This window comes from Orcinus orca, chromosome 4 (assembly GCF_937001465.1).
Source record: "Orcinus orca chromosome 4, mOrcOrc1.1, whole genome shotgun sequence".
Classification (NCBI taxonomy): Eukaryota; Metazoa; Chordata; class Mammalia; order Artiodactyla; family Delphinidae; genus Orcinus; species Orcinus orca.
Window position 1 is genome coordinate 24,082,378 of NC_064562.1, and position 1,153,433 is coordinate 25,235,810.

General features: G+C 38.0%; 2 protein-coding genes and 2 pseudogenes across 13 annotated transcripts; 2 read left to right on the forward strand and 2 right to left on the reverse strand.

The window, feature by feature from the left end:
• Positions 1-114,029: 114,029 nt before the first annotated feature.
• On the reverse strand, positions 114,030-839,862 carry INPP4B (inositol polyphosphate-4-phosphatase type II B). Of its 12 annotated transcripts, none has more exons than XM_049709519.1 (26): positions 839,739-839,862; positions 702,241-702,303; positions 497,526-497,591; positions 472,843-473,054; positions 470,569-470,613; positions 443,045-443,163; positions 440,877-440,993; positions 366,406-366,456; positions 356,580-356,659; positions 328,245-328,356; positions 317,843-317,915; positions 305,565-305,712; positions 285,142-285,272; positions 284,638-284,742; positions 272,192-272,300; positions 254,446-254,623; positions 243,799-244,002; positions 226,863-227,022; positions 202,111-202,283; positions 200,674-200,797; positions 199,055-199,172; positions 195,655-195,795; positions 190,684-190,781; positions 160,895-161,007; positions 156,961-157,115; positions 152,759-153,043 (listed from the first exon to the last, which is right to left on the reverse strand). In XM_049709519.1, the coding sequence occupies exons 4-26, from the start codon at positions 472,931-472,933 to the stop codon at positions 152,812-152,814; spliced, it is 2,877 nt and encodes a 958-aa protein (XP_049565476.1). In that variant the 5' UTR covers positions 472,934-473,054; positions 497,526-497,591; positions 702,241-702,303; positions 839,739-839,862; the 3' UTR covers positions 152,759-152,811. The 12 variants fall into 12 exon arrangements, with proteins under 12 accessions (XP_004263643.1, XP_049565479.1, XP_033258396.1 ...); XM_049709521.1 differs by lacking the exons at positions 702,241-702,303; positions 839,739-839,862 and adding exons at positions 479,776-479,963; positions 610,119-610,208; XM_004263595.3 differs by lacking the exons at positions 152,759-153,043; positions 702,241-702,303; positions 839,739-839,862 and adding exons at positions 114,030-119,613; positions 610,119-610,207.
• Positions 341,010-352,881, reverse strand: LOC117195935 (60S ribosomal protein L5-like; annotated as a pseudogene).
• A 211,699-nt stretch (positions 839,863-1,051,561) lies between the features above and the next one.
• USP38 (ubiquitin specific peptidase 38) lies at positions 1,051,562-1,085,949 on the forward strand. Its single transcript, XM_004263596.4, has 10 exons — positions 1,051,562-1,052,770; positions 1,054,303-1,054,438; positions 1,060,288-1,060,417; positions 1,062,186-1,062,287; positions 1,066,908-1,067,066; positions 1,069,193-1,069,386; positions 1,071,934-1,072,027; positions 1,074,617-1,074,723; positions 1,075,905-1,077,264; positions 1,084,717-1,085,949. The coding sequence occupies exons 1-10, from the start codon at positions 1,052,089-1,052,091 to the stop codon at positions 1,084,876-1,084,878; spliced, it is 3,126 nt and encodes a 1,041-aa protein (XP_004263644.1). The 5' UTR covers positions 1,051,562-1,052,088; the 3' UTR covers positions 1,084,879-1,085,949.
• Positions 1,085,950-1,142,259: 56,310 nt separating this feature from the next.
• On the forward strand, positions 1,142,260-1,142,399 carry LOC117196229 (uncharacterized; annotated as a pseudogene).
• The last annotated feature ends 11,034 nt before the right edge of the window (positions 1,142,400-1,153,433 follow it).

The window sequence follows — 1,153,433 nt, forward strand, 5'->3', positions numbered from 1 at the left end:
TTCTCCTTGAGATGAGAACTTAAAGAATTTACTCGCTGGGACTTCCCTGGTGGTACAGTGGTTAAGAATCCGCCTGCCAACGCAGGGGACACGGGTTCGAGCCCTGATCCAGGAAAATCCCACATGCCATGCAGCAACTAAGCCCATGCACCGCAACTACTGAGCCTGCGCTCTAGAGCCCATGAGCCACAACTACTGAGCCTGCGTGCCTAGAGCCTGTGCTCTGCAACAAGAGAAGCCACCACAATGAGAAGCCTGCACACTGCAACAAAGTCACCCACACTCACCGCAACTAGAGAAAGCCCATGCGCAGCAACGAAGACCCAATGCAGCCAAAAATAAATAAATTTATTTTTTTTAAAAAGGAATTGGGCTTCCCTGGTGGCACAGTGGTTGACAGTCCGCCTGCCGATGCAGGGGACATGGGTTCCTGCCCCAGTCCGGGAGGATCCCACATGCCATGGAGCGGCTGGGCCCGTGAGCCATGACCGCTGAGCCTGTGTGTCTGGAGCCTGTGCTCCGCAACGGGAGAGGCCACAACAGTGAGAGGCCAGCGTACCGCAAAAAAAAAAAAAAAAGGAATTTACTCTCTAAACAACTGTCCTATAAATCATAGGTCAGTGTTAGCGAGAGTCATCATGTTGTACATTACATCCCTAGCACTTATTTATCTCGTCACTAGAAGTTTGTACCTTTTGACCATCTTCCTCTCTTTTTTTAAAATGAGTTGTTGTTTTTAAGAGTTCACACAAAAGTGAGATCACACAGTATTTGTCTTTCTCTGACTTATTTCACTTAGCATAATGCCTTTAGGTTCCATCTATGTGGTCACAGGTGGTGAAATGTCTTCATTTTTTATGGCTAAATAATATTCCATGGGATACATATGTGTGTGTGTGTGTATACACATACATATATATGCCTCAACTTCTTTATCCATTAATCCATAGATGAACACTTACGTTGTTTCCATATCTTGGCTGTTGTAAATAATACTTCTGTGAACCTAGGGGTACAGATATATTTACAAGTTAGTGTTTTTGTTTCCTTTGTATATATTCCCAGAAGCAGAATTGTTGGATCATATATATGGTAGTTCTATTTTTAATTTTTTGAGGAACTTCCATAGTGTTCTCCATAGTGGCTGCACCGTCTTACAATCCCATCATCTGTGCACAGGGTCCCCTTTTCTCCATATCCTCACCAATACTTGATATTTGTTGTCTTTTTGACACTAGTCATTCTAATAGGTGTGGGATAACTTCTCATGGTTTTGATTTGTGTATCCCTGATGGTTAGTGATGTTGAGCATCTTTCCATGTATCTGTTGGCTTTGTACATCTTCTTTGGAGAAATGTTTATCAGGTCCATTGAACATTTATTAAATTTTTTAAATTGAGTTGTATGAGTTCTTTCTTTATTTTGGATATTCACCCTGTTTCAGATATATAGTTTGCAAATATTTTTTCCCATTCTATAGGTTGCCTTTTCAGTTTGTTGGTGGATTCTTTTGCTGTGCAGATGTTTTTTGGTTTGATGTAGTCCCACTTATTTATTTTTGATTTTCGTTGCTTGTGCATTAGATGTCATGTCCAAAAAACCATTATCAAGACCCATGTAAAGGATTTTTATTCCTATGTTTCCTTCTAGAAGTTTCATGATTTCAGATCTTACATTTAAGTCCTTAATTCATTTTATTTAATTTGTGTGTGTGGTGTGTTAAGATATGGGTCCAGTTTCATTCTTTTACATGTGGGTATCCAGCTATCCCAGCACAATTTATTGAAAAGAACTTCTTTTCTCCATTAAGTATTCTCAGCTCCCTTGTCAAATATTAGTTGGCTATATATGCTTGGTCTTATTTCTGGGCTCTCAATTCTGTTTCTTTTGTCTATTGTCTGTTTTTATGCCAGTACTATACTATTTTGATTACTATAGCTTTATAGTTTAGCTTGCCTCCTTATTTGTTCTTCTTTCTCTGTATTTCATTGGCTGTTTGGGGTATTTTGTGGTTCTATATAAATTTCAGGAGTGCTTTTTCCACCTCTGTAAAAAAGGCCATTGAAATCTTGATAGGGATTGTATTGAATCTGTAGATGGCTTTTGGTAGTATTGACATTTTAACAATATTTATTCTTCCAATCCATGAATATGGGATATATGTATAGCTCATTGTTTAGGGGCCCAAATCAGGCCAAAATGTGCACTGAACTACCTAGTCAGGTGAGGCCACTAGCTTTGCTCTGCAGATGGGGAGAGCCAACAGCTGTGCGGTCTGTTCAAGTGCCACTGTGCATAGGCTACTGAAAGGGCTCTGCACCTTCCTATATGCGCTGGTTAGGTTCCCTGGTAGGACAGGCTGAAGGACCATGAATTAGATTCCTTGCCAGGACGCAGGCATTTGTTGTCTTAACTCAAGCCAACCAACACCCCAGGTTTCCTGACAGAGCAGGGTCACTGGCTTTGTTCTGCAAAGCCAGCTCCGCCCACCTGCCTCTTGGCTCAAGTGCCACTGGGTTGCACAACTTCCAGGAGTTGTCTCCAGCTCTTCTGGTCAGGTGGGATCAGAAGACACTCTCCACAGTGGGTGGAGCTATATCTCAGCTCCCTTGCCTGGGTGGGAGGGGAAGCTATTCTCAATAAAATGAAAAATTTTAAAGCTTTTATTTTATTTTTTTCCCTAGCTTTTCTACTGATGGAGAATAGAAAAAGATGTCACAAAGAAAGAAAACTACAGGCCAATATCACTGATGAGCATAGATGCAAAAATCCTCAACAAAATACTACCAAACAGAATCCAACAGCACATTAAAAGGATCATACACCATGATCAAATGGGGTTTATCCCAGGAATGCAAGGATTTTTCAATATATGCAAATCAGTCAATGTGATTAACCATATTAACAAACTGAAGGAGAAAAACCATATGATCATCTCAATAGATGCAGAAAAAGCTTTCAACAAAATTCAACACCTATTTATGATAAAAACCCTCCAGAAAGTAGGCATAGAGGGAACTTACCTCAACATAATAAAGGCCATATATGACAAACCCACAGCCAATATCGTTCTCAATGGTGAAAAACTGAAACCATTTCCTCTAAGATCAAGAACAAGACAAGGATGTCCACTGTCACCACTCTTATTCAACATAGTTTTGGAAGTTTTAGCCACAGCAGTCAGAGAAGAAAAAAAATAAAAGGAATCCAAATTGGAAAAGAAGTAAAGCTGTCACTGTTTGCAGATGGCATGATACTATACATAGAGAATCCTAAAGGTGCTAGTAAAAAACTACTAGAGCTAGTCAATGAATTTGGTGAAGTAGCAAGATACCAAATTAATGCACAGAAATCTCTTGCATTACTATATGCTAATGAAAAATGCACCATTTTTAACTGGAAGTTTCCAATCCAGTCCTTAGACAACAGTTAGCCTCCAAGCAGTGCTTGTTGGGATGGAGGAAGGAAAACCATAATGGCTGTCACATTACCAAGAACCATAATTATCACATTATATAGCCAATATTGTCACATTATCAATAACCATAATTATCACATTACATAACCAATATTATCACATTACCAAGAACTATTTATAGTGACTGGTAATCTATTCTGGTTATATAAGCACAGAGTGGGTTTAAAATTTGGTATTTTCCAATGCTCAAAATTAGAATTCCTCCCACATTAGTTACTTAATATGGATAACTTCAGTTGATCTTAAGAAACTCAAGGCATAGATGTGCAACTTCTGAAAGCATTCTTAGCTAACTTAAGAAAAAAAGTAATCACACAAAACAATCTAAATTTTATTTTTTATGCTTGTATTCTTAACAAATTAGTCTTTCATTTGCGTTTCAAAATTTTCCCATCTTGAACTGTTCTTAATTAACTAGCTCAGTGTTATTTGCCTAGACTGGTGTGCTGTGTTTATGTCTCACCTGCCCTAAATGCTGAAGGTATTTGTCTTATATTACGTATAATAAAGAAGGCACCAATTCATAGACCTAGGACCTCAAATAGTAAAAGCAAGCCTAATAAAAATCAGGTTTACAGCCCAAAGTCATACTGATGAATTATATTCTTTTCTTAATTTCAGATAAAGAAGAAGATGTATGAGAGACTATTATTTGTACACTCTCCCTGGCAATAAGCAGAAAGGACTAGAGGGCAGAGGACATGGAAATACGAAGAGAACCAATACATAATTTGTGAGCCCAGAGATTTTAAAACCCAATCACAAGCCTAGTTTTATAGACTCTCATTCTTTATCTTAGAACAGAGAATCGTTGAGATTATTTTATTTTGCTGCTGTTGCTGTTGTTGTGAGAGGGGCCTTATATGTTTTGATGTGTTACTGTTTCTATCCATCAAAGTCAATGTTCCCTAAGTTCATACTGACATATGATATACAAGTCAAGGAATGTGGTTGATCCCTCTCCTCCTCCCACCCACACAAATACTGCGAATGCACTTTTTTCTCTTTCATCTGTGTTATATCAGGCTTAGTGTAAGCTTTCTGCATTCATATGTGAGTCATGGTTAACGTATGCATGTCATGTATAAATACTTTGCCCAGAAGAAATCCCATTTCCATAGAGATTTGGTTCAATGCTTCTGAATGTGTCTGATGACTAAAGTTCATCTTCACCGAATAATTTATTATGCAAGGTAAACTTTAGCTTTATTGAAAAGTCCCCTAATTGTATGATCTACCTGAGGCAACATAGAAGAAAAGTTAATGAATCACTAATGAGTCCTGATTTTGTCCTATATTTTATTTCTTTAATCCTGGATTTCAAAGTAAGTTAAGTGTTAGAAAAATTAAAGAGGAAATTGTTACACAGAAGCAGAATTGAAAATTATACCTTTAGGTTTTACAAACTGTGTCAACATTCCCAGAATGTTATCATCAGAGAATCTAGGGTCACCCTCCAGCTGGCTTGTCCTCATCATCACTATCATTAGGGAATTCCCTCCATCAATCGTATTGTAACCCCATTTGTTGAAAACCTACTGTATGTGAACATTATGCTAAGTGCTGCAGTTACGGCTGTGAATAAGATAGCCGTAATCTCAGCCCTCATGGAGTTTACATTCCAGCAGGAAAGTCATATTATCAAATTAATCACTCGAGTGCTTATTCAGGTATTTTCAGTGCTATGAAGGATACCAGGCAAGCACATGAAGAGAAGAACTGATGCATTTAAGATGTCAGAGAGCTTCTTTGAGACAGTGATATCTGAGCTCTGCTATGAATTATAAAGAGTCAATCAGATAGATAGCCTGACAAACCTTCAGTCAGGAAGGATGACGGCAAGTTCAAAGAGCAGAAGGAAAGCCAGTGTCTAAAGTTGGAGAAAGCCCTGAAAGAAGTTGGTAAGGTAAGTATCAACTGGTCTCATAGGCTCTGATAAAGATTTTTCCTTTTACTCCAAAAAGGGACTCTTATTCTGACATGTCATAGGCTCTGATAAAGATTTTTCTTTATACTCCAAAAAAAGGGACTCTTATTCTGACATGTATAAAAAAATATAGGTGGCATTGCTTCTGCCATTGAGACAAGAGTTGTAGTCAACATCTCCTTACCACTAAATGCCAGCATAATAAAATTATTTCTAATAACATCATCTTACATGGGCCTAATGATTGCAGTCATTTAATGAATTCCTTACAACACCTAATAGAAATAAACTTTAGCAAGTAATTATTTGTTCACTGTCAAAAACAAGAAACCTGTTTGCAGTACCTATGACTTGAGAGGCCAACGTCATGAGGATTAACATATATGTCCAGAATTGGAATCTGAGGACAGTCAGAACTGACCTGTAGTCCAAATTTGAACAGTGGGAAGGACTTTCTAAATCACTCTTTAATGAGAACTATTTGATAAAAGGGAGGCCCTTCATTCTCATTAAGAAAAATGGGGTAGAGGAAAGCACCAGGATATAATGATAGTGCGACAGGGCACAGTTAAAACGGGAAGTGGAAAGAGGCAAGATAGGCATGACCAGGTGGAGAGAGAGAAAGCTTCAAAAGCACAATTTCACTAACGGAATAAGGGACTCATGGGATCAGGCTATACAATGGCTTAGAAGAGATAAAAGCTGACTTTTTGTAAGGAGATGATAAGAAAGAAGCAACATTTCTGAATCTTAGTGACAACTACGAGCCTAAAGGTGAGACAAGAACATCAGTACAGTGACAAGTACCATCTTCACAAGGGTTTTAAAGATCATGGTCATCAGCCAGGTTCAGTTTTCTGAGTTGATTTAATACAGTCAAAGCCCCCCACAGTGTGTCAATGGATTCTGCCCTCTTAAGGGCACATGGAGGCTGATGCAAGTAGTAATGATCCTCTTACACTTTCATGGTTCTTAAACGTTCACAAAGCACTTTTATCTATATTATTTTTTTTTGATAAACGTTTCCATCCCTCATGGGTATAGATGAAGAGAGGCAGAACCTATTTGCTTATGTTTCTGATATGTAAGAAACCAAAAAGAAACCAAGAAATCAGCTGAAAATGTTGTCCACATTCAGCTGTGTTTTTTTCTATGCCCGATTGTCTTTAGATTTCCTTTCAAAAAATCATGAGCATAATACTTGGGGTGGAAAATTATCTGTTGTTAAGGAAATCAAAACAGAGTTTAAGCAGATATTTTTATTCCATATTTTGATTATTTTTTCTTCACACAATTCTATTCTGGTGTTTTGTTTGCTTTGCCCAGATGACAAATGTGCCATTAAGATTATTCAGCCTGAATTAATTACCTTTTTATAGTAAAAGAAAATCCCCTCCTTTTGACAAGTAAGATGTTTGTGCTGTATTTATGAATAAATAGAGGCAGCTGTCATAAGCTGCATTATTAATAGCATTGCTTTAAACATCTCATCAGAAAAGAAATCCACTCTTCAATATAATGTAAGCTCTTGGTGTCCCAGAGTTTATTAAAGAGTGAAAACCACAGACCTGTTATCCACACCACAGCATAATAAGAAAAATATCACACTTTCTATGAAAGAGGCACTCAATTCAAACTGCAGACATAAGGCAGTACTCTTTTAAGTGGTTATTTTCTTTGCTGGTCACTTGGGCCTGAGTTTTCAGTGCTTCACAGGTTAAGAGTGTGGGGATCACCAAAGCGGCTCTCCTTGGAAACAGAAAGTTAACAGCTGCCCCAGACTTCATTTAAATGGTCACAATGATGCTATTTCCTGCTTTTCAGTTGAATGGCTTTTTGATGGGTGATATGGTCATTGTAGAAAGGATTTTTCCCTTCTACAATGACCATTTACAATTTTTCCCTTCTACTCAGTAAGACTGAGTAGGTTTGCAAAGCATAAGAACCCTTTCTCCTCACAGGTCTTCTGAGTTCTATGCCAGAAAAGATAAGACAAAGTCTAACCCGTTATCACCACAGTGAGATCATAACTCTCCAAGGCATCTGATTGGGCTTTAGAATTTTCCTATTTGAAGGAACTTGCTTTCCCAGGAGGCCATACGTTTTTCTCAGCAGAGCTAACTTGTCCCTAAGGATTCATCTCATTTCTTAGTCACCTTTGTTTTATCTTCAACAACAAACATAAACTGTGCTCAAAGGAATGAATATTTGCAAGCAGTGTACCGAGGACCACGTGTAGAAGCCCGAGGTGTAGGCCTCAAGTGGGTGCACTTTTAGAGAACTGAAAAACAGTAAAAAACTGAAAGTCTGTCTGCCTTTATGATCAAGATGTGCAAGCGATTCTAAACAATGCCAGTGGTAGAACACCCTTCCCTGAGAAAACTTTTTTTTGGGAGTCTATGTCTTAAACAATTGCTTAGGTTATAATTTTTAATACTATGTATGTAATCTGCAAATTAGCTCACATTTACAACTTATCCTTTAATAAGCACTGTATTTTACATGGAAGTTAGTTTGAAGACCTCAGTGACATGGTTGGCCGCCAACCCTAGTGGATTCAGTTGACCCTGACTTCTAGAGTTCAGCCTTTTGCACACAGTTGGTGTTTTCACTGCTCTGGCCTTGCATGCATATTCTTTAAATAGATTGAAATAAATAATGATAACACAGTGATTGGAAAGATTAAGAAACCGTATCTTAACTCAATTTTGATTTGTGTCTAACATTTAAAACTAAAAAAGAGAGCAAACCATGAGAGGTAATAGTTTAGCAAATTCAGGTTTTAGTTCATTCATGAAACTTTACTGAATGTGACTAATATCTTAACTTTGAAATGTTCTCTTTTTGAGTTGTTAATTATTTGATTTAAAAATAAAAAGTGAAGAAAATAAAATGCTCCATCTGTGGTTTGATTTATTTGCTGTCTAAATTGTCTCTTTTGCAGCTGTTTCTGTTTCATTAAAATTTAATTAGGGGCTTCCCTGGTGGCGCAGTGGTTGAGAGTCCGCCTGCCGATGCAGGGGACACGGTTTCGTGCCCTGGTCTGGGAAGATCCCACATGCCGCGGAGCGGCTGGGCCCGTGAGCCTTCGCCGCTGAGCCTGCGCGTCCAGAGCCTGTGCTTCGCAACGGGAGGGGCCACGACAGTGAGAGGCCCGCGTACCGCCAAAAAAAAAAAAAAAAAAATCCATAGGATTTCTGTAATATGACCAAAATGCAGCGTCATTTTTATTATATGTATAGAGGGTGTGTGGTGCTTGGATCCAGAGAGACATAAAATAAGAGAAGAAATTCAATCATAAGACTGGCACCTTTCTTCATCAGAAATAAAGCATAATATCAATAGTCTCATATTAGCATTTAACTTTGTATCAGGCTTTATGCCATTATCAAAGTCGACCACATCTTGATAGCACTCACAATAGATGGTTATTTAAGCAGGAAAAATAAATAGTTGTTTAACCTCATTTAAATAAATAAATAAACAAATAAAACGTATTCCCACTGCCCCAAAGATTTTAGGGATTTAAATAATTCATGTTCACAGATATGAACTCAATTTTAAATTGAACTAAGCATACTTAATGAGAGAAGATCATTCACTAGCAAGTGTAAAGCAGCTGTCCAGTGGGGAAGTGTCTGAACATTACAAGAACCCTGACTAATGGATTCATTATCAAACAGAGCATGATTTTATAGTGTTTCAAACATGTTGAACTTTTCAAGCCAGGGGACAATTTATATTTTGCTGTGATGCCTTAAACAATGGATAATTCTAAAATATTTAGGCAACATATATTTACTAATACTCACAGAGGACATAGCCCTACCCAGAGCTGCTTTGCAAATATCAATATAGTGCTGAGATAAATTTGCTAACAAACATATCAGTCTCATTTATCTGATCCAGAGCTGTCCTTGTAAGGCCTTGGATCTAGGTCCTCATTTAAATGATACACTTTTTGATTAAAACCTTAAGGACTAATTGTAAAAATCACATTAAAAATACTTATTACAGATTTTAAAAATTGGCTTAATCATATTCTTTATTCAAATATAGTTCCAAATTATACTTGATTATTTTTAAAAATTCTATCTTTAAAAGATGGTAATTTTGTAATAACCTATAAGTGAAAAGAATTTGAAAAAGTATATATATATATATATATATCACTTTACTGTACACCTGAAACTAACAAAACATTGTAAATCAACTATACTTCAATAAAAAAAATTATCCTCAAAAGATGGTAATTTGATACCACTGAGAACATGTAGGAGATCCATTTGTAGGTCCTGGTTATTTCTAAGAACTGAGTCTTTAGCTGAAACATATTAAAGAAGTAGTTTCAAGGTAATTGGCACTAAAATGGGTGATAAGAATATAATATGAAAAATACACAATTTCCACCTATTCCTGCTCCAGCTCCCAAGAAACTGAGAACCAGCCCATGATAATGCCATCTTATAAGTCCATGCCAGAGTTACAGAAAATTTGCTATGCCATCCTGGAAGGAGTAAAGAACTTTGGTAGGAAAACAAGGAAGTGGAAAGTGTCTCCAATAGAAAGAACAGCATGTATGATGGCATGAAAGCACAGAGCCAAGACAGATATGCTATATTTAGAGATTTGCAGATTCTCCTATATGTCTGAAGCACAGAGGCCCAGACAGTAGTTAGGGTATCAGATGATGAGAAGTAGTTCTTACAGGACAAGCTCAGAGTTTCAGTTTTATCCTACATGAGAACAGAAATCAAAGATTCTTAAGCAGGGAACTAATATGTCCATATTTGTGTTTTAGAAAGGTTCATCTGCTGCCAGTGACCAAGAAGGCCTTAATATTCCCTTTCGCTTGACTAAACTTTAGACAGATTTCTTCTGGTCTTTAGGGCCCTGACTTCCCTTTTTTAGAGCATTTATTTTAGAAAACTTGTAATTGCAAATTCTTCCTCTGTTTCTTTGAAATGTCTGTAAATTTTCTTAAAAGCCTGTTTCCAGTTTTACAACCCAAGGAATGCCTTTCTCAAGGACCTGGGAGCCACCCGTTTGGAATGTAATCATCAAGGAAGATAGCTCCTCTATCTCCCAGCCTCTGAGGGAGGGTAGGAACCTAACTTCCAAGGGCTACTTGTTCCAAAACCACCTCCTGTAATGAAGATAGGAGAAACTTAACTTTTCCATTGGGTAAGGCTAATTAGCAAGTTCTGAGCGGCAGGCAGGGTGTCCTACAATTCCTCCCACCCTAGCTCTTCAAAACTCACCAGGCTTTTGTTTCAGTGGAGTTGACGTCAGTCTCTCGCCCCTATTGCAATAGTCTTGAATAAAGCCTTCCTTGCTTATTAAATTTTCTCCAGTGCAATGTTTTACTTTGACAACAGTTTGGATAGTGGTTTTATGGGTAATGGGTAAGGGGAAGAGGGCAAGGGCACTGGGTGCAGGTGATTAGTTATGAATCCATTACCATAAATGGGCAGAGCTATTGAGACTTCATTAAGAAATTACACAAAGAAGAGAACGAAGTAAGAAATATTATATTTAGGGGGTAGAGTCTATAGGACTTGGTGACCATGGGTTTTTAAAGATATGAATGGAGAATGAACTCTCAAGTTTTTGACAAGAATGAAACCTTTTGGTCTAGTGAACCATGCTAAAACTCACTAATGAAGCACGTTTTTAAAAATTCACGTATGGAAATGGAGATGGGTACATGCATTTGTCTCACTGCAACTCCCTGGGTTGCCATCAGGAGGCCTGTACAAGCTACATATGTCAAAGTCCCCCTACAGATCTTGAAGGCATAGGCCATAAGGATAAGAATATGGCAGTAGGCAATGTTGGCAGACCTCATTTTGAGAAATGGAAGTCCTTCCACAGAGTTCTTCCTTTCTGTGCCAACCATGAGTTCTTGTAAATATGTTGCTGGTTGCTGAGGAGTATTGGGGATAAGCATCTTGCATCTGACCTCTATACTGGTCAAGGCAATCTCATCGCAGCTACCATTTGGTTAGATTTAATGCTGGAAGCAAGAGTCCATTTGAGAGATTTTGGCAAAAAATAGCATTGAACAGATTCAGATATTCTGCATATTTTCAACCGGAACATAAAACTCTCTGTCTCCCGGGCCATTCTCTATATTTCGTCAACAGACGGTGTCACAGTCGATTGCTGTGCTCTTGCACCAGCATATAAAATCTAAAGCAGCTATCCAAGGGTGCATTAAACATAAAACGCCTGAGTCATTCTGTCTTACATGGAAACATATGGGAATCTTTGCTTCCTACTAAAGAAAACAATGGGGGCGGAAGCAGTCACCATGGGATTCATCTGAATCACAAAGCTTCCAGACTCAGCAAACAGCTTGAAATGTGCAACAGTTGAGGTTGTTAACGTTCAAGTAAAATGGAATTTTGGAGGGAAAGTATTCATTTCCCCCAAATTTCCAAAAAAACTCAATCCGCACTGACCCCAAAAACCCAGATGATCTCCTCAGCTTAATATTAAGCTTCTTTAGACAATATTTTATTAATCGTGCTCAGCGCACACTTTGTTTCTCTGAAGACTAAGCCCAGTTTACTCCCAAATTTTAGCCAACCTCCCACCAAAGAAAGGTGGTGCTTGATTTCATCTTCCCGTGTGAAACGTTTTAAGAGTCAGTCTGAGGGGAATGAGGCCATTTGGCTCTATCACTGAACTAAACTGTATCTGGAATGGGGGACAGAAATGCAAGAACAAAGAGCAGCTGCTTTGAAACTGGGATGATTCTTAAATTCTGGAGGTCCTTTGCTTGCCTTAGAGACAATTGAACCCGTGGCATCATGTTCATGGAACTGTATTTGAGCAGTTGCGTGATGAGCTACACCGTTTCTACTTGGAAAAGTGTGGAGAATGGAAAGAATACTTTTGCCTTCAGAGATGTAAACTTATGGAAGTTTATCCTCTGTGACTTTATGCAAGCTCAATATTAAAACCACAGTTTAGAGAATGGAGCTGATTTGTACATGTTGACCTCTCTCCCTCCCTCTTTTTCTTCCTTCCTTTCCCCTTTTCCCCCTCCTTCCCTTCCTTCCTTCCGCCCTTCCTTTCTTCCTCTCTCCCTCCCTCCCTCCCTTTTTTCCCTTCCTTCCCTTTCTCCTTTTGTCTGTCCTTCCTTCTATCCTTCCTTCTGTAGTGATTAAAGACCACTAAGATGTCCTACTGCTGCTTGACGCTGTTGGCAAATCACTGAGATCTTCAAACAGTTCCAACCTAATGGTCCAAAATTCCATTCGTCACTAAAACCAAAATAAAACTTTAGGGCTTCTAGTCCAAATCCCCTATCTTTGAAGGTCTAGACATAAATCTCATTGATGGTATTATTTACTATGTTCTAGTTCTAAGTATTGAGAAGCAGTTTATTTTCATGTCAGTAGTCATGTAATCAGTGCCCTCTAATGAAATAGAAAAATTTTATTCTTTCCTTCAATATTCATGATTCAAAATAACGAACTCCAAACAATTGGACCTCAGGAACACATTTAGTCAGAAAGAAAGTGCAATTCTAAGTTGGAGTATGGAAAATGTAGGCAGAAATTGAAAAGATTATTTAACTATTGTAAATATTATTTAACTATTACAAATATTATTTAACTATCACAAATCTTTAGGAACTGACTTATAGCAGATAGTTTTATTTTTCCTGAAGGCATATACTCCTTATTCTACGCACTCATCAACTACCTGTGTTTTCTAGGTCATCCATGCCCATCCCTGATGGTAATACCAAAATTGTTCAGTTCTGTTTATGAGAATTCAATGGATGGCAGCACAAGTTCAAGCTATAAACCATGGAAAGAAGAGAACAGAAGATGATGCAGAAAATGGGCTTTCATGGCATGGCTCTGATGCATATTGTGACCCAACAAATAGTTTTCTTTCATGCATTTGAGGTTTACATTCCAATTACCAAAAGGCTGGTCTTTCTCCATTTCAGGTGGGTAAATGCCGAGACCCCCTCTTGAAATAGGATATATAAACCATCAGTTTCTTGTGAATGACTTTAAGGGAGTGAAATGAATGTTTTACAGCCTTCTTGGGCAGGTTAACCATCAAGCGAATAAATTGATTGAACAGTTATTGGACTTTGACAAAGTGCTCGGTCCATCTGCTTGATGGTCAGACATGTGTGCTCTGGAATGAAGAGTATAATGATTTATATCTAAATTAATGTTATGATAATATATTTTCATTGTTTACAGTATAAATTAATCACAAATAAATCCTTAATGATGACATGTGCATCTCTGTTAGCATAAGAAGCTTAAAAATTGCCAAAGCATCTTCTCTCAGAGATTTTTGTTTTTCAAGGTACAGAAAATTCCAATAAATTATGAATCCCAAAGAAAGAAATAGTATTCATAATTCTTGATTTTCATTCACATTTGGTCCCATGTGTGTAAGTCATATTTTTCTGGAAAGGAGATTGAAATAAAGAGGGACAATATGCTAATCAGTAGTTCCAAGATAGTTTTTGTGTGTTTGAATTCCTACAAAGCTGTAAATGTTTCATTTGCCTAAAAAATATGCTATGTTAAAATTTTTTTAACTTCTAAATGTAGATGGCCCAATCATTGTTGAAAGCTTCAAAGGACTTGTATAATACTCTAACATTATCAATGTAAATTATGCAGATATTACTATGTGTAGGAAAGGCAGTGTTTTCTATTTAAAAAGGTATGTCTCATTCAAATGTGTATTTTAAGGTCATGCTCTAATATTGCTGAGATCTTTTAAATTCCTAAGTTCTTAAGAAATTAGTCTAGGTCAAAAGGGAGACTATGAAAGTTTCAAGGTACTAGCAATGTTCTCAAGGGAAGAACTAATGTGTAAAGCTAAGCGTGATATGATAAATCAGGGCAATAACTCTAAGTAGAAGATAGAAAAGAGACCTCAAGAACAATGCAAAAGACGGCTAGTCTGTAGGAAGGATAAAATAGGAAATTATGATAATGTAACTGGAAAAGTTATCTAGTTTGTTCACACTGTAGATATGTAGACATGTTACATGGTAAGGATCCTTTCCTGCTTCTTACTGTGGATAAGAAAAACAAGGGAAAGTATGAATGAAGACATGTATAGAATGAGGCATGTTCCTTTTCTATATTATATAAAAGGGTTAAAACAGATATAATGGAAAGTCCCCAAGTTTTCCTTTGTCTCTTTTCTTTTTTCTTTCTTTTATCTCTTCCTTTCTTGTTTTTTGCTACCTCCATAAACTCCGCCTCATATTTTGCTCAACCAGAAAACTAGAAGGCTTGCAAAAACAGTTCTGGGAGGGCTTCCCCGGTGGCGCAGTGGTTGAGAGTCCGCCTGCCGATGTGGGGGACATGGATTCGTGCCCCGGTCTGGGAGGATGCCGCGGAGCGGCTGGACCCGTGAGCCACGGCCGCTGAGCCTGCGCGTCCGGAGCCTGTGCTCCGCAACGGGAGAGGCCACAGCAGTGAGAGGCCCGCGTACCGAAAAAAAAAAAAACAAAAACCAAAACGGTTCTGGGAGAGTACCGCTATGACAGGTTTCAGGATGGAATTCCACGAACAGTCCTTAGCAGAAGCACAAAACTCAGAAAACTTCCAACTGCAAGTTTCACAGCAGTTAAAAGACAAAACAGCCACAGAGACAAACCACAGGGACAGGTGTCCCAATCTTGTCCTCACCTTCTAAAACTCCAGCGTGCTTCCACTTGGGGAGTTACCCGTCTTCAGTTGTTCCTTGATCCTTATCATCAAGCCTTTAATTTTGGTCTGAGTCACATTTTATTTTTCATAAAGTATAGTCTGTTTATGTCGTGGATAAATGGAAGTCAATGAAAAAATATAAAAACATTACTTGATAGGAATTCAATACCAGGACTACTGTGAAGAATGGGAGAAATGTGTTAGATACCTATGCCTTAAGAAGGTTTTAGTTACAAACTAAAAGATTTAAGGAGTGTGGTTTTCCTCAAGCCTGGGGTTATAAGTTGAATACATCAGCTCCCTAATTATGAATAAGCACACCCTAACAATCATGTTTGGCCTAATGCAAATAGTATTAAGCAAAAGGTTGTATTTATATAAAGGAAACCATCAGTGAGTGGAAATAACAGTATTCTCCTTTACTCAGGTATACATCCCTGGCAGGGAGGTAACCCAGCTAAAACAGTTCCTTTCAAAATCTGCCAGATAACTCTATTTAGAGGCAACAAACCTAGCAAGGGATAGAGACTGTTATCAAACTATATAAATATTTTTCTTCACTGTTGCTTGGTTAGACCATCATTTAGATCACTTCATTACAAAATCCTTTAAAGTTTTTAAAAAATACATATGATTCTTTAGACTCAAGGCAGCATAATATTGGCATATTTATACCCTTGTGACCCTCATTCCAGGGCTTCATGAAGCTCATGAGTTTCTAAAGAGCTTGGAAACCTCTAGGGTAAATATTGTGTTAGAAATAAATTCTTACTTCTCATAAAAACATGTGTCTGTATACTTTAGGCACGTAGGTCTATTTCTAACCAGTTTAACTCATATTATCTAGAGAAATCAAAAGGAAGATTCCATGATACACTGAGATATACATACTTAGGAATTCATTTGGAAAGTAATTATGAGAATAAGGTTTGTCTATGCATTCTCTTGTAAGTCAGCATTGATTAAGCAATTCCACATGGCTACTTATAATTAAGGGTTCCAGTTTGGCTGTATCCTAAGAGGCCCTGGAGAGTAAGTAGGAAATGAAAGAACATTTAAATGAAATATATTTTATTAAGGTATGGATTTTTTTCCATTTGTAGGTTTACACTTCATTTGTTTTAGAAAATTAAAGTTTTAACCTAATTTAGGTGAGATAGTGAACTACAGTGAACTAATAAAGATAGATTTCTGATTCACCTCTAATTTTGGAAAAGTATTGGTGGCATTGATTCTATATCAAACTACACCAGGACATCATGAATGAAGAAATGTTTCTCTCCTCATTTTACTGTGGTAATTTTGGTCTTGGCTGACATTACGGCAGCCTCCAAAGCTGTAAGAGGGAGGGAACACATATTGAGGGGCTGTTTTGTGCCACGTACAATTTAAGGGATGTTTTTCTATAATCCTTAAACAGCATTAAGAAGTAGGCATTATAATCTTGAAAACACGATGCTCAGAAAGGCTAAATAACTCATCCCAGGGAAGAAAACTTACAGATATAAAAATCAACACTGTAAACTAAGCCTTTTTTATTTAGGCACTAGTTTGACAATGACAAGATTAAGTCTCTTGAAATGTGTATTCTGGATTTCCTTTTGTTTTAGCTTTCATTTATTTGACGCATATATGCATAATTGTAATTATAGTAATATGTGCAGTTATAATCATACCATATAGTTATAGTAGTATACATATTAAACTTATAACTTCCCCTAAATGGTAGAAAATTATTTCTCATGTCAAATCCACAATGGGTAGTCCTGATTGTCAGGTAGGTCTTCCAGTGATGATCCCATCAGTCTTCTTCCTTCCATCTTACTGCTCTACCATTCTCAGCACTTGCCTTCCGAGATTTCCCTGTTAGCTGCTTCAAGAAGGCAGGAGGGGAAGGAGCAGGAGAGGTGTTTTCTCTTTTATAAAGTTGGTCCACTTTTTATTAGCCATTTAAGTGTGCAATTCACTGGCATTGATTATATTCACAATGCTGTGAAATCCTCACCACTATTTCCAAATTTTTAAAAAAATATTTTTAAAGGGTTGTAAAATACCCAAAAAGAATATGCAACTGACTATACGTTGCTCTCTAAGGCTAAAATATCTACTACCCGGGGCTTTACATAAAAAGTTTGCTAACATTTGCTCTAGACTCAAGGAGCTGTCAAAAAAAGCACTCTTGGGGCCAAAAGACTCCAAATATCAGATCCACCTCTCACTTCTGTGTACCCTGGGTAGTGTTTGTTTGTTTGCTTTAGAAAAGGCTATTTTTTAAGAGCGGTTATATATTCCCAGCAGAAATGAGAGAGTGGTACAGAGATTTCCCCTATACCCCCTCTCTCCACAAGTGCATAACCTCCTCCCTTATTAACATCTCCCAGCAGAGTAGTATATTTGTTAGGATTGTTGAACCTACATCAACACTTCGTAATCACCCCAAATCCATAATTTACCCTAGGGTTCACTCTTGGTATTGCACATTCTATGGGTTTGGACAAATGTATAATGACATGTATCCATCATTATGTTATAGTATCACACAGAGTATTTAAAATGCACTACATATCAAAACCGGTAGGTGCAGCCAAAAGAGCACTCAGAGGAAGAATCATACACCTAAATGCATTCACTAGGAAATAAAACCTTGAGAATAGTACACTTTGTTCTAGTCTCAGAACACAAGAAAGGGAGCAGAAAAATTACCATCCTTTTCTGAGTAGAATGGTACAATTGATAATGATAAAAGCAGAGGACTTTCAGTTAAGGTAGTGGAAAACAAAGTTATTCAGACAAACCTCATACTGCTTACAGCTAAAAAAGCTGCATAAATTACTTTATGAATCTTCTCGAAAAGTATAAAATAATTGACACCTAGTAAGAAATTATCAGAAAAAAAGTGGAAGGGAAAACAAAGTAGGGATTCCAGAAATAAAGGCAGAACCCAGAAGTTTTTTGCTTTATGAATGTTTGCCATTTCTAAAAATTTAAACTTTGTGTTTAGGTCCATGACGTTTAAAGGAGGCAAAATAGACTTCAAAGCCCAGGGTCTGCATAGGATGGGGAGTGTAATGTATATTTTAGGGTAGACTTTCCCCATAATAAGTTGTTACACAGTAAAAAACAAGACAGACGTCTTAAGTAAGCCAACGATTATAGTCTGGGGAGAATGGGAAACTCAAGCCTTGAACTTGGTGTAAAACTGTCCTGCCTAGTAACACCTTCAGGGAACTTTGTAAAACACTTGTAGGGCTTCCCTGGTGGTGCAGTGGTTGGGAGTCCGCTTGCCGATGCAGAGGACGCGGGTTCGTACCCTGGTCCAGGAGGGTCCCACATGCCGCGAAGCGGCTGGGCACGTGAGCCATGGCCCCGGAACCTGCGCGTCCGGAGCCTGTGCTGTGCAACAGCAGAGGCTGCAGCAGTGAGAGGCCCGCATACCGCAAAAAAAAAAAAAGAAACATTTGTAAGTCCTTTTCAGATAAAGCCTCCTTTCCCTAGACCTCAAATCATTTCTCCAAATAATTTTTAAGTACAATGAGCAATACAAAGTTAGAGATATCTCAGCATTTCAGAGCACAAGGTTTTATGAGCAAGAACCAACTGACAGAAATAGAACAGAAAGTATTTGTAGCATACAGAACAGAAAATAGATTAAGGCTCAGAATATCAGAATTTACAAATCAATAAGGAAAAGATTGTTTTTTTAAAAAAGAAAAATACAAATAAGCCATTCACAAAAAAATACCAAATTGCCAATATAAGCACATGAAAAAAAATATTTAACATATTTAATTACAAAAATGCAAATTGAAACACAATATTCTTTTCTTCATTAGCTTGGGGAGAGTTTTAAAATATTGATAATAGATTGGTGAAGTGTTGGGAAAATTAGCATGCTCAGACACTATTGGTGATGCCAAATATTGCTAGTTTAAAAGTGCATTTGCCAATACCTATTAGAATTTAAAATGTCTATATGGCATAACAATTTCATTTCTGAAATTTTTTTCTCTATATATTCACACCAAAGTATGCCAAGGTGATTATATAAACATTATTTGAACTATTGTATATAAAAGACAAAACTAGAACCACCCAGATGTTCATCGTAAGAGAATGGTCAGATGTATCATTTTACGCCTGTTCAATAGTATTCTAAAGAAGCCATAAGAAAGAAGGAGGTAGACCTGGCTGTCTTAATATGCAAGGAAATCAAAGCTTTAATATGAAAAAACAAGCAAGGAGCCAAGCAGAGATTAATTATAGTATGAAACAAAAATTTGTATACATTTTTAACCTGTAGTATATGTATTTCGTAGATGAGTACATGAAAAATGTTAACTGTGGTCACCTTTGGGAGAAGAACTAGGAGTCTGAAGGAAGATTTTTACTTATTGTTTTATTGTTCTGTTTGGTTTTCTTTCATATATGTGTGTATATATATATATACACATATATGTTTTATTTTAAATAATTAAAACATTTACTTTAAACAATTTTTTAAAATTTTAATTCTTTTTTTTTTTTAAGATGTTGGGGGTAGGAGTTTATTAATTAATTTATTTATTTTTGCTGTGTTGGGTCTTCATTTCTGTGCGAGGGCTTTCTCTAGTTGTGGCAAGTGGGGGGCCACTCTTCATCGCAGTGCGCGGGCCTCACTATCGCGGCCTCTCGTTGCGGAGCACAGGCTCCAGACACGCAGGCTCAGCAGTTGTGGCTCACTGGCCTAGTTGTTGCTCCACGGCATGTGGGATCCTCCCAGACCAGGGCTCGAACCCGTGTCCCCTGCATGGGCAGGCAGATTCTCAACCACTGCGCCACCAGGGTAGCCCCCAATTCTTAAATTAATAGTTTAATAACATAATTCAAAAATAAAATTTAAAATACATTTATTTATGTAAAACAATTGATTTAAAACAATTAAAACCCTAATAAGATCATGATTAAGTGAGAATTTTCTTTCACACCATCTTCCTGACCTTTTCCCACCTCCCCTCACTCTTTGAATTGCTCCTCCCTTTCTCCCTGACTGCTTTCCCTGCAGCAGCTCCCAGAAAGGAGGTCAGGCTCCCTGCTACACAGCTCAGTGGAGATAAACCCAAGCAAGTGTCTCTCCATCCTTCAGGCTCTTTGTGCTCTTTGGGGACTGAAATACAAGAGCTCGGAGTCTGTAATGGTTCTTGAAATTCCCTTTTTCACTGCAAACCTGTGATCAGGTTTACAGTGAAATATTTACAGAAATCTCAGGTGAGCAAATGCTTAATGTTTTTCCTCAGGAAACACGAGTAGAGTTTTTAAATTGTTCAGCCAATGGAAAGTACACAATGTGCTTATTCAAAATTTTTATATTCTCCCCAATGACTAGGCTTTCAATCTGCTGTCTGTTAATTTTTACTGGCTCCTAATTTGAATTTTATCTCAGTTTTTTAAGGTTATACTTTTACTTCTTTTCATCAAGAAAACTATACAAATGTTCCTAGGATGAGTTAGAAATTAATTTTGTTTCTTCTAAGCATAATAAAAAAAGCACCAAACATTTTTCCAGAAACCTAAATGATGAAAAAAAAGAAATTAATTTTGTGATTTTTGAAAAATTATTTAGGTATTGTCTCCTTTTAGATTTTCTTTGTTTTTAATGTGAGGATTTTTCCCTCTAAAATCTACTTTCGCAAAACCAGGGTTTATCTCTTTTCTGTCTGAGTGAAATCATACGGTGACTATAATTTAATTCCGGTAAGCAAGAAAAAGATTACCATACACTCAAATCAGCAATCTGGTCCTGTCCTACGGCCCTCCCCCTAAATAACTCCCTTTTCAGCCTTATGCCTGTGGGTGTGGTATTCTGATTTTCACTGTTATCACTTACAGCATTGGGCTCCAGTGGTGCAAAAGCAGTTTCCCAAATGATTTCCAAACTCAATCCATCCTTCAGTAATTACATTTGTAGATAATGGAAAAGAAATCATTAACTGAGAAGGCTTTTAAATCATAATTAATTGCACATGCAAATGCACTGCTAAATTTGGATGCTCAATTAGATAGCTAATTGTATTGAAAATGAAAGTGTGCCCTTAAGTTGACAACCATAGGCCCTGGCCCACCTGTGTGCATCCTCGCCCTTAAACAGGTCTCCTTCCTTGATACAATTGTCGGTATGGAAAGGGGAAAAAAAAGTACCACCTGCAGAAAGTGGAAGATGTAACCAATCATAGCTGTCACACAATTTACATCTGTAATACAGACAGTCTATTTTAAACCAGATCCTCTGAGATGAAGCATCATGGGGATTCCAGGAGTTTTAGGGCTCTCGAAAAGCATTTTACACATAAAGCAAATGTTGTGTTTATCCAATAGTTCATTCTTTGAAAAACAGGAGACATTTTCTCATGAGCCTTTAACTCCTATAACATTTAGTATCTTGAAGCTCTGAGATAAGAAACTAGTGGTTAAATTGGAACACTTAAATTATTACTACTTTAATAGACATGCTGTCTTATACTTGTATAGCAATGACAATATGATATGTTACATATATTTGCTCATCCTATCATAACTGCATGAGATAAGTAGGAAATGTACAACTATCCACATGTCATGCACAGGAAAATGTGATTCAGAGAAGTGATGTGATTTTTTCCCCAGAAAGTCGATAACAGGAAAGAAACTGCTCTATCTTAAGACAGTCTGATGGTCTTTCATGAAAATAGTAGTGAGTGCTAAAAATACACTTGGTGAAGTAAATGAGCCTAAAATCTCTAGCACTCTAAGATAAGTTTGAAACTTTTGAGATGACTTTGTAAATTAAATCATAGGCAACCTTAAGAGCAAAAGTAGTGTGCTAGGCAGAATAATGGCCCCCCAAAGATACGCATGTGAAACCCCTGAACCTGTGAATATGTCGGGTTATATTGAAAAGGGGAATTAAGGTTGCTAATCATCTGATCTTTAAATGGGACCTGAAATATGATAGGTCCTGGATTATATAATGGTCCCAATGTAATCATATAAGTCCTTAAAAATGGAAAACGGAGATGAAAGAGGAGAGTCAGAGACAGATATGACTATGGCAGAAAGGCACAGGCAGATGAAATACTGGTGGCTTTGAAGATGGAGAAGGAAACTGTGAACCAGGGAATGTAGGTGACCTCTAGGAGAGAGAAGAGTCAAGGGCATCCATTCTCCCCTCAAGCCACCAGAAAGCAACGCAGTCCTGCTGACACCTTGATGTTAGCCCAGTGACATCTGGGCCAGACTCTGATCTCCGGAATTGTAAGATACAAATTTGTGTTGTTTTAAGCCAGTTACCTTGTGGTAATTCATTATGGCAACAAACAGAAAACGAATACAAATTGTGTCTAAAATGTACACAGCTGAACTGCAAATGCTTGTAGAATAAATGAAAGATGTCTCCTAAGCGTTGTGACTCTATCAGGGTGACATAACTACACATGGCATTTGCCTCTCAACCCATCTCACTCTATTAGTTCTCAGAAAACATTCCTGACCTTTTTCTGAGCATTTACTCTCATTTATTGAAATCGCTGGTTAGAGGAGATTCGCAAGCTCTTGGTTTGCAAAGACAATTGTTTCTACTTTTCATTCTATCCAAATAAGCCTTGTCAGACTCTTGTCAGTGGAGGTCCAGGGCATGTTGAAATAAACTATTTTGATGGCTGACTCTCTCTCTTTTAAACATCAAATGTAGTATTTTGAATTGATTTCTCACTTATTCTTGAGAGACACTAAACGTAATGTAACATAAAATTTGCTTGAGGATATGATAAGTGAGGTAAAAGAGGTGTGATTTGGTTTTAGTTAGATTGAATTGCACCTTGAAATTAATGGCTGTGTTCCAGCAATCATTGTTGGAGTAAAACTTGGACAAAAATAGAATTTCATTGATTCTAAGACAGGTTTCCCTATTTCAACATATTAGAAACCAACATTCACCATAGACTCAATGGTATCTTACCATCATTCCCAGCCAGGTGGGTGTGCACAACTTGGTCATAACTGTTCTTTTTTGTCATCACTTCCATTAACTTACTGATGCGTACAGTTTTTGTTTGTTTGTTTTGTTTTTTGCGGTACGCGGGCCTCTCACTGTTGTGGCCTCTCCCGTTGCGGAACACAGGCTCCGGACGCGCAGGGTCAGCGGCCATGGCTCACGGGCCCAGCCGCTCCACGGCGTGTGGGATCTTCTGGGACCGGGGCACGAACCCGTGTCCCCTGCATGGGCAGGCGGACTCTCAACCACTGCGCCACCAGGGAAGCCCTGATGCGTACATTGTATCCTACTGCAGGTGAAGTATAATTGGTATTGATGGAAAGTTGGTATGTAAGCAGAAAGAGACAGAAACAGTACAGCAGGACATAAATTTTCTCTTAGTGACACAAATATTCATTGCTGGTGGAATAACTAAATTATAGATTTTATTTTGCAGAGCAACAGCCAAGGATTTAAAAAATAAAATACTGACAAATAATGAAGCTGTATTATATTTTCCTAATGAGATATTTGCAAAAGGATTGTCTATTAGATTCTAAGCAATGTAACTGAAGTTGGAAGAAATTGACAAGTCCCTCAGAAGAGATGAAAGAAATTTCAAGGCAATGAGAGTCTAGCATGACTAATCCGTGAATTGTGCAGGACATTCATTGAAGCATTTTTTCATTATTTTATCAGCAGCATTCTTTTTCCCTAGTAGTACAATCACTGATATTTCAAATTAGGTATAAAATAACAAATACAGAAATGAAGGAACAGGATGGGTGATTTATTTTATATTTTGCTCTTGCAGCATGATACGGAGGCAATTTGGAATAATAGAATATGGAAAAGAAAAATGTAATTTTTCTGAACCTTTATTTTGATCTATAAAACGAGATAGTGGGCTCCCCTGGTGGCGCAGTGGTTAAGAATCTGCCTGCCAGTGCAGGGCACGCGGGTTCGTGCCCCGGTCGGGGAAGATCCTACTTGCCGCGGAGCGGCCGGGCCCGTGAGCCATGGCCGCTGAGCCTGCGCGTCCGGAGCCTGTGCTCCGCAACGGGAGAGGCCACAACAGTGAGAAGCCCGTGTACTGAAAAAAAAAAAAAAAAAAAAACCAAAAAAACACAGATAGTAACATTCACTGAGAACTGTGATGCAAGGATTAAATTAGTTTTTCATCTGCTTCTCTTTCCCTATAGCCAAAGGGAATGTTTATAGGTCAATTGTGGGAGAACTTCCAAGGATTTAGAGTCAAAAGAGAGGAATTCAATTTCTGGCTCTGCCTCTCACAGCGTGATCTTACACTTATAAGCTAAATTCTCACTTCCTGTGGTAGTCAGCCTCCAAGATGACCCTCAGTGAGCCCTTGTGTAATCCCCTCCCTCACTGAACCAGGTTTCGTCTGTGTGACCAATGGTGTACGGCAGTAATGATGTTAGGTCACTTTCAAGATTAGGTTATAAAGACGGTGGCTTCTGCCTTAGGCAGTGAGTGCTTTGGGAGAAACCTTCTTCCTTGTTTTGAGGATACTCAGACAATTCTGTGGAGAAGCCTACATGGCAAGAAACTTTAGACTTCCAGATAATAGCCACCAGGGATCGGAGGGCTCCAGCCAATAGCTATTAGAGTGAGTCTTCTCCGAAGTAGAGCCTGGAATTCCAGTCAAAGCTGTACAGCACAGTGCAGCCTCGGGTGACTGAAACCTTGTGGAAGATCCCGCGTCAGAATCATCCAGCTAAGCCGCTGTGGGATTCCTGACTCTCAGAAACAGTGAGATAATACTTGTTTGTTGTTTCAATACAATAAGTGTTGAGGTAATTTTTTATACAGTAATAAATAACTAGTACAGTCTTTTATCTAAAAAAAATGAGGATAATACCCACTTCTTAGAGCTTGGGGTAGATCAAAAGAGAGCATGTTGTAAACTATAAATTATCAATACAATGCTAATTACTGTGATTATTTCACATGTCCATTTACCACACTTTGGGCAACCTGGATGCTCTTAAGTTTCGCCCTAATTCTAAATAAGCCACTAAGAAGTATTGTGTTGGGGGTCCCAGACTACCCTCAGGTTCAGTGATTTGCTAGAAGGACTCAGAGAGCTCAGATGTTGTTATACTCATAGTTATAATTTATTATAGTGAAGGGATACAGATTAAAAAGAGCAAAGGTAGAAGGTGTGTAAGGCAGTCTAGCAGAGCCAGCATGAGTAAACACAGGCAACAGAGCTCAAGGGTCACAACCAAAGGAATAAAACCAATATGAAGTCAGGTTTGTTCTTCTCTGTTACAATTTCCAGACCCCTCTTTCTTGGTCTGCGGACAAGCCCGTGTGCCTGATGTCTGCGAGATTCTCATTGCATATGAGTAAATGAGGATTTTGATTTACACCAAACTATAGAGGGACCTGACATTAGATGCTGAGACAATCAACTTTGTATTTGAAGGTTTATTTCCTCTGTCTCCATTTATTTCCTCTGACCTCTCCTGCCCTTAGGCTGGTATCTGTGAAGGATTTTATATTAGGGTGAGGAAACTGGCTTATAGCCAGAGGCCCTACATTGCCCCCGCATAAAACTTATTTATAAAGGGGAATCGCTGTCTACCTCCTGGATTCCTGTGCCACAAGCATAGCCTTTATATCACACCTTTCTGCCTCTAGCCACAAAAATCCCTTTTATGAACTACGCAAAGAACACAAGGTTATCCCCCTAAGCCACGTTTATATATGGATGTAGAAAGAGGTGAGGTAGAGACGGATTGGTGCAGCTCCTGTCCAGCCTGCACGAAACTTCCCAAGCAGCCGCATCGCTCATAGGTCTGGAGGATGGACGGGCTGCCTGCCTGTAGGAGGAGTTCAGTGTCCATGGTGCTGCATGCCCGTCAGAGGTCCACCTTCTGCCGACTGTTCCAGGAGTGTCTCCTTGTCTGGGCAGAGGGGGAATCCCTTCCAGTGTTTTTGTTCAAGAAAATTTAAAACAACTGCAGTGGTTTTGATAGATGAGCAATCACAATACAAGGGTCTTCAGATGGCTTAAAATGAAACATATCATCTGTGGGAAAGATGTGGCCACTTTGAGTTTCTAGAGTGCCCCTAAGTATCCAATTTTAAGAGCTCAGCTCGTCTTTCCTAGCTGCACGCTTCATCTGAAGTTGTTCACTTAGCTACTGGGTCACTGTTTCAGACACAGGTATGCTTTCCTCTGCCTGATAATATACCCTCTCTGATACTCCAGAAGTTCTTAGGAGAACAGTTCTTAAAATTCCAAGTGATTCAATGCTTGATTTGAGTTACAGCACGGAAGCAAGATACTGGGATGAACTGACTTTACTCCTCACCTCATCTTAGCAGAATACAATGCCCAGAAATACATGGCAAAACTCAATCACCAAAGCTGTAAAGGAAAGCTCTGATCCTTGAGAAGGAAGAAAACAGTTGACAGAAAGATGGCTAAGAGGCTCGGTTAGAGTCAGCACATATCCTGGTTATAACCAGATCCTTCTGTCCATAATTATGGCCTTGGAATGATTATTAAAAGTACCTTTTTCCGTCTAAAAAGTATCCTGGTTTGGATGATAAATTATATGGTGACCCTTAGCTTAACTGGCAGGTGGCCCCTCATGGTCACCCTCAGAGAACTGGAAAGCAGGTGGAGGGCTCCAATGAGAAGCAGAGGTGTGTGATCTAGAAGTCCCCTGAATGCCCCAGGAAGGGGGATAGGCAAGCGCATTCAAAACTGCAGAAAGAATAAGAATTCTGACTGAGAAGACACTATTAAATGGAGTAATTAGGAGGTTACTGGTGACTTCCAGGGAGCAGATTTTGAGCAAAGCAGAGGCAGAGGTTGCAATTTCAATGGAAAGGGAAGTGAGTCAGAGGTTCTGCACCGGCCACTTCCTCTTTAGCAAAATGTGATAGTTACATGAAGGAAAGGAATAAAAAATGGGGCAATTATATGAATGAACTGATCCTAAAAAAAGAGCAAGGGAAATGCAAAAGGCTCTTAAACACATGAAAAAATGCTTAACATAAAAAGGTAATTGAAGTTACAATTATGCTGCAATATTTTTTAACTGTCACATTGGCAATGGTGAGAGGAAAGAGGCATATCACTGGGGGTAGAGAATAAATTATTATAGTCTGAATGGAGGGTGGCTTGACAATATGTAGGAATATATAAAATGAATGTTCCATTTGACCTAGAAATTTCTACTTTCAGAAAAGATCCTACAGATATTCTTGCATAAGTACAGAATGACTTTATATGAGGCTACTTATTACAGAATTCTTTATAACATCAAAATATTGGAAATAACCTAATGTCTTTCAATAGGGAAAGGGATAAATATAACAGAAAAATGCTGAGTGCTTACAATCTGACACATTTTAAGTGTTTTATTTGTATTATTTCCTCTCAATAAAGCTGTGAGCTCAGATGACTATTATCCTCCTTTTATAGATGAAGAAACTGAGGCACAGAGAGGTAAGTAACTTGCCCAGGGTAATACAGCTAGTAAGTGGTAGATCTGGGATTTGAACTCAGAGCTTAGCCTCAGAACCACTGTTATAGATGTACCTTGGTCTATAAAAGAATGAGGTCTTTTCCCTGAGTCCTGCCAGAGTGATCTGGGATCAAACCCTGCTTGGGTCAGAGGCCAAGGCTGTCCTTGAGATTTCTGGATAAGGAAAATCAGGAGACACAAGGTCATTTGAGATATAGGTCAGTGTCCACAGAGAAAGGCATCTAAATAATTATTTCTTCTGTTTCACACTATCCATAATCTCATTTGCTGTTAACAATATAGGTGAAGGTGGCTGTGAGTGTAAGAGGCTGAAAGAATAAAGAATAATTACAGTATTTTTCTCATGATTCCTTATTTATGAAAGGATATGGTTCGTGTCTCTGAGGACAGTTTGAAGAAATTCTTGCCTATTCTCTCATATCAAACCCGGTGCAAAGAGTGGCTATTTCAGTAGAATAAAAATGTTTCATTCAAAAAATAAAAAAAGAATGAGGTCCTTTAATGTTGGTCTTTAACAAAATGAGATAGACCTATATGTACTTATATAAAATAAGCTCCAAAGCAAGGTTTTAAATGAAAAGAGGATGGTGCAAAACACTGTGTTTAATAAGTTATCATTAGTCTGGAAAAATATATTGATGCTTGTCTATACATAGACTCCTTCTGGAAGACTGTACCATAAACAGGGGGTTGTCTCTGAGAAGACAGTTGGTGGCTGAAAGACAGAGGACAGAGGCAGGAGAAGACTTAGGTTTTACTGTATACTCTTTTGTATCTTTTGGATTTTATGCCATGTGTTTCTATTACTTCTTCTAATTAATATTTAGAAGTGAAAAGTAAATAAAGGTGATACAAAAACAATAAAATAAAATATAGGTAATAATGACAAAATGTAGGGGATAATTGATAAAACCTGGGCTGGAAGGTGGTAAAAAGGCTTAAATTGTTGTGTTTAGGAAAAGGACAAGGGCTTAAAGAAAGGGAATATGTTGGGGCAATATCAGGCTTTATAGAAATATCAGTACATTTTAAAAACTGGGTAAGAAACACCTAACATGAGCTCTCCCCTCTTAACAAATGTTTAAGTATACTGTATAATGTTGTTAACTACATGCACATTTTGGTACAGTAGATTTCTAGAACTTGTTCATCTTGCACGACTGAAACTCTACCCCGATTTGTATTAGTCATTTCAGGCTTCTGTAACAAAAATACATTTGACTGGATGGCTTGAACAGCAGACATTTATTTTCTCATAGTTGTAGAGGCTGGGAGTCCAAGAACAGGAAGCAAAGCATTGTGGGTTTCTGGTGAGGACTTCATTCCTGGCTTATAGGTGGCTGCCATCTTGCTCTGTGCTCATATGATTTCTTTTTCTCGGGAGAAGGGCAGAGAGAGACAGAGGCAGAGACAGAACAAACTCTCTGGTGTCTCTTCTTAGAGGGCACTAATCCCATCGGATTAGGGATCTACTGTAATGCCCTCATTTAACCTTAATCACCCGCTTAAAAGTCCTACCTCTAATACAGTCACATAAGGGATTAGAGCTTCACCATATGAATTGGGGGGGGGGGATGAAATTCAGTCCATAGCACCACTGAACAGTAACTCTCCATTTCTCCCTCCCCTCAGCACCTGGCAACCACCATTCTACTTTCTTCTTCTATGAGTTTGACTACCATAGATAGTACCTCATATAAGTGGAATCACGCAGTATCTGTCTGTGACTGGTTTATTTCACTTAGTAAAATGTCCTCGAGTTTCACCATGTTGTATTATATGACAAGATTTCTTTCTTTCTTCTTGAGCCCAAATAACACTCCAGTGTTTGTCTATGCAATGTTGTGTTTGTCCATTCATCTCTCTAAGGACATGTAGGTTGTTTCCATATCTTGGCTATTGTGAATAATGCTGCAATGAAAATGGATGTGCTTCCTCTGGACTTGTGCATGTAAATTTCCAATTCGAGGGGTTTGCTGATTTCTTTTTCAGGAGCTCATAATCTCTTGATCCCTCTGGTGTCTGTCTACAGTACTGCACTTACAGTAGCACAATATTCTATATTTTTCTATACATTTACCTTTAATGCGGGTTTTCTGGAGCTGCTGCAAGCTGTCCAGCTTTTTGTTCTCCGTGGTCCCTAGGCTTCTACAGTATGCCAGGTCCCATCAATTCTTTGAACTGAGAGAGATAGAAATTAGTCCCTTGGGCAGTCCCCCAAAAAAGTCAGAGCACGTGTTCTAACTCTTTCTCTCCAGGGAGAAGCTGGGAGTTGGTTTTTTTCCCCTGATCTTCCACAGTGAACCAGGGGCAGGAGCTATAGTGAGTGAGTGGGTGTTAGTCGATACCTTTGTTCTTAGCTTCCCAGCCTGACACCCTTTCCTTTCAGCTCTTAGATTCAGGCAAGACAGAAACCATCTCCTTGGGCGGCCCCCTGAAAAGTCTGCATGTTGGATGTATGTTTTAGTCTTGTTTCCTTCCCCATGGAGAAACCAGGAGCTGAGAGTTTTTTCCCAAAAGTGCTGCGCTGAGCTTGTGGGAGGGACTATGGGAAGTGGGGGCCATGAATTTTCCTGTTGGAATTGATGTGTCTTGTTTCACACTCACCTGGGCTGCAGGTGCCTCTTAACTGTTTTCTGGATTTCTCACAAAGGGAATTGGTCTGTGTGTTGTTATTGGATCGGTGTCTCTGTGGAAGGATCTGGGGCTTCCTATTCTGCCATCTAGCTAATGTCATCCTCAAATATCTCCATATTTTGATTAACGGGTAAAAGTTTTGCTGAAATGAATCTACATCCTAACGTGTGACAGACAACTTTGAACAGCTCAGTCCAGGAGACCTGCTGCAAAAAATTAGTTTGGAAAAGTCCCAGTGTGACATCAGATGGTCACCAACGAAAGATCTTGTTTTCTGGAAAATTTTACAACTTTGCCTTATTATCTTATGAAGAGGAAAATAGCTCAGCCTGGGAATAAACCATTCTATTCCAACAATAATACGGTTCTGAAGGTTGATCCAGTAAATGGGCCATTAGCAGTGGATGCTTTTATAAAGACTGGAAATGCTGTGGTACTGTGGTGGTCATTGTTTGTAATACATGTTTTCTTTTAAATGTTGTTTGGATCTCATAATTCCTTTTTAAGTTTGCTGCCAAAAATTCTAAGAAGAAGAATGAAATAAATACCAAATGTTGAGAAGGAATGACTGTCCTAGCCCTGGCTTTTGCACAAGGAGAATCCTTAATAGTGATAAGGATATTTTAAAGTTGAAGAGAAAAGTTGTAAGTCAAAGGAAGCAAACCAAACAACTGGAAATAGCAGGTGGGAAGAAGGGTCATATCCCTTAATTTTTCTGATGCATCAGAATTGAGGGTGGGGAGAATGTTCATTTCAAAAATTATTAGAAGTTAGGGAGAAATGAGTTTCCTAAATCTTTTTCAAATAAATGTGTTCCAGTAGCATAGGGGTTCCAGAGAGCAGAGGGCAAGTGGTCCTGAAGTGTACTTAAAAGAGCAAGGGATAAATTGATGTGAAAAGAAGGAAGTGGTGATAAGAATGAGATCACCAAATGTAAAAGCAAAGTGGAAAAACTAGCTACTTGGGGCTAATAACTGTGGACCATGGGTTGGTAGAGGTTAGAGGCTGGGTGAAGCTAGATAGATAGAATTGCTGAGTAGTTGAAGATTTTTTAAAGCTATATGTGTGAAATTAACTAATCCCAAGGTACCCATCTGAAATATTGCTGCTCAGAGATTTACAACTCAGGTGCTCACTTCTTAGTACTTAAGACTTCTTGGGCTTTCATAATGGTGATGGTGATGGGGCAAGCTGACAGAAACTTGAATTTTTTCTTTCTTTTTTTTCCCAAAAGTAGAAATAATATTGAGGAACTCTTCTGACCTGGTCTACCTGTTTCAGGATTAAACCTGGACCTCACCCTCAGCCTTCTCAATTAAGGCTGCCTCCCAGCCACCTTCATACTGAAGCTCCCTCCACGATAGCCACCTTCAAAGCTGTAAAGCCAGTTCAGAGAAGAGAGCTTTCTCTTTTCACCATCCCAGGCTTCCAGGCCTCAAAGAATGATGATGAGGTGCTTGGTAAAATTTTTACTCATAAAAAGAATATAACTACATTATAGAACTGCTGAAAAACAGAGGAAACAATACCTCTGATTCAGCTATAATCTACCATCTTAAGAGAATCAGTGAAGTAATTTTGGTATATTTGTTCTGGACATTCATAATCTTAAATATTTTGATCATACAATGAATTTAGTCTGTGCTTGGCTTTTTTATGTATTAACTTATGGCTATCATTTTCCACGATTGCATAAAATTACCTTTATTTACAGTCTTTAACAGTTCTCTAGCAATTATGCACTTTTATGGGCTTTTTACTTCTGTTAATATTACCACTGAACGTCTTTGTATGAAACATTTTTCTATATGTTAGGTTATTTCTCTAGGGCAGTATCTCATATGTGGATTATTGTGCTTAAAAAAGTATAAAACAGTGTCATTTAAAAATCTTATTAGTGGGACTTCCCTGGTGGTGCAGTGGTTAAGAATCCACCTGCTAATGCAGGGGATGTGAGTTTGAGCCCTGGTCCAGGAAGATCCCACATGCCGCGGAGCAACTAAGCCCGTGTGCCACAACTACTGAGCCTGCGTTCTAGAGCCCATGAGTCACAACTACTGAGCCCACGTGCCTCAACTACTGAAGCCCGTGTGTGCTCTGCAACAAGAGAAGCCACTGCAACAAGAGAAGCCTGTGCACCACAACAAAGAGTAGCCCCCGCTCACCACAACTAGAGAAAGACCACGCGCAGCAACGAAGACCCAATACAGCCATAAATAAATAAATAAATTTATTAAAAAAAATCTTATTGGTGACTTTGTAAACACTTTAGGCAGTTTTTTTAAAAAATCACTCTCTATCTGAGGTTGGCATTTTAATGCCATTTATGGATAGGGAATCTTAAGCTTAGAGAGGGGAAACAACTTATTCAAAATCATACATTGGCAGATGGATGAAACTGGATATGAACCCAAAGCAGAGAACCAGGAATGAGGAGCTAAAACCTTGTACAAGTTGCAACCCAGTAAAGAAAGTGAGCATGGAGTTTGCTGTTGAGATCTGCAGTTTCAATTCTCTGTGAAATAAAAAAGCAGCCTTTTGGGGGCTTCCCTGGTGGCGCAGTGTTTGCGAGTCCGCCTGCCGATGCAGAGGACACGGGTTCGTGCCCCGGTCTGGGAAGATCCCACATGCCGCGGAGCTACTAGGCTCGTGAGCCATGGCCGCTGAGCCTGCGCGCCCGGAGCCTGTGCTCCGCAACGGGAGAGGCCACAGCAGTGAGAGACCCGCGTACAGCAAAAAAAAGCAGCCTTTTGACTGTAGGGCCATTCTGTTTTGTACGGGGAAACCTAAGAGATTCTATATGACTCCAACAGCAAAAGAATCATATCAAAGCATTCATTTTACCATTCATTCCTTTAGACTAAAGAAAGATTGTGCATGATATTGATAGCTGAAATAGACACTTTATGCTTTTAGGTAGCTTTCATTATTGGTTTAATGGATGACCCTATATTTCCACATATTTCAAACCAAAAGCTTTAAGGACTGCGTCTCAGACTTACTTAATTTGCTGATATCCTTTTTAAGCATACATATCCTAAGATGTATTTCCCTGTAGAATTAAACTTCTGCTAATAAATTGAACTAAATAATAAGTATAGATTTTCACAATTGAATTCAACTAGCTAAAAATTAAATTGTCATGGTCAAATTAAGTAAAAATGTTCAAAAATTGTGTGGCCTAAAAAATGATGTATCTACCCTTAAATGGAGGCCTCATTGAATGAATATGGATAGATAAATCAAAATTCCACAAATGTGTTATAGAGAGAGAACAAAACTACCCAAGTTTTTTTGGTTTTTTTTTCCTATAGAAACTGTTATCTGTGCTTTAATTACAAAGCAAAGTCCACTCTTACCCAGGAATCTGTCTGATCCTTTTAATCTCGAACCAGTATTCTTTACATTAGTGATGAGTCCAAAAATATGGTCTGAAACCAAGCTTATAGAGGTTTATTATCTTCTGATTTCTTAGATGGAGTCACCAGAAGCAGATTGAAATTCAATCCTATGAAAAGCATTTCAGAAGTATCTGCAGTGAACTGAAATAATATGGGAGGAATGAAAACAAAAATCATTCACTAGAAAAAGAAAGAAGAGGCTTTTAAAATCCTAACAGGAAAATATCCTGCTGTTACCTAAGAAATGGATCATTAAGCTGTCTCACTAGAAGGTGAACTTATTCCTTCCTCTTTCTATAACACGTGTGCCTAAGTTAGACATTTTTTCTTTAGCAGATCTGAAGTAACCTGTTGAAATTTAGAAGAGACTAAGATTTCTCTCTTGATACTGTTTGCTAGTTTTTTCCTCAGGGTGCTTCTTCTTCAGTATCCTTGCTTGAGATTTTTATAAGACTGTAAACACCGAGGAACAAAGTGTAAAGAGAAGGAATCCATAATACTCATGAATATTTAGATGAAAATATATATCCTATATCAAATACAGTGAAAAGTCTTTGCTATTTAAAGTGGATACGTAGTCAGTGTCCCTTTATAAAAATCAATGTATTCTGCAAAAGAGCTTTGCCAATACCTTGAACTCATAGTTAACAGAATTGACTGAACACAATGGGGTTGACTTTGTCATTTCAGAGCTACGCTTGTATATACAGAAATAGAGCTGGTGGTGTAATCAGAGCAGATCACATAGGTTTGTATTGTTGGCGTGAGAGGCAAGACCTGCAGGTTCTTGAAGGAAGGGTGGGAATCACGCTGACTATAGGCCAAGCACAAGAAGACATATCACAGCAGGAAAAACAATCCAAGTGGGAAATTCTCTTCCATCTTTAGCCAGCCTAATTAATATAAGGCCAGTAATGGAGAAGTGTGAGCATGGAAACTAAAGAAGAAAGGACAGCTTCTGTGCTATCCGCTGAGTTAATGTTAACTTGTCTATTTGGAGTTGATTAGACTTGTCGGCCCAATGTTGATTTTTAGTGATTACACGATTATAAGAGCTAGGTTTATAGAATATATATTCAGGTATAAATCATGCTAAAAAATACAAGATACTTTATCAGATTCAAAACCGAGGCCCCCTAAGCCAACAACAGGAGATACAGAAATCATTTCTGTCACAATAAATACAGGTAAAATTCCAAGCTTAATGTCAGGAACTAACTGGGAGTGAAAGATAGATCCTGTTTCCTTTTTCTACACTCAGTCTAATCGTTGAAGAAGCTTCACCACTCACAAACAATCAGGTTGGGTAAGATGTACACAAATCCATGGTCCTTAAGCCCAAAGTCATCCCACACTATTGGACTATTAGTGGTGTGCACTGACGAAGCATTATTGCTTGAGCACAGAGTTTTGTTTGTCTCCATGAAAGTTTTGTATAGAGGAGCCCCTGTGTTAAGCTATACATCAGTTGATATCAATATTACTTAAATTTTATTGAAATGGGGAAGGGAGGAGGGAATAAATTTTACACTTAGCTACTCGGCCAAGTGTAGGGTTAATTTTTATCCCAAGTGTGTCAATTCTTGTTTTCTGAGAATAAGATGCAGTAGACAGAATTAGAAGTGCAGGATATCAATTGGGACAATTCCTGTGAAGGCTGAAGGGGAGAGAGAGAGAGAGAAGTTGGCAGAAAGAGCCCTCAGATGACACTCAGGTATGATGCTTGTCAAAGGAGGAAGAAAAAGAAGGATTGGGTAAGGAAAGTCTCAGACTGCGGTGCATCTCCAAGAAAGTCTAGGCCAGGCCAATGAGGAGCCTCAGGGCAACGTTTGTTGCTTAGAAGAGTCCCATATCAAGTAGAAACTATCTGGCTCTAGTACCCCAGCCATGCTCATTCATTAGCTGAGAGAAGCCAGGTAACTCAGGACCTAAGTGAGAACACTTCAGTGAATCCCAGGGGTGTGGCCACTGGATCACTCTTGAAGGGAAATCTTATACTTCCAGGATCACCACACCCCTTCCATCTGCCCTGAACTATGAATCCATCCCCTTCCATCTATTTCCCTGAACTTGGTTAAGTCCAGAACAGAGATGAAAAATTTATAGTAAAGCTTTCCCTGTGTGCCATCACTAATCAATCAGTGTAATCTTTCCTGATGATCTCAGACACAGACATGATTCTTCTCAACACAGCTCCCCGGGAAGCCACTATAATAGATTTGACATGTGAGATAAAACGTAACTGCTACTTCCAGTTAGGTCTCTGATCTTTCTCTATAGATAGAAGCAAGGATATAAGGATAGGAGCAGCATGAAATGGTACGAAAGTGAAATTTGGGGTTCACATGTGGGTGCTCTGCTGGACATCTGCACATTTTCAGTAACTCTATTTTTTAAAATATTTATTGAAGTATAGTTGATTTACAATATTGCGTTAGTTTCAGGTGCACAGCAAAGTGATTCAATTATATATATACATACATATATATATAAATATATATATATATTCTTTTTCAGATTCTTTTCCATTATAGGTTATTGGAAGATAACCTATAATGATAGGGATATCATGACACGGATAGTTCCCTGTGCTACACAGTAGGTCCTTGTTAGTTACTTATTTTATGTATAGTGGTATGTATATGTTAATCCCAAACTCCTAATTTATCCACCCCCCCCTTCCCCTTTAGTAACCATAAAACAAGTCTGTTTTCTATGTCTGCAAGTCTATTTACTTTTTCAGTAACTCTCTATATGACTTCTCTCATAAAATATACACACTACACTGAAAAATATATACATGTATATATATTGCACATATATACATGCAATATACATATATATTTTTTCGATCAAGGAAGCTAAATGAATGATTATTTCATACTTTTAGTATACCCACACACTTTTGCTAGACAAAGTCTTCAACTTCTAAACTACATTTTTTCTTGCATATATAAGTGGTTTCTGTATTTTTGAGGTGGGACAAAGCTGCCTACTTTTCCAAACTCTCAGCCCCAAAGCTTTGCTGACACTGCGCTTCTTGGAGTATCTGTGTGCGTGGTTCCAAGCACAATTGCAAGCAAGTCGGCGATGACTGCCTCAAGGTTTGCCGCCTTCTATAGAGTACTTGGCATAATCTTGACATTATGGTTATTATTCTTTAATGCAAAAGTGGTATAATACCATTACAGTGAAGATCAAATTGGATTTTGCCCATCCACTTCTAACATCTCTTTGAAATTTTTCATTTCCTCAAGCTCCCACTGGTTGGGGGGGAAAAAAATTCCCTGGAGCGGGAGCTCTCTAAAGAGCTATGCTTATGTATTAAGTTCTTGCCACTGGGCAAATCTCCTGACCCAGAAAGATTTACTCTAAAACTTTTATAAATAATCCCCATCCCTTTTATTATACTTCTCTCTGCATTCTAATTACATTTTTAAGAAAGGCGAGCACAAATTTGATTGCCAGTATTCTTATGAGATGAAGCTGGTTTAACCTGAGCTGAGAAAAGCTCCCATTGCCCTGCTCAGTATTTTTTCCCTCAAATCTTTATCAGTGTGTCAAGTTGAATTCGTAAGTCCTGACTTGACTGGATTTTTGAAAGGAAGAGGAGTTGGCAATACTGAATTACTCATTTATGACTCAGTGTGGGGTTACTCTGAAACACCCTGAGGTTCAAGCAGAGCCAGGGATGTGGGCTGAACACCAAGTTCAACTGGGTTATCGGAGACGTGAATTTGGCTTCTGGTCACCGCAATGAGAGGCACTCAAAATTTGCATGTGAATGTATATGTTGAATTCTTAACAAATTAAGGTCTAAGTAATTAGGCAGAAAAGGGAGTGGAAAAGGATTTATATCCTTGATAGGAGGGAGTGGAAAGGCTGGGCGGAAGCACAACTCCTTGGCACAAAGATACTGACAAAACAGAATCAGTGCAATATTTGCTTTAGTCATTGCATGCAAACCGATTAGGTTCCTGTGTCTCACCAGCAAGTTTGCTGTAGAGGTGCCAGATTTGTGTCAAGACTTCTTGTGTGGCATATCTAGGAGTGCAGGGGAGAGTGGGGAGGCGGGAGCTGTCTGTTGAGAGGAGTTAGTGCCTGAGGTGTTCAATAATCCTGCTCTGTGGTCTGCCCCCTTCCCTGTGTATCCACTTGGCATTTGTGAATTACATAGAAGGTAGAGAGGCTCCTACAATGGGAAAAGGACAAAGATCTGGATTTTGTTTGAAACTAGGCTTGAAACATACAGACACACGTTCAATGTTTGGTTAAGTGGCTTTCTTATTCCATAACAACCAGATTACAGAAGAGGCCTTGGAGGACTCTGAGAAAGAGATCTCCATAGTGGAGAAGGAAATTTTACACGCAGAGCCAGGCCCTATGACAGACCCTAAACTGTAGGAAGATTGGTTTCAGATATGTGTCCAGATACTGTATAAACAGGGGTGTGCAGTCTGTACAGACACAAAAGGACCCACCCTCAGGAGAGCCCCACACTTGGTTTAGGGGTCTGCCGTCACTGTTTTAAAATGCTTAACACTTTTGAACAAGATGCTCTGTGTTTTCATTTTGAACTGAACCTCACAAATTATGTAGTAGTTCTGAGGGCGGCCCTTCCCCTAGGTCCCTCCCCAGTTCCCATCTATTTGAAATAGGCCTTCACTTAATGGGTTTCTCCCAGGGAAATACCGTAGGATTAGAGGTTGACCCTTACTGGCTTATATCTTTCTAAAACCCAGCCAGAAAAAGGCTAATTGCTCAGGGGTCAGGGGAAGAAGTGATTGAATTACTATTGGATTACCTTCTTGATCTTTCATAAGAAAAATGACATAATTAAAACTAATAACAATTTTCTTGCTAGGTTGCATTGATCAGTACAAAATGAACCACTTTTCATTCTAAATTAAGGAACACGATTCAATTCTCTCAAGAACACTTGCTGACATAAGAACTTTTTCTGTCTTACACTGAGCCTAAACTTGTCAGTGTCTTTGACTTTCATTTCTAAGAGGAGAAAAATGTAATAATCTGCCAATACAGAGTAAGAAAGTAGGTTCGAGAATCTTGGGTTGAGCCTAAGTTTGGACAAAGTATGAAACAAAATTGAATCTTTAGATCCCCAGTAGGAGGCATGGCTGGTAAAAGAACGTCTAGAGAGCTGGCATCTCACAAACATTTTCAGCCTGAAGATTTACCTTCTATAGATATAGTCTGATCCAGACTTAGTTCATGTCTGGTCAAAGCCTGTACATAATGCTTTAGTTTGCACAGTCACCCAGCTGTCTCTCTTGGGTTTTCAACATTCTTTGTTTAGCTGTTCTAAAACTAGTGCTGTCTAAATCGCTTAGTTTCATACACGCGTTTCAATGCCACGAATTAATCTGAAGTAACATGAATCCATATTTCTCCTCACTTCCAGCTTTACTTTTGGCATTGACAGGAACAGTTATAAAATGAATAATTATATAAATCTTGAATCAAATTGAAAATACTTTTTTATTATGTCTTTGTAAAAATTAAGCCAGGTGAAAATGTTTTTCTTAGATTTTGCAGTAGAATGATGTTACACATCAAGGGTACCTAGTGCAGTCACCAGCTATGAAATATTTCTTTTGAAGGAGAGACATTATTGAGAACATGAAAGTAAGTCTAAGGGAAGCACCCACAATGGTGTCAGGATCAGAAGAAAAATTGCAGCAGCTGTGAAATGAGAAGCACATGCGTAGTCACGTGGATATCGATCCTTCGCACGAATTCCATCTTTAAAATCACAAAATAAGGTAAACATAAAATTCCTCTAACATTGCTTAATGAACAAACACTCCTTTAATATTTCAGACTTTAGATGAATAGATGAGCATGCAAATTTTGGATATTGTGTTAGAGCTTTTTAAAATATTATGTTTATTTTCTTATTGCTTGAGATGAAAGACAAAGAAAACAAGGGCTGTTGAATGTAAATCAGAATCTTATTTAAAAGAGCAAGGTTAAAGTCTCTATAAAGTATTTGAGAAACTGTCTACAGATATATGTTCTCATTTTTCCCCAAATTATCTTCTGCTTTTTTCAAAGCCTATAAGGTAGGAATGGAGATTATAAGAACAATTTGCAGAAATTCACTCTTAAATCCTTTCTCTTGCCTTCTTAGGCTCCCTAGGGAGAAGTTCTTGTGTTGGAGAGAGTATTTCCAGGAATTTAATTGTGTTCCTTAGCATAAAATCAGACCCTTCTGAAACACTTCAGGACAATTAACAAGTTGTCACCCATTTTCCTCTTCTTCTGCACTGGCCTCCAGGGAAAAATGGAGAACTGTCACAGTGGTAATTGCAGGCATTCTTTTGCCTTTACCTTTCCCCACTGATTCCTAATCCAAGCTTCATGAAAATACAGTTTTAGGGTTTATAGAAAAAGAGCAAAATTTAACTTCAAAGAGCCAAACTTATTTTCCGGTTCCATGGTTTCCTCCCTCTCGGTATTTTACACGGGAACTGATTTCCATTTCATACCCCTGAGAAGGAGTATTATCATATCATCATGAAGAACTAAACTAGCTCATATTATCTCTAAGCCGAGAGTCTGTGGTTTGCCAATTGGAATTTATCCTTGCTGATCTAAGAGCTTAAGCTGCCCTGGAACAGTGAAGCCAGGAAGCAAACCAAGAGTTACCTAGTGTCTCTCCTGAGGACTGAAAAAATGACTATCATTCAGGTCCTAATAAAGAGAAGGGTGATTTCATGCCAAATGACGTTAGCACGGTGATCTGAATCTTTTATAGTTAATTATTACTTCCAAGCACAAATGCACTTGAGAAAGGTCAGTGTCCCTCACTTTTCAGCTGTCATCATTAGGTATAGCTCTAGCTGTAAAGGCCTTGTGAAGTGGCAGTAGCTTACTGGGGGCTCAAGCCTCTCCCCGGGGAAGTAGCACAGTAATTATCACCTCCAGATGTTCCTTTGAGAAGCCTGTTTATCTTCTCCCTTCTTTCCAAACAAATTTCAGTTTCTCTGTCTAGATTCTGTTTGGGCCAGTGAGTGAGTCACAGGGGCCGGAAGTAGCGTTACTTTCAAGCCAGTAAGGTGTGCAGAAACAGTAAACACAGCCGGTCCAAGACTGCTACTATTTTTAAACAGGATGGCAATTTAGACCAACTTGCAAGGTTGGCCCTTGGCATACCTGAGACTTTGGATTCGGAGAGGATTTCCCACCATTCCCAGAACTGTACCTGAAATGTTTATATAAATATTGTGGATTAAGCTGGACACCTGCTTTGTTTCTGGGCATCTGAAATTTTGGCATGTGCTAGACAAAGGGTGCCTAGGCGACTAGCCCCCAATGGAAGCCTTGGGTACTGAGTCTCTAAGTAGAAATAAAATATTATATCTGAGAAAATATTAGAGAAAAGAAGCTATAACACTTCTAGGACATTTGTGTGTATGTTGTCTGATATAAAGAACTATAGCTTTAGGTGGTTGTATTAAGCATTATGCCAGGTGATGTCAAAATCCTTTAGAAATTCTTCAGATGTCCACAAATATTACTTAAAATTTTAGTAAAATTTAAGTTCATAGGATGGGTGAGGGATATTAGATTAAGTTGGTTATACAACAAGTGAGGGGCAAAAGTGGGAAAATGAGATTTATCCTAAGAATAGACCACAACCCAATTTTTCTCCACCCATGGACATCTTACATTCATGGACACAAGAATATCAATAGATTGAAGCAAAGGCAGAGGCTCTTGTGTGTATAAATGCAAATCTAGTCCATCTTGCTAACTCACAGTACCAGAATCAAAGTCCTGTTTCTACAAGACTAACTCCTCCAGAGTCAGAGTGGATTATTTCTGCTACATATAAACAGCATTATGCTTCAACCCTCTTCTAAACAGAACTCTATCTAGCTCATTAACTAGTCAACGTGGTTATAGACTTGGGATTTGGAGTCAGATACCAAATCTTCTTACTAACCATATGAAGTGACTTAGACCACACTGATTATTTTTTAAGTCTTGTTTTTATAATCTATAAAAAGAGAATGACACCACCTAATGCACAGGGCTATAGGAATATTCAGATGAGAAACAATATGAAAGTACAAGACCTACACACTGCTCCTGAAATATTGTGATTAGATAAATGGTAGAAATTCTTGCCTATCCCTTATTGTTTGAGAGAGTTATAGCCTTTGACAGATATCTATCTGCTTAGAGACAGAAGAGACTCCAGGCACAATCTGACATAGAAGAACCCCACTATTTAAGAAATGGATGTTTAAACAACTAAAAGAGAGAAATAAGTAGCCAATGAATCAAATGAACAACATTATTGCTGTGATATAAGTTCAAAGAAGAGAGAGTCTGTCTGCTCATATGAGAATAAAAGTTATGTAAGACAGCATCTGAATCGTCTGACCTCATCAAGTTCCTGATCTCCTTTGCTTTAGTTTCCTCATCTGTAAAATGGAAATAAACAATAACACTGCTCTCATATGAGTGTTAGGAGGATTAATGGGTTAATACTGAAGAGTACTTAGAATGTTGTCTGGCAGAGACACTTCATCACCATCATTAAATTACTTGTGAAATACAAACATGAACGTGTGAGTTACTATATGTGGAATCTTCCCTGGTGTCTTTAAGTGAGATTGCTTCCCTAAAGTCCTCGAGCTTCTGTTGGGCACTTTTGACATCCAAGAGTTGTGTATAATCCTGTGAGGAACAAGCAAAAAGGGGGGTGTTTGGGGTGTTGTGATATCCTATGTTCCTCTATGCAGTTGCTACTATGTTTTTTGATGTTTTTTTTCTGCTTTTGCTTTGGGATATGTTATTTCCAAGAGGAAGAAGAAAACCAAATACAATACAAATAAGCTTCAGGTTGGGTTAAACTATCAAGGGACAAAAGTATCCTTCTGACAGTAATACAAGGAGATGTGAATTTTTTATCGAATTTTCTCTCTGTGCTCTCAGAAGGGGTCAAAGCTTAAAAGGACATCTTTTATTCAGGGCATGATAGCTGTTCTCCAAAATCGAGCTATTTGTGTGACGTCTCTTTCCAGTTGTCACTTTCCTTTGTGTCAGCTCGGCATAAGCTGACAGAATCACTTAAACTATCTAATAAAAACATTCACACATTGAATTAGGTAACTTTAAGGTGTCTTCCAATTCTAAGATTCTATGATTTTAGCCAATGAAGGTAATGTTGAGAAAAAGTCTATTAAGTTTTATGTTCCTTCTAAATGTTTTAGTGTCACAATTAGGAAAACAAATCCTTATATCTATTAATGCTGAGATCTAATATTCTGAGGAATCACTTAACATTTTCTTTTTGTTTTAATGCCTTTTCTTTTTTTTTTTAACACCTTTATTGGAGTATAATTGCTTTACAATGGTGTGTTACTTTCTGCTTTATAACGAAGTGGTACTAACTGAGGAGTGTAAAGTAACAATTAACAATAATATAAATGTTCACCGAATTTTATCTTCTTCCCTGAAAAAGCTAATATAAAATGAATGCAAAAATAACTAAACTATCATTTGATAAAACTTAGCAGTTTAGATTTTAAATTTGAAACTCTATGGTTACTATTTATTAACTCAAAATCATTTAAAAATTGTCAGAAGGTAGGCTACAAAAAATTGTAAGTGGGAAAATAAACAATCACTATAAGTGATGCATATTAATTAATAACCATCTACCAGCTAGAAATATGCTGAGAAAATAGTTGGGATAGATATGAAACTGCTGACTAGAAAAACAAGGCAAAACTGTAACTAGTAGAATTCACACTATTGACATATGTTGGCCAAAGAGTTCTGTTTATATTGTATGGAATGAAGCAGGGTCTAATATTAGCATGGGATGTGGAAGAAAATTAATCTACTAAAATTGGATTGAAGCAGTATTTTAAATTTTTCCCAGATTGAGCTATGTTTGAAAGTTGAGATTATAACCAGCAAAGAGTTATACTGACATCTTTGCATACTTCTAGAAAACACTGAGAACACTACTATATATAAAATAGATAACTAATAAGAACCTACTGTATAGCACAGGGAACTCTACTCAATACTCTGTAATGACCTATATGGGAAAAGAATCTAAAAAGAGTGGAATATATATATGTATAACTGATTCACTTTGCTGTACAGCAGAAATTAACACAACATTGTAAATCAACTATACTTCAATAAAAATAAATAACTAAATAAATAATCACTTAGGAAAAAATAAACACCGAGAAAGCCAGCTTTATATTCGGAACAACGTACATGTCCCACAAAAAATATTTATGAGCAATTTATACGATAGTGTTCTACTTAAATATGGCAAACATCAAAATTAACAATGTTCAAGAGACAAAATCAAATCGACAGACATTTACTGAGTATTTGCTATTATGAAAGGCAACGTGGTGATGTCTTGTGGAATACAAAAATCAGATGGTATGTCCCATATTTTGCTTTTAATGACCTTAAAGTTTATTTGAAAAGAAAAAGGGGGAGAAAGGACTAAATGCTAAATGACTCTGTGTGATTTAAAAATTAGTGAAAGAGAAAAATCTAATAGCTGTCATAAGGTAGCATATGGTTAATAACATGATCGAGGAGGCTTTTGTTATTACAGAATGCTTTGATTTTAAGCCTAAAATCAGTGTGCCTAATAATTGAGGGATTAAACAGTGCTTCCAAAATCACTGTGGCACCGCTGTATACATTATGGGCCACGTTTTCTGGAAACAACATAACCTTGAAATCAGTGCCCTGGGTAATGGAAGGATTCAGTTCAATTACTGTTCAACAGTCATAGGCACCATTACTGGTTTTTCTAGCGTTTTCTGATTGTTCTGGTGTTCATGTCCTGAGATGATTTGGGGGCAGCTTTCCTTGTGCTCCTGACCCTGACTTCCTACCTTCCTTGCCTCTGCCTTTCTAACTCAGTGCAGGAGGGAAAAAAATGAGCCTAATCAAGTGGGGTGTCTTCAAAGTCAAGAAATAGGATAAATTTAGTTTTAAGTAGTATGTTAGGTACATTTGCAAATATCACATTCAGTATGGTTTTCTTCAAAAACAGGTGAAGGATCTCTACATTAAAGCAATGGGTACAACAGTGAGTCAAAAAAAATACAGCAATACACACACAAAAAACAGCCTTAGTCCCTTTGACACAGTAGTATAATACCTACTTGACACACTTTTTTTTTTTTTTTACCTCCAAGTCCCTCTTCTGTTCTGAACTCTTCAGAAAAAAGGGACTAAAATAATCTAGAGCGTTACACATATTATTGACTATATTCCCTGAATATACACTGCTAACCGATCATATAACGGTATATGATTAGAGCTAAACAGCAGATAACTTTATTAAGAAGATTCAGGATTGGTTTAATAGACCCAGAGCTTTGAACTGAGTTTTGAAAAACAGATAACATCTAGAAAGGTAAACCAGAGAACAGAGATAAAAATAGCCCCAAGTCTTTTTACAGGACTCCACACAAAAGTAAGTATTGAATATTTGTAGAGAATAAGACTTCATTGGAAGGATACGATAAAATAAATGTTGTAGTATTATTTTATGTTGTCACTAATACAACAAAACAGTATTAAATTCTGTTGTCAGCAATACACCAAAAAGAGGAGAGACTTAGAACACCAGATTAACAGTATGTGTCTTTAATTAAATATTGCACAAATTCCAAATATATTGATGAACATTATGTTTGGCTACTTCAATAAAGATGTCTACATATTTACAAAAATTTAAAACAATCAAGTGCTATGTTTGCCATATACTAGTTGGCACCCTACTTAAATTACAAATATGATATTTAGGGACTAATAACTATGTCTGCATTGCTACCTTTGCAAACTAATATGTTATTCAAAGTATAATTTTTAAAAAGTTAAAATAATGAATCACATAAATATATAGTGAAAACATGTCAAATATACTTAACTCATTAATGAGGGAACCAGTAGAACAATGAAGCCACATCAAAATCATCAAAGAGATTCATATAGTCAACTTAGAATGGCATGTTGAAATAACTTGAAGTTAGACATAAAACTGGTTAATGTCCTACAGGGCAATAAAATAGTAACATTTTCTATCAGATAACAATTGTTTGCATCTCTAACAGACAACTCTCTGAGAACAAACAGACAAAATCTCTGGTTAAAACCTTGTTAGAGTAAACATATAACTGCACAGGCCTAATCATGGGTTAAGTAGTGAATCAACTTAAGCATACCATATCGAGAAATAATTTGGGGGTGGTTCTATTAGGCAATGCTCCAGCGTGACATTGAAAAGGCATGCAGTCACCCTTTTCCCTTATTTACAAATAATATTAGGATAGGTTTTTTTTTTTTAACAGACTTTCCTTGTGATCATAAATAATCATCAGAGATTATACTGTTTATCACAAAAGGCTGGTCTAATGTTTCGTCTATATAGATTTGGCAAGAAGCTTTAAGTAACATATGTACATATCCTTTCTAAACGGTCTTCTAATCTAGAGTTATATAAAGTTGGAAGACTACTAAATCCACAGAATTTAACTGTGTGGAGATTTCATTAAAAATATTGGAATGAACTTTTAAAAGCTTCCAATATTTAACTTTCTTTTTCAAGTTATGAACCAAACACAAGAGGTTCATCTCCACCAAGTTTTGCTTGCAGTACAGGTAATGTTGATGAATTCCTTTCTCCTTGAGATCTTCAGAATCTGCTGAGCTTCCTGAACTGTCAGAAAATGACCTTCCTTAATATCTGTAAGGCAAGGACCCTATTTTTAGACCAGTATCCTGGAGGGGCTATGTAGACATTGGTCATGTGAAAGGTACAATCCCTTTTCCTTAATTGTGGGCTTTTTAATGTGTGAATAAATAAGATTTAGTCTCAAATATGACACTCTAACCATATCCTTGATTGTACAACTGATTTGCTTAATTATACTCTGGTTAAAAATAAAAGAACAGAATCTTAGTAGATCTATGTAAATAATTATATTGTCATGAAAAGTAGAGATTCAGTATCTGCTCCTGTCCACTGATAGGTAGATCAGTGAGAAAAAGATAGCATTTTTTAAAAGTATCATTTCGATTTGCAAAAACATTAATAGAAATGACTTGCTCATATAGCTGTCAGAAAATAGTACATTGAAAAATATTACCAACAATATTCCAAAATGAATAACCACAATTAAATTTTCCTCATCAGTTCATTCAGTCCTACTTAGTCAATTATTTTTCCATTGGATCTTGGTCAGCAGTCTGGTTTCATGAAGTTGTATGCTTCTTGATTAAAAAGAGCTCTTGACATTTTTAATCAGTCTCCTGTCTAAATGATGTTGGCTTAGAAGCCTTTACTCAAAATCCTTTCCCTCGAAGTATCAGTGAGGAGTACAGTCTTTCTCTGATGCCCTAAGAACATGCTTCTTTATTGAGGACCACATTTCTAGACTGTAGCTTATAATGAGCCTTTGGGCAAACATGAGAGAAAAGTATAAACCATCTGTTGATGATAACATTAATGACAGTGATTAATTTATTAGAGTAGAACATTATGAGATTTAATGGGAATAATATTCTCTGTTGGGTCATAATATATAATGATATCTTAAGGATGGATTTGATCCAGGTTTCCCCTGTGGGTCAAACATACTATGAACTATAAGGGCATTGCCGCAATCCTGGAGCCTTCCAATTCTTTCTGTAATGTGGATAAGCCCTGAAACAAATTTGTATTAATAGTATTTTCCTGTATGAAACTAACTTAGGGAAAGTATAGTTTTTCCTGATTTGACACCTATTCCCAACAGCTCTTACAATAGTGTTAAGCTAATTAAGAAATGCTCAGCACATCAAACAACCTAATTATTACTAGTACTCCTCCTTTAATAAGATGAAAAAAGAATCTTTGTAGGTACCTAAGAACCTCTGGAAAACCCCATGCATTACTCACATATTAAAGATATCTTGAAAAAACTTTTTTTCTGAATATAGGATCTGATTTTAGAAGGGCAAAATCAAAAGAATCATTAAAGGAGATTAGACACTGGGTTAAGAGAGGAACATAAGTGTCTAAAAAAATGGTTATAGCCTGGCTACCTAGTAAACACAATGTCAAAAAAAAATTTTTTAAACAGATATAGCAAAAGGTAACCTAATTAACGTAATTTTAAGGTAACCTAATTAACCTAGTTGTAATATCCCTTCTCTCTTTCAGAAGTAATTTTTGTTCTTTGTTTTTTTAAAAATAAATAATCAAGGGCATTACAAAGACAGCAGAACAAAAAATTATTCTGATGAGCTACAGAGTCTCTGCTGTCTGAAAATTATATAAAAGCTAAAGAGTAACCTTTTATTATTTCTTAAGAGGAGCTGAATACTTTAAGATCAATTTTAGCACAGAGAAAATCCGAATTCTTGTATTGTATTAATATTTGACAGTAAAGAACTCATAAACCTTCTTTCCCCCTTGTGAACAAACCCATCAAAACTGCCCCAACACATTGCATTGCTTCTTTTCAGACACATCCTTTAGGGTATTACAATCCAAGTCAAAGAAAATTCACTTTCTTTAAACAACTTGCTATAGCCACTCAAATTTTGTCATCCACTATAGTCTTTCATGTTCTAGAATAAACTGACACTTTATTTTAGGACAAAACTATTCTCTAGTTCCTTTAAAAAATACAAAAATATATTCCATTACCTTGTATATACAAGTTGTATTTATTTTCTGTTAGTTTTCTGCATAGATTCTCATCCATCCATGTTAATTGCCACTTTTAACCAAAGTACCAAGTTCTGCTTCACAGCAAAAATGAGAGGTAGGTAATTGAGAACTCTCTTATATCAGCATTTTGGCAGATCAGAAAAGTTTATGAGCACACATTATAAAACCTCTAAAATCACATTCTTTTACACACTCTTACAGTGGAAAAAAAAAGATGTTTATTAACACATCTTAAAGGCATAGACACCATAATATTTTACAATAAACCTTATCCTTGATCAAATTTCCATTGTTCTATGTTTCTTATAATCTATGTCTATGAACAAAGGTTATCTATTAATTAATTCTGATATTCATCAAGGTCTTAAATTTAACTAATCTCTTAAAAATTTTGTTTAAGTTGACCAAAAAAAAAAAAAAAACCCACAATAATTTGTTTTGTTTGTGTTTATTTATTTATTTATGTCTTTTTTTTTTTAACTAAGGTATAGTTGATGTACAATATGTTTCAGGTGTACAACAAAGTGATGCACAATTTTTCAAGGTTATATTCCATTTATAGTTATTATAAAACATTGGCTATATTCCCTGTGTTGTACAATATATCTTTGTATTGTATAAACCAGGGGTCCCCAACCCCTGGGCCGTGGACAGGTACTGGTCAGCAGCCTGTTAGGAACCGGGCCGCAGAGCAGGAGGTGGGCGGCAGGTGAGCAAGCGAAGCTTCATCTGCTGCTCCCCCTTGCTCCCCGTTTCTCACATTACTGCCCCCAACCCTGTCCATGGAAAAATTTTCTTCCATGAAACTGGTCCCTGGTGCCAAAAAGTTTGCCCGAATTATAATTCAATTAATTGAACACATAATTTTATATAATTTAAAAATTAATATGGAAGAATATCAGTTAATCTGGGCAATAAACTAATATAGACTTTTAGGACATTCATATTAGCAGTCTCTTTATGAGAAAACAAACCAAAACCTAAAAGAAACTGTTTTTTCATTTACTTTACTCTGATAAAAGTTAGGAAAAATACATAGGGCTGTTTTTAAACCCCCAAAGAGCCAACTATCTCATTTTCCCAAGGATTCATTTTGAGCATATAAACTTGAATCCTTATATAAAAACACTTCTGAGCAAAGTTGTTTTTTGTTTTTTTTCCCCCCCAAGACAAGTTTTATTTTTCCCTTTGAAAGCTTGGGATTCCTCATTTGAAGCACAGGACACAGAAGATTGTTAACTGTTTTCTCAATTCCCTCAAGGATGGTGCATAGCTAATACCACTGTGGGTGCAACAGAGAGAAGTTAATAAATTGCTTGCAAAGGATGATGTAGAGAATTAAGGTTTAATCTCTGTTGTACAGGGAGGACTCAGTAAGAGCACATACAAAGAAACAGAACTTTTACTTTTTTCTGGAAATTCTTGTGCTTTTAAATATTTATATAAACCTTATGTTTTGTGATATTCTTTCAATGGCAGAACACAACACAATGACACTCAGATGAAAAATAGAACTCTTTGTTACTTATAGTTCCAAACAAGAGAAAGCTGCCAGGGTGGGAGGGTGAAGCTGGGGCGAAGTGAGAGTAGCATCAACAAATGTACACTACTGAACGTAAAATAGTTGGCTGGTGAGATTGCACATAGCACAGTGAGATTGCACATAGCACAGTGAGATTGGCTGGGTGCTTTGCGATGACCTAGAGGGGTGGGACAGGGAGGGCTGGAGGGAGGCTCAAGAGGGAGGGGATATGGGGACATGTGTATGCATATGGCTGATTCACTTTGTTGTACAGCAGAAACTAAGTATTGTGAAGCAATTATACTCCAATAAAGATCTATTAAAAGAAAAAGAGAGAAAGCTGCCAGGCACGCTACACAGGAGGTTGCACCTAGGGACAGATGAAAGCAAGCTGGGGCTGTATGGGGAAGCTTAAATATGGCAACCCTAGTGGGGTTACCTAGGTTTCACAGACTCCCTGTGGGTTGGCTAATTTGAATAATTTTGTTAGCATTTGGTACATAGAGGTTGTCCCTAGTTGTCTGGTACCCGGCCCCAGAGTGATTAGGAATGACATATAGTGACCTGGAGTTTGAAAGCCCCATGAGGGAAGTGGTGGCTGGGTAGACTTAACCAGCAACTCTAAAAGGGGAACTGCCTGACTTCTGGCTGGGACCTCAAAACTGGAATAAGGTAGCGTTAAAAAAATAAAATAAAAACAAAGGACATTATACCTTATTTGTTTCTATAATCCAATCAGAACCAAAGATCTCTAATTTAAGATAATTTGTAATCCTGCTTATTAATACACTTTGAAAATAAGACAATATTTCAAATATTCCACACAATAAGAGGGAAAGAATTTTCTCCATTATTGGCAGATGGACACACAGGTAATGTCTTAGCGCAGGCTGCTATAACAAAAAACATAGACTGGTGGCTTAAACAGCAGATATTTATTTCTCACAGTTCTGGACAATGGATGTCTAAGGTCAGGGCTTCAGCATGGCTGGGTTCCAGTGAGGGCTCTCTTCCTGACTTGCAAAAGACCACCTTCTCCCTGTGTCCCCACCTGGCAGAGGAGAGCAATCTCTCTAGTGTCTCTTCTTATAAGGGCACTAATTCCATCATAAGGGTCCCACCTTCACGACCTAATCTAACTCTAATTACCTCCCAAAGCCTTATTTCCAAACACCATCACCTTGGGAGTTAGAGCTTTAACATCTGAATTTGGGGGGGAAACAATTCAGTCCATAGACAGCATGCAACTTCAGATCAACATTAGCCATAGGTCAAAAGTAAATGCAGGGCACAAAATCTCACTGGTTCTGATCCCAAAATCTAAATCTCAAAAATGATGTCCTATAAGCATGACATAATCTCTTAATTGAAATAAGTTTGAATATAGACAAGTATACTACGCAGGGAAAAAATTAGCACAGTAGGCTTGATGTTGCCCAATTCTAACATTTCTTTAGAAGGGCCTGCTTGTGGGGTTGACCTTGGCCTCACATGGGAATTTGGCTTTTGGAACGTTCCCTTCATTATTAGTTGATAAGGCTTTTTGCATGCTTGGGGCCTGAACGCTGCTGTATCAGTCTGACTAGGTTGTTTGTAAAAATGTGGTTTATGATGAACACCTGCTCTCCTTCTTGGTGTCTGGGATTTTGGTAATTGTGGCTGGTAGTACAGGTACAGAGTATTTGCATGACCAGCTTCCAACAAAAACTCTCGGCTCTGTCTATTATTCAGGCTTCCCTAACCAGAAAGACTTCATACACATTGCCTCAGTTCATAGCTGAAGGAAGAAGCATGTCCTGTGCAACCCTGGCTGAGAAGAGCTTTGGAAGCTGTGTCTGGACCCTCCAGACCCCGTTGGGTGAGTCTTTTTTACTCACTGGCTTTGCTTTGTGTCTCTTCACTGTAATAAACCACAGCCATGAGTACAATTAAGGCCCAGAGTCCCATGAGTCCCAGTGAATTATTGAACATGTGGGTGGTCAGGGCACACTTAAAACCTATACACGGAAGGCTACAAACCAGATTTCTTGTAGTTTCTCACTTTTAGAGAATAGATGCCCAACATTTCAGTAGAGATCACAAAACTGGATTCCTAAATATTGTTGCCACTTATAGGGAATAATTTATTGACTTTTTGCAAACCAGAACCAGAACCAAAGTTATCCATAAACCAGAAATAAAAACAAAACAGCACAGGGAAAAACAGGGTAAAATAAGTCAGCAAAGGTAAGTTTCTATTGCCACTTTTGATTCACTCTGGAGGAGCAAACTAAGATATGCATAGATAAAGTTGCTTCAAGGGTCACTTGAAGAACAAGTTCATATAATTCATAGAAAAAGGCATGCTGAAATAAGTGTTCTAAGAGCAAAACAAAACTAGTTAATGCCCTACAGGGTATTAAAATCATAATCTTTCTAGTTATCTTTTCTAACTGATAGAAATCATTTATATCTCTTCCAGACAAAAATTAACATGTAATTTGACACCATCTGGGCCTTAATCAGTGACTCAAACAAAGGTACATCCCTATAAAATGATATAATTCTTAGGTACATCAGTTAGGCAATGCTCCACCATGATGTTATAAAGAAGCACCGTCATCCTTTTGTTCTATTTTGAAGTTTTAGGTAGTTCTTCTTATCAAAGTGATAAAAACTCTATTGGTAATAAACAGTTGTATATAGTATCCTTCAGGTTATACATGGTTATAATTGGAAAACTTACTTGAATCAGAAATAAAATTTACTCATGCAATCTTAATTCTAACATTGATAACTTATGACAAAAGGTCATTTGACTCATTCTACTGAATTAATTATATTTATGAAAAGATTGTGCTATACAGATACCGTAGTAACACCAGAATAAAATAATGGGTAATATATTTTTCAGTGGGGACGTATCACACTATATTCATTTTAATTAAACCAGTGGAAGAGACGTGTGCTTCTTTGAGGTATGAAGTATCATGGAAAAGGGTTCTTCCATAGGCTGAGAATTGTAGCTTTATAAAACTTTCTGTGAATTAATGGAGATCGTTACTATATTCTATTCACAATTGATACTGTAGTCTGCAATACCTAAGTCCTGCTGCCATCTAATTCCTAAAAAATGAAAATAACTTTCAGTGAGTGCATGCTGGGTAAGATCAAGTTGGATGGCCCAGAAGGAAGGAGGGGTTAATGAATAGGTTTGACAAAAAGAAGGGCAAATGCATTGCAGAAGAAAACTTGATAAAATAAATAGGCTTATCTAATATTTATGAGCCTGACTATTTCATAACACCTCTAGAAACTGAATTGAAGTCTAATAAACTAAAAAAGAACTCTTTGCCTTTCGTTGTACCAGATGATAGAGAATCATGCCTGTGAAATGAAGCGTTCATTATATTTGAGCTTGCAAGGAGATTGATATTACTCTTGTTAATTTCTACACCTATTTAAGGACTAGTCTTACCTTCCACATTTCACAGAAGAGCACTGAATATTCCTCGGAAAACCCTTGCACTGATAATGATTAGAGGCTGCTTTTCTCATAATTCCTATAAACATAATCAGGCCAGCATGTTTGCAAGAGTAACACAAACAATCACAAATCCAAGTCCCGATTAATGGAAAGCCAACAGGAAAGAAATATTTGGCAGAAATCTCAGAGTCAAGAGGAGAGCAGAAAATGGGAACTGGGGACAAGCAATGTAATTGTTTTCTATCTCAAAAGATGAAAAGCCTGAATCTTTAAAAACAGCTTGCAATTTGCAATTTGAATTCTTTTTCACTCTTAAGTATTCAATAGGGAAAACAACAGTTATGCCAATGCTGTGACCTTTGAAAAGGGCTTGTAGTTTTCTGGGAGCTGCTATGGCTGGTTAATAGAAATGAGATATGGTCCAAGTTGCTAAAATGCTAAAATCTCATAAAGAAAAGGAGGTATGACCTGAAAATCCTTCTTGGACTTTAAGGGACTTTCTCTCCCTCCATTCCAGGGAACAGAGTGACAGCCCATGTGCCAATATTGTTAACACAAACCCTTCTTTACATGGTTCTCTGGTTCTGGCTCCTTCAGTAAGCTTCTCTGGTGGTCACTCCGGGGATGGCAGACCTGAAACTATGGGCAGTTGTTTTCTTTCTGCAAAATTTTACTTCACTGGGGGAATAACTCCCTCATTAATTTCCCTCAAACATCACTCATGTCAGGCTGGAGTATTTAATGAAACTGTATTAAAGGCTTAATAATAATAATAATGATAATAATAATAATAATGGACTCATTACATAGAAAATTTAAAACTGGATATCAGGTAGTAATATTTCCATAATTTTATACCAATATCCATTCCTAGAGTGTTTCTTTCTGTGGGTCTTTTTTCTCAGTCCTCAACTTGTTGGTAGTTTCCATGTCTCACTCATCTTAACTAAAAACTAGGAAGACAATAATGACAACAATGAAGCCTTTTTTTTTTTTGAACAGCTCTTAATCCAAAGCCTTAAATAGTTTTATCTGGCCCCAAGCCAAGATATAAAAATATTAAAATTAAGGTCAATATTCAGTTCTGACACGTTCCAGGCCTATGGTCTTCAACAACTCAGTTTGAAGCATAGTATTTGTGTTGTTTTACTAGACTCACAACTTTTAAATATCTTGGTCTAATGCTTAGTCTTTTTGATTTTTTGCTAGTACAGAGTTTTCCCAGGAAAATATTTTATCAACGTGGTTCCTTCCAATATAAAAAAAAGATCTCCCCAGGGTAAATTTTTAGTTCATCCCTGAAGTGCTGAAATTGTCTGTGATCCCTAAAATGACAACCTCTATAGCTTTGCTAATTTGAATATTGAAGATCACCTCCAAAAATCAGTGGGACATTTTGTACAAATAGGTGCTCAAGTCGTTATGATGAAAAGGGGAAAAGAGAGTTGCTCTCGAATTTTTAGTGGCCATTTTAGTAAATGACTGTTATGCAAAGATTTTTTTTAATAAAAAGACAAGCCACAGATTGGCAGAAAACATTTGGAAATTACATATCCAACACAGGACTACTGTCTAGGATATGATATGAATATCTAGAATATGACAACTCAACAGTGAAAAGTCAAATAATTCAGTTAAAGATAGAGCAAAAGTCTTGAAGATTCATTTCATCACAGAGGACAAATAGATGGCAAAAAAGCACATAAAAAGTTGTTCACTATCATTAGCCCCTGGAGAAATGAAAAATAAAACCACAATGAGAATCACTAAACACCTATCAGAATGGCTAAAACAGAAACAGTGAGAACACCAAATGCTGGTGAGGATGTGGAGAAACTGGATCACTCACACATTGTTGGTGGGAACATAAAATGGCATAAGTTATTCTGAAAAATAATTTGGCAGTTTATTAAAAAAAAACACCACAACAACAAAAAAAAAACAAAAAAACCCCCAAAAAACACAACAAATGTACAATTATCATATAACCTAGAAATTGTACTTCAGGGCATTTATCTGAGACAAACGGAAACATATTCATGCAAAAATCTGTCCATGAATGTTTATGACAGCGTTATCTGTAATAGCTAAAAGCTGCTAACAGATGTCCTTCAACAGATAAATGGTTAAGCAAACTGTAAAATACCCAAACCATGAAATTCTATACAGCAATAAAAGGGAATGAAGTACTGATACACGTGACAATCTGTACGAGTCTCCAAAGAACTATGATGAGTGAAAAAAAAGGCCAATCTCCAAAAGTTACATTCTGTAGGATTCCACTTATCTAACATTCTTAAAATTACAAAATTATAGAAATGAAGAGAAGATTAGTAGTTACCAGGAGTTAAGGAGGGGGGTGGAGATGGGAAGGAACTGGGTATAGCTATAATACGGCAATTTGAGGGATTTTTGTAGTGATGGAAATATCTTTACTGTAACGATCTCAATTGTATCAATAACAATTTCCTAGCTGTGATATTGTCCTGTAGTTTGCAAGATGTTACCGTAAGGGGAACTGGACAAAGGGTCCTTGGGATCTCTCTGTTATTTCTTAACAACTGCATGTGAATATATAATCATGTCAAAATTAAAAGTTTAATTTAAAAACTATGGTGCAACATTCCTTTTTAAGATAGCTTTCAAGGTCCAGGTTCCCACTAAAATGATGAACCAGAAAGACTGTTGGCTTTCTCCCCCAAGGTCAATCCCTGAGCAACTATGGGGGGAAACAAAGAAAAAAAAATAAATGTATAAAATGATTTAAAATCTCCTGGTGTGACAAGGATTATTTTGAAGCCTTGTGTAGGTATGTGGTTTTTACCTGGGGAAAGAAACAGCCAGGTGAGACTGTGGGAGGATAAAATTTCAAGGAACTGTTGGAGTTCTGCTTTTGTTTCTCTCCTGACATTGCCTGGGGACAAACAGTGCCCGTCCCTGCACCTGCTGCTACTCAAGGCTCCAGTTGAATATTCATGCCAGATAAGAAGCCTTGTGCCGTGAGCATCAGATGGAAAAAAAAAAAAAAAAAGAGGAAGAGCTAATTTTAGATAGTCACTTTCCAACACCTCCCTTTCCAAATTTTCCAAGGGCTGGTGAATTGCTGATGCAGGGGACACGGGTTTGTGCCCCGGTCCGGGAAGATCCCACATGCCACGAAGCGGCTGGGCCCGTGAGCCATGGCCGCTGAGCCTGCGCGTCCGGAGCCTGTGCTCCGCAACGGGAGAAGCCACAACAGTGAGAGGCCCGCGTACCGCAAAAAAATAAATAAAGAGGCACTTCTTCTAATACATTTATCTATGGGAAATAAAGGAATTATTTGGGGTGACTTAAGAGTGTTTAGTTGTTTTATTTTTCTTTAAACCCTATGGCTCATCAACCCTTCATTCCATGAGCTCATTGGGGCTCACTGGACTGGAGATGGCTTTGCCCCCACATGTACCATCTGACAGTGTAGTCAGTACCACAATGGGAAAATGAGCTCAAAGGACAAAATAATAAAACTTTTGAAGACTCCAAGTATTAAGAAGAAAAGCAACATACTGCATTAAATATTCCATTAAAGCAAAAATACAAAAACAAAAGAACCAAGACTTTAAAATTAGACTAATAAACATATGAAAAGAGGTAAGGGATGATATTAGCAATATTAAATGAGAATTAATTTTTTAAAAAAATCTAGATATTTAAGTTATAAAACATAAAATAATTAGAATAGAGTCACAGAGAAATAAACTTCAACCCCTCCGCCCAAATATGAAATCCCTCAGCCTAAAAGACACTAAAAGGCCAAATAAAAGAATGAAGGAAAAGCTCATCCTTTGCCACACTAAAATGGTATGTTTGAATATCAAAGACAAAGAGAAAATTTTCGAAGCTGACAGAAGCAAAATATCACATATAAAGGAATAAGAATTGGGTTGATAATATTTTTTTCACAAAAAAATGGATGTAAGGAAACAATAAAATACTCTTTCAAAACTATTCATGAAAAGGTTATAAAAACTAGAGTGTGACATATGGCTAAACTCTTGATTAAAGACTTAAAGACATTTAATTTTATTCTGAAAATAAACATGAGGTTACTAGAGCAAAGATCAGATTATTACTTAAGGTAATAACTGTGCCCATTTCTCTGTGTCTCATACCCCACAGGCTGTGCTTGAGGGCCAGCTATCACCTTGCACATATGGGGGTGCAGAGGAGGAACCCTGAAATTATTAATCTGGGAGTTTATTTGGATTAGCTGATCATCAACCACCTTTTCTTCTTAGAGAGGGAGATAAACTTAATCTCCCTAAGTAAACAAAATTTTCTTGGAAAAGAAGTGGAAAGTCCCTGGGTTCTTACCTTTTAGACTGTATATAAACCTCTCTAGGGGAAAAATACAACAATCATCTCAACTTACAACTCTTAAAATATCTCCCTGGTGTTGTGGTTTATCCCCCTTTGAAATGTAAGCACATGTCTCTAGACAGGTAAATCTCCACAGAGTTCTTTTGCTATTTATTCAGCCGTCTTTAGAATATCAAGGTTTGTCCTTTAACCAAGGACTCTGTTTTCTTCACTCAGAAATCCCTAGCCATTCAGAAACATGAAAATATTTACTCCTTGACAACTGCCATTCAAATACAGGGACATGATAAAAATATTCCCTGACTTATGATTTTGGATAAATTACATAAAAAAGAGAAAAAAGCAAATCCAGGAAACACTATAAGGGATATATGAAAAAAATATAGCCAAAACCTTGTTAAAATTAATATTGTCTTACTAAACCCCCCAAAAGGCGAAATAGGTTTATAATAACTGCAAAATGAAAGACTAGAGAATATGAAAGAGGGATCAAAGTGGTGCATAAGTACCAAAAAGTGCAAGAGTTTGCTAACATTCTTGCCATTAAAAAAAGTACCAGTCAAAATGAAAGAAAAATAAACTTAGACACAATAGGAAAAACTTTAAAGTGACAGAAACAGATACAAATTCATCAATGTTTACAGTAAATGTAAACAGATTAAAAAACATATTGACAGAATGGATAAGGAAGCAAAAGAACATTCAAAGAATGAGAGAGAAGATAAATAACAAGACACATCAGACAAATATCCATTAAAAGAAAGCTGTGTAGCTAAATTAATATCAGATAAAATGGATGTTAATATATGAAGTACTTGTTAAAGATTGAATATCATTATCCAATGATAAAAATTTCCATGAAGTAAGAAGCTCCAGCAATTTAAAACATGATGCTCCTAATTTTAAAAAGCCTGAAATATAATTAAGGGAGAAATGGATAAATCCATCATCATGGATTTCAACATATTGTTCTCCATTGATAGATAAACCACAGAAAATAATCAGGAAGTATATAGATCTGAACAACATGATTAACAAATTTGAACGAGTACACGTATGTCCAATTTTGCAGCCAACAATTAAAGAATGCATATATCTCTCAAGCATATATGGAAGGTTTCTTATGACATTTTATCATAAAGGAAATGAACACAATACACTTCAAGGATACCATAGATATTACACAGATCATGATCTCTAAAGACAATATAATTAAGTTAGAAGTTATTTTTCAAAAGATGGAAGAAAAATATTTTCCCATATATTTGAAGTTTTTAAAAAGACTGTTACATAATAAATGAAAGTTTAAGAGAAATAAATAATTCCTAGGATTGTATGATAATAGAAGATAATTTCAGCTTATAAAGCAAAACTTATGAGTTGTGGTCAAAGTGATCCTTTGAGAGGGATTTATAGTCTTAAATATTAATATTAGAAAAGAAGAAATATTCAAAATCAGTTGTCCTAAGGTGTATTTTGAGAATTTAGAAAATGAATACTAGAGTCAACCAAAGAAAAAGGAAAAAGAAAAAGATGATAAAAATGAGTTGTGATTAATGAAAACAATGGTGCTATTTTAACTAGAATTTGATTATAAAGAAAACACATCAAATAGAAGGTAACAGTGACCTAAAAGAAAGAAAGAGCTTTTCTCTCAACCTTCCTCTTATTCAGGAAAACTGACACCATTTCTCCCTTTCCTTCAATGTTAACTCTACCCTCCGCTTCTGGGGTCTTCTGCCACACCACCCTGTGACAAAGAGTGAAATCGTGGGAGGTCAGGGGCACCCACGCACAGAATTCCTGTGGGAATCACTCCTGTGAGGGTTTAGTTTGCCCATGCACTGCCTCATTTTTGCAGAGAAAAATGAAGTTTGGAGAAATCAGAAGCTATTAAACACTGGTCCTCAAAAGGCTGGGTACAGGCTGGTACTGAGCCGTTTGGCAAAAGAGTAGTGATGTACACTGTCTTACTTCAGGCTTTCCAGCAATATGCTCTTACCCCATCACTGAGCAAGATTCTAAAACTCCCCAAAGAGCAGAACTTGTTTGGTGGGGACAGAAAGAAGATTTTAGCTTAGATTTCCAAGTCTTTAATTTGTGTTAAATGTAAACACTGGCCGACTTCCTTATTTTCCACCCAATTAATCCACGGCATGGCTCAGTAGCTCTGACTTCACCCTGACACCCTGATTATGGTCATGTGAACACTGGCTCCTACTGCTGTTCACAAGTGTCCTGTTCTGCGTTGGGTCCAAATGTCCAAAACAGTCTCACATTGTTGGGGTGGGGAGGAATGTATCTGTGCATGTGTATGTGTATATGTATATATATATATGTAAAATGATGTACTCTGACCCAGGAAGAGTGGTGACTAGAGCACCAGGGTTTAATTGTTCTTTGTACACACTAAGAAATTAGAGAGGAAATATTCTTTTTTTCTCTTGATGGTCTGGAGTTATTTATTTATGAAAGTGTTCTGGCTCTGTGGTTCCTAAATTTGCTCATCGCTAAGAGTCACCCAAGTGCTAGTTAAAAGCACAGATTCCTGGACCTTTCCCTAGAGCTTCTAACTCAGGATGTCTGGGGTACAGCCTAGGTTCTGTATTTTGAACTTGTGCCCCCAGGGTCCTTTTATGTTTGAACAGGTTTGAGAAACTTTGTTCTACCTAGTTCCAGGTCTAAAAATTTATCCACAGTCTTTTGGGAATCACCGCAACAGAAGATGGTGTCCATTAATCTGCTATTTTCATTTAGTACACCTTTGTTTCTTAGCTTCTCTAAACCTTGGTTTTTTTCACCAGAAATACAGAGATACTATTAATAATAACATCTACCTTCAAGGGACTTTCAGAGAAAGCAATAAACTAAAGCCTGTAAAACACTTAGCATAAGACTTAGAAGAGAGCAATCCTGTACCGTTAGCTACAATTATTATTATTTTGTATAACAATTTTTGCTTGCCTTACCTGATAGATTATTTAGAAAAATGTTGCAATTATTCTCCTCCCTGTACTAAGCTTCTGTGCAATGTGGCTTTTCAACAACTCTCATCAGGCCATGGAGTCTATTTCCCCTACACTTGAATCCAGGATGCGCTTGTCAATCTTTCTGAGCAATAAAATACAGCAGCAGAAGTGCAGTTCTGTTAGTCTGAGCCTGGGCTTCAGGAGGTCTTGCAAACGTCCATTCTATGAAGGAGCCTACTCTAGCCTGCTGGAGGATGAGAGACCACATGGACCAGCCCAGTCAGCCAGGTGTCTCAGCCCTGGCCCCAGAGATGTCTGGAGCCCAGTCAAGATCACCCATCCTATAGCTAACTGGAGGTAAATAAGTGAGCCCAACTGAGAGCAGCAAAAGCACACAAATGACCCAAGAACTCATGAGGAGTAATAAGTGGGGATTGTTTTAAGGTACTAAGTTTTGGGGTAATTTGTTACACAGGCATAGATAACAGGTACATCTACTATATGCCAATTACTAGGAAACATTAGAGTTGCAAAGATAAATAAGGCACAATACTAGCTCTCAACGACAGAAAGCATGGTTTCACAAAGGAAAAAGACAGCTAAATACAATTACAAAACACAATTGTGCAAGGTTAAATTACGGTCTTGATTTGTTCAAAAAATACTTTTGGAATGTCTGCTATTTGCCGTGCACTGTTCTAGGCACTTGAGACATATCAGTAAACAAATTAGACAAAGGTCCCTTCCCCAATGAAAATATTAAATAGTAAATGTCATAAATAAATATATTGAATAGGAAGTTATAAAGTGATAACGTTTTGATTTACATTTTCCTGAAGGGTAATGATGTTGAGCATCTTTTCATGGACGTCATTGACTATTTGTCTTTTTTGGAGAAATGTCTATTCAGATCCTTTGCCCAACTTTTTAAACTCCCGATCTTTTAAACACTTCATCTGTTACCGCCTGGATTCCTGCTAAGATTCCAACCGATAGGTATCAGGAGACCATCAGATTTATAGAATCTACTTTAATAGATTAAGTACATAATAGATTAAGTACATAAATTTAGTGAAAGATTTAGGGCAAGCCACTCATGCTGGTTGTGCAAACAAAAAGAAGAAAATCATTTCTGTATGATTACACTGACCTCAGTCATTTCTTTTGAATTAAGGCTGTATCTCAACATGGTCTCTTAACTATCGATTTCCCACTTGAGTCATTTATTGTTAAACCATCCTACAAACACAACACAGTCCAAGTCCCAGGAAGTGGAATTTTAGGGCTCCAATTTTGTCCATGCCGAATTTCCCAACAAGCTTTAACAAGCCCTGACAGTTGAAACATCTGAAAACAGCTACAGATATGAAATTGAAGACGGCATCTTCTTGTCAAAATAATTCAGACTTTGGTTAAACCAGCAGCTCCAGTAAAGTTGTGGTTTGAAGCCACACAGAACTGAGTTTGAATATTTACTCTGTTATTTATTGGCTACATGACTTTGGATGTTACTTAACCTGTTTCAGCTTATTTCCTCATCTGTAAAATTAGGATAGTAGTATTACTATATATAAAATGGTTGTGATATGTAAGTAAAATAATGCAAACAAGACGCCTGGAAAGAATAATGTTAAGCAACTATTTCCTTCCCCACTGTTCTGGCACTGATGTTTCACATTAGTATGGTTCTCAAAAGTATCTCTCTCCTTCAAAACACTAAGTGCATGCCACGAGAATTTATGCAGTTATGTTACAGAAGACATTTTATCTATGAAACAGGTGAATACAGTTAGTTATTATATGCTTTATTATAAAAAAATTCTAAGATACATTGAAAAATTAATTCCTTTTTTTTAAACGACAGTAAATAAGACAAAGTGTTAGGTGTCATAGAGCTTACATTCTAGTTGTGAAGACAGGCAGTCTTTCTGTCTATAAAATCGTAGGCCTAAAAATAAAACTGTGTATGGGGAGTTTCTCCACCAACCTATATGCTTCAGAAGTAGCCTTGTTATTTATCTAAGACATGGATTAAATCACGAGGGTGGGAAAAGGTAGTATCATATCCTCTATTTATAATTGTGAGCATGTTAATATATTGTATTGACAAAATGCCGAGTGAAACAGAGCAGTTCTCTTTTTAATTCATTCCCTGAGCTGATGAATTATGAATATGAATTGATGGGCTTGTCTTATGATACTAATGCTCTATCTCAAAGAAGCAAGTGAAAAAGCTTTGACCTTTGGGAACACAATGAATTCATAGATAACCAGTCTTCCAGGAGTCCACCCTGAAAAGCGCACACTTATCTACACACCACAGAGAGGAGCTACACTCTTGACTCAAATAATCGCCATGCCTCTCTCATGAAAATTGTGGAACTATTCTTGGACTATAAAAGAGTCCAGTTGTGTGAAGAGCGGCAGAGGAAACTACAAAAGCATTTAGATTGGACCCTGCAAGTAGAGAGATTTTTTCGTGAGTGCGAATGCAACATCAAACAAGCACACTGCAAGTATATAGGATGCTGGCAGTTGCAGAATCTGATTCTGGATGCTCTTGTCCTTAAATTATATATAATCGCTTTCATAAAGTGAGTCAATTTGAATTCTCTAGGATACTTTATTCTTTCTTGTCAGTCCCTCTATGGAATATTCATTCCTGTCCCTGGATTAAAACTTTTATAAACTCCATAGCTTTCCCAATCACTCTCAGATGATAAAAGTCTCTCTCTCTCCTCTCTCTCTCTTTCTTTTTTTTTTTTTTTTTTTTTTTTTTTAGGTACTAGAAAGTCTAATCAGGGTGATTATCACATCCATCAAGTCTTTGCTCAAATGTTATCTTCCTTGACCATCTTATTTACCTTTACAAATCTCTTTTCCACCCCAGCATTCCATATTCTCCTTTGTGCTGTTTTTATTTTCGGCCTTTTTAATAAATAATTTACTGATTTTATTTATTTTCTGTTTCCTTCACTAGTAAGTTCCTTGAAGGCAAGGATTTTTTTCCTTTTCTTTTCCTGTGTATATGTGTTTTTACTGATTTATTCTTTGAACGTAAAAATGTGGTGAACACATTTTATGCACTCACTCAAGCCACATTTGTTAAAAGAGAGAGTGAATCAGAAATCCAAATTCTCATCTATTTTAATTAAAGCTTTTCTCCTCTCCCAGCGTGGGCTTACCTAAATAAAGCAGGACACACCCCCTCACGTTCCCTCACTTATCAGCTGCTAATTGTGGATGGAAGAGGCAAGATGTAGGGTAAGAGAATATAATATGAATTGTGGGTATAATTTGACATCAGGGACAATTTCATTACAATTGTGACACGTGCACAGTTTGCTAATACTTTCCTTTGTGGGATGGTTTTGTGGGTCATTGGGAGATTCCACCTTGTTCAGATTCTCTCACCTCCTTAACGTAGGCAGATGCCTTATCTGGCATGCTGCTGGTGACGTTACTGAGCTTCTACAGCCAAATGTTTTATTTGCTGTATTTTAAATTAAAATAAGTGTGTATAACAAGTGAAATAGTTATATAACATAAAGGTTCATAAAAGCAAAACAAAACCATTTTCTTCATCCCCCAATTCCACCAGATAATCAATGCTAATAACCTTTTTCTGTAACTTTCTCCTTGTTCATATGTATAAATATAAGCATACATACAAATGTGAGATATCTTTTGTGTGTGTTTATTTTTACTTAATTAAAATCATGCTCTGCTCATTACATTGATAAATTGTACGTATCATGGCTCAATTTTTTTTTCTAATGTCTTTATTCAGATACAATCAGTAGACTGAACAAGCATGATTAAGGACATAAACACACTTTGTTTTGGTCTCTTTTTCTCACTTTTCTTTTAACATTTATTTAGAGGGTTTAATCTTTCCTTGCCCCTGGATGAAAATTGAGGTCACTTTTAACTCTCAAATGCAGACTCAATTAGATAATATAGTTTTCATTCCTAGATACTAATAAGATATTCAGACTTGATTTAACATTAAAATCTTCATCCCTTTCCCGTTTGGATCCACCTAAATAGTTTGCTTTAATGAAAGTTTCGAATCCAGATGGAATTATTGCAAATCATGTGAGAAAGAGATTCACCTTTACTTCCTTCCACATTGATACCTACTTGTTGTAGACAGCATTTATTAAACAAAGTCTTACCCTTCCTACTCAAATGAAGTAACTTTTTCCTCTTTTTCTTCATGCTACATTTTCAAATATGTAAGATTGATTTACAGATTTTTCTGCCTATTTCCTTTGATCTGTTTCTCTATTCCCATGCCAATATTAATGCGATTAAAATGACTCTATCACATGGTCAAACAGCAGGTAAAGAAAAACTCTTCCCTTCTCTATTCTTCGTTGTCCTACTTTTCTTGGTTTATCTCTGGCATTTAGAGTTCCTCATTAAATAATCAGAACCAATCCTTCACCTCCCTCATCCTTCTCCTGATGGCATTCTGATGGAAATTGCTTTACATTTATTTATTAGTTTGGGGAAGTTTAATATTATGATATAAAAAATTCCTATTTAAGAACATGGAATGACTTTCCAATTATTCATATTTTGTTTTATTTTCATCAGTAGTATTTTATAGTTTTAAATTTATAGGTCTGACATGTTTCTTATTAAATTAAGCCCTAAGCACTCTACAGTTTTTGTTGCTAGTATGAATATTATTTTCATTTCTAGTTCTAGGAGTTTATACCTATAGAGAAAACTCTATTGATTTTTGTATACTTATACCAGCCACATAACATACTTCTTTTATCAATCCTGGAAGTTTTTGTATCTCTTAACTGTTATACAATTAAACTATTGGTTAAAAAAATTAATAATAAAATAATTTTCTCTCTTCCAATGTTTTATACATTTTAAAAAATCTTATTTCATTTGTTAGTACCTCTGAGATATCAGTAGCAAGCATTCCTGATGACTGGTTTACAATTTTAATTGAGATAGTTTCAGTTTTGCTCTTTAGAATGATTTGATGTTAGTTTTTGGTAAAAAAAAATCTTTGCAATATTTAAGTGGCATTCTATTTTTCTCAGAATTTTCACTGAGAATGACTGCTAAGTTTTATCAAATGCTTTTTCAGCATCCATTGATCTGATCACATCATTTTTCTCCCTTAATTTGTTGATGTAATAAGTTCTCTGAAAAGATTTCATGGTAATTGTACTACCCTTGCATTACGAAATAAGCCTTTTTTACTCATTGTGCATTACTATTTTGATACATTGCTGGAGTCTCCTTGCTAATATTTACTTGGAATTCTTGCATCTATATTAAATAATAAGACCAATATGTTTTGGGGGGATCAGCTTTTGATGTTAAAGTTGTTCTGGTTTTATAAAATTTCTTGGTGACATTTACATTCTTTTATTGCTTGGGAAAACTTAAATAATAATGCAAATGTATAATAATTAAAGCTTAGATGGAAGACAGGTGTGAAACTACCTAGTTTGGGGCCTCTTATATCGGTATATCTGTAATGACATTTTCGATCTTGTCTATGATAATTAATATATTTAAGTTAGATAACTTAAATTTCACTAAGAAATCATTCATTTTCTGTAGGTTTTCAAATTTTTTGTTATAGAGTTCTATGGAGAATTATCTTAATTTTACTTTAATTTCCCCTTTTTCTGTGATTATGTCTTATTTTGCTTTTCTAATCTTGCACATTTCCTAGTTTTTCCTTAATCAGGCTTATAAAAGGTGACTCAATTTTGTTTCCAGTTTTATTGAGATATAATTAATGCACAGCACTGTATAAGTTTAAGGTGTACAGCATAATAATTTGACTTACAAATGATTGCCACAATAAGTTTAGTGAACATCAATCATCTCATATAGATACAAAAGAAAAGAAAACAATTTTTTTCCTTGTGATGAGACCTCTTAGGATCTACTCTCTTAACAACTTTCATATGTAACACGTGTATATGCTCGTATGCAACAGCAGTGTTAATTATATTTATCATGCTGTGCATGACATCCCTAGTACTTATTTATCTCACACTGGAAGTTTGTGCCTTTTTTTTTTTTTTTTTTTTGCGGTACGCGGGCCTCTCACTGTGGTGGCCTCTCCTGTTGCGGAGCACACGCTCTGGACGCGCAGGCTCAGCGGCCATGGCTCACGGGCACAGCCGCTCCGCGGCATGTGGGATCTTCCCGGACCGGGGCACGAACCCGCATCCCCTGCATCAGCAGGCGGACTCGCAACCACTGCGCCACCAGGGAAGCCCAAGTTTGTACCTTTTGACCGCCTTCATCCAACTCACCCTCCCACCCACCCCCGCCTCACCTCTGGTAACCACAAATCTGATCTCTTTTTCTGGGTTTGTTTGTTTGCTTTTTGAAGTATAACTGACCTACAACCCTATGTTGGTTCCTGGTGCACAACATAGTGATTCAGTGTTTCTACCCATTATAAAATGATCACCATGATAAGTCTAAGTATCATCTGAGGGTGACTTTAATTTTTAAATAATTTTCAAAGAATTGATCTGGTATTTATTATTTCTACTTTTGCTGTTTTATTAATTTCAGATTTTATTTTATTATTTTCCTCTCCTTTCTTTTGCATTATTATGTTGCATATTATCTAATGAAAATATTTAAGGTAGATATCCAGAGAGGTATTTATCAGCTATTTATCTGCCTAGCCCTTTTGGCACCTTTCCTATATTTGAGAAGTCTCTGAATTAGAAGACACTTCAAATTAGAGTTAAAATTATAACTTATATTCAGCCTCTCTTGCTGCAAGGGTGCAGGCAGATGACATAGATGTTACCTATTAGAATTACCTAAATAAGAATCCAATTTAGCAGATACTGATGTTAAATACAGTCATGGCATGGACTCCTCCTGGTGAGGATGACCTGAAAAGATGTTTTATAAGATTTAAAGGTCCTTTTGATGGCAGGATGAAACACAATGACCCTCAGAGAGATGAAAGGCAGAACGCTTTGTTACTTACAGCTCCAAATGGGAGAAGGCTGCCACACAAGCCGACGGAGTAACAGCAAACTGGAACTGTAGGAGCAGGTTTATTATGGAATGGGGTGAGGATAGATTGGTTTCCTGGACTTCCTGAGCGTCAACTAATCTGAATAATTACACAGGCTCTGCGGCATTGAGGGATGTCAAGTTGTTTGTTACCTGGTCCAGGGGCAATTGGTAATTTGTGCCTCATGGTCCCAGAAAATGAGAGCCCAAGAAGGGAACTGGTGGAGTTAGGGACTTAACTAACTGCCCAAAAGGGAAATCGAGAGTTTTTAGTCACAACTTCAATACAGGGTCATGACAGCACCTGTACAATATTATATTACACCAGAAGCATCAGGTTTCCAGCACATCAGTGTCATAGGTGGATGTGGAAGATTTCAGGTTTAAACTTGGGAGTTTCTACCCCTTGACAGAGTGAACAGGGTTTTACTGGAGAAGCCCAGTGGTGTAATTGGAGGGTCAGATTGTCTGTCCTCCAAACCTGATTCTCTGGGCGTCATAGAGATTCTCAGAGCTATCCTTGGGAATTTAGTCTGGGTAATAATATTAGTCTGGGTTCTCCATATATAAATAAAGAGTTTTATAATAAAGAATCAGCTCCCACAGTTATACAGGCTGGCAAGTTGCAATATCTGCATGATATGTCAGAAAGCTTGGAGACCCAGGAGAGCCAATGGTTTTGTTCCAATCTGAGTCCAAAGGCCCGAGAACCAGGAGAGTCATTGGTGTAATTCCAGTCTCAATGGTGTAATTCAAGCAGGTTGGAGACCCAGAAAGAGCCAGTGTATCAGTTTGAGTGTGAAAGCAGGAAATAAACCAGCGTTCCTGTTCAAAGGCAGTCGGGCAGAAAGGCTTCTCTCTTGCTTGTGGGAAGGTCAGCTTTTTGCTCTATTCTGGCATTCAACTGATTGGACGAGGCTCACCCACATTGGAAAGTGCAATATGCTTGACTTAGTCTACGATTTGAATGTTAATCTCATCCAAGAACACCTTTAGCAAAACACCTAGAATAATGTTTGACCAGATATCTGGGTACCCCATGGCCCAGTGAAGCTGACACATAAAACTAACCATCACAGTGCTTTTATATATTTATTTTCTATTTACTAGAGTAGATTCTGTGAATTTTTATGATTCCCACTCAAAATCTTGACTGATAAAAGTACAGTTTTATTTTAATTTTTCATCTTTAATAATGCAAGTATTTAAGTCTGATGTTATGTATTTTTCTATGAAAAGAGCTTTTGATAGGTCCACTAGATTTTTGTAATAACCATTCTTCCTTTATATTTTTTTGATAATTTGTCCTTTTAGGTTTAAATATTCTTTGATTCAACCACTATCTAAAAGTTAATTTTCTAATTTTTATGTAATAAAAGTTCCCCCCCCTTAAATTTATAGCCTCAGGATTAGAGAATTGGTCTGTAAGATTTCTACTTTTCTAAATTTAAGGTTTTATTGTTTTTAAGTTGGTAAACAGGATTTTTAGATGTTCAATGAACATACACAAAATACTTTTTACTCAAGTTAAAGTTTTATAAATAACTAGTAAATTTGACAGTTGAGTGTTATTACTTCTTACGTATAAAATCTGTTCTATTTAAAAAAAACTATATTGACATCTATTTTTAGTAAGTCCCCTTTGTTTTTTAAATAGTTTTAATTTTATATTTGTGTAGGACTATTTCAGATTTATGCTCTTTTTTTCATAAACATTGCTTTTCATAGTTACACAATTTCCCTCTTTATTCTGGTAACTGAATATAACCTTAAACTCTTCCTATATGATATTAATATAGCCACTCTTGCTTTTTTTGTGGTTGCAACTCCATTTGAATAATATCTCTTTTACCATCTCTAATTTCAACTCAGATTTAATACTTTGTCCTCTATAAACAGCATATTTTTTAAAAAAATTTAAATATTACAGTCTGCCCTCTTAAAGGGTAATACTTTACTTGATTTTATTTATTTCACTTTACTTGTATGTATTAATACAGTATGTATTAATTTATTATTTTCTTTTCCCCTTATTTCTAATAATTCCATCAATTTACTTATCTCTTTTGTCCTTGTTTATGTTTTCCATTCCATCAAAATTTGTGTCTTTTCTGATATTCATACAAATTTCTCTAGTATGACTTAAAAAGACAAAACTAATAATTCCACACAGGATACTTTCCCATTTCCCTCCTGCTCTGTCTCCCCACTCCCCTTCTTTTTTTGTCCTGTGCACCCCAATGTCACAGTTTTGCTGAGTCAGCTTTGTGGTTTGAGGTTCAGACATTTTTTAAAATTTCTCTTGCAGTTTCTCACATATATTTTAAGAATTCCTATTTAAGTCAGTAAAGAGTTAGATCAAAAGCCTGTGATTCCCACAGAATTCACAGCATCCATGTAGACCAGAACAGGAAGCTAGGACAAGTGCAAAGGTACAGCAGGGTGGGTTGCAATAGCTGTCTTAAAGCACTACACTTCTTATACATTTCAACCCTGCTTCTTGAGGGGAATGGATGGAGTTTCTGATAGATCCTGTCCATGGAGTATAAAGGCAGGAGCATGTATCTATAGCCACAGAGATTTGCACTTAAATTACTCCTCTGCCACTTCTTACGGGTGCTATCAGGCAGTCACCAGCCTCCAGAGCTTCAGTTTCCTATTTGCGGAAATGAAACATGATTACCATCTCACAGGGTTGCTATGAAAACAGAGAAGACCATAGACCTCTGAGGTGGGTATTACTAGGTACTCCAGTGACATTTGAGTCTCCGTCTTTCCCTTCCCCAGACTGTGTGATGATACTTGCCTTAAGATGGTCAGACTGATTTGAAATTCAAACCTCACATCCCTCCTGCTGGGAAGAGGAACAATTGAAAAATAACACCTCTCCCTCCAGCCAAGCATGTCTGTTTCCATTTTTGTGTGCAGTTTCCGGCTTTATCCAGACACACATACAGAGTTGGAAGCACCTTGAAGTGGCAGGTTTGTGTCTTGCAAAGATATTCTTTTGGCGTTGATAGGCAGATACTTTTTGGCTTACCTCTTCCTAATAAGCGATGTTTATAAATCACCACAGCTTTAGATTTGAACCCAAGATCTAGTGAACTACAACGTAAAACAAAACTCAAGGTAGCTAAGGGAAAAGAAATTGTTTTGATGAATCTCGTATCTTTGTGTATCTCTAGGCAATGCTAACCTCCTTACAGAATGATTTATTGCCTAACACGTCAGCTTGGGAAATACATAAGTTTTCAGCTCAAAAGGACTTTTATAGGGCAACAGGACCACTCTGCCTCCAGAAACAGCTTTCTAACACTGTTACTACCTAAGTCTCTCTACTTCTGTTCCCCTCTTCTTGGACCTCAGGTTTTCTTTTTTTTTTTTTCTGGACATATATTAAATAAAAGTTCATTTCTCAAATGCAATTCATCAAAGAGCCTTTGGTAAACTTCACCTAACAGGTTATTGATAGAAACACTCTTTTTTCTGCATCTAAAGGAAAGAGACGCTATATTTTGGTTAACCTTACATTCATTGTAATTTAGATAAATACAAATTTTTTAAATTTTTTTAAACTTTGAAGCGCACAATGTTGTATGAGAATCACCTCCTCCAGTTAACTCTGTGATCTTTATCTGGGGATGTAATTTGGATAACCCCATGTAAGGGTGCAGTTATCCTCAAAGAGTGGTCCCCAGACAAACGTTATCAGCATCGCCTGAATCTTTTTAGAAATGCACATTTTCAGATTCCACCAGAGACCTACTGAGTTAGAAACCCCAAAGTCTGTGTTTGCAAAACGCCCCAGTGATCGTGATGTATCTGAAAGTTTGATTAGATTAGAGACAAATCATCACATTTCTCCAGTTTATTTTAAAATAAATGAAAAGTGCATACAAAGCAACAAACATATTGCCTGGCACATGGTAGGGGCTCGAAAATGTTAGGTAGGAGCCTTGTTAATGAAAATCATATAGAGATCCTCCACGTCTCCTTTTACACATCCCGGGTTGGGAATCTGATTTAAGCCAACACGATGGAGAATGCTAACCATTATTTCACAAATTAGTTTATTAAGTGTCGATCATACAGATGGCAAGAATCCAGGGATCCTTGACAGAAGGAGAACAGTGTCTGCAGTAAGAATTCTAGTCACTACTAGAACTGTGTTCCCAAATTCTAGAATTAAAGTTATTTGGGCCTCTCTGCCTAAGAAGTCAGTAGTATGGGAAATCAACTAGAATTCTCTGTCAAAAGAATGGTCCTTACCGCTTGGGAAATTGTAGTTCCTTCTGAAAATGTAGCAAATAATTAAAAGGCAATTTCTGGTATATTTCTAGGAGAAAATAAATTGCAGTCCTCTGTTCGGCAGTGCAGACTTTTATTGAAGGGCTGAAGAAGCATTAGCTTATGAGTGGGAGATAGCTTTCTGTCACCTTGCTACTGGTGATTTACCCTCAAACAGCGGGCTTAGGGGTTGGGCATGTTAACTAGCCTCTTCCAGTCTCATTAGCTTGATGATGGTATGGGAATTAGTCCTTTGAACGCTGCACTTCCTGACTTACTGGATACTGATGGTGGGTTGCCATTTAGCTCCACCTGGGTGGTTTTGAGGATGTGCACCCCCTCCCACCCCACCAACCCCCAACACGGGATTTAGACAACAGAAAATAGAGACTAAAAGACTTCATTTGTTTTTCCATCTCTGCTTTAAATTTTTGTAATCTTCAAACTGGATATTTCTCCTTAAGAAAGCATAGAGAAAAACAAATGGATGGACAACTGTTGTTCTAGTCATGAAGCTTTTGCAAGTCTTCATAAGAAAATAGTACTTTTTTTCTACCAATTTTTCTTCCAACACTCCCTCCATCCCCTTTCCTCATATTCTTTGTTCTCTGAGAGCCCCTGACAAAGTTTTAAAGATTTTACAATAAAGGAAGAAATTATATCCTTTATGCCATTCAAACATTCCCTCAATCTACTGAAGTACAAGAATGAGGCTTACCTCATCACAAGCATGGGTAAGTAGGCAGTGTGTATATAACATAAGGGGGAAAACGTAGGAGTGTCAGAAGCTTGCTTTATTTGTAATTCAGACTTGGCCATCTCTTCTTGTGAAAGAACACCTAGGGAAGAAAGAAAATGTCACTTCTAATAAAGCCTGTTACTTACAAAGAAAATCCTATAGGGACCCCCACCCCCCACCCCCGTGGGCTTGGCAGGAGTGAATGTGATTTCTTAACTTTCTCACTAGTTTTGAAGAGCAATCACTTGAGTCATTCCTACAAAAGGATCTTTTAGGATTAAAATGGGCAGGATTTTTCAGAATCCTGCCTCCGTTTTCCAAGTCTGTGACTAGACTTTATCGCACCAAAATCTGAGACTGTTAAAGACAGTTTGTCCACCCACTGCCTGAGGCAACTCCTATAGCTTCAGGGGTAAAAACTTGGTTGAGTTCCACTCTGATAATAGCAAATTGTTTCTTGTAGAATCTGAAATCTTCTGGACTCCATTGCCCTTTGGACAAGTCACAAAAGCCACATAAGGCTGGTGGTGACAATTGTGGGCAGCAGTGGTCAAGAGGTTGAAAGATTTTGGAGTCTGACAGTTCTGGATATAAATCCTGGTTCAATCATTTATTAACTATGAGTCATTGAAAACATTTAAACATTCCAAGTGCCAGTTCCAGCAACTATAAAATGGGAGTAATTTATAGCTCGACTATTTTTGTGATGATTAGAAATAATATATAAAAAACATCTACAGTGCTGGACACTCAGGAGCTATTACTTCCTGAAGAAGCTGAAGTTTCAATGCTTCAAACATAATTTCTATTAAAGGAAGCTGCTATTACCGTCACCACTTTTTCCCTTGGAAATTGCAGAAAAATTCTCTTAGCTTACCTTTCTTCACCAAGAAGCCGATTTTGTACTGATACGTGGAATGAAGGTCCTGACTGTAGACCATCTGGAAGGTGACCTTATTAGCACACAATACGAGAGATAATACTGTTGCCACTTACTGTTAAACATGCATTTATCATGAGGAAGCTCACCTTCATTACAGATCACAAGAAAAGTGACAGGAGGTATATTCATTTTGGGCGTGCTATCTCTATCAAAATGCGAACAATACCTTGGTAAAATAATACAGTTCATTCTGGAATATATTCAAACATTTCTATTGCTCTGAAAATTCATTTCCTCTTGTTCCAATTCACATCCATACCTCAATTATTTCAGTCTAGATAGATAAGCCTGATTCTTCTGGCCATTACTCTTAAGGATATCCTCAAGGAGACCAATTCTGGGTTTCTTTGGAAAAAGACAGTGAATTTACATTTCTAGAAATGGTGGGAGAAGACTGAAGACAAAGAGGCTGAAGATTTAGTTTGAAAACATAATGGCAAAAGAAAGCACATTTTCTAGTCATACTCGAACACCTGTTGACTTGGTCTACATTATAGAATGCTACCACAGTCAATAAATTGAATATTTTATAATACCTTTTAAAGCTTGCAAAGTGTTCTCATGCTAATAATTAGGAACTTTCTCTTAGGAGAAAATAGAATTACAGAATCATAAGAATAATTGGAAATCTGAGCTATCCTATCTTCATCACTTTACAGGTAAGATCCAGAGAAATGGAGCGACGGATCCAGAAGCAAAGTGTTAGCTGGGGACGGAGAGAGAGCGTAAACCCGAGTAGTCTGACTCTTAATCCAGGACTCCTGTTAGGGTTCAGGGCAAGCCGCCCCCAAATATGCCAAAGTGTCATACTGATTATTTAGAACTAAAGTTCCTTAAGAAACAGCCAGTGCAAGAAAACTCTTGACTCTCCTTTGTCCCCAGAAAGCAGGACATGAAACCTCCCATGTGAAAAATACCCTCCCTGCACCAGGAGGGTACAGAGACATCCTTATTTCCAGAGTCAGGGAATTCAGCTCCCAGAAGGTTGAGTAAACAAACTCTGCTTAGATTCTTCACTTATTAAACACCCAAAGCTAAGTTTCCTTGCTTTGTCAATTCCTTACAAATGTATTGTTTCTTTGTCTAAAAAAGTATAAAAGCTGCCTGCCTTGGCCACTACCTAGGTCCTATATCTATGAGACCTCCGTATGTACAAAATTAAATTTAATTTTCTCTTGTTAATCTTTCTTGTGCCAATTTAACTATCAGACCAGCCAAAAAAAACCCCAAAAGCATAGGGGGAAATTTTCCTTCCCCCAACACCTCTAAGGAAAATGATACACAAGCTGCGGTGGGAGATAGTTGAGTAGAATAAAAAGAGTGTTTCTTGACATTTTATCCCTTTGGCTGAATGTGTTCACATAAAATGAAGTAAAGAAAATAATTAAGTTACACTTTATCCTCCAGTATAGAAAGCTTCAAACTGAGCTATGGAAATTATGGGCATTTTGAGGGGGAGGGGTGTGATTTATTCAAATAATTATTTCAATGCTGTGCTTTATTTTGACTAGAGATGCCATTGTCATATTTTCAGTGTGACTTTCATTTTCAATTGTTTTGTTATTCATGGATCATGGGCGGAGAAAGACAAGTTGTTATTACTGAAGCATCTCTAGGAAATTCTTCCGGGCAATTAAGCAACCATTTCCTCCCTTGTGAATTGCTGTAAAGCCACATGCTTAGCAAATGAATTAGATGAACCCTGGTTAAGAAAATAACCAGCTGGCATTTTGGATGTCTCACAAGGAACATGTCCTTCTCTATATTGTTACTTTATTCTGGGATTCACAGATTTATGAGTGACCTGTGAAGGGGTTGCAGAAGCCAGTTCACACCTTGGTCTGAGATGAAGATATTGCTTGGTCTGGCTATAGGGATGCCCCTGTTGTCCCTCTGCCTGGGGTCCCATTGTGCTTCTTGTATACAGGGGTCATTCCAAGTTATAGGAAATTTATTTTTCCAAAGCAAATGACAAGTGACTGTAGAAGAGTTTCAATGCCTTAAAGCTAAGAAGTGGAGTACATTTAAAACAAAAATTAAGATGCATATATGCTTCATTCTGTAATAACCTATAAGTGAAGAGAACTTGAAAAAGAAAAAATATAGAGATAGATAGATAGATATCTGAATCACTATGCTGTACACCTGAAATTAACATGATATTGTAAATCAACTATACTTCAATAAGAAAAATTTTTTAAACAGAAAAAAAATTTTTAAATAAAATAAAATGTATATATGCTAAAAAGTACAAAAGGGAAAAGTTATATAGAGAAAACTCTTCGTTAACTCTTAAGGCTGATAGAATGAAATGGAAGATTAAGTCTGATGTCAGTCGTGGCTTTTTATCCTGCTGGTAGCAAAATCAAGCCGACATGGGTAGTCAAAGTAAAATAAATGCCCATAGGTCAACCAGCATTGCATGTCTTCACTAGGAAAATTAATGAGGTGGAAAAACGTTAAGGTTTCAGAAGAAATTTCTTCTTAGTTCCATAGGCACTCACCAAATTTCAATTTTCTTATGCGATGGCATTGTCTCTATGAGCAGCTATTTCTTTCATTATTGTTGACAGTATCTCTCAGCCATATTCTCTATTTCATATCAATACTTCGGCAGTGCTTATTTTGATCCCTTTTTGGGTTCTCTAGGTCATCTGCCAATCATATCCTCTTGATTAGGAGAATTAGAGTTGGTCAGAATTAGATTTTGTAGATGCACTATCCCTCCATAGCATTACTTTGTCTTTTTAAGCTATAAGACTGGATCACTAAGCCTCCTTGTTGATTTAGCCCTTCCCAAGATTCTGGGGCTCTTCTTGCCTGTAGAGAAAGAGGAAACATAAGAATATCAATGTCAAGAGCCCTTTAGGGTCCGTACCAAGCCTCTCTGATTCTTTCACCAATTCTAGGTCCTGAGTGTGGCCAAGACTGGCTAACCTCTCAGCAAAGCCCCATCTTTCTCCTCCTGGACCCACAGCTAGATCACGTTCCCCATTATCTCTGGCTGGTGTTCTCTTTCCCAGCTGGTTTTGACCATGCCACCGAGTTATGTGTGGTTGGAGTTTTGTGTGTCCCTTCCATCCCTGTCCCATGAAAGTCTCTTACTCATGAGCCCTTCATTCAATTTCTCTTCCCTTGACTGTTTATGCAGAAAGGCATGACAACCTTGAAATCTTCATGATAAAACTGACAGTCTTAAGATGGAAAGAGTATCTGTTTCTGAATCATTGTTTGAAGGAGAGACACTCATCAATCAGTAACATTCATTTAAAATTTAAGTGAAAAATAAAGTTCCATGATGAAAAACCACTAATATCTGGTGCTTTATATGTTACAGTGGCTCTAATTGCCTTATATAAAACTGTGACATCCAGACTCCTGCAATAAATTCCAGTCTTTATAGCATGGTTCCTGCCTTGCCCCTGTTTACTGACCCTAAATCTCAGTTGCTCTTTGGGGCCCCGCCTTCTTTCTCAGTCCTTCCAGAGAAGCTGAGCTGTGCTCTGGAAACATTTCCATGTAACAGGTATTGGATAGGCCTGCCGGTGATAGAATCAGCTAGAGCTAGGTGTCTTCTTCTCACCCAGACACACGCTTCTGGAGTGCTATCAGCTCATTCAAGATTCTACTGTACACTCTGCCCTCTGGGTTCTTTTTTCCACATGCCCAACTCTAGAGACTGTTATAGCATCCCCAGCTCCAGGGATGACCATCTTCTTGTGGCCATGTAAGCATTTTACATTTTTAAGGTTTCCTTGCTGTGGAAGAAATAGATTCATGTTGTGCTTTAAAATTAAGCTGGCAGAATTACTTATTTTAACTAAAAAATAACATACACAAGTAAGTCTTTCACATAGTTTTCAAAATGGAAAAAAATTTAAATCTTTTAAGTGATGGAATAAGTTATGATACATTGAATGAAATCAATAATATATTAATTTCAACAATACATTGAATTAAATAATCAGCATTTAATCACCATAAGATTAGTGAGATTTCAGCTTCCTAAAACAAACGATTACAAAATTAAGTGAAAGAACACAATTCTCTCTAATAAACATCATAATAAATAAAGTTTCCTATAACAAACATTTATGTTTCCAACATTACAGTTTGTGGCTAAGCCCCCATGTCTGTGTACAAAGGCTCCTGGAACTGGTACCCTTGCTAGTCCAGATACATTGAATCTGGACTGACCTCATGAACGCTATAGAATGCAGCAAAAATGATGCTTCATAACTTCCAAGTCTAGGTCATAAGAAGCCTTACAGCATCTGCCTTGTTTTCTTGAAACACATGTGCTAAGAGAGGCCAATCACAAAGTAAGAAGTCTAACTACCAGGAGACCCTCTCTTCCTCTTATGTGAGGAAGCCCTTACCTGGCCATGTGTCAGGACCAGTGGAGCGAGACAGCTGATCTTGGATCTCAGCTGAGGTGCCAGGCTTGTAAGTCACGGTGGACATCCAGCCCCAGCCATCCTCTGACTGCAACCACATGAGAAATGAGAGGCAAGAACTGCCCAACTGAGCCCAGTCAATGCAAAGAATCAGGACGAATAATATAAACTGCTTCAGGCCCCTGGGTTTCGAGGTGGTTTTGTTACACAGAATACAGGATGATGGTTCTCTTAAATTATGAAAGCAAACTGACAAATATAACACAGTTCTTTACCTTTTCCAGTACATGCTAGTGTATGTATTCCTTCTCTCTACGTGAGTTCAGAATAAATTGGAAAAAGAAAAAATAAAGCAGCAAATGGAGGCCAGTATATCACCATCAATATTCACAAAGCCAAAGTTGGAGGTTCTGTGGGAGCCAAACGAATTTCATGACGCTTAACAGCTAAATAGTTAGAACTATGTACCCTTCCATGGGCAACTGGACCCGGGCAACTCTCTCCACCTGGAGGGGAATTCCTGGGTAAGATTCACAGCACAGAAAACAAGCTAACTTGTGGGTAGGTTCACTTCCAAGAAGAGCAAAAGGCATTTGTTCTTCCCAAATTACCAGTCAGATAAATCACTTAGCTCATCTAGGGTGAGGTCAGTAAAAGGGCAAAGAGCATCCAAGAGTTGCACCAATTTACTCACCTCCACATGGGAAGGTATACTAGGAGGGGGGATTTCCCTTGATCAGAAGACAGATTTGACAAAAACTGGCTATGAAATAAGCATAGATATAACGGAAATTTTTGACATCAAAGTATGTGAATACTTTCTCATTGTCTCTATTTTCCCTTTAAGCAGAATAACAGCTAAATCAGTGCTTTACGCTCTCAAAATCACCTGTGACAATTTCTTCACTGAAATTTTCTAGTTAAATACCTTTGAAACTTGCGCCTATGATTTTATTTATAATTTTATCCAATGCAACACCCAAGATCTGGGGCTCATCAATTTTGCTTGGAAAATTAGATTTTCCTAGGGCAAGGAGAATGTAAATTTTAACTAGGTGGTCCCTGGAATGGCACGAGTACAGATGATTTACTAGAGTCTTTAAAGAAATTGAGACTCGGTATATATTTGTTCCCTAGATTGTAAGCTTCAAAAAATTATGTGAAAATTAAAATTTTGTGTCATTGACAGCTGATTCAAATACAAATTAAACATTACCCAACAGTAAGTACACATCAATCTTTGTGGAGGAAGAAAGATAAGAATGATAAAAGCTTTTCAAGGATACCCATAGCCTTGAAGACAGAACTAGGGCAGTTTCCATCTTACATATGCCCATGATTAATATGCATTTAAAGGAAGGGTACTCTCTCTGCTCTCGAACCCTTTGCATGGTAATTTTGTCCTTGATTTTCATCCTTATCACAGCTTTGATCAGCTCTTTACATTAACTAGCAAACTTCTTTCAAGCTGTGGTTTTATTTAACACACTGTATGTTTATTTAACTTCCCATAGCTGTCTTTTACTCAACAATATAGTTATATTTCATCACATAAATGACTGCTCTGATAGATCTCTCATTCCCTTACAGCATACAGGAAATGTAACATTACTGACATGGTTTGAAGTTAGAAAGGATAGTTAAGGACCAACTACTTACAGCTTGAGTTTAACTTTTACTGCCCCCAGGCTAAGCATAAAAAACGGATCAGTGAAAGCTTCTTCAGTGGTAGTTAAAAAAAAAAGACTGAGTCCTGATGCCTGAACAGCTCTGGGATCTGGGAACAGGGATGAGAATGACCTTCTAGACCCTGGTACCACCATGGGCCAGATTATATGGTGATAAATGTCTTAGAAACTGTGAGATGGACAAATCAAACTACTGCCATGTGCAGACACGTTGAACAGTAACCCAAGTCTTTGGGCAATGAACCCTGGAGGAGACACAGAGTTATTGTAAAAAGTCCATGAATTCTCACATGTACTAAACACTTTCTGTATGCTAAATACTTAGAATGACATGCATGCATTTAACTTAAAAAAAATGTAGCTCCCTACTTGATTAATAAATACATTTATACTTTTTACAGTTTTTAAAATGTATAATACCTTTTATATTATACTTTTTCTCAATCAAGGAATTCTAAAATCCAGCTGTGACAGGTAAGAATCTAGGAAACCATTTAATGTGAGGCAGGAAAAACAGTCTTCACACTGAAAAGTATTTACATGTTTCTTCCTAACTTTTAGCATACTGTTTATCCCCAACTCTTTCACATCCATAGAACAGGTTAACACTCTGTGCAGCAAAAGCACATTTTTCTTCAGAGGGAGAATTGTGTGACGCAGCACCATTAAACTAGAAATGAAGGCTTTAAGGTGAAAAAGTTATCTTTACAATTCCAGGCCAACCAGGAACCAACCTGTGTGATTTCACTTGAGTCTGCAGGAAGGAGGTGTGTCTATTTGGGACAATCTGTAGGTAGAGGAAAAAAAAATTCATTAAGACTTCCAAGAGACCCTCAAGAATTGATTTGCACTCTTGGCTGTATCTTAGAATCACCTGGGGAGTTTTTAAAACTCTGGACACTCAGGCTGCACATGGGGTCAATTACATAGGAAGCCAGGGGTGGGGGGCTGAGAGAGGACAGAGAACCAGGCATCAGTCATTTTTACAGCTTCTGAGTGATTTCAGTGTGCTCCCAGGGCTGGCGTTGGCGGCTCTGAGGGTCCTACAGAGATTTCATCAGCTTCTCACATTACGTGGTGCCTGACAGGCTCCTCAAACAGAAGCCAAGCTTAAAGATTTCACAACTGCAGCCTGTTACTCAACCATCTAGTCCCTCAAGAGACAGGATAACAGGATTTGTTGATTTGGCAAGAGGAGTTGTTAGGGTCTCTGAGGACATATTAAGCACCTCTCACCATGTTTCCATAATCACTCTGCCTAGGCTTGATTTCAAACACGTTCCATTGTTTTACCTTGAATCAGATATGGTGCACCTGATCTAAATCAGATCTAGAGCCCGATCTAAATCTGCTGCTACATGGACTATGGTTTTATTTTTAAGTCTTCTCTAACAAACTCATTGAACTCTTTCATGACAATTGCCTGGAATTACCTCATTGTGTGTGTCTGGGGGAATTGTTTTTCTCCTGTTTCCAGCAATTATTTCATTGGAGTACCACCCAATTGCCTGGAAATGGGGTAGAATCAAATTTCAATAAGTATTTAATGAGTACTCACTGTATGCAAGGCGTACTGTTATATGCACAGGAGAAAATGCATACTGTTATATGCATTGAATTACGATGACAGGACTCTTCCTCTTAAGGAAGTCCCACTGTAATCAGGGTGACCAAAGAGCAAAATGTATTTAAGTCAGATAAAGTAAAATACATTGAAATGCGTTCTCATTCGTTTTTGTTTTTTTAAAATCATTATTTATTTATTTATTTTCGGCTGTATTGGCTCTTCGTTGCTGCACGCGAGCTTTCTCTAGTTGCCGCGAGCGAGGGCTACTCTTTATTGCGATGCGCCATCTTCTCAATGCGGTGGTTTCTCTTGCTGAGGAGCACGGGCTCTAGGCACGTGGGTTTCAGTAGTTGTGGCGCACGGGCTTAGTTGCTCTGCAGCATGTAGGACCTTCCGGCACCAGGGCTTGAACCCATTTCCCCTGCATTGGCAGGCGGATTCTTAACCACTGCAGCCACCAGGGAAGCCCCTCTCATTCATTTAATAAAGACATTTTGTGAAAAGAAAAGGGTAACTTCTGTGGAAAGGAGGAAGAAACAGGACACAAGTTATGGTGAAAACTGAACTTAGTCATTTAAACACTGTAAGGTCTGATTTATGAATACACATTGAAAAAAGTTGGAAATATAGAAGGTATAAAGAAGAGAAATAAAATATTACTAGTAATCCCACAATCCAGATAAAACAGATATATTTAATTTATATACATGAATATGTATATACATGAATATGTGTACATGTGTGAGTGTACATTATGTTATATATATGTTTACATATCATACATGCAGGTATACATACATCACACATTGGTATATGTTTATATATATACATATGTGCATATATATAGTATATTTGAATGCATACTTTTTGTGTGATATATATAGTCATTTATATATGTACCTGAATATTGATGCATTGCATATTCATATACACTACAGCCGTATTTGAGAGGAGCTGAATAATGACACCCCTCTTCCTTGCCCAGGCTCTTAAATCAGTTGAGAAATAAAGAATAGAAGGTGAGGGCTATAATAATTCTACTGCTGATAAAGGCTAAGTCGGAGAACATAGCTTTGCGTGAAAAACCAAAGGGCCAGCTAATTGAAGTCCAAAATTATGCACTTACCTACTCGACCACAGGAAATTCTGGACCTGGGGAGACCAAGTTCCACTAGTGGATGCCTTGGCCCTTGAGGAGCAGAGTAGAATTTAAATCCCTGTAAGCAGGCTGGCTCTCCAAAAGGAGAAAAGTACGAGCCAAGTTTAGTCTTTATAAATGTACAGATATATGTAATTATTATGAAATATATATGTAATGACATTACATATACTATTCTGTAACATATGTGTAATTACAACTGTATACGATGCAGAGATTCAACCTAGTACAAAATACATTCTCAAGAAGTTAGCCATTATTATTCTAATTTTCAAGCCAAATTATGTCTAGCTATGTTGTCCTATACGGGTTATCAGAAGTTTTGCAATGAGATTAGATGGTAACAATAATAAATAATAAAATGCATAAAACCTATTCATAAAATTCCAACAATAAAGATGTCTTAACTTTACCCCTAAGCCCTCTGCCAATATTAAATTACTAGGGAGAAATTAAATTCAAAGAATAAATATTCTTGCAAGTTAAATCCAAAGGAAATAAGGCTCAAAATCAAATCCTTTTGACTTAAAAAAATAAAAAGTCCAAAAATCATCCTTCCCAATTTGTAATTCTGCTCAGTTCTGTCCGAGGAGTTGACCACAGATGAACAGAGCTGGGTTTTGTTTTGTTTTATTTTGTTTTTCTCATCAGCTACAACCTGGGAAGGGTGTGGATCTTTTAGGGCCTCAGATATTCTTAGCTCAATGTCAAGACACATCATTCTCACTCTAATAGGACCCTTTAAAATAAGACTCAAAAAGTAACCCTAATCCTACACCCACTAAATTTACAATATAAGCCAAACTCTCACCCCTAGAGCAGTGATCCATGGTAACAGTCCTGTTCCCTAAACTCAGTACATAGTGTTGTCAAAGAGGAAAAAAAAAAAATAATAACTAAAAGAAATAGCTGAAAGAATTAAACATGGTTGCCTGTATATAGCCAAACTGGAGGCTGGGGAAGAGCCTGTACCCTTTCATCAAGCTTTACTATATTATTTGGTGTTTTCACCACGTTCATGGGGTATTGTGATCTAAACTATTTTGATTTTTTTCAGTGAAATAATGATATTAAGAGAGATTTTTTAAAGTACTTTCGATGTCTGAACACAGAGTACATAATTCTCTATATAGTATGATCTCAATTTTGTAAAATAAATACCTGATATATATATATGTATTTTAAATATATATCAGATATTTGTTTTATTTATTAAAATATTGAGTTAAACATATATGTATTGTATGTATTTTACTAAATTGGGTATTATATATATTCAATTTAATAAAGTTTAATAAATAAAATACAAGACATATAAAAGGAAAACATATATATCAGATATTTCTTTTATTTTATTTATGTTACTAATTGTAGCTCATACTGTGAGAAATGTATATTCTGTGATATAGGTATATATTTAAATATATGTATATATTTAAACTTTATATATGTTTATTTGAACCCCATATTTGATGACTTTCTTCTGAGGAAGAAAGGCCGATGGTAGATGGTAACCATCTTGGCTTCAGCTTGCCTGCATTGCTGGCAAGTCTACTTTTCTGGAATCCACACCCTGTGAATGTAATTGGTAGGAATCACCCAGCAAATGATGAATTCTGTCACTATGAATTTATCATATGTGGGGCGGGGGACGTTCCAGAAGCCTAACATCTCCTTAGGAGGGTGGCCTTGAGACGATGCTGCCATCTTTGTTTGCAATGGCAGCAGCCCTCCGCACAAACGAGGTATTATCTGAGAATCCTTTCTTTCTCATCCAACCTATTCAAACCCTCTTAACTTCCTTTTCTCTTTAAGCATTTCAGTCCTGAGGATGAGCCTTATTGTTAGTACTGACTCCTAGGTCTTCTGTGAGGAATTTTGTGCCTGTGTATAGTGGCACCCTTCCTTTGCCCCTTTTTTTCTTTAATAATAAATGTGAATCATTTATTCATTCAACAAACATTTACTGAGAACCCACTGAGTACCTTTGCCTCTTGGAATGGAATTAATTTGGCTTAAAAAGAAACCCTGCCTCTTAGAAAAGGATTTCACCTTAGAGCCACATTTGTTTCAGCTGAAAAAGCACCCTTAAAATTTCTCAACTGAAGCTGCTATTGAGTCTGTTGTGAGGCAGGTGCCCTGAGGTCCCAGTGGGGGCAGGTGTCCCAGCCATATGGTCCTCTGATGTCCAGACAATCTCCTTCTTCTTTTCCATCCCATAAATCCCCTGGCTGCTGTGATACCCACATGCTCAGCTACAATAATTATTTTGAAACTTGCCCAAACGTCCTTTTCTATTTTCATTTTCTATATTGAGCTTTTGGACAAGACACACAATTAAAGGTCAAGGGCTCCGCAGTCTCAACCTGTACCGTGAAGGCAAAATGGAGCACTACCTCCTGCCACTTAAGCCTCAACCATGTGATATTTTAATGTTTTCTAGCTAGAAGCTCCCTAGTGTTCTTTGTCTCACGTGTAACTTTGCTGACTGGCCATGTATATGCAGGTAACGGTCCACTTGAGCCTGGCCAGTGACGGCAGGCCAAGCTGTGTCTGCACAACCATCAGCTACAGCCGCCTGCAGTTTGAGGCCTTAGCACCTGCCGAAGGCATAGCTTTTGAGGTCCTCACGTTGCACTACAAGTTTAAGGTCAAACTGCAGCAACCTGTACTCTGAGGCCATCTGTGCTGGCTAAAGGCCCATGCCTTTGGCCCTATCTCCACAGAAATTCTTTTAGAGTCAGAACCACAACAAGTTGCAGGCACCTGGCAAAGCCCAAAATACCTAGTGACTAATGCTTCTGGACTCTTAGCTGCTGTCAGCAGTTCAAAGTTAACTTTGCAAGGTAAAAACCTACTTCTGGCCTAGTATAAACTCTACCAATGAGCAATGTCAAAATTCCTTGCTTCCTAGACATTAAAGACTAAGGTCGCATCAGAAGTTTCTTCCACAGGAAATTTGCTTTCCAAACTCTTCTTATCTGCTTTCTTAATGTTCTCAGTCATCAAATATGGGGTTCAAATAAACATATATAAAGTTTAAATATATACTTATATTTAAATATATACCTATGTCACAGAATACACATTTCTCACAGTATGAGCTACAATTAGTAACATAAATAAAATAAAAGAAATATCTGATATATATGTTTTCCTTTTATATGTCTTGTATTTTATTTATTAAACTTTATTAAATTGAATATATATAATACCCAATTTAGTAAAATACATACAATACATATATGTTTAACTCAATATTTTAATAAATAAAACAAATATCTGATATATATTTAAAATACATATATATATATCAGGTATTTATTTTACAAAATTGAGATCATACTATATAGAGAATTATGTACTCTGTGTTCAGACATCGAAAGTACTTTAAAAAATCTCTCTTAATATCATTATTTCACTGAAAAAAATCAAAATAGTTTAGATCACAATACCCCATGAACGTGGTGAAAACACCAAATAATATAGTAAAGCTTGATGAAAGGGTACAGGCTCTTCCCCAGCCTCCAGTTTGGCTATATACAGGCAACCATGTTTAATTCTTTCAGCTATTTCTTTTAGTTATTATTATTATTTTTTTTGCGGTACGCGGTCCTCTCACCGCTGCGGCCTCTCCTGCCGCGGAGCACAGGTCCCAGACGCGCAGGCCCAGCGGCCATGGCCCACGGGCCCAGCCGCTCCGCGGCACGCGGGATCCCCCCCGACCGGGGCACGAACCCCCGTCCCCTGCATCGGCAGGCGGACCCCCAACCACTGCGCCACCAGGGAAGCCCTCTTTTAGTTATTTTTGATTGAGATATAATTGATATATAATATTATATTAGTTTTAGTTATACATGATTGGCTATTCATATATATTGTGAAATGATCACCACAATAAGTCTAGTTAACATCTGTCACCTCACATAGTTACAATTTTTTATTTTCTTATGATAAGAAGCTTTAATTAGCAATTTAATTAAATTGCTACTCTCTTAGCAATTTTCAAATATACAATACAGTATTATTAACTATAGTCACCATGCTATACATTACATCCAGGACTTATTTGTTTTATAACTGGAAGTCTGTGACTTTTGATTCCTAGCTGATTCTTCCTGTTTTTTTCCATATCTCTGAATGCTGTCTTGTACTGCTATTATTCAATTATTCAATTTTAGAAATTATGTATTTACTTTTTTGTCTCTTAAACCACCAGCTTCCTAGCATAGTTAAATCACTATATTTAATTAAATCAATAAACTATGTAAATGTAGCTTACTTGAAAGCCAAATAGTTTATTCTTTGGCAGGTTTTTCATTTATCAAGAGTTTCTAATTTCCTTTTTGTCCACTATGTCTCTTTATGCAAACATTGTATTTAAACCGTTTAGCTTATCAGACATTTTACAGAGTGTTTGTTTTACTGACTTTCCCCTGGGACACTCTTTCCCTTACCTATCATCTGGACAAGTCACTTTTTAGGATGGCTTTGAGGTGGTCATCCTGGGATTTCATCTTTGGAAGAAGATCTTTCCTGGAACTTATCTTTGCCTTTCTTGAATTACTTAGTTGTCTTGCTAGAGCAAAGAGTGTGTGGGAAGTGATATTTCTGAAAACTTGTGTCTAAAACTGTGCTTATTCCAAACATTTGACTGAATATTTGTCTAGACATAGAATTCTCATCCTGCATCTGCCTCTTTCAGATCTCTGAAAGCTTTGCTCCATGACTATCTTGCATCAGTGTTATTGCTGAGAAACCTGGTACTAATTTGATCACTCCCCTGTCGATGACATATCTATTTCCCTCTGGAAGTTATTAGGACCTTGTCTTTTTTTCTTCCTTTGGTACCAAAATTACACAAATACTTGTCTAGGAAACAGACTTCTTCATACATTTATTTGGCATTTAGAAGGTGGTTTCAATCTGAAGACTTATGTCCTTCAACTCCAGCAAATTCTCTTGAATTGATTCTGTGATATTCTATAACCTTCTCTTTTCTTCTCTCATTATTAATTGCTATCAATCAAATCAATATTGATTCTTTATTATTTAATAAACAATTTTAAAAATGAGGTACAGTTGCTTGGTTTTGATTCTCAATCACCTTGGGTCTCATAAAAATAAACTCCTAACTGTTCCTTGAGGGTTGAATTTTCAGACCTTCTCTTAGGCAAGATCACAGAACCAGCAGCTGGATTTCTCCGAGAGATCATGTGGAGACCAACCCCTTTATTTTGTGGGTGTAGACATCTGGATAAATAGGTACGTTTTCCAAGATCTTACAGCCAGTTAGCGGCAGAGCCTGGATTAGACCGAATGCTTCTCATTTCCTAGCTGGGTTCTTTTTTCATTGCATAATATTTTTCTTGACTGTCACAACTCAGTGGCTTGAAGCAGAAATTCACATATCTTAAGTTCAAACATGATGTGTATGGTTTCCAAAGGAAAGTCTAGGGACTGTAATAAAAACTTACAAACAAAAAGGGGAGAAGGGCTACCGAGATGGCAAAAACTGAAGACATCCCTCAGAGAAGTGAGTTTTCACCTACCCTCCTGCCATTGGTTACTGCTGACCAGACCTGCAACTGCTGATGAAGCCATTTGCTAAGATACACAGTGGTCATGGTATGTATTTAATATTTAAACATAACATTGCTTTCTTGGAAATGATTATCAAAGAAGTATTTAAATTATGTAAAATTTTTAATGCGTGTCAAAAATTTGTAGTAGAACAAGGGCCTTAGAATAAGCATGAAGACTGAATTGTGGTGTTAAAGAAAACCCCAAATGGAGCCACAGTCTGAGTATCCAACCACCCACTGCCTTGTAACCCAAACTTAAACTGTCCTGATTTCCCTGAAATGCTGACTCTGATCTCGACCAAAACTCAAGCTTTCTTTCAAGCAGCTTCCTAGACAATCAGCTACAAACAAGCTTATGCAGTGCTACTACCCTAAAAGGAATGTAACTTCTAGTAACCAATCACAATAGAAAACAATGTACTTCCCCATTCACGCTTTGTAAACTGAGCTGTAACGGCTGAGAGCATAGCACTTTTGGTTTTGAAGTCTCCCTGTTTGCAAACAGTTTGTTTCTTGCTCAATAAAATATTCATATCAACTAAAGCTCTCCAAATTTTCTTTTGACAGTTTCTACTCTACCCACTAGGTATGCCACTATGGACAAGTCAGTTAAACTCTGCGAGTTTCCTCATTAGTAAAACGTGGAATTGATGATAAGATTTATTAGAATATTCTAAACATTGGGCGAAATTATGCATAAAAATGAACTAGCATAGTGACTGGTACATGGAACACACTCATAAAACTTTGTTAAATCAATGAATGTTAGCTTATGTTGTTTGTCATATGAACTTCCCATAAGATTTCTTGTGCATATAATTATTTGATAAATATGTCCAGTAAATGTTAAAGGGTCTGGGGAACTTTGTTTTCATGCAAAGTTGCTGACAAGTAGTATTACTTCAGTTGACTTGCTTATAAGCTAGTAAGAAAAAAAGTTGCAAATGACTAATTCAAACTGAGAGAATAATTTAGGATATATGTCATCTTTGATATTGTAAGGTTAGAACATTTTGCACTAAGCTAGAGTGGTGTCTTCACTGAATAAAAATGATTTTTTCTCCAATTATATATTCACAAGATTGTGGAATGTATATATACTCAAAACATACTGTAATAAATGTTCATCAGTGATAAAGACAAATGTTTAAATGTATGATGTATGTGCTGCTCGATATTCATTCAAAAAATGCATTCAGCTGATCATTCATTCAACTCATTTGTTCATTTACTGATTGTATTTTATTGAGTTTCAAATCAGTAATACTGAGACTCTGAAGAGAAAGTCATTGCCCCGATACTAGCAGTCTTACCTCCATTACCTAATTCATTTGGAAAAATAGGGAAGAGTACAGGAAATTAGAACAGAAGGAGGTGAATGTTCCTTGCTGTTGCTGTGTACTTAGATTAGTCCCTCCGCTTCTAAGAACTATAGCAAGGATATAAACCAGCACTGTCCAACAGAAATAAAATACAGACCATGTGTGTAATTTCAAATGCTCTAGTAGCCACATTAAAACAAGTAAAAAGAAATAGGTGAAATTAATTTTAATAATATATCTTAATCTCATCTTTTCAAAATATTACCATTTCAACATGTCACTGATGCTACGGTTATTAATGAGATTATTTATATTCTTTTTTTTAAACCAAGTCTTTGATATCTGACGTGTGTTTTGCACTTATGATGCACCTCAATTTGGAATAGCCATATTTCAAGTGCTCAGCAGGTTCATGTGAGTAGTGGCTACCATATTAGTGCAGATCATAGACGGGGTTTGGGATGTGGACGTATCATCTTGGAGGTCATCATTTCAACCCACTACATTGCCTTAGAGCCTCTAGAAGGAATGCAGCTCCACTAACACCTTGATTTTAACCCAGTGATACCCATTATGAACTTATGACCTCCAATATTGATACTGCAAGATAATAAGTTTGTCTTATTTTAAGTAAGTCTGTGGTAATGTGTGGTAATGTGGTAATATGTGTAGCCATGTGAAACTACTAGAATTTATCTCAAATCCTGTTTTCTCCAGCCAGTTGTCTTTTATTGAAACCACTGAGTGAGAAGCACATTAATAATCTACTAGTAGGAAAGACGTGAAGGTATCCTCCTGATGAATGAAATTCTGGTTTGCAGCTAGAGAACAAAGTGAGAGTTCTAAAATCAAGTCATTGGTTCAGGAATGATAATAATCCCAGACACTTGCAGTAAAAGTTGCAGCATAGTCTGGACTAAAGGTCGGTTAGTCAGTATATCGTGTCTTCTGATAGATTTCCGTATCCAGCCATTATTGTGCTAGGGCAGAAAATAGCCCAAGACTGAGGCTTTCTGAAGAATGGCACCAATGAATTTGATTAATTAGGGGAATTACATGGGAAAGAAAGGAAGGGAGAAAAGGAGGAAGGGAGGAAGGGAGGAAGGGAGGAAGGGAGGAAGGAAGGAAGGAAGGAAGGAAGGAAAGAAGGAAGAGAAGCTGGATCTGTGAAAATTCAGAATTCATCAGAATGGTAACCCAAAGATCAAGTAGCTATGTCACATGACCCCAAGCCTGCTAAATAATGAGAAGCAATGTGGACCTGGGATCATATGATATCAAACTTTTAAGCCTATAAAACAGCATTAAAATAAAGAACATGTAGGTGGTACTTTCTAGAAAAGTAAGCTAGGCCTTATTTGTAGTGTTTTTAATATCAGCATCAGATGGGTTGCTTAATTCATTTTTGTTGAAAATAGTGTAACAAAACTCCTTGGGATACACATTTTCTGGGTGCTTTCTGTGTTGATAAATTTCCTAGTGTCAACTGCTACAGAAACTATATTAAAATAATAGAGTTTAAGGTATAATTAAGAATTTGCAATAGGAATCTAAGACAATTAATAAGACCCTAGAACTCATTATTAAACAAAATATCTACTCTTTTGCAGATTGTGGGGAACATTAGGTTAGAGACAACAGATAAGAAAGAACTTGGTGTTCTTATGGTCACTTGGTAATTGTTGAGAGTTATCAAGCAAGAGAGCAGAAAGGACATCATCAGATGGGGCAAGCCAATGGGCCACTCTAAGGGGAGGCCAAATAAACAGAAAGAGATTCAAAGGAATTTATTGTCAATACATCCCTAATAATCCGTAAAATGATAAGCAAAGAAACAAAATTGTGGACAGAATTACCATTAATATATATAGTAATTGTTTTGAGGGAATAAAAATTTTTAAGGTAGAATAAAATTTATTTGTGCATCTTGAAAATACCATTTTTACTATATAAAACATAAAGAAATGAACATAAGTTTTCTCTAATAAGCTTCTTTCTAAAGTGGAAAAAAAATTGGATTAAGATTTTTACCTTATGAAATGTTTAAAGACAAAGTGTTTACATATTGATATTCATTGGCTACTCCCCAAAATACTCTTTAAACACTTCCTAAAATAAAGATTAGAATGTCCAACTCCGCCTTTCCTGACTTTGATTACCAAAGATATATGAGCTTGCTATATAGCAGTGACAATTTTTACAACCTAAGTATATTTCAATCAGAAGCACAGAGTGTAAAATGAAGAAAACTTTAGTCCCATTTATTGTGATGCAAATAAACCATTGGATACAAGCAAGGTTTATAAGAAGATGTTGTAATAGCACATATTTTCTGGTTTATTTTGTTGCACAAGTATCAGTATTCTTCAGATGTGATTTGGGGAGATGTTTTCAAATTTGTCAGAGCATCCTAAATTTGTCTCTTGGTAAGACTGATCCAACAATAATCTATTTCTGCCACAACTCAGCTCTTTATTGCAAAGACAAATCCATTCAATTTATTTACGCAAGTGTCAGCATGGGCACATAGAAGGCAGAAACGGAAAATTTCATCTCTCATTCATTGTAGCAACAAAAGCTGTGGACTATTCACCTTTCTTTTTATATCAAGGTAAATACATATTTTTCTGTTTTTATTTCTTCCAGTATTCTTAGAATTTTACCACATTTTCCACTTCTAAAGCCAGAAATTTATTTTAAGTCTTGGTATTTCCCTAATTGAACTATTTATGCCAACATATGCATAGTTTCTTCATTTCTTCTATAAATATCAGTTCATTAATTTTCAGCTGATTGACTGAGGTGGATAGAATAATGGCTACTGACACAGGTTTAGACAGAGATAAGTAAATTGCCTGAAATAGTAGGCAGGAATTGCAGGATTTAAATCTGTATCTGGCTAACTCCAAAGCCATCTACTTTCTATTAAATGACGATGAGTTTACCTCCATTGCAATTGTCCTTTGTCTCTTACAATCATTGAAGTTTAGATGAAAATCTTTGTTTATTGAAGAAATTTACTTTCACCTCAAATATTTCAAAATTCCTGAGTGTAATATACCCTACAGTTATATTTTATAGTTCTTATAGTCTTGCGTAGTGCCTACAATTAAACTCAACACGTTATCTTTTTCTTCTAGCCAGTGGGAACTGAGAATGGCCATAACATTGAGAAAAAGAGTATTTAAACTGTTGTAAGAATGGACTATATTTTCATCATTTTGTAACTTTCATTAAATCAGAAATATGGAAATGCTTGCATACGATATCATGTCTACTGAAGCCAATTATCTTGGTCTTCAAAATAAGTTATGACAATGTCAATACTTAAGGCATTTTCAAAATTATTATTATTTGTTTATTCATCTCCTTCCCTCTTTTTTTGTCCATAAATTGTGACAGGCTGCCTTCTCAACCCTTTTGATTTAAATGCTCACTAACTTATGTGGGAAAATTAAAATGGTTCCAATAAGGAAGCCAGTTTATTAGGTAAAGCATGCCATCTTGTTTTTGAAATTCCACAAAAATGGAAACACTAATTACAACTTAATCCATTTTGGCCTTAACGGAAGAGAGTATATTCTGTCAAAGAAAACTGTTTCCCAGTCACTATAGGAATTCAGTCTTCTACCCTAAATTTGTCTCTACTATTTAATGTTTTGCCCTCTAAGCAATGTGTTGGAACAAATAGCAGAAGAGGTGATTTTTGTTCAAATATTTTCAGGAAAATGATTAAGCATAATTTGGAAAGGAAAGAAACGAATCTATGCTGTTGAAAAGGCCGAGGTTGCTTTTGCACAGCTATATAGTCTGAGCAATTTAAATGGAGAGACCATTTGTCAAAAAGTCAACATTCGGCATGCTTAAACATTTCCTATTAAGTCTGGTTAACCCTATTAACTACTTCAATGGAAATAAAAACCACCTATGTTCACATGAAGCCAAGAAAAGTGTGAGTCATTCTACATAAAAGGTCCTTTGAATGCATTGGTTCCTTAAACCTTTTGCATAATTGAAAATAATTAGGCCTGCCTAAGAAGTCATTGTCATAATACAAATTTGGCTGGAAACTAATGAAATCAGCTGTGCATTGTATAACTATTTAACTTATTTTTTATTTGATTAATTGACAAATCAAACAAATTACAGAGACGAGAAAATTGACTTTAAAATTTTACATTAATATATGCCCTGAAGTCTTTCTTAAAAGTCCATTATGGTATAAAATATATCTATTGAAATGAAAGATATTAAGTAGACAACTTATCCTTCACAGTGGGTGCTGCTTGTCTAAGAAACAAAAACAGAAATGTGTGACTTAGAACTGAATGTCCGATCCACAAATCCAGAGGGATTATCAGGTGAGAGGCATTCCCGATTTTAAAGATGGTATTATTATAAGTAAGTCACAAGCCTATATTTTAGCAAATAAATTATCTCACACACTAAATGGCAGCCCCATTTAAGGTGCTGGGGTTAAGGGTGAAGTCCTCTATAGCATGAGCTCTATAACACTGCTTAATAAAAACAATCAAAGAATTGGAATCGAGACCTGCTGTAATATGTGGATTGATTAAACTGGGCTGCAGGTTAATCAATGCAACTGAAAACATCCTGGAGTGATTATCTGAATATATGCACAACAAAGAAAGCTGGTCGAATGTCAATAGGTACATAGGCAGTATGGTGCTATTTTAAAAGCAAGCAAAGTAATAGGCTGGATGTCACGGGATACAGCCCATTGATCATTTACCTGGCTTGGGAAAGGAGTAACACAGAAGATGGCCAGCTAATAAGGTAGAAGAAATTATAGGGTTACATAGTTGTCATTTTGCAAACCCTAATGATATTACTGATCCAGGTACGGATGATCACCTAAAACAATGAGGTGAGTGGTTGATGGGGAACATGAAAAATTGCAGATATAACCCTTTTGTGAATATCTCTGGCTTGCGAAGGGGGAAAATTACTTTACCACAAAACAACCAGTCTGTCAGTCCCTCAGTCCAATGTTTAATCTTAGCAACACCCATGGCTGCTCAACCAGAAAATAAGTTTTCTGCTGTGATACAATGTAGTATTCAGCATCACTTATTATGTATACTTACCCCCCCCCAATAGTTCTAATTTCTGGTTTGTAGGAATCACAGGGGATGGAGAAAGAAGCTAGACAATGAGAGAGTTTAGAAAACTCTCATTGTGAAAGTCTGGGCAGGATACGGCAGTGCTTACATCTTTGCTTCTGGAAAATTTTCAGAAAAAACAGTGAGGTTTTGAAGATATTGACATTACAGAACCATTTAATCTGAAGTAAAGAGTTTCTTCGAGACCTATCTAACCTAACTCTCTCATTTTACAGATAAGCAAAGCTAAGTTCAAAGGTCACCGAAGCTAGTAATAACCAATCAGCATTAGCATTATACCTAAGCCTAGTGCTCTTTGCACAGCCTCATGTGATTCTCCAGGGGGCGTGGTGGTACCTCGCCAAGTACTATGTTCCCCACCACTACAGAGGTTGCAGAGAAAGCTGAAGGAAAATTTGCAAATAATGCTACAGAGAAAATTAAGCAGCAAACTTGTGCCTGCATTAGGTGAACATCTTTAAGGTCTTCTCTGAGAGTGCATAGTTTTATGAGTAATTCACAGTTGGATCTAGCAAAGTTTAGAAGAGTAATTTAGGAATCCCATCCCCATGTGTACTCTTACTCTTAGGAGTAATTTTTGCACAGGGAGTAATTTTAAGAAATGGCTGACCACCATGGACAATTTCATGAAATGGGGAACTTCTTTTAGCTCCTTGGGAATGGTTAAAGAAAGCATTACTATTGTTTATTTTTCATTATCTTCTGATAATAGTCACATAGAAAAATGCATTTCTATTCTGCTGTCAAACTCAACTGTGTAATCACTTCACCTGTACTTTTTTATGAAGAAAAAGAAATATCACCTTCAAAATATTTGCAATTAATCTATAACACAGCAGCTACACATCGTGCTTAGGTAAAACGGCAAAACAGATATTAGTAATCATTGCACTCACTTCTGCAATGACCTTTGTAACTGCTTTGTACTAATGCATGCTGGGTAGCTCTCGTTCCCAAATGGAGTTAAAACAAAAGGTCTCAGGTCAACATATTCCTCATCAGGCTAATGAGAATCAGTAGCAAAGCTGTGTCGTGTGTGGTTTTAAAATGTTAAAAATGGTTTTAACAGATTAGGTCTTGAGTTTCCTTATGAGAAGATTATAGCCTTTTAAAGCAAACTGTTGTAAGACATGGCCTTTTAAACCATGCTGATAAATCAATAGCCCAACAATTTTATTCTCTGTCTTTCAATCCAAGTGTATTGAAGATCTGTCCTCAAGAAAGGACTCTGAGAAGTGGTTCTTATACCCATGGAGTAGAGGAGTGTAGTATTGATCTGTTTATTAAGAGAAGGAATAGAGCCTAAGAAATTTGGATATAGGCCTACATTTTGTTTTCTGCACCCAGCAAAATGGAACAGAATAAGCTAAATAAAACCACAATCACAATAAAAACTTATTTTCGACATTAACTATATTCCTCTCATTTTATGTTATGCTATAATAGTGATATAGTTCCCATAGGTGAAATGCTATTAAACAATAACATTTTTCTAAAAAAGGCAACCAGGGCAGGAAAAAAGAAAGCCAAAAACATGAGTATTCTACAGTCAGAGACTGAATAGATTTCTGCCCTACTTCCCTTCACAAACCCAGTAGAGTAATGCGCCACCCTCAGAACAAAGAACAATATTGGAGGTTAAGCCTTTTGAATTGTAGATCCTACTCTGCCACATCTAAAATGAGACTACTAGCAATTTGTTGTTTTTATTTTCAAAGTCATCCTGATCATCATATAATGATAATTCCTATTTAATATCTATCTCTAATGTGCCAAGAACACGTTGTTTGTTATTCCATTTAATCCTCACTACTACTCCATGACGTAGAAATTATCTTCGTTTAACAGATGAGGAATCTGAGATTTTGCTTTGGCAAAGTATCCTTGTTCACACAGTGGGAAAGTGGAAAATCGGGATTTGACTTCAAGACTATCTGACTCCAAAGTTTATGTTATTTTTTCTATACCACAGTCTTATTTCCTTAAGAAATTAGATGAGGAGTAGTAAATAAATGGGCTAGATTCTACTTTAACTCTTAAGAAAGTGTCAATATTGTTTACTTTGTATTTTAAGGTCTTAGTATTATATAAATGAATACCTCAGACTATATTTGAAATACAGTGAGAAAGAACTTACTAAATAGGTTGTATGGAATTTTAAATAAACAAAACATCTTCTCCAAACATTTGATATTCATTTATATTATAAAAATATTCTTTCATCACAGTAATGTTAGCTTAAGTCTATACCCTAGGTGTAGTCAAGTGCTCTAATCAGTACTCACTCCAGGGAAGGTTAACTAGTATTTCATCAAAAGGATGTATTCCAGATGTGGCCAACACAAGGTTCAGCTCTATTTATGAATGTTCAATATCACAATTTTCTTAAGTTGTGGAACAGATGTTAGAGATTATGTTTCTTTGGTGAAATGAATGGTGTTGAAGAACTGTGGATAGGCAGAGGAAGGTGCGTGGACAAGATACAAGAATCTAGACTAGCCTTCATCCCTGACCCAGAGAATTGACTACCTTGATCTCACTCCTTAATGGTCCTGTGTTTAGCCAGTAGATTTTTGATCACATGACTCAGATTAATACGGTTAGCTGGAATATGGTCACATTTACCTTGAGGTAAACTTTTTTTTTACTTTTTTTTTTTTTTTTTTTTTCTTTTGCGGTACGCGGGCCTCTCACTGTTGTGGCCTCTCCCGTTGCGGAGCACAGGCTCCGGACGCGCAGGCCCAGCGGCCATGGCTCACGGGCCGAGGCGCTCCGTGGCATGTGGGATCTTCCCGGACCGGGGCACGAACCCGTGTCCCCTGCATCGGCAGGCGGACTCTCAACCACTGCGCCACCAGAGAAGCCCGAGGTAAACTTTTTATGTCAAGTTTTTGTCAGGACCCCCAAGGGACTCTAGGCATACAAAAGGGCTCGTGCCCTTGTTTCATACCTGCTGGCAACTAAATATCTGTATGTGTGACAGAAGTCAGTCTGAGACTTGCTTTTATTTTAACGATGCAGGGGAAGGAAAGATAATATTTTCTCACCCACCTCTAACTATTAGAAGTCACTAATATTTATCAAAAGGAATCTAATAGTTGTAGGTGGACAACTTGGCTTAGATCAGTTCAAGACAAATATTATTCATCTCCATGTATTATATGAACATCAACTCTCCCATTACCTGGAATGATTGTTATTCCTTTACTGTTATCACCTTCCTACCACCAAAAGGGAATGCTAGAGGTCAGGCAGGGTGCTCTTGTATCATTTCAAAACTTGTTTTTGGGTGCACTTGGACTTTGCACAGGTCTCTGGAGAGATTGAAAAGTTAATCGGCTGCCTGAAGACATTTCCATCTACATAACATAGAACCAGGCCTCCAAATGGTCCAACAAATTCTTATTCTCTTAAAACAAGGGCTCAATCCAGAACCAAAGACCAGGATAAATAAATACAAATAAATATCCTAAGATTCAGGAGCTACTCCTTCAAAGTATTCAAGGCTGGTGGCAATATCTCATAAAAATTGGCAGGTACGTTCTCTCAATAATCATTGAACATGGCTTTCTAAGACAGTGTGTGGTCATTAGATCCAGAAAAAATTACCCTCCCCATTTCCTACCTCATGGTGGTAGAGAAAAGAAGAAAATCACCGTGGCCTCTTGTGATAGGAAATTTGGTTCGGTTGATAGATAGGCCTGGTATTGAGATGGGGATGCTGAGCTCCATGGAAAGAAATAATATGAGCAGTTTTACCATAACAAGGCTTACAGCAGATGAACTCTAACATGATAGAAAATAGTATTTAATAAGTGTGTACTTAAACCACTATTTTACAAATAGGATTCCTACCTAAAATTTCTGATCTGGATGACATTTGACAAAAGAATGAATCTAGGACACATTCTTTATTTGGAATGATATACATTTTTATTATTTTTTATTTTCAAATCTCTAAATTTAAATGACTTCCCTCCTAAAGGCAGGTATTTCCCTGGTGGTACAGGGGCCAAACCGTATATCAGTTCTTAAGTCACAGTGAGTTAAGCAGCTTTTAGTAATGAATCCCAATTCATGTACAGAGAGAAGGTTTGTAAAAGGTTGTTTAAACGGAAAATCTCTGTAACTTTTCAGTTTCTCTCTCACATATCCTGTCTGAGATGGACTACTCACTTCTGAGGTTGCTCATAACTTGGTTACTTCCAACGTGTAAGGAAATTTGGGAGGAGGCTGTAGAGTAGTTGGGAACAAGACACGTTCTGGACTCAGACTTGGGGGCAACTCTCATATTTATCTCTCACCGATATAATAACAATATCTACCTCATACTCTTACCAACCAGGGTTCTTGGCCTCCTTAATCAATAGAAATTGATCAGAGGCCAGACAAGAAATTCAGGCAAGGCTTTATGGGGGCCCCTGCTGCAGCAGGGTGGGGAGCGAGAACAAACAACAGGTTTCCTTACTTGCTCGCTCGCTGGGGCCGAGGGGAGGTTGTTCTTTATACGGGGTGAGGGTAGGAGTGTGTCCGGGATCAGGGTGGAGTGGTGGCTTAGGTGTTTTGCCCACCCCTTAGGTGTATTGTGTTCAGGGGGCACACACAGTACCCTGCTTTTGCTCCTGGCTCTTCAAAAGTGGTAGTTAGGTTTTTGGTCTCTTTGTATCTTTTGTCCAGAATTTGTCCCAACTGAGCATGCAGGAAGTTATATTTAGTCCCATATAGTTTCTTTGTATTTTGTTGCTTGAGGAGAGGTGTGTCCAGGTGCAAGCACTACAGCACTGCAGCAAAGGGTCCCAGGTCCCAGCCTGTCTCCATACAGTTTGAGGATTGACGATCATCGCCACAAAGCATGTAGCTCAATGCCTGGCACGTAGTAGGCAATCTGTGTTTACAATAAACAGATAGCCAGATTTCTTATTCAAATTCCTTTAAAAATAAATATCTCCTAGTTTTTCTATCTCATCAACTTGGAGTTTCACAATTTTTTTTTTTTTTTTTTGTGGTCACTGCTAAATCACATTATGGTCACTAACCCTCCATGGTGTGTGATTTTGTTGAAACCCTCAGTGAGGCAGGTGGTATACAAAGAGCATTGGCTTGGAGTCAGAAATCCTGGTTTGAATTCTAGCTATGTGACTGGCAACAGACTGCTTCACTTTTCTGAGCTTTATTTCCTCACCTTACAGTGTTGTTCTGAAAGTTAAATGAAGTAAAGTATAACAAAGTGCCTATCACGGAGCCAGCATATAACAGATGCTCAACAAATAAGAATTGATTCTCCCCATCTAAGGTATAGATTCCGGAGCAGTAAGAAATACGATGTGGACTTCTCCTTATCCATATGTAGCTCATGGATCGGCACATCGTTGGTGTCTACCTAATCATTAAATATTCCCAGATTTCATGAGTAAAATGTATATCCAACCATATTCCACTGTGGGATAAAAGACCTGAGTACGTAAATTTGATTGTTTTCTCACTGAAATGTCTGAAATGCTCTTCTGTACTTTAGGAGGATGTTATTCTCTTTGTTAATGATGTCCAAACAAATACAATGTTAAAAATAAATTGCAGGTGCCCGGGTCTGGGAAGATCCCACATGCCGTGGAGCGGCTGGGCCCGTGAGCCGTGGACGCTGAGCCTGCGCGTCCGGAGCCTGTGCTCCGCAACGGGAGAGGCCACAACAGTGTGAGGCCCACATACCACAAAAAAATAAATAAATAAAAAATAAATTGCAGGGAAGCACAGCGGGAAATGAAATTTACCAGGTGGACGATCAAGAGGAATTAAGTGCCAAAGCTCTAGCCTATATGTCTGTAAAATTGATTTGACTTAATAAGTTTAATGCAAATAGAGCTGTATTCTTTGGGATGTGTCAACACACACACACACACACACATTTTTTAACTGTATGAGCCCATCTGGCTGCTGTCCATTTGGAATTCTCATGAATAAATAAATATAAATAGGTTGTTTTCATTTTTAAAAATCAGCTTTTTATCTGAAATTTAAAACTGAGTGTAAATGAATATATGAACACATAGACTTTAAAGAACATGATAAATTGGGGCATGCCCAAAGACAGCTCATGGTTGCCATATTCTTCTTGGTAAAAGAAGTACAGTATCTCTTATCTCATCTTCTTGATTAAACCTGTTTATTTTTTACCATTCCTGTAAATCATTTTGTTGCAACCACTGCTAGATTTAAAGCATGGAGCTGCTAGTAATCACGCCAATTTTTCACTCCAAAGCTTTGCTGGCTGATTTGGTGTAAAATGTTTTAGTCTCTTCTCCTAGCTGACCCTGTATATATTTCAGGATTCAACTTCGGTATCCTCCAGCAAGCTTTCCTTTATTTTTTCTTCCTCTCTAGGACAAACCAAACGTCCTTCCCTTGTACTCTTAAATCACTCCATATTGTTTAAAAATTGTAGCTTTCTTGTCTGTCTTATCCACTACATTGTGAAACCTTGTTTATTCTTCAATCCAATCCCCTGCCATGATGCCCAGCACATAAGAAATTCTCAATAGATACTTGTTCAACTGAAGTGAATCAATTAATGGACCGGTTTGTGTAAATAAGTTTAATCCAAAGTGATTGCCAAGTGTCCACTAGTCTGAGAAGAATGCTTCTTCATGTACAGTTTCCTGGAGGAAGCATTGGTATTAAGAAAGTAAATTCTGACTTGCGTTGCAGTGGTAGTTTCCCATCTTCTCACTCTGATATCTGGGAGAATGATACATTTACTCAACTCATGAAAATTGTAACATGCAACTCCCAGAGGGTTGAGTTCAGGGATGCGAGCTCCTTAGGCACATGATGAGTTCCACTCAGTGTTTCTGGTTTTCTGCTTTGCAAAATAAAAATAATGATTATGCTTTCCTTCCTCACAGAAGGGACCAGGATACTTGCCCTGTCCAATCAGACAAATAAAAGATGATTTCTAAATTGATTATAGCTCATCCTCTCTGAGAGGGTCTTTTACTTACCTGATAGTCCCAATTATCAATATGGTAAATCTATAAAACAAAGGTGGAAATAACAGATGATTTTAGAACTATGATTTGGTAATAATGTATAAAACGTGGTTAAGAGGAAAGAAGAATGCTAGCACAGGTAAAAATAAAACTCCTAGTTAGTAGAAGTTCAATATACAATAGGATTTCGTTCATTTAGGATAGCAGACATCTTAAGGACATTTGTAGTTATCTTGTAGAGCTAAAATAAGAGGATATGTTTTTATTCTTTTTTAGGACACTGAAAAATCAGAAAACAATTTTACTTGCTCAAATTAACATAGATTACATCTTTTAAAAACAGCATGCAATGGACATATATACACTAACAAACGTAAGGTAGATAGTTAGTGGGAAGCAGCCCCATGGCACAGGGATATTGGCTCGGTGCTTTGTGACCGCCTGGAGGGGTGGGATAGGGAGGGTGGGAGGGAGGGAGACGCAAGAGGGAAGAGATATGGGAACATATGTGTATGTATAACTGATTCACTTTGTTATAAAGCAGAAACTAACACACCATTGTAAAGCAATTATACCCCAAAAAAGATCTTAAAAAAAAAAAAAGCATGCAAAAAGGAATTCACAATGCAACTAATAATATCTTATTCATAAATGATACCCAAAATCCGAGGGATCCAGATCTTTTAAAATACTATATTCTTTCAAGAAAACAAATCATTCCTTTCTGTGTGTTTTGGATTAAAAAAGGAGGGAACTAAGCAAGAGACAGAACATTTTCTGACATAAGAACACTAGTAAGCCAATAGGAGAATTAACCTATTTCATAGTTTTACTACTTTTATATCTGAGAGTCACTCTCTAAAATGTTTATTTTAAAATTACACTCAGAACGAAGAGCAGTTAAAGCAAGAATGGATTCCATTTTTGATGGACCATTATCTTTTCAGATACAACATACACACATCATTTTAGGCAGATGGCTCTCTGTCCAAGACCAAACAAACAAGCAGACCAAAAAACCCCCCAAAACTAGGAAAAATATTCTATCAACCCCTATATTGAAAATAACTTTACAGAGATGCAGTACTATAAGCAGTACTCAGCAGAAAAAGATGTAGCAATGTTAAAAACAATATGAAAGTCCCCAGTGGAGTCACTTATGCTAAGCCCCACATCGCTAAACCGGGATTTAACTTAATCAGTTTGGGCTCCCCCAGAAATGATACACCAATTAATCAGGAATCGTCTGATCAGTCCTAGTGAGGTAATTTGCCTGATAGACTCCAGTCAACTCCGAAAGGAAAGTAACCTTGCAACAAGCAACACACTTTTTGCCTAGAGTAACTTCCTTGTTTCCGCACCTGCCTGCCTATAAGTCTTTCATTTTGTACAGCTCCTTTCTATCTGCTAGGTTGGATGCTGCCCGATTCATAAATCACTGAACAAAGCTAATGAGATCTTTAAAATTTACTCAGTTGAATTTTGTCTTTTAATAGTTTTTTTGTTGTCTTTATCTCGTTTAAGAAGAAATATATTTTATTTGATACCTTAGCACCGACGCAGCCTTCTCTGATCAAAGGTCAACTCAACTCATTAAGCAGTTATTGAATGCCTATAATGTATTAAAATTGATATCCAAGTCCGTGTTGAGCTTCCTAGGTAGTTAAAATTGTATTATGTGAGTGAATAACCTCTCTTTGCTAATCTCACTGACTCTGTATTTAATGGCGCAGCAGCAGGTGCTTTTTAGCTTTCTTGATGATTTAATCTATTGTCTTCCAATCTTTTTTCTAGTGCACCATCTGTGAGCAAAATCAATTGCACATTCCAGGCAGTTTTCTTTTTTTCTCTTCTTTAGAATTCATTACACGTCTTAATATATTAAAAAAGTTTTTTTGGTAGTCTCTTATTGGTTTCTGGTTCCAAGGTATTAAGAGTCAGATAATGTGTTCACTTGCTTACATTTATCTATGTGCTTTTCCGCCTTGCCCAGAACATTTTTAGCATTTGGTCTAAGCTGATCTAAAGATTTTAAACTATTATAAATGTAACATGGGTGAAATTTGAGTTAATTTATACAGAAAAGCTTTTTACGGTCCTCTCAGTTGTAAATGTTAGATGCTTATATTCTTTAAATGGAAAAAAAATTCATGCTAAAAAAGATATTAGTGTAGAAACAATGTAAAGACAGAAAAACCGAATGTGTGCTTTTCTTAAACACATAGAGTTAAAGTCTAATTTCTACTGTCATCCTTCAGGTATAGAACAAAACATTTAATATCCTTTCAGTTTTTCTCCCTCAGAAGAATATTCTAGGAAGTAATAATTTCAAGAAATGCCTCAAAATATTTTCTTTTATTATTTTTATGAGAAGGTGAATTGTTCTCATAAGCCATATTTTTACATTAAGAATTTGAAAAAGCATATTTAAACTATTTGTTTTCTCTCAGGCATTTGTATCTGATCTCTTGCATCAGCCTCTCCCTGAAATATTTTGAAAATATATTTACTAAAAAGATTTACTGAAGAGAGAAACAATTCAAATAAAATTCTCGCACATAATCTTCTTTGATGTTCTGTTTTAAAAAACGTGAGTGATAAAGGTTGTGCTAGAAAACAAAATCACTTAATCTATTACCCATTATCACATTACACAGTTTTAAACTAATAATTCCAATATTTTTAAAGGAGATTTTTGGGAATTAATATAGTATCTCCTTCTCCTGTCCACGTTCTGAACAAATTAGGAGGTAGACAATGAGTAAGGTATCAGAGATAAAGAGAGAAGCATTGATTTTTTATTTCTAAATTTTGAGGTCATTTTAGACTTACAGAAGAGTTGTTAAGATAGTACAGAATTCCCATACAACCTCCACTTAACTCCTCCTACTGTTAACATCTTATACAACCAAGTTTAGTTAATCTTATTAACTAAACTTGGACTTTATTTACATTTCCCAGTTTCTGTTCCAGCATCCAATCCAGGATCCCACACTGCATTTAGTCGTCATGTCTAGTCACCTCCTCTGTCAGAGTCCTCAGTGTTTCTTTGTAACTCATGACTTTGGCAGTTTGAAAAGTACTGGCTAGGTATTTTGTGATTATCCATTAATTTGGGTCTACCTGATAGTTTTTCATTATTAGACTGAGTTTATGGATTTGGGGAGTACCAGAGAGGCAATGTGTCCATACAACAGATTGTACATGATATTGATATATTTTATTACTAGTGACCGTGAGAGTAACTGTTAATGGTGACTTTCTACTACTCCCTTCTACATCCATCAACTGGAATTCTCTGTAAGGCTAAGTTGCCTCTTCTCCCTCATTTATTTATTGATGCAATCATTTATTTTTATCTCATACTTATTTTATTCTGTGGCTTATAATCCAATATTATCATTATTTATTTTGTGTTTCTAATTGTTCCAACTGTGGCCATTGGGGGTTTGTTCAGGCTGGCCTTTGTGTTCTTTTGATATCTTCCCATTGTGTTTTGTTTTGACTTTTGTTCTTTTTTTTTTTTTAATTTATTTTGTCTTTACTTTTTGACACCTCAAGATGATCTAGATTCAGCTGTACTTTCTCTGCCCTTACCCTGGAATAAACCATCTATTCAAGTAATCTTGGTTCCTTTTATTGGAAAATGGAATTTTGAAACCAATATCTAGGTGCTAGGTGTGCTCATTGCTACTGGTGTGTGACTTCTTGTAGGCCCTCTTAGTGCATAGAGCTAAGAAATGTATGTATGCATACCTTTCCAGGTATATACACAAATCTGTATTTCTGTATCCACCTATCTCTGTGTGTGTATATGTGTTTATATGCATATGTGTATATGTTGATAAAGATATATACATAAAACATGAATTTATACTGATATTTCTGATTCCAATCTACCACCACAGGGGGATTTATTTTATCCTTCCTCTTTCCTTATTTGTCACTATCTTCTCAGGGAGAAACCTGGCTCTCACCATCTACAAAATATTTATTTGTTCAACCACAGTTTTGTGGATACTTCGGGGATGGCTTTATTGCCACCAGAGGGTTCTTAAATGAGTCAGAACGGAATATTAAATAACTCCAAGCTGTCTATATTTCACTCTCAATTTTATTTTCCAAGTTAGATCCATCCATATTGCCCAAAATGGCATGAGATTCTGTAATAAGAATAAAAAACAATGTAAAAGTGAGCCAATATAAAATGGCGACAAACAAAGATGCCAACATTTATTTCCATGATTAAATCCCAGGGGAGATTTAAAATCTGCACACTAAATCCTCTTGTAAGTTACAATACTAAGACGTCAAAATCTAGAGGAATTTTAAGGTGAAAATTCAAATTATCTTGTCCCTATGAGTTACAAATACAGGGCAAGTCAGGACTTCACCAATTCATTATATTCTCAGTTTCAGCCTGAGGGGTTTTCGCATCTGGGAGGAATTGCAGTTTCTTCAGCAGCTGCAGTCTAAACTGTTCTGGCACCGGCATATTTCTTTCATAGCTCCAGAAGTTGTATTAGTTTAATGCCAAATCTCTTGGAGCCTCGATTTTAAAGCATCCAAAGAACTAATAGCAGATACATATACAGTTGTCAGTGGCCTGCCCTTGATTGAAAAGCAAGCTAACTCCCTGGCCCTAAGTCAGAATTCAGTACTCAGTGTTGCCAAAGACCATACAGAAACTCAAATGGCATTTAAAGAAGCAAAGATAGGTGGTGAAAATCTAGATTTTAGTCCAACCAGCCTGCCCATCTGGAGTTCATGATCTACAAAGTTAAACTCAATTAGAGGTATTCTTCTTTTAAAGAGTAGTTAACCAGATCTGAATACAAAATGACTACATCTGGGCAAAGATTTACTGCTGTATCCTTTCTCCTCTTTCAGAGAATAACGTTTGAGACATTGCTCTAGTTTCGCAATTGTATTTACTTTTAAATAGACTTTATGTTTTAGAGCAGTTCATGGCAACATTGAGGGGTGGTTACAGAGATTTCCCAGATACCTCCTGGCCCCCGCACACGCACAGCCTTTCCCACTATAGACATCCTTCGCCATAGTGGTCCATTTGGTACACTGACACATCATTAGCACTCCAAGACCATGATTCACGTTAACGTTCACCCTTGGTGTTGTACATTTTGAGCATCGTGACGTATGTACAGTGGCATGTATCCATCATCACTCTATCACTCAGAATAGTTTCAGTGCCCCCAAATCCTCTGTGCTCTCAACTTCCCCCCAATTCCTGGCAGCCACTTATCTTTCAACTATATCCATAGTTTTGCGTTTTACAGACTATCATATAGCTGACAGCATACAGCATGTACCCTTTTCAGATTGGCTTCTTTCACTTAGTAATACGCATTATTCCAAGTTTTTATTTGGCTTGATGGCTCATTTCTCTTTAGTGTTACAAAGTTTAAAAATAATTATAATGTTTTCTCCATTTTATATAGATTATGGATTTTGACAAATGCATACTCATATATTATCGCATTCAAGATGCAGTATAGTTCAATCACCTCCAAAAATTTCCTCATGCTATCTTTTGCAGTCAAGCCCTCGTCTCACACACAGTTCTTGGCAACCACTGACCTGTTCTCTCTTCCTGTACTTTGCCAAAATGCCTTGAGCTGTAAAGGATGTGGTCTTTTGGGTCTGACTCTTTTTTACTTAGCACAATGAATTTGAGATTCATCAATATTGCTGTGCAGGGAAATAGTGCAGTTTTTTTGTGTTGTTGAGTTGTGGTACAATGTATGGATGTGCCACAGTTTCCTTATTGGTTCAGTGGTTGAAGGACATTTGAATTGTATCCAGGTTTTGCAATTATAAAGTGTCTATAAACTTTGTGTACAGGTTTCTATGTGAACATGCATTTTATTTACCTTGGGTAAATGCCTAAGAATGAGATAGTTGGATTATGTAAACTTATGTTAACCTTATGGGAAACCGTCAAACTGTTTTCCAAAGAGGTCATACCATTTTGTATTCCCACCAGCAGCAATATGAGAGCATTCCAGTTACTCCACATACTCAAGTATCTCATGGTGGTTTTAATTTGCATTTCTCTAGTGATTAATAATGTTGAGCATCTTTTTGTGTGATTATATGCCATCATGTATCTCCTTGGTAAGTTGCTTATTCAAATCTTTTGCTCATGATTTTTTAAATTGAGTAGTTTGTTTTCTTATTGTTGCATATTAAGAGTAACTTATATTTTTAGGTACCAATCCTTTGTTAGATATATGATGTACACATATTTTCCCTCAGTCTGTGTCTAGGCTTTTCCTTCTCTTAACAATGTTAAGTGCAGAGCAAAATTTTCTAATCAATAAAATTCAATTTATCAATTCTTTTAATTTAATGATTTGTTTTTGTGGTGTAATATATGAGAACTCTTTGCCTAACCCAAAGTCAAAAATATTTTCCCCTATATTTTATCTAGAAGTTTAATAATATTATGTGTTACATTTACATTTTGAGTGAATTGTTGTATAAAGTTTAAGGTATTCATGAAAGTTTACTTTTTGTCTGAACATCCAATTGTTCCAATACCATTTGTTGAAAAAAATCTTGTATTAATTGACTTAACTTTGTACCTTTGTAAATGGTACTTTTATTGCATTTAAATTGATTGTTAGAAACACAATTAATTTGTGTACGTTGACCCTGTGTTCTGCAACCTTGTTAAACTCATTTTTTACTTCTAGTTTTTATATAGATTCCACTGGATTTTCTACATAGTTGATCACATTGCTTGCAAATAAAGATGGTTTAACATCTTCTTTCATAATTGGTGACTTTATTTTTCTTGCCTTATTGATCTGCTAGAAACTTCAGTAAAATTTTCAGAAGTGGGGAGAGCAGATATCTTTGCCTTGTTCCTGATCTCAGAGGAAAAGAATTCAACCTTTTACCATTAAGTAAAGTGTTCACTGTAGATTTTGTGTAGATGCTCTCTTTATCAGTTGAGGAGTTTCCCTTGTACTCCTAGTTTTCCAATAGTTTTATTTTTTAGGGACGAATTATGGATTCTGTCAAATGATATATGAGATGATCATATAGTTTTTCTTTTCTAAGTTTGTTAATGTTAATGTTCATTTTTGAATGTTAAACCAGGTTATTCCTGTGATAAATCCCACTTGTTGAATTTGGTTTGCTAAAATTCTGTTTAGAACTTTTCTATCACTTTACGAGTGATATTGGTCAGCAGTTGTTTTTCTTTGTAATGTTGTTGTCTGGTTTTGATTATCAGAATAATATTGGCCTCATGAAATGAGTTGGGAAATACTCCCTCTTATTCCATTTTCTAAAAGAAAATGTCATATCTAAAGGTATGTAAATATCAGAAAAGAAGAAAGATAGAGGCTAACCTATGCATATCCACACACACCGATTAAAAAAGTCACTGCGTGAATAACAATTTGTGCAATGTGTAATGAAAGACCACAGATATTTTCCTAGAGGATGTTGCTCACTGGAAAACGTGAAACAAAAGTGAAAAGAGGTTTAGCCCTCTACTTTATTTCTCTTTAAAAGCAAATCAGCTCAAGCCCATACTTCTCTTTAGGAGTAAGTCAGGGACCTCTGAAATAAAAACATATTCCAGAGGCAATGGGTTCACTTTGCTTTCAGGTGGGTGTTCTCCTTGTTCATGAAGCTAACAAGGGAAATGCATAGAGAGAGTTATGCTATCTTCTGTTTACATGGGGGGAAATGGAAAATAACCATGAACTGATTCACTCAGGGTTAATGGCAAATCCAGACCCCATTAGACTTCTTGCCTCTCACCTTAGTGTTATAGTTGTTTCTTCAGTTTTTTTTATTTCAGTGAAATTGCTTTTCATTTTTATCTTACTAGTGACCTTAGAATCTATCTCCAAAATAAAATGCAATTTTACAGTAAAGTAATTCTTATCAAAAGCAGGCTGCTTTTACTATATAACCCAACCTCTTAATGTTAAATCTCCTGAAGGCTTGGTCTCAGGCTTTTTTCTCACCACACTCACTCCCCAGACGACATGGAGGTCCATTTCCCCCATCTCTTTTCCTCTTGGGAATTGATCTTTCCCGATGCCATATAAAGGGGTGGAGCTGCCATTCAAGGTGCCATAGAGGTGGAGAGGGGCCCAGACGTCCCTCAGAGTCTCCACCCAGGACACAGTGACTGAGGAGAGTCCTTTTGGGAACTGATATGATTGCTGAGAGACAAAGGATCTCTGTGAGACATAAGCTGAAAATACCACATAAGCCTGAACCGGCAGGGACTTTCTGGAAAATTAAGACAGAGGAAAGAACAGTCATAAAAAGAAAAATCCGTGGTTGGGGGTGGGGAGAGAGAAAGAGAGATCGAGATGAGAAAGAGAGAAAGAGAGAGAGAGAGATTGAGAGAGAGTTGAAATCATCACTTAAAGATTTAAACATCAGACAGCAGATGTGCCTATAACTCAACTCCTGTTCTTTTTCAGTTTGAGTCAAGAAATTGCCTTTTCGTTTAAGCTAGCTTTTTGTCACTTTCAGCCAACAAGTGCTGACTACTATTCTGAGTGTTTCTCTTCACTTACTCATGCTGACAGCTTACACTGCTCTTCTAGTCCCACTTCAGACTCTTCTCTGAACCCTAGATTCACCTCCATGAATTCCATACTTGAATTTTGGCTTTGATTGGAGGATTTCGGTGGCTGAACTTACCACGTGCAAAGCCAAACAGTTGGTTTCCCTCAATCCTACTCTCGTCTCCTTCTTCTGCCTTCTTGCCTCTCAGTGTGTTACCACCACTTTTCAGTGGCTCAAGTAAGAAATGAAACTTACCTTAATTACTTGATCCCCCCACTTCCCCCCACTGCCAACCCTTCAGCAAGACCTGCCATTCTTACTCCCTAAATGCTACAGAAGTCACTCTCTCTACTTTTAATTTTTACTCTCTCATCCCAGTCCAACACCATCTCTCAATGTATTGCAGTATCCTTGCAACTATCTCACACGTTCAGCTTTGATTTCCTATAGTCCAGCCTCTGCACAGCACCTGGAGTGAGCCTTTAAAAATATAAACTAAGTCACTTTGATCCCCTGCATGGAACCTTGTAATTGCTTCTAATTACACATAAAATAAAATTTAAATCCTTTCTCCTGGTCTAAAAATCTTTTGATAACTTTAATCTCGTCTCTCGCCAAGCCCCATACTCTGTGTTCCTGGCACTGGCTTCACACACACTGTCCCTGTTTGTCCCTTACCTTCTTTTGGTTAGACGATTATCTTCCTTTACAGCTTGACCACCTTGTCTAAATCACCATGATTCTCTGCCAAAACCCTTAGATCGTTTACTTCATACCATACTGGATAATTAATAATTAGTTATTTAGTTGGCTTTATTTTTGTCTGTCTCCACAACCAGCCTGGACCGTGAACTTCATGAGTTTAAGAACCATGCCTCTTGTCTACCACTAAACACCTTGTATCTAAGTGCCTGCCAGTTACACAGACACTCAAAGTATCTTTTGAATGAATGAAAGAATAAAAGAAATATACAAATGAATGAATGAATGACACAGGGTATACTACGGAAGAATTAGAATAGTGGAGACTAATTTCATTTAGAGTTATATGGGAAGATTGCTTTGGAAGAAGAAGCAAATGAGTTCAACTTCGAGCAATAACTTTGGGAGTGGTGGGAAGAAAGGAAATAGCCTCAGAGAAAACTTGGAAGAAAATCTGGGTGTCTGAGTGTGTGTGTGTGTGTGTGTGTTTAAGGGACATACACGTATGCAAACTCCTAGTGTGTGTATGTATGGAGGATAGAACTAGAGGAGATAGAAGAAAATAAGCCTTGAAAGAGAAGATAAGGCCAAATGGTGGATTTCATTTAGTTTAGAACCATAGTTATGAGGGTAATAAAGGATGCATGTGAAGAAAACAGCTGTGGCAATGAAAGGGCAAAGTAACAGATCTGAGGGATAGGAAGGTAATATTGACAGACCTTAGTGACAAATGGAATATTGTATGTCAACAGAGATAGGAGAGTTAAAGCTGATTCAATCTTGTGAACCTGTGTGACTAGCGCATGGATTCTGCTAGCAGAGATAGGAATCCTAGGAGGGATGTGTGTAAATTGGGAGGAGGGCAATGAAATGATGAATATCTTAAAACATATAGAGAAATAGCCAGCAGATACTTGGAAAGGTGGTGCTGGGTCCCAGCTGAAAAAGTCAAAGATAAATAAGTTAATCAGCAACAACTACCACAAAGAAATAGATTGAATATGTCCTATAGGCTGAGGGTATCAGCCAGAGTTCAGTGCAGGAAATGGAACCCAGTCATTTTTAGCAGAAAATCATTTAGTACATCTAATACGGGAATTTGGTGTTCATACAAGCACTAGAAAGGATAGAGGAACTTCATGTCAGAAACGGACTCTTCCCAGCCTTCTGACCTCAAGCTCCTCCGATCCAGTTTTCAGGAACTACTATTGCTGCCCCCAGGTTAAGAAAATGCTGCTGCTACGGCTTCCACCGTGCCGAAGTCGCAGCCACCACCCCTAGCAAGCTGCAGAACTGACAATGAGCGTGGAAATCCAGCTGCTGCTTACCCTCTACTCAGATTATGCCTGTGTGCCCACTTGGGTGCACAAGGGGTAAACACTTCCTGCCCCCCTGCCTTCCAAATATGGCGTAGGTGGGTCTCATTGGCAGAACCTATAGGATATCCTGAACTCTCATGGCAAGAGTGCTGAGGAAATGTAGTTTTTAGTCATCCAGCCCTTATGTGCCAGGGGGTGGGACTTCAGGAGCCTTAACCACAGTGGGAACGCAGGCTGAGGGCCAACAGAGAAGAACCAGCATGGTGAGCATGGGGCAAAGGGCTGAACATACATTTTCTCACTCCCTTTTATCAAGAAATATTGTCACATTATTACCCTCATTTTACAGATAAGAATGTGAGGACATGGAAACACTGAGTAGCTTGACATATGTCCGCATCTAATGGAGTGGGGGAATCAGATTTGCATTCAGGCATTCTGACTCAAAAGCCCACATTCTTTGGCCCTGGAGTTTTCTCCTTAGAAATAACAGTTGAAGACCTCAAAAGACAGTGTATTGAATGAGAAAAGTAGAATACTGAGTCTAGACGTTTGGGTAATTCCTAAATGTAAGAAGCAAGCAAAGGAAGCAGAAACAGTAGTTAAGTGCAGCACACTCAAATTCAAAAGAGGTCAATTATCACCAAGGAGGTGGTGGTTTATGGCCAATTGGTTTGAAAACTGAGAAGTCATCACCCTAGGCAAGAAGCAGATCCTCCTCCTCATTGCTATTGTTTAATTCTGAAATGAAGGGCGATAGTAATAAACTCATATGACTTAGGATAGAAGGGAGCTTTTAGTAGCTGAGTATCACATGCTTGGTATTCTACCCAAGCGTGCTTTCCTCTCTCATTTTACCTTTTAGGTAAAAGTTATTTAAAAATCTGTTCTTGGGTCACTCTTATTCATCAGGATCATTGAGAGAAGAGAGAACTCAGTTTCTGCTGTTACAGGGAGCCGCAGAATCATGCCCATGTGGTGGCTACCTTGGCTTGACATGCTCCAGCTATATCCACCCACCCTCTCGATTCCCCTCTCTGGAGAGATCAAATTATAGCTCTGGAACAAATTTTCTGAGTCCCTCGTACTCTGACTTTGTGTGCGTATGTCACTTACGACACTCAAGAAACTTTTGCATGGATGTTTAAGACAGAAGAGTACTCTTACCTCACTCAGGCTACTATACTGCTTAATGGCAGGCAGCATTTTGCTATAATTCACTATGCATTGTTTCCCCATGGGGTTAGCTCCAGCACTGTTCCTGCTCAGATGTAGAAAGACACATTAGTATGAACATATACTGATGATGATGACGTGACAGAAGAGTTTCTTGCTACAGGATCAGATATGTTCTTGAAATTCTCCAGATGGCAAAACTTCTTTCTTTCTTTCCATGCAATCAAGAGCCTCATTTTTTTTTTTTTTTTTTTTTTTTTGCTACAAGATCAAGTTAAAACTCCTTGGGATTTACCTTCTACTATCAACTACTATAATGAATTATAATTGATCAGATCCAAAGAGCCAATAAGGAAAAGTTATCTCATGTGCTCAAATGACTAATATAATCAGGATTACAAAGATTAGGGATTTGCCCAGAGTTGAAGCATTGACATCTGGTTCTTGCATCTTTTAAAATTATGGTTGATTTTGGTCCCATAGAATAGCAACCCTGAAAGATGCATTCTGCTATATGAGACTGATCTACCAACAATGTAAAATTTGCACTGTAATTGTAGTTCATCGGAAAATTAGTCTATTCTCTTTGAGATATTGTGTAGGCTATCCTACTGTTATTTTAATGAATTTTTAGATATTGCTACATTGACAAAAATGACAAAAATGTATAATTTGACATTTGAAATGAAAAAGACAGAAACATAAAAAATAAAAATCACATTTATTTAAACAAAAATATACACACAGTGTACAATGAATATGGTTTACACAGAACAATAAAACAAAATGATATTTCTTCAAATACCAATATAAAATGATCTAACCTATTTGTGCCTCATTTCCTGGGACTATACATTATTGGTTGATCTAGAATATACATTTAACATTAAAGCAAATGCCAATGTTTCAGATAAGTACCGCAAGAATCTGAAAATCAGATATTAGGTTAAATAAAATAATAAAATCTTCATATGAGTATATGTGTACAAAGGATTGCACATGTGCCATAAAATGGGAGTGTCTATACATTTACAAACACTTGGAGCCTGCCTTTTAAAAGTTTGAAAGCCCTTTGACATGAAATGGTTTTTAATATTGATAGCGATATAAAAGCATCAGAAGCACTATATAGATAATGAGCAATTTTGCCAATATTTGAGTCAATATTGCCTGCTAGTCAATAAAACCGCACCAAGTCATCATTAAAGATGTACTGCTGAGTTGTGACCTTTTATGGCCTTGGAGTAATTTTGATGATTTTAGGAAGATTGTGAATGTATTCATACCGTGTGTGCAAGTGCAACATCTTAAAAGAATGGTTTATCAAGCAACATCACTTGTATTAGGTCTTCTCTCCTTTAATGTTCCATCTCTCTGGGTACTATACTTAACTGTGAGTCTTGTTTTCCTTTTCAAATTTAAAATTCTAAATATTCATGCAATCTATAAAAGTTCAAACTCAGGAGAGTTGATGGCATGTACATTTTTAAAGTTAATATGACTTTACAATTTTTTCCTACCTCCTTGTTACTAATAGCTTGATATGATTTCTTTGACATCAGAAATGTTTTAGATTCCCCTTACTTGCTTAGAAATAAAATTAAAAGAGTGATTAATGTACACTATGACTCAGGAAGGAAAAATCCAAATTTCCATACCTTACCTTTATACCTAATTGGCCTGCCATGTTTTATCTAAAACATTAACTGTATTTTTCTGTTCTTAAAGACAGTCTTTGCTAGAGATAGCATCTGTTTGGAAAAGTTCTAACTTAAATCTTCCAAAGAAACAAAAGCTCTAATACATCAGTACTTTGTTTATAAAGCAATGAAACATAAATATGGGGGGGAAAGGGCATAGCTCTTGCTGATTACAGCTGGGCTAAATGAATGTGAATCTGTGAATTCACCTGAAATTGTCAATCCACTATACAACGCTCAGCAAATCATTCTCTTCAGCAGCACATAATTTGTGAAGCCTCCAGCTATTTGGGATGCCTTGTGTTCAATATGTTTGCTTCCCTCTGCAACCGCTGATCAGTTTTTTCTCAGACCAGTTTCTTAAATGGTGATAAGAGTTAATTTATTTCTCAAAAGATTACAAAAGGTGTCCTGTATATTGAACTAAACCATGGATAGACCATCCTGTTCGGAAATCGAACACCTAAAACATCTGTGTGATTTAGTATGCTGCCAGAGTTTCACTTGTTTAATCTAACAGTTGGGCTTTCAATTGAGCTATATTTATTAGAATCTGGGCATGGTAATATGTTACCGTTTTTCTTCTTTTAGCTAATGCTAAACTGATAAACTTAAAAATTGATACTGAAGCACATTTTTAGTGATACACTAATTAGGCTACCATTTCCCTGAATTTAGCCTGAAGTTGTTATTACGTACACTAAAGCTGCATTGCTGAGGTTTCTCTTGCAGAACACCATAGAGAGAGACGTTTTTAAAACACATCGTTAGGATTAAATGATTTAATTATGAATAAAATATAAACATCAAATATTACTTATAGTCTAATAGGAGTCTTTAAAGAGGGTAAAAACCAAATCAAAATTGTAGCCATCTGAAGATGAGTGATTGCATTTTATATCATTCTAGTAATTTAATACTGCTTCCCATTATTGGTTATTTTCTGGAGAAAAAGTGACGGCGGCATTCAGTTACGTGCTGGTAATTGTTTGACGACTGGCTTTCCAGGAGTTAAAAGTATGGGTTGGTAGCATTTGGAAGTTTCTGTGGTGTAACTCCCACTGTGGTCAATTTCAAGCTAGGGATGTGATGTTACTGAATGTGGGGTCAGGAAGAGAGAGAGGCACAGTTAGCACATTATAATATTGTGTTTCCACTGGACAGATACAATTGACATAAACAACCTCAAGGGCAGAGGTCAATAGTAAAATGTACTAAAACAATTAGGAATCGGTAAGTTTTGATTATGACCTTTGTTTTTAATAAAATCTATTCAACTGTATTTTATAGTTTAATATTTAATGATGGCTGTGTTTTCACAACTGGCTTACAGAATTTAGTGATAGCTATCATAAGTCAGCATGAGCCACTTTCCAGCACACCACTGTTATCCTCCTCTTGGCATGTATCTAACTTGACATAGGAGGGGGTTTGATTTGCTTGGGAAGAAAAGCATGGCTCTACACAAATCTTTTTCTTTTCCACCATCTTATTCTGTGCAAAATACTATACTTAGCTGAGAGAAAGAAAAAGGGAAGTATCCTTCATCCAGATGCTAGCTTTTAAGACTTCACAGTTCCTCAGAAGAAGAGGTGTTAGTCTTATAAAGTAAGGACTAGAGGTTAGTTACCTGGGCTCCTGCTCTAACTGGGCAGTTGGTCATTTCAGTACCATTTGTAAGCAGGATCAGATGGTTGCTCTGACTCACTGGGTTATTGGATTGACCAAACTATTTACATCAAAGGATTGTTTGGGCAGAGTGTAGACAAAACCCAAGGCAATATTTACAAGAAAGAAACAACCACACAAGAAATAAACGAATGGGTGCATCTAAAATGTGGGTCTGATTCAATAAAATATTTCAAACTTTAATGTTCAGCTGTTTTGTAGGACATTTTCAGGCTCTGGATCTTTGGTCACTGGGCCAAACATAATTAGGATTCCACATTCCCTTGTTTTTAAATATGTTTTCTATAGGACTTTGTAAATAGCAAATACAGAATTTTTATCTACATTTAAGGATATCAGAGGGCAAACATGTTTTTGAACCAAAAAAATTGTCTTGTTTGGAAATGTTACTTTCTTGGTTCAGTTTCTGACTCAACGTGATCCTTTAAAATAGAACGATTGGTGCATCTTTTAAACGAAAATGAAGATAGAAAAGCATGACTGAGCCTGTGTTTGTACAAAAGAGATTTTAAAACTTTTTGTTTCATATTTTTCCTTTGATTTAGAAAGCGTTCATAATTTAAGAAATAATGAAGTAGTTTTCCAAGGATACTTGGAATACCTCTCAGGAAAGGAGCAACATTGTTGTCAATAAGAAACAAAAATTTTCTGGATGAAATCCACTTTTAGAAGTGTGCACAAATATAAGCTTCCAGTAGGGAAATGCAGATGATTATGCTAATAATAAATGAGAACTTACATGCATTTGTATTACAGTCAGCTCTACTCTTTTAGAATTTTTATATGAGTACTTAATAAAGAAGCAAAAGGTCTTTGAAATGTCTTCCCAAAACTCTACTGTTGGCTTTGTAGTTAATATTTTTTTCCATATTTGAGTCAAGAGGTTTCATTCTTAAAAATACAAACAAAAAGCTATTGTTTATAAGAATATTTACAAGATGATTAATCACCTAAGTTATCTTGGAACTCAGACTACCATTTGATATACTGAATGAGGCTTCACAGTTATTCAGGGAAACCTCTGTCATCCCAACCTCTGTACCTTAAATCCAGTGGGATAATGAAAATAATCACAAATGCTACCATTTTCAAATGAAATTGAACAATTCAAAGATTATGTTTACTCAGTGAAATGAAGAACGAGGCATAAAGGAGAACACCAAGATAACCTGTCCATGAATAGATCCACGGTACACAGCATCTTCTTATGAAAAAGGCTGTAAATAGTTTTGACACCTGCCTCAAGTATAATGCCCACAAGTCCTTAACTAAAATAATAGATTAATAATACTGGCATTAAAAGCCCCAAAGCGTTATCTAAAACGCAGTAATTTGAAAAACCTAATATGAGCCTAGAGATATGTTTGGAATTCTCATTTCAACAGGCATCTTCGTGGAGGAGCTATTACATCAGCTATGGAAAGCCCCTAAGACCATCCACATGTGGTAACAGCTAAGAAGTGTCAGTGGAACAGGCCTCTGGCGTTTCCAAGGGAGATTTATGCTCTGGATGGCATGCTCCTCTGATAAGAAAGGAAAAAGAATAGATTCTTAAAATTTGGAGGAAAAAAATCTCATTTGTTCAGACCCTTATACTCCAAGCTTCAATTCCAGCAGTAAATGCCAATTTCTATTTAACTAACTAGCATTCTTCCCAAATCTGCATGTATATATTTAGCGCGGCAATTTAGAGAACAGACAAGCCACAAGCTAAGAAGGTAAGAAGCGATTGTAACCAGGGTTCTAAAATTATCTAGCTGGGTAACTGGGGGTATATCTTCCTTGTGCTTTAATTTAGCCATTTATAATGGTGTTATACATGATGATCTCTAAGGCAACTTCTGATTTGGAGTTTTGGAAAACTTTCAGTGTTATTTTACTAAGTAAGGGCAAATTTGAAATTCCATTTAAGAGAAATAATTGTTTTGGTTTATCATTAGTTATGGTGGCCTATGTTTTAAAAGGTTTATTCACGTATACTAATCTATGCTAGACAATGCATACATACACCATCTACATTCTATACCAAGATGACTGCTAGAAAACACCTCAAAGATATTTTACAGTTTTTCATGAACTTGACTACATAAAGTTCAGGCTCATGGGGCCATCGAACCTAAGTCAGAGTTTTGAGAAGATACTATGCTTTTGAAAAGTATTTTTACTGCTTTACTAACACTGTCCATCTACGTGTTTAGGAGGACCTGTCACACCTCCACTGGATGACACAAGTCCTTACAAGCACACATAAACTGCTTCTGTAGTCAAAATCATGAGTTAACTCTCCCTAGTCTCAAGTAACTAGAAAAATATTTTTTAAAGCCCAAAAATGGGCTCTCAGGTTATTTGTGAGAAAGGCTATGAAATAATATCTCAAAGTCTCTCTTCCCTTTACACTCTATCATAGCTTTGGAGTGGAGAAGGCCACTCTCTGAATCACCCCCAGGTCCCCTGTAGCGACCTAGCTTTTCTCAGAATGTCTTTCATTAAAATACGCCATGAATGAAATGTACACTTTCTGAGCTGATCTCAACCAGCGAGAATCAATACAAGCTTAGACCTAGAAACGCGATATGATTTAAGGTTTGTTTAATGGATTTCTTTCAGAGTCATATGCTGATAACTAATTCAAGTAATTCCTAGATTTGGGCAAATATCCCTGATCACCTCCCTCCACAAATTCATGACAATGAAAACGTAAAAAAGGTAGAGATTATCCAGCGGAAGCGTATTTGTGTTCCTGTTTATTTACATGTTGGTAAACTTAGGTGTCAGCTTTTCCATAAGTCCCCTCTGGAGGTCTGTAGTACTTGGGGAAAGCCATCAGCTGTAGCATGTTGAAAGCATACTTCCTGCATTTGATATTCTTCAGTACATTTTCTATGCGGCAGCCTTCTCTGGTGAAAGGGGAAAAAGGACAACTTCATGAAACACAGAATAAATAAATATGCTTTATTTGTCCAATGCAGAGTTGCAGCAACAGTCCAAGTAAAAATAACAAAGATTCAACTCTACATTTTTTTTTTTTTCACAAATGATGATACATCTTACAAAATTAAATCCTAGGCCAGGCCCAATACCATTATTGCCCTCAGAAAAAAGATGAGTAGAGTCCCTTTGCTCTTAACATATATTTAAGGTTTAATAAACTCTTTAAATATAATTTGTTCCACAATACAGCTTCATTTTCGTTTCATAAATATATCTGCCTTTTTATAACTTTTCCACAAATGAATTTCTCAGTCTCTTTAAAACACATGAACATCTACACATAGCCCTAAGGATGTAGGTTCTAGGAATAAGGCATTTAATTTATTAAGTCTGGCCATATAGATTTTTAAAGGAAAGTTTCATCTCTATTTGACTGCATTATTTTAGCTGTGCAACGAAGAGGAAAATGGCTTTCCAGACAGCCTGGTCCAAGTCTCAGCTTTATCAAGAGGAGTGCTTGTGTACAGACAGTACAAAAGTCACAGGTGCTGAAAATGGGGCATCGAGACACAAACAAGACTTTGTTAAAAAGAATAGAAAAGTACTCTGAGAGCCAAATCAACCCAAACCATGGTTACAAACGGGTTCCTTTAATTACAAAACATAAATAGGCATTCTCTCCAGAAAGTTACTTGACAGAAAAGGGTTAATTGCAGGAAAGAAATCACAGAACTAACAGGTTGAGATATCAAACAGAAGATTCTATCAGCTGATGGCGACAATGAGATCGGCACAGTGGAAACCAAGTCTGGAACCTCCCACATCTCTAGGACTTGTCTCAGGGTCTCAGGGTTTGTGCAAATTCAGTCTTAATTTCTTTAAATAAATTTAATGGGAAGAGGAAGAGAAGAGGCAGAACGTCAAGCTTTCAGGATTCTGTTCTTTGTCTTATGCCAAAGACAGGAATTTAAAATTTCTTCTTGAGCTAGTTAACAGAGGGAAACACTTCTCCATGAACAAAAGAGCAAAATAATTCACTTAATGCATAGTACTTCTTTTTCTTTTTTTAGATTTTAGGAAAAACACATAAAACACTTACAATTCAAACATTTGTTGTTTTTTTTTTAAATTCTGTGACTCTGAAAATGTAGAAATTACAGCATTGTCCCCATAATTTAAAGTCCATTGTCAGTTGTAGAAAAGAAAGGAGTACAACATAAAACTTATTGGTATTTGGCTAATAGTAACGCAAGACTTAAAATAAGCCACACAACTAGCAGGTGTGAGCTGACAAGCAGCAAGGCGACCGGATAGAAGTGTCGAGAAGTTGCCTTGTTATCAGTTAGACAGCCTGTTTCAGGATCATCAGATTCATTCAGTGCTCCCTGGGTTTGTCTGCTGTTAAACGGGGGGTGGGGGGGGGTGGGGAGTTAGGGGAGAAAAGAAAATAGTATAGCGTTCACACAGTAAAGAAACTCAACCTTAAATATCCTGAAATACAACACATTATCCTATATAATACAGCAGTTTCAGATGAAGTTTTTATGCTAAATAGCCCCAAATGCATCCCGCGTATTTTTTCCAACTGGGCTTTTGTGCAAAAAGGAAGAGAGAAATGCTATGATGATATTCACATGGGTTGAATATGTATATGCACAAGGAAGAGTCAGAGAAGCATAACGGGGCCCATAGACAAGGCTACATGAATAAAACTAAAATACGGATCAGCCCATAAAAATAATCTGGTAAGTACATCTTTGGAAAATGAAATGAGAAACACAGTATGTAGTGAAGGAAATGGACATGTCTGGCACATTTAAACACACTGTCTATTGTTACTGTACCTATATAATGTATTTAAAGTTATAAAAATGATTAATGGAAATGGCTTGGTATTTAAAATGAATGAAATATCTGACATGTCATCCTTGCCAGCCATAAGACTAGTTGAACCAAACCCGACTCAGCACCCTTTCATCGGTTCAGCTCATAAATTATGTTGTTCTGCTCATCTTCCTAAAATGAAGCCAAATCTATCTCCTATGGACTCTCCAGAACTGAAAAGAGATCCATATTTACAGAGTACATGTTGAAAAATAAAAGATTCTAAATTTCCAGGTTGTGTGTTTTCTGTAAAAGTGAAAAATAAGCATTTGTAATTGGGCTTAGAAGGAGTTCCAATTACGGCACATCTGAAATCCGCCATACTGATGTAAGTTGAAAATACAAATGCTTTTCTACGGTATAGTTCATCAGTATTCAGAGTATTCAGAATTTCAGTCACTCTCAGTTGTCAAGGAGTTTTTGATCTCTGTCAGCTCCTCCAGGTTTTGAGGCAGAAAGCCAGCTGTTGCTTGGTCTATGAACAGGGCTGTATATGCAAAGGTACCTTCTACACAAGCCCCTTAGCATCCGTGACCCCCTTTCAACCAGTTGCAGCTTCTGAAAACCTCCTACACAGAGATGTTTTTGACCTGGTGTCGACCACATCCAGTGGCCACATGTGGACAAACAGCAGTGGTAATTACTTCAAACAGCGATCTCAGTTTAAAACACCAAATCAATCACGCTGGGCTGGGCTCTGGTGCTTCCTTGTTGTCCGGTTAAGACCTAAGGACTATGGCGCCAGTGTCAAAGTGAAATAGAATATTATCTGGAAAATGAGTGGTTTATTGAGTGAAAGGGAGGGCTGCATAATTCTTATTGTCAGTTGTACTTGGTTACTTGTTTAACTTTCTACTGCTCACTAGGTAGGAAACATGCAGTAGATTTTAAAGTATGGATACCTTTGAATGTGACTAAGAAAAGCTTCCTTGTCCAATATTATTTCTCTAATATCATCTTCACTAACGCTCCCTCCTGTCCATTATTAAGATGAAGGTTATCTGTAGCAAATCTTAAGCTTGTTAAAACCTTCGTTCCTTTCCTTGTTAAGAGAGAAGTACAGAGTCTCCTATATCATTTATCTATCTATCTATCTATCATAATATAAATATTAAATTCTGATTACAAATTTAGGTTAAATATTAACCACAATCTATCAGTAATAGTATAGAAATACTCTTTCTTTCCCAGTGGGACCACCTGTAGACAGGCTCTGGCTGAGGAACAGACAACTGACCGACCAGTAAGTTGAAAGGATCTTGTAACCGTCCTTACTCCAAATACAGGGGACTCATTCATACCAGATGGCTTTTTTGCCCTACAACTGCCAGAGCACATTTAATATTTTCCAAGTCTGCTTGTTGAATATGCCTTCCAAGTAAAAAGTGCTACATTAAAAGATTTTTTTTTGAGGGGCAGTTTTATAATTGAATTAATTTGTTGCTTACTAACTGCAATCTCTGGCGATTAGAATAATATATTAAAAATGCCTCTGACATAGTCATTCTATCATTCAGCTGAAATTTGAAAGCAACGTAGCCTACAAGCCTGCCACAGCACATAGAGCTTGAGGCCCTGACTATATCACCGAGGGGACACAGGTGCTCTTGGGGCTGCTTCCTTGCTTCCTGCTAAGAACAGCACAAATGGTTATTACTTCAGGGCCACAAATGAATTTTTCAGCACTCTGCTAGTGTAAATGCAAAGGATGTACTAAGTAATAACATTAGTAATTTCCTCCCTGGGAGATTATGACAAATAATTAATTAGTGGCTGCCTTGCACGGTACCCCGATAATCCAAGGTCATTAGTTTTAGCCATCACTGACTAGTAGATCACCATGGAAGCAAATCACAATGTTGTCTCCACTGAAAATGTGACATGATCTGACATTTAAGGGCAGTTACTGAATCTGCAGGATAGAAAATGATTTTCTTTTCCTTCAAAGACCTGTCAAAGCAATCACTTAAAATAGAAACAAGTAAAAGGAAATGTCTCACTCTTAAACACATCACTGCCTACACAAGGAGACATTTCCTTAAATAAAACCCAACGTGCGTGCCTTGATGATATTTGCTTATTTCCCCCTCTTTTCTGTCGGCAACTACTGCTGTATCCTAGATCACAAGTCCCCCACTATAGGTATCCTCTCAAATCAGTCAGACCGCTAAAGATAAAAGTTAGAATCCTCCTATCTCCCCCTGCTGGGTAATTATTCATGAATAGTGTCGTTATTTGAGAGTTTATTCCTTTAACCACTACAGCTCTTCAAGCTCGCTCAAAGGAAAATTACCAGTTAAAACTGAATTGAAAAATCTTTCCTTCTGACGAGAAAGCTGATTTCCTTCCATGCTAAAATGAGACTGTTTCACGTTTCATTACATCCAAGTTCGGAGCTATAGGCATACCATCTTGAAATGCTGAGCCAAGATTTTAGAGCCAGTATCTTACAGAACTTTATTTGAGTCTACGTTCATCTGATAAATCGATCTTAAGAGAGCATCATGTTTCAGGCTCTAGAATGTTGGATTGTGTCAGATTTTAAACTGGCAGATCTGTGTGAAAATGAATATAATGTAGGTCTTCATCAAGAAGAGCTTTGAGAGTGGTACCTACATCATAAAATCAGAGATTCTTCAGATGTAGAGTGACTTTAAAAAGTCTTCAAGTTGAATTACACATTTCATAGATGAGAAAACAAATTTAAAGGCCTTGCCTGGGCTTCTACGACAGCAAGTTGCAAAAAAGGATCCTGAATATGTAGTTTGCCTGGTTCACAGTTTGCTTAAATGATAAAAAATAAGAGAAGAAGTTTTTGTTTTCAGTTTAGATCAAGGTCCAGTGTGAAATTTAATGACTCAAAATACTCTTAGATGCCAAATTACCTACCAAAACTTTCCAAAAATTTAATTTATAATTAGAATATTGAAAGTATATTTGCAGGACTTTTGGAAAAAACGGTGCAGCTGTTTAAACAGAGGGGAAGTTTTAATAAAAGAATATCAAGGTTGGGATAATTTCCACTGGCTTAGAATCAAGATTAGCCTCGGTGGCTACTGAATCACCAGCAACATTTAAAATGATGTCTTCATTTTAACTGAATTTCAGGATCTAATTCAAAATACATTAGGTCAACCACAGGAAAAGCCCCTAAATTAAGAAATTACTTAGAAGACATAAGACTATGTCACTGCTTGTAATGTCCAGGTCATAGAGTGCTTCCAGTAATCATAGACAAGTTTGCTACAAAAGAAAGAGCAGTATTAGGAAAATTGCACTCAGAGGAAGGAGTCCTCCCCATAGGGCACTGCATGCACTTCTGGACATGACAGTCTAAGGGGAGGGCTACTGTGAACTAGAGGATACCAGAGCATGGTCACCAGGAAGATGACAGTGGGCTTGGGAACCTGGCAAATCAGAAAAGACTGAAGGCTACGGGAATGAGAAGAATTCCATTGGTTTAGAGAACAGGAACATTTATAGTTAAGTGGTTGTTGATTTCAGATAGTCAAAGATTCAGTAGTTTAAAGTCTGGGCAACTTGCAAATCAATGGAAGTGTTTGAAATAAAGAAAGAGATCTCTCATGTATCATATCCAATCATGTGATAGCTGCTTTATAGATATTATCTATTCATTCCTTACAAACAGTCAAACTGGTTAGAATTATTATCTCCACAGGTGAAAAAAGGATTATAAAACCTGTGCAAGTAGCGGACAGGGAATTTTTATCTTCGTCTGTCAAATGGAAAAACCACATGCCTTCTACTTTATGGTTGTGATCCTTTGAGCACAGATTTCTCGCTACCTCTCAGAAACTGGCAGGTGTGATTTCTTGCTAGTTGCTAGATTAGATTAAGCAACTTCTAAAATTACTTTCGTCTCTACCTTCCTGTGATTCTTTGATTCTGTTAAAACATAACTGACTCTAGAGATGCATATTTTTTCTACTAATAGAATAGGTGACAGTTCAATAAGAAATAGGGTACAGGGTAAAAATCAAAGAAGGCAAAGCATGTTGACACTGTATTTAATCTCGACAGTGGTTCTCGCTCATTCTTATCTATTTTCAGAATTTAAAAAAGAAAAGTGACATATTTCATTGTTTAATTCTCCCCAGTATCACTTTTTACATTCTTCTTCCAATTTCGCTCTTTTAGTTTTACAAAGTGCCTGGAAAATAGGAATATCTTCTTGTCAGAAGAAGCAAGGCTCCAAGTAGTGACACTTTCAGATAATATTTAACATTGCTTTGAAAAGAAAGTGCAGATGCCCAAAAAAAAAACCTCAAGACTGATGAAAGTGTTTTATAAAAAACTTTAAAAAGGAAAAAAAGAGAGAGAAAGAGAGAATGAATGAATTTGAAGTATAATTGCTTCCATCAGACCATTTTCAGAGAATTGATTCCAGTTTTGATCTTTGAATTTTAACAAGGTGAATACTTGGATGAGGTCCAGAAAGAAATATCATGAATGATTAAAGGGCTAAAGAAAAATGCTTATGAGGAAGTGTTTAAGGTTAATTTTGTTTTGATAAAAGAAGGCTAAATGAGATGTGACTGCTATATTTAAATGTATGTAAGACAGTGGTAAAATAATTTTTGAGGTATTAAATTGTGTTTTCCTCTCTTATATTTTAGGTTGTAGCATAAAGCATGTGCCTCAGGGATTCTAGCAATGCTGAAAGCAAGCGCTGTCTGAACTAAATAGATTTGTTGTTCTTTAATCTTACGACAGAGAATATGAGGTGTCCATTGAGGGGGCAAAAGGATCTTTGAGGGTTGAAAGAGAAAAGAGCGGGAAAGGGAGAAGGAAAGGGAGGGAGGGACGGACAGAGAGGGAGACGGGGAGGGGGAGAGAGAGAGAGAGAGAGAGAGAGAGAGAGAGAGGGAAACAGTGGGGGGAAGACAAAGGGACAAAAGTTGGTGCCCGGAGGGTGAATCCCTGTGCATTGTTCTGTGTCTGTGCGTGGGTGGGGGGGGGGGGGAGTGGCGCAGTATGGAGGGCCACACGGTGCATCTAGGGAGGCTCTCCCTAAGTCACTGGTCCACCTTGCCAAAGGTTCCCTTGTCTTGAGCTTGGCTTGGATGTAAGGAAATGAAGGGGCTTAAAGATACCATAATGAATAGGAAATAGGCACATCAGCAGCTGATGACAGATACCGACAAGGCTTCCAGAAGTTTCAGTGCAAGATAAGACCTGTGGCAAGAGGAAAAGCTCAAAATAATAGAGACTGACTTTCCACCAGCCTGGCTGGACAGGAGCTGAAATGTGGAATGAAGTTTGTTTAAGGAAATTATTTTAAAAGTAAACAAAACCAAACCATATACCTTAGTTCGTAAACAGGTAAATAGGGTGCTTCTACAAAGAAACAGGTACTTAGATGCGGATGTATACCTATGACTCATTTTCTATTTCCCATGCAGTGTTATTCGCCTTTCTTTGTACAAGAGCTCCTACAGGATGACTTAGTTTTAATGGCTTCAAAATAACAGTCAGAGAGAAGAAACCAGACTAGTCACTAAAACATTCTGTAACTGTGTTTGTGGCTAAAGTACTTAAAAATATAAACAACCCTTGTCTTGCTGCTCTAGTTTGGCACTCTCCTGGATTGGGGAGAACTTTTATACCCCAGTGAAGAGGCAAGTAACAAGCAGAAATAGAAGACTTCTGATTCCATTCTTGCTAAGTACCAGGCAGAGAATAATGAGGTAAATCCGTTGAGAGCCAGATTTCCTGGCGGGGCTGTCCTCAGCTCCCAAATAAAAATAAAAGTCCATATATGCTCATGTTATTATGAAAGTAGCTCGGGAAAGTAGCGGGTGTCAGTAACAACACATACCCATTAGGAACGTGTAACAGGAAAAAACATCAGCCCAGCTTCCCAACATCTATTTGATTAAGTTTCAATCTTCCCTTTTAAAGGGAGAATGTTAAGATCTACCCCATAGGATTATTGAGAGATAATGTAAAGGCACCTGCACCTACCACATTCCCAACAATAGGTATAAGTAAATAGGTAAATAAAAAAGTTCCCTCTCTAGCCCTCCTTTTGTTAAATCTCAGTTTCCGTGTGGACAAGAAGTACCTTGACGAGATGTGCAGCTGCTCAGTCCCAGCTCCTTCTCCTCTAGCTCTCTCTAATACTGAAGTGCTCCCGGGATTTAGGACAGCACACTTTACCTTCCTGTACTATATATACTATATATATACTATGTACTATATATACTGCCCTAAGGCAGTATAGAAGTCAACCAGTCCCATGACTTAACTATCACTGTATGATGATGAATCTTAAATTTCTCTCTCTACCGTACACCTCTTCTCTGAATTACAGACACATATATTGCATCTTCACTTGGATGCCTAATAGACATTTTAAGGTAATGAAGCATGGCAGAATATGCCACCCCCAAATATGCCACATTGGCATGAGGATTATTTGGAGCTAAAGGCACTTGAAAAAACAGCAGGTGCAGGAGGAGTGCTCTGACCTCCCCTTTTCTTCCTGAAAGCAGGAGATAAAATTCCCGCGTGAAAGATGCCCTCTCTCTACCAGCAGGAAAGAAACATTCTTATCACCAGATGTGGGGAGTCAATGCTGAGAGAATTCTATACAGCAGAGCTAGATGAAAGAATTCTTATCTTCCTTTAGCACCACACCCCGTGTCCCCATATATTTCAGTTATTTTTCCACAATTGCTTTTCTTTGTTCAACCTAGTATAAAAGTATTGAGGTTTCGACACTTCTTTGGGTCTTCATTTTCTGGTGAGAATTGCCATGTATATGTAAAATGTGTATGCTTTTCTCCCATTACTCTGTCTTAGGGCAGTTTAATTCTCAGGCCCAGCCAGAGACCCTAAGGGGGCAGAGGAAAAGTCTTACTTTCAGTCCAGTTTCAAGGTCACATCCTAACTTGAGTCCACCTCCTCTGCCACCATTCCACATCAGCTCCTCCTTTCTTTCGCATCACAGAAAATGACACCATTCTCAGACCTTCATGTTAAGCACCTCAGTTCTCCCTGATTCTTCTGCCCTCTTTACACCCCACAGCCAGCCAGCCATCCAGCCAGCCATCCACCAATCGGACCACTTGGCAGCATCTCTACCGCTGCGCCCTGCCTGTGACCCTCCGTCATCTTGCTTGTACTAACAGAAACCGTTTTCCTACCTTCACCACTCTTGCTGCTCTATTAAGTTTCAGTAAATCCTGATGTACCCATTTAGACAAATGGCAAAGCAACGAATGCACTCTTCTGGTCGTATCCTGAAACCACTTCCCAGAGAGCTTTTACAGAATGGAAATCCAGCTGCATCTCCGTCTCCCGTAGGGAGCCAGGCTTGTCAAAATAGCAGTGGTGCTTATCCATCTGCAAGGAGATGGAAATAGTTTCAACTGCTCAGCACTGAGACGAAGCTCCTGAACCATAAAGAAGTTGTTCAGCTATATCTTCTTTCGCCACCATCTCCTGGGTTTCTCAGGTTTTTCAATCCCCTCCCATCCCTGCCATTTCTATGGATTCCAGTCAGTGAGGTAAATCCTGCCAACCTTTTTCAGTGGTGAACTCCTGTTTTGGGTTATCCTTGTTGCATCTGAAATGGATGGAGTTGAGTATGGACCAGTATCAACATCACCACCGCAGAATCAACGTTATTACACATTGATTTCCACCCCATCTTGGAACTGGACACGCCAAAAGAATCAGTTTAGAGTTTTTGCCCCTGGAATTGTCATTGTCTTCTCTAGGAGGATAGGGTCTCTCTGTTTCTCCCCACTTTCAACGTTTTCCCATTTCTATCCCCAGCTCTCCCTTTATTCCCACCATCCCAAGCAAATAGCACATTGCTACAATTTATTTTATCAACTTCTGGAAGTCAAGGCTTATGAAAATCGTTCTGAAAGAGAATAAAAGGCATTCAAGAATCTTAGAGTGTAGTTTTTGGATACAACAAGTGCATGGCTTAAAAACAACAGTTACACAACTGTTACACAATGACAGACTATAAAATATAAAATCCACCAAGGAGGAAGAACCCCAAGGTGTAACTCAAAGTGCTTTTTACATATATTATCACTAATATCTGCTGCAAGGATTCAAAGATCAGGGAAGGCATCTTAGAGAAATAAACTTTTGTGATGGATGATGAAGGCCGAATAGAATTTCAATAGTTAGAAACTGGATGGGGTTGGGGGGATGTAAATAACATGGAAAGGCATGGAAACAGAAGAATGTCAGATGCACTTGGGAATGACCCACACTCTGCTTTGGTTGTAATGGGGCAGCAGGAAATAGCAAAAGCAGGAATATTAAAATTAGGATACTTTCTATTTTTGTAGCTTATCTATTTTAGACATTTTCTAAAATAAACACATATTTTGTGATAAGAAATTCAACTACATTGTTTTAAAATGCTATGGGGCTATGTGGCAAATGTTTGTGTCGTCGGTAAAAACTTAGAATTCTCGGGGCTTCCCTGGTGGCGCAGTGGTTGAGAGTCCGCCTGCCGATGCAGGGGACACGGGTTCGTGCCCCGGTCCAGGAAGATCCCACATGCCGCGGAGCGGCTGGGCCCGTGAGCCATGGCCGCTGAGCCTGCGCTCTGCAACGGGAGAGGCCACAACAGTGAGAGGCCCGCGTACCACACACACACACAAAAAGACATCCAGCTATCTTCTACTGATACAGACGGATGCTTCCTCTTGTTTTTCTGTTCAATTCTGGGTATTTCTTTTCCTTTTTAAAATTGGTTTGGTACTAATCTAAGTTATAAGCAACTGGCCACGGGTCTTGATTAATTTCCCTTGTGACCTAAACCTCTCAAGGCCCTCTAAGGATATAGAATACAATGCCATGAGAATAATATTTCCTAAGATATTTGTGATGAAATGAGTTGGGAAAATGCTGAGTTAAAAACTCAAACAGGACTGTTTATTTAGATATTTATCCAGGGAATATTTTTTGAGTACCAGCTTTGTGCCTTGAATAGTTTGAACTGTCCACAATCTAAGAATAAAAAGAAAGAGGAAGGGGCAGTGATATAGAAAAAGTTGATGGATTCTGAAATGACAGAGGCCCCAAAGTTCCTGGCTAAAGAAATTGAACATTACTCTCTACGTAGTGGGAGTCACATGACTGAAGTTGAACTCCAGGAAAAACTCTTCGGGAGGAATGTGTAAAATAGATTAGAAGGTGAGGGACTAGAGAAAAGAGCAATTAAGAGCCTACTGCAGTGGTCCAGGTAAAAAGTAATAAAGGTCTGGAGTAAAGCAAAATAAATACAAATGAATGAGAGGCTATATATGTGATAGATGGGGAGGTGGGGTGAATCAGCATCTTGAACCTTCCCTATAAGAGTGATAGACAGAGGTAGCAATTATAAATCATAAGACCCAGGAGAGAGTATTTTATCTCAGATACATTTCTTTCCTTCTCTGTCTGCTTTTGTAACTACACTGATGCAGATAATCAAATTGAGTCTAACAGAGCCATTATTTCTGTCACTTGCAACCATTTTCTGCAATAATTCTTGAAATGGCTGTGCTGTTTGCCAAACAGATGGCTATCGGGGAGAGTACAAAATATCACTCCGAGCCAACCATAGTAATGGCTTCGAGTCAAATTTCTGATTAAAATAAAAAATATGTCAGTAGTTTCATTCCAGGAGAACCAAAAGAATTCTCAGGGCACCACAATTTCCTTTTCCATCCATTTGGTTTGTGCTTTTTTCCACATCCGTCAGAAATCATATTCTGTATCGACCCTCTTCTGTTCAATTGAGTAAGACACAGAGACCCAGAGCTTAGAAAAAAGGGCCTTTTTTCCTACTTTCCTCTTGTTTAGGCTCCCTCTGAATTGCTTAAAGCTTTTCTTCAACTCAGATCGTTGGAGCTAGAAGGGAACCTTAAAGATCACCTTGTCCAACCCGTTCCTTTTTCAGATGAGGAAGCAGAGGCCTCCAGAGGAGGACCAAGAACTCATAAGTAGTCCACAGGGTGCAGAGCTGGGATTGTGTGCAGAACAATTAGATTCATGATATTCTTCAGTCCTCACACAATGAAACAGAACCTCCTCTCACGCCCCATCCCTAACAGAGAGGAAGGAGCCCTTTTCTCATTCCTCAGTCTTTATACACTGTGAGGACAAGGTGTCCGGCACCTTGTTTTGGGGAAATGCCCCTGGGCTTGGGAGGGAGCAGAGCTGGAGACTGTCCATATATGACTCACTGTGATCTCACTGTTCCTCAGAAATCCCTGTGGTACTTTGGTTCCTTTTTCTAGATAATTATGGCATAAAACTAGCCTTTCTGTCACTGTGGCAGCTGCTGTTCCAACTCACAAACCACTGAGAATTCCAGGAAGGAAGAAAACTAATGGATGGGTTCCTGTAACACTCATTCATAAAACATCAACTAAGCTCATAGAAAGTTAATAATAAAGGTGACCACTTATTGAGTGCTATTTCACGAATGCCAATCACTTAACCCTAATGATCTCCTTTAACCTTTACACCACTTCTGTGAGGTACGTACAAAGATTCATTTTGCAAATGGGACAGCTTAGAGACACTAGGTAGAATATCCAAACTCACACTGGTAATAGAGGTAGAGCTAGAATGTGAATCTGGCTCCTCCTGACTCCTCAGTCTGTGCTCTTAACAACTGTGATATACTTTCCTTTTCTACATTCTGCATTGTGCCAGAAACCATGTAGATTATAGAACCTGTATACATGGCCTTACAGTCTACCCAGGGCAGCCCAACATATCCAGAATTATTAGAGAAAAACATGTAGTATTGCCATACATGAAATAAAGGTTTTTAAAAAAATTTTACCAGTTTATTATAAAGGATAATAAAATGATAATATAGGATATTTCACATGCTACAATATGAATGAAATATATGATACTGAAGATGATAATCTGATGAAGAGGTAATAGGGTGAGGTCCAGAGGGTCCCCAGCACAGGAGTTTTTGTCCCTCATGGAACTGGGGTGTGTCACCTTCCCAGCATTTGGATGTGTTCGCCAATCTGGAAGTTGATCAAATCTCTTTGTTCAAGAGTTTTTATAGAGCTTAATTTCCAGCCCCCCCCCTTCCAATCCTCTATTCTGTTGGTCTTTCTGATGACCAACCCCATCTTGATGCTCTTTAGGGGCTCCAGTCTCAGAAATCTCATTAGCATAAACACCTATGTGCTCAAAAGGGATTTCTTTTTCTCTTTTTAAACTTTTTATTTTGTATTATATAGAATTTGAAAAAGAATAGATACATGTATATGTATAACTGAATCACTTTGTTGTACACCTGAAACTAATACAACATTGCTAGTCGACTATACTCCAATATAAAATGAAATAAAGGTTTTGAATCTAAAGAGTTCTCAGTGTGGGCTTGGGCTTAGGGTGACCACACATCCCAGTGTGCCTGGGATAGCCCTAGGGTATGCCGCCTGAGTGAGATGGAGGGAAGGAGAGAGGACTTCTGGGTATTAACAAAGAAAAAAAAGAAAAAAGATAGAGGCAAGGATTTGTGGCGTTTGTTATGTTTGTTACATGTTTGCTGAATGAGAGTGTAGGGGCATGTATTTATGTAAAAACATGGTGAAAAGATGAGGCAGAGAAACAGGGCATGGTTCAACAAAGGGATACGGACATGAAATGACACTACAAGATTATATGTTTCTACACGCTATACTTGGGTTTTAGAACAATTAGTTTGAAAATACTATGCAGGGTAGATTGAAGTAGAGAGATTGGAAGCAGAAAAACCAAGAAAGAGCATATTGAAATAATCAAGGTGTGAGGCAAATAAGAAAAGACCAGGGTGGCAGAGAGAACCTGTCAAAGCCAAAGGCATGTTGAAGGGAAGAAATGGAAGAATTTCAGTCGACAAACAAGTAATTAAGCCTTACATCACTGTTTATGATTATATTGGTCTCAACTTCTACATGCCATCATCATGGGCAGTGAGAGAACAATGCAGGATTGCCTAGTGCACTCACGATGCTTTGGGTCTAAGGGGCAGCAAGTTGAAATAACGGCACACGCTACCCAAAGTTTTTATACTCATTTAAAAAAATAAGTGATGGGAGAATTGTATCATATAGCACGGAAAATATAGGCAAACTGAACTGCTTTCACATGCAGTTTAACGTCAGCAAAACAGTATCATGTCACAGGAAAGGAATTATGCTAACTCAAATTTTGTTGGTTTTGTTCTGTGTGATTTGTATATTTGTTTTGGCTTTATAGTTGTATACGTGCTAAAGGCATGAGGAGTTCATACCTGGTTTTATGTTTGGCTATATGTTAGGAACATACTAAAACTAGTTTATGTCAGAAAGGAAAGTACATAATAATTCTCTCTTCTTAAAGAGGTCAACACATGACTCAAGTTTGAGACATAGATCTAATACGAATATGATTGTTATTTACATCTCTGGCTTTGACAAGGAAGTAGTTATCAGTGATGTTCAACTGAACAGTTTAAGTGGCCTGATGGATGGGAGTCAAATGACAATGGGCTAGGGAGAAAATATGGGATTAAAAAGCAACAGCAGCAGTTGAGACCATATCAAGAAGTGTATATTATGTATGACAGGTTCTGAAGGAAAACCATAAACTAAAGCAATACAAGCAGTAAAACCAGCTATATAAGCTATGATTGATACTCAAGACTTAGTACAGTGTTGCACTTAGCTAAAAGATGAGTTTTGTGGTTATGTGGTGAACATTAAATATATTTCTTTCCAGAAAGGTGAATATATCAATAGGCAGGAATTAATTTTATGGTCAAATTAATAAATGACAATTTGAAAGATTCATTAAAAGGTAAAGTCTTCAGAAATATGGAAGACAATCCAGGTGACATATCTAATTACCCCAAATCACAAATCAGTTAACAAAATGTCCATGGATCATATCCATGTGCCATTGATTTAGGAGCTGATTTTATGACTTTTAGTCAGGTTGTTGAGCTCCAGAGCCACATAGCTAAAATACTGACTTTCATTCTTTTAATTCCTTCCTCTAAATAAAAGCAAATAATTCACTGAAAGGCAGTTGCCAAGAAATTGGTTAGGGGATCATGGACACCTGACCTTGTATAAATAAAATACCAAAGTTAATCTAGGTATGAACTAAGATTCTTATAGGGAAACAAGAAGCTAAAATTTATCAGGACGCTTATCCTTCAGTTTTAGAGAATTGTATCCTAATGGATTACATTTTAGTAAAACAGGAATTAGCTGTCGCTCTCATAACTTCCCATTGGAGAAAGATTAATGAAAAGTAAACAGCTGATTGAAAGCCAGGATACAGATTATTAGCCTATGGATTCCTAGTTCTATAAATTATTAGGTTTTAAAAAAAATTCCCAGTAGATAGCACCGTACATATTATATAGTGATTCTATATTTCTTTATAGCACTCTGCTCATATACTGGTAAGACAATCCTGGGTTTGAATCTGTCTTTGCCTCTTGCTACCTGTGTTACTTGGACAAGCTACTTAATTTTGCTAAACTTTAGTTCTGTCATCTTTAAAACGAAGATGATAATAATATTGTCACATACAGGTTAATATGAAAGTTAAATACACACATATACATAAACAAACACGTACACGTATAGTATATTTAGCATACCAAACATATATTATGTGCTCAATAAATGGTAGATATAATTATTGGTGTCATTATATATATTGCTAATTATTTATTGAATAAATGGCAATGAAATAATCTACAAGATCTTTTACTAATGGCTAATGAAAAACATACAATGTAACAAAGAATCATCTCTATGAAAGTTGCAGTGCACAGTAATGATTTTAAGAAAAGAGTATTTAAGAATTATTTCAAATAATACTTTGTTCTAATGATTTATACATTCTAACAATGCATATTGCATTACTCTCTCTAAATATTTTTCTAAACTTTACAAGTACAAATTTGATGGGCTGTTGGACAGTTTGATTCTTTTGAACCAAAAGATATTTTATTTGTAGATACTGCTTGCTTGCTTTTATTATTACACATGTTATGGTGTTTATTTCTCTTACATTTCTAGTCCGTGTTTAATTTAACCATATGTAACAAAAGAACTGAGTCGCTCAATCTTATAATTCATTGTAGTCTACCTGAAATAACCATTTAATTCTGATGATGTTTTTTTTTTAACATCTTTATTGGAGTATAATTGCTTTACAATGGTGTGTTAGTTTCTGCTTTATAACAAAGTGAATCAGCTCTTCGTTTTCCTCTTTCTGACTTACTTCACTCTGTATGACTAGGTCCACCTCACTACAAATAATGTTTTGCTATAATACTTTCAATCAAAAATCATTAATATATATTTGGATTTTTGTTCAAATATTTATACCTTGAATAATTATAAGTATTCAATTTAGATAACGATAATTAAGAGGTTGGATGCATACTAAGTTATTAAAATGCATAATAGTTTCTAAAGAGAAACTCTTTTATTATTAAACTAGTTCATTTATTCCCTAGGAATTACTTATTTAAAATTTGTTTCTCCAGAAATTGCTACCTGATCACTTAAGTATAACCCATGTTCTTCTATGTTAATAAATACAAACTAAAGCACTCGCATATAGGTATAAATTAAACACAGAGGTTTCTTTTTCTTCTCTCTACTTCTCCTTTAAAAGGTACATATTTATAAAATAACACTAATTCTCTGAAAACTCCTACAGTCAAAGAATACATTGAATGCTTTCATTAAATATCATTTTGAAAATAATGCCTTTATCTTATCTACTGGCCAAAATTTACAGTGCTTAAATTGCCTAGTTTCCTAAGACAGAATTTCCCATAGTGTGTCCCATGAGTTTCAATGGATGTGTAGCACTGGGTTAACAAAAGTCAAGCTTCTTTATAGTGGAGTTTTCCTAGGACTTCAATATATAAATGTGTTGGGGGCTTTGGGGAGCCAGAAACATGCTAGTTCTTGGACTTGAGCAGGTGTTTCTCAGGAGGTCACTTCGTAGATTTTTGTTCAAGTGCGTGCAAAGGACAGAGTGCTTCAAGGACCCAGGGGTTGGGAAGAAAAGGGCTGTGGAGAAGGAAAAGGCCAGGAAATGAGTGATCACATGACGGGTCACTGACATGTTCTTAAGCACACAGGAGGGGACTGATCAGATGTGTGTTTCAACATGAATATGAATTCTACACAGAGGATGAGTTTCTAGTAGGCATTCTGGGGAGGGAGTTTTGTGAGAAATGGTAATGCCTGATCCAAAGCAGATGCTAAGTAGATGGCAACATTCTGTGTTATTAACAGAAAGGAAAACTGTGTGTTTCTAGACACTGGTGATAGTAGTGCCAACCTTGGTATCTGATTAAGAAACATGAGAGATCCTGACTCATATTCTTTGTCCCAGCGGCGGGCCACCACATTCTCACCTCAAGAAAAGTTAAAATTGTACCTGTAGTCATGGGCCAGCTTCTCAAAAAATACTTTAGATATGCTTGAATGTTTAACTCAGAATCTACCCACATCTTTCAATCTCTAAGAGATCATGGAGAAGATAACCTACATGTAGAAAATTGTGGGATGACAGTGAGTTACTAATTAGCAATCTCTCTACCAGAGAGTAAAAATGATACAATAAGAACCCCAACTCAGGTCTTTCTTGTGTCGATTTTTTTTTACCCGGTGACATAAACTCCAGCAACCATTCCCTCATCTAGTGGAGGCTTAACTTATTCCTACTTGAATTCTGGCTTATTAAATGCATAAGTAGGCACAGTCATTCATCCATGTTCACAAAATGTAATTCAGTGCTTTAGTAATAAAATACTAAATGATGCCTATGACAGCCAAAGGAATGAATGTGTCTTCCTAAAAGCCTAAATGGTGTTAGGGAACTATTTAGACACTGAGGAGATCTGTTCTTTTTTTTAAGAAATATTTTATAATTCTAATCAACGTATTGCTAAATGCACTTAGTGATATACATCATCAACCTTTGCCTTCATGTGTTTTCTTCAGATAACATTTGCTGACATTTTATGCATTAATTTAGAAACTTCTGAGGGAAATGTAGCTCTACAGGTCATTTAAAAAAATACTCTGATCATGCTATCATCCTGTTCTGTCATCCTGTTATATAGAAAGTAAAAAACCTGCTGGCTGCCCTGTGGTCAGTGTAATAATTTGGGGAGCCTGACACTCCATTTTTCATCTGTTTCTGCAAAAGTGAATGCCTTCAGTGTAGTATCTGGAAACACTGCTACTGTATCTGAACACTTTTATATGCACGTATGAGATAATCACTGCTGCAAGTTCAAGTTCATTGCAGTCTCATTTCAAGTTCCAGCTGGGAATTAAACTAAAATTGAGACTGCAATGGGTTTTGTTATCCTTATTGTGCCGCTTAGAGGAAGATGGTTCATGATGATAGAGAGAGTGATTGCCTCTGGGTCTGAAAACACAGAGTTTGACATTGTTCACTATATACACACACACAGTAAACTCAAAATCAGATTATTCCACTGATAGTCCAGAGAGTCCCTTTTTTTTTTCTTTTATTGAGAACTAACTTAATTGTGGGTGTCTGCTTGCCTGTATTAAGGATCTGCAACATTTATTTTAATATTTTTCCCATCTATTACTAAAACTGGTGCTGTGATTATAGGAGGCTGGGTAGTCACAAAGGATTCCTAAATCATGCTTAAATATATCCATAGACAGATAATGACATTGTCGAGTATTAAGTATTTAGGAAATGGAGACAACAACATACATAAGTGACAATCTTTATTATGCACTGTCTGTAAAATAGGAATAGACGAAGGTCTTTACATCTGTGTTACTTTATTCAGAATGATCTGCTATACTGAATTTGCATGCATGCTTCACAATCATCTAATTTTAACTATAATCACTAGCTGAAGATTGCTTACTAAGCATTTTGTGACATAAGAGTGACCAAGTATATACCTGTGTGTATAAGATCCTATTCACTAGTTTGAACTTTTTAGATTCTTGACTTGGTCTCATTATTTCAATTAATATTGCTTGTGGACCCACTCTGTGCATCTGTAATTCCAAAGTCACAGGAACCATGGAGCTAACTATTATGTATCCATTTTCAATAGCACGGTGCATTAACATTGGATTGATAGTTAAATAGACCACTATTAATACTGACAATCACAGATTTCTAAGAAGCACCTAAAAAAGATTTAGACTCTGCATTCCTTCTTGTCATTTATAATGATACACACAACTTTGAGGTACAAATGAACTCTGGACTTTTCATATGGAAGAGGCTATGGTAAATACAACCATCAATCCCGAATTCATAAAGTAAAGCAGGTCTTTGTCAAATAGGGAAGTTATTTTCTATCTTTTATCTGATTCTCATATATACTTTAAAGCTGATGAGATAATGCCTATTAAATTCTTGAAAATAGTACAAGTAAAGAGCAGAAAGGAGGCAATTAATCTACCCACCTGTGTCCCATTCACAAACGATTTTTAAAATAAACATTACTCTATCACTGGGCTATTATTTCCCAGATCGTGCTTTTTATTTTTTTTTCCTTAGAACATCTTTGAGGAAGCTATTTTAGGTCCATTTTGCTCTCTATTCCAACAGCCTACAATAGTTCAAGAGACTAGCTACTTTCTAGTCCAATATTATGTTTAAAGCACTGCAGAATTCATATACCACTTTCGCCTAACAATTATGAATGAGATACTCAAGAGCAAGAAGGGTTTGAGATTTTAAAAAAGAGAACAGAAAAACTACAATGAAATTCTATTTTGCAGAAGTAATATTTTTAATAAAATTGAAAACACTTAGTCTAGTGTTACAACAAATGGGGAGGGTTCTTGCACAAAAATTCAATTATGATTATCTATTGCAAGCTGTCTGGCTCTAACACAAGCTTCTCCTCATTCTTTTTTTTTTTTTTTTTAATGCGGTACGCGGGCCTCTCACTGTTGGTGGCCTCTCCCATTGTGGAGCGCAGGCTCCGGACGCGCAGGCTCAGCAGCCATGGCTCACGGGCCCAGCCGCTCCGCGGCATGTGGGATCTTCCCGGACCGGGGCACGAACCCGCGTCCCCTGCATTGGCAGGCGGACTCTCAACCACTGCGCCACCAGGGAAGCCCTCTCCTCATTCTTGGAATAAAGGATGGAGGTGAATTTGAGTAGTAATGATGTTTACAAGAATTGAAAGGAGGTCATCTAAAACTGAATCTAATGGGAGAAATTAGGTTTTGGTTTGTATCACAGATTTCTAGCCCAGATATACTGTCTTGGCTGCTTCAGTCTCATGAAGCCACTTATAAAGGGGGAAGGTGCAGGTGGGTTAAAAATCATGGAGAAAACCTATGTATTTGCAGAGGGACAGGGGCTCCTAAACCTGGATACTTATAAAACTCATATTTCTAGTTTTTCTAAGGTCATTGCTTTCTCAGAAGTCATAGCTTGATAAAGTAATCTACTTTTATATTTACTGTCAATACGTGCCAATCTTAGGTCTCTAGTAAAACATGCTGAAAATTCGAGAGTAATCAATAGCTTTTTTTCTTAAGAAACATCAATGTCTCTTGTGGGTGAAATATGTTCTTTCTTAATTTACTTGTCTCATAATAATACCGAGGTCACCTTCTCTCTGAAGCCCCGACAGTATCCCACACTCCCCTCCCCTCACCTCTCTGGGAATTAACTGCTCCCTTAACTATGTTTCCAAAAGCAGTTTATACACAATATCATAAAAACCTAATCCACCATTATTTATTTGCATGTGATTCTCTCCCAAAAGGCTTTGAAGATTTTTGAGGACAAGAAGCACATCATATTCATATATCTATATCTATATATATCTATATATATATATCTTTAACATGAAGCATTATGCTCAGTAAATAATATGCAAAAATTGCTTCCTTCTCTGATATAAGAGAGTACTCAGAACCATCAATTCCTTAGAGTTAATGGCTTCTGCCATAGTGGAATAATGACCTGGAATAAAATGAAATACTTTGGGAGGAACAATGACTAGGGTTCTGGTCAACCAAGAAGAGCCTATGTAGGCCCTGTGCTGCAGAAAGAAACAGAGCAAAGAGGTAGGTCATCATCAGGCTGTAAATTTGCCTTTTGTGGTGGTAAACAGACCTTGAGGGAGACGTGGCTCCAGCCCACCAATGGCACAAAATTGAGCTAGCTCAGGGGTCTGACTGTCCACTTCACTTTCCCTGCTTTGTACTTTGGGTGGGCTTTTATGAGAAAAAGGAACAATGCAGGTCCCTTGTAACTGCAACTCCTCACTGATATCCTGTTCTCTTTGACATCATTGCCCTGCTTGTTCAGTGGGGAACTGAAGTGAACTTGAACCAAGTCCAAATTGTCTATTTCACTACCTTGCAAACTTGGTTAAGACTCTGTGGTCTGGTTAGACAAACAATCAACCACAAATGGGTTCCAGAGTCATTACATGCTATGTACACATGACAAAGTTTTGGTTTTGTACCTTGCACGATTTTTCAATGTAGGTGTTTCACTGTGCCCAAAAAGACTGTCTCCATGAAATTTCTCTTTTAAATATTCATTTGTTTACTTATTTACATAGATGTTTGGTTAAAGAGCCCTTAAATTACCTATTAATTAGATATCATTGTTTAGAAATATGTTCTATTATAAAACTCAGCCCCATTTCTTAAAGCATAGGAAATATATAATGTGGCCACCATACTTATTTGGGCCACCATACTTATCTCATGGGTAAGGTTGACAAGAATAAAAATATATACATTTAAATTTCATCACAAAATATCAATTATCCCAGTAGAGCTTGGGAGAAAGCTTGTTAGACAGCAGTATATATTACAAAGGACTACATGTTTCAATTTATTACGCAGTAAGACAAAATTCGTTTATAAAGGTCATGAAGTTTATGGATCCAGGAACAAAGAGCTAAATATAGATCAAGAGAGACAGCCTAGGCTCTTAGAAGCATGGCCCTGGAGTCAGATGGCCTCATACCGCTTGCTAGCTGTGAGGCATTGAACAAGTCACTGAGCCCCTCTGGCGCTGTTTCCTCATTTTAAGACTTAATCCTTAGGTTTAAAATAAAGTTTGGGGAAGTCAGTATTTGTCAAGTGCTTAGAAAAGTGCCTGGTACACAGTCAGCATTATATAAAGGAAGGAAGAAAGAAGGAAGGAAGGGAAGGAGGGAAGGAGGGAGAGAGGGAGGGATATGCAGACCTTTGTCCTATTTTACTCTGTGTTCATATTCCATTTAGAACATGGTGTTTAATTCTGTTTGTAGTTATTTTTGAAGGCCATAAAAACAAAGGATGCATTGAGAGATGGTGGCAATCTATTTTAGGAAGGGCAGAAGGAGTGGCATGTAATTTTACATCTTAAAGGGATTTAAACAATTAAGCAGAACATGGCATCCATCTTCAAATACTTGAGGGTTGACAAAAGGAAGGAGATACTGACTTACTCTATGTTGATCTAGGCAGATGAGTGGATTAATGACCGGAAGTTCTAGAGCGACGGAGTTCAGCTTAACATGAAGGTAAATTTTATAAAATGTATAGCTGTCCGACTATGGAATGGGTCGATACACAAAGTGACAACCTCCCTCCTATTGGAAATGCACAAGTAAAGGTTAGCTGATAATCTGTCAGGGATGTTGTATAAAGAATTCCTGCCTTGGTTGGCAGGGTCACTAGGTAATCTCTAAATTCCTTTCCAAATGTTTCAGTGTTAAAATATCATTAATATGAAAAGTTACAAGTGCACAGAAATGGAGGTGGTTTGAAAACTGACTTTTAGGAGAATAACAATCAAGGCTTGCAAAATAACACTTTATTCTGTACCAAAAGCTTGTGGTCCTTCACCAACCCATGAAAGTAATGAGCAAAGTAAGTACTCCGGCATATTTGGGGGAAGTTGACGTGTCAACATATGGTTAGTTTCCTTTTCTCAATTTGTCTCATTTTGACAAGATAACACGATGGAATTTTGTTTTTGTTTTTTTACTTAATATTAAACATAGTTGTTGAAAGAGTAGTGTAAGAATGGGTATATCACAAGTCACAATGATTGGGTCATCTGAATCAAGGTGTAATTTACACACAAGATCAAATTAGGTCTAAGCGAAGCAAATATTAAATAATTTATATACATATATATACACTTATATATTGCTCAATATCTATATCTTTGGCCTCAAAAGCAAGTCAAAGAGTAATGTTAAAAAAGTTCATTGCAATTTACTTTTTCGTTTTAGTTATTTGGGTCGTAAGTCTTACAAGGGTGCCAAATTCATTTTGAAAAAAAAAAGTGGCTTTATTCTCTGAAGTGGATTTAGACTATTTCCTCAAACACAGGGATCTAACCTTGCCCCAGTCATTTCTGTTTAAATTCTCACTGTTGCTCAGAGAAGCACATCTTCTCACAGTGGAATCAGTTCAGGCTCAAGAAAGGAATGTCCTGTTTTACTCCAGCATGCCTGCTCTTGCAAACCATCACGTTACATTCAAGTAGAGAACCTTCCACTGAAGAACCTTCCACTGAAAAACCTTCCACCAAACTTAATTAAAAGGCTGGTATACACTTAAGTACAATATCTAGATTAAGAAATAATTACTTTATTAGCCTATATTCACCTACCTAAGATTTTGCCAAGTTTTGGACTAGAAGATACCTAGCTTCCCTTTCCACATGGGTTCAACAGAAAAACATATTCTAGACCTCAGGTATATGTCTTGATATATGGAAAAAACAATGTTGATGATACTTGTTCAGATTCTTCAATAAAATTTCTTTTTTTTTTTTTTTTTTGCGGTACGCGGGCCTCTCACTGTTGTGGACTCTGCCGTTGCAGAGCACAGGCTCTGGACATGCAGGCTCAGCAGCCATGGTTCACAGGCCCAGCTGCTCCACGGCATGTGGGATCTTCCCGGACTGGGGCACGAACCCGTGTCCCCTGCATTAGCAGGCGGACTCTCAACCACTGCGCCACCAGGGAAGCCTTCTTCAATAAAATTTTTGACCTAAGTTGAAAAACTATATTTTGCTCTTAGATATCTTGGTACTAACAGAGATATAAGGCCACACGAGGATAATGGCACAAAAGGTTTCTTTTATATGTGAATAAGAATGCTGCCTCAGTAGTCATTTATTTATTTTTTGGAAGGGCATGGCAAGAATATCAGATTGCCAAGCATTTTCCTTTGGAGGAGAGGTCAACGTCTATGGGGAGTACAGACTAACTTCCTTGTAGCAACTTTTCTTTTAGCTGCCAAGGAAAATATTGAGTCCAGATGATCTAGCGAGCAGAAGGCCTGCCTCTGTAGGAGAGAGAAAGCTCTTCCTGCCTGGAAGACCCCTACCAACCACCCTGGCCGAGGGGTCCATGAGACATGAAAGTTGACATATGCCTTTACTTCATCGAACCTTACCTAAATCAGAAAGCTTCTTTTTTCCCCTATCTTCCACACACATAGGTCCAGATTCTTTCAAGATCTTTTAGTTTTGCTTTTTCTTGATTGTGATAAAATGAATTAAATCAAAATTTTGCTCCCATTACTAATCAAACTCTAGGAGGAAATTAGCAGAGTTCAGCAACATACTAGCAAAATGTGCTAATACCATTTTAACGTTTAGTTGGAGATAAGGATATTCAAAGGGCAATTACTTATTTTTAAATTACACTCAAAATTTAAAAAATACACACACATAAATTCATTTTTCATTAGCACTAATATATCAACAGCCCCAAATTCTTAAAGCTTTTTAAAATATGGGATATTTCTCATTTTCCTTTCATCCCAGAGTCCACACCAAGATTTAGTGTTTCCTTCTTTTGTTATTCAAGCGATGTGAGCGAAGGTGGCAAAAGACACATAGACACATTTATCATAAAACTATATAAAGCAGATTGCAAAAAAAACCATGACTTTCTTTTACCTTGCCGTAAATAGAAACAAAATAGTTTCCATTTTCCATTATGATCTGAAACCGTAACCTCAGTAACATAAGGTTTTAATTTATAAAGGAACGTCAAGTATTGCCCTTTGGGGAGGTTATAACAGACTACATGAATGTCAAATAGTATTACTTTCTAAAAATAGATTTATTTAGCCCCCAAATAAAGCTTCATGATTTAGAATTAATTTCCAATTACGTAGGGCATCTATACTCTTGTTCAGGAACCACACAATTTATTAGCAACTTTAAAATTATTAACATGGGCAATAAAATCATATTTATGTAATCCAACCCCAGAGGAAAAAGATTAAACTCAGCAAATGCTTGTTGGAATTTGGGCTTTCCACACATTTCTCATGTGGTCAAGCTGAACCCATGGCAAGTCTACACAGCTGCCTCAGTTGCCTTTTGACTTTATGACCATGTAATATTTGATCACATGGACCTGGCATATATGTACGTGAGATTTCTGTTTTCTTATAGAAAAAATGGTTTTCCTTTTTATATAGGGATTGGAGATCAGTAGGAGTTTTCAATAAATGTATCTATTTCAAGGGCAGCTGCTGTAAAATCAATTCATTCTTGTGAAGAGGAAGGCGCCCCCTCCTTTTCTGGCAAAAATAATATATCTTGACAGATATGCCAAGATATGCCTTTTTCTCACTTTTGTTCTAGTCTTTCCAAGAGAAAAAAAAATCTTTATCACAAAATCAAAAAAAACCCAACTATCTGTTACAAAGATTCCATCTCTGAATTTGTTATAAAATTAAATTAGGGAACAGAAACTGAACAACAGATGATATCTATTGTATTTCTATTTTCTAGAGCAAGACAGCAGTCAAGGTGATTTTCAAACTCTGAAGCACACAAAAATATCATGCCATTATTTTCTCAAATAGTTGAGAAGACAGACATCACTTTGAAAACACATAAATTCAGTTCTTATGTGTAAGAGACTAGATTTTTTTTTTCTGCTGTTAGAAAAAACTCCAAATCAGTATTATTCAACTTGATTTGATGAGTGCTAAGAGCAGATTTAGGAAAAGCCTTAAGCCTAGCAGGTAGGGAATGCTTTATGTGATTTTATTCTTAAGTATTCACATCCCACCTTGTTGGGTTTTTTTTTTTGTGGTACGCGGGCCTCTCACTGTTACGGCCTCTCCCGTTGCGGAGCACAGGCTCTGGACATGCAGGCTCAGCGGCCATGGCTCACGGGCCCAGCCGCTCCGCGGCACGTGGGATCCTTCCGGACCGGGGCACGAACCTGTGTCCCCTGCATTGGCAGGCAGAGACTCTCAACCACTGCTCCACCAGGGAAGCCCCCTACCTTGTTTTAAAAGGAATTTAAGACAGTCTAAATGGATACATAAAATTTAGTAAGATAACAAGAATGGATTGTGAGAAAGTTATATCAGGGCAAGGGTTATGTCATAAAACTGAACTAGGAATGAGGCCACTATATTAAAAAAGAAAAAGCTTATTAAAGGATGCTATACATTTGAAGTGTTCACAACACTTACGTTACTCATTTTCAGTTGAAAATACCATAAGTCAAAAATGCGTTTAATACATCTAACCTACAGATCATTATAGCTTAGTCTAGACTACCTTAAACACATTCAGAACACTTACATTAACCTACAGTTGCACAAAAATCATCTAACACAAAGCTTATTTTATACAGCCTTGAATATCTCATATCAGTTATTAAATACTGTACTGAAAAACAGAATGGCTCTAAGTGTGTCAGTGGTTTCCCCTCATGATCCCGTGGCTGAATGGCAGCTGTGGCTGCCCTGCCAGCATCACGAGAGATTATCTGTGCTGCATATCACTAGCCCTGGGAAAAGAGTAAAATTCCAAGTACAGTTTCTACTCAATGCATATTCCTTTTGCACCATTGTAAAGTCCCCAAATCCTAAGACAAACAATCTTAAGCCAGGGACTGTCTGTACTTACTTCACCTGACATCCTGCTGTCCACTCAGCCGTCTCGATGGTTAGATTTTAGAGGATTCAGTGCAGTGAAATCCCCAAAACAACGCTGTGATACTTGAGAACTATCACATGCGACTTGTTACTATGAATCAGCTACCAATTTTGTAAATGATATGTTTTATAAATTACACCCTTGATCCTTATAAAGATGTCATTCACATAAATTCTGATGGGCTCAATGAATGGAAGAGAATGAGGTGTAATTGTGCATAATATATTTTGCCCATAGAACTTGAGATCATTACCCTCGGGTATAAATGTATCACACTGGGCATTTGAACTTCTTTGTCGTCTGTGATCTTCTGATCAGGAGAAAAGTTTACAGTATTTTGGCTGCTTTTTCATAAACTCTATTGCCTCTCAGTCCAGTTTTCATTAGACAGTAGCCTGTGAAGACTTTCAGTTTGTTACCCTGGGCTAGAGACTGGAGCACTACAACCAAAATTCAGGTTAGAAGGAGGATTGAAACCCTTTTAATGACAGTGTTTACCTGAGTACAGTAAGCTCTTTGATGAAGACAGGAATTTTTACGCGGTACACTGACAATGCATTGATTTTTAATAGCTTGGGATTTATTCTCACGTGCATTAGGACAAACAAAAACGTAACAACTGTATGAATTCATGAACATCCCTGCCCAGGTCAAGGCTAAAATAAATGATTGTTCATGCGACACTTGTGGAAAAAAACCTTTGGGTGGTTAAATGAATGACTAAGATTTGGGAAGCACTATTGTATGGGAACAGAATGCCCTAACAAACTTGTAAACTTTAAAAGCAAACAGAATCTGAGATAGAACTACGATATTTGTTCTATATCCACATGTTTAATTCCAAGTTGTTTCTCTCCTTGAACATGGCTTTCAAGTTCAATGATATGAGGCTACACCACTAGCTTAAGCCTTGAGTTTTGTGTCTCAACCTTCTGGGAGCATAAATAAACTTGCTGGGTTTCGGCATAACTGCTCTGCACACATCATTCAGGCCCAGGCTGCCTGCATCTCTGGCTTCTGTAATGCGAACAAGCCCTTTCTAGGACTGGTTCCTGCTGTACCTCATTTTCCAAGTGCAAAGGCATCAGTCGTCTCCCTAATCACCTGTTAGGTTTTTGTTGTGTCTCAGCTGGAAATTTCCTTCCCTTGTCTAAAGTGGAGTTCAAAAAAGTCTCAGATCACATCACAGGCTCCTGTCAAAACACTGTGCATTTTTCTTTCCAAATCCAAGAGACCCTTCTGTCCTATTTCACTGCGCTTTCATTTTTAAAGAAAATAAACAAAACAAATAAAAATATTTTTTAAAAGCTACCACTCCTGAAACCCTCTTTTCTGAAACTTAAACACCATAAACCAGTGCCTTATAAAGTCACATTTTTAAAAGTCACAGTTATATGCAAACCCTCAGTATATGAAGCAATAAAGATGAGCTACCAAAAGTGAAAACCAAGATGGCCAAGATGTTTAGAAAGATGTTCAATATCACTTATTATTGGGAAAATACAAATTAAGCCAAAATAGCACTTTTTACCCGCTGGATTGGTAAAAATTCTTATCGTACAAATATTGGGGCTTGTGGAAACATGGGAGCATGTGTGCGTGGCTTGTGGGATATAAATTAGTATAGCTATTTTGAAGGGCAATCTGGTAGCATCTAGTAAAATTGAAAATATAAATACCACCCATTCCACTTATACGTTTATGTACCTTCATACTGTGTTCATAGTTATACATGTGACTGTGTCTATTACACTGTTGCTTATAGTACCAAAACATCAGAAACAACCTAAAATTCAATAGGGGAATAGGTAAATTGTGTTCTATTCATACAAAGGAATACTATACAGCTATTAAAAGGGGAGAACTAGACCTTGTATATGAACATAGATCTCAAAAACATGATATCAGCTCAAGAATATGAGTCGTTGAAGGTGACACACACTACGAGACCAGTTATGGAAACGAAAACACCCAACGCATATGATGAATTAATAAATAATATTCTTAGCCTTAACCACTTAGATATTCCTAGTCAAGACCTCCTAACTCTTCCTTGCTACTTACCTAAATTGTACTCATCCTCAAGACACAGTTCAAATCCTACCTCCCTCAGGACCACCCAACCCACAATGATTCCTTTTCTCCTCTGATCCACTCTAATAATAATAGTTTTAGGCATGTGACCTCATCTATCTCATATTCTCATTGTGGGGATTAATAAAGGTTCCTCACATAGGAGGTTTCATGTAGTTCTTAGTGCATAGCAAGAACTCATTGACTCTTAGTTGCTATTATTATGACAAGTTTATGTCTCCCTTTGCTTAGTCTGGTACACTGCCATAGTAGATACTCAATAAATGTTTACATTTGCCTACGAATATGATGGTGACATGTTTTTGCTAATGATTACATTTGCCCAGGTCATTTCCTGAGGTGGGGTCCTGGCTCATTATTTACTGGATATTCAGTAAAGTCTGTGGGCATTCAAGAATTGGACATTCCCAAGTTCCACTAGCTGAGTGCTGAGGCACTGCTCTCTGGGGACCACAGATGAGCGCTAACCTCCTATTCCAGGCTCAGCTGATCCTAGATTCCCCTGAAGTTATTAGTTGAGCTCTAGCAAAGCTTACAGACCTTCTAGCCCAAAGTCACTGAAAGAGTTTAAGCCTCTTAGAAAACAAGTATTAATCCTGGGATTTTTCTTCTAAGATCTTGAACACCAGGAAAATTCCTCAATTTCAGGAGTCTCAGAGGAGGCACTTTTAGACAAACACGGGACAGGAAAGGTTAAGTAGGGTAGGTAAAAATGGAGAAAGCATGGAGAACAGGGTAACACGTATTAAGCATAACACCTAATATCTGCCGGGCATAGAGAATTCAAATAGGTGACGTCATTTAACACAACACCTACAGGAGAGAGAGAGAGATAGTTACTCCTGGTTTACAGATGAGGAAACTGAGGCCTGGAGATTCATTAACTTAAAAGCGGCACAGAAAATAATTGCTGGAATAAGGATTTAATCCCAGGTCTTCTTGACTTTAAAAACCCGTGTTTGTGGCAGAAGTTAAATCTATTTAAATTAGATTCATTTACATGTTATTTCATTAAATTAAATGAAAAGCACATATTCCATACACTTATATGTCTAGGTCCTCAGTTAATAATTTGAGGAACTGAGAGAAGTGACTCATTTGGAAAGGTGTGTCTAATGCTTGTAACGGCTCTGAATGATAAGCTCCATACTTACAGGGTCTCAAGTCACTAGTACTTGAAAACAAAATTAAATACCAAACAAATTAGAGAAAAGAAACAGACCTCAAAACTACTACTTTTTAGTAGGAAAGTAATCTGACACCCATAAATGTATGAAGAAGATAGCCTAAAATTAACACAAACATTTTGTTCAGGAAGTTGAAAGTTTTTTTGTAGGTCATTCTTTGATTTCTCTAGTAAGAGCAGTTCTTTTGTGGTGGTTCATCTGTGGGTATCTTGTTAAGAGATATTTGCTCTAACATGATTTCTATAGAAGTGTACTCTCTGCAGCATCTTTCATCTTACCAGCAGATGAAGCAACAACATCCTAAGTGGGGTAAGTTTTCACGTAATTATTAGCATGCCTAAGAAGACAGTGACTTCATCTGGGCTTATTACTGTTACTTGTCACAGATACGGACTGAAATAATGCAGCAAACACACCACTGAAACTCTCAAGGGAAGAGATAAGACTAAGTGATAATGGAGAAACTGCTCCGGCTCGGGCTGTTCTACATAAACACATCCCTTTCCAACAGTCAAGAGACAACTGAAAGCTTCAATTACCTATGTCTGCAATGCTTCTTATTCACATCAATATTTGAAATAGGGGATAATATGAAATAATGGGAGCTCTTCTCCAACTAATACAATCAAAAGTAAAAAAAAAAAAAAAGCCAAAGTGGAAACAAGACTAAGGAAAGAAGGAAGACATAAATGACCTTTGTGACTCAAAAACAAATCCCACAAAGGGAGTCATGAGAAATAAAACCTATACTGACATCAGTTGATTAAGGTCACTTATTTATAAAGCAGAACATTTCATAAGTTACACTCCCCGACACATAAACTTCATGTTGAGAATACGACATTCAGCAGGATAATAAAAATAAGGCTGATGGGCCTTTTAATCCCTCTCTTGTGAATTAAATATTTACTAAAATAGAATGATTACAGCCCTGTATCTTAAGGGTAGTAAATAGGTTGTATGCCGAAGCATACCCTGATGAGTCTTGCTAATGGCATACCAACTATCTTAACTTTAAGGAGCCATTACAGAATGACAGATGGAAGAATAATGTAACATAAGGAAAATAAAAGTTACAGACAGACAACTAAGCAATATGGGTCACACTGCTACACTGTATATACACAAAATCCTAGAGTTCCTCTTAAGGGAAAATAACAGTGCACTGGCATTTTCATTTACTTTTTAGTGGCAATTAAATTTCCTGACACAATTATTTTTTGATAAAACATGACATTTTATAATCCAGTCAAATTTTATTATTTTCCAATCCAATCCCAATCACCTATTAATCAAATATAAGTTTGAAAGTCCCTACTAAATATGCTTTTTGCAAACGCATTGTGACAAGATGGCTCTTAGCATTCAATGGTGATTCCATAAGAAACAACTGAGTGCTGATACTGAGAGCGGGGACGCATTCTCCCTTTCTTTTTAAAAATAAAAATCTGCCGATTATTCAGCCACCATTTCATAAATTCCTGCCACAGATGATCAAGGGAGAATTTGGCGATACACATACACTTCAAAACTCAAAGAAAGGATAGTTATACCAGGCTTATAGTCATACCACAAAGCCATTAAAATCAATTCCTGAATGGTGGCTGGTTTAAATGAGGCAGACGTTAGTCCAGCAGTCCTCAACCCCAGCTCTATCCCAGAATCTAGTCTGTGGTGGGACTCCTGTGAGAATCATTGTTTTGGTCTTATGACATAGGCAACCGCTAAGAGTTCCTTACAGAGTCAGACCTACCCACTCCTTGCCAACTTCCTCATCTGAAGAGGATCTTGTGCCATTTCAGTCAAACAGACTGTAAGTAGCAGCACGTGTCGGAAGTGTGAAGCTATAAGTAATACTGGATATGTAAGAAAAGAGAGAGTCTGAAATTTTAAAAAACTGTACAGAGGGTATAATGACAAGTTGAAATTATGATAGAGTAATCATGGTTCCGGCATACAAAAATGCAGTGGGGCGGCCACTGAGGACCTGGTCTCCGACAAGTCTCTGCACCACTGGGGACCTGAACTTCCTTTGAGCTGTACCAGACCCAAGGACACCCCTAGCCGTGTTCAGAACAATACCTGCCAGCTGCAACCTATGGTCTCAAGGTCTTCCATTGTAACTATGCAACCATTTGGGATCCCAACCAATCCTCGCTTAACAAGCACCCTGCCTCTTGCCAGCTCCAATTATAATTCTTGATAAACAACTCATGTAACTAACTGTAACCTTGTGGGCTTTTGCCTTTATAAGTCTCCCCCATTTTGTAGTCTGGGAGAACACAATTCAGACGCCTGTGGAATCTGTGTCTCCCGGGCTGCAGCCCTAAATAAACACCTTTTTATTTCACGTCTGTCTCTAAAGTTTTCATTGACAGATTCAGACTGTGCGTTAAGGTGGATTGTTTGTGGCCTGTTTGTTTTTGAATTTGAGTTGAAACCTCTCCAAAACTTTCACTTTCATCTTCTGGAACTTTTGCTTATAAATATGTCACAGCTGAGCAATAATTTCATTTGCTTATTTCCAAATGCCCATGTATGCACAAAACTTCCCTATAGGACTTGAACATTTTAGAAACCTATGTTATTCATTCACTCACTCACTGCATATTTATTGAGAACCTACTCTAACTAGGCATTATTCTAGGTACTGATAATTAAAATATAGCAGTGAACAAGATAACAAAAGTCCCCACTCTCATGAACCTTACTCTGGTGAGGGGACTTCTGAACAAGCAGGTAGATGAAGCTTTATTTCTTTGTATCTATAACGTTTCTCTCATCCATAAATAATTTGAAAATTTAACAGATAGAAGCACTATACAGTAGAAAAATTTAATATAGATAAGGAAAAAACTAAAACTACAAAAACAGCATTGATATTATAACCCCGGTGAACTTTTAAAACTATCCAGAGTAAATAGCCTGAAAGGTGGTTAGAATAATTCAAACATAAAATAAACTGCAATTGATGTCAAATAAAATAAAAAACTTTAATACATTTAAAAACGTAAAAATCAAACTCCTTTAAAACACTAGCTTTTTTTTTTCTTTAATCCAGTGTGTGTCCTGGAACTTTTGTAAAGTTCTTAAAAATTCTGGATCCCTGGATCCACCTGAATGATAAACTGCACAGGGTCCAAATATACGTAGTTTTGTAATGTTCCAGAAGCAGCCACTGTCTGGAGGCTGGGACTGTCCATCAGACGGCAGAGCAAAGAGCTCTGCAAATCCTCTTCCTCCTCCCAAAACCATGACACTGAAAAATATTGTCAAAACCAACCATTTCAGGACCTAATAATAAGCCAAAGACAAGCAACAAGTGGAAAAGTTTCTTCTTGGAAAACTGCTGACTGGCAAGTAAGAAGAGGGCGAGTCTGTGGTCTTTCTACCTGGGGCAGCTCCCACCCCGCCCCTCTCAGCTAAACCTCTACCAGGGAGAGGCTGCCATGGAAACCGGCAACTTTGCTGCCCCAGGGTCTGAGTGCATTGGAAGTGAAGAGTAGAAAAGCCTACTCCCAGGCAGTCTGAAGCATTAGCTTCCTTGGAGGCAAACAAATGCTGACTGCCAACCTCACAGCTGGCCTGAGCCTGCACTCCCACTTGGGCTACTCCCCAGACCAGTGGACTAGCCATGAATGTAATGGGCAATGAGATCCTGGACATGAGAGAACCATGGAGGGCTTTGATCAATTTCCACACATCCTGGGTTGACCAGTAGGACCTAATAGGGCCTGGTGGAAAGAAAAGGCAGGATGGATACGAAAACTCCTGAATTTGAACATGTTTCCCAGTCCATACACAGATATATCAGCAGAGGCTGAAAGCCTTACTGGATTGAACTGTTTGAGCACAACTTCTGGCTAATCACTGACTGACCACTGAACTACGGAGACCCAAGTGCAACCCTAGGAAACAAGGCTTAGACATAAAAGTAAGAACTGAACTACTATCTCAGAACATAACTGAAAATACAATTTTAAAAACGGATGAAAAAGTTGCTACACGGTTCTGAAAAACAGAAGGCAGCAGAATGAATTCCTATTTGGACTGTTCTTTGTTTATTCAACCACTATTTATGTTTATTTCAATCTGGACCAGACACTGTGCTCAAATGCCCAGATACAATAGTGAACATGATAGATAAGGTAGAAATTAAAGAGTTAACATTTTAGAACTAGAGTTTGTTCTTCAAGGTCTCAGGATTTGGGCAGACCACTCTGGTCTTGCACACAGTCTCCAATTTCGAAAAGTACATGGTTCTTATGACTCATATGACTTACATAATGTTTCAACTAACAGATGTGAAGTAGTCAAATACATAACCAAATAATTATGGGATTGACATATATACACTAATATGTATAAAACAGATAACTAATAAGAAACTGTTGTATAAAAAAATAAATAAATAAAATTTATAAAAAAAGAAAAGAACAACTAAGGAAAACAACAAGGTCCTACTGTATAGCACAGGATAAAAAATGTAACTAAGGCATCTGTGTTTTAGTGCTGGCTCTAGTATTTTCTGAGTAGTCTTTGCTGAAACACTCTGCAGAACTCAGTTTCATTATTCATAAGGTGAAGCAGGTTTGACTAAATTTTTAAGGTGACTCCTTGACCTCAAATTCTATGATTATTTGTAAGGGCATACAATAATACACATTAACATAAAAAATACTTATAAGAAACCTATCCAGGCTTACTTTAATGAATGCAATCCATCCATAATTAGCACAGCATTTGTAAATACACGCACAGTTTCAAAGTGGTATTTAAAGAGCTTATTTTCTTAAATAGATAAAACATTGCATTTGAAAGCTTATTTACAAGATTCTCATATATGGTATTGGAATCAAACCGTATGTCATAATATATTCAGAAGAAATACGAGGCTCATAATTGCCTAGATTTGATTGTCTCAGGAAGATCATGACCTTTGATATTTATTTTCTTAACAAATATCGTAGAGTGATCCCTGTGTCTCAAACGTTGATCTAATCACTTTACACATATCAATTCGTTTAATCCTGGAGACACTCCTAAGAAGGGCTACTATTATTAGCATGTCTATTTCTACACAAGGGAAGACTGAGGCACCAACAGGTTGACTAACTTGTCTCAGGCACTAAGAGGCAGGATGAGATTAACTTCCTCTTGGCTGCTAAGTGGCACGGGCCTGGATTCAAACTCAGGTCAGCTGGCTCTGAAGCCGCATTCTCTCATCTGCTCTGCCCTGTGGCCAGAGCTTACAAACCTATGGGCTTGTGATGTAAGACAGTACCCAAAGAGGGAAAGGACATCAGTTATTCAGGACAATAACACGTCTATTTCCCTTAAACACATGCACGCACGAACACACACACACACACGCATACACACACACATGGACAAGCCCTCACACTCTTGTGCAGCCCTCACATAGACACAAAACCAAAGGATAAATCTGGCAGATTTGAATTTCACTAGAGTAGTGGGGATATGGACGTTAAGATCTTTAGTATTTTTGGATTAAATTTCTAGTGCCTTACTTTTATTTCACAATCCTAAACTAAATCCTCATAAATGTTATGTCATTAGCAAATGTGTTGTATATATAATGTCAGGTCCATACAACCTTTATGCTATTCCAAAATATGTAGTTTTATAGTTCAACATATATATGACAGATAGGCCCTTTATTTACGGATTGGAAAAAATTACCTTTCTAATGTAAGGGTCCTCTCTTACCCCTACCTTAAATAAACAAGTAACAGTTTCACCTTCCAGATAATTTATGCTGGTTGAATCATTTTAGCCCTCTAGGGTTTCTGGCTTGTAACATCATGTGCTCTACCCTCCTCACCTGGCATCTTTGTTCCATCCATGGTGACATTTGTACTTTTTAAATGCACATTAGAAGATTTTATACTCAGATTCTGAACCTTCCCCTGTGAGTGTTTATTATTGAAAAAAGACTTTTATGACAACCAAACATGTTTCGTATGGCTGAGATGCTCATGTCAGGCCTTGAAGATATCCTCATACATTTATCCAAAAATTATGGTAGAACTCCACTGAGCAACGAAAATGCCAAGAGACATGAAATGGGGTAAAAGAGAGGACTTCAGAACCCTCTCATTAGCCGGGAAAACATACAGCATAGAAGGAGCGCAGGCAAGCATCACTCTCTCCATGGAAAGAGTGTAGCAGTTAAAAGAAAAGTGGAGCTAATGACATGCCAGATAAGAAGCAGCCCTCTCAGAGCATCACATGACATTTCTTTCTGGGATCAGGGAGCCTGTCCCATGTTTCCTGTTGTGCTCCTGAGTCGGTCTTTGTGGCAAAGAGACAAGTTTGCTAAAGTTTTTAATTAACGTATGTCCTTGCTGACAGATGTTGTGAATGAGGCACTTTTTCTTTCCCATTATGGCTTAGACTTTAGATTTAATTACTGTGGAAATGAATCAAGAAACATGACTTCAGGCAGAATATTTTAAATGTCAGCAGAGTAACCATATTAATTCTCAATCTTAAAGGATCCGTGTAATCCCTTCTTTATTATGAGTGATGTGAAAATAATTTTAGGAAGGAGGTTAAAGATAGGAAGACCCTGCAAGCTATGGGAAGATCACCTGTTAGTTGCCATTTTTTGGATAGCTGTTTTGTTTGCATAACGACTTAGTTTTATTTGGTGCATACACATAACGACTTGTATGAAAAGGGACTGTGCTCTTCAAGTGTTATATGTGAAAGGACCGGAGCCCTTCAACTTAGGTCTAAATGTATTCATGAAATATATCTTCCATTCAGATGATCAAAATCTGGCCACATTTTTTTTATTGCCTAAAATGAGTATTCACTTAAAATTATGTTATCTCTCATGTCATCAGCTCTAAGCCATGGAAATGCAGTGAAGTAACTAAATGTTTAGTCCTCCAGTAAAATACATATTTGGAAAAAAAAAACCCAAACCTTAAAATGACCTAAAAGAAACAATGAGGTCCTATTATATAGCACAGGGAACTATATGCAATATCTCGTGATAAACGATAATGAAAAGGAATATAAAAAAGAATATATATGTATAACTAAATCACTTTGCTGTACAGCAGAAATTAACAAATATTGTAAATCAACTATACTTCAATAAAATATTTTTTAAAAAAGAAAAAAAGTTGAAGACATATGGGGTACCTTCTCATACAATCCAGTGCTCGGATAAAGAAGTCCTTGTGTAACTGGTGTTCATCCCTCAAGATTGAGCATTGTTCAAGCGTCACTGACATCGACGTCCTGTCTTTGGCACTTTTACAACAGGTGAAACGGATGCCATTTAGTTTGCGACAAATCTGTAACAGACATATACACAGTTTATTGTTTACTCGCAGATTAAAGTGTCAGAGTCCTCTAGACACTTCTAGTCTAAACCCACCAAATTTATGTTAATTTATGAAAATTAACTGGTTCAATCTGCCTATAGAATGGAAACATATTACCTTTTCATTTTAAAAGCTAGTGGAATAGATTTAATTTATTTAGCTCTTTGTACATGAGGTGTGGGGCTGTTGAAGGCATATAAGATGGTAAATATCCAGCAGAGGCAGCAAGGCTCTCTGAGAGGGCATCTAAGCTGCAGGGGATAATGATAATCACAGCTCAGAAGCAATATCTTAATAGTGAAGGGGAAAAAAATAATCTGTATTTCCTGGATCAGCCACTTGATTTGAATCTTACATAGCTAATACCTTCTTACTATATATTTAAAATAACCTTTACTAACCTCTGCGAGATGTTATGAGATTTCAAACATCCCCATGGTGCCAAGTGAAACCGATAAGGAAACCACTCATCAATGCAACTAATAAGAATAAGGACACCAAAAATGGCCACTGTAATTGCATATCTACTGTGCACCAGGTGCAATGCTAATAAATTTCATATAGATTTTGCTCTTTTAATTTAACTGCACATGAACCCTGGAGGAAGGTATAGTAATCTCATTTTACAGATGAGGAAATTGAGGTGTAGATAGGTAAGGTGCCTTATGCACAGCAGAGCAGAGCCAGGATGCTGGTTTAAGTCTACCTAACAAGGACCAAGTCTTTAACTTCTGTCCTGTTCTGTTTCTCTCTATAATTCTTTCTTGTTGTTATTCTGATGTAAGCCAGGAGAAGAATCTGTAAGTAGCAATAATTTATGGTCTCATTGCTTTACGGTTAACAGGTGAATCACTCCATTCTATTCTCTTCCCTAGTCCATGGTAAGGCATCAACAATGTTCGTCAACATGCACTTAAGATACATCTACTCTGATGAGATACAGGCCTGCTTTACTATCTGCCATTGAGGAGGCCTTAACAGTTGCCTGCTTTGAAGAGAGGATATAATAATACAGTTTATCAAGGGTTTTTATCATGATTTAGTTGTGATTCTGATACTTAGCTTAGGAGTTACAAGTCCTTATTAGCCCTTAGGTACTTTCTCACTATCTCCAATGTAAGTGACTAGAGAAACGTGACAGCATGATTTCAACATGTAATCTTTTTTTTTTCTTGTAGAAAACACTAACGCATTTAAATAAATAGTATTTCAAAAATTTTAATATAAAATAACAAAGGCTTGACTATATTTATAGTAACAAAATATAGACCTCAATGGTCACTTATGAGAGGTGAGTTTTAAAAAGAATGAATATTCTTTAAAATGCATTGTCACAATTGTATGCAACTATCCTACTAAGGATATTTCATGCTACAAATTTAAAATCAAGAGGAATCTGGGGTGGCCTTCCCTGATGCCGCAGTGGTCAGCAATCCGCCTGCCAATGCAGGGGACATGGGTTCAATCCCTGGTCTGGGAAGATCCCACATGCCGTGGAGCAACTAAGCCTGTGTGCCACAACTACTGAGCCTGTGCTCTAGAGCCCACGAGCCACAACTACTGAGCCCTGAGCCACAACTACTGAGCCCATGTGCCACAACTACTGAAGCCTATGCACCTAGAGCCTGTGCTCCGCAACAAGAGAAGCCACTATGATGAGAGGCCCGCGCACTGCAACGGAGAGTAGTCCCCACTCGCCGCAACCAGAGAAAAGCCCACGCGCAGCAATGAAGACCCAACGCAGCCAAAAATAAAATAAAATAATAAAATAAATAAATTTATTAAAAAAAAAAGAAGCTGGGGCAATTCCATCAAAGCAGACAGGTTGGGTCTTGGTTTCTGTATTTCACAACTCTTTTGAACTATATGAGCTTAATTTAACATTAGCTTAATTTGGTATTTGGTCTTTTTAAATTTTCATTTTTTAAAATTCATTCACGGTAAAACCAAATAGCTTTACATTTTTCAATTAGAATGTAAAACATTAACAAAAGCAGTATTTCATTAATCGTTTTAAAGAAGAGAGGATAATAAAACAGAGACAGAAATAAAAACTTTTTGGAAAATGTAAAAGGGAATTTCTATATTTCTTTAAGAGTAATGCCAAGGTCCCTAGTTTACAAAAAGGATATTGAAACTCATGTATCACCCTATAGACATGTTATTAATAATAAAGTCAATATTCCTACAGAATGCCAAATTTGCACACTATGGGTGCTGTATATTTATCAAGGCAAGTAATCACCCATTCATGAATTCAATGGTAAGTTGTGAGTAAGCCGTATTTGGTTGGTATATACATTTCAAAAAAATTTCAGAAACGTAGGATTTATGGGATTTTTTTTTAATATATTCAAATGAGAAAACTACATGTACTAGAGAAAATATTCATTTGTGGTTCTACCTGTGCATCCTTCATTTGTCAATTTACACGACTGCACGATATGTGCATAATGACATATGTATATGTTCCTAAGTTGTCAGATGGCCTTGGGCAATGATCAAAGTACTTTTGTGCTATCATGTCATTAGTAATATAGCAAAAATAACTTACGACCTGTCTTTGTGAAATTTTCGTGAGAATTAGCAACCATAGTAGTCTTTGAAGGTATATAGAGCAGACACAGGAGAAAGAACTATTAAAAACAACCTTCATGTAATGTAGTATGATGCTAAGTGGGACCAGTGTAAATGAGCTGCCTGAAAGCAACGTTTCATATTGTTACCTTTGATGTTCTTCCCTGGGGCTCCAAGAGGGCATGAAGGGAAACTAGAGCAGCTTTCCTCTGCCTTGCTTTTGGTAAATTATTTTATGTAGACTCATGGTAAATTATCCATTCCTTTTTCCCAGAAGAGAGTAAGTAATATTAGATTATAATTGAAGCGCTGGCAGTAGGGGGAAAGGCTTTGTCTCAAATGCTATTGATAGAGAATGAATAGCACATGTAAGAAGATCTATTACACTCAACTCCAAATTACACGAGCAATCCTGTGCAGTAAGTTCAAACGTGGCGTTCATCAAAAAGATCTCCAATGTGTGCCTTTCCTGATGAAAAGATCCCTTCCTAGTGAAAGGATCTCTGGGTCTGAATGTTTAACAAAACTCATATGAGCTATACCTGAGCGGTTGCCAGATAAGAGCTTAAAAATTATAGGCATGATTTTCTCCCTCAACCTTGTAGAAATCTTGGGGGGTGGGGAAGCAGGCAGATCTTCTACCCTGAGGTTGCCATTAAATGAGAAAGAAGCATACAAAATATAGCTCATTACCCTAAAAGCAATACATCAGTAATAAATTCTATGCCGATATCTAAATTGACAAATGCATTTACAAGCTCATTAACAAAACAATATGTCCAGAAGCCTCACTGAGGCTGTGAGTCAGAGATCTGATAACCACTTTCTGTTGAAACCATATGTCTCTAGAGCAGCACTTCAAAACCCTGACTGACATGGGCTATTGACATTGCAACATGCAGTAACAAGAAAATCACAGACACTTGATTTTAACCTCAAACACATCCCAAATTTATAAGAAAAGCCAATGAGTAAGATTTTTTCTCATTGAATACATCTTCTTCTATCTTGTGTTCTTGTGTATTGATAGACTAGATGCCTAATCTCCTGGATAATGGAGAATGACACCTGGTAGCCCAAAGTGCAGAGGCTGGACCCTACATAGCAGATACCCGATAACACTTGCTGATATCACGGTGACAGGGAATACCATTTGACAGGAGAGTGCCTACCGTTGCAGCCAGCCACATGATTTCTACATTCTTTCTCTTTTTGGCTTGAATATTTTGCTGGAGATTTTCTAGTAATCCTTTTAAATCATTTTGTTCTTGAAAATGTGAAATGTCTGAAAAACAAAAAAGGAGGGGAAGAAAAAGGAAACCGTATTAGTATTAAGCTGCCCATGGAGTTTTCCTTAATATATTTGCAAATGTAATTTCCATAACAACAAATGCCATTTGGAGTAGAGAGTATCTGAGGATAATCATACTTATTAATCCTTCCGGTTTTACTCTTTACTTAGAAATATGCCTCAGTTTCCCTCATTCCCTATTGTGTGTAACTGGGGTAATGTCAATGGGTGATATAACACTCACCAAGAAGGGAACTGTTTTTAATAACAAAGGCTGCCTCACTTCAACCAAAGTAGAGGATATGGATGAAACATGAGATACAACCTTCCATTTTTGGCTACTGAGCAGCTAGTCTGAATCATGAGACTATATCAAACTGAACATCTCAGAGGTGGAATTGGAAAGTTCAACCAAAACCCATGAAGTCAGTTTCTACACAGAAAGATTCCTCAACCTAGGCAATATTGACATTCTGGACTGGCTAACACTTGGTTGGAGGGAGTGGGCCTACATTCTGCATTGTGGGATGTTAAGCAGCATCCCTGACCTCTACCTTTTAGGAGCCAGTAGTATCCTTCCCATTGTGACAATCAAAAATATCTCCAGGGCTTCCCTGGTGGCGCAGTGGTTGAGAGTCCGCCTGCCGATGCAGGGGACACGGGTTCGTGCCCTGGTCCAGGAAGATCCCACATGCCGCGGAGCGGCTGGGCCCGTGAGCCATGGCTGCTGAGCCTGTGCGGCCGGACCCTGTGATCCACAATGGGAGAGGCCACAACAGTGAGAGGCCCGCGTACCACAAAAAAAAAAAAAAAAAAAAAAAAAAATCTCCAGATATTGCCAAATGTTCCTTGGGGGCAAAGTCTATCCTGTTTGAGAACAGGTGCTATTAAGGAGCACAGGTATGGATGGAAAGAGGAACAACGCAAGAGGCGATAGTTAATTATATGAGATAATTGGGAAGGGAGCAAGAAGTGACTGATTGCTCAGATCTCTACACACTCATAACTAGAGCATGGGTAATCGATGGCATATGGTTTATATTAAAGCCTAAGGCAGGGCTTCCCTGGTGGCGCAGTGGTTGGGAGTCCGCCTGCCGATGCAGGGGACGCAGGTTCGTGTCCCGGTCCGGGAGGATTCCACATGCCGCGGAGCGGCTGAGTCCGTGAGCCATGGCCGCTGAGCCTGCACGTCCGGAGCCTGTGCTCCACAACGGGAGAGGCCACAACAGTGAGACGCCCGTGTACCGCAAAAAAACAAAAAAAAAAAACAAAAAAAAACCTAAGGCAATGCACACTATGACACCAGTATTCCTGAGACTCAGTGAGATAGGATTCAAGATTAGAATATAGAGATGGAAACAAAAGTCTAAGAGAGTGGTTGGGTTAGTACCGTACAGTATGAAAATACACTCTACTGTGTAAGCCACAAACTGACGGATGAAGAACTCCCGAGAGCTTTAATTGAGGCTAAAAACAGGAGAAAATACATAAGAACAACATGGACTATACGTAGGCTATCCAGTTACACTGAAGAAACAGATGATCTGTTCCTGAGTCAGATCACACACACACACAAAAATGACACAAATAAGCTTTCATCATAATTAAGCTTGGCACTTTCCAAAACTGTACCAGATGTTTCATTTTATTAGAATAATATATCTGAGTAGCTCTTAACTTTAGCTCCAGAGAGTAGAGGAAATATCCTAATGAACTGTACTAGAAATCTATATCTACCAAAGAATGGAAGTGGTTGGTAAAATGGCACTGAGCATTGAAAACAATTATATATCATCTTGAATTTCCTGTCCACAGAATAGAGGAAGGTCAGGTACAATCCAGATTCATACCTTGTTTTAGGGAGATGAGATTCAAAATATTCATATAAATATATGCATGATTCTACTTTATTAGTTCCTAAATGGGAAAACTGTTAAATGTCAAATTTTTACCGTGTAACTAGAGACGATTTTTTTTTTTTTAAATTTTTTAGCCACACTGTGCACCATGTAGGATCTTAGTCCCCCGACCAGGGATCGAACCCGTGCCCCCTCCATTGGAAGCGTGAAGCCTTAAGCACTTGACTACCAGGGAAGTCCCAATGATTCTCTTAAGAAAGAGAAGCTTTCCCTAAAGACATTGCCTCGCTAGGTAGGAGACTCTGATACACAGAGATTTTAACAGGACACAGCCCAAGGATAAGGGAAGGAGGCATAATGTAGAATGCCTTGAAGAGAGCTGCAAAGCCAGCTCAGGACTCTACAGCTAATTGAAGAAAGGATGGACAATAATGGCGCCTTCTAACTGATACTTTTAGCACACAAGGAATAAGTCAGATCTGCCATCACTGCCCTTAATGTTGATAAATGGCAACCAAAACAAAACCAAAAACAAACCATGACTTAGAATAACAAGCAGCTATTTAAAATTGTGTACAGGTATATCGTTGACAGAGAAAGTGTCCTTGACATTGTTGAAAGGAAAAACTGGTCATATTAATAAAGGAATTTATTGGTGTAACATTGCGTGTGTGTGCCTGCACTTGTGTGCATGCTTACCTCTCTCTCTCTGTGAATGCAGGCAGAGCAAGACATCGGTTTAGATACTAACAGTGCTCCTCTTCGGGTTATGGGATTGAGGGTGATTTTTCAACTGCCTTTTAAATAATTTTTTATTTACTATTGGAGTATAGTTGATTAACAATGTCGTGTTGGTTTCAGGTATACAGCAAAGTAATGCAGTTATACATATATGTGTATCTCTTCTTTTTCAAATTCGTTCCCCATTTAGGTATTACAAAATACTGAGCAGAGTTCCCTGTGCTATACAGTAGGTCCTTGTTGGTTATCTATTTTAAATATAACAGTGTGTACATGTCAATCCAAAACTCCCAATCTATCCCTTCCTCAACTGCCTTTTTATGTCATTTGAGACACAATAAATATATATTGTTTTAAAATAATACAGTTATTTTAAGAGCAAGGGAGAACAGAGTACATATGTATAAGAAAAGGAAAAAAAAACCCCAAGTTCTTATGATACAAAGACCTGACCTCCAAATTTCCATGGTCTGGTAGGGTGGGATAGATTTTTTACACCATTATTAACTGCGGTCAAGTGTACCGTGGGCTATGACGCAAGACAGTAAAAATGATAATAGGGACCTAAGAAAAGGAGTGGCTAATTCAATGAAGAATAGTTGAGTATGGAAAGGTTTCTAGTAAAGGTAATGCTTTGTGTCTACAGAGAGTGTTTGAGGCCAAGAGAAAAATGTCAACAAAGGCATGGACATATGAGGCAGTACTATGGAAACAGGAAGCTTGTGGTTCACCATGTCCTTGGAGGGCACAGTCCTAGAGGCAAGAATTATAAAGAGTCTATTCTGATATTTTGGGATATCTGGGCTTCCTCCTAAAAATGAGAGCACCTGGTGAATTTTAATTATGGACATAACCATATCTGAGAGGTCCCCGAGACTGTTTTTTAAATTACCTGGTAAAAATGGCTTTGAAATAATTTTAAAAGCAATACAGAAGAAGAATTTTACTTTATACAATGTCCCATAGCAGTTATGCACACTCATCCCTTTGTAACAAAAATTTTATGAAATAATATTTACCCTTAGTGCGTTCACTGCACCCTGAATATATTTTGTTCTATTCCATGTTGCTTTTTTTTGAATGTTGGCCCCAACCCACTAAATTGATTAAACACCTGTATATGGTCAACATAAAAGACTTGCAAAGCACTGATCTAGGGCAACCTCATGTCCCAGATGCTGAGGTGACTTTTTCACAAGGTTCATAGTCAGACGGTCAAGTCAAAAATCCAGTCTCTTAAGGGGCTTCCCTAGTGGCGCAGTGGTTGAGAATCCGCCTGCTGATGCAGGGGACACGGGTTCGTGCCCCGGTCCGGGAAGATCCCACATGCCGCGGAGCGGCTGGGCCCGTGAGCCATGGCCGCTGAGCCTGCACGTCCAGAGCCTGTGCTCCGCAATGGGAGCGGCCACAACAGTGAGAGGCCCGTGTACCACACACACACACAAAAAAAATCCAGTCTCCCAAGTCCTATGCCAGTAATTTCCTTCAAATCTGTATCAGTGTCTTCACAGTTGGCTGCTGATCCAAAAAATAATTCCAGTATTAACACAATGGACCAGCTTCTTCAGAATTCTGAGGATTCAGAACAAAGCATAATAATATTTCAAAATAATTTAGTTTCATAGTTGACATGGAGATTTTTAAATCAGCCATTTTAAACAGACTACAATGTTCCTAAAATAAGTCAAACAAATGGCCATCCTTTGCTCATTTTTATCTACATAAAGATAGTGCTTTCAGATCCACAGAAATGATGTCCCATAGAAATTTCACCCCTTCTCCCCATGGCATGATTTTTAGAAGGAAGTCAATTGATGTTCTTAAAATTTTCAAGCCACTGTTTCTATTTCTGTAATGATAAAGCTTCGTTTATTCAGTCCATCACTATGACTGCTGCCACTTTTTTTCAGCCTGACAAAAGTCCTGCAGGCCACAGAAATTCAGGTCTGGATCTGGAAAGAAGTAGCATTAGTAATGACTAAATAGGTGAGATTTCAAGATATAATGATAGATCCTGATATAGCAACTGTAAATCATGGTATACACAGAACATGGATTGGTTTTGTTACTGAACCAAACTTGGGTCTGCCCACCCATGAGCAGTAAAGCTAATCTACTGACACCAGGCTGTAGTGAAGGAAAGTGCAGTGTTTACTGCAGGGTAACAAGCAAGGAGTCCTGGTTACTTAGTGCTCAAAAAGCCCAAACTCCCTGATGGACTTCAGCAAAGCATTTTTAAAGACAAGGTGAGGGAGTGGGGTCCCAGGGTATGTGATCAGCTCGTGCACAGTTCTCTGATTGGCTGATGGTGATGTAACAGGGCAGTGTCACAGGGGTTAACATTATCAACCCTTAGGTGCTGGTAGGTCTGGGGGCTACATGCTCACGGTCATCTAGTAGGTAACTTCTTCCATTTGGTGGTGGTTTTAGCATTTGTAAAACAACTCAGGAAATGTGCATCAATACTGTTATCTGGGTACTTCAGAGGGGAGATAAAGCAGAAGATATGGGGGAGGAGTCTCCTGGGAAGGCCCCGTAAGGTTCTGCTCAGTAACTGTTTTAGATGTAGAATGAGTTTCTTCAAATGTAAATATGGCAATAAGTCTTGCTTCTGGTACTCACTCCTGCATTACTTTAGGACTGAACTTAGACAGAGCAATTGAATCTCTATGCTTATCTCCATAAAAGTATTCTTTTTTCCCAGTGGGGTTCATGAAAGTAATCAGAAGGTAAAAGGTATAAGAATATACAGTGCATTACTGCTTATGACATTAAACAGCAGCAAAAATCTAAATGATGATAATCTGTCATACATATGTATATATATTTATGACATGGAATATTATATAATAGGTAAAAGGAATAAACATGCTAGATGTATGAGCATGGATATATACTAAAAACTATGTTGAGCAAAAAAAAAATGATTCATACAAGATAACAGCAATAATATAAAGTTAAATGTGCAAACCTTTGCCATATTTTTTATGAATACACACATACAGAGGAAAAATATGTATGAGAACGCAAAATGCCAAATTCAGGATACTGATTTTCTCAGAGAAGGGTACAAAGGGGGTTTCCTTTATGTCTACAAATATTTGTTTCTCACAACATTTCTGAGACTGGGTGATGGGTTCCAAAGTGCTTGTATTTTATGACCTGTTCTCTTTCTCCTTTTGGAACTTTCATAATTCTTTGTGAAGAAAGCACTGAGCCAAGATTCCAGGAAAATGATTACTAATGCCAACTCCGTCCCTGCTTCGACATGTGGTCATAGCAAGCTGCTTAACCCTCTGTCCTTATTTTCTCAACAGCAAAGTGAGGACAATAACCCTGTCATGCTGCAGTGGAAAACCATGAATAAAAGTCTTGGCAGAGGGCTTCCCTGGTGGCGCAGTGGTTGAGAGTCCGCCTGTCGATGCAGGGGACGTGGGTTCGTGCCCCGGTCCGGGAAGATCCCACATGCCGCGGAGCGGCTGGGCCCGTGAGCCATGGCCGCTGAGCCTGTGCGTCCGAAGCCTGTGCTCCGCAATGGGAGAGGCCACAACAGTGAGAGGCCCGTGTACCGCAAAAAAAAAAAAAAAAAAAAAAAAGTCTTGGCAGAAGAGTCTACATTATTCAGTTCTGTGTCACCTCTGAAAAACAGAGGAAGACATTCACAGTTCTTAAGAAGAGTTCATAGCCTCAGATAGAAAGCCTACTTTCTCAGGCAAAAGTCCGAATTTATCCAAAGTAAGAAATATTCTCTCATACAGACACAGGTGCACACACATGATCCCAAACATTCAGAAAGCCAGTGACTGTTCTCCCACCACTCCTTGCTGGGAGAGAACAGCCAAGTTCAGAGTCACTTTGTAGTAGCGATTTTTTCCTTGTTTTGTCAAATGGGATTTCTTTAACAACGGCAGCTCTAAATATGACATTGGCTTGACTCGAAGGCAGGGTGCTGACCAATGAACAGGAATGGGACCGTGAACTCTCGGCTCATTGAACTATGATGCTAATGAGGCCAAGGCAATAGCTCTGTCACTTCATGGTCAAATGATTTTATGTTGTCAGAGAATGTTCCAAGATGAAATAGAAATTACAGCCGCCTTCCCCTCACCTATTCCACCTATTTCCCAGTGAGGAACAGGCACAACATTTACAGGGATCAATCACACCCCCAGGATGAAGTCAAGTGGTATAATTCCACCCCCTTTGAAATCAGGACTAATTCAGGGATGAGCAGGTAAATCTAAGCCAATCAGAACTTGACTTTGACCTCAGAAATTGTTTCAGGGTTATGTAAGTGACCTATGCTGTTCCAGCTGAGTGAGGCTCAGGACTCTGTAAAGTAGAAGGGGAGGAAAGCTCTCTTTATCTCTTTGCTTGAGCATACAGTTGAGCATGGCAATAACTGCTCACGCCAGCAAGACTTTCTTCAGGAAGGAACTAGATGTAGGATAAAGTCAACACTAAGAGTCATGAAATAAGGCAGAGAAGTGTCTTTTCAGTACTGCTAAGCCACTAAACCAACCCTCTCTTAACTGGTTGCCTGTCTTACTGCTGAAATTTTCAATTTTGTTAATTGATGCCAGTTGGAGTCAGGGTTTCTGTCACTTGCGACCAAAAGCATTCTAAGGTAAACACCTGGTTATACAGGCATTTTTAACACTGATCAGCAATATTGCAAATGTGTACTGTTGCTTTAGAGGTGAGGAATCACAAATAAGGAAGAGTACTTATGGAAAGTATCCCATTAATCACTTCTTTTTTTATGATTTTTTTTACATCTTTATTGGATTATAATTGTTTTATAATGTTGTGTTAACTTCTGCTGTACACCAAGTGAATCAACTATATGTATACATATATCCCCTCCCTCTAGAGCCTCCCGCTCACCCTCCCCATCCCACGCCTCTAGGTCATCACAAAGCACCGAGATGATCTCCCTGTGCTATACGGTGGCTTCCCACTAACTATCTATTTTCCACATGGTAGTGTAGATGTGTCAATGCTACTCTCTCAATTCGTCCCAGCCTCCCCTTCCCCTGCACCGTGTCTACAAGTCCATTCTACAGTGATGGTTTTAAAACATAGCCCCACGTTCTTTGACACTCCTTCTATAAAGAAGGTGGAGTCTTTGTACCTTCATCTGGAAGCTAGGTAGGCTTGTGACCATGTTGATTAATGGCAGACGTGATGCTACGTGACTTTGGATGCCAGGTCATAAATGACTATGAAGCTTCTGCCTTATTCTCTTGGAACTTTACTGTCTGTATTCCCTCTTTTGGGATATTCCCTATAAGAATCCATGTACTAGGCTCGGAGAAGCCCAAGTCACATGGAGGGTCCTATTTAGGTACTCCGGTCAACAGTTTTAGCTGAGCCCAGCCTTTGAGTCATCCTAGCCCAGTGGTCAGAATGTGAGTGCAGAAGCCGGCCGATGACTCCAGTTCCCAGTCACTTAAGGGATACCAGCCATTCTTCTTTCCAACTGAGGTCTCAGATATCTTGGAGTGGAGACAAACTTCCCCCCTTTCCTGTCTGAATAACTAACCCACAGAATCTGTGAGCATAAATAAAATGATTCTAATTTTATATCAGTAAACATGGGATAATTTGTTACCTAGCAATAAATTACCAGAACTACAGTAAAAAAAAAACAAAAACGTGAAGGACCTGTTCTTCTAAGTATGATAAAATGAACATATGAAGAACAAAGTTTTCACAGTCCACTCTGGTTAGTACTACATCCTGTAATATCAAATCTTTTATATAATTAATTCTGAAACAATTATAGTTAAATGCACTAACAAACAAACAAATGCAATTAGGTGAAAGCCATTGAGATGTCTTAAAATTGGAAATTATGCTCTTTCAGAGGCTGTAAAATCTTGAAAATTATAAAAGAAAAAGCCCCACTGATACCAGCTTTACTTAAATCTGATTTACAATTTACAAAAAAGGCAATGTCAGAAATCAAATATCAAATTCCCAACCTGATCAGAGCTGAAAAATATTTTTGGCCTGTACATTTTCACTGTTTCGTCTTAAATAAATTTCAAGGTTGCATCACCCATAGCAAAGGAAAAGATGAACTTTAGAACTAACTGTCAAAATATATTAAAAGTAATGTGTTAACAATTTGTTTAGAATTTCCTCACTCACTATTGCACATTGAAGGCCATGGGACTTGGTGTGTAGGGAGAAGAGTAGAATTATAACCCATTAATATTTTTTCCTATTTTCATTTTTTCAAAGAAATCATTCATTATTTAATTTCAGAATCTCCAAACAATTTAGAGTATGTCAAAGGTTGGGAGATGGATTGTGGGCAGCTGACTCTCAAAAATTTAAGTTCTGCTCTCAAGATATTGAGATATTTTTATTAACAGAAAATAGAAAATTTGAGTATGAAAGAGGCCTTACACAAATCCCCAGGTCAGTCTTCCTGTTAGCCTGGTTGTACTGCTTGGATTATTTTTTGCCTGCTTTTAAGTGGCCTGGGTCCTTAGCACTGAGGGGAGTTGGATGGTCCCCTTTTCTCCTTCCAGCTCAACTTCTAAGCTCTTGCATTTTAGAGCAACAGCAAGAAAATACCTGTTGAGAGCACACACTACGCACAAAAGTCTGAGGACCAAAGCAAGAATAGATTTCTCAAAGTTTAGGACTGAGAGGGAAGCAGCTTTTGGGGGTCATTCCAGCACCTCACCTCCCTGCCCATGTAAGAGCCAGGCAGCCCGTGAAATATACCAAGGTCAAATGGCAGGCCAGAGAGGTAGACACATAATAAGGCCTTCTCCAAAGAAGAAGGGTTCACCTCTTCCATGGCCCTCCTTTTTTTGATAATGCAGAAGGAACTGACTCCAAAACTGCCAAAATAATGGCCAAAGAAAAGGGGAGACAGTTGAGAAGAATGGGCTTTTCTCCAATGGTCTCTGGATTACCTCTTTAGGCTCTTGGAGGCAAGTAAGAATGAGATCTTGAAACAGACTCACAGACTTAGAGAAAGAACTTCTGGCTACCGGGGACTTCCCTGGCAGTCCAGTGGTTAAGACTTCGCCTTCCAGTGCAGGGGGTGCGGGTTCAATCCCTGGTTGGGGAGCTAAGACCCCACATGCCTCGCGGCCAAAACTCCGAAATATAAAACAGAAGCAATATTGTAACAAATTCTATAAAAGACTGAAAAACAATGGTCCACATCAAAAAAGAATCTTAAAAAAAAAAAAGAACTTATGGTTACCAGCAGGGAAGGCTTGGGGGGTTGGGACAGATTGGGAGTTTGGGACTGATATGTACATACTGCTGTATTTAAAACAGATAACCAACATGTTGCTCAATATTCTGTAATAACCTAAATGGGAAAAGAATTTGAAAAAGAATAGATACATGTATATGTGTAACTGAATCACTCTGCCGTACACTAACAAACTTTGTTAATCAACTATGCTCCAATACAAAATAAAAATTAAAAAAAGAATGAGATCTTTAATGCTTCATACTATATAGAATAAAATAAATAACTCCTGAGGTATTTAAAAAGTTATAAATGAGGTAAAATAGAGGAAGATGATTATGGAACTAAAGCTGCTTTAGAAGACTCCAAAATGAAGAGAAAGGGGGTATTAAGATTATACGGCCTACCTTTTTTTCCATTCATATAGCTCCTTTTATTGGCTTTAAGTGACCTCCAGTTTGATCATCTAGGATTCTCAGACATTTATAATTTGTTGATAGCAACAAAATGTATTAATCTATGTGTGTTGCCATATTTCCCTTTTCTGATGTGTCTGATAAAGATAATTTTATCTTTGAGTCTTCAATTTTTCCCCCTTACCTGACTTCAGAGAAGAGTTGTGCTTTATCTGGAGTTTTGTTCTGCAGAAGTGGAAGCATGAAGAAAGAAAGGTGGATGGGGAGGTGGATTGGAATGAAACAGAAGGCCTTGCACTCATGGTTTTGGGAAAGGTGGAATGGTAAGTAAATAGTGACTGTCCGGGAGAGTGATGTGCTCAATCGATGAGTGACTTAAACATTTGGAAAAAAGGATTTAAAAAGTAAAATAATGAGTTGTCAGTTGTCTCCTCTTTGATGTTTAATTGAAAGTTGGAACTAATTTTTAGTTATTTTTAATTGTTGGGCTGTTTACTGGATGCGGTACTATCCTGAAACTGAATTCATAGGAGACTGGTATTAATTCAGGTCAAATTTAGATATTTATTTCCAAAAGGGAAGATGAGTCCTAAGATTTCTAATATCCACCTCATTCCTCACTGTGCGGCCAGTTCCAAAGAGTGATGACTTTGTTAGGCAGGAGGTAGATGGGCTCCAGGCTGGGAATTTACAACTAGCTTCCTGTTTACACTTCCTGAGGAAGGAAACAGGTGGGCTCTAGGCTAGATATTTACAACCTGTCTCCTGCTTGCACTTTGAGATAGAAATTACAACAGGAACAGCGAAAATGGCTGGACTTTGTTTCCTGTGGACACTTTAAGATAACAGTCATGGCAGGGACAGACAGGGGCTAAACCCTGTTTGAGTAAAAGATGAAGAGGCCACGTGTTTCCCATCCTTGGGGCAAAGGGAGACACTGCACCTTGGAGGCTTCTTGGGGGTCAGAAAGGAGGGGGCACCACCCCAAAATAGGTGATGCCCAGGCCCCCCATAGGCCTGTGGGCTGGAATCCATCTGTGAAAAAAGTTGTGCACACGTGTTGGGGAGGTCCTAGGGCAGGTCAGGTGTGGAAAAAGAAAAAGATAATTGGCCAAAGGTGAACAAAGACCCAGAAGAACTGCCCTATAGAAATGATTTAACCACCTCTTTACTGCATTCCTCCTCATTAGGGGGGATGCCCACAGCTTTTCTCTCCTGGTGTGTATCTCTGCCTCGCTTCTGTCTTAACTAAACAAACTTTCTCTGTGTGCTCTCCCATTTGTTGTACCATGTCTCTAATAATAAACTTTGTACCTGTTTCTACAGTTTTTGCTTCCTTGAGAAATGCATTTCTCAATGGGGGTAAGAGCCAGGGGAACCTTGTTCCTAGCCTCTAGCCCCTGGTGGACTAGTGGTTAGGATTGCTGGTTTCCATCCAGGTTACCCAGGTCCAATTCCTGGGCAGGGAACTAAGATCTCGCTTCACGCCACTGCTCTCTGCTGCCTATCCAATTTCAATTTCAGGAGCTCATCTCTATGTGGGTGTTCCAAAAAGAAAAATGTGCTTTTTTTGAAAGATTATCAGAGAAGCAGAGACTATGTTAAAAAAAATCATTAAGATTAATATAGGTAGGTATTTGAAGGGTTACAGACAAGACTGAGAAGGAAAGAGGCTGTTGAATGGGGAAGAGAGGCAGGTTAGTTCAAACTACAGAAAGAGCTTTATAGGACTTCCCTGGTGGTCCAGTGGTTAAGACTTCACTTTCCAATGCAGGGGGTGCAGGTTTGATCCCTGGTTGTGGAGCTAAGATCCCACATGCCTCGTGGGCAAAAAACCAAAACATAAAGCAGTAGCAATATTGTAACAAATTCAATAAAGACTTAAAAAAATAAAAGAGAGTTTTACAATCAAATTTAACTGGATCAATGTGTGTATACAGGAGAAGCAGAACTCTCTTGAGAGGCTCAAAGCACATACAACCATTATCTTATCCATCTCGCTAATGTTCGTAAGTGTGGTGTGACAACTTATCAGGAAACTGACACTGGAAATATTAACTTCCTTTCTCTAGTGAGATAATGGTAGATGAAGTACAGGTACATATGTAGTAATTATTCTCATTTAGCTGATAATGACATGGAGGCACTCAGAGCATCAAATGATTCACCTAAGTGAACTTTCAATTGAATTCATATCTTTTGTTTTCATGCTATTCTGTGCATACTAACTAGACGGGTTTACTGGAAGTCCGGCCAATCTTCAGTGAGTGATGAAGTCTAAAGAAAGGAGAGCCCCAGTGAGAAGGAAAGAACATAGAAAAACGGAAGGATGACTAAAAGGCTGGAAATCTGAGTTTTTACCCACATAAACTTGACAATAGGGTTGATACATCTAATTTGTGAGGGCAATGAAGTAACACAGAAGATGCAGAGATAAATGCTGAGTTGAACAGGGAGGTGGCCATTTGTATGTGTGTATGAGGGTATATGTGTCTACCTTTGTTACTTGTAGTGTTGTTTGTATTTGTTGCTGCGATTCAGAGTACAAGTTAATGGACACTAAAAGTCTATGTCTGTGGTTTAACATGCACATAGAAAATTAAAATTCAGTATTGTTCAGTATCACTTTTCTTTTCAAAAAGACACAGGAGTGCTTCAAAAGACATATCAAATTAAAAAATTATCTTAATCTTCATCAACATTAAAAATTTCAACAGGTAAGTACATCGGAGTTTCTCTGCAATGAGTTGAAAATAAAATTTAAATTTAGAAGATCAGAGTCCTTAGACAGCCATGGAAGAGTTGCGGCATAAAAGTGAAAAGAACACTTAACTGGGAGTCAGAAAATATAGGATATATCCCTGTTCTCCCACTAGCTGCATGTGTGAATTTGACAAAATCTATCCTGGATCCTAAACCCCTCATAACAAATTATAGGGTTAAACTAGATCAGTGTTTCTTAAACTATGACCTGAGGAACACTTATTTAACAAGATGCTAATGAATATTTTATAGGGTTTTTTTGGTGGTCCTATAATGTAATAAAAATGCTATTTTAAACAAAATTAAAGTATAGGCAGTGTAGATTAGGGTTGGGAAACTATGGCTTGCAAACTAAACCCAGTCAATTCTGTTTTTATAAATACAGTTTCAGTAGAATTCATCCAAGTTCATTAATTTACATATTGTTAATGGCTTATTTTGCACTTCAGTAGCAGAGTCCAGAAGTTGTGACAGATCACACGGCCTGCAAAATCTGAATTAGTTACTTTCTGATCCTTTACATAAAACGATTGCTGGCTATGCTATAGATCTTCTCAAAACTTTCAGTGTGATAACGTGAATTCCAAAATCATTTGACTATAGAATTCTTTCATTGCCCAACAATTATTAGCAGAAAGAGTGTTCTTTGGAATACTTTAGATTAGATTATTTCCAAGATCCAATTGTTCTCTGATTCTTCAAAACATCCAACTAAACAAATGACCCAATCTATCCCATTCATTCAACAAATATTTATGGAGTATAAGCTATGTGCCAGACAATGCTTTTGTTTATAGGTAAATAAAGTCAACAAATAGACAGGAGACTTGTCCTCATGAAGCTTATGTTCTGATCAGGAGTTATAACCAAGCAAGGTGCATGATAGATGCTGTGGAGAAAAAATAAAGTGAGAAGGGGACCAGGGCACCGGAGATTGCAATTTTAAAGAGGGTGGTCAAGAAAGGCCTTACTGAGAAAGTGACATTTGGAGAACGACTTAAAGGAGGTAAGCGATCCTTATGGGGGGAAGCATTTAAGGCAGAGGAAACAGCCAATGGAAAAGTCCTAAGAAACAGCAAGAGGTCATTGTGGGACAGAGTGAAGCAAGGGAGGAAGGGAGGGACAAGGAGAGGGAGAGACACACAGAGAGAGAGAGAGAAGAGAGTGGAGTCAAAATATCCAATTTTTTTTGCCAGATTATGGGGACGCTTAGAAGCCATTGTAACAATTTAGATTGTTATTCTGCAATTAAAAAACAGGGGGTTATTGGAAGATTTTGAAGAGTGACATGATTCGATTTTCATTTTTAAAGGTCACTTTAGCTGTTGTGATCAAAAAAGACTACTGAATGAGGTTGAGAGAGGAAACAAAGAGATGGGGAGGTTTTGTCATAATCTGGAAGCAAGAATAACAAGGATTTGCACAGAGTGGTAGCAATACAGGTGGACAGAGCTGAACATACATTTCGAAAATACAGCCAATGAAATCTTCTGATGGGGTGTGAAAAAAAGAGAAGAGTCAAGGGTGACTCCCATTTTTTTCTGAAACAACAAAAAGTTAGAAATGATAAAAACTGAAATGGGGAAGATAGTGGGAAGAATAAATTTTTAGGGGCATATCAGGAACAGAGTTTGAGGTGTTGAGCAGGATATATAAATTTAGGGAAGAGAGATGGGCTGGTGATGCAGGTATGGAGGTGGATAATTAAAGGATGGTATTTAAAGCAATGAGGCCGTTCAACAAGGGAGTGGAGTAGACATCCATGGACTAAATCCTGGTACCCTCAGCATTTAGAGGTCAGAAAGATAATGTGGAATCAGTAATGGAGGTTGAAACGCAGCAGCGAGGGGGGCAGGAGTGATCACAGAAGAGTAGGGTGATGGCCTGGAAGACCAGTGATGAAAGAGGGAAAAAATAACCATCTGAAACCTATTACTAGATCAAGTAGGATGAGGACAGAGAACTGAGCATTGGCTTTGACAGGTAGAAAACCTGACAAAACCAGTTTCAGTGAAGTTATGTGGCAAAGGCTGACTAGAGCAGCTGACTAGAAAAATGGGGGGAGAAAAATTAAAGACAGTAACCTTCAAATTCCACTTTTGTCTGCTTTTTGGGGAACATTTCAAACTTTCAGGAAGTCCTGCATGATAACATATTTTTCCTGTGTACTGACAATCCCCTTTACTCATCTTTTTATATGTCTATGCAAAGCCAAACATATGGGTAGCATGTGAAAAATTCCTCAGCCATCTGAATGTTTCCAAATACACATAGTTTGAAACAAACTAAGCAAAATATTTGGATGACTAACAGGATTTTTCATTTGTCTATCTCGATGTCTGCATAGTATCAAAGTTGAGATGTCCATAAAACAGAAATTATTACTAAATAAATTATGTCATAGTAATTTATAGTTCTGTTGGAAGGATTGGCATGTGTTAAGAAAATTCTTACATCTTCTGTCATTTTATATCCTTAAGATTGTTAAAAATACCAAAATAATCTATAGTATTCAGATTTTTCTTTGTGCTTAGGAAACTTAGACACATGGATTTAGCTTGACATAATAAATCAAGGTAATCTCACATTGAACAGAATCATGATTACAGCTAGTTGCTTTATATACACATTTCGCTCAGGTCAATAAATGTTTGTTAAACAACAAATAAATAAAAGATAGTACAGTTTTACTATTCTGAAAAATGTTCGCTTCCTTTTACATTCATGTCTAGAGTACTAATGAAATGCAAAACACAGATTTACAATTTGATAGCTAAATCTACATCGTACAAATCTAAGCTAGTGGTTCTCAAATCTTATCGTGCAGCGAACTCCCTGGGAAGGGGCTTGTCAAAACACAGACTGCTGACCCCACAGCCAGATACGATTTCTCTGAAATGACTCGTATGGATAAAAAATGAGGAGAGGTGCTGAGTGGCAAAGGGGTAAATTGTGCTGGTCAACGCTGATTTGCTCTCATATCTACCTGAACCCTTCCCCATTCTGCTCTTGATCGCAGGTAGCCTCATTTCCCGGGCTACTTGCTGCCCTCTGATTTACAATTAAGTTTGGGCAATGAGGATTAAGAGGGAGATTAAATGCAAGGAAGAAGCCAGAAGCTAGTATATTTCTCTCTCAATCTCTCTGTTTCTTCCGCTGTCTCTGGAATTGGTTGTAGGGCAACTTCTCTGTCCATGGTCCCAGCTTCTGCTGGACAGTCCCCACCAAGAACCTAGATGGGGGTGGGGGAAGGACAGCTTTTGTGCTCTGGTGCCACTACATCCAACTCAGGTCTCTTCCGAACCTGGGTTAGCTACTGCTAGTTTTATGCTACTTATTGCTAAGCGCTGGGTAGCTACATCGCCCTGGTTAATTTCTCCCAAATTTCTTCATGTTTATCGCCAATACTCTGCAGGAAATTCCTAGAATGCTCATTTGCATGACTGGGTTCTGACTACTATGGCTGCTAAGAATTTGGCATTATTTTTCAATTTACCACAGGACAGTCTAGGCTAGCATATCCTTTCTAATTCAGACACCTTGTCTTTACCCGATCCTACTGCAGGTTAATCATAGCCTGACCTCACCCCCAAGGTTTACAGACAGTAGAAAGGCAGCAGAGATAAAAGAGATATTGGGAAAAGGGAGACAAGTGATGGGGGAAGGGTCTAACAGTGCCTTTTGTCACCCACAGCTGAACCTCAGTTGACAGAATAAAACCGTAGCCTCTGATGTCACTGTTCTGTGAATGTTGAGAGGCTGGCCTCATGTTAAGAAAGGGTCTCTCTATATGAATGTGAACCTTTCAGAGGAAATCTAGTATTATCATGTGTGGGTAGAAAGGTAATAATTTAGAAATTTACTTTGAAACCTGGGAAACAGTTAACCTGTATCAGAAAGTCCCTATGCTAATCAGAAACACTCAGATTGTCGACTTTTAGTAAGTTGTGCCTGTGCGCGTGTGTGTCTGTTTGTGTGTGTGTGTGCAATCATATGTCTGCGCATGTGTTTATGTCTTTTGAGATATTTGCCTTACCTCATTTCCTTACTTTATAAATTCAAGTCATTTCCAGAGCCTACTAAGGACTGGGGAGCCAGGCTCAGTTTAGGTGGTAGTGTAAGGACAGAGGGCTCTGAAAAGCAGGGACAAGAAACACCCACCATAACTTATTCTACGAAGTGAAAGCAACATGTTCAAACTCATGGTGGCAGCGAGCCACGCTGTGAGTGTCAACACACGTGGGCTCCAACTGTAGGTAAATAAGCAGTAAGTGATTGAATATTCAGAGGCAGCGTTCTTTGTTTACGGAGCATTGCCCATCTATGCGGCACATGGAGCTGATGCTGTCAGTATTGATTTCATCGCACACTTTCTGGTCTGCAACAGAGCTCATAAAATAACCACTAACTGAAGAGAATATCCATTTAAGTAGTCTTAATTTTCATTGATAAACAGAGCTAATGTGTTGCAATTCTTTTCTCTGATATATGCTCAATATTCCAAGAACTAATTTACATGCTGCTCCTCGGTGATTTTATCCATTTGTAACACAAGATACCTGTTAGCATGTGACAGTGACTGCACTCCCACACTCCCTGGCATCGAACAGTGTGGAAAGTCCAACAGTGTGATAGGTTAAAGACGTTTGCCAAGGCCTAGGGGTGATTTCTTCCAGAGCACAATATGTGTTATAAACGTTGTAACTAGTTCTTTCTCAGCAACAGTCTGATGTGTATCAATTTGTCAATTCATTTCACATGAAGTACAATTATGAATGATATCTTGGTAGTTCCAGTCTTTTCATTCCTTCTAGAAACAAAATCCAATAACTTCATTCAGGAAAGTATTACCACATACTTGTTCTAGAAAGATTATCTTGATTTACTAGAGAGCTCTCTTAAGTTTGAAAAACTGGTTAAATTTTCAACGGCAATATTTTAAAAAGACAAAGTATTAGATATAAGGAATGATTTGATCCATTCTCTGATCTAACAAAAGCCCGTTTTAGATATTCAACATTGTATTCATAGTCAAGCTTTTCTTTTTCATCTATTTCTGGGAAATCCTCTCATTTGAAGGTTTTCCTTATCCCAGTGGAGTCCTGTTAACTTTTTTTATATTTCACATTATTTTGAGTTTTAATATTTATTATAATTTTCTTTCTAATTTTATCTTTAACTGCACCAGCTTTGCTCCTTTGGTCTATTTTTAAATGAGAGATCAGATAAATCAAAATACTAAAAATAAAAAATGTTAACTGAAAATATAAATTCAAAGGGCACAAAAATAAATTGCATCCTGTTAACTAAATCTTAGCTCAGCAAAAGTGTGCATCAGAGTGTATGGCATGCATGCAAAGATTTTATGAATTATAGTTAAATAATTACATTAAAAGAATTTTATAAGATATCAAGGAAAACCATGATTGATCTGATTTTGAAAGTTAGTACGGTGGATGTGAACAAAATCTTTCTTCAAGGCTTTTTCCTCTGAAACCATCAAAGGACCATGGGAGACCTGACAACATTGGTGGACCAGAAGGGGTATGAAGACCAAGCCAGAACTACTCTTTGGACTCTTTTCAAACTTTTTATGCTCAGAACATCAATCTTAAAGAATTAACTGTGACCTTTGGTTGGAATTCTTCAGGTGTTAAAGGGTTTCAGCCAGGCAGGGCAGATTTCTTTTTCTAAAAGCCAGAATACTACCCTTTCCCTTTCAGCTAAGGTTCTGGCTCCGCATCACATGGGAGGCCTGTCCTCTGCTCTCTCTCGGGGCCTCTCACAGCTTTCTGGCTAGTTCCAGGGGCCTCATCATTGTACTCCTCTCCAGAACCTCTTGGCAGGGTCAAGGGTACGTGCTTAGCCCCTAGCCACCATCTGGCAATTTCAATCTGTCTTTATAATTTCGCTCTCTCTTTGGAAACTAAACTAAAGAAAAACAAAGGGGAAAAACCTTCGTACATGATACTTGCTTTTAGCCTACTTTTTCACTTCTCTGTTTGTATTCACTTTAACTTTCTTAACTTTCACTCTGTTTCTCTACTTGTACAACACGAGTTCTCTCCTTGAATGCCTTTGATGTGGTTTCATCCCATGCTTTTATTAAAACTACTCCATTGAATGTCATCAAATACTCTTAAACACCGAATCTAACAGCTTCTCTTTAATTCTCATGCTTCTTTCTTCATCAACACATTTGTTATTCTTGGTCACCTTCTCGTGGTTGATATTCTTCTCATTTAGCTATAGTGATGTTCGATGACCCTCAATCTCTAATCATTTCTCCATTTTTTTGTGGGTTCCTTAGTCCTCCTTTCCCTATACTTATGGATAATCTCCCCCTATCATGTATTTTTTCTCATTTCCTATGTGGAATACATGGAAAATTATTTAAACAATTCCTCTAAAATTAATTATCTATAAAATATTAGCTTCTTATCCTATTCTCTTATTTCTAAGAATGGAAAGAATGCATAGAAACTTTTATTTTTCCCAGTGCAGAAGTGAAATCTGTGGCAATGCATCACCACACAATGAATGTCAAAAATGATCAAGGAGAAACTAACACTTTTTGCACAACAAAAGCAACAGAAACAAAACCAAATTATTCACAGAAAGGATCAATACTATGGAATAGCAACTAGTATTCTGGAAAGAGATTTAGAGTTAAGGTAGCTTATTCCTTGATCACACTGAGTCATTAAAGTGTAAACTATTAGAAGCAGAGACTGTACCTTATTCATCTTTCATCATCCACAGCGATGGGTACAAAGTTTTACACATAATATGATCTCTACCAATGTCTGCTAAATTGAATGGGAGACTTCCAGCAACAACGGCCAAAAAAAAAAAAAAATGCAGGATGAAATATGACGACAACATTTACTTACCCTCATCACAAGCCTAAGATTTTTTTCTAAAAAATATTTTGTGTGAGATTGTTATGCTACAGTTGATGAAATATTATATATAAGACAGGGATATCAAATATTATGGAGATAGTTGATAACAGCTCACAAAAGGCTGCCTGATTTTCCTTCCTAGCTCACATGCTAGACAGCCCACCCTTATAGTACTCACATAGGAGCCAATAAATGGTAGCATTCCAATAGAACCGTATGAAAAGATCCTTCTCCTTTGTTTTGGAAAAAGGACAAGAGAAGGACATTATTATCACAAAGAGAAATGAGAGATTGGAGAGTATAAATTGACACTTGGTCAGTTAAAGGGGAAAGAAAGAAGCATTTTATCCACCAAAGTCAGGAGCCCCGAATTATGTATGAGATGCGAAGCTGACTCTAAACTGTAGAGCAGTTTGCACTAGTGATTTACAGCAGTACTTTATTTGATTTTATTTTGCTAACCCAACATTGAAGTGTCTTAATGCTTTAGGTGGGTACAGAAGGGGCCCTGAAAGGTTTCTGAGATCATCAAACCCATCTGGAAGATCAGAGCCAGAAGAGAGAGAAACACTCACACCTGCCCCACGGGAGTTTTGCTGGTTGATCAAAGGGGCCAGTGAATATCACTGGCAGGGCCTGAGGGGAAGTAGCTCGGATGATTTACTGTGCCTTACAGTCAGGGCAGCGAGAACTACTGTCTGAAAGCTGCATCACTAGGCCAAGAAGATGTGAAGGGAGAAATCCACAACACACGGTACTCAGACAGGCAAACAGACCTCCCAGTCATCAATAGCTCTGTTTGATACCAACTTCAGACATTATATATTTCTCGCTTCAGAATTTTCAGCAAAGATTTACAGGAAAGGGATCACCCATTCTTGGGTTCCTCCTCTGTAACAGGTACTTCTCAGCTCTAGATCCCATGAATCTTCCACGAAAGGGAGAGAGGGAGAGAGAGAGAGAGAGGCCATTCCAACCTACCAAGCCTTCCACTAATGACCTTTCTGCAGATACAAGGAAAATGGGGTTGGAGGATAGTAATACTTGAATTTGACTGAATATTTCTTCCAAATGAACTTGAGATTTTCAAATACATTAATCTACAAATCACCAGACTATGTTGAACACACTGAAAGGAAATGAGGTACTGTTGTTTAGCAACTTTTAAGTTTACTGCCCTCCCCATTACTAACTCCTAAGGGGTGAGTGCCCAGTAAAGCCGACAGAGGTATTAGATAAAAGGAGTCCACGTGTGTAGACTGCTGAATTGAGACTATCAATTGAATCTACTACATATTTAACAGAATTAGAGAATATTTGGGGAAGAATCAATGTTTTAGACCATAAAAGCTATATATAAGAAGAATAAACAGAAAGATGACAACTATTTGATTGGGAGTGAATATATAGGCTAAAATGATTTATTCATTATATCCTGGTATTGTAAAAGTAGGAGACATCCCTAAGTTTAAAAAAAAATTTGGGGAAGAATGGAAAATTTTTTATTTAAAACATGTAGAATTTGACTAGATCATAAATCATAAAAAAAACAGGGTGAGTAAATTAATGGACAGGACATCCAAAATGGATGAATAAGTGAAAGGAATATATTTAGAGGGTTAACTTAGCCTTTTAACACTGCTACAAATTATCCCTTGATTTCACTGTGAAAGAAAAATAGTAGATTATATGGATTATAAGTATGTAGTTTTTCCCTCCTTAACAAAGAGCCTAACCCTTATTCCTACTCTTAATAAAGCTTTTAGGTACCTCCTTGGATGGAGTGCAACCCGGTGATGCTTTAGGTTACAATATTTCTGCATGAGGAAAAACCCTACATATGTTGGTATAATTTCATAGATACGGTTTGGACTTTTATTATGGAAAATAACCACAGTCACATCATACCTTCATTCTCTGCCAAATCTATGATAGTGTTGTCTCAAAAATATGTTGACATAACAGGAAACAAAATATCAGGAAGAATTCAGTCTGTTAAGACAACTCATTTCAACTAATGAAATAAAATTGATTTGATGCAAAAGTACATCCTGTTTTCAAGCATGAGATATATTTATACATTTCTAAAACAGCTATATTTAATTAGCAATAATTTATATGAGGTCTCATGTTCTTCCAATTTTTAAAACTTATATTCCCATGAAGAGTTTCAATGACTTGAATGTAGGGATTACTTTGTATTTCATATATCAGAAATACTTCAACAATTACTTATACATATTTCTTTTTAGGTATATAATTGTTTATGTGTAGTATTGATATCTTTCATAGACTTTGCCAACAAACTACTTTTTAATATAATGTATGTTTTGAGTAAGGATGACACAGCATTGGTTCTCAAACATTAATATGGATCAGAAATGACTTGGAAGGCTTACTAAAACAGATTACAGGGCAAGTTCAATAGACCTGTGGAGGGCCCTGAGAATGTGCATTACTAACAGATTTCCAGGTGACACGGATGCTGCTGGTCCAGGGACCTCACTTGGAAAGGACCCATATAAAGAGAAATCAAGTTGTTTATAAAAATTATGGGAATTACTTCCAAATTACAAGTAACTGTAAGAAAATTATCCACCAACAAGTCACTGAGAGAGCCTTTCCCAGAAGCATGGAGTGACACTTTGTCTTCAGGAACAGGTGTAATTTTATTTTATTTTTTCTTGCCATGGCTTGTGGGATCACAGTTCCCTGACCAGGGATCAATGCTGTGCCCTTGGCAGTGAAAGCTCGGAGTCCTAACCACTGGACCACCAGGGAATTCCCAGGAAAAGAAGGATGGTGGGAAGCCTGGGTGAAGAAAAGAAGATGAACACGAGAACCAGATTCAAATTACCTGTACTCTTTGAACCCTATTAGGTGAAGCCAGAGTGAGGCCTTCACATAATGACATTGAACTGCTTGTTTTCTAAAAGGAAGACCAATAGAAAGATTAAAGAAAAAATTTCTGTTTTCTACAGGTTCTTGGTGCTCTGGCCGGCTGTAAGGCCTGTGCCTCTGAGGTGGGAGAGCCGAGTTCAGGACATTGGTCCACCAGAGACCTCCGGACTCCATGTAATATAAAACAGCGAAAGCTCTCCCAGAGATCTCCATCTCAACACTAAGGCGCAGCTCCACTCAACGACCAGCAAGCTACAGTGCTGGACACCCTATACCAAACAACTAGCAAGACAGGAACACAACCCCACCCAGTAGCAAAGAGGCTGCCTAAAATCATAATAAGGTCACAGACACCCCAAAACACACCACCGGATGTGGTCCTGCCCACCAGAAAGAAAAGTATCAGCCTCATCCACCAGAATACAAGCAATAATACCCTCCACCAGGAAGCCTACACAACACACTGAACCAACCTTAGCCACTGGGGGCAGACACCAAAAGCAACTGTAACTACGAACCTGCAGCCTGTGAAAAGGAGACCCCAAACACAGTAAGTTAAGCAAAATGAGAGGACAGAGAAACACAGCAGATGGAGGAGCAAAGTAAAAACCCACCAGACCAAACAAATGAAGAGGAAATAGGCAGTCTACCTGAAAAAGAATTCAGAATAATGATAGTAAAGATGATTCAAAATCTTGGAAACAGAATGGAGAAAATGTAAGAATCGTTTGACAAGGACCTAGAAGAACTGAACAACAAACGAACAATGATGAACAACACAATAAATGAAATTAAAAATTCTCTAGAAGGAATCAATAGCAGAATAACTGAGGCAGAAGAACGGATAAGTGACCTGGAAGATAAAATAGTGGAAATAACTACCACAGAGCAGAATAAAGAAAAAACAATGAAAAGAATTGAGGACAGCCTCAGAGTCCTCTGGGACAATATTAAATGCACCAACATTCGAATAATACGGGTCCCAGAAGAAAAAGAGAAAAAGAAAGGGACTGAGAAAATATTTGCAGAGATTATAGTTGAAAACTTCCTTAATATGGGAAAGGAAATAAGTCCAGGAAGTGCAGGGAGTCCCATACAGGATAAATCCAAGGAGAAACATGCCAAGACACATATTAATCAAACAATCAAAAATTAAATACAAAGAAAAAATATTCAAAGCAGCAAGGGAAAAACAACAAGTAACATACAAGGGAATCCCCATAAGGTTAACAGCTGATCTTTCAGAAGAAACTCTGCAAGCCAGAAGGGAGTGGCAGGACATATTTAAAGTGATGAAAGGGAAACTCTACAACCAAGATTATTCTGCCCAGCAAGGATCTCATTCAGATTCAACGGAGAAATTAAAATCTTTACAGACAAGCAAAAGTTAAGAGAATTCAACACCACAAAACCAGCTTTACAACAAATGCTAAAGAAACTTCTCTAGGCAGGAAACACAAGAGAAGGAAAAGACCTACAATAACAATCCCCAAACAATTAAGAAAATGGTAATAGGAACGTACATATCGATAATTACCCTAAATGTAAATGGATTGAATGCTCCAACCAAAAGACAGAGACTGGCTGAATGGACACAAAAAAGACATAGACTGGCTGAAGGGATACAAAAATAAAACCCGTATATATACTGTCAATTAGAGACCCACTTCAGACCTAGGGACACATACAGACTGAAAGTGATGGGATGGAAAAAGATATTCCATACATATGGAAATCAAAAGAAAGCTGGAGTAGTAATTCTCATATAAGACAAAATCGACCTAAAAATAAAGACTATTACAAGAAACAAAGAAGGACACTACATAATGATCAAGGGATCAAACCACGAAGAAGATATAACAATTGTAAATATTTATGCACCCAACATAGGAATACCTCAATACATAAGGCAAATGCTAACAGCAATAAAAGGGGAAATTGACAGTAACACAATCATAGTAGGGGACTTTAACACCCCACTTTCACCAATAGACAGATAATCCAAAATGAAAATAAAAAACGAAACACAAGCTTTAGATGACACATTAAACAAGATGGACTTAATTGATATTTATAGGACGTTCCATCTAAAAACAACAGAATACACTTTCTTCTCAAGTGCTCATAGAACATTCTCCAGGATAGATTATATCTTGGGTCACAAATCAAGCCTTGGTAAATTTAAGAAAATTGAAATCATATCAAGTATCTTTTCCAACCACAACGCTATGAGACTACATATCAATTACAGGAATATACATGGAGGCTAAACAATACACTACTTAACAACCAAGAGATCACTGAAGAAGTCAAAGAAGAAATAAAAAAATAACTAGATACAAATGACAATGAAAACACGATGGCCCAAAACCAATGGGAGGCAGCAAAAGCAGTTCTAAGAGGGAAGTTTAGAGCAATACAATCCTACCTCAAGAAACAAGAAACATCTCAAATAAACAACCTAAACTTACACCTAAAGCAATTACAGAAAGAAGGACAAAAAAACCCCAAAGTTGAGCTGAAGGAAAGAAATCATAAAGATCAGATCAGGAATAAATGAAAAAGAAATGAAGGAAACAATAGCAAAGATCAATAAATTAAAAGCTGGTTCTTTGAGAAGATAAGCAAAATTGATAAACCATTAGCTAGACTCATCAAGAAAGAAAGGGAGAAGACTCAAATCAGTAGAATTAGAAATGAAACAGGGGAAGTAACAACTGACACTGCAGAAATACAAAAGATCATGAGAGACTACTACAAGCAGCTATATGCCAATGAAATGGACAACCTGGAGGAAATGGACACATTCTTAGAAAAACACAACTTTCCGAGACTGAATCAGGAAGAAATAGAAAATATGAACAGACCAATCACAAGCACTCAAATTGAGACTGTGATTTAAAATCTTCCAACAAACAAAAGCCCAGGACCAGATGGCTTCACAGGCAAATTCTATCAAACATATAGAGAAGAGCTAACACCTATCCTTCTCAAACTCTTCCAAAAAATAGCAGAGTGAGGAACACTCCCAAACTCATTCTACGAGGCCACCATCACCCTGATACCAAAACCAGACAAAGATGTCCCAAAAATGAAACCTACAGGCTAATATCACTGATGAACATAGATCCAAAAATCCTCAACAAAATACTAGCAAACAGAATCCAACAGCACATTAAAAGGATCATAAACCCCATGATCAAGTGGGGTTTATCTCAGGAATGCAAGGATTCTTCAACAAACGCAAATCAATCAATGTGATACACCATATTAACAAACTGAAGGAGAAAAACCATATGGTTATCTCAATAGATGCAGAGAGAGCTTTCGACAAAATTCAACACCCATTTATGATAAAAGCTCTCCAGAAGGTAGGCATAGAGGGAACTTACCTCAACATAATAAAGGCCATATATAACAAACCCACAGCCAACATCGTTCTCAATGGTGAAAAACTGAAAGCATTTCCACTAAGATCAGGAACAAGACAAGGTTGCCCACTCTCACCACTATTATTCAACATAGTTTTGGAAGTTTTAGCCACAGCAATCAGAGAAGAAAAAGAAATAACAGGAATCCAAATCAGAAAAGAAGAAGTAAAACTGTCACTGTCTGCAGATGACATGATACTATACATAGAGAATCCTAAAGATGCTACCAGAAAACTACTAGAACTAATCAATGAATTTGCTAAAATAGTAGGATATAAAATTATTGCACAGAAATCGCTTTCATTTCTATACACTAATGATGAAAAATCTGAAAGAGAAATTAAGGAAACACTCCCATTTACCATTGCAACAAAAAGAATAAAATACCTAGGAATAAACCTACCTAAGGAGACAAAAGACCCGTATGCAGAAAACTATAAGACACTGATGAAAGAAATCAAAAATGATACAAAAAGATGGAGAGATATGACTCTACTACCCAAAGCAATCTACAGATTCAGTGCAATCCCTATCAAACTACCAATGGCATTTTTCACAGAACTAGAACAAAAAATTTCACAATTTGTATGGAAACAGAAAAGACCCAGAATAGCCAAAGCAATCTTGAGAAAGAAAAAAGGAGCTGGAGGAATCAGGCTCCCTGACTTCAGACTATACAACAAAGGTACAGTAATCCAGACAGTATGGTATGGGCACAAAAACAGAAATACAGATCAATGGAACAGGATAGAAAGTTCAGAGATAAACCCATGCACATATGGTCACCTTATTTTTGATAAAGGAGCCAAGAATATACAATGGAAAAAGACAGCCACTTCAATAAGTGGTCCTGGGAAAACTGGACAGCTACATGTAAAACAATGAAATAAGAACACTCCCTAACACGATCCCCAAAAATAAACTCAAAATGGATTAAAGACATAAATGTAAGGCCAGACACTATCAAACTCTTAGAGGAAAACATAGGCAGAATACTCTATGACATAAATCACACCAAGATCCTTTTTGACCCACCTCCTAGAGAAATGGAAATAAAAACAAAAATAAACAAATGGGACCTAATGAAACTTAAAACCCTTTGCACAGTAAAGGAAACCATAAATAAGACAAAAAGATGACCCTCAGAATGGGAGAAAATATTTGCAAATGAAGCAACTGACAAAGGATTAATCTCCAAAATTTACAAACAGCTCATGCAGCTCAATACCAAAAAAACAAACAACCCAATCCAAAAATGGGCAGAAGACCTAAAAAGACACTTCTCCGAAGAAGATATACACATTACCAACAAACACATGAAAGGATGCTCAACATCACCAATCATTAGAGAAATGCAAATCAAAATTACAATGAGGTATCACCTCACAACCAGTCAGAATGGCCATCATTAAATATCTACAAACAATAAATATTGGTGAGGGTGTGGAGAAAAGGGAACCCTCTTGCACTGTTGGTGGGAATGTAAATTCATACAGCCACTATGGAGAACAGTATGGAGGTTCCTTAAAAAAACAAAAATAGAACTACCATATGACCCAGCATTCCCACTACTGGGCATATACACTTAGAGAACCATATTTCAAAAAGAGTCATGTACCCCAATGTTCATTGCAGCTCTATTTACAATAGCCAGGACATGAAAGCAACCTAAGTGTCCATCCACAGATGAATGGATAAAGAAGATATGGCACATATACACAATGGAATATTACTCAGCCATATAAAGAAATGAAATTGAGTTATTTGCAGTGAGGTGGATGGACCTAGAATCTGTTATACAGAGTGAAGTAAGTCAGAAAGAGAAAAACAAATACCGTATGCTAACACATATATATGGAATCTAAAAAAAAAAAACAAAAAACCTGGTCATGAAGAACCTAGGGGAAGGACAGGAATAAAGATACAGACATAGAGAATGGACTTGAGGACACAGGGAGGGGGAAGGGTAAGCTGGGACGATGTGAGAGAGTGGCATGGACATATATACACTGCTAAATGTAAAGTAGATAGCTAGTGGGAAGCAGCCACAAAGCACAGGGAGATCAGCTCCACGTTTTGTGATCACCTAGAGGGGTGGGATAGTGAGGGTGGGAGGGAGATGCAAGAGGGAGGAGATATGGGGATATATGTATATGTATAGCTGATTCACTTTGTTATAAAGCAGAAACTAACACACCATTGTAAAGCAACTGTACTCCAATAAAGGTGTTTAAAAAAATAATGAAAAAAAATGATCCACCAACGTCCACGTTATAATGAACTTTCCCCATAATTACTAATGCAAAGTAGTTTTGTTTATATTATTAACCTTCTGAGTAATTAACAAACTGAAAATTCATAAGTATTCTGGCTGCCAAAGAATCTCTCTGTACTTAATTTCACTTTGGCTTTAAAAGTATTTTATTTGAAATAAAATATAAAAGCAGCAGTAAAATTTTCTAACTATAAAATCACACGGACGTGTGCTTATGCCACTGTAATATTTTGAAGAAAGATAACTGTGTAATAAAAAGACCTAAGTACGCTGCTACCTAAGATATTTCAAACTAAGTATCAGAATACAGTTCAGTGAACAAATTGCTAGTGAATCGATGACAGGTAGAGTTTTATTACAGCTTTTTGGTAACAAATATTAAGATATTTCCTGCTTTATTAAAACCTAGTTTCTTATTGTGAATAACTAAGTATCTCAACTTATTTCTTTATAGTACTTATGGATGAGCTCCAAATACATTCTTTATTCTCTAATTTTGCACTGCTCAAATACGTGCTTAATTTTGTGGGAAAAAGGACGGCAGAACTGAACAATGGCACAAAACAAAACAAAAAACAAAGTGTAAAACACAGTTCTATAGGCTTATGCCCCAATATTTTCACATAAATATTGCAATAACTATATTCAATAATTTGCTCCTTAATTTATATCACTTTTTATTACCTGTAAAATTTATATTCTATCAGACATATATATATATATGCATAAATATAAAATATATACACACACACATATATATGTGAGAGATATATCTGATGTAGCTTATAAGTCAGAAAACTAAATCTTTATTAAAGTCTTTTACATGGTTAAGAATTCTACAAAATTTCTGTTGGACTCAATTGAGATTTCTAATTATAAGTTCCTTATTTTTGACTTTTGGCATTTTCTAGTGGCACTGAAATTAATGTCCTAGCATAAGCAGCAGGACACACTTGAGTGCAATCAGGGCAGCGAGGCAGGTGTCGGCCAGGCCACCTTGGCAATCAGTTTTCTTGGCGCAGACAATCTCAAAATCACTCTCACATTCCCACACTGTGCTTTATTCTTCCATTGACCTCTATGTCTGACCTCTCCCGAAGAATTATAATCAAGAAATTATTATTGTTGCTTTTCTTTGTAACTTGCATACTTACAATCAGGAGGCATCTTTTCCATAAATACCGTGTAATATTCTTTTAGAAGTTCAAAATTTTCCTGATTAATACTTTCTTGCAAAGAGACATCTCCAAACCTAAACATAGAACAAAGAGAATAGTTATGGGTTATAAAATAGCACCCGAAAGTTACTTTTTTTAATCTTTCTTTTTTAAATAGGTGGCAATAGTTTTGTAAGGAAGGAGTCTCTGTTTTCTAAGCAACATTGTGCAAAGGTGATTTCAACTATATTCCAGTCTCCACTGGCCCTGACTCCACCAATCCCTATTGACACACCAAAATATTCTCACAGTCATCAAATGTGAACCTGAATGAAATATGAAATCTAAAACACCAACCCCGTGCCTCTGCATAATTGATACTCAGTTAATGTTAGTCTCCCTACCTCTGCAGGGCTATATCTCTAAAGACCTAAAAACTCTTCCTTCTCTCTTTTTATCCCTCCTATATTCCACTTCACCAATGACAGCTTGTGGAGAGGTCCATAGGACCAGGACTGAACATTGGGCTGCATACAGTCTTAAACACACTGTCAACTGCTGTAGGCACATGTAGAGTACTCCAGTCTCCCAGGGACTGGTTCACTTCTGTGGCCCTTTCTTTCTGCCCACACCATGAAGGATGCCAGTCTCTGTACTGGTGCTCTTCTGCCACCTTCTTCAGGCAAAACTTTCTACCTGTGGGCTTCCCTGGTGGCGCAGTGGTTGGGAGTCCGCCTGCCGATGCAGGGGACACGGGTTCGTGCCCCGGTCTGGGAGGGTCCCGCGTGCCGCGGAGCGGCTGGGCCCGTGGGCCATGGCCGCTGAGCCTGTGCGTCCGGAGCCTGTGCTCCACGGCGGGAGAGACCACAGTGGTGAGAGGCCCGCGTACCGCCAAAAAAAAAAAAAAAAAAAAAAACAAAAACTTTCTACCTGTATATCACTGACCTTGTGTTTTCTTTAAGCCCTTCTCAGGTTTAAACTTAAAATCCTCTTGTCTCTCTATAAAAGGATGCCATGCAAATGGCTTCCAATATGTATCCTCATCCAAACGGCTTCCAACATGTATCCTCATCCAAATATCTCCATTCAAATCTGTATTTCTAGATGTCAACTGAAAATTTCAAAGTGAATTAACCCACACCACTTCAAATGCAACCTAATCAAAAACTGAAACCACCTCCTCCTTTTGTTTAGAAATAGGCGTGTTTCTAATATTCTGACATTAATTCAGGTTCAAAATCTAGGCACCCTTTTGGATTTCCTCGGTTTTCCGCACTCCATCCACTATTCACTGATATATTCGCATCTCCGGTGTCCTTTCCTTCTTTATCTTTACCACTGTCATTTTAGGTATTTAGTAATATTCAGTCTCGACTGGATATAAAGCCTCCCAAATATGAGAAGTGCTATGCCTCCAGGTTCCTTCCCTTCCAATCTATCCCTTACATCATGGTCAGATCATTCATTCATTCAACAAATATTTATTTAACATCAGCCATGTGCCAGACGCTGCATAGGCAATGAATGAAATGTTGGAGAAGTTAGTCTACCACCCGTTTCATCATATCTGCTCACTAAACTTCACTGCATCTCCTCTCTGTGTAAGAACAAAGTCCAGTCTCTTTTGTTTAGCATCTAATGTCTCCACAAAGGCCTCCGAAACCCTTTGTTTGTGGGAATGGAATTACACCCTTCTACTTTACCAGCAGGATTTTGATGCCTTTGGGACTTTTCACATGCTATTCCTCCTCTGACTAGGAAGCCTTACTTTCCTTATCAGCTTGATTAATTCTGATTTGTCCTTCAAAGCCCTGTGGAAGGGGCATATATACTATGAAACTTTCCTGATGAAATGTTCTCCCATCTGTGAATCACTTTCTTTCCTCCATGAATCCTGTCCCTCCTACATCTTTGCTTACTGTATGAGTCAAACTGTGGTGTATCATTTGTTGAACTGTCTTCCTTACTGGATGGTGGGTCCTTTCAGGATGGGGATCATGTCAGTTCTTCTTGTTACACTGCCTGCTCCCTGTGTCCCACAGCAGAGTAATGCCTGGTGCAGAGTCAATGTTCAAAAACTTTACTGAGTTAAACTTGGAGGACAGGAATACGAACCCAGGAAAATCTACAGGAGAGTTAGCCTGAACTCTGAAATACACTCTTCTACCTTTTTCAGACATTATAAACACCTGGTATTTAAAAAATGTTATCCTTGTTGGAGTAATACTAGTGTTACAGACTAAATGTTTGTGTCCCCCCAAAGATCATATGTTGAAGCCCTAACCCCCAGTGTGGATGTGTTTGAAGATGGAACCTCTGAAGAAGTCATTAAGATTATGAGGGTGGGGCCCTGAACCAGTGGGATTAGTGTCCTTGTGAAAAGAGTCATCAGAGCTGGTTCTCTCTCTCTACACACACAAAGAAGAGGTCATGTGAGCACACAGCAAGAAAGCTGAAGACAATTCTCACCAGAAACCAAATTGGCCAGAATCTGGGACTTCTCAGCCTCTAAAACTGTGAGAAATAAATTTCTGTTGTTTAAGCCACACAACCTGTGGTAGTTTGTTATGGTAGCCCAAGCAGATTAATTAGTACTTACTTATTTAAAAATGGATATACATTACATAAGTTTTGGCTATGGGTACATATATAGTAACATATTATACCTGGATTACATAGCATACCTAACATGTGAATGTTGATGGAAAAAGCTCAAAATTCAGAATCAGAAAAATAAAGCTCAGAGAACAAAGTGATTTGCTCAAAGTAGTAGTTGGTTGATATCCGAGGGCCAGCCTTCCTGCTTCCCTTTGTGTTTCTCTCTATTTTGCAGTTGTGTCTCTTTTTCAAATCCCATGTATCTTAAACAGCATCCAGGTATGAAAAAATACATTTTTTTTTTGCGGTACGCGGGCCTCTCACTGTTGTGGCCCCTCCCGTTGCGGAGCACAGGCTCCAGACGCACAGGCTCAGTGGCCATGGCTCATGGGCCCAGCTGCTCCGTGGCATGTGGGATCTTCCCGGACCAGGGCACGAACCCATGTCCCCTGCATCGGCAGGCAGACTCTCAACCACTGCGCCACCAGGGAAGCCAGAAAAAATACATTTTTATAGGCAAGACAGATGAGAGAGAAGGGGAGGGGCATTTTAAAAAAAATAAAGTGACTAACATCTAAAATAGTAACAATGACATGTAAATTAACCTAATCTAGAAGGCTTGAAAATACAATGCTAAGTATTTCTTGAAAAGTCTGTAAATGGAGAGTCTCACATGTCTCTCAAGACTGCACTCACAGGTCTTAACTTAGTAATTTAAACTCCAAACACTCTGTACTCTAGTGTACCAAAGAAGAGACAATTAATTTAGAGTGCTGTTTTCCCCCCCAATTGTTCATTAATATCATTTACCTCCCAAATTGTATAATTTATGTTCATAAACATCATTCTCCTCAACCTGTGAACTTGCTGTGAGACAACATATAAAGATGACTGGAATATAATCTGATCTTACATAATTATTTGCAAAAGTGCTTAATTATTGAAGAATCAACTTTTTGTACAATACAGTGAAAAAAATTATATTCTGATTTAAGCATACTATAAGACAAGAGACTAATAGCTTCCACACAGTTTGAGATTAAACATGCAATACAAAACTGGCATGGAATTTTGTAACTGGCAAGTGAGAATTATGAAAATCTATGTTGTCCAGAAAACCTTTTGGATGAAAGGGGGAGACGGAGAAATTGTTGAAAATAGTAGCTAAAAACAGGCACCTTCACCATCATTGAAATTCAAGACGGCTATAAATGTAGTGGTAGTTTTAGTTTAGTAAAAAACATTAATAAAGGATTAAAACATACATAACAAGTTATGGCAAAGAATATGCCAGCTACCTATGGGGGAAGGAAACATTTAGAGAGTGAATTATTGACAAGGAAGCATTTTAAAATACTCTTCAAAAGTTTTGCTTTGGGGGAAATTTTCCAGCTAGGCTTTACAGCAAGACACTAACTTCTGGGCTTCCCTGGTGGTGCAGTGGTTGAAGAGTCCACCTGCCAATGCAGGGGACACGGGTTCGTGCCCTGGTCTGGGAAGATCTCACATGCCGCGGAGCGGCTGGGCCCATGAGCCATGGCCACTGAGCCTGCGCGTCCAGAGCCTGTGCTCCGCAACGGGAGAGGCCACAGCGGTGAGAGGCCCGCGTACCGCAAAAAAAAAAAAAAAAAAAAAAAAAGTCACTAACTTCTTTCTCTGAGAAGTTTTAGAGAATCTTTTAAAAATGTGTTCTGTGAATCTTAACTCTTATCCACGTTTTCGATAATCTCTACATGGGAATCATGTAAGATGCAAAAGTAATTCCTTTGTCTGCTCAAAGCATTTTTGACAGTTGCTTATGCGATCACATACAATCATCTGTCATTTAACTGAGAAAATTATTATGAAAAGATGTGTTGTCATCCTCCAATAACAATTATTTTAATAAATAAATTTTTAAAATTATTTAAATAAATAAATTTTAAAAATTAAAAAAAATTTTTGAATAAATTAAAAAAATATTTTAGTAATTAAAACAAAAGGAAAAAATAGCGTGTTTTATTAGGTCCAGAAAATTTGGACACAATTAGCAGAGTTTACAATGTTGAAATATATGTAAGCACAAAAAAATTCTAAAATTTGATACACACATGTAGGTATTTGGAAACATGAAGAAAGTTAATCCATGTGAATATTTTGGTATTGACACCAATATTTTCCTTGTTATTTTGCCATATTTAAATTTGATGTGGGCCAGGAATCCTTAAATATGAATAATTCTGCTTGCCATATCAAATAACTTTGTACTGACGAAAAGGAAAATGTTACCCATGAATCTAATTTCTATGTACAGGAACACATGGAATTATTTAGCATATCCATAACAATTATACAAAAAAATCAAGTACCGACCTTATATCTGAAGCTTACCTCTCAGCAAGAGTTTGCTGTTCATTGATTCCAACATTAAAAAGTACTGGATACACATGAAGCAATTGTCCTTCTTTAATCTGTAGAGGCAGGGACTCAAACATTCTGCCTGGAAGCTTCACCTCCACCACATAATGTTCACTGGAGAAAGAGGAGGGCAAAGAGAAGCAGCCTTGCTTTATTTCATTCAATTTTATGTTACTTTAGATTCATATGAAAGAAACAATACAACAGTTGGAATATAGCAGTGATTTAGGTTTTTGGCTTCTATCTGCTTATTTTCTTTTATTAATTCATTTGATAATCATTTCATTCACTTCACTGTTAAATAACTTGGCATAAAGAGTCATTTACATTTATCTCCATTACTCTGAGGTTTTATAGGAAAGGAAGAATATTTAGTGCATCTTTGTATAAAAGGGCCATGTGCATAAGAGCTTCAATATTTGTTTTCTTGATTTAATTATTTAAAAACCCAGTCTCAAGAATAAGAAAAGCAATTTAATGATGGATTTTTTAATATAGTGAAACTAATGAACCAAATCATTTATACATTTTTTAGCATGGCCTAATTGTTATTATAGATGAACCTCCGTTTGTGATGACCTGATGGAAATGTAATGGTTTCATTATTTAAGATGTAACCTTTCGGCTTTCCTGATCATTTTGCAACATTAACATATCACCAGAGCATTTTTTCTTTGGAAATTTCCATTAAAAATTACCCCTAATGTTTAGTGTTGAAAATTCAAATTAGGATTCACAAAATAGGGTCAATAAGAATAGCTGCTTGTAGATTCTGAAACTTGATATCTTCTGACCCAGTGTGAATTGATTAAAGAAATGTCAAGTTTCATCTGGAATTTAGGAAAATCCATGTGTTTCCTGAACTATACAGAGTGCTGGTGTTGTAATATGTGTATGGGGTAACGAAGAACAGGACAATTAGAGAGTCTCTGTGAAAATCTTTTCAGTTTCTCTAGTATAATAATACTGCTACGTACTCTGGATACTTGACAGTGAGACTTGTTTCTTACCTCAGCTTTGAACGAGAGAATCTGGAAATACCATCAATCCAGCAAGCAGGGATGTTAGCACTACCCTCAGAGGATGGACACTTTATTTTTCTTTCCTAAATTGCTCTCAGTGTCCTTTACAATAGCCTGGCTAACATAGGCTGATGTTTATTTCAAAATTTTCAGGAATATGAGAAGATTCAATGAGCCAAGGCTGCATTTAAAGATTTCTCTGAAGGTAAAACATTATACACATTCTTTATGATAACTTTTTTTTTTAAATTGAAGTATAGCTGATATACAATGTTGTGTTTCAGGTGTACAGCAAAGTGATTATTCTTTTTCAGATTTTTTCCATTATAGGTTATTACAAGATACTGAATAGTTCCCTGTGCTATACAGTAGGTCAATGTTATTTATATAGTAGTGTGTATCTGTTAATTCCATACTCCCAATTTACCCCCCACCCCTTTCCCGTTTGGTAATCGTAAGGTTGTTTTCTATGTCTGTGAGTCTATTTCTGTTTTGTAAATAAGTTCATTTGTATCATTTTTTTTTGATTCCACATATAAGTGATATTATGTGATATTTGTCTTTGTCTGACTTACTTCACTTAGTATGATCATTTCTACGTCCATCCATGTTGCTGCAAATAGCATTATTTCATTCTTTTTTATGGCTAATATTCCATTGTATATATGTACCACATCTTCCTTATCCATTCATCTGTCAATGGGCATTTAGGTTGCTTCCATGTCTTGGTTGTTGTAAATAGTGCTGCTGTGAACATTGGGGTGCATGTATCTTTTTGAATTAGGGGTTTCATTTTTTTCCAGAGATATGCTCAGGAGTGGGCTTGCTGGATCATATGATAACTCTACTTTTAGTTTTTTAAGGAACCTCCATACTGTTCTCCATAGTGGCTGCACCAATTTATATTCCCACCAACAGTGTAGGAGGGTTCCCTTTTCTCCACACCCTCTCTAGCACTTACTATTTGTAGACTTTTTGATGATGGCCATTCTGACTGGTGTGAGGTGATACCTCATTGCAGTTTTGATCTACATCTCTCTAATAATTAGCAATGCTGAGCATCTTTTCATGTACCTGTTGGCCATCTGTATGTCTTCTCTGGAGAAATGTCTATTTAGGTCTACTGCCCATTTTTTGATTGTTTTTTTTTTTTTGATATTGAGTTGTACGAACTGTATATTTTGGAAATTAATCCCTTCTCAGTTTCATCATTTGCAAATATTTTCTCCCATTCTGTTTGTTGTCTCTTTGTTTTGTTTATGGTTTCCTTTGCTGTGCAAAAGCCTTTAAGTTTAATTAGGTCCCATTTGTTTATTTTTGCTTTTGTTTTCATTACTCTAAGGGAAGGATCCAAAAATATATTGCAATTTATGTCAACAGTGTTCTGCCCTATGTTTTCCTCTAGGAGTTTTATAGTATCCAGTCTTACATTTAGGTCTTTAATCCATTTTGAGTTTATTTTTGTAAACTCAACGAATGTTCTAATTTCATTCGTTTACATGCAGCTGCCCAATTTTCCCAGCACCACTTATTAAACAGACTATCTTTTCTCCATTCTATATTCTTGCCTCCTTTGTAGTAGTTGTAATGACCATAAGTCTGTAGGTTTATTTCTGGACTTTCTATATGATAACATTTTGTCACCTCTATTAAAATATAATTGACACAGGGCTTCCCTGGTGGCGCAGTGGTTGAGAGTCCGCCGGCCGATGCAGGGGACACGGGTTCGTGCCCCGGTCCGGGAAGATCCCACATGCCGCGGAGCGACTGGGCCCGTGAGCCATGGCCGCCGAGCCTGCGCGTCCGGAGCCTGTGCTCCGCAACGGGAGGGGCCACAACAGTGAGAGGCCCGCGTACCGCAAAAAAAAAAAAAAAAAATAATAATAATAATTAAGAAAAATGGTGGTATGTGCCCCTGACATAGCAATATACCTTTTCTAAAATGTTGCTGCTTTTAATACCAAGAATTTAATACCAAGTCATCTCAAGAATTATGACACTATTAACCAAATGATTCCAGCAAAAGTAAAAACATCCAGACCTTTAGATTAGATAGTAATAAAGAGAAAAATTTTTTCTCATGCCTGCTATTATTTTGAATTTCTCATATTTCATAGGGGAGCCTTACCCTACTTACCTCATTTTAGTACAATTTACGAACATTCATGAGACTTTTATGAGTTTTTCAAGATCTTCCTCTGTCATGTCACCTACATTTATTTTTCACCAAAAAGGCAAAGAGAACAAAAGAAACATTTCCAAACCAAACCTTAATTCTCCTTGGCTCCTTTGTCAGGGGTTAATTAAAAATATCTAACAAAGCTTGGTCTTAGGAAATGAACACCACTTACCGCCTTCCTGTTATAACTGGCAAGACATCATTGGATGTGGCTTCAGTTATTTTAAAAGCGACTTTCTTCAAATCTGAAATACCAACGGCCATGTCCTCCAGCATTCCAATTTCCTCACCTAAACAAGGGCAAAGGAGCCTAGTTACAAACATACTATTTGAAGAAAGTCACTTTGTACTCCACCTTCCTGCTGGAATTTGTTCTAACAGTTTAGTGAATGAGTTTCTGAAGGCAGCGAATCCATTCTCAATACGTTTTCCTGAGTCTGAAGGTTTTCATCAGTGAAACAAGAACCATTTAAATAGACTCCAGCTGTCCACATACCCTTTGAGGGAAGGAAAGAGGAATGCCTTTGCTGGAAGGTTAGAGAGAAGTTTTAATCCTTCTATGGCACAAAGTATCATGCAGATCTCTTTCCCTTGGCAGGACTGACATTTGATTTCTAGAAATAATAGAGATGGCTGAACTGAAGGTCACTGACCCAAGCTCATGCTAGTTTTATATCTTAATACACTGACAAATAAAACCTAAGAAGGAGGTAATTAAATAAGATTCTAGATCAGTCCTGCACAACAGAAATATAACGTGAGCCACATATATAATTTTAAATTTCCTGGTAATCATCTTTTTAAAGAGTAAAATTTTAAAAGGTGAAATTAACTTTAATAATCTGTTTTCCTTTAGCCTGATAGTTCCAAAATAACACTTCAGCTGTAAATCAATATACTATGATTAATTATTCATTAATTATTAATATAAAACTCTTTTTTCACTAGTCTTTGAAACCTGGTGTGCACGTTGAGTACTTATTGATTTGGACTAGATACATTTCAAGTGTTCAATTGCCACACCAACCTATGTATTGAACAGGGCAGCTCTAGACAGTACAGAGTTGGGACTTTAAAAATCCAGTCATTGAAACTAGGTTGGCAAAAGCCTTTATTTAAAAAGCCTCAGTTTAAAAAGCCTCAGCCTGTGAAATAATCTATAATCCCATTTCCAAAACATAATGAGAAAAAAACATGTCATGAAGAACCTAGGGGTGAGACAGGAATAAAGACACAGACCTACTAGAGAACGGACTTGAGGATATGGGGAGGGGGAAGGGTGAGCTGTGACAAAGCGCAAGAGAGGCATGGACATAGGTACACTGCCAAACGTGGGGTAGATAGCTGGTGGGAAGCAGCCGCGTGGCACAGGGAGATCAGCTCGGTGCTTTGTGACTCCCTGGAGGGGTGGGATAGGGAGGGTGGGAGGGAGGGAGACGCAAGAGGGAAGAGATACGGGAACATATGTATATGTATAGCTGATTCACTTTGTTGTGAAGCAAAAGCTAACGCACCATTGTGAAGCAATTATACTCCAATAAAGATGTTTAAAAAATAAAATAAAATAAAATAAATCTTGAAGACTAAAAAAACAAAAAACAAAAAACATAATGAGAGTAAAAGCGCAGTGACAGGGAAAATGAATACAAAGAACTAAAAATTACATTCTTTCTCTAATGCTTGATGCAAGAAAGGTTTACTACTCATTTTTATATTTAACTGAAGAATCTATGGATCCCATATCTTTATGAATAGGAATCTTATTTTAACATGGACTAAAGCAATACTTACTATATGTACTTAGCAGTCCTTCATACTGTACTATCAGTCCCACCGTGTGAAGCTGCTCAAGGAAGCCAGGGTCATACAAACTTGTGTGCAATTTGATGATAAAACCACAGACCAATCCAGCAAGCTAAAAAACAATCATTGAAGAGATTACTGGGGTCAGCAAACTTTAATTTAAAAATACATGTCTTTGAGACATCACAGACATAATTAGAAATTTTCAAGTATATGTAACAAAATTGTAACTATTTATATATCCATTTTGAAATGCGTTGACTGCATTTACTCTAGTATGGCTTGGGGAAGGCAGCATTGTGAAATGGGAACGACCACGGACTCGGAATCTGCAAATCCTGTCCCTCCCATTTCTAAGCAGTAAAACCATAAAAAGTTATTTAACACTTGCAAATCTTTCTGTTCTTATTTTTTTGCACACGGAAAATAGAGATAATAGTTCTCATTTTGCAGAGTCGTTGAAAGGACACAATGGAGAAATGTGTATAAGGCAGAGCATAATGCCTGACACTTAGCTCCGTTTGCTACTGGGTCATGCATGAAATAGGGGGGACAAGAGATATTTTGGGTAAAACATGCCCTTTGTCTGGAAGGTTTAGAAGGAGAGGCTTCTGTCTCTTTCCTTCCATGTGTCTGTCTATAAAACTCAATCATGGTGGTGGAGGCAGGAGGGGAGAAGGAACACAGCCATTGTGATGGAGGCCAACCTTGGTGTCATGGGCTAGGGTTGGGTGTAGGCAAAGGAGGTGGTCCTGTCAAACTTCCCATTCAAGACTATGGCCTGGTGAACTTATTTTATAAACACCAAAAAAGAGATCATTATGAAGTCCCATCCTGGGATTCATGAGGGAGCTGTATAAATAAGGGGTTGCAAACAGATCCCTTTTGCCGGTCCTGGCTGCCACCCACACTGTGCACGGTGTGGACAGCCCACGGCATAATATGAGGACAGGATGGGGGACCCTTTCCTTCACAGACTCTCTGCCCTGTGAAACAGCATGGACATTTCAGAGACTTGGCCACCTCTTTGCTGAAATAAATACTTCAGGTCTCAGACACTGTTTCCATTCGGCTTGTATTTATTATGAGTAAGAAAAACTGGGTACTAAACTTAAAAAAAAGAATCCCTTTAAAACGAAAACTGCCAAAGGACCTATGGTATAGCACAGGAAACTCTGCTCAAAATTATGTAACAACCTCAATGGGAAAAGAATTTGCAAAAGAATAGATATATGTGTATGTATAACTGAATCACTTTGCTGCACACCTGAAACTATCACAACATTGTTCATCAACTATATGTCAATATAAAATAAAAGGATTCAGGAAGAAAGAAAACTGTCAGAAAAAGGTATCCATCTTCACCAAGGATACTATTTGACAACCCATCGCTGTGCTGGGCTCACAAGATCAAGAGGCACCTACTGCTTGGCTGAAGACGACGTCTCTTCTTAGCGTCAGCATCAAACATTGGGGAAGGCTGTAGGCCAGCTCCTGAAGGAGCACGAACGTCAGGGACTGCTTGGCTCGATTCACCACTTCTCCCATGCAGTCCTTCAGGGTAAGGATGAGGGGATACAACTGTTCATACCAGTCCTCTGCGGGGTGGATGGGGCATAAGAACAGTGGGATAGATGAAGGAAGGTCTTGGAAGATAGAACCAATTTATTTATTTTTTCAGTGAAGTTCTACACATTATTAAGGAGTCACAAAGATTAGATTTAAAGATCTCCAATTCCAATCTCTCCTCTGAACTCCAGGTGTCTATTACCAGCCACCCACTTGGGTGTATCTAACTCATCTATAGTAGAAGTCTTCTCTTCTCTACTCATCTCTAATCTGTGCATTGCCTGTATCTTAGCGGATGGTACCACCAAACTCTTCCTATGCTGGAAACAATTTCTTGGACTTCTTCTACAGTCTCCACATTTACTGGGTCATTAAATCAGTTCTACCACCATAGTAAGCCATCAAACACTCATCTTCCCCCTTGCCCTCTCCCATCATCATTTATCCATCTCCTTCGGACCACTTTCTATTCCGCTTCATAACTGACCCCTCTTCCTCCAGTCATATTCTACTCGAATCCTTTCTCAACAGAGTTGCTAGAGGGGGCTTTCTAATCAGTGTGAATCCCATCACTCACTCTTTCACTTCCTTAACTTAAACTATTTTAAACACACCAAAACATTCAGAACAAAGTCCCAAAGCATGACAGACCCTGCATTATCTGACCTCTGCCTACATGTTCAGTCTCATCGCTCAGAACTTTTTCACTTGAAGCCTTGAGTCCAGGTGAGCTGAACAACACGGATTTCCCCAAACCTGCTGTCTCTCATCTCAGTATCTTTGCAAATCCTATCTCCAATCCTGGAGCACATACATATCTTCCTGATAAACACTTTATCTTCTCTTCAGACTCAACAGGGTTTCTCTCTTCCAGGAAGTCTTCTTGATTTTCCCCTTAATCCCCTCCTCCCCCCATCCCTGTTTACTAAAAGTTTGCATCACAGCTCCTTGCTCTTACTGTTCTAGAGCGATCCATGCTGTTCTGCAAGAAAGGGAGCTCACTGAGGGTGAGAAATTTCTGCTTTAATCACTGAATCTCCAGAAGCTAGCACAGTAGATATTCAGTTTTTAATTGAATGAGTAAAGTTATAATAAATATAACAAAAGTCTTTTAAGATATAGACATGTAAGAGAAAATCAAGTTTTTGACAATATTTGGAATTCGAATAGCTTTCCTTCAAATCAGGATACAAAACTGAAACCATCTGTGCTTTTTGTATGTCTAGAAATTTAACATGTTTCAATTATATAATTATGACTTTGGCATGTGAAATAGAAACAAGTTATATCCTATTTCAGTTTATTTGGAAATCAAACCCCTGACAAATGTCAAACATTATAAATTCCAGACTGTGTGCTATTCCATTAATATATAAATAAATTAACAGTAGTGGGAAAAATACAAATATGATTTAAAAGAAACAAGCGAATGCTGAAAAATTAATTATGAATCAAGATCTAAAATGGTATGACCGGGCTTCCCTGGTGGCGCAGTGGTTTAGAGTCCACCTGCCGATGCAGGGGACACGGGTTCGTGCCCCAGTCCGGGAAGATCCCACATGCCACGGAGCGGCTGGGCCCGTGAGCCATGGCTGCTGAGCCTGCACGTCCGGAGCATGTGCTCCGCAACGGGAGAGGCCACAGTGAGAGGCCCGCGTACCACAGAAAGAAAGAAAATAATAATAATAAATTTAAAAAATAAAATAAAATAAAATGGTATGACCTTCTCAGTTTACAAAAGTGAATGATGTGAAAGGTCAATAATCAGTTAAAACCTTGGAAGAGTTATAGGTAGTGATGAAAAGAATCGTAATCATTATTGTACCATATCTATTGTCACTTACTTATTTTATGTTGTGGTGAAATAGATTAGATGAAATAAACCAAAAATGGGTGAAAGGATAATTAATGGCCCCAACTCAATAAAAAGATGTGCTCCTGTTAATACTCTATGTAAATGCTTATGTGATGCTATAATGCAAAATACATTAGGAATATTAGGAGTTCTTATTTTAAAATATTGTAGAATTAAGTGTTATGAGAGGAATAAAAAAAAACTAGAGAAAGGGGAATTCAATGAAGGCCTATTAAATCTGTAATCATTTAATAAAGGAATCACTGTGGGCAGCCTAGGATGAAATACGAACCGTGGTTCAAGTACAACAGGCATTCGGTGACTATTGATTTTTATGTCATTAGTAGCTGTAAAAAGGGCAAATGGAGGTACATTAGACTTATTTTCAGAATAAAAGACACATCAGTAGACACCAAGAAGGAATATTCGATATTCCTATTGTTTTCATATTTACATTCTTTTATCTCCCATTCTCTCCTACTAATTATTGTTCTCAATATGAATGTGCACACACACACAGACACACAGACACACACACACACACACACACACACACACACACAGAAAACGAATATCTCAATAAACTGACCCAGTGTTAGATCTTAAAAGGTAACAGATTGAAAACCTATTTTGTTTTGTGCTGAGGTCTGCAGAGATCTACTGAAGAATTCTCCAACATAACATAAAGCCTGTGCGCAGTAGGTGGCGCTGTTTTACCAGGCTGAAGTAGAACTAACTTGGTCACTTACTCCATTCAGGTAACTGATTTATATACTCTTTTATATATTTGCACAGTTCCCAAACAGCAGGTACATGTTGTATGGGCACTTTGCATCCTACTCTCCTGTGTCAAGTGGTCAATAACCTGGCCAAAAGTGTAATAGGCTCTTTCTATTAGAAAATGGAAAATTAACTTAATTTTTTTCCCTTGGAAGATACTAAGTGACAGCTCAAATTAAATATAGCTGATGGTTTTCTTGAAGATCTTTAAAAGAGGAATCTTCACAGATTTCTTCATTAGCATCAGGATAATTTCTTTACTCACTTCTAAACCTATCTTCACACTTATCTAACCATTTGACTCAATCAGAAATTACAATGACATTAAAAAAGAGACAGAGAGATCACGTGATTTCTAGTCCTTCTAGAATAAAACTAAGGACCTGGAACAATAAATAAATACACTGAAATTCTAAATCTAGGAGTGTTGTTAGGTATTTGTCTGACACTAGCAATATTCCAGTGTCTCTGTTTATTGTAATTATATATACTTTTTTATGGCTAAAAGTTAAGGAAAATGACAATATAAGAAAACATTAATGATGAATGAGAAAATTACAAGTTGGTGAGCAAGGTAGAATGGCTTAAAGATATTAATAAGCTTCCTATAAAGAAGCATACTTGAGAAAGCTAAAATTACATTTTTTTTCTAGAAAAAAAGCAATTTAATAAGTTCAGCAGATAAAGGAAAACCTCACTGGCAAATGCAAATTGTGATGGCTTCAGGTTTTGTTCCCTGTTAATATTCACTCAGTGTAAATCTCAGGTTCTGAAATAAACACAACGCGGTGTGATAGGCCAAAGAAAGGCCAAAGTAGTCAGTTCATAAACAGCCTTTTTGCTCCAATGAGCATTCCAAATCACTCTCACAAAAGCAAAAGAAATGCTTTAGTTTTCTCTTTAAAAATATTTTTGGGGGCTTCCCTGGTGGCGCAGCAGTTAAGAATCCGCCTGCCAATGCAAGGGACACGGGTTCAAGCCCTGGTCCGGGAAGATCCCACATGCCGCGGAGCAACTAAGCCCGTTCACCACAACTACTGAGCCTGCACTCTAGAGCCCACGAGCTACAACTACTGAAGCCCGCATGTCTAGAGCCCGTGCTCCACAACAAGAGAAGCCACCGCAGTGAGAAGCGCGCACACCGCAACAAAGAGTAGCCCCCGCTCACTGCAAGAGAGAAAGCCCGCGTGCGGCAACGAAGTCCCAATGCAGCCAAAAATAAATAAGTTAAAAAATATATATATTTTGGGTAACAACAAAAAAAGCTGTAACTCCTGACGGTCCTGAGACCAGTGTCATATCCCTCTCAGCTTCCTGTCTCTCCATACTTACAATCTACATGGGGTTTATTTTGCCCTGAGGGGAAAACCATTTTCTGGGAGGGATAAAGATGGTGTTCGTTCTGCATTTTCTAGTCCAAGGAAGAAATCTTGAAATGCACACATCCACTCTTCTGAGTTTAGTTTCCTCACGTTTCAACTGAGATTTTACACACACACACACACACACACACACTCCTGATATACCCAAGGACGCAGGGTAGCTCAGGGCTCACCACAATATAGTCACCGCACCTACACCTCTCACAGAAGCTAACTGGCCCAGCAGGCACATAAGTGCCCACATCTTTGATTCTATCCCCTGGGCTCCTTTTAGTGACAGAGGAAAATACGAAGAGAATGTTTTAGCGTCTCTATAAAAACTTGCTGAAACTCCTTAACCCTGAGACCAAGAAGCAGAGTCTTTCCTCAGGAAAGCATTAAAAAGCGTGTGGCTTTGCTGAGCTTATCCTGAGCTTTGTGAAGTGTGTTGGAAGGCATCCAAGCAGAGCCTGTTTTCCAGCTTCTCTAACGTATTCAAGTGAATTCACTGAAGGATTCAAAGAACGACTGCCGGGCACCCCCCTCACCTCCTCCACACACCATCTATTTCCTGTACAGGTTGTTCACGTCTTCTGAGCTCAATGGCTCTTAGGTTGCTCAGGAGAGAAAAAAAAGAGCCGAATACCAACCAATGGTAGCAGAGAGTAATGTTTTCTTTCCAATTTCCGAGCCATTTTCTTCTCAGGTGCTTGGTCTCTTTCTCTCATTTAAGATAATGAACTTCACTTCAAGGAAGCTTGTAGCCATTGTTATTTTTGTTATCACCACTTTTTAGACATGGGGGTGGGGGGAAGAAAAGCTCACAGCTTGCATGCCCATTAAACTTTATGCAAGGAGATAAGAGAAGAAATGAGCCTGGCTCTTAGGATTCGCCTAAGTTAAGAAGATGATGAACTGTGAAGTCATTAGAATGGCCTTTAAGGAGGGTGATAAAATTTTCAAGGTTCTGAGAGGAACAGAGACCCATCCCACAGCTGACAGGGTTTTTATAGGATGCCCAAACCTCAGGTAGCACAGAACTGGCAGTGAGTTCAAGGCTGAGGGCTGGGAGTGGGTATATCATATCCCTGCCCATAGAGTCCTTGTTGGTTTTGAAGAGCTTATGTCCTCCGTCAACCCAGAGATGGCTGCCTATGTGTCCCTCTGTCTTTTGGGTACAATTTTACAATGTGAACATCAGCACTGAGGGGTCAACTAATAATAAGTCTTCCTCTCCAGACACCTTCTAGCAGGACTCCTTTGTATACTACACATGGCCAACTTTGGTCATAGACTCTAGACACCCGGTCCTCTATCTCTGAGATAGAGGACACAGAAATGAGGCTAATCCAGACAACAGACGAGTAACCAAGGAAAGAAAAGCACCTGCTGAGGCTGGGCTGCCTAGAGTGACTTCTTGGCCACTCAGAATGACCTCCTCCAAGTCTTCCTAACTCCTTGCCCACCTTTACAATCTGGTCCAGGAATTTTAAAAAAACCTGTATTTATCTTTCTTTAAAAAATGCTAACCTGTCTTCCTTATATCAATTTCCCCTCTTTTTTCACTGCCATCGTGAGAAATACATTCGTCCTTCAGTATCCATGGAGGATTGGTTCCAGGAACTCTTGCAAATACCAAAAACCAAGGATGCTCAAGTCCCTCCTATAAAATGGCACAGTACCATCATCCCTCCGTATCCGTGGATTCCACATCTGGGGATTCAACCAACTGTGGACGAGGAACCTGCAGATACAGAGGGCCGACTGTATCCGACAAATACAGCCTCTTCAATGGGAGGTCCTATGGTTGATACTAATATTAAAACTCATGGCCCCTACCATCAAGGAGCTTAAAATACAGAACCCATAAACTAATCTGGAGGAGGTCAGAAGTGGGACTGGAGGGGAGCGGGGAAGGGACTGAGATGACTTTAAGCACGTGGAAAAGGCAGGAATAAAGGGGAAGTAAGTGTTGAGCCTGAAGCCGTAGGAAAAACCAATGGAAAACCAGGTGGGCAGTCACCATGGTAGACATAGGGAATGGAATAAGTAGGCGTGGGGAGAGAAGAAGGAAAGTGCAGAGTATGGGTGAGCAGAGAGCCAAAACCTAAGAAGCAAGGCCAAATCTAGAAATAATGGGTATCAGGTAGGGCAAGGTTAATGATAAGCCTGGGAGGAAGATCACATATAAATGTTGTACCTTCCTTTGCACCTAGTAGGAGCAGTTTTAAAGGCTCCAAGGGTATTCACACAAAAGACAAATGTGTATCTTCAAATGTTATCATCGTCGTGTCCAGTGAGCTATGATCCAAGGTAAGTGACTGACCTTGGCACCTTCCAGTTGTATGAGAAATGAGTGGACTGCTCAACTCGACACACTGCTAGGAGAAGAACAAAGGCAACTTTTCTCATGTCAAGGGAACTTTATTTGTTTAAGTCCTGCCAGTCTGAGAACAATGTCATAAAACTTTCCAGTCTTGCTCTTAGAAAAACAGCAAAGGAAATGCATCAACTGATATCCTGCTTAAACTTCTCATTTCATAGCACAAAGTTGAAAGCCTTAAGTAAATTCTGCTAAGACAGTTTCCAGGAACTAAATCCATTAATCAAACAAGTTCTGCATTGGTTGCAGCACAAAAGTTTTGAATCAGAGTTTACAGTGGACCAGGAAGAGTCACATATTCACATTCCTTGAGCTTATTTTGCCTTTTGGCCTAAAAAAATCTGTAACCTCAGGACTCTGACCTACAAACACGCTGAGCTTTTAAGAATAAGTGCGTAGGTCACTGAGCAACCTAAAATCACCAATACATCTACATCAGACAGCTCTTGTCATTTAAATTTTGTCCAGTATCTAAGACTGAGAAAAGAGGGGTGGTGGATACTGAGTTGATGAAAGCCTGATTAGAGCACAGGCACCCAGAGGGGAAAAGAAGATACATTATCTACCCTGCAGCGAACTAGGTGAGTGTAGTAGTTCAAGGCCAGTAAAGTTCAAGGCCAGTGGAATACAGTGCATCCTTTTAAAAATTATTTCTACAGGGGCTTCCCTGGTGGCGCAGTGGTTGAGAGTCCGTCTGCCGATGCAGGGGACACGGGTTCGTGCCCTGGTCTGGGAGGATCCCACATGCCGTGGAGCGGCTGGGCCCGTGAGCCATGGCCGCTGAGCGTGCGTGTCCGGAGCCTGTGCTCCACAACGGGAGAGGCCACAACAGTGAGAGGCCCGCGTTACGCAAAAAAAAAAAAAAATTGCTACAAATCCAACAAAGCTTCATGTAAACAGGTTCAACTTATAAGTGCTGAGTAAGTAGGCAAGTAACCAAACATAACATAAACAGTACCATTTCTCCCTCTATTCCATAATTATATGCCCCACAGTTCCCACATGGGATATATGAATCTTTTTTCTTTGACTATCTCAGTTTCTCTGTGGGAGTGAGTATCATCAGATTTATGAGAACGCTAAATAATATTTCAATTGTAATTATGAATACTTGGCAATTCTTAATCTCTGCATAAGGTACAATTCCATAGTAAACTTTTAAGAGATACCGATGGGATTGATTTTCATGAAGTTATCCCATAATACTGCTAATTTGTGTCTGATAAAACAACATTTTGTTCAAAGGGTGATAGCAAAAAATTATCTGTACAGAGTTAAGGTTAGAGATGCTTTTTCCTGGAAAGAACAGAAGCAGTGCGGCACCGTGGCTGAGGGGACAGGCTCTCAACTCAGAGCACCAGGGTTGGAATCCAGACGCTGCCACTACACTTGGTTCTACTCTTTCCATCTACAGTTAAATCTCAACATAACAGCCTGGATGTTAAAATCTAAGTCAAATCAGGTTAATCCTCTGCTCAAAATCCTCCAATTACCTCTTGATTTTCTCAGAGTAATAGCCAAATTCAATACAAAGACCCTGCATAATCCTTCCCCCAACAAGTTACCTCTAAATTCATCTTCTACTCTCTCCTCTTCACTTTCTCTGTTCAAACCAAACCAGCTTCTTTGCTGTTTCCTGATCATGGAAGGCATACTTATGACTCAAGGTTTTTGCATTAGTTGTGTTCAATGCCTCAAATATCCTTACCCCAGGTATCCACATGGCTCACTTCCTTACCTCGTGTCTTTGTTCAAACATCAACTTCTCAGTGAAGCTCGCACTGACTACAAAGCTTCAACAATATTCCGAAACCTTTTTACTTCACTCTATATTTTTCCACAGCATTTGCCACTGTTAACATATTAGGTGATGCCCTTATTTCTTATGTTACTTTTTTATGTCGAAAGATGTAAAAAGAATACAAACTTCAGGATGTCAGGTGTTTTGTATGTTTTGTTCATTATTGTATCCCAGTGTCTAGAATAGTACCTGTATAGTAGATGCTCAACTAAAATATGTTGAATGACTGAAAGGAAAGAAAAAAAATCACTTTAAAAATAATGTGAGATGGATTAGAGGATGGGACCTTGAAGATGGCGTAAGAGTAAGACGTGGAGATCACCTTCCTCCTCACAGATACACCAGAAATACATCTACACGTGGAACAACTCCTACAGAACACCTACTAAAGGCTGGCAGAAGACCTCAGACCTCCCAAAAGGCAAGAAACTCCCCACGTACCTGGGTAGGGCAAAAGAAAAAAAGAAAAAACAGAGACAAAAGAATAGGGATGGCACCTGCACCAGTGGGAGGGAGCTGTTAAGGAGGAAAAGTTTCCACACACTAGGAAGCCCCTTCGCGGGCGGAGACTGCGGGAGGCGGAGGGGGGGAGCTTAGAAGCCGCGTAGGAGACCACAGCAACAGGGGTGCGGAGGGCAAAGCGGGGAGATTCCCGCACAGAGGATCAGGGCCGACCAGCACTCACCAGGCCGGGAGGCTTGTCTGCTCACCCGCCGGGGCGGGCGGGGCTGCGAGCTGAGGCTCGGGTTTCGGTTTCGGACGGATCCCAGGGAGAGGACTGGGGATGGCGGCGTGAACACAGCCTGCAGGGGGTTAGTGCACCACGGCTAGCCGGGAGGGAGTCTGGCGAAAAGTCTGCACCTGCCGAAGAGGCAAGAGACTTTTTCTTCCCTCTTTGTTTCCTGGTGCGCAAGGAGAGGGGATTAAGAGCGCTGCTTAAAGGAGCTCCAGAGACGGGCGCGAGCCACGGCTAAAAGCGAGGACCCCAGAGACGGGCGGGAGACGCTATGGCTGCTGCTGCCGCCACCAAGGGGCCTGTGTGCGAGCACAGGTCACTCTCCACACCCCTCTTCCGGGGAGCCTGTGCAGCCCGCCACTGCCAGGGTCCTGGGATCCAGGGACAACTCCTCCGGGAGAACGCACGGCGCGCCTCAGGCTGGCGCAACGTCACACCGCCGCAGCCCCGCCCCGCACGCAGTGCCCCTCCCTCACCCCCCCCCCCCCCCCGCCTCGCCTGAGTGCGCCAGAGCCCCCGAATCAGCGGCTCCTTTAACCCCGTCCTGTCTGAGCAAAAAACAGACGCCCTCCAGCGACCTACACCCAGAGGCAGGGCCAAATCCAAAGCTGAGCCCCTGTGAGCTGTGAGAACAAAGAAGAGAAAGGGAAATCTCTCCCAGCAGCCTCAGGAGCAGCGGATTAAAGCGCCACAATCAACTTGATGTACCCTGCATCTGTGGAATACATGAATAGACAACGAGTCATCCCAAATTGAGGAGGTGGGCTTAGAGAGCAAGATCTATGATTTTTTTCCCTTTTCCTCTTTTTGTGAGGGTGTATGTGTATGCTTCTGTGTAAGATTTTGTCTGTATAGCTTTGCTTCCAACATTTGTCCTAAGGTTCTATCCGTCCCCCCTTTTTTTTTCTTTTCTAAATAAGTATTTTTTAATTCAATAACTTTATTATACTTTATTTTATTTTTACTGTATCTTCTTTCTTTCTGTCTTTTTTCCTTCTTTCCCTCCTTCCTTCCTTCCTCCCTCCCTCCCTCCTTTCTTTCCTTCTTGCCTTCTTTCTTTCTTTCCTTCTTTCTTTCTTCCTTCCTTCCCTCTTTTCCTTCTTTCTTTCCTCATACTTCTACTAATTCTCTCTACTTTTTCTCCCTTTTATTCTGAGCCGTGTGGATGAAAGGCTCTTGGTGCTCCAGTCAGGAGTCAGGGCTCTGCCTGAGGTAGGAGAGCCAACTTCAGGACACTGGTCCACAAGAGACCTCCCAGCTCCACATAATATCAAACGGCGAAAATCTCCCAGAGACCTCCATCTTAACACCAGCACCCAGCTTCACTCAATGACCAGCAAGCTACACTGCTGGACAACCTATGCCAAACAACTAGCAAAACAGGAACACAACCCCACCCATTAGCAGAGAGGCTGCCTAAAATCAAGGCCACAGACACCCCAAAACACACCACCAGATGTGAACCTGCCCACTAGAGAGACAAGATCCAGCCTCATCCACCACAACACAGGCACTAGGCCCCACCACCAGGAAGCCTACACAACCCACTGAACCAACCTTAGCCACTGGAGACAGACATCAAAAACAGCGGGAACTACGAACCTGCAGCCTGCAAAAAGGAGACCCCAAACACAGTAAGATAAGCAAAATGAGAAGACAGAAAAACACACAGCAGATAAAGGAGCAAGATAAAAATGCACCAGACCTAACAAATGAAGAGGAAATAGGCAGTCTACCTGAAAAAGAATTCAGAATAATGATAGTAAGGATGATCCGAAATCTTGGAAATAGAATGAACAAAATGCAAGAAACAGTTAACAAGGACCTAGAAGAAATAAAGATGAAACAAGCAACAATGAACAACACAATAAATGAAATTAAAAGTACTCTAGATGGGATCAATAGCAGAATAACTGAGGCAGAAGAACGGATAAGTGACTTGGAAGATAAAATAGTGGAAATAACTACTGCAGAGCAGAATAAAGAAAAAAGAATGAAAAGAACTGAGGACAGTCTCAGAGACCTCTGGGACAACATTAAACGCACCAACATTCGAATTATAGGGGTTCCAGAAGAAGAAGAGAAAAAGAAAGGGACTGAGAAAATATTTGAAGAGATTATAGTTGAAAACTTCCCTAATATGGGAAAGGAAATAGTTAATCAAGTCCAGGAAGCACAGAGAGTCCCATACAGGATAAATGCAAGGAGAAATATGCCAAGACACATATTAATCAAACTGTCAAAAATTAAATACAAAGAAAGCATATTAAAAGCAGCAAGGGAAAAACAACAAATAACACACAAGGGAATGCCCATTAGGTTAACAGCTGATCTCTCAGCAGAAACCCTACAAGCCAGAAGGGAGTGGCAGGACATACTGAAAGTGAAGAAGGAGAAAAACCTGCAACCAAGACTACTCTACCCAGCAAGGATCTCATTCAGATTTGATGGAGAAATTAAAACCTTTACAGACAAGCAAAAGCTGAGAGAGTTCAGCACCCCCAAACCAGCTTTACAACAAATGCTAAAGGAACTTCTCTAGACAAGAAACACAAGAGAAGGAAAAGACTTATAATAACGAACCCAAAACAATTTAGAAAATGGGAATAGGAACATACATATCGATAATTACCTTAAATGTAAATGGACTAAATGCTCCCACCAAAAGACACAGATTGGCTGAATGGATACAAAAGCAAGACCCTTATATATGCTGTCTACAAGAGACCCACTTCAGACCTAGAGACGCATACAGACTGAAAGTAAGGGGATGGAAAAAGATATTCCATGCAAATGGAAACCAAAAGAAAGCTGGAGTAGCAATTCTCATATCAGACAAAATAGACTTTAAAATAAGGACTATTAAAAGAGACAAAGAAGGACACTACATAATGATCAAGGGATCGATCCAAGAAGAAGATATAACAATTGTAAATATTTATGCACCCAACATAGGAGCACCTCAATACATAAGGCAAATACTAACAGCCGTAAAAGGGGAAATTGACAGTAACACATTCATAGTAGGGGACTTTAACACCCCACTTTCACCCATGGACAGATCATCCAAAATGAAAATTAATAAGGAAACACAAGCTTTAAATGATACATTAAACAAGATGGACTTAATTGATATTTATAGGACACTCCATCCAAAAACAACAGAATACACATTTTTCTCAAGTGCTCATGGAACATTCTCCAGGATAGATCATATCTCTGGTCACAAATCAAGCCTTGGTAAATTTAAGAAAATTGAAATTGTATCAAGTATCTTTTCTGACCACAACGCCATGAGACTAGATATCAATTACAGGAAAAGATCTCTAAACAATACAAACACATGGAGGCTAAACAATACACTACTTAATAATGAAGTGATCACTGAAGAAATCAAAAAATACCTAGAAACAAATGACAATGGAGACACAACGACCCAAAACCTATGGGATGCAGCAAAAGCAGTTCTAAGGGGGAAGTTTATAGCAATACAAGCCCACCTTAAGAAGCAGGAAACATCTCGAATAAACAACCTAACCTTGAACCTCAAGCAATTAGAGAAAGAAGAACAAAAAAACCCCAAAGCTAGCAGAAGGAAAGAAATCATAAAAATCAGATCAGAAATAAATGAAAAAGAAATGAAGGAAACAATAGCAAAGATCAATAAAACTAAAAGCTGGTTCTTTGAGAAGATAAACAAAATAGATAAACCACTAGCCAGACTCATCAAGAAAAAAAGGGAGAAGACTCAAATCAATAGAATTAGAAATGAAAAAGGAGAAGTAACAACTGACACTGCAGAAATAAAAAAGATCATGAGAGATTACTACAAGCAACTCTGTGCCAATAAAATGGACAATCTGGAAAAAATGGACAAATTCTTAGAAATGCACAACCTGCCAAGACTGAATCAGGAAGAAATAGAAAATATGAACAGACCAATCACAAGCACTGAAATTGAAACTGTGATTAAAAATCTTCCAACAAAGAAAAGCCCAGGACCAGATGGCTTCACAGGCGAATTCTATCAAACATTTAGAGAAGAGCTGACACCTATCCTTGTCAAACTCTTCCAAAATATAGCAGAGGGAGGAACACTCCCAAACTCCTTCTACGAGGCCACCATCACCTTGATACCAAAACCAGACAAGGATGTCACAAAGAAAGGAAACTACAGGCCAATATCACTGATGAACACAGATGCAAAAATCCTCAACAAAATACTAGCAAACAGAATCCAACAGCACATTAAAAGGATCATACACCATGATCAAGTGGGGTTTATTCCAGGAATGCAAGGATTCTTCAATATACGCAAATCTATCAATGTGATAAACCATATTAACAAATTGAAGGAGAAAAACCATATGATCATCTCAATAGATGCAGAGAAAGCTTTTGACAAAGTTCAACACCCATTTATGATAAAAACCACGCAGAAAGTAGGCATAGAGGGAACTTTCCTCAACATAATAAAGGCCATATATGACAAGCTCACAGCAAACATCATACTCAATGGTGAAAAACTGAAAGCATTTCCACTAAGATCAGGAACAAGACAAGGTTGCCCACTCTCACCACTGTTATTCAACATAGTTTTGGAAGTTTTAGCCACAGCAATCAGAGAAGAAAAGGAAATAAAAGGAATCCAAATTGGAAAAGAAGAAGTAAAGCTGTCACTGTTTGCAGATGACATGATACTATACATAGAGAATCCTAAAGATGCTACCAGAAAACTACTAGAGCTAATCAATGAATTTGGTAAAGTAGCAGGATACAAAATTAATGCACAGAAATCTCTGGCATTCCTATATACTAATGATGAAAAATCTGACAGTGAAATCAAGAAAACACTCCCATTTACCATTGCAACGAAAAGAATAAAATATGTAGGAATAAACCTACCTAAGGAGACAAAAGACCTGTATACAGAAAATTATAAGACACTGATGAAAGAAATTAAAGATGATACAAATAGATGGAGAGATATACCATGTTCTTGGATTGGAAGACTCAACATTGTGAAAATGACTCTACTACCCAAAGCAATCTATAGATTCAATGCAATCCCTATGAAACTACCACTGGCATTTTTCACAGAACTAGAACAAAAAATTTCGCAATTTGTATGGAAACACAAAACACCCCGAATAGCCAAAGCAATCTTGAGAATGAAAAAAGGAGCTGGAGGAATCAGGCTCCCTGACTTCAGACTATACAACAAAGGTACAGTAATCAAGACAGTATGGTACTGGCACAAAAACAGAAACATAGATCAATGGAACAGGATAGAAAGCCCAGAGATAAACCCATGCACATATGGACATCTTATCTTTGATAAAGGTGGCAGGAATGTACAGTGGAGAAAGGACAGCTTCTTCAATAAGTGGTGCTGGGAAAACTGGACAGGTACATGTAAAAGTATGAGATTAGATCACTCCCTACAACCATACACAAAAATAAGCTCAAAATGGATTAAAGGCCTAAATGTAAGGCCAGAAACTATCAAACTCTTAGAGGAAAACATAGGCAGAACACTCTATGACATAAATCACAGCAAGATCCTTTTTGACCCACCTCCTAGAGTAATGGAAATAAAAACAAAAATAAACAAATCGGACCTAATGAAACTTCAAAGCTTTTGCACAGCAAAGGAAACCATAAACAAGACCAAAAGACAACCCTCAGAATGGGAGAAAATGTTTGCAAATGAAGCAACTGACAAAGGATTAATCTGCAAAATTTACAAGCAGCTCATGCAGCTCAATAACAAAAAAACAAACAACCCAATCAAACAATGGGCAGAAGACCTAAATAGACATTTCTCCAAAGAAGATATACAGACTGCCAACAAACACATGAAAAAATGCTCAACATCATTAATCATTAGAGAAATACAAATCAAAACTACAATGAGATATCATCTCACACCAGTCAGAATGGCCATCATCAAAAAATCTAGAAACAATAAATGCTGGAGAGGGTGTGGAGAAAAGGGAACACTCTTGCACTGCTGGTGGCAATGTGAATTGTTTCAGCCACTATGGAGAACAGTATGGAGGTTCCTTAAAAAACTACAAATAGAACTACCATATGACCCAGCAATCCCACTACTGGGCATATACCCTGAGAAAAACAAAATTCAAAAAGAGTCATGTACCAAAATGTTCATTGCAGCTCTATTTACAGTAGCCCGGAGATGGAAACAACCTAAGTGCCCATCATCGGATGAATGGATAAAGAAGATGTGGCACATATATACAATGGAATATTACCCAGTCATAAAAAGAAACAAAATTGAGCTATTTGTAATGAGGTGGATAGACCTAGAGTCTGTCATACAGAGTGAAGTAAGTCAGAAAGAAAAAGACAAATACCGTATACTAACACATATATATGGAATTTAAGAAAAAAAATGTCATGAAGAACCTACGGGTAAGACAGGAATAAAGACGCAGACCTACTGGAGAACGGACTTGAGGATATGGGAAGGGGGAAGGGTGAGCTGTGACTGGGCGAGAGAGAGTCATGGACATATACACACTAAAACGTAAGGTAGATAGCTAGTGGGAAGCAGCCGCATGGCACAGGGATATTGGCTCGGAGCTTTGTGACAGCCTGGAGGGGTGGGATAGGGAGGATGGGAGGGAGGGAGACGCAAGAGGGAAGACATATGGGAACATATGTATATGTATAACTGATTCACTTTGTTATAAAGCAGAAACTAACACACCATTGTAAAGCAATTATGCCCCAATAGAGATGTTAAAAAAATAATAATAATGTGACATCTTTATTATCGTAAAACTTCAGAACTGGAAGAGACCTTAAAAATTTGCAGATGATCTGTATTTTACCAACAAAGAAAGTGAGGTCCAGAGAATTTAAGCAATGTGTCAAGGGTCATGCAGCCAAATTAGTAAACTGTGGACTTGCCAAGTATCTTGGCTCTGGGTCAAGTGTTGTTTTGTTACATCATAATTCACGGCACAATTTTTAAGGGAAACAAAATTTTCTGATAAGACTAAATGTTCAACAATGTCATAGGGTACAATTATTACTGGAGTTCTAAGTTTATAATAAAAATCTCTGTGTCATTTTTTATTTTTTACAAAGTTTTAATTTTAACTTGTAAGTGTATTTTAAAAGTTGTCTCACCTACTGACCTGTGAGTTTAAAAAAGCCTCATTCATTGATGTTTCTTTCCCAATGGAATTCTAAACATTCATGTGTAGAAATTCATGGACTCCAGGAATGTTAAGTGCAAGTTCGAGGATATAATGATTTTCAAGCATGTATGCATAAATATGCACGTACACTGAAGATAGTCAATAATACCAAGAAAACCTAAGCATTTCTTGTCTGGTAGCAGTTATAGATCAAGGTGACTACGCATTGGACTCTACTTGACAAGAATCATGTTAGGCTCTGGAGATTCAAGAGCAAATCAAAAATACTTGGCATATTTTCTCACAGAGCCAAGACTAGTAGGGGAAATAATATTTAAAACAGCATTACCAATAAATCAGAGATACAGAGGGTGCAAACTAGTGGCCCATGAACAGCTTCATTTGGCCCTCAAATGTATTTTATTTGGCCTTCCTCACATTGTAATAATTTTTAAAAAATCTATTATCAACCTTTAAAAAATTGGGATATTTTATATAAAAATTCAGTCACTTGAAAAATCAGAAGATGTGGTAAATAACTTTAGGTCCAGATTCCCCCATGGGAATGATTGGCTAGAGCTGTAGCGGTGGCCCTCTTCGTAGGGACATTTACTTCCTAGTTTGCTCCAGTGTCCATCAATTTCACCTGACTCATTCATGTTAACCTGCACGATGACTGTGGGCCTTTGTACTTACAACCCTTGTAGAAAGCATGATTCCATCATGTGCAGAATCCAGTGAAAAATAAAATTGTGAGACTTTGGTTCAAAAAGCAGTAAACAAGCTTTTTTTTTTTTCTTTCTTTCTTTCTTCCTCAGTGGTACCTCTCTCGGCCCATCACGGTGATTTCTATTTACTCTTTCATGTCATAGTCCTTTGGGTATGGGGATGCTTCCGTGAAGAGCTTCAAAGGCACCCAGACTGACCCTGACTCTCCAGCACTCACACCCAGGTCCCTTAGCAGGTGAGGGTGGGAATGGGAGATGGTCACTAGACTGGGACAAGGATGGGGAAGCTAGGGAGGCACTGGAGAACCAGGGAGACAGAACTGGAGATGAACCAAGTCTCCAAGTTCCAGGCATAGCCTTCTTTGCCCATTATTTACTTATAACACAAAGCTAACACTATTAAAAAAAAAAAGGCAAGATGGTGACCATAGAGCATTAAACCCAGAGCAAAGGGTCCTGCTGACTGAGGAATTCTGTGCACTTGCAAGTGGTCCCCCGCTTGTAACGCCAACTCTGGTCTGAAAGATCAGAAAAGGTGCCCCAGAAGATGTGCAGACTGAGCCTGTGGACAATAGAGGTGGGCAAACATTTGAAAGCCTGGCATTGAAAAGCACAAGGTGAGCTCTCCAAAGAGTCCAGTGTGGCTGGATCAGGAAGGTTGAGGTAGGGTGACATGAAGAAGATGGCAAAGCACTTGAAGAGGCAAGTGGGAGTCTGGGAATTTAGGGCCTTGTACGATAAGGAGAAAACGTAACCAACAAGTGAAGCATTAGCTATGACTACCTGGGAAATCATTCATCAAGATATTAAGAGCAAACATAAAGGCAAGCAAACACACATGCAAAACTGCTCTTAAAATTGAAGCATTCCTTGTCCAACAGTTATTCTGCAGACCCAGTTCTTTCTGACAAATTCAATCAGGGATCACTGTGCCTGGAAGGGAGGCAGGGATGGAAAGCTTAGCAAAGTGCATGTCACAGAAGTGCGAGTGCAGTCAGTTTTAACTATTAAGGTGACTATTTCCTCTCTTTTCCCTCATTTGGTCTCCAAGTTGCATTTGATTTTCATCCCTTGGTGCTTCCTACTCCTCGGCCGAGGGCAATCTCCGCACCCCAAGGCTCTGTATTAGGGATTATGCTCATTTTTTCCTCTTTCTCTTTTCATTTTATCCAGTTTCATCTATCTATCTGCTGAAGACTCCCAAATGGATACTTCCTCTTCCACTTTCTTTATCTTGTAGATGCTGTCTTTGGAAAAATCTCTGTGTATCTCCTTTCAAATACAAGTTGCTCAGCCACCAGACTGCAAGAATACGACGATGACTGAGTGTATTTCTAGATACAGTGCCTGGCATAGAACAGATGCTCAAATAATATCTATCAATTGAATGAAAGGATCTTCCTCTTTGTCTTCCAACTAACATGTATTTGGTATGTCTCTTCCATAAGGCTTAACGCCACGAACTGTTTTAGATATATTTAGATATAATTGTGTCAACCGATTAATTGTTCTATTCATTACTTATTTCAGGTGTATTAGGAAGATAGCTACTCTGGCCAACCAAAGGTAAAGATAGGAAAAAAGATTTGCTAAAAAATGTGATTTGCTAAAACCTTGGATTTGTCCCTATTTGGAGTACGGGGAGGGGAATTTTTCAGACGACTGATCTCTGGCATTCGCTAGTCATGGATAATTGGTGATAAATTACTGATAAATTCTTGGTAGTTACCAGACAATTGTGTTAACTGGAGGCAGGCAGCGATAAACTAAAAGATGTGGGGGAAAAATAAATTCTCAGATCCCAAGGCATGTGCCTGCCAGTTAGAAGAAAATTATGCATTGGGGAAGAACGTGAGAATCAAGGAACATGAAAGTAACCAGTGGTACGTGAACTAATTCTGTGATCTCCAGGGATGTTTATCTCCTTTGTATGAGGAAGCAGTGATGACTTGAAGCCAGCATGGGTTCATCTGGGAAAATTATGGCACAGGAACTTCATCTCATTTTTAATAGGGCTTACAGCTAGGTAGATTAGAAAAATGTATTCAATGACAGGGTATTTGGCCTTTCACAGGGCAGTTCACGACACCTGTGTGAAAAACAGAGAAATACAGGCCATGCAATAACACAAATGGGTCAATACATAGCCGGATCAACACACATCCCCAAAGAGTAGTGATTGACAAGTGTATTTCAATGCATACAATTCTTTTTAGTAATATGCCTCAAGGATATATATTTATCTCTGTTTTCCCATCATTTTTATCTGTTACTTCTGCGAGTAGACAGGAAATGTTTCCAAGATGTGAAGAAAATAAACCTGAGTAGGGTAGGGCAGTAGATATGATGGATGAAAGAAATAGGTATTTATTAGCATGTACTCAAAAGTGTACTATGTTACTGTTGTGGGTTTAGACACCAATCTCTTCGGGAGAATTGAAATAGACCGTGTCTTAATCTCCTTGTGCTCCTAATGTTTCACAATGTCTAGCACAGAGTGGTGCTTAAATATTACTTGAATTTTGAGAAGCCTGAAGGATAGGTCCAATTTAGCAGGGTTTAAGGATTTCATTGAAGTTAACAGTAAGATACGACTGTCAAAATAGCAAATGTAAACTTAGATATCAATAATAGAATAGTATCTAAAAGTAGAGAAGTGGTCCTCCTGTGTTACTCTGCACTTGATGCTAAACCTTTGGAAAATGACCAAAACAGTGGCAATTCAAAAAATAACATGATGGTTGCTTTCAGATATGTTAGGCTATAATGTGCAAAAAGGAAAGTAAATTTGTTCCGTTTGTTGTAAATGATTAGATCTGGGCTAGCGGGTAAAATTAAAGAAAACGTATTTAGATCAACATCTGGAGTGTGCCATTTTAGGACATAAAAAACGGTTTCTATCAGTGGAGATGTGTATCACAGGCTAGGGGGAAATTGGCAGATACTACAGATAAGCGTCTTAACATAATTTAGGAGGTTTAATTACATAATCCTTAAGGGCACATCAAAATCTAAGATTCTAAATTCACTGGTTTTATCGTTGAGTCCTCAATTTATTATGAAATTGAAAGCATGTGGTACTACACATACAGAAGATGCTTATAAGTATGTTTAAGTGTACAAAAGAATAAAAGGACAATCTTGTTTATTAAGAAAATATAGGAATATATATAAGCCATGGGAGTTTGGAACAGTTAATCTATTATTTGTGCTCAGAACAGTAGAGAAAGTTTTACTTCTCTCAGCACTATTTGTAGTAAGTCCAAAATTTATGAAGTAAGATATACTGCCAAATCCTGGATCTAAAACAAACAAAAATACCTTCAAAACTACAGGTTTAAAACATTATTATATTGATACAATATAAAAATAAAAATCTGCAACTTGAAAAGAGAAATATCTGCAGGTTATAGAGGAACATAAAGAAATGAATAAATGTAGCAACAATTCAGAAGACCATCTGTTTAACCAACAAAGAAACACCAATTATGGTTATAATGTAAAAATAAAATGATGGTAAAGAAAGAAAAACTGACTTTCTAAAGGTTAATTATGAGATTTCAAAATGTATACCAGGGCTTCCCTGGTGACGCAGTGGTTGAGAATCCACTGCCAATGCAGGGGACACGGGTTCGAGCACTGGTCCGGGAAGATCCCACATGCCGTGGAGCAACCAAGCCCGTGCACCACAGTTACTGAGCCTGCGCTCTAGAGCCCGCGACCCACAACTACTGAGCCTGTGTGCCACAACTACTGAAGCCCGCGCGCCTAGAGCCCATGCCCCACGACAAGAGAAGCCACTACAATGAGAAGCCTGCGCACTGCAATGAAGAGTAGCCCCCACTCGTTGCAACTAGCGAAAGCCCGCGCGCAGCAGCAGAGACCCAATTCAGCAAAAAATAAATAAATAAATAAATTTTAAAAAATGTATCCCAATATAAAACACAATAGTCAAAAGCACATGAAAAAATTTGGCTAAATCCACTGATTAATTGATCAGAAATTGATCAAAATTAGTGTATTGACTAAAATGGATTCAAAATATCTGCAGAACTTAATTATAAGGAAAAACTAATCAAATGTGAGGAAAATAATCACTAATAAATGATGTGACAGCAAATCTCTATTAGTATTTAGCACCTTATATAGAACAATGAACTCTAGATGACTCAAATCACTCACTGAGTCAATTTATTAATTAACTATAAAAGGAAAAGAATGTAATGATTTTCCACCCCAGCTATGGGCTGCAGATAAATTTGGTGCTATTGAAGAAATGGATTTAATTACCAAAATAATTTTTTGAAATATAGTATTAAGTTATATAATGTCAAGTCACAAATAATCAGATATGACAATATGATTTTTTCACCCCAAATGGCGTGAAATCAGTGAAAATATTTAAGGCTGGGAAGTTAAAAGAGTGTTCACAGGTACTGCTGGTAAGAGTACCTATTGTTACAAAGAACCATCAAAATGTCCCAACCCACCCAGATGTTGGTTTCTAAACGCTATTCTCCAGTAAAAGAAACCAGGGTTCCTTAGAAAATAGCTGAACCTAGTTGGGGCAAATACAGATCAGACTAGAGTAAGTCCCTCATGATACCAGAGAATAAGGGAGTGAATAAAAATGTAAGAAAGTAAGAAAGTATGTAGCCTGTAGCAGCAGAAGCTGTCAAAAGGCCACTGAGAGCTCCCAAGAGCTAACTCTAGAACAACTGGAGTCCAAAATAAATAATAACACTATTGGTTTATAAACCAAAGAATAAAATTATTCACAAGTCCACACTGATATAAACAAGTAATTGTATAAATAACTACATTGGAGAGAAGGGGTAACTCTTCCTTACAAGATAATTCCACTTGTAGCAATCTAACTTAGGGGACAATTTCTGAGATGTAGTTAAAGATTTACATATTCAAAGATGCTTACATGTTAATTGTAGCATTATTATAATAATTAAATATCTAAAATAATGGCTTCTCTTTTGATGAATTAGTTTATAGTCATTATAATTTCATTATTTCCAGAGAATATTTATCAGGAAATACTCATAATATAATGACATGCAGGATATCAAGAAGTACATCTGTATTTATATTGTGCAGTCCAGTTTGGTTACTCTGTGTGTGTGTGTGTGTGTGTGTGTGTGTGTGTGTGTGTGTGTAAACACAAGATATATTCAAATGTCTGATGGAAATAAAAATCATATGCAATCCTATTTGTTTTCCTTCTCAAATTTTTAAAATTAATATTTCTAATAAAATTTTAAAATACAGGTAAATTGAGGCACATATCATTAGTGAATGTATATCTCAAATATCTTTGTCTGAAATAGTTTGGGGGGAGTAGTATAGGTAAATATGTGACTTTAGCTTGTTTGCTTTATATTAGTTCAGAAAGCCACTATGTATTAATTTCTTAACTGCATTGTTTTATGGGTAGAAACTGAAAGTGATTTTTCCCAACCTTAAGAGGAAGAGTAAAATAAGAATAATAAGCATTATTATTTTTATTATTTAATAAAAAGTTTTTATTAAATAACTGACTGAGCTAATCAATCCCACTCCAAATATGCAGGAACATCCATAATATATTTTAAGTATACTTGAGCACACACTCATTTGTAAGACGTCTATTTATCTTTGTTAAGCATCCTCTTTTATGTACCACTATCCTTGCCAAAACGTAAGTACTATACACAATCGTCTAACACATAAAATGTTAACAAAAGATTTAACTTAGAATTATTTGATAATACTATATTGAATAATTTTGAGACCAAAGTATAGATTTTATTTTGCTCATTTAAATAGTGTCTTGTCTCCTAAAAATGTTTCTAACACAAAAAAGAACGGATGAAATAAACATGGATAATAAAATAGAAAAAATAAAATCAGTTACAGGGCACTGTGTTGTAATTTGACTCTAACCACCTACAAAGCTGATCAAGTTGTGAATTCTACTTTGGGAGCAAATTCCACCTGGTTTTAGACTATATCCAAACAATGCTTTACATTCAAATGAAGGCGATTCATCTAATTTTACAGATGATTTATCTACCAAATGTTTTTACTTTTTAACTGGAAACTTTGATCACACAGATACAATCTTCTGATAAAATATAAGATATGAATAAATGCATAATTTCAAATACTTTGGAACTCCATTCTCATCAATGAGAAGTTTTGGGGAACATGAAAACAAAAAGATGTGGCCAAATTCAGTATCCCTTAATCTCTTAATCTTACTCACTAAAGATTATTATGCTTTGAACACCCATCAATGGACAAAACAAGTCACTAATATGGATTCTGCTTCTTTACCTCATTTTCCAGAGCACAGCACAGTGTCTGGCTCATCACTGATGGTCAATAAATATTCAATTAAAGAACATTGAAGTATACTAGTTCCTTTTGACGTAAGTTATGGCAGGCTTTCATTTTGATTCATGTAAAGTTATGGACCTGGACTAGTTTCATTAATAAAACTGATATTATTTTTAAAACATTATAGAAAATCAGAAAAAAAACTGATATTATTTTTTAAAAATCCCCATATACAGTTAGATCAAGTAGAACATAAAGAACACCAGTGTAAACTTTCCACCTACATAACCGTACTCTAGAGGATTAGGACCATCTACACTAAGCAAACTTTAGAAAGCCATTGTTTACAAAAGCGATTTGGAAATGGTTCTACTGTTAATCAGGTGATGAAAGATTGATGTTTCCCATAATTAAACACCTGATGAAAATGTGAGTAATGAAAAATCAGGAAAACAAATTGAGAAAACAAATTGAATTTGATAAGCATCCACATTTTATTATGACTTATTTTCCTTAAGGAGAAGGAAAAGCAGATTTTGGAAGAAGAGGATAGGGCAACACTTTTTCTTTCCAAACACTTAAGCACCTAGCTGGGACCACTCTAAGAGCAGTTCTTACCATCATAGAGAAATGCAGGTATCTGTCTTAGTTTTTGTTGTCAAAATTAATTAAATTAATGAAAAATTTTAACAAAAGAAGCCATTTATAGGGATGCAACTGTAGTGAAAATTTTAATTATCATGTTTGCTAGTCAATAAGCCATATATTTGAAAGTATCCCTCTCTCTCTATATATATGTGTGTGTGTGTGTGTGTGTGCACGCGCGCATGTGTGTGTGTGTCTATCTACAGAGACTAGACACCCACATGTGTATGCATATGTATGCATCTGTGTGTGTGTGTACATATACATATATCCATGAAAGTCTAGACCCTGTGAAAATATGTCTTTGGAATAACACACAAAAACATTCTTCTTATACAGAATTAAAACTTCTTATATGTTTTTGAAATAATTCACAAAATCACTCCTCAGAATAAGGCAAGGAACATTTTTATCATACCGACTTCTTTTCAGGAACCATTTTGAGATACTGTGTCCTGAGATCCCTCAAAGTTTCTAAGCGTTTTCAGATGCTTGTTTTTCTTCCTAATACAATTTTGGAGGAATGTGTAAAAGTAGATTAAACTATGTCAGACTCTTTAAAAGAAAACACTGTTCTCCTTTCAAGAGGGCTTTTATGAAGCAAAAACAAAACAAAAACGAGCATTGCAAGCAGTTCTGAAAACACAACTGTGATGCAATTTGATAAATAGCCTTCCATCACCCCAGCCAGGGCAGTGGAAAAACACTCTATCAGCACTTTCATCTAAGGCACTGCTGACTCCTCTTTTTTGATCCCATTGTATCTTGGCTTCCTCATTTTGGTTACTCGTCAATGACCGGAAAAAAAATGATTCCTTACCCTGTGGATGAGTTATGACGGAGTCCCCTAGAGAATGGCCCTCTTCTCCATCTTTGCCGCTGCCATCGTCTCCTTCACCGCTGCCGTCTCTTTCAATCAGTTTATCCACCATAGCAATAATGCAGTTCAGGCTCTTGCCCACGTGGGCCCACACCCTATCCTGAAAAGAGCATGAGTATCACTACACATTTTTATTGCAAAACCAGATGAATCCACCTGAGAGCAGCAGGTAGAGGAACAAATCATAAGGATGCAGACTGAGCAGCTCTAATACCCCCATTAATTTGGCCAAATTATGGATAGACAAGAAATCTACTTTCTCCTAATAAAAAATAATTTAAGTGTTGTGAATCTTTTTATTTAGTCCATTATTTTTCCTCTGTCATAAAGCAATGATGAACTACCGAACGGCATGAATCCATAATTGAGCACCAGTTACGACATTTTACGCTGGAGATGTCTATTTTCTTTATCAATACTTAGTAAGAAAGCAGAGATACACCAATATTTTTAAAGAATGACCGCTGCTTGCATTCAAACTTCTTATTTTTCTTTTTATTGTGATAATATATACATAATGGCAAAGTTGACCATTTTAACCTTGTGGCCTCTCTTGTTGCGGAGCACAGGCTCCGGACGCGCAGGCTCAGCGGCCATGGCTCACGGGTCCAGCCGCTCCGCGGCATGTGGGATCCTCCTGGACCGGGGCACGAACCCGTGTCCCCTGCATCGGCAGGCAGACTCTCAACCACTGCACCACCAGGGTAGCCCCATTTTAACCATTTTTAAGGGTACAGTTCAGCGGCGTTAAGTACATTCACATTGTTGTGCAGCCACCACCACCATCCATCTCCAGGAATTTTTCATCTTCCCAAACTGAAATTTTGTACCGTGTAAACATGAACTTCTCATTCTTCCTTCTCCCCATCCCTGGCAACCACCACTCTACTTTCTGTCTCTAAGGATTTGACTGTTCTAGGTATTAGAAGTTCTTAAACTGTGATCTTCAGATCACTTCTAACAGAATGACTTAGAGAATTAAAATGCAGTTCCCGGGATGCCACAAGTCAGTCAGAACAGCTTGGGATTAACATATACACACTACTATATATAAAACAGATAATCAACAAGGACCTACTGTGTAGCACAGGGAACTCTACTCAATATTCTCTAATAACCTATATGGGAAAAGAATCTGAAAAAGAACAGATATATGTATATGTATAACTGAACCACTTTGCTGTACACCTGAAACTAACACAACACTGTAAATCAACTAGACTCCAATATAAAATAAAAGTTAAATTTAAAAAAAAGAACCATTGGGAACTCTAAGTTGAAATTTCGAGAAGCTCTTCAGGTGCTTCTGACCACACTAAGTATGAGAATTTCTACTCAATATTATGTGCTTCATCTGCATAATAAGTCACTTTGGCTGATGTAAGTCTAAGAAGCAGCCCCTACCACTAGGGAGCCTCTCGGTCACTGGTCACTAATCTTCCTAAGTTCTGATTAGCAACCATTTCTGTCAAGGGCAACACGTAACACTGAATTTTTTGAGTCATAAAAATTTCTATTTTTAAGAATAAAGATTTTAATATAGTTATCATCGTGGTAGCCAATCATTCCTGGCTTCCCTTCTTGCTTCTCTTTCCACATCATTCAGATGGAGGCACTGACTCCCTATCTGTGATGTTAATTTTATGAATCCACCTGACTGGGTCACAGGATACCCAGATATTTGGCCAAACGTTACTTTACGGGTGTGTCTGTGAGAGCATTTGCAGATGAAATTAGCATTTGAATTGGTGGACTCAATAAAGCGTTTTGCCCCCTTCCCCCAAATGAGGGTGGGCATCATCTAATCCACTGACAGCCAGAATAGAGCAAAAAGGTAGAGGAAAGAGAAATTTGACCCTTTCTGCTTAATTGTTTGATCTGGGACATCAATCTTCTGCCCTCGGTGCTCTTTTTCTTTTTTTAATAACTAAAAAATTAACCTTTATTTTTTGATATCATTTATATCCAGTCAGTTTCCAAGTTTCTTCTACTTGTTTTTGTTTATAGCTGATTTGTTTAAATCCAGATCAAAATAAGATGTATGTGTTACATTTAGTTAGTAAATCTCTTGTCTCCTTTTTATTTTTTTTAAATTTTTTTACATCTTTATTGGAGTATAATTGCTTTACAATGGTGTGTTAGTTTCTGTTTTATAACAAAGTGAATCAGTTATACATATACATATGTTCCCATATGTCTTCCCTCTTGCGTCTCCCTCCCTCCCACCCTCCCTATCCCCCTATCCCACCCCCTCCAGGCGGTCACAAAGCACCGAGCTGATCTCCCTGTGCTATACGGCTGCTTCCCACTAGCTATCTACCTTACGTTTGGTAGTGTATATATGTCCATGCCTCTCTCTCACTTTGTCACAGTTTACCCTTCCCCCTCCCATATCCTCGGTGCTCTTGATTCTCAGGCTTTTAAGCGCGGACTGGAATCTACACCATTGGCTCCCCTGGTTCTCAGGACCTCAGATTCAGACTGAACTACACCTTCAGCTTTCCTGGGTCTCTAGCTTGCAGATGGCAGATCGTGGGACTTCTCAGTCTCCAAAATTGTGTGAGTTAATTCCTTACAATAAATGTTAAAAAACTCTTCACATATATGTATATATATATATACTTATGTACATATATATAAATAATTTCCTATTGGTTCTGTTTTTCTGGAGAACCCTCTCTAATACATCACTGCATATGAACCAAATGGAGTCTTAGTGCTTTTCCTGCATCTTGCCATAAAGGAATCTTTCAGTAGGTGTTTTCTCTGTAACAGAGCTATTTCAGGCATTTAGAATAGTGCTTAGTGCAAAGATAATATGCAATTATACTACTTTCTTAGAGGTTTATATTTTTTTTACTGAAATGTATTTTTTTAGCTAAGTTAATTTTGTTAGTTTGTAAACATATAAACTACTTTTGGGTAGCAGTAATCTAGGAAGAAAGAACTACATTTGAATTTAGATTATGTGACGGTTGTCTTGTAAAGACTGAGTTAAGTTGAATAATTCAACCACATTAAACCAAATATGGGGGTGTACAGATATGCATACTAAAGCTGAGGGGGAAAGAGGGTTTAGTAGAAAAACAGCACATCCAAAGTTAGAAAAGGTCTGCCTATGTGACATGCTACCTATGATACCTTGGGAAAACCACCTCATTTCTGGGGACCTACAGTTGGTTCATCTACAGTTTAGAATGATGATTCTTGCCCTGCTTACCTCGCCATGCTGCAGTGAGAGGCAAATGACATGGTATCTATGAAAGTGCTTGGTAAAATTATTGCAGTTTGGCAAAATCACGTCCTATCCTTGCTGGCTTTCCTAAATGAATCAAGCTTGCTTTTTATAACCCTGTAATCTTGAGTATAAAGTATGCTATTAAACACAAGTAATCATAACAATTTTCCCCTAAAGGAAGATCTCCTTTCCGCCAAAGAATTAAAAGCACTTTTCCTCTGCTATTAATTAAAGCAATCATATTCATAAATTACATGATTCTCTGCCTATTGTCTGAGAAAATGAGGTAGAAACCTCTGACACCTAAAAAGCTCATTACTTCCGGGAGGAAATGCTGGAGAATGGCAAGCAAGCTGAGGACGTGGCATCACTCATTGGAATTTGGTGAGGAGTCTATATTCCAGACCATATAACCAAACGAACTGGCTCCCATTCTGAATATGCCTTAATCACCACCATCACCTGCATCGTTCAGGCTCCTAAATTGAAAAATGAAGCAACTCTCTAGCTAATACTGGGAATAAACTCTACTACTGAGGGGAAAAAGGGGAGAAGTTTTCTCTTAATTTCAGATTAGCTTTGTATAGGAGATAGGTTTTCAACTCTCTTCCTGTTACCCACGTTGAAAGGAACTTATTTTGATCAAAGACGAGTAGTATTGCATGCTGTCTTTCTTGTGTAAAGGCATATAAGGGATGGATCACTGCTCTTAATCACATCTTTGAAGACTGTGAACATAACGGTATATAAGAAGATGATTTTACATTCTACTCCTATACATTGTTCTTCTTCCTTCGTAGATACCTCGGGTCACAGGATTCCACTGGGAGAAAAAGTAACCTTTGCAGTCAGTAGACGCATCTTGATTGTGATGAGGAACAAAGTCAAGCATGTTCACTGACCAAAACCAACAATCATATAGTAAAGGGTTATGTGGTAAATGGCAGCAAAACATTTAAGTCATGAAAATGCTTGGAGAACACATGAGCTGGGAGTATGTTTGTTGGGGAAATAGAGCAGTTTCTCATGCAACACTAATACATGATTCATGCATAATCAAATACTCTGTTGGAGGCACACGCAGCAGCAGACCCCAAGCAGACTCATGCTGTTCTTTGTCTTTTGGAGATCAGATCCTGCCGAGCTAGTGGTGAGAGAACACTGAGCTTTGCCAGACTGCTTCCTTCTCTTTTATGGCATCAACAAAGTAAAGTCACTGATTTACTTTTCTGTCTCTCACATTTGACTATGACTCATTTGAGAGCTGTGTCCTCACTACACTGCAGAAGGCCTGGAAGAAAGGCAGAGAGAGAGATAAAGAGGGAGCAAAGGATGGAGGAGGAGAGAGAGGACTCCAACCCAAAGGCAGATTGAGGGTTGCTATTTACATTCAACTGGTATATGAACATTAGCTAACTTAACTCTCAAAAACCATCACATAAGGTCAATGTTATTGACTTAGTTTTTAGAGATGAGGGAACTTCAGGTAAGAGATGTTGAATAATATTCAATATTAAAATGGTAGATTAGAAATTCCACTTTGATTCCAAAGACTTGATTCTTCCCCTATAGTTTCCCACAGCATTCTGGTACCCAGTAGGAATTGCTCTTCATGAAATTACTAGAACTTTGGGGACAAGCCAGACAGAGGAAGCCTGGGGAGAGGGAGCCCAGGAAGGACCAGGTATAGGTGTGTGTCACCTCACAGGAGTAAGATTAGGTTTTGGTTATCTGAGATTTGAAAATGAGCCCAATGGCAAATTCTGAACTAAGAGATTACTCTAGAAAAAGGACAGGCTGGTCCCATGTCCCCTTAAGTCTGAAAACAACAGTATCATGTAATCACGGATGGAGCAATCACTTGGCTAATGGATCAATCAGCTTGGGTCAAAGGACATAAGTGGCCAGTATTAACAGAGGACAGTGTTAGCATCAAGGCCCCAGATCCATTCATCAGCCTGGGATATAAAACAGGGAGTGCGTTCCAGGGAGGAAAGGTGATAATTCACTTTGCAGGAGATAATTATGAATTATTATTAATTCCAAGCAAGATAATTATTTTGGAGCTAGGATGCTAAAAATGGGTAGGCAAAGATTCTTGAAGATGTACCTTGAATATCTGATGTCTATCCTAAACAAGCCACTTTCTATAGTATCTCTGTGAAAACATAAGCACGGAGGAAAATAACCAGCGAAACTCCATTCTCATTCTGATGACTTTTTATTCATGAGGTCAGTGCATTTAGGAGATTCTTTTTGTTTAGATTGCTGGTATGGCTGGGACCTACTCAACTTTCTTCCCTACTAAAATCACGAAGAGGAAAGGCTGCTTAGGGGGGAGAAGACAATCAAAGCGTAAGAATGTGGCCGCACTCCATGGTGCATCCGACCCCTCCCCTTTTCAGGCCAGGGAAGAAGGATCAGTCTCCAGATTCTGTTTAGCCCCTCAGCCACAGGAAAGGTTTAGAAACAAAAACAAAATAACAACCAAATAAAACAACACAACAACCACCTATCAGAAAAGAAGATTGCTGGTCCCCCCCCACCACAAATAGCAGTCATTAGCCTGCTATTGAAGGAAGTAATGGAAAATTGGTGGGTTAAAGTCTAACCTTTATTAAATGGAGCTTAATGTTGTCCTTGACCTTAATACAACCCAACTTCTCGAAGGTGAAGTGGCTGTCAACTTTGGCTCAGCCATGAAGGCAAAAGTCAGTGGGGAATAAGCAGCAATATTTATTCCATTCTGAGTCAGGTGCTGATCTTGGTTCTTATTTATTTCTGGGTTAGGACCTAAGCTAACATGCAGGTCAAACCCAGTGGCGGTAGATGCACACATTTGATGGACGTAGCCAGGAGTAGCCAGGGGGCCGTTACACCTGGCAGAGTGAGCCACGAGGGCAGGGAATATGGTGCTTACTCAGCATGTCACACGTTTATGAGCTTGGTGGCATCGAGAGACAACCTGACTGCTTTGGATCAGCAGTTAACTTTAAAAAAGAAAAAAAAAAAGTTCAGCAATGCTTAGCTGATCAACTTTTCTAGGGACAAGTTTTGATCAGCAAGAATGTAAAAAGGCTAAACCAGAGCTGATATGAGGGCCCTGTTGTATCTTTATCTCCATGCACAATTCGTCACGTGTCATTACCAATTTCCGAACACTTTGATTAGAACCAGTTAGGAAATTAACAAGGCCGATCTCATCTTTAAAAAGAAGCTTCAGTCTATCTTTGAGTTGATTGAGAGCAATTTGGCCTGGTTCCTCCACACTGCAAACCTTTGCTCTTTCCATAGCTTGATGGCTCTGCTCTCTGAATCCTAACCTTACCCAGACTTTTAGGTGAAAGAGTTGTACATACAATACTTTATGGTCCAAATTGGCACACGTATGGCCCAAGCTGCATAATACACACATACCTGCACACACACATATAAACATACACATACATCATGTCCACTAAATATAGCCAGATATGTGGCATCCATCAGAACTAAGTGAGATTCCCCAACCTTTGCTTCTTATTGATCCTGCTGCTTAATTTCATCCACCTACTCATGTAAAAATCCCTGACCTTGGTTTCCCAATGAACACACTGCTGGCCTCACTCTGAAATTCAGTTCCTAGTGACACGAGTGGACACAGATGGTCAGCCACTGTTTCTCCAGCAGTGACCTCTCCACAGTCCCTGGTTTGGATCTTGCCCAGACCCATACGATTAGCTCTCACATGATCAGGTCTACACTTCATCTTCACTGATCGTCACGCTCATGCCATCACTCCTCTGATCAAAAGGAGGCTTAGTACTGCAGCAAGTATTCACTCTTCTCTCAGCCTAGAGGCACCTCTGTAGTTGGGTCGACCTAGATAATTCTACATATTTCTCTTTAGTCTTCAAAATGAAAGCTTCATCCAGGTCAGTCTCCTTGCTGTCCTAGAAACATACTGCTGATTAGCTCAACATATATTTTCTGGGCATCTGCTACCTGCCTGCTGAGTGCTGAACATCAAAGATATGAAGGAAACCTTGGAGGAACTAATATTTCTAACGACATATACTGCTTTTTAGGCTTCAAGTGCCTTCTCCCTTACCTTCCATCAATCCAAATTCTCACCATTTCCAAGAACTATTCATGCTACTCTCTCTTTGCTTAACTTTTATTTTCTTTCTAATAGACAGTGGGCTCTATGAGGGAAATGCCTATTATTTATTCATCCTTTTATCCTCAGGTCATAGTACTTACCAGGTGATAGTTCATAAAAGAATGAATAAAGGAATGAAGGAAGGAAGGAAGGAAGAAAAATAAAGGAAGGAAGAAATGGTTTTTTCATCTTCTTCAACCTTCACATAACTTCTCTCTTAATACTTTGGACATTGTTAATGTGTATCACATACCCACCTCTGCTCTGGGAATACCTTTCAATAGTATCTCTGCTTGTTTTATGAGTGCTGGCCATTCACTTGAATTAGAGGATATGGCTGTTGAGGTCAGGATCCATTTTTGATGTTTAATTTGTTTTCCCCCAAGTACCCATAGCACTGCTTCACATTATTGATGCTTAATTAACATTGGTTGATTGACTTAATAGCCTGCTACTTAGGAGTAGAAATAAATTAAGATACAACTATAAGAAGTATTGGCACATGTATCTTCGAATTGAAGTTAGAATTAAGCTCATATTCTGAATGGTTGAGTTCACCCTAATATGTGTCACATCAAGCTAAAGTTTTCAATTCAGTGAAAATATGAAATAAAGCTTTTGTTTAATAATAAATAAAAATAAATCACTGATTGACTAAAGCTGTTAATTTTAAATTGGTAATTGCGTGTCAGCCACACACCATCAAATAGTCGTACAACTGGCTGAATTATATGACATCAGTGAGCGTGCTGCATGCAACCAATTTCCAGGACTGATTTTTTTTTTTTCACTGAATGTACCCTGATATAGCAAGACAATAGTCTGCCTGTATAGACCTTGGCATTTCTTTTAACTATTCATTAACTTTGGTGTACTGAAATGTGTCTACTTAGGAATAATATCTCACTATTCATATCAGAATGTATTAAAGTTTAAAGGCACTTGATTTAAATGTAATCATACATTTCTAAAGTGTGTGTATGCAAGTTTGCATAATCATTATATACAGGCATATCAAACTATCTGACACTGAACCAGGCATTGTAACAATCAGCAAAGTATCCAAGGGAGATGATACGATCCCTTATAAAACCACAGGAAAATCACCATTTCATGAATAAGAAGAAAATATCTCTGTTAAAAACACTAATTTGAGTTGGAAGATGAATTGCTGATTCAGCAAATCCATCCGTTCACTTATTCTGACTAATTCTGAAAAATACATTGAACTGGTATGTATAAAACACTGTATTAGGTACCATAAAACAGGGGGCTGAAGGTGAATGTATTAATTGCATGTGGGAAAATCTAGAAATTGGTAGGATTTCATGAATACGCATGCCCATAAAGGTCTCCTTTGGGGTTTCTTCTCTTTATTTATTAAAAAAAATTTTTTTTAACGTCTTTATTGGAATAGGACATTTGTACATTTTGACAGTTGTGAACTTTGCCTAATCACCTTTTGTGGACTTCAATATCAGAAAAGTATTCGGAGCACATTTCTCCTGGGGGAAATGGACTGGAGAAGGTCAGGAGGGTTTCCCATCCATCAGGAAAACAGATGCCAGAACACTTGTCATTGCCATACAGAGAACAACTGGCCTAATTCTCCCTGTCCTTTCTGATGGGGAGAATAGATGCTTTCAATGGCCCCTCCTCATAGCAAGATGAACAAAACCAGGCAACCCTATTAGGCGTGACGTAGGGAGGAAAAAGAAAGAGCTGGGACAAGGGGAAGATAGTTGCTTCCAATTCATATTTGCAGGTAAACATCTGAAATTATTTCTGTGTAACCGGGCCCTTTGTAATCGGCACATGAATAATCAAATAAAATGAAAATCACCACCACTGGGCTTCTGGAAGCTGCTGGAGGCCTTAACTCATCATGTTCTTAACTTTGGTCATGTCTGATGATGTTTTGTGTCCATCCTGAATTTTCACCACTTTCTATGTTTGAGGATAATTGTGAAGATGACTTGGAACAGTCACCTCAGGGTTGATTATGACCTGGGAAATATCCACTAAGGAGAGAGGGATTTAACTGGGTACTTTTGATTGGAAGAGAGAAAGAAAATCCTCCAAAAAATTCATGAATTCTAATGGAGGAAAAGGTACCTGACATGGTGCAGAGTTATATTAAATTTAATTGTTCCGTTTCCAGCCAAATAAGAAGGTAGACAAGAATAGTAACTTGAAGGGAAATTTCAAAGTCATTAATTTATTCTACAGAGGAGTATTGGGTACCTTTTATGTGCAAGTACTCTGCACATAAACACAAAAGTGAGCACAACACTGTCTTTGCCCTTTAGGAGTTTATAAAGTTGATGAGCACATGGAAGAAACAGATATATAAACAACTGATTATAATTCAGCATTCACGAGGCTGTGTGATCATGGGGTGCAAGAATAATGCTTTAGGGCTTCCCTGGTGGCACAGTGGTTGAGAGTCTGCCTGCCGATGCAGGGGACACGGGTTCGTGCCCCGGTCTGGGAAGATCCCACATGCCACGGAGCGGCTGGGCCCGTGAGCCATGGCTGCTGAGCCTGCACGTCCGGAGCCTGTGCCCCGCAATGGGAGAGGCCACAACAGTGAGAGGCCCACACACCGAAAAAAAAAAAAAAAAGCTTTATTATACAAAATGTTTTGGAGTTGAATGCATACATATGTATATATACATACATCTCTATCTGTGTATCAATAACAGAAAATTTGGAAATAAATGGCCCTATTTTAGTGGACATTTTACTGATTCACGTAACTAAGTCATAGGTATTGCTTTAGAAAAGATAAATCACAGATTAGTATCCAGTTGTCTATAAGAATTCATTACTTTTAAACAATGAGAATGATTTATTTCCTTCTTATTAAGATCAGGTCAATGGTTTCACATAGCATAATTCTAGGCAGCCAGAGAACTGAACAGAATTGCTTTGGAATATGAATTTGCATAGGTACCTCTGCATTATGCATGACCTTAACTATCTTCCCTAGAGGTAAGGTCTAAGATGGAGACAGAATCTGGCAAGAGAAGTTGAGAATACGGATCACTGCAGATTGTCTGTGGAGGAGGAAACCGGCTAGATAAGTTTTGTCCTTAACAGTTAGTAATATTTTGCAGCCATGTATGCTCACTGCTACCAATGTTGACAATATAAATAGCTCTATCAATACTCCTGTCCAACTGAAACATTCATATTTGTTCTACACATCATTAGAGAAAGGTGTAGTAGAAAATGAACTGTGAGAAGTTGGTAAAGAACATACCAGAAAGATGTAAGTCTTATTCCAAAATTCAATCTTCGGGAATACTCAGTTACAGAGAAACCACATTTTTTTTCAGGTTGTACAGAGACTTTATTCAGAGGATGTCTGACATAAGTATTACTGAATTTGTGCTATTGTTTCTATAAACTATGAAATGACTGAAAACGTATATGGATTAATGCGAACCATCTATTGTGCTTATGTGACATAAACACATTTTGCCATAATAATACATAGCAAATGTTCTCCTAGCTTAAGAATGGAAACTAGTTTTAAATCTGATTTACATTTACAACATGAGGAAGGGAAATTAAGTGGCTAATCTGGATGCGGAATCGTTGCCTGATATACAAATGTAGTTCAACTGAAAAATGGGTTTGGGATATGGCTAAATAATAACAACAGTTTTCTTAGTCCTGCACTTTGCTGGAATGGATCGGAATATAAAAGATCAGAAGTGTATCTTTTTTCTTTAACAATTACTGAATGAGGGTAGGCAGATTTAGTCCCAAACCCGTCAGTGTAGTAATGTTGAAGTTAAATCACAGTGTTCTAGAGAACAGCATAATTACTGGAAGCCACAAAAACTGGGTCAACTTAATACTTTGGTTGGTTGACATGCCTTCACATTTTGGACGAACTGATCTTGGAATCCCAGCTGTTGGGAGCATCTGTTGTAGAGACGTAGCTACAGAAAAGCAATATGTCATCTTTACCAGCTAAAAGATGAAGAATGCGATATTAGTCTATTTCTTTGCACAGATTGTCATAAAATCCCAATATTCCTCTGCGGTTTAATTGTTTACTAACTTTTCACGAAAATAAACCTTTAAAGCTCTCAATTATTTAATAAGTAAAATTCAGCAAATAACAGACTTTTTTTTGGTCAGTGATCATTTTAGTTTCAATCTCTTCCTTATTGACTAGATAATTATTATCCAGATTCATATGTCATCAACTTTGCCAACAAACAAGCTGAACAGAGAAAGAACCTTCTCACACTGATAGAGAGTTAACAGAGATTCTCCTGACCTCCAAAAGAAAGGTGTTTTATAGGCATCAGCTCAGTAGAACTCAAGAGTAATTTACTAACATGAACTTACTTTCCAAATATTTATTATTAGAAGCTAAATGCAGTTGTTCAAGTTAGGTAGTTGTTAAACCTACAGTCCCTGCCAGAAATTAAATAAAACAGATTTTGTAAAATGGAACTACTTTAATCTTATGTGCAAACCTAAATCAACCTACGTGATCAGAGAATATTTTTGTATGTCACAGAAACCCAATTAAATTAATTGTTTAAAACATTGAATTATTTCAGGAAGTTGACTAGACTTGTAATCAGTGCTGAAACTTTTCTAACACTTAATTAACTAAGAAAAGTGGTACACAAAATTATGTTTCCAATTCATTTAATAGCACAGTCTCTAAAGGCATTTCTAATTAGCTACATTTTCTTTGGAGTTACTCAACTTTTCAAAGTTAGATAAAGATTTGAAAATAATGTTAAATGGTTATGACTTTGGTGAATTTTTTTAAATAAGGGATTTCCGTCTCTTAACAAAGGGATATTTGTAATAGAAAGTGGTTGCTAAGGAATGTCAATAACAATTGTTATATAACAATCAAACTTGGTTATTGTTTGCAAATAGAGTAAAATTATATTAGGAGAAGAGAGTTAGAAGTAACTTTTCTGAGTGGGAAAGATTTTCCTTGTAATTGTGATAAATTTATCAGAGCATTTATATGCTTTCTAGAAATAGTGGGTTCTGGAAGAAACTCAGAAATTGTATGAAAGGAGGTAAAGAGGAAGATGCAGATCATTATTACCCTACCCTAACCAAAAAACCCTGGGAAACTGAGAAGGCACTCCTGCATCAACTGGAAAAAAAAATCAGGCAGACTTTTTCCTACCAAGGTATTCCCAAGTGAATGACTGAAGGTGAGCCAGCATCCATGCAGACTCCTGCTGGAATACTGGCCGTCCCTCAAAGCACTGGAATTTCCTATTTCTTTCAAACGTTGATAATAAGCACTCTACCCACTTTCTTTGGTGCCTATTCGAAACTTTCACCGCTCTCCTCAGCCTGTCCTCTCTGCCCTCTTCTGAACATGGTTCTGCTTTTATGCTAAAAGAAGTCATGCAGGTTAATATCTAAAATATAAAAAGAACTCATATAATTCAATAGCCAAAAACAAAACAGAACACATAATTAAAGATAGGCGGAGGAACCGAACAGACATTTTTCCAAAGAACACACAAAAAGGTGCTCGACATCATTAATCATCAGGGAAATGCAAAGCAAAACCACAAGGAGAGACACCCCACACCTGTTAGAACAGCTGTCATCAAACACATAGTAGATAACAAGTGCTGGCCAGGAGGTGGAGAAAAGGGAACCCATGTGCACTGTTGGCGGGAATATAAATTGGTGCAGCCATTATGGAAAACAGGATGAGGGTTCCTCCAAAAATTAAAAATAGAACCACCTTAGAATCCAGCAATTCCACTCCTGGGTATATATGGGAAAGAAACAAAATCACTGTCCCAAAGAGAAACCTGCACCACCATGTTCATTGCAGCATTATTTATAAGAGTTAAGATATGGAAACAACCTAAGTGTGCATCGACAAATGCATGAATAAAGAAAATGTGATGTATATATATACACACATATATATGTGTGTGTATATATATATATTATTCAGCCATAAAAAAGAAGGAAATTCTGCTGTTTGCACCAACATGGATGGGTCTTGAGGGCATTATGCTAAGTGAAATAAGTCAGACAAAGAAAGACAGACACCATGATCTCACTTACACACAGAATAGAAAAAATACAAACTCAGGGCTTCCCTGGTGGCGCAGTGGTTGAGAGTCCGCCTGCCGATGCAGGGGACGGGGGTTCATGCCCCGGTCCGGAAGAGCGGCTGGGCCCGTGAGCCATGGCCGCTGAGCCTGCGCGTCCGGAGCCTGTGCTCCACAACGGGAGAGGCCGCAACAGTGAGAGGCCCGCGTAACGCAAAAAAAAAAAGAAAGAAAAAAAAAAACAAACTCATAGAAACAGAGAATAGATTGGTTGTTGCCAGAGCTGAGGAGGGGGAGACAAAATGGGTGAAGGGGGTCAAAAGGTACAAACTTCCAGTTATGAAATAAGTAAGTCCTAGGGATGTAATGTAAAACATGGTGACTATAGTCAACAACACTGTACTGTATATTTGAAAGTTGCTAAGAGAATGGGTCTCAAAGTTTTCATCCTAAGAAAAGAAAACTGTAATCCTATGAGTTGATGGATGTTTAAATATATTGTGGTGATTATATATATGTATAAAATCATTTTGTTGTACACCTTACACTAATGCAGTGTTATATGTCAGTTATAGCTCAATAAACCTGGAGAAAAATATTTCAAGCAAAGAACAAAGAAGCCATCCAGGCCCACGCACCCTCACAAAAGTAAAAGCCATTTTTACACCTTCCCTGCGGTCTCAGCTGAGGAGCACACTTCTGCCAAGGACTCGTCCTCCACCTGCCTGCTTGAATTGATCATCTTCTCTTCTTTGCAAGGACCTTGTTCTATCAGTAATAGCCTCTCAGTCTCTTAGCCTCTTACATGGCCTTTGGAGTGATAAACACAGTCAATTTCACGACCTTTAAAACAAAACAAGTAAGCAACTAACACACACACACGACCTATGTCAGCTAAAGTGTTCCTGTCTAAAGGGTCACCTCATCTTCTTTCTCACATTGTTAACTTCTATTCACATTTATATCTCAGGAATTACTTCTGGAGATCCCATCCTGACCACCAGACTCCCACTTCATCCTGTGTATAATCCTAAATTGCACTGTCATTGCCATTGGTGTCTCCAGAGCCCTGAATAGGTCATGGAGCCCTTGCAGCCGTGGGCGGGTCACCTATGTTTCCCCAGCACGTGGCACAGTCACCCAGGCAGAACAAGGGCTCAGTAACACCCACTGCACCAAATGCTTCACCATAGACCTCAGCTCACCATGTTTCCTACTCTCTCCCACTTTCCCATCATAAAAAGTTTCTGTATTTAAAATGTTGATCTGAAGTCACATTAGCAGAGTCAACCTTTTTCCACCTGTCTCTCTCCATCCCTATCACAACATTTTAACTATCTATTAACATATTTTTATCTACCACTAGACTCTGAGCTCTAGGACCTAATGATCTGACTTATCCTCCCTTTTGGAGCACCTGTGGATATAGAAGTTCTCACAAGTTATCTAAAAGGAGGGAGGGAAGGAGAGGGGCGATTGGAGCCACAGGAGGAGGGTGAGGTGTGGGAGTGTGTTTGCATAACACAATAAGGTGAAAATTATGAAAACAAAAGATACCCAGTTCCAAAACTCTCCCTCGACTGAATAAAAAATGGCAATCATTTGTCAAAAAGTTTACTGTATGTTTATTTAAATGAAATACAAGTTCTATATCTACCCAAACTCTTTCAAATTCACATTCCGAATTTATGATCTACCCCATTTCCCCATTTATCTCAAGGAGTAGTATTGATCCTCATAATAAGATTATATAATTTACATATCTTAAAAAAGAAAACATACAGCAATAATATTAAAGTAATACAATGCATTGGCCTGGGCTTTTCCAGGTCATGGGGCATTGTCACACAGGTAAATCATTCATCTTAGGACCACACTAAGAGCTAAACAGAACAGGTGCTGTTATTTTCACTTTACAGTTGAAAAAAATTGAACTTCAGAGAGGTTAAGAGGTATGCACGCCTTGGAGCTATGAATAAATTGAAGAAGAAGGTGACAGTACAAGGAAGAAATATTAGATTTGCTCTTTTGAAAATGATGCAGTGGGAGAAATGCAATCTTAATCAGCAACAACAAATACTTATTCAGCATTTACCTCATGGAGCCCAGCTCTGTCTTTCCTGTGATAGAAATTTTATCAAAAGAAAGAGCAGGTATCACTTCACAGCGCTTCAGACAGCAATTTTTTTGAGAGGCCTGCGCCTTTCAAATAATTTACTACCCAAACACTTTTAAATTTAGGGTGGCAGGAAAAGTAATCGTTAACTATTTAACATCTAATACAGCTAGCATACTACAGCATTTTCTTGGTTTAACATATGATTCAGTAAAGCGTTTCCTTCTCTGTGTGTGTGTGTGTGTGTGTTTGTGTGTGTGTGTGATGTGCATATACTTCAAAAGGTTCTTGGATAATGAATATGCATTGATTCAGGAAAAACACACTGTTCCCTCTCACCCAGAGAGAGAAACCTTGATTTTCTCCTGTCTTATTCTGCCCACCTACAGTTCCTATCACCATGTTGGCTTCTTTGGTTTATGTGTCTTTGCTAGTTATTTTTTCAGATGCTTTTATGTGGCCATTCTCCTGCCAATTTTAGAGCCACCTGGAGTAACATCTTTTTTTTTTTTTTTTTTTGCGTTACGCGGGCCTCTCACTGTTGTGGCCTCTCCCATTGCGGAGCACAGGCTCCGGACGCGCAGGCTCAGCGGCCATGGCTCACGGGCCCAGCTGCTCCGCGGCATGTGGGATCTTCCCGGACCGGGGCGCGAACCTGTGTTCCCTGCATCGGCAGGCGGACTCTCAACCACTGCGCCACCAGGGAAGCCCAGCGCTACATCTTTTTTAAAAAAATAATGGAACCCATGAATAAGAAGGATTTAAGAGATCTTTGTGTCCACTGCCATATAAATGTTAACACTTTTTCAAGTGTGTCCAGAACTTACACGCTGGATTGCACCAATGAAGATACTTGTTGCATCTAAGGAGTAGATTATGGATGATTATTGACTTATTTTCTAAAAAATAATTTTAATGGTTTATATTACCTTGGCAATAAATAAGGAAAAGTATTGATATTATAGAGTCTTGCAATTGTGGCATCCTTGCTTTGATGACATTTCTTGGAGATATTTATTCTTTGACTGCATTATATATATATAAAATATATATAATGTATATGTTATATATAGAAGCTATTTGAGAGCAAATAGGTTTTCACGTCAAGTAAATGTCATCAGGAATAAAATTTTCATTTTATCATTTGCCCCTGAGGAAAAATGTAACCTATTTATCCACAATCTGTATTATGACTGCTTTCCGACTTGTTTTCATAAAAAGCAGAGATTTTTTTTTAACATTCTTGCTTTACTTTTCAGGACTAGACATGGAGAGGCAGGCTATGTAAAAAGAAATTAAAAACTTACCCACTCTTCCTCATCGTAGTCCGAATGATGCGGTATGGAGTCCTGCCTTCTCATCGGCGGGGGTGGGTCCTGGGAACTGCTCTCCTCTGTGCTGTTCTTAGGAGAGGGTGGCTTCTTAAGGACACCTCCTGGCCTGGCAGTGTAAAGTGCTAAAAGGGCACTTCTGACCAGCTGATCCTTGAAGGCATGTACGAAAAGCTCTGTCTGGAAAGAAATTGACAGGGGTTCAGCACAGAGCCTTGAAAAGGTCAGTGGCAGATTTGCTGTCACTTAAGTGGTGTGGATGGTGGAAAAAGTGCAGGCAACAGAGAGAGAAAATGATGCTTACGTATCAATGGAAAATAGTTTGGTTTGGGTTTCCACCAAGGCCTTGAGTCCTATTCTGAAGTTAATGCTGAGGTTCTATATGCCTTGTAAACACCATCTGTCTACTCATCCCACTCTCTTTTAGTTCCAGATCCTGTCTTTGGAGATGTATTTCACTGGGGATTATCATTTGAACACCATCTCCCTGCTGTGCCTTTCAAGTAATTCCAAATACACCTTTAAAGAAAATGTGATCAGACTATGTTTATTTTGTATTTTAAACACAGTTAAAGGCTAAAGAATGACATATCTCTTCAAGAAAAAAAAATAGAGGCAGGAGACTTTTTTTCTTTTTAGCATCATGGACAGATTTCAGCAGTAGAGCTGACATAGGCAGTCTTCCCCATGAAAACATTTGGCTTTTATTCCCCATTACTACCCTCTAAACTGTCTCCTCCACCAAATGGTTTTGGTAGTGTTCAGTGTTATCGAGCTTACTATGCAACTTGCCATGTAGGTTTTACAAGCTGGTGGTAAATACCTAGTAAGTACTATCGTAATGATGGCTTTCCAACAATAAAGAACTTTACAGCTGTACTCTGCAATTTCCTGATGAAATGTTTAATGGCTTCACCCTGTTATACACTGCAGGGTGCAGTAATTGATTTTCTGTATTATAGTACACTTAACATACACGGGGCCTACCAATCTGTTTAGAGAAGTAACTCAAGCACTGACCCACATTGTTAACATATTTATGCTTTGTAATCTGTTGGGAAGGGGCCCTTTAACCCATTGCATTATTTTGAATCACAGATCACTTACTGAGACACTCCTGGATATAATGCTGTCTTCACCAATGCTGTAACTCAAGGTAATCATTTATTGGTGCTCTTTCAATATGTAGTCAGCAGTGCCATGCTCAATAATTGTTACTAAATTGTCTCTGAATCTCCCTGTTGTGAGTGTGGACAGTTACAGAAAACCAGTTAAACCAAGTTCAAAATAAGCAACTAATTAATAAGACCCTGTCATATCTGAATAGTTATATCTTTGCAGTGGATCGTGAAATTCTAGAGCTAGAAGGGAGTTGAGTGGACCTCTTCACTAACCAGATAAACTACGAAAAAAGTGTGATGATCTGTTCTAGGGCAGACTGCTGATTGGCAGCACAAAGGGAACAGAGTCAAAGTTTTCTAACAAATTCAGCAGTATTTCCCCTTACTCCACACCATCCACCATGACCCTCAGCCTCGGTCCTTCTGTCCTTCTTCCCCTGCTTCTCTAACTCTGGCTCCCCATGTGTTCTGAACATCTACCAGCTCTCATAGTTAATTGTGTCCACAATTGCTGATGTTAACTCTCTGCCCTGTGAAATTTTAATGGATGTTTTAAACACTCTTTTAATCTGTTAGTCATATTGAAGGCACTTTGAAGGTAAGTAGACAAGAAATATGGTAAAAAGAGGCTATATTAGAATAAGAGGTTGGAAAATAATTTTATAATAACTAAGAAAATAAAAATAAGGCAGAGCTCTTTTCATTAAAAGAACGGATGAAAAAGTTGGCTAGACAGTACAAGTCAGTACAGTTATAGCAAATGGGGAAACATGCTGTTTACATAATTTTCCAGACAGCACGGATGTGTCTGTCAATGTGAATTTAAATATTAAAAATGTGAATTTACTTCCACTCAGCTTGACCTAACTATTTCTTTCTTGATAGTTTCTTCTTGATAATTTCTTGATAAATTCTTTGGATTTATTTTTGGAGCAAAACAGATTGACTTCTTTGACTTCCTGCTACTACAGCTCCAGTCTCCATAACACTCACTAATTACTACGTAGCTGAATACTATTCAAACCCAATGAAATTTCCTATGGTTCTTGTAATCACCACTATTTCTTCCCATAGCATGCACACACAGAGTTTCCTCTTAATTTACTCAAATCTCATTTGGGTTGATTTAGCACCAAAGACATGGGAGATAATACAGTAGATTCTTGCAGTTTTACAACCTAGAATTTTGGGGGAGGGTAGCTGAATATAATGCACAAAATATTAAACACAATAAAAGCTGATCTTCTACTTTGTGTGTATACTGAAACATGTATCTGACTCCTTGGAAACTCTCTGGATCACCCAGATCCTGTGCATAGAATCGTATTCTGTTAGAAAATAGCAAAATCTTCCATTGCAATTTCCATCATGACCTGGAAAAAATCTTAATTTTCTTGACTGGTATTACTTGGTAAAGGTAGACCAATATAGACCCAGGTGTTTTACCATCAAAATAAATCAGCTTGAAGAGATTAAGGTAGTCACACAATCCCAACACATGTGTATGTTGCTGTTCTTACAACTGAGATAATATCAGGGAAGTTACGCATCAGGGAAGGAGGTGACCATGGCTCTCTGAGCTGCCTATTGACTCAGAGTTCCGAAAGCCTTTTTCCTTTTCTTACTTAGCTCTGACTATAATAATGAAAGAAGAAAGGCTGACTAAATATTATTGTAAGGGTGGGCAAAGCAATTAAATTATCAGTGTAAGATTATAGTAAAAAAGCATAAACTCTGAACCCAAGGCAGATCTATTTCATTAGTTCTATATTTAAAAAAGAAAAAGAAAATGTTTTCTTGCCTTTCTGCCATTTGTCCAATTCATACGCTCATACAAGTATCCTTCAAAGTAACACACAGAATTATCTGCAAGTACAAAACTACTAAAAATTACTTCTCCTGGGGATACATTTCCTAGTTTCCTGAATACTAATGCCAGGGGAATAGTTAGAATATGTTCATTTAAAAACACTCTTTTAAACTAGAGAACTCAACAAATTAAGCAAAGTCCCATTCTATTTAGAATTTCCTTAGAGTCACTGAAAAAATTCAAGGCCATGCCTAATCTCATCTGCAATACAAAATACCATAAACAAGTAATTATCATTTTAGTAGTCATGTATATGGAAAAAAAAGAATCCTGCTTATTTTAAAGTTTGATATGCTTTAATTATTTCATAGTGTTATACTTGACATTAGTACCTTGATATGTGTTTAACATTCCCTAAAGCAAAGAACATTGAACTTTCAGCCATGAGAGTTACCTGACATCTGGGCAGCTTATATAAATTATCCACTTGACCTTGGCTAAATCACATAACAACTTTTCCCCAGTATGTACAAAATTACAACGCCTATCTGTGAAACCCTTATGGGAGTTCATTGAAAACTGTACTCTTCTATTTATGCTTCTCTTTCTTGACTGACCTTTTCAGTTTCTGCTGTTGACTCATAATTCCCTGCTCACTCAAAATGTGGTAAGTGGACCCCAAGGGGCCTTAAACCACATTCTTAAAAGCATTTTTCCATTGGTGATGTAACCCCTTCTTCCATAACTTCAAGTATCATTTTTTATTATGCCAAGGTCTTCAAAATCCATTTCTGCTTACCTCCTGAATCAGCATGGTCAAGGGTTTCCATCTGCAAGCTTTCTGAGAAGTCCCAGCCCGATCTCAAGTTTTTCAGATAAATGTTTTCTTCCCTGTTTTCCATCTGAGTGGTATCATTACTACTCAGAAACTCTGAGTCCAAACGTCTGGATCATTTTCAGTAATATTTATTTTCTGGGTTAGTGATCAATTTCTAGTAGTTAGATATTTTCAATAATTTCAAAGATTGACCCTTATGTTATATCCCCACAGCTAATCCTAGTTAATATCCTTTCTGCATTCCATGTTGATATTTCCATAGTCTTCTTACTGGTTGATTTACTTTTCTTTAGCTCTTCTTTTTTCAGGATGTTATCCAAGGTCACCAACACTAAAATGTTGACTTCTGGGTCCCATCTCAGAACTACTGAATCAGAATTTGTATTTTATCAAGCTCCCCCAAAGCATTACTGATATTGTGATGCTCAATAATTCAAATCTCTCTGTCCTTACTCAGCCTAGTTATGGCTCTGAGGATGATCTTCAGAAAGCAAGCCTCCAGGCCTTCCGCCCTTAACAACCTTCTCAGTACCTACAGAACAGACCTTCTCTTGGGTACATAACTAGGAGTGAGATGGATAGCTCATATATAAATCTTTTAACTTTATGAGACACTGATGAACTGTTTTTCAAACTGCCAACAATTGTGTACCCATTAGTGATAGATGAAAGTTCCAGTTATTCCATATCCTTCCTAACTTTTCCTATGCTCAGCCCTTTCGATTTTAGCTATTCCAGTGGGCGGTTAGTGGTACCTCATTTTAGTTTAAATTTGCATTTCCCTAATAACAAATAACGATGAGTATCTTTTCATGTGCTTATTTGCCATCTGTCTTTTTGATAAACTGTCTTTTCAATTCTTTTGCTCATTTTTAATTGTTTTATCATTCAGTTGTAAGAATATACATTCTGACACAAGTCCTTTGTCAGGTACCTATTTTACACATATTTTCTTCTAGTCTATGACTTGCCTTTTCAATTTCTTAATAGTGTCTTCTGAAAACTTTAATGAAAGTTTTTAATTTTGAAAGTTTTTAATTTTGAAGAAGTCTTACATATCATTTTTTTTTTGGTTCATGTTTTTTGTGTTCTAAGAAATCTTTGCCTAACCCAAGATGACAAAAATTTTCTCCTATATTCTATTCTAGATGTTTATTTATTTATCTGTTTTTTTCTTTTAGCTTGTATATTAAAGTCTATGATCCATTTTTAATCAATTTTTATATAAGTGTAAGGTAAACATAAGGAAAGGTTTATTCTGCATATGGATATCCAATTGTTCCTGCACTATATGTTAAAAAGATATCCTTTCCCCAATGAATTTCTTTTGCACTTTTGTCTAAATTTATTAAACACACATGTATGGGTCTATTTCTAGATTCTGTATTCTATTCTGTTGATCTATATATCTGTGCTTACACTAATATGTTACAAACCATGCAATGAATATTATTTTTGTTTTAAAGAGTAAATATGTTTAAGTAAATTAAACTTTTGATTTTTAAAATTCTGTCCACATACACACCATTTCTGGCACTCTTTATTCTTTTGTGTAGATCCAAATTTTCCATGGTATCATTTCCTTCTGTATAAAGGATCATTTCCTTTAAAATGTGTCATAGTACAAGTCTGGTATGAAATCTCGCAGTTTTTGTCTAAAATGATCTTTATTTCACCTTTATTTTTGAGGAACATCTTCTCTAGATATGGAATTGTAACTTTTTATGTACGTCAGTCTTTTGAAGATGTTACTCCATTATCTTCTGGTTTGCATAGTGTCTAATAAGAAGTCTTTTACAATTCTCATTTGTGTTCCTCTGCACATGTGCCTTTTTTTTCTTTTTATTTTCTGGTTGTTCACAATTTTCTCTTTACCTCTGTTTCTCAGCAATTTAATACCTGTGTTTCTTTCTTTTTTTAATATTTACTCTGCTGGAGTACATTTTGCTTCTTGGATCTGTAGTTTCATTGTTTCATCAAATTTTGGTCATCATTTCTGCAAATATTTTTCTGTCCCCCTCTTCTTTTATTCTAGGACTCTAATTATATGTATGTTAGATATCTCGGTATTGTTCTGTAAGTCATTCATGCTCTGTTTTATCATTTTCGGTTATTTTTCTCTTTGTGCTTCATTTAATTATTTTCTAATACTATGTTTGCAAGTTCACTATCTATTCTTCTGAAGGGACCAATCTGCTAATTCCACCCAGTGCATATTTTTATTTCAGAAATTATATTTCGCTTTTCTTTGAGTTCTATGTGATTCTTTTTTTAATTTTCCTTTTTTTCCCTCATCCTTTTTATATGTTTCTTTGCTTTCATAAGTATGTGAGCATATTTATAAGTGCCATGTTAAGGTTCTTATCTACTAACTGCATCACCTCTGTCATTTCGGGGTCTGCTTCTATTGCTTAATTTTTCTTCTAGTTACAGGTTATATTTTCCTGCTTCTTTGCATGCTTGGTATATGCTTGTTGAATGCCGGGGGCATTTTGAGTTTACATTCTTGTTGCTATATTTTATTGTATTCTTTTAAAAAATGTTGGGTTTTGTTTTGGTATGAAGTTAAGTTACTTCACACCAGAAGGACTCAGTAAGATCATTTCAAACCTTATTTTTAAGCCTTGTTAGAGTGAATCAAGAGCAGCCTTTAATCTAGGACTAAGTTAGCCCCACTACTAGGGCATGGCTCTATGCAGTGCTCTATGTGTGACAAAGTCTTCTCACTCTGCTGGTCAGGAGATAAACCATTCCGAGTCCTGTATGACCACCAGGACTTCTTTTGTATGCTTATTTCTCGTGCTTATTTCCCTGGATTTTGATAGTTTATTCACATGCGTATGCAAATCAGTACTCAGGTAAAGATTTTAAAGCACCCATTTACAGATGTCCAAGGCTCTTTCTGTATGCAGCTCCTTCCTTTTTGGTACTCTGCTCTGCAAATTTTAGCCATCTTGGCTTTTCCTGAACTCCACTTTCTGTCTCCTCAACTTGAGAAGTTGCTGTTTGGCTTCTCCCTCCTTGTGCTGCAGCTTGGAAACTGCCTCCAGGAAGAAACTAGGCAATTATAAGGTCACATAGTTCGTCATCTTCCTATGCTGCCTATTTTCCAATGCCTAAAAACCATGACTTTATACATTTTGTCTAGCTGTCTTTTTGTCATTTGAGAGGATCCATATTACCCTACCATGGCCAAAAAAAGAGGTTCTAATTCCATGTACTTTATGTATAAGTATCATTCTTAATATTATTTTACTTTCTTACCTTTATTTTCCTTGTTTTTAATATTCTAATAAACACAGTTTTGTTTTTCTATAACAGTACTTATTTCACCAATTAAATATTTACCATATGAGGGAGACTATGAAAAGAAGAAACGTAAGTTCTAATCCTGAAATTTCACCTTCATTAACACTAGTTACTTTCAAGTTCCCTTAGAATTTAGTATGTATGTATGTGTGTATATATAGACATATACTTTCACCAGCTATAAAAAACAAATGAAAACTCACTGAATTCTTCTACTCAATTTGGGATTGAGAGAGAGTAGTGGAAGTGAATAAACAATAAGAAATTCCTTCTCAGTACCTAAGTAATCAACATAATCAATGTTCTGTATATAATATATATCTTCAACTTCTTAGCATACTGACTTTCTGGCATTGTTATTAAGGAAAACGGAACATTTCTTAAGAAAATCCTGAGTTAAGTTTTAGAATGGAATGCTTGTTTCTTTCTTTGAATACAGCAGAATGCTTTGGTATACTATGTTAAGGTTGAAAAGATACTAGGAATTGGAAGGTGTTGTGTTTTCTCAAATATACTGTGAGCAAAGCCTCTAATATTTGTGACCAAATCCTTTTTTGTTGTTGTTTACCATTGCACAATTGCCGTGTTGTGAAATAGTCCATGCTTTTAATTTCTTAGACTGTAAAATTAATACCGTGTAGTATTTGTCATACAGCATTGAGCACAATACCACACACAATTAGGTGCTCAATACTGCTTTGTGATGAGCATAATAATAATTACTTTCTAAACAAGGTCTATCAATCTCTATGGAGTGGAGACTATGATGGGCATTTGAAACTAATGTCACACATATATCTGAGTAATGAGATACATGCCTACATTTGTGTCCTTACGTTTTCATTTTGAATTTCTTTACGTTACTTTTCTCTTTCTCTCTCTCCTTTTTTTTTTGTCACAGTATTGTATAATTTTATCTAGAAAAAAGGAAAATGCATTTTTTTATCCCACTCTATTATTAACCTTTCATATCTTATGTTAAAAATTTGGCTTATGCTTTGTTTTCTCTGTTGGGATTAGTTATGTAAAGTCGGAGTTTGTCTTTTGCTATAAACCTACATCATAACATTAAATAATTCTTTAATATTTTCATAAACATATGCAGCAAATAAATCCAGTTATCCTTCACAAGATTCTTTTTCTAAGAACTATTTTTTAAAAAAATAGAACTTAATTGAGGTTGTGCACATTAGGATATGAAAAATTTATAGTAAATTTTATTGTGAAATTTCAGTTATGTCCTATGGATGAGTTCCTAAGAAAACAACTCAAGAACTTATTTTCCAAACATGTCAGTTCAGATTCATTAAAAGAAACAAGGGGACTATCAATGAAGAAAAGACCTATTCTCTAATCCACAGTGTGCAAGTCCCTAGTCTTAAACATGAAATGTTTTTAAGTTAAATCTTGCTAATATTAAATTAAGCTAAAATTTAAGATGCCACTAAAATGATTTATCTTTTATGCTAGATTCATGGATCATAGTTTATTTTAAACCACGAGCTAGTAACTGTCTTCATACACTAGGCAAAACTCTGTTAACTTAGATACTTCTTTGAAATTCTGGGCATGAATTCTTAAAGAAATGCATGGCTTGCAAATTTAACTTTAAAAAATCCTCGTGATTTCAAGTGTTGACAGATTTCTTAGTAGACGAAGCTTGTCTACTAGGTAACAAACAAACAAAAAAAAACATAGGGAAAAAAGTTGGAGCAATGCTGAATTAAAGGAGGAGAAAATACATGCCCTGCCACACTCCCAAATCACTGCAGCAAGATGTGAAGGATGTGTGAAATGACAAATCCCTGTCCAATGCACAGGAAGAATATAAATACTGCTCTGAAATCACCACAGTGATGTTCTATTTGCTAGAATTTTCTGTTTAGATGAACCCAGGAAAACCTCACCTCACCTACAAATCCAAAAAAGAAATGAACCAAAAAGAAATTCTGTTATTTTACTGTATGCGACACCCTCCTCTTGTTTTTCCTTTTTCTTAGCCATAACATATTCATTGACTATTAGAATAGTTAAGTATTGTTGAGAAGTTTGTCTAACAATTTTTTTTAATTTTTAAAAAAGGAAATATCAAAACATATATTGCATGGAGGATACCAGAAAGGGTTTCCATTCTGGAGTCAACCAGACCTGGGTCTAAGCCCTAGTTTTGTTTGAATCCTGGGCTTGACTTTAGTTGCATGACCTTGCACATTTTTTAAACTTCTCTGAGCTTCAGTCTTTTGCTTTGTGAAATGGAGATAACATGGACCCACAGTTTGAAGGTTAAATGAAATAACCTAAGTCACTGAAGTCACTAGCAAAATATTTGACAACGTAGGTAGTTGTAAAATTTGGGTCAATTTTCTCCTCCCTTTTCTTGATGGGGATACCTGTTCTGGCATGGAAGGAAGGCTGCATTTTGAACTGGAAGTCTTGGGTTTGATTTTTCACTTTTTAATTTATTTGACAATTCACCTGACCTTTCTGAATACATATTAGCTAATTTTTTCTGAAAATATATACTGGTTATATCCTATGAGAAAAATACGTGAAAATGTAGACTTTAAAATGTTAAATAAGGGCAAGGTATTATTATTATTATAAATTAACGTATCTGAGTCAAAAATATATACAGATATAGTATTCAGGTTTCTATGAATCTGTTCTTCAGGGACTCAAAGAACTACACTGTTATCTTATTCTAAAATGTTACCGTAAAAATTGTCTTTGGTCAGTTTCTTCAAGGGCATATTCATTGGAAGTATCTCATAATAAGTTTCAAGATGTCCTCAGAATGCAGAGGTTACGAATGAGTGTACTGGAATTGGACTCCAGGATACTTGACTTTGCATTTCTATTCAAGCTGCAATTTGACTTTTGCTATCTTGGTTCTCCATATCATTCAGATGCCTTAATTCGTTATGGAAATTGATGCTGAGTGTTTACCCCATGCCAGACTACCATTCCTCTTTACATATACAAATGTAAGTCACCTTTGGAAAAATTAAGACCTAGGTCCTACTACATTTCAAACAATAACTAATACTTTAGAAATTTTTAGAACCTTCTCCCAGTTGATAATGTTACAGAAAGTAAACTGAGGCAGAGGAATTACCCCATGTCACTGATAAGAATCCCCATCAAAGTTCTGCTCTCAAATGAAGTGACATTCTGACTCAAAGGTATAGCTTCATATGCATCAAAGTTAGGGGATCACCAGAGAAATAATTTTCAAAATCTAATTTAATTCATTTAATACAACCAGGAACCAAAGAGAATGAAAGATGTCAAGGAAAAGAGAAAATATACCTCAACCAGTAATAGGTTTCGTTTCCTACTAGGAAAAAAAAATTAACGTTCAGTAAAATTGGAAAAGAGAATGAGGCCAATTCATTTTGATCCTGTGGCAATACTTTGAAGCTTACTTTTTAACCTAGTCTATTTTACATTTCCAGATGTTATGAAAGGCAATGTATACAGAAAGCAGTACCGACGGGGATTTGGGTATTTCATTTTCCCCACTGCAGTGACGATTTGGGTCTTACTTTTTCTGAAAGCATCTTTAAAGAATTCTTCAAGCTGTCTGGAGAATGCTGGCTTGCAGAATTAAGCAGTAGGTCTGCATGGGTTGCTATAAGAGGTTGTAGTTGATTGATGTTGCTGAGAACTTCTTTTGCTTTGGCTGTGTTTTCAGGTGAATAGTAAATAAACTGGTATCCAGTACTGCAACAACAAAGATAAAGGCAAGTTACACAACGAGCGGAAAGACTTTTCAGCACTTAGTACCGGATGGCGAATGATAAACAGAACTCCAAATAGCATTACTTCCTATTGAACAGATAAGAGCTATTCTAAGAGATTTTTATGATATCCGAAGAGTGTTTGAAGTCAAATGACCAAGATATTTTGTAAGACTAGTTGAAATAAATCCAGTCCTCGCTCAATCACTAGGAAGATTCTTCATGATTACATATGTCAAGTATTAGTATTCAAAACAAATTAGTATTAATATTATTAAAAATTATTAGTGAACTTGAGGTCACACAGTACAGAGAGAAAAGGATGAGCCTTTATATTTAGGCCAATATGAATATAGATCCTGGCTCTACCACTTACTAGCTGGGTGATCTTGGGCGGCCTTTACCTTCCTCATCAGGAAAGTGGGAATAATTATGCAAACAGTTCTAAGAGGTGGGTAAGATTGGTTATCATTCATGTGAAATGCCTGACACAGAGCAAGCATTTAATAATTACTGTGTATATTTTTCCCCATGATACTTAGAGCAGGGGGCATACATTTTAATAGCTGAGAAATGGGGAGAATATAAATTAATGCCAAGTGGGCATATGGAGAATTTTATTGGATAGAAAAGAGACATGACGGCATAAAAATTCCCTTATGCTATCTTTTTCATCACCTTTTTTGTTCCCCTGTGGTTTCTCATTTGACTTGTAAAAATACCTAAAATTGATTACAAATGAAAGAATGACTGACTTTTATAGTCATCATTTAGGAGTTGGTCAAGCATGTTACGGATGTAAGAATTCCGTGGAATGAAGGAGTCTTTGGCCAGTTTTATTAGGAAAAACAAAGGAGGCATTCCAGCAGGGAAAGAAATGAAACAGCAAAACATCAGCCAAAGAAAAAGAAGAGAGTGGCCATGGATGGTGCATTTACACAGTGGGTGCAACACTTGGTCATATCCCTTTATATCCAATCATCAACGCTTTTTTCATAGCATCTTTGAAACCAAGTCCCCCCAAAACAAAGTTTCCTTACCGAGAACTTTGTTTATGATTAATTATTAATCAATTATAATTTATGATTAATGTCTCTACCCAAAACTTTATTCCCTTTCTTGTCTCCTCTGACCTCAGTCTTGTGCTCGTTGACCAGTCAGACGACTAAAATTGCTGTTGTCAATATCATCATTAACTTACAAACTCAGGTTGTTTCTCCAGGGCAGGATGAGCTAACAGGACCCCAAGCCATGGCCACCTGGTCTGAGAATCATAAACCAGTTATCCTGACTCCCCAAACTACGATTAAGGATTAAGGACTATCACAAGAGGATGATTAATCCCGACCCCCTTTTTTTACCCTTTAAAAAAAAATCTCCAACTCAAAGACCAAGTTGGAGTGGACCTGAGGCTTGCCTCCCCCTCCCTTGCTTGGTGACCTGCAATAAATCTTCACTTTGCTCTCAGAGTTTGGCTTTCTGAACCGTGGGCACATAAGCCCTTTGCTGGGTTTCACCTTGCAACCTGTGATGAGTATTTACTGAATATTTTCTTTACGTTTACCAGCTAAATTATTAACATTCCCATAATTCCATTTCTTATTTTGAAATATTAGCATCCAATAAGACACATTAACATCTAGAAAGCACTCTCCCCTTGCCTTGACACTAATGATTTTCAGGGCAAAGTATCGGTTTCTTCAGGAAGACAATATAATAAATATTTCTATTATTTAATTTATTTTTTCACAATTATTTTTAAAAACGACCTTGGTGCTTGGACTATTCAGGAGATAGGACAAGAAGTTGATGAATGAGGGATACAAGTGTCTAAAAGCTAAGAAACACATTGCTATCCTGTGACACTGATGAGAACTCACTCAATTCTGTACTTGTAGATTTTTTTAAATTTCAGAAGCAGGAGCTTACAAATAAAACATACCACTTATTTTAATGCAAACTGAAGCAGATGACAAGTAACAATGGCGAGGAGGAGAAGGAAAACAATAGTCCAGGCCAATTATCGCTGTCTCTTCCTGGCTCATCTGATCTGTGGGACTGTGCTGAAGCCTTTAACAAAAATCATGAACTGGGATGTCCCCCTAATCATCTGTACTCAGACTGGATACAAAATTCAATCCACTGCAGTCTTTAGTAAATCAAACAACTCCATGTTATTTCCGCAAAGAAAATGATTATCTAAAGATACTGACACATACACACTACTATATACAAAATAGATAATCAACAAGGACCTACTGTATAGCACAGGGAACTATACTCAGTATTTTGTAATAACCTACAAGGGAAAAGAATATGAACAAAATATATATGTGTGTGTGTGTGTGTGTGTGTGTGTGTAACTGAATCACTTTGCTGTACACCTGAAACTAACACAACATTGTAAATCAATTATACTTCAATACAAAATAAATGAATAAAGATACTGATGTGTCACCAGGGTGGGGATGATATTTAATACCCAGCAGTTTTTACAGCTGAGAATAGGACTTACTAAGGACTAGACAGAGAAAGCAGCCTGTGAGAGCTGCTCTGTGGTCCCTTTTCACTGATCTGCTCTTCTGTTCTTATAATTTGCTTTCTGGTTTCATCATATGGGGATGGATAGGCCTCCCATGGCTTAGCTCTGGGAAAGCTAGAGCTCTCAAGGCCAGTGTGGTTCTCCCTCCTTCTCTCCACAGATCTGTCCTCTTTCTGAGTGTGTCATTCCTGGCCTCTCACCTGTTTACTCCTATGCCCTCTTTTTGACTCCTCTATACATATTTCCTACTCTGCAAATTCCCTGAGTCTCCTCTCCATTGGAGGAAATACACTGCCAAGATTTATTTCTTACATCTTCTTTCCTTACACCTTAGTTCAGTGGTGCTCAAATTTTAATAGGCGTAAGATTCACTCGGGGATGAGGTCAGGGCCTGGGTATTTTTAATAAAGACTGCAGGTGCCCTGGCGACACCAAGAGATTCTGCTGTAGTAGGTTGTAGTCTTCGTAACAAGCATCTCAGGAAATCCTGATGCAGGAGGACAGCTGAGCACTTTTAGAAATACCCTCTGCACTGTTTTGACTGTGAGTTGCCCTCTACACCTCTGATCACACTACACAGTGACTCCGATAAAAGTTCCTTATTCTAAGTTTCTTATCCTTAACTCATTCTCATTTTCATAATGCCTTCTATAAGGCTACTTTTGCACTCCATCTTTTTTTTTTTTTTTTACAATTCTGTTCATTATTAGTCATCTATTTATTTATTTAAATTGAAGTATAGTTGATCTACAACGTTGTGTTAATTTCCGCTGTACAGCAAAGTGATTCACTACACATTTGTATATTCTTTTTCATACTCTTTTCCATTATGGTTTATTACAGGATATTGAAAATAGTTCCTGTGCTATACAGTAGGACCTTGTTTTTTACCCATTCTATATATACTAGTTTGCATCTGGTAACCCCAAACTCCCACTCCATCCCTCCCCCACCCCACTTCTGCCTTGGCAACTACAAGTCTGTTCTCTAGGTCTATGAGTCTGTTTCTGTTGTGCTTCATCTTTATATACAGCACAAAATGCTTTGGTTCACTTCTCATTACCAGTGTTGCCCCCATCATCCTTTCATCTTTTCCCTCCCAATATACTCTCCACCCTCTTCTTCTCCTTCCCCAATACATTCTTCAGTCACCATCATGGGACCGAACCATAACTCCTGGCCCCCTGTTCCTGAGTCAGTTTCTATTTGAGAAGAGTTACGTAGCAGGCATTGCTTCTCCTGGTTAAGCCTTTTCACGATGAGCATCTTACCTACAGAGGCTGAAAGATTCATTTTCCACAATAAGAGCCAATGTTGGTGTCCAGGATGAAACAGTATGGTATGGAAAAAAAAAACCCACCACCCACAAAATAATTTTAAGTATACATACATTTCGTCTATGTATTCAGTGCCTTACTCTTTAAACATGTCATATATTTGAACAGTTAGAGCTTCTTAAATAGAAAGTTATGAGTATAATTTAATTATTGAGATAAAAAGAATATTGCTAAACTCTGTTTTATAGTGGTCTGACATTTAAACTGAACCCAAACACTTGAATCAACTATCAGTCAGGCAAAAGCAGAAGAAAGACAAAATATTTGCTTGGACAAAGAATATTTTATAGGAGATAAATAATATAGCAAATCACAGATAATAAAAATCGAAATTATTGTCATAATATTTTTATATTGATGAAACAGTGAATGAAAGTATATATGTATGTCTGTCAATATATACACTTTAATATATATTTATTTAAATTATTTAATATCCAGTTAATTAGCATATACACATAGCCATACTCATATGCTCATGTGCATATTGTTACTACTAGAGGTATCATTTTTGAGATATTTCACATAGTGAGATAATATTCATATTTACAAACTCTAATTGATAACCGAAATATGATTAAAACAATGATATATGTTCTTGTGTGTATATCCCACCTCAGTCACTTCTTGCTGGTCCTCCTTATGTCTCCTCTAGTGTTCCTTTCTTTTATCTACATGTCCTTCCTAAGTACTCTCATTTAATCTTGTGGTTTAAAAACCTCAGTTATGCTAATGATTTTCGAATTTCTTCATCTCCAGCCTAGACTTTTCCCTGAACTCCATTAAAAGCAAAAGCTCTCCTCTTGACAGTTGCAATTTATCATGTTCCAAACTGAGCTCCTGATCTGCTCCCCATTCTCTACAACCAGCTCCTTCTACCCTCTTCCCCATCACAGTTCACACCAAGTTCATCTGATGTGGCCAATATCTCTTCTCTTCCTCTCCTAATTTTTGCCCGATTTTTCAGAAAATTCTGCCTTTTTTTCCCAAACATATGCAGAATCCAACCACGTATTTCCACACTCACTGCAACCATGCTGGTGCAAGCCACCATCATCTACTGCCAGGATTATTACAGTAGCCTCAAACTGGTCTCCCACCTCCGTCCATACTCTGAGACATTGAAATCCTTGACGTGTGCTTAGCTGGATGTGGGTGGGAAGCAGGCAAGGAGAGAGAAATAAAGCAGTTCTTTCTTAGTTCCCTGCCCACACCCCAAATCCAAGGACTTGCTCCACCATTTATCTGTGCCGTCTTTCTCCCAGGCCACTCCTTAACCCATTTGCTCAACCAAGCTACTATTTTGGCAAATGGAGTCATGGAAAAATACAGATGAGAGATGATGGGGAGGAAGGAGGGGAAAGGGAAGGAAAACAGAGGGAGATGGGGCATGGGCAGATTAGGGTTGATGAGCTCAGGAAAAAAATGCTATGGAGTGATATGCCTCACTCCATAGCAGAACTAACTCTCCAGAGAAAAATCTAAGGACTATTTCCACTTCTATTTTTTTTCCTCTACTCAAGCACTACTTGTAAAAAAAACGATTTCTTGAATCCAGAGGGAGGGACAGATGTGCTTTCAGTTCTGAGAAGAAAACCATGTGGATAATAAATGAAAATTTACAGCTTAGTGCACTTGAATATACCCTCTGGCTTCACAGGGTTTAACAATGTGCTTCATGAAACTGTAGAAGGTAAAAAAACATACAGCTCTGCTTAGGAAAAAAAACTTAAAGGAAACCAGTATTTGTTTTGTTTACCTCCTATGGATTTCACTTGTATAAACTGAGTTAATTAATTAGTTAATTAATCTAAACTTAAATTGATGTTTGTCTCAGAAACTACTCTTTCTAAAAATATTGGTTTCTTGGAAATTTTAGAATCAGCATTTTGAACAAAGCTTGACTCTCTTGTTTATTAGCTCTGTGACAGGTAATGCTAATTAAAGGGGAAAAACCTAAAATTCATTTCATTTCGGCTCAACTTGCCCTCAAAGGAAATTTCCCTATTGGCTCTGGTCACACTGCCTCCTATGATCACCCCACTTTTCAGCTTGAAAGTTCTTACCTGCAATTTTTTGACCACTAGAACTAATATATATATATATATATATATAAAATCCTTTCCTTCGTCCTATTCTTGCTCTAACAAAAGGTTCCCAGACACTATTATATGACAAAGTCCAATTAGTTTTCACTTCCTTCCATGGCCTATTCCCATTTATCCTTGGTTTCACTTGCCCTGATTTCCTCTGCCAACTTCCAAGAGTCTGGTAGATCTATTTCTGCCTAGTTTGGCTTCTGGTATTTTCAGGCTCACTTCTCTGTGCAGATGTGATGGAGTAACACCCAAACCAGGTCCCCTGATTCCCTCCCATCCAAAAAATTTCTCAACTCCATCCTGGACTTCATTCATTCATACATCTAATTAAAGTACAGAGTAAGATAAGGTCTAAGAATAGAAACCATTCCCAAATACACTGCAAGGTAAATGTTCCCCTGACTGCAAATGGGCCTGAGGGATATTTTTAGAGGTGATGGAAATGTCCTAAAATTGGCGTGTGATGAGGATCACATAACTCTATAAATTAACTAACATTCACTGAACCATACACTTAAAAAAATAGGTCAATTGCACATTATTCTACACAAGTAAAGAGTAGAATGCTGGTTCCCAGGGTCTGGGGGTGTGGGAAATGGGCAGATATTGGTCAAGAGGTACAAAGTTTCATTTACCCAAGATGTATATATTCTGGAGATCTAATGTACAGTCTGGTGACTAACAGTGAGGTATTAATGGTAACTATGTGAGATGATGGATAGGCTGATTACCTTGATTGTGATATTTATTTCATAATGTATACATATATCAAAACATCAAGTTATACACCTTGAATATATAAAACTTTTATTTGTCAATTATACCTCAATAAAGCTGCAGGAAACAAGTAAGTGTTCCCAGCATATGATATTGTAGTGCTGGTGATTATGATTCTGATAATCATGATTCTGGGATAAGAATACAGGGAAACAGAAGGTATATTTAGGACCCATTTCATTTTTTCCCTGTTAAATCTGATATTTTTTATGGAGGGTCTCTAAAAAAGCCAATAATTTATTATAAAGCCAATAATTTATTATAAATTATTATTATAAAGCCAATAATTTATTATAAATTTATTATAAAGCCAATAATATATTATAATACTTGGATTATTAATGTAGAATTTACATTAATAATCCAAGTATCTCTCTCTCTCTCTCTCTCTCATTTTAATAGCTAATAATTATTGGATCTATAATATGGGCCTAGAATTATGCTAATTTCTTTTCAGTGATTATTTTATTTAGTCATGAGAACAACTCTCTGAACAACAAATATTATTCCATTATATAGATTTAGGAATTGAAGACTCAGTAGGTTAAGTAACTTGATCTAGAACATACAACTACTATAAATGGTAGAACCAGGATTCAAATGCAGGTCTTTATTAATACACAGTTTGAACTCTTAATTGTGTTTTACTATTTTATGAACATGGTATAGATCCATTTGAGATTTGAAAAAATTACAATCCCATAACTAACACAGGAAACATCTTTTATTTAGTAAAATAATGGTAGGTACAGCATATAAATATTAAAACAAAATATAATTGAAGAAGTTCTCATCTTCTAATTAAAACAAAGCTCATTAGAGAAGATGTATGATTCCATTTTACAACACAGATTAGACATAAGAAAGAATTTGAAAATCATCTCACCATAAATTGCTTGCAACAAATATTTAACGACTGCTATTCAGTCAATGCACTGAGAAAAGCAAAAGGCTGGAGTTAGCCAGCAAGATAATCACGGGATGAGTGTGATGACACTTGTCCTCTAAATGCTACAGCCAGGGCTGGTAGCAGAGAAGAAGAAAAAGGGGGATAAATAGCTGCTTCCCACAAGTCCTTGCGAATCTAAGGCTCTATATTGTTAATATATGCAAAAATCGCCCAGGTAGCCATAGTTTCAGGGTTTGTTTACTAACCACTCAGTACTATAGCTCTTTACGTTCCCGAGAGCTCAGACCTTCATTTAAAAGCAATGTAAAAGGATGTCACATTGCATCCAAATTTCCTAGGCATTTTGTTGTTGGAGATTTTTTTTCATGATACCTAGTTTTCCATATTTGCTGGAAGTAGAAGGGGCAAAAGGGTTTTACAAAGACATTTCTCTTATTCTACAACTAGGAGAGATAGAAAACAAAAAGGAAAGTCCTAAAGGAAATAGAACTCTGTATCTATCTCTACCACTCTAAGTTAACTTGTTACCCTTTCCAAAACGTTCACCAATACTTGTCCTCTGTGTATACATAATTTCTTTTCTTTTTTTTTTTTTTTTTTTTTTGCGGTACGCGGGCCTCTCACTGCTGTGGCCTCTCCCGTCGCGGAGCACAGGCTCCGGACGCGCAGGCTCAGCGGCCATGGCTCACGGGCCCAGCCGCTCAGCGGCATGTGGGATCTTCCCGGACCAAGGCACGAACCCGCGTCCCCTGCATCGGCAGGCGGACTCTCAACCACTGCGCCACCAGGGAAGCCCCATAATTGCTTGTTTTATTACAAGTACCTTTTTATATACACCTCTAGATACCTCATAATCCACATACTAATTTAAATGACTACATAGTGTTCCACTTCAGTGATGCAGAATAAGCTTGCTTAATCATTCATTCAAGATGTTTCTAAAATTTTACCATTATGAATAGAATCTCTGAATACCTGAAATATTTTCTTTTTTAAAAATTATTTTAATTATATATAATTCCTAAATAAGTGGTTTTCCTGGGGTGTATTTAGGAAAGCTGTAGATAGAGAATAAGGCCAGAGTCTTAAAAATATTTTACTATTTTCTTTAGCAGATTAAAATAGTAACTGATCTGAGTGAAAATTACCACATCAATTCATTCATTCTTTTTTGTAGTACAGATAAAGTAATTTACTTTGAAAATTATATTCTCATAAAGGCCCAGAAAGGGTCAAATGCATCAACTTTTAAAAAATTTCTATCTGGTGGGTAGCAAAAATCAATTCTTAGAAAGGTTATCCGTAAACTAACATCATTCATTCATTAACAGCATACACATTTCGTGTTGAAAATCTATTGAATGTATGAGGATGAATGCATATAGAAGACCTTGAGACTGGGTACCGAAGTCTGATTTTCCAGCTCTGTTATTAGCTGTATGGGCGATTCAGTCTCTGAAACTCATTATTCTCATTGGTAAAATAAATAGGGGAATTTGTAATCTGAGATTCCCTGTAAGTTCTAAGATCTAAACGATTCTTTAATGCAAAAAAAGGCAGACTCAAATAACTTTCTTGTTTCCCCAAACTTCTTTTCATATTGAATATAGACAACTGATCTTATTAAGTAAACATGGTAAACACGTGGTGTATTTCCTGTATTTCCTTTCCTCGTGAATTTTCCATTTACCCAGTTATATTAACCAGAAACCTGAGTCCTTCAACCCTGCTCAGTCCCTCGAGTCCTCATCCAATTGGATTTAAATCCTGTAAAAATTTCCTTAAATCTTCTTCAACTCCTTACTCACCCATCTCCTCTCACCAGCACTATTATGATAGCCTAATTGTGTGCCCTTAGTTCTCTCCACATAGTAACTCAAAATGCGCCTCTGATCATGTTAATACCCAGATAAGAACCTGTCAATGAGTCCTCTTAGCCTAACCTAGCCTATAGGATGAGAAGCCAGGACTTGACACAGCAAACAAGGGTCCTTCAGATTTGGTTCCCATCCTTTAAGCCTTCTTTCTCTCTCTCTCTCTCATTCTCTCTGTCTGTCTCTCTGCCTCTGTCTCTCTGCCTCTCTCTCTTTCTCCCGGCCGCTCTATGTTGCTGGAGTTCCTAAGCCAGGGTGCAATGAATGGTACCACCCTGCCCAGGTGTGCTGCACAGAAGCCTGGGAGTCTTCCTAGACAGCCCTGGATTTTTACCTCCTACTCCAAACAGACACACAAAGTCCAAACAATTGCCAAGTCCTTTAAAATATCTCTGTAACTGATCCCCTTCTCTACATCTGTGCTTAAACCACCCTAAGCCAACCCACCTTTCTTCAGCAGAAGCACTGCAATAACTACTTACTTATGCAAGCCTCTTGACAGGGAAGAAGACGTTGGAATAGCTTCGGCAAGGTCCCATCTAATAAAGATTCTGCAATGACACTATTTTTTCTCACGTCACACAAGCTGATTGTGTGATTTTCCCATGACGTAAATCATATGTGTACATTTTTTTAAGTTAGTACTTTCACTATAATCTTGCAAAGAATGAGATACTCTAGAGTTAGTTTCTAAAACTCTGGAAAATACAGCACTTTTAAAATTTTCTGGCAGTATATTTGTAGATGACTATCCTTTCTGCTGTTTGCTGCCTCTAGAATGATGGATATTAAATATCTAAGCTCATAGAGAGCTTTAAAGAACATGCTGAAAATTACTCATCATTTAATCTGAGTACACAAGGTCTTCCTTGGATTAAAAGCATACTAGTTAAGATGACATAACTATGTCACGATTCCAAATATCTTTTTAGTTTATAGTGAAGAAGAAATGCAACTCCTGATTTACAGAAAATAAGTCCTCAAACCATATATTCTTTTCATATTTAGTTTTTTAAGCAGAAAACAATGTTTCTATAGTTCGCTATAGATTCCACATTTTTAACTCCTAATATTCCTATTGATTAACTTTTTCTTCTGAGCTAAAACTAGAAGTCATATCTTAATAATTGTGTGAAATTAAAACATTTAATTGTAAAGTCAAATTATCCAAATTATCTTCCTGAGAGTGATGATACACTTAATATGTCTTTCCTCAAAAATCTCAAGATTGTAACCATTCTTTCTAACAATCTAATGATTTCAACGGAAATCAGCCACATCCACAGTGCAGATAAGGAAACTAAAGTATAAAAGCTCAGTGGTTTTCTGACATCACACAGTTAAGATTATGTGTTTTATCATTTCCAGACAATGTTCTCTTTACCGAATTTATTATCACTCTAAATTCTAGGATCATTTAGCAAACTTGTTTTCATTTACAATTAAGTCATTTTCTTGAAAGGAAAGATTCAATTTTTTTTTTTTTTTTTTTTTTTTTTGCGGTACCCGGGCCTCTCACTGTTGTGGCCTCTCCCATTGCGGCGCACAGGCTCCGGACGCGCAGGCTCAGCGGCCATGGCTCACGGGCCCAGCCGCTCTGCGGCTTGTGGGATCTTCCCGGACCGGGGCACGAACCCGTGTCCCCTGTATCGGCAGGCGGACTCTCAACCACTGCGCCACCAGGGAAGCCCGAAAGATTCAATTTTTAAGAAGTTTGAACTGTTACACTTGACACAGTGCTTCTTGCTTCAGATTATACTTTGCTTCACAAGCTTTTGGGTAGGTGATTGGAAGAATGTTGCCAACTTTTAAACGTTAAAGTCACCACTGCATTACTAATATTGAACCGGATTTTAGGTTGGCTGTTTTTATAAAAATCATCAGCTTTCCTCTTTCAGAACACGTAAAAGTATATTTTCACTTCCTAGTGAGGCACAAGCAAACACAAACATTCTAATAGCTGACAAATGGCTGTCTGAAAGCCTACAAGACATTTTCCACAAATGTCCCTATGTTTCTGTCACCTAATTACAACACAGTGATCTCTTTAGGCAGACCAATTTGTTCATCCTCTTACTCCTCTGACAGACAATGCTTTCACTTCTTTTATTTACTTCTTCATATACTTAGTCATTCAGGGAACACTTATCAAGTCAGTTCCTGACACAGTTAGTTACAGACACAGTCCATGCCCCCAGAGTACACAGTCTAGAGGCAAAGAGAGGCAATGAGGTATGTTTGTACATGGGAGGCCAAAAGCAGATGCGGCCTTGCCAAGGAGTTGGAGAAGACTTCAGGAAAAAAGAAAACTTCAAGGCAGACCTGAAACTGAAGAACTTCGGTCTGGTTCACCGTGGAGGGTGGAATGAGAGGAGAAGATGATGGTGTGAGTGGAAAAAGATGAAGCTGGAGAAGAAGTCAGGGTCAGATGACACATGAATATCTTATGCACCTTGTGCTTTTATTCTCCAGGCAAGAGGCAGCTATGAACTGTTTAACATGATGAAATCACAAGATTGTATTTGCCTCTTAAGAGATATTATTCCAACCAAGATGAGGAAAACGGATGAGATGAGAGCCAGCCTGGAGGATGAAGAGTGATTAAGAGATTTGGCGGTAGGACGTTTAAAAAATGGTGATTCTACGGGTTAGGATTATCCTAAACCAAATTGATTATTGAAATGAATGAATTCCTGAGATATAAGAAGGTAGAAGTGATGGAACTGATTTTTTTTTTTTTTTCTGGGAAGTGGAAGCAAGGGAAGAAAAGTAGTCAAGGATTTTCAAGCTTCAAAGTTGAACATCTAGGTGGATGTGGTGTCTTAATTAAGAAAAACAATCCCCAAGAGAAGTTTGAGGATAAGGGGATGAGAGAGACTGAATGTGTCGACTTTGAGGTGTTTGGATGATACCATCAACGTGGAGCTGTCTACTAAATGGTGGTAACTACATGTCTGAATCTTAAGAACCATGCCTGGGCTTAGCATAGAGATGGTGTACGAAGCCTAGTACTTAAGAATATGCGGGCACAGGACTTCCTGTATAGCACAGGGAACTATATTCAATATCTTGTAATAACCTATAATGGAAAAGAATCTGAGAAAGAATATATATGTCTATATATACATATATATGCATATATATGTATAACTGGATCACTTTGCTGTATACCTGGAACACTGTAAATCAGCTATACTTCAATTAAAAAATTTTAAAAAGAATAAGTGGGCAATTAGGCATATTATGCACATTAATAGAACTTTTTTGGAAGGCAGTATGACAGCATCTCTAAAGTGTAACCACTTCAACTAAGAAATTCCACTTTTAGGAATTTTATCAAAAAGAAACACAAATTTGCAAAAACAGAAGAATAAGGGTTTACCTTGCAAACACACAGTTATAACAAATAATAGGAATTAACTAAATGCCCATCAATATTGTATTGGTTAGATAATTCTGCTACATTCAATCAATAAAACCCTACTTAGCTTTTAGAAAAAAAATGAGATCTAAATGTATTGAAATTAAAGGTTGTCAGAACATTTTTTTGAGTAAAAAAATACTTGTTTACATATTTTATATAAATAATAGCTAATATCTATTAAGCCCTCATTATGTGCCAGGTACCATTATAAATGTTTGGTGTATATGAAGTCATAAAATCTTCAGAACAATCCTATGAGGTAAAGCAATATTATTTCTGTGTCACGAGTGAGGGAACTACGGTACAGAGGGGTGTGGTAATTTGGCTAATGTCACAATGCCAGTAAGTGCCCAAACCAGGATTCAAATCCATACAAGGTGTAGAATCTATGAATTATCTGAGATGAGAGTTTCTGCCTTGCCCCAGAATGGAGGCCAGAAAAAGTAAACTGAATTATAGGAAAGTCAAGAACATGACATTCCCATGACCTGAGTTTGTGTCGACAAAGAGTCCTGATCACTGAAAACTCAAAGAGTTGGATAGCTAGAAAAAACTGCATAGGGAAATGCATTAAGCTGTTCAGATTGGTTTACTCTGGGGAAGGAGAATGGAAAAGGCAGACTTTTCACTTTATGTGCTGCTTTATTCTTTGAATTTGTGTGCTAGAAGCAAATATTGGTTTTTTGTATAGTTAAAAAGAGAATGAAGCAGGAGAATTCTGCATTACAAATTCATTTAGGATCATATGCAACTTAGCGAGAATCCTTTCATTCCCTTATATTACATTTAGTTTAATGCTTTGCAAGTATCATCATTTAGTTTGTAAAGTATGTCCAAGACTCAGCAGGGCTATTTAATTGAAGTATTTTATTCTCTCCTGACTCCACGCTATAGATGTTGTAAGAGCTAAAACCCACCTATTCTTGAAAATTTGTTGTTGTGCACAGGGGGCTGCACAGAGAAAAGTGTACATTGATGAGAAAAACCTGGTACACAGTTTTGGCAGACCTAGTGTCGTATTTGCTCAAACATGAACCGAGCTGAAATCTAAGAGTGGCCAAGGAGAAACTGACTCACCGGAAGAAGAAAATATACCTCCAATGAATCAAGTTATAATCAACACAAAAATTAAATTGCTATCTCCTTGGAAATGATATGTTGTCAACTACTGGACACAGTTCAAAAGAAAAAAAAAGGAACGAACAGGGCTTTTATTCACACTTCTTATTTCTACAGCGTCTGTATGATTTTATTATACTTTTAAAATGTCTTTATTTTTTTGTGCTATAAAGTGTTTTTTCCAAAAAGGAAAAAAGTATTTGAAAGTGAACAGGAGATGAGTTTTAGCTATAACTTGTAAGACTGATTATTAACTATAGTAGCTTTGTTGCATTGGGCATGACTTCCAAAAACCAAAAACACATAAGGATTTTTAAATGGAGAGCACTCCATTTATATACTTTGAAGAATTAGTCATTTTAAGCCATTTTGAATTTTTTAATTTATAATAGAAAAAAACATAAGATGTAGATTACATGTGGAAAAACAAACTGGAAGAGACTGTACCAATATGATCCCAGTAACTGTCTTGTTGAGGAAGGAGATTACAGGTGATTTTAACCTCCTACTTTTGACTTTTCTACATTTGCCAATAAACATATTTACAAAATTTGAAAACTGTCAATAGAAAGCAATGTATTAAAAATATATATCACTAAAAGATAAAAAATATTTCTGTTTAAAAGATATATGACATGAGACATGGATTTATACAGAGTTATGATCTCAGATTCTAAACTGCTCTACCAGTGAGTGACAAGATAAATTTCTGAGAAAAACCCAGTGATCAAGGTAGAGACATGGAAAGACCTCCAAGCAGGGGGAAAAAATTGGCTCTCAAAAATCAAATCATGGATGCAGTCTTATTGCTTTCAATGAATACATTTGAATCACTCATTCCCTTTCATAAAAGAAATGAAAATCTTTGTCTTAAGCATGAAAGTGAAGGGTTTGAAAACAAATATACTTGTAACTGCTGCCTAGTCTGCTCATATGTTACTGGAGAAAGTACATAAAAAGAAGAGTTGGAAAACTCTGACCATTTTGCTTAGATATCTCAGCTTTATACCACTAATGAAAACTGTTAATTTATGTTTTAAACCCCGCCCCCCCCAATTAAGCAGTGGTTAGTGATACTGTCTGATGAATATACTTCAGAGGTAGTGGTATGATTTTGCATCCAGTTCTCCCATTTCTGTTTTATTGGATTCTTGCTACACTATAGGCTACAGAGAACTTCCTTCCCTGATGTGGTATTTCTCCTTTTACTCAAGAAACTTCCTATTTATAATAGAGAATTGGGAAACTTCTATTCATATTTCTCCTTACAATAATAAGGAAAATTTTCCTTAGAAATTGTATAACCATTGTGACTGTATAACCCTTGATCTCATAAAACGTAAGGCTGGTTTGTTTAACTCTTTGTATTGCTTTACTTTCCTTCGGAAAATTCCCCCAAATTCTAGTACGACTCAAGTGTTGTAAGCTCAAGGACCACCTATAACACTTCTACTGGTAAATTTTAGTTTGTTTTCCTTATGATTTTTCCAAATGATTTTTTTCTCTTTTCCATTTGAAATTTTGGGGTAGTCAATCTTGATTATGGGACCAGATAGAGTGGGTGGGAGGTATGGAGGGAAAACCATGGTAGATACTCAAGGCAGGCATTTGACATTAGGATCTCTTGCAGGGAGTCAGCTCTGAGTTTGTCCCTAATGAACAGGTAGATCATAAGGAATTAATATTCTCCAGGAGTGAACACTGCCCCTCATTGGCTTTTCTTCTTCTTTACAAAGGCTCTTGGTTTTCATGAGGTGCCTCTCTATCTCAGTGAAAGGGCTGTGCTGTCAGGTCATAATCTTACTCAGCGAAAGTTCTGGCTTAATCTGAGGTTCCTGCTGAAATCACAAATGATCAAAGCCCGCAAAGTATGTGTTGTTGTGGTAGATTTTCCCTTTCTTTTACGAAATACTGGAAGTAAAGAATTGATTCATACTTTGAGGGAGGAGTCCACAAGCTTTCAAATAGTGCCTAGGTAAATCACCAAATCCAGAAACACATAAGTGTTTGATGAACAAGTGAATACATGGGAAAACGTATATATATTTATATATATATGTGTAAAACTGAATCACTTTGCTGTACACCTGAAACTAATACAACATTGTAAATCAACTATACTCCAATAAAAAATTTTTAAATGATTAAAATGGTAAATTTATATGCTACATATATTTTACTACAACCAAAAAAGCTTTAAAAAATTTAAAAAACAAACAAAAAAACCCCCAAATAATGTATGAGTAATTAGGGTTTTGGTTCTCCTAGAAAAGTCTCATGTCTAAAGCATGAAAAGCTCTATAATATGCTCAGTTTTATTCATCCATGATTACTCAGGCCCAAGTTTTCCCAAATCAAAACTCTTACAGCTTTATCCCCAACTTTGGTTCCATTTTGTAACAATTTAATGAGTTGGAGATTCTTTAAAGAAAAATTTCCAATAAACAAGATGTAATGCTTTTCTTCTGTATTGCAACAAATATTCCTTAATGTAGATTTTCTTTCCTCCTGATAGATACTAATTGATGTTCTATACATTTTTCAAGTTTAACTCATCTGTGTCACTATTCCTGTTTCTAGTCTCCACACCCTTCACCTGTCTTCTCCCATCATTATTCACTTACATCTGTATCAGTGGTTCTCAACCCTGGCCACACATCAGTCTCACCTGGGAAGCTTTTAAAACTTACCAATGCCTGGGCTCCATTCCCAGAACTGACTTTATATGTCTGGGGTGATATCCTGGCATAGATAAAATATTTTAAAGCTCCAAAGGTGATTCTAACGTGCAGCCAAGGTTGAGCCTGTATTCCACTCTTATTCTCATTTCAGTAAAGTGTTGGCATCCCTTTCCCCATGCGGTCTGTCACTGAACTGATTTCCAACCTCCATGAATTACAAAGAAGGTGCCTCTCCCCTCAGAGTCCCTCACTGGAACTCTGACGTCCACTCCCTGTTGAAATAATAAGGCAAAAGAACCACTTTCTGCAGCCAAAGGGTCTGGGGGAAGGATGTGACGATTAAAGGATAACCTGAGGGAGTTTCTATGTGTAATGGGACAGTTATTTATGATGATTATGGTGATGCTTACTCTAATCTACACCTGTGATACAACCTCATAGAACTATATACCCTGCCCACCAAAAAACCAAAACCAAAACTAAACACAAAAAACTAGAGAAATCTTAATAAGGGGGTAGCTGAGTTAATATTGTATCAGTACATAGACAATTTCTTTAAAACAAGAAAGACATAAAAAAATATATATATATGCATTGCTAGTTTATACGTTTATGTAACAGTATATCAGTTACACAATTCTAACTTATTTTTAATGCTTTCTTCCTGAATAGGCTGGAGATGTCAAGAACTATTCATTGTGATGGACCAAGCTTCTTTATCCTAACCTGGTATACGAACTTCCCCAAACAGAAGGTAAATATCATTAATGCATCCTGTCATCACTTACTTTCTTCTTTCCGTTTCAAATCTATGGAGTAGTTTCCGAAGACCACCATTCTTAAATCCCTGAAAATGCGCAGCTGGGGCTCCCACAGTGATGACATCGTAGAGAGCATCTGGAACAGGAATGGACAAGGAGATGAACACTTTGCAAACATTTATCTACAACATGCTGTTTGCATTGAAGCCTACCCACTGTGGGAAGTTTGAGAAATTATTCTGTTTGATTTTGCAGGAATAAAAATGAACTCACATCTTAAGGGGGCAAAGAGGAGCTAATCAATCTTTCTAAAAGCCACCTGTGCACCTAAAGAAGTCATAATATTTCCTTGATTTGTGACTACATCTTAATTATATGGTACTGTGTAGAACAGTATGTTATCTCATTCTATATACTTACTGAGGTAACATGTTAATTGGTCTTTTGTGTATTTTACTTTATTGAGTTTTGCATCATTTAATTTGCAATCATATTGAAATTCAACAATAATGAACAATCTTTCAACCAAAAGTTGCCGAGAAAAGAACCAAAATATTAATGCATTTTGACTCAAGGGCAGAACAGTAATAGTGCATTTAAAAAATCTATACATAGTAGTTTCCTGCCTGTATATACTAAATCTTACACAATTTTGAATGCACGCAATTGAATTTTGCAATTTCCTTAGGTGACATAGAAAGAATACACAAAATGTCTCTTGATCTATTTTCCAGTGAGATACTTTGTTTTTTTTAAATAAAAAATCCATACATTTAAATTGAAACTCAATCCTTTGATCTTCAAAGCCATCAAGTTTGATACATATTAAATTTACCACTTCAAGACATGCCATCATTTTTACATTCTAATGAAAAGTACCCCCATAAGAAAGAAGAAAAAGTGAATGTCCTCTTGTTAAACTACATTTTATTTGAGAAACCTAATTTCATAGTAGATCCTTTTCAAATTGATTTTGGTATTGACACCTTGGCTGTTTTTCTGATCTCATTTACAGGGAAAACATAAATTATTTTATTAGCTTCAAGTAAACACCATAACTTCTTCACAGTGGTTCAATCCAAATGCACCTGAAATAGTTTTTGTTTTTGTTTTGTTTTGTTTTTTTTTTTTTGCTGTACGCGGGCCTCACCGCTGCGGAGCACAGGCTCCGGATGCGCAGGCTCCGGACGCACAGGCTCAGCGGCCATGGCTCACGGGCCCAGCCGCCCCGCGGCACGTGGGATCCTCCCGGACCGGGGCACGAACCCACGTCCCCCGCATCGGCAGGCGGACCCTCAACCACTGCGCCACCAGGGAAGCCCTTCTTTCTTTTTTTTAATAAAATACGTCTTAAATTGAAAAGACTTCAGCTGCACTCAGAGAACTCAAGGTCACAAAAAAACAGAAATACAACCCAAACCAAATGGTTAGTAAAGATACTGAACAATCACTTAATGGATTGTTGGAGTGGTGAGCTCTTGTCCTTTTAAAAAGTCACTAATCAACTAGAAGTCATCTTTTCCTAAAATAGCAACACATTAGACTAGTGTGAAATTTTCAGATTTCTAGTCCAGGGGATTTTAGCCTAGGGCTAAGAAGAGGGTTTTAAGATGCCCAGGGATGGATGGTGAATTGTATTGGTGCATCTGTTCTACTTCATGGAAAGGGGTCACAGCTTTTTTGAACAGTCATGAGATCCCCCAAAAGGGGCCAACTAAAGACTTGTCTACCTGCATTTATCTGAGAAACCTGAGGATCTTGAGAAGTTACCTGCTTTGTCTGAAGTCCCAAAGACATTATACCCAGGGCCTTCTAACTTCTAACCCAGGGATGGAGACCCAGTGATTTAAGTTATTGACTGGACCCTGAGTCCCTGGCTCCGGATCCCAGCTCTGCCATGTATAAGTTGTGCAGCATTGGGAAAACTACTAACCCTTTCTATGTCTCAGCTCCTCAGATAGAAAATGGAGTGCAAAGTAGTAAAAAGAGGTTAGCATTCAGTAAGTATTGTCTATGATTATATTCCCTATAGGAAGTAATCCTACCAATTAAGCAAAGAAAGCTGATATTTTAACTTTTGCTTATTTCTCCATAAAAATAAACTTTTCAGTCTGAAAAGGGAAGTGATTCTGAGGCTCAGTCTTCTGAATAAGATCAGTTCCTGTGTTAATCTAAACTAAATACAAAAAAAAAAATCAACATGATGTTGTAATGAAATACATTGCATTTCTGCTAAAACCTGGGTGACCAGCAATACCAACAATATACCAAAGTGACTATAAACTGTATCCACATGTCCCACCAAGCCCAAATTAAATGCATTCCTAACTCAATTTTCAAAAAAAGTTGTCTATGGACTTTCACTGGATCCAAAAAAACTTGTAGCCTCTCCAACACCACCCAGCAAGAGGGGAAGGATGAGGGAAGTGGAAATCTGAGTGGAGAAAGCAGTCTTAATTGATGGAGATTAAAATGACTTGATTATGCAAAATTTGCAAAACCATTTGTCTTTCTCTGTCTGGCTTAGTTCACTTAGTATGATAATCTCTAGGTCTGTCTATATTGCTGCAAATGGCATTATTTCATTCTTTTTTATGGCTGGATAATATTCTATTGTGCTGACTTTTCCTGCTCTTCTTCTCTGGTTCCCTGTGACCCATGTAGACACTTTATTCCTTTAAGTCTTCCAGTAAAGTCTTCAAGACCTGACGATCATTTCCAATTTCTCTCTTTCCCTCAGCATTATATCTGATCAGTTCTAACAACTCTGCTACCAAAATTTTATTCTCTCTTATACATGTTAAACATCTTTACCTTAATTTTTTTTTTTTTTTTTTTGCGGTATGTGGGCCTCTCACTGTTGTGGCCTCTCCCGTTACAGAGCACAGGCTCCAGACGCGCAGGCTCAGCGGCCATGGCTCACAGGCCCAGCCACTCCGTGGCATGTGGGATCTTCCCAGACCAGGGCACGAACCGGTGTCCCCTGCATCGGCAGGTGGACTCTCAGCCACTGCGCCACCAGGGAAGCCCTTTACCTTAATTTTGATCTTCCTCATGTCTTGTCTAGACTCCTACTGCCTCTTCAGTCCTCGCCTCTATGCATTCACAAGGCAGTGGATTGCTTCTCCTATATGGGTGGCCATTCAATCACTCTGCCCAAAACACAGGCTTTGAGACTTATACCCCTCCACATATCTTTCAAATATAAATAGAAGAACATTCAAATGTCTCAGCATCATGCATGTTTTAAGTGCTCAATAAATGTCAACAAATAGATAAACTAATATTTTGAGGGAAAATTCAGTTTGTCATGTTTGTCCTCAGATCATACATGGAATTACTATTCTTAGCTGAAGAATAAAAATTTTAGATACACTATCCAGAAACACATATATTAGAATCTGGAATATATGTATATATATTCTCCAGGGTATGGGCATGAATATATATCCATTCATGAATCGCATTCTGTAGAATAACAGAGAGCTTACGATTATCACATGCAAAAGAATGAAATTAGACCCTTATAGCAAGCACAAAAGAATCAACTCAAAAAGGATTGAAGATTTAAACATAAGATGTAAAGCTGTGAAAGTCCTAGGGAAAAAACATAGGGAAAAGGTTTCATGAAATTGCTCTTAACAATGATTTCATAGAAATGACACAAAAAGCACAAGCAATGAAAACAGAAATAAACAAGTGGGACAACATCAAACTAAAAAGCTTCTGCATGGCCAAGGAAACAATCAGTAGAGTGAAATGGAAATACACAGAATTAGGAGAAAATATTTTCGAATCATATATCTGATGAGATTAATTTCCAAAATATGTAAGGAACTCCCACAACTCAATAGTAAAAAAAATTAATAACCTGCTTATAAAATGGGCTAATGACTTGAATAGACATTTTGCCAAGAAGACATAAAAATGGCGAACAGGTAAATGAAAAAATGGTAAATGTCATTAATCATCAGGAAAACACAAATCAAAACCACAATGACATATCACCTCACATTTATAAAATAGCTCTTATCAAAAAAAAAAAAAAGACAAGTGTTGGCCATGATGTGGAGAAATTGGAACCCTTGCACACTGTTGCTTGTGGGATGCAAAATGATGCAGCTGCTATGGAAAACAGTATGGAGGTTCCTCAAAAAATTAAAAATACAACTATTATATGATCCAGCAGCCCCACTTCTGGGTGTTTATACAAAAGAATTGAAATCAAGATCTTGAAGAGATATTAGCACTCCTGTGTTCATTGCAGCACTAATTATAATAGCCAAGACATGGAAACAGCCTAAATGTCCATCAACAGGTAAATGAATAAAGGAAATGTGCTGTATACATACAATGGAATACTATTCAGCCTTAAAAAGGAAGGAAATTCTGCAATATGTGACAGCATATATAAACCTTGAGGATATTATGCTAAGAGAAATAAGCCAGGTACAGAAAGACAAATACGCATGACTGCACTTATATGAGGTATCTAAAATGGTCAGTGCATGGTATCAGAAAGTATGTTAAGTTAATCTGTATTACTTGATGTTAACTGCGATTCATTGGTCAAGGTGATATCGGCCACTGCCTAGAGTTGATTCTTCACTGTAGAGCTACTAGGTATTTGAAGGGACATACTTTAAGATTATGCAAGTCTCCTGTTTCTGTTTAAACTGGTACCCATTACTTTTAGCATCCACTGATGAACCTTGCCTGTGGCAATTACTACTGTTCAAATGGTAATTTTCCATTTCCCTCATTCTTGCCAAATTTATTCATTGGAATTCTTCTGGAAGGAATAGATGACCCTTCTTCTTCCTTCATGTGTTTATTCAGTTATTTATTAACATCAATATGAGTATTTTGTTCTTTGATTCATAATCCAACCCTAGCTTTATGTTTAAATTGTTCCAGCTTTGTCCACTGGGAGCCCCTTTGGAATGGCTCCTGTGTCACTTTTTTAGCCCCTTCTGTTTTTTGTTTTGTCTTATTTTATTTTATTTTGCTTTTTGGTTTTTGGACACTTCCTTACTTTCTAGAGCCACAAGATACTCCAGACTCATATTTTCCCTGCCGCAGCCTTGGAATCAACCAGCTTTCCAAGGAACCCTAGTTCTTTTTATTGGAGAATGGTGTTCAGAAATTAATTACTATGAGCAATTACACTCATTGCTACTGCTTTCAATCCCTTTCAGTAGCTAGAGCTAGAAAATATATGTATGTGTACTAACTTGTGCACACACATCTATATTTATCCATCTAGCCACTGCTCTATCTATACTGTACTAACAACAACAACAAAAACCATGAGTCAATGCTGTTACCTCTGACTTCAATTCAGCCTCACAAGATTCCTTCCAGCCTTCCTTCCTTATTTCTACCTTCTCTCCCTGACATTGAGAAACTTGAATCTCCCTATCCACATATTTAAATATATGGTCAATCCTAGTGAAAAATAAAACAGCTTCAGAATTGTTAACCCTACCTCTGTAAAAAAAAAAGAATTACTAACGAATGTACAGTGTTTGTAGTGTTTTTTAATTTAGGATTACAATATCTAGTCCTTTCCAAAGTTTACATAGGCCAGGTCCTTTCTTTCCCAATCTTTTCAGTAAATTATCATTTTTATAATTATCTTTACCATTAATTATCATTTTAAACAAGATAACAAAAGTAAGTTAATAAAAGCAGGTTGGAAATATGAAATTCTATGGAAAACTTACACAATAATTAGTAGCACAACAATCACGATTTGAAAAAAATAAGAATAGAAAGGGAGCCAAGGTGCAGGTACCAAGAAGTAAATATAGAAGCATTCCCCAAATATTCTTCACTTTTGGACTTCATAGAACGCATTTCAAATAAGCAAGTAGAAAATAGTACTACTGTGGTTCAGCAGAGCTAGAAGTGCAGCATCTTATCTATATTCCAGAAGCCATGTCTCCCATTTCCCAAGCCAACCATAATATCCCATTAGAATCAAGAGGTCTTCTCTGCAGGGACACTAGAGTTTCTGTCTGGATACTGAAAGAGTAAATAAGGTCTCTCTTTTGCCTCTCTCACTTTTCTCTGTTGCCTTTTGATTTTACCCATCTTGATTAGAACCATTTCTCAAAAAGCTGGGATCTTTATGTCCACATTTTACAGAGGCTCAAAGAGATTAGGCTTAAATAGTGTTTGCACATTTGAGTTTCAAAGAGTTGCTCTGAGGTATTAACTTTTAAACAGTGATTACTGTGATACTGTGATTTATAATATGAAATAAATATTTGGTCTTCGTCCCCTTTTCTGGCACAGGGTTCCCCAAACCCTGGGAATTTCCTAAGTGTTGAGAGCCACAAAGGTGTCTTCTGTTAGGTTAATGAGGTGACTTTTGGACTGCACCTAAGGATGGGGGCTGGTGGCCAGTGAAACCAACCATGAGATTAGAGGGTTGAAACTTTCAGTCCTTTCTCCTTTGACTCCCCTACGGAAGAGGGGCTGAAGGTGAGTTCAATCCCAATGGCCAATTATTTTATCAATATTGCCTGTGTAATGAAACCTCCATAAAAACCCAAGAGGACAGGGTTTGGAAAGCTTCCAGGTTGGTGAACACATGGAGGTGCTGGGGGAACTCAGAGAGCATGAAAGCTCCACGCCCTTTCTCCATACCTTGCCCTATGCATCTGTTGCACCTGACTCTTCCTAAGTTCTCTCCTTTTATAATAAACAGTAATCTAGCAAGTAGAATGTTTTTTCTGAGTTTTGTGAGTCTCTCTAGCGAATTAATCAAATCCAAGGAAGGGGTTGTGGGAACCCCTGATTTTTAGCCAGTTGGTCAGAAGTATGGGTAACTACCTGGAATTTCAATTGGCATCTGAAGTAGAGGGCAGTCTTGTGGGGCTGAGCCTTTAACCTGTGGAATCTGATGCTGTCTCTGGGAAAATAATGTCAGAATTGAGTTGAATTGTAGGACACCTAGTTTGTGGCTCTGGAGAGTTGCACAAATGAGGGTGGGGGAAATCTCCTCCCCACAATCATAAATAACTAAAGAGTGGTTCTGAAGAAAACAATTAGAAAGTAGCTGCTGAACTCTGTTCTCAGAATTTATATGATTTTAAGCAAAAGAAAACAGCTTTGTTCTTCAGCTATTAGGTATTTTTGGTTTATCATATAATCTGAAATAAGAACATACTGTGTACAGCTGTATAATACCTAATTTTAATTGAGACAGTTTCTGTCACAATTAACATTGATCACTAATATTTTTAAGTATCAGCATTCTTTATGGAAATCACAAAAATCACAAGACTCCAGGGAGTCTTAAAAGTTTGCAACTGTTATTTGATAATTATCAGTTACCAATACCACAGTACTGGAACAGCTAGGTTTATCTCTTTTGGCCCCTTCATCCTTGAATTTCACTTGCAATTACTACATAAATAGTAGATAGATCTATGTACACCAAGGGAATTATTTTTTGGCCTCTTAGTTTAGTTAATGAAGAATGGTATACACTTACCATACCATACTCATTCTTGGCTACAGCAGTCGTACTCCTTAAAATTTAGTTAGAATTAACTGTAATTGACTGTTTTCCTCTAGAAGAAGTCAGATATACAAAAAAAAAATCAATAAAAAATTAAAATTCTAAGACAACAATCTGATCAGTGATATTTGTCTCACTTTAAAATTTCCTCATTTTATCCTGCTGTTTAAATTATGTATCTTTGTGACATGAATAGCCCTTAACTTTCAGATTTTTGGTACTCAATTATAAAAATCTAAGTGGGCATTTTATTTTAAAGAAAAGTCAAGCAAAATAAGTGTAAAGTCTTTTTCTCTTTTTTTTTAAAAAATATAATATGCCTCTCTTCTTTCTTTGATATTTTATGCTTCAACAATTCCTTGGCTTTGTGAAAATTTCATCATATACACCATATGAGGAAAGTGGAGTTCAAATCGTTGAGTCTTGTCAAACTAAAGATACAAGGTTGGTTTGAAATCTAATAGTAGGGCTGCCTCATAGCCTTTTAAAAGCCATTTAATAATAGAAATGAGATAGTAAGTCTATTTTTTCTCAGAAGATCTCTTTAAAATTCCTACAACTATAAAAAGAGTGCTGATGAAAAAAAAAAATGTAGACATGCTGATCTCATTTCAAGGAAAAATTTAAGCATAATCCCTGACTTTAAAATGACCCACAAAATGACTTCGACATGAATCTCAAGACAAGAGGGAATTCTAAGGGAAATCTGTTTCAAAATAGTCCAAGCAAGTTGGCATGATGATTAAACATATCTAAAAGGTAATTGCACTTCACTGATGAGGTGATACACCTGAACTCTTGAGACACAGAAATCAGGGAGATCTAAATAGCTCCTCTTGTCTCCTCCTTCCTTCCGTGTAGAAATTAGAAGACTAAGGGGCAGAGAGGTTAGCTGACTCATCCATATTAAACAGTAAATCCTGGCCGATCTTGCATTTGATTATAGCCACAGCTTTATGATATAATATAGTAGGTTCTTTCTTTTTTTTTCCTTTCTTTCTTTCCCTTTCCTTCCTCCCTCCCTCCTTCCCTCCCTCCCTCCCTTCCTTCCTTCCCTTTTCTCTCTCTTTTCTATGTACTATATGCTATTGTATATATATATATATATATATATATATATATGTATAAAACATACAAACTAACTTAAACATAGTATAATAACACAAGAATCCATACTGTATAATATTCACAACTGTTTTTCTATGAAAGTAAAATATACTGGAGAGGGAAACTGTCTTCTTAATTTCAGGGATTTGTGTTATTGTCACTGCTGCTAAGATCTCTATTGTGGTGGGTATTCTATTTGTTGCATTTAAGTAATGGACAAAGATGAAAAATTAACTTAATGGGTCTGGGGGCACCTGAAGTTAAAGGAAGGTTATTTCATTTGTCCGTATGAGACATGACATCATAGTTCTGCTGTTACTTGTTTCAAGAGCTGGACATTAGCCTTGTCTTTGGTGAACCTGCCTGCTCCTGTTTGCATAGCTACCTCTCCAAATATAAGAGACATATTAATCAAATGTGGATAGATGAAATTTACTAATGGTAAGAATTAAAATAGATGTAGACTACATCCAAATAACTCACCAGTGAAATACCAAGGCTTGGCCAATCTTACTTGCATCATTACCTGGAAGAATGTTGTCTGTAATTCAGCTAAACATTCAAATCAGTAACCATGGATCTTAAATACATTTAACTTGATTCATTTAATCTGCTAAATATATGTTATATAAGCAAGTAGAAAATCAGACTGACTACCATCTAACTTTTAACCATTTTATTTTTCAAGTAAAGAAAATCAAAGCTCAGAAAGGTTATCAACTTGGTCAAAATAAAAAAAAAAGTAAGGGGTAGAGTCCCCCAAATTCAGTCAAGATTTTAATTTCTATTATAATACATAGTTGGTGATATAGTCTGTAAACACCTACTTTAACTGAATTTCAATTTAAAATAACATTTAAACTTCTAAAAACTTAAATATTTTAAAAACATATATTTAATATTATACATAGGACATGCATATCATATATATATATGAGTAGCCTTGGGGAAAGAAACCAGCATGTAATAGAATTCAGTACTTTCGAATTAATTCTTGGCTGTTAGACTCTCTAGTCCTTTCCCCCATTTACTCCTTAAGTCTTCAAAGAAAGGAATCAGTCTTTCTGAAAACTATGTCAAAAACCCTCTAGTTGATGAGTTGTACCCTAGTTCCGTAACTTCAAAATATTGCTTTTCTCTTTACTGTTTGATATTTGTCATCACAAATAAGAAATTCTTTTATATATCCCATTATGGGTTGAACTGTGCCCCCACTCAAGAAAGATATCTTAGAATATGACCTTATTTGGAAATAAGGTTTTTACAGATGCAATCAAGTTGCAATAAGGTCATTAGTGCAGGTCCTAATCCCACATGACCTAATCCAAAATGTCCTTAATGGGGAACTTTGGACACAGAAACAGACACAGAGAAGATGGTGTAAAGGCATAAAGGGGAACGACATACAAAGACGGAGGATCTGTGGGATGTACCAACAAACCAAAGAAAACTAAAGACTGCAGGAATACCGTAAGAAGCCAGGTATGGAAGGAGGCAAGAAGGAATCCCCTGTCAGTTTCAGAGGATGCACTCCTCTGCCAACACTTTGATCTTTAGACTTCTAGCCTCCAGACTGTGAAGCATTGCATTTCTGTTGTTTATGACTCCCACTTGGTGATACTTTGTTATGGTGGCTCTAGGAAACTGATACATATCCCACTAAACTAATTAGAAGAAATTTTGTTTGCTTTTCTAAATATCTTTCTTTTAGTTGCCAGTTTCTTCCTTTTACACTGGAGCAACAAAAACTAACTGCCTTGTATCATCCCAGTTCACTCTAGTCTATTTTCAGAAATTACCTTAGAGAAAACAGCATAATGTAAATGGTTCTTTTGTTTTCAAGAAATAAGTATAAAGTAAAAGGCCACATAGATAATAATTTCTCTTTGTGTGGTGGATGTATTTTAAGGATTATCACCAAATATTTAAATGCACATTTAAAATATAAATTCCTATCAATTTGGCTTCAACAAACTATCTGGTTTGATGATACTGCTACCCATCCATGGCTGTAACCTGATTAGTCACAGTACTTGCATGTGATGATTTTTCTAAAATGCCTCTCTAAATCATCCTTTCTCTAAATCTCGCTACTTCTTTAGTTCAAGATTTCAACGTCTCTTAATAGGCTCTTAACTGATTACTTTCCTCCAATTTTAACAGTCCTGATAAAACTGACAGATCCGTTTTGTTCCAGTGATAGCAAATGCCACATGTATCATAAAAACTATTATTGTTCATTCTATGTGTTTTACGTGGTCTAGTTCACTTAATCAGGAAGGAAAAGACAGTGCTTAGAAAGATTAAATAACAGGCTTAAGGTCATATATAAAGTAGTAAAGCTGAAATTCTGTTCCCCTCCAAAATATATAAACTTTTTTACTATATCATAAAAGTCTCTTCATATAGGCCATTAGGGAAAAAAAAGTTATGCTGGTTGTCAGATAGCTTTTGAATGTTGCAGCTTCTTTATGACCTTGGTTTTGATGATTTTTTTAAAACCATTAGATATTGTTATGTTCAAACTATTAACAGACACTCAGTATTCAGGGAAGAATTCCTGAAAGCCTCAGGCCAATCCATCTCATTTTTAATTCAGTTGACATAATTTTTGGTGAACAGGATGCAAGTTAAAATTTCAGATAGTTGATAAGGGTTACCAAAGATAATACAATTATATATCAGAATGATTTTAACTACACTTGAACTTATACGTTAGCTAGTTGTGTATACACAATCAGTATGCACCAACTTGAAAAATTTAATTTTTCTGATTATAAAACTTCAGGTAATTTTAAAACAGACAGAGATTTTATTTTAATTTTTTAAAACTCTGACCTCTAACCTGTAGCCTCATCGTGACAATGGCTACAAAATTGGGTGTTAGAATGCTTCTTTAGATGTATCTGTGTATGTGCATGTTTGTATGTATATGTTGATAGACTCAGCATAAAGGATTTGATGATCTAAAGTAACTTTTAGCTTCCTAGGAAGATGAGTACCCATAGGATGACCACAGCATTTATGATTCAGAGAGACCTTTGAGATGGAAAGGATGTGGAGGGCATCATTAACAAAGATGCTGGACAAACAGGCATAGTATGGGACTTCTGCTGATAAATAAGGGCAGGTGGTCACCCTAAATATGCACAAAATTGATACAGCAATAAGTTAAAGAAAAGGGAGATGAGAAGAGTATTTAAAATATATTTTACTGAGAAATGGCAAGGAATTACTTGAGTGGCAATGAATTCAACCCCGTATCATTCACTCTAGAACTATTCAGGTATGTTATGAAAATCTATGTGTATTTTCTTGAAAAATGTCTCTCACAACCAAGTACATCAAAATACTGTAGCACCTTCTATCTGATAAACCCGCTTCTCATAGGGAAGTGGGTGATTCTGGTGATAGCCACCACTAAGTCGGAGAAACAGCACATGAGTCCATCTTTGGCCTCTGGTTTCTCAGGATAGGCACAAAATGAACGAGTCTTGTTTTTCTTTTTCTCTAATTCAAACAGTAGCACAATGGGGAGCTATTAGGCATCGCTGATAATACTTAATAAAGCTAATACTCATCTTGCATAGTCACCTGTAACTCAATTCATAGTTATTGAGTTCATAGGTGGCATATTTACAAAACATTGCCCAGAAACACAGCAACGAAAATGTAATGGTTTCTTTTGTAGTATCTAGGGTCATTATCAGCTTCAATTGTTTCATCTTCACCTTTATATAACTGCTAAAATTTCTAATTCTGCCAATAGTCAAGCCTTTTAAAGAAGTACACACTAATATAATTTGCCCATTTGAAAAAGAATACTATATACTACCTTTCAAGTGAGGGCTGTGTACGTGCATTCTTTGCAGATGTAGGTTTATCGGAACAAATTCTAATGTTTTCTCTCCTTTGCTGCTGCTTGATTTGAAAGAGGACCCTAGGTGGAAAAAAAAAAATTAAACACCATTAGAAAATAAATAGTGTGTGTGTGTGTGTGTGTGTGTGTGTGTGTGTGTGTTGAAAAGTACATTTGACATAGAAAAATGTTATAAGAATTTCAGAAAGAAAAACATATTCTGTAATAGTGGATTTTCTTCTCAGAAATTTAATTAAAAAAAATTCTCAGTTACCCCTATAATGATACCATGAGGTAAAATAGTGCAATTTTTTCTTCTTTGTTTTTCATGCCAAGATGGTAGAGTTGGAAATAAAAGTTTTCTGCTTTTTATTAAATCTTGAATTTTCTATGTCCATAACAACAGTATTTATTATTGTTTTCACATAACATACATGAAATTCATTTCAGTTTGAATATGTAAAGTCATTGATTTCATACCTGTTTCCTTGCTGAGTTCTGTCAGAATGTCTTGGTACATATTCACCATTTGATCACAGTGAGTAAGGACATTTTTTCGTAGATTGTCCCAGTGTGGAGAAAGCTCACCAAGTTCTTTTAGCTCCTGGTTTCTGTTAAGAATGAAAAAGAAGAGAAAATATTTATTTTGATCTTAAACCCACAGACACAAAATGCTTAATCAGGGTTGCCAAACTAACTGATTCACCATCCTTTTCAGGAAAGCTCTGTGCTTATTAGGAAAAAAAATCATTTTAACACAAAGGAAGAAGTGACTAGGTTAGGCCACACAAACATTAAAGTCCTGTATGTCAAAGAGCAAAAAAAAAAGGTTTAAATTTATTGATAAAAATTTCACAAAGATGGCAAAGACTTATTATCCTTAATATAAATAGAGGCCATTCAGTTAAAACAAAACAAAACAAAACACTAAACCTCAATAGAGAGATAGCTAAGTTCTAGGCTTTGACTATCCCACATGAAATAATTTGGAAAGGGTTATCTGACTGTGAAGGAAACACAAGCTAATCACGGAATCTAGTTTATATATAATATAGCTGTAATCTTTCTAAAGCCCATAAAGAGTATGATCAGGTATGATTTTACTGGTCTCAATTTCTCCTAAGGACAATTTAGGTAAATACTGTATGCCTATATTTTGTCCCCTCTTTATCAAAAGAAGAGCTAATCAAGATCTAGGTTTTAATTATTAACTTTAATTCTCTACCCTTTAGCCATGTTAATTTAAGTCATCAGAATGCCTTTTTAAATTATAATGATAAATGGTTTAATATGCTTCTTGGTTAGATTTCTCATTCATTTCTATAACCTTTTACCAACAACATTTTCATGAGGCAGTTTAACCAGCAGTAATGAAACTTCTTTGCTATTTTGGCTGTGAAACATGCTAAATACCAAGCTAATAAATTCAGAAGATGTAGAAGCTTTAACATCCTGTTAAATTCAGGAATAATGGATGGTGTGCAAAAATGTGACTTGCTTCCAAATGCTTGTAGCTGCCTTTGTTTGGTTTCAATGGGAATGCGATATAGTATTGCTGCATCTTCCATTTGAGGTCTTCACAATTTTTGTGAACATTAATCTCATTCTCAACTTTTCCACAGATTAACTTTCATCAGACAACATTCATGGAAGTAATTAATCAATGGACAATGGGAGTAAAGGAAATTCATGACCAAAGCGGGGTTAGGGGAGAAGGCTGAAGAGTGGGGAAGTCAAGTTCTCTGTGTGGACTCAGATGGTAGGGTATTGAAATTCAGGACAAAACAAACAGATAATTCCAAAAGCTGGAGATATCAAGTCTAGAAGAATCTGGGCAATTAGGTCAAATCTGAGGTAGAGAGCAAATGTGATATGTCAACTTAATATGTAAGATTTTGGGTTTTACTTTCAATATATGGTTATAATAGAAATCTTAACTAGGTATTACTGTTTAACACTAATAAACTCACCATGGGTTTACAATTTATGTTGTCTCTGAATTCCTATCAGAAATAATAATTATAAGGGAGGTGGCGATGGAGGGGACGGTAAGAGTGAAGCCCCTGACTACGGTGCGGAATATTGGGGTGGAGTACACCTCCCTGCCCAAGAGGAGTCTGACAAAGTGTGATCAGAAAATCTTAGCGTTCTGTAGGGAGTGACTTGAAGGAAGCCGGGAGGAATCTACAAACTGGGGTTTAAAATTCATTACACTCCTCCAATATGTCAAAACTTACATACAGGAATAACTAGACGAAACCTGGCGTTCACTGCTTTTTTGTTCTAAGAGAGGACATTAAACAGATACACATTCTGAAAGGGACAAACAAACAACATAAGGTTTCTCCGCATTAAAAAAGTTCAGGGACTTCCCTCGTGGTTCAGTGGTTAAGACTTTGCCTTCCAATGCAGGGGGTGCGGGTTCGATCCCTAGTTGGGGAGCTATGATCCCACATGCCCTGCGGCCAAAAAACCAAAGTATAAAACAGAAGGAATATTGTAACAAATTCAATAAAGACTTTAAAAATGGTCCACATCAAAAAAAATCTTTTTTAAAAAAAGTTCAAATATAGGAGAACTATAGAATAAAGGTATAATATACTAGAGTAATGAAAAAGGTGTAAAACAAAATGGGGCAGAGTAAGAAAATAAGTTTTTAGAAAATGAAAGAAATTAATTACATTAATACATTAAAATAGAGAAGATAATTACCTGCATCAAAATCAGTAAACTTTTCAATCAGGAAGGCTAGGGCTGTTTGTATTATATTTTGATTTGTCACTCAGTAAACAAAAACTTTAGCATCTAAGAGCCTTGTTTTATATCTCCATCCAGGTTCTCTGGAAGGCAGGGCCTGAGATCAAGCAATCCCAGCTCAGTCAGAGGGAGGTAAGAAGGGAAGTGCTGAAGGGAAAAAGCGAAAACAGGCATAACGTCGTTCATTATCAAGCTGGGCAGAACTTCACAAGAAAACACAGCTGGTTAGGTGGCCATGTGGAATGACTCCAGAGAAGTCATACGGAACCTCTGCACCTTGGAACAGATTGTTAGATGGAGGAAAATGCATTTATATGCCAGTTCCTTACCATCCACTCTATTTCACTGGTAAAGATTCATCCGATGGGACTTTAGCTCCTCTGTACTTCTAGTTATGCAATCTGTCTCCTCCACGCAGCCACTGGGGGGGCAATATTCCGGTGGAGACAGAACTTTCCTGGGTCTGGTAGAATATAGGTGCCAAGTCCACTCTGGATACTTCCACAGATACTTCCACCATTGGGTGCATGATAATGGCTGGTCTTCACCTTGAGGGAGACTGATAAGCTGGTGGCATCAGGAGATAAGGTGACAATGGTGTCACCGGTTGGGGTTCTCCATTGAGCAAGTGGTCAAAACTTGAAGACACATTCCAGTTAAGCCAGCACAGAAAAGCACATAAACTGAGCCCAGGAGGGGCTCTCCATTGAGCAGGTGGTCAAGACCTGAAGACGTGCTGGGGGTGAGTGGGCATAGGAAAACACAAAAACGGGGCCCAGGACAGGAAACTTCTTGCACAATTCCGATCCATTTATGAAATCCAGATAGCATATAAGACAACATTCTTCACCTTCTGCAAGAGGGAAGTTCAAGTACAATCCTTCAAAATGACGGCCAGGTGTAACTTCCCAAAGATTTAAAGAGAAGCAGCGAACCAAGCACAAGAGTCAATACTCCAGCTGATTCTGGGGGCCTTAGCTGGTGATATTCATCATTCTACCACTCATTTCAAATTTGCCTCATACTCCACTGGCATTTCTGGAGTGCTGCCTTGTGAGGTCACTCTTCGTTTCCTTGCTGTTATGGAATTTTAGTTGTGGCAATTTCCCATGCACTTCTGGCCATGGAACACCTCTGAGTTCTAGATAAATTTCTCTTTGCTCAGCAGCCCTACTTCCCCATGGTGTATCTCTTACTATCTTTGCCGGTCCATTTAGTTAGGAATGTATGGTAGTCAGATCACACAAGAAATCAACCACAACTTCCAGTTAAGTGGGACTCTTAATGGGTCCCCTGACAGAACGCCTGTCCCCATACTCCAAGAACCAGGATTCTAACTGGCAAAGTCTAAGGCTGTAGGGAAAGAAAGCGCAGATCCCCAAAAGTGGGGCACTGTGATTGATTATAAGGGCTAACCCTTTCTTCTAGAGGTGGATATTTTAGCTAGAGCGGGCACAACATCCTATACCAGCTGTTGGTTTAGCATATAAACTTCATCCTGGAGGATAGTATCCCAACCCTAAGTTTTTTTACCCAAGCTGGTACCTTAGCTGAGTCTTTCATGGTTAATATTATTCCACTGTTCTATCAGGTCTGTGGCTTTTGGGTGGAGGGGCATGCAGTGATTACAAACTCATGTCGCACCTCGTTTTACGTAACACTTGTCCTTTGGTTGGAGCAATGTTATGTGGGACACCAGATCATTCTGTAAGCCATCAGATGGGGGTGCCAGCAGTGGCACTGTGAGCAGAAAAGGGAAACACGTATTCAGACTATGTTTCATGTCCCAGGATAAACTGCTGCCCTTTCCAAGGTCAAAGGGATGCAACGTAATTGACCTGCCACCAAATAGCTGCTGGGTCTCCCCCAAGGAATGGTACCATATTCGTGTCCATTGCCAATCTATTTCTGGCATTTAACATTTAGCAGTGGCAGTAGCTATATCAGCCTTGGAGAGGGAGGCCACGCCTTTAGGTCCATGTATAACCCCTGTGTCTGCCACCAAGGCCATTCTCTTCATGGGTCTATTTCACAAACTCTGGAGTGTCCAAGAAAGGAGTCTGGCTAATCCATGGGCAGGTGATAATGTTCTCTGGTCATAAAGAGTATTTGCTTTCTGATGGGCATGGCTCAGGCATACTTGTGCTCACTCCTATAAGCCCATCTACATACCCTTGCCCATACTCCTTGAATCCAATCTTCTAGTCTTATTTCTTCCAGGCCCGTGAAGCCATTCACTTTGCTAAACTTAATATATATCCATACCTCAGGCCATCTCTCCCTCTAAATGACTAACAATCATACTGTTTCTCAGATCTCCCCACTGGATGGATTTTCTTCATTATTGACCTTAAGGTCCACCTAACACATCAGGCTGACCCATCTTTTTAAGAGTTTGAGTTTTCTTCCTCCATGAGTTAATCAGAATGCAAGAGAAGCATCATAAGATAGAGGTACTAACATGAGATCAGTGACATGAGACTCTGGGACAGCTCTTTACGATATATGCTCATACCTCCTGGATCTGCTTAAGCCCAGTTTCGAATGTATCACTCCCACCACACAATACATTACTCCTACATCATACAATGGGATCACAGTAGTACCCAGTTCACAATGGGCAGCTCTAGGCCGAGAGTCATTCTGTGTCTAAATCATCGGGGGTTTAGTCTCTAACTGGGGCCCAGTATCACACTGGGATGATGCAGGAACCACCAGTACATTTCAGAACCCTAAAGGTCTACACTGAAACAATCCTACCTGAAGTTGCTGAAGCCTCCACAGGGCAGCATTATTTCTCACCATGGATACGTTCAGACCCATTGTTCAATCTCATGTACCCAAGGGCTGGCAACACAGTTAGGAACTTTGGAAATGTTCCTCTTCCTTGGGCTCTATTTGACACACTCTGCTTCTCCATTAATGGTTATATATATATACACATATATATACACTATATTTTTGATAAATATGATATATATGACTTTCATACATATTTATGACATATATATGACTTTTATATACATAAAGTCTGAATGGTATATGCATCAGAAATATAGTTCAAATCACAGCAATTATTTATGTACATAGATGAAGAAGGTCTTTTTTGTGTATGTATATGTATGTGCTATATTCCTGATTTCCCCCATTATTTGTCATTGAACCAACATATGTTAGAGGTGGAGCAACCATACGTGCCAGTTTACACCTGTTACTCCATTGTAATTATCAGCACCTCTTTCATTTGCAAAATATCCCTTTAAATGACCCAAGTTTTAGGATATCAGAATTAACATATCCTTTTTGATATAGTAAAAGAAAACAACAGCTACAAACTCACAGAATGTCATGGCTGGAAGGAAATTTAGGAAACAATTTGAAACCTCTTGCTTCACAGATGGAGGCATCTAAATAAAGCTGCTTGTTAATCTCAGAGTCACTAGAAAAACATAAGCCTTTTAGACTATAATTCTATACCAACTCTTTCCTCACCCCATAAGATTCTCCACTGTAAGAACAAAGAAATACAAAACAAATTAACAAAATTCCAAACAATAAACACAGTGCCTTGTTTATGAAGGTACTCAATGAATATATATGGAGTGAAGGGGTGGAGAACCTGGAGCTATTGACTTCTAGAATCACATCTATAAACTTTAATGTACTTTTAACATTAAACCTGAACAAAGGGTACGTTGTAAGTTGAGATTTTTTTACTTCTGTATCTTTCAGTTCAAGTGGCATGGCTACTAGGTATGCAGTAATAATCTCTAAAATATGTTCAAGTGCATAGTGGTGTCTAGTATTCTGAGACTCACAGATAATGGCCCCTGTGGTCCAGTCTGCATGTTGCCACTTCTATCTAAACAGAAATCTGGCATCAACATTATAATTAAACAGTTACACATCTTTACTAAACCTTTGGTGTGAATGGAAAAAGTGATGAGCTGTGTAAATGCATTTTTAATCCATAGAAAAATATTTTTTAAAACACTCCGCTATCTATTAACATTATCATTTTACTCACAGTAACACCTTCTGCTTTCAAAAGCTGTCTCCTTTAATTGCTACCTTACAACAATGACAATGAATATTTCTTTCTGGAAAATCCACTGCCCTGCTAAACACACACAATCTCTTATGAATTCCCTACCTTACTCTCACTAAAGTTCTATTTTTAAAACAAATTTTCTAGCTTGTCTCTAACTCTTTCCAATTCTCCAAGACTCCAATAGGTAGGCACAGGAAGTTGAAAAGAAAAGACTGAATATTCAAATACTAATAAGCTTGGGCCGCTTACACATTAAAGTTCTTTTGGCACTTACTGCCATCCATCCACTTTCACTTTGCTACCTACAAAAATAAAAGGCAAATCATATAAAATATGTCTCCAAAGGAGACAGGTGATTGCTAAGGCCTACTTGAGAAATACCTAATGCTCTATGGTTCTTGACATTTCAACTGTAAAGACTGACATTCTTGATACTTGATGAAATATTCATACAGATCTCTGGTGTACTTTTTGCCTATATGGTTTGTTTCATCTTACCTTGTTTAAATATTTCAAAAATACATGCTTTTTCTCTTTAGGAAAATTGCAAGTTCCTGGAGGTTATTATGACCCTCTGAACCTTCCATAATGTGAAACACACTACTAAGTATAACATGTTTGAAACACAGACTATTAAATAACATGAAGAGAAAATGAGACCAAAAAAAAAAAAAAAAAACCCAAATGACTCTTGAAGAGTAAAAAGAAATAACTGAACACAAAATGAGTCACAGAGAAACTGAAAAGGAAATAGCCAAAGCTGCTTTCACATATAATGCATGAAACACTGGAAAGATTATTAAATAGGTAAACGTTTTTTAAACTTCATTACTTACATCCCTGGGGCTGTCATGGCTAGAAGGACAGGGAGGGTGTTGGGCAACAGGGAAACCAAGTAAGCAAACTGGCATCCGGCCCTTTTCCTTACTCTAGCCATCCACCTGCTCTCACTGAATCTCCCTAATTAATACTGGAATTCTCTGTACAGAGCTGTAAACAGTTTCTGCTGCTGAAAAATAAAGCTAGGTTTAAGACTATCAAAACAGCACCTAGTTCAAAGAGGAAAAAGTTTAGCATCTACTTAAAGCCTCTATTTAAAAGTAGTTTCAAAGCCTGATGATGATGTATTCAAGGGGGGGAATTCCAACATGGGGAAAACTTTGCTCTGAGTCTGTGAGTTACAGAGACTTGTCTTGTTTATCGTCTTGTCCTACCACAGTCCTTTGTCCATAGAAAGTGTTCCATGTAGGCCTGTTAACTGAATGAAAGATTTGCTTGAAGACTGTAATTCTTAGATTTTCCTGAAATTCGAGATAAAGTCAAAATATAAGCTAACCCCAAAGTAGAATGCTGAGCTCTGCTCCAGTTAAAATGGATACGTGCAATACATAAATGAGTCACTGTTGAGTCTTCTAACCTTATACGGTTGAGATCTGTAACCCTAGTTTGGTTATGTCTTCCTCAAGGATAGAGAGAGATTTGAAATGTATCTTCATATGGCATCTCTTACTGTGATGGTTAATTTTATGTGTCAACTTAGCTAGACCACAGGGTGTCAGATATTTGGTCCAATGTGATTGCCGGTGTTTCTATAAGGTTGTTTTGGATGAGATTAACATTTAAATCTATAGACTGAGTAAAGCAGATTGTCCTCCCTACTTTGGGTGGGCTTCATCCAATCAGTTGAAGGCTTGAATAGAGCAAAAAGGCTGACCATCCCCTGACCAAAAGAGAACTCCTCCTGCCAGGCTGACTTTGAGCTGGGACACTGGCTTTTCCTGGGTCTCAAGCCTGCTGGCCTTTGGACTAAAACTACACCATAGTCTTTCCTAGGTCTCCAGCTTGCTCACTCACCCTGAAGATCTGAGGATGAGTACACACACACACACACACACACACACACACCTTACTAGTTCTGTTTCTCTAGAGAATCCTGAGTAATACACTAACTATGTAGAGATTCCATCAGAAAGCTTTCTTTCTGCTTGGTGTAAAAGAAGTTGGGGGTGGTGGTGAGATGGAAATATCTAGAATACAGTTTAGGCTCTTTCATGAACTTTTATCCCTCCCACTACATTTTACAAATACTCTGACTTCTTCAAAAGAAAAATAACCATAGAAATGCTCAGCCTGTCTAAGGGACATACACAAGAAATCTCTAGTCCTGAGGCCAAAGTGCCACATGTGAGCACCTATCTTATTAGAAGTGTAAACCCAGAATAATCAACTAAATATCTGGCTATGTGAATTCAAAAGACCAAATAGCCTGATAAAAATTTATCTACCAAAGGATACAGACCAGTAAGAAAGACATTAAAATGTTATTTGAAATTGTTATTATCTAAGCAAATAGAAATATTTTCCTACAATGAGCTGTACAATACCATTTTGTAGAATAAAAATGGCTACACAATTTAAATAGAGCCTTTTGGTAGTTATCACACTCTAAAAGTACATGTGGGTGTACATGGGTGGCAAGTTTAAGAGGCAAATGGCTTTCATTCATTAAGCAAAATTAGACCTTAAAACAAACCTGAAAGAAGCCATAAAAATTTGCCCATTAGGAAAAAAAATTAAACATGAAATAGTCAATGAAGTGTAGACTCCATAAATGACTGGTGGGTGGCTTCATTTCATAAAGTGGCCCGGTGACACCATAAAACTGAACAAAGTTCAACTACATGTCAAGTTTCACAGTATTTTCAACCCACAATTCAAACTGTCTGTGCTTTAACCTGTAGAGGGATAAAAACTGCATCCATAAATCACAGGCTTTTTTAAAATGCATTTTTGTAAATGACAACGTGGGTAATGTTGCAATCCACGAGCCACTATTTCACTGGAAAAAGTGACTGGATATTCTGAGTGGTCCTTCACTCTGATTTTCATGTGACATTAAAACAAGCGGCTGTTGTACTATACACTCAAGGTTTCAAGTTTATATGCAAAGACTAAGCATTGGAACACAGTAACTACAGGAATTAGCTGTAATCACAGAATCTGTTTGTATCTGATAAACAGCCAGATTCTATAATTTAATTTTAGGTAGCTGCGTTAGAAAAAAATGAGGAGTGATAAGTATGTCTTATTCCATCCTGAGAGTCTATTTGCTGCTCCTGATAAAGGTGATTTGGTGTTTATTTACTTCCACATAACATCTTCTTTACCCTTCAAAGTTTGTCAAACATGGTCATTTATTGTTTTAATATGTTAAAGCTCAGTGTTTCATTTATGCTTAAAATGGTGGCGTGTTCATATGAAGTTTCTCCTAAATCCACATATACTAATATATGTCTTTCTATTTTGGGTAGCCATGAAAATTACTCACTGTACCGGAAAGGCTACTAAAGTAAGAACAGATACTCACACTGTTACCATTTTTCATTATTCATGCCCATACTTTTAGAAAGTGCAAACGTTTGTGAGTATCACCCTTTTGAATTCTCACTCCTGCATCTGGAGTGCAGATGTCACCCAGTTCAGTTTCATGTCCCAGAGCCCGACTAAACAAAATTAAAAATTCAGTCTCACTAGGCACATTTCAAGTGCTCGATAGCTACATGGCTATCAGAGTAGGCAGTGCAGTATAGAACATTCCCATCATCGTGGAAAGTTCTAGTGAACAACATTGTTCTGGAAAAATGGGAAGAATATAAGTGAGAAGTAAAGTGACTTGTTTGATGCCATATTGTTAGGAAGTGGCAGAATCAAGACATGTACCGAGGTCTTGTGAATGCAAATCTTGTTCTCTTTTTTATTTTAATTTCTGGTGAGTATGATTTCTTTTAAGCAAGTATCCTTCAATAGGAGGACAAGATTGGAATCTCCCATCTGAGGGACTCATCTGTATGTAAATTCCACCCAGGTCAACAAAGAGCTGGTGCAAATATTTTGCTCAAGTGTGCACTTACCAGACAGCCTTGGCTACCATAATTGCTGGAATCTCAAACAACAAAACAAAATTCTTATGTATTTTCTATTCCTTTAACAAATATTTAGCGGTGCTGATTATGCTTATTCATGCCAGGCACTATAATAAGAACTTTATAAATATTCACTCATTCTATATGCATAACAGCCCAAGGAAGTAGGTATTATTATTATCATCCTTATTTTTTAAATGAGGAAACTGAGACTCAGGGAAGATAAGTAATTTACCCAAAGTTATCCAGATAGTGAGTAGCAGAGTTGGGATGAAGCCCAGGAAGTTTGCCTAGGGTGTCCATGCTTTAAACTCCTATGCTAGACAGACTCTCCATTAGAAATACAGCACAATCTCACTCTCACTAGAAATCACATCAAGAACATATATCTTGATACTATCAGCTTGAGGAAAAAACAAAATAAAACCCTTCTGTTTTTGCAGACAAGCGTAAAGCTTGATGTCAGCCTTCTTATTCTTTACATTAAATTCCAATGAGCAGGAAGAAAGGGGGATTTTATGTTACTAGAACTCTTTAAAATTAGAGATGCTACTGCTGGTTATCCTAGATCAGTGCTGTCCAATAGAACTCTCTGTGTGATGGTGATGTTCCAAAGCTGTGCTATTTAATTACAATGGTTACCAGCCATATGTAACTACTGCACACTTAAAATGTGACTAAGGTGATGGAGAAACGAAATTTTAAATTTCATTTCATTTCAACAAATTTTAACTTAAGTTTCAATAGCCACATGGAGCAAGCAGCATCTGTACTTAATAGCAAAGACCTCGATGGTTCAATTAAGAGCCAAAGAGGGCTCCTTTCTTTCTTCTAAACCTTGTGCTTGCCCATTATGTCCTACATCAAAGAATTATAACTTATCTATTCAGTCATGCAGGTCAGAATGCTTAAGTTATTCTGCACGCCTTACCTCCAGAGATGATCTATCACCAAACTCTGCTCATCAAAAAAAATCCCAAATGTTTGTACATTTCACCATTTCCCCCCAGCCACCACGGTCTAAGTCACCACCATTGTTCGCCCAGACAAACACAACATCCCCTAAATTGTTTTATCCCTCCACACTTGCTTCCCTTTTTCTAAGTGTAATCATGTCATTCTCTTCACGCAATTTCAGCTGTTCTTGGGAAAAGACTACATTCCTGAGTGCTCATTATATGCCAGGTATTATGCTAGATTCCAGGAATAGTACAATAAGAAAATTGACAAGTTCCTCCTTTTCTGTGTCCCAGAAGGCCCTAAGTCTGAAGTCTGAAGTCTGAAGTCTGAAGCCTGACTATCATTCCAAAATCACTGTCTCAGCTCTAAATACACCAGCTTTGTGAGAGAAGTCCATTTTTCTGCCCACTGGGAATTTGTAGTACCATATAATAAACGTATCTATGAGGTATGCACTTACATACACACAGACCCCAAATCCCACAGCCATAAGTGCTAGAGTCTCCTGATTGTTCACTTAATTTCTACAGTAGCCCTGTAGGACAAATGATAATATTATTATCTAAAAAGTGAAAAAAAAATTGAAAATTGAGAAATTGTGTAATTTTCTAAAAATTATAAGTACGTATCAAATGGCAGATAAAGAGGTTTTGGACTCGGGTTGATAATTATTCCAATTCCGTGTTTTTATCATCACAACGTACACTGTCTCCTACTCAATCCATGTGAAATAAAGAATCTTGGCACAATGGACAAATATGCTTCTGAATGAGCTTTGCCTTATTTGTTCCTGTGGGGCTATGGTAATAACCAAACAACAAAATAAAACACATATTTCTATCGCCAGCTTGGTGATACTAAGCGCTCTACAGGACATCTCATTAAATGATACCAAGAATCTATAATGATGAACTTAACGGCACACAGCATCTGCCCTCAATACTAGGAGTTGGTAGGGCCAATGCACTCTTTCCATGATAAATAATACACCACATGGTATTCCAACCGTGCATCAAGGTTGCATGAAGAAAAATGAACAGAAGAAATAACGCTCATCAGCTATGAGTCAACAGTGGAGTCCCAATGGGATACTTTTTTATGCACCACTTTTGGATATTTAGGACTTAAGATTTTCCTCAGAGAAAGCAAACAAGAGAGACAGAAAGAAACACAAAGAGAAACAAAGCGGAAGAGATAGAACACTATAAAAAAATCTATGAAATTCATCAGTTTGAGGTTTATTCACTATCTATGAGACCTAAACAGAATAGCTGACTCCTTATTACTTTTCCCACTAATCAGTGTTTCTTTAAGGTCAGTAAAGATTTTCAGTGTGCTTTTATCTAAGTATGCAAATGTCAGTAGATGTCTCAAAAGTCATGTGCTTCAGCCAGGCCAAAATAAACACGGTGTAAGATGAGGCTGGAGATGTAGGTAGACAGGAGCCCTTGTTTGCCTTGTAGGCCGTGTGAAGGGGAAACCTCGTCTGGTGATAAATTTTGAAAAGAAGATCTAACCACGTTCAATGGACAGGTTGGCTGACTATGTGGTAAAATCCTACTGTACAACTTTTTGAAATAGAATTTATATGAATATATTCTAGTTTATAATTCCTAGTATATACTTTTAACATTTTTTAAATGGCACTCCTGTAGCATTATTGGTTTGAAATAATATGAACCTTTTTGAATGTAATAGTCACAAAATGCTTTAAGATAAGATGCAAGGTCAGAAAATTAAGTATCTTCCTCATTTCTTTCAAACTAGGTATATTGCTTAGAAAACCCATTTAATAGTGTATGATAATATTTAAGTCAGCATGTAGAACATGTCTCTGAAATGTAACTCTGTGCAGCAACTAGGCTTTCAACCTGGGATTTCAAAGTATCTTACTATTTTTTTGCATATATAAGAATATACTGCATTCAAGAAATAGATTTAAGACTAGATAGATAGACAGATAGATACACTTATCATAGGTCTGTAATATAGCTCTAAAAATGAAGAATATAGAATATTTGAAATATATAGTATTGAACAAAACAGTGTCTTCATTGACATAAAATATTTTATCACCATGAATTTAGTATATGTACAATATTTACAAACACTAATATCTAAGAGAAAGCATTCACATTCTCTAAAAGAAGTGTTAGCAAGATTTTTATTTAAACTTTCTATGTCCCAAATTCTATTACATTTTCCCTACTAAAGGGTTTGGTTCAGATGTTTATATTTTATTTACAAGATTGTTCCTCTGCCTGGTACACACAAATATTTATGTCTTATATAAAACCTAAGGACATCTTAAAGTTAATTGTTATAAATTATTCTTATCCTTTCTTTTAGACTCCCAAAATTATATTCAAGGAAGTTTCTCTCCTTCCTCACCCCTGGGACCAATGAAGAAAAATATAGAGAGAGCAGAAATGAAACAGGAGAAAAAGAGAAAAATACATGATATAAATCAAACTAATTTTTTCCTGGGGAGTTTTATGGACCATGAGGTTCATTGTCACCGAAATACTTCATTTCTTTAAAACTTTTGTACCATAATAAGTTTTCAAACATCATATTATAATGTAGAAAAGTATATGTTTTGATAAAACCAAACACCCTATGGCCACCCAAGCCTCCCATCTAAACATATATATGTGCACACCATCATTTAATATGGTATGTGTAGCTGCCATGGAGCTTCAACGCCACAAGTTCCATCATTTCTTCTATTAACTGACACATTTCAATGTTGACTAAGCAAAGCAAACTTTTTTTTACTTAACATCTTTATTGGAGTATAATTGCTTTACAATGGTGTGTTAGTTTCTGCTTATAACAAAGTGAATCAGTTATACATATACATATATCCCTATATCACTTCCCTCTTGTGTCTCCCTCCCACCCTCCCTATCCCACCCCTCTAGGTGGTCACAAAGCACTGAGCTGATCTCCCTGTGCTATGCGGCTGCTTCCCACTAGCTATCTATTTTACATTTGGTAGTGTATATATGTCCATGCCACTCTCTCACTTCGTCCCTGCTTACCCTTCCCCCTCCCCGTATCCTCAAGTCCATTCTCTAGTAGGTCTGCGTCTTTATTCCCGTCTTGCACCTAGGTTCTTCATGACCATTTTGTTTGTTTGTTTTTTAGATTCCATATATATGTGTTAGCATACAGTATTTGTTTTTCTCTTTCTGACTTAACTTCACTCTGTATGACAGACTCTAGGTCCATCCACCTCACTACAAATAACTCAATTTCATTTCTTTTTATTGCTGCGTAATATTCCACCATATATATGTGCCACATCTTCTTTATCCATCCATCTGTTGATGGACACTTAGGTTGCTTCCATGTCCTGGCTATTGTAAATAGAGCTGCAATGAACATTGTGGTACATGACTTTTTTTGAATTATGGTTTTCTCAGGGTATATGCCCAGTAGTGGGATTGCTGGGTCATATGGTAGTTCTATTTGTAGTTTTTTAAGGAACCTCCATACTGTTCTCCATAGTGGCTGTATCAATTTACATTCTCACCAACAGTGCAAGGGGATTCCCTTTTCTCCACACCTTCTCCAGCATTTTTTGTTTGTAGATTTTTTGATCATGGCCATTCTGACCGGTGTAAGGTGATACCTCAGAATGGGAGAAAATATTTGCAAATGAAGCAACTGACAAAGGATTAATCTCCAAAATTTACAAGCAGCTCATGCAGCTCAATATCAAAAAAACAAACAACCCAATCCAAAAATGGGCAGAAGACCTAAATAGACATTTCTCCAAAGAAGATATACAGATTGACAACAAACACATGAACGAATGCTCAACATCATTAATCATTAGAGAAATGCAAATCAAAACTACAAAGCAAATTTTTGAAGTAATACAAACTCTGAAGAAAATACTCAATATAAACAAAATACGTGGCAACACTAAAACAAGCTATAAAAATTTTATAAGTGGTAGTTTGGCAAGACCTACATAACTTGCCTGCATGCAACCCAAGGTGAAGGACTGTAAAGCCTGTGGCATTATAAACACAGGCAAAAACACACACACACACACACACACACACACACACACACACACACACACACACACACACACATCTTCTATGTATTTAGGATCTCTGAGCTGTCTTCAACATGTACTCTCCTTTTTCTCTCCATTGCACTAACTCTATAATAAACCAGTTGTGTTTTCCCCCCCATCCTTCAAGGAGGCTAGATCAAAGAACTGGGCTACTTTATAATGCCACATCCCTTAGGTATCACGATTATAGAATCATTTAGTAAACTTCTCAGAAGCGAGGTGTTATACTGATACTTGGTAAGCAGGACCTCCCCGTCTTCCCTTCCCAACACATAATTCCAGCATAGCACTTAAGAGGTTATACATCAGTGCTGTCTCCTTGATACTCCTGCTGGAAATCTGCATATTTATAACATTTTAAATCAGATTATGTGAGTCTGTAATGTGAACCATGGATCTTTTTCTTTTTTATTTATATTTTAATTGAAGAATTGTTAATTTATAATGTTGTGTTAATTTCTAGTGTACAGCAAAATGATGTAGTTATACATATATGTATATATTCTTTTTCAGATTCTTTTCCATTATATGTTATTACAAGATATTGAGTATATTTCCCTGAGCTATACAGTAGGTCACTGTTGTTTACCTGTTTTATATATAGTAGTGTGTATCTGTTAATCCCAAACTCTCTGCTCTCCCTTCCCTCCGCTATCACCTTTGGTAACCATAAATTTGTTTCCTATGTCTGTGAGTTTATTTCTGCTTTGTAAATAAGTTCAATTGTATCATTTGTTCATAAAAACGTGAACCATGGATTTTAAGGAAGCAAAGCCATTGGCAGAAAAGCCGTTATAGACCATTACACTATCACAGGCAAGAAATGATGGTGGTTGGGATTAGAATGGATAGAGTGAAAACATAAAAAATAAATGAATTTGAGGGAAATTGTGGAATTAGCATGATTAGAAATTGATACTTGAAATTGAATGTGGAATGTGGATAGGTTTGGTGAGACAAGACAAAAATACTTATGTTTTATGTTTCTGCACTGAACTGTTGAAGAGAGGGTGGCATTTACTGAGACAGGAATTATTGGAGGGAGAATGATTTAAATGTGATACCAGGGCATGGTAATCATGGGGACCAAAAGTCTGCTTTCCACAGTGAGGCTCACGAAGATGAGGGTAGATTTAGAAAATAAAGACACAGTATTTCTTCTGGGTGGTGTGTTTAGAGTGATTTTTTTTTCTTTTTTATATTTTCACTATTTTCTATAGTGACCATATATTATTTTTACAGAAAAAAATTACCACACTTTTTATATCTTTTTAAAAATATGGCTTCAGGAGCAAAGAGGCAGAAAATTGCTAATATAAGCCTTTCTTCACAACAGTAAACATAATTTGTCATCTACGATTTCCTGCTTGTGAATTTTGGGGGCCTAAACCGTAATATAAAATTCAAAGTTTAGCGTTGTGAAAACACGTCACAGCCAACGCAACAGATGTTATATATCTGAACTTGAACTCAGAAGGTATTAGTGCTTAGGGAGGCACTAATCAGAGGGAGGCCCCAGAGGATTTAAACCCTATCACAGCCCTAAGACTTTGTGTATGTACGATCTCAAAGTCAATATAAGTAGTTCACGTTGAGTCCAATGTCACACTAAGGGACTAATAGCAAGAGAAGTTTTAGATGGCAGCTGCAGGCAAGGGCACTGGGTATGAGTGAGGGGAAGTAGCTGCTGCACCATTATGTCCCTGCCAACATTTACACTCCATATCATGACGGCTGAGAAGGACAACATTTTCCTCACTGATACATACAGGTATGCATTAGGCATAGAGGCGTACCATGCACACACCTGGTCCCTGCCAACAGACTCACACTAACTTAGCCTGTCAAGTGTTTACCAATCCCAGACATGATAAAATTAATAATAGACCTTCAAATGCATGAGTGGGATTTCATTCTTACCGAGTTAAATAGATTACAAAACTACTAATAATGCCTTGTCTTTAAGACACAGTTGTGACTAGACATATACCTAATATTCCCTAAATTCCCTTTCTTACTTGCTATTTTTGTTCACAGTTAAATCCATACTCAAACTTAGGAAATCTCTACCTGCGAGTTTATGAGGCTGATATCAATCATAGCAGTCTTTTCAGAAAATTTCCCGTTTTCTATTCCCTTGGTAAAGGAGGGAAGTTATGTAACAAAGTGTTCAAATAATACCCTAATTACCCCTATAGGGAGATGACAACACACCAACACAGAGAAGTTGTAGAAAAGTTTACGTCTGGGGTGAAAAGTGAGACTGAAAGAGTCAGTGGCTCGTGAAAGAAAGTGTAGGATTGTCAAAATCCAGACTTCACAGAAGTCTGACCATGTTTGCAAATTTATCATCTTGGTAATTGAGAGGAAACATCTCACTTTTGTAAAATATTTTGTGGAATACTTACTATTTGGTCCTTAAGGAAAAGTTTTTGCACCCCCTGTTATACAGCTAAATTCATACTGTGATTACTGACTTTCCTAAGAAAAAAAAAGAAAGAAAGAAAAGGAAAGAAAGACTGTATATCTATGTCTGTGTGTCTGTCTATCTCTCTGTCTATCCATCTATAACTATCTCCATCCATCCACAGGTCCTATGAATAGGGACTTAATGGCAGCTTTTATCTACTGCTCATTTACTTACTGCTCTTCACCAACTAAAATGATATAATTTAGTTAACAGTTATTTTAAAGATTCAGAAAGTAGCTGTTTCAGTTACTTAGCATAATATAAAGTTGCCCTGGCACCTTTTTTTTTTTTGAAGAAAAGACTCGAAGCTTTTTAAAAAATAATTCTCTCAAGATAGATTTCCAAGCATGAAAATGAAGCACCTTGTACTCTTTGCAACTACTGAAAGATAAGGGCACGATGACACCCACAGTCTTCATCAAACCACCTAAGAAAATCCATTAAAATTGTGCTGTTGAGAGGAAGGTTGAGGTAAGTATAACACTTTCTGGGATCTGAGTAAGACTAGGGGTAAAAGAGTCCGTTTGCAGTGACATGGATGGACCTAGAGATCGTCAAACTGAGTGAAGTAAGTCAGACAGAGAAAGACAAATACCATGTGATATCGCTTATATGTGGAATCTAGAAAAATGGTACAAATGAACTTATTTACAAAACAGAAATAGAGTCACAGATGTAAAAAACAAACTTATGGTTACCAGGAGGGAAAAGGGGGGAGGGATAAATTGGGAGATTGGGATTGACATATACACACTACTGTATATAAAATAGATAATTAATAAGGACCTACTGTATAGCACAGGGAACACTACTCAGCACTCTGTAACGACCGATATGGGAAAAGAATCTAAAAAAGAGTGGATACATGTATATGTATAACTGATTCACTTTGCTGTACAGCAGAAACTAACATAACCTTGTAACTCAACTATACTCCAATAAAAATTAAAACAAAACAAAAGAGGCCGAAAAAAGAACTTCAGAGTAAAGCTCTGTCTGGGCTGGAGATTTCACCCAACCAAGAAAAATGTTTCAAGTCCTTCTGTAGGACAATGTCCCATTCTTACATTCTTAATTTGTTATGTTATATCATGTTAATTTCATATTATAATTTAATGATTACAGTATATTAATTTATATTATATTATAAATATAATTCTTAATTTAAATTATTGTCTCAGTTGGATAGCATATATCTTCGAGGGTAGATTCTTTAAGAAAGTTTGGTGAATGACATTTTCTGAGCTTCTGCGTATTTAAGTATGTCATTTCCATTGCCTTCATTCATTAAAAAAAAAAAGTCATAACTTGACCCTATATAATAAAGTGGGCCACAACCTTTTTCTCTCAAAAAATCAAAAATCAGTAGATGTTACTCCATGGACTTCTGCAGAGAAGTAAGTATAAGGTTAGTCTGATTTTAGCATGTAAAATAAAAACCTGCATAAGTTTTCACTGTTTCCAAGTTTCTGCATGAATTGTTCTTTCCCAAGAAAGAACATTTGAGAAGAACTTATTGTGTTTGTCTTCCACATCTGAGATGTGACTTCTTAGTGTCAAATCTGTTCTTCTCTGCTGGCTTTGTGGATTTAATTTGCCTACTGCATTTTAAAATTTCATTATTTTCTCCATTATCCTTTTCTTCTCAGCATTTTTCCTAAAAGGTGATGGTTCTCAACTTAGGGCTTTCTAATTCCTTTTCATAATAACCATACCTTATATTCTACTGAGATCTCTATTCAATTTCCTTACAATCTTTTCTATTTCCCTTTTGAGTCTTCAACATGATTTTTTCTCTACTTTTCTTTAGAAAATTTTAAAGATTCATAATTGATTTTTTTTCAACACATTTTAATGGTGGGAGATTTACACAGAAAAGGTGTAATGTAAGTCACAAATGAGAGTCACACATGTGATTAAAATTTTCTAGTGGTCAGTAGTCATATGTAAAAAGTAAAAAGATATCATATTTTAGATTCCACATGATATCACTTATATGTGGAACCTAAAATATGACACAAATGAACCTATCTTTGAAACAGAGTCATGGACATAGAGAACAGTCTGGTGGTTGCCAAGGGGGAGGGGTTTGAGGAAGGGATGGAGTGGGAGTTTGGGGTTAGCAGATGTAAGCTATTATATATAGAATGGATAAACAACAAGGTTCTACTGTATAGCACAGGGGACTATATTCAATATCCTGTGATAAACCATAATGAAAAAGAATATAAAAAATGCATATAATATCTATAACTGAATGACTTTGCTGTATAGCAGAAATTAACAAGACATTGTAAATCAACTATACTTGAATAAAAAATAAAATTAAAAGTAAAAAGAGAAGCACATAAAATTAATATCATATTGTATTCAACCCCAGTACAGCCAAAATGTTAACATTTCATTATGAAAGCAGTCTTTTTTTGTTTGTGTGCTGTGAATTCAAAATCTGGTGTTTATACTACACTTGGCAGAACATCTCAAAGTGGACTAATCACATTTCAAGTGATTAATAGTCATACAGGGCTAGGAGCCGTCATACTGGACAATGCAGATCTAGATTTTTATGTTATCATCATACTTGAAGAAAAAATGTTTCATAAAAAAAATAATTAATGTAAGAGACAATCATAAATCACTTTCTCTTACCTACACAAATCTTCTTTGATTTGAAGAGAGATCAATTCCTTAGGAATATGAAAAGAAAGTATGCTCTCTGACATCTGCTCCCGGATTCGCATCCACTTATTGTCAGATGTGGGAAATCTATATAATTTACACACTGGGTTCTTTAACACTGGAAAAGGTGAAAAACATAAAGTTAATAGTTAAATTATAAAGATATGCACTTTAGATAAAGATCAATTAACAAAATCATTAATCAGGCTACCATTCTAATACTTGATCAAAATTTTTTATCATAATCTGTAGTGCCACTGTGTTTCTAAGAATTTTCTCCTTATATCTATTTTTTTCAGTAGCTTCTTGGATATAGTCTTTATTAAATTAAAAAGTGATACAACAAATTCCAATTCATAAATGTGGCTACTGTGGTTCTCTGACATACCACCTATTAATTCTTTTTCCTTCTAAAAATTTTCTTAAAGTATATGTATTTATAAATATAGATGAAAATATATGGATTTATACACCATACATGCTTTGAAAAAATACATTTCTGGATTTCTTCCAATCACTCTTAGTCAACTTTACCCACTTATATAGTAGGTGACAACTGATATGTTATATTAGAGGTTTCAAATGACCCTACTACCAAAAGTGACTTTTTTCTTAAATGTCAGAAAGGTTCATTCCTTGGCTTAAGATCTATTACAATTCAAATATTATTCATACTTTAGTGTCAATAAGTCAATAACACTTTCCCAAAACCATATATTATCAGAAGCAAGACAGGGAGACTATGAACAAGCTGAATATTTGGGATGGGTGACAGTGATTAGGGGAGAAATAACATGGTCATGTCATCAAGGATTTTAAAAGATTTAAAGAAAAAGTGTAGGGCTAGATATTAAGATAATACTTGATACATTTTTTGTGAGGCCAGCATCCCTACCACACTACCAAGCCCCATATTTCAGGGCAGGATTTTATTTCCATTGCTGTTGGATAAAGAATATAAGAGAGATATATCAAAGCTTAATGGACAACAAAATGTCAGGTGAATCACCAGTCAAGTATCTATGGTTATTTGGCTCCAGTTTACCAATGAAGCTAATTAAAAAGAGAATTTGATATTGAAGTGGATGCAAGACTTTAAATAACGCCCAGCCTGTTATGTGGCCCAAGTCTCTTCAACATATGGAGTAAAATACCTTTCTCATTTTAGGGTTTTATAAGGCTGTGTCTCATTCATTACTTGGAAATATAAATATATTTCTGAGCATTAAAATGAGGAACTATTCATCCATTCTGCAACTATCATTCTCAGAGGTCCAGTTTGACAATTATCACTATCAGAATTGATACTAAATAGGAAACCTTTATTTCAAACATCTCATTCTTTAACGACCAGATTCAAAGCTCCCGGCACACTTATCTACCCCTTACAAGAATTAGCTAGAATGTTCACTTGTTAAAAGCATCAATAGAAGCAAGAAGATGATAGAATATTTCCAGGATGTTGAGAGACAATATTTTAAATCTAAAGCTGTATGTCTAAAGGATTATGTTTTTGCCATAAACATGACCTTTAAGTTTTATCAATTAGATTATACCACAGATCCATATATAAGGCTAATTATACTTATTTTCTTTCTCTTTTTAATGAGGTATAAAGGTATAATTGACATATAACATTATATTAGTTCCAGGTATAGAATGTAATGATTCAATATCATTTGTATATTTGTATATATTGTGAAATGATTACCATAATAAGTCTTGTTAACATCTGTCACCATACATTGTCACAAACTTTTTCTTGTGATGAGAACTTTAAAAATCTCTCTTAGGAACTTTCAAATATGCAATACAATATTACTAACTACAGTCACCAAGCTGTACATTACATCCCCCTTTCTTATTTATTTTATAATTGAAAATTTATACCTTGTGACACCCTTCACCTGTTCCACCCACCTCCATCCCCTGTCTTGGGCAACCACCAATTAGTTCTCTATATCTATGAGTTCGTTTTTTTATTTGTTACGTTTTATTTTGTTTTTGCTTTTAGATTCTACATATAAGTGAGTTCATACAGTATCTGTCTTTCTCTGTCTGGTATTTCACTTATCATAATGCCCTCAAGGTTCTTCCATGTTGTCACAAATGGCAAGATTTCATTCTTTTTTATGGCTGAATAATATTCCGTGTGTGTGTGTGTGTGTGTGTGTGTGTGTGTGTGTATCACATTTTCTTTATCCATTCGTCAGTGGAAACTTAGGGTGTTTCCACGTCTTGGCTATTGAAAATAATACCGCAATGAACACTGGGATGCATATATCTTTTTGAATTAGTGTTTTCATTTTCTTTGGATAAATACCCAGAAGTGGAATTGCTGGATCATATGGTAGTTCTAGTTTTAGTTTTTGGAGGAATCTCCATATTGTTTTCCATAGTGGCTGCACCAATTTACATTCCCACCAACAGTGCATGAGGGTTCCCTTTTCTCCACTTCCTTGACAACAACACTTGTTATTTCTTATTTTTGATATCCATTCTAACAGATGTGAGGTGATATTGTGGTTTTGATTTGCATTTCCCTCATGATTAGTGATGTTGAGTAACTTTTCATGCACCTGTTGGACATCTGTGTGTATTCTTTGTAAAAATGTCTATTCAGATCCTCTGCCCATTTTTAATCAGAATTTTTTTTTTTGCTGTTACTGAGTTTTATGAGTTCTCTATATATTTTGGATATTAGCCCTTATCAGATGTATTTTCTTTTATATGAAATACAGAAACTTACAGCCAATGAAAGAAACTATGATATTTCATTCATCTTTAAAGTGACAATGTTTTAAAGATGTAAGAATTTTACTATAACCTCTATTGCCCTATCTCTAGAGGTGGAGAAGAAAAACAATGTATGTACAGAATTCAATATATTGTAAGTCAGGTTAAACCATTTATGGGATCTCAGGAATTCTAATGTAGCTAATATGATCAGGAATACAAATGCATCCTTTTATAGTAAGACAGAAACGGTCTCCGTTTCTTTTTTTTCTGTGAAATGTCCACATTTTTCCTTAATAACCTAAGTAAATATTCAATTACTTGGGTTATCTATACTTAGTATATGCACTGCTTTTTAACCTCTGCTTTTTTTTTTTTTTTTTGCAGGATTACACAGAATCTTTGTATCTCCCAAACCACGGTTAAAAACCCTTCGATTGGGCTTCCCTGGTGGCGCAGTGGTTAGGAGTCCGCCTGCCGATGCAGGGGACACAGGTTCGTGCCCCGGTCCGGGAAGATCTTACATGCCGCGGAGCGGCTGGGCCCGTGAGCCAAAATTTGTATTTTTAATTAAGTTGAAAAATATGATATTCTTTATTTTATCTGTTATCACAAAACTAGTCCTTCAACTTTTGATTTTACTGTTTTCATTTTACTGCTTTTCAGTGTATTTTAAATATAAATCTTTGTTGAAATAGAGTGGTAGAAATCAAGGACAGTGTGATTAATGAGCTCCAGAACTATCCTCCGACCACCCGAGACACAACATCCAGGACCCTGTGCGAATGCTGCTGTTTTTTTAAGGAAAGCACTTGGGGCAAATAATAAAAAAATCAGGCCACATGATCTAGCCCCCCAAAAATTCCCAATAATGTCTCCTATCTAACTTTCATGCTATAGGTTCTAACCTTTTGAAACTCATAGATCTCTAAACATTAGTATTTAACTGCACGTAGCTATTAGAATCTCAATGTAGACATAGTGGAATCCATTTTACAACCAAGTCTCATCCAGTAGCATTGCTTATTGAATACCTACTACGTATAAAGCAAGAATACTTACTGTTTCTCAAAATGCCATATAATGGAATATGACTTAGAAAATTAAAAATATATATATGGCCTGACTTTTAATTACCATGAAGTTTGTTCCAACGGCTACAAACAGACCAGATAAGATGTTCTCAACTCAAAATTTTGCTGGGTTCATAGTGAGGAGATTTCTGCCATCCTCATATAAAAGAAAGGCAAGGTATTCATGTATCAAATATTGAACAGTGGGCCATAAATGATGAACGCTTTTGTCATTTTTTAAAAATTTATTTATTTTTGCTGTGTTGGGTCTTCATTTCTGTGCGAGGGCTATCTCTAGCTGTGGCAAGCGGGGGCCACTCTTCATCACGGTGCGCGGGCCTCTCACTATCGCGGCCTCTCTTGTTGCAGAGCACAGGCTCCAGATGCGCAGGCTCAGTAGTTGTGGCTCACGGGCCTAGTTGCTCCACAGCATGTGGGATCCTCCCAGACCAGGGCTCGAAGCCGTGTCCCCTGCATTAGCAGGCAGATTCTCAACCACTGCGCCACCAGGGAAGCCCGCTTTTGTCATTTTATAAATGCTTCTCCCCTATAGCAGAGATATAGTTTCAACAATTCTGCACACACACTCCAGCTGTGTAAATGAGCCCATCACTTTCAGCTCTGGCTTTCCACTGATGTCAAGTATTTCTTCATGTAGGAGATGTATTTCTGACCATACAATAGGCTCAACTCAGCAAAAACAACTATCTAACTTATCTATTATAAGTTCTTTTTAAAGAGAGCCCTGTGTGTATTATCTTCATTTTTTTTCACTGCTTTTGCCAAAACAATTGCTAAAAATATCACGTGACAGATTCTACCAAGGGAAAAGTAGTGAAGAGATTTTGGACACCACCACAGTCTTAATTATGACTTAATAAGGATAAAGTTCTAAGATGGTCCAGATATGAATACATTCCCACTGAGATCCACCCTCTAAGGTGAACACAGGGACAGAAAGTAAACGACAGATTTTTTTTCTCCTAAAATTGCAACACAACTCAAATTTCCATATCATTTATTCCAGACACTGTAAAAGGTCTTTTTAATACGGTAGCACACCACCTGCTTTTCCAGCAATTGTGAAAGCCAAGTGCTCCAGTTCTGAACTATCAAGGTAAAGATGCCAAGGAAATGTTCAACAAAGCCAAAACATAGACAACACATTAAACAAGGATGGCTGTTCAAGCAACCTGGGGCAGAAAAGATAAACCAGAGTGATATCGTAGGGATGATCTTCTCTTTTCTGTGTCTGTGTTGGGGACATCAGTGGATTAGACAAGGAGTTTTGGAAATATGGATTCAGGGTTGAGGGGATCATCAGAATGCCAGACAATGAAGATTGTCTTTAACACAGTTCTCCAGAATAAGCTCATCTGTGATTATCTTCATGCAATTTCTTGCTTTCAGGAGGTGGTATATGTCACGTATTTAAATGGAATCTGACTTCATTGGCTTCAAGCTTTACAAAATCATTATTTTAATGTACTGTAGATTCTTGTAGAGAATCTATTCATTCTATAGCTTTTAATTATGCAGTTGTTTAATAGTTTCATCATTCAGCCGAATGTACATGCACTGCCCATTCTCCAAATGCTACATTACGCTTAGTAAAGATAAGTCTGTGTAAGCCAATTAGATAATGACATTCTCGCATTTGTAGTTGAAAATACCTTAGATTTAGATACATACATCTTAAATGTAGATTGGCTCTTTTTAAGATTAGATGAGAACTAAAAATCCTAAATAGAAATCACTAAAAGACTATCCTAAGCAAGGCTTAGAAAAGAGAAAGTAAGAAAGCATGACAGGAGCTCAGAAAACACAGCAAAGAAAGATCTCTTTTAAAATAATAAAGATGAAACGAACTATTAAAAACTAAATTCCCCCAGAATTTTAAATTACTTTTCTTTAGTTGTGTTATAAAATCTAAATTATGTTATTGTTTGTGCTGTTTTTAAAGGAACAACAAATAAGAATAGAAATAGTATATAAGCTGAGTCAGACAAAGTGCTGTTCCCTAGTCTAGCCAAACCCACAAGCTCTTGGCCTTCCATCTTCAATTAAAGGCCAAGAACAAGAAAAACTATTACAGATGCAGAATAAAACATAAAGATAATATCTGTGGGGATTTAGTCTCCAACTGGTGAAAACTGGCGAGTTCAATGTGTAGAATTTGGAGCTTTGGTTTTGGGTGGTCAGAAAAGAGATCTGCTTCATTCACTCTAGTTTGAATGATTTTCCCTGTTCATTCTAATTCAGTCATTAAAGTAAAGGACAGATCTACAAAAGTGTCCTTTTCTGGTTCATATTTCATGCTGAGCAGCCTGGAATGACCTGCGGTTCATGGAACTCAAGTTGTTTCTTGCCAATTTGCCTCTGTTCAAGGTATTCCCTGCACCTCAAAGGAACGCTCCTTTTTCCTGGCTACACATAATCATCCTATAAACTCAGCTCAGCAAGCACCTCCTCCAGGAAGCCCTTCTTGACTTCCCTCTGCTCCCTCCCTACAGTTGTTTCTCTTTTGTACTCCCCATCCCCATCTCTATCATGGTTCTTATCAGTTGTGCTATAATTGTCTGTTTACTGCTCTGTGTCCCCCATTAGAATGTAAACTTGTGAAGGCCATGACTGTACAGTTTTCTTTGTCCTCATGTTATCTCCTGTACCTAGCACAGTGCCCAGTATATGCAAACATTCCACAGAAATGAGCTTAAACCTTACACCTCAGATGTTTCTCATCATTACTTTCCCTAATAGGTGAAGAGTTAGGGCCCTGACAACTGTGTAAATTGAGAGGGGAAAATGCAAGAGGGAAGGACATAACTAAAAACCTCTCTTCAAGAGAGAGCACAGGCATCAGAATAAAAGAAGGAAAACCACAGCCGAGAGAAAGCCCTGCTCACATTTGTCCACAAAATGTTAACCTTTTGACTATATCCTCTTCTTGCCTTTTGCCTTTACTTTTCTTCTAGTTTACCTAAGATGGGCAGTGGAGGGGGTAATAAACTTACAACAGGAAGACAGCTGAAGTATTTAAAGGTGTCTAAGAGATGATTTCTTTGATTACTAGGCAGTGAAATTCACTCTTCCATTGAAGCTACTTAACACCATAAATATGTTAATACACGGTAATGAAAACATGAAAATTCCAAAAGAGCAAGGTTAATGGTGTGAACTGAGAATGCCACCTTCCATATTAGTAAACAAAAGATGTTGTAGCCATCCAGTCATCACATTACAGCCTCCCAGATGGAGAACCCCGAGGGAACTTGGGATGGAAGCAAAGAATTCCTGCCATCTAGCTGTCAACTGCTATAGCCACCCTGCTGGCACACCCTGAGGAGACTCAGGATAAGAAAATGCAGGATACTGGCCCCAGATAGCTGAGATGCACATCAAAGGAACGATCTCAACGAGCCCAGACTTTGCATCTTCCCATACATAGAAAAGTGCTAATTTCATTAGCTTGAGATGTCTGGTTTTCTCTAATTACCAATAATCTGTTGATGTTCCGACTACCTGCTCTTTGTTGCAAAAACTCCTATATATCTTGGCTCCGGCCTCGCCTCTTTGGAGCAGTTCCTCAGAGTGATCTGAGAGTCCTACCTCCGGGGGCTTGAAGTCCTAAGAATATCCGCCAAATAAAACATAACTCTCGACTTTTAGGTTGTGTGTGTGTGTTTGTTTGTTTTTTCAGTAGACAATGGACTCCATTGGATTTGTTATAACAGCAAAGGGCAAAGAAATCTGGTGAGTAAGTAAGTACAAAGGATAAAGGGCCAATGTTATAAGCCAAGATGGTCCCATATTTTACACATCATGGAGTTATAAATACAAGGGCAAAATCTATTTAAACTAGTATGGAGAAAACACAACAGAGATAGCTTTGTTAGCATAAATTGATATGATCTAAGATTTGACAAGGTAGTTGAATGAAAAGAAAAAACGGGGAAAATGGGATTTGTTTTTTGGCTGGAATTCCTCAGGACTCAAAATGAATATAGAGGGAACTATTTTTCAATGTCTCTCAGAATATCTGCTAAAATATTCTGTCATGCCTTGCTTTACATGAGGTGGTAGTGAGGAGAATGTCACCCAATATTCATTTCAACTGTGTGGTATTGTGAAAGGCAGTTAAAGTCTACGGCGCCATAGGAGGCAGGAAAAAACTTAAAATGAGAATTTCATAGTAATTTTTAGGGAGAGTAATAAATTCTTTCATTTCAAACCTAAATGATTCAATTTGAACATCTTTCTCACGGAGAGAAGAATAACAGTGCAGTTTTCTGTTACCTGAAGCGTCAATTCAAACGATAAGATATACCCATTATTAGTCATTTGACAAATATTTACTGAGTGCCTATTGTATTCTGGCCCTGGAGACACAGAAATAAATAAGCAACGTTTCTTCTTAAATAGCACACAATTAGGCATCTTCCGTATGGCAATAGTAGTAGATGGCTTAATCCTATTGGGGGAAAAAGAATCAAAGATATAGTGGACTATTTCGAGAAAAATTGCGATTTATCTGTGAGGCAAGAAGAAAAACACCAATAAATTCTCCAAACAGGAGGGAAATTGCCTGTGTTTAGGGCAGAAAGCAGAGTAGTCCCCACATTGTGGCTTAGATTCTAACTTACACAGTCATGGAAATCATCGTTGTCAGATACACCCTCTGTGAGGGCAATGGACACACACACTTTAATGTAAAGCATGAAAGTCGTCTTTAAAAACTATCAAGGATAATTTCATGACTCAAGCAGTATGGAATTCAACCAAGAAAGATGCTGTATCAGATCGAATGCTTGCTGACAGGGGGAAACTCACTTGAAATGTGAAGATAATAGGAAACTTGGTGACAGGGCCCATTGGCTCCTCAGATTGGGCATAATAATATCAAAGTCCATGGACTGAAGTATTCTGTAGCATTATACTTTTACAAGGAAAATTGGTAGATTCAGGAAATCTAGAGAGAATTGTCTCCTTGACAAAAATGTTTAAAAAGCTCATCTGTGGTCAGGCTTATTAAAAATAAATAACTCCTGAGAAAGACAACTGTAAGTGACAAAGAATAGATATGTGACTCCACGTGAGACTGATGAAAATGAATACTTTCATGAAGTATTTCTAAAACGAAGGAAGACATAGCAAAAGCTAAACTATGCTCTACAGACTTCAGACATTGAGAGCCAAAAAGGAAATCAAAGACTGTCCAGGTCAATTTGCTCATTGCAAAAGAATTGATGTCCAAAGAGGCTGACTTGTCTGGCAGGGTCACACTGCTGGTTAGCAAATTTAGGCTGTGACACCAGTTCTTCAGAAGAGTCTGTCCAGTGCTCTGATATTAAGACCACCAGAGCACATTTGTTCTTGTTCTGCTGTAGGCAAGGCACCTCAGTTGATGAGACTTAGTAGGACACCCAACTCCGTGACCAGATAAGAGACTCTGCTGTCTACACTTCCCTCTGTTCAAAAATAACTTCCCCTACCCCCATCCCCCAAACAATACCTCAACAACAAACAGTGCTAAGTGCTTTCACTACCATTTGCTTAAATGAATAAACAAATAATTAAATGGGTAAATCTGTTATTTTAACAACTTTATTTGATGAACTACAGAATTAAAAAATTAAGCAAAATGAGAACCTCACAATTCTAATACTGTACCTTCTAGTGCGTTTCCTGTTTCAAAGAATATAAAAGCCAACAGCTGAAAGGAATTTGTTTTCTCCTATAACTAAGGTACTTATATACCTTTTTTAAGGAATTGTAAATTCTGCCCCCTCTCCTTTTTCTCATCTCTTTCTCCTCCTGCCCTCAACTCCCCAGGCTCCCAACATACACATTCAACTTGAGAGGCAAACAGGGCATGAAAAAGGTGAGGTCTGAGGGGGAAGAGCTTTTTCTTTGTAGTCTCACAATAGATAAGTGAATTTCCCAACTCATGCATTAAACCTCTAGAGATATAAATAGAATAGTGAGGACCAGCTATGAGCTATGACATCCTTTTGCACTGACTCAGGAAGAACTTCATCACTCACTTGAGACTGGCAAGTGCCACATAATACATGAATACAGAGACTTGAGAAGAATGTCAATAACTCCCTTCACCTGAAGATTTTGAAAAACTACCAGAGGGGAATATAGTGGATTAATTCCAAGGTTGCTGAGTTTAGACAAATAAATAGAAAAAAAGACCAAGGTACACACAAACCAAAGTCATAGGCGCATAGTCTAGCTACATATGCTATATGTGCACAACACACTTAGATTTGGAACAGAAACATTTCATATAGAGCACTTAGTTGTACTTTAAAATAACTTTTTTTAAAAAATCTAGCTTTTATAACATTTGACTGTCATTTAGCCTTGTCTTTCACTGATATAAGAAGGCTCATAGAAAATACTGGTGGCAAATATATTCCAGGCACTTCCGGATTGCCTGGACTAGGGACATTGAGAAATATCATCAGACCTAAGTGGAGAATCACCACCAAAACTGTCACCTCCAGGAAAAGGGAAAAGCAGTAATCAATCATCTTTCACTCCACTGAGTATATTTAAATTGCAGAGTGCAGCTGCTTCCATTACTTCCATATCACTTTTTGTCATATTACGGTTCATATCTTAGGAATTGTACCCTAGTAATTTGGAAGAGTTAGTACGCTTCAAAGACTCATGCCTTGCAGATTTTATGGCACAAGAATTAGGAGGTGCAGATTTACTTTTCACTACGTTCCCTTTGTCTCTTCTTCCTTAGGTGATATATTTTCTTACTCCGGGAGCCATTTTTCTCTTTCTCTTTGAAATTTATATTAAACCAATCAGTTTTTTAAAATGGCATTTCTCTTTGTGGGCATAAAAAAATTACAAGGTTCACATGAGTGAATCACTTAAAAAGTGTCTTATAATTACAGTGTAGATGATTCTGATGATAATTTGATTCACTCAAACTGCATTTAACATGAATGTAGTATCTCCCACATTCAATTTTATTTCTCAAAATTGACATCTGGTAAATTAAATAGATTATCTGGGTATATTGAAATAAAGGAATAAAGGTTTGGTCAACTTTCAGGTGAAAAAAATATATGTGAGGAAGACCTTTGAGGTTACATTAGTTATTTTATCCACACGGATAACTGATCAAGTACTTTATGGTACATGGCTGGTCTAGCCGTCCAGGTAGCCCCTTCACTGTTTAATGCATGTCCCTCCTGGCATTACATCCTTAATAAAAATTTTTAAAAAACACGTCACTTGGTCATAGGTTGAGAAGCAGCTGCTTTTCTTTGGTTTAATCCTTCATTCTAATAAGTACCTTTAATGGGTGTTTTATTGCTATATTTTATTTTGAGTTCTTTGAGTCAAAAGGTTGCCTGTCTTTCTCCATCCCTGATTATTAGTGGCTTCCTGCAGGGGAAAATTGCTAATAGTTTAGGGGTTATGTATTAGTAAGCCTTTGAAGTTTGTATCACTCATTAATCTGATTATCATGCTATCCATGTCACTGTTGAAATGTACAACATAGAAGGCTAGAAAAATATTAAGGTTTATTCTATTGTTACACCAACTTTTTAATTAATGGCTTTTTAGTAATAGCATGACCTGGTAATTAAGAGCAAAGGCCTTGGGATTAAAACTGGATTTAAATTCTGGACCTGCTATTCACTAGGTAGTGACCTTGAGCAATTTCCTCACCTGTAAAATGGAGATAATAATACTGCCTTCTTCATAGCACACATCAGAAAGCAAGGTAAGGCAAGGCATATGAGTGGCATCTCGCCTGCCACTTATTTGCCATTATCACCACTACTGGTAACATAATTTATGTTATCATTCAAAAATCAGTTCCATAATTTATAGATACATATTATCACATATTTTGTAATTTTACCAGATGTCTCAAAGTCATCATTTATCACATTGTTTAGTTCCTTGTTGAAATTCAAATATATTACTATAAGTAACACTACACACACACACACACACACACACACACACATATGTGTACACACACACTCAGGAATGTACAAATGTGTATATGAATTTTTCCTACTGAATCCATATACATACTGTTTTAACAACTTCATTAAAAGTAATAAACTAAAACTCAAACTAATTAAGAGCTTGACATTTCTAATACTCCCTCTTCTAATATCTCATTTCAGATGATACAAAATCCAAAGCTGAAAGGAATTTGTTTTGCCATATAGCCAAGCTATATACATGTATTTATATATATTATATCTCTTTCTTACAGACTTGTCAAGTCTAACACCACTCTGCTGACTCCACTCCCAAGATTACCAATATTTAATAAGTGTCTACAATGGTTCTGTAAGAATGCTGCTCAGATTCAGTATTGAGTTCACAGAAAAGTAAAATGTATGTTCATATGAAATGAATGTAAGTTTCCAAAAGGGAGGTACATACCTGCGTTCAAAAAAGGTAGGTTATCTTTTCTGCTCACAGTTTCTGGGGCTGTACATTCACATACCAGTGCACACTAAGAAGGAATAAAAGAAAACATATTTGAAAATGATCAAATAAGAAATGAGATTCTTTTTTTATTTGCAAAACATGAGGCCATGCACACGGTTCCAAAACGTTCTGAACAAACATTGTTGTAAAACTATTTTTAGCTTTATCTTTACAATGAACCTTGTTTAACTTGTGATTACTTACTTCCATTTATATATAATATGATTATATTGTACAATTATAGACTACATTTCAGTTCCAGTTAAAGACTACTTAGGAAACAAAGTTTGTACTTTCTTTGTGGAAACGGATTATCCGCATGCTAAAGATAGGTTCCTCCTATAGCAAATCACCTATGACAAGCTGAATGGCTTTGTATTTCTGTTGCCCGGGTTGATTTTCGATCAATAAAAAGCAAATTATCTTCTGGCTTTTAAGTAAAGGCAACTTTAAATAAAAAATAAAATATGTTACAGCATCTAATTTCATAAGGCAAAAAGAGATGTTTGTTTCTGGCAAAACGATGCAAACACTTGCTTATAAAGTATAAGGATACTTTATAAATAAGCTGATGTCTGATTTATGAATAAGCAATTTATAAATAAGTGGATCCAGAGATCACAGATCTATTAATCCATGATAATTAGATTCAGCTCATGATCCTTTACAGAACCAACACTTCTCTGGACAGAAGGAGAGAAGAGAGACACAGAGAGCACGTTGCCATGTTCCTAACGAGTGAACCATGGGTGGGAGATACTATCTCAGATAAGCCATCCCTAAGCATGGGACTCTGCTTCAACCTCCTATGAAACTGTAACTAACAGAGGAAGCAAAACTTTTTTGGCTCCAGAGAGGCTGATAAGAAACCTATATTCACAAAGACAGAGACCAGTAATTATTTCTTTAGATGACTTTCCTTTAATCTCTAGCAACCGCCCCCCCGCCCGCCCCAGAGAAGAAAAAGGAGGGCTGGGAGAAGGAGGAAAGTAAATTTTTAGAGCAAATATATCAGACATAAACAAATAAATGCAAACAAAAACAAAACAAACAGACAAAACCCCAGAAAGTTCTCTCGGTGAAGAGTTCTAAGGGAAACAGCCATCCTTCTGTAGCAAGCATGGTGTTGTCAAGAGACTCCAAGGGCTCAGACTGCCCTCCCTAGTAGGATGTATCAGAATTGCCTGGGCTATTTCCCAACTGTTCTAACTATCTGTGATCCACCTCCGTTCCTCCTCTGGGGAGTGCCCCCCTCCTTGAGATTCACCACCACCGAGGTCACTGTTCATGATAGAATGTATTATGTCCCTGAAGCATTTTTAGAAGGAAGACAAATGGCTTAAAACATTGATTTAAATGTTACTTTCTGTATTCTTAAAGCCCACTACTCATTCCTCTATCATAACATTCATCACATTACTCAGGAAATTTCTTGATGGAGAAAAATGTGCTTTCATACTTTCTTTAGTGCTTATATTGAGATCCTAGTTTACTGAAAAAATGAATAACTGCAAACAACTCTTAAAATTTTATGTTCTCTAAATCATTTTCCCGACCAACCAAAAGTCAGAGGTGATCCCTTCTTTTAATCCACAGCTATTTTGGAGATGTACTTCCCAAATCACTACAGCAATGTGCAAGGATGCTTGGACATACTTAAAATTCTTTATTTCTCCTATTTGCAAAGTTTTGTCGACTTCTTTCAGGCTACATAGGGCTGTTAAAGTAATCTTTTGTAAACATTATGTTCATCATATCAATGTTCTGTTCTAGAAAGTATATAATGGTTATTTACTGTCCAATCAAACCCAATATTCTCAGACTGGGCCTCAAATCCTTTCATGCTTTGTCCCTGACATCCTTCCACATAATAACTTGGTATACAGCTCTAAGTCATCTTCCTTTCCAAAAGATCATCATCTACAGTATCACTTATAGGAATGGTTTAGACTAAACTTTTTTAGTGAAGAAGTCCATAATTCACACAGATCAGGTATTACCCTGAGAAACTGCTTCCCTTTATGGAGGCAACCCTGCCTCTTTGAAATCAAAGATAACTTTCTGTTTCCTAACAAAAGGCCCGTTTTATTCCACCAAATGAATACAGACATACGACTTTTATATATTCATGTCTTCCATTCACACTGGAAGGCTGATATTTAGGACAATTTTAAACTAATATTCTTACTTTGTATTTTACAACTCTACTAGTCAGAATGCTCTCAAGATTTAAATCCATGGAACATACACAGAAAAATCCAATAAATATTTACTAAATTAATTAATATTTTCATATTTGGACTCAGCAATTATTTTTTTCAATTGTTTCCTGAGTGTACCTTTTCTGTCTCTATTTATTTTGATTGAAAGTTTTCAAAGCCAAGAACCTTATTTCTTATTTCCTTAGGCCATTTTTATTTTATTTTTTTTATGTTTTTTTACATTGACCTTAGAATCTTTTTGCACTGTGCTGGTTGCTACAGAGAATGCAAGGATGGAAATGATGTGGAATCTGTGCTTAAGAAGGTTCCACTATTTCTACTGTTCATTGCTATTATTATGGTGGATATTTGCAGCATTACACACTTACATGGTGTGCGCTCTCAATGTAATAACTTTACATTTGCGATTCTGAGCAGGAATAACAAACATCACGTGCTTTTGGTACCAGATGTAGCGCCATAAGCCTATTGATTTTGATTAATAGTTTAAAAAGTGTTATTTGATGGTAAGTGTGGCCAAGCAGACGAAACATATGATATGTAAAATTCTTGGAGCTAAATGATTTTGACTCTCAGCTAACATATCAATTTGCCATGCACTGAGCTAGAAAATTAGCAATATTGTATGAACAATAATCATAAAGCTCTGTATGAATCCATCAAGACACTTCATGGCCAAGTACTTTCACATCTGTTGATTTATTCCATCAATCACACTTTTCAAAGTTTGGTCTGGAGTCTCCTGGAAGTCCCTGATAACTTTTGCCTTTGCACCCTTTGTAGCATCTAGCACAGGGCGAAGACAACTTTATTTTCATATTAATACTACAATATTATTTGTCTGTTTCCTTCTCTTTTTCTTTCGGGGCGGGGGCGGCGCGTGGCTTGGGGGATCTTAGGTCCCCGACCAGGGATTGAACCCAGGCCCTTGGAAGTGAAAGTGTAGAGTCCTAACCACTGGACCGCCAGGGAATTCCTGTCTGTTCCCCTCTCTCTTACAAGCATACGGGAGAATTTTCTAGAAGCTATATGACACAATCATTTGACAGTTAATGGTATGTGTGCTTATGTACTCTTCTGTTTTAAACATTTCTTGTTTGAGTTTCTAATATGATAAATGTCTATGGATATAATCCAAATAAGCAAAATCTCTAATACAGTAAACATCAATAGATAAAGTCCACATAAATAATTTGAAGAGTGTAAAATATGAGAATTGCTATGCTTTTGTGATCTCATTCAGTCTCATGGTTTAAGTACCATCCAAATATCATTTGATGACTTACAAATATATAATTCTAGCTTGGACATCTCACCTGAATTCTGACTTGAAGCTCCAACTGCTTAGATATATCCATACTTGGATGTCTAAGAGGAATGTCAAATATAACATCTCAAAATCTCCTGTCTTCATCCAACTGCTACTCTCAGTGTTGTTTTATATATATATATATATATATATATATATATATATATATATATATATATATATATATATATATATCTTCATTGGAGTATAACTGCTTTACAATATTGTGTTAGTTTCTGCTGCACAACAAAGTGAACCAGCTATACATATACATATATCCCCATATCCCCTCCCTCTTGAGCCTCCCTCCCACCCTCCCTATCCCACCCCTCCAGGTGGTCAAAAAGTATAGAGCTGATCTCCCTGTGCTATGCGGCTGCTTCCCACTAGCTATCTATTTTACATTTGGTAGTGTATATATGTCGATGCTACTCTATCACTTCATCCCAGCTTCCCCTTCCCCTTCTGTGTCCTCAAGTCCATTCTCTATGTCTGCATCTTTATTCCTGCCCTGCCACTAGATTCATCAGTATCGTTTTTTTAGATTCCATATATGTCCGTTAGCATATGGTATTTGTTTTTCTCTTTCTGACTTACTTCACTCTGTATGACAGACTCTAGGTCCATCCAGCTCATTACAAATAGCTCAATTTCGTTTCTTTTTATGGCTGAGTAATACTCCATTGTATATATGTGCCACATCTTCTTTATCCATTCATCGGTCAAAGAACACTTAGGTTGCTTCCACGTTCTGGCTATTTTAAATAGAGCTGCAATGAACATTGTGGTACATGACTCTTTTTGAATTATGGTTTTCTCAGGGTATATGCCCAGTCGTGGGATTGCTGGGTCATATGGTAGTTCTATTTGTAGTTTTTTAAGGAACCTCCATACTGTTCTCCATAGTGGCTGTACCAATTCACATTCCCACCAACCAGCAGTGCAAGAGTGTTCCCTTTTCTCCACACTCTCTCCAGCATTTATTGTTTCTAGATTTTTTGATGATGGCCATTCTGACAGGTGTGAGGTGATACCTCATTGTGGTTTTGATTTGCATGTCTCTAATGGTTAGTGATTGAGTATCTTTTCATGTGTTTGTTGGCCATCTGTATGTCTCCTTTGGAGAAATGTCCATTTGTTTCTGAGAAAATGGTAATTCTTTTTTTTGGTAGCCTTTCCCCCTGGAGTCTGGCCACGTCTCACTTTCTACATCAGTCACACCCTGATCCAGCTCATCTGCACTTCTTCCCTGAATCTTCACAATAATCAGACTCCATTCTTCTGTCCTTGCCTCCTTTCAGGCCCTAGTCAACACAGCAGCTGGAACAGTCCTCTTAAACATGAATCAGATTTCATACCTATACTCACAGCTCCTCAACTGTCTTTACACATAGCCCAGAGTCTAACACCTTCATGGGGGTTGGTCTTCCCTGCCCCATGAACCTCTGTCCTCAACTCCTACCATTCTGCTCTTTGACCCCTCAGTTCCAACCACACTGGCCTCCTTGCTGCTCCTTCAACACCACAAGCATCTTGTCTCCTCAAGACCTTTGCTCTTGCTCTTCACTCTGTCTACAATTCCTATTCCTTTCAGATATACACATCTTGTTCCCTTCTTTCTTGCATGTTTCAGCTCAAATATCACATTACCAGTGAATCTATCCTTGACCATCCAGTTTAAGAAGGCCACAGCCCAGCACTCCCTAGTCCTTGCACTCTGTCGTATTTTTCCTATAGAACACAGCACCATCTGATCAACAGTATATTACTTTCTTTTTTACTGTTACTTTCCCAGAAGGTGGCATCCGTGTCTATTTGGTTCATTGCTGAATACGCAGAAACTAGTCCAATGCCTAGAACATAAAATGTAGTATTGTTTGATGAATGAATGATGCATATTATATGCCTTTTAATATTCTATAAAGATAAGTAGGGCCTGTTATATAATTTTCAACTTTTATATTTAGGGTAGATAAAGGGAGGAAACCTTTTGAGACAGGTCCTTAGCTACACAAGGACTCTAGTTTTTCCCTGATTAAGTCTGATGAAAGTCCACTTAAAACACCTCTTCTAAGTATGGGGTCAAAATAACCTAAGGGCAGCAGGTCATCAAAAGACTAGCTGGGTTAGCTTCATAGTCAAAGGGAGACATTATTACTCCACTTATACCATTTTTGCCATGGTCATAAATAAGTAAGGCATTTTCCTTCTTTTTGAAGAAATCACTACCACTTTGATCATTAGTACTCTGCAACGTTCAAATATAATATAGACATTAGACAAAAGGGGAAGACAAGGCAGGAGCTGGGTTTAACCAGCCTCACCAGAGGATTGTTAACCCTCCTGCCCTAACAAGAAGCCCAGGCATCTCTGGGGCAGGCAAAGTGGTGAACTGGGCTCTCTCAGTTGATCCTGTTGGCTTTTACTTACATGAGTTTTCTCATCTGTCACCTCACTTGATGATTTTGTTTCCTGGTTCTCCTTTCCTCAGTAGCATTTTTTCTTGACTACTTATTTCAAAGGTTTTTTAAAATTTAATTTCTTCTTCTTTCCTTCATAATCCTACACTCTTCACTACATCCTTATTACATGCTTTATTTATTGACCGGTCAGTTTGTACAGTGCTATAGGTAGCCAAATGTTTTCCCTTCTAGGAGACAATTTTGGATTTAATTGCTTCAAAGTGAAATTGACTTCATTTATTCACTCATTCATTTTTTTCGTGTCAGGCTCTGTTCTGGGAGCTGAGGGTAAAAGAGAGGACAAAATAGACAAATATCTTGCCCTCAAGAAGTTTAATTCTAATGAGGGAAATAAACAATATATGAGATAAACTAAAAAGATATATAATGTTGGACAGTATAAGTACTAAGGACAAAAATAATGCAGAGAAGAGAGACAGAGTTTTCGGTAGGCATTGCAGTTTTAGATATGGTGGCAGCGAAGCCTTTGGTGAGAAAGTGATTTTGTAGAAAGATCAGAGGAAGTGAGGGAGTGAAGCACAGTTACTGGGAAAAATGCTTCACAGGCAGATTGAATAACAAAGTTTAAGGACCCAATTTGGAAATATACCTGGACTGTTCAAGGCGCAGCAAAGAAGATAATGTGACTGGACTGAAATGAATAAAAATGAGGAGTAGAGGAGGAGGTGAAGGACATGAAGGGGGCCAACACTTAGAGGACTTTAAGTGAGAATTTGGGTTTATACTTTCAGGAAGATGAGAGGCCATTGGAGGAATGACAACGTCCGCATTACATTGTACTAAGTGCTGTGCTGATAACGGACTATGATGGTGGCGGGGGAGGTCAGGGAAAGAGGATGGAGGGAGTCAGGGAGACGTTTAAGAGACCACTGCAAAAATCTAGGTGATAGACAATGTTGTTTATAGTGAAGGGCTCACGAGTTGCTGGGTTCTAGATTTATTCAGAAGTCAAAATCAACAGGATTTGCTGACATACTGACTGTAGGTATGAGAGGCAGAAAGGAGTCAAAGATGACCCCAAAATTAAAAACAAAAAGCTTGGTATACCTAATGTGATATTTCACCTAATATGTTAGCTTTGTAAAAGGATGATGTTTGTAGGCCTTTTGTGAATTTTTCTTTCTACTGCTACGTGATTTTAACACGCTGTGTTCTATTTCTATGTATGTACGTATGAAATAGAAGTTTGAACCAGTATAATATGGTGAATGACCCTCTGTACAAGTTTCCCTTGATAAAAAGTACATAATAATATGGTTTTAGGAAACAAGTAAGTAAATGTATGTGAGAGGAAAGAGTTTGGATTTTCATTTATATTTTTTTAAAATGTTTTTTCCTTTGTCATTTTTTTTTAATGTTGAAGCTTCTTTTAATTTATTTTTATTTATTTATTTTCTTTGGCTGTGTTGGGTCTTCGTTTCTGTGCGAGGGTTTTCTCTAGCTGTGGCAAGCGGGGGCCACTCTTCATCGCGGTGCGCGGGCCTCTCACTGTCGTGGCCTCTCTTGTTGCAGAGCACAGGCTCCAGACGCGCAGGCTCAGTAGTTGTGGCTCACGGGCCTAGCTGCTCCGCGGCATGTGGGATCTTCCCAGACCAGGGCTCGAACCCGTGTCCCCTGCATTAGCAGGCAGATTCTCAACCGCTGTGCCACCAGGGAAGCCCTCATTTATATTTTATTCCATGCTCTGGAGGTAATGTAAGAGTCAAGATTAAAATGTAATATTTTATATCGGGGTATTGTTATGAACTGAATTGTGTTCCTCAGAATCATATGTTGAAGTCCCAATGTCCCACGTAACTGTATTTGGAGATAAGATGTTTACGGAGGTAATTAAGGTTAAATGAGGTCATAAGAGTAGGACCCTAATGCTAGGGCTGGTGTCCTTTACAAGAAGAGGAGAAGACACCAGAGTTCACTCTCTCTCTCCCTCTCTCTCTCTGTGCATCTGTGCCAAGGAAAAGCCTTGTGAGGACACAGCAAGAAATCTGGAAGCCAGGAAGAGAGCAGTCACCAGGAACTGAATCATCTGACACCATGATCTGGGACTTCGTAGCCTTTCAGAACTGTGAGAAAATAAATTTCCATTGTTTAAGTCTATGGTATTTTATTATGACAGCCCAAGCTGATAAACATAGGTATGAACCTTTTAGCTGCTCCTTATAAATGAGAGATAGCCTGTGTCACTCAATACATGACTATGGTTTTAAGAGTAGTTCCATTTCTTTCTCCCCCATTCACACAAACCAGTGAGAGGGATGTTGTTTTAGGGATAAACTCCATTTCAGTTACTTTGTCTTTTCATATACTTCAGCCATTGACTAACTTCAGGACTTAAATCACTATTAGTAACAGATTGTGTTAATACACTTCATAGAGATTCTGATTTAGCAGATCTGCAAAAGGGTCCCCACATTTGAATTTCTAACAAACACCTCTGATGATTCTGACCACGCTTTGAAAAACACCAAGATAAAGTTATTTCCACATAACTCTGCGAAATACCATGCATAGTGGACCTTATTACATGTCCTTCATGACTATTCCTAGGGATTGCCAGTAGGGTTTATAAGTAGCTCTATGAAACACTTCACAAGAGGTCAAGGTTTACTAAGAATCCAGATAGGACAGAGCTAAAACCAACACTGCTTTAAGGGTTTACCATTTTAGTACACTTATGACTCCTACAAGGTACTTGCTGACACTACCACCTCCTATTTCTAGAACGGCTCAGTTAAGTCTTTATTTTTAAGTTCACATTACTAAGTCAGAAACATTATGTATGACTTTGGTGGGGCATATTCCTGGGTGTCAAGTTCTCCATTTATGAAAAGAATATGATTCAATTTGTGCTACCCCATAATAGCAAAGTTGTAAAGGAGTCAAGGGTGAGCCAGCTTTGAGAAAAATAGAGGTGGCTGGTAATAGATTGGGAACAGGGAAAGCAGGCCTGCTTTGAGATGGGAAGTGTTTTAGCTCCTGGTCTCCTAGCGCATGCGCTTAGTTCATTCTGTCCCCGTCTCCCACACCCTTCCCACCTTCTTAGCTTACAGATCCTCCCTCCTTAATCTTTGTAGTATAAGCATCCACGTGGTGGTGACTAATAGGAGTCTTACGTAGAACTCCAGAGCTAACAAGGGTTGAAGGACAGAGCCATCCACAAGGCAAGAATCTTAAATACACACATCCTAAAACGCTCTGCTGCATGACATCACCATGGCCCTGACATTTGCAAGCAACCTGATTCAGACATTGGTCCTCACTGGAATGTGTTCGTGACCTGGATTTTATTCTGAGGGATAGTAGGGAACAGAGAAGAATGAGGCTTGGGGATGTGGTAAGACCCTAGCCTATGCTGGGCAAGAACAATATTTTTTTGAAAGGCAGTTTAGATTTTATTTATTTTGGTAAAGTTAATGATTTGTTAAGTGTTAGATAAGCACTGCACCGTCTCCCATGTAGATGTACCAGAAATTAAAATATGCTCCCAGATAAGCAACACTAAGCCAGAAAATAGGTCACAATAGACCTTGTCATTAAAAAAATGCTCATTTATGAAAAGGTAGGCATTCTAGTACACAAACAAATTCATTTCCCTGGGGGAAAAAAAAAAAAAACTATTAGCAGTTCGTAAATCTGTCCCCTGCGTCTCAGTAAAACAGGCAATCACATTCCTAAGACAGGACTTTAGACTAATACTTATATCAAGTCTCTCTCTTAAAGAAAAGAAAGCAGAAAACAAGTAAAAGCCCTGGATATTGATAATACTGGGGTTTTTATCCTGGCCTTCAAGGAAGCTGCTTCGCTCCCAGCTGGCATCGCTCCTCAAGCAGAGCTCCCCCTCCACCGTTTACTACTTCCTGCTTCTCTCTCTGCAATTTCACAAGGCACAAAGTTGTTAAATCTGTCCTCCTTCACATAAAAACGAAATCCAAATTCCAACTGCATCTCTTTCCAAAGAGAATTTCGAGAGCGGAGAAGTGGTTACTTTTGGCAATAGGCCTTCCAGAATCTTCTGTGCATCTCACATAGGGTTAATTATGGCAGGATGCAACAGTGATCAATACTTTTTTTCGAACTGAGAAGAGGTTGTGTCCACATGGGAGCCAGCTACAAAGAGAATGGTGTTTTGAATGGTGCATGGCTTTGCACAGTTCCATGCAAATAGGCTGTCGGGTTACGAGGATGAGACACACTTACGGTACTCCCATTCCAAAGCTGATTTCTCATTTAGCTTTGGAATAATGAGATTTCATACCCCACAGAGGTAGTGGCGATCCAGGCAGCTGGCAAAGCTGATCGTTTCTAATTTAATCTGTGCAGTGAGCTGACTGGGACCCTACCTTTTGTCCCTGCACATCTGTCGTGATGTGGTCGGCTTCCCCATCCTCAATCTCCCCCATCTTCACGACACTGACTTGTATGGTGCCAACAACCTTGCCACCATCTGAAGTTCTGCAATCAAAAATAAAGGAAGCGGAAAGGTGAGAATCATCTCTTCCCTGAAAGTATGTCCAAACATGTTTGTTTCTGAAAACCACTAACACCGCTCTTTACTTGCGTTGCTTGTAATAAACAAATCTGCTTAAAATACATTGAAACCTGTTACTAGAATCACGAATTGGTGTCGTAAGTGCACGAAGCTACCTCATGAAGGTTAAACCATCTCACAGCTCTCAGGAGTGGCCGCCAAGATCATGGATCCGTGCCCTGTTTGGTAACCCCTTGTCACTACAACGGCATCAGCCATGGCTCCTCTATACCAATCGCATGGGATATTGTGCTCATCGATTACAGAAACTACAGCTGAATAAAACAGAAGAGAGTACAGATAACCCTATATTCCTCTATGACCCGGCCATCGGCTATAACATCTGATTTTGTGCCTTTTCATTTTTCTTTCTCAGAGACCAGGTAAAGAAGATTCTCTCCCAGCAAACATCAGAAAATCACAGTACATGAAGACAGAAATTAACCACTGAGATCACTGAGGATGACCCATTACTTTTTCGGGTAAAGAAACTGAGATTCATGAAGATAGGAAGACTCATCCATGGAAACAAACTGGCAAAGCCAGAAACCCAGGTTTTTATCTTCTTTAAGTCTGTTGGTCATTGAACAACTCTTCTCAACTCAATGATGATGAAATTCTATTATTAAGATTTTCCTCATCATCACTGTCATCAACATACAAACTTTATGGCTGACAATAATAATGAAAACCTAAAATAAAATTAACAACCACCAGGCTTCCCTGGTGGCACAGTGGTTGAGAGTCCGCCTGCTGATGCAGGGGACGTGGGTTCGTGCCCCGGTCCGGGAGGATCCCACATGCCGCAGAGCAGCTGGGCCCGTGAGCCATGGCCGCTGAGCCTGTGCGTCCGGAGCCTGTGCTCCACAGCGGGAGAGGCCGCAACAGTGAGAGGCCCGCATACCGGAAAAAAAAAAAAAAAAAAAAAAAAATTAACCAACACCATCCTTTAACATTCTCAAATTTTCTTTTCTGGGCAAGAAAATATACAGAATAAATGTTGGCATCATGTCATGGGAACACTGAAATACATAATGATATTCTTCCCTTGCACCTTTTTTTAAGATAGGTAGCAAGTCACCCATTGGTATGGGGTGTTGCTGTAACCTATATCTAAGCCTAATTGACCAAGCGACACTTTATTTTCTTTATTTAGTCATTTTATATTCTTTCTGAAAAAAAATTTTTTATTATGGAAGTTTCCAAACACACATCAAAGTAGAGGTGAGTACAGTGAACCTCCACATACCCATCACCACCCACCTTCAACAATTCCCAGCATTCTGCCTTTCTTGTTTCATCCATCCACCGGCCCTTCCCCAACTTTGTTTTTTTTAACATCTTTATTGGAGTATAATTGCTTTACAATGGTGTGTTAGTTTCTGCTGTATAACAAAGTGAATCAGCAATACATATACATATATCCCCATATACCCTCCCTCTTGCGTCTCCCTCCCTCCCATGCTCCCTATCCTACCCCTCTAGGTGGTCGCAAAGCACTGAGCTGATCTCCCTGTGCTATGCGGCTGCTTCCCACTAGCTATCTATTTTACATTTGGTAGTGTATATAAGTCCATGCCACTCTCTCACTTCGTCCCAGCTTCCCCTTCCCCTTCCCCATATCCTCAAGTTCATTCTCCACGCCTGCGTCTTTATTCCTGTCCTGCCCCTAAGTTCTTTATACACAATTTTTTTCTTTTTTTTTTTTAGATTCCATATATATGTGTTAGCATACGGTATTTGTTTTTCTCTTTCTGACTTAACTTCATTCTGTATGACAGACTGTTGGTCCATCCACCTCACTACAAATAACTCAATTTCATTTCTTTTTATTGCTGCGTAATATTCCACCATATATATGTGCCACATCTTCTTTATCCATCCATCTGTGGATGGACACTTAGGTTGCTTCCATGTCCTGACTATTGTAAATAGAGCTGCAATGAACATTTGGGTACATAACTCTTTATGAATTATGGTTTTCTCAGAGTATATGCCCAGTAGTGGGATTGCTGGGTCGTATGGTAGTTCTATTTTTAGATTTTTAAGGAAGCTCCATACTGTTCTCCATAGTGGCTGTACCAATTTACATCCCCACCAACAGTGCAAGAGGGTTCCCTTTTCTCCACACCCTCTCCAGCAATTATTGTTTGTAGATATTTTGATGATGGCCATTCTGACTGGTGTGAGGTGATACCTCATTGTAGTTTTGATTTGCATTTCTCTAATGATTAGTGATGTTGAGCATCCTTTCATGTGTTTGTTGGCAATCTGTGTATCTTCTTTGGAGAAATGTCTATTTAGGTCTTCTGCCCATTTTTGGATTGGGTTGTTTGTTTTTTTGATATTGAGCTGCATGAGCTGCTTGTAAATTTTGGAGATTAATCCTTTGTCAGTTGCTTCATTTTTTAAATTTGTGTTTAACTTTAATCTGAATACGAACGGTGTCTTTCAACCAATTACTTCAAAATGTCACTATTTTATTACTGGAGGTGTCAGAAAACAGGAATAGGAAAATTAGTATAAGTAGTTTACTAAAATGCTAATTAAAACAATAAGTTAGGCGAAAAGGAAACCCTATTGTTACCAGATCATAGGAAGATTTTTCTCAAAATATATAAAGTACAAATTTAAACACATCTTTTGAGTTATGATTTTAAGAAAACCGAAATAGAAAAACTCTGGTGACATATACATAGCTAATGTCATAATGTAATAAAATAAGGATTATGTACATAGAAAAATACAAGTGGTTTACTTAAATAGTATATTAAGGTTCTTACTAAAATATAAAATAAAATGCTTCTTGGTGATTTTTAAGTCAGTGTAAATCATAATATTGACTCAATTATTTTAAATTAACAGAAAACTTAAGCATTCATTACAAAGAAGATGTGTATACAGATGACAGTATAATCTATGATTTTGTAAAAAACTACATTAGCTTCAATTCTGGGATGATTTTAACAATTAATTATACCATTTTCCTACTTGAAAATGACATAATAACTTGTCATAAATCATGACTTGACATACCTCTGTACAATTCTTTAGTACCCGATAGTGAAACAGATATTTTAATAAAAGCCCTGGTTCTACTCACAGGTTTTTCTAGAAATTTGCAGACTTCTTTTTCCCCCAAACCGATACTCCATAACAATTAAAGACACCTTTTTTTTTCTCATAGGCATTGTTTAAAATTTTTGCTGGAGCAAACTGAGCTTAATTTCTAGGTATACAAAGCTTAGGTTTAATGTTTCAAATTTTTTCATTGACTAAAGCAAATAATGTCATAATGATTTGAATGAGAGGATAGATTTATCACACCCTCTCCCAGGACTGGGTAATAAACCAACACATGCAATAACAGTTAAAAGTGTGAACTCAGGAGTTTGAGTTATCTGCTAGCTTCATGACCTTGGACAGGACACTTAACCATGTGAAACTTTGTAAAATGGAGATGATAATTTTGTTTTAAGGATTACATTGTGACACGATTTATGTCAAGTTCTCAGCACAATGACTTACACAAAATAAGTGCTTCTTCCTACCCCCGCTTCATCCCAGTAGTAGTAGTAGTAGCAGTATCAACAGAATTGCTATTGTCATTAATGTATTATATTTCATTCAATTCTCTTTAGAAATTTTACTAAAATGGGCATCTAAGACTATAGTAAAAGATTATAGGATTTCAGGACGCATGCATTTCAAGAGTGATTAAGTGCTCATTAGAGGTACAAAGACTTAGTAATGACAGATGATGTTATAAAGCTTACATTCCTAGAAGTGCAAAGCACATAAGTTTATAACCAGTTACAATACAAAGTGAACCTTTCAAAGTGCCAAAGGTAGATGAAGAAGCAATGCACCATGGGAGTATGGGAGTAAGCTTCCGAACTCTAGCTTTATTTATTCCCTTTAAAAAAGCTTCTGGTTGCTTTTTAAATACAGGCATATCTTGTTTTATTGTGCTTTATTTTATTGTGCTTTGCTTTTTTGGAGCTTCACAGATATTGTGTTTGTTTTTTACAAATTGAACGTTCGTGGGAACCCTACGTTGAGCAGGTCTATCAGTGCTATCCTTTCTAAAAGCACTTGCTCACTGTGCCTCTGTGTCACATTAGATATAGGGACACTAGAGAGATTCTAAAACCTTTTTTTTTTTTTCACAAACCATTTTGGATAAGAATCTCTGAGTACCCTAAATCATGCTTCTTCCCCTGAGATTTGTGGGAGACAGAATGGGGAATTCAGGTTATAAACTTAAGAACTAAACACAAGACACCCAAAATCATGGGTCATCCTGTCAGTGAACTGCAATGTGAAATGTAGAAGCTGTTTCCTATTTATTCTGTAACAACTGACAACCCACAGAGCATGGATATTCAACACTTCTCTTCAATCAGGACAGTCACAACTGAAATACCTATTTCATGTTTCCAAACGCTGTTTCAAAGGTGATTTCAAAAAAATTTAGAAAAAATCATTCTTAAGTGATTAATGATGCTTTCAATTAATCACCCATCAAGTTCAGGAGGCTACTACTAATTGCTTAACCATTATTCATCACCAAAATTGCACTAACTTTTATCTAATAGAAATTCATCCTCTCTGCATGGGAGATATATTGAAGAGACTTCTAGGCTAGGAATCAAAAAACCAATACTCCATCCAGCTCAGCTGCTCACTAGCTATGTGATCAACAACATATTGCTTCAGTTCCCTGGATTTCAGTTTCTGTTACTGCAAAGCAAAGAATTGGTCTTTGACAGTTATCATATTAGCACTCAAGCTTCGTGCTCTGACATGGTTGGAATCCATCAGTTGATCTCATCATAGGCATCATAGGCTATCATGGGCTGATACAGCCTTGGGGAAAATCTTGGGCACATCCTAGCCTCTTCTCCTCACTCCCCACCTTCCCCTCCAACCTCTCCCCAAAACAAATGAAGCAAACAAAATGCATGCCAAACCTAGAAAGTAACTTTAACACTTACAGTCAAATACAAGGGCTAGTTTTCCTTATAGTATCCACTGTATACGTATATATTTTACTGCCATTATGGCACTGCAACTTGGCGCTTTCACAAGGATACAAATTTGACTGAACTAAGAAACAAAAGAGGTCTTCGTACACTTTCCTAGCAATTTATATGGCAGTAAGAACAGGCTGCAGTAATAAATAACTATCTCAATCTATAGGAAGAAGAAAAAAAAACTATGTCATTTCACTCTCTTGCCAGGTCATTACCATTGCTTAATGCAGAGAGCTATAAGAGAAGTAAAAGATGAATAGTTCATGGCAGCCACATTATTTCAATCACAACATCAAGCTCCTATTTCCCTCAGCAGGTACACTTAAATATTTAACCATGCCAACGAGATGGAAGGCAGAGAAAGGGAAAATTTCAGCAACGCAAATCTACACTTCCTTATCACTTAGTTTTTCAGCATGCATAATACATTAGTGATTAAGTTTCTTTAAAATCTTCCTTTAAAATAACTCCCCTGGGACTTCCCTGGTGATCCAGTGGTTAACACTTTGCCTTCCAATGCAGGGGATGAGGTTCGATCCCTGGTCGGGGAGCTAAGATCCCACATGCCTTGCGGCCGAAACACCAAAAACATAAAACAGGAACAATATTGTAACAAATTCAATAAAGACTTTAAAAATGGTCCACATCAAAAAAAAAAATCTTAAAAAAAAATAAATAAAATAATTCCCCTAATGCTTCCTAATGAAATATTCAATTTCACATGCTAAAACTTACAAACATTTTAGAAGACTGAAGGAAAAGGGATGTGAAACAGTCTTCTAACAAAAGACAATTTTTTTTTTTTCTTGCGGTATGTGGGCCTCTCACTGTTGTGGCCTCTCCCGCTGCGGAGCACAGGCTCCAGACGCGCAGGCTCAGCGGCCATGGCTCACGGACCCAGCCACTCCGCGGCATGTGGGATCTTCCCGGACCGGGGCCCGAACCCGCGTCCCCTGCATTGGCAGGCAGACTCTCAACCACTGCGCCACCAGGAAAGCCCACAAAAGACAATTTAATGACACTTTTCCTCTAAACTTCTTCACCACCTACTGTACCATCCTTAGTAGAGCAAAAAGAAAAAAAAAAATCCTATGGAAAGTTTAAAGAGCAACATGTAAATACCTCCTCTATTTTGGAAATGCCACAAAGATACAAATGACTGTAAACATCCAGGAGAAAATCGTCATTAGCACTGTCAGGCTTTGTGAATATAAAGTAGTCTTGGGACTAAGCACCAGGATCGTCATCTTGGAGACATGCCTGGCATTTAACCCATAGACATGTAACTGGGAAGTGAAAATCTCACCTGGACAGAAATATAAGCAAAGGCCATCAGTAAACAAGTGCCACTAACTAACTAAGTGCATTCTGACTCTTTCTGGTGAATACATTTACCTGGCAGTGCTAGATTTACTTTGGCCTCAGAGAAGTGAGAGTTCTACTTAAGTATGCATGCCTGAACACACCTCTATCCTGGCTGAACTTCAAAAATTTCAGAAGCCATAGGATACTTTCAAACTAATATTCAAATAAAACTTTTCAGTAGTTCTTAATATTATAGCTTACACACTCGAAGCTTTAGTCCTTTGTTTTCTCCTCTTTTCTCATTATAAACTTGTCTTCAGAAATTCTGTCCATTATTATGGGATTCAATTGTCACATCTTTGAGGATCTACCACAAACCTATATTTCCTACTCTGACCTGATTTCCTATCCCAGAACTCCAACTTCCTTTCGTCCTGATATAATTGAACATTCTATAAGCTTGAAACCTAACTAGTCCTTTTCCCAAACCCCAGCTCACATCAGTAGCATATCATTCTCCAAAGACCAAAACCACAGAATATTCCATCTCTACCAGTGCCTCGTCCCTACCATTCAATAAGTCATCAAGCACTACTGATTCTTCCTGTATAATGCCCCTTACATGTGTCCCTTCCCAATGGTAACATCCCAATTAGTTTCACCAACTTTCTTTTTACACTTGAAGAACCTACTTCCCATCTTCCAGAATCTTTCTCTTCCATCCCGTCCATGTCAGATTTCCTTCTTAAGACCTGCTATCACTATTGTATTTTATTTTCTCTGTCAAAATTCCTTAGACATTGCCTAATGCCTACCAAGAGAGTTTGAAGTGTAGACTGTCTTTTAAGACTTGTCCGGAGTTATGGACAGCTCAGTATTTTTGGATCAAACAGATCCATGTCATCACACACCAGTAAATAATGGAGCATGGTTTAGTGGAAAGCACAGTGAACTTTGAGTAACAAAAGTCCTTGGTTACGGTGTTGGCTCTTCAGAGTAAACAACTAGGTGATCATGAGAGGGCAATTCAGCCTCTATTAAGATTTACGAGCTATAAAATATGAAGGTAGTAAACCATTCTACTTATCTCACAAGATTTATGTGTCCAAAATTAAAAGATCTTAAAGTTTAAATATAAAAATGCTTTTGTGGGAACTGCCTGGCGGTCCAGTGGTTAGGACTCTCACTGCCGCACTCTCACTGCCGCGCTTTCACTGCCGCCACTGGGTTCAATCCCTGCTCAGGGAACTAAGATCCTGCAAGCGTGGCAAGAAAAAAAAAATGCTTTTGTGTATGGTAATGAGTACAACTGTTATACCATCCGGGACACAAAGTTCCAAGAGCACATCATAGATACGTTGACTACCAGTTTTTCAGACTAATTGGCTTGTAGATTCCTCTTTACTGCTGAAAACAGTACTATCCAAATATGAGTAACTGCCTCAATACAAATAAGCTAAAGAAATCTTTCCCTCCTCATGACTCTATTAAATATACATATATATATATATATATATATATATATATATATATATGTAGTGAGCTGTAGTTGGAAACGATTCAATGCTAAATGTAAAATATAAACTATCTCTTTATTTGTTATTCAAATATACATTTTTACTGAAGTATAATTGCTATATAGCAGTATATTAGTTTTGGGTATACAGCACAGTGATTCTATATTTGTGTATATTACGAAATGATCATCACAATAAGTCTAGTTAACATCTATCACCATACACAGTTACAAAAATTTTTTTTCTTGTGATGATAACTTTTAAGATCTACTTTCTTAGCAACTTTCAAATTAACTATGGTTGCAAATGTAGGTCATCTATTCAGTGATCTGAGGAACCAGGCTGATGAAGGCTCTGCCATGTTCACCTTGTGGCATCTAAGGTCTCCAAACAGCAGAAGGGGATAAAAGCATGGAGGAACTCTTATTGGACAGATGCAGAACCGGTGTGCTTTCCTCTCTTTACGATCCAGTGGCCAGAGCTCAGTTACACGGCCACCCCTATCGAATTTGGCAGGTCGGGGGTGGGGTGGGGCAATAGACATTTAAAATAGGGCAAAGACTGCAAATGTTAGTCCCCCTCCTCTTCTTGGGCACACGGCTAGATGACATTTCCAGCGCCTTAAACAGTTCAACTATCTCTTGAAATGTAAGAAATACCCATCTCTTTAAATGTAAGATATACCTCAACAGCAAGGTGAGAAAACATCTTGGCATCTTGTAAATGTCCTTGGATTCACAGGCAACCAAAATTACATTCAAGTTAACAGGTCACCATCATCTGCCCTTTGGGAGATAAGATGCTGCAAGTAAGATAGAGGAAGCTTACTCTACCCTCTTGTACCCACTGGATGAAGCTATAAAACATGGACAGAATGCACAGAGCAGCTGTTTGAGGACTCAAAGTAAACACTGCTGGGAATACTGGGGAAGATTAGAATTTTAAATGCCACTGAACCAGCAATTAGTTTACCATTTTTTCTCCTCTCGTATCTCATGATCTAGACTCAAAACAGCCCCAGGCCCAGAGATGGTCATGGTGTAGACAAAGATAGCTCCAGGAGAAACTCTCTGGTTCTGGCTCAAAGAACAGAAAAGAGGTCTCCTAACACTCAGAAGAATGATGAAATCACTTTTTTTTTTCCACTCTCTTGTGTCTCAGCCCCCAAGCAATCCAGTGGTCGCAGTAACCAAAGTGACAGCTTGGAGGAAGTGCAGAAGCCTAAAATTATGAGGAAGGGAAAGTTTCCTCTCTGATTGGAGCTGTGATCCCAAGGGCATGGGATGCATGCCCTTTACTTTTTCTCTCTCTCTTCTCCTACCCCTTGGCCCCAGAAGAGGGTGCAGCTGCAAGGCAGAGAAGGGAAAATCAAACCCCAGCTTTCTGAGTGAAGGGTCTTTTGATCTTTTCCTTCCAGGGAATCCACAGGAAATGGGAATATGCCAGAGAGAGTGTAATGAGGAAGGAGCTCAGGAAGGGACTTCTTAATGTCATTCATGGACTTCTGGGGCTTACCTCAAGCTGTGCATGCATGGATCTAAACCACATATCAGATACTCTGAGAAATAATCTATGGACTACACCATCCCCCAGGTCCCAGACTGTCAAGTGGGTGACAAACTAGAAGGACAGATACGAATAACACTACAGAAGTTTTGAAAACAGAAGTGATATTGAAACTACAAAGTTTCACAAGACACATGGTCAGTATACAAATATGTAGCAATTAGAAACTGAAATTTTTAAAAAATATATTTATCATTTATAGTAAGTCCAAAACAAAGTACTTAGGTATAGATCTAACCAAAATGTGCAAGATCTATATGCTGAAAACTATAAGAGTTGATGGAAGAAATCAAAAAAGATCTAAATAAATGGTGAGACATACTGTGTTCATATACTGGAAGCCTCAAGTTTATAAAGATGTCGATTTTTCCTAAATTGATCTACAGAGTTAAGGCAATACCAATTAAAATCTCAGCAAGATTTTTTGTACATAATGACAAGTTGATTCAAAAAGTTATAAAGAAAGGCAGAGTAAACAGAATGGCCCAAGTACTTTTCAGAAAGAAGAAGAATGGAGAAATTGCATCTACTGATTTTTAAGACTTGCTGTAAATCTATAGTAATCAAAACTGTGGTATTGACAAAAGGACAGATATATTGATAAATGAAACAGAGTACACAGAGAATATGGCCAACTGCTTCTGACAAAGTTACAGTCAATGAAATGGAAAAAGAGTAGTCCTTTCAACAAATGGTACTGGAACAATTAGACATCCAATCGGGGAAAAAATGAAATTTTACGTAAACTTCACAACTGAAACAAAAGTTAAAATGGTTCATAGACCTAAATGTAAAACATAAAAATATAAAAAATTTTAAAGGAAGCCATAGGAGAAAAGTCTTCATGAACTGGGCTTCGTCAAATTGTGCTTAAATAAGATACCGAAAGCATGATCTGAAGAAGAAAAAAAATTGATAAATTGAACTTCATCAAAATTGACAACTTTTGCTTTGCTAAAGACACAATGAATGGAAAGACAGGCTACTGACTGGAAGAAAACATTTACAAATCATGTTTCTGACAAAGAACTTGCATCCCAAATACATAAAGAGCCCTCAAAACTCAACAGCAAGAAAATGAACAACATAATAAATAAAAGGGCAAAGTCGAAGAGATGTGTCTCAGAAGAGGATATGCAGATAACAAAGAGACCATGGAAAACTGTTCAACATCACTGTCCATTAGGGAAATGAAAATTAAAAGCATTAGGAGATGTCACACTATATTTTACAATGTCTGGTGAGGATGCAGAGCCATTGAAACTCTCATACACGGCTGGTGGGGAAAACAGTACAGCAGTTTCTAATAGAGTTCAACGCACACTTACCATATGACTCAGAAATTCCAATCCTGGGTATTTACCCTAAAGAAATGAAAACTTAGGATCACAGAAAAACCTACACAGGAATATTTTAGCAGCTCCATTCATAATCACTCTAAACTGGAAACAACCAAAATATACTTTCATATGAATGGTGCAACAAACTGTGGTACAGTTTGTTGTGGTACGGTAGCATGGAATACAACTCAGCAATTGAAAAAAAAAAACTGTTATTGATATGCACAACACCTTGATGAAGTTCAAAGGCATTAGACTGAATAAATGAAGCCAGTCTCAGGAGGATCTGCAACCAATGATTCAATGACTTTTTCAAAAAGCATTTCTCTATGGTGATGGAGAACTCACATCATGGATGTCAGAGGTTGGTGTGGGTGGAGGCATTCATCAAAGGGGCAGCGGCTGGGAGTTTCTCTGTGGAGATGGAAGAGATCTGTATCCTGACTGCAGTGGTGGTTACAAGAATCTATACATGTGTTAAAATTCACAGAACTGCACAGCAATAAAAAGTCAATGTTTACTGAATGTAATTTCCAAAACAGAATAAATGAGAAAAGATATAGACATTTTCGATGATAATGAATGGATAACAAACTATTAGCTATTTAATCTGGGAATACAAAACCAAATGACTGAAAGGTTATTACCTTCCATGTGAACAGAACCTTCTAACTGCTGGCAACATTGATTTGTAATGGTAGAGTCAAAGTGTCAATTTATCCCACGCTTTATGCTTTCAAAGTATCTGCTGACATAGAAATGCCATATGTGAGAGGAACATGTTCCACCTGAACAAGGCGGGGAGGGTATTTCATCAGAGACTGGAGAGAAAAATGCTCTTGCAGGAGGTGCAATGAATTTCCCAAGCCCATGACTCATTCATGGGATAAAACAACTAGCCACCCATGTCTGAACTGACTCATGTTTAGACCTACAAGAGAAATTATTGCTAAGGCTTTTTGTTAATTTATTCTATTCTATTTTATTGTTTGAATTTTAAGAGAAAGAAAAATGTTGAAAGGAAAAGAGCACTATATATATTAAGCAGAGACCATTGGAAGAGGAAGAGAATAGTAGCAAGAAAGGAATTATAGGAGGTTATACATAAATGGCTGGGGAAACCCGACTTAATGCTGACATTTTTAAAAGCAAAAAATATGGACATTTTTAAGACCAAGTATAAACAGTCTTGATAGACAGCTAAGCAAAAAATTTATTTCTTACTAAAAATGGACATGCTCCGACAGTAGAAACTCTTTACAAGAATAGTTTGCAAATGTCAAAAAATAAATCAAAATATTCTAGGCCACTATGAAAACATTCTACTAAAGATAACAGGCATGGAGGATTAGCGGATTTAATTATTAAATAATTAGTATCAAATACTAGTGATGGGTCTATATTTACTATTGAAGTTTTGAATTATTTATAGTTTTGCTGGATTTTTGGTGCCGTTCGGTTTTATGTAAATTTCTTAATAGTAGGAAATAATGCAAAGGGATTTTTTTAAAGCTAGCATTAAAAGATCAAAGTTAAAGAAAAATCAAAGTTATCCAGTGTATGAACATAACCTTAGAGTATAATGTATTTCAAACCTGTGTGATAAGAAATTCACTAAGCTTTAAATTGTACAGTGAGGCATGTACTCTGAAACCAAACAGTTATTAAGTGCCTCTATTTTTCTGCTGAATTGCATTTAGATTTGTTTTAAATTCTGCAGGTATTAAGTTATAAAATCTTGTGGTTTTTCAAATATTTTTTCTTCATTCTCCTTTAATATGACAACATTTTTAATGAAAAAAAGAGTCTCCAAAATTATAAATTTCCATAGAAATATAATAAGGTCAAAATAACAGAAAATGTGAATTCACTTACAAACATGTATTAAGCACCTACCATGTTGGAAGCACTGCTCCATGTACCAGAATACAACAGAGAACAACACAAAAATCCCTGTCCTCATGGAGCTTGAATTCTCATGGTAAACAAAAAAATGATACAGATACGATAAGTTCCATGGAGAAAACTTAAGCAAGGTAGGTGAGTGCTGGGTGGGGCTTCTACTTTATAGTCTACATATATATATAATGACTACATATGTATGTATATGCATTAGGAAAGGCTTCTCTAATATGAAGCCATTTGAACAAATACCTAAAGGAGGTAAAAAAGTGAGCCATATATCTTTCTTAGGGGGAGGTCTTTTCAGGCAGAAGCAGCAGATGGTCCAAAGGTCTTGCAGAGGAACACGGTCCCCACATTCAAGGAAGAGCAAAGACCCCATTGTGGCTAAAGCTGGGTAGGTGGGGAGAGAGGACTAGAAGACTAAGCCAGAGAGCCATGTATTAATTTTATACTGCTGCATAATGAAGGACCACAAACCCAGTAACTTACAATACCACCCATTTACTATCTCACAGTTTCTACAGATCAGAAGGCAGGCCAGGTCCTCTACTCAGGGTCTCATAGGACTGAAGCCAAGATGTAGGCTGAGCCACACTCCCACGTGGAAACTCTAGGGGAGAATCTACTTCCTAGCTCATTCAGGTTGTTAGTGGAATTTATTTCCTTGTGGCTGTATGACGAAGGTTCCCGTTTTCTTGTTCATCCCATAGTAGGTATGAAGAGTAACCACTTGACAGGGCTGCAGGGGAGACAGCCACCTTCCAGTTAAACAAAGAGAAATGACTGAGGATAGGGGATGGGGTTGAGGAGGAAGCTCAAGGATCAGAATAGAGTCAGGGAGTAGAAGGCACCAGGGCCACAGGAGGGAGTAGACAAACAGGTAAAATGATGGGCGGCCATGTGGATGAAAGATGACCTAGGAATCCAGGGTTCCTGCGTGGTCACCAATCACCGGAAAATGAGTCATAGTTATTGCTACAATAAGGAAACTCAGTTTAGCTAGGCAAAATATGCCAGGCAGACAGGGCAGCAGTAATTTAAAAATACTCTGAAGACCTGAAATTTCCCATTTTCAGATTTTAACTTGTTCTGCTAACAGTCTTAATAACGCATTACTAAATCATCTGGTAATTATTTTTGAGGTCAAAATGTGACTGATTCACTGTTAAAGGAGTCTAGATAGAACAATAAAGATTTCTACAGATCTTTTTTTTGTTGTTAAAAGGAAGAAAAGTAATTAACGCGAAGTTCAAGACACCTGCTATATGGAAACAGTGTACTGCTTTTATTCACGTTAAATAGATTCTGAAGATCAGCAGGAATAAATCAAATGTCCTATACCAGCTTTGCATAAAGTACATGAGAAAGCAATTACTTGTTCTCTGAATATCTCCCTTTTAAAACATTAAGATTCCATTGTAAGAAGAAAATATATCTATTAGTAATTAAAGGTCTTTATTGCATCATTAAAAAAAATCCATATAGGGCTTCCCTGGTGGCGCAGTGGTTGAGAGTCCGCCTGCCAATACAGGGGACATGGGTTTGTGCCCCGGTCCGGGAAGATCCCACATGCCGCACAGCGGCTGGGCCCGTGAGCCATGGACGCTGAGCCTGCGCGTCCAGAGCCTGTGTTCTGCAACGGGAGAGGCCACAACAGTGAGAGGCCCGCATACCACAAAAAAAAAAAAGAAAAAAAAAATCCATATAAGAAAACAAACGGATTTTGGTATTTGGCAGGCTGATGTGCTAACGGGAAGGAGAAAGACAGTAAAAATTAAAAGTCACGGGATTAAAATTTTCAGTTCAGGAGTGCTTGCTATATATCCTTTTGTAAGTATTTGAGAACTGAATTGAAGATTGTACACCAAATAAAAATGTCACCAGCTTTCAATAACCTTGGATGCAGATATTTTCTCTTTTATTCTACGATAAATTCCTCAGATCTCAATATTAGGATTGAATAAAATCAGAGAGTGCTTAGAACAGAAAGTAAGGTTAAGTATCAGCCAATTCATTCTGTAGAAACTGAAGCCCAGAGAGGTCAAGTGAAAGGCTCACAGGTCAACAGCAGTGCTGATATTTGTCAAAGAACAGTAGAAACCAGAAATCCACACCTGATTTTTTTTTTAATTTATTTCTGAAAACCAAAAGATGAAATTGTGGTAACTTTTCAATGTATTTATTTTTAGCTTCTTCGTCAATAAGTTGATTGTCCTTATCTGAAAAATCTTCATAGGAATGCGGTGTTTTGGTTCAACCCTCACTAGCCCACTCTAAAGCTTGGAGGAAACTTGCTTTCTGAGCTACCTGATCTTCTGAGCAAGAGACATTTTGGGATAGTTCCACCTCTTCTTTTTAACTTTTTTCTTAGGTGTCTTCTCATAGATTGGATTCTCTCATACAGCAGCATGAACTTTCTTGCACATCTCTTCGGTGTCTGGAGTTACCTTCTTTTTGTGCTGAGTAAATTTTTTCCTGTAAGCGTCACCATCTCCTTCCATATATAATCTGCAATGTTTTGATCCCTGATGTTCTTCCAAAGTACTTATGCCTTGAATTCCTTGTTTTCTGAACCATAACCAGGGAATCGTTTGGTTCTGTGAGGGATGGAAAGGCTTCTTTCCACAGCTCTCTTCAGGGCCCCCAAAACTTTATTTCCAGTGGTAGTTCAGGTGTGAACTGAATCCAAATACAAAGTACCTTCATACTATATTTTGTAAGTTCATGAGTATAAGCTGCACTGGCTATCATAGCCTCTTCAACACAGGCATAAGCAATCTGACAAATGATCTCTCTGCTGGTTACATGAACTATCATCCCATATTTGAGTGTACTGTATTTACACTCAAATGTGTAAATTGTGTAAAATGTGTAAGCATTTCCAAGCATACCAATTGGTTTTACCCTCTTGCCTTCTTCTAAAGTTCACTTGGCATCTTTTGAAGTAGGCCTTATTCTTGACAACTTTAACTCCATCCCGTGAAGCAGAGATGCATATCTGTGGCTCATCACAGATATACAGCAATGGTGGTAACTTTTATATTTTAATTCTTACTGCTAACAATAAGAAAACACAGTCAATGTAAGAGGAATATGATTTTAAAGTGTAATCAAAGAACTCTATCAGAATCTAATAACTCTTTGCTCAGGCTGTTATAAAATACCATAGTCTGGGTGGCTTAAACAACAGAAACTTAATTTCTCACAGATCTAGAGGTTAGAAGCCCATGATCAGGGTGCCAGCAAGGTCAGATTCTGGTGAGAAACCTCCTCCTGACTTGCAGATGGCTGTCTTCTCCCTGTGTCCTCAGATGGCAAGGAGAGAGCAAGCTCTCTGGTGGCTCTTCTTATAAGGGCACTAATCCCATCATGAGGGCCCCACTCTCATGACCTCGTCTAACTCCAATTACTTCCCAAAGTCCCCATCTTCAAATAACATCACAGTGGAGTTTAGGGCCTCAACAGATACATTTGGGGGATACAAATATTCAGTCTGTAACACTCTTAAAACCTCAAACTTTAAAAATTAGCATAGTATTTGTTTCAAGAACTAGTGGGGGTTCAAGGGAAGAAGAGAGAGCATGAAAGAAAGAGGGAGACAATAATTTTTCCTACTAAAGTATAAAGAGATTCTTAAAATCTGCCTTATGAATTCATAATTTAAGCTCATCTCAGTGTCATTATTATCATTAGTAGTCAGATGAAGACATTTAAGGAAAGTAGTTACCTCCTGGTGACAGTAATGGAACTCGAACTTCCGCCAGTGTTACAATCACAGACCAATCCTTAAAGTACTTGAAAGGCATATCACTTGGTCAGAGAAGCAATTCACGTTTACCAGTACTAGAAGTAAGTCTCCGTAGCCAAGAAATTTATTGTTAGTTGGTAGTCTGCCCAACAAACAAGCAAACCTCAAAACTGTTAGAGTCTCTCTTTCCTACTTACTGTGTAGGTCCCTGGAAAATCCTCAATTTGATTCTAGATAAGAGAAAAATAATCCCCACTAGACACCATTTCTAAGTTTAGGATTGAACCTTAAACCTGCTTTGAATTCGAGAGACTGCATCGATGATGGGGAAGATTAAAATAAAATAAAATTCAAGTTATCTGCTCTGGTCTTAGATGGATGGATGAGGATTAGACCAAGTTTATTATGGCAACCTAAATTTGTTTTTAGCAATCAATTTTTATATTAAGTTCTAAAGGAATGTGTTTACTTTCCAATTTACATGTGTGAACATCAGAAAGAAGCAACATACAGCATGTATCTACAAGCACAACTGGTCATTTCATCTGCTTGTCATAATGTAATATATGCCAAGTAGCACTTAGATCAAGTCTAATTAAACCTGCATTCAATGATTTCAATTGATTTTTAAATCTATTTTCCCTGTAAGATGGTAAACTGTCCCATAATGTAATAAATTCATCAGTGCCACACAATGTATAAAGACTAATCTTTAATTACCTAACATTTTCTGTCAAACTCTAATAAGCTTGAGTACATTGATCAAGGGACCCAAAGGGTCACCAATAGGCTGAGCCCATTACTAGAAGCAACCAGCCCCTATTGTAGCACAGCACTGAGAAAAACAATGTGGTTATATTGGTATTAAAATTAATTAAGTAAAGCAAAGTAAGTGTGTCTGTTCTCTTCTCCATCTTATTCTACAACTTTTTATCTTTGACCTCATCCTTCTCTTCTGCCTTCTTAAAATCTTTCATGATATGACTTTGTATATTTTCTAGTTTTCCTAGCTTCCATTATAAAATTGCACTTGTCTTCCTTTTCCTGACTCAGTTCTTTATCTTCCTGAAGTCTTATTGCAAACAATTTCATTCAACCACACTTTTACTATGAGGCACCATGCTATACCACAGAACAACAGACATCAGTGAATTTCACTTAATGGATTAGGGTGGAAAAGCCTAGGCTAGAGCATGCTATTAGGGGAATACATTGTTAAGGGGCAGGTAACTTTCTACAGTTCCTCAAGGATGGTACCTCCAACACAGCTCACTCATATATATTAAGTAGAACTGACAACGTGTAAATGAAAAAGCAAAGCCAAACCTCACTAGGAACACAGTTAAGAATAGTAACCTTCCAGTGATCATTAAGCCTGTGGTAGCTGGAGCAGGAATAATGAGTTCTGACCTGCTTCTTCAAAAGCTTGATGATAGGAAAATGGTCAATTTGGTCTTAGGAAATTGAGGAGCCTGGGTAGGGGATAGTGACCAGCCCTTTTCACTGACATGCCTGGAGACTATCGCCTCTCAGTTCCTAATAAGTATGGAGAATACTAGGGACTTCAGATGGGTGAGACCATCCCAGGCAATGGATAAAAAAAGATGGAGGGAAAATAATAGGACGTCAGTGTGGGGAAGAATCTTAGGTGCACCATCTACACCTACGGACATTGCTCTCTTGCTGGTTGAGGTTGACACTGAGCTCAAAACCCTGAGAAGAGGGGTTTCCAAAGAACTACAGAGACTCTGACTCCACCTTTAGAAAGTGTTATGTGCACATAAGCCACTATAAGTGACGAAGGAAGTGATGATCAATGTCAAGGGTTACGTGTGTGGTTGCAGATGAAGCTGAGAAAGCAGACTTACTATCTTGTATCTCCTGGCTGAGGTTTTTGCACGCTTATTTTCAGGTTCATGTTCATTTCGGTCCAGGGACAGGAAGACATATACATTTAAATCAGAAAAAGAGCTTTAGATGAGATCAGATGAGAGCTGTAGAAAAGATGAGTTGGAAATGGATGCTGTGATTTCTAACTTGGGCTATAGTTAGGGCACCTAATGGTTCTGAATTTAACCAAGAAAGGACAAGCACCAAAGGGCAGAGCCTTCAGGAGAAGACCTAAATTCAGTTCAGGGTGGTTCTAATATTAAGTGATTGTTAAAATAAGTGTGTGTCCACTTATGCAATCTTAAAAAGAATCTGTCAACGACTATAAAAAAGAAAGCATGTATTTTGTCACTCCTTTCCCCTTTCCACATATTCTGTACAAATCTCACAAATGGGTGTCTATATAGTCCATGGCATGGGTGTAAAATGCCACAGGGTTGGCAATGCCTGTGGACAGAGAACGGGGGGTGGGAGAAACAGGGCTGGGTAACTGCATGTGGGTAGGGGCAGAATGTGCACAGGTGCAGGGTGTGTGTATAGGATGAGGGTTCATTTGGATGAAGACCACAGGCCTGCCTGCAGAGATGTCTGTTCAAGAAAATGCTCATGGTGGGGAAAAGTGGATGAATACATATAGAGAGTGTCTCATATATTTCTCTGGAAAATACTTGGTTGTTTACATTGTTCAAAATCAGCACTTTCTCAGCTATGCAGCTGCTTTTCTTGGAACACAGTGTCTGTCTGATAAGCTGTTAAAGAAAGCTTTCCAAAAAGAAAGCTTCTTGGGTTCAAATTAGTTAGGGAAAAGCTGTAGGCGACATTGCCTCTGAGAGCCCTAGAAGGACTTGAGGACTTAATGAAGGCTCTGAGAAATCCTACAGTAAGGTCACCCTCTTCACTTTTTTGAATATAACATTTTCAAACTTACTGCACATAAACGACTTCACTCAAAGAACACATACTAATAACTGAAGGGATACCAGTGTTCCAAATAACATTCTTCGGAAAAAGCTGATATAAATGTGTCCAGAGCAGCAGAAATACAGGGTGATAATGATGAAAGCGACTTTGGTAAATATGGGCAAATCCTTTACAAAATTTTCAGGTCAAATATAATTCCTTGCAGGCCTAATCATTCCTGCAATTATCTTCAAAGCTAAATTAGCTCTCAAACTTCTTAAGCAGGTAGGTCTGTGTACGGATATTAATTTTATGTGATCTGCATTTTAAAAGAGGGAAGAGCTCAGGCTTTTCTCTACAAATTGAGGAGCTACTGAAGTGTACTCTAAGTACGCGTTGTCTCTTCAGTGACTGAAAACTCTAATTTGCAGTCTGACAAATACGACATATTTTGAATAATGCAAACTAAGGAAGTGCTAATCGGTTTCCATGGTCATACCTCCCGCCCCATGAAAATGGATTAGGAACATAAAGAAAAATGCAGACTATACCACTGTAGAGCCATTTAAATTATAAATGAAAGACAGTCTAGTTGGATGAAATGGGGAATAATAATACTGATGAGGATGATAATTTTTAAAATAGGTGACGAGCATGATGGTCACACGCTTTGCATCAGGTACTGTTTCAGATGGGTTGGGTATCATTTGTCTAATTCTCACCTGGGAACAACAAAAACAACATCAAAACACCTAAGGCTAGAGAAGCTAATCAATAAAAGGAAAAAAAAATACAGCCAACATTTATTGAGCACTTACTATGTGTCAGGAACTGCTATAAACATTTCACGTTAGTAATTCATGTGAGCTGAGGCTGTGAGATGGGCACCACTGTCATCCCCTTTTCACAGATAAGAAAACTGAGTCTCAGAGTAATCAATCATCCTGCTGGATAATAAAAAAGCCAGGATTTGGGCTCAGGCATGTCTCTAAATCCCATAAACTTTTTATTTCTCTACTGTCCTAAGCCCATGATATTTGTATACTTTGCATTGTCTGATTTTATAATAAATTAATGTCACTTTAGTAGTTATTACAAAGTGGCTCATGTTACAGCCTTTTGATAATTTTAGACAGTCTTCTTCCTAAATGACAATGACACATTTATATATAAGAACAGAATCAGTTTTAGAAGCAAATCGCCCTACTTCTGCTTTTGATGTTTCCCTTCCTTTTCCCAGACCAGTCCTGAGAAACATCACTTGAATTTATTTCTGTAGACAGTTTATTAAAGATTCGGCAATAACATGTATCTGTAAACCCTAAAAGCAATTGACACTGTGTCACTTTTATGAATATCTGTCCTGATTTCAATGCTATATTGCTAAAATTTCAAGTCAAAGCAAATTTGAGATTTTTCCCAACTGTATCAGAATGCAGCCTGTTTCAACCAAACAAATACTTTCCCTATGTCTCTTGCTGGTATCTGCCATTTTATAAGAAGCCAAATCTGGTGTCAGTGTGATTAAAGCCAGAACTTGGGTTTCAAGGAAGCATCCGTTCCTCAGATAATAAAAATGTTATGTCCAGATCAAAGGTTAAATCAACCTCTCTGCCATTGCCCAATTTAGAGAACTGTGGATGTCACATTTTAAGAAAGACCTACAACAAACTAAGCAAACTAAGAAAAACATTAAGTGATGGGTGAAGGAATTAGTAAGTTTAATGCAAGAAGCAATCTTTATAGAGTGTTTTTCTCTAATGCATGGAACTTCACTGCATTTATTAATTGCCCAGAATCACCCTGGGAGGGAGGTCATTACTATTTCCACTAACAGATGTTAGAGAATAGACAACATGCCTGGGGTGACACAGCTGGGACTTGAACCCGAATCTGGCAGGAAAGCCTGGTGCTCTTTCTACATTACATTCCTTGCTGAGTAAAAAAGGAGAGAAGATTTAAAGTTGGGCAAAAAAGCTGCTTTCAAATGCGATCATAGAGAAAAGGTATGAGACTTATTCTACTTAACACTATGAAGGAGAGCTGGGAATGTGGCAAGAAGATAAAGTCTGGGATAAAATAGGAACACTTTTCTAACACTGACCTGTCGGAAAATGGGAAAGACGTATGGCCTCCTAAGTTTGATTTCCAGGTCACTAAAGGGGTCCAGGAAGAAGCTAAAGTGTCAAGATCTCTTCTGGTCTGTAAACTTATTTAATCCTAAAATTCTAAACAAAATATATATTCTCTAAGAACCCTTCTTCTCTTCTAATTTCCATCCTGTCCCAGCTGTGTGACCTTAGAAAGCTATACTGCTACTCCGCAGTTAGCTTATAAAACAAGAATAATATCACCTTCCAGGCAAGGGTATTAGAAGATTCAGTAAGGTAAGACATTTGAAACGCTTAATCCATCATAAACCTCAAATAGTGTTAGTTACCTCTTCCTATGTGTCTATGAGGTCCGAGTCAGTGTCAGTATCAGAGAAGCTGTCCTGGAGGAGCTTCCTGTCTTCGTTTTGAATTATGCCAAAAGCACGGTGAATAGAGCATTCCAGAGATTCGAGGCTTTCCCCATATGTGTGCGTCTGGATCAAGCATGAGCGTGCATTTGCTATTGACGTGCATGTTTTCTTGCTGTTCACTCCCAAAGGAAAAGAATGCAGTGTTCTTTTTCATTGCTTTCAGCGGTTAGGATGGGCATTTTTAGAAAATTCTAGGCAAAAGCATCAAGTTAGCTTTTACATGACATCCTTATCCTCGAACTTTTCCACGAATGCATTTAATAAAGTTTAATACTATTCTGTTTTATAATTAATCACTGATATGCTATTTTCTCTTAAAGCAGGCTTTTTGGCCACCAGTCAATGTCTACCGCCCTTATGTAATATAGAAAATGTTTTAGACGTGTATAAAACTTAGGGTGGTGGAACCAGCAGAACTCTCTGCTGTAATCCTACTTTCTGATACCTAGAAAAACTAACTGGAAGCGACTTTTAAAGGAGAATAAAACATATTCAAAACATATTCAAGATGCTTGGATGTGATTTTTTAAAAGCATCTCTGAAGTCCAAGTAAATATAAGAAAATACGTTGTCGTCACACATACAATTTTAAAGACAGTATCTAGTGCTTAAAGTAAGCATTATTTGCGTGCAGGAAAAGAGTTATGGTAGGAAACGAAAAAACAAAGTTTAATTCCATTTCAAATGAAAAATAAATTTATCAGTTAAAACTGTATTGTCAATCTACGGCCAAGTTCGGTCTCAGGTTACCGTGGGGATTCACATGCACTCGAGCATTCCAGGAACAAACATTCTGACCCACTGCCCTATGGCCTGCAGAACGGGCCTTGGCTCCCAACCTGCGAAATGTTAGTGACAATTGCATTTTTTTTATCGCTCTGAGTATGCTGGTGTAGAAAACTGTGTGTCAGAGCCTAAGGAACCTCTCCTTAATATTGCTCCCAGCTCTTAAATTAAGAACGTGCCTTTGGGAGATTCAGTTAAAAATATGCAGGAATTTTTTTTTTTTTTTTGTCGTTCTTCTGTTTTTACAAATAAAATGGAAGTGCGTGTTTGTGCCTCTGTGTGTGTGTGTGTGTGTGTGTGTGTGTGTGTGTGTGTGTGTGTGTGTGTGTAAGGAGGTTAAATTAAGCAAAACGCCAAAAAACAAAATCAAACAAAACTTAAGACTCCATAGTTTGGATCTTACCTTCTCTAAACACACACATTTGACAATAATGGAAAATAAATAATCAAGTTTGGGAGAAAGCAAAATAATTGTAAACGAATATAAATGTACAGAAATACCTATCCATACACTCCATTAGGCATTTGCATGAATATGTACACGTATAAAATGTTACATAAAATAGGAAAAATTTAAAAACAGTAGAAATTCATCGTTTGTTTCTTTCAGAGCCCCTCCCATACATCTGTATATTATAAAACATAACATCATATGTCTGTCTAGGATCATCGGAGTCTTATGCTGTACATTTCACGACAGCACTACTGTAAATGTGGCAGAAGTAATAAACAAAAAGGAAACATAAATTCTCTTTTTATAGATAAATTCTTATACATCTGCATTCAAGAAAATTTGGTCACATCCACTATGATAAAATTATAATAAATGCTTGCTTAATTCGGGGGGGATTACATGTGGAAGGTTACAAAAGAAACAACAGAGCAGTTGCTAAGATGAGCTGAATGTTTCTGTGGCAAGGCAATGTGACCTATACTGAAATAAATGTGAATTCTAAGTAAGGTTTTCAGCCTTTCAAGCAGATCACAATCTATCACTCACTATTACTCTGAAAGTTACTTGTCTCAGATATACTCTAAAGCTTAGACTGCATTATATTCACTAATTTAGGTGGATTCCACTCGGAAATAAATGGTACCAGGTTCATATTTAGCATCCATAAAAATATAAGTCATCATCATGAATCAAAATCTCAACAAATAATTATTGAACCTCTCTACTATGTCACAGGCATATAAAATTGAATTTTAAGATTAAAACATTAATAAAAAGTAATTGAGGCCCCTAAAACTCTCCAAAAGATAGAATATAAAATGGAGAAGAAAGCAAAGATGCTATGAGACCATTAGCTTCCTATCAGGCAGCACAATAAAAGCAGAAGCAGCTCTGGAGTCAGACTCAACTGAATTCTAATCCTACTTGTACAGTTAGTACCTGCGGAATCTTAGACAAGTTGCTATAAAACTGGGATGATAAAGCTGCAGGAATTAAATGATATAGTGCAGGAGAAGCACCCAACATATCCCTTGCATGCTAGTAGATGATCAATAAATAACAAGATTTTTCATTAACAGTGTTATTAGTAATATCAACTGCAAGATGTTAAGCCTGTTACTATTTTAAAAATTTGGTAAAGAACCGATTACTATAGTTAGCATATGAAAAATTCATGATAAATGCTCGTTGAATGAACAGTCACTGAATGAAGTCCGAACTGTGTGGAGATAGGCAACAAAGGTCAGACAAGGTCAAAGCACTTCTATCTGTCTCAGTTCTTCTGAGAAGGATTTCCTAAGAAAGAATTTTTATCCCTGCCTCTTTTTCTGCCTTTGCGATTGTTTGACTACTTTAAGAGCAATGTAATTTTTCCCCTGATCTCTAGCGCCATTGCCAGAGAAAGATATGCTTCTCCATTCTGTAATTAAATAAGACAGTATTATGATGTTCTAAATTTCTGCTTGTTATGATTCCAAGAGACTCAGGTCAGGTTGGTAGAACAAATAATTGTTAGGTGCTTGGGCAGTAAACCAGGCTCAGGGCCATGGTTCTGGGGTGAGAACAGATTCCCCAGGTTTCCCTTAGTCTCCATTCCCCCCTAACCTAGCAGGCTGGTTCTCACTTTCTGCCATCATGGCTAACGTTCCTGAGTTCTCCATGGCCATTAACACTCATTAGGTCTTCATTTGCTATAAATCCAGGCACTGTGGTGAAATCAACGTGGAAGACACCTTGAACGAGTGGTCCTGGACCTCCGTCCTTGCTTTGTTCTGCCATTACCAAGTCACGTGACACAGGACATGTTTTAACTAGATCTCGGTTTTCCCCTTGGTCAATGGGGACAAAAAGTGAGTCATTAAGAGCACAGGATTTGTAGTCAGAAACGTGTGGCTTCACGTCTTGGCTTTCTTATGTTAAGAGCATTGTAACTTTGCGCAAATTACTTAACTGCTTTCTACACCTCAGTTCCTTAGTTTATAAAATGACAAAAGGAATAACATCATACGTTGGTAAGGGTCAATGAAACAACATCTCTAACATACTTATCAGAGCATAAAACACATAGTGTCTCATAGTATCTTCCCCCTCCACCTCCTCCTCCTTCTCTTCTCATTAGTATTACTATCAGTGTAATATTAACCAGTGTCTTCCATGTCTGCAATTGTAATCCGCTATACAAGAACCTTAGCTTGTTTACAGTACAGTATGGAAGTCAGGAATAGATAGTAATGAGCTAGAAAACGAAACAGAAAGTATGATTCAGATCTAAAGGAAGTCAGAGTAGACAGGAACTACCAAATGTAAACTAGAAAAACAAAGCAGATGTCATATAAAGGTACCAGGGTTAATACTAAATAAAGACACCGATTGGGATACTAGAACGCTTAGACAGAAATTTAGTGGCTATGCATTTAAATGAAAATGAGTTACATGAGTGGGAACCACTTTCTATATCGGAGGCATTCTCCCCAGTACATGCAAACAAATTTTAGCCTACAATTTCAAAAATGCACGGTACCATATTTCATGCAATTTGAGTCTAAGTCTATAAATAAGACACACACTTCTTGCCCTTTTAAGTTTTTTGTGGAAAATAAAAATTCAACTCAAACTCAAAAATTCCAGTTCACAGCACATAGGACAGGCCACATTAAACTATGGTATTCCATGAAACTAGTTTGAGAGTTTGAAATCTGACTTACCTGATAAGAATAAGGGACAGTGAACACAAACAAAACCAGACTCACGATCCAAGAACGGTGCCGACAAATACGCCCTTACCCTTATTTCTGTGAATTTGTTTTACAGAAATCTGAGAATTCTACTCTTTAAAAATTATGACCCGAATGTAAAAGGAATAAAAGTCAGATAATGTCAGTGCAAAGGAATAGTAAAAACAAAACTAATAACCAAAAAAATGCTTCTTATCCCTGATCTAACGTTTTTCCGATTCAGTACCTCAGAGGTTGCCAAGTCATTGGAGAGAAGATAAATTACAACAGATGGAAAAACACGAAGCATCAGAGATCAGCAGGTTATGATAAGTCTATAATGTGTCTTGTTCATAGGGGGAGAAATCTACAAATTTGGCAAAGCGCAAAAAGGGAAAAAAATATTAACCTCGCCATTTCAAAGTTGGCTTTCAAAAATTATTTTTTCTAGAAAATGCAATGCTTTGTTGCTAAATTTGGTTTCCTTTTAGACAATCAAAATCAAATAAATAAGAATCAGGAGTATTCAAATCAAAAGTGGAAATGTGTCTTGATTTCCTCTAAATCTGGAATTGTTGTATTCCTTTTTCCTTCTAAGTGTAGTACTCTAAACTAGATCTTTCTGTTCCTATCCTTCCTCTAATTGTGTGTGTTCACATATTTTCATTGCACTAAGGATTTCTGGGTCCCTGATATCTGTTTCAAAGCCAGTGTCTAAATGTTGTGCAGAGGGCTGCGGACGTTAATGACAGTTATGATACAATCAATACTGCAGTTTGTGATCAGCAAGGTGAGGAATAAAGTACCATGCACCTTATATAGAAAACACGTGACCTGCTGGTGGTTCTCAGCAAGCTCAATGTCTGACATCTTATGTCATGAATCCAGGGGCACTTGGGTCAAATCTAACTGCCATGCTAGATGGGTAACAGGTATCTTCTAGGATACCAGTGACAGTGGCAGATAGACATTTTAGCTGGCACTTACACACTTCCAACAGAAAATAAACACAGCAAAATTTTATTGGGAATAACACCACAAAACTATAAAGATTTTTAAATGCCGCCCCAAATAAAATGCAACAACAAAAAATGTTACAGCCGAAAGGAAGCCAAAAAGAAGATGACAGCCTCAGTAGAACCCTTCAACACTTATTTTTCTGCATGAACATGTGTTACTTTAAATTACTTTATACCATCTCTTAAGTCAAAATGCTAAACTGTAAGGATCAGGAAAAAATCAGACAGGAGACAGCCAGCAGTACAGATTCCACCATAAACCATGACATCTACACTGAAATAAATTGGTTATAATGGGTCCTTAGGGGCTGGGCAGAGGGAAAACAAACTTGACACATTGTCTGTTCCCTGACAATGGTCTCTACATTGCATCAAAAGAAGAGCATCTTAAGATTTACAAACAATGTTCTCTACAATTTTTATATTCACTTATACTATATAAATATTGTAGGGCAGTGTTCTCCATGTATGCATAATTTTAAAGTTATTATATGGTTAGAAAATAACATACTATTTTTCTAATTTATAATGAAGTTAAAAAGAAATGATTAATCTATTTAATACTCTTCTTAGTATGAAAACACAGTGCAGTTCCTAAAGATTGTTGTGTCATCTGTATCAAAACAGATTGTACTCATACTCAAAAGCATCTCTGATCTGCTGTCTGTTGCAATGAGTCTGTTTTAACTTATACTTTATTTTTTTAACTTACACTTTATATTTAAGAGTATAGCAGCAAAATAAACTTTAAAAAAAGAGAATAATCAGCCTCCCCTTTATTATCATAAATCTGCAAGTTGCCTCTAACAAACATATTTCAAACCTAGAAACTCACTTGATTTAAAAAGTAACATTTTGATAAGTAACAGAAATATTATTTAGTAGCATGCCCATCATTTCTATTTACTTTCTTACTTTCAAAGAATTTTATCACCTTATTTTTTGAAGTTCCATTTCAAGTTTCATCACTTTATTTTTTATTTTATATTGAAGTATAGTTGCTTACAATATTATATTGGCTTCAGGTGTACAATACAGTGATTTGATATTTTTATAGATTATGCACCATACAAAGCTATTATATTATTATTGGCTATATTCTCCTGCTGTACATTACATCCCTGTGACTTATATAACTGGTAGTTTGTACTGCTTAATCTCCTTCACCTTTTTGTCCATTCCCCACACCTAACCCTCTGGCCACCACTAGTTTGTTAATAATGTCATTTTTTTTCCCTACAAGAGCTGGTAACTTTTGACCATGTGAAACACAGACTTGAATATGAACCTGAATAATTGCTGTTTCCCTGTAACTTGTTGCAGAGGAGAACGTAAGCTGTTTGAGAGTTGACATCCAAACATCTGCAAGAATTGTGACTTTCAAACCCAACCAGCCTTCAATAAATATCACAGGCTGTTAAATTTAACAGCATTAAGACCCACCTCAGGCTCAGGGTCAGCACTTGCTCCTTGGACTTCAGTAGATCTCCGACTTTAAAACTGGCATAGCCCAGAAAGCTTCGCTGAAAATAAGAAAGAATGGTTTCCATTAACTTCTGAGGTTCTCAGAATTTTGTGTCACAGCAATCACACAAAACTAGTCTTCAGAGGAGTGAAATGTTAAATCTATTAGCCTGACAAATATTTCATTGACAGAAATACAACCATCAGTAATAGATGTCCACTTCATGGGGCGAGGGTGAGGGATGCAAATGCATCCTTCTCATTAAAAACAGAGATGAATAGCCAGGAAAATAACAAAATGTCTAACACAGAAGCCAGGACTTTTCCATGAACACATTTTCTCCCCACATGAAAACTGAGATAAAAGAAAAGATGACAGACGTTTAATATTTACCAATGCCGTCCTTGTTCTTATTAGAATTCCTCAAGTCATGGGCAGCAACAACTTTGTATTCCAGATACGAGCAAATCTGTTAGTTGGAGCTATTTTTATGTGGGATTCTGTGCAAGTTATAAATAGAAATGCTACATTTCTCCCCCATCACAGCAATGTTTAAAAGTATTTGTTTCCTTTGTTATTTCTACACTAGCATGGGACAATTTCACTCCAACACACAAAAAAGAATGGTACTTATTCAATTACATTTTCTAAAATTGCTTTTTTAACCTATCATACAGGGTGTTGACTATCTATGAATATATCTATCTTCTACACTCTCTGACTCATAATATAAAGAATAAAACACTAAATTGGTTTTTCTTTTCCAGGATAAAAATCTTTCATCTCTTTTTAATATTCCTGGCTGCTTGTGATTTAAAAGTCACAATATTATGGTATACCATAAATAAGATTTCTCATTCTCCTTTCAAGGTCAAGATGTAAACACGAAAATATCAGTATCAAACCCATATTATTACCTATACCATTGCTGCCTAACACACTGTAATACTTTACAAGAAGTCTACACTACATCTTCCAGAACATTCTCTCTTCATAGGTCTGTTGCCAGCCTGCCCTAGAATGAGATGCTGGACTTAAGTCAACTGGCTCTTTTCAGAGGAACGTGCGCAGTGATTCCATACATAAGAGGCTGCACCTACACAAAGTGATCCTTGAGCATAGAGAAGACAAGCTTCAGGTCAGAATTTTTCTCCTTCTTTTCAAAGTTCTAACTTAGAAGAACTGGTTCAAAAATCGTAAAGGCAAACATTTGAAATACAACTCGGTTGTAAGTTGGAGATGCCTATATGTTAGTAATGATAAAACCTAATTCATTCACTTGAAACTCGAAGAAGTGGTTTAGATACCAAGTCGCCAAATTGGGGATCACAGAAGACTAAATTATTAGGTGAAGAATGTTATGTGAAAACAGGAGATTTGTGGAAACAAGCTGTGATGACATGAATGCTGAGAGTGAATCAAGGCAGAGAAGAATTCCAAGAGCTGTATGAACAAAGCCAAAATTTAGGGTGACTTTTCAGTAAGGGGTAGAGAGTGTCTAGGAGAGACCCAGCTGAACAAAAGCACTTATGCCCCCTCAGCAGACAACCTACTAGGACGTCCCTGTATAAAAGGGCTCCCCTTCTCCACACTGCTCGTCTCCATTCCTTATCCTGTTGTATTTTTTCTATTGTCACTTAAATATTATGTATTTCATTGCTTATTCTGTCCTCCCCTCAAAATAAGAATTGAGATTTGAAGATCCATGACGAGCTTTGTTTTCTGGTAACCTCCCACTGCCTAACACACATGAGGTGTGTGATAAATAGTGACTGACAATAAATGAATGAATGAATGGCATAGACACTAGCTTTCAAGTAATTTATACTATGAGATATAAAAGAAATACTCCTTCTGCAGATATTTATAAACCATTATAATTCACTGACCTGTGGGAAATTAAAACAATTTTTTAGCTTGCGGATTGTATAACGTGGTAGCGAATTTCACTTTAGCATTTTGTATGTTAAAGAGACATCTTGCTTATTTCTCTTTCACCGGTCATTAGGGTTATTAATTTAAATTCTACCCCTCACTCATCATCCTCACTTGAAGAAAATGCTCAACCCATTTGACCCATCGTGACCAGAAATGTCACGATGCCCCCAAATTTCAAGTTATTTCTTCTCCTTGCCTTTTGAGATTTCTGAAGGAAGGGATGGTTTTAGAATTAAGAAAACAAACTGCACATGCCATGAATGTTAGTGTGGTCTTTTCAGCAATAGAAGCAGCAGATGTCCCAGACGGGAATGTAGCAACGAGAGACAGGTGGAGGGGCTATTTTCAGACATGCGCCCCAGACACACCAGCAGGCACAGCTGCAAGTAGTCTGTGACCACAAGTCATTGAATGTCTCTTCCGCCTACCAGGCCGGGAGCGCCTGTGGAAGCAGGACCTTGGCTCGTCCATCTTCTAGCTCAGCCCGTTGTCCGGAACAGAGAGGCTGCATGCTACGCCCACTGCTGCACTGTGAGTTTGCAGTGTGCCAAAATGGATGCCTGTGAGTCAACCTTTTCCATCACAACTGTCAGCCACGTGCTTAATCTCAAAGGATATTATCCTTTGAGAGAGAGCTTACAGAAATCATACAATCCGTTATAAATCAACTTAGGTAATGGCATTATGAAAGGGTGTCAAACCAGAGGAAGTGTTATTTGTTCTAAAAATATTTTTAAAATTTATTCTAAAAATAACTGTACATTAGGACTACATGTCACATAAAATGCATTTAATAAAATCCCTCAGTTTAAAGACATTGCCTAATTGTTTCACATTGCAATACCGAACAATGGACTTGCCTATACTCTTACTTTCTAGCAGGTTTTTATGTGTTTGCTTCGCCTCACTATAAATAAAACTAGGACCCTCCACACCCCTGAAAGTGGAAAACACATCATTCATTTACATGAATATTCACTGGGCTCCTGGTCAAAGAATGAATTAGAGAGAAAACAGTCTTCTCTATTATGAAACCTGAATTCCCATGGAGGGAAAACGGCACACAATGCTAATGCAAAAGAATAATTTAATACAGAGTTATTTTATCTTTACTGTCACTTTAATCATAATCATAGAATTTAAGAAAATTATTTCAAAAAATCTGTTTATATTCCAAATATAACTCAGGGAACAATGTTTTCATCTCTCCTTCAGTATTGTTTCTAAAATTCTCATCTTCAAGGTTTTAAACTGGGAGATCCAATATCAGGGGAAAATTTAAAAACAAAGAAAAAAAAATTAAAGTGTCACTAGAGTTGGAGGTCTGAAGTGTAGTTCTAAATCCATGATTATGTCCAAAAATGGAAATCTGGGCAATTAAATCACTTCTCCCAGCCCCCAGGCTGGCTGTCCACTGACGGGCACTGTCAACCTCCGTTTGTCTGTCTTCTCTCTCACAAATCTGGGACTTGGACAAGTTACTCCACCATACTAGGCCTTAGTTTCTGGATGAAAATGTTGCATAGGATAACTGTATCTTTCTCATTGTTATTGTTATAAGAATTAAAGTAACCCAGGCAAAGCACTTAGTACATTGCTGGGAAAATAGGAAGCACTGCATAAATATTAGCTTGCATAGTACTTAAGGAAAATATGCCCAGAAGTCAGATGACTTAAATATAACTCCACTTCAAATACTTTTTGGAAAAGGCCGAGTATTTTAAAAAAAAAAGTCTATGAGAAATTCCTATTATAAAAAAGAAAAATGTATGTTTAAAAATAAAAGTTAGATTCAGGGAAATATAAACTAGAATAAATTCTAGTGAAAAAAAAAGATACGAAAGTTATGTGGTCCTTTACAGTTCTTAGTGTTGAGCACACGTTACCTATAATTCCTTATAGCTCAAATTTTTATTAGGTCATGTGGAATGTTTATCAGAGGCCAAGAAATGTCTGAATGAAATCAACAAACATTAAGATTTATTAAGACATGGCCAGTCTGTAGATGAAGAGACAGGAACCCATGGGAGTTAACTGGCTTACACCTGGTCACAGAACTAGTTAATGTGCAGAAGCCAAGTTAGAATCCGGGTTTCTCGCTCTTCAGTCCAGAATTCTTTCATCCCCCTCACGCTGTGCCTCATTTCCAGGACAGGTGGCAATTCCCTTTCCTTCTGACAGGCTCTCTGCCTGCACTCTGTGCGGCTCTGACCTTTCTTGCCTGCTCATGACAATGCAACACTCACCATTATCATTCTGGTGCAGGCACCCAAAGCAGATGATCATTAAATTGCTAGATGCACGATTTCAATCACTCACCTGGCTGGAGAGTGATATCAAGCAGGGTGGAGAATGCAGGGCACCTGTCTCAATCCCTGGCTCTGCTCTACGGGGAGCGTACAAATAAACCGTTCATCCTGCCTGCCCTGGTGGGGACTCAGCGCACATCACAGACATCCAGAATGCTCAGCAGGGTTGCATACCTGCCTGAAGCAGGTCCTCCATGGTCTCGTTCCCCTGGTACTACACAAGGATCCAGAGGAAGTGCTCCTCCATACACATACCTCCATCACCTATGATCATCTCACAAAGCCTTTATTCAAAGTGTAGGTTTCCTTTATACTACAACTTTCATGGATCTCCCAAGTTTTTCCAAGTACTGTCCAGAGCTGCATTATCCAGCATATGCACTAGTTTGTGGCTACTGTGAGTTGAGTTGTGTTCTAAGTGTAAACACAAATCAGATTTATAAGATGTGATATGAAAAATGGAGTGTGAAATATATCATTACTGATTTCTGAATTGATTACATTTTGAAATGATAATATTTTACATATATTGAGTTAAATAAAATAGTACAACTAATTTCACCTGTTTTCTTGTTACTCTTTTAAAAGCATGGGCTGCTAGAAAATTTTAAATTACATATGTGGCATGCATTAAATTTCTAGTAGACAGTGTTTTTTTTTATTTTTAATTTTTATTGTAGTATAGTTGCTTTACAATGTTAGTTTCTGCCATACAGCGAAGTGAATCAGTCATACGTATACATGTATCCCCTCTTTTTTAGATTTCCTTTCAATTTAGGTCACCACAGAGCACTGAGTAGAGTTCCCTGTGCTATACAGTAGGTTCTCGTGAGTTATCTATTTTATACATAGTAGTGTACATATGTCAATCCAAATTTCCCAATTCATCCTCCCTCCCCCCTTGGTATCCATAAGTTTGTTCTCTACATCTGTGTCTCTATTTCTGCTTTGCAAATAAGTTCATCTGTACCATTTTTCTAGATTCCACATATAAGCGATATTATATAATATTTGTTTTTCTCTTTTTGACTTACTTCACTCTGTATGACAGTCTCTAGAAGACAGTGCTGGTTTTTGAGGGTAAATGAAGATATCCATAATACTCTGACATATTCTCATAAAACTATATACTGGAACTGTGGTGTAGGTTTTAAAAGGTCTTTGAAAACCAGAAGTTTATATGGTGAGGCAGGCTGATACACAGCATCTCCTGCACATAACTTACAGGATGGGCCCTTTTTCATACTTTTGTACAGGTACTGTTTCTTCCCCCTCTACCCTAACAGACATGGTTGTGTGGTTTCCCACTCTATAGGAAGGGACAGAGGGTACATGAACTATATGCGCTGAAAAAATACATGACAAAGAAAAAAGAACTGAGAGAATATCTATTACAACTTGATGAACAGTCCAAAGAACACATTAAAATGCAATTTAGGGCAAAGTCATATATTATAAAATTACATCTTTACTATGAATATACCTCACAAGGTCTCAGAGCACAGACTGGTATCTGCTTGACTAAGTCATCACCAAAGGTGTGGTTTCATCTAATAGATGCTGCTGAAGAATGCAAAGAAATGTATAGAACATATTTGAAAGATTTATAATAAAAAATTTTAGCTGATTTTTTAAATTGGAGTACTTAGTGGCTAGAGTCCACGGCACATTGTAATGGCAGAGCCATTACCTGCTCTCTGTTCTTGGCCAAGAACTTAAATTCTCAAGAATTTTTTTCAGTGTCCAAAAAAATATTTTGGAGGAGTGATGAGATGTATATTAATTAGCGGTACTTCACAGCTGCTCAAGGCGTGACAATTTTTCTCTATCCAGAATATCATGTGCTCTGAGGGTGTCAGAAAAGCCAAGGCATGCTGACTTGTTCTTATTTAGACTCATTCTTATCATGCCTGAGATTTAGTTGGGTAATATAATTACCATTTTATTGATTTCTGATGTGTCATAAAATGTACTCCATTCTTACCATGTTACTGCAATTATTTTTAGACACCCCCTCCCTTTTTATTCTGGTGCTTCTAAAAAAATATAAGATGGCTGGCAAACCAAAATCATGGTATGCTTCCTAATGCATTCAATACATATATCATGATTTGCTAATTTCCGGGCACAGAGCTAGGGCTATTAAAGTAAACAAAATACACATGATCTTTGCAAACAAAATATACATGATCTTTGCAATCAAAATAAACTAGTATTTTGTTAAACAAAATACTAGTTTAACATCTAGTAGGAGAGTGGAGACATTACTAATAAATAATACCATTCTGCCCAAGTTGCATTACTAATAGCATCTTGATTTTGTTTAAATGGGAATTGTATCCCGATTCCCTTCTACCCAGGGACTCTGATCGTCCCAGGGATTATGTAAGTGGTGGGACAGTTGGCCCTCTGTACCCTGGGGTGCAGAACCACTGATATAAAACCCGCAGATATGCAAAGCCAACTGTAAGGGACTTGAGCAGCCATGGATTTTTGGTATCCGAGGAGGATCCTGGAACCAATCTCCTGAGGATATTGAGGAACGACTGTATACTTTCCAGAATTGAAGGAACAGGATGAGTTGCTCAGAACCTTTTCAATTTGGAATGTGATACCTGGAGGTGTAATGGTCAGACTGTACAACACTTTAAGAAAGGAGAAGCAGGACAATGGACAGAGACTGGTTGCTTTAAGTCCTTTTGAGTAGCTGGAGACTTGGGCAATTTCCCCATGACTTTTCTTAACATGAGAAGAACAAGTCTGTTACCTACTCTTCATCCAGTTACTTGCTTCTGAATGCATTCCTAACTGATACAATAGGCATGTCAGAGAATGCCCATTGAGAAGTTTCTTTTGGTCCAGGAATTATAGATGAGTCTTTGTCAAGGATGAGGACACAAGATAACAAATGTTCCACATGATAAGTTCAGAAAACCTCATCACAGTGCCTAAAAGGAGCCAGTTTAGAGAAACTGGTCTATTAGTAGCCACAACACAGCCAGTTCATATAAAGGTAGTGCTGGAAGAGAGAGGTCAAAACTTGGGGAGGATACAATTTAGGAAATGAAGCAGATCTCTCTCTTCATTACCCTCAGGAAGACATCTTGATCTCCAAGGCCAAAACCAAAGTCATGGGAGTATGGACCCAAAACATGACTTATGAAGCTTGAAGGTGTCCAAACCATCTCTACCTCTGCTGTGTTGGGAACCGGTGATCGTGTCTCCTTTGGGAATCATTGCTTATCTAGTACCCGATGCTGCTGGGGCTCATAGAAACGGTCAGAAGAGACATGGTTCAGCCAGAACCAGATCCCCCACGATGGGAAAGTATACAATGGGAAGGGGCCTCCAAGGCCTCCAGAAATACCTATATTTGTGCTCACAGGAGAGCCAGCATTTCACTCCGCCACAAAGAGAACTCGGGCAGCATTATGCTGAGAAGCATAAAAACCAGCATAAAGGGCACCACACCTCATGGTGGGCAAGCACAGAAGGAACCTCTCCCCTTTCCTTTCTCCTGAGTAACTGAGCAATGAGAGGAGGAAAGGGGAGAATGTGTGAGGATGGACCATTCCCCCTCCCCTCAACACAAGTTGCTAGAAGCGCAGAGTTGTCTACAGCCTGTAGCAGGAAATGGTGGAGGAGAGGGTGGAAGAGAATAATTTCAAATCAGAGAAGAGACTCAAGTTTTAAAATGAATAAGATGCATTCCATTCCAAGAACTTGAGTGAGAGAAAAAATAGGGGGGAAATTCATACAATTAGGCCAAGATGTCATTAAAATCTCAAGCAAGGAGGATTTAACACAGAGAAATTGTGGGAGTGAGCAGTTGGAGGAAAATAATTAAACCAGCTCATCTTTCTTGAACCTCAAAAAGTAAATGGTAATTTTTTAAAAAAAATGATTAACTTACTAAGAGTTATAAATTTCATTCTTTTTTTTTTGCCACTTGCAGCAACGTGGATGGACTTGGAGGGCATTATGCTAAGTGAAATAAGTCAGACAGAGGAAGACACATGCTGTGTGACATCACTTACCATGTGAAATGTAAAAGCACAACAAACCAGTGAATAAATAAAATAAGAAGCAGACCCACAGATACAGTGAACAAACTGGTGGTTATCAGTGGGGAGAGGGAAGGGGGAGGAGCAAAATAGGGGTGGGGGAAAAGGGTTATTATGGGATTATATGAAATCATGTGTGTGAAACATTTGAAAATTGTAAAGCACTATAGATTTTTTTTTTAATTTAAAAAAAGAGTTACAAATTTCAGAAGGCCTTACATTATATGAAGGAACTGTAAAGGGTGTGAGGACGGCTTGCACTGGCGGTTCTAGTTTGAAGGAGGACGTCTGAGTGGTCGTAGGCAAAAGGCCTGTGACCCGAGTCCTGAGCTGGGAGAGAGCACCACTGGGCAGCCAGGCAAGGAGACTGCATGTGTCCTGCAGGGAGAGAGGCCTGAGGCTGGGAGGACTCGCTGGTTCCTTGGGAGAAACTCTAGCAGCCCAGGTAGTCTTGGCACCAAGATTGGCGGTGGAAGTGAGAGCAGCACAAGAGGCTGAAGGGACTGGCAGGAAACAAAGCATGAAGATTCATTTAAGTCAAAGAGAGTTATTCAGCCTGTTCCAGGAAGAAACTAGAAGGCTGCGTTCGGCATGAGAGAGCACGAAGTACCCTTTTCCTTCCCCTACACTGAGAGATGAAGAGGTGGCTGACTCACTTCTCAGCCAATGCAAGGCACGCTTTCTGGAGGGTCCCCTTGGCCGGTTGGGATGGCAGCTGTTGCCAATGAGGAAATGAATGCTACCTAGTACAGGGCTCCCCACACCCACCAGAAGAAGGTTGCCAACTGCCTGTAGGATTTCAGGGAATTTCAAATAGGCCTTTCAGTTGGCAGGGCCTCTTAGACTCAACTTACTTCTGGACTTTTTCCACCTTTCTGAATGCAGGATCCCAGGGACCAGCCTGCTGGGCTATTCTTCAGGAGCCTCCATTGCCTACTGTAAACTTGTCCAAGCAAAATGACCTGTTACTCTCTTGCTCTCCCAACTTGTAAAAGCTTGAGATGCAATGGCTCAGATGCAGCAGGAAAACCTCAGCTGGATTTTCCAGCACTGGGCTGCACTTCGGTGGCATCTTCTGTTTCAACCCGCCCTACAGTGTTGAAGCGGCTGGACGCAGAAAACATCCCAGTCCCACGGCTAGTCAGCCCTCTGCGTCCTTGCGGGAGCGGTCGAGCTCACACCTGCAATTTCCCAGCCTCCTGTTGGTCCTGGAATGTTGGCTCCAAATCACATCTCAGTTACCTGCAGGGCAATTTCTAGACTCATCTCTAGCCAGCTGAACTAAATAAGAATTCACTTGAGGATGATTTTCAGGAGACAAGGAATGAAGTCCATGCAATTCCACAAATATGTGACCGTGTCTCCTTGCAGGTCACACTCTATTAATTTAACTCAATTTTATTTGTCAGCTAGAAGGCAGGAGGCCAGAGAAAACCCAAATGATTAGCTTAGAAATGATGTGTGTGCCTTTTGGAAACAAAAGAAACACTTACCCCAACCTCTGGCGGGGGATCCTTATGTTCAGGGAGGACACTTGTTCTAACCTAAGGAGAAAAACAAACATTTTCTGTATGACTTTGGAGTAGAAACCAGTGCAGAAGCTTCACACAGGTGCTGTTTGCATTTTCCCTCATCTGGCATCAGTTCAGACTCTGTGGTTAATCATTACTGAAGGTACCTGTGTATGACATCCACTGTGGGCAACAACGATGCTATCTTTTTATAGTTCCTGAATTTCCTGAGGTTCTTAAGTAGACAGAGCTCATCCCATCACTCCTTGTCAAATACAGAGATATCTGGGCTTTAGGTGAATCACTTTTAATCTCCTTGAAAAGCAAAGCTCATTCAACATTCCAGGGAAAGGACAGAGTTGGCACAGAGAATGTCATCCCATGAATGCTTATAAATATTTATTCTCTTTTAGGATATCTCTCTCTCTCGAGAATTCTGGGCCAAACTGTGATATACCATCATCTAGATTCCTTTGAAAACTAATTCTTGATTGTGGGAGAGGATAATAGTGTCAAATAGTCATTTGGGGAAGCTTTTCATATGTTTAAAAAGCATTCCTGGTGAAAAATCAACTCCTTAGATGATAAGGAGACATATTTCTTCTAGTGGGTGGTGATCCTCAACGCTGGCTGCATGTTAGAAGTACCTGGAGACCTTTCAAACTACCTGTGCTCTTTCCTGTCCATGGATATTGACCCTAATGTACAGTTACGAGTCTATGATTCTCTATTTAAGAAAAAAGATGTTTCCGACAAAAAGAAGTCACAATTATCTTTCTCACTTACGAAAAAGCTAGTAAAAGCAGGAAGAAAACATAAAACCTAAACCTAGTATATCTAAATTTGAAGTAAGGATGAGATAAACAATTAAATGAATACACAGCAACATACAAGAAGACTGTGTTTAACTGGAGAGCAGAGGGCTGTGGGGAGGGATGGGAGAGAGGAACCCAGGAACATATAATGGATCAACATTTTAGGGGATCATTTTAACAAAATCCCTTTGGAGGTGCAGCAAGGGCAATCATACTTCTTTGTTTCTTTATGACAGATCCAGCATTATCACTTGTACAATTTGTCAGTCATTATGACTCAAAATTGTTCACCATTATTTTGTCACACAAAATAATGACAGGAGAGACCCCCACAGAGTAAACACAATTTACAGAACATGCTCAGCTCAGGATTTCACGACAGAGAGCTCACTGTTTAAGAGCATTTCCAGGTTGGTAGCTGCATTAACGTTCTTTGGTCCAGAATGTTCAGAGGTACCCTTCAGTCTCATTATCTGGAAATCATTAGCTTGCCTCAAAGGATGAGGAAGCTTGGAAACTATATATTAATATATAGCATGCTGTAATGGACCATATAGTGTGTGTGTGTGTGTACACATAGACTATAAAAATCAGTGTGTGTGTGTGTGTGTGTGTGTGTATAGACTATATACATAGCATGTGTAATATACACACACTATACACATATATACATATGTATACTAGAATATATACATAGTGAATAAATTATATACAGAGTGAATAAATATTCACATACATGCAACTCATACACACACATATATATGTGTATATTTATACATCATTTTAAGAAAATATTTGATATCCAAATAACATTACCCAAAAGGATATATAAATATAGTATATGGATATATACATGTATAGACTATACACGCAGTGTGTGTATATACACACACACTATATACATATATACATATATATATATATCAGAATGAACTACATATATAGGGAATATTCACATACATGCAACTAATACACACATGTATATATGTGTATATTTACATATCACCTTAAGAAAATATTTGACATCAAAATAATATCATCCAAAGGGATATATAAATACAGTATGTGTGTGCGCATATATATACATATATGTATATATTTATATGGACTATACACATAGTGTGTGCATATACATAACACTATATACATATATATACCAGAATGAACTATATATACAGTGAATAAATATTCACATACATGCAACTCATACACTAATATATATGAGTATATTTATATATCATTTTAAGAAAATATTTGACATCCAAATAACACCATCCAAAGGGATATGCTTGAATTTAGAAATAAAGTGAAAGAAGTCCGAAACTGTTAAACATATGTAGGACTGCATATAGTGTGTGTGTGTGTGTGTGTGTGTGTGTGTGTGTGTGTGTGCGCATGTGTGTGTGTGTAGACAATGCAATCTAATGTTGGACAAAGGCAGAATAATAGTGACAATTCCTGCAACATCGTCATTAAACTCCTAAATTTAAATTGATTTTATCAGTATAACATTTATTTCTTAAATGTTAAATAAATATGAATAAACTATATAGAAAAAAAGATTTTTAACACAAAGGTGTATACTATGAAAAAGTCTAAAGATATTCACAGACTGGTTTGCCATATCCAGTGTGTGCGTGTGTTTTTGTGTGAAGGAGAGAGAGAATGAATTTCACTTTACATAATAAAAGTATTTTTGAAAAGTACATGTACATCACATTTTATTAACTCATGGCATGTTTAAATCACTAGCAGAGCTCTTGATTTAGAGGAAGTGAAAGACAAAATTATAAATCAATTTTAAATTGTATAAAGTCAAATTTTTATAGGAAATGTTTGATTAAGTCAGCATGTATGTACAGTTCTAAAACCTTTATATTTAAGGTCAGTACTACTTATGTTTAGCACATAGGTTACATATCGATGATGCTTTTCTTGTGTTATCGTGCAACCCTCTTCACAGTGAACACAAACTAGGTGGCAAACACTGGGTTTGCAGTGAATAAGGTCCCATTCCTTCTCTTCAGGACTTCAGACTCTGATGGGCAGGACAAATGTCTAAATAATCCAGGACAATGCTGTAAATTCTATAGTGGAAATGTGAGCATTTTCCTGTCTGCATTCAGAGTGAAGAGTAACTAGTTCAGCCTGTAAGTGTCAGGAAAGGCTTCACAAAAGAGGCGGTCTGGGTTTTGAACAATGCGTAAGAGTTTTAGGTAAAGAAGGATGCGACACACTAAGCAAGGTGTTATGTATCAGGCATGTAGCATGGAGTCATAAAAGCCCATCTGTGTTTGGAAAAGAGTGAGTAGTCTGATGATGCTATAACATGGGGGCCTCTAGGGATGTGACAAAAGCCGACTGTGTTTGGGGAGAGAGGCTGGGGGCCATTTGTTGTAGAGATCCATCTATCATGTTATAGAATCGGAGCTGTATGCAATTTCTAGGAAATCTAGCAAGGTGTTCAAGTAGAGGAGTGACATGATCGGAGCCCCTTGAATCATCCCAACTCTGCCCAGACTCACATCGGAAGAATTATTTAACCTCTTTACGCCAGTTGCCCTTTGCCTTTACGTCCGCTATCTTTAACACAGGGTTAATAAGAGACGCCACAAGTTGTCACGAGTATGACATCTTTTCAGCACTTAGAACAGTACTTAACACAGAGAGGGAAGGAGGGAGGAAGTGAGAGAGAAAGGGAAGGAGGAAGAGAAGAAGTGAGGGGGGGAGGGGAAACAAGAAAGAAGACAAAAGAGAGAGGGAAGAGATGACAGAGGAAAGATGGGAGGAAGCAGAGAGACAGGGAGACAGGACCAGAGCGAGGAATATGTCACTGAAAAAAAAAAAAAAAACATAAATAAACCCTGGACAGATTTAGCTGAGACCTCTTGGTGAGAAAGGGATGAAGCAATGGCTGTTACTGTAGCATCTGGAATATTCTAGTTCATCGGCAATGTCATGCCTCCTGAGATTTACTGGCCTTCCTTAGAAATTCATTTTCCCTTTTTTGGTCTTATTAGCAGTTCTTCTCCCTGTTTTTCTTCACCATACCCCTCCCTGTCTCCTGTCCCTTCCTGGAAGATAAGAATGTCTGCCTGACTACACATTTAGAGTTCTTATAACATCCTTTTGTCTGGATTTTTATGATATCAAATAAAGCAAGAAAGATCAATTACTAGAAGAGGTCATGTAGAAAATTATATATTCCGTCTTAAATATTTCTTAAGGTTCCTGTAAAACAAATGCATTTCCTTCTCTATCAACTTCATAAGCTCAACATTCTATGCACTAAATTTACCCTGAAAAAAAAAAAACAACCAACCAAAGGAAAATCAGGTAGCATAGTGTGAGTGACACTCTTTCATCAAATCCTTATAGATTAGTTCATAAACTTTGTTTCCAAGCAAGAGGCTACTTGGGCTACCACTGAAGTGGCTGAACACAGCACTCCAGTCCATGGGGGACAACTTATTAAAAGAGTCACCCTTGCTACAAAGAGGCTGGGCACAGCTACCCTGAGCCAGGGAGGAGGGTGATTACTGTACTTTTCATAGGTGAGTGGTGCTAGGATACCGTTGGGTAACCAGATCCACAGGGAGGCCGTGCTGCCATGATGCTGTGCAGCAGGTTGTCCAGGCCTGGACCTCACTGGTAGGTGAGGAAGGAGCAACCTTCCCCTGGAAGGCGGAATGGAAGATGTTGGCAATAGTGGAGGAATACCTCGGGGCAGGGAGAAAGCCCAGGTTCTTTCCTCAGACTACTGTCATATGTGATAAGATCTCTGATAATGAATGTGTCATTGAAACACATCCCTTTTTTCTAATAAATGCATTACTCTTATTCTTTCTGTATCTCGAATTAAAATATATACTATCATCACATTTACTTGTTCCACTTGGAATGAGATATAGAATTGCCTTAATATTCAAACACATGGAAATCTGACTGCAACAGAAATGTTTAGCCCTCTTGCACAATATGAATTTTTGGACAGGAAGCTGCTCAGTCAGGATTATATTTCCTAGGATGCCTTGTATTGACAGATAACCACGTAACTAGTTCCTATCAATAAAATATAAGTGATGTTTGCCGCATCTAAACTGGATTTTTCAGAAGTGGATCTAGAATGCCCTCTCCATTGTCTCTGTAGGTGACTGCAGAGCTGCACCTGGTCCCAGAATGACGACATAAAAGAAAGCCATCCACCATCCATCACTACCAGTATTAGGCTATCAAATGATTGGTTAGCTTTCTAGTGCTGTGTAAAAAATAACAACAAACTTAGCTGTTTAAAACAACATTCACTTATTAGTTCACAGTCTGTATGTCAGAAGTCCAGGCCTGGTATGGCCGGGCTCTCCCATCCAGTCCTACATGCAAGGCTCAAATCAAGGTGGCAGCTGGCCGCATCCTCATCTGAAAACTTGTCTAGGGAAAGGTCAGCTGCCAGCTCCCGCAGGCTGTTAGCAGAACTCAGTTCCTTGCAGCTCTAGCACTGAGGTCCCTGTTATCTTGATGGCTGTCAGCTGGACACTGCTATAAACTGTTGGAGGTGACCCTCATTCCTTGCCGTGTGGCCTCCTCCATCTTCAAATCCAGCAATAAAGAATCTCGTTTGCATCAAACCTTCTTGCACTTCAGATCTTCAGATTATGTAAAACATGTACATGGGGTGGTACCTTGGGGCCATCTTAGAAGTCTGTCCACCACAATGATAAGAGCTAAACGTCCATTGTGCTGAGACACTGAATTTTGATGTTTACCTTTGTTTCAGGGGCCAGCATAACTCAGACCTCCCATTGGTTGTAAATGAAATTTTGAATTCAGTTTATGGCTATGAAGAAATGAAGCAAAATAGGTCATATTAAATCCTAATTCAGTATTCTAATGTCAACAAAAATGCATTAACTACTTATTATGACCCAGCCACTATTATAAACGCTGGAAATCTCAGAGATTAAGAAGACATCGTATTCCTATAGGCAATACTAATAACATGGTTAAGAGTCAAAATATGCAATAATAATTGTTAAGCATTTTCAATTGTCTAAAACCTATCAGCCACTCAGATATTGATTTTCCAACTGTGGATGGGGAAAATGATCTATGCGCAAATGCCAACAATTTGGACCACAGAATATTAGAGATGGAAGGGCTCTTAGAGCTAACCTAGAAAGACTACCTACGCAATGTGAAATTTTTATCTGAAATATGCCTGAGAAGTACATTTAAAATTTCTCCTTGAACATGTTTAGTCTCTAATTTACTATCTCACTAATTAGTACAGTAGAGATAGTGTTACAAACTCACATACCCAAAGGCTCCAAGCAGGTTAAATTAATGAAAGAAGTGAACTGGGTGTAAGAGACAATAGGGATTGTAGAAGACTCTGGCAAAGTAGAAATCACATGCCCAGTCTATAAGGAGCAGCAACTATCTAGCTTCAGATGATAAAAAATTCCCAAGAAAAAGTTATTCAACTATCAACTGTGGGTAAATCCTACTTCCTTTGCAGGTGGGCTGTGACCAGCATTTACTTACTTTTACCAGAAATGGGCCTGGTAAATGAGGTGGGTGGTCGAAGCAGGTCCAGTACTATTTTAGTAAAAATAAATAAACAAATAAAAGTGCTACCCTAAAACAGTTGTTCTTAATCTTGACAACACATTGGAATCATCCGGCATAATTTTAATGCCACTTTCCAGGCCACATTCTAGAATAATTACATCAGAATCTCTGAGGGAAGGGTCTGTTCCAGCATCAGTGTTTTTCAGTGCTCACTCCCCACTTGATTCCAATGTGTAGCCAAAGTTCAGAACTACTGATCTAAAATAAATGAGCTGTTTTGAGTGTGAGCCTCATAAATGCCAAATCCTATACAAGTTCACAAAAAGGCACTGTGCAATGGTCAGGTGATAGAATAAGTCTTCCTTTGGAAAAGATTTTTTTTTAAAGTTAACAGAATGTCAGAGCTGGAAGTGATCTTAAACGTTATTTATTGGGCAATTTTTCGTAAACGCCAGTGTACACACTCGTCACCTACTGGTCTGTAAGCTGGTCAGGAGGATGGTCTGAGGACCGTCCCCTAGAAGCTTGTTATAGAAATGCAGAATCTCAGGCTCATTCCAGACATACTGAATCAGAGTCTTCATTTCATCAAGGTTCCCACGTAATTCATACGCATGTTTATGGTCTGGTCTAGAGTACTTACGCGTGAAACAGGTCACAGACGAGAATGGTAGATAGATATTCATTTGCACCTAAACACGCTTAAATAAGTAATGGGATTTATTCTTCTGGTTATGAAGGTAATTAGTCACTTTTTAAATGTCAATCATCTGTAGAGCTCCAGATAATATTTTCTTTCAGACATGTCTTTCCTTTGTTATGCTTTGTTACATCATGTTATGGGGAAGGGTTTGCTCTTGTCATCAAGTCAGGGATTGATTTGGGACAGAGCTAGTCTGGAATTGTAGTAAGACTCGGTGTTGTAGGCTGAATCTCCACTTTCCCAACCTGTCTACCCCCAATCCCACGCTCCCTCCACCCCCAATCCCAAGCTTCCCCAGTCCCAAATTCTTATGTTGAAGCCCTAAGCATCAGTACCTCAGAATGTGACTATCATTGGAGACAGGGTGATTAAGTTAAAATGAGGCCACTAGGATGGGGCACTCATGCAATAGGACCTGTAACTTGACGAGAAGAGGAAGAGACACCAGGGGTGCAAACACAAAGGGATAACTATGTGAAGAGGCAGCAGGAGGGTGGCCATCTGCAAGCCAAGGAGAGAAGCTTCAGAAGACCTCATCCCTGCCAACACCTTGATCTTGGACTTCCAGAGTCCAGAAATGTGAGAAAATAAATTTCTGTTGTTGAAGCCGCTCAGTCTGTGGCACTTTTTCATAGCAGCCTTAGCAAACTAAGCCACTCAGTCTACCTGTGTTGTAGGGTATGGCCATCCGTAACTTTCAGCTGACAGCCTAACTGGTCTTTGCTCCTCAGTCCTTGAAAGGATGCTGGAGATCCTTAGATGTCTCAGTGTACCGCTTTTGTACTGGGCCTCAGCTTCAACGTCTGGCAAATGTCTTTAGAGACAGACCAGCCGTGAGTTCGAGTCCCTTCTGTTCTCTAAGTTTGTCATTTCAGCTACACATGAAAACCAGAATCTCTGCTGGGTTCTGGGCCTGGCAGCTGCCACTTTGTGTTTAGCAAAGACAGATGCTCAGACTTCTAGCTACAGAGAGAATCCGTAATCGCCCCCAGGTGAGAGATGGCTTTTTAGTCCCTCATTGGCTGGTTTTGGTTCCTTTCCCTGGTTTCCTAAACACTGTGAAACCGTGGGAGGTTTCACTCTGCTTTATATAAGCTTTTGGCCTGGTTCTTTCGCCTCCTGTCAAGGTCAGGATTCAGCGATTCTCTTCTGAGAAAAAGTGCCCATTGATTTGAGGTCCCTGAAGTCTCAGTTTCTCAGTCCATCCAACACAACGGCTGAAAGCTCTGCTACTTTCTCTTCTTCTAAGGAGCAGCAGCCCTGTGTCCAGGCAAATGCCTGTTCTTCAACCTACTCTCAGAATCAGCAAATGCCCGAAGAGGAAAAGTCCACAGGCTCCTGATAGCTCCACTCTGAAACGTCCTCCTTTCTCTGGAATTTTAGTTTCGCATGTTGTTATTACTGTCACAGCTTGATGATGTTTCCAAACGTGATTTTTATAACACGTTCGGCTTGTTTCTAGGTGGCGTCAGACGGAGCATTGCTTGTTTCAACTGCCACATCCTACCCAAACTAACCTTCGTAATATCTGAAAGTTATCGCGAAGCTAAGGGATCTTCCAAACGTGATGAAGAGGTGAACAATGATACTCAACAGAATGTAGGAGCTAAATATGATCGGAGAGGGCAAAAGATGTCATTACATGTTGGGCTGTCTGTTAAGTCTTCGATACACCAGTTACAAATGGATAACTACAGGTAGTTCTCTTCATAAAAGCAGAGTTAACCCTGAAGCCTGAGCACTAACTAAAAATAATCCAATAATTATTGAGTGTGATGTGCTATCTTAATCTTTACCAGGTAAACGTGATCACCTTTCACATGTCAAAACATATTATGCAAATGATATACACAAGAACATTCTAGAGATTCCCAAGCCAAATGAGATAACATTAAGAAAAGTGTAAGCACTCTTAGTTTAGATGCATCTAATCGTAGGAGTTTTCCATTTCTCTAAGGCAATGATGGTCACACCACAGCCCTCTGGTCACATCGGTCCCTTTATGTTTAATTGGTGGCCTTTTAAGACTACTAATTTCACTATGTGAATGCAACATTATGCTAAATTCTACCGGTCATATAGGTGTCATGTGGTTCTTTAAGTTAATGGTGACAGCAAATGTGCTCCAGAGTCACATAACTGTGGGCATCCCTGCCATTACCCACATTTTATTCCATTTCCCTTTCCAAGAGAGTCACTGAAAGATACAGGCTCGACTGAAAATAAGAGATGCTAAAACTGAGGTCTAGTTTTCATGAAGTCAAAGAGGTCTCTCTACCTCTGTTCTGAGCATAAACTCTTCTGCCTTTCATACTCTTTACCTCTGGAGCCTCCTGAAAGGGACACTAGCCTGGGAAAGGCAGCACTGGTCAGACCCCATCAGGTATCTTACACTGCATCTCAGAGTCAAGTCTTGTCCTGGGCACTTACCTAAAACAAATAGGACAAACCTCCAAAGAGCTGTACAATTTAAAAACAAAACTTTTTTTCAGTGTTAATAGATATTTAGCTATTTTTAAAACTGAGGTAAAGAATAAAGGACTTCTCTGCACTGCAGAAACAGAATCTAAAAATGTGTTTTAGAGGCACTGAAGACATTAACTGATAATTTGCTAAACAGCTGCTCATTATAAATTGAGAATTCTATTCCTGCTGACTTCCAAAGCCTCACATGAGAATATTATTAACATTTCAATACACAGAGCATTTGACTCAAATATCATGTATCCATATTAATAGATTTTTGGTCAGGTTAAACCTCCATTACTGCTTTCATTCCTCTTCCTCTATTTCTCCACAACTCCAATATACAAAAATAACTGTACCATCATTCTGAAAAATGGAAAGAGAGTCAATGGGAACTGATCTCTTAATCCCAGCACTAGACCTGGGTTGAATATGTGCTACCCTAGAAAGAAATAATACAAACTTACAATTGATCAGTAAGGATAATGGAATCAAAGGAAATAACTATACTTCCTTCGCCTATGGGTTAATTATTTCAGAGGCACATGCATTAATTTTTTTTACTTGTATTATCTCACTCAATTCCTATAGTTCTGTGTTGTATTATTCTTGTTTGGCCCATTTTACAGATGAGAGAACTCAGTTTCAGAAAACTGGAGTAATTTGCTCACTTCAATAGCAAGTTACAGATCAGACATGAAATGGTCTGCTTTCAAAGTCTGCACCCCTTCCATGGTGGTGTGCCTTTCTGAGCCCCCCTGGTGGTGGCTTTAATTGTCTTCCCTAGGGCTGCTTAATGAGTTTTAAAAACCAAACATCTATTGGCCTCAGGGAATAGAAACAGACACAGTTTATCACTTGCCAGACTCAAAACCACCATCCTTAAGGTATTAACAGCCTCCAGTTAAGACCACAGTCATGAGTTAATGAACGAGCCTTTAGACAGAGAACAGTGATATCTACACAAGCACATGTCTATTACTCTGTTGCTCAGTGAAAGTCATTAGTCCCAGCACTGTAAGGCTAAATAATTTCTAGGTAGCTTTAAAATAAAATTATTGCGATATCATTTAGTATTTTAAGAGACCATTTACAACCCAGGCTTTTGTAACCCCAGTCAAAAGAAGATCACCAAGCCCTGGGTAAAGATCAATTGATTTATATAAGCAACCCACAAAGCATATTTTTTGACAAACTGGAATATAATGGTGTATACCGGCACAGAGGGAAGGCTTTTGATGTAGCTATCCGATGAAGTGCTGTGTTCGTCTTCAGGCAAAACTGGGATAATTCAACAGCTCCATTCTATCATCACCCTAGTTTCTTTCTCTATGGAATTCCACCAAAGTATCTAATAATTTATTCCATCATTGGGTCTGGGCACTGGCTGCACTTGAGAACCACCTGGAGAAGCTTTAAAAATTCGGAGGCATTATTTACACTCCTTTAAATAACCCGTTTCTAATCACTCAGAGTTTTCACTGCTCTCTCTTCTCATTTACTCTTCAAAGCAACCTTATGAGAAAACTGAGGCTCACACTTTCAGTACCTTTCAACCTGCCTGAAAACAAAACGTCAAGATAAGTAACTTTCTTCCCAGGTTATGTGGCTAGTATGTCAAAAAGCCAACGCCTCGACCGGAATCTTCTGTATTCCCAAACCAATGCTTTCAACACTGCTGTTGTCGCGTTGCCTGCAGCTCGGGCTGAAAGGATAGTACACTTCCACTACAGTGGACTGAAGACAATGTGGGCAAATTGAAACAAAGTTTGCAGTTTCCCCGCAGGGGGAAATGTGACCGTGGCATCTCAAACAGGAACCAAGGATGGCTCTTCTCAAAGAAACGTTATCATGCAATGGCCAGGGTCTACTGCAGGACGCACTCAGTGTTGTCTTAAAAGAGCAAAGGCGTTAAACTGAATGCTGTGAGCTCTTCCTAGGAAGGTAATACTGATGAAGAACCCTGCCTGTATAGAAAAATGTATTTAACGTTTCTGAAGATTGATTTCCAAAATTGGGGATACGATCTCATTAAGTTGAGGTCACCTCATACTTTAACAGACCAGGTGCATACTGAATCCTGTGACATGTGAGTAGCAGCTGGGACACGAAATGCCTGCAGTTTAGGTCTTACTCAAACCCCAGATCAGCAGTTCTCTAATGGGGTCCAGTCAGGGGATCTGCAAGGTCAACACCATTTTCATAATAATTCTAAGACAGTATTTTACTTTTTAAAAAACTCTCATTCTTTCACAAATGTGCAGTTGAGTTCTCCAGATGCTGCAAGAATTGTGATTTGCCTACAGACTGAGGCATGACAATGCAGTTCTCCCCTATTAATCACACAGTAAAGAGACTTACACACATGTAAAACAATGCCACTCCCTCAGTATATTTTTTTAGTTTTCCAAAATACAATTTATTTTCAAAAGCATGTAGTATGTATGTTAACATATAATGGGTTTATTATTTGCTATTGTAAGTGAATTAATAAATACTTTTAAAATTTCTGAGTTTCATTTCTAATGTAAACATCCATGGTCATTAAAACCTACATAAACAGAAGCCCTTTGGGATTTGAGATAGCATTTAAGAACGTAAAAGAATCCTGAGACCAAAGGTTTGAAAAATACTGCTTCTTCCTCAACATCTGAGACTTGTGTTTCACATTGTCTATTTCACAATCTTACCATCGTTAACAAGATTTTTGCTGTAGAATCTCTTTCAGAGATGGATGTGATGTTTACTACATGAACCCACTGATCCAGCCGATCTGAATCCCTAGGGTTCCTTTAATTTGCGTTTCTCCCATCTCCCTGATGCCTTTGCCTATATTGATCTTCTGTCATTCTAAGTATGAGGGACATGGTTGTGAACAAGGAATAATCACTTCATAGACTTACATTCTAGCAACAAGAAGAGATGAAAAATATCAAAATGGGTAAATTAGTAAGTATGCATGGAAGTAAAATAAGGTAATGGAATAAAGTGTTAATTGGATGGGAGTATTTTACATATAATGCTGAGGGTGAATTTCTCTGAGCAGATGACTTTGATTAAGACCTGCTAAAGAAGAGAAGCCAGTTCAGAGGAAAATAAGGGGGAACAGTGTTGCAGGCCAAAGCAACATCAAGTGCAAAGGCCCTGAGGTCACAGTGTCTGAGAAAAGTAGCTGAAGGAGGAAGAAAGAAGAGGGAGGTAGATTCAAAGGAGGGGAGGGCTCTGGGAGAGTAGAGTCCTCATTCTAATTACAATGGGAAACTCAATCAGGGTTTTGAGCCAAGAAGTGATGTGATCTTTTTCATGCTTTAAAAATACTACTCTGATTCTATACGGAGGACAGACTGCAGAAGGTCAAGAGTGGAAAGGGTGAACAATTAGGAGTCATTTGCAAATTAGAGTTTTATTACCATCACTTTACTTTTCTAGTGTCAGGCTCAAGCTAGGTATTTAGGCTTTAGAAGGATAATCATTAGGCTGCCTTGAGTCATTTAATTCATTTCTGAATATTTACAGAAAGCACTTTGATACTGACAGAGAAATAAAGTTAGTATATAAATTTCCTATATGTGTAATTACATTAATCTCTGAGGACAATAATGCTCAACTATCATAAGAATATTTGTGGATGGATAATTATTGAAATACATTTAGTACTAAACAATAAATGTACTATTTACATCCTATTTACATTATGGATATTAAAGAAGAGCACAGCTCTTGAAATAGAAGAATCTTCAGAAGAAGCATGCTACCTTAAAAGCGCGAAAGACCTCAATTCCCTGAAAAAAAAATTATAAACAAACTGAGTGATAACAGAATTATAATTACTAAAGAAACCCCTATGAATAGGATTGTTTATTAATGGATTCAGCGCTCCTGGCAGGTACCTGTGACGGTAGAATTTAGAGAATATCTTCATTGTTTCATCTTTGCATTTGAACCATGTCAGCAAGCAATGATTCAAAGACCCATGAACAGCAAATAATGATGGATGGACAGATCATAAAAAGGAAGAACAGCACCTTTAATTTTGAAACCAAACCCCTTCTTTCCAGCACAAGATACCTATTAACAGGACTTCTGAAAAGCATCTTTCCACATACGCACGATTTTGCACATCATAGGGCCTGACTTAAAATACACCTTGGAGGAGTTTAGGATTAACATATACACACTACTATATATAAAACAGACAATCAACAAGGACCTACTGTATAGCACAGGGAACTCTACTCAATATTTTGTAATAACCTAAATGGGAAAAAAATCTGAAAAAGAATAGATATCTGAATAGGTATCTCTATAACTGAATCACTTTGCTGCACACCTGAAACTAACACAACATTGTAAATCAACTATACTTTAATATAAAGTAAAAAATAAAAAAAATATACCTTGGAAATCCAACTCTGGATTTTTTAAGTTAAAGCTGTGGAACATTCTTCGTCTGCACTGGAGCTGCCTGTGAGATGGCTCTTTCATTTTCTAATCAAAGTTTTCTGTCTGTTTTAACCAAAGACACACACATCCGTATGCACGCATACTTGCATTCAGTAAAGCAATTTGATTAAAACTATAACTATTCAACAAAGGCCAAAGTATTCCTATCCCTTCAAACCATTCAAAGCTTTTAAAATATATCTTCTCAGATGTCTAAGGAATTTACTGTCTCAAGGAGACATTTAAAACCTAGGATCTTAACGCTGAAAACTTAAACAGTTGGAGTGTTTCCACCATTTATAATGCACGTTTGTGCTTAAGATGAGTTTACACTTGGTATTCTTGCTGCCTCAGCGCGTAGAGAGGCAGGCTAATTGGAGCTAATGAGTTCAGGCACTTAAGAGAGAACCGTTTAAAACTAAGAGCACTAAGCTAAGTCCACTCACAGGGACAACAAGGGGCATTTTCATAAATTCTTTTTATCAAAAGTTGTGCTTTCACCTTTCTTACTTCTTAAAGTGAATTTTCCTTTGATACTGTCAGGAAGAAACTTGCAAACACTCTCAGATAAGGGTGCTCCTTCTTGGCACTGGATGAGACCACAGGTAAGGAAATTCAGGGACTTTAGTCATACTGGATAGCATTCTGCCTTTAAGAGCAGCGGGGTGCCACTGAAGGTCTAACAACTGGTTCTCAGAGGCTGGGGATGGGAGGAGAAGCTACGACTTATAGAGGGTGCCAATTTCGGTGGTGAAAATACTCTCACCCTGGCCCGCTACAAGCTACCACTCAGGATAACTGATCGTGTAGTTGGGAAGAGGTGTGGACGATCAGTTCTCTGGGGCTGACGGAAGCAGGCTCCGGCACCCCACCGTGGGGTCATGGCAGAGAAGTCGGCACAGCAGAGGTGCTTGGATACAGGTCACCTGAGATCTCAGTGTGCCGTGAGCCTGACTGCAGCCTGCTCAGGCATCTATTCCAGGAAGAACTGCGTGTAATAACCACTATATTACCATTAATAATTTGAAAGTAAAATCATCCTTAGTCTCATACCACAGGGAATAAAACCATATCTCAGAAGCCAACAATTTTTTTCTTTTTATTTTAATTGAAGTATAGTTGATTTACAATGTCGTGTTAGTTTCAGGTGTACAGCACAGTGATTCAGTTCTCTCTCTCTCTCTCTCTCTCTCTCTCTCTCTCTCTCTCTCTCTCTCTCTCTCTATATATATATATATATATATTTGTTTTCAGATTATTTTCTTCTAGGTTATTACAAAATACTGAGTATAGTTCCCTGCGTGATACCATAGGTCCTTGTTTCATATTTTTTATGTAGTAGTGTGTATCTGTTAATCCCAACCTCCTAATTTACCCCTCCCCCTCCTTTCCCCTTTGGTAACCATAAATTTGTTTTCTATGTCTGAGAAACCAATGATTTTAATCAAGTTTAAACTCAGGGGAACGCAAATATCTGGCTAAGAGGTGACCAGTTCTATCTATTCAATCAGATTCCCAGTAGCTGCTGAGAAATTCTTTTAAAATCAATGGAAACTTTGGCCATGGGAAAGATGCAGAAACGCACAAAGAATCTGGCTGACCAGAATCGGTCTCATGACATATCTGGGCTCCAGGGTCAGTTTTAAGTGCCCTGGTAGCTAGTACTGGGATGCTACACAATGTTCTCTATCTTTAGAACCTCTGATTGTAAACTTTACAGACCACAGACCATGTTATGTATTAGTATTTAGGAAAGTATTTTTACTGAAATGTACCACAAAGTTGGGAGAAAAACCTAAGGTTGTCAGTATGTGTCCTAGTCCATAAACAGGCTTATTCATATCTAGGACTTTTATTAGAGTCTAAACTCTTAGGAAAATCTTCCATTAAGGAATTTTTAACCGTTGTTTCAATTAAGCAAGCAAAAATTTCTTTAAGGGAATTAACCATGCCAATAATTTTGCCTCCGTAAGAAAATCTAAATTTTAGAATAGCTGTCGCGTACAAGTTTTATTTCACAGCTTATTCCAAACCAAGGTATACAGTATGACAGTTTGTACTTATATTATCATGTTTCAGGGACTTCAGACAATTTTATATTTAAAAAAAAGACATTTACAGCACCATGAGATATTGTTTTTGGCTTTTTTTTCACTTTCTTTAAAATAAAAAGGCAGGTAAATATGGCTGGACACTTAGTACAGGTTTTGTAATAATAGATTAGTAGCCTTCATAGGCATATCAATATTCATAAAAAGAGCTCGGAACAGAAGAGTATTAAATGCTATTCTTAAAGCAAAAGAGAAATATTTCTCAACGTCCTTGAGAAATGAATAGGAAACCTTATTAAAGGAGAAAAAGAAGAACACTTACAGTGAGGAAATTTAAGAAATAGAAAAAACGGCAGATCGTATCTGTCATCACAAAAACCCACTTCAGAGTGTTCTATCATTTATGAGCTAAGGGGTCTTGGGGTTAGAAAAGACATTAAAAATAATTTAATCCAGCAACTTGAAAAAGTATTTTGCAAAATAAAAAAAAGTTTAATTTTTCCAGCTTTACTGAGGTATAATTGACCAATAAAAATTATACATATTTAAAGTATACAATGTGATGATTTGATATATACTGTGAAATGATTACTGCACTCGGGCTAATTAACACATCCATCACCTCATTTTGGTTACCTTTTTTGAGTGTGGTGAGAGCACTTAAGATCAACTCTTAGCAACTTTCAAGTATGCGAGAGGGTAGTGTTAATTATAGTCACCATGCTGTGCGTTACATCCCCAGAACTTCATCTTATACGTGGAAGTGGGTCCCCTTTGATCAACATCTCCCTGGTCTCACAATTAGCTCAGAACAAAATTAGGCCTAGGCCCAATGTTTCATTTTTCCTTAAAAAACTTATAAAATCGCAGACAAGTAGCCACAATGAAAACTTTGAAACACGGAGACAGATTATGGGGACCATCTCGGGTGCCTCCTGAACATCCTGTCTGATTGGATCAGCTGGGGCCATACCTTTGTTCCCTGTGTTCCTGCTGCACAAAGCCAGGCTGTTGGGTCAGCACCATTGGGATCCTTTAGGAGCTTGTTAGAAATGCAGACGCTTAGGTCCTGCCCCGGACTGTAAGTTAGAACCTGCATTTCACAAGGTCCTCAGGTGATCCCTGAGTACATTAAGGTCTGACAAACCAAGACCGAAAGAATGTATTCTTTCAAAATGGAGGAGAGGTTGTGAAATGACCAAATCTTTCCTCTCCATCTTTTAGTTTTCAAATGTTTTTGTAGAAATCAAGAAGGCTGGAAAATAGTAGTACATTTAAAATATATAAAGATATATGATGTTACCTTACAATAAAGTTCTCATATATAAGAGAAAAGGATTGGTACATATACACTCTAAAATTCCACAGCATAACTGCATGATCTTGTGGTTATCACAGGTACTAACTTCACTGTTTTTTGTTTGGTTTTGTTCTGTTTTTGAATGCATACTGCATTGAGGCAGTTGGTGAGCTGCATTTAAATACACAATGGATAAATTCTCTAGGGAGCAACCACACCTATGGCAACCGCTCCCCTGAAATCCCACTAGAAGTTTGGCCTCCGAAGACCTCCCAAGGATGATGCCTGTAACTCAGGCATTAACTCTGATTAATGCTCTGTCTGCTGCTTCCTGGGAAAAAATGCAGGAAAAAAAAAGTCTCTCTAAGGATCCAAGAATTCCCAAAGCAGCTGGGGGAGTTATAAAAAGAAAGGCATCCGACCATTTCCATGGGAGCTTCTTCCCTTCTCCCATTTTCTTTATTAATAGTAACTCAGATTAAACCTTTCAGCAGCAAAAACAAAAAATTCTAGTGAACTGGTTCCTAATGTTTGCTTGGGTACAGGATGCTTCTCTTCTCCAGCTTCAGCTCTGGTCCTGTTCATTTTTTTTAGTCCAAAATACCTTGTGTTAACTCCTCACCTCATCTATCTTACTCTTTAGAATTCAACTGTTAACAGCAGCACTGATTTTCTTCCTCGTGACACCAGGTTTCTCACGTATACCTTAAAAACGGCTTTGCTTTCCATATGCCAGAAGTGAAGAAATATGCAAATCTAATGGACATTTACTATATATTCACATTTTATGTTATGCTAGTCATGTTAACTTCTCAGCCACTAAAATGCAATCTGAAATTTAAAAATAGCGCCTTCAGGGAGATCAGGGCTCAGTGCTTTGTGACCACACAGAGGGGTGGGATAGGGAGGGTGGGAGGGAGACACAAGAGGGAGGGGATATGGGGATATATGTATACATATAGCTGATTCACTCTGTTATACAGCAGAAACTAACACAACATTGTAAAGCAATTATACTTCAATAAAGATGTTAAATAAATAAATAAATAAATAAAAATAGGGCATTTAAATACCCTTGAGAGACAGGCAGGATCAATTATCAAACTGTAGAACATGGAGAATGGAGAGTCAATTGACTTTTTAAAAGTCGTTTGTCTATTCTTAGCAGAAAGAAAACTACATAATCTTATGTGTATAGTTTAATATGTACAGATTAACACCAGTGTAACCACCACCTGTGGAAGAAATGCAACTTAGCCAGTAGAAAACCTCATTTTTGAGCCTCTTCCTCAATACAACCCCTACCTTTTCCACCAAAGATAACCATTGTCCTTTTGTAATGATTTCCTTTTTCTTCCTTAAGAGTATTACCACTAAAGAATGCATGCCTAAACCAAAAAATGCGGGCTTTCTTCTTACCTACATTTTCACTTAATATAAAATACATAAATACTTTACAAGTCCCTTTGTGTTGCTTTGTTTACTCAACCATTTTTTTGTGATTTATCCAAATTGTTGCATATAGCTAAGGTTCATTTATTTTCATTGCCAGATAGCAATTTATTGTATGACTGTACCACAATTTATTTACCCCTATTATTCTTGATGAATATTTGGATTATTTCCAGGTATGGGCTGGGATGAACTGCTGCTGTGAAATTCTTCACACGTATTCTGGAACACACCTGCACATCACTTTCTAGGATAATGACTCGGGAGAATTGCTGGGTCTTTTGAGATCACATCTTTCACTGAACTAGAATGCTAAATTGTGTTTCAAAATGGTTATAGCATTTACCTCCAACTGTATGAAAATCTCACATCTTTATCGATACTTGAAATGATTCGATCTTTAAATTTTTGGCCAACAGCTGATACGTAATTATATCTCATCATAGTTTTAATTAACATTTCTCTGTTTAATAAGGCTGAATCCCAAATGTTTATTGGTCATTGGATTTTTCTCTTTGGTGAAGTGCTGGTCCAAATCTTTTGCCTTTTCCCCCTATAATTATAATAATTTGCCTTATTTTTATTGATCTGTAGGTGTCCTTTATAGATTTTATATACACAATAGATCTTAATCCTTTGTAATTTATAAGTGTTGCAAATGTTTCCTCCCCTCTATAACTTGTCTTTTCATGGTATCTGTTCCACCTGACTCTTTTAAATGTTCATATTTGAAAGCATTATGACAAGGTGAGGAAAAAGGAATATATAACCATACACATCTAAAAGACATCTCAAGGATGTATCTAATAGCATTATCTCCAATTTTGAATTCTGGAAGCAGTGTGTCAGCACTTACGTACCTGCTTTCAACTATGTCATCCTAAAGTTGCCTATGTGTCACTTTGCATATGTTTTCAGGACTCTCCATACGTGTCTGAAACCTTCCCCACCATAGAGCCCAACACCTAGATACTGACCTATATATAACAAACACTCTAATTTTAAAAATCCAGTTGATTAAGTGCCACATGACAGACTAACCATCCAGTTGTCCGAGGAGTTTATAATTCAAGGCAATTTTGCAAGAAAATAACTGCCCTGCATATAGAAATCTGCTCCTTTGCCTTGACATAGGCCCTACTAATGAGTGAGTTGTTATTTTTCCTGCTTTTCAAATTCAAAAGAGTAAGGCTCTCAAAGCCTTAATGCCTCATAAGTACTAAGTATTTGCTATTCATTTATTCTGATTATCACAAGCCATTAAAAAAAAACAACCTTGCATTTCAAGATCCTAGTTTCCATATGTTGGAATCTGTGTCAAATGTGCCATATCCTTTTTGTTCCTCCACCCTTTCCCGCTTGGTCATCCGCCCCTGGGGGCTGAGCTCTGTGGAAGACATGAAGGGACTTCCTTGTCCTCTGGCTTTTAGCTGGGTTCTCATGGTGGGGACCCTGGCGGCAGGCTGGAGGGCCCAGAGGGGGAAAGGGAGGTTAGGAAATGACCTCGGCTTCCTTCCTGTGAGGTAGCTTCTGGTGGCTGTGCCCCTTGACCAAACTGGCTGTGAACGAAAAACACTGCCTACCATATCCATAAACAAAGGCTGTTGCAGCCATCCAGCCATCCCATTACAGCTGCCTGGAGGGTGAGCCCCGAGGAAACTCAGGATGGAGACAAATGGGTTGCAGGACTGCCACTGCTAAGCCCTCCACCAAAGCAGCCACCCCCGACTGTGCACGCTGAGGGGATTCAGGATGGGGAAAAGCAAGATGCTGGCCCCAGACAGTGAGGTGCATACCCAAGGAATGATTTCAGTGAGCCCAGACTCTTGCATCTTCCCATACATAGAAAAGGTTAAATTCCTTAACTTGAGCTACCTGTTTTTCTTTAATTAACACTAAGCTTTTGATTCCAACTCCTGGTCTTTGTTAAAAAAGCTCCCATATATCCTGGCTCCCCCCTTGCCTCTTTGGAACAGTCTCTCGGAGGTATCTGAGATGCTGTGTCCTGGGCTTGAAGTCCTCAGAATGTCCGCCGAATAAAACATAATTCTCAACTTTTAGGTTGTACAATTTTCTTCCAGTCGACATGACCTTCTGTACTCAAGTCTCTCTTTCTATTTTTTGGAAACTGTTCCCTGCCTTGTTTCTTTCAGGCCTAGGAATGATAACTGCTCTACCATTATTAAACCAGTTTACTGCACTACTCTTTGTGGTTCCACTTTGCAAATAGTCTCTTTGTAAATAAACCCTCCTGGAATTATCCTAATTTGCGAGCGCCATGTGTTTCCTATTGGGACTATGACTGATACAGACTTAAGAGTCATGCTCGTGTGCAAAACAAAGCATTAAGGTATAGTCCTGTAAGTGCTGCTTTCCTGGGCTCCTGTCTAAAGTACATAGAAGCACAAATACTCTTTTCTTTCTTTCTTTCTTTCTTTCTTTTTTTTTTGAGTACTCTTTTCTATGGAGCTAACGGAAGACTCAAGGAACACAAAAATTATCTTGGGCCTTGGGAATATAACAAATAATGAAGAACAACAATTATTCTCCCCCTTGGAAGGATGGGTTTTTTTTTTAACAGGACTAGGTTGTAGACCCCAGTCATTATCTGCTAGCTGGATAGCATTCAGGGGTTTGGTGAAAAGCACTTCCCTCACACAACAATTCTTTACACCCTCTTGCTTACGTCATTCATTCTCACCTCCACATCTTGAAACTGAAAGGGGACATTACTTAGTGAAGGGAAGTGAATTATGCTTCAAGTGACCCCCATACATCCTGGCTTTGAACTTCATTCAGAGTTTTTTTTTTTTTTCTTACTGTTTTTTTCTCTTTCCCTAAAGAAAAAAGGCAGTTCCACTGAGGCTTATTTATCTATTCCCCATTGCATAGATTTCTTATTTTCTCATGCTTTGATATAATATTAAATAACAAAAATGTCTCCTCTTATTCGTAGTTCATGCAAAACAAAAAAGCAATTATTAAACTGGAAAAAAGAAACAAATTATAATTAGCTACATGAATAAATACCTCAGGATGCTACAAAGAAATATTTTTATTTCTCAGCTACAAGGCTGTCTTCTTAAGGAAAAGCCTTATTATTTATGTACTTTAGAAATGAAAGTCTCTCCATATACACACTACTATATAGAAAATAGATAACGAATAAGGACCTACTGTATAGCATAGGGAACTCGACTCAATACTCTGTAATGACCTATATGGGAAAAGAATCTAAAAAAGAGTGGATATATGTGTATGTATAACTGATTCAGTTTGTTGTACAGCAGAAACTAACACAACACTGTAAATCAATAATACTTCAATAAAAATTTTTAAGAAAAGAAATGAAAGTCTCTCAAACTAGGGTATATTTAATACCACAAAAAGCACATGAAACAGAGGAGAGATTTTCTTAACTGAAATTACTAACTGGAAATACATAAGGTGTAGTATCTGGTAAAGAGAGGAGCAGAGGGGGGCCTTTTCCTACCTGTTCACCTATAGGGAAGGCAGTCTAAATTCCACTGGAAAAAGACAGGAAGGCTTAGTTTGAGGATCCCTTATTTCCCAACTTCCTAGATGCTGTAGCAGGTAGCAGAGGCAACAGTGGATAGGAGAGGGAGCCACTATATGAGTAAGAATCTTCCCCTTCTTTAAAACCACGACCCCATGTGGGGTCCTTCTCTCTAACCTGCCCGTGCAGAGGGGCCTTGGGCTCTATGCTTCCTGTCTGTTAGCCATCAGTGCGACTAAACAGGAAGTTATCTGAAGGCTCCCTAAAGCAGGCATCAAATCATGGAAGAATTTTTTCTAATAGGTCTTTAAATACCACCTGGAGAGGAAAAAAGAACAGCAGCTCTTTTGTTTTCTCATCTCCAGTCCTAAAAAATACCAAGACAGCTAAAAATTCACAGTCACAACCTTACACTCCAGGAACCTAAATTGCAGTTCATAATGCATTTGACATTATTTTACTGGAGCTTCTGATGATAAAATTTAAGTTACACTTTTTAAACAGAAAAACACTCTACAGGTTCTACTGTGCTTACTAGTGAATATGTAAATACACTTATTTGACTGGAAAAGACACTTTCATCTCTCCCTTGACCTCACTGATTACTTTTTGAAAGCAACAATTGCTCTCTTTAAGTCAATGCTATTTGGTACCTAATTCAACACTACATTTATTATTTCTAAACAGATGTGATAAAACATACACGTATTTTATTTTAAGGAGTAGATCAGGCTTAAGAATGTCCCCAAATATAGAAATTACATCACTTAAGTTATACTTTATGCAAGTAATCGAAGTATATGCAGACAATAATCTTATACAGTCATGTTTTATTTCTTTTGGATCCTATGTAGATGGGAAAATATGGTAGTAATGCATGGACATTTAAGTCAATAACATCTAGCTCTGAATCCCAGTAGCTGTGTGACCCTGGTTAATTTACTTAATGTGGCAGACAGACCTCAGGGTGTCTCTCATGATCCCAGCTCCCTGGTGTTCCTGTCCTTTATAATCCCCTTACCTTGAGAGGAGACAAGACCTGTGACTTGCTTTTAATCTAGAATATGGCAAAGGTGATAGAATGTCACTGTTAAGATTGTTATATTACATGGCAGAGGTGATAAGATGTCATCCTCTGATTATATTACTTTACGTACAACACTTTCTTATCAGACTGTAAGATAATAAATATGTATCATTTGAATTTGCTAAATTTGTGATAATTTGTCATACACTTTTCTAATCCTCAGATTCCTTACATGTAAACTACAAATGATAGAACCTCCCAGAGTAGCTGTGAGCATTAAACGCAATTCTGTTTTCAACACACACTCCCAGGATCTGGCTCACAGAAAGCTCTTAAAAATCAGTAGTAACATTATTACTCCTTGTATCCTAGAAAATTAAATCTCACAAGAGTGAATATAAAAAAAGGCCTTAGGAAGAGGTGAGTTCTACTAATGTCAATTGAAGATGCCATCAAATACAGTACTGATTAACCAAGAACTTGACAAATTTAATTTTATTACATCCAATGTCTGGAACTGTACTAAATAAAATTGAGAAAGGGAAGAAATTGGCCTTGAGTACCCTCCCTTTATCCTTTCAGCCCTCCCTACCTTCTTCCCACCTCTCTCAGTTCTTAGGTACTTGATTTCTCTTAGTAGCCGTGTATGCCGAGAATCAAGGAATCTAGTTTAAGGTAGGGATGCTTATAATAGCTTAAGCTGCACAAAAAACACAATTGCCTCTTCTGCAAAATATAAGAATTGTTGCATATTTGCAAAAGGAGTTTTGCCAACTCCTTTTGCAAATTAAAATTACAGGGAAATGTTTATAAGAATATGAACATTTTCGTAATATAGAGCAATTTCAAAACAGACTCCATGCATTTTATATAGAAAAATTTTGCCAAAAAACATTCGTGTTTCTTAATAGCAGTCTGAAGTATCTTGCTTACTGCCTTGATCTCTGACGCTAAGCTTTATTTACTACTCTCATTTTGACTTCAGATCATTTTAATTACCAATAAAAAGCAAGCACCAACACAGAATGGATTGTTACTTATGTGGATGCTTTTAAAGCTGGAATAGTTAGTGGCCTCATTCCAAAGGTTCTAAAAACGATTTTATAAGTGAACACTGCCATAAAAAATTTGGATAGGGCTTCCCTGGTGGCGCAGTGGTTGAGAGTCCGCCTGCCGATGCAGGGGACACGGGTTCGTGCCCCAGTCCGGTAAGATCCCACATGACGCGGAGCGGCTGGGCCCGTGAGCCATGGCCGCTGAGCCTGCGCGTCCGGAGCCTGTGCTCAGCAATGGGAGAGGCCGCAACAGTGAGAGGCCCGCGTACCGCAAAAAAAAAAAAAAAAAAATTTGGGTAAAAACCCATTGTTAGTGGAGAAATGTGAAGCAAAGAGTAACTAGAGCTTTAAATGTGTCAAGTACAAACCAACATCATTACCTTAAAAGTTTAAAATTTCATTCATCCCTCAGTTTCATTAGAAGAAAAACCATCTGTAAGAACGTGACAGATTTCATTTCTATGGTGTCAGCTCAAACATCTGAATTAGAAGAAATTTCAATACTAGCAGCATAAAAGCCTATAGGAAACAATTTTGTGATCTCAGTTTATTCCTATTGAATAAACAGGATGTTTTCCAGTATAACCAAACAGGTGCCACTGAAATTGATATCCTAAGTAGTAAATTAACCAGGGGTCTCAAGAACTGAGTAGACTATACAGCCCATTCTAAGGGATGTAGTGACAGAGATATCGATCTTCTAGAGATGAAGGGATAGACAGATATAGGACATTTATTTAATGGATTATATGAATACCCTTTGCTTCTGATTTCACATAAATCTCTATACCTGTGAGGGCTTAAAAGATACCTAGAAGTTTATAATAAATCAAACTAATATTGGCCTTTGACTAAACTGGGGAATTGGAACTTTGCCTGTTCTTTTAAAATATGAATTCCATGATCAGAGTTCCTAGGCGATTGGACAGAATAATGACTAACAGCTCCAAACCACCCCAAATGCCTTTTACTTACCCTATATTCTGATTTATTTATCTCCTCATCAACTGGAAAGCTGATGAAGTTCAATACTTAGTTATTAGTGACAACTTAGCCACAGATTAATTGTGAATTTGGTCAAACCACTTAATCTCTTTGACCCTTTGTTTGTCTCTATTAAAAGAGAGGAACCATGTCCTTTATCCTTTTCCTTTGCTTAGGGCTCAGAAGCAATAATGCATGTGAAAACACACTGAAAACAGTAAGGCACTAGACAAATTTAACACAAAATTACTATAAATATTAATATTACATTTCTAGCCCTAGACAGCTCATTGAGCATCACTTTTGCTAAGTAATAAGCTGCAACTTAATAACATTTGTTAACAATGAGATTTCCTGTACTTCCAAGATGTCACCATTTAGCCATTTTTAATATTGAGTGTACTCTGCTTATCTTTCTAATAATGCCTATAAATTAGTTTTAAACCATTCACATTCTCTAAAATAACCCCTTATTTGCGAAGAATAACATTCTTTTAAAGAGAAATAACCACAGAAATAAGAAAAAAAAACTTTGCAGGTGGAAAAGAGAACATTATTCTCCTTAACAGTGAGATACTCTAGCCAGATCCAGACTGCAAAAAAGGGAAGCTAAAGGGGAGGGAAAAAAATATATATATATTTACAAAATTTTATATAATGTATATATATATATATTTTTTTTTAATTTATTTTTTTTGCGGTACGCGGGCCTTCACCGTTGTGGCCTCTCCCGTTGCGGAGCACAGGCTCCGGACGCGCAGGCTCAGCGGCCATGGCTCACGGGCCCAGCCGCTCCGCGGCATGTGGGATCTTCCCGGACCGGGGCACGAGTCCACGTCCCCTGCATCGGCAGGCGGACTCTCAACAACTGCGCCACCAGGGAAGCCCTATAATGTATATTTTATATAAACAGCTTTATAGGTCCATTACCCAAGCTACAAGGTTTATTAGCAACTCAAAGGATAGCATCATAATGGGAAATGTAGATGTAGCAAGTTTTAGTAGCTCAAGCAGCTCTGCACAATCATACAACTTCTACAAGGTATAAATTTACATGAATGGAAAAAAGTATCAGAGCAAGAACATCTACTGCTTTTCCAGCAACACACTCATCAGTCATCCAAGAAACAAGGACATCGCTTTGTTTGACAATATAATAAATGCTCATGTCACTTAAGATGTTGATAGTTTTTCTTTAAAATATAAAGATGTAAAATAATCCTCAATTGCCACTTTTTTGACATTTTGTGTCACTCAGTTAGTATGCAACAATATTTTCTCTAGGTGGAGTATTTAAAATTAAACATTGTTCTCTTGTTGTCTATTATGTCATTTGATTTGTATATAAGTGCTTTATAAGTATTCCTTAAATTATTCTAAGCTAAATGCTTGGTCCCGCTTATTTCTATGAAGTCTTAAATTCACAACTTAATAACCTTTAAGTGCACCAAACTCACTTATATTTGGGGAAATATGCACAATAAAAAAATCTTTATGGAGGCAGCTATGCATTGCAGAGTCATAACATTATTCTTTAACAGAGGAAGAGATGCTATATAGCAGCAGATGTATTATACTTATGACTAATTAGAGTCTATTACAAGACACACTGTGGGTGACAGATCTCTAGAAAAAGAAGCCATTTTTTGATATGAAGGATCAAAATTCACTGTCATAGAATTATTTCCTGATTTTTAAAAAAAAAAGCCAGAGCGGGGGAAAATATTGTTGAAAAATAAAGCATTTGAAAGGCAGGGACAAGAAGAAAGATTTAGAGAACAATGTACACCATACATTCATAGAGGTGTGACAGGAGCCTTCCAAATGCCAGGAGTGGATAAAGGGATGTGGTTACATCACTCAATGTGCATGGCCTTTTGGACCAGGAACGGTACACATGCTTACTTGGTGGGACATTGAAATATAAATCACAGCCATATCTGAGCAGAGGTACGTAATTCATTTAATTCAAGTCTCACTTGAATGGTCTGGTTCCCATGAATTCTGGTGGTCTTCGTAGGAAAACAGAGTCACAGTGATTCACACTTGACTTAATATAACGATGACCAAAAGAACCAGAATAATCAAAGGAAATGGCTTATGTTGCCATAGATTTAGGGCTTATAATTGTCCACTCTCCCTACAATTGCTAATATTTCACCTTCTTAGTGTATACCTAGCTTAGGAAGGGGACCTTTGAATAAATGGCTTCTAGATCTTTCTTTTTCTATTGGGCAAAGTGGTTATCCTCTCAGTTGTCCACCTCAGTTTGCTAATGTAAACATACAGTTGCCACTAAGTCATGCAGATACAACAAGGAGGAAATGGGATTGTAGAAATGAACAGACAGCAGTAGCTCGAATTTATCAGACAACATTATCATCATCTTATGTGGTGCTGAACTGGGCACGTAATTTAAATAGACATGGTCTCTGCAGCTTAGGAGTTTATGAACTAAAACATAAATAGCACACTCTTGTTCCTTTCCAACAAGCGAACGTAGATCTGCCCTGTGGGCTTCCTAATTAAATCCAATCATTAGGACTCTAAGACAAACTGGTCATTAGCTTTATTGCATTTCACTTTTCTTCTTTTTGACTCTTGCCCTCTATTACTCCATGATTTAAGGAGGCTTTGGAAACAAGAAGGCTTATAGAAGGAATCAAAAAGGCAAATATCCTCAAACATTAAATAGCATGAAACAGTAGAAGCCAAAATGAGACTAGAAAAAAGTGATATAATGATGAAGTGGAAAAGGATAAAAGTCTCTTTCATAAGCCAAATTAGCACCCAAATAAACAAAGGAGGTAAGAGTATCTGGACGAAGAATGATAATCAAAAAGTGTAAATTAAGGCCAAGAACAGAAAAGGACTCAAGAATATACAAAATAACAATAAATAATAAAACAATAAAAGAGGGCTTGGGAGCTCTTTAGCAAAATAAATTTCCCTAAATGGAATTATGGCTCTAGCAACTCAGCAAAAAATACCAAATTAAGACAAACATTAAGTAATTCAAGGCTGCCCTAACTAAATGATTGAAACAATTGGCTTAAATTGGAATCTTTCAATACTTTTTAACATAAAGGTGCAATGTTGAGTAGCAGTAGCCTAAAAGTGCTGAATAATGACATTTTAAGAGGCAGAGCAAGTTTCACAAATGGAGACCTCTCGACTTGAAAGGACACAAAAGGTGGTGCCTGGTAGTGCCAACCACACACACAGTCATGGACCAGGTTCAGTTTCATGACCAATCCAGATGGACTAGGTAAAGATACCAGGCTTAATTAAATTCTATAGTTGCTTTAATTTTCATTTCCCTTTGTGTAGCTATAGCCTCAGTCCTCCCTTATAAGAATGTTGAAGCAACCTCTCTGTAAACTAGTGTGTGATCTTGAAATGCCTAGATCCTTAAAATGGGAAGAAAAAATGAGTTATGATTTTTTAATTTCATAACGTTTAATGCCATTCCATTGTATGTTCATAGGGTGAATAATGTATTTTTCAAATTAAGTCAATGGGTACTTAAATTTAAATTAAATGATTGATGTCACTTTAATTTCAACTTCAAAAGATATTCAACAAATATCTATTGAATATTTATCATATGCCAGCCACCGGGACAAATATTCTTCACCTAACAGCTTACTAGGGATGACGTAAGGAGAGTCTTAGAGAGTCAGGGCTAGTGTGTATTAGTTTTTCAGATGAAAGTGCTCAATACATTCCAATTACCTGATTATTATTTGGCCAGTGGTCTGAGGGGAAAGTACAGCCCTTTTCATTGTGAAGCACTATCAGTATTGCATCGTGGCTGACACACAGAATGAAGGTTGGAGCAAGTCAAATCAATACTGGTTTGAGGACCAGCCTCAGGGGTCAAAAAATTTCACAGTGAAATTAATTTATTCATCCTTAGCTGAATTAGCAACGATGCTATTATTTTCATTTAATTTTCAAATTGGAAATATCCAAATGAAAAATATTAGCATTCAATAAACACATTATTAAAAATAATCCATTAATTAAAATATCTGAGCAAATCATTTCTATGTGACATTTCTCCTGAGACCTCTCTGATATCAGAATCTAAAAGACTGAAAATGAAATATGAAAGCATTTATGAGATGGGGAGAGAGTGCACTAGGAGAATTTTTTTTTCTAGATTTAGGTCCATGTATGAGAGCAGAGGTGGTTCAGAAAAGGGGACAATCTCCTATAAAGAGTAGCAAGGGTCACTGTACTCTCACTAGGAGGTTAAGTATTCCCATCCTAAGTCACAACAAAATTTCCTGATACCATGAAGGAAAGAGAGGAGGAATCAGGGAACTATAATTGTCCGAAACATGACAGAACATCTCAATCTGACAATCTGCTGTATGATTATAAAACAAAATCATAGGGCTTCCCTGGTGGCACAGCGGTTGAGAGTCCGCCTGCCAGTGCAGAGGACGCGGGTTCGTGCCCCGGTCCGGGAAGATCCCACGTGCCGCGGAGCGGCTGGGCCTGTGGGCCATGGCCGCTGAGCCTGCGCGTCCGGAGCCTGTGCTCCGCAACGGGAGAGGCCACAACAGTGAGAGGCCCGCGTACCGCAAAAAAAACCCAAAAAAACAAAACATAGCTTCATTATGTGGCTGCATACATACCCACACATTTTGACAAAGTGCACGTCAATAACAAAGATAAACTATGAGCTCCATCTTGTGAATAATATTCTTCCATCTTGAAGCCCTTGCTTATGATATAGGGGTGGGACAGGGCAAGGGCATTAGATCTGAGGAGGGGGTATTGTAAACAGCGCCATCCCAACCCTGCTCCTGCAAACAGGTCACTGAGGAGCCTTTGTTTCCATTAGCTTCTGAGTCAATTGTTCCATCATTACCTTGATAGGCAATAAGAAATGGGTTGACTTTTGCCATTTTAATGAAGTTAAGGCATTCGCTATCCAGTCACTTCCGTGTTTGCACTTGCTTAAGGAGAATCTTTTATTTCTGGACTATTTTACCTTAGAGGAAGGATCACTCACCAATCATCTGTGGACACAAATCCAGTTAATTCTGGAGCCCCAGTAACAGCCACCTGCCCTACCTTCTAATTCTATTTCAACATAGATGATCAAGGAAGCCCTCGAAATCGTCAACATGTGGGAAACCTTTTCTCTCTTCTCACTTTTTCATCCTTACAGTTGACAAGTGCAAGTCTGAGACATAAGGAAATAAAAGAATCTCTTTCTTAATATGAGTTTGGCAACACACTAATCTCAAATAGCATAGCTCCAGGATGGCAGACTAGAAGTGGGCAATGATTGTCTAAAATATCCCTAGTGAATGACTTGAAGGAAGAGTCCTTCCTTCTATACCAACAGAAGGTTAGCAAAGCAAAGCCTTATCTGGCTTAAGAATTCCCCATGTCAGTTTCAGTGACTGCCTACCCCCAACGGCTGTTCTGCAGGCAGGAAAAAGAGTGATTTCATGCACTTCACAGCCAGCTCAGTGCAGGGAGCTGGAGGGCGCTGCTCTTGGGAAGCTGATGTTACAGTTCAGCCTTGCCAGCACCAATGAGGAACCCCAAGCACATGTCATTCTCCTTGTGTTTTTACACTCCTTTGGATTTTTTGTTTCTCTTCCAAATTTCCACCATATTTGGCTCTTTATTAGCTATTGCTACATACACTGTCTGGTAGCCAAGACTGTTATGGCCATAGCCCTTTATTTATAATCTGAGTTAAACTAACTTGGGTCAGTTACCAGTATTATATCTTAATTTAGATAGAAACTCTGACATCACAGAAGATAGCCCCTTCTCAACATACCTCTTTTTATTTCCCCTCAGAGAATAAGAGCATGTCATATACAGTGATGAAAGAAACATTTGTGGATCACTTTCCAAATGAGGGGAAAAAAGAAAGATGACATAAAAGGGATGCTGTTTTTCTCATTGCCTGTTGAACTGTCTTTGTCAGTTATGTTCTTAGGAAGAAAGATCCACTTTCTTACAGTAGCTTAGCACTAAATGGTCCTCTAAGAGAATGAAAGTCAAACTACTCTCTTAGCAAATAACTTAAAACCAGAGAATGATTTAGACACAAGGAGAATCTCATGGATCAGTTTTTCCATCTTCTTTTGAAGACATAAGAATATTACATTTCATTGAAAATATAAAATATAGGGCTTTTTTCAACGTCAATAATTCATAACAATAAAATATTGTATAAAGACTTATTATGTAGCCACAAAACACTCTTTGAAGTGGAACATTTTGTGAGATGAAAAGGAAAAATAGTAATCACTCTACCTGAATGTAATATCAAGAATTGTCCTCTATAAAATTCACATCTTTAGATCCCCTACCCTCACCTCCAATGGATCAAGGAATGACACATTGCTTCTTTATTTTTTAGCTATAGTTTAAAAATAGACAAACCAATAATTTTATGCTTGAATAATTTCAGATCTTCCTGAAACCAATATTGTCAGAGAAGTTGTAAAAAAAAAAAAAGCCATCATCATTACTATCTGACCAGAATATCTGTTTATTCTCTTCAATGTAAGACAGAAATAAAAGTTATTCTTTTGTTAAGATACTCAATGCACTCTAAAAATAATCTTGCTCTAGGACACAGACTGTTATCACCACAATCAATGTTATTTTTTATGCTCTTAGATACAACAAGCCATAGAAAGAAAATTATCTTGAGACATGAGCCCGAAGAAGTTGGGTCGTAAGTTGCTTTCCACTATTGAACAGCCTAGTCTTGGTGCAAAGAAAACAGAACCCTCCTACACTATTGGTGGGAATGTAAATTGGTGTAGCCACTACGGAAAACAGTATGGAGGTTCCTTAAAAAAATAAAAATAGTTACCATATGATCCTGCCATCCCACTCCTGGACATATATCCAAAGAAAACTCTAATTCAAAAAGATACATGCACCCCAGTGTTCACAGCAGCACTATTTACTATAGCCAAGACATGGAAGCAGTCTAAATGTTCATCAATAGATGAATGGATAAAGAAGATATGGTAAATACATACAATGGAATATTACTCAGCCATAAAAAAGAATGATATAATGCCATTTGCAACAATGTGGATGGACCCAGAGATTATCGTCTTAAGTGAATTAAGTCAGAAACAGAAAGACAAATACCATGTGACATCACTTATATGTGGAACCTAAAGTATGATGCAAATAAACTTATTTACAAAACAGAAACAGACTCAAAGACAGAGAAGATAAATTTTTGATTACCAAAGGGGAAAGGGGGTAGAGGAGAGGTAAATTAGGAGTTTGGGATTAGCAGATACAAACTACTATATATAAAATAGGAAAACAACAAGGTCCCACTGTATAGCACAGGGAACTATATTTGATATCCTATAATAAACCATAATGGAAAAGAATATGAAAAAAATATATATATGTATAACTGAATCACTTTGTTGTACACCAGAAATTAACACAACATTGTAAATCACTATATGTCAATTTTTTTTTTTTTTACTATATGTCAATTTAAAAATTAAAAAAAACAAAACAAAAACAAAAACAGCTTACTTTCTTAGCCTTTCTCTAAGTGTTTAGGTATATGTCATGTCAAGTACATAAGGTATGCCCTTGCTTTATTTAAGCCAAATAATAAAAGTGGAATCATCATTGTCACATTCTGTGTTCCATAATTGCTGTCCATGTTTCAATTGCCTTTTCCCTAAGATAATGTGAAGATAAATCAGAGCACATAACGAACAACATTCAACATCGTCCTTGGGGACCATTCTTCCAAATGTTTTTTTTTTTTTCGCAAAACAAACAAAATACCAAAACCTAAATCAGTTTCTCTTACATATCATCAATACTAACATAATTCAAATTCTTACCCCACTTCCCCTTACCCTAGACTTACCTCATTCTGTATTAATTTTCTAATTCTTACTTTATTATAGCAGAATAAGCTTATTATTCATAAGCCATTGAGCCTCAAACATAAGAGGCCCACATGTGGTGTAAATATCAATATTAAGTACCCTATTATTGGTAAGATATTTGAACAACATGGGAGTCATTTAAGAATATCTAAGGCACTATTATTTTTCAAGATTTAAAAGAGCTGAAATGTAAATGATTATAAAATTCTACCTTTACATTGTGAAATTACAACCCATATCTGTACCTTAATTTTCAAGGCAGTTTTACATACAACTGTGCGATGATTAACTCTCAGCTCCAAATCCACTGTTAACACTCTGCCTTCCGATGCTGAGGCTGAGACTCTCAAAACCCTGTTTCTGCTTTCCCAGCTGGCTCTCTGTTAGCCTTTATTACCAGGGAGTACTAGATGGAGTCTGAGAAAACTAGAGGAGGGAGACACATATTCCCTCCCGTGGACTGGCTGCCTTTCTGCTGCTCCTAAGAGCATCAACCTAACTATACATCTGTGCTCCAGGCCCAGCTGTTCCTTGCTATAGAGCAAGCCAAAACTAGTTTGCAATACTTCCAACATCAGAGATACCCCACTAGCCTGCCCTCTGCAGAGCAGGGCTCAGGCTACAAGGCGTTTTGCCCAAGCTCATCCACATCAATAAATTTTAGCTCCACTGGTCCTTTCCTCCGAAGTTCTAAGTTTTTACCATTTCAAACTCTTCCCTTTGTTCCTCCAGCTCTAGAGGGGAAAGCTACCTCTTGTAGTTGCCATCTTTGTGATAATCTTATCTCGTTAAAAATATTATGCCTACTTATATTCAATATCTGTGTTCAAATAACTGGTGTGGTTTCTGTCTCCTGAGTGAGCCCTGATCCATTCAACAGCCCTGTGGGGGCCGTTAGAGCAAGCCTTACTGTCCCCATTTCACAAATGTCCACAAAATAACATTTTAACCCTGGGAAAAGAACACCTGGGATTTGAGCTCCGATCTTGGCACTATTTTCACAGAAACTGCTTCTATGTGTAAACTGAATAAAGTACTTCTCCTAGGTACTCCACACGTGCAATAAAATACATGGGTAAAAATATCTAAGGTGGCCCAGATGAACACGGCTATTTAAAGTCAGATCTTTTGGACCAGGCCCCAAGTTAATTTTTACATGCAAGTTCTTCCGTTTCAATCCATTCTAATAGTTTTGAGAGTTTGGGTTAAGATGCATTCTTATTCCTGTAGTGTAACCAACAGTCAAGATCCATGACGTTTGAGGCCACTGAAGAATGTCAAGACCATACCTGTGAGCTCATTCTTTCCAGTTTTAAAAGTGGGATTTAAAAAGCAAAAGCAAGATATGAAATAAAACGTAGCTTTCGGGATCACATTTGCTTGCTGCCAGGTATTCCATAAATATGAAAATGGATCTCGGAAGCTGCTGTTTAAAATGAAAAGTAATGAATATTTCCTGACGGGATGTTCAGCAAGCTTTTCTCCACCTGGACTTCCTCACTTTTTTTAGTCAGATAGTGTGTTTTTTTTCTTCCTGTCTGCTGGGTGGATGTGTTTCCAAAGGCTGCTTTGTGTTCCTGTAAATTACAGGAATTCCTTTACCATACAACTGGAGGCCCTGGCAGCAAAAGCTAATCAAGTTGAAGAAAGCACCACACATGCTTCCCAAATGGCCTGCTTCCACAATTGGCAGCATTAAGACAACAAAAAAAGTGAAAACAGAAGCTACAAAAACAAATACACCTAAAGACTAAAGAGGCAGATGTAGAGAATGGACTTGAGGACAGGGGGAGGGGGAAGGGTAAGCTGGGACGAAGTGAGAGAGTGGCATGGACATATATACACTACCAAGTGTAAAACAGATAGCTAGTGGGAAGCAGCCGCATAGCACAGGGAGATCAGCTTGGTGCTTTGTGACCGCCTAGAGGGGTGGGATAGGGAGGGTGGGAGGGAGATGCAAGAGGGGGTGGTATGGAGATATAGGTATACGTATAGCTGGTTCACTTTGTTATAAAGCAGAAACTAACACACCATTGTAAAGCAATTATACACCAATAAAGATGTTAAAAAAAAAATACACCAACATTTATTCTTCCTCCTCCTTTTTTTCTAGATCCTCAGGACTGAAACACAGGGAAAAAAAAACAGATTCAAAGTACAATCACATCTGCAGTACCTACACTATATAAAAAATACATATCCTGTATGATATGAAAATGAAATTTTTACTCGTAAAGTATGTATAGAGAGATAGATGCATATAGATATTAATTTTCAACACTAGAAAATACTCCCAAGCCATATGTTCCTATGTTTCACCAGGAAGTTAACAAATGCACCTGTTAATTTCATAGGATGGGACCCTTTCGGTGGCTTATGACGGATCACTCACAGAGAACATAGTAAGAAATGAGAAAACGAAAGAAACCTTCCCACCTCTCTTAATTACTGTCTATTAATTGAACACCTATGAAAGAGCAGCCCCCCATTTTTAGAGCCCCAACAGTGGAGAAACTAATGTTGAATGGCAGCATCTGTTTGCCTCTGCTTGTTGCCGGATACAGCCTGCTGCACGACAGGCAACATCCTACCACCGTGATGTGCCAAAGGGTCCCTGGGGACTTCAGTTGATGCCAAGTGGCCTATTCAGTCATGAAGAGAGTAGCTTAGCAATAGAGGGTAGCATTTCCCAGCTCACGACTCGGATAACTGCCCCTATTCAACTTGACTTTGGAGATTATCTGATACTTTGGATCACAGAACCCGAATGTGCTACCACCCAGCACATGTTCAAAGGGGAGGTCATCTAATGTATTTTTTTTAGACGTCCATCATAAAAGAAATGATGTCTATGACTCCAACCTTTAACTCATGAGATACACCCATGGATATTCTACCTTTGCTCTGTTAACATCTGTTAAGGTAATGAACAGAGATCATGCTGATATATTCATTAGGAAATTGTTGAGACTGAAAACACAGGGATCCCTACAGTGCAGTGCTTTTAAAGTTGCACGTATAAATGTTAGCCTCTAGGGGGAACTCCAGGCTCCTCGCCTTAATTTTCCTAAAGGCTAAGTTCGGAAGAAAGGAGAAATCTCCATTTCACCAAGAGAGAATGATCTGGCTGGTCAGAGTCCAGGACATCGATTGCACCATGTCTTGTAGGACTGGAGCTTTCAGAGGGTTAAAAGTCAGCATAAAGGATTACTTCTCTTAATGCTATTTCTTTCTTCTACATGGAAAACAAGCTAAATCACTGCCTTGACAAACTCCTCTCTCTCTTTTTGTGTCTATATAGATAGTAATATATCGAAATATCTATACACATACACACCCACAATATATACACACATATGCATATCCTAATACACCCAGGATTCTCTGATTACTGCCTTTGTTCAGCCATCCATGTCCATGTTTGGGGGGACAAATATCGTGCAAGGTATATTTGGCATTGCTGATGCACTGGTCATAATATCACAGCACCCTAGATCTTCCTCTGATTTCTAATAGTATGCAGCAATAGTATAGAGCGTTTATTTTTAAACTGCACGGAATGCCGTTAACTAGTTTTGTGACTCTGGGCATGTCCCTTTGTTCTATGAGTTCCACTTTCCTCACTAAATGGTTTCTAAAGTGCCTTCTGGCTCCAATATTCTATGCATTTTATATCTTCATCAATTTCTTTCCAATGCTAAGAGCAATTATGTTCAGTGACTATTGGCGGTCTAAGTCATTTCTCCACTGGGTGATTTCATTGACGTAATGCCACTCGGGGTCATGGTGCAAAACCCAATACATCCAGTGAGCACAAAGAACTCACATCAACTGTATATGACCAGTGGGCTGAAGAGATCTGGGACACAGCAGCCCAGCCAAAACCAACCTAAATAGACAAATCCCAACAGCAAACTCACAACCTGCCTTTAGTCAAGCGTTCTGGGTATCGTGTGTGGCGAAATTTTCTTAGAGCCTTGGGTCATGGGCTCAGCAAATGTGTACACTGACTCTCACACCTAAAAATTCAAAGGAATGCACAAACACCTTGCATAAATCATCTTCCAGCAGCTTTTTCTTCCTGTAACTATGTGGCCGTTCAGAAGAGGTTTGGATGAGCACAGCTTATCTATATGAAGGAGGCACAAGGTTTTCACAGGAAAGGCGTAGTAGGATTCCTGCCCCTCCATATACTTGGAGCTCTCACCCATTTCTATTTTGTATCTTTTATCTGTCATGGACGCTCAAGGAATAAATTGGCCAGAACAATTTAGGTAGAGAACAAAGAAGAACATTAGAATCATGAATTCTAATTCTTCCGGAGAATCGAACTATCAAAACGAGCTGGTATTTCGGAAAATAGAGCAAAAAGATCTTAGGTACATTTAATGCGATGCTCTCACTTTACATTTAGGAAACTGTAACTCAGAGAGGTCCAGTCCTCCATTGGGATGATCTTTATTCGGGGTTTACCTTAGATGCTATTATGTGAATACGAAATTTTGTTTGTGCACACTCCAGAATCAGAGAATCAAGCTAAATGCACCGAATTCACTTAAGTTTATTGTATCACATACCTATTTCTGCATAGCACCCAGCTCAATACTTAGTGACTTTACACAAGGGATGTGTCATTCCATGTGATTCTGTTAGTGGACTGGGCAGTTCTGTTCACCTCATCTGGCCTCACTCAGGGTGGGTGACCCAGTCAGCCAGTGGCTTGGCTGGGGCTGGATGCTTTAAATGACCCCAAGGCCTGGGGGCTTGGCTAGAATGGCTGGAAAAGCTGTAACAACCGTGACTCTCTCTCTATGAAACCTTCCATCTGGAATTTTACACGCTGCTGGAAGTATCCCAAGAGGGCAAAAGTAGAAGTCGTAAGGCTGATAGAAATAGAGGTTCAGAAGTCCCATTTTGCCACTTCTGTTGAATTGTACAGGTCAAAGTAAATCACAAAGACAGACCAGACTCAAGGGGTGGGAAAATAGACTCCGCCTCTTTTTGGAGGGGCTGCAAAGAATCTGTGTGTGTGTGTGTGTGTGTGTGCACGCGCGCATGCACGTGTGTGTGTGTGTGTGTGTGTGTGTGTGTGTGTGTACATATAATCTACCACACCCAGACAGAAGAAAGAAGTCAGGACGTTAAATAAGAGGCAGATATGATTTCCTTTGTTTTCAACGGAGTATCTCCTTAGGGACAAAGGTGATGCGAGAGGTCACTGATTTATGCTTTCAGGTCATCCATTATTTTGAATTCTAACAAATAGATACTATGCCATTGCTATGCTTTTATACAATGTCTACATCATAACTGGCACCCACTAAACACCCAGTCATAACAATGGGGACAGAGGAGGGACAGGCAGGTTTGAGAGAAACTAAACTAGATTTTGTCAGTTTATTTATTAAGCACGTATTCTTATCTACTATGAAAAGGCATGACCTTTTCAGCTGAGGAAAGCAATTACTTTTTTGCACAGAGATTCTTTATATAACAACACAAAGGAGATTCAGAAGTTACCAGTTTCTGGCAAGACTAAGACATCCAAGGCAGGCAGTGTGTATCAAGTGAACTTTGAGAAGCAGCTCAGTATATCAGAACATGGGGCTGATGAAGTCAAAGCTTTGATCCTCAGACAGGCCAATTAATCCCACAGAGAGGAACCTTTCTTTTCATATGTAAGGACAGCCTTGATCACTCTTCTTCCTATGGAATTCTTTCCTAACCTCAGGAGAAATGGACAGTATGATTTAATAAGATGCATACTTTGTTTAAATGCCACATATTTGGATAGATGCTACAGGGCTACAAAAATAAAAACTATGTAATTTTATTCTTCCAGAATTTTAAAGATTGTTACCAAAACAAATAAGACTATTCAAACAATTAGTTTACAGTGTACAAAATGATAAAGTGAAGAGGAGGTACAAATTACAATCCAAATTCAAAAGAGGAAGATATGTTAGGGGATCTTTAAAAATGTACAAAGAGGGCTTCCCTGGTGGCGCAGTGGTTGAGAGTCCGCCTGCCGATGCAGGGGACGCGGGTTCGTGCCTTGGTCCGGGAAGATCCCACATGCCGCGGAGCGGCTGGGCCCGTGAGCCATGGCCGCTGAGCCTGCGCGTCCAGAGCCTGTGCTCCACAACGGGAGAGGCCACAACAGTGAGAGGCCCTCGTACTGCAAAAAAAAAATGTACAAAGACGGTGATATTTGCACTATACTTTTACAGACACAGAGAGGAAGGCATTCTAGGTAGAAGAGAGAGGGGAGTATTAATTAAACAAAAGTGAATGATCTACCTCTGTAAGAATGTAGGGTCTAAAAAGAGAAAGGTCATAGGACAAGAGTATATATGTAGCTCAGAGTCAGATTATAAAGAATTTACCTTGCTTTAGAAGGTAATGAAGAGCTACCAGAATAAAACAACCAGAGTGGTATTTTTAGGAAGATTATTCTGGCGGCAATGAATGTAGCTGATTACAGAGGAAATGAGTGGCTAGGGAGAGAGGTTAGGTATTACTACAGTAAACTACACGAGAATACTAAAGTCCAGGACCTCGAGGATAAAAGACCAAAAGCACCAAAGCACAGTTTACATCTGTAAGGAGATGGCTGATCTACCTCTCTTAGAGACAGAGGTCAAGTAAGGAAGGAATATAAATCTTACATAAATGTTTGAAATAAAGAGGAGAAGACATGAGCAACACATGGATAAGCTCAGTATTTTCAGTTATCTAGATTCTAGCTTCTAGTCAATGATGTTTTGCTTTGTCAGGGCACTTGATGGGTCTGGAAACTTCACCGTGATCAGTGCATTGGGGCACTAAAAAGGCAGGAGAACAAAAGCAAACAGCAGTGAAGGAGCAGTGAAGATGAGATACATGACTCTGTAGGAGAATCAACTCAGCATGATTTTGCAAATTTCTCCAGGCATACTCAGTAGTCCAGGGAGATGAAAGGAATTGAACAATGGGAATCATCCAAGCTGGGAACCAGGATGAATCAAGTGAAGATGGTGAGAGAATCTGGGGTGCTCTAGATGCGTTGCTGAGGACATTTTTGAAAACTCATTTTATGGTTCCAGCTGAGAAAGGAGACAGGAGAAGGCAGATCGAGAGGGGCAGACAAAGAGAGTGGGATGGAAGTGCTGGGGATGCTGGTGAGCAGAAGGCAAAGACCAGGCTCTCTAGGCACCATGAGGAGCCGGGAGGACAAAGGGTGCTTTTGAGTTACTGGAGTTCCACACAATCCACCAAGGGATTGGGGCAAGGGACAGGGGCAAGGGATTGGGGCAAGGGACAGGGGCAAGGGACAGGGGCAAGGGATTGGGGCAAGGGACAGGGGCAAGGGACAGGGGCAAGGGATTGGGGCAAGGGACAGGGGCAAGGGACAGGGGCAAGGGATTGGGGCAAGGGACAGGGGCACACCCAGGCACTCCAGCCTCCTCTTTCTCTCCAGACAAACCTCAAAAATAATGTGACTTGTGGTAATGGAGAAAAGACCTCACCTTCCTCTAGGAAAGCCCTTATACTCATGAACGTAATAAGGGTAATGACTAAAATGATTTTGTGGTCTGTTCTGGCATTAGCCTTTGATGATTCTGTGCTTTGGACTATAGTAATTCTCATCCCCTGACCTCTGAAGCAATTTGTAATTAATTTCAAACACACAGACAACTACAGAGAACAAGAGAAAATGATATTAAAAATATCCATATACTTACCATTAATCTAATCATAACATTTTGCCATATTCGCTTTAGTTCTACTTTTAAAGAAAGATGTAGATAAAGAAACACATTAAGCATTTTGTCTGTCTTTTCTTTCTTCTTTTTTTTTTTTTTGCGGTATGCGGGCCTCTCACTGCTGTGGTCTCTCCCGTTGTGGAGCACAGGCTCCGGACGCGCAGGCTCAGCGGCCATGGCTCACGGGCCCAGCCGCTCCGCGGCATGTGGGATCTTCCCGGACCGGGGCACGAACCCGTGTCCCCTGCATCGGCAGGCGGACTCTCAACCACTGCGCCACCAGGGAAGCCCTGTCTGTCTTTTCTTGATCTTGTTTCTCTTTCTCCAATTCCAAAAATAATATCTGTCCTGAATTTAGTTGTTATTGTTCTCGTATGTGTTTTACATTTTTAAAAACATATATGCACCGTAACTTTTTATTTTTAACTTTTCTTGCAAATTATATTCCATTATAGGTTATAACAAGATATTGGGTATAATTTTCTGTGCTATACAATAAGTCCTGCCGCTTATCTATTTTACGTATAGTAGTTTGTTAACCCCATGCTCCTAATTTGTCCCATTTGGTAACCATAAGTTTGTTTTCTATGTCTGTGAGTCTGTCTCTGTTTTGTATATAGATTCACGCGTATCATTTTTTTAGATTCCACATATAGCTGATATCATATAGTATTCGTCTTTCTCTGTCTGACTTATTTCACTAAGCATAGTATTCTCTAGGTCCATCCATGTTGCTGCCAATGGCAATATTTCATTCTGTTTTATAGCTGAGTAATATTCCATTGTGTATATGTACCACATCCTAAGCCAATCGTCTATTGATGGGCACTTGGGTAGTAACTTTTATTTTAAAATGTCTTGTTTTTCTTACAATGCACATAAAGAGTTCATTCATTTTTACCTGCTCTAATAGTGTGAATATACAATTTATTCATTCTACGTGAATGGGCATTTAGCTCTCTTGCAACTTTATAGTAATACAAAAAAAAAATATTGCAAAGAAATTTTAGGAGACTGGATGGTAACCCTGTCTGAACACTATAATTATCTGGAGAGTTCTGCTTTGTTTTCTTTTGTTTTAAATCCAGATGCCCTACCCTATGGCTATGCATGCTATTCTGTTTTACATCATGACAGACAAGTGGTAATATTTATAGGGTGCATTGCAGTAAAGGGAAAATGTTACTCACAGAGAGTTAAAGTAGACCAGCCACTCTACCTCACCAAACACATGCAGCCACCCCAAAGGCTAAAAAGAATCAAATCTCTATAGATTGCAAACCTTTCCCAATTTCCAGCACAGTGATGTGCAGGTAACCCTGGCTAAGCAACTCTGTTCTAGAACAAGGATTCTCAAATTTGGCTGCACATGTAAATCTGCTGGGGAGCTTTTAAAAATCTACTGACGCCCAAGCTGCACCCCAGAGCAACTAAATTAGAATTAGTAGGATCAAGACCTCAGTTATTTTTAAGTCTCTCAGGTGATGTCCTGATTATGAGAAGCACCTAAAGCACTTGTTACTAATGCGTATCTCCAGGACCCAGACTCTTTAGTGGCGCGCCGGAGAAGCTGTATGCTTAAAAATGTCTGAGGTATACACCTAGAAACAGAAGTGCTGTGTCTCAACTGAGCAGCGGTGAGAAGAGCACTTACTTATTAATTTTTTTGCCACTCACAAGATTTTTATTTTCAGAGTCTTCTCAGACATGGGGCCATTCTTGAAACCTCTTCTTTCATCAAACCGACATTTGACCAATTTCAAATGTCTCCAAAGCATATGAAATCATTATTATCTTTCTTCCTTTTGTACGACCAATAAACAGCACAGCCCATTTCTTCCAGGTACCCTAACTGATTTTCCTCCATCCACTAGTGCCCCCTTCCAATAATTCTTCATTCTGCAGTCAGAATAAACTTTGAAAATTTAGAATATGATTAATTCATCAAAACCAAAAGCTCCTTTAAGAGCTTCTACTGTACTTAGAACAGAGTCCTAAATCCTTATCCTAGCTTTCAAGGTACAGCAGGGTCAGCCTTTATCCACCACTCCAGCACCCAGTCACACCATTTCTCTCCCATTTGGTCTCTTCAATCCAGCCAAATTTGCAGTGTTTTAAGTTCCTGGATCTCACTTAGACAGAGAAGACCACCTTAGAGCCACTTGAGAGCCCTACTGGTTGGAGCGATCATTCCAAGCAAGTAAATCTTGCCTTTCTAGATAACATCTGTATTCAAGTGGTCATTCTGACCTGTGGATTGCAATGATTGGTTTGGCTGGAGTTGAAAAAATCAGATCCCTCAGAAAAAGATCCCAGTTGGATGTCATTAGCTTTCCAAGGGGCTTCACATAGTAGCTGTAGCTGGCATTGTCACACCACTACACATTCGTGTATCATATTGTCCACTGTTCCAGGACATAATCTTTGAGATTCCAGCCACAGGACGCTTGCTTACCTTTGTTGACAAGGCTGTAAGGAACACTGGGAAAGAACAGGCTGTGGAACCAGACTGCTTAGGTAAGTCCCAGCTCCACTAGCAATCAGCTGTGCAAAGTGGGCTACACACTTAATCTAACCACACCTTGCTTCCCTCATCTGTAAAAATAGTCATGATAATAGTACCTACTCTCATGTTGTTGTTGTGAAGATTAAATAAGATAAGTAATTATATGGGGGAGGGATGGATTGGGAGTTTGGGGTTAGCAGATGCAAATTATAATATATAGAAGGGATAAACAACAAGGTCCTACTGTGTAGCACGGGGAACTATATTCAATATCCTGCGATAAACTTTAACGGAAAAGAATATAAAAAATGTATATATATGTGTAACTGAGTCACTTTGCTGTACAGCAGAAATTAACACAACATTGTAAATCAACTACACTTTAATAAAAAATATTATAAATGCCTGGAACTTAAGTGGCTAATAAAAGTTTTATTATTATTACTCTCACTAGTTTACATTTTTCAGTTCTCCTTTCATACAGGTATTCTTGCATGTTTATCATTTAGAATTCTTCCCACTTTCACCACCCAAATTCTTTCATTTTTATTTATTGTAGCAAAGGAAAAAAAAGTAGTAAAAATACCTAAATGATGAAACCTTTTATCAAATAACAAATTCTGTATGTTTTCCAAAATGTATTAAATATCCTTCTCTCCTTTTGTCACCATCATCAGTAAATAATGTCGAGAGACATGAATTGAAAAATAATACCTTGGTTGTGTCTACCTGAATAACACTTTGTGCTATTCTGATTCAATTTTTTCAAGGATCTCTGGGTCTTGGAATCCTATAACCCACTTTAATAACTTGTTGTAGAGTTAAAATAACCCTTTTGGGCAGGAAATTCTTTTTCATGTCAAAGTTTATTCAGTCATGCTGAGTTTTAATCCCATTTTCTCTACGTTTGGCTTTTGTGTCCGTTTAATAAAATGGGACTTGTGATAACTATTATCACTTAGTATTTATTGTAAAGGGAACTTCAAATCTTTAAAAATTATACTAGAATATCACAATATGTTTCTTTTTGAGTTCAATTTCATACATAAGAGAAGCTTTTAAAGAAACACCACAGGAGGGCTTCCCTGGTGGCGCAGTGGTTAAGAATCTGCCTGCCAATGCAGGGGACATGGGTTTGAGCCCTGGTCCGGGAAGATCCCACATGCTGCGGAGCAACTAAGCCCGTGCACCACCACTACTGAGCCTGTGCTCTAGATCCCACGAGCCACAACTACTGAGCCCGTGTGCCACAACTACCGAGTCCCGCGCACCTAGAGCCCATGCTCTGCAACAAGAGAAGCCACTGTAATGAGGAGCCCGCACACCACAATGAAAAGTAGCCCCTGCTTGCTGCAACTAGAGAAAGCCCGCACGTGGCAACAAAGACCCAACGCAGCCAATAATAAATAAATTTATATTAAAAAAAAAAAAAAGAAACACCACAGGAAATGTTATTTGAGGTAATTTTAACCATAAAATGGACCCCGTCATAGACCCTGAGATCAGGATTTCGGTAACATGTGTATGAATTCTGACCCTAATGTTAATATAAACATGTTATACACACTCCAGTAATAAAGATTAGTAATTCCAAAGGCCACTTCTAGAAGGGCAAATGAGCAGCCAACCCAGCAGACATAAAAACAGGGTCAAATTGTAAAATTTGTTCGATTATGCTTTTTAACAATATTCAGTACTTTGTCTTGTCCCTGAGAAGCAGCTGGTCAACTAAAACCATCCACTCTTTTGTGCTGGATAGAAAGATGTCAACAGTCAAGGCGTTAAAAAGTCATCACCACAAAAGCATACATGTTTGGAACCAGAGAAATTCACTGAAAGGTACCCTGAAAATACATCTCAGATACTTTTACTTTCAAGGACTACTTCATATTCCAAAGCCAAATGTAGTTACTGATACACTGCAAATAATTAATGCTAAAATCCCTCTGTAGGCTGAGAAGAATTTAGGTCATTTCAGGGTTGGGATAATGTCTGTTAATTCTGCAAATCCCCTGGAATCCAGGTCAGAGGTCTACACACTGCAGGAAAGAAAAACATAATTTTAGATAACGGTTGAAGGTGATGATTATGGTGACTATGAAAATGGAATGCCTTTTAATTATGTCAGCTCACAAAAAATGATTATCATTTATAAAACATTACGTAGAAGAAGTAAATTCCAGTAGCCATGCAAATAGTTTGAAAAAGCTACAGTGACTCAGAATCTGCTTTGGTTCTTTCCTTTGAGCTGGCACCAACAGTAAACATTTAAATAGAGATGCAGTTGTTATTTTATGTAGTTTGTGTGTGTGTCATATTCTGTGTACACCATTTGGGCGTCATCCTTGATGCTTTCTTTTTACCTCAACTACTTTATCCTATTGTTCACTAAGTCTAGTTGCTTTTGTCTCCTAAGTACATCTAAAATCCAACCACTTCTCTCCATTTCACTGCCAGTATGCTGGTCCAGCCACTGTACAGTTTACTCCTAACCCCCTTAAGTCCATGTTCCACCTAGTAGCTAGTGTAACCATTTAAAAATACAAAGAGAATTATCTCTTCTCTACTTAAAGCCAATCAGTGGTTGCCTAAATCAGATAAAATTAAATTAAAATACCTTTAAGACTGACCATGACCTGACCCTACCCCTAACCCCAGCCTAATCTCTAATAAAGGATATAAATAGTTTTGGTAGGTGGGACAGGCACCTACCTATTTGGTCCACCTCTTATTAATTTGTCACTTCTTCCGTACTGCCAGAACCCCAATTTTGTTAGAATTGGCAATTTTCCCAACTTTCCTTGTAGTTAGATTTTCTTTTAAGACTTCTTTTTTCTGATGTAGACCATTTTTAAAGTCTTTATTGAATTTGTTACAATATTGCTTCTGTTTCAGGTTTTGATTTCTTGGTCGTGAAGCATGTGGGATCTTAGTTCCCCAACCAGGGATCGAACCCACACCCCCTGCTTTGGAAGGCGAAGTCTTAACCACTGGACCACCAGGGAAGTCTCAGACCTTGTAGTTGGATTTGGCACCAAGTTTCAGTCCATCAGATGTAAGGAGATATATATGCTGAGGGACTTCCTTCAAGTTTCTAACTGAATATCACCTACTCAGACGCTTTCCCTAATTACACTTTATAAAATTAAATTCCCTCCTCTTAATCTCTCAAAATCCTGTTTCTTCTTAGCATTGATGACAATTTGTTATTATATTATGTAACTGTTGGTTTGTTTGTGTCTCTCTGACTTCTCTGCAAGTTCTGTGACAGTAATGAACATTTATGCCTTATTTACGGCTGTATATTGTCACCCCTCACAGTAGGAGATAAATGTTCGTGGACAAGAGAATGACTAAAATAATTACTTTTATGAGTATCAACATTATGAACTATATTATAAATCCATTATGTCAATAGACGTTTGTCTTATATTTTTTCGTTTAAGGTATTATGCTTGGTGGTGTGGGAAATACAAAAGTAAATACAACATGCTCTTAAGAAAGACACAGACTTAGTGCAAAAGAAAAACATGTACACAAATAACCATAAAGGGCAGCAGGTAATATAAACATGGCACAGATGCTATGGGAATTAGGAGAAGAGAGAAATCCCTAATGACTGGAGTGTTAGGAAGAAATCCTGGGAGAATGTCTAAGCTGACCATGAAGTTGAGTATTATTTTGATGGAGGTAGTAGATGAGGGTGAGAAGGTGGGAGAAAAACAGAGAAAAATCCATAGGCACTTCCAGAAAGCACAGTGTATGTGAGGAACAAGGTGCAGCCCATCCAAAAAAAAAAAGACGCAAAGAAATATATTATCCTTATTTGTTTGCTTCTTATAACACCTTACCTTGAGGCAACACCCAATGATGACCCAGTTTGGCCTAAGGAATAAGGGTAACTGTGCTTTAATAAGGCTGACTTAAGGAAACACAACATAGAGATGGAAGAAGAGAGCCAGAAGAAACAGGATATGGTATCCTGCACAAATTCTATCAAAATCTTCAGTGGGGGGTGGAGTGGGGTGAGGTGGGGAACTGCAGTAATTAACACAATTAAAAATTATGTACATCTAATAAAAACTATGCTGCCCTAACTTACAGCTTGACAACCCTTAATAAAGAAGGCACTTTGACCAGAGACAGAAACTTATGTACATCAAAATTGGGCATTAGTAAAGACATAAAAGAAAGAAATCAATTATGAGGGTAAGACCTCAGATGATTAGATGTTTCACAAAAAGCTATAATGAGAAAAATGAAGAAAGCGTAGCTTATAGAATGTGTGAGGGGTTGAAGTAATTCATCTATAAATGCAGATAAGTCTACAAACTCCCTATAGTTCTTTGGTCCTCTAAATGCCTTTTGACTATGTTGTAGCTCAACTGCCATAACCAGAGGGGAGGTACAGAGAAAGACAGAGCTTCGAATCAATTTTGGAACATGGGAGAGAGTCTAGTATTACACGTGTGCACACATGTAAACACATACACACACATGAATGCGCAACAAATTTTTATAAAAATGAGTTGCAGTCTATATCATTTGTATATATCAACTTAAGAAGCTTCAAGGCAAGTTTCTTAATTGTGTCATGTCATTGACATAAATGGAAGGGATATACGTGACACATATGTGTGTCTATGGAAAAGTATAAGGATATATTATATATAATTATATCGAGCTATTATATATATATATATTCATACAAAGACACTCAGATACATTTCAAAATATGTTATATGTCTCACTCATACCGCCTGGTGTATTTGACTCTCACAGTGCCTCCGAGGGGTAAATAATACCATTGTCTGCTGCACATTTTTTTAGATATTGAAGTAAACGTAAAGAGATGGCACAACTGACCTAAAGAAATAGAGTCTGTTAGTGCTCAAAGCCAAGCAGAACCATTATGTTAAAGCTCGTTGAGGGCTTCCCTGGTGGCGCAGTGGTTGAGAGTCCGCCTGCCGATGCAGGGGATACGGGTTCGTGCCCCGGTCCGGGAAGATCCCACGTGCCGCGGCAAAGCTGCGCCAGAAAGATGAGGGTGGTGTCTCAGGTATAATGCCACCTATATTTATACATCACATTTCTTCCAAAGGGTTTTCAGATATTATCTTGTTTGTACTCCAACAACCCTGAAAGATAAGTAGGGGCAGTAGTTCCATCTGCATTCGCCAAGGTGGATTACCTGAGGCAGGGACGGATAAAGCCCCAGCGAGCTGCTGAGCTCTGCCGAGATCAGACTAGACTCCAGGTGCCTGTCTCCTTCCCAGGGCTCCTTCTACAGAGCTGGGTAACAGAACCTCCTGAGGTGAGGTTGTGGGGGGATGGGGAGTGAGGTTGGAGAGATTCCAGAAAAGGGATGTAGCTCTAACATCTCTCTCTGGTGCCTCTGCCGACAGGAATATGAGACCAGGTAACAAGATCTTCAATGGGACTTTTCCTGTTGCTCCAAATTGGTGATTAATTCTAAGAATGGAAAGAATATAAGTATCTCATATTCTAAAGAGAACTACAAACAATAAGGGCTTCTCATCTTCAGAGCTTTCTAAGACAGTTGAAGTAGTCCTTCCACCCCCAAACCTCACTCTAGCCTCCTGAATTCTCTCACCTGTCTACTAAAAAAAAAAAAAAAAAAAAAGGGAAGGGAGAAGGGACAAGGTCATCCAGAGTCATAGATTCTTGACCTAATGGGAAGTAAAATCTGCCCCTGTCAAACAAGCTAAATAAGAGAGATTGGAGAGCATCTGTACTAGACATTGGGATTCTAGCTCCTCACTGGTTTCCCTTACTGCAGGTATCTTGATCTTCCCTACACCTACCTAAGCAGAGGAAAAGGGAATTGACAAAAGACCAAGGACAGAAGGAGATGATTTTTGTGTCGTAGCTTGTACTTCCAGTACTTGGTTCCTATGGTCAAGTGGGCCTCGTGGAAAAGAACTGGACTGGAACCACCATAATAGCAACCCACAGAAAAGGACTGCAAGCCAGGTGACAGCCCCAAGCAGCAAGAAAGTATGGGGTACATGAACAGGATCAGTTTCAGGACCCTGTGCATAAGGGACGCTCCCCACAGAGGACTTCAACAAACTCATGCATGCCCCCTACCCACACCCCCAGGAGAAAGCCAGCTATGCAGTAATGAGACAGCAGTAGCCTGAGAAGCAGCAGTAACAGACCAAGAGAAAATTACAACAGGTCCAGTCAGGTAAGGGACAACTGTTCTTTTCCCTTTTTTCTTGCTCCCCACCTGAGCACACAAGGAAAATGAGAGGAAGAAAGTGTCCAAAGGCTGGCCAACCAATGCTGCCCTGGGCTCACAGGTGAAGAAGAGGTAGGAGGAGAGGACAAGTGAGCCACGCCCCTCCCACATGTGTCAAGGGGCTGGAGCCTGGCCCATGATGTTGGAAGGGAAAGTTTTGTAAAAGAAATGAGACTGGAATTTTCCAGTGGACAGAATTTGAGTAATGGGAAATGACTGGAGAGTGACGGCATAGGCCTAGGATGTCGTTAAGGAATCTGATCTGCTACCCAGCTGGGAAGGGGAATTTGACATAACACAATAAGGGAGCAAAGACTGGTGAAAAATAAGACCATTTCCTGTGCGTTCCCCACTGAGCCGGGCCTTCTCCATAAACTAGACACACACAGATGCAAAAATCAATGGAGACCATGGAGGCTTTAGCAGCGAAAGGAGAATATTACTTATGCTTCTCTCCAGAGATGATTTACTGGAATAAAAACAACACATAAGTAATAGGCAGAAGAAGAAATAAAAAGAAGTGAACATCCATAGCCCTCTCTTGCAGCAGAACCTGCAGTTTTCAGATTCCTAGTTTCACACTCAGACGTGGGCAGTGCACATTGAAGGATCTAGAGATGTTTACACTCGACGCTACAAGGAGCATTTATTTCAGACATGTGGCTACATCAATTAAATGTAATGTGTGTTCACAACATTAGTCATTTCACACAGCAGCTCATTATAATGCATGTGCCTTGCTAAAGCAGCCAAGATTCAGTAAGGCATAAAACCACAAAGCATCATTATAGATCATACATCACTATTTTTAAAAAACATGAAAGTTTTACAATAGTTTTCTTCTCCAAATTACTAATAATGGTCCAAATAATCAAGTATTTTCTTCACTTACTCCATTTGACCCTGCATCCTGATTATATAAATTGACCCTATCACTACCTTAATTCAACAATAATGTGGGAAAAGTGTTTTCCCACATTATAAAATGATAACCATAATTCTGCATAAAATACTAAAGAATAAATGGTTCTAATAAAATATTATTACAGGCAGCTATTTCTAATTTAAAAGACTCATTCATTAAGTTTCTGCATGAGAATAACTAAGGTAAATCACATATACAGAAAAGGAGAAATAAAGCGCAAAATGATTATAACAAATGACTATTTTAGGTTAAGTCGGCAAACTGTCACTCAAAAATCTATGTTCAGTTCAGCATTATTACTCATGGTGTCCAACGCGATGAAAATAAGAGAATTCAGTGTGAATTCACGCCAGTTCAATTGACCCAAGACTTCCTTGAAGCATCCTATGAGGGATACAGTGTGCTGTGAGTTGATACAGACTTAGAAAGGCAAAGATAAATAGGACATAGTCAATACGGAGAAAAGAGTGGGACAGATGTAAATGTCCTAAAGTTTTAAGATTTCGCCATCAGCAAAAGACTATGTAATAAACAAGGTATTTCCTGTCTAAAGCAAGTCATATTTGCTGCATCAATCAGGGCCTAGAAAGAAACAGATGGCACACTCAAAATGGTTTAACTGAAGAAGATTAAAGATAAGGACTGTTACAGAGTCGTAGGAGGGTCAGGGACCTAAGAAGGGTCGGGGAAGCACCAGGGAATGTAGCCACAGCTATTGGTCCTCAACACCACTGGTGGGAAGGGAGAAGGGAGGGACCACATTTGCTGGGGACCTGCCGAGAGATGGAGCCAGGAGTGGTTCTGCAGGACTGGACAGCAACAGTGGCAGGAGGGGGAAGCAGACAATTCCAGAACCCGAGCAAGGGTGAGGAATGGGATTGAGGGCTGTATATTGTCTGATTCTCTCCCCCTCATGTCCTGATCTTCAGCAGGGCCTCACGGTGGCCGGGCTCTGCGTAGAGCTGAAAAGCAAGAAATCTCAAATCCTGAGATCGGGGAGACCACAGCAGGATGGAGAAGCGTGGAGAAGAATGGCTGTGGGGTGGAAGAGGCAGAGGCACAGTAAACAAAATGACCCGCTCCTCTGTTAATACGGAATTTAGAACAGAGTAAACCAGACTTTTCTTAACTGATAGCTTGAGGTTTCAAAAACCTATTTTGACAATGAAATGAGACACAACACTGAATATAGAAACACTTAAGAGATTTCGAAGAATGTATTAAAACTGCAGTTCTCCAAGCATGTGACAGCCCAACATTGAGTGTTCACATGACTAACAGTAAATTAAAGAAGAATGTGCCAAACAACGTAAGTTTCCTTCTGCCTGGAGCCACTGATACTTGGAACAGGATACAAAGATCTAAACTTCTTTGATACAAGAGGTATGTTCTTTTTCCTAATTCAGCACTGAGATTCTTACCTCCATCTTTCCTTGTTTTAAGAGAACAAATTTGTCCCACCTTAGGCACCTAACTGACAAATTATTCTACACACCTTTGGTAATTCAGGAAACATAGGGAAGAAAATATAGAGAGCTAGAAAATGTAATGTATAATTCAGATTCAATGAAATACTTATATTAAGGACACAGAAGGATTAAATGGATCTAGGATTAGGGAAATAAAGAGTGAACCATGAGAGTTGCACTTTTGAGGCATGGAGGGATTTACCCCAAACATTTATATCATCACAGCTCTGTTAATGAAAATTTGGTGGAGAGGATGAAATGTTAAGAGCTGTTTCACTGAAGACTTGAGAGATGTGTTCGATTATTAACATTTGGCCATGAACAGACCCTTCTCAATAATTCTTGGATTTTGAGATACCATTGAATTCCTTGGAATTGATCACCATAATTAGCTTCATTAGTCAGCTTTTTGTTCTCATTTTTCATGACTGCATTCAAGACAGTGACTGCGTTTTTCATTGTAAAGGTAAACAGTGAAGGTTTCTGCCAATGGGAAATGAGCAAGGCCATGGTTCTTCTTCTCGTGAATAAGTACATAATGATAATAAAGAGCACGTTATAGGACTATCCTCTGAGTACACTACCTGCACCACTATCTCATAGAAACAAGGAATGCAGGATACCCTCCCAGGAATCTTGTGAGGATTCTGGTCATGATGGCTGTTTGGCCGCATCAATTTATGTCATGAGGTTTGACTCTCTAGAGATAATGTGTGTATGTCAAAGCATATAAAAGGGAGCTGCAAAAACATAATTACTCTGATACCTTAGTATTGGTTACAAATAGTAGCTCTTAATTTTAATCTAGGTGCATGAAAGTAAGACAAATTTCTATCTTTTAGACAATTCAATCTAAAAAGAAATCATCAGAGAAACACAAAATTCAAATACTGACTGGCCAATTATATTGGAAGTCTTCACAATTAACAAAGTTTAATAACTAGTTCAGTACAATTTCATAAAGAGCTGTGAAAACGCCAATAATTTACAGTGGTAATAGATACCATATAAGCATATTTAGAAACAAAAAGAATATCCCCTGGGATCAGTTAATAAGGTTTGGGGTTAAAAAAAGATGTCTTCTGTTGATTTTTCACTAATGGATAGATAGCACCCTCCATCATTACAGCATCCCTGTGCTATGGGAGGTTGTCATTCAAAACCATGTTATCTGAAAAGTATTGATGGACAAGCTGCAGTTCCTAATTCAGAGAAGTACAATGGTATGGATTCAGCAACTGTGCATTAAATTTAAAAAAAAAACACTTTGGAAATATCCTTAAACTAACCACATACTTTTTAACACGAGGATTCTCATTTTTATGTTTTCTCCCAGGGAAAATGCTGATTGGAACTAATAGCTTTCTTCAACCAATCTTTTCTTTTGAACCTTTTGAATTTTGTAAGAAAATTCTGTTTGTACCATGTTTTTACCAAGCTCCCTGGTCCCAGCTTCAACAAATGCTATTAATTTATTCTTGCATCACATGAGAACCCATGAAGGGATACAATGTTTTTATTGAAAATAGAATTATCTACATTTGGAATGCTTCTAATTTACTTCTCTAGGATGAATGTTCTGTATCTTTTTATTGATTAACATTTTAGATTAGTTCATTCATATGTATGTATATATGTGTATATGCAGTCATGAAGGGAGGTCTAATTTGACTCCATCACACCCTTTTTTCCTCCTAATTATTTCCATCTCCATCCAGAAATGAGAGCTCAATAGTTCTTGTCTGATTAATAATTGCATGACTTTTCCTACCTTGATTCAAGTAGATTAAAGATGGAGGAGTGAACTTTCTTTAGCACACAATTCCCTGGAACTTACAAATACAAAATAACCCATTAAAACAAAGGTCATTGTCCCTGCTTCTGGAATTAAAACACCTAATTTCTCATATATCTTCCAAGTAACACTGTAACATAAGAGTCACAAATAATAATAAATGGTTTAGTGTCAAGTGTGGATTCTTCTCTGTATCTTACTCCACACGTTGAGTTAAAATCTGGTACTTTCAGTAGTACCATTATCAACTTAAATTCAGTGTCTCCAAAACCAAATAATAATTTCCTTCTTTTCCAATATTCAAAATTTTGGACAATGGCGTCCCTATTCCCTCAATCAGGTAATATTAGTAAATAATATATTTTTCCTTTATGTTCTGTATAATAATAACTACTGCTTGTATAGCATGTAACCATTTATGAAAAAAACGTTATTTGTACATACTTATTTGTTCGTTCCAAAACCACATAATCTGAGAGACAGTGAGGCTACAGAATGGTGAAAGATGCTACTGTAAGTCAAAAGGCATATGTTCTGGGCATACAGAGAAACAAAATGCTCAAACCACCCAAGTGATTGCTCGAATACATGTTTGTACAAACTCTTATGGGCTCAGAGAAAATAATGACCTAAATTAATGGAAAAAGACATCAAGGAATGCTTTCCAAAGGAGCTGCACAGGACATAACAGGCAGATGAGTGTAAGAGGAGAACTGGTGAAAGGGAAAAGAGTAATTGCCAAGGAATAGGGACATGATGGGATGTCCAATAACCCAAGAAAAATAAGCCTTTGGGGGAAATACAGGACTCCAGGTATGTGTAGAAGAATAAAAGAAGACATTTGCTGAGATAATAGGCCTGGGTCACTTCAAGAAGAGACGTATATGCCAGGTTAAGGAGCTTGGATGTTTCTTACAGGTGATGGTGAGAGAGGAGGAGGCGCCAACCGGAAGGAAGGAAGGAAGGAAGGAAGGGATGGAGGAAGGAAGGGAGGGAGGGAGGAAGGGGAAAGAAAAGTAGGGGATGTTGGAATTTGTCAGCTCCCCTCAATATACAGTGGTGATTCTTGTTCAGGCACACCTAAATCCCGGTGTAACTCTTGGGGTTCTGATTTTTCCCTCTTGTTCTCAAACAGATTCTTCCCAAGAAACAACAAAACTGTTGAGAACTTCATTTCATATCCTAAGAAGAGGGCTTCTTCCTCCAGAATTTCCAGGCAAAACAAAATCCTGAAAGATCAGGTAATGTCTCATTGGCCTGGCTTAGGCCACATGCCTACGAAACTTCTGACAGAACACACTGATATGCCAATAGAAATAAACATATTGACTACCTAGACAATATCGCAGCTTCCATTCATGTTCTTATTCATACCTCCCTTTAGAAATGAGAAAGCTCGATACCCAGGGTTAAATGCTCAAGGTCTTCATAAACAGCCAATATTCAAACCCAAGTCTGTTCCTCTCCAATGTCCATGTTCTAGATATAAATAAAGGCCTTCACAATATTCAATTACCTGCCTGGGACAATGGTACATTGAAAAGTCACCCAGTCTCATGCAGCACAACCTCTGCACAATGAGTCCCCATGGAGTTTGTGTAGAGTTCTAAATCTCCTTTAGATTTTCCTTAAAAATAAACCACCTTGATAAAAGTAGTTCAGATTCTGACTAGATACTCAAGCCTTATATTTACGTAACACATGCTCTACACTGAAGGAAAGTAAAAATTAAAAAAAAAAAAAAAAAACAAGCAGAAAATATCACTTGGATTTGGTTCTCCAACGGAAAAGGGCAGAGAGGCTTGACAGGCCTTTCAATGATGGGCAGTTTTCCCTTCACAAGTCCTTACTTTGCTTCCAGTCTGGCTTCTTACAGTTGGTAGGGAAGTGTACCTCTGACCAAGCAGCTTGACACATTCTCAGGAACAAATAAGTAAGGTTGATGACATCCTTCCCATTCCTACCTTCAGCAAAAGTGTTTCCTCTCCGGGAAGGCATTTTAGCTGTCTTCTCGTACTGGAAGTGAATACCTGAGCATCTTTACTCCTGCTGCCTTGGAATCGCCACAGATAGTATCCCGCATGATGGCTTAAGTAGATTTCACCTCCATCTCAGCCCTGATACCAAGGACCTACCCTCTGTATCTGCCTACAAGTAAATAAATAAATACAAGGGCATACAGTGCACTTCTCTCCTGGACTTGAAATATAGAGGGTTTTAAACAGAATCATTTCCTTTCTTTGCTAGAACAGAGATCGGTCTCAAGTAGCTGCAGGCTCTCACGATTACTATTTTGAGAATCTGACTTGACTCTATGTAATGCAGCATAAGTGGAAAGAACTCTGATTGAAGAGCCAAGACCTGTATGTGTCAAAAATTCTACTTCTGCAGCTATATTGAATAGATGGGTGCCCTTTCATAAAGCAGAAAGTGTTTGAGAAGATGAATAGAGTAACAACGTTTGACCTTTTAAGGTGCTGAAATCCTAAGATCAGAAATCTCGAACACTTAGAGAAAAATATATTTTAGTGAAATTGCTAGAATTTCTCCCTTTGAGACCTAAACTATACAACTAAAAATACTCTCGTAGTAAAATATAATAGATATCCAGACAATAAGTATTATTTACCATGTTACTTATCGTCATTTAAAATGTAGTGATTAATTAGAGCACAGACTCTGGAGCTAAATGTCTTGGTTTATATCTGAACACTTCTACTTAATAGCTTTGTACCTGTGTCTCAATTTTTTTCTTCTGGAAAATGGAGGTCATACTAATAGTATCTATCTCTTAGTAGTTTGTGAAGCTTAAATGAGCAAATAGGGAGAGAACAGTGCGTGATACAGAATAGTGCTATAAAGGTATTGTTTTTATTAGGATAAGGATATTGATGATTGTACATTCAAGATATAATGAGACCTTTCTGTATGTTCACTCACACTCCTTTAAATATGGAAAGTAAACAGCCATTTAGGAAATACTAGGTTTTATCACATTCCCAGTTGAGAGTCTTTCTGCAATTATTGTTAAAGCAAACAAAAAAAAACACAAAAATTTTTCCGAAGTTAATTGTGGTGCTAAAATATAAATATCATCATCACTCATCACCATCATCATCATATTAAGAACCCCAGCAGTAGCAGCCACTACAAGCCAGTTGCTATACGAGAAGATTTACACCAATCGTTTCATTCTGTCCTTATAACCACCCTGTGTCATATTTACTCCTATTATCGTTTCATTACTGAATGAACTGAGGGCCAGAAAGATTAAGTAACTGGTCCCCGCGTACAGAATTAGTGTCAGAACCTGGAAATAAACCCTGGTTCAGATGAGCACAGCTCACAATCTAAGACATAATCTCAGAGACTATAGTTCCAAACCAAGACGCATTTTTCATGCTAACATTTTCCTTATAATTTTTTTCCCAATGATCTGGATTTCTTAGCAAAACCCATTTGGGTAAACATTTTGGAAGATGTAGAGAAAAGAAGGATCTCCCCCAAAAGAGAGGAGGTCTTTCCGTCTTGCACTATTGTTGAGATGCTATGGGAAAAGAATATATAAGCCACAACTGAATGTAATTTCATATATATTCTTTCTCTCATTCTTCCACATGATTTTCTTTTATCATAAATATTTTGGATTCCTGGGGCTTGTCAAACTAGTTAAAATAAATTTTTATTGAGAAATGATTAGGCAACACTCATCTTATGTTCCTTAAGGAAGTCATATTACTGGTGACCTTAACATAACATGATTTCTTTCCCATCAGAATCTCCAAACACATAATAAAAATACTTGTCAGTTCCTCTTGTTACCCAAATGAAATAGGTTCAAGTCAAGTATTTCATTATTTCTCATTTGGTAAACTGACCCAAGGAAGAGATTGTAACATAAATACTGCTGCAGAAGAAACTTTGAAATTAAAAATAATACTGATAAATCAGCAATTTCGAGTAAAGGCAAGACTAATTATCAAGAAATTACCAGCTCTCTATTCTGGAACCCCTAATTCCCACTACCCCAGAATCTCTGGGGACTCCTGCAGTTTGCTTAGGTGGCCTAGTTCTTCTCTACAAATGTGTTCAAACTTACCCTAAACTAAAAGCTTTCTGTGAGTTCACTCACATTTCCTTCTTATTTCTCCTTTTTGCTACCCAGTATTTACAATCTTAGCACCTCACGTATTCCTTGATCCCTTGCATTCTAACTGTTTTCTGAAAGGCTATTGACCTCCTAATCACTAAATCCAGTCATGTTTTTTCACCTTCCTTGGTATCTCTGTAGCACTAGGCAACACTAACCTTCATCTCTATCTTAAAATTTTCCCCTAATTTGGTTTCTAAGGCACTGCACAGTCTGGTTCTCTTCATTTTTTTTTTTCTTGCTGTTTTTTAAGTCTTTTTTTCCCTATCTTTTTTTATTCAACACAAATTTATTCAGGAACAAATAGTGGGTTAGAACCTGAGGATGGTAAACCTAAATGGTACCTGTTCTAAGAGTTCACAGTCTGAAGGAGAGCTAGACTATAAACAGAGGATTATGGGATTGAGTGATAAGTCTTACGTCAGAGCAGTGATTTCCAAAGTATGACCAGTGGACCAGCGGTAGCAGCAGTACCTGGGAACTTGTTAGAAAGTCAACTTTTTGGGCCCCAGCCCAAACTGACCAAAGTAGAAAGCTGAAGTAGGTTTGTTTTTTTTTTAAAACTGTGGGGAAAAAACATATAACCTGTAATTTATCATCTTAACTATTTTTAAGTAGACAGTTCAGTAGTGTTAAGTATATTCATATTGTTGTAAAACAGAGCTCCAAAACTTTCTCATCTTGCAAAACTGAAACTCGTTAAATAACAACTCCCCTTTCCCTCTCTCCCCAGCCCTTGGTAACCAACATTCTACTTTCTGTTTCTATGAATTTAAGTACTTTAGGTACCTCATATATATGATGTCATACAGTATTTGTCTTTTTGTAATCAGCTTATTTCACACAGCACAGTGTCAACAAGATCCATCTGGTTGTGGCATATGACAGGATTTCCTTCTTTTTTCAAGGCTGAATAATACTTTGTTGTATGTATATACCACATTTTTTCTTTTATCTACTCAACCATTGATAGACATTTGGGTTGCTTTCACCTCTTGGCTACTGTGAATAGTGCTGCTATGAACATGGGTGTACAAGTATCTCTGAGATCCTGATTTCAATTTTTTGGATATACACCCAGAAGTGGGATTGCTGGATTGCACGGCAATTCTATTTTTAATTTTTTGAGGAACCTCCATACTGTTTTCAGTAGTAGTTCCACCATTTTGCATTTCTGCTGACAGTGCACAAAGGTTCCAGTCCCTCCACACCCTAGCCATGGAGGAACAGAACTTGTTATTTCCTGGTGTTTTGACAATAGCCATCCTAATGGCTGTGAGGTTGCTCCTTATCTTTTTACTGAAACCTGGTCATCTCTCATTCTCCATAGTCACTATTTCCCAAGGTTCTCACTTTGATCATTTTCTCCTATTTCTCTTTCCTGATTCTCTGATTTTCAAAAATCGCTTCTGTAAAGGTGCCTTCCAAATCTTTATTCCAAATACTATGGTTACTTCATAATTTAAAAAGTCATTTCCAACTTGCTTCTTTTTTTACACATTCCAACAAAGAAAGTCTGAAAGAACAGACACTTGTTTTCTCAACTTCCCTTGCTATTACTGGTGAGTATGGGACACAATTCTAGCCAATGGAATGCAAGAAAAAGTCTCGGACAAGTTTGCTTTCCTGAGGAAACAGAACAGAATGAGATAATACTCCCCCTTCCCCTTTGCTGTGGGAGAAAAAATACAAAATAATTTTTAAGCGACTGTTAGGTGTTTCCAGACAATATAAATCTTGTCACTTTCCCCTAATCCCATGCACCTATTTCCAAATGATTGCTTAGATATTTCGACATGGATATCTCATCTGTATGTCAATCTTATGGTAGCAAAAATCAAATTAATATAAAGAAACCTGTGCATTTGTCATATCTTTGTGTTTTCTTAATATAGCCAATATTAATATTTCTTATTTCACAGAATAAGTATAAAAATACTTAAGTGAATTAATAAATTGTGACATGACTAAACAGGGCAGAGCAAATAATCTCTAGGAACTTCCAATTGGAGGAAACAGCATTAAGATATACAGCTTTTTTCCTCATTCGACTATTTTTATCATGACACTGTCAGCATCCTAGAATAAGATCTCATGATCGCTTGGCAACGTGGCTTACCTCCTCCAGGATGTCTGTTGGCCGACACTGAAGTCTTACAAGCTGTAACTCAGCTAACCTGAGACAGGCACCAAATAACACTAAAGTAGCTATAGCTGCTACATGGGAACCCAAGGTAGGGGTAACCAAATTGAAATGAACAATGGGAAGGTCATCAGGGCATTTCAGCACCTGAAGGCAGATACGCTGACCCAGGAGAAAGATGCATTATCTAAGGCAGTTACTCCAGATATTGACAGAGCCTTCAAAACGTAAATTCTCCCTCTTCCCTTTCCTGGAGGTCAATTTAAAGAGGAAGTTCTTAACCACATTTACAAGGGTGGTCCCCTACAGCAGCAGCTTGACTGAAAGTCATCATCAACTTCAAATTATTCATAGAGTTAGGAAACTCACTGTTCCTGAAAAACCTCCCACACTCCAATAGATTCAATATCAGAAGATTGAGATTCTGGTTGACATTTCAATACGACCTTGAACAAATTATTTAAACTTACTTCCTAGCTCCCTGACTCAACAGGGTCTCTATGAGCTTCAACTTACTGTAATACTACATGTACAAATTCTTTGTAATTATTGAAGTTGTATGTAATTTATTCTTTATTTTCTGTGATGTCCCAAATAAAATTAGCACTGCTCTAAAAGGTGAAGTAATACGTATAGCTATAGGGTAAGCTAATCCTCTCCTTTGATCTGCCATCCAAAAATACCACTTGTACTCTGGTCTGATGTTTAATTAATTAATAACTCTTAAGCCTTTTCTTCTATTTTATGTTTGGTGTTTCTGAGAGTCTAAATGCTTAAGCCATTTGCCTTGCAGAAGAAAAACAAACAAAAAGATTTTTTTCATAACTTTTAGGTGGCTTTGGTCTCAGAAGTTCCTTCAAACAGTCTCATCTAGTTAAGCATTCATGAATTTCATGAGGTCAGACTAGAGAAGAAACATTCTGCTTCCGTCTAACAAATGTTTTAAGAAAGAAAGCAAGATTGTAAGGAAGGTAGAAAAGAATTCTTTATTCTCCACTTTTACTTTCTGCTATATCCAAGGTCAAAGAATCTTATAAAATCATTTCATTTGGGGCAGTTAGAACGATGTTTAAAAAATCAAACTGGGGGCTTCCCTGGTGGCGCAGTGGTTGAGTCCGCCTGCCGATGCAGGGGACACGGGTTCGTGCCCCGGTCCGGGAGGATCCCACATGCGGCGGAGCGGCTAGGCCCGTGAGCCATGGCCGCTGAGCCTGCGCATCCGGAGCCTGTGCTCCGCAACAGGAGAGGCCACAGCAGTGAGAGGCCCGCATACCGCAAAAAAAAAAAAAAAAAAAATCAAACTGGATGATGACTCAGAGTTGGAAGAGTGAAAAAGAGGTACAGGGTGATTCACTGGTCAGCCCATCTGTATAAGTATGATTTGAAAAGTGAATCTTAAAGAAGAGGGTTTTTTTCCTCTCATTCTTTCTCATGTGTGGTTTCAGAAGATAGACCCATAGACACAATGTCCCTTGTAACCCAAGTCAGAAGATGAGAGTCAGGTATCAAAATGACTCTTATAATGAAAAATGTGGACATGCCTTGCATTATCTTTTGCTGTTTTTCTCCCTTTTTGTAAAGAAATACTCAGGAAATGAATATTGGAGTATCAGAATACAGAGTATCAGGTTAATGAAATATTAAAATAAGAACAGAGAAAGTTGATTCTTATTCATTGCTAGACACTTGTTTCAAAGTGAAACAGCTCTGGTGTACCAGCATAGGCTCAGCACCCAGCCACAAATCATCTCATGAGAACACAGACAAGATATCCAGACTGATCAATTCACTGGAAACATGGTCAACCTTGAGGAGTCTGATACCAGGAAACCACTAACCCTTCTCTTGGAAATACACTAGTGTCACTCGGGAAAGAGTGCTCTCAGTACAAGAATAATATCTGCAGTAAACAATGATGATACCTGCATTTCTACTGGATTTTTAGTTTTCAAAGCACTTTGACATGCGTTAGCCTCTTTTCCTTTCAGCAGTAGACAGAGCAAGTATTATGGTTTCCATTTCAGAGCTGGGGAAACTGAGATCTGAAAAAGATAACTTGTCTAAAGCCACACAACTAAGTAGCAGATTTTAGATTAGAGCTTCTGATTCTAAACTTGATGTTCTTTATTCTCAATGTGGCATCACGATTGGGAAAGGATCCTTGAGGGGACAGAGAATTGTATCCTTGATCCCAAGTTTGAAAACGTCCTTGCTTCACTTGTTTCCAACAGTATGTGAACCTGATTTTCCCATAATGGCATTCAGAAACCTTGCTCATGCACCCACTGGTGTGGTTTTCAAACGCCTCTTATGGTCTCTTACAACAATTCAATAATTCATCTCCAGTTTGGTATTGTCTTTTTTCAGATATTTGTTTAGATTGCAAGTTCAAAGTCGATGACACTAATACCAAGGGGAAGCACAGTGTGTGTGCTGGGGAAAGCAGAATGGGGAAGGCAATAAAACAGAATTTGAAAGACATCCTTCTGCCTTTAAGCCTACACTAACTGAAAAGGTTCTCTTTACAAATAGAAGAACACTTCTCTGCATATTAACACTGCCCTAAGCATATTTTTGGCCTTGCATGACAACAAATGAACTTGATCCTGGAATTTCAACTTTAAAGCCTTACCTAATGTACATAAATACAAATTTGTGAATTCTACTCCGTGTACACACTCTTATTTAAAACTGTTATATATGTAGGTATGAAGACGCAAGCACGCGTCCAGAGTTTCTAACATGAGCCCTCAGTTTCTTTGTTGCTTGGAGGCCACAGCAAGCTGCTATGCACATTTCACTGTGCCTCAATTTAAACTCAGGAATGAAAAGCAAATGTTGTAGCCATAACACATGCTCCAAATTCCCTGAGTGTGGGCAGGCGGGGGGAAGGTGGGTGAGCTCTTGTTTACACTTAAATCCTATCCAATTAAGATTTACCTGGGAAACTGCTCTCCCACATTCCAACATGCTAAGGTGACAACAGTGCCCTTTTCAAAACAAACAAAAAACGGCAGTTTAAAAAATTATCAGTATATTATTTAAAAGTTTAAATATCCTTAGAGACCCTTCTGATTAAACAAATCTTGATAGTGTCTTCCAAGAGCTGCTCTCTCTCTCTTGGTTAAAAACTATTACCCAGGTTGGTCTGAAAGACCAGTATCTCTGTGAACTCACACACTGAATTCCTTAGGACATCTGCCCCCTCAGCATTTAGCTCCATCCTCAAGGGGCACATCTTAAAAGATAGCTTGACTTACTGCCATGAAACCTGAGTAACCCGGCTCATAGCAACTTGAGAAGAAAATCTTTGTGACGTGGAACCAGATGTCCCTCAACTTTTTTCAGAATGTGGCCTCACCTTCTGTCTTGGTAGATACACATGACTTTTCCCCGTATGTTTAAAAATACTTTTCACGTGAAGTTAAATACCAGCTGGAACCTAGCTGTAATTATCATTCCCTTCAAATGACTCTAAAGAAAGCCTAGGTTTCTTTAGAATTTCCCTTTGTTCCCACTGTGCTGCATATATAAACTTAAGGTAATTAAAAGCTATTCTGAGCTGTATAGCACACTGACCTTTTAAATCACTAGTTTCTGCCCCTTTCTAATCAGAAGAAATGTTTTGGCAACATATCACATGTCAGCTTTGCAAAACCAAGCAGGAATGGGAAGCCAATGCAAGACACACATCCTCTGTGCCCAGTCGGGCTGTTCAAGGATCCACCCCATCAGACAGAATGTTCCCTAAGCTTCCACCTGCCCTCACAGCTGTGCCAAGAAGGCTGCTGCATGAATGAGACAGAGCTGGCCAGCCAGGCACTCACAGCTAAGCCGCTGGAAAAATGGTAACAACCCGCAAATGCTTGAAAACTATCAGAATGAGGTCAATATCTCAGAAAGCCATAAGGGGAAGCAGAAATAAACTCTCTCTCAGTTCAGGGTCCAAGTTAGACTCACAAATCCCAGTGGGCAGTTATCAGATCATTTGATGGGTGTTAGCAGGTCAAAAAAATAAATACATAAATGCTCCTAAATCTACTTGGAAGCATGAATTCATTATCCAGTTTACTGACTACAACAGCACCGGAAGACGTAGCTCCAACTTGTGATTTCAGATCCTTGAGTCCCCTACAAGTTCCCCTAGTTATTTCAGGGAGTTCCCAGGGCTTCATCAAGTAATGCAAATGATGACCACCTTCTTCCTCTTTTGCTCTGACTGGCCTTGGTGAGGTTTTCAGCTACTGCCTTCATTCCCTACAGATGATCCCCCCGACGGTAGGTCCCTCAGGTCTGCCATCTCCCCAGGCACTGCCCTGCACCTGCCAGCATTCCTATAGGTGGCCACTTGTTTGTAGCAGTTCCCTCCCATCCAGGCTACTGACAGCCCTCCTGCTTTGAATCTTGAGGGTGCAAAAGTGACATTTCTCTGAGGACAATGTATTTTTGCATGGAAGCAATATAAATGACACTTACCTTTTAAAGTTACATTTATTTTATTTAATTTTCAGAAAATCCACTAGCAGGATTGTTTGATCATACTATTATTTTATTTCATGCTCTCCTGTTTCCTTTCTTTCTTCTTCTTTCATTATCTACTCCTCTTCTCCCCCATTCCATTCACTGCATTTATTCTCTTATATTTTTCTACATACTCAACAGTCATTTACAATTATATATTGCTTAACTATAAACGCAACACACATACATATATAAAGGCATTTTTTATTATTCGTTTTCAAAAAGTGGTATTCTATTATACATTATTTTCTGTATCGTGCTTTTCCCAAGTATGCAATACCTTGTGGATCTTCTTCCAAGTCTACTTTTAGAGCTCCAATTAATTAATCGTTCTTTTCTAAGGCTTCATAATATCCCTAATTAGGATACACCAGAATTTATTCACACTTTCCCTCTAATTTTTCACAGTAATGCTCAAACATTCTTCTCCATATATCCTTAAGTACTGGTGGCTTTACGTCTAAGAGGTGGACAGCTAACAGTAACATTGCTCAATCAAAACGTACACTTGCCTTTCATTTGACTAGATGCTGGCAGATATTTTTGTTTTTTAAGTTGTAAAAGGTTACATTCAGTCAGCACTGTACGAAAGGGCAGTTTCCCCACATTCCTGCCAGCAATGGTCTTTAAATTTTTTGCCAGTTTATCAGCAAAAATTGATGATCACATTGCTCGTTTAATTTGTGTTTCCAAGAAAATACAATTAGAACACTTTTTATGTTTCTTGGTCATTTGATTTTCTTTTTCCTGAGGACTGGCTCGTCAAATACTTTGCTCAATTTTTTGACCCTACTTCTAAACTTGGAAGAACTCTTTAAATATTACGAGGATCACTAGTCCCCACCAATCTCAGTATTCCATTAGGGAATACAGGGTAGACTAAGCTTCTCTATGTTTTTGATGAACATGAATACAGTTACCCTGTTTTGGAAAGAGAATGGGAAATGGCCTTAACTACCCATTTCTACTTTAATTGTAAAAAAGCAAATTAATTTTTCTTTTATTAATTAATGTTTTATTTAGGTTTTTCTTCTTTTTTCTTTTTTAAGCTAGGTTAAACAATTGTTTCCATAACTCACACATCTGAAGACAGTCAAGGGTGAAAACACTGAAACTACAGTTCTGCTGATCTCCATAAAATAAGGATGTGGCTACCTCATGGTCAAGCAGCCACTCTGCTATGGCCCCCAGAAATTTGTAAGAAGCTTGTTTTGCTTCATGAGTAAATTCATTTTCTTATGTTATTGTCTAAGAGCCAGTCTTTCTCCATGCAAACAACATTTTCTTCTGGAAAGTGAGGAGGTATTGATGAATATCCTTTTCTCTATTGTGGGAATCCAAAGAAAAACAAAAAACCAAAATCTCTGAACAGATGATATAGAGCAAGTACTGTGCCCATGCAGAGGATAGTGGCACAAAGAAAGAACTGGACTACGTGAGGAAAGGGAAAACAATGTAAAGAGCAGGGTAGAATGGAATGCACTTGATATGTAACTACAGAGAAGAGGAAATTAAAGGAAGAGATGGAAACGCATATATACAGAGAGCAGCATAAATGCTAAAGGGAAGGTGTTAAATAAGTAGCACTTCTGCTTCTGGTTAAGATGTAAAAAGTTGCAAGAGATTGTCACTCCCATTGGTCCACTGAGAAGAGGTCATTATGCCACCAAATCATACCTTTTGTTAAACCTATCAGAAAACTGAGGGTATAAATAAACCAAAAGGAAATGAAATCCAGATGGTGACAGACCCTTAGTAGAGGAAGAAATGCCCAGGGCTGGTGTCATCCTTGGCTAAGCTGCAGGAAGTAGAGGATCTTCCATATAAACCAGCTGAACTTGTAATGAATTTCTATAATGAGCCCATGTGACCTGGCACGAGAAATCTGAATCCCTAGGAGCCCTAGCCACAGCCTGAGTCTCACCCATCCACTTACTTTTTCCCATGGGATGTCACATCATGCAGGAGGGTATTCCAATGAAGGATGGGGGGGCAAAAGAGCAGTGAGATTCACTGCTAAGGTGCACAGGGCTTTCTCTAAGGCGAGGGCTGAAGAGCAGAGGTTGATTCCCCCACATACTAGGCTGAAGCTTGGCAAAGATGTGGAAGAGCAGTGAATTAAAGAAAAAAAATTGCTCCAGGAATCTAAGGTTGGTTTAACATACAAAACTAAAGTAATTCATTACACTAACAGAATAAATAAGAAAAACATTTCAGCATCTCAACACATACCAGAAAAATATAGTTTGACTCAATCCAACACCATTCATCATTAAAAAAAATACACAGAAAATTATAGATAGAAGGGAAATTCCTCAATCTGATAAAAAGGCATCTATGAAAAACTTACAGTTAAGCTCATACTTAATGGTGATATGTTAATACTTTCCCCTTAAGTTTGGGAACAAAACCAGGATTTCCACTGTTACCACTTCTATCAATACTGTATTAAATGTCCTACCTAGCCAGTGCAATAAGGAAAAATAAAAAGCACAATGATTGGAAAGGGAAACATAAATATTTCATTATTCACAGATAACATAATTGTGTATTTTACAAAACTCTATGGAATCCATGAAAAAATCCTTTAGAACTAATATGTGAATTTAGCAAGGCCGCAGCCTTGGCTACAAGTCAATATAAAGAAATGATTATATCTCTAACTATTAGCAAACAACAATTAAAAACTGTACTTTTAAAATAATACCTTGTATACTAGCATAAAAAATCATATACCTAGAAATAAGTCTAAAAATATTATGACTTATATACTGAGCACAAATACATTGCCCATAAAAGTTTAAAGACCTAAATAAATGGAATGATATCCATATCATATTTATAGATCACGAGACTCAATGTCATTAAGATGTCCATCTCTCCAAACTGATCTATAGATTCAGTACAATTCCAGTCAAAATCCCAACAGGTATTTTAAAGTAACTGACAAGTTGTTCTAAAATTTATATGGAAAGAAAAAGGGCTTTCAAATCGGCAAAAAACAAAAACAACAACCTCGATAAAAAGAACAAGCTGGTAAAGATAAAGGATTTAAACTACCAGATTTCAGGACTTATTATGAAGCAACAAAAATCATGTTATTGTCATGAAGCTAGACAAACAGATCAATGGAAAAGAACAGAGCATCCAGAAACAGACCCACATGTATCAGTAGACACTGATTTTCCAGTCAAGGTACCAACTAAATTCAGTGGAGAAAAAAGTATTTTTAACAAATGATGATGAAATAACTAGATATCTACATAAGAGAAAATAACTTTAATCCCCACCTTATTCCTATTACAAAAAATAATTTGAGATGGAGCTTAAACCTAACTGTAAAGGCTAGAACTATAAAATATTTTGGAGGAAAACACTGGAGAATATTCTCCTGGCCTGAGGTTAGGGAGATTTCTTAGGGCACAAAAGCACTTACTATGCATGAAAAACGGACTTAATCAGGATTTAAAATTTCTGATCAATAAAATACATCATTAAGGAAATTATTAGGCAAGCCAAAGACTCACAGAAAACCATAACACATATATCTAACAAAAGCACCTGTATCCACAAAATATGAAGAATTCTTAGAAATAACAATAAGAAGAAAACCAATTTTTTTACATAGGCAAAAGACTTGAACAGACACTTCATTAAAAAAACAAAACAAAACAGGGCTTCCCTGGTGGCGCAGTGGTTGGGAGTCCGCCTGCCGATGCAGGGGACATGGGTTTGTGCCCCGGTCCGGGAAGATCCCACATGCCGCGGAGCGGCTGGGCCCGTGAGCCATGGCCGCTGAGCCTGCGCGTCCGGAGCCTGTGCTCCGCAACGGGAGAGGCCACAGCGGTGAGAGGCCCGCGTACCGAAAAAAAAAAAAAAGAGATGAGTGGCCAATAAGCACAGGAAAACCTGCTCAACGTAACTAGTCACCAGGAAAATGCAAATTAAAGCCACAATGAGATACCTCTTCATATCTACGAGAATGCTAAGTGAAAAAGATTGACAGTATCTTCATTTGGGCAGTAACTAGAACTCCCATGAATTACTAAGAGGAGGAAAATAAAGTTGCAAATAATTCTGAAGAATAGTTTCTAGAAAAGTTAAACAGGTATCTGACCTATGATGTAACTATTATACTCCTCGGTATTTACCCCTCAGAAGAAAAGGACAATTTCCAACAAATACTTGCACTCAAATGTTCATAGAGACTTAGTCATTGTTGTTAAAAGCTGAAAACAATGAAATGTCCATCAATATGAGAATGAATAAGTAAATTGTGGTGTATGACTACAACAGAATACCATTCAGTAATCAAGTCACTGAGCAACATGAATGAATCTCAAAACCATTATGTTGAACAGAAAACACCAGATACAAGAGAGTGCACACTATGTGATATCATTCACATAAATTTTAATAAGCGAAACAAATATATGTCAGTAGATATGGGAAAGTGATTGCCTTACAGGGTGTGGGGGGGTGGCGACTGATTGCGAAGGGATACAAGGGAACCTTCTGGAAGGACGAAAACGTTTTACATCTTGCCTTGGGTAAAGGCCACATGGTCATATGCATTGTCAAACTCATCGAAGTGAACGCTTAAGATCTGTCCCTTTTATTGTATGTAAATTATGCTTCAATAAAATATAAATATGCTCTTTGTAAACATATACCACTTATCAACAGGTAGAAAGGAAGAGAAGTTATTTATGAAGGGCGGCAACATGTTAGAACTCTGAACTACTTCCGTATGGAATTGGCAACTCCCCCTGCAAACTATGTCATAACGTAAAGGCGAGCATTCCAAACGGCCAAGGCTGAGTGAATGAAGAGGCTGAGAGGACCATGCAGCACACATAAAAGAAAAAGGAAAAATAAGGCCAGGGGGACAAAAGCAAAAGTATGAGACATAAATCTAGCCATTTCACAACAGGCAGTAACAGCTATGTTTTCATGAATAGTACCTGGTCACTCCATTACAAAAGTTTTTCAGACATCTGCAGTTAGTTATACATACAGAATTTAAGTGCTTAAAATGTTTGGATATGAGTTTTTTTTCCTATATTTGATTATTGACATTTTTTTCTCAATTAACTAATTTTTAGTCTCCAAATGAAGAATGCTTTTAAAGTATCAGTTGAAGTAAAAAATATCATATTGTGGGAGTGAAAAATGAGAGAAATCCTATCAACTATGTACGTACCATAGTGTAGCATGGAAAAAATAAAGGATCTTTGACTTGACCTACTTAAGTTTTTAGAATCCCAATTGCTTCATCTTTAAAATGGGCATAATGATACTTCTTCCCTCAAAGAAGTTTTATGGAGATTAAAGAAGAAACTAAAAATTAAACATAGTGCTTGGTATATACTTAGTGATCAGTAACCTTAATTTCTTTTTCCTTACCCAGTTCACCATATCTTCCAGGTAGAGTGGAAGGCCAGCCACAGAATTTGTCTCAACAAGTATAGTTAGACTTAAATTTGTAAGAAGTCAATGGAGAAAATCAAGCCAAGCCAAAGTATACTAAATAGAAAATGGTTTTATTTTCCATTGAAAAACATACAAACTGAACTGGATAATTCTGCCTAGGGAATTGTACTAGTACTAAACTTCCTTGGACATATAACACACAAAATACAATGCATTTACATCCAGGGGACTTCCCTGGAGGTCCAGTGGTTAAGACTCTGTGCTCCCACTGCAGGGGGCAGGGATTCAGTCCCTGGTCAGAGAATTAAGATCCCATGTGCTGCACGGTGTGGCCCCCCAAAATAAAAATAAATTAAAAAACATAAATTTATATCCAGTGTAGATAAGGTCACTTTTTCTGAAAGGTACAAATGGGGAGTTGTTACTTACTGGTGGTAACAATGTCTCAGGACATAGATTCTCACCTGAGAAATGTTCAGTGTCTATTGGACATGGGACTCTGTCCTATAAGCTAAACAGGGGGAAACAAGAGTCATTCTGAATCAGCAGTTAGACTCTTTTCATTCTTTACAATGACTGATTGCATTTCTGCTGAAGTTATTAAGAAAGACAATCTCGGCTTCAGTTGTTTAGAGGAGTACGAGAACAAGTTAGATAATCGCCGCATCAAGGGCGCCGATGGAAGGTTATCTTATCCCTTTCAAAACTTCCAATTTTAAAATGTATGTAAACAAACGTGAGATGGCAAAGTAACGCATTTATCTGACCGGCTAATTCCAAGTAATAATAAACTCAATAGAAAAAGACAAGGAATTTAGTCAGCTAGCTCCATTAATTAGTATTCAGCCAATAGAGAGTATCTCATTGTCCTGTTCTAATATGATCAATGGTTTACTAAGATCAAATATTTAAACTTCTTTTAAATACATGCACATAGTTTGTTGATTTTCCAAAACACATAAATATTCATAATTTCATTTCTTAATCCTTAAAAGTATTATGATCTTAAAATAATTAGGTTCTTAAATGCCCACAATCTAAACTGTACTTTAAAACCACTTGCCACCTCCTTCACTTCTGCATCCACCTCCACACCAAAAACAAACAAACCTTAAGAAAGAGGAGGAATGGTGCCAGCCATGAAAAAGAACGGAATAATGTCATTTGCAGCAACATGGATGGACCTAGAGATTGTCATACTGAGTGAAGTAAGTCAGATAAAGACAAATATCATATGATATCACTTGTATGTGGAACCTAAAAAAGTAATACAAATGAACTTATTTACAAAACAGAAACAGAGTCACAGATATAGAAAACAAACCTAAGGTTACTGGGGGAGGAAAGGGAGGGAGGGATAAATTGGGAGATTGCGACTGACATATACACACTACTATATATAACATAGATAACTAATAAGAACCTACTGTATAGCACAGGGAGCTCTTCTCAATACTCTGTAATGACCTATATGGGAAAAGAATCTAAAAAAGAGTGGCTATATGTATAACTGATTCACTTTGCTATACAGCAGAAACTAACACAACATTTTAAATCGACTATACCCCAATAAAAATTAAGACAAAAAAAGGAGAAAAGGTGCCAGGATAAGACTACATGTCCATGGAGACTATTAGCATATTAATGAACTGTGTCTCTATTTACACTTCCATCACCAGAACTGTTAGTTATTTTAAGGAAGAAGTTATGCTTTAATTAACAGCACTTGGTAAATGAAAGCTGGTTGCATTTCTTAAGTATGTTCAAATTTCACAAGTCTTCTTTCACAGCAGGCATTCCAGTTTATTCAATACTTTTATGTGATTAAAACCTCTGGATCAAGGAAGATAGTCTTTAAAAGCCCCTAATTAATGAGTTTTCAGAATAGAAGCCCATAAAAAGCATAATTAATGAGTAAGCTAACTATCCCTAGAGCATTAACATACATAACATTTTAAATGAGGCAGATTGAAGGGGACAGAAACACCTTTGGTATTTAATATTTCTAACTCTGATATCTCTAAGGACTTAACCAACCCAAGAGCTCAACATTTTCATCTCTGTAGCACAGTGCTTCTATAACTCTGGCCCTTCCATATTCTCCATCCTGTCTATACCTTGGGACCTTTGGGAGCACTGAATTTGACCATGTGCTTGGAAAAACCATAAAATCCCATAGTTTCTACTTTGCTTTCCCTGTCACCCTGATCACTTCCCTGCTTATTACTTCTCTGCATAGTTGTGTCACCTCCTCCCACCATCCATTTGAACCATATCTCCCTTTTTCCTAATTTTATGATTTTTTTCTCCCATTTCCCTCTCTTCTTGGCAGAAGGCAAAAGAAAAAAAAAAGTCATGCTGTAAGTTTTGTGCATAGTCTTTGGTCCAGATATCCCAATCACAGTCTACTCCTTTTCTTTGTTACCTCAACAATCAAGGAAAAGGAATAGAAAGGGTAAAAACAAAACTCCCTGGCAAATATTAATATATTTTTTTAGTTGCGAGCTTTAACCCCAATGTTTGTCTCTTAAAATATTTTTATCGTATACATATATCCCCATATCCACTCCCTCTTGTATCGTATACGTATAGCTGATTCACTTTGTTATACAGCAGAAACTGACACAACGAAGTAAAGCAATTATACTCCAATAAAGATGTTAAAAATATATATATATATTTTTATCTTCCACTTTTCTTCAAAGAAGTCAGAAATAATAAGTGTAGGACTACTTAAGAAAAAACAAAGTAAGTAAATATGGGAAAAGCCTTTGGTTAATATTGTTTTATTTGATTTTTACTATTTATGAGAGACCACAAGACAGTAGCCAAAACAATAACTACAGCAATAATAAACTTGCACTTATGAATCTGTAGCTGTTAAGTCTTCTAAATATGTTTCATATATTAGCTTATTTAATCCTTACAACAGCCCCTTTGCCCCCACCAGGTAAATATAAATGAGGATCAATTCTCCCAGAGTCACAAAGTGGAACGGAAACCAGTCTGCCTTCTCAACCGCTCTACCTGACCGCTATCACTGTTTCTATACCACATATGTGCTGTGCATTTCATTGGGCATTTCTTCTGCAGTTTTGAAGACATGAACTTTTCTGGGGCTGAGTAGAAATGCCTTCGATGCAGAAGATTTTTTTTCTCTGTTACATATACCCACCATCTACCTATGTTACATGTTTCGGGGTAAAGAATGAAAAGGAAAGAGAGACTCATGAGCGAGACAGAAATGCCTAGTGAGGGCAGAGTTGAAAGGTACATTTCCCCTCAAGCAGGTGTGTGTGACTCTCCAAGCCAGGCAGCACCCCATAGCCTCAAGCAGAATTCTCCCAGAACCTACTGGTCTACCTGCCTTCAAAGTGTTTCCTGGCTTATACTTCATTGTGGACCATCAATACTCCCATAGCTCACCCAGCCTTGAAAACAAACAAAAATTCATTCTGATGGGAGAGATTTAAAGAAGAGGGCTAAACCATCCCCTTCTCAACACCTATCAATAACATTCTCTCTTGTCCAGGGATTTTCCGAGTGGGCTCCAGAGGCAGTGCCTGGGTACCTAACGGTCTCACTTGAACCCACTGATTCAAGCGGAGGAAAAGTCAGACCCAGTAGGAACAGCCTAGGACAAAAGGCCATCAGGACTTGACGTGACTTTCCTGTAACCAGGCCAATGAAAGCTTCTGCCTCATGCTGACGATTACTTCCTCCTCTGTTTGCTTTGGTCCCACAGACAACATCAGAAGAACAGAGGGAGTTTCTCTTATTCAGTACATAAAAGAATAAATTGTGAAAGCAGAACACTTTATCAATCCCATTTTAGAATAATGACAATATCTAGAAAGTTCTGAAACATTATTTAATCTCTTCCACTTGCTTTCTGCTCACGGTGCTACTCCTTCAACAACTCCTAAAGCATAACAACAAAAATGGAAACCAAGACATCCAGCCAGCATCCCTGAAAAAGAGGAAAAACGGTTCTGAAAGCTTCTGCTCCTAACCAGTTGCCAGTATGGCACTAAGCCAAATGAACTTGAAAGAAATCCCAGCAAACTATAAACATAAAACAACCATAAACACAGTACAAAGCCCCTCTTCGAAAAATGGCAGTTACATCAAAAACCCAGTGGTTTGGAAAAGCCTACTGCTTTTCCCAAAGAAAGAAATAAGTACAAGTACTTACAGTGTCATAAGACTTATCCTTGACATCATAGACTGTTAGTTTTATTTTGGTCTCCTCATAGATGGGATACTCAGATGGGAATGTGACACCAGTCAAGAACAGTGGGTCTCTTGTTCCCTGTAACAGCACAAGCAGACAACTTTGATTCAATAAGGCAGCAGTCAGCAGCACGCAGTGACACATGAGAAAGCAGCAAGTGTCTGGGTCTGCTTTTCTAGGAAGTGGTTCTATTAGAAGAGATATCTGAATTGCCAAATGATGGCCACAGGGACACGGCCCAGGGCCCCAAAGTACTGATAGAGCTGTTGATAGTAAATGCCCTGCATCATTGTCAGAGCTGCTAAGCATCTTGAAAAACAATTTATTTTCATTATAGGCAGCACCCTTCTTTAGGGTCAGTTGTCTGTCCATTTAGAATACATGTAATGGACATAACCTGTGATTTATGCAAATAACCTGAGATATTGACTGATCAAATTAAAATGAAGCTCTTTTCTCATCAAGAACCATTTGGCAATCTTATGCTGTCCCTTTATTTCCTTTCTGTAATGATTCAATTGAAAGCCATGCTCTGATAGCGTCCATTTGTTTTTAGATGTTCAGCTGTATTTTTTTTCTCAGACTGATTTGAAAACTAATGAAAGAAACTAAATATGATGCATTCGGGGCTATGAAATTACTAGCTCAGGATGCAGTGCACAGGGTTTTTCCATGCCTCAGGATTCATTTTTAGAGAGCTGACATCCAACATTAAATTTTATATCTATATTTAAATATGCATAGTGCTGAATATCATGGAGATATTTGCTAGAGTTCTGTAAGCCAGTTGTTTATGGAAGTTTCTGGAAGCTGAAGTTATTCATTTATTCATTCATTCTTCCTTTTATTCAACAAATACTGCTTTTTGTTTGGCACAGTGTTAGATGCTCTGGAACACACAGTGAATGAAACAGTCAACAACAGCTATGTATGTTCAAATAAATGTGTCAAAATAAATAATTTCTTTTAAGTTTTGACAATATTTTTAAAATAATCAAGTTGAAATAATGCTTGAAAATAGTTTTCATATAAATGAACAATTTTCCAATTTTAGTTTTCCTTGAATGAATAAGACTATTTTTGTTTATTCAACCACAGCATTAACTACAAATGATACCAGCATTGGAACCTAAAGTTTCCCAAGGACAGAGTCAGGGCTACGTGTAGGATCTGGGTCATTCCCATTAGAGAAATGAATGGAGTTTCGTCTGAATCATTTTTTCCACCAATGGCACTGAGCAAGCCAGATCTGGTAGGCAACTTAGACTCTTACAGAGAAACTCCTCGTTCAAAACAGAAAGGGCTCCCAAGTCGAAGAAAAGCAAAGCTTAAGGAGTGTAGAAAACATTTTCTTTAGTCCCAGAGAGTAAGTATCTCTCATTCACTAAGGCTGTGAAATATGTGATGAGAACAAAATAATCAAAAGGGAAACACTTCCTCTTTTGAATCTGGTCCAACACAATAACAAGTTTCCTCCCAACACATTGTGAGTGTTATATTAGCAACAATAAATGTAAATAGGAAATCTCCCAACGGATGAATAATATTTACACCTTTCGCCTAGAAACATTACAGTGTCTCAAATTAATTATCCACCTTTCTTTGAAAAACATCATACTTTAAAAAGACACACACGAAAGGCAGAGAATATGAAGCTTCTGACATGCACGAAAGGCAGAGAATATGAAGCTTCCACAGACAATCTGAAGAATACAGGAAAAAATGAAAAGGGCAAAAACACTTAGGTTTAAAACGCCTCTAGGTAATTTACAATTTTCTTTTTTGCCCCTCAAAGAAATATTCATTCCATTTAATTTAAAATTTATATATATATATATATATTTTTTCCCCCTATTTAGTACTCTATTCAAAGATCCAGAGTGGGGATTTTCCTTCTACTTACTAAAGAAAAATAGGTCTTTTATAAAAAAGGCAAGTTCTTTCCCCATTTGTTTATTCTGGTAAGTTACAAATGCATGCTTAGTAACCTCAGGTATGCTTTCCTAAATGAAGGAGGACTGCAACCTAGCATAGCTGCAGGCCAAAATCTAAAGTATTTCAGCTGTTTGCTCAAATCCGGAGAGAGACTGAGAGAGAGCGAGAGTAAATCAGGCACACAGCACGCTCACCTCCACAATTTCCGTGCTGGAGTATCTTGTCAGACCCTGCTCCGCTGGGTGGATTACTGAGATCTGCACCAGTGTATTCAGCTTCCTATCACGCACGGGAGCCACAAGATCCTTGCATGCTGGCAATGGCAAAGAAAAGAGAAAGAAGAGAAACTAACATCGTATCTCAGGGAAAACTTTTGTCCCGGGTTGGAAGGAAACTCAGCGCCGGCGCTGAATGAAACCTTCTGGGACTCTGGCTGATTTTACAGAGGAAGTCCCTTGGAAGTACCTTACAGAAATAGGAAGTCACGTGCTGCGGAGCGGAATTGAGAATTCATTTCCACTGGCCACATGTGCAGCTCATGCGAGTCTCCACTGCCCTCGGATCCCAGCTCTCATGTGTGACCCTGCACACACAGCTTTGAGCGACTTTAATTAGTCATTAAACCCCGGGCTTTAATTCACACCCCTAGACTACATAAACTGACTTGGGCCACATCCGGGGAACTTTACGCTTCTCCTTATTGACACTGGCAGGATTAGTTCAAATGTTGGAAGGCACACTTGGTCCTTACTTATCTATTCACTAGAGCTGGCCTCCTACAGTCAGTCCTACATAGGGACAGACGCGGGGAAGGGAGGCTACCCTATCACAGCAACACACAAGCCCCGGGCAAGGAGCAGAGGAGGAGGTAGAGGGGTTAAAAGCGTCCTCTGTCCAGGATTCCAGCCAAGTCTGGGAGGCAGAAATGTGGAAAAAAAAATGATGGGTTAATTCTTGCCCAGGGGCCACAAAAGTAAGACCTTTCCCTTGAGACACCAGGCTCATATTACAGACGCTCTCTACCATACCATATTTACTTGAATATTTTCTCCTCCCACATATCATTCTCACAATTGGGGGAAGAAAAGTCCAAAAAAAATTCCTTTTCAGCAAGTCCAATATCTGCTCAGGTGTTTCCCCACCTGGCTTTGAAATAGTAATTTTACTACCTGCATTTGGATCCCGAAGTATCATGCAAAGTGTCCTCACGACAGGGAAGAGGTTCAAATTAGGCTGAGCTGGGGGCTAGGGTCAGGCTGGAGCTGGGACCAGGGACTAGCAGTAGCCGCGGGTCATGGATTCATGGTGAGAGTATGCTGGGCTGTATACCATATACATCTCACGCCTCTGACCAGTGCAGAAAGACAGGGAAGGACCCAAGTATTTAAGCTACATTCTGGCTCTGCAACAGTGTACACCTACTAGGACAGAGGTACTACGGTTTAAACCTGAAACTTGAAAGCAAAGCAAATTATGAATGTAATGATCACCTTTCCTTTGCTTACAGATCAGCTCATTTATAGAAGCAGAGTGGGACAGAGGGAAAAAGCAGGAGCTTTGGAATGAAACTGGCCTGGTTTTTGGCCAGTTCTACTAGCTAAGCAATTCTGGGCAAATTCTTCAACTTCTTGATTTCTTCTTGACAGACTTTGAGATCCTTTTACTCCTGTACGGTATTTTGTTATAATTTTCCTTATTTAAACCATATGCCTCTAACCGTACGGGAAAGCTTAGGAAAGCATGCTTGGAACAAATTAATAGCAACAGTTTATTTAGCCATCATTATTTTTGAGGCCTTTTGCCAATTATCTCTTTATTTCTCAAAATAGTGCTTTGAACTATTATTTCATTTTTACATACTAAGAACTAGAGGCTTTGAGAGAGTAAGTGCTCACATGTACATTACTAGAACTCTCTGGTAGTTTTCTTACATCACACCCCAGCAGTTCCATCTCTTTTCTTGGCATATGAATTCCTCTCTCAGACAGTGGCACCTCTCTTTGGAAGACCAACTGCCATAATTCTTTACTGTCTAACCCAAGAGATCTAGTTTTAGAAAATACTGATGCAAGGTTTCAATAATGTCAACATATCACCGGAAGAAAAAAAAAAAAGACAGATTTAGACCTGACTGTCCTTTGGTGGTTGTTTTGATCGTTTCCTCCACTTGCCTAATGAATGTTTAATTTTATCACTCATTCTCTGGGCTTTCTGCTCGTAGTCTACAGTTCTCTCTCCATTTACTGATACTGACATATAGCTCTCCTTAGATTTTGAAGCTGGAGTCAATTTGTTTCCCACACATGCATTTTGTCCACTTTCTGCTGGTAGCTTCATCTCTACCTTATGAGCTTATGACACGTTTGCTCAAAGTAAGTTAATTCTTGTCTGATTTCTTATCAGGCTTGATTGTGGGCTGTGGTTAGTTCTCAGAAGTGAGAAGCTGTTCTCCATTTTATCAGCGAACCTCTCAGACTCACTCCTAATAAAAACAGAGATAATCTCCATTAAACTCAAATGTTCAGTCCAACCTAATTTGCAGATTCCCCCAATACTGATGAAGTAAAAACAACTCTAATGGGACTTTGCATTTCTTTATATTTTAGATCTAAAATATGGCCTAGAAAACAACAACAACTAAGGTCACATCTTGGCTGTCCATATCTTTTCCTTCCTTTGAAAGCCCAGAGATTTTAATGTTCCCTACTTCTTTGTGGCAAGATGTTAGGAAAAGACTCTGACATCAGTCAGACTTCCTGAGCTATAGTCCCAGGTTCCTCATTTTCTACGTATGTGCCTTTAAGTCACAAACTCTTAGCTGCTCAGTTTCCTCATCTGTCTATTTCTCAGGATGGAGGCAAGGAAGAAATTAGGTCCCTTTTTATGAATGGACTTTTCTATGCAAAATAAAGCTTACTAATATTTACCAATATCAATACCTACATTTACTAATAGTTAGTGTTTTATTCTTCTGTACAATGGTTTTTATTGGTTCAGCCATATTCAGACAGCTCCTTAAAAACTATCATTAGGTCCAATATTTCTTTGTAAATATCAAACCAGTACATGACTCATTGCATTTAGTAAAGTGAAACCCATACACACTATGGATCTATACATACTGACACTGTCCCACTGGAGGGGTGAGAAATGATGAGTGATTGAATTGCTTCACAGAGACTGGGTCACTATAAAGTATAACCTGCATAGGAACTTTTTAGTAACCACTAAAAAAGCCTGAAAAGTCTGTTTTCAGAAATCAAAAAAAAATGTCATATCAATTTTCCAGCCATACTTAGCACTACCCATTACCCACACAAAATTCTACTCTACGAGGGAGTGACCTGCATAAATGGTCTTCAACTCACAGGGCTAAAAGAATACTTCAGGGTTTTGCTTTGGTTGTTTCGTTTTATTCGAGAATTCTTGAATCAAATGGGTAGTAACAAGTAAATACTTCTCTGCCATCATTCACTCACCAGTAGATTTTTTACTTTTATTTCTGCCTTTTTATTGGCTTTGTTTTGGACTGAGCTGTTTAAAAGCATTCTCAGAGCCCAAGAGAGTTTAAATATACAAGATGTTGATAGGTTGGGATTCAAATATGCTTGTGTCCACTGAATTGTTTATTTTTTAATAAAAAGGAGAAAAATCACAATGTAAAAGTAATGAATAATTTTTTTAAAAAACTACAATTTGAAACTTTTCTTTAGAAAAAAACAAAAGAGCTACGAGTAACTGTTTTTCCTGTCACCTTTGCTATAGTAACTGGACACATGAGAATTCACTTTCCATCGTCAGTGCTGGTGAATGAGATGCTCGCAGGCATTCCCAGCTGAGATTTGTACAGGATCCAGACAGCTCTCTGCTGAAAGGGAATCCTCAATAGAAGTGTAATGATAAAAACAAACAGAGCTTCAATATCTCAGGAGAGGGCTAGGCACTGAGCAAACTGGAAACCTATGCTGTACCAAAAGAGGGGCCCTCCATTCAAATTCATGGCCTGAAGAAATAAAAGCCCACGTGGCTTGATTTGAGGATTTGTCCAAAGCTTGAAATCCCAGTCATTGTATGAGTTAAACTGATGTATTTGTGACAAAATTTGGCCTAAGGACCAGAAGATGCCAACCTCCGATCTAGATGCTTAAAGCTACTACTTGGATTCTTAGGGAGAAGTGCAGATCACCTGTTGCTCCTATAATTCCTCTAATATCTGAGAATCCGGAAGCTAAAGGGTGGGGGTTTCTGCGTTCTTGTTGAATTAATATTCTGCCCACCCCAAAGTACCGTTTTTATAAAAGATCTGTTTTTGTTTCATTCAGCCATCATTTCTAAAGCACGTCAAGTCTTTTGAGTCCTTACAGCCGTTCCATCCTTCTAGCCAACAGTGGCTGGAAGCCTAAAAATGTCTCCAGACTCTTCTACCGGAGAGCTCAGCCCCAGCAATTATCAATTTGAACACAACTGTCAGTTCAGGTGGCTTTGCATTCAGCAGCTAGTTATTCTAAGACCTGCCCTGGCTATGGAGTGTTCAAATAAGCAGAGGTGCCTGCCACAGGCTTTCACGGGGGCAGTGGCCCGAGCCACTGGTGTAGTGTGAGTTCAAGCCTGACTCCAAGCAACTGTCTCTTTCCCCTTAAGAACTATTTCTTCTGTGAAGTCAGGTCATTTTTCTTGCCCCACTCTATCTCATCTCTCTTCTTGCCATTCAGTGTTAGTAGCATCGAACAAAGTTTATCCTCAATCCTCTAGAAAAAGCAATGGCCACAAGCGGGGGCGGGTGGAGGGAGACTTTGACATGAATTCCCATATCTCTACAATTCTGCTCTTAAATTAGCCAGAGGAAAGTTAGGCTTAAAGGAGAAACCACACAGGAGAGCAAACAGAGAAAAAAGAAATGTTTGCTTGTTTGTTTTTCAACTTGGGATAAAATTATATTTGAAACCAGAATCTAGCCTAAGGAATTATGTGACTTTGGATACATTACTCTTATCTCTTTCAGTCTCTATTGTCTTATCTGTAAAGTGGAAGTCAAAGGACAGATTTCATAGATTTGCTATAAAGATTATATGAAGTAATATATGTTGAATGCTAGGCACATAATAGGTCCTTTTATTATATATTAAGATTGATATGAATATAATTATACATTGGCACAAAAATGGATTTTATCTATTCAATATTCTTATAGTAATTAAATGCTCAAGATATCCCAGGTTGGTCCTGATTTTATGTAACCTTATTCTTTTTTAATAAAAGTATTTTATTAAATATATGCCTGTGATTTCTTGGTACCTTCTTGTTTTCAATACAAAAAAATTTTAAACCCCTTACTGGATTATTTGTTAATTTCAGAAATCATAGTTATCATTAATATATTGCTTTCTGTGAAACCAGATGTACACATTTATACTTGTTAATTTCACCTCTGACTAGGCACTTCCAAATGAGAAGCCAAAAATAGCAGAAAGATTTATTTATTTTCTGTCTGTCCTCAGATGTACTACATGTAAACTCACCCTCTATGCAGAGATTTATCTGGGAGGTTAGTGTTCCTTTACTTAGAGAGGGACTTCCCTGGTGGTCCAGTGGTTAGGACTCTGCACTTCCACTGCAGGGGGCAAGGGTTCGATCCCTGGTCGGGGAACTAAGATCCCTCATGCCACATGGCCAAAAAAATAAATAAAAAATCCTTAGAGAAAGTTGGTCCACAAAGAGTCATTGTCTTAACAACTGAGATGTCCCAAGGGGTAATGGGAAGACTTGCTCCTCTGTTCTGTACATTCTCTCATCAAAAAGAAGGCTGTGAATGCTTATAAAGCTTCTTTTTCTTGAAATTAAAAAAAAAAAATGTTACAACTCAAACCCAATATAGCCTGATGGCAACAAACCTCCCCTGATGAAAGTTCATTTCTTTCCCCCTTCTTCCCCCACCCCAGACTCTTCATAGGGAAAGCAGAAGAGGTAAATCCATGCCCCTCAAGGGCAAAAAGGGCCAGGGCACAGAGAATAGGGGGCATCTTGAACAGGAAAGTGGCCTTATCCAAACAGGGATTTAGGGAAATAACCGTCTAGCTCCAGGCTCCCCCAATAGCACTGTTCTTATTATACCATCCCTAAGAGAATCAGCCATTTCCCTAAGGCTGTGGGTAAGCCTCTTGCTGCCTAGAATGCAGCTTTCTATTTACTTCTCGAATTCTTAATGTTTGGTTAGGTTTCTCAAAAATGTGACATATATATCCTTGCTCCTTGTACTCCAGAAAAGTAGATGCCGCTTATCAACTGATAGGCCCACTTGGGTTAAGTTCCCAGTCCAATAAATTACTGGATTCCTTGGCATGGTTTCACAGCTACCATTCTAGATCAGTGAGTACATCTAGACTAAATGAATTGACATCATACATTAAGAGATATATAAATACAAATGTAAATACAATGTAAATATTTGTTACATTTTAAAAGCCTAATAGCCCCGCTAATTGCCAGTACAATACGCTTTCCCACCTTTAGTTTCTTCCGCCTTTCTGTTCTTTATTCTTCCTTCCTCTCAGGAATTCTAAGACAGCAATTTTCTGAAGCCTAGGATGTGAACCTCTACAATTCAGATCTACTGAGTGGATTCAGAAGACAACACTGCCTCGTTCCCAGGGCACCACGTTCCATGATAATTCCATTTTCTACAGTAAAGTGGCAGAGTGTATAGTGTCCTGGACTCATACTAATATCCACACAAGGAGCATTTCATAAGTAATCAGGAACACGCTATTCACTTTTGAATATGTTCTTAAGGCTACTTCTTAGAAAAATGTGGCTCTATATCATGTTGAGCTGATTGATGCCCATTAATAATATTCTTCCATGTTCATTCTGTATTCTCTGTAGAATCTCTGAGTCTCTGATTCATTGAGCTTAGCATCACATCTTGCCCTCTCTGTTCATTTTAGCTTACCTTCAACTGATAGAGCCTACTTTCTGTCATTTTCTCATTTGGTATTACTATTCTCATTTGTGTTCTCTTCTGCTTTCTCAAATGTCTTTGCTATGTGCTCTCTCCTATTTCAAATGTCCTCACTAACATGTTTATCTCATCACTCGGAAAGATGAGGTTATCAAAATCATCACTTGTATATTTATTTATAAGACTTGGGACTACTGGGGTCAGGAATACATCTCTCTTAACAAACTACAGCTTCTCCATCCAGTTAAGTAACCATTTTTTCAGTCTTCATAGAAGTAAAACAAAAATGTGCTATTTTCCCCTTAACTGTTGTGTGGGAAATTTTAATTTACACACATTTCCCTAAAGAGTATGTGAACCACGCATAGCTGCCAACATAAGCAATATTTCTTGGGAAAATTAAAGAACTGTAGATAGAAGAGTTGGTGTGAAAAATGTGATTCGAAAATTTGGACTTCTTTTTCTTTTTTTTCTTTCATTTTTTGTTTGTTTTGTTTTCTTTTGTCTTTTAAGACACTGAGTTCAAAATATTAATGTTCTAAATACAAAACTGGAATCTTTTCAAGGAGGATAAGTATACCCACATAACTTGAACAAACAGTATTAATTTTAGGTTTCTAGAAAGTTAGAGGGCAAAAAGCAACTCAGTGTTTAAGGTTGAAAGATAAGAAATCAATCCAGGGAATCAATACACACACACACACACACACACACACACACACACACACACACACACACACGACTAAATAAATAAATAAATGAATAAATAAAGCCATCCTAATGAAGGAATTCCTTAGATATACTGAAAGAATCCTAGGATTTTTGCCCCTTTACTACAACAATAAAATGCTAATATAGGGAATTCCCTGGCAGTCCAGTGGTTAGGACTCTGCAGTTCCAGTGCACATGGCATGGGTTCGAACCCTGGTCGGGGAACTAAGATCCCGCAAGCTATGCGGTGCAACCAAAGAAGAAAAAAGAAAAACAAAAGCTAATATAAGGCAAATTTTAAGGTTATTCTCAATTAAGATAATAAAGGAAGCATGCAGAGAAGATGGGGGTGAGGGGTAGGAAGCACAATTTATGGCATACTTATTATGCATCAGGTGGCATTAGGCTTAAACTTTGCTTGTGTTAGCTCAAATTCAGAACAATAACGTGCCTGGTGCCGCCTCATCATTTCATTAGTTCCATATCCATATTTTTGACTAATCAGATTTGTAGATCATGAAGACTATTTATTTATTTATTACCAATAGCTCAGTAGCCCAGTTAATTTTTTTGTCACTAACATCATTCTGTTCCGTCTGGTCCGCTGCACGTTCATTGGTGATTTAGCTTTGTAAGGAGAATTTTAAGACTCTCAACACTCTGAAAATAGAATCCAAATAAACCTTGAGGAAAGGATGAGACTAATGCCATAGGGAGAAAGCAGATGACAGAGTTATTGAGGAATATACGTAATAATTTGCATGAGGGAATTGAAGAGATAGTGTTATAGAAATATTGCTTCAGAATTCTTGCTACACTGAGATTTGAGCACCACTGCTAAATTTTGTTACAACTGACTCACTTCTAAATTAAACTAATTTCCTTGATGTAAAAAGCCAGATTCAGATTGTTGAGAAATAGGTCCGGAAATAAAATGTGTTACTTTTTTCCCCCATAACAAAACAACATAAAAATATGCCACCATATTTTATGTGTATCTGTGTGTGTTTTAAAAAAAAAAAAAATGTTGGCCTTAACAACAAATAGCCAAGAAGATGAAATTCACTTCTACAGTTGGGAACCTTACACTAAAATAAACTAACCACTCAGTACTGGCTCTCAATATAAGTATCACTGAACAATCTATAGAGAGAGAGAAGTGGAGCCTCTGCCTGGAACAATGGTGCTCTCGGGGAATGCTCTTTGATCGTGCTCTGAAGCAGCAAAGATGCCAGCTGTACAGAAGACAGCGTATTTGCATATGAAAAGAGCAAATTTGGTTCAAAACACTGTTGTCTGTATCAGAAGACTCCCATTCTCCAGCCCGTCCCCTGCTCCCCCCAGCTTCTCTCATTTCAATCCTCAGAAAATTCTGTTTTGTCCTGTTTTCATGAACACTACCTAGATGGCTGAGACTCCATTCTCAAGCAGTTGAAATAAAAACAAGCCTGTGCTCGTGTCTCTCCCGGTTTTGACCTCCCACGCTATATGATGTAAACCCCAAACTGGCCTGGCATCATCGCCTAGTAGTTTGTTCAGACTTGGCTCTCTGTGCGCATGCTCCAAATCCACGTTCCACTTCAGGAACGTGCGTGAGCTTTCTGCCCCTCTTTTGAGCAAGAACATGTATGCTGCTTAAGAAAGGATGAAAATGTTATTCCAAGAATGGAAGCTGTTCTCAACCCTTCATTCTTCTCTATTTCTTATTAAAGCAGTAACCTAACTTCTCACACAATTTCAATCACCACTTAAATAAAGGGTCTTCCAAGATGTGGGTCTCCTGTGTTGCCTTCCCACCTACCCTCTCTTGTTTTCAATATCCTTCAGTCACAGGAATTTCCCCTCAGGTATATTATTGATAACTAACACTAAATGTATCCAAAAGTAAGCTAAGTAGTTATCTGTGTATTTAAGCTCTAAAATACAAATAAAATAAAAGTTAAAAAAAAAAAAGAATGGAAGCTGGTCCCTCTGAATACTAAAAGAAATGTTGTGAGTCAGTGAATGGAAATCTGTAGTATTAGAACTAGGGTTGCAGAAGAGGAAGAAACACAGGCAACAACCTTAAATCTTATACCCGACCAGGGACCAAGATGACAATATTTTTCCAGAACTGCCAGTTTGACATAGGAGCCAATAGCGTTCCCGTTCAGGACAAGCATAGAGCCCATCAGTGGATCCAGCCGGGCACGTGGTTAGTGGGGAGGGGATGCTTCCTTGATTTACCTCTGAACCACAAGATGAGGCTAGTGTGGCTGGTGGAGACAGTTAATTACAGGAGTGGTGGCAGGAAAGTCAGAGCCTGAGTCACCAAGTGTGGAGGGCTAAGAGAAGTGTGCTCAAAGTTGATGAACTCTAACTGAGGACACAAAATGATGTCCAGAAGGTACTTGGGAGTCTGAGGCAGAAAAAAGGAAATTGGGACCTTAGAACATGACCTTCAGGGGTTGACAGTCTCCTGAGGGGCAGGAAGTAGGAAGCGCTCTGGAAGGCAGTTGTTTAACCTGGATGATTTCACACACAAAACACTGACTCATGGTCTGGGTTTCACCAAATCCTGCACGAGGCAACTTTCAGACATGCTTTCCTGAAGCAAAATGTTTCAGAAAAATTGTACTGTATATATTGCATCCAAGGGCTAAGTTTTAGAAGGTGGCATTTAAATTAAGGTAATTTTTAAAATTTCAGTTATTTTTTTCCCATAAATGTATTGGACTTGGTAGTTATATGTGGAATTAATAGTCTTTTGTGAAATTCCCACCCCTCTAGTGTCAAATATTTTACAAGTAGATTTAAAGTATTAAATCAAAGCCATACATGGATAGATTAGGAAACAAGCAGGGGAAGGGAAGCATGAGAGGAATAGGTGGCTCTGGAGGGATGACTAGCCTCTCATTTCATTGTCTCTATCTAGAACATCCTTTGTGGAGGAGCAAGTTATCACTCCCTATTTCTCCTGAGTCCCTTGAGTCAATCATACGTGTGAGTTTTTTGTCGACAAAAGAAAACCTCAATATTCATGTTGAATACGGAGCTTTAAGGGTGTCAACTCTCCCATCATAAGACAGTTGACTCACAGGAAATAAAACAAGGTTGGTATAGATAAGCTAAAACTAGAAATGACTAGTGAACCAGGAGACACGACACAAGAGGAGAAAGACAGTGAGTCTGTGGGTGAGAAATCAAACGTGGACTAGCTTGAGGGCAGAAGGGGTCTAATTATTCAGAGCAAAATCCACAAGTTCAACCCCATGTGGAAATAGCGCAGCTTGAGAGTGGGAGAGCGCGATTCTAAGAGAAACCAAGTTTGAAGGAAACACAGAGCACACTTCTCAGAATATTGGGGATCTCCAAGGAGAGCCTCAGCTCAGCAGAGCACCTGTGAGCTGAATGTAGAATGCTTCAGAGCCCTAGCTACACAGGAAGTTTCAGAACAAAGGAGCAGTTGTTTACACTACCCAAACTAAACTAGAGAAGAACCACCTTCGCAGCAATTCCAAGACATGTGGGAGACTAGGTAAGATAAGAATATGAGACACCTTCTGTTTGAAGGTCTCCCTGGCAGTTCTTTCTTGCTCTGTGTAGTAAACAGTCAAAGGCTCAGGGTCGTAGGTTCCAGTCCTGACCAGGTAACTTTGGATTTGTCATGGAATCTCGGTATCCTCCTCAGGAAATGAGGATGATAATTACAGTTATTCTCACTGAGTGCCTGTGAATATATGTGGGGAAAAAAGATTTGTTAATTTCCTAATGATGTATTAATAATGTACTTCTCCCTTTCATGTATATCAGCTCAAACACTCTGTGAAATAAGAATTATTATCTACAACTTACAGACAAGGAATCAGATTTTCAGAGAGGGTAACGGATTAACCCAGAACAGCATCATTATCATATCACTAATGAACAATATCATTAATGAACAATATCATTAAGCAATCATTTTACACCTAGCACCATTCTTAGTGCTTCAAGTACACTACCTTATTTAAGCTGCAAAACAACCCAGTCAAGATGAAATTGTTCAGAGTCACACAGGTAGCCAGTAGCAGGATGAGGATTCATATGCTCTCATGATGGCAGCCCAGCCCATGCTCTCAAACACTGCCCTTGTACTGCCTTCTCTCAGGGTTACACGTGGTAGGCTGAAATCTAGGCTCAAATCTCTGGACCTCAGTCCATTTCTCCTATTTTAGTTCCATTATGCTTCTTGTTATTTGTGTATTAATGTTCTTAACAGCATCTCTGTAGGAAGATAGCTTGCTTCCTGATGCTATCATAGTACAGGAATCTGGAAGTTACTTTGTGAAGAATTTGGGGCATAAAGTTCTACACAGATAAGCAATTGTCAGCAATCTAGTCTAGTTACAGAACCCACTTGTTCAGCTTGGCCCATGACTGATTCTTCCTGTCAGTTCTCTCTAGATGAACCCCAAGGGCAGTCAGGCTCTGCCCTTCCTGATATAATTTGCTAACAACAAAATATCAACAGTTAAATAATTGTCTTCACTGAGAATACTGAAATGAATTGCTTTTTACAAACAATTGTGTTAGCGACAATTCCAAAACATTTCAAGGGCATTTCTAAACCTATAAATTTATTTGATGAAGAATTGTGAGTCAAAAAGCAATGGCATTCATGCCTGCATTCAGTTCGTGGGTATGTACTGAATGTCTAAACGTGCCCAGCATGATTCTAGGTGACAGTTTCACAGCAGTGAATAGGAAAGCAAGTTCTCTATTTTATGGAGCTTACAGTCTAGCAAGACATAAAGTTAAAAAAAGTAATAATTTAGTGAGCATTTTAAACAGGGTGATTAAATTGAGAGTGTTGGGAGAAGCAAGAATCAGGAAAAGCTTCTCTGACGAGGTGACACCTGAGTTGTGATCTAAAACTTACCAAGGGGCCAGCTGAGGGGCGGGGACGGGGTTGGGGGGAGAACAAATGCCAAGACCCAAATGTTTGGCTTGTTTGAGAAGCAAAAAAGAAGACGAATGAGGTTGAGAGTAAGGTTGCAGAGTGAGCTGGAAGATCGGCACAGGTAAGGTGAGAAGGGCCTGCTGCCCAAGATCCTTGTAGAGTGTGGTAAGATATTTCAATTTTATTCCTTTTTCAAATTTTATTGGAGTCTAGTTGATTGACAGTGTTGTGTTAGTTTCAGGTGTACAGCACAGTGATTCAGTTATACATACATATATATTCATTCTTTTTCAGATTCTTTTCCCATAGAGGTTATTATAGACTGTTGAGTAGAGTGCCCTGTGCTAGACAGTTGGTTCTTGCTTATTTTATATATAGTAGTGTGTGCATGTTAATCCTAAGCTCCTAATTTATTCCTCCCCCTACATCCCCCTTTGGTAACCATAAGTGTGTTTTCAAAATCTATGAATCTGTTTCTGTTTTGTAAATCAGTTCATTTATATCATTTAAAAAATATCAGATTCCACACATGTGTGATATCATATGATATCTGCATACCTCTGTCGATTTTATTCTAAGTGAAATGGAAGCCATGGAAGGATTTTAACTAGGGAAGTAAAGGAATCCCAATTATATTTTTAAATTATTTATTCTGGCTCTCCCGTCAGGAAGGGGGTGTGAAGAGGTAAGAGGCAGATGCAAGCAGACCTAGGAGGACTCCCTTAACCGGCTCAGGTGAGAGCCGACAGCGGCTGAGAATTGAACGATATCGGTGGCAACGGATAGAGGTGATCAAATTCAGAATACACTTTGTACATAGAAAGTATAGGACCTGAAGATGGATTTGACATGAGGTGAGGGAAAAAGAAGTATCAAGAAAGAGTTAAGAGTTTGAGGATTTGCATAACAGAATGGATGGTGATGTATTTTAAGGAGATGTATATCATTGGGGAAATAAAATGTTTGGGAGGGACAGGAAACGGGAAACAAGAAATCAGGTTTTAACTACCTTGAGTTTAAAACCCCTCCTAGGAAGTCAAGTGTCTTGAGCAAATGACACTGTGGAGTTCAGAGGAGAGCAAGGATCAACATTCCAGATGAAGCGAGCGCTCCCAGGACCTGATCCTAAGATCTGAGGGTTTACCTCTCAGACACAGAATTAAAGATACAACGAGAAATAGAAAAATGAGGGAGAATTCCACTTAAAAGCCTTGGTCTTAAAGGTGTGTTCCCTTCTCATGAATCTTCCTTGATTTACTTTTAAGTCCAGGATATTTCTTCCCCCTTCACAGCAAAATAACCTTTGGGGTCTGAAATAGCCAAAAGTGCATTTTTCTTCTTTCATTCTCGGATGTCGCACAAGCCACAGTGTCGAAGAGAATGGGCTCTAGAGTGAGCCTGTGGGATTCAAATCTCAACTCCTCAGCCTCTCCATAATCCAGTTTCCAAAATGTAGATAATAATGGTGCCTAATCAGAGTTATTGTGAGGATCAGATGAGATAAAATTGGTAAGGTACTTATTTAAGAGCCTGGAACATAATAAATATACAATAAATGCTTGCTATCCTTAAAAAAAAAAAGACCTCCTAGACAAGCAAGTGGAGATATTTACTAGCCAGTTGAAAAAGGGAGGAGGGAGATTATCATACTAAGTGGTAAGACAGAAAAAGACAAGTATCGTATGATATTGCTTATATGGGGAATCTAAAAAAATGATAGAAACAAACTTATTTACAAAACAAAAACAGACTCACAGACATAGAAAACAAACGTATGGTTACCAAAGCAGAAAGGAGTGGGGAAGGATAAATTAGGAGTTTGGGATTAACAGATACATACCACTATATATAAAATAGATAACCAACAAGGATCTAATGTATAGCACAGAGAACTATACTCAATATCTTGTAATAACCTATAATGCAAAAGAATCTGAAAAAAGAGTATATATATATTTTTCAGATTCTTTTCCATATATACATATATATATATTAAACTGAATCACTTTGCTGTACACCTGAACCTAACACAAAATTGTAAATCAATTACACTTCAAGAAAAAAAAAAAGAAAAAAAAACCAAGAAAAGTGAAGGCGAGAGTTACAAATTTTGGAGACAAAGACCCGTAAATATTCTTTAAAGCCCATAGACTTTGAAACTGCTTAGAGCAAGAGGGTGTTTAAGTTTCATGAGTATTAGGATAAAACTGATATTCTGAATTTGAACAAGTTTTGACCTGGGATTACCTCTTGTGTTCAGACTGACTTCTGCCATCTTACCCCTGTAGATGACAGCCAAGAGCCATGTCCTTGTCATGGTCAAGTAGAGGGAATGGAGGAGTGAGGGGCAGAGCACTTGAACAGTTTTGGGCTTTGCTATACCAGAAACATGAGCACGGGCAAGTCACTCAACCCATCTGACAGTCAGTTTCTGCTGTTGTAAAATGGGGAGAGCACCACCATTGCCAACTGTGAAAGGTCAAAGCTCAAGTAAGAAGCATTTGGGAAAAGACTGCTCTGTACAGTGGACGTGGGAAGGGACTTTTCTTTAATCCCACGTTACACTCTACTAGGTTTCTTCCCCGCGGCTTGGTTCCCAGGTAGCCTTAGATACATTTGCATGCCATCTGCTTGACAAGAAGCCCCACTGACAAATTTCAGCCACACAGACAACAGCATCAGGGGACCTCGCTCCCTCATAACCTCGGTGGCTTCCTAATGAACAAAGCTGCTAGGCAGGGCTTCCCTGGTGGCGCAGGGGTTGAGAGTCCGCCTGCCGATGCAGGGCACGCGGGTTCTTGCCCCGGTCCAGGAAGATCCCACATGCCGCGGAGCGGCTGGGCCCGTGAGCCATGGCCGCTGAGCCTGCGCGTCCGGAGCCTGTGCTCCGCAACGGGAGAGACCACAACAGTGAGAGGCCCGCGTAACGCAAAAAAAAAAAAAAAAAAAAAGAAAGAAAGAAAGAAAAGTGAAAGCTGCTAGGCAGTCCTGATTCCTCAATTACCCACAAGTAGCAACAGATGTTGCAAAAGTAGGCCTGTTCCAGTGACCACCACTCTCAGTGATTAGACAATGGAGGAAAGAAAGTAATTAGGCAAATCACACACAAAGAGAAATAAACTGGACGGAGCATGTTGATCGTTGATGAAAGACAGATAAACAAGGTGTGAACATTTAAAAAAAAAACCCTCTAATTTAACAAGTAATTAGCTAAACCCATGTGGAAAAATCAATTTAGGCCTCCCTTAACTAAATGTTCCTGTGGTATATTATTCAGAAAGAAATGGGAACAGAAGAATAGATATAATTTATTGCAACGAAATTCAGTTAAATGGTACACTCCTAGCAAATAGGAAGTGAGGCAAAAAGAGACGTTTGTTCTCTTATATACTTTTCACTTATTAACTGATGTCATGTATCTCAACCTCCTGAAGAATGCCAAGCTAGAATTTAGACCAGTAGCAATAAAAACAGCTACGTTCCAGAGGGAGCACACATTAAATCTTGAGTCGCCAGAAAACACTACCCACACGACAGACCTGTTAAGAAGCTCTAATCGGTTCACTTTCTCTTCCTTCAATTAAATCTCTATCTCAGCAGTACAAAAACGTGACGCAGGTCTTAGATAACCTTTTATTGTCTACCTCCCTCCAATCCTGTACTTTTAATAATCAGCCACAAGGAACATGGCCTTTGGAATTCAAAACCTATATTTCTCCACTCCCGTCCTTATGCCCTTGGGCAAGTGACTAACCTGTGAAACAGGAATAGTGAGAAGCACCTAGCTGGTCTGTTCTAAGATCAGAGATAAAATGTGAAAAGACACATTGGGAAGATTCTTGTGTCTGCAAACTCTGCATAGGTAGGCGATTGTCAGGGGCACAGCATAGCTACAGATTTTGCTGTGTCCCACTCAGCATGGTCTGAGCCTTCTCTGAGTTTCATCTAGTTTAGCCCCAAAGCCAGTAGGACTCAATACCTGGCACTTAGGAGTTCAATAAGTGATAGCAATTATCATGCACAAAAATTCAGTGCCAAGACCCCTTTTCAAAACAGTACTCAGTGAGTATGACAAAGTGATTTACCCAAGGTTAAATCCAAAATAGCAAAGGCTAACCAATCGTTAGGTATATGTCAGATACCAGTTTAAAGGTTTTCTGTATATTAATTTGTTTAATCCTAACAAGAACCATATAAGGTAGATACTGATCCCCTTCCTGTTTTACAGAGAAGAAAATAGGGAGTCAGAGACATTGTGTCATTTTTCCAAGGCTGCCTGTCCAGGTAGTAACAAAGGCATTGTTAAAATTCTAGAGTAGTCTTCACACTCCCATCTCTTAGCTATATTGCCTCCTCACTCAGATTGTAGACTGATGAGCCTGAAATGCAAAACTACTGTCTATTATTTTGGTCGTAGTGATAAACTGTTGTTCCGAAAAACATCTCTTCAAAAGTATTGCTAGTTACCTGATGCTGTCAAAATTGAGATAGCTCCAAGAAAGACACGTCAGGCAGATTCTTGTGTCTGCAAGCTCTGCATAGGTAGGCAATTGCCAGGGACACAGCATGGCTACGGAGTCTGCCATGTCTAGCTTAGCATGGTCTGAGCCTTCCCTGAGTTTCATCTATTGATAGCTTAGCACCAAAGCCAGTAAGACTCAACTCTTCCTGATACCCAAATACAACCTGCAAGCACTAGAATAATGTTGAAAGACTTGTGTTTATTTAGAATTTTAAAACAAGTTTCTCATGTATGTGCAACAACTGTAAAATACTGCAAGAAGATTTCTAGAGCCTTAATTTATTTTTAGAGTGGGATTATAAGTAATAAAGAGGAAAATGTAAATGAGCATTAAATTCATCACCTTAGGAAATGAGCTGTAGGATTTTCTTTCATGTAGTTTGCTACTCCCTTTGCCTGAATTGTCTCTTGTGTTCCTTCTAAACCAGCTGAAATCCTGCCCATCCTTCCAAACCTGGTCCAAATGCCACTTCCTCTGAGATGTTTTTTCTGATGCCACTGTTTTTTATATATATATATATTTATTTATATTTATATATATTTTTATTATTATTATTATTTTTTGCGGTACGCGGGCCTCTCACTGTTGTGGCCTCTCCCATTGCAGAGCACAGGCTCTGGACGCTCAGGCTCAGTGGCCATGGCTCACGGGCCCAGCTGCTCCACGGCATGTGGGATCCTCCCGGACCGAGGCACGAACCCTTGTCCCCTGCATCGGCAGGCGGACTCTCAACCACTGCGCCACTAGGGAAGCCCCACAGTTATATTTAATCACTGCTTGCTCAGTACTTCCGTAGTTCTTGGCTTATGTCTTTATTTTGCCCATATCACAATCTACCTGCTCTGATAGTTTGTCTCTACCATGTCCTGGAAATTCTTGAAAAGGAGGAATCAAGAAGGAGGGAGGACAGCCTGATGGTTAAAAGCAGGAGTTCAGATCAGACAAAACTCAGCTTGGATGCTGACTCTGTCACTCAACTTCCATAAGATCTTTGGAAAGTTGATCATTGGGAATCTTAGATTTTTTCATCTTTCCATTGAAGATAATATGGGTGAGTTTGTTCTGTACTCAGATTCCTGGGTTCAAATCTTAGGTTCATAACTTTACTTGTTTATGTCTAAGTACCCTTTCCTATAAGACAAAGATGATAATAGAGAATTTATCTCATAATGAAATTCTGAGAATTAAAGTAATTAGTTGATGTAAATTATTTAGAACCACGTCTGGTGAACAAACAAGCACTCAGTAAATGTTAGCTCCTTTAATATTATCCTGTAGAATTGTGGTAAGGAAAACATGGCATCCTGTTTGTAAAGAGATAAGCACATAGTAGATGCTCAAAAAATGGTAGCTATTACTGTGATTTCCCAGTACTTTACACTGTAAGAATAAAGAAAATGGCAATCAACGTATAATGAGCAAAAACAGAGCAAGCACATTCTTAGCAGTTGTTTCTCTTGTTGCTTGAAAATCATCTTGCAGCTTATATGATGAAGTATTTCATACAGTACTTTTATCAATAGGTTAAATACAAAAATATACCGCTGTGCTCAGTATTCCCTTTAGTTTGCCTATGATACCATGTAGAGGGTAAAAATACTAAAGAAGATATAATAAAATCTTCCATTCTCCCATTGGAGCTTTAAAAAAGTCAGAGCTTTATGATCACTTATGAAAACAGATCAGCAGGAGAGGAGAAGTGTGAACACAGGAGAAAACTGGCAAGTTTAGCCTCCTCAGATTTTGTCTTCTTTTCCAGAAACATATAAAACAATGGCTGATTTATAGCAATTCATAAAGTATGAATGGATGTGACATGCAGGTTAATGAAGGCCTTAGCAATCTATAAAAGCAGTGTCTATAAAGAGATGAGAGTTTTTGTGCAGCTTGTCAGTTTGGGCGTATTTTATACACATTTTCAAATTCTGAACACAGAAAACTGATCACGTGATTTACATGACTTTTTTTTTCCTAGCTGGGTTATTAGAAATATTTTGGCTGTATATATAAAATCTAAAATCAGTACACAAAATCACATATATGCTCCAACAGAACAAAGAACAAAGCATTTAGAATCAGCATTCTTCTTGTGCTTATTGAAAGTCACTCTAATATTTGAAGTAACCTACCCAAGGATGTCTTGCCATTATACCATAACGTAATGTTGCGATAGAACTGAATTTTAATCACTGAATTCTAGGCTGGTACACATCACCTGGTACAGGTATATAGTGGGTTGCATGCCCACAGACTTTTTAAAGTCTCTATTTCCATAGAGAAAACAGAGTTTCTACAAGGGTGTACTTCAATTTGTTTATTTAGTCACATTACGTATGGCAGAACTGACATGGCTTACAGAGTGAATGTGAAGTAGTTTCCTATAAAGCACTTGGAATTACTGATTTTTCAGTATATACCACGATTCCAAAGGACCAGGAAGTAGATGAATCAATAATCCTATTGAAGAGCACAGTTTTTATTTCCTCTTCTAGGAAGACAAGATGGCTGGCTTTTTATACGTAACTTGGTGTAATAAAAATAAGTATTTATTGCACGCCTTTCTGTGTCTGTGTTTTCTGAATTTGGAGTATTTATCTTGTTCCAAGCACCAAGCGTCTGCTTCTGCTGTTCTCCTGGTCTAAAATGTGATTCCTCCTTTCCTCTACCTGTTCTAATGTTGCTTTCCTCCTTCAAAAACTCGCTTTAGTTAGTCTTCCTTGGAAAGCCTTTCCTGACCACTCCTCCTCATACTAGTTTGATCCTTTACACCATCTCTCATATTCTTAGAGACCCTGGAAAATAGCTTAGCGTTTAAGGATCTTTTTAACCACTTCAGGAGTCTTAGTTTGATCTCTCTACTTATACTATGAGTTAACTGAAGGCAAAGAGCAAAATTTTACTCCTTCAAATATGCCCCCTTTCTTGTTCAGCTTTTCTAGGTATTTATTTAAACAAACAAACACCACTTGATCATGACATTTATATGGGCACATTGCAGAGATTTTAAAAGATATAACAAAATATAACAAAAGAAATAAAAACTGTACCAAGTTGTGAGAACCATGGTTAAAGACACTCATGCCTAGTCTTCCAATCTTGTTATTTTGTACACAAACACTGTTAACACAGTTAAGTAAGGGTTATGCTGTACAAGTAGTTTGTTATCCTGCTTTGACAACTCTTATATTCCCCTGTTTGATGAAATATCCTTTTGAAAGATGATTTTTTAATGACGGAATAGTTTTCCATCTTAAGAATCTGTTTCACTATAAAAATTAAACAACACGTGCTGATTGACTCTGAGTTGGGGATGAAATACAGTGGCTTAAACTTCCCCTTTATCTATCCTGACTTTGAAGCATTAGGAAAAGAAAGTCAAGAAATGAGATGGGAAAACAGAAATCAAGAGAGATAACTCTCTGAAAATGTATGACCACTTTACAGAGATAACTGCGATATATTTCTGCATTGCTTATTATTGATTGTTATCTGATATAATTTTCACGATATTACTAAGAAAATTATAGCAGTTTATATAGATTTATTGATTTTAGAGAAAACTGAAAGAAAAAGTAAGGATCTGTTAAATAATTTGAACCTCAGATTAGTCTTATTTTATGTACTAATAAAATCTATAGGGGAGGAATTGATCCATTTTCAATTCCAGGGGAAAAAGTCTCAGGAAAAATTCATTCCATAAATTTATGGACTGATTCTTAAAAGATAAATCAGCTTCACACAAGGCAAAGGATCTAACGATCAGTTGGCTTTGAATCTCATCTCTCTCTATCCTTTACTCACTAGAGTCTTGGCATCACCCACACACCAGGGCTGATCCTATTGTTCAGAGGTGAGGTACGGGTGAGGGAGACTAGAAGAGGCCATGGGAGTAGGGATCTCACTGGCTCAGCCCATCTTCTATCTTACTACTGTCCTAATCTGACCTTGGCATTCCAGTAGCCCAGCAAATGGTCCTTCACTATTTGCCATTTCCCCTTTTACTACGAGCCCAGATCAGCTCATAGCTTGGTTTCATGCCTGGTCAAACCAGCAACCTGATTGACTATCCTTGAACTCCAGTATTTCCATTCTTAAAACCCTATTACCTACTGTGCAAGTATCTACTATAGCCTGCCCCCTCCTGCTGGGAAAGTCAACTGTTTTTTTTTAAAAAACCTTTTTTTTAAATTGAAGTATAGTTAATTTACAATGTTGTGTTAGTTTCAGATGTACAGCAAAGTGATTCAGTTCTATATATCTATAACTATATCCATTCTTTTTCGGATTCTTTTCCATTATGGGTTATTATAAGATATTGAATATAGTTCCCCATGCTATAGAGTAGGTCCTTATTGTTTATTTATTTTATTTATATTAGTGTGTATATGTTAATCCCAAATTCTGAATTTATCTCCCCTGCTTTGGTAACCGTAAGTTTTTCGATGTCTGTGAGTCTATTTCTGCTTTGTAAATAAGTTCATTTGTATCATTTTTTAAGATTTCACATGTAAGTGATACATGATCTTTGTCTTTGTCTGACTTACTTCACTTAATATGAATCTCTAGGTACATCCAAGTTGCTGCAAATGGCATTATTTCATTCTTTTTTATGGCTGAGTATATTCCATTGTATACATATATACCACATCTTTTTTATCCATTCGTCTGTCAATGGGCATTTAGGTTGCTTCCATGTCTTGACTATTGTAAGTAGTGCTGCAATGAATATTGGGGTCCATGTGTCTTTCTGAATTAGAGTTTTCTCCAGATATATGCCCAGGAGTGGGATTGCAGGATCATATGGCAACTCTACTTTTAGTTTTTAAAGGAAACTCCATCCTGTTCTCCATAGTGATTGCACCAGTTTACATTCCCAGCAACAGTGTAGGATGGTTCCCTTTCCTCCACACCCTCGCCAGCATTTATTATTTGTAGACTTTTTGATAATGGCTATTCTGACTGGTGTGAGGTGATACCTCATGGTAGTTTTGATTTGCATTTGTCTAATAATTAGCAATATTGAGCATCTTTTCATGTGCCTATTGGCCATCTGTATGTCTTCTTTGAAGAAATGTCTCCTAGGTCTTCTGCCCATTTTTTGATTGGGTTGTTTGTTTTTTGGGTGTTTTTTTTGATATTAAGTTGAATGAGCTATTTGTATATTTAGGTCTTCTGCCCATTTTTTGATTGGGTTGTTTGTTTTTTGGGTGTTTTTTTTGATATTAAGTTGAATGAGCTATTTGTATATTTTGGAAGTTAATCCCTTGTCAGTCGCATCATTTGCAAATATTTTCTCCCATTCTGTAGGTTGTCTTCTTGTTCACCTGGATCTTACATTTAGTATGGATACTTTCCAAATCAGCATCTGCAACATGCATAAGTCCCTTTGGACACAAAGAGGCCTTCCTTGACCCTCTATATTCAAAATAGTCCCTCTGAAATGTAAACTTTTTTTGATAGTTGATTATATTAAGGAATTTTTATCAATATTTTTAGGACTAATAAAGGTATTGTGGTTATGTTTTGAAAAAAAACTGAACAAAAACAAAAACAGTCCTTCTGTTCCCCAAGTCAACTACCTCTCCCCCCAGGCACATTCTAGATAGTCACCCTGTTTCTGTCTACATAGAACTTAACACTACCTGAAATTATTTATAAGTTTTCTATGCTCCTAATACACTTTAGATGAGTGAATTACTTGCACTTGTTAAGGATTTCACGCCAGCCTCCATGTCCCCACATTCCTATCATAATCGACACCGAGGCTGTTGACACGTATAAAATGTGCGTTTTGATGTACTCTGTGTCTGGCTTCCAGTAGGTATCAGTCATCGACGTGTAAGTTATTTAAAGAATGTGACTTCACAGTGTCAAATAAAAAACACAAGAACCACATGTACACACACATGCCATTCCCTCCTGTGCACTAACACGCATTAGTGACTATTGCCTTGGATTTATGGTATGTGTGGTGTCCATATAAAAATACAAAAATATATTCTTCTAAGTATTCTATTGACTTTGGAGATAGTAAATGGAGGCATGACAATAAACATTGTAAGCATAATCAGGAGAATAAACTTAAGAAATAGTTCGTAGGAATTTCTTTTCTTTCATATCTTTGTCAAATGACTCACCTCTATACATTTTCCACAGTGGTTTCGAGAAAGAAATGTTACCAGATTGTAAGAAATGATCCCTCTTCTTAAATGTCAGCTTTGTTGAAATGAAAACAATTTTATGAGACTGTAAACAAAATCTGTGTTCTTTTGGGTTTTTAATTATTTTTCTCTTTGTGAAAATAAGAAGAGTATCAATGTACTCAAGTGAAAATGAAAGACATGTGGAAGCAGAGTTGTACGTGTAAGAGTGAATTATATAATTTAAATGCAGTCAACCACTAGAAATACAGCTGACAATGGGCATGAGATACTCATTTTATCAGTACATGTTTCTCTTGTACTATTTTTAGCTGATTATTATCTACTTTATTTATATACAGCTTGCTCAATTGACTAAGCATTTCCTAACTCGTTTACTTAGATAAAGATGTAGCAGAGGAAATTCAGCAAGATATAATGATTTTACAGTGGCATATAGACAAGGCAGAGACAAATTCTGGATGGAATATAACTCATACAAAGCAATATGACACCTACAAAATTAGTGTGGCTGTTTTCCCAATTTAAAAAGCAAGGCTATTGAAACTCTCAATTTGTTTGAATACCTTGGTACAGAACTGATAATCAAATATTAAAAAAAAAATTAGTTGGATGGAGAAACAACAAGGTCCTACTGTATAGCACAGAGAACTATATTCAATATCCTAAGATAAACCATAATGGAAAAGAATATATAAAATATGTATATACATGTATAACTGAATCACTTTGCCATACAACAGAAATTAACACAACATTGTAAATCAACTATACTTCAATTTAAAAAATTCCCCCCCTGAAAAGAATTTAGTTGGAAAATTAGGTGGAAAAAAGTCTCTTACCTTGTTTGTGCCATTTTTTCCTAGATTTTTTTTTTTTTTGTATTAAGATGCTTTGCTTTCTTTCTGATTAAATAAACATGCACATTCTTAAACGATGACAAAAATATTTAAGAAACTATTATTCTCTCATTTTTAATTATGAAGTGAAGTCAGCTATATAATAGGTGAAATCTTGAATAATTTGTGAGAGTAAAAAAACTCAAAGGAAAAAAGAGACAAAAATATATTGTAAAACCTACACGGGTTTAGCTGTGATCTCCTTGAAAGAGTAGTTTTTTCAAAAATTCTTCAAGAGATGGTACAGTTAAGGATCTTAAAGTGCTAAGAAACATAACAAACAGTTTGGAAACTACATCTTCCAGGATCAAGAACACAGTTCCCTGAAGATTCTAAATAACTTTCTTTTGTTTACTCGTCAGGCATTTCCTGCCATATGATAAAATAAAATTACCTGTTGTTAAGGATTCTACTGGGGCTTCCCTGGTGGCACAGTGGTTGAGAGTCCGCCTGCCGATGCTAGGGAATAGGGGTTCGTGCCCCGGTCCGGGAAGATCCCATGTGCCGCGGAGCGGCTGGGCCCGTGAGCCATGGCTGCTGAGCCTGCGCGTCTGGAGCCTGTGCTCCGCAATGGGAGAAGCCACAACAGTGAGAAGCCCGCGTACCGCGAAAAAAAAAAAAAAAGAATTCTACTGTATTTTTTGAATAGATATGAAAAAAGAAAATTAAGGTTTGTTTTTTTAAATGGGAGGAATATTATTATGAATAAATTCTCAGAGCTGCTCATCTCTGAGATTACGATTCAAAGCCGGAAATGTAAGTGACGACAGCATTGTTCCCAAATTTGACTGTGCTTTCAAAAGAGTTAGTATAGTTAGGTCTTTGAACAAGATAAATAACTTTAATTGAAATAAAAGACGGGGGAGGGGGAAGGGTAAACTGGGACGAAGTGAGAGAGTGGCATGGACATATATACACTACCCAATGTAAAATAGATAGCAAGTGGGAAGCAGCTGCATAGCACAGGGAGATCAGCTTGGTGCTTTGGGACCACCAAGAGGGGTGGGATAGGGAGGGTGGGAGGGAGATGCAAGAGGGAGGGGATATGGGGATATATGTATACATACAGCTGATTCACTTTGTTATAAAGCAGAAACTAACACACCATTGTAAAGCAATTATACTCCAATAAAGATGTTAAAAAAAAAAGAAATAATATACATAAGTATAAAAAAAAAGAAAAAGTATATATTAATTGTTTGGTGAGAGTTATGGGGTCTTCAAGGGTCCCCAAAGGGCAATTTAACTGGGAAAAAAAAAGAAAGAAACAGAAGACAGGTATTTGGCCCAGGCATTCTGTCTCCATGTTTGACTAACAGCCTCCACTCCAATTGCTTCTGCCTAGTTCAGATTTCCCCTGTTCTCAGGATGCAAGTAAGAAAGCTTTCTCTGTGTTTTAAAATACACCAAATTAGTCTAACAAATCTTCATTTTTCAGAAGTCCTGCTAAAAAGGTAAAAAATGAATTTCTTCTCTTAAAAATAAAAGATGAGTAAATAAAGGCTCAAGTAGCAAGAGTCAAGTTGTCAGTGAGTCAAGAGGTGCCTAGGTCTTCTTTGCTACTTGGCTCCCTTTCTGAAACATGAATTCTTTCTATATCCGACAACATCTGAGAACTCTCTAGAAAAATAAATAAATAAAGTATAGCTTTATCAGTGGTTGTCAGGGATTACAGGAGAGAGGGGGATGAACAGTTAGAAGTCAGTGAACTTTTAGGACAGTGAAGATAATAAGTGTGATACTATAATGATGAATACATGTCTATACATTGTCCAAATCCGTAGAATGTATCACACCAAGAATGAATCCTAATGTAAACTATAGACTTTGGGTAATAATAATCTGTCACTGTAAGTTCATCAACTGTAACAACTGTACCACTCTGGCAGGGGATGTACTTTCTGTTCACATTTGATGTGAGCTTAAAACTGCTCGAAAAATAAAATCTATTAGAAAGAGAAAGAAAATAAAACCAAAAAATTATGATTATTTCTTTTCAATAAGTTATGGTTGAAAATGTAATATTTTGAGCAAAGGGTGTAAACTTGAAACCTATTTCATTATATAATGAAAAAGTATATTCCTAAAATAATTGGAACTTCAAACAACTAAAAACTACTGCAGATAGTGGATGTATATATTTCAATTTTCCCATAACTTTATAAAATATGTATATCAATATTTAAAGATTTGGATACCAAAATGTATCTGTATATGGAAATGAATACATGCATTTACAATTCTATAAAACTTCATACAAATAAAATGTAAAGATACTGGGGACCTTTCAAAATATTTCAGAACAGTGAGAGAGAGGGAAAAAAAACCCTCTCTGAATAGTTCATAGGAACCATATTTTTACCCCCTTTAAATACCATTTTGCAGCTAATTCCCTAATAGCACTTTGTAGTCATATCTGATTCAAACACAAAGCACCTCCCACTCACTAGCTAAGTAGTGGACCAGCTTCAGGGTACACATTTTTTTTTTTAAACCAGTGATGTTTAAGCAAAAAAAAATTGTATTGAAGTATAGTTGGTTTACAATATTGTAGGGGTGCACATTTTTAATAATTCACCCTTGACAAAGTTACAAATTTCTACATGTGCCAGATCTTTAGAGTTGCTTAAGCAAGTTAAAGCTTTGAATTAAAATTAAACTCTCAAAGTCAAGGATCTGTCCACAACATCAAGATGGAAGAGTAAGGGGATTGGGACTTCCCTGGTGGCACAGTGGTTAAGAATCCGCCTGCCAATGCAGGGAACACAGGCTCGAGCCCTGGTCCAGGAAGATCCCACACGCTGCGGAGCAACTAAGCCCATGCGCCACAACTACTGAGCCTGCGTTCTACAGCCCACGAGCCACGACTACTGAAGCCCACACACCGCAACTACTGAAGCCCGTATGCCTAGATCCCGTGCTCTGCAACAAGAGAAGCCACTGCAGTGAGAAGCCCACACACTGCAACGAAGAGTAGCCCCCACTCGCCGCAACTAGAGAAAGCCCACACGCAGCAACAAAGACCCAACGCAGCCAAAAATTAATTAATTAATTAATTAATTTTTAAAAAGAGTAAGGGGATATTTTTGAGTGAGTGAGACCGAAAGGGGGCATGAACCTTGTAAATGGTATAAAGGAGGATAAAGGAAAGCTCTACATGAGCCCAGTCTCCAGCCCAAGGAGTAGATAATTAGACACACGGATTTTGAGAAATGTTGACTAGCAACAAAATCGGGTCACTGTATTAGAATGAGTGCTGGGCACCAGATTTGTGGAGAGCAGACCTGACTGAGAGGCACAAACCCATCACCACTGAGCCCTCAATCCTTGGGTCATGAGCTGACCTGCTCCACAGCTCGGATTCTTTACTAATAAATTGGGGAAAATAACACTTACCTTATAGAATGAAATTTTTTCACAGAACGATATTCATGAAAATTTATAAAATATATAATGATATAAGTAACGTATCTAAAGTTGTAAATTATAGGTACAAATGGCTTATTACATTAATAGCTATAAATAAATAAGATGGAATTTCTTACCAAGGATGAATTCCAGCTGAGGTTCATTTGGAGTCTTCTGAATACCTATGAATAATAGGAACAAATTCAGACTGAAGATATTTAACTCATTATGAAAATTATGTCAACATATATTACTTTCAGCCTGCCCAGTATGTATAAATGCATTACTTGGCAGAACAAATAAACTCAGTTAATCGTCCAGACATGTATATAAGGAGTCGGTTGTCAGGGCAGGACATAATATTTGTAGCAGAACTAGATATGACTACAGATTTGATTGACCTATTTAGCACCATGGCCATAAAAAACGCAAAAACATTGCTTTTGTAAGCCGCATGACAAATATAAAACATATTTTCAACTGTTTCTGTTTCTTTTGGATACATGTAGACAGAGATGGGACCTTCACAAAGGATGACCTCACCAAAGTCCTCTCTAACATAGATTTCTCTTTCACACCACTCCAACCTGGTGTTAATAGTAAATTATTAATTAAAGAGCTACCTCTGGTTAGGTTACTCAGGACTTGATGATGGTGGTTATTCAGCTAACTTACTGTTAGCTCAAATCAGCATTCTGTTAATGTTTCTATTCCTTTTTTTGGCAATTAAAAAAAATCTATTAACATGGCTAAATGATTGAAGGTGAAGTGGGAGGGAAAGTGAGTCTGAGAAAAAGGTAAGGAAATGGGAATGTCTAATGGTTAGAAGGTAGAAAGGTAAGGCTGGGGCAAGTGATAATGTCATAGGTGGACTCTCTAAGACCACACATGGTACGGGGCTTCCTAAACAAGAGGGGCTGAAGACAGAGATGTCATTTGTAACCACTCATGGTGACCGAGAAATGTAAGAATATTGTAAAAATCTTTTCCTCATTTATTTTTACTGGTGCACCCATCAGAGACAATTTAAATTTATTAGCATTCGGTCATGAATATACTGTGTTAACTACAGATTGGCACTTGCCATCTGCCTCTACAAGGATGAAATCATGTGCTGCAGCTGCTGACCTTCAAAGGAGTTCAGGGTGGAGAGCAGAAATGAGGCACGCTGTGCTCTGGGAAAAACTGGCAGAACCGGTCTTCAGATGGTTAGATATTTTCAGATGACCATTTTATGAGCCCGATTCTTGCATCTCCTCATATCTAGAAAACCACTAAAACCCTTCAAGGTGACGTCTGCTCCTGGTGACTAGCAGAAACCTTCTGCAAAAAATATGTGCTTGATTGCATGGACTCTATCTTCACCAAAATCACATATGTACTGACCTTCCCTCCTGCCTCTTTGGAGCTGTTTCTCAGAGCTGTCTGAAATGCTGTCTCCCAGGCTATAGTCCTCATTTTGCCCCAAATAAAACTTAACTCACAGCTCTCAAATTGTGCAATTTGGTTTTTAGTCGACAACTGTTAGAACCACCTCTTTATATAAAAATCATCCATTTTTTATTTACAGAGTTCACATTTTTTTTGCAGAGTAACCATTTATTTTTATTTCCTGCTGACATTTAACATTGCTATGGTTAACAATTTTAGACTTTCCAAGAGGGGTTAAAGTGACAATCATTAGGTAGGTCTTTGTTAATTTCAAATACTGTGGGTTTTTTTAAAGGTTATTAACAATCTGCTGTAAGCTCTGACAATCAAATTTCTCAGAAAAACTCATCCAACCAATACCATTTTCTAAAGATTATATTTATAATATAAATAAAATGAGAAGCTAGGCATATGTTTGCCAGGGTTAAATTACTGGGCAACAAGAATCTTCTGAAAAGAAAAAGACACAATTTATGCTAAACAATCAAACCCAAACTCTAAGACGTTAAGCATGAGAGAAAACGTACAATTCTTCCAACGACTTTAATTACTCGAGTAGCACAAAGACCAGTGTTAATGTTCAACTGCAAATCTTGGCCAAATAGCCAAGCTTGCCCTATTTATGTGACTTAGTGTTCTCAGGCATGGCAGCGACAGGCTAAGCATCTAGTGTAACTATTGTGCCCTAATGCTTTCAACTGAAATGTCTTTGGTTTTAAAGAGAAAATTTCTATGTTCCAAAAAATAATTCCACATGAGATTATAAAACTGTTCAATAGAACGTGTACTTAAAAAGTATTTATTAATGTCTTAATACACATTCAAGAATGATGATTCTATTTGCTATTGAACCACTTCATAGATGATCATCTACCTCACCCAAGATAGAAGATGAGAGGCATATCATAGATTCAGAACACTGGAACAAACAGTGCAAAGGAACAAAGTTAGTTAATTTGGGGGGGTGCATGCATACTCACTTGTGAACTGAAATTCCCCAGTATCATTTGCCTGGGGTGTGGGCAGAAAGTTCTGGCCTTCTTCCGATGCTCCTTCCTCTTTGATTTCCATGATCAACCTTCACAGTTCTTTAAATCTTCCAAATATTTGTGCCAAAATGTCACTGCCAATGATACCTGGTTTAATACAGATGTATCTTCACACTAAAGTCCTGATATCCCACTCTGAAATTCTGCATTTAGGAAACAGCAACAGCAAAAATCTCAGTTACTTCAGAGTTCAGGATAAAGCTAAGAATTAAAGGTAGGTACAGCCTACAGCTACCTTCCTATGAACTTCTTTCCTGCCTATCCCACTTTTACTTTCAGAAACAATCCACCCAGTTAATGTACCATAAACTCTGGGTTAAATGGGTAATCTCTATGCAATTACTTTATAGTCATATGAGGGACTTCTAAATTCTGAAAGGTATATTATTTCTCTTCTAGTTCATTTTGTAAAATAGCAGATCGCTATATGTACCTAATTTAGCAGCAAGAGCAGATAGCATCTTGTCCAGGCATTAGCACGTTTTGCTAAGGCGGATCTTGCTATCATTCCTTCCATTAGAACTGCCCTCTACGCTCATCTCTCCATCCACCCTTGTTAGAACATTGTTCATGAGCACATAAAGATAATTTGGCAGGACGCTCTTCTTCCAAGGTGAGCCAACAGGTTGTTCAGGGGAGCTTCCAACCTCATCATTATCCATAAAGTGTCTTGCTGCTCTGTCTGACAAAGGTTTAATTGTTTAATGATTGGGGTATACGGGGAAAAGAATGAATAATAATTCTAAAAGGCTAAAGCTCCAAGGGAAATGAAAATAACGGCAAAATGATGAATATTAGCATGGGGAAAGAAGCCTCCAAGAATGTAATACCTATGTTGCACAGACAGCCTCAAACAGTATCAGATTCATTTTGATATTTAGCATGTTATACATGACCAAGAACGATTAGGAAAAAAATCAATGTTGTTTTAAATCAAGTTACCAGCTGAATTAAAATGTATAAAAATCTTTAAATGTCTGCCCAATGCTGTTTAATGAGATAGCAGCAGTAGAGTTTGGTTTGGAATACTGATTTGGTTTCCAGCTCCACAAGCCCACAAACTCACTCTTTGTTGTTCTTAACAAAAGCAGCTTCATTTATAATTCAGCTCTAGTTTTTAAATATCATCTGGCAAAAATTAAATCCACAAAGCATCTTGAATCTTTAGAAATGATTACAATAAGGTTGCAGATAAATACACATTGGCTTCTAAGGATACAACTAGGAATACTTGCTGGGGTAAAGGGCCATAGCACTATCAATAAGACCAAAACCATCAATTTGATAATTATATATTATTTATCTTTTTATTGAGTTATAGTTCATGTACATTATTGTATAAGTTACAGGTGTACAATATTGTGATTCACAATTTTTAAAGTTATAGTGCATTTATAGTTACTATAAAATATTGGCTATGTTCCCTATGGGGTACAATATATCCCTGTAGCTTATTTTATACATAATAATTTGTATCTCTTAATCCTCTACCACTATATTGGAAATAAAAACAAAAATAAACAAATGGGACCTAATTAAACATAAAAGCTTTTGCACAGCAAAGGAAACCATTGACAAAATGAAAAGACAACATACTGAGTGGGAGAAAAATATTTGCAAATGATATGACCGATAAGGGGTTAATATCCAAAATATATAAACAGCTCATAGAATTCAACATCAAAAAACAAACAACCCAGACACAGACTGGCTGAATGGATACAAAAACAAGACCCATATATATGCTGTCTACAAGAGACCCACTTCAGACCTAGGGACACATACAGACTGAAAGTTGAGGGGATGGAAAAAGATATTCCATGCAAATGGAAAACAAAACAAAGCTGGAGTAGCAATTCTCATATCAGACAAAATAGTCTTTAAAGTAAAGACTATTACAAGAGACAAAAAGGACACTACATAATGATCAAGGAATCGATCCAAGAAGAAGATATAACAATTGTAAATATTTATGCACCCAACATAGGAGCACCTCAATACATAAGGCAAATGCTAACAGCCATAAAAGGGGAAATTGACAGTAATACAATCATAGTAGGGGACTTTAACACCACACTTTCACTTTCACCAATGGACAGATCATCCAAAATGAAAATAAATAAGGAAACACAAGCCTTAAATGATGCATTAAAAAAGAAGGACTTAATTGATATTTACAGGACATTCCATCCAAAAACAACAGAATACACATTCTTCTCAAGTGCCCATGGAACATTCTCCAGGATAGATCATATCTCGGGACACAAATCAAGCCTTGGCAAATTTAAGAAAATTGAAAACGTATCAAGTATCCTTTCTGACCACAACGCTATGAGACTAGATATCAATTACAGGAAAAACTCTCTAAGAAATACAAACACATGGAGGCTAAACAACACACTACTTAATAACCAAGAGATGACTGAAGAAATCAAAGAGGAAATCAAAAAATACCTAGAAACAAATGACAATGAAAACACAATGGCCCAAAACCTATGGCATGCAGCAAAAGCAGTTCTAAGAGGGAAGTTTATAGCAATACAATCCTACCTTAAGAAACAAGAAACATCTCAAACAAACAACCTAACCTTACACCTAAAGCAATTAGAAAAAGAAGAACAAAAAAACCCCAAAGTTAGCAGAAGGAAAGAAATCATAAAGATCAGATCAGAAATAAAAGAAAAAGAAATGAAGGAAACAATAGCAAAGATCAATAAAACTAAAAGCTGGTTCTTTGAGAAGATAAACAAAATTGATAAACCATTGCCAGACTCATCAAGAAAAAAAGAGAGGGGCTTCCCTGGTGGCGCAGTGGTTGAGAGTCCGCCTGCCAATGCAGGGGACGCAGGTTCGTGTCCCAGTCCAGGAAGATCCCACATGCCGCGGAGCGGCTGGGCCCGTGAGCCATGGCTGCTGAGCCTGCGCGTCCGGAGCCTGCGCTCCGCAACGGGAGAGGCCACAGCAGTGAGAGGCCCGCGTGATACAAAAAAAAAAAAAAAAAAAAAAGAGAGAAGACTCAAATCAACAGAATTAGAAATCAAAAAGGAGAAGTAACAACTGACACTGCAGAAATACAAAGGATCATGAGAGATTACTACAAGCAGCTATATGCCAATGAAATGGACAACCTGGAAGAAATGGACACATTCTTAGAAAAACACAACCTTCTGGAACTGAAACAGAAAGAAGTAGAAAATACAAACAGACAAATCACAAGCACTGAAATTGAGACTATGATTAAAAATCTTCCAACAAGCAAAAGCCCAGGACCAGATGGCTTCACAGGTGAATTCTATCAAACATTTAGAGAAGAGCTAATACCTATGCTTCTCAAACTCCTCCAAAATATAGCAGAGGGAGGAACACTGCCAAATTCATTCTACAAGGCCAACATCACCCCGATACCAAAACCAGACAAAGATGTCACCAGGAAATAAACACACAGGTCAATGTCCCTGATAAACATAGATGCAAAAATCCTCAACAAAATACTAGCAAACAGAATCCAACAGCGAATTAAAAGGATCATACACCATGATCAAGTGGGGTTTATCCCAGTAAGGCAATATATGCAAATCAATCAATGTGATACACCATATTAAAAAATTGAAGAATAAAAACCATATGATCATCTCATAGATTTAGAAAAAGCTTTTGACAAAATTCAACAACAATATATGATAAAAAGCATCCAGAAAGTAGGCATAGAGGGAACTTATCTCAACATAATAAAGGCCATATATAACAAACCCACAGTCAACATCATTCTCAGTGGTGAAAAACTGAAACCATTTCCACTAAGATCAGGAAAATGACAAGGTTGTCCCCTCTCACCACTATTATTCAACATAGTTTTGGAAGTTTTAGCCACAGCCATCAGAGAAGAAAAAGAAATAAAAAGAATCGAAATCGGAAAAGAGGAAGTAAAGCTGTCACTGTTTGTAGATGACATGATACTATATAGAGAGAACCCTAAAGATGCTACCAGAAAACTACTAGAGCTAATCAATGAATTTGGTAAAGTAGCAGGATACAAAATTAATGCCCAGAAATCTCTTGCATTCCTATACACTAACGATGAAAAATCTGAAAGAGAAATTAAGGAAACACTCCCATTTACCACTGCAACAAAAAGAATAAAATATCTAGGAATAAAACTACCTAAGGAGACAAAAAACCTGTATGCAGGAAACTATAAGACACTGATGAAAGAAATTAAAGATGATACAAACAGATGGAGAGATATATCATGTTCTTGGATTAGAAGAATTAACATTGTGAAAATGACTCTACTACCCAAAGCAATCTACAGATTCAATGCAATCCCTATCAAACTACCAATGGCATTTTTCACAGAACTAGAACAAAAAATTTCACAATTTGTATGAAATACAAAAGACCTTGAATAGCCAAAGCAATCTTGAGAAAGAAAAACAGAGCTGGAGGAATCAGGCTCCCGAACTTCAGACTATACTAAAAAGCTACAGTAATCAAGACAATATGGTACTGGCACAAAAACAGAAATATAGATCAATGGAACAGGACAGGAAACCCAAAGATAAAACCACGCACATATGGTCTCCTTATCTTTGATAAAGGAGGCAGGAACATACAATGGAGAAAAGACAGCCTCTTCAATAAGTGGTGCTGGGAAAACTGGACAGCTACATGTAAAAGAAAGAAATTAGAACACTCCCTAACACCATACACAAAAAAACCCTCAAAATTGATTAAAGATCTACATGTAAGGCCAGACACTATAAAACTCTTAGAGGAAAACACAGGCAGAACACTCTATGACATAAATCACAGCAAGATCCTTTTTGACCCACCTCCTAGAAAAATGGATATAAAAACAAAAGTAAACAAATGGGACCTAAGGAAACTTAAAAGCTTTTGCACAGCAAAGGAGACCATAAACAAGATGAAAAGACAACCCTCAGAATGTGAGAAAATATTTGCAAATAAAGCAACTGACAAAGGATTGATCTCCAAAATTTACAAGCAGCTCATGCAGCTCAATAACAAAAAAACAAAAAACCCAATCCAAAAATGGGCAGAAGGCTTAAACAGACATTTCTCAAATGAAGATATACGGATTGCCAACAAACACATGAAAGAATGCTCAACATCATTAATCATTAGAGAATTGCAAATCAAAACTACAATGAGGTATCACCTCACACTGGTCAGAATGGCCATCATCAAAAAATCTACAAACAATAAATGCTGGAGAGGGTGTGGAGAAAAGGGAACCCTCTTGCACTATTGGTGGGGATGTAAATTGATACAGCCACTATGGAGTACAGTATGGAGGTTCCTTAAAAAACTAAAAATAGAATTACCATACGACCCAGCAATCCCACTACTGGGCATATACCCTGAGAAAACCATAATTCAAAAAGAGTCATGTACCACAATGTTCATTGCAGCTCTATTTACAATACCCAAGACATGGAAGCAACCTAAGTGTTCATCAACAGATGAATGGATAAAGAATATGTGGCACATATATATGGTGGAATATTACGCAGCAATAAAAAGAAATGAAATTGAGTTATTTGTAGTGAGGTAGATGGACCTACAGTCTGTCATACAGAGTGAAGTAAGTCAGAAACAGAAAAACAAATACCGTATGCTAAAACATATATATGGAATAAAAAAAAAAGTTCTGAAGAAACTAGGGGCAGGACAGGAATAAAGATGTAGAGAATGGACTTGAGGACATGGGGAGGGGGAAGGGTAAGCTGGGACGAAGTGAGAGAGTGGCATGGACTTATATATACTACCAAATGTAAAATAGCTAGTGAAGATGATTGATGGGACAAGGAAAAATCCAAATGCTTCTATCTGCTGTAATGAAAGGAAGGGGGTAAGCAGAAAATGAGGTATGATCTGAAAAGTAAGTGACAGAAACTTGAGGATAGTCTCCCTAAGAATCTCAGTTGTTTTTTTCTTTTTTCTTTCAAGGGCATATTTGGGAACTATGAATAAGGAAATATTTCTTGACTTCAAAAGCATAGTTCAGGCTGTCATACTGACTGAAGTAAGTCAGACAGAGAAAGACCAATATCATATGATATTGCTTATATGTGGAACCTAAAAAAATGGTACAAATGAACTTATTTACAAAACATTAGTAGAGTCACAGACATAGAAAACAAACTTATAATTACCAGGGTGGGAGGGGGGAGGGATAAATTGGGAGATTGGAATTGACATATACACACAACTGTATATAAAATGTATAATTAATAAGGACCTACTGTATAGCACAGGGAACTCATCTCAGTACTCTGTAATGGCCTACATGGAAAAAAAATCTAAAAAAGAGTAGCTATATGTAAAACTGATTCACTTTGCTGTACAGCAGAAACTAACACAACAATGTAAATCAACTATACTCCAATAGAAGAATTAAAAAATAATAATAAAAATTAAAAAAAACCAAAAGCCTAGTTCATAAAGGAAAATATTAATAAATTTGATTACATTAAAATAAAATATTCTGTAAGCAAAAGATACAATAAAGCATGCGATAACAAATTACATACTGGGAAAATATGTTTGTAACACAGCAGTTTTCAGCTTCTGTTTCGACAAAGATGTAAAGAATATTACTCCTACCGTAAACTCAAGAAAAAGCTGAATAATATATAAAACCGTAACTTTTCCTTAACTAATCAGAGAGTTTAGGTCTCAGAGGTCTCAGAGATCTGAGGTCTCAGATCTCAGACAACCAGGCTGAAATCTAAGGAAAGACAAAGGCCTCCACAGAGCAGAGCTTTCAGGCACAGGAGGAAGGGGTGTCAGTCTCCAAAGAAGCTGGTAATAAGAATTCAATTGAAATATTTAATGACTTACTCAAGGTCAGGAGTAGGCCAGCATGAGTGTATAGAGCTTCTGATAGCCACAAATTCAAAGGTAGTTTGTCCCCACTAACAGACTTTCATGGACCTCATCACATACTCATAAGAAAGACTGGGAGCACACTAGGATCTGAAGAAGGCAATCCTCGGTGATACAGGCCTGGGAGAGCAGAGCAGCAGTCACTGCAGAGAAAACATAGCACAACACTTGCATCCTTATCCCTACAGAACAAAAATGGCAGACCCTGTTGCCATCAGCACACAGGTGAAAAATTGCAATTAGGGGATGGAACAAGAGAAGGGAAGGAAAGTTTCCTGGGATCAGATCATTAGAGATCTTCTGATCCTCTATTTCTAAGACAGGGACAGGGTCATTGAGAAAGCCCCTTCCCTAAGACCCAAGAACACAGATTTTGCCTAAGATCAACATTGAAGTAGAACAACAGAGAATGTTTCTGCTCCCAAACACCAGGCCAGCAAACACTAAGAAATAAGTTAACAGTAGGTTACCACTGGGGGAGACACAGAAGCATGAATAGTGACCTCTCTGATGTAGAAGTTCCCAGGAAAAGTCTAAACTGGAGGGTGGAGAACAAATTCTCCAGCCACCCAAATCCCACCCTAAACACCAGTGAACACAGGAGTAAATCTGAAGCTACAGGTGCATTGAGGGTGGGCATAGCAACAACAAAACCCTAACCCAGCTCAGTTACTGACTAGATTGATTCAACTCCCCCAACACACAAAGGCTTAACAGAAAAAGAGAAAAGCTCACTTCCAGGCCTAAGTACTAATTCTTTCATACCCTACTATCCTACACACAACACAAAATAGACGAAGGTGAAGAAGAAGATGGATAAGAACAAAAACACACTCAAGAGAAAAAGCAAATACACAATCAAGAGATCCAGACTCAGAAAATACCCAAATTTGGAACTATCAGAAAGAGAGTATATTAAAGACTGTAATGGGAAAGGTAGACAACCTGCATGACCACATGGAGATTTTCAGCAAAGACAGAAACTAGTGGAAAAAGTCCAATGGATATGCTAGGAATGTAAAACACCAGCATCAAAGATGAAGAATGCCTTTGATGGGTTCATCAGTACATGTGACACCATCATGGAAATAATCTGTGAACTTGAAGACAGGCCAATAGAAATAACCCCAACAGAAATACAGAGAAAAAAAGTGAAAATGCATGAGAGCATTCAAAAACTGTGAGACAGTACCAACCAAAATGCATTATCCAAATCTCAGAAAAAAGAAAAAGACAGAATAGATAGTTGAAAAGACAATGGCCTAGGATTTTCCAAAAATATTTAAAAACATCAAAACACCAATTTAAGAAGCTCAGAAAACACCAAGCAGAGTAGTGCGCGCGCGCGCGCGCGCACACACACACACACACCAATAATCAAATAAGCAAATCAAACAAAAATTAAAAAAAAAAGAAACTTCTACATATGTTCAACCTACTGAAAACCAAAGATAAGAGAAAATTTTTGAGGTAAAAAAATTTTGACCGCAAAAAAGGCAAAGTACACGTAGAGTAACAAAAGAAGAAAATATCTTGGACTTCTTGTTAGAAACTATGTAAGTGACATCTTAAAAAATCTGAGAGAATAAAAACTGTCAGCCCAAAATTCTACACAAAGTAAAAATAACTTGTAAAAAATAAGGAGAGGTAAAGACTTTTAGCCAGACAAATAATTGACAAATTCATTAGAAGCAGACCTGCACAGCAAGCAATATTAAAGGAAGTTCTTCAAGCATGACATTACAGAAAGATACTTGGATCTACAAAAGAAATGAAGAGCACTACAAATGGTATGAAGAAAAATATATGTTAATTTCATCTTTTCTTACTTTGAGTGACTATAACAGATAATTGCCCAAAGCAGGGCTTGGCATAATTTTCCTGTTAAGGAAAGATAGTAAATATCTTAGGCCTTTTGGGCCATACAGTCTCTGTTACAACCACTCAGTGCTGCTGCCACAATGTGAAAGCAACCATTGACAACACATAAACGAATAGGCATGCCCATGTTACGATAACATTTTATGCAAAACGAATTGTTATTTAGGATTTGGCCTGCAGGCTAGTATTTGCCAAGCACTGGTCTAGAGCACAATTAGTAGCAATGTATTGTATGTTTATAGCATGTGTTTGCTATAACATCAATAGCAAAAATGATGGGAGGAATGAATAGGGAGTTATTGTTTTTACACTAAAATTATAGTATACAATTATATCACTAAAATATATGAAAGTAGACTGTGATTAATTAAAATGTATATGGTACTTCCTAGGGTGACCATTCATATTTTTTAAAAAATAAGTATAAATAATAAGCCAATAGTGGAGGTAAAATGGAATAACAAAAAATATACAATAATCCAAAGGTGGGAGAGAAAGACCAAAAAAGATGGAATAAATAGACAAAAACTAGCCAAATATTTGTTTTTAATCCAACCACATCAATAATTACATTAAATGTAAACAGTCTACATACACAGACACACACACACGCACAGCAATTAAAAAGAGAGATTATCAGCTTGGACAAAAAAGGAAGGACTAACTCTATGTTTCATAGTTATATTTAAATATAATGACATATATAGGTTAAAGTAAAAGGATCAAAAAATTTAAACCATGCAGACACTAATCAAAAGAAAATTGAAGTGGCTATATTAATATCAAGTAAAATAGATTTCACATGAAGGAATGATATAATGACAAATGGTTAATTCACCAAAAAGACATAACAATCCTAAAGGTACATGCACCTAACAGCAGAGCTTCATAATACGTGAAACAAAAACTTAAAAAACTAAAAGGAGAAATAGACAAATCCACAATGATATGCTTGGAGACATCAACATCCCTCTCCCAGTAATGGCTAGAACAAGTAAACAGAAATCAGTGAGGATACAGAAGACAACAACAGTACCAGCAACTTGACCTAACTGACATTTATAACACAACGAATTCAACAACAACAGAATATACATATTTTTTTCAAAGTATACATGCGATATTCACTAAGATCATATCCTAGGTCCTAAAACAAACCTTAACAAATTTAAGAGAATTGCAATAAAAACAAGTGTGTGCATATATAAAACACACTAATACTCATTAGAATCAGAATAAAATCACTACACTACATATCAAACTATGCTTTCAGGGAAATTTATAGTATTAAGTGCTTATAATAGAAAAATAAAGGTCTCAAATCAATGATCTAAGCTGTCACCTTATAACTAGAAAAGGAGCAAATTAAACCTAAAACAAGCAGAAATACTGTGTGTAATAGAGATAACTGATAAAGATTTACTTTCCAGAATATCTTAAGAATGGTAGCAAAACAACCCAACAGAAAAAACTAGCAAAATATGTAGACAGGTAATTCAAAATTATTAAACACAAATTGTCAAGAAACTTATTAAGAGATTCTGAACTTCACTAGTTATCATGGAAATGCAAATTAAAGCCAAATGAGATATCATTATACGACCATCAATAAGTAAAAATTTTAAAGTCTCAAAACCTCAAATATTGATGAGGATTTCGAGCAATATAAACTTTTATGTACTGCTGGTGTTCCAGTCACAATGGAAAATAATTTGGTAATATCTAGTAAAGTTGAAAAGCAATTCTACTTCCAATCATACATTCTAGAAAAATTCTTGCAAATGCATACCAGAAGACAGTTAAAAGAATGTTTATAATGAATCAACTTCTAATAATAAAATACTGAAACAGGCTAAATGTCCATCAATAAGAAAGTAGATAAATATAATGTGATCTATTCATTCTGCATAGACTGGATTTTCATTTCACATACCAACATTGATTAACTTCACAAAGTATAGAGAAAAAAGGGAGAAAGAGTGAAGAGGAGACTAAGACGGGGGTGGGGGTTGGGGGAAGAAAGAGGATGGCATTTATAGAAAATTTTAAAACATGTAAAATAATATTCCAGTTCTGTATTGCATAGGGGTACACACACATGAGGTACAATCACAGAGAAATGCATGATAAACACTAAAATCAGAATAGTTATGATATTTGGGAGGAAGGGTGTAGGAAATGTGATCAGGAAGGGGAACACAGGGGTTTTCAACTGTATTGGGAAAGTTTGATTTATTAAACGGGGTAACAGGTACAAAACATCTACTATATTTTTCTTTATGACTTTGGTAGGAATGAATTTAACAAACTGAATTATGTTAACGTGTTGAGAGGAAATGGGAGGAACTGAGAAGCTTTGAGAAGACAGGTGGAGTTTTGTGCTGGCCTTTATGAGCACTGGATGAGGAAGTGGGGCAGTTGTATGGGTCCATCTGGGCCTGGAGACACAGGTTTGTGGAGGCCTCAGTCTGACTAGCTGTGTGGCTTTCTTCAGCGGGGCTCAGCAGCCTGGTGGAGAAGGACAGATTAGTTGACATAGTGTTGGGGTTTTGTCTGTGGATGCAGTGAGAGAAGGGTGAAGCTGAGAATGCAATACTACTAAGGCGACTGAAAAGTTTCTACGCTAGATTGGGAAGTCATTAATGGGGAAAGATGTGACAGATTGGGGGCTGAGAGAAGAATTCACTCCTAAGGGATAACTTAGGGTATTGTCATGGGATAAATGACAGGCCAAATCCTAAATAACAATTAGTTTTGCATAAAATGTTATCGTAACATGGGCATGCCTATTCGTTTATGTATTGTCAATGGTTGCTTTCACATTGTAGCAGCAGCACTGAGTGGTTGTTACTTAGGGTATTGTCATGGGATAAACGAGTGGATGAAATAGAGTGGTGTTGATGGTCACTAGAGCATAAAAAGACAAAGAAACTGTACCAGCAAGGATGCTAGATGGGTTATTCCCATGGGAATTGCAATTGCCCAGAGGGATAGCAGGCAGAACCTGGGGACCAAGGGAAGACTATGTGTCTGGTAGAAAAGTCTAAAGAGAACAGGAGTTTGGTCAATGAGCATGATAAATAGGGACAGAGGTGTGGCATAGCCAGACATAACAGCTTAGGAGGCCTCTTGTGGCACCAGGAAAACAGTAACCCTGCCTCCAGGCTCTGTATATGTGGCCAATCTACATTACAGTAGGCAGCAGGGTAGCAGAAAACTCCAGCAAAGCAGGTTTCCATTGAGACAAACAGACAAAGAAAACATTTTCTCAGGAGGTAGAAGGCAGATGAGACTATTTTTCATAGAAACAGAAGACCCCAAGGACCTTATGTAATTATTTTAGAAGTGAGAGGATCAGAGGAAGATTGAGTCATAGCCAACTAAGCCCATGGCAAAATGGGGACGAAATAATGGCCAGGATACATGACAGGAGGCACCTGTGGTTTAGGACATATCCCAGGATGACACGGGTGTGAGGCATCATACAATGGGCCATTCTTGGGTTCTGAGTGGACCTCTGGTTAAAGATGCTTCCTGGCCGGTTCAGCTGAGGTCCAGGCAGGGAGTACTGGAGGCTTGATGACACTGTATACCTATGACTTTCACTTAAGTTTCCAAACATTGCTCTGATATGAAGTGTTGAATGAATTATTATTTCCTAGCCATTTCAAGAAGAAACATAAAGTCTCCATTATGTTGATGGTATAGCCTTTCAGCTACTAAACTGCTCACTTCATGTCAGTGTTTCAAAACTTCTGGAGCCAGGACTTCATTCTGATAAACCAGATATAATTCACAATGCCAAATCACTTTAAAACCTTCTAAACGTCTGGAATTTGCAACATGGCGTGTGGATGGGCTGATCTTCTAAGGGTCGGCCGCATGCTATATGATGCTAAGAAGAGGTAAAATCAGGAATGTGATCCTGATGGGATTTACCCCTGCCTTCTCAGCTCCTTTCCTCTCATGGGAAATGTCAAGTACTTTGAAGACTACCATCACTGCAGGAAAATTATATTCACAGTTTTTCAACCAGGCCTCTATTCTCAGTAACATGGATTTATTCTTACGCTGTATCATTCAAAAGTAATAGCAGAATTAAAAATAAGATTTCAGGAAAAAATATTTCCTTGGAAAAAAATGGCATAAATTGGCAAATATTTTACCTAAAAAATTCAGGCACGTATTTAAGGTCAAAGTCCCTCCTGGCTTCTCATGAGGGCCCTGACCAGACAGAGGATATGAACCAGCCATGGATGAACGTTCAGGAGCAATGATTCTGTCCAGGAAAACCAATTGTGTCAGGAGACAATTGAATGCTCCAGGCCAACAGTATGGTTTTACTACTAATATTAAATTTGGTGAGGACACGCTTCGTCACAAGTAGAATAAAGATGAGAGTTGTCAGAGCTCCACTTTGATCAGAAGTCCAGCTTTGGGGGCTCAGTCAGCTACGTCCTCCTCAATTTTATCACGAGGAAGCAGCACGGATATGTTTTCATAATTCTATTTATAACATCCTGTCTGATTGAAACATACTCCTCTCTGGTTCTTTTACTTGATCCTGATGCAAATATACTTTCAGTGGTCAAGTCAGCATGAAACATAATCAAGACCAAAAATTAAAAATAATTGAAATTTTAAAATAGACCCAAATGACTGAACACTTCCAACTCTCCAGATCCATCATTCTGGTTACTTAACAAAGGGATAATATTTTCTTCATTTGTTTCTTTAAATTGCAGAGCTGTCTTTCAGAGATCGCAATCCCGGTCAAGAAATAATCCCAAATTACAATGAGTATTAAATGGTCACTGAAACTAGCAAAATCTTGATGTTCAGAAGGACAGAACACAAAGCAGCAATACAGAGAACTCAGTTCCGCAAGCTTAGTCCAAAGGACTACGTCTCTGGCTCATTCTCAACCAGAGGTCAGTCTGTCGCTCATTTGTTTCAAATTAGTATAAGAACAACGTGGGTCTCCACTGTATATAAAGTCAGAAAGGGAGGCTCTGTCAATCCCTGTGACAAGGCACCCTTAACTTAATCCCGAGAACTCAGCACACCTCAGCCCTACAGCAGATCTGCACCAGCATTTAAAGTTTCCAACAACGATCAGATGTCCTAAGGGGGAACAGTTGGACCAGCTTTGGGAATACAGCTGGTCAGCCTCTGACTTGTTAGACTGTGTTCCGTGTCAGTTATAAAAATGACAGCAACCTGAAGAATTACAAAGTAGAGATGTGAAAACATGTTTGATTTAATCTCAGTCATCTCTTCACGAGAGGTGTGTTACCTATGTCTACCTATCATCACTCTTTAAACACTGAGATAAAAATGTTCTAACAGAATATAGAATTGAAGAGACTTAAGGAAACTAGGGGTCATTTCATTCAAGAGATGAGCACACTGAGACCCAGAGATGGGACAGAAAATCTCCATGGGCTAGGTGGCCACACTGGGATCAGCGAGAAGGTCTTTTGTTCTAAGGTGGGCTTTTACCCTTTTGTTCACAGTGTGACACTCCTGGTTGCTTCTCCCATGTCATCCAAAGGATAGGAACTTTCATTGAATGTTCCAGAACAGACTGTAATTTCATGGAAATTTTTTTTCTATAAATACTTCATGTGACTCATTGCATTTTTGCTTACTTAACGAAAACTTGTAAAGCTGGTCTCGAGCTCCAAATACACTGTTTTGTTTTTTTAATTGCTATCACACAGCAGAGGTTTAAGAAATTGTACGGGCTTCCCTGGTGGCGCAGTGGTTGAGAATCTGCCTGCCAATGCAGGGGACACGGGTTCAAGCCCTGGTCTGGGAAGATCCCACGTGCCACGGAGCAACTGGGCTCGTGAGCCACAACTACCGAGCCTGCGCGTCTGGAGCCTGTGCTCTGCAACAAGAGAGGCCGCGATAGTGAGAGGCCCGCGCACCGCGATGAAGAGTGGCCCCCGCTCGCCGCAACTAGAGAAAGCCCTCGCACAGAAACGAAGACCCAACACAGAAAAAATAAACAAATTAATAATTTAAAAAATGGTACAAGAGGGTTTTATGGCAATTCACTAGATGCTTGGGTATTTTTAAATGGCCTTCTCTTCATCTGAAAACTAACTAAAGGACAGGACTCTACTGTCTACACTTAAGACGACAGGGCTTTTTTCCTGATACTTTTATTTGGCAGCTGCATATTCTAAATGTCATGGCTCCTAGCAGCCCGTCTCAAGCCTATCTCAGGAAGCAGAGATGCACAGAGAGAATCTTAATTTGGATGGAGGCTGATTCTTTTCTCACCTGTACTAAAGAGGACTCCGAGGAAACGCTGCTGCGGCAACGGCGTTTCCTCTTACAAGATGATGCCATAACATTTTCCACCAGCTTTCTTGAGGTATAATTGACAAATGTAATTGTGTCTATTTAAAGGGTGCAAAGTGATGCTTTGATAGAGTGATGCAATAACGTTTAAGGAACACCCTAACTAGGCAACAAAGTGATCTCAAATATTTTAATGAGTGTGAGGCCCTCTCCCTGTGTCAGGGGACAACAAATTAATGAGTTGTGCAAAGTATGTATAATGAAAAAAATGACATGAAAGGAAGGTATACACATGATATATCACATGCTCTGACCAGGGTATATAAGCATCCCTCTACACGTGCTGATATTCATACTCAGGATCTTGTCTTGAACAGCAAACCAAAGTCACCACCCCTGACACCATGAGCCGTTACAGGAACTATTACGGAGGCCTAGGCTTCAGCTATGTTGGCTTTGGTGGCCTGGGCTTTGGTAATGGCAGCATCTGCAGACTGGGCTATGGATGTGACTTCAGAGGCTACGGGTATGGCTCTGGTTATGGACATTTCGAATATGTCTGCCATGGCCACCTATCCACCAGAAAATGGATTTTCTAGCTTCTGCCGAAATCCTACCACAGGAGCCCAACAGCTGAAATTATAGGGAGCTTTCCAAATTATGATCTCAAAAACTGGACAACAAAGATCATGCTGGAGTTATTACACAAAAATATCTAGCTTCTCAGAATTTTGGACGATTTTTCAGTAGACTCCTGCATCTCCATCACAATCCTAGAATCCTCTAATTTTGCTTTTGTAACTGATTGGGATTGTCCATTCACCTTCCAATAAAACATTAAATTTGAAACAAACAAATAACAAACAAGAAAGTTTCAAAATCCTTATGAACACTGTCACACATGTACACCGAAGGCCAGTTAAATACCACCTGCTCAAGCAAAACTAAAACTGAAGTGTCAGCTTTATCCACAGGCCATTTCTAATATAGACATCAGAAGTTATTCACTCACAGAACCGACCGAATTCCTTATGAGGATACATTTCAGGTTCAAATTAGTATTGACTGAATTAGCTATAGTTTCTGATGATTAATTGCTCGTTTTCTTTTGAAATCTGAAATTTCAAAGTAAGACAGATAATGAATTTAATTAAAATTTTATCTTCTGTTTTTATTATGACAGGCAAGAATAAATGTGTATTCATGATGATTGTAATTTCACTTTAACTCTCCAGAGACATTCATAGAGTGCCTGAGGTTATCTACAAAGAATATAATATGACATAACTAAGTTTTCTCATTCTTACTGCAGATGATGAGTCTGAATTCTTTCACTGCAAGCAGTTTCTTTACACACAAATGTGTACACAGTCACACATTCTACCTAAAATATTTACTCAATAAAACTGCACCACAACAAGAGCAAACACAGGTACTCAAAAATGTAAAAAAAAGGAAAAGGAAAAGAAAGAAAATTTAATTGCTAAACTTGAATTGGGAAGAATATCTACGAAAAGAACAAGGCTGAGTAGTGAAGTTCCAAGCCATTGTTCCACCTGCAAATTCATTTAGAGTTTCTCTGGTGCCTCTCATGCAACTAAAAAAAATCATGGATTAATTTAATGAATTCCTCTATCACATGGGCTAATCTTCTGTGATCAGCTGGAGTAAATGAAGGATTATTACTGAGGCAGTATGGTATTTAAGCTCAGATTTTATGTGAAAAGTATGTCATTAATTTATGCCTGAATACTGAATAAAACTTTTTCCTTCCCCATCTTTTCAATCTCAGGATGAAGCTCTCCAACTCTTAGGATTGTTTTGATCCCACACGTAAGGAAAAGTAAGGAAAGGAAATACCATAATCATTAGTTCATGTGACATGTATTTATTGAGCATATACTATACAGAATGTAATGTTGTAAATAGAAAAATTTCCTTTTATATTCTGTCTTTGCCAAAGTACTAATTTTCAATCCTTAAATAGCATAACCAACATAACATCCACCTCTGCATGCTCCTCTCCCTCTTTCTCCACCCCTCTACTCCCCACACCCCTCTATCTCCCACCCCATAACATTTTAGCACTTAATACTCACTGGCTCTTTTCCCTTTAGTGAACTACTCTGGGAATTTCTTCACCAGTTGTTTTTCCTTTGTCTAGCAAGTTAGTAAGTCTGTCTTTGTTTGACTATTTCTTGCTGTTGTGTTCTGGAATCTTTTATAATTTAACTCTATTTTAGTCTAGCATGCATATCTGAATCCCTATTACAGTAATTTAGCACGAATGACATTGTAGTAAAGTGGTGAAGAGAGCTATTATAGACCCAGACTACCTAGGCTCTGCCACTTTGAGACCTTGGGCAATTAACTCAACCATATTATTCCTTAGTTACCTCATCATAAGCTGGTAAAATGGTAATACCTGTCTAACAAATTGTGGAGAGAAGTAAATAAATTAACATATGCAAAACTTTTAGGTATTCCATTTCTAGCAGAAATGGACCAAAGCAACTGAATACTATATGTCCCGCTGATCAGAAGTAGATACAAAAAGCAAGATACCTGAGCATTTTGATAAATAAACAAAAGCAGGAAAATTGTAAGAAGGAGCTAAAACTTGAAGAATTAAGTCACAGGAGGGTGAAGTTTTCATTTCCCCTCTGTTTTCTTATAGTTTTGACCTGAAGGCAGTCCTTATTTTTTTGACATGGGCCATAAAACTGTGACAGGTTTAAAAGAATTTAAATCATATAAGCATGTTTTCAGAACATAACAGTATTAAACTAGAATTTAATTACAGAAAAAAATCTGAAAATACAAATATTTGGGAAATAGGCAACACATTCCTATATAACCACTGGGCCAAAGAGGACATCACGAAAGTAATTAGAAAATAATTTGAATTATGAAAGTAAAAAATAATATCAAAATTTGTCAAATGCAACAACTAAAGTAGTGCTTACAGAAATTTAGTAAGTGGGCTTCCCTGGTGGCGCAGTGGTTGAGAGTCCACCTGCTGATGCAGGGGACATGGGTTCGTGCCCTGGTCTGGGAAGATCCCACATGCTGCAGAGTGGCTGGGCCCGTGAGCCATGGCCACTGAGCCTGCGCGTCCAGAGCCTGTGCTCCGCAATGCGAGAGGCCACAACAGTGAGAGGCCCACATACAGCAAAAAAAAAAAAAAAAAGAAAAGAAATTTAGTAAGCTACTATTAGGAAAGTCTCAAATCTATGATTTAAGCTGCCATCTTAGAAAACTAGAAAGAGTGCATTAAACTCAAAGCAAGCAGAAGGAAGAGAATAATATAAGTAAAAGCAAAATCAATGGGATTGAAAATTAAAACAACTGAGAAAATCAATAAATCCAAAAGCTGTTTCTTCACAAAGATAAATAAAATTGATACACTTCTAGCCAGACTGACCAAGAAAAAAGAGAGAAGCTATAAATTACCAATAAACTACATTTCAATTTTTTAAAAAGGTGTAACTTAGATAAAATTGAACACTTTCTTGAACAAAAACTACCAAATCTCACTCAAGCAGAAATGTATAACCTGAATAGCTCTGTAACTATTACAAACTTGAACTCATATTTAAAAACTACAAATAAAACTCCAGGCTAGATGACTTTCCTGATGAGTGGTACTAAAAATTTGAAGAACAAATAACAAAAATCTATACAAACTCTTTGAGAATACCAAAAGTGGGGAATAATTTCCAACTCATTTAATGAGGCCAGCATTAACCTAATGCAAAATCAAAGACACCATAAGAAAAAAAAAGAAGACCAATATCTCTCATGAACTTAGACTCACAAAAAAATTATCAACAAAACCTTAGCTATAGCGAATCTAATTCAAAAGTATACAAGAGGGGTTTATTCTAGAATAAACCGTATACAGAGGGGTTTATCTAGGAATGAAAAACTGGTTCAACATTCAAAAATCTCTCAATGTAATTCACTATATCAACAGAATAAAAAACAAAACCTATGATCATCTCAAAGATGCAGAAAAAGTAACTGACAAAATTCAATGTACAGAAAATAAAAACTCTCATCCAGAAAATTAAAAACAAACAAAAAAACCTCTCAATTTAGGAGCAGAATGGAAGTACTTTAGCTTGATAATGGCCATCTACAAAAATGCCACAGCTATCATCATAACTGGATAATAAAAGACTCAGTACTTTGCTGCTAAGGTCAGGAATAAGGTAAGAATTTCCACTCTCATCTTTCCTCTTCAATATCATACTGGAGGTCATGACAATTGCAACAAGTCAAGAAAAACATACAAGACATACAGATTGGAAAGGAACAACTAATGTTGTCTCTTTGCAGACAACATGATTATCTATGTCGAAAATAACCAAAAATATCTACCAGAAAAGCTAGAAATAATCAGTTCATCAAAGTTGCACAATATAAGGGCAATATACAAAAATCAGTTGTCTATAAATTGCCAATGAAAAAATAAAGTTTTTTAAAGTACCATTTATTATAGTACCAAAAAACATAAAAACATTCAGAAATAAATCAAACAAAATATGTACAGAATCTGTATGCTATAAATCTATAAAACATTGATAAAAGAAAATAAGATAAAAATCAAATGAAGATATATACAATGTTCATGGATCGAAAGGCTCATTATTGTTAAGATATCGATATTTTCTAAACTGATCTATATATCATTAGGAAAATACAAATTAAAACTGTAATGAGCTAATATTATGTGCGTACTAGAATGGTATAATTAAACATTTTTAAAATTGTCAATATCAATCTCTGACAAGGATGTGGACCAACTGGAATTCTTGTACATTGCTGGTGGGAAGGCAAAATAGTACAACCACTCTGGAAAAAAGTCTGGCAGTTTCTTCTAAAGTTAAACATAACCTGGGTCATACCATATGACCCAGCAATCTTGCTCCTGATTCTTTACTTAAGAGAAATAAAACATGATCACAGAAAAACATGTTTTTTTTAAACTAAAAACTCAAACTCAAAATAAATGGATAATCACACCAAAGCAAACCCATACAATGGAATATTACTCAGCAATAAAAAGGAATAAATCACTGATACCCACAAAACTCGGTGAATCTTAAGCACATTATTGTAAGTGAAGGAAGCCACACTCAGAATGCTCCATTCTGTATGATTCAATTTATATGGCATTCTGGAAAAGGCAAATTATAGAAACAGAAAACAGATCAGTGGTTTCTAATGGTTAGAAGTGAGCAGGAGAGGCTGACCATAAAGGTGTAGAAAAGAGAAGATTATAGGTGATGTAACTGTTCTGTATCTTGATTGTGGAGTGAGTATATGACTGCTTACATTTGTCAAAAATTCTAGAACTGTACACCAGAAAGTATGAATTTCACTGTGTGCAAATTTTAAAACAGTGAAACAAAAGACGATATTAGAAAATATAGAATGTGGTCAATAAATATTACTAGCATTATCAATTTTAATAATATTTACTATTAACATGGCTAGACAAGTGGAAGATGGCCTTAGAGAGGTACAATTGGAACGGTTTGATAATAACCATCCAATCAGGAGGAATGCAGAGACATAAACGGAAGCAAAAAGAAATCCATTCCAAAGGAGTAGGAAGAATAAACTGGGAAACAAATATTGACTTATAGGAGCCAAGAGTCCAAATTATCAAGACTTAAGTGATAAACTTAAGTTTGATATGAATGGGCCTCAATAAATAGGGGCACCCTTGAGTTTGGGGTGGGGGATAAGGAAGCAGTAGAAAGGGCCTCTGTGGAGGGGCAACTCTCAGTATCACATGTGTATCCAAGTCATAAATCAAGGAAGGATACCCAAAGTAAGGTAAGGACACAGGGAAATAGATGCAGGCAGGTGTCCTGGGAGTCAGGGCACCTAGACCACTGGGTGCAGAGCCAGGCTCCTGACTGCAAAGTACACAGCAGCCAAAAATAAGCATAGATTCAGAAAGCTAACCAGACTTAGAAAACTGATGTCACTGCAGCCTGGTGCTCAATGGCAAAAGTTCATACCACCAGTAACCCAGACACCAGTGTACAAGCAAGCAGCAAACATTGCCAGTGGTCTACTTCTTTGATGAGATTTTTGGTAAAAGGTAACAAAATGGAGCGGAGGATGGAAGTAAAGAGCCATTAACATACTATGTGGTTGGGATCTCATTGGCTCTGTGTTCAGGGTCACTTTCTAGACAGGGAACAAGGAACAGTGCTTGGACACAAAACAAAACAAAACAAAAATCAAAGGAGGTAAGACAATTATCTCAGCAGATACCTGTGACTGCTTCATGGGGGAGGTGGTATTTGGTCAGACTTTAAGAGATATGTACATCAAAAAGATGGGTATATTTAAAAGGAAGGGGGGGAAGAAGGGAGGGAGAATGAAAGAAAACAAGGAAGAAAATATTGAAAGTGGAGGCAGTGCAAGCAAAGACCTAAAGCCACAAATGTACAATATGCATAAATAACAGGAAATTAGCTAGTCTGATGGGAGTAGAGTGCATGGGGCAGCAGCAGGAAGTGGGTACACTATCATTGAATGAAATCATTCACAGGGAGGCATAACCACTTCTGCTTCAGATGTGAGACATGGGGTTTGTAAACCAGAAGATAGGACAATCTGGGTTACCTACTTCCTGCCCTGTTAGTTCACAGCCTCACTCAAATTAAACAAATATGAATTGAGCAACTCTCATGCCTAACCAGCATGCAAAGTACTGTAATTCAGAAATAATATATGTCACTAATACCTTTAAGTGGGATTTACAATCTGGACAACAGAATCCAAAATACCCACCAGAAAGAAAAATAGCTTAAGTAAAAGGATTAATGAATCTGGCTTCCAGTCTTTGCCTCCAAGGCACAGAATCAACAAGCACTTTCTGAATGTATGGTATTGGTATTCTCTGCTAGACATTATATATATTCTCAAATTTAGCTTTGTTTCCTTTTGACTTTTTCTCTTCTTTCCTTTCTTTCTAGAACTGAATATATCTAGTCAGTGTATAAGTCAAGAGACAAATAAGAAAGAAACCACATTGCAAAATAGGATTTTAAAATTTCACTTTAAAGATGGGTAAATGGAGATTGAGAACAGTTGGAAAAATTGTCCAGGGTCAAACAGGGAACAAGTTAGGAAGCTGGGATTTAACTTCAGCTTCAAAACTTTAAAACTATTGTTTGTACACTGAGCAAAATCTAGTCCCTGAAAATTACAATTTATAGAAATTAAAAGACTTGTCATTTGGTTGAGAAAATTCCTCCTGAAAGAGGAAACAGTAAAGTTCCATTTCATGCCACAAAATATGTTCCCTAGGCACCAACTCATTTTAAGATAGGTGATTATTCAATCTGGCTGTAATATTACCATTTCTATTTTCCTCCCTACTTTATGTTTTCATGTTGATCATTTTGCTTTCTTTTCCTTTTTTTTAAGCCATTTTCCATTAAGATTTCTAATTAGCTTCCAAATTTGAGACACATCTCTAGTACAAAGCAAATGGCAGTAGTAGTAATTAAGGGACAGCTGTCTCTTGTCTTTCTGGGGACGAAACAAGGCTTTTTTTTCTTTCTAAGTTATGAAGTACTAGGGAATTTTTAATGATTTTTTTCTTATTTTTAATAATAATTAACTGAATTGAAAGATACTGCATTGATCTATAAAAGTCAATGTCCTTTCCAACACAGATGCTGAGAACCTCTCTTCTGGGATAACCTTAGTTTAACTCTCACGCTCTGAGTCCTTGAAACTTTTATTGCTGCAAATACAAAATCTCCACATTTTATATGAAATCAAATCATTTCTTTAGGTGCTAAAGTAGGCACTACCCCAAGTCATCTTCCTCACTTTCAGACTTTTAAAACTTAGGTGAATTTTACAAATCAAGAAGAATAAGCATGAGATTCAGAGCAGCTAAGAGGCAGACAGTATTCTTTGTGGTTTTGCTTTGTTTGATTTAAGAAAACAAACATTACTAACACTAACACTGAAAATTACTTAGTAAGCTCTTACTCCAGTGTTCCTTGCTGGTACTTAAGGCAGTATTTTCACATGCAAAGTATAATCAGGACTTAAAGCAGTTAACCATATAATTCAGGTCAAGAAAAATCTTCTGCCTTAAAAAGCTAAACCACTGAAGCAAACATTTACTTATTAATTTTTTCTTCTGGCTTGAATTATCCAGATTCTAGAAAATTATCAAACATAATTTAATGTGCATAGCCATAAAATAGGTCAAGTGACCTAAATGCAGGCCAGCCTCAGGAGTATAAGGAACCCCTTAAAATACATATTTCTAAGAGAGAAAATTCTGAAACATTTTGTAATGTAAACCTGGAAATACTGGTTAAATATTAAGTTCAGTAACGGGACACACACACACATAAAACACATACACATATGTTTGTACTACAGAACTTCCCAGAAACTATAACATGTTAATGTGTATTTAAAGCTCCTGAGAGTGGTACAGTATTCAGAAATTTTCAAACCTTCTTGACCCCAAACCATTTTATACAGAACATATTATGGAACTAGTATTTGGACACATTGAGAACCTCTTTGCACAGTCATAAGCCCTTTACACCATACTTTGGCAGGAGATGTAGAAGGGTGGGGTTGGGTGGCAGATTTGAAAGCTTCTATATTCAGGGGACCAGCAGAGAACACCAAATGACATAGCATGGAAATGCCAAGGGCATAAAGTGGCCAAGCAGAGCTGGTCTGAAGACACTTTACCTGAGCCATGAAGGCCCTATGGGACTGGGCCGGTTACCATATTCATGTTCATCCCATTTTCAACCCAGCTTCATCTTATACTTGTCTCCACCTCTGTGACTTTGCTACAGCCACTTTATCCTTTTTTACAGTTATGTTCTTTATTCACTGCTGTTCCATCTGCCTGGGACTCTTTTCCTTACACTTCAGCTCTTAGTTGAAACATCATCTTCCAAAGAAACACCTCTGTCTAGTCCATCTACAGTAGATTCTTCCCTTATTTCCCAATATTTTCTCCTACAGAACTCTGCAATTTCTCTTCATAGCATTTATCAATTTTTATTCACATATTGATATTGCTTATTTACTTCATATCACTTTCACTGAACTGTAAGCACCATGAGGGTGGGAATGGACCATGCCTGTTTTGTCCAAGTCTATAAAATCACCAAATACCTTATAGATGAATGTCTGCCATATAGCAGGCCTTTAATGAATATGTGTTGATTTAATAATAAATAATAATAATTAGTTAATTCCTTTACATGTCTACCTAGGCCTGGCCTAACTGAAACCTTCAGAATTGATTTCATGTATACATAGAAATCAGTTCCTCTTTAGGATATGGTCAGCCATCTGCGATATGCAGTCACACATATTCTAAGACACGAAACTGGCTTTTCTGTAAAATCTTTTTAATAATAGGGCCTAGAAGTTTGAATTAATCATCAGTCTAAATGAATATTACGGGTTAATTATTGAGAACCACTCTGTACCTGCTTTCTTGTGGTATTCCTCAAACAGTTCTGCTCTTTGATTACTGCCTTGCTGATTTCAGAGCTCTGTAAAGAACAAAAAGACAAAACGTGAGAATTTGGTGTTTCACTGGGAACTCCTCTTTTTTAAAACACTGCTCGCTAAAATATTTAATTTGCTCGTAATGCCCATTATTCCAAACTTGAGGACTTATGTCATGATCACGAGATCCATGGAATACAGCTATTTCTTGTTTGTATTCCAAACCAATCTGCTTCGTTCAGCTCACAGAGGTCCACAAGAAGGAACTCTAGCTGACCATTATTTATTTGCTACATGAGCCAGGCACTATTCTAAGTTAATTGATTAACTCATTTATTCCTCATAACCCCTGGGCAGGCAAGGGTTAGCTCAGCAGGCATAAGTTCCTCAAATGCTACACATTCCAAAGAAAGGTCCTCCTTCAGAATTGGCCTTAGGCCAGTTCCTGGAAGATAACCTCTGAGCTCTTCCAACAGTCTGACTGATGAGAGGGTTTGTGTATATGCTAGAGGCTTCTGCTGTTCCAAGTGGATCAGATACACTTATGGTGAACACCTGTTTTTGCTTGGGGGAGGGGAGGCTGAGGCCTGAATAGCTGAGGTCGGTCATCTGGTGCTGCAGGCTTCTGTGACTGACACCTAATCAAACTCTAGGGACGAGAGCTCAGTTGAGCTTCTCTGGTTGACCGCACTCCACACATGTTGTCACATACTGTTGCTGAGAGAATTAAGGGCACCCCCATGTGACTCCACTGGGAAGGGACATCTGGAAGTTGGCAGCTGGACTTTGCCTCATGTGTCCTTTCCCTTTGCTGATTCTAATCTGTATCCTTTCACTGTAAGGATCCATGACTGTGAGTATAACAGCTTTTCTGAATCTTGGGAACCCTTCTAGCAAATCGTTGAGACTCAGGGTGGCCTTGGTGACCCCCAACAGAACCACCCTATGAGGTAGGTACTATTATTACCCATATTTATAGACAGAGGAATTGGCAAAGAAAGGTGAGGCAACTCAGAATTCCACAGCTAGTTTGTGTCACTATTTAAATTTGAACCCAGTGATCTGGTTTGGCCATTTTACAACTATGACATGTGGCTTATCAAATTATTTATTATGTATCATTCAACAGATGTATACAAAAGTGCCACCTGGTTCTTTTTCCTATTTTATGATCAGGAATGATCATTTTCAAATTGTAAATATACTATCCATTACCAAGATTTCATTTTCTCTGTCAAAAAGAGAGCAATAACTTTTATTGAGTTCCACTTGTTCTTTAACTGCTGTACTTAATTCAAAACTTTCTTCCAGTCATGTCAGCAATACAGATGTGATGTAAGATTTTCTCACTCACATTCTCATATATTTCTTCCCAATCTACATGGTTTTTAATACAGGAGGATGAAAACTACAGAGTCAGCTTTAAATCAAACACCAGGTTTTATTTAATTTGGAGAAAACAAACACCTTATCACAATTTTTCTGAAGATCTATAATTTTTGATTCTGATAGATCCAGAGTTGCCTTTAAGTGTTGGAAAAAATAGTTTCATAATAGGAGAAAGCATGAGACTAATCAGTTGCTACTAAAGAAAATGTAAGCCATCCACTGATTTCTAAACACAACAGATAAAAATAATATGCCAGTTATGTAAAAAAGTCATAAGTTTGCTATATTAAGCTTTTTTCAGGTAGACTCTGCAAAAAACACTATGGTCTAGTTCATCATTAGGTGTCTGAAGTAACTTTCTTCATTAGGCTTATTCTAACGCTTGAACAAAACTGTAATTCATTATCTTATCTTTTTTAATCCACCCCAAACTAAGTATTGGACTCTGTTGTACTCATAGTGGATTACAGTGTCTTGTTCCTATCACCAAAACAGACTGCACATCTCTTGATATTTTGAGGTGTCATTACATCTGCAAAAGTAATGAGTCTATCTTGCAATGTGGATGTCCAGAGGTCAATGTAGTCTCAGAGCGTCCAAACAAGCCCTTAAAATAACTTCCAAAAATACAAGTAAAGCATGTAGAGGAAGGTCAACCCATGACACAGTGACGATGAAATACATGGAATGTAAACTGGATAACTGTGCAAGTCTAAAGAATAAAATTTTATGATGCAGAAGGATCAATGGTGTTATGTGAGCCTGGATCTTTCATACTTGTATTGTCCCCATTGTGTTATTATTTGTCAGCTCCCATGATGTAGCAAGAACCAATATTAACCCAAACCCACCAAAGTTTTGGTAGCCTTAAATAAATATCCCACAGAGTAAATGCAAACAAAAGGCTTATTTAACACTTATCATCACCTTCACAATAAATGATCAAATAAAATATTTGCCTTAATTAGGACACAAAAGTTTTCTTTAGAAAATAGAAAATTCTATCTCAGACAACTTCTAGATGTTCAACTAAATTGAACATTATTGATTAGGAATAAAATATACAATATTTAAAAAATGGAATAGACTCTATTGGGCTCCACCTTATGCTTCTTTGTTTCCTATATCCATTCTCTTGTGGCTTTAAATGGGGCTCTCATAACTCACATTTTCCCTCTACCCAGGAGTCCTGGTGTGATGGGGACATAGCCAAAGTCAGAGCTGGACATTTGCCTTTTCCATGCTGCCACATGAAAGAAAGCTGGGCTTGAGAGCCCCCATCCATGGGAGGTTTCGGGATATTATGCCAAAGGCAGGAGCTAAGTGGGGTGGAGTTTAGAAAAGACCAGGAAGAGATAATAACATGTATGTCAGGAAATTGTACAAGGAAGTCTTCATCGGTTCTGAAAAACTCAAATATTTGTCCCCTGAAAGAGCCAGCAGTTAAAACCTGTTTCGCAGATTATATATATATATATGTATATATATATGTATATATATACATATATACATATATATACATATATACATATATATACATATATACATATATACATATATATATATAATTACCAGAATCTATTATAATATCTGTCTCTAAAATAGATGTAAAAATTTAATCCTATCTCCAAAAGCTGTTTTTTTAAATCTTACTTTTATTCTTCAATTTCCATCCCTTATTGTAAAAACAAAATAGAATTTAGCTGACAATGAGATTATTCTCAAGTGTTGAAGATCTTCACATCAACTAAAAAAGTACAAAAATTTTTCTGTAACAATTAATAAAGTGGTTCAAGAAAAGTTTCAGGATGCAAGATAAATTTGTAACAATAACTTTTCTATATAATAGCAATAAACAAAAAGTAAATTTTTTAAAATAAATAAATGCAGCTCCCAATAGCATCAATAATCCTGACTCACTACAGCAGTAACAACAAAATCAATAAAGTACTTATGAATGACTCTGTAAAGAAAATTATAAAAAGCTATAAAGGAAAATAAGGACTATAACACATGCATGAGTGGGAAAATATTTACAACATAAACTTTGCTTCTTCCCAAATTAATTTATACTTTTAGCATAATTCCAATCAAAATTCTAGTAGGGATAATTTTAGATTCTGTTAAAACTTTCTAAAGTTAACGTGAAGAAAGAGTCATGGGACTTCCCTGGTGGTGCAGTGGTTAAGAATCCACCTGCCAACGCAGGGGACACAGGTTCGAGCCCTGGTCCAGGAAGATCCCACATGCCGCGGAGCAACTAAGGCTGTGTGCCACAACTACTGAGCCTGCGCTCTAGAGCCCGTGAGCCACAACTTCTGAGCCCGCATGCCACAACTACTGAAGCCCATGCACCCAGAGCCCATGTTCCGCAAGAAGAGAAGCCACCGCAATGAGAAGCCCATGCACTGCAACAGAGTAGCCCCCACTCACTGTAACTAGAGAAAGCCCGCACACAGCAACAAAGACCCAACACAGACAAAAATAAATAAATTTATAAAAACAAAAGAGTATAGAACATAAAGAAAATTCTGAATATAAATATTAATGAGATTCTTTGTTCTACCTAATGATGAAATATATTGTGACACAACATTTAACATAGAGCAGAACTGGCATAGAAACTGACATACAGAATAGTGGGAAAATATAGGTACCCCAGAAACATCCTATTTTATGCATTCATTCAACATATATATAATGCCTGTCATATGCCAAGCACTATGCTAGTTATTAAAGGGAAAACACAACTCCTGCCCGCAGAAAGATTGATGGGAAAAAAATAGCTATTTTCATTATGATAGAAATGGAGACAAATGGGCACAGGACTTTATGAATTCATATAGAAAGGGAATCTAAATTCAGTGTATGACAAAATGAGCACCACCAATTAATGAGAAAGAAACTGTTCAATAAATAATGTTGAGATAATTGCCTATCTTTTTAGAATAAAATCTAATATATCCCATTAGACACAGATATAAATTGCAGCTATATTATGGAATTAAATACAAATGAAATGCAACATAAAGAAATGAATAAAAGTGGAATTGATTATTTATATGCCTCTTTAGAGAGGTCAAGTCTACTTCTGAAGTATATAAGTGCTAAAAGAAATTAGAAAGAAAATGCCAGGTAGATTGGACTATGTAAAACAATTTCCCTAAGTTTAAAAAAAGTTAAAAAGCAAAGCAGATGTGAAATTATTTACAACAAATGCAATACCCCAAAATCTGTTTTATATAAATACTAAATACCAAAATACCAAAGGGTACTTCAAAATGAAGAAACAACTCATTAACGAACACATGGAGAAAATGTTCAACCTCATTAGTACTCAAGGAAATAACCATTAAAACAATGACCGATAACATTTCATCTAACAAACTGGCAAAGAAGAGAAAATGTTCATCCTTGATGCCATTTTGAAATTGCTTTGAATGCCACTTTCCTATAACCCCTAAGAACTCTAAAAGTATTCCTACCTTGTCGCAGAAAATCTAGGAAACATTCTTACCATATATAATTCATACAAGATGCTCATTTCAGACACACTCTATTTTAACACCTACTGAACCATAATACCCTTTAGGTAAGACCATCAAATATTCATCAGGGTATTACAGGTACCATGCCCAGTACAAAGGAGTCATGTAATAAACGTTCTGAATGTTGAATAGATGAACTAACAGGCTTGTTTTTTCATCATTAAAATAAATAAAAGTGTGGCTGGTGTCTCAAAAATACGTTTTCATATGCTTTTACCTAGTGATTCTAATTCTGAGTTTTTATCTAGGGAAGTAAACCCAAATAGAGAAAAAAAAGAAGTGTATACATAAAGAATTACCACAAGAGGAAACATCTAGAAGTAGCCTAAATATTAAAATATAGAGGAATCTTTGAAAATACTGTGTTATATTAATTTAGTGCAATATTATGTCACTATTAAAAAGAAGAATTTAGAATCCAGGTTTACAAAAGCTTATGCCAAAATATTAAAAGTAAAAAGCAGGTTTTAAAGTTGTATATCTCTTATATAACAGGTGTAGTATAGCAGGTATGACTCAGCATAAAATCCCACCTTCATTAACTGTAGCTCCAGGAACAACTTACTTAGCCTCTTCAAGTCTCAGTTTCCTCACTTATAAAATGGAAGAGTAGTAACAGTATTGCCTATTTAAAAGGCTGTTCTTTTTAATTAAAATCAAATTAGATAATTCAAATAGTGTTAAGAGCACCTATTACATAACACATATTCAGTAATCACAGACATAGCTTTTATTTGAACTATTAAAGAAAAATAAAGCATATGCACACCAGAAAGTCCAGATGCTAATATTTCAATGCATTGGCAGCAATTATCATGTGGTAGATTTGGCTGTGCACTACCTTTGGAACACCTCTCCTACATTTGGGAAATTTCCACATTCCATGTTTACACATCACAACGACGGATGCCCAAAATCCACTTCTCAGTCTTCCTTACATGTTAAGAGCCTAAATTACCCATGAATGGATAGATACATGGTGAGAACACTAGAGTGAAAGCCTGTGACCAAGGCTTTTCTGATAACATACCCTTGTACAGGCTTCAGTCAATTTATTTATTTATTTATTTTTAATTGAAGTATAGTTAATTTACAATGTTGTGTTAGTTTCTGGTGTACAGCAGAGTTATTCAAATATATACTATATATATATTTTCATATTGTTTTACATTACAGTTTATTACAAGATATTGAATATAGTTTCCTGAGCTATAACAGTAGGTCCTTTTTTATCTATTTTATATATAGCAGTGTGTATCTGTTAATCCAAAACCCCCAGTCCATCCCTCCCCCACTCCCCCTCCCCCTTGGCAACCACAAGTCTGTTCTCTATGCCTGTGAGTCTGTTTCTGTTTTGTAAATAAGTTCGTTTGTATCATATTTTAGATTCCACACATAAGTGATATCATATGATATTTGTCTTTCTCTGTCTGGCTTACTTCACTTAGTATGATGATCTCTATATCCATCCATGCTGGTGTAAATGGCCTTAATTCATTCTTTTTTTATGGCTGAGTAATATTCCATTGTATATATGTACCACGTCTTCTTTACCCATTTGTCTATTGATGGATACTTAGGTTGCTTCCATGTCTTGGCTACTGTACATAGTGCTGCAATGAGGAACATGGAGCTCATGTATCTTTTCGAATTAGAGTTATCAACTATACTTTGGGCACACGAAAGGCTTCAGTTTAGAAGCACATGCCTCACTGAATCCATCTGGGAGCTGACATCTCTGCCAGCCTTCAGAGGCAGTAGGGGCAGAGGATCTACCATCAGGCTCACGTGAGGGCAGTGGAGCCTGTGCCAGGGGCAGGAATCAGGGGTTTGTCCTGGAGCAGTCAGTGCTCATGTGTATTCGATTGGGCTTAGAGCTCCGGAGTGGGCAGCCTCTAAGCCCAAGCCAATGTTCTTTAAGACTACAATGGGTCCTGTGCACTTGTGCTTTCATCTGCCTTTTCCTCCATCACACACACACACACACACCCCTTTATATATGTACATGTATATATAATCATAGTTTATGACTACGTTGGTATAAAGATAGATACAGTATCATATAATAAAAATTCTTCCAACCTAAAAATTCTTCTTTTTCCTTCAGATTTTAAAAGAAATGAAGTCATGTTCATGGGCCCATAAAAGCATTGTAGGTCACTGGCACTGTGCCTACTGGGTTAGAAAAGTCAGCCTTACCTAATGTTTTCAGATTAACTCCTTTTCTCCTAAACTAGCTAGCGTCTATTCTGTGTTTGCAGCTATGAAACCGGATTATACAGGTGACAAAACTACAGTGAAATTTTACTTTTTTTCAACTTTGTAGGAATCCTCAAATTTTTTGAAAAAGCATGTATTACTTATTAAAGGGAAGATGATGGGTTAAGAAAAAGAAAATCTGACCAATTAACATATCATCTACCATTGGCAGTTAACAGCCTTAAATGACAAATTTTATATGCATATCTCAGAATCTCAAGCTAGAAAGGGACTGCAAAGATCACTGTGGAGAAAATGTCATGTACTCCTATCACCCATCTGTCATCTGAATCACCTCTACCCCACCCACCCTGACCAAGTTATCCCAATCAGTGATACTGAGCTTAGTAGTTCCCTGTCTCAGGAAGAAAATCAGACATTCTATCTCTTGATATCTTTGACTATTAGAAAGTTCTTCCTTAATACTGAGTCAAAATATATTTATTCCAGAAGCTTTCTTTTTTTTCCCTGAATGCATCTTCAACATCTGAGAATTCCTTATGGTCCCACCTTAGATATGCAATATCAATGCCTTGGAATCATTGCATAGCAACCCAACTCAAAAGACTTTTATATCTACTGCACACACTTGATACTTTGATTCTGTATCAGTCTGTCATTCCCCAGGGTAACCTATTGCTCCAAAGCAGAAATGTGAATTGCTAGATCAGACAGACTGTCTCTTTTTCTTTCTCTTCAGATCACAAACTCATTATTTTTTTGACTCCCATCAGAGGGAAACAAAGTTGTACTAGGCCATTGTTTTAAAAGAAATTTGGAACCCAATACAAAATTCATATGTTAGTGTTTTGGAAAGGAAAACCTTTCTACTTTGTTTTTCTTGAAGCAGCTAGCTGAAATGAAATAGTGAAAACTGTACAAAACTAGGAATCTGGCAAAATAGATTCTAAGTCCCGGTTCTGCTAATAAATACTATGTACTTTATAAAATCCAGGTTCCTCCATCCCTTGAGGGATAATTTAGATCCTTAACATTTGATGACTGGATTTCTAAAAAAGAATTAGATCCCAAAGTCATTATCTGATTAAGTAAATTTAAAATAAAACTATTGAGCAATGTCATTGCATTCGTATTTAAGATTTCCTTTTAACCAATGAACAGAAGTATTAAACATGACTGAAATCAAAAGTACACCATCATGGGCTTCCCTGGTGGCGCAGTGGTTGAGAGTCCGCCTGCCGATGCAGGGGACACGGGTTCGTGCCCCGGTCCGGGAAGATCCCACATGCCGCGGAGCAGCTAGGCCCGTGAGCCATGGCCGCTGAGCCTGCGCGTCCGGAGCCTGTGCTCCGCAACGGGAGAGGCCACAACAGTGAGAGGCCCGTGTACCGCAAAAAAAAAAAGTACACCATCATTAGTTATCCATCTGATCACCATCAGGTATGCTTTTTTTGTGTTCTTTGACACCATCAACAGATGATTGGATTAAGAAGATGTGATATATATTACCATATTATTCAGCCGTAACTAATGGAATGTTACTCAGCCTTAAAAAAATAATGAAATACTGCCATTCTGTAGGAACGTGGATGGATCTAGAGAATATTGTGCTTAGTGAAATAAGTCAGACAGAGAATGACAAATACTATACGATGTCACTTACATATGGAATCTAAAAAATAATACAAATGAATGTATATACAAAACAGAAACAGACTCATAGATATAGAAAACAAACTTGTGGTTACCAAAGGGGAGAGGGAACGGGGTGGGTGGGGAGGGATAAATTAGGGGTATGGAATTAACAGATACAAACTACTACATATAAAATAGATAAGCAACAAGGATACACTGTATAGCAAAGGGAATCATATCTGTTATCTTGTAATAACCTAAAATGGAATACAATTTGCAAAGATACTGAATCACTATGCTATACACCTGAAACTAACACAATATTATAAATCAACTAGATGTCAATTAAAAAAAAGTTACTGACTCATTGATCCAATTTTTGGCTGAGGGGGACAGTTAAGGAGTTCTGTTTTATAAAGTCCTTCAGGAACCCAGGCTAAGGGAGACCTCACCATCTTTCAAGCAAGTGGCTTAGTCACCCTGACTATGGAATTCCAGCAGGGAGACTAGGGAAGAGAGAGAATGGGGATCACATGAAGTCTGGACTGTCACCTAATACGCCTGAGGGCAAGGTGGCCTGAGCAGCCTTAATTCTACACCTTGCAAGGGAACCAGGATCTCTGATGGACAGCTGGCCATCTCCATCACAGTCGAGTGTAATCAAAGATTTGTGAATCTCAGTTAGTCCAAGGCAGTTTTGCATACATTTGTCTATACCAATGCCAGTCCCTAAATAATGAAGTATTGAGAGATAAGATGAATGATTCGGTATTAAGGGCTTTGGTAAAATTGGCATCACAAATAGATGAAGGTGAGGATAATCAGAATATGGTCATTATAAGCTGCAAGCACTTCTGAAAGGATAGACAACAGGGTTCCAGGAGAAATGTAGTTCTGGATGAGAAGTGTCAGAAATATCTTCGAGGCAAAAGTCATATCAGAAAAGAGAATTTTTAGGATTGTTATTTTCATAGTCACATAATAGATGTATTAAATGTTATAATGAAATAAAAATGCGCCTCAGGCTGCTATTCAGAACATTTTATGATTAGCCCCTTTCCAGTCTTCTTCTTTACTAGTTCTCTACATGAGTTTTTGTCTCAGCCATTTCCACAGTGGCTTTTGTTCTGTGGTCTCTGCAAATTTCCTGTCTGAAGACAGCTTTCAGCAGGTTGCTACCCACTGGGACTTCACCAACCCAAAAAAGCCTGCTCCTATGTATGCTATATACACGCCAGGAAAAATGTTATCCCTCCCTTGGAATTCCCATATTATTTATGTAATGGCGGCTTATTATGTGGTTGTTTATTTGCATGTTGTTATATGAATCTACTTTTTTTTAGCTGTAAAAGTTTTCTTTTATTTATTTTAATTGAAATACAGTTGATTTACAATATAGTGTTAGTTTCAGGAGCACAGCACAGCAATTCAGTTATATACATATACATACATATATATGTATATATATATATACACATATATATACACATATACACACACACACATAACTGAACCGCCATCTTTTAGACTAGTACTTTATACCATAGTACAGAGATAAAGTTGCCAGGGATTTGGGGGGCAGATAGGGGAGGTACAGTCCCTTACTTTGTCAGTGTAAAGCAATCGCCCCATTTTCCTTAAAGCAGGGTCAGCCAGATTAAGACCCTTAAAGGTCCCGAACTTCAAAAACATTACTGTTCCCATCCCCCACCTTACGTCATTTAAAGTAAAAGCAATACTAAACTATAAAACAAGTGTAACAAAGTCTGATAAAGTTTTTATTTTTTTCTCTAAAAAGTACATATACATATATTTCTTCAGATTATCTTCCCTTGTAGGTTATTGCAAAACATTGAGTAGAGTTCCCTGCGCTATACAGTAGATCCTTGTTGGTTATCTATTTTATGTAAGTAGTGTGTGTATGTTAATCCCAACCTCCTAATTTATCCCTCCCCCCTTTCCCCTTTCCCCTTTGGTAACCATAAGTTTGTTTGTTTTCAATGTCTGTGAGTCTCTTTCTGTCTTGGAAATAATTTGTATCTTTTAAATTTTTTTTAGATTCTACATATAAGTGATATTATATGATATTTATCTTTCTCTGTCTGACTTACTTCACTTAGTATGATGATGTATAGGTCCATCCATGTTGCTGTAAATGGCATTATTTCATTCCTTTTATGGCTGAATCTACGTTTTTTTTTGACTCTTTACACTATCATATCTCCTTATATGTAGTAAGAAATTAAACTGTTATTGAGTGAATGACTGAAAAATCCAACAGATTTACACATTAAACAAGTGGTATTTAAGCATGTTGCAAACCAGAATTACTTGGGGATTCAAGAGTCTCCGTCAATATAATTGGGGTATTTTGCATTTTGAAAAGCTACCAGATGATTTGATTTCATCAGCTTTCAGAAAAATAGATGACTGATTCTGTTAAATCTATGGTAAAACTGTTAAATCAAATTTCAGACAAAAACACAATGAGGTCATTGGTTTTAATTACCCTAACATCAACTGATAGGCCTATGATTTAGCACTGGAAAGTTTAGAGAGGATTGGGATCTATTTCTTAGAACAATTAAAACTTTTCAAGAAAGGAGCATTTATTCTATTTTGTGTGGCCTAGTGTGTAGGAAGTAGTAAAAAAGATGACTGAGTGAGCCCCAAAGAAATAATCATCACAATAACATTACCTTTAGTACCCTCATGAGAGTGAGGAAACAAAAGAAACAGTTAAATATTAGAGAAAAAGATATATGGTGGCAATATGTCAGTATTAGTTGAGAAATCATTTTAAATTAAAATAGAGAAAGTCGGGCTTCCCTAGTGGCACAGTGGTCGAGAGTCTGCCTGCCGTTGCAGGGGACACGGGTTCGTGCCCCGGTCCGGGAAGATCCCACATGCCACGGAGCGGCTGGGCCCGTGAGCCATGGCCACTGAGCCTGCATGTCCGGAGCCTGTTGCTCCGCCACGGGAGAGGCCACAACAGTGAGAGGTCCTCATACCACAAAAAAAAAAAAATTAAAAAAAATAAAAATTAAAATTAGATAGAGAAAGTCAATAGCCTACAAGAATCCCCATGACTGCATACCAAATCCCTTACTATAAACCCAGGAAAAAATGCATGCTGTGGTTCAAAACTATAGGCATGGCTAATAAAGGGAAACAATGATACTATTGTAAGAGAAAAGGTACACATTTTTATTTGTTTAAAGTTCAGCCAGCTCTATCAATTTGGAGATAACACAGCTTTGAAATTTTGCTCTTTCAAGTAGCTTTGCGCACAAGCGGTAAATACTACCAGTCAAATGCCATAAACTGTCCCTATTAAAGATCATCTTTCAAAATGTGGACAGAGAGTCAAAGAACGAGGATGACAGGGAGGCCCACAAAATAGCCTACAGGTGGAGTATTATCTAGGAATAAAACATTTCCCCCAAAAAACAACTTTCAAGATTACCTTTCAAGGAATGTCAAAGCAAATAAAAACACTTTTTTTCAATATATCAAAGGCAAGGAGCCAGCTAGAGACTCAGTGAACCCATGATTATGGTCTGTCAAAGACAACTTAGGACTTAGGGTCTTAAAAAAAAAAAGACTAAATCTGATAGGCTGCTTTCTTTAAAAGGATGGACGTTAGGAGATACCACATATTGTCCCCTAAAATTGTAGATTAGAAGTGCAGGATAAAATAATTACACAAAAATCTTACCATAGCAGTTAACATTTTTGAGGATTTATTATATTCAAGGCCAGTGCCTAAAATTACTATCTCATTATCATTCTTACTTTAGTTATTTCCATATTGGAAGGACTGATTGAGACCCAAAATACTGAGGCCAAAAGAAGAGAGTCAAGAACTTAAAATAGACCAGAATGGCTTCTCCTAAGGGAGATGGGATCTAGAAAGCTATTGAGCTACGTGCTCTTGCATGAGCAATAGGCAAATCACACCTTGAAAATCCCAATGATTCTATCTTTCTAGAGCCAGAAACCCTAATTTCATAAATCAGGGTTATGTGTGAGCAGCAAAGACACAAACATCAGTGTCAAAAACTCAGAATGTTACTGGGTTAGTTTCAATGTGGTTCCATAATTGTAGATGGAAGGCTGGTATTGTGTTTCCCTAAAGTAGTGCTATGCTGGAGCAGCTGCTCCAGCCCATGTGACCACATCTCCCCCAAATCTGCATTTAGTAATATCACAATAGTGGCTTGAAATCAGTCATGGGAGTATCTATATCTGGAAAATGGGCAAATACTAAAAATCAGGACTTTTTGTTTAGTTTTGTTTTTTAGAGAGCCAGTTTACCAGCACATTACTGTCCTAAAGGGATAAGTTCAAGACACTAATGAACTATGACTCCAAAAGAGGAAACAATTTAGAGGAGACATACTAAAGAAAATACAAGGAGGATGATGCTAGAGCTCATCTGGGTCTATATTGGATGTTGTCTAATGAGATGACAAAATACTTCTGAAATAATGTTACGCCATTCAGGGAGGTGAAGATAAATAAAATTTGTGTGAATATTAGATGCTTTTGCTACATCTAGAAATGGATGGCTTTATAGCTCTCACAACAGAAGCTCCTCTATTAAAAAATTCAGAGGAATATGAGAGAAAAACAAATGCATGGACCTAAATCAAAAAGAAAGAAGATACTCAGATGCAGCAAACCCTACCTGTGCTACATGAAGTAGAGAACAAAAGGGTCCAATGTAAGAAGCAGATCTGAAAACTATAAGAAATTGAAAAAAGAAACTGAAAATGACACAGATAAATTGAAAGATAAATAATGCTCATTAATTGGAAGAATTAATATTGTTAAAATGCCCATATTACCCAAAGCAATGTACAGATTCAATGCAATCCTTATCAAAATACCCATGGCATTTTTTCACAGAATTAGAACAATCTCAAAACTTGTATAGAACCACCAAAAAAACCTAAATAGCCAAAGCAATTTCAGAGAGAAGAACAAAGTTGGAGGTATCACACTCCCTGATTTCAAACCATACAACAAAAGTATAGTAATAAAAACAGCATGGTATTGGAACAAACACACACACATAGATCAATGGAACAGAATAGTCCAGAAATAAACCCACACTTATATGATAGCTAATCTATGAAAATGGAGGCAAGAATATACAATGGGGAAAAGACAGTCTCTTCAATAAGTGGTTTTGGGAAAACTGTACAACTACATGAAAAAGAATGAAACCAGGCCATTTTCTTACAGTACATACAAAAATAAACTCAAAATGGATTAAAGACTTAAATGTAAGACCTGAAACCATAAAACTCCTAGAAGAAAACATAGGAAGTGTGCTCTTTAACACTGATCTTAGCAATATTTTTTGAATATGTCTCCTCAGGCAAGGGAAACAAAAACAAACAAATGGGACTACACCAAACTAAAAATCTTTTGCACAGTGAAGGAAACTATCGACAAAATGAAAAGGAAACCTACTGAATGGGAGAAGATCTTTGTGAATGATATTTCTGATAAGGGGTTAATATCCAAAATATATAAACAACTCATACAACACCAAAAAAACAAACAATTGAATTAAAAAATGGGCAGAGGACCTGAATAGACATTTTTCCAATGAACACATACAGATGGCCAACAGGCACATGAAAAGGTGCTCAACATCATTAATCTTGAGGGAAATGCAAATCAAAACCACAGCGAGATATCACCTCACACTGGTCAGAATGGCTGTGGTGAAAAAGACAACAAATAATATCAAATGTTGGCAAGAATGTGGAGAAAAAGTAAACCTAATGCACTGTTGATGCAATGTAAATTGACACAGGCACTACAGAAACTATAGAAAATATTTTGGAGGTTCCAATAAGGAAAGGAAGGAAGGAAGGAAGGAAGGAAGGGAGGGAGGGAGGGAGGGAGGGAGGGAGGAAGGAAGGAAGAAAGGAAGGAAGGGACTACCATATGATCCAGGAATTCCACTTCTGGGTATTTTCTAAAGGGAAAAAAAGAACACTAATTCAAAAAGATATAAACACACCAAGGTTCATTGGTAGATGAATGGATAAAGAAGATGTGGTATACACACACACACACACACACACACACACACACACACACAATGGAATATTACTCAGCCATAAAAAAGAATAAAATCTTGTCTCTTGCAACAACATGGATGGAACTAGAGGGATTATGCTTAGTGAAACAACTCAGACAGAGAAAGACAAATATCACTTATATGTGGAATCTAAAAAATACAGCAAATAGGGAATATAACAACAAAAAAAGCAGACTCACAGAAATAGAGAACAAACTAGTGATTACCAGTGGGGAGAGGGAAGGGGAGAGGCCACCTGAGGGGTAGGGGAGTGGAATGTACAAGCTATCGGGTATAGGATAAGCTACAAGGATCTACAACACAGGGAATATAGCCAATGTTTTAATAATAAGTATAATTGGAGCAAAACCTTTAAAAATTGTGAATCATTATACTGGACAGCTGTAACATATAATATTGTACAGTAACAATACTTCAAAAAAATAAAATAAAATAGTCAAAACAAAGTGAGTATATTTTTGTCTTAGGGTAAAGCAAAGTCCTGGAGTTCACTAATGTACTACCCTACCCCATTTCAGTGCAATCTAGAGGACTGTTATCCAATAGATGGTTCTCTGATGATGCAAATATGTTCTAATCTGTTGTGTCCTAGAGTGTATCCAGCAGCTACATTTGTTTATTGAGCACTTGAAATGTGCCTAGTGTTACTGAGACACTTAATTTTTTAAATCTGATTTTAGTTCATTTGAACTTAAATAAGCCATATGTGCCTAGTAGCTACTATATTAGGCAATGAAGCTTTAGAAGTAAAAACTAAATTTCCCACCAGATACACAAAGGAGCAGTATCATTCTCAACTTTATAAGTAAAGAGCAGGACTTCCTGGGAACCAACAACATCCTCCTCCATAGGGGCCAGACTTAACTCTGGCGAGCCATAGGGTTGATTGTTAAACCACATGGATTAAGGGAACAAAAAGAACCTGGTTGTGGTATGGTATGGCTTCCATTCCTCAGGACTCTTTTGGGGATAGACTTGCATGAGGGTAACACTCCTGCCCTTCTCTTCCCCCCTCACTCACCTGGGCTTCTCACTCTGTTTTCAATCAGAGGAAACTGTGCATTCTTTCTGCTTCCTACCTTGTGCTAAGCCTATGAGTGGGCTCTGCCCCAAGCGAGACATGCTCTATTTGCATTTGTCCAGCTCTATCTGACTGGGTGGCTAAGTTTGATTTCAGAGTGAAATGTTAGAAGCTCCATCTGGCATCAAGTATGTCACATCATCTAATCAAGCTTTTATTAGTAATAAAACTGTTATTTAAAGCGCCATGTGTCTGATTTCTATGTCTACTAATAAGTTCCTTCCAAAACATTAGGCGAAAAGAAAAATAATTTACCATCTCCCCTCTCCCCCTCAGAACTTCAACACTCAATATTTCTGACATTTAACGGCTTCAAAAGTAAAATGTAGAATGTGTCTTTGTGCTGGACCTTCCTTGCCCTGAAACTACTTGAATGATAATTAGGCATATATACAAGCTATGTATGTATCAGTGTGTGTTAAGGCATCCACGAGCCAGAGGAGTAAATCATATGAAAGTGCTTTGTACAGAGATTAAAGCCTTTGCTGACGTTCTTGAGCTGGTCCATTCCTGCATTATTTGCTTTCATAGTATCTAGTACTTCTCCTTTGTGACACATCGTGTCTTAATTTGTGTGATTCATTACTGAAGAGCTTACAATTCCCATTAGATTGTAAACTCCATAAGCTTCATAAGGAAAGAGACTATGTGCATCTTTTAATCATTTTATTTCTAGCATTTGGAATAATGACCAGCACATAGACGACACGCTCCATAAATAAATAATGCAGTATTACATTTAATGACATAAAAGATTATCTTCAGTATGAGCAGAGACTATGATGCAAATTTAATTTTTGGCTTCTTTTATCCATAGTCCTCAGAAATAAGGGTCTTGCGAGAGGAGAACTCTTGTTTGAAGGAGTGTAATAATCTCCAGGAATACAAAACTAATCATGGTCATACAGTAGGAACCAATAATAATCACTGAACTCATGCTATGTGCTTGCCTCCATTTCACAGGTCAATGCCAAGGATCTGACAATAGAGTTAGCTAAACAATTCAAAGTACATAATCATGGTGCTCAGGCAGCAAAACCAGCCTCCACTTGTGAGTGTTACTATGTTCAAAGCACTCTAGGAAACATAATAGACTCAGGATAGAAAGAGTTTTTTGAGCCAGTTTTTGTTTGTTTACCACTTTCCCAAAATACCTCCTCCTGTGGCATTCTTTGGGTACATAGAGCAAAGGCGAATAAGAATTCTCTGTGAGTGGATAGTATTAATGGACTTAAGAAGCTGTGATACCTGATATTCAGTCTTAAGTTTCCATTTTTGCATCATAGTTTCCCTAGATCTTAGTCAAAGTTGTAAACTTGAAATCCTATGCTTTATGAACTACTGTATAGCCTGTGTGTCTGTTTTGATCAAACTGGAAAGCAAGGAGCTAAGACAGGATTAATGCAACTATATGATTAAACGCAGCGGGATGGTCTAAAGAGATAAACAGCACCCAGAACAGATTTGTGGAATTCAAGAACACTCGCTAGAGATTCTCAGAAATTCTTGGGGAGAAACCTAGATTCCTTGCCATTGTATAGAATGAGGACTCAAGGAGTATTACTACTTGGATATTTAAGGAAAACGTGACACTGAAAAGATGACCTACTCATAGAATCCAGGGCTCAAAATTAATTAGAAAGGGTTGGAATGGGGTCTGGAAATCTTTAGACCACTGCTTGAGAACATGAATCCTAGTGATGGAGCAGCTGATAAGAACTGGAGAATGTCATACATCACAAGAGGGTTATTGTAAATATATCAGAACAAATTTCCCACCCTAGAACACCATGTACTGTGCTTATTACTATTTTTAAGAATTAAACTTAAGAAGACCCAGAAAACAGCACCTAAAGCTATCAGGTGAATGAAGTATGATGGCTGCCCTATACAGTTAGATTAAAATGCAACAGTCTGCTAACTTGGAAACAGAAGCTGAGGAATAACATCAACATAAAAACGAGCATCTTAAAAATCAATATAACTTACAAATTTAATATAGATTTGTTCAACAAATTTCAAAGTATTTGGACAGACGAATATGCTTTGAGGAAATAAAGTTATCAGTATTTTAATAACACCAATATACATATATCTGGAAATATACATATATCTGATAAGAATATGTCAAATTTATGAAAAACTTAGAAATAGTTATTAAAGGAAACCTCGGATATAGCCTATCTTTAGGTTTTAAAGCCACAGCTTCCAGTAAACCACACCTTAAAGCATCGAAACTCTAGAATTAGAAGGGCCTGAGTATATAATCAATTAAATTCCAGAATATTTTGAAAAAAGCAATTTAAACAATAGTTGACATCTAATTTTCTGAAAGAAAACATCTGTACACTAAGGAATTCCTCAGGAAAAAAGTCTCTTTCTTCAGATACTATGAAAACAATTACAATTAGGGGTCTTATATTTAGTTTTTGATTAATAATGATGTCTATGTTTAAAATATCTATGCAGTCAAGAGGGGGACTAAAATTAGAGTGTTAACTTGTTATTTGGGGACTAAAGCAGAGATACCTCACTACTCAACAGAGAATCCTTGTTCTGTGTGGGCTTTTAGGTTATTAGCTTTCTCTTTTCTGGGGAATGTAAATAGCTTTCAGAGAAGGCATGCATAGACACATTTTTTTTTTTAACATGACACTAAGGGAGACATAAAGTTATGTTGATAGAGGAGAATTTGATCTTAGGCCAGAAAACTGAGAGAAGAGAACAAAGCAATCAGAAACAGGCATAATCTCAACCTTCATCTAAATGTTTTTAGAAACATCTCATTGGAGTGGACATTTTCTCATTAAGAAAAAACAAACAAGAAAACCTTAGGTATTTAACTTTTAGACCGAGAGTCCGTATCTCTGAGCCACAGAAACCAGTAAATAATGATACTCATTCAAAAAGGGCTCTCTTTTCCAAAATCTGAGTTTATGTGACCATCATATAGATCAATACTTCTTTGCCAGCTAAGAAGAATAACTTATTTTTCATAACATAGTTCAGATAATTCAGAGACACTATCTCATTTGACCCTCAGGACATTCCTAGAATGAATAGGAACAGGTATCATGATTTCTCTTTTACAAAAGTAAAAACTCAGTCTTTAAGAACTAGTAAGTATATCAATGGCTGCCTATTTTATAATATCCACGGCATGAACTGGTTAATTAGGGGGTCAACTAGGTTAAGAAATTGGCATTTCAATGAATCTGTCTGATTCTAATCCCATTCCCTTAACCCCCCTACATTTTAAATTTCTTGTCCAAGGTAACATGCATTTACTGCTAGAACTAACAAACTCCCAAACTAGTGTTTTCCTTATCAGACAAATGGCTGCCCACATCTGTCACAGCAATGTGAGTAAGGCTGACACTGGCTAGACATTCACCAGACCCTTTTCCCTTTGCTCTTAAGCACACACTTAGACCAGTGGTCCCCAACCTTTTTGGCACCAGGGACCGGTTTCATGCAAGACAATTTTTCCATGGATGGGAGAGGGGTGGGATGGTTTCAGGATGATTCAAGAGCATTACGTTTATTGTGCACTTTATTTCCATTATTACAGTGTAATATATAATGAAATAATTATACAATTCACCATAATGCAGAATCAGTGGGAGCCCTGAGCTTGTTTTCACTTGCCACTCACTGATAGGGTTTTGATGTGAGTCTGCAAGCAATTGATTTACTGTGGTCTCTGTGCAGTCAAACCTCTCTGCTGATGATACTCCGTATTTGCAGCCACTCCCCAGAGCTAGCATCACCCCCCTCAGCTCCACCTCAGATCATCAGGCACTAGATTCTCATGAGGAGCGCACAACCTAGATCCCTCACATGTGCAGTTCACAGTAGGGTTCGTGCTTCTGTGAGAATCTAATGCAGCCGCTGATCTGACAGGAGGCGGACCTCAAGTGGTAACGCGAGTGATGGGGAGCGGCTTTAAATACAGAGGAAGCTTTGCTCTCTCACCCGCCCACCACTTACCTCCTGCTGTGTGGCCCAGTTCCTAATAGGCCATGGACCAGTACCGGTTGCTGGAGGGGGTTGTGGACCCCTGACCTAGACTATACTTCCAAGCCATCTGTGCAACTGGGTGCAGCCCTGTAACTGAGAGCTGGCTGATGGAGTATAGACAAATGTTCTGTACACATATTCCAGACCTGACCTATAAAATCCTCTTCCATAATCTACCATGTTCTCCTTCCCTCTCTACTAGCTGAATGAGGAAGACACCAAGAAGTGCAGATCCATAAAAGGAAGGATCCTGGATCCCTATATCATGATGCTATACTTCTACCTACCAGGAATGGCCAAACTTAAATTTAACAAGCAATAAACTTTTATTTCCATAAGCTACTAAGATTGTGGAATTTCCAAAGTGGTTGTACCATTTCATATTGCAAAACATGAGAATTCCATTTGCTTCACATTGTCACCAAAATTTGGTGTTTAGTCTTCCTAGTCTTAGACATTCAGTCCACAGGTAGTGATAATTGTGGCTTTAACCTGCATTTTACTGATGACCTGTCATTTTAAGCATTTTCTATATATCTATCACTCATTTGTTACATGTGCATTTGAGACTATTCCAATCTTTTTCCCATTTTTATCTTTTTTTCTTCATGCAAAGCCATTTTTATTTTAAATATAGCGGTGTGTACATGTCAATCCCAAACTCCCAATCTGTCCCTCCCCCTCCCCTTCCCCCCTGGTAACCGTAAATTCATTCTCTAAGTCTGTGAGTCTGTTTCTGCTTTGTAAATAAGTTCATATGTATCATTTTTTTAAAGATTCCATATATAAGTAATATCGTATGATATTTGTCTTTCTCTGTCTGACTTAGTTCACTTAGTATGATAATCTCCAGGTCTATCCATGTTGCTACAAATGGCATTATTTCATTCATTTTAATGGCTGAGTAATATTCCATTGTGTATATATATATATATATATATATATATATATATACACACACACACCACATCTTCTTCATCCATTCTTCTGTCAATGGGCATTTACGTTGCTTCCTTATCTTGGCTATTGTAAACAGTGCTGCAATGAACACTGAGGTGCATGTATCCTTTTGAACCATGTTTTTCTCCAGATATATGCCCAAGAGTGGGATTGCTGGATCACATGGTAGCTCTATTATTATTTTTATTAATTTATTTTTATTTTTTTATTGTGCAGTGTTTAAATTCTGTATATAATCTTTGGTCAAATACATTTTTGTTGGAATACTTTTCGGTCGGGAGTATTTTCTTCCTAACCCTGGCTTGCCACTTCATTTTCCTATTGGTATCTTTCAAAAATGAAGTTTTACATAATTATAAACCCCAATTATCAGTTTTTCTTTTTATGGTTTGTGCTTTTTTTTTTAGCTATATATTACAAATCATTTCCTGCACAAGTTCTTGAGAATAGTCTATTTTGTTGGCTTTTAGATAGTTTATATTTTAGCACTTGCAATTTGGAATATAGCTCATTAGTGACAGTAAGAGCTGGTGTTCATTTTGTTACATAGATTCATCCAGTTCCAGCAACATTTATTGCAAAGAATTTCCTCAAGGATTGCCTTGGTGTCTATATCAAAATTCAATTGACCATTACAAGCAGGTCTATTTCTGGACACTCTATTTTAATCCATTGACCTATTTGTCTTTCTTTACACCAGTACCACACTGTCTGGATTACAATAGCATTATAGTAACCCTTGAAATTAGGAAATATAAATTCCCTAACTTTATTATGTTTTCAAGATGTTGTCTATTCTAGGTTTTGTCCATTTCCATATAATTTTAGGATTTGTTTGTCAGTTTCTACCTGCCCCCACCAAAATATGCTGGGATTTTGATTGGAATTGTGTTGAATTTATAGATCAACTTTGGGAGAATTAATATCTTAATAAAATTGAGATAGTTAACCCATAAACATGAATTAAAGATCTTCTTTAAATTCTCTAAGCAAAATTTTATAGTTTTTTTTATATAAGTTTATTTTATTTAGTTAGTTATGTTTGGCTGCATTGGGTCTTTGTTGCTGTGCGTGGGCTTTCTCTAGTTGCGGCAAGCGGGGGCTACTCTTCATTGCAGTGCACGGGCTTCTCATTGTGGTGGCTTCTTTTGTTGCGGAGCACGGGCTCTAGGCACGCGGGCTTTAGTAGTTGTGGCTCACGGGCTCTAGAGTGCAGGCTCAGTAGTTGTGGTGCACGGGCAAAATTTTATAACTTTTATTGTAGAAGACTTGCACATATTTTATTAAATCTCCCTGATTATTTTATATTTAGGGGTTGCTTCTATAAATAATGTATCTAAAATGAATTTTCTAAATGTTTCTCTATGTGCATAGAAATAGATTTGTGTAAAATTGGCCTTTCACCCTATGACCTTTTCATGTTCACTTATAATTTCTAGTAGTTGAATTTTAGACCTGTTAAAATTTCCTACATACATATATCTTCTGTGAATAAAGACAGTTTTAACTACTCCCTTGAATTGTTAGGACTTTTATGTCTTTTTCTTGTCTATTCATATTGACCAGGACCTCCAGCACAATTAGAATAAATCAGACACTTTGCTTATTCTTGATCTTAGCCGGAAAGCATTCAGAATCTAACCATTAAATAAGAATGATGTTTGCTACAGAGTTTTTACCATGAATGAGTGTTGAATTTTTCAAAGGCTTATTCTGTATCCATTGAGTTGGTCATATAATTTCTTCCTTTCTTCTGCTAATGTGGTACAATATAAGATTAATTCTTGAATGTTAAACAAATCTTGCATTCCTGGGATAAACTCCAAAGCTCATAATAAATTATCCTTTTTATATGTAATGGAATTGCTTTGCCAATATTTTGTTAAGGAATTTTCATCTCTGTTCAAGAGGAATAATGGAATGTACTTTCTTCTAATGTCTCTAGGTTTGGAATTATGATGTCATAAAATGGGTTGTGAAGTGCTCATTCCTCTTATATTTTATGAAATTTTGTATAACACTGAAAGTTCTTCCTCCTTAAATATGTGATAGATTTCATCAGTGAAGCCACGTTGCCTTGGAGTTTTCTCTATGGGGAAGTTTTGAATTATAAATGTAATTTGTTTATCAGATACAAGACTACTCATATCTTTTATTTTTTCTTGTGTCAGTTTTGATAAGTTGTGATTTTTTAACGAAATTCTTCATTTCAACCAAATTGTAGAATTTACTGGCCTAAAGTGTTTCATTTTTCATATCCCCTTATATTTCTCTTAGTATCTTTAGGATACTATTAGCCTCTCATTCAAATCCAGTATTGGTAATTTGTACTCTCTTGGTCAGTCTTGCTAAAGGTTTATCAACTTGATTAATCTTTTGAAAAAACCAAGTTCTAGCCTTTTAACTCTTTGTCTTTTTCCATTTCATTGGTTTTCTGTCTTGTGTTTACTATTTTCTTTCTTCAACTTACTTGTTTTAATTTTCTCTCCCTTTTCTAGCTTCTTAATGTGAAAACTTAGGTCACTGATTTTAAGTGTTTCTTTTCTGATATAAGCATTTAAAAGTGTTCATTTGTTTCCAAACACTGCTCTAGCTGCATCTCACAAATTTAATGTGTTGTGTTTTTATTTCTATTTAAATTAAAGCATTTTCTAATTTTCCCTGGAAATTCTTCTTTGACCCATGAGTAACTTAAGTCATGTGTTACTTAACTCCCAAATATTTTGCCAGTTTCCAGGTAACTTTTTTTTTTTCTAATTTAATTCTACTGTACATATTGAGATCAGAGAAACTACTCTGTAAAATGTTGATCTTTTGAAAGCTGTTGAAACTTCTTTTATGGTTCAGCACATGGCCTATTTTGGCAAGTGCTCTGTGTGTTCTAGATGTTGAGAAAGCTATTCTACAAATACAACTTAGATCAATTTGATAGATGGTGTTTTCAAGTTTTTAATATACTTATTGTTTTTTTTTTTTTTTGGTCTATCAGTTGCGGAGGCGGGGGCCTGCTAAAAATACTAACTGTGAGCATCTGTGTGTTCTCCCTCTAGTTCTGCCAATTTGTGCTTCAGGTATTTTAAATGCTGTTATGGGTATATATATATATGTAGGATAGTTATGTCATCTGACATATTGACCCTTTTATCATTATGAAATATCTCTCTTTTTCAAGTAACAACCTTATTCTTGATGTTTACTTTGTCTGATCTAAATATAGCTATATCAGCTTTCTAATTTCAGGTCACTGTTTGCACATTTTCCCATCTTTTACCACAACATATGCTGGTTGAATAAGGGTTCATCTCTTGCAGATAGCATTTATTTTATTTCTTCTATGGCCTTTTTATTAATTTTATACCTCTTCGTATAATTTTTCACTGATATCTCTCAATATTGCATTTTACATCCTTATTTTATCATACTCTACTTCTAATTATTACTGTATCACTTCAGATAAAAAGTAAGAATCTTAACAACAGCATGATCTCATCTACCCTCCATTTTACTCTATTGTTGTCATATCTTATAAACTCCACAGATTATATTCTTTTTGTTCTAAATAGTTAGTTTTCAGTTAAAGAAAATAATAAAAATATAATAGGCTTTCATATTTACTGACACATTTATGATTCCTAGTGCCCTTCATTCTTTCCTGTTGATACAAGTCCCTACCTGGTATCGCTTCCCTTCAGCTGGCAGAACCTACTTTAACTTTTCTTATACTACAATTCTGCAGACCAAGAATTCTCTTAAATTGGAAAATGTTATTTCATCCTCAGTTTCTTGCATATATTCATCAGATTTGAGTTTTTGTTTTCTTTGGGGAACTTTAAAGATACTGTTCCATTGTTTTCTAGCTGCCATTGTTTCTGATTAAAAAGGTCATCCATAATTTGTGTCACGTTTCTCCTATGAGTAATGTGCACTTTTTCTCTGACTGCTCTTAATCTTTTTTTTTTTTTTTTTTTTTTGGCTGCACCTTGTGGCATGTGGGATCTTCGTTCCCCAACCAGGGATCGAACCTGCACCTGCTGCGCTGGAAGCACAGGGTCTTAACCACTGGACCACTAAGCAAGTCCCATCAATCTTTATCTTTGTTTTTCAGCAGTTTAACTATGATATGACTAAGGGTGATTTATTTTGCATTCATCCCACTTGTGATTTTCTGGGGTTCTTGATTTTGTAGGTTAGTTGTGTTACTTCCAGCAAATTTCGGAAGTTTTTGGCCATTATTTATTCAGACATTAATTGCCCCATCCCTTTCTCCTCTTTTTCTGGGACTCTATTTTCACATACTAGGCCTTTTCACATCACTTCACATGTAACTGAGACTGTGATTATTTAAAACAACAACAAAAAACTTGTTTCTTTGTTCTTCCAATTGGGTAATTTCTGTTGGTCTCCCTCACCCTTTCTTCTGCAGTTTCCACCTACTGTTCATCCCACCCAGTAATGTTTTTAAAGTTCAGATTTTGTACTTTTCAGTCCTAGAATTTCAATACTATATTTTCTTTTAGCTTCCCGTTTGCTGTTGAGAATCTCTGTCCTTTCACTGATTTTTTCCTATGATTTCTTTAAACTCTTGAACATATTTATGATAGTTATTTTACATAGTTATTATAAAGAGACTGCTGTAACACCTAATTTTAGTATTTTATTTTCAACATCTTGGCCATTTAGGTTTCTGTGTCTGTTGACTACTTTTTCTTTTGGTCCTGGGCCACAATTTCTTCCTTCTTCACATGACCAGCAATGCTCATTTTGTTTTACTTTATGCTAGACGTTATACATCTTACAATGAATGGAGTCTTGAGTAAGGTGTTTTCCTTTAAATAATATTGAGTTGTTTTGATGGGCAGATAAATTACTGGATGATCTTCTCAATCCCATCAAACTTGTTCTTTATTCTTTGTTAGGAAAGACTTACTGTAGTTTTGTCTTTAGCCCTAGGGTGTGGCCCTACCTCTATGGTATGGTCCTTACTTGCAAAGCATGACCTTTCTGGGATTTCAACTGGTTGAGCTATTCATCAGTGTTATTCTGCTCTGGGCAACTGGATAGTCATTTCCTCTAACATTGTACAATTTCCGGCATCTCCGGTCAACTCTTAGGCCCCCAGGAAATCTCTATCTCTGAATCAGATAATTCAGCCCCAAATTCAATCTTAGCCTTCTTTTTTCTCTATCAGATTGCCACTCTCTGCTCAGGATTACTTCCCTCCTCCAAGTCAGAAATGTCAAAACAATGTGAGGCTCACCTCACATTCTTTTCCTTTTAACAAGGATCAAATTCTTGGACCGTTGCTCAATGACAGTAGATAGTTGTTTACTGTATTTTGTCCAGGTTGACAGTTGTTTACATCAGGAGGGTAAGTTGAAAACCAGTTACTCTGTTATGGATGGAAGAACTCTCATATCATAAGCATCTTAATGACTAATATTCTACAGAGTTCTAATGCAGTACTTTAAATTAAAAATCTTGTATTTATATTAATATATATTGTATTTGTATTTATATTTATATTAATCTTGTTAATATATGTATTAACCCATATATGTTAGTTAAATACCTTTGTCTATTATAGATAAAGTTATAAATGTGTTTCTTAAAAACTTTAGTAATGTCTCCTTGACATTGATCCCCAGAAATTGGTCAAGGGGTAGGAAAATATTCCTTGTTCTTGAAAATACTGAAGAAGTAGTATCCTCAACTCTGTTTTGAGAACAAAAAGAGGGTAAAATTGTAAAACTATATATATATACACATGTCTATATAAATATGTGCGTGTATGTGTGTACGTACATGTATATATATAATTATTTCTATAACAATTACATCAATGTATAATGCCATTAGTAACACAATAGAATACCAGTTTCTCTACATACTTATACACACTGAATATTTCATTTTGTTTCATAATGGTGCACATTAGGGATAATATAAACTCAGTATTAATCTCTGAAAAGGCAGAATACCAAGTTCTGCTAAACTTGGCCAAAACAAGCAAAAGCTTCCCCTGGTTTCTCTGTCCTCCAGGAGCAGCCCTATGCCTGCGGCCATCAGCCTCCACTTACCCCAGAACCCTTAGAAAAAAGGTGCTTCTTCACTGTCAAGTCCCCATTATCATTTTACCACTAGGATTTTCAACTCTTTCGACAAATGATTTTGAGGTGAGAGTAATTTCACTTTGCCTATCCAAGGCTTTTGGTCTAGTTGCTTCGGTTTTCATGCAAAGCTTCAAAATGTACTGCATAATTGGGGCTTCCCTGGTGGCGCAGTATTTGAGAGTCCGCCTGCCGATGCAGGGGACACGGGTTCGTGCCCGGGTCCGGGAGGATCCCGCGTGCCGCGGAGCTGCTGGGCCTGTGAGCCATGGCCACTGAGCCTGCGCGTCCTGAGCCTGTGCTCCGCAATGGGAGAGGCCACAACAATGGGAGGCCCGCGTATCGCAAAAAAAAAAAAAAAAAAAAATGTACCGCAGAATAAACCAGCTGTGTGTGAAGTCCCTAATTTCTCTAATTTTGTTACTTTGATGCTGACTGACCACCAGGACTTTGTGGGAGGGGTGCTTTTCTTGGGTCAATCTCTGCTCCTCAGCCTCCAGACCATGTAGTAGGAAAATGCCACAGGGGAAGCGCTGCTATCTTCAGCTCACGTCGGAAATGTTTTCCTCTCTCTGGACTTTCGGTGCATCCGGTACCCATTGATTCCACAGCTTTAAGGTATCTTTGAAAACGTGATTCTTGTAATTTATCTAGCTTTTCTAATTCTGTCAGCAGTTTTGTGGGCCACATGTGGCTTACTACATTCTCCTTTGAAGCAGCAGTCCAGTTTTGCCAGTTTTGAATGATATGAATTATATAATGTATATTAGTTATTTTTGTCTGGCTAATTTAACTCAATATTATCCTTTTTAGATTTTCATCATTTCCTTGCATGTTTAGTCTCATTGCTGTAGATTATTCCATTTCATGATTACAACAAAATTTATTGCATTCTATTGTTAAGGGGTATTTGAGAAATTTCCACTTTCTGGCTATAACGAATAGTGTTGCTTTGAAAATTCTTGTCAATGTCTGTTTTTGAATATATAAATACATGTAATAGAATTGGGACATGGGTACCCATGTGTTCATTTTTAGCAGCTATTATTAAACAGATTTCCAAAGTGGCTGTTCCTATTTATGTTTCCATCACTAGTGTATAGGAGTTTCCATTTATATTTTTAATTGTCTGTAGTTTCTCTAAGACCTTTTACCATGTTTTTATCAGGGCATTGCTTTTTCTATTGTTTTAGATAAATATTTTATATAATAAAAATATTAACCATCATATGTGCAGCAAATATATTCCCATATATTCTGTTCTTCCTGTTTTAATTTCAACTATGCCAAACATAATGTGTAATTTCCTTTGGATTACTCATACTATGAATTATTCATATATCTGATTCAGTTCATTACAGTACATAATTAAACCTTAACTTTACCGCAACAATAAACTCCTTATCAACAGACTTACCTGTCAGTATTCAATACTGACATATTGAAATATCTTATATTTATAAAACAAAATAGGAATAATCTAGATTCACTGTTGTTCCTTGGGAAGATAGGATTACAAAATGGTAAATAGCCCAAAAAAGAAAAAGAAAGAACAAAGGATGCCTGTATTTTCAAATGTTTATGGCTATATAATCAGAATAAAATTGATCTATAATTAATAAGATGAGGCTGGTTTGTTTTTTGGGGTTTTTTGGTTTTAGTTTAACTTTTTTTGTTTTGTTTTTGCCTTACTTTGGATTTCCACAAAATACCGCATATGAATATTTCTCCAGCATGCCCATCTAAAAGAGGCCTTTTTAACTGGTACTTTATTAGCCACGTCACATTCCATTACCTCAGTTGTGACTAATATCAGGTGATAAATAAACAATGTTGATACTGTTGAGGAGCCAACTCTCCTATCCTAACAGTAACGGTTAGAATCACATAATGCCAAACTAACAAGCAATGCAATATGCCCAAATAATATTTATCTTGATATTCAGGAAAATAATATATTTTTGTAACACTATCTTCTGGAGAATTTACACTTAAAAATACAATAGAGAATCAAGGCTATATCTGTTAATGATAAAAACCTCAAATTTATACAGAAGAGACGAACAAGCTCCAACACTTTTAAATTGGCTTTAAATCCACAAAATGTGTCATAGTGTTTAATCTCTGCCTCATTTAAAGTATATTTCAAGCAAATGCCTTATTGGCTAAACACTGGATAAATAAATCAAAGAGTCAAAGTTATAAATAATTATATCCACAAACAGTGCTACACTAACCGAAGTAAAACCATGTCTAAATTCTTAGTTTGCTTTCAATTTCATTGAGTTTTTCAACATTACCTTGAAACAACAGTGTTTTCCAACAATAGACTTTATCTTCTCCCACCAGTATATCACTGGCTTGTCATTGCACTAAAAGCCTACAGCATACTTTGCGCTGGAGAGAAGGATGCAAATGCTTACCTCTACTAATACGTGTCCACTCACTACCCACAGGAAACATGTAGACAAAATGAAAAAACACTTCAAAATGAGCTGAAGGAGATGACTGCTTGGAGTTATGTGCCACCTAAGGCGCCGATCACATTTACTGGCACAGAAAACGATAAAGGTATTTACAAATGAAAAGACAAAACTGCAGTCAAAGGACATTTTATGCATATATATGTGTTAGTTCTTTTTTTTTTTTTTTTTTTGCGTTACGCGGGCCTCTCACTGCCGTGGCCTCTCCCATTGCAGAGCACAGGCTCTGGACGCGCAGGCTCAGCGGCCATGGCTCACAGGCCCAGCCGCTCCGCAGCATGTGGGATCCTCCCGGACCGGGGCACGAACCCACATCCCCTGCATCGGCAGGCGGACTCTCAACCACTGCACCACCAGGGAAGCCCTATGTTAGTTCTTTTTATGAGCTTTGAAGGGACTCGAAATCATGATATAACCATTTTATTTCTATCTTGCAATTTATTCTTTTATATTAACTTTTCTTGGGTGATTTCATCAGGGGAATAAGTCAGTATCCAAAACTCCCAACCCAAGAAATGAATGACCAGAACTTTACCAATCACATTATTCTTCTAATGGGTAACCCACTTCCTGCAAAGCAATGTGACAAAGAAATTAACTGAGAATTATAACTACCTTAAAAGTTGAAGATGGCTGTGACTTTGTGAGAAAGCCAACTGTCATTACAATGAATCTACCTATTTAAAAAGTCTTATTTAAAGAAATATTCATTTGAAACGCTCTGGTTTAGGTTAGAAGATAATCTTCACAATGTATTACTAGAAAACAAAACTATGAGTTAGAATTGTCAAATATAGAAAGAGCGACCTAAAGACAAACCTGTGTGTCTTTGTAAATATCTAGTCTCAGGTTTTAAGAGAGGAAAGCAATTTTCCAAAATGTACAAAGCATTTTGAAAAGTTATTCAGAAGACTTTTCTCCCTATAAGGGTTATCAGCATCTTTGTAGTTGCGTAATGCAGAAGCTGTTCCTTTATTCCCGTGCACCTGACTTGGATCTTTGAGGATAAAGAAAAAACGTCTATTCCATAAAAACCATTCAACCTATCTAAGGAGCCAGAACTGAGGTTTAATACCACTGAGAAAACCTCTGGTTGTTTACTTGACTTATCAAGAAGTCAACAACCCAGCATTCAGAGAGAGAAAATAATATCTGATAGAGGCCTCAATCATGCAAAATAACAATAACCAAATACCTGAGAACAAGGAGCTACTGTTAGCATCTGCCAACTGATTAAAAGGAGGTTTAATCAGGAAACAAAATGGTTTAAAGTAACGCAAAATAAAATTCAGAACAGGTTTTAATTGTGTTTAGCTAAATGTATCTAGACCTATAATCTGCTTTATCGGACAGACACACTGAAGCCAACTAAGATTGCATTATGTTACTCAGGTTATAAGATAATTTTGCTTTCTTTAGTGATTTTATTTACAAGCTATCTTTTGTCTGAGATTTACTGCACAGGAATAGGAATTGCTTTCACCAGAAAACTGAATGTGTAACTGTTCAGGCAGCCTATGGAATCAACTCTCTGAAGAATGTTGTTACCCATAACCCCTCAGGGGTCGTAATTGCTGAAAGATACCAATTCAATAATCCTCCAAGTATTCTTCCCTTTAACCAATAAAAAAAGACCAAACCTATGGGCTGTTAAGAAATTATTTAAATCCTATTATACCCAGAAAGAGTAATACCCCGTACCTTTACTTCTTTTCCCCTACTCCAATCTAACAAGAACCCCATCATCACTAATGTGAGTCAAAAGGCCGAGTCCCCTACCAGTCCCCAGGCTTCCCCCAGCGTGCCTCTCTGCAGCCTTAGAAAATATTATTTCTTTGAGAAGCAGACTGGATTCTGGAAATTAGAAAAATAAATTCAGCAGCTCCCTTTCCCTCCACATCAAGCTCTAAGGTTTTCGCCAATTCTGAGTCAAACCAATAGCTAGCACACTCAGAAGCTAGGGAGGCCATGCATGGGAAAATATGCATGAGGTTTTACAAGATTCTGAGAATTTCACTGAAGCCCAAGAGCAGGACCTAATAAACTGTGTTTGGGGAGGCAAACTTGGTGCTTAAAACTATACGTACTCCTGAGAAGGTTGACTTCAATAAACTTTGGTGTCTCCTACATTTAGGGGTGGAGAAACTGCATCAGGCAGATTCAGTCTCCCTGACCTTGAGGCTGGAAGATTACAGAGAGACTTGAGAACTGAATAGCTTTTCAAGGAGCAATAATAATTGTAAATTCTTGCAGTTGTAAATTCTTTCTCTACTTCTTTGATATATAAATCTTCTCCCAGCCTCTGGCCAATTTTACAACCCAAAAATGTCTTCTTCAAGGATCCAGGAGTCTTCCCTTTGAAATGTAGGCATCAAGAAAGATAGTGCCCAGAAGAAATAGCCCATCTGAATTCAAATCCATATGTATTAAAGACATTGAATCATAATTAAAACTTTCTAAAACAGAAAGCAAAAAAAAAAAAAAAAAAAAAAAAAAAAAAGGGTTCAGTAGTGAATTCTACCAAACCTTTAAGGGAGAAATTATACTAATTTCCTACAATCTCTTTTAAAGAACAAAAGCAGAGGGAATACTTCTTCACTCTTTCTATGAGGCCAGCATTACTCTAATACCAAAAATAGACAAAGACATTACAAAAAAAGAAAACTAGACCAATCTTTCCCATGAAAGTAGATGCAAAAATCCTCAACAAAATATTAGCAAATTGAATTCATATCCCAGATATGCAAGACTGGTTCAACACTCAAAAATCAATTAATGTAATCTATCACAGCAACAGGCTAAAGAAGAAAAATGACATCATCATATCAATTGCTACAGAAAAACCATTTGACGTAATTCAACCTTCATTCATGAGAAAAACTCTCAGAAAATTAGAATAGAGGGAAGCTTTCTCAACTTGATAAAGAACATGTACAAAAAGCCTACAGCTAACACCATACTTAATGGTAAGAAATGTGAAACTGTCCCACTAAGATCAGGTGCATAGCAAGGATGTCCCCTCTCACCACTCCGTTCCAACATTGTACTGAAAGTCCTTGCCAATACAATAAGACAAAAAAAAAAAAAAGAAAAGAAAAGGTATGTAGACAAAAAACAAAAAGACATAAATGGTCTTTGTTTATAGATAACATGGTCATCTGTGTAGAAAATCTGAAAGAACTGACCAAAAAACTCCTGGAACAAATAAGCGATTATAGCAAGGTTGCACGATATGAGGTTACTATACAAAAGCCAAATGCTTTCCTATATACCAACAATGTACAAGTGGAATTTGAAACTAAAACCATAATACTATTTATATTAACACCCACAAAAATAAAATACTAAGGTAAAAATCTAATAAAGTACGTGCAAGATCTATATGAGGAAAACTATAAAACTCTGATGAACAAACCCAAAGAAGTACTAAATAAAGGGAGAGATATTCCATCTCCATGAATAGAAGACTCAATATTGTCAAGATGTCAGTTCTTCCCAACTTGATACATAGATTCAATGCAATCCTAAGAAAAATCTCAGCAAGTTATTTTATGGATACTAACAAACAGATTACAATCATTATATGAAGAGGCAAAAGACCCAGAATAGCAAACACAATATTGAAGGAGAAGAATGAAGTTTGAAGACCGACACTATCCAACTTCAATACTTACTGTAATACTATAGTAACCAAGACAGTGTAGTATTGGAAAAATAATAGAAAAATAAATTAATGGAACAGATTAGAGAGCTCAGAAATAGACCCTCATAAACAGAGTTGACTGATCTTTGACAAAAGAGCAAAGGCAATAGAACAAGCAAAAACAGACTCTTCAAAAAACAGTGGTGGGAAAACTGGACATCCTTAAGCAAAAAATATTAATCTAGACACAGACCTTTCTCTCTTCACAAAAATTAATTCAAAATGGGTGATAAACCTAAATATAAAACTGAAAACTATAAAACTCCTAGAAGATAACACAGGGGAAAATCTAGATGACCCTGGGTGCAGCAATGACTTTTTATATACAAAAAACACATGATACATGAAACAAATAATTGATAAACTGAACTTCCTCAAAATTTAAAACTTCTGCTCTGTGAAAGATAATATCAAGAATTAGAAGACAAGCCACCTCATATCTGATATCTGATATATCTGCAAAACTCATATCTGGTAAAGGACTGTTACCCAAAATATATAAAGAATTACCACGTGATTCAGATACTCCTTGGCTTTACCCAAAGGAACTGAGAATGTAAGTCCACACAAAAACCTGTACACAGGGCTTCCCTGGTGATGCAGTGGTTGAGAGTCCGCCTGCCGATGCAGGGGACACGGGTTCGTGCCCCGGTCGGGGAAGATCCCACATGCCGCGGAGCGGCTGGGCCTGTGAGCCATGGCGGCTGGGCCTACACGTCCGGAGCCTGTGCTCTGCAACAGGAGAGGCCACGACAGTGAGAGGCCCGCGTACCGAAAAAAAAAAAAAAAAAAAAAACACCTGTACACAAACATTTATAGCAGCTTTATTCATAATTGCCAAAATTTGGAAGCAACCAACGTGTCCTTAAGTAGGTGAAAGGATAAACTGTGGTACATCCACACAATGAAATATTATTCAATGCTAAATAAAAGGAGTTATCAAGCAATGAAAAGACATGAATGGATTTTAAATACATATTACTAAGTGAAAGAACTCAATCTAGAAATGCCTATATACTGGAGGATTCTAACCGTACCACATTCCATAAAAGGCAAAACAATGGAGACAATCAAAACATTAGTGGTCATCACTGGAGGTGAAGGGAGCAAGAGATGAATAGGCAGAGCTCAGAAGATTTTTAGGGCACTGAAACTATCCTATACAGTACTATCATGATGAACATATATTGTACTACATCTGTGCAAACCCATAAAATGTACAGTATCAAGAGTGTACTCTAAGGTAAACTATGGATTTGGGGACATTGCAACATGTCAATGTCGATTCATCCTTGGTAACAAATGTACCATTATGGTGAGTGATGTTGACAATGGGGGAGGCCATGCATGTGAGGAGGTAGAGAATATATGGGAAATCTCTGTACCTTCTTCTCAATTATGTTATGAACTTAAAACTGCTCTAAAAAATAAAGTCATAAAAAAAATACAGTGCATTCTTTTTGAAGGCTGAATAATATTCCATTGTCTATATATACCACATCTTCTTTATCCCATTCATCCATGGATGGACATTTACGTTGCTTCCACATCTTGGCTATTGTGAAATGTGCTGCAGTGAACGTGAGTGTGCAAATATCTCTTTAAAAAATTCTTAAAAAAGAAGGAAATCATGTCATAAGTGACAACATAGATGAACCTTGAGAACATGATGCTAAGTGAAATAAGCCAGTCATTGAAGGACAAATACCACATGATTCCACGTGTATGAGGTCTCTTAAGCAGTCAAGCTCATAGAAGCAGTAAGTAGAATTCATGGTTGCCAGAGGCTGGAGGGAGGAAAAACATGGGGAGTTACTGTTCAGTGGGTATTAAGCTTCAGTTATGCAAAGTAAAAATGTCTAGAGATCTGTTGTACAATATTGTAGTTACTGTCCTGTACACTTAAAATTCTGCTAAGAGGGTAGGTTTCATGATCTTATGTTACGTTTTTAGAGGGTTTTTTTCCCACAATGAAATATATATAGTGCTCCCAGAGGTTTTTTTTCCACAATGAAATATATATAGTGCTCCTATCTCCCAGTATCTGTAAGGGGTAACTTAGATAAGCACCAATTAATAAACACAAATGGCCTAATCACATTGACCAACCTGCCTGCTAAATTCAAATAGCTCATCTGAGTAGTGATAACTGTTGGCTCCTATGTCGCAGACCCAAAGACGAAGAAACTGCAATGTCTTTCACCTTCTGTAGAACATCCCAATAATAAAACTTAAGCCACAATGATGTAATGAAGGAAACTTACATGCCACTTTAGGAGATAGAAAGCCAGAGACAAGAGGAAAATTAGAGTAATCAGAAAACCTGTTCAGAAAATTAGAACTTCTGGAAAAGACAAGTGGATAGTTGAATAAAATTTAGTTCAGCTCAGGCATGTCTGTACATGCACACGTGCACACACACACACACACATACACATACAGTTAATAAACTTGATTTCCAAACTAAAAAGTCGTTAAACAAAATAAAAGAGTAGATTATCAACACCAGGAACCAAAACTGTAGCTTGGAAGATCAAGAGTTGCATTACAAAATTCAGAGCAAAAAAAAAAAAAAAAACACAAAATTGAGATGGAAAATATGAGGGAAAAGATAAGAGAAAAGAGATTTGGAAGATAGATACAACCTAATATTCAAATAATAGAAATTTCAGAAAAAGAATAGATGAAGGCAAAGTGATAAATGACCTATAAAGAGAATTTTTCTGAGGTGAAGAATAATTTAAACGGACATTTCAAATGATTCATCAAGTTCCAAACTTCATTGCTAAGAAGGATTGTTCGACCTACGAATTAAAATTTCAGAAATCTGAAAACAAATAAAATAATGTATGAGTTTAAAAATCACAATGGGAACAAGTTACCTAAGGGAAAAGAAAACCAGACCAGTATGAGATTTCTCACAGGAACCCCTGGTAGCTATTAGACTGTGGAATAAAATTTAGAACTAATTGAAAGACAAGCCTGGAAACACTAGAATCCTTTCACCAGCCATGATATCTATCACCCATCAGGGTGAAAAAACAGTATTTGAAGACAGACAATAATACAGAGTATCGCCCATATACTGTATATGAAGAAAATACTTAGAAAAATAACCAAACAACCAGGTCAGAATTCGAGATGAGGGAAGGTTTAAGTCAAGCAAAGAGTAGAGAGTGGACTGAAATAGTTATGTCTTATGCACCTGATAATGGGTGCTGGGAAAGTGAAGGTCATTGTTAATGATAACGGAGGGTAGTTTGAAACAATATATAAAAAATTAGCCTTTGGCCTTTATCTTCTCCAGCAATAACCAACTTGAAAATAAAATGGAAAAGTATACCATTTATAATACATATAAACATTACAAAATACTAAGCAAATTAATAAAAATGGCATAAGACATATGATATATGAAGAAAAACATACAATTGTATTAAAAGTTATTAACAAGATCTGAACCAAGTAGGAAGGTCCTTGGGTGGGAAGACATAATATCATAAAAATGACAATTTTCCCCTAAATTAGCACATACATTTAATGGAATTACAAATAGAATCTCAACAGGAATTTTAGTAGAATTGAATAAAATAATTTGGAAATTATGGGAGGAATAGGTATCCAAAAACAGCTAATGAAATCATGTAATAGAAGAACAGTGAGCAGGTTCTTAAAAACTTATGATAAAGCCAATGTATTATTACCATATTCAGTATGTACTGGTATAGAAATAAACTAGATCAATGGAATGAAAGAGAGTCTAGAAATGGATCTTGCTATATATAATTAGTAGAGAAAGAACAGATTATTAAATAAATGTTGGCACAATTAGCTATCTAAAAAATGTAATGATTTATCCCTATTTTGTATCATTGCAAAAAACAAATTCCTGATTAATTATAAACTTAATTGTAAAAAAAGTTAGGTGACAGCATATATGGTCAAGCGACAAAAAAAACTAGATAAAATTGGAATCCCACAAATTATGTATATCTGATTATATGAAACCTTTTCTGAGGCAAACAAGTCAATAGAAAAATGCCAAGCAAATGGTAGGTCAAAGGATTAATTATCTATTAATTAATATCTACAAATGTATTAAAAAGTATTAAAATTAATAGAAAAAAACAGCTGAATAGAAATAAGGGCAAAGGACAGTGAAAAGGCAGTTCACAAAGGAAAAATGTTTAATTCTACCAATAGTCGGGGAAACGTAAATGAAGCACAATGAAATATCACTTTACACCTAATAAACTTCCAAAGATTAGAAAAAATAGCTCTAACACCAAATAATGGCAAGGATGTGGGAGAAAAAGGCCCTCTACTATATTTCTGGGAGTGCAAAGTGTTACAGCCTTTTTGGAAAGTGATATAGCAACATCTATTAGAATTATAAATGCATTTACTTTTCCCACTCCTGAGAATATGCTCCGTAGAATAAAAGCCCCAACTCATTAACACTTATGTACGGGATGATTATTGCTCTTCTGTTCATTTTGACCAAAAATAAACACAGAAACAGAAACAAAGCCTTGTTAAGTGAATGCCCATATATAGGGAAATGGTTGAATGGATGATGACATATCACACAATGGAATGTTATTCAGCTATTAAAGAGAGTGAATTAGAGGCTTACCAGTTGACCTGGAAGCATTTCCACTGAAGGGTAGCAGAACATGCCACCCCATAATATGCCACTTTGCGTACAGATTATTTTGAGCTGAAGGCCAAGAGAAACTCTCTGCCTTCCCCTTATCTACCTGGAGGCAGCACATGTACTCCTCTTGTGAAGATGACCCCTCTCTACTTCTCACACCAGGAACGGAATAATAATTTTATCGCTGGAGACCAGATGGCATTGAGAAAGGGTCTACACAAAGAAACCTTACTAACTGGCCTTATCTACCACTAGTTTCCCCTAAAATTTGTCTTCCCTCAATTTGCCTCCCCTAGAAGTTCAAAGTCCTTTTCCTTTGTCTTCTCCCTTTTCTACAAAATTAATGTTCTTTGATAGGATGCCATCTAAGTCCAAATTCTAACAACCCCTTTGAGTTACTCATCACTAAGTTTTCTCCCGTATGAAGTGTACAGAATGTGTTAATAAACTGTTTTTCTGTTTTTGTGTTTTTGTTTGTTTGTTTTATTTATTTCTTTTACATCTTTATTGGAGTATAATTGCTTTACAATGGTGTGTTAGTTTCTGCTTTATAAGGAAGTGAATCAGCTATATGTATACATATATCCCCATATCTCCTCCCTCTTGTGTGTCACTCCCACCCTCCCTATCCCACCCCTCTAGGTGGTCACAAAGCACTGAGCTGATCTCCCTGTGCTATGTGGCTGCTTCCCACTAGCTATCTGTTTTACATTTGGTAGTGTATATATGTCCATGCCACTCTCTCACTTTGTCACAGCTTCCCCTTCCCCCTCCCCGTGTCCTCAAGTCCATTCTCTACGTCTGCATCTTTATTCCTGTCCTGCCCCTAGGTTCTTCAGAACCATTTTTGTTTTGTTTTGTTTTTCTGTTGTTAATATGTTGTTTTCTCAGTCTAATTTAGAGAAGCCCAGACAATGAACCTAAGATGGTTTCTCTCCCCTACACCATACTGTATTGTTGAATCAGAAAAGGAAGGGACAGGAAAATGTGCAAAACATAATTATCTGCAATATAAGTGATTACAAATATACATATAAATGATTACAGATCATATAAACATTTATATGTTTATATATAAACATATATATTATTATATCATTATAGTACCATATGAAACAGAAACTTGGAAGGATAAATATTAGGATACCATCAAGAATTACCATGCTTTTAGAAGCAGTTAGTATGGTGATTTGTGTTGAAGATGGAGAACAGCAAAAATATCAGGCCAAAAAAAAAAAAAGAATAGAATAAAAGAGTATTAAAAATTGAAAACTATTTAAATATGGAAAATTACATATGTGAATAGAATTTTTAAAAATTAAAAAACGGTGATCACTCTGTTGTCTTTAAAGCTCTTTCCTCAGTGACTAGGAAAGGTTTTGTGGGTATGTCTAGGAAACGGCAGGGAGGCAGCAGGTCCACAGGCTTTGGTGTTGGACTACAGAGTTCAGGTCCCAGCCCCATCACTGACTGGAGGTGAGACTTCCATTGCATTGCACTGTTCACTTTTCCCAACTCAAAATTTCCTCATCCATGGAATAACATTGTGAAATGTTATTAATAAACAAAATGCAACAATGTAATTAAACTGCTTAGCCCAGTGCCTGATACATATAAAGTGCTCAATAAATATTGGCTATTAATACTAACAATCTTATAGCTACTGCAAATCGGCCAGTTGTAGGTCCTTGTTAGAGAAAAGGAGGAGAGGTGGACAGCAAGATGGATTTGAGGTTCAAGCATGAGTGACTTGGAGTCATGGTGCTATATTTTAAATTCTCCTTTCTAAGTTTTGATTGGGTAGCAAAGAAAGTTGAAACCTTTTAATATGATCTTCAAGATCCTCAAAATCAGTCTTTCACCCAAGTGCAATAATTCTCTTGTGCCCAGACATTCTATTTGTTTCCCAAACAATTCTTGCAATACCTACTCAGAGTTGCCATTAGGATCAAATAGGGAAGATGTTGACAAAAATTTTTCTTTTTATTTTTGATATCCTACTGCCTACCAGGCACTGTGCTGCATGCAGTAATACTGAAAAGTGCGTTCTATCTCCCCCATTTTGCAGATAAAGGAACTAATATTCCCGTAGTTTAAAATGAATGCCAAAGTTTGTTTTGATGTTAGATGAGTCTAGTTCCAAATCCCAGGCTTGTCTAATGCAGCTTGTTGCCATCAATGTATACATGTTCTATAAACAGTAAATATTCTACGAATTTAAAAGTAGCAGGATATTTAATGGGAGGTTTCAGTTGTCTTAGAGTCTTGGCTGAGGTTCTAAAACTGAGGACAGCAGGTGATAAATGTTCACACATTCTGAACAGAGGTGCCAGACACTCCTACCCAGACATGCTGAGATAAATCTAAACATGGCCTTACCTTCTTTGTCACCTGTCACCAGGCTGTGTAAAGTTAATTAGGTAATGGTGCTTTTAAAGAACTTGTTAGCAGAGGACAGGGTTGGGATTTTCACCTCCCCACTTTCAGAGTGTATTCAAGAAGCATCCCATTACAGAAAGAGCTGGTGATTGGGCATCTGAAATACAGGGCACTGTGCCGGATTATAAGAGCCCCAGACAGGAGAGAACTTGTTCCTTTACTTCTATTTCCTACTCCCATCCCAATCCTGGAGGACCTATAGACTGAAGAGCTTTGGGGAAAAAAATAGTATAAGAACAAAATGGAGGAAGAGAGGGAAAAAAATAGATAATTCGTCCATCCCTCCTTCCCTACTGTTGGTCTGGGGAATTTTTGTGTCAGGACTGAGCTGGAAAGATAGAGTGATGCCTTAAATTGGATTAGAGGTGAAAGTTATGATATGTGATTGTACTATATTTTTAATATCAGAGAATGACAGTTCTAATAGCCAATGATTGTTCTAATATTATTTCTGGAAAGATCTGAAATCTTCCTGAGGTATTCCCCAGTGGCAGAGAAGGGAGATCCAACAAAGTCTGTTGGAGGGCAGTGGGGCGAGAAGGAATAATACCATTTATCCCTTATTGACTAGTGACATAAGAAACCACTGCTTCTCCCCTCTGCTTTGGCTGACCTTGTTCATATACGTTGTTCTCTTGAAATTCTGACCAGCATTCTAATCTCACCTTCCATGATCCTGCTTCTATAATGTCTTTCATAATGTCTCCGGATAAATTAATCTTATTTTTTCTATATTCCCCATAGCCTTACACCCGATCAATTATACATTTGTAGCCATGAGTATAGTCAGACTCCTCTGAAACAGTGAGCTCCTTCAGGATGGGTATGGAGTTTTGTCTTCTTCTTCCAAGTCCTTAGCACAGTACCTTCCTGATGCTAAATGCTCAGTGCTAGCTGATTAAGTTGCTGTGGAATGAACTGCTCATTGAAATCAGTCACGGAAACCCAGACCATGCTGTATCTGCTCTGCCCCAATACCTCTTGAGGAGAAATTCAGAAATCATCCCCCAGGTAGAAGAACACTGTGTCTGCTTTCCTGTGAACTTCCCAGGTAAGAGTCAAGATAACTCTGACACAGCTGAACATTCATGAAAACAGAGACCCAGAAGCCACTGGTGAACGAAGCAAACATCTATTAGATGCTTACTATTTGTCAGGCCTTAGGAATGAAAGGTAAAGAAGATAGCGCCCGCCCTGTTCTTTTAATCCATGTTTAGAGCTATTTAAAATAGATCTCAGTTTGGAAAATGTACGATCATCATGTGCTGAGAGCACTGGCAGCTCAAATTCGGAGCTGATGGAGCTCTGGCTGTGAGCTATCAGTTCTATAAGCTGAAGATACGGAAACTGAAGTAGGAATAGGCTGAGGGCCATGAAGCACCAACACCAGACCCTTCCACAGACGTCCTTTACTGGGAGCGTGTGATGGGTGCACAAATCCCAACCCAACCCCTGACAGTAATGTCACACCCTAGATGCACACTAAGTATACAAGCTTATCATAACGCTGACCAAGAAGGCCTTCACGCTGTCCTCAGCTTGCCTAAACTTCAGACGGTTTCTTTCTGATGATAGGCCCCTGACCTCTCTTTCCTTAGACTATTTACTTTAGAAAACGTGTAATTGTAAATTCTTTCTCTACCTCTTTGATGTGTAAAACGTCTCCCAGGTTCTTGCCAGTTTTACAACCCAGGAATGTCTTTTTCAAGGACCTGGGGATCATCCTTCTGAAATGCAATTGAGAAAGCACCCCTATCACTCAATCTCTGTGGGAAGCTAGGAGCCTAACCTCCATAAGCATCAGTTAGTAAACCCAGATGGCCTCATCAATTGCACATGGACCACCCGCCCCCTAATGTCCTCCAGTACTTTTCCGCTAGCTCACCACAGTGCTGAAAAGCTCTCCAGCCTTTTGTTTCAATGGAGTTGAGTTCAATTTCTCTTCCCTGTTGCCTTAGTCTTTATTAAATTCTTTCTTGCCTGTTTAATTTCACCCAGTACAAGTGTTCTTTGACAACCACTGTAACACAGTGATGGTCATAGTTGTGATTAGTAAAATATTTAATAAAATTTCTTTACCCTATCAACCAGTAGTTTTTAACCAAGAGCAATCTTGCCAAACGGGACATTTGGTAAAGTCTAGAGACATCCTTGGTTGTCACAATTAAGGAGGAGGGGGAGAAGGTTTGCTTTTGGCATCTAAATGGGTAGAGGTCAGGGACGCTGTTAATCATTTTACAATGTACAAGGCAGCTCCTCAAAACAAAGACTAATTTGGTGCAAATGTTAATAATGCATGGTTGAGAAACGCTGCTATAAATAATTAAGACCCTAAGGGCACTCCTTCCTAAGTCTCAGCATGGTCAACGAGTTTAGGTTGTGCCACAAAGCCTCCACCAGAATCAGTTTATAGTTCCTAAAAACAATAAAAGCAGGCAACTTAAAAATAACTATGGGGCTTCCCTGGTGGCGCAGTGGTTGAGAGTCTGCCTGCCGATGCAGGGGACGCGGGTTCGTGCCCCGGTCCGGGAGGATCCCACGTGCCGCGGAGCGGCTGGGCCCGTGAGCCATGGCCGCTGAGCCTGCGCGTCCGGAGCCTGTGCTCCACAACGGGAGAGGCCACAACAGTGAGAGACCCGCGTACAGCAAAAAAAAATAAAAAAATTAAAATAAATAAATAAATAAATAAAATAACTATGAATACAGTCATCCCTCACTATTCAGGGGATTGGCTCCAGGCACCCCGACAGATACCAAAATCTGTGGGTGTTCAAGTCCCTTACATAAAATGGCAGAGTACGGTCGGTCCTACAAGATGCAGAACCCACAGATGCGGACGGCCAACTGCAGCTCTGGAAAAGGATCTCACTGAGAAATACTTTGAGACCAAGCTAACTCTTCAAACCCCATTTTTTTTTTATGAGAATTTAAGATCCAGATAATCCAATTTGTGGGCTCATGGAATCACTCTGGACGCATAATCACATCAAGGTATTTCCTAGTAAGCATCTAATCAGATGCTTCATTAGTCTATATAGGCTAATGAACTGCCACTCTGCCGTTATCTCCTCTAGCGGTCCATCCCAATCAGTCTGGGTACACAATAACAACCATGATTAATCCAATATAGATTGCCACACCTATCACTAGCTCACTGACCAAAGAATGGCTCTTCATTAGCCCATGGCCCCCTCAGAAGAATTACTAAGTTTGCAAATGCTCTCTTAGTTAACTTAAATAGGTTACCTGATTTCTATTTCACTTACTCAAAAAGCAGTTATTGTAGCAATAATAAAGAACAAACACATACTTAATTCACATGTTGATCTCATTGTATTTGGCAAGCACACAATAAAAAAATTAAACAGCTTCCCTCCTCCCCTTTTGCCCACAGCTAGAAAACCTGTATAAGGACAAACTAACTTAAAGTGATTCTATGTACTTCAGATGTAAATGAGTTGGGCCTATTTTGTAATGTAAGACTCTAGTGAATTCTCACCAACTCCACATTGAGTAACAGACCTTCGATATTATGCCTTATTTTCATTTATCCCACGTTTAGAGCTTCTATTATTTACACATGTCTTGTGCTTTCTTGGCAATATGTTGAAAGATTATCTGAGTTTCCTCAAGAGCTTTTTTTTTTTTTTTTTTTTTGCTGTACGCGGGCCTCTCACTGTTGTGGCATCTCCCGTTGCGGAGCACAAGCTCCGGACACGCAGGCCCAGCGGCCATGACTCACGGGCCCAGCCGCTCCGCGGCATGTGGGATCTTCCCGGACCGGGGCGTGAACCCATGTCCCCTGCATCGGCAGGCGGACTCTCAACCACTGTGCCACCAGGGAAGCCCAAGAGCTATATTTTAAATTTAAAAATGCATTAGTTTATGAGCAGTGAAAGCATGAAATCCCTTAAGTCTCCACTCAATAATTCACTACTAAATCAATATCTAAAGAATGTTTTTAAGCCATCAAACTAAAGGAAACTTAAAATTGAAAACAATGGATATCTTCCCCCCCAAATTTTCTAAACTAATGATTCCTTCAGATAGACTTGTCAGTTCCAAATTGAACATGACTTGGGTTTCTGAGATCCTGGGAAATGAGACAGATCTTATTTCATTTTCTATTCCTATATAAAGCAGAGCTGTATTAAAATTTTCAAATTTCTTCACTCTTTATGAGCTCCAGAGGATACATTTTGGCTAGTTCAATATGCTATTCCTACTTTAACTCATAAGTTCATTTTTCAATTTTATCCTAAAATTTGAGTCAAAGAATACAATCTTCAAAGTACTAGTTCTCTCTAATGTATTTCTAAAAAGGGGAACATTAAGGGTAACCTCAATGAGGTACAGATCAGGACAAAATCCTAAAAAGAACTTAAAAAAAAAAGAATTATTAAGAGCGGGAATCCATCGAATCACCCTTTACAATAACCCTAACATGAAAGCAAATGATCTGTGTGACAGTCCATCTAAAAGGGAAAACTTTTTATCATCTAGAAATACTCTATAGACATTGTTTGGAAGGAGCTTTTCTGTGGACCACTTAGTACCAGCTATAGATTCTGAGCTAACAAAAGTCAGTTTGTTAGTTTGCCTGGAAAACAATACCATAGTCTAAGTAGATAAGGTTGTTAACAGTTTAATCAGTGGATCTCAACCTTGGTTGCATATTAAAAACACCTTTGAAGCTTTTAAATACTTGAATGCCCATTCTGCCCCCAGATCAATTAAATCAGAATGCATAGGCTGGGAACCAAGCAACAGTATTTTTTTTTAATGCTTCCCCAGGTGATATTAATATGCAGCTCAAGTTGAGAACAAATGCTTTTAAAAAATGGAAAGTTTATAACAATTGCCACTATAGCATAGATTTAAAAGGAATATTTGGATATATTTTCATAACTGGAGATAGAATTCGTCAGAGTAAAAGAATTACCTTTCCATCCCCTACCTATAATATTTAGGATGAGGTTTAAAGCCACTACTGAAATAGATTTTTAAATTTTTGTACTTTTTTTTATAATACTCTAGCAAAACATGGAGATCATTTCCATATGTGTACATTCAAGTTGATGCAACTTGATATGACATAGCCATTTATAAGACCCTAACGCATTCACTTGACTCCAGGTGAAATAGAAGATTCAGTCACCCGTTAGGCAACTTCTTCCTCAAAAACAGCAGAGTAATATGAACTTTGGCATAAGAATATCATAATATAACAGAAGAAATAACGCTTGGTTCCATGTATTTAACATTATTTTAAAAATACCATAGCTTGTATATTGACTTTACTAAAAGAACATTTGAGGACCTTTTAGGTACCTGGTACCACACTAAGCCCTGGGGATACAAGGTGTCTGAAAAGACACATCTCCTGCCCCCATTGACATACAGTCCAGCTGGCTGGCTTGTAAGTCAGGCCAAAGATTGTGATGCCATCTGTACACCCACTGTGAACTCAAGATACTATTAAACTTCAGTAATAAATCAAGTCACAAATGACTTGCCATTTGTCCACATAACACATTTTCAGATCATCTTGGTTGACATTCTATGCCTTTCTCTATACCCCACCTTCTAAAAGATCAAGAAAAGACTGATAATATGAACATTACTAGTCATGCTTGTACAGGTTTATGCAAAAACAAAAAAATGGTAAATGATTCTCATATCTCCACTTCCCCCGAATTTTCTGTTCCATTCTTGCTTTCTTAATGTCTCATCACCGTCATAATCATCATCACCATCATCGTTATTGTCACAACTCTCTAGGCAGAGTCTCTAATATGTAATTGGAAAATACGTCTGAAAGTAAAACTATGGCATTGGAAACAATAATTGGAAAATTATTGTTGATCTACTTAGATTTTTTCCAGTCCTTTATTGTTCTATATTTCCTTATAAAATTTTTGTGCTCATTATACTGTTACATAAATACAAGAAAATTACTCACAATCCGCCACTATAGCAACCACATGTAATATCTGACATCTTTACAAGCTTTTCTCTATCAAGCTTCTACAAAGTCACACTGAATTTAAAATTATGTATGCAGCTCTTTAATTTTATTCATATTTTAAGAATTTTAAATTCTCATTAATAACTCTATAAACCTGATTTAAAATGGTATATGGCTGAAATTCTTCATATTACAGAGTACTTCAAGAACTTCAGAATATTAATTTAATGAGCAAATATTTATACACTGCCTTCTATGTGCCAGGTACTGGTCTAGATTCTGAAGATACAGAAGGGGCCAAAGACAAGATTCTTGTTCTGTGGAGTTTATATTCTAGCTGGGAGAAGTAGACAAGGGAAAATAAAAGATAATTTTATTCAAAAATGAAAGAGATAATTTTAGGCAATAATTTTTATTTTAATAGTCATGGGATTGTGACTCTGGAGATGAGGCTGGTTAGCAAGGGGAGGTGCGTGGGAAAATATCCATCTCCAAGTAGACAATGTTTGATCTGAGATTTGAATGATAAGCAGGAATCAACCAAGTGTAACTCTCAAGCATATGAAAATGTAAGAGGAGTGGAATAATGCTACCTTCCTGGAAATTCTTCATTGCCTGGAATAGATCTTCATGAAGGTACAGGCAAAGAATGACCAAGCCTGGAAAGTGTCCCTTCCTTCGCAGCTCTCATATGGTTTCTCCTAAGCAATATCTCAATCTTCCTTTATCCTTTCCCCAGAAGGCACTTAGAGGCCAATTCCTTGGTCACATAGCTCACCAATCACAAGAGAATAGACATGACCAAATTCTTCCCTAAACTTCTAACCAAAGATGTAGTTAGAATTTATAATAATCTGATTAAAATGTGTGCTGTCCTTTCTTTTTACCATAAATTTACCATGATTCTTGGTATTTCAACTTTATGTTGCTGTTAGTGTCGTTCTTGTCAATTTTGGAGCTGAACTGTGTCAAGCTTGTACAAATGATTTAGTATGGCAGTTAAGACCATGGGCTACAGGCAGATTCTAAGACATGACCTAAACTACTTAAGCCAGCCACAGTTTCCTTATCACAATCATAATAATGTGAGTTTTAAAAGAAATGGTACAGGGACTTCCCTGGTGGCACAGTGGATAAGACTCTGCGCTCCCAATACAGGGGGCCCAGTTTCGATCCCTGGTCAGGGAACTAGATCCCACATACATGCTACAACTAAGAGTTCGCATGCCACAACTAAGGAGTTGTGGAACTGCAACTAAGGAGTCCGAGAGCCACAACTAAGGAGCTCGTCTGCCACAACTAAGACCTGGTGCAAGCAAATAAATAAATATTTTTTAAAAATTAAAAAAAGAAACAAAAGAAATGGTACAGAGAACTCAGAGGCTGACACACAAGCCTTTAATAAATAGGTAGGGTAGGTAGAGAGAGAGAGAAACAGCAAAAATGTGCACGCACGCACACACACACACACACACACACACACACACACACCCCTTGAGATTATTTTAAATATTGTATGGGTAAAGATCTTACTACATGGAAGTAAAAACAAGAATTAGTTATGCCATATTACTCTGGCATCTTGAAACTTTATAGCTTAGGAGACTGCATGGGGTCTGCTGACGAAGAAGAGCTATCTACCCATTTTCACTTGCATGAATGATATAAGGTGGGATTGGGGGAGCTTAAAATCCCAAACTCCACTAACGCTTGGTCATAGACGCTATGATAAGTTTCAGACACAATCACGATGGGGCATTAAAAACGAGGTGCGAAGGGTCCACTTGATGCTCGTCAGTGTCTCCGTCTGTTCTCAAAGCCCTCATTAAGTGGCTCCCTCCACACTGTCAGGGAAGACTGTCTTGAGATCCAGCACTCTGCATTTGGAATAGAACCCCAAAATGCAGTGGGATGACTGAGCCCTGAACCCAAGGAAGGGAGGGAATCCAGAAACAGACTAATAAAGTAGCTTTCACACTGTCCTCCACTATCGATGTTATCTCAGAGTGGGGGAAAGGGGGTTGCCCAGAAAGCTCCATTTTCACGTGCTCGAGATTGCATGATGTTCAAAGGGTTCCACCGCTAAAACAAAGCTAGAAAACCACGGAGCCGGTAAATGTGAAGGCCCTTTGTAAACTGTAGTGTGACTTACAAATGCTAGTTTTTAATATTATCACTGCTGTTTCTTGTTTCCTGAGAAAATTTAAATGCCTGTTTTATTGGGAAATTGCTTAATTTGATAATAAATCTCAAGAAAAGGCACGGTTCCAAGTCAAATATTCATTTTCATCTCTAGCATGCTGTGCAGTAAGCACATTGAAAATGCTTTTTAAAGGAATTCCTAATGGGATTCATTTATTGGGGGAAGCAGGAACAGTTGACTGAACTTTTCCATCACAAATTTAATTCACAAGGGGTCAACCCAGTCATTCATCATCTGCAGTAAAGAAATTCACCACAGTTCCCGGTTCTCACAAGGATATTAAGGGAAATGTTCCCCGCCTCCTTTGGTTGGAAGTGGGGTTCCTAAGGATCTACATTCAATTACTGCAACCTGCATGTTTAATCCCAGGTTACAGCCAAACACCAAGGAATATTGAAAAATAATAACAACAGGAATCCAGCTTAACTCAATGCACATTATTTGTCCTAAAACAGAGCAACGCAACTACACAATACTACATGGGATTCAAGTAAATAATAGTAGCAACGACATATCATACTTACTCTGTGGCAGGCACTGGTCAAAGTGTACTGCATACCTTATTGATCCCTCACAACAACCTGATGGGCTCAGAACCATGACTAGCTCTTTGACAGAGGAAGTCCAGAAAGTTATTGTTGGAGCTAGCATTCAAACCCAGGCAATCAGGCTCTAGAGATGACCACACGATGTTTTAGTGGTTTAGTTTCAGTGCAGTCAGGAATAAGAGTATATATTTTGTTCTGATTTCTGCCAATTACAGACATGCCCTTGTGCTTGATATCTTCCTTTGGTGCTTCCGGTTCCACGCCCAACACCTTTCTATCTTGCTCTATGCTCTAGAGTCTGGCCTGTACGAACAGCATCAATGGGTTTCCAGTCAGGTCTGGCACTAGCTAGAGATTAGGGGTCAACGGGAGAGCAAGGTCAGTGTATTTATTTTCCTGGGTCCCTCAGTCAGGTCACTACTGGTCTGCTGTATCCCTCTGTTGATACCACAGTTCCTGTCAAATGACTTACTTCACTCTGGATTCCCCACCTTTCCCTCCCTCTGCCCCTAAAGGCCTGCTGCTAAAATTGCCATAGCGCGGAACCATGTTCCTTTATTTTCCCTAAACCCTGACCACATCTTTGTAAATGGTCCTTTATTAAACTTTCCTCAAATCACCATTCCAGGAATCTGAGCAGAGAATTCCATTCTCCAGCTAGTTTATATATGACTGGACCCCCCGAAATGCAGCATAACCCTCACTATCCCCACCTTCCACCCTCTGCACAACAGGCCCAGGACATAAATTCTACAGCTGTCCAAAAAAATCTCCATTCCTCCTACTACAAGCCTATATGAAAACTATTTTTCAATTTTCTTGGTTTTTGTAAGAGGCCAGAAACTGAGGTCTACAAATAGAACAGCATATTTTTTTTTAAGATTTTCAAGTTTATTGGTATTTTGAAAGTTTATAGTTTCATTTCTGTTGTGTCTACATTTATTTTGCCTTGTCATTTGAGTTAAAATGAAAGAGTTAAAATGAAAGGAGTTAAAATGAAAGAACAGGAGTTAAAATGAAAGAACTAGAATTACAGGAGTTAAAATGAAAGAACTAGAATTACAAGACTAAACATGGATAAATCTCAAAAATCTAATATGGAAATGAACAAAACTAATTCAAGAAAAAATACAATGGTATAAATAGATTTATATAAAAAATGTAAACATGCAAAGCAATGCTATATACTGTAGAACAGCATTTTTATTCTAACAATAGTCACTGGGTCTATCAAATTATCCTGAGTGTCAGGCAGCAGACAGTAACAGACTATTCACGTTGGGTATTGGTCTCTTTGAGTTGAATGACCTTACTGACCTTATGATTCAGGTGTCATAAATCAGACACTTAGCCTAATTAAATACAAAAGTATCTGATCTATGCAGCTGATAACACTAGCCAGTTGGCTTCTTGGAACCAGGTAGTAATACACCAGGAAATGTGATCTCATGGTACAGAAAGATACCAGCTGCATCCTTGTTTTTCTTTCAATCTAATTAGCCATCCATCAGAAACAATGCATGTTTATAAAAATGTCTTGGCCTCAAAGACAGTGAGCATCTGAATGGACCTTAACATCTCTTCTTCAAAACATCTCAAGTTGATCTTGTCATTTAATTTAACAGTTCACCCTGTGGTGATGGTAGAGATTGTTTCCATTGAAAAGGATGTAAGAACAACACCCTGGGCCATAATTCAAAAAAAAAAAAAAAAAAAGGTTCCCCACCCACTCCTCTCTCCTAATCCACCTTAATAGTGCTGATAACGCTTCACTGTTCTATCCTGGTTTCCATGTTGAAAGTCGAGTTTTATAGCTAGTCTTGGTTAGAAGGATGCACTTCCTTTTACCATTTTTTGATGTTTGCAAAGTTATATGCTTGTAGAGGTAAAGCACTCACTGTCTTTAGTTCATCATCAGAAGGTATCACAACAGTCTTAAAATCTATGAGCATGTACAATTACCAGTGGGATATATACAACAAACTGACATCTCTGAATTACAGTGTCATAGAAAAATGGCTAGAGATGGACGCATAATACACTGACAGATTTCAGCAATAAGCATTTGGGGACTCTCTCAGGGTACTTCTGGCCTGGCAGGAAGCCATGATCATGACCCAAAGTTAAAAGACAGGAATTGTAGACCTTACTTCTCTAATTATAACTCTGCCACCTTCTTGATGTGCCAGAGTTCCTACACTATAAAATGAAAATTATCTGTATGACCTGACTCGCAGAGTCACTGGCATTAACAGAAGTGTTATGTATAAACAGTAATATCAAAAAACTTTGTGCTACTTTGCCTCGAAGAAATCAGTCAGAAATTATTTTAAGTGATTGAGAGCCTCACTGTCCTGAAACAGAGTCAAGATATAGTGTTTCTTTCAAATTACAGTTGCTCTTTCTTTTCCTCCCTACCTGTAGTAGCTAGCCAGCCTCTAAGGTGCTCTCCAATGCTCATCACCTTCTGGTATTGACACACTCACAGAGTTCTCTCCCACACTGATCAGGGCTGACCTGTGTATCCAATAAGATATTCTGAAATGATAGTGTGTGATTTTCAAGGTTAGTTCATAAAGCTATTCGTATCACTCACTCTAGGAGAAATCATTTGCAATGTGAAGAGGACACTTGAGAAGCTTAATGGAATAGACCACATGATGAGGAACTAAGACGCCCTACCAAGAGCCAGCACCAGCTGCCAGTCCTGTGATTAAGCCATCTTAGAAGCAGATCCTTAAACACCACTCAAGCTTTCAAATGAATGTAACTCCAACTGACATCTTGACTGTAACCCCATGAGATCCCAAGCCAGAATCATTCAGCTAAGCTGCTCCTAAATTCTAGATCCACAGGAACTGTGTGAGATAAGAAATGTTTGCTGGTATAAGCCACAAAGATTTTGGGGGGTGGAAGGGTAATTTACTTTATAGAAATATATAACCTAAATACTATTTATTCTGATTTTCTATTCTATACAAGGTTTACCTTGACTGTATATATATTCTTTCTCCCAACCCTGACATACATACACCCATTTTTTTCAAGCAAGCCCTTTATTCAAGAGTATGGCAAAATGTCTCAGAGCAACAGGAGGGTGTGGACACTTTGATGATGACACAAGTTTAAAGAATTAATCCTCCAAGATATACATGTCCATAGTTACACCTGTACAAATAATGAAGGTCTATGTGAAAAAGTGTCCTCATCCAAGAAACTGTTTACAAAAATAAATACACATGTTTGATCTTCATAATGTATATAACCCTATTTATAACATGGTTGATTATTTCATTGTTTTATAGCAGCATAAGTGGAATACTGGTGATCTCATTTTAACACCCAGACAGTTATAAGTAGTGAGTTAATGTCCTGCCATCAACTCCTGTTAACTGCAGGAAATGAGTCATATTATCTAAGCTGATAGTGAAACAAATGAGTTACACAGTTAAGAGGAACATCTTGCTGAAATACTGGGAAGGTCTAGCAGTGCATGTAAACTAAGTATGAGTTTCTTCAGCTGCAGAGAAATTTCAAACAATTACTAACTGTAACTTTGCTATGAGTCATGATTACATTATACAAAGAGTGCTAAAGAACTAATATTACCAGAAGCACCCAAAGCAGACAATACATCACTCTTCCCCACTTGCCTTCATATAAAATCAGTTTATCATTAACATTTCGGATCAATATTAAAATGTAATAAAATTAGAGAAGATACACATTTACTGTTTATATCACTATTTTTCCAACACTGAAATAACAAAAAAGATGAAAAACCCATCTCTAAAAACTTCTGGGTACCTGTAGAATTTTTTAGTAAAACCACTTAAAAACTGTTCTCAGTATTAGATTCCAATATAGTATTAGACCTGAAAACACAGATTACTTTGGTAGTATTGATATGAGTTTCTCTTAAGAAAATCAGAATTCTAAATCAAACTAAATAATATTAATACTGAATTGTACTTCAAATGAGGTTTTACTGTACACAAATTTAGTTTCTGCAAAGGGCAGAAATTTTCTTTTATACCAGTCCGTAAAATAATCTTTTAAAGCTGTAAGAATTATACCAAAAGGAAAAATTCTAAAAGAATGAGATTCAATGTTTTATCTTCAAACAATAGCAGCAGAATTTTGCCAACTAGAAAATGGTATAAAGGGTAATGGTTATGGAATAAGAATTACAAAATGCTTTTCTGAAACACTCCAGTGAGTTTTAACTCCTTTGTACTAGATCTTACGTATCTACAGGCATACCTCATTTTACTGTGCTTTATTGCATTTTTTACAAATTGCATGCTTGGGGCAACCCTGCATTGAGCAAGTCTGTCAGCGCCATTTTTACAACAGCATTTGTTCACTTCTTGTCTCTGTGTCACAGTTTGGTAATTCTCGCAATATTTCAAACTTTTTCATTATGATTATAACTGTTATGGTGCTCTGTGATCAGTGATCTTTGATGTTACTATTATAATTATTTGGGGGCACTACAAACCACACCCAATAAGACAGTGAATTTAATCAGTAAGTGTGTATCTTCTGACTATTCTACTGGCCAGCCATTCCCCTAGTTGGGTAGATGAAACAGTCAGAAATACACATTTATCTCTTTCTCTCTCTTTCTTGGGGCCTCCCTATTCCTTCAGACACAAAAAATATTGAAATTAGGCCAATTAATAATCTTACAATGGCCTTTAAGTGTTCAAGTGAAAGACTCACACACCTTTCACTTTGAATCATAAGCTAGAAATGATTAAGCTTAGTGGGAAAGGCATACTGAAAGCCAAGATAGGCTGAAAGGTAAGCCTCTTGCACCAAATTATAATTTGCCAAGTTATAAATGCAAAGGAAAAGTTCTTGAAGGAAATTAAAAGCGCTACTCTGGTGAACACACAGTGATAAGAAAGCAAAACAGCTTTATTGCTGATATGAAGAAAGTTTCAGTCATCTGGATAAAAAAATCAAACCAGTTCACAACATTCCCTTAAGCCAAGGCCTAATCCACTGCAAGTCCCTAACTCTCTTCAATTTTTGAAGGCTGAGAGAGGTGAGGAAGCTGCAGAAGAAAAGTCTGAAGCCAGCAGAGGTTGGTTCGTGAGGTTTAAGGAAAGAAGCCGTCTCCATAACATCCAAGTGCAAAGTGAAGCAGCAAGTGCTGATGCAGAAGCTGCAGCAGGTTACCCAGAAGATCTAGCTGAAATAATTAATGAAGGTGGCTACAGAAAATAATAGATTTTCAATGCAGGCAAACAGCCTTCTATGGGGAAAAGATGACATCTAAGACTTTCATAGCTAGAGAGGAGAAGTCAATGCCTAGCTTCAAAGCTTCAAAAGAGAGGTTTACTCTCTTGTGAGGGACAGAAGTATTAGTCAATGAATTTGTGCTTAATCAATTTTATTTATTGTTGTGTTAAAATTATATCTTTGTGAATCAAGGAATTTAAGACATACCTAGTATTTACAAATCTTTAAATGAATTAATTATTTAATAAAATTGTGAGTGGATTTATGCTCAATATAAATTCAAAAGGATTGAGTTATTTTACCCTGAGAAATCATTGATGATTTAATTCTGAAAATTCCTAAGCATTGGATTGTATCTATTTTTTATATATTCAAAGCTATCATTTCTCTTCATTTAATTTTATAATATCTGTTGAATGAGATAAAAAATAAAGGAAGAAAAGTGTTCAGAAATCAATTCTGGCAACGTTTTGGGATCAATATTCTCCATTTGTTTGAAAAGTACTGTTATCTTTATGTTGATCTTTGTGTTCTTGAGTTTTGTTTTTATTTCCATGTAAAACTGTATGCAAGGAATACTTTAACTATTTCCTCGCCTCCAAAACCTACATTGAGTATAATGACCTGCACAATAATCTCTCAGAAAAATCAAACAAGCTATCAAAGTATTACTTGTATGTCCATTTGATGCCTAGCTAAAAGGAATAAGACTTAGGCTCTGACATTAAGGAGATGGAAATATAACCATAGAAATCAAGTTAAATTACATGAAACAATTAGGAAAAATCAAGTGCTATGATATGTAACAGTGTTTCCCAAAAGATCCATGAGATGTTAATAGATGTTTTACTTTTTTTTAAAAAAAAAAAGGCTTCCATGGTCAAATACATTTGGGAAATATTTCATAAAACATTACCGTGTTGGCAATTCACAATGTCTATTAGCATATTAATGACTGAAAAGTTTTGCAGCAAATAAAATGATTGTACTTTGATTAAACCAGAATATTCAAAAAATTTTCAACCATAGATGCCTTTGTTAAAATGTTCTTTTGATTATGAAAATTTCATAAATGAAGACAAAAAACCACAAGTATTTGCCTCGTTAATTTAACAAGCATTAGTATTTTGCTATATTTGGTTCAGATTTTTTTATCTAAATAATAATAAAAGGTTACTTATGCAATTAAGGCCACCCCCATCCCTCTTTTCCTCCTTCCTTCCCCATAGGTTACCATCATCCTGAAATTGGTGGATATTCTTGTCCATATATTTACTTTAACTCAGATGTTTGTATCCATGAGTAATACATAGAGTTTCTATATGTTTTAACTTTACAAAAATAGTATCATTTTTGTACATGCTGTGAGGTACTAATTTTATTTGACGTTATGTTTATGAGACAGATCCATGATATCACATACAGGTTAACCTCGTATATTTTAACCGAGGAATTTTGTTCTTTGTATAGACCACAAAAATTAATTATCCAATAACCTATTAAGGACATGTGGCTTGTTCCCAATGTTTTCCTAGCATAACCAACATTGTGGTGAACATTCTTGTACATATATCTTTGTGTTTCTGTTGAAGAGATGTTCTAGAGGATATGCCTAGAAATAGAATTCATAAGTCATAGGTACCTACATTATTAACTTTAGTCAATGTTTCAAACTTCTCTCCAAAGTAAATGAACTAAGTTACACACCAACCAATGCACTGCAGGAATTCCCAGGGACTCATCTGCAGACATTCAGACATTACTTTATATTAATCTGATGTGTATGAACTTACAATGTGCTGATATACAATGTTAATTTCCCTTATTATTTTTGAAATCTGAACATATTTTCATAACGACCTTGGCCATCTGTCTTTCCTCTTTTGTGAAGTGGGAAGATTTGACAGAGTTGATTATATATTTCCTAAACTAATACTTCATTGTTCAAATTCACCATGAATAAGTTCCCTGATTTATGGTTTAATTTTCATTTTTTAAATTATTTCTTTGGTTGTATTTTGACAAGTTTTTATGCTTATCAATTTTATAAAGTTTGTACTTTGATGTCATGTTTTCTTCCAAAATTTTCAGTTTTATTTTTCTCATTGAGGATTGTGTTCCATGGCTATTTATTTGTGTGTTGTGTCATACAGGCATTTAATTGTCCCAGTGACATCTCTTGATAAATCTTTCTCTTCCGTACTGATTTTTGATGCCACCTTATCATATATGAAATCTCTGTAACACAGAGGGGATCATCAGTAGTTGAGAGAAGGGAGAGGATTCACTACCACACTGACAATTATACACGAGGCACCGCATGAAGGAAGTAGTCTTCAGGTAAGGGCTGAATACTGGATGGACATAAAGGTTTTGGTGTCAGACAGATGTTCATTTTTATCCCTTCTGTAACACTACAAGTTAATCTTTCTGCAAAGGAATTTCTTCACTTGCGAATGGGGATAAAAAAATTATCTAATAGTATTATTTAATGAGATAATATATTTAAAAGTGGTTAGCATATTTTCTTGAGTATAGTAGGTATTCAAAGAAGTTAACAGTAGTAATTGTAGTTCTGTAGTTGCTAGTAATAGTAGGAGTGGTAGAAGTATCTGATTAGGTTAGTAGCTATAAGACGGAAAAGGTAAACAAATCCGAAAGAAATTTCTAGGACAGGAAAGATAGACCTGGGGTATTGTCTGACTATAAGGGTGAGATTCGGACATGACTCTAAGCTGAGGCTTGGAGGGAAAGATATAAGAGGAATTGAAGATACTAGTTTAGGACAGAGGTTCTCAAAGTGTGGTTCCAGCAGCAGCAGTAGTTCTGAGAATTTATGAGAGATGCAAATTCAAGATCCCAAACCTACTGATTCAGCCACTCTGACTGACATGTGGCCCAGTAACCCGCATTTTAACAATCCCCTCCACCCCTCAGGTGATTCTGATGCTCGCTCAAGTTTGAGACCCACTGGTTTAGAACCTGATGAGCCAGAGGTGATGCTGAGAAACCAGGTGAACAAGGTGTCCAAGGAAATGTCAGAGCTGAAGATGTAGATTTCTTACTTAAAAGGCTGAAATTCTCCTTTCCTGATGCCTTTGCTTGCTTCCAGTTATCGGTTTGGTTTTACTTAATGGCTTCCCGATCTCAGAATCATTTCTCAGCTTTCAAGTTCTCCTTGCAGTCCACCTACTCGACAAAGCCATGTCAAGTGTGCAACCCTTAACCACTCTCCATCCTGCCCCCAGTCTCCCTCCTGCAGTGCTCTTCTCCTGCTTTCGGCTTGGAGGATGCAACGTGTCTGGCACAGTTTCATCTAACATTAAATACCATGTACATTATAGAGCTTTATATATAATAAATGAAGACAGTAATAGCCTAGAACACGGCTTTTAATAGTAGGAATCCCTGGCCATTAAATATAAAACAGTTATCAATATATGTATATCTAGTGACCCTTCTCTGGCCCCCGAAACACAGAAGCCTGCAAAGAACATGCTGGGTCTACACTATTGAAGAGCACTTGTATTTTCAAAACTAATTTCATCTTGAATCCAATAGGTGTAAGTGTGAAAAAAGAGGTGAGTAGTAGCCAGCCACAGAAAACATTTACCAATTTTCAGATTTCTCCATGTGTCTTTCAGGGAGTTTTATTGATTCTTTGATAGAGACAGAGGTAATAAATAATAAGAGGTCTCATTTCTATAGCTTATCAGAGACCTGACCAGTGTATTAATTTTGGCCATAAAATGTGTCAATTCCAGCTACAAGGATCAGCTCAACCATGGTGACAAGGATCACCTGTGTAGACCTTTGAGCCAGGTAAATCTACCGTGGCATTCTCTGGAGCAGGATGCACCTGGGAATATCACCTGCATTTTAAACTAGTGCTGACTGGCTTGTAATATCTGGGAATCCACATTTAGTAAAACGAAATCAGTCTTCAGGGACTTGAAACATGTCACTCCTATTATTTATAAATACAAGGTAATTCCTGTGTGTTTCTTTATGTGTTTTTCCTTTTACTTTATAATTTGTATATTGCATGCAAACATAACATGTGAACTTAAAATCTATAAAACATATGGGATAGTATGTAAAACCCAGACCAATAAAAAATATATTTTATTAACACTCTATATAGCATATTTAACAACAGAAGCAAAATTAACCTACCCTGAAAAATAAAATTAACCTACATTTTTCAGTATTTTGGATAGCGGAATACTGCTTCCTTTGTGATGTGCCTTTCTTCACAATAAAATTAATTACTTCGGTGTTTATCTAGAACCACAACTAGAATTCTGAAAGCAAGTTATAGGGTTGAAATTGCCCATTAATATTGTGTTTCCTAAATTGCCCATGTATTTCCTAAATTCCCTATCATAAGGAAATAAGTATTATTATCCATTACAGTATCAATGTTAGTAATAATGACACAAATGAAATATGTACGTGGAAATATTTGTAAATCTTATTCAAACTTGTACCAGATTTCTATTTATAGAATTCATACAAAAGCAAAAACAAACACACACACCCACGAACGAACACACAAAAACATATGGACAATGGCTTTCTTGATAGTTAAGAAATAAGATAACAATATCAACAGCAGCAAGTAACAGTGAGAGTCAAAACTGTTTTCTTGTTATGTTATGTTATGTTATAATCTGGGACTAGGATAGTGAACAATGAAGTGAGGCAATGTTTCAGCAGCCCTGAATTGATAGGCAGAGGCAACCACGTGCATATACTCCATGAGGATTTCAAAACTTGGGGCTTCCCTGGTGGCGCAGTGGTTGAGAGTCCGCCTACCGAGGCAGGGGACACGGGTTCGTGCCCCGGTCCGGGAAGATCCCACATGCCGCGGAGCGGCTGGGCCCATGAGCCATGGCCGACGAGCCTGCACGTCCGGAGCCTGTGCTCCGCAACGGGAGAGGCCACAACAGTGAGAGGCCCACATCCCAAAAAAAAAAAAAAAAAAAAAACTTAATGAAAAATTAAATGAAGAGAACTGTTCTTTGCCTTTCTTCTTGGCAACATTACTATGCTGTAAAATATTGACTAGGGATAGTAATTAACAATTCATCTGATGTAACAATAGGGATAGTCTATATCAGAAGTTCTGAAAGCATAATCCACAGATCCCTAGAAGTCCCAGGAAACATTTCAAGAGTTCTGTGGAGTCAAAACAATTCTCACTCTATTATTTATCATTTTCATTTTTTGTCTTTTTCATTGTGTTGGTCTGTGCTAGGTTGGCATTTGCACTGATGGTACAGATACAATGGTGGGTAAAATTACTTGCGCTTAGAACAAATCAAGGCAGTAGAGACAACCTGGACTAGTGCATATTTCACGCACCACCATTCACCAAAATGTCAGTTTCACTTAAGAAAATCATTGATGAAGTAGTAAAAAACTGTAATTCTGTTAAGTCTTGGCACTTAAGTATAAACCTTAATATACTATATGACAGAAACTGAAGATATAAATAAAGCATTTCTACTATGTAATGAAATAGAGAGTTGTATTCATTACCTGCTGCTGTGTAACAAATTACCCTAAGATTTAGCAGCTTAAAATGCTATACACTTATTATCTTAGTTTCTGTGGGTCAGGAACTCATGGACTGCTTCGCCGGGTCCTCTGGCCCAGGTTTCTTACCAGGCTGCGATTAAGGTGCCAACTGGGGCCACAGGCATCTCAAGCTCTAACTGCGGAGGGATCCACTTCCAACCTCACTCATGGTTGTTGGGAGGATTCAGCTGCTTGAGGGATTTTGGACTGAGGACCTCGGTTCCCTACTGGTTATTGTCTGGAGGCCACTCTCCGTTCCTTGCCAGGTTGCCCTCTCCATGAGGGCAAGCCCTGGAGAAGAAACAGAGAGAGAGAAGCCCAGCAAGATGGAAATCACAGTCTTTTGTGATCCAAAAACAGAAGCGGCACCTTCTCACTTTTGCCATATTCTATTTGTTATAAGCAAATTACTTAGCCCATCCCACACTTGAGAGAAGGGAATTACACAAGAGTATGAACCCCCAGGGGCTGGGATCATCAAGAGTTAAATCAGAAGCTGCCATCCACAATGGTCATCTCTGGGAAAAGCACTTGTGTGACACTTTGCACTGCAAGGTGAACTAGCTTCTCTTTTCTTTACAGACTATTTTTACTTGGAAGAATCATTAACAAACAAACTTTAATGATTCGGGATTGGGTATTTTTTTAGATATTTGCAGAATTGAGTATTTCTAGAAAATGAACAAAGTCAGTTTTGTCAATTCAAGGAAAACAGTGTTGATACTCAATATGCCATAGAACTCAAATATTTAAATGAATGCTAGAATTTTGGACAACTTGTATCTGGCAACAGTGTCTTACCAGTTTCTCAATATATATAAAACCTTTGCTACAGATTCTGGCAGCAATATTAAAGAATGTTGGGTTTGATATTGTGTACGGAAATGTGTTAACATTCAAAAGAGCTGTGAAACTCAAGGAGCCAATGTTTTTCAAATGACCAACTGATCCTTTTAAGAATCATGGAGGTAACCATTTAAAGTGCAGGATAGACCAATGAAGTTCACAGAACAGTATAAAAAGTTCATTAATACGGTTTCAGTTCTACCTTGCAATCAACCTTTAAGAAACTACTACTTACAGAGTTCTAATGTGGTGTAAAAGGAGAATATCCACAGCTGTCTGAAAAGGATGTTAACATGCTTCTTCACTTTCAACTGTAACTATGTGAGGCTGGATCTTCTCCATGTACTTCAACCACAACCACAAATGGCAACAGTCTTACTGCTGTGGAAGCAGATATGAGAATCCAGCCAATTTCTATTAAGCCAAACACTGAAAACATTTACAGATATGTATAAAGGCATATCTCATCTCATGAAATTAGTTTTATTTGAAAAATCGTTTTTTTCATTAAAAATATTTACATTGTTACTTCTAAATGAATTATTTAAGAATGTCTCTTTAATTCCCAGCATGATATATATTGAAAGATATAATCCACATAAACAAAAGTTCTCTGAGTTCCTCAATACATTTTAAGAGTGCTGAAGGATCCTAAGACCAAAACATTTGAGCACCACTGGGCTAGATTTTGCTGTTTTACCAGTAATCCCAGAATCTCAGCAGCTTGAACAAAATGATTTATTTCTTATTCACACTACAAGTCCACTGGTGTAGGCTGAGGGAACGTGCTCATGGTTTCCTCAGGAAACCAGGCTCACAGAGAGTACATCAAGATTCTACACTCACAATAACAAGAAAAATAGGGGGATGGCAAAATGTGCAAAGGCTTATAAAGTTTACCTGGAAGTTACGTATGCAACTCCTACTTGCTAGTCATCTTCCTAAGAAAGCCACATGGCCACACCTAATTCATGGACACACAATTCTGCCATATACCTAAAAGGAAATCCAGAAATATGCAGTAAACAGTACTAATGACCACCAGATATGTCAACTCCCCTCCACAGACAGCAGGGGCACTGAGTTGAAAAGGATTATGAGGCTGCATCTTAGCTCATGAGGCTCACTCATTTCCTATTGCCATTGAAACAAATTACCACAAATTTAGCGTCTTAAAATAATGCAAATGTATTTTATTAGAGTCCTGGAAATCAGAAGTCCTGAAAACAGAGTGTTAGCAGGAATGCGTTCCTTGCACAGTCTCGAGGAGATAATCAGTTCTTTACCTTTTCCAGTTTGTAGAAAACATGGATTATAACAATATTTATCCTTTAAACCAAATATGACTGAGCACCTGCTGGTATGAGGCACTATTATAATGCTAGGGATACTGAGCTGAACAAAAGGCACAGTCCCAACTCTGAGAGCTTACATTCCAGTGGAAGGAGAAATAGAATAAACAAGTAAAGAAATATGCACATATGTGTTAGGAGAAGGATTTGCACAACAAAGAAAAGGCAGGAGAAAGTAATTGAGAGTGATGTAAGAGGTGCTGTTTTAGATAAGGTGGTCAGCAAAGGCCTCTCTGATCAGACGATTGATTGAGTTGATCCATGAATAAAGGGAAGGAAGAAATCATGATATATGGAAGAACATTCAGGCACTGAAAATAGCAACTGAAGAGGCCTTTGTGTGGGAGGATGCTTGGAATGTCTGAGAGAAGGCAAGGGGGCCAGTGTGTGGCTGGGGAGAAGGAGAGGAGGAGATGAGGTCAGAGAGAGAGAGAGCTAAAGTGCAGATAAGGTAGTGTCCCAAGGACTGTGAGAAGGACATAGCCCTTGCTCTGAGATGGACAGCCACAGGGACATTTACTTATAGAAGTGTTATAATACGGGTTACATTTAAGGGGTCACTGACTAATGTGGGGAGAATATAACCCCAGGGTCAAGGCTAAAAGCCTCAAGAGTAGTCAGGAAGTCATTGAAATAACATAGGAAGGAGATGATGCTGATTTGGATTAGAACTGTAATGGTGGAGGTACTGAGAACTGTCTGGATTCTAGACAGAATTTGAAAATAAAGTCAATAGATACACTGATGGATTAGATGATTTGGATGTGAAAGGATCACTACCAAGAAAAGTGATTACTCTTCAAAACCAGAAGGGAGGAGAGATGGAGGAAAGAAGGAAGGAAGGATTTTTGTACCAGAATGAATAGGTCTTCTTGGAAAATTAATTCCGTGACTTAGGAAAATCTTTGGATATTAGTTAGAAGAAAGATGAATCTTGCACAAGCAAACCATGCTTACCTAGCATCAAAACCTTGAATGGTATTAGGCAAGTCTGGCATATATAGCTGCTTCTGTACATCTGTGTAGTCTATGAGAAGTAATTTCCCTTTTATGAGTCCAAGTTGATGATGTCGCTTTCAACATTATTACAACGTGATTCATTGTTATCTAATCCACACTTGAGTAAAATGGCCCTGTCCTTCTCTGAACAGAATAAAATTTCTCGAGTAGAGTTTTTAACAAGCCTGTGTGAAGGTCACATTTGCTGTCAATTCCACAGTCTCAGGCTAACAGGTAAGCATTCTACCAAATAAACCAAGACACTAATCAGAGGTGGACTGTTTCTCCACAAAGGAGCCATAATTTGCTAGCGCCGCCTACAAAGCCCTGTTTTTCAGTTTCTTCTCAAAATATTGATATTAAAGCATTGATTAAGCTGAATAGAATTATTAAGCACATATATTATTCATCTACTTTTTAATACATGAGAACCTTTTAAGTAAGTAATATTTTTGTTTTAATTTACTTTTGTTTCCACAGTCAGACATTAAATCCTGAGTCAGGCTGCACTGAGAAAAGACATCAGAAAACTGTGTTATAGATGTCCAATTTCTATTTTCAATTTATCACCGTGTTAATTTTATTTTCTAATTATTATTAGATACATCCACTTGTCTCCATTGGCACCACCGTCACCATCCTGGTCCAAGCTAGAGTCACCTGCAGCCTGGGGGTAACAATGTTCTCCCACCTGATCTCTGCATCAGTCTTGCCCAGCTCTGATCCTTCTCTGCAGAGCAGTTAGACTGATCTTCTCCAAAATTCAAATCACATAATATTTTCCCTTGACTTAAAAACTTATAAAGGCTTCCAAAGGTTCATAGGATAATGAAAAACCACCGGGGACCTGCAGATGCCTGTGATTAGCTTCTCCATCCTCTTCAGCCAGGGAGACCCTTCTGCTCTCATTGCTTTGGCTCTGTCCTTTCCTGGACTAGCTCTGCTCCCAGCTGTTCCAAGATCTTTGCACAGGCTGTCCCCCATCAGGACACTCTTTATTCCCATACTCTCTTAGCTCCTCTTTCTTTTTTTTTGCGGTACACGGGCCTCTCACTGTTGTGGCCTCTCCCATTGCGGAACACAGGCTCCGGACGCGCAGGCTCAGCGGCCATGGCTCACGGGCCCAGCCGCTCTGTGGCACGTGGGATCCTCCCGAACCGGGGCACGAACCCGTGTCCCCTGCATCGGCAGGCGGACTCTCAACCACTGCGCCACCAGGGAAGCCTTCTTAGCTCCTCTTTATCCTTCAGGTCTCTAGCCATTCTGCTTTACTTTTTCCGGGAACATTTCCCTGACCACCCTGCTTCACCCCATCGAGGTCAAATCTCCGTATTATGCTCTAATCACCCCATGTTCCTCTAGCTCCTAGCACGTACGAAGACAGCAACATTACACTAAGCTGGGCAGTTATGCATCTCCCTTACCAGATGGCAAGCTTCGAGAGGGAGGGACCCACACCAGTCTGCTCTAGAGTAAGATGGGCACTCAGTAACTATTTGGTGAATAACAAGTATATACAAATTATTCACAAAAGAAAAGTTTGCCAAAAATTAGCAAAGAGTTAAAATGGAAGATATCAAAATACTTGAGTAAAACTGATATATTTAGACATCTAAATATTTAAATAACCAACTGTGATTGTGAAATGGATATTTGGAGGAAAAGAGGCTTGGTAAATTCAGATCTTTTGATTTTACTCAAAGACCATTTTTCTGTTGACCTACTGCCTCGAGGGCTTTAAAAACCTTACAGTTTTGTTTTGCTGTACCTCAGCAGCTGTAAACTCTAATGGTAAGTATTAAGGTTTTGTTTTTGTTTTTTTATAGCAGTGCTAAAAACAGATCCAGATGTCACTAACTAACTGGCTTAGAAAGCAAATGAAACACATGTCAAAAACACAGCCCCAAGAAATAAGTGAATCAGAAAATCATTTCAGTGCTACAGTGTCCAAAATTCTGGGGCTATTCACCCTTTTATCTTTGGAGGTCCATGTTCAACACGTATTGTAAATATATCGGCAGTCTCACAATTTGAATGAGCTCAAGTTTGGTTGTATGAATATATATACAAGACAAACGTTCTCACTGCTCTGCAGCAATCATAAGGCTCTACTCAAAAGACAGTCTGCTCTCAAATCAGTGTAGGACAAACTGACACATCCTTCTAGAGGGACTGTACAGTGGCTTTTTGTCTGATTTTTATCTGGGCTACAGACTCAAAGCAATAAGCTTTCAACCAGTTGTCTTGATTTTTAACAAATAGAAACCAAGGCTTCCCTGGATTCTAAAAGGTACGAAAATACTTCTGAAAAAAACAAATACTAATAACAATATCGAGCTTTAGTACAGGTTGACCCAACAACTTTCCATGGACGTAGTAAGAATTATTTTTGACACTTTTAAGAAGGAGGAAATCCATTCCCAATCACCCTCCCCAATTCCCATATTGCACTTTTCAAAAGACTAGACTTAATCAGTTTGATTTTCAGGAGCAAAGCGAGGTGAAGCAGGGCTAAAAATGTAATAAAAATTTCACCTGACCTCATTAGCAAAATGTTTGAACAGATGAAATAATGTGTTCATAAGAATCAGCAGGAATATGACCCACCTTTAAAAGCTGTGACAACTCATGAACTTCTGAATCCCACATGTGCCTCTTTGAACCCACAGCTAGAAGCAGAGCTACTGTGGTGATCGTCAGTGCCAGTCATCAAATATTTTCACTTTTTTTTCCCTTTCTGCGCACCCGGTAGGATTGCATTTATTATCACGGCATGACTGTGAACTTGCTTTGGCCAATGAAATGTCAGAAGCTGTGGGTATCACTTTGGTATAGAGGCTCTAACAGCTAGTGCACCATTTGCAGTGTTTGTTTCCCACTGCTGTCGCACTTGTGTTGCTGCAGATGGTAAAAACACCTTCATTCTGGGCCCCTAATTGTAAAGACATGGATGAGAGCCCCAGTCAACCCCTTGTGGACACACGTCTTGAGTGAGAAGTATGCCTTTGCTCTTTTAAGCCTTTACAAGTTGAAGTTGTTCATTTCTCTAGCATAACCAAGTCCATACTGAGTGATATACATTTGTAAATACAAGTCATCAAAAATAATTTCAAATGTTATACTATGATTATATATACATGCATATATATATATACATTTATTTATATTTATATATGGATATCATGGGATAAAAGAGACCAAAGGATGCAAAAACTATAGAATGTTATCAGATTTCAATTCATTAAAATTCCTTATTCTACAGCTCTCGCAAATTTCCTTTTAGGATTTTTAGCCTGAGACAGGAAACCTGTATGCATTTCTAGAATTATTGAAGGGTAAGTACAGCATCTGCTGTACTCTCTTTCACAGGTACAGCACAATTTATTGGTTACCGAAAACAATACCATTTGTCCTTCAAATGCATCCCCTGAGGAAGTCAGAGTTCATTCTCTAGTGTTTTCCAGTCTTACGTTCATATCTGAAAGAACATCCATTTTCATGCATTATCAAAAGGAACACATATCATCTTAAGAGACGGTACAGCTGACTATATTTATGCACAATTTGCTGAGCAATGCCAAACACGGGAAACATCATGAATCAGTTGATGATTCAACAGAAGTCGCTGAGCACCTAGAATCGCATCTCTTGTCTGCTGCCTAATGACGTCCCTTGAATTAAGTAACAACTCAGAGACAGAGAAAAGCTGAGGGAGAGTTTAGTTCATCCACCTACACAGAGCAGGGTAAATCTGTTTTTCTTACTTCCAGATAAATGTCAACAATTTCGTCATTTAAGCAAAAACAAAATTCCGAGAAAGGACTTCCTGTATTTCAGGCAAACCACTACCTATTCTGTGCCCACGCCGATCTCTTGCCTCTTCTTAGGAGAATCTGGACATAAATGAGAGCGAGTTGTATGGCAGTGTAACAAAAGTGAGCAGTTTGCTTTGCCATGGCTGCTTTTCTTGATTTATGAGGAAGAAAGGCAAGAAAAGGAATTGAGCTCTAACAATTCCCTTATCTCTAACACAGGGCTAATAATATTTACAACTTAGGGCTCTGAGGATTGAATGAGCTAATCCACACAAATTGCCTGGCACATAGCAGTGGCTCCATAAACTGTAATTGTTATAATAATAATAAGAAGAGGGGGGAACCTCAAGATGGCGGAGAAGTAAGACGTGGAGATCACCTTCCTCCCCACGAATACATCAGAAATACATCTACATGAGGAACAGCTCCTACATGACACCTACTGAACGCTGGCAGAAGACCTCAGACCTCCCAAAAGGCAAGAAACTCCCCACGTACCTGGGTAGGGCAAAAGAAAAAAGAAAAAACAGAGACAAAAGAATAGGGACGGGACCTGCACCTTGAGGGGGAGCTGTGAAGCAGGAAAAGTTTCCACACACTAGGAAGCCCTTTTGAGGGAGGAGGCTGCGGGTGGCGGAGGGGGGAAGCTTCGGAGCCGCGGAGGAGAGCACAGCAACAGGGGTGCGGAGGGCAAAGCAGAGAGATTCCCGCACAGAGGATCAGGGCCGACCGGCACTCACCAGCCCGAGAGGCTTGTCTGCTCACCCGCCGGGGTGGGTGGGGCTGGGAGCTGAGGCTTGGGCTTCGGAAGTCACACCCCTGGGAGAGGACTGGGGTTGGCGGCGTGAACACAGCCTGAAGGGGGCTAGTGCGCCACAGCTAGCCGGGAGGGAGTCCGGGAAAAAGTGGGGACCTGCCTAAGAGGCAAGAGACATTTGTTTCAGGGTGCACGAGGAGAGGGGATTCAGAGCACTGCCTAAACGAGTTCCAGAGATGGGTGCGAGCTGCGGCTGTGAGCGTGGACCCCAGAGACGGGCATGAGATGCTAAGGCTGCTGCTGCCGCCACCAAGAAGCCTGTGTGCGAGCACAGGTCACTATCCACAGCCCCTTCCGGGGAGCCTGTGCAGCCCGCCACTGCCAGGGCCCCGTGATCCAGGGACAACTTCCCCGGGAGAACCCACGGCGCGCCCCAAGCTGTTGTAATGTCACGGCAGCCTCTGCCACAGCAGGCTCGCCCCACATAACGTACCCCTCCCTCCCCCCGGCCTGAGTGAGCCAGAGCCCCCTAATCAGTCGCTCCTTTAACTCCCTCTTGTCTGGGCAAAGAACAGATGCCAGACGGCGACGTACATGCAGAGGCGGGACCAAATCCAAAGCTGAACCCCGGGAGCTGTGTGAACAAAGAAGAGAAAGGGAAATCTCTCCCAGCAGCCTCAGGAGCAGCGGATTAAAGCTCCACAAACAACTTGATTTACCCTGCATCTGTGGAATACCTGAATAGACAAGGAATCAGCCCAAAATTGAGGCGGTGGACCTTGGGAGGAACTGTAGACTTGGTGGTGTTTGCTTTCTGCATCTGATTTGTTTCTGGTTTTATGTTTATCTTAGTTTAGTATTTAGAGTTTATTATCACTGGTAGATTTGTTTATTGATTTGGTTGCTCTCTTCCTCTTTTTTAATATATAGATATATATATCTCTTTCCCCTTTCTCTTTTTGTGAGTGTGTATGTATATGCGTCTTCGTGTGACTTGTCTGTACAGTTTTGCTTTTACAGTTTGTCCTAGGGTTCTGTCCGTTTTTTGTTTTTTTTTTTTGTATAGTTTTTAGAACTTGTTATCATTGGTGGATTTCTTTTTCGGTGTGGTTGCTCTCTTCTTTCTTTCTTTTTTGTTATTACTTTTTAACTTTTTTCTTTTTAATAATTTTTTTTCTTTTAATAACTTTCTTTTCTTTCTTTCTTCCTCTCTCTCTTCCTTCCTTCCTCCCTCCCTCCCTCCCTCCCTCCCTCCGTCCCTTCCTCCCTGCCTTTCTTCCTTTCTTTCTTTCTCCCATTTCTTCTGAGCCGTGTGGCAGACAGGGTCTTGGAGCTCCAGCCAGGTGTCAGGGCTGTGCCTCTGAGGTGGGAGAGCCGACTACAGGAGATTGGTCCACCAGAGACCTCCCGGCTCCATGTAATACCAAACAGCGAAAGCTCTCCCAGAGATCTCCATCCCAATGCTAAGACCCAGCTCCATTCAACAACCAGCAAGCTACAGCGCTGGACACCCTATACTAAAAATGTAGCAAGACAGGAACACAGCCCCACTCATTAGCAGAGAGGCTGCCTAAAATCATAATAAGGCCACAGGCACAAAACACACCACCGGACATGGTCTTGTCCACCAGAAAGACAAGATCCAGCCTCATCTACCAGAACACAGGCACTGTCCCCTCCACCAGAAAGCCTACAAAACCCACTGAACCAACCTTAGCCACTGGGGGCAGACACCAAAAACAACGGGAGCTACGAACCTGCAGCCTGCAAAAAGAGACCCCAGACACAGTAAGTCAGGCAAAATGAGAAGACAGAGAAAAGCACAACAGATGAAGGAGCAAGGTAAAAACAGATCAGACCAAACAAATGAAGAGGAAAGAGGCAGTCTACCTGTAAAAGAATTCAGAGTAATAAGAGTAAAGATGATCTAACATCCTGGAAATAGAATGGAGAAAATTCAAGAAACGTTTAACAAGGACCTAGAAGAACTAAAGAGCAAACAAACAATTATGAACAACACGATAAATGAAATTAAAATTTCTCTTGAAGGAATCAAAGCAGAAAAACTGAGGCAGAAGAATGGACAAGTGACCTGGAAGATAAAAGAGTGGAAATAACTAACGCAGAGAAGAATAAAGAAAAAAGAATGAAAAGAATTGAGGACAGTCTCAGAGATCTCTGGACAACATTAAGTGCACCAACATTCGAATTACAGGGTCCCCAGAAGGAGAAGAGAAAAAGAAAGGGACTGAGAAAATATTTGAGGAGATTATAGTAGACAACTTCCCTAATATGGAAAAGGAAATAGTCAGTCAAGCCCAGGAAGCGCAGAGAGTCCTATACAGGATAAATCCAAGGAGAAACACACCAAGACACATATTAATCAAACTATCAAAAATTAAATACATTGAAAAAATATTAAAAGCAGCAAGGGAAAAACAACAAATAACATAAAAGGGAATCCCCATAAGGTTAACAGCAGATCTTTCAGCACAACCTCTGCAAGCCAGAAGGGAGTGGCAGGACATATTTAAAGTGATGAAAGAGAAAAACCTATAACCAAGATTACTGTACCCAGCAAGAATCTCATTCAGATTCAATGAAGAAATTAAAACCGTTACAGACAAGCAAAGGCTAAGAGAATTCAGCACCACCAAACCAGTTTTACAACAAATGCTAAAGGAACTTCTCTAGGCAGGAAACACAAGAGAAGGAAAAGACCTACAATAACAAATCCAAAACAATGAAGAAAATGTAATAGGAACATACATATCGATAATTACCTTAAATGTAAGAGGATTAAATGCTCCAACCAAAAGACACAGACTGGCTGAATGGATACAAAAACAAGACCCCTATATATGCTGTCTACAAGAGACCCACTTCAGACCTAGGGACACATACAAACTGAAAGTGAGGGGATGGAAAAAGATATTCCCTTCAAATGGAAATCAAAAGAAAGCTGGAGTAGTGATTCTCATATCAGACAAAATAGACTTTAAAATTAAGATTACTACAAGAGGCAAAGAAGGACACTACATAATGATCAAGGGACCAATCCAAGAAGAAGATATAACAATTGTAAAAATTTATGCACCCAAAATAGGAGCACTACAATACATGAGGAAAATGCTAACATCCATAAAAGGGGAAATCGACAGTAACACAATCATAGTAGGGGACTTTAACACCCCACTTTCACCAATGGACAGATAAACCAATATGGAAATAAATAAGGAAACACAAGCTTTAAATGATACATTAAGCAAGATGGACTTAATTGATATTTATAGGACATTCCATCAAAAAACAACAAAATACACTTTCTTCTCAAGTGCTCATGAACACTCTTCAGGATAGATCATATCTTGGGTCACAAATCAAGCCTTGGTAAATTTAAGAAAATTGAAATCAGATAAAGTAGCTTTTACAACCACAACACTATGAGACTAGATATCAATTACAGGAAAAAATCTGTAAAAAATACAAACACATGGAGGCTAAACAATAAACTACTAAATAACCAAGAGATCACTGAAGAAATCAAAGAGGAAATCAAAAAATACCGAGAAACAAATGACAATGAAAACACGATGACCCAAAACCTATGGGATGCAGCAAAAGCAGTTCTAAGAGGGAAGTTTATAGCTATACAATCCTACGTTAAGAAACAGGAAACATCTCGAATAAACAACCTAACCTTGCACCTAAAGCAATTAGAGAAAGAAGAACAAAAAAAACCCCAAAGTTAGCAGAAGGAAAGAAATCATAAAGATCAAATCAGAAATAAATGAAAAAGAAATGAAGGAAACAATAGCAAAGATCAATAAAACTAAAAGCTGGTTCTTTGAGAAGATAAACAAAATTGATAAACAAAATTGATAAAAGATGCCAGACTCATCAAGAAAATAAGGGAGAAGACTCAAATCAATAGAATCAGAAATGAAAAAGGAGAAGTAACAACTGACACTTAAGAAATAAAAGGATCATGAGAGATTACTACAATCAACTCTATGCCAACAAAATGGACCACCTGGAAGAAATGAACAAATTCTTAGAAAAGCACAACCTTACAAGACTGAACCAGGAAGAAATAGAAAATATAAACAGACCAATCACAAGCACTGAAGTTGAGACTGTGATTAAAAATCTCCCAAAAAACAAAAGCCTGGGACCAGATGGCTTCACAGGCAAATTCTATCAAACAATTAGAGAAAAGCTAATGCCTGTCCTTCCCAAACTCTTCCAAAACATAGCAGAGGGAGGAATACTCCCAAACTCATTCTATGAGGCCACCATCACCCTGATACCAAAACCAGACAACAATGTCACAACGAAAGAAAACTAAAGGCCAATATCATTGATGAACATAGATGCAAAAATCCTCAACAAAATACTAGCAAACAGAATCCAATAGCACATTAAAAGGATCATACACCATAATCAAGTGGGGTTTTTATTCCAGGAATGCAAGGATTCTTCAATATACACAAATCAATCAATGAGATAAACCATATTAACAAATTGAAGGAAAAAACCATATGATCAACTCAATAGATGCAGAAAAAGCTTTCAGCAAAATTCAACACCCATTTATGATAAAAACTCTCCAGAAAGTAGGCAGAGAGGGGACTTACCTCAACATAATAAAGGCCATATATGACAAACCCACAGCCAAGATTGTTCTCAAAGGTGAAAACCTAAAACCATTTCCACTAAGATCAGGAACAAGACAAGGTTGTCCACTCTCACCACTATTATTCAACATAGTTTTGGAAGCTTTAGCCACAGCAATCAGAGAAGAAAAAGAAATAAAAAGAATCCAAATCAAAAAAGAAGTAAAGCTGTCACTGTTTGCAGATGACATGACACTATACATAGAGAATCCTAAAGATGTTACCAGAAAACTAGTGGAGCTAATCAATGAATTTGGTAAAGTAGAAGGATACAAAATTAATGCACAGAAACCTCTTGCATTCCTATACACTAATGATGAAAAATCTGAAAGAGAAATTAAGGAAACACTCCCATTTACCATTGCAAAAAAAAGAATAAAATACCTAGGAATAAACCTACCTAAGGAGACAAAAGACCTGTATATAGAAAACTATAAGACACTAATGAAAGAAGTTAGAGATGATACAAACAGATGGAGAGGTATACCATGTTCTTAGATTGGAAGAATGAACATTGTGAAAATGACTATACTACACAAAGTAATCTACAGATTCAGTGCAATTGCTATAGAACTACCAATGGCATTTATCACAGAACTAGAACAAAAAATTTCACAATTTGTATGGAAACAAAAAAGACCCTGAGTAGCCAAAGAAATCTTGAGAAAGAAAAATGGAGCTGGAGGAATCAGGCTCCCACACTTCAGACTATGCTACAAAGCTCCAGTAATCAAGACAGTATGGTACTGGCACAAAAACAGACATATAGATCAATGGAACAGGATAGGATGCCCAAAGATAAACCCACGCCCATATGGTCACCTTATCTTTGATAAAGGAGGCAAGAATTTACAATGGAGAAAAGACAGCCTCTTCAATAAGTGGTGATGGGAAAACTGGACAGCTACCTGAAAAAGAATGAAATTAGAAGTCTCCCTAACACCATATGCAAAAATAAACTCAAAATGGATTAAAGACCTAAATGTAAGGCCAGACACTATAAAACTCTTAGAGGAAAACATAGGCAGAACACTCTATGACATAAATCACAGCAAGATCCTTTTTGACCCACCTCCTAGAGAAATGGAAATAAAAACAAAAATAAACAAATGGGACCTAAGGAAACTTAAAAGCTTTTGCACAACTAAGGAAACCATAAACAAGATGAAAAGACAACCCTCAGAATGGGAGAAAATATTTGCAAATGAAGCAACTGGCAAAGGATTAATCTCCAAAATTTACAAGCATCTCATGCAGCTCAATATCGAAAAACAAACAACCCTACCCAAAATGGGCAGAAGATCTAAATAGACATTTCTCCAAAGAAGATATACAGACTGACAACAAACACATGAAAGAATGCTCAACATCAGTAATCATTAGAGAAATGAAAATCAAAACTACAATGAGGTATCACCTCACACTAGTCAAAAGGGCCATCATCAAAAAATCTACAAACAGTAAATGCTGGAGAGGGTGTGGAGAAAAGGGAACCCTCTTGCACTGTTGGTGGGAATGTAAATTGATACAGCCACTATGGAGAACAGTACGGAGTTTCCTTAAAAAACTAAAAATAGAAGTACCATACGACCCAGCAATCCCACTACTGGGCATATACCCTGAGAAAACTGTAATTCAAAGAGTCATGTACCAAAATGTTCATTGCAGCTCTATTTAAAATAGCCAGGACATGGAAGCAACCTAAGTGTCCATCGACAGATGAATGGATAAAGAAGATGTGGCACATATAGACAATGGAATATTACTCAGCCATGAAATGAAACGAATTTGAGTTATTTTTAGTGGGGTGGATGGACCTAGAGTGTGTCCTACAGAGTGAAGTAAGTCAGAAAGAGAAAAACAAATACTGTATGCTAGCACATATATATGGAATCTAAAAAAAAAAAAAAAGGTTCTGAAGAACCTAGAGGCAGGACAGAAATAAAGATGCAGATGTAGAATATGGACTTGAGGACAAGGGGAGGGGGAAGGGCAAGCTGGGACAAAGTGAGAGAGTGGCATGGACATATATACACTACCAAATGTAAGATAGATAGGTAGTGGGAAGCAGCCGCATAGCACAGGGAGATCAGCTCGGTGCTTTGTGACCACCTAGAAGGGTGGGATAGGGAGGGTGGGAGGGAGACGCAAGAGGGAGGAGATATGGGAACATATGTATATGCATAACTGATTCACTTGGTTATAAAGCAGAAACTAACACACCATTGTAAAGCAATTATACTCCAATAAAGATGTTTTAAAAATAAATAAAGAAAAGAAGAAGAAGAATGCTTAAATCCATAAATTGTGTGTAGACATATCCCAAGTTCAATTTACAATCATCCTCTTTTTTTCCGCTCCATACTCTTTTTTCATGGAAATCTCATCTAATCTGCAGACTTCAACTATCAACCCAAAAGTAAGATTCCTAAGTTTAATTACTCACCCCTTCTTTGATTTCCAGGCTTGTATTTGCAATTCCTTCTGGAACACTGTCGAGTGGATTTCCCATTGTTTTCTCAAACTCTTTGTGTCTACAGCATGCATCATGTCCCCAATCCAGTACTGACCTTAGACATAGGTGAGGATGGCCCCTGTCTTAAAGTCTGATTTGGAGGTGTCCACTCTGACCGCACCACTCCCCACAGAGTAAGGATTCATCAGAACCAAGATGTCTCATCACTATATAGTTATATCATAATTGCCCTATTTTTTCAAGGGCAAGTAAAATTATTGACAAATTAATAGTATAGAAGTAAATTTCCCAGTTATCTGTATAAGAATGAAAATAGGCATTCAATCCTTGGTTCATTTAATCTAACAAAGTCGTATATTTACTATTTCTATAAACAATGCTAGTTGATTTGCTAAATCTCTTTTCTGTGTATGTCTTGGTAATTAACTGCCCTCCTTTTCTCCACTTTCCACTTCAGAATGCATTTCTGATTTTAACTTCTAAAAATCGGAACTGAACGATTTCTAAGCAGGGAAAAGATAAATGACCATTAATTCAACTGATAATTAACCACCTGAAAATTAACAAAAGACTATATTATCATCATTTTCTGCCTTTCTACAATTTAGGATTTTATTTCCCTCTAAGTCGAAAAATCGTTATTTTTTTCAAGTCAAAAGAAGCGGCAGCTGCACATAGAGCAGTGCACCCAGGCATTTCTAGCTGCACATAGAGCAGTGCACCCAGGCATTTCTAGCTGCACATAGAGCAGTGCACCCGGGCATTTCTAGAGCTGAAGATGCCTCTTCCTGCACTTCACCAAACAGCTTCTATCAGTACGTAAGGAATCTAGGCAATGCTATGTATGATAGGAAGTGGCTGTCTCAGCACCTGGAAGGCACCTGGAAGGCTAGTTTCCTGATGACTCCATCCCTCTATGATCAATGAACTGACTGCAAGCAAGTAAAATAACCAAGGTTGGGGGGAATGATATTGATTTTCTTTTCTGCCTCCGGCAAGGTGCTGCCAAGTCAATTGGGCAGGTTGCTAAAACTTTTTCCAACTTCACTTTCCTCATCTCTCAAGTGCATTGCCCTCTCACATCTAAAACTCTGCTCCTATGTATGTGACCTATTCCTTGGTCGGAACTTGAAACACACTACAAATCACTTTTATACGAATAAGTGGTTTAACATGCTTCTCCTCCTTCACATGTGTGCCATGATTCATAAGACCACCTGAGTTTGGAAAACATGATAAAGACAAAACAAAAACAGCAAGTAAAATCACCTGAATGAGGAAATGAAATCTATGGTACCATTGATCTGCTGGTTATACGACAATGTCTTATCAAGGAAGTAGACACACATGGCACACCAGGCATTGGTGACCTCCAATTACCGTCTGTAAAAGTCTACTTTTCATCTGATAAGTGTGGAGCTTCCAGGATACCTCATGTTCTTTCTCATCTATAATTTTTCAAATATTCTCTTTTTCTTAGAGTTGCCCCATTTGGCTAGAAAATCCCAATACCTACCTGAAGATGCCATTCACTTCCTTCTAAGACCCCACCCTGATCACTCCCAGGAAGGATTAAGTATATATGAATTAATGATAAAATGCATTGTTTTGGTAATTTTTTATATGCCTGCCTCTTCTGCTAGACTATAGGAATCTCTGCATTCTCAGACCTAACACAGTATTGGGCATAAAAACAGAATTAAATGCAATTTAACAAATAATATAAAATAACTTAGTGAAAATATTTTTTAAACCTCTGTTTTTTCTTTTTCTTGCAGCTTGGCATTTCATTGCTATTTCATGAAATTTCTAAATGTTAAGTTTGCATCTCACTTGTGCTCTTGTCTGTCATTATGACCTTAAAAATGTGTTGCTGACACAAAAAGTAGGCCGAGCATTATTTCTGCCTAATGTATTTGAAATAAGCTGTAGATTTTTACCTCATGTGTTTTCTGTGTTGGCCCAAACACCCAGTGTAAGGTCTAGCCACACTTGATGTTTTACAAAAAACTTGCATCTTCCCTCAACTCTTCTACAGATTAAAAACCAAATTCTGGTTCCCAAATGTAATTCTTAGTCACAATAGAAATTGATGTTTATAGGGAGCACCCTTATTGATCATACTAGTCAATAATTTACATCTATAAGATAAAATTTTCAGATCAAGTTAGAGGTATTTGAAAAGAATTCACAATCTAGAAAACCTATTGTGAGGTTTTTTTTAGTGATTAATTGTGGAAGTATTATTTCGGCTTGATGAACACTACCGTGTTGTAAATGTCAACAACCCTCAGATCATCTACCTAAAGATATGTTTTGATTGACCTCAAATATACTGCTTTAATGAAAGATTTAAGGTGAAGGTCATGAGCCATTTCCTCAACACTGAAATGAATCCTTAAAAATACTCCACTGGAATTCCTCTATCGCTCCTTGAGCCTGGTTATGCTGAACTCCAGAGAGAGGAGAGAGAAGAAATGAAACAGCCTATGTCGCTCATGCGTCCTACATTCATCTAGGGCTTCAGCATATGTAGTCAGATCCCAGCACACCTCCATCTGAGGCTTGAATGGGGCCAAACTTGGATGAGTGTGGTGATTGAAATTTGACCCTTTTTTAATGTGACTTTCCACTCCTGCTTCCCACTCTCCATCCAACACCACTCCAGCCGATCCCAAATAATTTTCGAAGAGTTTACCAGGCATAGGTTCCAGGAAAGAGGGGATGGTTAATCGTGCTTAATTTAACAGGACAATAAATCGATTCGTAACTAGCAAAGGAAAACTTTCAGAGTAAGCCCAGAGGTATATATTCAAACTGACAGCTGCTGAGTCCTGGATGATCAGTAGGTATAGATTTCTAGAGATGGGAATGGGGAATGGAGGAAAGAGGAACTAGGTGGGAAAGTGGGCAAGCCAGATTCTTAAAGGGAAACCAAGGAATATACCTTAGATGGAGGCTGAGTACATACATCTAAAATGTTGCCTAAACGAACAAAATAGAAGGTAAACAAGTTCTCAGACAGCAGAGGTTACACACACACACACACACACACACAGAGGAAAGATGAAAAATACCTTACTGCATGAACTCTAGAAATATTTAATAATTATTCCAAAATTTACGTAGAATTGTTCAAATCTTACTTTCAGAGGGGATGCAAAGGAAAACCAAAGTAAGCTAGAGTTCAAGATGTATAAATTCTTATTTCAGGAAAATGTACTATTCCCAATCCTTTCTTGAAAACATTTTGTACCTTAAAAAACAGCAACAAAACCCTCACCTAGACTTGAGGATTCTGGAAAATGATCATCACAAATGACCTTTTTAAGAGAGGCACCAAAAAGCACAGCTTGCTTTTCATGGCTCATCACCCCCCTAAATCCTTATGTAAGTGGCTTCCCGTACTCTTTCTTTGTAAGCATTATTTTTTAAACATGAACACGTTCAACACTGACTGCTAAACTGGTTAAATCCACATGGCAAGAAGGGCAGCCAACAATCTGGAGTGTGTTAAAAATGGTAATAAATTAAAAATAATGTCTTGTGACATGGTAGAAATTTATAAAAACAATTTCTAACTATGATCTAGCAAATTCATCAAGATTATATGTGTGTGTGTATATATATATATATATACTTATATCAGATATAAAAAATTTATGTAAAAAATTTACATAACCATGAAGTTAAATACTTGTGCTATAATCTTTCAGGCAAACTCACATTTGTTTTGCCTAAATGTAACACTAGTTATCATAATTCTTTGTGATATTATAAAAGGATTCCTTGAATGAATATGCCAGTTTAAGAAAATATGACTCATGCTAAGTATAACCTTAAAGAATTGGAAGGGTTCTCTTTTTATAAACACTGAGAAGCCTATAAATTGCATTGTCCTTGGTGAACAAGCCACTTTGAAATTCTATTTTCATGATGAATAGTATCCATTCACATACCCATATTGCAGGTGTGGGCATGAAGATTAAGGAAGGTAAAAATACTTTCCCCAGAATTATTTCAACAAAATAATTTCCCTATTTAAATAAGACTTCCTTCCCAGAAGCTTTTGGGTAACAGCAAAGAGGTTACCCATATTTACATTTATGTGAGGTACCAACTGACCAGGTAAAGATGGTCTTTGTAAAATAAGATGTGCATTCAATGAAATTTTGCTTAAAGAATAACAGACCAGACAGAACCCCCTCTCTATTCATGTTTTAATTATATATCCACTAGCTCATTTGCTGCTCACAACCACCATGAGATATACTGCACACAGCACTATAATTTATCATCATCATTTCCTTTTTGCATGCAAGAAAACTGAGGACCAAAGATATTAAGAGATTTTTTAAGGGTAGTTAATAGAGTTGGAATTACTTCTGTAATTCAGTTCAGTTCAGTTGAACTTCTGACTTTACAGCCTAAGTATTATGGTGAAGCAATACAGGACAATAGTTCAAAGTACATGCTTATTACTCTGCTCTCTGTATCTACGTGTTTGTTTTTGTTTGGTTTATTCATTTATTTTGTTTTTGCTTGTTTAATAGTTTTTTATATACCAGAAGGGATGGGGCAGGGGAGAGGGCAAAACTGGTAAAAGGGATCAACTGTATGGTGACAGGAGGAAAATAAATTTTTGGTGGTGAGCACACTGTAGGGTATACAGAAGTAGAAATATAATGGGGTAAACATGAAACTTATATAATGTTATAAACCAACGCTACCTCAATAAAAAAGGAAAACAAAAGCTCAGGTTAAAAAGAGAAAAAAAAAACAAAAAACCTTAGTCAGAAATACCTGGGGCGGGGGGGAAAGAAATAAGACTTCCTGCAACTTAGATAGTGCGGAAGAACATTTACAGTTACAAACTACACATTCTTTACCAAAAAACACAAAAAGAACCCTTTTTTTAAAAAAAAAAAGGTGTTTGAGAGGGACACACACTGTAGTTAGAAATTATATGAAATTATATGAACTTGATCCTAGCTCTCTTCAGGCCTCTTTTTGTATATATTAAAGAAAAAAAAAAGGTACAAGCCCTCCCCACCAACACACACACAAACATTCACACAGTCACACACACAAACATCACGCTGAGGAAACAGTCATTTGTGAGTCACGGCTCAAAGATAGCAGATGTAGAACTGTTCCTCCATTCTCAAACCAGGAAGTTTGCATGATCTCCAGGTTGAGAATACAAGACCGGCGTCAGGTCGTTCACCCCACCTGCTAGCTGGTTACCATACTTGGCTCCCAGATACCTGAGAGTCTGGGGAAAGTCATAAAGCAGCCAGATGACATTTCTCTTGCACATCTACAGGACAATAGAACAGCAACAAAAAAAATTTTTCCCTACTGAAGAACATGATTCAAAGTATATTTGAATGAAGAATGCTATCAGGCAAAATAATTCTGCTTTTAAAGATTTATCTGTAATAAGTCAACCATCAGTCAATGAGGTAAATTCTAAGAGCTGATACTCGATGGAGGTCACAGTAGCTCAGCTCAGCTGTGCCGACGGATGGAACCAACCAATAAAATCAAAAGACTGGATCGGTCGTCTAGTAAAGAACACAAATTACTGCAGCCTCCTTCCCCTGGCCTCAATTTAGTCTTTTTCACACTGTGTCTTGCCAATGTGAGAACAAAACCTATATTATTTTATACAGACCAGTGAGTCTCAAAGTTTCTTCCCTGGCTCCCACTGTAAGGGTGCCTGTGAGAGCCTGGTGAGGAAGAGATTGGCCAAACTGAATAAACTTCCACATCATTCCCCCACTCCAATGGTAAATTAACATTGCCCTTTTGAATCTGTTGTATGTTTTGTGCTTCTGTTTGGGATATTTGATTAAAGAGTTTCTTGGGAAAAAGGGGGACTAACAGGGAGAAGGGGGCTGTGCGTTTATGATAAAGTGAACTAGTACATTTTAGATAACTTCTGGAAATACTAACATAATATCGAGAAGGAAAAAATATTACTAAGCTTTTAATAAAATGACTGATTCCAGGAGAAAAAAAAAACAAAACAGCACTGACTATGAAAATAAAATGTCTGTGCTGATACTGGATCCCCTTTCATCCCCTGCCCATGTTCTGCTTGTCAGAGTTACTGAACAGGGAAGGCAAAAATCTCACTTTCTCAACTCCCTTGCTCTGAGGTTCTGGGATGCGATTTCGTGTCTGCCCTAAGATTTGGAGAATGCAAGGGAGACAGTGACACTGTGAGGGCCAGATGGGCTCCTGCACACGTGGGTGTCAGCAGCCGCTCAACTCCAAGTTTTTCCCTTGCTTGGTGGCCGTGGAGAGGCTATGAATTTGGCAGCAGTCTGGCTGTGGTTGCAGCAGTTCCCGACTTCTGGAGCCTGAGACGGTGTGAAAGCTTTGATGCCGGAATTCGAATGCGAGGGGTGGCTCCTCCATCCGTTAAAGATTTTGTAAGCACGTAATCCTCGTGCCAAATCCGTTTTGCCTGAAGAACCCAGAGTTGTTTCTGTTTCTTGCACTGAACCCTAATGATAAAATGCCGTTATTTAGGGAAAATAATGTGTACCCTGGATGACACTGTACACAATGTACTTTGGATGACATTGAAATTCTGTTTACAGAGTGTAATGCGGACGCTGATGCCTCTATTCCGTTGCATTTGTCTCGTATCATCTCTATTTTTATATTTTGCCAAACACAGATCTAAGCATTGCTTCAAATTCTACAAAAAAATCTCTCTCTTGCTCTCGCTCTCATTCCCTCCACCTCCAACCCCACTGCCCCTCCACTAGCCCAAGACTTTTCTAATTTCCAAAGGCTTCCTGCAGTTGTGCCCTACCCTGGTGTTTTTCTTCCTGGTCCTACCTTCAATCTTTATCAGGCTTCCTCATTCCTCTAATACTTAAAGCTCTTTTTGGAATGTCAGTCTTCTCTCTTCTTCTCTATCAATCAGAATAATTCAGCTGTCCCAGCTTCTTCTACCCCCAAACTGAATAAGCAAATTCATCTCAAGAGTCAGCAAAACAGAAGGATGTGTTAGGATTCTGACGGGTTTTTTCGGTTTCTGATTTTTTGTTTTTGTTTTTAGTATGTGCCTGACATCTTACTCTTTGCCTCAAATAGCTTATCCAAATTTTTCTTCTAAGTAAGTATGGATATAATTCTCTTCCTAGTCAGAGTTCTGTTACAAAAATAGCAACCAATAAAACCCTCTTCTTCACTAGAGCATAAATGACTAGCTGACTATCCCAAATGTGTTCTTTTTTTAACTTTTTATGCGTTTTTTTGCTTTTTAGTGATTGGTAATTTTATTTATTTTGGCCGTGCCACGTGGCATGCAGGATCTTAGTTCCCCGACCAGGTATCGAACCTGCACCCCCTACAGTGGAAGGGCAGAGTCTTAACCACTGGACCGCAGGAAAGTCCCCCAAATGTGTTCTTTCCTTTCATAGTGTAAAGTTGGGGGGTGACATTTCTTGGTCTTTTATTCAGGTCAACTTTATGACAAGTTTTGACCAAGAGGACATAGGAGGAAGTGATCTGTGGTCTAAGGTGCTTATGTACCTAGTGGGCCTTCTCCATATTCCCATCTCCTTCTGAAATGATCTTCAAGGCCATGTGGTGAGGATGCGGGCATTCACTTTGAAGGTGACAGTTTCCCTGAACGACTATGTGGAAGGGTCCTCACCATCCACACCTGCCTCCTGCATTAGACCGTGACACCAGCAAGAAATAAACTTTTACTGGGCTTCCCTGGTGGTGCAGTGGTTGAGGGTCTGCCTGCTGATGCAGGGGACACGGGTTCGTACCCCGGTCTGGGAGGATCCCACATGCCGCGGAGCGGCTGGGCCCGTGAGCCATGGCCCCTGAGCCTGCGCGTCCGGAGCCTGTGCTCCGCAACGGGAGAGGCCACAACAGTGGGAGGCCCGTGTACCGCAAAAAAAAAAAAAGAAAAGAAAATAATAAATAAACTTTTACTGCTTTAAGACACAAGGATTTGGGGAAATTCCCTGTTAGTCTGGTGATTAGGACTCCACGCTTCCACTGCCAAGGGCCCAGGTTCAGTCCCTCCCTGGTCAGGGGACTAAGATCTCGCAAGCTGCGGGGTGAGGATGAAAAAAAAAAGACACAAGGATTTGAGAGGTTATTTGCTAAAGCATTTAGCCTCACCATAACTAGTTGAAGCACAGGTTTTAATTTCAGTACCTAATTAACATGAGTATGTGCTTCTAGCCTTGACTAGATAGGCCACGTCAGCACTAATCAAAATGATGCTGTTAAAAACTAGAGAGAGAAAGAGATTACTGAACAAGGGGGTCTTGCTGAGGAAAATAATATCCCTTGTCAAAATACACTTATTTTCTTCATAAATAAAATTTTACATTTCTTTTTACTACTATATGCCTCCAATTTTTAAATGTTAATATGTTATGTGAATCTACAACAAAGCAAATGATCATGAAATTCTTCTCAGAGCAACAAAGAGTATCTTTTGAATTAAGCACAATTTGGGAAGTAATGAGCTTCTAGCATTCATGCAACACCTGGACTGGTCCTGTTTCATCAATGATTTGAATACAAACATAGAGGATAAGTTTCTTAAAATTTACAGGTAACATCAAATTATATGAATAAGAAAATGTACTAAATGACTGAGTCACGTTTTCCAGAGAGTTTAAAAGCTATTGTGGTGGGCAACTTAATTAATATTCTAATCTATGCTTAGGTTCTAATATTCATGGCATATGTATGAGCAAGGAAGCAATTTATATGGAAAAAATGTACAGGTGTTAGTTCTCCAAAAGTTTAATGAGCCAATATTTGAGGCAGCTGCTGACATTAACGTGGTATTAGGCTATATTAACAAACGTGCATGCTCCAACTCATGGGCTGTTAGTCTCGTTTAATTCTCCCCAACTATATCTGGACTATTTGGCTTGCTTCAGTGGGGCAGATTCTAGAGGAATGCTGAAAAATTAGAATCTGTGCTCAAGGAGAAGAATTAAGAATGAGAGGGATGTAAGTATTATAATATATTTAATAGGTTGGCCTAGAGACTTCTCTTGCCTGGGGAGGAGTTGACATAACAACTGTGTGCAGCTCGTGAAGATCACCAGGGCCAACAGCACTCACTCCGCAGCAGATTCCCTGGCAGTCCTCTCAGGTGGTTTTGTAGCAGAGTGCCTCTGGGGATACACCTCCCTGCAAACAGAGGGTGGATTTCCACAAGTGCTAGGGGGCACATGTCCTGCGGGTTCTGCCAGCAACTTCTCTACCATTCTGTGACCATGGCTTTGCCCTCTCCAAGAAGATCTGGATCTCAGGTTTGGAGGCAGGAGGGAGGAAACCCTATCACAGCCCTCGGGGAAGTGATGGCCCCTTAGGTCCACTATTCTTATATTATTAGTTATTCCAATCCTCCCTTATAGTTGATCTCTCTTTATATTAAACTTTCTCCATCCAAATTAATGTGTGGCTTCCTTCTCCTGATTAGACCCTGACTGAAGGAATAATCAAAACCTTTCTTCTCCATTAGAGGAAAATACAGCACTATTTATCAGAAAGCGAAAAAATCACCTGATTTTTTGTATATGAAAACTAACAAGAAAAACTAGCAGATTCTGATCTGATCTCTGATATAAAATTTATATCAGATAAGTCTCTGATATAAATCTCATCTCTGATATAAAATTTAAATGTCTGCCAATCTTTAAATAATCTCTTGACTTTACTTAATACACATGAAGCAATTGCTTAGTATGGTATCTGAAATGTAATTCAGGACTATGGAGTCAAATATTAAAAGTTAATTTTATGAAATACTTTTCCCTTCTTGGGATACAAATGAATCTTGGCTTCCAGGGCCACAGCTCTTGGTACTTGTTTTTTTAAAAATAACCAATTTCCTATGAAGCTCATTTCCTTCTCAAATTGGGAATACGGTAAACCAATAAAGCCATTTTGCCAGATCAATAATAACTAGATTGTATTCTTCTAATACACATAATTCAGTAAGATGAAATAAGATGCTGTGTATCCCAATGAAAACTCACTGAATGAGTCTTTCATGCAGTGTAAACACTATACATTTTCCTTATTCAAAATGAGCATCAATTGGCTTGATTGTGTAATAAAATAAAGGTGGCAGATGTTCAGAGAGAGGGAAAAAATGCATATTTACATGCCCCAAACAGTAACTTTTTCACTATCATGAGTAAAAAACCCCTCTGGAAATATCGTACTTCTTGGGTCTAAAAATTACATTCATGGGAATTGGAAGCCTATTTCTCAAAGTACTGACGCCTGTGCACAATTTCAAGTGCCTCTTGTTTACACTTACAAATTAAAGTATAATATTCTTATATTTAAATGCACTAATCCCAACAGAAAACATTACGGTTGTCCACATTTTCAATCTTTCTATTTCAATCACTACATAAATGCTGTTTCCAATTAAGTTTAGTGGTGCACTTTGTTCTATGATTTAACTGTGCTGGTACCATACCACTTCTTTAGGGATCTGCAAATCCGGTAAATATGAGTGCTTTTATTTTCAAGTAAATGAATTTTATGTAAACTCATTTCCACTGTCACATGACTAATTTCCCTTTACAGTCATTATCTATTATACTTGTGGATAATAAGCAGAAAATGAAATGGAACTTCTCTTTCTTATGGAGCTAAATCCATTAGCGACACTTCAAGCTGTGTAGCTAAAAGGTCACTTGACTTCATTGTAATATAAGTGTTCTTTTTTCTTAATTTTAGAATTCAATTGTAGAGTCAGCATTAAAAAAACAAAAACAAAAACCTCCCAATGATGCTCAGTAATGTTTGCTCTCCTTCACTGCAGGGCATTTTTTCCTCTTCAGATTTTCAACAATTGCCCAAAGTTTAAAATGCATAGGTGTTCCTGTGGCCTTAGTTATTTTTTTTTTAAGTTTTGTTTTCTTATTTATTTATTTATCCATTTTATTTATTTATTTTTGGCTGTGTTGGGTCTTCGTTGCTGTGTACTGGCTTCCTCTAGTTGTGGCGAGCGGGGGCTTCTCTTGTTGCGGAGCACGGGCTCCAGGCGCGTGGTCTTCAGTACTTGTGGCTCTCGGGCTCTAGAGTGCAGGCTCAGTAGTTGTGGTGCATGGGCTTAGTTGCTCCACAGCATGTGGGATCTTCGGACCAGGGCTCAAACCCACGTCTCCTGCATTGGCAGGTGGATTCTTAACCACTGCGCCACCAGGGAAGCCCATGGCCTTAGTTACCTTTAACTTGAAATCTTGACAGCTTATATGTTGGATAAAATGACTGAAACATTTCTGAAATACTTTAAAACTATATGAAAAAGTCCTACCTGTTCCATAAAACCGGAGTTTAAACCTGACATTGCAAATGCGACGCCAAATGCTCGAGATTAAAAGGCATCAATGTAAGTGCAGAAGTGTCCACCAGGGGGAGCCCCAGAAAAGACCCCAAGAGCCAGCTGCATGGGTATGGAAGCCCCTATTCTACATGAAGGTCTAAAACCTGGAAGAAGAAAAAAAGTGAAGAAAAGTCTTGCGAAGAAAAGTCTGTGTGGAAGTTTTCTTTGGAGGAAGTTGCACCCTGTAACTAAAACCTAGTGAGGGCTTCCAATTCCCATGAATGTAATTTTTAGACCCTAGTGAGGGTCTCTCTTCAAGGGGGTTACTCCGAAAGTGTAATGCGTGACTACTGCAGGGTATGTGTGTTGGGCGTGGTGGGTGGTGGTGAATAGCAGACCGGGTCTGACTTCTTGTAAAGTCTGCCGAGAGATGGAATGAGTAACTGCTCTAGGAGCATAACCAGGTCATTACTAATATGTTGGAATCCCCCTGGTTCTCTGAGTTTATCAGAACAAATTTGTGACTGTCTTCTGTGGACCAGATGTGGGAGAGCTGGCCGACAGGGGCTGTTACTTCTCCTCAAGGGCAAAAAGGACAGGAAAGAGAATGGAAAGAGGCCATGTAGAAGGGCCCACCACAAAAACCACAGGCAGAGTGGGCTGTCCCAGCTGGATGGATGGAAACCTTTCCCCAAGTCAGGGACATTGCTATCAGAGGGAACCTTCAAAAGAACCTACAGAAGCATCCATGCAAGAAAAACATCTTTTAACCACCCCTGCCAGGACAAGAAAGAACAAAGCAAGTTGTGATGTTATCACTCAAGAAAGAATGATCTCCACGACCTTATACTCCCCCTCTCTCTTGCCCTGTTTTGACTTTGGTAGGGTTGGAAGCAAGAGCCGCAGAGAGGTACAGAGGGAGGGGCCAGTGTGAAGATTGAAGGGGCTGATCAATTCCTGCAGGCAGGTGACCCACCAAAACTGTGCCTCAGCTGGAGGAGGGGATCAAATAAAGACTGAGTGTGGACTAATATATTGGACTAGACAGCCTATTTTCTGAATCGAGACTGTATTTTTTGTGTAAAGTGACCCTATGACTTCCTGTTATCCAAGAGTAATGAACTTGTTGCAAGTTTCATCCAGTAATGGAGGAAAAACTTCTCCTACTGAATATATTTTACATGGACAGTGGAAAACAAAATCAAGTGTATTTTATGGTTACATTCTGGGAGTTGTACTTTTTCAGTTACGTATATTATTTATGGAATTCTACAATTTGTATCTGAGGGACCCTGATTATAGGTGTGTAGAAAAAAATTGGTTTATAGAAATGTTTCTATATTAATGCCCAAAGAGTTATGGGTTTGCAGTCTTAGAATACAATATATCAAGGAAGCAACACCTATAAGGTGAAGATTCGATGTATTTACAGCACAACAGTTTTATAGTTAATGACAATAATAATAATGATAAGAGCTAATAATAATAGCTAAGCACTTCTTTGGTGCCAAACAGCATCCTGAAAACTTTATAGTGGGAGTGTGCACGAATGCTCTCGTCAACCCTATGAGGTAGGTAACGCTATCATCCCCATTACTCTTCTCTAAAGATAAGGTAACCAAGGCACAAAGGAGGTAACTAAGTAACTCACTCAAGGTCACTGAGTAAGTACTAAGTGACAGAGATGAAACTCTCAACCAATCTCAGTGATAACCAAAGAGACCCAGGAGTAAAGAAGATACCACATGTCCACTGCAGAACCCCTGCTCTAGCTTTAAGGCAAGCTCATATGAGGACAACTTCGTATCCAGCTCTAGTTCTCAAAAGCCTCCTTTACCCTGAATTACATTCATTGTCACCTACTATTTTATCTTGCCTGTGCAAGAGCAAGTGATGTTAGATCTAATACAGATACAAAAATGGCTTGCAGTTCAGATAATCGGGGATGTAAATTTCAGAAAAAGTGACTGAGACATTCATTTAAGACTCAGTTTGTTTCATTGCATCTAGAAATGTTTATTGGATAGAGTAAAATACTACTGATGGAGTTTTTTGACCAGAGTTTATGTCCCAAAATGAGAAACCTAGGAACCTGAGGTGACACAGTGAAGGTTCTCCCCACTAACAAGCCACTTACCAGTTGGGGGAATTATAATACAAGTTGAAGGAAATATAATACGAGTTGGGGAAATTATAATGCCGTGCTGCCACAGAACTGTTAAAAGAGTCCAAATGGACAGTGAAAGTGTAAGTGCTTAAAAGCTGTTCAGTGATACATTTATAATCTATTATTGTAAAGTCAAAATACAAGAATCCTCAAACAATGTTTTAAAGTAAGTTTTTATATACTCTTGTTAATCCCCACTCCATCCCCCCCCAAAAAAGGCCACACCATTCAACAGTAATGCAACTTGGACAAAATACACCCTTAAGCACATAGAAAAACCATCTAAGGGAATACGCAATTCCCAATACATTTAATTTTCCAGTTTATAAAAGTTATACATGCTTTTAGAAAAATATGAAAATACTTTAGATTAATAAAAAGAATATAGAAATCATCTATAATTTTACCATTTGTATGCAAACACTATTAATATTTTATACTCTTTTTTAAAATTAAGATCATATTATCGCTTATATGTGGAATCTAAAAAAAGGCTACAAATGAACTTATCTACGAAACAGGAATAGAGTTACAGATGTAGAAAATAAACTACAGTTACCAAGGGGGTAAGGGAGGGGAGGGATAAATTGGAAGATTGGGATTGACACACGCACACTACTACATATAAAATAGATAACTAATAAGTACCTACTGTATAGCACAGGGAACTCTACTCAATACTCTGTAACGACCTATATAGGAAAAGAATCTAAACAAGAATAGATGTATGTATATGAATAACAGATTCACTTTGCTGTACATGTGAAACTAACACAACATTGTAAACCAACTATACCCCAATAAAAAATTAAAAATAAATATATAAATAAAATTAAGATCATTTTATAAATCATTTTGTCTGGAGCATTTTGGTTAACTTACCAGTTTGAGCATTTGTTTCTTTCAATATTCTTTCAAATCATACTTTTGACTATATATTCCTATTGTACAGTAATACATATGTTCTTTATTCCCCTTTTCCTGATTCCATTTTTTTACACTTTTTGTACATTTTTACCAAGGCAACCAGGACAGCAAATAAGCCCTCAAAAAGCTGCAGTTACTCCCTACAAAGTCAGAGAGAGAACTTACCCTCAAATCAATATTTTATGTACAAATACATTTTGGAGTCTCAGAATCCTTTGAGAATGCTAGCCAGACCCTTTTTAAAATAAACTTTCTGGGACTTCCCTGGTGGTGCAGTGGTTGAGAATCCGCCTGCCAATGCAGGGGACACGGGTTCGAGCCCTGGTCCAGGAAGATCCCACATGCCGCAGAGCACCTAAGGCTGTGTGCCACAACTACTGAGCCTGCGTTCTAGAGCCCACGAGCCACAACTAGTGAAGCTCGCGCTTCAGAGCCTGTGCTCCACAACAAGAGAAGGCACCGCAATGAGAAGCCCGCGCATCGCAACGAAGAGTAGCCCCCGCTCGCCGCAACTAGAGAAAGCCCGTGCGCAGCAACGAAGACCCAACGCAGCCAAAAATTACTTTTACTTACTTACTAAATTAAGAAAAATAAACCTTCTGACTAAATAGTGCATATACTCTAACCCACCCACCGGGCTCTGGGAATCTTTCAAATGGATTGAAGGACCCTTCAGCTTCTGAACCCCCATGTCCTCGCAGGACTGTCCAGGCAATAGTTAAACATTAACTACTTATGAGTACCTCCAACACTGCACTGATTTTCTGCTACCCAATTAGCCACAGTTGGCAAAGGAAAAGTGACCTTCATCTTGTGGCTCACTAGCGATCAGACAGTGAAACAGCGAAATGGGCCGTCGGAGGCCACTGAGTTTACACCCCATTTCATAGCTCAGGAAAACGAAAGACCGTGACGCTTAAGTGACTTAGCTGAAGTGACACAGAGCTGCGAAAGGAGCCAAACCCTGGCTGGCAGAACAATGCTGCTTTTACCTTTCCCGAAAGGAAGACGCCGTCTCCAATGATTTACACTGAAAGATCTCCTCGCTTTCTATTGTATTATATTTCCTTATCTGTGCGGAACAAATCTGGAGAGCAATTTACAATCTGATATATTACATCTGGTCTCTTCTTGAGACCAAAATGTTATGGGAACCCATAAGAAATCCTGGTTCTGCAATATTCAGGTAGCAACAACGCAACTTCATGTGTTAATCACCACCGTATTTTATTTGAGAGACTGCATTCTTAAAGACTGAGAATAAAAGCTAAAACACCCTTCGATGTTTCTGGAAAGAGATATAAGCTAAGGATCGCTATTAACACAGGTCACAGTTGAAGGGGAAATAGGCTGTGACTCTGGTCAGTGGTAAGTTTGCAGAGAAGCCCAAAGGTACAGCTTCGAAAGATATATCTCAAATGCCTCTCCAATGGCTGCAAAACTCTCTCCCTGGAACAAATAGTGGAAGAACCAAGTCATTCATACCAGTCACTACAGAGCAATATTTCCAGCAATGAGAGACTCATGGACTTTATGGCAAACGAGTGAAAATTTTCAGTAGTGGCCTCAGCATTTTAAGCTTCTCTGTCAGTAGCGGAACAACAGCCAAAGCACTTTGAATACCAACATCCACACAGAAAATCAAGGAAGTCATCAAAGGAAAATCTCCTTCCTGAAATATAAGTGATAAGATCAATGTATAAATTAGTCGGAGAAAAGGCCAACCCAGAAGGTCCTGTCTTGTAGAAGGAATTCAATATGACATGAGATTAGTGTGTCAGAACTTAAAATACGTATTAATGGTAAAGCAAATCTGATTGCCTCCGTAACAATCCATCTAAATTGTTTAATTTGGAAAATTTTTCTGTCATTGGTAAGCACTTCAGTATGAAGCAGTTATCTTGATCAAATGTTTTATAGATACATCATGCTGCACTCTACAGAATCCTAAAAAATGCTGTCATTCTAGACTGCACCAATTTCCAGCATAACAGAGGGGTTACCTTTCTAGGAGCGAATATAGTATATGCTTTTTCCACTTAACATTCTGACAGAAAATCATTCTAAAATGTATTAAACTATACGAGGCCTTCCTTAAAAGTACATTGGGCATAATGTCATTTTCCTTGATGACCCAGAGTCATTATTGGGAATATTAATTATCACACTGGCCTGTAATACAATCATGTCTGTGAGGTCCTCAGAAATGCATTCTTTCTGTGGCCCTTAGAATGACAGAATGTCAGCATTAAACAGGACTTGAGAGCTCGTCTAGATTTTTCAATTACAGATGAGGATGCTAATGACGAGAGAGGAGCGATATGATGTAATGAAGGAGACGTAAACAGTGACCTACCCCAGGTCGCCCACCTTCTCCAGAGTCCTTTCAATTACCCCACGTTGTACACCACAACCTGTGCTTTTCATTAGTTTCTCTGTTTTTCTTTTTCTTGTTTATTTATTTAATTTATTTACTTTTCTTATTTTTGGCAGTGTTGGGTCTTCGTTGTTGCACGCAGGCTTTCTCTAGTTGCAGCGAGCGGGGGCTACTCTTCGTTGCTGTGCACGGGCTTTCTCATTGAGGTGGCTTCTCTTGTTGCAGAGCATGGGCTCTAGGCAAACGGGCTTCAGTAATTGTGGCACACAGGCTCAGCAGTTGTGGCTCGCGGGCTTGGGTGCTCTGCGGCATGTGGGACCTTCCCGGACCAGGGCTCGACCCGTGTCCCCTGCATTGGCAGGTGGATTCGCAAACACTGTGCCACCAGGGAAGCCCTGTCTGTTTCTTTTAATAGCTTTTCTCTGCCCTTCCTGTTAGGTTCTATGTTCACCCTCCTCACCATTGCTGGTGATTTAATCTCCTCCAGCACCATGCCCTCTGATGGTGATAAGTGCGATTCTGGAACAGAGGCAGGGCATGGGGAGCCCATGGTCATCAAAGGTGATGGCTGGAAGTCAGGATCTGGGGAGAACGCAGGTAACATTTAGGAGAGTGATCTGAAGCGTAGAGGGTAAACTAACCTGAACCACAATGAAGAGATCTAACCAAATGCTGGAGTCTAGGGTCCAGGGCCAAAGTGGAGAGGAGAGGCAGGAACCAAAAATGCCAAGAAAGAGGGAGGTCCAGGAAGGAGCAAGCCTTGGGAGGCAGAGCAGGGGAATATGAATGACAGGGATGTCTGCGCTGTCCTTTATCCCCCTTCCAGCGTGATTACATTTTGAAAGTAAATACCGTGGGAGGGAGGGAGGGTGCCTGCTTCTCTTCACAGCCCCTCAATCAATCCCAATTTGAACGTGGCTTAAAAGTCAAGTCATGCCTTGGACGGTGAGACATGTGTGTCACGGAGCTCTGGCTGAGTAACCTGATGGTCTTAACCCAGGAGAACAGGCATTGGGTATAAGGCATGGGACAGTGACGGTTCACAAGTCTTACTTGTATACTTCCTGGGAACAGCTTTTCCTGCCCTTGTCCCAGAGCCTCTGAGGTTTCAGAGCAACTAAATTCCAGGTAGGTGAGATGTTCTGCTTTGGTTTCCATGTTAATAAACAGATAAGGCAACAGCGCAGTGTAGTAAGTAGAGGGGGAAATGACAGTTTAAAAGCCAGCTGCATTGGAGGCTGTTCTAGCAGAAGGGTGAATTCTCACTTTCTGGAAGAATCGCCCTTTTGTCTTACATGAGATGCCTGAGGCTCCCAGGGAGGCACATGACTTGTCCAGGTTGATACAATGGCAAGGCCATTGCCTGAGATTACAACCATCAGGTATTAGAGTCCTGTGCACCCAGTGGTGGTCACAGGTCAGGTTATTATCACCTCAGAGAGGAAACGCTCCCCGATCGGTGGGCAGAGGAGCGTCTGTGGTACTTCCCTCCTCACTTTTTCCTGTAGTGGCCAAAGGAAGGTGTGCTTTGCTGTACTGTCTGGAAGACAAATTGGTATTCTCTGTAGGAACAGACGGGATGATTCATGCTGTGTGCTACATAATTAAGGTCTGTGAACTCAAAATGAGCAAACCAGGATGTTAGTAATCTTGGTAGAAGAGTAGCTCACGGGGGCAGCCACACCTCATTCTTTATTTGAATCCCTTTGAGGTGGGAGAGTTAAACTTCTCTGAGATAAGGGAACTTACCCAGAATAGAGTTCTTTTCAAGATTTTTCTCCCTTACCTCTTGATCTCTCATCTCTAGCATGAAAATATGTGTGTGTGTGTGTGTGTGTGTGTGCCCGTGAATTTTTTATTTCACAGCCAAGAAAGTAGGTTTTCCTCTCACCTCTTGTGCTTTAAAATATTTATTCAACCCGAACAATGCTTGAGGCCCTACAACAAACTAGAGGACCAAGCACTTCAAAGCCACACATGAAGACAAGGTGGATTTGGCTTTCCCAAAAGCCCATAGTCTAGCTGTAGAGACAGATGGAAGTCAGTTACATAGGTACTTACTTACCTGGCTGTGTCACTACGGCTAAAACACCTAACTCCATAATCCCGGCCTCTTCAAGTGTAAAATGACAACACTAATACTTATCTTGCCAATGGTTTTATATTTTTAAAGTCAATTGTATATAAATCCCTGAGAGGTGGGCTTGGTACCTATAGGGTACTTAATACCCATCAGTAAGTGACAACACAAACTAATGGGTGTTCTAACCAAGGAATGACCATAACTAGTCAGAACCACAAGGTAACAGGAGGCTACTCCTCCCACAAGCGGACAGTTGTGACTTTACGGCTGCTCAACAGGCACACAGCCATGTTTCTGTGGCAACAACATCCAACTTCCTTGGACAAGCCCCCTGTCCCCTGTGCTCAGCCCATGTGTTTCTGATTGCGTGACATGGCAAGCAGGCTTTTCAAAGCCTCAGCAGAGTCTGTTACAAAGGGAGCCCAAATACTAAATTAGAGTGCACTAAAACATGGAAAGAATTAGTGGGGCCTTTTTTTTCTGTCATTTCCTTTCTGAGATTGCACAGAAGCAAGAGGGAGGAGAGAGGGAAGGGCGGAAAGACAGGGCAGGAAGCTGGATCCGAGCTGTAAAAATGTCCAAGGGGCATTTTAAGGCAAGGTTTGGCTAATATTCTACTATTAAATTGTTTGCATTTAAATGATGTAAGTCCTTTCCATCTCCCCAAACCTGTTATTATTTGTCCTACATCCAGAAGGTCTTGTGTGAGTGTTTCTGTTTGTTTTTCTGGAAAGTGAGGGAAGGGGTGAGCTCTGTATCTGTGTTGACACAGAGTGGAAGGGTAGCACGCAAGGATGGACACACTGATCTGCAAACTAAACCAAGCCAGCTAAAGCAGAAGCTGAGAATGGCAGATGGCCAAGAGAATGTCAATGCCATGGAGCACACTTCAAAAAGCTGGATGGCAAGAGGGCACAGGCTAGGACATGGAGTAGTGATCTGAGCCCATCTTATCTACTTTTCAGGGAAGGATACCCAAGCTGATGCTGGGGTTTTATTTTCAGTCCTAATCAGGTTCGTCTGAACTCTGATGCAATAGACAGTTTGAGTGCCTCGTTTAAATCCCTGCCCTGGTTCTGTACCAGGAGCGTATGATGGCCAAACCGTGGGGTGCCTATTTCAGAGGAGAAGCAATAACTCAGCATCAACCAATTAGGTCAGGGGATTTCTACCACAGTCACAGAAAAGCTGTGCAAAGTACTCTAAAATCACTCTTAGAGAATCTGGGTAAGGAGGCTATTTGAGATTGCATGCTTGTGGCAGAAAACCAAGCACATGCAGTGTACTATGGGCTCTCAAGAGCATGCTCCTTACTTTTTTTTTTTTTTTTTGCGGTACGCGGGCCTCTCACTGTTGTGGCCTCTCCCGTTGCGGAGCACAGGCTCCAGACGCACAGGCTCAGCGGCCATGGCTCACGGGCCCAGCCGCTCCGCGGCATGTGGGATCTTCCCGGACCAAGGCACGAACCCGCGTCCCCTGCATCGGCAGGCGGACTCTCAACCACTGCGCCACCAGGGAAGCCCAATGCTCCTTACCTTTTGATGTGCACGTGAACCACCAGGAAATGTTGTTAAAATGCAGATTCTGATAGTTAGGTCTGAGGGAGACCTAGTCAACTCATGACTGACAGGAGAGAAGCTGGGGTATAAATACTGCAGCTTCCTCTCCCTTCAGGTGGGTAACCCTGAGGTGCACGTTCCAGGCTGACTTCTACAGCTCCCCAGCAGGCATAAGCTCCTGAACTCCATGGTGGTAGATTCCCTGAGAAATGTGCTCTTTATTGCCTACCTTCCCTTCTCTGCCTCACTTCTTCACTTCCCCACTGGTGTTTCCTGGGATCGACTCCTAAATAATAAACCACTTACCCCTTAAAACTGTCTTGGTATCTGCTTCTGGAGAAGACCACACAAAGCCGCACCCACCACATGCTTTTATTCAAGTCTTCCCTTCTCAGTGAATGGGTTAACCATCAGCCTGATTCCACCGGACAGAAACCCAGCCATCCTTGCCCGTTTCTGTTCCCTTCAGATCCACCATCAGTAAGTCCTACAAATTCTGTCCATTCACCAGCTTCAAAGTATCCACGTTCCCATCTCCTCTATCACTTCCTACTCCGATAGCTGTCTTTCCTCACCTAGAATAGTATGAAACACCTCTACCTAGTCTCCCACACTCTCTCTTGTTTTTTAACTTTTTTAGAAAATTGAGATATAATGGATATTTAACGTTATATTAGTTTCAGGTGTATGACATAATGATCCCATATATGTAAATACTGCAAAATAGTCACCCCTGATAAGTCTAGTTAACATACATCAACAAACATAGTTACAAAATTTTTTCTTGTGATGAGAACTTTCAAGATATATTCTCCTAGCAACTTTCAAATATGCAATACAGTATTATTAACTCTAGTCACCCTGCTGTGCACTACATCTCTAGAACGCACTTATTTTATAACTGGAAGTTTGTATCCTTTGGTGACCTTCACCCACTCTTGACCCCCTCAAATCGGTTTACAGGATGACTATTATGCAAACCTGCTCTTGTCACACTCCGCAAGTATCCACCATCTAAACCCTTCAATGGCTTTCGGTGGCTTTTAAGCTAACAGTAGACATGCTTAACCGGTGGACAAGGCACTTCGGGATCTGATTTTGCTTTCCGTTTCAGCCTTATCGTTATCACATGACCCCTCACCACCCGGCTCCACCCAGTCTGGACTTTTAAACCGGCATTTTTGTATTTTCAACCTCACTGATGGATTTTAGTGAGGTGTGAAAACAATTTAGTTGGTCAAGATCAGCATTTTGTTTTAATGAAATGGGAGAAGAAAAACAAATCGGAGTTTTTTTATTTGTCAGACCTTTTTTTCAATGATATGTGTACCCCATCATGATAAAAAAAAACCTATTTATAACCAGATATCACAGCGAAAAGAAGTTTGCAAAATGATGCCTTAAGCACACCACGTTCTCTCCTGCTTCTGAGCCTCAGCAGATGCTGCTCTGCTTCCTCTGCCTGGGAAGCTTTGCCCCAACCCCTTTGCTTAGGAATCCCTGTGCACCCTCCTGATATCCGCAGCGTGCTGTGGTCCTAAGGGCCCGGTGCGGCTGTCCGCCTCTAAACACTGTCCTCCAGGTAGTACCAGGTATAGCTGAAGAGAATTCAACAGACCCAAGTGGGGAGGACTGAAAAGGAAGCTATAAACAATCCAAACATCTGGCTGTAGGATGGCTACCCACCACATCAAGCCAAAGAGGTAGGGGGGTGGGGGTTGGGAGAGAAGATAAGAGGTTGATCCCGCACAAGTTCCTTCAGCCACCAGAGTGCAGCCACCAGGACTTCTCCGGGACACCTGGGCACACTGGGAAGGACAAATTGGAGGTTGACAAAACAGGGCAAAGATACCATATTTAGAAAGCTAGTTCAGCAGCCCAAGTGAGACCCGTAAGCACATTTGTAAAGATAGCAGCTGTCAGGTAGGGAGCAAGGGCATCCATGAAAGACTTTCCGGAGGGAGACTCTGAAAGGCTTGGTTACAACGTAGTCTACCTCACGTATTTATTAGACACTAACTAGCTGTAAATGGGTCTTTTACAGTTGACTTACATATAGTTTCCAGAGCCAACTTTAATAGGGTGAAGACCTTGAGGCTGGTTGAAAAAAATATTCCTGTGTTCCCGCCTACTGGCAGAAAGGACATCTACTTATTTTTTTCCTATTCAGTGAGAGAAGAGAGTTCTTAGCTGTGGGTGACCTGAGTGGGACACGGAGGCAGGATTGTAGAGATGGCATGAATTTCCACCTCTGGTAGGTAAACTGATGCTCAGAGTTTCCTTGTCTTACAAGCAAAGTGCCACAGCTACAGCCAGAACCCAGGACCTCAGCCAGCCAGGGGAGGGCTCTGTCTACAAAGGCACATGGGGTCAAAGTGCAGTTCCTGAACAGGACCCACGAGGATCTCCTCTTTACTTCCCTAGCCCCGCAGACTCCGTTCCCTCTGCCACCGACCAAGCGGGAGTTGCACCGCATCACCCCTCAGTCGTTAAGGCAGGTCGCTGCTGGGGTCCCTGACTCCAGCATGTATGTGACTGGAGAAAAATAGTTACTGCTTTTGAAATGAGGATGTAGCTGAGATTTATGGTAACTGAAATAGAAAAAAAAGGGCAAATATTGGAGACAATTGGGGGAAAAGGTGAAAGAACTTAATGTCTGACTAGGTGTAAGGGATAAAGAGGAAAGAAGTATTAAAAAAAAAAAAAAAAGAACTCAAGACTTGGAGACTGGGAAGAAAGCTGGTACAACCAAACTGGGGTCACAGGGGAAGGAAAGGCTTCCAGGGTCACAGGGAGAAAGACCATTAGCTCAGTCTGGGATAAATTAACTTTGACAAGAAGGCAGGATAGGCATGTGGAGATTTCCCGCTGATGTGCTATCTGGTGAAAAGATGTTTTATATCACCTAAGGCAGTTTTATTTCCACTCTGACTCAGAAGGATGAGCTGAGCAGGTAGGGCAAGAAGGGAAAGGCCTGAAGAGGTGCACAGATTGCAGGGGAAATTATCGATTGCAGTTTCGATCATCTAAGCTGATACCTGGGAAACCTGCGCGCTCTCTCCCCATATATTCAGGCAGGAGAAGAGAGAAGATGCAGGGCTGGAAGGGGCTCTTTCTTCTCCTTCTGTGATGCATCAAAACCGATACCACACAAGGCTGGTCACCGGGGGCCAGCAACCAGCCTGCTGCAGCATCACAGCCCATGTCAGGTTTCCACACAGCTGCTCAGCCCGGGAGAGGCTCTCAAAGAGGCTGCCTGGAGAGGTTCGCCTGTGCAGGGGGAACATCTCCTTAAGCACTCAGAGCGCTGACACAGCTGCAGGGAGGCTGGCAGTTTGCCAGGGGAGGGCTGCTGACGGGAAACATGGAGAAAGAGTTGTGGAGAGAAGAAAATCAAGAAGGGATAGGAGTCGGAGCTGAATTAAGGTTTGGATGTTCAGATCAACGCCGAGAAGAGGCGAAGAGGGGGAGCGTGTCGAGTTCCTTTAGTTCCCAGAAATGGAACTTCTGTGAAAGGCAGACTCACCACAGAGGATGACTGCAGAGAACTGAAGAGACACAAAGGCACTGATGTTCATCAAAGGCCACCCACGCCTACCACCTCCCACAAACACACAGACCCACTGCCTCCACAGAGGAAGAAACAGCCAGGGAGGTCACATGACCCACTGGTGTCACATGGGCAGCTGTCAGTGGCAGAACAGGGTAGACACTCAGGAGGACAGACACACGCTCCAAGGGACCTTCTTAACGTTCCACACGACATCATAAAATCTGTGATAGATGTGGTCACAGTAAATATAAACCCCCAAATTGTGAAGAGTCCTTGTAGGTATCTGATAAATGGTAAAAAAAAACTATACAGGTAGTAACAGGGACTGACCGTGATGAAATATAAGATGGAATTGATATAACTTAAGTTCCATACAAAATAAAAAATGGAACTGAGAGCCCCAAAATAGGTCCATCAGAAATGGTAGGGTTCCCCACTGTGGTGATCTCTAATGTCTGTTCTTGCAGAGATTCTTGTCTCATCTGTGGGCTCAGCCCCCTCCTTCCCCTTCTAGGTTCTGGCCCTGGCCCCAGAGCCACAAGGAACGCCAAACAAGCAATTTGGAGACAAAAAGGCAATCTTGTTTCTCAGCCCTGCATTTGAGGCACGGTTGTCCAGGGCTGGGTTTGGCCTCACTGCCCAGTTCCTCTGCATCTGAGGCTCTGCTTCCTTGGCAGGTCCTGGCCTCACATCCACGGTACCAACCAAGGCAGCCATATTTGCCCTTTTCAATCCTACGCACTGGTCATAGCCTTTCATTCTGAATTCTCCCCCCTCCCTGCCATCTCAAAACTCTGGACGGGCCCACAGCATGGCCTCATTCCTCTGTCTGAGCCCTCTTCACAACCTTGACCCCCAAATTCCGAGCCCAGCCCGTATATTCCGGTCACTTGTTGCCCCTTTTGCTTGCTGTGCCTTGATAGTTAGACTGACTCTGCTCCGTCCTCTGGATTCATGGTATTTATCTGTCCTGCCCCCTTTTCTTTACACCCTCACTATCTTCCAGGTTTCATCACCCTGGCCCAAATAAGACACTGACCACAATTTGCTTTTGGCAGCAGAAAATAAGGAAAGAAGAAAGATGAAAACTGAAAGTTAAGGAGGAAGTAGGACTTCTTTTAGAAACAATTACTGATACACCTAAATATGAAGCCTAAAGTTAAGGAAATTATTCAACCTGTAGGAACTATTTAGGGTAGGCTAGGTTGTGCTCCTGTTAACAAATTTCCCTGGGAATCTCAGTGGCTTAACATAAGAAAGGTTTATTTCCTCCCTCTCCTATATATTCAATGGGTGTCGGGAAGTGGGAAAGAATTGCTCTAGGTAGGAACTAGGGACCTGGGCTAAAGGAGGTCTCACCTCCTTGAAGCTTCATCAGGACCAAGTCTCCTTCTTGACTTCCTGGCAGGTGAAGACAGACTAGAGGATCACAAGGGAGTTTTCACAGCCTCAGGCTGGAACTGACACTATCAATTCTCATAGCTCATTATCCAGAGGTGCACATCTGCAAGGAGCTGAGAAGCCCAGCTTTTCCACGTGGCCCAAAGGCCAGGAGACCTGGAGGCTGAGAATGCTAGTAACATCCAGACCACAATGATTCCAGGTGATGTGGCTCTGGGATTCTCCCAATTGTTATGTTACCCGAAGGGCTAATGCACCTGAAGTTGTGACAATGCTTCTCATTTTTAGTTGACAATAAGCAAAGCCGTCTGCAATAAGTGTGATAAAAAGGAATGAATATGGACTAATGGAATGATGCAATGACAGTGCGTGTGTTAAAAGCTGAGAACCTCAGGTATCTGAGAATGGTTGTGAGGCTACAATTTTATTTCACTCTTGTGTGTTTTTGTTTCATTTTTGTGGCTTGAGGGGAATACTTTTTTCATGTTAGTTTTGAATGTCTGCTTTGTATTTAATGAACCAAGATTAAAGTGGAGGATTTACCTCTCATTTTTATGGATAATTGTGTATAATATTCAAAAGCATAGAACAGCAAGGATGTCTTGTTAAAAGCAACTTTTAATGCTTCAATACAGCAGTAGACTAGCAAATAGTAAAATCATATGTGTCTGTCTTATCAATATTGTGATTTAATTCTAGAGTGTTGCCTGTACTTCTACACATATTTAATCTTATAATCGTAGTCTTTTACAGACAAACCCATGACAACTCAATACTCATATATTAATGACGGCACTACTTTACCTAGACATGGCATTGAGATGCTTTAAACTCTTAGCACGTAAACTGAACATTTTGCCAAGAGGACACTAAAAATAATGAGGGAAGAAAGCTACTGAATTACCCTTTATTATTGCTTGCTCTTCTTCCTCCTATTACGTGTTTAAAAAGCTTTGAGTTATTTATTTACATTTAATCCACGGACAAGGCTTTTATACACTTGAAAACTCTACAGTAGGATTAGGGCGGCTGTAATTCTGTCCATCAGATGTGCCTGGTCTGAATAGTGTTCTGGGTATGGACTCTGTAGAGCCTCGTCCACTCACATCAGATAAGCAGCATGAAGTACAAGTAATCAAATAGGTCTCCTATACTTTCCCAGAACGGGGGTTTATCAAGCAACGTTGTCTCTACTGAGATCACCACAGAAGTGAAGTGTTCCGGCAAGATCTAATCCTCAACACCAGAAGCCTGTCCTTTGAAAGACATCTTCTGAAACCCTCCCCTGCTCCAGCCACGTGTCTCTTCCAAGCACGCCTAGCCCCCCACGAGAATGACAGCCCTGACCTGGTCCTCCCTTCTTCCGCTCTGAGGCTGCAGGAGCACAACAAGGCAAGCAGCCTGTCTATGGAATTTAAGATACTTCTTAATCCTGAAAGCTCATAAATGCCAGTATTGATTTTAAAAAATCATTCTCACCCCAGTTGATAAAACCCTTACTTTGGGTGCTGTCATTTTGGTGAAAACTACCTTTTGAATATCACTTGTTGTTCTCCAGGGAATGGTTGCCGAACCAGCATTATAAATTTCAGAGAAAAATATTTCATGAGACCATACTTAAATTTACAGAATATATATGTTAGAGCTAAGCTCACTAATGATATAACTCGCAAATATACAGGAGATGAGAACTTAAACTATTTTTTATCAGATCTGCTAGAAGACCAAAAATTAAAAATATTCTCTACTCACTAATTTCTCTAGATATATTTTCTGGTGGGGAAGAATATAGTAGAGTACTGCTCAAAAAAGAGAATTGATGAAAATATACTTCAGAAACCAATTCACAAAATTATTTCACTTGAATAGATACCATTTTATAAACAGAAAAACTGAAGGAGAATAACTATATGACTTGTTCAAGTTTCTAAAGTTGATTTGTGAATGGAGCAAGTAAGAGAATGCTTTTCCCCTAACTTTAATTCAAATATCTAATTTGAGATTCTTATGGTACTGATCTTCTAAAGAGCTGAAAGACTGACATGTTTTTTATGCACACACTGTATGAAAGATTCTAACTAAAGGATAAAAAATATTTTTTCAAAGAAGTTTCTATGTACATTTCAAGTCTCCAGCATCCTGTCTAGATTTGTTTTTTCTCTCTCTTTTCTCTCTTTCTTGCTCTCTCTTTTTTTCTCCTTGAGATTCTCACGGGGGGAAAAAGAGGAAAATAAGATTTCATGAGAGGACAGTTCTGACCTAGAAAGAAAAAAAGGATCTTTAACTCAGAGAAAAACTGAGACAGATCTTTAAAGGGGTGGTGGGGGAGGGGTTTTACTGCATTGTTTTGCTTTATGTGGTTGTAAAGAAAAAGGTACCAAGTTTTTTGTTGCTTGAACAAGGAGAGGAATTTTTTGATGAGGCCCTGAAAGGTTTTATAGTTGAAAAGTAATATGAAAAATAATAACTTCTGCCACTGAATGATTGTTATAAAGCTCAGCACCTTCAATAAAAAGATGCTTCTGTTCAATTTCCAGTCACATCAAATTCTCATTACAGGTAGCTAAATCCCATCTCTCCATGAACCAGACTGTATCAAAAGTAGCAGCTTTATGCATTAAGTTTTGTAACACACACTTACATCCCATAGATCCCAGGTCACAAAGCAAATTCTAGGACCTTTTCCCCTCAGTGAATGATAGGCTTGGATGCTAAGCTTTGATGAGACCAAGAACCGGGAAACTCTGGTGACCGAGGTGCCCTCAAAAATAAGAAAGAAATTCTGTTGCTTTTCGGAAGCAGAATTGTCCAGTTCCCAAGTGCTTGCATAAAATCCGTTTTTGTGTTAAGAATAAAATATCAAGGATTGTTGAGAGTTTAATTCAGAATCCATGAGGAGGAAAATTAGAGAAGCATTAAGGCCAAAAAAAAAAAAAAAAAAGTCCCTATGGTAGAAAACTGAAAAGCCTGCTTGATAATTTCCATGCTGTTCCCTTAGGTTATTTGGAAATGTTCGATATTGCTACATTTCCTTCTAAGGTCTGGGGAGGGAATAAAATGCCAAGGAGGTTAAAATTCCCAGACGAACCATGCAAATCGGGAAAGGAAGGTGCAGACTCTAATGATGAATGCTAGGGTTCAAAGCACGAGCTCTAATTCAAAGCGTAACTGTCCTTACCAGTACGCAGGCCAACGGACTTGACCTTAGATGGCTCTGCCCTTTAAAGAAAGCTCTTTTTAGCAGTGAAGGGACCCTCCAGTAGGCAGAAAGATGAATATCCCTTTCAAAACAGAAAATATGTCAGCTGATATGGCAGAACGAAAGCTGGCTATTGTCAATTTTTTAAGGCAGTAAAGCTAAAAATGAAAGGATTCAAGATACATTCAAGGATACGGGAATGGTATGTTTTCTTACTGGCAGCCATGTCCATTTTTATACTTAGAGTCTGTTGTTTGCTGTGTTGGGGAATGTTGGCTTCATTTTAAGACTTAAACCAAATCCAAGTAATTAACTAAATGGTACATGCTTATTTATACTGTTCATGAATAGATGCAAATGGTACTCCGGAAGAGGCTAACTGAAGAAGAACTAGGTGACAGAACTGGAAAAGAAGCATCAACATTTGGCTATAAAATGGTTTGAAGATTAAAGAAATAAGGGTATTGAAAAGGCAAGAGCAGTGACAGTGAGAGAAAATTATAATCCAGTTTATAGTTACATTGTAAAAGATATTTATCAATTCATATACATAGACCCATGGAATAGATTGCAAAAATGGCCATAATACTTTGCAGTGTCTCCAATCAATAAATGTAGTCTATTTGCTCGCCCTCAAATTTGACCTGGTGTTTAACTTGCTTTGGCTAACAGAAAGCGGCAGAAATGATATTTTCCCAGTTCTGAGAATAAACCTCTCTCTATCTCTCCCTCAGAACCTGCCACCTCCATTTGAACAAGCCCCAATCCTGGCTGATCGAGCCTTCTACCCACTGAGGAGATCATGGTACAGCAATTGCCATTGCTCCAGCCAACAAAAAGCCAATCCTAGCAGCAGAGCCACCTAGCTGACCAGCAGCTCCCCGCAGACGCAGGAGTAACCCCAGTTAACTACCTAGCTGACTGCAGACCAAACTGCACTACCTAGCTGATTGCAGACCAAACTGCACGGACTTATGAGCTAAATAAGCAGTGGTGATTTTAAGCCACGAAATTTTGTGGTGATCTGTCACACAACAAAAGACAGTGGATAGAATCCATATACTCTAAGGGGCTTCACAGAACTCTATTATTAACTTAATTTGCCAAACCATTGTTAAGGATGAACTATGCACCAGGCGCAATGACAAAGCCCAGTAACAGTGCATTGCGGAGACAGAGCTGTCTGGTGCACAGTCCATCCTGAGATGCCAGGAAGACTTGCAGCACAGATACCCAAGTGAGGGCTTGACATTTACTTATGAGTGGGCCAGGAGAAGTAAGGGGAAAGAGGTATTTCAGTCACAGGGAATGGTAAATATACACAGAAGTTGAACAGTAAGGTAGAAGCAGGAAGATACAGGAATTTACATTAGTAGAATGTGAAATTTTAGTTAGGAAATGGCAAGAAATAAGACTAGAGAAGTTAATAGGAACTGGACCATGAAGGTCTTGGACTGTCTCATAAACACCTTGGATAGAAGTGTCTTGATATAGGCCTAGGACAGCAGTAGTTCTCAGACATGAAAGCACATAAAAGTCATCTGGTGGTGGTAAGAACAGAAATTTCTCGGGTTCGATCACCTATAAATTCTGATCCAGTAACTTTGTAATGGACCCCAGACTTCGGGCTTCAATTTTTTTTTAATTTGCCTTTTTAATATATAACCCAGGAGGGTCTGATGTAGATTGTACATGGTCCACACTTTAAAAAATGTCACTAGGCAATGGGAAGTCTCCTGAAGTGATTTAAGAAAAAGAGTGACTCAGGCACTCTATATTATGTTCAGGTTGGCATTTAAGACTGATTTTTCTTGCTGAGGTTTGGTAGGTAACTGAAGGCGTTCAGTGAAAGAGGCAAGGATAAGAAAATCTGAGGGCTTCCCTGGTGGCACAGTGGTTGAGAGTCCGCCTGCCGATGCAGGAGACACGGGTTCGTGCCCCGGTCTGGGAAGGTCCCACGTGCTGCAGAGCGGCTGGGCCCGTGAGCCACGGCCGCTGGGCCTGCGCGTCCGGAGCCTGTGCTCCGCAACAGGAGAGGCCACAACAGTGAGAGGCCCGTGTATCGAAAAAAAAGAAAATCTGAATTAGGACAGTAATAGTAAAAACTGGAGACCAATGTGTGAAATATTTAGGAGGTTAAATTGCCAGGGATTTTTGTTGATTGAAGAAATGCAAGTGGAGGGGAAAGGAAGGGTCAAGGATGGCACTGGATTAAATTAGATTTGAAATATCTTAAAAATGTCCAGAAAGCACTGGTTTGGAAGTTAAAGGTACACATTTAGGAGGTATCAGTGTATAGATGTAAACTAAACTATGGGAGTTGGGAGAGTTCTGGGGAGTTCCTGGGAGACTGATCGGAGTAAGAAGGGACCAGGCCAGTGGCAGAACCCAGAGGTACCGAAACACTTAAAGGACACATAAAAGATGAACAGCAGCTTAAGAGGCTGGGAAGAACTACTACAGAGTTAAGAGAAAAATGTGGCTACAATGACACTGTAGTCCCAGTAGCCATAAAATAGCACTGTTCCAGGCAAACTACAGTGAGTGGTTGCCCTACTTAAAAATTAAGTGTCATTCAAAGTCTCTTGTGATCACTGTGCTCTCGCTTCACTACAATTTTGGGTGCAGAAGACTGAAGAGTGTGGTTTGAGTAGTTATCTTGAAGTAAAAATGAGAAAACAGAATTCATACAACCCTTTTAAGAAAGCACAAAGTATACATAAAATTATAAATAAAAATGTACCAAAAAAAGGACCTACTTATGAACTTTGGTGAACAACCTTGCAGAGTCTCTCTGTCCATAACTAATTTTAAATTAATAGGATTTTTGATTTAAATTATATATATATAGGAGAGCAATCAAGATGGCCAGAATAGGAGGATGTGAAACTCACTCCCCAGACATAAATATATTAAAAATACATCTACATGTGGAATAATTCTTACTGAAAATGAACTGGAAATTGGATGAAAGACTCCTGTAAAATCAAAGCTGTAGGAAAGATGCACATGGAATCAGGTAGGAGGGGAAGAACAACAAAAACAAAAAATCCCATTTAAAATTACATCAAAAAGAATAAATTCCTAGGTACTTTCAAGGAATAAACTTAACCAAAGAGGTGAAAGACCTATACTCTGAAAACTATAAAACACTGATGAAGGAAATTGAAGTTGACACAAAGAAATGGAAATTATCCCATATTTTTGGATTGGAAGAATTAATATTGTTAAAATGTCCATATTACCCAAAGCAATCTTCAGATGTAAACAATCCTTACCAAAATACCCAGGATATTTTTCACAGAACTAGAACAAATAATGCTAAAATTTATATGGAACCACAAAAGACCCTGAATTGCCCAACAATCTTGAGAAATATAAAAAAGCTGTAAGTTCCATGTGCCCAACTTTAGACTATACTACAAAGCTGCAATAATCAAAACAGCATGGTATTGCACAAAAACAGACACATAGATCAATGGAACAGAATAGAGAGCCCAGAAATAAACCAATATACCTATGGTCAATTAATCTACAACAAAAGAGGCAAGAATATACAATGGAGAAAATACAGTCTCTTCAATAAATAGTGCTGGAAAAACTGAACAGCTCCACATAAAAGAATGAGATTAGAAAATTTCCTCACAGCATGTACAAAAATAAACCCAAAATGGACTAAAGATCTAAATGTAAGACTGAAACCATAAAACTCCAATGAGAGAACATAGGTAGAACATTCTTTGACATAAATCACACAATATTTCTTTGGATCTGTCACCCAAGGCAAAAGAAATAAAAGCAAAAATAAACAAATGGGAACTAATTAAACTTAAAAGCTTCTGCACAGCAAAGGAAACCATCGACAAAACAAAAAGACAACCTAATGAATGGGAGAACATATTTGCAAATGATATGACCATCAAGGGGTTAATATCTAAAATATATAAACAGCTCATACACCTTGGTATCAAAAAAACAAACAACCCAGTTAAAAATGGGCAGAAGACCTGAATAGATATTTTTCCAAGGAAGACATATAGATAACTAACAGGCACTTGAAAAATGCTCACCATCACTAATTATTAGAGAAATGCAAATCAAAATAACAATAAGATATCACCTCACACGTTTTCAGAGTGGCTATAAGCAAAAAGTCTCCAAATAACAAATATTGGAAAGGATGTGGAGAAAACGGAACCCTGGTACACTGTTAGTGGGAATGTCAGTTGGTGTAGCCACTATGTGAATAGTATGGAGGTTCCTCAAAAAACTAAAAATAGAACTACCATATGATCCAGCAATTCCATTCCTTGGTATATATCCAAAGAAAATGAAAACACTAACTCAAAAAGATACACACACCCCAATGTTCATAGCAGCACTATTTACAATAGCCAAGATATAGAAGTAACTCAAGTGTCCATCAATAGACAAATGGATAAAGAAGATGCACATGAGCACGCACATGTGTGTGTGTAGTGGAATATTACTCTGCCATAAAAAAGAATGAAATTATGCTATTTGCCGAAGGTGGTTGGACCTACAGAGTATTATGCTCAGTGAAATAAGTCAGACAGAGAAAGACGAATACTGTATGTTATACCTTATATGTGAAATCTAAAAAACGTAAAAAAGGAATGCGTATGGCAAAATAGAAACAGACTTACAGATACAGAAAACAAACTAGTGGATACCAGTGGAGAGAGGGAAGGGGGGAGGGCAAGATAGGGGTATGGGATTAAAGGATACAAACTACTATGTGTAAAAAAAATAAGCAACAAGGTTATATCGTACAGCACAGGGAATTATAGCCATTATTCTGTAATAACTTGATGCAAGAGGGAGGAGATATGGGGATATATGGATATGTATAGCTGATTCACTTTGTTATAAAGCAGAAACTAACACACCACTGTAAAGCAATTATACTCCAATAAAGATGTTTAAAAAAATACTGAATCACTATATTGTACACCTGAAACAAATATAATATTGTAAATCAACTACACTTAAATTTTTAAAAAATGAAAAAATTATATATATACAGATCTATAATAATATATGTAATAAAATGTGTCTTTTTCACAGAATATTGTCATTCTGCATGTAATAATCCATATCAGGGTTGGGAAACTTTTGCTGCAAAGGACCAATAGTAAATATTTGGGCTTTGTGAGCCATATGGTCCCTGTTGCAGTTACTCAACTCTGTCCTTGCTCTGTAGCATGCAAGTAGCCTTAGACAATATGTAAATGAATAAGCAAGGATGATCTGGCCCATAGGCTATAGTTTGCTGATCTATATCATAATTTTTAATGACTTCATATTGCTTATGGCTGTACCATAAATTATTTAACCAACCTTCAAGAAATGTATACCAAGGAGATTTTCAAATGTTTGAAAATGTATGTAGAAATATGTTAATACAGACTTACACAACAGCTGGGGAAATTTGAAACAATGTAAATGTTCATCAAAGGGAGATTAATTAGATAATTTGTGGTATACATGATCATTTCTTTCAAAAATCCTAAATGATATAGTTAGAACACCAAGTATAATTTTATTTCTCTTCTGAATATCCTGTCCCTAATTTAGATCAGTTTCTTCAATTGCAGAGATCTAAATTATTCTTTTTTTTTTGAGTTATTCTTTTTTAACAACTTTATTGGAGTATAATTGCTTTATAATAGTTTGTTAGTTTCTGCTTTATAACAAAGTGAATCAGCTATACATATACATATTTTTTAAATCAATAATAATGTGAATGGTCATGTTATTTTGAGTTGACCATTACAGGAAGATAAATATGTATAAGGCTATAGTATAATACACAGTATTATTTAATTTATAGAACTTACTCAAATTTCTCCAATTGCCCCCCTAATGTTCTTTTTGGTTCAGGATCCAACCAAAAATCACACTTTGCCTTTAGTTGTCATGTTTCCCTTAGTCTCCTTTAATCTGGAACAGGTCCTCAGTCTGTCTTTGTTTTTCACAACCTTGACAATTTTCAAGAGTGTTGGTCAGGTACTGTGATACCCCAGTACCAATGAGCCCATTCACTGCCCAAATCTTGGTTTCTAAACACCATGCTCCAATAAAAGAAAACTACTAGTCCTTGGAGAAACAGCTGATTGCAGGAATGAGGCAGGAAAAGTGCAAGATGAGCCTAAAATGACTTGCGGTGCCAGAAAATATCAAAGTGTTTTAAAGAGAAATTCTAAAAAGATACAGGAGCCAACTTGAAGGGGACTCCCAAAGGCCAAATCTGGGAAAACTGGACAACAAAAAAAATGATTGTGACACATTATAAGCCATGGAATAAAATGAGTTCCTTTGCCCATACTAATATAAATAATGAGTGAATGGATGAATAAATGAATAGAGTAAAATTTTCCTTACTGTAAATTTCCAACTAGTATTTGGCAAACCCCACAGTAATAACTGTCTCAGGCAAGAATCTTCAAAGGATTCTAAAATTAGTGCCAACAGTGTTTTAAATAACAAGCTAGCTAGATACTCTCCAATTATTTCTCTGTAAGATCTTTATTAAATACAAAGAAATACAGTAACTTTGCAGTGGAGAAACCTGACAGACATCACCTTCACCAAGTGATCAAAGTTACCATTTTCAGTAATGGAACAGACCGACATCAAATCCCTTCTGATTTGATGTGCTGAGAAGGTCACAACCTCACTTTGTGGCATCTTTGCCAAAAATGTAAAACCTGAACTTAAATATGAGGAAACCTTAGAGAAAATGTATCGATCGCCGGAGCCTCGTCGACCTAGTATTAGACACACTAGGGTACACTCACGTGTTCCATGTACTTTCAGTTTGGCCTTGATTCAGTTCACAGAGATGCACTGAAAGACTATTAAGAAGAAAGTGACAGGATGACAGCTGTGTCTCAAGCAGAGAGTAAGATATAAAATGAAGGGGGTGGAAATGAAAGCTGGGGAAGGCATCTCTGCCTGATAGGAATCTGTTACATATTTCAGGCACATGGTCATAATAACCTCAACTAGCGTACTGGTATTAGAAATGGAGAAGAGGAGAGCAAGCCAAGAAATAATGGGAAGAAAAATCAAAATTAACTTTCCACTCACTGAATGTGAAGGGACTGGAGAAGGAGGGAAAAGAAGGTCCCTATTACTAGACTGAGCACCTGGGTGTCTAGGTGGGTCAATGGAAGGAGAGGTAAGGGAATTCCATTTGGGACAAATGTTTGAGGCATCACCAGGATATCCTAAAGAGAATGTCTAGCAGGTAGTAGGCAAGATGAGTCTGCAGTGCAGGAAGGAGATATAGCATGTACGAACGGGTGCATTTTCCATGAAGAAACTGAGTTTGAAGAGCACATGTACCTTGTGCGGTGTCACGATGCCAGTAAGGGGCAGAACCAGTTTTTAAACCCAGTTCTTCCAAGTTCAGAAGTTTCTGTGGCCTATGGGAATTTTTGTGAATATCAAGACTCTCCAAAGGATTCAAAAGAACTGCAAACATCAGCAACTGTCGATCTCTAAGTGCACAATCAGGCTATGTGAAAAATTATAAGCCACTCATTAAAAAATGTAAAGGAATAAGGGAAGTTCCCTTTTTGTGAGTCCCATTGGGCTTTACACAAAGTAAAGACCATATTCAGAGCCTCCTAGGACTTTCAACGATCGGTTGATTGACAGTAAGAGCCTAGTCAACCTCAGACATCACCCACTCAAGTGCTATAATGTTACAACTCAGGTTATCTAGTCCTGCACATTCGAATATTTATACATAGGTTAGATGGAAAAGTTCCTGGTATATGCAATTGAATTCTTACCAGCTCTCCCCATCTGTTTTCTGTTTGTTTGTTTTTAATTTTTATTGGAGTATAACTGATTTACAATGTTGTGTTAGTTTTAGGTGTACAGCACAGTGAATCAGTTATACATATACATGTATCCACTCTTTTTTTTTTTAGATTCTTTTCCCATATAGGCCATTACAGAGTCCCCACCTGTTTTAAGAGCAGAGAGGAGCTAGAGTTTTAGGTTTCAAGGCTCTGGATTAGTTGGCAGAAGTGTTGCATCCTGAATATCTACATTGAGGAAGAGTCTCATTCCCTGAATATATTTGAATCCACAGGGAGCAACATAACCTAGGTCAGCCCTGAGGGTGGGCAGGAGACCCACCACTCAATCCGTTGGAGTCTAGGGCATCACTTAGCCTCGACAGAAATGAGGACCCAGGCAAAGCTTGCTGATCACTCACTACAGCTGTTCCAGCAGCTCCCTCCCGGTGGTGGGAGAAGTGCTGTTTAGCCCAGAATCCCACCCTCCCACTACTCACCCCTCACCCACACCTTACACTCCCCACCACCACCCGCCCCCCGCCCATCACCCTTCCGTTAAAGGCAGGTGATGACTCGAAAAGAAGCAGAGTGCCTCCCTTCCTCTTTGCAGAAAGGGTAGCATGACCGAGAAAAAGCTTTCATTATAACTAATACTTTATAAGGTTGAATGACTATATTGCTGAAATCAGTGTTTATTCTCATTAAATACTTTTTTCTTACTCTGATACCTGTAATAACAATGAAATAAATATATACACATGAGAAAAGTACACACAGAAAGGCATATCCCCTACATAAACACAGCTCTTCTCTTACATTGCCACAGCCAAAGTAATCACATTCTTAAATCCTTCTCCAACCACAGTTCATTACATACTCTAAGAAAGGTTTTTCATTATTGCTGTTTATTTATTTATGCACCTGAAAAGGAATAAAAACCATTTCCAATTTGGGTACTCTCAAATCATACTCTACCTTCTTGCAATTAAAACACAAATTTACTTAAGACACTACTTGCCTAAAACAACCCTGTTTCCAAAATAGACACTCCATGAAATCTGTTAGTAACAGTTGAATGCTCAGGAGCAGAGCAAAGCTTCAATTAAAGGATTACACTTCCGGAGCTAAAATGGGAGAGACTGGAAGCTCAGGACCGAACCTTTCTGCTTTCATTGTCTCTGACTTTAGTTTGGTTTTGATTATTCTTTTCCCTTTTCCTTTTCTATTCTTCTTTTTGCTGTTGGGTAGAATAAGAAATTACACGGAGAAGGAGCAGTCTGATCTTACCAAGGAAGTTGTTTTGCTCAAGTCGTTTCTTTCATTTTCAAGCTGGCTCTCAGCCCTGCCTTTGTGCGATCTGAACCTTCCTCGCTTCTCGTGAGTCACCGAGGTCCAAAGTCTACCCCACAGCATTACCTGAACGCTTGAATCACCCAGAAACTGGCTTGCTTGCAGGAACTCTGTTTTGCTCGTATAAAAATGGGCTTCAGAAATGTTTAAACAATAACTAAATGAAGAAATAAAGGACCCGGACATTGGATTTCACTGCTATCAATCATCATGCCCTTTCTCTCTCTCTGTAATATCATGTACATTTCTAAGCATGCCAAAGAAGTTAATGAAAATTGGGCACTTAATGGATTTTTCCAAAAACACTCGAAAGTGACAGCTCTCCAAAACCAATGGTCTCTTTCCCATGACTGATGTATTAAGAGCAGAAGGAGTACTTAAACAATCTTGCTAGACAATCATAGATATACTTAACTGCTACTGAAGATGATATTATTTGAAAAGACATACTTCAGCATAGAATTCAGTGCTACTCGGGATTGAGGCAGAATTGCTTCTCAGCTGGAAAAAATACCAAATAGATATTTTTGAACTTCTCAGTAGGTGATAATCCAGCAACTCTGAGAAACAATTCATAGGCATATGGAACAAATTACTATGGTAATTGCAGAAGGATTATGAATACTTTTAGGTCAGTAGTCTTGACCTTTTCAAAGCTAACTGTTCTGCTGAAACTAGAACTTAAACTAAATGGTTGCCATATTTACCTACTTTTTTTACATGAATGAAAGAGCAACTTAATGAATTATTTAAATATGCCACCTACATTTTTAATCTGTATTTGGGCGTGAATAAGTACTTTTGTATTACATGGGACTGAGCACATACACACACATTCTGTACCTCTGTCTTACAAATTCTAGATGGCTACTGGAGGCAAGAAGGAAAGAGAAAACTACACAATCTTCCTTTATTTATCTTAATTTTGACCTTACATTTGGAAAAGATGAAGGATAATTCTGACCAGTGTTTGTTCAATTCTATAGCCTCTGGAACAGACAATATCAATTTCATAGGAATGCCATAACCATTTATTCCCATCACAGCAGGGCCGTTTGCCTGATGAAAACATGATTGGAAAAGCGTCTTCTTATGTGGCATTGTAAACCATCTGCCGTATTCAGGTTTTACAATATGTAGCAAACTCAAAAGAGAAAAAGTAGAAATAGAAGTTTCTGGAACAACATCAGGATCCAAGAACTCCAAAATACCACATTATTAGGGAAAAATACACAAAATAAACAGCAAATTAACCTGCAAAATACCTACCACTGCAAACAATAGTGGATTTTTATTGCTTTATACACATTCCTATGTATGCTTTAGTATATTCCCAACCCCTCAAGGAGTGATTTATTTGCTTTTGTTTATTTACAACCACATAGTGCTGCATACCAAATCTAAGTACTTTGTAAATATTAAATCACTCAATTTGCATAACAACCTTATACTGTGAGCACTGTCATCATGCCCATTTTACAAATGGGAAAAGTGAGCAAAAGAGCCAGGTTCGAAACAGTTTATTAGAGGATCTTTACCACTACTCTGTGCTAGTGATTGCTTCCTTTCTCTCCTATGTAGCTATAAAAATGTCTCTAAAATATAGGTAATTCTTAAAAACAGAGGATTATATTCTAAGATTAATTTCAAAGCTAGCACCGACATCCAAATTCACATTCTGGTACTCTGTAGTTCATGGAATATGTGCTTTCTTTCCTGAAAAGCTCTCATATAAAACATAGGTCGACATAAAAGGTGAAAGATGCTTTCATTCCACTACTGATGATGAAGAATACAGCGACTAGAGACAGTGGATTAGACCAACTGTGTGTGTATGTGTGTGTATATATGTGTGTGTGTGTGTGTGTGTGTGTGTGTGTATGTGTATAAAACACATGCCACCTCTCATATAAAAATGTTCTATATATATTGGAAATATATAGGTAGGAAAATAAAATCAACATTTATGGTTCTGAGTGAGTAGCTAGGTATAAGAATCAATAAGACCCTTCTATGCAAAAAAAAAAAAAAAAAGTACGAAAAAGTAGGGACTACCTAAAACTAAGAAAAAATTAATTCGTGTCTCCCTGCAGAGAACTACAATATATGCTAAAGAAGTCCCATCATTTTTCAGTGTCTGTGAAAGAACAGAAAGAAAACACATTTGTTTCTTTATGTATTTCATTTCATACCAAATCACGAACCAATTTCCAATGACATTAATATGTTCTCTTGCTAAACAACCACAACCACATCCCAGGAGCCCCAGACTTTTCTCTCTCTGTCTCTTTTTTTAATACCTGAATACTCATTTGAAAATTAACTTAGAGCCCTCTTACACTCGTTCCTTTACCTGCTGAAAATTCTCAATGCATTATGAAAATTAAGTAAGTAATATTTTACTGCAAAGCTTTTTTCATTAAAAAGGAATAGAAGGCTTCCCTGGCAGCACAGTGGTTAAGAATCTGCCTGCCAATGCAGCGGACATGGGTTCGAGCCCTGGTCCGGGAAGATCCCACATGCTGCGGAGCAACTAAGCCCGTATGCCACAGCTACTGAGCCTGCGCTCTAGAGCCCGGGAGCCACAACTACTGAGCCTGCGCGCCACAAGTACTGAAATCCATGCGCCTAGAGCCCGTGCTCGGCAACAAGAGAAGCCACCGCAATGAGAAGCCCGCGCACCACAACGAAGAGTAGCCCCCGCTCACTGCAACTAGAGAAAGCCTGCGCACAGCAACGAAGACCCAAAGCAGCCAAAAATAAATAAAATAAAATAAATAATAAAAAAAAGTAATAAAGCTAACATTTCTTAAAGTGTTATAATTTGGCAGGGGGGATAAAATACAAACTGAAAGTTTGGCAAAAGTAATTTGGAGCTCATTTGAGTTGAGGGGGAGACTCAGTACCCTGCAATTGACTATAAGCTCCAAGAAAGCAGGATCTAAGTTGATTCTAAACTTGGTAGGAAACTCAGAAGATGCTCTAGGATTAAGCCATTTTAAACTCTACTTAAAAGAAAAAGAAACGTATTAGCCATTTTTAAACAATATAAGTCACTTCAACATTTCTGCATATAAATAAATGCTTTTAAAGACTTCAAATGAACTCTTAATCATAGATTTCACCACCTGTAGCATATATGCAGCACATGTGACCTGACTGCTAATGAGTACTTCCTTCTCTTTTCATTTCAGGCCTCTTTTCTCTTTTCTACATCTCATCACACACACCACCACCCCTGAAGGAAGACATATCCTCTTCCAACCTATAACAACCAAAAGTCCCTCATCAGATCTCTCTTATTCTCAAGTTACACCTTGTAATTAACTCCCTCTGTTTTTCTACTTGGCTTCCATTAAATTTTCATCTTTTCACTAGCCCGACCCGCCTAACCAAAAATTTCTGGGAGTCCTCATTCAGTCCTACATTGTCTCCCAGAAAAGGAAGAATGCAAAGTGGGGCAGGAGGGGGAGGAGAGAAGATGGAGAGGACCTTGACATCCCCAGTTGGAAACCTACTATGCATCCAGAAAAGCTTCAAATCCACCCAGCTCCCATCTTCCTCATCTTTTCTTTCTCTTCCTGCCTCTGATTTTTCATTTTGTCCCCATACCTTTACAAGCTGGTTAACCTGAGCAAACTCTGATGTGATGATGTAAAGGAAAATAGCTGACCACCATTCACATATACTGATTAACATGTATGTTTACAGTAGGCCAATAATGGTTATATATAATCATAAGCGCCTAAGAATCATTGTTGTGAGTTTTATTTAATAACAACACTCCATTCTTATCACATGTGCTCATTCTTCATAAATGTTTTACATAAGTAGTATAATTATCTCCTTGCAATTAAAAAAATCAAAGAAATATTGTTTCACACCTTTCTAGAGCTTGAAAATATTGGCCTGGCAAGTGGAAAAGTAAGTTTTATTAACAGCCATGGAAGTAAATAAAGTGACACTTTGAGGATTTTGGCAAAGGGACGGCAAAAAGTTAATTCAAATCACATTATTACAGAAGTAGAGAGAACACCAATTAGTTAAAGAAAACATAGATGTATGTTTTAGCCAAGTGGTACTTTTAAAGGCTATGTTGATAAATAGTGCTTAATAGTGCCTGATAAATAGAAAACATTCAGTAATCATTTACTAATTGAATAAATGAGTGAATGAATAAATGAATTGCTTTCTGGTTTATACCAGGATAGTTAAATTGGAAAATAAATTTGGAAATATTTAGGCGTTTTCTACATGCTTCAGTTATATATTACTGCTTCATAGTTAACAAAACTGACGATTTCGTTTTCTTGGGTTGTCAGTAACAGGTTCCATTAATTGTATCTTCACTTTCCAAAGCCCTTCCTGTCTTTGAAGATGGGCTGTCACACTGCCCTGTTGTTGAATTCAATAGATTTAAAAAGATCTATATCACTGGCACATAAAACTATGAAATTCTGCTCAACAGCTGGATTGTAAGGAAATGATGCCATCTCCAGCCTCCTGAGAGGTGCTGGGCACTGACACACATGTGGCGCCCAGGGAGGCCTGAGAGCAAAGTGTACCTGTGCAGACAAGCTCTGGAGTATCTCCCATCCGGAAGCTTCCTCCAGGAATGAGTGAGAAGTTACACTGATGCTGGTGTAGCAATGGGACGCAATATCTTAGCAATACTGAGGAGTTGGTGGGAAGTTGGAAAGACATCAAAATACAACATTGCTTCTCACAACCACAACACGATATTCTGGCAAAAGCACAAGTAGGTGAGAAATTTGCATGTGATTATTATTATAGAGAAAGACCCTCTCTGCTCCTCAGCTTGTAGGATTAGTATAAATACAGACAAATAAGCGAGGATTTAGTGATTTGAGATTTTCTTAAGCATGGAATTTTTTATCTGGGTGAGAATTTTCCAATTCCCCCTCTTATTAGCCCTTTGACCTTAGACCACATTCTTATACTCCCTGTACCTTTCTTTTCTATATTGTAAAATTGAAAGAGATAATATGCACTTACCTTCTACAATTGTGAGTCTCATAGTTGGCACTAAGTAAATTTTCAATGAATGGCTGACAAGCATTGAATAGGTACTCAATAAATGTAAATATATGTATATATACATATTTACATAATATATATAATTATATACGGTTCATTTATTATATGTGTATATTACATATATTATACATTATATATTTATTATATATTATGATATAATATACTACATAATATGATATATATTTGAATTATATATTATATTAATATTATATATGTTTTATATATATATATATATATATATATATGCTTACATGTATTTTAAAGCATTACAGTGGCAGGGAGGGCACCTTGGCTAGTTTGGGTGGGTTACACAAGATGTGGCCTCAACTCCCCACAACTGTCTCTACCTATTGCAATCCTTATCCCAAAACCCCTGGTTACGGCAGGAGGAAGGGAAATAGAAATACCAACCTCAGTACTAAGCTCTTTATCACAAAAAAAAGGGTTGGTAAAGCCAAACAAAACAAAACAAAACAAAAACATTCTTCTGTCATCTGGTTCATTTGTCCCTTTTCCTGCTCTCTGTACCCTCTTGCTTTCCACAGAGGAGAACTGCATATTTATGTACCAGTGACTAGAAATGGGAAGAGGGCCCCACGGAACAGCCGGCCAAGCACACACGTGGAAACCTGAAGAATAATTAACTGTCACATCAGAGTAAAGTGTTATACGCCAATCCACAAAGAGCCCTCGAGGGGATGGGGATTCAGAAGTGGCTTCTTCAGTCTATCTGGTCTGCCCTTCTGAGTAGTTCAGCATGGCCTGGGCCCTCAGGACACACACATGGCCACCACCTTCCTTGACAGAAAACATTCCTTTTCTATTTTCTAGCTTGAATATTGCGCTACCCAGTTCCTTTGTTCTTTTAACAAACCCTTCCCTCTCTTCCACGCCCAAGACCCCACGTCTATTCATGGCTTGCTTCTGACGTAGGTGGGCAGAAATTCTTTGTTCTTCAAGATAATATAGTGAAGAACTTTGTTGTAAGGCAGGCTAGCAGGGTTCTGGCCTGAGGATGAAAATTGTAGAAATCAATCATACACCTGACTAGAGACAGGTTATCTCCCCCAGCCTGTTTCTAAACTTTACTGTGCTGAAAAACATATGTCACCTTCTCACTCTCAGGATCCATCTTTTATAAACTCCCATCTATTAAATTTGGCTTGAGCCTTATTAGTTTGGTAAAAAAGATGTGTGTGGGGGGCAGGATTTAGCATACCATTATAGACTCCTTGTGCTAAATCATGGTTTGACCAAGTTTAGCTTGAGAATGGCCACAAATGACTTCTGAACAGAGGCCCTCATATTGGGCCGCAGCCATTGCCACCTGCTGTCTTGACTTTAATCTCCTCCTCATTAAATCCATCTTGAATTCCACTGACAATTTACATTCTCCACTGTCTCACGTCTCTCTACTTGTAACTTCTTGACTATGCATATATCTACTTATTTGCATAGAATTCTATAATTTACAAAATACTTTTATATATATTCTTTTAGTTGATTACTTTAAACATCCTGATAGGAAAAATGGTATTATCCCCATCTTATAGGTGTAAACTTCAGAGAAATTCGGAGACATGATTGAGATCACACAACTAAAAAGGGCCAGAGCTATAATTCTAACCTAAATCACTTAACTCTCGGACTGGTACTTTCATCAATGTCAAATGCCTTAATGTGACACTTAAGACATTACAAAATCTGAACTCATCTATTTCCAACATCATATCCAGCTGTTTACAGCTAACCTTTCCACTCTAGCAAAGCCAGTCTTCGCACTGTCGCCCAACTTCATCTGGAGAGTTGCTTCCTTCCTTTGTATTCTGTATTTCCCAACCTGGAATATCCTTCAGCCTTCTTATTTGCTGTGTTTCCTGACCTGGAATCTCTGCTAGCCTTTTATCTGTGTATGGTCCAGTTCAAATCCCACTCTTCCTCCAATCCTTCCCACATTGCCAAAGCCTAGCACCATCTCTCTTCTTTCAAAATTCTGTGCAGTTATTTTCTACCCGTCATGTGGACATCATGAGCAGGCCCTCTGGACATTAAATGCTGTTTCTACAGTAACCCTCAGCCTTACGTTGGCTGGACAAAGTTACATGAAGCTTAGGGAATGAGAGTCTCCCCTGAGATATCATGTTCTCATGTCACCTTCTGCTACACTGTTACTGGAGACAGAAAATCACCAATTATCAACAGAGTACTTTTCAAAATTGTCAGGGCTCAACTCGAATATCCTTCTCTCAGTATTGGCTTCCCCATCTCTTTGACTCAGAATATAGCAAGGTTTCTCCTATCCTCATGTTAACGAGTGTGTGCTTCTTATAAAGCAATTACTATAACATATTGAATATCGTGTTTATTTATACAGCAGTCTCCTGCCTTCAGTTGCATAGCTCCCTGGTTGCATGGAAAGTGGCACTCATTGTGACCCACTATGGCACTGGCTCCAGACAGACAGACTTCACTAAATGTTACACAGCTGGATGAATGAATGAATGAAAGAAAATGTAGATTTCGTGGAAGCCAGAGCAGTTTCCCCAAATGACATTTAGCTAGTAACTGAGAGCCTCAAACTATCCAACTAAAGCCTTGTTAATCCTTAATTTGGCTGAAATAACTTTCAACTCTGATAAGGGTCAAAAGAAGAGAAATTTACTGTGCAATATGGTTTCCCTTAGGAAGTGTTAGCCACGTTATTTTTGGTTCTCAGTTCAGCCCCAAATCCCATTCGACCCATCATGCAGCAGAATTACGATGAGAGGCCAAACAAAAGGAAAAAGAAATAGAAAAGGAGAAAAGAAGAGTTTCCATTGGACAGAACAGTAGGCAGGTTCACTCAAGGAGAAAACCAAAGCAAGAATTAAAGCAACTTAAAAAAAAAAAAAAAAACTGCAGATTTTGAAGACCTATTTGAATTTAACAGCTGTTACTACTGTGCGTTGTGAGGTGACCAAGATTAATTAATGGAATCAAGATTTTCTACCAACCATCTACTTTCTCCACCGTACCTCACTGCCTTTCTAATATATTTCTATTGTTGCTATATTATAAATTTAAAAGTCCTATAGTAAAAAATAACACAAATATTCATAAAAATAATATAATAATAATATGTATACACCTCTGAGTCCTATTTCCTCATCAATAAGGTGGAATGATCATAACAGTTAAGAGAGCTATACACAGAGGCTTCATCTGTATTAAATAAAATAGTATAAAGTGCTTAGGACAGAGATGGCATATTGAAAACATTCAATAATTACTATTATTAGCAACTACCACCTGCCTCAAACTCATGCCTGTCTCCATGAAGATCTTCCTGGAAAAGCTGGCATGAAAATAGAAGTACAAACTTGACATGTTTGATGCCATGTCACAAAAAGAAAACTTACAATAACTACGCTCACCATTACACCCTTGACCTTGTGGTTACTACTATGTATGTCACCTACCTAGTCGCTCAAATAATTCAAGGTACTGTATGCAAAATTATATATTGTGTGTGCTCAGGTTGCATTTAAAGGATTGAATCCCTGCCTGTGCCCTTTCACAGCTGGTTACAAATCCACTAAGTTGTAGGACGGGAGTTCTTAGCTTTTAAACCAGCCTGGATATCATTCGTGATCTCCCCATAGTGCACATGTAACACAGCTACATGCCCACTCAATATCCAGCTGGGGCTAATTCGTTTGTTTAATATGCACCAGCCATTTACTTGGTGCTGGGAATATAGCAGTGAACAAAGTTGATAAAAATCCCTGACCTATTAGAACTACATTCTAGTGGGAGAATGATCCAGAATAGTAAAGGGCAGAAATGACAGTGTTTAGTCTTTGGAAATGCCATCTCATCAGCCCAAAGATAAGTTGTCCTTACATTTGAAATAAAGGGGTTTTTTTTTTTTTTTTATAAAAAGTGGTCTTTTACCTTGACATTATACAATAGTAAGATTTGGAGTATGACTTTCTACGTTATGACCAATTGTTTTTCCTTATATGCCTTTAACTTCCTTATTTGAACAAGGGATATCAAATGAGAATAATATACCAAAAGATATGAGAAATAGCTATCTATCGGCAACAAGGACAGTAATTACAGATAACTTAAAGCAGAAATATCAAAGCTTTAAAAAGAGTGTATAAATCATGCCTCCAAGGGAAAGAAAGGCACAAAAGTCACTTTTTGGGCCCATTCACCCCATCTCTACTATCCCCACCTTCCTCCCTCACTCTGGCATCTTAAACGTCTTAAATCAAAAGCAGCACCTGTGGTTAGTGATCACACCCAAGGGTCTTCACAGCTACATATCACCTCCCCCCTCCACACCGGCTACAATAGAAATATCAAATCCAGAATTTTTAAATACAAGGAACAATTTCAAGATAACAGAAAGAATGGTCTGATCATTGGCAGAATGTGCTACATTTTCCGTTGTAAGGCTCATGCTGTTTGTAAATATTTTATGTAAAAAGATACAAAGAAACTGGTGATGTGCAATAAGAGGAACAGTGAAGAAGGCCAACACGTACCAAGTTCAAGGCACTATTCTACACTACACGTGAAAGCAAACCTGGTTCTAGAAATGGAGACAGACATAATGCCCATTTTACAGATAAGAAAAGCTAGCACTGAAGACTAAACTAATTTGCCCCAGTTTTCACGACTGGTAGCTGACAGAGCTGCAGCTCACCCTCTGACAGCCTACTGCTGACTTCCACATGCTAAATCGTCTTTCTCAATACGGTCAGCTCCGTCTTAACCCATGATTCCATGAACTCCTTTCTGCTCTCTCTTCCCATTTCTGTTTCTTATAGGAGACAGAAAAACTCTTATAAGACAAAAATTATGTCATGTGACTTTACATTTTCCATAGAGATTGAAACAACCTTAAAAACCACAAATCAAACCTGAAAATCCCCCAATTCTGCTTTGTTCAGGTGTACAAGGGGTTTATAACCCTGGCTCTTTTAATATCATGGATATGTATGAGATCAATGTGATTATACGCATGAAAGTGTTTTATGAACCAAACACTAAATTGTAGAAGAAATGTTGTCCAAAGGGTAGTGATAGCTTTCATTTTTCTCTTGAATCCCCTATCCAGAATTAACTTCTCCCTCTCTGGGCTTTCCAAGTGCAATTTCTGAATGTTTACTATAACATTTATCTCATTTGCCCTCAATGTGAGCCAACTCACAAGAGTTGATTGTAACATTTTCAGGAATTTTGTGAGCCAGCTATTAAACATAGCTACTATTTTTTAAAGTATATTATGTAAACTTATCATTTAACAAATTATATTAGGGACAAAGGTAGGCTACCCCAAACTCATTATTCCTAACTATTGTACAACTCTTACTATTACCTATGCTCATATATATATACTGTATTTGCATGGTAGGAAAACCATAAAATAGTGAGCTATTGAGCACCCTTCCCAACTTTGTGTTCAGGGATCTCATTCTGGTAGCTTGAAACTGACCATGATGGAAATATTTTTCCCACAGATATCAGCAGACTCTACAAATCAAGGCTTAATTTGTTGGTCTGTTCATTATCTAGACTTAAGAAAGCGATGGACAATGTGTTAATCATGCAGATTCAGCTAAAAACTGTTAAATAGCATTAAAAATGGTCACATCATAGGTGAATTGTAATCATAGGTTGGTATGGGTACAAGAATTGGGCAAAAATGAATGAAAGCATTATCTGAGAATCAACGACTGTATGGAATTTAATAGTGCATTCCATATCATATCATTTGTAACTTGCGTGCCACCTTTATATCTGTAAGATTTATAATAAATGTATGCATTTGTATATATCTATGCATATATGTGTGTACACGTTACAGTAAGTCCCCTACATTTGAACCTTCAAGTTGTGAGCTTTTAAAGATGCGAACATGTGTTCGCATGTCCAATCACGTAAGTTAGTTCATGTGTCTGGCGTACACTGTCACATGCATGCATCCTCTACAAGTGGTTGTGCTTTGTGTACCTTACTGTACAGTACTGTATACAGTAGTACAGTATCTTTAATTCAAGCCCAGGATGTCAGGAAGCGAGCGTAAAATCAGCGGTGATGTGGCTAGTACTGTAGTGTGCTTTTCAAGGTACTGTACTGTAAGATTAAAAATGTTTCCCTTATTTTTTGTGTTTTTTTAAATGTATTATTTGTGTGGAAAGTATTATGAACCTATTACCGTACAGTACTATACAGCCGATTGTGTTAGTTGGGGACCTAGGCTAACTTTGATGAACTTACAAACAAACTGGACTTCCTACTAACGCGCTCTCAGAACGGAACTCGTTCGTATGCAGGGGACTTACTGTATATACTATTTATATACACAGATATACATGTGGGGGGGGGAGGGTAAGCAGTCATTAGTTAACCTTTTACCAGAACCCTACTGTTACGAAGAGAGAAAAGGATGCTAATGCAGGAATTGGGAGAGGAGGAAAAAAAAGGGGAAACTGCAATGGCACGTACTAAGTGGAGTGGCAATGGCTTGCCATTCCTTGGTGATTAAGGACAGGAAGTGGAACATCAAATCCAGCCTGAGACAAAAGAGTAGTCAGGAAAGACGTCCCCAGCAACCCCAGGGAAGGCTACTGGAGCCAGTTTTCGTGATGAATGGAAGCTAGCCAAGAGAATGTCTTGGGAAAAGACAAGACACAGATGAGATAAGAGGATGTGTGGTCCTGTACAAACTATGAGTTGTTCAGAACACGTCTAGGAGAGCATGTGCATGAGGCATAGTAAGAAACGTGTCCTCTTTTATTTCCCTTCACTGTGACCAGGGACCACACTTCATGTATCTAGTGTGCCCCAGAGTACAGGACGCAGTGCCCTATACATCACAGACATTCAATAAATGCTCTAACAATTAAATAGCATATACTCAGTAACACTTGGTCAAGTAATAGTAAAACCCAGTAATAAAAAGCGCATTTAATACTTAGTTTTTAAATTTTCTCACACTCTAATTCTCACTGAAAACAAAACAGAATGCATAGGAAAAACATGTTGCATATTTCTTAGCCCTGTTTCTCATTAACTAGAAAGTCCTGCTAAATTTTGAAGGTCCAAGTAATAACCTTACAAAAGTGATCGTTTGAATTACTTGTCTACAAACTAGTCAGCCCACTGAGTTTAAACAACAACTAGCTTAACAACCTTATTACAGGAATGCTTGGCTCACCTAATAGTCCTGCTTTGGATCATTTTAGTTTAATTGCCCAACTTACAGTCAAGGATAGCCAACATTAATATTCCCATAAAGACTTGTTTTTTCCCTGCAGGTTGAAACACAAGGACTATATAAGCATTTAGATTTAAGGATGCTGAACATGTAAATATAAATAGAGATATATCAACATAAAACGGCTCTACTGGTACTTGGCAGTACCAGTAGAAGGCCCATTCAGAAGGCAGTACTCTTTCCTAAGAAGCCTCTCGTTTGTTCTCTGGATGAATCCATGTCGTGTCATTTCACAAAGGAAAGGTCTACCTCTGAGGAGCAGACACGTAACGACTAAGCTTGTGAGTCTGGTGAAAACCAAAATAACAGTCTATTAATCTACAACAAGAACCACAGTGGACATGAACTGGAATGATAATGAAAATAGGAGTAACCCCATTTTTTTCCAGTAAACAAACATGCATGTAAGCTAAATAATATTCAGAATGTTTACTTACTCATTTATATGGAGAAATCACCACCATATGAACTAGAGTCCATAACTTTGGTTTAACCATGAATTATTTCCTATAGAGAGGCCTATTGGGAAACCAAGCGTGTTAGCTATCTATTGCTACGTAACAATATTACCACAAACTTAGTGACTTTAAAAAGACATACATTTATTATCTCACTGTTTCTATGGGCCAGGAATCCTAGCACATCTTAGCTGGGTCTTTTGTTTAGGGTCTGGTCTCACAAGGTTGCCACCGAGGTGTTGGCTGGAACCATGGTCTCATCTAAGGCTTCACTGGGAAGAATTCCCTCCCAGGCTCACTTAGATTGTTGGCAGAATTCAGTTGCTTGTGAAATTGAGTGCTTCAAGTGAGCAGTGAGGGCTTTGCTGTCTTGTTGGGGGTTGGCCAGAAGCTGCCCTCAGCTCCCAGAGGTCACTACAGGTCCTTGTCATACGGGGCTCCTCAACATGACTGCTTACTTCCTCAAAGCCAGCAAAGAAGACCCCAGAAAGATGGGTGCTAAAGTCTCATGCAACAAAAACGTATAAGGTTACATAGCATGTTCCACACATGTAATCTTGTATATCCTGTCACCTCTGCCATATTCTATTGGTTAGAAACAAGCCACAGGTTGTACCCAAACTCTAGGGAAGGAGCTCTCACAAGGGTGTGAAACCAGCAGTTGGGGATCATTAGGGCCACCCTAAAAGTCTGTTTGCTACACCACATAATAGGGTTTGTTTTGTGAATGATGCAAGAATCAAATATGACCAAGACAGACTGATGAATCTATCTCATTGCCATCATAGAAAGTCTTTCCCACAAGATGAGAACACACAGAATCTATGGGCTCTTCTTCCTTGAGTGATACTTAAACAGCTAATGACAAGGTTTGCCTTTGTGACTATCTTATCTCTGCCACTGGATGTACACCTTTCCTCTGATTCTCAGATGCTGTATTAGACTGCCACGGCTGCCTCACAAAATATCACAGACTAAGAGACTTAACAGAATGTATTTTCCCACAGTTCTGGAGGCTAAAAGTCCAACAGCAAAGCACTGGTAGGTTTGGTTTCTCCTACGATGGCCTCTCTCCTTGGCTTGCAGATGGCCACCTTCTCCTTGTCCCCCCACGTGGTCTTTCCTCTGTGCATATGCATTCCTGGTGTTTCTTTGTGTGTCTAAATTTCCTCTTTTTACAAGGACAACGGTCAGGTTGGATTAGGGCCTCATTTTAACTTAATCACCTCTTTAATGGCCGTATCTCCAAATACAGTCACATTCTGAGGTGCTGGTGTTAGGGCTTTTAACATTTGAATTTTAGGAAGCATAATTCAGTCAATAACCAATCCTGTCTTTTCTAAATGTTGCAACATCAGTCAACTTACAATCGGGTCTCACTTGTCTGCAATCTCTTTAAAGTGATTGACTGTGACCCATCCCATTCCATTTTCATGTGAAACTTTAACTCTCAGAGAGAAATTATGTTCCTCTTAACTTTAAGTTTCCAGGGAACTCGTGGCTGTGGTGGACTCCTACAACTGAAAATAAACATGCCCTAGTTTTGTAATCTATCCCTACCAAAAAGACAAACACACACAAAAGCTGCAATTTTGCTAAACCCAATGTGTTAGACGGCGTATGGAACATCTGCCTTAGTTCATCTAACACAATTTATTGAGTCCCTAAACAAAGCTACATGGTCTGTTCATTCATGGAGCCAACATCTAAGAGGGGAACACTGGGCTTGGGCAGAGGCAGGTAATAAACAAGCAAGCACATAAGCACAAATTCCATTCATAACGTGAATTACGGAAAGCTACAAATTCCAGGAAGAGGTTGTGAATGTGAATGCAGGTGAAATAAGAATGCTAGTGGGTTGGAGCAGTGGCGGGGGTGGGGGGAAGAAACCTACTTGATGTTTGGTGGTGAAGGATGGTCTCCCAGAGTTGGAGACATCTCACCCAAGGCCATAAGCATAAGAATGAGTCGATCATGTAAAGAGGGAGGGAAGAGTGCCTCCAAATCAGGCACTGCAAGTATAAAGACCCCCCAAGGCAAGACAGATTTTGGGTTGTCTGAGGACCTGAGTTAGAATACAGAAAGCAATGGGTCGTGGAATGAAGACTTCAACCCTTGTTTACGTTACCTACTCGCTGACCCATACAAGCATTAAACAGTATAGCATTGTGGTCAAGGAAGCAGGCCCAGGCCCGAAGGGTTTAGGTAGGGATGAAATGCTTGGGTTCCAATCCCATCTCTGCCACTTACTAGCTGTGTTAAACCCAGATTCAACTTTCCAACTTCTAAAGTATCAAGGAGTTGTATTTTCAGGTCAACAATGCAAAGCACTTAGCATTTGGCACGTAGTCTGAGTTCTGCAAATATTAGCTATCTTAACGTGAAACAAGCCCAGCATACAATTTTCTCTCTTTATGTTACTTCTTGTATTAAACTTGCATCTGAATATAATTCTAAGAGTTAGAAAGTTTTTTTTTTTAATTAATGATCTCTAATTAAGAGGTAGAGTTAATTTGGGGAAGACTGAGACTTTAAGACTTCACGTGATAGCTGTGGTTAAAATCCAGGTGTTAATTTCTGCCAAGAAACAATATCACAGTGCAGGTTACAAAGAATGTATTTATATAATCCGTTTTTATATTCAAATATTAAAAGAAGACAGAAAGCCTGTATTAAATATTCAATTTTCTCTCTTTAGTTTTTTTTTTTTCTCCCCCCACCACCAAAAATGCCTGAAACATTCTGGCAGACTCAAGAAGGCAGAATCTGTTCCATTGTATGGGATAAAGTTAAACTAGAGAGAGAGAGAGAGAGAAAGAAAGAGAGAGAGAGAGAGAGAGAGACATTAAATAAATTGGGTCAAAATCATTTAATCCACCTCTCACACAATTTCAACTTCTGGGGCAGATTAGAAGTTTCGTAATTCAGCAGGCCTGAATTCATTCATTGTTATATGGGATTTTATGTTATTATATGGCATCTGGTCCAGGGTCAGGACATTTCTTAATTGCATATTATATACAGGATTCATCCTTAGATCAAAGAGTAATTCAGGACTCTTTCCTCTCACTTCATCACTGTGAGATTTCTGGAAGAAATATGTCTAGAATAAGTGTAGAACATGGGCTAGATGGGGCAGAGAGTGGCACGTCTTGTCATTATTTGGGGTGTAAAGAACGAGACTAAAGAAAAGAGAGCTGAGAAAAATCCATCAGGTTTAGAAAAATATACTTTTGTTTACTTTTTGAAGAAAGGATAGGAAATCTTGGAGGACAAAAATAAGGACACATTCTATATCCCTCAAAGAGTCTTAGGGACTTTTTCTCCAAGTTTTGTAATGCACAAAGAAAAGCACTCAAGTATTTCTCCACAGCACTTATCTCTCAGATCCAGCCTCCCAAGTCCTATTGGAATTTAAGTGCAAGCAAACAGACTACCCAAGTTACTGTCAGATCAACAGGTTACTGATCGATATCCTATCTTTCAAATCATCTTAAGGTCAGCAGACAACAATTCTCCATGAACTTTCGGTTACAAAGGAATAGAAAGGAGTTCCGTTTTTCCCCTAATATTTATTTCCAATAATTCAACTTCCTTCAGATTACCTGGAAAACAGACCATTACAATTATTCTAAATTGGGCATCAAGGCACATTGTTCTTCGCATGAGATGATCCCAGAATCCTGCAAGGATATGACTTCTGTACCAGCTGATCCTGAATCTACATGAACTGAGGATGGGACAGTGGATGCTACTTAAAAATTACTAGGGTTGGGGTGGAGGGATAAATTAGGAGGTTGGGATTCATATACATGTACTGCTATATATAAAATAGATAACCAACAAGGACCTACAGTATAGCACAGGGCACTATATTCAATATCCTGTGATAAACCATAATGGAAAAGAATATAAAAAAGAATGTATACATATGTGTAACTGAATGCCTTTGCTGTACAGCAGAAACTAACACAACATTGTAAATCAACTGTACTTCAATTTAAAAAATTAATTAATTTTAAAAAATTACTAGAGGTAACGGCTGGCATGAGTGAGGCTCGCCGTCTTCTGCAATGGTGTTAAAATAAAAGAATGTTAATCATACCAAGGAAAAGCCTACTTTAAAAAACAAAAAAAGATATGCCATCGCTGTGCATTGTGGGAGCCAGCAATTTGGCAAGCACATGTTATACACGCTGCTTCTTTTCCCAGACACCTTACACCTGCTGCTGCCGACTTGTTCTTACTGTAAAGGCCCTGGTGGTCTTGAACACCTTCTCCACTCACTCCCCTAATCTGCTAAGAAACACAACCATCAGATGGTTAAGAAAATACGTCTGGGCTTCCCTGGTGGCACAGTGGTTGAGAGTCCGCCTGCCGATGCAGGGGACACGGGTTCATGCCCCGGTCCGGGAAGATCCCACATGCCGCGGAGCAGCTGGGTCTGTGAGCCATGGCCGCTGAGCCTGCGCGTCCGGAAAAAAAAAAAAAAAAAAGAAAAAGAAAATACGTCTACTCATGGATGGCTACCAGTTGTGAAAAAAGAAGATGTTACAAAATTATAAATTAGTTTTTAAACGCCCAAGACTGGACCTAGAATCTGTACCCTACATTTATTAAAGCCGACAAGTGAAACCACAAAAATATATGAAAGAGCACATGCCCTTACATTTGCTTTACCTCGGTCTGTTCAAGTGGATGGAAAGGAACCCAGGCAACCAGAGGTCTGTGAAACTTTAAGTAGATTGCTCAAACAATACTCTGCCATGTGTGTAGGAGAAGCTGGGCAGAGAGGATGCAAATTAAAATTTTTGTCACCTGGAACTAGAGAGGTTCCAAAAAGAACATCAATGACTCATAAAGGGGATAGCAATAGTTATTAATAGTAGCAGAATCAATCTATAAAGAAGATGACCTAACTAAAGAGAAAAGGAGTTCTTTTGAAAAAGCCTTTTCGATGGAGAGAATGGTGAGTATAAAATAAACCTCTTCATCAAATGGGCATGGGCCAAGGCACCTGTGCGAGGCACAGTGCAGCTTTCCTCTCTGGCATTTTTCACACTTGTTAATCTGTGAGAGCTAAGTAAAAATCAGGAAAAAATCAACGTCCCCCATAGTTGCCTATAAAACCAAAATGAATAACATAGCCCTCATGATCGTGTCGTAACACATGAAGAGCGGGGCAGTTTACTGTACATTTTGCTATTGGTGTTTAATGTACAATTTCTGCTAACCAGAGACTAATTACCATTTATATTGGGTTATACATCTATAATACAGAGAATAAGCCACTAAGATTCGGTCTCACTTTTACTAGTTTATGAGCTGTGTGACCTTCGTCTGAACTTATCTAAGCCTCATTTTCTTTACCTGAACACAAATATAAGAATAATAGCGTGCCTCTTACCTCCAAGGATCAAATTAAATATATGTGTATCTCCAGCTAGCCCTGCCAATTTTTTTTGCTCTGAATGGGGCCATATTTATTTTTAGGCCCAAATTACCACGCTTCTGAGACCCTACCTGCCTAAGTGAGAAGTCAGCACCTCTCAGAGATAACATCAATTATTTCTGAGAGTCTGGAAAAGGGCCTTTATCAACTGCAGTCATTCTCCCTCTCCCCTGCTGCACCCACTTACCATCCTGCTGCCCAAGTCCTGCTGGGAGAAGGGAGACTGACCACTGCAGAACGAGGCAGTTGTGAGAACACTTTTGTTCTGCGCCAAATCAGCTGCCTACTGATGTTTGTGAAGCTGCTAGTCTTCAACCTGCTAAAGCAGGGCCTGATTCCCTGCAGAGCCAGGAAACATGGTCTTCCTCCCAATTCTGTGATACACTTTACACCCAGGCCATAAGCAGCCCCACCAGCCCCACCTCTTCCTGGAATCTCAGAGTCTCCCAAACTTGCCCTCTCCTTCCATATGGGATCTCTCCGTCCATGGAACTCCAGGGAGAAGACATCCCTCGTCACCCCTTCCAACCATCTGTCTCCTCCCATATCTCACCTCAAACAAAACCTCTATAACGTTTTTCCAGTTTCCAGACACAAAGCCCCAAGCAAATAAATGAACGCAAACAAACACTAGTGATAATTGCAAGGTGGGTGGGATATACAAACAGCACATGAGACACAGCTCAACCAACCAAAATACCTGTTTGTGTGCATCCATTTATCCAACAAATATTTCATTGAACCAGTTTATTGAACTAGCTGGATTGGTAGTGAGAAATCAAAAACAATACTATTTGTCTCATAAAACAGCTTGCAAATCCACTCCTTTGGATAACGCTTTCTTCCCGTGAATAATACCTCAGAAAAGCCCCATAGTCTTTTCTGGTTGTATTCAGGTATCGACAGCTGCATTATTAAATATTAAACAATTCTATCCCAATCGAAGTTAAAACTGTAATCTCTTGGTCAGGTTAAAGCTTCTCTTCATCCCCCAGCTGTTCTCTCAGCCTTAGAAACCTGTTGTGTGCTCTGTCCTTCACCCTCCTTGTTCGATATTCTCTGTACTCTCTTCTGACAGGGAGAAAGGATGAACAAAAAGAAATAAGAGCCTTGTTTTGTTTCTAAAAAGTTTTTTAAAGATAAGCTATTTATTTTTTTAACAGTTTTACATATATAGAGACAAATTGCTAAGATAATAGAGTTCCCATGTACCCCCTCCCCAGTTTCCACTCTCATTAACATCTTACATTCATGTATCACATTTGTTATAATTCATGAACCAATACTGATGGACTGTTATTATCTAAAGTGTATACTTTATTCAGACTTCCTTAGATTTTCCCTAATGGCTTCCTTAGTTCTTAACCAGAATCCCATCCAAGATACTTTATTCCATTTAGGCATCCCATCTCCTTAGGCTCCTCTGGCCTAAGACACTGTCTCAGACTTTCCCAGTTTTGGGTGACCTGTTTCAGGGAAGACTGGTCAGCTGTTTTGTAGAGTGGCTCTCAATTGGGATTTGTCCCATTTTTTTCGCACACGATTAGACTGGGATTGGGAGGAAGTCCACAAAGGTGACGTGCCATTGTCATCATGTCACATCATGGGTACATATTATCAGCATGACATATGACTGTTGGTGTAGACCTTGATCACCCGGATAAGGTACCTTTTTGTCTGTTTTCTCTACTGTAAAGTTACTCTTCTTTCCCCCTTTCCATACTGTAGTTTTTGGAAGAAAGTCACTATGTGCAGACCACACTGAAGGAATGAGAGTTATACTTCACCTCCTTGAAGGCAGAACATCTACATAAATTATCTGCAATTCTTCTGCATGAGAGATTTATCTATCCTCCCCCACTTATTTATTTATTCAATTATTTCTTTGTATCTGTGTGAACTCATGGGTATTTATTTTATACTTTGAGTTATAATCCAATGCTACTTTATTTTGTCATTCAAATTATTCCAGCTTCAGCCAGAAAGAAAGAGAGTTCTTTCAGTTGGCCCCTGAGTCCCTTTGATATATTCCCAGCATTGTGTGTGTGTTTGGGCAGGGCCATGGGGGGGTGGTTGTTTTTGTTATTGTTGTGTGTTGTTATTGCTGTGTGTTGTTATTGTTAGCACTTTCCTACTTTCTGGCAGAATGAGAAATTCCAGGCCTGTTTTATGTATTCACTGTCCTAGCCCTAGACTCAACCATTTCCTCAAAGAGCCTTGATTTCTTTTATTGAAGAATGGTATTAGAAAGCAAGATCTTCAGTTTTTTGGTTTTTTTGTTTTGGGGGATTTTTTTGCGGTACGTGGGCCTCTCACTGTTGTGGCCTCTCCCGTTGCAGAGCACAGGCTCCGGATGCACAGGCTCAGCGGCCATGGCTCACGGGCCCAGCCGCTCCGCGGCATGTGGGATCCTCCCGGACCGGGGCACGAACCCGCGTCCCCTGCATCGGCAGGTGGACTCTCAACCACTGCGCCACCAGGGAAGCCCTCACATTACCTAAGTTTTAGTGATAGAGAGATAGATATTGAGTCTTTACTCTCTTGATGCTTCTCCTCTCTCTGCCTATTTCTTTCTGATTCTTGCTCTTGGATGAAGCTGGCCCTTGGGCAGCTCCAACAAAGAGTCTTGCTCAATAGGCATCTTCTTGCTAACAGGTTCTATCGCTACAAACTAATGTATCAGGGACAGAAGTCCCTGAGATGTGAACTTTTTCTAATCTCCCTTCTTCAAATACAATCTTCCTCCAAAGTGTCCACTGTGGGGCAGAAATGTCAGCGGTTAGTCAAAGTGATTTTTTATTATGGCATGATGGAATCTCAAGGTACAAAATGTATATAGTCAAACTACACTTAATGTCATTGTAAAATGTATTAACCAAATTTGGATATTTTGAGAGGGAAAAGGGGAGCTCTAGGACAGCAGACATAAACAAAACTGTCTTGAATAAACCTGGACATACAGTCATCCTAACCATGCTAAACAATCAACCTGGCAATGGACAAGCTATTAGACAGTCATTTGAGGGAGCTCTTTCCTTTCACTCTTCGCATTAGCAGAGTCCCCTCTATTGGTCATGTAGCGTCACTTTCCTTGTTGTAAATCCACCTTCCTCCTTATGAAATGCTGAGATAGCGTCTTTTTTTTTTTTTTCCCCCAAAAATGGCCACAAGAATTACTCCCATGATCACTGGCCATGTGACTCTGTCCCTTATTCCACTAAGAAGTAGAATTTATTTTCCCTCCCCTCGAATTTGAACTGGTCTTGTGATTTACCTTGACCAGTAGTAACATGTGGAGGAAATGATTTTATGTGATGAAAAGGGCCTAGACCTCAAGAGACTTGGCAGTGTAAGCAGCTTTTTGCAGGCAGCTCATTGCAGGCAGCAGCTCTCTGCAGGAGACCCCTTTTGTCTTGTCACTTTAAGCAAAGCTATATTGTCACTAACTTTTAAATCAGGAACCCTCTTGTTCTACTCATCTCCAGCCCAAGCACACCTTTCAAATCTTTTGATCATACAATACCTTGTCTAACCTGTTGATTCTTTCCTTAGATCAAAGAAATAGAAATAAAGAGTAAGTAGTTAACAGATGACCAGGTCTTTTCCCCAGTTTCCCCTTCAGTAATCTTGTGAACAGGCTGGGTGAATGAGAAAGATCACAAGAAGTTGACAAGTCTGCACACAAAGCCTGCACACAGTTGGGGGCAATGACTCTGATCCCCTCTCTCAATGATTAACTGGGATTACTTCCCCTTTTTCTCTCTAAAAACTTTCACGGCTGAGCAGAATCTTTGGAGCTGGTTCTGGGACCTGAGTCCACCTTCTCCCCAGGTTGCCGCTTCCTGAACAAAGCAACATTTCCATTCCTACCGGCACGTGTCTCCGGAGTATGGAGTGTTCGAGTGGCAGGCAGCCGAACCTGAGTTCAGTAACAGCAGCTTTTTCCTTTGCCCTTTTAGAATCACGCACTGAGACCACATTCATGTGAGGAAGCTTAGAGTGGAAGCTCCAGTATCGGGGTTAATCACGCCCTGGCAGAGGCCAGCCCCTCAATCTACACCCTGAATGACTGAGCCCAGGAAAGACCAGCAGAAATACCATCTGGAAAACCCAAAGCATTGTGACTAATAACGAATCACCTTCTGTTTTAAGCCAGTAAGTTTGGGGTTGGTTTCTTATACAATGAAGGAAAACGGTAACAAATGCTTAAAATAAATTAGTTTTCTCTCTACAGTTCTTTAGACACTTGTAGTTTAATAACTACAATAAAGCCAACTGGGATTCATCCAAGGCACCAAGTTTTAAAGACTATGCAGGTTTTAAAACCACCGCAATCTGGCCTCTCTGCTACCAGCTGAAGCAGCCAGCTTGCCCCGTCAGCTCTTCGGTGTAAAGTGGAAGCCAGTAAAGCAGGGACTTAGTTTGTACCAAGTCAGGGACCACTCTCATATCTCTAGAGGTTTCACACTGCCCAGCTTAAAGGGCATTATTTTTTGCTTTTGGTTCTGTCCTCCAAAATTAATGTCACCTAATTTACCCTCAAACAAGCAACACCTTTTACAGCCTGGGCTCCAGAGGCACTGCTCATTCATTAAAAGCTTCTATTATGATGAACCGAGTATTGAGCTGGATGAATTACATCATGTCATCCGACCCTCACAGCATCAACATGTACATGACACTAGGGAGAAAAAATTCCTTGCTCTGGTTTCCCCAAATAGATCAGGACTCCAATTAAAGGACTATCTTATACCAAAACTTGTGGAATTTCCTGCTTATTTATGTCTACCTTAATGCCCAAATTAAGAGGGTTGCAATTTCTGGAAAGGGCCTTTCTACATACCCTGCAGATTCCATGATTCCGTACATGGAGAACTATGTAAGTCAACGGTGCCAACATTTACTGGCTTAGATGAGGCTAATGTCAGTTCTTAAACATTTCACAATAACTTTTACAGGCTTTTCAGGTAATGTCAGATGAAAAAATAACTGAGATAAATGTGCAAATTTAGATGACGTGGATCTGGGTAATTTTTCACATGAACGTCTCCTTGAGCCACTCAGAACTCCCCTTTATCCTAAAAACTAAACAATCCCCTCTGAGATAGGATTAAATTCTGGAAGGTGACTGTCAGCAGGTTTCAAAAGCAGACTTGCTGCTATACAAATCCCTTTATCTGTAAGCATCTTTCCTTTGGGGAAACTCAATGAATATCATGATAAGTGTCATTTAAGAATCATTAACAATTTGTATTCACTGTGGTAAAATATCTATCTATATCTAAGGCTACTGGGCTTTTTTCTAGAACACCAAGAGCTGCAACAGGCAATAGTAACTAAAGTACCACCAAGCTAGGAGCTTACTTCCTCTTATAGAATCTATAGTTTGAAAAACAAATGCCGCTAACTCCACAATATTGTTCTGGAAATAACCACTATTCTTATAATAAAAATTTTTTTAAAAAGTAAAAAGAGAGAGAGAGACTAAGACAAACTTACTGCATCAAGAAGAACTAAACAATTTAAAAATGTCAGATTACAACACACCTGTTCAAATACATATTTTCAAATATTTCGGATCTTAAGGCTGTTTGCCTAAAGGAATTTTACAATCTTTTCACATGCAACATTCTGGCCTTGAAAGTGCTAAAATTCCACAAGGAAGCTGCTAGCAATATTTCCATTTCATTAGAGAAAGAATACTGAAATCAATTTACCCTGAACTCAGGTCAAATTATAAAATGCGAAGTACTGAAAATGACAATTCCAATTATCAGTAGTAAATGGATAAGATTTTTAAGTGAAAATCAGAGGCAAATTCTTTAAAACACAAAGAAAAAATGATTAAAAATGCTTTTAAATTCTAGTTTTGCTGGTTTTTTTCTTATTAGGAGAGATTGTGTACTCAGTGTAGAAGAATTGGAACATTTAAAAATATAAACAAACAAATATAAAAAATAAAACAAAATCTATAGAACATACTAACAAGATTATTAACTCATCGTATTTAGTTATATTCTTTTTCTTCTTACACATGTGGTATTATAATGAAAATATAATATTATATCGTGCTTTTTCTTTAGTTGACATTTTGGCATGAGTGTATCCCCATGACTTTCAATAAAAATAAAGTATAAAAAACAACAACAAAAGGGAAATGCACAAACTTTAATGCTGTGTAAATTCCACCTTATAGATATCCAACAATTCATTTAATCATTCCTTTTTTGTTCAATATTGTGGAAATATACAAAAAGCAGATAAGCGTTTTATTTAAACATAAAATAAGCCACAAAATTGAGTATATGTGAACATATAAATATACTATACTAAAGGCTATAGTGGTAGCTTTTTTTGTTACTACACACTCTGAGCACTCTCTACTTGGAAAAATTAATACAAAGCTTTTATAAATTGTCATGTGTGTGCTTATATGTGTGTGATGTAGCGTCACAAAAAGTGTTTCAGTCCTGGTGGATACAAAGCTTGTCACCAACATTGGTCTGGCCTTGAAATCTCTCGGTCTCTAGAGAATGTACATTGCATTCTGGTCTGTCAATCTGACCCAAAATAAAAACTAGAAAACTCTGAAGTTGTTTTTTTCAGATGTCTATATTCAAAACAAGTTAAAAACCAATACTATGTTAAGCCTCTGTGTACAGACTTACTTTTTTTTGGCACATGATATCAGCTTTCTTCTACAGAATAATTATAGAGAAGACAGACAAATTTATAAAGAAGCTATACATTTTTTTTTTTTTTAAGAAAACATATTAGCTTTCAGGATTAGGAGGTTTCAAGTCATATACCCTGCTAGGGATGAAGGGAAGAAAAGGACTTCTATTACTGCCCTCAGTTATTTGATCATCCGCTTTTCAACATGGGTGGTCATGTTTCTACTCTAGGGTGCAAATGTCCAGCCCCCTCTATGGACAAGGACAGCACGGAACATTCCCAGGCAGCAGCATGGAACTGGGTTCTATGCACTCCAGGCACTCTTCCACAACCACTTCCCATCGCCTATTTACTGTTGCACCTTCAGGGCACAGGTAAGCATTTAGGAGGCTTTGTGGGGTTTGTTTTGTTTTGTTTTGTTTTGGGATGAATGAATGAATCACCGAGGACCTGATGCTTTCTAATTATAAACACCTGTAGTGACTGCGGCCCTTCCCAATTAGATTTCCTTAAAAAAAAAAAAAAAAAAATGCAGAGATTTCCTTTTGGAGTTTCCTGCCAGAATTACCAGGACTTCTTCCCTTCATTGACTGACTTGCATAAGGTGAAAGCCAATAAAAGGCCAGTTATTCCTCTCACCCCCAGGGAAATACCACACCTTCAACATTATAATGAGTTTGGAGAAAACAGGGATCACGAACAAACATGATAATTATAAATGGTCTAAAAAAGAAAAGCATCTCTTTTTGTGATGTCAGCAGTCTGGTAGATGAGGGATTTATAAGTCTCCTATACCTTGGAACTATTCTTTCCTTTCTTACTACCTTGAAATCTTCTGCCTGTTGCTCTAAAAATTAGTCTCTGGCTTGCCTCTATTGTATCCCATAGGGGACTTCCTAGGTTATAGCAGCACCCTCCGGTTTCCATCACTGCTCCGCATCTGATCCACCTTGAACAACACTCTTCAAGACTCACTGTCTTGAAAGAACAGTCTGGTCACATCCCTCTCCAATCAAGAATCAGCCAAAGCTGCCAACACACTTGCTTTCAAGCTCCTCTCCATCCACGCTGTATTCTACCTCTCTAGCCAATGCTGTCATCACTAACCAAACGCCCACTTTCTGATCCCATCAGGCTTTCCCAAGGTCTGTTCCTAACCTCCACCCTTGCCAAAATGCAAGCACATTCACATACATCTTCAGGACTTCTCATCACTGATTCAGAGCAGCCTTTCTTTCTCCCGCTCAAAATCCCATGTGCTTCAAAGGAAGTTCAAATCTTGCTTTGTGAAATGTCTTTTCTCACTCTACATCGAGGTTTACTTACTCTGAATTCATACTTACTTACTTACTTACTACTTTAGTCCTTTATTTTTTTTTGTCCTGTGATTTGCCTCTCAACTGGACTCCCTCCTGAATGCTCCCAACAATATTCCAGTGTCTTAATGTAATTCACATTAAGGCTGTGAGGCTGTGTGGAGAGTCAGAAATCACAGAAGCTGCCTCATAACTGGTGCGAGGCTAGTTTAATTCACCATCCAAGTCCTGTAAGAGGCACGATATTGCCATGTAAAAGTCACAGAAATGAATCTGAAGGTTTCAGCTCAATCAGAATGAAGGCCTATGAGTATATGATTATGTGTGCATAAGTAAATGTGTGTTTTTATCCTAAAAGACAGAACTCAGCTTTCTCTCTTGTTCTTCTCTAGGTACTTCTCTTTTCCCCTTTTCTGAAAGAGTATCATGCTCAACTTTACATTTTTGGGTAGCATATTAACTCAGAGTGTTTAAAACTTCACTGACAGGGACCTGAAATGAACACTGTCCTCAAAATGCTTTATCAGTGATAAAGAATATGATCCAAAAAAAGCTTATCTAGGGTACCATCTATAAATATCTATTGTGCTGATGACTTCCTAAAAAACAGTTATCTGCTTAGTTGCACTTATTATCCTAATTTTACACATACTCATTTTCTCTTGAATAGGAAAAATATTTCAAGAGTCAACTATTTTCTAAACCATTTGATACTGCTAGTTTGTTCGCTGTTCCTGCCACCCCAATGCACCAGCTGAAACAAGAATGTAACCATAATTCACCTAGCAGTAATGAATACGATAGCCTTCTAACAGAGCTCTGTCTAATAGAACTTTCTATGATGGTGGAAATGCTATATAATTGGCACTGTTAGAGACAGAAGCCACTAGCCATTTCTGGCTATCGAGCACTTGAAGTGTGGCCAGTGGGACTGAGGGAGTGTTTTCATTTTAGTTAACTGAAACAGCTAGCTAGTGACTGCCATTTTAGACAGTGTAATCCCAATATAATCAACACTGTTAAGATTATGCATTTACTGAAATTACAAAGGATTAGTAAATAACATTCAGGATAAAATGACATGTGTTTTAACAGTAAATACTTCTCATACTTGGAGTTCATATCTCTGGGTAAATAAAAATAAATATTTGGAAAGAATATTTCCAGATAAGGCCTTGAATATGGTACTAGATGTATATTGGAATTGGAATTAGAAGCTATAGCTAGATAAGGAAGTGGATAAAACATATTCTTCAGACATAAACATTTTTACGTAAGTATTTATGAATGAAAAGATATGCTATCTGGGATTTGTTTTAAAATCATACAATAAAAATGAATGTCATTAAACACAATAAAATTTAACTGATTATTCCTAGCCTACCATTAACAAGCGTACATTTAAAATTTTTTTCTTGGCATTCTGGGTTAAAAAAAAAAGATGACCTGGATTTGCATAAAGTACAAATCTCTCAATTTAAATGTAAAATACTAAATATTGTAAAGAAATGTTTACCAAGTCTTTTGTTACATTTTCTAGTTAAAAAAATAAAAGTCTCTGATGGGTATTTTGGCCAAAAAGAATATTTGCCAGGAGTCAGAAGATGTATGTTTTCAGCTATATTCCTAAGTAGTTGTGTGGCACTGGGAAAACTGCTTTATGTCTCAGGGACTTAAAAATGTAGAACACGTGATCGCCTACTTTGAAATTATTTGATTCTTTCAATACATCAGTCTCCTACTGTTCAAACTACTTTAAGGATATTTCTGAGGCTCAATTGAGAAAAAAAAAAATGAACACTTTGCAAACGGGAAAGTGACACACCAATGCAAGCCTACTTAAAGAAAAATATGATTCAGGATCAAGAATTCTCAAATTTACTAGGATCTTGATGCTGCTACCCTAGTTCATAAGTTTTTCTGGACCACCCCAGAATATATCTTGGGATGTACAAACAAGAATCTAGCATATTTCAGATCTTGTTTTGTTTTGTTTGCTCCAAGGAAAAGCGAGTAATGGCAAGCATATAACACACAATAACTAGGACTTAAGCACTTTATCTGGCCTGGGTATTTATAAAATAAATATCTTTTATTTCTTTATTTGTGTGCCAAAACGAAACTAAGTTCTCAAATGCTTCAGTTCTCCTCTGGGAGGTCCCTCTTGAAGGACTGGTTTCAGCAGCCCACTCTATAGCACACACAGGATTGTACACACTATTTGCACACACAGATGTACTGTCAACAGTTCTACCCAACTAGCCACCTTCAGGAGGATGAGAGATGGGAGGAGGATGGTGTCTTCCAGTGTGGCTCTCTTGAGAATGGCCAGCATGTTGGAGAGCAAGGCTCACTAGCCCTGTTGTTTCTGCCTCCCGTGTGATGGGGCCCACCCTGGTAGGTGCTTAAGATGATACATGTGTATACAGAAAGAAAATATGAAAACTTCTTATATTTAGTGTTTATATAAAAAACTAAAAGAAAAATTATGCTTCACAACATTTAATATATACTGGCTAGAGATTGCTGAGTGCCTACTGTAATATCCATCCTTTCTCACTTGGTAACAAAATCCCAACTTTTCGCTCGATATGTCAGAATAAATGTTGTCATTTTCTGGGCTTCCTGGCAGCTAACTTTTGGGCATTGTGATGCAATCACAGTACTGCTGCTTAGAATGTGAATGTCACGGTTAGAGATCCAGCAACCACCTTATACCATGAAGAAGAAAATCCATGTGAGGAAAAAAGTTCAGGAAGAAGAGAGTTTTTTACTTGATGACCTCTGGGAGCTACCACATAGTCTTCAACTGTCAACCTCCAGATTTCATATGAAAGAAAAATAAAATGTCATCTAGTGTAAGACACTATCTTTTTAAAATAATTTTTCTATTGCATGCAGTTGAACCTAAGCTTAACTGACATATGTACAGATTTGTTAGTACTGCATCTTTATAATATGCAAATTAATATACACATAATACATACAAAAAAAGAAAACTACAGACCAATATCTCTCAGGAATATGGATGCAAAAATCCTCAACAAAATGTTAGCAATTCAAATCTAATAATAGATAAAAAGAATTATACATCATAATCAAGCAGATTTATCCCAGATATGCAAGGCTGGTTCAACATTCAAAATCAATTAATGTAATCCATCATACCAATAAGTTATGAAAAGTTTTATGACCATATTAAGAGATCAGAAAAATCATTTGATAAAATGCAACTTCCAACGTGACAGAAACTCTTATCAAACTAGAAATAGAAGGGAATGTCCTCAACCTGATGAAAAGCATCTATAAAAACAAAACAAAACACCAACATCATACTTAATGGTGAGAAACTGCTGAAAAAATGCTTTCTGACTGGGAACATAGCAAACATGCTCCTTCTCACCTATGCTTTTCAACATCGTACTGGATCTACTAGCTAATGCAATCAGATAAGAAGAGGAAATAAAAGGTAGACAGGGGCTTCCCTGGTGGCACAGTGGTTGAGAGTCCGCCTGCCGATGCAGGGGACACGGGTTCATGCCCCGGTCCGGGAAGATCCCACATGCCGCAGAGTGGCTGGGCCCGTGAGCCATGGCCACTGAGCCTGCGCGTCCGGAGCCTGTGCTCCGCAACGGGAGAGGCCACAACAGTGAGAGGCCCGCGTACCGCAAAAAAAAAAAAAAAGGTAGACAGACTGGGAGGGAAGAAATAAAACTGTCTTTCTTCTCTGATGACGTGATCCTCTACGTGGAAAATCCTAAATAATCAGAAAAACTCCTAGAACTCATAAGCAATTATGGCAAGGTGGAAGGGTACAAGGTTAATATATAAAGTCAATCACTTTCCTACAACTCAGCAATGAACAAGTGAAATTTGAAATTAAAAACACATTACCATTGCATTAGCAATCAAAACAATGAAATACTAGTATAAATCTCTCACAATATATACAAGGTTTATATGTAGAAAATGGCAAAACTGTGATTAAAGAGATCAAAGAAAAACTAAATAAATGGAGAGATATTCCATGTAATTGGATAGAAAAACTCAATATTGTTAAGAAGTCAGTTTCTCTCAACTCGATATATAGATTCAAGGCAATTCAAGTCAAAATCCCAGCAACTTACTTTGTGGAAAAACTGATTCTACAATTTATATGGCGATGCAGGAGACCCAGAATTACCAACGCAATATTGAAGGAGAAAAACCAAGTGGAGAACTGACATTACCTTACTTCAAGACTTATTATAAAGCTATGGTAATCAAGATGGTGTAATATTGGTGAAAGAAAAGACAGACAGACCAATGAAAGGGAAGACAGACCAGAAACAGACCCCAGGAAATATAGTGAACTGATCTTTGACAAAGGAACAAAGGCATACAATAATGCAAAGATGACCTCTTCAACAAATGGTGCTGGAACAACCAGACATTCACATGCAAAAAAATGAATCTAGATACAAATCTTATAGCCTTCGCAAAAATTAACTCAAAATGGATCATACACTTAAATGTAAATAAACCTAAATTTGGAGTTTTGGTTATGCATCTTATTTTTCTAATAGTGATAGGATTATACATGTGTCAGTTTGGGTAACTTTCATTTTTTAAGTAATTTGCATTTCTTCAAAGTAGTTAGATTTATTTACATAAAAATATTTCTAATATCCTCTTTTTATCTTTTCATGTCCTCAGGGTCTTTAGTGCTGCTTCTTTTTCAGTCCATCTGTTTTATTTATCTTATTTTATCATTCTCTCCAGCTTTTTATCAATTTTGTGTCATTTTATCTTTTTGATCCTCTTTAATGTGTGTTAACTCAATTTGTTTTCCTCTTTAAGTACATGCGATTGTTGTTAGGTATTAATTCTTCATATATATTTAAGTTAATAAAGATATTTTTTATCTCATAGAATCAATATCCAACTATATCCACATATTTCTTAATTTTCTTTGCTTTTTATTTCTTCCTATATTTCTAAACTTCCATTTTCATTGATCTATATCAAATACGTCATTTAGTATTTCCTTTTTTATGGGTCTGCTATTCATGCATTCTTTTAGTTTTTATTTGCCTGAAATATCTCTATTTCACCTTCATTCTTGAAGAATATATTGTTTTGGTACAGAACTCTAGGTTGGCATGTATTTTTAAAGCACATTAACTTATTATTTTATTTTTTCCAGCTTCCTTTTTTTTCTGTAGAAAAGTTAGCTGTTAAAATAATTGTTGCTACTTTGAAGTTAATCCTTTCTTTTCTACCTCCTCTTTTAAGATATTTTCTTTATCTTTAATTCTTTGCCAGTTTACTATGATGTTTTTGGCTGTAGGTGACATTTTATATTGTGTTATTTCGAGTTTGTAAAGGCTTTTGAATCTGTGGCTTACTGTCTTCAATCAATTTTGGAAGGTTCTTACTTGGTATTCTTTCAAATAATGTAGCTACCCTTTCTTCTCTTTTTGTTTTGCTCACATTTTCCAAATTATAGATCCTCACCCTCTGTATTCCTAGTCTCTTACTCTCTTTTTGGCATTTTTCTACTTTTTTTCTCTCTATGCTTCATTAAACATAGCTTCTTCCAACTCATTTTCAAGTTTACTAAGTACTTTTGCCGCTGTTGCTATTTTGCTTTTAAAATTGTGCGTTGAGTTTTTAGTTTTCATATTTACAGTTTCTAGAATTTTTATGTTATTACTCTTCACGGCTTCTACTTCTCTGCCAAAATGTCTAAGCTCTCTTTGTTATCTCTCTGAAGATACGAGCCTAGTCACTTGAAAGTCTATTCTGATATTTGGAGGTCACATTAATCCATTTCCATTGTTTGTTGTATCTGGAGGGTTTCATACCTACTGACTTGTTGCCTTGTACCCTTATTTTGGATTATGTGGTGAAACAGTATTTTTAAATTAGAGAAATAACTTGAGTCCTAGCATGATATTACTTTCCTCCAGAGAGGATTTATGTTAGCGACTTCCAGGCACCTGATGGCGTTGGTAATACAGGAGTGCTGTGATTCAACTGCAGTTGTTGTGATAACTTGGAGCCAAGCTGCAGTTACAGCGAGTGGGTGTTCACTTCTGGTTCACTGTTACTTCTAACATTAAACCTTTTCGTGTCTGAACCCAAAGAGATGGATTTCCCTATCTCCCCACCTTAGTAGGACCTGGACTCCAACCTCATTCTTCCATATACTGATAAGCTATATAGATTGATTTTTTTTAATATTTTATTTTTTTTTTTTAATTTCATTTTTGGCTGCATTGGGTCTTCGTTGCTGTGCGTGGGCTTTCTCTAGTTGCGGTGAGCAGGGGCTTTTAATTGTGGTGGCTTCTCTTATTGCGGAGCATGGGCTCCAGGCACGTGGGCTTCAGTAGTTGTGGTGCACAGGCTCAGTAGTTGTGGCACGTGGGCTCAGTAGTTGTGGCACACAGGCTTAGTTGCTCCGTGGCATGTGGGATCTTCCCAGACCAGGGCTCGAACCCATGTCCCCTGCATCTTAACCACTGTGCCACCAGGGAAGCCCAGACTGATTCTTAAATGACGCTTCAGATTCCTCGAAAAAGTGGCCCCAAAGTCAGCTTATCTTCCTGGAATTTTGTCCTCCTCTGTATCCTGGCCTTGCAATTTTTTTCCTCTCCTGTTAGCTCTGCACAGTCTTAAAATACATTCTCTTTTATAACACTTGATTCAGATTTTCTAGTTGCCCTCAGAAGCACTATTAATTTGTGTGAATCAGATGAACAGAATCAGATGAACAGAAATAGAAGCCTTAGTAGAGTTTATTTAGTTTACTTGTTAAAAAACTGAATACTGCCCCAACCCCCAAAAGCATAAAATATCACTAGTGTTTTTAAAAACTAAAAAAAAGTACCTGCAATTTTTAAAGCATTTAATTTGGCCAAAAATAAAAGATTCAAAATAAAATGTAAAATTATTGGTTTAGTTTAAACAGAAATATGATTTTAATTAGCTTAGATATAAAAGTATTGGCTTATCTAACCAAATTATTGAAAAGGGCTATAAGAAGCTTGCCCTTAGGAATGATTATATTTATAAAGCCAAACGCTGGTTGCATGACACTTCCCTCGGTTCTTGTGCCTCTTATGCTCTTTAGATGTTGACTTTACCCTATTGCAGAAAAGCTTAGTTATCATGGCAGGGAACACAACTTGTGATAGTGTTAAGTTTATAGCCTTAAATCTTGCCACCAGAAGGAAAAAAGAGGTTTTTCCTGCCTACTATTCCTCCTTTCCACCAATATCCAATAAGAAGAATCCTAGGAAATGCCCAGCTTAGGTCCTATTGGACCTATTAGGTTCTGTCTTTGGATCATCACTGTGGTCCATTTCTCCAGCTTGGCTTAGATCCTATGTCCATCCTGGATCCACCACTGTGGTCAGTTTCCTTAGAAGGGGTTATTCTTATTGGCTATAGCAGATGCCAGCCATCAGATTAGGGTCTCTCTGAGGGAGAAGAATGGGGAAGAACGACAATTGGGTATAGGAAAACAATTACCCCTTTGTTATGCCACACGAAACCTTTTACAAGTAAGTCCCATCCTGCTTCCAACGTCACATTTTACTATTGCTTCTTTTATACATTTATCCTTAACACAGTAAACTTCTTGGCCTTTTCTCCAAATGTGCTGTGTCTTTTCATGAATTCGTGTTGTCTTCTTGCCTAGAAATACCTTCTGTTACACAACCTGTCATTGCCTACGCATTTTTAAAGACACAGCTCAAGGATCACCTCTGTGCATTCTCTTTCTCCTTCCCCCTTCACGCGCGCGCGCGCACACACACACACACACGCACACTCATGCATACACTCACCCACTCTGGATTTTCCTTCAACTCCTCAGGAGATAAATAGTCTCTTCCTGCTAAAGCAGTCCCTCTGTATCCATCCTATTGAAATCAATCTCGTTATGTGTACTTTGTTACATCAAACTGATCATCTCCAGTTAGTTGCCATTTCTTATATTTATATACTCATACTTTGCCACATCAAAAACAGTCCATAAACATTTGTTGAATCAGTAAATGAAAAGCAACATCCTCCAAGGTTTAGCACTCAACTCACCAATCAGTCAATATTGAATAACTGTCTATTCTCCTGGGAAGCAGTTCTAATATATGCCTAAGAATCTCCTCACTTTTCCATCAGTCTAGGGTTAGAAGAACCACTGGGCATGCTCTTTAGCCACTAATTACCTTTGCTTATTTCCTTAACCCTGGAAGAGAACAGCATGTTCTCATCTGTGTAGTAGTATATTTTGTTTGTTGGGTTATTAATCGAAGGAAAGTTGGTTAAATCCTGCTTCCATAAAAAAAAAATAGGTGAAAAGAAAGTAATAAATGAAATGTGAGAGAGGTAGATTTTTTTTATTGCCTCTTCTGGACATATTGTGACTGAACTATAATAGATTATTGCTCAGGAAAGAAATGTTTTGTGTCATCCCTTGAATGTTTCATTTGTGCTCCCCCCCTCCCCCCACAGTACACCTTCTCTGTGCAGCCTGGGCACTTATTTGTGCTCATTATGTGTTTGGGGAACTCCTTGGGATGAATCAACCTGTCATAGAGAATAAATATGCCCTCTCTTAAAAGAAAAAAAACATTAGGAATTCCATAATATGGTGGGGCCATATCTTATGAAATGCCCAGCGAAAAGATGAATCAAAGAAAAACATAAGCAACCTGAACACCCAGAGAATGATCACAGCAAGAAAATGGTGCTCTAGTAACTGACAGATTCAAAAAATATGTCCTGAGAGTGCTGAGTTGGCTGAAGTGCCCTGATATTCCACAAAGGTGTGAAGATCGAAGAGTGCCATTTAGATCATGCTCTAGTGAAGGGCTCTTGTACCAGGAAGCCGTGTATCAAAAGCTTCAGTGATAGCAGACAGAGCCACTTGCAAACGTCTCTCAAGCAGAGTCCTTTAATCATACCTTAGGTATGCGAGGCTTTCATTTGGATGAGCGATGCATTCGGGAAACATAGTTTTATGGGTGTTATCGGATGGAGATATATACCACAGAATGGAAGAAATATTCATCCTAGAGCATCAAATAATATTTATTTATTTGACGAAATTTCACCAAGTGTTAGGAACAGTTAACTTTTTTTTTCTGCCATTTGGGGGAGATAGATTTTTCAAATGGGAAAAGACAGGATGGATGTATTAGTATTTTTTAATTATTGTGCAAAAAATTCCTACAAACTCAGTGGCTTAAAGCAGTGTCCATTTATTTGTTCATGGTTTTTTAGGGCAGTTTTCTGGATATGGTATAACTGGGTTCTCCACTCAAGGTCTCATGAGGCTGAAATCAAAGTGTAAGTTAGGCTGAAATCCTACTTGGAGCTTCAGGTCCTCTTCGGAGCTCACGTGGTTGTTGGCAGAATCCAGTTATTTGTGGCTGTAAAACAGAGGTCCCTGCTTTCTTGCTGACTCTCAGGTGGGAGTTGATCTCAGCTTCTAGAGGCTGCTCTCAAGTCCCTGCCAGATGGCTCTCTCCATCTTCACAGCCTGAGTCAGAGAATCTGCCTCATGTCAAATCTCTCTGACTTTAGGAAGGGCCATATCCCTTTAAAGGATTTACCTGGTTAGGTCACTCCCTCTTGAATAATTCAAAGCCAACTGATTGTTAACATAATCATGGAGATGACAGTCTATCCTATGCACAGTTTCACCACATTCAAAAGGAGGGAAATAAATAAGGCATGAATACTAGGGCTGGGACTTAGGATTGGAGGCCATCTTAGGTTCTGTCACCATACAGGATCTCTGTTTTAGGAAGGTGACTCTGGCCAAGTATGAATGATAGATCAGAAAGGTAAGAAGACACAGCCAATAAGTGTCATCTTGTGTGTCGATTCCAGTTACATGGTGGGAGCTTCCTAGAGCACAGTGCTGATCCCTCAAGACAGAAAGAGCCTCGTAATTAAGCAAGGGACTGGAGAGTAGCAGCAGATGACTTTTAGAGGGCATCCAGGTGGTCCTGGAAATGGATAATGTCAACCGGAATCAGAGCAGGTACAGTAGGAAGGGAGAAGATGCAGGAGATACACATACCATGAAGCTGTGCTAGACGCTGGACAAGGAAACTGGAGAGAGAAGTGAAGATGATTCTGCTCTGGAGCATCGTATGCAGGCAGTTCTCACAGGTTGCCTCAGGCAGTCAGCAGTGCACAAGTGTCTGGGATAAGAGGGCACTTAGGAGTCTCACGGGCCAAAGCAGCCCTCTTGGCAAAAGTCAATTCCCATGGCCTTAGCCATATCCTGTGGTAGCTTATATTTTTTATAGGGGCCATGATTGGCTATGCCGACCTTTTTCCTTTTCTTGGATGATCACTGACCTTCACTGATGTTTCTCTTCTAAGTAACCTTTTCTATCCTCTTCTCTTGGTCCAGGGAGTTTTCCTGATGACTCCCTTTCTCCTTCTTCACTCAGGCAATCTCATGCGCTCTTTTCTCAAAGTAGGCAACTCATTTGCCAGGACTGAACTGCAAAAACGTCCATTTTTTCATCGTTTTATGTTCCATCTCTTCATCTACCACAATTCCCTATTGTTCTAACCATTGTGAACAGGTAGGCCATGCACATGGAGATGTTTGGGAGCAGCTGGGCACCTAGGTCCAGAGATTGGGAGACAGATTAAGGGTTGGGAACTTTTTTTTAAAAAATGTAAACCTTCACTTTTGATTAACATCAGCATTAAAACGAAATCTCTGAATTTGCTGCACTGGAGAAGGGAAAATGTAATGAAAACTATCACAGTGTTAGCAAAATGGTTATATTTACATCATTCACATTGGTAGCCCTGTCCCACTTTGAGCTTCCAGGAGCCCAGTGAGATTAGCTTGCCATAAAAATAAAAAGTTATGGTTAAAGCAGCAACCATTAGTTGAGCATCTACTCTGTGCCAAGTCATTTTTACATGAGGCAATAATGGTGACGTGGTGTAAGCAAATGGGCTCTGGAACCAGAATGTTTGGGTCCAAATATCAGTTTCCAACATAACTATATGATTGTCAGTAAGTTACTCACTTAATCTTCTATGTCTGTTTTGTTATCTGTATGATTAGAATAATAACAATTGTCTCTAGACTTTTTCTGCAGGCAAATAAATTACACTACTTAGCACTTAGAATAGTGTCTTATACATGGCAAACAGTAAATAAATATCAACTGTTATTATTTTTATGCATGATGATACATTGTCCACACAATTATCTATCGAGGAAGGGAGGATTTTTCCATTTATCAGTGAGAAAACTGAGACTCAAAGATGTTTTCAAAAAACTGTCAAATATCTCAGAGTGAGAAAGGGCATGAAGTTGCAATTTGAATCCCACTGTGTGACTAGCGATCATGTCCTTTTCACGTACAGTGAAAAGGACATGATCACCAGTCACACAGTGGGATACAAATTGCATTAAATACAGATGATTGACTTTAAAAAGTATTTCTTTTTCTCTTGGATGATTGTTCTGGACTAGATATAATTGACTTCCGTCTAGCACAGTTTCTAATGCACAGGGACTGCATGAATGGCAAGTAGCTGTAATCATCATCTATTTCACCATGAACTATTTAAAACTGACCTAAATGGATATAATTCTCTAAATTTTTGGTAGAACCATGTAGCTTACCTCTGCACTCAGTTTCTCACACAAAATATTCTCTCTCTCTTTCTTTTTTTTTTTTTTTTTTTTTTTTGTGGTACACGGGCCTCTCACTGTTGTGGCCTCTCCCGCCGCGGAGCACAGGCTCCGGACGTGCAGGCTCAGCGGCCATGGCTCACGGGCCCAGCCGCTCCGCGGCATGTGGGATCCTCCCGGACCAAGGCACGAACCCATGTCCCCTGCATCAGCAGGTGGACTCTCAACCACTGCGCCACCAGGGAAGCCCTCTCTCTCTCTTTCTTAATCTCTCTCTCTCCCTCTCTCAGATTTGGTCCATGATAGGAAGAAGGATTTACACTTCATTATTATTTCATTATTTTACATTTATATTTGATGATAGAGAAATTGCATACAGTAAAATAGTAGGTCATCAAATACAACAGAATCACTGAATAATGGACAGAGGAGTTAAAATGTCCTGATTTTATTCTCGGTTTTCTATTGAAAACAAATAAGAAATTATAATATGAAAAATTCATATACACTAGATACAAACCAGCTTCTTCAATAACATTGAAAGTTGTTTTTTTAGATGTTTCTAATTTACTTTTTGTGGTGTGCAGTTCTACGAATTTTAGTATATATATAGACTTATGTAAGTACCAGTACAATCAGGATACAGAGTAATTCCGTCATCTCTGAAAGCTCCCTTAAAGGTAATGCTCTACGTGAGTCTTTGGAAAATAATAAATAAAAAGGTTAAACTCAGAGATACAAAAAGGAATGAGAAGATAATGGAAAAAAATATTTAAAATTTGAATAAAATTTAAGTTCTTCTCCTGACTCTGCTGCTTATTATCTGTGTAATTTTGTGAACATCTTTAATTTTTCAAGCTCCAGTTTCTTCATTTTTAAAATAAGAAGGTTAGGCTAAATGAGTCCCTACTACTCTTACTTGGTTTCAAATTCTGGAATTATGATTCTGTGTAAATCACATGAACCCAAACATTTCAGAAAGAATCCTTACTTTTCTTGCTAAATAAATATATTTCTTCTATTCCTTCTTTATGATCTACTCCTGAGATGTAGTCTTTAATCTCATGTTTATATTCATTTCTTAATCTACCCATTGGAAAAATGACTACAGCACATAAAGTATATAGCATCACATTTTCCTTAATTTCCTCTAGAATGTATGATTTGAATTATGGTTTCAACATTGTGATGACATTTTGCTATATTGCTACTTCAATGTGATATTTTGATTGATAAATTGTAATAATTTTTAGTAGCTTATCTTCAACAAAAGAAGACGAAACCTGAGGAATGACAAGTGACTTGAGAAACTCCAACTTTCATGCTGTCCTCTTTATTGCATTTTCTGGAAGTTGTGTTCATGTGATCCACCTTGGCAAGACAAGGTTAAGGAAAATATGTGTGTCCTCCACCCAGGGTTTTCTATAGAATTTCTGTGGTGGCTGACGAGTTTAACAGATGATTTAATCAGTGCAATTTCCCCGTTTCATCTGTGCCGTTTCCTCTGAACTCCAGGAGACACTGTGCTTGGAAATGAGACACTTGGCGCCTGAAATAGTGCCAGCTTTTGTTTATTGCTTCACAGGCCCAATTTTATGAGATTAGTGGCAGAGCGTTCCTTCATTAAGTCACTAAATCTCATTTCCCCTGAAGGCCATTGAGCGCCTCCCTGGGTGTGAAGATCTGGCTGGAAGGTGTCTCCCTGTGGTTAACTGCCCATTGATGTTGGGCCAGTCTTTTTGCAGGGAGTGGGGAGGACACTGGGAAGTGAGCGGTGGTCCCTGTCTGCAGGTATTCCCTCTCCCAGCTGCCTGTTTGAGAGGATATAACCCAGAGGGAAGGTGATGCAGGTCAGCTATGAATGTGTGCAAGTTGGAGTGAGCGTATGTCAGCTACATTCATGTCTCTGCAGCCAGGGAAAGGGTGGAATCTACTTTTAGTGTCAATTTATCATTATCGACAGTGGCTGTAGGCATAGAGCTTTCTCACAGACTAGAAACTCCTGGTACTCAAGGAAAGCCACTAAGTAGAATGAAAGGTCATCATAAGGGCTCTTGATTTGAACATGCTTCGGTCAACTGAGAATTTATTTTAACCACTGAGTTTCAGTGTGAGTTTCTATTAACCAAGAATCTTTCTGTAGCCTGGAGGGATGCAGAACAGACTGGCTATTTAATACAACAAACCCATGATATTTGTGGATTCACCCTTGGAGGACTCAAATCATTTGCAAGCAACCCTAATGTGCACTGTGAGACTGATTGCATGGGAACAGGCCATTAACTGATGGGTGAATCTAGCCAACCACCAGCAGCTAAGTATTGATACTTTTTTGCATTCTCCATTTGTTACCGTATAGCTTTCTGTGCAGTGATTTAAGCATATTTCTTTGTAATGTATGATGGACAGATATATTCAGAGACCATGAGATTCTGGACAGAAATTTTATTTGTGAAAAATTAAGTGGTCTTTAAAGATCTATATGTTGTGAACTTTAGATTTCCCAAGGATCTTTAGCTACAGCTCCCCCAAATATTGAGTCTGCTGTAGTGTAATTTGTGTCTGAACTATGGTAACCCTTTAACTTCTATTAACTCAGAGTAGAGATGACCTTGGTAGTAGCATGTAACAGTCCTTGAGCCCTGTAATCTTGATACTATTTTACTGTACATCCTATCAGAGAAAAAGTTTATGCATATACAGTAAGCCCCCTACATACAAACCTTCAAGCTGCGAACTTTCAAAGACGCGAACATGCATCTGCAGCTCCAATCATGTAAGTTAGTTCACGTGTCTGGCGCACACTGCCACGTGTGCATCCTGTACAACTGGCTGCATTTTGTGTACTTTACTGTACAGTACTATATAGAGTACAGTAGTGCAGTATCTTTATTTCAAACCCAGGATGTCAGGAAGCAAGCACAGAAGCAGCAGTGATGTAGCTGGTACTGCTAAGAAGCGCCAAGAGATAACGATGGAACTTGCTGTGCAACGTGAGGAGCTTACTAATGAAGACCTGATGGAATTGGAGGCCCAGAGAAAGGACGAAGAGAGACAAGAGGAAGAAGAAAGTAACTGAAGAACCGAAGAGATTCACGACGCAGGAAATGGCAAGGGGATTTTCTTTACTTGAGGAGGGACTGTTTTTGAAGCACAGGACCCCAATGTAGAAGAGTACATGAAGGTTGCAGCAGCTGTTCAGAATGCAATGTAGTGCTACCATGTCATCTATGATGAGAAAAAAAGAGCTACTACCCAGACATCAATGGATCATTTTTTTTCAAGAGGGTAGATAGAATTGAATCCAGTAAGGAACCAGAACCTGTGCCATCTAAGTCAGGTGTGAGTGAAATTGCAGCTCGCCCTCCGTCTCCTATTGTTGACGATCCTTCAGCTCTACCCTCTCCCACCTCCTCTCCCTCCTCCAGTCCGTAACTCTTCTTGCCTGTTCACTCGATGCCAGCCCCTGGATGCCAGCTGTTATACTGTACTTTTCAGAGTACTGTACTGTAAGATTAAAAATGTTTATTTTTTGTGTTTGTTTGTTTTTCATGTATTATTTGTGCAAAAAGTATTATAAACCTATTACTGTACAGTACTGTATAGCCGATCGTGTTAGTTGGGTACCTAGGCTAACTTTGTTGTACTTAACGAACATGCTCTCAAAACAAAACTCATTCATATGGAGGAGACTTACTGTAATGTCTTTGTCTGGTTTGCATTAGGGAAATACTGACCTCATAGAATGAGTTAGGATATTCTCCCTCAGTTTATACCTTCTGGAAGAGACTGTAGAGCATTGGTATAATTTCTTCCTTAAATGTTTGGTAGAATTCACCCATGAACCCATTTGGGCCTGGTGCTTTCTGTTTTTGAAGGGTAGTCATTATTAATTCAATTTCTTTAATAGATAAGAGGCCTATTTATGTTTTCCATTTCTTCTTGAGTGAGTTTTGTCAAATTGTGTCTTTCAAGGAATTGGTCCATTTCATCTAGGTTATCAAATTTGTGGGCATAGAGTTGTTCATGTTAAAATACCTCCTCCCGAATATTTTCACAGGTATTGACTTTGTCTCATCTCAAAGCACTGTTTTTTAAAAAATATTTTTACAAGGTATAATTTTTCAAATATACCATAGGCACAGCAGGTGACTGGCAGAGACAAAAAGTCAAATACTATAGGTTTCCCACCACTACCCCAGATCAGAACACGTCAGCTATTTCTAGGTCTTCATGTTTGAGTTCACCTCATTTTATCAGTGAGCACTCTGCTTGTTGTCTTTGAATGGGAGATATTAACAACACTGTTATAGGAATTAGTTGAGAAAAGAGAGGTGGATCATTTATTTCCAGATATAACCACAAGTAAAACTGAGAATTCTTATCACCGTACATGTGTCTCATCCACTTCTGGATGAGACCTGCAAGAACTAAAATTAAAAAGTAGAGGTCTAGCAAAACTTTCCCTGCTTGTTGTAATTTAATAATAATGATAATAATAATAATAATTAAAAGATGTAAAACCTCAGACAAATACTAAACTACATAGGATACCAGGAGTGTAGATGTAAACTAGGAATGTTGTAGGCAAACCAGGAAAAGAACATACTTTGCAATTCTATGAATTCAGTGCAATTTTAATAACAACAGCAACAAGTTTTCTAGTAGTACCTAACAAACTAATTTTTAAATGTATATGAAAATGTCAAAGAACCAAGACACTCTTTTAGAAGACCAACAAGGTGAGAGGACTTTGCTATTGGTAATCAAAATTTATTATAAAGCTACAGTAATTGGGCTTCCCTGGCGGCGCAGTGGTTGAGAGTCTGCCTGCCGATGCAGGGGACACGGGTTCGAGCCCTGGTCTGGGAGGATCCCACATGCTGCGGAGCAACTAGGCCCATGAGCCACAACTACTGAGCCTGCGCGTCTGGAGGCTGTGCTCCACAACAAGAGAGGCCTCAACAGTGAGAGGCCCGCGCACCGCGATGAAGAATGGCCCCTGCTCGCCGCAACTAGAGAAAGCCCTCGCACAGAAACAAAGACCCAATACAGCCAAAAATAAAAATAAATACATTAAAAAAAAATCTACAGTAATTAAGATTATGCAGTATTTGTACAAGGATGAACTAACAGATAAATGGAATGAAACAGAGAGCCCACACATAGAATTATTAATGTATGAATAGTTGAATTATGAGAAAGTTGATACTGCAGAGCTTTGGGATAAAGATAATTTTTAATATCTTATGCTAGAACAACTATATATCTACATTTTTAAAATGGTCTAAATATGGAAGCTAAAACAGCAAAGCTTCTAAAAGACAGTATATGGTAATATGACATCAACAACTCAGCAGAGGGAAACATTTCTTAAAAGAATTTAAACAGCACTAAACAAAATAAATGAGGGATAAATTGGACTACATCAACATTCAAAACTTCTGTTCATCAGAATTGAGAGTAAAGAGGCAAGCCAGAAAGCTGGAGATTTTTGAAACACAACCAAGAATTCCAAGCAATTAAAAACCAAAAGACAATCAACACAATAGAAAAAGGGTTAAGGGCCTTTAAATAGCATTTGCAAAAAGAAGATAGCTAAATTGTCAATAATCATTTGAAAAAGTGTCCATGCTCATTAGTCTTCAGGGAAATGCTAATTAAAATCACAAGATATCACTATACACCCAGTTAACTGGCTAAAATTGAAAAGATTCCCAATCACCAATATTGGAGAGAATGTGAAGCAGTGGGAGCTCTCTTTTACTGCTGATGGGAATATGAACTGGTACCACCTTGGAAAACTATTTTGACAATATCTACTAATGTTGCAGAAAGATGTAATCTCAGATGCAATAATTGCATTCCTAGGTATATTTCCATCAGGAACATATACCCCCAAGAGACATGCAGAGAATATTTTTAAAGCAGTATCATCTGTAATTTTCCCAACAGTAGACTAAATAGCTAAAATGTGGCATGTCATACAACAAAATGCACCAAAAATGTTAAAAGCTACAGCTTTTCACAATAACATGATGAATGCCATAAACAAGCAAAAGGAGGTAGAGAAGAATAGTGTATGCTTCACAGTATTTACATAATAAATAAAGTTCAAAAACAGGAGAGGTTATACAAAGTGATTAGTAAGGATACATACTTCGGAGGTAAAATTACAAAGAAAAACAAGGAAGTGATTAAATCAAAGTAATCCTTGTGATTATATTTAAGGGAACAGGGGTGGACAATTCAATGGAGACACAAAGAGGGTGGCAATGCTTTATCCTTGACCTGATGATGGTTACAAGGGTGCTCACTTCGATAAATCATTAAGGACTTTGTTGTGTGTGCATATGTGCATATGTGCGTGCAATTTTCTGTATTTTTTCTATATTTCAAATTTTTTTAAAAAAGATAAAACCTACTGTAACAACTGTTCACTCATCTCACCTCATTATTTGGAGTAGATTAAGCTCAGCTTCATTTGCCTGAACTATTTTTAATGCTCACCATGAAAATACTTAACAGCCCGTTGGGTGGAGGTTTAGGTGAGGATTTCATAAAATGTCAAGTTAAGACTGAGAGCAACAAACACTAAGTGTTGTGTTGCCTAAATCCTGCCCAGGTGTGTGTGGAGAAATAAAAGCTGTCCTCAGAGATGGTTTATCTCTTTTATGGCCTTTGGTGCATGCAGCTCAAAGACCTGCTGATAACCCTGCATGATTTCGGTGAATCCTCAAACACTTTTTCGTAGCTGTGGAGGGAGCGCAGTATAGTTGAAGGAGCATGGACTTCAGAGAGCACAGATGTGAGTTCTACTCCTCTCTCTTTCCCTCATCACCATAGCTACCTTAAGCAAGTTACTTCACCAAGCCCCAATTTCCTCTTAAATGATGTGGAGGTGATAGTATCTTCCACACTGGATGGATGTGAGAACCAAGCAAGATAGGAAGCACAGCATTGAACTAAGGGCCTTGCTCAAAGCAGATGCTGATATATGGTACTTACTTCTTGTCCTTCACTGTTTAATTGTTTTCCACCATTTGTAGCAAGTGATTAATTGGCTAGTAAGTCCTAAATAAATGTCTACTGATTGTGTGCATGCAAATGCATTCCCTCTCTTTTTCTCCCTCTCCCCCACCGCATCCCAGTTAGATTCTACTCTGAACTTCCAAATGCCTCAGAATTTGAAACAAGGTAAAAGACATTTCTTATAAAGGAACTCACTACTTCTCAGCATCATCCCCTCTACAAAAAAAAGAAGGTGTTTTCTTGGTTAGTTTGCCTACTACGCTACTAAATTGTAACATATACCTTTACTCAAAGCTATGAAACTAAATTGGATCAAACTAGCAGCAAAATACATAAAATGACTTAGTAAATTGAGACCACAAAAGGCAATGTTCCCTTACCTCTAGATGTTCTCTCACCTCTCTGCTCTACACAGTTCCTTGAAAATACAATAAAAATGAATAAATCTTAAGGAAATTCACACACTCAAAACTTTGGTAGAGGGCTTCCCTGGTGGCACAGTGGTTGAGAGTCCGCCTGCCGATGCAGGGGACACGGGTTCGTGCCCCGGTCCGGGAAGATCCCACATGCCTAGGAGCAGCTGGCCCGTGAGCCATGGCCGCCGAGCCTGCGCGTCCAGAGCCTGTGCTCCGGAGAGGCCCCAACAGTGAGAGGCCCGCGTACCACAAAAAAAAAAAAAAAAAAAACTTTGTTAGAATTGTATCATTTCAAGGGAGTGTCAAGGGTTTGCTTGATTAATGTTTTCTTGTTTCCTATTCCACATGCTTTGGGATTTTCTAAGTTCTTGTTTTCAAAGCCAGACTTCCCTCCTTTCCTGAACAGCCTCTCCTACCTAATATTACAAAGGAGAAAACAAAGTCAGAGCTACAATTTCATTTTCATTTGAAACCCAATTACTCAATTAAGTTCAGTAAATATTTTTGAGGACATTTTGGAAGACTTGTGGTCAGCAATGAGGTGGATAAAATAGTGAGTAAGGAGAAGACCCTGTCCTCAAAATAATGTTCCAAAGCGCAAAGCAACACAAATATCCAAATAGGCAAAATTCACTGCAGTTCAATCCCAAAGCCACCATCAGGGAATACAATCCTCTACAGCTTCCAAAAAAGAACAAAGAGAGAGAGAGAACATGTAATTGAAAGGGTTCCTGAATCTAGTACCTGCATGAGTCACTCTCAGATCTATCTTATTCAATTCTCACAGCAACTACATGTAGGATGAGAAGTTACCAATTTGGTCTAGAATTCAGGTTTTCGGTCTTCTGCTCCTTTGCATTTTAGCATGGTTTCAGAACTCTTAAAAAAAAACAACAACAATAAAGAAAAACCTTCCTGTGAATCCTTTCATCATGCCTGTATGATGTCAATTTTCCTGGTTAAAATGACATTTATCAAAGTCATCTCTCCTGGTGGTCCAGCTCAGTAGGTGAGCTCCATTATCTCACAGTGGGGCAGTTCTTCTCATTTTATTTTCTAAACTTTCATTTTCAGGGAACAGTAGATTAACCTTTTCTATCCTCAGTGAATTCTCATTTTGTTATGGAGCACACCATGGTTCCAATGAACCACATTCTTTCAAAACTGGCCCAAATCTAAATGACAGGATCACCCACATGCTCATTTTTAATATCTGGCTTGAAAATTATCTGACAAGTGCAGCTGATTTTGTGCACCCTGAATATTTATGGCACCTGAATGAGTTATAATTCTTAAACAAAACACCTTTGCCTTACATTTTCCATAATTAACTAGCATGAGGCTGTGGTTAAGTAACAAGACTTAAAAGGATTCTGCAAAGTTAATGAGTGGCACAGTTAATTATACAAGTATAAAAATTGGAATCTGTGACAACATACTGTAGGTTATAAATTTAATTTAATTTGGTTTTTATCATTTCCATGTGTTATTCCATTGAAAGTCCACATGAAGGGCATGGGGAGCTTCCCACTATTCTAATCTATCTGTTGTTTTCACTTGTACTTTTACTGGCTTCCTGCATTTTTGTCGGTTTTCAAAAGCAAGACTTACTGTCAGAAAGCTAATATTATTCCTTAAATATTGACAGTGATATAATGTAAGAACAGTTGTTGGATTAATTCTGAAATGCAAGCTACCAGTAAAATCAATACTTCAATTCTGAAGATTGAGGGCAAAATTAAATTATAATCCTGGGGAAGATTTTAAAATTATCTTATCCAAAGGGAGCCCTCCTACACTGCTAGTAGGAATGTAAATTGGTACAGCCACTATGGAGAACAGTATGGAGGTTCCTCAAAAAAACTAAAAATAGAATTACCATATGATCCAGGAATCCCACTCCTGGACATATATCCAGACAAAACTATAATTCGAAAAGATACATGCACCCCTATGTTCATAGCAGCACTATACACAATAGCCAAGACATGGAAACAACCTAAATGTCCATTGACAGATGAATGGATAAAGAAGATGTGGTGTATATATATATATATATACATACACACACACACACGCACAACGGAATACTACAGCCATAAAAAAGAAAGAATGCCATTTGAAGCAACATAGGTGCACCTAGAGTATCGTACTAAGCAAATTAACTCAGAGAAAGACAAATACCATATGGTATCGCTTACATGTGGAATCTAATACGATACAAATGAACTTACCTACGAAACAGAAACAGACTCACAAAGAGAACAGACTTGTGGTTGCCAAGGGGATGGCAGGACAAGGGAGGGCTGGATTGGGAGTTTGGGACTAGCAGATGCAAACTATTATATATAGAATGGATGAACAACAGGGTCCTACTGTATAGCACAGGGAACTATAGTCAATATCCTGTAATAAACCATAATGGAAAAGAAAAAAATTTTAATAAATAAATAAAATAAAATTATCTTTTCCGTAAAAGAATAAGAACATGTGTGATGATAAAATAAATTTCAATGGGCCAAATATCCTAACCAGCAATTGTCTCTATCCTGTGGAAGAATAACACAAGAGAAAAAGAGCTTAATTATATCATGAAAAATTTCAGTCAGATTCCTGACATTCAGTCCTTAAAATGAATATCAGTAAGATGTGGTAGAATTTTAAAAATAGGCTGCAATCTCAATACTAGGTAATGTTTGAGAGGTTTTCCAGTTGCAATATCATATATTTTTGTGATAGCTAAACCATGGGGGCTTCTTAAGTTAGCAATTCTTTCAGAGTTGAAAAATCTTTTTAAAACACAACTAGATCTTTATTCGTGCTCTGTCAGATCTTAAGTATGGTTATTTAAAATATGAATCTTTCAACACCATTCACCTATAGTGCACCAGCCGCTGACTAGGAAATAGTGAGGCTGTTACTTCCATCTGAAGTAAGAGATGCTGAGGGAATTCCCTGGCGGTCCAGTGGTTAGGACTCTGTGCTTTCACCGCGGTGGCCCAGGTTCAAACCCTGAGTGCGGAACCAAGATCCCGCAAGCTGCATGGTACAGCCAAAAATAAAATAAAATAAAATAAAAAGTTAAGTAAGAGATGTTGGAAGTCTCTCCATCAAAGCAGGAGACAGTCCAACTGAAGCTATTGGTAGATGCTTAGTTGGGGACGAGATGTTAGTAAATGGGGCCCATGAAGTGCTGCCTTGAGCTCAAGTCTTCTAGATGATCAGATGAGGACTGAGGTAGACAAGACTCCGAAACAGAACAGATCAGAAGAGTGGGAGATGTTGAACACAGTTCGATCCTTTGCACACATGTGGTCTCTTAAAAACTTCCCTGCAAAATCCTGAATCTCACTGTTACTGCCTCATTATTAAATAGCATCACGTGTGATCTTTGGAGTATTCATAGTGTTAATCTTCGATCACACTGATGGCTGTCCCCCAAAAGTTTGCCCTCTCTATTTCATAGCCTGGTGTTGACTCCGGGAGGTACTGGCCCAGTCAGAGATGCATTTCAGGTTTGTCCATGTGACTAGTTCCCACCCAAGGAAGATGAGAAGAAGGATTGTGTCATCTCCATCCTGAAGCTTTTAAGAAGCAAATGGATCTGGAGGAAGAGAACTCAGAGGCCCTGGGAGATGGTAGAATGAAAAGGTGGAAAGATATTGAGTTCCCTGAGTAACCTCATGGAGGAAAACTCTCCACTAATCAGGAATACCCACATTGGACTCTTACAGAAGTGAGAAGGAAAGAAAATTTGGTGTTTATTAATCAGACCACCTAGAGTAACCCTACAACTCCAAACCCTAGGACAAAGTAAAAGAAAAATACAGATACGTAGATTTTTATTTGAATTTCTGGCTGGGGAAATGTCATCATTTTATTAAGGATTAAAAAATTATTGGCACAGGTTAGGATCCTTGTTGAGACAGATTATCAGTTTGGTAACTGAGAAACTGAAACGGATTTAAAACGCGATTGAGAATAAGAGTGTGAGGGAGGAACAAAGGACATTCAGTGTTTTTCTGGTCCAGAAATACTCAGACGAATTATTCCATCTCAAATTTATCCTCCTTGATATGGCTAATATCCTTCTTGTTTATTTGCTAAAATATCAAGTCAGATTAAAGATGTGACAGCACATGAAAACTGTCAGGTACTAACAAACGTAAAGCAATATCATTGCTAATAAATTAAGGTAATCAGAACAGGTCTGTAGATAGAAGAATAATGAAATTATATTAAATTCATTTATCTTTCAGATTAAATTGAGAAGTTTGTGGAAATTTGCAATTACACTTTAATATAGGAGACAGAAGTCTAGAATTAAAATGAGAGTGAGAAATAAGTGGGTGATATATTTAAGAATGGCTAAAGTTAACATTTCAATGCAAAGAATATGTCTTCTTTTAGAGAATAAAAATATTTGGACAATTAGGAAGCAGGTTGTTTTAAGACATAGCCATTTAATTGTGTATTTTTAAAAAATCTGTCCAATTTGCTGAATAATTATATTTCATATTTTTAAATAGACCACATATTATTCCATAAAGAAAAACTAACAGATTTGAGATTTGTATTTATTTACAAGTTGAAAGACTATTTTAATTGTTTTGATCTGTTTCTGAGAACTTCTATGGCAACTGTCACCATACTTTATAGATTTTCAGATAAAGCCATTAAAAAAATTAGAAACCTTTCAGTCAGTGAATTTTTTTGTAACTCCAATAAAATTAAAGAGTATGGAATATGAGAAGAAAGTAAAAAAAAGAGAGAGAGAGAGATGTATTTTTTTTTAATCTTTGCTTATGTGAGCTAATTATCTTGGGAAAATATTTCCAGATATTCCTAAAGGGTGACAAAGGACTAAAAGGTATCAGAGAAATGGCTCAGGAATGTCAAGTACCTAACTCTCAGAGCTGAGGATTCTAATTGTTCACCTGAGGGATCCACCAGGTTCACTCAGCAGCTTCAGTTATTTACCTGGACAGGAAGGCATGTGAGTTCTCCCCTGCCTTGGAAGACATTAACGCAGCATCTTGTTGACTTTCCCTATACACCACCAACCATGCCATCCCTGCCAGGACTTTGATGGTGGCGGGCTAAGCCACGCCCCATAAAAATATGTTCATCAAGGCTCTCAGAGCCTGGCCTGTGACTCACCTACTTAGTTCCACTGTGCTTGAGGACCATTCTGCTCCTTAGCCCAACCTAGGTCTCCCTACTTCCACCCCAAGCTATTTGCCTACTTACTGGCCCCTGGATCTCTTTGCCACCTCTGCTACCCACTGTGGCCATGTCACCTATGTCACTTTTCAGCTTTCCATCTAATATTTCACCAAGGTCTCACCTAGTCCTGGGGCCATTCTTTCTGGACCTGGATGAGGTTGCTGCCACCCAAAACCTGGTACTACAACATATACAAACTGGGGAATGTGAGGGTCTAACGTGGGATATTCCAACACTTCAGAATACCAAAACCAAGTTAATCTCCTTTTATTCAAAAACATGAAAACAGACAACAAATAACAGTAAAATAATAATAAACAGTTTCATATTTATATATATATTTAATACTTAGAAAAATTAAGTTTTAAGAATTTCTTTAATTTAAAGGAAAACACTAAAGAAATCAATGTAAATATTTTAATTCACTAAGAGAAAAGAAAAACCAGAGACACAGGGCAAACAAAATTACAAGAAAGCACGGAAAACAGAAAATATGAACAAGATAACTGAAGTAAGAAATTAAATCTTACTTTTTTTGAACCCAAATCCTTTATTTCATATAGTTTTTCTTCTCAGAAATTTCATTTCTAGGATTTTATTCTAAAGAAAGAATGACTGATGTGTCAAAGACAGCTACAAGGTCATTCACTGCAGTTTTGTTTACTAATGCAAAAATGGAAATAATGTAAATGGCCAAAGAACCTATTTAAAAATTATGATACAGTGAGATGCAATCTGCCGTTAAAAATATTTTCATTAGGGCTTCCCTGGTGGCACAGTGGTTGAGAGTCCGCCTGCCGATGCAGGGGACACGGGTTCGTGCCCCGGTCCGGGAAGATCCCACATGCCGCGGAGCGGCTAGGCCCGTGAGCCATGGCCGCTGAGCCTGCGCGTCCGGAGCCTGTGCTCCGCAACGGGAGAGGCCACAGCAGTGAGAGGCCCACATACCGCAAAAATATATATATATATTTTTTTTCATTAACTATATGAAGTGATATAAAAATTTCAGAATATTTTATTTAGTAATAAAGAGCACTAAAAACAATGGGATCTCACATTTAGAATACTTATTTTGCTTGCTAAGTATGTATGTGTGTATATGTATATATAAAAAATTAAAAGTATATATCAAAATATCAACAGTTGGGGGAGGAGATTGTTGATTTACATATAACTGATCCATAATCCCGAATTATTCTGCAAGAAACACACTTTCACTTCTGCAATAAAAGAATAAAAATGTATATATAATCTCAGATTAGGCTAAAAAAAATTTAAAAACCTATTTGCAAGAGATGCACCTAAAGAAAATAATAGGAGAGTTTAAAAACACAAAGATGAGGAAGAGTTTAGAGGTAAATAAAGTTAAAAACAATTGAAGATAAAGCCATTACTTGTACCAAAAAAAAGTTAAATGAATTAAGAAAAATTTATTTAATGACATTATACAGCCATTAAAATCATGGCTCACTCAGTATTTATTAATTAATATCTTATGATACAGTATTAAGTTAAAAAAGACACCAAACTGTATGTATATTACAAGCCCTATTAATAAAACATGCAATAGATATGACATATTACATTAAACTAATATATTAAATACACATATAAGAAAGTTTAATATGACTATATTATGTACAACACATATTATTACATATGCATTATAAAAACAGACTGGAAGAAATAAAGTAAAACATTCATAATGATTTTCCTGGGTGACTCATTATAAGTGATTTTTTTCAATGTTCATAACATTTTTTCATGTTTCTATACAAATATATTGTTTTTATAATCTGAGAAAACATTTAAAATATAAAATAGGTATTAGCTATTAAAACCAGTCATTTCACATGATATAAAGATAAGATTAGAAGAGGTAAATAAATGAAAAAGTAACAAAAAGTTAAGCTTTTCTTGTGTTTTTTAAAATAAATTCACTAGCGTCATTGCACAAAATCTAGAAACACAGAGAATGGTATTTTTAACAACAGCAGCAAAAATCAATCACATGAATTTCCTTTTTTTAACATTTTTGAAGTTGTTCTAAGATTCAGACCTTGGAAATGAAAAATTTTAACATGCAATTGCTATTCTCTGTGTATGCAGGTGCTTACTTTCCTACAATTCATTCATGTCCAATGACATCACCAGCACTGGCAGGGGGAACAAAAGGGTACAGAGAAGCGCTATCTATCAACCTTTTAATTTGCTAAAATCCCTTAATGAGGACTAATAACCCTTAATATTCACTTGCTTGATAAACAAGCCATTTGATTGGAATGGAAGGTCAACACAGCCCGAGGCTATTTTCCTGCTGTTCTGTCAGATTTTAATGGCTGCTGGAGTGCAGTTGCTACAAATACACACACTAAATGCCCACCCATATATTTAAGCATGGACTTTAGAAATAAAGGAAATCACTGAACATGATGTATTTGTCAACACCTATCCTCCTGAGCCCGGGTCAGTCTTTGTGGTCGGACACTTAAACCTGAAGTTCTGGGGCAACGCTGACCTTATTGACATCATAATGGGCATAACTGGGGGAGGTGCTCAGAATCTGTGTGCCTAACTGTAGCCCTCTTTCTCCATCCCTGCTATGCTTGTCCAATCTTCGTGTTTTGCCATTTTCTTGTTTCCTGACCTGTCCTCCAGTTTCTTTCCCCAGAGTCCTGCCCACTTAGCCAGGACTTTGATATTGGGTTGGCCAAAAAGTTCGTTCGGTTTTTTTCCATAAGACGTTGCAGAAAAACCCAAACGAACTTTTTGGCCAACCCAATTTCTCTATATTGGAAGCTACTTTCACCATCGGGTACACTGATCATGACGTTGAGAGCATCTGTCTCCACAAAGTACCGACCACCAAGCCCAATAACCGTAATGCGTGTACTGACCTGTTTGAATATAGTCTCTACCTGGACATTAGAGAGGCCAGGAGTACAGGTTCTGGAGTCAGACCACTGAGTTGCAGTTCTGTGTCAGTTGCTTACTAACTGTCTGAATGGGAATGAGCCATTTAATTTCCCTAAGCCTGTGTCTCCTTCTGAGAAAATATCTCCAAGGGGTTATTTTGGGAATTAAATGAGATTCTATAATAAGAAGCCAAGCATATGGGCAGCACTTAGGACATCTAGGAGTAGGCTACCTGTGGATAGCAAGAAATATATATAAGATCTTCAAGAGCAAGAAGAATTATGAGAACCTGCAGAGCCTTCTGCCCAGGATGGAAGACTTAGAGAAGATGATTGGGTAGGGATAACTGGGTGCAGGAACTAACTGCTGGGATTATGATTCAAGGTTAAATCTTTGTCCTATGAAAATCTAGAAGTCTAGATATCTAGGTATAAGATTAGTGCCAGGAAAAAAGCAAGACTATAAATTTACCTGAAAAGCTATGATAAACCTTAAATTTCATTCAACAAGAAAGATAATTATCTCTAGAGCAATAGATGGGGATGAAAATGTAGATGTAGGTGAAAACATAGATGCTTTGGGGTTTGGAAGCATGTCTAACTGAAAGTGAGAGGGTCATTACAGTCACCTTTACTCCTGAGCCATATAAATCCATCTAGAGGACTGCTGACCCACCAATCTTGCTGAAGTGCTGCAATGACCATCAGCCAATTCATCTCTCAAAGCCCTTGAATGGATTATAGAATTACATATGATCTCTTCTGCATGACATCATCATATTGTCCAACTTTCCTTTGCAGCCTTTATCCCAATATGTTCCTACCTATTCTTAGTGCTCCAATGAAACACACTCTGAAACAAACTATGCATTTCCTGCCTTCATGGTTTTGCTCTTAACAATTTCTTCTTCCCAGAAATCCCTCCAACTTTGTAAATTCCTTGCAACTCTACCCATCTTTCAAGACCTGTCTCAAATACAATCTCACTGTATGATGCTGCAGCTCGAACTGTGTATAGAATATGTGGGTCCAGAAACCAAGGGATGAAAGTAGGTGCGGTCCTACTTACTGTCATTGCAAGTGACACTTGAGAAATTTGTGCTTATCGTCCTCATAACTTTAGGCTTTCAGGGCATAGAAGTCTTAGTTACCAGAGAGTAACACTTTCTCCAGGGGATACAATAAAAGTTTCATTGAACCAATCAAGATTTTAATTTTGCTGAGGTATAATTTACCCTTTTTAGTGTACAATTCTGAGTTTTGTTAAGTGCATATGATCAAGGTACCACCACCAAATCAAGATATAGAATAATTCCATCACTTCAAAATATATCCTCATGAACCTTTGTAGTCAAATCCTACCCCATCCTCCATGCCTCACGCCTCAATGTTTTCTACCCTTATAGGTATGCCTTTTCCTGAATGGAATCATACAGCATATAACCTTTTGAGTCGGGCTTCTTTCGCTTAGTGTAATGTATGTCATTGCTTGTATCAGTAGTTCATTCCTTTTTATTGCTGAGTAGTATTCCATTGTGTGAATGTACCACAGTTTATTTAGTAATTAACCAGTTGCAGGACATTTGCATACTTTTCATTTTTGGCTATTATGAAGAAAGCTGTTATAAACATTCACTTACAGGTTTTATCGTGCTTATGTGTGAATCTAAATTTTCATTTTTCTTGAGCAAATACCTAGGAGAAGGATTGCTGGGTCATATGGTAAGTGTATGTTTACCTTTACAAGAAAATTCCAAACTTTTTGAAAGTGGCTGTTCTGTTTTGCCTACCAGCATCATTTGAGACTTGCAGATATTCTGGATCCTTGCCAGCCCTCGGTATAGGTATAGTCCTTTATATTACTTTTTATAAAAAAAAACCAAAAAACTAGACATTCTAATAGAGGAATAGAAGTATCTCATTGCGGCTTTAATTTGCTGTTCGTTAATGACTAATGATATGAGCATATTTTCATGTACTTATTTTACATCTGTGTATCTCTTTTGGCAATGTGTCTCTTCAATTATTTTGCTTTTTATTGGGTTATTTTGTTTTCTTATAGAGTTTCGAGAATTTTTTGTATGTTCTACATAACAAGCCCAATACTAGATATGTGTTTTGCAAATATTTTCTTTCCATCCGTGGCCTGGCTTGTCTTTACATTTTCTTAACAATGTATTTGAAGAGCAGATGATTCTAATTTTCATAGTCTAAACTATAATTTTTCTATAGATCATGGTTTTGGAATCTTTACATAACAAAAGGTCACAAATCCTTTCTCCAGTTATTTTTATAGAAGTTTTATAGTTTAGGTCTTACATTTAGGTCCATGATTCATATAAAGTTAATTTTTGTATACGGTATATGGTATGGGTTGAAGTTCATATTTTTTGCACACGAATATTCAATTTTTCCAGTATCATTTGTTGAAATGACTACCTTTCTACAGTGAATTAATTTTGTTCCTTTGTCAGAATCACTTGACTATGTATGTGTAAGCCTATTTCTGAAATTCCCAATCTTTTTCATCAGTCTATGTATCTATCCTTTTTCTACTACCACACTCTCTGGATTTCTGTAGTCCTATACTAAGTCTTGAAATTAAATAGTGTGAGTCTTTCATCTTTGTCCATCTTTTAAAAAAATTATTTCAGTGATTTTAGTTTCTTTGCCTTTTCAAATTTTAAAATCAACTTTCCAATTTCTATAAAAATATTTTTATATTGAGTTCTTTTATATAGGACTAGTTTTATTTTTCTTCATATTAGCATCCAGCTTTCTAGCATTTTAAATGTTTGTAAGTATTTCCAGCATCTACTTGTATACTTTTCCATTGTGGGCTTTTATTCTGTTTTCAATCTAGTAGCCTTACAATATTTTTTGCAACATTTTATTATAAAATTTTTCAAATGTACAGAAAAGTTGAAACAATTTTAGTGAATATACAAATACCCACCACCTAGATTCTCTGATTAGATTTTACCCTCCTACTCTGGCTCTAAAGGGAAGATATCAGTGCAATTTATAAAATTTATATAATTTATAAAATTTCACTGATAAAATTTGGAAAGAGTCCTGTTGAATATTGACCGATGAATGCTGACAGTCACTCTAGGCTCTTCATGTCAAACACCAGTAAACAGGAAAGGAGTCACGCACTTGACTCTGATTGTCATGAGGAGGTAGGGATACTGTTACTCAGCGGGAGAATAGAGTAATACATTTGCAACCTGATGATAATGGGCATTTCTCTACCCTCTCCTACCCAGTGTTGATGGTAAATTGGCAAATGCAATGGTGTACATTGGCCTGTGAAGGGTATGGAAATCGAGGGCTCTGACCCTTCAGGGATTTGGATCAACCCACCAGGTAAGCCATCTAGACCAGCAGAGGTACCAGCCAGTGGGTGAATGTACTCTGGAATGAGTACAAGTTGTTGGAGACCATGAGTATCAGTTGCAGCTACAAGTCCTGCTGCAGGGGCAGGACTGAAGTTGATCAGACTAACCTTCTTCTTTTACATTTCCCCAGGAAAAGAAGCCAACCATAATCCAGGAAGAGCTGTTCCTAGATGAGGTAAGTTACTACTTAAAGCAAGTGAATCTGGGTGTAGCCTGCACCTAGATAGCCTGTTAGGCCCAGGTACTCATCTCCCTAGCTGCCAGGAGTGTTGGCTGTTAACAGCTCATGGCCGAGAAGGCAGATGGGAGCTGTCTCATCCTAGGTTACACTTCCATCCAGGGAAAGTCTGCTTCCAATGACTGGGCCCTACATCCTTCCCTAATTTGGGGCTACGTCCAAATCTCCCCATAGAATTGTCTGAGGCCTCCATCTAATGTAACTATATTTCTTTTCAATTTCTCCCTCTGCCCACCCTGCTCCTCCTAATTTCTTACAGGAGTTGTTTCTAAGAGTACTTTCCAGTAAACCCCCTGAATATAAACCTACTCAGAATCTGGTCCCTGGGTAATCTGTCCTAAGATACACTTGCACATACTGCATCTTTAGTGTTTCTCTTTCTGTGTATCTGAGGTGCAATCTAGCCCTACCTGGTCTTAAAGCTTCCTCAGGAGTTCATGATGCGCACTCCTGACTGGGAACCAATGGCATTAAGGATTGAGTTTTGGCAGTGTTTTGACCCAATTCTGGTAATCAATTTTTAAGAAAAAATAAATATATGCCTGTCAAAGGAAAGACTTTTGCCATGTTGAGATCAATTAGTGGTGACAATATAAATTTACCTTTACAGGAGAAATATAAATATGAAGGCAGATCATCATGACATTATTTATTAGAAGATTATGGTGATGGTGTACTGAATTAAACCTACAAGGCCAGCTGACTGGCCATGCGGAATATAAGAAGTGAGTCACCCAGAGAGGTCAACCATATCGAACGTCCTCTAGTCCTGCAACATTTCTGGTTCCTGCTAGTTAATAAAATCAATCTTATTTTGTGAGAAGAAATATTTAATTCTAAGTATCTGATAATGTCCAAACTAGTAACAAAGATTTAAGTTCCTCTAGGGAAGTGATTTTTTTTTTTTAGATGGTATAGACTCTACGGCCAGCATGTATTTCTCATTAGACAGCTGACTTTGTGTGTGAGTTTGGGCAAATCAATTTATATCGCTGGCTTCATTTCCTTATTTTCAAAATGTTCATGTTGAGATAAATACTCCTTAGGTTTCTTCTGACTCTACAAGATGTTGATTCTCTTCCAAAAAGGAAGACCAAGTATAAAAGAGATCTAACACTCAGTGTAAGAACGGTTAGTGAAAGGAAAGTTGTATTTGTCTTATATCCATTCATGAGATAAATTTTTAATCTGTATTTTGAGCTGGAATAAATGTTAGACAGCCTGTCCTCAAATGGCTTTATTTTAAACATGAGTAACTGACCTGAAGTTAGAGCAGCATTTAGCAAGTTGAGTATTTCATCCACTCAAATATTTGTTATTTCCTTTAGCTGTGCAATCAAGAATTGTGTAAAACATTCCTGACACATCTTCCCAAGAGACTTTCATTTATCTTCTCTGATCCTTAAAAATTTCTTTTAATAGTAAGGCTGAGAGAATGGTTCTATTGTTCTAAAAAAAAAAAAAAAGTTTAAGGAAGAAGTCACTTCCTTACTAGTAAAAGCAGATTTCCTTTCATCTGCTTCAACTTATTTTTAGCTCTCAAGGTATCACTGAAACAATCAGATATCCAGACCCCTGGACCAGTGATGCTTCAGATGCAGCCACTATGGCAGACAGGAAGTAGAGAAGAGCTTTTATGTGCTTTATATACTATTTATATATTATTCCTCTGAATATGATTTCTTTGGAAGACAGGGTCCTGCTGCTTTAGCAAGTCAGAAAAACATCTATCTAGAAGCCAAAGAGTTGACAAGACACTTAATATACTTTCTTTAAAAAGCAGAGAATCCTAATGGGATCACTATGGTCCCCTCTGAGTTTCTTGGAAACTAAATGGCATTGGAAACTGTGGAGCTATTTTTTTGTCCTCTGGTAAAGTTCTGCATGAGTAGTTACCTATCATCAGACATGTTATTTTATTATAAATTACTTTTCTTTTTATCTCTCCATGTTTGGCATTAGATTGATTTTTTAAAATTAGGTACATAGGTAGGTTGCATTATTTCTGAATTTTATTTCAGAACAGTAAAGCCAGTATTACAAAATAGTTGTTATAGAGAGGTTGAGAAGCACTAATTAAAAGAAATGTCATTAGAGGGTCGTGTGTGGTTGGCCTGTGTTCAAGAATAGGCAGTCTCTTCCTTGACGCCATCAGCACTCAAACCCATACAGAGGTTTGAGGTTTAGTCCTCATCTAGCAGAAAACACTATTCTATAGAAGAATCCTTTCGGGTATCTCTACAGCATTCCTCTAATGATCACACTTGCTGTACCAAGAGAACATTCTCCTTAAGTCAGTCAAGTGGGAAATAAGAGTTGTACATCCTTCAACTGTATTCCCGATGTCAATACATTTTTTAAAAATAGATACACTATGATTTTAAGGTTATAATGATGATCTGTGACCTATTTCTAAAATGTTGTGTTTTTTAGAACATTTTGAAATTGTTTATCTTAATATACTCAATTCTGAATTATCTATGCTTATGGGAGTCTGATAATGAACTGATATCTGAAAATTGACTCAGACAAGGCCAAATCTTTACCAACGCTATGAAAAGGTAGCATACAGTAACTGTCTTGTCACTACTTATTCTGGGGATATAAATGAGAATTAAAATTATGAGAAGGTAGGTAGCAGTAAGTGTGTGGGATGATCTGAATTAGAAACAATCAACTGAATTATTTTAGAAAAAGGTAAGCATTTTCTACATGATTGTATAAACTTTTCTGATTATTCAATACAAAAATACAATTCTTCAGTTAATTATAAAAATAAACCCAACTTCTACTCAGTGAAAAAAATAGATGCACCATGGTCTTTTCTAGACATAGAGACTTGAACGACTGAATTTGGAAGTAGACGGCAACTCTCAGGGAAGCCATAGCTTCTCTTCTAGCTGCTCTAGTTTCTGTTCAGCAATGGACTGACTGGCTGGTTTCAGCTAGCCTTATCCTTCATCCACTTTGAGTTCTGGTTCGGAGCCATAACATCACAATGCAAAATTCTAATTACAGGTCTTGGCTGGTGAATTCAAACTAGGCTTGATTATATTTAGACTAATTCTAAAATGGCATTTTAACAGAAAATACTAAAACTTCACATATTCCTATTAATCTGATTTCCACACTTGGTGCCAGGAACCCCAGCCAAGAAATCAACAGGGAAGCAAATCAAAATATTTCTTAGCTATACTGCATTCCAAAATTACCCACTTCATGCCAAATCCTATTGCCCATTCTTACCTATCACACCCCCCCCAAGGGAAGCACTTTAGTGAACATGACCATTTGTTTCTGGTTTGCTTCCAAATTAAAAAGGCATTTAGTTCCCCCTGTAAAGTAGCTATTGCCAAACAACCTGAATCTTTATTTATAGCTGGTTATTCATCTCTAAATAACCATGAAAAATAAAAGACATGGAAAATTGTAGAACCAAAGACTCTTGCTTGATATGAAATGGTTTCCAGCAAGTACATAATCTAAGCCTCTTTTTTAAAAATAAGATACTTGCAAGCTATTTAAGAATTGAAGTCACTAAAAAAAACCAGGCATTTTTTTGGACTAATTATTTTTACTAGAGATGTGCTAGTTTCACCAAGCACAGTCCTAGAATTGGGCTGCCAATCCTAGAAACGTCTTCTCAATCATCTTCCTATTTCCATTCGTCAGGCATCTTATTTGAGTTTTAGGCGTAGGACTTTGGAGAAGTTTTTGAACTACCAGGACAAAGTAGAGTGGACTAAAGTGGTTCTCTTCCCTTCCTCCTGGTCTACTCCATGGCTGCCATGTTATGAGACGTATTTGGACATATACCCACAACCCAAAGGTAAGCCAGACACTCTTCCCAGCCGTTCACAACAGTCAGAAAATCCAAGTATCATTTACTCCTTAGTAAATTCTCTTGAGCAAATCCCTTCTCAGGAGACAAGGGAATAACCCTATCCAGGCCCAAGGCTATACATTTATATGGAAAGACTGTTGGCCTAAGTTTTTACTCAAATCTATATACAGTGTATGTTATTATATTGTTATAGCAGGTTGCATGCAGAAAACCTCACTTTTCCATAGTTTTACTCAGTATATACTCCTATAGACTGTAATTCCACGGCCCTTTAAACAGTCTAAAACACACCTTTATGCTAGCGTCATTTTTTCTACTCTGTATGGTCTTTTAATGAGCCATGGATCTGAAGTCAATACCCTTTCCTAGCACAGACATTATACCCCTATCACACTGTAAAGAAGAAAAACATCCTGTTCAGAGAGACTGATTCCACTTAACCTGGGGACGCCAGAACCACGTGTTTTAGTTAACAAACATGGAAGAGCCCACTGAGCCAAATTAGACTTTATGAAATTCTAAATGCAATTCAATAGTGAGATAAAAGGCATTTCAAGCAGGTGCAAATCTCCCTCCTGCTCTGCTGTGAATGCTAATTAATGAGCTGCCCTCGACTACTGGGTAAAGATTTTTTTAAAAAGAGAAGTAGGCAGGAAAGGTCAGGTGTCTAAGGCTTAAAATTAAAGAGTAAATTTTAAAGTGTCATTAATTTTGGCATTAAAGCCAACATCTGGATAATAGATGGCCAAGAAAGAAAGAAAGGAGAGAGAATAAGAGACAAAAATGAAAGGCTTTTCAAGGAGGTGGATGTCTGCAAATGCCAAAGAAATGAAAGTGGTTAATGATGAGAGAGAAAAAAAAAATGAGATTTATAGCAGAAGGCAAAGACAGTCGATTTGTTCTGATGTCAATTTTTAATCTGCCTTGAAATTTCTTAAAATTCAACGTAACACATTGTATTGTATGGCATTTTAATGCTCCGTGTGCATTCAGTCTTAATAAATATGGCTGGCAAATACTGCTGTCTGTGCTTTACAATATTCCTCATGTATAACTATCCCAAATCCATGCAGAAACAACTCAAAAGTTCAGTCATAAAGAGTAGCATTCTTTCTGCTCAGTGAGCAATCTCATCTCGCTATACACCTTGGGGAAGTTCTGTATCTTCCATTGTTCTAGTGCTCTGTGAGTTTGTCTCATCCTTGAAGCAATATCTGTAGTAAAATTATTTCATCTGCTTCTGACATTTGAAAACAAATATTCTAATGATGTGGAAAATTATTTTACAAGAAGTTAATTTAATCTTTCCATTTCCACCACTTCTCAAGTTTTTGGACATTTTTTTCCCCCAGAGAGAATAATTAATGTAATTACTTGACAAGAATCTGCCTCTCTCTTTCCCCCTCTCCCTCTCTTCCTTTCAGTTTTTAAAACGATACCTACCCAATGTAACTTGTGCAGGGAATGTAAAATAAAAATGACATCTTAAAAAATCTGAAGTGTTATCACATTATTTTTTGAAGACTTTGGCATTAATGTCAAAAAAAAATGAACACTGGAAAAGGAGTCATATTTCTACAATATGTAGTGAATACAATAATGATCCTTAAAAGTCAATAAGTTATGTCACTGATAAAATAATTATAGTATTCTATTTTTCATTAAAATAGCATCACCAATTTCCCCATAATAATCTTTAACTAAAACAGACAGTGTCACTTTAATACAGACATATGACAGATGGTTTGCAGAGCAAGCCTCACAGGAAGAACTTGGGCACCTAGATAACTGGATTATTACCCTGACACCTTCATGTACCTCACTGCTATAGAATAACTTCCTTATCTAACTGACAAGGATTCAGTGATAGATGAAAATCATACTTAGCAATAATTTACAAGACAAAATCAGCAACTTATTTTACTGAAAAAGATGAAGTTAAAGTTATATTAACCAAGATAAATATTACAGTTAAATTATAAAAATGAACACTAATTTTACCTTATGTGAGAAGGTCACATCAGTATGACAGATTCAGTATTTTTAATTATCCTAATGAATAAATGTAGAAAAATTATTTTCATTTACTCTGTCACAACCTTATCCAGACAACCAACTAGCCTTAACATGGAGTAACTATGTTGATTACGTAGACAAAAACAACATTTGAGAGATGAAATGAATCCTTAACATTTAGAAGTATTATACCAATACGTACTAAATTACTGTTTTCATGCCATGCATGAAGTATGAGGAAGTACAAGTTGATGATAATTTTATACTTTTAGTGGGAGAGGAAATAATAAGACTGACAACATAAAAGATAACCTCAGAATTTTGCGTACATTTTAAATACATAAAATTTGTTTGGGAACAAAATGTATTGCCTTGTTTCTATATGAAGCTGAACATCTTTAGAGTCTACCCTGATAAGCACCAATCTTTTGTGTATATTTATCCAATACCATATTGATTTTTCCTCCCAGTAGCACCTACTATTTGCCGTGCACAGAAATGGAAATAGAGAGTTGCTGGATGACTTAAATTGTATGCAGAGGTAGCTTTGTTAGGAAAATGTCAATAACCTGCATTTCCTATGCCTGCTCCAATCTCACTGAGGTTCGTAATCAGTAAAGAGAGGTTAAACTCTAGCTACTCCCCAGTCCAAGGTAGAAGTTTCAAGATAATCTCAGGTTCATCAACACTGAATCAATAATTCATTACTCAGTATGTCTACCCTTCTCGGGGATAAAAAAGTAGTGTGACTATTAATATTTTTTCCTGCTTCTCCTCTCATTTTTCTTAAAATGACGTTGAAGTTGATTTAAGACAAAAAATGTTAATTTTCTACTTTTACCATTATTACTAAAGACATTTGCAAAGGTTTCTAATGAAAACACCAAACGATGAACAATGAATTTGTGAATTATGCAGAAAATAATTTTTCTATAAAATTAAATCCTGAGCATTAGGAGGTAAGGAGATCTTGAAGTTCAGCACAGCGTAATCCAAATGAATAACTTCTTACTAATTTATCAGCACCGCTCTACATCTGATTTGATAAAACATAGGTAACTTCTATAAAAAGAGAGATGGTTCGTTCACTGACAATCTGACTTTTATATCAGGGCACCGGCCCATACTCAATGTGAAGACGGTCCTGCTGTTCTAACAGATACTGCACATCTGTTGAACATCTTTAGAGTAGCCATGCTGATGCGTCCCTCCCCAGTTCTAAGAAAGCTGGCAATGCCCCTTCCCATGTGCAGAAGAGAGAGATTCTTTTTCTTTTCTTATTGAAGTGTAGTTGATTTACAATGTTTCAGGTGTACAGCAAAGTGATTCAGTTTTATATATGTGTGTGTGTGTGTGCGCACGTGCCTGTTCTTTTTTAGATTCTTTTCCATTACAGGTTATTACAAGATATTGAATATAGTTCCCTGTGCTATACAGTAGGTCCTTGTTGTTTATCTATTTTATATACAATAGTGTTATATGTTAATCTCAAATTCCTAATTTGTCCCTCCCCGCTCTTCCCCTTTGGTAACCATACGTTTGTTTTCTATGTCTGTGAATCTGTTTCTGTTTTGTGAATAAGTTCATTTGTATCATTTTTTTTCAATTCCACATACAAGCGATATCATATGATAGTTGTCTTTCTCCATCTGACTTACTTCGCTTAGTATGCTAATCTCTAGGTCCATCCATGTTGCTGCAAATGGCATTATTTCATTCTTTCTTATGGCTTCTTTAAGAGAGAAGTTACATGCTGCTGTGTAAAACAAAATGTGTCCATCAATCAATGAGAAGAGCTTATCCCATTGACTTCCTGTATGCAGGCAAATCCTCCACAGGATGGGGGACAGAGTACAGAGTGGGGACGGGACGGGGACAGGTCAGTTTCACTACAGCATGCTCTGGAGCACAAGGACAAAAAGAGGACTCTCCACATCTCCACTTTAAAACACAATTTGTTCCCTTACGTGCCATCTCCTTCGGTATCTTTTGTTTGATAGTGAAACCTGGAACTACAAGAGGACCAGGTGCTGACACGTATTTAAACATGCTGCGTGACGATGACTCTTGCAGCATTTCTATTTGTGATTGCTGAAAATAACTTCGTTACTTCATTTTTTTTTTAATCTTCACTTCATCCTTATGTTGTGAGCCATTTCATGGAGATGAGAAATTTAAGATCATTTTAAGCTCATTACAAGCATTTTTAGCAGATGAGACTGGGACAGGTAGGAAATTTAAAAGCCAATGTAAGGGAGGAATCCAAACAATGATACATGCTGCTTTAAACATTTTATTTTAACTGAAAATATAGATATATTGCCAATCTTCTGAGGTTGAAACAAGACCTTTTCTTTGAGTACACCTACTCTAATTGGCAGACCATGACTGTCTTTCTTAAACAAAATGCAACTGCATGCATCATTTCAACTTGGGTGTCTCCAAAGAGAAGTCTGCAATAAAGGGTTGACTTAGTAAACTTGGGTGTGTGTTCAAAGAAACAATTGGCTCCTGGGGGATAATCTCTAAGCCCTTAGAATACCCTGCCTGGTAAGACTGTATACCTGGGGCCTTGGGCCATGGCAAATAGTTTATGCTAACAGTGTAATGTGATTAATGCCTGTACTTTTGTCACCTAGGGCCCGGACCGCCACTCAGTTTGACATCTGGGAGAGCTGGAGACTGAGTAGGTCAGTCTGCTGCCTACGTGACTGGCCCCAGTAGGAACCCTGGACACAGGGTCCAAGTGAGCTTCCCTGGTTGGCAATACTTTCTATACATCCCATATCATTGCAGGGAGAATTAAGTGTTGTCCATACAGCTCCGCTGTGGGAAGCAAACTGAAACTCTTGCCTGGTCTCTCCCAGACACTATCTTACACACTTTTCACCTTTACTTATTTTAATCTGTATTCCTTTGCTGTAATAAACTATAACTATAACTATGAGTATAACAGCTTTTCTGAGTTCTGTGAGTCAGTGGAGTGGATTATCAAACCTGAGGGTGGTCTTGGGGATCCCCTGTACCAAAGTGAGAATTTAAAAATACTTACAAAACAATTGATATAAAATAAATATAAATTCGTAAACTCTTCCTTTATCTATTAAAGTTGTCTTCCGACACCAACTTTGGCAGCTTTTGTGAACTCTTTTCAAACATGAAAATGAATTTAAATTAATCGATTAATTTATAAAAAGACCAAGTCTCTTTCCTTTTGCATCCATATTTTACCAAGTTGCAGAAGTCTTAATTTGGTTATTTAATGAGTGTAACAAACAATTTCTGAACAAAGAGTGTAACTCTTTGAAAAACTAAAACAAAGCTCTTTCCCTATTACAAGGGAGTAGAAAATATTCCCACAGAGTATCGGTGTGTGAAGTTAAAAATATCCTCCTCCCAGCGACTCTGATCATGGGATTCCGAGAGACAGACAAGGAAATGGTACCTGGCATTTCATCATCAAAAGGAATAGATTTCTGTTTCAAAAGTTCAGTGTTATAAAAGTACTTAATAGAAAATAACTTTGGTACCTATAAGATATCAATCAGTAGCGTTGGAAAGAAGCCAAAAACAAGAGTATTTTAGCAATTGGGGGTGGCAAGGAAGAAAGTATTGTACAATAGAAGCATTGCAATAATCATGTATTATGTATATATGTACACACACACATACATGATAAATGGAAAGCCTCTCAGAAGAATTTAATTCTTGGGTTTTGAGACAGATGACTCTTGTAGGTAAGTGAAGGTTAACTTAGCCAAAACGTTTACTTACTTTTTGATTCTCTAGCGATATGGCACTTGAGCTCCGAAGTTATTTTTAATAGAGTACATGCATATGACATATACAAACAGCTTCACACCCTTAAATGTGTAGCCCTGGAAGAGAAGGACTTATTTTCCCAGTGTGTTTTGTTTGTATATCTGTGGAAGAGGAGGGGCACTAGAAGAGTTATTTTATAAAAACTTCTGTAAGGCACTGAGAGCACAAAACTTCTGTAAGGCACTGAGAGCACAGGACTCATGGCGACAGTGGGACAGACCACAGGACTAGAGGGAGGGAACAGAATTTCCCCATCAGGGAGGCTTTTGCAGGACACTGGTGCACAGAACAAGCGTGGTGATTTAAACAGAACACCAGACCAGTCTCCACGTGGAAGAGAAACGGAAAAGCAAAGGGTATTGGGCTTTGGTGGCTTTCAAGGGGCATCAGTGAACAGGCTGTAGAAGAGAGAAGTGCTCTCTACCACTTGAAGGATAAAAGGACTCCCCATGCCTACCACCTTTTGGGAAAAAAGCCATACAAATGCCTTTTTGTCAAGTTATTGTGACCCTATGTTTTATACTCTGGGCTGGAACACCTAGAGATACAGGAATTTACACATGTAAACAAGCCAGCAGATCTGAATACAATCTATCAAGTATTACAACAGGTATAAGTGTACAGTGATCTAAAAAAGGGAGTACCAGAGCCAATGTGTATTGGGGAAAGGGAGGGAAATTTGGGAAAGCTTCACAGAGGAACTGGTGCTTGAATTAAGTCAGGAAAAGTGAGTATACATTTATCAGGCAGCAACAGGCTTGATGAGAATTCCAGGCAAACATCTAGAGGCAAAAGAGAACATGGTATGTTCCAGGACTAGTCATTATTTGAGTAGGCTAAAGCATAGGGTATACAGGCAGATGGAGTGACAGTAAGTAAATCTGGAAAGGTGTAACTTGGATTTGTCCATTGCAAAGCTCCTTCAATTTATATGCATCATAAAACTTTCTTTGGGGTCTTTGTGGTCAGCATGCTTGCAAGTGGGGGAGTTGCTACCAGTTGACAAGGCTGCCCAGTGGATACGTCTGCCAAGATTTTGTTGGATTTTGTGAAAAAAAACACAAAACAGGAAATTGTTAGAAGGCCATCTGGACCTTCACAAATGGCTCTACCAACAAGGACTGCACATATATGATCCCTTGGAGGGAACTCAAGATATTACTACCAAAAAGTTTCATATAACTTGTCCAAGAGCATACGATTGGTTATTTACAGAGCTACGAGTATGACAATATTCTCAGACTAGAGATAAGTCTAAGTTAAACATTGGAGTCTACTATAAAAATTCCTCCCCTCCACTCCTACGTAGGCAAAAGAGCTCCACTACCAGTAATTCCCAAATAGCTCAACAGTCACAAAACTTAGAAAGGGCTGAGAAATTAGAAGAGAGGCAGAAAGGGAGTTTGGTAATTTAAAAATAAAAAAGCTGATCATTTAATACGATTTCATATATGCCATTAATATTTCATTGCATTTCCCCGAGTGTTCAGGGACACTATTTTGAAAAGGCATCCTTGATATTCAGCCACAGCCATTTCAGCTTGAAATGAAGAGCCAAAATGCATTTAACTAAATATACCTTGGTTGCATTATTCCTATACGAGAAAAAAGACACTTCACTATTACTAATTATTTGGCAAGATTATAACTGGACTAAATTAGCATAAGACTACAAAAAAATTACCCAGAGTGATAATCCAAACCTCAAAAGGTCAGTTTGAACACTGCATGCTGGTTATATATTAATAAAAGTGAATAAATCAAAGAACACGCCTGTGACTTCGAACAGTTCTAAAATTTAATATATTTTAAACTGCTGCCCAAAAAAGTGGATATTTATTTTCTCTAACATTATTCCCTGATTCAGACTTAAGTATGCCTTCCATAATTCTGAAAGGCGTAACAGTGAGTGATATATGAAAGGAACACTGCAGCTTCAGGTACACTTCTTCCCAATTTTACAAGCCATGGCAATATTACTTAATAAGCAGAAGCTGACTTCTGCCAACATAGACCTCTACTTGCTTGAGACAGGGAAATATATAGTAGTTTACAAGAAGAACATTTGAATAATTACCATTTTATAGATCCTCCTTGACTGCAGAGAAGAGAAAAAAAGCCTATCGCACTTCAGAACAATCCTTCATTGGGGAGATGTTTTTAGTGAGTAATATTTCAAAGACTGTTCAAGGATGAAAAAAATATTTTATAAACAATAAATATTTTAGTAACTCCATGGTGAAAATTTCATAGTATGGGTTTTTTATATGGTGTATTTTCATTCCACTGAAATTCCACTAACTGCAATCATTTCTAAAATTACAAATGGTCAAGAGTTTCCCTACCAAGTTAAAGTCATCTGTATATTTCCATACCAATTACACTTTCTAGAGAATCAAATAGGTTTCTACATGTAAATGTGTCCATAATATTTAAAAAATACTTATCAAGACAACTCAAACAGGTAAGTTTATGAAAATTATCTACTGCTATATAATAACAAGAGATTAACTGCACATAATATATGCGCCATAAATAGATTTGATTTAAAAACTAGATTATTGAACTTAGTAAAACAAATGACAAGGTACAGATTTACAAATCTCAGAAGGCTTATTTTCAACGTTGGATGCAACTGAACCCCTAAGCTGTTGATCCGATTTTCCAAACTCTAGAATCAGGTGGGAACTGAGACCAGAAATACTTCCAAGACACTAAGACTGTAGCTTGTACTCCCTAGATAGCCCATAAGGATTTACAAAATCCTCTAGAATGCTAGAGTTTAAATGCTTACATGGTATAAGTGAATATTCCAGTTCTCAACTAACGGAAAGTGGACGTCAAGACAAACTTAGGGAGGAAATGACAAAGCCACCAACTGTAGGTTAAGAACGCTTAGTAGGGGAAATGCTGATTCTGATACCTTGGCTGCCAACTTGAAAAACAATATATAGTTGTACCTTGGGTCAAAGCCAAGAAATGAAGTCCAAGTTGAGAACCAATCCGAGTCCAGTTGGCCCTCTGTGGGAGCTGCCCTGATAGTATAACATGCCCCACAAACAACTTCAATTATAAATGATCATCTTCATTTATTCCTGGGTTCCATATGCAATTTAAAATTTAGAAAAGAGAAAACCTTTGTTAAGAGAAAATAGCTCCAACAGAGAGAAGATTATGTGTCTCCTTTACTTCCACTCTCTAGAAATTAGAAAGCAGGCCATCCAACCCAAGAAAAACTGAAGAGCAGAAAAAATTCATTATATAGGAGATATGGGATGATGACTAAAACTCGTTATTAAGAATAAAGTAGATTGGGAGAAGCAAATCTGTTGTATGGAATGGTTTTACTTCCTGATCACTCGAAACAGTGATGATTTCAGGAGGAAAAAGATCAGGATTCTTCAGAAAAGTGGAAAGAAACAAAGAGTTTTGCAACTAGTAAGATGGGGGATATTTTTTAATTGAAAGCTGTAAGTGTTGAGAGTTACTAAGAAAGAACATCAGAGAGAAGAAGATGTGAAATTGACCCAGTGACAAAGAACATGCTCCAAGGAAGAGGGGAACTGAGAGGATTATGCCAAAGGACGCATGAGATTAGAAGGAGTATTTGATTACTTTTTCTTATTAATTTTCAATTCATTTCAAATGGGCCTCAAAGGACTTTCTAAAATAGCTATAAATACCAAGGCATAACATTAATCAGTGAATAACCACTGAAAATTCAATAAAGCTCTGATTGGGGTCTGGACACAGAAATACAGAGTATAAGGTCTTCTAGAGTTGCATGAGCTGGGAAACAAATTCAGCTTTAATTTTTCCAGGATTCAAAGCAAAAAGGGATGCGGGAAGAATGAAGTTACTAATTCTTTCTCTTTCGCGGATCGTCCTTCCTCAGGAAAACCCTTGAAGGAAAAACGAAAGCCTTGGGCTGGTCCAGGTTGCATGAGCTGTGAGGGTTCTGCAGGGCAAAGCCAGGCAGGGAGATGATAACCAGAAATAGCAAGAAAGTGGGAGGCATGGAGAACACCAGAGCCTCTTGGTCGCCATATTTAAATTTCAAGGAATAGATGACACAGTCCCGGTGACTGTGAATGATACGGATATTTACTAAGATGTTCCAAACAGTGTGGAATGTTGTAGGACTCTCCATATATATGACCCAGGTCCCACATTTCTCATCCCTGCCAGGCTCGGGGAACACCTACCCTGCCAGGATGACATTGTCCTTGTCCCCAATCTGTGCCCTGCCCTCCCCTTCTTTATTTGTTTTCCTCTCCACCCAGTTCTTCCTGCACCATCCTATGGAACCGCTGTCCCAGTGTGGCACACCTGACTAAGCTTCACTCTGTGCCTCTTTGCCTCACAGAAACACAACTCCAGCCTGACTGCACATCTGCCCTATTCATTCTCTCAGGACCCACAGTCCATGGATGGACACTTAAGCTGCACTCAGCCGTCTCTTACAGGCACCTGTCTTTTCCAGGCCATCGTTTTTCCTTATGTTACAGTATTATAGTTTAGATAATTTTGCCTTCAGTACATTTTCCTAATTCATTTTATCACCCAAATAAGCTGTGTAATCAATACTAAGTCATCCTCTTTAGTAAATAACTGAAGGTCATTTCTTTATCATGTATCTCACAACTGCTGCAGGCAATATACCTTATTTTCTTTATGAATATTGAAATAAGAGCAAGATTCTAACAGGAAACACTACAGGACTATATACACGTCCCTAAATATACCACGATGTTTCTTGACTCCATGACTTTGTATATGTTATTTTCTTTCTCTGGGATGTTTTCCCGTAACATTTTTATCTGGCCAATATTACTCCTCCAAGAGTCCCCTCTTTTCTGGTACATGTCCTGAGCCATCTCAGGAAGCCAACGGTCGTCTTTTGTGTCACTGCTGCACTCTGTATATACACTAATGGAAAAAAAAAATCTCTCACAGCAATTAATTTACATGTTTATTTGGTATATACTCTACTGAGAAGAAGAACTAGTACTTCAAGTGAAGGTCCCAGTACATTGGCAGACAATAAATATTTGTGAAGTAAGTGAAATTTTCTCAAATTGTAATCTCTTACTCAAAAAATATGTTGAATTGCTTTCAATAGGCACGGCCGAGCTGCCCATGATAATCTATTTGGTTAGGTTTAAACCAAGAAATTATGATTCCTTCGAAAGACTTACCCACACTCTGTTTCAAGGCCATTTTGGAAGGAAAAGGCCACAAAATATTTGAAGAGCTAGTGATATTTCTCTATTCAGTAGTATCAAGTCTCAAGATCTGTGATACTAAACTTCTTAAAGGAGTAGCCCTAGCTGATGGTATAGCGTGGGACACAATACAGTTCACATTAGAGCATTAAAAAGCCTCAAGGTTGTTAGAGATAAACATTTGTGAGTAAACAAATTCAGCTTCACATTAACACATATGTTCACATACGGCTGAGTAGTTCTTTAGAAAATAATATTTATCTGCCTCCTTTCCTGTAGAGTCATGTTCACAAGTAAGTACTAAGTTCTGATTTCACGCAATTTTAAAAGTCAAACAAACTTTCTTCATCTTGCAAGATAGAAAGGAAAGTAGGAGGGGAGGAAGGAAGGAGGGAGGGACAAAGAGAGAGAGAGAATGAGAAAGGGAAAGAAAGAAAGAAAGAGAGGGAGGAAGGGAGTGAGGGAGGGAGGAAGAAAGAAAGATGGGAACTACCATCTGCATGACAAAGTGAATTGACATTTATACATTTAATAATCTTTTCCACCATGCACTATCTTGTATATAGCTTTGGAGGTTTAGCAAGAAGTGAGTGACATGTTTAGCTATATTTTGCTGGTAAGAGATCTGGTCACCATCAGCACCATGCCTTTTCAGGTCAGCATCCAGTTCTTAATATCCTTTTAAGACACAACAGGGCATCTTTTATTGATCCATTAATATATGACTCAGGTGTGCTGCAAAGCACAAAGACACTGCCTAAGAGCTTTGAGCTAGCAAAGTGCCCTGCAAGCAGGGTAAGGGATGATCTGCCTAAATGCAACACGGAGAAAAATGTTTCAAAGGTCATTTTTGTTCTTTTACACTAGAGAAAATACTCACCATATAAAACAAATAATATAAGAGGTGCGGTCAGGAAAAGACATTCAAGGAGAGAAAGACATATTTTGAAAAAATCGCAAAGTCTTCTAATTTTGACTTCCCACTCCCCAACTTCTATAGTGGTTTTATCTGTTACCTCCTGCCTTCTGCAACAGCTCCCCACAGGGGACCTGGCTCCTTCAAAATTTCCTTCCCTTAAAAAGACTAGGTTGGGGCTTACTGCGCTCTTGATTTAGTGTAAATTTAACATTGAAACAATCTTAAAGAAACTCGGCTCCCCTGCAGAGAACCGCTGGAAAATTAGCAAAAAGGACCAGAGAAGGCATTGTAAATCGTCACCTCCCACCCCTCCAACAGCCTCCCTGGCGCCTTCAACTTCATTAAAAAAGCCAATTTAGACCTTTAAAATGGCTCCCAATACTGACTTTTCTATCTCAGTGAAGAGTGAAATTGACCTCTTTGTAAAGCACAGCAAGGGGGAGAAATTAGTTTGGAGGGGCCCCAGCACCTGCCCCCTCACCCACCTCCAGAGACCAAGAATCACAGGTCCAGGGCCTTTTCCCTGGCATCTGTTTTTAGAAAAGCATTCTCAGAAGCTGTTTACAGCCAACAACTGGTCTCTTATTTCCACCGCTGTTTCAAGTTCTGAATATAATTCTCAGTTATCATAAAGCCTACGATTCAGTCTGTGAGGACCAGCTGACCTGCGGGACTTGACGGGACGAAGAACTCGGCAGGAACCATCAGTTTAAATCCATCACCGCGAGACTATGATGCTCTAAGCGCATCTCAGCCCTCCAATGTGTCTCATTTCCTTCTCATCTTAACATTATCTTCAGCTGTAACTGTCACCACATTTTCTAGTAAACTCTAAAAGCCCCGTGAAAAAACTCAAGAGGGGAATGACAGCCCTTTTGACATCAAGACTTGCATGTGATTTAGAAGCATTTTGAAACAAAGAAAAAGAGGAGTGGGCCCAAAATGCTTACAAGGGCAGGCATTTTGCTGTTGTTTTTTGTTAATTTTACTTTCCAGGATCCATATCATCATAAAACATATGTCACAAGATCCATGTTTGGAAAACAGATGCTACTAGAAAAATGTCTCCTGATTAATATTGTAATACTCAGGTTGAACATTTAATAAGGTCAAACCATGATATACATTTATTAGAATCAGGAAGAGGTAGGAAACCACTAAAGAAAATGTCAGAGCAGGTACCACATGTCTCAAAATCATTAATAAGATCATACCTACTTATCCATCAACAATCCAGACTTAGAAACACAATCTCAGCATCCTAGGTATCCTGACTCGGACAGCCTCAATTTATCTTCTGACTACTGAGTACTCTGCTTGCCTTCTCTCTTCTCTATACTTCCTCAGTCTAACTCAGGAGAGGGAGAATGTGGGGTGGACACATCTCAATGACAAAAATCCCTAAACTACTTACCCTGGGTTTCAAAAACCCCTTTGTTTATGCCTTCCCTTTGAGAAACTAAGTGGAGCTCCAAGTTAAGAAATGTAGGGGAGAACCAGAAGGCTTGAGTTTCACGTCTGACTCTGCCACTGAGTATCAGTAAATGAATAAATAATTTAGACTGCTGCATGGCCTTACACACAGGAAAGGGGTGCTCTGTTCATCACCTAGTCTGGTCAGGAGTACATGTTTATTGGTAAATCTCTCATGTGTTTTATTGACATGAATCAATCCCCAGAGCTCAGTCATCAGGGTTGGTAACCGGACCTTAAAAACCATTAATCCACTGAGGTGCAACCACCTTAGCCTGACTAGGCTGAGGTTAACTAAGTAAGCCTGCCTTTACTACTTTTTTCAAAAACAAATCCCATAGGTTTAAAGCAGGGATTCCACACTCATATGCCTATGGGGCCAGAGAAGCATCCTAAGTGAGCGGCATGGATAAATGCACATCGTGTAATAGTGGGGGGGTGGAGGGGGGTGGGGGGATAGCAGAGATACTGAATGAAAGGAGAATGCGGGCCTTTAGGAAAGGGAGTAGACATTGCTCAGCTCCAGTGAATTATCCCCAGATCTTCTAGCTGGTTTTTTTTTTTTTACACCTGAAAAACTAAAACTTGCAAGAGAAGCTACTCATTTAAAACTCTGACTTATTAAAGTAATGGGGAACAAACAAATCTATGGGTCCTATCCAGCTTCTGTGAATTATCAATTCATGATCTTGGCTCTAAACCAATGGGAAAGAAGATATAGAGTTTGAGAGTGCAGACAGGTCTGCACTGATCCATCACATCCATCAATGTCCTGACCTTGGATCAGCTCCTTCTACCCAATCACAACTCTAAAACCTCAATGTTATCCTCAAGCACCCTCCTAACACAGAGCCTCTCACTCTCAACAGAAGATCTTGATTCCTAATTCATAAAGAAAATCAGACATTAGGAAACAACTGCCTCATCTTCCCGTTCTCAATCTACACACTTAACTAACATTGAAACCATCCAAACTCAGAGGAGAGGTGATCCTTCTCCTCTTTAAGTGGAATCCTCCCAGCATTGCCCCTAATACCTCTCCTCCGTTAATTATCCTCTTCTCTCAAAGATCTTCAACTTCATCCTTCTGCTCAACTTAGCAACAATTTCATCTTTGGGGGGGACAAAGCTCCTTTGACTGCCTACTGCCTTCTCCCCTTATTTCCTTTAAATTAAAGCTTATTTTTCATACTGTTCGATAACCTTTACTATTATATTAGCATAGATTTATAGAAAAGGAAGCAACCATTATTTTTATTGACATATGCTAAGTTTTCTGACTCCCCAAAAATATATTACTTAATGCCATCTATTTATCTGATAAATATTTATTCTCCTAGTTAAATACAAAGCACTGCTCACAAATGGCTCATTCCAAAACCCAACTGAGTTCAAAGCTCCTCAACACCGTTGACTCACCCTGCCATGGGTCATGGATCTCCCGCTTACATGTCATAAAGACAGAATAAAATCAAAGTAGGGAAATGGGCTCAAATTGTTTAGTTGACAGGAAACACTTATCTATGAGCACAGCCAATGTCTTTACTATACGCTGAGTCTTAATGATATTAAAATAAGTTTGGATTAGCTATTCTATTGAGATTCAGTTTGTGACTATAGATGGAAGTATAAAAATTCCATATGTATAAAAGAGATTGTGTTTCTGAAAGTTTCAACACAAAAGCCAAAATATGAGACAGACAGGCATGTAGGTAATGTGGGCAATGGTTCTAATGGGTAATCTTTTATCTTGATTATGATCATGTTTTCCAAATCATGAGTTAGACGCTAGAGTGGGCTATAAAATCAATTTAGTAGATTGCGGCAAGCATTTTTTAAAAGAAATTACATAGAAGAGAATAGAAAATGGAGTGCATGGCACATAAAAAAAGTTAGTATTTATGCCATGAAAACTATGCAGATTGGTATGTGTGTACATGTGCAGTGGACCACAATATAAAATATATTTCTTACTGTGGATTGGGGAGATATATATACAAGCACTGGTCATAAATGAGTAACCTATATTCTCTGTCTACACCTTTTCACTTCCTGATCTCAATCTGTTGTTTCTGCTCTAGCAAATCCGCTAAAATTGCTCTTGATAATGTCACTGACAACCTTCTACTTGTCAGATTTGAGGGACCACCTTCAGACACAGTCATAGTTGAATTCTCTGCAGTGCTGAACATTGCTCATACCTCCTTCTTACTTGTGTTGCCTTTGGTTCTGTGACATCACTTTCTAATGATTCTCCTGCTATCTCCCTGGTGTATCTCTCTAGATTTTGTTTCCTGGTTCCCCTCCCTCAGTCTTCTCCAGAAATCCTGGTATTTCTGAAGAACAGAGCATGGGCCTCAGAGATGCCACACACACTAAGATTGAACTTTACCTATGCCACTTATCACCTCCAATACTACCTCCCTAGCCCCATCCACCACTGTCTCTCGCCTGGATTATTGCAGTAGCCTAATGACTCATTTCCCCTTGTGTCTATTCTCAAAGGGTAGCCAGAGTGATCCTGGCAAGAAGAAAGTCAGATCAACTCATTCCTTTGATCAGAACCACTCACTGGCTCCATGACCTCCTTCGCGTCTTTGCTCAAATAGCATCTTCCTTGTGAGAATTTCCAAGCCTCTCTCTTTAAATATGTCATTCTAATGCCATTACAAGATGCCCTGTCCCTCTCTCCTGCTTTATTTTTCTCCATAGCCCTTGTCTTAAATACAGTACAATTATTTATTTTGCTTACTGTCTGTCTCCTCTTACTCGGACATAAGATCCAGCAGAGCAAGGACTTCTGGCTATTTTGTAGACTACTATATCCCCCGCAACAAGAGTTAGTGGTCCATAGTAGGAGGCCATTAAAATTTACTGAAAGAGGAATGACTTTCATCCATCATGTATTCTTCTTTTGATGGTGGTAGGCCTGAGTACACATGGCCTTGTAACTCTCCTACACTAGTCTATGCACTATTGTATGTGTAATATGATTTTTTAATAGGGCTTTTAGCTATTAAGCAAAACATAAGGGACACTTATAGGAAATTGTCTGAAATTCATAACCAGGGCTTAATCTTGTGTTAGCAGTGTTCCTGATGGCTGACCCGACAAGTTGGAGGTATCTTCACATTGGCCTGGTTGTACAGATAATACAAGTGTCCTAGAGATGCTACTCTGGGGTCCCTCCTTTTTATCTACTTCATCATACAATCAATTCTGTTGGCCTAACGGGTGGTAAAGATAATTCGATTCCTTTCCTTTATTTTCCTGACAATAGCCCATAATTGTGTAATGAGAGGAGAAAAATATTAGTAACTTATTTTCCCCTGAATTCCAACCAAATCACAACCTTAGATATTTTTGTTTATTTACGACTATAGCATTTTAAGAAACATTTGCTCCTGTAAAAACACTAACTAACCCATTAAGAATTTTCCCCTATTAATAAATAAGTACTTTTTCCCTCCATTAGGGAGACAAAAAAAAAAGTCAATTTAATCAACTTATTCTTCTCTCTACTTCCCTAATTTAACTCCATTTAATTTTCACAAGCTCACAATAACTCACTTAGGCATTACTATTATCCCCGTCAATAAATGAGAAATTGAGGCATAAGAGACTAGAAGGCTTGTTCAGGATCACTCAGATGTCAGGTAGAAGTGCTATGATTTGACTCTGGAGCCTAAGGCATGGAAGGAGATGTGGATGACAAGATAGAGGAGATTATCTTGAGAAATGCGATTGATTGGGGTAAGGGTAAGAGCAACGCCTACATGGCTAGGGTGACCAGGTAAATAATGGTTCTTCCAATGATCTATAGGAAAAAGAGGTTTAGCGTACAAGTTTATAAGATCAATTTTGGATGTAAGTATGAGGTGCCTGTGGGAATGAATTTTGAAGCTCAGAATGGTGCCCTGGGCTGGAGATATAAATGTGGAGCTTAAAAGTAGTTAGGTAGAATCCAAAATCCTAGAGGGCAATACGTTCACCCACAAAGAGTTCCCTACATTTGGCAAATAGAAAAAAAAGAAAAAAAAAACTGGTTATCTACGAAAGAGGAGTTTTAATGGAATGAGAGATTGAATGAAAAAGATTGTTACAGGTCAAAGAGTGAATGGTTAGTGAGAAAGCAGAAATGGTGATAGAGATCTACTCTTCTGAGAAATGGTTATTTGCACAGAAGAAGGAAGTGATTGAACACTATCTGGAAGTCACAGTTGCTATTAAAAGTTTCTTTGCTGGGCTTCCCTGGTGGCGCAGTGGTGGAGGGTCCGCCTGCCGATGCGGGGGACGCGGGTTTGTGCCCCGGTCCGTGAAGATCCCACATGCTGCAGAGCGGCTGGGCCCGTGAGCCATGGCCGCTGGGCCTGTGCATCCGGAGCCTGTGCTCCGCAACGGGAGAGGCCACAGCGGTGAGAGGCCCGCGTACCGCAAAAAAAAAAAAAAGTTTCTTTTGCTAATCATCTACTTGTGACGCCTTCTAAAATTGACCTTCCTAGAAACATAGCTCTGAAAGTCTCACGTCCCAGGAAAGACCTTCCTGGAGATCGTTAGCCATCTTCTGACTTCCCAGGAACCCTCCTGAAACAGCCCTCCTTAGAAAACATTCCATGTTATGGCCTCTCCCACACCATCAGGGTCCTAAGATCCTGCTCATTGAGGAAAGTTAATCTGTATTGGATGTATGCTAATGGCTACAGTGTTATTAGGTAACTTTTGTGTTATAAAGCAAGCCCTCTTGGGAATTCGTGTTTTATTCTAAAGCAACATTTCACAAGGTTTGCTTTCTTGAAACCTAGCCTCTGGATGCACTGAGTATTACATTAAAAAATACTAACGTAGGAAAGGTTCCATGGTCAACGAATTTTAGGAAATGCTGGGTTAAACAGAGTTAAACAGGTTTCTTTACAGCAGGATTTTCAGAGACTAATATTCTAATGTGCATCATAAAACTACAGGAGGGAGATATAAAATTCAGCATTTTCCAAAATTACCTGATTATAAGACTTTTTAAAAGTGTTATCACATGGATCAGAAATTTAAGAAGATGCCTTCCCATAGGACCAATGCTAGTGGAGGTTATTTCAGGCAATGTGACTGATCAGAGATCAAAATCAACACCGTTGGTTTTTTTTTTTTTTGCGGTACGCGGGCCTCTCGCTGATGTGGCCTCTCCCGCCGCGGAGCACAGGCTTCGGATGCGCAGGCCCAGCGGCCGTGGCCCACGGGCCCAACCGCTCCGCAGCATGTGGGATCCTCCCAGACCGGGGCACGAACCCACGTCCCCTGCATCGGCAGGCGGACTCCCAACCACTGCGCCACCAGGGAAGCCCTCAACACCATTTTAATTGTACCAAGTACCATCCCATTGAGCAGCCATGTTTGCTTCAGTTCACCCCACTTTTAGCACTCTCTTCACATGATGACATTAATGCGGGCACAGTCCCTTTTTTAATGGGGATGGACCCTTGCTTGAAGATATAAACATTTGCTTTCCCTTTTGATGAACTAAATTCTACGGACTCCATAATAAAACTGGGATTAGGGCATATAGTACATTTCATTTCACAGCCCTGTGTGACTGACTACACGTGAAATAAATCTGGTGAATTAACTTGTTGATCGTTGATATTATTTCCCTGCCTTCGTTTTTTCTTTTCTTTTATAGCTTGTAAGCTCAGTTGTTACCAGGAAAATCAATAAACAAGCTTTCAAGAAAATTTACACCTAGGGAGAAGAAAGGCCCTTCTGCCTGGAAGTTATTCTTTTCTTTTCTAAGGGGGTAATATCCACTCCACAGCCAGAGTTCACTTTCAAGTCAACAGAAGCCCAGTGTGCTCATGAGGACTCTCTGCTGGGAGAATGGGGCCCCCAAGTATTTTCAGAGGGACAGCATTTGTAACTGGGATAACTTCTGTGAATTGAATTTTTCTGAAAGTCAGGCAGGACTAAAGAAAGGGAACTAATGTAGCCAAGAAAATAAACCATTATCCACATGTCCAGGGCCTAGAAAAGAATGCAGGAAAGGCTACAAAAGACAGCCTTTTCATGTGAATGTAAATGAAACATAACCCTATTAACTAGAGCAGAGATTCTCATCTCTGTCCTCTCCTGGAGCTCATACCTAGGAGACAGAGACCACATCCTTTAGAGTTCTGCTCTGGGTCAAAAGATTTTTGTCATTGCATGCCAGTGTTTAAAGGAGCTAGCCTTGGACCACGTGGCAAATTAGAGCAGCACCATTCAAAAGAACATCGTAAGATGGTGGAAATGTTCTACAACTTTGCACTGTTCAGTATGATGGCCAGTAGTTACATATAAATGCTGAGCACTTGAAATGTAGCTAGTGTCGTTAAAGAACTGAATTGCCAATTTTATTTAACTTTAATGAATTCAAATATAAATAAGCTCATATGCCTCGTGGCCACCATATTTAACAGCATAGGGCTAGAAAACGGAAGTGTGAATTCATCAAGTCAGGATTCCCAGCCTTTTAATAGGGGCATAGAGCACTATGCATATCCCAACCCATGTTCCCCAACCATTTCCATCCCTGCAAAGCTACATCACAAAGCCAGTGGGGGTCAGGGGAGGAGTGCGGAACAAGCGTTGAAGAAAAATGTCCACAACTACTTGGCAAATTGAAGTAAGTTTAAGTAAAGGCACGGGTCAAAGTGGAATGGCAGTCACTGGGTGGGAGCAGGGTCTGACACATGTTTAGTAAATAAAGGGAGTCCTGAAGAGAAGCTACAGGGTAAGAATGTAATGACAGTGTTGCAGGTGTCTATGGCTGCGTAACAAATTACCCCAAAATTTAGTCACTTAAATCTATGACATTTGTTTTGCTCATGAATCTGCAACAACTTGGGCAGGACCCATGGAGGGAAGAGTGCATCTCTGTTCCACTCATCATCACCTGAGTTGTCCCAAGGCTGGGAGCTGGGATCATCTGGACTTGTTTACTTGGATGATGCTGGCCTTTGGCTCTTAGGCTATCAGCCAAAACACCTTACAAATGGCTATTCCATGAGGCGTGTCTCACAACATGGTGACTGGGCTCCAAGGGAAAGTGTCTAGAAAGAAAGGAAGTCAGGAGGATTCTGTAAACTCTTTATGACCTCACTTTGAAAGTCCCATAGCATCACTTTGGCAGTACTGCTCTGCTCATTAGAACAGACATGAATCCACTCAGGTTCAAAAGAAGGGAAAATAGTCTTCCCTTCTTGGTGTGGAATGCCAAGGAGGTTCAGGAGGAACACGTGGATTAGAAATATTGCTGTAGCCATTTTTGCAAAATAATCCATCACTGTTAGATAACATAGTTCAGGCTTCCCATGATAGAAACCTTAGTCAAACCAAACTAATAACAAAATAGAAATTTATTGTTTTAAGAAACCAGTAAGCTTAAAGTTTCAAGTATGGCTGGATCCAGTGGCTCAAATGATATAATTGCAACTTTCTCATACTTGTTCATTCATTCTATGTTTCTTGTCTCTTTCTTGTGTCTGTCTGTCTGTTGGTCTCTCTCTCTTTCCCCACCCCCAACTGTCCCATTATCCTCTCCAACTGACAGAACAAAAGATTACTGGCAACTCTAAGTCAATATCTTGATAATTTTTGATCCTAAAGGAAGAATCTTTCTCTTGTATAACAAGTTCATGGAAGAAGAGTGATTAATTTTGTTCAGGTCACAAACCCACCCCCTGTCCAATCACTGGGTCCTGGGAAATAACGTTCCATAATAGGTCAGGAGAAGGTCCCCAGTCCACCCTAGCCATAAGTTATTTAACCTCAACGCATTTCAGTTTTCTCACGTGTAGAATAAAGATTCTGGTAAATTGACTGTAAAAATGACCCTAAGTCTCTACTCTTCTGTATCCAACCAATTGCAGTGTGACTTTGTAACTCCTTTCATCCAATGGCAGTCTATTTTCCCATCCCTTTATTCGAAGCTAGACTTGAGATTTGCTTGGCCAACAGAATGTGGTCGAAATGGCCCTGGGCTAGTTCTGACTCTTTAGCATTTCTGCTCTTTTTCTCTCCGAGCTCTGATACCACCATGAGGACAAGCTCAGTTTAACTGTTGGGGGAACAGAGATTCCACAGAGCAAAGCCAAATCAGCCTAGTTGTCCCAGCCAAAATCACAGACACATGAGAGAATTCAGCCCAGATCAGCAAGACAAACCCACAGCTGACTTTCCAGCTGCCTGCAGAGACATAAGCAAAGCCACTAAGACCAGGGTAAACCACCCATATAATCTGCACACCTGTGCCAATGAGTTTTGCTCACTGGGTGTTTGTTCCACAGTATTAATGACAAAACTGAAACAGATAACAGTAGGCCCTAATGCTTGGTACTGTGTTTAGAACAGTGCCTGGCATCAAATAAGCAGTCAATAAATATTTGCTATTATTATTATCCATGACAGCACCACACAGAATGTGTTTCCCAGCTTCCTGAAGAAAATGAGATGTCTCCCACAAGTGTCGTGAGAGCCAATACAGAACACTGATCTATCAAGTTTTTTGCAATTTTAATAAATTAGTAAGAAAAGTATCAAAAGCTAAGCATATTCTAATAATGGAAAGTAAGATATTTATTGCCAATGTAGTAAAAGTACATGATCTCCAAAGCCCTTCACATGTCCTGTACAAACATCTAATATCTGACCTATGCACAGCTAACATATCACCAATTAGATCAAATATCAAACTTCTCCTAGGAAAAAAAAGACAGTAACATTTTTATCACATGATTAACTGTCATTAATGATATTTATATTGCGTCAAAAGTTGGGACAAGAGTAATTTTATCTGCCCTAGTATTTTCAGACATAATAGTTTTATGTCTGATGCTATTTTCAACTGCAGACTTTAAAGGAATACATGCATTGGTTCCAAGAAAACATGATTATCCACCTTACCTTTACAAAAACTGGAGAAGCACATGACTGAGGTTCAACTCCCTGATCACTGTATGCATATGGTGTGTGTGTGGGGAGCTGGGGTTTGCTTCACCACTACTCTTCTCTGTCTACCCTCTCTCTCTCTCAGATAAGGCATTCACCCACTTAAACAGCTTCGGGCAAATTCCATTAGTTTCCAAACTCATGCTGTAACTTCTCTTTGGAACTCAACTCCACATTTCCGTTTCTGTTTGACTTTTGTATTTGGATGTTCTGCCACCTCCTCATCCTCAAAAAATGTGAATTCATTGCCTCTCTGGTCATCACCCAGCAAACACGTGTATGGTGTTATGTGATCACACAAGGGAAAGAAATCTCCTAATTCAGTTCCTTACACATCACAAAAGCAGGCTGAGTGATAACTCTCACCAATCCTGTTATTACTCCTGTTCTCCAGTTGTGTCTTCATACCCTAGGTATGGCTGTGGCAAGTAGTATTTGCCTACTTTTTTTTTTTTTTTTTTTGCGGTACGCGGGTCTCTCACTGCGGTGGCCTCTCCCGTTGCGGAGCACAGGCTCCGGACACACAGGCTCAGCGGCCATGGCTCACGGGCCCAGCCGCTCCGCGGCATGTGGGATCTTCCCGGACCGGGGCACGAACCCGTGTCCCCTGCATCGCCAGGCGGACCCTCAACCACTGCGCCACCAGGGAAGCCCTATCCTACTTTATTGAAGAGGAAAATAATACACCCAGTTGTATAGATAGTCAAATATAAAAGTATTGGTGGGTGGGCAGGTAGAGCTGCAAATACACACCGATGAGATTAATAATCACTGTATGAAGAAGGATAAGAGTTGAGGCTAAATTTTATGGAAGTGAATTTTGATACTGACTTGATAGAATTAATAGTAGCTAACATATTAAGCACTTACTATGTGCCAGTAACTATTACAAGTTAATATTAATATGCTAAGTTAATATTAACATTAACTCAATTATTTATGTATTTTTCTTGAACAGTTTTGCACAATAAACCAATATGAGATCCCCTGGGTTAAACAGCCTGCATTAGGTCAGGAGCAATAAGCTAATAAATCAGCAATCTGGAATTTGAATGCAGACCATCTGGCTCCTGAGAAGTGTCCCTACCACACTCTGCTTTCTGAAATGAAGAATAAGAAGTTGGGGAGCGGAGAAAAAAGTAACAGCAAATGCAAAGTCAACGAGGTAGAAATAAGTCAATCATACACAGGCGTGGGACTCAACCAGTTTGTACGGGGTACGAAGCCACACCTGGATGAGGAATTGGGTGGAAATGAGGTTGGGAGGATTTGAGATGCAGCAGCAGAGAAGTGGTCTTTGAACGTCAGGCTGAGCTGTTTGGACTTCTGGAACCACCCAAAGGGAACCTGACCCTCTGTCTGCTTTAACTTAATCCGTGTCAACACGCAGGCAAAAGAACAGGTTGAAGAGAAGGCATTGGTGCATATGGAAGTGGGAGTTAGTTTCTTGATGTGGAGCTAAAACACTTTGAAACTGGCAGCAACTCTCACTCAAAAGACTTCACAGGCTTCCCTGGTGGCGCAGTGGTTGAGAGTCCGCCTGCCGATGCAGGGGACATGGGTTCGTGCCCCGGTCCGGGAAGATCCCACATGCCGCGGAGCGGCTGGGCCCGTGAGCCATGGCCACTGAGCCTGCGCATCCGGAGCCTGTGCTCCGCAACGGGAGAGGCCGCAGCAGTGAGAGGCCCGCGTACTGCAAAAAAAAAAAAAAAAAGAAAGAAAAAGACTTCACATACATCTGTGTCATTGAACTATCTGCAAATGATGAAGAGAGGGACAGACTGAAGACAGATGCCCTGGTCCCATCCCAGTCCTGACCCCCTTCTGGAGGGTTAAGTTCTGGAAGCACAGGAGGGACTGTTATACTCAAGCAAGCTGTGTGCTTCCGCACCAGGTTCAATGCTGAGAGTGCCTTAACTGAACATCTGGCTAATAATGTACCTTCCATGTATTAATGGCACTCACTGCACCTGCTCCATCTGAGGAAATTACATGGGTCAAGTAACGGCAGCATGATTTCAAATGTTTGCCTCATCACCTACAAACATAATCAAAGAATAACAACCACAGTCTTGGGGAAAATCTTGGTTAAGTCTTTTTCACTAGCAGTTCTAAAACAGAAAGGCAGAAAATAAGAAACTTGCTGATAATCTCGTAAACCAATAATTCTCAAATATAACAAGTTCAATGTGAAAGGAATTATTTCCTTAGCCCCCTCCCCGAACCAACTAACACAATTTTTTGAAAATCTTAAAAGTGATAAGGGTGTAACATCTACAATTAGTATATTCCTTGGTAAAACTGGTTTCAGGAAAGGAAATGTTTCCACAATTCTCTTTTCCAACTTTTGCTAAGGTATTTTTTTAAATGCATTGAAAGCAAAATTTTTCCAGAAGAGTTGTTCCAAATGGGAATCTTTTTTCATACCTTTTTCATAACCATTTAAAAATCTGCTTGGTGCTTAGTCAACTCCTAACTAATCACCTAAGACTGAGTTTCAACTGATAACTAAAATCCAGCAGATTATTCTGAATCTTCCTGGTAATGTGAGTCAGATTTGACCAAATATTAACTGCATTATTTAAAATAACATTACTAGTATCTATTGAACGTTGACCAATACTATGATTTTTTATTAATTTCTGGGGGGAAAAAAAGCATTTGCTATACTTTTACCTGCCATTTTAAGGACTCGACAATTACATGTATTATATGTCATGAAAAATCACATTCTTTTCGTATTTCTACACTGTTTTCTTTGTCAACTGGTGAGCAAACACCCATAATGCTCTTTGGCATCTATCAAAATGTTCTGAGTATCTTGTGACAAGAGAGCACAGATCCAGGAAAGTTTAGACATTACTAAGGAAACAGTGCACAGATGCAGATGCTGAAAAATTAATACCACCCCATCTTCTGATAGGCTGTAGCTCCAAAAATGCTTCTACAGAAACAGAATGAAACAAGCCCAAAGCACAAATATTCGTGCCATCGCAGCATAAATGAATCATAAAGCATTAAAACAGAAATTTCAAGCTTTGGCATCAGGTCCAATTTCTGAGCAATTCCTCAGCCTTACACATATTCTTCATGTCATCTCATTGGTAGAGAGAATACTGGAAGTAAAAGTAACCTGTCACAAGTGAACAAAAACAAGTTGAAACACTATTTAAATATTTTATGATGCTTGTAGTCTTCCTCCTCATATCTCAAAAAATATTTTTTTAACCTGCAAAACAGGTACTTACTATCCTCAGGTAAGATGTTCTAATGAAGTACCAATTTTATTACTAATTAAGGCCACAGGAACCCTAGGAGGCTGCTGCTGACATCTAGTGGCATAATTTTTTAAACGTTATACGCATTAAAAAGATAAATCTAGAGAGAGAAAGGGACAGACATGCATACATAATGCGCCTTCAAAGTCTAGTGGACAGCCCATGTTACAAATTAGTTGCCTCTGCTCACACCACTCTGCCTCCAGTGACGTGCTTCCCCTTCCAAAGTAAGGCTACTACTGCAAAACTGAAGAAAGGAAAACCAACACATCTGCTAAAGCCTTAAAGGAACCGTTTACCCTCACAGTCCTGTGTCGTTTACTGGGAATTGCCAGTTCCCTGAAAGCTCCAATTCCCAAAAGCCCTGTCCTGATCTTAACAGTCCTAATTTTATCTCAACTTCCCAAATAACCATAGTCCGTCCCCAGTTTCCACACCTATTAGCATTTAGGTACTTTTAGGGTGCCAGCCTAAAGAGATTTGACTGTAGAGCTGAGCATATGTTATTTCAGACTGCATGTCCACAAACATACCTGCACATTCAAAATGGCCATGAAATCCCTATGCATGAGATTCAATAACTATTGAAAACTTAAGAATAGCTCTCAGGGACTGCTTTAACGTTTCCAACTATTCACATGAATGATGAAATTGATATTGATGTGAAAAATGGTAAGGAGCATAGAGATAACTTCTACAAGCAAGTTAAAAGATATTTTCTGTAGCCTCTATATGTCTGTATGTATGTGTGTATAAGGGGTGCATATGTGTGTGTGTAAAACAAGAGAAAGACTCAAGTTCTACACATACCCCACTCCCCCTAAAGCACTTGTGAGTACAGTAGGTAAACACTGAATTGATGAATGAGGTGGCAAATTACAATATAACTTTTTTCCCCTATTGATTCTAATGTAAGCTATGAAATAGGTAGTGTTTTACTCTTAGGCAAAAGTGTCTTTGTGGAGTAGCTCAGGTTAGATTTTCCTCCCATCACATGTGCAAAGTGGTACAAAGCCAATGGGTGATCGAATTAGGCAATGTCCCTTTGGTGAAGGGAGTATACTTTTTTTTTAATTAATTAATTTTTGGGGGGCACTGCATTGGGTCTTCGTTGCTGGGCACGGGCTTTCTCTAGTTGCGGTAAGTGGGGGCTATTCTTCGATGCGATGCACGGGCTTCTCATTGCGGTGGCTTCTCTTGCAGAGCACAGGCTCCAGGCACGCAGGCCTCAGCAGTCTCGGCACACGGGCTCCAGAGCACAGGCACAACAGCTGTGGCGAATGGGCCTAGCTGCTCCGCGACATGTGGGATCCTCCTGGACCAGGGATAGAACCGTGTCCCCTGCATTGACAGGTGGACTCCCAACCACTGCACCACCAGAGAAGTCCGGGAGTGTATCTCAAGCGTTGAAAATTATTTGCCTTATAAATTAGTATATTTGAATTTAGATTTTATTCACATTGAAAAGATATGATAACAGGAGAGAAGGTTCTCAAGTTAGTCCTAATTAATACAAAACATTGCTAAATTATAATTCTCATAGTACAAAGGAATCTTGTAGCCTTTTAAATATTCCTTCGGTGGAAATCTTAGAGATGCAAGGACCTCATTCCTTCGAAGTCTATTTCACAAGTGGGAGTAAAAGTAGAAGACAGAAGGATCTTCCTTACAGTCTCACTGAAGGAAAAAAAGTCCCATGTCTGTGTGTGTATCTTTACACATAATAAAGTTCTGTATGTACATATACATACATATTTAAACACACACACACAAAAGAGCTACTACAGAGCAATATACGCAAATCAGTGACAGTGTGACAGATAGTGTATCTAGGTTACTTTACGGACTGAATATGGGTTAAGGAAGAGAAATAGTTGTAGCATGATGAGGAACTCAGAAAGCCCCCTAAAGAACAGTTTTAAGGTATGTAGGCTTTGGAATAAGGGAAAAGAAGACTGGACATTCTGAGTGGAGTTATCAGCATAAGGAAAGACAAGAATGTTTAGGGTATACAGTGTAGTAAGAGAGAAACCAATACGGTAAGAAACATATGTGGGGAGTCGATGCAAGAACTTGAACATTAGCAGGAGACAATTCTAGACAATGCTATGGCTTCTGTATGACTATTCCGTCAAGACTATTCTTGGGAGTTTTCTTTAAAGTTTTAAAAAGATGGAGTATCCCACAGAATCTAATACTCAGAAGAGTAAAGTAAAGAGTACCAAGAACTTTGGCAAATGATGAAAATCATAAAAAAAGGCAAATTCATAAAAATGATCATAATAACTCTTCCTCATATAAAGTCCTCTTTAAGAATTACTTTTTAATCATTTCTCAATGAAAGTGTTCAATTATTTGTTCTCTGACTTTCAGTTTAAATTCTCTTTTGGAGCATATATGCCTGATGTTATAGCCCTATTTCTGTAAAGCACTGTGTCTATCCTATGTGAATGAGTCCAAGCATCGTGACAATTACATCACCCCTTTCATCACATGTGTAGAGGTATTTGTAACTCTCATTGTAATTCATGGTCATTAACTTATTAATCAACCTGAAAATGTGATGCTTTACTTTCCATTGTTACTTTATAGTAGTTTATAAAAAATAATATAAAATATAATTTGTAATAAGCTCTTAAAATATCAGAAGAATTTTATTCTTTAAAAAAATTTTCAACGTGTGCTACACCTACAAAATATTCTACAGCCAATAATAATAAACCACAGTGAAACCAATCTCTAAACAATATATTTATACCTTATTTCTTAGTGCCCTAGAACATAAAGAACGCTGTATACTAGCCTTATAACAGTTTCTTTTCAATTATCAAAAATGTATTTAGAGTACATCAAAAAACTGCTGAACCCTTAATATCCCATTTCACTTTCCTACAGGAAAGTTAAATATATATGAAAATAATACTTAATATTCCTACATAATACAAATAAATTACAAACATGAAAATTTCTTAATTGAAATTCAACTTATTTCCAGGACATATAAACCTGTGTAAAAATAGAACAGAATAATGGTCTCTATTTTTGTGCATAATCTTACTAGGTACAGAGAAGGATATTTTAACCCAACTAGGTTAAGTTGCCTCTATTTTGGGGCAACAAAATTAAGAATATTGTGACCAACAGACATCAATAACTTTACATAGCGAAGCACTACATGAAAACTTATTTTAGACCCTTTTTGAAAAAGTCAAATGTAGAACTTCCAGGTATCTGCACACACAAAAGTTCCTGTTAACCCAAAAGATTGCTCTCCGAGCCCCATTGCCAGAGTTAATGGTACACAAAATGAGTGTGTTAGTCATCGCGTGCAACTGAGAAAGGCTGAATGGTCCCATTTGTCCAAAACTAGCACCTTCACTAATATGCCTTGAACTTCTACTATTTAAACACTGAAATTTAAATGCATATATCCCATTTAGGATAATAGAGACAGAGCATCTTTGCCTTATTAACAGGAATATTTTATAAAGTTGCAAACACCCCTATTTTAATGAGTCCAAAGGACCAACCTAAAGAGGTGATGACATGAACACCATTTCTCCCACCCCAGTTACTCTTTCACACGTCACTCCCAACCTCCACACAAAAGCCAGCATCCTAGAGTATAATCTCTTTGGGAGTGTTATCAGACCAGAGCGCTTGGACTGTCAATATACAGAACTGGTTCTTTATTGGCACATAGGGGAGAAGCAAACTTTGTTACTCCAGGTACATGATGCTGGGTATTCTGCCACATTAATGGGAATTTCCCTCCTACACCGCAACTCCTTCTTTGCTACATTCAGTTTGAAGTAAGTTTATTCCTATCTTAAATAAATGAAATCAAAGCCTAACAAAATTGAATGTATTAGTATATACATACTTCTGAAAAAAGAAAAATTTCACATGAATGCATCCTGGGTGGTCTGTGCGCTCTTCATTAGCTCCATCTCACTCAGTGTGTTTCCTTCTCTGTCTTTACTGTGTCATCTTCTACTGATTCCGCCTCAGCCAGCATTTTTCTACCATACATCTCCCTATGCTTATATCACAGCACTCAGCTTCAACCCCTTCCACCTACTGTCTAGGTATTAGTTTTCATTATAATGCCTCTCTTTAGGGAGTCACAGTTAATAGTTCTAAGCTAAAGGAAACCCTCCATTGATTTCATTAACCATTTAAAAATGCCTTATAGTTTGACTTAACATTTTAGTATAGTGGACCTACAATTGAAAATCAACATTACAGGAGAGAAGCTACTTCCTTAAGGGGTTTACGCCTCCCTTGAAGCATTAACTAAAAGCCAAAAATAAGTAGAAACACCCCAGTTTGTAATTCAACCTAACTATTTTTGCTCCACTGCAAATTAAAGTTCATAAACCAGTTTTCTGCTGATGTCCATTAAATTCAAATGCTTCCTTTGTTTCAGCACTCATTTGTTTTATAGGAATTCGACAATTTGTCAAAAATAGAACCCAGTTAGTTCCAATTAGTATGTGACCTAGTACACATTTCAACAAATCCAGTATGTGCGTTGCTATATACAAAGCGACATCATATCTTCATAGCTATATAAGCAGATAGTATTGATAGATGGGTTTAGTTCCCAACACAATTCTAACTTTTCAGAAACTTTTCTATTAAAAACTCTTTTGAGACATCACCTTTATTCATAAATCATACACACATTTTATATCTGCATCTACGCCCCACTTTGCTTACACGTATATGTCATTAGAATATTTGCATGATTGTTCATATTCTTAGGCTAACATATATAAACAAATCACATAGCAATTAGAAAATTTAGCAACTAAATATGCAATCATTGAGTATAATCAGGCATGCTATTCAACAACTATTTGATATAATTCAATCTTTCCAAAGAAAATATATGTTTTGTGTAAGAGTGTCTTCGTCAAACTCGATGAAGTTTTTCTAGGAATTTGTACTGAACTTTTTTGTCTATTAAAAAAATAATATGTAAAGCCATCTGACTGATGCTTAAGTAAGAGGAAAATTTTAATTAAAAGAATCTCATTCTCTTATTGTCTACCATTTGTAAATGTAATACACTAATTGGACCTATTTCCAAACAGAGTACAATCTTCCAGTCAAGATCCTATCCACACATTAACATAAATGCAAGAGTAGTGTTGGAAAATTCATCATTAACCACAGTGCTTCAACCTAACATATATTTTAAAATTTACTGGTCACTTCCTAAATATGATGGTCATCAAAAATCATTCCTTTTACTTTTCAGATAATGATTTACTTTTTTGATGGATTATTCCATAGTTAAAACCAGTAATCAAGAAAAACCAACCAGTTGAATGTATCAGAGTTAAACAGACTAATATATATATTAAAATAAGCATTACCTAGGTCTGATTTTTCATAAAGGATAGCAGATCTCTTGCCAGGTGACACCATTTCTTTGGGTTCTGTGGGTAAAAAAGAAAAGAGATTAATAAAAACAACCTTTCTTTTCACCCTTTAAATGCTTCTTAAAAACATTTATTAGTAATAAAGGTCAGAGAAGAAAATCATTTAACAAAATATTCAGCTCCGTTCAGCAGCTGCCTTGGGAACCACTTGCTTTAAATGACAAATAACTTCCCCAAAGGCCCCCTCATCCCTGCAGCTGAAAACAAGGGTGACTGCCACAGATCCTCAGCCCTGTTTTCTTTGCTTCTCTCTCTTTTCTCACATGGGAACAAGACTAGCACTCGAGCAAGGGAAAGAATTAGCTTCAATCATTTCAAAAGATAAGATGTAATCCATGTTGGGACAGAACATTTACTTGGAATGCAACAGACTGAAATGGAATTTGCAATTATCTAAATTAGTTTCCTCCCTCCCCCAGCGAGTATGGCTTTTAAAATATTCGTGCAAGTCTGGGTATTTTTCTATTCTGTCTTTCCACAAAAATGATAAAATGAGATATTGTGGATTGACTTAGTAAATAATTGCAGATTACCCTCCTTAGGAGCTGCAATTTTAGAGCTTTTCTATGCTGCACTGAGGAGAAAAGTACTTTATAGGAGTCAAAAGTTATGAAAATATATCTTTTTCCTTCCCTTAGCATATAACCATCTTGAGGAGTGTCCCATAAAAGATTTTATTGCATCATTATCAGAATGTTCACACTGCAAGATAAGAAATTCAAGTCTAAGCCATAGCTCTCCAGGAAGGACTATCACATGGATAGGTAAGAATTTTAAATTCACCCCTTAAGAAAGTTATTTGACTGAAGAAATGTTAACAGTTAAAAGCAACGTTGCCTATTTGACTGTAACAGTCATTATAAGAACAGTCATATAACTGCAATCACCAAAACATCTTACTAGCTGTGTGAAATTAGGCAAGGAAATTAGACTCTGTAAACATTCCTTTCTCATCTGTAATATCAGAATGCTAATTCTTTCTACTTCATAGAACTGACAGGATAAATAGGTGAGATAAATACACAGAAAGGACACAGAATTAATGAATGTTAGCCAAGATAATCATGAACATTACTATTACTATTATTATCATTGTTCTCCTTTTTTAAAAAAAATCTTGCAACCCCTTTGAAAATCACTGCCCTGATGAGCCACATGGTAGAATGATTAAAATCTTACCATACTGGTTGTTACTTGATTTGCTGATTTATTAGTCACACTCTGTGATGGCAAAGGAAATAAAGAGTTGTTTTAGGTCTTTGGGCAGGTAAGAGAAAAAGATTAAACAGCATTTCAGGAGAATGAGTACCCTCTCACCCCACTGCAGTAGCTTCCTTTGACTTTGCTGGGGGTTTTAATTTAAATATGTCCTCCAAGAAATTGGGATACTTCAAGATTCACTTAAAGCAACTGACCCCTGTCTGCTCTTGTAAATATTCAATCCAATTCAGAAAACATCTACTGAGCTCCGATTGCAAGGAAGGGTACATCAGAGACTTTAGAGAAACCATTATAAATAGAAAGGATTCAAGAAAAACAGTTTAGTGGGAGAAAGGTTTGTAAGTAATTCATGAAAAAACCATCATTAAACAACATACAACAAGACCTGTATATATGCTATCTATAAGAAACCCACTTCAGACCTAGGGACACATAACACCCTGAAAGTGAGTGGATGGAAAAAGATATTCCATGCAAATGGAAATTAAAAGAAAGCTGGAGTAGCAATTCTCATATCAGAAAAAAAGACTTTAAAACAAAGACTATTACAAGAGACAAAGAAGGACACTACATAATGATCAAGGAATCAATCCAAGAAAAAGATATAACAATTGTAAATATTTATGCACCCAACATAGGAGCACTTCAATACATAAGGCAAATACTAACAGCCATAAAAGGGGAAATCAACAGTAACACAATCATAATAGGGGACATTAACACCCCACTTTCACCAATGGACAGATCATCCAAAATGAAAATAAATAAGGAAAGACAAGATTTAAATGATACATTAAACAAGATGGACTTAATTGATAATTATAGGACATTCCATCCAAAACAAAAGAATACACATTCTTCTCAAGTGCCCATGGAACATTCTCCAGGATAGATCATATCTTGGGTCACAAATCAAGCCTCGGTAAATTTAAGAAAATTGAAATCAGATAAAGTACCTTTTACAACCACAACACTATGAGACTAGATACCAGTTACAGGAAAAAAATCTGTAAAAAATACAAACACATGGAGGCTAAACAACACACTACTTAATAACCAAGAGATCACTGAAGAAATCAAAGAGGAAATCAAAAAATACCTAGAAACAAATGACAATGAAAACACAACGGCCCAAAACCTACGGCATGCAGCAAAGGCAGTTCTAAGAGGGAAGTTTATAGCAATACAATCCTACCTTAAGAAACAAGAAACATCTCAAATAAACAACCTAACCTTACACCTAAAGCAATTAGAGAAAGAAGAACAAAAAAAACCCAAAGTTAGCAGAAGGAAAGAAATCATAAAGATCAGATCAGAAATAAATGAAAAAGAAATGAAGGAAACAATAGCAAAGATCAATAAAACGAAAAGCTGGTTCTTTGAGAAGATAAACAAAATTGATAAACCATTAGCCAGACTTACCAAGAAAAAAAGGGAGAAGACTCAAATCAATAGAACTAGAAATGAAAAAGGAGAAGTAACAACTGACACTGCAGAAATACAAAAGATCATGAGAGATTACTACAAGCAACTATATGCCAATAAAATGAACAACCTGGAAGAAATGGACAAATTCTTAGAAATGCACAACCTTCCAAGACTGAACCAGGAAGAAATAGAAAATATAAACAGACAAATCACAAGCACTGAAATTGAAACTGTGATTAAAAATCTTCCAACAGGGCTTCCCTGGTGGTGCAGTGGTTGAGAGTCCACCTGCCGATGCAGGGGATGCGGGTTCGTGCCCTGGTCCGGGAAGATCCCATGTGCCACGGAGTGGCTGGGCCCGTGAGCCATGGCCGCTGAGCCTGCGTGTCCGGAGGCTGTTCTCCACGGCAGGAGAGGCCGCAGCAGTGACAGGCCCGCGTACCGCATAAAAAAAAAAAAAAAAAATCTTCCAACAAACAAAAGCCCAGGACCAGATGGCTTCACAGGCGAATTCTATCAAACATTTAGAGAAGAGCTAACACCTATCCTTCTCAAACTCTTCCAAAATATAGCAGAGGGAGGAACACCCCCAAACTCATTCTACAAGGCCACCATCACTCTGATACCAAAACCAGACAAAGGTGTCACAAAGAAAGAAAAGTAAAGGCCAATATCACTGATGAACATAGATGCAAAGATCCTCAACAAACTACTAGTAAACAGAATCCAACAGCACATTAAAAGGATCATACACTATGATCAAGTGGGGTTTATCCCAGGAATGCAAGGATTCTTCAGTGTATGCCAATCAATCAACGTGATACACCATATTAACAAATTGAAGGAGAAAAACCATATGATCAACTCAATAGATGCAGAGAAAGCTTTCAACAAAATTCAACACCCATTTATGATAAAAACCCTCCAGAAAGTAGGCATAGAGGTTACTTTCTTCCACATAATAAAGGCCATATATGACAAACCCACAGCCAACATCATCCTCAATGGTGAAAAACTGAAACCATTTCCACTGAGATCAGGAAGAAGACAAGGTTGCCCACTCTCACCACTATTATTCAACATAGTTTTGGAAATTTTAGCCACAGTAATCAGAGAAGAAAAAGAAATAAAAGAAATCCAAATCCGAAGAGAAGAATTAAAGCTGTCACTGATTGCAGATGACATGATACTCTACACAGAGAATCCTAAAGATGCTACCAGAAAACTACTAGAGCTAATCAATGAGTTTGGTAAAGTAGCAGGATACAAAATTAATGCACAGAAATGTCTTGCATTCCCATACACTAATGATGAAAAATCTGAAAGGGAAATTAAGAAAACACTCCCATTTACCATTGCAACAAAAAGAATAAAATAGCTAGGAATAAACCTACGTAAGGAGACAGAAGACCTGTATGCATAAAATTATAAGACACTGATGAAAGAAATTAAAGATGATACAAATAGATGGAGAGATATACCAAGTTCTTGGATTAGAAGAATCAACATTGTGAAAATGACTCTACTACCGAAAGCAATCTACAGATTCAATGCAATCCCTATCAAACTACCAACAGCATTTTTCACAGAACTAGAACAGAAAATTTCACTATTTGTATGGAAACAGAAAAGACCCCGAATAGCCAAAGCAATCTTGAGAACGAAAAACGGGGCTGGAGGAATCAGGCTCCCTGACTTCAGTCTATACTACAAAGCTACAGTAATCAAGACAATATGGTACTGGCACAAAAACAGAAATATAGGTCAATGGAACAGGATAGGATACCCAAAGATAAACCCACACCCATATGGTCACCTTATCTTTGATAAAGGAGGCAAGAATTTACAATGGAGAAAAGACAGCCTCTTCAATAAGTGGTGATGGGAAAACTGGACAGCTACCTGAAAAAGAATGAAATTAGAAGTCTCCCTAACACCATACGCAAAAATAAACTCAAAATGGATTAAAGACCTAAATGTAAGGCCAGACACTAAAAAACTCTTAGAGGAAAACATAGGCAGAACACTCTATGACATAAATCACAGCAAGATCCTTTTTGACTCACCTCCTAGAGAAATGGAAATAAAAACAAAAATAAACAAGTGGGACCTAATGAAACTTAAAAGCTTTTGCACAACTAAGGAAACCATAAACAAGATGAAAAGACAACCCTCAGAATGGGAGAAAATATTTGCAAATGAAGCAACTGGCAAAGGATTAATCTCCAAAATTTACAAGCAGCTCATGCAGCTCAATATCGAAAAACAAACAACCCTACCCAAAATGGGCAGAAGATCTAAATAGACATTTCTCCAAAGAAGATATACAGACCGACAACAAACACATGAAAGAATGCTCAACATCAGTAATCATTAGAGAAATGAAAATCAAAACTACAATGAGGTATCACCTCACACTAGTCAAAATGGCCATCATCAAAAAATCTACAAACAGTAAATGCTGGAAGGGCTGTGGAGAAAAGGGAACCCTCTTGCACTGTTGGTGGGAATGAAAATTGATACAGCCACTATGGAGAACAGTATGGAGCTTCCTTAAAAATCTAAAAATAGAACTACCATACGACCCAGCAATCCCACTACCGGGCATATACTCTGAGAAAACCATAATTCAAAAAGAGTTATGTACCCAAATGTTCATTGCAGCTCTATTTACAATAGTCAGGACATGGAAGCAACCTAAGTGTCCATCAACAGATGGATGGATAAAGAAGATGTGGCACATATATATAATGGAATATTACTCAGCCATAAAAAGGAATGAAACTGAGTTATTTGTAGTGAGGTGGATGGACCTAGAGACTGTCATACAGAGTGAAGTAAGTCAGAAAGAGAAAAATAAATACCATATGCTAACACATATATATGGAATCTAAAAAAAAAAGAAAAAAAGAAAAAAAATGGTCAGAAGAACCTAGGGGCAAGACGGAAATAAAGATGCAGACCTACTAGAGAATGGACTTGAGGATACGGGAAGGGGGAAGGGTAAGCTGGGACAAAGTGAGAGAGTGGCATGGACATATATACACTACCAAATGTAAAATAGATAGCTAGTGGGAAGCAGCCGCATAGCACAGGGAGATCAGCTCGGTGCTTTGTGTCCACCTAGAGGGGTGGGATAGGGAAGGTGGGAGGGAGGGAGATGCAAGAGGGAAAAGATATGGGGATATATGTATATGTATAACTGATTCACTTTGTTATAAAGCAGAAACTAACACACCATCGTAAAGCAATTATACTCCAATAAAGATGTTAAAAAACCAACAACAACAACATACAATGTGTTGAAGCAACAGAACAAATTGAAAGAATATTCTGCAGTTAGGAAAGGGTCATTTTAAAAATAATCATATGATATCTCTTATATGTGGAATCTAAAAAATGATACAAATGAACTTACTTACAAAACATAAACGGACTCACAGACATAGAAAACTTATGGTTACCAAAGGGGAAAGGGGAGCGGGGGAGGGGTAAATTAGGAGTTTGGGATTAACATACACACACTACTGTATATAAAATAGATAACCAACAAGGACCTACTGTATAGCACAGGGAACTCTACTCACTGCTCTGTAATAAGCTATATGGGAAAAGAATCTGAAAAAGAATAGACATATGTATATGCATAACTGAATCACTTTGGTGCTGTACACCTGAAACTAACACAACATTGTAAATCAATTATGCTCCAATATAAAATAAATTTTAAATAAATAAATAATCTTAAAAAAAAAATTCTATCAGAATAACTGAACTGATGTACACTCAGTCCTGACCATCAGTCCTGTTTGGTCTAAGAAAATTTCACAGGAGGGAAGGACTTGGAAAGACTAAGTCTGTCAGGTAGGTAAGTAGGGATGGCAGTTAAGGTGACATTACATGGAGTAAGGGTAGACCCTTAATCTAATATCACTGGTGTCCTCATAAGATGAGACACAAATACAAACATATACGCAGACAGGAGAATACCACGTGAAGAAAAAGACACAGAGGGAGATGTCCATGTAACTAGGGAGGCAGAGATGTGCTTACAAGCCAAGGAATGCAAGGATTGCCAGCAACACTGGAAGCTGAGAAAGTCATGATCCCCTAGCGCTTTCAGAGAGAACATGGCCCTGCTGACATCTTGACTTTGGACATCTTGCCTCCAGAACTGTGAGAGAATAAATGTCTCCTGTTCTAAGCTACCCAGGTTGTGGTAGTTTGTTACAGCAGCCCGAGGAAACCAATGCAACATCTTTTGAGCCAATAAGAATTAGGCCTTTACCCATACCCTGAACACTTGAGGCTTAAAAACAAACAAACAAACAAAAAACTTATAGTTACATTGATTCCCATAGTCTCGATTTAGAAATTAGAATACCCAGCTACATATAAAAAGCTGACTTGAACTTCAAATTGTCTACCCTCCATAGCTAGGATCTGCTGCAGTGGAAACCGGCAGCCAGTGAAGAAGGTCCCCTTTTGTTTCTCCAGGTCCTTCCTCCCCAGCCAGTTAACCTTGGTTCCGATGCCTCTGGAATATGGGAGTGGAGTGAAAGAGGGGAGGTGGGGACAGAAGTGGTCAATGGAGAAGGAAAGGTGACGTTCTGGTTACTGATCTAAGTGGGCTGCTATATATTTAATGCTGATTCTTAACCAATGCATTCTTTTCCAGGTTCTTCAGTGATTGCTCCCTCTTCTCCAATCACTGGGGACCTTTCATCTGTACAGCCCTTGATGGGAGTCATACATCTCACTTTATCACTTACTATATCCTCAGCTCCAAGTGACACCTTCAGTTTCTATCTGCTGAGACCAGCTCAGCCTCAGGGTAGCCTTTGGGGACAGGACCTAGACAGCCTCATGATGACGTTCACGTTCACTGCACACATCTGCTCCACAGGCAACTCTCCAGCAAACCCTGGGAAAATGGGCTAATCCCAATTCAGCTTCTTTCCTTTGTTCTACCATGAGCTGCTCACTAGCTCATCTCCTGGCCTTTACATTCATTAGAAACCAGCACTGTCTCTACTGCCACCTCCAAGACTTCAAGGAATACATATTAAACTCTCACTGAGTCTCCTTGATGCACCTCTTTCTAGCACTGAGAGGGGAAAAGTGGAAGTGGTACACAACCTACCTCCTTGTGGACATGGCTAGTGAAGCCTCAGTTCACTAAAAAGAAATCAGCCTTTAATTTCCAGATCCCACACCCCTTTCGTATTGGGAATGTAGGGATCATCCAACTAGCTCTCATGTTCCTACTAGGGAATTTCTACAAGGTAATGTGTCTCATATATCACTTTGCTGTCTGATAGCTATTGCCTTAAGAGGTCAAAATTTTCCAATTTTACAGCCTGTGATATTAGTTTTCATAATTTGCGCTTTAAAAGACCCATGGGGGAAGCAGCTACAAATTGTAAAATATGTCTACTGGATTTTTTTTTAAGTTTCCTGAACATTCCATGAATTTTACATTGTTCTTCAATATAACTTCTCCTTTTCAGTCAGGAAGGTGCTCAACGGCTCCCATGTTCTTCTATCCCAGTTCCTTTTCTCCATGTCTATTCCTTCTGCTCGTGGTTCAATTCTTACTTTTCAACACCTTCAAATTTACTGCCTTATTAAAGTTTTAATGCCAACTTCTCCAGAAAGTGATCCCCAGGTACTTTGGACTCTGTTGATTTTATCATTCTCTGACCTTGTACACCAATTATAATCAATATTGCCTTTTTGGGTTGTCTTGTGCTGTCACGTCTTCCCAACTATATTTTAAGTTCCTAAAAGACCATTATTGTGTCTTGTGCTTCTCACCTATCCCCGTCAGTGCTTAATTCAATACTCAGCACATGGGAAGGAGAGTCCTAATAAGAACATAGTCACTTGCTATGTATTAAATATCTATTAACCAATATAAGACAGAGCTAACATGCAGCATAAATATCTCACCATGTTCTGTGACAGAAATTGCATAACAAATCCCTATTGTTGTGCAAAATTTAAAGAACATTTGAACAAATATGTCAGATAGGAAGGAGGCAGAGGGAAGTGATAAATGAGAGAGAAGATAGGCCATCATATAACAAGGATGCTATTATTTGGAAATATATCTACATTTAATACTTTTGCATTTTTCTATGTCTGACCTCACCTGTCTGCCAGGGGTAGCACTTGCCTCAAGAAGGATTAGGATTGTTACAAGATAAATAAAAAAAGAAAGGTGTTTAGAGTTTGACATCTAGCAAGAATTCTTGGTCCAGAACAAGACTATAGTCTTGTAGATCAAGCTTTCCTTAGAGAAAACAGGATTTTAAAGAACACAATCTTTGCTGTCATTAACATATTGGAAGTCGGACCTAGAGAACCAGATCACAGAGTTCTGCAATGTCAAGAGCACAGAAAATGTAGGGTATGATGTAAAGGATATGGAAAACTACCCTGGGTTCAAGAGTTGTATGGAGAAGATAGAAGAGGAAAGGGTTAAACATCGAGTCATTATTTCCTTCTCTAAGTTTAAACCCCACATGAACATGGTAATAGGAGCATTAGGACTAACAGACTACCTTCCAGGGAACAGACTGGTGAGAACTCTGAGAAAACCAGCATTCAGCATTTAACATGACATAGAAGCAATTAGGGGGCATTAGAGGAGGGAGGGAAGTTTCTACAGACATGAACCTGAGACAGAATCCCAGTATCCCATAGCCAATGTATGGCATCTCAAGGAGACATAAGTTCCCAAGGGCCCTGAGTAGGGGACACAAGAGTCCTGGGTGGGCATGGCCCCCCTACTCCCCTCCCCCCAAATGAGATCATAAGAGGCCCATTGCCCCCACTCCAAGTCACAGTGCCACAGAGTAGAAGAAAGGAAAAAAATCTGAAAGCACAACCATTCACCCAAAAGTTGTCTGAGTCATCCACCCCTAAAAGGAACTAAAAAGGTAAAAAGGAACTAAAACGTATCTAGTCCAGTGTCATCATTTTTCAGATGAGAAAACTAAAGGCCAGACTCATTTACTCAAGAGTGTGATGCCAAGTGAGGACAGAGCAGAGGCAATAATTCCAATTTTACTAGCACCTACTGAAATGCTAACGTGCCTTCCTACTCTCTCACCTAGAGTCCAGCTTTTCTTTTTATTATGAAAATCAGTTAATGCTACCAGTTAATATTTTAAAACAAAAATTCCAATAATATTTTAAAATAAAAATAACAATGGAGACAATAATTTTAAACCCCTTTCTTTTAATGAGTAATGAAATAGATTTAAAATTAAACTAACAAATATTGAGTCTGCAGAAAAATTATTAGTTTTATCTAATTAGTAAATTTAGCAAGGTTACTGAATTAGGGTCATTGTACAAAAATCAATTGTGCTACCATATAACAACAAACAAACAAAACATAGAAATTATACATTATTAAAATAGAATTAAAAACCTCAAATACCCTGGAATAAACCTAACAAAAGATGTTCATGACTTCTACACCAAAAAACCATAAAACATTACTTAGAGAAAATAAAGCAGACAAAAAGAGATACATCATGCTCATAGATTGAAAGACTCAGTATAATAAGGTTATCAATTCTCCCCAAATTAATCCATGTATTCAGTGTACTCACAATCAAAATCACAGTAGTTTTTTTTGTTTTAATTTTACAAGCTAAAATTTATACAGGAATGCAAAGGGCCAAGATTAGTCAAGGTGATATTAAAGAAAAATAAAACTGGAGGTCTTCAATTACCAGATATCAAACTTATTGGAAAGCTCTTGTCATTAACAAGTGTGTAATTGGTACAAAAGCAGACAAACAGATATATGGAATGAAAGAGAGTCCAGAAACAAACCTACACGAATTATGACAACTAATTATACAAGTAAATTATGGCAAGTGTGACAATGTCGAGCAGTGGGAAGAGGGCAACCACTCTACCAAATCATACCGACTGAATTATACATCCATTTGTGGTAAAAAGTGAATCTTAACTCCTACACATACAAAAATATGTTTCAGAAGGTTGTATATCTAAATGTGGATGATAAAACAATAAAGCTTTTAGAAGAGTGTATCTTTCCCTTTGGTAGACAATGATTTCTTAAAGAGAACGGAAGTGGTAACCATAAATTGAAAACACAGTAAGTTTGACTACATTTAAATTAAGAACTTTTGTACAGAAATATCGAATCACTATGTTACGTAACAGAAACTAACTTAGTGCTACAGGTCAACTATACTTCAAAAACAAAGAAACAAACAAATTCATAGAAAAAGAGATCAGATTTGTGGTTACCAGAGGTGGAGCATGGGAGGGGGGATTGGATGTAGCTGGTCAAAAGGTACAAATGTCCAAGTATGCGATAAATAGATACTAGAATGTGATGTACATGATAGATATAATTAACACTGCTGTACGTTATGTGTGAGAGTTGTTAAGAGAGTAAAACCTAAGAGTTCTCATTACAAGAAAAAAAAATATTTTTTAAATTTTGTATCTATGTGAGAGGATGGATGTTCACTAAACTTACTGTGGTCGTCATTTCATAATGTATGTAAGCCAGATAAACTTATACAGTGCTGTGTGTCAATTATATCTCAGTAAAACTAGGAGAAAAATAAAGTTTCATTCTCACCCAGAAAACAGGTTTCAAAAAAAAACAACATTAATGCTCATCAAATGATGCCAAGTAGACAATGAAATGGTAAGCCACAGAGTGCAAGAAGAAACTTTGAAATGCATATATCAGGTAATGACTCATATTCACGAGATTTAAATAAACTCCTATAAATCAATAAGAACAAGGCAGACAACTCAACAGAAAAGTGGACAAAAGACATAAACAGAAATTTCACAAAAGAGGACATTCAAATTTTCAATAAACATATTAAAATTTCCTCAACTCTAGTCCTTTGTAAATGCAAATTAAAAATCACAATGAGATACCACTACACACAGACAAATGTGACTAAAATTAAAAGGACAGAAGATATCAAGAGTGGACAAAGAATATGGAACAATGATACTGTCACATCCGCTTGATGTGGGCAGAGAGTAGAAACTGGAGTAATTTTAGAAAACAGTTTGGTAGTATCTACTAAAGGTGGACATATACAATACCTTATGGCTGGGCAAATTCCACTACTGGGTTTATAACCACTCTAAAGGCATACTATGGTTGCCAATTAACAAGAATGTTAATAGTAGGACTCTTTACAGTAGGAAAAAACTGGAAACAGCCCAAATCTCCATTAACAATAGAACAGGTGAACAAATTAAGATCTATTCATACAATGAAATGCTATATACTAATGAGAATGAACAAACCACAGTTACATGAACAACATGGATGAATATCACAAACAACATTTAGGGTAAGAAGTCATATGCAAAAAAGTACATACAACATGACAGCACTTATATAAAATGTGGGAGGGACATCTTGTAGGTTATATAGTGAGTGGGAAGAGGACATAAGGGGAGCTTTTGAAGTACTGACGTTAGTGTCTCTCTTGACCTGCGTTTTGGATCTTCAGCTGTGTTCACTGTGCAAAAATTTATCACACTGTACACTTAAGGTTTCCCCACTTTTCCATATGCATGTTATACTTCAATAAGTTTTTTTAAGTGGCATTGGAATCTCCACCCATCTGTCTGAACCACTTGAAAAAAAGGCACAAATAAATTTTAAGATGATCCCTGACTTTAAAGATGATTGGGAAGAAATAAAAGAGCAGATTTCAATCTGTAAATGTTTTTCCTCAGCATCTACAAGTTCAATGACTCGGGACAGCAGCTGGAGACAGAACATTAGTGTTTTCCCTGGAACACAGGCCATTTTTCATATTTTTAACATATAACGTTCCTCCCAAATTGAACAACTCGTTGATTTGGTTTAATAAAAGGGAATCTAGCATAAAATGTTATGTATATGCCATTTTAAAGCATATTTGCATATTTAACAGTACATATGTTTGAGAAATTTTTTTAATTTGGGCTACAATGGAAAATACCTAGAGACAGATTTTAAGTACTATACCTGACCTTTGATATTATTTCCTTTTGCAAATACTAAAATTGCTGCCAACTGGATACTTTTCTAATTTCCCCTTGTTTATTATTTTATGAAACAATTATTTCAGGGAAGAAAAACACAAACAAAACAAAGGTTTAGAATTGTAGGTTTTTAGAAGTGTCTGCATTTAAACTTTGGAAAGAAAATATACATATAAAAGAAGAAATACAATTAACACTTATTTATCTCTGTCTGCAAGCAATAAGATACAAAAAAGTTTTTCATCTCTTTATTATAATTATACCTAGATTAAGCATCAATAATGGATAAACCACAAAGGTGATAATCAGGCCCAGGCATTTCCTGCCAGAGGAAAAGGCAGAAACAAATAGCAACAAAAAAGCCACATTCCATGTTTAAAACATACGAAAAACTGAATACTGGGAATAATTAAAATCTATCCTTTTGTTTTTAAATATTTAGACCTTTTCTCAGCTGATGAAAACAGTCTTCTCTAAATGATATAGTCTAATTTCACGGATAATTTTATTTACTTAAATTTTTCACTTTCTATTGTTTATTCAAATAAATAATGAAAATATTTTCCCACAGGCAATTTAGCAAGAAAATGGACCCAAGAAAACTTCTACTTTTTGAACACTATTTTTAAAATTCTAGGTCTGAATTAGAAGTACCTTATTATTATTATTGTGATAATAAAAAATAAACATTTAGTGCTGTCAAATATAAACCAGACATTGTTCTGAGTTGTTGTCTTATACATTTAATACTCATAACAATCTTAACTGCTGTGTACGCTATTATCTCATTTTATAGATGAGGAGAGTGAAGGACAGGTTGATTACTGGAAGTTACCTGAGCCACAGAGCTAGTGAGCAAAGGCAGGAGGATCTGAAGGCAGGTAGCTATCACCAATCCCATTCCCTTAACTCTTCCACTGATACTGTACCTCTGCTATTTCCATGTGAGTTCCCATTACTATGGTACATATTCTGTCCTGTGGTCTTATTATTTAAATATATTAATATTAATCCTTACTGCAAAGCTTCCCATTGTACTCTAAATGTACGTTGTATAAAAATTTTCTATTCTATGTATATCTTTGCTATTTTTTATATTTTTCATGTATTCATTAGAATTGCAAACACACTATACTTTGAATTTAGAGGGGGTACTATCTCCTAAGATTTTAAAGCAATTTACATATATCATGCCACTTACATTTAAACACACATATACATTCAGTACTTGTCTCTGAATTGTTTTTTATACATTTTATTGTATATTTTTCTCACCTTTTATCTCATGCTATTGCCAAAGTCACATTCTCAGACTCCAGGCCCTTTATTCTCAAAGGGTGGTTCATAAACAAGCAGCCTCACCATGTCCTCAGAGCTTGTTAGAAATACAGAATTCCAGGCACCAGCCTAGACCAATGGTAGACCAACAAGTGATCTCTAGGAATATTAAAGTTTAAGAAACTTGCTCTAGATAATATATTCCTCTAAACTAAAGGTTTTCTTAATCCTTCCTTCAGCTAATTTATTTCTGTAGGTTTTGTGAAAGGTATTCTTATCAATTTTACCACTAAGTGTTTTGGTCTGTTAAAATTATTATTGAGGGCTTCACTGTCTCTATCAGCTTTACTGCCTGCAGTGTTAGTGAATTTTACTGAATTAACTCTTGAGGACGTAAAACAGAAGCTTCCTTTCTAGGGCTGTCTGTAAAGCTATTTGTTTGCGACGTGCTGTATCCCCCACCAAGTGACTACAAATGCCATCAATTGGAAACAGACAGGCAGAGCTGACAAGCTTTAGCTCTGGTGTATAGCCTTGTAAATGTCTAAGAGAGCTCCTAAATTAAACGATCAATAGCAGAGTAGCTACTGTTTTCTCTAAATCCTGGAAGATTTTATGCTATATTATAGCACAATGTTGATCTCAGTTCCTTTGTGAATTCTTCTCAGATTTCCTTAGTTTTCAGGTATTCACTTATAAACTGCCCTAGGGTTTCCTGTTTTTGTAAATAAGTTGTCCTGAAAAGGTTCCAGAAAAATATCTTAGTAGCAATACAGGATTCTGCTTCTGGCTGAAACAACCACCATCAACACAACCAAAATCAAAAGTAATAATAAAGCCCTCAAAGAGAAATATCTATCCAGAAAACCATCAAAATAAGTTTCAAAAACAGTAAATTAATGCAAAAAACATAAACCTTAAAATAAGACAAATTTTGTAATATAAAATTCTGGGCTAGTAAGTGCATTTTTACTATTTTAATGAAGCACCAGTACCCATATCGTGAAAAAAATTATCAAATTCCTTTACCACCTTATCTCTTGCTGTTGGTTCTTGAACGGATTTCCAACATACGAGCTAGCTGAGGCAAGAAGGTTAATTTGCTTGACTATATAGCATCAAGGAAGATCATTCTTTAAAATTCTGCCAATAGGAAAATAAAGAATGAGTATGACCTGCTTATTAGATAGTAAAAAGGAAATAATTTTAATTGTGTCAGCTGTGATAACCATAAATTCGTTACATAAAATAAATATCCTTATCTTTCAGAAATGTACACTGAAGTAAATTGGGTTGAAATGTCAAAAAAATTGCCAATCAGGACATACTAGTACACACCACCACCAGTAAAAATGAAATAAAAGTACCACTAACAAAAAGAGAGCAAAAGAGGGAAATTAGGAATCCAGAAGACATCAAAAATAAATTTTAATATCAATGCAGGAGGCTTAAATAAGCTATTATTAGTCCATTGGATTAAAAGTGATGAAAGAAAAGATAATTTTTTAAAAATCATTCATAATATCACTGAACTAACACCTTATATTTGAAAAATGCTATGAGCACATTTTATTGGCCTCTTTCTCAAGCTAATTACTATGATAAGTTTTTAATATATATTACTCTTAATATTTAAAATAACAATTTAGGAAAGACCTGAAGAACACTTTGCCCACTTTCATACTGACTTGGCCCAAAGAGAGAAGTTTTGCACCTCTTTACAGTCTTTCTATTTGACATTATCTACCCCCATAGGATAATGAAAGATAATTTGCCATATTAGTCAGATAGCCATATTTTATTTATAGGTGGGTTCTGTGCCTAAATGCATTAAAGCAAGTATAAAACTTTGTCCAAAAATTTGGAAATTAACTAATCCATTAAAAATTTTTTAAATTAAATTAACTCTTACTTTCACCCTTGTTCTAGGAGTCAACAAATTTGGTGGAGTATATAAACGACAAAACTAACACAGCAAAAGACAATTTTATGATGCTGAAAGTATTTGTGCACAGAAAACCCAAACAATATCTAAATTCAAGAAAAAGAAGTAATCTATAAAAAGGAAATTACAGTTGAATGTCCCCATATTCCACTACCAAAGTATTACAGAAAAAAAGGGGGGCAAAAATAAAAACTGTATGGTGCTCAATCAGGAGATTTCTGCTTCTCGTAACACAGACACTAGTAATTTTTAAAAGGCCCCTGCTTCAAAACATCTAGAATGCTTACTAGAATACAACAAACATATTTTAAAATGCATTGTTCAGCTCATAATGACATAAGAATGACCTTACCGTGCCAAAATGAAGACAGAGCTGAAACAATAGTAGCATCCACATGCAAAAATCATGAGTGCCCTGCTAGTGTTTCACGAATAGTAGGATCTTGAAGCCTTGGATTTTAATAGTCTGACAGGAAATAGTGGACAAGACTTTAGGTTTGAAAATGATCGGGGAGGCACTTCCCTGGTGGTGCAGTTGTTAAGAACCTGCCTGCCAATGCAGGGGACACAGGTTGGATCCCTGGCCTGGGAAGATCCCACATGCCGCACAGAAACTAGGGCATGTGGGATCTTCTAAGCCTGTGCTCCAGAGCCTGGGAGCCACAACTACTGAAGCCCGTGCACCTAGAGCCTGTGCTCCACAACAAGAGAAGCCACCGCAGTGAGAAGCCCACGCACCACAACAAAGAGTAGTCCCCACTCGCCGCAACTGGAGAAATCCCCCACACAGCAACAAAGATCCAATGCAGGCAAAAATAAATAAATAAATATTTTTTTAAAAAAAGAAAGAAAGAAAATGATAGGGGAGCTGGAATTAAGAATATCAAAAAGCCCAAAAGGGTATGAAAATTTTTAAATGCCTTCTACTAAGGGAAAGTGACAAGGGGAAAATAATCTGTGACATCCCTAGCTTGGAGTAGAGAAGAAAATCATTCTTCTAAAAATGCATAACACGTAGTTCTTCCCCTATGGCTTTTGGGCTTGGATTACACTGATTACAAAACCTGACAAACTTCAAGCAGAGAAGTTAACTTAAAGAAGCAAATTAAATCCCCTCCAAAGTAATATAACCTCATTTCAAACCTCTTAGGATTCCCAGAATTTTTAAAAAGCCAAAAATGAGCTCCAAAGTAACATAACCAACCAGAAAATGGGTCTTCATAAAGGAGAGTCCAAAGAACCATCAAACAGCAGAATTAGACTGCCAAGGACTTCAGACTTTGTAATTGTCACATATATAACATAGAATGAATATACTACTAAATATATAAAACAGGGAACAAGAACATGAGAAAGGAAAAACAGAGTATAAAAACCAATTGGAGGGCTTCCCTGGTGGTGCAGTGGTTGAGAGTCTGCCTGCCGATGCAGGAGACACGGGTTCATGTCCTGGTCTGGGAAGATCCCACATGCCGCGGAGCGGCTGGGCCCGTGAGCCATGGCCGCTGAGCCTGCGCGTCCGGAGCCTGTGCTCCGCAACGGGTGAGGCCACAACAGTGAGAGGCCTGTGTACCGCAAAAAAAACAAAAACAAAAACAAAAACAAAAACCAATTGGAATTTTAAAAGAAAACTTCAGGAAAAAATAAGTAAAATTACAATCTCAATAGATGCTTTGAATAGAAAATTGGGCACAACTTTAGAGAGAGTTAATAAACTGAAAGATACACTTGCACAAATATATAAAATACAACAAAGAAAGGAAAGGTGATGAAACATACGTAAGATGAAGGAGAGAATATGTGACCAATCAGATTCCCTGAAAGGAAAATAAGAGAGAATGGAAGAGAGGCCAGGGCCAGACCTAGGGTGAGGCAAGTGAGGCAGCTAGTGCAAAAATTTTAAGGAGGCATTTACTCTTCTTAAATTTTGCAGCCTGGAACAGGCAATACCCAGAAAGACAACTGGCTAAAGGTTTTTCAGAATTGAAACCTGGTATCCAGGAAACAATGTTTTCCAAGCAGGTTAAATAAAAAGAAATTCATACCTATAGACAATAGTGAAACTGCTGAATACCATCAAAGACAAAGAGGACCTAAAAACAGCCAGAAATAAAAGATCGACTATTTTAGTAGACTCTGTTGGTTCGCTGGCCATATCAGCCAGTGGACTCACACCTACACTTTTTTGATAATTGCCTTCAGCTTACTAGAAATATCTCAGTTTCCATACTCCTTCTGGGGACAGGCCACTGCCAAAGAATGACTAATCAAGGGATAACAAAGACCCAAATGTGGGACATTTCTCTGTACCCTTAGGATGCAGAGCTTCATGTGGAATCAGGCTGATCTTCCACTAAATCCACTTCTTTGGTTAGCTGCTTTTTCTGTCTTGTACGGCTTTCCTAATTTTCTTTTTCTTATTTCAACAAACAAAATCAAGAATCCCCAACTGACTCTAGGAAGTACAATTACCAACAAGCAAGTGATAAATAGATCAACAGCAGATTCTCGAAACAACAATGGATGCCAGAAGACTAGAAAATAATACATTCTAATACACACAAAAAAATAGCTGTCGGTTAAGACATCTATTCCCAAACTATAATTTGAGGCAGAATTGAAATAAATATTCAGATGTATCAAAACAGAGTTTACTGCCAATAGATCCATACCAAAAAATTTTTAAAGAAAGGATTTGGGGCAGAAAGAAAATAATCATAGATGGGAAGTCTGAGACACAAAAGGAACTAGAAAAAAAGAAAAAAGTAATTAGTGAATATGTGGGTAAACTTAATCAACAGTGACTTATTTAAAATAATATTAATAATAATGCTTAATTCAGTGAATAACAAAAAAATGTTGAACTAATTATTTTACAAAAAAAGAAGAGAGGTAATTGAATTTAAGTTGTAATATCTTGCATTGCTGAGGAGTAGACAATAGAGATTAAATTTAGACTTTAAGTGTGCAAGCAAAGATTTTATGGTCAATCTCTAAAAAACAGAAATCAAATATATTAACTTCAAACCAGCAAAGAGGGAATAAAAGAACAGAAAAACCTCAATCAGAAAGGAAGCTTGAGAAACTTCTATTTCTGGCAACAATAGTGTGACCATCCCTGGATTAGTCCACTCACTAAAAACAGCCATAAAATTGGGCAAAATATATAAGGTAAATCTTTCTGGGCATTATACATGCAGCACAAAACTGCACTTTATGAGTTAAGGGAAAGCTCCATCATTTCCCCAACACTCTCCTTAGGAACAATTTTCCAACCTCAGTAAAGCAAGCTGAGATCCAAGCAAAGCACATGACCCCACTGCACTTAGAAGGCAATAATTAGAATTCAAGGAAGCTGAAGTAGATGGAATATGCAAGGCAAGGAGTCAGAAAGGAAGAAGCTGTGTAGAAGAGAGGTCTCAGATGTCTGAGTAGTATTCCCTGTAAGTTCTCAGGCAAGGACTGAGCTATACAAGTGCAGGACAAAAATACATGAGACTTTTTAGGGACTCACTTCTACTGGTTGAGAATGAAACAGAGATGTTAAGAGGTCAAGCAGTGATAGTGGATATTGGCATCCATGCCAACCACAGTGGAGGGAGCTCATTAACACCTCCTAATATTGTAACGTTTTAATAATGTCAGTATACATTAACTACTAGATGTACAAAGAAACAGAAAAATATGACATATAGTAGAGAAAATACATCAAAATAAACTAACCCAGAGATGAAACAATTCTTACATATAGTAGATAATGACTTTAAAGCAGCTAATAAATAGATATTCAATGAACAAAAGAAAAATATGTTCAGAGAATTAAAAGAAAACATGACCTTAATGAGAGGACAGATAGTCACAGATGAGAAATGAAAGCTATTGAAAAAGCCAAATAGAAACTCTAGAACTAAAGAGAATAATAAATGAACTTTAAAAATTACTGGATGGGGACCTCCCTGATGGTGCAGTGGTTAAGAATCCACCTGTCAATGCAGGGGACACAGGTTCGAACCCTGGTCCAGCAAGACCCCACATGCCACAGAGTAACTAAGCCCATGCGCCACAACTACTGAGCCTGCACTCTAGAGCCTGTGAGCCACAACTACAGAGGCCACGCACCACAATTACTGAAGCCTGCATGCCTAGAGCCCGTGCTCCGCAACAAAAGAAGCCACTGAAATGAGAACCCCACGCATTGCAATGAGGAGTAACCCCGCTCGCCACATCTAGAGAAAGCACATGTGCAGCAATGAAGACCCATTGCAGCCAAAAAAGAAATGAATAAATAAATTTTAAAAAAATTACTGGATGGGATTAACAGCAAGTTGGAGATGACAGAAGAGTCAGTGAAGAGAAATCTATAGAAATTATGCAATCTGAGGAAAAGGGAGAAAAAAGTGTTTGAAGAAAAATGAACCTACAGTGCAATGTCAAATAATCAAACATATGTATACTAGAAGTCTCAGGCAGAAAAGAATAGGACATATAGATATTTAAAGAAATAATGGCTAAAAGTAAGCTCAATCTGATGGGGAAAAAAAATTAACTTACAAAGACAAGAATTTGAGTAAACCTCCAAAATGATAAAATCAAAGACAATTACACCAAAGTAAATCATACTCAAATTGCTGAAAACAAAAGATAAAGCAGTCAGAGAAAAAGACATATAACTGTAAGAAAAGTGGTAAAGATAACTGCTGACTACTCATTTAAACAAGGTAGTCTTGACAACAATGGAACACCATCTTTAACATTCTGAAACAAACTGCTATTAAAAAATTTTATATCTAATAAAAAATATACTTAAAAATAAGGTAAAATAAATGCATCTTATTATAAAGAAAAGTGAAAAACTATTTGCAGCAAACATAAACTACAAGAAATTTTAAAGAAAGAAGGGAAATTATGCCACATGAAAAGGCAGATCTACAGGAAAGAAAGGTGAACACTGGAAAAAATAAATAGTGGGTTATATAAGAGACTATAACATTCTCCTTACTTCTTTAAAAGATAACTGTTTTTTGCAAAAGCAAGAATAATAAAATTATGAGGTAGAGTTTATAACATATGAAAGAAATCGAGGATATGCAAACAACGGCACAATACATAAGGGACAAATTAATGGAATTCTACAGTTGAACGGTATAATATTTTGAAAATGGGAAGTAGGAACTGGGAAGTAAGAAGCATCAAATGTGAAATAATAAGGTGGAATTGTGAAGAATCAGGTGTTAAACAATAATATTGACTCAAAATAGAATTTAAGGATAGTTAAATAGTATTTGGGAGGGATAGAATATTGTTAATACTAGAGCAAATAATACATAAATTTTAAAAACAAAAGAAATAAGAAGCAAGAAAGGACATAAACAGAGTATTAAAAAATATTCAATCAACCCAAAGGAGTCAGGAAAGAAGCAACAAAAAACAAACAAAAAAAATAAAGAAAAAATGGAAAAAATATGAAGACAAAATTAAAGACAGTATAAATAATTATATGAAACGTAAACAGAGAGAAAGAAGAAAAACAAGCAGACCAAATGATGGGTTGAGAAACTATGACCTGCAGGCCAAATCTTACTCACTTATTTTGTAAATATTTTTTGAAAAATAGCCTTGTTTATCCATTTACTTTTTTATTAGCTATTTATTTTATACATATTAATGTATATATGTCAATCCCAATCTCCCAATTCATCCCACCACCACCACACCTCCCAGCGTACCCGCCTTGGTGTTGATACGCTTGTTCTCTACATCTGTGTCTCTATTTCTGCCTTGCAAACCAGTACCATTTTCTAGATTGCATATATATGCATTAATATACAATATTTGTTTTTCTCTTTCTGACTTACTTCACTCTGTATGGCAATCTCGAGATCCTTCCACGTCTCTGCAAATGGCACTATTTTGTTCCTTTTTATGGCTGAGCAATAGTCCATTGTATATACGTACCACATCTTTATCCATTCGTCTATCGATGGGCATTTAGGCTGCTTCCATGACCTGGCTACTGTAAATAGTGCTGCAATGAACATTGGGGTGCATGTGTCTTTTTTTTTTTTTTTTTGCAGTACGTGGGCGTTTCACTGTTGTGGCCTCTCCCGTTGCAGAGCACAGGCTCCGGATGCACAGGCTCAGCGGCCATGGCTCACGGGCCCAGCCGCTCCGTGGCATGTGGGATCCTCCTGGACCGGGGCATGAACCCATGTCCCCTGCATCGGCAGGTGGACTCTCAACCACTGTGCCACGAGGGAAGCCCCATGTGTCTTTTTTAATTATGGGTTCCTCTGGGTAAATGTCCAGTAGTGGGATTGCTGGGTCACATGGTAATTCTATTTTTAGTTTTTTAAGGAACCTCCATACTGTTCTCCATAGTAACTGTATCAATTTACATTCCCACAAACACTACAAGAGGTTCCCTTTTCTCCACAAAATCTCAGCATTTGTAGTTTGTAGATTTTCTGATGTTGGCCACTCTGACTGGTGTGAGAGGATACCTCATTGTAGTTTTGATTCGCATTTCTCTAATAATTAGTGATGTTGAACAGCTTTTCATGTGCCTCTTGGCCATCTGTATCTCTTCTTTGGAGAAATATCTATTTAGGTCTTCTGCCCATTTTTCGATTGGATTCTTTGTTTTTATAATATTGACCTGAATGAGCTGTTCACATATCTTGGAGATTAATCCTATGTCCATTGATTCATTTCCAAATATTTTCTCCCATTCTGAGGGTTGTCTTATCGTCTTGTTTACAGTTTCCTATGCTGTGCAAAACTTTCAAGTTTCATTAAGTTCTATTTGTTTATTTTTGTTTTTATTTCCATAACTCTAGGAGGTGCGTCAAAAAACATCTTGCTGTGATTTATGTCAAAAGTGTTTTTCCTATGTTTTCCTCTAAGAGTTTTATACTGTCTGGTCTTTAATCCATTTTGAGTTTATTTTTGTGTATGATATTAGGAAGGGTTCTAATTTCATTATTTTACATGTAGCAGTCCAGTTTTCCCAGCACCACTTATTGAAGACTATCTTTTCTCCATTGTATATCCTTGCCTCCTTTGTCATAGATTAGTGGACCATAGGTGCATGGGTTTATCTCTGAGCTTTCTATCCTGTTCCATTGATCTATATTTCTGTTTCTGTGCCAGTACCATATTGTCTTGATTACTGTAGCTTTGTAGTATAGTCTGAAGCCAGGGAGTCTGATTCCTCCAGCTCTGTTTTTTCCCCTCAAGATTGCTTTGGCTATTTGGGGTCTTTTGTGTCTCCATACAAATTTTTTTTTTTTTCTTTTTTGCGGTACGCGGGCCTCTCACTGTTGTGGCCTCTCCCGTGTGGAGCACAGGCTCCGGACACACAGGCTCAGTGGCCATGGCTCACGGGCCCAGCTGCTCCACGGCATGTGGGATCTTCCCGGACCGGGGCACGAACCCATGTCCCCTGCATCGGCAGGCGGACTCTCAACCACTGCGCCACCAGGGAAGCCCTCCATACAAATTTTAAGATTTTTTTTCTACTTCTGTAAAATATGCCATTGGTAATTTGATAGGGATTGCATTGAATCTGTGGATTGCTTTGGGTAGTATAGTCATTTTCACAATATTGATTCTTCCAATCCAAGAACATGGTATATCTCTCCATCTGTCTGTGTCATCTTTTATTTCTTTCATCAGTGTCTTATAGTTTTCTGAGTACAGGTCTTTTACCTCCTTAGGTAGGTTTAGTCCTAGGTATTTTATTATTTTTGTTGCAGTGGTGAATGGGATTGTTTCCTTAATTTCTCCTTCTGATCTTTCGTTGTTAATGTTTATGAATGCAAGAGATTTCTGTGCATTTTGTATCCTGTAACTTTACCAAATTCATTAATTAGCTCTAGCAGTTTTCTGGTTGCATCTTTAGGATTCTTTATGTATAGTATCATGTCATCTGCAAACAGTGATAGTTTTACTTCCTCTTTTCCAATTTGTATTCCTTTTATTTCTTTTTCTTCTCTGGTTGCCATGGCTAGGACTTCCAAAGCTATGTTGAATAATAGTGGCGAGAGTGGGCATCCATGTCTTGTTAATGACTTAGAGGAAATGCTTTCATTGTTCACCACTGAGAATGATGTTTTCTGTGGGTTTGTTGTATATTGCCTTTATGATGTTGAGATAAGTTCCCTCTATGCCCTCTATGTTGAGATAAGTTCCCTCTATGCCACCTCATCAATGGGTGTTGAGTTCTGTCAAAAGCTTTTTCTGCATCTACTGAGATGATCATATGGTTTTTATTCTTCAGTTGTTAATACAGTGTATCACATTGATTGATTTGCATATATTGAAGAATCTTTGCATCCCTGAGATAAATCCCAACTGACCATGGTGTATGATCCTTTTAATGTGTTGTTGGATTCTGTTTGCTAGTATTTTGTTGAGGAATTTTGCATCTATATTCATCACTGACATTGGTCTGTAATTTTCTTTTTTTGTAGTATCTTTGTCTGATTTTGGTATCAGGGTGATGGTGGCTTCGTAGAATGAGTTTGGGAGTGTTCCTTAGTCTGCAATTTTTTGGAAGAGCTTGAGAAGAATGGGTGTTAGCTCTTCTCTAAATGTTTGATAGAACTCACCTGTGAAGCCATCTGGTCTTGAACTACTGTTTGTTGGAAGATTTTTAATCACAGTTTCAATTTCATTACTTGTGATTGGTCTGTTCATATTTTCTATTCTTCCTGGTTCAGTCTTGGAAGGTTATACCTTTTTAAGAATTTGTCCATTTCTTCCAGGTTGTCCATTTTATTGGCATAGAGTTGTTTGTAGTAGTATCGCATGATGCTTTGTATTTCTGTGGTGTCCATTATAACTTCTTTTTCATTTGCAATTTCATTGATTTGAGGCCTCTCTCTCTTATTCTTCATGAGTCTGGCTAAAGGTTTATCAATTTTGTTTATCTTCTCAAAGAACCAGCTTTTAGTTTTATTGATCTTTGCTATTGTTTTGTTTCTATTTCATTTATTTTTGTCTAATCTTTATGATTTCTTTCCTTCTACTAACTTTGGATTTTGTTTGTTCTTCTTTCTCTAGTTCCCTTACATGTAAGGTTAGATTGTTTATTTGAGATTTTTCTTGTTTCCTGAGGTAGGCTTGTATTGCTATAAACTTCCCTCTTAGAACTCCTTTTGCTGCATCCCATAGGTTTTGGATTGTCATATTTTCGTTTACATTTATCTCTAGTTATTTTTTTGATTTCCTCTTTGATTTCTTCAGTGATATTTTGGTTACGTAGTAACATACTGTTTAGCCTCCATGTGTTTGTGTTTTTTACATTTTTTCCCTGTAATTTATTTCTAATCTCATAGTGTGTGTTTGGAAAACATGCTTGATATGATTACAATTTTCTTAACTTTGCCAAGGCTTCATCTGTGGCCCAAGATGTGATCTATCCTGGAGAATGTTCCATGTTCCCCTGAGAAGAAAGTGTAATCTGTTTGGGGATGGAATGTTCTATAAATATCAATTAAATCTCTCTGGTCTGTTATGTCATGTAAAGCTTGTGTTTCCTTATTAATTTTCTGTCTGGATGATCTGCCCATTGGTGTAAGTGAGGTGTTAAAGTCCCCCACTCTTATTGTGCTACTGTCGATTTCCTCTTTTATAGCTGTTAGCATTTGCCTTATGTATCGAGGTGCTCCTATGTTGGGAGCATATACTTTTATAATTGTTATATCTTCTTCTTGGATTGACCCCTTGATCATTATGTAGTGTCCTTCCTTGTCTCTTGTAACATTCTTTATTTTAAAGTCTATCTTATCTGCTATGAGTTTTGCTACTCAGGCTTTCTTTTGATTTCCATTTGCATGGAATATCTTTTCCCATCCCCTCACTTTCAGTCTGTATGTGTCCCTAGGTCTGAAGTGGGTCTCCTATAGACAGCATATATATGTATGATGGTCTTGTTTTTGTATCCATTCAGCAAGCCTGTGTCTTATGGTCCGAGCACTTAATCCATTCACATTTAAGGTAATTATCGATATGTATGTTATTACCATTTTCTTAATTGTTCTGGGTTTGGTTTTGTAGGTCCTTTTCCTCTCTTGTGTTTCCCACTTGGCGCAGTTCCTTTAGCATTTGTTGTTGATCCGGTTCAGTGGTGCTGAATTGTCTCAACTTTTGCTTGTCTGTAAAGCTTTTGATTTCTCTGTTGAATTTGAATGAGATCCTTGCCAGGTAGAGTAATCTTGGTGTCTTAGGGTCTTCCCTTTCATCACTTTAAATATATCATGCCACTCCCATCTGGCTTGTAAAGTTTCTGCTGAGAAATCAGCTGTTAACCTTATGGGAGTTCTCTTGTGTGTTATTTGTCATTTTTCCCTCGTTGCCTGTAAGAATTTTTCTTTTTAATTTTTGTCAGTTTGATTACTATATGTCTTCGCATGCTTCTCTATGGTTTATCCTCCCTGGGACTCTCTGTGCTTCCTGGAATTGGGTGGCTATTTCCTTTCCCATGTTAGGGAAGTGTTCGACTATAATCTCTTCAAATATTCTCTCGGGTTCTCTCTCTTCTCCTTTTGGGACCCTTAAAATGCGAATGTTGGTGCAGTTAATGTTGTCCCAGAGGTCTCTTAGGCTGTCTTCATTTATTTTCATTCCTTTTTCTTTATTCTGTTCCAAGGCAGTGAATTCCACCATTCTGTCTTCCAGGTCACTTTTCTGTTCTTCTGCCTCAGTTATTCTGCTACTGATTCCTTCTAGTGTATTTTTCATTCAGTTATTGTGTTGTTCATCTCTGTTTGTTTGTTCTTTAATTCTTCTAGATCTTTGTTAAACATTTCTTGCATCTTCTCGATATTTGCCTCCATTCTTTTTCCGAGGTCCTGGATCATTTTCACTATCATTATACTGAATTCTTTTTCTGGAAGGTTGCCTATCTTCTCTTCATTTAGTTGTTTTTCTGGGGTTTTATCTTATTCCTTCATCTGGTACCTAGCCCTCACCCTTTTCATTTTGTCTATCTTTCTGTGAGTGTGGTTTTCGTTCCACAGGCTGCAGGAATGTAGTTCTTCTTGCTTCTGTCATCGGCCCTTCGGCGGATGAGGCTATCAGAGGCTTGTGTAAGCTTCCTGATGGGAGGGACTGGTGGTAGGTAGAGCTGAGTGTTGCCCTGGTGGGCAGAGCTCAGTAAAACTTAATCTGCTTGCCTGCTGATGGGTTGGGCTGAGTTCCCTCCCTGTTGGTTGTTTGGCCTGAGGCAACCAAGCACTGGAGGCTACAGGAGACTGTACCACTGAAGACTAATGCAGACTCTAGGAGGGCTCACACCAAGGAGTACTTACCAGAACTTCTGCTGCTGCTGTTCTTGTCCCCACAGTGAGCCACAGCCACTCCATGCCTCTGCAGGAGACCCTCCCACACTAGCAGGTAGGTCTGGTTCAGTCTCCTATGGGGTCATTGTTCCTTCCCCCAGGTCCTGTTGTGCACACTACTTTGTGTGTGCCCTCCAAGTGGAGTCTCTGTTTCCCCTAGTCCTGTCAAAGTCCTGCAATCAAATCCTGATAGCCTTCCAAGTCTGATTCTCTGGGAAGTCCCCCTCCCATTGCTGATCCCCAGGTTGGGAAGCCTGATGTTGGGCTCAGAACCTTCATTCCAGTGGCGGGATTTCTGTGGTATAATTGTTCTCCAGTCTGTGAGTCACCCACCCAGCTGTTATGGGATTAGATTTTACTGTGATTGGGTTCCTCCTACCATTTCACTGCAGCTTCTCCTTTGTCTCTGGATGTGGTGTATCTTTTTTGTTGAGTTCCAGTGTCCTCCTGTAGATGATTGTTCAGCAGTTACTTGTGATTCCAGTGGTCTCACAATACAGAGTGAGCACACGTCCTTCTACGCCACCGTCTTACACCAATCTCTAGCCATTTACATATTGTCTGCCATTGCTTTTGTGCTACAATGGCAGGGTTCAGTAGTTGCAACAGAGACTATATGACTTGCAAAGCCTAAAATATTTACTGTCTGGCCCTTAAAAGAAAATGTTTGCCAACCCTTGGACTAAACACTTCAGTTATACAGCAGATTTTACAAGACTGAATTAAAAAGCCAGATCCAACTATATGCTGCCAACAAAAAACTCAGTTTAAATTTAAAGAAGACAAATAAATTGAGAGTGAAAGAATGGGGAAAGATCTACAATGTAAACAGGAAGCATAAGAAAGCTGGTGTCATTATATTAGTACGAGACAAAGTAGATTTCAAGACAAAAATATATTCCAGTACATAAAGATGGATATTTCACAATGATAAAACTGTCAGTCCATCAGGAAGATAGATTATCTTAAATATGTATCCTCCTTATAATAAAGGTTCAAAGTTCATGAAGCAAAAACTGATAGAACTAGAGGGAGAAATAAGCAAATCCATAATCATTGTTGATTTTTAATATCCTTCTCTCAATAACTGATATATATAATAAGAAGACAAGCAAGTCAATAAAGAAAAAGATAATCTAAACACGGCCTAACCATCTTGACCTAGTTGACAATTATAGAATCCTGTATCCAACAGCTGCAGTACAGACATTCTTTTAAACAATATATGGAACATTCACCATGATAGAATCTACACCAGCCAGAAAATAAACCTCAATATATTTTAAAAGATGGAAATCTCACAGTGTACATTCTCTTTTCAAAGTGGAATTAAATTAAAAATATATAACAGTTATTTAGTACAGAAAAAGAAACAACTAAAACTTAAATAACCCATGTCTAAATAATACATGGGCAAAAGAAAAGAATTGTAAAGAAAATTAGAAAATGTCCATACTGTATAACGAGAATACAACATAGCAATATTTATGGGACATAACTAAAAGAAGTAATTAGAAAGAGATTTATAGCTTTAAGTGCCCATATTAGAAAATAAGATCTAAATTTCTGACTTAAGAACCTGAAAATTGAAGAACAAAACTAAACTCAAAGGAAGGAGAAGGAAAGAAATAGTAAAAATCAAAGATTAAACCAAAGAAATATTAAATAGACAAACAACAGAGAACATTAAAGAGACAAAACCAAAGAAACAAAGAAACCAAAGACACATTAAATAGACAAATAGAGAAAAATTTTTAAAAACACAAGTTGATTTTTTGAAAACTTTAATGAATCTAATAAACCCCAAGCAAAGTAATCAGGAATAAAAGAGGGGAAACAAATTAAGAAAATTAGTAACAAAATAATAGATATTGCTAGAGGTACTACAGACATTGAAGGAAAAAAGGAAATATGAACAACTTTATGCCTATTAAATAAATAACTTAGAGGAAATTCACATATTCTCTGAACAACTCAACTTACCAAAACTGAATCAAGGAGAAATAGAAAACTGAATGGTATTCCTCCTTCTATTAAATAATTTGAATTCATAATCAGAAACTTTCCCACAAAGAGAGAAGACATAAAAATAGAAAAAAAACAGTAGAAGTGTAAGAGGAAAAATACGACAAATAAGAAGCACAAAATAATAGCAGTCGGAATTTCAAATATGTTAGGAAAGACAATACATAAAAATAGACTAAATGAGTAAAAAGAATAAAAGTGGTATAGCTATATTACTACACAATATCAGACAAAATACATTGTAAGCCAAAAAAAAGTATTGGGGATAATGCGATCTGTACTTAATGATAGAATATCCAATTCACCTGAAAATATAACAATGAACAATTCTAAAATTGTGTTCACCTTGCTATATAAAATAAAAATTGATAGAATTACAAGGACAAAATGAAATATTTATCATCGTACCGTCATAATGGGAGACTTGAACACCCTTAACATATTTTAAAATGTTTTTGAGTACTTACTATAACAAGGAAAGAAAAATTAATAAATACGCCAAATATCTGAACACAAATGATAGAAATATATTTAATAATACATGAATGATGGAAATAATAAAATTCTGTACCTATCAAAAGATAAAACATATTCTCAAGTATACATGCAATATTTATTACCCAAACTGACTAAATATTAAGTTCTCTTTAGACTCTTGCTCTAATCACAATAAAAAAATTAGAGATCAATCACAAAAACATCCAAGCAATTCAGAAAAGTCTCCAAAACAGTTTCTGATTTTTGTACCATCATTTTAAAATGCATCCTTTGATCATGTGGTTTAATACTGATCTCTTCTAGGCATCATACTAAAATGTTTTGCATGTACTAAAAAAATTAATAATAAAAGGATGATATAGCAATAAAGAATGAGAAGATAGGAAGAAGGCCGAAAAGACAGGAACATTAAGCCTAGAATGTGATTCTGAACTTGATCTTGCTTCACAAAAGGAAAAAATGTTTTAAATAACATTATTGGGACAATTACTGGAATTGGAATAAGGGCTGCAGATTAAAGAAAAATACTGTATCGATACTAAATTTCCTGGATTTGAAAACTAAACTATAGATTTGTAACAGAATATTCTTGTTCTTAGGAAATACTAATGGAAGCACTGTGAAGGGACGGGTCATGATGTAGGCAACCTACTTTCAAACAGTTCAGAAAATAAGACATGTTGTGTGTGTGCACATACATGCACAGCACAACTCTGTGTGTGTGTGTAATAATCAAGCAATGTGGCAAAATGTTTAAAAAATTAAATTAAAAATGAAATGTTTAGAAAAATGATTCTAAGTAAAAGAGCATAGTTGTATGCATATTTTTTTACTTTTGGGGGCAACTCTTCTATAAACATGAAATTATTTCAAAATAAAACATTTTTAAACACAGAACCAGATAAATTAGCTTTCTTTACCACCACTTCAACTTAACACATTACATGAAAGTGAGTAACATTATTTCAATAAAAAAGGATTTTGTCATTTAAAAACATAGAGGAAATTTAAATTCATAAATTTTACAGATAGAAAACATAGATATTATCCTCTAATTGTAACTGAGTTCAGAAGAGTTGTAATATACGAGATAAAGCAGAACTATCAACAGGACTTCTAAGAGAGACAGTGTAAGGAATTTAGCTTTGGAGGCACACAGACATGGACTTGAATACCGGATCTGGTGTTGACCACTCATGTGTCCTTAAGTAATTTTCTTAATCCCTGAGCTTTAGTGGCTTCATTTATATCTTGGTGATAATGGGCCTAACCTGCAGCATCGTTGTGAGGATTACAGAAAATGTAAAGCACTTAACATAAACACTTCAGATATGGCAGCTGCCATTATCATAAAGTAGTGACACAGCTAGAAATGTACAAAAAAAGAATGATTCCACTTACAACACCAATATATTCAAGCTACGGCTGTTAATTCTGTTCATAATACAAAAGTTATTGAAATAGAAGGAAAAATCATAACAAGAAAATATAGGAAGACAGAAATAAATGTAACGACTACCATTGTCCTCGTTAAGATTATTAACTGAAAATGTACATTAATCCCTAAGCAAACATTTAATGTCATACCTCAGACAATCCCACAAAGACAGTGGTGATACAACTCATTTGGAAGAATAAAGAAGATGAAATTATATAAGGATAGTATTAAAGCCCTGATACACTTAACTGATGAAATGCTAACCTATGCTACAAAGTGAAAATTATTGAAACCACAAAGTATCTAACACAGAAAAATAAATTAATAGAATAGAAAAGATAATCAAAAAAGGAATCAAATCATTATCAGACCTTAATAAATGCCAAATCAAAGTAACAAAATAATGAACAAAAGAATCATTATTAATAACTATTAATGAAGATAGTGTGGAAAAGAGTTGCATAAATCCATAATTTAAAACTTCATGGCCATACATTTCAAAATGGTCAAATAATATAAAACCATTTTAATATAAAATATAGGTTTTTTTCCCATCTGAGAATGATATTAAAACTTTTTACTAATAAGAGATGAACAGAGATAGCCTCATCCACCAGAGGGCAGACAGCATAAGCAAGAAGAACTACAGTCCTACAGCCAGTGGAACAAAAACCACATTCACAGAAGATAGACAAGATGAAAAGGCAAAGGGCTATGCATTAGATGAAGAAAAGAGATAAAAACCCAGAAAAACAACTAAATGAGGTGGAGAGAGGCAACCTTCAAGAAAAATAATTCAGAATAGTGATAGTGAAGATAATTCATGACCTCGGAAAAAGAATGGAGGCAAAGAACGAGAAGAGGTAAGAAATGTTTAACAAACACCTAGAAGAATTAAAGAACAAACAAACAGAGGTGAACAATACAATAACTGAAATGAAAAATACACTAGAAGGAATCAATAGCAGAATAACTGAGGCAGAAAAACAGATAAGCAACCTAGAAAACAGAGTGCTGGAATTCACTGCTGTGGAACAGAATAAAGAAAAAACAATGAAAATAAATGAAGACAGCCTAAGAGACCTCTGGGACAACATTAATCGCAACAATATTCACACATTAAAGGGATCCCAGAAGGAGAAGAGACAGAGAAAGGACCCAAGAAAATATTTGAAGAGATTATAGTCAAAAACTTCCCTAACATGGGAAAGGAAATAGCCACCCAAGTCCAGGAAGTGCAGAGAGTCCCAGGGAGGATAAACCCTAGGAGAAACATGCCAAGACATATGGTAAGCAAATTGATAAAAATTAAAGAGAAAGAAAAATAATTACAAGGAACGAGGGAAAAATGACAAAAACGTACAAGAGAACTCCCATAAGGTTAACAGCTGATTTCTCAGGAGAAACTTTACAAGCCAGATGGGAGTGGAATGATATATTTAAAGTGATGAAAGGGAAGACCCTACACCAAGATTACTCTACCTGGCAAGGATCTCATTCAGATTTGACAGAGAAATCAAAAGCTTTACAGACAAGCAAAAGTTGAGACAATTCAGCACCACCGAACTGGATCAACAACAAGTGCTAAAGGAACTTCGCCAAGTGGGAAACACAAGAGAAGAAAAGGGCCTACAAAAACAAACCCAAAACAATTAAGAAAATGGTAATAGGAACATACTATCGATAATTACCTTAAATGTGAATGGATTAAATGCTCGGACCATAAGACACAGGCTCGCTGAATGGATACAGAAACAAGACCAGAATGAATATATATGCTGTCTACAAGAGACCCACTTCATACCCAGGGACACATACAGACTGAAAATGAGGGGATGGAAAAAGATATTCCATGCAAATGGAAATCAAAAGAAAGCCTGAGTAGCAAAACTCATAGAAGATAAGATAGACTTTAAAATAAAGAATGTTACAAGAGACAAGGAAGGACACTACATAATGATCAAGGGATCAATCCAAGAGGAAGATATAATAATTATAAATATATATGCACACAACGTAGGAGCACCTCAATACATAAAGCAACTGTTAACAACTATAAAAGGAGAAATAGATAGTAGTGGGGGACTTTAACACTTCACTTAACACCAATGGACAAATCACCCAAACAGAAAATTAATAAGGAAACACAAGCTTTAAATGACACAATAGACCAGATAGATTTACTTGATATTTATAGGACATTCCATCCCAAAACAGCAGATTACACTTTCTCTCAAGTGCACATGGAACATGCTCCAGGATAGATCACATCTTGGGTCACAAATCAAGCCTCAGTAAATTTAAGAAAATTGAAATCATATCAAGCATCTTTTCCGACTCCAACGCTGTGAGATAAAAATCAATTACAGGGAAAAAAATGGACAAAAACACAAACACATGGAGGTTAAACAATACATTACTAAATAAGCAAGAGATCACTGAGAAATCAAAGGCGAAATCAAAAAATACCTAGAGACAAATGACAATGAAAATACGACAATCCAAAGCCTATGGGATGCAGCAAAAGCAGTTCTAAGAGGGAAGTTTATAGCAATACAAGCCTACCTCAAGACACAAGAAAAGTCTCAAATAAACAATCTAACCTTACACCTAAAGGAACTAGAGAAAGAAGAACAAACAAAACCAGAGTTAGCAGAAGGAAAGAAATCATAAAGATCAGAGCAGAAAAAATTGAAATAGAAACAAAGAAAACAATAGCAGAGATCAAAAAAACTAAAAGCTGGTTCCTTGAGAAGATTAAAAAAATTGATAAACCATTAGCCAGACTCATCAAGAAAAAGAGGGAGAGGCCTCAAGTCAATAAAATTAGAAATGAAAAAGGAGAAATTACAACAGACACCACAGAAATACAAAGCATCCTAGGAGAGTACTACAAGCAACTCTATGCCATTAAAATGGACAACCATGAAGAAATGGACAAATTCTTAGAAAGGTATGACCCTCCAAGACTGAACCAGGAAGAAATAGAAAATATGAACAGACCAATCACAAGTAATGAAATTGAAACTGTGATTAAAAATCTTCCAACAAACAGAAGTCCAGGACCAGATGGCTTCACAGGCAAATTCTATCAAACATTTAGAGAGGAGCTAAAACCATCCTTCTCAAACTCTTCCAAAAAATTGCACAGGAAGGAACACTCCCAAACTCATTCTATGAGGCCACCATCACCCTGATACCAAAACCAGACAAAGATACTACAAAAAAGAAAATTACAGACCAATGTCAGTGATGAATATAGATGCAAAATTCCTCAACAAAATACTAGCAAACAGAATCCAACAACACATTAAAAGGATCATACAACATGATCAAGTGGGATTTATCCCAGGGATACAAGGATTCTTCAATACACGCAAATCAATCAACGTGAAACACCATATTAACAAATTGAAGAAGAAAAACCATATGATCATCTCAATAGATGCAGAAAAAGCTTTTGACAAAATTCAATACCCATTTATGATAAAAACACTCCAAAAGTGGGCACAGAGGGAACTTACCTCAACCTGATAAAGACCATATATGACAAACCCACAGCATACATCATTCTCAATGGTGAAAAACTGAAAGCACTTCCTCTAAGATCAGGAACAAGATAAAGATGTCCACTCTCACCACTATTATTCAACATAGTTTTGGAACTCCTAGCCACAGCAATCAGAGAAGAAAAAGAAATAAAAGGAATACATATTGGAAAAGAAGAAGTAAAACTGTCACTGTTTGCAGATGACATGATACTATACATGGAGAATCCTAAAGATGCCACCAGAAAACTACTAGAGCTAATCAATGAATTTGGTAAAGTTGCAGGATACAAAATTAATGCACAGAAATCTCTTGCATTCCTATACATGATGAAAAATCTGAAAGAGAAATTAAGGAAACACTCCCATTTACATTGCAATAAAAAGAATAAAATACCTAGGAATAATCCTACCTAGGGAGACAAAAGACCTGTATGCAGATAACTATAAGACACTGATGAGAGAAATTAAAGATGATAACAACAGATGGAGAGATATACCATGTTCTTGGATTGGAAGAAGCAATATTGTGAAAATGAATATACTACACAAAGCAATCTACAGATTTAATGCAATCCCTATCAAATTACCAATGGCATGTTTTACAGAATTAGAAAAGAAAAATCTTAAAATGTGTATGGAGACACAAAAGACCCCAAAGAGCCAAAGCGATCTTGAGGGAAAAAAATGGAGCTGGAGGAATCAGACTTCCTGGCTTCAGCCTATACTACAAAGCTACAGTAATCAAGACAATATGGTACTGGCACAAAAATAGAAACATAAATCAATGGAACAGGATAGAAAGCCCAGAGAAAAACCCATGCACCTATGGTTCACTTACCTATGAGAAAGGAGGCAAGGATATACAATGCACAAAAGTCAGTCTCTTCTATAAGTGGTGCTGGGAAAACTGGACTGCTACATGTAAAAGAATGAAATTAGAACACTCTCTAACACCATATACAAAAATAAACTCAAAATGGATTAGAGAACTAAATGTGAGACTGGACACTATAAAACTCTTAGAGGAAAACTAGGAAGAACACTCTGACATAAATCACAGCAAGGTCTTTTTTTGATCCACCTTCTAGAGTAATGGAAATAAAAACAAAAATAAATGGGACCTAATGAAACTTAAAAGCTTTTGCAAAGCAAAGGAAACTACAAACAAGACGAAAAGACAATGCTCAGAATGGGAGAAAATATTTGCAAGTGAATCAACGGACAAAGGATTAATCTCCAAAATATATAAATAGCTCAAGCAGTCCAATATTATAAAAACAAACAACCCAATCAAAAAAATGGGCAGAAGACCTAAATAGACATTTCTCCAAAGAAGATATACAGATGGCCAAGAAGCACATGAAAAGCTGCACAACATCACTAATTATTAGAGAAATGCAAATAAAAACTACAATGAGGTATCACCTCACACCAGTTAGAATGGGCATCATCAGAAAATCTACAAACAACAAATGCTGTAGAGGTGTGGAGAAAAGGGAACCCCCTTGCACTGTTGGTGGGAATGTAAATTGATACAGCCACTATGGAGAACAGTATGGAGGTTCCTTAAAAAACTAAAAATAGAAATACCATATGAGCCAGCAATCCTACTACTGGGCATATACCCAGAGAAAACTGTAATTCAAAAAGGCACATTCACCCCAATGTTCGTTGCAGCAGTATTTACAATAGCCATGTCATGGAAGCAACGTAAATGCCCTTAAGGACGAATGGATAATATTCCATATACATAATGGAATATTACTCAGCCATAAAAAGGAAGGAAATTGGGTCATTTGTAGACATGGATGGACCTAGAGACTGTCATATGAGTGAAGTAAGTCAGAAAGAGAAAAACAAATATTGTATATTAACGCATATATGTGGAACCTAGAAAAATGGTACACATGAACTGATTTGCAGGGCCGAAATAGAGACACAGATGTAGAGAACAAACGTATGGACACCAAGGGGGGGAAGGTGGCGGGGGGGGGGGTGTGGGGGGTGGGATGAACTGGGAGGTTGGGATTGACATATATACACTAATAGGTATAAAATAGATAACTAATAAGAACCTGCTGTATAAAAAAATAAATTAAATAAAATTCAAAACAAGAAGAAAAATTATTAGACACAGATTAATTAAATACACGTTAAAAGTGCATACTAGAATGTAATAAAGCTATAACAAATAGAATGCCAAGACACAAGTGGAAAAAATCATTCTGCAAAATATTTAGGGAATTTGTAAGTGACTAATGGCCAGATTTCTCCAGAAAAGTGACAAAGCAGATGAACTAGTAGTAAACAGACTGAAAAATACAAAAAAGATATCACCTCACAGGCTGTAAATCCTGCATGTAACCCCATTAAAATTGAAAGTATTCAGAAACAACCCAGCTGCCCAATGAATGGGGAATGATTAAGGAAGCGGTCATTTGTCTAGTTGATGGAATAGAGTTGATGCTCTGTTTCCGTTGGTTCTGAGTCCTGGTGGTAAGTCGGCAGGTGTGGAACCCGCGGATACTGAGCTGATTGTACTCCTCTGTTTTATATACAGGACTTGAGCATCCGCGATTTTCATATCCCCGGGGCGTCCTGGAACCAATCTCCCCGAGGGTCAACTATATTGTTTTTGAAAATGACGAGTGTCAGGAACAATGCATCTGTCTTCTTAGCACTTATACCCATCATTAATACTCACTCTCATTTGCCAATGAAGTTACAACCAAAGTGTATTTGTGTGCTGCCTAAATAAACATGTCTTAAAGAGTACCCTCTATCTCTTTTCTTGCTTCAGCTTTTTCCCATGCCTACTTCTTAAACATTTTCTTTCCCTTTGTTTCCTCAAAATAAATGTCGTTTCTTTACATGAAATTATACAATCTACTTCTTTCTTAAAATCTTTTCTGCTCTGACTCCCAGAATGAATCATCTTCCTGTTTATTAAATACTAGTGTTTATCCGTCTCACAGCATTGTGACAGGGCTGAGAGAGAGGAAATCAGGCAGAAGTCCTATGCTTTTTGTGACCCAGCTTCACAAGGCACAGAGTATCACTTCAGTCACAGTCTATTAGTTGGAACAGTCATAAGCCCCTACTCACAGATTCAAGGGAAATGACAGATCCCATATTCAGTGGCAGGCTTGTTAGTCATACGAGAAAGACATGTGTGATGAGGTATCTATATACTGATGTGGTCAAAATACAATCTGACATGAACCCTGAACAAACGAATGGCAAATGCCTAATCTTGTAGTTGATATTAAATTAAGAGGGATTACTAATGCCCTCAAAAATGAAAAAAGAAAAAGATTAAAGCTCTCTTTTTCATGATTATTGAAAGGAGTATAACGGTTAAGAGCTTCAACTTTGGAGTCAGACAGACCTGGGTAAGTTTCAAATAAATTACTCGTCATGCAAAATGGGGACAGTAATACCTACTCTATATGGTCGTTGCCACATAGTAAGGTTCTGTTGTTATTGCTATAAATACTAACTGCAATATTTTTTAGTAAAGAATATCTGGAAAATACAAAAGTGTACAGAGAAGAAAATTAGTCACTCAGTTGCACCCCACAGGAAAAGTGAAACTCATTTTAAAATGACCTTGACAAAACAACATGAGTCCTATTTTTTAAAAAAGAATACACTTCAGTAGGAAAATGATGAAAAGAGGCAAAAGTCTTGCTCTGCATCACTTTATGATACCTACCAAATGGCTATGGCAATGTAGGGCAGATGCAGGGCTGGGAGAGGCAGGAGTCTCCTACACTAGGTGACAGGGTTAGGATGAAGCCCCTGAGGGGAGTCACATGAGATAAGCTGGGCCAAAGTCAGGGTGGGCTTCAGATCACTGGGAAGCAATGGGAAGGGGTCTGAGAGCAGTGGTGAGAGCGGCACAGACACAGAGGACAGGCAGAGGGATCGTTTATGAGGGGCCCTGGGCAGATGGGTCTCATCATATTGTCGGGTTCCTTAGAGGAACGAGTTGAATGAGGGAGGAGTCTCTTAGGTCATCTGATGAGCATGGATGCCACAATAGGGAATTTAAACGTTATCCTAGTGACTTCCCTGGTGGTCCAGTAGTTAAGACTTGGCCTTCCAATGCAGGGGATGCAGGTTCAATCCCTGGTTGGGGAGCTAAGATCCCATATGCCTCACGGCCAAAAAACCAAAACATAAAACAGAAGCAATATTGTAACAAATTCAATAAAGACTTTAAGACTGGTCCACATAAAAAAAAATCTTAAAAAGAAAAAAACAAAACACATGATCCTTATGGGTAGTGGGAAGCTTTGGAGGTTCCTGAGGAGGGAAGGGTTATGACCTATACTATTGCCTTTTAGAAATTTAGTTTGTGAAACCCAAGGGAGAGTCTAGAAACAGGGAGATAAAATGCAAAATATCAGAGCAGAGAACTTAATGAGGAAAAGTGTTTAAAAAATAGAAGAGTCAGGAATGAATACAGTATGCAAAAGACTAGTTGCTAATACTGTAGAAAAATCTAGATACCCTGTAGACACATGCTGTATTTGGAGTACAACTGTAAAAATAACATGATGTTGAGAAATATCGAAAAGGAATGTGATTAAAAAAAAGAGCCAGTAAATGCTATATAATCAGAACTTTGTGGGGTAGTTTCATTCACCAAGTGTTAAAAAGGAGATACAGGAATAGCATAAAAACAGGGTAAAAATAGAAGTTTTGTTGTTGCTTTTTTTGTAATTTTTACAGTACTGGGGGCTAACAGACTCAAAAAATAAGCCCAGTAATGACAATGGCCTTCAAGTATATAGAGGGAGCTAAGGAGCAAGATGCTGATTAGTTGATCTCTGCAATAAATCTGTAGAGCACAGTGCAATTTTCAAAAATTGGCTTAAATATGAAAACAATATGTATCTCCCCCGGAAGTAATAAAGCATGTCTCAACACATACCTTCTGTTCCTTCTCTCTCTTTCACCCCAATTCCATGAACAGCTTTAAGAATCAGTATCACCCTAAGTCCTTTATAAAGTCACATTCTTCAAACGCTTTCTCAAGATGCTTCTAATCCCACGATTCTGTGACTCTCTATCCTGCCCCATCCAGTAAGTTTCTAAGCACATGGCTTCTGCCTGTGGTACATGAATCTGGGAGGAGAGAGAACTCCTTGAAGCCAGCTTAAACATAACGAACCAGTGATCAGTAGTTAAAGGTGTGATAGATATTATGGGCTCATCACTTATTCCATATTTGACTCCAATTTTTTTTTTTTTTTTTTTTTTTGTGGTACGCAGGCCTCTCACTGTTGTGGCCTCTCCCGTTGCGGAGCACAGGCTCCGGATGCACAGGCCCAGCGGCACGGGTCACGGGCCCAGCCGCTCCGCGGCATGTGGGATCTTCCCGGACCGGGGCACAAACCCGCATCCCCTGCATTGGCAGGCAGACTCTCAACCACAGCGCCACCAGGGAAGACCTGGCTCCAATTTTTAAAGATCATTAAACAGTTGACCTCATTTTTACAGAAGTGTCCTAAGGCCTGGAGGGTTAGGTACACGAAAAAGACAACTAGAACCTGGAGTTGTCTCATTCCTTTACTAGGCACTGCTTCACTGAGCATGTTTTCTATTTTCTATTGTTTTCGCTTTAATACTTTTCCATGTACTTCAGGAGTTATTTATTTCGCTCTCCCCAAACCATGTCATATCCTGTATACATCCTGTTTTGGGCTGAGTGTTTGTTTCTTTCCAAAATTCAGTGTTGAAATCTAATCCCCAACGTGATGGTATCAGGAGGTGGGGCTTTTGGGAGGTGATTATGTCATAATGGTGGAGCCCTCATGAACGGGATTAGTGCCTTTGTAAGAAGAGACCAGAGAGCTAGCTCACTCTCTTTCTCCCACATGAAGATGCAATGAGAAGTCAGTGGTAGGTGACCTGGAACCCAGAACCCAACCATGCTGGCACCCTGATCTCAGACTTCTAGCCTCCAGAAGTGTGAGAAATAAATTTCTGTTGTTTATAAACCACCCAGTCCATGGTTACTTTGTTATAGCAACCCAAACTGACTAAGGCACAGCTAAGACACATCTTAAAAAAGAAAATTTCCATTTTAAGCAACTTAAAGTTTTTAGGATATGGAATTCCATTCTATTCCTATCTAGCGGCCTGCCTTGTAACATATAAGGCTAAGACACAAACACCGCAAGCCTTGAGACATCCAAGTTGAGGTTTCTTATAAGACCTGCTTAAGGAAATAGACATTTTTCAGAGCTGTAGAATGGAAGCCAGCCACGTAAGGTAAAGATCAGTGAATCGCATCACATGCGGCTGAAAAAGAACATTAAATTGCTCCATGTGGAGAGCTGAGATTTAGGAGGCCAAAGTTGCCTTGTAGTCAGAGGGATGCAGGCCTGGGAAAAGAAATTCTGATCCAGGAGCAGGCTGTCCTGGTAGTCTTCTCCTGAAGATCAGCATTAAATCTCACATGTAGAGAGAGTCCAGGGGCCAGATGTGTCCTCAGTTTCCCCATCTATAGATCTTTCCCAGCTGTAGCTTTTCTAGGGTCAAGAATCACAGCCTGAATTTCTTCCCAAGCCCCTATCCCTAAGGCTTGGAACTCTCTGTCTTTTAATGTGTCAGAGTGAAACTCCCTGCTGGTTGCTGGAGGAGAAAGAGGCTTTGTCCTTTCCCAGCTTCACTGTTTGATTTTAAGCAAGTAGATGGGGAAATACCGGACTTAATGAGCCCTTCTTCTGTCCTTGGAAGAGTCACAGAATGCAGCTGTCAGGCAGCAAGAGTTGTACAGGAATCTTACAGATCCTCTGTAATTCTTCAGATAACACCACATTTTACATTATCATTTCCCGATGGCCAGACAGCTAAGATTCTACCTCCCGTAAATTCCCCGACAAAGGAGGCCCAGGTGTGTCTTCTTTATTGGCCACATTCTCCTGCGTATTCTGAGAGTCTTTGAAGAAAAGCAAATTTTCTTTTTTCTTCTATGAAAAAGGGAAGGAACAACATGTCATAACGTTAAGTTACTAGAATTCAGTGATCCAGGAAGCGTTTCCCAAGTATCTCCTTTGGGTCAGGCACTGAGTTAGGATTCCTATATCTGGTTCCGAATAATGTAAATAATTCCTGGCATGCCCTGCCCAGGTGGAAACAGCTCTGTGCAGAGGAGAGCCCTAAGCCTCAGGACATGCGATAAAGCCTTTATTCTGACAGACCTATAAATGTCTACATCAGGAATTTATTAGTCAGAATAAACATTCTACTAAGAGGTAATAGTTCCAAAATACTCTCAGCACTAGTCTTATAAGGCCATGCTTACAACAATCAGAGTTGGCCTGACATCTGGTTATAAAATCGGTCATCCCTTGCGCTAATAGTGACGTAAATTTTCTTTTAAATCTACTTTTCTCAAGATTAAACTTTCAACTGTACATGGGAGGGCAACAGTGATGATGCGGTATATCTTTGTTGTTCTTGTTGTTATAAAATATTTAAGCATATCCAGCACTACTTGGTAGCCACCTTGAGGTTGTCAGATTATTTGTGAAGCTTCACTTTATAGTGAAGCCAAATCGATTTGTTGCCAACTTGCTGGTTATCATCTTGCTGGTTACATCAGCAGTCGAGCTGGCATGATGCAGACCGGGTCAGCCCAGGAGAACCTCTCACAATAAATTTAATATTGATTCTTCTCTCTCCCTAACCCTTTCTGACTCTTTGAGGCTTGCTGTGATCTAGGGACACTTGGGAGTAGATATCTTTTCAAAGAGAGAAAAGCTCAAATCTTTCACAAATTTGTTTTCCCAGTGAATTTTACTGTTGAAAGCTCTTCTAGGGTAGAATATGCTTGCTTCTCAGGGAGGAAATCAAACATTTTTCAATAAATTGTTTCCCCCAGGGAAAAAAAGAGATGAGCTTTATTTTAGGTCAGTATATTTATGACCAAGAAAATATTTAAGAACTATATCAGTATTATTTTCTGTTTGTGCAAATTGCTCCAAAAAAAAAAAAATCTAGGCTGCTTTTTATGTGTAATGTTACTGAAAAACTGCCCAGTCCAGGTCTTACTGATTCCTAAGAAAACCCTAGAAGGCACTACCTTGGTGACTGATTTCCACCTTCGGCAACTGAAAAATAAGAATAGCAATGGTACAAGTCCAAGTAAGGTCATAGTTAACGGCTTATGTGGAAATTGTGCTTATTTCCAAAATAGCTGATCTGGAATGAAGACTAGTGTGAATATTTCATTGGGAATTTCCCTTCATACCTCTAATCATTCCCCTATATCTCTTCTTTTCTCAAAACTAACTCCAAAATATTATTAGCTAGGGGTTTCTTTTGCATGCGAGTTCTCAAGTAAATGAGTCATGCTGTGCTCTGGGACCTCTTTTACTAAGGAGCTTCTTTATTTGGGCTGAAGCAGTGGTGACCCTGAGTGCTGACAAGCAGCGAAAATAATTTCTTGGAACCCAAATACCACGTTTGTTTGTGAACAGGACAAGTGCACTTTGAAATATATAACTGCTTTTTCTCTCTTTCTTTATCCATTCCCCCAATCCACACCAATATTTACCATGAGTTGTGTCTTTTTTCACAGTTACGCCACATCCAGGCTTAAGTACACTTGGGGCAGTATTTTAAATGCTGCTCTATGCTAATCAGCAAGAGGTATCCTTTCCCAAAACCAAAAAAGAATTTTTAAATACTTCAAAAATATTGAAGTTATCTAAGGGGGTTCATCTACTATTTGCCAATTTAAAAATATATGTCTGTCTGCAATATGAAAGGATTCAGTCTCAAGGTGTGGTGTGGCTTGTGAATTTGATTTTGTAACTCATTCCTGCCATACTGGATTCATTCAGTACAATGACATTTTGAGGCTATGTATTGGGTAAAATTGCATAATGATTCTCATATAGCTAAACTCTGACCCATGCATGGGCTTTTGTGCATTCACCTTAGAATGGAGGAGAGTCAGTTAGCCCAACAGTAGACTGACACGGGTGCAGGAAAACATGGACTAAAAATATCTTGCATTTGTATGGCGCATTACAATTTAAAATTACATAATTCTTCATAATTGTACCTGTCTCATATTGCACCTGCCTCAAAAGGTTGCGAAGATTCAATGTAACGATGTTAGTAAGTTCTTGACAGGTACTAGGTCACAGTCAATGGAAACTCTTGTTCCTGTTACTTATTTCATTTTCTTCTGTGGATGACACATGTTTCTATTCTATCTCTTCTCATAAATCTATGAGTCTTTCCTTCAAGTTAGCATTGAAATCAAGTAATAGCCCCAGACTTTCACTCACCTAGGGTTTTCTTTCCAAATGGCATGGAGTAATTCATAGTACATGAATTCTTCAGACTATAAGTCTACACCAATTTCTCCGTTTCCTGACTCTAGATTTCACTAGGATCAATTAGAAGTAATATTACATTGGCTTTTTGTAAACTTTTTGAAATAAATTTTTAATTTGCATTTAATTATCCAGCTCTTTGACGATTATATTTTTCTCTTCCAGATTCTTTTCCTCTGTCAGGGATCTCAATTAGTCCTTTTTTTCCCATTACTTCACAATTGGAAAGCTACAATTTTTAGCTCCTCTTAAAAGAGTTGTTCTAAGGCTGTCAGACTGAAGGAAAAAATAAAAAATAGAGGAGCTGTTGCTTCTAAGAGCTGAGGTCCTCACTTCTCACCAAGGATGGAGCACATGTACATAGGACTGACAATCACAAATAGAGCATTAATCTGGAGTCATGCACAAATTATTTTTTAAATGAGGCTTAATCAATTTGCTTTAGGGAAAAAGAAAATGTTACCATGTGGTCAGCAGAATGATTTGTCCTGTTACCTTTGCCCTGTAAAATGGTCTCTCGATCTTTAGCAACAAGCCAATGCTCACAGCATCTCACTATTTTAATAACATTTTCAGTGGCACAATAACAATATCTACTCTATGAAGAAAGAAAATGCTGTTGAACTTGGGGAGTATAATAGACACTAGTACTTGCTCACCCAGAAATCATTTTCTACACCCACCTTCTTCCTCACTCACAGAATACCAATTTTGTTCAGGTCCTGCTTATTAAATCTCAATTTTTACCCCATCTCAAACCCTCCATCAGCTTCAGGGGAGGTGACCCCCTTTCTGGATCCAGTCCCAGCCCTAGAGCTGGGGGTGAATCACAATTCATCCAGTTCCCTTTGCCAATGTCTGTTTTACACTGGGACACGTGATAGAGTTCAGGAATGTGAGACAGGAGAGGATCTATGATGAGAGGATTCCAAAAAGACATGATGGAGAAGAAAGTGCTCCTCTCTGCTCCTGGATACTGTCATGTCTCCATATTGTTATCAAACTGAAGCCCCCATCTTGGGACCATGAAGAAAGTTAGCCTGAAAGGAAATGCTGAGGATGGCACAGTACAAAGATTAAAGTTGACTTTTGATGACATTAGAAAACTGCTGAATTAACTAACCTTGGGACTGTCCTGCCTCTGGAGTTCTTGCTATGTAAGATAATGAATGCCCTCATTATTTTAGACATTTTAAGTTGGGGTTCCTGATACTTGCAGCCAAAATCAGCCTAACGAAGTTAAAGCAATAATATTTTATGAGATGCCTGCCAAGGGCTAAAAGATGTCCATCACTTTAGTGCTAGGCTGGGAGTTGTGCCCTGAATTTATAGCATTCCAAGACCTATTCTCCATCAGCTTTCGACTCTATAGGCATGTGTTATCATTACTTAGAAAGGAAAGGTGACTCAAAGCATTAGGCAAAATAATAAATACGTCGAATATGAAAAAGTGAGAGCAATACATAACACTCACCAGAGAAGAGTGGTGATAAATAAGGACAGACCCAAATCTGCAGCTTTTGTTATATTTATCATTCTGCGGTGCCTACCCAGAGCAAATGAATCCTTAAAGGTTATCTGAATAAGGCATGTGAGACTGAAAACAATATGGATAAACAGAATGATGGGTAGAAATGCCCGAGATGAGGTGTAGCAGGAATAAATGTAAAGTCTTAGATCTAGGTCCTAGAAAAGGCAGTGTACACATCTTGGAAAGAGCTAAAAACAAGCCCTCCTGGTTTTAGCTGTTCCCAAGCTCGGCACGCACAAATAATGCTATGTGGCCGCCATAAACATCATGCAATCTTCCTCCTAGACACCATTGAGTATGGTGTCTACATAGGTGATTTGCAGCCCCAGCTAGATATCAAAATTATCTGTGTCTTTTTAAAAATGCAAATATCTGGGCCCAACTCCAGACCTAGTGAATCAGAATATTTTGGAGCTGGCTCTGGCTTTGTGCATTTTGTAAAATTCCACAAGCAACAGTCGTTGAACTGGTCTAGACTCCCGATCAAGCAAGATCCACTGAACTGATCTCTATACAGGTCTCATCAGTGGGACTTTATATAGTTCTGGAACCACAGTTTCAAAGAGACGTTTAAAAGTTGGAATGCACACACAGAAAGCCAACCAAGAGGGTAAGGAGTCTTGTCACGATGTCATACGATGAGTAGATGAAAGACCCAATGGGGATATTTAATCTAGAAGTGGAAGTACTCAGAAGAAACCCACGAAAGGAAACTACATACACATGTTGGATATTTCAGATTTGACCTGTGGAAGAGGTTCACCGTTTGATAGCTCTGAAATAAAGGACTAGAGAACTAATACATGAAGTTAGAAAATGACAGATTCCAGATCAATATAAGGAAAACATTTCAAGCCATTACACGGTCAACAATGGAAAGGACTGCTTTAAAAAATAACAATTTTCTCATAATTGTAAATTCCCTCAAGAGGTCAGATGACTGACATTGTGGAACACAATTAGGAAACCTACAGTGGAGACACCTGCCTTCGATAGGAAGTGGACTAGAACACCTTTGAGGTTACCTTTTTTTTTTTTTTTTGCAGTTCACGGGCCTCTCACTGTTGTGGCCTCTCCTGTTGCGGAGCACAGGCTCCGGACGCGCAGGCTCAGTGGCCATGGCTCACGGGCCCAGCCGCTCCGTGGCAATGTGGGATCTTCCCGGACCGGGGCACGAACACACGTCCCCTGCATCGGCAGGCGGACTCTCAACCACTGCACCACCAGGGAAGCCCTGGGGTTACCTTTGACTCCAAGATTCTATGATACTCAGAGCAAATATAGCACATAAAGATCACAGAAACACAGCACATAAAGCAAACTTGGAATTCACCTGCTAAAGGTCCTTCATTCTATGGATAACAATTGCTAACAACTACTATATACACATTATCCCCAATTCTTACAGCAAACCAGAAATATCATCTTGTTAGTCTCATTGATATTTTACAGGTAAGGAAGCCAACTTTCTGAGAAATTATGTAACTTAAATATTTAAATAGGAAATGCAAGAGTTAGGACTTAAAACCAAGTCTTGACAAAGTCTCTCCTTTTCTCTTTACAACCCCCAATGATGTCTCAAGATCTATAAAATGAATACTAAACTCCCTGTTTTGTATTCAAGAAGTTCTATGATCTTTTGCCAACCTATATTTTCAACACTGTTTTTCCTCATTACCCTTAATTCACCTTACGATCCAGTTAAATTGAACTACTTGTTTTCTTCTAAGCACAGGGTCTCCAGACTCTCAGCCTTACATTAGAGCTGTTCCTTTATTTCCAACACCATTTCTAATACCATTTCTTCTATTCTCCACATCTCTAAACTCAAATTCAAGGACCTCAAATACGGCCTCTCTGAGTCTCCTTCCTCCTCGGTTTGAAGTAAGTTTTCCATCCCTAGAAGCCCCACTGCATTCTACACTAGCTCTCTTACAGTATTAACACTTTCTGCTTGGCATTTATTGAGCATGTATGTGTGCATGTGTGGTTTACATTATAACAATTTTTGTATTTGTCTATATTTTCCTACTAATTTCTAAAATTCCCCAGAATTGAATGTACCGCCATGCACATGGTAAACGGTCAATACCTTTCCATTAAATAAATGAATGGAAAGAAAAAAAAACTCCAGCCACAAAGAATTTAAGTGATTTGCCCAGGATCCCAAAAGTAATTTCTACCAAAACCTGAGCCAACACGTTCTATAGGGTTTTATTATTATTATTAGTTTAAGTATTATTTTTTATTAATTATTGTTAATAATTACTTATTATTATAATTTAATTATACCATGAAGCAATTCTGCTACAAACTTAGTTAACTAACAACTAGAAAAGAACACGTGCACTCTTGATCCAGATTTCCAAGGGGCAGAAAAAGAAAATACAGGCAAAAATTTTTAGGAAAAGTCCTCTGTTTTCTTTTCTAGAAAAAAAAAAACAAAATCTGTTTGTTTTCATGTTTTTGAATGATATTTCAACTTAAATAATGAAAGCCAAGCTCAAGTACCTCGAATGGAGACCTGTCACTGCAGTCACTAAATATTCAACTGCCCAAATTCACAAATATCCAGAAACCTATATTTCTAATTAAGTAGATAGTATTGTGCATTTGAGAACACAGTCCCTGAGCAAATAAATCTTGAAAATGCTCTTCTTATGCCATCATATTAAGAAACGGCAATAAATCATTTTAACAGCTTCTCTGCCATGTCACACATGGAAAAGACAAAATGTCTTTCAACTCACAAAAGAGTTACACAGAAAAGAATGTAAAATCAGAGAACTTGGTAGAGAAACATAGCAAAATATGTAAATTATTGTGAAAGGTTACTGTTTTAAACAAATTGGCAATTTACATGAATGACCAGCAGTATACTCGAAGTTAGTGTCAACATTTATAAAGGCCCTCACAGCCGATTCCAGACAGGAAACCAATTATGGTTGAAGAGCCAAGATACTCTTAAGAAGCAGTAAATTATGCTGAAAATATTGTCAACGATTGACTTAAAAAAATGAAATAGTCATGTTATAAAGAAGCCCGATATATAAAAACAGCCAACGGTAAAAAATAAAAGTTTGTGATTTTAATTATTCCAACTGTTCTTATAATAAATTTGGTGTAAAAACCACTGAAAATACGTGTTTTGAAGGAAAGTGTTTCTTGAACAAACCGTGCTCACACTTTTGCCTTTGGCTCAGCAATGGTGTTACCACAGCTTAGAACATCATTGTCAATTACCACTCTCCACTCCCACTTCTCCTCTGCCTGAATTGCACTCATTCTTTAAGTTTCAGATGACAAGTTCTTCAAGATTCTTCCCTGAACATCCTCCCCGAAGCCGGGTTGCGTGTCCCTTCTAAAATAATCACTAACCCTAGCACTCTGTACTGTGCCCTAACATAGCACAAAGCACACTGTCTTGACATTCCTTATTTCTTATTTTATTTTGTACTGCCCCCCATCTTGTGCACATGCGTGCGTGCACACACACACACACACACACACACATGTGCACATGCGCACAAACACACAGACTAAAAGAGCCTTCTAAGCCAGGACATAGCACCTAGTTATCTTTTCAAGAACACAGTATGAACCTAACATATTTTTCATGAATAAAGACACTGTCGTAAAAAATTATTTTTTGCTGTGAGCTACAAAGCATACACGTCTTCTCAAACATTTTTAACTGCATTCTGCAACATTCTCCATTTCATCTCAGGGCCATGGTAGCGGGAGACCTCAGTCCTTCGACAAGCTGGAAAACTGGTTGAAGCTCGGTGCATGGATCCTTTTTGATATTTTTGCATATTGATTTCTGACTTTGAAAACAGAGAAAATGTATAACATCATATAATTTATTTAAAATCATTACCATGAATGTCTTTTTACACAAATATACCACAATGGCATGTGGTCAAGATTGAGAAATGTGTCCATTTGAGCATCCATAACAGTATTTTCAGATGCCTGGGTTCTATATTTTCAATTAATTTTGTATTTTTTTTAATGTTCACAGTGTATCTCATTGTGGTCATTGCTGTGAGTGATTTTTAAAGTTCATTCTATATTAGGAAAATTCACTTGAAAGTCACTGTCGGGGATTCCCTGGTGGCGCAGTGGTTGAGAGTCCACCTGCCGATGCAGGGGACACGGGTTCGTGCCCCGGTCCAGGAAGATCCCACATGCCGCGGAGCAGCTGGGCCCGTGAGCCATGGCCGCTGAGCCTGCGCGTCCGGAGCCTGTGCTCTGCAACGGGAGAGGCCACAACAGTGAGAGGCCCGCGTACAGCCAAAAAAAAAAAAAAAAAGAAAGAAAGTCACTGTCAAGCTGACCCTACATGTGTGATATTTGATTGTTTCTGTTTTCTACACATTGACAGAGGTAGGCAGATTGCACAGTCCTCTTTGTCAGATATTATATTAAGTGAATTTTGTTATGGGTGCCCTGCTAAAATGGAACACTGGGGAAGCTCTGACTTTGTGTCCAATCAAATATGAATCAGTCACACATAGGGACAGTTAAGACAAGGTAACACAGTCTTAGCCAATGGTGGAACATAAACCATTTCAAAATTTTTCAGAACACATGGCCAACTGTGTAGACATGGAAGCTAGCCAGATTCATCTTGCTCACCAAAAACGATCATTTCTGATTTCTACTTCCAGTGAGAAATGCTGACACAACTGAATTTAAAACACAAATGTGTTACATAACTTGAGCCCTTGACTTGGGGTCAATGCCCGTAATTGTCTCCAGCAGAGAGAGTTCACTGTAACATACACAAAGCGCACACAGACATGCCCGCCTTTTTTTCATTTGTTCATTCTGATGCACTCTATATTTCTGTGCTGGTCCTCATTCTGCAGCCCCCTGGCATTCTGGAATTATGTTAGAGCCTGTGGGGCTCTTGGAAACACTCTGGCTGATATTAGACTGGAGTGAGAGAAATCCACGCCCACACTCACATCAGTTCTCCAACTGCATTCCCCCAAATACCCAGGCACAAACACAGATGCATGGGGTTTGTTAAAGTTCAGAAGAAAAATCTTGGGAAGATAGATCACCTTAGTGATTTAAATTCTCAGAGTAACTCTGGGATCCACAATAATCCTGTGAGGTGAGTTTATTCAAGAGTTAAAAATAGCTACCCTGAGCTAACTCTCCTCTGGTTAAAGCTGGTTTCTGGCGCATCACCAGTAGTAAAGCAATCCTGCAGAAGCTCTTTGCAGCAAGCCAGCCCAAATTTTTCCATGAATTTCCCTGCCTGGTTAGAGTAGGTCCAATCCACTGTGGCATACTGTTAAGAGGCAGGGAGAACAACGATGTTATCTTTAATCATTGCAGTAGAATGCAATTTATATGGGCGGCAGGTGAGGGTGGATGTCATACATTTCAAGAGATTGTGTAGAAAGAGGAAAGAACATCTGACCTTGAATGAAATCATAGCCTCTCACTGTGTCATCTTGGAGAAGTCATTTAAATTCACTAATTTTTACCAGCTTGCAACTACATTCTTACTTGAAATCTACATAAATACTGTGAACACTGGTTAAAAGTTTATCATTAAATATACTCAAGGTCGTTTCCCTAAGTACACTAACTGGTCAGCACTAATGGAAGCCTTACAGAGAGACTGGTTCAAGATGGTGCTGTAGAAGGATATACTCTCAATCCCTCTAGCAAGAGCACGAGAATCACAACAAACTGCTGAACAATCATCGACAAGAAGACGCTGGAACTCACCAAAAAAGATACCCCACATCCAAAGACAAAGGAGAAGCCACAGTGAGACGGTAGGAGGGGTGCAATCACAATAAAATCAAATCCCATAACTGCTGGGTGGGTGACTCACAAACTGGAGAACACTTATACCACAGAAGTCCACCCACTGGAGTGAAGGTTCTGAGCCACATGTCAGGCTTCCCAACCTGGGGGTCCGGCAATGGGAGGAGGAATTCCTAGAGAATCAGACTTTGAAGGTTAGCGGGATTTGATTGTAGGACTTCAACAGGACAGGGGAAACAGAGACTCCACTCTTGGAGGGCACACACAAAGTAGTGTGCGTATTTGGATGCAGGGAAAGGAGCAGTGACCCCATAGGAGACTGAACCAGACCTACCTACTAGTGTTGGAGGGTCTCCTGCGGAGGTGGGGGGTGGCTATGTCTCACCGTGAGGACAAGGACACTGGCAGCAGAAGTTCTCGGAAGTGCTCCTTGGCGTGAGCCCTCCCAGAGTCTGCCATTAGCCACAACAAAGACTCCAGAGAGGCTCCAATGTTGGGTCGCCTCAGGTCAAAAAACAAACAGGGAGGGAACCCAGTCCCACCCATCAGCAGACAAGTGGATTAAAGGTTTACTAAGCTCTTCCCACCAATCAACAGCCAGCTCTACCCACCACCAGTCCCTCCCATCAGGAAACTCGCACAAGCCTCTTAGATAGCCTCATCCACCAGAGGGCAGACAGCAGAAGCAAGAAAAACTACAGTCCTGCAGCCTGTGGAACAAAAACCACATTCACAGAAAGATAGACAAGATGAAAAGGCAGAGGGCTATGTACCAGATGAAAGAACAAGATAAAACCCCAGAAAAAAAAACTAAATGAAGTGCAGATATGCAACCTTCCAGAAAAAGAATTCAGAAGAATCATAGTGAAGATGATCCAGGACCTCAGAAACAGAATGGAGGCAAAGATTGAGAAGATGCAAGAAATGTTTAAAAAAGACCTAGAAGAATTAAAGAACAAACAAACAGAGATGAACAACACAATAACTGAAATGAAAAATACACTACAAGGAATCAATAGCACAATAACTGAGGCAGAAGAATGGATAAGTGACCTGGAAGACAAAATGGTGGAATTCAATGCGGCAGAACAGAATTAAAAAAAAGAATGAAAAGAAATGAAGACAACTTAAGAGACCACTGGGACAACATTAAATGCAACAACATTCGCATTATAGGGGTCCCAGAAGGAGAAGAGAGAGAGGAAGAACTTGAGAAAATATTTGAAGCGATTACAGTCGAAAACTTCCCTAACATGGGAAAGGAAACGGCCACCCAAGTCCAGGAAGTCCAGAGAGTAAACAGGATAAACCCAAAGAGAAACACGCTGAGACATATAGTAATCAAATTGGCAAAAGTTAAAGTCAAACAAAAATTATTGAAAGCAACAAGGGAAAAACGACAAATAACATACAAGGGAACTCCCATAAGGTTAACAGCTGATTTCTCAGCAGAAACTCTGCAAGCCAGAGGGAGTGGCATGACATCTTCAAAGTGATGAAAGGGAGTAACCTACAATCAAGATTACTCTATCCGGCAAGGATCTCATTCAGATTCGATGGAGAAATCAAAACTTTACAGACAAGCAAAAGCTAAGAGAATTCAGCACCACCAAACCAGCTCTACAACAAATGCTAAAGAAAATTCTCTATGTGAGAAACACAAGAGAATAAAAGGACCTACAAAAACAAACATAAAACAATTAATAAAATGGTAATAGGAACATACATATCGATAATTACCTTAAATGTGAATGGATTAAATGCTCCAAACAAAAGACACAGGCTCATTGAATGGATACAAAAAAAAGACCCATATATATGTTGTCTACAGGAGACCCACTTCAGACTTAGGGACACATACAGAATGAAAGTCAGAGGATGGAAAAAGATATTCCATGCAAATGGAAATCAAAAGAAAGCTGGAGTACCAAAACTCATATCAGATAAAATAGATTTTAAAATAAAGAATGTTACAAGAGACAAGGGAGGACACTACATAATAATCAAGGGATCAATCCAAGAAGAAGATATAACAATTATAAATATATATGCACCCAACATAGGAGCACCTCAATACATAAGGCAATTGCTAACAGCTATAAAAGAGGAAATCAACAGTAACACAGTAACACTGGAGGATTTTAATACCTCACTTACACCAACAGACAGATCATCCAAACAGAAAATTAATAAGGAAACAGAAGCTTTAAATGACACAATAGACCAGACAGATTTACTTGATATTTATAGGACATTCCATCCCTAAACAGCAGATTACACTTTCTTCTCAAGTGTGCATGGAACATTCTCCAGGACAGATCACACCTTGGGTCACAAATCAAGCCTCAGTAAATTTAAGAAAATTGAAATCATATCAAACATGGTTTCTGACCACAACGCTATAAGATTAGAAATCAATTACAGAGAAAAAAACGGACAAAAACACAAACACATGGAGGCTAAACAATATGTTACTAAATAACCAAGAGATCACTGAGGAAATCAAAGAGGAAATCAAAAAATACCTAGAGACAAATGACAATGAAAACATGACGATCCAAAGTCTATGGGATGCAGCAAAAGCAGAGGGAAGTTTATAGCAATACAAGTCTACCTCAAGACACAAGAAAAGTCTCAAATAAACAATCTAACCTAGTTCACTAAAGGAACTAGAGAAAGAAGAACAAACAAAACCCAAAGTTAGCAGAAGGAAAGAAATCATAAAGATCAGAGCAGAAATAAATGAAATAGAAACAGGAAAACAATAGCAGAGATCAATAAAACTAAAAGCTTGTTCTTTGAGAAGATAAACAAAATTGATAAACCATTAGCCAGACTCATCAAGAAAAAGAGGGAGAGGACTCAAATCAATAAAATTAGAAATGAAAAAGGAGAAATTACAACAGACACCACAGAAATACAAAGCATCCTAGGAGAGTACTATAAGCAAACTCTATGCCAATAAAATAGACAACCATGAAGAAATGGACAAATTCTTAGAAATCTATAACCTTCCAAGACTGAACCAGGAAGAAATAGAAAATATGAACAGACCAATCACAAGCAAAGAAATTGAAACTATGATTTAAAATCTTCCAACAAACAAAAGTCCAGAACCAAATGGCTTCACAAGTGAATTCTATCAAACATTTAGAGAAGGGCTAACACCTATCTTTCTCAAACTCTTCCAAAGAATTGCAGAGGAAGGAACACTCCCAAACTCATTCTATGAGGCCAACATCACCCTGATACCAAAAGCTGACAAAGGTACTACAAAAAAAGAAAATTACAGACCAATAACTCTGATGAATATACACGCAAAAATCCTCAACAAAATACTAGCAAACAGAATCCAACAACACATTAAAGGATCATACACCATGATCAAGTGGGATTTATCCCAGGGATGGAAGGATTCTTAAATATACTCAAATCAATCAATGTGATACACCATATTAACAAATTGAAGAATAAAAACTATATGATCATCTCAGTAGATGCAGAAAAAGCTTTTGACAAAATTCAACACCCATTTATGATAAAAACGCTCCAGGAACTGGGCATAGAGGGAACCTACCTATAGGTAGGTTACACTTTCTTCTCAAGTGTGCATGGAAGGTAATAAAGGTCATATACGACAAACCCACAGCAAACATCATTCTCAATGGTGAAAAACTGAAAGCATTTCCTCTAAGATCAGGAACAAGACAAGGATGTCCACTCTCACCACTATTAAACAACATAGATTTGGAAGTCCTTGTGACAGCAATCAAGAAGAAAGAGAAATAAAAGGAATACAAATTGGAAAAGAAGAAGTGAAACTGTCACTGCTTGCAGATGACATGATACTATACATGGAGAATCCTAAAGATGCCACCAGAAAACTACTAGAGCTAATCAATGAATTTGGTAAAGTTGCAGGATACAAAATTAATGCACAGAAATCTCTTGCATTCCTATACACTAATGATGAAAAATCTGAAAAAGAAATTAAGGAAACACTCCCATTTACCATTACAACAAAAATAATAAAATACATAGGAATAAACCTACCTAGGGAGACAAAAGACCAGTATGCAGAAGACTATAAGACACCGATAAAAGAAATTAAAGATGATACAAAGAGATGGAGAGATATACCATGTTCTTGGATTGGAAGAAGCAATATTGTGAAAATGACTATACTACCCAAAGCAATCTACAGATTCAATGTAATCCCTATCAAATTACCAGTGGCATGTTTTACAGAACTAGAACAAAAAATCTTAAAATTTGTATGGAGACACAAAAGACCCCAAATAGCCAAAGGGGTCTTGAGGGAAAAAAACAGAGCTGTAGGAATCAGACTCCCTGATTTCAGACTATACTACAAAGCTACAGTAATCAAGACTATATGGTACTGGCACAAAAACAGAAACACTGATCAATGGAACGGGATTTAAAACCCAGAGGTAAACCCACGCACCTATGGTCAACTAATCTATGACAAAGGAGGCAAGGATATACAATGGAGAAAAGACAGTCTCTTCAATAACTGGTGCTGGGAAAACTGGACTGCTACATGTAAAAGAATGAAATTAGAACACTCCCTAACACCATACACAAAAATAAACTCAAAATGGATTAGAGACCTAAATGTAAGACTGGACACTATAAAACTCTTAGAGGAAAACTAGGAAGAACACTCTTTGACATAAATCACAGCAAATCTTTTTTGATCCACCTCCTAGAGTAATTGAAATAAAAATAAACAAATGGGACCTAATGAAACTTAAACTTTTGCAAAGCAAAGGAAACTGCAAACAAGACAAAAATACAACCCTCAGAATGGGAGAAAATATTTGCAAGTCAATCAATGGACAAAGGATTAATCTCCAAAATATACAAACAGCTCATGCAGGCAATATTAAAAAAACAAACAACCCAATCCAAAAATGGGCAGAAGACCTAAACAGACATGTCTCCAAAGAAGACATACAGATGGTCAAGAAGCACACGAAAAGCTGCTCAACATCACTGATTATTAGAGAAATGCGAATCAAAACCACAATGAGGTATCACCTCACACCAGTTAGAATAGGCATCATTAGAAAATCTACAAACAACAAATGCTGGAGAGTTTGTGAGAAAAGGGAACCCTCTTGCCCTGTTGGTGGGAATGTAAATTGATACAGCCACTATGGAGGACATTCCTTAAAAAACTAAAAATAGAATTACCATATGACCCAGCAATCCCACTACTGGGCATATACCCAGAGAAAACCATATTTCAAAAAGACACATGCACCCCAATATTCACTGCAGCACTATTTACAATAGCCAGGTCATGGAAGCAACCTTAAATGCCCATCGACAGACGAATGTATTAAGAAGATGTGGTACATATATACAATGGAATATTACTCAGCCATAAAAAGGAACGAAATTGGGTCATTTGTAGAGATGTGGATGAATCCAGAGACTGTTATACAGAGTGAAGTAAGTCAGAAAGAGAAAAAAAATATCATATATTAACGCATATATGTGGAACCTAGAAAAATGGTACGATGAACCAGTTTGCAGGGCAGAAATTGAGACACAGATGTAGAGAACAAATGTATGGACACCAAGGGGGGAAAGCGGCAGTGGGCAGGGGTGGTGGTGTGATGAATTGGGAGATTGGGATTGACATATATACACTAATATATAAAATGGATAAGTAATAAGAACCTGCTGTATAAAAAAATAAAATAAAATTCAAAGAAAAAAATGGAAGCCTTACATAATTTTGTTATACTCATTAACACATTTTACTTACAAAACAAAATGGATAGATTTAAGAGAAATACTATTTCAATATATATTAATTAATTTTTTCCTTGTTTGGATTTAACGCTCAGTAACAAGGTGTAACACCAAAAAATAAACAACAGAACACACTGTAAAGAACCCAGATATTCCCCTTGTAGACACAGAATGGAAGCTTCCCCAGACAAACTGACACATGATTGAGAAGGGAAACTGAGCCTGAGAATTACAATATAATATTATATATTAAGGAATGATTCAGAGACCATAAACATATTCTACTTGGACTTATTGCTCTTCTAAAGGAGAAATAAAGACTATCATGATGAAATAGGAAACTTGTAATGATAAATCTGCATACTGGTTACGTCACCAGAGTAAAAATCATGCCAAAACCAATTTTAACTAAGGTTCAATTGTTATGCTTATACCTCTCTGCAGATAGGACATTTTCCAAATACAATACCATGAATTTTGCTTAGTAAAAAGGAATTTTAAATGAAAAAAATCAACAAAAAAGCAATATACATCGTCCACAGATGAATTTATTCCAACTCTTATAGAAAAGAAACAAAAAGAAAGTTCTGTACAAAATTAATGATTAAACATATTCATTGACAGCTTCCTAAAAGCTCTAATCTGCTGTTTAAAATTCTTTGAGCTATTCAGTTTTAAAATGCTTTATTTCAAGTTCAAAAAGTTATGACAAAATGCAAATTTTATTACTTAATTTCTGAGACCATAAATTTTTCTTTCCTATAAAAAAGTTTTATCACATTCTTGATATTTCCCATCTCCCTTTTTCATGTGTCAGACAAAATTACTCATGTCTACAATAAAAAATAAAGAATTTACATCTAAAATAGAAACTGCATTTAATTTACTTGTAAGTAAAAACTTACAAATAAACCAAAGACCACAATAAAACTCTTTTCTGACTAAAATCGTTGTGTTCATTTCTTGACCCTTTTAAAACAGTTGCTGAAAAAGTATATGAATGAACACGTACATCAAACAGATGCTGAAAACCCTCAAAGGTCATTTCTTGCTTTATATAGTCATGAAAAATTCAAGGCAACTGTCGAAAAATAGCTGGCACAGCACCATACTGTGCTGACATCAAAGAAGCTGTTGATATTATAGTTACTTTCAAACAAAAAAAAATAACTTAGTTGGGGCTCTGATGATCCTGGGATCCCACCCTCTGAACATAACCATCTTATTTTGACAAGAATGAAGAGGAACCAGCTGTTCTCCCCAGACCATATTAGAATTCAGAGAGCCATTATTCCTCAAGAGATGTTCTTGAGAGATACCCTAGATCTCCAAAGGTTTCTTTATTATGCAACACCCAAAGAGTCAATACCCATCCTCTGCTATTCCCCTCCTTTTATCAATGATCATCAGAATCTGCCCTGAGAACAAGAGATCCTTCAGGAAACTTAAGAAACTGGAGAGCCTCAGATAAACACACAAGAGCATGGAGGTTGGGGCCAGAGTATGCAGGGTCTTGAATATGTGGCCAAGAAGTTGGACTTGGTGAGAAAGGCCACAGGCAACTGCTAGCTCATTAAAACAGGGGACATACGTGATCTCAAAGTAGACTAAGTCATCTATGCTGGGAGCGGTGAGTAATCAAGTGTTTGAAAAATAGTGAAAAAGATTTGGTGCAACTGCTCTCAGAAATATTCTAGAAAGTCTGTAAGAAATAAATAGGAGGTTAAGACACACTGAGGACATAGCTAAGAGGAGAGACTGTGAATTGCCATGGCTTTCTGTAACAAAGCTTGGTTTCCTGGCCGTGGAAAAAACAGATAATGGGGTGATCCAACATTAGAGATTAGCAAGGCAACAGAAATGTTGAAATGACGAACCATGGATCCTGGGGGACAAGCAAGGCAAGTGAAATCTACAAGGTGCTTATGAGTCAAAATGATACAGGAGGGAGGGGGCTGAAGGACTAGATCACAAGAGTCATGGTCACCTAAGTATGTCCTGAGTCCTAAGCCACACTGAGTGGTGGATTGCACAAAAACAATGTCTCCAAATACAATGCAGAAAACCACTGGACCAATACCGTTGATTGTATTTGGAGGAAGAGTTGTAATGGGGCATCCACAGACGGATGGAAGGTGATCCCTGTGGTTGGAATAGATGGGTCTCCCCACCCTCCTCCAATCAATCACCTGAAAGCCAGTTTGGTGCAAAACAAAACTAACAAAATAGAATTACTTTTGGTTAGATTCAGAAAAGGGTACAGGATTTTCACTGCTAACATAATCATAATTCCTATCACTCTGAAGAGAAACATTAACTAAACCAGTACAGTAGCATACTATGCCATCTTTCTTTTATTTATGCAACCTGAAATAAAATTGAGCATTGTTTTACTGATCATCGTTATCTCTCTTTTAAAAGCTAAGATTTCAGCTCATAAAAAGGGTATAGGAAACTGTCAGCAAAAGTTACTAGTTTTATGAAAACACAGGACGAATACAATGTAAATCAAAGCTACCATTCATTTCCAGCTAATGAGGTGCTCTATTTTTTTTCAATAAATATATTATTTCATCAAGCTTGGTCTGTTAGTTTTTTCCAGCTCATTAGATTCTCACTTAATGAGATTTTTCTCCCTAAAGAAAATAGAGATATTGAATCAATATAGTCTCCTATAGAAAAGTACAGATTTAATATTGCATGAACATCCTAATTTTAGACACTAGATGAGTGATAGAACTATATGGAAATACCATTTTGTTTATTCAATAATCTTCTTAATACTTTTTAAATTCATTTATATTGTACAGCAAATATTACTTGTAGGGTATAGCCCACCAGTCAATCATTTACATATTCCATTGCCATGGTTTAAAAAGATATCCAAACATAGAATAAGATATAAGTAAAATATAAATGTTTGCTTCTTCTCACTGATGTCTATTTAAAAATCACCTGGACTTTTATTAATAAGTGATCCATTCATGGTGAGTCTGGTAGTTAGCAAAAGGCATAAATTCTTTTCTCATAGAAAAATCTTAAGCAGGATGAATTCAGAGTGCTTCCTTACCTAAGACCATAGGAGGCTACAGTTGAAACGGAACTTAGAGGTCATGTCTATGGGTCCTTAAACCCCGAAGGTCCACAGATGATGCCAGCTCCTGAAATTACATGGGGGTATCATGCTTGCACTTGTGCACATGCATTTGGGGTCGAGGAAGAGACAGTGGGGAAGAGACAGAGACTGAAGCAGGTTCTTAAGTGACTCCATGGCTCCAAAAGAATATAAGAAAAGTCACTTTCTCTTTATTCTGCACATGAGGTTTATTCTCTACCGTCTACACATGTAGAATAAACTCTTTATTCTTACTCTACACCTTAGGAAATCGAGACCCGGGTTAGGGAACAGAGTCACCCAAGGTCATGGAACTACTTAGTGGTTCAGAGGAGCTGGCCTCCCAGAGGATGATCTAAATGCCCGCTCTCTTTCGCCGCCACTATGCAGAGGCCTCCAAAAGGAAATATTAAAAATGGAGCTTTTAACTCCCCTGCTGATCCTAATGTCAGTCAGGGTTAACAACACTGCTCTAAAGGGGTAAAGGAATCAAGAGAAAGTGAAAATAATAATATGAAAGAGTCAAAAATTAATGAACAGTATAAAGAGTCATTTTACCTGTATTGTCCAGAAATCTCATACATACAAAATATGTTTCTATAAACCCATTTATGCTTGTTTTCAGTGGGATTACTGACAATACTGTTGAGAGAGAATGTGACAAGACGATAGCTATGTCTGGGTAACTGCATATAGACCAAATATTTCTCTGTTCCTTTATATTTTTCACTCCTCTCAAGAACAGATTTGTAATTGCTAATTTTGTAATCAGGAGAAATAAATTTCAAAGACACAAGGAAAAAATGGAGTTTTTAAGAATGGTAAGTTATAATACTTTAATGTCTCCTCTGTCACTCTTCTGTACGCTTCTTCCTCTGGAACTTAACGAGCTCTGCAGAGAGACTGAGTTCAAACCCAGTCTCTCTCACTTTCCAGCTGTAAGGCCTTAGGCAAGATATTTAGCCTTCCTGTGCCTCTGTTTCTAATACAATGAGGATAATAGTAGTACTTGTCTAAATTTGAGTTTCCCCCAAATAGAACCTGATGAGATCTTGTGTGTAAGTAGTTTACTTGAGAGATGCTTCCAGAAGGAGTGAAGAATACCAAGAGTGAGACAGAGCTATGTAAGAGCAAATTATGAAAGATGCTTCCATAAGCAATGGAAGCTTGATTCAGCTGAGACCTCTGAGAGCATACAAAATGCCTCTTAGAATTGTTGACCCAAAGGAGGGGAAGCTGGAGAATTTACCCACCAGCTCTTTAGCACCTTTGGTTGAGGGTTGCCCCGAGGATGTTAAACCCCCTTCACTTTTGTGTGAGACTCACAAACAGATCAAGTGGCTTCCTGCAGCTTTGGAGAAGGCCTGAGACAGAAAGCAGATGGGCACACACAGTGCTTGAGGTGAGACACGCAGCACAGTCTGAGCCCACACAAAACTACCTGCCGCGGTGACGACTGAGATCAGAGTTCAGTCAAAAAACACTGACACAAGGCACTGAAATCACTGGCTATATTATTTACCTCAAAGCACTGTCATAAGGATTTAATAAGTAATTCATGTTAAAGTTAGAACCACATAACAAGAAATCAGGTCATGTTAGCTGTGGTGATTAGTCTTTTAATATTTGTGAAGTGCCTACCAGATGCCAGGTACACTGTACAGGTGATACAAAAATAATAATAATAAATAAACAAATATCACAGACTCTGCTCTTGTTACTGAAGCAAACTTGGGTCCACTCATCCAGGCACAGTAAAGCCAATCTACTGACACCTACCGGGTTCTTGTGAAGGGAAGTGCAGTGTTTACTGAAGGCGCCAAACAAGGAGTGTGAGCAGCTGATGTTCAAAAAACCCAAACTCTCCCATGGGTTTCAGGGAAGAGTTTTTAAGGGCAAGGTGAGGGAGGGGAGTCACAGGCTGTGTGATCAGCTCATGCAAAATTCTCTGCCTGGTTGATGGTGAGGTACCAGGTTGGTGTCACAGGGGTTAACATTATCAATTCTCAGGCTCCAGTGGCCTGGGGGCTACCTGCTCATGGTCATCATGCAGTTAGCTTCTTCCATTTGATGGCGGTTTTAGTATCTGTAAAACAACTCAGGAAAGTCCATCAGGTACTATTCTCTATGTACCTCAGGGAGGGAAAACCAGATTCTGTGACTGCTATATGGCAGATTTACTGTTTAAATTGTTACCAGTTCTCCTGGTCCCTCCGCTACTTTTGTCACTACATGTTCACATCCTTTCAATCGTTAATTTTTGAGCCAGGTTTTTGTGACTCAGGGAAAGCCTGGGAGACTACAGTTTTTCTACAAACAAGAGGCAGGCAGAGGACCAGAGGCAGCAAAGGATCAAGCATTTGTCACCCAAAGCAGTACATTTTATGATAAAGGCATACATTGAGTCTAGTTGCTACACAATATAGGGAGAAAAACACTCTGCCCAGAAATCAGAGCAGTCAGAAAGGTTTCACAGAGGATGTTGTGCCTGCACAGACTCTAGACAGATAAGTAGAAATGGCCCCAAGAATTTCACACAGTGAGAGCATCAAACACAGAAGCATGTCACGGGGCAAGGAAGAACATGGAGCTTTTGAAGAACAGCAAGGGCTCAAGGGTCTGGAACATACACTTCCATGGACAAATGTCAGGAAACAAAGCTATGGCGTGAAGAGGCAAAGCATGATCATGAAGGATCAAGGATAGCTTTTGCCTTAGTTTGGTGTTAATTCCATAGGCAATAGGGAACAAGGGGAAGATTCATGTTTCAGGGACATGTTAGTAGTGTGGAGGATGGACTGGTGGACAACAATACTGAATGCAGAAAGAATCAGATAAATGGCTATTGCAATAGCCCAAGGTCAATGGGAGGAAGGGCAACACTAATCTAGAAGAGTGACAACGAGGATAAGAGGTAGAATTCACAAGTTTTAGTGACTAGATACATATGGAAGTTGAGAAAGAATAATTTTTCTAAGGTGACCTGCAGGTTTCTGGCTTAAGTAGTTGAGTGTTTAGTAATGTTTTCAACAAACACGGGAAATAAAGAAAGACTATGTCTCAGAGAAAGGAAGAAAGAAACAATGAGTTCATTTTGCGTATGCAGACTTTGAGGGCTCTACCAAGCTCACGCGGCCCACAGCTGCTGTGCTTGTTTCCACAGTTAACTCAGCCAGAGGGACCACGCTGATGTGAGAAGGGCACAGAGAGTTTCCCATGATGCACTGCAGGGCACTTTTGAGTACTTTTCTGGGCACCAAACTGAAACTAGACCTTAATAAGTCTACTGATAAACATGTGATATTTTAATAAACTATAGCTAAGCTACATACAACCATTTTTTTTAACTCTACTAATTTACTCTATCCTCATTAGAGCAGATGTGAGGTGCATGATGGGCATTTTAAAACACGATACGGATTAATGTAGTGTCTAAAATTCTACCACTGATAATTTATTAATCTTAAAATATTGTTCTCCCCAGGAATTTTCATTTTAAAAGTGCAAATACCTTTGGATCCACACATGGAGGTGTTATTACTCATTGACAAATCTAAGTTTTTCTTCATTAATCTAGTTGGAAGAAAGACACTAAGGAAACAGGAGCTTTGACAAGGGGCCAGAGGAATGAGGTCCCCTCGTTCCTTGAAGCACAAGAGGGAGGACAGCTTGGAAAGAGTTTCTGATTTTTCTTTGGGCTCAGAAGTCATTATCACAAGGCCCAGAACCTGTCTGGAGGGAAGGTGGACTTGGGTGGGAGTGGGGCTGAAAGGAAATGGGAAATAATTAAAGACCAACTCCACTGTTCTAGCTCCTTGGGCTCAACTTTCAAAATCTGGTACTGTGTGTGGTGTAAGAAAACTATATTGGAGGGACTCCCCTGGTGGTCCAGTGGTTGAGACTTCACCTTCCAATGCAGGGGGTACGGGTTCGATCCCTGGTTGGGAAGCTAAGATCCCACATGCCTTGGGGCCAAAAAACCAAAACATAAAACGGTAGCAATATTGTAACGAATTCAGTAAAGACTTAAAAAAAAGGAAAAGAAAAGAGGGCTTCCCTGGCGGCGCAGTGGTTGAGAGTCCCCTGCCAATGCAGGGGACACGGGTTCGTGCCCCGGTCCGGGAAGATCCCACATGCCGTGGAGCGGCTGGGCCCGTGAGCCACGGCCGCTGAGCCTGCACGTCCGGAGCCTGTGCTCCGCAACGGGAGAGGCCACAACAGTGAGAGGCCCGCGTACCGCAAAAAAAAAAAAAAAAAAAAAAACATAAAGAAAACTATATTGGAAACATTAAAAACAAACTGGGTTATGCTTGCAGAATATTGGTAACAGTTTGTTTGCTTGTTTTACAAAATCAGATCATTTCTTGGTCATGAGAGTTTGCCAAGGAACCTGAAGTACCCCCTTGGTTGGGAGTAAAGCCAGTGTCATAGGTACAATGTCACTGCACAATTTAAAATATCAAGTTATATAATGTAAAATCTTATAATAAAGATAAATCTTTATTTAACCATGTTCATATAAATGTAAAAGAGCTGCAATTTGTGAAAAGACCTAAGCCAGTCTCTCAGCTTGTAGAGCGGATGCACTCTTCTGACAGATCACTTTTTCAGTGAACTAATAGCATTGGTTTTCCTGCCTAATAAACTGCTACCATAAGCATCACATCTTCATCTCCTCTATTAAGCAAAACAATTCCCACTGTCCTCCTACCACATTCTTTCATTAGGCAAGTTCCTCAGGTCAGAGTTTCTTTTCCCAATTACAGGCCTCATCAATTCTCCAATCTCAGTTTTAAAAGGCTCTAACAGGAATTTAAGTTTCCTATAACTAACAAGCAATTCCATTAGAAAAAGAATGAGGGAGGAAAGAGTGATTACAGGATTAAAAGGAAAACACATGTGCTCATCTATTTCAGTACTACTCCATGCCCAGTTCTCTGAGAAGCAGTGGTGAGACAAGCATGGCCTCTACTTCGAAGGGGTTCACAGTCAAGCACAGGAGACAGCTGTGAGGTGCACGGATCATCACAAGACAGGGCAAAAATCCTTAACCACAAAAAAAGGAACCAACTACCTAGAGATGCAAGAGAGGCTGCCGAGGAGATGACATTAGCCTATCAATCAATAAATACGTCTTAAGGCAGGTGCTATTTTAGATTCTAGCGATCACACCCTAGTTAGGAAGTGCCCTGCGCCTAGTAAGTTCTAGAAAGACATGAAATCATGGAAGAGGACAACTGATGGTGCCCATTAGCCAAGGTGGTCAGGATCTGGTCATGTGAAGCTCTGAGCTGAAACTACAGCAAAAACAAAATTCCTAGGCAGGAACAAACTAGCTTGCCATGTCTGGGGACAGGAAGGGGGTCAATGTCATTACAGCACAGTGAACAGAGGGGAGAGAGAAAGAAGGAAAGTCAGAGGTACTCAGGGGTCAGATTATGAAGGCCTTTAGATGATGTAGTTAGAAATCTTCATTTCATTCTAAGTAGAAGCCACTGGGGAGCTTTAAAATGGGAATGCTTTGGTCTGATGTATGCCGTAGAGAGTTTTATCTGGCTACTGTGTGGAGAACCCATTTCTGGGGAGCAATAATGGAGGCCAGTACACTGATTAGGATCTCGTGTAGTTCAGACAAAATTATGATAGCACTAACCCAGGGGGCGAGATCACAGTGGCTTGGACCAGGGCTATGGATGTGGAGATGGTAAAAATGCATAAGATTCAAGATATATTTTGGTAATGAACTGACAAAACCTATTAATGAATTTGATATGCAATATGAGGAAAAGGGAAATCAAGGCTTACTGTCAGGTCTGGCCTGAATGGCGCTATAAATGGTACTTGCTTTTACTGAGATGAGGAAGGCTTAGTAAGGAAAAAGATCAGGGGTCTCTTGGACATGTTAAGTTTGAGATTCTAATTAGAAAGCCAATTGGAGATAAGTAGATTATGGTAGACATGAGTACAAGAGAGGCAAAGGGGAGGTCCAGGCCAGGGATATAATTTTTTGAGCCATTAGAGAATAAACAGTTATTAACAAGACCTTGAGTTGTGTCGTAAAACTCACATCTATGAGGCATCTGCAATGTGTAAAGCAGATACTCGTCCTCGTGCTGGGATACGTAGGATGGCCGTCTGTAAGTAGCTTCCAACAGAGTGTGTGCATGCATGTGTTTCTGGGGTGGGTGTGTGACATAAATAAGTAAAATACACAGCAGAAGGAAATAACTTTATAAAAGAGACCAAAGCAAAGTGGAGTGGGAATACAGTGAAAGATGTGATTAATTCCAACTGAACAAGCTGTTTCTCAGAGGCTATGACATTTCAGGTGACTCTTAAATAATGTGTGAATATTAGTAGGTGGGTGAAGAGGGAAAGGGTTGAAGGGCCAGGGTGGGCAATAGCAGGGAGGCACAAAAACGAATACAAAACACCATCGTGGAGCCAGAAGGAATGAACAAATATACGCAACACTGTCCCCAAAAGTTAAGGAGCTTAAAGTCTATGTAAGGAGACCTACATGTACACAAATAATGAAAGTGACGATCCAAAGGGATCAGGGAAGGGTGTGGATGAAGTATGAAAGCCTGTTGATACCATGCGAGCCGATGCTTTAAAAATCCATTCTAGTGGTACCATTGCTCTTGGGGCCTGAATCCAAGAAGTGGATACTCTTAGAAACTGATGCTGGAGACAAAAATCAAGGACCTCCTCCTAGACTAGAGATAAGGAAGAGATAGGTCAGAGAGACCAGGCTGTTATGCCTGCAAACTCTCAATAAAAAACAGATCTGGGCTGTCTTTTGTACTTTGTCATTCACCATAGCATTAATTTGACTATAATTAATATCAGCAAAGAAATTAGAATACTAATGTGGTATGAGAGTAGACATAAAATCCAAAGGTCAGTGTCTTCTACTAAAAGCTTACCTTATTTACATTTACTATTGCAGGCAAACCACTGCCAAGAGATACAGAACCTACAAATGACAGATTATTTACTATGTACTTATGTACTTACATTTCAATGTGGTGAAACTCTCTAATTGGACATTTTTATCACTAAAAATCACACAGGCTATACACACACACACACACACACACACACACCAATTTACATATGCACATATTACTCTACAGCAGCTATACTGAGATATTTCTTGATCTGAGATCTACTGGCTAAATTATTTTTTACTGGAAGCCCTACACTTTCCCTGAGCTTCAATGTATACATTTGTTAGAGAGCAGACATGATAGAAGTTGCTGCAGTTTCTGTATCCCTGAAGTTCCTTACTTTTAGAGCATGAATCACAAAGTAGAGACGTGTGAAGAAGAAATGCATGAGCATGGAAACATGTAAGCAGGAAAATACTCTTCTGTCAGTAGTAGCAGAAGGGCAGTGACTAAGATTTCTGCTGGTGCTCTTCATTTCCGAAGAGAATGAAATTGATCCGGATTTCCAGGGGTAAGAGCCATCTGACCCTATGGATAACAGTAGTGGATGCCTGCCCTCCGAAAGTTATCCCTATTCACTGGAGTTGGCCTCAAGCGTCATTATTACCAGTAGTATTCAAAATGGAGATGATAATATTCAGTATAAACCACTGTGGGGTTTGTTTCATGTCTCCATTTTTTCTTTTAATTTTGTTTGTGTTCTTTTTAAGACTGCATATCCATAAATATAATCTCAGAGGCTTTTCTTAAACCCATTTCTCACAGTGCTCAACGATCATTTCTCCCTTTCTTTCAACTTTATTCTTAGGGATTCAACTCATTTCCAGAGTTACTTAATCAGTAACTTTTTCCCCTTAACCCCATTCAGTGAGGCTATTTCATATACTTTTGTAATACAGTTACATGTTTTGTTAAACTGCATTCTATTCTGGAAATCTTCCCAATGTACTAATAATTTTTTAAAATTTGCATACATTAAGGTTCACTTATTGTGTTGGAAAGTTCTATGGGTTTTGACAAATGCACAGTGTCATGTATCCACCATTATAATTTACTATAAAATTGTTTAACCATACTCCAATAAAGATGTATAAAAATAAATAAATAATCAGCAAGTCAAGGCCAAGAACAAAGCTTGCAGCTGTTTTAGCTTTGAAATGATCAACTCAGCTAAACGGGAACTACATTTCCCAGAATTCCTTTCCCTCAAGGTTCTGAGCTAAGATTGGCCTCAGGAGAAGTTTAGGTGAGATCAGGAGGCAAAAGTGACGCAGCCACCATATTTGAGCTTGGAAGCCTGGCGTTGGGCCAGGTGCTTTTGCAGCTCCTACAGATGGGTTATGAACCAGCTGGCCGAGCTCCCTGGATGCAGCAGCTGCCAGGGCCACAGTTCCTTCAGCTTCTCCCACTCCCAGGCCAGGTGCAAGTCTGGACCTCAGCTTCTCCTGCCAGATACCTGCATCATAGAAATTGGAAACCTGGAGGCTGAAGCAGGACCCAGACCACCCTCCTCACACATTCCTGTTTGTCCTTGCTCTCCCCAACTTCTCCATCATCTTTTCTTCCTGATTTCCTGCTTTCCTGCCAAGCCGACTTCAGACACAGCAAAAGTACACAAACACTTTAACCAGTTCCCACAATTGTGTAGAGTCAAATTCCTATAATCAGTGCCTTATTTCGTATCATTCCTAGGAGTTCTATAGTTGAACCCTGATTGATACAGAGACCTACGATCCACTCCTTTCCTCATATTTGTAATTCAACTTACAGTAGATGATCATTCAGTCATTCATGAATTTATTTGGCTGTGCTATTATCTGTACCACAGTTCTACATACAGTCCATAAAGATATCATTAGAAGATTTGTAAATACCTATCTAAAATCATATTTATATGGGGTCTCCCACTCTTAGAAACACATTATAAGAAAGACAAATGCAGTTAATTTGGCATGATTCCTAGTAATCACCACATCTATTTCTAAGCACTGACAAGTTATCTGTTTAATAATTCCTTCCAGAATTTTGTAGGCAGTTGCTGTCAGACTCACTACCCGGTAATTTTCAGAATTCATCTTTTCCTTTCTTTGAAAAAAATAGGCACCTCTCTGGTACCCTGTGATTCTTCAGAGATTACTGATGGTGTTTCTCTAATCACAGCTATAATTTTTTTTCTGTACCCCAAGGATGTAATTTGTCTGACCCTGGAAATGTGTATTAATTTAAAGCAGTGTGACGTGCTCTTACTATTTCTTTTCAAGATTGTTACCAGCTGTGGACTAAGGTCTATTACCCACTTGCTCTGGCCAAGAAAAAAAAAGTTGGATGCAGCCCACAGAGGAAGCAATGCTGCTCAGCACGTGGTATATTGTGGTGCTTCTCAAACACTAATGTGCATATAAATTACCCAGGATCTTGCTAAAATGCAGGGTTTTCTTTAGCAGGTGTGGATGAGGCCTGAGATTCTGGATTTTAACAAGCTCCCAGAGGTGGCAACACTGCTGGTCCATGAATCACGTGTTGAATAGGGAGGATATAGTGAGAAGCAAAGGCACATTTCCTGGAAAGCTAATGAAGCTTCAAGGCCCATCATTTGCACTATGTCCCCTGGGTATAGGAAGTTGCCAGTACCCGTAGAATTTCTATATGGGAATAGGAGGAAACCAGGCTGCAATTAGGAAGCATCTCTAGTTAAGTATTTCTGGCAAAGTACTTAGAGATCTCAGAAAAGAAAAAAAAAAAGACCTGAATCTCCAAGGTTTCAGTAATTTTTTTGTGATTTCGTCTCTCATTCAAATTGTCAATTTGAATTTAATCTTGTAAATTATTGTTTTGTATTCTCTTACTCAAAGTGGGCTCCCCCAGATCTGAACATTTCAGACCCCAGAATACCTGGATCTATCCCAGGGAAGAGTATGAAATTCAGAGTCACACAAACCTGGGATTAAACCCCAAATCTGCCAGTTACTAGTGAGTTAGTGCAGACACAGATTCTGGCCTGGATTTGAGGTTGACCATGAATAACAACTGGAACTCCGTTCAAGGTTGCTTTTCATCTTATTCCTGAAGCAGCAAAGCAATGAAAAAGAAAATACAGGATATAAGTACAGATGGGGAGTAAACATCCACACTGCCTTCTTGATATCTCAAGGATGTATATCCAACGTTTTATGTTCTCAGCAATTGCGTGAAGGGAGAGGTCCAACCAGGCAGAGTGTTCTACATCTCTGGACTTTTATATGTGGTGGACAGACCCTAGGGTGACCCCCAATACTCCTCACCTCCTGTTGTTAAGGTCTTTGTGTAAGCCCCTCCCCTTGTGACTTGCTTCTAATCAACAGAATATGGCAAAGGTAATAAAATGTCACTCTAATGATTACACGACAGCAGAATGGAGAGGCAGACAGACAGACAGACAGATACTGACTCTCCCACTAGCCTTAAAGAAGTGTGAACATGTATGAACTGCCAACGACGAGAACCATACATCAGGGAACTGTGGGTGACCTCTAGTAGGCTTAATCTAGTCTAGGCTAGTCTCTAGGGCCTCAGTCCTACAACCCCAAGGAACTGAATTCTGCCAACAACTACATGAGCTTGGAAGAGGACCCTGAGCTCCAGAAAGGAACGCAGGCTGGCCACACCTTGATCATACCCTGGTGACACTCTGAGCAGAGGACCCAGCTAAACTGGGCCCAGACTCCTGACCCACAGAAACTGTGGGATAATAAAAATTTGTTGATTTAAGCCACTAAGTATGTGGTAATTTGTCATACTGCAATAGAAAATTAATATATAAGGCATCAAGCTACACTGGCACCCAGGAACCACTTACACTACCGTATACGGCATTGATTCTTCTGAGGAAGGTATGTCCCCAAGCCTAATAGCCTCATTCCAGAACACAAAGTTCTTGCTGTGCGAGCCCTGCAGCTACCTCTCCTTCTCCTAGTCTGCCTTACAGGGCTGAGGAGTTTTCAGTATACATCTTTAGGGACCCCCACGGAAGACCTCAGCAAAGCCTATCAGAAAGGCTGGCTATGTCATTTGTAAGGCCCAGTGCAAAATGAAAATATGGGACCTCTTGTTAAAATTTTTTAAGAATTTTGGGATGGTGACAGCAGAGCATTAAACTAAGGATGCGGCCCATCTAAGGACAGGGCCGGGTGCAGCTGGTCATGAAGCTGGATCTTCCTACCATATTAGATGTGCCCTGAGCAAATTATTCAAACTGAGCCTCCATGTACTCTGCAGAAAATGCAGGCACGCAGCAACTGGCAGCACATAACACTGTGAGATGTGTGTCTGTGGAAGTTCCTGGTCTAGTGTAGGTATGCAATAGATGTTTGCTTTTTTATCTTCCTTTCTATCTGCTTATTATTGAGCTGTCAACCTCAAACACACACATGCTTCCTTATTCTTTTTTTCCAAACACACATAATATAGCAACTTTATTTGTCCAAAGATACACTGGTGACAGGTAAAGCCAAAAGGTGATGATTTCTTTTGAGACTTGTTTTCAGATTCTTCTGCCTGCTTTAACAATTTTAAAAATTGGCAAGTTACATAAAGATTTACAGCACAGATTCAGGAATATCTCAAGGTTTTCCAACATAGATCTCTGTCATCTTATGACCCTACTTGTGTAAGCCGGTAGTTAGAGAGCTTCCTCCCACCCAGTGCTCCCAAGCAATGTGCCATGCTCGCATCAGTATCAACGACACCACAACAGAGACTCGTGGCTGGTTAAGTGTGAGGGTTGGAAGGGGGAGCTATAAGAAAGAAGGTAGGTGGGCACATGGAAGGAGACTCTGCCTAGTGATTCTGACAAAGCAAGCATATGACTCACCATTATTACTTTGTTGGGAATCATTATTTTAGAAAGATTTCCATACAGTTTGCCTTGCAGGGATGTACAAAGTTAATGTTTGTTTTCTATATCATTTTCTTCTGAGTCTGCAGCTTTTTACAAATTGCTACTCTAAAACCTCTCTATCATGTAAGTTTTTGTGCAGGCAACATATGACTTTTAATGTTGGGTGAGAAAGGGATTCTTACTGAAAAAGATGGCTGAGGACCTAAATTCAGAGCATTTATACTTGTCCAACCCCGTGAGTGTAAGAACCATTGTAGCTTCTGGAGAGTTAGCAGAATTACCAACTTATTTTCTTTTATGTAAATAGGAAAGGTAGCTTTCTATATGGATAAGTAGCGTTAATATGCCCCTGATTTTTAAGTGACCCACTGTTATAGCCCATTCCAACTCAGTCACTTGTTAGTGACAGCCAATTGTCCCTGGCACCCTAAGATAAAATTTAGATTTATTTTTCTGAGACAATTTCATAAATGCCAGTTACACACACTGAAATGATTAAAATTAGGGCTTAGATTCATTATAATGCGTTGAATGGTGTTTGGGGAACTCACCTAAGACCCTAAACATTAGTAACAATGTTTTAATTATAGAAGGTCCCAAGTAAGTCATTTATGAACAAACTTTTGGAATTCAAACTTCACGTAATTTGGGGTCCACATGAATCTATAATACTTGAAACTATCAATAGTACAGACCAAAGGAGATTACCAAAAAAGACAATGATACATTAGTGATATATGTTTACTACCCTATCAGAAAATTTTTCTTTCTATTCTTTCTATAAATCTATGACTCTCAGCTATTATTGTTACTAATTATTTTGTACCAATATGGTACACTGAGGTCAATATCGGTGTGGCATCCTTCCCCTCTTTTCCTATGTTCCATGTTCATAGAATAAAAGGTATTAGCTGAAACCATGAGAGGTTGGTCCATGCTCCATAATCTCATGTTCTAAGGAATCAGTAGGCTCTATTTGGCTTTTTTAGGTAAAACTGGTATATAATATTACATAAATTTCAGGTGTACATCATTATAATTCAATATTTGTATGAATTACAAAGTCACGACCATCATGTCTAGTTACCATCCATCACCCCTTCTTTTAAAGAACAGGAAAGTAGATTACAATAAGATAAAAATGAACAAAGGGAGGAAAAGAATGAAAGCCAGAAAATAGGAAGGATGAAAAGAAAGCTAGAGGATTGTTTAAAGTCACGTGGTGATGTAAGGTCACAGTGGCAGAGAGCACAAAAGGGAGCAAAGCAGAAGAAGAGACTAGACTTGGGGAAGGTTGAGCCAGAAACTAAGAAACTAAGGCAGGTCTGAGAAATGTCTGCAGCTCTCAGTGTCTTCGAGAGAAATGAGATCATATTTATTAAATAAATACCATGACTTTTATATTCACACAAAGAAAGAAAGAATAGGGCAACTTCTGGCACCTTAATGACAGCTTAAATAAGTTCAGGGTCATTTAGAGAAAATTACATTTTTTCTTTAAAGTGAACATGATTTTCACAGTTGATTAATGTCAATTTCATAAAGTTAAGTATCTGATCTTCACATATGATACAGTCAAGTAGAGCTTCTCATCTCTGACCTTCAACAAAATTCCAAAAGTGTGGTAAATGAGAGATTCAACTAAGGCTGAATATCAGAGAGAATGGAGAGAAGGGGGTAAATTCAAATAAATTTTCAGGAGTAGAATCAACAGGACTTGTTCAAAATACAAAATGGTGAGGGAAGTAGGACAGAAAAGCCAAGTTATGTTTGATTTGATACATGCTGAGGACACATCCATTCAGCACTAAGGAATTAAGGCATTAATAAATTCTAGGAAAGCAATTTTCAGTTTAAACCAAAATTCGATCCTGTCTAGACTGAATCTAAAGGTGTCAGAAGCTGTGTGATTGTTTCTTTTTCGGCTGCGAATATGAAATTAATGAGAATAGAGAGAGAGAGTCTAGGAGCTCACTTATCTCAAGACCTTAGAGGCTTTGGAGAAATCAATCTCATAATGCTCACTGAATTTGTGAGCTAAAAACAAGCTACAACAAAGCATGGTATTACTGCCGTGGTACTTTACATGCATGTGAGATAGTCTTAAAACTTAACAGATTTTCAGCAAGACCGTTGTGGGGTTGAATGTTTGTATAAGAACGGTTGTCAGGAAAGCAGGCATGGGGTGAGGTCGTTCATTTAGAGATGACTAGGGGGGCACTTCTTCCCATCTCCAAATCACAAAAAAAAAAAAAAAAAAAACAACCTTGCACTCTGCCTATCGCTCCCAAGCAAGTTCTCTTCTGCTGATGAGTCATCTTCCTACTGTTCTGATAGTCAGGGCTCACTTCCTCCCCACTCACTGGCTGTTCTGTTGTGAACACTCACTCACTCTATGTTGAGAGAGACAGGAGGGAACAGCTTTCAGTCATTATATGAAGGAACCTCAGTATGTAATGGGTCACCTTATAAGGAGGTGATTCTCCTGACACCAGAAACGCCCAGGCCCTTCACTGGCCTGGGTGCAAATGTGAAGGGGATAATTGTGGTTGGATTAGATGAACATTTCCCATCTATGATTAATGAAATTTGAGAAGTATTTTTAAAACTCAGAGATGAAAAATCAGGTCTGATGGAAGACTTAGCAAGGGAGAAAAGAATCAGTGAGATTCAGTGAGAACGAATCTTTATAAACTAGGATGTAAGTCTTCATCTAAGTTGGGTACCATTGGCTGGAAATGTAAATTGGTGCAGCCACTTTGGAAAACAGTATGGAGGGTCCTCAGGAAGCTAAAAATGGAACTACCATACGATCCAGCAATTCCACTCCTGGGTATATATCTGGAAAAAACGAAAACACTCATTCAAAAAGATACAAGCACTCCAATGTTCAGAGCAGCACTACTTACAATAGTCAAGACATGAAAACAACCTAAGTGTCCATCGACAGATGAATGGATAAAGAAGATATGGTATACGTATACACACACACACACACACACACACACACACAATGGAATATTAGCCATAAAAAAGAATGAAATGGCTTCCCTGGTGGCGCAGTGGTTGAGAGTCTGCCTGCCGACGCAGGGGACATGGGTTCGTGCCCCGGTCCGGGAAGATCCCACATGCTGCGGAGCGGCTGGGCCCGTGAGCCACGGCCGCTGAGCCTGCACGTCCGGAGCCTGTGCTCCGCAACTGGAGAGGCCACAACAGTGAGAGGCCCGCATACCGCAAAAAAAAAAAAAGGAATGAAATAATGCCATTTGCAGCAACATGGATGGACATAGAGAATATTATGCTTAGTGAAATAAGTCAGACAGAGAAAGAGAAATACTGTACGATGTCACTTACATGTGGAATCTAAAAATTAATACAAATAAATGTATATGCAAAACAGAAACAGACTCACAAATAGAGAAAACAAACTTGTGGTTAGCAAAGGGGAGAGGGAAGAATAGAGGGACAAATTAGGGGTATGGTGTTAACAGATGTAAACTACTATATATAAAATAGGTAAGCAACAAGGATATGCTGTATAGCACATGGAATTATACCCATTAACTTGTAATAACATATAGTAGAGTATAATCTGCAAAAATACTAAATCACTATGTTCTACACCTGAAACTAACATAATATTGTAAATCAACTGTACTTCAATAAAAAATATATAAAAATACATAAAAGTATATAAAGTATATATAAGGTGTATACCATTGGCATTACAATATTAAACATACAGGATATAACAGTAAAACAAAAGATAACCTCATGTAAGTGGACTTACCATGAGAAAACAAGCACTAACAATAAGAATTTAATTACTGCCTTTTAGAGAATTACTACAGAAAGGCCATTGCTTACTTGCTAGTCAGTGGTTCAGCTGGACTGACTTACTCCCTCTTTTTGTTTTGCTAACCCTTTTTTAAAACAACCTTATTTTAAGTGAAGTTAGGCATCTTTCATATTAGAAATATTTATGTTAAAGGAAGGACTAAAGCACCACACAGAGACAATTTTTATTGACCTGGCTTCTTTTTCCCCTCTTCTGAGTTTTTAGTTCCCAGTTTTATTTTTATGCAGCCCTTGTGGAAGATTTTTTTTTTAAACACCACATTTTGCAACATTGGGATTATGATAAACAGAAATTTAGAATCCTCTGTGTACTGTGCAAAGAATTAAAATGACAGAAAATATGCATTCGAAACAATAGAGAGTATAATAACCCTTCATGTAGCATGGTATTACCTGCTTTCTCCCAAATCTCCCCACCTCTTTCTTGCCAATTACTGAGGTGGGCTCAGCACCTATAACGTGCTAGGTCTGGGTGGCAAACAGTCAATGTAGAATGGAGGGGGAGGAATGGCAGTGTGGTTGAGAGCAAGTATAGGTGCATCAATGAACAGTAAAGAATAAGAGATTTTAAGGCTAAGAGAAATGCCAGAGACTTTTGGTTTCTGCATGTAAAGAGCTTAGAAGTCATGGTTTCCATGCTTACAGAAAGAAAAAAGCTGAAAAAACCCCTAAAAATCAGTAACTATTCTTAGGCCAATCAGAGAGCTGAGGTCACAGGTCACCAGCCCAAAATCTGTAAAGACAAGCAAATACAGAGAATCACAGCCGAGAACAGCTTACCTAGAGCAAAAGTTGCTGGAGTCAGAAACTGCTAGGAACACCTTAAGTGCATGTCGTAAGTGAAAGAAGCCAGCCTGAGAAGGCTACACCCTGTACAACGCCAATTATATGACATCTGGAAAAGGCAAAATACAAAGACTGTTTCTTTTAATTAGTGGTTGCCAGGGCTTCAGAAGGGGACAAGTAGGGATGAACAGGAGAAGCACAGAGGATTTTTAGGGTGATTAAACTACTCTGTATGATACTGTAATGGTGGATTCATGACATCATGCATTTTTCAAAACCCATATAACAAACAGATGGGAGTAACGTCATGAGCTTCAGTTAATAATAATGTACCAATATTGGTTATTAATTATATCAAACATACCACATTACTCTAAAATGTTAATAATAGAGTAAGTGGTAGGTAGGAGTGAGTATATAGGAACTCTCCGTACTGTCTTATCAATTCTGATATAACTCTAAAACAGTTCTAAAAATGAATTCTATTAAAATAAATGTCAGGTTCAGGATGACTAGAAGTCTTATATTCTGGGTTCCATTCTTATCCATGTTACCAGCTTATTTTATGTCATCGAACTATCAGTTGTGCCTCAGTTTATGCAACAGTATTTGGGGATTACAATAGTCAATGACAAATCTATCTCCAAATCCTACTTTGAGAAAAATACTATATCGGTGCTTAAATACTATAGGAGATAGTAACTGGTCTCAAAAAAATAAATCTACTGTCACGATGAGGGATAGAGGGAGAGACCTACACATAAAAAGTCAAATAGGAATATAAGAGAAAACACAGTAAAAATGAAGTAAATATAAGTGCTATGTAAGCTCAGAAAGATTGGTCTAAACTTGAGCAATTAGAGAATGTGCCACAGAGAAACCAGTACAAGATTCATAGAGGTAGAAGGGAGAGAGGGCAGAGATGTGACCAGTACCGAGAATAGAGAAATTCGGACGGAGTGGAGGAAAGTCCTTAAATTCAGATGGGACCAGCTGAAGCACTTGTGATTACAGAAGGTCTTAAAGTCAGCGTTAAGAAATATAAACATTATCCTCACTTGCAATGCCCCCAAGAACACTGACCCATGGGGCAGAAAGCATAACAAGTATGATACACCAGCCAATAAACACTTGGTAAGTTCAAGGCAAATATTAATAACTTTAATAATGTATCTTTATTCCACAGAGCTCGAGATATTTTTCAAATATCATTTCACTTAACTTTTCACAATTCTTGAAAGTAGTAAAAGAAGGAGCTCCAAAATGCCAGTATAAGAGAACAGAAAACAGACTTTCTAAGATCGACCCGAGACTAAAATTTGAGTTCCCAGAGTCTTATACAAGAGGGGTTTTCTCTTGGTTCTGCTGCAGCTTTTAGTAGGTAATCCCTGAGTGTTCTTTACAAAGTTAGAAAAATTGACAAACTTCTAATAGACATATTTTCAAAGCCAGTGGGCCTGTATGGGGAAAAGAAACACAAACTGGGACAGAAAACTGATGTAATTAATTTGATTGAATATTAAACTATTGATATGTTATATTTTAACATTTATACAAATGTCTATTTCTATATGGTGCAAATAGAATACGGTTTTCGAATGAGATCATTTTTTCCTCTCATATTACAAATAAACCAGGTTTAGGGGCTGCCCTGTTTTCCTTTCTCCTCTAAAAGCCTGAAAGGGAGAAGGTACAGCACGCAAGTGGGCATACTGGTTAATAATGAACACCACATCTTGCCTCAGTCCTACTTCCCAACACCAAACACTAACTCCATCACAATCCTTTGGAAACCTGCCCACATTTCAGAATGTTCTACATTAAATAAAAATAATAATGATAATACTTGACATTTGTATAAATGTCACCATGTGTTTTCACATACATTACTGTCCTTGACTTTGGACTTCACAACCCGGGTAAAACATATCACGCTTTTATAGAAAGGAAAACAGAAACTTGGAATAGTGATGTGATCTGCCCAAGATCAGAAGCCTAAGAAATGGCATGACTTACTAGTTTTATCACCGAAGCTCAATTTCATATCATCAAAGACTTCATCTCAGAACTGTACTGCTGTATGGAGTGGGACTTTTAAATATTGCTGCTCTATAAGGGCTTTTGTTTCATTTCATTTCATTTCAGAGATTCAGCAAATACCCTTTTCTATGGACAATTCACCAGGGGAAGGGAATGGTGTCAAACTAGAAGGTCGGAGATTATAACAGCATCAATTAAAGTGGGATTCCGCCTACAGCATTAACGCACTGCCCACTCAGACTCCAGGATGGACATTACCATGGGTGTGTGTAGAGGGAGGCCAGCAAGGGGCAGATCCACTGGGGAGGAGTTAGAATGAAGAAGCCTGTCATGCGTAGCTGAGGATCAAGCCCTCCATCCAGTAGGCTTATACCACGCCCCAACCACAAGTATGACCCTTCACATCTTGATGACTAAGCTCTAACTTAGTGATTGGTTCTATATCTTGCCCACATCTTCCTACAGAAGAACTCGCTACCACCTCGGCTCCCTACAGCCCTAGAGATTAAGAATGGCCTTCTTTTGCCTTCCTTCTCAGCTAGAATCATTTTCAGAACCATGATCCCCCAGTACAGTTTGGACCCTGAGACTTGGGCTCTGCTACTTACCCACCCAGTGACTGTTTCCTAAACCCACCACCATCAGTGCGATCCTCCCAAACACTGACTCCACACCCAGATGTCCTCGTGATGTGACCCAGATGGCTCACACTGCCTTCTTGCATTCATTAGCCCACCTCTAACAACCCTAGTACTCGAGTATGGTTAACAGAAACTCTAAAATAAACTTCAAATAGCAGTGACCAAGAGAGACTTGCTTAAAGTTAATTTCAAATTGTTTTTAAGTTCTAAAGTAAATAAGCCTATAATGTCTCATAGGTAATCCCACTGGTTATATTTGTGTATGTCCGATGGGCTTTTTAAATAAAGTTTATTAATTTTTTTAGAAATTTTCCCTCCAATTGTCAAAACAATACATACAGATTAAAGAACTTGGTTGGAGGGGGAACAGAAAAATACCAAGACTCACTCATTGCTCACTTAGTACTTTATCATAAACATTTTCACCTGACATTAAAAATTCTTGATGCATGATTTTCCATTAAATGAAAGTATGATTATTGATTTAATCATGCCCCCAAGACTTTTTTTCCTTTTAGTGTAAGGAAACTGTTTTCAGGTGAGGTGACACAGAGACACTGCTTAAGAAATGAAAAGCATTACTATGGGCTCGGAGAAGGTAACAGATTTTTTGGCCATATTCTCATTGACATTAGAGTGCTAGATGTCTTGAGAGACATCCTGGATGGAAAAAGTCACTCCACACCTGAGCACAGCAGCCTTTCCAAGCCACAGAGCACAAGACAAAGAAGATACTCTGGTAAAGTGTGGACTGACAACAATACCAAACTCAATTCAAACACTGCTCTGACTTTCAAAACTGAAAATGAACTGTCCAAGATAGTTTTAGAAACACAAGATTTAAAATTGCCAAAGATAATCTCAAAATGGATTGGGCTAAGCAAGCTTTCTCCATACCCCAATCTTCACTCCCATGTTCCCATAACCAGATGATGTCTGTGACCAAACAGAGGAGCTGGAAGGTCCAACTTTTCTGGCAAAATACTGACCTTCCAACTTTTTCAAGTGTCCCAAGATGCCACATGAAATAAAGAGTGAATGGCAAAAAAGCTACAGAACCAGAAATGGGTCAATACCACCCATAATTATTTGTTTAAACGTGAAAATTAAAAAAAACATGGAACACCCACACAGAGCGTTTTGCTTCCAGTAACTGCCCATCAGAAACGGAGCTCCCTGAAGAAAATAAGTTACCCTTTGCAGCACAGAAGAATTAATCAGGAGGAAATCTGCCCAAAAGTCCACCAGCCCCTCAGTTACTGGGAAGATAGGGACTGACTTGACCATTCTTGTATCCTCAGCACCCAGCCCACTCTCTGGATCAGCATGTAGCCACAATAGAAACTCAGTAAATGTTAAACTGAACAAGGAAGCAGAACTGTGAGCAGGGCACATATTTCAATGTAATTACCAATTGAACAAAAAGCATTAAGGACAAAACAAAGCAAATGACATATTTGTTGCAGCAGCTAAGGTTCAGATCTTGCAAGTAACAAAATGTATCTGTAAGGATTTCCTCAGAGGCCTCAAAGTCCTAGAATGACAGCAATCCTAAACATTCTCATCCACTGTGTGTAGAAAACTGTGATTCCAAAAGTCAAACAGAAAAGGCAAAAATAAATAAATGAGGTGCAGTGCTAAGCACATTGTATTTGTTACTAAGATTAACAAAACATTTTAGCAAGGTTGCTGAAAACAAAATCAATATACAAAAATCAATTGCATTTCTAAACACTAGCAACAAGAAGTTATAAATGTAATAAAGATTGCATAAAAACACAAAGTACTTAGGAATAAATTTAACAAAATATATGCAATACTTTTATGAAAAAACTTAAAACTTTATTCAAAAAATTAAAGAAAACTAAATGGAAAAGAAGAAATTAAAGACGACTATTATGGAAAATTCATATGACTATCGCAATAGGTACAAAAAAAGTATTTCTTAAGTTCAACAACCTATCTTTGATAGAACCAAAGAAAATAAAAATAATAAAGCATTTCCTTGCTAATATGCTTAATGGCCAAACACTACAGTAAATATCATACTTTACATAGAATTTTTTTTTTTTTTTTTTTTTTTTTGCAGTACGCAGGCCTCTCACTGTTGTGGCTTCTCCCGCTGCGGAGCACAGGCTCCGGACGTGCAGGCTCAGCGGCCATGGCTCATGGGCCCAGCCGCTCCGCGGCATGTGGGATCTTCCCGGACCAGGGCACGAACCCGTGTCCCCTGCATCGGCAGGCAGACTCTCAACCACTGCGCCACCAGGGAAGCCCTTTACATAGAAATTTTGACACAGTCTTTAAATTCAGGATTAAGACAAAGATAACTGCTATCATTGTCATTTAATATAAAAATGAGGTATAAGAATTGGAAAGCAAGAAGCAAAACTGTCTTATGTGTAAGGGAGATGATCACCTACATGGAAAAACATTAGAATCAATAGGAAAACTGAATTAATAAAGAGCTTAGCAAGGTTTCCAAATATAGATTAATTTACAAAATCCAGAAATGTTTCTAAACCACTAATAATCAGCTAGAAAATTTCATTTAAAAAATAAGATATCATTCATTAGCGTGAACAAATTAAAAGTACTAAGAAATTAACTTAGCACAAATTATACAAAACCTACCGAGAGAAAACTTTAAAACTTTCCTATGTGGACAAACAAAAAATGTTGCCTGACATTTCAGTGAACAAAGGATGCTGCCTGCCGTTCTGGTAAAAGCAATGAATCTTGCCCACCACTGAGCCTTCAAGCCATCAGCCCTGATGGTGCACCCTGAGGGGAATTTAGGATGGAGAAAAACAGGATACTGGTCCTACATAGTTAAGATGCATATCAAAGGAATAATTTCAGTGAGCCCAGACTCTTGCATCTTCCCATACATGAAAAGCACTAAAATTATTAACTTGAGATGTCTGTTTTTTGTGATTAGCAGTAATCTTTTGATGTTCGACTACACGGTTTTGTGGGGGGTTTTTCCCCAGCAGAATCTCCTATATAGCCTGGCTCTGCCCTTACCATTTTAGAATAGTCCTTCAGAGCTATCTGAGAAGCTGCCATCCTGGGCTACAGTCCTCAATAAGGCCACCAAATAAAACATAATTCTCAACTTTAAGTTGTGTATTTTTTTCAGTCAACACCTGAAAGAGAAAACTTTTTAAACTTTTCTAAAACTTTAAAAAAGAAATATTTCAATAAATGGGTGACATATTTAAGGATGGAGCAAATTAAAATTAAAATACTCCTAAAACCAATACTCCCAAAATTAAACAAAATATTCTGTCTGTATTTTTAAGAACTTATTAACTTATTTCATGATATGTATGTATGTGGGTGATATCCCTGAATAGATACATCAAGTTAGAAAATAAAAGAAGGGACTCTCTCCCTACCACTTTTTAACACATAACAAAAAGACCACAGTAGTAAAAACTATATGCAATTATGAAGAAAAAAAATTAAACAAGGGAACCAAAGTTCCACCTGAGAGATCTGAAAATAGAGCTGATGAGTAAGGAAAGGACAGATTGTATAGTAGTTTATGTTAAGAAATCTGGCTCATTATATAGTGAAAGTTAATACCAATCCTACATTATGTTCAAATGTTAAAGACCTAAGTATGAAATAGAAAAATATGAAACTAATAAATATGAGAGGATATTTTTTCAACTTAAGTGGATGAGGACTTCTTAAATAAGACACGAAACCATTAGGTGAAAATTGATAGATTTAACGACATTAAAGCACTGAAGACTTCTATTATTTTAATGATATAACTGAGAAATTCAATAGAGTGATATCAAATAAGGAGAAGTAATGAATGTCTAGCATGTAAAGAATCTGGGATGCAAAGAATTTCTGCAAATATAGACAACTAACCAGAAATCACATGAAGGTATAGACAAGAACTTCATATGAGTCATTCATAAACCTGAATGACTAATAAATATACGAAGATATGCTCATGCATATTAATAATTAGAAAAAATCAAAGCAGCCATTCAATTGGTGATGGTGGGAGGGGTCCTCAATCAGGATGAATAGGAAACAGAAAGAAGACTAAATGAATGGATACCATGTTCATGCATTGAAAGACTGTATATTGTATAGACATAAATTCTCCCCAAATCAATCTATAGAATCAATGCAATTACAAGTAAAGAATCAATGGGTTGGTTTTGGTGGTTGTAATTCTATCTATCTATCCATCCATCCTTCTACCACAAGCTAATTCTAAAATGTGTCTATGGAAGAGCAAAAGACCAAGAATAGTGAAAGAAAAGTAAAAGCAAGGTAGGAGAACCTGTTTCACCAGATATCAAAAACTAACTATATTTAAGTTATAAATAAAGTATTAAGTTTATCAAGCTGTAGTTTAAGATGGTGTGGATTGGGGATAGACAAAAAGAACAGGATCAGTATAAAGGATCCAGAATCAAAGGTATATGGAAGCTTGATTTATTACAGACCTGAACTAAAAGTCAGTAAAAAAAAAAAAAAAAGAATGAATCTTTCCACAAAAGGGGCTGAGGCAAAATGGGAAAAAAAATATAACATTAACTCTGTACTGATACCATACACAAAAGATTCTGTGTATTTAAGAACTAAATATAAAAGACCAAGCAATAAAATTTTCAGAAGATAGAATATCTTTAGTACTCTAGGGCAAAAAATGATTTCTTAAACATAAAAAACCCAAGTCATAAAGGAAAATATTGATATGTTAGATTATTTTAAAATAATCTGTTCTGTTCATTGAAAGATATCATAGAAAGAAAGTGAAAATTCAAGCCACATACTCGGAGATAATATGTATATTTTTAAATGTTAGCATAAAAATATACAAAGCACCTATGCAAATCAATCAGAAAGACAAACAATATATAAGAAAAATGGCAGCACTTACCAAAAGAGGCAACAAAAAATAACCTAAAAATTTGGAGGATGTAATTTGGAAAACAATTTGGCATTAAGTAGTAGGATTTAAGTATGTGCAGACACTGTAAGCTAAGAATTCAACTCCTGGTTTTATATATACTTATAAATATATAAAGATACATAAAGATATAGGTATATGTAAAACTAGGGGTTGAATTCTTAGCTTAGCTAGAGAGACGTGTACATATACATATATACACACACATATATATGTGTTAAAAAACATTTCACAAGATATTCATTTAACATTCTTTGTAGTGGCAAAATGTAATCCAAGAGTAAAATGGGTTAAACAAATTGTGGTATATTCATACCGTGGAACACTATGTAGCATCAAAAATGAATAAACTACAACTGCATGCAACACCATGAATATGGAATATAATGTTCAGTGAAAAAGCAAGTTACAGAAGAAGCCAAGCACGATTTCATTCATAAAACTCCAAATGCATGAAAAACTGAACAATATAGGTTTAGGGATAGAAACATATATGATAAAAGTATGATGAAAAAGCAAGAGAATTGTAACAAAAAATCCAGGGTAATACATATTTACCTCTTAGGAAGCATAGATAGGCATGATAATGGGACACGCATCCAAGGAGCCTCAAAAGCAATGGTCCTCTTACTTAACTTGAATGGTAGTGAGACAGGCTGGTACCTGGTATCCTTTGCTGCAGTGCTGCAATGTTTGCACCTGGACAAACCTCTCCTTAGAAGGGGACAAGAGCCCCATGTTGGGCACCACAAAGTATGTTACCGACCTGGGTTCTTGGCCTTCCCCAATCAATAGAAACTGACTAGAGGCCAGACAAGAAATTCAGGCAAGGCTTTATGGGGGCCCCTACTGCAGCAGGGGTAGCAAGAGCAAACAACAGGTTCCCTTGCTCACTCACTCGCTGGTGGGGGCAAGCTTGCTCCTTATATGGGGTGAAGGTAGAGGTGTGTCTAGGGGTCAGGCCGGAGGGGTGGCTTAGGTGTTTTGCCCACCCCTCTGGTGGTGATGAGTGCAGGGGGCGTGCTCAGTAGGCTGCTTTAGCTCCCAACACCCTGTTTTTGCTCTGGGCTTTTCAAAAATGGCAGTAGGGATTTTTTTTGATCTTTTTGTATCTTTTGTCCAGACTTTGCCCCAATTGCGCAGGCACACAGTTATTTTTAGTCCCATATAGTTTCTTTGTACTTTGTTGCTTGAGGAGAGGTTTGTCCAGGTGCTAGCACTGCAGCACTGCGGCAAAGGGCCCCAGGTCCCAGCCTGTCTCAGTAGGTATGCAAGAAATTGCTGTGTTGTCATTCTCTACAACATATGCATACTTTATAAATAGTTTTGGTTTTGTGCAGTAGGTAACAAAATAAAATATAAAAGAGAATGCCGTCTAAAGGTCCTCTTAGTGTCCTTGGGGTGATAACTTGCCCTTTTAAAATCTGTTTCCTCAGTTCGAAGAACAAGTTTTAACAAAAACTACCTTACAAGGCTGTGTGAAAATAGAGCAGATCTTAGAATAGTATCTGGTATACAGTAGGTGCTTAATGATTGTTAATTATCATTATTATTATCATTAATATCATCATATCTACTGTTACCAGTGCAACTATCAACGTGGCCAAAACAATCTATGGCCTCTCTGCTTAATGTTTTAATCCTTTCTACAACCAAAAAAAAGAACTCAGTTGATGAATTATGCCTTTATTCAACTACCTTTTTAACCTTATATATCCTCTTATTCTCACTACAAACCCTCTTTCTAAAACTTCCATAATTGCTGCCTCTATTCAACATGCCTTATATGCTTTCACCTAATTTAGGTCATCATTTTTAATTTAAGGATATTACCTAATAGGAGAGAAATGTACAATGCTCCACATTCATTCCATTTTTATATCCATTCCTCCCAAAGAAAGGCCCCTCATCTCTGAATTTGATTTCAATATTCATGTACCATGAATGTGAGCATCTCGAAGACGAGGGTCACATCTCATCATTGTTCTATCCCCAACCTCTTGCTCTACGTGACAAGCACATTTATATGTGTTCAAAAATGTTTGAAGAATGAATGACGTATTTTTAAATGAATGAACTAAGGAGTAAACACACACGGAGGATTCTTGTTTAAGTTAAAGGAGAAGGCAGATACGTTTGCCTCTCTCATTTTGTTCTAAGACAACAGTGCCATTAAAGTGATAAAAATCAACACAAAAGGGACTAAAACTTTCGAAGGCATCAGGGGTTCAGCAGTCAAAAGATTTCACCAAAATCCTAAGAGGCGGAAAGTAGCTGAGAAACGTGCTATGAATGAAACAGAATGGAAGAATCCACAGCCAGAGAATGAGAGCCCTGAACACGCTCTGGGCTAGAAATCAGCAGGGACGGATGGTAGGAAAAAGGATGCTGAACGCGGAAGGTTAAGTGAAAGTCTGACCAAGGAGAACTCCACCTCCGGCCAAGGCAGAGAGGCAGAGAGAGCTTCCAGCAGCTTAACATTTACAGTCAGGCCGAAAAAAAAAAAAAAAAAATCTAAAAGAGTTCTTTCTGCCCATTTGAATAAGTGCTGCAGAGACTACTGGTGTTGAAGCAGGTACTTATCCACTCTCCCATTTATGAGTTCTTGACCTAAAAGGAAGCTTTCTTTTCAATTCATCCTTGAACAGAGACTGTCGGTTTACAAGACCCATCCCTGTACAGAGAGTTTACAATAAGACTCTCTCTTTAGGAGAGACCAATGTGCAGGAAAAAAAAAAAAATTTTCCACAAATGTAAATATGATTACCAGGAGAAAAACTGGAAGATAAAGTCAAGGAACTTTCCCAGAGCAGAGAGAAAACAAAAGACCCACAGAAGAGGGTTGGGGGTGGGAGAAGGGGAGCTCTACATCGACGTGCCCTAAGTTCTAGAGGGTGAAGACAAAAAAATCATGTGTTTTCACAGGAGAAGGAGACACCAAATTTTCCAGCCCAAGAGCTAACAAGAGAGAAAAAAAAAAAATCCAGACATACTTTCATGGCATTTTATACTCCCTAGCATAAAAAGAATATCCTAAACGTTTCCGAAGTGAAAAAAATGATAAAAGTTCACTGAAAAAAAATGCACGACAGTCATTCTGCCATTGTCATCATTAAATTCTAGGAAATAAATTTAGAGCAACGTTTTCAAAGGTTAAGGGAAATTTTTTGGTACATAGATTATCTATTTTCAAATGTGAGGTTAAATAAACATATTTTCAGATAGTCATAAATTCAGAACATGCATCTCACTTCCACCTCTCAGAGGAAATCACTTGAGGCTGCCTCACCAAAACAAGAATGGAAATCAAGAAAGAGAAAGGTGTAAGAAATAACAACAACAGAAAAGCAGAGCACAGTGAAAGGGACATCTTAAGATATCAGCTATGCAGCAAGCCTGGAAAGCAACTGGTCTCAGGACGAGAAGACATAGGGCCACCAGTAGAAAATCTCAAAGAAGAAAAATGAGGTAGATTCCAATCAATATAAAAATTAGTCAAACGAGATTAGTGCTATCATGAAAGGTTGTTTACCATTACCGAAGGAGAGGGAGGAACAGAAACATCAGAAAATATAGAAAACGCTACAAGAAAGCTATTTTTACATATAGAAAGCAAACCAAAATGTGCCATGATTTTGAGCAGTTAGTGGGGTATGAGATCACAACAGAACTCATTTGACTTGATGCTAGGTTGATTCAAGAGGTATGAGGGGTAGGTAACTGGGCCCATGAAGAAGGAAAAGTAATTTTACTCATCATCTTTAGAATCCACTTAGATTCTTAAAGCATGAAGGAATTGATTATGGTTTCAGAACAGAATGTAAATGCTATCTACCTGGATAATATACAAGGAAACAAAGCCAACAGGTTGGTAGGTGGAGTTGGAAAGAAGTGTAGAGGAGATGGGGGGGGTGTTAACATCTTCCCTGGACATCATGAGGAATAAAGAGACCTCATCTAAAAACTAGGGGACAGGGCTTCCCTGGTGGCGCAGTGGTTGAGAGTCCACCTGCCTATGCAGGGGACACGGGTTCGTGCCCCAGTCCAGGAAGATCCCACATGCCGCGGAGCGGCTGGGCCCGTGAGCCATGGCCGCTGAGCCTGCGCGTCCGGAGCCTGTGCTCCGCAACGGGAGAGGCCACAACAGTGCGACGCCCGCGTACCGCAAAAAAAAAAAAAAAAAAAAAAAAACAACTAGGGGACAAAAGGAGAAATTAAAAGGCATTATCAAAATTATACAGATACTCAATTGAAGAACTTTTCTAAAATATATATTTTAAATTTAAAAGGGGAGGAAATTGTAGAAATGAGATAAACCACCGTATTTCAAAATGAGAAGTAGAAGTAATGCCTAAGGTTGGTAAATCAATTAGTATTTAAGCATATTATTTAAGGTTAGAGTATTAGAAGAATACTAATAGAAGAACCAAAATCAGAAATGGTTTACATGGTTAAAGTGTTTGTGTCTGAGCAATGGGATGGGGACAGTGAGAAACAGCCTGGTGCTTTTCTTGAGGAGCCCTTTGGTATTACTGTATTTTACCCACTGGTAATTTAAGAGTGCATTTAAAAAAATAAAAATTAAAATAACCCACTAGATTCAAAGACTGGGATTAATCCCATTGAAATATTGTCATAAAATATAAAGGAAATTTCACATTCAACCTCTACTAAATGCTTTACAACTAATATTATTTAAAATGTCACTTTAAAAAAAATCTCTTGATTCTCTTTTCCTCATATGTATATTTCAGAATTACTGTCTATGCATTGCTATCTGAATCTCATTGGTTCCAATATATTTTAAATACTTGTGTGCATTTTTTGCTGACTTTAAATAATATATATAAAAGGTATACATTTTGTGGGAAAATCTGGCAATTCTGAAAAAAATATGTAGAACAAACAGTCATAATCCACTCTTCAGAAGTCATCGCTTGTGATACTTTGGCAATCATCTTCATTGTTTACTAAAACCATAGCACAACTAATATTTTGCATTCTACTTACAAAAATTAATATTAAAAATTCCATGTTATTAAAAGGACTATTCAAATATAATTTTGAAAATATATGTTTAGGGATTATAAAAATAATAACAAATGTAGGAAAGTCAGAAAAGAGAGAAAAGAATAGAAGAGAAAAATAATAATCCTTCACAATTCTGTATCTATTTAGTTTTAACATTTTCATGTATCTACTCCCATCTTTGCATATACAGTGTGTCTTAATGGTTGATCTATGTAAGTTTTTGTTTCTTGCTTTTTTTACTGAATATTGTAACAAAAAGTATTCCCCCACACATAAGCCTCTTCATAAATATCTTTTACATGCTTTATCAACTTTTAATTAATTATTGTCCTAATATCAAATACTTAGTGTTCTTCCAATTAAAAAAATTTTTCAAATTATAGATAATGATGCAAAGAATACATCTGTGCATAAAAATCTTTGCCTTTTTTGGATTGTTTTCATAGCTTAAATTTCCAGAGGTATAAAACGAATACCGGCTCTAAGAGAAATAAAATAAACTGTATAAAGATCATTCTGAGTACAACTGGAAAAGCATGTAATTTAGATAAAGGCAGGGTAATTCTTTGACTTGTGTAAAATGGTACTGTGTAACTTAAAAACAAAAAAACAAAAGATAGGTGTGAGTTCTTTTCAAGTGCTTTGAGAATCAGTAAGAAAATATGATCCCTTTTGGGTTGAATATACACACAGCAAACTTAGAAACAGCAATCTCCTTTCTCCCCAAAGTGAGCAATGATTTATACCAGGGAAACAAACAATACTGCTGGTTTCATTCTTTTTATGGCCAATGTATCTCTGCGGAAGCAGTAGAGCAGGTAAAGATTCTGAGTCAATGATAAAGTACCAGTGCTTATTTGCAAGTAGTTTAAAGGGTTGCTTTAACCAATCATGCTTCCTCTTTGCTCCTAATGATTCTTAGAGGGCATAAAGTTAAGGTAACGGTGTGTATATCTGATTAAATGGAAACTGAATCACCAGATGTATTACAGAATCATTTTTTTCAAGAGATATTAAAGAACTGAGGTTTATATGCAGATCTCCGAAAGAAGAGATCCAAAGACTTCCAAAGATCTCTTAGTGTTTTAAGTTCTAAAGGAAAAACACTAACTAACCTTATATTAATTAGCTTACAACCCTTAAAACACCACAGGATGCTGGTAGTGTGACGCTTACTTTTGTTTCAGGGATTTCTGCTAATTACTTGGGTGTTCAATGTTAGGGGTCTCTTTTAGTATTTCCACCTTGGTACAATGCTTGGAACTTCTTAAATTCCCATTAAGTGATTCAAGGTGTTTGGAGAGTAGTGATAACTCAAAATGGTGGAAGGAGTAAAAAAATAGGACATTATTCTACATTGGGAGTAAGTTACAAACAAAGAGGGTGCTTAAGGGCCAGAGTCTGTAGAGCAGGCCACTTAGGGAATCTGAAAATAGATCCACATGGTGAGAAAATGGATTTGATGAGGAGAAATTGTCCAGAGATAAAGATGGAGAAGTTGACCAGAGATAGATCACAAACAGCTTTGTATACCAGGTTAAAGTCATAAAAAAACCCATTGAAGGCATTTAAACACAGAGTGTCATGATGATAAAGAACACGCTAGCTGAAGAATAAGGGAAAAACTGGGGGGAAAGAGGTGGTTTTAGTTAGTAATCTAGACAAGAGATGATGATGGCCAAAGTTAAGAAAGTAGAACTAGGATGGTGTTATGGGCCAAATTGTGTTCCCCAAAACGTAGATGTTGAAGCCCTAAGCCCTCGTACCTCTGCATGTGACAGCATTTAGAGACAGGGCATGTAAAGAGGTGATTAGGTTAAATGAGGCTATTAGTGTAGGTCCTAATTCAATCTGACCGGTGTTCTTCTAAGAAGAGGAAATACGGACACACAGAGAGACACCAGGGATGTGTGTGCACAGAGAAAAGATTATATGAAGACAGGAAGGAGGCAGCCATTTGCAAGCCAAGGGGAGAGGCCTCCACTCTGACACACCTTGAGAGTGGGCTTCAAGCCTCCAGAGCTGTGAGAAAATAAATCTGTTTTTAAGCCACTCAGTCTGTGGTATTTTGTTGTCAATCCTAGCAAACTAATACTGATGGCTATAAGTGAGTGGACCTGACAGATACTTAGAAGTCACGAATCACAAAACTCAGTGACTGGATATGAGTTTTAACAGAGAGAGGGGAGTCCAAGTGACTGCAGAGAATGGAGCCATTTTCTGAGGTAGGGACTCCAAGAGGAGGGGCAGGATGGACTAAAACTTAACAAATTCAGTTGTGGACATGTTGAGTTTTTGTAGTTACGACGCACCTAAGTAGAAAATCGAATTATAAATTAGATAATTTGATAAATACATGGATCTGGAGCTCAGAATGGAGAGTTTGGCTGGAGAAATGGGCCCAGGTCCATCAACTTACAGATTAATGAAGTCGCTGCTGGGGAGCAACAGAATGATTGCTTAAACTTGGTGACCTATGGATAAGAGCATATGGAAAGGAGACAGTGACAGAGAAGTCCATCTTCCCCTTGTAAAGGTCACTAAGGGTTTGGCTCTTAGCTACTGAGGCAGCCACTTGAATGTCCACTCAGAAGATGTTTCTCTTTGTGAGTTCCCTTTAATAGGAGCCTACCTTGGTTCAGGCTTTGGGCAGCAGCATGTCAAGCCCCAGAGAACAAAGCATGATTGACACATGGAGATCATAGTTTCTTTTGCCAGGGAATGTTTAGCAGGCATTTGACCTATCCATCTCCAATGGAGATGTATCTGAAAAGATTTTCTTCTTGATTAAAAGAGGAAAAAATGTGTGATGAAACATTCACCTCCTTCTTCTTGAACTTAAGGACTGGTGAGACGATGTCATGCTTGGTACTGTGGCAGCCACACTGTGAGAATGAGGGAAGGTTAAGAGAACTGAAGAGAAGCCTCCCCAGAGGTCTGGACTTGTGGAGTTGCTGAACCAATCCTGGAGTCACCTACCTCGTCACTTGTCACGGGAGAAAAACAATCCCACACTGTTTATTCCACTTTGGTCAATAATCCTATTTGGAGAAGCTGAAAGCATTCCAGTAGGTACCAGGATTTTCCTCAAATAGCTCACCTACTAAATGATAGGGAAGGTACTTTTCCCCCAGTTTTATTGAGATGTAGTTGACATGTAACATTGTATAAGTTTAAGGTATACAATGTCATGACTTAATACACGTATACATTGCACAATAAAGTTAGTTAACACCTCCGTCACCTCATATGATTACCTTTTTTTTGGTGATAACATTTAAGATCTCTCTTAACAACATCCAAGTATACAATACAGTATCGTTAACTAAAGTCACCACATTGTACGTTAGATTCCCAGAACTTATTCATCTTATAACTGAAAGTGGCTACCCTTTGACCAACATTTCCCCATTGCCCCCAGCCCCAGCCCCCAGCAACTGCCAATCTCTTCTCTTTGTCTATGAGCCCAACTTTTTTTTTTTTTTTTCTTTTCATTTTTGGCTGCACCACACTGCTTGTGGGATATTAGTTCCCCGACCAGGGATTGAACCCAGACCCTCGGAGGTGAGAGCATGAGTCCTAACCATTCGACCACCAGGGAACTCCTGAGCTCAACTTTTTAAGATTCCACATGTTAGTGAGATCATACAGTATTTGTCATCCTGTGTCTGGCTTATTTCATTTAGCACTATATCCTCCAGGTTCATCCATGTTGTCACAAAAGGCAGGATTTCCTTCTTTTTTATAGCTGAATAACATTACTTTGGTTGTTTCCATGTGTTGGCTATTGTTAAGAATACTGCACTAAACATGAGGGTGCAGACATCTTTCCAAGACAGTGATTTCATTTTATGGAAGGTATTTTGAAAGTGCCCACCAAGATGTCAGCTCGTTCAGCCTACTACAGTTATGAGCCTTCACCTTTTAGTCTGGGTGTTCCTTTCTCCTCTTTCAGTTTCTTTTTCTCTGGTTTTTAGTCTGGGGGTTCCTTTCTCCTCTTTCAGTTTCTATGCAGAAAATAATAATAATTTCAAGATAGCACTGACCACCCTCTCTGTGCAAAAATAATAAAATGGAATGAAGTAATCGGTAGGATGTAAGATAGAAAACATCAAGAATTAGTACTTTACAGCACCTTATACAATATCCAAGTTTTAAAATGGGTTTTTGCAACAGTCATCAATTAGCCAAGGTACAATATAATTTCAAGTCTGTATTCATTTAATAATCAGACAGTAGGTGCTCAACAAAGACTTTCTATTAATTGAATTTGACATGAGAATCACTGAAAAATTATCAGCAAAATCATTTTCAGTTTCCTTGCTGTAGAAGAAAAACCTCACAGATTGTCACTGCATTTCTTCATAAAAGGAAAGTTTTTAAAACCCAACTATTTTTACCACTTTACTTTTCAATTTTATGACATAGAACCCTACAAAGTGAATTCGCTTCTGTGGTCTAAGGCAGGAATAGAGATAAGAAATGTGTCTCCGGTTTCCCAGGGGAATTCCAAGAAACCCTTTAAAAAAAGAACGGGGGGGGGTGGTTTCCTGGTGGTGCAGTGGTTAAGAATCTGCCTGCCAATGCAGGGAACACGGGTTCGAGCCCTGGTCTGGGAAGATCCCACATGCCGCGGAGCAACTAAACTGGTGCGCCACAACTACTGAGCCTGCGCTCTGGAGCTCACAAGCTACAACTGCTGAGCCCGCGTGCCACAGCTACTGAAGCCCGTGTGCCTAGAGCCCGCGCTCTGTGACAAGACAAGCCACTGCAATGAGAAGCCTGTGCACCACAACGAAGAGTAGCCCACACTCGCCGCAACTAGAGAAAGCCTGTGCATCAACGAAGACCCAATGCAGCCAGAAAAATAAATTAAGAAGAGGGTTAACATAAATTACGAAAAAAAAAGGATAATGCCAATTCTCTTTAAGCACTACAATACATAGAAAAATGAAGAAAACCTCTCAATTCTTTCTATGAATGGAACAAAATTCTGAAATTAATCTTGAGGATATGTACACTACTCAAAACACACACACACGCACACACAAATTCCAAAGACCAATTTCACTTATGATTATCAACGTAAAAGTCCTAAAGAAAATATTTGCAAACAGAATCCATCAATGCTTCTTCAAAAAGAAGAGTAGTGCATCACGATCAAATATGGCATATTCTAAGATCATTCAGTCTGAGAAAATGTATTAATACTAAGTCAGATCATGTCACTTCCCTGCTCCAAAACCTCCAAAAACTTTCCATTTCACACAGAGTAAAAAACACAAATTCTTACATGACCTAAAGGGTTTATATAACCTGGCAATCTATATAAATAACTGTTGCGGGCCTTCCCTGGTGGCACAGTGGTTAAGAATCCGCCTGCCAATGCAGGGGACACAGGTTCGAGCCCTGGTCCGGGAAGATCCCACATGCCGCGGAGCAACTAAGCCCGTGCACCGCAACTACTGAGCCTGTGCTCTAGAGCCCATGCTCCGCAACAAGAGAAGCCACCGCAATGAGAAGCCCATGCACCATAACGAAGAGCAGCCCCCACTCGCCGCAACTAGAGAAAGCCCAGCACAGCAACAAGACCCAATGCAGCCAAAAGTAAATAAATAAAATTTTTTTAAAAAAGTATTTGCGTCAACATCTTTAATAATAATAATAACTGTTGCCCCGGTCTCTTACTCTCTCCACTCAGTCACACAGCTCCAGCCACACTGGACACTCTGCTACTCCTCAAACAACCCAGGGATGTTCCTGCCTTAACAACCTTGCACTGCTACACCCTTTGTCTGGAACACTTTACACAAGTATCTGTGGGGTTAAATCCCTCACCGCCTTCAATTTTTTGCTTAAATGTCACCTTCACCATAAGGCTTACGCTGTCCCCTCTGTTTAAATTTGCAACTGTTCTACCTCCACCCCTGATGCTTCTGATTTTATATGCTGCTCTGTTTTCCTTATTCTGTAGCATTTCTGTATCACCTAGAACTGATTCAATGTATTCATACATCGTGATTTTTCTTTATTGTCTCTCTCTCCTGCCACAATACAAACTCTAAAAGAGCCAGGACTCTGTTTTGTTCACCACTGCATTCCACATGCCTACAATAGTACCTGACACATAGTTAGCATTCAATTGATTTTTTTTAATAAATGACAGAATGATTATTTAGTATACCTGAAGAAAAGTCACATGGTATTCTTTGTCGAAACTAAAAAACCATGTGACAAATAAATATACATTCTTGCTAAATACCGAGAAAAATATAAATTAATGGCTAAATCCTTAAGATTTACCTCAAGAATATTCTTAGTGGGAAAACGCTGGATGCACTCCACTACCATCAGGTAAAAGGGTGCTCACTATTACCACTAATACTTAACACTGTATGGGATGTATTAGCTGATTCAGTTAGAAATAGAAAGAAATTATCAATACAAAAGAAGAGGCAGAATAAACTATCACTACCTGGAGATGAGAGAATTATACACCTAGAGGAAAAAATCAAATAAAAAACTACCAAAATGAACATAAGATTTAGTGAGGTATCAGAACATAAAATGAGTACATAGAAAGCAATAATCTGCATATATACAAACAATGACCAGTTATCATACCTATAATGGAACAGAAGGTCAAATTTACAACAGAAACAATAACACAAAGTAATAGGTAAAGTACTTAGGGATTATTTTTCAAATAAATGTGCAAAACTGTATTAGGAAAACCTAAACATGATTAGAAATGGCAATTGAAAAAAAATACATGTTATCAAAATGTCAATTCTCCCTAAATTAATTTATACATTTAAAATTATACCAATAAAATCTCAGCATATTTTTTTTTCTGGAAATAAGCTGATTCTACAGTTAATATGGAAAAAACAAGTAAGTACAAGAGGAAAGTTCTATAACTTTAGAGCAGTGAGAGAAGACTAGATTGTTCAGATTTTAAAACATACTATGAAACCTCAGTGATCAAAATAATAAGTATTGGGCACATGATTCAGCCAACCAAAGGAGCAAAACAGAAGTCCAGTGAATTCAGAAAAAGAAATACAAATGGCTCTCAAATATGTTAAACAATATTCAATCTCACTTATAAAAAATTTCAATTAAAACTATACCAGCTTTATAACAAAGTGAATCAGAAGAAACTAACACACAATTGTGAAGCAATTACACTCCAATAAAGATGTTAAAAAATTAAATTAAATTATTAAAAAATTTATAAAACTACACCAAGATACCCTTTACACCTCACAAATCTGTTAAGTTCCAGCGGGTCTGATAACACATTGTATTGGTAAGCATAAAAAAAATACACTCGCACATGCTGCTGGTGTCAATTGGAGGGCAACTTAATATCAATCAACATTACAAATACATGTATCTTTGATTCAGTAATTCTACTACTCAGAATTTACCCTAAAGAGGTGCTCATGCTTCTGAAATGATGCCTTTCAGGACTGTTGTAATAAGATTAAAAACAAGCTAATGTCTATTAATAAGAAAGTAGTTAAATAAATTATGGTGCATCCATTCAGTGAAATGCAGTGCAGCTGTAAAAATGATACTGTGGTCTTTATTACTGATCGGGGCAGACTGGGTTACCATTCACCAGTTAGTCACAACTCCCCTACTGTGATGTTTCTCCCTGCAGGAGGATTATATATCCCCATCCCTGTTGAACCTGGGAAAAGGTATGACTTGCTTTGTCCAATGAAACGTGGGCATATATGTCATGGGTCACTTTCAGACAGAAGATTTAAGAGCCAAGATGTGATTTTCCATGCCCTTTTTCCTCTCTGTCGTGAACCTAGCAATGTTCCATATAGATGTTGCTCAATCAGCCTGAACTCTCAAGAGATAATGACCTGGACAAGGGCTACAGATGACTCACAATAGACATGTATGGTAAGAGTGAGATACCAATCTATGTAATTTTAAGGCACAGAGATTTTAGGATCAAATAGTAACGCATCCTGGCCAATGCACTCATGTAGAAAACTCTCCAATATATGTTGTCAGGTGAATAAAGCAAGGTACAGAAAAGCGTGACCAAGTATATGCCACACTTTGCTTAAAAATAGAGGGGAATGTTCACAGCAGGACTATTCACAAGACATGGAAACAACCTAAACATCCATTGACAGATGAGTGCATAAAGAAGATGTGGTACATATATACAATGGAACATTACTCAGCCGTAAAAAAGAACGAAATAATGCCATTTGCAGCAACATGGACGCAACTAGAGATTATCGTACTCAGTGAAGTAAGTCAGAAAGAGAAAGACAAACACCATATGATATCACTTACATGTGGAATCTAAAGTATGACACCAATGAACCTATCAATGAAACAGAATCAGGGACATACAGAACAGACTGGTGGCTGCCAAGGGAGAGGGGGTTGGGGGAGGGATGGAGTGGGAGGTTGGGGTCAGCAGATGTAAGCTTTTATATATAGAATGACTAAACAAGGTCCTCCTGTACAGCACAGAGAACTATATTCAATATCCCATGATAAACCATAATGGAAAAGAATATTTAAAAGAATGTATATATGTAAAACTGAATCACTTTTCTGTACAGCAGAGATTAACACAACATTGTAAATCAACTATACGTCAGTAAATAAACATTAAAACTGAAAAAATAGAGGGGAAAAATAACATATAAACATACGTGTGTACTAGCTCATACAAGCATAAAATTTCTCTGGATGATTTTTATCTCTTAGGGCCAATGGATCTGGACAAATGGAAAAGACAGTTGAGACATTTGACAGGATACTTCATTTTATATTTTCTGACACGTGATTCTATGTAAGTATTATTGATTCAAAAACTTAAATACATTCTTACGGAAAGAAACACCTGACTCTAAAACATATGTTGGCATAAAATCTTAAGAAAACAAGTAGGAGAGAGAACAATGACCAAATTATCAAACGCCTTAGCAGCTTATTGCCACAGTTTCGGTTTTGTCCTTGGAAGATACGGAGCCAGAAGAGCTTTCAGCAGGGAGAACACAGGACCAGACTCGTGTGCCCACCACGCAAGCAATGTGGAAGATGAATTAGAAGGGGGAAAACTGAAAAGTGAGATATGATGAGAATGATATTTCCTTCAGATTCATCTCAGTGTCCTACTCAACAACATGCACAGTAAATTTCCTAGGGTGACACCCAATAGCCACTAACTGTCTGCAACATCATTCAACTTTTCCCTGACAACACCTAAGCTTGAAGAATAAAACAGTGTAGGAATCAATACACCTTCAGCTGCTCTAGCATATTGGAACAACATTTTATCGAAATATGTCAACATTTATACTAGAATTACATGAAAATCAAGATTTATCTTATATGTTATTCAAAATTCATTTGACTCTGGCTTCTGTGAATACCAGAGATGGTGTTTGATTTTTCAATTTTGTTATAAATACTTAAGTTGCCAAGTTCCATCATCTCTCATTACCACCTAAAATAAAAGACCTTATGGGAACCTTACAGTTTCCCCAATAAACGAGTCCTGCTTCTCAGGCGAGATGGAAATGATCTCACACACACACACACACACACACACACACACACACACCAGAAAACAAGCCAACCACCTACCAACACACACACACACACACACACACACACACACACACACACACACACACACACACACACACACACACACACACACACACCAGAAAACAAGCCAACCACCTACCAACTAGATTCTTCCTCCAGGGGGAGTAGTTTTTCTTTTTTTTGTTTTATTCTACTGAGTAACAAATGCTGAAAAGAATTACCAAATAGGGTTTCACAACAGGTGAAACTTCCTAGGACTCTTGCTTGAAGGTTTCTAAATGGAAACTATTAATAAAAATGCAGAGAAATCACGACTTCCCAAATTGAAAGTCAGATGAAGATACTTAAGAAAATGACATACCAAAAGTCTTTCAGAGGATTTATAAAATACTTGTTTTAAGAATCAAAGGATTATCCAATCAGGAAGAAAAATTATACCACCTTTAATTAGAAATAGAACCTAATCTCAACTGTACTCATCTTTTTTCAGTGTAACAAGACTACTTTAGATGAATAATATGCATAAGTAATTAATAAAAATATAAACTGAATACATTAAGGGATAGTTACGATGGAGGAGCTAAAACTTAAAAGAGATTTTTTACTTGGAAATAGCCCTTGACAATGCAAACATAAATCCCTCTCATTCTGTATATTTATCCAACTATTCATGATCAGGACACCAACAGAAATTGTCACATAAGATTTTTTTTCAGAATGCTTTCTTTTTTAATGCTGTTAGAATATTTATTTACACAATGCACTATTGAAAATAAAGAAGATTTTGAAGAGCCCAAGAACTCCAGAATGAAAATCATCAATATCTTTTATTGATAATATGAGACCACAGTGCCTAAGCAGCTAACATTGTTATCCTAAATATTTGTGGATTTGTTAATATTAGAATACAGTTTTCAAAAATTGTTATCCTAAATATTTGTGGATTTGTTAATATTAGAATACAGTTTTCAAAACTTAAGACTCAAATATTCAGATTGGTTAGGGAAAAGGACACAGGAATTTTAATCTTTTTATTTTCAAAAATATTGGCATAAGAAGTGACTTTACCAGTCATCCTGGATGAAAACCTTATTACTAAAGAAGGAAAGTTTAATCTTATCAGTAAATAGATTTTTATCAATGAAATGTGTTCTGAAATCAGTGCATGTTGAAAGAATTTCAAGGTCAAAAAAAAAAAAAAACATAAAAAGGAAAATGGCCAACATTTTCATTTTGAGAAAAAGATATAAAAGTTTTAAGATTCTAGAACATAAACATATTCCTTCATATTTAATTTCCACTTATGTAGTATAAGAAAAGATATTTAATAGGACTAAATAGCAGTACCAAATTTTAATCATGACTTTGCACATTGCCTTAATACCTATAATTAATGTTCATTTCACTCTGAAAAAACAAAGGTCTTCTAGAAACCCAGCTGTTCTAAGAAGTGCTCCAGAACTCCATTAGTCTTTAACACCTACAACATTATATTCAGGACAAATGTTTGATCCTTTAATACACTTCTTACCCATCTCCACGTATCTCTACAGTAATAGGCAGCAGGCATTGCCCACTTGATATTCATGTAGATTACTGAGGATGGATTCATAGGCTGAATTTCCATTTATAAACTATTCGTAATAACCTGTCATCATGTGAAGAAACTACTGACACAGATGCAAAGAAAAAAAATGTACGAACATCCTAGAATATAAACTAGAATTTATTACGAAGTAGTGACGTTTGCACCAAATGATCTGTATTCTTCTTGGGTATACTCCTTATCACTGATGTTCCTGGATCAACAAGATTCAGTCAAGCCACAGTCGACTGCGGTCGACTTTTCGCAGTGACTCGAAAAGATTTGGTTTTCCCATATTAAAAAAAAAACCCTGTAGGATATAATATGACCTTGCTCTTAATAAGAATTTATCATCAAATTGTACAACAATGTAAATGAACTTAATGGCACAGAACTGTCCACTTAAAAATGGTTAAAATGGTAAACTTTATGTTATGTATATGTTCCACAAATTTAAAAAAGAATTTAACATCAAAACACTTATTAATAATGCTGTCATATAGCATTTAATTATAAAATAATATAATTCACATTTTTCTACTACACATCCTCACATAAAGTTTTGTTCCTATTGTATTAGCTTCTTTTACTCATAACCCTGAACTACATGTTGATCCATCGGCATTATTTATTCATTGATTCAGAATAAGAATATTTTACTGCCATAAATATGAGCAGTAATCTACTGAGATTAACATTTCAGTTATGGGACCACAGCTAGTATATACAATCATATTTTCAGTGCTGTACCAGTGGCTTCATAAAGTCAGCTCAGCCAACATCTACTGAATTCCTATACAGCACAAAGGACTCTCTCAGACATTTTTATTGTCATCTCAATATATGGTTGACTAACTTGTAAGCTTTACACTCATACTATAGATATATTCCTACGTAAGGCTGCTATTGACCCCACACTGTGATCCCAAAGTCACTACGGAAATTTTCTAAGACCAAATCTTGTTGTTATCATATGTATCCTATACTTATCCTTATATCAGACTTCTAATCATCTTGTCTACCCTCCCCCAAACTGTCTTGCATACAAATTGTCATTCAACAAAGATACATTAGCTTAACAGTATTTCCTCCTGATTTTACTAATTATATATGTCCAGACAGAAAAGAGCTCTTTTCTAGCAATTTAAAAATTAAAGATATCGTACAGGTACCAGTATATAATGCTGACATTTTTTTTGCACTGCTTGTTAAAATATTAATCTACTGTGAATCCAGTGGTAGAGTTCTACACATTGCTGTATCAGGAGTTACCTAAGGATACTGCCATGGAGCAGTGGCAGTAGAGGCTGGGAGTGGGGCCAGGTGCAGTGTTGGTGACTATGTGGCACTACCTCCACCCATACATCTGCCTAGGACACCAAGGGTGACCACGGCAGTGCAATCATGGGCAATAGCCGTCACTGCCTCAGAGTAGCACAGTGCAGGCAGGGCAGGTGTGTGGACGGCGGGGCAAGCAGCACTGGTGGACGCGCTGTTGCCAGAACCAAGCCAGCGTTTCCCCGAGTCTGGATCATAAGGAAATGGCTTGATATCCAGCTGTGTATCCTGCTTTGACCCAAGGACATCATGCCAGCTGCCCTCCAACTGCATAGACGTGCTGGCTAGGGGAAACCTAATGAGGAAGCCACTGGAAAAGTTTGATGTGATTTATTATGTTACTACTATCTAAAAATCAACCAATGATTTGGAAATTGTTGGAATGATTTGTTAAGTTTAAAAGAATTTAAAGTATAACTTGTAACACTTGGGAAACTGCCTTATGATACATGTCAGTTAAGTTAGAAAATAAAATAATTATATTTAAATTTTTTCTTGTGCCTTGATTTATAGATTGATTCATCTGACCATCTGGTTAGTAATATTTTGAATATTAATTTTTTCATTTAACTCTCACCCCCGCCCCCTGCTTCATAAGGATGAGGGCCTATATCTACATTTGTTGACCAATATATCCCCAAAGGAAAACTTGGTGCTGGCGCGTAAGAGGCCTCAAAATATTATCCAATGAATGATTAAATAATTGAATAAGTATATACTTAACGAGCAATTATAATTTCCCAAGCCCCCCTAAAACCAAAGTCAAGAATTCCATTTCACACGCACACGCACACGCACACACACACACAAATTACTGAGAACCTACTAGTGTAAGGCACTCTAGGAATTCTATGGAGAGTACGAAGATGAAGAATTACCCGGTCCCTGCTCTGAAACAAACTTAAAATCTAATGAGAGACAGAGTTTCTTGATAAAAATTAAAATCCCAAATATTCATAGCACACTTCTCTGCTGAACTCCACATTCTAACGACACAGGACTCTTCAAAAAATGATGTACCTAACAGCATGCATGTGGCCACACACCTGTGGTGAGTTAGCCTTGACAGTGGATAAAGGGTTTGGCGTTCCAGGATTGTGCCTGTCCTACACTGCCCGGAAGTCCTGCTCCCCTCAGTTGTGGTTCCAATGGGGAAGATATTGCACTTTCTGATTCTCTAAGCCGTGAGAGTTGCTTCATCACCAAATGTCTTGGCTTTGCTTTGTTTTCCCTCCTTTAAAGTTAGAAAATAATGTTATGCATTTTTAATAAATACAGATGTTTTATTAATTCCACTAAATTCTGTTTGATCCCATTCTTGCGAACATGTTGCTCTTCTGGCCTAATGTGTGGAAATGGATGTGAGCACATGCTGTTCATTTTGAGAAGCAAACAACATGGATGCTTAAAGGATTTAATCAATACCTAGGCTACCAGAGAAGGAAAACAAACAATTTTGTTACCTCGTTGGTGTCTTATTTATACACATTCATAAGAAAATAAGGGAAAAAAGACATCAGAACACTTGATTTTAGTAAAATATTTTTGAGCAGTAAAGACTTCTAGAATTCATAGACTATTCCCAACATCTTCAGCTATATGAATTTGACAGGCTTTATATATGTAAAAGCATGACAATCCTTTATAATTATTAGAAGAACACCCTTCTGGAACATCGCACCAGTCACAGATGGAGGATTGTCATCTATCATTTAGATGCCAAAAAATGAAAGGCTTTACTATGAGCAACATCAAATTTATATTCATAACATAAGGTACATCCAGATATTTAATGCCGTACACCCTGCCCCAGTTTCTCCTCGTGTGCTTGTGATCTCACTCCTAAAAATGTTGAAAGTGAAATTTCAAAACAGCCTCACTGTCCAACTCTAGTGCCTAAGCCCTTTTTCTTAAACCCAGCAAGGAGACTGATTCATGCACTATTCGTGTCCCAAGCTAATAATAAGTAAAAATAACACTACCTTGAAACCTTATAAAGCTTCCATAAACGTTATGTCATTTCAGAATGGAAATTAACATCATTTTCTGAACATTCTTACAGTAACCTGCTCTGTCTTTCCTCACCATTCATTTGATAAAAGGTAAAGAAATGTTAATGGGTCTCTTAGGAAAAACCTCTCCTGACAAATCGTCACATGGAGCTAAAAGTCTCTCGATGAACAGAACCCAGACTTGTGGGAGCCAGTTGGGTTAATGCAGTAAGTATAACACAGAGTTTCTCTAATATCAACTTCTCCATGTCTTTCCATCACCCCCGTGTTACTAAGCGATGTAATGGTGTTTTGTGCTCAGTTGAGCTTTGCTCTGTGTCTTGTCACTCCCAATAAAAGGATAAAGAAATAAACAATAACACACAAAAGAAGTTGGAAATGCTTTCCAGTGACACGTATTATAGATCCAAGCTAATAAAAAGTTTCATTTTCAAAGATCATAGTGCCAACAACAAAATAAATGAATACTAAATCAATGATTTACAATATATGTGTCCTATATACCGAAAAACAACAAAGTAACGGAAGAACTCCATCTCTTATCTCTCACTTCCTTTTGTTATGTTGCATTTTGTGTCTTTGGGCAGTATTTATATTCTGAATTGAAATTTTAATACTGCATAAAACATGGTGGTAACTACTTTAAAAATCATGATACCAATTCCTCTATAAACTCTAAAAACACAAAAAGGTATGGACCTTTCCCCCAGGTATGGCCAGACTGCCAAGCACTTTCATCTGCAGGTTGAGGAGGGACAGCAAATGGGCAGCGGCTGGAAAACAGGACATAATCTCTGCTCTAACAGGGTGTTTCCCCATCACTGTGCAAAAAACAAAAGGGGAGGAATGGCAAGAAAGTAGGTGAGGGCGATAGAGGAGGACCATGCATTTTCTTTCTCTATGGAAGAGATCATCTTTTAAGTACAATATCTTCAAGCAAAAGCAAAATGTCAGTGGAAGACAAGAGGGAATTGCAGTGGGGTTGGAGGTCCTTCACTATCTACATCACCAGCTTTTTCCCCAACACCCAAGAGGTTAAAAAAACTAACTAGAGTGTGAATTAATTGACAAACATATTAAAATAAATCGCAAAATATAAGTCTATTTTTCTTAGATGGTATAGAATGCTAAGATAAAAATAAAAACAAAGATAGAAAATAGATATTACTATCTGGTCAAGTTACCTACTAATACCATGGCCAAATAATCTGTCCTCTTCTCCAAAATTATTTCATATAGTTATTGTATAAAGAGGGAAAGAAATGTCATGGACTATTAAAACTCAATTTGGGGGCTTCCCTGGTGGCGCAGTGGTTGAGAGTCCGCCTGCCGATGCAGGGGACACGGGTTCGTGCCCCGGTCCGGGAAGATCCCACATGCTGCAGAGCGGCTGGGCCCGTGAGCCATGGCCACTGAGCCTGCGCGTCCGGAGCCAGCGCTCCGCAACGGGAGAGGCCACAACAGTGAGAGGCCCGCGTACCGCAAAAAAAAAAAAAAAAAGGTTTATAATCTAGTGGGATGGGGGTTACTGGTTGAATAATGTCCCCCCAAAGTTCATGTCTACCTGAATCTCACCATGTGATCTTATTTGGAAATAGGGTCTTTGCAGATTTAATAGGTTAAATTAAGATGAAGTCATACGAGATCAAGGTGGGCCCTAATCCATGACTGCTGACCTTATAAGAAGAGAAAACACACACAGGGAGAATGCCATGAGAATGACAATAGGGGCAGAGATTACAGTGATGCGTCTACAAACCAAGGACACCAAGGATTCCCAGCAACTACCAGAAGCAATGAGGGCAAGGCTATACAGCCTTCAGAGAGCGTCACCCTGCCAACACCTTGATTTCAGACTTCTGGCCTCCAGAACCCTGAGAGAATAAATTTCTATCGTTCAAAGCATCAAATTTGTGGTACTTTGTTACCGTATCCCTAGAAAACTAATATGGTGGGCCAGATAGATATATACACAAATAAGAATTTCTATAAGAATGGATTCAGTTTAGTTTTTTAATAAACTTTATTGAAGTATAGCTGATTTACGATGTTGTGTTAATTTCTGCGATACAGCAAAGTGATTCAGTTATACATATATATATTCTTTTTCATATTCTTTTCCATCATGGTTTGTCACAGGATACTGAATACATTCCCTGTGCTCTACAGTAGGACCTTGTTGTTTATCCACCCTATATATGCTAGTTTTCATGGATTCAGTGTCAACAGCACCCTTTGAAATGCTCGTACACACCAGGCCTCCCATATCATAATGGTTGTCCTCGATGTAAAATTATAAAGCACAAACAATGAAGGTGGGGATCTGGGAGGAAATGGGATTTCATTATTTTTTCGGTTGTTTATGGCCTCTTCCTATACCTTGCATTGCACTCGTGCATTCAACAGGGTGTTTGATCATTCTGATTACAGGATAAGAGTTTTTTCGGGAGCTTTCCAGCCAGGGCTAAAAAAACACATAAAACTAAAGACATGTGACATGAAATTACCAGTCACAGACCTGATAGGTTTCCCAAACAAGCAAGCTGCCTACAACAAGCCTCTTCATTCCCCTTACTTTCCCCTTGATCATCTAGTCCTTTCAAAGTGAAACTGCATAGGAAGTACTTTCATCTTTGACTATGCAGCTGCTTCTGAGGTTCCCTGGCCCTTATACACCTTTCATGCAACCAATTCATCCCCATTCCAAGGGGCGTATCCAGGGAGGTGACAGCCCGACTACAATAATGCTTGGGCCACAACAAGCCCTCGGTAGAGCGATGACTAACTGATTAAATGCTTAGCGTGCCAACGCACAGAAACCATGGAGCCAGGGATTAAGACGCCCTGCAGCACATCACCCAGGAAGTCAGCTTTCAAGTAGAGCTAAATCCGTTTTAAATAAGCTAACGTTAACATTTCCTGGGTCTCTTCCATCATCATATCTGTGCCATATTTATACTCCGGATGTATTTGAACTTAAAAAAAAAATTAAAACATCTAAACCCGCTTTAAGACTGCTATATACTGATATAAAAAGGAAACGAAAATAACAGCAAAAGACACCAGGAAATTAGAACTTCTTAGATAAACTCATCCTGGTGGTTTTTTGGTTTCATTAGAATTAGAAACAATAAGCTTTCCAGAAAGAGAGAGGAAAAGGGAGAGAGAGAGGAAAAAAAGCGAGAGAGAGCACTTAAATAACGAGAAAGCAACATGATAGAAAAAAAAAAAAATCAAGTAGTCAAAAATCGTAAGAAAGTGAAACTTCAATAATGTTAAAGAATGAAAAGCAGCTCCTCCTGGCAATACATGTGAAAGTGGAGAGAAGCCCCTAGAACTGCATGCAGCCCGGGAGTCTGCTCTAATCTCCTTTCCTTGCCAGCATTTCACTTCCCCTCTGACATCACACAAGTTTCAAAGGCCATCATTCTTTCACTGAGCAATGCCTGCTTTGCCAGAAACAACATGAGGCCAGCTTTTGATTCCATTATTGGCATTTCTGCCAAAGTAAAATTTCCATGGCTTTTTCTCATCAGAGGCTATTCTAGGGCCTGGTTTTTCTACAAAACAAGGAAAGCAACTTAAATACACATATGTGTGTATGTATTACCAATGATATCTATATTTCAGTAGAATTACCACTGCTGTAGGAACCGAAATTTAAGTCAATTGTATGCCTCAAAGTCTTGACTGTAAAAGTGGCATGAAGATATTAAAATAAAAATCAAGATGACATTAGAAATAGAAGAGACTTTGGGTGGGAATTCCCTGGCGGTCCAGTGGTTAGGACTTGGCGCTTTCACTGCTGAAGGCCTGGGTTCAATCCCTGGTCAGGTAACTAAGATCCCACAAGACACAATCCGTGCTACGTGGCCAAAGAAAAAGACTTTGAGGCTGGGTGAGCTCCTGGGCGCTGCCCCAGCCCCATCGTACCCTGGCAGCACAGTTACTCTCCCAGGAAGGTGTCTCTCCATACTTGCGTGTGCTGTGCTGCCCAGTGCTTGGGACTCTCTCCTCCCTATACCCTTGTAGCTCTGTTGGTTGCCCCTCAATTGTTCCTATACTAGAGAACTCCTTCCCCCTTGCTAGTCTATACAAAATCTCAACCACCCAACTTTCCTTAACCTTCATCCGGTTTTATTTTTATCCACACTGTATGTCTCCCTCTTATATATTTGCTTTTGAGTTTTTGGTCTACTAGCAAGTGAATACCATGAGAACAGGGACTTTGCCACATACTCAGCACCTAGAAGAGCACCTGGCTCTCACAGGCTCTTGATGAATCTTTCTTTTTTTAAAATTTATTTATTTATTTATTTTTGGCTGCATTGGGTCTTTGTTGCTGCACGTGGGCTTTTTCTAGTTGCGGCGAGAGGCGCTACCCTTCGTTGAGGTGCGCGGACATCTCACTGTGGTGGCTTCTCTTGTTGCAGAGCATAGGCACGCGGGCTTCAGTAGCTGTGGGTTGCGGACTGTAGAGCGCAGGCTCAGTAGTTGTGGTGCACGGGCTTAGTTGCTCCGCGGCATGTGGGATCTTCCCAGACCAGGGCTCGAACCCATGTTTCCTGCATTGGCAGACGGATTCTTAACCACTGTACCACCAGGGAAGCTCCTCTCGATGAATCTTTCTCGAGGAAGGAATGCCTCTCAGCTCTGCACTGTGTGCTGGGACTACCTTTGCAGTATTTACTCTAGAAGGAAGAGGGACTCAGACACTTGTGCTCCCTGGCTTCCTAGACTCAAATGCTTTGGAGTAGAAGAAAGATCAGGAATTGAGGAGGGAGTATACATTGATGAAAGTAAACAGATTTAGCAGTTTGAATAAACAACTTCACTTTCAAACACCAAGAGGCCTAAGGAGCTGCATCCAGGGCTCACCTCATCTTATCACATGGCCTGGGGAAAATGTGCTGAGATGTTTGATTCATTTCTTGCAAATCAACTTGTAAAGGTTTACACCCCACTGAGGCAGAACATAGAGTCTGGTTAGCATTTGAGTCCCTCACCAAGCAACGGGGAAAGAAACTAAGCCTACATAGGGGGATGTCTTAAAATGGCAATAGAAATTCTAAGTGAGTCGCAGGGAATTATCAAGCAGAATGTTAAATAAAGATTTCACACTACATCCAAATCTACAGCTATCTATCAATGCAGGTGAGACACAAGTATAACTTGTAGGCTGCAAATTCTAGCTGCTTTCCTTCTCCCTCCAGCAAGATATATGGAAAAGGTATTTCTGTAGACCATCGCAAGTTGGTAAAACTAAAATTCAAATGTATATGTGGTGAAGGCTATGCTGATGCCCTATATGCATATCTGCCCCTTTACTGGGAAAGTGTAGACAAGAGCCACCTCATCAGGGAAGCTGCCACATGCCTTTCCCCCAATACCCTACAGGTACACACACACACACACACACACACACACACGCGCACACACATGCATACATACACACACACACACACACGCACACACATGCATACATACATACACACACACACACACACACACACAGCCCACAGCCAATGACCGACTGGCATCCTTGGATGACCATTCAAGGTGTGGTGTGGTTTATGCCTGCACCCTCTCTCCTTGCACCCTCACTGTGAGTTTACACCTAGCCAAAGGTAGAATCTACCCCACATGGAGCCAAGACTAAAATTTACCTGAAACCACCTCTTTGCTCAATTCTTCTCCCTTCCCTCGCCTGCATCACCTCCTCCCTTAGAGACTCTTCCAGAAGCGCATCCTCTAAATAAATCATGGCACCTGAATCCATGTCTCGGGCTCTGCATCTGAAAACCCAACATAAAACAGTATATGGCCGGGTCAGCTACTGACTTCAAATCCAAAATTAGAATTGTTTAAATTAGAATAAATTGGAGTCAATCCTACCTCATTTTAAGGTCACTTGAATTTATCAGATTCTGAGTAAGTTCAGAGAACTATGATGATACTGTATGCAGAGGAGGAACTTTCCCTATTGCAACTGACCAGTTCACTGCCCATTATGCTGTAACAGTATTGGGTAGGAAGCTGAGCATGCCCAATTGCAGGGAATGCCTGCAGTGTACTATAACACGGTTTCCTTTTGTTCCTTTTCTGCACGTACAGTTGGTTGGTTGGGTTTTCTTTGCATTTAAAAAAATTTTTAATTTAAGTATAGTTGATTTACAATGCTGTGTTCGTTTCTGGTGTGTAGCAAAGTGATACAGTTATACATATATACATATATATATATATATTCTTTTTCATATTATTTTCCATTATGGTTTTTTACAGGTGCATTATTTTTTTAAACTTCTTTTTTAATTTTTTTAATTTTAATTTTTTAATGAATTTTTATTGGAGTATAGTTGATCTACAATGTTGTGTTAGTTTCTGCTGTACAGCAAAGTGAATCAGTTATACATATACATATTTCCACTCTTTTTTAGATTCTTTTCCCATATAGGTCATTACAGAGTACTGAGTAGAGTTCCCTATGCTATACAATAGGTCCTTATTAGTTATCTATCTTATATGTAGCAGTGTGCGTTTGTTTTTAATGTAGAAAAGTCGACTCTGAAATAACTTAGCCAACTCTGAGTCCCCTGATTCTAATTTGAATTTTGTTTGTTTGTTTTATGAAGTTGGTCTTGTGTATTTGATGGATTTTAAGAGGACTCTATCTCATGCTTTCTATTATAACTTTATATTGGTTATAGTCAGTTAAGAATTTAATCTGCCTCCTGCATTTTATGAGCAAACCGTGTGAATTATCTTCACAATATGCAGGCTTGCTTCCTTCTGGTCAGTTATTTCTCACAGGAATTATGATGCCTCTTGAGAACTTGGTCAACTGCTTTTTTATTTTTTGTTCACATTTTTAGTAATAACATCATTAAAAGCTTCAATGAAGATATAGCATTTATTACATTCTCTTGAGCCTAAATTCTCTTGAGTACATTTATTTATTTGATGTATACACTACTTGCTCATGGAACAGTGAGATTTATATTTCAGTCAGTTTTCTATTTTCACACATTATGATAGAAATACACCCTGCCTTAATTAAAATGACACCACAAGGTGGCTCTACCTTTTTTCTGGCAGAGAATGTTCTTTCTTTGTTGCTTAAAATAATCCAAGAAGTTACCAATCTGCCTAATAATAATACACATTTCTTACATTACATTATTGGTTTATCCGATTAATATTAATATACGGTTATTTTCATATTTTCTTTTTCAAATGGCCATCAACTAGGTAGTCTTAACGTCTTTTTTATTTTTCTGGTTTATTCTGTGAGTTGCCAGTTATAACCATATATACAAATAGTCTCCTATGTAGTCAACAGTCTTAAGAACAGGTAGAATGATGTATTTTTACTTTTCTCAGTTTCTTAAATACAAGAGGGAGATAATAATAAAAATGACCTCATAGAATTGTGGGGAGGACACAGCCTGGCAGGTAGTAAGCACTCACTAAATGCTAGCTCGGCTAATTATGGGACAGGGGTGTCACCGGTTCAGCTGTCCTATGTGTAGGTCTGGATCCGCAGCATAAATGGGTCGCTGCCCCATGCATCAAAGTGCATCTGAAAAAGTGAAGGCATCTGGAAGGCTCGTCACCTAAAGACTGACTAAAGGAACTGCCACTATTCTGTGGAAGGAAGATTAGATTTTGCCCTGAGTGTCCCTAAGGGCCAGGATGAGAACCAAGAGGTAGACGCTATGGGAAGCTAGCTTTTGTTTCCAGCCTTTCCAGGAGAGGTTTCTGCTTGTTTCGGAAGGCAGCGAGTTCCCTGTTACTAGAGACTTCAAGTAAAAGCAGGACAACTACCTGAGGTATTAAAAAAGTGATTTTTTTTTTTTCACCTCAAATGGTGAAAAACTCTGACCAGAGGAATTTAGGTTCCTTACAACTGAAACAATAAAAAACAATAAAAACTAAAGCTCACTGCATATTTATTATGTGGCACTGTGTGAGGTACTTCAAGTGCATTATGTTATTTAATCTTCACAACCACCTCAGGGGGTGAGTACTGAGATAATCACTCCCATTTCGTAGATGGGGAAATAGTGACTCAGCCTTTCTACCTTAGGGGACTTGGCAGCCCTCACCCCTGAGGTTATATTGCCTTCCGTGACATGGTAAACCTGACCCAGGTCCCCTCAATTATACCAGTGTAGTTGGACATCCCATCTTTTTTTTTTTTTTTTTTTTTACATAGTCTCCTAACCTGGTCCTACGGTTTAGAATTCCTTCCGCATCAGTCAAAATATGCAAGGTTGTGCTCTATGAACAAACAACCCCTAAGTCTTCCCATCTTCTTTATAAAGGTTTTCTCATTCACTATACATGCTCATCATGGGTCGGCATGGGGACCTGCCTGCCTCACATTTCCTAATACTGGATCTGGGATGATGGCGCAGCCACAATCTCAAAATATGTTGGTGGCCATAGCAAAGGGAGAAAGAGCTCTGAAGCAGGCAGGGCTGACAGTTAACTGCTCAGGTAAAGAAGTGACACAAGGGCCATTTTTACTCAGAGGTCGCTGGTAAGACTAATCACTTGGCCACCCAAACACAAGGGATAGGGAAGTGTAATCCTGTGCTAGCTTAGCAGGGAGCCAGGGAGGGGTATTTAGTGAAGGAAACTAATGATTACCATATCTTCACTACAAAGTTTTCAAGTATTCCCTCATTCAAAAGCTGATGACTTGTGGCCACCAAAGGGGAAGGGGGAGTAGGGGGATAAACTGGGAGTATGGGATTAACAGATGCACACTACCATATATAGAAGAGATGAACAGCAAAGTTTTGCTGTACAGCATAGGGGACTATATTCAATATCTTGCAATAAACTATAATGGAAAAGAATTTTTTAAAAGAATATAGATATATACACATATATATGTGTAACCGAATCACATTGCTGTACCCCTGAAACTAACACAATATTGTAAATCAACTATACTTCAGTAAACAATTAAAATTTAAAAATTTTTTTAAAAGCGGACAATAACTCACAGCTTCTCAAAATATTTTTCCCAAGTAATTAATGAGAGAGGAAACTTTCTTTGGTAGCACAATATCATGAGGGTATTGCCCCTTCAGTTCTCTTTCACAGTATTCATACCTCTTCCGAAAGTGTAGTGTTTCTTCTAACATGAATAAAAAAACAATTAAGACGTAAAATACTACGAGAACATGATAGTAACTACCCACTGCTGAAACAATCCACTGGAGTAGAGCTAATGACGCAGTTTTAATACATAGGCTTTTGAAACGCATTGACTGAATTTCTATCAATCTTGATCATTTTAAATGAATATCATTTTTCATTAAAGTGCTTTATTGTTGCTTGCAGCTCATCTAAATCACTAAATATTTCCTCTTCCAAATGACTCTGCCTTCAACACTAATTCACAAATGTCTATTCTGCCTTGGGGACACAATACACTTTGGGTTGTTTCATTTGGACTGACAGGGCTTTAGGATAAAAGCTGTCCCCTTCTCTGAAAGTCTCCAATGAGAAAGCAAAAGCTGCGCCAGGCAGGAGCAGACAGTCCTCTGGGCTCTTACCCTAAACCACGTTTTCCTTCCTCTAAACCCTCTTGGCTTTAATAGACCCTAGAACAGGCTAAAGCAGTTGGTTGTTAAGTGTTGTCTTGAACCTAATCAATTAAATAAGTGGTTACTTCGAAATTCAGAATTCACCCTAACTCCAAATCCAAGAGCTACAGTTTCTCTGGTGTGAATCAGCACCTCCAAAGACACAATCCAAAAGCCTTTTCTACACAATATCAGAAGAGTAAATTTCTTTGGTTATGAACTGTCATGGCAATCTCACACTAATTCATTTTCCCCAGTCCTTTATTCAGATATAGAGTTTCAATGCCTGCCTCTCAAAAAGATAGTTTGATCACCTCAACATTATTCAACTAAATACTGCCAACGAAAAATTGTCACTCGCCGTCTGGTTCTTTAAGAATGAAGACACTAGCCACTGCAGGCGCTGACCTTCAACACACCCTGAAAGGAGTTCAGGGCAGAGATCAGGAACGAGGCACTCTGTGTTCTGGGAAAAACAGGCCTTCAGATAGTTACTTTCAGGAGAAGAGTTTATGAGCCCAATTCCTTGCATAGTCTCATATCTAGAAAAGCACTAAAACCATTAACAGAGACATCTGCTCCTCGTGGCTAGCAGCAACCTTCTTGTGACCAGCAGTAACCTTCTGCCAAAATGTGTGCTTGATGACACGTATCCCCCTTCACCAAAATCGCATATATACTGACCTGCCTCCCACCTCCTCCGAGCAGTTCCTCAGAGCTATCTGAGAGGCTGTCTCCTGGGCTATAGTCTTCATTTTGCCCCAAATAAAACTGAATGCACAACTCTCACTTTGTGCATTTTTTTCAGTTGACAATGCAAACAATTTTTTTTAAGTAGGATCCTTTCTTTGTTTAAAGGAAAAAGTTCAGAACCAAAAAAAAAAAAAAAATTACACCTTAATTTTAATGACATAAATTAGAAAGAGTTCGAAATGGATAGCTTTGTGTTTGGGTTTGGAGACAGATTTCTCGACAAAGTGTTGACGACTTTCTTAAGTCATCTCCATTTCATTTCAGAGAATTTAAAGCTAGGAAATATACCAGAGGGGGAAAAACAATGGCAATTTTGTGTAATAGCACTGCAACCTTGGATTTGTGTGCTAGTCTCTTTGATGAGCTAAGGTTCCTGTCAGACTTTCCTAGGAGCCATGTTCCTTTTGACATATTTTAAAGGGCAAGTTATTTGCATTTTGTGACTGTGATACCTTATTTTCTTTCTTCTGACTTCTAGAAGACTTAGCACTTTTCCAAGAGGGGATATGGTTACTAGAATTACTTTAATGTGAGTACTGATAATCCAACTTCTCATCTGGAAATAGAGATGTCAAAAAAAGTTCCCATTTACTTGTTTTAGGCTCTAGATCATAAAATTTGATTATTTCACTAAATGCATTACGTAAGTTTCAGATTTGACTGTAACTTTATCTAGTTGACTTTAACCTACCAGCAAACTGTTTTCTTACTCAACTTACAATGTATAAAGAGAAAATGCCTGTTACGTGCAAAGCACGATGCTGTATATTATTGAGAATCTAACAATGGAATCCCTGACCTCAAGAAGTTTATAATCTGGTCGATGGGCATGAAAACAAATAAGCATAATACAAAGAAGTATGTGAAAAGTATGATAGCAGAACCACAAGTGCTTTGGGGCACAGCGCCTAGAGGTCACTTTCAGCTAGAAACAGGGGACAGCTTTGTGGAAGAGTGACAAATGACCTGGGTTGGACCTTAACAAACGAGTAGAATTTTGAGAGACAGAATTGGGAAGGAAGAGCGCTCTGAAAGGAGGAAGGAGGAACAAGCAGGGGGTATGTTTGGGAAAGATCAAGTTGTCTTGCTTGCCAGTAGTGTCGGGCACAGCAAAGAAGAAACAGGAAATAAAATGCACACCGTGGATTCTCAGAGCTATATAATGCTCAAGCTGACCCTTTGTTCAAGCTCTTGTTTTTACAGATGTGGAAAATAACAGCCTCTTTTCACATAGTTCTTTGTTTATGTACCCTGTTCTAGACACTAAGCTTCCTTTTTAATTTGATTATGTGGCCTATTTTCCATTAACAGGCTCAAATATCATTTCAATCCAAGTAGCTGGAATGAAAGTTAACAAATTCATCTGTGAAATCTACATATGCATGAGAAACAATTACCACACTTTTTTTTCCTCTTCCCAGGTCTCCCAGCCAAAATTTCAGGATGGTAAAATTCTTTCCCTAAATTTAGTTGATTAAGTTCATAAATGTATTTGGCTGCAGGGGAATGAGGCTCATAGGCCCTTGAATTCCATAAAATGAATTTTTCATTTTGAATATTCTTATACATCAGGACAATGCCACAAGAGAATAAACAGCACGGCTTCCGGCATTTTACCTGAGAAGTTGATGTCCTTCGGGTTTGCTCCTGGAGATTTTGCCTACGGTTCCCAAGGCCCTCTCTCCTAGTCCAGCCTGAGCCCCATCCCCCTTTCCATTCTCCTAATGCTAAATTGTTTTCTGAAGCTGAAACACAAACAAAACAAACGGAAAACCTTTCCCACTCTCATCTCTTAAAATTGCACAGTATCTGTTCTCCTGAACAGGCTCTAACGCTGTGATATTTTGTTTGCAGTGTCCTCATCTTTAATACTGTTCTTTTCAAATGTGGTTTCTCTGGGGAAACTCTCAGCCAGCTAAGCCTGTGTTTCTATTCAGTTTGCCAAGAGCTCTCTCCACTACGGTCTTCACAAACTCAACTCTCTAGCTTCTGACATACAGGAAAAATGAATAACCCAGCAAGCTCTCCAAAATAGCCAAGATAAAGTACAATGATCATTTTCATCTTTAAAAGCTCCTGGAAGCTTGTCACTGTTGTTGAAATAGCTTTATCTTTGCAGCTCCTGAAATCTGTAGCAGCATCTCTTTGTCCACAGACCTATCGGTACCTTTCCATAGGATCTATGACTCCTAAAGTCATCATCCCCACCACTGTTTTCAAGGCTCGCTGTAGAACACAAATCAGGTCCTGTGTCACTGCTTCTAATAGTCACTTGCTTTCAAGGTCAGTCACCACTTGTTTGGAAAAACCAGAAGTTCTTTAGGTCAAGGGTCAGTCTTTGGTTTGCCTCTACCCAGCAGGAGCTTGTTCTCCATACTTTTCTCTGTGGGAAGGATCTTATAGACACAACCCAGTCCCGTGCTGTTAGCATAAAAGCCGTGCAACATTGATAAAGACAGATTTCACCCTAGCCTGCTACCTCTCTGCACTTAAAGCGCTTTTCCATACATTCAGGTGTTGTCTGCTCTGAATATTAGCAGAAGTTAAGCCCATTTTATCTGCTCCACATGCAGAGAAGTCTTCAAGCCCAATCATCAAATGTAATAAAGTCACAGGCAAACTAGAAGGTCCTCACAGTAATTGGAAAAAAGGCCAATAATAATTTGTTACTATTCATTAGATGTAATAACATCCCCCTCAGCAGATAGAAAAAGCCCATTACTGACTAAAGCTGTTTAGAGTTCTACATGTCCACGTATATTAGGGACAAACATATATTTAAGGGAGGGGTAAAAATACTCAACATTGCCTGCAGCATGAAGGTAGAGGCAAATCCAAAGGCAAGATATGTTTCCTCAAGAGAAGTGCAAACTTCAAGAAACGGAAGTAAAATGAAGGTATTTATCCATTATAGTACCCTTAACTTTTCCAACCCCTCCCACCAACAGTACAACAAACTAATCATCCTCTAGTGAGACCACATTAATGGTTCTTCCATTCACTCATTCATTCAACAAATATGAACCCGGACACTTACTACTGTGCTACATATTATGCTAAACACTAGGGAGATACTGGTGAAAAACATCTACACAATCCCTGCCCACATAGAGATTACAATAGCTTGTGAGTCAAAGTAATAATTGATTCATAAATGTACGATGATATGGGAAGAGAGAATTGGACAGAACTCTGAAGTACCTCGAGTTTAAAGGACAGGCAAGGACCTGACATTGGGAAGGATGACAAGGCAAGACAAGAAGTAAAAAAAAACCCAGGAGAAGTGAAAATCTCCTTTCACACCAAAGTCCTAGATGTCAGATAAACTGCAATGATAGTTACAATACTGAGTCCACAAGAAATTAAAGGAAAGCCCTCAATGGCAAATTAAAACAAACAATAAACCAAGAAGGGATAGGACAGATGTTAACACCTGGGAACTAGACCTTGGAAAATCCAAGGTCCTGGTATAGGAAACAGGTGTTAAGGCCTTGGACCTGCATCCTAGGTGGAGGATGACCCTGAGCCCCACACAGAACTGCAATTCTCTGTAAATGATGGGCTGGAAAACTTCCACACATCAACAAAGGGAAGAGGTGAGCAAATCTGCCTCAATCATAGCTCTGAGCAGAAGAAAAAAATAAATAAATAAAAATAAAAAAGGATATTCTTCTCGGAAAAACTGTATTTATAATTATTCTTTCACAAGAGTCTGAGGTTTAAAGGACATGCTCATAGAGTAGGCTGTGGAGGTCCATGGTATCTTGCAGAAATAAATGCAACTCCTCTTTGGAGAAAAGATCCTCTACTCAGGTTCCGTAAGAATGACAAAGATTTTTAGCCAAAATGTGCTCACTTTAAAAATGAACATAAACTCAAGAAAAAAGAGTCAGCAGAAATACCAAAAACTATAGAACCTCAAGATACCAGACCTAACAGATCTAGTATAAACAACTATGCATGAGATGCCTAAAGAAACAAAAGATGGGATTGAAATTTGAGAAAGCAACAAAAATGATCGAAAATGACCAGACAGATGTGAAGAGAAAAGTAAATACAATGGGCTAAATATCTCATGTTGAACCCTCCAGAAGCACACTCTCCACCCTCTTCCACCAAGCTCTCTGCCCCCTATATTTATCTGACCTGTATTTATCATCATGTTAACCCTACCATGGCCCTTGGCTTCTTCTTGGGTTTAGTTAATGTAGAGCACAGGCAGGAGACCAGAGGGAGGAGGGGGAATGAGTACAAGTGTTCTTGGCGTTGGCTCTTTCCCTGGGAGGCCCCCAAAACTGGCTGTGCCTCTTGACAGAGGGTTACCGCTCCTGTACTACACAACCCTCTCTTCTTCCAGTTTCCAGCAACCTCTCCCTCTCCAACAGCCCTGGGGCTGTCATTCCTGAGCTTCTACATTCTTCCTTGTGGTTCCCCCTTACCCTAATCAGAAAGGAAAGCTAGATCACTACAAAGAAATGGCAATTAGACTGACAGCAAAATTCTCGATCGAAACAATAGAAGCCAGAAAACTGTGGAACAATATCTTCAAAGTGCTGAGAGGAAAACTGTCGGTTTGGAATTATATAGTGCTATTATTTAATAGCAAGCCCCGAATAAAGGCAATTTAAGATAAACCGCAACCAAGAGCGTTTACTAGCAATGGACTCATTGCAATAAATATACTCAGAAAACAGCAGAGCTGCAGAAAATAAAATGTCAGAATAGGAGAGTTTAGTAAAGTGGCTGATTATAAGAGCAACACATTAAAATCAATAATATTTCTATACACCCTTAACAAATAGTTAGAAAATGTAATTTCAAAAGAGATACCACTTTAAATAACTACCATAAAAATGAGGTACCTAAAAATAAAACTAACACAGGATGTAGAGGACATTTATGGAGCAAATGTTTAAACTGTATTAAAAGACTCTTAAGAAGAGAGAGATACATTGTGTTCATGGATACAAAGATTATAATCAATATTATGAAGTCAAATCTACCCAAGTTGACCTAAGGATTTAATGCAGTTCCAATCAAAGAGAGGGATATAGTTGGGAGAGAGGGGTACAGCATGCCGATTATCTTTTTCTTATAATATACAGACTTTTTTTTTAAGTACTATTTATTTATTTTTATTTTTATTTTTGGCTGCATTGGGTCTTTGTTGCTGTGCGCAGGCTTTCTCTAGTTGCGGCGCACGGGCTTTCTCTAGTTGCGGCAAGCGGGGGCTACTCTTCGTTGCTGCATGGGCTTCTCCTTGTGGTGGCTTCTCTTTGTTGCGGAGCATGGGTTCTAGGTGCGTGGGCTCAGTAGTTGTGGCGCACGGGCTTCGTTGCTCCACAGCATGTGGGATCTTCCCGGACCAGGGCTCAAACCTGTGTCCCTCTCACTGGCAGGCGGATTCTTAAACACTGCACCACCAGGGAAGTCCCAGACATTTTATACATACATATAATCAAAGATATTTTATATTCAAGAATTAAATTAAAGGAGAATTCAGTATCAAGAAAAACAGAAGGAATTTTTTAAAGGAATAGATCTGATATTGCCAAGTGGTCAAGGACAGAGAACCACTTGTGAAATATAACAGAGTCTCTAAGTGACCTTGGCCAAAGCAGTTTCACTGGAGCTATGGGGATGAAGTCCAGACTACAATGAAATTGGAAAGTATAGGAAACGTTAAATATCTCCTCCAAGACGCTTGTCTCTCTCCTGGAAGAGAAATGAGCGTAGCTGGAGTGGGTATGCAGTAGAGAGGGGTGAAACATGAAAATCTTGTGTGTGTTCACTGCTCGTTGGAAGGTAGCAGAGAAGTGAAGATACAGGAGACAAGAAATGATGGCCATGTAGAGATCCCTGAGATTCCAGAAGGAAACAGGATTGACTGCAGAGGTGCAGGGTTTAGTTTATCCAAGCAGGAAGGAGGAAAGGATAGTGATAAGATGCATGAGTGAAGTAGGTGGGTGGTGGGTTATTAAAGGTCATGCTTTTGTTGGCTTTGACTTTTACTGGAAATTAGTGGTAAAAGAGCCTAAAAACACACCCTCCCCTAACACCATTTTCCAGTGCCTAACTTTGATGCTGGGAAATCAAGTAGGTAGGAAATTCAAGTGGATGAGCAGGAAAATCTCAATACCTTCACCTAGACATTTATTCCACCAGAGTGAGGCCACAAACGGCTTGGTGGTGCCACGTAGCAGAGTCCTCAAGTCTAGGCCAAGGATATGACTTGGCATTAGTGGCTCTATTTGACTCTACAGGAGTTTTCAGGCAGCCAAGCTATATGGGGAAAATAAAGCAATAAAAGTGTGCAGCTCCGAGTGCCAGGGCGCAAAGGAATTGTGGGTTGTCTGCTTTTGCATATTAAAACATTAATCACCCCACGGGGGAGCAGCTCCAGTAATTTCTCTGCAAATGTCTTCTAAAAGGATTCACAAGGGTGAAGAAAGACTTCTCGATCCCCATTAATTTAAAGAACATGGTTCACACAGATCCCCTCATGCTTTCAGTGAATTATGATCAAGCTGAAAACACCAATTCCTCTAGTGTTTTTCAAAAAGCATATTTTTCTTCTTCCCAAGATTAAACCTCTATGTTGGGTGAGCTGCAAATGAGCCGCCCCATAGAGACCAGCGAACAAATCTGCAATGGTCATGCAACGCTAGCTCGCAATACCACCTTCCATTAAGACATAGAAGATTCTTCATAGACTGAGATTTACAGCGTGCTTATCTTAATGAAGAGCTGTCACCCAAGGTGTGCTCATTTTCTTCCAATATATTGTTCTTACAGTGTCGATAAGTACCCGTGGCACAAATAAACCTTAGCAGCATTGGCACCATACGGCGTAAACAAATCCTTCCTAAAAATAAAATATACTTTGTGCTCAAGATATATCTTCTAAGACAGCAGGAGGGAAGAACAATCCAGCCCGTACAGTGGTTTTTATACCTTGAGCTGCCAACTTCTATAGATGGCTTTTACCAGTGGATTTTACAGAGGTTAACATTTATTTCTACGCATGGGGAATGTTCTCAGTAGAAAATTCAGTGACAAGTAAAATTCTTAAGTATGCCCAATGCACATAAAATGACTGTGCAAATGAAGCAGATTGGATTCCACAGCTCTCATGAAAAACACAGCAGATGTTTCCTTCCACCTGTGATGTTTCTTAGGCCACAAAAATGTTGGCTAGAATGTTCAAAGCGTACGATTAAAGGTTTCCAATCGCTGGGCAATTTTATGCTCATAAGCATCATAGCATCTCTAGATATTATGTGTATATATATGCTCAACAGATGGATCCAACTAGAACTAAATAACCATGTTTCCCAACTAGAAGAAACAAACAGCAAAGGGAAGGATCCTACAGATAGCTACATTGTTTTTAGCCAGCCTCCCTCCTCTGGAACTGGAACAATCACCTTCGCCTTTCCTGACCCAACAAAGAGAGAGCACACTTTGCCCCTGGCACCATGGCTGCAAGCTACCCTCAAGGGCATATTTTCCTTTCCCATCAAGTGAAGCTCAAGTGAAGAACCCCGACACGGAACTGGCAAGAACATCAGGCTTCCTCTTAGCTTCTGCAGCTGATATTCGAAGAGTCAGATTGCAAGAGTATGGTCCTGAGTGGTGGGTGCTTCAGGAGTTTGCTCAGAATCCTGGGTCTACCATTTCCTAAACACGAGACTGCAGCACATTACATTTCCTCTCTGTCCTCACGGTTCTCACCTGTAAAATGGGGGTAACGGCAGTGCCTAGCTCAGATAATTGTGGAGAGCAAAAGAGTTAATATAAGTAAAACATTCATGGTGTTCAGGAAATGCCAGCTATTGTTATTTTTATCAGCATAGAGGAAATATGTGAGTTCCCATGAGGATTTATTTTTTTCTGATTTACTTAGACCTTTCCTTGCTGGTTCTCATGGATAAGACAAGGGTGATAAAGAACTCTACAAATTACTCAGCCTCAAAAAGACAGAGAACAGTTGACCCCACAGTTCTACAAATAGTTTGTAACTGTTTCCCAGAGTCCACCTGCCAAAGCGTGATAAACATTTCACTGGGTGCATTTCAGCAGGCTCTGATGCAGCAAAAATCCCCAAGGAGAACAGACCGTATTCAAAGCAACATACTTGGCAAGTGCCTGACACATGGCAGGTCCTGCACAAGTGTTCATTCCCTTCCAATGTCCTCCACTCTGTCCCTCACTCACCCTCAAAAATCCACATGCATGAAGGAGCACACATATGCATGCATACACACACACACACACACACACACACACACACACACAGACTTTTCAAAGACCAGAATCTTCCCTGGTATAGCAAGCGCTTTACTAATAGATTAAAGTTCTTCTAGACCTTCATCAAGAAGGCATTATTTTTAGATCAGTCAGTTTATTAATTGATATTTCATTTCCTGTCCTTTTCATACCCTCACACTCAATAAAAACACAATAATTTTTCTCAGGTAGAGTAAGCCTCACTATGCTGATTATTCATTCATCCACAAAATGTTTTTGAGGCCTGCCATGGACCATGCATTCTACTGGGCATTGGGTCCAAGAGATAAAACTGAAGATGCTCCAGATCCTTAAGAAATTTGCAACCTAATAAATGCTGGAGAGGGTGTGGAGAAAAGGGAACCCTCTTACACTGTTAGTGGTAATGTAAATTGATACAGCCACTATGGAGAACAGTATGGAGGTTCCTTAAGAAACTAAAAAAAGAACTACCATATGATCCTGCAATCCCACTCCTGGGCATATATCCAGAGAAAACCATAATTCAAAAAGACACATGTTCATTGCAGCACTATTTACAATAGCCAGGACATGGAAGTTCATCTGTATCCATCAACAGAGGAATGGATAAAGAAGATGTGGTATGTATATACACTGGAATATTACTCAGCCATAAAAAGGAACAAAACTGTGTCATTTGCAGAGATGTGGGTGGCCTGTCATACAGAGTGAAGTCAGTCAGAAAGAGAAAAACAGATGTCGTATGATATCACTTGTATGTGGAATCTAGAAAAATGATACAGATGAACTTATTTGCAAAGCAGAAATACAGACACAAAGGTAGAGAACAAGCATATGGATACCAAGGGGGGAAGGAGGGGTGGGATGAATTGGGAAATTGGGATTCACATATATACACTACTGTGTATAAAATAGATAACTAATGAGAACCTACCATATAGCACAGGGAACTCTACTCAATGCTCTGTGGTGACCTAAATGGGAAGAAAATCCAAAAAAGAGGGGATATATGTATACGTGTATACATATAGCTGATTTGCTTTGCTGTATGGCAGAAACTAACACAACATTGTAAAGCAACTATACTCCAATAAATATTAATTTTTTAAATAAATAAATATTTAAAAATCATATATATAAATACAAAAAAAAAGACATTTGCAATCTAGAGGAAGGAACTGTATAAACCAAACAAAGGCACAAAATAAAAATACCAAATAAACCAAAACCAAATAAAGACACCAAATTTTAAAAAGGAAAGAAAACAAGTAAAACAAGTAAAAAAATATATTACATGATGGAGCAGACATAATTGCTCAAATATTATCTATCAGCACAAAGTCTGCATATTTGTGTTCAGCAAAGGAACCTCCTTGTTTTCATTGATTGACCTTATCAATAAGCATATTTTTAAAATGTGAACTTACAAAATGCATCTATGCTAATAAAATATGGTTTGTATGTGTACTTTCTACACTGAGATTTTAGATTTCATTTAAAATTCTACTGTTAAAAGTTTAGAAAATACAGTATCAGATAACTCTAATATCTCAATTCCTCATTCATTCATATAAAATAAAAACTATTAATCACAGTAATAAAATAGCTTGAAGACTTACTCCTCATTGAAGACTTACTGTGGCCTGACACTGTGTGCTTTACATCCCTTATTGTATTTAATCCTCATAACATCTTTGCAAGGTGGGTGTTCATGAACCAGTTTACAGATTAGGATAGGAGGCTATGGCTTAAAATTCATCAGAGTGGACACTGAATCTATATAGTTTTCTTGGTTACATGTCAAGCTGTAACTGAGTGCCAAATCATCATTCTGAGTATAGGCTATAACAGAATAATAATCACGTTAGTGGTTGTCAATATATTTAATACCATGCTTTTATAGTATATTTTATAAATTGTAATTTATAGTTTTTGTATACAGTCCCACTTAATTCTCACTTCAAATCTGAGATAGTTATTATTATCTGTACTTAATAGATGAGAAAACAGGCTCAGGTAGATTACAATGACTTTCCCCAAATCACTACAGTCTAGATTTGGAGGAACGAAGTCTTATAGGTAGGTCTTTTTAATAAATGCAACCGTCTTTTCAATGCAACACAAATGTGTTTAAAGCTAGAATGTATGGAGACAGAATCAAAAACATGCCTGTGAAAGAAAGCCGCCAGTCCTGTTCGGATGGCTCAGAATTCTTGTCTATTGGGCCCTCCCCACAATAGCTCACCCAGACTGTCTGGTGGGAACCTTACAACATCAAATCATTGCTCAAAAAATTGCTACATTTTTATCCAAAATCATGGGATTTGGGTAGTGATTTTTAAAAGTCCCCATATGTGTTTCTACCTAGAGTACCTCAGACCTCGTACTGGTTAGTATTCATAATATCAAATTTCATTTTTAAGGCGTGGTACTTTTAGTCAAGCTCCAAAATATATCGTTTGCATTAGTATTGAACTGCTGTAAAAACGCAGTATCTTTATATGTTGTTTTACTGTAAACCATCTCAAATCATTTTTGGAAGGGTGCAGGGAATAAATTATGAATAAATAAGTACATAAATAAAAAATATCCAGTTTCTGCCAGAAAAGAACCTGAGTCCAGATTTTGTATCATCCTGGGGTGATTATTATTCATAGAATGTTCAAGTAGCACTTTCACGTACCAAAAACTCTCTCTCCTTTCTACTGAGCACAACAGATTATTTGAAAACTTCTACCTGTTAATCTCTCTATACTTTTCAAACGTGTTTGTGATGATAAGGTGACCAACCAGCCCATTTGCCCAGGTCTCTCCAGGTTTCAGCACTGAAACCCACCATCCCTGAGCATATCAAAACATTGGTCATCCTCACAGAGAACAGGTTGCCAAGGGGGAGGGGGTTAGGTGAGAGATGGAGTGGGAGTTCAGGGTTAGCAGACGTAAGCTGTCATATATACAATGGATAAACAACAAGGTCCTACAGTACAGCACAGGGAACTATATTCAAAACCCTATGATAAACCATAATGGAAAAGAATATTTTAAAAAGAATATATATATGTATACCTGAGTCACTGTACAGCAAAAACTAACAAAACATTGTAAATCAACTATATTTCAATCAAATAAATAAATATATAAATAAAACCTTGGTCATCCTAAAATGGTGCAGGGAAACAGTTAAACTAGAGGTGTCTTCTTGAACTAAGACAGTATTTTTCAGTGATTTTTAAAATCATTTTTAAAATTACAATTAGTGTTTATGTGCTGGATGCAGAAAACACTATGGAGATATAGATCTGTATGGGTTAGAATCCCAAGATAAGTGTCATATGAGTTACGACCCCATTGCAATGTCTTTGTCCTGCCCTGTCTATGATGGCTGATCTTTTTCTCTCTCACGCACTCTTTCTCAGTATCACATTACCTGAGAAATTTTGACAGGGAAATGTAAACCAGTGGGAGAAAAACTCTCCTGAGGCTTCGAGAGGATTTTCATCACTGCTAGCGCATTGTTGCTTCAAGCATTCAACTGAAAAGAAATACAGAAACCTAAGCATGGAAATTAGAAAGTCTTAACAGAAGCAAATCATAAGCTTTTCACTTGCTTTCACTTGTTGTTGAGCTCAATGATCTAGTCTATGAAATGGAAAGTGGATGTTAGTAGGATCTGACTTAGTGACCCATCTATGGGGAAGTCCTCACAGTTTTAAACAGAGAGATGAACGTGGTTCTTACCACAATCTGATGCTTGTAACTTGAATGTAACTTACATGCAAAGTTCCACTACGCAGAAGAACTGCCATTGAAAATAATATAACTGAATTGGGGGTATGCATGGGCAGGCCTGAAGATGCCTACACACACACACAATATTTCTCCCACTTGTCTATCTGCAGCTTCCTGAGACAGGGCACCAGCAGATGCGGGGTCCATTAGCCTGAGCTAAACAAGTCTCAGCTTCAAGAAAACCTGGAGGACTCATGTTCATAAAAGCAAGGCTTTCTCTTCTGCATGATTCCAATAAGCAAATTGTTTTATTTTTCCATTGACACCAGGGTCAACGGAAGAGAGATGGAGCACATAGCTATGCAGCATTTTAAAAAGACATAAACAAATTGTGTGTACAAAACTCTTTCTGGATATTCATTTTTTTTTAAAGCTCTATAACTGGAGCACAGACCCAAACAAATGAGCTATAGCCTCAGGCTAGTGACCCAACCCTGCCGCTCCATTGTAATGGGCCCAAACTGATGATCTTCGAGGTACTTTCACCAGATTTGACAACTGGAAACCAAATATCAAACTGAGCAATGTTTGCCGGATTATATTTTTTTGAGTTACAGGTATTACAAATTTTGGGACAATTTTATGATACTTCCTTGGTGAGCTGTTGAAGAAGTAGAACTCACATTTTGATATTTTAAATATTTATACTGAATGTATCTTCTTAGGCTAATTTAAGTAAAATAATTTTAAATAAACATATGTTTAGAGCAAGGCTGTGGACCAGTAATGGGAAAGAGAAGCTTTCAAGCCTCGTGTGCCCCTCCCTTTCCTGGACAGTGAGATGCCATTAAGCCCAACACATGAACAGGAATGGGCAAAGCTAAGGTGGGCCCATGGGGCATGGGGCATGCTCCCTAATTCCCTGGTCAGTTTGAAGAATGAATCCTGAAAAAGGAAAATACTTAGAATGACTGATGTCTAAAACAAGCTCTTACATATAGCATGAAAAACCCTCCAAATCAAAACTGTACTGAGAGGCACACCAGGTTACTTACAAGAAGACTAAATCCCATTAAGTTGCCAATTCTCCTCAATTCCATTTATACACTCAAATTTCAATTAAAATCTAAAAATATGTGGGGGTAACTTTTCCAAGTTATTCTAGAAAGAGTCCAGAAGAAATATCAGTGAGAATGTCTTAAAAGCTACAGAAAAATAAACAAGAAGAGAGTATCAATACTACCGGGTATTAAGCAAATAACAACATCTAAACCTGTGTAATATTAATAAAAATACTGACAGAATACTAGAATGAAGCAAGTATACCAGAACCAGAAACCCACTATGTGGGAGTGTGCGTGTGTGTGTGTGTGTGTGTGTGTGTGTGTGTGTGTGTGTGTTTACCTCTAGAATTAGATAACATGATGTGATAGAATCACAAATAAGTGGGAAATGGATGCATTATTCAAAAACTGCTGCAGAAAAATATTATTAGGAGGGAAATTAATTTAATTCTTATCTCACACCATACACCAAAACAATGTTGGGTGGAAAAGTGATAAAGAAAATCATTAAAGAATTAGATGGTAAATTGTTTTAGGGGAAGAATAATTTAGGTAAATGCTAATCTGTTTTATAAATGAGAAAGTATTATCTAAGCAAAAAAAGAAAATGGGAGAAATATGACATTCAACTTAACAACCCACACATTTTCAACTTTCATATGTTAAAAGAAAGAAAAGCAATACAGATAACATAAATGACAAAAAGACAGTATCATAAAGAACACTAAAATCGATGAAAAGAAAACCAAGGTCCCAATATGCAAAAAAGCTAAAAATATAAATTAATATTTAAAATAAAGTACCAATGAAAATAAGCATCTCAAAAATGTTCAGCCTCAAATGTCAAGGACCTAGTCAATAGCACAGGAAACATTATTCAATATCTTGTAATAACCTATAATGGAAAAGAATCTGAAAAAGAATATATATATATATGTATAACTGAAGCACTTTGCCATAACCTGAAACTAACACACTGTAAATCAAGTATAATTCAATTAAAATAAATATATATAAATAAATCAAATTTAAAAATTTGGAGCTTTGAAACAACAACAAAATGTTCAGGCTCACTTAATAAAACAATAGCAGAGGGCTTCCCTGGTGGCGTAGTGGTTGAGAGTCCGCCTGCCAATGCAGGGGACATGGGTTCATGCCCCGGTCCGGGAAGATCCCACATGCCGTGGAGCGGCTGGGCCCGTAAGCCGTGGCCGCGCATCCGGAGCCTGTGCTCCGCAACGGGAGAGGCCACAACAGTGAGAGGCCCACGTACCGCAAAAACAAAACAAAACAAAAAAACAATAGTAGAAGAATGCAGTACTTTAAAGCCTAGACTTTCCAGTAAAATCAGTCTTGGTCCAAGACCCAATTCGACCACTTACCAGCTGTGTGACTTTGGGGTAGCCACTTAACCTCTCAAAATATAAATTTCCTAACCTTTAAAATGGGATGGTAACATTGTCCTCCTCCTACAGTTGTTGCAAAGTTTAAATGAGATAATATAGATAAAGGTCTTGCTTGATGAATGGGCTGCATGAGGTGCACAATAAGTTTTCTTGTTGTGGTTGATGTTGTTAAAATCATCCTCCTCATTCCAATTAACAAACTTAATAAAAAATAATCATATCCCTCAGTGCTGGTGAGGATGGAGATTTGACTTATGTACTTCCAGGGAGAATGAAAATGGGTGCAGTCTTTCTAAAAAGCAGTTTGGCAATTTGTATAAGGAAATTTTTAAAGGTTTATACTTTTTATCCAGAATACTATTTCTAGGAATCATTCCTAAGAAAATAGTAAAAATGATAGACAAGGGATATTAGAAAATGAGGTCATACAGAAAAGATTCATCACAGTGTGTTAACAGGAGAAAAATGCCAAAAAAAAAAGCCAAAAAAATGCCAAAAAGTCAAAGTTGCAAGGATGGCTAAACAAATGATAATGATTTGTATGCCTAACTACCAGATGACAATTAAAAACAAAAAAAGAAAAGAAAAGGTTAGAGCAGCATTTACAGGCACAGGAAAAGTGATTTTCTTTTTTATTCATTGCTGTAAACCAGAAAAGAGTTTAGCATAGTACCTGGCACATAGTAGGTGCTCAATCAAATTCTAAACTGAACTGAACAACAGAATTCTAAGTGGAAAAAAACATCAAGACATTTTCGCGCACACACACACACATGCATGCACGTACTATAATCTCAACTTTTGTAGAAGAATCACAAAATTTAGAAAGAATCACAGGATTCTAGAAAGAAATATGATAAAACACTAAAAATACATCCTTGGATGATTTTTTCTGCCTCCTTAGACTTTTCTCTACTTGCCAAAATTTTTTCAATGGAGATCTATTACATTTATAATCTGGAAAAAAAAATGAGTAGAAAAAAAAATCAACTGGAAGCCAACTGGCTCAATTATTTCTTGTTACACTATTCTGAGTATGTACCATTCTTCACTCCCACCCAAAATATAAAGTGAGAAATAGGAATATGAATAGCATGAATAAATTGGGAGGCAGTCTTTAAAACACAGCCCAGGAAAGAAAACATTATAGTAAATTTCAAAAAAGTGAAAAAAATTATGTGTCTAGTATTAAGAAAATTATACAGGGCCTGTGTTCCCTATATAATTTTTACATATGAAAAGTATGGCATGGCTTAAACCCTTTGGATACAAAATACTTGTTTTCTCTACCATGGAATTATATTTTCTCTTAGACACATAATATCATAATGATTTATACATTAACGGTTGTCAATTTTTTGAAATCTGAAAAAATCCTACTCATTTAGAATTTCAACTCAACACAAAATCTAACAGGTATATTTTAGGAGATTCATGACATTTTCAAAGGGGAGGACCAAACGATTTCTCAGATTGCCAAATTCTCAAACACACTCACCAAGGATAACTAGCTCTAGAAAGTGAAGTGCTATGTTACCTAGAGCATAAAATCACCTGGAGGTATGACCACTGGGCCACTGGCTGGGCTCATTCACTGCAAGGCCAGTTTCCAGGACTGTGTGATTTAAATTCACACTTCAGCAAAATTATAGATTACTACGTGTAAGTAATTTAAGACAGCTGGTAAAATCTTGACTCATGCAAACTAAATTCTCGCATGCCAAGGGGCTGCTGTTGTCTACAGTGTCTGCCTCTTTAGAAGTAAAATGTTACATAAGAGAACTGTAGTGACGAGGTATGCAGACAGTCAGTATTTGTTTTAATCTAAGAAACCTAATGTAGTCATTGGTTTATCAAGCATGTACTACCTACCATGTTCAAGGAACATTACTGCACACTTTCGTTGATTAAAAAAATACGACATAGAACCTAAGTTGAAATCGATTCCTTAATTATATAGTCTGCCATATTTTCCAGAAACATTCATAATTTGTGCATAATTTAACTAATGCTAAGATTCCTAATTTTTTAGTTGAAATATGTAGTGTTCTTACTTTAGTAATTTTTTTTAAATTGCCCTTCATACGATACCTATTTTTATAAATAACTGCTTCACAAGTATATTTCCTTTGATATAATTTCTAGGATTTGCTTCCCAAAACTGCAGAAAGGGGAAAAGCGAGTGAGATTGAGGATGAAACAAGAATGGCCATGATTTGACAATTAACTAAAGTTGGCTGGTGGGAACACAAGAGTTCATTGTACTATTTTTTATTATGTTTAAAATTTTACATAGTACTAAAAAGTCTTTTAAAAGAAGTATATTTCTTAATTATGCCAATTTATGTTGATTAATTTTTCCCTTGGTTTCCATTCCCACAACTGCCCCATCCAGTGAACATGGTTTGAAACACCTACCATGTTGATCTTGAGGAGGTTCCAATCAGGTGGCTACACAATGCATGGGACCCATTCTGGTGCACGAAGGATGGAATAAATTTTAATTCTGCCATGGCCCATGATTTAGTCATTCAGCCAAAGAAAGGGATGCTGACATCCAGATAAACCAAGAAGAAATGGTTTGGATAAATCTCAGCTGTCACAATAAAGTAAATTACAGTGCTACGCGGCTAATACAATTTGGTCACTGTGATGGCCAGGCCATCACTATTACAGAGGACATTAGGGAACTGCTGAAGTGTCAGGGAGACAACCTGCACTTTTTTTTCTTTTTTGCATTGTCCCAAGGGCTATAAGATAGAGGAAAAATTAAGAATAATAGCCTTCAACACCTAGAAAAAAGAATTTGCTCAGCCTGTGTAATGAGAGGATTAGGATTAAAATGCAAATGGTTAATACAATGTCTGTTTTAGAAAGACTATACTGGGGTGGGGAGGAGTTCTAACATGTTCACTTAATTTTGTCTTTACCTTTTTCTTACCCAGTCATAAGCAGAATTCTGGCACGTTTAGTTGAATTAATTGCTAAGAATTTCTCACATGAGCAGACCCCACATAAAAGCAGAGCGTGTTGGGGCTTCCCTGGTGGCGCAGTGGTTGAGAATCTGCCTGCCGATGCAGGGGACATGGGTTCGAGCCCTGGTCTGGGAAGATCCCACATGCCACGGAGCAACTGGGCCTGTGAGCCACAACTACCGAACCTGCACGTCTGGAGCTTGTGCTCCACAACAAGAGAGGCCACGATAGTGAGAGGCCCGCGCACAGCGATGAAGAGCGGCCCCCGCTCGCCGCAACTACAGAAAGCCCTCGCACAGAAACGAAGACCCAACACAGCCAAAAATAAATAAATAAATAACATTAAAAAAAAAAAAAAATCAGTGTGTGTTAAATATTACAATTAAATCTTTAAAGTATTACAAACAATAGGTCTTCTACATATACTGCTAAGGATTTAGCTGCCTGTTGATTTTAATTTCATTAGCTCGCCCGTGACATAAATAAATTCTGTGTAAAAGAATAGCTTTAATAATGAATATATTGCAATTAAAAAGACCCAAGGCTACTAAGCATTGCACACTGCCACCTAGTGCTGTCTCTTTCACTCCAAATGCACAATGGACGCCTTCAGGAAAGTGGAAACGCTGTATTTTCAAGCAAATTTATCCAAAAAGGTAGCTCTGGAACATATTTATTTATAACTGCTTCAAGAGAAGAAAGCTATTAGGGAGAAATGAAATTATACATCCCATAAAATCATCCCTGTCTCATAAATTTAGGTAAAAAAGGTCTGATTAGATTAGTAAATATAAAAAGTGATGGGTTTTGTTAATGAAGACATGAAATTTTTTTAAAGGGTGACTTTTTTTTAATACTGTGCAGCAAGTATGGAGCATATTCTATTATGAATGTGATATACGCCAGTGCTCCAAGTGGAATATGTGGTTATCTAGCAAGTTTGGTATATGAAAATGTTCAAAAGGGCTTTGTAGGATGTTAAATAATCACTAAGGATACTTTCAAGCTTTCTTAAGGTCATAGCTATAATCTCCCCTCATCTACAGGTTATTACTTCAATTTAAGATGTCACGGGTTTTTAGTTCTACTTTATTTTCCCAGCGGTGAATAATTTTTGTGGTTTGGTTGTGCTAATTGCTCAGGCTCATCTCTGATCTTTTGGCTAGAAGAGTAAAGCCCCAAGAAAATGAAATGAGAAAGGTTTGAAAGACTGGATTAAAGAAAGGGTTGCTATAGAGAACTTTGCTATGGGTAAGGGAGTGCATTTTATTTGCTTCACTGTATTCTACAATGGTAGCCCCCAGTTTGGTCTACTTAATGCACTGTAGCTACCTATTTTAAGAACTAAGGTGCAAGGTGAAAGACTCATATTTCTGTCAATTAAGTTTGTTATAATGAAAAATGCTCAGAGGATTCCCTTTAAATCATTGCTGCTTAACTTTTTAAAAATCACACTCCGTTTTGAGACACATAAAAATCTGTTTCTCCTTTTAAAGTACTTATAATTTATAAATACATGATATATTAAAACAACTCATATATGGAAATTTTAAAGAACTATATTTTATGTTGCTCTTGGAAGACATTTTTCATTGTTGTCATTAATCCGATAATTCAAATTCAGAGTGAGTATTAAGGCCGCCTGTATATCCCACAAACTTCTCTCCATCCTTTGCAATGTCGAAAATAGAGCACATAGCTCAGTAATTTCTACATCAAGCCTGTTGCAGTGCTTCATTTTAACAACCAGAAAGGCAGGTAGAAAAAGAAAGATAGGTAAGATACAAATCGATGGAAGGAAAGGAAGGAAGGAAGGGAGGAAGGGAGGGAGGGAGGGAGGGGGAGAAGGAGGGAGTTCACCTTTGAGGGAACTGTTGCCTCCATCCCCTTGAAATCATTAATTTGGATAATTCCCAAAGGAATCTCTGATCACAGCCACATGATCTAGACAACTTCTCACTACTTCCTTTAATCAGCTTAACCAAATGAATACTGCCAAGTCTATTCCACTTAGCTCTGCATAGAGCTATTTTGAGGCCTCTCCACACAATTAGGACACCTAGTTGGCATGGCTGCCAATGCAGAAGACAGAACTTACTCAAAATATTGCAATGTAAGAAACTCAGTTTGGAAAACATGATTTAAGAACACATATTACATTGAAATCCAATTCTTCACACTGTGTTGGGATTACATCTATCAGTGTTCGATAAAATTACAAAGTCAATTGGAAAAACAAAGTCTGAAGTTGCAGCTCTTAGATATTCCACTGGCCTTATGCTATACCATGTACTAACAAGATACTTCTAGGACATAAGATAGTGGTTACAACTGTCCCTTATATAAGAAAAATCCCACAGCAGTTGCAGGTATACAAATGAGATAATTATAATAATAATACTTCATAAGCCTTTTCAAATGCTCCTACTGGTCGACAAGGTCATGAAAACATATAAAGTAAGTGAACTAACAAGGCTTGATTCAAATGATAATAATGCCTGGGACTCTCAAGATTCCTTAACATTTTCTCCCATATCTTAATGCGTTTCTAGGTATCAATACTGCATTTAAAGTTTTGGAAAACAAAAGCTATGGCATCTTGCACACTAAAATGCAATCATGGCATTATCATTCGGATTTATCTAAAAATAAATGTTTAAACTGAAATTATTTGTCTAATAACCTCATTTCTTAGCCTGAATATGAAAGTATGTATACTTGTGTATCCTAAAGAGCTTTATGATCAAAGATTTCTAACTCAATATTAAAAAGTAGTAACAAAGTGGCTATGAAGCACATTCCCTAGGGCTTTAGAAAGACAGATAGAACACATTGAAAAATTAAGGTACAGAATACAGAAGAGACAGATACAGCTTTCAAATTAACATTAAACTTGAGATTATTTAAAACAGCACATTTCTAGCGATTAAAATCCCCATGGTTATGAAAGACAAGAATTTATTCCACACAGATTACAAAAATTATGATATCTGTATTTCTAATATTAGTACTGGCGGGGCTTGTGCACTATGAAATAAGAAAATGTAACAGATATTCAGTAAGCATTTTGCTCACTAATTATTTCATAACTTTTTTAACTTTGTATTCTCAGATGTCAGGTATTACCTGACAACTGACATCTGTTCAGTTGCTAAGAGATATGAGATCAGTTTGCACTTTTTTCTTTGTCTTTATGAGAACTGCCCTCTTGGGTTTTGCCTCAAAGTAGTGAAAGTAGCCTCTGTCACCCATGTGCGAATTAACATTACTTGTACTAGAAGAAACTCCCAGGTCTCAGAAAGGAAATGAACTGCTTTCAATCTGCACAATTTAGAACAAATATCTGGCTTTTCCCTAAGCTTAATGAGTTTTCCATTTCACAACACTCAAATATAATAGCATTATTTTATAATCAAATTTAACTGATGAGTCTGTGTTATGAGTATTTTGACAAAAATCTTACGGGGAATGAAGTCATTGAGTCGATTTGCATCCCCAAAGTGAAGCTCAAACCCAACATTTGGAAAGTACTTTCTGCCTATAACTTTGACCATGTGCTTCTTTAAACAGCTGGAGGAACAAGAGTAAACTTGGTCTATCTGGTTTTTCTTATACTTTATCAACGGATCAAAAACAAAACACCGTTATAAATACGTACATCCTAACTGGTCATTAATTTAACACAAATAAATATTGATTTGCCTAATCACAGAGAATATTCTTCAAAAATAAGAGCAGTATTTCAAGCAGCACATAAGTTTCTGAAAGACACTGAGGATCTAGACTCTCATAACCTTTCAAGGACAATGCTCTAAATCACATTTTAGAGAAATACATTGGAAAAGCATTCCATTGCCGTCGCGTTTTACGTTACTACAAATCCAAGAGGTTCAATTTTTAACGGTCAAGTACGTATTACAAAGCCATTGATCATTTACTCTGATTTCACATCAATGCTCTACTGGGGTATATCACAAAGGAACACAAGATCATGCGTTTCTTTGTCTATTAAGTGAGACAGTGCCCACTTACCCAGTCCTCTTTTTACTCAACTTCTTGCACTAGCCAGCTGCCCTGTCGGTGGTTCCTTGCACCTTATATGCTGCCTTAGCATCGTCAGATTACTACTACTGCTGGCCCAGAACCCTTAAGAAAACTCCTATGACAAGCCAAGGTCTTGGAAATGTAGTCCTACACCTACACCAATGGGCTGTCTAGTGCCCGTCTCGAGGGAAAGAAGACAATCTACCCTCTGTCTTCCAGGCTTCCACTTATTTTATAGCGCCACACCTTTACAAACACGTTCTGTCACACTGAGAGGAAGGAGATATGTAAAATGTAACACCTGGAGTCATAAAATGTAATGACCTCAAATAACACACCTCAGAAAGAGGGAGGAAACCTCGTTCCGGGCGGAGGGGATTGGGGGGGAGACAGGCAAAGTTAATCTGCATCATTAAAACAAGAGTAATAGAAAACACCCTCTCGGGTTTTTCCAGTAAGTTTGGGGCGGCAGCAGCAGCAACCTAATCACTATGCACATCCTCACCTTTATAAACCTCTTGTCCCCAAACAGAAACTGCCGGTGCCTCTCCACCGTGTAGGGGCAGACACCACTCCCCAAAAGAGAGGCGAGTTCAGAGGCATAGGGAGGGGCAAAAGCAGATACGTGGGGCTCCAGCATCCCGATCTTAGTCCCAGCTACAAGCCTGAAAGTCCATTCAGGAACCAGCCCCTGGCTCCTAACATCCCCGGCCTGGGCCCTCCCTGCCAAAGGTGCCAGAGAGCTCGCAGACCCTGCAGCGCAGCTGTCAGACGCCAAACAATGACTTCCCCACGCCAGCCCCACGACCACGGCCCCCCACCGCCCTCCAGCCACGGCCCCTCGCTGTCGAACCCCTTTAAAAATGAGACCTCTCTGGGGCAGGACAAGAGGTGCTCGGTGGCCAGGAAGAGACGCACCGGGCTTCTCTGCCGGAACGAGTTGCCGGGAGAGGGCTGGGGGTGGCCATGGAGAGGGGGCTCCTTAGGAAACACCGAACCATGGGGCAATGGAGACCCCAGTATCAGTCTCCCTTACTCCCACCCCACCCCCACCCGCTCGCCTCGAAGACGACTTCTCCCGAGGCGGGCGGCGGCGGCAGGTTAGCGGCCGGGAGGCGGTGGAGAGCGAGTCCCCCGGGCCACCGCAGCCTCTCCAAAAAGACCGCGAGGGTGGGCGGGCGCCGCCTTGGAAGGTCAGTGAGGCCAGAGCTCAGAGTTACGCGGGGCCCACAGAGTGAGCGTGAGGGGGCGAGGGTGACGGTGAACCTGAACCTGCGCGCGGCCCGGCCAAGGGGCGCCCGGCCACAGGGTCCAAGGGTGTCAGGGGAACCCCGGCAGCCCGGGAGAGACAGCACACCACACCTCTCAGGAGCGAGGGCTGCATGGGGCTATCGGGGCCGCCAGGCTGAGAAACTTGATGCCAAACAGACCGGCTCCCCGCCCCCCCCTCGCCCGCCCCCGCGCTCTCAGACCCGCTCGAACGCCTCGCGAGTCCCCCACCGGCCCCCAGGCCACCCTGCCGAAGCCCCCGCCGAGCCCTCGGAGCCCCGGCGGGTAATTACCTCTCCCGGAGGCGGAGTAGGGGGCGGCAGCGGCAGCAGCACTTTGAGCCTGACTTTCCGGCGTTCGCGGGTGAGCTTGTGCGCGCCAGCGGGAGCTGTAACCTGCTATTTATAGACCGGAGCCTCAGCACCCGGGGCTGGGAACCCGGAGGAGACGAGCCGGCGGCGCGGCGGCGGCGGCGCAGGGCGCGGGGCGCTGGAGGCGGCTCCCCGAGGCTCCCGCGCCTCCCTCCGGCTCCCGGCGCTCGCCGCGCTCACCGCTCGTTCCCCGCTCGCTCCCCGCCCCGCCGCGCGCGCCCCGGAGAACTTGTCACCGGCGCGGCCGCCTCTCCGGCTGCTCACACGCCCCCTGGCACAATCGCTACTTTCTGTCCCCCCACGCCACCCTTCCCTGCTCCTCTTCCTCCTCCTCCTCCGCCCGTTACCAGCGGTCTCCTCCCAATGTCACCGGCGGCCGAATAGAGGCGGCGACAGCAGCGACCGTCGCGCAACTGGCGCAGCTCGCTTTCCGCTACCTACCGATGGAGTGGAGTTGGTGACCCGGCCGCCCAAACCGAAATGACCCCAACACGCTTGCTCCGGGTGCGGCCACCCCGCACCCCGACCTTCTGCTGGGCCCCTCTGCCAGCGGGGACGGTCCCCAGCCTGGGCTGCTGGGAGCGCCGCTGCGGAGCGGTGGGGAGAGGTGACCCGAGGCCGCCAGGCTGCGGCCGGGGCCGCGGAAACCACACGGTTTTTAACCGGCGGGAGGAGGCGCCCCGGACCCGGGCTCAGACCCGGGAGGTGGAGGGAGGAGAGGGGGAGGCGGTGTCCCGCGTCACCGGACTTCTGCCTGCCACCGCCCTGGGTCCCGTCTCTCGTGCCACTCCTCCGCCTTGGCCCGGGATGAGGTCGGGCGGAGGAGACCTGGACACTGGGGAGGCTTCCAACTTGGCGCAGCCCACGGCCACCCACCTCCAGCCCCCAAGTCGCGGCGCGGTGACTGAGGCCGAGCCGCTTCCAACAAGCGTATGATGCCCCTTTGGCAGCCCGGGCGTGTGGGGACAGGTCTACACTCTGCGTGTTTCGGGTGTGGGGAAAACAGGGTACGTAATCGCGCAGTTTGAACCGAGGCTAACACTCCCCTTCTGCCTCGCCAACAAGCCCACTGGCGAAGGCGCACAGCCTGGCTATTCCGGTTGGCTGGGGTGTGGGGAGAATGACTCTCCCTATCTGCGCCTGACAGGTGCCACCTGGTGGTTCTCTTGGGGAGGTTTCCACTGAGCGGCTTAAAGGTCATGGGGATGCTGGGAAGGCCGGGCGAGCGCCAGTCCAGGCAGGCACCCTCAGCCTTTCCCCTCCCTCCGGGCACTTTAAATTTACAGTTTAAATAAGAGTGAGAATGCTAGTACACGCGGGTTACAGTTTGCTCCGCGGAGACGGGACTCCCAAAGTTGGGATGGTGAAGTCGATTTGGGTAAGTCAGTACTTACAGTTACACAGAGTGGGCAGTTGGAGCTGCCCCCAGCTCTCACCCCTGCTGTCGCTCCCTGCATCTAGGCATCCCTTCACTCTGCAAGCATTTAACTGCCACTAGGTTATAAGCTTTATCGATGAGAGCAGAGACTTCGGTGTTTGGGTTTTTTGTTTTTCCCATCACTCTTCCTCAGAACTTGGAACAACGCTTAACATGCTGTAGCTTCCATAAATGTTTACAGAATGAATTAATAAGCACTATGGGCCAGAAACTGTGCTTGGCCCATTCTCTCCCTGCAGCCCTTCCCTTTCCTTCTCTTCAAGCTCTTTCTGCTACACTCAGCCGTCATCACAGGTGAGCTGGATGGAGGAACAAAATGGACAAGCAGTCCATGAAGGCCCTGCGACGATGTGGATCACACCTGAGGAGCCCATTACACAATTAAATTTCTCCTCCATGGGGCAGTGCTGAACACACCCGTTTTTTGGAAACAAAACAAAATAAAACACCTGTGTCATACTTGGAGCTTGAAGCAATGGATAAATCCTGTTTGCAGAGATCTGCTGGAGAGATGAGACAACTTTCTCATTGGGCAAGAGTTTCAGCCTTTCCTTAAAATACAGAAAGAGGGAAAGAATATCAGAACATCAGGGTGCCAGACCTTTGCCACTAAAGTGAAAAGATGTTTGATATATCCATCGTCTAACTTTAAACGGAGATTTGGGGTGTGTGTGTGTGTGTGTGTGTGTGTGTGTGTGTGTGTGTTTATGAAGATTGCCACAGTGCCAGAAGCACTAAACCATTCCTTCTAAAAGACAGGCTTGTAAAACAGATGCAGCAACTGTCTTTGTGGGAAAAAACACTTAAAGTAAGATACCCAGAAAACCCTCTTATAATTAGAACCCAGACATTCATGCTGACCAAGACCTTTTACAGACCATTTACAGGGCTGCTGGGGACAGCCCTGTGACATACCCATGCATATCATCTAGGAAGTTTTAATTCTGGAGAGAGAGAGAATGAATCAAATACATGTACCACATGACATTTTAAAAACCCATCAATCAGCCTGATATTTACCTTTTTCAGTTATTTGGCGGTGTTTTCCTTGAATAAACCTAGCAGGTTCAGATTCTTCTATGGCTTATTAAACTCATTCAGCACCCACTTTTACAAACCTTGAACTTTTAGCCACTTGTGCCTCCAAAACATAACTCCATTTGCCAGTGAAGGACAAAATATTTTTCCTTTCCTTTTGATATATCTTTATAGGGCCAGAGACCAAAGGTGATTCTCGGTAGTTACCTTGCTGTCTAAAGCAATAAAATCAAGCCAGAACCTGCAAGGCTGGCACTGCAGCCCCCTTTTTCAGTGAAGTGGCTCATACTTTTTCTTTGTGTAGATTCATTATTCCTGGAGATTTTTATTTCAGGTGAGACTGGTATGGCACAAGGAGGATTCTCCATTTTTGTGAGCCTTCACTATGAAAAATCTCTTCTAAAGTATAGCACCAAGTATGGCACAGTGGTTTTTTGTTTACCAAATTTGTTCATTTATATTAATGATAACTTTGTAGATCAAGTCAGTTTTCCTCCCAATTTTTTTTAATAAATTTTGTTTGTTTTTTGCTGTGTTGGGTCTTCGTTGCTGCACGCGGGCTTTCTCTAGCTGTGGCGAGCGGGGGCTACTCTTTGCTGCGGTGCATGTGCTTCTCACTGCGGTGGCTTCTCTTGTTGCAGGGCACAGTCTCTAGGCACGCGGGCTTCAGTAGTTGTGGCTCGGGGGCTCTAGAGCGCAGGCTCAGTAGTTGTGGTCCACAGGCTTAGTTACTCCGCGGCATGCGGAATCCTCCCAGACCAGGGATCGAACGCATATCCCCTGACATCGGGAGAGTTAAGTTTTGATATTCCTACGCTAAGATCATCTCTTGGGTGTGCATATGTGTATGTGTGTGTGTGTGTAATGAAACTCATGGGAGATGTTATTAGAAATAGGAATTGTACCCAACTTAAGTTAAAGGGGGGAACTAGTGTAAAGATACCTGGCTATCCACGGAACTCGAGGACAGGAATGCAACTGGGCATTAGTGATAACTTGGAAACAGGGACATGCATTAAGGACTTTATCTCTCCTTTTTCTCCCACTACCCTACCTGCTCCATCCTTTCTCTCTCTCCTCCTTCCCTTTCTCTCCGCATACATGACTTTCTCTGCTTCTCTGGTGTGCCCTGAGTTACGTGGTTACTCACAGATCTTGAACTTCATGACCTATGGGCCAGTTCCAAATTCTCAAGGAAGTACCACGATTGGCTGTCAAACTCTGGTCCAGACAACCATGGCGAGGGGATCACGGTCAAGTTGCATTCCCATAGCAGCTACTGTAGCAATCAGATGGATAATAGTGGTGGGCTGAGGCAGGAAGGGATGGAAAAATTCCCAGAACATGGGAAGGAGTTCCTGATCCTCTCCCCTGACTGCTATCATCTCTGAATCCTTGTTGTTCCGTGAATAATGGCACAAAAGGCAGAAGGAGGCGGGAAGGAGAAATATAACGTGCCATGACATCTGTGTGTGCGAATGCATATGCATGTTTAAATCCTGAGTGATGGAGAATGCCTCTTGCTGATGGTGGTGCCCTAAGATGCTGGTCCCAGTAAAAGTAACAGGATGATTTTATGATCTCTTGACCTGGGACTAGATGAGCATGAGGATGGAATAAAGTATTTCACAGACAGTTTACTTTAGCTCCTTTTTTCATGGCAAATAAGAGATTTTTTTTAACTGAAGGAAATAAGTGTGATATCATTTACATTTATCAAAGATAAACATTCTGCTCTCTCATTTACATAATAGTTATTTCTAAAATGTATATAAATCATGTACTTGAAATTGAATCACATTTCAAATATAATCAGATGGTGAATCTTAACATTTTTCTGGTCAGAAACGCCTTTGAGAATTTGAAGAGAGCTGTGGACTTTCCCCAGAAAAATCTTGAGCAGATGCACACATTTTTTTTTAAATTTTATTGACATATAGTTGATTTACAATGTTGTATTAATTTTAGCTGTACATCAAAGTGACTCAGTTATATTCTTTTTTATATTCTTTTCCATTATGGTTTGTCACAGGATATTGAATACAGTTCCCTGTGCTCTACAGTAGGACCCTGTTGTTTATCCATCCTATATATACGTGTTTGGATGCGCACATATTTGCAGTGGGATGATATATGACATATTTATTTGAGAGCTGGAACTTCAAACATGTTTCTTTTGGCTTCCTCCAATCAACCCCATTTGAACAAGTGAAACAAAGACTCCAGATTCGTCAACAAAAGATTCAAAATGCCCAGTTAAGTCAAAACATTGGTTAGGGGTGGGGAGTGCCGGAGCCTATGCGAACTTGGGAAAAGAGTTCCCCTCCCCCCAACTCCTGCCCTGAATGAGATACAAATGAGGTAGAGGTAAGGAAAGAAGACAGAGCTGTTAGAAGCTGCAATGTGGAGAAGGATGTTGTATTCATTTGCTAGGACTATCACAACAAAATACTACAGACTAGCTGACATAAACAACAGAAATTTATTTCTCACAGTTCTGGAGATTGGAAGCCCAAGATCAAGATGCTAGCGGAGCTGGTTTCTCCTGAGGCCTCTCTCCTTAATTTGGCAATGACCACCTACCTCTGTGTCCTCACATGGCCTTTTCTCTGTGTGCCAGCACTTCTGGTGTCTCTTTTTGTGTCTAAATTTCCTCCTCCTAGAAGGACACCTCCATACTGGGTTAGAGCCCATCCTAACAGCTTCCTTTTAAGCTGATCACCTTTGTAAAGACCCTATCTCCAAATAGACTGTCACATTCTGAGGTATTGGGGTTAGGGCTTCAACATATGAATTTGCAGGGGACGGGGGACGCCATACACCCCCTAACAGACATGCACTGCATCAAACTCCAGAAAGGGTCTCGGGGTGGAGGTGAGATAGAGATTTCCCCTTTATGTTAAGAGAGCCAAAGAGTAAAGAAATTTGTATCCAGTTTTCCCATTGACATATTTGGAAAATCTCAGTCTTGAGAAGAACCCAGAACACAAGGATGTTAAGTGGGAGTGTAAATGGTAGACTGCCTTATCTAGATCCTTAAGGGCTGAGGGTTACAGCCTTTCCAGCTCCCTGGACTTTCTCATGGTGACTGAGTGGTGACGAATGGGTGCCTGTGAGCTGCAGGAGGCCTGGAAGTTAGTGGGAAAGAGAGCCAACGGGACATGGAAAAGGCCACCGAGGAGGGTAAACAGACACAGGACTAAGAGTGTCCTGTTGACTGGTATGCACGGACATGGCTACCATTCTGTGGCATTGCACAGAGCAGGCATGGGGCCAAAGCAATGACCTCAGAATAGTCAGTGGCTGTGCCCTAGAGCAATGTCATGTGTCACTCACACCTGGGGAACAGAGGCCAAGACACCTCTGCAGAAAATGAGAGGAGAGATCATCAACACCCAGACATGTCCCCCAATATCATGATGCTTCATAAGTCTCCCCTGGACTAACAAGCTGCCCCAGAGGTGAGAGAGAAGGAAGAGAGGGAGCAGCAGTATCTTAAACTGGGTAAGTTTTAAACCAGGATAGACTTGGTTTAGGTGACTAGATAGTACTAAGAAAACTAACTGAAGTTTTCTGTTTCTGAGTACAAATGGGTGCTTCTAAGTTAATTTTACCATAGGAAAATTATGTTCCATTTTTTGTACCTGAGATTTAAAGGCTCTATTGACTTTTATATATAAATTTATTTATTTATTTTTGGCTGTGTTGGGTCTTCGTTGTTGCACGTGGGCTTTCTCTAGTTGCGGCGAGCGGGGGCTACTATTCATTTCACTGCGCAGGCTTCTCATTGCGGTGGCTTCTCTCATCGCGGAGCACGGGCTCTAGGCACACAGGCTTCAGTAGTTGTGGCACGAGGGCTCAGTAGTTGTGGCTTGTGGGCTCTAGAGCGCAGGCTCAGTAGTTGTGGCGCACGGGCTTAGTTGCTCCACAGCATGTGGGATCTTCCCGGACCAGGGATCAAACCCATATTCCCTGCATTGGCAGGAGGATTCTTAACCACTGCTCCACCAGGGAAGTCCCTCTACTGACTTTTAAAAATACATCCTTTACACTTCACATTTTTAATGCATTTTCAAGAAGTACGTAGATCTACTGGAATAGCATTTATGAATCCAGACTGAGAATATTTGCCCTAGGGGATCTGTTTTTTTTTAATACATCTTTATTGGAGTATAATTGCTTTACAATGTTGTATTAGTTTCTGCTGTACAACAAAGTGAAACAGCTATATGTATACATATATCCCCATATCCCCTCCCTCTTGAGCCTCCCTCCCACCCTCCATATCCCACCCCTCTAGGTAGTCACAAAGCACCAAGCTGATCTCCCTGTGCTATGTGGCTGTTTCCCACTAGCTGTCTATTTTACATTTGGTAGTGTATATATGGAAAGGCTACCCTCTCACTACGTCCCAGCCTCCCCTTCACCCCACTGTGTCCTCAAGTACGTTCTCTACATCTGTATCTTGGTTTTTTAAATCTGATTGTATGAAGAATCTTTTTAACTGAAAAAAAAACCTGCTAATATATATAATTTTCCACTAATATATTATTTGAAATTCTGTTTTCTTTAAGAGTAGTATCTGTAAGTTAAAGACAATAGCTCACATGATTGTGTTTAGTAAATGCCAGAGAAAGGATAGAATCGTAAATGGAGAAATTATAGACAATCACTGGGTAAAGATAGCTATATTCAAGTAGAGGTGACAGTATTATGCTGCTTTACTTTGAGAAATATAAAACTTTTTATTTTAACAGACGTCTTCAAACTGAAAACATCTGAGTTAATTGTTTTTCTTTCTCCCCATTTTCAAGCAAATACTTCTTTATTACCTAATTATGTCACTGGTGGCATAAAATGAAGGAGAAACTTACACATCAGACATATTTGTAGGGAATGTTTGTGTTAATGAGGGCCATTGACTGTAGCGATATTCCTGAATCTTTTCTTACATCTTATTCATCAGTGTCTCTCTCTTGCATTCCACTCTTAAACATGCAAATAGATCCTTCTCACCCTATTTTCAAAGATTTCTCTACATCCAATATTCCTGTCAATTTACCATCCTGGGTCCCTTCTTCCTTGGTATAATTGAGCTCTATCATCTCCTTCTGACCTGATTTAGGCTGAAATAGACCAATTTTGATCACCAGAGTAAGTCAGAAGAATTGGACCCAACTGTATCTCCCAATTAAACCTGTATCTCCAGAGACCTGTCTCCATCAAGACTTAATTTGTTCATCAAGACAAGATGTGTGCTTTGGTATCAGACAAATTAGGGCTCGATCATGATGCTCCCATTCACCAGCTGTGTGACCTTTGATGAGTGCCTTAAAATTTCTGTGTCTTTTTTTTTATCTGAAAAATGGGGACAATAGTAGTTACCTCATAGACAGATTGTGAGAACCCCCTGTGACACTACAAGTACAGTAAGTCCCCTACATACGAACAAGTTCTGTTCTGAGAGCACAAAATTAGCCTACATACCCAACTAACATAATTGGCTATATAGTAATGTACTGTAATAGGTTTATAATACTTTTCGCACAAATAATATATGAAAAACAAACAAACACAAAAAATAAACATTTTTAATCGTACAGTACAGTACCTTGAAAAGTACAGTAGTACAGCACAGCAGCTGGCATCCAGGGTCTGGCATCGAGTGAACAGGCAAGAAGAGTTATGACTGGAGGAAGGAGAGGAGGTGGGAGATGGTAGAGCTGAAGGATCGTCAGTAAAAGGAGACGGAGGGCGAGTTGCCATTTCACTCATGCCTGACGATGGCACAGGTTCTGGGCTTAAAATAAAGATACTGCACTACTGTACTCTATACCGTACTGTACAGTACACAAAGGCACAACCACCTGTAGAGGATGCACGCACGTGACAATGTACACCAGACACGTGAACTAACTTACGTGCTTGGACATGAGAACACACGTTCGCATCTTTGAAAGTTCACAACTTGAAGGTTCGTAGGTAGGGCACTTACTGTACACGAGATGAGCTGGCATCCATCTTGCACGATGCATGTATCCAATATCCCCTTGCCAAGACTGAAGAAGATGGACAGGGAGGACAAGGAAGGGGCAAAATCAGAGTTTCAACATTAAACCTTCTAATTTATATGTTCTAGTCTCGCTATTTCACTATTACCTACAACCTGACATTTGTCACAGAGATATTGGTCAGCACCTGGGAAGAGTAACAGAGTTCTAAAGAATCTGACTAAAGTCTATGGCATCTGAAAGGAGAATTTTCCAGAAAGCTTCAAATAGAAACCTTCTGCAGAACCACTTCTAACTCCGTTTATCTTTACAACTTTCCTATTCAGTCCTAACAAGCATTCACTGAGCACCTGCTGTTTGCCAGGAATTGTGCTAAATTATGGGAATAAAAAGGTGAAGAAGACATAAACTTTGTCTTCGGAGAGCACATCATTTAGTAGGTTTAGACTTGATTTTTTCTAAACCTAGCCTCTCCATTTATTTATTGACTACTCAGTTCACTGGAACATCACATTTACTGAGTGTCTAGTACATGGGTACAGGAATGTGGCAACACAGGGATGAGCATAAAATGTAGTTGACAGGACAAGGTAAGTATACAAACAGGTATAAAACAAGGAGAGAGATTAAGCGGACATGCCATGAAAATCAAGAGACAAGAGAAATCAAATCTAGTTGGAAGGATCAGAAAAATCTTCATGAAGGAGATGATGTTTGATATGCGAGAGATTTCAGGGAACGTAACTGGCACAAATTCCACAGGGAGGCCTGTTAGTACATGGTGGATGTTGAAAACTCTCACCCATCAGAGCAGGTCTCCTCACCCACTCTGAGGGGACCGTCCATTTAGTCCTCGTCCATGTTTCCCATCACCGTGAACCTGCCTCCGTTGTATCACTTACTGCACTGGATTTGTTTACCCATGTATCTCCTTCACTGGGTCACAAGCTCCTCCTGAGAGGAAAAGCCATGTTTTATAATGGATGCGAAGGTTCCAGAAAATGCTGAGAACTTGGAACCTAGGGAATTTTCCGTTCATTTACTTTTAAATTTTCCATTCATTTGCTTTTAAAGTAAATTCATTTACTTTTCAAATTTATATCCAACTTGAACCTCTCACCACACTTGCTGAAAAATCTATCAGTTTTTAGGGTCTGCTTCACCTCCTCTGGATCTGCTTGGAAGGGGGTTTACCTAGTCCCGGGGCATCTCTGACCCACAGTTCTCTCAGCACTTCTGCATTCCTCACGAGGTCATCAGGAACTTTAGACCGCCACATGGCACATAAAGGTCATGGGAAGCCAGGGCCCATCCACCTAGACCCTTCTTCTGTCAAGGCTCTCTAATATGCTCCCCTAGGCTGCGTGTGGAACTTCTCTGAGACAGGCCATGTTTGGGGTTCTTCAGAAAGTATCTCAGTGTATCTGCTCTCCAACCCTTGAAGATTAACCGCTAAGGGGGAAGGACAATCACATCTATATTTCTGCCCATGTTTCATTTCCTGCCCTTTCTCTGCACACTTTCTACTTCTCTACCCTGTTTACCAAGGCTCCTACATCATAGCCTCCTCTTTTTCTGGCAGCAATTGTACTTATTTTCTCATAGCAATACTGCCAGAGAAGATACAGAGAAAGAATCTGAGTTATCAGGAGGAGAAAATTCATCTGGGTTACTTCAAAAACCTCACCCCATGTTACACAAATTGATGAGTGAGTGTGTACATGCACATGCATGTGTGTGTGTGTGTGTGATCACTTTTGGAATGCTTTAGAAATTCCTCAGTAACATTTTCATGTACACTCGAGTATTGTTTTCTATAACATTCAAGCAAAGCATAAAGTTACAGATCTTTTTCTTTGTAAATAGAATATAAGCTTCTCACGCAGAACGCATGCAATATTCTGTAAGGTAAAACTTGAGAAATCATTATAGATAGCTTAAAAGTGTTCTTCCTTTGAAACATAGCACTTGTGGGCAAAGTGGGCAAACCTTAGGAAAAGGTTGAGGAAATTCATCAGTGTGAAAAGACAACTGTTTTATTTGGTCTAAAATGAAGTAACATTTTATAGGACTGAACTTCAGTTTCCTGAAAGTTATAATGAAAACAAATGATTGACTCATTTTATGCTTTCTATAATATGAAAGTAAAAACCTCCCTATCTGAGTTAGCCTTTTCTGGTTTTGTAACCAAAAGCTCTAGCTGAGAGTAGACTTGAGTATTTTCTTTTAAAAAAAAAAAAAAACCTTGAAAGACTGGGTACTCAGAGGTGACTGGGAGCAGGGGGCAGGGAAACACTACTATTTTAATATTGTGAACATTCTATCAAGTTCTCCAAATGGAAGATTAACTTGAACCACATGGTCAGATTGCTTTTGATTTGGGGGGGAAAAAGGGACTTTGGTGGGTCTTTTGTGATGGTGAAACCAAAAAGAATATTATTCTTTTTTTTTTTTTTTTTTTTTTTTTAGAATATTATTCTATAATGGGATATTCAAAGTAGTTAGGAAGCAAACAGCTCTACCTAACAATGTAAAAGTCTGTCCTCATTCTAGGCCCTACTGTTTCTCTGAAGACGATTATGTTTCCTGAAGGCAGCCTTTGAACTGGAGGTTAGGAGTGGTGGATGAGAGAGAAAATAGATCTGTCTCTCACTGGACTCAAAAGACTTTGGGGCAACTAAACTCCAGGCAGGAAGCCCATGAGCAAAGGCACTTTTCGTTCAAGGACGCCAAGTGTTCCCTGCGCCATGTTGGCAGACCATGTAACATCCCCGTTCCATCCTATTCTGTCCCTATCGTCACATCCCAGGTGCCCTCATAGAAGGACATGGCCCTTACACTTTAGAAGAAGCCCTAAGAAGTCGCCTGTTCTTTGCTTGTTCTTCCTCTGCTGTCATTCCTTTCTGTGCCCATCATTTGTCTGTGAAGTGTCGTTAAACGCGACAGCAGGGTCTTAGCTGAGCCTTGGTGGCTTTGTCCTGTCAGGGTGAATCAGCAACAGTGTGGAGAAGCCAGAAGATACAGAGAAAGAACTTGAGTTACCATGAGGAGAACCAGAAGATGACTGGTTGAAGGGACTCTAAACTGGAATAAATTGGTAGAAGCATTCTTTGGATCAAAAAAATACTGGACTTCCAAAAATCAAATAGGATACCAGCTCCAACTATTCTTTTTTTTTTAATAGTACTACTCTTATTGCTAAAACTATTCTTTTTTCTTTTAAATTTTTTATCAAAGTATAACTGATGTATAATATTATATGTTACAGGTAGACATTACAGTGATTCAAAATTTTTAAAGGTTATATTCCAGTTATAGTTATTATAAAATATTGACTATATTCCCTGTGTTGTACAATATATCCTTGTAGCTTATTTTATACATAATGGTTTGTACCTCTCAATCCCTTCTCTCTATATTGCCCCTCCCCCTTCCCTCTCCCCACTAGTAACAACTAGTGTGTTCTCTAAATGTGTGAGTCTGTTTCTTTTTTGTCATATCCACTTGTTTTTTGTATTTTTTTAGATTCTACATATCTTAACTGCAGAGAGGTGTGATTCCCCAGAGGTTGGAGAAGCCACACATTTGGGTGATAGTTACAAGGAACAGAGGTACACTGGGCAGACATGAAATACTAGGAATCTGTGGTGTTGGCCTGATGGGTCCCCTCTCTGTACCTCTCATTGTTCTCTGCCAGAGAAGCCACTGGTATCACTGCTACTGGGATCCTGGTCACCTTATACTGAACAGCTAGGAGTGGAGGGATGAAAAAAACTTGGGGGATACCGCCATTCAGAACCACAGCTTTGCTCTCTTCTGATCTGAATCCTTCCCTTTGAGCATTAATACTTCTCAGCAACTTTCATTGTCTACGCTTCTTTTTGGAGGTTCCTCTTCGTCCTCCTACCACTACTTGAATGATCTTCTGCATTCTCCTCAGTCCAAATTGCAAAGGATAGCATCAGATTGAGGCAATTAATCTCTCCTATTAAGAAGAGAGAGCAACAGCCTACGTCATATCTTGCTGATGTATGGTTAGGCTATTCTTCTGTCAGGTGTCCACACTTCTCTGGAGAGTATAAAGGGCAACCTAGCATCGTTTCCAAGAGCAGGGAATCGTGAATTAGGGATATTGGGCACCAGGCTGGTAAAATCCTTAAAGAAACAAATGCACATTCAAATACCTAAGAAAATGGCTTTGGTGAAAACATACACAATGCAGTGAAATATGTTTCTGCTAAAGGTCATGAAATCAAAGAAAGAGGTTCAAACACCTGTCACCACTACCGACCACGCTTACAGATGGGATTAAGCCAGCGTGGCAGCCAGAAAGTCAAGTCTCTTACTGTTCAGGTCAAATTCCTAATATGTGATTCATTGATGAGCTTTGTCTTTCTGAAATAAGGAAAACACTGCTCAGTTCTTCTTCTGCTTTTTATAATAAAGCATGCAGCTGTGGGTTTTATTACTTCTGAAAGAGAAAGCATACTGCGTGAAATAGTAAACCACAGTATGATTGTCCCTTGATAACCTATATGCCAGGGAGGCCGCAGTTTATTTGTCCAAATATTGATGAAAGGCTAAATTTTTATTATGCACAAACCAATTTAAACTGTGCTTAAAATGAATAAAGAAGAAAAGTCATCTCTGCTTGCACAACTACACAACTATATGGTTTTCAGCAATCTCTGAATGTTTCTTCCTTTCAAATTCCCTTGGAACATAGCTATTTTTATATTATGTATAGGTAGATTTTGTTTTTCCCTGGGAATCTAAGGAATAAAATTAAAGTCAAGTTTTGACTTCTTTCCATCCCAACGTCAGACAATACCCTCAATAAAAATGGCTTACTGGTGAAAGAGGCTCACAATCAATATTGCAGGGACCTATTTCATCAAGCCCCTGGTTCCCGGCCACGGTACTTCTCCTCTCCTTGCACTTAGAGCCGTTTTACACCCTTGCATAGACTCAGCCATTTCTCAGTTCCAAAGGCCCTTGGTGGGAAGAGTTTGAGGACAGCCACACCACACTGGAGGGGCCGGCTTCAAGACACACTCACTGTTCCTCCATCTCAGAGTTTGGGCACAGTGCTCCTGATGGGTTTTCCTGGTTTCTGAAACCTAGAATTAAAAACAACTTTCTGGAAATTAGCTCTGTGACTTGGAAACAGGTCACTGAACTTTCAAAGGATTCCTCTTCCATTTTTGACATCAGTGTGTCTTCCCAGGACATCCAGGACTCCTTTCTGCTTCCCGGGTTCGTAATTACAGCACGATCAATGTAATGGAGCAGCGTGATATCCTGTGGACTGGTGAGATGGCTAAGGCGCCCATGAGCCAAATCAGGAGCCAGCAAACTATGGCCTGCAGGTCAAATCCGCCCCTGCAGCCTGTTTTCGTAAAGCTTGCACGCTAAGAGTGGTTTTTACTTTGTCGAGTTGTTAAAAAAAAAAAGGAAGAAGAAGCACATGCAACAGAGATTATATGTGGCCCACACAGCCTAAAACGTTTACTCTTTGGCCCTTTACAGGAAAAGTTAGCCAATCCCTGAACTAAATTACCACACAGAGCCAGAGAGTTGATATAGCCAGTTGTCCTCTGCTGCCCCCTGCTACTTAAAAGGAAAGTGCATCTGTGGTCTCTTGGTGTATTTCATTTCAAACAAAAATTTGCCAACTTGACAATTCCACATCAGGCGTCAGGATCTGTGTGCCCTGGCTTCAGAAAATAAACAGCTTCTGTTGGAATCACCCTCTCATTAAGTTTCTGATAATCCATTGATATTGTTCCCAAGACCCATCAATCTTCTCACTGGTCAAACAGGAGATCTTAATGAGGATGGGAGGGGGGGGATTTGGGAATGTAATAGGAATTATTATCCCTGCCTTTCTCAAGCGTTTGATATTAACACTCATCTCTACAACCCCTCTAGGTATGTGGCATGGCTTAAGTTAACTATTATGGCAGCATCTTAGCACAGAAGTTTTCTCTCGCCCATCCAGAGCCTTCATGCTATGCAACAGGAAGCTAGTACACACATGCTGATGAGTAAGTCTATTCCAACTACCATGTACATATGGAAACTGGGAAAGTAATCACAGAACAAATCAGCAGGAGACCCATGTTGACGCACTGTGAGGTAAACGCAAACCAAATTTCCATTTATACTCCCTAACCTCAATAAGTCCCCTCTGAGTAGGGAACCACACTGGCCATTTCTGGGTCCTCTGGAATGAATATTAGCTACCGCTCATGTCAATAATCCCACAAAGATCTTGGTGGTTCCTCTCCCCTGGCCATAGCCATTTTCCTGACAGATGAATGCAGGTCCTTTTCAGGAGAATGCAAAGAAGATGAACAGTGCTTGTGGCACTATCACAGGGTACATTCACTTATGGGCTGTGGGTCTATGAACCAGTAAAGGGCTGTCACTCATAATTATAGTTACTCAGGTCACCTAGAGCTTTTGTTTTGGTGTCAGTTTATGCAGATCAAGGAGGATGGTAATAGATCTGCATATTTCTTTCAGTTCTAGGCACCTCTTATACAGTTAACCACTGTCAAACATCCCTAACATTCAAAACCTGTGATCACTGGTCCAGCCCTGCTGCCTGTTATGGTAACCAAACCCATTTCACCTCTGTCTTGGGTCCTATCATTGTGCTGTCCCTTGAACTTTGCCACCTGGGACCCCCATCACCCCCAGAGAAATCAGGGAGCCCTTTTCTTTGACAGTAGCTCCTACCATCAGAGGACAGCCACTCTGACTCTTTTCAAGGTATTTTTTTTATTTTATTGAGGTATAGTTGATTTACAATGTTGTGTTAATTTCTTCTGTACAGCAAAGTGACTCAGTTATACATATATATATTCTTTTTCATATTCTTTTCCATTATGGTTTGTCACGAGATATTGAATATAGTTCCCTGTGCTATACATCAGGACCTTGTTGTTTATCCATCATTTGCAGCAACGTGGATGGAGCTAGAGATTATCATATGAAGCAAAGTATGTCAGAAAGAGAAAGACAAATACCATATGCTATCACTTATTTGTGGAATCTAAAATACGATATAAATCAACATATCTACAAAACAAAAACAGACTCACAGATACAGAGAACAGACTTGTGGTTGCCAAGGGGGAGGGGGAGGGAAGGGAAGGAATGGGAGTTTGGGATTAGCAGAGTCGAACTATTATATATAGTATCAAGGTATTTCTTTTTTTTTTCAATATCTTTATTGGAGTATAATTGCTTTACAATGGTGTGTTAGTTTCTGCTTTATAACAGAGTGAATCAGTTATACATATACATATGTTCCCATATCTCTTCCCTCTTGCGTCTCCCTCCCTCCCATCCTCCCTATCCCACCCCTCTAGGTGGTCACCAACCACCTAGCTGATCTCCCTGTAAGGTATTTCTTGATGAAGGTAGTACCTCACTGAAGGAAGGTCCTTTAGTCTCTCTTGGGAGACATGACTAGGTGTAGATGAGTGATTTTTCACATCGTAAAGAAACCCCAATATTTCCTTATCTTTACATCCATTTCTCTACATTATCCCACGAAATTTCTGGCATCATAGCTTAAGCATTGGCTATGGCTGTTGGTATGGCTATGGGTATGATAGCTATTGGCTACCATACCCACATTTCCACCAAACATTCTGAGCTGCTCAAGTGAGCATATTAAACTTAGAATATCTGGCAAGTGCACCCAATGCAAAATAATCAACCGGATCTAAAATTAAGCTTCTTGGTCTGACACCCTTAGAATCCATTCCCACACATATTGCAGGTTTTTGCCATCGCAAATGAGCAAAATCTTGTGGTTCTTTCTGTTGTATAAAGCTTTCCCTCCAGCTTTGACTGTGTTTGCCACCACACCAGCACGCTGGGCTTTGATTCTGCCTACAGATCTGAAGGTAATGCTGGGGTGTAGCGCTCGGGGAGGGCTGGCATTCCTGCTGACTGAACTCCCTCAGGTGAAGACATCACAGAGCCTTCTGGCAAGAAAGGAGCAGCCTCATGAAACAGGAAGCAAGTTTGCTTCTGCTTTCAAGGAATACTGGGTGGAATGTGGGCTTTTAAGGTACTCGGAGACATAAGAATCTACCAAATTCCCTATTTGTTTTCTGGTCCCATTCTTTCCCCCAAATACCCTCTTGTCCACATGAGAGATGCAAAGTTTATGAATTCCCCCTACATTGTGGTTCAGAAACTCAAAGGATCTGCCTCTGTTTCTATCTTCTGGCTCTGTCAGTTCAACAGCTACAAGACAGAGGAGAATCCTACAGGCAGCCGTGGAAGTTCTCTGATTCTCTGACCATACCTTAATCAGAACACTTTAAATCTCATGTTATCATTTTTCCTTTACATTCTATGGAACAGATAGAAAAATCCACCCCACATCCCCACAACGGTCCTTACATCCTTTTTCCTCCCATAATGACCAGCATCACTGAAGCCACCAAAACCTTGTCATTGATAGGTCTCCTGTTCTATACAACCCCAGGTGATGATTTAAGTTAATACACCACCAGTATGCGCCCGTGTCTATCTTATGATACTAGTGGAATCTTAGCTGCCTTTATTTCAAACTGGTGAGCTAACCAATCTTAGAGTCTCATCTCTTTGAGAGTCTGTTGTTTACGATCACAGTAGCCAGTAAATACCCTGCGAGGGTTCAATTATAGAGAACAAAACCTACTCCAGATTGTGTCAGCAGAAAGGAATCTGTTTTACAGGATATTACATGGCTTATAAAACTGTTTATAAACTGAAGAGAATTTAGTCTGATCTTCCAGATAAAAAACTCGTAAGTCATGATGCAGAACTGCTGTTGCCCTGGCCATAATCAGGAAGCTGCCTGATGAAGCAAGAAGTCATGATGACAGCTGCTAGCTCAAGATCAAATCACTTCCACTTCAATCTGCACCGGCAAAAATAGGAGCCTCATGCCACATTCCCTCCACTCTTATTTCAGTTCTGGATTCTGGTCTTATGTAAAGGCATCTGGTTGGCAGAACATAAATCACATCCAGAAATGTGGGAAATGTGGATTTTAGCTCACCAGCCTCTGCAGTATAGGAAGCCACACTAGAAAGAGGTGGGAATTGGTTTTGAACAAGCCAGTCTGCAATATCCATCGCAGTACTTTTCTGGCGGGGGCGGGTGTGTGTGTGTGTGTGTTGTTGGGGGGGGGGGTCCCGTGATTGGAGCTCTGCTACCTGCCGAAGGGATCTCCTGATGCCCACCTGCCTGTCTCTCTACATTCCGTATATTGGCTGCTCCTAGATTGTTCATGTCCATCTATTAGACAGATACCCTCCCCCCAACTATTTACTATTAAAACTCCTCCTCTATATGAACTACTTTCCTGGACTATTATTATCTGCTTCTCCTTGTCATACTCTTTCCACGCAGTATATTGCTTACCGGGTTGACCTTTCCTTCCCTTATTGCTTCCTTCTTCATTACACCCACCGAACAGAAGGACCCAAGACTCTAACATACCCAATGCAGGCAACTTGGACACGTTGCAGCCAATCTCATGATATACTGATAAAGGCTTTTTAATGGCATCACTCTGGATTACTATTCCAAATTCTCAAAGAGGTCCATATCATCTCTTAGGAACAGCCTAACAGCAATATTAACATTTATCAAGCTCATATCTAGAAACCAAATAATACCTTACATCTTCCTTTTAAATCAGGTACATGTACAAGACAGTGTACTATTTCTGATTCAAATATTTCCTCTTATTCCCAAAAGAACATTAATTATGCTGATCCGTCATCTGCTGGTAACCAGATTTACCTTAATGAGTTCATCTCATTTCTTCTAAACCGCTTGACTCTGGAGGCTTTATGTTTGAACTTACAGTTTTTGTGAAGAATCTAGTACAAAATGAATTATGTAGCTTCTTTTTGCACATAGTTAGATTTCATAAAGTTTTTTTCTATCGCTGAATCACACAAAGATCACCTTTACCGTCACTACCCAATGACCTTTCTATACTGGTCACAACAGAATTTAAAAGGAGCTCATTGAAATGGTACCTTTGTCCAACTGTGTTGAATCTTCCTAATTACTGGCCCATTACAGAATCTTGATCTTGTTTATAGTTTATATCACGTTGAATATAGTTTGAGGAGAGAGCTCTGTTTTATTTCTATTCGAAATTTTTGTTGAATTATTACTTGTACCACCAATAAAATAGACATTTGGTTCTAAAACAGTCATTATCTATTTCTTGGAGCTTACATATCCAGTGTGTAGTTCCAAGGTTTCTATCTTTGATGAGTTAGGAAATTGGTTTTGTGTAAGTGTGTCTGACACGTCTGATTCTAAAAATAAATTGTGGATTGCTCCCAGGGTAGCCTTTAGAAATTACATAATTTTCACAAGTTATTATCACTCAGAATTTCTCTTTCCATGCTGTTTGAGAAATCAACACGTTGTCTCCCCCACTATCACCACCACCCCTAAGTCATTCTTTTTTCTTTTAAGGGACACGTTAATTGACTGTCTTTCTGACCAGGAGTAATAGACACCCAAGCCCACCCCATGTACTTTCAAACCTTTAAAAACAGACATTTCTCTTTGTTCTGAATTCTTTTTTAAGTTGTTGCCGCACTCTTTCAAGGCAAAAGCAAACCACGTGACAAATATGTTTCCAACCAGGTCCGCACGCACGTGGTTACTGAGGTGTGCCACAGAGGGCACAATCGATGGCTTCAGTTCTCCACAGCTTGTCTCTGTGATCCATGGATTATTGCAGCTGGGCTAATTATGTAGCAATTTATATTGATTGTTTAGAGCAGCAGTGGTGAATCCTAGTAACCAAACTCGACGTACTAAGATTTTCTTCTTCTCGGGCTGTACAGACTAAAGATACACCTTGTGAACTTTCATATTTTTTAGGTGTCCACAATTACATGTGGTTTCAACAAACCAGATAGGGAACTTAGCTTTCTTAGCGCTTATAGCTTTAAAGTGGGACTTATAGACTAAGGTGCAAGTGACCAAAACTTTTCTTACGACTTTTCAATTATTATCCTAATTTTTCCTCTTAAAATAAAAGTAAGTGCAGAGATTATCCATGCCGTTAATTTTATATATGAGCAAGCTGGGTCAGTCGATATCGTTGTGCTTATAGAGTTGATTGAATATCAAATAGACCTTAAGCCTTTTTTTTTTTTTTTTTTTTTCCCCCCGGTACGCGGGCCTCTCACTGTTGTGGCCTCTCCCGTTGCGGAGCACAGGCTCCGGACGCGCAGGCTCAGCAGCCATGGCTCACGGGCGCAGCCGCTCCGCGGCATGTGGGATCTTCCCGGACCAGGGCACGAACCGAGACCCCTGAATCAGCAGGCGGACTCTCAACCACTGCGCCACCAGGGAAGCCCAAGCCTTTTTTTTTTCACATTAAAACATTGAACTAGATGGAGCCTCCAGGCTCTAATTAGCTCACGTTTAAGAGTCAATTTTTGAGTGATTTCTCGGTTTTGAAGAATAAGTCTTTTCAACTAGAAGAGGAGGAAAATTTTCACACATGAGGGTAGTGTCCTTTATAACTATAGCTCACCAGTGACTGGACTGTTGTTATATAGGGGTGTGTGTGTGTGTGTGTGTGTGTGTGTGTGTGTGTGTTCAAATCGCTAAGGAACAGCCACTGATGTTTTAAAGACAAGTACAATAGTTTTCTAAAAGGAAAACATTACAAAAGACTATTGATTGGCAAGTTGTAGGTGACTTCAGCTGCTCTTGAATTACTGAAAATAAGCAATGGTCCATTTGCTCTTTAGTTAAAATAAATGAAGTGCTTCCGACTCATGAATGCTGCAATAAAAGGTCAAAATCTTTTATTCCCATCTCAGGAGCAATGTCTCTAAAAGACACTGTGCCCTATGCCTTTGCTAAGCTAAACAGCTAAAGGAATAGCAATTTTTAATTATAGGATACAAGGCTTTTCTAAAGACCTTATTATGACTTTGGGACATTAAAAAGCCAGTTCACCAACAAGACACAAAAGCAGGAGAGACATGAGTGAAAATGTCAATTAAAATGTTACATAGGAATTCATTTAACAGTACACAAATGAAAGAAAATGAGTTGTATGTCTTTTTCAGAAAAATTTAATACCTTAATTTTGTTTGCTTTCCTTATTTGTGTTTTATTTGTTTAAATACATGAATGTGCACTTCTTTTTGTTACACTTACAGAAATTGCTACTGGAATGGCCTGTGGTTTGGGTAAAGTAATACAAGATTTAAGTGTGAAATTCTGATTACAGTTATAGATTAGGTATTTCACAGAGAAAGATAAAATGTTTTTAAACTCATTGGGTTACCGCTGGTGACTTTGAATTTCAGGATGATATAACAGGTAAGGAAAAGTATTCTGCAGGATAGAGTCCACCACTGAATTTTTTTATGGTACTTGCAATATTTCTATTTACAGCAGTATTAACACTCATCTAGAAAATTCCAAAAAGCATTTTAATTAAAAATATCTACTCATAGATATTTAGTATTAATATTTTGGTGGATTTGATTGCAATATTCAGTGGTTAAGAGCATGGAATCTAGAGCCAGTTCAAATTACTACTCTGGCATTTATAAGCCTTGAGACTTTGGGCAAGTACCTTAACTGCTTTTTGACTCAGTTTCCATATCAATAAAATGGGCATAATAGAGATAATTCATGAAGTCATTGAGACAATTAAATGAGGTAATACACCTAAAAAGCTTAGGAAAAATTCCTCATATATAGTAAAAGTGTAATATATAGCTTTTTTATTGTTAAAGTTTTCCCTTTCATATGTTTCCTTTTATATATTGATTTATTATGTTTGAGGGCATCACTAACTTTAAAAAAAGATTCATGAAACTTCTGGAAATTTTGGAAAATATGGACAAAAATTTAAAAATAAAACTATACTTGTTATTACATTATCAGTCATAACCACTGTTAATATCTGGGTATACAGTCAAAAACCATCTCTGCTCATGATAGATCCCAAATACTCCAGTGAGATTTAAAAACTTATAGAATACACAGAAATAAATTTAACAACAGTAGTGGAAGACTTGTACACTAAAAATTATAAATATTGCTGAGGGAATTTCTAAATGATTGGAAAGATGTTCCATCTACATTAATTGAAATACTCATTAGTCATAAGATGACAATTGTCCCCAAATTGCCCTACAGATTCAAGATAATATCTATTAAAATTCCAGTCTTTTTTTTTTTTTGGCAGAAACTGATGAGATGAAACTAACACAATGTTGTAAATCAACTCTATTTCAATTAAAAAATCATAGGATTGTATGCTTTAAACAGGTGAATTATGTGATATGTAATATATGCCTCAGTAAAGTTACATGGAAAAATATTCTAATTGATTCCATCCTCAGCAATGTATCTCTGTGTCTCAAGAACAGTGCATGGTCTACGTATTACATACAAAGAAGCATCATTGGAGCTCATTAAAATTATTTATTTCTAAGTCACCCACTAGAAGTTCTATAGGTAAGACACAGAAATCTACACTTTTAGCAAGGTCCCATATAATTAGTATTTAATAAATTCTTAATCACACTATATCAGAGAATTACTGTGCTAAAAGTAATGTAACAAATGGCATCACTGGCCAGAACAAAGCAAAAATCTAAACAACAGATGGTCAGTGAAACAAAAGGATTAGTTTATGAATGTGAAGGCAGGCCAGGGTGAATAATCAAGAAGGTAGAACTCCTTGAGGATATATGGTTTGAGGTGAGATCTGAAATATGAATAGGACAGAATAAGGAGAATAGAGCATTTCAGGCCCACCAACAGTTGGAACATGATAATTAGTTATGTTTTAGAAAAGATCTATACAGCTTTTGGCTGCAGAGGGTATAACCTGCCCTGGGCCCACAGCTGTATCCTGTAAATAAAGAGCTAGTTTGTTGCTGAGGAGAGATGCATTCTGATGGAGGGTGGGGTACCATCAGGACCTGTAGGAATATTAAGATTACATGAAAGTTCTAACAATAATAAAGCCACATGGATATCAAGATGACAGATACACCTAGATTTTAATTGTTTTAATCATTCACATCATTTTCCAAAAATTTCTGAAGGTATGATATACATACCATATAATTCACCCATTTTAAGTGTGCAATTCAATAATTTTTTAATAGATCTACCAAGTTGTGCAACCATCATTATAATCTAATTTTAGAATATTTTCATCACACCAGTAATATGTGTGTGCTTATTATTTCGTATCATCACACATTTAGGAGTATGACTTCTTTCACTTAGAATAATGTTTATGAGGTTCATTCATGTCGTATCACATAACAGTACTTCATTTCTTTTTATTGCTAAATAGTATCCATTGTATGAATATACCACATTTTCTTTATTCACCAGTTGAGGAACATCTGCACTGTTTCCACTTTTTGGCTGTTGTGGATAATGATGCTATGAACATTTACATGCACTTTTTAAAACATGGATATATGCTTTCATTCACCCAGGATAGATATCTAGGCATGAAATTGCTGAAATGTATGGTAAATTTAACTTTATTGAAAAAAACCTGCCAAACTGTTTTTAAATTAGTCATATCATTTTACATTTTCATCAGGAATGTAGGTTTTCTAACTCCCACATCCTTGTCAACATTATTTGTTGTCTTTTTTTTTTTTGTCTTTTTGATTATAGCCATTCTAGTGGGTATGAAATGGTACTCACTATGGTTTTAATTTGCATTTCTCTACTGATTAATGATGTTAAGAATCTTTTCATGTGCTGTTGGCCATTCAGATATTTTCTTTGGTGGAATGTCTATCCAAATATTTTGTCTATTTTTAGTTGGGCTGTTTTGTAAAATTATTATTTAAGTATAAGAATTATTTGTATTTTCTGAATACACATCCTTTATCAGATATGATTTATAAACATTTTCTCCCCACCTCTGGCTTGTCTTTTCATTTTCACAATGGTGTCTTTTGAAATACAAAAGTTTGGGAACTTGATGAGGTCCAATTTATTATTCTTTACTTTCATGGATCATGCTTTTGGTATCATACCCAAGAAACCTTTGCCTAACCCAAGTTATCAAGATTTTCTCCTATATTTTCTTCTAAAAGATTTTTTTCAGCTCTTACATTTATGACCCTGATCCATTTTGAGTAAATTTTTGTGTATGGTGTGAGGTAAGGGTCTAATTCCATCTTTTTCATGTATATCCAATTGTGCCAGCATAATGTGTTGAAAAGATTATCCTTTTCCCCAATGAATTGCCTCAGCACCTCTGTGGAATATCAGTTTAACCACAAACAGAAGGGTTTATTTTGAGACTCTTAATTCTGTTCCATTTTTCTACAGTCTGTTCTTATGCCAGTACCACATTATCTTGATATCTGTATCTTTATAGTAAATTTTCAAATTAGGAATAAACTTCCTTCAATTTAATTTTTTTAATTGTTTGGCTATTCAGGATCTTTTCACTTATTTATCATTGACATTTAGTTATTAAACAGATAAGTGCTCTTAAAGTTTCATTTATCTGTCAGTTTTTTAAGTCACCAGAGTGCTGTGTTGTTCACATATCAGCAAAGATGAGAAAAAGCAAACTTTATTTTTGAGGCACAGTGATAGACTGGCAACTCTAGGGGTATGGCAATGTACATGAAGGACCATATGTGAGTGTGATATATTTTATTTTGTAAAATCGTATATATTTAGTACCATGTCATTGAGAAAACAGTAAAAAAATACTTCTGGTAAACACACGGATATGAAATGCTATGGCAGAAGTAATCTCAATTCAGTCATTTTCTTGTTGCTTCCTAATCTTTCTCATAGCATAAAGATGTTTTCCATATATTGTAGAGGATAACATTACAAAAGACGGGCATACATCATTTTATTGCACTTTATTGCTCTTCACAGATATTGTCCGTTTTTTTTTTTTTGACAAATTGAAGGTTTGTGGAAATCTGCATCAAACAAGTCTATTGGTTGCCATTTTTCCAACAGTATTTGCTCACTTCGTGTTTCTGTGTCACATTACGGCAATTCTTGCAATATTTTAAAACTTTTTCATTATTATTATATTTGTTGCAGTGATCTGTGATCAATGAGCTTTGATATTATAATTATTTGTTTTGTATTTTTTAATTAAGGAAGGTACATTTTTTAGGCATAACGCTATTGCACAGTTAATATACTACACTATAGCATAAATATAACTTTTATATGCACTGTGAACCCCAAAACTTTGCGTTCATTTTATTGTAACATTCACTTTATTGCCATGATCTGGAACCAAACCCACAATATCTCCAAGGTCTGCCTCTACTGTCATTGTTTTGGGGCACCACAAACCATGCCCATGTAAGATGGCGAACTTAATAAGTGTTGTATGTGTTCTGACTGCTCCACTGAAGGACCATTTCCCCATCTCTCTCTCTCTCTCTCTCTCTCTCTCTCTCTCTCTCTCTCCTTGGGCCTCCCTATTCCCTGAGACACAACAACATTGAAGTTAGGCCATTAACCAAATGGCACCAACGGTTCAATTGAAAAGAAGAGTCAAACATTTCTCACTTTAAAACAAAAGCTAGAAATGATTAAGCTTAGTGAGGAAGGCATGTCAAAAGTTGAGATAGGGGCTTCCCTGGTGGCGCAGTGGTTGAGAGTCCGCCTGCCGATGCAGGGGACGAGGGTTCGTGCCCCGGTCCAGGACGATCCCACATGCCGCAGAGCAATTAAGCCTGTGTGCCACAACTACTGAAGCCCACGCGCCTAGAGCCTGTGCTCAAAAACAAGAGAAGTCACTGCAGTGAGAAGTCAGTTCACCGCAACAAAGACAGCCCCCGCTTGCCTGTGCACAGCAACGAAGACCCAACACAGCCATAAATAAATTAAATTAAATTAAATAAAAGTTAAAAGTAATAAAAACAAGTTGCATGGAAGTGATTCTATATTTGAAGAAGTCTATATTTTTCTGGCCCAACCTGCATGTTCCTTGTTTTTCATCCCAGATGTTTACTTGGTAGCTGAACATGTTTTGAAGTTTTCCTCAAAGCACAGCTGGTCCAAACAGCCCTGGCATTATATATGAATTCATTAGAAAGGCAGAATCTGCATTTTAACAAGATCCCTAAGTGATTTGTATGCCTATAGAACTATCAGAGAAGAGTGAGACACTTGGGGTTCTCCAAGGGCCATAGCCTTCTACCAGCAGTGACATCATCTAGGAACTTGTTAGCAATGCACATCCTTAGCCCTACCACAGAAGTATGGAATCAGGAACTCTGGGGTGGGGCCCAGGAACCTGTGTGTTAACAGGCCTTCTGGTTTCTGCTAAGGCTCACCAACGTTTGAGAACCGCCTGCCATCCAGGCAGATTGCCGGTAATCAGTGCAGGGGCTGTGAGTACACGGTGCAGTCAGAGGCCAGTACAACAGCAGTCGGAGGGTTGAGGAGGCTGGAGCTCTTGCCAGTTGCAATTACTTAGCTGTGTGATCTCGGGGCAGGAACTTGGCTAATTACCCGGATCTAGTTTCCTTAGTCTCAAAGAGAAAAGTGTCTAAGTTCCTTGGAGTAAAAGTCCTCAAAATGTGGTTTGTAGGGGTCCAGGTTGTTTATTGAAGGCCCAGTAGGCAATTAGTTATTATGGAGATAAATATAACAGCACATATAATAGGCAAAAATGTATTTTGCTTAAATGTAAGATATGAATGCCACAGAACTGTGATTTTGAACAATGATTTTGAAATGTAAGAGATAAATGCTACAGAGCCGTGATTCAACGTCACTGCACATGTGCTCTGAGGTCTGGGCTGAACAAAACTGATCAATTCATCTCAGTTAACGTTTAGTTAACAAGATATAGCTATTTTCTCTAATGTGTTTTCACAGCATTTACTTCTTACCATTTACATTTGTTAATCTCCCATCTTCATTGCAATTACACTATATTATAATCACAATTTATAAAAATGGTAAAAAAATATTAAAGAATAATCATAAAAACAAGTTGCAAAATTTAGAGTTAGGGAAACTTTTAAAGATCATCGAATCCAACTTTTCCACTTTATAGAAACTGAGGTCCAGAAGATGTGTACAGTGTAACTAAGGCTACACAAGTAAGCCAGTTTCATTTGATTCCAAATCCAGACTTCTTTGTATTCTCTACAGTAAAGTTGTGCTTTGTATTGTAGGCTCTTGTTCACTGTCTGGATGCTAGTCTCCTTGGAATGAGAGTCCACACCTAAATGTAGACTCAAGCCAGCACTGAGACATGCTAACTAGGCTTTCTCCCTAAGAAACAACTGGTGCAGGCCAAGCCCAGCTAAGGAATCTGGAGGTAGAGTTTTCTATTCCTCATTGTGTATTTGTAGCCATATGCATTTCTGATATGACTTTACACATATGAAGAGTGCAAACTCACATTTTTCTTTATGTAATCTAATTACAATATTCCCCATTCATTGGTAGAGTCAACTGTCCGATAATTAACCTTGGCATCTGCTATATAATCTGCTCACTATTATGGGCAAATTATGGTTGCTCACTATTTCATTATTAAAAATAAGATTAAGTGGAATAAATAAGTCAGCTTATCAAAGCTCCAGGAAGCGAGATAACATGAAAGCTATATTTCAGTAGTTGATAGAAGATATTTATCTTTCAGTTTGAATCTTTTAATTTTTAAGTTTAAAGTAGGTACTTATAGTGAGTGATGAGGCAAAAGGACGATATGAAGGTTTGACTGTCATAACAGATCTTCAATGCTTGAGCAGAGCCTTTGTTAAACATCTGTTAAAAACAACCATCGATGGAGCAAAATATGATACATTTTCTGTCTGTGCTTCATTTTACTCTAGATCTATAATAAAGTCAAGTGGAATGTTGAACATCAAGATACAATTCTATCATGACAATAAAAGAAGACTTGGGAGATTTCATTTTCTGCATGGATTTAGATTTTCAACACAAACCATGTAATTTCTTAGCCTTCCATTGTGAAGATGCAGGCAGTGAAATAATCTGCTTGACTTTCTCCTGGCACATCTCTCTAAAGCCCAAAACTAAGGATGCTAAGCCCTTTCCTTTCAATGTCTTCCTACCCTAGTCTCTGGAATCAGTATAATTCCTATTTGGGAACTACTACAGCATTTCTATATTAGATCATTAGCCTAAAATCAAGGTAAACTTTCCTTAGCCATTCATTAGAATATCAAGTTTGAAAACAGGGAATTTTTCTGTCTTGCTTAACCCTGTGTGTATTCTGCCCTAATTTTTGCCACATAGTGTGTGCCCTATAAATATGTCCTGAAAGAGGGAAATTAAAGAACAAGTAAATGAATGAACTAGTGGCTTCTCTGGTGTCCTTGTTGAGCTCTAAGCACCTCGCCCTTCTTGTAACTGAATTCAAATTAGTGAATCGATATTGCCTGATGTTTCTGAGGTTTTGCCTTGCTTGGCAGTGGTCCCAGGAATATGAGCAATGCTCCTGAACTATGGTCCCATGGTTGAGTTCTTCCCCCGACTGCGTCCTCATCTCCCTTGTGCCAAACAAATTTTGATTTCCCACCTACTGCTTCTTTCAGACTTCATGACACCATGCTCCACGCATCTACTAGGAGAGTCACACATGAATTTTTTCTGTGCATCCCTAACCCAGACCTTCTTTCTGCTTCCCCAATCACCATATTCTTCTCATGATCGTTTTTTGGTAGTGGAAAAAAGAAAGAGTTGTCAAGCTGGTGTGTGATTATGAACAATTTTGTGCTGGAGTATTTGAAAAGCCGGCGTGTTTTTCTTAAAGCAATACCTACACCTCACTGAATGTTACAAATGATTAGGAGTTTGGTGTTTATCTTTCTGCTTTTTCTGTTCTATAAATATCATAAAAGGCAGAAAGAAGAATGATGATGACCAATTTGTAGTTAGGAAAGCTCAACCAAGGGTCAGGTGTGGATGGTATAAGAACAGGGTTACTCTCAGCCGATCTGTTGCAACCCTATATTTATTATCTCCAGACACACTCTGAGTCATGGTCAAACTTGAATGAAATGTACTGATTAGTGATGAATATAGTACTGAGCTAGGGTCCAAGACAGACCAGGGGCAACTAGTGCCAGCTTATCAGCACTGGTTATAAAAAACATACAGGGACTTCCCAGGTGGTGCAGTGGTTAAAAGTCCGCCTGCCAATGCAGGGGAACCGGGTTCGAGCCCTGGTCTGGGAAGATCCCACGTGCCGTGGAGCAACTAAGCCCTTGCGCCACAACTATAGAGCCTGTGCTCTAGAGCCTGCAAGCCACAACCACTGAGCCCGTGTGCCACAACTACTGAAGGCTGTGTGCCTAGAGCCCACGCTCCACAACAAGAAAAGCCACCACAATGAGAAACCTGCGCACCACAACCAAGAGTAGCCCCTGCTCGCGGCAACTAGAGAAAGCCCACATGCAGCAACGAAGACCAAACACAGCCCAAAATAATTTAATTAATTAATTAATTATTTTTAAAAGTTAGAGTAAGACGTGGAGAACACCTTCCTCCCCACAAATACATCAGAAATACATCTACATGTGGAACAACTTCTACAGAACACCTACTGAATGCCAGCAGAAGACATCCGACTTCCCAAAAGGCAAGAAACTCCCCATGGACCTGCAAAGGGCAAAAGAAAAAAGAAAAACCAGAGGCAAAAGGATAGGGACGGGATCTGCACCAGTGGGAGGGAGCTGTGAAGGAGGAAAGGTTTCCACACACTAGGAAGCCCCTTCGCGGGCGGAGACTGCGGGTGGTGGGGGCGGAAGCTTCGGAGCCATGGAGGAGAGCGCAGCAACAGGGGTGCGGAGCAAAGCAGAGAGATTCCCGCACAGAGGATCGGTGCTGACCAGCACTCACCAGCCCGAGAGGCTTGTCTGCTCACCCGCCGGGGCGGGCGGGGGCTGGGAGCTGAGGCTCGGGCTTCAGAGGTCGGATTGCAGAGAGAGGACTGGGGTTGGCGGCGTGAACACAGCCTGAAGTGGCTAGTGCACCACAGCTGGCCGGCAGGGAGTCTGGGAAAAAGTCTGGATCTGCTGAAGAGGCAAGAGACCATTGTTTCGGGGTGCATGAGAAGAGGGGATTCCTTCCCTGTCTGCCCACAGAAGGCAGGGCACCACCTAAATGAGCTCCAGAGACAGGCAGGAGCAGCAGCTATCAGCGCGGACCCGAGACAGCCATGAGACGCTAAGGCTGCTGCTGCCGCCACGAAGAAGCCTGTGTGCGAGCACAGGTCACTATCCACAGTCCCCCCTCACACACGGGAACCTCTGCAGCCCGCCACTGCCAGGGTCTCATGATCCAGGGACAATTTCCCCAGGAGAAGACACAGCGCGCCTCAGGCTGTTGCAACATCATGCTGGCCTCTGCCGCCGCAGGCTCTCCCTGCACTCCGTACCCCTCCCTACCCTCCACCCCCAGCCCCCAGCCTGAGTGAGCCAGAGCTCCCTAATCAGCCGCTGCTTTAACCCCGTACCCTCTGGGTGGGAACAGAAGCCTGTGGGCAACCTACATGCAGAGGCGGGGCCAAAAGCAAAGCTGAACCTGAGGAGCTGTGCGAACAAAGAAGAGAAAGGGAAATTACTCCGAGCAGCTGCAGGAGCTGCAGATTAAATCCCCACAATCAACCTGATGTACCCGGCATTTGTGGAATACCTGAATAGACAACGAATCAACCCAAAATTGAGGCGATGGACTTTGGGAGCCACTGTAGACTTGGGGTTTGCTGTCTGCCACTGACTTGTCTCTGACTTTTATGTTTATCTTAGTATAGTTTTTAACGCTTGTTATAACTGGTGGATTTGTTTATTGTTTTGGTTCCTCTCTTCTTTTTTATTACCTTTATTATTTTAATATCTCAAAAAAGTTTTTATTCTAATTATTTTATTTATTAAAAAAATTTTTTTTTCTTTCTTTTTTTCTCCCAATTCTGAGCTGTGTGGCTGACAGGGTCTTGGTGCTCTAGCCTGGTGTCAGGCCTGAGCCTCTGAGGTGGGAGAGCCAAGTTCAGGACACTGGACCACCAGAGACCTCCGAGCCCCACATAATATCACTTGGCCTGAGATCTCCCAGATATAACCATCGCAACCCTAAGACCCAGCTCCATCCAACGGCCAGCAAGCTCCAGTGCTGGACACCCCATGCCAACAACTAGCAAGACAGGAACACAACCCCACCCATTAGCAGAGAGGCTGCCTAAAATCATAATAAGGTCACAGACACCCCAAAACATACCACCAGATGCAGCCCTGCCCACCAGAAACACAAGATCCAGCCCCACCCACCAGAATACAGTCAACAGTCCCCTCTACCAGGAAGCCTACAAAATCCACTGACCAACCTTAGACACTGGGGGCAGACACCAAAAACGACGGGAACTATGAACCTGCAGCCTGGGAGATGGAGACCCAAAACACAGTAAGTTAAGCAAAATGGGAAGAAAGAGAAATATGCATCAGATGAAGGAGCAAGGTAAAAACCCACCAGAACAAACAAATGAAGAGGAAAGAGGCGGTCTACCTGAAAAAGAATTCAAAGTAATGATAGTAAAGATGACCAAAACTCTTGGAAATAGAATGGAGAAAATACAAGAAATGTTTAACAAGGATCTAGAAGAACTAAAGAGCAAACAAACAATGATGAACAACACAATAAATGAATTAAGAATTCTCTAGAAGGAATCAATAGCAGAATAACTGAGGCAGAAGAACAGATAAGTGACCTGGAAGATAAAATAGTGGAAATAACTATCACAGAGCAGAATAAAGGAAAAAGAATGAAAAGAATTAAGGACAGTCTCAGAGACCTCTGGGACAACATTAAACACACCAACATTCCAATTATAGGGGTCCCAGAAGAAGAAGAGAAAAAGAAAGGGTCTGAGAAAGTATTTGAAGAGATTATAGCTGAAAACTTCCCTAATGTGGGATAGGAAATAGTCAATCAAGTCCAGGAAGCACAAAGAGTCCCACACAGGATAAATCCAAGGAGAAACATGCCAAGACACATATTAATCAAACTATCAAAAATTAAATACAAAGAAAAATATTAAAAGCAGCAAGGGAAAAACAACAAATAACATACAAGGGAATCCCAATATGGTTAACAGCTGACCTTACAGCAGAACTCTACAAGCCAGAAGGGAGTGGCAGGACATATTTAAACTGATGAAAGGGAAAAACCTACAACCAAGATTACTCTACTCAGCAAGGATCTCATTCAGATTCAATGGAGAAATGAAAATCTTTACAGAAAAGAAAAGCTAAGGATACTCGGTACCAGCAAACCAGTTTTACAACAAATGCTAAATGAATTTCTCTAGGGAGGAAACACAAGAGAAGGAAAAGTCCTACAATAACAACACAAAACAATTAAGAAAATGATAATAGGAACATACATATCGATAATTACCTTAAATGTAAATGGATTAAATGCTCCAACCAAAAGACATAGACTGGCTGAATGGAAATAAAAACAAGACCAATATATATGCTGTCTACAAGAGACCCAATACAGATGGAGGGACACATACAGACTGAAAGTGAGGGGATGGAAAAAGATATTCCATGCAAATGAAAATCAAAAGAAAGCTGGAGTAGCGATTCTCATATCAGACAAAATAGACTTTAAAATAAAGACTATTACAAGACACAAAGAAGGACACTACATAATGATCAAGGGATCAATCCAAGAAGAACATATAACAATTGTAAATATTTATGCACCCAACACAGGAGCACCTCAATACATAAGGCAAATGCTAACAGCCATAAAAGGGGACATCGACAGTAACACAATCATAGTAGGGAACTTTAACACCTCACTTTCACCAATGGACAGATCATCCAAAATGAAAATAAATACGGAAACACAAGCTTTAAATGACACATTAAACAAGATGGACTTAACTGATATTTATAGGACATTCCATCCAAAAACAACAGAATACACTTTTCTCAAGTGCTCATGGAATATTCTCCTGGATAGATCATATCTTGGGTCACAAATCAAGCTTTAGTAAATTTAAAATTGAAATTGTATCAAGTATGTTTTCCAACCACAACACTATGAGACTAGATATCAATTACATGAAAAAAAACTGTAAAAAATAAAAACACATGGAGGCTAAACAATAAACTACTAAATAACCAAGAGATCACTGAATAAATCAAAGAGGAAATGAAAAAATATCTAGAAACAAATGAAAATGAAAACACAATGACCCAAAACATATGGGATGCAGCAAAAGCAGTTCTAAGAGGGAAGTTTATAGCAATACAATCCTACCTCAAGAAACAAGAAAAATCTCAAACAAACAACGTAAACTTAAGAGTAAAGTAATTAGAGAAAGAAGAACAAGAAACCCCCGAAGTTAGCAGAAGGAAAGAAATCATAAAGATCAGATCAGAAATAAATGAAAAAGAAATGAAGGAAACAATAGCAAAGATCAATAATACTAAAAGCTCGATTTTTGAGAAGACAAAGAAAATTGATAAACCACTAGCCAGACTCATCAAGAAAAGAGGAAGAAGACTCAAATCAACAGAATTAGAATGAAAAAGGAGAAGTAACAACTGACCCTGCAGGAATACAAAGAATCATGAGGGATGACTACAAGCAACTATATGCCTATAAAATGGACAACTGGGCAGAAATGTACAAATTCTTAGAAAAGCACAACTTTCCAAAACTGAACCAGGAAGAAACAGAAAATATAAACAGACCAATCATAAGCACTGAAATTGAGACTGTGATTAAAAATCTTCCAACAAACAAAAGCCCAGGACCAGATGGCTTCAAAGGCAAATTCTATCAAACATTTAGAGAAGAGCTAACACCTATCCTTCTCAAACTCTTACAAAATATACCAGAGGGAGGAACACTCCCAAACTCATTCTACAAGGCCACCATCACCATGAAACCAAAAAAAAAAGATGTCACAAAAAAAGAAAACTACAGACCAATATCACTGATGAACATAAATGCAAAACTCCTCAACAAAATACTAGCAAACAGAATCCAACAGCACATTAAAAGGATCATGCACCATGATCCAAAGGGGTTTATCCCAGGGATGCAAGGATTCTTCAGTATACACAAATCAATCAATGTGATAAACCATATTAATAAATTGATGGATAAAAACCATACGATCCTCTCAATAGATGCAGAAAAATCTTTTGACAAGATTCAACACCCATTTATGATAAAAACTCTCCAGAAAGTAGGCATAGAGGGAACTTACCTAAGATAAAAAAGGCCATATATGACAAACCCACAGCCAACATCGTTCTTGATGGGGAAAAACTGAAACCATTTCCTCTAAAATCAGGAACAAGACAAGGATGCCCACTCTCACCACTATTATTCAACATAGTTATGGAAGTTTTAGCCACAGCCATCAGAGAAGAAAAAGAAATAAAAAGAATCCAAATTGGAAAAGAAGTAAAGCTGTCACTGTTTGCAGATGACATGATACTATACATAGAGAATCCTAAAGATGCTACTAGAAAACTACTAGAGCTAATCAATGAATTTGGTAAAGTAGCAGGATACAAAATTAACGCACAGAAATCTCTTGCATTCCTATACACTAATGATGAAAAATCTGAAAGAGAAATTTAAGAAACAATCCCATTTACTATTGCAACAAAGAATCAAATATCTAGGTATAAACCTACCTAAGGAGACAAAAACCTGTGTGCTGAAAACTATAAGACACTGATGAAAGAAATTAAAGATGATATAAACAGATGGAGAGATATACAATGCTCTTGGATTGGAAGAATCAACATTGTGAAAATGACTCTACTACCCAAAGCAATCTACAGATTCAATGCAATCCCTATCAAACTACCAATGGCATTTTTCACAGAACTAGAACAAGAAATTTCACAATTTGTATGGAAACACAAAAGACCCCAAATAACCAAAGCAATCTTGAAAAAGAAAAACAGAGCTGGAGGAATCAGGCTCCCTGACTACAGAGCTATAGTAATCAAGACAGTATGGTACTGGCACGAAAACAGAAAGATAGATCAATGGAACAGGATAGAAAGCCCAGAGATAAACCTACGCACATATGGTCACCTTATCTTTGATATAGGAGGCAAGGATTTACAATGGAGAAAAAACAGCCTCTTTAATAAGTGTTGCTGGGAAAACTGGACAGCTACATGTAAAAGAATGAAATTAGAACACTTCGTACTACCATATAAAAAAATAAACCCAAAATGGATTAAAGACCTAAATGTAAGGTCAGACACTATAAAACTCTTAGAAGAAAATATAGGAAGAACACTCAGATATATATCACAGCAAGATCCTTTTTGACCCACCTCCTAGAGTAATGGAAGTAAAAACAAAAATAAACAAATGGGACCTAATGAAACTTTAAAACTTTTGCACAGCAAAGGAAACCATAAACAAGACAAAAAGACAACCCTCAGAATGGGAGAAAATATTTGCAAATGAAGCAACCAACAAGGGATTCATCTCCAATATATACAAGTAGCTCATGCAGCTCAATATCAAAAAAACAAACAACCCAATCCAAAAATGGGCAGAAGACCTAAATAGACATTTCTCCAAAGAAGATACACAGATTGCCAACAAACACATGAAAGGATGCTCAACATCACTAATCATTAGAGAAATGCAAGATAAAACTACAATGAGGTATCACCTCACACCAGTCAGAATAGCAATCACCAAAAAATGTACAAACAATAAATGCTGGAGAGGGTGTGGACAAAAGGGAACCCTCTTGCACTGTTGGTGGGAATGTAAATTGATACAGCCACTATGCAGAACAGTTTGGAGGTTCCTTAAAAAACTACACATAGAACTACCATATGACCCAGCAATCCCACTACTGGGCATATACCCTGAGAAAACCATAATTCAAAAAGAGTCATGTATCACAATATTCATTGCAGCTCTATTTATAATAGCCAGGACATGGAAGCAATCTAGGTGTCCATCGACAGATGAATGGATAAAGATGTGGCACATATATACAACTGAATATTACTCAGCCATAAAAAGAAACGAAATGAGTTATTTGTAGTGAGGTGGATGGACCTAGAGACTGTCATACAGCATGAAGTAAGTGAGAAAGAGAAAAACAAATACCATATGCAACACATATATATGGAATCTAAAGAAAAAGGAAAGGTTTTTATGAACATAGGGCCAGGACAGGAATAAAGACGCAGAGCTAGAGAATGGACTTGAGGACATGAAAGGGGAAACGGTAAGCTGGGATGAAGTGAGAGAGAGAGTGGCATGGACATACATACACTACCAAATGTAAAACAGATATCTAGTGGGAAGCAGCGCATAGCACAGGGAGATCAGCTAGGTGCTTTGTGACCACCTAGAGGGGTGGGATAGGGAGGGTGGGAGGGAGATGCAAGAGGGAGGAGATATGGGGATATATGTATACATACAGCTGATTCACTTTGTTATACAGCAAAAACTAACACAACATTTTAAAGTAATTATACTCCAATAAAGATGTTAAAAAAATAAAATGACCAACAGGTTTAAAAAAAAAGAGAATAATTACAATAGACAATTGGCAATTCTTAGTGACTGACTAGATTTGAAGGGTGACTAATAGTATGTCAAGGATTTCTGGTTTGATCAAATACCTCTGGAATGAAGGCCTCTTTATACATTTTAAAAGGTAAAAAATAAATTTATGTTTGTGTAGGGACGTTGCCCGCAATGTGTCAATAAAATGAGCAACTGGGGACGTCCCTCGTGGCGCAGTGGTAAAGAATCGGCCTTGCAATGCAGGGGATTCGGGTTCCATCCCTGGTTGGGTAACTAAGATCCCAGTGCCACAGGGCAACTAAGCCCCTGCGCCCCAAGTGCTGAGCTTGCGGGCCTCAACTAGAGCCTGTGTGCCGCAAACTACAGAGCCCATGCACCCTGGAGCCTGTGCACCACAGCCACAACTAGAGAAGAGAAAACCCGCATGCCATGACTAGAGAGAAGCCTGCACGCTGCAACGAACAGCCCGCACGCCTCAACGAAAAGATCCCACGTGCCTCAGCGAAGATCCTGTGTGTCGCAGCTAAGATCTGACACAGCCAAAAAAATAAATAAATCTTTGGAAAAAAATATGTTAAAAGAAAAAGAAACATACAGATCGATGGTTTGCACTCGGTTTCTGTGTGTTCTCTTGGTTTCCATTACTGAGGTTTGTCATAAAGCCTGGTTTGAGGGACATGGCCAGAAGGGTATAAAAGACATCTCCTCACATGGGACTCTGATTTCCCTGATATCAAGGCAACTTGTCTTTTGTGACTAAGAATGGAACCTGGGAGCTGGCCAGAAAGTCTTATACCTCTCTGATAGCTGTGCTTTTTTTTCCTCCTGCTATACCATATCCTTCACCTTTATTTAAGCTTAAGTGAATATACCATGGAAAATCTTGTAGGTCCTTTTAATTATCCAACTCTGTGAAAATTAATGCAGTTGACATAAATCAAAGGTTTTTTGTGTGTTACTTCTCTTGACATATTTATTTGTGATGATGATCTCAATAGCAGATCATGTTGACCAAGTTTTCAGGCCAAACATGATGCATCTTGGTGGAATAAATGGCCTGGATGTCAAACTAATCTGGCTTTCTGTTTCTTTGTGGGGTAGATTTACAATCATAAATAGCTTCAGTATCTTAAAAAGTCAGAAATTTCCTTTGTTAAAAAATTTGACAAATCTTTGTCCCTCCACTCATCAAGCTATACTTTTTTTAATTTTAAAAATAGATGTAACTACTCAGCCATAAAAAAGAATGAAATAATGCCATTTGTAACACCATGGATGAACCTAGAGATTATCATACTAAGTGAAGTAAGTCAGACAGAGAAAGACAAATACCGTATGATATCATTTATATGTGGAATCTAAATTATGACACAAATAAATTTATCTATGAAACAGAAACAGACTCACAGACATAAAGAACAGACTTGTGGTTGCCAAGGGGGAGGGGAGTGGGAGAGGGATAAATTAGGAGTTTAGGATTAGCAGATTCAAACTATTATATATACAATAGATAAACAACAAGGTCCTACTGTACAACACAAGGAACTATATTCAATATCATGTAATAAACCATAATGGAAAAGAATATGAAAAATAATATGTATATATATGTATAACTGAATCACTTTGCTGTACACTTGGAATTAACACAACTGTAAATCAACTATACTTTAATAATTAAAAAAATAGATCTAGAAAGACAGAGTCACAATGAAAAGACACCAGGGACTTCGGATTCTTCGAACTTGTCCCTTAGTAATTGTGTAGCCTTCAAACCCTCTGGACAAACATATTTTATCTGTAAATGGGGATAAAAATTCCAAATTCATAAAGTTGTTTGAGGATCAAAAGTAAGAGGATATTTTGAAAATTCCTAACACTAGTTAAGTGCTTGATAAACGCTAGCAGCTATTACTATCTTACTTTGAAATCATCTAAACATAGTCTGTCCGTTTGTTCTGATCCTGTCATCTGAGGTCAGGATACAACACGTGAGTCAAAATTTACCTGTATTTGGTTCTAGGTGCTAGTGAGAAATCTACCAGCAAATGTCCCTTGGAAATGCTTCTTCCAGCCAAACAAATGATGGATGGAACATGCCAAGCTGCTTTAACAAGAAAACACAAAATACGATGGCTCAAATAAAACAGAAGTCTATTTATCTTTTACATGACAGGATGGCTCTGCTATCTTCAACAAGTAATTTCCGTCACTGACTCCAGATTGGATGCTCTGGTGATGCCATTTGTAATTCAGTGGGAAAGGGAACGAAGAAGTGTAGTGCAAAGAGGCTTCCTTTATAAGTCCATGACCTGGATGTTGCACAGGACTCCCACTCACACACCAATGGCCAGACCATATTCTTGTGGCCACACATTGTTGCAAGATGGGTGGAAAATGCAGTTTCTAGCCGGATGGACCACATGTCCAGCAAAAAGTCATTTTAGTTTCTATTAATGAAAATAAGGGAAGATAAGCAATTGATAACAACTTTTCTCTCCAACAATTTGCTTATGAATTAGCTGTTAAGAACAGCTACTTCCCAGGCCTAAATGGATCCCATGATGCAGCAGTATACAGATAGAGGAAGTGGTCTCCAAAATGAGTGCGTAGACATTCCAAGAAGTGTGCAAAATGATACATCGTAGTGTGGGAAGAAAATATTAGAATCACTGCTCTGTTTATTTTAAAAAGAAAAAGGAAGAAAACTAAGTTTCCCTGATAGTTAACATGTGGCTTGACACAGATTCTGTATTGCATGACCTCCTCAGATAAGCACTGAGGGAATGTCCATGGTGCTTTCACTCATACTTTCAAAGTATTCGGATGTATCACTATACATTGCCATTCATGAGTGGCTAGTTAAATGAACTCACAGATTATATAATTCTAACAAGCTAATTTCACAAAATAACGTGACTTAAAAAGACTCCTGCAAAGAAGCTATAGATTAAAGGTAAGACTATTATAGAAAGTACAAATAAATATCAAGAAAGCAGGTTTCTTTTTTAACATCTTTATTGGAGTATAATTGCTTTACAATGTTGTGTTAGTTTCTGTTGTATAACAAAGTTAATCAGCTATACATATACATATATCTCCATATCTCCTCCCTCTTGCATCTCCCTCCCATCCTCCCTATCCCATCCCTCTAGGTGGTCACAAAGCAACCAGCTGATCTCCCTGTGCTATGCAGCTGCTTCCCACTAGCTATCTATTTCACATTTGGTAGCGTACATATGTCAGTGTTACTCTCTCACTTTGTCCCAGCTTACCCTTACCCCTCCCCGTGTCCTCAAGTCCATTCTTTACATCTACATCTTTATTCCTGCCCTTCCCCTATGTTCATCAAAACCTTTTTTTTTTTTTTAGATTCCATATATATGTGTTAGCATATGGTACTTGTTTTTTCCCTTTCTGACTTACTTCACTCTGTATGACAGACTCTAGGTCCATCCACCTCACTACAAATAACTCAATTCCATTTCTTTTTATGGCTAACATTCCATTGTATATATGGGCCACATCTTCTTTATCCATTCATCTGTCAATGGAAACTTAGGTTGATTCCATGTCCTGACTATAGTAAATAGTACTGCAATGAACATTGTGGTACATGACTCTTTTTGAATTATGGTTTTCTCAGGGTATATGCCCAGTAGTGGGATTGCTGGGTCATATGGTAGTTCTATTTTTAGTTTTTTAAGGAACCTCCATACTGTTCTCCACAGTGGCTGTATCAATTTACATTCCCACCAACAGTGCAAGAGGGTTCCCTTTTCTCCACACCCTCTCCAACATGTACTGTTTGTAGATTTTTTGATGATGGCCACTCTGACCAGTGTGAGGTGATACCTCATTGTAGTTATGATTTGCATTTCTCTAATGATTAGTGATGTTGATCATCTTTTCATGTGTTTGTTGGCAATCTATATATCTTCTTTGGAGAAACGTCTGTTTAGATCTTCTACCCATTTTTAGATTAGGTTGTTTGTTTTTTTGATATTGAGCTGCATGAGATGCTTGTATACTTTGGAAATTAAACCTTTGTCAGTTGCTTCGTTTGCTTATATTTTCTCCCATTCTGAGGGTTGTCTTTTTGTCTTTATCATTTCCCTTGCTGCACAAAAATTTTTAAGTTTCATTAGGTCCCATTTGTTTATTTTTGTTTTTATTTCCATTTGTCTAAGAGGTGGGTCAAAAAGGATCTTGCTGTGATTTAAGAAAGCAGTTTTTCTTATACAACATTTGTGTAATTGCCCAGTAGATGTGGAAAAAATTTTATCAAAAATTTAAAATATAGCCAAAGATGTGCTTCCTCCTTTAGGATCTGTATATCTTCATGAGGAATCATTTCTATAAAGTTAGAACAATCCATTAAAACCAAGTATCAAAATAAACTGAAATTAGAGCCAATCCTTTGAATCACTGTATCACAAAGTGTTGACCATGGTTTTCAAAAATAACAAAGTATATTTAACAAGACAGAGTCTAGTAAAATACTATACCTAAGGATAAATATTTCAAAGTACAATTTTTGTGTCATTAATATAAAGTATTTTTAAAACATAATTTACTTTGTTTTTATTTTATCTTTTTTTATTTTGGAATTTTGTATGTGTTTTAAATGTACATAAAATTTTAGAAGGAAACATATATAATTTATCATTAATAGGTAAACATTTATAGTCACGATTTTACTGGAAAAGGTGTATGGTTAAAAGGGTATGGAAACCACTGTTCTAATCCAAAGTTTCTCAGAGTGTGTTCTTCAAAATGCCTCTGTGAATTATCAAATGATCTACAGGTGATTTCAAAGGAAAAATCATGTTTACTGCCATCCATTTCACAAAGATTAGATGCAATATTACCTACGAATTCCAAGAGAATTCAAGTTCCAGAAATCTCTGGCATTCCTATACACTAATGATGAAAAATCTGAGAGTGAAATTAAGAAAACACTCCCATTTACCATTGCAACAAAAAGAATAAAATATCTAGGAATAAACCTACCTAAAGAGACAAAAGACCTGTATGCAGAAAATTATAAGACACTGATGAAAGAAATTAAAGATGATACAAATAGATGGAGAGATATACCATGTTCTAGGATTGGAAGAATCAACACTGTGAAAATGACTCTACTACCCAAAGCAATCTACAGATTCAATGCAATCCCTATCAAATTACCAATGGCATTTTTCACAGAACTAGAACAAAAAATTTCACAATTTGTATGGAAACACAAGAGACCCCGAATAGCCAAAGCAATCTTGAGAAAGAAAAACGGAGCTGGAGGAATCAGGCTCCCTGACTTCAGACTATACTACAAAGCTACAGTAATCAAGACAGTATGGTACTGGCACAAAAACAGAAAGATAGATCAATGGAACAGGATAGAAAGCTGAAAGATAAACCCACGCACATATGGTCACCTTATCTTTGATAAAGGAGGCAGGAATGTACAGTGGAGAAAGGACAGCCTCTTCAATAAGTGGTGCTGGGAAAACTGGACAGCTACATGTAAAAGTATGAGATTAGAACACTTCCTAACACCATACACAAAAATAAGCTCAAAATGGATTAAAGACCTAAAGGTAAGGCCAGACACTATAAAACCCTTAGAGGAAAACATAGGCAGAACATTCTATGACATAAATCACAGCAAGATCCTTTTTCACCCACCTCCTAGAGAAACGGAAATAAAAAAAAAAATAAACAAATGGGACCTAATGAAACTTAAAAGCTTTTTGCACAGCAAAGGAAACCATAAACAAGACCAAAATACAACCTTCAGAATGGGAGAAAATATTTGCAAATGAAGCAACTGACAAAGGGTTAATCTCCAAAATTTACAATCAGCTCATGCAGCTCAATAACAAAAAAACAAACAACCCAATCCAAAAATGGGCAGAACACCTGAATAGACAATTCTCCAAAGAAGATATACAGATTGCCAACAAATACATGAAAGAATGCTCAATATCATTAATCATTAGAGAAATGCAAATCAAAACTACAATGAGATATCATCTCACACCAGTCAGAATGGCCATCATCAAAAAATCTAGAAACAATTAAGGCGGGAGAGGGTGTGGAGAAAAGGGAACACTCTTGCACTGCTAGTGGGAATGTGAATTGGTACAGCCACTGTGGAGAACAGTATGGAGGTTCCTTAAAAAACTACAAATAGAACTACCATATGACCCAGCAATCCCACTACTGGGCATATACCCTGAGAAAACCATAATTCAAAAAGAGTCATGTACCAAAATGTTCATTGCAGCTCTATTTACAATAGCCAGGAGATGGAAGCAACCTAAGTGTCCACCATCTGATGAATGGATGAAGAAGATGTGGCACATATATACAATGGAATATTACTCAGCCATAAAAAGAAACAAAATTGAGTTATTTGTAGTGAGGTGGATGGACCTAAAGTCTGTCATACAGAGTGAAGTAAGTCAGAAAGAGAAAGACAAATACCGTATGCTAACATATATATGGAATCTAAAAGAAAAAAAAATGTCATGAAGAACCTTGGGGTAAGACAGGAATAAAGACACAGACCTACTAGAGAACGGACTTGAGGATATGGGGAGGGGGAAGGGTAAGCTGTGACAAAGTGAGAGAGTGGCATGGACATATATACACTACCAAACATAAAATAGATAGCTAGTGGGAAGCAGCCGCATAGCACAGGGAGATCAGCTCGGTGCTTTGTGACCACCTAGAGGGGTGAGATAGGGAGGGTGGGAGGGAGGGAGACGCAAGAGGGAAGAGATATGGGAACATATGTATATGTATAACTAACTCACTTTTTTATAAAGCAGAAACTAACACACCATTGTAAAGCAATTATACTCCAATAAAGATGCAAAAGCAAAAAACAAAAAAACCCCCCAAAGAGTCATGTACCACAATGTTCATTGCAGCACTATTTACAATAGCCAGGACATGGAAGCAACCTAAGTGTTCATTGACAGATGAATGGATAAAGAAGATGTGACACATATATACAATGCAATGTTACTCAGCCATAAAAAGAAATGAAATTGAGTTACTTGTAGTGAGGTGGATGGACCTAGAGTCTGTCATACAGAGTGAGGTAAGTCGGAAAGAGAAAAGCAAAAACCATATGCTAACATATATATGGAATCTTAAAAAAAAAAAAAAAAAAGGTTCTGAAGAGCCTAGGGGCAGGACAGCAGTAAAGACGCAAATGTAGAGAATGGACCTGAGGACACAGGGAGGGGGAAGGGTAAGCTGGTACGAAGTGAGAGAGTGGCATGGACATATATACACTACCAAATGTAAAATAGATAGCTAGTGGGAAGCAACCGAATGGCACAAGGAGATCAGCTCGGTGCTCTGTGACCTCGTAATGGGTGGGATAGGGAGGGTGGGAGGGAGATGCAACAGGGAGGGGATATGGGGATATATGTATACGTATAGCTGACTCACTTCTTATACAGCAGAAATTAACACACCATTGTAAAGCAATTATACTCCAATAAAGATGTTAAAGAAAAAAAATTAACTATAACTGAAATCACACTGGCACAGTTAAATAAAAATTGTATGAAACTTGTGGATCACAAAAGGGATATCCACACAAAAAGTAACATTAAACTACATATATATGTAATCACTATAATATTTTGAAAATAATGTAATTTTAAATTCCCTGTGGCTCTCTCAGGCATTGAACCAAGGGCTTTCATTGCTTGAGGGGAAGAGCCCATAATACTTACAGAAAAGGAATTGCTCAGATTTGAGTGTTAAATCAGATTTGTAAAGACCATAGTGAGAAATAGTCTTGAAAGTCTGGTTTCCTTGAGCAAGAGAACTGCCCCCTCTCCATACACGCATACCCCTTAATTTCCAAAACCTCTTCAAACTTGAGCAAACGAAATGTGGAAGATTTTCTACATAGCAGATCATCACACAGAACAGTCAAGATACGGACTAAAGAAAATTCCCACTCAACTGCTAAACCTCTCTTTGAGGAAAAGGAAGAGAAGAGAGAGGAATGCAGAGTAAATAAATCCAAAGGGGCTTCCTGCCCTCCCCTACCAGTGGCGCCAAACCCACCTCTGCAGAGGAAGCCCTCAGATGAAGGGAGGGGGACTGAAACAAGCAGATAAGTTGTGGGGCATCTCAGAGCAGGAGGCATCTTTGCTTCCCCTGCTGTGCAAGCCTCTCAGAGAAACCAGTTTCTTCGAGGTATACTCCCAACATGACTCAAAAGCCAAAGCGTAGAAATGGCTGAGGGAAATTTCCTGCAAAGGCTCCATATTCCTAGTGATGAGTAGAGGATGACTTTCTACACCCCTGAGGAAGATGGAAAATCACTTGCGGATGCTGACTGGCACAGTTGCTGCAGGGGGAGTGGGTGGAGGGTGGTCCCTCTGAAAAATAAATCAACCTGAGAGCAGATATCCAGGGCAAATGTCATGGGGTTAAGGAGCACCCCTGACCATGCCTCAGAGGGTGGGTCACATCAAGAGGACAAAGGAGGTGTCTCAGACAGCAAGAAAAGAGTAATGACTCTGATGATGCTAAGAGGAAGAGCCCCTCAGTACCCTATCGGACACATTCATCAGAGGAATCAGTCTGCTGTCTCCCTGCCCCGAGGATACCTAAGCTTCCCACCTTGGGAAGCAGAAGGGGGAGAATACTTTTGACAAGATGGAAGCAACCTTTTTAGGAAGTTTGATCTCTGAATCAAGTGAATACTGAAATGAACATTGAATCAAGTGAATATTCACTGGTATAAAACAGAAGGTATTGGGTGGGATTTACATGGCAGATGCAAGGAGTGTGCCTTTCCCTACCATGAGCAGCAATGAGGGCCAAGGAGCAGCTGATCTCAGATACAGGAAAGAAAGCCCTATTCTTTGTACACGCTAATTTGTTGTGACTGTTAAATTTTGATCCTGTAACATGAAGAATATAGCTTAAAATTTTTCAGCTTTCATATTCCAGAAAATGTGGTAATCTCCCCAGAGCATGACAGGCAGTGTGCTCACCACCCTGGCCTTCCTTTGACCACTGTCCTGTACACCTTCCCATAGAACGGTTAAGACATGTTGGTATTGCAAACACATAAAAAGATGCTCAACATCACTAATTATTAGAGAAATGCAAATCAAAACTGCAATCAGGTATCACCTCACACCAGTCAGAATGGCCATCATCAAAAACTCTACAAACAATAAATGCTGGAAAGGATGTGGAGAAAAGGGGACCCCCCTACACTGTTGGTGGGAATGTAAATTGGTACAGCCACTATGGAGAACAGTATGGAGGTTCCTTAAAAAACTAAAAATAGAGCTACCATATGACCCAGCAATCCCTCTCCTAGCCATATATCCAGACAAAACCATAATTAGAAAGGATGCATGCACCCTGATGTTCATTGCAGCACTATTTACAATAGCCAGGACATGGAAGCAACCTAAATGTCCATCTACAGAGGAATGGATAAAGAACATGTGGTACATATAGACAATGGAATATTACTCAGCCATAAAAAGGAACAAAATAGTGTCACTTGCAGAGACGTGGAAGGACCTAGAGATTGTCATACAGAGTGAAGTAAGTCAGAAAAAGAAAAACAAATATCGTATAATATCACTTATATTTGGAATCCATAAAAATGGTAGAGATGAATTTATTTGCAAAGCAGACATAGAGTCACAGATATAGAGAACAAACTTATGGATACCAAGGGAGGAAGGGGGGTGGGATGAACTGGGAGATTGGGATTGACATATATACACTACTATGTTTAAAACAGATAACTAATGAGAAGCTACTGTATAACACAGGGAGATCTACTCAGTGCTCTGTGGTGACCTAAAGGGAAGGAAATCTAAAAAAGAGGGGATATATGTATACGCATGACTGATTCACTTTGCTATACAGTAGAAACTAACACAACATTGTAAAGCAAATATACTCCAACAAAAATTAATTGAAAAAAAAAAAGAAGTGTTGGTTTTGGAGTCAGGAATACATGGGTCCAAACTCTGGCTATACTATTTATCAGCTGTTGGATCCTAGGTAACTGTAACTGACCCAAACCTCAGATTTTTCATCTTTGCCTCACAGAACTGTTGTGAGGGGTAGGTGAAACTATATACGTAAAGAGCTTAACGGAACATGTGTCATGTAGTAAGAGCTCACTGTCTGTGTGCACGCGTAGGCATGCATTTCCCACAAAAATGCCCTAAAATGTTACCAAAGTGTGCAAGATTTATACAGCTTTGCACTAAAGGCTCCAATAGTTTCACATTCTCTAGAAGGTGATCTGCTTTTAGTCTGGCAGTTCCTCAAATAAAGAGATGCACTCAAGGACTATTGCAGGTCCCCAAACTCTGTGCCCATGGCTTGTGTGCTACGTAGCTAGGGGTCAGGGGAAGGCACTGATACATACCTATTCAGGCTCTATGTAAGAACATTCATCACAGTGACTAATAAAGGCTCAAACTCACTGAGCGCTTTAACTGAGTGTTTCATGCTGTTCTAAGTGCCTCATCTATATTAACTCATATAATCTCACAACGACCATCCGAGATGAAGACTGTTATTCCCATTTCATAGATGGGGAAATTTAGGCAAAGAGAGAGTGAATAACTTCCCTAAGGTCATGAGAACTAGAATTTGAAACCAGGCAGTATAGCTTAATATACCCAGCTCATAACCACTTCACAACTCTGCTTGGGAAATATTTCTTCTCTCTGCTCCGTGGCATCTTAGCTCGAGTCTATGGAGCATCCCCTGCCTCTTCTAGGGTTGCTTCTTCCTTTACCTTTCCTTTCCTAGCCTTGGCAAACCAGCAGCCCTGCCAGCCAATGAGGACATGGCTTCCGTGAACAAACCAACCAATCAAATTCCACTTACTCTCATTGTAAGTCCTGGTTCTGCTCAGCAATAAATGCACGTGCTCTGAGACTGCAATTCTCGCTGAGCTCACAGCTGCCCCAAGCAGCTGAGCCAGCCAAGTATCTCTGAACTCTTTTTCCCATGGGGGTATCTGAAAAATGGATCCACATGTGCAGATAGATTAGATATGCCTTGAACCTGAACTGCAGGCGCACAGCTCAGCTGCGGATATGTGGATGGCTCGAGGGACCTGCTCTGGCTCCTTGCTTGCGGTGGACTCCAGGCAGGTCTGCAGAGTATCGCAGATGGCTCTGGCCACGTCACAATCTGTTTACAAGGCCATCAATGTGTTTAAGTGGACACCAGGAGCCAAAACGGACTTGCCTCACTGATTCTGAGAACCCAGAACAGTGTGTTCTGCATATATGCACTATGCTTAGTGTTTGTCTTATTTATCGTAACTTATAGAGACACTATAGCTTGTGATTTGAATGTTTCATTATGTGTCATTTTACAGTTTCAGGAGACAGCCAGAATGGTTGTCTTATGTCCTGGGCCCTGCCCTGGACTTATTTTCTATGTCCACGTCATCCACAGGTAACTTAAAAAAAAAAAAATTTAAGATCATAACCTTTGAAAAAATGTGAAACCCAAACTTAGATGGTTTACTAAATACTTAGTACGGAAATGAAAGATTTTCCTGAATTATCTAAGTAATTCCAGAGTTAACTTTTCTCTGAGGTCTAGCTGCAGAGGAGTTAACTATTGTCAGAAAATTCTGAGGGGCATAAACTCATTTCTATATTAAAAAAAATTTCTCTGGATGTATCTAGAAACTAAGGAAAATGCAGTTCTCCATTTTCCATTGGTGACTATATTTAACAGCTATCTATGTAGGAAGTATTCATTTTCTTCATAAGCAACGTTTGTGCCCATGTAAAAGGCTAACTTTTTTCTAGTATAAAAGTGCTTTAGGGCTTCCCTGGTGGTGCAGTGGTTAAGAATCCACCTGCCAATACAGGGGACACGGGTTCGAGCCCTGATCTGGGAAGATCCCACATGCCGTGGAGCAACTAAGCCCGTGCACCACAACTACAGAGCCTGCGCTCTGGAGCCCTCGTGCCACAACTACTGAAGCCGGCGCACCTAGACCCTGTGCTCTGCAACAATAGAAGCCACCACAATGAGAAGCCCACACACCGTAATGAAGAGTAGCCCCCCGCTCACCACAACTAGAGAAAGCCCGCAAGGAGCAACAAAAATGCAACGCAGTCAAAAATAAAATAAATAAATTAAAAAAGAACAGCGGCCCAGTAATTTAAAAAAAAAAAAAGTGCTTTCAGAGTATCTATAAATTCATTTTATGCTTTAATTTTTGAGACAAGGTAAATTTCAAAGAATAATTCTATTAACTATAAGTACTAAGATGCTATGAATATTTCTATATTAATCCTTACTTCAGTATCATGATTTTTATTACCAATAAAAATTAAATGTATATATTAAATATCTAACATATAATTATGACCTAAATAGACTACAAAATTTTTATTAGCATGTTCTAAATTCAACTAAAAATCTATAAAATAGTTTGAATAGTTAAACGCAGACCTAAGGACAATATTTGTTTCCTTTTAAAATATGCCATTTATAGCAAATAAGTTAAACTATCTGTAAGGAAAAAGACCACATCTCAGATATCTTTTTTAGAAAACTCTCAATACATCTCAGAGCAAGAAGATGATCTGGGAGGAGAGAGAAAACTGGGATGTGTGGGCATCCTGGCAGTAACTGACTGAGATCACCTGACAGGACAAGAGAGCTAGAAGGAGGGCAGAACACTGAGCCACCAACATTTGAAAGACTGGAACTGGAGGGAGGCAGGGAGTCCATGAAACAGACTGATGAGAAGTATTCAGAGCTTTATGGGGACACCAAGAGAAAATGGTGCCATAAGTAAATGAAAATGGCCGAGGAAACAGGGACAAGGACATCCTGTGGGATGAGTGAGAAGGATCCTTATGGCGTTTAAAAGACAGAGTGGGCAGGGCATGGGCCTGCATGCCCGACACGCATGGGTGGCTAAGAGAGAAGCTCTGTTGGCCTGCGCTGTGGTGACAGTTGTGCAATTAGCATAGATTAGCATAGTGGGTGGTGCTTGGCCTAGGATGTACCAGCAGAGCAGGTCAGCAGGTGCTAATAGCAATAGTACTAATGCACGTGACTTCCGCCCCTGTTATCCCTCAAACATCTGTGCTCACTTAGGAGTGGGGGGTCTGTGGCGCCTGGTCAGTGAGCCTCCTCGGAGGCCACTCTGCTGGGCCCCACAAGCCACCACCGGGGTCGGCTGTTGTCACAACCAACCTCTTACACTTAGGGGAGGAGAATTTCCACTCCTTCTCCACAGCACAGCGCAGTCAAGCTGTAAGTTTTCACAAGGCTCCACAGAGAGTATGGAGATGACCAAGAGCCCAATCCAAAGATTAATGTATAACTTACTTCCTGATGTGGTTCCGCCTAGGGTCCTCAAAACCATCTTGTTTATAGAATCTCTTTCAGGATTTCTCACTGTCTGCATGTAGCAGGGACACCTTGTGTGTCCAGGCTGCGGAATCCAGGCCCAGCCTTCGCAGTCCCAGAATTAGGAAGGATCATACCCGCCCTCTACTCCATGGTTCACCTTCCCAGTAAAATCTCTGCAGTCCCTTGCAAAGATGGCTGTCCTTCTCCAGTAGACTTTTCCTAGAATATAGGAACCTAGTCTTCTATCCAAAGCTCATGTGCACTCAGGGCAGGGCCCCCCAGAATGGTATATCACAGGCAAAGCAGCCCAAAGTGTATAGGGGAGCATTTCATCCTGGCACCGCATGCAGAATGCGTACGGATCTAGGCAGACAGAAGTCTCTCAGTCCTTGCGTCTCTCTGGGGACATTCTTCACTGACCTTCTTCTGGCCTTGGTTTGGGACCAGGATGTGGAGAGTGGCATCCTCTGTCAAACCTTGTTTAGGAGCCACGGGCACAGCTAGCCCTTCCCCTTCCCTTCCACAATCACCTGGTCCATGCTGACACCTTCAACCTTTTTCCAGGGACTCGTCCACCTTGATCTACTCGAGAGGTCACAGTGACTTATCTCAATAGTCCCCATGGAGTTTTCTAAACCCTCTGAGGAAACGGCTGTTTCTTTATAGCCAAGACCAAACAGGGGATGTTTCCATTTCATGAGTTCCTAAGAAGAACCTTAGGTCTTTCCGTGTTGAGCACTGCCCCTTCCAGACTGGGATGAACATTGAGGGTCCACCCTGAGCAATGCTGAGCTGTAATCAGTGGCTAAAGTTCTGCTAGGAGTCTTATGGAGCTTCTCACTCTTGCTATCAAGCATGGTCTGCATTATTCTTTTAAGCTATTTGACCGGTCTTGTTAGGGTGAGGGCACTTGAAGTCAATGTATGGGTTGGAAAGAACGTGGAATCTGGCTTCTGAATGCCCAGGTGCAAGCGCTGGCTTTCTTTGAATTAAGTGGCTGTGAGCAAGTCATTTAGTCCTTTCGAGTCTCAGTCCTCACATCTGAAAATTGAGAGTATTAGCATAAACTATCTTGAATGTTCTTTCAAATGATAAAATTCTAAATTTCTGTAATTATTCTCTGCAGTATCTGGAGACCTAAAATTAAGATAAAATAATTATCCAAAGACTTCTGCCATGTGAATAGCTGTGTAAGATCGCTAGGGAAAAAATTAGTTCAATCCTACTTGGGGTTAAGAATAGCTTATACCTTAAATTAGTCACTTCAAAAAAGTAGAATAGGAAGAAATTCTTTCACTAAGCTCTTTGTTAAAAATTATGCATTTTGGGAAAATAGAATTCATTGTGTAAGTCTGGCAGAAATATATGATGATGGAGTTAAGGATGTAAAGGAACTAGAAACATCTTGCAGCATTACAACTCATTAAAGCAGTTACTAGATCATAGAGTACAGCATCTGAGAAGCAAATAGGGCCCCCAACATTGTTTTCTTCATTAAAATTCTCTATTTAATCCACTTGAAAGATATAGTAAAAAAAGAAATAAACAAAAAGAAAATTCAAAGCAGAACCATTGTTGGGTAATACCACCCTAAGTCCTGCCTATTTGTTTTTCAACTTGCAGAAGAGTTCAAGTTGTATAATCATTATGTAGTTAAAACTATAATGAGGAACTGGCACTGGGAGTTTTATAGGGTTTGAAGATTGGTTTTCATGCACCACGCTTTTTTGTTATTTAAACTTTGTTACTGTCATCATTTTTCTAGCTGTTGAGTTTAACCTTTGCAGGCCCATCAAGCGTGCTCACAAACAAATGAAAAATGTTACTGGGCCCAGTGATCCAGAGGGCATGTCATTCCGAGGGGAAATTTGCATGAAATGAGGCCTCTTTATTTGTTCATGCGTTCTTAAGCCAGGCATAAACCGTCCAATTTATAAACCACTGTCTATGATTTCAGTTATAGGGCTCCTAAACTCCCCCCAGAAAATCATTTAAAGAATGAATCTACATCAGATAAGTAGTGAATTAAATTATTTGAATAACCATAGAATCTGAGGACTGCACCATGCCTCAATGTCTTCTAGATAATGATTCCCAAATGTGGCTGAAAATAAAAATCAGCTGGGATCTTTTTTAAATTGATGTATAGTTGACTTACAATATTAGTTTCAGGTGTACAACAGTGACTTGCTATTTTTATAGATTATACTTCACATAAAGTAGTAAAATATTGGCTATATTCCCTGTGCTATATATTACATCCTGTATCGTATTTATTTTATACCTAGTAGTTTGTTCCTCTAATCCCTTTTACCTATCTTGCCTCTCCCTTCACCCCTCTCCCCACTGGTAACCGCTAGCTTGTTCTCTGTATCTCTGAGTCTGTTTCTGTTTTGTTATATTCGTTCATTTATTTTTTAGATTCAACATATAAGTGAAAACATACAGTATATGTCTTTCTCTGTCTGACTTATTTAACTTATCATGATACCCTCCAGGTCCATCCATGTTGTTGTAAATGGCAAAATTCCATTCCATAAATGCTGTAAATGGCAAAATTCCATATTATATTATATATATAGATGTATATTAATATACACACATCTTCATTCATCTGTTGATGTATATTCTCCTGAATATATTCAGGTGGTTTCTATATCTTGGCTACTGTAAATAATGCCACTATGGGGTGAATATATCTTTTCGAATTAGTGTTTTCATTTTCTTTGGATATATACCAGATTATAAAATGAGCTGAGTACCCTTTGGCACTTTTCCAAGTAAGACATACTGATGGCCAACAGGCATATGGAAAGATGCTCAACATCACTAATCAGCAGCGAAATGCAAATCAAAACCATGAAATATCACTTCACACATGTTAAAATGGCTATCATCAAAAAGACAACAAATAATAAGTGATGTCGAGGATGTGGCGAAAAGGGAAACCTAGGACTGGGAATATAAACTGGTACAGCCTCTACAGAAAACAGTATGAAGTTTCCTCAAAAAATTAAAAGTAGAGCTACCATATGATACAAGAACCACCCGGAATCTTATTAAAATTTAAATTAAAAACTGGAAAAAGATTATAGGTCCCAACCCTGCACAACTGAAATAGAATTCCCAGTGAAAAAAGCCTTGACCAAATAATGCTCGGGCGATACTTGAGAAAGGCTGATCTGCTCCAACTTTCTATCTGAAATTTGAATCCCAGCCTTACATGGTTCCTTTATGTACATGAGAATCACCTGACGAGTTGTCTTGTTTTCAATATGGAATTCAGTATTTCCACAGATGTACCTCCAGAATGGGGACTTGCAGCCTGTTTGTTTGTTCTCGGTGTTTATTTGTTTTTGAGTTGTTATTTATTAATGCTCTCAGATGAGGCTGATGCCCAGGCTGGTTTAGGAACAACTCCAAACCAACAGCCCAAACCATTTCCACCTAAAGTAACTGCAAACATTCTGTTTTCTCTACCTAGGAAACTCATATTTTTCCACCTCCTTTTACACACAGACACACCCAGTCTATAAAAGGAAGTAGATCATTTGATTCCTCTTATCAATGTATTGACAGTGAGTTGCAGGTAACATTTGTGCAGTGACAACATCCTCTCCAGGGCAAGATGGGAGGGATGGAAAGGGGAGGAGAGAAACTTAGTCAAAACCTGTTATTTTGCAGCATGAGCACAAAACAATGAGTTTACTAGCTAAATTGTTAATGTTAACTGATAAACCCATCAGAAGTATGGCATTACACGTTTTGAATACTGGAAAACTCAGCTATTTAGGAATCAGTTTGAAGAAAATTACTGTTCACTTAAGGAGCACATTTCTTATTCTAAGTTGATGTTTTGAGACTTGTCAATATTATGGGAAATCACTAGAAATATACTAGATGGAATTTTTACATTTTTTACAGCAAACATATATCTTGAGGGTTCACTATGTACAGGCACTGTTCTTGACTCTGGGGAGACAGCAGGAAACAAGACCATGCAAAGGCCATACCCCCCTGTAACTTCTATATAGTAGAGGCTAAGACGGAAATGATCTATAAATAAATAAATATATAATAAAATATCCGGCAAAAATAAGGTTGTGAAGAAAATAAATCAGGATAAGCAGATAGAAAATGACTTTGAGACTTTTATGGAAGACAGTGTTCAGCACATCACACCACTAGCTGGCATTCATTAGTATGATTTATGGATGTGTATCTTCTTCCTTCATATATGATGATAATGATGCTGGCAATGTTGCTTTCCATATTTATGGATATAGCTTTAAAAAAAAATACCCTGCAAATTGCTCTAAACAGAGAAGCTTAGCTGGTCAAGCCCTGCCTTCTGACTCCAGGCACCAACGCAGGGCCTGTCGCTGTTTGCGGATATTCCTAGCTTCACAGGCTGCTCAATACCTTGAATCAAAATGATCCCCCTCTGTCACACTGCCGTGTGCCATGTCTGTACCCCTCATTCATCGCTGACGGCAGCTCCCTTGGTGTCACACCAACAAGTCCGATGGGCTTCTCAGTGAGTGCCTGGATGGAGGTTCCTCCCCACGAGTCCTGCTGTAGAGCAACTGCTCCAGATCCGGCCACCATCCATCCTCAGCCAGGGCGCAGCCGAGCAGAGCGATGCACACGGCTTCCGGGCTTGCAGACTGGCTGCTTTCCAGGGCAGCTGGGAGAGGCTAGTGGGACACTGTGTTGCTATGCATTTATACAGCGATTATCATCCCTATGGCGCGGTCACAGGCTGATCAAACAGTATATCCAAACTAAATGGAACAAATTCTCTACCTCTCTCCACCTCTTTCTGAAGAGGGAAACGGGGAAAAGTGAGCCACACATAGGCATTAGAAATGACTAGCTTATAAAAACAAAGAATTAGGAGGCCTAAATTGTCTTCTACAGCATTACTGTGGCTACAGACAACATGGGGATGCAAAGAGGCTTGGCCCAGTGCACTCCATATTTTCACCAGATGGATGAGGAATAGCCACCACATGCTACACATACAAACCACAGCTTTTATTTTCATGGTTTGTTTAGGTCAAAAGTTCTTTTGCATACATTATATCATTGCATGTTCTGAGTTTTCATTGTAAATATCTTTCAAATGTACCATACAAATAAAATTTTCATAAAACGATATTTTAAAATATGTTTAGAGGGCTTCCCTGGTGGCGCAGTGGTTGGGAGTCTGCCTGCTGATGCAGGGGACACGGGTTCGTGCCCCGGTCCGGGAAGATCCCACATGCCGCGGAGCGGCTGGGCCCGTGAGCCATGGTCGCTGAGACTGCGCGTCCGGAGCCTGTGCTCCACAACAGTGAGAGGCCCGCGTACGGCAAAAAAAAAAAAAAAAAAATATATATATATATATATATATATATATATGTATATATATATATATATATGTTCAGAAAACTTTACTTTACTACCCCCAAACAGACCATGTTTACAGTTAACTCACAATCATCCATGTCCATGGATGGAAACAATGGAATAAACTGTAGATAATCCAAAATAATCCAAAAGCCAGTCGTACCACAGAACTCAACGAACTACATAAATGTATCAAATGTTCTGTTCCACCCAATTCACAACAGACTCTTGCTCCCCACTGGTTAGTACCGCCCTCTCCTTATCTTGAAACTTCCCTAATGCCTAACTTCCATGACACCACTCTGGGTCCTTCCACTACCTCTTGGTTAACTCCTTTGCTTCCTCTCTCTAAAGAAGCACGTGTCCTAAAGTTCGGGATGTTAAAAGGAAAGCTATACAGAGATACTCATACAAAGAAGCATACACATACTCACAAAAAGATAAAAAGGAAAATATATATAGATAGATCGATATAAAAGGAAGAGAGCAACCAAATCAATAAACAAATCTACCAATGATAATAAACTCTAAATACTAAACTAAGATAAACACAAAACCAGAAACAAATTATTTGCAGAAAGCAAACCCCAAGTCTACAGTTGCTCCCAAAGTCCACCTCCTCAATTTGGGATGATTCCTTGTCTATTCACGTATTCCATAGATGCAGGGTACATCAAGTTGATTGTGGAGATTTAATCTGCTGCTCCTGAGGCTGCTGGGAGAGATTTCCCTTTCTCTTCTTTGCTCGCACAGCTCCCGGGGTTCAGCTTTGCATTTGGTCCCGCCTCTGCGTGTAAGTCGCCTGAGGGCATCTGTTCTTCGCTCAGACAGGACGGGGTTAAAAGAGCAGCTGATTCGGGGGCTCTGGCTCACTCAGGCCAGGGGGAGGGAGGGCTAGGGATGCGGGGCGAGCCTGCAGCGGCAGAGGCCAGCGTGACGTTGCACCAGCCTGAGGCGCGCCATGCGTTCTCCCAGAGGAGTTGACCCTGGATCCCGGGACCCTGGCAGTGGCGGGCTGCACAGGCTCCCGGGAGGGGAGGTGTGGATAGTGACCTGTGCTCGCACACAAGCTTCTTGGTGGTGGCAGCAGCAGCCTTAGCGTCTCATGCCCATCTCTGGGGTCTGCGCTGATCACCGCGGCTCGCGCCAGTCTCTGGAGCTCCTTTAAGCGGCGCTCTGAATCCCCTCTCCTCGTGCACCCGAAAACAATGGTCTCTTGCTTCTTAGGCAGGTCCAGGCTTTTTCCCAGACTGCCCCCGGCTAGCCGTGGTGCATTAGCCCCTGCAGGCTGTGTTCACGCCGCCAACCCCAGTCCTCTCCCTGCGCTCCGAGGGAAGCCCGAGCCTCAGCTCCCAGCACCCCCGCCCACCCCGGCTGGGGAGCAGACAAGCCTCTCGGGCTGGTGAGTGCCGGTCAGCACCGATCCTCTGTGCGGGAACCTCTCCGCTTTGCCCCCCGCACCCCTGTGGCTGTGCTCTCCTCCGTGGCTCCAAAGCTTCCCCCCTCCGCCCCCCGCAGTCTCCACCAGCGAAGGGCCTTCCTAGTGTGTGGAAACCTTGCCGCCTTCACAGCTCCCTCCCACTGGTGCAGGTCCCATCCCTATTCTTTTGGCTCTGTTTTTTTCTTTTTCTTTTGCCATACCCAGGTACGTGGGGAGTTTCTTGCCTTTTGGGAAGTCTGAGGTCTTCTGCCAGCTTTCAGTAGGTGTCCTGTAGGAGTAGTTCCACATGTAGATGTATTTCTGATGTATTTGTGGGGAGGAAGATGATCTCCACATCTTACTCCTCCAGCATCTTGAAGGTCTCTAAAAACGCATTTTAAAATATTTCCTTTTTGGCTTTTGAGGTTTATTGCATGTGTAGAAAGGCCTCCCTTAACCCATAATTTTAAACAAAATAATCATAAAGTTTCTCCTTAAACAGGATGACCAGAAGTTCTGGAAGCCTAAGTAAATATGCATAATAAATGCCTTATTGATATTGTGTTGCAATAAATATGTTCAGCAATATTCATGATATGTTCAACATGTTGTTCCTTATTAGTGTTGGCAAATTTGATACATTAACATGAAATTTCCATAAGTCGCTGCACATGCATCTGTGATGCATTGATTTGTATCTCTGATTTTCACTGAATAAGTCTGTACCTGTAGCATATCTCAGAAGACATCATCAAAGAAGTTCAATTTGTAAGTATATATTTATATTACATTATAAATAAGTATATATTATATATATCTCCAAACTTTATGACTACTTTATACTTAAAAATATTTTTTTAATGTTTGTCTCTTTAACTCAACTAGAATTGCATTTTGTATGTTGTGAAGATAGGATCTACATTTATTTTTTTATTTTTTCCCAAATGAATCATGAGTTGTTCTAATACCGTTTATGGGACAATTCAGATGGGATTTATGTATGCCGACCTTAAGGTGGAAGATAAAGGTTTGTGAGTCACCCACTAAGAGATGAAAGTTGAAGATGTGAAGGTGGATGAGATCTTGGAGACAGGAGTAAGTAGAACCAACCTTACCCACTGGGGGCAGGCACCAAAACCAAAAGGAACTATGAACCTGCAGCCTGTGAAAAGGAGACCCCAAACACAGTAAGTTAAGCAAAATGAAAAGACAGAGAAACACACAGCAGATGAAGGAGCAAGGTAAAAACCCACCAGACCAAAAAAATGAAGAGGAAATAGGCAGTCTACCTGAAAAAGAATTCAGAGTAATGATAGTAAAGATGATCCAAAATCTTGGAAATAGAATGGAGAAAATACAAGAAACATTTAATAAGACCTAGAAGAACTAAAGAGCAAACTAACAATGATGAACAATACAATAAATGAAATTAAAAATTCTCTAGAAGGAATCAATAGCAGAATAACTGACCCAGAAGAACGGATAAGTGACCTGGAAGATAAAATAGTGGAAATAACTACTGCAGAGCAGAATAAAGAAAAAAGAATGAAAAGAATTGAGGACAGTCTCAGAGAGCTATGGGACAACATTAAATGCACCAATATTCGAATTATAAGGGACCCAGAAAAGGAAGAGAAAAAGAAAGTGTCTGAGAAAATATTTGAAGAGATTATAGTTGAAAACTTCCCTAATATGGAAAAGGAAATAGTCAATCAAGTCCAGGAAGCACAGAGAGTCCCATACAGGATAAATCCCAGTAGAAATATGCCAAGACACGTAATAATCAGACTATCAAAAATTAAATACAAAGAAAAAATATTAAAAGCAGCAAGCGAAAAACAACAAATAACACACAAGGGAATCCCCATAAGGTTAACAGCTGATCTTTCAGTAGAAACTCAGCAAGACAGAAAGGTGTGGCAGAACATACCTAAAGTGATGAAAGGGAAAAACTTACAACAAAGATTACTCTACCCAACAAGGATCTCATTTAGATTCGACGGAGAAATTAAAACCTTTACAGACAAGCAAAAGTTATGAGAATTCAACACCACCAAACCAGCTTTACAACAAATGCTAAAGGAATTTTTCTAGGGAGGAAACACAAGAGAAGGAAAAGACCTACAATAACAAACCCAAAACAATTAAGAAAATGGTAATAGGAACACACATATCAATAATTACCTTAAATGTAAATGGATTAAATGCTCCAACCAAAACATAGACTGTCTGAATGGATACAAAACCAAGACCTGTATATATGCTGCCTAAAAAAGACCCACTTCAGACCTAGGAACACACACAGACTGAAAGTGAGGGGATGGAAAAAGATATTCCATGCAAATGGAAATCAAAAGAAAGCTGGAGTAGTGATTCTTATATCAGACATAATAGACTTTAAAATAAAGACTATAACAAGACACTAAGAAGGACACTACATAATGATCAAGGGATAAATCCAAGAAGAAGATGTAACCATTGTAAATATTTATGCACCCAACATAGGAGCACCTCAATACATAAGGCAAATGCTAACAGCCATAAAAGGGGACATCGACAGTAACACAATCATAGTGGGGGCTTTAACACCTCAATTTCACCAATGGACAGATAATCCAAAATGAAAATAAATAAGGAAACACAAGCTTTAACTGATATATTAAACAAGATGGACTTAATTGATATTTATAGGACATTCCATCCAATAACAACAGAATACACTTTCTTCTCAAGCGCTCATGGAACATTCTCCAGGATAGATCATATCTTGGGTCACAAATCAAGCCTTGGTAAATTTAAGAAAACTGAAATCATATCAGGTATCTTTTCCAAACACAACACTATGAGACTAGATATCAATTACAGGAAAAAATCTGTAGAAAATACAAACACTTGGAGGCTAATCAATACACTACTAAATAACCAAGAGATGATTGAGGAAATCAAAAAATACCTAGAAACAAATGACAATGAAAACACAACAACCCAAAACCTATGGGATGCAGCAAAAGCTGTTCTAAGAGGAAAGTTTACAGCAAGACAATCCTACCTCAAGAAACAAGAAACATCTCAAATAAACAACCTACCTTACACCTAAAGCAAGTAGAGAAAGAAGAACAAAAAACCCCCAAAGTTAGCTGAAGGAAAGAAATCATAAAAATCAGATCAGAAATAAAAGAAAAAGAAATTAAGGAAACAATAGCAAAGATCAATAAAACTAAAGGCTGCTTCTTTGTGCAGAAAACAAAATTGATAAACCATTAGCCAGACACATCAAGAAAAAAAAGAAGACTCAAATCAATAGAATTGAAATGAAGAAAGAGAACTAACAACTGACCCTGAAGAAATACAAAGGATCATGAGAGATTACTACAAGCAACTCTATGGCAACAAAATGGACAACCTGGAAGAAATGGACAAATTCTTAGAAAAGCACAACCTTCTGGGACTGAACCAGGAAGAAATAGATAATATAAACAGAGCAATCACAAGCACTGAAATTGAGACTGTGATTAAAAATTTTCCAACAAACAAAAGCCCAGGACCAGATGGCTTCACAGGCAAATTCTATCAAACATTTAGAGAAGAGCTAACACCTATCCTTCTCAAACTCTTCCAAAATATAGCAGAGGGAGGAACACTCCCAAACTCATTCTCTGAGGGCACCATCACCCTGATACCAAAACCAGACAAAGATGTCACAAAGAAAGAAAACTACAGGCCAATATCCCTGATGAACATAGATGCAAAAATCCTCAACAAAATACTAGCAAACAGAATCCAACAGCACATTAAAAGGATCATACACCATGATCAACTGGGGTTTATCCCAGGAATGCAAGGATTCCTCAATATATGCAAATCAATCAACGTGATACACCATATTAACAAACTTAAGAATGAAAACCACATGATCATCTCAATAGATGCAGAAAAAGCTTTCGACAAAATTCAACACCCATTTATGATAAAAACCCTGAAGAAAGTAGGCATAGAGGGAACTTATCTCAACATAATAAAGGCCATATATGACAAACCCACAGCCAATATCGGTCTCAATGGTGAAAAACTGAAACCATTTCCTCTAAGATCAGGAACAAGACAAGGTTGCCCACTCTCACCACTATTATTCAACATAGTTTTGGAAGTTTTAGCCAGAGCCATCACAGAAGAAAAAGAAATAAAAGCAATTCATATCGGAAGAGAAGAAGTAAAGCTGTCACTGTTTGCAGATGACATGATACTATACATAGAGAATCCTAAAGATGCTACCAGAAAACTACTAGAGCTAATCAATGAATTTGGTAAAGTAGCAGGATACAAAATTAATGCACAGAAAACTCTTGCACTCCTATACACTAATGATGAATAATCTGAAAGAGAAATTAAGGAAACACTCCCACTTACCACTGCAACAAAAAGAATCAAACACCTAGGTATAACCCTACCTAAGGAGACAAAAGACCTGTATGCTGAAAACTATAAGACACTTATGAAAAAAATTAGAGATGATACAAACAGATGGAGAGATATACCATGTTCTTGGATTGGAAGAATCAACATTGTGAAAATGATTACACTACCCAAAGCAATCAACAGATTAAATGCAATCCTTATCAAACTATCAATGGCATTTTTCACAGAACTAGAACAAAAAATTCCACAATTTGTATGGAAACAGAAAAGATCCCGCATAGCTAAAGCAATCTTGAGAAAGAAAAATGGAGCTGGAGGAATCAGGCTCCTGGACTTCGGACTATACTACAAAGCTACAGTAATCAAGACAGTATGGTACTGGCACAAAAACAGAAATATAGATCAATGGAACAGGATAGAAAGCCCACAGATAAACTCATGCACATATGGTCACCTTATTTTTGATAAAGGAGGCAAGAATAAACATTGGAAAAAAGACAGCCTCTTCAATAAGTGGTGCTGGGAAAACTGGACAGGTACATGTAAAAGCATGAAATTAGAACACTCCCTAACACCATAGATAAAAATAAGCTCAAAATGGATTAAAGACCTAAATGTAAGGCCAGACACTATAAAAGTCTTAGAGGAAAACATAGGCAGAACACTCTATGACATAAATCACAGCAAGATCCTTTTTCACCCACCTCCTAGAGAAACGGAAATAAAAAAAAAAATAAACAAATGGGACCTAATGAAACTTAAAAGCTTTTACACAGCAAAGGAAACCATAAAGAGGACGGAAAGACAACCCTCAGATTGTGAGGAAATATTTGCAAATGAAGCAACTGACAAAGGATAAATCTCCAAAATTTACCATCAGCTCATGCAGCTCAATATCAAAAAAACAAACAACTCAATCCAAATATGGGCAGAAGACTTAAATAGACATTTCTGCAACGAAGATATACAGATTGCCAACAAACACATGAAAGGATGTTCAACATCACTAATCATTAGAGAAATGCAAGTCAAAACTACATTGAAATATCACCTCACACTGGTCAGAATAGCCATCATCAAAAAATCTACAAACAGTAAATGCTGGAGAGGGTGTGGAGAATAGGAAACCCTCTTGCACTGCTGGTGGGAATGTAAATTGATACAGCCACTATGCAGAACAGTATGGAGGTTCCTTAAAAAACTAAAAATAGAACTACCATATGACCCAGTGATCCCACTACTGGGCATATACCCTGAGAAAACCATAATTCAAAAAGAGTCATGTACCACAATGTTCATTGCAGCTCTGCTTACAATAGCCAGGACATGGAAGCAACCTAAGTGTCTACTGACAGATGAATAGATAAGAAAGATGTGGCACATATATACAATGGAATATTACTCAGCCACAAAAAGAAATGAAATTGAGTTATTTGTAGTAAGGAAGATGGACCTAGAGACTGTCATAGAGTGAAGTAAGTTAGAAAGAGAAAAACAAATACCGTACACCAACACATATATATGGAATCTAAAAAAAAAAAAAAATGGTTCTGAAGAACGTAGGGGCAGGATAAGAATAAAGATGCAGATGTAGAGAATGGACCTGAGGACACAGGAGGGGAAGGGTAAGCTGGGACGAAGTGAGAGAGTAGCATTGACATATATACACTACCAAATGTAAAATAGATAGCTAGTGGGAAGCAGCCACGTAGCTCAGGGAGATCAGCTCGGTGCTTTGTGACCACCTAGAGGGAAGGGATAGGGAGGGTGGGAGGGAGATGCAAGAGGGAGAAGATATGGGGATATATGTATATGTATGGCTGATTCACTTTGTTATAAAGGAGAAACTAACACACCATTGTACAGCAATTATACTCCAATAAAGACGTTAAAAAATAAATAAGTAAAATGCGCTTTTAAAAGGCCCCCAAAGAACCCAAAATGTTTACAAAAATAATCTTTATGAGTTTGAAATTTTTATGTTTTACTCTAAAATTCCTGCATTGTTTCATTTTTTAAATAATAAGTATAGTTTCATGGATTACTTGTGTAAATTTTAAACAAAAGTGAAAAGTACGGCATAGTACTTAACTAAGCCACTAATAATCAATGTGTTTTTACTGGATTGGTAAATTTCTCTGTCAACATGCTTCTTAAAACTTCTCATAGATCAGCTTGGTGCTTTGTGACCACCTAGAGGGGTGGGATAGGGAGGGTGGGAGGGAGCAAGACACAAGAGGGAAGAGATATGAGAACATATGTATATGTATAACTGATTCACTTTGTTATAAAGCAGAAACTAACACACCATTGTAAAGCAATTATACTCCAATAAAGATGAAAAAAAAACTTCTCATAAAAAGACAATATAATGTTGCTTCTAATACCTCAAACTAAGCAAGAATCAACATGCAGAGAAAACTTAAATTCTCTCCCTAAGTTATCCTCAAGTTAGCCAACTCTAGAAGTCTATACGAAATGACAGAAATAAATACAACTATTTCGATTAGAAATGTCAGAAACAATGAGAAGTGGTTCCAAAAAACAATGGGGAAATAAATTATGGATTAAAATAGTTGTTTCCCAAAGTTTTTCCCTTAAAATACTTGTACTTCAGAATTTAAGTGTTTTATAGGGGAAACAAACTGCTTCATCATCCAAAAAGTTCGGGAGAAATCTAGGCTAAGCACAAACATGTTTCGTAACTTCCAGACTTCTTGAAGCCCTTAACATATGTTCATGCAGGTGGTGAATCTGTAACATAGAGAGAGATTATCCAGGGCATCCCACATTGATTTGTTCCCAAATCCTTTTTTTCCATGATAGCTGTTAACAGCTCATGTTGTGCAAAATGCTTATCAACATGTCAAGGATGTTGCTAAATTTAAAATACTTAGTTCCAAAAATAGAAATTATAAATTGTACCCCTGATTCCTTAGTTAACCAAATAAATCTAGACCATAGATAGATTGCACCATGTGTTTCCTGAGACTAAATGGCAGCAGAAAATTTTTATAAATTCTTAGGGAAAAATAGCCTACCTATTCATCCTAACCTGTTCTCCAGATATTTGGATTCACATTTTATTTACCTCAGCTGTATCTGGGCTTGGGGAGTCCTTCCCCCATTCCTATTAATCCTCTTTTATGATCGGTTATTAAAACATCTATAATGTTTTAAATGATTAATAAAGTTGTCCTTATGTTTAAAAGCTTCAGATCAATAACTTTCAAGTTCAGAACTTTGTATCTTCTGGATGTAATTATACTAAAACACTGCACACCAAAAAAATGTGCAGCAAAATTCCCATAATTCAAATTATTTATGCTGATGAATAGTGTTTATACTCACAAATAAGTCAAATTAAATATAATAAATATATTCTAGAGTTATATTCAAAGAGAAGAATTAGCTCTCCATGTGTTTACATAAATGAAATAAAAGTATGTGTAATATGTAAGATAATTTTTTGTATATTAATGCAAGTACAAATATACACATACATTTACATATGAACATGAATATACATTAGGGATCTGATTTTCCTTTCCCTCCTCATTAAGGAGTCATTTAAAATCCTTAGTGCAATATGGTCAAGAAATTATCCTCTGTTCTTTCTGGGATTTCTTTCTCCTTTAGACTAGCCTGCAAACGCCATGAGGTCAGGAAGCAGCTTGCCCCTTTGGGCAGAGATATAGATGTTTTCATACTTCTTAAATTACATTAAACATCCTTCCTTGTTGCAATGACTCAGAGGCTTGCCATTTAACCATTCCATATCCATAATTAAATGAGCTACATGTATATTTCAATAATTTCTAACCAATGCCCTAGAACAGAAGGCTAGCAAAATATAGCCCTTGGGCAAAATCCAGCCAACACCTGTTTTGTAAGTAAAGTTTTATTGGAACATAGCCATGACTATGACCATTTTCATGCCATGAAGGCAGAGTTGAGTACTTTTAAGAAAATGTCCTTTATGGCCAATAAAGCCTAAAATATTTACTATCTAGCCCTTTACAAAAAAAAAAGTTTGTCAACCCCTGGTATAGACTTTTAAAAAACAGGTTAATTCTCTTGTTGTCAGTGTAATTGCTGTTAGATTTGGTTTTGGAATTGAGTTTCTCCATATATTTGAATATTGGGGTCTCTAATTTTCTGATCATTCAGAATTTTTATTAATGAAATTATATTTTAAATCTCTGATTGAGGAATTTAGGGAAGCTATGTCTTTTCTCAGTCCTGCCTCTTGGTTCAAAAATGCTTGATCTGGGACTTCCCTGGTGGTCCAGTGGGTAAGACTCCGTGCTCCCAATGCAGGGGGCCTGGGTTCAATCCCTGGTCCAGGGAACTAGATCCCACATGCTGCTGCAACTAAAAGATCCTGCAGGCTTAACTAAGACCCAGTGCAGCCAAAATAAATAAATAAATATTTTTTTTTAAATGCTTGCTCTTCTGCTATTAATGAAAATCTCCAACCATATAGAGAACTACTGGTTCCCTTCCTAGAGAAACAAACCTAATGAAAGACATGCAATACTCTATACAGAAGTCTATAAAACAGTACTAAGATAATTTTTAAAAGAGCGAGAGAGACAGAGATTCCATTAATTGAAAGGCTCAATTTTTAAACTTACTAATTCCTTCCAGATTGATTCATAAATTTAATGACATACCAATAAAAATCCCACTAGAGATTTTGGTAGAAACTGACAAGCTGATTCTATGATTTATATGGGAATACCAAAAACAAAGAATAGCTAAGACAAATAAGGAACAAATTTGGAGGATTTACACTTACTCAGATATCAAGATATTATAAACTGAAGTATTAATAAAAAGTATGGTTTGGGCGCAGTAGTGATAAATAGGTCAATGAACAGAAACAAAGAGTCTAGAAAAATAAGCAAACATATTCATTTGATGTATGACAAATAAATTATACTGGGTCATTTGTTTATCCACATAAAATAATAATAAATCTTAACACTTACCTCACATAAAATTCAATTCCAAGTAGAATGTGAAATTAAATATGAAATGTAAAATAGTAAAACTTCTAGAAGATAACATTAAGAAAGTCTTCCAGACTGTTGGACAGACCCTAGGGTAGCTCCCATGTCATCCCCTTTGAGGGTGGATGGGACCTGTGAGTTGCTTCTAACTGATAGAATATGGCCAAAGTGCAAGGTATTCCAATGTGATTAAAGTCTCAAATAATTTGATTTAAAGTTATTATCAAAAGAGGGATTATCCTATATGGATCTGACTTAATCAGGTGAAATCCTTTAATAGAGGGACTGTCCTTGGGGGCCTGATGAAGTCAGCAGCCACGTGAAGAAGCCCACAAGACAATGAACTTGCAGGCAGCCTCCAGGAACTACAAGTGGCCTCTGTGACCTGAGGGTGGCCGCCAGCCAACAGCCACTGGAAGGTGGTAACAGATGCCAACAAGGACAATCGATGGCTGAGGAATGGATGTCCTGCCCCTCTGGTGCTGGGTGCTGGAGAAAGCCCCTCAGAATATACATATACTCTCTCAGGGATAATTGAAAGGTGAAAATCTTGAATGGATTGAGAAATGACTGAATTGACTAAAGTGACAATGGTTAAATTTGTGCCACTAGGCAGAATGGGATAGGATGGAAATTAATTTCAGCTGTAGGAAAATAAAATTCTATTTTGGAACTCCTAAACTTGTGGGAAATTAAATTAATACATATATAATTACTTTAAGCTTTCGTTCCTATTGATTTGATCATTTTAATTATTCATACACCACTATTCAGGAATAGCTAACTCTGATGAGTAATTTTTCTGTCTACTATTTCATTTTTCCTGAAATTTTATATTCTTCTTAGAATCTCGTAGCAAAGAATGAACTACCTTATTATTTGCTTCAATTCCACAGTCTTGATGACTTTTAAAATCCAATTTGTCTTAGACATAAAATATTTACTATTTTAAACACTTAGTTAATTTCTATTGCCTCAGACTCTTCTAACTATTACACTCCTGAGATTGTCCAGTCCATTACTCCTGGAGGAGACCCTGACATAATACCTTCCCAGGTTCATTATTATTTGTTTTGGGGAAGCTTTTGTCCTTGAGTAGAGTTATAATATTTTTCAGAGACAGTTGGGCAAATATTCACTGAGATAAGCCACCATGTATAACTGATGCAAGAAGTACTTTTGAAGTACAGACAGAACTGCAAAGAACAGAATTTCAAGGGGCAAAGATAATTCGCAGTTGCAGATTTAGTCACCATAAGCATACAAAAAGCTTATGGACTCAGCAAACACCACCAACAACCAAGGCAGACACAAACACACCATAGCCTTTTCACAAAGAAATGCTCAGTTATCTTTTCAATTGTAGTTTCCCTATTGGCCCACTCTATTTGTAATACACTCAAAATTCTTGTACCTTCCAGTCACAGAGAAGGTTCTACTCATGCTCAAATTATATCCCCACTTACATGCTTGCCCCCCTTCAATTTATTCCCAACCAAGAGACAGAGTGATCCATTTGGACATGTCCAATCATGTCACTCCTCTGACAGAATAAATAGCTCACTGAGGATAAACTCCGAAGTCCTTATAACAGCGGACAAGACACCTGTAGGACCTGGACCTCCACTGCCTTTCTGCTCTCATCTACTATCTGTATTCCGTTCACCTCACTTCAGCCTCATTGGTCTCCAGGTTGTTCCTATAAGCACACGTCTCTCTGCCTGTGACAATCTTACTTCAGATTTCCACATGGTTTACTATTCCCTTATGTTTTTCAAATCTTTGCTCAAATGCTCTCTTCATAATGAAGCCATCCCTTTAATATTTCACCCACCACATACATTATTTTTCTCCATAGCACTTATCACCTCATAACATATTAAATAATTGTTCGTTTATTTTTTGTTTCCACCCATCAAAATGTAAACTTTGTGTGGGAGTTTGTTTTCTGTTTTGTTCACTGATGTACCACTAACCCCAAAAACACTGCCTGGCACGTGGTACGCCATCAGTAAATACTTGTTGAATGAATAAATGATTAACATAGATTGTAGGTATTGCTACAAAAAGGTAGGTGTTTGTTACACTGCTTTTCTTTGATATATTTCATTTTTAACTAGCAACATCCAGGAGAATCTCAGCTCCCACCAAGTCTGATTAGAGAAACCCCTCTGGATCAGTGAACCTTGTGATTAATGAATCTTGTTAGGATGGATGAGCCTGAAGACAGACTTCCTGGCCAGGACCTCCAGCAGCTTCTTTCCCATCTCTGATGACTTGTTTAAGAGTTGAACTCAAGTCTTGGTCATACGAACCCTAGCATCCAACTTTGACTGGAAATATACTTTCTAAATAGATCTTTAGACTCACTGCCCTTGTGATCACAAAGTTTTAACTCATATTTACAAATGTTTAGGTATAAAAAGAAACAATGATTTCAGCCCCACTGTAATTTTATCTTTTTGTTCTCCTTGTAAAAAATACACTGAAATTTACTGCAAGGACCTTATAAAAGTAATAAAATAATGTAAAATGATCATAAAACCAATCACGTATTTATAGGAAATACCAGAATAAAATCGCTTTTTTTTGTGAGATGTCAAATCCAAAGAAACGTATGACTTAAGACAACTTTCTGCTGTCTTTAAGCATCTAATGTGTTCAGCTTCTTGTGTCCCTACAGGCCTGGGAAGGCATTTATTACTGTCAATTTGAAAAAACTCTACTGACCATTGTCCATGCTTATAGGAATCTTCAGTGTGAATTCTGTTAACTGAAAAACCTTTTTAATAATAGTCTCTGTCTTGTCTTTTCCATTATGTTTACTCAGACTGTATCCATCCACACCAGTCAAAAGAACAAAACAAACAAACAAAATACTCAGGCTTCCTATAACCATATCCTTTGAAACCAGCTGCTATTATGGCATACTAATGTCTACTAACTTTGTCTATGCAAAAACGTAAACAAAAGAAATCCAGAAATTACCAGGCAATACAGGTTGAATGTGACCAGGAATTCAACACACTTCTAAATAAACAAGTGCTGTCTAGGAATGAATTAATAAAAGCGTAATCAAATGAAGCACTAACTCAATTTAGTGCGACTCAAGGTAAAGATTCAATAAGGACTTTAGAGAAATTAAAAAGACTAGAACACACTTCTGAGAAGGCTCACAAAATAATACTTAAAAGAATGGAACTTAATGGAAAACAGTGAAAAAAACAGTAGACAAGAAAAGTGAGAAAGATGGTGACCATCTGCCCTCCAGCTTCATTGAAACAGAATAAGATGGAGTGATCCACAGCGATAGGTTAAAGATGATAGAGGACTCACTCAGTGGCCTGTCTTCAGTCTTTAGTGAACTTATTCTTCGGAGACATTGTACACTGTCAGTTGCTCCCTCCCTTATGAAGAGCCTCCTCTCCTTCCTAAAGTACAACTCTATTCTTCTCTTACCTTGATAGTCACTTTTGGTATCCATGGTCTCCAAGGTTTCAAGGTCATAAAAAGAAGGCAAGGGTTTGGAAATGGACAGTGTTAGTCTTCACATAATTTTTTACTTTTACTGTGTTCTTTTGCTTTTCCTTTTTGTGGCTCTGCTTCTGACGGCTCTAAAATGTGGATGTTATTTAAAACTACATCCTTTTTTGACCCCTTTTTCTTTTTATTCTCTTTCTCCTTCCTGCGTAATCTCACCCACACATGCTGGTGACTCTTAAAATTATATTCCAACTTTAAGCTCTTTCCTAAATTCCACTGAATTTTCCTCTCCTCAGGTATCTTGCGGGTTCATAAAACTTCATCATGTTGAAAACCAAACTTACCATTTCTGCCTAAAACCTCCCTTTCTTGTATTTTCTATTAATGACATTCTTATCAAACCAATCCTCTAAATTAGCAACAATGAAATGACCTTAAGTTCCTCCGCCTCCCTCTCAACCTCCCACTCACATTGTGAGTTTGTTTGTTTTGTTTTGTTTTGTTTTGTTGTCTCCCCTTTCTAAGTGATGCTTCTTGAAAGTAAGGACCTGTTGTATTCATCCTCCTTATCTCAGTGCCTAGAAGAGTAGCGAGTACATATCAGGTGTACAAGGTAAGAAAGAAAAAAGGAGAGAAGAAAGGAGGGAGAAAGAGAAGAAAGGAATAATGAAAGGAAAATGAAAGGAGACGAGAGAGATGTAAGGAGGAAAGCAATTAATAAAATGACTGAGCTATTACTCATAATAGGATAAAGTTTATAACAGCTGACAGCTGAGGCTGTAATTCTTTTGTGGCAGACAGCTCTTTCTTGCAGGAAAGACTTATGAAAGGTTTTTGGAGTAAAAGTTAAGCCCCTCAGGGCCTACTTATCAATCAATGAAAGCTTGGAGAGAATATGGAATACTCTACATAATAAAAAAAGACAGAGTCTGGAGAATTCCAAGGCAAAATAAGAGTGAGACACAGAGAGAAAAAATGAGACAAACAGAACCAGGACAGTGCACTCACCACCATGACTTTCAAATCTTCGATCAGTTCTAGGAGATGCATTAAAATCTTGGCCTGAGTGGATATTTTCATTCTTGCAGTGCAGTGAAATGATGGAATTTAGAATCTACGTTTACATGGGATAAAAATGAGACAAAACTCATGGACACAAAAGCCAGAGCGTTAGGGAACTGTTGACCAAAACTTCCCACCAGGCGGGATGATAACCACTTGCATGAACTGTCTCACAACATGAGGTCTGGATAAGGAACATGGTGCTGCCACTGAAAACTAACTGGGAGAATTCAGGAGGAGCCAAAAAAAGGGAGGAGATGGCAGCCCATAATACGTCCTACCAACCTCCCAGAATCCTTCACGCTGGAATCCATCTTGGCTGAGAGATGCATGCACCATCAGGAAGGACCCCGAGTCAGACCAAACACGGGCCAAGTGAGATGACTGACCAGAGACAACCCAGAAACTCACCCCATCACCATAAAACCTGAGACTGTGAGTCACGTGGCAGAGCAGTTCTCCTGGTTGCCCTTACCCCACTGGTCTCCGCCCTGGGAACCCCTTTCCAATTAAGTCTTTTGCTTTGTCTGCACATGTGTCTCCTCGGACACTTCATTTCCAAGTGTTAGACAAGAGCCCACTCTGGAAGGGGTTTCCCTTCCTGCAACAAGAGGACAGGGCAACAAGTGGATCTGGGGTTACATTCACAGTCACACGTTACAGTGAAAGTAATTCGACTTGCCATAAAGGAAAGTGGCAGCTGGAGTGTGACCTCAGCCTCTTCCAGGGAATCTGATACAAAGAATCAGATCGCATGGAAAATGACTCTATCCAAAAGGTCAAACCAAAGTTATAAAACTAAATGCTCAAGATAGTACAGGACATTGCTCTATTCCAAATTCAGAGACAAGGCTAAATAAACCAGGTTAAAATCCTAATAGGAACTCAAGAAATTCACCTTTGATCTTGGGCAACTAATTCTTCCTATACCCATCTAGCATAGTGGTATAATCCCTAAAGAGGTTTTAAATACCTGAAGCTAGCACAGCCTTGAAAATAGGCACTGGCCCCTATTGCTTGAATTGAAGGAAATCTGTATAAACTAACAGGCACTTGGGCAGTAGGCTAACATTGTCAATATACTCCTTTTTTTTTTTTTTTTTTTTTTTTACTTGTCAAGGGGTTCAGTGTTTATCAGTCTATTCCTGTGTTCTTATAGCTGAGTGAGATGGGGAGTAGAAGAAGCAGATGGGAATGTCTGATGGTTTGAGGTAGAAATATTTATGTCTGCCAATATCAGGTTAAAATATATAAAATTTCTTACTATGGGACCACTACACCCTTCATACTCGTTTTGGTGCTGTATAGGCTAATTTATTTTCTTTATACGCTGCAGTCTGAGCTTTATAACTTGTAAATATATGTATTGTTATATAAAAAATGAATGTACTCATTTTGACAGGCTCATGAGGTACAGGAGTGCAAAATGGTAGAAAATTCTACTATCATACTTGTTTTGTAATAAACCAAATTGCAGGCCTCTGAAACACGCTGCTGTCATAATAAAACCATTCACAGCCGTATCTAAGAGAAGAGACTTCTTACTTTTCAATCAGTGACAGTCAAGTCACCTCTGCTATAAAAGAAAATGCTCTCAGTGGTTTTTGAAGCAGAAAAATGAGTAAACAACCAAGGAACACTCCAAAAACTGTTAGTCATCAAAATAAATTAGAAAAGCCTCAAAGTCATTAGAAAATAACAAATCTTGTAGAGGTTATAACAATCTTAAATAGTGCCTACTCTACCATCAGTATTTATAGAACATTTTTTCACTTCACTAATATTCTTGGTTATTGGCATTGTTCCCAGCCAGTATCTCCTCCTCACTCTAAGATGCTCTCTGACACTTATACTTTACATTAAAAACACTGACCAGATACTTTACATTGCATTTTTCAAATGTACATTTCCTTCCAAAGTACCGGTTTTCCGCATAAGATAAACATTTTTTTCCTTGACCACGAGAGGATCTTTTTTTCTTTAAATCAGTCATGTTTGGAAACTAACTTTTATATTAAAGCACCAAAGGAAAACACTGGGGACATTCTCTAGACTCTTTTTTTTCCTTCCTTTGAAACTTTCCCTCTGACATCCTGGTGACGTGAAGGGTCAGTATGTGAAATGGCAGTCTCACATGGATTACAGATCAAGAGCCAGCAACTTATTTGGTCAATTTGAAAAAGAGAATCCATGGGCTTCTAATTACAGTGACGTCCATGTAGAAGGGAAGAAACACTGGATTTCACCTCTGAATCCCTGCTTTATAACTGACTTACTTTGCACAGTATGGAATAAGCTCTCTCACTGCTTTCTGACACAACTGCCCAAACTACAGCTGCCATATTACCTCACCTTTTCGGAACTTGTCTACCTTTCAATTCCATCTGCATGTAATAGAGCAAGGAGAGAATGTCCTAATGACCAAAAATGCTATTTTTACAGGAGTACCTCTCACCCGCTTTCAGAATCTATTTCTTCTTAGTTTGAATAGAATTTGAAGAAGCCTGAAGGCAGCACAGTGTAATTATTAAGAGCACAGATGCTGGAGTCAGACAGTCTGAGCTGAATCCTGGTTCTGCTGTTTATTAACTCTGTGACCTTAAATTACTTAAACTCAGTGCTCTGTTGGATCACCGATAAGATGAGGAAAACAGTATTTTTTACAGAGTTTGTTACAGGATGAAATTAATTAAAATATATAAAACACCTAGAACTGTGCCAGGCATAGTTTTTGTTTGATGTCTAAGCCCATAAACTATTATAAACAGCCAGAAAGAAGAGAGACAAGGGCTTCTGAGGGCATTTGCACTGACACCATCAAGCATTATCAACTTAAAGTCTAGTAGCAAAGGGAAGGGGTGGGGTTATTGCTTAAAAATAGACGTAAGAATTGGGGACACTGAGTATGGGAGTAAAAGCCTGGTGAGTATCCAAGGGCAGCACATCACAATAGAGTAGTGAATGTTTATGAAGAGGAGCCTGAACCATCACGTCCGAGGACCTCTATTTCAGCTCAGTAAAATAGTTAATGTTTATAAAGATAACCCTGAGTATTTAAGAAATGATTAAAACAGGCTCAGTAATTTCCTTGAAGCTGTAATACAAAAGATTTCTGCTCAAAAAAAGTCAAATAAAAAATTTTAGTGCCATAATAGATACATACTTAGCTAGCTAAAACACTTGGTTACTCAGAATGATTTAATCTAAGTGACCTTGTTATAAGAAGATACAGAGAGAATACAATCAAAATATAACGTAGCAAGTGATTTCATGAGGAGGTGTGGCAAAGACAGCTAATTATCCCCGAAACTTTCCTTCTCCGAGTCCTCTTTCGGACATAGAAACGTCCTGAGTATGTGGGGACGTGACTCTCCACTCATCTGGAGGCTACATGTCCTCATGTCCGTTGCAGCTCGGTGTGAGCATGTGACTAACCTCTTCTCACTGGGGCTTCCTTATAGGAAAACTGTTTGCCTTCCACTTCCTCCTCCGCACCCCACAAGCTGTATTGAGAACATGAGGCAGGTAAGCTAGCTTCTACCATGCAGATGAGGTGGCGACCAAGGAAATGGAACAAAAAGACAGAGGAAACTGGGTCCCCAGGTCAACTCATGGAGGGAGCAGGGTGCCCTACCTCTCCTGGAGCCCATGCCTCCCCTCGAGGCAATTAACTTCTATCTCATTCGAGCTAGAGCACTTGGGAGTCTTTTTGTTGTAGCAGCCTAGTATTATCTTAATAAATTTAGAGAAAGATAATATAAATTAAATTCAAACCTATACTGAGGGCAAGTGTTGGACAAATTACTATGTCAGGCTTTATAAAGATGCAGAATTAATTAGATGCAAGTTCTGCCCTCGGAGACTTTATAATCCAGAAAAGATGAGCCAAGTACTCAGACAATTACATTACCACACAGTCTCCGTTGCTTGTCACCTGAGAGTTATAAACAAGGTGCCATGGGGTTACAGGAAGAAACAATTCTATCAGCTTGCACCAGGAAATCTCAAGTCAGGAAAATCCTCAGGAAAATGGCCTTGGAGAGGACCTAAAATTGAAAGGATCTCCAAAGCAGAGATAAATAATGTTAAGAAAGAAAAACAGTATGAATAAAAGCACTAGAGCAGAAAAGTGGATACATGTTCACGTGTCCTATTAGAATGGAGGGTAAGGTTGAGGGGCTTCGGAACACGTAAGCTAGAAGAGTAAGTTTAGAACCACATTGTGAAGAGCACTGAATAATTATAAAATATGTATTTTTATGGCTCTTTCCACACACAAACATTGCTCTATAAGTGCTCTGTGTACTTTCTCAGCTGATCATCAAAACAAACTCTAATCTTTTATATAGCACTTCTAGCGTGAGGAGTTTGTACCTAATTCAGCAAGCAATGGAAATTTTGAAGAAGTATGAGAAGGTGGATGACACTCTAGCTGGGCTTCAGGAGGGCTACTCACCATGTAGCAGTGTGCAGCACAGGATGCCAAGGGGAGCTGTGAGAATATACGTGTAATATATATATATATATATATATATATATATATATATATTTGTAAAGACGAGGCAAGAGATGAAGGCTTGAATTAGTGTGGCAACACTGAACCTGGAAAAGAGGGGCTGGACTCAAGACACTATGAAGAACTTGGCAAGAAATTATGTGATGTGAAGAGTCCTATGAAAAAGGGAATGGGGGAATAACGCTCAGGTTTAGAATCTCAGCCCTGAAATTAACAAAATAAGGAGTTAGGTATTGTTATTAACAACAACAAGGAAAAGGAGGCAAGGATGTTCCCTGGGCTTATTGAGATGTTGATAGAGTTTGTGCAGAGAACGTTTGCTTTCTCTGTTCCATAACTTACTATGTGCCTTTTCAAGAAAATAGTTTAATGTCTCCAAATTTTTTGTCTGAAAAATAGGAATAAAAACATCCCTCATAGACTTGTTTGGAGAATTAAATAAGATAATTTTTTTTTAGAAAGGAAAGAAATAGCACCTGGCACCACAGCACTGTAGATAGCACACGGTAGGCACTCACTAAATGGTAGCTAATATTCTTGTTGCTATTGCTGCTGCTTTTTGTCCTGACATTATGAAAAACTGAGAGCAAAGGGTATAGGTTTGAAAGGCTTCTGTGTGTGTGTGCAAGATATATATACATATATATATATATATATACACACACATATATATACATATATATGTATATATATGTATATATATGGAAGGTGTAAGAGTTGATGAAATCATCAACAAAAAGAAAAAAAAAGAAAAAGTTTTAATGGGAGAACCTTGGGAAATACCTCCATTCTAGGACACTGTAGGAGAGAAGGGGGCCAATGAAGGAGACAGAGGAGGAAATAACAGTGAGGTAAGAAGAAATGAGAGGTGGGGAAAAAGAAAACTCTAAGAGAGGATGGTCAACATGTCAAAGGCTTCTTAGAGGACAAAAAAGAATTGCGGGGCTTCCCTGGTGGCGCAGTGGTTGAGAGTCCGCCTGCCGATGCAGGGGACACGGGTTCGTGCCCCGGTCCGGGAAGATCCCACATGCCGTGGAGCGGCTGGGCCCGTGAGCCATGGCCACTGAGCCTGCGCGTCCGGAGCCTGTGCTCCGCAATGGGAGAGGCCACAACAGTGAGAGGCCCGCGTACCAAAAAAAAAACAAAAGGAAGAAAAAAAAGAATTGCGATCTGAGAAAAACAGTATTGATTTGAGTGTCAGAGCAAAAAAAAAATGGAGCTTATCAGGAGATGGAGACTGAAACGTGTTTATCAACAAGTGGGAAAGAACCGGTAGAGAGAAAGATTAAATTGACAAAGGAGAAAGAAAAATCGAAGGAATGAAATCTCAGAGGAAGCAAAAGAGGTTAGATCAAGAGCCCAGGTGCAAGGATGAGGCTGTGCCAGGAAGAGAGATGCACTTTCCTCATGGAGGGAAGTGAGAAAAAAGGTGGGTGGGATGGTGAAGAAATGACGACATTGAGGCAACACTGCCTGTGACAGGGCTCCTTTAAGCTGGCTTTTTAGTAAAGCAGTAGGTTAAATCAACTGCTGAGGGGCAGTGAAATGGGTAAAATTAAAGATTTCACAGTTTATTTTTTCTTTCACAGGTAAAGTGAATTTATCCAGTAAAAGGCACTATTTATTACTGTTTCCACCTTAATAATATTTTATCAAATCCACTTTTCTCCTCAAAGCATTCATTCTTCTAACATTTGGTGAAAAGCATCTTGAATGACTGAAATGAGTCATTTCCAGTCATTTCCACTCCTTAGTATCAACTCTGCTTATAAAAGGAATAAATGCTGGTAATGGCGGAAGGGATACCAAATTGCACAGCACCATTCTGAAACACTCACCTTCCAAAGGAATGATCATAATGCAATTTTCACAGATTTATTCTACATCCACTGTACTGGCAAGAATGATGTCTGCTAAAACTTCATGTCCACCCAGAACCTCAGAATGTGACCTTGTTTGGAAATAAGGTCCTTGCAGATGTACTTAGTTAAGCTAGGTTGTGAAATGAATTAGGGTGGACCCTAATCAATATGACCTGTGCCCCCTAAAAAGAGGGAAATTTGGACACAGACACAGAAGGAAGACATATGAAGGCAGAGGCAGAGTTTGGAGTTATGCTGCCTCAAGCCAAGGAATGTCTGGGGCTCTCAGAAGCTGGAGGAAACAAGAAAGAATCATCCCTTATGGGCTTCAGAGGAAGCAGGGCCCTGCTAACACCTTGATTTTGAACTTCCAGCCTACAGAACCATGGGGGATTAAATTTCTGTTGTTTTAGGCCACGTAGTTTGTGGTGCTTTTTTATGGCAGTCCTAGAAAACTAATAATACCCACCAAAAAGAAATAAGGAGCTAAGTCCCGTGACTAATAGGTACTTCCTCTATTAGACCTCGTAAGGATCATTTAAAAATCAAAAGTACCATTTTCTACCAGAACTTAGCTTTGTTGAGCCTGAATCTCTCTCCAGAAACATCAAGAAGAAAATATCAGTTCTTAAATTGTCATTGTAAACAGAGTACGGTTTATCTGAAAGCCCTGAAAATATGATGGGGAACAGACATGAGAAAAAAGCACTTCAAGAATCTAGAAACAATAAATGCTGGAGAGGGTGTGGAGAAAAGGGAACACTCTTGCACTGCTGGTGGGAATGTGAATTGGTACAGCCACTATGGAGAACAGTATGGAGGTTCCTTAAAAAACTACAAATAGAACTACCATATGACCCAGCAATCCCACTACTGGGCATATACCCTGAGAAAACCATAATTCAAAAAGAGTCATGTACCACAATGTTCATTGCAGCTCTATTTACAATAGCCTGGAGATGGAAACAACCTAAGTGCCCATCTTCAGATGAATGGATAAAGAAGATGTGGCACATATACACAATGGAATATTACTCAGCCATAAAAAGAAATGAAATTGAGCTATTTGTAATGAGGTGGATCGACCTAGAGTCTGTCATACAGAGTGAAGTAAGTCAGAAAGAGAAAGACAAATACCGTAGGCTAACACATATATATGGAATTTAAGAAAAAAAAATGTCATGAAGAACCTAGGGGTAAGACAGGAATAAAGCCACAGACCTACTAGAGAACGGACTTGAGGATATGGGGAGGGGGAAGGGTGAGCTGTGACAAAGCGAGAGAGAGGCATGGACATATATACACTACCAAACGTAAGGTAGATAGCTAGTGGGAAGCAGCCGCAAGGCACAGGGAGATCAGCTCGGTGCTTTGTGACCGCCTGGAGGGGTGGGATAGGGAGGGTGGGAGGGAGGGAGACGCCAGAGGGAAGAGATATGGGAACATATGTATAACTGATTCACTTTGTTATAAAGCAGAAACTAACACACCATTGTAAAGCAATTATACCCCAATAAAGATGTTAAAAAAAAAAAAAAAGCACTTTAAGATCTATTACATAAAAAATTACCCAAGCGCCATTAGTCCCAAAGTTCTACAGAAGAGGTCAGTCAAATGAGAATGAGAACTAATCACTCAGAATAAACAATCAGTAGAGAAAAAATAATAGCCTAAGGCCCTAATACATGTCCCTTTAAAAGGAAAGAAACTCCATTAGAAAACTGAGCCTGGAGCAAGGTACAGTGGTGAAAGCAAAAAAAAAAAAAAAAAAACAGTGTTAGGGTTCCATCTGGAATTCCTTGATAACACATCAAAAAGAATCACATAGGCATGGACTGCCAGAGGGACCAGGAAGGACAAGGCCCACTCTGTTTTAAGACTGTTTTTGAATCTTACCACACATTTGGATAAAAAACAACCCAACTCTCTATGCTTTGAGCCTATAAGATATCACAGGAGGAAATAAAACAAAATTTAGAGATCAAGGTCTGGGATTGTGGTGCAATTACTCTGGAGAGGTGGTGAAAAGGTACTATAAAGAGCCATAGAACACCAAAAGAGAAACTTTAGACCTAAGCTGCTCCTTTTTCATGAGACAATGAAATCAGTGGGAGATAAAGGGAGAAAACTTCCTTTTTTACTTAAAGAACTGCTGGGAAATATGCTGTGTTCATATGGGCAAAATGAAAAAAATAATAATGATAATGGAGTAGAAAGGGCCACGGTAAGATGTTATGGGGATATTACCTTTAAGAACATCAACTTTTGATTTTAAAATGGCCTGGAGTTATTATAGACTTCTAAGGATTTGAACAGCAAGATCAAAATGACTCTTAGAAAGATGTTTCTTCCCGTAAGTAGGTTAGTTTACAGAACAGAGAAGGCGATAAAAAAAATTCGAACATGAGGCAAGTGAGTACCCAGATTGGGTAATGTATGTAAAAAGACCAACACACAAAATTCAAAGTGAATTAGATGAAACGGACCTGCACTTAGATCTGCTTTCCTTCCATAAACACTTCAACCAAAACCTCTGATCTTTTATTGTCCTGCCGTCAAGTAAACATTCCATCAATCCTTTGTTTATAATCCGTTGATCCCAATAAGCCTTTTCGTTGTCCCTCATCTCCATGATGTTCTCGCTTCCCTACCTACACAATTTTTTTTTTACATTTCTTTTTTTTTTAACATCTTTATTGGAGTATAATTGCTTTACAATGGTGTGTTAGTTTCCGCTTTATAACAAAGTGAATCAGTTATACATATACATATGTTCCCATATCTCTTCCCTCTTGCGTCTCCCTCCCTCCCACCCTCCCTATCCAACCCCTCTAGGTGGTCACAAAGCACCGAGCTGATCTCCCTGTGCTATGCGGCTGCTTCCCACTAGCTAGCTATTTGACGTGTCCATCAACAGATGAATGGATAAAGAAGATGTGGCACATATACACAATGGAATATTACTCAGCCATAAAAAGAAACGAGATTGAGTTATTTGTAGTGAGGTGGATGGACCTAGAGTCTGTCATACAGAGTGAAGTAAGTCAGAAAGAGAAAAACAAATACCGTAAGCTAACACATATATATGGAATCTAAGGAAAAAAAATAGTCATGAAGAACCTAGGGGTAAGATGGGAATAAAGACACAGACGTACTAGAGCATGGACTTGAGGATATGGGGAGGGGGAAGGGTAAGCTGTGACAAAGTGAGAGAGTGGCATGGACATATATACACTACCTACACAATTTAAATAAAGTTGTTCATAATTAAAATCACTCCCTTTCACTCCCAACTCCCTACCCCACCCTTTCCATGATACTCACCTGGCTAAATCCCAGTGCTTATTAAGCCCCACCCTCCTCACCCTTGCACCTGGACATCTGAATGGAGCTGAAGAAAAAAACACAACCATGCTTATCCTTCTCCCTTCTATTTCATAATCGCTAACCTAAAGAGGACCCTTGCCCAGCAATCTGTCTTCCTGCTCCATTCACTCTTCTACACACTTAGATAATTATTCCATGCCTTCTCTCTGTCCTCAAATCTCCAATACCATCTCCCCTCAGCTGATGATCTTGTTTCTACTTCTCTGAAAAGGCAGATGATATCACAAGAGAAAAATTTCAAGCTCTTATCACCATATCTGCTTTTACGTCATCTTTTTCTTGATGCTAGAAATGAACAACCCATGCTCTTCTCCAACCCCTCCTCTTGTCTCTAGGGCCAATCTCCTCTTACCTGTTCAAAGACATCACTCCAATATCTATCCCTCCTCCCTCTTTTCCATAATCATTTTTCTTCACTTCACCACTGGCATACAAACATAACATCTTCAAAAAATTGCCTCCAGGGCTTCCCTGGTAGCGCAGCGGTTGAGAGTCCGCCTGCCGATGCCGGGGACACGGGTTCGTGTCCCGGTCTGGGAAGATCCCACATGCCGCGGAGCGGCTGGGCCCGTGAGCCATGGCCGCTGAGCCTGCGCGTCCGGAGCCTGCGCGTCCGGAGCCTGTGCTCCGCAACGGGAGAGGCCACAGCAGTGAGAGGCCCGTGTACAAAAAAAAAAAAAAAACTTGCCTCCATACTCTTCTTCAGTTATTGCCCCCTTTCTCTACTCCAGACTGTTCAGACACTTAATTTTCTGTCCTGAATTTCATTCTTTCTTTAATCTAGTTCACACTGTCTTTTGCTTTCACCACTTAAATTGGACCCCTATCTAACACCACTCACAAAAATTAACTTGAAATAGATTACAGACATAAATGTAAGACCTGAAACTATAAAACTCCTAGAATAAAACACAGCAAAAAAGCTCCTTGACATTAGTCTTGGCAACAATTTTTCAATATGACATCAAAAGTATAAGCATCAAAAGCAAAAATCAACAGGTGGACTACATCAAACTAAAAAGTTGCTGTACAGCAGAAGAAACAATTGACAAAATAAAGAAGAAACCTATAGAATGGAAGAATATATTTGCAAACCATATAGCAAATAAGGAGTTAATATCCAAAATATATAAGGAACTTATACAACACAATAGCAAAAAAGAAAAGAAGAACCTCTAATAATCCAATTTAAAAATGGACAAAGGACCTTAATAGACATTTTTCCAAAGAAGACATACAGATAACCAACAGGTACCTGAAAAGATACTCAACATGATGAATCATCAGGAAAATGCAAATCAAAACCGCAATGAGATATTACCTCACATCTGTTAGAATGACTTTTATCAAAAAGATAAGTGAAAAAAAACAATAATCTATTATCAGAATCAATAAAATATAATCTCCATGAAGGCCAAAAAAAAAAAAAAAAAGATAAGGGATAAGTCTTGGTGAGGACGTGGAAAAAGGGAACATTTGTGTACTGTTGCTGGGAATGTAAATTGGTGCAGCCACTATAGGAAACAGTATGGAAGCTCCTCAAAAAATTAAAATAGAACCACCATATGATCCAGCAATTCCACTTCTCAGTACATACCCGAAGGAAAGGAAATCACTATCTTGAAAAGATGTCTGCACTCCCATACTTATTGCAGCATTATTCACAATAGCCAAGATATGGAAACAACTTGGGTCCATCAACAGATGAATGGATAAAGAAGTTGTGGTATATAGAGATATACAATGGAATATTAGCCATAAAAAAAAGAAATCTTGCCATTTGCAACAAAATGGATGTATCTAGAGCGTATTATGCTAAGTGAAATAAGTCAAAGAAAGACAAATACCCTATGCTCTCATTTATATGTGAAATCAAAGGGAAAAAAATGAACTCATAGAAACAAAGACAATGGGAGTTCTATGGGAACTCATAGAAACAGAGAGTAGAATGGTGGTTGCCAAGGACTGGGACGTTGTCAAAATGGAGAGATGATTGTCAAAGGGTACAAACTTCTAGCCAAAAAATAAGTTCTGGGGATCTAATATACCGTATCGTGACTCTAGTTAGTTAACTGTATTATATACTTTAAAGTTGCTATGAGTGTAGATCTTAAGTATTCTCATCATACACACAAAAATAACTATAGTCATGTGAGGTGATAGATGTGTTAATTAACCTAATTGTGGTATCATTTCACAGTACTACCTATATCAAATCATCACATTTATACCTTAAACTTATACGATGTTATATGTCAATTATATCTCAATAAAGGTGGGGGGAAATAAAAAATTTAAATGAAATAAACATAACAACCAAAATAAATTTTTTAGTTCCCTTTCATCTCTACCTCAAGATTTCTGCAGTGTTTCCCATCTGTTCTTCCTGTTTCTCTGACCAAGAACTTTGGACTCATCCCTGGCATTTTGCTTTCTCTCACACTCTTCATCCAATTCCTTACCAAATACTATTGTTTAACATTTTATTTATCAATACATCACTACTTCTACCCCCTGGTCCAACCCACCATTATTTCTCTCCAAGATTATTGCAAGAACCTACTACCAGTCTCCCTGCTTCTACTGTTGGTCTCCTACACTCCATTTTCCACACAGGGGCCAGAATTGTGCTTTCAAATGTAAGTCAGATCATATCACAGCCAGGACAGGAACTATGAAAGTTTTTGAGTTCTTACCTACTAGCAAGCTAATAAAGTAGCCTGCTACAGTTTCGTAGATACTGGCAGAAGACACAAGACTACTGGATCAGACACAAAAGACAATTCATTACCTACAGTAATAACACTAGTTAATGCAACATTGTTGTATAAGCCCCAGTTCTCACAGGATGTTATGAGGAGGACCAGTTATTGCCAGTATATGCAGTGGGTTGGGTTACAGGAGTCTGGAAGCTTTGATGTTATATACCTGACTCCTGTAAACCTGCCTATCCTCCTCTCCAGAGAGTGATATCTCTACCTTTATTATTCTGCAATATAAACAAAACTTTACAAGAAAGGAAACAACTCTGTCTTCCAAGGTTGGTTGCTATGCAAACATCCTTAAAAAGACAGTTCAGAGCAAATTATCTGTTAATACATTTGAAGGTATGCAGAAATGTGAGGGACCCATGGAGACAATCACTTCTCTGCTTAAAACTCTCTAAAAGGTTGGCATCTCATTTAGACTAAAAGCCAAATTACCTGTAACAGCCTACAGGGCCCTATGTGATATGACCCTGCTGCCTCTTAGACCTCATTCTTACCACTCTTCCTCTTGCTCACTCAGCTCCAGCCATGCTGTAATCCTTGCTGTTCTTTAAAGATGCCAAGTACTCTCCCAACTAAACTTACACTTGGAATACCCTTCTTCCAGATACGTATAGTGCTCACTTCTTTAGTTGTATCTCTGGTCTAATGTCACCTTATCCAAGACACTCCCAGACCATCCTATATAAAATACATAATTATAAGGTAACAACCCCAGCACTCTCTATTCCCCTTTACCCTGCTTTATATTCCTTCACTGATTATCACCATCTGACACCTTACTATTTGCTTGTTCACTGGTTTATTGTCAAACTCACTCCACTAACATGAAAGCTCCTTTAGGCACATAGTATGTGAGAGGAAGGAGGGAAGAAAAAGAGGTAGAAGGGAGAGAAGGAGAGAAAGCAGAGGAGAGAGCAGGAGGGAGGGAAGAAAGATGAAAGGAGAAGGAGGGCGGAGAGAAAGGAGACAAGAAATATCAAAAATTTTCTAAGGAATGGCCATCATCAAAAAATCTACAAACAATAAACGCTGGAGAGGGTGTGGAGAAAAGGGAACCCTCTTGCACTGCTGGTGGGAATGTAAATTCATACAGCCACTATGGAGAACAGTATGGAGGTTCCTTAAAAAACTAAAAAGAGAACTACCATATGACCCAACAATCCCACTACTGGGCATATACCCTGAGAAAAACATAATTCAAAAAGAGTCATGTGCCACAATGTCCATTGCAGCACTATTTACAATAGCCAGGCAATGGAAGCCACCTAAGTGTCCATCGACAGATGAATAGATAAAGAAGATGTGGCACATATATACAATGGAATATTACTCAGCAATAAAAAGAAATGAAACTGAGTTATTTGTAGTGAGTTGGATGGACCTAGAGTCTGTCATACAGAGTGAAGTAAGTCAGAAAGAGAAAAACAAATACCGTATGCTAACACATATATATGGAATCTTAAAAAAAAATGGTTATGAAGAACCTAGGGGCAGGACAGGAATAAAGACACAGACATAGAGAATGGACTTGAGGACACGGGGAAGGGGAAGCTGGGACAAAGTGAGAGAGTGGCATGGACATATATACACTACCAAATGTAAAATAGATAGCTAGTGAGAAGCAGCCACATAGCACAGGGAGATCAGCTGGGTGCTTTGTGACCACCTAGAGGGGTGGGATAGGGAGGATGGGAGGGAGATGCAAGAGGGAGGAGATATGGGGATATATGTATATGTATAGCTGATTAACTTTGTTATACAGCAGAAACTAACACACCATTGTAAAGCAATTATACTCCAGTAAAGATGTTTAAAAAAATTTTTTTCTAAGGTAGCACATTGAGGAAGTGTGGGGAGAGTAGCACGATGGACAGTGAACTTAGTTCTAACTCATTTCTCATAGAGAAAGACAATTTTTTTAAAATTTTGCTATGTCAAATATCACTTGTTACAAGTTTATCCAAGCATTCTATTATATTTTATATCACTATTTCTCAAATGGGAGTCCACAGACACCAGAGGATAAATGATTGTATTCCAATGAATCTAATGATTTTCCAAGAGAAACTTAAACTTTTAGATTTTCATTTTGATAAAATTTAAATATACATATACTCAGCTAAGAAATATACTCCTAATAATTTAGGCCAACATTAAGGGTCCAAGAGTATTTTTACTTTAAAAAAATCTAATTCTTCTCAAATATGAGAAATATGGGTATTTCTTATTTATTTTATATTCCATTGTCTTCCCCCAGTTTTGTTCAATGGTTTTTGGACCACAATATGCCCACATTTTTTTTTTTTTTTTTTTGCGGTACGCGGGCCTCTCACTGTCGTGGCCTCTCCCGTTGTGGAGCACAGGCTCCGGACGCGCAGGCTCAGCGGCCATGGCTCATGGGCCCAGCCGCTCCGCGGCATGTGGGATCTTCCCAGACCGGGGCACGAACCCATGTCCCCTGCATCGGCAGGCGGACTCTCAACCACTGCGCCACCAGGGAAGCCCTATGCCCACATTTTTGAACCTCTAACTTAACTAAATTTGAAAGCTCTAAACCTTAAAACTCCTATAATTATTAAACTTTTCAGGATCTGAGGTGTTAATTGCACTATCAAAAGAGCAACTGAAATGTATTCAGAAGCATTCTGTTATCTCATTACTGTCTTTTAATAAGCAGTGGTTACCTACTGCTCACTGAGAGGCCAGTTTAGACTTCAGCTTTAACAGGGTGAATTGTGAATTTGTGTCAGGAGATGAGGGGGGTCCATTCCAGAGTAGAACCCAGGAAGTCAACCCTTGTTTTAGTCTAGTAAGGTTGTCATAACAAAATACCATAGACTGAGTGGCTTAAACAACAAAAAATTATTTTCTCACAGTTCTTCCGAAGGCAGGAAGTCTGAGATCAGAGTGCCAGCATGGTCAGTGCCACCAACTCTGGTGAAGAGTTCTCTTCCTAGATTGCAGAGAAGTCACAGGAAGAAAGAAAGAGAGGACAAGCTCTCTGGTGTCTCTTCTTATAAGGGTACTAATCCCATCATGAGGGCCCCACCCTCATGACCTCATCTAACCCTAATTACTTCCCAAAGGCCCCATCTCCAAATACCACAACATTGGGGATTAAGGCTTCAACATATAAAGGTAGCGGGGACATAATTCAGTCCATAGCAACCCTTAATATGAAAGACATAAAGGAGATAAGAGTTCTTTCTCAGGGCATTTTCCAGGCAGACACAGGTGACTTCAGTTCCCCATTTCCTACCTTCTAACCTGGCTCAATTTATTGTCCCTTTAGTCCTATAGACTGGGGTGACCAGGAGTATTTTGATTCAGTCTCTCAGAAACATCTGAAACCAAAATGGACTCCCTAAAATTTTCACCTAAAATGAGTAATCCCAAACTCAACAGGGATGTGTTTTCACTCTTAAGATATAAATACGGGGATCCAGCACAATCTCCTTTCTCCCTGAATTTTCTTTCAGGCTATCAAGTAGAATAAGAGCAAGGGGCTTTCTTTCCACACTGGAAGTCCGTGGGTGTGTAGGTCTGGAGCACACCCCACCTGCCAATGATCAGAATTGTACTACATGCTGTCTATCTCTATGAGATATTGTTGGGGAAGGAGATGGTGACAATGATTAAAATTTGAAACCCAATCTGCTTTATTTTTGTCACCAATGTCCTGTAAATATAATTCTGACTGAAATTTTCTAGAACTACATTTCTTCTTGCTATTCTTTTATTTTCCATTACATTGCAACATATAGGGATTATCCAGTGAAGAAAAGTGATGTGACTAAAAATTGCAAATCAGAACTGGCTTTAACATACTTACTGATGTGATAAACAACTTTAATCATTTACTGATCCCAAAATAATTACAATTTTTCCTCTAACACTTTACTCAAGAACTGTCTCCCTTAAAAAGATGCCCCTAGAAATATATAAGGCAAAGATATTTGTGAAAAGATGCTTAGTCTCACAAGCAATTTGGAAAATTAACATTAAAGTGAATCACTATTTGGGGACATCAAATTAACATAGATTTTTATAAATCACGATATCTAGCATTGGTGAGGCCATGGTGGGAGTATAAATTGGAATAATATTTCTGCATGGGGAATGAATGAATAAGTAAATATCAAAGGCCCTTTTTAAAAAGGTGCTCTTGATTCATCAATTCTAGTTATTCAATGTATCTGAACAAAATAAAGATGCACACAAACATTTAGCACCATTGTTAATCATCTTGAACATTTAGAAGCCATTCAAAATTCCAACAATATGAAAATGGTATAGCTTGGTATAGTTATATCAAATGTTAAGTACAGTATAGCTCTATGGTAGAACACCACAAATGTTTTAGATGAACATGCAATGACAGATGTCCCTAGTCTATTGTTAAGTGAAAAAAGGTTACCAAACAATATGTATAATGTATAATTTGAGTCAGAGAAAAGAAAGGAACGCTACATGCTCAAAGTGGATCTCTCAGGTGTACTGTTAAGTTTTTCTCTTTTTTTGCTTATCTGTTTCCTAAACTTTCAACTATGATAAATGTTTTTGTAAAAAGAGTGATTTTTGCTCTTTAATCTACTTTCCACTTTTAAAAACTCACTGACCTCTACATATTTATAAACACAATTTTCAGTGATTTAGCTGATACATATCCTCACAAATACTTTCTTGGTTTTACACATATGTATTTTCTTGATTCATCAATTCTCACATGAACTTGCAAGTTTCAAAAGGTCACGGACAACTGCATTTAATTCTTTACACTTTCTGATGCCTAAAAGACTAATCTACATAGAAATTACATGTATTATTTATTGGATACATGAATCAGGAGTATGTGATGGAAAGAGACTTTAAACTTAAATGTGTCTGAGTTGCTGTTGTCCACACTCTAAATATGTATGCTTATCTTTTCTGATCCATTTCCTAGAGTAATGGAAATAAAAATAAACAAATGGGACCTAATTAAACTTAAAAGCTTTTGCACAGCAAAGGACACCTAAACAAAACAAGAAGACAACCCTCAGAATTGGAGAAAACAATGCAACCAACAAGGGATTAATTTCCAAAATATACAAGCAGCTCATACAACTCAATACCAAAAAACAAACAACCCAAACAAAAGATCTAAACAGACATTACTCCAAATAAGACATATAGATGGCCAACAAGCAAATGAAAAGATGTTCAACATCGCTAATGATCAGAGAAATGCAAGTCAAAATTATAAGGAAGTATCACCTCACTCCAGTTAGAATGGCCATCATGAAAAAGTCTACAAAATATAAATGCTGGAGAGGGTGTGGAGAAAAAGGAACCCTCCTACACTGCTGGTAGGAATGTAAATTGGTACAACTACTATGGAAAACAGTATGGAGATTCCTTAAAAAATTAAAAATAGAGCTACCATATGATCCTGCAATCCCACTCCTGGGCATATATCTGGGGAAAACTATAATTTGAAAAGATACATGTCCCCAGTGTTCATTGCAGCACTATTTACAATAGCCAAGACATGGAAGCAACCTAAATGTCCATCAACAGATGAATGGATAAAGAAGATGTGCTATATATATACAATGGAATATTACTCAGCAAAAAAAAATAGAATGAAATAATGTCATTTGCAGCAACATGGATGGACCTAGAGATTATCATACTAAGTGAAGTAAGCCAAACAAAGACAAATCTATGATACTGCTTATATGTGGAACCTAAATGTACTTATTTACAAAATAGAAAGAGACTCACAGATACAGAAAACAAACTATGGTTACCAAAGGGGGAAGAGTGGGGGAGGGATAAATTAGGAGCTTGGGATTAACATATACACACTACTATATATAAAATAGACAACAAGAACCTACTGTATAGCACAGGGGACTATACTCAATATTTTGCAATAACCTACAAGGGAAAAGAATCTGAAAAAGAATATATATCTGAATCACTGTGCTGTATACCTGAAACAAACAGGATGCTGTAAATCAACTACACTTCAATAAAAAATAAATTTAAAAAATATATATGTTTCCTTAATGTTTCCCAGATCTATTTTCCCACAAATAAGTCCCTGCTTCTGAGCTATTACTATTTGAGACTCTGTCTCAGCTTCAGTGTCTGAGTTCAAACCTTTGCTCAAAGAAACGTTGCTACTTCTCTGAGTCCTGCACACTAGGCTGACCTGCCTGCTGACTATATCATTGCTGGAAATCATGGTTCAATGAACCTTTAAATTTCTCTTTCTGTTCTACTGACTGTCTCGCAAGTTTAAGTTATTCTTTTTTAGGTCACAAGAAACAGAAATTCACTCATGTCATCTAAAGTAACAGGTGGCTTACTTACAGATGATTACAGACATATGTGCAGTGGGATGCACAATGTTAGTCTCATAGTCTCTGAGTGGGAAAAGACTTTCTAAATAGAACACAAAATTTAGAAGCCATGAAAATACAGACTGATAAATTTAATTATCCTGAAAACAAAGCTCCCTGTGTCCTCCCAAAACAGTTAAAGACAAATAAAGATGCAAAAGTATTTGTTGTTATTCATATTACAAACAAAATGTTAATTTCTTTTATAGTATATGTGTAAGAGAGAGATCCTAAACTCCAACAGCAAATGACCAATAACTTAATGGAAAACTGGACAAAGGCTGTGAACAGACAGTAAAAAATAGAACAGAAAAAGAAATAGAAACGAGTCTTAAACATATGTGAAAATGCTCAACCTCACTTCTACTAAGTGAAATATAAATACATACTATAATTAGATTTCATTTTTCACCAAAAAGTTAGCAAAGATTAAAAAAACTGTTAACATACAGGGTCAGGAAAGATGTGGTAGAACGAGCACTCACATACAATGTGTGTGAGTGTAAATTACTTCAACAACTATGGAGAAGGATTTTGCAATATGTATACAAAATTGCAAATTATTAATTATTCTCTCTTGCCCAACTAGAAGTTTGTTCTATAGAAATGTTAAACACACTGTGCTAAATGATATATTTAAAAGATACACATTCCAGCATTGTTTATAATAGCAAAAGATTGGCAAACTTAAATGTTTATTAATAGAAGGATGACTAAATAAATCATACTGCATGCATATGATAGAATATATGCCACTCAAAGTATAGAATTATACGTATAGGATGGTAGCATGTGTTTATGTATATGTATATAGTATCGTTAAAGAATATACACACCTCTAGAAAGAGGAACTAGATGATCAGGAAACAGGATGAGACAAAAATTTGCTTTTCAAAATAAACCCTCTGGGACCTTCTGAATTTTGAATCCAGTGCATGGATTTCCTTTTTAATAAATACGTAAACTTGGAGCATATCTTTTTCATTGAGTGGATTTCTTAGTAATGTAGATGCAAGGCAAGTGGGTACACCATGCCTTGGGGGAAGGGTACAGCATTACATTTAGGTGAACAGACAAACGCCACCCTTACTAATGTCCTTTGGTGTAGAAAGCTGTTCTCCACAGAGGAAGTGTGGCCAGAATTGCATAGGAGCTAAGATTAAAGAGCCTGCCGGAAACACGGACATCGAGTTCATGACCTCATCTCTTTTGAGGTTATTATTGCTTTAAAACTTTCTTATTGATCAATGTAGCCCTACTAATGAGAATAGTAATGTGACCACAGATAGACTTAACACTGTGGGGAGAGACCTCTAGAACATCCCCCTCCCTATACTGAAAAGGTACCAGCAGGTCTGCAGTGGTAGCATTGCAACAGTGAGTTAAAATACAGAGAAAACTGCAAGACCTTCCGTTAAACTCTGATTAAACCAGAGTTTAATGGAGGCTCCACAAACACCCATGTTGTATTCACAGCCCTGAATGAGACTATGAGTTGGATATATTAAATATAAAACCATTATGTTGAGGACAGATTAAAAAAAAAATCGTTTGTTAGTAAGCCAATGTGATGATCTTTCTGAACTGAGCTAGTTGCCGGACCAGCCTCCATTACTAGACAATGATTACACCTTTATTTAATGGTTTCCTCTTTCCACACACCCAAGGACACAGTAAAAAAAACTCTGTGGGGTTACTGGGCAAAGATAATGAGAGAGAATCAAGAAATTTCACACAGTAGGAAGAGTTCCAAAACATTATTTTTTAATCTTGGATTTAAAATCACAAGGGCTTCAGCTGCTTAAGGAAGGTGAATACTGTAGCCAAAGTGCTTGGTGACAGCTTGGCTACATGTTTAAAAGTGTGAGTTTATTTTGTGACTTTATTTGCTCTCTCAGGAGACTACTTAGACTGCAGCCATGTATAGATACCTTAATTCAATTCTGGAACTAAACACTGAGTTAATTTTTTCAAACAAATTATAAATAGCAATATAAATTTAGATCATTTAGGTTGTGTCTGATCCTGTTGTATGCTGAAGAACATCTTTAGAATCTTAATATGTATTCGATCTCATTTTATGTTTCTTAATCCTTACTTTGCTCAGTAAAACATTTTACTGTACATAGAAGCAAGCTTGGAAGCTTTTCTGCAGATCAAATATTTATGTTCCCCTGCTAGCTGCCCCTGGGGTTTCGAGCTATAATGATTTTTCTTTCGACTACCCTATTAATTGGTGAGGAAATATATGAGATTATAAATATATATTCCTATGTTTATCAATGCATACTGACATATAATTTGAAGGGATTAGAAGGTACATCACTTTTTTTAGCCTTTTTATTTTATTTATTCTTTTTTTTATAAATTTATTTATTTAATTTATTTATTATTTTTGGCTGCGTTTGGTCTTCGTTGCTGCACGCGGGCTTTCTCTAGTTGCGGCGAGAGGGGGCTACTCTTAGTTGCAGTGCGCAGGCTTCTCATTGCGGTGGCTTCTCTTGTTGCGGAGCACAGGCTCTAGGCAACATGCTCAGCAGTTGTGGCGCGCAAGCTCTAGAGCGCAGGCTCGGTAGTTGTGGCACACGGGCTTAGTTGCTCCTCAGCATGTGGGATCTTTCCCAGACCAGGACTCGAACCCGGGTCCCCTGAATTGGCAGGCGGCTTCTTAACCACTGCACCACCAGGGAAGCCCTATTCTTTTTTTTTTTGAATTTTTGAATTTTATTTATTTTTTATACAGCAGGTTCTTATTAGTCATCCATTTTTTACACCTCAGTGTATACATGTCAATCCCCATCTCCCGATTCATCCCATCCCCCCACCCCCCCACCACCACTTTCCCCCCTTGGTGTCCATACATTTGTTCTCTACATCTGTGTCTCAATTACTGCACGGCAAACTGGTTCATCTGTACCATTTTTCTAGGTTCCACATATATGTGTTAATATACGATATTTGTTTTTCTCTTTCTGACTCACTTCACCCTGTATGACAGTCTCTAGGTCCATCCACATCTCTACAAATGATAAGAAGCTAATACTAGCCTCAATGTGCTTGTCACCGTGGCGTCAGGTGGGTATGGCGGCTTCATCACAATCGCGCTTAGGAATGTCATAGCGATTTTGGTATCACAGGTACTGTGAAAACATCGTATCCTAACTGAGAAAGCTCCACCCTGAGCAGTGACCCATCTTATTCATATTCAACAATCTTATAAAGCACATGGTACGTCTCTGGCACTACATTAATAATGAATGACAGAAAAAAAGTTGTGAGATCAATGATAAATCAACTAAAATGAGTAAAATCATGATAACTGAGACAACAGGGAGTATTGAAAAGTAAAAGGACAAACTAAGCAAAAGCCAAATGAAAAACATCCTGTGGCAAAAAAAATGATAAATTTGTAATGTAAATAGCTAACAGTTGATCCAACAGAAAGTAGCTAACTTACCAACATATTAACACCAAGGAGTTTCAAACATGAGACCAGGAAGAATAATATTTCTGCCAAAATTAGAAGTATTTAAATTCACACAAAGAAAGGAAGATTCTGAATTTTATTTAAAACAAAATACAGAGAAATACTTAGAACAAAATTAGAAGTGTTTAAATTCACACAAAGAAAGGAAGATTTTGAATTTTATTTAAAACAAAATACAGAAAAATACTTAGAAATTCTCCTATAAATATGTTAAGATTTATTTAAATTAAAATCACAGTGATTAGTTACCTAGTAGCTAGGTAACTAGTTACCTAGTAGCTAGTAGTCACTCTTTCTCTTCCCTGGGTTAAGGTTTTCTACTCCACTTTTTCCCTTATATATTTGTAATAAGTGCTGACTATTGAAGATGAAGGTCATCAGTTATTAAATGTCATGGCCCTGCACCTTCATGACTCGTTTTCTCCCTAGAATATATTATCAACATTCCAAAAAAGAAACATGCAAGGACAAAATGATTTTTATGTATTTTTCATGGGAGTGAAAAATGTTATGAGGATAGTAATTACTAGTAAGTTATCTAAAAAGAATCCTGTCCCCAAGTCACCAGAGACCATCTAAGCTGAGATAATGCCCTTATCTTAAAAAGGGGGGAAGTAAGTTTATCAAAGTAAGAATTGAATTTCTTTAATACATCAGTTTCCCAATAATAAATATAATACCTTCCAATCCTCTTCCTTCCTACCCCCTTTTCCTCTACCTGATGATATTTTTTATTTGGTAGTTTTATTACTTCTCAGGCAGTGGGGGGTGTAATATAACAAGGATGAAATATTCTCAAATAACCCCTAACTTGAGGAAGGAGATGCATGACCATGTGGTCTAATTTTAGATCCTGAGGCAACCCAAGCAGTTGGAAATGCAGAGTCTTCTATTTCTGCAATACTGATGTTTTTAAAGAATTTAGAGTTTGGGGAAGTCAGAAAAAGGAGGGCATGATGGAAAAGTACATCTGTATTTGGGTTTTTTTTTTAATTTGAATAGTTGTTATTTTTTGGACACAGTTTAGGATGCTTTGTAATATCTACATTTTGTTAAATTGTGTTATAATCACACACACACACACACACGTATATTAAATATGAATTTGCCAGTGGTTTTTTATTCCAAGACTTTCCACAGTTGAGACCACAGAGTTAAGAGTGGAACCAAATTCAGATAACCAAAGGTACAGCTTGGACAAAATTTAGAGGTCAGGTACTCGAAAAGGCCAGAAATTGATAACCAACGTGGAACTAGAGATCAAAATAAGGATTGGAGAGAGCACAGGTGCCAAAGATTAGAACAAGTCATTGCATCAAGAACAAGGACCTATGAGAGTACGAAAGATCAAGATGGGGAAGAGAGAACTAGAAGCAGATCAATGAGGGAAGTTCTGCTAGAATAAAAGCCAGTGCCACAATGTGACAGTCCAGGGCCTAAAAACAGAAGGTAGAGATTCCCTGGTGGCGCAGTGGTTGAGAGTTCACCTGCCGATGCAGGGGACGCGGGTTCGTGCCCCGGTCCGGGAAGATCCCACATGCCGCGGAGCAGCTGGGCCCGTGAGCCATGGCCGCTGAGCCTGTGCGTCCGGAGCCTGTGCTCCGCAACGGGAGAAGCCACAACAGTAAGAGGCCCGCGTATCGCAAAAAAAAAAAAAAAAAAGAAGAAGGTAATTCACATTTGAAAAATGCTAAATGGATTAATCTGATTAGATGAAGAATATGGTTAGGAGGCATTCAAAGCCAGGTGAACAGACCCTCTCAATTCCTGGGAATCTTCTGCAAAGCCTGTAAGAGGTTCTGCAAAGCCTATAAGTGCTTTTGTGAGAGAAGCATTTAAAAGTTTGAGGAAGAGAGTGGATATGCATTATGATTAAGCCGCTTGCTAGAAATGTTTGTATTTGTCATAAGCTTCTAGTGCAATTTTGCCTTTGTAGGACTATTTCTATAAAGACTCTCTAAGTGACCATTTCCACACATTACTTACTTCTGGGGAGACCTAAAAAACAGTCCCACTACCCAGAGTGAGATGCAAAATTGACTTCTATAAATGTTCATGAACATTCAGAGGATTTTCATACAAAACAAATCTTTCCCACAGGCAATTATGCACCTTTGGGAAGGCCAACGACAGTTCTGCACAATTTTGAGCTTGAAGTTTACATCTATTCATGTTTTGTTTAGCTCAAAAATAAGAACTTTTCTCCCCAAAGCATAAAGAGACTTCAAACAACACTGAGGTGAAATATTACAACATTTAGGTCATGATGATGCTGACTAACGGAAACTGACACACATTTCCTTATCTTCCCATAAATGAAAAAGAAGTGATGAGAGTTGTAAGAGCAAAAGAAACATGTAAAAAATCAATGATTGATTAATGATTTACCCCTAATTATAGCTTCAATAGATTGTAAAATAATCATTGACAAGACCTCTGAAACAGCTATTCAGTTTTACAGGAATGGATTGGAAAAGGTCCTCACATACCAGTTTACTTAACACTGCAGATCTCCCAGCATGCTTTTCTTTACCTCTCTCTATATCCATTCAGGAAGCATCAATGTCTTGTGCCAAACCCTTAGTGAAAGATGGAGGGCGGTGTTTTCCCTTTGGTGATAAATGAAGGTTTCAGTTAGAGCAGAGTGAAGAATGTCCTCCAGAGATTATACCCGTCATGTATTATCTATAACAAATTAACCAAATTCAAAATATTTTTTAATTCCCAAAGTAAATTTACTTCCTCACAATTTCAGAATCAAAAACTAAGAGCAGAAGAAATTTCTCGGTCTCTCAAACAAAGCCATCCTAAGTGAACGTCTGCTCTACACCAGAAACTTGCTGGAGGTTATGTTCATGACATTGGTTGTCAGCTTAAGAGCTGATGGGGAATTCTAGCAATAAAGGTGTGGATAATATATTAACTCAAAGGGAATGAAACTATCACATTACTTGACAAATACCAGGCCCAGAGAAGTAATTCCTCATTCAAGTTTTAAAAAATCAGAAAGAAATGGGAAACAGGGGAGCTTTAAAATAAAAGCCCTCTGTGATCTATAAGAAAGAACTTTAGCTATTACCTTAAAAATATATACAGATGTCTACCTCTAAATAATATTCATCCAAGAAATAAAAGGAAAGTTTATATTGTTTCTTTTTCTAATCTCAATGAAATACAAGAAATCATGGACTTAGTGAAATGAGATATGACACAAATGAATATGGAGCTGGCAGAGAAAAATTAAAATGCAAAGAAGCCCTCAACAAAGCACAATAAAATATGAAATAATTAAAATATGCAGTGGAACATGTAAAGTACAGAATTAAGACTGCTTAAAATCTAAGCAGTAACAACCTAGAGAAATTCTCTAAGAGAATGACAGCTACAGTGAAAGAGAAAATTCAACATTTAAATAGTCACTACCACTGGGAAAAGGAACAGAAACAATTGTCAAGATTTCTTAGAAGGAAAAAATAGTAATATCCTGAAGTCGAAAAATAAAAAAGCATAGATATTGATAGGTCAAAAAGTTTGACATTGATAGGTCAAATTCCAGGCAAAATTGATATAAAATAGGCTAAATATAAACTAAACAAAACTTTAAATTCCAAAATAAGATTTTTTTTAAAATTCAGGCAGAAATAGATTACTTTTGAAGAATCAAAAATAGTCAGGCCTGTCTCCCCATTGAACCCAGAAAACTAGAACTGTCTTCAGAATTTGGGGAGAAAAATGATGTGGCAATTATTTTATACCCAGACAAGATAACATGATGAAATGGTTTAAGGAATATACTGTCCATCTGTATCTACTTGAAAAATTAAACACAAAAGTGTCTGCATTGTATTAAGAGAAAAATTAAAAAGTAAGCATGAGAAACTAGTAATATAAAAGGACTACATCAAGCAATTTAAAATATGAAAACCTGAAAATATGATGTATTAGTTAGGGAAGAGTTTAAGAAACTAGAACAAAAGACTTCCAAAATGCAGTGGCTCACATAAGACTGCAGTTTACTTCTCTGTCTTATAAGAGTACAGATGGGAAATGCAGCCCCTGGTAGGCAGGAAAACAGTCTATTATGTCATATGCAGACCCAGATCCCTTCTATCTTCTTCTGCCATCTCCTAGAGTGTTGTCCTCATGTACATGGTTAAAGCTGGCGAGGACAATTGTGTGCATGTTCTAGGCAATGGAAAATAGGAAACAGAAGATGTGGAAAGCAAGTCCATTTCCTTACACAAAATTAATCTGGCATTTGCACACATAACTTTGCATACATCCAACTGAGCAAAACTTAGTGACGTGGCCTCACTTAGCTACAGGGAGATTAGGAACTAAAATCTCTACTTGAGTGTATATGTGACCAATTAAAATTTGTTTGGCTTTCCTCTACATTGCACCTCAATAAAAAGTCATGCGATTCCTAACACATACTTATCCAGCAACTTAGCAGGCTTTTTCACCTGTGCTAAAGTTTTCTCTCACCTAATAGCCATTTTACACAAAGAAGCACACATTTCATCACTTACAGAGTTACTGTTGACAAGTAGAGAACAACAAAGCCACAAAGAGATATCAGTGCTGCACTCAGACCCAGCCTGGCTCAGTCCTCATTCTTATTTCAGCAAAATTCAAGATTCTTATATCATGGCTCTTAGGGGCCAATTGTGAAGAGCTGAAACCAAAGTATATTAAATTTACTAAATAATTATGGAACATGACTATGAAACAAAGAAAAACCCCAGAAGATATATGATTTTATAAGAAAACTATTGTTTTTAAAAATTAAATCAAGAAAACTTAAATAAGGTTTTGAATTAGACTTTTCTATGGTCTGAGAATATTGGATAAATGTTCAAAGAAACTTCACTTTAAAGAGAACCCCCAGGAGCTGCCAAATATCCACTCTGGGGCTTATTAAAAGAAATCAAAATCAGATGTGATTCCTTCACCCCCATATATCCACCTCAAGCTGATTTAAAGGGAAAGCAATGCTAAAGAAAGTTGTTGTACTAGAGAATTATCTTGAGATGTGAGCTGTCAGCCTAGAGAGAAGAGTATTGTGGTTTTTCCCCACTATTTCCCCAATTTGATCTAGTTGAGAGTCTCCAAGAGAACCAGTCATAGAGATCAGGAGTACCTGGAAGAAGAGGAAATTGGCATCCTCACCTCTGTGGAATATATATACAGCCAGCGCTAGGTGGGTTAAAGGGAGCTCTTGGGAGATCCTGACACATATCCCCTTTAGCTAACGTGAGCAGATGGTAAGAGTGGGACAAGGAGAGAGAACAGCAAAGGAGAGCCTTCACTTGCACCGTTTTCAGTAGGTACTGTGGTCTTAAAGATGTCCTGCAAGAGGGCAACCTGAGGACTTCGGGTGTGCTGGTAGAGAGGCAAAGAAGTCCCTACAGTGTCCCAAAGGACTAATCCCTGCATCCTTGAGTCCACAAAGACATCAATGACAATAACAGTTAAATCATTAAGACTTTTGCTACCTCCTCTAATCCCCCTACATCCCATCCCAACCCTGTGGGAGCCAAGAGCAGCAGAAAGGGGAAAAGGAGAGGGGAAAACAGGAGGCAGCATGAAATCAGACCTTGCCTTGGCTCTCACCACTAGTCTCCCGCCACAGGCTATGCCTGGGATTGGGCTCCAGGCAGTGGGGTCAGAGGGGAAAGAGCTTTGACTTTGTGATACAGTTAGACTGAACAGTATATTTCAAAAATGAACTTGTTCTTGTATCTGTGAATGACTAGGAAGCCATGGGACCAGACAGAGATGTCTTCCAAGGGGAGGAATGGAGATTGTCAGAATCTCATAGAAGTCCGTGTCCAAACCACTATCATCTTCTTCCTGGATCTTTGCAATCAGTTTTTTAACAGTCTCCCTGCTTTTGTCTTTGCCCTCCTCCAGTCAATTCTCAACACAGAAACCCGACTGATCTTGTAAAAGTTGTATTAATCAGCTTTTGCTAAAATAATAGTGAGGAGAGGCGATGTGGAAGTTTGATTCTAAAATAAAGGAGTAAATAAAATGACCATTTGATATAACGCTACTGTATAATTCTCAGTGTCTGGGTGATGTTATTGGTATATGTGGTAGCTAGTCTACACATATAGTCCCACAATAAACCAGGCCTCCCGGTACGTATGTCCTTCTCTAGTTCTGCCCCATATTGAATTTATTGTTGGTGGTCATAAATGTAAACTGAGACCAGTCAATACGTTTGTGAGTGTGTGTGTGTATCTTTTTTGGCAACTGTATCTTCAGCTCCTAGAATAGTGCCTTGCGCATACTAGAATAGGAATAGTTAGGTAAATAAAATAAACATTTGATATAATACCACTGCACGCTTTTAAATGATGCTATTAATGGAGATGGTATACCTAGAAGATAATGTCGAAGTACGGCCATTCTGTACCATACGAATCCATTTTAGACAAGCCTAATGTCCTTCTACATTGAATATAGCCTGGCTATTGTAACCAGTAGGCTGTGGTGGAAGCGATTCTGTGTGATTTCTGCGGTTAGATCAGAAAAAAACCTGCCGTTTCTCCCTTGGGCTTTAGGACACTTATTTTGGTGGAAGCCAGCCACCACAGCAAAATGCTTGACAATTCTGAGATCCACATGCTATGAGGAAGCTCGATCTAGCATCGTAGAGAGACTACATGAAGAAAGAGATAGATGGCAGGCCGGTCCCAAGCTTCTCCAGCCTTCCCAGCTGAGGTGGCAGACATATATGAGTGAAGAGGCCACCTTGTACATCTATTCCCATGCAAGCCTCCAATGATTCCAGCTGGAGCACCATCTAACTGCAACCCCATGAGACTCCCTAAGGAATAAGTGCCCAGATGAGTCGAGTCAACCCATGAAATTTTGAGAGATAACAACAAATTGTGGCTTTAAGCCACCAAGCTTTAGGGTGGGTTGTTTCACAGCAATAGATACCAGAACCGTTTAACTATGAGAATAAGAAAAAGAGAGAATGTTATAGCAAAGATTTAAAATTCTAAGGAATAACACCAACATACTAATTTTTAAGTCCAATTACCCACCAAAAAGAATAGAGATCTTTGAAGAAGTGGCTGATCCCACGGCTAGGGAAGAAATGTACAAGATGAGTTTGAAACATCTTATCCGTAAGACAAGAAATTATCAAAGACTACCACTAGGGTTGTTTCATAAGGATTCAAGGGCCAACTTGAAAGGGTACCACTGTTCACACATGGAATAAATTGAGCATCAATAGGAATATTAACTATAACAGTTTGAAACATCTTCCAATCCTCAGTGCTTTATAAAACAAAAGGAAAAGGAACTAACTGGTCACTGCTTGAAGATGAAGAAACAAATCATTATTCTGAAAACAAAGAAAGAAAGAAAGAAAATCAGAATTACAAGAACAAAGCACCTATGGCAGTCTGTAAAATGAAACTGAACTTCAGAATCTCCAGAGTTTAGACTCCCAACATGCAGAAGCAAATTAATAAATGTTTTTAAAATTAAGGCAAAGAGGAATGATGTCAAGAAGACGACAGAATAAGAAGCCTCTACTCTCCTTCCTGCCAGGGACACAATGATTCAACAACAACACATGGCCCAATTCTCTATGAGAAATCCAGAAACCAACTGAGAAGCTCCTAGCAAGTGTGAAATAGCCTTATGGAAGCCAGTAGGAAAATTTGAGATTCCCTGTCACCATAAGCCCTCCCCCTGACATAGCATCACACAATCAGGAGGAAACCCGCAGCTCCCAGGTTCAGCCTGGGGAAGGAAAGAAAGGACTGGACCATACACCCAAAGTTCTGATATTTCTGGAGACAGCCTGGGGAACTTGTTTCTGCCTTGCCTGAATCTGAGCACTGAAAGGTTCACAGGTTGGGAGCTGCTGAGAACAGCAGTAGTTTAGAATAGCATGCACACATTCATGTAACTTAGCCTTGAGCAAATGGGTGAAAACCCCCAAATCCCAGCTTCTCCCCGGGAAAGGAAAGAGTTGGACTGTGCAGCCAACATCCCCCCTTTTCTGGGGGCTGCCCAAGGGACTGACTTCTGTCTTGCCTGTCACTGAGTACTGCCAGGACCCAGCATATTCTAGATGGTTGAGAGGTGCAGAGAATAGAGGTAAAAGGCTTGGTTATAGAAGGAATGTATCTCAACATAATAAAGGCTATACATGACAAGCCCTCAGTTAATATCATACTCAGTGGTGAAAGCTTGAAAGCTTTTCCTCTAAGATAAGGAACGAGGTAAAGATGCTCACTCTCACTCACCACTCCTATTCAATATATTACTGGAAGTTCTAGTCAGAGCAATAAGGCAAGAAAAAGAAATAAAAGGCATCCAAATAGGAAAGGAAGAAGTAAAACTGTCTCTGTCTACAGATGACATGATCTTATATTTAGAAAACCTCAGACTCCACCAAAAGACTGTTAGAAATGATAAACGAATTCAGTAAAGTTGTAGGATACGAAAGTCAATATACAAAACCTAGTTATGTTTCTATATACTAACAACAAACAGTCTGTAAAAGAAATTGATAAAATAATCCCATTTACAATAGTATGAAAAATAATAAAATAATTGTAATGTTAACCCAGGAAATGAAAGATTTGCACACTGAAAACTGCAAAACATTGCTGAAAGAAATTGAAGAAAACAAAAATACATGGAAAGACATCTTGTGTTCATGGATTGTAAGATTTAATATTTTTAAATGTCCACAGTACCCAAAGCAATCTACAGAGTCAGTACAATCCCTATCAAAATCTCAATGGCATTTCCTGCAGAAATAGAAAAAAAAAAAAAAAAAAACAAGTTCATATGGAACCACAAAGAACTCTGAATAGCCAAAACAATCTTTTTATTTTTTTTGAAATATTCTCTTTCGATTTATTTACTTATTTGGCTGCATCAGATCTTAGTTGCAGTGCGTGGGATCTTTGTTGCGGCATGTGGGATCTTCCATTGCAGCGTGTGGTCTTTGTTGTGTGGCATGGGCTCTTTGTTGCGGCACGCAGGCTTCTCTCTAGTTGTGGCCTGTGGGTTTTTCTCTATCTAGTTGTGGCATATGGGCTCCAGGGCGTGTGGGCTCTGTAGTTGTGGTGCACGGGCTTAGTTGCCCCAAGGCATGTGGGATCTTAGTTCCCCAACCAGAGATTGAACCCGTGTCCCCTGCATTGGTAGGCAGATTCTTTACCACTGGACAACCAGGGAAGTCTCCAAAACAATCTTGAGAAAGAAGAATAGAGGCATTTACAGTCAAATGATCTTCGACAAGCATGCCTTATGGGGAGTTGCTGTTCAATGGGTGTAAAATTTCAGTTATGCAAGATGAATAAGTTCTAGAGATGTCCTCTACACTATGCTTATAGTTAACATTACTCTTACTGTATATGTGAAAGTCTGTTAAGAGGGTAGATCTCATGCTGCGCTCCTAATGTTCTTTTGCCACAATAATAAAAAAAAAAAAAAGCATGAAGTGAAAAATAAAGAGATGATTTTAAAATCTAAGAAAAATTATAGGTAAAGAAAGAGAGAACTCCTTTCTCCCCCAAAAAACTGAACATTGTTAACACATATACACTATTGATACTATGTATAAAATAGACAACTAATAAGAACCTACTGTATAGCACAGGGCACTCTACTTAAGGCACTGTGGTGACGTAAATGGGAAGGAAATCCAAGAAAGAGGGCATATATGTATATGTACAGCTGATTCATTTTGCTGTACAGTAGAAATGAACACAACATTGTAAAGCAACTAGACTCCAATAAAAATTAATTTTAAAAAACACTGAACATTGGACACATGCTCCAACTCTTTCCCTCCCCGGGGAGAAGCCAGGAGTAGGGGGTCTTCTCTGCACTGAGCTAGAGGGAAGGACTAGTCCAAATCATCACCTAATTCTCAGCTGCCCTGGACCTGGCACCATTTCCTGCCAGTACTTAGCTTCAGGTATGACAGAAACCAGTCCTTCAGGCTGACACCCTCAAAAAAGTCTGAACAGTTGGATATATGTTTCATTTTCCTCTTTCCCTCCCCAGAGAGAGAAGCCAAGAGCTGGGAGTTTTCTCCCGATCCAGCCTGGCAGAGTGGGTGCCATAAATTTTCCTACTGACTTTGATGCTGGCTGGTTTCACTGCTCCCCCAGGGAGCAGATGCCTCTTAACTGGTTCTGAATTTCTTACAAAGGGAAGTGGTCCATGTATGGTTGAGTGGATGTCTCTGTTGACAGGGTCTGGGGCTTCCTATTCTGCCATCTTGCTGATATCATCCTGAAACTTACGTTTAACTACAAACTAAGAAGGCTTGCAGTCCCTGGAAACCTCTGAAAAGTATTTTTACGTAACTGTTTCCATTAGAATTTTCTAAAGAAAGAAGGAAAGTAGTTAGTATGCCTGCTTAAATTTCTGTGACCTATGAAGAAAATGAAGATTCACAGTAAAATGAAATGTTTTTGCTTTAATTTACATGCACTTTTTAATGTGGGTTAAAACGTTCTTTGACTAATCTTTACGAGAGCAAATGGGGAAAATTAAATAGATGCTTTAACAAAGATCAAGCTTTATATATATATATACACACACACACACACACACACACACCTTTATGTATGTGAGTATATATGCGTTATAGATAATACACCTATATATACTTATATACATATATACATACATATGTGTATATGTGCAGACACACACACACACATGCACACACACACATCCAAAAGCAATAAAGCTAACTTTTTTCCCCTGAGAAAAGATAGCCAAAATATAAAGAAAAGCAAAAGGAAAATATGATCCAATATATGAATACGGTCTTTGAGGCATAAATAAAATATGTAAAGTGTTTGTTACAGAATAAAGTAAAATTATCTTTGATATTGCAGGAAAACACTGATATATCATCACCGAGATGACACTCAGTTATGAAATTCCAAGGGTTTGGGGCCGTTTGATATCATCTAAGAAGGACCATAGCCCAGAAACCTTTCCTTTATTGCCTGATAGAAGTGAGAGATCATGTTTTTATGTTTTGTTTTTATATTACGTTTTGTTTTGCAATAACACAGAGAAGTATAGACAATCTAAAGGTAAAATATCTTGGGTCTTGAGAAATATATTTCTTAGAATGCTTTTGTTAACAAGTAAGAAAACCCAAACCAGGGCAGCATAAATTTTTAAAAGGGGACTTTATCATAAGACCATAAGAGTATCTCAAAGACAGATGCAGCTGGCAACCAGGAACCAGGAGTTTAAATTCAATCATGATTTTCTCCCTCTTTCACCACTACTATTCGTTAAAATCAGCTCCAGCCTTCTTTTAAATCTTGGCAAGTCAGGCATTCTCTGCCTTTTGGCAGAAAACATGGCCAATTAAAAAAAAAAAAAAAAAGTATTTCCCTGGTGGCACAGTGGTTAAGAATCTGACTGCCAATGCAGGGGACACAGGTTCGAACCCTGGTCCAGGAAGACCTCACATGCCGCGGAGCAACTAAGCCCATGTGCCACAACTACTGAGCGTGCGCTCTAGAGCCTGCGAGCCACAACTACTGAATCCCACGTGCCTAGAGCCCGTGCTCCACAACAAGAGAAGCCACCGCAATGAGAAGCCTGTGCACCGCAACGAAGAGTAGCCCCTGCTCACCACAACTAGAGGAAGCCCACGCACAGCAACAAAGACTCAACGCAGCCAAAAAAAAAAAAAAATCTAGTGTTGAAAATTCAAAAGACGAGTCAGAGTAAGACTTAAACTTAATAGCTTAATTTCAGAGAGGTTCTGATTGGAACAGCGTGGTGCACAGGTATGACCAGGAGGCCAGTCCTGTTGTATTAACGTGGCTTTTCTCTCTATAACTGTGTAGGTTGAATTAGCGTGTGCGTGTGTGTGTGTGTGTGTGTGTGTGTGTGTGTGTGTGTGTGTTGCAGCGGGGGCGGGGGCAGGTATGAAGGCTCCAAGGTCACTCAGTGAGGCAAGCAATCCCACAAGTAAAACAATTATTTAATATTGAGATAGTTCAAAATGTTCCAAGCGTGAAAATATGCCATGTGATTTGACAACTTCGAGATTTTGTTGCTGTTAAGTAAATGTTGTATTTGTTGTTGGTGAAATAGAAAGAGAAGATAATAGAACCCATAGTAAATGTTTAGACTAATGGTCTGTTCTATTTGCCAGTGCCCCTTGTAAAGTAGAATAATTAGTCCAGAAACAAGAAATCAAGATAGCAAATAAGTGCTAAATGGGACAATCATCTAGCACAGCGAACAGGGAAAAGATGTGACTATTACTGTGGCAGAAACCACTGAAACAATCAGCCCATGCAAAAGAGCAATAAAGGAAAGAAAATGAGGTACTGGGATATTCTTAGCTGAAGAAACAAATGCAAAAACAAAAATGGGGCAGAATGTTCTCCAATAAGTTGTCTGTTCCCATTTGGAGAAATGAGTGGAGAACTGATCACCAGAATGCAAAAAGCCATAGACTCAATAAAGTTTATATACTTTCCAGTCCAAGCACAAAAGTACTGAAATCACTTTGACAAATTTGGATAAAAGGAACTTAATATTTCTTAGTCACCTGATATTTCTTATAACAAATGAAAAACCAGAGTTTTAACAGTGGCATTATGTTTATAAACAAGAAAGCATCGAAAATTCATTAACTATCAGCAAGCAAGCGTTGCAACCAGCAATATTATAAAGTATAATATATTGAAAGGATTACTGTGGAAGAGCAAGTGGGAAAGAAATATCCTATGTGTCCACTTTAGTTAGGGGTTGTTATGGCAGACTAAAATCATTTCTTTGAAACCCTATCCAGTACTTCCTAGAAGTAGCAGTCAGCAGTGAGACTCAGATAGTCATGTAAACATTCATTTATGGAATGAAATGACTTTATTCCCCTATACTTAATAATGTAATATTACTTGCCTTTGCTAAATAAAAAAAAAAATTCAAATATCTTTCTCAGGCTTCAGATTCTAAGCCCTTTGCTACTTCAAGAAGCAGGAGTCATTATTGTTAACTGTAATTTTCTCATAATTCCTGTTAAATTAATATGCATACAGGAATGCTTAATCTGATCACTATAAATGTACATGTAGTTAAGCCATTATTTTCTATCCATTATTTTGTATTTCATTATCTAGGAGTCTATATGAGATATTTACTAAGACACAGAAATTTCTATGCCACTTGCTCTATGAAACCAATCACTGCACTTAAAATGATGACACCATTTCAAAACTTTCAGCAGAACACCTATATTTTTATTTTTAAAATATTTAAGACCGATGTGCATTTTTGTTGAGGGTAAGTTAACTTAACAAACAAGGTATTAATCAGTATTCAGATATTTTTGTAATGTCATTGAGGTTAAATTTATCCCAAGCAGTTCTTGGGGACATAATATTTTCCAGGTCAGGTTTTGGGGAACTGTGCTCTAACTGGGCTTCACATTGCCAGCTTTCTTTATTTGAGGCTCTTTGAAACAATACTGACTCTAATACTAGTAACTTGAAATCACATGGAGTCCCTACCTCTGCCATCTTGATGTGAAGAAAAAAAGCGTTCATTTCTTTCTGTTATATTTCACCTATGAGCCTTTATGTCAGTGCAACTGGTTTTTCATTGTTTTATGATTTAAATAAAGTTCACTCTTTGTGTCAGATTTTATTAGTATCTTGTCATCTCTAATGATTTTACTTTTGTTTTGAACTGAGAGATCTTATAATTATAAAAAGACACAATGTATACCTTGGTGATCATTACTGGTGTGTATGTTCTATTTGCAAAAGATTCTAAGTAAACTCAAGATACAAACAGGCAATGAAATCATTAATTCTTTCTACAAAATGTTAAGTACAATCATCATGAAATGAAATCTAATTTGATAATTGTAGTATATTGGGTATATTCCAGGGTACTTTGATCAAAAACCTACTTGTAAAGATAGCATTTTACAAACCATTGAGCCACTTGAAAAGAATACGACTGTATATAAGAACACCAAAAAATAGTTCTTTTTTTCGTTAATAACAGTACCAGGCAATACATAGAGTACACACATATCATCATGTATATGTTCAATAGCAATTAAAATGCTTATTATTAATTTTCACCAACTCAGAAATATGAATGGCACTGGATTTCCAAATAGAAAATGGGATGCTAATAAAATGGAGCAATGGAGCACAATTAACAAGAAAAATGAAGTCTCTGAAAAATTTAACTTCCCAGGTACCTTTCTATAAGAAGCTACTGAAGGATATATTACAATAAAATTAATAGGCAAAAACAAGATATGGATTCCAGTACAAGGATCCAACAGAGGAAAGAGATGAAAGGAATTTGTATGAACTTGTCAAAAGGAAGTCCCAAGATGAGAGCCATGCAGGTAGCCTACACCACACACCACCATGGAACAGAAGATGGATGGTTCCAGAAAGGATGCTTTCAGCAAAAAGTAAGTAAAAGATGATGGTGAAGTTACTGGCAGATTTTCTTAGAAGTTTGACTACTTAGAATGTTATATTCATAAATATTTTACAGAATTGTTAGAGTATAGAAAGACAGCTTTTACTTTAAAGAAAACTAAGTAAATGGGAAAAAATAAGGCAATTATCAACTTCAGATGGAAGTCTAACAACAAACTGTTTTCATGTTATAATAGTTGACTTCAGCAGCGAATACACACACACACACACACACACAATGAAAACAGCAAAAATGGATTTAACCAAATATTGTGATTTTATATTGGGGAGTAGGAAAAGGATAAAAAGAGAGAAAAATCCTCATCTACTGTAACAGGAAGTCAAGCGATAATGTTTTAAAAGTTAAGAATCAAGAGAACAGTTTGCACATATTTAAAAATATAGAAATAAATGCCCAAGAAGTTGAGAAATGTAAAGTAATTGCCCCAAGGATAGGAAATTGGAAAATGAAGGACATAGGCAAATGATACAAGGAAGTTTTGGAGATTCTGGGATTGTAAGTAAGCTGACCATATATTCTGGTTTGCCCACGATAGTCCTAGTTTATGGGGCTTTTTTCCACAGCATCCTGTCCAATTTAACAATTTTTTTCTTGATTATTCTTTTAACGAAGTTTTATTTGTAACGGTTGCATTAAAATAAGATGCCTGCATTTAGCAGACCTCCACTTTGACCTTTCCACTTCTGCCGTGGTTTTAACTAATACTACTACAAGACTCATGTGCACTAAATGGAGTTCTCACCTTAATGTGTAGTTGAATCTGAAGTACAATCAGAGATAACCTGCCTTTCTTCACTGAGCATTTCCAGACTCAGCAAACACCACTCTTCCAGACAGCTCTTGCTTATGAAATAGACTGTCTTTCGATGCAAATGATTAGGACAACCATCTCTTTCAAGTCTCAGGTAGGCATCAGAAAAAATATTCTGTGCTGCTATCCTGTGTGTCATTTGGTATAACTGCTAGTTGTGCATGGTCCACGTCCTGGTCCGTAAGATGCATGAGACCATCAGACCACCAGTCAGGGTCAGAGGAATAGATCAGTGTGAAACATGGGAACTTACCGGCTATGTACACATGAAATATATGCAAGAAATAGCAGAGCACTTCTTCTGTAGAGTGTATAGAGAATAGCCTGAATACTATTGCTACAGTGGCTTAGCCATTCATTATATGATGTCAGTACACAACTATTTAGCTTATTTGGCAACACTTACTTTACACACGCTCTCAGCAGCTATGACCTCAAAACTGTATTTATTTATTTAATGAAAAGTCATGTACTAAATTTGTCTCTCAAAAAGGTAATGATAAATATATACCTTATTTAAAATATTTACTATCTACCATGCCATGAGGATTGTAGAGACACCAGTAGCTATATAAAAACCAGTAGTCAGAAATCTGAAGAAATTCCAGCATCTATTTTACTTTAGGTATTTATTTTAACATCTCTGTGTCCAGAGATGACAATAGAAAATGCAGCTACAGAGGTGCGATTACTTATCATTCTGTGAACATGACTTTTCATTTAGATCAAATGACACGGCTTTTATATTAATGTAGCTAATTTTCTATTCCATATTTTCTTGTATGTAAATTAAAAGTGAAGTGATAGGTGTTAATTTGTTAGCTGCATTAGCAAATAACAAATTATTAATTACGCCAGTTTCATACCTATGTCACCAGATGCTTCAAATAGAAAAAGTTAATTCTAATAATGTTTGATTTTTTTCATACAATTTATGGAATCAAAGTGAAACTTTAAAAAATTCATTCTATTTAAGGTGAAACATCTGACATTATTATGAATGTTATTGTGAAAAAAATGGATTTGTTTTTCCAGTAATGATATATATACATTTTGATGGAGCACATCATCATGGTAAGAACAATGTTCTTACTAAATTGAAAAAATATGATAAAGAAATATACTTAGAACGAATTGTGCTGCACACATAATTCATAACCAAATTCAAATATGTCATGATAGTCCACCAGTTAAAAAACAGAGGTCTTAAAAATTTACAAATATTTTGTATATACACTACAACGGACTACAAAGTTTTGCAATAAAACTAATGTGAAAATACAATAACAGAAAAAAAGAAAGAAAAAGAGCTTCCAAATGGTAGTATAAAATTTTTCTTTGCTACCTCTCTTCAAATATTTAAGACTTTGAAAAAAAAATTGTAAAACAAATTAGTGTCTTGAAAAACGTTAAACTTTTTGTTAGAAAGTCCTTTACATTTAAATTGCATCTTGCTCAGAGTGACTTAGAAATCAATAATTAGAGATTAAATAATTAACAGGCTAAAAATCTTCAGATTTTGGCGCTTTTACTGAATTGCAACGGTTATAAAGAAAGTTTGCAAACAAGAAGATGCTGAAATGTATCACTATGAATTAAAGTAAGGGAAAATATATGTGACCTTGAATTTTGTGATAAGTTTTTAAGATACGATAACAAAAGCACATTCCATGAAAGAAAAACTTGATAAGTTGGATTTTATTAAAAGTAAAGTTTTCGGGGCTTCCCTGGTGGTGCAGTGGTTGGGGGTCCGCTTGCCGGTGCAGGGGACGCGGGTTCGTGCCCCGGTCCGGGAGGATCCCACATGCCGCGGAGCGGCTGGGCCTGTGGGCCATGGCCGCTGGGCCTGCGCGTCCGGAGTCTGTGCTCCGCGGCGGGAGAGGCCACAGCAGTGAGAGACCCGCGTATCGCAAAAAAAAAAAAGTGAAGTTTTCTATCCTGAGAAAGAAACTTTAATGGGAATAGAAAGACAAGCTACAGGCTAGGATAAACTATTTGAAAAACACATGTCTAATAAAGGTCTTGTATCCAAAATATAGAAAGAAATTTTAAAACTCAGCAATAAAAAAATGTAATGGGCAAAATGCTTGGACACCTCACCAAAGACAACATATAGATGGCAAATAAACAAATGAAAATGTTCATGAAATCATTTGTCATTAAGGAATTGCAAATTAAAACAACAAAGAGATACTATTACACAAACCATAGAATAGCTAAAATCCAAAAATTAAACAATACCAATTGCTGACATGGATGCAAAACAACTCTCATTTCATTCATTGGTGGTGGGATTGCAAAATGGTTCAGCCACTTTGGAAGAGTCTAGCAATTTCTTATAAAGGTAAATATACTCTCACCATAAAATCCAACAGTCACGCTCCTAGGTATTTACCCAACTTATCTGAAAACTTATATTCACCAAAAAACCTGCAGACTTCAGGTTTCTGGTTCTTTGTGTAAGGTGCTTAGAAGTCACCACTCCATCCTAACAAGTAAAATGCTGAACAGAATGAAAAATCAACAACTCTTCTAGAATTCATAAGAGAGGGGAAAACACAGAGCAAACCTCTGTGTTCCCAAGACTGGAGAGTCAGGCAGGAGAATACAAGGAGTCATGGCTTACCTGAGCAGAGACTCACAGCAGAAACGGCCAAGAGAACCAGTGCTGTAGTAGAAGACCTGCACCGTAATTGGTGAATTGCTGGAGGCTCAGCGTAGAAAACTCCGACAATTAAAAACTCGGGGGAACCAGTCATAGGGGGAAGTCCTACACTTTTGTGAGTTTTACCTTCAGTTCAATCAGATTCTCACAGTAAATATCAGAGAAAAATCCCCTCGCTTCCAGCACCAGGAGGGGAAAGGGAAACACTTTGAAATAACCAGAGCACTCCGTTCTTCTTAAGGCCTGCCCTCAAGGGAAACGAATTAACCTGAGCCTAATTGGCTGGGCTATTATCAGAACCTAACGCACCTGAGAGTTACCTGAGAAATACTCAACTCCAGTCAGCTGAGTCAGCGGTAGCCTTCCAAGAGGGAGAAGGGAAATACTCAACTCTAGACCACTGGAGCCATCCTCATCCACCCAAGGTAAGAGAAAAACTGAGAAACATTTGTGAAGTCCACAGTCCAGAGCTCACTAAGACACTCAGGTTTAATCACAGGGCTATGGAACGCTTCTCCCTGCCCCTCCCCCCACAACATTACTAAAGGCCTATGTACAGCAGTTCCTTGTTCATGTCTGGCTATCAAAGAAAAAATTACAAGGCATACTAAACGGCAAAAAACACAATTTGGGGGCTTCCCTGGTGGCGCAGTGGCTGAGAGTCCGCCTGCCGATGCAGGGGACACGGGTTCGTGCCCCGGCCCGGGAATATCCCACATGCCGCGGAGCGGCTAGGCCCGTGAGCCATGGCCGCTGAGCCTGCACGTCCGGAGCCTGTGCTCTGCAACGGGAGAGGCCACAACAGTGAGAGGCCTGCGTACTGCATAAACAAAAACAAAAACAAAAAAAACACAATTTGAAGACACAGGAAGCATCAGAACCAGACATGGCAGGGATGTAGGAATTATCAGGTCAGCATTTTGAAAGAACTATGATTAATATGCTAAGGACTCTGATGGATAGGGTAGACAGCAAGGAAAAACGGATGGACAGTGTAAGCAGAGAGGTGGAAATCCTGAGACGTAACCAAAGAGAAACGCCAGAGGTCAAAACAGTGCGGCAGAAATGACTAATGCCTTTGATGAGCTTATTAGTAGACTGTTCATGGCTGAGGAAAGAATCCATTTTTTAGGTTTTTTTAATTAATTAATTTATTTATTTTTGGCTGCAATGGGTCTTCATTGTTGCCCGCGTCTTCATTGCTGCACGCGGGCTTACTCTATTTGCGGCGAGTGGGGGCTACTCTTCATTGTGGTGCACGGGCTTCTCATTGTGGTGGCTTCTCTTGTTGCGGAGCACGGGCTCTAGGCGTGCGGACTTCAGTAGTTGCAGTGAGTGGACCCAGTCATTGTGGCTTGCGGGCTATAGAGTGCAGGCTCAGTAGTTGTGGTGCACAGGCTTAGTTGCTCCACAGCATGTGGGATCTTCCTGGACCAGGACTCAAACCCATGTCCCCTGCACTGGCAGGTGGATTCTTAACCACTGTGCCACCAGGGAAGACCCTGAGGAAAGAATCTGAGTTTGAGGAAATCTCAATATAAACCTTCAAAATTGAAAAGCAAAACCAACAAAGACTTCAAAAAAACGACAGATTATCCAAGGACTGTGGGACAACTATAAAATGTATAACATACATGTATGAGAAAACCAGAAGGAGAAGAGAGAAAGGAACAGAAGAAATATTTGAAATAATGACTGAGAATTTCCCCAAAGTGATGTCAGACACCAAATCACAGATCCAGGAAGCTCAGTGATCAGCTAGCAGAATAAACGCCAAAGGACCATGTGGAGGCATATCAATTTCAAAGTACAGAAAATCAAAGATAAAGAAAAATCTTGGGGGGGAAAAAAGCCTGCATGCAAATGTTTATAGCAGCTTTACTCTTAATTGTCAAAAGCCAGAAACAACTAACTTTTCCTTCAACAGGTGTGGATAAACAACCGTGGTACATACAAATAATAGGATGTTACTCAGTGATAAAAAGAAATGAGCTACCAAGCCATGAAAAGACATGGATGAATTGTAAATATATATTGCTAAGTGAAAGAAGCCAATCTGAAAAAAATAAATAATGAAAAATTGTATGATGTTGTGGAAAAGGTAAAACTACAGAAATGATAAAAAAAATCAGTGGTTGCTTTGTGTTTGGGGACACAGGAGATGTGTTAAATAGGTGAAGTACAGGAGATTTTTTAGGGCATTGAAACTATGTTGTATGCTATTGTAGTGGTGAATACATGATACTATACATTTATCAAAACCCACAGAAGCTTACAGCACAGAGAGTGAAACTTAATAAGTGCAGAGTTTTCTTTAACAACTTTATTGGTGTATAACTGCTTTACAGTGTTGTGTTAGTTTCTGCTGTATAACAAAGTGAATCAGCTATACATATACATATATCCCCCATATCCCCTCCCTCTTGCGTCTCCCTCCCACCCTTCTTATCCCACCCCTCTAGGTGGTCGCAAAGCACCAAGCTCATCTCCCTGTGCCATGCAGCTGCTTCCCACTAGCTATCTATTTTACATTTGGTAGTGTATATATGTCAATGCTACTCTCTCACTTTGTCCCATCTTACCCTTCCCCCTCCCTGTGTCCTCAAGTCCATTCTCTACGTCTGTGTCTTTATTCCTGTCCTGCCCCTAGGTTCTTCAGAACCATTTTTTATTTTTAGGTTCCATATGCATGTGTTAGCATACTGTATTTGTTTTTCTCTTTCTGACTTACTTCACTCTGTATGACAGACTCTAGGTCCATCCACCTCACTACCAATAACTCAATTTCATTTCTTTTTATGGCTGAGTAATATTCCACTCTATCTATGTGCCACATTCTTTATCCATTGATCTGTCAATGGACATTTAAGTGCAAATTTAAAAAAAATCATTTAGAAGGTTGGAAGAATCCCACAATGGAATGCAGAATGTGACAAAACAACCTAACAGCAATAAAAATGCATGAAACAACCTCACTTAAGAGGTTGGGGAAGAAAAGGTGTTGACCTAAGTAACTGTGGAAACAAGTGGAGGCTATAAAGTAAAAGCCAGAATAAATCTACATAAGCACTGTACTCTAGTCGATAATGTTGTTTGCCACAGAAGTACAGATTAACAATTCTGATACTGCTACACATGAATACTAAAATTAAGCAATTAAGTAAAGAGATAGCAGATGGTGGAAGCCAGATTTCTCATTGTTAAAGTGGAAGTTTACACATAAGCAAGGGGAGGAGGCTAGAAGGATCCACATGGTAAAGAACCAGTGTTGGAGACATAAGTATGAACTGATGTTAGTTTAACATGACACAAATGGCTATATATAGAAAGAGTTATATTTCTTTACATTTCCATATTTCCATATTTGTATATAAATTTGTGGGTATTTATAGACATGCCTATATACCCAGGTTAATACACACCCATATATTTCCTTGCTTAGCCAGCTGAGAGAGCCAAGAAGTAACATCAGCCCCACACCAAAGAGCACGTCTAGTGCTCTTAGTTCTTAGTTCTAATACTATTCCCCAGTAAAGGGAATCAGGGCTCCTTAGAGGAATGAGATGGTACAGGAAATATACAAAATAAGCATGTAGTACCTTGTACTTCCAGAAAGTAAGAAATTTCTCAAAAAAAAAGAAAAAAACATAGACAATGATTGAGAGATATGTCAAAGTGATGTATTTTAAAATATTATATTGCTATCACCTCATAATTAAAATATGAAGATAAACAATAAGTAATCAATTTTTAAATAAATAATATCTTGATTTCTGTGTAATGCTAGTTTCTGACTTTTGTCAAGGATTTCATTGGCATTATTTATTAATTTTAATGACCCCCTTTAAGGAAGACAGAAATGCTATCATCTCTGAAATCAAGATATTGATAGAGTGATTCCGTTTTCTGGAACATAGGACTAATAGCCAAATTTTACAATTACCAATTGTTTGACATTGTAATGATATTTGAAATTCATAGTCATTACATTTCAATTCTATTCCCATCAAACTTTGTGTTCTTAGAAAACACAGAAAGAGAGGCACTCTCTTCCTACTCAATGCAAAATAGTATTCAAATTTATGCAAGTTTAGAACAACTGGTTAAGATTCCTTTAGTTAAAAGAAGAAGAAAGGAAAGAGATCTTGGATATATTCCAAAATGTTTTAAAAGAAAACAAAAGCCAATTCTTTAGCAAATAGTGAATAAGGGATGTGCACTACAATGTCTTTATTTTCAATTATCAGAAATTATACAGGCTGGACCAATTTCACCAACAGATTTAAGGACTGGAAATGGGAAAATCTTTCTACTAAAGATCTCTCCTTAGCTCACTGATACAAAATATAATAGAGGATTACATTATCTGGTGGCCTGAGGTATCTTAAATAGCTAATTGGGGTCATTAGACATTTCCTCAATTATTTAGGTAATTAAGGCAAAAATATTTTTGCCCAAATAATCTGTAAGTGTGATCATAACTCTCATTAAGATTTTCACAGCTATACAAATCATAAAAGATCCTACTCAGACATTTTTTTTTGCCCAGCACATTTAGATAAGATTATTTAAGCATCTTCCCTTCTAAACCCTAATCCTCTATTCATTTCCACGCCTCCTTCTACTTCATAGCTTTCTCTTTGTTTTATTTGACACCAACTTACCCAACAAGCCAGACTTCAGAGCTCCTCCAACCCTGGATGCCACTGGATTTCACACGTTTTAAAAATGACTCTCCCTCCTATTGGTATTTCTACCATGAAGGACATACCACCACATGCAGTTACAGAAACCTAATATGAAATGACTACAAGTATCTACTCAGCTCTGGAAACACTCCAGGAACAAACTCTAATTCAGTCACATTGTTGTAGTCCTCATATCTCACCCACCATGATTGCCTACTTCTCTAAGTTTGATACCAGAATACGTTCTTTGGTCTACAGTCACAGATTAGGAGACCTCTGTGGGAATCATTGGACAAGGAGTGCCACTCACTTCTTTGCTTCTCAGCTAAATCTCCCTTGGATTGGAAAACCAGGACTCTGACCCCACTAAAGTCTCAGACCTCTTCCTCCTTAGAATTTCACTTGCTCCGCCTCTAGCACACCATAACTGAATTTATGAAATTCCCCATGCAGAGTTACAATCCAAATGAGATATATCCACAAGTCAACTGGGAAGAAAACTGGTCACAAATCTTTGAAGCCCATTCAGCAATGGTTCTCAAAATTTTTAGTTTGTAGCACTTTAGAATCAGAAGTTTTGGCAGTTCAGTGATTTAAAAAGATTAAAAGACTCTACTCAATTCTAACATCTCAGCAATAACACAATCACTCCTATAGCTGGCATCTCTACTCCCTAGGATTTCCTTTCTGGTAATAGGCAGGTGAACATTCTGGCCGACCACACCAGCAAGAAAGATGACAGACACCATACCCAGGGTACTCTTGGCAGACTCAAGTCAGCCTCTTATGTACTACCTGAACTTTTCCTTCCCCAAAGTACTCACTCTTTATCCTCTGTTTAAAACCTTTCCAAGCTCCCCAGCGATCTCTTCTCCTTCAATGTGAACCTCTGAAGACCATATGTTGCTCTGCCTTTAGCTACATTTTTCTGTACTTGCATGTTACTTTATTTATTACGGGTTGATAAACGGGGTGGAGATGGAGGTTTCCCACCACCAGGTGGCAGGGCAGTGATGTCAGCACAGTTTAGTTTTAGACAGCTTACTTTGCTCCACTTGGAAGAATCCCAAATGTTTTTTTGACTCACCTAAATGCTATGATCACAATAATGTCATCTCTAGAGTTCTTCCCTTTGTCTCCTGTATCTTTATATACTTTATTGACCAAGACATGATCTCTTAAATCCACTAATGAGATGCCTTCCATTCTATTGTATTTCCATTATATGCTGATTATTTCCAAGTATAAATAACAAACCTCTTGGATAAATATGTTTTATATGTTTATTACTCTCACAACAGATTTACTTTCTAATTATAACTGTCATATAATGTCACATGGATCTTTAACCATCTTCAATTAGTTATCTCACTATTCAGTTGTCATTTGAGGGGACTATTTTGTACCCTGACCACACTTGCTTAGATACTCAAGAGGGAAAATTCTCACACATCACAGTAAACTCACTATCTTTATCAGGCAGTATTTGGTCTTAAAATATGCTTTTAACTTCTTATTTGCATAATAGCTTTTAACCCGTTCTAGATGGTCTCAAGAAACCCACTCAATCGATTTTACATCTGACATATAATATTCACTGTAACTGTTAACAAAAAAATTTTTTTGCTATTGATGGAAAAATTAAAGAATTCACTATCACCTGTTACGAACAACTGACGTAGAGTTTATTAACTGCGTATCAATAAAAGCTTATACAATTTATTCACAGTAAAGCACTAACAAGTAATGCCTTTCTCCTCTTATCTAATCCTTCTCACCACTCCAGGAGTGTTTAGTTACTACTTCAAACATATATAGGTTAAGTTCAGATATACATTTTTTTTTTTGCGGTACGCGGGCCTCTCACTGCCGTGGCCTCTTCCGCCGCGGAGCACAGGCTCCGGACGCGCAGGCCCAGCGGCCATGGCTCACGGGCCCAGCCGCTCCACGGCATGTGGGATCTTCCCGGACCGGGGCACAAACCCGCGTCCCCTGCATCCGCAGGCGGACCCCCAACCACTGCGCCACCAAGGAAGCCCCAGATACACATTTTGAACAGGGCTTCTTCTAAATGAAATCACTTCTTCTGAATGAATATATGTATTTCTGGTATATCCATTCCAAAGTAATACCATAGGGATCTTCCTTTATAGCCTCTAATCCATAATTTTATCACCCTTCTTCTACAGTGAGAACTCTGATTCCTAACAATATCAACATTTATTCATTTACTCAATTTATAATAAACAAAATAATTTTGGAACTACCACAGTACCACCATCATAACGAATCTACTAAGTAAAATGTAAGGTTTTCCTGTAGCTCTATTTGCCCTTATAATATGGTCCCTTTTAATATAGCCCTTATAAGATGTTGCAGATCACTCCATTTTCTCAGTTCTTTCCAAACAAGGTCCTCTCAAATTATAACAATATTTATACAATCTCATATTCCAAGGGATTTATACATATGACCATATTAGGTATGTATCTGACAATGGCCCCTAGAACATATGTCTTCATGGTTATTCAGAAATTCATGTCAACAGGTATAGGGGAGAGCCTCATTCATCTTCTTTATCAAGTTTGTGCCTAGGGAACCAGAGTAATGAACCACCAGAACCTAAAACTGCAATCTCTTTGCTTACACCTCACTGGGGTTTATTCAGGCCCATCAGGATAAAGGTCAGGCTTATTGATAACTCAGTTGGATATTCTGTGATTTAGCTATCAAATAATTGGAAGCTAAATGACCCTGAAGCAAATTTTTAAAAACCACGTCCAAGCAGAGTGCTGAGAGTCACACAAAGAAGCAAATCACATGTCATGTCCAAGGTCAAGTGCAAGAAAAGGAACAGGGCATAAAGCCAAAGGTTCAGGAATCAGATAAGTGCAAAACTGAGCAAGATGCAGAAAAGGAGCAAAAGTCCAGACTTTTGCTGTGTATTGGGTACATGGTGTATGGATGCATCACCCAAGCTAAAGGCGCAGCATGGGAATAACTGTTCATTTCTCCAGACATTGGTGATGTTTCTATGAACATCACACAAACAATGTTATGATTCTCAAAGAACCTACCTACAGAAAAAAAAGAATCAAGAACATACACAACATAGGAAAAATTACAAGGTCCAGTTTTCTAATATTATAGGTTATCTTTGATTTCTGAATAGAAGTTATTATACACACACACTTCAGTCAAGGTCTTGCTTTAATAAAAAAAAGGAGGCTGCCAGAGATGTGGAGAGTGAACTTGAGGACATGGGAAGGGAGAGGGGTGGGCTGGGACAAGGTGAGAGAGTGGTATGGACATATATACACATATATACATATGCCAAATATAGAATGGATGGCTGGTAGAAAGCAGCAGCATAGCACAGGGAGGTCAGCTCGGTGCTTTGTGACCACCTACAGGGGTGGGATAGGGAGGGTGGGAGGGAGACACAAAAGGGAGGAGATATGGGGATATATGTATACGTATAGCTGATTCACTTTTTTATACAGCAGAAGCTAATGCACCATTGTAGAGCAATTATACTCCAATAAAGGTGTTGGGGAAAAAAAAAAGGAGGCTGCCAGGAGATGATCTGTCTTTTCAGCTTTATTATTAGTGTAAGCTTATTTTTTGACCATTGGTGTAAACATTTAGCTATTTTTATGTTTGTCACATAGCTAGTATTAATATTTCCACCGCTGAAAATGACAGAGGCTCTACTCCTGAAAGCTACTTGATAGTTTTAATTTCCAATTCCAAATTCAACTGAGAAATGAAAATCCATTGAACATTTTAGAGAAAATAATTTTTTGCTTTTTAAAAAATATGTTCTTATAGATAACCAGCAAATATTGATAGAAGTTTCTTATACAATCTGTTGCTCGTCACATTCCTTTAACAGAACACTGGCATGCTCTATCTTCTGTATTAATTTTTCTAAAGTAAATGGATTTTTATGTAAGTGAAGAATCAAATTAATATCTTTGATATGTTATCTAATTAGTATAATTTAGAGGAAATGGAGTATGCATGACCCAAGGTGCAAATCTTGAGGCAGAAAATTTTTGCCTGAAATTAGTGTTTAAGTAAGGATAGAAAGATAATAAGACAAAGACCCATTATGTACATCTAATAATTTTGCAGTTTCATTCTTTTTATCATTTAAGTAACTCTGACTTCCTTTGGCCATCACTTTTTTCTGTTTTCCAACTAAATAAATATTGATTAAAAAATATTCTGCCTCATACTTCTGTGGCTGCTTTTGTAATTCCAAATGAAGCCTTCTTCTACAAAATTTAATCAATATCTTTACCAAAAAAATAGAAATTTGGGTAATATCCTTTTTCTTCTGATTTCAAATTAATCAATTTTAACAGCATTCACTTAGTTCAAAGTCAGGAAATTCCAATGATTACTGTGCAGTTTCCAGAATCAGGCAGTTGAACACTACTCATTTGGAATGGGAAAAGGCAAAAAATGCTGGCTATCCCATTGGCCTGCTGGCATAATTGAGGAAAGGAATAGTCTAGCTGCTCCAAGGTAGCTCAGGATACATGTCACAATTTTAGAACTCATGAATGAAGAAGTACCAGGTTATGGGCTGGACCCAACTTTAGGCCCAACGTATCCAGTTTTCAAGGTAATAATACTGTGCTGGGTACTGCCAAGGAATCCCAGGCCATATATAGTCCTATGTCTCAGTAATAATGAACTTCTAAGACCCGGATGGTAAATAGGTGTAAATTTGCATATGAACTCTGATTGATGGCTTCCTAGAGTAACTTCTTTAGAACATTCTAAGGCCACTTAGAGGAACAGTGCCAAGATAGATTAGCAATGTCTATGACAGATTCAGAAAGGAGGAAATAGCAACTTAAATATCCCATATTTTCTGATCCTGATCCATAGATTTCAGGGCAAAAATAGTTGAAATACCTAGCTCAGAAGTTCAAGTAAAATATAAAATGCTATAAGAATAGTTTATCTCTACCAATCTGCACTCCCTCTCCCTAACAGAGGAACTTCCCAATCTCTATCAATGTTTCCTTTTATGTGTTTCTCCCTCTCCTCATGTATTTCCTAATTCCTCCTTTTCTCTACCATAAAATAGAATTACGAACTTATTTAATAAAACAAATTTTCTTTCTTCTAAAAATGTCATATAACGAACTTTTATATAGTGTACTCTCCCAACTACAAAAAGTTTCCAATCAAATTTAATATGTTTTTACTTGTGTGTGACAAATGTTATTATTTTTAGTAGATAAATTCACCTTTAAGAGAAAAAAGAGGGACTTCCCTGGTGGCACAGTGGTTAAGAATCCCCCTGTCAATGCAGGGGACATGGGTTCGGTCCCTGGTCCGGGAAGATCCCACATGCCACGGAGAAGCTAAGCCCTTGAGCCACAACTACTGAGCCCGCATGATACAACTACTGAAGCCCACGCACCTAAAGCCCGTGCTCTGAAACCAGAGAAGCCACTGCAATAAGAAGCCCGCTCGCTGCAACTAGAGAAAGACTGCAGGCAGCAACAAAGACACAATGCAGCCAAAAAATTAATTAGTTAATTGATTGATTGATTTTTAAAAAGAGAGAGAAAAAAGAATACAAAGCATTCCGTTTCCTGTTGAAGGGTCATAGATTAGAAGTCACCTGATCCACATGGACACGGGTGTGTAGGCTGGACATTGCCTTGGGGTCTGTCTGCCCAGCAACCAATGCTCTGCTTCCTTCACCCCAGCTCATCCCCAATTCTGATAATAGCATCTTGATTTTTCTTTGAAGACCACAGGCCACCATGCTCAGTCCAAGATGCAGAGGTTCCTTGTACCACATTCACATCTGAGAATGGCACAAGGGAAAATAATGGTTGACTTCCAAAAATTCTCTGGAAGTTCAGCCATAATGAGGTAGTAGGTATCAGATTTACCCTCCTGCAGTCAATAACAATAAAGCAGGACAAATATATGCAGTAAAAGTTTTCAAACATTAAACAAAAGAAAGCATGGATCTGTGATCCTAGACACAAGGAAAACACATAAGGCAAGTTCTACTTTCACCCTTGCTTTTGTTGTCGGTACACTTTCAAACTGACTTACAGGGAAGTAGAGCTTATTATCCACTTTACTGGGTATAAAATATAAATATTAGAGTTAGGGGTTGCTGAGACAGTATGTAGTTGCTCAACTGAGTGCCAGAGAGGAGAGAGCTATGTAGAGAAATAAACATATAAATCTATGTACAAGTTCTCTTGACTTTTTGTCTAGATCCTTAGCTGTGTATCTGCAAGCCTGGCAGAGGTCAATTGCTGGGAGTCTGTAAGCTGAGTGGGAAATCCAGAGATCACACAATGCTGGGACTCTGACCTCCTGTATATCTTACACAACTCTCTAAGTATTCAACATCCTTTCAACGGTTTCCCTGTGTGACCTCAGAAAGGCCACAACTTAGGAGTAAGGCATATCTAGCCATGCTGTAGTAGCTATTATGGACCTTGCAAAGAATGCTAAAACGAATGCCTCAAAAGAAACAAACTGAATCATATGTAGATTAACTTCCTACCAAAACAAAAATCAACACTTTATAAAGAAAGATAACATAAGTTAGACTCTCAACATGACATCAACAATGTCCAGCATACAGGCTTCCGGGAAGATGGCGGAAGAGTAAGACGCGGAGATCACCTTCCTCCCCACAGATACACCAGAAATACATCTATCTACACGTGGAACAACTCCTACAGAACACCTACTGAACGGTGGCAGAAAACCTCAGACCTCCCAAAAGGCAAGAAACCCCACACGTACCTGGGTAGGGCAAAAGAATAAACAGAGACAAAAGAATAGGGACGGTACCTGCACCAGTGGGAGGGAGCCGTGAAGGAGGAAGTGTTTCCACACACTAGAAGCCCCTTCACGGGCGGAGACTGCAGGTGGCGAAGGGGGAAAGCTTTGGAACCGCGGAGGAGAGCACAGCAACAGGGGTGCAGAGGGCAAAGCGGAGAGAGTCCCGCACAGAGGATCAGGGCCGACCGGCACTCACCATCCCGAGGCGTTTGTCTACTCACCCGCCGGGGCGGGCGGGATTGCGAGCTGAGGCTCGGGCTTCGGTCAGAGCTCCGGGAGAGGACTGGGGTTGGCGGCGTGAACACAGCCTGCAGGGGGTTGGTGCACCACGGCTAGCCGGGAGGGAGTCCGGGAAAAGTCTGGACCTGCCGAAGAGGCAAGAGACTTTTTCTTCCCTCTTTGTTTCCTGGTGCGCGAGGAGAGGGATTAAGAGCGCTGCTTAAAGGAGCTCCAGAGACGGGCGCGAGCCGCGGCTAACAGCGCGGACTCCAGAGACGGGCATGAGACGCTAAGGCTGCTGCTGCCGCCACCAAGGGGCCTGTGTGCGAGCACAGGTCACTATCCACAGCCCCCTTCCGGGGAGCCTGTGCAGCCCGCCACTGCCAGGGTACTGGGATCCAGGGACAACTTACCCCGGAAGAACGCACGGCGCGTCTCAGGCTGGTGCAACGTCACGCTGGCCTCTGCTGCCGCAGGCTTGCCCCGCACTCCATGCCCCTCCCTCCCCCTGGCCTGAGTGAGCCAGAGCCCCCGAATCAGCGGCTCCTTTAACCCCGTGCTGTCTGAGCGAAGAACAGACGCCCTCCGGAGACCTACACACGCAAAGGCGGGGCCAAATCCAAAGCTGAACCCCTGTGAGCTGTGAGAACAAAGAAGAGAAAGGGAAATCTCTCCCAGCAGCCTGAGGAGCAGCGGATTAAAGCTCCACAATCAACTTGATGTACCCTGCATCTGTGGAATACCTGAATAGACAACGAATCATCCCAAATTGAGGAGGTGGACTTTGACAGCAAGATTTATGATTTTTTTCCCCTTTTCCTCTTTTTGTGAGTGTGTATGTGTATGCTTCTGTGTGAGATTTTGTCTGTATAGCTTTGCTTCCACCATTTGTCTTAGGGTTCTATCCATCAGGGTTTTTTTGGTTTGTTTTGTTTTGTTTTCTTAATAATTATTTTTTTATTTTAATAACTATTATATTTTATCTTACTTTATTTTATTTTACTTTATCTTCTTTCTTTCTTTCTTTCCTTCCATCCCTCCTTCCTTCCTTCCTCCCTCCCTCCCTCCTTTCTTTCTTTCTACTTCTACTAATTCTTTCTTTCTACATTTTCTGCCTTTTATTCTGGGCCGTGTGGATGAAAGGCTCTTGGTGCTGCAGTCAGGAGTCAGTGCTGTGCCTCTGAGGTGGGAGAGCCAACTTCAGGACATTGGTCCACAAGAGACCTCCCAGCTCCACATAATATCAAACGGTGAAAATCTCCCACAGATCTCCATCTCAACACCAGCACCCAGCTTCACTCAACGACCAGCAAGCTACAGTGCTGGACATCCTATGCCAAACAACTAGCAAGACAGGAACACAACCCCACCCATTAGCACAAAGGCTGCCTAAAATCATAATAACGCCACAGACACCCCAAAACACACCACCAGACGTGGACCTGCCCACGAGAAAGACAAGATCCAGCCTCATCCACCAGAACACAGGCACTAGTCCCCTCCACCAGGAAGCCTACACAACCCACTGAACCAACCTTAGCCACTGGGGACAGACACCAAAATCAACGGGAACTATGAACCTGCAGCCTGCAAAAAGGAGACCCCAAACACAGTAAGATAAGCAAAATGAGAAGACAGAAAAACACACAGCAGATGAAGGAGCAAGATAAAAACCCACCAAACCTAACGAATGAAGAGGAAATAGGCAGTATATCTGAAAAAGAATTCAGAATAATGATAGTAAAGATGATCCAAAATCTTGGAAGTAGAATGGACAAAATGCAAGAAACATTTAACAAGGACCTAGAAGAACTAAAGATGAAACAAACAACGATGAACAACACAATAAATGAAATTAAAAATACTCTAGGTGGGATCAATAGCAGAATAACTGAGGCAGAAGAACGGATAAGTGACCTGGAAGATAAAATAATGGAAATAACTACTGCAGAGCAGAATAAAGAAAAAAGAATGAAAAGAACTGAGGACAGTCTCAGAGACCTCTGGGACAACATTAAACGCACCCACATTCGAATTATAGGGGCTCCAGAAGAAGAAGAGAAAAAGAAAGGGACTGAGAAAATATTTGAAGAGATTATAGTTGAAAACTTCCCTAATATGGGAAAGGAAATAGTTAACCAAGTCCAGGAAGCACAGAGAGTCCCATACAGGATAAATCCAAGGAGAAATACGCCAAGACACATATTAATCAAACTATCAAAAAATAAATACAAAGAAAACATATTAAAAGCAGCAAGGCAAAAACAACAAATAACACACAAGGGAATCCCCATAAGGTTAACAGCTGATCTTTCAGCAGAAACTCTGCAAGCCAGAAGGGACTGGCAGGACATATTTAAAGTGATGAAGGAGAAAAACCTGCAACAAAGATTACTCTACCCAGCAAGGATCTCATTCAGATTTGATGGAGAAACTGAAACGTTTACAGACAAGCAAAAGCTGAGAGAGTTCAGCACCACCAAACCAGCTTTACAACAACTGCTAAAGGAACTTCTCTAGTCAAGAAACACAAGAGAAGGAAGAGACCTACAATAACGACCCCAAAACAATTAAGAAAATGGGAATAGGAACATACATATCGATAATTACCTTAAATGTAAATGGACTAAAAATGCTCCCACCAAAAGACACAGATTGGCTTAATGGATACAAAAACAAGACCCATATATTTGCTGTCTATAAGAGAACCACTTCAGACCTAGAGACACATACAGACTGAAAGTAAGGGGATGGAAAAAGATATTTCATGCAAATGGAAACCAAAAGAAAGCTGGGGGGCTTCCCTGGTGGCACAGTGGTTGAGAGTCCGCCTGCCAATGCAGGGGACACGGGTTCATGCCCTGGTCTGGGAGGATCCCACGTGCTGTGGAGCGGTTGGGCCCATGAGCCATGGCTGCTGAGCCTGCACATCCTCAGCCTGTGCTCCATGACGGGAGATGCTGCAGCAGTGAGGGGCCCGCGTACCACAAAAAAAAAAGAAAGAAAGAAAGAAAGCTGGAGTAGCAATTCTCGTATCAGACAAAATAGACTTTAAAATAAAGACTACTAGAAGAGAAAAAGGACACTACATAATGATCAAGGGATTGATCCAAGAAGAAGATATAACAATTGTAAATATTTATGCAACCAACATAGGAGCACCTCAATACATAAGGCAAATACTAACAGCCATAAAAGGGGAAATCGACATTAACACATTAATAGTAGGGGATTTTAACACCCCACATTCACCAATGGACAGATCATCCAAAATGAAAATAAATAAGGAAACACAAGCTTTAAATGATACATTAAACATGAAGGACTTAATTGATATTTATAGGACATTCCATCCAAAAACAACAGAATACACATACTTCTCAAGTGCTCATGGAACATTCTCCAGGATAGATCATATCTTGGGTCACAAGTCAAGCCTTGGTAAATTTAAGAAAATTGAAATCGTATCAAGTATCTTTTCTGACCACAACGCTATGAGACTAGATATCAATTACAGGAAGAGATCTGTAAAAATTACAAACACATGGAGGCTAAACAATACTTAATAATGAAGTGATCACTGAAGAAATCAAAGAGGAAATTTAAAAATACCTAGAAACAAATGACAATGGAGACACGATGACCCAAAATCTATGGGATGCAGCAAAAGCAGTTCTAAGAGGGAAGTTTATAGCAATACAATCCTACCTTAAGAAACAGGAAACTTCTCGAATAAACAACCTAAACTTGCACCTAAAGCAATTAGAGAAAGAACAAAAAAAAAAAAAACCAAAGTTAGCAGAAGGAAAGAAATCATAAAGATCAGCTCAGAAATAAATGAAAAAGAAATGAAGGAAACGATAGCAAAGATCAATAAAAGTAAAAGCTGGTTTTTTGAGAAGATAAACAAAATTGATAAACCATTAGCCAGACTCATCAAGAAAAAAAGGGAGAAGACTCAAATCAATAAATTAGAAATGAAAATGGAGAAGTAACAACTGACACTGCAGAAATACAAAAGATCATGAGAGATTACTACAAGCAACTCTATGCCAATAAAATGAACAACCTGGAAGAAATGGACAAATTCTTAGAAATGCACAACCTGCCAAGACTGAATCAGGAAGAAATAGAAAATATGAACAGACCAATCACAAGCACTGAAATTGAAACTGTGATTAAAAATCTTCCAACAAACAAAAGCCCAGAACCAGATGGCTTCACAGGCAAATTCTATCAAACATTTAGAGAAGAGCTAACACCTATCCTTCTCAAACTCTTCCAAAATATAGCAGAGGGAGGAACACTCCCAAACTCATTCTATGAGGCCACCATCACCTTGATACCAAAACCAGACAATGATGTCACAAAGTAAGAAAATTACAGGCCAATATCACTGATGAACATAGATGCAAAAATCCTCAACAAAATACTAGCAAACAGAATCCAACAGCACATTGAAAGGATCATACACCATGATCAAGTGGGGTTTATTCCAGGAATGCAAGGATTCTTCAATATATGCAAAACAATCAATGTGATAAACCATATTAACAAATTGAAGGAGAAAAACCATATGATCATCTCAATAGATGCAGAGAAAGCTTTCAACAAAATTTAACACCCATTTATGATAAAAACCCTGCAGAAAGTAGGCATAGAGGGAACTTTCCACAACATAATAAAGGTCATATATGACAAACCCACAGCCAACATCGTCCTCAATGGTGAAAAACTGAAAGCATTTCCACTAAGATCAGGAACAAGACAAGGTTGCCCACTCTCACCACTCTTCTTCAACATAGTTTTGGAAGTTTTAGCCACAGCAATCAGAGAAGAAAAGGAAATAAAAGGAATCCAAATCGGAAAAGAAGAATTAAAGCTGTTACTGTTTGCAGATGACATGATACTATACATAGAGAATCCTAAAGATGCTACCAGAAAACTACTAGAGCTAATCAATGAATTTGGTAAAGTAGCAGGATACAAAATTAATGTACAGAAATCTCTGGCATTCCTATACACTAATGATGAAAAATCTGAAAGTGAAATCAAGAAAACACTCCCATTTACCATTGCAACGAAAAGAATAAAATATCTAGGAATAAACCACCTAAGGAGACAAAAGACCTGTATGCAGAAAATTATAAGACACTGATGAAAGAAATTAAAGATGATACAAATAGATGGAGAGATATATACCATGTTCTTGAATTGGAAGAATCAACATTGTGAAAATGACTCTACTACCCAAAGCAATCTACAGATTCAATGCAATCCCTATCAAACTACCACTGGTATTCTTCACAGAACTAGAACAAAAAATTTCACAATTTGTATGGAAACAGAAAAGACCCCGAATAGCCAAAGCAATCTTGAGAACGAAAAATGGAGCTGGAGGAATCAGGCTCCCTGACTTCAAACTATACTACAAAGCTACAGTAATCAAGACAATATGGTATTGGCACAAAAACAGAAAGATAGATCAATGGAACAGGATAGAAAGCCCAGAGATAAACCCACGCACATATGGTCACCTTATCTTTCATAAAGGAGGCAGGAATGTACAGTGGAGAAAGGACAGCCTCTTCAATAAGTGGTGCAGGGAAAACTGGACAGTTATATGTAAAAGTATGAGATTAGATCACTCACTAACACCATACACAATAATAAGCTCAAAATGGATTAAAGACCTAAATGTAAGGCCAGAAACTATCAAACTCTTAGAGGAAAACATAGGCAGAACACTCTATGACATAAATCACACCAAGATCCTTTCTGACCCACCTCCCAGAGAAATGGAAATAAAAATAAATGGGACCCAATGAAACTTCAAAGCTTTTGCACAGCAAAGGAAACCATAAACAAGATGAAAAGACAACCCTCAGAATGGGAGAAAATATTTGCAAATGAAGCAACTGACAAAGGGTTAATCTCCAAAATTTATAAGCAGCTCATGCAGCTCAATAACAAAAAAACAAAGAACCCAATTCAAAAATGGGCAGAAGACCTAAATAGACATTTCTCCAAAGAAGAGATACAGACTGCCAACAAACACATGAAAGAATGCTCAACATCATTAATCATTAGAGAAATGCAAATCAAAACTACAATGAGATATCATCTCACACCAGTCAGAATGGCCATCATCAAAAAATCTAGAAACAATAAATGCTGGAGAGGGTGTGGAGAAAAGGGAACTCTTTTGCACTGTTGGTGGGAATGTAAATTGATACAGCCACTGTGGAGAACAGTATGAAGTTTCCTTAAAAAACTACAAATAGAACTACCATATGACCCAGCAATCCCACTATTGGGCATATACCCTGAGAAAACCATAATTCAAAAAGAGTCATGTACCAAAATATTCATTGCAGCTCTATTTACAATAGCCCAGAGATGGAAACAACCTAAGTGTCCATCATCAGATGAATGGATAAAGATGTGGCACATATATACCATGGAATATTACTCAGCCATAAAAAGAAACGAAATTGAGCTATTTGTAATGAGGTGGATAGACCTAGAGTCTGTCATACAGAGTGAAGTAAGTCAGAAAGAGAAAGACAAATACCGTATGCTAACACATATGTATATGGAACTTAAGAAAAAAAAATGTCATGAAGAACCTAGGGGTAAGACAGGAATAAAGACACAGACCTACTAGAGAATGGACTTGAGGATATGGGGAGGGGGAAGGGTAAGCTGTGACAAAGCGAGAGAGAGGCATGGACATATATACACTACCAAACGTAAGGTAGATAGCTAGTGTGAAGCAGCCGCATAGCACAGGGAGATCAGCTCAGTGCTTTGTGACTGCCTGGAGGGGTGGGATAGGGAGGGTGGGAGGGAGCGAGACGCAAGAGGGAAGAGATATGGGAACATATGTATATGTATAACCGATTCACTTTGTTATAAAGCAGAAACTAATACACCATTGTCAAGCAATTATACTCCAATAAAGATGTAAAAACAAAACAAAAACAAAACAAAAACTGAAAAAAAAATACAATGTCCAGCATACAGTAAAAAATTACTAGATATATAAAGCAAAAGGAAAGTTTGACTTTTAACCAGGAGGGAAAAAACAGTAGAAATGGTCCCAGATATAACAAAGACATTGAAATTAACAGGAAAGAAATTTAAAATATCTATGATAATCCCACTACATCACAAGAATTTTTGAATGCTTGTCACTTTGTCTATTTTAGAGTAGTAAAGAAGTTCATCTCCTAATTTTCCAGATGTGAAAACAAGTGTTGTAATTTAATGTCATCACTGTCAATTGCCCTAGGTATAAAAGGAGGAGGCAGGTTTCCTTAGAGAAGAAGAACTAGGAATCAAATCATATTCATGAATCTTGACTATAGATAAACCCCATTCGTCTGCTTTATACTAATATGGTGATGTTGGAGGCCACAGGTTGGGGATAGAGCGTGGGTGTTGGCAGGCACTGTTATTCAAAACAGAACTTGAGAGAATATGATGATGTATGCACGCATCTTCCTTCTACTGCTGAAGTAGCAACAGGACAGAAGATTCTCCTCAATCTTCCAAATCACATACAGGTGCTTCTCCTTGACAGAATCTAACCCAGAACCTTTCCAGCTTGGATTCTGTGAAATTTAGTTTCCAGGCTTCCAATTTTCATAATATAGGGAATATCCTAGAAAAAAAAGAATGGAACCTAGTTGCCAGTGGGCCATGAGAAACACCTCCCATCACACCTGTTGGGCAATTCTTATAATAATGCCTTTATTTTCAAAATATTTTCACACACATTTTATTTCTTTCTTCCTTCCTTTCTTCCTTCCTTCCTTCTTTCCTTCCAGCCTCACCAGGTCTTAGTTGCAGCACACTGGATCTTTTTTAGTTGCGACATGCAGACTCTTAATTGTGGCATGCATGCCAGATCTAGTTCCCTGACCAGGGATCGAACCTGTGCCCCCTGCATTGGGAGCACAGAGTCTTACCCGCTGGACCACCAGGGAAGTCCTCACACACATTTTCTTATTTGAGCTTCACAATAACATTATGTGCTGATATTATTACCCTCATTTTACAATGGAAAGAATTGACAGGCAGAGTAGTAGTGGATTTTCTTTTCTTTATTCATTCTACAATATGCTAGTTGCCCAAAAGACATTGAGCTGTATTCCAGCAGATGCATTCTAAGCAAGGAAATTATATGACTCCAAGATAGAAATTTAAGTTCCACACCAAATGGTGTCTAATAGTAAAGGTTGCTAAGAATGGTCCCCAACTGAACTTACAGACTTACTTCCTTAAATCGTCCTTGTTTATATTGTCTTTAAATATGATGATTATTAATATTAATATTTCTAACTCTATTAATGAAGAGTAATTGTGTATTCTTCTCTATAAGAAGAATTTAAAAGTTATACAGTCATATTTTGACCGCCTTCTTGTAATCTTCATTTGTAAAATCAAGTTGAGCAGAATGAAGAAATTTCTTGAACTTTTAATCAACAAACCTAAGTACATAAAGTAGCAATCAGAAATGTCACAATTGTTATTAACATGTGTTCAAAAATGTTCTTTGTTTATTTTGGGACATCGAGAAAACAATGAGAACTAATCAGTGGAACCTACAAATCACTCACCATGGCGTTCCATGGTGATCTATATGATCCATATATTCTATCACCAACAATTCCAGCAATATAAATTTCAACTTATTCTTTTAATAATTTAATTTCTATTTATCAATACACTAATACATTTAAACCATAGCTTTTCTAAATTTTCTAGCAGAAAACAGTTGATACATAGATATTTCTATGTGATTATATAAATGCCACTATAATAAAAAAGATTTAGATTTTAATAAAATAGGTAGCAGTAAAGATAATACTACTTGTAGTTTACTTCTGGTAAAAAGTTAGCAACTACTCAGTCAGTGGAAATTACTGTAGACATAAAAGCTGTCATGAAAATTTTATGTTAAAAAGAGGAAGGATTGTATCTGATTAGTTCATTGACTGAAAAAAAAAGAACATTTTTGTGATCTAGACACGTAACTAAAAGTGACTCATCATATTCCTCTTCCTCTTCCTTGTCCCCCTTCACTCAATCCTCTTCTTCCTCTACCCCCTCCTCCGGTTCCCCTCTTCCATTTTCTCCTCCTCCTACTTTCTCCTCTATCTCCCTTACTCCTCCTCTTCTCAGATCCAAAGGTTTCCTACCAAGTAAAATGAGCTACACAGTAGAATGACTCTCGTCACTGGAAAGTGGTTCAGCAGAACAATGACATAAAAATAATTACTTTAAGTGTTGTGCTCCTTCAAATAACTTCTTAAAAACTTGTTTTAAAAACACTGATGGAGTGCCTTGAACGCATCAAACACTGCCCTAGATATCTGAGAAACTTATCATTCTGCCAAATTGCACATGATGTAGTTAGCTAACATTCCAACCCAGCTCAGCCCGAAGCAGAGCGTGCTGCTGCTTCTGTTTTCTCATCATGCAGACTTGTCTATGCACTGGTCTACGTAGTGATGCCTTTGAATTAATTCCCATTCAAGCGAATTAAAGAGACAACCTCAGCTTGCCTTCAGATAACCTTATCAGGTTTATTTCTATATCTACTGCTTCTTTTGACAGCATTACATCCTCATTATTTACGACCTCTCTTCCCAAAGCAGAGAGGGGAAAATTACTGCCGTGTGGGCACCTCCTCACCCCGTTTATGAATCTTTTTATTTAATTGGTAAAATGTTTCCAGGCTACTTTAAAGGGAAAGAGAACTCTCCCCCTCCTCCCAGTATTTTACCTTCAGAAGAACTAGATAGAAGAGGAGGATGCATGTGGAAAAAAGCATAAGAGGACAGGAAGCATCTCAAATTGTAGTCACAGTGATTCCTTATTAAGCAGCTAAGATAGCCTAGCAACCTGCAACTCTAAAACGTTCCTATGGTACAAAAAAATTATAACTTGCTCAGAAATCTAAATAGACATCTTAACAATATATATTTGAAGAGGTTTGTCATAATAAAACTTCTCATATATATTTAGCACTATCTCCTAAGAATTTTTACAACTATTACATTAATTGAGTCTTACACCAAGCCTGTAAAAAAGTCTGAACAGATTCTTTCTTTTTCTTTTTTTATTTATAAAAATCCTACATACATTTTTATTGTTAAAAGTTCAAATAATAAAGTACATAGAGAAAAATGTGGTGGACCCCCTTGATAAAGCCCAGTATCCTTTCAACCATTTCCCTATGCATTTGTGCACAGGCACATGCAAACAGAGTTTGGGGTGGCAGATATTCATAAGTGGGATATTATACATACTATTTTGTGAAATGCTTTTCACACTTAACAGCATAGCCTGGAGGTGTTTTTATGACAGTACCAAAAATCTTCCCAATTCTTTTAACTGACCACATAGCAATCCATAATATGGAAGTACCATAAGTTATTAATTCATTCCCCTAGATGTATATCAGATTTTATTAATTAGATAGGCTAAGAGCTATAACAAACAACACTGAAACTTCAACAGTTTAACTTACTAAAGGTTATGGCTGAACTCAGGTCACAGTCCAATGGATCAGTAAGGGATGTTCTCTTTCAATGGCCCTACAAGAATCAGGTTCCTTTCTTCTTCAAGGTCACCCAGCAGACAGGAGGAAGAGAAAGTGTGAAGGCACAACACTCTTCACAGCCATGGATAGAAGTGCTTTATTTCTCCTACTCATGTTCTACTGGCAAGAACTAATCATGTAGTCCACCAAGAAGGCTGGAAAATTTGTTTGAATTTGTGAGCAGGAAGTGGAAGAAGTCTTGATAAGCATCTAGCCAGTCTCTCCCACGTAGATTAATTTCATTTTTTTTGCTATTAAAAGCAATGCTATAATAAACACCTTCTACATACATCTTTGCACACTTATGTCAGTATTTCTGTAGGATAGATATCTAGACCAGGAATTGCTAGGCAAGAAGATACGTAAAAGATATTTTCTAAAATTCTGTTTTAAAAATGACTTAATATAAGAGATGACACCATAAAACTCCTAGAAGAGAACATAGGCAAAACAATCTCTGACATAAATCATAGCAATGTTTTCTTAGGTCAGTCTCCCAAGGCAATAGAAAAAAAAGTAAAAGTAAATAAATGGGATCTAATCAAACTCATAAGTTTTTACACAGCCAAGGGAACCATAAACAAACAAAAAGACAACCTACAGACTGGGAAGAAATATTTGCAAATGATGTGAACCACATGGGCTTAATTTCCAAAATATGCAAATAGTTCATACGACTCAATAACCAAAAAACAAACAACCCAATCAAAAACCGGGCAAAAGATCTAAACAGACATTTCTCCAAAGAAGACATACAGATGGCTGACACCCAACATCTTTAATTATTAGAGTAATGCAAATCAAAACTACAATGAGGTATCACCTTACACCAGTCAGCATGGCCATCATAAAAAGTCTACAAATAATAAACGCTGGAGAGGGTGTGGAGAAAAGGGAACCTTCCCACAGTATTGGTGGGAATGCAAATTGGTGCAGCCACCATGGAAAACAGTATGGAGGTTCCTTAAAAAACTAAAAATAGAGTTACCATATGATCCAGCAACCTCACTCCTGGGCATATATCTGGAAAGGATGAAAATTCTAATTTGAAAGGATACACGCACCCCAATGTGCATAGCAGCACTATTTACAATAGCCAACACATGGAAGCAACCTAAATATCCATTGACAGATGAATGGACAAAGAAGGTATAATATATAGATATATGTATATATGTACATATATGTATACATATATATATATATAATGGACTATTACTCAGCCATAAAAAAGAATGAAATAATGCCATTTGCAGCAACATGGATGGACCTAGAGATTATCATACTAAGTTAAGTAAGTCAGAGAAAGACAAATATCACAAAACATCACTTATATGTGGAATCTAAGGAAATGACACAAATGAACTTATTTTCAAAACAGAAATAGACTCACAGACATAGAAAACACACTTATAGTTACCAAAGGGGAAAAGAGGGGGAGGGATAAATTAGGAGTTTGGGATTAGCAGATACAAACTATAATATATAAAATAGATAAACAACAAGGTGCTACTGTATAACAGAGGGAACTATATTCGATCTCTTGTAATAAACCATAATGGAAAAGAATATGAAAAAGAATATTTATATGTATATATATATATATCAAACATATATATATATATAACTGAATAACTTTGTTGTACACCAGAAGCTAACACATTGTAAAACAACTATACTTCAATAAAAAAAATTTTAATAAAAATTTTAAAAATAAAATTCTGTTTAAGTATATTTTATCGCTACCCTTCTAAAGTAGAATATAATATTTGATTGTATTAAAACAGTCTTCTAGAACGCATTAAGTACACTCTAAGGAGCTGACATCAAAGCATTACCTGATCTCGTCTTTATCATTAAAGACCTTTTTCTCTACTATACCTAGTAAGAGCCTTCCACTTCTCCTAGACTCTTTACTTCTGAAACACGTCATGACTATTCATCTCAAATCCTGGATTGCAATTTACTATCTCTGTGTTCTTGGGAATATCATTTTGACCACTCTGACACTTAGTTTCATCCTTTTGAAAAGAGGTAACATTATAAACCTCCCATTTTCTTGAAATAATTAAATAAAGGAAAATGGCACATGTGAAATGCCTCGACATAATAAACACTCAATGAGTGTTGGTTTCTACCCTTTTTTTCTCTCTCTCAGGCCATAATAATTGTTCCTATCCCTGAATTCCTATAGCACTTGTTTACATTACTTTTCTGTTACCTACCATATATGACCTTCCATCATTATTTATCTTTTCATGTGATATCTTATCTCCCCCATCATGATTATAAGCAAATAGAGAGGCATGCCATATTTTTTGGGTCCCCATTCCTTTGCACAGTGCCTTATGGTGCAGCCCTCAGTAAATGTTTGTGATGATGCCAATTAAGTTGAGCATGCCAGTGGAAGAGAGAAAGCAAAACAAAAGAGAAATCCATTCCAGTTATTCAATTTTAGGGAAAAAACTTGAAAAATCTGTAGATTAGTTAGGGGGATATTGAATGATAGCATTTAAAAATTCAACAACCCATAGGAAGCTGGAAAGCATTTGTGAACACTTCATTGAAAACCCCAGATAAATGTACGTCAAATCTTAAAATGCCAAGCTTCGTGTGTGTGTGTGTGTGTGCGTGTGTGTGTGTGTGTGTGTGTCCATCTCTAGGCAAGGTTAAAGGACTGTGGAAGCAGATTTTTCCATTTAATAGAGCTATTTGAGAAAGAATTATTTTAAAAGAAAGAATGAAGGAAGAGAAGTAAGGCAGGAAGGAAGGATGGAGAGAGAAAGAGAGAGAGGAAAGAGGAAAGAAAGGAATCTTTCAAAGACTAGAAAAGTGGTTCATTATTTACAAAAGAGAAACAGACTCACATACATAGAAAACAAACTTACGGTTACCACAGGGGAAAGGTGAGGGGAGGGATAAATTGGGAGTTTGGAATTGACATATATAAATTACCATGTGTAAAATAGATAACCAACAAGAACCTACTGTATAGCACAGGGAACTCTGCTCAGTATTCTGTAATAACGTAAATGGGAAAAGAATTTGAAAAAGAATAGATACATATGTATGTATAACTGAATTTGCTGGACACCTGAAACTAACACAACATTGTTAATCAACTATGGTCCAATATAAAATAAAAAGAAATTTTTTTTTAAGTGGTTCAGCTGAAGAGAGAAGGGAAACGCAGGAAGGATGCCAGGCCAGGAACAAACTGGAAATGAGACAGATCAAAAGAGAATTACATGGAACTTTTGAAGAACATCCAAAACCATGAGCAGAACGGAAAACAAATTGAAGAACTGGTAACACAGGTTCTGGTTCCATAGGAACAAAAACTGGTACTGAGTAGCTTCAGCCGCTCTAGACAGAAATATATCCAGACTCCATTTAGTCTCTGTCCTGCCCGATTCACCAGTAATGTTATCTGACAGCCCCATTCAAGATGGAAATTTGTCCCCCTGCAAGCATTCCTAATCCTTGTTGTGTGGAGTTTCTTCTTTTCTTTTCCCTAGATAAGTATTTTCTTCTTATATTTCCATAAGCTGTAACTTTAGTACACTTTTAATATTTAACTGAAAAAATAGAAACTTTTAGTCTTCTCATTACTTCATAATATGCTTTTAAATTAGTCCTTGACTAAGATAAAAATATCTTTTGCATGTATCCAAAAATAAATAAAGCCATTTCACTCTTGCTTTATTGCTTTCAAAGCCAGTACAAGTGATAAGGTTTGACAGTGTTATAGCAATGAAAAGAGCATAAATATTTTAATATATGTAAGCTGCTCTTTGACAACCATGAATACAGAAATGCTGTCTATTTGCTTTTTTAAATAGTAATTGCTAGCCTATGTTTCTGTTCCCAGAGAAACAAAGATCACTTTAGTGTTTCTGTATTCACTGTGAACACAAATGTAGGCTTCCTAAATGTGTTAATGAGGAGCCTCTCAGTGATCTCTCTGCCTAGGTGTTTTATCATACCGGTTTCCTGACCTGCTCAGCCTCATCTGCATTGGCATTCCACCTCCCCTACCACTGAGCCATGGCTTCATCACTAATAGACTCCTCATTTACATATTATTTGCATATTTGAAATTTCTTCACATAATTCTAATAACCGTGCATCCTTCTGGGCATATGTAACATAATGATCCTGCCAGTCTTCTGAAGATGTCAGGTGAGACTCATTGCTAGAATTTTATTAATTTAGTTAACAAATATTAATGGAGGGCCTGCTTGGCCCCAGGTATTGCTCTAGGTGCTGAGGGTGCAACATGGAATATGATACAGTTTCCACATTCCAAGAGCTTATAGTGAAATAAAGGGGAGCAGGCATGAAAAGAGGCAATTAAAATATAGTGAATAGGATTTCTAATAAATGGCCTTTCTTTATTGCTTCCATAGTATAAAGTGGTTGAGCAAACCCTCAAGGGGTCAGCAAGGCCATATCCCCTCCAAAGGCTCTAGGAGAGAATCCCTTCTTTGTTTCTTTCAGATTCTGGTGGCTGTCAGCATTCCTTGGTGTTCCTTGTCCTGTGGCTCCATTACTCCCTATTCTGACTCCATCCTCACATCAGTGTCTCCTCTGTGTATCTCTCTAATCTGCCTCTCTCATATAAGGACACTTGTATGGCATTTAGGACCTACCTGGATAATCCCAGATGATCTCCTCATCTAAAATCCTTAATTTAGTTACATCTTACCTTTTTCCAAAGTAACATTTATGTGTTCTAGGGATTAGGATATGGACATATCTTTGGGAAACTGTTTTCAATCTACCATACTTAAGGGAATATCATTAAAAAAAGTGGTGTCAAAAAATTAACAACTAAACAAAATGGACAAATTTCTTGAAAGATACAAATTACAAATAAGACACAAGAAAAAATAGACAACATAAATAACCTTACATCAACTAAGGAAATTGCATTTTTAATTAAAGATCTTTCCACAAAGAACATTTGAGGTCCAAATGGCCTCACTGATAAATTACAGTCAACATCTAATAAGAAATAAGACCAATCTTACACAAATTCTTTCAGAAAATAGAGACTACAGACACACATCCTGTGCAGGAAAGGGCTAATGCAACAGGCCTGGGTTCTTCAAATCCTGCACATTCTCAAGAGTGTCCTTCCTCTCGTACTGCCCCTTGGCCACCTCCTGGGATATGATCTCTAAGCCCTTGGGATATTCTGACTGATAAGAATGTGTTTGTATGCCTGAAGCCTTGGACTACATGATACCAGCTTGATCAGATAGTTCATGTGAATGTGATTTATGATGAACACCTGTTTTTGCTCTGAAGATCTGCAGTCTCAAACCAATACTCAGGTGAACACCCCTAGTTGGTAACATACATGTTGTCACACATCATTAGGAGAAGAATAAAGGACATCATGTGACTCCACTAAGAGAGGAAACCTGGAAGCTTAAGCTTGGTTTCTCCTGAACTTCAACCCATGTACCTTTTCCTTTGCTGAATTTAATGTGTATCCTTTCACTGTAATAAACTGTAATCATGAGTATAATAGTTTTCTGAGTCCTGTGAGCCTTCTAGTGAGTCATCAAGCCTGAAGTGGTCTTGGAGATCCCCAGGACACTTCCCAACTCATTTAATACTATGAGGTCAGTATTATTTTGATGCCAAAAGCAAAGGAATAACAAGAAAATTATAGGCCTATATTTCTCTTGAATATAGATGTAAAATTTCTTTTAAAATATTAACAAAAAGAACCCAGCAATAGAGAAAAAGGATAATACATCATGAGCATGTGGGTTTTATTTTAGAAACACAAGGTTGATTTAATATTTATAGATCAATCAATGTAATTCTCCACATTAACATAATAAAAGAGAAAAGCCACATGATTCATCTCAATAGATGCAGAAAAAGCATCTGACAAAAATTCACCAGGCATTTGTGATGAGTTTTCAACAAATTAAGAATTAAAGGAAACTTCATCAACCTGACAAAGGACATCAATGAAAAATTTATAGCTAAAATCTCACTTAACGGTAAAAACTGAATGCTTTCCCTCTAATTTTGAAGGTAAATCAAGGATGTTCACTTTCACTTCTTTCAACATTGTACTGGAGTTCCTAGCCAGTGCAATAAGATGAAAGTAAATGAGCTGAAGGGATAATGACTAAAAGAAACAAGCAAAACTGTCTTTATTCATAGGTGACAAGTTAGTCTATGTCGAAAATTCTAAGGAATTTAAAAAAAACTGTTAGAACTAATAAATATATTTAGTCAGATGGAAGAATAAAAAATCAATATGAAAAATTAATTTCAGTATACTAGAACAATCAGAAAGTACAATTTAATTTACAATATCATCCAAAAACATAAAATAATATAAATTTGAAAAATACATGCAAGACCTTTATACTGGAAACTATAAAACATTGCTGAGAAAAATTAAAGAATGTCTCAAATAGATGGATAGATACTCCATATTCATGGATCAGAAGGCCCAATATTGTTAAGATGTCAATTTTCTACAAAATTGTCAATGGCTTCTGTGTAGTAACAGTCAAATCATTCCAGGACACATTTTCGACAAGCCAACTTTAAAATTTATACTAAAAGGCAAAGACCTAGACTAGCCCCACAAAAGGACAAATTTGGAGGGCCTACACTCTCTGATTTCAGGCGAAACTGTAAAGCTATCATAAGCAATAAATTGTGGTACTGGTGCAAGACTAGACATATACAACATTGGAATAAGATAGTGTCCAGAAACATACATACATATAGTCAAGCAATTCTCTACAGCAATCCAAATCTAATTCAAGGCGCATAAAATACTCCTTTGCATAAATAGTGCTGGAACAATTAAATATCCATATTCATGTGGACAAAAATCAGCCTCATCCCTTGTCTCATACCACACAGAAATTAACTGAAAATAGTTTATAGCTTTAAATGTAATAGCACAAAATATAAAACTTCTAGAAGAAAACATAGGAGTAAATCATTGTTACTTTACAGTAGACAGAGATTTCTTAGATAGGTCTCCCAAAATACAAATTAGATAAGAAAATAATTGATAAACTAGACTTCATTGCAATTTAAAACTTCTGCTTTTTCAAAAACGCTTTTAGAAAAGTAGAAAGGCAAGCCACATACAGGGGAAACTATTTGCAAAACATTCATCTGATAAAGGACTCATATCCAGAATATATATGGAACTCACATTAACTGAATAAGAGGAAAACTAACAACCCAACATAAATATGTTAACTAACAATTCACCAAAGAAAATACATGAGTGGCAAAGAAGCACTTGAAAAGATGGTCAATATTGTTATCAGTAAAAGCAAATTAGCACCACAGTGAAATACCACTACATCTCTATTAAAATGACTAACATTTAAAAGCCTGACAATACTAAATGCTGATAACTGCAAAAGACTATGAAGTAGCTTTCAGGGGTGAGGAAAATGTTCTGTGTCTTGTCTGTGGCGGTGGTGAGTACATGCATTTATCAAAACACAGGGGACAATACTTTAAATGGCCACATTTTATTATATGCAAACTATACCATAATAAAGTCTATTTATTTTTAAAATTACAGCAAACACTAAATAAAAGTGTTCGTACTACTGTAATTAACGGAATGAACATGCCCATGGTGCTCATTCTATTTCAATAAATGTAATTGCATCATATTCTTCTAAGCTCCTTTCTAAAGTATTTAGAACTTTCTCCAAAAATCCTGCATTTACTTTCCAGCACCCATTGAAAAGATCTATTCTTATTCTTGTTTGTTTTATAGACAGGGGACCAAAGATAACTAGAAGTTTCCCTCAATATCCCTAATATCCAAAAGAGCTAATGCAATAGCAGGTCCAAATTTCTTGATGTATATTTATATAATTCCTCTTTCCCAAGATGAGATGCCTATTTTGATTTGTTTTCCCTTAGGGGCCTTAGTTTGTTTTTCCTTCCTCCGTTTGCACTCATACAGCTCATCCAAATATCTATCTTTCGTTAAACTCAGGGATGATTTCATACTCAGGCCAGAAGAAGAAAACAACTGTGTTGTTTATCTGCTCAGACATTATCTTCTTGTGGCACAGAGCTCTTTATGTTAATGAGCTTGGGTGTTTGTGCAACTCGGGTCTCTTATTATTACATTTAAATTTTTTTCTTTTTTTTTTATAATACCAATTTACTTCTTTCCCCTCATCTCTCCACAAACTGGGGTAAAAGACTTCCAAACAAAGTATTGCAAAATAGACTCCACAGGAAATGCAGAGACAGTAATTACAGGCCCTCTGACGTTCCTACCTGTTTAAGTAGGTATTTCACACAGATTTGGCACAGCTGTGATTGCAATAGTCCCTATTTTTGTTTAAAAAAAAAAGTTTTATTTGTCGTGTTTTTTTCATTCATAACACTTTTTAAAATTCTTACATTTCTACCACTTTGGAGGTAGTTTCTTGTCACATTCATGATTAACTTCTTTGAATAAATATTGTTCATAATTTAAATCTGAGGCCCAGGCAGGATATTTTTAAAGTCTATTGCTAACTGACATTCTTCTCCTTTGGGCTCTTGGAAAAGTCTTGGATGTCTGGATTTCAATCATTAACAAAACTTGTCATGTCACCATTTTTCTTAACAGTTGTAAAGTAAGCTCCCTTTTAGACCCCTTTAAATCCACTTTCTACTTCCAATTCTCTCATCGACACTAATTACCTTGGTCAACTGCAGTCAGTAAAGAAACTCTCTCTGTTGTAGACTAGTCATATTTTGTCTTTATTTCCTGAAGCTTAGATAAAATATTCCCCCCGGTCACCCCACATATTGACTATGCTCCTGTTCTGATTCCAGGTACACAAGCTACAGTCCAGTTTTTCACTTTCCTCAGTACTTAGGAAGGAGGGCTCCCTGAGACCATGGTGACCGTCCCAGTTACTACAACAGGCATACACTCGACCGTAAATTAGTAAGATCACGTTCTGGCTTATCTACCTACATCTGGGGAACTGAGGCAACACGAGTCAGCAATGGAGCAGCTGAATATACTGAAAAATTCCCATTTCTAGAATTGTGAGGTCAAAGATTCTTCCCTGGCAGTAGTGAAATGCTGAGAAGCCCTGTCTCTCACCAGCCAGCACTGCCACAAGCACCCACCACCAGCAAAATGGCGCCAGTACCAAGTAAGTGCCAAGCACCACATGAAACTCTATGGTGGGTACAATATGTAGCTCTGCAGGGTTTTCAATCAACTTTCACCGCTCTCCTCCAGTGCCTGGTCTGTGTTGAAGGGGATTACAGAAGGGGACGTGTTGTAATATAATTCAAACAGGAGAAAAGAGAGACTCCGTTAGCAGAATAACAGCGCTTAGAAGCACTACCGACAAGCAATCACTTTTGGCAGGGTCAAACTTGATTTGTGTTACACGTTTTCACCACAAGGCTGGACTGATGAGGGCAATTTCCCTTACTGCACATACATGGATTAGAAGCACACCTAGGCAGCCTCACCCAAAAAAAAATGAACAGAATTATTAACTACATAAGACCTAAGAGAGGGATGAGGAAAACTCCATAATGAGAAGAGCCTCCCAAGCAACATGGAAGTATGGAAGTCACCAATTTGGGGAAAGGACTACTATCTGGCTGCGACTACACAGTCGCTCCTGTTTCTCCCCACCCTTGGGTGGGTGATAAAAAGCCTTTCCGGGCTTCCCTGGTGGCGCAGTGGTTGAGAGTCCGCCTGCCGATGCAGGGGACACGGGCTCGCGCCCCGGTCCGGGAAGATCCCACATGCCGCGGAGCGGCTGCGCCCGTGAGCCATGGCCACTGAGCCTGTGCGTCCGGAGTCTGTGCTCCGCAACGGGAGAGGCCACAACAGTGAGAGGCCCGCGTACCGGGAAAAAAAAAAAAAAAAAAAAGGCCTTTCCCCCAACTTTCCCACTGGAGTCAATAAACAGTGAGAGCTTCCTGCCTCTCACAGAATGGGACCAGGCTGTATTACCCCACCTTTCTCATGTATGCCACATAATAAAGGGTTTTAAACAGACCAAGAAACAAAAAAAAAGGCCTACTGTCAGGAAGCTAACACTGTAAAGCCACATGTGCCAAGTTGTATAATGTCACATGTATTTTTTAAATTTATTTAAGACACACCATCAGTTCAACAACAGCTTTACTAGGTGTGTGTGTGTGTGTGTTCAGTTGTAAGACATATCCTTATTTCAGAAATATTCCCTAGAGGGATGGTTAAATGCAATATTAACAATGGAAGTGCAAATATTGATGTTGATGGTGCAAATTAAACCTATGTCTAATTTCTACCATTTGTAAAAAATGTAATAAGTAACTAAGTAACAAACTCAATTAATACACATAGGATAAAAACAAAATGAGATGACTCTTTTCTTGACCGAGCTAGTGCTTTTAAAAGAATTTCTCAGTGGGGGAAAAAAGGCCTGAAAAAGAAAAATACCCCATACTTGAGCTGAGGCAGAACTCTGGGGTGTGATGTAGTTAACAGCACCTTCTGGCAAATAGCTGGTATTCGTGATGAAATGCCGGAGCAATTTTCTGATAGATGATAATGAGATTCAAACTCCTTTTGAGAAATTAGAGTCACATCACTCAGCTTACAGTCATCTTGCAATAAGCCTAATGATCTTTAAGTAGACATGCTTTTTTTTTTTAAGAAAGCTAATTTAACAATGATTACTTAACCACTTATTTCCCCAAAAGATGTCTCTACCAAGAGCAAATCTTTGAATTGTCTTTCTTAGGAGCCTTCTCCGTCTGGCAAGTTTGAAATGAAACTTTGACACGTGCTTACCATTGAGAAGTTGTAACACAAGCATTAAATCACAAGTGATAGTGATAAATTAGATACGCCTCTGCTTTCCCCAAGGAAGACCATGGGCTTTGAGCAGCAATAATGTGACTGAAGGAAAGCCCAGTCCAAAACAAAACGAAAAACAGCAAGGAAAAAGAGAGGGAGGGAGGGAGAGAGAAGGAAGGAGGGAGGGAGGAAGGAAGGAAGGAAGGAAGGAAGGAAGGAAGGAAGGGAGAGAGAAAGGGAGAAAGAAAGAAAAAGTTTTGATTCTGAAGGCTGGAAACCAGAGGACAGATTCTCCTTTAACTGAGGAAGAAAGCAGCTCAGCTTGAGAGGAAGAAAAACAGTTTGAAACTCAACACACACAGACTTCTTCTTTCCCCCCTTGGTGTCTATACATTTGTTCTCTACACAAACCTTTTCGGACAGAACCACAAACCAAAATTTGTATTATACGTCCTTCTTTGATAAAAATGTAGAAAAGAAAAACATAGCTAAACCAATGATCTTCTAATTGGAGAGCCTAAGTAAATGGAATTAAATATTAACTGCTCCTATAAATTAAGACTTTTACATTTCTTTTTTTAATTTGGCAAGTTAGACACATTTAGAGAGTGTTCTCCTAAAGAGTTTCTTAGTAACTAAAGCAGATTCCAAACTTCTGTGGAAATAATTCTCATCTATGGAAAATATATATTTTTCTAGATGATTACTATTATTTTAAAGTTATGTATTATCTTTCACAAAATGTGTTTTATCATGTTTCTTTCTAACAACAATTATTCTTTAAGGAAGTGATCGGTGTTACACAACCTTGACAAATCAGAAGAATCACCTGGGTAGTTTATTACTGGGAAAATACAGGTTCCCAGGACCCTCCTTTGGAGAGTCTGATTCAGTTGGTCTAGAACGTGGCAAAGGAATCTGCAGTTTTAACAACTATCCTAGGCAATTCTAATGACTAGGCAAGTTTGGGAAACCCTGAGCTTGATTGTCTGTGTCACAAACTATGTCTCAATTTCACAGGAAGCAGCTGATCTATTAGCTGAAACGTTTCTGTGTACCAGAACAAGTATTGACAAATTGTATTCCTGCTCTTCTGCACAGCCAAACTTTTCAAAAGGGTTGCCTACAAATGTTATCTCTATTTCTTCATTCCCCAGTCTTTTTTGTTTCAAAGAAACTATATTAATACATGTTGTATGAATTTTTTTTTCTTTATCCTGTATCTCAATTTATATTGGCTAATCTGGGTCCCTTACCTTTCCACAGAATTTATGGTCAGTTTATCAAAATCCACCAAAAGGAAAAAGAAATGCACTACATGTAAAGTAAATTTGAGGAGAATCGTCATCTTTTCACTCACCCATACTGAGTTCCAATGCCGTGGTTTGTTCATTAACTCATTGTATGCCCTTCAAGAAAGTTTCAGAATCCTCTCCATAAGAGTTATGCCTGCTTTTGTAGATATATTCCTAAGTAATTTTTAGTTTTTATTGCTAACCTGAATGGAATTTCTTGAGTGTGGGTGTGGCTATGAAAGAAACAAAGAACGAAATATACAAACAGAAGGTGTATGAAACATTGTAGATGTTGAACACTGTAAAAACAGCAACATAAAAAAAACCATCTGCTTCCTTCCCCACAAAAAGTAGGACTACCCAGAATCTCATGTGGAATCTTACCTCCATAATCTTATTCCTCTCTTTCTCTTTCTGGTATAACCTCTACTGTAAATTTCGTATTAGACATTCCAGGGCTTTTCTTTATAATGCTATCACCTATGAATGTATCTATGAACAACACACTGATCAGGGTTTGATGGTTTTCAACTCTATAGATAGAATCATGCCATATTTATTCTCTATACTTGTTTCAGTCAAAATCACATTTTTCAACTGAGCCATATTGATACATGTGATGGTTATTCAATCACTGTCACTGCTGTGGAGCATTTTCAATGGTGAACATGCTAAATTTTGTTTATTCTACTGCAGATGGCCATTTTGGTTGTTTTCAGTTTGGGGCTATTACAAAAAATGCTGGTATGAACAATGCTGTACATGTATCTTCAGGCACTGTACTAGTTTTTCTAAAGTCTATGCCTGGGAGTGGAAATGCTGAATCATTGTGTCTACTTCTGTTCAAATGTAAAATCTATTTTCCTAAGCAGTGTACCATTTTACACTCCAACATTGTCTAAGAGTTTCTGTTGCTCCATATTGATGACAACACTTGGCATAAGGCTTTTTCATTTTTGCCCATTTTTGGGGTATGGAATGGTATCTGATTGTGGTTTTCATTTGTATTTCTCTAATTCTAATGAGGTAAGCACCTTTTTATAAGCCTATTGGCCATTTGGATCTCCTCTTTTGTGAAATGCCTGTTTAAATCTTTTGCCTATTTTTTGATTGGGTATCTCTCTTTTATGTTGATTTCTAGAAGATCACTATGTATTCTGAATATTAATCTCATTTCAATTACATCTGATATTGAAGATATTGAAAATTATCTTCCGACTATGACTTGCCTTTATGGTCCCTTTATGTGTCTTTTGATCGAGAAGTTCATCATATAAAGTGAACAAATTTAGTCTTCTTCTTATGGGTTGCATTTTTTTGTATCCTATTTATGAACTCCTTCCCTACTGCAGTGTTATAAAGTTAATTTCTCATATTGCCTTTGAAAAGTTTCATAGTTTTGCCTTAAATATTTGTCCTTAATCTACCTGGAATTCATATTTGTGTATGACATGAAGTAGGGATTGAATGAAATTTTAAAATTACATCTTGCATGTTCTATTTGCTTGCGGCTGATATATAGAAACAAGAGTAAATTCATCTTGTATCCAGCAACCTTGCAGATTTTCTCATTAGTTCTAATATTTATCTGTAGACTCTCTTTGGTTTTCTCTGGGAGAAATTTCTTTGTTGACAAATTTTTTCTTTTATTCTGTCTAGTGCTTTACCAGTTATTTCTTTATTTTATCTATTGCATTGGTGAAGACCTCCAGCACAATACTGAGCAGAAGCAATGATAATGAGAATTCTTGCATAGTTCCTGATCTTAAAAGAAAATGTTCCTAAAGATACCGTTCATAGGCTAAGGGAGTTGCTTTCTATTTCTATTGCTAAGAGTTTTGTTATCACTGTGGTTGTTTACTTTAAAATCATGAACACATGTTAAATTTTATCAAATTATTTTTCTAAAAGGTAGCAGGCTGAATAATAGCCCCCAAAGATAGCTGCATTCTAAACCCCAGATCCTGTGAATATTTTGTTTTATATAACAAAAGAGACTTTGCAAATGTAATTAAGAATTTTGAGATGGGGAGAATGTCCTAGAATGTCTGGGTGCATTCGATGTAATCACACTGATCCCTATAAGAAGGAGTAAAGAGCATCAGAGTGAGAGAGAGAAAGAGATTGGAAGAGGTTACACTACTGGCTTTGAAGATAGAAGATGAGACCCTAAAACCATAAGAATGTGATCAGCCCCCAGAAGCTGGAAAAAGCAAGGGAATGAATTTTCCCCTAAAGCCTCCAGAAAGAATGCAGCCCTGTCAACACCTTGATTTTAGTCCACTGAGACTGATTTTGGACTTCTGACCTCCAGAACTGTAAGATAATAAATTTGTGTTGTTTTAAGCCAGTAAATTTGTGGTGATTTCTTTACAGCAGCAGTACAGGATACAGGGGCCATTGTATGGGTTTTAACCTTGCTTTGCCTGTGATTATGGTGAATTACTTTATAAAATTTCAGTTAGTAAATCATTCATACATTCTTGAGAAGATTCTTGCTTGGTTAAGATGTTTCTTTTTTTAATTCAGTGGTAGATTTAGTTTGCAAATATTTTTTTAAGAGTATTATAACTATGTTCATAAATAAGACTGGCCTTTAATTTTCCTTTCTCATACTATCTTTTTTGGGGTATCAAAGTTACCTGGACTCATGAAAGGAGTTTAGGTGTACACCCTTTTTACTATTGTGTAAACATGTCTTATAAGATTGGAATCATTTTTTTCCTTAAAAGTTTCATAAAACTCAGCTTAAAAAGGTTCTGAGGAGGGTGCCATCGTTGTGTGTCAATATTTGAATGTTCCTTCAGTTTTTTAGTGTGTATAAGTCTTTTCAGATTTTATAATTCCTTTTGAATCCATTTTCTAGAAAGGTATTTGTTTCAGCTCTTTTTCAATCATGAACATAAGTCTGTTTATAGTATTCTCTTCTTTTTAAGTTTTTACTTTACATATAGTGATGCCTGTTATTTAATATCTAGCCTTGTTTATTTGTGCTTTTTCTTTATTTTTGATCTTGTTCAATCTTGGAAAAAGTTAATTCATTTTGTTACTCTTTTCCAACAATTAGTTTTTGGTTTAGTTGATCTTATATTGTTTGATTTCTATTTCCTTAATTTATGCTTATATCATTATTCTTTTCTTTCTTCTATGTTTTTTGGGCTTAGACTATTTTTCTTTTTAAAAAATTTTAGCTGAATACTTAGTTGATGAATTTTTAGTCTTCTTGTTTGCACATGTGTTTATTACATTTAAAGAAGAAACTGGAGTACAAACAAAATAATTGTACCCCTTCTTGCCCAGTGAAATTTTATTAAGCTAGTTCTTTCCTGTCCTTTGAGTAAATTCTATAACAGAACTCATGACTTTTTCCTTCATCTCTGTCAGGGCGGAAGAAATTTTCCTCGACCCTTCTAGCTGGTCTAAGAATTAAATTGACATGAGACAGATTAACAGGAGAAAAGCAAACAAAAGTTTAATAACATGTATACATGAGAGAGACCTAAGAAAACTGAGTAACTCACCAAAATGGCCGAAACCCTCACCTTAAATACCATCTTCAGCTAAAAATAATAAATAAATAAGATATCAGAGGTAGTGATTTGGGACTTCAAAGGGGAAGAAGGTGATTGACATGGAGATGGGAAAGCAGATGTTTGGTAAGCAAATTTTGCTGGGCCATGCAGAGAAAATGGGACCCAGAAAGCACTGATCTCTATGGACCACACCTAGTCCAAATTCTTTTCAAATATCTCTGGTGATAGCTCTATTCAGAAGACAGGTCCTCTATCTAAATTCTTTAGGCAACTAAGGAGGAAGTAAAAAGCAAGACTTCCCGAGTCTTCTGTTTCTTAAAAATAATCAGCCTAAATTTATCTTCATGCCAAAGAGACACATTTTGGAGTAGGAAAATTGTTTCCCTATGTCGCAAATGATAAGAATCTTCTGGTCACTTCAGTCCGAAGAATAGTCTAAGTGTAATACTTAAAAGAGTTGGCCCCATGTAATAGTCAAAACTCTGAAATTCATGAAAGGTTAAAACATATTCCCACTTCTCATTCAGGCCTGCTTCAGCAGGGGAATCTGCTGTGCAAAAGAGAGTTTTGGTCTATGCTGCTTTTCTGATCCCCACCCTCTCACCCTTTCCTCACTGAAGATTATCCCCCTCAGCCCACTAGCAATGGCAGCCAGGAATTCTCAGTGTTCGGAGCAGGAAGGTCTTTCTGTAACAGCATCTAAGGGTTCGGTGGAGGTCCAAAGCTACCCTTCTACTCATTATATTAGTTAGGACTCTCTAAAGACCCAAATTAAGGGACATTTTACAACATAACTGGCCAGTACTCTTTAAGAATGCTGTGGTTATGAAGACAAAAGATTGGTCCTGATGAAAGGAGACTGAGTAGACATGACAACTAAACGCAATGTGTGATCCCAGATTTGGATGTTGGATGCAAAAAAGGATACAAGTTGGACAACTGACAAACTTTGGATAACGTTTGTCATTAGATAGTGCTGTATGAATGGTAATTCCCTGGTTTTCATAATTGTACTGTGGCCATGTAAGATTTTAACATTTAGGAAACCTGGATGTATAACAGGATTTTTCAGTACTATTTTTGAACTTTCTTGTATGTCTGAAACTATTCTAAAATAAAACATGAAAAAAAAAAGAGTATGCACCTTTGATCTCATGTTTAAATCTCTAGTCCAGATCTCTCCTCTGGACTCCAGACTAGTTTATCTAGTTTGTTCACTTTCCTGTTTGATATCTCCACTGGGATGTACCACAAACATTTCAAGCTTAAAATTTCTCACATTGAACTCTTACCTTATCTTCAAAATCTCTTCCACCAAAAGTCTTTTTCCTGATCCCTAAATGCCACCACTACCTATCTAGCCTCTCAAAGCAGATTTCTTGCCATCATGCACCGTATTCAACCCATCACTAAAACCTGTTGATCCTATTTGCAAATATATATCTCAAATCCATGTGATTCTCTCCATTTCTATTACCATGACTCTAGTCTAAGAGTCATGACCTTGACCTCCTGTGTAGTCTACTGTAATAGCTTCCTAACTAGTCTGTCTGCTTTGACTAGGGCCACCCTCCAAGCCATTCTCCAAACAGGTTCCATGTGATCCCTTTAAAATGTACATTAGATCATGACTCTCCCACTTTGAAAATACTTCAATAGCATCTCATTGTACCTAGAATAAAATTTAAAATTGTTAACCTGGTTTAAGGCAAACTGAGCCTGTACAATTTGTCTGCCCTCCCTAACTCTCCTCCAAACACACATACACTGTTACTACACTCTACATCACCCACCAGGCTCCAGAACACAGCGTGCATGAGAGTCCTCAAGAACTGCAAACGATTTGTTGCCTCAGGATCTATGCAATTGTTATTTCTTCTTCATTGGATGCTCCTCCTACTGCCTAGGATCCTCTTCCTAATAGTTTCCCCTTGACTAGATCCTTTCCATCCATCACATTCAGAGCTCAGATTAAATGTCACCTTTTAGAAGTTTTTCTTTTATAGCACTTAGGGTAATTTTTAATTATAACTCTATTTGTCACTTACTTGGTTTCTATGTCTCCCACTAGACTTCAAGCTCATTGAGAGCTGGAATTAGGTCTGTTTTGTCCACCTTTACGTACCAGTACCTAGCTTATGCCCTACAAGTACGTGATAACAACTACTTTCTGAGCAGCATGCTAATTTTGTTTTGTGATGATGGTCTCTGTAGGCTAGAGATGAAGAGTTATTTCCATACCTAAACAGGTGCAGAAGAGGTATCTTCTTCCATAATGTAGTTCAGCACCTCCAGTTGGCAGTCATTCTGTGATTTAACGTGAAGTGAGTAGCTTGGCCTCATATGCTGGCTGGACATTCCTCTCCCCACCAATTCTCTTCTGGAACTGTAGTCTGCAATGCATTGGGAAGTGTACAATGGGCCTCTCCTTGTATGTCAAAAACATGCACAAAAATGTAATGATTTCCAAGTCTCAGAAATATGCTGTTGAGAAGATCCAAATTATGAAGCAAAATTGGCACTTCTTGTATTTGGGTCAGAAAATTCTGGGTATGGAGTTGCAATGGAAATGTTCTTATATAACATTCTGAAGTTTGGAAAAATGAGATTCATGAAAGCTGGCTTTAGCATAACTGGCCTTTGAAGGTTTTGTTGGGAATGTATAAATTCCAGAAGTAAAATAAGAAGAAATGAGAAGGAAGATTTCACTTAAAGGATTTTAATTTCACCGTGGAAACTTGATAATAGAAACAGAAAGTATTTAGATTTCAAGCTTTTCGTCTTACTGCCATTGTATTAATAGGATTACTGGCATCTGTACATAATCCTCTTTAATTAACTGAGTTGCATGATCCAAGAAGAACTGAAACAGGGGGTGAATGTTTTCAGAAAGTGTGACCTAAGAACTAACAAAATCAATATGATGTGGACTCATTTCAGAATCTCTTGTGATCATTTCTTGATCTTTTTTCTTCCCCCATGGGAGACATCCTTGACCTTAGATTTGGCTTTTAAACCCAATGGATCAACAAGATAAGTAGTGTGGACAGTAGAAGAGAACACAGGCAAAATATTCTGTGACATAAATTGTACCAATGTTTTCTCAGGTCAATCTCCCAAGGCAATAGAAATAAAAGCAAAAATAAACAAATGGGACCGAATCAAACTTATAAGCTTTTACATGGCAGAGGAAACTATAAACAAAACAAAAAGACAACATATGGACTGGGAGAAAATATTTACAAATGATGCAACTGACAAGGACTTAATTTCCAAAATATACAAACAGCTCACACAACTCAATAACAAAAAAACAACCCAATTGAAAATTGGGCAGAAGACTTAAATAGACATTTCTCCAAAGAGGACGTACAGATGGCCAATAGGCACATGAATAGATGCACATCATTGCTAACTATTAGAGAAATGCAAATCAAAACTGCAATGACATACCACTTCACACTGGTCAGAATGGCCATCATTAAAAAGTCTACAAATAACAAACGCTGGGGAGGGTGTGGAGAAAAGGGAACCTTCCTACACACTGTTGGCAGTAATGTAAGTTAGTGTAGCCACTATGGAAACAGTATGGAGGTTCCCCAAAACACTACAAATAGAGTTGCCATATGATTCAGCATTCCCACTCCTGGGCATATACCCAGACAAAACTATAATTCGAAAAGATACATGTACCTCTATGCTCATAGCAGCACTATTTACAATAGCCAAGACATGGAAGCAACCTAAATGTCCATTGACAGATAAATGGATAAAGAAGGTATGGTATATATATACAATGGAATATTACTCAGCCATAAAAAAGAATGAAATAATGCCATTTGCAGTGACATGGATGGACCTAAAGATTATGAGTAAGTGAAGTAAGTCAGAAAGAGAAAGACAAATACCATATGATATCACATATAAATTCAGAATCCAAACTACGACACAAATGAACATATCTTCCAAACAGAAACAGACTCACAGACATAGAGAACAGAATTGTGATTGCCAAGGGGGAGTGGGGATGGGGAGAGGGAAGGATTGAGAGTTTGGGATTAGCAGATGCAAACCAGTGTATATAGGATGGATAAACAACAAGGTCTCACTGTATAGCACAGGAAACTATATTCAGCATCCTGTGATAAACCATAATGGAAAGAATATGAAAAAGAATACATATATGTAAAACTGAGGCACTTTGCTGTACAGCAGAGATTAACACAACATTGTAAATCAACTATACCTTAAGGAAAAAAAAAAAGTAGAAGTTAGCAATGCCCACCCCCCAGAAAAAAACAAACAGTGAGGTCAGGGGACAAAGGCATTATGGGAGGGAAAATAACATTTTAATTGGGACTCTTTTAGTTGTAAGAAACAAACTAGATTAAGCAAAAGGGAGATTTATTGGAAACAAACGTGGGTAACTCATAGAATCAAAGAGAAACCAAAGCAGCTTTGAAGACCTCAAAGAATAAAATCAAGGACTAACTTACCAGAATCATCTCTTTCTGTCCTCATCAGTCTATTGGTTTCTCCAAGGGGTGAAAGGCATAGAACCAGCAGCTCTGAATCATATACTTTTAGCTTTCTTGCAGCAAGGAAAGAAAGAGTAATGTCCCCCCATGGAGCCACTTATAAAAAAAATCTCAAGGCAGTATTCTGATTGGCCCAGTTTGGGTTAAATGCCTGCTACTGAACCAATCACAATGTCCAGCTGGATAAGATAATCAAATTGGATAGGGGGGCCCTGAGGCAAAGAGGTAGAGGAGTACTATGATTGGAAACCCTACCAAAACATCAGGATTAGAGTGGACGACAAGAACACTCACTTCCCCTACCAAAGGCTTGTGACAAGAGAAGAGAAGCTGAGTAGACAAAAGTACAGTATTCATCTCACTTTCTTTCCATATCTGTCCCCAAAAGAAGAAAACTGGAGGGGAGGGAAGGAAAGAGGTAAGAAGAGGAGAGGACAGGAGAGGAGAGTTTTAACTGAAAACAGCAGGATTTCTATACAGGGAATTTATAGGAGTTACATGTATATGTTTCCCAGTGCTTTTTTTTTTTTTTTTAAGAAAAGGGTGTGGTAGCAAAATAATGGCCCCGAAGATGTCTGCATCTTCATCCACAGAACCTCAGAATACGTTACCATACATGGCAAAAGGGACTTTGATAATGTGGTTATGGGTATGGCCTCTGAGAAGGGCAGATTTCCTGGATTATCTAGGCAGACCCCATCTAATGACATGAGCAGTTAAAAGCAGAGAAACTTTTCTAATTATGGTTAGAGAGGGACCAGATGATGAAAGAAAAGTCAGAGATATGTGAAGTGATTGGCCTTGGAGTTGGAGGAAAGGGACCAAGAGGTAGGCAGCGCAGGTAGCTTCTAGAAGCTGGAAAGGGCCAGGAAACATGCTCATCTAGAGGCTCTAGAAAGGAACCTAGCCCTGCCAACACCTGGACTTTAGCCCAGTGAGACCCATTGTCAGACTTCTGGCCTACAGAACCGTCCGATAATAACTGTATCTTGTTTTACACCACTAAGTTTGTAGTAATTTGTGATTGTAAATAGAAGTTTTCAAATAGAAAACTTATTATAAGGTGCTATAAAACCCAATATAAGGTGCTATGAAGCTTAAGAATAGGCCATATACATAGTCTGTTATCTCATTTGCTTTCAATGACAAAGAAAAATTGTAAAGAACTGTGCTTGGTGGGGGAGGGGGAGCAGGTGGTGGTTTCAGGTTCTATCTAGAGGATTTTTCCTATGAATTAGTGGATGTGAGGGCAGAAATGACACCATGCTCACAAGTGATATTGCCCCTTGTGTCAAAAGGTCAGTGTGTGAATGTAGTTTGTTTTTTCTTTTCTGAATTTTTCTTCTATGTAGCCTAAATTATGGAAAAATTTCAGAAAAAGCTATTGAGTCTATAACAATTAGACTCCACTGGGTTTTAGATTTCAGTCATTGAGGGATAAGTTTCTGCATCTCCTATTATAGACTTAAGGGACACGAATCATGAAGAAATAACCTGACCTGATGGATGGAAGCTAGGTAGGGAGTAAGGGGGTACCATGTAAGTCTAGGTCTGCATTAGAGACCAGGATGGTACAAATAAGCCATTATAACTGTCGGGTTTCTGATGTCAGCAGTAATGCTCTGAATCTTTGTAGGCAGGAATAATTGCACCACATCTATCCTCAGGAAAATTCCCACTGTTGAAGGAGCCCAACTGGGATTGGGACAGGAAAATGGATATCCTGACAATCAGTGCCATTTCCTTTTTTGTTCAACTACCCAATAAATGAAAGAGTTCTAAACTTAATCAAGCACTGGCTGGACTAAAGAGAATTGAAGTAAACCATGTGTGGGTACATAAGCCATGATGTCATCAAATACAAGCTCCTTGAGGGAAGGGACTTTTGTTCTGTTCACTGCATTATACTCTATGCCCAGGAGTAGATACTTAACGTATACATATTGACTACATGAAAAGCATTCCAATCCCATTGTGGCTTCAGCGGGTGCCAGGAGGTCCTGTTTGGCTTGGAGTCATCCTAATAGAATATAACCCTGACCTTCCTTAGCTAAAGAACAGTTAATTCCAGAAGAGTTCTTCCTTCTTCCTGGTAGTGAGTGCCAGTCCCTTAAAATAAGCAACAATCCCTTGGTTGTTGCAAAGATACACACCAGTGTCTGCTTATCTTCAAGGGAAGCCAGGACAGTAGATGTCTAACATCAACTGTGTCAAGGGCATAAGAGTGATACTGGACAAATCTTTTAGTGCCACACAGCTTGTCTTCCTTCCAGACTGAGATCAATCACCTCCCTAGCTCAGCCTTTGTACTGGCTGTTCTTTCTGCTTGGAAAACTTTTCCCCAGAATTACAAACACCTGGCTCCTTCTTATCATCCCTGGCTTAGCATCAATGTCACCCTCTCAAAGAGGCCATCCAACCTACAGGAGAACCTCAGTCACTCTATGGAATCACCATGCTTTTTCATGCAAGCTCCAATTCTCTTGTTTCTCTGATATTGCTTTTGCTTTTGTTTTTGTTTGATTTGTATCTGTCTTTCTTCTAAAATGTACCTCTAGTTATTAGCTGGGTGACTTTGGCCAGCCTCAGACTCTCAGAGCCTCAGTTTCCTCATCTAGTTCATAAGTATCAAATGAGATAAGGATGGAGACTGTCCTGGCATACCATCAATGTTCAAGAAGCATTCGTTTAGAAAAAAAGGGCTACTCAATTTAGTAAGCTTAATCTTTTGAATGAAAAAAAAAGGGAAAAACACCTTTTTGAATTCTAAGAAGAAATGTAATTTATTGTTCCATAAATAGGAAGACATTTCAATTTTATAGAGAGGAATATATGGAAAGAGTGATAAAGATAAAACCTTTTTTTCAAACCCACAAGAGGGAATGATAATTAAATAACACTACAACTTTCCTTTAATAAAATTCTTTAGATGAATAAAGAAATGAGTAAATGTTGCCAGGATTTGCCACTAAAAGCATTTTAATTCATCTTTAAGATTCAAAAACATGTATGAAATCTTCCTAACTTTTTGCAGAAAATTGTTAATTTCATGATTGAGGAGTGTTTTGCAAACTTCTACAGTGTAATGAGGCCATCTTGTGGCCTTTTATAATATTGCCACTTTTAAAGTGAAACATTTTTTAAACCATAGGTTTAAATGGTGTCGTTTATTCAACAAATAAATTTTGAGCACTCACTGTGTGCCAGGTGTTATGCTCACTGACTGCTGGAGAGGTAGTGATAGGAGATGTAAGAAAAACAAGGTCCTTGCTCGAATTCATACAGATCTAAAGGAGAGAGAGACTTTTAGTCAGAGATAATTACAGTAGGAAAGTTAAGTGCTATTATACAGAAGTATAAATTTACTATACCAGCGTTAAGGAAGTGTCTGCAGAACTCAGAATGATAACGGTATAGCTCCATTTTCAGGAATTACTCTGATCACTAAAGAAATCATGTATCATTAGAGGTTGGGTTAAATATTAATTTCCAGTCTTCCATTCCACAAAGAAGTACTGCGGATTTTTTTAACCTAGTGAACCCACAGAAAGCTCAGTGTATCTGGCTCTAATCTAAATCACCCATTCTCAGAGTGCAGCAAGTATAATATTTTTAAAATATCTTATGTATGTTGCCTATTGGTAAGCAGGTTTTCTATCTCCCTACACCCACTCACAATCACAGCTTTAAAGAAATGGAGACACAAAGATCTTTGGGGAAGTGAAGGATATGACACAGAGTATTTTAATCAGCCAGGAAGAGAAGGGGAAAGTCTGTCCTTTCCAATATGATGGTTTGGGAGAGAAAATGTGAATAGAAGTAGGGGAGATAAGCAATTAGATGTGTGCCCAACCTCCCGGCTTCAAGGCTCTACAGGAGGTGATAGACCGGGAGGAGCATCCCATATTCAGGACTCTGGGAGAAGATTGTTATACAGAGTGGCCCTTGACCAACAAATGGCCACGCCCTGTGTGGGCGAGACAATGGATAGGCTGGTCAGCCAGAGACAGGATCAACCTCTGTTCCTATGTAACAGGGCTCCTGGGATGAGAATGCACAGGCCATAGTTGGTGTGGGGGGAGCTGAGCAACAGCCTCTGCTGCAGGGTGGACATCCTTGGACAAGGTCAGATGGAGAATACAGCAGAGACCCAACAGGCCTCCGCAGTACCAAGAGCTAAAGAGAGGCCATGTCAGCAGGAACGGGCAATCACAATCAGTACTGGACCAAGCTGAGAGAAAGTAAAGCACAAGTTTACCAGGGAGAGAAGTCGGCAGTGCACGCAGGCGGAACACAAGGATTAAAACAACAAACATTATAAAAGCCTCAACCCATACCCAGGAAGGAAGACTTTCAACCCAAAAGCCAGGATGTCATGTGGGCAACATCCATATACCCTGATGTCTGGGTTTCTCCACCCTTCTGTTCAGAATACAGTCTTCACTTGCTTCTACATCTTACACCCACATATCATCTCATTTAGCAAAACAAAGGTTCTTCCTAAGAGTCCATCCTCCTTAAGAAGCATAAAAGACAGAATTGGAAAAAGCTAATTATTTTAATATATATTCTTTCCTAATACTTACATGATCGTAAGATTGGACATGGGGTTTCATGGCAAAAGCACATTAAAAATTAATATTGAAGGTAATAGGGAATAGAAGATGTTAAGCTTGATAGCGCTTCTCTGGAAAGATCTCTGATAGAAGTGTGCAAGGGAGCTGAAATTTTCTTTCCCTTCTTTCCTCTTTGGTCATTCAGTTTCTTCAACAAATATTTTTGAGCACCCACTTTACACCAGATGCTATGCAGATAATTAGTACAAATATGATTTAAGAGAGGGGGGATTTTTTCCTTCCTCCAAAGTTTTCAGATATGGAGATGAGATGAATTCTTCAACAATCCATTCAACAAATTTGTTTTAAGTATTTTCTAAGCATACTGTGCTGGCTCTAGACAGTAAAAGTTGTATTAGAAACTAAGAATATAAGAAATGAAACAGCTTGTAAAAGGATTAGATCAAGTAAGCTGTCACAGTTTATCAAGATGACTGACAGTCCATGGATTCTGGAGCCATGTGGATTTTCCAAGGATCTAAGGTTTTTATGGACTTTTTTTTAGATCACTTGCTTGTAGATTTGCTTTCCTGAAATTAAAGTAAGATTAATTTTCCAGTTAAGTGCTTTATGTCAAGTGTCAACATGACTGTTTCCTTCAAATATCCTTTTAAATAAATAAAAACTCAATTTCCTCCCTGTTTTCCCATTCTTCATTCATTCGATTTATTCAACAAATATTTATTATCTGCTTCCATGTGCCAGTAAACTGTACTAGATATTTGGGATACAATCATAAACAAGACTTTCTTTCAGTTCTATAACATGTTTTTCTCCACTGACCCTCTCTACCTAAAGGGATCTGAAATTCTAAACTAGTCTAGACTTTAGACTATTCCAGACCTCCCAGTCTACAGTTCTGGATCCCTTTAGGTAGGGAGGGTCAACCCTTCCCTGTATCAAGCCATTCACTGGGTCACCTGTATCAGCATTGCTATCAACCTGTGTGCCAGGTTGCTCCGGCGCCATGCTACACTCAGGGCCTCTTCTCTAAGAGGCTCTCACCTTCCCTGAGTCATGGAAAGGGAAGCAGGGCATAAGTCTTCCTCTGGATTTCTCAACCCCATCTTGGGGCTTCTGTTGCCCCCAAAAGACCTACACTCTAGGAGAAAGAGACAGGAAAGTGTGAAGGCTTCTCACTTGGAACTTATACTCCTTTCCCTCATTCCAGGCTTCTCTGCCCAGCCCCAAAAGAGCTTTTATCTTCTCCCTGTGTGACATATCCTGTAGCCTTTCTACTCTGGAGCTTATAGTAAAATTCTTCCTTAGCCCCCCAATCTTTTGTTCTTATTAAAGGATAGCTTTTGGAATTTGGGAAACACTTTTCTCTTTGGAGGTGACTAGTTTTTGCAGTTGAAAGTCTGGCCTTCAAAACTATTGTCTCCCTATGGACTATGAACTTCAAAACTGATCGTGACGTCATTCATCTAGCCTGACTTTGCCTTCTTCGTAAATCAATGAATGGGTGAAGAACCATAAGAAAACAAGAATAATTTCAGTAAAAAGGGTCAGGGAACCTCAGTTTAAAAATGCAGCAGTAGGGCTTCCCTGGTGGCGCAGTGGTTGGGAGTCTGCCTGCCGATGCAGGGGACACGGGTTCGTGCCCCGGTCCAGGAGGATCCCACGTGCCGCGGAGCGGCTGGGCCCGTGAGCCATGGCCGCTGAGCCTGCGCGTCCGGAGCCTGTGCTCCACAACGGGAGAGGCCACAGCAGTGAGAGGCCCGCGTACCGCAAAAAAAAAAAAAAAAAAAAAAATGCAGCAGTAGTAGTAGGATACTGCTACTTATATTTCAGTAATACATGATAAGTATCTGTTTCTCTCACTATGCTGCAGTGTCTGTACAACAGAGACTATGTCTGTTTTCCCCTCTAGTGCCTCCCCAGTTAATAAAGACATGGTTCTTACCCTCCGCATTACGGTGTTCACACAGACAATTAAACAAACAATTACAATGCAATGTGTTCTGCTCTATAACAAGAAACTGTAAAGTGCCTTAGGAGAACATTTGAGGATGACTTACACCAGACTTGGGTACCAGAGAAGGATCCCAGAGGAAGTGATAGATAAGCTGGGGCTTGGAGGGTAAAGAGAAGTTCGTCAAATAAAGGCCACTTGTGAAGGACTCAAAAATTATGCTTTTGTGTTTGGATTTATTTCTAAAAGCAATAGAAAACCAATTGAATGGTATAAATAGGGACGGATGCCTTTTAAAAGGTCATTGTGTAGGACAGAGATTGAATATAAAAGAATGTCTGGGGGTGGGAGAGGCTGTTAGGAGATGCTTGCCTACTCCAGGCAAGTTTGCAGAATTCCAGGTGGCCTGGCCCAGGGTGACAGTATGAATGGAGAGAAGGACTGAGTTGGTGATGAAGCAGAGAAGGAATGAAGAGGACACTGGCTAGATTTCTGCCTTGAGTAACTGGGTGGTGCTGATATAAAAAACAGGAGTATAAATGGTTTTGTGAGCAATCTACAAAGCCATTTGGAATGTTTGTGCATAAACATCCCCATACTCATTTATTCTTAATAGATATTTTAATTGCCAGAGGTTCATTTTTACAAATTTTTCCTCACTAGCAATAATCATGTTACCTTTCTAAGATTTAGGGAAAGTTAGAGACCTTCTTCTCTAGGCCTGTCATACATCTCACATAAGCAGGAGTAACAAACTTTTTCTGTAAAGAGCCAGATAACTACTTCACTATGCTATTGTAGAAAGAAAAAAAAAGCCATTAGAAAACAAGTAAATGGATAGGTTTGACTGTCTTCCAATAGAACTTTACTCACAAAAATAGGCAGTGGGCAGAATTTGGTTCATTGGTTGAACTTTGCCAAACCCCCAATCTAGAGCTGTGTTTCCCAACATACTCCAGCAATGTGTAATCTTTAAACACTTCTGGACATACTACCACTTAGAGATTTTTTAAAAATCACTTCATTTTTGGGTAGTATCTTAGCGTGGGCTGATATAACAAATTACCATAGACTGGGTGGCTCAAACAATAGACATTTATTTCTCACAGTTCTGGAGGCTGGGAAGCCCAAGATCAAAGTGCCAGCATATTCATTTTTTGGTGAGGGTCCTCTGTCTGGTTTGCAGACAGCTGTCTTCTTGTACCTCACATGGCAGAGAGCAGAGAGAAAGGAAGCAAGCTTTCTTGTGTCTTTTCTTATAAGGGCACTAACCCCATCATGAGGGCTCCACCCTCATGACCTAATAACCTCCCAAAAGTCCCATCTCCAAATACCATCACACTGGGGATTAGGGTTTCAACATATGAGTTTTGGGGGGACACAACCATTCAGTCCATAACAGGTAGTATATGGCAAAGAAGTAATTTTAGATCATCATATTGTTAAAGAACATTATGTTAACTTTATAACCACAGCATCATTATTTAAAATATTCATAATATATGAAACTAGATATTTACTTTCTCCCCATGAACAAGTAACATATATTTTATTTTTTATCCTTTGGGCCAAGCATTATTTTCTAAATGACAAGATAATAGAAAAAGCTTCAATTTCCTATTTGCAAGTTGGATAATACTTATTGCTACTAAATAAAAATGTAATTTGGATAGAACCATCACTATATATTTTTCCTTTTCAAATACCTAGGTATTTAAAATACTATAGATCGCTTAACATATAATATGACAAAGTTAAATAATGCAACATTCTTATCTGTTGAAAATCAAATTGAGATAAAATTGGAAAATTATTGTCATCTCCCACTTATCAGCTCAAAACTCCCCACCCCCCAACTAGATCACATTCTCTTGCTACATATTCTCATGATCATCTAAACTTTTTATTTGGGAGGATGACATAGGAGCTGACAGCTGAAATCAGGTTTGAGCTGAGATTTTGCATAAGTCAGATCACGCCAATCCTCTGCTCACAACCCTCCATGGCTTGCCATCTCAGTTGAAGCAAAAAATCAAAGTCCTTCCACTGGCTTGCTTACAAGTCCCTGACCTCCATTTACACCTTCCTCCCCCTTGTTCATTCTATTTCAGCTTCCTTGCTGTTCTCAAACATGCCAATCCCTTTTCTATTTCAAGGCCTTTGTCCTTAACCTGCCCTCTGTCTGGAGCACATTTCCCCCAGATTGGTATATGGCTTATCTTCTTATCTGTTTCTTTCAGGTCTCTGCAGAAATGTTACCTCCTCAGTGATGTTGACTCTGGAGGGCATCCCATGTAAAATACTACCAACTCCATCCTGTTCCCTTTCTCTCTTTTTATTTGCCTCCATAATTCTTATCATCTTATTTATTATATGTATTTGTTTATTTACTCTCTGATATTGTATGAGGGCAGGAACTTCGTTTATTTCACTGCTCTATACCCACCTCTTAGAGCAATAACTGGCAGGATATATGTGCTCAGTAACTATTTGTTAAATATGAATGAATAGCATGTACTTCAGCTTGTACTTGTGTGATAATTTGATTGATCTTTGTATTACTGTAAACTCCATTAAGACAAAGTCTTTATCTGTTTCACTCATTCTATTTATTCAGCATATTTGTTGAGTGCCTACCTTATGTCAGCAATGTTCTAAGTACTGGACGATGTTTTGTTTTCATAGAGCCTACATTCTAAAAGTCACCAATTTATCACCTATACATAAGCCAGTGACTGCTAGTTAGTACAATGTGGAAGATTATATTTCCCAAAGAAGATACATTTGTCATCTGTCACAGGTTGAATTGTGTCCCCAGAAAGATATGTTGAAGTCCCAATTACCAGTACCTCAGAATGTGCCCTTATTTGGAAATTGGCTTGTTGTAGATGTAATTAGTTAAAACAAGACCATACTAGAGTAGGGTGGGCCCCTAATTCAATATGACTGGTGTTCTTATAAGAAAAGGAGAGAGACAGACAGACAGGGAGGGAATGATCATATGTGATGACAGAGGCAGAGATTGGAGTTATGCATCTGCAAGCCAAGGAACGCCAAGGATTAACAGCCATACCAGAAGCTGAGAGAGAGGCATGGAAGAGTTTCTCCCATAGAGCCTCTGAGAGGACATGACCCTGGCGAAAACTTGCTTTAGGATTTCCAGCCTCCAGAACCATGACTTCTACAGAATTTTTATTCTTTCAAGCCACCCAGTGCATGGTACTTTGTTACAGAAGCCCTGATACAACATAGATACCCCCTCCCCTTGAACCTGAGTGAGCCTTTATGGCTACCTCAGCCAATATAGAGGAAATGACACCATGTGACTTCAGAAGCTAGTTCATAAAAATGTCATAATTTCTGCCTTTTCTCTTGGGATCTTGCTCTTGAAATCCACCCACTATGCCTTGTGGAAGCCCAAGCAGTCCATGGAGGAGCCATGTGGAGAGGTACCAAAGTCCCTGGCACAGAGGCTGGCTGAGCTCCCAGGTATGTGGGTGAGCATCTTGAAAGCGGATTCTCCAGCTCCCAACAAAGCCACCCCAGATAGAAACATGTGGAACAAAGATGAGCTATCCTTACTGAGCCCTGATTCATGAGCAATGTAAGTCACTGTTTTTGTTTTAAGCCACTAAATTTGGAAGTGGTTTGTTACACAGCAATAGAAAATTGATACATACATGTTTATTAAATATTTATTGTGTGAATAAATAAATGCACTGATACTTCATACTGCTACTGTGGCCTAGTGACTAGGTTGATCCTTCAACATGGTCTAGTTTAAATCTGGAAGGTATTTCTTTTTTATTGTCTGAACAGTCAGATACCATACCAAAAGTACACACTAGTATAAACAACAGACCGAGGTTCTGGAAGAAGTGTGAAGGGATGGAATCCAGTGAAAATGTAAAGGCTTACTCTGGAGAAACTGAGACAATTCCTTTTCTGAGATGGAGTGATGAAGGTAAGAATTTTCCCACAGACTAGCTTCTGGCCCCAAACATTTTAATCTTTGCTTCTCATCCACTAACCACTTACTTTTGCTCCTGGCCCCACAGGACACATTCATATCACAATAAGACTTTTAGTCCCATACCTTCATACCATAACAATAGGTTAATTGACACAGCAAGTGGTAGTGAGGCAGAAGATAGATGGGCCCCAGGCTGAGCAGCTGGAGTTTGTCCCCTGTGGACAGATACTCCAAGATGGAGAATATGGCAGGAGCGAAGAGGAGCTTAGCCCTGTCCAGATAAAAAGATAAAGAGACCACATATTTCTCATTCTTGAGAAGGAGACCTTCCCAACTACACATGCTCAGAATGGTTCCTGGGGAGCCAAAAAGAGAGGGGACGCCACCCCATAGTAGGTGATGTCAACCTACCCATAGGCCTCTTCACTAGAATCCATCTTGGCTAAGAGATGCGTGCGCACACAGGGGAGGACCCTGACATAAACCAAATATGGACTCAGAGCCAGGCAAAGTAAGACGATTGGCCAGAGGAAACCCAGAAGGAATGCCGCATATAAGTGATTCAAACTACCACGAGGGTGCGACTCTTTCTCTGAGTCTGCCAGTGTGAGTCACACACTCTTCCTCCTAATAAAGACTTTACTTGTTTCACTACTTTCCGTCTCTTTGTGGAAATTCATTTCTACAAAGCCTTTGGGCCAGGGCCTTGTCACTGGCCACTGGCCTTTGTGGTCTAGTGGCTAGGATACAGTGCTCTCACTGCCACAGCCTGACTTCAGTCTCTGGCCAGGGAACCAAAATGCTGCTTCAAGTTACTGCAGGCCGAGGCCACCCTAGATTAGTAGGCATATTCTTAGAATCCATTCCTACAATGTGATAGCTAGTAGTATAGAAATGACTACAAACCATGCAAATACTATGCACTAAAAGCCAAACTAATTCTATTTCCTATTCTACTCTCAATTAGCTTCATGTCATATCACCTGGAGACCAGAGGAGGCCAACGATGGCACTTGAAGATGCCAGCACTTCCCCACCTTGATAAGGATGTTTTAGCCCCACCCATCCTCCTCCCCATCATCATCCCTTTCCCCATAGACACTGACACTGTCTTAGGAAGAAGGCAGGGAAGAGGAGAAAGCTGTATGAAAGGCTCCACATTTTTATCCAAGAGGTAATAAACACTGCTTAAATAGCCAGTTTTAAATTATTGAGCCGGATAAGCTTTACATTGGATATTAAGTTGGTTTTTCTCCCTTCCAGTTAGTTGATGGAGGTTATATGGAAAGGCCGAATTAGTTGTAGACTACATTCAGTAACTATAATTTTTCTGCACACCCAAGTTATAATGTAGGTTGAATTTTTTACCTCACTAAATTAATATCTATCGAATTGCAACAATGTGTCTGATATTGTGTCCCTCCTCCCTACAACGAAACTTAGAGATAGAATCATGGGATTTTGAAATATTAGCATCTGAATAGAAATGCAGAAGAAATCTAGTCCTTCCTAAAACGGTAAATGACCTGTCCAAAGTTATTAATGGGACAGTGGCAGAGCCAGGACTTAACCTTGGCTTCCTACCTCTGGGCCTGTGCCATTTTCCCTAGAACAACTAAGAAGGGGGGAAATAGAATTTAAAGACTCTAGTAGGCAGAATTCTAAGCTGGCCCTTAAAATTTCCATCCCCTGATGCAGAAGCACAGCCTTGTATAACCCCCTCCTCTTGAGTGTGGACAGGATCTGTGGATATGATGGGATTTCACTCCCATGACTAGGTAACATTAGATGACAAAAGCAATAACGAGAAGGGTTGTTATCCAGGTGAGTTTAAGTTAATCAAGTGAAAGCCTTTAAAAGAGGGAATGGGCCCTTCCTAAAGAGAGAATCTTTCCCCTCCTGGCTTTGAGACAGGAGGGAAGGGGAAAGAGCATAACCATTAAAAGAATGATACAGCTTTTGAGGATACAACAAAAACTGGTTAGAACCAATTAGGCCCAAGATGGTGGAAGATTTGACTTCCAGCAGACCTTGAGGCTCATTATATGCTCATTGTAACACATTAGCATATGCTAAACGACACACCCACAGGTGCCATGACAGTTCCAAGGCCCACCATAAAAGGCCAAAAATTGGGTAGTGGCCCCATTCCTGGAAATCCCCACCCCTTCCCCAAAATAGTTGGAATAATCCTCCCACTCATTAGCATATGAAATTACCCAGTCCATAAAAACTAACTACCCCATATTCCAGAGCCACTACCCTAACTTGGAGTAGCTTTGAGGAGCCATTCTACCTTTAGAAGTCTCTGTAGGGACAGGGGAGTCTTCCGTTAAGACTGCATCACAGCTTGAGTTCTCCCCTGGCCCAGTCCTACCCTTATCTTCCCTTTAACAAGTATTGATCCAAAGAATACTACCCAGTTAACCTCCTGCACACTAATATCCATCAAGGAGTGCATTTCCTAAGAAAGTCAACTTAATGGCAGACAGGACAAAATCTGAGAATGCTACTGGGCTGCAAACACCAGTCATTTATCATGGACAGTATTCCACTTCAACTAACTGCATGTACTTCAATACAATACAGGCACAAACCATCCCAAGTTAGCGCAGACCCCACAAGTTAAGGGCTCAGTCCTCTACTAGATTGCCCTGACCTCAGATGCCAGCTGCAAGTTCAAGGGGTCCCCAGGACACCCACACTTCTGACCAACTGGTTGCAAATCCAACAGTTCTCATGACCCCCTCAGGTTCTATAACTCACTAGCATGACTCACAGAACTCAGGAAAGCATTATACTTACAATTATAGTTTTATAATAAAGGATACAACTCTGACTCCTCCCAAACTTGTAAAATAGAGAGTCAAAACCACGTATCACTCATCATTTTATATTCTAAAATGTCATTGTGCTTCCTAATATTCTGTTACATTGCGTTTCCCTTTCAGTTCCAGAAAATAATTTGGCAAGTATAGACTTCTTAGAAATTAATTTCAACTTTCATAATAAAATCTAAAGGTCATGTTTCCATTTGTTTATACACTCCCAGACTAAATAAGTTGTCCTTCCCAGTCTCACATTAGGCATGATCATACCTTTTTGAAACATTAAAATTTTTTGATGTTAGATTCTACATCTGTCTTTCAAAGTTATTGACATCAATGGAAATGAGTATAAAAACTTCTCAACCTTTCCTGATTTGTGTTTTTAAATATTCTTGGTGAGGTCACCTATGATACTTCCTTCAGGAAGTATCCTTCACATTCATTTATCCCTTCAATGACATTTTCAATTATTCATTTAACATGCACTTATTGGACATACATAATATATACTAGGTATTTGATGGGCATTGTGAATGAAGAGATCTTAAATTTTCTCTAGTTTGGAAAACCTACAATTATAAAGTTCTAAGAGCCCCACGATGACTTCTTGCATTTAAAGAAATAAAGGTTTAGCATTATATACAACTTATTCATTCTAACTATTAAATTTCAAACCAATGCCTTTTTCCTTTTCATTACCTAGGGTAATGTCCCCCTAACATTATGTTATAATAACAATTTCCATCTAACAAGCTGAGCTTCTTTTGGTATCAGTTAGGATTGTGTTTACCCCTAAATAACTAAAAATTTGACTAACAGTTATTTAAAACATGGGAATTTATATCATGCAACAAGAAGTCTAAGTGTTGGCAGTTGAAAGCCTCAGTAATGTTATCAAGCAAACAGACTCCTTCCGTCTCCTGTGCCAGCATCCTTGGCAGGGAGTCCATGTGTGCAAGATGGTGCTGCACCTGCAGGAACCTGCTAGGAACCATCTCATCCAGAAAGAAAGGGGAAAAGAAACACTTCTGTTTCATTTAACACATCTCTATCACATGGCTCATCCTAGCTTCAAGAAAGTCCAAGGAACATGAATCTTTAAGATTTTCAGTGATTGTAGTAGAAGAACAGAAAGGGAGGGGATTACAAAAGAATCTGGGGCAGCCAATCTATAATATCAACCACACTCTTCTGAAGCAGCTATTTTCAATATTTTTCATCCCCCCACAAGTCCTCTCACTCCAAAGCCAGAAGGGAGTGGCAGGACAGATTTCAAGTGATGAAAGGGAAAAAACTACAATCAATATTACCCTACCCAGCAAGGATCTCATTCAGATTCGATGGAGAAATTAAAACCTTTACAGACAAGCAAAAGCTAACAGAATTCAGTACCACCAAACTAGCTTTACAACAAATGCTAAAGGAACTTCTCTAGGCAGGAAACACAAGAGTAGGAAAAGACCTACAATAACAAACCCAAAACAATTAAGAAAATGGTAATGGGAACATACATATTGATAACTACCTTAAATGTAAATGGATTAAATGCTTCAACCAAAAGACATAGACTGGCAGAATGGATACAAAAATAAGACCCGTATATATGCTGTCTACAAGAGACCCACTTCAGACCTAGGCACACATACAGACTGAAAGTGAGGGAATGGAGAAAGATATTCCATGCAAATGGAAATCAAAAGAAAGCTGGAGTAGCAATTCTCATATCAGACAAAATAGACTTTAAAATAAAGAATATTACAAGAGACAAAGAAGGTCATACATAATGATCAAGGGATAAATCCAAGAAGAAGATATAACAATCGTAAATATTTATGCACCCAACATAGGAGCACCTCAATATATAAGGCAAATGCTAACAGCCATAAAGGGGGAAATCAACAGCAACACAATCATAGTGGGGGACTTTAACACCTCACTTTCACCAATGGACAGATCATCCACAATGAAAATAAATAAGGAAACACATTAGACAAGATACATTAGACAAGATGGACTTAATTGATATTTATAAGACATTCCATCCAAAAACAGCAGAATACACTTTCTTCTCAAGTGCTCATGGAACATTCTTCATGATAGATCACACCTTGGGTCACAAATCAAGCCTTGGTAAATTTAAGAAAATTGAAATCATATCAAGCATCTTTTCCAACAACACTAGGAGACTAGATATCAATTACAGGGAAAAAAAACTGTAAAAAATACAAACACATGGAGGCTAAACAATACACTACTAAATGAGCAAGAGAGCATTAAAGAAATCAAACAGGAAATCAAAAAATACCTAGAAACAAATGACAATGAAAACACAATGACCCAAAACCTATGGGATGCAGCAAAAAACAGTTATGAGGGAAATTTATAGCAATACAATCCTGCCTCAAAAAATAACAAAAATCTCAAATGAACAACCTAACTTTACACCTAAAGCAATTAGAGAAATAAGAACAAAAATACCCCAAAGATAGCAGAAGGAAAGAAATCATAAAGATCAGATCAGAAATAAATGAAAAAGAAATGAAGGAAACTATAGCAAAGATCAATGAAACTAAAAGCTTGTTCTTTGAGAAGATAAACAAAATTCATAAACCATTAGCCAGACTCATCAGGAAAAAAAGGGAGAAGACTCAAATCAATAGAACTGGAATGAAAAAGGAGAAGTAACAACTGACACTGAAGAAATACAAAGGATCATGAGAGATTACTACAAGCAACTCTATGCCAATAAAATGGACAACCTGGAAGAAATGGGCAAACTCTTAGAAACGCACACTCTTGCAAGACTGAACCAGGAAGAAATAGAAAATATGAACAGACCAATTACAAGCACTGAAATTGAAACTGTGATTAAAAATCTTCCAGCAAACAAAAGCCCAGGACCACATGGCTTCACAGGTGAATTTTATCTAACATTTAGAGAAGAGCTAAACCCTATCCTTCTCAAACTCTTCCAAAATATAGCAGAGGGAGGACCACTCCCAAACTCATTCTATGAGGCCACCATCACCCTGATACCAAAACCAGACAAAGATGTCACAAAGAAAGAAAACTACAGGCCAATATCACTGATGAACATAGATGCAAAAATCCTCAAGAAAATATTAGCAAACAGAATCCAACAGCACATTAAAAGGATCATACATCATGATCAAGTGGGGTTCATCCCAGAAATGCAAGGATTCTTCAACATATGCAAATCAATCAATGTGATACATCATATTAACAAACTGAAGGATAAAAACCATATGATCATCTCAACAGATGCAGAAAACGCTTTTGACAAAATTTAACACCTGTTTATGATAAAAAAAAAAACTCTCCAGAAAGTGGTCATAGAGGGAACCTACCTCAACATAATAAAAGCCATATATGACACACTCACAGCCAACATCATTTTCAATGGTGAAAAACTGAAACCATTTCCTCTAAGATCAGGAATAAGACAAAGTTGCCCACTCTCACCACTATTCTTCAACATAGTTTTGGAAGTTTTAGCCACAGCCATCAGAGAAGAAAAAGAAATAAAAGTAATCCAAATCAGAAAAGAAGAAGCAAAACTGTCACTGTTTGCAGATGACATGATACTATACATAGAGAATCCTAAAGATGCTACCACAAAACTATTAGAGCTAATCAATGAATTTGGTAAAGTAGAAGGATACAAAATTAATGCACAGAAATCTCTTGCATTCCTATACACTAATAATGAAAAATCTTAAAGAGAAATTAAGGAAACACTCCCATTTACCACTGCAACAAAAAGAATAAAATACCTAGGAATAAACCTTCCTAAAGAGACAAAAGACCTGTAAGCAGAAAACTATAAGAAACTGATGAAAGAAAATAAAGTTGATAAAAACAGATGGAGAGATATACCATGTTCTTGGATTGGAAGAATCAACATTGTGAAAATGATTATACTACCCAAAGCAATCTACAGATTCAGTGCAATCCCTATCAAACTACCAACAGCATTTTTCACAGAACTAGAACAAAAAATTTCACAATTGGTATGGAAACACAAAAGACCCTGAATAGCCAAAGCCATCTTGAGAAAGAAAAATGGGGCCGGAGGAATCAGGCTCCCTGACTTCAGGCTATACCACTAAGCTACAGTAATCAAAACAGTATGGTACTGTCACAAAAACAGAAATATAGATCAATGGAACAGGACAGAAAGCCCAGAGATAAACCCATGCACATATGGTCACCTTATCTTTGATAAAGGAGGTAAGAATATACAATGGAGAAAAGACAGCCTCTTCAATAAGTGGTGCTGGGAAAACTGGACAGCTACATGTGAACGAATGAAATTGGAACACTCCCTAACACCGTACACAAAAATAAACTCAAAATGGATTAAAGACTTAAATGTAAGGCCAGACAATATAAAACTCTTAGAGGAAAACACAGGCAGAACGCTCTATGACATAAATCACATGAAGATCCTTTTTGACCCATCTCCTAGAGAAATGGAAATAAAAACAAAAATAAACAAATGGGACCTAATGAAACTTCAAAGCTTTTGCACAGCAAAGGAAACCATAAACAAGATGAAAAGACAACCCTCAGAATGGGAGAAAATATTTGCAAATGAAGCAACTGACAAAGGTTTAATCTCCAAAATATACAAGCAGCTCATGCAGTTCAATATCAAAACAACAAACAACCCAATCCAAAAATGGGCAGAAGACCTACATAGACATTTCTCCAAAGAAGATATACAGATTGCCGACAAACACCTCAAAGGATGCTTATCATCACTAATCATTAGAGAAATGCAAATCAAAACTACAATGAGGTATCACCTCACACTGGTCAGAATCGCCAACATCAGAAAATCTCCAAATAATAAATGCTGGAGAGGGTATGGAGAAAAGGGAATCCTCTTGAACTGTTGGTGGGAATATAAGTTGGTGCAGCCACTGTGGAGAATATTATGAAGGTTCCTTAAGAAACTAAAAATAGAAGTACCATATGACCCAGCAATGCCACTAATGGGCATATATCCTGAGAAAACCATAATTCAAAAAGAGTCATGTACCACAATGTTAATTGCATCTCTAGTTACAATAGCCAGGACATGGAAGGAACCTAAGTGTCCATCAACAGATGAATGGATAAAGAAGATGTGGACATATATACAATGGAATATTACTCAGCCATAAAAGGAAACGAAATTAAGTTATTTGTAGTGAGGTTGATGGACCTAGAGACTGTCATACACAGTGCAGTACGTCAGAAGGAGGAAAACAAATATCATATGCTAACATATATATATATGGAACCTAAAAAAAAATGTTTCTGGTGAATCTAGAAGCAGGACAGGAATAAAGATGCAGACGTAGAGAATGGACTTGAGGACACAGGGAGGGGGAAGGGTAAGCTGGGACAAAGTGAGAGAGTAGCACTGACATATATACACTACCAAATGTAAAATAGCTAGCTAGTGGGAAGCAGCTGCATCACATGGGGACATCAGCTCAGTGCTTTGTGACCACCTAGAAGGGTGTGATGGGAGGGTGGGAGGGAGGCACAAGAGGGAGGCGATATGGGGATATATGTATATGCATAGCTAATTCACTTTGTTATACAGCAGAAACTAACACAGCATTGTAAAGCAATTATACTCCAATAAAGATGTTAAAAAAAAAGAGTGAAGATATTTTATGACATGCAAGTTCTCAACAATTTTACTCCAATTCACCATTTCTTAGGCATCTACTGGAGAATGTGCTGCACTAAAATAAGGGGATAAACCAAGTAGGAGGAAGACATGGAAAGCAGCACACAGATGAAGGCAGAGGCAGAGAGGATTCCCAGCACGATGCTGAAGGGGTGTCACAACAGGTCTACAGAGCAGTTGACCCCAACTGCAGATCAACAAGCGCTCTAAGAGGGGTGTCAGCAGGGAAAATATAAATCTGACAAATTATCAATGTATTTGACTATTCTAAGAAGAATTTCACACTTCTGTGGGAAATTTGGGGGCTAAATTAATAAAAAGGAGTGCAGAAAACAAAGTAAAACTTTTTAAATAAAGCAAGTGATTCCATGAAAGATAAAAATTGTCCAAGAAAAGTAATGTAAACATGGCTTAGTTATGAACAATATTGACATGTTTATAACTATGTACACAGTTACTGTTCATTTACACAAAAATTATGATATGGGTGTATGGGAAGGAGAGAGGGGGAATGTGTGTATCTGTGGCTGGGATTGCAGTGGGTAACAGAGGGGGACATCTGAGAGCTATATCCTCATCTCCCATAGGAGGAAGTCATATTACTCAATTTAGTTAAACAGGCCCTATTCATCAATGCATCTAAGTCTTTCCTTTGTATCATTCACCAACACTCATTCTTTAGCATAAACTTTGCTTTTCTTCACATTCTGTGCAATAGGTGCTTGAGAACAAACATCCAATTATCAACACCATCATTATTGTCTCTATCTTACAATATCCTACAAGGGCAGTGTGGTGTAGTGGAAAGTACATGAAGTTTGAAATAAGGAAGATCTTGGTTAGAATCCCAAGATCACTTACTAGACATATGTCCTTGGGAAATTTTCTCACCCTGAATCTGTTTCATCATCTGGAAAATAGGAAGAATAATACTTCATTTGCAAAGTTGTAAAAATTAAATGTAGTATATATACAAAGTACCCCTCCCCACCAAATGATAGATACATTAAAGCAATAAGTTCTCATTCTCTCTATCTTTATGAAGAGCAAGGTCATACTTTGTATTACTATTTTAATAATGATGACAAGGCCTCCATGAATTACTTAATTTCACTCCCTGCAGTCCATAGTTATCACTGATCCATTTCCCACCCCTGCTGCTTTCATTCCTACCCAGGTGACCCTACAAGAACTGGAGTCAGCTCCAGAATTTCTATATAGAAGGAACTAGGGGCAAAAATCTGGTAAGAAAGAGACATTAGAAAAATTGTCTTGAAGCTGAATTTGCACAGCAAGGACACTGTTTTGGTTCCAGTAAATAGAGGGATTTTTGCATTGATGCTGTGCATACAAAGCAAGCACCCTGTTTTTACATATGCTGCATGTTTCGGGAGTTTTCAGGAGGCCGATGGAGATACAAAAGACCTTAAAAATCCGCCTTCTCCTATTGTGTCCAGCCATCACTTAGCCCATCGTCAAACATTACCCTCCATGACACGTTTCAAAATTCTTAGATCACATTAGTAACTACACCTGAAATACTCTTCCTTTCTTATAACCGATTCGTTGCTCCATGCCTATCCTAAGAAATATTCAAAGTTACAAACTGCTCATTGCTCATCACCTAACTTTGACCACAATTTCAGTCAGGAAAACTGCAATATACGGCTAGTACTGGAGCCAGACTGCCTATGTTCGAGCAGGTGTGTGACACTGGGCAAGTTTCTTATCCTCTCTATGTGTCAGCTTCCTCATCTACAAGATGAGGATAACAGTAGTAATCTATCCCATGAATTGTGGCAAGGAAGAAATGAGTTAATCACTGTAAAGTTTGCTGTGAAGTTAGTGATATGTAAAGGTTAGCTATTACTATTGCTAAGTTAAAACGGTACCATCTTATATATACAGCATTCCTATAGGCACTTATCTAAAAGTGACTGCCTCTGAAAAAGAGTGGATATATGTATTTGTATAACAGATTCACTTTGCTGTACATGTGAAACTAACACAACATTGTAAATCAATTATACCCCAATAAAAATTTTAAAAAATAAAAGCAACTGCCTCAGAATCAGTTCATCTAGATATTTGGTAATAAAGCCCCACTGAGTAATGCCCAAAATCCTTTTTTTTTTGGTTAGAGAACAAAAAGGAAAATAGTTTTTTTTTTTTTTTTTTTTTTTTTTTTCAGTACGCGGGCCTCTCACTGCTGTGGCCTGTCCCGTTGTGGAGCACATGCTCTGGACGCGCAGGCCCAGAGGCCATGGCTCACGGGTCCAGCCGCTCCACGGCACGTGGGATCTTCCCGGACCGGGGCACGAACTCGTGTCCCCCGCATCGGCAGGCGGACTCTCAACCACTGCACCACCAGGGAAGCCAGGAAAATAGTATTTTAAATTCCATTTTGATCTATAGCAATGTGTTATTTTGTAATTCATTGTACATATATTTATTGAGTACTTACTATGTGCCAGACACTGTGCCAGGAGCTAAGAATAAAGCGGTGAATGAAAACAGATATAGCCCCTCCCCCGGTGATGCTTACATACAGTGGGGGAAAGCACCACCAATCCAATAATCATAAAACAAATGGAAAACATTAAGTATGAAAAATGTTGCAAGGTGAGGTACATGATGCTGTAAGAAGGCCAATTTGCCAAAAAACAATTTGCAGAAAGCCAATTTGCCAAAAGTCAATTTTCCAAATGACTGATTCACTGAATTCCCTAACAGACAAATCACTGAAAGCTAGTTCACCAAAAACCAATGTCTAGAAAATCAATTTGATGAAAAGTAGTCTGCCAAATTATCATTTCATCAAATGACTAATTTACTGAATTATTAAGGATTTTTCAAAGACTTCATTTCACAGATACTGCAATGCAGTCCTTTCATGACAGCTCTTTAACTCCAAATTTGACTGTCTGTCTGGGCTGGATATCAATTTCATGTTTTCACATTTTAGATGCCAAGTCCTTCTCTAAAGCCCAATGATCCAGTACTCCAATGTAAGCAAATGGTGGGCTTCTCCTTAAATGCAATTTACTGTCTTTAGACTTAAGCCTCTTCCAGAAAGATTGCTGCAGAGAACCACCCTAGACCAGGATGATGAACTGGTCTCCTGTAAGTTGGCTTTTGCCAACTTTGTTTTTAGCAAATCTGTAATTCATGGAACTGACTCTAAGTTAACTGTTTTTCATTGAAATTACCTAAAGTACATGCTTTAGAACTGGGGAGTTTGGCCTTGTCAAACAGGTGAGAGAAGGCTTCACTGAGGAAAAATATAACTGAACTAAGGTCAGTAGGACAAACTTTAAGAACCACCAAGCAAAAGGTGGGGGCGAACAAAGGGAAAAGCGTATGCAAAAACTATTTGAAAGGATGAAGCACTGAAATTAGAAGAGTTTGCAAAATGGCCACTGTGGGTGGAATACAAAGAACGTGGGGAAGCATAGTGTGAACAGAGGCTAGAAATATGGTTGAGAGCTAGACCTGTTGTGCCCCATAGACCATAATAAAAACTTCTGTTCTTACTTTAAGAATGGGGAGCTTTAATACATTTAAGTAGAGGAATGACATAATCAGATTTGCATGTTCAAAGATTAGCTTGCAAGTGGTGTGGAGACAATATTTTAAGAGTGTGCCGGTATAGGCTATTTTCTTACCTGGAAATTTATTATTGTGGTAGTTCAGAAGACAGAAGATAGTACTTAGACTAGGGGAGGCAGAAAAAGTGGAGCAAAGTAAATTACTTATAGACCTATTTAGGAGGTCAAAACAACAGAACTTGTTATGGGGTATTGGATATGAAGGTGAAGAAGAGGAAAGGGGGAAAGTGTCTTGGACAACTCCTATATTTCTGGTTTGCATAGCTAGATGGTGGTGTCATTCCTGAGAAAGGGAAAACTAGAAGACCAGGTTTGTATAATATTCCCTCAGTGTATTACTGTATATTTGTATATTTTATGTACCTATCAGAATATATTCTTTCAAATTTTAAGTTATTTAGAAATGAAATGTTATTTAGAAACTCAAATGATTGAGTTTGGTTAAATGTGAGTCTGGTTGTATACAATTTAGTGCCTTGTGTGTGTGGCGGGGTATTCCATAGGCCATAATCCTTTTCATCCAGCCTCCATTATTACTAGACTTGAAGCAACTAACTAAGCCTCTCTGTGTCCCAATTTCTTCAGCCTTAAAATGGAAATACTAGCGCCTGCCTGGGAAGAAACTAGCTAGCATATTTCTACAATCCATTCTCTCCCTTGACTGAAAGGAGGCCCCTAGAAAAGAAGGAAGTTGACCTAGTTAAATTTCCTTATGAACATGCTAATGACAAACCTCCTGGCAAACTTGAAGCAAAGTTAATTGTGCCAAATCATCATTGCACCCAATGATGCCAGTGAGATCTCTGATTCCTGTCTGACTTGATAATGCAATCTTTTGTGTTAAGATTAACACAGAGGACACTGGTGAGGATTAAATGAGTCAATGCTTGTGAAAATGCAGTGCCAAGCTTGTAGCAAGCACTCATTAAGTTGGCTATTATTAATAATATATTATTATAATGCCAAGAAAGAGTAAGAGCTATCATTTATAGAGTGAATATTATGTGAAAGGCACTTAAGTGTCTTCTACGGATTAACTCCTTTAATCATCAAAAAAGTCTATGTTGTATGTTTATTACCATTATATAAGAAGCCTAAAGCCTGGAGATTAGTTTTCCCAAAGTCATATAGCTAGTAAATTGTGGCACTAGGTTTTACACCCAGGCAGTCTAACTCTCCAGTTGAGCTCTCATTCCTAATTCCAAATAACAGTGCCTTGTTACACCCTGTCTCTGAAAGCCCACTGGAATGTCCATCCAGGTGCTATTTTAGTATGATGAAAGCATAATTTATTAATGAGCATCAAAATGGCCTTAAAATGTTAATGCACTTTCTAAATATATGTGACTCCTACTGAGGGAGTTACTAACCTCAGGAGAAGTAAAAACAGAAAGAACTATTATTTTTACTCCATTTCTCAAAATGTAATGACCCTTTGATATTCCACCGAGCACAACCCCCCTGTGCTGCCCCCAAAAGAGGCATAGGGATGGTCAGTTATGAAACAATAAAATAAAACTGGAGTTTTAGGAAAATTAGCAAGAGATTTGGTGAGTTTCTCTCTGTGCTCATACTATACAAGCTATTTTATCTCCTTATTGCCGTCTTATAAACAACAATTGGGATAAGCAAAGCAAAAGAAGAGATATAAGTTAACTCTATCAACTTTGCTAATAGCAATAATTAACATATATGGCTAAAATATTATTTTGGAGGGTAAAAGAGTATTGATTTGATTTGATTTGAAATTATATTTAGAAATGGCATTGGTATTCCACAGCCTTTATTACATAAATGATAGTTATAAACTATGGGCAGTCAATTTAGTCTTATTTTATTCATTAAGGACATTCTTTTTTTAAAACAACACCATAGATTGGATATTAAATCATATTTCCATGGATTTTTACAACTCACACAATACTGAGAATAAAATAATTAAACAACAGTGTTCCCGGCACTGACACAGGAAGGTGGAAGATTATCTAAGGTTACCCAAGAAGCATTATGGTAGCCATGTTCCTGCCCATTGTGGTTGTTTTCAGTCTAGGTATCAAACAGGAAGCAATTTTTCCTGCTAAAGCAAGCAGACCCTAGCCTTGAAGAAAACAGGGCATGGCAAAGAGAACAAGGTACACAGCAGCCAAATGAGGAAAAGGCCATATTTAAAGTAAGCTCTAGGAACTTCAGATGCATAGGTAAAGAAATTTCTGCAAATAGTTATAAAGGCTTTGATACAAAAAATGTCACCATTCTATGGCAGATTTGAATGGAACCCTCCAAAGTAAGATCAGCAGGACTTGAAAGAAAATCGGTGCTTGTGACCAGCTAGAGGGGTGGGATAGGGAGGAAGGGAGGGAGGGAGACGCAAGAGGGAAGAGATATGGGGATATATGTATACATATAGCTGATTCACTTTGTTATAAAGCAGAAACTAACACACTATTGTAAAGCAATTATACTCCAATAAAGATGTTTAAAAAAAAAGAAATCTAGATTGGAACAGAACAGAGAAGAATGCTTATTAAGAAGGAAATGGAAATTGACATCAGTATCCCATTTGTGAAGAACTCATATTTAATTTTATACACATATGCAAGTCAACTGTACATAAAAATGCATGTTGTTTTTAGAAACCCCAATACGAATAATTTCTTTCCTTACATATTGTTGGAGATACCAGAACTGAAAGGACCTGTTGGGAGAGACAATCTGCCATGGGCAGTTATCACACTGCACATTTTTGCAGGGTGTGCCATGAAAGCAAAGCCCTGACCACTCTCTGCCCAGGCCATTTCTGAAATTTGTGCTTGCAGAGAGCAATCTTGAGAGATAAGGTAATGCAACCATCACAAATAAAGAGCAGGCTTGCTTAGTGCTTGCTATAAAAACAGTGGATTCCCAAATTTGGTTAGAATATAACTGACTGCATGTGCAGGCTCCCAACTAGGCCCTCTGTGTACCCCCATGTAAATGAGGGGCAAGGGGAACCAATGCAAACATACTGCTGCTCATGAATTGATGAAACAGTAACAGGCTAATTTATTAGCTTGCAAGCATGGTAAAATCAAATCCTGGAACTGAAAAACCCTGCTTGACCCTATAATAAAGATTCCAGATTCCAGAATAGATGAATACTATCTTTCATAATGCATTTGGGTTTCAAAAATAGGGTTTATTTTTTAGAGCAGTTTAAGGCTTAGAGAAGAATTCCCCAGAAAGTTTAAAGGATTTTCATATTCCTCCACCCCCAATTTTACCCTATTATTAATAACTTAGAGTGGTACATTTGTTACAGTTGATGAAACAATATTGATACATTAGGGTTTACTCTGTGTCCTACATTCTGTGGGTTTAATAAATGCATAATGTCATGTGTCTATTATTATAGTATCATATACAGTAGTTTCACCACCATAAAAATTCCCTGTGCTCTACTTATTCATCCCCTCTTCCCCCAAAGCCCTGGAAAACACTGATTTTTTTTTACTCTCTCCTTAGTTTTGCCTTTTCCAGAATGTCATATAGTGGAGATCATAAAATATAAAACATGCAGCCTTTTGAGACCCGATTCTTTCACTTAGCAACATGCATTTTTCTCCATGTCTTTCCATGGCTTGATGGCTCTTTTTTTTTTTTTTTACTTTTAATTTATTTTTTTATACAGCAGGTTCTTATTAGTCATCCATTTTATACCCATCAGTGTATACATGTAAATCCCAATCTCCCAATTCATCACACCACCACACACACACCCCCGCCATGGCTTTCCCCCCTTGGTATCCATACATTTGTTCTCTACATCTGTCTCTATTTCTGCCCTGCAAACTGGTTCATCTGTACCATTTTCTAAGTTCCACATATAAACGTTAATATGCGATATTTGTTTTTCTCTTTCTGACTTACTTCACTCTGTATGACAGTCTCTAGATCCATCCACGTCTCTACAAATGACTCAATTTCGTTCCTTTTTATGGCAGAGTAATATTCCATTGTATATATGTACCACATCTTCTTTATCCATTTGTCTGTCGATGGGCATTTAGGTTGCTTCCATGACCTGGCTATTGTAAATAGTGCTGCAAGGAACATTGGAGTGCATGTGTCTTTTTGAATTATGGTTTTCTCTGGGTATATGCCCAGTAGTGGGATTGCTGGGTCAAGTGAGGTGTTAAAGTCCCCCACTATTATTGTGTTACTGTCGATTTCCTCTTTTATAGCTATTAGCAGTTGCCTTATGTATTGAGGTGCTCCTATGTTGGGTGCATATATATTTATAATTGTTATATCTTCTTCTTGGATTGGTCCCTTGATCATTATGTAGTGTCCTTCCTTGTCTCTTGTAACATTCTTTATTTAAAAGTCTATTTTATCTGATATGAGTATTGCTACTCCAGCTTTCTTTTGATTTCCATTTGCATGGAATATCTTTTTACATTCCCTCACTTTCAGTCTGTATGTGTCCCTAGGTCTGAAGTGGGTCTCTTGTAGACAGCATATATGTGGGTCTTGTTTTTTTTCAGCAAGCTTGTGTCTTTTGGTTGGAGCATTTAATCCATTCACGTTTAAGGTAATTATCGATATGTATGTTCCTATGACCATTTTCTTAATTGTTTTGGGTTTGTTTTTGTAGGTCCTTTTCTTCTCTTGTGTTTCCCACTTAAAGAAGTTCCTTTAGCATTTGTTCTAGAGCTGGTTTGGTGGTGCTGAATTCTCTTAGCTTTTGATTGTCTGTAAAGCTTTTGATTTCTCCATGGAATCTGAATGAGATCCTTGCTGGGTAGAGTAATCTTGGTTGTAGGTTCTTCCCTTTCATCACTTTAAGTATATCATGCCACTCCCTTCTGGCTTGTAGAGTTTCTGCTGAGAAATCAGCTGTTAACCTTATGGGTTGTATGTTACTTGTCATTTTTCCCTTGCTGCTTTCAATAATTTTTCTGTCTTTAATTTTTGCCACTTTGATTACTATGTGTCTCAACGTGTTTCTCCTTGGGTTTATCCTGTATGGGACTCTCTGCACTTCCTGGACTTTGTTAGCTATTTCCTTTCCCATGTTAGGGAAGTTTTCGACTATAATCTCTTCAAATATTTTCTCGGGTTCTTTCTCTCTCTCTTCTCCTTCTGGGACCCCTATAATGCGAATGTTGTTATATTTAATGTTGTCCCAGAGGTCTCTTAGGCTGTCTTCATTTCTTTTCATTCTTTTTTCTTTATTCTGTTCCGCAGCAGTGAATTCCACCATTCTGTCTTCCAGGTGACTTATCCGTTCTTCTGCCTCAGTTATTCTGCTATTGATTCCATCTAGTGTATTTTTCATTTCAGTTATTGTATTGTTCATCTCTGTTTGTTTCTTCTTTAATTCTTCTAGGTCTTTGTTAAACATTTCTTGCATCTTCTCGATCTTTGCCTCTGTTCTTTTTCTGAGGTCCTGGATCATGTTCGCTCTCATTCTGAATTCTTTTTCTGGAAGGTTGCCTATCTCCACTTTGTTTGGTTGTTTTCTGGGGTTTTATCTTGTTCCTTCATCTGGTACATATACATAGCCCTCTGCCTTTTCATCTTGTCTATCTTTCTTTGAATGTGGTTTTTGTTCCACAGGCTGCAGGATTGTAGTTCTTCTTGCTTTTGCTGTCTTCCCTCTGGTGGATGAGTCTATCTAAGAGGCTTGAGCAAGTTTCCTGATGGGAGGGACTGGTGGTGGGTAGAGCTGGCTGTTGCTCTGGTGGGCAGAGCTCAGTAAAACTTTAATCCATTTGTCTGCTGATGGGTGGGGCTGTGTTCCCTCCCTGTTGGTTGTTTGGCCTGAGGCCACCCAACACTGGAGCCTACCCAGGCTCTTAGGTGGGGCTAACGGTGGATTCTGGGAGGGCTCACCCCAAGAAGTACTTCCCAGAATTTCTACCACCAGTGCCCTTCTCCTCACAATGAGACACAGCCACCCCCCGCATCTGCAGGAGACCCTCCAACACTAGCAGGTAGGTCTGGTTCAGTCTCCCCTGGGGTCACTGCTCCTTCCCCTGTGTCCCGATGCGCACACTACTTTGTGTGTGCCCTCCAAGAGTGGAGTCTCTGTTTCCCCCAGTCCTGTCAAAGTCCTACAATCAAATCCCACTAGGCTTCAAAGTCTGATTCTCTAGGAATTCCTCCTCCCATTGCCGGACCCCCAGGTTGGAAAGCCTGACGTGGGGCTCAGGACCTTCACTCCAGTGGGTGGACTTCTGTGGTGTAAGTGTTCTCCAGTTTGTGAGTCACCCACCCAGCAGTTATGGGATTTGATTTTATTGTGATTGCGCCCCTCCTACCATCTTATTGTAGCTTCTCCTTTGTCTTTGGATGTGGGGTATCTTTTTTGGTGAGTTCCAGTGTCTTCCTGTCGATGATTATTCAGCAGTTAGTTGTGATTCCAGTGTTCTCGAAAGAGGGAGTGAGAGCACGTCCTTCTACTCTGCCATCTTGAACCCAATCTCTCATTTCTTTTTAATTTTAGTCCTTTGTGATCAGAGAAGATACTTGTATGATATCTGTTTGAAACTACTGAGACATAATGTGTTGTCTAACATACAGTCTATCCTAGAAAATGTCCCATGTGACCTTGAGTAAAATGTGTGTGCTACTGTTGTTGGGTACAGTGTTCTGTATGTGTATATATATATATATACACACATATATATTTGATCTAGTTAGTGTACTGTGTTGTCTTCTATTTCCTTACCTCTGTCTGTTCTATCCATTATTTTATTTATTTATTTACTTACTTACTTACTTACTTACTTACTTATGGCTGCATTGGGTCTTCGTTGCTACGCATGGGCTTTCTCTAGTTTCAGAGAGCAGGGGTACTCTTCAGTGTGGTATGAGGGGTTCCCATTATGGCAGCTTCTCTTGTTCCAGAGCACGGGCTCTATGTGTGAAGGCTTCAGTAGTTGTGCCAAATGGGCTCAATGGTTGTGGCTCGCAGGCTCTAGAGCACAGGCTCAGTAGTTGTGGTGCAGGGGCTTAGTTGCTCTATGGCATGTGGGACCTTACTGGACCAGGCTTGAACCCATGTCCCCTGCAGTGGCAGGCAGATTCTTTACCACTGTGCCACAAGGGAAGTCCCTGTTCTATCCATTATTGAGACTGTATTGAGGTCCTTCAATGATTATTATAGAACTGTTTCTCCCTTTATTTTTTCTGGTTTTATAATTGACATATAACATTGTATTAGTTTAAGGTGTACAACATAATGACATATGTATTGCTAAATGATTATGATAGTATGTGTAGTTAATATCCATCACTTCATATAGTTATAATTTTTTCCTTATGATGAAAACTTAGCAACTTTCAAATATACAATATGGTATTGTTAACAGTATTCACCATGCTGTACATTACATCCCTAGAACTTACCTTATACTGGAAGTTTGTACCTCTAAACTCCCTTCACCCATTTTCTCTACCCCTCACCCCCTGTCTCTGGCAACTACCAATCTGTTCTCTGTTTCTATAAGTCTGTTTTTTAGATTCCACATATAAATGAAACCATACAGTTTTTTCTTTCTCTTATTCCACTTAGCATTATGTATAGCTCACTTTAGTTCTGTCTGTTTTTGCTTCATATATTTTGATGATGTCATTAGGTGCATAAATGTTTGTTATATCTCCATGATGTATTTAAACTTTTATAAATGTTCTTCTTTGTCTCTTGTAATCTTTTTTTTGGATTTAATGTCTATTTTGTCTGATAGAAGAATAACAACCCTTGCTGTCTTTTGGTTACTATTTTCATGGAATATCTATCCCCATTTCTTCACTTTCAATCTATTTGCACCTTTGGATCTAAAGTGAACCTCTTATAGTTGGATCATATGTTTTTAATCCATTCCTCTAACCTGTCTCTTGTTTGTCATTCACATATAAGTACTAATAAGGAGGGACTTCTGTCACTTTTTTCCAGCTTTACTGAAATATAATTGACATAACATTGTGTAGGTTTGAAGTGTACAATGTGATCGTTTGATACACATGTATATTGTGAAATATTAACTGAAATAAGATTAAAACATTCCTTATCTCACATAATTAACTTTGTTGTTGTTAGTGTGAGAATGCTAAAACCCTACTCTCATAGCAACTTCCTAGTGTACAATACAATAATGTTAACTAGAGTCACCATGCAGTACCTTAGATCCCCAGAAGTTGTTCATCTTCTAACTGTAAGCTTGTACTGTTTGACCAAAATCTCCCCATTTTCCCCATCCCTCAGCCCCTGGCAACCACCATACTACTTTTTGTTTCTATGGGTTTGATATTTTTAGATTCCACACGTGAGTTCATAAAGCATTTGTCTTTCTCTGGTTTATTTCATTTAGCAAAATGCCTTCAAGGTCCATCCATGTTGTCACAAATGGCAAGATTTCCTTTTTTATATGGATAAATAATATTCCATTCTATAAATATACTTCAGTTTCTTTATTCATTCATCTGTCAATGGACACTTAGGTTATTTCCATGTCTTGACTGTTGTGAAGAATGCTATAGTAAACATGGAGGTGCAGATATATCTTTGAGATAGTCATTTCATTTCCTTTCAATATATACCCATCAGTAGGATTGCTGAATCATATTATAGTTGTATTTTTAGTTTTTTGAGCACTCTCTATACTTTTCCAATAGTGGCGATACAAATTTACATTCCCACCAACAGTGCGCCTGATTTCCTTTTCTACACATCCTTGTCAGCATTTATCGTTTGTCTTTTTGAGAATACTCATGCTAACAGATGTAAAATAGTATCTCGTTGTGGTTTTGATTTGCATTTCCCTGATGGTCAGTGATATAGAGCTCCTTTTCATGTACTTGTTGGCCATTTGTAATGTCTTCTTTGGAAAAAATGTCTATTCACATCTTTTGCCCATTTTTAAATTGAATTGTTTGGGTTTTTGCTGTTGAGTTCTGTATGTATTTTGGGTATTAACCCCTTATCAGATATATGGTTTGCAAATATTTTTACCCATTCCATTAATTGCCTTATCATTTCACTGATTGTTTCTTCTGCTGTGCAGAAGATTTTTAGTTTAATGTAGTAATGCTTGTTGATATTTGCTTTTGTTGCTTGTGTTTTGGAGTTCATATCCAAAAAAATCATTGCCAACACCTATGTCAATGAGCTATTTCTCTATATATTTTTCTAAAAGTTTTATAAATTCAGGACTCATGTTGAAGTCCTTAATTCATTCTGAGTTACATTTTGTGAGTGATGTAAAATGAGGGTGTAGTTTCATTCTTTGGCAAATGAATATCCAGTTCTCCCAACATCATTTACTGAAGAAACTATCATTTCCCCATTGGGTATTCTTGGCTCCCTAGTTGGCGGTATGCAAGAGTTTATTTCTGGGCTCTCAATCCTGCTCCATTGGTCTATGTGTCTGTTTTATACGAGTACCATACTGTGTTTATTACTATAAATTTCTGATACAATTTGAAATCTGGAAGTGTGATGCCTCCAGCTTTCTAAGACTGCTTTGGCTATTTGAGGTCTTTGTGATTCCATATGAAATCTGGGAGAGTTCCTTCTATTTCTCTTAAAAATGCCATCGGAATTTTGATAGAGATTGCACTGGATCTATAGATGGTTTAGGTACTGTAGCCATTTTGATAATATTAACTGTTTAGATCCATGAGCACAGGCTATCTTTCCGTTTACTTGTGTCTTCTTCCATTTCTTTCTTTTTTTTTTTTTTACATCTTTATTGGAGTATAATTGCTTTACAATGGTGTTAGTTTCTGCTTTATAACAAAGTGAATCATCTATACATATACATATATCCCCGTATCTCCTCCCTCTTGCATATCTCTCCCAACCTCCCTATCCAACCCCTCTAGGTGGTCACAAGCATCAAGCTGAACTCCCTATGCTATGCGGCTGCTTCCCACTAGTTATCTATTTTACATTTGGTAGTGTATATATGTACATGCCACTCTCTCACTTTGTCCCAGCTAACCCTTCCCACTCCCCAAGTCCTCAAGTCCATTTTCTACGTCTGTGTCTTTATTCCTGTCCTGCACCTAGGTTCTTCAGAACCTTTTCATTTTTTTGTAGATTCCATATACATGTGTTAGCATATGGTACTTGTGTTTCTCTTTCTGACTTACTTTAGTCTTTTTTTTTTTTTTGCGGTACGTGGGCCTCTCACTGTTGTGGCCTCTCCCGTTGCGGAGCACAGGCTCCAAGCGCACAGGCTCAGTGGCCATGGCTCACGGGCCTAGCTCCTCCGCAGTATGTGGGATCTTCCTGGACCGGGGCACGAATCCGTGTCCCTTGCATCGGCAGGTGGACTCTCAACCACTGCGCCAAGAGGGAAGCCCAGCTTTTAGTTTTATTGATCTTTGCTATAGTTTTCTTCATTTATTTCTGAGCTGATCTTTATGATTTCTTTCCTTCTGCTAACTTTGGGGTTTTTTTGTTCTTCTTTCTCTAATTGCTTTAGGTATAAGGTTAGGTTGTTTATTTGAGATGTTTCTTGTTTCTTAAGGTAGGATTGTTTTGCTATAAACTTCCCTCTTAGAACTGCTTTGTCTGCATCCCATAGGCTTTGGGTTGTCATGTTTTCATTGTCATTTGTTTCTAGGTATTTTTTGATTTCCTCTTTGATTTCTTCAGTGATCTCTTGGTTATTTAGTAGTGCACTGTTTACCTTCCATGTGTTTGCATTTTTTACAGACTTTTTTCCTGTAATTCATATCTAGTCTCACAGCATTGTGGTTGGAAAAGATACTTGATAGGATTTCAATTTTCTTAAAATTACCAAGGCTTCATTTGTGACCCAAGATATGATCCATCCTGGAGAATGTTCTATGAGCACTTGAGAAGAAAGTGTACTCTGTTGTTTTTGGATGGAACGTCCTATAAATATCAACTAAGTGCATCTTGTTTAATGTATCATTTAAAGCTTGTGTTTCCTTATTTATTTCCTTATTTATTTTCATTTCTGTCCATTGGTGAAAGTGGGGTGTTAAAGTCCCCTACTATGGGAGGGGGAAGGGAAAGCTTACCTTGCTCTCTCATCTCTGTGTATTTCTCTGTCTTATCATTTTGCTTAACTTACTGTGTTTGGGGTCTCCTTTTTGCAGGCTGCAAGTTCGTAGTTTCTGTTTTTTTTGGTGTCTGCCCTCAGTGGCTAAGGGTGGTTCAGTGGGTTGTGTAGGCTTCCTGGTGGAGGGGACTGGTGCCTGTGTTCTGGTGGATGAAGCTGGATCTTGTCTTTCTGGTGGGCAGGACTGCGTCCGGTGGTCTGCTTTGGGGTCTCTGTGATCTTGTTATGATTTTAGGCAGCCTCTCTGCTATGGCTGGGGTTATTTTCCTGTCTTGCCAGTTGTTTGGCATAGGGTGTCCAGCACTGTAGCTTGCTGGTCATTGCATGGAGCTGGCTGTTAGCATTGAGATGCAGATCTCTGAGAGAGCTTTCGCCATTTGATATTACGTGGAGCTGGGGGTCGCTGGTGGACCAATGTCCAGAACTTGGCTCTCCCACCTAAGAGGCACAGGCCTGACACCCGCCCAGAGCACCAAGACCCTGTCAGCCACACAGCTCAGAAAAAGGGAGAAAAAAAGAAAGAAAGAAAGAAAGAAAGAAAATAAAGTTATTAAAATAAAAATACTTTAAAATTATTAATAAAAAAAATTTAAAGTAATTTAAAAAAAAGTAAGAAAGAAAGAAGAGAGCAACCAAACAAAAAGACAAATCCACCAATGATAATAAGCACTAAAAACTATCCAAAAAAAAAAAGACAGACAAACCCTAGGCAAATGGTAAAAGCTACACAGACAAAATCACACAAAGAACCATACACATACACACTCACAAAAAGAGAAAAAGGAAACATATATATATATATAAAGAAACAGGAAGAGAGCAACCAAATCAATAAACAAATCTACCAATAATAATAAACTCTAAATACTAAACTAAGATAAACATAAAAACAGAAATAAATTAGATTCAGAAAGCAAACCCCAAGTCTAATGTTGCTACCAAAGCCCACCATTTTGATTTTGGGATGATTCGTTGTCTATTCAGGTATTCCACAGATGCAGGGTACATCAAGTAGATTGTGGAGATTTAATCCGCTGCTCCTGAGGCTGCTGGGAGAGATTTCCCTTTCTCTTCTTTGTTCGCACAGCTCCTGGGGTTCAGCTTTGGATTTGGCCCCACCTCTGCGTGTAGGTCACCTGAGGGCATCTGTTCTTCGCTCAGACAGGACACGGTTAAAGTAGCAGCTGATTAGCAGGCTGTGGCTCACTCAGGCGGGGGCGGGGGGGAGGTACGGATGCAGAACGCAGGGCGAGCCTGTGGTGGTAGAGGCCGGCGTGATGTTGCACCAGCCTGAGGTGCACCATGCATTCTCCCGGGGAAGTTATCCCTGGATCACGGGACCCTGGCAATTGTGGGCTGCACAGGCTCCCAGGAGGGGAGGCTTGTATAGTGACCTGTGCTTGCAAACAGGCTTCTTGGTGGCTGCAAGAGCAGCCTTAGCGTTTCATGCCCGTCTCTGGTGTCTGTGCTGATAGTCACACCTCGTGCCCGTCTCTGGAGTTCATTTAGGTGGTGCTCTGAAGCCCCTCTCCTCACGCACCCTGAAACAATGGTCTCTTGCTTCTGAGGCAGGTCCAGACTTTTTCCCAGACTCCCTCCTGGCTACCTGTGGTGCACTAGCCCCCTTCAGGCTGTCTTCACACAGCCAACCCCAGTCCTCTCCCTGGGGTCTGAACTCCGAAGCCGGCTCCCAGCCCCCACTCGCCCCAGCGGGTGAGCAGACAAGCCTCTCGGGCTGGTGAGTGCTGGTCGGCACTGATCCTCTGTGCGGGAATCTCTCCACTTTGCCCTCTGCACCCCTGTTGCTGCACTCTCCTCCGTGGCTCTGAAGCTTCCCCTCCCCCAGCCCTGCCAGTGAAGGGCGTTCCTAGTGTGTGGAAACTTTTCCTCCTTCACAGCTCCCTCCCAGAGGTGCAGGTCCTGTCCCTATTCTTTTGTCTCTGTTTTTTCTTTTGCCTTACCCAGGTACGTGGGGGAGTTTCTTGCCTTTTGGGAAGTCTGAGGTCTTCTGCCAGCCTTCAGTAGGTGTTCTGTAGGAGTTGTTCCACATGTAGATGTATTGCTGATGTATTTGTGGGGAGGAAGGTGATCTCCACATCTTACTCCTCCGCCATCTTGAAGGTCTCCCTGTGTCTTCTTCGATTTCTTTGATCAATGTCTTATAGTTTTTGGTGTATAGATCTTTCACTTCCCTGATTAAATTTATTCCTAAGTATGTTATTGTTTTTGATGCTGTCACAAATGGGATTGTTTTTTCAGATATTGCATTGTTAGAGTATAGAAGCACAACTAAGTTTTGTATTTTGATTTTGTATTCTGCAACTTTACTGAATTCATTTATTAGTTCTAAAAGTTTTTCAGTGGAGTCTTTAGGATTTTCTATATACAAGATGATGTCACCAGCAAACAGAGACAATTTTATTTCTTCCTTCCCAATATGGATACCTTTTAGTTCTTTTTTTGCCTAATTGCTCCGGCTAGTATTTCCAGTACTATATTGAATAGGAATGGTGACAGTGGTCACCCTTGTTCTGTTCCTCATCTTATAGGGAAATTTTTTTATCTCTCACCATTGAGTATGATGTTAGCTGTGGTTTGTCATGTACAGCCTTTATTGATATATGTTCCTTCTTTTTTTTTTTTTTTTTGACTGAGCTGCATGGCTTGTGGGATCTTAGCTCCCCAATGAGGGATTGAACCTGGGCCCTCAGCAGTGAAAGCACAGAGTCCTAATCACTGGACCACCAGGGAATTCCCAAGATACGTTCCTTCTATACTGTTTTTTTGAGAGTTTTTATCATGAAAAAAAATGAATTTTGTCAAATGCTCTTTCTACATCTAATGAGGTGATCATATGACTTTTGTCTCTCATTCTATTAATGTGGTGTATTACATTTATTAATTTGTGTATATTGAGCCATACTTCCATCCCAGGGCTAAAAACCATTTGATCACTGTGCGTGATCCCTTTATGGTGCTGTTACACTTGATTTGTTCTGATTTTGTTGAGAATTTTTGCACCCACAGTCATCAGAGATATTGTCCTGTAGTTTTCTTCTCTTGGCTTTGGCATCAGTGTAATGATGGCCTCATAAAATGAATTTTGGGAGTGTTCACTCCTCTTAAATTTTTTTGGAAGAGTTTGAGAAGGATTGGCATTAGTTCTTCTTTAAATGGTAGATTTCACCACTGAAGCCATCTTGTCCTGGGCTTTGACTGGGAAGTATTTGATTACTGATTCAATCTCCTTACTTGTCTGTTCAAATTTTCTATGTCTTCATGTTTCAGACTTGGTAGGTTGTACTTCTGTCATATTGTTCCATTTTCTATGTCTCACAGCTTTTTTGTCCCACATTTCCTGTATTACTGTCTTCTTTTGTGATTTGTTTTTTTGTAGTGAAGTGCTTAAATTCCTTTTTCATTTCCTTTTGTGTATATTCTCTACCTATTTTGTGGTTATCATAGGGATTACATTTAACATCCTAAAGTTACATTCTAATTTGATTTTGTATCAGCTTAACTTCAATAACATATAAAACTGTCCTCCTTTACACCTCCATCCTCACCCCTTTTGGTTTGTCACACAATTACTTCTTCATACATCATGTGCCCCAAAACATAAATTAATAATTCTTTTAAATACATTAGTCTTTGAAATTATGTAGAAAATATGTGGAATTACAAACCAAAGTTACAATAATACTAGCTCTTTTAATGTATTAGTCTCTTAAATCATGTAGAAAACAAAAAAAATGGATTTACAAACTGTTGTTACAATAATACTAAATTTTCTAATTGCCCATATATTTACCTTTATTGCAATCACTGTTTCTTCATATGGTTTTCAGTTACTGTCTTGTATCTTTTATTTGACCCTGCAGGACTCACTTGAGCATTTCTTGCAGGTAGGTCTGGTGGTGATGAACTCTCTCAGTGTTTGTTTTATTTATCTGAGAAAGTCTTAAATTATCCTCACTTTTGAGGAAGTTTTGCCAGATATAGGCTTCATGGTTGAAAGGTGTTTTTTTTTTTCTTTCAGCACTCTGGATATATCAGCCCACTGCCTTCTGGTCCCCCAAGTTTCTGATGAAATATAATCTTATTGTGGATCCTTGTGACATGTTGCTTCTCTCTCGCTGCTTTCAAGGTTCTCTCATTGTCTTTGGCTTTTGAAAGTTTATTTATAATGTGTCTCAGCATAGGTCTCTTGAGTTCATCTTAAGTTCATGAATTCAAGTAAGTTCATCTTACTTCAAGTTCACTGAGCTTCTTAGATGTTTATATTCATGTCTTTCATCAAATTTGGGGAGTTTTCAGCCATTATTTCTTCAAATGTTCTCTCTGCCCCTTTCTTCTCCAACTGGATTCCCACAATGCATATGTTGATCCATTTGATCATGTCACACAGGTTCCTTAGGTTCTGCTCACTTTTAATGTTTTTCCTTCTATTCCTCAGTCTCAATAATTTCCATTGTCCTATCTTCAGGTTTGCTGATTCTTCTTCCTGCTCAAATCTGCCTTTGAATCCCTCTATTGAATTTTCATTTCAATAACTGTACTCTTCAGGTCCAGAATTTTTCTTTAGGTTTTCTATATTTTCATTGATTTTTCCATTTTGTTCGTATGTCATTTTCTTGAGTTGAGCATCTTTAGGGCAGTTTTTTGTTTGTTTGTTTTTGCTATCAGGGACAGTTTTTCAGGGACAGTTTCTGTTCATTTTTTTTCCCCTTTGAATGGGTCATATTCTCCTGCTTCCTTGTATGCCTTTTGCTTTTTTTTTGTTATTGTTGAAAACTAAATATTTTAATCTAATAATGTGGCAACTCTAAGAATCCAATTCTCCCCATTCCCCAGGGTTTGCTGTTTTGTTTTTGTGATTTTTGTTTATTGTTTTTGTTTTCTTGATTGCTGTAGGTTGTCTCTATGCCAAGAATGAGTCTGAGGTGTAAACTTAAGGTCTTCCCAGGTCTTTTCTGAGCCTGCCCCTGAGCATGCATAGTCATTTTCTAACTTTCCCCGTATATACAGTTGTTTTTGAATGTCCTAGTTTTTAATGTCTGGCTTCCAAAAGGGTAAAAAGAGAGAAATGGATGGGAGAGAAAAAGGGTCAGTCCTTTAAATCTTCTGGAAGTCACTTGAGGGGGAGGGGCTTACAACAATGGGAGGTGTAACAACAATGACCACCCACCTCTTTTTCTGCATTTCTGCAATCAGATCTCAACATTTTGAGGACAGAGTCTTTTTGTTAACCCACTTTGGCTCCCGCAAGCTGTGTGCAAGGTTCTCCAGGAGCATGTGCACATCTGCCTGCCATGCGGCTGGGGGTGGGGAATAGGTATTTGCTCCTGTGCTAAGAGCTGAAATTGACCAAATTAACTGCATTTACCATCCAATATTTCCCCTGGAAACTGCAAGACTTCAATAGACTCCAGAGTTCCAAAACAGTTACATCAGACAGATTCTGCCAGTGCAATTGTTGTCTAGATGGAGAGACAGGTTCCTGGCACTTCCTATTCCACCATCTTCCCAGAATTCTCTATAATGTGTTTTCAACATTTAGTAACTTTATAGATTTTTTTCCCACAAAATGCCTCAAACAATAATATAAATTGTATTACAAATCTAACATTCATGATAGATTTCACGTATATCATTTGAATTTTATTACTATGTATCTTTTGTACATTTATTTCTCTAACTCTTGAAAGTACACATTTAGGTACAAATATATTTACTATCTGGTTCTATATAATGATGCTGTTCCTATACATCAACAAATGGCCTTTGGTAATAATGCTTTGCTGATTGTATTAGTGATGTATTTTAATCATAACAGTTCTATTAAACAAACATAATCTCATGAGACATATATTTCTGCCATGTAATGAAAAGATAGTTATTTGGCTATTTCATTATGGCACCATGGTATTTAAAAGTGATGTGAGCAATTTGAGGGTTTTTTTAAAAACTGTTTTTCAAAAGGTTATATTGCTATTCTTTCTAGATTTGGTAGGGTAGGGTTGGCCTTTATTAGTTCCTGGGATAGCAAAGTATTTCAGTAGATGTATAACTGAAAAATAGTCACTGAAATAATGAGAGTGATTTTTCAGGGTAGAATATTATAAACCCATAAAGATACAAAAGTACCCAAGAGCAGGTAGTTCTCCCAGCAAGAATAATGATATCCAATTTTTCCTGAACAATATCATCTTTTTAAAATCTGATTAAAATGTGATTATAGGAAAATAATTTTGATGTTCAATTACTAAAATTAGATCATACTTTTGATCATATAAGTAGTTAATAAAACCTTTTTATGACAAGTTAAAAGTATATATGCTAAAGTGAACCACATAGTTAAGGCTAGCTTAGCTAGTAATTCTCACTGACGCTAACTAAGGCAGGACTCCTGAGTTACGAGAGTCAAATGAACATTCTCTTACATACAGTTTAAATAGTGTAAGGCATCTATTTTATGAAGTGTTATTAAAATATTGTGAGTTACTAAAGGGCAAGTAGATAAGATGACAAGATTGAGGAAAGGAACATGTCTGCCTTTTGAGGTAAAGCAATTGATTGATAATATAAGGATGTAATAGATGAAGCAAAATATCGCAAAAGGTGAGAAAGGATGAAAGGTATGAGCATCAAAATTAAAAAGGAGAAAGACATTTTCTCCTCTGAGAATAGAAGGAAGATGGGAAATGTGTGTTAATATACAAAAACTTTTTTTTTTCCAGTGAAGAGAGAAATTAAGAGAGTTGATGTGATAGTCCTCAATCTTCCTAGTGGAGTTAGAATGAACAATGTTACCAAGGAGAGGCAGGGATAGGATGCTTGGGTTCTGGGGGGAAATGAAATATTTAGAGATGAATATGAAACTTGTTTAACAACAGTAATGGCACCACTGAGGGTGGATAACATGAATTAGCAGTAAAATCAATTAGTCTGGTTTCCTGACTTACTCTTAATAATATTTCAGCAATTGGGGAACTGGAGTAAGAGAATTGAATTATAGGGCTGACCCAGCACTAGAATCCAACTATAAAAATTTAACTGAATTAGGTAATGCCTGTGGCCAATGACTACTGATTAGTTGAAACTCTTTCCTTTCTGTAAGGAAGATCTTTTTATTAATCTTACAAAAATCTACAGAGTTCAAGCTACTATGGTATATATCATTGGTAAGAATCAAGAAACCTTAGAGTAGAACAAATGAATCATTTAAATAACTAGAATTTGCATCTGCTATAAGCTAAACTAGATAGATTGGTAATTTATCTTGGTGATCCATCACTCCCAGATGATTTGACCAGAATCATAATATGGGACCTAATTATGAGATACATTAAGACAGAAAAATCTGGAGTTAGACAAATACAGTAGCACTGACTTTATAAATGCCATTAAAAGGGAACAGGCTTTCTTTAGCTTTGGGACAACAGACTTGTGGATTGCATTCAGTTACCATTAAAAGCTTAGGAAAAAACACCTTGTTATCCCTTTCACTTCAAACAAGCCAATAAACAGCCAAAAAACAATTTCTAGCTTTCCTACCAATACCACACTTCTCTTTTCATGGGTCCCTTTGTAATACAGAAACTCTGTAAATAGTACTTACATCTATATTATGAAGTCAAGAATAATAAATATATTTAATAATCCTTCACCTGCTTTCTTCAATGCTTTTATTAGACATTTTCTTCCCAATAAACTTACACAACTCCCCAGTTTTCTGAGTTTTCTAACCCAATCCAAGATCCAGACATAGAGAGTTGAGAAAGTATATACCCTCCATTCTCCTCATCCCCTAAAGAACTTTATCATAATTACAAATGACAATCCAAACTACAACCTTTTCCTTTTCTATTGAAAAAAAAAAAAAACGGAAAGAAGAAAAACAGGAAGGGAGGGAAGGAGGGGGCTGGTTTGAAGTGTCAGAGGATATGTTAAAAGATAAAAGTTTTTAGGCTGTTTTTTCTCAGCCTAAAAACTGTTAAAAAACAAAAATTCAACCAAATAAATTTGAAGATCTAATTGGCTTTATTAGGTAAGTCATGAATCAGGTAGCATCCCATCTAGCAACTAGAAGGGCCCTTCAAGGGGTTGTATAAAATGGAAGGTTTTTACAGGAAGAAGGGTGGGGCAAAGGAGCTATTAGCAAAAGAAAGGAGGGGATTATTTTAGGCTGGAGGACATCTTTTGGGGGAAAGGGAACTACAAGGGTTTTATCATGCAGATTGCCTCTCTTCCTCTGGGGGACGGAGAAGGCCCACAGTGGCAGATTACCTCTGGTCAAATTGGTGCTGACCAGAAAGTTCCAGACTGGTTGACTAAGATTAAGGGCAAAACTGTAATGAGGTTAGATATTAAATCTAGGCTTGGTATCATAAATGTTAGCACAAGTGACACCATTTTGGGCCTGTGATTTTTCTCTTTAACACCAGCAATGAGGGGAAAGAAGTATTTGTTGTGTGCCATTATTTGCAAGACATCTGATATACACTAGATTATTTAATCCATAGAACATCCCTGGCAATAAAGTGATATTATCATTTTGCAGATGGGAAAGCTGAGGTCCAAGTATTTACCACACCCAAGGCCACAACATAAAAGAGGGAGGTACAGTCAATCTACTTAGGTCTGTTTTGAAAAACAGTTAATATTTCTTCTTCACTAATCTGCAACTGAAAATAAAAAGCATACAACATATTAAAAACCAGAAAGATTATTTGGCCTGCTTTGGTACCAATTCTCTGGTTCTTTGTTTGCTACCACAACAGTCTACTTTTTAGAGCTAAAAGGGCCACTTCAAATAAACATTCTAGATTGTTCTTCATGTGAAAATGCTTTATAACTAAAGCTGACTTAAGCACTATCTTCCTAAAATGCAAATAATTTCTTCTACATTGAAGCCTATAAAAGACTCACATCTTATTTCATCTAAGAAATAAAATTCCCTGGTGATACATCTTTGAGAAAGAGTATGTACAAAGCCTCAGAAGTAAGGCAATAAAACATTACTTGAAACATTTAATAACCTACATGTTGGCAATGTCCACATCACCTTAAGAAAACTCTTCAACATATATATAATAATATATATAACATTTCATATATATTTTTTCCAGTTACAGTAGAGGAAGCTAACATACATAATCCCTAAAGAGTTATGATACCACTGAAGAACTTATTTCCTGTCAAATTTCTCTTTAAAAATATTGATACATGCCAAATGAGCATATCCCCAAAAGGATTTTTACTAAAACCAAGATTCACTAATAATTATTAATAATTTATTAATAATTATTGAGTGCTGAGTACTGGGAGACACTGTGCTGGGTGCTGGGCAAGGAGCAGGAAGAAAGATAAACATGATGCCTAGCCTCACAGAACTTAATTCATCAGGTAGAAGACAGACGTTCAAAAATTACAGAAAAAGTAATTATAATTGTGATAGGTGTTAGAGAGTAATAGGATACTCTGAGGAAATTTTATAGAATACTTGATCTATTTTGTGAAGTTAGGTAAAATTTCCCCTGAAGATAGGACATTTAAATTGAGCTCTGAAAGAATGAGTTAGTGACACTTGAGGAAAGGGACCACAGCAGGGAAGATCTACTATGATTAAACACACACACACATACATATGTGTATAGCTAGCACAAGGTTAAAGAGCTTATCTAAATAACTACAGAGGTTTTTTGCAACCAGAAGTTGTTATTTTATTTCTGTAAAACATTCGAAAACTAATGAGATAATTTCCAGAAAACTTTTAAGAAAGGAGATGCAACTTAAGCCAAGCACTGGGCTCTGTACCTTGCATATTTCATTTAATTTACTCTTTCAACAAAATCATGAGGTAGCTATTTGTGGGCCCTGGTTTTATTCCTTCTACAATTTGCCAAGCCAAAGTGTGTCTTGCACACTGACTGTCACAGCAGAAACTTTAAAAAGAACCTAAACAGTAAATGATAAAGTTCTCTGTCCTGCCTTCCATCTAAATCTTAAACCTGTACACAAACACTGCATAATTATCCATTCCAGCCCTCTCCCCTTCTTAGCAAACTTGAGTTTTCAGACTCCGTCGTAAACACCCCAATCACATAACAAATAAAACTGCAGCTATGCCATAGCCATCTACTTTCTTGCTCTCCACCTCATTCCTACTTACATCACCCTGTGATTACACGGCCCTCTCTGAGCCAGTCAAAGCCTTGGTTGTCCCTGACCAGAAAATTTTTCACCTCTCAACGTTCAAAAGTAGCAATGATAGTTGTGAATTCTTGTTATAAATAAATGAAGAAGAGACACACAGATCTAGTCTTAGGGAGAAGATAAGTGAGTTGACCAAAATAAGAATTAGATAAAAATTAATAATCCCACACAGTGTTTCTTCCTGTAGCACATGTTGATTATTTTAGGCAGAATAGGAAAAACTGTTACAGTTTTTAATGTGCCTATAAATATTTATGTCCATTTTCTAGGTTTGGAATCTTCCCACCATTTCTTTATTTTGAATTCATGTTCAGCCAGTTATGCCTGTTTTGATCTTTTGGGATTTTTAAAACATCAAGTTTCAAATTTTGTTTGAATGTAACAACAGGTAAAATGTCTATAAATCAACAAGATGATACTGATATTCCAACTCCCCTCAGGCAAGAGGGCAGAAACTTACTGCCTAGATTTTGAGAAAGGTCCTCTTATGATGATGAAAGTCTTTGAGATAGCAGCAATAATTGCTGTATGGTGTAAATTGAAGGTAACGAATAGTAAACCTGCTTATCTCCAAGGTCTTCAGATTCCTTCCTAACCCCAAAGACCACCCTGCACCCTTTACAAGGCAGACATTTGGCCAACAGGCATTTCACTCATGACTAATCCAAGCCCAAGATTGTCCTTGAATAGGCACTGAGGTTGCACATTTGTTTAATTATAGTTTCCTTTCTGAACTTAAAGCTTTTTTCAAAGATGTTCATCAAGATGAATCTCACTATGCACCTCATGCCTGTTGATTTTAGTTGCCACAAAAAGCCAAAGTTAACTCTCATCTTCAGGACTCTAATTCCTATAAGACTCTGAACATCTCCTTTTCTGACCCATTTCTTATCCCTGTCAGACACCTGAAAACTTTCCACTGGGCCCTCTGAGACTCAGTCATCAGCAAAATCACCTTCTCTAAACATTTCCTTCACTTTTTTGCTTTAAAACCTGATCAGCCCTCTCCTCTGCAGCCCAAACTCCCAAACTCCACCACTACGAAGCCTGGAGGTGGAGAGGATGACATTCCTGCTCCCTGCAGCTCCTTCCAGACCACTCTTCTTCCCTCCTCCAAAAGCTGCCCATTTAAATTTTATGACATCAAACGACCACACGAACTCCCTCTCCCTGCTGCGGTTCTCAAACAATCCCCAGGCTAGTCTCCCTCCACCCCATTCCTTGGAGATTTTAGTTCTTAGCTCCCTGACACTGTCTTAAACCACATTCCTGTCATAATTCTCAGCGGGCTTCAGTGTCCACATAGACGATCTACCCAATACATTGTCACTCAGTGCCTTGACCTCCTCTCCTCCACTGATTTTTTATTCTCCACCTTACCTCAGCTACTTACTCGCATGGCCATACCTCAATCTTCCTCTTTCCCAATAACTACCGTCAGCCCTCCATATCTGTGGGGTTCCACATCCTCTAATTCAACAAGTCGTGGATTAAAAATATTCAGGAAAAAAAAAAATCCAGAAAGTTTCAAAAGGCAAAACTTGAATTTGCTGCGCACTGGCAACTATCTACACGGCATTTACATTGTATTTATATAGCATTTACAGTTGACTCTTGAACAACATGGACAGTGCAGGTCCTTACACGTGGGTTTTTTCACTAAATCAGTACTGCATGATCCACAGTTGGATGAATCTGTGAATGTGAAACCGAGGATACAGAGGGCCGACTGTAAAGTTAAACATGGATTTTTCCACTGCACAAAGGGTCAGCGCCCCTAACTCCCACACTGCTCAAGGGTCAGCTGTACATTGTATTAGATATTATAAGCAATCTAGAGATGACTTAAAGTATATGGGAGGATGCGCATAGGATATATGCAAATCCAATGCCATTTTATATAAGGGATTGAGCATCCATGGATTTTGGTATCCATGAGGGCACCGGGAAACAACCTCCTCAGATACCAAAGGACGACTGCATTGCCTCTTGATCATCTCAGTTTGAGGTTATCTCATTTTGACTATCATCTCCTATTTTTCCAGCTCACCACCTCTACTTAGAATCTGGAAAATTCCAACAATCCTCTGACCCCACTAGAACCTACAGTTCATTGATTCTAACGTCTTTTTCTCGTCTCCCACCCCTCATATCTTAACTTCTGTCCTTGTCCAGCTTAAATTGCACGGTCAATAATAATCACTCCTTTGCATACACTCTTCACTCTCCTGCCCTTTTCTTGTCTCCCTGTACATGGCTAAACCACAACCCTGGTAATGTCCAACTCTCTGCCTATTCCATGGTTGTACTTGTGCATGTACACATGGCTGGAGGAAACAAATAAACAAACTGACTGGTTTCACTTATATTCATGACCTCTAACTTCAATGGGCCCCTAATGCTGCCTGGAATCATACTGTATTTCCATTCTCCTCAACACTAAACAACTATTACATGGCTTTACCTCTCTCCTAAAACCTCCAACTCTTCTTTCAGTCTCACTCTCAACTGACGACCTTGCTTTCTATTTTACTGATAAAATAGAAACAATCAGATGAGAATTTCTGCAGACTCCCACAACGACATTCACCCACCTACCTGCAGCTGCTGTCTCTCCCTTTACTGAGTGAACTCGTTCATGCTCCTAGCAAAGGGAAACCCTTCCATTTGTGCACTAGATCCTTTCCCATCTACTCAAAGTCATTGTCTCAGCAATTCTTCCTTCTCTCTCCAGTATCAAAAATCTCCTTTCCTAGATTTTTTTGCCATTAATGAACAAACATGCTTTTTCTCTTTTCTTAAAATTTCGCTTTATCCTGCTCTGCGTTATAGCTACCACCCCATTTTTTCCCTTCTTGTTAGCAAACCTCCTTGAAAGAGTTGTTTATTCTTGCTGTCATCAATTTCTTTCCCATTTTCTCTTCAGTCTCCTACAGGCTTTAACACTCACCACACCACTCCATCCAACTGCTTATCTTTACATTGTTAATTCCAGCAGCAATCCTCATCTTATTATAATATTTAGCAATATATAATGTAGCTAATTGTTTTCTTCATGCAGGATACCAGGATACTTGGTTTTCTTTCCACCACGCTAGTAGCTTCTTCATAGCCCCTTCTGTTGCTTCTTCATAGCCTTCCAAATATCTTAATATTATAAAGCCCAACTTAGAGCTATTTCTCTTCTCCCATCTACACTAATTCCCTTAGTGATCTCAATCAACCACCAGTGGGCAAATGAGAAATGCTAGACCTGCCTCGGTTTAACATGGAGGAAGGGATTCAAAGGCTTAAGGAGATTGGAATGTTAGAGTGGATTTGTCATTTAAGACCTATGTATCCATATCGGAAGGGTACAGAAAACATATCTTTCACCACTACCGTGAGAAATAAACTTGTGAGAGGAGCCCCAACATCTCTGAAGAACTCTGTGATCACTCTTCTTTATAGGCGAGGCCTTATAGCAGGGACTGCAGTCACTGAATTGGAAAACCTAAATGCAATGGGAGTGATTGAATCTCAGAGAGCAGGGATCAAGTGGCACTGCCAAAGGCAAGGTGCTCTGGTTACCATAATGGACAGCAGAGACGTAGCAACCAGAAAAGTCTGACTTGCATAGACCTAAGGCACTGGCTAGTGGATCATGGTGTTCCTAGAAATGAAATAGATAGGAAGCCTACTAAATTCTTACTTGATCTGTATAAGCAGGAAAGTTCTAGGCCAAATGAAGACAAGTCTAACCTGAGTCATGAAAAGAAAGAGTCATGGTCCTTCATTTAGTTCCCAGACTTGAGCCAGTTTGTAGACCCAGAACCCCTTGGATGAACTGCCCAAAATTTATACTGTTAATCTTTCTCCCAGCCTTCCCCAAAGTAACCTACAGCTTTTTGCCAGGGTAACTGTGATTGGGCAAAAGGAAATACTCAGAGATTTGGGGGACTACTGGATTCTGACTCAGAACTGACACTAATTCCGGGAGATCAAAAACATCATTATGATCTACCAGTTAGAGTAGGAACGTATGGAGGTCAAGTGATCAATGGAATTTTAGCTCAAGTCTGTCTCACAGTGAGTGAGCCCAGTGGGTCCCCTAACCCATTCTGTGGTTATTTCCCCAATACCAGAATTAATTATTGGAACAGATATACTCAGCAACTAGCAGAATCCCCACAAAGGTTCCTTAACCCGTGTAGTGAGGGCTATCCAAGTGGAAAAGGCCAAGTGGAATCCATTAGAACTGCCTCTACCTAGGAAAATAGTAAACCAAAAGCACTACCATATTCCTGGAAAGACTGCAGAGATTAGTGTCACAATCAAGGACTTGAAAGATGCAGGAGTGGTGATTCCCACCACGTCCCCATTCAACTCACCTGTTTAACCTGTTCAGAAGACAGATGGATCTCGGAGAATGACCGTGGACTATCGTAAGCTTAACCAGGTGGAGACTCCAACTACAGTTACTCTACCAGATGTGGTTTCATTGCTTGAGCAAATTAACACATTCCTTGGTATCTGGTATGCAGCTACTGATCTGACAAATGTTTTTTCTCTATACCTATTGGTAGGATCACCAGAAGCAGTTTGTTTCCAGCTAGCAAGGCCAGCAGCAATACACCTTCACTTTCCTGTCTCAGGGGACTACACTCTCCAGTCCTAACTTAGGGGATCATAATTTAATTCACAAGTATCTTGATTGCCTTTCTCTTCCAAAAGACATCACACTGCTCCATTACATTGATGACAGTATACGGATTGGACCTGGTGAGCAAAAGATGGACCTGGAATAGGAACTACTCTAGACTTAATGGTAAGACATTTGCATGCCACAGTGAGAAATAAATCCGCATCTGTGGCCTCATGGGGAGTTCCCTAAATCAATTGACAGAGGAAGAGAAGACTCTGGCCTGGTTTACAGATGATTTTGGACAATATGCAAGCACCACCCAAAAGTGGATGGCTATAGCACTACATCCCCTTGTTCTGGGACATCCCTGAAGGACAATAGTGAAGGAACTCCTCCAAGCAGGTGAACTTCAAGCAGTGAACCTGGCTGTTCACTTTCAATGGAAGGAGAAATGGCCAGACATATGATTACATACTGAATCACTTTTTCCCCAGCCACCCCTGTATTCACCCAATGTTCTCACGGACAAAGTGGTCATGGTGACAGGGATGGAGGTTATGCATGGGCTCAGCAACATGGACTTCCACTTACCAAGGCCTGGCTATGGCCACTGCTGAGTGCCCAACCTGTCAACGGCAGAGACCAACACCATGGCACGAGTTCCTTGGGTGGTAGCCAGCTATCTGGTGGCAGGTTGATTACACTGGACTCCTTCCATCATGGAAGGGGGAATATTTTGTTCTTATTGGAATAAACATTTACTCTGGATATAAATTTGTCTCCCCTGCACACAATGCTTTTGCCAAAACTACCATCCATGAACTTACAGAATACTTTATCCACCATCATAGTATTCTACACAGCATTGCTTCTGATCAAGGAACTCACTTCACAGCAAATGAAGTGAGGTAATGGACCCACGCTCATGAAATTCACTGATCTTACCATGTATCCCACCATCCTGAAGCAGATGGCTTGACAGAATGGTGGAATAGCCTTTTGAAGACTCAGTTACGGTGCCACTAGGTGACTAGAACTTGCAGGACTGTAGCAAAGTTCTCCAGAATGCTGTATGTGCTCTGAATCAGCATCCAACACATGGTGCTATTTCTCTCATAGCCAGGATTCACAGGTCCAGAAACCAAGGGATAGAAATGGGAGGGGTACCACTCACTATTTCTCCTAGTGACATTTTTTGCAAAATGTTTGCTCCCTGTTCCTGTGACCTTATGCTCTGCTGCTGTAGAAGTCTTAGTTTCAAAGAGAAGAATGCTGCCACCAGGAAACGCAACAATGATTCCATCCCACTCATTAAAAAAAAAAAAAAAATGAGACGGCAAAAAAATGTCACAGATGAAGAAGCAAGGTAAAAACCTACAAGACCAAATAAATGAAGAGGAAATAGGCAGTCTACCCAAAAAGGAATTCAGATAATGACAGTAAATATGATCCAGAATCTTGGAAATAGAATGGAGGTATGGATTGAGAAAATACAAGAAATGTTTAACAAAGATCTAGAAGAACTAAAGAACAAACAGAGATGAACAACACAATAACTGAAATGAAACATACACTAGAAGGAATCAATAATAGGATAATTGAGGCAGAAGGACGAATAAGTGAGCTGGAAGACAAAATGGTAGAAATAACTGCTGATGAGTAGAATAAAGAAAAAGCAATGAAAAGAATTGAAGACCACCTCAGAGACCTCTGGGACAACACTAAACGCACCAACAATCAAACTATAGGGGTTCCAGAAGAAGAAGAGAAAAAGAAAGAGTCTGAGAAAATATCTGAAGAGATTATAGTTGAAAACTTCCCTAACATGGGAAAGGAAATAGTCACCCAAGTCCAGGAAGCACAGAGAGTCCCAAACAGGATAAACCCTAGGAAAAACACACCAAGACACATATTAATCAAACTAACAAAAAAATAATTCAAAGAAAAAATATTAAAAGCAGCAAGGGAAAAACAAAAAGTAGCATACAAAGAAATCCCCATAAGGTTATCAGCTGATTTTTCAACGGAAACTCTGAAGGCCAGAAGGGAGTGGCAGGATACACTTAAAGTGATAAAAGAGAAAAACCTACAACCAAGATTATTCTACCCAGCAAGGATCTCATTCAGATTCAGTGGAGAAGTTAAAAGCTTTTCAAACAAGCAAAAGCTAAGAGAATTCAGCACCACCAAACCAGCTTCACAACAAATGCTAAAGAAACTTCTCTAAGCAGGAAACACAAAAGAAAAAAAAGATTCACAAAAACAAACCAAAAACAATTAAGAAAATGGTAATAAGAACATACATATTGAATTTAATAACCTTGAATGTAAATGGATTAAATGCCCAAACCAAAAGACACAGACTTGCTGAATAGATACAAAAACAAGACCCATATATATGCTGTTTACAAGAGACCCACTTCAGACCTAGGGACACATAAGGACTGAAAGTGAAGGGATGGAAAAGATATTCCATGCAAATGGAAATCAAAAGAAAGTTGGAGTAGCAATACTTATATCACATAAAATAGACTTTAAAATAAAGACTGTTACAAGAGATAAGGAGGGACACTACATAGTGATCAAAGGATCAATCCAAGAAGAAGATATAACAATTATAAATGTTTATGCACCCAACACAGGAGCACCTCAATACGTATGGCAAATGCTAACAACCATGAAAGGAGAAATTGACAGTAACACAATAATAGTAGGGGACTTTAACACCCCACTTACACCAATGGACAGATCATCCAAACAGAAAATTAATAAGGAAACACAAGCTTTAAATGACACAATAGACCAGGTAGATCTAATTGACATTTATAAAACTTCCACCCAAAAGTAGCAGAATACACTTTCTTCTCAAGTGCACGTGGAACATTCTCCAGGATAGATCACATCTTGGGTCACAAATCAAGCCTAAATAAATTTAAGAAAATTGAAATCATATCAAGCATCTTTCCTGACCACAATGCTATGAGATTGGAAATCAATTACAGGAAAAATACAGTAAAAATCACAAATACGTGGAGGCTAAACAGTGCACTACTAAATAACTAAGAGATTACTGAAGAAATCAAAGAAGAAATAAAAAATACATTGAAACAAATGACAACAAAAACACGACGACCCAAAACCTATGGGACACAGCAGTTCTAAGATGGAAGTTCATAGCAATTCAATCTCATCTCAAGAAACAAGAAAAATCTCAAATAAATAATCTAACCCTACATTTAAAACAACTAGAGAAAGAAGAACAAAGAAAACCCAAAGTCAGTAGAAGGAAAGGAAGCATAAAGATCAGAGCAGAAATAAATAAAATAGAAATGAAGAAAACAATAGCAAAGATCAATAAAACTAAAAGCTGGTTCTTTGAAAAGATAAACAAAATTGATAAACCCTTAGCCAGACTCATCAAGAAAAAAAAGGAGAGGACACAAATCAATAAAATTAGAAATGAAAAAGGGAAGATCACAACTGACACTGCAGAAATACAAAGGATTATAAGAGATTACTACAAACAACTATATGCCAATAAAATGGACAACCATGAAGAAATGGACAAATTCTTGGAAGGTACAACTTTCCAAGACTGAACCAGGAAGAATTAGAAAATACAAAGAGACCTATCACACGTAATGAAATTGAAACTGTAATTAGAAATCTTCCAACAAACAAAACTCCAGGACCAGATGGTTTCACTGGTGAGTTCTATCAAACATTTAGAGAAGAGCTAACACTGATCCTTCTCAAACTCTTCCAGAAAATTGCAGAGGGAGAAACACTCCCAAATTCATTCTACAAAGCCACCATCAGCCTGATAACAAAAACAGAAAACGATATCACAAAAAAAGAAAATTATAGGCCAATATCACTGACGAACATAGATACAAAAATCCTGAAGAAAATGGTAGCAAACAGAATCCAACAGCACATTAAAAGGATCATATACCATGATCAAGTGGGATTTATCCCAGGGATGCAAGGGTTCTTCAAAATACACAAATCAATCAATATGATACATCACATTAACAAATTAAGGAATAAAAACCATATGATACTCTCAGTAGATGCAGAAAAAGCTTTTGACAAAATTCAACACTGATTTATGATAAAAACTCTCCAGAAAATGGGCATAGAGGGAACCTACCTCAACATAATAAAGGCCATATATGACAAACGCACAGCAAGCATCATACTCAATGGTGAAAACCTGAAAGCATTTCCACAAATATCAGGAACAAAACAAGGATATCCACTCTCACCACTCTTATTCAACATACTTTTGGAAGTCCTAGCCACAGCAATCAGAGAAGAAAAAGAAATTAAAGGAATAAATATTGGAAGAGAAGAAGTAAAACTGTCACCTTCTGCCAACGACATCATAATATACATAGAAAATCCTAAAGATGCCCCAGAAAACTACTAGAACTAATCATTGAATTTGGTAAGGTTGCAGGATACAAAATTAATGCACAGAAATCTCTGGCATTCATATACACCAACAACGAAAAATCAGAAAGAGAAATTAAGGAAATACTCTCATTAACCATTGCAACAAAAAGAATAAAATAAAATACCTAGGAATAAACCTGCCTAAGGAGGTGAAAGACCTGTACTCAGAAAACTATAAAATACTGATGAAAGCAATCAACGATGACATAAACAGATAGAGAAATATATCATGTTCTTGGATTGGAAGAATCAATATTGTGAAAATGACTATATTACCCAAAGCAATCTACAGATTCAATGCAATCCCTATCAAACTACCAATGGCATTCTTCACAGAATTAGAACAAAAAATTTTACAATTGGTATGGAAACACAAAAGACTCCAAATAGCCAAAGCAATCTTCAAAAAGAAAAACAGAGTTGGAGGAATCAGGCTCCCTGACTTCAAACTATACCACAAAGCTACAGTAATCAAGACAGTATGGTACTGAAACAAAACCAGAAATATAGATCAATGGTACAAACAGAATGCCCAGAGATAAACCCACATACATATGGGCACTTAATTTATGACAAAGGAGGCAAGAACATACAATGGAGAAAAGACAGCCTCTTCAACAAGTGGTGCTGGGAAAACTGGACCGCTACATGTAACAGAATGAAATTAGGACACTACCTAACACCATACACAAAAATAAACTCCAAATCATTAAAGACTTAAATGTAAGACCACACACTATTAAACTCTTAGAGGAAAACATAGGACAAACACTCTTTGACATAAACCACAGCAAGATCTTTTTTGACCCACCTCCTAGAGAAATGGAAATAAAAACAAAATAAACAAATGGGACCTAATGAAACTTCAAAGCTTTTGCACTGCAAAGGAAACCATAAACAACACCAAAAGACAACCCTCAGAATGGGAGAAAATATTTGCAAATGAAGCAACTGACAAAGGATTAATCTCCAAAATTTACAAGCAGCTCATTCAGCTCAATAACAAAAAACAAACAACCCAATCCAAAACTGGGCAGAACACCTAAATAGACATTTCTCCAAAGAAGATATATAGACTGCCAACAAACACATGAAAGAATGCTCAACATCATTAATCATTAGAGAAATGCAAATCAAAACTACAATGAGATATCATCTCACACCAGTCAGAATGGCCATCATCAAAAAATCTAGAAACAATAAATACTGGAGAGGGTGTGGAGAAAAGGGAACACTCTTGCACTGCTGGTGGCAATGTAAATTGGTTCAGCCACGATGGAGAACAGTATGGAGGTTCCTTAAAAAACTACAAATAGAAGTACCATATGACCCAGCAATCCCACTACTGGGCATATACCCTGAGAAAACCATAATCCAAAAAGAGTCATGTACCAAAATGTTCATTGCAGCTCTATTTACAATAGCCCAGAGATGGAAACAACCTAAGTGTCCATCATCGGATGAATGGATAAAGAAGATGTGGCACATATATACAATGGAATATTACTCAGCCATAAAAAGAAACGAAATTGAGCTATTTGTAATGAGGTGGATAGACCTAGAGTCTGTCATACAGAGTGAAGTAAGTCAGAAAGAGAGAGACAAAAACCGTATGCTAACACATATATATGGAATTTAAAAAAAAAAATGTCATGAAAAACCTAGGGGTGAAACAGGAATAAAGACACAGACTTACTAGAGAATGGACTTGAGGCTATGGGGAGGGGGAAGGGTAAACGGTGACAAAGCGATAAAGAGGCATGGACATATATACACTACCAAACGTAAGGTAGATAGCTAGTGGGAAGCAGCCGCATAGCACAGGGAGATCAGCTCGGTGCTTTGTGACCGCCTGGAGGGGTGGGATAGGGAGGGTGGGAGGGAGGGAGACGCAAGCGGGAAGAGATATGGGAATATATGTATATATATAACTGATTCATTTTGTTGTGAAGCTGAAACTAACATACCATTGTAAAGCAATTATACTCCAATAAAGATGTTAAAAAAAAAAAAAAAAAGAAACGAAATTGAGATATTTGTAATGAGGTGGATAGACCTAGAGTCTGTCATACAGAGTGAAGTAAGTCAGAAAGAAAAAGACAAATACCATATGCTAACACATATATATGGAATTTAAGAAAAAAAAATGTCATGAAGAAACTAGGGGTAAGACAGGAATAAAGACACAGACCTACTGGAGAACGGACTTGAGGATATGGGGAGGGGGAAGGGTGAGCTGTGACAGGGCGAGAGAGAGGCATGGACATATATACACTAACAAACGTAAGGTAGATAGCTAGTGGGAAGCAGCCGCATGGCACAGGGATATCGGCTCGGTGCTTTGTGACCGCCTGGAGGGGTGGGATAGGGAGAGTGGGAGGGAGGGAGACTCAAGAGGGAAGAGATATGGGAACATATGTATATGTATAACTGATTCACTTTGTTATAAAGCAGAAACTAACATACCATTGTAAAGCAATTATACCGCAATAAAGATGTTAAAAAAAAAAAAAGGGTGGAAGACCTAAATAGACATTTCACCAAGGAAGACATACAGATGGTCAAGAGGCACATGAAAAGATGCTCAATATCACTAATCATTAGAGAAATGCAAATCAAAACTACAATGAGGTATCACCTCAGGCCCATCAGAATGGCTATCATCAAAAAATCTACAAACAATAGCTGGAGAGGGTGTGGAGAAAAGGGAACCCTCCCGCACTGTTGGTGGGAATGTAAATTGATACAGCCACTATGGAGAACAGTATGGAGGTTCCTTAAAAAACTAAAAATAGAACTACCATATGACCCAGCAATCCCACTCCTGGGCATATACCCTGAGAAAACCATAATTCAAAAAGTGACATGTACCACAATGTTCATTGCAGCACTATTTACAATAGCCAGGACATGGAACCAACCTAAATGTCCATCAACAGATGAATGGATAAAGATGTGGCACATATATACAATGGAATATTACTCAGCCATAAAGAGAAACGAAATTGAGTTATTTGTAGTGAGTTGAATGGACCTAGAGTCTGTCATACAGAATGAAGTAAGTCAAAAAGAGAAAAATACTGTATGCTAACGCATATATATATGGAATCTAAAAAAAAAAAAAAAAAACGGTACTGATGAACCTAGTTGTAGGGCAGGAATAAAGAGGTAAACATAGAAAATGAACTTGAGGACATGGGGTGGGAGGGTGAAGCTGGGGCAAAGTGAGAGTAGCATCAACATATATACACTACAGAATGAGAAGCAGCAGCATAGCACAGGGAAATCGGCTTGGTGCTTTGCGATGACTTAGAGGGGCGGGATAGGGAGGTTGGGAGGGAGGCTCAAGAGGGAGGGGATATGGGGACATGTGTATGCATATGGCTGATTCGCTTCATTGTGCAACAGAAACTAACACAGTATTGTGAAGCAATTATACTCCAATAAAGATTTATTTTTTAAAAAAACATGCAAAGAAGGGAATTAGTGTGCTGGCTGGGGTGATTAATCCTCACTATCAAGAGGAAATTGGAGAGCAACTCTACTATTGATACAATGGAGATAAGGAATGCATTGTCTGGAATACAAGAGATCCCTTAGGGCATCTCTTAGTATTACTATGCTCTGTGATTAAAATTAATGGAAATCTACAACAATCCAATCCAGGTAGGACTAGTAATGGCCCAGATTCTTCAGGAATGAAGGTTTGGGTCACTCCACCAAGCAAAGAACTACAACCAGCTGAGGTACTTGCTGAAGGCAAAGGAAATACGAAATAGTAGTGGGAAAAGGCTGTTATAAATACCAACTATAACAACTATGACCATTTACAGACTTATAAGTATTTCCTCCTTTTTTTGTTGTGAATGTGTAATATATTTGCTTAGTATATATAATAAAAATATTTGCTTAGACTATATATTAATATATATAACAAATATAACAAATATTGTTTTCTTTCCTCTGTTATTCCCTTGTCACATAACATAGGATGTAACAGATAGTTATTAAGTATTGTTAATTTTACATCTCAGCATTTAAGTTACAGGATATCAGCAAATCCACAATCCTACCACTCAGTCCTCTAATGCTTTACTTTCTACCTTATTCTTGTCTTCCAACGTGGCACCATTCCCAGTAAAGGCGAACTTTTCTCTGTAGTTTTACTTCCATCTATTGGAAAAGGAAAAGTTCCAAAGCTATTCCTGTGTTCTAGCATGACTGTCTTAGATCCATCAATTACTTCATATCTCTTTTATCTTCAATCTCTTCCTGCAAACTAACTCGGTCTCAAGTTTCCTCTACCCAGCTCCTACCTTGTCTAAACAGCCATTCTTTTCAAGATTATCCTTACTGATGTGTTAAATATATTGGTGTAACCATTTTGTAAATTGGTAAAAACCAAAACACTATTAAGCAAGGTAAACAACTTACAATTTTGTTCCTTTTTCTACTGGACATTTCAACTAAACCGTTTTAAAGTTTCGTCTGTATTACAGGCCGTTAACGTCTGATATCACAATCATATTAGTCAAGTCTTAACGGAGCTATAATTAGGCAATATTTTCCAATTTAAAGGTCTCCAATTAAAGCCTAAATTCTTATGGTGAATCCTTGGAATTTAACTTGAAAGAGTACAAGCGTGATGACTCCATCTATTCTTCTTTATTGTAAACCATCTTCAAGGTCAGCCTACACGTAAATACTGTGAAAATTTCACCTTTTTTATTTTCAAAGTACTCTTTCATTCTTTCTCACCTGTCATTTTCCTTACTCTCCCCCCATTTTTCGGACAACATAAATTTTCGACATGCCACAAAAGCTCATTAAAAAGATATTTGCTAAAGATAACGGATCGTCTCTAAACGCATACGGCCACCAGTACAGCCCTTACTTCAATAACCACACGCAAGAGAAAGGCAATCTCATTTAGGAATCCTAGCTCATTTCTTGATGAATGAGCCACGACCTCAAACGATTTCCCTTCAATCCGGATTTTGAGTTCTTTTCCTTACTTTCTCCCCAAATGCTCTTCTACTCGTGTTTCCAAAACTTTCCCATTCACAAGATTTTACCTAAATAAAACTTTCTCGGCCTTTCACAAGTAACCTGACTCGGACAGAACGGATAGAGATAGGAAGGTGGAACTCGTAGAGTCGTAGTCACCTCCAACGCGTCCGCTCCCGGCCGCTTCTCCCGGGAAGCCTCCTGTGACTTACACACGATCCCCCAGTGACACTACGGTAGCCGCCCCACTCAGCCAGAGGCAGCCACGCCAGCGCAGCAGCTAAGCTGCGGGTCAGCGAGGGTGTCCCAGCGCGGCCCATGAGGGAGGAGGCGATTGTGGGCGGAGGACGGTGAGAGGGGAGGGAGGAAAGGAGTGGGGCGGGGCGAAGGGGCGGAGGGGCGGGCCTTTCCGGAGGTTCCAACGTCCTCCACTTCCTGTTTGCCGGACCTTCTGAATCCGGGTCAAGGGTGTCCACCCCCTCTTCTCCCCGGCTGATCCGGCACCGTCCGTGACAGCGGCTCCTGACTCAACCCGGGGCGGTTTTCATCCCACGACCTGCCGGAGCCCGGACGCCCACAACTGCCGCAGAACGCGGAGGCGTGCTTCCTCATCCACTGGCTCGCAGCCCCGGCCCCTGAGCACCCGTAGCCGCCAAGGGACCCCGCTGGCCCCTCAGAGCTGATGCTGAGGCCCCGCGGGCCCGGGGCGGCGGCGGAGTGCGGGCCTCTGGCTTCTTAGGCCCATCGCGGGCGGTGCCGGTTCTTACGCGCCCCAGGCTTGCCAACTCCCGCCCGGGCTTGGATGGGCCCCTCTGCCCGATAAATGTGGCTACTGAGGCAGCGGTGGCGGTGGTCGGTCCCGCTGCTGCTGCTGCGCTCCAAGTTCACCTCCGCCCCGGGGCTCTCCTGGCCCACCCTGGGGCCGTGGCCGCCCGCTCCTTCCTCACTGGGCCGGGCCTTGCAGCGTGGCGACAATGGACAAGATCCTGGAGGGCCTGGTGAGTTCTTCGCACCCGCTGCCCCTCAAGCGGGTGATCGTGCGGAAGGTGGTGGAGTCGGCGGAGCATTGGCTGGACGAGGCGCAATGCGAGGCCATGTTTGACCTGACGACGCGGCTCATCCTGGAGGGCCAGGACCCCTTTCAGCGGCAGGTGGGCCATCAAGTGCTGGAGGCCTACGCGCGCTACCACCGGCCAGAGTTCGAGTCCTTCTTCAATAAGACGTTCGTGCTGGGCCTCCTCCAACAGGGCTACCACTCGCTGGACAGGAAGGACGTAGCCATCCTGGACTATATTCACAACGGCCTGAAGCTGATCATGAGCTGCCCGTCGGTGCTGGACCTCTTCAGCCTGCTGCAGGTGGAGGTACTGCGGATGGTGTGTGAGAGGCCGGAGCCGCAGCTTTGCGCCCGACTGAGCGACCTCCTGACCGACTTCGTGCAGTGCATCCCCAAGGGGAAATTGTCCATCACCTTCTGCCAACAGCTGGTTCGAACGATAGGCCACTTCCAGTGCGTGTCCACCCAGGAGAAAGAGCTGCGGGAATATGTCTCACAGGTGACAAAAGTGAGTAACTTGCTCCAGAACATCTGGAAGGCCGAGCCCTCCACCTTGCTGCCTTCCCTGCAAGAAGTTTTTGCAAGCATTTCTTCCACAGGTAAGGGTCATTACATTCCCAGAAAATCTCTCTTGGAAATTTAGTGTGTGTCTCTTACGTACACACCGTGTTTGTTTCCCTGCTCTGAAAACATCTTAATGGGAGAGGACATCTTAACACCTTCATCCAGATTCTTATCCACTGCCCTATTCAGGCTGTCACTTTGGACATTAAAAAACGGGCAGTGTTTCCAGTTTAGAGGCTGAGAACGTCGAGGTCTAAGACCTTTGGCAGCAAACAAGTTGCTTAACTACCCAGCTCCTGCTCAAGTTATGGAATGCTTTGAAGATGACAGCTACTATGTAAAAGCTTCTATTCATTAGTGACTAATGGCCGCATAATAATGTTTACTGTATCATCATTGTACTGTGATTCTGTCATCTTGCTGTCATGAGTTTTTCCTTAGTTTCTGAATTTTTCCATTTTTTAATTCATGGACTGTGTGCCATTTATTAGTAGATTATCCTAGTTAACTGTGTCGTTGTTGAATATTGACATTTTATGTCTGCAGTAGTTTGTGAGAGTAGATACAGGTGGCCGAGTGAAGGGAAAGAGTATGAAGACTTAAATAGGTGTTTTTGCGCTCCAGGTGTCAATAGCCCACGGATCGTGTCCTTAGAAATCCGGGAGGGATCAGGTGATACTTAGCAGGAAAATGCTTTCTCACTCGGGAATTTTACCTGTATGTTTGCATTCCTTGTTCGGACATGGAGCTTCCAGCTCTGTAAGTTGTGAAACAATAGATCCAAAACTGTGTTCACTCCCTCTCTGCTTGGTACAATCGTTCTCTGGCTGTTGTTCGAAATTGAACTTGTGAAGGAGGTATCCTCCTTTTATGTTGAGAATAAGAAATAAGAGTAGAGTTTTAACAGGCTCCATGCTTTCCTGATGAATTAAGTACATTTATGAAAGAATTACCAACTATATATTTGCATTATCTGAGTTTTGGTTTATTTTTTAATTGTAATTTTTCATGTATTGCCTGTGTTGCTATAACAGTTCGATTTCCCCAGAACTTTTTCAACTGTAGTAGTAAAGCTGCTCATCTTGGATTTGCTTAATTTTCATGTAGTTTAAGCAAAGTCCCCCCCCAAATTTATCTTAGTTTCTACTTCTTTAAGTGATTTTAAAAAGTTTCCTTAGAACAATGTGATGACTACTATAATTAATAGGGGTAAGTTACTTTGGAGGATCTAAAATGGGAATTATGATACCTTGCATGTCCTTTCTGGCTACTGCTTTACAAATGAATATTTTAACACGACAATAACAATATTAAAGAATGCAAGAAAATAAAGTAATTTACGGACTAAATATGGCCATAGTGAAGAATAGTTTTTATGTTGCAGTATTGTCGAACTACTACTCTTAATCTCTCGTTTCTGCAGTTTAACATTCCTTGTATGTTAGAGTCTACCCATGAGATGGAGTGTAACAACTGCCTGGTGGAGGGGTGGTAAATTGTTGTTCTCTCTGAATACTTCCCTTGAACCTTCTTGCCATGTTCCTTTTTCTTTTCAATTAAAAAATAGATGCATCATTTGAACCTTCTGTGGCATTGGCAAGCCTTGTGCAGCACATTCCTCTTCAGATGATAACAGTTCTCATCAGGAGCCTTACTACAGATCCAAATGTAAAAGATGCAAGTATGACCCAAGCTCTTTGCAGGTACTTCTTCATAACACCATAGATGGTAATTGTAGATTTGGGAGGAGGAGATATTTTGCTGTATTTTGTGGGTAATGAAAAACTTAGGGAAATGTTTAAAACTGATATTGTGGAATCAAATATATAAAGACTCTCCAAATTAATTGAAATGAATTGTTTACCTTACTATAGGCTTGACAGGCATCCAGTAACTCACATATCTGTTTTCTATTCAGCTTTTTTAAATTCCAAAAATATAGCACACATATACACTTACTGTTCAGCCAGGAGTTGGTTGGATTATCAATATATTTTACTAATTTCTTTGCTCAGTATTGTTGCCTGCAACCTATTTCCTCCCTCTGGGATCTTTTTTTTTCTGGCTAAGTATATACTTTTACTTAGTACATACTTTTACTTTCTCTTTCAACCAGGACCTCTGGGTAATACTTTCTTAGCCTTTGTTTGAAATGGGGTTTTTTTCTTGCTTATTCCCAAGTAGATGATTTGGCAAGATACAGAATTCTAATTTGATAGTTATTTTCTCTTAGCATTTTGAAAATAATACTGCATTGTCTTGTGGCATCTATTGTTGCTGATGTGGAGTCTGCAGTCAATTTGATTATCGTTCCTTTGTGAGTAGTTAGGGTCTTCTGGTAATGTTTATGCTTTTCTCTTTATCCTTGATGTTTTGCAGTTTTATTCTTATATTTCTAGGTGTAAACTTAATGTTATTTTTGCTTCTCAGAACTCTTGTGCTTTTATTAATTCAATCATTCATTCTTTCAACTATTAAAATCACATTTATTGGGCACTTACTATGAGTGCCAAGCAGTGTTTAAAAACCTCATTGAACAAATGGGTAGAAATATCCTAACGGGCTTCTAGCTGGGGAGGCAGGCAGGCAATATCAGTAACGTATTTGAAGAGATACATCCTGATCTCAGAGATGCTAAAATGTGGAAAGGTATAGTCATTGGTGTTCTAGTTTAGATTACAGGACTTTTCTTGCCTTAGTGGTACATAAACTACATTTTACATCCTAAAACTGATTTTGTTTTAGATTTCATTAAGTATGGTAAGTAAAATAATTTTGTATGTTGGATAGTGATGAGCGTTTTTGGAAAAAAGTAGATAGGAAAGCAAGAAAGCATGGGGAATGGTTTGCAATTTTAAATATGATAGATGAGGAAGGCCTCACTGAGAAGGTGACCATGAAATAAAGATATGAAGGAAATGAGGGTGCAGACCTTGTGGTGATCTAAGGGGAAGAGCATCAATACTGTCTTATAATTTACTAGTTTTTCCTTCAAAGGTACCCATTTATAGAGATTATTCCAGTTATTGAGTGTCTTTATTTCAATGACTATATTTTTCTAATTGAGCTTTTCCTGTCTTCCTGTTCTTGTTTCATATCTGTCTGGTTTTGTTTTATAATTTTTTTCTATTTATTTCCTGTGTGCACATATATGTGTGTATGCATAGCACATTTAAATAAAATGTAAGAATTTATTTATTTATTTTTGGCTGTGTCAGGTCTTAGTTGTGGTGCGTGGGCTTCTCTCTAGTTGTGGTGCGTGGGCTTCTCTCTAGTTGTGGTGTGTGGGGTTCCTCTTCTCTAGTTGTGGCACGTGGGCTCTGTAGTTGTGGCACATGGGCTCTAGTTGAGGCGCATGAGCTCAGTAGTTGTGGTGTGCGGGCTTAGTTGCCCTGCAGCATGTGGGATCTTAGTTCAAGAAGAAGACAGGAACCCGCGCCCCTGCATTGTAAGGCAGATTCTTTACCACTGGACCACCAGGGAAGTCCCCTAAAATGTAAGGATTTAGAACAGTGGTTTCTGTGCACCTGTTGTAAATTACAGTCATAAAGTAACCTGTAAACTTAAGTATTTATTTTGGGTTCTCAGAAAGCTACATGTGTACAATTCTCGCCCTCTAGCATTTAGTCTTTTTTTTCTCTTTTTTTCTTATAGTTGATTTATAATGTTCTGTATGGCACTCTTAGTCTTAATTTTTTAACCTCTTCAAAACAACCATAGTGTCCAATTTACGAATTTATTTTTAAGATATTTGTAAATTAATTTTTACCTATGTTTCTATGGAAAGTTGTGATCCAGTTTCCACTGCATTTCCAATTTATCTGACATGATCCTATTTAACTTATAATATACCTGGAGTAATTATTCTTGTATTGCAAATGTAATTGAAAAGAATAGTAATGTTTACTTTTATCACACTCCCACCTTCTACTCCCCCATACTCTACGCTTCCCCACACATAGCACTTGTCATGCTTTACTGTCATTTTCTGTAATCCAAAGAAATGCAAATGCAGGTATTGTACAAGAACCAGATAGTAACATTAAAGTATGAAATAGGCCGGGGTAACTGAAGTAATAGGGAATGGGGTATACAAGCATTTTCTGAAAGAGAAAGCTGATCCTCAACTCCAGTTGTCTTGTTATCACAGGGAAATTTGAGTTCAGTGTTGCTAATCTGATTTTTCAAAAGGAGACTGAAATCCAGTTTTTATGTGGAGTTTTCTAATATTTAAAACATTGGAACAAATAAAACTGAAGGCTGGATCTAGCCCTTAAGCTGCTACCTACAATAAAGTGAAAATTGGCTTTATTCTCTACAAATTAAGATTAAATCTATTTTGTGGCCTTTCATAATATTGCCAATTTTAAGATTTTCAAGTTGCATGTACTTTTTTTGGCTATAGAGAGAAATGGTTTCATTTGTTCAACAAATTTGAGCTCCATTTTAATGCAGATCAAAGATTAAAGATTAAAAAACAAAACAACAAGATCGCTGTTCTTAAGCCCACAATCTAACAGAGGAAACAAGATTTATTACAACTACAGCTAACTGTTCTTTAAATAGTAAGAAATTAAATCAGCCTATCAGAGTTAAGTGTCCTTAAAATTCAAAGTGTAACCAATACATGGTGGATAAGATTACTGTAGTTAACCATAAAAATAACTGATTCTATAGTGCCTTTGTCTGAGAGGATTTGAGCATACGTAAGTCCAATCAAATTGAAGCAAGACTAGAATATAATTAAAGTGTAGCCAAAGGTGTTGCATTATACGCCAGCAGAGCTTAGTTCAGATACCAGTACTAGTACTTATTGTGTGACTGTTGAGAATTTCCTAACTTTCCATATCAGTTTGAGGGCAGAAACCATATTTTACTATTATATTCTTAGCACTTAACACAGTGCCTATTATATAATAGATACTCAAATATTTTTTGAATGAGTGGCTTCTAATTTGTGTTACTTCTGACTTGAAGTATCTTTAGGGTGGTTAGGAGATTGGGTACACATGGGATAAGATAAAGACTAGAGGCTTATGAGATGGGAAGCTAGAAATGGAGAGGATGGAGGAAAAGGCTGATTGGGTGATTAGAGATAATGAAAAGCCATGGCCAAGTGGAATTTTCTACTCTGCCCCCTCACTCTTTACTAGTACCCCCCCCTTAGACCTGAGCTAAAGGGAGTTCTGGCCTTGGGCCCTGTGTGCTAGGGAGCCCAACCTGGTTCTACTCTGGGACTTTGGTCCCCATGGGGAGGAGTCCATACAGCCAAAGAGATGTGCGCACATATATTCCTTATCTAAACCACATGTTTTTTTGTGCACGTATTTACGCTAAAAAATATATATACAATATGTACTCATATGTTTTCCTTTAAACAAACAAAAAACAGTTTTAAAAAGATTTACCGGGCTTCCCTGGTGGCGCAGTGGTTGAGAGTCCGCCTGCCGATGCAGGGGACACGCGTTCATGCCCCGGTCCGGGAGGATCCCACATGCCGCGGAGCGGCTGGGCCCGTGAGCCATGGCCGCTGGGCCTGTGCGTCCGGAGCCTGTGCTCCGCAACGAGAGAGGCCACAGCAGTGAGAGGCCCGCGTACCACAAAAAAAAAAAAGATTTACTGGCATTTTTTTCTTTTTTAATTCAACAATATCTCAGACCTTTCTGTGTTAGATCCCTGTTGGTAGATTCATATTGATCTATCTCATCTTTTAAAACTCAACATAATGTTTCATAGTATCAATACCATAGTATATTTAGCCATTTCCTTATGATGGACATTTAGATAATTTGCATTTTTTCTGTATCATAAGCAGTGCTGCAGTGAATATACTCTTTGTACACAAATGCAAGTATCTCTACTTTCTACTTCATGTACTTAGAGTGGCCACAGACTTGTGAAAACCAGGCTAACAATAGTTGAGAGACGTGGAACAGCTGTTAGGGACTACTTTAATGACTTACAACCATCATTGTTGGCCAGAAAAACAAGAAGGGAGATAAAATGTGTGCAGGGAGCAGAGGGAACATACAAATAACTCGTAGTAAAATGAGTTTGAACTTTGGAGCCACTCTTAATGTCTGATGAAACATTTTAATCTTAAGAGCAAAAACCTTAATAAAGATAACACTCCAATGTTAATGTATTGATAGATAGTTTATAACATATCATATGAAAGTCAGTCCTTTTGACATGTTAGTTGCTCTTTTGGTCACGTGTTTATGTACTTAGTATTTATATTTTACATTTTGTACAATCAAAGTATTTATTTATTGCCACATGTGTAAATATCTGGAAGAAAGACATTCACAGTATTTCCAGTGTATTAACTCATTTAACCTTCACATCGGTCCTGTAAAATTTATCCATAATCTACAGATAAGGAACTGAGACACAAAGAAGTTAAATAACTTACATAAGTATTTAGGGTTCCCCAGCTAATAAATGGTGAATTGAGATTTTTAAACTATATCATTCTGACTTTAAAATCCTGGTTTGTTTTACTATTTTTTTTATTATATAGTCCTCCCAATTGGATTACTGGATCAAATAATATGAACATTTGGCCCAGTTGCTTTCCAAAAGAGTCATAGCAGTCTTTTTCATTGTGGTTGATGTGTAACATTAAGGATAGTCTCCATCATACCCCATATTACTTTATCTTTATTTCCATTAAACGCGATTGGTACTCAAAAAGAAAAACACTCATTATTACAAAATGAGGCCACTTCAGTATTTACACATTTGGTGCCCTTTTTATCTATTTGAAATTTCTTCTTGTTGTCTTTGTATGGTAAGATTTTGAAAGGGATGAAGAGACCTGTTTCACAATTCAAAATATAGTCTTTTTTAACACTGCATTTCATATTTAGACTGTAATCACCAGAAAGGAGAAATTTTGGTTCGTATCCATATGTCTCAGTTCAGATAGCCATATTTTTGTTTTTTTAATATTTATTTATTTATTTATTGGCTGCATCTGGTCTTAGTTGCGGCACGTGGGCTCTTCATTGCAGTGCACGGGCTTCTCTCTAGTTGTGGTGCAGGCTCAGTAGCTGTGGCATGTGGGCTCAGTAGTTGCAGCACTCGGGCTTAGTTGCCCCGTGGCATGTGGGATCTTAGTTCCCTAACCAGGGATTGAACCAGTGTCCCCTGCATTGAAAGATGGATTCTTAACCACTGTACCACCAGGAAAGTCCCAGATAGCCGTATTTTAACTGTTCTTCTTACAGTAAATTTGCCTAATAAATTATTGATACCACTCACTATATAGCATGTTTAAAACTTTGCATTTATGCAAAATGCTTGTTTATCAGAAATTATTTTTAATGCAAATATGTTATATAAGAAACTGTCAGCTTACAAGATTGGAAACTCCTTGAGTTCTAGCACCCATTATAGTCATTTCTACATCTTGAATAGTACTTTTCACAAGCAAGCTCAGTTTGAGTCACAAAGTGAGTGATTATCTAGTATAACTCCTGTTATTCCTCAATAAGTAATGTTAAAGATATTTTCCATGCTGATAGTTTTGTTTTCCTTCAATTTTCAGAATGATTGACTGGCTCTCCTGGCCGTTGGCTCAGCATGTAGACACATGGGTGATTGCACTCCTGAAAGGACTGGCAGCTGTCCAGAAGTTTACTATTTTGATAGATGTTACTTTACTGAAGATAGAACTGGTAAGTGGGAGTGTATAAATCTATTGGAATATATGGACCCATATAATAAGTCTTTTTATCTTTGGGTTGTCCCCTTTAAAGTGTCTAATTTTGAATGTGGTCTTGTTTTTGGTTTTCTTTTGAATGGGCTTTAGAAATTTAAAATGCTACTTAAGATTAGGTAATTAAAATAATTTTGCTGTTTTCAAATATTTATTATGAAAACACACTCCTCCCGTTATCTCTTGAATCCCAGCTAATCAAACTTTTACCACCATTATTCTGCCAAAGCTATCTTTGACACCAGTGCTTTCCAGTGTTGCTTAACTCAGGAGTTATTTCTCAAGCCTTCTCTCGTTGACCTGTTAGTCATTTGACATAGTTGATCACTCCCTCTTGAAACACTTTCTTGCTAGTTTCCAGGACATTATACTCTCCTGACTTTTGTCCTAGTTCACTGGCTTCTCAGTCTCCTGTAGTGGATCTTTCTAACTTTGGAGTGCCTTAGAATCACATCTCTGGTTCACTTTCTTCTCAGTCCATACTTATAGTGACCCATGGCTTTAAATAATGTCTCTAAGTTAATGACTGCCAGGTTTATATTTCAAGTCCATTATTCTCCCATGAACTCCATATTCACTTACCCAACTTAGACAGTTGGATCTCAAGTTCAACTTATCCACAATCTAACCCCTGATTTTCCCCTCCCACCCCTTGATATATATAGATAGATAGATAGATAGATAGATAGATTTTTTTTTTTTTTTTTTTTGCCATACGCGGGCCTCTCACTGTTGTGGTCTCTCCCGTTGCGGAGCACAGGCTCCGGACGCGCAGGCTCAGCGGCTATGACTCACGGGCCCAGCCGCTCTGCGGCACGTGGGATCTTCCCAGACCAGGGCACGAACCCGCGTCCCCTGCATCGGCAAGCGGACTCTCAACCACTGCGCCACCAGGGAAGCCCACCCCTTGCTATATTGATTGCAGTAGCCTTGCAGCTCCTGCCCTTAGTCCTCTTCAGGTGTCACACAAGGTCCTACCTGATCTGGCCCACTGCTACTTCTCTCATCCGGTCTCCCACTATTATTGCCTCAGTCTCTGTGCTTTACTTACACTGCCCTAGTTGTTATATCTCTAGTCCACCAGGGTGGAGGCCTCAGGGTCTTTGCTCTGCTTCCTACGCTTTTCTCCAAGTTATCTGTCAGACTTACTCTCATTGCTTTCAGTTTTTTTAAGTCAGGTATCACCTTTATCACGATGCATTTTTTAAATTCCGTATATAAAATAGCAGATCTTTTTGCCACTCAGCACTCCCTCTTCAACATACCCTGCTTTCATAGCATTTCTCTCCCATGTTACTTTATATTGTCTCTACTCACCCTCTAGACAGTAAGCCCTGTAAGATCAGAGATTTCTTTTTTTTTAATCTACCATTGTATCTCCAGTACTTAGAATAGTGCCAAGCAGCAGTAGGTGGTCAATAAGTATTTGCTGAATGAATTGAATGAATAAAGGACCAGGGAGATATCACCTTGTAAACATGGTTTGACAGATTTTTATTTGATCAGGGAGTTTTCAGAGTTGGTTAGGTCCTTTTATTCTCTTGATCTCTGTCATATTATTTCCCAACTTTCTCCATTTCCCAGAATTTAATAACATATGTTATGACAGAACTTCTCAGGAAAGGGGATATTCACACAAATAATTTTTGGCCCTAGGAAGATAATCACTGATTGGATTAATTATTTCCCTACCAACTCTTAAAGTGGATGTCTTGTCTTTTCTGCAGGTTTTTAATCGGCTTTGGTTTCCTCTTGTGAGACCCGGTGCTCTCACAGTTCTTTCTCACATGCTGCTTAGTTTTCAGCATTCTCCAGAGGCGTTCCATTTGGTAAGTTATGACACAAGCTTTCTACACTGAAAAGACTTGTTTTAAAATTTCAATTTAATATTGAGTCACATTTGTATTTGTGAAAACCTTGTAGGTTGGTCCTAAATCTAACTATTTTCATGTAGCTTTATGATTCCTTTTAAAATTGAGATTGTGAGATTTCCTTCCAAAGAATATGTTTTTAGAATGTTTTGGGTCTCACCAAAATTGCTCCACTTGCAATCACAACCAGCAATTGAAAGTTAAAAGTTACTCTTGTACATGAGAGATGTCACGTCAGTGTCACTGTTGGTTGTGTGTTGCACAGGTGAACAGTGTAGGAGAAAAATGGTTTAAAACCACTGACTAGGGCTTCCCTGGTGGCGCAGTGGTTGAGAGTCCGCCTGCCGATGCAGGGGACACGTTCGTGCCCCAGTCCGGGAAGATCCCACATGCCACGGAGCAGCTGGGTCCGTGAGCCATGGCCGCTGAGCCTGTGCGTCTGGAGCCTGTGCTCTGCAACGGGAGAGGCCACAACAGTGAGACGCCTGCATACCACAAAAAAAAAAAAAAAAAAAAAAAACCACTGACTGCTTTAGAATTTCAGGAGCATGAAACCATAAGTCTTTGTTTTGTTGCCCCAGAATTAGGGCTTTTCATTCTCTTTCAGGCCATATCCTACAAATTCTGTTGATTCCACCTTTAAAGTATATCCAGAATCCTTCCACTTTTAACCAGCTACATCACTGCTTTTGATTTGATTTGATTTTGATTATTTGATTATCAGTTATTGCAGGTGAAAAATGACAAAATGTTATTTTAGGAACCTGTCCATTTTTCTGTCTAGGGGATCACAGGAAAGCAGTGGTGTATGTGGTTACGTGCTTCCTCCAAGGTCTGATCCTCAGTTTTACAGGACTAGAAACTCATTATCAACACACCCACAATGTTAAAATCTTAGGAATACTGACCCACCACAAACAAATTCAAAGGAGACTGATAAAGTGCAGAATTTCAGTTGTTGATTGTCAGCTAGAAATGTAACTAGCCTCAGAGAATTATATACTCACATAGGCTACTTGGTGCCTCATTTCCAAAATCTTCAGGCTTAATAGAAGTAAACCTTACTAACAAGTAATTACATTATACATTATCTCTTAGGGTGAGTGATTTCTGCAATTCATTGCCCTAATTGGTGAGCTTGATCATCAGTTAATAACCTTATATCCATTACACAAACAAAACTCACACTTGAGCTAATACAGCAGCTATACTAGCAAAATCTTCCAAGGGAAAAAAAACAACTATTTTTCCCTGTCTTCAGGCATGATCATGTATAGGCCATTTGAGAAAAGGTTTATTTTCAGAATTTCTGGGAAGGAAATCATCCATTCTAATATTTATTGCTCTCCATACATTCCTTAATCTCTCTGAAAAGTCACTTTTGCTGTACTCTAAACCTATTTCTCTGCTCAATTTTTTTAAAGATAGAAGATATCTCCTTACCTTGTATTGCTTTTTTTTCCCCTGAAAATAGTAATTGAAATGGCAAATGGTTGACTTTGAAATATTTGGCTACTGAAATAAGTAAATATTAAATCATTTATTTAAAGAACAGTTAGATCTAAAGTAGAAAATTGTGATCTGGCCTAGTAAAGTCTAAAAACAAAGACCTACTAACTCTCTACATTCTGTGTGTATCCTGACCTGCTACTCAACTAAAATTAACTTGGGCATCTAGTAGTGGATCATGTGGTAGTTAAATCACCTATAACTCTAAATAACTCAGCGAAGGACTCAGGTTTAGGAGTTGCTAAGAATGAACAATAATCTGGAATCACCAGCATCATTATTCATTGTATTATACATTTAGAATATTTTAGAGCAAACTGAGATTGAAATTATAGTGTGTGTTATTATGGACCAAGTTGCTTTCCGTATGCTTTTTATAAGTGGAAAAAAAATTTTTAACAAAAGAGAAAATATCAAAGCTTCTACTTAAATAAGTTATACACATTTTCTCAAATAGTAACTTAAGTTTAATGAGTATCACAATAATGTCTGCATATATTTAGATTTGCTCATTCAGAAAAAAAATCAACTTTCAGATATTTAGAAGGTAATAACCTGCTTGGATGTCTATCTATATGCTTGTGAAGAACTTAGTGTTATTTCCACGTCAGTGATCATTTTGACATAGGATGTAGTAGTAGACAATTATGTGTATTATCTGACTGCAGAGATCCAATCTACACTAGGAAGATTGTACACTAGCTTTTAGAAGATTTGGATTTGTAAATTAAACAATCATTTTAAAAATTCTTTCCTCTTCCCTTCCATCTTTGTCTCTCCTGTCACCTCTGAGGAAACAATAATTTGGATTTCTGACTATTTTAGCAAGAGAGTATCTGATAGATATGGCTTTATGGAGCAAACTTATAATTCAGATTTGCTTTGAAATGTAGAGATGATAGCAGTAGAGTGAACCATTAGGAACTGGTAGTTTTATGGTCAGATTAATACCTTTTTTGGAGGTAAGATTAAAGAAAGTGGTGCAAAAGCTAAAGTGTGATTTCAGACCTCAAAGCATAAGAGTAAAACCAGAGACAGCAGAATGAGGATAGCAGTGTTAATTTAAGAATATGATTTTCTTTCTACAGGAAGGAAGGGAGTTGATTGGGATATAACTATAATTGTTGTCACTGCTGTTTGATGATAAGTCCATGGAGCTATAACTTCACTTTTATCACGAGTTAGCAACCAAAAAAAATGTTCTACACTGCTTTTTATTTGGTTCGTTTGGCTACTTTGAAAATAGTCTGAAGAAGGGCAAAGGTGGAAACAGGGAGACCAGTTGGGGGGTTTTGCATGAATTGAGGCAAGAGGCGATTGTCAGTTGAGATAAGAAAAGTTCTAGATGGTATATGTGGTATATGCCATGACATGTTATATGTTATATGAAGTGATATACAGCAAGCAGTGTCTTTCACTGGACAGTGGGACAGACTTTTTCTTTTACTTCATACAAGTTTGTATTGTTAAATTTATTTTTTTACAATAAGTGTATAATTCATTCAACAAAATTAAACTTTTACAGAAAGATAATATAACAATATAGGAAGTTAGTGAAATTACCCTCAATCTCACTACATTACAATTTTTACGTTTTCCATCACGATGTTTTTTTCCCTATATATTTTAACAAGGTATTTATATTTGTAATCTATATGCAGTTTTTGTATCCTTGTTTTAAAATTTAACATTACATAATAAATATTTTCCCATGTTGCTACACAGAAAAGTTCTACAAGTAGAAAATAAGATGCTTTTTACATATGAACTGTAAATATGTAGTATCAGATTATAATTAATAATTAGTTGAGACAAGTATAGCACTGTACTAATGGAATGAGCCATTACTGCAAAATAGAATTTATTTTATTTTGTTAATAACCTCTTAAATATGTGATTGGCTCTGTATTGACTTTTTATTCTAATTTTATAATGAAAGGACATTGTTGTGCTTATTATCAGTATTAATAGTTTTCTGCATATTTATGAGCAATGAGCATTTTAGATTTCGCCTTCATTTTTAACCCCAATTCCTTAAAAATAAGAGAAATTTCTAATTCACTTTAGCTTTAGAACTGTCTCTTCTTTTCAGAGGTGGGGCATAGGGATTGTTAGCAAGGATAACCATGCTTACATAAGACACCGACCCTAAAATAGAGGTAGTCCCTTATCTTAAAGAGAGGTACTGCTGTAGCCTGAGCTGTAATTTTATTTTTTTTTATTTATTTATAATTTTATTTATTTATTTATTTATGGCTGTGTTGGGTCTTTGCGCCTGGGCTTTCTCTAGTTGCGGCGAGTGGGGGCTACTCTTCGTTGCAGTGCACGGGCTTCTCATTGCGGTGGCTTCTCTTGTTGCAGAGCACGGGCTCTAGGCACGCGGGCTTCAGTAGTTGTGGCTCATGGGCTCTAGAGAGCAGGCTCAGTAGTTGTGGCACACGGGCTTAGTTGCTCCGCAGCATGTGGGATCTTCCTGGACCAGGGCTTGAACCTGTGTCCCCTGCATTGTCAGGAGGATTCTTATCCACTGCGCCACTGGGGAAGTCTGATCTGTAATTTTAGTTACATGTATAAATTATCTTGAAGGTTTTTTGAAGTAGACTTTAATGTTCATACTCCTGTATAATTCTTTTAAGTGAAAAATCTAAAATTCACACTAGATGGAGCTCTTAAGCTAATTCTGGGTTTATCTTTTAAAACTTTCTCCCTACTGAACAATCTGGTAAATATAATAGCCCTAACATTTTTCAACTTAAGCCAGTTTTTAGCATGGCGGCAGTGACTAAGTCTCCTATTTTGTACCTTAATTTGTTTGTACCTTAGTTTTAGATGGAGTCTAAGAATGAGGAGAGGGGTCTTCTATGGAATTACAATTATATGTGATTTAAACCTAGATTTACCTTGATATTCTAGAAATGTTTAGCTTCATAACTTTTTTAGAAAAAGGCAGTGACTAAACATACAGAAAAGCATTTGCTGATCGTGTAACATTTGCATTCCATTTGTAGGCTAGAGGATTTGTTGACAATTTGTATAAATAGAGGAATGTTTGTCTTCTTTTCTGTTCAGATTGTTCCTCATGTAGTTAATTTGGTTCACTCCTTCAAAAGTGATGGTCTGCCTTCCAGTACAACCTTCCTAGTGCAATTAACAGAACTGATACACTGTATGATGTATCATTATTCTGGATTTCCAGATCTCTACGAACCTATCCTGGAAGCAATAAAGGTATGATAATAGTTGCACCAGTATTTGCGGAGCTGCAGCCCATGATGTGATAGATGAATGCGGTGAAACATTCCTATAAGCAGCTATTCATTTTAGTATTTTATGGAACTATGCCTTTTATATGTAATAAAATATGTAATTGGAATCAAGTTTCATTAATTTTTAGGGAGTAATCTCTTATTTACTATAACTAATCTAAATTAATAACCATATTTCTTCAGTTCTACAATGCCAACAATGATAAGGTGTCCCTGTAAATTTGTAATACCTTTGGGGGAGATTTGGTTTAAAAAATGCTACATTAAGTTAATACATATATCAGAGTTGCATCCCAATATCAGAAACGTTAAAATATGTAAGATATGTCTTAGAATCAAGGAAAGACACTTTAATAAAATATTTGACTTATGTTTCTTCTGTTTTTTATTTCATTTTTGCTATGCATTGTTCATGAATGTCCATATTTCATAGAATCTTTACTTGAATTATTTGTGAACTTACTGGTTTTCAACTTTGTATAGATAACTGGATCTAAAAAGCGTTGATTCTGTTTGTCTTGAAAAATGGGTCACAATAAGCACACTTTCCTCTTAGTAGATTTATTGCGTGATCAGGGTAGAGCAAAAGAATTGAAGAACTTGCCTCAGCTAGGTGTATTTAGAAGTTATTAGAAATCATTTCTATTAACAGTGTTCCTTTTTGAGATCTGAAATAAAATATAAGGTCTCATTATCTTTACTTCTTATGTATCTGAAGTGAATTCAGAGCATGCTGTTTTTACTGTAGAGTTAGCTAAATCAAACTGAGCCCAGAACACAAGACTGTTCAGCAATTATTGTGTACTAGTGGTATGACAGTTTGACACTTCAGAAGTAAATGTCTTTATGTATAAAAGGGTTTTTTGGGGGGGGTTTTGTTTTCTTTTTTTACTTTTTTTTTTGAACTTTAGAATTTTATTTTTTTACACAGCAGGTTCTTATTAGTTATCCATTTCATACATATTAGTGTACACATGTCAATCCCAATCTCCCAGTTCATCCCACCACCACCACCCCCTGCCACTTTCCCCTCTTGGTGTCCATACGTTTGTTCTCTACATCTGTGTCTCTATTTCTGCCCTGCAAACTGGTTTTTGTCATGGATTTGATAGTAATGTTAATCTCTATCTGCAGTGTCGCTGTGTCCATAGATGAAAGCTATTGCTGTTGTTAAATGTCATTCTTCACTGCTGAATGTTGAAAATTCTGATAACTGAAATAGGCTCGGAAGAATCAAGGATCTCCCTCTTAAACCAAGGGAAGCACTTTCCATTAGCTGTCAACAACAACAACAGCAAAATCAAATCCAAAGATTAAAATTCCTTCAGAAAATGTTTTCTGAGCTCTAAGTACCTTCGATGGTAATAGTCCAAAAAAGCCTGAATGATTTTACCAACTTTCCTTATTCTCCAGTGCTCTACTCATGCTTGAAACTACTTACACTTAAAATTTTATCTCATATGTCACAAAGCAGGGAAGAAACTGTATCCTATAATAATTTTTCTATATGGTTAAACATGAGATTGAGTTTTATTTCTTAAAGTCAGAGGTCATTGTGCTTAGATGCTTTCATTTTTCATTCCCTGATTACTTTGAGCTTTTATTTCTAAGGGTTAGTACTGGGTAAATATTAGTATTGAATGAAAAGGAGATATTATTTTCACTACAAAATTTGAAAGCAAATTGTTTGTTAAGCTTATTCAATTCTGTACTAATTTAAGTCCTTATTCTACTGCCTTTGAATAGCACTGCAATATACTCTCTGATGTCAGAGGTTTATTTTGAAAACATTTTGCTGGCAAATAGGAAATATAAATAGTTCAAATGTGACTTCAATTCCTGGTTCTTGAGTATTCCTCAGCTTGATAAACTCTACCTTAGGAGATACTTATTCATTTTAGGAGACAATTATTTTTGCCATGTAGTGTAATTTGATTTTTTGATGACTGCTCAAGTATTATCAGTGATTTCCAAACTAAGTGGGAGAAAACAAAGGTTAAGTATCAGTGGAAGAATCTTCTTTATGGTGTTAACTTAATAAAAAAAAGTTTATATTTTTACACTACTTTTCCTCTTTATGATCTACAGGATTTTCCTAAGCCCAGTGAAGAGAAGATTAAACTGATTCTCAGTCAAAGTGCCTGGACTTCTCAATCCAATTCTTTGGCATCTTGCTTGTCTAGACTTTCTGGAAAATCTGAAACTGGGAAAACTGGTCTTATTAATCTAGGGAATACATGTTATATGAACAGTGTTATACAAGCATTGTTTATGGCCACAGAGTAAGTTTAAATTTGAGCTTTTTTGTTTGTTTGTTTTCATTTTAACTGTAGAAATTATTGCATGTTGATGAAATGTAAATGGTGGGATTATCTTCACATTATTTCCTATATATGGCAGAAATATTCATATTTTCATATAATTACCTTATTCAGAAATGAATTGCTTTTACTGCTCAGGAACTTCTAAAATGTTAACTTATATAAATTCTACTTCATGTTTATATTATATATTGCATTTAGAGTCTTTTGAATTACTCCAAGTTGATATTTATTAATGTAACAGAGGTATTGATTGAGCTTATTTCAGAATTTAAGGGTCCTCAAGTACTAATTTGTTATTATCCTGTTTCTTTTAACCTGTGTATCTTTTAAGGTGGTCATGTTTTTTCTACTTATAGATATTTTGCTGTTTTATCAGATCAATAACTCCTTTGTTGCTGTTAAGGAAATTCAAGCTCTGCTTCCCACCCCAAGTTGATAGATACTGAACAACTGTATAAACAGACATGTTTCTTTGCCGTCTTACAGATTTACTTTCAAATTCATTTTCTTTTGCAGCCAAGCAAATAGGAAATCAGAGGTTGTTAGCTATGTGAATACAATCTGTAAAGGTACAAAATAATGATAAACTTTTCCTGAAGGCAAAAGCATGGTTGAATTTTTCTCTTCTGTACCAATAGAGTATTCATGGGACTTGAGCAAAGATGCTTACAAATTGAGTTCTAAGCCTGTGTAAGTTTTTATACCTACATAGAGGAATCATAAACTGAAAGATAAAGAGTTTAGCTTTATTTTCTTTCCTGGCCTCAGAATATACTGTCAACACTGAGGTGTTTTTCATTTGGTCTAGTGTTTTCTTTTGTCTTTCGGTTTGTTTGTATTGGGGATTTTTTTTTTTTTTAAGAAAATGTATACTCTTAGACACAAGTGATACTAGGCATAAAGCTAAAGTAATCCATGTCTCACCACCAGAGGTCATCTAATCCAGCCATCTCATTTTACAGATGATAGAGAAAGCAGGTCTAGACCCAAAGCAGTTATAACTGGCAACCACAATTCAAAGAGCACATCTTATTGTACAGTGGCCAATACTATCTCAGAATAAGCAGACAGGATATTTTATTTCTTTGGTAATATGTAAATTCTTTGTGGTTTTAAAAAAATAAATCTAGAAGTACATAAAATAAAAATCAGACATTCCCATCCCCAAGGGTAATTTGTTAACAGTTTTGCTTGTATTGTTCCAAACCTAGTTTTTGTACAGAGATAAGATTTATCTAGTACAAGAACAAATGAATTGTTTTTTTAAAAATATGTTTATAAAGGATCCTATTTATATATTCTTTTCCAGCCACTTGTTTTTTTTCTTTTAATGATTTGTGTTGGAAAGAGTCCCACGTTAGTGCAAATGACAGAACTGTGTCATTCTGAGTAAATAGGTGTACCATGATTTATTTAATCATATTCCTACTGATGAATATTAGATTGTTTTGCTTATAATTAATATCTTTCTGCCCATATGCAGTTATAGAGGATATTCTTTGACTAGGGTGTGCCAAATTGCTTCCAGAAAGGCTATAGCATTTGAACTTGCATACTAATACATGATTGTACCTATGACCCCATGCCTTTAGCAGTGCTTGATATAATCAGTCTTTAAAAATTTTTCCAATCTGGAGGAAAATGTGTATTGCTGACCATTACAGAGTTTTTCCCTCTCTAGTTTTCTTTGTTCATTTGTGTTTCTTTTTTTGAATAACCTATTCTTTCCATTTTGTACCTTTCTGTTGGGTCCTTTTCTTTTTCATACTGATTTATATATACTATGGGTGATAATCCTTTGTTTCATGCTTTCTTCCAGTCAGTATGATTCAAATTTGTGGAGTGTTTTGTTTGCAATTTTTTTATTTTATGTAGTCAAATCTGCTATTTATCATTTATAGTGTCTGAATTTTAGGAAGCCTTCCCCTCTATACCCCTTCCCCACCTTTTTTTTTCTTTTAAATACTTCAGTACTTTTGTATTTTACATTTAGCTCATTACTCCTCTGTGGCACCTGTGATGATGTGAAATCTTAATCTAATTCCATTTTTTTCCAAATGGATACCCATTTGTTCCTATACTGTTTTTTGTATAGCTTCTTTTCCCATCTGGCACTAGTACCACACTCTTTAAATCACTCTAACTTCATAGTAGTTTTGATGACGGCATATTTTTTTATTTCATGCAGATGTGAAAGAATTCAAAAGTTGTTTACTTAAGTTTTTAGTTAATAGCTTAATCTATTTCTATTTGCTAATCCAGAAGATAGGAATAATATGTGACTGCACGTGGCCATTGCCAGGCCATGTAGTAAGAGTTCAATTACCATCATTCTCTTCCTTCTTCACTACATGGTAGGCAGTGAATTTGCCAGGTAAAGGGCCTTCAGGTAAGTGAAATTTTCCTTTGAGGATAATAAGTTCTTGAACTAACTTCCTTTTAGCTTTTAAAAAAATGCATCATGTGTATACATGTATACAAAAATCATATTTTATTATCTTTCAGTTTCAGGAGACAAGTATTATCTTTAAATCTAAATGGGTGCAATTCATTAATGAAAAAATTACAGCATCTTTTTGCCTTTTTGGCTCATACACAGGTGAGTGTGTGTGTAGTGTGTATATGTTAATTGCATTGAAAATCTTCTTTAAACTTCACATTATACCAAACTTGGTGAACCTTTTTAACTGATGAAATAATATATGTCCTCCCAGCACAACAAATCCACATAGAAATCTAAAAAGATACTGCCTAAAATCAGGATATGCTCTAAGTTTTTATTTCTCTCTTCTGCTTTACATTCTTGTAGATGAATATTTTACTGACTCATTATACTCATTATTATGTATCTGATTTTCTATCCAAAAGTTAAGCTCCTTCATGAAGAAATCGTTAAAAATGAATCTTTAATATTAAGTTTATAGATACTAATCGGTAGATCTTCACAGTAATGAACAATTAAAATAATTTTGTGGCATCTTGGCTTCTTTTTTATCTCATTTCTAACATATGTACCCTTTAATTATGACTACTTCTAAGCTCTAGAACTAATGGATAAACTGTTTACCTATTCTAGAGCTTAAAATTTTGTGATAATCATTTATGTCCACAGATTAATCCAAGGAAATGAGTTTATGCTAATGGCAAGAACATCACATAGTAAACAGACATTTATTGAGAGACACAATATGCAGTCTGATAAGCATTCAAAAAGGAATCCTTATGCTTGAGGAACTTATACTTTAAGTTTTGAGTAATACATATGAATAATATATATCATTTATAAATAATACATATTATTTTCTGGTTATACTCTGATTGTCTTAGTTTCACAGAGGTCTAAAGGAGTAGGTAGTTACAGCCAGAAGAGAAGATAGATTCGGAATCGGTGGAATTTAGTTGATAGGAATGGTTTGTTTCCTGTCTACAAGCTGAGAAATATCTCAGGTATAACTTCTTAAATGGAAAGAATCAAGACAAGATTGACATATGAGATGATTAGTGATGGCCTATGAGATACTCAAAGGATCATTTATACTATTCTCTATCTGGGGGAAATATGTTCATATATTAAATTTAACATCTCAGGACCAAGGGAGATGAAATCTCCTCCCTGCAACTCCCCCCAAACATTGTTTTCTAGTAAATGGATTTATGCACTTGCTTTATCACTAGTCTGTATTTACTGTATACTGTGTAGAGTCGGCCCTTGAACATCACAGGTCTGAACTGCAGGAGTCCACTTACACATGGATTTTTTTCAATAAATATGTACTATAGTACTACATAATCCATGGTGGTTTGAGTCAGCAGATGCGGAACCACAGATACATGAACAGATACACAGTATAACTTTTCAGTATACTGTAAAGTTTTTGACTAAGCAGAGGATAGGCACCCCAACCCCTATGTTGTTCAGTGGTCAGCTGTATAATATATATGTGTGTATCTCTGCGTATACATGTAGATATTAATACATTATATATACTATATTAACTTATTAAGTCAGAGCTATTGGGAAAAAATTTTTAGGAGGCTTCCAAACTCCCAATAAAAGACAAAAGGAATTAACAGGAGAACCTAATTAAAGTTCTGTCATAGTTGAGACCCTATCTGATAGCAGCCTGACAAGGATTGTTTTAGGTAGATTTTCCCTATATAATTTAAAAGGCTTTTCTTCTTATAATTAATAAAACTAACATTTATTGAGCATTTAAATTTGTCTAGCTCCTGTGCTAAGTGGTTTACATATATTATCTCTTAATCCTCAAAATCAATCTATGAGGTAATAAGGTAGCATACCCATTTTACAGGTGAAGAAATGGGGCTTACATTACTTGCTTTCATGGTCATGCAAACAAACAGCAAGATTGGAATGTAAACCAAATGATTCTGGAACCCATGTTCAACCAATCCACCAAATTCCTTTCCTTCAAAAAACCATAAACACTCCTATTTTGATAAAAAAATTTCCTTAACTGAGAACTCTGTCATATACCACAAATAAATTATAAATTTTCAACTTATAATCACAACTCTTCAGATGCCTTTTTCAGTTCTTTTTTTTTTGTCACGGCAAAATCTAGGATTTCAACCTAGCTTGCTCTAAAGTCCACTAGCAGCCACTTCACTAAACTGCCTCTGTACTAAAAAAAAGAAAGTCAGCAACCAGTGAAAAGTCCCTAGCCAGTGTGTTCATATTCTGTACATTTATGACATGTGTACCCAGTCAAGGAAATTTTCACCTAAAATAAGTACGCATGGCTCTGTAGAGTATGCCCCTTATTACTTTAGCAAGGATATATATTCACTAACATTTTTTTCAGATTTGATTTTTTTTTTTAATTGTGGACTCAAGCACATAGAGGGTAATGCCAGGAGCATTATATTAATTTAAAGAGACTTGGGTTCTGATATAATCCCCTCTGCCATTAATTTAGCTATATGACCTTGGGCAAGTCCCATAGTTTCTCTAGATCTTAATTCTCATCTGCAGAATAAAAAGTTATGACTGAAAGTTAACCTAAATTTATTTCTAACTAATTTTATGTGCCCTCATGTTTGGCACTTTGTGGTAAAGGTTAAGCCAGTGTAATTTTAGTAATCTTTATTAAGCATTATATATTAAGATTTCAGTTATTTGGTTCATGGTGTGAGAATCACTCCCTTGTGTTTTCTCTGTCAAAAGAGAGAAGCATATGCACCTCGGATATTCTTTGAGGCTTCCAGACCTCCATGGTTTACCCCCAGATCACAACAAGACTGTTCTGAATACCTCAGGTTTCTACTAGACAGGTAAGAAGTATTTCTAAAGCTATGATTTGAATTATGTTCTTTCATAACAGATTATTTCTACAAAACATCGTTTCCTTTAAAGACATATTTCAACTGTTAATTCCTAAAATACCTTGCATTTATTGTATTTTTTAAAGTGTTCTTTTGTTTTCAATTTGGTTTCTTTTTTAAATTTTCTTACTTTAGACCAGCTGTTCTCAAAGTGTGGTACAAGGACTCCTAGGGGTTCCCAGAACACTTTCAGGGCTCTTCCCTTTTCGAACTGCATATCTGTTTATATGTAGTTGAGGCCAGATTTTCTTCATATACTTCATCCAGAACAACATATCACGATAGACTGAATGCAGGGCAGATATGAGGATCCAGCCTGTCTTCTATTAAGCCAGATACTTGAAGTATTGGCAAAATGTAAAACAGCGCCATTCTTCTAAGTTTTGGGGGGTTTAGAAAATATAACTATTTTTTTATTTTAAAAAATGTTATTTATATTAACATGTAATGAGTTTATTATTGTTTTTAAATGTATTATTACTTTTATTCTCAATTTTTGAATACAGTAAATATTAATAGGTATAACCACATAAATGAAAGCTCTTAGGTTCCTCAATTTTGTTTAAGAGTATAAAGTATCCTGAGACAAAAAAAATTAATAACTGCTCTTTAAACCAGTTCATAATTCAGTGGGTTTGGTAAATTTTATTGTCTTCTTACCACTTAGTTAATAAAACCTATTATCTTCCTATATTTCCCTGTCTTTGCCTCCCTTCTGTTATGTGAATGACTAGTAAAGTTAGTTGAACTCAACCTTCCTTCCATTCAGCAAGGATATGTTGAGTAGTTTCTTTGTGCCAGGCTTTCTGTGAAGTGTCAGGCAAACAAAGATATATAAGACAGTTAGTGGACATGTATAATTAACTATAATAAGTGCTATAAAATAGCAATATGACGAAAGTGTAATGAGAATATAGTGTAGGAACAGTTCCTAACTTCTCTTCTGATCTACCTTCTCAAACTGTTCAATATTCCTCTTGATTAAAGGAGGAGAAACTTGATTTTTTTTTAGTTAAGCATTATATTTGATAAGAATAATTTGGCTATTTATATAGGCAACCAATATTTTAAAGTAGAAATGACATTTAAATTTAAGCAAAGTAGCTATATAATGATATACTCTTCTACAGGCTCCATGAAGAAGAAAAGATCTTGAAAGTTCAGTCCTCACACAAGCTTTCTGAAAGTCTGGGGTGCAGTGAAACTTCTTTACAAGAAGTAGCCAATAAGGCAGCTGTACTAACAGAGACCCCTTGCACAAGTGATAGTGAGAAGACATTAATCGAAAAAATGTTTGGAGGAAAACTACAAACTCACATATGTTGTTTGAACTGCAGGAGTACCTCACAAAAAGTGGAAGCCTTTACAGATCTTTCACTTGCCTTTTGTCCTTCCTCTTCTATGGAAAACTTGTCTTTTCAAGAACCGGCATCATCACCCAGTACACAAGATGGTGGTCTAATGCAGGCCAGTGTACCTGGTCCTTCAAAAGAACCAGGAGTCTGTAATCCATCAACAGCTGCCTTTGCCTGTTACTCAGCTGTGAATGAAAGAATGGTGGACAGTCCTGATGAGTTTCGCTGTAGTGAAAACACTTCTGTCCCTAATGACTCTAGCAAGATGCTTGTTAATAAAGATGTACCTCAGAAAGCAGGAGGTGAAACCACATCTTCAGTAACTGACTTACTAAATTATTTTTTGGCTCCAGAGATTCTTACTGGTGACAACCAATATTATTGTGAAAACTGTGCCTCTCTGCAGAATGCCGAGAAAACTATGCAAATCACGGAGGAACCTGAATACCTTATTCTTACTCTCCTAAGATTTTCATATGATCAGAAGTATCATGTGAGAAGAAAAATCCTAGACAATGTGTCACTGCCACTGGTTTTGGAGTTGCCAGTTAAAAGAACTACTTCTTTCTCTTCGTTGTCAGAAAGTTGGTCTTTAGATGTTGACTTCACTGATATTAGTGAGAATCTAGCTAAAAAATTAAAGCCTTCTGGTACTGAAGAAGCTTGCTCCCCAAAATTGGTGCCCTATCTATTGAGTTCTGTTGTCGTTCACTCTGGTGTATCCTCTGAAAGCGGACATTACTATTCTTATGCCAGAAACATCACAGGTACAGAGTCCTCATACCAGATGTGCCACCAGCCCGAAACTCTGACATTAGCCTCCTCCCAGAGTCATTTATTAGGGAGAGATAGTCCCAGTGCAGTTATTGAACAGGATTTGGAAAATAAGGAAATGTCAAAAGAATGGTTTTTATTTAATGACAGCAGAGTGACGTTTACTTCATTTCAGTCAGTCCAGAAAATTACGAGTAGGTTTCCCAAGGACACAGCTTATGTGCTGTTGTATAAAAAACAGAACAGCACTAATGGTTTAAGTGGGAATAATTCAACCACTGGACTCTGGGTAAATGGAGACCCACCTCTACAGAAAGAACTAATGGATGCTATAACAAAAGACAATAAACTATATTTACAGGTAAGTTGGAAATATAAGCTTCATCATTTGTGGAAAATATTTAAATAATTGACAGATGGTTAAATGAGTGCCTTAATTTTGAAATCCAACTTCTGCATTTTTAAGGAATTTACAACGAGGTGATTTGAAATTTGAATCTGGGTTTATATGAAATGGGTTCAACCTATATAGGTAAATTTTCTTTCTAATGTTGCAAATTAGTAATGAAAAGTCACAAGTACATGCAATATAGAAGCCCTTGTTTGTTTTTTTCTGTTTTTTTTAATTTATTTATTGCAGTATAATTGCTTTACAATGGTGTGTTAGTTTCTGCTTTATAACAAAGTGAATCAGTTATACATATACATATGTTCCCATATCTCTTCCCTCTTGCGTCTCCCTCCCTCCCACCCTCCCTATCCCACCCCTCTAGGTGGTCACAAAGCACCGAGCTGATCTCCCTGTGCTATGCGGCTGCTTCCCACTAGCTATCTATTTTACGTTTGGTAGTGTATATATGTCCATGACACTCTCACTTTGTCACAGCTTACCCTTCCCCCTCCCCATATCCTCAAGTCCATTCTCTAGTAGGTCTGTGTCTTTATTCCCATCTTGCCCCTAGGTTCTTCATGACCTTTTTTTATTTTCTTAGATTCCATATATATGTGTTAGCATACAGTATTTGTTTTTCTCTTTCTGACTTACTTCACTCTGTATGACAGACTCTAGGTCCATCCACCTCACTACAAATAACTCAATTTCGTTTCTTTTTATGGCTAATATTCCATTGTATATATGTGCCACATCTTCTTTATCCATTCATTTGTTGATGGACACTTAGGTTGCTTCCATGTCCTGGCTATTGTAAATAGAGCTGCAATGAACGTTTTGGTACATGACTCTTTTTGAATTATGGTTTTCTCAGGGTATATGCCCAATAGTGGGATTGCTGGATCGTATGGTAGTTCTATTTGTAGTTTTTTAAGGAACCTCCATACTGTTCTCCATAGTGGCTGTATCAATTTACATTCCCACCAACAGTGCAAGAGTGTTCCCCTTTCTCCACACCCTTTCCAGCATTAATTGTTTGTAGATTTTTTGATGATGGCCATTCTGACCCGTGTGAGATGATATTTCATTCTAGTTTTGATTTGCATTTCTCTAATGATTAATGATGTTGAGCATTCTTTCATGTGTTTGTTGGCAATCTGTATATCTTCTTTGGAGAAATGTCTATTTAGGTCTTCTACCCATTTTTGGATTGGGTTGTTTGTTTTTTTGATATTGAGCTGCATGAGCTGCTTGTATACTTTGGAGATTAATCCTTTGTCAGTTGCTTCATTTGCAAATATTTTCTCCCATTCTGAGAGCTGTCTTTTGCTCTTGTTTATGGTTTCCTTTGCTGTGCAAAAGCTTTGAAGTTTCATTAGGTCCCATTTGTTTATTTTTGTTTTTATTTCCATTTCTGTAGGAGGTGGGTCAAAAAGGATCTTGCTGTGATTTATGTCATAGTGTTCTGCCTATGTTTTCCTCTAAGAGTTTGATAGTGTCTGGCCTTACATTTAGGTCTTTAATCCATTTGAGTTTATTTTTGTGTATGGTGTTAGGGAGTGTTCTAATTTCATACTTTTACATGTACCTGTCCAGTTTTCCCAGCACCACTTATTGAAGAGGCTGTCTTTTCTCCACTGCATATTCTCACCTCCTTTATCAAAGATAAGGTGACCATATGTGTGTGGGTTTATCTCTGGGCTTTCTATCCTGTTCCATTGATCTATCTTTCTGTTTTTGTGCCAGTACCATACTGTCTTGATCATGGTAGCTTTGTAGTATAGTCTGAAGTCAGGCAGCCTGATTCCTCCAGCTCCATTTTTCATTCTCAAGATTGCTTTGGCTATTCGGGGTCTTTTCTGTTTCCATACAAATTGTGAAATTTTTTGTTCTAGTTCTGTGAAAAATGCCAGTGGTAGTTTGATAGGGATTGCACTGAATCTGTAGATTGCTTTGGGTAGTAGAGTCATTTTCACAGTGTTGATTCTTCTAATCCAAAAACATGGTATATCTCTCTATCTATTTGTATGATCTTTAATTTCTTTCATCAGTGTCTTATAATTTTCTGCATACAGGTCTTTTGTCTCCTTAGGTAGGTTTATTCCTAGATATTTTATTCTTTTTGTTGCAATGGTAAATGGGAGTGTTTTCTTGATTTCACTTTCAGATTTTTCATCATTAGTGTATAGGAATGCCAGAGATTTCTGTGCATTAATTTTGTATCCTGCTACTTTACCAAATTCATTGATTAGCTCTAGTAGTTTTCTGGTAGCATCTTTAGGATTCTCTATGTATAGTATCATGTCATCTGCAAACAGTGATAGCTTTACTTCTTCTTTACCAATTTGGATTCCTTTTATTTCTTTTTCTTCTCTGACTGCTGTGGCTAAAACTTCCAAAACTATGTTGAGTAACCTTGTTTGTTTTTAATTAGAAAAGATGTGATCATTATAAAATCATGCCATACAGAAATTTAGGAAGCTTAATAAAATGGAAGTATTTTCCTCTTCCCTTCAGTCCCACCTGCCAGGGGAAACAACTGCTAAATTTGTATTTATTCCTTCTAGACCTTTGTATAAATATTTTAAGGACTGTTTATTGACAGTCAGGTGGATAAAATAAAGGACACTAAAAGGTAGAATATGTAAAGAAAGGATATTTGTATTCTTTAAGGACCTGATCAGTAGAATCATGGCAGTAATAGAACAATTAGTAAATAAAAACTGTGGAGTAAAGGTTTCATATGAGCTGAATTTACTTATACTTTTCGTACAGAGTTAGCGCTTTTTCTTACTTTAAAGTTAATAAAGACCTTGCTGAAAGCATTTTTCTTTGAAACCTGCCAACTTGCTATCAACATAAAGGACCAACAGTAAATTGTAGTTAAAATTGTAGGTGTATTGATTGGGTAGTCCAAATGATTGTATGAGTTTAAATAAGTAAGTTTCTAAAAATTTTTTATTACAGACTCCTAAAGGATACAGAATAAGAGAAAAAATAGTACTGATTTTTAGAGGGAAGTTTACTCAAAAAGTTTTCAAATTTACTGTATTAAACAATACTCAGATAACGATACATGATACATTTTTAAAGGAGTATGGCAATGTTCCAGAGTCACACAAAAACAGTACATTTTACAGAAAAAAAATTAGAAACTCAGAATATTCATTATTCACTACCAAAGACTCTAACATCCAGTCAGAAGGCTTATGTTCAAGGTAATAGAGTATACTCAAACATGTCCTCCTCACTACATATTGAATAAACACTTAGATAGGACTCATGATTCTTGAGGATTAGAGAGGTGGAGTGTGAGAAGGTTAGGTTAAAATAGAAATTTTCTACAGTATAATATAAGGAAATAAGGCCCAGTGCAATCTTGACTTTTGGAAATATGCAGAAACTACTCTAATTTGTGTAATTGTAATGCTAAAAGCTCTTTTAACCATAACAACTATTTGTATTGCAACCTGGCTCTACATGATTTTCTCTATCTTGCCGTTTACCCCATTACATCCTGATTTTACAATGTTTGTATGTGATGAGCCATTCTTTTCATTATTATTTTAATACCCTTATGTCATTATAAAGGAAAACCATTATGTACTTTGTTAATTCAGTTTCTCAGTGTTGTGCAGTTGTTCTGAATTCCATTTTAAGTCTCAGGCCAGTTGTTTAATGCAAAAAAGATATCACTAAATTTTACATTAAGGTATTTATTTATTTACCTGTATTAAGACTCTTAGGCTATTAAAGCTTCATTATCAAAGTGCTTTTTTAAAGCAAATTACAAAAACATACTCAACTCTTAATTAGAAACTTAAATATATTTAGACTTTACTTTAATTGATAAGGTTTGAATTGTGATGTTTCTCATACTGTGTAACTGAATCATCTGGCATCTTAAGTTTGTATTAGGAGACTATAGTGTTTCTTCTGTTCTACTGATGAACATGTTCTCATAATTGCCAGGCAGTGAGAATGTGTGATGTTGAGATTTTTGTATACAGCCGTTTTCAGCTATCATTTCTTAGTTTTGAACAAGTGGAACCTGTATGTGTATGTTTTTGCTCTTATTCTCAGTTTTGTTTTTACATTCATTCCTGGGGTATAGTTAAAAGTTTGTGCCCATTTCATAGTAATAATGCTGTGTAATAGATTGCTATGTCTAGGATACAACTTTGGCTTTAAGAAACAGCATTATACCTATTTATAAAACAGTTGTAAAAAACTTAATCAGATCTTAGTAAAAATAAGGGTGTGGAGTTGAGTAAAGTCACAACTAGATTTACAAGTGTTAGAAAGACTCTTGCTGTTTCTATAGTATTAGCAGGATTAGTGGTTGTGAAAAGCCTAGGCAAAAAAATCCTGTCTGACAAACTATTTTCTACTCTGTATCATAGCCTGACACATAAGAGAGCAATGCGAATTGTGGATCTTAAAGTAAATTTTGGAAAGGGCTTATCTCTTCATATATATTTCTCTCCCCAACTTCCATTAGGAGTATCTCCATTATTTTAGTGTCTGGACTACCAAAATCATGCTTTCAGTTAGGATCCAGTGAGAGAAAAGCTGTGTGAGTCGCACCACCTATCCCCATGTGTCCCACACCAGCTGCAGACAGTTCTCTCCTTTCGTGTTCGGTTTCTTTCCTTTGTTTCTTTGGAGAAGGTGGGAGTTTGTCTTAATTTTTTTCTTCATCACACATACAGAAGAGTATACATTATATCTGTGTAAAGGAAAAAAAAAGATGGATTAATTTAATGTTTACAGATTTATTTAAATGAGAGATCTAAGTATACTGAAAGGTTTTTGTCCCAAAGCAACAGGAACTCCTTTTTGTCACTAGATGTACAGTCCACTGCTGAAATAAGAATTAATTTTAATACTTGATATAAATTTGGGATATAAATTACATATGCACTGAGATTCATAGTTTGTGACATTTACCTAATATTGTCATCTGTATTAAAAGAAATAAAATGAAAAGCAGTTTCCCCTACTTCTATCCATAGTTTAAGCTTATCTTCTGAAAACAGAATATCATACATTTTTCTCCCTCAGCCATGTATGTATGTATGTATGTATGTATTTATTTAACATCTTTATTGGAGTATAATTGCTTTACAATGGTGTGTTAGTTTCTGCTTTATAACGAAGTGAATTGGCTATACATTTACATATATCCCCATATCTCCTCCCTCTTGCATCTCCCTCCCTCCCACCCTCCCTATCCCACCCCTCTAGGTGGTCACAAAGCACCGAGCTGATTTCCCTGGGCCATGCAGCTACATCCCACTAGCTATCTGTTTGACATTTGATAGTGTATATTTGTCCATGCCACTTTCTCACTTCGTCCCATCTTACCCTTCCCCCTCCCCCTCCCCGTGTCCTCAAGTCCATTCTCTACGTCTGTATCTTTATTCCTATCCTGCCCCTAGGTTCTTCAGAACTTTTTTTCTTTTTTCTTTCTTCTTTTTTTTAGATTCAAGCCATGTATTTATATAAATAGCTAAGAAAGTAAAAATGGAATATTTCTTTCTTGGGAAGCTCTCTATCTTAAAATATAATATAGGTTTCAGGTGTCTCAGAAGCAGTGGAGTTACTAAGTTTTGTATTTTGTAGGTCCTTCAACATAGTTTCTGGTGAGAAGTCACTTTTTAACAAAGTCCAGGCAAAATTTGCCGTATCTTTTAGGAGCAGAACTTCTTGAACTCTGCCTTGCATATTTACTCAGTTTTATTTATTTCATTGGGGAAGATGATCTGTATCCTAAACCAGATATTGTTTCTTAGATCCAGAGTCATATTTTCATTGCTTGTTTAGATAGCTTAATAGATTATAGAGCCATAATAGAGGATTTTTGTTTCTTATTTTTGTGTCTATTTCTGATAGATCCATTGCAGCTTTTATTTTCTCTCTGTAAAATGTATGTAATTCTTACTTTAATTTTACAAATTGAAGAATAAATTACTATAGCTCCTGAAAAATATTGTGTGGTTGGACATGATACAGAGGAGCCAGCAGTTATAAATGTTGTAAATGATAGAGTTAATTAAAAAAATGTTTTTGAGAAATATCCTGCAAATTAAGTTTTAAAAGCCTTTCTAAGGCCTGTCAGAGACTGGTTAATTAGGCCATTCTGCTATAAGGATTTCTTAGGTCACATTCAGCCCTAAAAATATGTGGTTCTTGATAATTTTGTGTATTGGGAATCACACAGCAGTTGCTGTATGCTTACTGAGAAACAGGGTGTCCGTAATATGAGGGACAGATGTCAGGTTAAGCCTAGGATTTTTTTCTCCATAATAAAAATTGGGCATCTCATGAAGGGGGTAGAATAGTCAACCAAGAAAATTTAGCTAGAAATGGTAAAATAAAATTACCTTGCCAGGAGGAGCAAAGTAATTGGGCTTTTAGTTGAAAAATTGAAAGTAGTACAGTTTTTGTTATTAATGTTGACTGTACTATGAAAGTTCTTCAGGATGATTATACCTAACCATTTAAGGGTTATGCTGTTGCTAGTGGCTTTTAGACCTTGTTGACACCGATGACCTCACTTGAAAGTTATAGACTCTTTCCCAGGAACATGGACATATATCAGAATATTTTCTTCCTAGGAGTTTGTGCCAGTTTTAGAATCCAGTTCTACACCTTGCCAAATGAATTTGCAGTTTCTTTATAAATAAATAAATAAGTGCTTATTCACATTTGTTCCTTTCGTGGCCAAGTACCTAATAGTGTTCTAGTCTGAAATCATTAATATTTACTGAGCACTTAATATGTGTCAGGCACATAGATGAATATGGTTCCTTATAAAAGTTCTAATAATCTGGTAGGGGGAAGTTTTAAGTAATACTGTAAGGAGACAGGCTCCTTTTCCTTAGCAGTGTTTTTGAGCTGTTATTTACTGAGAAATATTCTGAGGAAAGGGTAGGAAAAAAATTCAGCCTTCTTTCATTATTTATACCTTTTACTGTAATCACCCACTTCCAAAATAGCTCCACTTGACAGAAGGTGTAACCTTTGAATCCTGTGTTCCGTGTATTAGAAAAGAAATCCATTCTTGTATATGGTGATGAGTGTTGCAACAACTGTGATATTTCTGTAGAGAAATTTTAAGACTGTGGAGCTTCAGTTTCATCTTCTGTAAAGGAGGGTACTGAAAGAGAATGGCCTTTAGGATCTGTCATTCTGTAGAGTTATACTAGGATTTTGCTCTCTACCTTGTTCGCTCCATCTGTGATTAGGTACTCGACTTTAGTAAGATTTGGTAAAGACTAGTGTAATCAATATTTTTAAAGTTACTGAGATTTGAAGGATGCTTATTAAGGATTAAGGCAATTTAAAAATATTTGTGTAGGTGATACCCATCCACTGTATTTAGAATTTTAATTTCATAAAAACAATTTTTAATTTTAGGAACAAGAGCTGAATGCTCGAGCCCGGGCCCTACAAGCTGCATCTGCATCCTGTTCATTTCGGCCCAATGGATTTGACGACAATGATCCACCAGGAAGCTGTGGACCAACTGGTGGTGGGGGTGGAGGAGGGTTTAATACAGTTGGCAGACTCGTATTTTGATGCTGAGAGAGTCCAAAATGCACTGGTCACAAAACATCCAATACTATGACTGTTTAAATGTCAGACTGTAACAAATATCGTATCTATCTTTTTATTTTTCTTTTCATTAGACCGTTATACAAGAAAACATAGTGCTTGTTTTTATTTTGTTGACAAAACGTTTATTAACAAAATGCATCATTGGGAAAAAATCTACCTCTTAAAATTCCATTTTCTTTTATGGTTAGACATGCTTGACCAAAAATTTTCAGAGGCAAATATGTACCTGGTCCCTAATTAAGCTGCATTAAATTTAGTAGAGGCAATTAAATGGTCCTGTCCTCAGTTTTACTGAACAAAAGATAGATTTCATTTAGCATCCTTTATAAAAGAATTGGTGTTAGAGGTGAAGGAAATATTGTTAGTAAGGAAAGAAAGAAAATCTTTTATTTCCTGTGTAGTTACCCCATTATTAAATTCAAGTCTTTGAGAATACTAGAGATGATATAGTCTCTCATGAAGGCAATAACATAAACTTTATCGAGCTGTAGTACTTTTCAGGTTTGTTCAGTGCTGTCTTCAGCATCACTGTGTCTACATTTCAAGTACAAATGTTTTAAAAAAGGATTATTTATACATATGTGCTGAATTGATTTTAAGAAAGGTGCATGATCCTGTAGGAGCCACATTTTTACCTAAAAATTGCTAACTTTGTAGTGTTTCTAATTGTTTGAGGATTTTAAAAATTCTATTTCAGGGAGTATATCTTCTGTGTGTTTTGAAGGAGGTGAGTTCTGTATGTGCCTTGCAGTACTGTAATTCAAAAATAGGAATCTTTGGCTGCGGAAAAGTTTTTTACAAATGAAATGTTAGGAAGTAATTTTTTGTGCTAATGTTAAAATTATAACCTTTTGAAAGGTATTAGATTTTCCTGAAGTAAAATCTGATGGTTCTAAATCAATAAGTGTAATAGTTTGTTTTTAACTCTTAGAAGAATTCAGAGGAAATCAACCTAGTCAAGTAAAAAAATTTTTTCGATTTTGTTACTTAATCCTCAGAATATTAAACATTGATCACATATTTTTAGAGTTATACATTTGTGGGGTTTTTTGTTTTTTCTCGTTTGAGTCATGCGTTTTGCACAGTTGTCTCTGTTTCACAGTTTCAGATAAAATGTCGAAATGTCAGCCCCTGTGGTCCCACATTTTCTTTTGCCAGGAAACTGGAAACAAGTCACTTCTCCTGGGTCTTGATTATACAGTATTTAGAAGTTATCCCAATTGTCCCCATTCCTAAAAGTTTTAACTTATCCATGGTGTACATTGTTCTGAAGATTGGTCACATATTTATTTTGAAAACATTTTAAGGAAAGAATGTTCTTTGGTGATTTGGGGTTTATCTTTTTCCCAAGCTTTTAATGGCAGTGGTTAAAAACAGAACTCCTCATCTTCATTCTACTACTTCCCACTCCTAACCTGTTTCTAGTCACCAGGAAGATTAGGAAAACTGACTGGATTAGTTAAAAACTGGAAATTCTTTTGCAGAATTGAGACTTCTCTTGCCTATAAATCACTGAACCAGAAAGTTTTTTTTATCAACTGTCTTTCCTCTGGACTTCCTATTGTTCTAATAATGAATGTCTAAGCTATGCGTTCAGTTATCCACTGGCTAGATAATGATTTATAGTCAGACTATATCAGTCTTAGCATCTATTGAAATTGGTAAAGTCATGTAATACTTGGTGGGTTGATAGTGGGCTCAGCTGCTTCTACTAGAAACTTCCATAAAGACAATTAGACCTACACAAAGTTTTATCTATGAAAATAGCAAGTCATTCAAAGATTTTTATGTGTCAAGGTAATACATATTGAATTTTCAAAATGATAAGAGAAAGATGAAACTCTAGTTATATAATAATACTGAGCATATTTAGATAACTTCATACCACTACCAAAGACTGGAAATTAAAGATTTCCTTTTAAGATTAAAAATATAGTAACATTAATTATTTGCTGAACTTTTATTTATTTTAGAGAAAATTGTTAATTTTTTCCTTTTTTTTTAAACATTTTTATTGGAGTATAACTGCTTTACAATGGTGTGTTAGTTTCTGCTGTATAGCAGAGTGAATCAACTATACATATACATATATCCCCATATCTCCTCCTTCTTGGTCTCCCTCCCACCCCTCTAGGTGGACACAAAGCATGAAGCTGATCTCCCTGTGCTATGTGGCTGCTTCCCACTAGCTAACTATTTTACATTTGGTAGCGTATATACGTCCATGCCACTCTCTCACTTTGTCCCAGCTTATCCTTCCCCTTCCCCATGTCCTCAAGTCCATTCTCTACGTCTGTGTCTTTATTCCTGTCCTGCCCCTAGGTTCAACAGAACCATTTTTTTTTAGATTCCATATATATGTGTTAGCATACGGTATTAGTTTTTCTCTTACTTCACTCTGTATGTGAATTTTTTTAATTGAAGTATAGTTGATTTACAATGCTGTGCTAATTTCTGTTGTACAGCAAAGTGATTCAATTATACATATATATACATTCTTTATTATATTCTTTTCCATTTTGGCTTAGCTCAGAATATTGAATACAGTTCCCTGTGCTATACAGTAGGACCTTGTCGTTTATCCCTTCTATATGTTATAGTTTGTACCTGCTAACCCCAAACTCCCAGTCCATCCCTCCCATGCCCCTCCTCCGCCTTTGTAACCACAAGTCTGTTCTGTATGTCTGTGTGTCTGTTTCTGTTTTGTAGATATGTTCCTTTGTGTCATATTTTAGATTCCATGTATAAGTGATATATTGTCTTTCTCTTTCTGACTTATTTCACTTAGTATGGTAATCTATAGTTCCATCCATGTTGCTGCAAATGGCATTATTTCATTCTTTTTTATGGCTGAGTAGTATTCCATTGTGTATATGTACCACATCTTCTTTATCCATTCATTTGTTGATGGACATTTACATTGTTTCCATGTCTTGGCTATTGTGAATAGTGCTGCTATGAACATAGGGGTGCATGTATCTTTTTGAATTATAGTTTTGTCTGGATATATGCCCAGGAGTGGGATTGCTAGATCATATGGTAATTCTATTTTTAGCTTTTTGAGGAACCTTCATACTGTTTTCCATAGTGGCTGCACCAACTTACATTCCCACCAACAGTGTAGGAGAGTTCCCTTTTCTCCACAGTCTCTCCAGCATTTGTTATTTGTAGAGTTTTTAGTGATGGCCATTCTGACTGGTGTGAGTTGGTACCTCATTGTAGTTTTGATTTGCATTTGTCTAATAATTAGTGATGTTGAGCATCTTTTCATGTGCCTATTGGTTATCTGTGTGTCTTTGAAGAATGTCTATTTAGGTCTTCTGGCCATTTTTCTATTGAGTTGTTTCTTTGTTATTGAGTTGTATGAGCTGTTTGTATATTTTGGAAATTAAGCCCTTGTCGGTCACATAGTTTGCAAATATTTTCTTCCATTCCGTAGGTTGTCTTTTCATTTTGTTTATGGTTTCCTTTGTAAATTTCATTAGATCTCATTTGTTTATTTTCGTTTTTATTTCTATTGCCTTGGGAGACTGACCTAAGAAAACATTGGTACAATTTCTGTCAGAGAATGTTTTGCTTATTATCTCTTCTAGGAGTTTTATGGTGTCATGTCTTATGTTTAAGTCTTTAAGCCATTTGAGTCTATTTTTATGCATAGTGTCGGGGTGTGTTCTAACTTCACTGATTTACATGCGGCTGTCCAGCTTTCCCAGCACCCCTTGCTGAAGAGACTGTCTTTTTTCCTATTGTATATTCTTGCCTCCTTTGTCTAAGATTAATTGTCCATAGGTGTGTGGGTTTATTTTGGGGCTTGCTATTCTGTCCCATGTATCTGTATGTCTGTTTTTGTGCCAGTACCATGCTGCTGTGATTACTGTAGCTTTGTAGTATTATCTGAGGTCTGGGAGGGTTATGCCTCCATCTTCGTTCTTTTTCCTCAGGATTGCTTTGGCAATTCTGGGTCTTTTATGGTTCCATACAAATTTTAGGATTATTCTAGTTCTGTGAAAAATGTCATGGGTAATTTGTTAGGGATCTCATTAAATCTGTAGATTGTTTTGGGCAGTATGGCCATTTAACAATATTAATTCTTCCAATCCAAGAGCATGGGATACCTTTCCATTTCTTTGAATCACCTTTAGTTTCCTTTATTAATGTTTCACAGTTCTCAGCATTTAAGTCTTTTGCCTTCTTAGCCAGGTTTATTCCTAAGTACTTTTTTTTTTTTGGTGCAATTATAAAAGGTAGTCTTTTTTTTACATTCCCTTTCTGATATTTCATTGTTAGTGTAAAGAAATGCAACTGATTTCTGTATGTTAATCTTGTATCCTGCTACCTTGCTGAATTTGTTTATCAGTTCTAGTAGTTTTTGTGTGGAATCTTGAGGGTTTTCTATATATAGTATCATGTCATCTGCATGTAATGACAGTTTTACCTCTTCCCTTCCAATTTGGATACCTTTTATTTATTTTTCTTGCCTGAGTGCTGTGGCTAGGACTTCAGAAGTATGTTGAATAAAAGTGGTGAGAGTGGGCATCTTTATCATGTTGTATTGATTTTAGTGGGAAGGCTTTCACCTTTTCACCGTTGAGTGTTATATTGGCTCTGGGTTTGTCATAAATAGCTTTTATTATGTTGAGATATGTTCCTTCTATATCTACTTTAATAGGAGTTTTTATCATGAATGGATGTAGAATTTTGTCAAATGTTTTTTCTGCATCTGTTGAGATGATTGTGTGGTTTTTGTCTTTTGTTGATGTGGTGTATCACATTGATTTGCATATGTTGAACCATACTTGTGAACATGGGATGAATACCACTGGTTGTGTAAAATCCTCTTCCTGTATTGATACTTCTATCATGTTATAGTGTCCTTATCTTTCTTTATGGCCTTTGTTTTAAAGTCTATTTTGTCTAATATGAGCATTGCGACCCCTACTTTCTTGTCATTTATGTTTGCGTGAAATATCTTTCTCCATCCCCTTACTTTCAATCTATGTGTGTCCTTTGCCCTAAAGTGACTCTCTTGTAGGCAGCATATTATAGGCTCTTGTTTTTTTTATCCAATCTGCCACTCTTATGTCTTTTGATTGGATCATTTAGTCCATTGACATTTAAGGTAATTATTGATATGTATTTATTACTATTTTAAACCTTGTTTTCCTGTTGTTTTTATATTTCTTCCTTGTCCCTTTTTCTTTTTTGCTTTTCCTTTTGTGATTTGATTTTTTTTTTTTTGGATTATACTTATGTTCTCTTCTCTTTGGTGTTTGTGACTTTATTGTATGTTTTTGATTTGTTTTGGTTACCCTGTTTTTCAAGTATGTTAACCCCTTCCTACATCTACTTTGCCTTAGACTGGTAGTCATATAGGCTCAAATGCATTCTTTAAAATTAAAACCAAAAAAAGAATCTAAATTTTCTTTCTCTCCTCCCCCACATTTTGTGATTTTGATGTCCTCTTTTACAGCTTCATGTTCATCCTTTTGCTGTTCCTTGTGGTTATCATCACTTTCACAAATAGATTTTTTTTTCTTTTTAATCTGTATACTGGCTCATTTAAGTGATTTACTTTCCTATTGTGATTTCCTCTTTCCTATAGCTTCTTGCCTCTTTTCTATTTAGAGAAATCCTTTCAATATTTCTTTTAGGATAGGTTTAGTATTGCTGTATTCTTTTAGTTTTTGCTTTTCTAAGAAATTCCTTATCTCTTTCTATTTTAAACGGTAATCTTGCTGGGTGGAGTATTCTCGGTTGCAGACTTTTCCCTTTCAAGACTTTGAATATATTTTGCCATTCTCTTCTGGCCTGTAACATTTCTGTAGAAAAATCAGCTGATAGCCCTATGGGGGTTCCCTTGTAATTAACCTTGTTTTTCTCTTGCTGCCTTTAGAATCCTTTCTTTAACATTTGCCATTTTAATTATAATATGTCTTGGTGTACGTCTGTTTGGGTTCATCTTCTTTGGAACCCTGTGCTTCCTGTACCTGGATATCTGTTTCCTTCTTTAAGTTTGAGAAGTTTTCAGCCATAATTTCTTCAAATACATTTTCAATCCCCTTTTCTTCTTCTCCTTCTGGAATCCCTATTATGCATAGATTGGCAGGCTTTTAATTATCCTATAGGTCTCTCATACTGCTTTCATTTCTTTTCATTTGGCTTTCTGTCCGCTGTTCTGACTGGGTGATTTCCATTATTCTATCTTCCAGATCATTTACTCATTCTTCATTCTTACTTCATTCTTACTGCTGTTCATTGCCTTTAGTTCAGCTTTTGCCTCTGCAAATGAATTTTCTAATTTTCCTTGGCTCCTCCTCCTATTTTCTAGTTCCTTTTTAAAGTAATCTGCATTTCTGTCGACAGCCTTTCTAATTCCTTTAGTATTTTCATTATCTCCTCTTTAAACTTGGTGTCTATTAGACTGAAGAGGTCTCTTTCGTTGTTCTTTCAGGGGAATTCTCTTGGTCTTTTAAGTGGGAGTGGTTCCTCTGCTTCATTTTACTTACATTTCTCTTACTCTGAGTTTAGGAGAAACAGTTATCTACTGTGGTCTTGGAAAGCTATTTATACGTGGGAGTGTCCCTGTGCACCTTGGGTAGGTTTATTATTTTGGGCGCAAGGGCTCTTTTTAGTATGGATGCCTGCCACCTTTTTCCTCAGCGTGTGCTGGCTGTTATCCCCTTGATAGGGGATACACAGATGTGGTGGCTCGTGCACCCTCCCAGAGCCCTCAACAGGGCAGTGGTGGCCAGTACGCACTCCCAGATCTCAACAGCAGAGGCTTGTGCACGCTCCTAGATCCCACAACAGTGGTGGCAACGGCTGGCACACACTCCCAGATCTCTCAGTGGTGGCAGCTCACACGTGCTCCAGAGCCTGCAACAGCAGAGGCAGCAGTTGGCACCTGCTCCCTGATATTTCAGCAGTGGTGTGCATTGGTGGCAGCAGCTCACACCCACCCCCAGGGCTCGTGACAGCAGTGTCCTGTCACCTGAGAGTGCGCACATGGGGAAAGAGTCTCCTATGGCAGGGCCGGGCCCTCCCCTCGCCCGCCCCCCAGCAATGGCGCCTCACCTCTACAGCAGGCCAAGGATTCGTCTGCTTGCACGCTCGGTTACAGCCACATCACACTCCAGCCCTTTCAGGCTGTCTCCTCACAGCCGAGCCCAGTCCTCTCCCTGGGCCTGACCTCTGAAGCCTGAGCTTCAGCACCCAGCCCCCATCTGCACCAGCAGACATGCATCTCAGGCTGGGGATTGCAGGGCAGCAGCACTGACAATCTGTTCGTCTCTCTCCATTTTGCCTCCCAAAAACAGGTTGCTGCACTCTCCTCCAAGGCTCCAAAGCTCCTCCTCCATCCAGGCTGATCTCCCCACCAGTGAGAGGACTTCCCAGGGTGCAGGAACCTTTCCTCTTTCACAGCTCACTCCCAGGGCCACAGGTCCCATCCTGATTCCTTTTTTTTTTTCTTTGTCTTTTGTCCTACCTGGTTACATGGAGATTTTCTTGCCCTTTTGGAAGTCTGAGGTCTGCTAGCATGCAGTAGATGTTCTGTGAGAATAGTCCCACATGTTGATATATTTTTGATGTATTTTTGGGAGGAGGTGACCTCCATGTCCTACTACTATGCCATCTTGATCGCTCTTCTTATTTGCTGAATTTAAAGTATTTATACCTATGGAAGGTTTGGAACCAGAATAATGAGACACTTCATTCAAAAACTCATCTAACTGACCCTTTTCAATAAGCTAATACTAAGGATTGCTAAGGATCATTTTATTCCTCAGTAATTAGCATCTCCATTGCTTTCATGCAGCTTTATTTGATTGTCGTATTAGGTCTTTTCTTTCTCCCATATTCCTAACCCTTGTACTTTCCTCTGACTCTTGCATATAAGGTCTGACTGAAGGCTGACTAGAGAACTACTGTTTCTCTTTAGTTCAGCCTAAGGTAATCAGTTTAAATGAAGCTGCTCATTGCTGCTGAGAAGAGTACATTAGGCCTCACTAACAAAAATAAAAAACTAGAAATCTAAGTCTATACTTTCAAGGATGTTTATTGACACGTTGAGAAAAGTAGAATTTTTTTCCAGAGAGATATACAAAGAAGAAAATACATGTGATGTTGTTGGATATGTAAGCCCTTGTAACCTATCCACTAAGAAAATGCCTGTACACCTCTGACTCATGACATTTACATAGCTCATGTTGGAGAAAGGAATGCAGCTCATTCCCCAAGTATCTTCCCATCACTTCTCTTCCAGCTGAATAATCAGAGAAACAGGGCAGCATTGTGTTAGAGATCCCTGACTTTCGTTTCCATACTTTAAGTTTCCAGAAGAATCCTTTGGATGTAGAAGTAAAGATCTCTCATAATGTCTAGAGGTATTGTGGGACTTTGTGGCAGGTTCAGAAGGCCTATTATATTTTTAACTCACATTTGGAAAGAACAATATTTCGAAGGTAAGTCTTAACCTCAAATCCATAATGTTCTTTGTCATTTAGTTCCATTCTTTTTATGATAATGTTATTTACAAAAGCAGTTATATTTTCATAGACTACCTCTTCAAAAACTTTTTGCTACATCTTTTAAAAGGGGATTGAATGCTTATTGTGTGCCCAGCACAGTTTAAGGAAAACATAATTGGCATAATCTGTCCAGTACACATATCTTAATATAAATCACCATTTTGATGTTGTATTCTTAGTTCCAGTTCTTAATTCCCAGTATATATTTTCCTATGATTATGCACTTCACATAATATGCACTATACAAAGAGAGCTTTTTAAATGAATATTTCAGAGAAAATAATATATATATGGCATCTTATCTCATAAGTGTTGTACTTTGTATATATTTTTACCCTCTGTTTTTTCTAATAACTTTAGATTTCTGAAACTAAATAGTCCTGAAGTAATGGATAAGTTCTTCACATCTTAGGAAAACTTATTAGGAAATGTTAACTATGATTAATAACTTAGTAACATAATCTACAGGAATAAGGTTAAACCTTGGATAATGTGATCTTGTAACTAACAGGTTAAAGTGAAAGCAAGGAAATTTGAATTGAAGTTAACCCAATGACTCTCTTCCACTGGAAGGGAACCAGAAAGCATGTTGCCATTGTTGCTGCTCATGGTCTTCTTTCAGTAGTGAAGGATGTCACCTTGAAGACAAAGCCTACACACAAAGGAGGGCAAAGCAAGAGAATTGTAGAGAAATAGTGCTGGAGTCCTGACTGTACTTCACTCAGTCCTCATGACCCGAGTTTCTTGCTATATCAGGGATGGAATAAGAACTAACTGAGAGGAGCTTGGGACAAGATGGCAGAGTAGAAGGATGTTGGGCTCACTTCCTCTCACGAGCACACCAAAATCACAACTGCTGAACAGCAATCAATAAAAAAGACTGGAACCTGCCAAAAAAGATAGTCTTCATCCAAAGATATAAAGAAGAAGCCACAAGATGGTAGGAGAGGTGCACTTGTGATATAATCAAATCCCGTACTCCCTAGGTGGGCAATCCACAAACTAGAGAAAATCATATCGCAGAAATTCTCCCACAGGAGTGAGAGCTCTGAGCCCCACGTCAGGCTCCCCAGCCTGGGGGTCTGGCATTAGGAGGAGCCCACAGAGTATTTGGCTTTGAAGGCCAGTGGGGTTTGATTGCAGGAGCTCCACAGGACTGGGGGAACAGAGACCCCACTTTTGGATAGTGCACACAAGGTCTCACACATACCAGGACACAGGGCAAAAGCAGAGTTTTCATGGGAGCCTGGGCTGGACCTACCTGCTGGTCTTGGAGTGTCTCCTGGGGAGGCAGGGTGTGACTATGACTCTCCCTGGGGATGTGGACACTGGTGGTAGAGATTTCAGGGAAAGTTCAGCTATGTGGACTTGAGGAGGCAGACGTCTTGCTTGTGTCATCAGCATGAAGACCTGGCCCCACCCAACAGCCTGTAGACTCCAGTGCTGGGACGCCTCAGGCCAAACAACCAACAGGGTGGGAACACAGCCCCACCTATCAGCAGACAAGCCACCTAAAAACTTCCTGAGCCCACAGCTGCCTCTAGACACACCCCTTGACATGGCCCTGCTCACCAGACTGCCAAGACCCAGCTCCCCCTACCAGTGGACAGGCACCAACTTCTCCCACCAGGAAGCCTGCACAAGCCTGTAGACCAACCTCACCCACCAGGAGACAGACACCAGAAGCAAGAATACTACAATCCTGCATCCTGCGGAACTGAGTCTGCAAACACAGAAATTTAGACAAAATGAGATGGCAAAGGAATCTGTTCTAGATGAAGGAACAAGATAAAACCCCAGAAGAACAACTAAGTAAAGATAGGCAGTCTACCCAAGAAAGAGTTCAGAGTACTGAATGTAATGATGATCCAAGATCTCAGGTAAAGAATGAATGCACAGAGTGAGAAGTTACAAGAAATTATTAACAAAGAATTAGAAAATATAAAGAACAACCAAGCAGAGTTGAAGAATACAATAATTGAAATGAAAAATACACTAGAAGGAATCAACAGCAAAATAAATGAGGCAGAAGAGTGAATAACTGAGCTGGAAGACAGAATGGGGGAAATCACTGCCATGGAACAGAATAAAGAAAAAAGAATGAAAAGAAATGACAGTTTAAGAGACTTCTGAGACAACAATAAATGCACCAATATTTGCATTATAGGGGTCCCAGAAGGACAAGAGAGAAAGAAAGGGCCTGAGAAAATATGTGAAGAGATAACAGATGAAAACTTGCCTAACATGGGAAAAGAAACAGTCATCCAAGTCCAGGAAGTGCAGAGAGTGCCAGGCAGGTTAACCCAAGGAGAAACCAAGACACATAATAATCAAACTGACAACAATTAAAGACAAAGAGAAAATATTAAAAGCAACAAGGGAGAAGCAACAAACAACATACAAGTTCATCCCCATAAGGATATCAGCTGATTTTTCAGCAGAAACTCTGCAGGCGAGAAGAGAGTGACATGATTTTTTAAAGTGATAAAAGCAAAAAACCTATAACCAAGAATACTCTACACAGCAAGGCTCTCTTTCAGATTCGATGGAGAAATCAAAAGCTTTACATACAAGCAAAAGTTAAAAGAATTCAGCACCACCAAACCAGCTTTACAACAAATGCTAAAGGAACTTCTCTAGGTGGAAAAGAAAATGCCACAACTAGAAACAAGAAAAGTATGAAATGGGAAAGCTCACCAGTAAAGGTAAATATACAGTAAAGGTAGGAAATCATCCACACACAAATACATCAAAACCAGTAATCATGAGATCAGGAGAGTACAAATGCAGGATATTTTAAATGCATTTGAAATTAAGAGATCAGCCACTTAGAATAATCATGTATATATAGACACTGCTATATCAAAACCTCATGGTAACCACAAACCAAAAATCTATAATAGATATACACGCAAAAAAGAAAATGGAATCCAAACACAACACTAAAAATAGTCATCAAATCACAAGGCAAGATAACAAAAGAGGAAAGGAAGGAAAAAGATCTACAAAAACAAATCCAAAACAATTAACAAAATGGCATTAAGAACGTGTATATCAATAATTACCTCAAATGTAAATGGATTAAGTGCTCCAACCAAAAGACAGACTGGCTGAATGGATAAAAACACAAGACCCATATATATGCTGTCTACAAGACACCCACTTCAGATCTAGAGACACATACAGACTGAAAGTAAGGTGATGGAAAAGGTATTCCATGCAAATGGAAATCAAAGAAAGCTAGAGTAGTAATACTCATATCATACAAAATAGACTTTAAAATAAAGACTGTTACAGGAGAAAAAGGAGGACATTACATAATGATCAAGGGATCAATTCAAGAAGAAGATATAAAAATTGTAAATATATATGCACCCAACATAGGAGCACCTCAGTATATAAGGTAAATGTTAATAGCCATAAAAGGTGAAATTGACAGTAACACAATAATAGTGGGGGACTTTAACAACCCACTTACATCAATTGAAAGATCATCCAGACAGAAAACAAATAAAGGAAACACAGGCCTTAAATGACACATTAGACCAGGTGGACTTAAGTGATATTTATAGAGCATTCCACATGAAAGCAGCAGAATACACATTCTTTTCTAGTGTACATAGAATGTTCTCCAGGTAGATCACATGCTGGGCCATAAAGCAAGCCTTGGTAAATTTAAGAAAACTGAAATCATATCAAGCATCTTTTCAGACCACAACACTATGAGTGAAAATCAACTACAAGAAAAAAACTGTAAAAAACACAAACACGTGGAGGCTAAACAATATGCTACTAAACAACCAATGGATCACTGAAGAAATCAAAGAGGAAATCAAAAAATACCTAGAGATAGGGCTTCCCTGGTGGCGCAGTGGTTGAGAGTCCGCCTGCCGATGCAGGGACACGGGTTCGTGTCCCGGTCCGGGAAGATCCCACATGCCGCGGAGCGGCTAGGCCCGTGAGCCATGGCTGCTGAGCCTGCGTGTCTGGAGCCTGTGCTCCTCAATGGGAGAGGCCACAACAGTGAGAGGCCCGCGTACCACAAAAAAAAAAAAAAGAAAAAAGAAACAAAACTGGCGAATAAATAACCTAACCTTACAGCTAAAGCAACTAGAGAAAGGAGAGCAAAAAAAAACCCAAAGTTAGTAGAAGGAAAAATATCATAAAGATCAGAGCAGAAATAAATGAAATGGAAACAAAGAAAAGAATAGCAAAGATCAATGAAACTAAAAGCTGGTTCTTTGAAAAGATAAACAAAACTGATAACCCTTTAGCCAGACTCATCAAGCAAAAACAGGGACAGGGACTGAATGAACAAAATTAGAAATGAAAAAGGAGAAGTTAACAACAGACACCACAGAAGTACAAAGGACAATAAGAGACTACTACAAGCAACTGTATGCCAATAAAATGGACATAGAAGAAATGGACAAATTCTTAGAAAGGTACAATCTCCCAAGACTGAACCAGGAAGAAATAGAAAATATGAACAGACCAATTACAAGTACTGAAATTTAATCTGTGATTTTAAAACTCCCAACAAACAAAAACCCAGGACCATATGGCTTCACAGGCAAATTCTATCAAACATTTAGAGAAGAGTTAACATCTATCCTTCTGAACTATTACAAAAAAATTGCACAGGAAGGAACACTCCCAGGCTTATTCTATGAGGCCAGCATTACCCTGATACCAAAACCAGACAAAGATACCACAAAGAAAGAAAATTACACACCAATATCACTGATGAACTTAGATGCAAAAATCCTCAACAAAATACTATCAAACTGAATCCAACAAACAGTAAAAGGATCATACACCATGATCAAGTGGAATTTATCACAGAGATACAAGGATTTTTCAACTTCCGCAAATCAAGCAGTTTGATACACCACATTAACAAACTGAAGAATAAAAACCATATGATCATCTCAATAGATGCAGGAGAAGCTTTTTGATAAAATTCAACATCCATTTATGACAGTAAAAGTGTCACTGTTTGCAGATGACAGATACATAGAAAATCCTAAATATGCTACCAGAAAACTACTAGAGCTTATCAGTGAATTCTGTAAAGTTGCAGGATACAAAATTAACACAGAGAAATCAGTTGCATTTCTATAAACTAACAATGAAAGATCAGAAAGAGAAATTAAGGAAACAAACCCATTTACCATTGCATCAAAAAGAATAAAATACTTAGGAATAAACCTCCCGAAGGAGGCAAAAGACCTGTACTGTGAAAACTATAAGATGCTGATGAAAGAAATCAAAGATGACACAGATTGAAAGATATACTGTGTTCTTGAATTGGAAGAATCAATATTGTTAAAATGACCATACTGCCCAAGGCAATCTACAGATTCAATGCAATCCTTATCAAATTACCAATGGCATTTTTCACAGCTCTAGAGCAAAAAAAAATCTTAAAATTTGTATGGAAACACAAAAGACCCCGAATCACCAAACAATCTTGAGAAAGAAAAATGGAGCTGGAGGAATCAGGCTCCCTGGCATCGGACTACGCTACAAAGCTACAGTAATCAAAACAGTATGGTACTGGCACAAAAACAGACTTATAGATCAATGGAACAGGATAGAAAGCCCAGAAACAAACCCACACACCTACAACAAAGAGGCAAGACCATACAATGGAGAAAAGACAGTCTCTTCAATAAGTGGTGCTGGGAAAACTGGACAGCTACATGTAAAGAATGAAATTAGAAAATTCTCTAACACCATAAACAAAAATAAACTGAAAATGGATTAAAGACCTAAATGTAAGGCCAGATACTATAAAACTCTTAGAGGATAACATAGGCAGAACACTCTTTGACACAAATCACAGCAATATCTTTTTGGATCCATCTCCTAGAGTAATGGAAATAAAAACAAAAATAAACAGATGTGACCTAATTAATCTTAAAAGTGTTTGCACAGCAAAGGAAACCATAAACAAAATGAAAAAGACAACCTACAGAATGCGAGAAAATATCTGCAAACAGTGTGACTGACAAGGGATTGATCTCCAAAATATATAGATAGCTCATACAGCTCAATATCAAAAAAAAAAAACCAATCAAAAAATGGGCAGAATATCTAAATAGACATTTCTCCAAAGAAGACACACAGATGGTCAATCACATGAAAAGATGCTCAATACTGCTAATTATTAGAGAAATGCAAGTCAAAACCACAATGGGGTATCATCTCACACCAGGCAGAATGGCTATCATCAAAAAGTCTACAAATAATAAATGCTGGAGAGGGTGTGGAGAAAAGGGAACACTACACTGTTGGTGGGAATGTAAATTAGTAGAGCCACTATGGAAAATGGTGTGGAGGTTCCTTTAAAAACTAAAAATGGAGCTACCATATGACCCTGCAATCCCACTCCTGAGCATATATCTGGAGAAAACCATAATTCGAAAATATGGATGCACCCCAATGTTCATGGAAGCACTATTTGCAATAGCCAAGACATGGAAACAACCTAAGTGTGCATCGATGGATGAATGGATAAAGAAGACGTGGAATATATATATCAATACAATGGAATATCACTCCATCATATAAAAAAAGCCATAAAAAAGAATGAAATATTGCTATTTGCAACAACATGGATGGACCTAGAGTTTACCATACTAAGTGAAATAAGTCAGAGAAAGACAAATATCATGATATCGCTTGTATGCAGAATCTAAAAAAATGATACAAATGAACTTGTTTACAAAACAGAAGAGACTTGCAGACAAAGGAAACAAACTTATGGTAACCAAAGTGGAAAGGTGGACGGAGGGATAAATTAGGAGTTTGGGAGTAACATATACACACTACTGTATATATATAAAATAGATAACCAACAAGGACCTATTGTATAGCATAAGGAACTATACTCAGTATTTTATAATAACATATATTGGAAAAGAATCTGAAAAACTGAATCACTTTGCTGTACACCTGAAACTAACACAACATTGTAAGTCAACTATACTTCAGTTTAAAAAATAAAGAAAATTTAAAAATAAAGAAAAAGATAAGCCAAAACAATTTAACCCAATGAAGCTTAAAAAAGAACTCTAAAATATAAGTTGTTCCATATATATTCTTAAGCATTTACCAAACTGTCATATCATTATAATGTTAGCCTTATTTTTTGTTTTACTAAGTTAATTTTCTTACAGAGTCCTTTTTGGAAGTGAATGAACCTCAAAATGAATGAGGGATTTAAAAAAACAAGGATTCAAAGTAAACAGTTCTTTAAAAAAAATAGGGCTTCTCTGGTGGCGCAGTGGTTGGGGGTCCGCCTGCTGGTGCAGGGGACGTGGGTTCGTGCCCTGGTCCAGGAGGGTCCCGCATGCCGCAGAGCGGCTGGGCCCGTGGGCCGTGGCCGCTGGGTCTGCGCGTCCGGAGCCTGTGCTCCGCAACGGGAGAGGCCGCGGCAGTCAGAGGCCCGCGTACCGCAAAAAGGAAGGAAAAAGAAGAAAATAATAAAAAGGAAAAAGTTAGCTTATAAAGAAACTGCAGGTTTCCTGTATGAAAAGAAGTTTTGCTATAGAAATAATTTTAAAGAAATAAAGAGTTTTATTCAACAAATTAACTATCTGGGTTTTACAAAATCAAAGGGATTTGTTATGTAATACCTTTAGCCACAGTGTTACGTAACAAATGTGGATTTAAAATTAAAAATAGAATCTAAGAAGTCAGCCAAGTGTGTAGCCAGCTCTCATCTGTGTCAGTTATGGCCTGCAGTCGTTTTTCTCTTAATAAATCTCATGTTTTCAAGTTTTGCTTTGTATGCTAGACACACACACACACATCTTGATTTCAGAGGGATAAAAAGGTTAGCCTTTCCTAGCTAGATCAGCAGTTTTCAACCTTGTATTATGTTAGTAACACTTGGAAAGCTTTTAAAAAATAATACCATGCCTGGCCCTGCCCCTGCCCCAGGCCTATTAAATTACATGGGGAGTGGGCACCAATATTTTTTGAAGTTCCTCACATGATTTAAATGTGCAACCTTGGTTGAGAACTTCTGGGTTAGAAAAGGAGTTGTTTTCTCTAGGGCTTTTATCCAAGGACACTAACATGTTGAGTGTCTATCATGTGCTGGATACTGATAGATATTTATATGTCTTGTTAACTTATATCAGCCCTGTAAGTGAGTTCATACCTTTACCCTCCCTTACTCTTTTATGGATAAAGTGAAGACTCAGATTAAGGAACTTGCTCAAAATTTTGAAGCTAAAAAATCAGAAATTGAGATTTTTAAAAATCATAATTGAGATTTTAATCCAGGTCTTCAGAACTCCAAAGTCAATGCTCTGACAGAGGGACAGTAACAAGTAGGAGAAAAATGTGATCAAAAGACTTAAGCAAATTACATATTAATAAGGGTTTGCAATAAACTTAATGAAATAAAATTTCTATAATCTGTATCAATTATACTTTTGCACTCCAAACGTTATTCAAAAAAGAAAAAATGTGAGACTTGCTCTGTTAAAACTTATATGGTTGAGAAACACGGTTCTGAGCAAACTCATTTGCTACATCTGTTTAATCTCTGTTTACTAGCCTTATTTCTTCCATTCTTCCTTTTCTGTCCTCCCAAGTCATACTGGACCTTGTATAGTTCTTATTCAGACAACATTATATACTTGCCATCTCTAGGCTTTTGCACATGCAAGTCTCAGTATAGCACACCATTCCCCTCACCCCACTTTTCCCTCCCTGTTTTCATTTGACTAATTCCTGCTCACCTGTCAATATGCTCAAGTCTTCTCATAAAAACCTCCCAAACTGACTAGTCTCCCCTTTTGTCCTGGGTTGTGTCTTGTGCTTCTCCTTGAAAAGACCATGGCTTAGTAATGGAGCTAAATTAGCATTAAAGGCTGATCCCCTATAGCAACAAAGATTAAAAGCAGGTCTTAACACAAACACGCTATTTTAGTTAGCATAAAATTCAAGTTAACTCACGTATAAGCCAGAATGACTTCCTTATATCTCAATATGTGACATTTTCTTTTATCATTTCCCTGTTACAATGACAAGACGTTCTTTCCAATCTCCTTCTTCTACTCTTCCTGCGAAAGACCCTGCACCCCACTAAATCATGTTACACAAACATATAACTATAATCCAGGTACACACATTTCCCCAAAGACCCTATTTTTCTATAAAACAATAGGTCGATGCTTATATTTAACTCTTAATAAACACTTAAATTTTGGGGGAGGAAAAAAAAGCTGACTTTCAAAGGATCAAACTCATCTGTAAGTAATTTAACTGCATGCAGAACAAAATCCAACACTCTTTAAAGTAATATGACAAACCCAGTACTTAAGAAAATAAAATTCACAATATTCAGGATCTGATAAAAAAATTATTAGGCATTCAAAGGAGGAAAATATGACTCATACCAAGAAGAAAAACCAATCAATAGAAACAGACTCAGAGATTATGGAAAGGAAGGAATTGACAAACTAGGAGCTTAAAAGAATGTAAAGAAAAATATGAACAAAATGAACAAAAAATATGAATAAAGAAATGGGAAATCCAAGAAGCTCAACAAACCGTCAACAGAATAAACATAAAAGAAACTACACTGGCCTTCCCTGGTGGCTCAGTGGTTAGGAATCTGCCTGCCAATGCAGGGGACATTGGTTTGAGCCCTGGTCCGGGAAGATCCCACATGCCGTGGAGCAACTAAGCCCATGCGCCACAACTACTGAGCCTGCATGCCACAACTACTGAAGCCCATGTGCCTAGAGCCCATGCTCCACAACAAAAGAAGCCACCACAATGAGAAGCCTGTGCACCACAACAAAGAGTAGCTCCCGATCGCTGCAACTAGAGAAGGCCCGTGCACAGCAACAAAGACCCAACTCAGCCAAGAAAAAGAATCATTAAAAAAAGAAAAAAAGAACTACACTAAGGCACACCATAATCAAATTTGTTAAAAACAGTGATAAAGAGAAATTCTTAAAAGCAACTGGAGAAAAAGAACACATTACATATGGAACAGAGGTTAGCACACTATATACAGCCCTCAAGCCAAATCTATCATGCCTCCTGTTTTTCATAAATAAAATTTTATTGGAACACTGACACACCTATTTATTTACCTATTGGCTACGGCAGTTTTTACACTACAATGGCAGAGTTGAGTAGTTGTGACAGAGACCATTTATCCTGGAAAGCCAAAAATAGTTATTAAAGTACTTTACAGAAGAAGTCTGTGATACCTGATATAGAAAAACAGCAGAAAGACAGCAGTCTTCTTACTAGAAAATATGCAAGCTGGAAGGCAATGGAATCATCTAAAAAGTGCAGAAAGAAAAACTGCTAGTGAATATTTGCTATATTATACCAGTGAAAATGTCATTCAAAATGAAGGTAAAATAGACGTTTTTAGACAAAAGCTGAGAATTTTTTTTTTTTTTTTAGTGTTTGCACTACATTTATGTTAAAGAAAATTCTTGGCTTCCCTGGTGGCGCAGTGGTTGAGAATCTGCCTGCCAATGCAGGGGACACGGGTTCGATCCCTGGTCTGGGAAGATCCCACATGCCGCGGAGCAACTAAGCCCATGTGCCACCAACTACTGAGCCTGTGCTCTAGAGCCCAAGAGCCACAACTACTGAACCCGCGTGCTGCAACTACTGAAGCCTGTGTGCCTAGAGCCCGTGCTGTGCAACGAGAAGCCACTGCAATGAGAAGCCCGTGCACCACAATGAAGAGTAACCCCTGCTCGCCGCAACTAGAGAAAGCCCACATAGCAACAAAGACCCAATGCAGCCAAAAAAATAAATAAATAAATTTATTTTTTTAAAAAAAAGAAAGAAAATTCTTCAGACTGAAGGAAAATGATACTAGATGGAAACTTGGATTTACACAAAGAAATAAAGAGTGCTGAAATAGATTTGGCACAATTGACTCAATATTCAGGAAAGGAGGGACAGCTTTGGAAAGCTCAAGACTCACCCTGTGCCCATGAGCAGCAATTTGGACCTCCTGCTGCATCCACCATGCATCCAACATACCATACAGACAGACAAGACTCCCTTCCAGGAAAAGAAGTATAAACATGGACTAAAGCACAATTTGGCAAACTACAGCCTATGAGCCAGCCATCTGTTTATGTAGAAAATCCAAAATAATTAAGAATGTCTAACTTACATATAAAATTTTAAAATTAATAAGCAAGTTTAGCAAGTTACCTGAATATAAAGCCAATATACCAAATTCAAATGTATATTTATATATCAGGAATAATTATTAGAATATGAAATCAAATCATGATACAGCAATATAAAAAAATCAGTTTTTTAACACTTAACAGTAGATACACAAGACCTTCACACAGAATGCTAAAAAACATTACTTAGGAAATTAAAGAAGACCTAAACAATTCATGGCTTTGGAAAACTCAATATTATAAATACCTAATTTTCCTCACTGACCTATAGAATCGATGCACTCCCAATCTTGGAATTTTTACTTCTATTAATTGAAAAGCTGATTCTAAAATAGAAATGAAAAAATTCTAAAAATAGCCAAGACTCTCTTGGAAATGAACAAGATAGGATGACTTTCTTTATAGGATAACAAGGTTTATTATAAAACTAATTAAGACAGAATGGGCTTATTATTCTGTTCAGAAAAGAGAATCCAGAAATAGACCCATACTTATGCACACATGATTTGTGACAATAGTAAGATAACCATCCATCCTAGTTTGCCTGAGCTTGAGGCTGTTCCCAGGATATAGAACTTTCAGAGCTAAAACAAGGAAAATTAGTATAAGTTGGTCTCCACAGACAAAGGTAGCACTTCAGAGCAGTGAGGAAAGGATGGCCTTTTCAATAAATTATAGTGGGGCAATTGGATAATCATATAAAATAAAAGACTTAACCCTTACCTCACACTATATACAAAAATATATTTCAGATGGGTTATAAATCTAAACTGAAGGGCAAAATAACACTTCTTAAAGATTACTTGGTAGAATATCTTCAAAACCTTGGAATATGGAAAGATTTCTTTAAAAGGACCCCAAAAGCCCTGTCATGAAGAAAAACAATGATAAAATGGATAACATAAAATGAAAAACTTCTGATCCTCAAAGACACCATTCAGGATGAAAAAGCCGTGGAGTGGAAGATATTTGCAACTCATAAGTGAATATATAAAGAAGTACAAATTTAAAAAAAAAGACAATCCACAGAAAAATGAGGAAAAGAGAAGCAGGAACTTCAAAAGACAACAAATTTCTAAGAAACATACAAAAAGATACTGATCTTCATTAATCATCAGAAAATGTAAGTAAAACCACAATGGTACACCATTAAATGCTCATAAAATGAATCAACTTAAAAAGATTGACAATATCAAATATTGATGAGGATGTAGAATGTAAAGTCTCATACTTACGGGAGTATGGATTGATAAAACCATTTTGGAAAACCAGCAGTATCTTCAAAAACTGAACCTATGAGTACTCTATTACCCAGTAACTCACTGCTAGGAATAGATTCTACAGAAATGTGTTCACAAAACACATTTTAAAAGGTTTAATGTAATATAAATCATAATGACCTAAAACTTGAACTAATCAAAGTGTTTATGAAGAGCAGAATAGATAAATTGTGGTATATCGTATGTTAGATACCCATACAGCAGTGAAAATGAATGAACTCCAGATACACATTACAACGTGGATGAATTCCACAAGCATAATTTAAGGAAAACAAACCACTAATATAAAGCAGGCAGTCTGTGGATGTAAGAAGTATAGATGTTACCTTTGGAGAAGGGGAGGGGGAAGTGATCACAAAGCATCATGAATGGGGACTTCTGTGGTATAATTCACATTCTATGTCTTACCTAGTTGTTCATTTATCAGTTGTGTTCACTTTATGATAACATATCAAACCGCATACTTATAATTTTGTACTTTTCTGTATGTCTTTTTTACTTCAAGAAAACATTGAAAAATTTCATTATAACTGGCATTTTTTTGAGACTGGCCTAGCAGAGTGTAAAACTAAAGGCCAGAAAGCAGTTAAGAAGCTACTCTGAGAGCCCCAAGGATGGATGATGGACTTAAGAGAGTTGAAGAAAACTGGAGAGGATGAGAATGAACTGTTTGCATACATCTAAATTGAGTATCTATTTTAAATTTTAAATTAAATTAAAATGTCAGTTCCTCAGGTACACTAACCACATTTTACTGGTGGTAAACTACATCTTATAATTTTATGCTTCCTTCCCATCCTAACTAACCATCATCTGGATACCCTTATAAAAAATTAAATACATGTCTATTCTCTATGAAATAAACGAAAATGTTTAAGAAAAAACTTCTGGGTATCCATCTTCCTGGAAATTTCAGGCTCAGTTCTGACTTCTGAAAGGGGAACTTGTAACAATATTAAAGACTTCCCCATTATTAAGGCAACAGAGCAATAGACTTATTTTAATGCTCCTCCTGTTGACCACTTATTAACCAGTCTGTCCATGGCTATAAGAAAGGAAACAACTCATAATGTTTACTTGCCCTTTCAGAACATCTTGTCTTCTTTTTAAGTTTATTTTTACTCCTTGCGTTTTGGGTTATATTCTGTCCTCTACTTCCTAGCACTGACCCCAGTTTCTTTAAACAGACAATAATAGAAGGGAATATTTTTCAGGATGTCTGCCTTGTGGTATGTGACCTTGCTACCTCACAATATTCCAGTAGAGCGCACTGCTGCCATTCAGTTTCTCCAGGATCATCCATCCGTGGCTAATTCCCAGGCACATGTTTATAAATACTATTCATGCTGTAATTTTGACAGCTTATATTTCCTGAGAGCTTTTCAGGTGTGAAGGACAGGTTTGACCTTAATCTGGTTCTGTCTGGAGCAGTTTGTTCTTAAACATGGTCCAGAGTTAATGAGGAAAATATTAAAATCTAGGTTCAAAACATGGAAAAGTAATTTGCTGTTGTAATTGATGGTACACTCCTGTATGTCTCTGCTGCAGTTTCTTCCCTTGTATAACTTCTACCCTCTCAGCTTTCAGTAATAATAGAAGCAACCGCATACTTAAACCAGCCAATGGTCAGAGAAAAGTTTATTACTTTCTTCACCCATGGCTAAGATGAACACAAAAGAAAAGTAATAATAATGGTAATAACACAAAACTGGCCTCTCAATCTCTACCGCCCTCCCCTGAATCCCGACAAAATAGTATTAGGGGAAAATTCCAAGCTAAACTAAGAATCTTGCTTTGGGAACTGACTGCCCAGAATATTCTATTGTGTCTTCAGCCAGACACTGGCTGCCGATATAAACAGGTCAGCAATTGTCTGGAACAGTTTTTGAATATTCCACTACCCCATGTTGGAACATCATGGGTAGACATTTATAAGTATGCAAAGGGCTGAGTTTGTGTTAAATACGAGACAAAATAATAGATTGGCTGCCATCTGGCAAATAAATTCTCTTCCCAGATCTACTATTGACTCAGAATAAGTGCCTTAAGCAATCCACATCTCAACGCAGTGTCAGTTAACAACACCTAGTACCCTGGAGGCGTGGTTTTGAAGAAGAACAGTCAGAGTAATAGTATTTTTAATAAAGAGGATCTTCATTTAAAAAACAATGTATGATTACAGTTGACAAGACTTCAGTGAGAACCCCAAGCCTCACATTATTCAATTATTTTACTCTCTCCATAGAAATTTAAGAGAGCTGCTAACAAGAAGCCACATGACTATTCTCCTCTGATACACCATTTCTAAGTGGAGAGGTGGTTTTAATTTTCATACTTTAAATAAATTGATTGACGTAACTTTTTGCCATTTCAGTTTCCAACAAAAAGGTATGTTTAACACAGTCTTTGTTAAAGTGTCGAGTACGTGAAGACAGCCTACTGTTAATTTTGTATATTTGGGGATATGCCTGTCTGCAAATCGATTGAATGCCCACTAAAAGAATGCCTTCATTTTTGCATCCCAATGTCTACTGTATCATCTGACATTTAGTAGGCACTAAATAGATGCACACGAAACTGAACACAAGGTTGTGTTAGGCAGGATCATTTTCTGAGAGCTGAGAATTATGAATCTTGAAGAAGTTGATAGACCTAATTGGTCAAGAAGTGTCTGGATGGTATGTCAAGGAGAAAGCATGCATGAGGATAAGTGGATGGAAGTATTTCATGCTTTGGGGGATGTGCACCCAACCAACACTCTGGGCATAACTGGGCCAAGAATTGACATCCCACCCAAGGTGAACAAATTAGATTTCCTTCCTAGAAATTTGGGATTAGGACTTATAGATAATAGTAATTCTATACTAATGTATATCTATTATATTGTATCCTATTAGAATTTATAAGGCTATATATAGCACTTCAAATGACAGAGTAAGATAATGTGTAAAAATTTCCATTTGGGTAGAGTAGGCACTAGATTTTTTAATAAATGGGGGAAAAGTATTTGGCTCAGTTGTGCCTTAATCTGTTTAATTACAAGGCAGAGTAAAAATCCATAGGGAAAGAGTAGTAATTTTTTAGCAATTTTAGTTATCTTTAAACTCGTGTGGCTTCTGTTTGGCATTTATTTGATTCTTGGACTCTCTGACTTTTAGAATCATGCATTGTTGTAGCCCCTATTTAATTTGCTTAGATGTTCTGCCCATGAATTTTCTGAGTAGGTACAACTACTTTCTTTAGTAAGTGTAACCTGGTCTTGCACATAGAAAGAGACAACGTGGAGTAGGCTGGGCCTGAGGCCAGTTTTAGATCTTCCCTGTGCTTGAGGATGGAATGACAATTTCTTAGGGACTAGCTGAACTGCTGAGAAGAAAGAAAAAGGGAGTGGGGAGAGGAAAAGGAAATAAGGAAGGAACAAGAGATTGGGGTGGCAGGCTTGAGAACTGCTACTGGATTTTTATGATTTTACTTCATACCTTAAGGTGCAGTTTTATGCAAAATATTATTTAATAGTTTTAATGATAATTGAGAATTGATCTAATGATATACATAATTATTGGTTGATATAAATATCTTGTATTATGCATGTGGTAGGAACCTAAATCGACCAACTCGAAAACTTGAACAATTAGTCTTTCTTTAAGCAGCTGCCACTGCTGAGGGCACTGCTGCAGCTACGACCTCAAAGGGCTGTTGTGAGGCAGGGCGGTGGGCAGTATAGTCCTGTCTCCAAGGACAGATGTTAAGAAGAGAAGCTAGAATCCAGGATCCGAGAAGGATAGGCTTGCAAAGGGAGTGACGCCCTCCTTTGCCATTCTCTCTTTCCTACCTATTCCCCAATCTCTGGCCTTCCCCATCTTGCAGTGGTGGATCTAACACACTGTCACTTAAGTCAAGATACCTTTTATTAAAAATCCCCATGGTTTTGGTCTTCCTAAGAACTCACAATTCTGAAACTAGGGAGACAAGAGGCAAAAGCAGGATTGTCTAGTTTTATCACTGTTTTTAACTGTCAATTTTAGGACACTGCTAGAACCCAAAGCAAAATGTTCATGGAAATCCATCAGTGGATTCAGGCATATGCTAGTTTTAATTCTCATTTACACTGGCCTGTGATTATTTATCTGGAAAAGATGAAATGCTCCAGTTGTCAAGATCAAGAAAGAATTTTTCAAAACCAAAGAAAAAAATTAACGTGAGGCAAAGATCTTTTCAGAATTCTCTGTGCTGACTGTGTAAATGATAGTCCAGAAGTAAAAAGGAGCCCTGAAAAATCACAGATTAGGGAAAGTTAAGGATTACTCAATAACTATATTTAATTTACTACCATTTGTGATATATAATTAGGTTTTCTGCAAATATATTTACAATATTGCTGGAGGAATACACAATAAACTGTTAGCATTAATGTTTCCAGGAAGAGAACTGGGCAGGGGGGTGGGTAGAGATAGAAGGAAGACTTGTTTTTTACAGTATTTTTTTGAATTTTGTATCATGCAATTGTATTTTTTCTAAAGAAATAACCATTTATCTAACCAGACAGTAAGTGTAAATACATTCTGATCACTGGTGTAAAGTGTTTTTAATCAATAGTGCCTCTCCATTCTATGACTTTTTGGTTAGACCTTTTAAAAACATCAGTGTTTAGGGAGGTCTTAAGTGTGTTTACAATAGAGATAATTCTGTCCTATTAGCCTTATGCTAAGGGAAGAAGTAATAAGGTAGTTACTATAATAGCCTTGGCATGAATTGGCAAAACAATGGTATCAGGCTGAATTGGAACTGGCAACAGAAAAAAGGAAACAAATGAGGAAAATGAGTATTGAGGTCAGTTTTTAAATCAGCTGGCCCTTGAAACTCTGAATTCTGACATCCTTAAAGGCATTGTCATTCTCTTGTGGCCTGAAAGGGTACGTTATCTTTAGAGGTTTGAATCTCATGGAGTCACAGATACTCTAAGAAAAAGCCCCAATTGTGTGACGAATACCCTACTAATATAACTTGCTAATGAGAATTTGCTCTCTCCTGCTGCCCTGTACAAAACTTATTTTTTAGACTGGAAAACTTCAAAGATACGAAAAGATTAGATGTATGATGAATCTCCATATACCTGTCACTCACTTTCCCTCCGCCTTGGGATTATTTTGAATAAATCCCAGGTATCGTTTCATCCTTAAATATATCCATTTGTACCACTAAATCCTGAGAATTCTTTTTAAAATAAACTTAACCAGAATAAAATGGTCACACCTAAAAAATTAACAATAGTTTCTTAACATCATGAAATTTCAGTCAGCATCCAGATTTCCGGAATTGTCTTAGAATGTTTTGTTTTTTACATTACTTAGAACAATTTCTGTTAGAATGTTTTAATCAGAATCCAAATATGGTCCATACATTTCAATTGACTTAGATGTGCCTCCTCAGACTTTTTAAGTCTATGGGTTTCCGTTTCATCTCTTCTTCTTATTTTCCTTGCAAATTTTGTTGTTTTCATTGTTGAATAAACCAACAGCCTTGTTCTATAATTGCCCATAGAGAATATCCTTCTAGGGGCTACAATCAAATTACCATTTTAAAGGCACTTAGAATAGTTACTTACTGTAATGCCTCTAACTTCATACAGAGTTAAGTTCATGTGTCTTTTTTTTAATTTCTATTTTTAGGAATTGTTTTTAAATTTAGTTTTTTATTTTATAATTATGTAAAGTATATACATGATTTCAAAATCAAAACTACAAAACAAGGTATACACAAAGATCAAATTCTATCCCTTTCCCCATCCTACTACTTCCCCCATTAGTAAGCATTTTGTTTAATTTCATAGCTTATCCTTCTATTGTTGATTTTTAAAGCTGTATATATATGTGTATCCATTCCTTAGATAAATGATAGCACACCGTACCTGATTTTATTCACCTAATTTTTTAAAAAGTACCTATATCCTGGAGATCACTCTGTAGTGGTAGAGAGAACTAGTCCTTCCTCCCTTTTAGACCTAGAATCGTCCCATTTTGTGGATGGACAATGGCTCATTAGTCCTCAGTGGTGGACACAGAGTCGCTTGCCTGCTGCCCTGTTGTGATGTGTTAACCTGCTCATGGTCATGCGCACTGCGGAGGGTGTCGGGTTCCACTGTCTTTCCATGAAGACCAGAGGTGCTGGCAGGGCTTCTGACTCCTGTCATCCCTTCTCAGCTGCCCTCTATTTCTCAGCTTTCTCCTTCCTCTGTGGAAGGCTTTCTCTTCCTCTCTGTTCTCCTACCCTCTCTTGTTCTGTATCTCCTCACTTCACTCTGGCGGGGGGGGGGGGGGGGGAACCATTCTCTGCGATATCTTCAAGGACCTTATGTCTCCTCCTTTCTCTCTTGGTAGAAGGTTGCAGGAGCTCTTTATGTTCCTTCAGAAACATTATTATTTTGATAAAATGAGTGGGCATTCAGGCAGTGACACCGTGGAGAAAACCTCCTCACAAAATAAAACCCTTGGTTCCAGCACTTCCTGGTTTCTGAGAACATAAATCACTAAGCATTCTCATTTCAAACTTTTCTAGCCACAGCCCTTCAACAAGTACCAAAGGCACCACCACGCCTCAAAGGTGCCACTATGGAAAGGACGGGAGGCATTTGCGTCTTGTGGGTCCTCGTCTGAAATTCACTTACAACCAGGAGGATTTCTACAACAATCCACTAACAATTAAATGTGATTGTGTTTACAGAGAGATTGGCCTTGCTGAGAGCTAGAGCAGGGCTCTGGCATTGAAGGGCAGGGTTAAGAAAACAAATGAAGAACTAAGAACCAGAAAAGGGTTAGGGTGGGAGGGAGGCTACACAAGACAAGTCATGACTACTTCAGAGTCTCTCCCTATTAAGCTTGACCTCCCTGATCCCCCAAACACACATTCTAGGCAGATCTGGACCTGCCCCCTCATTCATTCATTCATTCATGCATCCCCTCCTTCTTTACACGAGTATTAGCACACCCTGCACATTGTTGTATCGTTGGTTTTTTAACTCAGATTTTTTAAATATTAAAATGAAAAATGCTTTCTTATTTTTTATAGCTGCCTAGTATTCTATTGTAAGCATATATCATAATTTATTTAACTAGACCTCTATTCATTAACATTTAGGTTATTTTCAATAGTCTGCTAGCACAAACAATGACGATACCTTGAACAGGCACCATTTTGCCTGTCAAAAGTGTACCTGCCATCTAAATTCCTAAAATTGGAACTACGGGCTCAAAGGGCATATGCATTTGTCATTGTGATAGGTACTAGTCAACGGCCCTCTATGAAAGCTAGAAAATTTGCCCTCCCAACCACTGTATGGCAGGGCCTGTTTCCCCCAGGCTTGCCAGCATCATGTGGTATCTTTTTTATTCTGTCCTATCTGATAGCTTATAAAATGGTGTCTTGGTGTAATTTCCATTTTCATTTCTCTTATTGTGAGTGAGGTTAAGCATCTGTTCATGTGCTTGGTGTCTTATGTATTATGGAATGTTTTGTTCACATTTTTTGCCCATTTTTCTATTGGCTTCTTTATAAACTGGTTGGAACTCTTCTATTAGGGACACAGTCCTTTGTGATTTGAGTTGTAATCATTTTTCCCATATTAATCTTTTCATCCATATTTTTATCTTACTCATGGTGTTTTTGTCATGCACATGTTGATTTTTTTAAATGCAGCAAAATGTAACAATATTTTTCTATGGCTTGTAGATTTTGTGTCTCGGTTAAGAAGAGCTGGTGAAGAAGAAAATTGACTGTGCCTTGAAAACGTTCAGTAAGTCTTGAGGAAAAGAAATATTTAAAAGACTAAGAAACACTGGCAGATTATGGGGAGTTCAGAAAGCCCCACCTTCAAAGTGTTGCCATAATAAAAGTCTAGGGGAAGGGCCACGCCTGTTCTTGTGCCAGTTTTGGGCAGGGATAGAAACTGTCAAGGAACTGAAGACTAGGGTTGTTTCCAGTTGATCTATAACACACGTAGAGTAAATTGGATAAAGTGCACCAGCCTTAAGTATACAGTTCAATAAATCCTCACACACATATATTTCCTGTGTAACTACCACCCAGATCAAGATACCATGAATGCCAAGTTCTCGATCACCTGGCTAATGGAGGAAGAAGAGATGCTTAGTTCTGAGGGTTAGAGAAATGTGTCCTTAACGCAGCAGAGTGGGAGGAGGAAACAGAATGAAGGTCGATGGACAAGAGTCAAACAAGTATACATGGGAGTAGCCCACCTCAGTCTGATCTCAGGGCCTAAGGGTCCTCCCTGAATTCTCATTGTGTTAGAATTTATTCACGTGGAAGAAAAGAAGAGGCTATTGTGCATCCCAAAAGCAGGAGAGGGTGACTGAGATGTCATCTCAGGCCCACGTCTAAGTGAACAAAATAAAGGTAACTCAACAGAAGTAGATTGAAATGTGGCTTCCATGTTAGAGAGGATGAGGGTTGATGATAAACATTCAGGAGAACTGACTTACGGTACTGAGCCAGCATTTGCTCCTTTCTTCTTTAACTTTGTCATCCTCGACTCTGCTCAGGTGGTCCAACCAAAATCTCCAGGGGGATGAAGGAAGGACAAGGTAGCAACGAAAATAGGCCAAAGTGAAGGCAAGGCACAGACCAAACCTCATTCACCTCCCACCTTCGACTGCTATTCTTCCCATACAATGACAAGCAAAATCTTCTCCAGTCCACCCTAGGCTCAATACATATTCAACTCCCTAGAGGCAACTGTTAAGGGGGAAACTCCCTCATCCTGAAGTTTCCTTCCACATGTGCCAGTCCTGGCCTCTCTCCATTCTACCGTGGAATTCATTTAAAGAATGGCTTAATCTGAGTGGGAAATTTGAGAAAAATAAACTGTGCATGCCTGGCTCAGCTCCTTCCTTTCTTTCTCCTGGGGTTGGAGCTTCAGTGGGAAAGGCATTCCCCTGCTGCTTTTCCAGGTGTGGGCTCTTCCTGCAATGTGGGAAGGGCTTCCCTGGTCCAGAACTTTTATAATTGATGGAAAAAGTTCCTCCTCCTGGCGTGCATTAAACAAGCCTTTCAGCTCTCAGAGCAAGCCGTCTACTCCAAGTTGGCCTTTACTACTAATGAGTAACCTTTGAATCTCCCACCAGCATTACTCCTTACCTTATTCCCCGATTCATTCAGAAACTGGATGGGCAAGAGGGGTTCCTACACTTCTGTTTCCTGATGTGTCAGTTTTCCAAGTAGCTGTTGATCTTATTTCATAAATAATGAGGGATCTAGCTCATAACTTAGCTCCTTTCCCTCCAAGAACTTGTTAACCTTTTTTTATGTTAACTCTACTACTGGTGATTTTTGTAACTTTAAAGAACTGTCTTCTGTTCCTTAATCCATCTACTTCAGATCGTACTGCTCAACTCTCTAATTTATAAAATGAGGAATTAACTCCCTCCATTTTGTTCCAACTCTCCTCCTCTACCACCTTCCAGCTTACCAGCTCTACCTTTAATTTTTACACTTTAAAATGTTATATTTTTATTTTATGTAATTTACATACATGTGCATACATGCAATTATTATAATTAAATGTACTAAGATTTGTCTAAAGGCTGAATCTTGAAAACTGAAAAATGGAAAACTTGAATATATAAAATATTATCATAAAGGAAATGCTGTTCTCAGCAGAACAAAGGGGGTCTTTGGACCCACAACAAGTGAAAAATAATCCTATGTCGATAAGCTGTGCTGCTTGAAGGACCTTTTCCAATGTCAAGGTCAAATGGCTATTCTTTTCTTACGTTCCATCAGTTGCTCAATATCATGCCACATTTTTTGTTGGCTTTATTTTTAGACAGTGAGTTTTATACAGATGATTGCTTTATCCCATTGTATTAGTCCGTTTGGGCTTCCATGACAAAACACCACAGACTGGGTGGCTTAAACAATAGACACTGATTTTCTCACGGTTCTGGAGGCTGGAAATCCAAGATCAAGGTGTCATCAGGGTTGACTTCTGGTAAGATCTTTCTTCCTGGCTTGTAGACAGTCACCTTCTCACTGTGTCCTCACATGGCCTTTCCTCTGTGCATGGGTGGAGAGAGAAAGACCGCTGGTGAGACCTTGCTCTTCTTAGGAGGACACCAGTCCTATAGGACTAGGGCCCCACCTTTAGGACCTCATTTAACCTTAATTACCTTCTTAAAGACTCCATTTCCAAATACAATCACATTGGGGGTTAGGGTTTCAACATATGAATTTTGGAAGGACACAAATTCAGCTCCCGACACCCATGTTAATTCAAAATCTATTTAGTAAATACTATAATAAGTACTCCCCTATGTCTATAAACAGAGAAAAGTATCCTTTACCAAGTGTCTAGACACACCTGAGGATGCTCTAAAACTAAAACAGGGGCTTATCTTCTCTAGAAAATATGCATAAAATTATAAAATTCCAAATTATGCTTGTCCTCAGAGAAAGCCCAAATTCTTATCTAAGGTCTAGAGCTGCCCAGTAGACGATCTAGGATGAGATAATTGTTCCTAAAGACACTGGGGACTATGCTCTTGCCCCAGCTTCCTCCCTCCATCACTCCCATGTCCTAGCAAAAGTGAGTAATAGGGCTTCCCTGGTGGCGCAGTGGTTGGGAGTCCGCCTGCCGATGCGGGGGACGCGGGTTCGTGCCCCGGTCCGGGAGGATCCCACATGCCACGGAGCGGCTGAACCTGTGAGCCATGGCCGCTGGGCCTGCGCGTCCGGAGCCTGTTGCTCCGCGGCGGGAGAGGCCACAGCGGTGGGAGGCCCGCGTACCGCAAAAAAAAAAAAGTGAGTGATAGATACTCTGACCTACATCAAGGAATGAAGAGGTGACGGCTCAGGTGAGCACCACAGAGTGAAAGGCATCTTCAATACCCGTTTGTCCAGAGTTCCTCATTTCACAGTTGAGAAAACTAAAACCCAGAAAATTTGGATGATGTTGTAAGTCCAAATTATACAGCAAGGTATATACTTTAGAGCCCAAGACTTCCGGCATTTCATTCTGCGTCCTGTCCATGAAACCATGATGCTTTTCAATTCCCCTCAAGGGGCTGACGGACTCTGGAATTCAAGGGAGATGCCTGATTGTTCTGAGTAAGAACTCTAAATTGTGTCTCTATTCCCAAATTTGATATCTAATTACTGTCAGGAGCTGAACTGGAGAAAGCTGAGCTGCCAGGTGTGAAGGCGGTCAATTAAGACAACAAGCCAAACAGAGAGTAACAATTAAGCCTTTATTCACTTACCGCAACAGTATAATCAAAAGGCAAAACAGGAAAAAGCACTGGCTCCCAGTGTTCCATTTTCCCTCCCAAGAGCAGCTCCAGGCAAGGGTCAGATGTATTAGCACAGATCGGGGGATTGTCTCCCTGCCAGGGAAGCCCTGGGATGGGGATGGGGGTGGGGACAGGGCAAGGAGTGGAAAAGTACTGTGTCAGAGTGTAGAAAAGCGACTGGAAGGCCCCTTGAGAAGGCGGCCTCTGAACGGAGGTATTTGGACTAGGAATGCAGTTGTATGTGAGCCTGGCCGCCCTGTGGGGAAGTGAGTCTGACTATAACTACCCCCAGGCTGTGCACCAAGTGTGGTGAGTGCAGCTTTCTCACAAAAGCCTGCCAGTTAAAGCCTTTACAATTGCCTATGGTCGGGCTTGAGAGATCACCCATGGGATCTTGGCCGGCAGCCAGACTCCTCAATTACATATGGTAACAGCACCTGTGCATATCCCTAGAAGTGTTTACAAATAGTCTATAACTCTCTAGACATAACTTCTGCTTAAGGCATATTTCGATTATTCCAGTTAACCGTAGTCAGAATAACGCTGATCATCACCAAATTCTCTCCAGGGTGAAGACGCCAAAGATGCTATCATTGGACATTATGATGCATTATTATGAGTGGTTTTCTGTGTTCAAATCCAGAGCTGGGCAAATTGCAAGAACTCACTCCATAAATATAGGCTTATTTTTCTTCTTTTGTTTTGGTTATGTAAAGATTCAAATATAAATTAAAGGTCCATTATGGGGTGGGTTTTTTTTGGCCTGCATATATGACTTTTAAATTGACTTCCTAATCTTGTTACCCTGTTCGTTGTATATGGTTTTAATTGTAATCTCCTCAAACCTTTCTTGGTAGAAGTAATTTTGGTAGAAATAATCTTGGTAGAAATAAAGAAGATAATTTTGTTAAAGATACTAAAGCTATGTCAACAGGTATGTATTGAGTAAAAAGTTGTGGCTGGGGCTTCCCTGGTGGCGCAGTGGTTGAGAGTCCGCCTGTCGATGCAGGGGACACAGGTTCGTGCCCCGGTCCGGGAAGATCCCACATGCCGCGGAGCGGCTGGACCCGTGAGCCATGGCCGCTGAGCCTGTGCGTCCGGAGCCTGTGCTCTGCAACAGGAGAGGCCACAGCAGTGAGAGGCCCGCATACCGGGAAAAAAAAAAAAAAAAAAAGTTGTGGCTGCTCCCTGATGAGATTTCATCCTAAAAAAAAAGATATTCCTGATAGTATATATGGACCCCCTTTCCTCTTCCTGGCACCAGACCCCACCTGCTTCCCTGACCCTACACATTCCCTAAACTAGGACAGGAGGACCTGGAGAGAAAGAAAGGGAAAAGAGAAGAAATTCACAGCCTGTCTCCAATCATTTGGTAGAACTTTTCAAAGCATGCTAAAACCAATTTAGCTCTGGAAATGTGTCTTTTAAAAGGTTGGATATTGAACGTGGAAGGGAAATTGAACTGCAGAGCAAGATTGAAGCGTTGTGTGAAATTTCAGTAATTGTGCCCATTAACTGAAAAAATATTTGCTTAGGCTGTCTTTGCAGGACAGCCCCTGGGTTAGCCAACAGAGCTGGAATGTGCTGGCCAGGGCGCTCCGCGGCCATTTCCCCTACCACATTTGCAAAGCTGGAACATCTCCAGCTTTGCCCTCCTATATTTAGTGTATTTACATACTGTCTTCCATTTAAATAAATAACATGCAAGATGTTAACAGGCTGGATGAAAGTAGAAGTACACTGCAAGGGAGAGAACAACCATTAAGCATCCTCTTTCTGCTTCTCCCCAGCTGTGCCTCAGGCTTGGAACAATTTTTTTCCCTAGGTTTTAAAAAGAAATTATTATTTTTATTTGACATACAGTAAAATTAACTTTTTTCTTGGGGTACTGCCCTATGAGCTTTGTTGGTTTGGGTTTTTAGGAACACTTTAAATAGGCTTGGGTGGAAAAGATATTAAAATGAGTTCTTAATTTCCTAGTTTTTTTGTTGATTTAAGAAAACTCATAGGCATTATTTAAAAGTAGGGATCCAGTATTTCTTTTCCTCATATTTTTTTGATAACTAATCTGAAAGTCTTCCCCACTCATTTTTTTCCTCATTTTTTCTCCGTCCACTCCCTGCGCGATTTTTTCTTTCTTCAGTCCAGCTCAGTCTGCTTCTGTTCGCAGGCAGCCAACAAGATACACACTGTAGAATCCATTTGGCCTGACTTGCTGTTTTCTATCTTCATGTTTGGACATAGAAAATAAAAATCTGGAAGCACAGGTTTTCCATCTTCTGAAAAAAATAATCCATGCTGTACTGATTGTCCTAAATCTTAAAAATGTGAGTTCCACTGGCCTATGCTATGAGGTTAATCACAGGTTCTTTGTGTGTGTGTGTGTGTGTGTGTGTGTGTGTGTGTGTGTGTGAGTAGGTATATTCCCAAGTTTATTCATAATTAAAGAAATGGACATTAAAACAATAAAATCCCATTTTCACTTAGTGGTGAATACTGGGCGTGGGCCAAGCTGAATCACAGGTTCTTTTGATTAGAGCCAAATCCCAGCTGCCCAAATGCCTTTTAGGCTGGAAATAGGCAGTGCTGTTGCCTGGATCCTTTTGGATCCTCCTGGATTACTTTCCTGGCCCCCAGTCAGGAGATCTGACCACGCCCACTCCCAACCCTGCCCTTCTCAGCACTGGTCAGAGTACCACCCTTTCAGTGTAAGGCAGGATATAGAGCTTGAATGAAGTTAAAAGTCATGTCTCAAGGGCCTGAGACTCTCCATCAACCAGAAGCACTAGTGGTCCCTGGTTTCCTTCTGGCCACTCTTTGGGACCACCACGAATACAGTGAAGGCTTCTGCCTCCTTTATTTGCGAATAGAAGTAAGATTACCCTCAGTGATATCTGGGTGAATTCTCTCTCCCCATTTACTAAGAAGGACAAAATATATACATGAAGTCATACATTTCCATCATTTATCCACAAGTATATTACTTAATATTTCAGAATATTTATATAATGTATTAGAATAAACTGTAGAATTATCCTTTTTAAAGGAAATTGCTACCAAACTTAGTCATAAGCAATGAGTCAGTCTCATCCCAGAAATCATTCAGAGGTAGAAGAGCAAAAATAATGTGGACTTCTTCGTGGAAATATGCCAGAAACAACATAGAGATAAGAAACCTCTCCAGACTATTTTATGTCTAAATCTAAACAATAAGAGAAATATGTTAAACCATTGGCAAGAAGGGACTTGAATGAGAGTGCTACTAAATGTTATCAATCCCAGTAAAACAACTTGCCAAGGCTGGAAGAGAAACTGTGCTGAACTTCTACTGCTGCTCATAACGAGGGGGAAGTTTGGTTTTTCACACAGGAAGAAAGTGTATCCACATATGCATGTGACACCAATTAGCAAGGAAGACAGAGAGTGTCATCCCTATATTAAGGGTCCCAGGAAGATGAAGTTCCCAGACAGGGCCTTGGACTCTATGCTCTTTCCTAATATGGAGAATCAGGTTTCTGTTTGGATCTGCCATCAGGACACTTATTATCCCACCAGGAATAATTGCCTTAGGCACAATGAGACACTTAACACAAAGAAACAAAGGAAAGAGCATCCAGTCTCAGATTTCAAGATCAAATCAAAGCAGTGGGATGAATAGGGCAGAGATTTCTGCTTGTTTTGTTTCCTGATGTGTCCCAGTGCTTATAATGATTCTTGACAGGTAGTAGGTGATCAATAAATATTTACTGAGTAAATGACTCTATGCAAGAATGTATAGGCAATGATTCAACATTACTCACACTGAGGGATAAACTATTCCTTGGTGTATGTAATCATTAGACATTTTGCAGAATGTTTTAGAAGTATAGTAGCCTCCTTTATTTGCCATTTAGCTACAAATTATTGTATCTAAGATGAACATAAAGCAAGGCCATAAGTATAGTTCATTTTGTTTTTAATTCAACAAATAAATATTGTAGACCTACTGTGTGCAGGCTGTTGTAACATATAAGAGTAAGCGCTCTTTCATGGAAAGCAAATCACAATACGAGACGAAACAGGAATGAAACACAAAAGAGGATGAGCAGTGTTTGGACAGCATGAGAAAAAAAATGACTCCTGTTTTAATCATCTGAGCCTTGATGAACAGTAACTAAAATCTCATATCAAAGATCCACCCTTTACCTTTTTTTTTTTTTTTTGTCTGTGCGTGGGCCTCTCACTGTTGTGGCCTCTCCCGTTGTGGAGCACAGGCTCCGGACACGCAGGCTCAGCGGCCATGGCTCACGGGCTCAGCCGCTCCGCGGCATGTGGGATCTTCCCGGACCGGGGCACGAACCCGTGTCCCCTGCATCAGCAGACAGACTCTCAACCACTGCACCACCAGGGAAGCCCCACCCTTTAGCTTTTGTAATTGATTATATAGATTGTATCAGGCAGAGTCTGGTCAAGAAAACAGAAACCACTATAGGTATTTCAAGCAGGAAGGGATTTAATACAGAGAATGAGAGCCCTTATACAAAACCACTGTAGGGGGGAGGAGAATAAAGGTCTGGGCAGCTCCTCATAGTATTCAGAAAATCAGGAAGTTCGAGGATCAGAACAAACCTGAGCCAGTGATCTCAGCTTCCTATAGCACCAAAGTGGGTGATTTTCAAAAGAATACTGTACCTAGAAACTTCTGGCAAAACCTCATGTCTGTGCTTTGCCAAAGCTTACATGCTTGTCCACAACTGCTGAGTCAATAATAGCTTCTCTTTTTATTCTGTTCTAAATCTCAAGGGGGGCTCCCATTCCTGGAACCTAAACTAGACACCCGATGACAAAGCAGTTTGGAAAATGTAGTTTCCAGGCTTCCAGACCCTATAATAGCTGGGGGGGGGGGAATAGATGGGAATTGGATGGGTGCTACAATCCCAACAGAAAAGCCAGCACAAAGATTTAGTCAAATGTAAATGGTTTTCATGTAGACTGAGTTCTTCTTTCGAAGAGCTGTTGCTATTGTCATTGTCATCTTCCTAAAAATCTCAAGTTCAAGAATCCCTCTAGATACCGTCACAGAAAGATATGTGGATGAGATAGACCTTACTGCCTATTTGTTCTGTCACAGAAGGGACAAAGCCTGGTGAGCAGCTTGCCTGTGGACTGCTTAGAGAATGATGTTTTAATAAAGCTTCATTTCCACCAGGTTGTGTTACTTGATGCAGTGAGAGGACATAAAAGCTAGGGAGGAAAGGGCGGATGCTTTCAGGGAAGGCTTTGCCCAGGAGGGTTGAAAATTTAGTGGCATTTCTCTCAACAGCAGAGAAAGCAGTGGGCATTCAAGGCAACAGAAACAGCTTGTGATAAGCCTCTACTAGAATTTAACAGAAGGGGGAAAATGTGACTCTCCTGACTGCGTTGCATGTTTTCTTGTATCCACTCAAGAGACTTTCATTACAAACCCTTTTTAAGTGAGTGACATCTGTTGAGAAAAATGGCATACTCAAGAAGTAGGGCTAAAGTGAAGATAAGAGTGGAATAATATAATCATATTCCTCTTATTTAAAACAACACAAAACAGAAAATTGTTTCCATCAGCCCTCCCAACTGGAGCCCCCAACTGAGGCCTCCTGGGTGGCATAAGGAAGAATGATCCCAAATTGCTCACCTGCCCTCATGCTCTGGCCACTCCCTTGCTCTCACTGTGTCTCTCCAGGAGGAAGCTTCCCTGGCCACCCAGGCTGTGAGCAATGTTCTGCTCTGGAAGGAATGCCTCTGGGACCAGGATTATGGCCTCCTAAGTGGAGAGAAACACCCTGCCCTCCCTCTTCTGACCGTTTTCCTTGGGTTAGGGAGTGCTGAAAAATAAGACCAAGTGTCAGGTTCCCATTTTGATCGGGAAACTAAGAAAAACACTCTTTTATCTTTTTCCCTCCAGTCCCTAGAGAGTTTTTCTTCTATAAGTGCAGTGGGAGTTCAGGCGCCAAAAAGCCACCTAGGAAGATGACCCACGGCCAACCCAAGATCCATGCCCCTTCTCTCCTGTAACTTAGCAGTAACTGTCCCAGGACCTCAGCTAAAATCAACGTGGCACAAGCTGTTCAAGGAGAGAAGAGAAGGGGTGAGAAAGCGTATTAAGATTTTAAAGTTACTTCTTCTTCACTGGGTTCCATTACTCAAGATGGGTAAAGATAAAGCTCAGAGAACAAAAGTACATTGAGAACCAGCCAAAGCACTGGAATCCTTTTCACAAGGGAGGGAGAGGGAAGTGGGTGTGGGGGGGATTTTCATTTTTCTTTAAGGGAAACTAAAATCTCTAATGTGAGAAAGATGAGATTTAGGGTTGCAAACACTTTCAAATACGTTAGTAGCATATAGAAAAGACCGAAAATAAATTGATAGCATTTCTCTTTTCAGTGTGTTCACTTGTCCTCAGCTTGACAGGCGGTGGGCTTCAATTTACGCTTTTCCCCATTATATAGAATGCAATTAAGGAAGGATCACTACTAGACTAATCCTTTCCTTATATTAATCCTTTATAATAATGAATAACCAGTCACAGGGAAACGGATATTAAAATTAAAAGGCTTAGTTAAACCCTAAAACTACAGGTTAACCAAACATAACTGCAGTTGTGTGACTGCAGGAAGACCTTTGCATGAAGCTTATAGATGAATGTGTTCCAGAGACTTCCTATGCTCAATCAGCTCATCATGTGATAGTTTTAATTAAAAGTCTATCATGGGTCTTCCATAACACAGTGGTTGCAGTGGTTGAGAGTCCGCAGTGGTTGAGAGTCCGCCTGCCGATGCAGGGGACACGGGTTCGTGCCCGGTCCGGGAAGATCCCACATGCCGCGGAGCGGCTGGGCCCGTGAGCCATGGCCGCTGAGCCTGCGTGTCCGGAGCCTGTGCTCCGCAACGGGAGAGGCCACAGCGGTGAGAGGCCCGCGTACCGCAAAAAAAAAAAAAGAAAGAAAAAACTCTATCATGCTGCATGGCTAAACATATTGGCACAAACTGAACTATCCCCAGATTAGAAAAAATATATATGAGGCCAAAAAACTATTGGATTATTTTCATTAAGAGTTAGGCTCAAAATGAAAGATGTAAGTAAAAATATTTTTTCTTTATCTCATTGACGAATATTCTCTGTCATCAGATTTTCCATCCCAGAAGCCTAGATGAAATTATAAAACCTAGAAAAATGATAAAGGTTGGTAAAAATTCCAGCAGGTATATTTTCAAAACCTGATTTTTAAGCTTCTCTCTCAAATAAATCTCTCAATGCCACCACCTTCATAAAGCATCTAACTGGAGAATTCCAAAGCAGCTGGTTTTTCCTGGGACAATGATGTATAAGGATATCCAATAAAGCCCTTCCTAATATACTAGATCCATTCCTGAATCATTGAATCATTACCATCAAAACAAAACTCAACACTCAGAGAAATATGCTTTTCTTCTATAGTCCCCCTACTCTTTCCATTTTTGATGATAACTTCACGATTCTTCCCAGCTTTAAATTTCTAGTGTTTTCCTACAGAAGCATTATTGAAATTTTATAGAGGACGATTCTTCAGTGTTCAAGACAGTCTACAACACTGTAGGAGATTGGTATTCCTCGCCTTTGCTCACTAAATTGAGTAATATCTCCCAGTTATTCTGACATCACAAATTCTCCCTCACATTTCCAAACACCAAGAACCACTATACCTCAGACATATGTTTCTATATGGACACTGCTCTGTCTCACAGCCCCCAAAGGCAATTTACTTTCTTGTGGCTGGGACACCAGACTTCTTACTCATAAGACTGAGGTTTCTCTCCAGGGTTGTATTCATCTCTGCTGAAGGTATGGTTCCTTCTAACAGGGGTCCATTCTTATCACTGAACATGGCCGTTGTTATGGAGTGTTTTCTTATCTTATTTAGAGACACAAATAAATATGGAAGTAGAATTTAATGTGTTCACTCCCAGGTCATCTCAGCCCAGCCCTGCCCTGCCCACACTCATTATATGTCAGTACTTCCTATCAGAAAGGACAAATGAAACTATTTTCTAGGTGTTGCTATTATACCAATTACATTCTTTTCAAGAAAAGGCCTATTAAATTCTGGTAGGAAGAACGACTTAAATTCTAGCAGGAGGAACTATTTTATTGAGATCTTTTCCAGGCAATATATGTGGTATGCCCTTGAAAAAGACCTCAGCCACATGAATGAACTTCAGAAGGCCTAGGAGAGAACTTCTTAGGCTCAGGAAACTTGCCAAGGATAAGAGATCAATAGCCACCCAGTAGACCACAGGGAGAAATTATGGATCAGGAAGAATGTAGGCCGCTCTGATACCCCTTAGACCAGATATCATCAATCCTGCTAAGGCCTTGGAGAACTTTTTCTGAACATTCATGTCCCTTCTGATGGTGGTCCTGTCAGTTCTCAGCTAAAGACTCCTCAAGAGTTTTCCATCGCTCAGATTATTCAGCAAAAGAATATAAAACAAGCAAAATTTTTAAGTCCACATGAGGTTTGGAGTGAAGGAAAACTCTTTTTCTATGCACAGGTGATAATCTTGGCATGACACAATGCTTGGCATGAAGGATAAAACACATTGGAATAACACTGAAAAAAAATAAAAGAATAAAACACATTGGAATAACATTGAAAAAATGAAAGAAATTACTCTCAATTCCACCTAACTCCAAAAACTATTTTTCAATTTTTTTCATATACATTCCAGATCTTAGCTATAATTACAATCATAGTTTACATATCACTAGGTATTGTGCTTTAAAAAAAAATGACAAACATTTTCTATATTCTTACCTTGCTTACATCATTATTATATCTAATGGTTGGATTGTAGGCCCTCTAGTTGATATATTGTAATTAACGACATTATCTTCTTATTGTTGAATATTTAATGTTTTTCTTTTTCAGTGGTTTTTTTTTTTCATATTACAGATAGAAACATCTGTCCTACATCTGTCAAAATATTTCCTTAGGAAAAATTCTCTAGCGTAGAATTACTTGGTCAAAGGACATGAATATCTTTGCAGCTTTCACTAAACGTTATCTCATCTCTTTAAAAAGGAGACATGCCAATTTGAAATGCTCTTCACTACATATTTTTATATAAACTTTACTCTCACCTCAGGTGACATAAAATGCTAAGTTCGAATTCCATTCCCTAGGTTACCAGCAAGAGCATCTACCTTTGATTAAGCCATGCTCGAACTCTCTCATCTCTCTTTTGCAATTCTCTCTCAAAGCTAAGAGTATAATAGCAACAGTAGCTTTTGAGTTGATTGCTGCTTTCATCCAGAGTTAAGTCAAAATGCCGAGGAAAATACCCAAGGAAGCAGAGGAAACAAATACTCTCTACATTTGGACGATCATTTTTCCTGATTTCCTCCTATGATATAAAAAAAAAAAAAAAAAAACCTCAAATATTTTGTGAAAAGCCTATGTAATAAGTTAATAAGCCGACATAAGAAGTTAATGCTTCTTTGGTTGCACAAAATAGAAATTTACTCTGGTTACCCAAAGGGGGAAAAGAATCTATAGGAAGTATACTAGTGAATCTAATGAAATTCAAGGAAGATCTGGGTCAGATGGTCTAACCTTAGGATACATTTTACTGCAAATAACCAAAATCTGACTGAGTGGCTTTAGAAAAAAAAGACATTTAATTCTCTGACAAAATAACATTCCAGATATTCCAGGGCTGGTTCTGCCACTTAACAGTGTCATCAAGGAGCCAGATCCTTTCCATCCTTTCATTTTACCAGCCTCTGTGGGCCAGTCATTCTTGTACTTGGTTGCCTCATGGTCACAAGATAGCTGCCTTAACACCAGGCTCTTGGTTTAAAGGCAGGAAGCAGGGGGTGAGGATGGTGGCAAGGGCAGAGAGAAACTTATTATTCTTTCTCTTTTTCTCAAGTAGCAATAAGTATTTTATAGAAGACCCTCAGCAGACTTCCTACTACGTCTCACCAGACAGAACTGAGTTTATGATTATCATTGGATAGAACAGCATTAATAGGTTTATGATCATCGCTAGACTGGAATCTCATTTTTCATGAGCTCGAGGAATTGTCAGCTGACACCGGAGGGAAACTGTGATGTTTGATGGTGGATAAGAATGGAAACTATGCCTCTTGATGAACGGCCGGAGTGTGTGCCTCATACAGGGACCAGGGAGTTTGTGGACCTTGCTTTCTTCTGATAATGGGTTTCCATTGGCAGGAAACTCTAATGTCTTTTTCCTCCTTCTCTCAAATGCCAAAGGTCTAAGAGAAAGACTCATTGGCTCTGCTTGGCCTATCAGGGAGAATCTCAAAGTGAAGGCATGGCTCTGGTGCCACCTCTGATGATTCCCAGGTGCAAAAGAGGAGAACATCAGTCCTCAAAAAAAATGGGAATTGTCTTGACCTGGAGATAAACACGATGGACCTCCCTTACATCTACGTTAAATGAAATACCATCAAAAGGTATTTACTGACCTCCTAACTTGTAGAAGGAATTGTACAGGACCCTGCAGGGATACAATCTATAAGCTTTGGTCCTCGCCCCTGAAGAGACTATAATCTATTTGAGGAGAAGCCCGTGCAAATAGCACGATGGGGAGAAGATGAGAGCTAATTGTGAGGTAGAGACAATAAATGTTTTGACCCCAATAAGCTTTGCTGAAGATAATGGGATATAAACTACTTCACGTAGAGGAAGGAAAGGCCTGGAAATGTTTAATTCATCCAACCAAACTTCATGTAGTCAGCTCTGCCACAGCTCTTTCTTGGTCACCCCTGACCCCAGGGTCACAGCCTCTTCCGATGTTTATATCCCACCATTCTGGTGGCAAGGGCCAATCGTGTGGCCTTAGAGATTGCATCCAGAAATCCTGCTTTCCTCAGACAGCCTTCAACGCCAACTTCTCCACCTTCTCCTGCCTTCCTCAAGGTGTTCATTTTTTTTTCCTTTTTTTTTTTTTGGTTTGTGCCACAAGGCATGTGGGCTTAGTTTCGAACCCATGCCCCCTGCATTTGAAGCACAGACTCTCAACCACTGGACTGCCAGGGACGTCCTCAAGATGTTCATTTTTAACTCCTTCATTCCTAGTCCCACACCCTCATTTTCTGAGTCGTTAGTGAACACCTAACTATTATTAGGGGCAAAGGTCTTTTTTCTAGCCACAAAATAAGCACATCATATAAGATACAGTCAGCGACTCTGCTCCTGGTCTGCTGTGTGATAAACAGCAAGTCACCTAACCTTTCTGTGTTGAAGAAATCATTTAAAGAAAAGCAATATGATTTGCCTCTTTCCCACCTTTTCAATCAAGTTCCTGGTGAAAAATCAGTGAGGCAGCCCCAAAACATTTGGCGATATTTTAGCAAAATATTTTATGAAAATGTGCAGGCTTTTTATAAGAAAATAACAGAGTTGAATTGGATTTGTTATATATTCTCTCTTCTTGAGAGAGTTAATAGCCCTTCCGTTGGAAAATCCAATTACCAAAGTTTATACAATTTCTCTTGGTCATTGGAGAAGTCAGTAATGCTATGAATCCAATTAAGAAAAAAAAATGTTCACACCCTTAAATGAATTACAGTCAGCATGACTGAGACCTAATTAGAAGGCTATTGCCATCTGAGATTACTTATGAGCCAAAACCAAACTGCTAAACCAAAACAACGTGACTCCCAACGGCCCTGGAATAGTATTTGAGTTGAAAATTTGGTTAATATTTTCCCTCCAGACTTAGCACCCAGATCTGGATCTACTATTATCCCACAGAGGTTCTTTTTAAATCATTGAATGCTATCCAGGACTTTCCGCAGGAAGTAGACCCTTAGTAACAGGAAGACTTTGTGAAATTTTCTCCTTTGAGGAAAAAGAAGTCAGGAAAACGGGGATGCACTCTGGAGAAGGAATTTACATCTACCAGACTGCATTATTTCCAGATGAGCTGAAAACCGCTTCCTGTGTAAAGCCTTCCTTGATCCCATAAATTAGTAATTAACCTCCCTGTGATGGTGACTACCAGGGCTGATCATTTTAATCTCTTCCTAGCATTTATTTGAATGACTTATACCACCGTTAGTTATTTCCCCATGAATCTTCCTCACCAAAGTTGTAAGTTCTTGGGGAAACAACCAGTTCTTCCACACTTTGGACTCCTTCTCACCCCTACCAGTGTCTGGAATAGTTAATTATTATTATGTTTTTACTTTTCTGTTATTTATTTACTTTTTTAAATTGAAGTATAGTTGATGTATAATACTATATGTTATAGGTGTACAATATGGTGATTCACAATTTTTAAAGGTTATACTCCATCTAAGGGTCTTATAAAATATTTGCTATATTCCCCGTGCTGTACAATACATCATTGTAGCTTATTTTATACCTAATAGTTTGTTTGTTTATGGCCTATCTTTCCCACTAGAAAGTAAGCTTTGTAAGAGAAGGAACTTGGTTTACTCACTATTAGAAGAGTACACCGTAGAGAACCCACAGTGGAATAGTTAATTATTAAATAAGAACACCCGCTGTGTGTCAGACATTGTGTTAGCTACTGGAGAGAAAATGGATAGCAAAATTAGCACAGTTCTCTTCACCCATCGCTTAGAGTCTAGATGGATATGACATATGATTGAATAAGCAATCACAGCAAAATGCCGTGCATCCTGTGATTGGACGTGAGGTGTCCAGAGAGGGTTCATTTCGATGCCTGCATCATGAATGCCCCAAGGGTGGTATTCCACAGGTAAAATGAAGTGTGGTTTGTTCAGTAGCATTCCATTGGAGGTTGAATATGAATTCTTGGGAAGCTGAGTAAGTTCAGATGTCAGTTCCTAATCATTGAGAAGAATCATGTGAGCCTCGCATCCAGACTGCACATGTACTAAACCGAAGGGGCCTCTGAAGACATCTCAAGGCTCTGGGGTGAGGAGGAGGGAACTCTAGCTCCCCAACTCCCCACCTTTGCTGATTGTTCCTTTTTTTTTTTTTTTTTTTTTTGCGGTATGCGGGCCTCTCACTGTTATGGCCTCTCCCGTTGCGGAGCACAGGCTCCGGACACGCAGGCTCAGCGGTCATGGCTCACGGGCACAGCCGCTCCACGGCATATGGGATCTTCCCGGACCGGGGCACGAACCCGTGTCCCCTGCATCGGCAGGCGGACTCTCAACCACTGCGCCACCAGGGCAGCCCTGATTGTTCCTTTTAATGAATGTCTTTCTACATATTCCTAAAGTCAATTGTTTGCTTATGTGAACACGAGTATAAGCTCCAACATTCATGAGGAGCTCGAATGAACCGGACCAGAAGATATCTCTTGCATGAAGGGAAGTGCAGGAAACTATGGAAACACACAACCAGAGCATTCAACCTACTTTCAAGACACATTCAATCAAATTATGAATAAATGATTATCTTAAGAAAAATGGGGATTCAGATGAGAATCTAAGAAAATAAAAATGTAAATTGAAATTATGAATCATTCATTCAGCTGATAGTTATTGGATGACCTATTACACGTATGTTATCTTATAACTATGAGATCTGTAGTTACTTCAGAGTTTGGGGACAGTTAAATCTGGTAAGTACTGAGGTTGCTGTTGCTGCCTAGAAACTTTGTCTGCAGCTTGGATAAAGGTAAAGTCGGACAAGGCAGAAAGGCAAATCTCACTGCTCAGCACATCCTGTAGTTTTCTAGGATATTGTGAGCAGAAAGAGTATGCTGCCAGTTGTACAAACCTAGGCAAGGACAAAAAAAAGTTGCTTGGAGAAAATAATGTTTTGAGGCAAATGAAGGGACAATCTTCAGGAAATAAATTTATAAGGATTATTAAATTCTAAGCCAATGAGAAGTAACTCTTCCCTTACTTTAATTAACGTGTGTTTGCTGCATCAAACAGCTTTCTTCCCTCCATACGCCAGCCTAGCATCTTCAAGGAAGACAACAGAAGTCATAAAACACACATACACGGACCTCCAGTCTGGACCCAATGGCACAGACTCATTTATTTCCTGGTCAACTATACACTCTGGAAACGGCATGCAAGGCACCCAGAGGAGAACTCTGAGAAGTGGTGAGAAGAAGGCGAGCTGGTCTGGGACCCCAGGAGGAGAGGAATGGCACAGTGGTAGGGCATCTTGCACCAGCCATCTACCCAACAGAAGGTCACCAGACATGTTGTTTCCCAGCTCCCCACCTAGGAAAGGAAGGCAGCACAGGTGGGCTCACTCTTCTCCCATATTGAACAGGAGACCCTCTGACAGCATCAGGCAAACCCAACTCCACAGGCAAGGGGGATGAATTGGGAGCCCTGAGCTAGGGGACGCACTTTCCTTCCTGCAGGGCCTGAGACATCTTTTCTGCCAAGAGAAACTGAGGTGAGTGGGCAGAAACAGGAGAAAAGACCCGGCGACAGCAAGCTGCCTGGTCCAAGAAGCCTCTTTGTTCCCAAGGGTCCCAAACTCTCCTTTGCCCAGAAGTAGCCAGGGGACATTGACAGGGGCATCCTACCACACCCCTCCTCACCAAGTCTCGCCCAAGCACCCAGGCCTGGGGACCAGCCTCCACCCGCTTAGCCAGCACCAGCAGGGAGCACAGGGAGCCCCAGGCACTGATAAACCAAACCCATTAATATAGCACCACAAAGGCTCTAGGAATTAAACTGCCATTGGAATCACAGCCACAAAAGTAGGTCAGGAGCTGCATGCCAAACCTGAAGAGGGTGAACGCCTGCTAAAATAAAAGCTTTAAATGGGACCCAGAGTATTGCCAACATAATTGGCAAAGTGTCCAGAATACAGCTGAGAATCACCATCATACCAAGAACGAAGGAAGTTACAACTCGAATAAGAAAAGCCAATCAGCTGATGCCCACACCAAGACAAAGCAAAGGTAGGAATTATCTGACAAGGATTTTAAAACAGAATAATAAAAGTGCTTGATCAATAACAAATTCTCTTGAAATAAATGAAAAAAAAATAGAAAACCTCAGCAAAGAAACAGAAGTTATTTTAAAAAAAAATAGAAATTATAGAACTGAAAAATACAAATTTAAAAACCCACGGTACGTGCTCAATAGTAGAATAAAGATGACAAAGGACAGAAGCAGTGAACTTGAGACAACTGCCTGTGGGACAATAACAAAAAAATCAACATTCTTACTATTGTAGTTGCATAGGGACCAGAGAAAGATTGTAGAGCTGAAAGAGCATTTGAAGAAATAATGGCTGAAAAAGTCCCAAATTTGGTGAAAAATGCAAGTCTGCACAGAGGAAAATCTTCAGGATGTAGGGCTAAGCCAACAGTTCTTAGACTTGACACCCAAAGCACAATCCAATACAGAAAAAACTGGTAAGCTGGACCTCATGAAAAGTTTTTTTAACATCGTTATTGGAATATAACTGCTTTACAATGTTGTGTTAGTTTCTGCTGTATAACAAAGTGAATCAGCTGTATGTATACATATATCCCCATATCCCCTCCCTCTTGCATCTCCCTCCCACACTCCCTATCCCACCCCTCTAAGTGGTCACAAAGCACCGAGCTGGTCTGCGCTAGGCAGCTGCTTCCCACTAGCTATCAATTTTACATTCGGTAGTGTATATATGTCAATGCTACTCTCTCACTTCGTCCCATCTTACCCTTCCCCCTCCCCGTGTCCTCAAGTCCATTCTCTACGTCTGCATCTTTATTCCTGTCCTGCTCTAGGTTCATCAGAACCTTTTTTTTTTTTTTTTAGATTCCATATATATATGTGTTAGCATACAGTATTTGTTTTTCTCTTTCTGACTTACTTCGCTCTGTATGACAGACTCTAGGTCCATCCACCTGACTACAAATAACTCAATTTCATTTCTTTTATGGTTGAGTAATATTCCATTGTATATATGTGCCACATCTTCTTTACCCATTCATCTGTCGATGGACAATTAGGTTGCTTCCATGTCCTGGCTATTGTAAATAGTGCTGCAGTGAATATTGTGGTACTTGACTCTTCTTGAATTATGGTTTTCTCAGGGTATATGCCCAGCAGTGGGATTGCTGGGTCGTATGGTAGTTCTATTTTTAGTTTTTTAAGGAAGCTCCATACTGTTCTCCATAGTGGCTGTATCAATTTGCATTCCCACCAACAGTGCAAGAGGGTTCCCTTTTCTCCACAACCTCTCCAGCATTTATTGTTTGTAGATTTTTTGATGATGGCCATTCTGACTGGTGTGAAGTGATACCTCACTGTAGTTTTGATTTGCATTTCTCTAATGATCAGTGATGTTGAGCATCCTTTCATGTGTTTGTTGGCGATCTGTATATCTTCTTTGCAGAAATGTCTATTTAGGTCTTCTGCCCTTTTTTGGATTGGGTTGTTTGTTTTTGTGATATTGAGCTGCATGAGCTGCTTGTATATTTCGGAGATTAATCCTTTGTCAGTTGCTTCGTTTGCAAATATTTTCTCCCATTCTGAGCATTGTCTTTTCACCTTGTTTATGGTTTCCTTTGCTGTGCAAAAGCTTTGAAGTTTCATTAGGTCCCATTTGTTTATTTTTGTTTTTATTTCCATTTCTCTATGAGGTGGGTCAAAAAGGATCTTGCTGTAATTTATGTCATAGAGTGTTCTACCTATGTTTTCCTCTAAGACTTTTATATTGTCTGGCCTTACGTTTAAGTCTTTAATCCATTTTGAGTTTATTTTTGTATATGATCTTAGGGAGTGTTCTAGTTTCATTCTTTTACACGTAGCTGTCCAGTTTTCCCAGCACCACTTACTGAAGAGGCTGTCTTCTCGCCATTGTATATTTTTGCCTCCTTTATCAAAGATAAGGTGACCATATGTGCATGGGTTTACCTCTGGGCTTTCTATCCTGTTCCATTGACCTATATTTCTATTTTTGTGCCAGTACCATGCTGTCTCGATTACTGTAGCTTTGTAGTATAGTCTGAAGTCAGGGAGTCTGTTTCCTCCAGCTCCATTTTTCTCTCTCAAGATTGCTTTGGCTATTCGGGGTCTTTTGTGTTTCCATACAAATTGTGAAATTTTTTGTTCTAGTTCTGTGAAAAATGCCATTGGTAGTTTGAGAGGGATTGCATTGAATCTGTAGATTGCTTTGGGTAGTATAGTCATTTTCACAGTGTTATTTCTTCCAATCCAAGAACATGGTATATCTCCCCATCTGTTTGTATCGTCTTTAATTTCTTTCATCAGCATCTTATAGTTTTCTGCATACAGGTCTTTTGTCTCCTTAGGTAGGTTTATCCCTAGGTATTTTATTCTTTTTGTTGCAATGGTAAATGGGAGTGTTTCCTTAATTTCTCTTTCAGATGTTTCATCATTAGTGTATAGGAATGCAAGAGATTTCTGTGCATTAATTTTGTATCCTGCTACTTTACCAAATTAATTGATTAGCTCTAGTAGTTTTCTGTGGACCTCATGAAATTTAAAAATTTGTTCTGTGAAAACCCATTTGAAGAAGATGAACAGACAAGTTATAGAGTTGGAAAAATATTTGCAAAGTACATATCCAACAAAGGATTCATATCTAGGATACATAAGGAATTCTCAAAACTCAACAGGAAAAAAAACCACCCAACTAGGAAATGGACAAAAAACAAGAACAGACACTTCACTGAAGAGGATATATAGATGGCAAATACACACATGAAAAGAGGCTCAACATCATTAGCTATTAGGGGAACATGAATTAAAACCACAATGAGCTATCACTACATAGCTACCAGAACAACTAAAATAAAAAATAGTGACAACATCAAATGCTGACAAGGATATGGAGAAACTGGATCATGCATACATTATGTAAATTTAGGGAGTATAGTTAATATGCTGATTAGAGGCCTCAGCTACAGAAACAAGTGCTGGTTTACAAGAAGAAGCAGGAATTAATCTTCTACCATTCCTGTCAGCCAGACCAGGAGGGAATAAAGCTAAAGAATGACACCTTTCTTTAACCAAGCTGCACTGCAGTACAAAAAGCTGCTCAAGTGTTCAGGAAAACAAAGACTGACTGAAAAAAAGGTGCAGAATACAACATGTGAATTTTGAACATAACCTAAGAGTGAGCACCATACTCTCAGGCAGAGGGGGCAGGGTGTACTGCTTTGGGACAGAATGCATAGTCTAGGTCAGAGGTCAGCTGGAGACTGAGTGGCCTAGAGAGCACAAGGGATTCCTACAGTTTGAACTGGACAGTCTGCTCAGCTGCAGCCAACCTTTGGGAAACTGCAACAAACTAACAGAGGGCAGACCTAAGGAAGGCTGGTCCAAGGCAGTGATAAAACTGAGTCTACCTATACAATCTCTATTTGTAAATGATTAGTACTCTGTAATTTCTTGAGACCTTTAGTAACTGTACACACACACACACACACACACACACAGAGAGAGAGACACAAAACACATAGAGAACACATACAGTGGGAGCCAAGCAAGTTGCAGGCTGACTTAGACACACCAGGCTGTGCACATGGCAATCTTTGCCTAGAATTAACTCTGCTTCTTGTCCCTCCTGCAAATAGCAACCAGACTGGGCACAGCTCTACTGCCTGTTGATTCAGAGCCTCCCCTCACCACTCCATCTCCTGCTGCCTGATTGCAGGAAGAGTCCTGATTATGTGTGTACATGGGGCCCAGGAGAATCGGAAGAAATAGGATGGGAGGGTAATCTACACATCTTTTGACTGCTTTGCCCCAAATATAGGTGTGATCAGAACAGTTTGGGTGTTGGCTACTTCATTCAATCAGCCTGGTACAGTTTAAGAGGAAATTAGAAATCAGAGGGAATGTCTTTGGCCCACCCTAAGCCAGATCATCTGTAATAGGAATTATGGTTGGACTGTGATCTCATGGTTTTCAAGATGAGGCCATTCACAGGTATGGTTACTGGGATGAAGATCTTAGTATATTCTTCCTCTCAATTATGTTTCTAAAAACCATCACCATAACAAAATAGAGCTCTTCATTTAGGAAAAAAAGTCTAGGGATAAAGATGAACTGTTTTTTCCAAATGCCAAATTTATATTGAAAGCAAAATCATCATAACAGTTAAAGAATGCGGGCAACCAAGATCTTTTCTCAGTTTTCCTTCCTTGTTAATAACTCCTTGGCTGAAATCTAATTACCTTTTCCAGGTTTGTTTCTCCCTAACTGACCCTGAGTTTTTTTTCCACGTTAGGCCCTCTCAGGGCTTTTCAGTGTCAGGATGGTGGCAAAAGCCACAGCACTTTCCTCCCGACCATGGCCTCTTTCCTTTACCCTGTGATACAGGCTGGCAGGCCTGAGAAGGTGGCTGGTCTACCAGATGTTCCTTTTAACTGCTATTCTATTCATGTCTCCCTTGAGGCTTTTGCACTTGGCCAGACTGAAAAAGGAAGAAACTACTTGGTAGCACAATGACCTGCATTCCAAATATTTCCTTCTGCCCTTCCCCCTAGCCCCAGTCTCCCTGACAGTGCCTCTTTTCTACACCTTTCCAGCTTTATGATGTTCTAATGGAAAACAATCTGCCAAGATCCTCCTTTCCTTCTTCTCGACTTTTTAAAACATTAGCAAAGATGTTCTTATGATACGAGTCATCAGCACTTTTTCATATTGTTTTTGAAATTCTTTTAAAAACTAACTATTGCTTAATTTGCATTAGAAAAACTTCTTAACCAAACGTTGAAAACTATATAAATAAGCAGAGTTTTTATTTAGAGGTGCTAGTGGTTTACACATGGAAGTATAAAATTTATAAAAAGTCTCTATTTTTTTTTTAAGATTGGATTTTTACATTTATCTCTAAATTCTCTGAAAATTATTTTGACATATGATATAATTTATTTTGATATGATGAAAGTTTAAAACCTTTGTTATATTTTTCGTTATAAAAGCAATACACCCTCGTTGCAAAATATAACATATTAAGAAGTTTACAAAGTAAAAAGAGAAGAATTCTCCTTTTCCCATCTCTCAAAACCCACAGCTAAAACAACAAATTTTAAGTTTCTTAAAGAAAACTTAATCTGAAGTATACACAATTACTTTTACTATTACTTTTACCTTCAAGTCATTTTCCCATACATATACAAATGTATATAACATACATAAATGCATATCTATGTACCCATTAAACATGCAAAATATATATGCATATATAAAACATTTTAAACAAAACCACTGCGCCACCAGGGAAGCCCTATATATGTATATTTTAAATGTTGATAGATGCTTTCAAAATTGCCCTCCAAAAAGATGACTTCAATATATGCTACCTGCAACTATACATGAGAATACCTGAAAAATAAGGTTTTAAATGAGTCATGAAATAGGGGAAGAATACATTAGCATAAAACAACTAAAGGCTATTATAAAGCTACTTATGAGAATATAAAATAACAAAGTATAAACAAAGACAAATATGATTTAAAAGGTATAGTAAATATATATTTGAGTAAATATGAATTTCTTTAAAAAAGTAATGTAGGTACTGCAGATCTTTTTGCCAGAAAGATACAGTTTTGCACCATTATAAAAATAAATGTTATGAGTAATAAAGGATTTAGGGAGGGTACTGGTCTAAATTTTGAAAAACTGAAGACTAACCACCAATTTCAATTCATAAAACTTGTTGGATACTTTAAAAAACAGCTATAACGGGCTTCCCTGGTGGCGCAGTGGTTGAGAGTCCGCCTGCCGATGCAGGGGACGCGGGTTCATGCCCCGGTCCGGGAAGATCCCACATGCCGCGGAGCGGCTGGGCCCGTGAGCCATGGCCGCTGAGCCTGCGCGTCCGGAGCCTATGCTCCGCAACGGGAGAGGCCACGGCAGTAAGAGGCCTACGTACTGCAAAAAAACCCAAAAAAAAACAAACAAAAAAAAAATAAAATAAATGTTATGAGTAATAAAGGATTTAGGGAGGGTACTGGTCTAAATTTTGAAAAACTGAAGACTAACCACCAATTTCAATTCATAAAACTTGTTGGATACTTTAAAAAACAGCTATAATGGGCTTCCCTGGTGGCGCAGTGGTTGAGAGTCCGCCTGCCGATGCAGGGGACGTGGGTTCGTGCCCCGGTCCGGGAGGATCCCACATGCCACGGAGCGGCTGGGCCTGTGAGCCATGGCTGCTGGGCCTGCGCGTCCGGAGCCTGTGCTCCGCAACGGGAGAGGCCACAACAGTGAGAGGCCCGCGTACCGCAAAAAAAAAAAAAAAAAAAAAAAAAAAAGCCATTTGGGGTGGCAACTGAGGAAATTTGAAAATGAACTAGATATTAGATTATATTATGGAGCTACTGTTAATTGTCTTAGGCATGATAATGATATGATGGAAGAATGTCCATGGTTCTCAGGAGGTGCATGTTGAAGAATTGTGGTCATGATATCTGAAACTTACTTTCAAATGGCCCAGCGTGGCAAAATGTATCAACGTTTGAATCTAGGGAGAGGGTAAATAAGTGTGTGCTGTCCTATTGTTTCAACTTTTCTATGGGATTGAAAATTCTTAAAATAGAAAATTGGAGAAGGGACTTCCCTGGTGGTGCAGTGGTTTAGAATCCACCTGCCAGTGCAGGGGACACAGGTTCGAGCCCTGGTCTGGGAAGATCCCACATGCCTTGGAGCAACTAGGCCCCTTCCCCACAACTACTGAGCCTGCCCTCTAGAGCCTGCGAGACACAACTACTGAAGCCCACATGCCACAACTACTGAGCCTGCCCATCTAGAGCCCGTGCTCCGCAGCAGAAGCCACCGCAATGAGAAGTCCACGCACCACAACAAAAAGTAGCCCCCGCTCGCTGCAACTAGAGAAAGCCCATGCACAGCAACGAAGACCCAACACAGCCAAAAATAAATTTAAAAAATAAAACAAAATTTAAAAAGAAAGTCGGAGAAGAAGGAAAATAAAACGGTGAAGTTGCAGATCTGGTGTCGACAATTTTATTTCATTATGTTAGATTCTCTGAGGAGAAAGAGAGGTGCTTTGGGGGAACCCACATTTGATTTAGATCTCTGAGGTTATATTTTTAAATTACCATTTCTGTGTCCTCAGTATTAGGCCAGGTAGGTTTGCAAGGAACAAAGCATCTCCCTGACCACTAGCTATGCCTCCCAAATACACAGCATATATCCCAAGGGGGTCGACCTAGGAATATGAGGAACTGGGGAGAAACCTCTTCACTGCTAGAAAGACACCCAAGGCTCAGGCCTCCATGAGGGCAGACCACCAGGGCTGTCATCACATAGAGGCAGGACACTGTGACTTCTGACCACTCTAAACGTCGAGCCTAACACCAGGGAGTGGTCCAAGCAGAGGATGCTCTAGCTCATTAGCGCTCAGGCCAAAATTACTGAACGTGTCCAGACTATTTTAGATAGTGAATTTGATGGGTTGATGATGCTTGCATCCAGCCCTGGCTGAGTCAACCTTTCTGGCTTTTCAGACACTTAAGTAAATAGAGTAGGAATTGGCTCTTAAAATAATTCCCAAGAGCAATTTGCCACAAGATTAATAGCATTCTGTCATGAATACAGGATTTGGAGAAAACATATATATCCATATGTATTTATATATTTACATATGCATATAGTATACATATATATGCATATATACACACACATCTATATTATATTTTGCCTTTGCTAGCTTTAGTTGACAATTACTTTTACTGTTTTTAAATTTTTTTATTTTCAGGTAACTAGTTCTTTCTTAATTATCTCATTAGTAAGAAGAGTCAGAAATATTGACCCTGTAGAGTGATGACATTTTGCATAGTGGTCATTTTTTTTAATTCAGAAAGAATTTTAAATTTTAATTACTTCTTTTTCTTACTTATCACTGTAATTTGAGGAAGTAATAAAAGCTTTAAGCATTATTTCTAGACTTATCAATAGCTAAGAGACTGGAAGGCTATGAAAAAAAATGATATGCCAAATAAAATTCTAGGGGCAGCTACACATCCAAAACAAACTTAAAAACTCAGATATTTGTCCATATGATAGGAAATGACTGAATTTGGAGACAAAGACAAGAGTATCTGACTCCTATTTCATTAGCCGTCATATGTGTCCACTACCATATGAGTTCTAGGCTTAATTATACATTTTGTTTTTCATCTGAAAAATGCAGCATTCTTAATTCTATTTATTATTATTTTTTAATTTATTTATTTGGTTGCACGAGGTCTTAGTTGCAGCATGCGGGCTCCTTAGTTGTAGCATGTGAACTCTTAGTTTCGGCACGCATGTGGGATCTAGTTCCCTGACCAGGGATCGAACCTGGGCCCCCTGCATTGGGAGTGTGGAGTCTTAACCACTGGACCACCAGGGAAGTCCTTAATTCTATTTAGTATTGATTTGAATTAAACTATGCAGGAACAACTCATAGACTATTTTTCTTGGGACCTGTAGTGTGTTATTTCAGGGGAACTCTCTGCTATGAGCCTGTTTCACAGAAAATGGACGATGTTAAGTATAACTAAAACAGAGACATGTTTCTAAACATTTCAGAGGTATGAGTAGTATCATTAAGTAACACAGTCCTCTCTTCAAAACTGGTCTCACAAGCAGAAAGAGTAGCCTTTGAGTCTTGAGCACCACACAGCAAGGCCCCTTTCTATCACCGTATCTCCCATTCCATCTGTCTTTCAAAGCCCATGGCTGACAAGAGAGTAAGCTCTCATCACGTACTTTCAGAGTGAGCTCTCATCTTGTTTATAGCGTCCAGACTCTTCATAAATATAATTAACTTCATCTACAAAAAACAGTGAAACTTTAACTATTGCAAAACAGCCTTCCAGAACCCTAAGGTTTTCAAAATGGATTTGAACCTGGAAGTAACCCTGATCCCTCCATTCTTGCATACACACAAAATAATAATAATAAAACAACAGTAGTGATAATACCTGAGCATTGAGCAAAACAAAACAAAATAAAAACCAAAAACTTCCTCAATCTATACATATCACACCTGATATTCTGATGTGCTGAATATGATTTATTCATTCATTCACTTGTTGATTGATTCAACAAATACTTATTTACCAACTATAATGAGTTCCATTCAAGGCAGGGGGGGGGCCATGTGTGGGCATGGCAGTAAATAAGACAGACAAGGTTTATTTGGATGGTTGAACAGGAAAGGGCTTCAATCTAAGTCTTGGAATGATGAGGATGCTACAATCCAAGGACCAGCACCCCAGAGAGAGACAATGGAAGAGCTAGGGGTCTGAAGTAACAATAAACTTAGTGTGTTGATGGACAAAGGCTAAAGCATGGGAGCAAGCAAGAGAGTGGTAGGAGGTTAAGATCGGAGAAGTATTTAGTAGCCATAGGACGAAGTTTTATTTTTATTCTATGTGCAGTTGGATGTCACTAGAGGATTTTAAGCAGAAAAGTCACTAATACCTTATTTATGTTTTTAAAAGATTGTTCTTGCTGCTTTTAGAAGAATGGACTGTAGGAGGCAAGATAGAAGCAGAGTAGAGCTTGGACCAAACTTTTAAGGCATAAATGATGCATTCTGATTGCCTATAATATATATATAAGACCACTATGTCAGCACAATGGATGAAGTAAATGGGAGAATCAAGGGAAACTAGAAAAAGCAAGGAGAGAAGATGAGGGAAGAAATTGGGAAAGATCTGAACCTAGGAATGGGCACTGTGTAATGAGTAATGAGCAGTCCTAAATAGGACTTCCATGACTTCCATGAGCCTGGGACACCTTGTTATAGAAAAGTAAGGAAATGCCAGAAAGTATGATGATGCTCCAAACTAATGAGGGCATGTCAAAAGGTTGTAGGAGTCTGCATGAAGGGGCAACCACTGGCAGTATTCTAGGCCATGCATTCATCAGAATGAATACTGAATGAAATGGATATTACACGTTGAAGAAAAAGGATCCATGAAGGTCATACTGACACTGATAAAAATTCTTTACAAAGCCCAAGTGGAGGAGGAGTTATACTCTACAGAAAAAAAAGTGCCAACTAATAAATGCAAAGGCATGATGTAAGTAGAAAATCCCCATTTTTACAATCACTACAGTAATAACTGATTCAGCAAGAACCAAAAATGGGTGGCTAAGATCAAAAGTAGTATCTGTTCTTATCAGTTTAAGATCTGATATGTCCTCTATCCAAGGACAATATATTATTAGAAAGGAATGAAGTACTGATACATGCTACCTCATGAATGAACCTTGAAAACATTATGCTAAATGAAAGAAGCCAGCCACAGACAGCCACGTACTGTATGGTTTTATTTATGTGAAATGTCCAGAAGAGGCAAATCCATTGACAGAAAGTAGGTTAGTGGTTGCTAGGGGCTGGATGGGTTAGGCGGAAATGGTGAGTGGCTGCTAAGTGGTCCAGGGTTTCTTTTGGGGATGATAAAATGTTATAAAATTGATTTGGGTGATGGTTGCACAACTGTGAATATACTAGAAACTAATGAATTGTGTAATTTAAATGGATGAATTTTATAGTATGTGAAATATATCTCAATAAAGCTGTTTTTTAAAAACAAAAAAAGTAAAGTAAAAAATAAAGTAAATAAAAGGAGCTAAAACTCAAAAAAAAAAGAAAGGTGAGAGGGTTCTGCTTGTGCTTAGGATGTAAAAAGCTGCTAGACAAGGTTGCTCCCATTCTAACAACAAGAAAAAGTTGTATAATCAGTAAAATGATAACTTTTCTAGAACTCACCAGAGAGATGAGGTCACAGGACAACCAAGTAAATTGAATTCCACAGAGTGACAATCCCCTCTGCAGAGAAGTGGGACTTTTGCCTTTGAGAGGGCATGAGTAGAAGAGGTCATTGCCATAAAGGTGGATAAGAAGAAATCAGCTAATATTGCTTAATAAATTCTTAAAATCAGTACAGGCTGATGAATCAGTTTAGAATAACTGGGAGTCCCTGACACAAAGAGAATCTGCACTCACTTGCAAGTTCTTTTCTGCAGGCTTCTACTAGGTCAAAACTAAGCACAGGGCATAAGACTCGAGAAAGTCCCTGCTGATGTGCAATGGTAATTGACTGATGCGGGAGGAAAAATGCATAAAAGACTGCCTGCTTCCCTAGATCCTTCTTTCTTTGGAGCAAAAGCTTTTTACCACTTGTTAGGGGCAGCAAAACTTTATGAAAGATCTACTGCTTGAAGGAAGGGTAGAAATAAAAGCCCTCTGCATCTGGGGAAAGCACAGGAATACCTCTTGGGCTCAGATTCCTATACTGATATAAGTTAGAAGTCTGCTACCACTGGAGAAGGGGTAAGACCACCATAAATACAATGCAGAGTTTGGCTACCATGGGGGAATATGGGCAGAATTGCAGAGAAAGTTCCACCCTCTGAGTTCCAGGGTCACAGGCTTGCCTAAGACTACGGCTGGATCAGGATAACTGATAACCCCCTTTGTCCCCACCACTACTACCAGGAGCCTACCATTAGTAACTATCAACAACAGTCTTCCACTGAAAAAAAAGAGACTTCCTCTTCCGTGCAAATGTTAAGGGACTACTGGAAGCTATGGGTAGAGCAGGAACACTGCCAGGTCACACGCTAAGCACAAGGTAACCATAACCCACTTCTGGTTGAATTTCAATCTTGTATCACACTGAAGATAACAACAACAACAACAAAATCCAAGTTTAGTTCAACCTGTGACTAGATGGACCCAGTGCCCCACACTAATGGCCTGACTGAAGAAGCAGCATGCCTATTTCCAGACATAAGGACTATACATGTCTCAGTGTCTACAGTTCTTCAATACATAATGTCTGACATTCAATCAAATATTTGAGTCACACAGAAAGACAAGGGAAGAACCTACCCATTGTCAAGAGATTAGGGAATCAACAGAAGCAGACTCAGAGATGACCCAGATGTTGGAGCCCTTAGTCAGGGATGTCAAAATAACTAGAATTAATATGTTAAAGGACTGAGTGGAAAAGGTCTATAACATGCATGAATATTTGGGGGAATTTTAGCAGAGAAATAGAAAATATAGAGTCCAGTGGAAATGCTAGAAATTTTAAAAAGTAATAGAGATGAAAAAATCTTTTGATTGACTTGTTAGCAGAATCAATACAACTAAAGAAAGATTTAGCAAACATAAAGATAGGCCAACAGAAATTATACAAACTGAAACACAAATAGAAAAAAAAGAGTGAAAAAAATATAATAGAGCATCCAAGAGCTGTGAGACAGAATCAGTCTAACATATATGTAACTAGTCTCAGAAGGAAGAGAAAAGGAATTCTCCGGTGGTCCAGTGGTTAGGACTCCATTCTTCCACCGCAGGGGGCACAGGTTTCATCCCTGGTTGGGGAACTAAGCTCCCACAAGCCACATGACATGGCCAAAAAAAATAAAAAAGAAGAAGGAAGAGAACAGAGTAATGATGATAATAATAACAATGATGATGATAGCTAACCTCCAAGAATCCCAAGCAGGATAAATACCAACACCACACACACACTTAGACATATCATAAACAAACTGCTGAAAACTGAAAAGCAAGAAAACACTGAAGGCAAGAAGGGAAAAAAGGAAACATTACATAAAGAAGAACAAAAGTAAGAATTATAGCAGACTATCAGAAACTACACAAAGCCAGAGCAATGAAGCAATGTCTTTAAAGTACTAAAAGAAAACAACCTGTCAACCCAGAATTTTATACCCAGTGAAAATATATTTCAAAAATGAAAGAAAAATAGAGACTTCTTTCAGACAATAAAAGCTGAGATAATTCACTGCCAGCAGAACTGAACCACAAGAAATGTTAAAGAACATTCTTCAGGAAGAAGATATATGATATTAGGTGGTAGTTTTTAAACCTACACAAATCAATAAAAAGCACCAAAAAAATTTTAAAATGGTCAATATAAAGAGACTTTATCTTATTTGTAAGCTCTTTTTAAAAAAGAAAAAACCCTGACTATCTAAAGCAAAAATGATGATGTATTGTGCATTTTATAACATGTAGAATTAAAATGTATGACCAACATCCTACCAAAAGTGGGAGGAAAGAATTTGAAGTATAAGAATGAAATAATGCCTTTTGCAGCAACATGGATGTACCTGGAGATTATCATAGTAAGTGTAGTAAGTCAGAGAAAGACAAATACCTTATGATACCACTCATATGTGAAATCTAATTTTTTTAAAAAAATGATACAAATGAACTTATTTACAAAACAGAAACAGACTTACAGATATCGAAAACAAACTTATAGTTACCAAAGGGCAAATGTGGAGGGGAGGGATAAATCAGGAGCTTGGTATTAACATACACACACCACTATATATAAGACAGATAACCAACAAGGACCTACTGTATAGCACAGGGAACTCTACTCAATATTCTGTTATAACCTATATGAGAAAAGAATCTGAAAAAGAATGAAAAAAATATATATATATATGTATATAACCGAATCACTTTTCTGTACACCTGAAACTAACACAACATTGTAAACCAACTGTACTCCAATAAAAATTTTTTTAAAAAATTGATTCTAAAAGAAAAAAATTTTTTGAAGCATAGCACTGTAAGATTATTACACTATACAGGAAGTAATATAATCTTACTTGAAGGTAAACTGCGATAAGTTAAAGATGGATATTGTAAAGCCTAGAGCAACCACTAAAAAAATTAAAGAGATGCAACTAATGACACAAATGGTAGTAATAAAATGAAATCAGAAATATGTGACACAATCCAAAAGAAGGTGGTAAAAGAGGGGAAAGAGAACAAGGAACTGATGGAAAACAGTAGCAAGATGTTAGATTTAAATTCAATCATACTACTAGCTACATTAAATATAAATAATCTAAACAACACAGAAGTCAGAGATCGACAGATTGAACAAGCAGCAAGATCCAACTGTAGGTTGTCTATTTCTTCAAATAAAAAAAAAACGCAAGGCAACTATGAAAATATGTGCATGGAAAAATAAACTCTTTAAGAGGAATAAACATATTTCAAAGTGAATAAATAGGCCTTCTAAAAATTAAGAATATAATATTTTTTTAAGATTTTTTTTTTGACGTGGACCATTTTTAAAGTCTTTATTGAATTTGTTACAATATTGCTTCTGTTTTATGTTTTGGCTTTTTGGCCAAGAGGCATGTGGGATTCCAGCTCCCCAGCCAGGGATCAAACCCGCACCACCTGCATTGGAAGGCTACGTCTCAACCACTGGACCACCAGGGAAGTTCCAAGAATATAATATTCTTTAGAAAACAAAATGGATAGATTTTAACATATAATCAAAAAGAGAATTAGTGAACAGGAAGAGATTGGAAAAATTATTCAGGAGTCATCATAAAGAAACAGGATAGCTGTGAAAGTGAATTTATGAGAAGTTATAAGAATAGAGTGAGAAAGACTAACATAAATCTAAGTTGATTTCCAGAAAGAGATAAGAGAGAGAATTTGGCAGAGAAAATATTTGATGACAGAACAGTTAAAATTTTCTTAAAATGCAGCACTCAGAGATTCAAGAAGTCTTACAAATCCAAGCAGCATAAATCAAAAGAAATCGACAACCAGATGCTTCACAGTAAAACTGCAGAAGACTAAAGTCAGAGAGGATTTTAATAGTGGTCAGAGGATTGGAAAATTAGACAGACACCTAACTGTTCATCTTTCAAAAAAAAGCCAGAGGCTTCCCTGGTGGCGCAGTGGTTAAGAATCCGCCTGCCAATGCAGGGTATACGGGTTTGAACCCTGCTCCAGGAAGATCCCACATGCCGTGGAGCAGCCAAGCCCGAGCGCCACAACTACTGAGCCTGTGCGTCTGGAGCCCACGAGCCATGACTACTGAGCCCGAGTGCCACAACTACTGAAGCCCGTGCTTGTGCTCTGCAGCAAGAGAAGCCACCGCAATGAGAAGCCTGCGCACCGCAACGAAGAGTAGCCCCTGCTCGCCACAACTAGAGAAAAGCCCACGCGTGGCAACAAAGACCCAACACAGCCAGAAATAAAAATAAGTAAATAAATTTATTTTTTTTTTTAAAGCCAGATGACAGTGAAATAATAGTCAAAGTACTGAAGAACCAATGTCTCCAAAAATTCTTCGGTTAATATATTTAACAGTGAAATGTTGTAAATATTTTCTTTCAGATTGGGAATTGAGATAAGGGTGCTCGTTTTCACCACTTGTGTTCAATATTATGCTGAAAATTCTAGTCAGTGCAGTAATTCAAGAGGAAAAGTAAAAGCATAGAGTTTCAAAGGGAGAAACAAAACTAACATTATTACAGATGGCATGGATGTACACACAGAAAATGCAAAAGAATCTATGGGTAAATTATTAAAATTAACGAGAGCTTAGCAGTGCAGCTGAATATACAGTTAACATACAAAAATGAGTTGCATTTTCATAAACCTGCAACAAATAGATAAAATGAACTTTTAAAAATGTCATTTCCAGTAATATTTTGAAAATGTACCTAAGATAAATCTAACAGAAGATGTGGAAAACTTTTATGGAGAAAGCCATAAACATTTTACTACATATTAAAGATGGCCTAAATAAACTGACATGTACATCATATTCCTGGATTAGAGGACTTATTATTGTGAAAGTGTCAATTCTTGAGAAAGAAGAAGGTAGGGAATTGCCCTACCAATTATCAAGTTTACTGTAAAGTTATTGTAATTAAGACAATGTGGTTTGGGCACAGGAATAGACAAACTGTGGAAGAGAATGGAGACATAGACAATCATTTGATAAATGATAGAGTCGCTATTGCAGTTTAGTGCAGAGTGATTGTGCAGTTCAATGTACCACTGAACCAGTTTCAAGTGGAGAACAGATCTAAATGTGAAAGGTAAAAAATAAAGCTTTAAGAATATCACAAAGGAGAATATCTCTGTGACCTTGAGGGTATTAAAGGATTTTTAAAAAGATTTTCTTTAATGGACAATTTTAAAGGAAAAGTTAATAAATCCAGTTACACTGAAATTAAGAATTCCTCAAACGCTATCATGAAATGGAGTAAAAAAAACAAACTGTAAAGAGGTATTTGCAACACATATTAGCACAAAAGACTAGCATTCAGAATATACTAAGAACACTACTGAATTGATAAATAAAATGAGAAAAAAACAAAGCTGAGCAAAGATAGATAGGTAGGTAGATAGATGATAGATATTACTAAAGAAGAAACTCAAATGACAAAAACATTAAAAGTAATTAACTTCAGGCTTCCCTGGTGGCACAGTGGTTGAGAGTCTGCCTGCCGATGCAGGGGACACGGGTTCGTGCCCCGGTCCGGGAGGATCCCACATGCCGCGGAGCGGCTGGTCCCGTGAGCCATGGCCGCTGAGCCTGCGTGTCCGGAGCCTGTGCTCCGCGATGGGAGAGGCCACAACAGTGAGAAGCCCGTGTACCGCAAAAAAAAAAAAAAAAAAAAAAAACTTCATTAGTAATTAGAGAAATGAAAATCATAATCAGATACCATTAAACACCCACCTGTTTTGCAAAATTTAAGAACTGTGGCAATATAAAGTGTAAAAGTGAATCAGTGAGGATTCTTATATACTTTGTTGGGGGTATAAATGGGAATGACTGCTTTGGAAAACAATGTTTCATCACTATTAAACTTGTACATACACTGCAATTTCAGTAATTACTCTCCAACATATATATCCTCGATCAACTCATGTTCGTGAGCACCTGGGTACAAATATAAGAATAATCAAAGCAGATTGTTCTCACTAGCTCCAAACTTAAAACAACCCAAAAGTATATAAACCACAGAACGGTAAATAAAACATGAAACAACCAATGAAAATGAAGGAACTACATCTACACGATTGAATAGCAGAATTATAATGTAGAATAAAAGAAGCAAGTCATAAAAGTATACATACACTATGGTTTCATTGATAGAAAATACAAAAACAGGCAAGACTAAAAAATATTATTTAAGCATGCACACATGGGTGGCAAAGATATTTTTTAAAAAGTGAATAATAGACATAAAATTCAGAGGAATTTTTTTCTTTGCGGAGAAAAGAAGGGAACAGAATTGGGGAGAGGCCTAGAGAAAAATTCTAATATACTCTTAATGTTCTAATTTATAACTTGGTTGACATGTGAAAGGGTGTTTTATTATTAAAAATGTACATATGTATTTTAAATGCTCTTAGGTTTATATGAAAGATTTCAAAAGAAAAAAGGAAAAACAAATTTAAAAAAATAATGAACCTTTACTTGCAGCCAAGATGGAGTAACAGAGACAAGACACTCTACTGCCTGAAACAATGGACCAAAAAATGGACAAAATATATGAAACAATGGTTTCAAAACACTGAACACCAGGCATTGAAGGAAAGTGATCCCTGAGAGGGGAGCCCTACAACTGGCCCAGCTTACTGCTTTGAGAGAATTTCTAGCTGGAGAAATAGAGGGGGGACTCAAGCAGAGCCCAGGAGACTCCCCGAGTTGAGATGTAAGAAAGTCCCGAGAGACAAAAGTGGCCAGGGTTCACAGGACCAAATACCAGAAAGAGGACAGCTGCATGGAGAGAGAACTCCAGAGATCTGCAGAGTCCCCTTTGAGAATTCAGTAGAATTCTGATGAATGCATGCAAGTGAGGAAACCACCCAAGTATGGGCAAAGCACCACCTAAAAGGATCAAACGGTATAACACTGAGTGTGGGAAAATTTACACCCCGTAGGATATTTATTGAGGCTCCTCTACGCTAGGCAAGTTAACAAGTATATCTTAGCTTCACAAAAACCTGTGAGATAGATAATACACTCATTTTACAGAAAAGGAAGCTGAGGTTCCAGAAGGGAATAGCTTTTGCAGGATTACAGAACTAGTAAATGTCAGTGCCTCGATCCAAGATTAAGCCTTCTGACCAAAAAACACATGTCTTTTTGCAGTTTGCTGTGCTCTCTCTCCTTGCACCATGGTCTGTGGTTGACAAAATTCAGAATTATCTTTCCTTTATCTTACTTACTGGAAATCTCTCTTCCTTCAGTAATTACTTGAAACTGGCACTCAACACTAACAATGTACGTACTCAACATTTTTCATAAATGCTGCAGTTTTTCTTCATCCTTTCAAGGTCAACTTTCTTTAGAGAAGGGTTATAGTTTTATTCAAATTATTTTAAAAATGAATTGAGTACCTTCAGGGCACCAGAACAAACTTTGTAAAAACATTTACACAGAGTCTTAAATATTGGGGTTTTGGAAATGATTTTTTTCTACAAAACCCTTTCTGTCTTTAAGAATGTGAGTTAAATCCAGAGGATTTAATTAAGTCATCCCTAAAGTCAGCATCACATCACATCTTGCAAGGTTTGGTGGAATGGATGCATGAAATTCCTAATCGAAGAATCATGGAGTTGGGGATAGTGTGGGCCATCTCAAATGGAGCAATACTGTGAATACAAAATATCACCTGCCACATCAGTAAACAAAGGCTGTTGCAGCCATCAAGCCATCACATTACAGCTGCCCAGATGATGAGCCCTGAGGGAACTCAGGATGAAAGAACATAGGATACTGGCCCCAGATAGGTGAGGTGCATATCAAAGGAATGATGGCGGTGAGCCCACGTTTTGCATCTTCCCATACAAAGAAAAGCACTAAATTCCCTACCTTGATATATCTGGTTTTCTTTAATTGACAGTAATCTTTTGATTCCAACTACCTGGTCTTTTGCTGCAAAAACTCTTATATATCCTGGCTCCCCCCTTGCCTCTTCGGAACAGTCTCTCAGAATTACCTGAGATGCTGTGTCCCAGGCTTAAGTCCTGAGTTTCGTCTGCCAAGTACAACATGACTCTCAACTTTTAGGTCGTGCATTTTTTTTTCAGTCAACAATACCTAAGGGGTATCCTTAATCTGGATCACTGAATCCTGAAACTAGACCCCAAATTTCACATTTTTGTTTGTGCAGTTTTCCAGGGGGACTCTAACAGCTTTCTTCAGATTCCCAGTGGAGTCTATGATCCAGTTAAGATAAACTTTTACTCAATACTAGTCGTTCTCAAAGTGTGGTCCCTGGACCAGCAGCAACAGCATCACCTGGGATCTTGTTAAAACTGCAAGTGCTCGAGCTTCACCTGGACCTGCTGAATCAGAAACTCGGAGGGTGGGGCCCAGTGATGCATGTTTTCAGGATCCCTCCAGGCAACTCTGATGCGTGCTCAAGTTCAAGTTTAAGAACACAACTCTCTACTTCCCTTGGATTGGCCTCTGTTCTCATCCAGCTGAAAAGGCTTCCCTTATCTCCTCAGAGACCTCCCTTTTTTTTGACCTTGTTCAAGCTCATCTCTAATTCTACTGAATGGCGGAAGTTTTCCAAGCCTGGAGGAACTAAATTCAATTTCTCCCATCATCTGGAAAAAGTCACCTCCCCCAACTCCCACCCTAACACAGGATATTCACATTGTTTCTTAAAAGAAAAATAAATAAATACAGAAACCCAGAATCAAAACTTCAAACCAACCACAAAAAGTACTTGGTGTGTGTTTGGATAATATGTGCATAAATATGTGACATGTTTATTTTATTGTTGTAGAGCTTAAACTTCCGGACTAAAGGAACTATCACTTATATATACTCTTGGGCAACAGAGGAGCTAAAGCATTTTTTAAACACTGGGAAATAGCAAAAATATCCCCAAATCATGATTCTGTCTGATAATCTGCTATAAACTCACAGGGCTAGGTTTAATCGGTATCCCTGGAATTGCCTGAATTTAAAATGTTCATCAAAGGTTGTGTCCCCGTGGTGCTCTAGCTACTGCATGGAATATATGACAACTCTGACCCCTCTTCCCATGGTCGCCTCCCTGTGGCATTCTGTGCATCTGGCTTAGCTTTCCTGGGAAGAAAAACTGAAAACTTTCTTGGTCCTGAGCCATGCTCTCATCTGGGATAAAGATTAAGAAAGAGGAAGGGAGCTTTTGCTCAGATTATAAATGCCAGATGCTGCCAAATTAATGGTCCAACACAGCCACGTGGAGCTTACTTCAAACTTTTGGTTCTCAAACCTCCTCTCTAAAGAATGTGCTGGAAACTGTCAGGAATCACGGAGGAGTGGCCCCCTGCATTCATGAACACTCACTCTAAGATTGCCACCGATAGAGTAAAGGGAAATCCTCAGACCTTATTGTGGTTTATCAGCTTTTATGTAGCTCAGAGTTTCCCAGATTGGACTTCCATACCCCAGGGAACCATGAGAATTGTTAAAGAGGTCACCATGGTGGCTTCAAGTCAAGAGGACATATACCACCATTGACGAAAGGCATTTTGCCTGAGACTTAGTATTGACTGATAGGAAACCACTCAGTTATTATAAATGAAAGAGCTCTTTGATCGTTTTCCTTGCAAAAACTGAGGAAGAGTAAATGGGTCAAAGTTAATGTGTATAAAGAAAGTAGCAAAAAGAAATGCGAGTGATAACAAAATAAAAAGGAGAGAAAAAATAGTCTGAGAAGAGAATGTAGAGAGAGAGATTAAGCAGTGAAGAAAGGAAAACAGTGCAACAGAACCAACTGTTTCTAAGCGAATATTTTTAATTACAGTAATAACTTTGAGCAAACCTCCAGGGAAGAAATAGTTATGAAGGGGTCTAAATAAGATTTATTGGATCAGTATTACTGAATTTTTCTTTTGCCTTAAGCTCAAATGTGTTTTGGCCAGCACTGTTCCTGAGCCTGTCTTTAGGTAATTTTTTTTTTTTTTTTTTTTTCGGTACGCGGGCCTCTCACTGTTGTGGCCTCTCCCGCTGTGGAGCACAGGCTCCGGACGCGCAGGCTCAGCGGCCATGGCTCATGGGCCCAGCCGCTCTGCGGCATGTGGGATCTTCCCGGACCGGGGCACGAACCCGCGTCCCCTGCATCGGCAGGCGGACTCTCAACCACTGCGCCACCAGGGAAGCCCTAGGTAAAATTTTGAAATTTTTTTCAGTTGGATTTTGTTCAAATGGATTTTAATTTTTTTTTAATACTGCATTAAAATATCATTTATCTTGATGACTAAGTTTTTTTGGCACCCCTTAAATTTTTCCCCCAAGGCGAGTGCCCTATTTGTCTTACCCTAATGCTGGCCCCATAGGGCATACCGTTCTTCAGATTTTGATTGGGTACTGTCAGAAGAGATGGAGAAACAAAGGTACTTCTTTCAAGTGGAAAGTCTACTTAAGTGTCTGGGTTCAGCCGAATGTAGACTTTGAGGCTGGAAGTTCTCTTGGG

Excerpts from the sequence above, each read along its gene's own strand:
- INPP4B (XM_049709519.1), bottom strand. The coding sequence starts at position 472,933 with ATGGAAATCAAAGAGGAAGGAGCATCGGAAGAAGGCCAGAACTTTCTG. Across the intron at positions 272,301-284,637 it reads ACACAGCCCTCACTTGAAAG|ATGCTCTCTACGATGTCATC; the intron begins GTAGTATATAGT and ends TTCCTGTTCCAG. Across the intron at positions 200,798-202,110 it reads ACGTCGTCTTCAGCCAAGCA|CTTGCTGGATTGGTCTGTGG; the intron begins GTAGGTGCCTCT and ends ATTGTTTTTTAG.
- USP38 (XM_004263596.4), top strand. The coding sequence starts at position 1,052,089 with ATGGACAAGATCCTGGAGGGCCTGGTGAGTTCTTCGCACCCGCTGCCC. Across the intron at positions 1,052,771-1,054,302 it reads TGCAAGCATTTCTTCCACAG|ATGCATCATTTGAACCTTCT; the intron begins GTAAGGGTCATT and ends ATTAAAAAATAG. Across the intron at positions 1,060,418-1,062,185 it reads CTTTACTGAAGATAGAACTG|GTTTTTAATCGGCTTTGGTT; the intron begins GTAAGTGGGAGT and ends TCTTTTCTGCAG.